Source organism: Tenrec ecaudatus, chromosome 5, assembly GCF_050624435.1.
Source record: "Tenrec ecaudatus isolate mTenEca1 chromosome 5, mTenEca1.hap1, whole genome shotgun sequence".
NCBI lineage: Eukaryota > Metazoa > Chordata > Mammalia > Afrosoricida > Tenrecidae > Tenrec > Tenrec ecaudatus.
In genome coordinates, this window is record NC_134534.1 from 40,848,137 (window position 1) to 42,001,569 (window position 1,153,433).

The 1,153,433-nt window shown below is 45.2% G+C and overlaps 6 protein-coding genes, 1 non-coding gene and 5 pseudogenes across 10 annotated transcripts; 6 read left to right on the forward strand and 6 right to left on the reverse strand.

Moving 5' to 3' along the window:
* Positions 1-14,399: 14,399 nt before the first annotated feature.
* Positions 14,400-572,934, reverse strand: CPQ (carboxypeptidase Q). Of its 4 annotated transcripts, none has more exons than XM_075549458.1 (9): positions 572,838-572,934; positions 452,221-452,655; positions 390,969-391,176; positions 313,940-314,147; positions 185,876-185,987; positions 181,422-181,493; positions 128,266-128,357; positions 95,746-95,947; positions 14,400-14,896 (listed from the first exon to the last, which is right to left on the reverse strand). In XM_075549458.1, exons 2-9 carry the CDS (start codon positions 452,630-452,632, stop codon positions 14,733-14,735), a joined length of 1,470 nt encoding a protein of 489 aa, XP_075405573.1. In that variant the 5' UTR covers positions 452,633-452,655; positions 572,838-572,934; the 3' UTR covers positions 14,400-14,732. The 4 variants fall into 4 exon arrangements, with proteins under 4 accessions (XP_075405573.1, XP_075405574.1, XP_075405576.1 ...); XM_075549459.1 differs by lacking the exon at positions 572,838-572,934 and adding an exon at positions 512,869-513,072; XM_075549460.1 differs by lacking the exon at positions 14,400-14,896 and adding an exon at positions 93,528-93,678.
* Positions 36,770-36,933, reverse strand: LOC142449403 (U1 spliceosomal RNA). Its single transcript, XR_012784593.1, has one exon. It is a non-coding gene; the product is annotated as a U1 spliceosomal RNA (small nuclear RNA).
* Positions 84,311-85,520, forward strand: LOC142448482 (hsc70-interacting protein-like; annotated as a pseudogene).
* LOC142448483 (SWI/SNF complex subunit SMARCC1 pseudogene) lies at positions 316,840-320,240 on the forward strand (annotated as a pseudogene).
* On the forward strand, positions 320,829-322,630 carry LOC142448484 (SWI/SNF complex subunit SMARCC1-like; annotated as a pseudogene).
* Positions 572,935-617,785: 44,851 nt separating the features above from the next.
* SDC2 (syndecan 2) lies at positions 617,786-744,907 on the reverse strand. Its single transcript, XM_075549462.1, has 5 exons — positions 744,394-744,907; positions 635,380-635,491; positions 625,666-625,799; positions 620,733-620,868; positions 617,786-619,045 (listed from the first exon to the last, which is right to left on the reverse strand). Exons 1-5 carry the CDS (start codon positions 744,451-744,453, stop codon positions 618,882-618,884), a joined length of 606 nt encoding a protein of 201 aa, XP_075405577.1. The 5' UTR covers positions 744,454-744,907; the 3' UTR covers positions 617,786-618,881.
* Positions 744,908-909,933: 165,026 nt separating this feature from the next.
* On the reverse strand, positions 909,934-970,929 carry PTDSS1 (phosphatidylserine synthase 1). The gene is made up of 13 exons (XM_075549463.1): positions 970,620-970,929; positions 959,095-959,186; positions 942,354-942,398; positions 937,838-937,962; positions 935,343-935,501; positions 932,816-932,967; positions 926,896-927,037; positions 924,757-924,869; positions 923,044-923,109; positions 918,556-918,655; positions 914,406-914,474; positions 913,575-913,644; positions 909,934-911,018 (listed from the first exon to the last, which is right to left on the reverse strand). Exons 1-13 carry the CDS (start codon positions 970,796-970,798, stop codon positions 910,909-910,911), a joined length of 1,422 nt encoding a protein of 473 aa, XP_075405578.1. The 5' UTR covers positions 970,799-970,929; the 3' UTR covers positions 909,934-910,908.
* Positions 970,930-971,243: 314 nt separating this feature from the next.
* On the forward strand, positions 971,244-995,963 carry MTERF3 (mitochondrial transcription termination factor 3). The gene is made up of 8 exons (XM_075549464.1): positions 971,244-971,600; positions 974,513-974,863; positions 977,160-977,312; positions 983,625-983,814; positions 986,312-986,459; positions 988,887-988,958; positions 990,506-990,667; positions 995,713-995,963. The coding sequence occupies exons 2-8, from the start codon at positions 974,527-974,529 to the stop codon at positions 995,905-995,907; spliced, it is 1,257 nt and encodes a 418-aa protein (XP_075405579.1). The 5' UTR covers positions 971,244-971,600; positions 974,513-974,526; the 3' UTR covers positions 995,908-995,963.
* Positions 995,964-999,526: 3,563 nt separating this feature from the next.
* UQCRB (ubiquinol-cytochrome c reductase binding protein) lies at positions 999,527-1,006,691 on the forward strand. The gene is made up of 4 exons (XM_075549465.1): positions 999,527-999,610; positions 1,004,471-1,004,542; positions 1,005,322-1,005,488; positions 1,006,192-1,006,691. Exons 1-4 carry the CDS (start codon positions 999,592-999,594, stop codon positions 1,006,267-1,006,269), a joined length of 336 nt encoding a protein of 111 aa, XP_075405580.1. The 5' UTR covers positions 999,527-999,591; the 3' UTR covers positions 1,006,270-1,006,691.
* Positions 1,006,692-1,029,990: 23,299 nt separating this feature from the next.
* Positions 1,029,991-1,035,105, reverse strand: LOC142449073 (ferritin heavy chain pseudogene; annotated as a pseudogene).
* Positions 1,035,106-1,046,070: 10,965 nt separating this feature from the next.
* LOC142448701 (small nuclear ribonucleoprotein G pseudogene) lies at positions 1,046,071-1,046,259 on the reverse strand (annotated as a pseudogene).
* A 21,986-nt stretch (positions 1,046,260-1,068,245) lies between these two features.
* Positions 1,068,246-1,087,434, forward strand: GDF6 (growth differentiation factor 6). The gene is made up of 2 exons (XM_075549466.1): positions 1,068,246-1,069,469; positions 1,086,241-1,087,434. The coding sequence occupies exons 1-2, from the start codon at positions 1,068,338-1,068,340 to the stop codon at positions 1,087,191-1,087,193; spliced, it is 2,085 nt and encodes a 694-aa protein (XP_075405581.1). The 5' UTR covers positions 1,068,246-1,068,337; the 3' UTR covers positions 1,087,194-1,087,434.
* The last annotated feature ends 65,999 nt before the right edge of the window (positions 1,087,435-1,153,433 follow it).

Genomic DNA, 1,153,433 nt, shown 5'->3' on the forward strand with positions numbered 1-1,153,433 from the left:
GCTTGAAGGTGAACAAGCAGTCATCTAGCTCAGAAGCAACAAAGCCCACACGGAAGAACACCAGCCTGTGCGATCACGAGGTGTCGAAGGGATCAGGTATCAGAACAAAAAAATCTTGCCATAGTGAATGAGGAGTGGAGTGTGGAGTGGAGACCCAAAGCCCATTTGTAGACCACTGGATATCCCCTTACAAAAGGGTCTCGGGGAGGAGATGAGCCAGTCAATGTGCGATGTAGCAACCATGAAACATACAACTTTACCTCTAGTTCTTAATGCTTCCTCCCCCGCCCCCACCCCCACTATCATGACCCCAATTCTATGTTACAAGTATGGCTAGACCAGAGGGTGTACACTGGTACAGATAGGAACTGGAAACAGGGAATCCAGGGTGGATGATCCCGTCAGGAGCAGTGGTGTGAGTGGTGATACTGTGAGGGTTGAGTGAGGGTGGGTTGGAAAGGGGGAACCGATTACATGTGACCTCCTCCTTGGGGGAACGGACAACAGAAAAGTGGGTGAAGGGAGATGTCGGACAGGATAAGATATGACAAAATGATTATTTATAAATTATCAAGGGTTTCTGAGGTCGGGGGGAGCAGGAAGGGAGGGGGAAAATGAGGACCTGATGCCAGGGGCTTAAGTGGAAAGCAAATATTTTGAGAATGATGAGGGAAATGAATGTACAAATGTGCTTTACATAATTGATGTATGTATGGATTGTAATAAGAGTTGCATGAGCCCCTAATAAAACGATTTAAAAAAAAGAAATGTAAATGCAAACAAATAGAAAGGTTTTTCAACTATTTAGGTTCTCTTCCCAAATATTCAAAATTAGCTAGTGAAGTAAAGAAAAATATAAATTACGTCCAATTAATATCAATACAATAACCAAAGGCATTTAAATAACATTGACACTTTCTATTTAAATTTTAGGCATAATTAGATAATTTTATTTGAATGAACCTTTTGCAATCCCAAGGATAAAATGTCCACCTAAATGCCAATGCCATTTATCAATACTATATTCCAAAATGATATGCCTAGATCAACCCATACTCAAATTTAAATACAAATGATTTCATATCACAAATGTGTATTAATGCCAATGCCACCACGTACAACTGTTGTGAATACCTTGCTAATTCATGAGTACCGTCAGAATCACAAATTGGAACATGACAAGAATCAAGACAATAGATGCTCAACACTTCTGGGAAACAAGACTTCATTATGCAAGAGTCTGTTGCCTTCACGCTGTCAGAGTAGAGAGCTGACAAGTTAATGAATTTGTCTCTTCTCCTTCTTAAGTAGTACTTATGTCCTTCACCTTCTGAAGCAGTATCTGTCCTTTCAGCATGCAGCCAGTCTTTTCTCAAAGGTGAGACCTAAGGAGGGGACCTTTCTCTGGAGCCTGCGTAGCCTCAGCTGCAGTGATGTTAAAGTTTACAGGTCACACTGCAGACCTAGTGTCAGATCCCTGGTGAGACCTAAGGGGGGGACCTTTCCCTGAAGCCTGAGTAGCCTCACCTGGAAGTGATGTTAAAGCGTATGGGTCACACACTGTGCAGTCCTCAGTGTCAGATCCCAGATGGACTGTTGGTTTGCATTTGTGGTGTGCAGGCCTTTCTATAAGCACAGGACTCAGGGGAGGAGATGCTCTCTCTTGAGTGTAAGAGTCATGCTGTTCAAACCCCATCTGCTATTTATCAAAATAAAAAGACATCATTTAGACTAGATCTGACTGCACAGTTAAGGCCACAAGAGCTTCTGTTTATCTGAGTGAGATATTTGGATTTGAATTTTCTAACTTTCAGCCATATATACATTTTTTTCCCGCAGCTCTGTGACCTATAAAAGTTACTTCTGAGATGTATGCTCTGGCTTTTTCATTTCTAAAATAAGGACAGAAATAGTACCTACTTCATTGCATTGGATGAGGATTAAAGGGGAAATTGCATAGAAAGCTCTTAGCAGCATAATTGACACCAGGTAGGTATTAAGGATAATGGTGACAGTGATATGGAGGGCAAGGCAGAGTCTTAGAGAAAAGCTTAGCTTGGGGAAGACACATGTTCCATTTTAATCTGTGGCTGGTACTTAATAGTAAGTGAACGAATTGTTCTCTAAATTTGGAGAATAAAATAAGGGTTCTGAAGGTACAATCAGACTCACAGAGTGGTTCCTTGAGTAGAACCAAATGGCCAACAATTGTAAGAAAGCCAGGTTCTTGAAGAACTTGAACATTATGAGGATACGTCAGGAGTATTTATCTCGCAGGCTTCAGGACTACAGGTCGACTGCAAGTCAGATTCAAAGCAGTTCTTTCCAGAAGAAATCTGAACTTTAAAATTGGGGTGAAGAGAACAAAAACAGGAATCGGGAAAATTACAGCTTGGGACCTGGGGAAAACGCAGTCTCCCTTGAAGAAAAATGGAGAACATGGGTGTTGCCCAGCAACCAAAGATCTTGCCCGTGGGTTTTCAACAGTGTCAGAAACAATGGGGCCCCATTAAAAGATGTCAGCTATAGATCAACTTGCCAATTGTACAGTCGTGGGCATTGGTCCTACAAGGGCTCATTATGCCTCTTCTGAATATCATTTTCCATGGCTATGACTCACAATCTTCCCATTCTGGTTTTTGTTCCAAATCACCCAAATTAAAAAATTTGGGGTCTGTTCCACTTTGGCTTCATCAACCAAGAATGAACTGGCTCAAACCAGTTTAAAGCCCTGCCCTAAGAAATAAGGACATGTCTTCTTTCCTTGAGGCAAGAAAGAGAGCAAAGAGCTTATTTGATGAGACCTGAAGTTTGCCTGTCTCAGAGAGTGTGTGTGTGTGTGTGTGTGTGTGTGTGTGTGTGTGTGTGTCTGGCCCTCGCAGGTAGGAGGTGGGAGGACTTGACAATGGCAAAACTTCAAAGGTAATTTCTTTCTGCTCCAAAAACAGTTTTGGGTTTTCTGGTTTAACAGAGAATTGAGAAGTAAGCATGCATCATTAATTTCTATGCAAAAAACATTCTTCACTTCAAATGGCAATTAGTGATAACATTTCTATCTCATGTCGTGATGAGATTTTTATGCTAATCATCACATAGCAGTAAATTAATCATTTGGGCACAGTTAGAGAGAATGTATATTTCATGAGGCAGATATAGATATCCAGATCAGTTTGATATTTACTCAAGGTAAGTGGAAAGCATCTCAAATTATTAGGAAGGGAGCATACTGAGCAAACACGACTGTGTAGGCAGTGCAGATGCCGCAGCGCTTCAGCATCCTCGCGTTGCCATTCGCATAATTATTGAGAGAAAGGTAGAACACTCAGGGGAACTTAAATTAAAAGCCAGCCAGAGATACACCAGAACCCTCAAAACCTCATCTCCACAAGGTCAAGGGGAGATGCAGCAATCAACCTCCTTTGCCGCTAATCCCTTCCTTTTTTCTGCTCCAGGGGTTCATCCTTCGCACATTATATAATATTTAAATTGGGTCCTCTTCTCAATTTGCACTTAAGTCTCTTCGGCCAAATGAATCAGAGAAGCCACTTGACCCTAAAGTCAAATTGGAAAGCTGCTGCCTGCGTAGGAGGGGCCGCTGCTCAAAGGATGCTCCAGTTCTTAGCAGACGTTGAGTTCCTTTATGGAAAAGAAGAAAACCGTACCTAAGCAAGCCTGAAACTACTGTCACAGAGTAGCACCCGGCAGCTTCCAGGCCCCTGGTAGACCTAAGAAACCATGGTGTGCATAGAGTTGTTATGAGAAAAAATGGACATGTCCCTGTCTTTGCTCACATTTCTCCTTCTTGTCACCTCTTTGTCCAGCCCCCGTCTACTTCTCCAAACTTCCTCTCCTCTTAGTACTCCTGATAACCACCCTCAATACCACCGCCCTGCATACACCTGTACATGGTCACGTCTCCCTCCTGGCCCGCCCCTCCTGCCACAAAGCAGCAGCACAGAGGACCCACAGTAAGGAAGAGGGGAAATGGCACTGGACCCGAATCCATTTCCTTAAAGCTACTTCTAGAATACAAGCAATTAGGTCATAATCAGGAGCACTACCTGGTGGGGTAGTGGTTAGACTTTGGGTTGCTAACCATGAAGTTAGCAGTTCGAAACTACCAGCCACTCCTCCGGAGAAAGATGACCCTTTCTACGCCTTTAAGGGGCTACACTGTCGGAAACTCGCAGGGGCAGTTCTGTCCTATCCCATGGGGTCACTACGAGTCGGCATCAACTCGATGGCAATGAGTTTTTGGTTTGAGGTTACAATCACATACCTGTGCAGACTGTGGAAGTGGAGAGGGTTTAGTTTCCTGCATGGGCACTGGGTAGCTGAGCACTGATTTAAGAGGCGATTGGTAGGGGGGAAAACGATCATTTTGCTGGCTGGTGGGAACTTGAGACTAGAAACCATTTTGCAACTGCTTTTCCCCTTGAAAGTTGCTCTGAAGTTTAAAATTCTGCAATGGGGTCAGGGTTGCTGGGAGAAGTGAGCGGAGATCCCCAGGGCTCCACTAGTTCTAGGGATGATCTAAAGATGCTGCTCAGGTCTAGGAAACAGAAAAGGCCCAGTGGCCCCAAGTCAGAGGAAGATGGAGCTCCCGACGGCTGGTTTTCCCATCAGGCTGTCTTTCTCTGCTTTTCTCCATGGAACTGGGAGTGAGCTAGTGAAACTGGCCACAGACATTACGTAGTAGGGAACTCCAAGGGAGCAGCCAATCAACCAAGACATTTTAGAGATAAATAAAAAACCGAGGACATCTTTTCTAGAAAATAATCCTCAAAATTCAAAATCACGTGACAGCTAAACCATAGATTCTATCCCTAGATTCTGATAATTCATAGGTGCCACACATTTTAGGTCAGTCTCTAGAAAAGTTATAAAGTCCCTAATAACTGATATTTCCAAATTAGAATCATGTAGTGAAAAAAAAGAATGACTTAAAATGAACAAAATGTAAAATAATATGGGTATGTGTAATTTAAAAAATCAAACTTACTTCCATAGAGTAGATTCCAACTCATAGCAACTCTATAGGACAGAGTAGTACTGCCTTTTTGGGTTTCCAAGGCTTTAAATCTTCATGGGAGCAGACAGCCTCATTTTTTTCTGCACGAACTTCTGGTGAGCTTGAACTTCTGCCTTGCAGTTAGCAGCCCAACTGGTAAGCCACTATGTCACTGGGGCTCTTATATTAGACAAAAATTAATGACCCAATATCCATCGTGGCCAAGTTGAAGGAGCAAGAATGAGATTTGTCCTTATGAAGGAAGGTAAAAGAAAAGTAAAAGCAAAATACACAAACAACTGGAAATCACAAAAGAAGGACGATGAACAGAAAACCAATGAGATGACCCCTATGACTGCCTTGGCTGACTCTCTTGAGAGACTGTCTGGGTGGGAACTCTACTACAGCCCAGAAGTGCCACGTATCGAGAGGAACTTTCTACTTTAGAACTAGATTAAAAAAGAGATCCGATGTGGAAAATCCATCGGGTCAACTGGACTCTACCTCAGATACACTTGTAACCTGAGGACTTAACCCTGAAAGTCCATGGTGTCTGAGGCAGTGGAAGACAGCTGGACCGAGAATGTTGAACTGGTAAGCAGACAATCATGGTCTTGCTACATCAATGCCCTGTGTGCCATATTGAGATATATATTATTCTGGAAAACTTGTGACATTTTCAGTGAATATTATTGAAAAATTTCCCTGACAACCATCTCCCACTGTTTGTGTAAGTAGCATCCAGCCACTAAGGGATTGATTCTGTACAAGTGAATAATTCAGGTACCATGATGTGGAGTTAGCTTATATTGGCCCAATAACCCTCTCTTGACAGTACTTTAAAAAATTAGCAAACAATATTAATGGATAATCTTTATGCCTCAGGGGGATGACCAATAAGACACTACCATAAATTTTGAAAGGGAGTCAAGGGAAATAAAAATATATTATATATATGCATATATATAATATATATCCAGAAATGGGGTTTGAGCTGGCACAAAATCCTAGCCCTGATTTAAGAACACTTAGTTCTTACATCGTGCCCCTGCTCAATCCTTGCCCTCAGGGAGGAAACACAGACGATATGGGCGCTGTAGCAAAGAGAAATTAGATGGCGAACAGCCATCAGATAAAAGTGTTGGGCTCATAAACACTTGTTTTCACAGAAGCAGCCATCTCAGTGAGATGTCAGCTAAGTCCACATGGAAAAAGCACACCAACATCTGTGACCACAGGATTGTAAATCATATAATTCGAAACCAAAGGAGGGAATCATATCAGAGCCGAAGGTGATGGATGGCAGTGAGAACCCAAGATACATTTGTGGGCTGTACATAGGAAATAAGCCTCCGGTGATTTCCCTCTCTCCATAATAGAGGGATGGGAAGAAACTGGTTACCCAAAGAGGGCATTAGAGAGATCACTGCAGAAGATCAAAATTATATACCAACCTTGAGTGGTTCAAACCTTGTCAGTTGATCCCCCTCTGATGCACATTAGGCCTGATCTGGTTTTCAACATTTTCTTTCTTTCTTTCTTTCTTTCTTTCTTTCTTTCTTTCTTTCTTTCTTTCTTTCTTTCTTTCTTTCTTTCTTTCTTTCTTTTCTTTTCTCTCTCTCTCTCTCTCTCTCTCTCTCTCTCTCTCTCTCTCTCTCTCTAATATTGGGGTCTATCTCATATGTGTTTTGTCATTGAGGCTGATATGTTTGTCGGTATGTGAAACTCAGGACTGATGAACCTAGGGGGACAGCAAGTGGAATAAGGGCTTTGGGGGTGGGCGGGGAGGGCCCAGTGGGGGAAGCAGTGAAAGGAGCTGGTGTCAGGAGTTCAGGAAGGAAAATAATGCTTTGAAACGAATCGTAGGAGCAACTGTACAAGACTGTTGATGTGACTGGACTGTGGAATGGTATATCTATATTAACTACCAGTAAAATTACTTTGAAAAAAAATACTGGGCTGTTTGTCTTGCTAGAACTTTCGCTCTCTGGCTTCTGAGCTTGTTCCCTGTAAGCAAAATGTTACATTGGAGCGACTTCCAGGACGAGGTCGAGGGTGGCGTCCACCAGTGGTCAGCGAGTAATGGCGGCTCTAAGTCCAGGAACCTCCAAAGAGCTGGATCTGGCCAACACACACCGAGTTTGCACTTGGAGCTGGACTCTGCCCCAATTGACACTTGAGATCACCGAGGCCCTGCCAACGTCTTGAATACAGCACTGTGAGAGAAGCTGACAAGCAGAAACGCCGAGATCATCCATGTGTGGGTTTAAGCTGCTAATTTGTGGAGTGATTTGCATACAACAATACCAAAAAACAAAACACCAAACCTGAAAGAAATGTAATTCATTGCCATTGAGTTGATTCCAAATCATAGCAACCCTATATGAGAATACAACAATCAAAACAACCCAAACTCCAAGCCGTAGATGTACAAAACACTGGCTAGCGAGTCAACTCATGCTCACTGCTAGAAAGTATTTCATTCAACAACTATAGCACAACTTGTTTACAGTTTCTATGATAAACATGTTTGAGTTATTTCTAATAAATAGTGCTGGTCTGGAAGGTTTTCAGCATGTGAAAATTTGAAGAATTTTGGGGGGGATATATGCTATTGTCATTATTAGGTGCTGTCGCGTAAACCCCAGCTCATAGCGACCTTATGGTTCGTACCACAGAACAAAACACTGCCCACCTTGGGTGCCACCCTCACAGTGGCAGGTACGGTTGGGTTCATTGTTGCAGTGACCATGTCAGTCCAGCTCCTTGAAGGCCTAGCTCTTTTCTCTCCTCTAATTTATCAAGCACGGAATTTCTTTAAAATTTCTTTTCTCTTTAAAAGAATCTTTCACATCTTTCTGTAAGACGTCATTCTAGACATTTTATATTGTTGGATATGAATATAATGGCTTCTTTTGTGGTTGCATTTCCCAAGTAAAAGGGTATGATATCATAGAAAGCATCATCAAAGTCATAGAAACTAAAAAAAAATTAGAGAAACCTTCATTAAGCAAAAATAGCAAAATCTGAAGCTATTTTTTCTCATTATAGCCCACACTCTAGGTCTAGAGACTTTTAAAAGCAGTGTTGCACTTTCTCACTGTTTTCCAATGAATTTCTGCTCGTTGGTCAGCACCACATCAAAGTATCGATTTTGACATTCCCAAGGGTCTCAGATCAGGCTCTTCTGCAATGTCCCTTGAGTTTGGGGAATGAAAAACAACAACAACCCTGAAGGAATAAGCGCAGGGCGGTAGGGTGAAGGAGAACGTTTCTTAATGAAATACTCATAGGACAACCATCGCAACCCTTAATGGAGTAAGTCCGTTGTGAGGGGAAAAAAATCCTCCAGACAATTTTTGGGCCTTGTCTTGCTATTTTCTTAAAGCTTCTTAATAAGCTACCCTGGTTGTCCTGTGTTCTGAGACAAGATCTGTCACGTTACACTTTTGGACTCCCCAACAAAGAGTAGCCATAAGCTTCTGACATGACTTCTCTGCCTTGATTTTAATGGATCCAGTAGATCCCCTTGGGAGCCACTATTTTGACTGGATCTCTTTTGGACTACACCCAAAGAGAGAAGACAAATACATTATTGAGAGAACCCATCTGCAGTCATCAACTGATCATAGAAACAGGTTTAAACAGGTTTTGCTTGGAATAAATCTGGGCATATCATAATACGAATACCTTTTGACGCACATTAGTATTTATATAGAAATGAATGCTTCTTATTTTTACATATTGATTTTTTTTCTCCCTTCAACAACCTTACTAAACTAATTTTAATTCTGAAAAATGTTGGTAGATTTTTATGGAATTTTCTACATAGGCAATCACATCAATGACTTCTATTAGTAGCCTTCTTTTTCCGTTTCCATCGCTTCTTCCTCACACCCGCCTTCACCCCTCGCAGGTCTGCCTTTCAGTAGCAGTCGGGACACCCAAGGTACTACAGAAGAGACATAGTCACAGTAAACATCTTTATCTTATTCATTATCTTAAATGTGGTCAGCATTGGGCCAATAAATATGTTTCGTTCATGTTTTTGTAGATACTTTTTATCAAGTTAAGAATGTTTCTTTAATTTTTATCATAAAGGCACTTTGGGTTTTATGCAATTCTTTTCTGCATCTAGATGCGATGGAATAAATTCCTTCAATTAATTGATTAATGCGGTGGATTACATTAACTGATATTCTAATGATATGCCAATTTTGCATATCAGGCATCTCCTAACTTTGTCACAGTATATTATATTTTTATTCAATGATAGATAGTTTATTAATATTTTATTTTTCATCTATAATCATTGGCCTTTGATTTTTCCATAGGAAATATCTTTAATAGGATTTAGTGTCAAGATTATACCAGTCCTATAAAATGACATGAGCATTAATCTCTTAATATACATATTCAAAGTTTGGCAGGACTAGTTAGTAAAATTGGCCTAAATGATTTGGGAGGGTGTATTTTAAACTAGTGATTCAATATGCCTAATGTCTATATAGAGCTAATAAGATATTCAGTTTATTTGTCAGCCAATTTAGATAATTTACATTTTCATTGAAATTGGTCCATTTACTCAAGGTTCCAAAGCTTTGGTGTAAAGCTTTTCATAAGAACTTTTATTAGTATTTCAAAAAATAAAATCTTTTGGCTTTGCTGATCTTTTCTATTAATGTTTTCTGCCTGTTTTACTGATTTCTACTCTTGTATTTATTACTTACATCCTATATTCCTCTTTAAGTTTATTCTGCCATGTTTTTTCTTTCTTTTGAAATGGAATATTTTTTCAGTTTTAGCATTTAGAACTGTAAACTTGTTTATAAGAAATATTTTGTCCCCATTCTACAAGTTTTGACCTGGAGTGTTTTTCTTTTGTGCAATTATCCAGTTATAGATATATTCTAATTTCAATTATGAGCACTTGATGGCTCATGTTTCATAGTAATTATATTCTTGCCTTATTCAGTCATTTCTTCTTTTCCAGCTATGTGAGTATATTTCAGCTGCTTAATTGCATTGTGATCACTGACAAGGGCATTCGAGTTGGTGAGCCTTTCTGTTCTGCTTCTATCTTACATATTTTACTTGTATTGTTACAGACCCGACCTAGCATGTCTGGGGTTGGCCTAGAAAAACTGACATTTAAAACTGACTTCCAGAAGCTAACAAAAGAAGTGCTTACGGATTGGGCTGGGATCTGAAAGTTTCGCAGTTCAAAACTGTCGGCCTCTTGGTGGGAGAAAGATGGAGCTTCCTATTCCCAGAGTTGTGAGAACAATTTGTACAATTCTGCTTGATGTGATTGAACTGTGGGGCTATATGCTATCCGTATTAACTCCCAATAATAATAAAAATAATGAAGAGGAGTTCCAGTTTCAGAAACTCATAGGGAAAGTCCCACCCTGTCTGGTAGGGTTGCTATGAGTCGGAATTGATCTGACAGCAGTGAGGTTTGAAAATTTTTACCTAAAGTTAGATAATAACTTTATTTGCTTCTTGAGCAATACAAAGACTTTCAAACCAAACCAAACCTATTGCCACTGAGTTGATTCTGACTCATAGTAATCTGGTGGGAAAGAGTAGAACTAACTCATTGGGTTTCCAAGGCTGCAGACTTTTACAGAAACTGCCCCAGCTTTCTTCCATAGAGATGCTGGTCGGTTTGAAGCACCAACCTTCCAGTTAGCAGTTCAACAACTAACTCATAATGCCACCAGAGCCCCTTCTCCAGTAATTTTTTTTACTTACATTCTAGTCTTGTATTTTCTTTAGCTTTCACATCAAATGTCACCTTGCTATTGTAATCTCAGTCCATGTTTGTTTATCACTAGGAGGAATGGTGGCATAGTGGATTATGATGTGGGTTGTTAAATGCAAGCTTAGCAGTTCAAACCCACCAGTTGCACCCTGAGAGAAAGATGAAGTTATTCCTCCTGTAAAGAGTTGTAGTCTCAGAAACCCATGGGGAAGTCCTATCTGCCTTATGGGGTAGCTAGAAGTTGGAATGGGCTTAGTGGCGATGCGAATTGAGTTGGGTATCAGAGTGTATGTGAGGGTGGGATCAGAGTCTTTGACTGTCACTTCCTTCAGATCTAACTCGGATAGGAAAGCTTTCCCCCGTGAGGCCTCCTAGGCAGAGCTTTTGCACTTATCTCTAATTGAAGCTGAAGCAAGGGTTTGGGCCTGGAGCTGGACTTCCACATTTTCTTCTAGTGTTCTAGGATTAGCCTTCACTCCAGGAGAGCTCAGTTCTGCTCCGTCTACTTTTTCAATCCTACAGTGAAGATCTGATCAACTCTGTTCCCCACCCCACCCCCACACCTCTTTGGAGAATATTTTGACCTTGTTCTTGATAGGTATTTTTGCTCAGCAAAGAGTTTTTTGGTTAAGTGTCATCTCTTCACATTTGGAAGATACCATTCCACTGCCTTTTAACTCATGGTGTTACTATTATTAAGGAAACATCTTGAAGTCCAATTATTACTCTTTTAAGTTAGTCCATGTGATATCCCTGGGTTCAAAGATCTCTTTTGTTTGAGCTCTGTGAATCCTGGTGAGTTGGCATTGGGCTGCTGAGTTTGAAACCACTAACTGCTCCGGAGAAAATGAGACTTTCTACTCCCATGAAGACTGACAGCCTTGGAACCCCACGGGGGCAGTTCTACTCTGTCCCCTAGGGGGCACTATAGAAATAACTCAAGGGCTGTGAGTTAAGTTCCTCTAAATGTTAAAACTAAAAATTCACTGCTACAGAACAAAGTCTGACTGATGGAGACCCAATAAACCCCCCAGGACGTCCGTTTGGACTAATGAGACTAAGTTCTCATGGAAGTAGACACCCCATCTTTCTCTGCGGAATTAACTGGTGAGTGTGAACTGCTGACTTCAGAGTTAACAGACCCACTCTTCACCCACGATGCCGCCAGCCTCCTTCCTTTGTATCTTAGTGTGGGTTTACTTTCATTCATTTTTTTTAGTATTCACTTCACGGATTGTCATAGTCACTATTTCTGGACATGTTTCCTTTATTATTTCTTCAGATATTTATTTGTCCCCATTTTCTCTCTTCTGAAATCCTGATTAACATCTGCTAGAGTGTATATTTTCATCCTTAATATTTCTTACTCGATCATTCGTTTTACAACCCTCTGTCCATCTGCGCTGAATCCCTATTAATTTCTACGCTGTTATCTTTCAGTTCATGAATTCTCTCAAGTGCAATTAAGCAGTTGCATAATTAAACATTTTCATTTATTATAGTTTACATTTCTAGAAGTTCTAGTTAGCTTTTTCTATAATATGTTCGGCCACTTATTTTTTTTGAAAGCCTCTGCTCCCTTAGATCTCTCCTGCTACATTCTTAAAGAAAATTGTTTTTAAAATTCTTAATCCAAAAAATCTAGTGTCAGAGGACATTCTGGGGGTAATGCTATTGTTGCCTCCCTTGGCTTGCTCTCGTGAAAAATGCTGCGCGCTCCATTTTCCTGGCTGTTCCTTGTTGGTTCGTGATGTTTGTTTGGTGTCATCATTTTTGTAACTTGATCTGTGGGGATTTCTGTGGAGCCTGTGAGGGAGGGAGGTTTCTCCCGAGTATATTTACTTTTGTTTGCTTTTGCCCATTGCATGGGGGCACTGTGGATTTGGGACCATATGAAACTAAATCCTCCTATTGGAATTTTTTTTAATCCATCAAGGTTAAGTAAATGTGAGCTGAAATATTCCACAAGGGCTGGGTGGTGGCTACGGATCCTTAGGCGACACTTTCACCTCCTCGTAACACTTGTCTTCCTCCAAGTTATTTTCAGCTTGCCACCACACGAAGGCACAGGCTCTATTGGCGTCTCTAGTGTCCCTAACTCTGGCAGAAGGGACTTTGTCTAGTCCCTTGAGCCAAACAATGCTGTGAACCATATTTTTACTAAATGCTATGTGTGGTTCTGTTTGTTTTTTACAAAAATATCATAGTATCATTGTGAAAATAGCTCACACGGGGAGAGTGCAGTTAGCAATGGAATGTAGAACCCATGTGTTGTGTAAAAGTGCGGTATGTTGAATTTAAGTTAATCAAATTCAGAAATTGCCTTCATGTTCTGCCGATCGCCCTCGATTCATACCTTTGCTCACTTTTTTAGGTCTACTGCCCTCTACTTTCTAACCAATTCATTAATACATGTAGGAGACCATTTCTGAAGTGTTATACAGAATTTTTCGTTTTTGAAATGATTTACCGGGAGAGTCAGGTCAGAGTACTAATGAGCTATCTTGCCAGAAATAAAAGCCTCGTCAATCATTTTAATAATTAACATGAATAAAATTGGCCATTCGTCTTCTGTGAACTCAACTACATTTGATAGTGTGACCCACCATGCTTGGGTGTGCCACTCTGCTTCTTTGTGAGTTGCTTTTTGCTGCTTCGTTTTATTCTGCTGTTCTTAAGACGTTTCAATTGGAAAGATTTCTGTGGGCCTATCTTCAATTGCACTGATTTCTTCTCCACCTTGACAAGTCTGCTGATGAGCCCAACAAAAACTAGTCGTCATTGTAGTTTGATGTTATCTTTAGTTTTTGCATTTGATTCTGTTTGGTAGTGTCCCCTTTACTCGGATTTCTCAGATGCCTCGGTGATGCAGCCTTCTCCCCAGCCACTCGGCAGCACCAGCTCTCCCCTCTGTGGCACAGTGGCACCACATCAAAGGCCGTGCTTTGCCCCTCACCTTCTGTGTGGGGGATTGCTTTCCCGGGTTCAAGGGCGTTGCCCTGGTCTGTTCTTTTCTCGGGCACTCTTGACTGCTTGACTGCCCTTCTATCTTCATCTCACCTCAACACTTGCCTTCCCCATCCTTGTTATGACCTTGGCTTTTTAGTTATGATTCTAGTTCCTCTCGAAGCATAATGAATCCACACAATCTGAGATTTCCATAGGAAAACACCACTTATTAACTTATCTGTCCCTAGAATCCTCTACTTGTTGTGGTCATCTGCTTGAATAAGGATCATTGTTTTCTGCTCTCTACTCAACCTTCCTATCAGTAAAATGTGAAATAAGTCCCAAACCCATGATGTTGTGTGAACTATCTAAATGCAAAAGAGCTACATTATTTATTTAATGACAGTTACGAGTATTCACCTTTATCATAGCAATTAGACTATACACACTTGATTTTTCCCCAATTAATGAAAAAAGGTTATTTTTCTATGAAGATAAACAAGTTTGTATCTTAGTTAAATATATACTAATTAGAAAGCCAAATTCCTATATACATTCCATTAAGATCATACTAAAATTGGGCAAATTCATTGTTTTTTTCCGCCTATAACATTAAACAGAAACATTAATGTAATTGTTTTTGATTTAATAAATAAGCATAAAATCAGAGGCTTTCTCTAGAGTTATTTAATGCTCACTTTCAAAGTAGAAAGGATTTTTTAAAAATACAATAACAAGATTAAAAAACCAAAAACCCAGGCAGTGAAAACAATGGCCGCCACTATGAAGCCTATGATCTGATGAGTCTGTGTGGTGGGAGAATCGTTTCTTATTCTAGAAACAGACAGCTCAGAAAATATCAAGAAAGATGGTGACAAAGTCTGAAAAAAGGATCGTGCTCCAAAGACTAATCAGATTACATTGCTAGGGGCAGACGGCTCCCTGAAGCCGGAGACCCGAGACTGCTGGCTGGAAAGAAAGGACGGGCCTTTGTTCTTGCCCTTCCTAGGACCTGGGCAGCATCTCCTCCATGTCTGCAACGATGTAAGAGACAACGGTCCAAAGAGCAGCAGCCACATTCATCTGCTCCGGATCCATGACAGTCATGGTGTCTCCGCGGGTGTGATGGAAGGAGAAATATTTATAGAGGTCATCAAGCAGACTGGCGCCTGGGGAGGAAAGGGGAAGACTTCTTAGGGTAGGACTTTGAGAAAAGCTACTGCATTGCTGGAAACCACTGACACTTCAACCCCCTGCTTCAATCTTGCCAGCTCCTACTGTACAGGCTAAGATTGCAAACGGACTACTTTCCCCGCCTTCCTTGCAGGATGGAGTGGGTACGTGACCCCATCCGTTGACTGGGATTTGGGTGGTGGGCTGTGGGAGAGCTCTAGGAACACCTTTACTTTCTTGACGAGAGCGTTAGGATGACGCTTCTGGTGCTGCCTTAAAGATAGATGAGCCCTTTGGAGCGCTATGGGGCAAAACGTGTGCACACTAGAAATGGCAGAGTGGAAAGACAAGGCAGCCTGGATTGAGAAATATTGCCAGCCCACTGAGCCAGCTCTGCACTGTTCACTCCTGATGTGCTATGTGAAGAAAAATCAGCCTCTATTTGTTTAAGTAACTGACATCTATTCACCTGGGTCTGAAGAATGTATCTTCCTGGATGTAAAGGAAAGTCTACTACTTTGCTATAGTATCTTTCTCAAATCACCCAGTGACTTCACCCAGTCCTATCTTCCAGCACCCCCAGCAGTTTCTGCTCCACTAGAAAGCTGTCTTCCTACTCCAGAGTCACGTTTTCTGTATCTTCAGCCATGGACCAGAGTGTCAGGGAACCTTCTTTGCCTCAAAGTCATCCTTCCGAACTTATGCAGCTCATATTTTGATTCTTGTTGCGGTTCTTTAACATTTGATGACCACTTTACCCTTCTGGTTTTATTGTGAAGTACACCAGGTGTACAAACTATTGGTAGAAATATACTGGTAGTATATTATAAAGGTGATTATATAAAACATTGCACATACAGACACAAGTAAGTATATTACCAATTAGAGGGCCATTTTATGTGATCCCACCCCCATTTTTACACGCCTTCTTCTCTCCAGAGGTACCCAATACACTATCCTGTCCTGTCTGTGTGTAAATCACCTTGCTTTCTTTAGTGCTTTACCACATATCTGTATATACTGCATATAGATGGTTTATTACTTCCTATTGTCTACTTTGAACCATATACTCCAGATGCATTTTTGTAACTTGCTTTTTCTGCTGAACTCCAAGTGATATTTGATTATTGATATAGTATTTTCATTTTGTTGGTTGTATATTATCACATTATATTTATTGATTCATTCCCTTTATAATGAACATTTAAGTTGTTTCAAGTTTTCTGTTGTGTCTGTCAACAAGAAAGTTTTAAAAAGCTGGTGTGATCATGGGGTATCGATGGGAATAGGTATGTGAAGTTCAAAAACAAGCAATAAAATTGATGTGAGGGAACATGGACATAATGGAGACCCAAAACTCACCTGTAAGATAATTGGATAGTCCGTCACAAAAGGGTCACACAGAAGGGGTGATATACCTAGGGTGTGGTATAGCACTGATGAAATAGATAACTATCTTCTAATATTTACTCTAATAGCTCTTTAATATTTCCTCCCCTTTCCATTGGGGTCTTGGTTTTTACCACATTAATCTGTTAGACCTACATAGGTTCATTTGTATAATTAAGATTGTTTGATGCATGAAAGCCAAGATAGATGACCTTTCATAAATAGTATGGGAAGAGAAGGGGTAGGGGAAGGGAAAAGGGGGGAACTGACAGCAACGATAGCAACTGATAGCACGTGAGGGGAACAGATAACAGAATTTTAGATGAACGGATACATTGAATGATGTAAGATACCAAAAAAATCATATAATAATAACGATTTCTGGGCGGTCAGGTGTTGTAGGGAGGGGACAAAGGGGAGCTGATATCAAAGAGCTCAAGAAGAAAGAAAATGTTTGAAATTGACTGTGGTGGCAATTGTACAATACTGCTTGATGTTATTGAACTGTGGAATGTTATGATATCTGTAAGAGCTCCCAATAAAATGATTTTAAAAAAAGATAGTACAACAATAAAATAAATAATAAGTCAAGATGTTATTTTGATGATTGAGGTACCTCTAACTCAAATCATCGTCTTTTAAATTGCCTCAGATGCATATGAAAATTGCATATTGTAAAAGAGACAAAGGAAGAGTTCAAACTGCATTGTTGGGCAAAAAATATTGAATATATCACGGACTAGCAAAGAATGAACAAATTGGTCTTGGTATCAACACAACCAATTGAATGCTTGATGTGATTGAGCTATATGATAGGATATCTGTATGAACACTCAATAAAATGGTTTTGAAGGAAATATAAAAGAAAACAAAATTCTTCTTAGCAACAAGGATGGTGAGAATTGTTTTCATTTACTTAGGACAACTACACAAGCAGGGACTGCTTCTCCCTCTTCCTGCCTCCGGGAACCACAGACGAACGTTCATTTCTGTGTGTTTACCTGTTTGTTCATGCCATTTCCTAAAAGTGAAGACCTACCACATTTGTCTTATATATGATTGTCTTCCAAGTGTAGCCTCAATTTTAATTTTTAAAATTGTTAGTGAGATTGAGGAATTTAATATATGTAGTTATTTGAGATTTATATGCATGTTTTATTGCCCATGTTTTACCTTTTTCTTACTTATATGTCTCATATGCTAATTATTTTTGGTAATAAGTTTGTATATATAATTTCCTAGTTTGTGACTCATCTTTTTACTCCCCTTTTCAAAGCTTTGATGAATAGACACTGTTGATCTTAGTGGAGTTAGGTTTATGAATTTTTCCGTTTATGATTTGGCTTTTAATGTTTCATGTAAGAAATCTTTACCTGCTCTAATATCATAAAGATACTGGCATTCCTTTGGATAACAGGATATTGAATCATCCACAAAAATGTTGTGTTTCTAATTATTAAAGTCTTCTTCAATGTCTTTAAATAAAATTTTAGAATAAAGTTTTGCGTACTTATTGCCTTTCTTTCCTGGGCGGCCTATGTTTTTTGTTACTATTATAAACTAAGGATCCTAGCAGTGCGATGTGTTAAGCATTGGCTTTTGAGCGAAAGATCAGCAGTTCAACTCCGCCAGCCACTTGAAGAGAAGGGCAACAGACTTTGTTTCTGTCATAATTTACAGCCTTGTTAGCCCTGTGCAACAGCCCCATGCTGTCCTGCTGGCTTGCTCAGAGTAGGAAGTGGCTTGATGGCAGTGAGCATTCTAAACTGTAGTTTTTGTGGCTAACTGGTTTTACTGTCAAGGATATCTCTGATTTGTCAGATAAGACGTGTCCCTTCCTGTGCTGTACTTGGCAGAATACTTTGTGTAAATTTGCATTCTTTAGTTCCTCATCATTGCATTTTTATTGTAGCTCCAGCAATTCTACTGTTAAAAATATGAATTTAAAGTACATTATCAGAGTTTAAAAATATTTTTTTAAATTACATTACTAGAGGTACATATGTTTAGAACCCTAACTTCCCGGAGAACTGAATATAGTCATCCTCTACAGTCATCCTCTTCATCTACACTCGTCATTTTGTGTTGCTCTGAAGCTGAGTTTTCCTAATACAAAGGGACCTCAAAAAGTTAGTGGAAAACATTCCATTCTCGTTTGGTTCCATCTTTACACGAACTTTTGGGAAGCCCTTTGTTGAAAAGAGCTACATTAACATCCTTGTACAGCTCCCCTCCCCGCCATGTTCCGTCCAGTCTTGCTCTGTTCTTATGCTTTAGGTTTCTCGTTTGAATAATTTAGAGTTGGGTTTGAAAAATCTAGTCTTGCTGTGTTTGATTTCTAGAAGAAGTGTAAAATCCATTTATCTTGATTGTGATTATTGCAAAATTGGATTCATTTGGAACATTTTGGTTTTTGCTCCCTGTTTGTTCATTTTTGTCATTTCTTATGCATTTTTAATAACCTTGCTTGTTATTCCTACTTGTCCCCCACCCCACTTTATTTCTGTTTGTTTAGCCTGTGGAAGTTACACATTCTATTGTTAGCCTGGAAATGGGGGCCTTAGAAAATTATAGTAGGAATGTTTATAAGTCTAAAGTTAATACTTTTTTTAAGGCTATGAGAAGCCTCCAAGTTGTGACCCTTATCCTAGATTCACTCGCTGCTCACCGCAACTCATGCTGCAGGCAAAAAGGGATCAGCAGATACCATTAGACACATGCTAGGTTCCAGGGCTTCCTTGCTGCTGTAGACTCTCATGTGGTCATTTTTCATAGCTGATGAATTACTTGCTAAACCATTTATTATAAAAAGATAAACACATCGGTCCACATGAGTCAGAATGGATTTGATAGTGACTAACAGATATAATAATTATTATTTTATCAAACAGTTTTGGTGGGGGCAAACTGCCAGGATCCTTCTCCCAAATCCTCTGCCTTCTATCTGTGGATTGAACTCTAGTATTATTCCTGAGTCCTGGTCTCTGCATGCTGTTTGTCCTTCCTTCAAGCCCAGTCTAAGTTTTTAAAACCCTACACTGAGATTTCCCCTCACAGATCCTCCCTGAAAGAACCTGGTGACGTTGCTAACCACAAGGCTGATGGTCTAAACCCACCAGCCACTCCTTGGGAGAAAGATGAGAGTTTTTGCTGCTGGAAAGATTTACAGTCTTGGAAATGCTACCTGGGGTCACCATGGGTCAGAGTTAACTCAATGTCAGTGGGGTTAGCCTCCCAAAGGCGTGCCTAGATGGACCAAAAGGTTCACAGCTGGCGCTAAACCAAAGGTCGGTGATTTGAGTTCACCTAGGGGCTGCGTGAAAGACAGACCTGGTGATATTCTTCTGAAAGAAACAAGTAAAGGTTATTGAAAACCATGTGGCAAACACTGCCCTTCTGACACACGTGGACCTTCCAGGAATCAGAATGCATTATATAGCAACTACAACTGGTATCCTCTCCTGGACGGAGATTTTATTTCCTTCTGAATTATTCATATGCTACACGGAGTTCAATCGTAGTGCTACTAAACATAATACAAGCCAGTAATATGTGTGTGTGTATGTATGTATGTGTATGTATGTGTGTATATATGTGTGTGTATCTGTGTGTATGTGTGTGTGTATGTGTGTGTATGTGTGTGTGTATGTGTGTATGTGTGTATGTATGTGTATGTATGTGTGCATATGTATGTGTGTATGTGTGTGTGTATGTGTGTGTATGTATGTGTGTATGTGTGTGTGTATGTGTGTATGTGTGTATGTATGTGTATGTATGTGTGTATGTGTGTGTATGTGTATGTGTGTGTATGTATGTGTGTATGTGTGTGTATATGTATGTGTGTGTATGTGTGTGTGTGTGTGTGTGTGTGTGTACAAAAGAGAGCTGAAGCAACAACTCTGACAATTAATATCTCCGGTGCCTGTCATCAAATATTCAAAATAGGGAGCATTAAGCTTTTGAGTTTTACCAAACCTTTACTGTAATGTGAGTTTTGAAGGCTTCTGCCCTATTGGCGTTCTTTCTAAACTGGCAAGCCAGACAGCTCAGAAAGGGTGCAATCTCACCACCATCCAGTCTGAGAACATAAAACATTCGGTTTCCGGGCTGGAGCTGAGGTCGTAAGTGTTTGGAAGATTCAGTCCAATTCAGTTGGACAGCCATTTATCAAGTCTCCATAATGTTCTAGGCAGTGGGCGAAGGCGCCGAGGCAGACATTAAAGTCAAACAGATAAGCTCTGGTCTCCACAACGTCCCTTGTGTACACAAGGACAGCACAGTCTAAATGTGTTGCATTTTATGAGAAAAGGGTTTAAACAAAAGTGGCAAGGAGCACACGTATGGATGAGAATGTGGCATCGGGGATTGGCGGAAGGCTGGTGAGCAGCGATGATATGTAGATGACACAACCTTATGAAAACTAAAAGGACAGGGACCACTTATTGAAGCAAAAATCCCCACAACTAGACCAGTGGACAATATCACGATAAACAGAAAAGACTGCGGTTGTGAAGTAATTCCTTTTACTTGGATCTGTAATCAACAGTGATGGAAGCTTGCCAGGTGCTGGCCGACTGCTCCAACTCACCGCGGCCCTGTGTCTAACAGAAGGAAACACTGTCCGGCTTGGCACCATCCTCACAATGGTTGTGATGCCTGAGCATGGTTGCAGCCACGGTGTCGCTCCGCAAGCTCGAAGAGCTACCTCTTTCTCCCTTCCCTTCCCTTTTACCACACACGAGGTCCTTTCCCAGGGACAGGTCTCTCCTGATCACATGTCTAAAGTACTGAGACCAATTCTCCCCATCCTCACATCTAAGGAACATTCTGGCTGTACTTCTTCCAAGGCAGGTTGTTGTTCTTTTGCAGCCCATGGTACTTTCAAGATTCTTCCCCAGCATCCTAACTCAAACACATCCAGTCTTCTCTGCTTTCCTTATTTCTAGCTTTCACATGCATAGGAGGTGATCAAATATACCATGTCTTGGGTCAGGTGCACCTTAGTCCTTAAAGTGATGGTTCTCAACCTGTGGGCCGTGACCCCTTTGGGGGTCGAACGACCCTTTCACAGGGGTCGCTCAATTCATCACAGTAGCAAAATGACAGTGATGAAGTAGCAACGAAAATAATTTCATGGATGGGGGGGTCACCGCGACTTGAGGAAGTGTATGAAAGGGTCACAGCATTAGAAGGTTGAGAACCACAGTCTTAAAGTAACATCTTTAGTCCATAAAGTGAAAGAGCATGATTTTTGGAACCCAGTTACAGCTGGAGGATAGGTTTGCTTGAAAAGCTGTGCTTGTTGGTAGCAGAAGAAAGCGGGAGGAACCCACGGGATCAGTATCCTTGCTGTTGCCTCCCAACAGCCTACTGCACCACGCACTGCCCTAACTTGGTCATAAGCGAGAGCGCAAGGTGACCTGTTAATGTAGTTCATAGAAGTTAGTGCTAGGACAGAAAGCAGAAGCAGTGGTTCTCTACCTTCCTAAGGCCGCGGCCCTTTCACACAGTTCCTCATGTGGTGGTGATCCCCCAACCATAACCTTATTTTTGTTGCTACTTCATCACTGTAATTTTATTACTGTGATGAATCGGGTGACCCCTCTGAAAGGGCCATTCAAGCCCCAAAGGGGTGGCAACCCACAGGTTGAGAACCGCTGGAGAGAGCGCCGTGGAGAACGAGCTGGATTGAGTAAAGAGAACAAGCACTCAGGTGGGGGCCACCAACCGGGGGCAGCGCCCTCCCCGGTGGAAGACGCAGAGCATGCTCCTCTCCCAGTTTGGTTGGCTTCAGGGCTGACCTGGGTGAATCACTGGCAGATGGTGTGGAAAACCCAAAGGGGACGTTTCTAAATGTCTGGCTGAGAGCAGAGGGAATGTTGTTTGTATCGGGGGAGCTGCAGAGGGGCCATGGGCAGGGGAGGGTGCAGCTGTACTTTGAGGGGTGTTTCTTCAATAGGTGAGGGTCGAGTTGTGTGAGTACCCATGGTGACAGGTAGTTGGGGAGAATATATGGTTGAGGGGGGCAGGCAAGCAACAAAGACCAAGGCCTGATGATGACATCCTGGAATTCTCTGGAAGGCCTGTGGACGAGATTCACCACACTCCTTCGTGGAAAAGCTAGCAGTCCATTTTAAACCCATCAGACAGATGGGATGCCATGAACGCACACCACACCACCAGGGACAGATCTGTGTGTTTACTATGGGAGACGCTGGACGCATTGTAACAGAGACAGCGATGTTTCAGAATGAGCTGAAACCAGTAAGCTCTGGACCCCAGAGAGCATTGGTGAGTGTCATTTTAGTGCACAAGTGAGGGGCAGAGTCCCGGGGCTCAAAGAATGGCCGTCCCCGAAGGTGGATGGAGGAGGAATCAAAATTGTGAACATCAGGACACAGGAAGAGACTTTTGATTCCGGCAGAGTGATTGTGACTAGCTTGGGGCAATCGTCCTTCATCTAGAGCTTTGTATACATAACGCATGGTGGGAAGACAGAAAAATTCCTGCCCCCAAGCCTTCACATTCCATATTGGTTAAAAAAAAAAAAAGCAAAGCAGAGAGGCAAGAAATATTTGTCCATGTTCTCCCTGGACCTCTGAACTTGCCTCGCTCTCCCAGACTGGAAGAACTTGATTGCCGGGTGGGTGGGAACTTGGCTGGCTCCCTTTAATACCAAAGCCTTAAGGAAGGTATTTCCTTAGAGATCATCTAAGTTCCCAAGAAGGTTTTCTAAAACCAAAAGAACCCCACAAAGTCAGCTATCACCCATGCAAACGCTGATAAACACAGGGGGTAAGAGGGTGTGGGTCGGTTGGCTGCCTTGTCTCTGCAATTCCAAGGGGACATTTCATCAGTGACATCTCCGGATCCTACCACGCAGCACGGAGGGAGACTCTGTGTTTCCCATTCTGAGAGCACCTGAGACCGCAGAGCGGGTGGTGGGTAGTCGGGGGGAGGAGGGAGTTAAGCATCCCTAGGGAAACATTTCACAGTATCTTTTGACAGGTAGATGAGCTCTGAACAGGGAATCATCAAATGCTTGCTAGAAATAGAAAGTTGGTACCAGTGTATCCGTTCAGAAGGCCAGTATTCAGTCCGGGAAACACACCACCACAGCATTATTAGAGCAGTTCATCCCTAGGAAATTATTTCCCAGGGAAGTTTGGAATTAAAGGATGGGAAAAGACATACCCTTGAGTATGTCAATCAAGAGGAAACTGGATCAACTCAGGGAAGTATTGCTGAGAAAGCATGGAAAATAGAGGCAGATGGACTTGGGATTTTCTTCCTTAATAATTCAGCGACCTTAGGCAAGTAAGAAAAGGCCATTCAGCCTTAGTCTCCTCAATTATAAAGTGGGGCTAATGAGATCTGACTTTCAAGATGGTTGTGAGGGCTACTAGGCAACCAATTAAGACTTCATTATAAAGAATCCTGGGTGGCTCAGTGGTTAAGTGCTCAGCTGTGTATCAAAATTTTGAGCCCACAAGAGCAGGAGACAGATGTGTCAGTTAGCTTCCACAAAGATCACAGCCCCAGGAAACCCTAGGAGGGCAGGTTACTTACCCTGTCTTCAAGTCACCATGAGTCGGAATCGACTTGATGGTTGCGAGTTTAGCTGGAGTACTGTCACTATGAGCCAGAACTGACTCAGTGGTAGTGTGCTTACTTTTTGTTAGCACATTCATCACTGATTAAGCTGTACTGGTTAGTGAGAAATGAGTTTGTTTTAGAGAGAGTGCTCCCAATACCTTGAAAGGGGACATCGTAGTAGGCAGTCAGCTGCCCCCCCCCCCAATGAAACGATTCTTGGGGCTTTTGTGAGGAGTGCAAGTCTAGGCTGGATGGAATTAGAGTGTGGGCCAAGGTGGAATTTTTCATCCTGGATACTCTCTGTGTCCAGATCACAAGAAGCTGCACCACAGATGATAGGAGATACATTTATAGGATAACATTTTCCTACACATTTATAGGATAACTTTAACAATGCTATCTAAAAGACGTTGTGTGAAACACGAAAGTTTGAATATCGTGAATAATCTGCATCCTGTTGAAGAAAATGAGATGGGTGGCATGTGACTCAAGTTCAAGGCAACTCAGCTCAATGATCAGAAAATGGATCTGGGAGTGAGATCCTTTGACTTTCTTTCAAGTCTCCTCCTTTGCCTATGTGTCAGCATGAATACGTGTGTCCACGTCCATGACAAACGGGTGCATAAGCAAATGTGCTGAAGAAAGCTGATGGTGCCCAGCTATCAAAAGATATAGCATCTGGGGTCTTAAAGGCTTGAAGATAAACAAGTGGCCATCTAGCGGAGAAGCATGAAAGCCCATATGGAAGAAGTACACCAGCCTGTCTGGCCACAAGGTGCAAAAGGGACCAGTTATCAGACATGAAAGAATTAAAAATCATATCAATGGGTGCCCACCTTCCTGATAGGATCAATGAAGACAAACGTGTGCATAAGCAAATGTGGTGAAGAAAGCTGATGGTGCCAGCTATCAAAAGATATAGCGTCTGGGGTCTTAAAGGCTCAAAGATAAACAAGTGGCCATCTAGCTCAGAAGCAACAAAGCCCACATGGAAGAAACACACCAGCCTCTGTGACCACGAGCTGTTGAAGGGATCAGGTATCAAGCATCAAGGAACAAAAAATCATATCATTGAAAATGTTGGTGAGTGCAGAGTGAGACTCAAAGCCCATTGGCAGCCAACTGGACACACCTTACTGAAGGGTTGTGGGGAGGAGATGAACCAGTCAGGGTGCAGGGAAGCAATGATGAAACATATAACTTTCCTCTAGTTTTTAAATGTTTCCTCTCTCCGACTATCATGATCCCAATTCTACCTTACAAATCTGGCTAGACCAGAGGATGTACACTGGTACAGATAGCAACTGAAAACACAGGGAATCCAGGACAGATGACTCCTCCAGGACCAGTGGTGAGAGGATGGAGAGAATGTGGGGTAGAAAGGGGGAACTGATTACAAGAATCTACGTGTGGCCTCCTCCCTGGGGGAGGGACAGCAGAGAAGGCGGCTAGGGGAAGCATCAGACGGTGTAATATATGACAAAATAATAATAATTTATGAATTATAAGGTAGGGGGCATTGTGGAGGGAGGGGGAAATGAGCAACAGATATTAAGGGCTCAAGTGGAAGGCAAATATTTTGAGAATGATGATGGCAACAAATGTACAAATGTGCTTGACACAATGGATGCATGTATGGATTGTGATAGGAATTGTATGAACCCCCAATAAAATGATTAAATTTTTAAAAAATGAGAGATGATAAAGACTTGGTAAATACTACAAAGTATTAGTAAGCTTCTAAGGGAACAAAAGAAGTATTTTTAAAGAGCCACCATCTTTGAAAATGGAGCAAAGTTAGGTGTTGACAATGGTGATAAGCTTGGGCACCGTTGGTTCAGTTCTGCTCGCAGGTTCCCATGCTATGCTAATAGCCTTTCTCTTGATTACCTGGCAGTTCATACTTGGCAGCTCAATGTAGCTCTTTTAGCTGATTATTTCAGGGGACATGGAGTTGTTGGTTTTGGTTTTGACCCGAAACCTTCTGAAATATAACCTCTCCCCAAACCATTGTGACGTGAAGGAATGAATGAGCTGAATGTGAAAAAGCCTTGTGAATTTCACAGGAAAAGAAAACAAATGTGTAAGGAGTGGCCTGTGAAATTAATATGTTTTTAACGCAAAACATTTCACTCAAAGTAAACACTGGCTCCAGGATAGTCAATGCCCTTAAGAAGGTGCTGGCCCATGGCCATCCATTTGTAGGGAATCTACAAGACAGGGGTGCAAACTTAACATTTCAATGCAGCTCCATTCCCCGTGCTATTTATGGTTGACACTCATTAATATAATTTTTTAGGACAACCCTTGTAATGAACAAACAGTGATTATTCTCAGTAGCCACTCAAAATAGAACATAGTTCATTTGATTAGATGTGTCTGTGGTGAGAGAAACTGCCATCTACACAGTTTTGTGTGTTTTTAAAATAGAGAGAGAAGAAAAGATAACAGGCCGACGCCGCTATAAAGGAAGCGAAGGTTACATTGTGGGGTAACATGTCATTAACTCTTCCATCATTTATGCTCAAACGCTAGAATTATGGGGTAAGGTAAATGGTGCCTGAGATCCCTAGCTGTAGACCCTGAAATAGTTTCCAGCACAGTTTATAAATAACACCAAGAGTCCTGCTGTTTTGCCTCCTGAGTCATTTTTCTCTAGAGCCTTTAAAATTCCGGACAAAAGGTGCAAAGGCAAGTATGTTGCCCTTCACTAACTAATTAAACCGGCAAAAATATCTCATTATGAAGGACATGGAACATGAAGCGTGAATTATTTCTTGTTTAATTCCAAACAGCTGAGTAATAATTTTCACATTGCTGTAAATAAGTTAAATGACTCCTCAGGATGTTCACGGTGAGATTTGCAATGTGTGATATTAACCTTTCACTCTACCACATAGCGAGGCGGGTACTAAAGATTCTTTCAAACTCAACTTGCATAAAAGGAAAGGAGATTTAGCCAATGGTTATTGACTAACCTCTTCTCACCAAAACTTCCTGCCATTGAGTTGATGCCAACTCCTAGTGACTCTATAGAACAGGGTAGAATTGCACCCCTGAGACTGTAACTCTTTGCAAAGAATAGAAAGTCCTGTCTCATGTCTCTCCAAACAGCTGGTGGTTTCAAATTTCGGACCTTATGTATGGCAGCCCAATTGGTAACCACCAGGGCTCCTTGACTAACCCTTACTAAATGCCAACTTCCTTGCTAAGCCCTGGGCATGCATTGTTGGGCAACCGGGTGGGGTCAAATGCTGACCATGTGGTGACCAGCCCAATGCATGACCGGTGCGCCTTTGACATATATATGCCTCAGTGTACATATCACAGCAATCAAGATGTAGAAGAATCTCATCATGGCTGAAAGTCCCCTCATACACCTTTCTAGTTCCCCCACCTCCTACACCCCACCACCAGCCTCAGCCTAGGGATCCACTGATTTGCTTCCTGATTGAAGAATCAGGTACAATGACGGCTTTTCTCCTGTCTTTGAACTTAACTCTGTCACCAACTCCCTGGAGATTCTTAGGGTACTTGTTTTGAGGGGGGCTCACACCTCCCCAGCGTGTTGTCATCAGCTTTCAGAAAGCGTTGTCTCATGTTGCTTAACACGTCCTCATGGAGAGGGGCAAAATGACATATGGTTTAATAAGGTAAATAGCAAAGTCATAACCATAACCGTAATCGTGATGTACCAGGCATGCCGTGGCCCGCACTAAGCTTTCTGTAATTATTATTATCCTCATTTTACAGATGAGTAAACTTGAGCTTAAAAGCGAATGAAAATCATTACAAGTGAGAGTTTGGGGAGAGGTTCCACTGACTCAGTCTTTTGACCTTGTTCGGAATTCATTCATTCATCTTCAGGATCAAGGTCACAGGAGTGTCCTCAGAGAGTGAATCAAAACGACAGTCCCAGGACGCTGCAATCCTCAGATGGTCAAGACCCACTCGGTTTTCAGGGGACTTCTGGAACAATGTTGTGCTTTTTGAGAATCCTCCCATTATGCTTCAGAGCTGACCTACCCGGTCCTTGTTTTCAATTCAACACCACACATTCATCAACAGACATCTAAGCCCCCGTCCTTGTTTGGGGATGTGGGCGGATTTCAAGTGGTTGGTTTAAATGTGAATCGTTGGTGGGTTTCCAGAATGGTTACTACCCTCCCCGGTATTTAGGAGAGCTTCTCTCTGCGGAGCAAAGCTCCAGCCTCTTGCAAGCTTTCTTTCACGCAAACTCAAGACGAGAATTTCTCTAGTCCAACTGTCGTCTACTGTTCTGTTCACTGCATACTATTCTTAGTAGATGGGTTGCTCAGTTTTTCCTGTACATTCCTGTTGGACACTCAGTACTCTCCATAATAGCCCATCCCAATTTCTCTCCAGTAGTACATTCATTCATTAACTACTTAGAAAAAAAGAGCTGAGTTGGACATTTGCAGTAAAATTTTGGTAGCTGCACCAAGCACTTGACTTAAAGATGCTTAAGTGGAAGAGCTAAGACATGAGACACAAAGTTTTGTAAGGAATCAGTTCAATTGTGATACGCAATCAGCCCAATTATCTGATTCACTAAAATAATTCATTGCAAAGCAGAGTCTGGTATTAATAAGCATTAATATTGTGTATTTAACAGAACCATTAGCATCTGATTTAGATATAATTTACTTACAATAAAATACTCATTCTGAGTTTGTACTCTGATAAATTTTGACAAACACAAACACATGTGTCAAACCCACAGCAATCAAGATGTAGAAGGTTTCCATCACTGCTAAAAGGCTCCTCGAGTTCCTTGTTTTGGCCCTGCCACCCTCAGCCCTAGGCAACCACTGCATTGTTTCCTGGCACTGTGGGGCAGATTTGCCTTCCCTAGAATTACATATGCATTGAACTTTTATGTTTGGCAACTTTTGCTTAGAATAATGCTTTGGAGATATATCCATATTTCTGTATATAGTTTGTTTTTAAAAATGCTTTCTATGATAGTGGGATAGGAGAAAAGTGAAACAAAATAGAGGAAAGAACTAGGAGGCAAAAGACATTTACAGAGGTATAAATATAGGCATGCACATATGCAAATATATTAATCTATAGTGATAGGGATATAGGTCTATGTACACATATTTAAATGTTAGGTATTAAGGTAGCAGATGGGCATTGGGTCTCTTACTCAAGGACTTCCTCAACGCAAGAACACTTTGTTCTAATAACCTGGAATTCTGTGATTATTAGAACACTTTGTCCTAATAACTTGGCATTCCTGACATCATCACAGAAGTCAAAATGGGTGCATAACCAAATGTGGTGAAGAAAGCTGATGGTGCCAGGCTATTAAAAGATATAGTGTCTAGGGTCTTAAAGGTTTGAAGTTAAACAAGTGGCCATCTAGCAGGGAAGCAACAAAGCCCACATGCAAGAAGCACACCAGCCTCTTTGATCATGAGGTGTCCACAGGACTAGGTATCAGGCACCAGAACACCCAAAAGAAACAATTATATTGATGCAAACGATTGGGATCAGAGTGGAGACCCAAAGCCCATCTGTAGACAATTGGATGTCCCCTCATAGAAGGGTCACAAGGAAGTAATGAGTCAACCAGGATGTAGCATAGCACCAACGAAACATACAACATTCCTCTAATATTTCCTCCCCATCCCCCCATCCACTATCTTGACCCCAGTTCTATCTTACAAATCCAGCTAGACTGGAGCAAGTACACTGGTACAGATAAGAGCTCTGGACACGTGGAATTCAGGACAGGTAAATTTCTCAGGAACAGTAATGGGAACAGCAATATCATGAACATAGGAGAAAGGTTGGGGGGGGGAGGGAAAGAAACAGGGAACTCATTTCAATGATAGACATATAACAACCCCCCACCCTCCAGGGGGACAAACAGCAGATACATGGGTGAAGGGAGACAGCAGATTGTGTAAGATATGAAAATAATAATAACTTATAATTTATCAAAGGTTCACGAGGGTAGGGGAGAAAGCGGCCAAAGGAGTGCTGATATCAAGGGCTCAAGTAGAAAGACAATGGTTTGAAAATGATGATGGTAACATGTACAAGTGTGTTTGATGCTATTGATGTATGGATTGTTATAAGAGCTGGAAGAGCCCTCAATAAAATGATTTATGAAAAAATATATATCCTATTAAGTCTCAAAAAAAAAGGCTTAACAGTATTTGATCACATGAATACACAACAAGGTATTCATTCACTTAACAGTTGATGGAAATTGACTTGTTTTCACCTGTCTATTACAAATAAATCTGTTACGAATATTCACATTCAAAGCCTTGATGCAGACATACACTGTTGCTTCTTTTGGGTAAATGTCTAGGAGTGAAATTACTGTGTCCTACTGTTTACTTTATAAGATACTGCCAAATTGATTTCCAAAGTGGTTATACCATTTTACATTGTCACCAATGAAATATAAGAGTTCTAATTGATTCACATCCTAACATTTGGTTTCGTTTGTCCTTTCATTTTTTGGCAATTTCAGTGTAAAATAATTTATAGTACCACAAATAATTTATAGAGCTTTTGCCTAAATATTTATTTCATCCTAATTTTTGAAGGATACTTTTGCTGATTATTGAATTTTAGGTTGACAGACTTTTGTTCGAATATTTGAAGGATGTCACTCCATTGTCTTCTACAACAAATTGCATTGTTTCTTACACGAAAGCACCACTTAAGTTTTCTCCCTTTACATAGTGTGTTTTTTTTCTCTATGCATGGTTTTTAGATGTTTTCTAATTGCTGGTTTTCAGCAAGTTGATTATAATAATTTTCTTATTGTTTATCACTTGTGTTTTAGTGAGCATCTTGGATATATAGGGTCATTGTTTTCATTACATTTGAAATACATTGGCCATTAATCAGGGTTTTTTTTCTCTGTTACCCACCCTTACCATTTTCTATGTTAGAAAACATACCTTGCATTTACCATCTGTTAGACTGCTTGGTGTTTCTATGCTTTCAAGTTCATCAATCTTTTATTTGGCATTATCCAGTAAGCTGTCCAGTTATTTCAATAACTTTTTATTTAACATTTTATAATTTTCAGTTATAGATTCTGTTAATATTTTATCATTTCCTTTTTGCTTCTTATCATATTTTAAATTTCATTGAAATTCTTGAATATAACTGTATATTTGGTCAATAGCTCTATATATTTCTGGTCTATAAATTTCATCATCAGTATCATTTCTGGGTATGTGTATTTGAACTGAGTATTATTCTGCTTTTGGGTCACATTGTTATTTTGTTTGTTTTTTACTTTTTTACATGTCTGGTAATTTTTTGATGGTAGACATTTTAAATTTTGCACTGCTTAGTGTCTGCATTTCTTGTCTTCCTTGGAGTCTATTTCATTAGAAGTAAATTATGTCTTAAAAGCATTGAATATTGTTTTGGAAGCTCTGGATGTCCTTGATATTTTCAAGACTTGTTTCTAAGTTTAGTTGCAGATAGTCTAGAGTCGTCTTGATGCTAATGTTACTTAGGCCCTACTATAAGAACTAGTGCTATTTGAGTGTGATCTTTTCTGGGGTTTCTATGGAATATGCCACATAGTCAACAAGTTCCTTCCACTTTGTTTGGTCAGAACTCAACTTTTCACCTTACAGCACCCTAGTAATTGTTCGTTAAATCTTGTGGATGTGCAGGTAATATTCAGCTAAATCCTCAATGGAACTCATATACAGATTCTGACAACTTTTTTTTTCTGTCTAACTCCCTCCCTTCTGGTACTCTTGTCCTGCACATTGCAGCTGCTTCAGACTACATGGACTCTAATTACTGCCTCAGCAATTGAATGAGAACTACTGCTACATTAGGGTTGCCCTAAAACCAACTTGCAGGTAGAACACTAGAACAATCAGAGGGGTCATATTTTGTTCCCTGTATCACAGTGACCACAGATCTCTGTTTCCTGATGTCTAAGGTGTAAGGTTGGTGGTTTTGATATATTTTGCCCTGTTTTCTAGGTTTTTCTGTGGCAAAGACCAAATCTTGAACTAGTTTCTCTCTTAAAGAAATCGACATTAGCTTCCTGAAGGTACAAAATGCATCACATGCCGGCGTTGTGTTTCACACCTGTTGTTGTGAGGTGCCTTCCTGTTGGCTCAAACTCATAGCAATCCTTTATACAATAGAACAAAACACGGCCTGCTTCCATGCCACCATCCACAATTTTATTTTATTTTTGGAACCCATTGATGTAGCTACTGTGTCAACTCATCCTGTTGAAGGTCTTCCTATTTTTTGCTGTCCTTTCACTTTAGCAAGCATAATGTCCTTCTCCAGAGACTGGTCTCTCCTGACAATGTGTCCGCTGTATGTGAGACGAAGTTTTGCCATCTTTGCCTCTAACGAGCATTCTGACTATACATCTTCCAGGACAGATTTGCTTGTTCTTTTGGAAGTCCATGGTATTTTCAATATAGTTGCCTGCACCATCATTCAAACACATTGATTCGTCTCTAGTTTTCCTTATTCAACGTCCAACTTTCACAGGCATATGAGGCAATTGAAAATACCCTTGCTTGGGGCAGGCACAACTTAGTCCTCAAAGTGTCATCCTTGCTTTTCACTACTTTAAAGAGATCTTTACCAAATGCAATGCACTATTTAATCGCTTGATTGCTGTTTCCATGAGCATTGATTATGAATCCAAGCAAGACAAAAATCTCTGACAAGTCCACTCTTCTCTATTTCAACGATGTTACCTATTGATCCAGTTGTGAGGATTCTGTCCTTGATTTTCATCAGCAAGTGCTTCAAATCTTCTTCATTTTCAGCACACAGGTTGTACCACCTGCAAACACTGGCTGTTAATAAGTCTTCCTCTAATCTTGATGCATTGTTCTTCATCATATCTTCTTCAGTCCAGTTTCTCTGATGCTTTTCTCAGGTTGCTTAAGTGAGATGAAAGGATACAACGCTGATGCGCACGTTTTCTTATTTTAAATCATGAAATGTATCCTTGTCCTGTCCACATAACTTCTTCTGGATCCATGTAAAGGTTCCACATGAGCACCATGAAGTGCTCTGGAATGTCCATTCCTCTCAAGAATGCCTATCATTTCTCATGGTCTACACAGGCAAATGTCTTTGCAGAGTCAAAATCCAAGCAACCATCTTTCTAGAATTCTCTGCTTTCAGCTACGACCCATCTGACTTCAGCAATGATATCCTTAGCTCCACATCCTCTTCTAAATCCACCTAGAATATCTAGCAGCCCCCTGTCAATATGCTCCCTGAAACTGGTGTTGGATGATCTTCAGCAACATTTTATTTGCATTTGATATTACTCTATAATTGAGCATGCTTTGGAGTCATCTTTCTTTGGAATGGGTACAAATGTAGATCTCTTCCAGTCAGTTCCAAGTAGCTGTCTTCCAAATTGCCTGGCATAAACAAGTGAATGCATTCAGTACTTCACCAGCTTGTTGAAACATTTCAATCAGTAGTCCATCAATTCTTGGTACTTTGGCTTTGGCTAGTGCTTTCAAGTGCAACTTGAACTTCTTCCTTCCACACCACTGGGTCTTGCTCATACGCTACTTCCTGAAATGGTGGACGGTCAACTCGTTGTTATTGAAACAGAGACTCTGTGTATTCCTTCTATCTTCTTTTGATGCTTCCTGCATCGTTCAATATTTTGCTGATAGAATCTTTCAATAGGGCAACCTGAGGTTTGAATTTTTTCTTCAGTTTAAGATACTCTGAGCATGTCCTTCCTTTGTGATTTTCTAACTCTTGGTCTTTGCACATTTCATAATATTTTACTCTGTCTTCTTGAGCACTTCTTTGAAGGTGTCTGTTCAGCTCTTTGATTTAATCATTTCTTCCAGGTGCCTTAGTTACTTCACAATTAAGAGCAAGTTTCAGAATCTCTATGACATCACTTTGATTTTTCTCTTCTGTTCTTTCTTTCTTGTCTTTTTAATTACCTGTTGCTTCTTCACGTGTGTGTTCTTGATGTCATCCTATAGCTTATTAAGTTTTCTGTCATTAGTGTTCAGTGAATCAAATCTGTTGTTTAGATGTTCTTGAAATTCAGATGGCATTCACTCAAGGCCATGCTTTAGCTCTCTTGGACTTATTTTAATTTTTTCAGTTTCAATCTGAATTTGCATATGAGCAAATGAGGTTCTATTCTGCAGTCAGTCCCTGGTCTAGTTTTAGCTGCTGATATTGAGCCTCTCCATTTTCTCTCCCCACACATGTAGCTAATAAAATTTCTGTGTCTTCCATCTGAAGATGTCCTTATGTCTAGTTATGGTTTGTATTGTAGAAAACAGGTATCAGAAATGAAGAAACCGTTGGTCTTTCAGCAGTCTGTCGTATGATCTCTGGCTTTGTCTTTCCGACTACTGTTCCTTTCTCTTTGATTCAAACTTTTGTATCCCAATCACCAATAATTATCAATGCACCTTGATTGCATGTTTGACCAATTTCAGACTGAAAACATTGGTAGAATGATGTAGTTTCTTAATCACTAACTTTTGTGGTTGGTGCATGAATTTGGATAATAGTTGACTTGATTAGATTTCCCTGAATGTGGGTAGATATAATCCGATTACCGATAGCACTGTACTTCAAGAGAGATCTTGAAAGTCTTTTTTGACAACGAATGCAATACCATTCCTTTTGATTGTTTTATTCTCAGCATAGTAAATCTTAAGATTTTCTAATCCATAATAGACTATATTAGTCTATTTCAGCTCACTAGTGCCTAGCACGTCAATTCCTACATGTTCTATTTCATGTTTTACAACTTATAATTTTTCTAGATTCACACATACTTTCCAAGTTCTGGTTTTATTTAATATTTGTAGTTGTTTCTTTGCCTTTTGAGTTATGCCCCCACCAAATGAATGTCCCTAAAGGTTTTACTTCCACGGCCTTTACTTCCTCCATGTCATTATGGTCGGTCCTTCTTTGAGAAGGCAGCTCTTCCTCGGTCATATTTTGAGTCCTTTCTGGCTCATCTTAGGTCGCTATCTCTGGTGATGTTCTACTTCTTTTCATGAGGTTTCAGTATCTGACAATGTTCTGATTCTGTCCATAAGGTTTTCTGTGGCTAGTTCCTCAGAAATGGGTAGTTGCTTTATTTGTCAATATAGCATAGAGGTTAATCGTACAAACTGCAGAGTTTGTCGTGCTTAGTTTGAATCTCGACTCTACATTTAGCAAGCTTTTGGCTTACTTCTCTGTGCCTTTCTCCCTCATCTATAATTTAGGAATGATAATAATTGGGCTTATCTTTTGTTTGAATTTCAATGAGGTAATGGAAGCAAAACACTTAGAATGCTTCTTGGCAAGTGGTAATGCTCAATATGGTAGTTATTGTTAATATCATTATTATTTATCATCAAAAGCCCAGTTTGCTTATTCTTGTATAATTGAACCTACTCCCTATTTTCCTTCCTTCCTTCCCTTTTGTGTTTCTTTTTTGAAACCTCAGACAGACAATCAGGTAGCAAATTAGTCAAAGAAATCACCTAAGATAGTTTCATTGTGTCATTTGAAAGCAACATGTGTCCCATATCTCCCAGTCTATCATAAATAACAAGCAATATTAAGCTTCTTGACAAAAACACATCTTAACATCTAAAAGAATTTCAGGTGCAACCGGCTCCTTATCTTTCTCTCCAGGTTTGCAGTGGGCAAAGCACATGTGTACTGCATTCTAACAGGGGGATTTTATTGGGACTGCACCAGGGGCAATATCGCAGTACAGGAACACGGCAGTGAATCTGCTTGTAAAGTGAAGAATCCTTTTATGGAGCAAATGATTGTCTCTAATTTATCCCTGCCATTAATCTGAAGTTATGTACGCGGGGTCTGTAAATGGGCTGCACCTGGGCCAGTGTTATTTTCAAAGCCCAGGCTTAGTTTCCCTCGGCTTCTCTCAGTCACATAATGAGCTGTTCCTGGAGCTATGAGGATGTTCTCGGGTAAGAGAAGGTCACAATATTTACTGTGTTAGGTGAAGATTTGTTAGCATGAGCGTATGTGCTTGAACAGTTTGGGATCCGTCATGGGTCCAAGAATTAAATACATATTAAAGTTTTAACATAAGCAAATATCTTTGGCATTTGCTCTGCAAACTATCCCATGTGCTAACACCCTGAGATAGTTTCTTGTGCCAGCCTGGCTGATAAACATAAGTGGGATTAATCGAAGGGCGGAGAGATAAATGGCTCAGTGAGCCTCGCCTTTCTTATCTCTCCCTCTTTGATCATTGGACCAGTGTGCGCTGCCTTGCTTGTTCTGTGCCTCAATTTAAAGGGTACACTACCTGTGCGACGCCTAGCCTGTGGACTGTGTCGCTGTAAAATGAGGTCCCTTTAAGACCACACGATTGAAATGGACATCTCTTGAGCTGGGGACTGTTGGTGACCTGCCTTGCTGTTTGCTGCCTGTGCTGGGATAGCCTAGCTCTCTCTCTACAGAGAGCCTAGCTCTCTCTCTCAAGATGTGAAGGACTGCCAGTGTCTCACAACTCTCTCAGGGGAGTGAGTTGCACTGAGCCATTTGTGCTGTTTTATAATTTAACTGTTCATTTCTTGTATTACATATCAATCTGTTTATAATTTAACTGTTTGTTTCTTGTATTATATATCTATCTGTTTATAATTTAACTGTTCATTTCTTGTGTTATCTATCTTTTTATTTATATATAATTATCAGCAATCTGGTTTTATCTCTCTAGAGAACCCTGTCTAACACATACCCCTACTGTTCTGTTTTCTCCGACAGCTGAAAGGTCCCTCTGTCTTGGTTCTGGATTCAACTGGCCAGCTTCCAGATGACCCCAGCAGATGTCATCATGTCTTTTTTTTCTTTCTTCTTTTTTTCAGGGGAGAGCGCGAACGCAGTCCCCCACTACCACAAATTATGCAGTCGAGTTTCCCACATTTGGGGAAATCGCAGGGGTCAGCACATCCGGAGTGCAATGGATAAGCCTCGCCCTGGGAAAACCACCTTCGTGATCATGGTATCTCCCCTGCCAGGTAAGTATGTCATCATGTCTTATAAGAGTTTAATGGCAGACTTCAGTGGATAAAAGGATAGGGTAGCAATTAAAACTCACATTTCAGAATGGATACCGTGATTCAACTATATTCTTGTGTATTATTTTAGCTTTTGATGTAGTACTGAGCTGTAGGGGTCTATGTGCTATTATCGATCTAAATCATCTCCCACTGATGTACTTGAGAGAACCAACAACAGGGAATAATAACATATTGGTCATCATTTCTGACTCATCAGGCAGCATCTACCTTGTGAGTAATACTTTGAATTTTAATCATATTTCTTGCAGGAAAGACCAATGCTTTTGTGTTCTTTTCGATGGTAGTTGAATTTCTGTGGGGGCTAGATTTGTATCCCCTTCTTTGAATAGGATGAGAAACAGACCAGGGGCACTGAGCCATTTTCTTGCAACCACTCAGTGAAAAAGAACCCAAAGGAATCCCGAACTTTGGAACCATAATCTTGCAGCCTTTTTGCTAGATCAAGGTTAGTAAGCTATTTTTGAACAGGACTTGAGACAACATAATCTGTTGTCAATTTGAGACTCTTCGCAGTGAAGGGGTGGAGTCTAGCCTGTCAATCAGACCTCAGTTTGATGACCTCATTTGGAGGTTCTAAGGAGATAAATAGCTCGCTGGAGGCAGGACACATGCTGAAGGAGCCATATGGAGGGAGACTCCTGCCAGGGCTGAGATGTTTCCACCACCACTGAATCCACAAGACTTCCCACCCACTGGCCTGCGATCTGCCTGCATTTGGCGTCATTGTATGTGTTTCGTGAGTCTAGGACTTTATAGATTGGTATCAGACATATGGGCTAATATCAGACTTATGGACTTGATCTGGACTGAGCTGGGATGCTTTCTCAATATTCAATTGCTCTTGTATCTAAAGCTCTTTCTTCTACACATGTCAGTGTCTATGAACTTGTTTCCTTCGTCTACCCAGACTAATACAAGATGAAACCTTTCAGGTTTGGTCAAAAGTCTCTGCTGCAGCTAATAAAGTCTGCTGTTGTACCTGGAAGGTAGTCACAGATGATCCACAAGGGAATGAGCAAGGTTGTTCTGATCAACTGTTTGGGTTTTTTACAAATATAGGTTGTAGGCTAGTCTTGGCCTTTTGGCTATAGTTAACCCTTATAATAAACCATAGGGTACGTTAAATGTTGTCTTTAGGTATAAGGATTATTGCATGACAGCAGAATGTGACATTGGTCCTTGTTTCTTATCTTATCACCTGCAGTGCATAACACACCACTGCTAACGCCTCCCCCTCCCCGTTCTACTGTCAGGAAGCTAGGAGGCTGACTCACTCACATGCCCAAGGCCATGCGGTTGCAAACGCAGAGGGAAGACAACATGAGTCTCCTGACTTCTAATGTTTATTTCCTGCTGGTTGTCTCATAGGAAATTATTACCAAACTTTCATTTTCAGAAGAGGATATCCAAGGACCTATAGAAGTTAAATGACTTTTCTGGGGTCAGTGTCCAAGTCAAGACTTGAATCATTGTTGGCTGCCTTCTAAGTAGCTCTCTTATCCCTTTGCATGATTGTAAACATTTTCTAGGGGGAAAGCGAGTAAAAAAGATTCAATGATGGTATGTCTGTTATACAAAGGGCTTTAAAAAATCATGGGAAAAATCCATTGCCTTTTAATTCTGTGGACTTTTTGAAGGTCCCCCACCCTCATATTTCATTCTTTTAATTTCTTGAAAGGACACCATTTGATGTATGGTTTCTTTGATGTACCAAATGGCTTCCAGATAAAAATTTAATCATATTTGATTCACTTTATCTTTTTGCATATCTCACTTTCAAATCTCAAGCTGGATGATAAAATTTTTATTGGCATATAGCAGTACCTTTGTTTAATTTTATTCTCTAACTCAGTCAACCATAGCACTCGATTATCTTTCCTAACCAAGGAAAGATGTGAAACAGACGGAATATATATTGACAAAGAAGACTTCTTGGCTTTAACTAGCCCTTTAAAATGGTGAAAGGAGTCATCAGAATTTCAGGGGTCTCTTTGTGGCGTAGTGGTTTCGAGTTGGGTTGATGACTGCAGATCTAGAAATTCAAAACCAGCAGCCATTCCTCAGAAGAAGGGTAGAGCTCTCTACTCCCGTGGAGATTTAGGGTTTGGGAAACCTGCAGGGGCAGATCTACCGTGCCCTATAGGGTCGTTGTGAGCCGGCATCAATTCCATGGCAGTGAGTTTGTTTGTTTGTGTTTTTTAGTTCTGTCAGAACATGGTAGTTGACAGGGTAGACAACTGTCCTAGTTTCCCAGGACTGAAGGGTTTCCTGGGGTGTGGAACTGTCAGTGCTGAAAGTAGAAAATCCCTGACCCATTGTGAGGAGTAGGTCACGCTAGTGGCTGAATAAATATTTGATGGATTAATGACCACTAACTATAACTCTACGGATCTCTGGTGGCTTAATGAGTCATGTGTTAGGCTGCTAATCACAAGGTCAGCAGTTCGAACCCACCAGCCACTCTACAGGAGAAAGATGAAGTTTTCTACACCCACAAAGAGTTACAGTCTTGGAAACCCACAGGGGCAGTTCTATCCTGTCCTGTTGGGTAAGCATGAATGAGAATCTACTCAATGGTATTGAGTTTGAGTTGTGAGACCTACAACCCTAAGGAGTACTCACAGTGCTATTGGGTAAGCAAGGGCTGTGGTTCCCAACTGCTTCCCAGGGGAAGAGATGAAGCTCTCTGCTCCTGTAGAGATTCACAGTCTTGGACACCCTATATAGCATCCCTATGAGTCGGGAGTGACCGGGTGGGTAGGTGGGCACCCTAACTTTGGTCCTGGAAGTAATGATTCCCACCTGAAACAGGGACTGAGGCATTAGAGATTAAAAACAAAAGTCAAAAAGACAGGAAGGCCATACAACCCCATAGCAACATTTGAACATAAAAAGGGGTCTAATAACTAACTTTCTGGAAAACCTGACCCAATTACATTCAAATAGTAAGGTGTCTAAATCTATGTATATATGAAGAAGCAGCCGATAGAGAAATCTCAATAACTTTGGACATTGTCGTCACAGTTAGCCTACGAAACATGTAAACAAAGACAGCTAAATGCTCCAACCATCATCACAGAAGGCTGAGCAGAAGTCAGTGCTCAACACGGAGGACTATTCTGCAAGCCACTGGGGTATGTGTTACTTCCTGGACCCAACAGAACATCCAGAGGCCAACACGGTTTGCACAGCAAGTGCAAGAGGTTCGGCCACGTGTCTGTTCTTCCCATTGAAGGCTGTCGACCAATTGATACCTTCCTGAGATATCCCTTCGGCCTCCGGCCATCTCCACCTGCCTCAGACAACTGTTCTAATTTTCCAGGAAATGAGTTCCTGTTGGTCCCACTTGGAACCAAGCTGCTTCAAGGTAAGGTTGCTTTGTTCCTGGAAAAGTTGGCATTCTTGCCGAGGGGCTCTCTCTGTCCTGTCAATGGGAAAAGTGTCACTGGGAAACCTCACCCCGTCCAGCAGTGGGAGAGTTGTTAGCATCCTCGATAGCATTCAGGACCCCAAAGGACTAAACATTTGGGGACTGGGGGGTGGGGCAACAGGAACAATGTTTAGACTTTTCCTCATCATGGAGAATCTTATTTTAATTTTCAGCTACAGCTAGTGACTGTTTATTTAAGCCCTGCTTAGAAAAATTCCATTTAGACATGCATCAGTGCATTCTGGTACCATTACAGGCTGGCCAAACACTGTAATGAGCCTGGCGGGCTTTTCTTTCAGCTGCTGAATTAACATATGCAGAGGACATTCTGCTTGCCAGACCTTCCTAAGGAATCCAGACACCTAACTTCATTCGGGATCTATCCAATCTCTCTCTGTTTTCTCCCAGACTACCAATAACCAATCATTCTTGGGACCTGACTATCTCTGACAGGTTTCTCCATATTTCTTACTTTGCCTTGCACGGTTTCTATTTTCTTCTTTGGGCCCAATTGCTCAATCCCCTAACATCTCTTTTCCTGTCTCCTTTCTCCCCTCCTGTTTCTTCCTTGGCCCCCTTCTCCCTTTCCAATATATCTTCTGTCAAGCTCTCCTATTCTTCTTTGTTTTCTCACTGTCTCCTTTCAAGAACCTTGGCCTCTTCATGACCGAATTCCTCTTCCTCTTTTGCTATTTATTCCATGTTTTCCACTTGGAATTTCAGTAAGCTTTTTAAAAAGCAAGGGTCATCCTGCAGTTTTTGATTTTGAATAAGCATAATTTTAAAAAGTTGGAAACGCTCTCTTTTCTCCTCCCCTAGAGTGATTTTTAAGGTTGAGTTTTCAAGTGGCAGTTCCATTCCATGGGTGTGCTCTGGCAGAGACACATTAAGTAGAACCTCCTGAGAGGGGTAACAGAAAGCCTATGGGTGGCCATGAGCCAGGATGAATATGAAGCAGGTGAAGATGGGTCTGAAGAACATCTCTATCCAGGTTAGCATGAACCATGTCTGTCAAATACCCACAGCTTGTCCTGGCCTGAAGAAAACCAATGTCTCTTCCCTTTTGAAGGCTGTCAAAGTCAGGTGCTGGTCAGCTCTTTAAAGAGAGCAAATTCAAAACCTGTGCTGAGCTTCTCAAAACTGCTGTGTTACCTCACTGCTCCTATAAAGTCCAGGTTCAGAAACACATGCCTCTGAGTCAGCTGAGGCTATGCCGACAGAGGTGTGTCCACCGCTTGGCTGCGGTGTTCTGGTGTGTTTGCAAGATCCCCGAGCATTCTGCTGGCATGAAATCTGAGCCGTGCAGGACCATGAGCTCTGGGAAAATCGCTTGGGGTTGCAAACCATCACTAGCATTCCTGCATTTTCTGAAGAATTGAGCTCACTCCTGTCGATGTATCTTTGATTACACAGCACAACAGTTGAGCAGTGCAGGTAGCAATAATTATTCTGGTAATTAGATTCTGCCTTGCCCAGTGTACACAGGGCTTTGGGCTTATGTGGAAACAGAAGAGGCATCCAGAGCGCCCGGTCTCTTCCAGCGGGCTGGGTGCTAATAAGCTGTGCTAGGAACAATGAGGAGGAGATTGCCTCTCCTTTCATACCTTCTTCCTCCCCTTTCTGGTTCAGCAAATTTCAGTTGTGTTGCCCAACAAGGGGGAAAAAAGGAGAGAGCTGTAAACAAGGAAGGGAGATGGAACCGGTCCAGGAAGAAATCCAATTTCTGTTGTGCACTCTGTGCATTTTAAAATGGCAATACTACACTCATCAAACTGCCCATTAAGCAAACAATACAGGGAAACAAGATGGGGGTTAGGAGGCTGGGAAGGAGGAGAAGAGGCAGATCAGGGGAAGGAAGCAAGAGGAAGCAATCGTTTTCATGCCCAGCAAAGAAAATGCCTGCGGAGATTCCATTTCAGAATGAAAGGGAGCATCGTTTCAATGCCGACACCTGGAAATGGCAGCTCCCTTGCAGCCACACAGAAGTCTGCTGGTACCCGACAGGACCGTGGGGAGTCCTGGGGGTGGCGTCCCTTCCAGATGGCGAGTTTCATGCGTTAGGATGAGGTGAGACTACATACCTGATATAGTGAATGTGGGTGAGAAAATAGGTCCGGTTTGGGAAGTAGACGTGGTTTCCTAGTAGTCTAAACAAGAACCCTGAGTATCACGGGGAGAAAAGGAAACGATTAGCGCTCGACAGCTATTTCCACAAACGTGTCACGTCTAATCCTTCAAACACACCAGCGCGGTGGGCATTACCAGGCGAGGTTCATATAGGAGGAAAGGAGGCCCAAAAAGACATGTAAGAGCCCAAGTTCACAGCTGCTCAACAGAGAAGCCAAGATTTCAGGGCAAATGCTGCCTCAGGAGTACACAGTCTCGGGACCTTCCAGAAAGGCAAGCAAGCAAGAAAGGCAGTACACACAGATAGCCAGCCATGTGCCAGCAACCTTGCAACATACTGTCCCAGTCTGCATCCCCTGTCATTTCAGCTCCACCAACACGGAGATGGTTTAATAGGCAAACAGTGTGGGACCTCTTCAAAAGCCGATTCAGATTTCCATCACTGTAATTATCCAAATCAGATTCCTGGGGTTGGGAATACTATGAAATCAATCCCCAGCTGTCGGCATCCCTCCTGAACAGAGACATCTCATTTAAAACCCAGAAGAAAGATGGAGATGATGGGGGGGGGGGGTGCACAGGGATAGGGTAGGGATGCTAAAGGGATGCTGTGAATTTGCAGCCTCTGCCTTCATGAAGAAGACTTCTGTGGTTACCCTGGAGGCAAGCAGTGCAGGCAGTAATACACATTTAAGAGTTTCTACAGACGGCACCGACCAAGCTCCGGAGGACCGGCTTGAACTCCACAACTTAGGAAAACCAGGGTCACAAGGAGATAGGCTTCCTTAGTATCTGCAGCAGTTCGTGTGGGAAGGTACCCAGATACATTCTTTCCCTTGCTCACATGCCACTTTATGTGTCTTACCCATTAAAGTTTGCATACAAATCCAGAGGTAGGTGTGGTTCTCTCCTTTTCAGGTAGAGAGCTGGGTAGTTTGCCCAAGTCCCTTCAAAGGGGTATGAAACCCGGGTTTATTCTAGAGCCGGACCACTATGATGTCTCAACCACCTGGAACTGATTTCTCTTGCTCTTTTGGACACGGGGTATTCTTATAAACAAGAGCCATTATCCCATCCTGAGAAACTTCTAATAATCCACAGGAGAGAATAGTTACAGTGTAGTGAAGTAGCCGGGAAAACTTGGTGTAGATACTGGCGTTCGTGACAGACCTTGAAGTCTTCGCTTCTCAGAGGGAGGGCAAGAAAGCATTCCAAGTACGAATGTGCCCTCCACTGTGGGACATGGCACGGAGAAGGGTCTGGAGACCGTGAACCCAGAGATACCGAATGCACTAGCTGGTGTGGAGAGGATGCCCATCACAGAACACTGGACGTTAAGTCAGGACAAAATTACCCTGCAGTGTTCCACAGGTAAGATCAATGGCTCATTTACCCTGCTTCAAAAGGCTGCAAATAGCTATTTTTTATGTTAGAGAAGAAATCCAATAATTTGTATCGCTTGCCGCTATGAATCTGATAAAAAGCCTTTCCCAAAGACTATAACAAATGGCCACAGGAGCCTGCGCTCATGCTGCAATATTGGAACACATCTCCGGTGAGTGAGAGCCTGTTGAGTGCCTTGAGTCACTCAGCTGTCTGCACTGAATTCCCAGAGACACTACAGGGCTCCTCGCCTGGGCTCTATGTTCTTCAGTTCTATACAGATTTAGGGTCAACTCCGAGGAAGACCAGACAGCGGGTGCACAGAGATCACTGAGGCACAATATCAATCCTCAAGCAACCTGAAGAGTGGAACAGGCGATGCGATGCTGTAGTGGAACAGAACACACGTGTCACTGGGAACCACGGATGAAGACACGGAAGTGAGAGATGAGCGGCCAGAGCTCCTCTATGCTGCTGGTAGGAATGCACAGGGTATGCAATGGTAAACCCGGTTTGGAAAACGGCGTGGCAGTTTATCACAAAGATAACATGGATCTGCCAGATGACTCAGCAATCCCACTCTTAGATATTTTCCCCAGGGGTGGGGGACATGGTGGACATGTATGTCCATGGACAGACCAGGACAAGAATGTACATAATAGTTTCATGTATATGTGGATGTGTCCATAACAGGAATATGAATAAGCAAAGTTAATTCATCCAATTGAATTTTTAACAAAAATCCTTACTGCCATCAAGTTAATTCCTACTCAGTGAACCTAAAGGACAAGGTAGGACTGCCCCTGTAGGTTTTTGAGCCTGTAAATCTTTATAGGAAAGACTTTTCCTTAGAAAGCCCGATTTTTCTTCTGAGGTGAGCTCCAAGTGCAACCCAACATGTAACCACCATGACACCTAATTTCAATGGAAACTCAAAAACTAGCTGAAGGAAACAAGATCTGTGCTCTGTGTGAGATTCCATATATATAGACTCCAAAAATAAGAGAAACTAATTTATGGTGATAGATATTAGAACAATCGTCATCTCTGGAGACGGGGGTGAGAGTGAGGGCTGACTGGAGAGGAGGAGGGAATTTTCTAGCATAATGTGAATGTTACATCTTGCTTTCAGTGGTAGTTACATGGGTGCACACTATTACCAAAACTTATAAAAACAGTGCATGTTATTGTACGTCAAGTATATCTCGTTACTTTTAAAAATCGAGAGAGAAGGTGTAGGCTTAAGAGATAGGATGGTCTTGTGAACACTGCCTTGAGATGGCTTCCTGGTGGGGGACCTTTAAAATATAATTAGTGGAGCGAGATCATCGAGATGGGTAAACACGGAGATAAAAGCGGGAGTGGGAAAATGTGGTGTAGATTTGAGGATGGGATGTAGGAGATGAGTGGGCATGTGTGCTGAAGCCAGGAAGGTGGGCTGAGTTGAGAGCAGCCACGAGGCAGTAGGAACTGAAGCATGGCAGCGCATCAGAAAGACTTGCCGAGGCAAAGAAGGAAGGTAGAATCATAAATGGGGTGAGAACCCTCGAGAAATAGTTGTTTTTTCATCCGTTTGTAGCATGTCTGTTGGTCAAAGGGCACACTCCCTCAGGAAGAGATCTTGACGAGAGCTCAGTCACAGAGAATGGATCCCTCAGACATGGCTAACCCCCCTCAGAAATGACGGGGAGGCTTGCTGCCTCTCAGTCAGGAAAGAAGACGGAGGCCAGGAAGAGTCTGTGAAGCACAGACTAGAGAAACATCACGAGAGCCCTCGAACGTTGCCCTGTAATGTCTCAGTGCAGCAGGATGAGAAGCCTCCAGGAAGGGGGGGGGCGTAAGGAGTACCAAAAGGATTCATGACAGGTGCTGTGTGTAGAGCAGTTTAAATGGGCGTATACCTCAGCTGGACAGGAAAATTACCCTCCCTGCCACTGAGTGGGTGCCTATGACTCATATGGACTCTATAGGACAGGGTAGAACTGCCAGTGCTTTGAGTTTCCAAGGCCGTAATTCTTTGTGAGTCGAAAGCCCTGTCTCTCTCCCAAGGGGCAGGCTGGTGGTTTCGAACTGGCAGCCTTGAGACTCACAGCCCAACCCCTAACTACTAGGCCACCAGAGTCATCGTGAGAGTTCTGTACTGACCTAGCACTGAGGATTGCTGATGAGCTAATTACCCCAGTTGGGCTTGGAAGCCAGGGAGAGTGGAGGCCTGGGGTGAGAATTCACTTGAAAGGGGTTATGGTTTGGGGGAGGAATGAGCTTATGTGGGGCCAAGGCAGATTAGGTTAAACCCACAGGGCTAGGAGTCAGGAAGCAGAAATACATATTAGGAGGGACGAGGAAATTCAGGAGCATAAGGCCAGGTTGATGAATGAAGAGGGTTTTAGGGCTCAAGATAGTTGAAAGAGCATCGTTATGGAACGGTGAGCTCCATGGCATGCAGATGGGTGGCTTGAATGGCAGTCCCATTCAGTGTTGCGAGACGGGGTCACTGAGAATGACGGGAGGAGATGGAAGGCAAGGAAGATGAGGTGGTGCCCCTAATTATCAGTTTTTAATTTTTTTGTAAGGGAACCCTAAATTGACCTGAACTTTTATTACGAAGTAATCACTTAATTGCTACATTATTGACTCTCTTTAACCCCTTTTAATATTATGAGTTTCAAAAGACTTTAAGGGTGTGTTTTGAAATTGATCTCAGTCAAGCCTCTATGAGTGACACAAAAGACATTTTCATCAGAACTTAATTTTTATTCTCGCTTTACAAATGAGGAGCCTGACTTCAGTGCATCGTTTCTCCCACCCCCTCCCACTGCCTCCTTGCCAATCAGGGCAAGTGTTGGGTGTGCGGAGGTAATTGCCGAAATCACTTGACTATTCAGAAAGTGATTGCATTAGACAAAGGGCACAAAATGTCATAGGTTTCAGAATCTGAAAAGAAGTTGCATGTTTTGACACTTAAAAGCAGAAAAGAAAAGAAAGAAATGCACAAGAAGAAGGGAGCTGCTTTGTCCTTATTCAACTTTCTAGTCCTTTTATTTATTTGTTATTGAAATAGCTCCTTGAACCATTTAAAAATGGAAAGGTTTCTTTGGGGACTCTGAGCGTTCTCTATCAAGGAATATATTCAAAAGGCCAAGGGGAGCTGGTTGACACAGTCAGCGAGTCAGGAAGAAATGGCAGCAGAGTTGGTTCTACTTCCTCCTGACAGATCCCTGTCTTTCTGGACTTCTATTTCCTCCAGGAGAACCACACACTTTGAAGAGTGTATGCCTCTAATTCACATAAACAAGTGACTTGGTGTGAATGAGAGGGAGTGCAAAGTGGAGACCCAAAGCCCATCTGTAGACCATTGGACATCCCCTTACAGAAGGGTCACAAGGAAGAGAAGAGCCAGTCAGGGTGCAGGATAGCACCGTTGAAACATACAACTTTCCTCTAGTTCTTTAATGCTTCCCCTCCCCGCCACAACCACAACCTCAATTCTATCTTACAAATCTGACTAGACCCGAGCATGTACATGGCTACAGATAACACAGGGAGTCCGGGACAGATAAACCCCTCAGGACCATTAATGAGAGTAGAGATACCAGGAGGGGAAGAAGAAGGTGGGGGGAGAAAGGGGGAACTGATCACAATGATCTACATATCACCCCTTCCTAAGGGGATGGACAACAGAAAAGTGGGTGAAGGGAGACATCGGTCCGTGCAAGACATGAAAAAATAATCATTTATAAATTATGAAGGGTTCATGAGGGAGGATGGGGGAGGGGAAATGAGAAGCTGATATCAAGGGCTTAAGCAGAAAGACTCTGTTTTGAGAATGATGATGGCAACATATGTACAAATGTGCTCGACACAATGGATGGATGGATCGTGATAAGGGCTGTAAGGACCCCCAATAAAATGATTTTTTTAAGATGGCTCATTACTGAGTCCTTAAGTCAAGATTGTGAGGGCTGTGCTGGTGCAGCGGTAGAATCCTTTTTTGTTTTTAATTAGTTGGAAATGAATACATATATCGTTCCATATTTCAATCATATCAAGTAGAATTGTACAATTGCTACCACAGTCAGTTTCCAAACATGCTTTTTCTACATGAACTCCTTGACATACTTTACTCCCCCCACCACTACTGTACCCCCATTCCCTTATTCTATTTGCTGTCCCATTGGTTCATCAGTGCTGGGCTTCACATACTGGAACCCGGCAAAGCATATAGCACAGCTTCAAGAGGGTGACCTCCACTGACACACCCCTCGGAGAACAGCCGAAGGGAGAAGGCTGCCTCCCATGCAGATCTACCCACTGCGCCTGCAGCACAGTCCCCATGCTGTCGGTGGGGGCTGAGCAGGTAACAGTGGCGCTTCCAAACTCAGGCGGACAGGAAGAAAGGGCTGGTGATCTACTCCTGGTGATTGAAAATTCTGTGCATGACAACAATCTGGGCTGTGATCCACAAGCATGGGGACAGCGCAGGGCTGGACAGACAGCATCTGGTTCAGCTGTGCACAGGCGTGGCCATTGGCTAAGAACAACAACCAACTCACAACATCAATACACTGCCATCGAGTTGATGCTGACTTATGGCTACCTATAGGGCGGTGTAGAACTGCCTCTGTGAGCTTCTGAGACTGTAATGGTTTGACCTTGTCTTTCTCTCGAGTAGTGGTTCGTGGTTTCAAACCGCTGATCTTATAGGTGACAGGTCAACTCGTAACCCCTACACCACCAGGGCTCCTTAGCAACCAACTGAGGTTAAATGAGAGAACAGAAAAAGAAGCAATTTTGAAATGATAAAGTATGATGACAAGGCATTCTTAATCTAGGCCCTTCTGGAAATGAATGCGATTAACCAGAGGAGAACTTCCACATTCCCCCACGACCACAGCTACTCCCTCACTAGCGTGAGAACCCACCAACTCTGCCTTCCCACTCGCCACCGCAGAGGAATAGTGACACTTCTATTCAGAGCCAACTTCCACCCGTGTGCACTGGATTTCTGCTCTATTGTCTGCCCAGAGAACTGCTTTGATACCTTTCTTCTACATCATCAGTGCTTCCTCTTTACCTGATTGTTCTCATGAGCAAGTAAACATGCTGGTATTCATCCTATCATAAGCTTCTGCCCACCACCCCTGCCCATTTTCTTTATTGAAAGGAGGTCAGTGGGTCCATTACCTTGGCTTGCATCTCGCTGAGCCCCATTTGGTCCTTCTCCAGCCTCATACAACAGGGCGAGTTAGCTGATGCACAATGAGAAAGGCTACTACTCTGCTCTCTAGATCTGATTCTGGGTGTCCTGGAGCCGGAATTCTACGCCCAACTGGTCTTGCCCGTGGTAGGCCCTATGCAGTTATCTTTTCTATCTCTCCTAGGTGGGCTACAGTTTGGATACACACTGGGTGTCAACGCGCAAGCATACAGGGCCTGTTCAAGATGCGCTGGAGCCAGGTTTGAAAGGGAAGACTTGTGATCCCACAGGCCCTTTTGCGACGCCACCAAGTTCTGGCTGGAACACCAAAGCCTGAGAATTCTAGACTCAAACCTGGCTTCCCGGGTTCTTCAGATGGTATATTTGTCAAGGTAAGGGAAAGAGCATGTTCTGTTTTACAGCGTGTTAGCATGGTATGTGACTTTTACATATTTGGATATATAGCATGTAGGTCTCCATGCGTTCTTTGTTCTGCCTTCCACCGATGTGAGGCGTGCATCCCTTCTCTGTCCTTTATTGTTTAATTTCTCTTTGCAGCAAACTCACAGTAAAGAATAACATGTTTAAATATGCTTAAGAGTGAACGGAACTAAAACCAAACTCATTGCCATCGAGTCAATGCTGACTCATAGTGGCCCCGTCTGGATTTCTGAGACTGTAACTGTGTACGGGAGTAGACAGCCCAGTGTTTCTCCCACAGAGCTGCTGTCAGTTTCGAACTGTGGACTGTGTGTATATTGTAGCCCAACTCGTAATCAACGCACCACTAGTAGATAGCGAGTATCTACAGTTCCCTTCCTCTGTTTACTCTGAGGGGAGCCCTGATGGCATAGTGGTTACTGCAAGGTCAGCAGTTCGAAAACACTAGCCATTCCTCGGGGGAAAGATGGAGCTTGTTACTCTCCATAAAGAGCTCCCAGAGGCTCTGCCCTGTCCTCCAGGGTTGCTCTGAGTAGGCACTGACTTGATGGCAGGGAGTTTGGCTCTGGTTTGGTTCATGCCTAAGCATATCTAAATATACCCATCTCGGGCTTTTTTGGTCATGATCCTCCATTAACACTGTCATTGTCAAAGTCATCAATAACTTTGCTAAGTCTAGTGATGGTTCTCCATCTTCATTTCACTGGATAACAGTAGCACCTGACCAGTGAACTCACTCCTATCTCCTTGACGTATTTCTTCATGTAGCTTCCAGGACTTCATACTCTCCTGGCTTACCTCCTACCTACAGTCTTCCTTTCAACCCTCTGCAGATTCCTTAATTTTAAAAAATCATCCCTCTTAACATTAGCATTGCCAGGAGTCAATTCTTGTACCTCTTCTCATTCCGACCTACAATCACATCCTTGTGATCTTCGCCAGCCCCAACACTGTTTTACTGATGCTTCCCAACTAGTCTCTCTAGCCCAACCTCTTCCTTGCCCTTATACGCTCTGCTTGATAGCTTCATGGGTAATTAGTAGACAACTCTAACTTACACGTGTTCAAAACTGCACCCCAGATCTCTTTCCTCACTGAAACCTGCTCCTACTAGAGCATTCAGATCCTAGTTCACGTCAGCTCCATCCTTTAATTGCTTAGACCCCAAACCTTGGAGTTATCCCTTACTATTCTAATGGATCAGGAAACTATATTGATTCTACTTTGAAAATATCTCCAGAACATGACATTCCTCATCACTTCCACTACTAGCACACGCTGGTCCTAGCTCCAACCATCGCCTCCCTGGGCTGCCACAACAGACTTCCCCCACCTCCCCCACCCCCATACTTCTCTTGAGAGTGCAGTGTATCAAACAAAAATCTATGTGATACTGTTCAAATCTGACAGAGCATGTCTCCCCTCTGTCCAAGACCCTAACAAGATTGAAGAAAAAGTAAGTCAACAGTATGTATGGCCTATTTTCTCTAGGTGTTGGTATGCACTCTCTCATCTCTCCTTTCTTACGCTTCTCTTCCTTGCTCACTCAGTTCCAGCCACACTGATTTCCGTGCAATTCTGGGGACCTGTGAAGCATGGCCCTGAAGTGGGACCTCAGCTACAGTTGTTCAGTCTACCAAGCCCCTGCATCTCCTTCAGTTATATGTGGAATAAAGAGAAGAAACGGCACATAAGCAATATCCCTGTGGAACGCAAATCACTCTGGTTCTCATCCCATTTCCCAGCATAGAACCTCTTCCTTGTCTCCTCTGTGTTTTTGGAAAAGGGCGGTTTAACCCCAAACAATAGTCATGGTTGGATGAGGATAAGTTAGTAATTAGGTGTTTGGGTTGATAAGGTCCTCTTAGCTTCTAGCTGGTGTCAGAGTTGAACGAGCCAAAAACTACTCAAATATTTTTCTTGAAATCAAAAATAACTAGCCAAAGGGGAAAGAAACACACCCTTTTTGTTTTCAGCTTGAGTGCCCTTTCATTATAAAATACACAAACAAAAGTTCAAGTGACCATATTTAAAGCAGTAGGACTTGACTGATTTCTATAGCTAGACCTTGCATTCATACTACCAGCCGGAAGCTCCCCTAGAGCAGAAAGCAGGTTTTAGATATCAATTGTGCTTTTAGCACTCAATATAAGGTGGGCTATCAGTAAATGAGAGAGAGATTCACCTATCAGACAAATTAATCATGATCTAGCAAATGAATGAAGAAAGCAACATGTGGGAAGTGAGGTTGAGACTCTACTTTCATAGAAGTCCTGCATTAATGTATTATTAATTATATATATTTGTAGACTATTCATGGAGAAAAGATTGAAGCTCTCAAAGATTTTACCTTGCTTGGATCCACAATAATTGCTTATGGAAGCAGCAGTCAAAATATCAAACACCACATTATATTAGGTAGATCTGCTGCACAAAACCTCTTTAAGGTGTTGAAAGACACGGATGGTATTTGGAAGACTAAGGTGTGCCTGATCCACGCAATGGTATATTTCAATGACCTCATATGTATGTGAAGGGTGAACATTGAATAAGGAAGAACAAATAAAAATCAATACATTTGAACTATGGTGTTGGTGAGAATATTGAAAATACCATGGACTGCCCAAAGAACAAACCAACCTGTCTTAGAAGAAGTAAAGCCAGAATGTTCCTTAGAGGCCAGGAAGGCCAGACTTCCTCTCACCGTACTTTGGACAGGTTATGAGGAGAGACCAGTCCCTGGAGAAGGACTCGCTGAGCAAAGAAGAGGGAGAGAGAAAAAGAGGACAGCCCTCAATGAGATGGACACAGTGGCTGCAACCATGGACTCAAGCCTAAGAAAAACCGTGAGGGTGGTGCAGGACGGGACAGTGCTTTTTTCCGGTGCACATAGAGTCACTATGAGTATAATCAGTAAACCTCAGTTTGCCTCTGCCAACTCAGACCTACTGGAATCGGATGTCTGGATCTGCAGAGAATGTGGAATTGATTAATGATGTCTGCCATGAGTTCTGAATTGAGAAGATGTAGGAGTGTGTACATTTGCTGGACTGGTCTACATTCTTTGACCAACTGTGGGCAGACATACTTCCTAAGTATTTTTTAAAGATAATTCAGACAATTAAAGTATACTTTCAATTCTATGAATACGCAGGTTCTTCCTCTTCTTCAATGGTTTCTTAATTGAGACAACCACCAAATCTTACTATATGTTTCTAGGCATACTAAGATACAATAACATTCATTTTAGAAAAGAAATTTAAATCAATGTTTTTCAAGCTAGTTGAAGATGAGAAATATTATCCATGCCAAGAATCGTTAACAACAATGAAGTTTTGTCTAACATTCCTTCACAATACAAGTGCAGGTGGGTATTGTTCTAATCACGCTCCTTTGCTGACTCAGTCAATGAATGTCTTTACTTCCCACAGCTCGCACCCCACATTTTCACTTTGTGAAACAAATGTGTACAATATATAGCCATTTAATTTTATTACACGAACTCAACCCACAAACTTAACTTTTAAATCACTTCTAGCATTTACTTAGGAAATTCAAAAGAATTTTTCACCTCTCCTATTCTGAAATTATTCAATAAAAATCAATACATTTCATCTATTTTTAAAAAGTTATTTATTCCAAGGCACACATCCTACAGCTCTTCTATGAATTATTTTCTCACTCTAGGAAAATCGTCAGAAGCAAAAGGCTACTTGGGATATTATTTCCACTAATACAAGAAATACTATTGCTACCTTTTAAATAGCTCTTCACGGTTTTCATCTGTAATGCAATCTTGATTATTGTTTGATATATTTCCTACAATAATCTTCTCATATGATAGATGAGACTAAATGGGGTTATTCATCTAGTTAATGACTAATTGGCAGAGCTTGGATATAAACCCAGAGAGTGACTAGATCCAGGTTGTTATGCCTGACCTGCCTGGTGACTGTTATACCACCATGTGACTCCTCAGCCACATAGCTACTTCTTTACTATGCCTTGACCATTCCCTCCTGTATTACTTTGCTTTTTGCCTGGTGTTTTGGGTTAAATTGTCCCTCACAAAATGGATGCTGGAAATTCTGAGCTCCATCTTGTAAGATAAATACACAGGCAAATACACTTTTGAGTCACACACTTAACAGTCGGCTTGTTGTACGGTGGTGGCTTGCACAGTGCTGTCATGCAGGAAGCTGTCACTGGTCTTTTAAATGCAAGCTGGGTCAAGAGAGGGCAGGTTTCAGGGGAGCTTCTAGGTTCAGACAGACTAGGAAGCTGTCCACTTCTGAAATAGTAACCACTGAAATGCTTATGAATAACAGGAGAACACTATCTGATAGGGTGGCAAACTGAAGGAACTAAAGATGGGCCCACCAGGCCAGAAGGCACTCAAAAAATGACTGGCAAAACACTGCCTCCTCAAAGTGGATGCTAATGACAAAGAGCAAAGCTTCAGGACCTTCATTTGTTGACATGGTTCAACTCAATAATGAAAGGAAACAGCTGCAGGCATTCAATAACAATTAGAAAGTGGGATATATGAAGTATGAAGCTAGGAAAATTGCAAGTCATAAAAAATGAAATATAAATGATTGATAACCTAGGCTTTACTGAGCTGAAATGGACTGGCACTGGTCATTTTGAATGAGCCAATCTATGGTCTACAGCGCCAGAAATGACAAATTTAGGTGTAATGGCACTGCATTTGCAGTAGTTATATGATCATTTGTCAATTTGAGAGGATTAAGAGTGAAGGGGTGGAGTCTAGTCTGACAACCAGGTCATAGCCAATGAGGTCTCTGTGTGGGCATGGTCTTCTCCTGAGGATTCTGGGAAGTCCTGTATTTCCTCCTTGGAGGCAGGAGACTGACTCTCTCTCTTGGCTTACTCCATGAGAGATTCTCTACCAACAAGACACATAGATCTATGCTGATGGCAGTGAGAGGCCTGGACCTGGAGGAAACATGTGGAGACCCCTACCAGCACTGAGATGCTTACAATGCCACTGGGTCCACAAGACTTCCCATCCACTCGCCTGTGATCTTCCTGAATCCGGCATCATTGCATGTGTTTTGTGAGTCAGAAGTGTACTTTATAGATTGGTATCAGACATATAGGCTAATATTGGACTTATGGACTTGATCTGAACTGGGCTGGGATGTTTTCTCAATATTCAACTGCTCTTGTATATAAAGCTCTATCTTACACACATATGAGTGTCTCTCTGGATTTGTTTCTCTAGTCCACCCAGAAGAACACAGCATTCATTGTTAAAAAGAACATTTCAAGGTCTTTTGTGAAGTACAATGCTGTCAGTGAGAGGGTAATACACATACACCTATAGGGAAGACCAGTTCTTACAAGTATTACTCAAATGTATGCACCAGCCAGCGATGCCCAAATGAGGAAGTTGATGATTTTTACCAAAATCTCTAGTCTGAAAATAATCAAACATACAATCAAGATGCATTGATAGTTACTAGTGATTGGAATGTGAAAATTAGAAACAAATAAGAGGGATAAACAGTTTAAAAAAACGTGACCTTGGTAATAGAAATTGTGCTGGAGCTCACATGATAGAATTTTATGAGACTGGGAAGTTATTTATTGTGAATATCTTTTTTTCAACAATAGAAACGTCAACTATACACAAGGACCTCATCAGATGGAATAAACAGGAATCAAATCAAGTATTTCTGTGGAAAGATGATGAAGAAGCTCAATGCTACCAGTCAGAATAAGGTAAGGGGCAGACTATGGGAAAGACCACCAAGTGATCATATGCAAATTTAGGTTGAAGCTGAAGAAAAAAAAGTGCCCTCATGCAACCCAAAACACAAAACAGCCTTGAGTAAATTCCACCTGAATCTAGAAACTATGTTAAGAATATACTTGATGCATTGAATGCTAATGACTGAAGACCAGGCAAATTGTGGGACCACATTATGATAGGTAGGTTTACTGTTCCAAGCTGGCTAATAGGAACATGTGGGATTAATCAGATCACAGTTAGATTGGGGGGCAAAGAAATAAATGGACCGGTAAGGTCTGTTCTTCAGTCTCTTGCTCTCTGGTGATCAGACCAGTGTATGGCTGCTTTAGTTAGTTCTCTGCTTCGAGTTGTGAGCTAAACTACCTGTGGGAGAGCCAATCCATGGACCATGTTGCTAGAGTTTGAGGTTCCTTTGATATCTGTTTCACCACGCTGCTGGTATGTACATCACTTGAACTTGAGGATGGTGGATCCTGTCACCTTGCATTGCTTAAGTTTGATATCCCTGATTCACTAAGCTCCTCACTGTTGGTGACCTGCCCAGCTGTTTGCTGCCTGTGGGTGGACTCTGCCCAAGGGAAGACTCAGCTGTCTTCTTCCTTGACCTTGCACCCAGCAGCCCACATGAGTTGAACAACTTCCAGTATATTAACTGTTCCACGGAAGTGAGTTGAACTGAGCCCTCTGTACTGCTGTGTGGACAAATTAGCTTTTCTATTCCTTCATGCTGTATAAGTCAATCTATCTATCTATCTATCTATCTATCTATCTATCTATCTATCTACCTACCACCTATCATCTATCTATCTATAATTATGTATCCTGGGTATGTTTCTTGAGAGAACCCTGCCTAACACATACATCAAAGGTATTATTCATGAAACAAAAATTATTTATAAAACAGAAACAAAAACAAACTAAATACATGTCAGAAGAGACTCTGAACTTAACTCTTGAAAGTGGAATCGCTTATGTGAAAGGAAGAAATGAAGTGAAAGACTGAATAGAAGATTTCAAAAGACAGCTCAAGAAGACAAAGTATTATAATGAAATGTACAAAGATCTGGATGCAGTAAACCAAAAAGAAGAACAAGCTTAGCATTTCTCAAGCTAAATGAACTGAAGAAAGAATGCACGCTTGAGATGAGATCTTGAAGGGTCCTATGGCAAACAATTGAAAGACACAGGAAACACCAAGAGAAAATGAACGCAATACACAAGAGCCATTGTAAAAGAATCGGTTGACTTTTGATTATTTCAACAAATATCATATGATCAGGAACCAATATCACTGAGAAAGAAGTCCAAGAAACACTGAGCGCATTGGTGAGAAACGAGGTTCCAGGGATCCACAGAATACCAATCGATGCTTCAGCAAATAGATGCAATAATGAAGAGGCTCACCCTTCTAGGCTAAAAATATGGAAGACAGCTACCTTGCCAACCAACTGGAAGAGGTACACATGTGTGTTCATTCCAAAGAAAGGTAATACATCAGAATGCAGAAATCATTGAACAATATTGTTGATGTCACATGCAAGTAAAATTTTACTGAAGATAATTCAAAACAATTGCAGTAGAACATCTAGAGGAAACTGCCAGATTTCTAGAAAAGTTCCTCAACTATGCAAAGGCATTCAACTGTGTGGGTCATAACAAATGCTGGGTAATCTCATTAGAATAGGGATGCCAGAGACTTCATTATGTTCATGCGGCATCTATGCATAGATCAAGCCACTGCAGTTCAAACAGAACAAAAGGATGTCCTGGGAGTCACCTAATCTGGTGTCAATTTAAGGATTAAGAGTGTAGGGGTGGAGTCTAGGCTGTCAGTCTGGAGATAGCCAGTGAGACTTCTGTGTGGGCATGACCTTCTCTTGAGAATTCTGGGAAATCTGGTACTTCCTACTTGGAGGTGGAAGGCACCTCTCTCTCTCGGCTACTCCCTGGGAGACATTGCAGAAGACAAGACACATGGATGCAAGCAGAGCTCTGAACCCAGAGAAGTCACAGAGAGACCCCTGTCAGCACTGAGATGCTTACAATGCCACTGGACCTAAAGAGTCTCAACCCACTGGCTGTGATCGTCCTGCATTTGGCTTCATTGCATGTGTTTCATGAGTCTGAAAAGGACTTTACCGATTGGTATCGAACATATGGGCTAATATCATTTTTATGGCTTTGGATTGGACTGGGCTGGGATGTTTTCTCAATGTTCAATTCCTCTTGTATATAAAACTCTTCCTTATACACATATGTGTGTCCATAGATTTGTTTCTTTAGTCTACCCAGACTAACACAGATACTGTCTGATTTAGAATCCAGAGAGGTGTGCGTCAGTGTTGCGTCCTTTCGCCATACGTTTTGCTCTGTAAATTGAGCAAATAATCCTAGAAACTGGAGTATATGAAGGAGAACTTGTGACATCGGGATTGAAGGGTGGCTCGGAACAGTCCTGCAGTATGGACACATCTTGCTGGAAGGAAAGATGCCTAGAAGCACTTTCTGATAAAAACGAAAAACCACAACCTTCAGTGTGGATTATGCACCTCAACACAGAGCAAACAAATATCCTCATCACTGAAGCAAATGGAGAAACAAGATTGGCCACGTGAAGCATTTCATTTTTCCTGGATGCACAATCAATAGCTGTGGACACAGCAGTCAGGAAGCCAAAAACCACATTGCATTTGGCAAATAGGCTCCAAGAGAACCCTTTACAGTACTCTTTACAGATGCCCTTCAGGACTCACTTGAACCTGACCCAGCCTGCAGGTATTTTCCATGGTCTCATAGGCATTTGAAGGCCAAACAAGGAAGATGAAAATTGACCAATTGGAACTAGAGAGTCAGTAAAGAATATTATATACCCCATGTACTGACAGAACAACAAGTAAATCTGTGTGGGAAGAGGTACCGCCAGACTGTTCCTTGGAGTCAAGGATAGCAAGACTTCATCTCACATCCTCAGGAGGGACGAGTACCTGGAAAAAGGCATCATGCGTGGGCCCGGGCCATCAGGGCAGGCCCTCAAGAGGATGGACACTGGATGCAACCATGGGCTCGAACATAAGGGCAATTGTGAGAATGGCTTGGGAGCAGATGTTCTGTGTCACTGTACACAGTGTTGCCCTCAATCAGAACTCACTCAAAGGCACCTGACAATAATAACGCATTTGTGGATGTAATCCCATTTGGGAATATAGTTGCCTTTGTTATGTTAATGAGACCCAGATCGGTGTTGGATGTGCTTGAAGACAATCACTGTGGAGATTATAAGCGAAAGAGCAGCTAAGGCATATGAGTGTGTGTGTACATAAATACCATAAAACATTTGCCGTGTCAACATTTTTTACATGTACAATTTAGCGACAATAATCATGTTCATCATTTTACCACTACTTGATCAGAAAAATATGCATCATCCTTAACAAACAGGCAGAACGCTCTAAGCAACACTTCATTTTACTTCCCTTCCGAATAAGCTTTGGTCTCTGTAACTTGCCAAGTCATAGATGCAGGCAGTCCGTTGGTTATGAAAGAGACGCACTCCTGAGTGAAATTGAAACAAGTGCATGTGGTTCTTGTTCAGCCTGACTTTAGTGCAGCAAAGGGTCAGAACCTTTCCAGTGATCTAAAAGCCTCACATAGAGCAAGGGACGGTGATAATGATGATGAACTTGTAGGTAGTGGTTCAATCAGCTCAAAGTGAGGGCAAATGTATGTAACATTAAAAGGCAAGTAGGAGTTGCCTGCAAATCAGACATTCATAACCCAGAGACCATCTATGTTTCATATAAGTGGGATCATAAAATATGTGTCCTTTTTTGACCGAGTTATTTAATGTAGTATGTTTGTTTTCAAGATTCATTTATTCTGTAGCAGGCCTAAGGACTTCATTTTTCTTTAAGACTGAAAAAATACTCCATTGCATGTACATACCACATTTTGTTTATTCATTTATCTACTGAATTAATTAGTTTTGTTTTTACTCTTGATCTATTTCTTTTTTTATTAATAAATCTTTTTATTAGGGCTCATACAACTCTTATCACAATCCATACATACATCAATTGAGAAAAGCACCCTTATACATTCGTTGCCCTCATCATTCTCAAAAGTCGCCTTCCACTTGGGTTCCTGGAATCAGCTCGATTTCCTTTTTTTCCCTCCCCCTCCCTCCCCTCTCCCCCCTTCCCCCTGCACCCTTAATAGTTTATAAATAATTATTATATCTTATCTTACACTCCCCGGTGTCTCCCCTCACCCACCTTCCCATTGCCCATCTCCCAGAGAGGAGGTTACACATAGATCTCCAAGATCGGTTCTCCCTTCCTACACCCCCTTCCCTCCTGGTGTCGCCACTCCCACCGCTGGTCCTGAGGGGTTCATCTGTCCTAGATTCCCTGTGTTTCCAGATCCCTACTGCACCGCTGTACATCCTCTGATCCAACCAGGTCTGCAAGGTAGAATTGGGGTCATGATAATTGGGAGGGGAGGAAGCGTTCAAGAACTGGAGGAAGGTTTTGAGTTTCATTGTTGCTACACTGAACCCTGAGTGACTCATCTCCTCCCCAGTACCCCTCTGCAAGGGATGTCCAGCTGTCTACAGATGGGCATTGGGTTCCCATCACGCACTCCCCCTCATTCACGGTGATGTTGTTTGAGACCTGGTCCCCTCTGCCCTTCACGATCACACATGTTGGTGTGTTGCTTCCGTGTGGGCTTTGTTGCTTCTGGGCTAGATGGCCGCTTGTTTACTTTCAAGCCTTTAAGTCCCTGGACGCTATATCTCTCAATAGCTGGACACCATCAACCTTCTTCACCACATTGCTTATGCATACATTTGTCTTCAGCGTTTATGTGAGGAAGCTGATCACACAATGATTGTTTTTGTTCCTTGGTGTCTGCTACCTGGTCCATTGAACACCTTGTATTCGCTTAGGCTGTGTGCTTCTTCTCTGTGGGCTTTGTTGCTTCCGAGCTAGATGGCCGTTTGTTTACCTTTAAGACCCCAGGCACTATATCTTTTTGATAGCCGGGCACCATCAGCTTTCTTCACCACGTTTGCTTACCCACACGCCTGTCTTCAGTGATCATGTCGGAAAGATGGGTATCATGGAATGACCGTTTAGCTGGGCAAGGTGCTATTGTATTGAGGAAGTGTGCGTGAGGAGGCCCAATGTCCACCTGCTACCCTACTACTAAACCTATAAATATATGCACATAGGTCTATTTCTCCCATAATCATAAATATATTTACATATGTACATGTCTGTATTTGGGCTTCTCTGTATGCCCTTTGCCTCCTACTCCTTTCCTCTATTTCCTTACGCTTTCCTCCCGTCCAATCACCATGGTCAGCCTTCATTCTGGTTTCAGTAATTCCTCTCAGTTACCTTGCCCTTGGTCACTCCCTACCAGTCCTTCCATCCTCTCCCTCCACTATTTCAAATAGTGTTGCAATAAATGTTAATGTACTTTCCTCCATTTTTTGTTCCTGCTTTTAATTCTTTTGAGTCTATAAGAGTAGAATTGCTGGTTCACTATTCTTGACAAACTCCTTTGGCTCCTACAGTTTTAATATTTGAAGATATATTGACCTATACTGCTTGATTTTAATGTATTCAACAAATAATTTTGGAGTGATTGGTAATAATAGGTATGAGAATGAAGAAAATAGTCTAAAATTGATGTTCATGTAGCTCTCTTTAATATAGTTAAATCATTGAATTGTATGGTATGTGAATTATATGGCAATAAAACTGTTCAAAAGAGAAAAAAACATATTTTAAGATTTCTACTAAATGAAAGTGGATAGAGTCAAATCTACCTGATACAATCTGATAGACATGATTAGGGAGAGGGCTTCAGGATTTCTTCCAGAGAATTCATCCTGAAAAACGACATTTTGAATGTTTTAAAAACCTGTTTGGAAAAAAAAAGAAAACTTGGGTTGCTATGTTAAACTCAAATTTTATTTAGCCAGTCTAATGCGGGTTCCCCAAGAATCGGTCTCTGGATAGTAATAATATACATCTATTTGTGTGGTAGCTTTGCCACATCTATCTGTGTGGTGTCAATTTGAGAGGATTAGGGGTGAAGGGATGGAGTCTGGTCTGTCACTCAAGATATAACCAATGATACCTCTGTGTAGGTATGGCCTTCTCCTGAGAATTCTAAGAACTCCTGTATTTCCTTCTTGGCGTCAGTAGACACCTCTCTCTCTGCTCACTCCCTGCGAGACATCCCTGCGGAGAGGCCACATGGACCTACCCTGATGCAGCCAGATCCCTGGACCTAGAGAAGCCATATGGAGACCCCTGCCAGTGCTGAGAGGCTTACAATGCCACTGAGTCTACAAGACTTCCCACCCACTGGCCTATGATCGTCCTGAATTTGGCATCACTGCATGTGCTTGGTGAGTCTGAAAAGGACTTTAAAGATTGGTGTCGGACATATGGGCTAATATGAGACTTATGGACTTGATCTGGACTGGTTTGGGATGCTTTCTTAATGTACAATTACCCTTTATAGAAAACTCTCTCTTATCCATGAGTTTCTATGGATTTGTTTCTCTAGTCTACCCAGACTAACACAACCTGTAACCTCAGGTTCTTGTATACTTTAGATGGTAGCTATCTCTGGGGAATTATGGATCTGATTTGTATAAACATTCCTTTTCTCGATGGGGAGATGTGTAATGAGGAACTCAGAGCAATCGATGGTGATGCTAGTTGCCTAAACCTAAACTGCCTCGATAGGCAAGCGGTAGCCTGAGCTGTGACCCTGGCGCAGCCAGATCCTTTCAGGAAATATGGGAACCATCCTATACTCAGGAATTTATGTCATGCTTTAGGACATGGCTATAAGGAAACCTTAGGCAGAAGCAGGGGTTTGGCACTGTATTATGATTCCTATCTCTCTCTCTCTCAAGTGAATGTAGTAGGATCTTTGAAGAAAGTTTGAAAAGACAGGGCATCTCTTGCAGAGAGTTTCTGCCTGGAGCTGGTGTGGAGAGGGGAATATAGCCTCTCTCAGAAGAACCTAATACTGCTTGGAAACTAAAAGAGTACTGAAAAAAGGATTTGGGAGTTGAGTTTTAACTCTGTCACCACAGGAATGACACCCACAAGTGGCTGCGGATTGTCCTTTCGATCACAAACTGCCCACATGAGGACAGTGTTCGGCATGTGGTAGGAGCTCAACCAACGGTCCAGGACCAAGCTGAAGAGGAAGCAGAAGTAGAAAGTCACCATCAAGTGGAAAATGGATCACTTCAGGTTGAGTTGACTGTATTTGGGGGTGTATCCCCAGATCTCTCTACCTGAACAGTTAGGTATTATTAATGTTTTTGTTAGATCCATGCTGACTTATAGTTACACTATGCACGACAAAGTAAAACACCGGCCATTCCTATGCCATCCTCACAGTGTTTGCTATATCTGAGCCAATAGTTTCAGCCACTGTGTCAATCTATCTTGATGAGGCTCTTTCTCTTTTTTACTGACCCTCTACTTTACCAAGCATGTCTTTTTCCAGGGACTGGTCTCCCCTGATAACAGGTCCAAAAGATGTGAGAAGAAATCGTACCTTCCTCCCTTCTAAGGAACATTCTGGCTTCTAAAAGGAAGGCAGACTTTCGAATTTCCAAAACATTCTGAATAATTGGCAGCATACAGAGGATAAAGACTGTGATGAACACACACACACACACACACACACACACACACAAACTCATTTACTCTATGTTAAAATAAAAATAACCATTCTATTTTTTTCCTGGACACACACAAAGGACGCTTTCTTTCCTGGCTTCTTTGCAGCTAGGTGAGGCCATGCAACTTGTTCGGCTGAATTATGTACCTTGGCCAAGGCAGTTGTGTTTCTTCACTGTTTGTTTTTGTTTTTTCACCTATTGCTGTTGCTAACTTCTGTCAAGTTGACTCAGACTCACAGTGGCCCCATGTGCCACAGAACGAACCAAACAATGGTCTACCAAACAAGGTTAATAGTAATAATGATGTTATGTATATAAAGGATTTAGAAAATGCCCAGCACAGAGTCGAAGCTCAGTAAATATTGTTGTTAGGGGTCGTGGGGCCTGGACCAGAAGAGAGGCACACATCTCAATGTACTTGAAATGCAGAGTAGAAATGCGTGGCGGTTGGATGTCCTTTGCTGAGCAAGGAGGGCAATGGTGGGTGGGGGAAGGACATCAGTGGGGACATCATTTGGAGGAGGAGCTACCTGAGAATGTGCAACAGGACTCCAAAGTCCCAGGGAAAGCGCGACTAAGACTGGAAGTCCTGAATTTGCAGTGGCGTGAAGTTAGTGTTCATCCGACTTTCTGCAGCAGCACTTGGCTGTTGAGTATAGACGAGAGCAGAGAAGGCGGATAAATGAATTGATCCCCAGTGTCCAGACGCAGGGGAAAAGCTCAGGTTCAGGGACTGGTTAGTGATTTCCTCAGCTTGAGATTTCATTATGAGCCTGAACAATTTGCAAACCTGCAAATCATCTGAGATTTTCCCAGAGCTCTGTTGAATACTAATTCATCTAGATAGATAGGGCAACCTTCGAGGGAATTGGAGCCTCTAAACTCAATTCTCTCTTGACACTTGAGAAATGAATGGAGAATTATATGTCTGATTCTTAATCTTTGGAGGCCTGAACACAAAACTGCCTTCTAAGAGTTCTCAGGGGGAAAAAAGCTCTTTTCTCCTCGGAGGGAAAGAGGGGACAAAAGATCAAGGAGGCATTCACACCCCCTGACATGAGGACATGCTCACTCACCAGTGATACACCTTGCATGGGTGTGTGAAGCCTCTGGGCTTCTGGGTCCACATCTCACTCCCATTCTGTCCTTTCTGACCCCATGAGTCTATGAGACAGGGCAGAACTACCCTGTGGGTGTCTGAGACAGTAGCTCTCTGTTGGATTAGAAAGCCTCATCTTTTCCTGCCGAGGGGCGGGCTGTTTCCAAGTGCTGGCCTGTGTATGTAACCACGGTGACACCCAGGGATCCTCTATGAGACTCACATACTATCAACTGGTAGAGCCGTGATATCATGAAAGACTATGGTATTACTAACAGTACCAGGGACTCTAGATACGGATTTTGAAAAACTTTAGATTTAAGGTATCAAAGAAAAAATAGTGTCAAGTGGTTTCCCTTAAAGATTCAGATTCTTCTGGGTGGTTTAACCTGTCTGTAGACCTTCTTTTTGGTCTTCCTTATTTATTGTCCAATTTTTTCATACATATGAGACAATTGAAAATACTATGGCCTGAGACATTGCCTTAGTGCTCAAAGTGATATATTTACTTTTCATTATTATTATCATGAATTAGAGGTTTATAGAGCAGACCATCAGTTTGACATGAACCAATCCATGCACATTTTGTCCTCCCCCCACCCATTCATTGCAATCCTCTCGACGCAACATCCCTGATCCCACCTCCCCCGTCTTTCCTATTGCCATTCCTCCCTCTTTCCAACCCCTTGGTACTTTATCCTTGGACCAGTGCTGCCCGCAGGCTCTGAAACAGTTGATTAAGGTAAGATGCGGGCACTTCCCCAGTGTTACACTTCCTCGTATAGAGCAGTTTATTGTTTGGCTGAAAACCAAGCCAGGGAGGTGGGTTCAGTTCCAGATTTGAAGGGCAATTAAGGGGCTACCATCTCAGGCATCCACTAGTTTCCATCCAACCAGTAAGCCTAGTCTTCTCTATGACCCCGGGGTTTGTTTCCACACTCTCCTGCAGCTCTAGCCAGGACTTTCCAGTGTGATCATTTTCAGAGCAATGGCTAGTGGTAGCAGCACACCGCCTCGTTCTTGTGGACCGGGGGAACTGTTTCCATGTACCTGTTCCACTCTTTGCTCCGGCCAGGGAGAGACCAATAGCTGTGCCTTAGATTGGCTGCTCTTGAGCTCCAGGATCCCAGTCGCTGGTCACCAAAGCAGACTGTAGAACACTGTCACTGGGAACTGTGTTAAGCCAAGTGGCCTTGGTTCCTCGGAGACCATGGCCCCAAGCTCCCAGGTCCAGTAACTTGTTTGCAGCAGATCTGCCCAATGCGATATATTGTTTGATCTCTTGTATGCGGTAGCTAAGGTTGTTGATGGTGGATCCAAGTAACATGGAATTCTGGCACCTTCAAGCTCTTCCTCTCATCACAATGCTTCTGGTTCATCCACGTGTGAGGGCTTGTTGTGCTTCAACGTTGAGTTGCAGCTCATACTGCATACGGTTGTTTTTATTTTCATTAGGAACTGTTTCAGGTCCTCTTTACTTTCAGCTAACAACATGATCAGAACAACGGTGACACAGCATAGTTTAAAATCGGGAGAAATGTGCATCCAGGTTGTAACCTCTCATGTGACTTATTCCATCTGTATGCTGAGCAGATAACAGGAGAAACTGACTGCATGAAGAAGACTGGGGGGAGCAGAGGAAGACTCGCTTCAAACCACAGCCCCAACCAAGTCCACTGTGATGGCAATCCTGTAAAGAAATCCCCAGGCTAAACCCTGGGGGGCAGACAGTCTCATCTTTCTCCAGAAGAGCTGCGTATGGGGTTGAGCTGCTGCTCCTGTATGCAGTTAGTAAGCCAGTGCCTAGTCCGAAGCACCAGGGCTCCTTCTGTCAAAGCTTGTCAGTATTAAAAATCAATGTTGAACACAGTCATCTCCTAGAGTTTTCATCCCTTATATTTTCCCTCTAGTTATGCAGCAAGAATGTTTCTTGGAACATTAGCTGGTCTTTCCCATAATGTCAGCATCGTGTGCCAACACTAGATATAATACACATATACATACACAGTAAAGTGGTAGGGATCATGTGTTTCAGTGGTTATTGGATACACAAGTATTCAAGATAATTGCAGCTTTCAGAAGGACCTAACTGTACACACACACACGCACGCGCACACGCACACACACCTCCTTTTACTATAATAGACTTTGGCAACTATTTCATTCCTATAAATCTTCCTTTCAATTTCCCATTGAGCTTCTGCTTCATGAGGAGGAGTCTCTCTTCACCCTTCTTACTCTTTCTAAATCCCTTGGTGGGAGGGGCAGCATCCACAAAGTTGGTCAAATAAAGCTCTGTGCCACACAGAAGAGTCACTACAAGAAATCATATTGCCCAGAAGTGATTTGATATTACAGAGTCTTTTGATCTGAAAAAAGTAAAAGGAGTCTCAAACATCTGGAAAACTATCCCAGCAATTTCCAGTTTAGGCATCTGTGACATTAGAAGGAGTTTGGCCATCTTGTTCTCCAGTTGGACACGAAGACGCTCACAGAACCTGACAAGGTCATTCTGTGACTGTGACAAAGTGAATCAAACAAGCAACAGCACACACACACACACACACACACACACACACACAGTATCTAAGCCCAGGCAATATTGGATTTGCCACAAAACAGCAAACCTCCCTCTACGGGATCGAATCACAGGCTCTTCTGATAATTCCAACATTGGCATCGATCTAGTCTGTCTTCCCTGCCATTGCGGTTGTTACTTGTGTGTAGTAAACTCCAGCACAAAGAAAGCAGAAACCCCCAAAAATTGCACTAATAAGCAACATCCTGATAAGATGAATAAAGATTGATGTTGTCAAGGATTTCCGTTTATCTGGGATCCACAGTCAACGCCCAGGAAAACAGCAGTCGAACAATCAAATGATATAGTTCACTGGGCGGTATCTGCTATAGAACACCCCTGGAAAGTGTTCACAGCAATGGCGGCACTTCGAGGACTCAGGTGTGCTTTCCCCAGGGCACAGTAGTTTCAAACCATCTGAAAACCGGACAATGAATAAAGGAGATCAAAGAAGAATTGATGCCTTTCAATTGCGGTGCTGGTGATGCATAGGATTTACACTCTGGACCTCCAGAAGAATAAATTAATCTGGCTTGGAAGAAGAATAGCCACAGTGCTCCTTGGCAGGGAGGATAGACTTTGGACATGTTATCGGGAGGAGTCAGTCCCTGGAAAAGGATATCATAATTGGTAACCAAGAAGATTGATGACAAATGGGAAGATCCCCAACAAGATGGATTTACACAATGACTGCAGCAATGGACTCCACTAGAGGGTTGATTATGAGGATGATGCAGGACTGGGATGCACTTTGTTCCGTTGTGTTCAGGTAGCTATGAGGTGGAAATGACTTGATCGCAACCCAACAACACCAGCGGTGAAACCCCAGAGACGGTGGTCCTCAGACATCCTTCAAGCCAGGAATTAAACCTATCTCCAGGTATAAATTTTCAACTTAGCAATAGCTGAAACAATAAATAAGCCTATAAAGTGAATAATAGCACCAGAGAAGAATATATTCATCAATACAATCAAAGACGCAAAACCCAAAGGGTAAGATTTTGCCCCCCATCCCTCCCTAACAAAACCCTCAGAAGTCAGGGAGGGACAAGAAAGATGGAAGAATAGTAGGGTACATGGTGGGCTGGTGACGACACGTAAGCAGTTCAAAGCCACCAGTTTCTCAGTAGAAAGACAAGGGTTTCTACTCTCATAAGGAGTTACAGAGTCAAAAACTCATGGGAGCCATCCTACAGGCCCTATCGGGTCACTATGCGGTGAGGAATTCTGCAGCTGTTTGTGATTTTCCGAAGTCAGACCTGGCTGGCCTTCTAGGTTCTGCACCTGGGAAATATAAGATTTTCAAGGACATTGTTAAGGGTCGCTTAGAAATATGGCTCGTAAGCTTTACTGAAGTTAATTGAGACGGGAGGAAGGTACAGTAGAGAGTTCTCCATAAAATGCCTGACGAAGTGCTTTCTAAAAAACACAACATCTAAAATGAAAGGAGTATATTTCAAGGAAAACACCGGTGTTCTATTGGCGCTTGGTGTCTGGAAATCTGTTACTAAATGATCACATATCAAATTAATTTACTTTCATGAGTAGTGGCATAGTCACTTTGGACACCAGCAAGATTACATCACACAGTTGCTTGTAAACCCGGCCAGAAAGGTCGGCCAACACCTCAGCCCCCTCCCAGTCAGTGGGGAGGGGAGGCCGCAGGCAGGGTGCTGTCTCTCATGTTAGGTGCGTTCTTGCAGGTTGGAGGGCAGGGGCGCCCACCTGCCACCGGGCCCTGGGGCCCCAGCTCCCTCTCAGGCCACTCTGGGCCTCTGGGGATTTCCTGCTCTTGGTTCCTCCCCGGTGGTTTCACGCTCCCATTCAGCGATTCTCTGCACGTGGTTTTTCGAGTTCTCGCGAAGTGGCCCCTCTCCAGTCTGGAGCTCCCTTGGGGTCCCTCGTGGCCTTGTAGACTTCCCCAAAATAGCGTGTACTTTTGGAGACTGTGCTACCTGAAACCCTCCTTCCCGTCCCGAAAGTCACGTAGGTGGAAAAAGTGCTTCCGCCCGCGGGAATTCTTCCAGCTTTGCGAAGAACGTGGTCAACCCACAGAAACCCAACTCTGAGGCTAGTCGCCAGTAACAGATTAGCTGGGGGCGGCTGGGGGCTGCAGGGCTGCCTGGAGACGTGTGGGTGCAAACACACAACGGGGGGTGGTGGTGTGGTGGTGGTGGTGTAGTGTTCTTAGTAAAATTGGTTGTCTCAGGATGTTGAGGAATGGTAATAGTTCAGGTAAACTTTTTTTTTTTAATAAAAAGATTGAGAGGCAGGACATTTGGGAAAAGAGGGGTGTCTCTGGCAAACGCCTGCCCTAAACGAACTTAGCTGGCTGTGCCACACATAAAGGGCTTCCCTTGAACAGAAATCAAGTGCCCACGAGACGCCGAGGGAGGAGACCCACGCCGTGAAAGGTCCGAGGCTTGGACTTGTTCCGTTTGTAGGGACCCAAAGGTGGGGCACGTGCGGATGAACGCCACCTGGGCGTACCACTGGCAAAGCAGCAGCAGTGCCACACACTTACACGCCTGCCCTCCGAGCGCGCCCGGGCAGGGAGACAGCAGAAGCAGCCCTCCGCCCCAGGCATGCCCACGTGGCTCTCCAGGCTCCCCAAGGGGCCCATTTTCCGTCGTGGTCCCTCTAGGCTCCGCAGAGGCCCTACAGGCATTGCAGAGACAGCGTGGGCTATCTGACTGTACTACCTAAAACTTCCTTTTCACGAGTGAAAGCTTACAATTGTGCTCCTGCCTCGTGCATCCTTTCAGCACAGAGAAGTAAGAAATGGGAAAGCCATCCCCAAGCCTTAACAGGGCCCGGTTAAACTAACTGAGAAAGTTATTTGATAGCTGAGAGAAGGCAGTTCTCTGCCTGTCAGCGCCATGGTTTCCATGGTGTTTTCTTACAGGTTTGCTCTGAGTTGCTTTTTTACTGGCTAAAGTTAATCAAGTTTGATCGAACATAATTCTACAAACCATTTCTTATCCTAAAGTAGCTTTTAAAAATAACAACAGAGCAAAACTCAAACACACCAGGCCCTAGGTTCTGAATGCAAAAAAGCAGAAATCTATGTGATAAAGGGGCACAAAGGTCTGAAGGTCATGTGACCTAGCTCCTCAGAGAACAGTCAGCCACGCTAACATTTAAATCTCAATGACCCCAATGTTCACGATGGGTTCCAATTTCAGTCCTACTATTATATACCATCAACAAAATCCATCGTGAAATCAGATATTCTAATTTTTAAGAAGCCATTCTAGCCTCAGATTTCTTTTTAAAAAAAGAAAAACAAACTCATTGGGGGCTTGAATACAGTCTGTAGAACCCAATCATGTGCATTAAAAGACGTCTAGGAACATTTTTGCTTCCTTCTCTCCAGGGGTCACCTTGAGCACAGATGTTGAAAATGTGCTACAGATGTATAAATCCAGGCTTCCAGCTATTTATAAAATTAAAATTCCACTGATCAAAGATGAAACATATTTTTACCCCACTACCAGCTTGGAAACTAGTTTGGTAGAAACGAACTATATACTTACAACAAATTTATTACCTCCACTTTCATCACTATCATTTCTTCTTTGCCATTAACATTTTCAGGGCAAACACAAAGTGTGAAATATTATCAGAGAAGCAGACACTTTCTCGTTCAAAATCAAAAATGATGAGGAAAGGGGATGAAAAGAAAAACACATTCTCTTTTCCTTATTTTTTTGCTTTGCTTTTAACTTGGGTGTGGATGTAAAATGCTTAATAACTGAAAGTCAATATCCTTTGATGATCAAAAAGTGTTTCCAATATTACCTTATAAATTGGGCTTGCAAGTCACTGGAACAACATAATAACTAGAAATCTTTCCATTTAAAATATGATTGAGTGCTGTAAAATTCATATTCTCTTTTTAAATCAAGTCCTGAAAACAGAAACTATGAATATATGTAGAGAATATGAATGTAAAAATATCCCATGTTAGCAATAACCTTTTGTGGTTTTTAGTGAGCTCTTTTCAAATTAATCTTTCAACACTCATATTGAGAAATCCCAGTTCTTGTCAGTTCTCGAATGTAATGGCAGTCTTTTGCATTTATGATGTTCAGGATTAGAACAGGGTAATGAATGCACCAACTCGCCTAATTTAGCTTACCTTCAGTCCACAAAATTAATGCGACTGGATTCCTAGTGGAAAAAGCTTTTTTACATTTAAAATTCTGTGTTGGATTTCTTAATTCGCTATTCAAGATGGATTGCTAATTACCATGATAACAAAAGTATAGAGGAAAGCAGTGAGCCGAGTGCTCTCGAGGGGTGATGAGGACATTCTGAGGGGAGCAGCTCCTCAGGCAGACATGAGGCCTTGACCTCGGCAGCCATGTCCTTAGAGATGTGTGTGGGCGAGCAGCAGCCCGTCCCCACCAGGAGCTGCAGGCCCTCTTCATTCCCTTTAGGCATCTCACCGTGCCAGGCCATTCTCTGCATCCTGTGTCAGCTGCAGCCACTATCTCAGAAATTAGATGTGGGAAGATTGGGCAGGTCACTTGATTCCTCAGCCCTCTGTGCAGAATGCCCCTGTTGAATAGTGATGTGGCCTTTGGTGGCGCAGTGGTTAAGCACTCAGGCTGCTAACTGAAAGGCCATTGGTTTCAACCCACCAGAAGCTCTGTGGGAGAAAGCTGCGAAGTCAGCTTTTGAAAATCTGTCCTATGTTGTTAGAATGCCCTCCAGGGCGTAGGTTAGGTTTCTATACCTGTGTGTGTGTGTGGGGGGGGGGGGTGTGGTTAGGTGGGTGGTGAGGGCAGGCAGTCTATTAGCCATGGCCATTTACCTTGACCTTGGGGAAAACCACCATTAAGAGACACCTTCTTTTAATCAACCATTTGAGATCAAAAGGGCAGCATTTGCTCAAGGACAAAGTTTAGAAGGATTCAGAAAGAAAGGAATGGGTCCAAAGACAACTAGGGAGGTGTGAGAAGTGAGGTTCCATTGAGGGAATTGCAATGAGTGAAAGAATGGATACAGTGCAGCAAAGTGGGTGTGAACTGTTGGATGGAAAACAAAGGATCCGCTTTGTCAAACTTCACCCAATTCTCTGTGAAAAGGTGGGGTTTTTTGTGTGTTTGTTTTGTTTTTTAAACCACAAAACATAGTATAAGCCAAGCGGAAAAATACATCACAAACATATGCCATAGGCTACATACCTGACTGGCCGTCAAATAATAAGGCATATTAAGCATCTCCTGTGTTTGGGGTCAATGGATAACGCTGGTAGTGGCTCTCTGCCTACCGTAAAGGGAAAGGAAAACCGACAGGACTCTCCCTGTGCCCAGTTACAATATGCTTCTCAAGCCAACGTGCCGAGTCTTGATCTAGGGATCACACAGACCTCACATACTTGATCAGCAGAAGCCAATATTTTCCGCACTCCTCCAGGATGCTGGGAGACGTTGTCAGCTGGCTAAGGCGTCCGAGTGGTGCAGCGCATTGGGCTGCCAACAGCAAACTCAGCTGTCCACACTCAGCAGTTGCTCGGGGAAAAAGATGAAGCTTTCCACTCAGGTCAAGATTTACAGCCTTGTAACCGATACAGGCCATTCTACTCTGTCCTGTGTGGTCCCTATAAATGGGAATATATATATAACCTCATGAGAAATATGAGACTTTCTACTCCCATAAAGAATTATAGTCTTGGAACCTCACAGGGGCAGGTCTACCCTGTACTATAGGGTTGCTGAGTCAGAACTGACTCAATGGCAGTGAGTGTGAGTGAGAGATAGTCCTGGTGGTGTAGCGTGACATGTTGGGCTACTAACTGCAAGAGCAGAAGTTTGAAACCATTAGCTGCTCTGAGGAAGAAAGACGAGGCTCTCTACTCCCACTGAGAGTGACAGTCTTGGAAACCCGCGGAGGCAGTTCTACCCTGTCCTATAAGGTTTCCATGAGCCAGGAAGGCTGGCAATGGTATAAATCTATGGCAACATGACAAATATGTATAATGGTACTTGAACACCAATCCAGATCTGTGAAGCCCTAAGTGGATTCGTGTGTGTGTGTGTGTGTGTGTGTGTGTGTGTGTGTGAAGCTTTACCAAGTGCAAAGCTTAAGTGAGTGAAGAAGCTACTCTTTTGACCATTTCCAACAGAATACGAGGAGCATAAAGATAGCCGAAGAGGAAAACAGGCTTTTCTGTCAAACAAAGATGCAGTTTAGATCCATACTCCCCCTCGTACTCTTCAGGTAACTGGTCCTCACCTGGACAGCACGAACAGCAATGTCTACTCACAGAGATTTGCGATAGCTTGATCAGATCATGAACTGGGCACTTTGTGGGCCTTCAATAAATGTCTGCTGCACTTCTGGGCATTCTATCTGTAGTATTTGTTCATTTCTAGAATTTTTCTAGGTTATTTAGAAAGACAACAAACGATTCTAGGTAGATTTGCATAGCTCTGATGCAATCAAATTTACAAAATATTTCTAACTCATTAAGCCCTGGAACAGGCTTTTTAAGTGCCAATAAAATTAAAATAGTTCCTTTCACATGCTTCCTGAGTTTAATCACACCAACCCAATGCAAAATTTAATGTAAAAGAGGCATCTGCATGCATCCTGTTTTCCCCATTTGATGGAGGTTGGAGCCTAGCATCCGACAGTTTTCTCCCTCCTGTAGATTTCCTGAAGTTCTTCAGGCTGCTCTCCTCCTTGATAAACACGGAGGAACTTGTGGGTCATGTCCTCTTTCCTCTCACATCGCAGTATGATATGAAGGGTTATTAGGCATTGCCGCACACTTGGTAGTTAAAGGTCAAGAAGCACCATCAGCCACCATGGATGGAACCTATTCACGCCACCCTCGGTTTCTCTCAACTTCTTTTACTTCTGGCTCTCCTTTCAGCCTTTAAACGGTTTCACAAAATAGCCCCTCTCTTAAAATGCATTTAATTGTTTATAACAGAATGAAAGGATTTCCACAATACCACTTCTGCATATGGCCTCTTGAGCCTTATATGTTCTTTTCATGAATTGCGGGTGCCTGGTCTCAAAGCGAGACAAGTGTTCTGGAGCCTGGTACAACCAAAGAGGTTTTATCACAAGGTAGTTTTTAGAGGGTAAATATGGGATTAGCTGCTGGACCTTTCCTTTTTGTTTGTTTGTCTGTTTGTTTGTTTAAATCATTTTATTGGGGGCTCATACAGCACGGATCAAAATCCATACATACACCAATTGTGTCAAGCACATTTATACATTTGTCGCCATAATCATTCTCAAAACAATTGCTCTCTACTTGAGCCCTTGGTATCAGCTCCTCATTTTTCCCCTCCCTCCCGATTCCCCCCTCCCTCATTAACCCTTGATAATTTATAAATTATTATTTGTCATATCTTACACTGTCTGATTTCTCCCTTCATGCACTTTTCTGTTGCCCTTCCCCCAGGGAGGAGGTTATATGTAGATCCTTGTAATCAGTTCTCCCTTTCTACTCCACCTCCTCTCCACCCTCCCAGTATCACCACTCATACCACTGATCCTGAGGGGTTCATCTGACCTGGATTCCCTGTGTTTCCAGTTCCTATCTGTACCAGTGTACATCCTCTGGTCTAGCCGGATTTGTGAGGTAGAATTAGGATCATGATGGGGGTGGGGGGGTGAGTGGGAAACATTTAAGAACTAGAAGAAAACTGTATGTTTCATTGTTGCTACATTGCACCCTGACTGGCTTGTCTCCTCCCTGCAACCCTTCCGTAAGGGGATGTTCAATTGCCTACAGATGGGCTTTGGGTCTCCACTCCACACACCCCGTCATTTACAATGATAAGATTTTTTGTTCTGATGATGCCTGATACCTGATCCCTTCAACACTGCGTGATCGCACAGGCTGGTGTGCTTCTTCCATGTGGGCTTTGTTGCTTCTGAGCCAGATGGCAGCTTGTTTACCTTCAAGCCTTTCCTTTTCTTATCTCAGATAAGAGGCAGTTTTGAAGCAGGTTTTATGAGATTCAACCTTGGTGTCCAGGAGAATCGAGTGCTTGATTTGGGTTTTGGCACCTGAGAAACTCAGGCATTTCTGAGGAAATGAAACTTCCTGGTGTGGGTCTTAGCACAAGTGAAGCCATTTTGGACTAGATTAAAATCAGGTTAACAATAATAAGAGATACTCATAGGGTTCAAATGTAGTACCTCTATTTAAATTAAAAAATAATATTACTGTGGTAACATATACTTAATATGAAATATTTAGATAGAAATGGGGAATAAAGGAAGTATCCTAACTATTGCTAAAAAATCCCAGAGTTCAGATTAGAGAGGTTGAACACCTGCAAAGACAACTGCAGTTTGAACTTCGCTTTTCTAGGTCATAGATGCTTGCTGAGTAATGTGGCTTATCAATTCAAAACTGGTAGGTGGATATTCACAGGTCAAGAGGAGATCCAGGAGAGAGGGCACAGTTCCAGAAAGAGCCCCAGTGATTCACAATCACAGCTCTTACATGGAAATACACACACACACACACACACACATATGACTCACATATCAACTGCAGAACATGAACATGCAAATAAAAAACGGACAAGATTACATCATGAAAGAAGCCATTAACAAAATAATGGATAAAAAGTAAAAGCAAGTGATGAGGAAGTTTCCTGGGTTCTTCTGTGTGGGTCCTTATGCATGAATGCCCACACACACACAGAGAGCTTGAGAGAGAGAGAGAGAAGAGAAAGAGGGAATGCCCCGCTCCTTTACAAGGCACATAAACACATTCTCGGACAAAATTATACCCTTTCATTCCAGAACAGTTAAAAGCACACACTGTGTAAGTGTCCCTGGGGGCTGGTGAAACAAGGCTCAGGGAGGTATAGGCCATGTGTATGATAGAGGGCATCACGTGTGCCTCTATAATCATCGACAGATGTGGCCAGCTAAGGCATGGGAAACTCAGCTTCCACTTAACACATGCTGTCCAGTGACAGGCAGGACAGGGGTCTTGGCAAAACAAAGGAAGGTTTGATGGATGAGGCGTCCTGCCTAACTGTACTGAACTCTCCAGTTCAAGTGTTCATGGATTCAACAGTTGAGACCTAGGAAGCCTGTCCCGCGATGCTCGCAGGAAGAACACGGGGAAAGGTTAGGACAGAAAGGAAAGTGAGAAACACAGGATGGCGTTGCCATGGATACTCAAACGGAGTCAACCAGGCGTTTGCATGGTGAGATTAGTCATAAGAGAAACAAAACTGGCACCAAGACCAGGTATTCGAAAGTAAATACAAAAACACGTTCCTTTGCTGCCAGGTTCTCTCATCGATGTTCTCCTGATATTTTAGCGATGCTGAAGTACCAGTCTTTTAGAGAATTTTAAATCTGCTGAGCTTTCTTCATGTTCGTTTAATACAGGAATTGGGTGGCAGTTCATCTCTTGCCGAGTAGGCTGCTCTGTCTATCACACTCCCCTGTTAGACACCGAAAGCAATTTTCACCTCTGAGAAAATGATGCCCTTTTGCTTATGGCGTTTCAGCATCAGGGGAGGCATAGAGTGGCAACTGCGTATTTTTCAGGTTAGAGAAGACATATGCCATCTCAATGTCACCGTGTGGACTGAGGCTCCTTGGACAGAAGAGAGCGCCCAGCCAATAAGGCGATCCGGAACTTGGTGCGGCCGGGAGAGTCAGATTGTCATCAGCGCCCACTGCCGTTTACTAGTGGGTTGATAGACTCTCATGCACACAGTCCTCCCACTGCCTCTTACTGGCCCATAGGCATTCCACTTTGACTGACTAGTAACTATAGAGAAGGCATCAGCCTCCACAAAGCATCATTAATAATGGAAAAGTTGAAATGTTATTACACGATGACTTTTTTCTTTGCTTGCTTGCTTGTTTGAGGTCTATGCTGACAGTGAAGAGAGTCAGACCATTCTCCCAAATCACGTGCTGGGGTCGTCCATTAAAGTAGCAGGTGGTGTGGAGTGAATGAATACGGCACTCTTTCCTGTAACCAGAGAGTCAGTGAAGGCTAGTGGACCCCCAAACTTGCGAGCCTTTGGCAGTGTTTCCTAAGATAGTCAAGCACCCTCTCACTAATTACTATTTCTACTGGATCTGAATTCAAGAGAACGTATTTATAGCAGAGCCTCTTCAAGAGTTCTTAAAATAGAAAAACTATCCCCAAACCCTGAAAACAGACTTTTAAAATTTCTAATGGGCAGGGCGCCATCGACTTTCAAACACACGATCACGTTTAGTCCTCACAACAGTTGTGTGAATTATGATTAGGCTCATTTTTCAGATTAGGAAACGGAAGTCCAGAGAAGCTAAATAACTTGTCAAAAGCACACTGCTCTGAAGAGCTGAATCCTGGGCCTTGTGCAGGACCCCTGTGGCCTTTCCACCATAAGTGTTAGTGAAGGGGCTTGAACCAGGCAGGGGCTGAAGGACTTCCCTGGGTCCTTTGTAATTGCTCTTTCTCTTGGGTAACGTACACAGAGCAGGGTAGCTGTGGAGAGTGCCTATAAATAGTGGCTGTGCTTTCCCACCGGTGCAGCTAAGGACAGATGTACCGATACAAAGAGCTGGAAGAAGAGTTCCGAATTTAGAGTGGGGTGTGATCACGTCCAATGCTTCATCTGCCCATCAACCTAAGTATCTCAGGCAAACTGGACTGGAGAGGACTTTGATGTCCTCAGTTCCTCTTAGGGCATGATAGCTGGGTATGGGTCATGAAGAGAAGAGTGGTTTCGTGCCTTAAATTCAAGGGATTTCTTTACTGCTTCTGAGAACTTAATGTCATTAGCCCTTATCAGCCAATACACTCTAGAACTTCAGAGGCTTTTACTATATGCATTATTATAGTATATTATATATTACTATATACAGTGTTAATACATATATGACATCATGTCTCAGAGGAAAATAACAGACCCGGTGTTCATCTGCATAGGCTCTTTTCTTCCTATTTTAAGGACTACAGGACACTCAGAGCCTCCTGAGAGAGGGCCCAGCCATGGTCATGCAGAACCTCAATAAACTGGCCACAGTATAAGGTCAAGGCATGAAAATGAGACTCTGTCAGGCCAACCAGAATTCCTCTCTGGAATTTTTCCAAGTCAGTTGGAAGGATGCATTGGTTTGCTGCCCAGTGCTCATGAGGCTGTGAAGACGTAAGTCTTAATCCGTCCGGAGTTATAATTAGTCGTGAAGGGCCGGCTGGTGTGAGTGAATGAAAGTACCATGAAAGGTGAAATACGATGAGCACCAGAGAAGAAGTGGTTGGGCTCCAATAGCTCCAAATACGCAAATCTGTGAATCCAACCCCACCAACTTGGGGCTTGATTAAATGCCTACTTTTGCTTCAGGTCATTTGTGTTGGATTTTTGTCACTTGGTAGGAAAGGAGTCTGGACTAACACAGAAATCGTCTTGACAGTCAGGGTGATTACAGCACCGATGAAACATACAACTTCCCTCTAGTTCTTTAATGCTATCTCTCCACCACTATCATGATCCCAATTCTATCTTACAAATCCGGCTAGACCAGAGGATGTACACTGTAAGAGCTGGAAACACAGGAATCATCCAGGACATATAAACCCCTCAGGACCAATAATGAGAGTAGCAATATAAGGAGGGTAATGGAAGGTGGGGGAGGAGGGGGAACCAAATCACAATGATCTACAAATAATGCCCTCCCTGGGGGACAGACAAGAGAAAAGTGGGTGAAGGTAGATATCAGACAGTGTAAGACATGGTAAAAATAATAACAATTGATAAATTACCAAGGGTTCCTGAGGGAGGGAGGAGGGACAGGGAGGGGAAACAATGAGGAGCTGATACCAAGGGCTCAAGTAGAAAGAAAATGTTTTGAAAATGATGATGGCAACAAATGTACTAATGTGCTTGACGCAACAGATGTATGGATGGATTGTGACAAGAGCTGTATGAGCCTGCAATAAAATGAAAAAAAACAACAACAAAAGAATAAATAAGCCAGGTCTATAGCCACCACCCCCCCAAAAAAGAAATCTGGCTTTAATCCTGAAATAATAAAAATAGTTTATTGAATGTCAACTTTGTCCCAAGCACTGCACTTACACTGTCCTGATATTTCTCTAATATAATTTCATGATGCAAGTATTATTATCCCACACTGTATTTATAAAGAAATTGGGGCTCCAAGGGGTTAGATGGCATTACTAAGATCACACAGCAGTAAGTAGTATAGACTGTGAGTCCAATTCTATACAGTCCCTTAATCCGTGCTCTGAATGTCTAAGCCATTTGACACCTCAGTGGTTCTGAATTCTGGCTGCATTTTAGAATCATTTGTGAATTATTTTTTTTAAGACAAATAATAAGGAATCTTAAGGTCCACCTTGAGGGCCTCCAAGTGTGCGCAGCTACCATTCGCCTGGAATACAAGGGGTTGTGTTCCAAGAGGATTAAGGAAGGGAGAGTGTAAGGAGGTAGATGATGCTCCCTGGACCGGCGCAGCTGTAGCTGTCATAATGGAACCTGAGTCCTTGGGAACGGGGTCCTAGCACTGACGGGTTTGTACAAGCTCCCCAGATGATTCTAACGTGCGGTCAAGGATGAGAACCCTAACACAAACCAAACACGTATCGTTAATATAGGCTCTCGAATAGCATGACAATGGAACACGCAGCTTTCGGGGGGCACTTGAAGGGAATATAAGAAATAACTACAGGTATCAGAATATCTCCGACTAAAGAAAAGATTCTGAAAGAAATGATGAGTGTAGAGTCACGGACCCATCTGGATACCTGCTCTAGGTCAACACTGGGCTCTTCAGGTCCGCACGGACTAAACATAGTAAAGCAGTAGTGATGAGTAGCTTAACTCTTGAAATGTGACACCAACAATGGTTGATGAACTCTTTTGGGGGGAAAAGAGAAAAATGTGGCTTTTGTGAAAATGGACCCAGCAAACATTTAGAAGGTTTAAACTTTCAGAAGTGACATCGTTTTGAGTGCTGCTGAAGTCAGTCCCCTCTCTGTGGTTCAGGTTGTGTCCCCTCACCTGTCAGGAGACTATTGCAGCAATTACGAGCACACAAAAGAGAAAGGATACCAAGGAAGCACTGCTGAATTAGCCAACGAGTCTGATTATAGGTAAAACCTCACTGGTATCGCTAAAGATTTCACAGATACCAACCATGCTTCGATTCGTGCATTATGAACTGGAAGGACAAGACAGAAAATGTTACACTGCAAAAGAAAGCTACTTGCTACCAGCAAATCAATGCTGGCTCATAGCAACTCCCTGAGCGTTTCCTACCCTGTAACTATTTACAGGAGTAGAAAACTCAGTCTTTCTCCCAAGGAGCTGCATGGTTTCAAACTGCAGACCACGTGGATCACAGCCTAAAGCATAACCGCGGCACCACCAGGGCTCCATAAATAAAGCATAAATGCTATTGTGTTAGTCTCGGTACATTAGAGAAACAAATCCACGGACACTTGTATGTATAAGAGAGAGTTTTACAAAAAGGGTCAAGGTCATAAGTCCAACATTAGCCCATATGTCTGACACCAATCCACAAAGCTCTCCTCCATCTCACGAAACACATGCAGTGATGCCAACTGCAGGAGGAAAGCTGAATCAGTGAACGTGTAAGCCTTTTGGTGCTGGCAGGAGTCTCCACATGGCTGCTCCATCACCCAGGGTTGCATCAGGGTAGGTTCATGTGGCTTCTCCTCAGGGATGTCTTGCAGGAAGTGAGCCTTGCCAGCTGAAGCAGGAAACTGGCTAAGGCAGCTGCACCCTGGTCTGACCATCACAAAGCAAGTGACCCAGGAACTAGAAAGGCAAGGCTCACAAAGCCATTTATCTCTCCGCCCTTCAATTAACCCACATGTGTTTATCGGCTAGGTTGGCACAATAAACATTAACTATCCTAACCATGAATTATGCAATCTCAGACTTCTTTATAAACATAAGATACTTGTAAGAGGGAGACTTAACTCTGTATGTGTGAGATATGCATGAGGAGGTACATACAAGAATATCAGGTCAAGTGGTCATTTGAATACTGAGGAAAAGGAGGATCTTACACCAGTGAACTCATCAAAGTTAAGGAGTTCATTGGATTCAATTGAAGTATAACTTATTTCCATAGTAAAAGAGTAGTTTTCCCCATAATGAACTCAATTTCACCAATATCTCTTGAATTATGATGTTTTTCATGTTGGTTTCATAATCCCATAATTGTCAAAATAATTAAATTGGTCAGTAAATTGGTGAGCAAAGCATTTATAGGAGATCGGTGAAATGTCACAAAACTCTAAGGCCAATTTGAAAGAGAGATGTTTCACACGCTGTTTGAAAATGTACCAGGAGAGTCAGACTCCATTTTTTGACCCCTGAGAAATCCAGTACCACTGTCACGCCCAGTGCCTTGTGTGATGGGTCCTGAAAGACTTAACTTGGCTAAACTTCAAGTAACAAAACATCAGTCCTTTAGCAGCATGCTGCTAGAAGGCAGGTGAAACTGTGGATCTGTGAAGCCACATATTGTCTCAGGAGCCTCAAAGGAGGCGGATATGGCCCACCTGGAGTCTTTCTCATGACGAGAACTGAGCCAGGAGGTCTCTCACACCTCCGCAAGCCCTTCAAATGTTTCCGGTTGTCCGAAATATTCACGATAGCATTCAGATCCCTACTGGAGTCCTAAGAAACAGTCTTAGTCTTATCTGTATTTCCACACATTAACATGAACTTTGGCCAAACCAAGCTACCCATGAGTTTAAAATATCCACAGCTTTCTTGTCCTCTTCACTAAACAAAATGTTACTCTTTCTTCAAAATCAGATGAAATCCACCCCTTTCAGGTTGTCCCCCAAAGAATCAGAACTTTCTCGCCCAAAGTTCCATTATAAGTCATTATTCCTGTGTCTAAACTCTCCATTAAATCATTGAGGACAGGGCTGCATCTTATATATGACATTAATGTCAAGCAGATCTCTACACTAATTCTGGATGCTCTACTTAGTAGCTGTGTGTCCTTGGATAACATTAAGTTCCTGAGCCCAAATTGCCTCATCTGATAATTGCTTACAGTAATACTACGTACTTTGAAAGGTTCCTATGAAATTATATGACAGTATATGTGAAGCAGCTAGCGTATACTTGACAGAGTACATAGTCAATACATGTTAGACTAGTAGAAAGTTCAAGTCTGCATGCCATATACCAGTCGTTGGGTATTTGCTGAGTAAATACATGAAATTGTGAACTTGTCTGAATCAGAGCTAAGAAGAAAGAACAGGAGATAGTATACTTTGAGGACCCCACTATGATACTCCAAGGTAATTATTTTAATAAATCTCAAAATGATTGCTATCTGGAATTTCTTTCCAATTTTATCGGGAAAACTTAAAGCAAGCATTTAAACATTTATAAATCATTACATTCTGCCTTTAAAACAAAAATAGAAATTTTATTATATTCAGAATAATTTGCATTACAGGTAAAAAATTTTTACACCAATAATGTGGTTCATATCAATATATATAACAAAAAGAATTGAAAAAAATCAACTGCTTTTAATAAGCATATTGTTTATTAGGCATATTGTTCATGGCTGTGTTTGTATGTTATTCTGAGATTTTCGTGTATGTATTGTGGGACAAAGTGCATTAGTGGTTATGTTGTTCTATTGAGAAACAGGATTTGGGGGAAGGGAACAAGAAGGTACAGATATAACATTGCTGAAGTTAAGGATTTTAACCTTGAATTGGAAATACTATATAATTCAGAATACAGTTTCTCTTAAAAAATGGGAAGCAAACATATTTCCTATATCTGCCCTTTGAAAAAGTCTAGAAACAATGGCAAACTCCATAAATAAACAGGTGGTTTCTAAATACCATGACCTAGTAAAAGAAATTATGCTTTTTGGAGCAGTGGCTGATTCCATATGGACAGGAAAATACAAGATGACCTGGAACATTCTGTCCTAAAAGAAAGTCAGAAGCTATCGATGGCCATGAAGGTCATGCCGAAAGGATTCCAAAACTACCTTAAAGTGGCTCTACCACCCCAAAAGAGGGCTTTAGGCGCCAGTACAAAGTATTTATCTAATACAATAAAGCCAACAGATACTTAAATTAACATTAGTTAATAATAATACTAAATCACCTTTGGATTTACCTGGGAACTAATGGGTAGGTAAATATAAGGAAAAAATAAGACATTTATCCTATCTTCTTATACCAAAGCACCTCAGGGTAGCCAAATAGCTGATGAGGGAAAAGTTATATTTTATGGAATTATTTCAACTAGTAAATAAAAAATAATATAGTTAGAATACAGTATACTATTTTGCAGTCCCCAATGAAATATTAGATAAAGGTAATAATCTTTAATGCCAACTGACATATAAAGGACAATTATTAATGGAGATAAACAGCAACGTGTAGGAGGTTTTCTTTTTCAAAATCAAACATAAATCTATATCAACCTTTAAAATCTAATTTTCAATTCATAGGAAATATAATGGGAAGATATCATGTTAAATGATGCCATGGGAATGGAATCACCTTTTTATAGATTGAATCGAGTTCTCCCAAAAGCTACATTGAAACTGTTTTAAAGTAGGGTCTTTGGAGATACAATCAGTTAATTTAACATGCAGTCATCTGAATTGGGTGGGTCCAATACAAGTTGGACCCCTTTTACAAGAGAAGAGACACGAGAGGCGTGCTTGGGGGGAGCTGGGAAGGTAAAGATGGGGCAGAGATCGGAGGAGCCCCGGTGAGCAGTTTGAGACCCTCCGCTGTTTTGTGGGGGGAAAACGACTTTCTCCTCCTCTAAAGAGCTGCAGTCTTGGACACCTGCAGGGCCAGTTCTACCTGGTCCTAAAGGGTCTCTACAAGTCTGAGTCAGATCAATTCAAGAACAATGAGGCTTGAGGGATGGATTTTACTTTGGGGGATAAGCCAGGGAACCCCAAAGACCACTGGCCAACACCAAAAGCTCAGAACAGCTTTTCCCTCAGCTCCTTCCAAAAGAGTCAGCAAGGCCAACACCCTCGTCTCAGAACCCTAGCTGCCAAAAATGTGAGGCGACACATTTTCTGTGTGTCTTTGTCTTCTTTCGTCCATACTGTGGTCTAGCTCAGGTGTATTTTGTCCAAGAGGGCAACCCTCTTGGATTTTTGTTATTTTGTTTGTTTGTTTTTCAGTATGTGAAACCCAGGATTAATGAACCTACAGAGACAGCAAGTAGAATAAGGGTTTCTTGAAGGAGAGGGTAAAGGAGAGGCAGCGCCAAGGATTCAAGAAGGAAGAGAATGTTTGAAACTGATTGTGGTAGCACATGTACAATACGGCTTGATGTGATCGACTATGAAACAATATATCTATCTGTATTAGCTCCCGATAAAATGGTTTTGGGGAAAAAATTAGAGAAACTTAACAATATTATTATTTATCTTTTCAGACCTTTCAGCATCTAACACACATCAGACAGTCAACAAACAATTAGTAATTGACATAACCTCCATAAAAGTAGAAATGGAGAATCCAGCTCCCAGACCTGGAATCGGGTCACAGCCTCCTGAGCCATGCCCTCGGCTTCCCTCCACCTGCCGACCCTGGACCCCCGCTAAGTGAGCGAGCTGCGGGCCTTCGTGAAAATGTGTAAGCAGGACCCACGCATTCTGCACCCCCAGGAGATGCGCTTCCTGAGGGAGTGGGTGGAGAGCATGGGTGGTAAAATACCACCTGCTACTCATGAGGCCAAATCAGAAGAAAACACCAAGGAAGAAAAAACAGGTAATATGAAGACAGAGGAACACACAAAGGCAGATGAACCATCGAGTGAGGCAAGTGACCTAGAAATTGACAAGGAAGGTGTGATTGAACCAGGTACAGATGTGCCTCAAGAAATGGGGGATGAAGCAGTAGAGCTAACTGGAGGGATGATGGATCAGGCAAATGACAAGAAAGTGGCTGCCATCGATGCCCTAAATGATGGTGAACTACAGAAAGCTATTGATCTATTTACTGATGTCATCTAACTGAATGCTCTCCTGGCCATTTTTATGCCAAGAGAACCAGTGTCTACGTCAAATTACAGAAGCCAAATGCTGCCACCCGAGACCGTGACAGAGTCATTGGAATTAGTCCCGATTCAGCTCAGCCTTGCAGGCGGAGAGGGAAAGCACACAGACTTTGGGGCCGTTGGGAAGAAGCTGCTCATGACCTTGCCCATGCTTGCAAACTGGACTATGATGAAGAGGCTAGTGGAATGCTGAAAGAAGTTCAGCTGAGGGCCCAGAAAATTGCAGAACACCGGAGAAAGTATGAGCGAAAACGTGAGGAGCAAGAGATCAAAGAAAGAGTAGAAAGAGATAAGAAAGCCCGGGAAGAACGTGAACGAGCCCAGAGGGAGGAGGAAGCTAGACGACAATCAGGAGCGCAACATGGCTCCTTTCGGGGGGGGGGGGGGCTTTCCTGGGGGGATGCCTGGTCATTTTCCTGGAGGAATGCCTGGAATGGGAGCGGGTATGGCTGGAATGGTAGGAATGCCTCCTTTCAATGAGTCTTAGGGATTCAGAGGTTCTTGCTGCCACGTAGCATCCATAAGTTCTGGTGGTGTTCTGGGATGTGGCCAAGAACCCAGCAAATATGTCAAAATGTCAGAGTAACCCTAAGATTATGAATATCATCAGTAAATTGCCAGCCAAATTTGGAGGTCAAGCATTTCGCTGGTTGACAAATAAAGCCCTTGCCGAAGGGGGGTGGGGGTGGGAGCAGATGTGGAAAGGTTAAAATGCAAATTGCAAATGGTTACACCAAGAAGGAGTTATGCTATTCAGAGAGTATTGTAGAAGCAGTGCCTTCTGTATAGCAGGGGAAATTTTTTACAACTTAAATTGAATCTAGAAAGTGCTCATTTTCTACTAAAGTCCTGAGAATTGTAGAAGCAGAGAGAAAAATGTTCACAGGCATGCGCTGAGTGTTCCCTGGTGAGAGCAAATCTTTTTATATTTTAGCATTGCAGTGTTCTTTACAGTGGCTGTTCTTCACCTAACACTGTGGTTGAATGAGATTCTACGCTCACATTCTTTGGTGCGTTACAGTGATCCAGTGTGGGGAGTAGTAAAAACTTGTTAAACTCAGAATGAAACTTAGAGCTGAATTGCGTTATGTTGTGAGGCACCATTGAGTTGGTGTCGATGCCTAGCAAAACCCTGAGGACAACATAGGAAAGTCCTGCTGGATCATGAGCCATCCTCACAAGTGTCGCGTTAGAATGTCTACAAACAGCACTGCCACAATCCATTTCCCTGAGAGTCTTCCTCGTTTATGCTGACCTTCTGCTTTACCGAGTATGGTGTCCGTTTCTGGGGACTGGGTCCTCCTGTTAACATGTACAAAGTAAGTTAGATGACGTCTCCCCCCTCTCTCTTCTAAGGAGCATCCTGGGTATATTTCCTCCTAGACAGATGTATTTGTTCTTCTAGCAGGCCATGGTGTGTCAATACTCTTGCTAATACCTAATTTAAAGCCGTCAATTCTTCTTCGGTATTGCTTATTCATTGTCTGGCTTTCACATGTATATGAGGTGATTGAAAATGCCATGGCTAGTATGGCAGGGGCAGACCAGATCCAGGGATACATATGGTAGCCAACAAAAAAGGAGTGGGGGGGGAAGGCATGGGCAGTGGGAAAACAGGGCACTAACCCACCCAAGGGGAGGGTGTTGTTTATATCTCCACAGGGAAAGAGGGATCTGACTTCAACCGGGTGCTCCAAGACTTGAATGAAACCCACCTGCATGAAGCTGGGAACCAATAGGGAGGTCTGATGGGCCGGTCCCAATCCCGACTACTTGGACAGCCCCTTTCCCCACAGAAGAATTCACTTCAGAGGACAGCACTGAAGCTACAGCTCAGGGAGAGGGACATATCTGATCAGAGCACACAGGAGCAAATGAAGGGGGAGGAGGAGAGAGTGGAGCACATCCTGGCCCACCAAGCCCTGAGGATGATATTCCCACACAGAGTAGTCAAAGCACAGAGAGGACCCTAAGGCTGCCCCCACTATGAGACATGACATCCCTCAGTGATCTATAGCCCTACAGGGGACAACAATGGAGATACAATGTGGGAATTGCCCCAATCTGACCCCACCACATTGAGGCAAAACACTAAGGGTGTGCAACAGAACAGCCAGGGGAACAGAGCAACGAAGGCCCCAGGGATACCAAAAATAGACGTTGGGGCCAGGGTGTGGCATCCCACCAGACTCAACTGGAAAACACTTCTATAGATCAACAGCAGACCTTGAACTGTTTACAGGCTTTTCTTTTTTTGTCGTCGTTTTGATGTTGTTGTTTTGTTTTATTTTGCTGCTTTGTTCTGTTCTGTCTTGTTTTTCTGTGCACATTATTATCTATGTAGGTCTATTTAGATAAGATGGGGGTACAAAGAAAGTGGAGTAGAAAACAATGGGATCAACAGTTCTGGGGGGACATGGGAGAGGGGGCGACAGGGAAAGGAAGTGGGTGTTAACAAACCCAGGGACAAGGGAACAACAAATGATCCAAAATCTATGGTGAGGAGGCCTAGTAGAGCTTGATCAAAGCAATGTAACCGAGAGGAATTACGGAAACCCAAATGGAGGCTGAGCATGAGAGTAAGACAAGTGGAAAGTAAAAGGAAATAAAGGAAAAAGCTATGAGACAAAGGGAATTTATCGAGGTCTAAATACAGGCATGTACATGTGTAAATATATTTATATATGAGGATGGGGAAATAGATCTATATGGAAATATTTATAGGTTTAGTGTATTAGGTAGCAGGTGGACGCTGGGCCTCTACTCAAATACTCCCTCAATGCAAGAACACTTTGTTCTATTAAACTGGCATTCCATGATGCTCACCTTCCCGATGATCGCTTAAGACAAAGTGGGTGCATAAGCAAATGTGGTGAAGAAAGTTGATGGTGCCTGGCTATCAAAAGATATATCATCTGGGGTCTTAAAAGTTTGAAGATAAACAAGCAGCCATCTAGCTTAGAAGAAACAAAGTCCACATGAAGAAGCACACCAGCCTGTGTGATCCCGAGGTGTCGAAGGGATCAGGTAGCAGGAATCAAAGAACAAAAAAATCATATCATTGTGAATGAGGGTGTGTGTGGAGTGGAGACGCAAAGCCCATCTGTAGGCAATTGGACATCCCTTCGGGGTGCAGTATACCACCAATGAAACATACAAATTTTTCCCACTCCACTATCATGACCCCAATTATACCTTACAAATCTGGCTAGACCAAAAAATGTACACTGGTAGAGATAGGAACTAGAAACACAAAGAATCCAGGACAGATAAACCCCTCAGGACCAATATTAAGAGAGTAAGGAGGAAGGTGGGAGGAGATAAGGGGAACCGATCACAATGATCTACCTATAACCCCCTCACAGGGGGATGAACAACAGAAAAGTGGGTGAAGGGAGACATCAGACAGTGTAAGACATGAAAAAATATTAATAATTTATAAATTATCAAGGGTTCATGTGGGAGTGAGGGTGGAGGAGGGAGGGGGAAATGAGAAGCTAATCCCAAGGGCTCAAGTAGAAAGAAAATGTTTTGAAAATGATGATGGCAACAAATGTGCTTGAAACAATGGATCGATGGATGGATGGTGATGAGTTGTACACGCCTCCAATAAAATGATTTTTATTAAAAAAAGAAAATACCACGGCTCGGGTCAGGCTCACCGTAGTCCTTAAAGGGATATCTCTGTTCTTTATCATTTTTAAGAGATTTTATGCAGCAGATTTGCCCATTGCAACATGGCCTTGGATTTCTTGGCTTGACTGCTTCTATGAGTGCTGACTGTGCATCATAGTAAAATGAAATCCTCAATAACCAGGATTTTCTGTTTATCGTCATGTGTTCTATCGGCCTAGTTGTGAGGATTGGCAGATAGATAGCTATGATACAATGAGAGTTATAGTAAAAAAAAGTCACTGTTAATTGCTTGTATACTTAGCTGGATGCTCTATTGTAATATAAGATGCTTGATGGAAAACATTATGCTTTGAGCATTATTTGATCGCTAGTGCCTCATATAGTGCTGGCAATGTACGCATGAATAAATGTATCGGGAAATGATAAGCATGGTCCTCAAAGTGAGCAGAAATGGCACACAGGCCCTCTGTCAGAATCATGCTGTTACATCACTTATTCCTCTTGGCAGGACACCATACTTCCCATGTAACACAAGACAAAACTATAGTTTACACAGGGAGGCCTTATGCAAGCTATCAATTGCTTCTTCCAAGCTGAGGTGGGAATAGCAGAAGAAATGCTTATTAGCTGTTCTGATGAGCAATTTTCAATAGAAATCAAGAGATATTAAGGCAAGAACTCTGACTAACCTGAGTTCAAGAGCTCTGAGACAATAACTCTTCTATAATTCTCTGTATAGCTCTTATCACATTCTAGTATTTCCCTTCATTCTTGATCTATTTATGTGTTCCTGGCTCGTGGTACTCATGTAAGTCATGCTTGTTGACCAAACGAAACTGCCCCAGCTATTTAAATGAAGATCACTTTCACAAATCAGACTGCGGCCTTCTCATGAGCCCAGTGGTGAGGTCTTATCACCACCCAGCACTGGGCTCCTTAAGCACCAGGGTTTTGAGTTTTTTTCCATAGAAGATATGTCTGTTAATTGAGGAGAATTGGGTACACTTTTCCATGTGGTATTCCACTTTTCCACCTGGCGATTTGAAAACATGGGCACTGGGTCTGGAGGCTGAACCTCCAGGCCACTCCCATTTATGTCCTGATCATCTCCTTTCTTGCCCTGTGGAAATGTGGACATGGAAATTTTTTATTTAGTTCTACTTAATTCCATATGAGGTATTGAATACAAAAAGCAAGAAGGAAAATATGTGACATCCTGAGTCATCTGTGTAGTTAGCACTTCAATATGGAGTCTAGACTATTTTAGTAGAGCTGACTTAAATGAAAACACTACTTTTAAAACAATCCAGTATGTAACAAAAAGTGTCGCTCAATGTATCAAAATAATTATTCATCATAATTTATGGTTTTGCAGTACAGTACAGGTAACGAACCTCTTGGGTTCTCTTTGCCTCCCTACCCTCCTCTTTGTTGTTTTGTGTGCCGTTGAGCTGTGTTAATTCTAACTCATAGCAACCCAACAAGACACAGTGGAATTTCTAAGACTCCTGTGGAGAGACTGGTGGCTTCAAACTGTTCACCTTCTGGTTAGCAGTCAAGTGCTTAACCACTGTGTCTACAGGGGTCTTTTACCATGACCCTTGTTAGACACTGAACTGAGTTCTCCAAATATGGACCAGCCTGGCTAAGTCATGACTATCACTATGTTATAATTATACTCCATTTGGGATTTAATGCAAATATCCTCATGATTGGTAGCCCCAGGCACTGCTTTGCTCGCTCAGGACTCTTCACAGGGAATCTCTCTCCCTGTGTAGGTGCCTTTCCATATGTGCATTCCCGTTCTGTAAGAGACCACTCAGACGGGACAGGGTTCTCTAGAGAGACAAAACCAGATCGCTAGTAATTATATAAAAATATATTTATAAAGATAGATATATAATACAAGAAATGAACCATTAAATTATATCCAGATAGATAATACAAGAAAATAACAGTTAAATTATAAAGCAGTGAGACACTAGCAGTCCTTTAAGGCTTGAGAGCTGCCATTTGCCAGTCCCCTTCTGTAGAGAGAGCTGGGCTATATATACCCAGGCAGCAAACAGCAAGGCAGGTCACCAACTGTCATCAACTGTCAGTCCCCAGCTCCAGAGATGAACATTCCAATCGTGTGGGCTTAAAGGGACCTCAACTTACAGCGACACAGTCCACAGGCTAGGCGTCCCACAGGTAGTGTACCCCTTTAAATTGAGGCACAGAACAAGCAAGGCGAGGCTCACCGAGCCATTTATCCCTCTGCCCTTCAGTTAATCCTACTTGTGTTTATCGGCCAGGCTGGCACAATAAACTATCGCAGTATCTTATATTCACTTCTGTAAGAACCACCCAGAATCATACACACCATAGTCTGGTATGACTCATTGATGTAACAAAAGAAAAGCCCTATTATAAACATAGGGTTATATTTATAGGTACATGGATTAAATCTTCAAGATAATATTTTTTTGGGGGGTGACAATTCAATCCATAAAAGAGAGTATTTAAGGTTTTTCATATCCATATATTGATGTAGGGGTTTCTTAAGAAAGATGTATTTTAGAGATTCATGGGCTATCCTTCATTGCTGATATATTTAGCAAGAAGCAGACTCTTTCCATTCAAACCTGGCACTCAGAATATGGGGGAGCGGCAAACATTTGAGATTTAATGCCTCCTCAGTCTATATAGGACTGAATACAGATGAATCTAAATCCCATGCAATTAATTTTTCCCCTTATTGTCTTTGAAAGAATCAGGAATTGAATGTGTAATGTCTTATGTCTGAGAATCATGGAAGTACTGGAAAACATTATTTAACATTTTCTCTAATTACTGTTTTTCCTTTAAAAGAGATACTCATTATTATTCTCTCTCACTGACATTGAGTCCATTCTGACTCATAGCATCCCTACAGAACAAGGCAGAACTGCCTGTGGGTTTCTGTGGCTTAAGTCATTCGGGAGTAGAAATCCCCATCTTTATTCAAAGGAGCTGTGGATTTTAAAGTGCCGACCTTCTGGACAGTAGCCCAATGAGTACCAAGGCTCCTCCTAGCCTTCCTAATTCCTCATTCTTCTAATATTTTCTAGATTTTCATGTCTTTTCCCAGCATCCTTAATCCCCCACCCCATATTTTTAAACCTTGAAACTTATCAAGAAAAGAATTATTTTTATTTCTTCTCCAAATCCATCTTTATAAGAATCTTAGTTTAATCTAAAATTAAACTAAGCGCTAAGACGGGACAAAGAAGTAGGCATCATTGACCTCAACCTCAAAGAACCTGTCACTGGGTATAGTACGTAGAGTGAAGGATTTGATAGTAATATCATAGTGTATCATTCGAGTGCCAGATTACTGAATGCACACTAGAAGTGATTGGGAAATTAAAAAAAAATTATATAGTACCATGGGCTGTTAATGAAGCATGGTAGAGTGAGCTGAAAAAACAGGCTTTAAAGTAGATGTATAGTAATCTGGTAAGAGGTAGCAATGGAAGGGGTTTATAGTGTATGGAGGGGATACCCCAAAACCACTGGAAAAAAGCTCCGCTGGGTGAAACTTTTATAGTACGCATTTTTCCCACTGGGCGAACATTGAGGAACTCACTCTGAGTTAGCGTATCCAGTGGTGTTGCTTGGAAAGCTTCTCTCTTGTCACAGTGAATTTTCTTATAAAAGCAGTTTCACATTTTTTGTGATGGCTGATTTAAGAGAACTGTGTGCTGGTGTGAATTTTTATGTTGAACACAGCTTACAAGGGCAGCACTATGGGAAAAAATTCAAATGTTTTACAAGTGGTTTTCTCGTTTTAAAAAATAGGTGAAATTTTGACTGAAAATAAACGTCCTTCTGGATGTCTGCGAACTTGCTGCATGGATGAAAAGATCAGCGTAAGTCATGCGCTTGTGCTCCCTGACCGACAGCCAACCATGGGACAGATGAGGGAGTTACCTGCACTATTTTGGAGCTGGATTCAGTAACTGTGCGACCAAAAAGCCCAATTTTTTGCAGATGAGGGACTGGTTTTATCATCATGACAATGAACCTGCTCACACAGCCATCTCACTGTACCTGTCTTCGGCAAAAAAAAAAAAAACAGCATGCCTGTCTTGCCCCACACATCTGACTCACCTGACCTTGCTCCATGAAACTTCTTTTTGTTTCCAAGAATGAAGAAGGACATTGATTTGATGACGAGGGTGTAGAAGAGGCAAAGAAAAAAAGATAAGGGAGGTGCTGGCAGCCATCCAAGGAAATGTGTTTTTAAAATGTTTCCAAGAATGGAATTGTAGATTTCACAAATGTATTAAGTGTCATGGAGAGTACTTTGAAGATGATAAGGTTATTTTATAAAAAAATTTTAATACATAGCTTTGAGGGGGAAATCCATTTGGGGGGGGTAGCTACAAAGAAAGAGTTTAGGTGGAAAGTACATCCAAGACACTAGCTGACATTTACTTAGTAAATGGAAAAAAAGGAAGGAAAATGATTAAAAAATTAGTAGATTGTGGAAATATTATTTCTGATTAAGTTTCTGTAAGTTTGGTGAGTGGTAAATTAAATTTTAATTAACATTTTGAATTCTTAGCATTGTGTTTGGCAAAGTCTTCACATATACAGCGTGTACTCATGGCACATTGTTTCTTTTCTTTTCCAGATTACATATGGCTCTTCCTCTTTTTTTTAACGTCCTGAAATTTTTAATATCTAACAAGAGTTAGAACATAAGCTGTTCATTTTCTTCTTCCAGGAAAAGCCCAAATTTAAAAGATCAAAAGGTATCTCAAAAGCAATACAGGGAAGATTGCAATAATTTGGTTCTTCCCTCAATACTCCAAAAGAAATGAAAGGGAACTCCAGGAGACATTTGTTGCAGTCACAAGGAACCGATCCCTTTAGAGGAACCTGCTGATCTACCCAGAGGGAAAAGGGAGTGGGTCAGGAAAGGTGAGAAGGACTAGGGAGTTATTTCCAATAGCAGACTCCCTTTTCCAGAGGGAGTTTGTTAATAAGTTATTAGCAAATTATTCTGGAACAGGAATGGGTTGGAATGCTGCACACAAACAAGGACCGAGTAACAAAAACAGCTCAGACACTGTCCTAGATTCTGGGGACCATCTCAGCATTTCAAATAGCCCTTTGCTGCCACATAGGGTTGGGGAAGAGCCATGAGCCTTGAAGTCAACAGGGCTGGTGTGCATGGTGATTCTGGCAACCCCATTTCTTCATCTATGAAATAAGAATAACTGTATTTAATCCATATGGCCTGATAAATAGCAGAGCCTAATAAATGTAACTTTATCACAAAAGTGGTTCAAATTCCCCACTCCACTCTATGAGGTATCCATCAAATTTGACCTATCTGTGACAAAGGTGAAAGCAGATTTCTTACCTTAGGGGAAGCAACCAAATCAGCTTGTTTATGTCCAAAGAACCATTCTTATAGCTCATTGGATAGAGCCGATTCTTAATTATTCAAATCAACAAAAGTAGGAAATCTCTGGGAAGAGGGGACATGATTATGCTGTTGCTGCTCTAGTTCTGTCTTTGGCTTTAGCTCCTTCTTACTACCCTCTGACCAGCTCCAATCTCCATTCAGGACTCTCTGGGTGGTCTAATGGTTAATTCTTTTGGTTGCTAACTGGAAGGTTAGTGGTGTGAGTCTACCCAGAGACACATTTAAGGACAGCCTTGGTGATCCACTTCTGATAGTCAAGAACAAAAACAAAACAAAGAAACTAAAAACCTCATTGATCACCTTACGGAGCACACACAATTCTATTCTAACTTACATAGGGGCTCCATGAGTCAGAATTGACTCTATGTGACAAGTTTGGCATGCTGACTCTCCACTCTCCACTCTAATTCACCTTCAGCTTGTCAGCCTGGTCCTCTCAGCTAACACCAACCCACTCATGTAGGTTTCCCTGAATCTTGAGAAGGTGCTTGTTGAAAGCTTGTAGGCTCAGGGAAAAAAATCTAAAACTTAAGCAAATTATTCTGTCCAACTTAAATGGCAAACTCCTCACTCTTCCCTCCTCTCCCCACGTCTGCCTTGTTTGTCAATAGCATGGATGTAGAGAGCCTTGGATTTTCCCAGATGGTGTACAGCACTATAAATGGAAATGCTGCTTTCAGACAGTTTACACATATGAGAAGGCTTCAAAAAGTTCATGGAAAATGGAGTAAACCTAGACCAAAGAGAGACGCTGGATCCTTGAATTAGAATAAAGGAAAACTCTATTGTTAGTTATGAAATATTATTGAAACACTTAAATTTACAATATCCTTGAAAAATATATATGATTATCAAGAATAAACTTTGTAGAAATAGTAAGTTTATCTGTGTCTGGTAAAAAACTTGAGGGGGTGGTTCTGGAAAGACAATGTTTTTATATAACCAAGAAATGCTGTGGATCCACAAAAATAGTTCGGAAAACAGAAATGCTAGCATTATTCAAAAACTGGGCTTTTTGTTTGTATAGTACAATATTGTATAGTACAATATAGGCCGGTTTGCAGGTGGATTTTGAAATTACGGATGTAATATGAGGGAACAACTTTTGAGTCATAGACAATCTCATCAAAAACGTTTTTCCATGGTCAGTCCTAGGAAAACCTGTGAAGTTCTATGCACTTTTGGCCTTTAAGGATGCTTCACGTTCTACCCCTTCACCATCCCAGGTGTACTCCCATTCCATCATTTTATCCCTGCCTCTATGTTCCTAGGATTTCACTGAAAATACCAACCCGATAAACCACTGATAGAAGGAATCAGCTTTTACCCAACCTCTTCCAGAAATTTTTGCCTTGAGTATAGGGGTAGGATTCTCACCAGAAGTACTTCACCCTCAAGAAACACATTTCTAACAGCAAAATTTCACACATCATGGTGTTTGGGTAGGGGCTTTTTGGGGTCAGAGAGGATTTCCTAGCAAACAACTGGAAGGATATTAGTAGTAATGATTGTCTCCTACTGTTTCGTGTCATGAAATCACTTGTGCCACCATCACCAGGGTACCTAATTTAAAAATACATGTATTTGGGGTTGAAACCTGGAATTATTAGATCATAATCAACGGGAATGAGGAGCTTACGATTTAAAAAGGGAAGGAAGATGGATAAACACAAATAGATTGTTTTGGCAAGTCTTTATACCTTACCAGGAAAAAACTGAGGGTCTCCATGGTTTAAATGGCCTATCAGTGTCCTGTTAAAATAGACACTATTTTAACTTGATAGCTGCATACAAGGACAATCACCCTTGCACAATTTCAACTTTTTTTTTTGTCTTACCGGGCACTCCAGCTTGGATCCAGTAGCTGATGTCTGTGCCTTCTCCATCCCTAAACACCTGTGTGATATTAATGGGCTGCAGCAGTTTCATGATCTCCACCATGATGGCCCTGGCCTTGTCACTGCCGGTGAATTGCAGCCCATAAGGTAAGAAGGTTCCCAAATCCGACTCCATCACCAGGCTGTAGTTAGAAATTTTTGCCTAAACAAAAGAGAGAGATGTTTAGTTCATACTCTCTGACTTTGGAGATTATCCATCAGCAACCACTAAATCAAATACTTGACTTCCTCACAAGTTATTACCCAAACATACGACGCTGGGCCTCACTTAGGGACTGATGTGCATATTACCAATCCCTTAAGAGGTGCACAATTATGCATCCTGGCATTGACCAAATTCAAGAGTTCACGTGGAAGGATTCAAGACATAGACAATGAAAAGCATAGAATGCACCATGGTACCATTGCCCAATTATTTCTACTAACAATATTATTTCAACCATTTTTCTTCAATGCCAACTATGGACCAGTATACAATCCCTCCTCTATGAGTGGAGATCTGATAGGGTTACTCGGGCTCAGACTAAAGACGGTATGCTCTGTGGACCTGCTTCTTGGCACCCTTTCCCTCTAAATAGACAGTCTATCAAATTTTAATTGTGGGTTCTGGTGAAGCTTAAAGGCATCAAACTGACAGGTTTGTCTTGGGTTTCTGATTTTGTTGCTGTTCCATCTGTTGAGTCCTCAGGGAGGGAGGTGAGAGAACAAGACATGAAATACTGTTCTCCCTGGTGTGACACTCCAGCACTCAAATCTCAGGCAACTCTGCCAGGCCTCTGGTTTGTAAACTCTTTCTAAATAAAGTTTGGTAAGAAAGCACACAATGATGATGTGTTTGTTCCCAATAATGTTGCCATAAGAGCTTAGAGTGTAAGGGGCCCTTGCCAGCTTGCACAGCCGAACTCTGCCATCTGGCTTTAAGACTTGCAACTGTGCAGGCTGGCGTGGCTGTTTCCCAGAAGTCACCATTTCTTCAGGACTAACCAACTGTTCCCATGGTCAAATTTTCCCCAAGATGTACTTGCACCTGCACTGCCACTCGCTCCTCGTTATTTAGCTTGTGAAGATCAATAATGACATTTGTATAGTGCTTCTGGAGAGCTTTCACATTTGCAGTCTCTTTTGATTGTCCTGTTTCACAGAGAAGGAACTGGATCAGCGAGGTCAAATGATTTGGTCCAAGTCACAGAGTTGGCAAATGGTAGACCTGGGTCTAAACTCCTATGCTTTCCAATACTCTGCACTGCCGGCACTAGCTTGGAGCTGGAGTGGGAGATAACGCTTGTCCTGAATGATAATGGTTGTTTAGTTATATAACTATTTGAAGGTTGCTTAAGGTTTCCTTTTATTTTTGTCCTCAGACAGATTCTGTTTTACAGTGATTTCCTAACTTGCTGCCATGGAAGTGTGCTATTGTTTCAAGGGCAAGAAGACTTGCTGCTGGAAATGAGATTGCCGCCAACATTTCCAGGACTGAATGCCGTGGCCCTTGGATGCCAGCGACTTATTTTTTGGATTGTTAATGATGAGAAGGTAAATAAAGCAGAACTCTGCCTGGTGTGACTTCTAGGGCATTTCTGTCTTCATAGTGATTTTCAGAGAAAGACCCAAGGTATTTCTAATAAAAACTGTCACCTCAGCTTTCAGCTGAGGCTCCTGCCTGGTGCTAGTATCATTAGAGTTAATAGTATGCAAACTATTTGCATTAATATCTTACATTCAAGGCTCTTTAACTAGCACCTGGATGCTATGTCAGCAGGTTGCTGTTTAATTTAGCCGTCCTTATCTTCTCCCCTTGTATGCTCCACTCCCTCCCGTGCTCCCTCCTTCTGAACTCTCCCTGTCCCATTAGATAGGAGAAGAGAGAAACGACAATATATGGCAAAGGGGAGCAGAATTAGTTAATCTTGAATGTGCAGGTTCCCATGTGGCAGGCAGATTTCATCCTTTTAACAAGAAAATTAGGCCAAGTGTTCCTAACTATGCACATTTAGGCTAAAAGCGGCACTCATTAGGCTGTCACGGTTAACACTAGTAAGCAGCCAGTTGGGTGGACACAACCAGGGGCCCACTGTACTCATTTCCTGTTTCCACAATTAACACGCTGGCTACGGAGGAAAGTAACTGGCCTCTCCCTCTGCCTCAAGTCATGTCACCTTGGCCCTTGGCTTCTCCAGCTGTAAGTTGGAAAAAAAATACTTCCACCTAATGAGCCTGTACATATGAAGCTTGAATTCCTTCAGAGAAAAAGCTATTGAGGACCATGGTGAAAATGCTTTTACAAAGTTAACTTACCAAATCTCTAAATGAAATCTTCATTCTGGGCTTGCTGGCCAACCACCCCCCGCCCCCACTTGAAAATGAATAGATAGCCTCAGAACAGGAGACTCCACTGTTGGTGAGTGTCACTGGGCAATGTTACAGAATGTTGATAAGAAGGTAGAGACCTCATCTAAATAAAGGTGCTTGCCTAAGTATATTAGATTCCCTATGTGAGAGATTTTAGCAAAAAGATAGAAAGGATGTGTTTTGGAATTATCCAGCGTGGACTTGATGGATGAACCACTTGTTTATTAGCTCTGTGTCTCTGGGCAGTCTGTGTGATGTGCTGGGTTTTTTGGTTTTGTTTTGTTGTGTGTTGTTTTGTCTCCATGAAATGGAGATTGTCATGATATACAGAATTGTAAGACAGCCTGCAGGTGAGCCCAGAATACAAGTGATAGCTGTTAAACGGCAGCATTATTGTTATTACTACTCCGTTGCTACTGAGTTTAGCACTCACCACCAAACCCTCTCAGGTTTTCAAGGGTAGTCCCAATAGAAGGGTATTCCCGTCCTGTTAGCGGCTTATGATGATGGTAAGTCAAATATTAAGGGGTGTTTCCTGCATGCCAGACATTGTACAAAATGCTTTCTAGCTTATCCTATGAAATGCTCATAATTAGTCTATAAGTAGGACTATAGTTTGCCTTCCAAAGATGAAGTAACTGGGGTTGAATAAGGTTATCTAACTTTCCCAACATTGCTTAGCTCATAAATGGTGTAGCAGACCTGAAACTCCTGAGGTCTGCCTCCTCATGTCTGTGCTCTCAACCCTTCTAATACCTTGCCTCCTGTAAGATGACTTCCAACTGTCATCATAGTCTTCACTTTTTATCAGAAACCTCTAGAGACAATAGTAGAAATGCATACATTAAAAAGTACTCTCCGTATTATAATAGAATGGTAAGTGAGGCAGTGAGATTTTGTATCAACTTGAATTTGTATGAATGTGTACAGGTGGAGTTCAAGCTATCAATCATGCCATGGCCTGATGATAACTCCTTGGGGGTGTGGCCTTTTATAAGAGAGATACTGGGAGCTGCTCTTCCTTCTCTTTGCTCCTTTGTCTTCCTGGGACTGTGTATGGCCCCCTGTGGGCCACTTGACCTTGAGAGCTGTTGGTGCACTACCATGTTTCCACACCCCTTGGATTCATGAGACATTGCATCCATCAGCCTGTGATCTTCCCTGTTTCCCACTTCCTGTTTCAGTTCCATCAGCCTGTGATCTTCCCTGCTTCCCACTTCCTGTTTCAGTTCCATCAGCCTGGGAAGAGGACCTTGGCTAGCATCAGACCTATGCATTTGTGTTGGACTGGGTTGGGACATCTTCTTGATGCAAGTTATTACTTATACATATATGTTTCGTTTTTCCAGACAACTCAGTCTAACACAATTGGTACCAGGAGTGGGGTATTAATTTGCTCAGTCCTACTAAATGTTTACTTGACCTATAGAAACAGAAAAATTCTAGGTCAAGTAAATAGTTGGCAGGCTTACCTTGTATTTCACTCCTAGGGGAACCCTTCCTACGTAGCCAACACCATAGGTCCATATGAGCTAGACTATTCTGATTACTACTTTGAATCCACTGTCCATTAAGGAAACCCAGCTCACCTTGTCTCTGTCAATCGAGTGTTGTCACATAGTCCCTACTCTATTCTTGGTGCCAAATGTGTTAGGTTGGGTTCTATAGAGAAGCAAACAAGTGACTTGAATATAGAAAGAGATTTATATCATGAAATGGCTTACACAGTGTATAAATAATAAGTCCAGTCTGGACTCGAGGAAGCTGACAAACAGGAAGTAGGCTAATGAAGCAAAGACAGCACAGGACACAAGGTGGTGGATGCAGAGGCAATACGAATCTGAAGCTGGCCACATAAATCCAATGCGGCAGTCCACCGGCAGCTCCTGGGAGTGGCAGGCTATGCCACAGGAGATCAAGAAGCCAAAGAAAGCATTCAACGTCAGCAGAAGGCAAAGGGCCTAAGAGAAGTTGACTCCATTCAGCCTCTCTCTTATACAAAAGGTCACTCCCAAGTAGGTATCATCACGCTTCGACTCCATTGATAGGTTGGTCTCTACCTGGACTAGTACTCAGGAGTGGCTAGCTGATATAATCCCTAACTGTCTATCACAGTAAGTCAACGAGTACTGCTACAAATTCATAGAAACCTTCGTTACACAAAAAGTGAAGCTATTGTTTCTCAACATATCTCCCATGTTTCTCTAATTCTGGAGACAGCGTTTCTATCTCTCCAACCCTTTCGCCAAGAATTCTGTACTCTTCAAATTACGCTCTAGCAAATGGCCGTTCTGGCATCCTTGGGGGACTCAAATCATGTCGGTTTGAAAAGGTTTGAGAGTTTGAGGAGCAAAAGATGGTCTGGAGGAGCAAATCAAGGCTGTAGGAAGAGAGGCGTAAGGCTGCACAGTGACCTTCTCCTAAGTCAGCCCTTCTTACTCTTGAAGAATGCGTTGGTGCATTCTTCGGATGAAGAGAAAATTCTTCCTGTCAAATTTTCTGGCCTTTTCCCACCAACGCAATGTTCCGTTTTCTTAACATTTCTTCACAATAAGCCTCCATGTTCATAGTGTGTTCTTTGAGAAAGCATTTTGAAATTATCCCTTGAGGATCCCCAGATTCAGTTGCCATAAGCCTTTGAGCTTACCTCTCTGCCTGAAACATCACTGGTCCAGCAGGTCCCCTTGAAACTTGTGTTTGGTAAAGGCATCCTGCTCAGAATGAAACACACGGGCTCCCGCGAGGCTGCCCGTGACCATCACTCAGCACAGGTCCACGCTGCAGCAGGTGTGCTTGCCCTCCACCCAGGCACACGTGAACTGGGACTCCAGGAGCAATAATTTCTGACTCACCCCTTCTGAGATCTATTTAAAATTCATTGACCTTGCTAATAAAGCAATTTGATCAAACACATAGAAAGAGAAAAATAAAAAGAAGCAAACACTTGCGCTATGATTTTCTTCCAAGTAGGAACAAAAAGCTTAAGAGAATCAAACATCTTTTCAAGCCAAATTAGGCAGGATGTGAGGATACTGGTAAACCAGGATTCTGGCAGAGGCAGATAAATGCTTGACTTCTATTCATGTGGAATTGTACTAGCTGCTGTTAACAGTGTGACAACATCCTGTTGTTTTCTATTTATATATAAACATGTACAAATATTTTCAGTAAAGAACGAAGAAAACAAACCACCCACCCTCCGGTGACAGCACTCCTCTCCTCATCTATGGACTTGCTGTCTAACGGTTAGCACGTGGGGAAGGGCTAGGTAAGCAAGATCAGGCTGCATAACGAGAGAGGAATACATAAGCTGAAGTGCTGCTCCTTTAGAATGTGTTCTTATGAGCATCTGAGGTCCTCATTATGCAATGACTTGTTGGGGCCTCTCCGGGTAGATTTGACAAGCTGGTTATAGTTAGTGACAGCAGAGCAGAGTCGTGTTTGTTTGCTTGCTTTACTCAACCCATTTTAGCATGGATCAAGATACCTGTCCTCTATGTACAGGGTGTAGCTAGAAATGTCTATCTAGGGATAGAGTGCTTTATAGTTGTTAAAATCATCACTGACTGAGACGTACAGAAGAGACGGTGACTCAAGGATAAGCTCAGATATTATTTGTAAACCTATATCCATTTTCTTCTCTTATTAAGGGGACACATCTCTGTATTTGAGATCAGAGAACTCGCCCATTGTTGTCATGTAAGGCATAAAATGGCTGGAGGGAAAGTTCCCTGGTAACCTACCAAGTTGAGATCACTGGATTGGTTATTATCTGCTTAGGGTTGAGAATTCATAACTTATTTTGTATTATAACCACATCCTATAACTTCTGTTTTCTTCTTCTTCCTCTTCCTTTTTAAGGGCAGCTCATTCTAACAAGGAATAATTTGGTAACCATTAGCATTCATTTGGGGGCAACACAAGATTAAAAAGCTCAGAAAGGTTGAACATTTATATTGTTTATTGTGCATTCTTCCATCCTCGCATAAACACAGGACGATGCATGTGTGCTCCCCTTTTTATTAAGGCCCAGGCAGCTCTTAGGCAGACATGTAGGCTCAACCCTCTCCCCACATTTGGCCACTTCTTCATTTTAAAGGTTTTATTTTTCAAAGAATCAAGGTGACAGACCTTGGGTTTTGAATCAATAGTCACAGTAAACCGTCAAAACAAAATCAAGAGAAAGGAGACTCCTAATTATTTGAATTACTCATGTAGCCTTCAATTCAATCTTCAAAGGAGGGAACTCCACTCTGATGCAGGGCAATCAACCTCACTTTCACGCACTTGCAAATGTTAATATTTTGCAGATGATGATAGGGATTCTGTTTAGTCAGGTGGTAGTCTCAAGAGAAGTTCTCAAAAGCACGTTTTCTTGGGGCATGCACACTGAATAGCTGCTGCCATCTTTCCCAGTTGTGGCAGTGGCCCTGCAATTCCCAGGTCAAGGGGTGAGAGGTGGGTGGAGATGCTTCGCAGAGCTTCAGCTCCAACAGGGAGAGGTTTCTCCCTGATGGACAAAGTCAAAGTAGGTCGTGCTTTCTGGTGAGGTCTACCCTGAAGCTCAGACTTTTATTTCTGACCATCTCCAGGATTCTCAGGGACCCAAGGGAGAGCCAGGAAAGAGATGATGACAAGGTGGAGGACCGTGAGCTATTTTGAGTTGACAGCTAAACTAGCTGCATCTTGGGGAAATGGGCAGTCTTGGGTAAGTCCCATTAGCACTACAATTGCAGGCACCTATTGTGGCTTACCTACCATTCTACCCAGCGCCAGGGGAACGGGTGGGGTGGGGGAATGGCTTCTGGAGGTCACTTCCCAGCCCAATTATTTTGCGTGTGCACACAAGCATGCTGTTGAGAAGCAAACCTGTGCTTTCAGGCAATCCAGTTGTTGCCATGCCATCGGAGGCACACTGGATCTCAGTGCCTTTTCTTCTTGTGCTGGTTAAGGTTCGATAGCCTTTACACTTACTGAAAACACGTCATCTCTCTACGAATGTCACCATAGTAACGGTGGTGAACCAGGAAGCTGTAGAAGAGATGGCATAAACATAGGCTCAAAGAAGTAATCTCAGAGACATATTATTTAGGAAATATGACAGTTTACAGTTCTTTAGGAAGCAAAGCAATATTCAGCATGTGGGATGGATAGCATGTGGATGTCTAATTCTGTTTATAATTTTATTCCTGCATGTCGAGGAACATAATGAAATAGAATCAGTGGGACTCAAGATTTCATAGACAACGTTTTATTTATTTAATATATTGATGGAGTCCTTGGGTGGTGCAACTGGTTAATGTGTTTGGATAAAAGGTTAGAGGTTGAAGTCTACACAAAGACACCTAAAAATAAAGGCCTACTGTTCTGCTTCCAAAAATTCAACAACTGAACGCAATTCTGCTGTGACAAACGGGATCGTCATGAGTCAGGGTCTACTCTGTTGCGTCTGGCTGTTAATACACAGACAAGGTGTTTAATGCTACTAGCTTCATATCCTATTCACATGAATGAGGAAGACTGCTGAAGAATCCCTGTACTTGAATTGTGGTGCATACTGGCAAAGATATTGAAAGGACAGTGAACTTCCAGAAGAACCAACAAATCTATCTTGGAAACAATACAACCAGAATAAGTGAAGCTAGCACGACTTCATCTTGTCTACTTTGGACATGCTGCCAGAGCACGCAGTCCTTCAACAAGGACATCGTGCTGGGTACAGGGGAGGGTCAGTGAGGAAGAGGGAGACCATCCATGAGATGAGCCACCGCAGGGCAGCAGGGATGAGTTCAAGCATAACAATTGTCAGCGCGGTGCAGGGCTGTGCAGTGTCCCACTCATTGTTCAGAGGGTCACTACGAGCCGGAATCAACTTGAGAGTAGTAACAAGTTCCCTATTCATTTCAATATGCAATTGTAAAAAGAAATTCCCAACACTTCTGGCTTTGTGAAAGCAGCCTGCTCCTCTTTATCATTCTTTCCTTCCTCCTACTATTCTTTCGGTTTCTGTCCACCACACGCCCTTCCTTCCCTAGGCTTAACATGTAAGAACTTAATGGCTTCTATGAGCAACCCTTCCTCCAGTCCGTCTTCTTTCTTCAACATCGTGACAGGCTAACCACACGGTCAGCTGTGTTTCTTGGCCTGGGCTGTGGGAGTTTACCAGAAGAGTCGCTGGTTGACATCTAAAGCCCCATTGGAAGCTCGCTAACTTTCTCTTGGCTGGGAAGACTGCAGCAATCCTTGAAGTCCCTTTCAAACGTTATGGATAATTGAATACTGAGTCCATCTACTTAAAGGAAATAGGCTATTTTTTTCCTTGTGATGCACAACTTTCACTTGCTTGTCCTACAAAAACAAAAACAATCCCCCCGCAAACAAAACAAAACAAAAAAAACCAGACTATTCTATAATCTACTGTTAGAAGCCCTGGTGGCGCTGTGGGTTAGCCACAACTTTGTTGGTTCAAATCCACCAGTCATTCTGTGGGAGAAAATCGAGGCTATCTGTTCTTGTAAAGATTTGTAAACTGTAGATAGGCTAGTTCTAAGTCAGACTTGATCTGATGGCAGCAGCAGTGGGTCCAGACTCTATTGTTTCTATGTGTCGCTGAGTAAATTCCAAACCACAGAGTCACTCTGTGACAAAGTGCAACGTAGAACAGCTTCAACACAAGCATATTACTTTCCCTCTCTATAGTCTAGTCAACCTCCTGGAGCACTCTTGGGCTATGCTGTTGTCCCATCTACTTTATCTGATCAGGTTTCTCTTTACTAATATCAGCAAGGATGCTAAGCACAGCTGTAGACAAAATGCTATTTTGTTAAGCATACCTTTCCGTTTTCTCTCTCAGACCACAACATGGCTTTGAAACCTCATGAAAAACGGTAGTGCCCAAAAATGAGCTGGGAGGCGCTTGGTGGCCTCAGTGGTTTCATGCCTTATTTCCTCGGCCCTGGCCTGCTGTGCCTAACACTCCACACTCCAATACGTGGTGCTGTAGGACTTCACTCGGTGTGGTTTCTCTACCTGCAATGCTCCTGAGAGAACACTCCACACTCCAATACGCGGTGCTGTTGGACTTCACTCCATGTGGTTTCTCTACCTGCAACGCTCCTGAGAGAATCAATGCCTTCTTACAAGAAGAGCTCCAAACACCACATTGAAACCACGGGTGACCCGTCACAGACCAAGAACATGCCATGGAGGCAGGGATCGAGTCTGGGTGGATCGGCCATGGCTCTAATTGGATAGCAGAGTTCAGCACAAAGTAGGTATTCAATAAATTTGAGTCATAGCCAGGAAATTTTGATATAATACCCTACCGGCAACTTGAGGATATAATTTAGCTTTAGCTTCTGAATGCCAAGGAAAAAAGAAGATTGATGCATTACGGACCTCTCATTATCTTGTGGAGGGGAAAGCATTACACCAATTCCTTGAGAGAGAGAAAAGTAACTATTCTCCTAGCATTCAATTCTAAAAGAATCATGTGGTTCTTTATATGAGAAACATTGAACAAAATAATAGACGGTGTCTTTAAGAATGGTTTTGCAAAAGAGGCAGAGCACTTACTGTTCCCAACACTATTTCCAACATATTGATCCTCAATTAAAGGAAATAGCAAATTATTAAGTCATATTTCAGTAGAGCTGTTTCTGCAAGAAACATTATGTATTTATTCAAGAAAAAGTTATTAAGACAGAAACTGAGGAGTGAGGTGACAGTCCCGGTTGGCTTGATGCCATTATTAAAATCATCTCTCTTTCACAAAAGTTTCCAAGTCTCAACAATAAGCCACATGGTCAACCCATCTAGTATATTAGAGTTTAAATTCTGAGACCTGTGTTTGCAGAAGGCTATGCACGACAGTGAAAGCACAAACTCCACTCGCAGAGTCTCTCCATGGATGAAGCCTCCATTGACTTCCTTCTGACCAATAACGGGGGATGGGAACAATCTTGCCTTCAGGTAAAGTGCGACGTCCTAGCAGCTGTGCTTCACGGCCTTGGTTGAAAGTCCTCTCTAACATGATGTTTGTTTCTCAATGCGGTCCCGCTCCTATTTGGAGTCCCACCTGAAACTGTGCTGTATTGATATGATGGATAATCATGAACTTAGGGCAGTTTCCTTTGTCCTGTGCCTCATTTCACTAGCTTCCTGAGTGTCAGTACTCAGACTCCATCTTGGCCCGGTGCGAATGGTCTCCCTCATTCAAATGAGATATCTGTCTTTGTCCCATTAGGGGTCTATTTTGCACCTCAAAACACGAAGAAATCTGTGTACAATGATGACTAGGATAGAATTGCTCCCCTAAGGAAGGACAGAGTTTACCAAGATGGGCAATAATCAGCTGCTTTGTGAGTGAGCTGTATACAAAGAAGGCAGAGAAACTTCAGGGGAAAGTTGGGGAGAGCAGGGATCTTGTTAGCTCATTAGTCTATCCTCAGGGTTTAGCCAAGAAGCATATAATCAAGCTCAACGAAGGAATGAATGAGTAGTCTAAGTCGCCGAATAACACTGTCAAGATATGTCGCTTTCCAAGACAGAACTGGAGCTTCGGTAATCTTTGAGAGGATAAATGTGAGCATGCTCTATGGAGCATTCCACTTGTAAATATCAACCAGTTGTCCTGGAATTTCTGTAGGTGGTATTAGCATATCAAGTTTTTGGTCACTAGTTAATGTCGCTGCTGTGAGTGCCACCAAGTAGGTTGTACCATAGAGTGACCTTGGGTACGGCACAACAAAACACCACCCATCTGTGCCAGGCTCACGACTGCTCTGAAGTTTGGGCCCACTGTGGTAGCCACTGTGTCAGTCCATCTTGCGGAGGCTCTTCAAAATTTTCGCTGACTTTCTCCTTTACCAAGCCCGGATATCCTTTTCCAGAGACTGCATTTTTCTGATGACAAGTCCAAAGTCCATGACAAGCAGGCTCTCCATCCTTGCATTACATTGCAATTACTAAAAAGAGCTACACTGGACCCTTGGCCAGTTCCTTTGGTTTCTGAAGTCCTAACCTTGTCGTCTCACTGGAAGCTCCCTCTCATGTTCCGTGGTTGGTTCCTCAGCACCTTTCTGACCTCTGGACTTCAAGGTGGACAAGAATAATCTAAAGGTCTCTTCTTTTCTCCATCCGCACTCTCTCTCTCTCTGTTGGTGATGGTGGTCGTTACATAATTTCATGTCAACTTGAAGATATACAAAAGTGTAGGGGTAGCTTTCAATCTATCAACCAGGCCACAGCTGGATGGCACCTTCGTGTGGGGTTGGCCTTCTCGGAAGGAGGACCCTGGGGGCTTCCCCTCTCTCTCTCAGATTTCACCTTCTTGCTGGCTGAGCCCGATGTCTGCCAGAGCCCTGTGATGTTACACTGCCATTGGCTCCACACAACTTTTCCCTGACTGCTCTGCGATCTTCCTGCATTCTCCATCACTGGAGAGAATGGAGAGCGACTTAAAGACTAGTACCAGACTTACGGACTTGAATTGGGCTGGTCTGGGCTGTTTTCTCAGTATAAAATTACTTCTTGATATAAAGCTCTTTCTTATACATATGAGTGTCGCTGGATTTGTTTCACTGGCCACCCTGGCTGAACACAGTGATCTCATCCAGTCTTGTGGTTTTAAATAAATATATAGAATTCCAGGTTTATATTTCCACACTGTGCCTTTGGTCTTGAACTCCACGCTCCTATAGACCAGTGAATCGGTGTTCTCACTTAGATGTCTACTGGTGTAAAGATATCTATGTTTTAACAAATTATCACCAACTTCGTGGTTAAAGACGTACATTTATTCTTTGGTAGGTCTGGATTACAGAAGTCTAACATGAGTCATACAGAGCTAAAATCAGGTGTTGGCAGGCTTGTTTCCCCCCCAGAGGCTCTAGGGAAGTTCTCTTTTCTTTCCTTTTCCAGTTGCTAGTGGCATCGAGGTGCATCATCCCTCATAAAGTGACTTTCCTTTTGCGGCTCCCACTGCCACATCACTTTCTGCCTCCTTTGACCTGCTGGTCACCCTCTTAGAAGGTTCCAACTCAGAGAACAGTCAATCTATCCTTCTTGTGCTGAGTCTCAAAATTCTTGACAGTCATTTTGACCTCTCTCTTCCCTTAGACCCAAAGTTCAATCTCTTAGCAAAACCTTTGCCTCCATTTTCAAAAGACACCTTGTATTCCAACAACTTCTCAACATCTCCACCGTTCCCACTCAGTCTAACCCACCATGACCACTACACGGGAGACTTATGACAGCTTCATACTTGTCTCCCTGGTTCAACTCTTTCCAGTCTGTTCTTTAGCAGGAGGACAGAATAATCCTGCTTTAAAATCTAAGCCGGATGATGCCCTCCTCTGAAACTTCTTTGTGTCTCCCATATCACTCAAGTTGAAAGATGTAGTCCTAACATGGCAAGGTCCTGTAACGTTCTCCCATAGGATCTCTGCTGCCAGTTGTTGTGAATCTCCACTCCGGTCTCATTTTTCAAACTGCTTTCCATGGCCCTTATACCACAGAGTTTTTGCACTTGCTACTTGCTCAGGCTGCAGTACTCGTCCCCTGAATAGCATCTCAGGCTTCCTTCAGAACTCTGTGAAATGTTCTTGTAGAAAACTTTCCTTCCCTCTTAACACTTATTGTCTCCTTTGAGAAAACACCAAACCATCTGTTATGCTTTAAAAAAAAACAGTTTTACTGATATAACCTGGTGTTTGATACAATGCAATGGTTTAAGTATATTAAAAAGGTTTACAATCATCCCCATGAATAATTTTAGGTCACTTTCTTCATTCTTGTATCCATTGCTATTGGTTCCTTATTTCCCCCACCCCCCAAAACTCTAGTTACTATTTCCACAGATTCCCCTCTCCTAGGTTTCATACAAGGAAAATCATACACACACAAACCCAACCCATCCGTTCATACAATGGCTTCAAAGGCTGGTGGCTGAGATTATTAAGAGTAGAGAGAGGGGAGATGGAGAAATCAAGGGCAGGGCAAGAATACCCCAGAGGCAGTGGCTCCTCATCAGGTTCATGCGGATGACGTGCATGGCGGAGGCCTGTGGAGAAGAGGGACTTTAGTGGAGAGAAGTCGTTCCAGATGAAGCAGGAGGACCTCCCAGGGCACTACCTCACCCAGAGAGCAAACAGAACCACCTCAGGTATTCTTCGCATAGAAGCTGAGCTTCTACTGGACAAGAGGCAGCGATGAGGAAAAGCGGTTAAGCATTACTTTTGATGTAGATGGAAGATCTTTATGGAGAAAACTCCATACGCCTGGATAGCTATAGACTTCCCCCCTGAAAGCCAGACTCATCTCTAGGTAGGTGTCTGATATCTCAAACTTAAGATCTCTAAAACTGAGGCCCCGATCTCTTCTTCCCCATCTCACTTGCTCAGGCCCCAAACTGTGTGGTCATCAACCATGAAAGTACAGAGATAACAACAAAGGTTCTCAGCTGTTTTTTAAAATATATACAAGAATCTAAAGCCTATACTTAAAAGTATACAGAGTTGTATTTATTTATTTCTATATAATCTATGATAAATGTTAAAAAACACACTTTCCAAAAGACTGTATAGAGCATTGTCAAAGAAAAAAATTTTTAAATGTTAAATTATCTAAATACATTAAGGTCCCATTCAATAATGAAACAAGAAACGCTATTTTGGATGGTGTGTGGCCCAAAGTCATCCCTTCATGGTGAAAACAGAGTTGAATATATTCTTAGCAGAGCCTGCGCTATTTCCATCTCTGTGATTAAAGATGAGAACCCCAATGGCAAGGCTTGCCAAAATACAGGGAACATCCTACTGTGGTTGAAAGGGGGAGGACCGATAACAACTGAACTGCCAACTGGAGGGTTAACCACTAGAATTTGAACTGAATATTTTGGGGGGTTGGTGGTGGTGGTATAACCTAAAGCGGGTTATGTTAAAGTTAGCATGCCATGAGGCTGGCTAATACTACATGGTGTAATCAGTAAAATGCAGTCACAGAAGCTAATACATGCATCCTGGGACTATTTAGAACTTTAACAATCACTTCACATGCCCTGTAAGCTTTAAAGTATTCACACAAAATGAAGGACAATAATAAACAGCTGAGGCAATTTAGCTTTGAGCAGAGTTAAGATCATTTAATAGGCATAGTTTAGATGAAAGGAGGCTAAGAAATTACAGCGATCGCAGAAAGAAATAAATAAATCCGAATAGATGCCCGCATTGAGCTAAGAAAGGTGAAGAAAAAACAATTTTCCTCATCTGAGAACAGTAATAAGCAATAGCAGTAAACACCTTAAGGTAGAAGAGGAAAATGGCTAGGGTAGAAAATGGCGTAGAATAGGCTGGAAATAATGAGCATGCTGGGAAGCCCCCTGAGGACCACTGAGAGGAGAGTGAGCACTGGAAATACTCCAAGCGAGATGAACAAAAGCAGTGGGTCAGGCACACAGACCCCTCCCCAAATGTCTCTGTAGACACCTGCTTTCCTAATGGCTGCTGTCGCTGACATTAGAAGGGTGTCCACAGGCTTTGGGGATCAATCCTGAAGGAGCTGTCAGGTTCTGGGGTGGAGGGATGCTCCGTTTCTCCCTCTGGCGAGGATTGCCGTAGCAAGACAAGCTGATGTATAGATGCTGTTCTCATTTGACCCATTCCTTGGCCATTATGTACAAAACACTGAGAAAGGTGCCTAATTTATCTTTAGGATATATAATCATTAGTTTGCACATCAGTGTCAAAGCAAGGTGCCCACGTTAAGCAGATGTCCTCGATGGTGGTGGGACAGTCCTCCTGTGGGAACTTTCTTCTGAAAGGTCTGGTGGACACATGAGGTTGATTTGCCTATGTGTGTCAAAAGAGTGGAAGGTGGTAGAAATGGCTGGGTCTTCCCAAGAGGCACCGCAAGGTTCAAGGTTGGGGAAGTCTGGTGTCATCCATCCCATATCCCGGAGTCCTCCCATCCAGATACGGGAATTCTGCCACAAGTTCCCTTAGACTTTCAGGGGAAGCTACATGGCTTCTAGACAAATTAAAATTGAAAAGAGAAAACCCAAAGAACTTTTAGACAAACTGAACAGAGAAGTGAAAGCCTGTGTCCCACACACCTTATAAAAAATCGTCAGCCTTCAGGGGCTACAGATGTCCACACAAGGAGTACAGGTCACACAAAAGGGCTCTCACCCTGATGGTGTGGCTTCACTGCTAACGACCAAAAGAAATTCAGAGCAATTTTTAAGTTCTGAGTTGATAATACTTCAGACACAGACTCTAAGTCCACAGATAAATGTGTTAGCCACTGGGGGTGGGATGTTAGGGGTTGTGGACAATGCACACCAGTTTTAGAACAGTGTACACTCCGTGCACTTTTACTTACCCGAAAAGCTTTGCTACCCTACAGCGTGTCCCTAACGGTCTTTAAATCGGAAGACTAGCGACTTGTATTATTTCTGTGTGGCTCTATCTCTCCCCAGCTTTTCCCTTACTCCCCCATCTCTGAGGCTCAGGCTCCATCTTTCTTTTAGTGCTTCAAATTTGAGAATGCAATATTTGGTTTTATCTGTTGGGCAAACACTGGATTGCTAGCTGCAAGATCAATTTTTCAAGCCCAGAAGCCACTCCTTAGGAGAAACATGAGGCTGTCTGTTCCTGTAAAGGTTTACAGATTCAGAAATCCTCTACACTAGATACTGTATATAGACACTCTTTATACTAGTATATAGATACCCTGTTTCCTAGATACAGTACATACTATATCCTGGGTCACTGTGAGGTGGAATCCCCTTGCTGGCAATGAGTTTGCTTGGGTTTGAGGTTTTGTTCAAGCTGAAGTGCTGTGAGTGGTTGTATTGATTTTTTTTAAGTAAAAAGAGTAAATTCTTTTACCACTACTCATATGTCAACTGCTTGAACCAGGCTTGAAGACAGGACAGAGTGGTGTTTCCCAAAGAGGGTGCTACTGACCACTGGGGGCAACTAGAATGATCCAGGGGTCAGCAAAGGCAGATGCCTACACTTTCTGCTCTTGTACAAACATTTTTCGTTGCCAATGTGGCAGTTACGAAAATCTGTCAACTTGTAAAGGGGCAGAGTCTAGCCTGTCAATCAGGTGGCAGCTTGATGACCTCACTTAGAGATAAATAGCTCCCTGGAGGCCAGTTACCCAGGCCCTCTGAGGCCCTCTGATTCTTCTCTGTGCTGAAAAGACACATGGAGCTACACAAGAACTCTAGAGCTGAGGACCCACATGGAGACAGATGCCTGTCAGCACTGAGATGTTTCAGCTGCCACTGGATCCACAAGGCTTTCCACCCACTGGTGTGTGATCTTCCTGCATTCAGCATCATGGCATGTGTTGTGGGAGTCTGAAGAGGAATTCTATAGATTGGTTTCGGACATATGGGCTAATATTGGACTTAAGGACTTGATCTGGACTGGGCTGGGATGTTTTCTTAATATATAATTACTCTTTATATAAAGCTATTTCTTATGCACACAAGTGTTTATAAATTTGTTCCTCTAGTCAACCCAGACTAGCACACCAGAGAAGCACTGACTGAATTTTTTTTCTGAATGAGGAGCGGCAGGCCAACTTACTATGAGGACCTATGATCCGCAGACCACTAGCACTCTATTCCATAACATTCTTTGGTTACCCTGTCAGTAATAATTCACTAAGATAAACCTCACTACCTTCCTTTACTGGTGAAATATCTCCTCACATGAGCATATGGCATTAAAGGCTAAGATAGAAGAGGCTTTAAAAAACAAACAAACTTAGTCGCAAGGGGAATAGTCTCCACTGACTTGAAGAATGCAGGATTCAAGTCCACGGTAACTGGGTCTTATGAAGACGATGCTAATTCATTACTTCACGTGTGTCACTTCCATGTAATGAGATAATTACCTGGCGATTATATTTGCATCCTCAACATTGTTGCACCATCGGATGGCAGTATAATTAGCCATTCAGTATGGTTCCACAGAACTCAAGGTAGCAGCTGTGTGTACAAGGGAATTTTTCCCCCCTCTTCATTTGTTCTATTCTTGGCTTGGTCACACACACACACACACACACACACACACACACACACACACGTTTAAGTGGAGTCGTTCACAGAAGGCCATCACGATAGCTTTCCCGCCTTATTAAGTAAGGTAACTGCCTAAGAGATGAGAAGATGATAAGGACATGTATGGCCCAAACCTGGCTGCCAAGCTTTCCAGAAGGCCATGGACTCTGCTTTGGGCTCTCGCAGCTTGTCACCGGCTGGAACACGCCACTCTCGTCTTGCTGACCATGTCTGTTGCAGGGGCCTTATCAGGCGCTACGGGCTCAGAGGGGCCGGGAGTCCTTTGTCACAGCGACCTTTCACTCAGGAGGAGCCAAGGGGAATCCACTTTGGCAGGCACCATTCTCTAACACATGCAGAAAATGACTGGCCAGAGACTATCTTAACTCACTGCGCTCTCAGTTATGAAGAAAAGAGCATGTTAAAGGTTATGGATTATTTATCGTCCAACCAAGGGACCAAGGAAAGACTGCATTAAAGCCCACTTTCTTAAAAAAATTTTAAAAAAGGAACAAGTTGAAGTCTTTCAAGCATGGAACTTTGGAATTCCCAGTTCCCATCCCCTCTAAGTCACTTATCCTTCCTTAGGAGGCTTGGTGGAGACGTGGTGAAAAGTGGCGTTACTCAAGTTCAGCGGTTTGAAACCACCAGCCACTTCTGGAAGAGAGAAGAGGCTGTCTGTTTCCATGAAGACTGACAGTCTTGGGAACCCACAGGGGCTGTTCTATCCTGCCTTGGAGGCTCGGCATGAGCTGGAATGAACTTGAGGGCACTGAGTTTGGGTCCGAAGGGTTCTCGAATGAGCATTGCAGCAGCAGGTCAGATCTGTTCGTGAAGATCCTGCTTCTTCACGGCTCCAATTTGCATCCTTGCACCAAAGCACCACTAAGTGATCCTGATATGGGATAGATTGATTACCTGAGGATGTTTTAAAAAAAAAAAATAGGAAAGACAGTCCAGTGCAATATCTGTCCTTGGAAATCTTTAAAAAGAGCATAAGCAGGGGTCCCCCTTGGTGAGTCTCTGTCCTTGGTGCTTCGGGCCCAGTAACCCTGGAAGAAGGGAATTGGGCTTGATTCAGGCAGGGTCTTAATATCTTTTACTAGATGTCCAAGCTCTGGACATGCAGAAGAGATTTTCACGGATATCTGTACGCACTGTTTCCACCTCTCAAGAATGAGGGCTCTGACTTACTCTTCTTTTTTCTCTTCAACTGGAGACAATAGGGAATGTTCGCAGGTGGTATCCCAGGATGCTTCTGATCTGAAGACAATCTTTTGAATCATGGAATGATCTTAACCTTTATCAGTGTGAGAAAGAATTTCCTATCACTCAAAGGTTTCTTTGAATTTCTGTTTTTTATCTATTGTTTGGTTAAAACTTTTGATAGAAAATGTCCCAATCTAAGAGAAAAGTATGCTGAAGATTCAGGAGTCCAAATGTTTGGTTTTTCATTCATTGTTGAAAGATTTCAAAAGTTCATTTCATGAATAGACACTATATTTTTTTAGACTCTTTGGAGAAATGGAAATATAAAACATCAGGACTATTAATGATCTGCACAGGTAAGCACCATTGCTTGGCCTTCTCTGGTACTCCACATTATGTAGATTATTAATCTGTGCTAAAACCAAACTCACTGCCATTGAGTTGGTTCCAACTCATAATAACTCGATATGGCATTCCAAAGACTACAAATATGCATGGGAGCAGACAGTCTCATCTTGTTTCCTCAGAGCCACTGATGGGATTGAACCGCTGAGCTTGTGCTTAGCAGGGGAGTATGTTATCCAACAGTGCTACCAGTGTTATATGTTAGACTCGTCTTCTCCATCCACTTCAGTGTTATTGATGGTCTAGCAAGCTTAAAGAGCCCTTGAAAATCATGTGGAAGACAGACACTCACATTTGAGAGGGGAGGCAGAGAAAGAAGTACTGCATTCGTACCCGAGTCATTCTGGCGGAAGTCGAGACAGAAGAGCCAGGTTCCAGGTCAGACACGGTATCTCATTGGCTGGGATATGCTATCTAACCTACATTCTTCACCTCTCTGAGCCTCTGTTCCCTCATCTGCGCAAGGAGGAAAGCAGTAGGCTCTCTGGCAACTGCCAGGGCCATTACTGTTATCAATGAGCTGATGTCCATTAAAAAAAGCACTCTCATTTATAAGTCATCACAGAGACGCCCGGGACTGAAGTGGTGTCTTATAAATGATAGGAATGTGTTAACATCTCGTGGAAGAATAGGATTTTTCAAAATTCTTGATAGTTTTGCTTCTCTGATAAAACAAAACAAAACAGGAAGAAGAAAAAAGCCTCCAGTAGGTTACTGGATATTTAGATTTAATAAAAGGAACAAATTACTCTTCCTTACATGGAAAAAATAGGCAATTTTCACCAAGCACTGTACTATTATATTCTCTTCCCTTTGATCTTTCGTAATTCAAATGACAAAACAGCATGATTGCCTCCTCTTTGGCTCGGCAGGGCCTAATATAGGATTTTCCAGAGCTTTGGAGGGGTGAGGGGGACATCCAGCTGTGGAGGGAGGGGACAGAGAAGATGCATGCCCTCTACCCCCCAAATCCCCATTACTACCTGGAGAGTTTCCTGAAACATATTCACAGTCTGCCATAGCACTGCCTCTGATTTCATGGGGCGGCACATCTCGCTGGATGAGTTTTATTAAATGAAATGATTGGAATCCATAAAAGCAAATTACACTCCTCTTTTAACTAGTAACGGAAATTCTGTCTCATCTCAAAATAGCTCCTGTAATGAAACCACTTGAAATCTTTGTTGAGAAGCCTGGTTAAGCTTTTAAAATTTGAATTGTTGTTTATATATGTTTTGCTATGTGGGGTATAAAAGCTCTTTAGAAATTGATTCTGAGAAACTCTCCTTTTCAGAAAACTCTGAAGCCAAAGCACTTTACGTAAACTGCTGGTTGCTAGGGGCAACCACAGCTTTGAGCATGAGTCATTGTAAGGGCAAGATAAGAATTTGATAAGCACATGCAAGATTGAGGTCTTCTGAAGGAAAATAAAGAAAGTTCTAATCTTCTGCTTGATATATATATGGCTGGGATTTTAAACCACAGATAGGGAGCAGATAAATCAGAAGTAATTACCAATGCCACCTAAATGATAAGAGAATTAGAAAGTCTGAAAAGACCAATGCTCTCGGATGATAAGTGGCACCTTAAGATACCACGGGACATGGATTAATGGCTATAGACCCAAACCAAGCCCATTGCCATCAAACTGGTTGTGACACAGAGACTATGTAGGGTTTCTGAGGCTATAAATCTGTATGGGAGTAGACAGCCTATCTTTCTATCTTACTGTAGCTCGTGGCTTTGATCTGCCAATACCCAACAACAACACCAAGGCCCCAGTGACTATAGGAATGGTCTATTAGAATGTGTCTCAAAGATAAAGACTCCCAATTGGCCCTAACAACTTAAGATTATGTTTCTCATTTCCCTGCCTGATCCGCAGTTCCCCAAAAAACATAGCCTTTGTGCTAACCATGTGTGGCCTCTGGCAACTGCTTTTCTGAACCTAACAGTACTCCCCACTTACAAATGGATGTCTATCATTGACCTTGCCCATTATTAGTCTGTCCATTCATTCCCCAAATCATCTTGGTCAGTCCAGTCATTGATCCATATGGATTGGTCTAGCACAGGGGTTGGCAAACTTTTGAGATGGAAGAGCCAAGCCTGTCCCTCACGACAATTTAAAAATTATTTGAGAGCCATAAATGTATTTTGGAAACGAAATCACCATTATCTAAGTAATATCCTTTAAAATGTTTCTATTTTATTTCTGGTACATACCAAAAGAGCCCCCGTATGGCTCTCCAGCACTAGCCTGCTGACCCCTGGTTTGGCAGAAATACCATAGTTGTCAGAAGCAGAAGGCAAACTTCCAGAGGGCTACTGATTATCGAAAGACCTGATGTTCTTGCAATCTCCTTCCTTAAAAAGATCTCATTCAGAGACAACAATCCAGGTTTAAAACAAAACCAAACCAAAAAAACGGCTGTAGACAAACCTATGGACAAAACTAGGGTGAGATTAGACAGTGAACAGCAATCCTGAAAGACTATTAAGAAAGTTACCAAGTAAGCGGCATTGTAATTTCTTTAAAAGGTCTATCTATCTATCTATCTATCTATCTATCTATCTATCTATCTATCTATCTATCTATCTATCTATCTATCTGAGACTGAAAACATGCCTCTTAAATATATACTTTAAGTATCATTACACTTAGCTATCAAATTATGGGTCTGTCCTTGTTTTGAAGAATATTGGCAAAGTATGTTAATCCCTTTCTTCCATTCAGGTGATAATGATGATGGGGTGGTTCATTATGCTATACTGAAGGCAAGGGACTGACCTGGTACTAGTTTATTCCATGGCCAAGGACATAAAGAGACACACTCAGAACCTGTTGAGTGCTGAGCTTATAGACAGTTCTTTTAAGAGTCTACTAAGACACAAGCTCTGAATCTTATAATCTCACTAAATAGCACCAACCTCTTCTACTGAAAGGTGTGACCGAGCTCAGAAAAGACTTCAGAAGAAGGTTTTCTGTACTTTGGCTCAATAGTTGGGAGCAGGGGTAAACAAACTACAGCCAGGGGCCAAATTTGACCTGCTGCCATTTTTTGGGGGGAGGTGGTGGTGGTGGTAAATGAGGCTTTATTGGCACATAGCCAGCCTCATTTGTCTAGAATTTTCTTTCATTGCTTTTTCAGCACATGCTAGAATAGGTTGGTAGAGATCCGTTGGCAACAAAGTCTACATATTTATTTTCTGGCCTGTAATAGAAAAAAAAAAGTGTCAAAGCCCGCGGTAGAAGGTGGAGGAAAGATGGGGGAAGAAGGTAGCTCCGGGCAAATTAAAATAGTGCTGGTGACTCAAAAAGTGGTTTGCTGACTGGACAACTTAGTAAGGCCCAAGCACATGGGATAGGGCAATTTCGACCAACGGCTCTGACCCATCTAGGTCACTTGCGAGCTCAAGGCATGACACCTCGGTTTGGATTTGCATACCTTGGCATGCCTATCCAATATCCTTAGAAAGTTCATGCGCTGTGGAACTAGACCCACTCTAGGTCCTTCCAGGTCAAATCAGGACCTGGTTAGGCACAGGAAGGCAATGAGGCCGAAACTGTCTGTGCTAGCCAGCAACCTTCAACCATCTGGTAAAGCTGAAAGCCCCTGCTTGTGGTTTCAGCAATGGAGATTAGGGTTGGGAGGATAAAATGCCAGCCACACAACCGTGCTTTGGCCCCCATCTCTTCAGAACTAACCTGAAAAAGCAGTTGCCTTTATTTGGGTTATTGATGGTAGACGAAGTGGAGTCCGTGGATGAATCAAAGGTTAATCACTTATTGACTCACCAACATTTCCTATCACTGAAAGGTCTAAGGAGCACAGTTGTCTGATATGCATGTCCTTGTCTCTCTTAAACCTTTGTTATCATCTGGTTGGAAATATTCACCATGTTTAGATAAGAGCCCAGAACACAGGGAATCAGGACAGATAAATCACTCAGGACCAATAATGAGAGTAGCAATATCAGGACAGTAAAGGGAAGGTGGGGGGACAAAGGGGAACCTATTGCAATGATCTACATATAAGCCTCTCCCAGGGGGCATAGACAACAGAAAAATGGGTTAAGGGAGACAGTGGTTGGTGTAGCACGTGGAAGAAAATCATAAATTTCAAGGGTTCATGAGGGAGGGTTTGGGAGGGGAAAAAATGAGCTGATACCAAGGGTTCAAGTAGAAATAAAATGTTTTGAAAATGAAGACCGCAACATATGTACAAATGTGTTTGACACAAAAGAAGGATGTATGGATTGTGATAAGAGCTGTATGAACTCCCAATTAAATTATTTTTAAAAGGAAAAGAAAATATCAAGGTTTGGATCAGGTGCACCTGAGCCCTCAAAGTCTAAAGAGGTCTTCAGTAGCAGATTTGACCTCTCGACTGTGAATTAAAATGGCCCCGTAAATCCCCTCAGAAGCCACTGTTGAATGGAGACTAAGACAAGTGTATTACTGAGAGAACTCGTACAGACAAGGGAGAACTTGCCGTCCACTGGTCACTGAGATATGCTTGAATATGTTTTGTTTGGAATAAATCCATACATGTGCAAAAAAGAAGATATACACCATGAAACAAACACCAATCCAACAGTTTCTACATCTACACTTCAATGACATCGCTCCAGCTATCATCCTTGCTGAGCCTCCTCTCCTGAGCGGCTCCCTCCCCATTAACACACACACCCTGCTCCCTCAGGCCCCTAGTTCATCTTCTGAGTTGCTGCCGACCATTTGGTCCCATAGACATTGCTCTTTTACTGTTACTCAAGACCTCTTTAAATCATGCTCTTGGGAGTTCATCGGTGGTTTTCAGGTCCTCTGACGTGGACAGCTCATTCCTTCTCTGCAGTGAATTCTTAGTCTAGAAGTCCTGCTGAAACCTGTTCACTTTGGGTGGCCTTGGTGGTATTTGAAGTATTAGTGGTACAGCTCCCAGCATCACGGCCACATGCAAGCCACCAAAGTATGACATGACAAACACGTGTGTCTGTTGGTGACACAATTGGGAGGATGGCGCAGAACCGGGTGGTGTTTGGTTCTGTTGTGCATGGGTCACTATAAGTTGGAACTGACTCAATGACACCACCACCACCAACCACACATGTAATTCTCAAAGGCGTATAATGCTCAAGGCAGACATCCTTAACCAATATGCTTAATCATTGTTTGGTTTTAAGATAAACTTTAAAGATTGTCTCAGGGTAATAGTTTCAGGGTGTTGGGGTTTGTCTAACTTATACAGATCCAGAAAACCTGGACTGATTCTGCACATCCCCCTCCCATTTTGATTAGGATTCCTCTATAGAATCGTGGACTAAAATGTGAGGAATGGTAACTGGACACCATCCTTTTCGGGTTTCATGACAGAGGTGGCAGATGTTCATGGTGGCAATCGGCCCTTGATTCCATATCCTTCTCCTGATTCTGACTCTCCCGCTTCTTCTGTTACACCAAATAGTGGAGGCTAATTGTTCTGTCTTGGATGTCTTAAACGGTTTTAATACTCCAGTGGTACTGTCAGGTAAGCGTTGAACTGCTAACTGCAAGGTTAGCAGCTGCTCCATGGGAGAAAAATGAGGCTGTCTGCTCTTCTTAAGATTGACAGCCTTAGAAACCCTGTATAGGGTTGCTCTGAGTTGGAAATGACTTGATGCACCACAAACTACCATATATACTCAAATATAAGCTGACCCAAGTATAAGCCTAGCTACCTAATTATTACCTGGGAAACCAGAAAAATTGAATGACTCGAGTATAAGTCTAGGGTGGAAAATGCAGAAGCTATTGGTATTTCAATAATCAAAACAAATGAAAATAAAATTACTAAAATTTGAGACATCAGTGGGGTAATGTACTTAAATATTTATTTTAAATTAAAAACATAAATAAAAGGACAAGTCATTTAGCATTAGTAAACCAGCACAGTAAGTGGAAAATAGGTTCAACAAAAACAAAAAGGTATAAACAATGATACTTTAAGAGTACTGTTCCCTGAGCTCAATCTAAAATGTAAAGAGTTAAAATCCTTCAAAACTGGATTCCTCATCATCATCCGTATCCCAATGCAGAGCTTCAGCTGGTGTGAGGTCATCATAGACGCTGTCCTCACTGAGATCGCCGTCATCACCATCACTGCTGTCATTTTCATACAAAGCGCAGTCTTCACTGCCATCCATAGCATTACTAATACTACATTTCTGGAAGGCACATTACACCATGTCTTCTGGAATGTCTTCCCATGCATCTTGAACCCACTTTGCTATTAACTCTATGTCAGGCTTCATGAGATTTCCTCCTTTTTAGTCGGGCTTGACCAGATGACATCCATTCATGCAACATCCTTCGCACACGGTCTTAAAGGCTTATTCAAAGATACACATCATAGGATGGCTCTGATTGGTCAGATGTGAGTAAACAAACATTCAAAACCCTGCAATGTCATCGGGGCTTTGAATGAACAGCGGAGAAATGGCAATCACCTGCGAGATAACGGGCGCTCTTCCATTACCTCCAGGGGCCCCAGCGAAATGTAACACCTTGCTGGGGTACCACTGACCCCTGGATAAGCCGAACTCATTTTTCAGCACTTTTTTTTTTGTGCTGAAAAACTCGGCTTATACACGAGTTTATACGGTAGGTAGAACAGAAACACTGAGCATGCTATTCAGTCAATTGACTGGGATGTCCTATGAAGCCATGACCCTAAATCTCCAATCCAAGAAACCAAATCCCATAGCTGTCTAGTTGTAGCTGAGCAACCTGAGCAACTACCGTTGTTTTGTTGTCATTGTAAATACATCCATCACAGGACTTTTGCCAATTGAACTTCTTACAAGTGCATGGCTATTGACAGCAATTACAACAATCAGCTGTGTTTTGTTTTACACTTGGAGCAGAGAGGTAAGTGCACTGTATCAGGCTGCAAGCCACACTCAGTCGAACTTCACCGCTATCTGAAACCACAAAGTGCCTTTCGGCAAACACTACCCAGGACTCTTACGCAAGGTCTGGCCCCGCAGGGATCAGGGCCAGATTCCATAAGAGTCAGCGCAGCCAGTGTCCTTTACGTCAGCTCTTTCGCTTCTCTTCTATTTGAGGAGAGGAGGGAAACTGGTTAAGAAGAATCTCTCCTAAAGGGAGATAAAGGAAAGATATGAATTGAAATCTATTAACAAGATGGCATCGTGTGATTGTCCAGTCCTCAAAGGGAGTGCTATGCGAGTCCTGCCCAGGCGGACATAGATGTCTATATAATTACTATGCCGAAGCCCCACATTCGTAATGAAATTATACACAGGAGAAAGCAAATAAATGCAAAAGACAGATCCTCCCCCCTCCTGCCTCCTCTGTTTTGTATTTGTTTTTAAGCCCTTTCCATTCTATTAAGACCCAAAGAGCTCTCCAGCGTACTGCGGAAATGCCGTGGCTATTGGAACTACAAGGGTGCCATCGCAAGAAGACAGTGTGATCAGGGAAATTGGAACTAATTTTGTGATGTGCTTTGACAGACTAATGCAAATACCTGGGCCCTGAAAGAGAAACACAGGATGCCCACAAGCCCAGCAGTAATGACTGAGGCAATAACCTCTGATTAGTGCATCTGCCCTGCACGCAGCAGTAAAGCTGTCCGGGCGGCTGTGCTGGAGACACAGTCCAGACACAATTCTGCTGAGTGGATGTATCCGCGCCATGCTGCCAACCCCTGGAGCTGCACACTGGCACAACTGCGTTCACCCTAGTGGTGGCACCTGAGCTAAATCACCACCAAGAGGGTTGGGAAATGAGAAACGCCAAAGAAATGCCAATTTCCCCAGATAAGAAGAAACATTTCTAAGACACTGTGAGTGAAGGCAGCAATTGGATGTGGCTTAGGAAGTTGGAAAGGCAATCAGGGTTACTAAGTATCTAAGTCAGGAGAACATAGTATTCCTCCACGGGGCAGCCGAGGAAATCCGGACAAGATGTCCCACATATTCATTTTCTTTTCCTGCCTGAGGAGTTAGCTCGAGTTTGGATAAACCGGTGCATTCAGAATGCTCCTGCAGTCCATCCGTCATTTAATCAAGCCTATTTAAAATATTACCCTTATTAATGACTCACAGGACACAGCAGTGTTCATAATCCTTGTAATTCAATTGCCAGAAGTTTGTGCAATAAATCAGGAAAAGGTTAAAATATTGTTCATGCCAGAAGAGAACATATCAATCTACTTTATTTGATTACCTTGGGTAATGAGGCTTTCTTGAGGCCAGATTACCTTACCCATTATAATTAGGCTAGATCATATTTTAGTTTAAAATGGAAAAGATTTTCTTAAAAGCCAGTAATGCAGTTGAAACGATGCTGGTCACCCCGCTCCCCTGGCCTCCCATCCGCTGTCTTCTTTGTGCATTTCATGACATGAGAAATGACATCCCTCTCTCCTTCCAAGAGCACAGAAAAACAGCGACATTGTTCCCATGAAAAGCAGATTAGGCCGTGGCATCTGGACAACCCAGTGCTATTCGCTGATTTGAAGATCCCATGAAATCATCGATAACATTTTTAATTCCAAAGCTAAATTCCACTCCCATAAACAAACTCTTCAAAGTCAATGGCGCTCAATAATATGTTACTATGCGTGGTGACATGTCCTAGCGAATGCAAGTTCATATTTTAAAAAAGAAGGTATCTTATGACGTCAATAAAAGAGATCACCAAAGCATTTTCTGTTGTCTTCTATCCCTTCCTGGACTAGCCTCTTTTCTGGGCACAAGAAAAATCTCCTTCCTTAACCCTTTTAGTGAGCCCTGATGGCGCGGTCGTTATGCTTTGTGTTGCTAACTGTAAGGTCAGCAGTTTGAAATCCCCAGAAGTTCCTCCAGAGAAAGACAAGACTCTCTACTCACGTAAAGAGTTACAATCTCAGAAACCTTCAGGGACAATTCTACCCTGCCCCATAGGAGTGCTCTGAGTCAGAATCAACTCCATTACATTGAGTTTTTGGTTAGCCCTTTTGGGGACAACTGTTACATTCACCCCACTTTTGGCTCCAGCAGACCTAAGTTGCCATCTGAAATCCATGCTCCATGGAGTCAGCAGAGTTGGTGGGCAAGACTGCAGTTCTGCACACCAACATAGGTAATCGTGAAGGGCAGAGGAGACCAGGTCTCAAACAACAAAGGTGGGGTGGTGGTGAGAATCACATCACCGTGAATGAGGGGGAGTGTGTGATAGGGACCCAATGCCCATCTGTAGACAGCTGGACATCCCTTCCAGAGGGGTAGTGGGGAGGAGATGAGTCACTCAGGGTTCAGTGTAGCAACAATGAAACTCAAAACCTTCCTCTAGTTCCTGAACGCTTCCTCCCCTCCCAATTATCATGACCCCAATTCTACCTTGTGGGCCTGGTTATACCAGAGGATGTACAGCGGTGCAGTAGAGATCTGGAAACACAGGGAATCTAAGATGGATGAACCCCTCAGGACCAGTGGTGGCAGTGGCGACACTGGGAGGGAAGGGGGTGTAGAAAGGGAGAACCAATCTTGGGAATCTATGTGTAACCTCCTCTCTGGGAGATGGGCAATGGGAAGGTGGGTGAGAGGAGACTCCGGACAGTGTAAGATAAGATAAAATGATTATTTATAAACTATTAAGGGTGCAGGGGGAAGGGGGGAGCAGGGAGGGAGGGGGAGGGAAAAAAGGGAAACCGAGCTGATTCCAGGAACCCAAGTGGAAGGTGAATTTTGAGAATGACGAGTGCAACGAATGTATAAGGGTGCTTTGCTCAATTGATGTATGTATGGATTGTGATAAGAGTTGTATGAACCCCAATAAAAAGATTTATTAATTAAAAAACAAAGACTGCAGTTCTGTGTTCTATTTTGACTACCATGTTCCTCTGAATGGAAATAGCGTCATCCTAACCACCAGCAGCCCCACAACCCTCATACAAGATAAGGGCTTACAGCCTCCCTCACACCACGAGGCAGAATACAGAATGAAGAAGGTCTCAAGACAAGGAAGCTGAAATGAGTGGAAGAACAAAGTGCATTAGCAATGGAGGCAGAAGATGTCTTGTGATTCTACGGGACTAAAAATGAATAAAAATTTTAAAGATGAATGATACCATGGGTAAGGTTCCCTCATATGTTGTTAGTGAGCATATAATATGGCCCAACCACTTTGGAAAACTGGAAGTTTTTAATACAGTTAAACAGACACCTATGATATGGCCCAGTATTCTCACTTCTAGGTATTTAATACAAATTCCCACCAAAAGATTTGTATAAAAATGTTCACATCAACAGAAGAATGGTTAAGGAAATCGTGGTATATTCATTCATAAAGTGAAAAAAGGCTCAACAACAGAAAGGAAGTGACCGTTCTAATGAAGCAACAGGGATGCTTCACAAAAACCAGTGTTTGGTAGAAGCCGCTGGATTAGAAAACTAGTTGTTGCCAATAGAATGTGAGAAAAAACAACGAGCCATTTCCAGAATGGTCCATGGAAATGTCACACATACAACTTTCACTCTAGCTTCATATCAATATTGATGTTCAAGAGGATCTAAAAGTCACGTTTTTGAAGAATCGCTCCTCCTAGGTCACTGTGTGGCTCATAGCCCTTCTGCTGATTGGTTGTTAAATGGACCATAAGTAGGCTCGCATTATGTGAAGCTATTGATACTTCCAGGATTATTTGCTTCAGAAGTTATCATCATCTTAATTCAGAACAGAGTGATCAGGACATTATATCTATCTTCTGCCATTAAAGAATGCCTTTGAGAAGCATAAAGGCAATCTTAATGTGTTGCTCCTGGCTGTGGCTTGCTTACTATATTACACTTAACTTTTAAGTTCAGAAATGATTATGCCCTTCATAATATTGCTATCGATATGATAATCTTTGACTCCATTAACCCAAAATAAGTCCTTCACAATTGGCTATCTAATGTAAAGTGTGCAGAATGTCTTCCTTAATGGTAAAAAAATGAGCTATCCTAAAAGAAGACTCCTCAAATGTTCTGAAAATGATGATGGCAACAAATGTACAAATGTGCCTGACACAATGGATGTATGTATGGATTGTGATAAGAGTTGTACGAGCCCCCAATAAAATGATTTTAAGAAGAAAGAAAGAAAGAAAGAAAGAAAGAAAGAAAGAAAGAAAGAAAGAAAGAAAGAAAGAAAGAAGAATCCTCCCATTTTCCCTTTTGGGAATCCATTTTCCCATTCCTGACAATGCAATATGGACCAGTCATCAATCTCTAAACACAGTTGTAGGAAGGCAACATGAATGCGATTGAGAGCAAACATCTCTGTTACTGTGATTGCATGTGCCTTGGAGAGGAGTATCCCTACTCACCTCTGAGAAGTTGAAAATCAGGTCATGTCTGACTGCATCCATGCTATCCTGCTATACAGTCAACAGGATAGAAACTTTCTTTTCTCAGATCTAAGGGATGTCAGTAGTCGATGAAGTTACAAATCTGATCCATTATAGCTAAAATCCATCCCTCCCCCCTCGGAGTAGAGTTTGTTATAGAGAATAAAGGCCTTAAGAGCAGTTGTTTTAATATTGTGTTTTCTATAGAGTTCCAAATCTGAAAATTCCATCATGAAATAATTCAGATACTCCTCTTGCCTTTAGGATCGCATCCAGATGCCTAACCATGATCTATAGTTCTTATTGAGGCTCTGGTTTGCCTCTTTACTGTATGCTCCCACCACTGGCATCTTACATCTGTGCAAAGCCACTTTCAAATTCAAGTGAAACTCTAAACTTGCTATCCAGCCTAAAAGGACCAACGGAGGACCAAACGTGGTGGATATTAGACTGGGTTCAGAAGAAGCAGTCGGGAGGTCTTCAAGCAGAAAATTCAAACCCAGTGACTTGTCTGTGCTTCAAGATAATAGTGGAGGTGATTACTTCTCAGAATATGCGGTGTATGCGCCTCCTCCAAGCTTTACACATGCAGGGTCCTCTGGAGGAGCACACACCTCCTCCCCGCCAACTCCTTTTCTTTGCCTCACTTCTACTCAGTCTTCAGATTCCAGTCCAGATGTCCTCTCCATCACGTAGCTGCTGTGACACCTGGCCACCCAAGACCAGGTAAGACGAACTTCCTGGTGTGAGCCATCAATATTATTACTTCTCCATTGGAACGCTTAACACTTTATTTTGTAATTGGAGTTTAGTGTTTGGTCTCTTCTATTAAGTTCCAGTCTCTATAAGGTCAAGATCTTAATGGAGCCAGACCAAATGTCTAACTTTGAGTATGGAATCTGGGAGGTGTTCAGAAAATACTGCCGGGATATTGTTCAATCTTCTCTGATGCGCTCTACCATGGTCCACAGATGGGAGTGTGACTGACTCAGCATACGAAAGGCACATGTCTTGGAGTTCCTTTTCCTTTGAGATGTAATGAACCGAAGTCGTGAACGGGTAGGTTAATGGGAATAGACTTTTCTCCGGACAGGAGAGGATTATACTCAGTGACCAAACTTTTTATTACCAAAACTCATTAGTCTTAAATCCTAAATAACTAAAACAGGGTATTAGAAGTTCATTCTATGTCAAACTGATATAAACAGAATCTACAAAGCAAATGAATTCCCCCAACCCCACTCTGATGCTGGTAATTTAAATATGCAAGATCTGTTCATTCTATCTGGAGATACAGGGAAACCAGCAAGCAATACATCAGCAACAACAATAGCAACAACTAGACCCTGTTCTGAATGCTATTGAGTTCAGATTCCCGCTTGGACTAATATTTAATTTAATTCAGAGTACTTCTGAGCCATCTATTTAGCTCATTCTTGATAACAAACCTCCTTGTCCCCTGCCCAAAATATGATCTCACATTTCCAATATCATCACGACCCCTCAGTGCCTTTTCGCCTCAAGCTTGTCCAGTCTAGTCAGTGCCTAGTCACAGAGCCCAGGTGTGTGATCCCCAATTGCCACGACTCCCAATGCCATATGGCAATCCTCCCGGCAAAGGCAAGGCCTTCAGACTTGGCTCTCCACTTCTGGGGCCGCCAGGAGAATTGGGGTCATTGGAGCATGGGGATGGGCTTGGTGGAGAGAAAACGTGAGAACATACCCCTACTGTGACTTCTCCAGCACACGTGTACAGAAGACGAGTAAAGACATGTTAAGCAGATAGCAGCGTGGCAGGTGGGTGCTTTCTAACCCCTCCCACCTGATGTAGAAATTGGCAAGGTCGTCGCTCCACACCACAGCACTCCCGATTCATCAGGACCTTCTCCGTTATCGAGTTGTGTGAAGAGGCTTTTGCAAGGGGTGTGTTGGCAGGGTCAGCCTTCCTCAAAGTACTGCGATGGGTCTTCAGTGAGACAGTAAGAGGAATCTTGAAACTTAGTGTCCATGCAAGGGCACATGCTCAGCCCTCCATGGCCTCACCTTGTGTAACTGGTAATACTGGTAGGCACCCACGCCACCTTGCTCCTCCCCAGTCCAGAGCACCAAGCGCAGGGTCCTCTTTGGGCGCAGTCCTAGGAAAAGAAATACAATCAAACCAGTGATGTTGCAGCTGACTTGGGATCAGAAGAAGCGGGCATCAGAGGCTCTCCTCACTGCTGGTGTGGCTGCCTGGTTCAGTGTGGGGGTGACATAGCAAAGGAGCAGTCTCGGGGCGGATCTGTGAGTAGAGTTAGTGGAGGAAGGGGCTGGGATAAATTCAGTCCACAGTCTGGGAAAGCAGAACCTCTAATCACACCCTAAATTTAATATCCCACCTAACAGGACCCAAATGGGTGACCAAGTAAGGTAGAATATTACATTGTGTCCAAAAGAGACAGGAGTTCTCCAAGATAATGGAACCCCAGTGGTTTGTCTCCAAACCATTACTTCCAGATAACATGTGCAGGAGATTACTTTTCAGTCCACTTCTACAAGCATAGCCAGCCAGCCACGCTGTCTTCAGTAACACCATCACCGCCCAGGGCCATTCTCCTCTCCTAATTGGGAATATGTGGTCACTCACTTGGGTCAGCGAACATTAACTGAAGGAAGGTAACACATTTTATTCCACTTGCTACTGCATAAACAACTTGCTGTGCAATTACACTGACTGGGGAAATACACATTTATATTCTGGAATTAGAACCATTTTTTAGTGACAAAGTCTGCTCTAGAAAAGTTAACTCTAAAGATGTTCTGGTTCCCAAATTAAGAAGAAAAAAGAAAAGGTTAAAACAGTATATTAAATGTTCCACTTGATGAATAAGAATTAAAATATGTTTTCAGTTTGATCCTGATGATGTCATTTCTGGCAGTCCTGTTGGAGACGTGGATGACATGTTGGGCTGGTAGCCTGGGTTTGCAGTTGGCACCCAACAGTCACTTTGTGGAAGAAAGATGAGGCTTTGTGTCTCTGTAAAGACCTACAGCCTTGGACCCATAGGAGCAGTTCCACTCTGTCCTATAGGATCCTGATGACGTGGCAGTGAGTGATGTCATTTCTGAGAAATAACAGAGACAGAAAGCCACTGCTATGAAGTCCATTTCCCTGCACCTTAGGGAATAGGATTTCTGAGACTGTATATTTTACAGGATCAGGTGGTCTCACCTTTCTCCTGCAGAGCAGCAGGTAGGTTTGAATGGTCGACCTCCAGTTAGCCCGATGCTTATAGAAAATAATAAAGCTGAGTTTAAATTTTATTAAGAGGCCCCATCCTCCTGCCTCCTCACAGGGATCCATACGGCAGAACTGACCTTCACTTTGACTGTCTCTGACATGGACATACCACGGACATCTAGTACCATCACCCAAGGACTGCGTTTGAGGTGCATGGTCTTCAAGCGAGATGGCCATCGACCATAGTCTAGCTGATGGATTTCCCTCCAGCCTCTGCTCCACCTGCAGGCATTGTCTTTTGATTAGCCCTGCCCAAAGGAGCTTGAAAGGAGCTGCATTGTTCACCGAATGGAAGACAGTTACATTGAGCACTCTCACAGGATTCAAAGCACCTACATTGAGGATGCTGGGGGATCTGAGTTCAAATGAAAGCTTGGAAAGAAAGGCAATTTCCACATGGAAAGCTTCAGCAAATCCCACTGGCATTCTCTTCAAAGTAGATGTAGACACTGGCTTTTCCTCTGCGCTATCACACCGATCCAAGACAGCATCTTGTCATGCCTGAGATGCTTCATTGACCTAACTGGTCACCATGCTGCAGTCATGAGCCCTCTGAGGAGATGTCTCACTCTGTAGCGTCAGGTTTCTTGTAAAACCTAAGCTCACTTCATTTCTATGCTCAATACCTTCAAGATATTTCTCGAAGCAGGCACTAATGTTTTCTTTGAAAATTCAGCCTAGGTTGTTCAGTACACGGGATTGTTGTGGGCTGTCCATTAATCAGCACCTGATTTATGCGATCTGCAGGGTTTTCCGGCGACATATTTGATGGTGGAAAACCAGGTCTTTCTTTCTAGTCTGTCTTAATTTGGAAGCTCTGTTTAAACTTTCTCAGCATGATAACCACACAAAAGCCTCTCAATAACGACAGACAGGTGAGGCTTGTGCTCACTGGGAGTCAAGCCAGTGTTTTCCTCATGGAAAGTGGGACTTCTACCACTGAGCCCTCACTGGCCCCATTTGGCACATTGTAGATGCTCAGTGCTTAAGAACTGAACGGACTAGGGGAAATCTTAGTGCCATACTCAGAATCAAACTCAAAGCCCTTCTCCTCCTTCATCTCCTGAAACTTTTCCGCACTCAGCCCAGGGCAAAGGTGTTAAGAGTCAAACAGGCAGCGAGGCATGATGAAGCTCTAGGCCAAGCATGTAACAGAGGATCAATAATGGAATATATCCAATTATAACGAGGGTGTCCTCACACAAGGCATGCATTTTGAGCTGCAGGGAGAAGAGGACTGTCCTGCAAAGGCATCTGAATGCTTGGTGAAAAACAATCCCCAGTGTAGCTTCGCCCTCCTTGCAGAATCAAAGCATCCTGCTCAGACGCACAGCACAAACAGTTGACTCTCAATGAAATTTAATCAGTGTGGCTTAGGATCCCAATCTTTGGGTTCTCTAAAAGAAACGCGCTTAGATTCTATTTAAATCAAACGCCCTGTGCTTGTAATATAGGGGAGGGGGGAGTAACAGGGGATGAAGCACTATTGCTTGTATGCTGAAAGTGAAAATTCTATATATTTAAAGCTTTTTTAAATGTATGCATCTAGGAGCAAAACAGTACCAAATGATTAAAATGATGGACTTCTCTACATATGGATAAATGGACAGTTAGCCTGGGCTAGAGAAAACTCATTTTCAAGAAAAGTTAAAGCCTTGAATATGCCTGTAGATTTAGTGTTCCACTTGCAAGTCACGATCACACAGGATTAGTCTCTTTCACATTTCGAACCAGCCAGATGGCCAATGATGTCATATTAATAATGAAGGGAAGGGAAGAATGCTTCAGACCTCAATGCCACTAGCTTTGGTCTATCAGCTTCCTGCCACCGAGTCGATTCTGACAGTGACCCTCTAGGACAGGGTAGAACTGCCCCGTGGGTTTCCAAGACTGTAACAGTGACAGGATTAGAAAGTCTCATTTTTCTCCCTCACTGGTATATAGCTGGCCATAAAACAGAGGTCCAGGTGGTGTAGGATTACATGTTAGGCTGTGATCCTCATGGGCAGGGGAGTAGGAACCACCAGCAGATCCTCAAGAGAAAGACTGGGCTTTCTACTCCCATAAACAGTTAGAGACTCGAAATCCACAGGGGGTTGCTATGAGTCGGCATTGACTCCATGGCTGGTTAAAAAAGCATGCAACAACTAGGCAATTTTCAGTCTATAACAACCATTAGTCCCAGGGCTTCTCCCTCATTCCTCTACCCTAGGGGGCTTAGGACACCTTTGCTAATACAGAATGGATCTATCCAGGCCAGAGACCAAAGTACACACGTCACCTAATCGTCAGAAAAACACAAAGCTGCCTTCTGTATGAAATCTACCCTCCATCCTGACAAAAACATATACCAACTCTAAATAGACACAGGATCCCGACTTTTCAAGTGAAGACCAATCAGAAGTTTTTATTTCTGAATGAAGTTAAACAGCTAAATACATTTGAAATCCAAATAATGTCCATTAAATATGTCTATATCTGTCGTCTACAAATGACAACATTCGCTGTGCATCTGAAACCCAAACAAATTTCAAAGCCAAGTATTTCAGAGACAAAACCAAGCAACAATAAGTCAATTAAAACAACAGGAAGAAGATAAAACAGTATGACATCAAGTGTCAGGAATTCTTTTGGTTATCAAACTGGGGTAAATGAAAAACTCAGTTGTAATCCTGTTCCCAGCTTTGCCTCGCTCAGGGATATATAGCACCAGTCCAGAATAAAACCACGAAAGAAAGTTCTAGAATTGGAAGTAAGAGAGAGAGGAATCCTGGTCGCAGTTGGCTGCAACTCATTGAGGTTTTGTTAGAGGATAGGTCATTGATTTTTCTCATAGCTGTGTAGCAAAGTCCCAGAAATCTCCGTACTTTTGTGGAGTTCTGTGAAGGAAGCAAACATGTTACAGCAAATCAGCTTTCCTAAATAAGAATGCCCATGAGGAAGCACGTGCCCGAGCTGGCCTTTCTTCAGGAAATAGCGTGCCCATGCATTCACAAGGCACCCTGAGTGACACAACAATTTAGCGCTCAGATAGTAGGTTGGCGACATCAATCTACCCAAAGATCTTTCAGAGGCGAACCCTGGAGGTCTGTTTCGGAAAGCTCTGGTTCGGAAAACCTGCGCGTGCAGTGCTAGTCCACAATCCTGGGCAGCAGCATGAGCCAGAATCGACTCCGCTGTGACTGGATTTCCTTGGTTGATTTTCATCTCACTGAGAACAGGGATAACATTACTGGGAGAATAGTGTCTATGAGAATGGGTGAAAACCTATGTTGGACTGCCCCTTCTTTCATCCCACATTATTATCAAATGTAAAGAAGAGGCATCTGAGAGGGAACTATCATTGAGTGGCTACATTGAAAACATCAGTTCCCGGTCTTACATTTGTACCAAAAATGAGGCAAAGCAAAACAACAACAACAACAACAAAACAAACAAACAAAACTTAACTTTCAGAGAAAAACTCAGATTAATCCTGCCTTGGAGACAGCTTTCCCAAGTCATGAATTCTAAAGAATATTATAAGTTGAAACATGTATTGATCCAAACACCCAATTACCCAGTTTCAATCCTCTGAGAACGATGTGTGGACACCATTCTTTCTTCTGTTCTAACTAAACAGAGAAAAAGAACAACTTTCTCTTATAGTAAATGTACTAATTTCCCCACTGATTCATAAATACACTTGTTTGTGATGTTTAGGTTTCATGTCAACGCAGGTGGGCCAGGATTCTTCCATGATATGTGACCTCACATAGTGTGGTCAAGTCCATGGTGAGGTCTTTTGTGAAGCAGCCCACCATTTGTGGGAAGGATCAGTCACTCTCAGCCATTGAGTCAATTGAGTCATGCCATTGGGTCATGGCAACTCAATAGGGCATGGTGGAACTATGGGTTTCTGAGATTGTAATTCTTTACAGGAGTAGAAAGCTTCATCTTTCTCCCAACCAGCTGCTGTTGGTTTCAAACTGTTGACCTCAAGGCAAGCAGCCCAACGTGTAACCGCTATGCCACCAGAGCTCATGTTGGGAGAATCTCTCACTATCACCGAGTCAATGCCAACTCATAATGATTCCCTGTGGGTTTCTGAGACTATAACTGTTTTCAGGAGTAGAACACCCCATCTTTTTTTCTGAGAAGCAGCTGGTGGTTTTGAATTGCCAAGTCTGAAGTTCACAGCCCAACAGATAAGCACAATTTTGTCATAGGCTTGATTCTATTTCAGGCAGTTTCACTCAGGAGGGGCCTACTCTTAGTGTGAATTGGCAGTGTGTGGAAGCTAGCTCCCTTCTATTGCTGGATTTATACCCTGCCTCCTGATCTCGGGCATCATCAGCAGACTGACAACCTTGGAATCTTTAGGCCCATCTCTGATTCATTCAGCTTGGGATCCACCAGCCTGTGATTTTCCTGCTTCATCTGCTTCTTGTCCATTAGCCCTGGCAGTTACGGGAGTCAAGAGAAGCCTTCAGCTTACATCTGTCACACAGACCGTTACTATCCATGTCTCCAGCCATGTGAGCCACTTCTTGACAGAAATCCCTTTCTATACACAGACACATACAAGACTCGCTGGTTTTGCTTCTTTAGAGAATCCACTGAACACATGATCCAATTCTCCTTTAGCAACAATTCAGAAGAGGATGTCTATACTTAATGAGGTTTCTATTTCTGCTCCACGCTTCACTACTATACGAAGAATAACCTGTTGTTATTGAGCAGATTCTGACTCGTAGCCTCCCTCGAGGACTCTCACACTCCCTCCCGCAGGGACTCCAAGGCTGTAAGCCTTTACGGAAGCCCATCAGCCCATCTTTTTCAAGAGGAAAGGTTGGCGGGTTAAACACATGGATTTGGGTCTGAGACCTACTTCTGCTTTGGATAAATGACATGATTTGTCATATAATGTTGGCCCACATTAACATCGACTTTTAAAAGAGGGAGCATGATAAATTATTTTAGTGAAATAAATTGCAACTACTTCTCTATACAGATGCACACCACAAACTACCCTTGCAAAGATAATCCTGCCTGGAAGAGTTGATTATTTACATATTTGTTTATGGGTATAGAAAATGTAAAGCAGTCAGATACCCGGACGGGTACTGAGTCAGGGCCATTACTTGATTGTTAAGCTCCAGCTTGCAACCTTCTAACTCTTGAGCAACCTGACTAGTGGTCAGGAGGAGAGTCGTTGTTTGAAAAAAAAAAAAACGTGGCCCTTGCTGAAGGTTGCTAGCCCTGTTTGGGGGAGACGGGTAGAGAAGGAAGGAGAGCCCAATTGGTTCAGAGTGACACTGAACATGGCTCAAAACGGTCCAATAAAGTACAATGACAAAAACAGAGAAGTCTGGCCCATTGACCTAAACTGAACCCAACAGCCTAAATGTTTACCCAAAACAACAGAGAACACTCACTGCTATTGAGCCAATTCTGTCACATAGCAACCCTGTAGGACATTCTAGAATTGCCACGGTGGGTTTCTGAGACCGTAACTCTTGACAGGCATCAAAAGCCTCGTCTTTCTCCCACAGAGCGGCTAGTGGTTTCAAACTGCTAAGCTGTGGTTTGCAATGCAACACACAACCCACTAAGCCACCAGAGCTTCTGTACTATGGGAATGGCTCAGTTCAGCTTAGCATACAGAAAACTTTCAGAAGTTCCTCCAGGCTCAGGGGCCCTAGCCCAGTGGTTATGGTTTAGGGAATAATAGCGGAGAGCGTGAATGCAGATAGAGGGCCCACATTAGGAACCACTCTGGCTTAAGCCAGCGCTGGACTTAAAGCAAGAGCCAGCTTCAATGCCCTTGCTTTTGCTCCCTGGGGTAAGCGATATCAGGCAGCAGCTAGAGGGCGGATCCAGTTACTGTTTTCTGGAGGAGGATGTACCTGTTCAGGTTGAGTAAAGCCTCGAGATTCAATTTAAGGGCGGGAGGAGAGACTTCAAGCAGAGGTACTAGCCTCCCTGCTAATTAGGCATGTGGAGGCTTGGGTGATTAACCATAAAAGAGATTAAAGTAGTGTGATCATATTTTTAACCTGTGTTTGTGGAGCAGGTCAGAACAGTTATAATTTCCATAATTCAGAGGAAACAGTCCTACCTCATTATAATGATTAGGACTCTGTTAGCCAGGGAAGCCTCAATTAATCATCTCAGAAGAAGAAACCTGGTGACTACACTGTGTGAAGGCTATTCCTGGCCCAATGGGATTTTCAATCTCATCGCCTGCTCCTTCTCGTCCTGAGCTCTGGCCATACCGTACTTCCTACCAGCGTCTGAATATGTCACATTGTATTTGCCCCTTTGCATCTGCTCTTCTTTCTAACTGGAATATCTTCCATCTTTTCCATCTGGCCAACTCCTATTCATTCATCCAAGCCCACCTCTAATACCCCCTTCTGTGGGGAGGCTTCCCTAACTCCAAGCTGAGGTTGACGGCTCCTTTCTCAAGGCCCCTCTCTGGAACTGCACGCATACCACAATATTCACTCTTCACCACCCTTAAATACCGATCTTCCAACTAAAATCTTAATTCTCGAGTCTTGCTCATTATTATTTTCCTTCATCATCCAGGTCCAGGGCCTAGTCTCTAACCAGGCCTGAACAAGCGCTTACTAACTCAAGGGAAGGGCAAGCGACGGCACTAATCCAAGCATGCATGTCGTACACACACACAGGGGGTGGAGGACTCCAAAACGTTCATAGAAAACAGAGTTAAGAGAATGGAATTTTTTTCCCACAAACTTTTGAAGCCTCCTCAAATATATTTAATTTAAACCATGAGGGTGCTGCCCCCGTTTAGAAAGAAAATATGTCATTTCTGTGAGATCAAAGTGTAAATGATACAAGTGAAACTACTCAAGTATATGCAACAGAAAATCAGCAACTTACTGTTGTTGAGTAATGGTCACCCATAGGGGCCCCATAGGGCAGGGCAGGGCTGCCTCTGAGTTTGTGAGTCTCTAAATGTTTATGGGAGTAGAAAGCCCCAATTTTTTTAGAGTGGCTGGTGGTTTTGAACCGTCGACCTTAAAGAGCACAGTCCAAGGAGCAACGACCACACCATTCTAATATCGGCACTAGAATTGTATTTCAACGTGGACTCTTGCTTCCTTTGCTGCTGTATTTACCGACTTCTTCAGGGCAGCTGAGTGCAGTTAAGTGAATTAAATTCAAGGTATTTGCATTTTAAACTCTGATAGCTCTTGTTAGTTTATTTTTAATTCTTGATTTTTTTCTGGTTAGAAAACTATATATATAAATTTTTAAATAAAAAACTAAGGACAACAAAATTCAGAAAACAAAAGTAACTTAGAAGCATCTGTTACATTTATCTATAATCTTATATGCATAGATTTGTTTATATGGAGACCTATTTAGATTTTATATATAGCTTTATATAACTTTTCTACTTCAAACCGCAGCATACACCGTCTTTCCCTATTGAATCAATAATCTCCAAGTCTAAATTTTCTTAGCTATTCCTTTATTGTGGGATATTAAGACTTGTATCACGGGGATATGTTCATACAGGTAGAAAGCTTGATTCTAAATGGTATAAACATTTTTAATGTTCTTGACTCAGGTCACCCGATTGCCCTAAAGAAAGGTTACCAACTTGTGTTCCCACCAGCGCTGTGGGAGAAAGAGCACCCAGTGCCGGCGAGTCGATTCTGACGCACAGCAACCTTCTCGTACAGAGTGGAGCGGCCCAGCTGGGTTTCCAAGGCTGTGCGTCTTTTCAGGAGCAGCCTCCTCTTTTTACCGCGGAGCTGCTGGCAGCGTCTCACTGCACCCCTGGGGGTTCGTCGGTCAATGAGTAACACACTGCACCACCAGGGTCGCTGTGTATGAGATTCAATTAATTAATAAGTTACATGATTTATTTATTAATGTAGAACTTTTGTTCTTATCCCCTTTATTTTTATGGGAGTGTAGAGGTGATATAGATATTTATCTACTTTATGTTCTCATCACTTTCATAAACAAAAATTACAAACACGTGTGCACATCTGCATACATGGTCACGCATGCACACACAATGTGCAGTCTATTGTAAGTGGGGACAAATGTTATGTTTACGTACGATGCCTGACTAGAGTTAAAATACGTGAATGTGTTTGTCTTTCTTAAATTGCCTGAGAGTAAGGGGCTCTTCCATCAATATGTTTCCAGGATAATACTGAGGTCATGTATGGAACGCCAGGCTGATCGAGTTGACATTTCAAAACACCCTGGTTCTTTCCCCCTATCATTTTTTAGAGTGTTCTAATCTCCAGAGGGAAATCGAGAGGGCCAGTTAATGATAGATTTGAACTCCGCAACACACTTTTGTTAAGAATTCTACCTTGCAGAAACATCACACAGTGAGGCGTTAAACACGTTATGATCTTTTTGGCAAATAAAGTACAAGTGCCATGGCTTCTTTTACAAATTTGCATTCATTAAAGTTGTTCCTTAGACTTTATTTCTTGGGCAGATCAAACTGCACAAGGAAAAACAAGTGTGTTTGCACTGCATTCAAAGATTATCAAAAAAGTAATAGGTATCCAGCATGCAGCTGAGATGAGACAATTTATTAGATCCCTTTGCAACATTAAACAGCAGACACAAAACATAAATTGTTTGATAATTCAGGGGTCGCCACTGAGCTACTTCTGTTAACTCTGTTAGGTGCACGTTTTGAGGTTCTGATGAAGATGATGTCTAGATTTTCAAATATTTTCCTTATGTATAAATTAGTTAAGGACCCCAGACGGTGTAGTGGTTACACGTTGGTCTGTGATCTCCATGGTCTGAAGGCTGGGCTTTCTACTCCCACGAACAGTTGCCGTCTCAGAAACACACAGGGATCACCCGCAGTCAGCACTGACCGGATAGTAGTGAGATAAATGAGCTGTGGTGTTACTGACACTTGATATTGGCCAGGGATTTTTTTTTTTTTAATTTAATCTGTTGGTTCCATTTAAGTTTAGGTTGTCAAACCAGAATGTATTTGGTAGTATCGTTATATTCTACAGTCAGTTGACTTTTTTCAAATTGGCACGGAGGCCACACTGAAAGTCTAAAGCTGTAACGGGGTAGGGAGTGGGGCACAAGATTGTTCCATCCTTGACTGCAGGAAGAGCAGTGGGATTTTGTAGAAGGTGTGCCCCCGACCACGAAGGCTGAGAACTAACAGGGTATAAGTGCAGCTATGTCAGCAAGTCCTGGGCGATGGATCCCTGAAAGAATACGGGATTGGATGGATAGATTAAAGCAGGGCCTGCTTGCTATTTAACAGAGGGACCCTCATCTACTCTGGGCCAGGGCAACCTTTAGACTTGGGACTATTTGTATGGTCTCTCTTTCATTTTACTTTTGGTGTCTATCCATATAAGACAGGCAGGATAAGCAATCACAAGGAGAGGGCAACAGGACCGACGGTTCCGGGGATGCATAGGAGAGGAGGAAGTGTGGGGAGGGGAGTGGTGAGCCAATAATGACAGGGACAGGGGAATAGCAAGGGATCTAAAATTGACAATGAGGAGGGTGTAGCATTCCTGGTCATGTTTCATCAATTAAAATGTATCTGAGAGGAATGTATCTGAGAGGAATTACTGAGAGGTGAACAATGGATAAACATGTTAGTGGGGCAAGAAAAGAATAAGAAAGTAAGAATTATGTATAGGTATAAATATAGATATGTATATATGTAAATATATAAAGTAGGTATATATATATATAAACAAGGAAGCAGATGGAGTTTTGGCCTCTACTTAAATCTTACCTCAGAACAGTTTGTTCTAATAATGTGGCAATTTATGAGACTGAAGACAAAATGGGTGCATAAGCAAATGTGGTGAAGAAAGCTGCTGGTGCCCAGCTATTAAACGATATGGCATCTGGGATATTAAAGGCTTGAAGTTAAACAAGCAGCCAACTCTCAACAAGGCCCACAAGGACGCAGCACACCAGCCTGTGTCATCATGAAGTGTCCTTGGGAATAGGTATTAGAAGCTCCCAAACAAGCAACCAAATTGACATGAAGGAGCACAGACCAAGTGGAGACCCAAAGCCCACCTGTAAGATAATTGGGCATTCCCTCACAGATGGGCCACACACCAGGGAGGATGTATCCAGGGTACAGTATAGCACTGATGAACCACATAACTATCCTCTAGTTCTTTAATATTTCCTCCTTTTACTATTATGGTCTTAGTGTTACCTCATTGATCTTGTTAGGCCTGCTTATGCTCATTTGTATAATTAATATTGTTTAATGCATGAAATCTAAGATAGATATACTCTTCATAAATAGTAATGGGAGTAATGATAACCTGAAGGTACAGGAAGAGGGGTGGGAGGGAAGAAGGGGAAACTGATAGCAATGAGGACTGAATAACCCCACTCGAGGGGAATAACAGAATTGTAGGTGAACAGATACATTGAATGGTGTAAGATATGGTAGTAATAATAATAATATGTAACATAATAATAAGGTTTCCTGGGGGAAAGGTGTTGGGAGAGGGAATAAAGGGGGGCTGATATCAAAGAGTTCAAGAAGAAAGAAAATGCTTAGAAACTGATGGTTGCAGCAAGTATACAGTTATGCTTGATCTAATTGAATTATGTATTGCTACAATAGCTGTAGGAGCTCCCAATAAAATGATTAAAGAAAAAAATTGTGAATTGGGTGAAGGTTCACACCGTAGACCAATTTCCCACCCAACAACTCATGTGCATTTCATTGCATCTCGTTGATTGCAATCTCCACTCTGTAACATCACTATCCCACTTCCATCTTCCTCTCCTTTGGGTCCATTCCTTCTTTCCTAAGCTTTCTTGGCTTTGCCCTTGGGTAAATGCTGCCGGTTTGCTCTCAAATGGGTGGTTATTCTCAAGTGTGCAAACTTCTCATTGTTATCACTTATAGAAATGCTGGTCGTTTGGCTGAAAATTGAATCATGGGGGTGAGTTCATTTCCAGAGGTAAAGAGTGGCTAACAGTCATTGCCTTGGGGATTCCCCTGTCTCTGTCTGATCAATAATCTGTTAAATGCATGGATAGACACACAGGTGTGGGAGGGAAAGTGGGAATATACTTGTGAATATACATATACTTGATGTAGGCTAACGAGTATGTATTTTTGTTGCAAATACATCGGTGAAGATGGTAAAGCATACAGGGCCAAAACTAGGATTGTGTCCTAGACATTACCAAACTCTTTGAGGGAGTGAGTCACTAGGCCAGGAACATCAGGACCATAGAACAAAGGGACACCATGGCCAACTGGGAAAGCATAGTTCACAACAACAATGCTCTAAAGCCTACTATGGTAAGAACTGGGATCTTTAAAGCTCATAAGTGGCCAGCTAAGGAGCAACTATTGATCTCTCCATGGCAGAGGAAATAAGAGTGAAGAAACTTGAAGATGCCTCGAAAAAGTGAGTCCATGGACTAATGGCCTCACAAACATCAGTCTCCAGCACTCTGAGACCAGAAAAACTAGATAGTGCCCGGCGATCACAGTCAACTGCTGCACTCTGTCCTCAAGAGTGGCCATGAGTGAGAATCGGCTTAACGACAGCGGGCTTGCTTTGGTTTGGGGATGCACAGAGATACGGGACTGGAATTGCTTCAAGAAAAGTGTTTGGTCTCCCAGGACCAGAGCTGTTCATTATAAACATTCTCAGTCATCGGTGGTGACTCACAAAAGTGTGAGATGCATTTGTATGCTCCAGATAGACGAGAACTTGAAGCAAACTCAGAAGTGTTTACATGAAGAAATTTCAATGCTTCACAATTTATGGGCTTTACATTGGCAAAGAAGCAGATTAGCTGACCTGATGGAGCTCTGGCTCCTCCAGGCCATTTTTGTCACATCGAGCTGTGAGGGTAAGGGAGAAATTTTACAGAGTCTATTAGAAGCTTTTATAGGAGCTTATGAAGATTTACTTAAAGCCTCCAGGGATTGTTCTCTGAGAAAGACTCCCCAACTTTGTCTGCTGCCTCCCTGCTACCAAGTCTATGTGCAGGGTATGTTCAGAGTCTGTGAACGCTCCACTCTTGAAATGAAACCAAATCCATGTGAAGTTATGTGCTCCGTGTGGGAAGGAATGTGATGCCTTAATTCCCAGAGTTTTTTCCCAGGACCCCCTGTCCTTAAACCTTAAAGTCAGTCTCGATTATTCTCCTGTGTAGACAGTAACATTCCAAGCACACTACTTCCTGTTATGTCACAACGAATTAATGTCTGATCTCCCCCTTTAACACACGAATTAACACACCATTAAAGCACATATACATCGCGGGCATGTAGCACAGCCTTAAGAATCCTTCATGACAAAAAGAAAGAAGATTCAGTCATGGGAGAAGGAAGCCCACACACTAACAGACAGTGTGTTTGCGTCGATGGTGTGCAAGAGTAAAAGATTAAATGGCACAAGTTCAAGGTACTGAAGGTATTGGTGGCATTTAGTTAACAACCATTCCTGTTCCAGGAACGGAAGACTTAGGACTGCAGAAGACAGTTGATCCCATGGAGCCTACAAGCTGGAACATAAGAGAGAGTAAGACAGGCCTGCACGATTTTCACTATCATTACCCTTATCATGATCATTGCTGATTTTCCCTTGAGGAAAACGGACCACCATTGCTCTGGATGAGAGCGAGGCTGCACCAGCAGGACAGCATTGCAGTTAAGATTAGGAGGGATGGCAGAAAGGTGAGTAAAGGGAGGCCTAGTTCATATTAGTGGGGTCATCAGTGCCACTGCCGCTGTATTGAACACAGCTGGCCAACAGAGAGGAGGTGGGGCCTGCGGGGGGGGGGTGTTGGAAAGCCCAAGATTCACTGGTCACTTACCACTCCAGCACACTGTGCTTCGCTCTCTCTAGAGATCGTCTCACTTACTTCTCTCCATCCGGTGCTACACTGGAGCATTCTCCTACCTGAGGGCATGTACCATGGAGGTTGGAGACGAAATTGCTTCCCAATATCTATTTTACTAAATTGGCTGCGACCAGAGTTAGTTATCAATGAAAAGTCACAGGGCACCATCCCAGTCAAAGAAAGGGCCCTTTCCCAAGTCTTTCTATTCATCCTGGCTAAGATTTCACCCTCAACTCCCTCCTCAAGCTTCCAGCACAATCTTCCCCAGGACATGAGGCTTGAGAGAAATGCAAAGTGTGGGCCAGGCAAGAGGCAGGACCAAGGCCAACACAAGCGAATTGAGCACCCTCAGCAGAGCCCTGTAAACGTCACAGACATCGTAGAAACCACATGTGGTCCGCCAGTCCTTTCTCTCCCCCGCCCCTCCACCCCGCCCTCCCGCCCACAGCTCTTAGATAAAAGTCTTCCATCACCTTGTATTATAATTCAGCAGGCCTTGTCCCCTCACCAGACAACAGAACTGACCAAATGAATGACTAGATCAAAGAAAAATGAATGAATGGATGAATGAATAAAAATTCATTGAGACCTAAGAAAACACAGAGAATACAGAGGATATAAAAATGAGACAGGCACCCTTTTGATCCATCTCAAATAATAAAAACCAGATGGTAACCTAAATTTCTTTTTAAAGGCTATTATAGAACAAAGGACGCCCCCCCCCCTTCTCATTAGTTAAATCACTCCAATAGAAACTTCTGGCCATCACCAGACCTGTGGTAAACTCTAGACACAGAGGGGGACTTCTCGCTGTCTGCCTCTTCAACCTACACCACTCTGTTAGGGACAGCCGTCAAAAAATGGCACTCACCTCCTTAGGCCTGCACCCACCTCTGCAAGGAGGAAAGATCTAGATGGGAGAGGGAGGAAACGAGACAGTTGCAGGAGACCAAGAGCAAAGAATAGTGGGCCTTGTCCAGCACAGGATCCAAGGGCGAAAAGAATCACAGGAGTGGGAAGTGTCAGTCTGCTCTCTGAGGCATCAGAAGGTCCACGCTCCATTCTAGAAGGCAGAAGAGAGCTGGGGCTGGTGGAGAATGTATGTCCCGGTGCTGTCCGTCCAGGGCCCACTTAGACACCCATGTAGAGAAATGGACAGGATTGGGCCACTGATGGAAAGGCAGCCTGCTCCTGAATGGTGCACAGAACTGGATGGAATCCGACGTCAGAGACACAGCAGGGACTACAATCAAGGCTTCCGTGCCAGCAAGGTAGGTAAGTGAAGGCACAACCACATGCACAGCAGAAGGAAATACAAATCAGGCCTATTTCCCTGGTCTGGCCTAACACTAACAACCAAATAAAGGCATTGGGTGATGGGGTCAAGTAAGAAAAAGGAGATGGCATTTATCAAGTGCCTATTATGTGCCATTATGTTGCACAGAAGGTCGCTATGGGTCGGAACTGACTTGGTGGCACCTAACAACAACACTGTGTGCCAGGCAGTATGATGAGCACTTCACATGCATTAGGATACCCAGTGACCCAAGACTATAGGTACTAGATGAGTGTTTTCCCCACTTTAGAAGTCAGGAAGCTTAGGAAGGGGAGGTAACGTACTCAGGCTACCTATCTTATAACAAGTAAAAGTAGGTCTTGAACGTTAGTCCTTCTGACCATACAGTCCATGGCTTATGACCTCTCACCTCCCTCAGTAAGTAAGCCCCATGGGGTTGGAAGTAACTTGGTCTACATGTGATGAAGCTGATCACAGCGTCCCGAGAAACACATTCACAACAGTACACTCTAGTCCAGTCAGATCTAAACTATGAGGAGCCCAGTCCAAAGGAAGAGCTATTCACTTGGCCGTAGGTGTAGGCTGGCCACCGTTGAAGGTACATTTATACACAGTTGTATACACCAACAAACCAATTAGATGCCTCATGTGGGAAGGAATGGGATTCTGATTCCAGGCGAGCCCATGTGTGACAGAGTAGGACTTCACTCCGGAGGGTTTTCAGTGGCTGTTTCTTCACAAGTGTAGCACCAGGCCTTTCTTTCCAGGTATATTTTTGGGCGGACTTAAGCCTCCAACCTTTTGGTCCACAGCTGAACCCTCACTTGTTTGCACTACCTCTGGACTCTGTATTGACCAAACCGAATTCACAGCCACCAAGTCAGTGCAGATGAGTGGAGACCCTACACGACAGGGCCCAACTTCCCCTGCGAGTTTCCAAGGCTGTCACTCTTCACAGGAGTAGAAAGTCCTGTCTCTGCTGACATTTGATTAGAACCTCAACAAATAAGCACAACAGACACCCTAAAATGCCCACACTTACGCTATCATACCTTTTCACAAAAACTACTAAATGATGGATCCCAACTTCCCTACTCACCTTGGCTTAATTGACCACCATATTGAATAAATAGATTTTGGTAATGTATACTCAAGATCAACAGCATAAAGCGCTCACTTGCTCTGAGCAAATAATGTTGCCTTTCAAAAATCTTAAAGAAATGAAGGTGTCAGGTCATTTCCGTAGACCGGGACCTTATTTCTGTAGACACAGGACCTTAGAGAGGGGGGTTCCCTTCGCAATATGTTCATGCACGCTCTACACTAAAGAGGTCGATTGACTCATTTTGAGCCTTCAACCCTGAGTACTTTGTCAACTGTCTAATCTAAACTTAGCCACACCATTTTATTGTTTTAGCATAATTTAGCACTATTTTCTTGTTTTAGGAGTTAAGTTCCTTCATGTCTGTGGAGCCAGGGTATTTAATGTTCAAGAGGGCTCAGGCCAGTGTTTGGCAGCCCATGTTTTTTTATGGTATTGAAACCATTAACTTCGATCCCCCTGAAGCTCTCTAATCGGTCCACTCTTCATTATAAGCAGTGACAGTCCCTCCTCCGCCTAGACAAGACATGCCACAATAAAGTTTTATTTAAAGAGTTAGATCCCCTTACAATCTGAAGCATAAATGCAACCCGGCCGCCTGTCTGTTCGGAGGGAATCACAATCCACTTTGAAAATGTGCCCACACGTGTCGTTTTAGAAACAGCTCTTGGCTCTGGCTTCTCAGTAAATGAAGGATTTTTCTAAGGACAAAGTCAAATGGCTCCGTGATTACTCCCACTTTGGCATGCTAATCATTTTCTTCCATTACCAAGCTACAGACACTGTCAGCTTTGAAAATAGCCTCTTTAACCGAAATGAAAACAGGAGGCAGGAGGCCAGCAAGTTCTCAGCGGCATTCACACGTGTCATTGTGTACTCCGCCGTACCTGCAGCTCCTCTGCCGGGCAGTCCCACGTTCACCTCTGCCAGGGGCATCATGGGAAGATGGGAGCACTCAGAGAGAAGCCCACAGAAAACTGTTGGCTGACACCCCATGGGAGTTGGAGGACGGTGTCTCTGGGACTGGATAGCCCTCTCCTTTCAGAACCAGCTGCTGAAGACTGGGATCTGTGGGGCTTATTCGGAGCTCTGCACAGAACCCTGGTGGTGCGCTTTGTTGAAGCGCTTGGCTGCTAAGCAGAGGGGAAGCAGTTAGAACACACCAGCTGTCCTGTGTAAGAAAGATGTGGCGACCAGTTTCCACGAAGAATGAAAGCTTCGGAAGCTCTCTCTGGGTGCAGCGCCGTGGGTGGGAGTTGACACCCAGGCAGTGGGTTTTGGAGTTCTGCAGAGGAAACTCTTCAAACAAACAAACTTTTCAGGGAGGCACTGGGAGCAGGCGGGTTTGGGAGCAGTAGAGAGCTTTCTAATGACTGCGACTGAATATGCCCTCCTCTGGTTTTCTTTTATGCTCCTTCATAAAGCACTTTTCATGCTTCCCTGCAATTTTGCAGCGGCTTTTTATTCCCCCCACTAATATACTCAGGTTGCCAAACTAAAAAAGAATCTCTGCCCCCATGTACTCTGTTTTGTGGAAAGACGAGTTTCAATTCTCTCACACTAGAGAATGAGCCTGCAACCTGCCAGTGAAGTCAGGTAACAAAAGGCTCCCTTCAGAGCTGCAGGTCTCCAGGCCCCTCCGCTCTGCAACCAGATGAGTCTTTGGGGACACACCTGGGTCCTCCTGGGCTGTCAACAAAGGCTGTCAGCATCACCCATCGAGGATCTAGCCACCGTAGTTACACTTTAATAAGTATTTTGTTTTATGTCATTTTGGGGGTGGGGTGGGGGAGAGTATAGTTGGTTCCCACTAATTCTAAGGAAGGGAGAGACATCACAGTAGCCAACTCATTTGGGGTAGAATCAGTTATATTTGATGAACTGCAATTCAAACTATGGAATAAAAACCAGGATTTTCCAACTGGGATAAATATTTAGTAAGTTAGACACTTGCCTGTCTATTTTAGACTCTTGACATTTTTGTTTCAATTGGCTGCACACCATGTCCTGATAATGTTGGAATGAATTCTTCACTCGTCCATTGCCATGCTTTACATGAGATTGTAAGCAACATTGCAACGACATTAAATAACACTGTAAACAACATTGCAACGACTGTGAACACAAGGCTTATTTTTCACCTGTTTCCTTTCTTTTTTAGGATAAATGATGAGAAGCTTCATCCGTAAAGGGCACGCTAAGGCTCTGACTATATAAACCACCAAATCCCTTTCCAAGGGGGCTGCAGGATGAAAATCCCACAAGCTCTATTGAACAGACCGTCCTTTCCCTTGTGTTTTGCCCACAGCCAAAGTTGTTTCGTCTGCTGTCCCTCACTTCAGAGGCGAAAAATGCTATTCCAGCTTCTTCTGAATCTCATGGGACAGAAGCACTGCTACCACGACCACTGGGAGTTAACGTTTTAAAGGTGTTTTCTTTTCATTAGTCACAAATTTCAGTCCACTTGCTCATTTATTGACTTCTCTTCTCATGAACTGGACGGGAAGTCTTATGTTGTAAGCACATTTCCCGGGCTATGATTTCACTGGGACCCCTTCCTGTATTTTGTGTGATATTCTGTGACTTCCCTTCATCAACCTGTCTTCCTGCTAACCTTTCAAAGGGTGTCACTGGATTTCAACATAGAGAAAATGAATTAGGGAAATTAAAAAAAAAGATGTCTTGATATGTGAATATAAAATTTAATTCCATCTTGAAGGTTATAACTTCAAGGTTATAAATTCAATCTTACTGTTTCTCCTCAGACTTCCAAATCTTGCCCTAACTAAGCCTGAGCAGTAAGACAGGTACAAACATCCCAGATGATGATGAGAATGAATGAAACAACTTATGAGAGCACCTATCTCAGTGACCTCGTTCAAGGTCGAGGTTTTGGCTTTGCTCGGCATAGTGGAGACGAGAGCAGGTGAAAAGACACCTTCCAAGCACAAGTTGTCAACACGCACCCGTGCTTTGTTTAGATTCTCACTGAGCTCTCTGGTTGTCAAATCCCCTTGTCAAAGGGTTGAAGTAACTACACGTAGTTCGTTGTTGTTGTTAGGTGCCATCAAGTTGGGTCTGTCCCATAGCTCCACTCTGCACAGCGAACAAAACACTGCCTAGACCTGTGCCATCCCCCCAGTGTTCCTATGCTACAACTCCTGTTGCAGCCACTGGGTTAGTCGATTTTGTTACGGTCTCCTCTGTGTGGCTGCCCCTCTACTTTAGCAAGCATGACGTCCATCTCAGGGGGCTGGTCTCTCCTGAAAGCATGTGCAAAAGCTATAAAATCTCACCACCACTTTTTGGTTAAGTGGCACCAAACTGCCAAAAAACGGAGTGAATTTGACCCCACCATTGGAATCCAGTGCTGAGACACAAAATGAAGGAAACTGGTTTCAGCTGTTGGCTTATCATGTAGTCGGGTGCTAAGAAGTCAGTCAACGTAGCTGCAGAGAGCTCTTATTCATCTAGAACAAAACTACAGGTACATAACTAAATTGTAGAGTGCTTTGGGTTGGTTCTAAATCCTTTCACATTCATTTTCTTATTTTTTATTCCCCCAAATTTCGTGTGTGTGTTAATATGACATCTATAGATAGGCAACCAAAAGAAGAGGAATCGACGCAGCGTCCACAATCATGCTACTGTTAGGAGCCATCAGGTCGGTTCAAGTTCACAGTGAACAAGGGATATCTTGGCTGATATCATATGGACCTTGTTTGAAGTTCAAGAATACCAGAACTATTTTTACTTGTGCTTTATTGACTGTGCTAAGGTGCTCGGCTGTGTGGTTCATAATATATTATGGACAGTCTTGAGAAGAATGGAAATTCCAAAACACTTCATTGTGCCCATGAATAACCTATACAAGGGTCAAGAGGCAGTTGTGAAAACACAACAAGGGCATATTGGGTGACTTAAAATGAGGAAAGGTGAGTACCGGGCTGTCTCCTTTCACCATATGTATTCAATCTGCATGGTGAGCAAGAACTCAGAGAAGCTAGATTATATGAAGAAGAATGTGGCATCACGATTGGAGGAAGGCTTATTAACAACCTTTACTATGGACATGACACAACCTTGCTTGCTGAACATGAGGAGGATTTGAAGCACTTGCTGATGAAGGTCTAAGATTGCATCCCTCAGTGTGCAACACAACTCAATGCGGTCTGTTCTCAGTGTGGTACCTCTGCCGAAGTCTGCTCACGCTGGGTGACCCTGCCGGCATTTGAAATGCCCGTGACCTAGCCTCCAGCAACACAGCAACACACAAGCACAAGGAACTGACCGTACAAGAAACTGACCACCAGAATTTTAAAATTGGGACTGGGAAATTTCTATTAGATTAAAAGATTGTAAAACAGTCCATTTTGAGGGCTGGTCAATAATTTCTAGGCCTGATATACCGTCTCGCTTCAGGCTGAAATACTGGTTCTCAGTTTCTCCAGAAATGTCAACATATCTTACACTTTTGTCCTTATGATGTTAACAAAAACAGCTACTTTTCCCTCCAAGTGCTCAGTGAAAATTTGAGGACAAATAGCTCTTTGTGCTCATGTTTTCTGTCCTTTAGTTGATTTCAGCTAATCTCTCCTGACTTGTGGAAACCTGTACAAAACTATATTGGAACAAACAGGGAAGTTTGTCCAGAATCTGAAGGACTTGTCTGAAGACCAAGAAAGTCTCGCCTTGTAAGGGTGCCCCTTGTGCAATCTCTGCAGAAAACCACTTGTCTTTTCTCCCTAACTTTATTAAAAAGTAAGTCCATCTATTTCAAGAAAAGCAAGGAAGGCCTTCAAGTTCTAGCAAGAGGAGGCTCTTGGGATTATCTCAAAAGCAACTAGATTCTGTGCCTCAGAAACCTGGAGGGCTTCTAAGTCCCCAGAAAAATAGCATAGGAGTACCAAGACTAGCTAGTAGAATACTTATGATGCCATATCCTGGGTGAGTTTTAGCTCCATAAGGATCTAAAATAGAAAAAAATAATATATAACACAACCAATCACATGCCTAGAGGTCAGAAAAGTACCATCTGTATGGGTTTGTTGTGAGGATTAAATGAGAAAATTCTTGTAAAAATATCCAGTTTCTAGTATACACCCATAAACATAGATATTGCTGTGCTGGTATTAGTGCATGTTTGCTTTAAAGTTAACCCTTTGTTCCATAGACTATCTTTATTCTAAATTTCTTAGTAAATAGCTACAGTGAGAGGTCGGTTCAATGAATTCCTGAGAAGTGGCGTCAGGCAAACAGCCCTACCAACAGTGGAAAGTTTTAGCACAACAGAGTGCAACAACATTGCTGTTCATTGATGTAGATCAGCTTCAACTCACAGTGGACACAACAGAATGACATGTTGACTGACCCCGCACCATCTTCATGGTTGCTGCTGTGTCTCCTTGAGTCCATTCGTGTGGCTACTGTGTCTATCCATGTCTTTGAGGGTTCCCCTCATTTTTGTTGACTTCTATCAAATATGAAGTTCTTTTCTAGTGAGTGGTCTGCCTGATGGTGTGTCCGAAGTAAACAAGTAGAATTCCCCTCATCCTCATTTCTAAGGAGAATCCTGGAGTATTTCTTTTAAGATTGATTTGTTCGCTCTTCTGGAAGCCCAAGCTCGATTCAGTGTTCTGTCAGCACCACAATTTGAATGCATCAATTTTTCTTCCTTCTTAATTTTTCATTGTTTGGCTTTCACATGCACCTAAGGTCATTGAAAAGACATGGGTCAGATGCACCTGAGTCATCAAAATGACACCTTTGCCTTTTACAAATGTAAAAAGGGCTTTTGCAGCAGATTTCCCCAAAGCAATATGTCATTAAAAAAATCTACTGCCATTGAGTCAAGTCTGATTCCTATTAGCCATGGTTTTGGTTTCTGAGTCAAGTTACGTGCTGGACTTCCCACCACAAAGTCAATAGTTTGAAAACACCAGTGCTTCATAGGAGAAGGAGAGCCTGCCTGCTCCCAGGAAAGACTTGAAGTCTCGGGAACCCAGAGAGGCTGTTCTCCTCTTCCTGTAGGGTCACCATGAGGCAGAATGACTGGATAGCAGTGGATTGTTTAGTCGAGATGTTGTAATCTCCCAAAGAGCCGAGAGCCTCATCCTTCTGGTGGTTTTAACCCAGTGACCTTTCAGTGAGCAGTCGGGCACTCACCCAGCAGCTCCACCAAACCCCAAGAATCAAAGACACTCGGGCAATGTTTTCTCACTCCCTGTGCAAAAAGGCAAATATTTAGTCCTCAACTTATTTGAAGTTTATTACAATGAAAGCATTAGGAGAAGTTCATAAAAGGTTCATCTAAGGGATTGTAAGACTGAGCGACATATAAACAGAAAGAATGGAGGTTATGGAGATTCCGTGCTACAATAGCTAACTTCCAAGTTTGCTCACATTGAAGTTTGAGATGGCTGAATTAAAAAACAAAAAAACAAAAACCTGAATCCTTTCAGAAACACGCCAGACTAAGACGTATGATAAATGGCTGACTTTACAAATTCAAATGCTAACTATCCCTAGGAAGTCTTCATTTTCTTCATTGTCCACTACTTAACAAAAGAGCTTAGGACTTAATGCTGCTCTCAATAACTATGGGATGAATAGATGAGTGAGCCCTCATCCATCTATTCACATTCAGTGTTTCTGAAATTAGAGCTGCCTTCTGATCAACGCAGTCTTCGAGAGGGTCTTACTTTTCTTTTTCTCTTGAAAATGTCTTCTATTAAAGGTGTGTCTTTAAATGAATGTTATTTGGAATTAAAGAAACTGTATTTTAATATCATAATCAACTATTAACACTATAATTATTAAAAAGGTTTTCTGCATAAGCACGGAGACAAATAAATAGAGAGCAATAAATTGGATATCTCTAATTAAATGGGAACACCAGAGATCAATCCTTAGCTGGACTGGATGTGCTATGTTATCCTACAAAGTCAGAAAAAGCCTGAGCTTGGGTAAAACCAGAGGAAAATTAAATTGCAGGGACTTGAACTCTTTGGAGGAAAATAGCCTGTTTCTAGCTCCCTAGGCTCTGTCCCTATGAGCAGCTCTGAGTCTTAAAGCTACAGTGACTTTTCTAATAAACCAGTAGAACCAAGTGTATGTGCTTTAATCTATCCAGTGAAGGGGCCTTAATTGGTAGAGAGAGAGAAAAAATAGAAAGGGACTTGTGGCTGGTTTTGATCAAAATTGAGATATCTGGGTGAACCTTCTCCCTTGAGGCAAAGAAAGCAGTTGAAGAAACTTTCCAAACAAAAGATTCCAGATAAAGGTGGCTGTATAGAGTTTTGACACAGCCATAAATCCTGACTTTCTTATGCCCTAGCAAGACCAGAGGTGAGTGATGGGGGACCCGGGAGCTTTCACAAACAGGGTCATTGGGCCTCCTGGTAGACCATTTCCAGATGCTTAGCCTTATTTCACTGGAAGAGCAAAGAAAGGGAACTACTTTGCTCAGTCCATAAAACAACCAAGGCTCTGGGGGGAAAGGCTAGAGTCTTTGAAAAAGAATTGCCCTTTAGAGAGGATCATCTAAGGGTAGGCCCTAATGACTTCATAAAGACTTTATTAGGAAAAGGTGGAAACAAAGGTGTGGCCAAAAGTAGTCAAAAAGCTAAGTTCCATTGGAGCATAAATGGTTGATTTAACATAGATGGTCTTTTTTTAATGATAGAGAAAATGTCATGCTAAGAAATTAAAAACACTATTCATAAATAAACTAAAATAGGTTTTCCCAAGAACTGATCAGTTCAAGTTAAATTCCAATGTGAGTTTGTTAATGATAAGGCAGATTTTATGCCATGTGAGCAGGCGAAAATAGAAGTTGAACCTAAGTTTACCAGGTAGAGAAACATGGAATCATAGCCACTTTGAAGCAGGGCATTTGGGGGCGCATGGAATCCAAAGCCTTTCCTGACCTGCAAATCCAAGTGCAGCTCAGGGCGCAGACGATTGTGCAGGTTTCCCTGCAAGCACCCTCCAGCCCACAGATGACCCTTTCCTTGTCCCCGCCATCAAGACGCCTGAGCAAAACTTCTATCTCCTTCTGTATCTCCTCTTCTGATTTTCACCTCAACCTTCTGAGATTAGACTTGTAGCTCCTCAGTTCTTAGTAAAATCACCTGTAGCCCCATTTGCCAAGTCCAGGGAAGACATCTCTGCTCGGAGCTCCGTAAGTGTTTAACATTTAACATCCTGTATTCCTGCTTCTTCTCACGATGCTCCTCCACTTCTCTCGTTTCTCCTTCTCATCTTTCACATGCACGCGTCTTCCTCTGCCCTTTACGTATTTACCCAACCAAGAGATTGTTCAGAACCCTTTTTATTCTTACTCTGAAATCCTATCGCCAGTTGTTTGTCACGTTTCTGTGGCCTTGACTACCGATCCTAAAGATTAACAACTGTGGGTCAAAATTCTGGAATCCTCAAACCTAGAATTTCAGGCTCCTCTTAGACCCTGGTGGCATAATGGTTATGTATTGGGCTGCAACCCACGAGTTCAGCAGTTTGAAACCACCAGCCTCTCTGTGGAAGAAAGATGGTGCGTTCTACTCCCATAAAGAGTTACAGGCTCAGAAACCCACAGGGGCAGTTCCACCCTGTCCTCCAGGGTCCCTCTGCATTGACATCCACTCGATGGCAGTGAGTTGAGTTATTCGATGTGGACATTTCATAGCCGCCTACAGACTCCTCAAACTCTGCACATACAAACCGAGTCCGTTGTTTCCCTCACAAAGGTATCTTTTCCTCCTCGAGTGGTGCGTCCAAACCTCAAGTATCATTTCCCCCACATAAACCAACTTCTCCTGTGGGTACTGTTCCACAGAAGCATTCTCCAAGCCATCCCAGGTCAGAGGGGGCAGTTTTCTTAGACACTCTTCTCATATCCGCTCATTACAGAGCCCCATTATCTTCTTCTCCATGAGTGTGACCACATCCCAACAAAATGCGAGATACTCAGACCCTAATGCGTTCTTACCTCATTAAGTTTTCACGACAACCTTGTAAACTTATGATTATCATCCCCAATTTACAGAAGAGTCCATTTTGATAGAGGTAAGTTGGCAGTGGCTAATAGGTAGTGGGACTAGTATTCAAATCCAGATAGTCTGACTACAGAACCTATGGGGCTTAATCATTATTTTAATCAGTTTTTCAGAGTTGTACAATTTACTCACTCAAAGTTTTTCAAATATGTCCTCTCTGCTCTGTCTTGGCGTTATGGCTGTGCACTGGGCTGACATCCTCAAGGTTCATAGTTGGAAACCACCAGCCCCTCTGTGGGAGACTGATGGGGCTATCTACTCCTGCAAATAGGTATAGTCTTAGAAACTCACAGGGTCAGCTCTACCCTGTCATGTAGGGTCGCTATGAGTCTGCATCAACATGGTGGCTGTGGGTTTTCTTGTTTTGTTTTGTTTCTTTTTTGGTGTGTGTGTGTGTGTGTGTGTGTGTGTGTGTGTGTGTGTGTGTGTGTGCGCGCGTGAGAGAGGGAGGGAGAGAGAGAGAGAGAGAGAGAGAGAGAGAGAGAGAGAGAGAGAGAGGAAAGAGAGATTTTTGGCTCTCTCTTCAAGAAATATAGTGGCACAGTGAGTTAAGTATTAGGTTGTTAACAGAAGGTGGATTCAAATCTACCAGACCCTCTGCCAAAAGAAATGATGAGGCAGGTTGTTCCACTCTGACCTCTAAAGAATTGCCATGAGTTGGAATGCATTCAAGTGTGATGGACGGGCACCAGCCTCATTGTCATTGCATTATTTAGGCCTTCATTGGCAATTAAACATTAAGTTCCATGAATCACATGTTCATCAGTATTTCCAGTGCCTCCCACAATCATTAACCCATTGCCATCGAGTCACCTCTGACTCATAGTGACCCAACAGGAGAGAGTACTGTCCCAATGTGTTTCTAAGACTGCAATCTTTGAGGGAGGCCGACTTCTCCATCTTCCTCAAGCAGCTGGTGAGTTTGAACAGCCAACCTTTCAGTTAGCAGCTCAAGGTTGAGCTCACAGGGCTCCTTGGCACATTGATTAGGCCAGTAAGTCCCGGTAAGTGTTTGCTAAGGAAATGAATAACGTGTGTTTTCATCACGTTAACAAAGGGCAGGATGGCTCTATAATTTACTGTCCAGATAGAGAATGTTTGGTGATTGATGTAGGCACTATCCATGACTACTCTGGGTTCAAAATAAATAAGTTAGGAGAGTTCCAGACATCATCTTAGTAATTGGGATTCCTGTGTCATATTGCTTTCTGGTGACTCAGCATCACTTTATCGTCTATACTTGCCCTGGAGTGCAGAGACTGGGAACCTGGGAAGCACAACTCTAAAATCCCTTATGCTTTAGATGTCAACAGTGAGATGCATTTATATGAGATCTCAAAGGCAAAAGCGAAGGAGAAATCATTATACCTTCTCAAAGGCAGGCAGTCATTTGGGCTTTGGCAGACAGCACACGTTAGCTTTTGTCAGAGTATCTTCCTATAACCCACCTACTTTGGGCCTGGAGGCGCCTGTCATGATTGGTGGCAGTTTCCTGAAATCCCTGTGTTCCATGACTTCTGAATGCTTGCAGTTGCTTCTCTGATCTTCTGGGCCTTCCAATAGTTTGATAAGTGCCTGATGGTGCACTGGGCGAAGCATTGGACTAGTAACTAATTGGTCGCTATGAGTCGGAATCAACTCAACGGTAGTAAGAAATAAGTGACCCTACAGGATTTCCGGGGTTTCCAAGAGCATAACTCCTTAACAAGGAGTAGATAGTCTTATCCTTCTCCTCACAAAGCTTCTGGTGGATTTGAACAGTTGACCTGACAATTCTCAGCCAATACACACACCCACTAGGACTCTTTCTAGGGTCATGATGAGTCAGAATCGACTAGATCAACAGTTCTCAACCTGTGAGTCAAGACCCCTTTGAAGGTCGAATGACCCTTTCACAGGGGTCGCTCAATTCATAGCAGTAGCAAAATGACAGGTATGAAGTAGCAATGGAAATAATGTTATGGTTAAGGGTCCCCACCACATGAGGAACTATGAACGGTCGCGGCATGAGGAAGGTGGAGAACCACTGGACCAGGTGGTAGCGAGCGCGGTATTTTTGTTGTATTTTTAAGCTGCCTGAACAGACACAGTTCTCCAAGTTGGTTTTTGCTCAGGCAGAGTCCAAAGGAGGGCTCGCCTCCATCTAGTGAGTCACAGAACCAGGATTCTTCCATCTTTCCACTCTTTCCTTTTTGATACATAGCTTCCAAAGTTGCTTCCTGGACAGATAAGGGTTGAAAATGGCAACCCAACCCTACTAGTCTGGCCCTGAAAAATGACAACTCTTCTCCCATTCACAGTCCTACTGGGTCAGCGAGATGTCCTAACCTCACTGCAAAGAAGGATAACCGAACCAGGAAATGTTCGGGAACATTAATGGTTTCTACCATAGGCTTTAATTCTTTAAATTAATTCCTTTACTGCCACAGTCAACTTGTTTCTACTCTTCTGACTGATAACATTGTGAAATAAAATATAATGGTAGAAATGGAAATATAATAATTGTATAAAGAGGTACTAATCATTTGTTTCCCCATTTAAATGTGTAAATACAGGTTTTACTGCTTATGTATACAAGCGTGTGATCTTGTAGGAAGCTTTGCCTATATGCGTAACCTTTAGCTCAGCTACCTACTGAAAAGGATTATTTTCAGGAGCAGACGCATGTCTTCAAAGGGGAGAGCAAACACTGTTATCTGTGCATGTGTTATACATAGAGTTAACATTCCTTTAAATGAAAATAAATAACTGAGTGCTTAATAATACCTTTTCAATTTACAAAGATATAGAGAGCTATCATCTTTGGTTTTAGAAAAACAAGTGACCACACCAGTCTTCATTTCTACCCACAGGCCTGATGGTGCTTAGGGTTGTACTGAAAAAGTAATATCCTGGAGTAGATGTGAAACAGGGCATTGACTACTGAATTTGCTGATCATTGTACTGTCATATAAAGCTATTAGCTCCCAATCAGTTAGTAGACAAGAAACAAATACCATAGACACAAACCCACTCATGGAAAGCCATAGCCGAAGCCATTTCCCACGTGAAAGAGTTCGGAAAAGGCAAATGTGAACATGCTTTTGCATGTGGGCACACCGTGTATACCTGCTGGGTTATTCATCCTTCCCATTTGAAGGTGATGTTCCACTGGTTTCCATCCCAGTGACTTTAGTGAAGATGAGTTAATTTCCAGGCATGATGTATATTCAACGCAGGTGGCAGCGCTGGTCTGCCCCACAGGCACCCTTCAATTCCTGTCTGAATTGAAGCATTCATCACTGTGTTCTGCCTACTGCTGTCTCTGCCAACAAATGAAGGTCATGCTACTCCCTCCAATTTGTGCTAATAAGAAACGTGGGAACAACAAGTAATCTGAAAGATGGATATGAATTGGGAGGATGAGCCATTACTGGGCTGAGGTATACTTCTACCACATTTCATTTCTGGTTTAATTTATGGAGAAGAGAATGGAGGCAAAGAAAGTGGGTGGAAACCCTTATTGAATACTCATTATGGGCCGGGTTCTCAGCTTGATTGTTTAACATGTATTTCCTACCCATCCATCATGAACTCCCTTGCAGAAAGAAGGCACTATTGTGATCCTGTTGCGATCAGGGGGCCAGATTGTGCCACCTAGAGCCGTGACAACTTGGAATAAAGCTTCTTATCGCTTCCTGTCTCAGTCTTCTCACTTGTTTAATGAGAATAATAACACCTGACCTCTCTGCTGGCATTGTTCACATGGATAACTATTTTTTTAACATTTTATTCCCCTCCTATATTGCTACCTGTGTGAGGTTTTTTAGAAAATCAGTCCCATCAGGCATCAAAACCGTGTTCTTTCTTCAGAACCTACCTTTAGGAGGGGCTTTCAAATAAGTGCCCATGGACAATCTCAATCTTCTGCAGACACAAGTGCATCTTCAGATAGAAGCCACTTGTAGTACAGTACCATTAGAAGCTTATCTTTGCCACTAAAATACTCATATATCAAAGACCAAGGTATAGCCAGAGATGACAAGCTGAGAAGGTCCCTTTGTTGTTGATGATTGCTAGCACACACCCATCGAGGGACATAGAGCAAGCTTGAATAAAGGTCAAATTCATCCACCTTGTGTGCCAGGTACTAGGACTAGGGAAGTGTCTACAAAGAAGGATCATGAACTTTTGAAGTCACTCACTTATGGCCAAGGGTCAGTGACTGGCCTCTGTGGATTCTCTGAACGTATTCTGTCTCCGCTCCTACTTAGTCAAGGAGACTGGAAAACATGGGTCGAACTACCAGCTTCTAGAATGCCTAAGTCAAACAATACTGCAAAATACTAAGATTCTTAGTATCTGCCTACAATTGCTCTGAAATTTACCTGTCACTTGTTGATCAATGAATGCAGTAAATGCCTTACTATGGAAAAAAGTTCTACATAAAGTAATAAACAAGACAAATAAACGTTGTCTTCTTATATTATGGAAGGAAAATATTAAATAATTATAAATGTTACTCATGCCTAAATGGAGGGCTGTATTCTTTTTGTTCAATAAAGGAGAAAACTTGGTTTGAGAGAGGAGAGGGGCTTTGTGTAGTTTTCAAGGCAGTAGGTAGTGCAGTCATGTCACCAACCTGGGCGAGTCTAGTGCTTTCTACGCTGCTTCACTGCCTTTCCCTAGCAGCACATTTCCACCACGGCATTCTCTGTCATCTCTACTGGAGGCTAGATAAAGTGAACACAAATAAGAAGGAGAATAACTTAAATTGATTATTATAATTGATTTTTAGAAGTGACCATGAGTTCTATCTTTCATTGGTTCTTAAATTATAGGGCCCTTGATTTAGGAGAGACTGAGAAAAAGGTCCCCCACCTATCTATCAGTTTCTCCTGCAGTGGCAGCTTGCATGTTGATGTGTTATGCCAACAGTATTTCAAATGCCAGCCTGGTCACCCGTGACGGACACGTTTCAGTGGAGTCTGCAGATTAGGAGGTAGGAATAGGCAATCCACTTCTGAGAAATTAGCTATGGAATGCCTTATGAACCACATCAGAGCACTGTCTGACTTAGTGCTGGAAGATGACTCCCTCGGGTTGGAAGGCATTCAAAATACAAAAAGGGGAGCATTTCTTCCTCAAGACAAACTGAGCTCGATCATGTGAACAGAGTGAAAATTTCAAGACTTTCCTATGCTGATGCAGAATGCCTCAAAATAAGAATACACAGCTGCAAACAACCATTGGTAACTGGCATATGGAGGAAAGTAGGAAGTCATCAAAAATACAATGGAATGTATAAAGGTCAATATTCTAGGAATGAGGGAGCTGAGACGGACTGCTCTTGGCTATTTTGAGTCACATAATCACATGGTTTACTACACTGGAATGACGACTACAAGAGTAATGGTGGCTCATTCATTGTCAAAAAGAACACTTCAAGTCGTATCTTGAAGTACCATGTTGATAGGATAATATCTATGTGCCTCCAAGAAAGTTTAGTTAATATAATTTAAAGGTATGCACCAACCAACTAAACTAGTGATAAGTAAAGAATTCTACCAACGTCTTCAATCTGAAATTCATCAAATATGCAATAGCGATGCATTGATCATTACCAGTGACGGAATTTGAAAACTGGAAGCAAAGAGCAAGGGTCGGTAGCTGGAAAATATGGTCTTGGTGGTAAAAACGAAGTTAGGGAACTCCTGATAGAATTTTGCAAGACCAACCGCTTCTTCATTACAAATTCTCTCAACAGCAGGAACAGTGACTGTAGCGGTGGGCCTTGCCAAATGAGATTGCTAGGGAGAAATTGATTACACCTGTGGGAAGAGACAATGGGGAGGCTCAATCAAACAAGGTCAGGAAACATCATCATCAAAAACAGGCTAGGGACTGAATGTGGAACAGACCATCAATTTCTCATACACAAGTTCAGGTTGAAGCTGAGGAAAATTAAAACAAATCCACAAGAGACAAAAAATGTAATCTTAAGGATACCTTACTGAACTTAGACAGCATCTCAGGAATACTGACATGAAGCACTGAGCACTGCTGACCCCAGATCAGATGATTTGTGGGGTGACATCAAGACTATTATACCCGAAGATCGGAAAAGGTCATTAAAAATGAGGAAAAAATGAAAAGATCCAAATGAATGCCAGCAGAGACTCAGACGTGCCCTCGAAGGTACAGGAGCTAGAGTGGTAGGAGAAATGATGAAGTAGAAGAGCTGAGTGGAAATTTTCAAAGGGCAGCTCAAGAAGACAGGTGTTGGGCAACTGATTACAAGACTCTATGTATAGCCTCCTCCCTGGGGGATGGACAGCAGAGAAGAGGGCAGGGAGACATGTCAGACCGTGTAACATATGACAAAATAATAACAATTCATGAATGATGAAGGGTTCCTGAGGGAGGGGGAGTGAGGAGGGAGGGGGAAAATGAGCAGCTGATATTAAGGGCTCAAGTGGAAGGCAAATGTTTTAAGAATGATGATGGCAACAAAGGTACCTACACGCTTGACACAATGGATGTATGTGTGGATAGTGATAAGAATTGTATGAGCCCCCAATAAAATGATATTTTAAAAAAGGAAGGAGACAAGCGTTCGAAGATGTGGGATGAGAAAGCAAAAGAGTAGAACACACTCGGAAAATGTCAAGCTGAATAACCAAAGAAAAGAATTCAAGTCGAATTTCAGTGTTAAATCGATTGGCCAACTTTTATATTCACCTCATATGGTATTTTTCAACCCCCCACATGAAAGTTGGACAATGAAGAAGAAGGATGTAGAAGAATCGGTGCATTGGAATTACGGTGTTGACAAAAGCTACCGCAAGTTCCACGGACTGACTGCCCAAAGAACAAACGCGTCAGTCCTGGAACAAGCAGAGCCAGGATGCCCCTTAGAAGCAAGGATGGAGAGGCTGCCTCGCACTTATTTGGGCATGTTTAGCTGAGGGCCAGTGCCTGGAAAAGGACACCATACTTGGAAAAGTAGAGGGACAATGAAGAAGAGAAAGACCCTTCCCAACAGTGGTTCTCAACCTGTTGGTCGCAACCCCTCTGGGGGGTGTGTGTGTGTCGAATGACCCTTTCACAGGGGTTGCCTGATTCATAACTAGCAAAATGACAGTGAAGTAGCAATGAAAATAATTTCATGGTTGGGGGTGGGGGGGGGTCACCACAACATGAACAGTATTAAAGAGCTGCAGCATTAGGAAGGTTGAGACCCACTGTTTGACAAAATGGATGGACATGCTGACTAAATGATGGACTGTGGGGTGTGGTGCTTTTAAGCAGAGGCGTTACAGGAGAAGGCTATGCTGATCAGGGCACACAGCATCGGCAAACGTGCAGAGGTGGAAGCGAGGGTGGTTTGTGGAGGACACAGTAAGGGACCCAAGCAGAGGATGTGTCTTGGAGAGCCATGAGATCCAGCTGGTAGGGAAGACTGTAGAGAAGCCTGAACCACAAACCAGAACTTGGTGCTTTGTTCTATCACAGCTCTGGTCCATGTCCTCAACAAACCAATCTCTCTCTAAGTTTCACTTTAGTCCTGTGAACAATCAAATTGTTTCACTAGATGATCTTTAAGATCCCCTTCCAGCTCTGGCAACTAAAATTCTTTGATTCTCAAAGCTCTTGGGAAGAAAAGGATGCATTGGAACTTCTAGCTAGAGGTTCCGGGACACAGAACCAATACCATACAGAGAAACAGGTCTGACTATTTTTAGCACAGCTGAGAGAACCTGAAATTCTTCGAATCAGATATTAGGTGTCACGGCTCACTAGTATTTTATGACCAGGACTTGGAAGGGATTGAGGAAACAAGCTCATGTGCCTCTTGCTTTCCCCTTGCTGTACATGTTTCTGATGGGTAGCCATGCTACGCCAATCACATGGCATCCCAACCTGCAAAACAGGTCATGCCATTTCTTTCTTCACCATCGTTTTTCTTGGTGATGTGTCCTCAAAGTCAGTGATCTTGATGAATACTTTTCGTGGTTTTTTTTCTCTAGTGCCTGGATGCTGGGGACTGCAGAAGGGTCTGCCTTCTGTCGAAATCACTCAGATTGGCAGGAATGGCCCCAGTCCCCTGGTAGACGAGTGTACAGAAGGCATGACAAGAGCCTATCTCGCATAGATATAATTCACCCAGCAGATAGATACTCTTATGTGAGTCTAAGTACAGCCAGAGCCAACATGGCATCTTAACCAAGCTGAACAAAAATAGATCACATATTTTGCAAGAAATAGTCTGATCTAGATGTAGTTCCCCAAAGAAAATAATAACAAAAATAACAAAGAGCCAAATTCACTGCTATTGTGTCGATGCCGACTCATCACTTGACCCTAAAAGACAGGGTAGAATTGTCCCTTCATGTTTCTGGGACTAACTATTTACAGGAATAGAAAGTCTAATCTTTCTCCCATGCTGGTTTTGAACTGCTAACCTTGCAGATTGCAGCCCAACGCTTAACCACTATGCCACTGGGGCTCCTCAAAGAGAATAAAGACCAAATGAAAACAAGCGCATACACCCACAACCATCCAGGAGAACCTGTTCAGACTGATTTTGTTAGAGCGTGGAGCATCCTGAAAGCATAGTGGCGATGGGTTGGGTTACTAACCAGAACGTCAGCAGTTTGAAACAGCAGCCTCCCAAAGCAAAAGATAAGGCTTTCCACTCCGATAAAAATTTATAGTCTGGGACACTCACAGGGTAGTTTTACTGTTTTTTGGGGATTTTTGCGGGGGGGTGTTTAAATAAATGCTTGTGCAACTTTTATTTGGTAGCTTCCAATGACTGGACTGGTAGTAGTAATGAAAAAATAACAGTGATGGAAGCTATACTTTATGCAGCACAGTTTCTTGAGCTTGAGATATTGCACAACAGGTTTCACATACTTTACTTCAGCCATGTAGCCCTCACTTACAGGATTGCTATGAGTCGGAGCTGACCCCGCGGCAGCGAGTTTTGTTTTTGTTGTTTGTTGTTAAATGCAGCATCCAGAGCCTCCATGGTGCCGGGGTTAAAGCACTTCTCCGTAACCCGAACGCCGGTGGCTTGAGGTCATCAGTGTCGGAGGCAGCTCTACCTCGTCTTGTAAGGTCCCTATGGATGCAATCGATTCAACAGCAATGGGTTTGGTTTGCTTGGTTTCTGCCTGTGTGACCTCGTCCGCTCACATGTGTTTAACTGGGGGACACATTTCCATTTGATCTTTTTTTTGTGTGACTGAACTCTGTACATCCCTTTCCAGGGTCTTTTTTTTTTAAATTAGGGGCTCATACAACTCTTATCACAATCCATACATATACATACATCAATTGTATAAAGCACATCTGTACATTCTTTGCCCTCATCATTTTCAAAGCAATTGCTCTCCACTTAAACCCTTTGCATCAGGTCCTCTTTTCTTCCCCTCCTTCCCCACTCCCCCCTCCCTCATGAGCCCTTGATAATTTATAAATTGTTATTTTGTCATATCTTGCCCTATCAGGCGTCTCCCTTCACCCCCTTTTCTGTTGTCTGTCTCCCAGGGAGGAGGTCACATGTAGATCCTTGTAATCGGTTCCCCCTTTCCAACTCACTCACCCTCTACTCTCCCAGTATTGCCCCTCACACCCCTGGTCCTGAAGGTATCATCCACCCTGGATTCCCTACATGTGTTTAACTGGGGGAGGAGACATTTCCATTTGATCATTTTTATCTCCTCCCTTCTTACAAGTGTCTGCTTTTTAAATTACCAGATGCTCTTAACAAGAAGCAGGACAACCTGAGATCCCCCTTCCTGAGGGTGTCTGAGAAGGTTGACTGCTGATGTTCTTGCTTCTACCATTGAGGCTCCTGTGATAAATCTGTCTAAGTCTGTGGGGTCAGCGACCATGGTTTTCAGAGCGCTGGACAGCAGTGCATGAAGGCCGAAGTTTATCATGGTTTCAAGCAGTAAACCACACAGAGAGAAAAATAAAAAGGCATTTGCCAAAAGTAAAGGATCTGCTTACAAATAGAACATTTTTGTCCCCGTCTGGAAGATACAAAAATAAAATAAAAGTCGGGGACATTTATGTAGTAGATGCCAATAGATGGTCATCAGTCTTAAGTCATATACATATGTACAGATACACCCAGAGGTGCTAAAGCATATTAATTTGTATCTAGGCATACATGTGCTTATATATCCAGATACTAAAATCTGTGACATTTGACAGAGATCTACATTTTTGAGATTATATACAGTGACCCCGATAGAGGCCAACCTCAAAAGTGCGTTCTCTCTCCACATCTCACGGTTTCTGTGCCTGACAGAACAGTCTTCCCAGCTCCCTGTTGCCTTCGTTGCAAGGACAATGGGCAAACAATTGGTATCGTCCTTCTCAGACAGGCTTCTGTCTCACGTGGTTCCTAGTTTTTGCAGGTTTCATTGTATAATTTGGAGACATCGCGCTCTCAAATTTTTTTAGAAATAAAGCGTGTAGCGTTTTTATTAATGTAATGAAGTAAGTGTCACAGAGGAATGATATAAAGTTATTTTTCTGTCTTAGTCTCATTCTTTTAGTCAATGAAGGAGGAAAAAAACCAGTACAAAGCCTGTATGTGCATGTAAAATCCCAAGGCCAGTAAGTGTAATGAAGAGGAGCCTCGGTGGAGTGGTGGTTCTGAGCTGGGCTGCTAACCACACAGTCAGCAGTTCGAAACCAGCAGCTGCTCTGGTAGGGAAGATGATGGGCTTTCTACTCCCATAAGAGCTACAGTCTTAGCTGTTTTTACCCTGCCCAATGGGTTCGCTATGAGTCAGGATCCACTCCATGGCAGTGAGTTGTAAGCATGAGCTAGCAAACAGTCCAGCACAGATCTAATACAAAGAACACAAACACCTACGATGCTCTGAATCCTTTGAACGGAGCTCAATTCATCTCGCACAATTTGAATCTAAACCAACCCCGTCTAGTTGCTGACAGACAGTGTGGAAAGAACTGTCTTTTCAAAGATGATCCCAGCAATTTCCCCGGACAGGGCCACTCCCATCATGGGAATTCACTTTATGCCATGGCGTTACTTTTTATAGTGCTTGGAGAATTGGGAAAAATTTGCCACTGTGACCACAACTAATCTCCCTGCTTGAAACACATGATTACATGAGAGCTGCCTTCTTCCATAAGAGGAAAGAGCTGCCACTCTAAGCTTATGTATACCCAAAGGACCGAAAGAAGTTCAGCTGGGTGGCTGCCTGGGTTAAAAGACAGTCTCATCGTTGGTGAAACAGTTCATATGAAAGTGATTTTTAACATGGTGCCAAGGAAGGACAAAGGAAAATGGTTATGAAACGTAAAGGCTAAAGTCCAGAGGTGGTGTCGTGATGACAGCTCTTTCAACAGATGTGCAGATGAGTCTCTTGTTGGGCTTTGTGAAGTGTGCCTCAAGCGACACTCTCCTCTCTCTCTCTCTCTCTCTCTCTCTCTCTCTCTCTCTCTCTCTCTCTCTCTCTCTCTCTCTCTCTCTCGTCACAGTTATGCTTCCTGCAGTGCTGTAAATTTCTTAGTGTGGTCCTCCAAACCAGTCTTGGTTACTTTCACCAAATGACTGAGTAGGTCAATGTGACTGTGGGGTGTTTATGGCCCGGCCAGAGGACAAGATGGTTTTTGGTAATGCAAATAAGGGTCTTGTAAGCCTGTTGGGCTGTTAGGTACCATCAAGCTGATCCTGATTCTTTGTGACCCTATGTACAATGGAAGGAAACCCTGCCAAGGCCGGCACCATCCTCACACTTGTTCTTATGTTTAAGCCCATAGTGGCAACCACTATTGTCAATTCATCTCCTCTAGGGCCTCCTCTTTCTTGCTGCCCCTCCACTTTACCAAGCAGGTAGTCTTCTCCAGGGACTGGTCTCTCCTGACAAGGTGTCCACAGTACTTGAGATGAAGTCTCACCATCCTTGCTTCTAAGGAGCATTCTGGCTGTACTTCTTCCAAGTGAGATTTGTTTGTTTGTTCCTTTGGCAGTCCGTGGTATTGCCAATATTCTTTGCCAGCACCATAATTCAAATGCACTGACTCTTCTTTGGTCTTTCTTATTCAATGTCCAACTTTCAGATGCCTACGGCTTGAGTCAGGCACATCTTTGTCCTTGAAGTAACATCTTGCTTTCCAACACTTTACCCAATGCAATGCCTGGTTAGATCTCTTAACTGCTGCTTCTATGCGCATTGATTCTGGCTCCAGATAAGATGAAACCCTTGACAACTTCAATCTTCTCTCCATTTATCACGATGTTAACTACTGGTCCAGTGTACTATGTATAATCCCCATTGTACATATGAGAACACAGGTACAGAATCCTTGGGCAACTTGTAATTGTTACACAATAATCAACCTGGGAATGGTTTACAAATAAGTTATTAATCAATTGAAAATAAACTAGCTGATAGAGATAAAATTAATCAACAGAAAAAAACAATAGTCAATAATAATACAGATAATTTCATACATGTTGAGTTTTATTTAGGCATTTATATGTTCATAGTAACTGCTAAAGTCATAGAAAGAGGACTTTCTAAAATATGGAGGATAAAAAGTGAGGAGGAGGGGTAAAGAAAAGAAAAAAATCATGAATCCAAGAGAAAGCAAAGGAGCAAAGATCATGTTTTTTCAGAAAGCAATTTTAAAAGAAAAATGCTACACAAATTCTAAAATATAAGTCACTACAATAATGATAAGCAGAACAAACCCACCCGTTAGCAAATGTTGTCAGATGTGATATTTTGACATCTAACTATATGCTGTTTAAAATAGAATCAACTAAAACACAATGACCCCAATATGTTCAAAATAAAACATCAGAAAAAGAAAAGATTGCTGGAAGAGTTGGTGTGATATTAATAAAAGATAAAATAGGCTTGCAAGGAAAAGGCATTATGAAGAATGAAGTAAGCCTCTAGGTTCAACTATACAAAGAAATAAAGCCTACAACTATGTAAAGCTAAGCAGATAGAAATCCAAGAAGAATTTATAAACTCTCAATCCTAATGGGAGATGTTTAATATACTTATTTCATGCACCGATAAGGAATGAAAGAATATGTTTGGTAACCATGTGGTGTCTGATAAGAGTTTAATATACAGAATATAAGGGGGGCTTCAAAAAGTTTGTGGAAAGTTTCCATTATATTTTAAGCCCATTTTCCCATGAACCTTTTAAAGGCCCCTCATACCTAAGAAACGTGTGCAGTTTGGTAACAAAAATATGACCCAATGAAAAAATGGGCCAAGGAATTAAATAGACATTTCTCCTAAGAAGAACTAGAAATGACCAACACGCATAAGATGTTCAATGCCAGAAGTCATTAGGCAGATGCAAATCCAAAGCCATGATGGACAACTTCACCCCCACTTAGAGGACTGGTATCAGAAGGGGGCAGCATCAGCAACTGTAGAGAGGTTGTGGAGAAGCGGGGGAATTGTGGATGGCAGGGCCACTGTGGCAAACAAGGTGGCCCATCTTCCAAAAGCCTTAGTCCAAGGGTAGAGGGACTTGGGTAAAATTTAAAACCCAGAAGCTATATTATACTGTTTGAAAATATAAACATGTATAGAATAATGTAAAAAATTCCCCTCAGAAAGATAGTCCCGTTTGAAGAGGAAGAAGGGGAAGGCTTGTGAAGAGGCAGGTCTCAACTGTATTAGTAATTTTAAAATTTTCTTTTCAACTAGAGACCTGAACCAAATATCTGGAGTTCTGATTTATGAAATCTGAGTCGGGGATATGTGTTCATTACACTATGTGGTTTTATAAATGTTTGAAGTCGTGCTTAATATAAAAATAGCGATCAAAAATGCACTAAAGAACAATTTTAAGGAACGGATATGGAAGATTTTCTGGGTTTTGCGATTTGCAAATAGCTTGAGCCTCAGGCTACTCACTTGGAAAAGGCACAGTAGCCATCCCTGCCGTCCAGGTTCGGTGAGAGCAGCTCTGGCTAACAACCATGAAGTACTTGGTGGTTAATCAAAAGGGTGGGGTCTCAAACCTGTCTAGTCGCTCTGTGGGAGAAAGACCTGGGATCTACAGCCATGGAGAAGACTGTCTAGAAAGCCCTCTGGGGACTTTCTACTCGGTCACAGCGGGTTCTACTCTACAGCACCCAGTCGCCACAAGCACGGAGACAGTGGCCCTGCTACCGCAGGCTAAGACCTTGTCTTACTTACAGAAAAGTGGGTGGTTTGAAATGACCCAGAAACAAGCAAGGAAGGAAAGACTTCAGCTCACCTCTTTGTACATGTGATTAAGAGAGAGTAACCCAAACCAAACCAAACCAAACCAAACGTAAACTTCCTGCCATTGAGTTGAGTCCGACTTTTACAAGAGTCGAAAACCTCTTTCTCCCATACGACAGGCGGTGGTGTCCAACCACTGACCCGTGGTTAGCAGCCCAATGCATGGCCACTACCTCCCTGGTCAAGGACATCAGGCTTGGTAACCTTGAACGAGCTGGGCTGACACAATGGGCTTCCACAGAGCACAGTTGTGAGGGAGGCTCGGGAGCAGGGTTTCCCTCTGTAGTAGAGAGGGTCCTTAGGTCAAGAACAACCAGCACCACAGTGAGGTGGCTCTAGAAGTACCTGGTGATGTGCCTCCATCAAGGGCACAGCCTAGCACATGCTCAAGGGCAATGCTCCTCTGTCCCCTGTGGCCAAGACGAATGAAAACGGAGTCTACAGCATCAAACAACAATAACAAAAACAACGAAGAACTACACATCCAACACTTAGTTTGGAGCGTGGTACTGCATGCTCAGAAAGGCTTTTACAGTCAGCGAATCCATTCTGACCTTGAGTGGCCCCTGGAGAGCAAGGTGTCCTCTGGGTTTTCCACGCCGTAATGTTTTACAGAAATAGAAAGCCTCCTTTTTCTCCCTTGGAGTGGCTGGTGGTTTCGAACCGCTGACCTGAAGGTGAGCAGCCCCATATGTCACCATTACACCACTTCCTCAGCACAGGCTTTTCATCCTAAAATCTGAAACAGCCCAGTTCCATCCTCACATCAATCTAAGGAGGCCTCAATGAAAAGCGTGTTATTCAGCCTGACCTAGTTCGAACCCTGAGCGAGCCCTGGTTGCGTCTGGTCATGAGTCCGGCTGCGATCCGCAAGGCAGAAAGAGGGCATTCTACAGCCGTAACCGGTGACCATCTCGGAAGCTCACAGGGGCAGTTTTACCCTGTCAAGTAGGGTCACAGTCACAATGAGTCAGCATTGACTCAAAGGCAGTGAGTTTGGTTTGGTGGTTTCTTGAAGCCCTAGAACCAGGAGAATCATTGTTATTGCCAAGTTGAATAGCTTTTTTTTTCTTGTAAAATAAAAGAAATGCCACGCACGATTTTCATCTAGTAAAATTGTGCTACTCTTAGTTTTTTTTAATGCAGCAGAATTTTCTTAGGTTTTCCAAATTAAACCACCCTGAAGTTTGCTTTGCCTTGCCTGCCAGGCCCACCGTCACTGTGGCACAAAGTGCTCAGGTTGGAATTCCAACCGCTGGGACTCACTCACTCACCGTCAGCAACAGGGTGGTCTCGAAAGTTCTCTTCAACACTATGTGTGCTGCTGGGCATTTCCACCCTTTGCAACTGCAGATGTATGGATTCAACACAATCGTCCTCTAAGCATGTTATCTCTGTCTGATAAAGCACTAAGATCTAGACATCTAGACAGGGCAGATGACCTGTCAGAGGGGTGTTTTGAGAAGATCAAGTAAAGTGACTCACACATAGACTCTGTTCAATACGAATTGGCTCTCCCTTCCCTTAATGAAATGTCTGTTGATTATACAGATGAGAGCATAGGACGTGGGGCCTGCTGGACAGATAGTTCACATTTTTGTCCAAAAGCCTGCCATTTTAACTTTAATCACCGTGTTTTGGCAAAAGCACATTGTTAGTTCCCAGAGAGGCAGTCAATTCAGAAGTCCCCCCACCGGAATCCTCCTTTGTGACTAAAAATGAAATTCAAATGACTTCAGCTGAAAGTATTCAACTATAAAAGTTGAATTCGCACATTCCTCTTTCAGAAAAGGAGTAATTCGAGTCTGAAGCGCTTAATAAAATATTGCTTTGTTCCGGCGGGCCGCCTGAACCCAGTGACTATCGGGTTAAATAGATACACGGTCTGTCGGAATAAGGGCAGAAAGATCGCCTTCGAATCCCTTTCTGACTTACATTTTCTCACATACATTAATCAGAGAAATAACTCAGGAGAGTTTCAGTTAGGTTCAAAATATATTCCTTTTAAAGGGTGCCAGTATCACGGAGCAAGGACAATAATGCAAGCATCATTAGCCAGAGGCCTCGGCTTCCCATGCAAGTCTCTCTTCTGGGACTGCCTGGAAATCTTGGGGTTTGGGCTATATTAACAACAGAATTTTTTTCTTTCTTTCAGAATTCAGTCACAAGGGAAAATTGCACACAGTAAGCACTGGGTTCGGGTCTTCATTTTCTCTCCCTTGATTTTTCTCCTAACGCTATTTTAAACATTTTACTTCGGAGCAAACTCGCTGCCCTCAGCCAGTGATTCCTTATGACTGTTCTTCCTCTTATGCTTCAGATATATGATAAGATTCTGTGTACATACAATATTACTGCAAGGAACCATTGGCATAGAACACAAAGGAGGCGAGAAAAGATGACATTCTCTCCATCTCCATGCCCTGGGGGCTGGAACTTTAATTCCGTGGGAGGTGAAGACGATTTAGTGGCCTTCTCTCTAGTCACGAAGAGCCAGCCTGATGGTAACGCAGGAACAGTGACTTACACGGGGAGGAGGCGGGTGAGTTTGACCTCTCAGAATCCCTAGAGGACTTTTATTGGAGGGCGTCTCTGGTGTGGGGCTGGCTGCCTCTGATCAGGGTGAACTGTGTGGGTGGGACATGTAGGGCTGAGAGCTGAAAGTCGATGTTGAGGTCACCCAGTGGTGCCTTGAAATAAAGACCTGGAGAGGCGCTTCTAAAAAGCCACCGGTCACTGGACACCCTGTGGCGCTACCCTGCCACGGAGGCGCTGACGGTGAGTGGAAATCAACTTGATGTCAACTTAAAATAAAACATATTGATGGATTAATGGGGGCCAGGTATTTTAGAAATCATTTCAAACCATCCTAGTGATTACCCCAGATAAGTGGCCCCCATTTATAAAAAAGAAGAAGCGAAATCATTAAAAGATTAAATATTTTGCCTAGGACAATATAACTACTAGGTAGTATGGAAGAATTTGGACCCAACTTGCTGATCTAGAGTATATACTTGTCCATACAGCCTCTCAGTCATGTACAGACTCTGAGTTAAATATTTTTTCAGGCAAAGACTCACCGGAAACCAAATTCAGTGCTGTTGAGTCAACTGTTCCTGTGAGTTTCCAAGACCGTAAATCTCGTCGGGAACAGGAAAAGCCTCATCTTTCCCACGAGGAGCAGCTGTGGGTTCAAACTGCTGACCTGTGGTTAGCTAGCGGCCTAATGCATAACCCACTGTGCTGCCAGCGCTCCTTTCAGGTTGAGTGGGATTTAAATAGATTTAAATTACTGGCTCATTCGGCACCATCTGCAGGTACTGGTGTCAGGAAAGAACAGGAACTAAACATGGGCTCATCAGTAATGACCATCCAACACGAGGAGGTTATTAGCAGGATTCCAGATGTGTGATCTTACAAGAGTCAACTTCTTTCAATACTTCCATGACCCAGCAGAAAGTCTCTGTTCCTGCGGCTTAGTTTTGAGGTTGTTCACAGGGCTGGCAGGCCTAACAAAGGGCTAAATTAAGTCTGTGTCCTGCAGGACCATTTTTAAAACTCAATTAATCATAAAGGTCCTATCGGATGCGCATCATGTGTTTTCTTGTATCTTCATTTGCAGTCCTCTGTCCTTAGGCACTTTTACAGGAACTGAATTCATTTGGAGGCAATTTTGGAAACTGGGTGGGGGGTGAGGGTGGGGTGGGGGAAACCACTGGGTTTGCAAAATGCAGCATTAGCAGGAGGCAGAGTCGTGTGTAGGCGAAGAACAACACAGCATCTCTGGGAAACCCATTACTTCCTCCTTGGGATATTTAGCCAAGAGAACTGGAAGTTGGCTCATCAGCCACAGAGTACATAACATTTGCTTATTCATTCCAAAGCTGTAGGATTCCAGGGTCAGTCTAAGTGGGATTTCCCCTCTCAGTTTTTCAGAGTCTTCGTCCTATTTGTCACACTTCTTTATAGAATCGATAGCTGTCTAACAGTCCTTTCAAAAGAGGTCCTTATCTTGCCGATTCTTTGCTGAGAGTCTCCAATGACGCCCACTGTCTAAAGCAGCAGCCTTAGCTTTGTCTCCTCTGATGTCCTTCATAATCTGACCATCACCTTTCTGTTCAGACTCACTGTCCACCATGCTTCACTCATCCCCAGATGGCTAACAGCCTCCTGCAGGCCTCTCACCACCGTGGGCTCTTATTTTGCCTTTTCTTCAACCTCTGTTTCTCCTTCAAGGCTTAACTCGAACTTCTCTGCCCACGAAACCATTGTCACCTGTTGTGTGGTGTCCAGGCAATTTTCATTTGCCTGGCATGAGGTAGGTAGTCAGTAATTACTGAAACAGAAGGTCCCAAAGTCACACAAGAGACCTCCTTGTCAACCACATTGTGCAAGTGTTGTCTTTAATGGAGCAGATCATGGCTCTCCAGAGACCGACCCCGCCCTCGCCCCCCAGCTGATGTGACAGGCATGCTGGAGTGGGAGGAAACCCACTGATGTATTAGCTATGCTTAAGTATCTCCTTGGCGCCTCTTACCCAGGATAAATAACACTCATCTCTTAAGCCTTCTTTTCCTGGACCCTCGGCCTATTTCTTAAGTTTATAAGGCATACAGACCAAAGCAAAGCAGATGTGGGAGAGGGAGCCGAGCACACTTTGGAAAAGGGGGCCCCAAACACTCTCCCTCTCTCAGCCTTCACCAGCCACCCCTCCAGATGCTTCGTCCAGATAGGGAAGAATAGGTCACAAAGCTGTGGGCCACTGTAGGCCATATTTCATTTATATGAAAAAGCATATACTAACTAAATGGTAGAATAGAAACAGCAGCAGTCATCTGAGGCTCCTAAGTGGCTGAATCTCTCACACAAACGAAAAGGCAGAACACATTCTACGTGATTAATTTTTAATAATTCGTATTTCATTTCACGGATATACTTGGCAGATCAACCTACCACAATGTTTGTCTTTTTTCTGTGCTTGCCAGTAGAAATGGTTGTGTTAGCAGAATGAGAAATAACGATGCTAATTGTGTTCGTGAAGATTTTTAATGTGCTTAAACCTCAAGAACGCTCCCAGAAATTTGGATATATATATATCAGCCACAGGTCTCGTGGTAAAGCCAAAGTCTACACAGCTTGTCAATAATGGAAATAACATCATCTGAATGAAAATGAGAAGGCCACGCTAAGAAACATATGAAAAGCAGCCACAAATGCCCATGACCTGCTTTTAGAAGTAATTAAAAATAAAAAAAATTAAAAGGCAAAGACTAAGCGAATCTCCCGCATCTCTAATTCCTCGATTGTTCTAGATATTTGCCACACTAAATACAATGATAAAATGTCAACAAAATTGATTCCAGAGGAATGAAAGTTAATAGTCAATAATGATAATTTAAGAAGGATTGGCACTGGGGGAAAATGCTTCTTTTTGACTTTAAACAGATTAATAGGTTGGAGACATTCACTGTACCCCAGAGGAACTGAGGAGCGGAGATTTTAAGAGAATCCCTTTGGAGTTAGAGTCAGTTGGGCGTTTTAATATTAAAAGAACAAGAGTCAAGGAAAGAAAATTTCCACCGCCCTTAGCTTCACTTGAAGTTCTAACTACACCTGTCAGAGAGAACCTTGAAACCATCACACGTACTCTCAATACTAGAATCAGCTTAACAAAACAGGCTTGGGAAACATGCGCCAGAAGTTAGTCTCTGGGTAGACTCTGAATGGGGTGGGTGTAAATGCAACCCTCAGGACATGGCTGTTTGTCAATATGCTGACAATTGCAAGCCCCCATAGGTAACTTAAAAAAAATTAATCCAACAATCAAATCCAAATCTAATCCTGACATCAAATCCTAAATTATTTGTGTTCAGTCTTTGAAGTGTATCTGACCAAATAGTCTGGGCAATCTTCTTCAGTTCTAGTACCATCACAAATGCCCACAAGCCATGTTCTCCAAAATACATCGCATCCATGGAAGATGCCCAGCAAAGGTTTTCGATGGATGAAGAAATATCCAAGAAGGAGTTTCCCAAACCATGAATGGTTTCTTGATTTTCCATATAGCCTTCTTTGATGTCCTGGACTGAGAGTCAAACTCAACAAGCAGCGAACAGACTGGGAATGCTGTCCCTGCAGAGAGGTATTTATTAGACAGTACTTAAGGGTACGGGGTCTGGAGTGAGCCTTCCTAAAGTTAAACGTTTCACTGAAAAATGCTCCACTTTCCATAGAGTACTTAGTGTTTCTTTGCTTACATTTCCTCTTGTGTATAATGGATACAACGAGAGGGTGTACTGCTTAGAGCTACTGTCAGGAAAGGAGAGCGAGCATACAGGCGGGTGCTTAGCATAACATCTACAGCATATTAATATCCAGGAAATAGTTGCTATTCACATTTTCATTATTCCCAGAAGTAAGGGTAGACCCAGAGGGAGGCCCTTTCTAAATAAGCCTACTTTTTAGGTCTGGCCCAGAAGGAAATTGGCTTTGGTGCTCTAGCCAGCTGGCTGTCTGCTCTTTGAAGGTTTCCCTTTCATGGGATGGTATTGCTCTCCTTCCCTCAGCTATTCTGAATGGAACCTTCCAGGGCAGATTTGATAACAGCTGGGAAAAGGAAACCTTCTTCACAGCTTGATCTTGGTCCCCAACTTTAGGAGAGAGCCAACTGCACTAGATGAAGCTCGAGTTTGACAGGGGAAATTGTACCCTAGCCTGTGTATGCATTTAGCTAGACTCCTATACTCTGAAGGCCTGGCTTCCTGCACAAGTCTTCCAACTTCCTGTTTCTGCCCAGGTATTCCTGTAACAGAATGTTTGCGGTAACAGAGATACTTATTGTTAGGTGCTGGTTCGTTGGTTCTGACTCATAACAATTCTATCTGCAACAGAACAAAACACTGGCCCGTCCGGTGCCATCCTCACCTTGTTCTTAAGTTTGAGCTCATTGCCGCCCCCACATTATCTCTTTTCCTGCCCCTTTCCTTTACCAAGCATGAGGTGTTTATCCAGGTCTAGTCTCTCTTGACGACACATCCAAAGTATGTAAGATGAAGCCTTGCTATCCTGACCTCCAAGGAGCATTCTGGTTGTATGTCTTCCAAGACAGATTTGTTTGATCTTTTGGCAGTCCATGGTACTTCCAATATTCTTCACCAGTATAATTCAAACACATCAAATTTCAGTCTTCCTTATTCAATGTCCCATTGTCGTGTGCATTTGAGACAATTGAAAATACTGTGGCTTGGGTGAGGGGCACCTTATCCAAAAAGTAACATCCTTGCTTCCCAAGGCTTTTAAGAATTCCAGTGCAGGAGATTTTCCCAATGCACACTGTCATTTGCTTTCTTGACTGCTGCTTCCGTGAGCTCTGATTATGGCTCCATCCAAGAACCCCTTCAATCTTTTCTCCATTTATCAGGATGTTACCACTGGTCCATTTGTGAGGATTTTGGTCTTCTTTCCATCCTTGATCTTCATCAGCAAATGTTTCAAATCCTCCTCACTTACAGCAAGCAAGGTAGTGTCATCTGCATACCGAGAGTTCTTAATAAACCTTCCTCCAATCTTGATGCCACATTCTCCTTCATGTAAACCAGCTTCTCTGATGACTTGTTCAGTGTGCAGATTGAATATGTATGGTGAAAGCATATAATCCTGACCCACATATGTCCTGACTTTAAACCATGCCATACGCCCTTAAGCTGTTCCCATCACTGCCTCTTGCTCCATTTACAGGTTCCACATGAGCACAATATCACTTTCTGGGATTCCCATTCTTCGTGAGGCTATTGATAGATTTTATGTCCTCAGAGTTAACTGCCTTAGCATAGTCAATAAAACAGAAGTAACAATCTTTCTGGTATTCTTTGCTTTCAGCCAAGGTTCACTCAACATCAGTAATGGAACTAGAAATCTATCTATCTATCTATCTATCTATCTATCTATCTATCTATCTATCTATCTATCTATCTATCTATCCATCCATCCATCCATCCATCCATCCATCCATCCATCCATCCATCCATCCATCCATCCATCCAGCCTTTGAGAGTCCCCATCCTCGATTACCAAAGTTGTTGTTATTGCAGAGTCCTGAGTCAATTCCAACTCACAGAGACCCCATGTGGCAGAGCAGAACCACCATGTGGTTTTCATAGCTGTCATTTTTATGAGGCAGATGAATGGGTGTTTCTTCCACAGAGCCGAAGCTGGGATTGGACTGCACCACCAGGGAGCGTGTGAATGCTGAAGAAACACTCCTTGTACAAAAAACTGACATCAGATGCAAATGCCAGGTCAAAAAATAAGCAGCCCCTGCAATGCTGCCATGCCTACCTGTTCCCTTAATCGACCCCTAATTCAAAGACTGCTACTGTCCACAGTTTTTCCCTCACGTCTAATGATAGAAAGAGCCAGAAACTCTATGCTCTGCTTGGAATTCTTCATTCTGCCCTTTTCTTTTTTTTCTTTATCATTTTATTGGGGGCTCGTACAACTCTTATCGCAGTCCATCCATCCATGGTGGCAAGAACATTTGTACATTTGTTGCCATCATCACTTTCAAAACATTTTCTTTCTACGTGAGTATTTGGTATCAACTCATTTCCCCCCTTCCCCTTCCCTCCCTCATGAACCCCTTGTAATTTATAAATTATTATTATTATTTCATGTCCAACACTGACCGATGTCTCCCTTCACACATTTTTCTGTTGTCTGTCCTCCTGGGAGGGGTTATGTGTAGATAATTGTGACCTGTTCCCTCTTTCTCCCCCACCTTCCTCTTCCCCTCCTGGTGTCACTACTCTCATTATTGGTCCTGAGGGGTTTATCTGTCCTGGACTCCCTGTGTTTCCAGCTCTTATCTGTACCCATGTATATGCTCTGGTCTAGCCAGATTTGTATTGTAGAATTGGGGTCATGATAGTGTGGGGGGGAGTATGTTTCAACCATGCTATACTGCACCCTGCCTCGCTCGTCTGTTCCTGTGACCATTCTGTAGGTGGATGTCCAATTGCCTATGGATGGACTTTGGGTCTCTACTCCACACACACCCTCATTCACAATTATATGATTTTTTGTCCTGGTTCTTTGATGCCTGATACCTGATCCCATTAATACCTCATGATCACATAGGCTGATATGATTCTTCCACGTGGGCTATGTTGCTTCTCAGCTAGATGGCCACTTGTTTATCTTCAAACCTTTAAGATCCTAGATGCTATATGTTTTGATAGCAGGGAACTGTTGGGAGCCGATAGCCATTAAGACCCTGGCCTCAGATACTTGGCCGCTTTCTAACAGCAAGACTTTTATTCCTGCCCAACTTCGCCCCCACATTCCAAGCTACGTGCTCAGTAGCATGGGCAGTTCCGATAACTGACCTTGTTGCCATTAGTCAAAGTACTGAGCACCCATTGAACTGCATATATACCATATTAGGAACAAAGTGATAAGTTCACCCGGTAAGCCTTGATTTGCATGCGATGTCACCACGGACGTCTTTGAGTACTGTTGCGCACCCTTTGTACCTTATTGGGAACATGTGGCTGATTGGTTGTTGTACAGTGTGAGGTTGTTACACAGTGTGCTTCATTGGAATATGTGCCTCCCACTTCCTTCTCTGTTGTGAATATATACTCAGAGTTTTGGAAAAATAAACAGGCTTGATCAGCACTTGTCTTGCCCAATTTTCTTTTTCCCATCCAGGTTCGTTGCCCCTCCGGGTCACCGTGTGAGGGTCTCGCTGGACGAGACTCTAACAGGGAACCATCAATTTTCTTCAACGCATTTGCTTATGTACCTACTCTGTCTTCAGTGATCATATCAGAAAAGTGAGCATCATGGAATGCCAGGTTATTAGAGCAAAGTGTTCTTGCATTGAGGGAGTATTTGAGCAGAGGCCCAGCGTCTGTCTGCTACCTTAATATTAAACCTGTAAATATATGTACATAGCTTTATTTCCCCATCATCATATATAAATATATTTACACATGTACATGCCTGTATTTAGACCTCTATAAATGCCCTTTGCCTCCTGGTTCCTTCCTCTATTTTCTTTTACTTTCCTCTTGGCCCACTATCATGTCCAGCCTTCATTTGAGTTTCAGTAAGTCCTCTCAGTTACATTGCCCTTGATCAATCCTTACCAGGCCTCTTACATCCTCTTCGCCATCGATTTTAGATCACGTGTTGTTCTCTTGTCCCTTGGGTTTGTTAACACCCACTCCCTTTCCCTGCCCCCCCCCCCTTATGTCCCACCGGAACCATCATTCCTGTTGTTCTCTCCTCTAGAGTGTTTATCCCGCCTGTCTTATCTAGACAGACCTTCACATTCTGCCCATTTCACCTCAGGGTTGTGTGTGGGTCTTTAAAAAAAGATGCTCAGGTATTATTGCCTCTGTGAAGAATCACTAACCCAACCAAACTATGGTAACCCCACCTTCACCGAGTCCCTAGTTATAGGTACAGCCTTCAATTAGAAAACTTATGACAACTACATTGCTGTTTTGGAGATCAATGTCCTTCTCACTGCATGTGAGGACCGGGTCTCATTCTTCTTCAGTACAAGGCCTCTACATGGCACATGCACAATAACTACGTGTTCTGTGAACCAGTGGGAGAATACACCAATAAACTATTTCTCTAAGAGTTAAGCTTTCCAGGCATAAAACAATCATAATAAAAAGTACTAACATTTGAAGATTTCTCTAAATAGATACCACACATTTCAACAGCCAGGCAATACTGCTACTATTTCTCATTTGTTTTAGGCCTGAATATGCAAAAAGTCTAACTTCACAGGCATGATAAAGTGGAAGAAGTTGGGGATGGATGGTGGTTTATTTTTCATGCGCCAAATGAACATTCTGAAGCATAACCTCTTTGCCCATAGGCTTTGTCCACTGACAGCAGAACATTCCAGGAAATGCCATTTCAAATAAACAGTTTCAAGTCCAGCAAACTCCAAAAACAAAAACAGTATTCAACCCAATTCACGGCAAACAGCTTCTGTTGACAGTTAACTCGGGAGTGACTGATTCTATTTACAAAGCACAAATATTTCTCATCAGATTAATTGAATGCACTTTATGGCTGATGGCTTAAGCAAAGGCGTGAATCTGTAAGTGTGGGGAGAGAGGTGGAGAGAAGTGTCAAGGAGGATGGAGCTGAGAAACATATTTCCAAATACTGGAAAGCCCCACTGGGCCTACACTCCAAATTAACCTGCTCCTCGACGGGACAGGGACATGCATGCTGCATGACACATTGTCCGAAGAGCAGCATCCAAAAGAGCCACAGTTTTCTTGGAAACAGAGATGTCTTCAGAGCTTTCATATTTCACCAATTAAAAGTTTGGATTTAATGTAATTATATAATATAATTATGAACCAGTATCTTGGCCTCTAGCCCAGGACCTATTTCTTGCTCAAAATTATTAGCATTTTTCATCCAGAACTAACAGAACATGTTGGACTATGCTCTTCATATTAAAATGCACAGGCAAATTTTTAAACCAAAGTAAGATTCACTCTGCAGGGTGTACTTGGAAGAATGAAAATGCAGAGTGGAGGTTAGGCAATCACTCTACCCAGGAAATGGAAACAGGATGAGGCAGGGGAAATATGAGACCTCTGGAAAATGAGTACATAAATGAAAAAGAGAGAGAGAGAGAGAGAAGCCCAAGGGTTCCCATTATACAAGGAATGGCGCCTTTGATAGTAAGGGGAAGTGGTATTTTAGGGATACCAAAGTACTTAGCCCTGGTGTGTAAGGTTGTGTATTGAGCTGCTAATTACAAGGTCATCAGTTCGAACACACCAGCCACCCCATGGGAGAAAGCTGTGGTCACTTACTTCTTCAAAGATTGAAAGCCTCAGAAACCCAAGGGGCAGTTCTGCTCTGAGTCAGGAATCAGTTCGATGGCATTACGTTTGGTTTTTAAAGTAGTTTTCCCTGTTAGGTCAGTATAACTCAGTATAACAAGTAAGGAGGCAAAGTGGGCAGATGGGAAGGGTTAAAAAAGTGTCTTCTCTAACATAAAAACAAGAGCTAATGTGGAACTCTGGGGTGACACATTGAACTGCCAACCGCAAGACTGGTGGCTTGAACCCATCAGTCATTCAGAGGAAGAAGGCGAGGCTGTCTTCTCCCACAGAGATTTAACAATCTTAGAAACCCCGGGTGGCACTTCTACCCCATCCTCTAGGGTCGCTTGACCTGAATTCATAACAGTGTCATAAAAACATGCCATTTTCAGAGTCATGCTCATCAAACAACAATAGTTCACCTCAATTGGATGCTTAGCCCTGCTGGCATGGTCAGGTACTGTAAGGGTTAGACTGCTAATTGCAAGAGCAGCAGTTCAAACCCACCAGCTGCTTCTCAGGAGAAAGAAAAGGCTGTCTGCTTCCTTCATATTTATAATCTTGGAACCCCTATATAGGGCCACTCTGAGTCCGAATGGACTCAACAGCACTGGGCTCAGTTTGGTGGGTTTTAGCTTTGGTCAGGCTCTGTTTTAAGTACATCATGTAGAGTGTTTTTTTAAAAAAAGAAAAACAGCTCAACGCTGGTGAGTCATTTCTGACTCATGGTAATCCTATTTATGGATAGGTTATTTAATTTTCAAAGCAAACTGATGAGATAGGCCCTATTATTTTCTCCATTTCACAGATGAAGAAACTGAGGTGGCCAGAAGCCAAGTAACTTGCCTGTCACATAGCAAGTGATTTGCCATGATTTGATCCTGCAGAGTCTGGTGGCATATGAGTTATGAGTGGGGCAGCTAATCGTGAGGTCAGCGGTTTGAAACCCTGAGCTGTTCGTTAAGAGAAAGACAGGCGGCTATCGACTTCTGTAAAGAGTTATCATCTCAGAAACCCACAGAGGCAGTTCTACCCTGAGTCACTATGAGCTGGAATTGATTCTATGACAGTAAAGTTGATATTTGGTTTAGTCTGGGTTCTACTGTTGGATGAGCACTGGATTAATAACCCAAAGTTTGAAGTTCAAAACCACCAGCTCCTCCACAGAAGAACGATGAAGCTACCTGTTGCCTTTCAGATTTACAATCTTGGAAATCCTACATAGACTTGCCATGGGTTTTTTGGTGAGTAGTCTGGCTCTTGAAATCCATGTTTTAAAAAAAGAGCCCCAGATGTCTCTTAACACCTACCCAGAATATTTTTATTTTCTTATTTTTAGTCAATATATATTTACATAGGTTCTTAGAAATCTATGGGAGATTTCAGTCTTGAATTAAAGAAGACCTATTACCAGCTATGTGAAAACAACTGAAATCAATGTACTTTTGAATACCCACCATCTTTGCATGATGTTCCTTTCACCCATGTAATGAAATCCAACTCAAGGAACAGTGATGGAGGGTACTGTGCTGAGTATGAGAGAGAAGAGATATCAGATCCAGTGAAGAACACATTTATTCCAATCTAGATGGAGCAGGTGATGGGGTTTTCTGCAGAGTTCCAGTCTCAGAAACTCACGGGGCAGTTCTACCCTGTCTGATAGGGTCACTTGCTACGTGTTGCAATTGACTGGATGGCAGCGAGACAAAGCAGAGGAAACACTTACGTGGCACACAGTTGAAAAGAGATGAGGGAAATGAAGCCCCACGGGCTTCACGGGACCTGCCTGAGCTCAAGAAAGCGGGCGGGGCATTGATGGCTTGGTATTGAAAACACTTGGCTGCTGACTGAAAACTCGGTTGTTTGTACTCACCAGCTGTTCACCTGGAGAAGATGTAGCAGTCTGCTTCTGAAAACATTTCAGCCCTTGAAACCCCACTGGGCATTTCTACTCTGTGCTCTAGGGCTTCCATGAGTTGAAGTCAACTTGATGGCACTGACTTTCTTTCTTCTTCGTTTTAAAAAAAATTGGTTTGTGGCCATAAAGAGAATCTTATACACCAAGGGAACTCCAATCCACTTCAGATGTCTCTAGCATTCTCTTCACGCTCTACCTCTGTGTATCCAGCTGAGCTGGTTTGACACACTAAGATCAAGTTAACTTCACAAATCAATATCTGTGCCCCAAAATGCAGGGGAACAAAATGAGCATCTGTTTGCTTTACTCTGGAATCCACTTCACTCTGGACTGAGAGTTAGGAGAGGGGAAGAGATAGCTAAGGAACAGGAAATGGGGGGCACACGCACAGAGAGGGCCCCAGGCCTTCTCAAAAGCAATGGGTGCTCTCGGGTTTTATTGCTGGACACTCAGTCCCTTTCCGCCATAACTAAGTTTGATCCAGAAGCAGATGTGGACTTTTCGTCTATAGGATAAGTGTGTGTGTGTGTGTGTGTGTAAGTGGGTGTGCTCGTCCACAGCTCAATTGTGAGGGTCTAAAGCGAAGCTTCTGAAAGCATGGGTCGAGACTCCATCTGGGTTTGCGTAACTGAACTTGGCAGTCAGGGAAAATGTGGCAACAGTCGAGGGGTTCCTGAATGCACATTAATGCAAACATTAATTCAAAATCAAACACGTAATGGATCGATCCCAGCTGTTCTGGCAGCACCTGTCTGCGTTATGAATTTCTTGGGTGAAAAGGAATGGTGAGCGGAAAAAGCCAAAGAAACCCGGGTAAAGAACAGAGGCCATGGCTTAAACCTCTTTCTAGGTCAAGCTTGCTTGAAGTGGTTCCACATAAGAGGCACTCAGTGAATCTTTCATGACGTTAGAAGTATACAAAATGCTCGGTTTTCATTGAAGTTTTGTTCTTCCTTTTCTTCTTTGTTTTTTAATCTTATGTACTTAAATGCAAGTTGCCTAGGGATTTCTCATTGACCTGTTTCAATGGCTTCAGACTGGAGCAAGCTTATCCCTCAGGGGATCTCTGGAAATATCTGTAGAGATTTTGGGCACAATTTGGGAAGTGGGGGGTGTGTCCAGGACAGGTATGGAATGAAACCTCCTCCAGTGTATGCCACAGCCCCCATCCAACAAAGGAATACCAGCCCCAAGTGTCACTGGTAATGAGGCCGACACGCACTGTAGCACTTACATGTATTTTTTTAAAACACAAGTAAAGTATAAATCAAAATGGTAACCCTAACAAATTATCCTAAGGATGACAACTGGGCTGCTAACCACAGGTTGTAGGAAACCACCAGCCATTGGGGATGAGAAGGATGAGGCTTTCTACTCCCCTAAAGAGTTGCAGTCTTAGGAATCCATAGGGGAGGTTCTACTCTATTCTATACGGTCTCCGTGAGTCAGAATTAACTTGATGCCAGTAAGTTTGTCTGGTTTTTTGTTTGTTTTGTTTCGTTAACTTTTAAGTAGATGAAGATAAGTATTGGTGAAGAAAGCTGATGGTGCCCGGCTATCAAAAGATATAGTGTCTGGGGTCTTAAAAGTTCGAGGGTAAACAAGCAGCCATCTAGCTCAGAAGCAACAAAGCCCACATGGAAGAACACACCAGCCTGAGTGATCACGTGGTGCCAAAGAGATCAGTTATCAGGCATCAAAGAAAGAAAAAATCATATCATTGTGTGCTCACCTCCATGATACGATCGCTGAAGACAAATGGGTGCATAAGCAAATGTGGTGAAGAAAGCTGATGGTGCCTGGCTATCAAAAATATAGCATCTGGGGTCTTAAAGCCTTGAAGGTAAACAAGTGGCCATTTAGCTCAGAAGCAACAAAGCCCACATGGAAGAAGCACACCAGCCTGTGCGATCACGGGGTGTCGAAGGGATCAGGTATAAGGCATCATCAGAACCAAAAAAATCTTACCATAGTGAATGAGGGAGGGAGTGCAGAGTGGAGACCCAAAGCCCATTTGTTGGCCAATGGAGATCCCTTTGCAGAGGGGTCTAGGGGAGGAGACGAGCCAGTCAAGGTGTGATGTAGCAACGCTGAAAAATACAGCTTTCCTCTAGTTCCTAAATGTTTCCTACCCCCCACCACTACCACTATCATGATCCCAATTCTACCTTGCAAGTCTGACTAGACCAGAGGATGTACACTGGTACAGATAGGAACTAGAAACACAGGGAATCCAGGGCAGATGATCCCTTTAGGACCAGTGGTGTGAATGGCAATACTTGGAGCGTAGAAGGAGAGTGGGTTGAAAAGAGGGTACTGATTACAAGGATCTACATGTGACCTCCTCCCTGAGGGGATGGGTAACAGAAAAGTGGGTGAAGGGAAATGTCAGACAGTGCAAGATATGACAAAATAATAATTTATAAATTATCAAGGGCTCATGCGGGAGGGGGGAGCAGGGAGGGAGGAGAAACAATAAGGAGCTGATGCCGGGCGCTTAAGCGGATAGCAAATGTTTTGACAATGATGAGGGCAATGAATGTACAGATGTGCTTTACACAAGTAATGTATGTATAGATTGTGATAAGAGTTGTATAAGCCCCTAATAAAACAATTAAGGAAAAAAATGTCAAAAATAGTCTGATTTACAGGATCAGACAAGTTCATGAACTGACAGAGTAAAAGCATAATTTAAACACATATGTGATTATGAAAAGACAGAAAGCATTCACCAAAGAGAATGATTGGAACTTTACTTGGTCTGAAAATGAGGTCACCACACAGCTGAGATACAAGACGTTCTGCTGATGAGGCGTTTTAAAACCACCTCTGGTCGGCCTCAGACAAGGGTTCTCTCTCCAGACAGTTTTTTGGTTGAATTAAACTAATTATTTTTGACCTCACTCAAAAACACCATGCTGAGCAGCTCAAAGGGAGTGCTTTTAAAAAAATTTTTAAATGTGATCAGCAAAATAAAATACCATCACTCCAAATAGCCAGGAAGACTCAAAAGAAACCACTCTTGCTATGCGTCTACCCCAGTTCACGATGATACTGTGTCAGATCAGTGGACTTGTGCTCCACCCAGAGTCTTCAGGGTCTGATGCTCCCGCAGTAGCTACTTGGGCATTTCTCCTGAACCACTTCTAGATGGATTTGAACCCCAGCCTCTCAGTGCACAGCCAAACATGTTCACCAACCGCACAATATAGGGACTCCATTCTCACTATTCAACCAAAAAAGATATCCCCTGTGACAGTCAATTTTGACTCATATCACCCCAAAGGAGCAGACTTACACTTCCTGTATTGGGTTTCCAAGACTGGAGATCTTCCAAAAGCAGACCTCCATATTTCTCTCCTGGTGAGAGTTGGTAGGCTGGAACCTGTGACCTTTGGGTTAACAGCTGAGCTTTTAACAATTGTACTACCAAGTCCCCTCCTGTCACTGTTAACTTGTCCTTTCTATACTTGTCCACCTTCCTCCTGTCTAGGTTTATGTAGGATGCCCCCACATGTTTGCCTAATTCCTTATTGTGATGAAAGGGATCACTCATTGAGTCCAAGGCTGCTCTGTCCAACTTCTATCACAGGAAGACACCAAGTTCCCCTCACAGCATCATACGACCTTAGAGACAAACAAAGGAAATCAGTAAAGGCACTGCTGAGTTTTCTGTGCACTTGGCCAGAGTTTCCTTACATATCTCTGGTTGTGTAGCTGCATTTGCTTCAGGTGTGTTTGCTTGCTCATTTCCTCCAGAAGCTGATGATATTATTTGATACTTTGGATATTTGGAGTACATGTGAATAAAAATGTTTTTCTTTATGGGGATAAGTTAGCTCTATTCTGGGACTCAATGGACAAGCATCTATAGACCTTCGGAAGTTCTTCAAATGCACCCAACTAACTAAATGGTTAAGCATGTTGTGTGTTGGAGGTAACTCTTGACTAAGATGTGCCCTTACGCATTGATTAATGTGTCTAAATACTTACCAAGATCTTTAATAAGCGAGAGTGCTTCCCAGGATATAAAGGCTCCACCACCATCATCCATGGCACCTTGCCCAACATCCCAGCTGTCCAGATGTCCACTGACAAGTACAACCTAGAACAAACATAGAGAAGAGGAAAACATAAATAATACTAACCAGGAATGGCATCAAAGCGGAAGCATTCGTAGGCCTTCCAAATACAGAAATGAAACTTTTGTTTTCTTTTCTGCTTCTCTGCCTTAGAAGATATGTGTCGTTGTGAATGGGAAAAGTCTAAAGATATAGGGTCTAAGGCCATCCTACTAGTAACAAGAGTCTTCATTTTATACCTCTTTCTTAATGCTACTAGCCTAACCTAACTCACTGCCATCTATGAGTTCTACATAAAAATAGCTTAATACCGGCAGATATCTGACAACCTTATTATAGGGTTTAAAACCAATTTGATATAATGGAGTGAAAAACTTCAGTAATGTTCTGAATTGTCTTACATTTTAGTAAACACATGTTGAATGTAATTAAAATGCAAAATGACTATAGTATATTTTTTAATGACTGGTTTGTGCATTACAAATTACTCCAGTGCTGGGTAAGTAAACATGCTTCATTTACTAACTAGAGGCTAAGTGATAGAAGAGAAAGAATTTTAAGAGCGATTTCAATTTACATGCATGCTAAACAAAGCTAGAGATTCTATTAAAAATTCAAATATCCATACATTTTTCCCAAGAAGTAGTGATTATCTTCAGAAAAAATATAAAATATATTACACTAGGTTGATAAGGTGTCCCTCTGGGTGGCTGAGTAGAAAGTCTGTGATCTCTATGTCAGACAATATAAATATCAACTCAGATTCTCTAGAGATCTAAATAAACATGGTGTAGGCCACCCTAGACAAACAGCCTTGTCAACTAGCAGTTGGGAAACAATTCCTAACCAGGACACAAAAATCACAAACTACAAAAAAAGTAGAAAGTTTGAATTTTTAAGAACAAAAATGATCTGTTCATCGAAAAACCCCATTAAGAAATTAAAAAGGCAACTTGCAGAGGGGGAGTAAATATCACCATCCATATTTGCACAAAGGACCCCTATTTGAAATACATAAAGAAAACCTATGAGACAGTAAGAAAAAAATCAGTCAACTCATAGAAAAATGGGCAACGGACTTAAACAAATACTTCACACAAAAAGACACACATATTAATACATTAACAGCCACACGAAAAGATGCTCAGCTTCATTATTGTCAGGGAAATGTAAATCAAACCACATTATAACATAGTTACCAATATAGCTAAAATAAAAAATGCAGAGTGCCAGATATCGGTGAGGAGCTAGAGCAACTGGACCTCTCAAATAGTGCTGTCCTAGCACAACAACCTCTACGGAAAACTGGCGGTGTCTACTAAATCTGAAGGTATGCAGGCTCCATTCCCCAGCAATTCTACTTCTAGGTATATCATGGAGCTTCAGAAAGTTTATGGGGAAACTGTACGATCATGTAATTCCACATTCCGTGATCTTTTGGAAGCCCGCCTTGTAAATTTAAAGTAAATGTTTGTGTGAGCATGTCCATGCATGTGTACACTCATGTGTACACTTCCACATGAACTTCCACAAAGCTATGTGCTAGAGTATTCACTACATACTATTCATAATATTTCCTCCCCTCCTCAACAAACAGGGAAACTGCCATCATATATGCCAACAATAGAAATAATAAATTGTGTTGCAGCCATCAGTGGACCACTGCACTACTTAGCTATAAGACTGAACACACCCAAATAAATATAAAATCTGGGTGAGTCTCCTAGAGTGAAATACATCAGATACAAAATAATCTGTCTTGCATGTTTCTATCTCTATAAAGTATAAAACCAAGCCAACAAGGATATCGTTTAACCGTGGTAAGGAGGCTCAGTTGCAGGAGAGGGAGAGCATCATTTCTGAGGTGCTGGGCATTTCCTGGCTGGGCGCTGATTGTACAGGTATGCTGTTTACAACTGGTCGCCTTCTTATGCCTTAGTGTTTGAGTATTGTCTCTGACTATTTTTCAGGCAATCTCCAGGTTATGAACATCTGCTTTACGACCATCTGTGTAATCTCTATAAAGCCTGCTGCTATCAGGTGCTGATGAGTGTCCTCCGACTCACAGCGAGCCTATGTCCAACAGAACGGAACATAGCCTGGTCTGGTCCTGCATGATTCCACACGATTGTTTAAAATGTGAGGTGCGTTCAAAGGCTTATAATTATACACCACTTTCCTATGCATATCGAAACGTTGTCATTATCACTATATTGTTATTTTAAAGATGCTCCGTGTATCTGGAAATGTTTTGTTAATGCTCTTTAGGTATTGACATAAAATACGTATCACATACACTGAGGCAAATATTTGACTGATTGAAGTTAGATACAAACAATACCTACTGCTTCCAACTCATGAACAAATTTCAGTTGAAAGCAGCCGTGGGAACAGAATATGTTCGTAATGCGGGAACTGCCTGAAAACGTTTGTACCTCAAGAAAACGTTCATTGAACAGCAACAAAAGTTCAACAAAATGATGTCTATCTATGCCCAGTGTGTAGGAAGCAAAACAAAGTTGAGTCAATCTCCCTGCTGACGACAATAAAATGGCCTCACGACTGGAGGAAGGCGGTATTATTTAGAGTCTCAGGGTGATCGCCCCCACGGGCTGCTTCTGTGAACAGCTGCAGCATCTCCATGACTGGACACGGAGTCAGCCTAGGGTGACTTCACAAACAAGCCCAACAAATATCCATGTGATGGACCCAAATGGATTGTTTCTAAAGAAAAAAGGAAAATAAAGAAGAGGGAAAGCCTGTTGCAACAGCAGGGCATGGATTCAGAAGGTGGTGTCATCCCCGAAGGGACCAATAGCCCAATTAGTCAACATTCTCACCAACTTCCACAAGAATTGCCTGATGAAGCTCAAGGTCCAGGAGATTAAAAGTGCTGAATTTTTAAAATTTAACTCAATCAGAGAACATGCAAAAGTAACTAAGGGCAGATACTTAAGACCTCGTTAAGAATGAGTGAGGGTGTTTGTTATTTTTTTAATGATCATATTCATTTATGTTTTATTAACTGTTCCACTTTTCCAAACCAGAATGGATGGAAAATGGCTTTGAATGATTAGAAGTTAAATCATGTCCCAGAGGGTATGGTCATGGCTACAGCACTGTGGGAAGATTTAAATGTTGAGAGTCACAATGAGAAAACAGTTCTAATTTACTATCTATTGACTTAAAAATTAGGTAATGACAAAAAGCTGCTTCTAATTTAATAGCTTTATTATTTTAACTGGAAATGGAAGTAAAGATCTCATTCAAAAGGGTTTCATTCTCTTACTATGAAAAACACTTAAAATTGTTATAATTTAGGTGAGGGTGGACAGAATAAATTCGTTTTCCATTCAACAATTTATACACATTGTTTGTAGTTCCCGTAACATAGCAGTATCGCTCCTCCCTGAGTTCCCATTTCTATCCTTTCCTCTTTTCTGCTTTTTGAAGTTAGTTTTTGGGAAAATGCTCCCTTTGGGTCTCTTTTGGTTGATTATACTGAGAAACAGCCTGTCTGCATTTGAAAGTTGATCCCAGAGGAAGTTCAGTTTCTTCAACCTTCAGTTGAAGGCTGACTAAGGGCTGTAACTCAGGGTTCCGCCAGTCTCTATCAGACCAGGAAGTCTGTCTTTCCATAGCCTAGCAAAGCACACACACTCGCCACTCGACTGAAAAGCCACCTATATCAGGGTCAGGCTGAACTAAACATTGCTGATAGTGGAGCCAAGTCTGATTGAAGCAAATAAACAGAAACAAAGTACTCGTGCATATAGGAAACTCCATCTGCATGAAAACAAACCATCTGATGAAAGCCGGGAAAGGCACCAGGCCTCCCTTGCCTCTGTGGCTAGATGTACAGCCTTCAAGCAATAACATTTCCCAGATCATTGAGAAATGGAGCCCAATTGTATTAGTCTGGGGACTTTAGAGAAACAAATCCACAGCAACTCATGTATAAGAGAGAGTTTTATATAAAGGTTAAGTGCACATCAAGAAAACATCCCAACCCAGTGCTGCCTAAGCCCACAAATCCAACATTAACCCATATGTCCAACACCAATCCACAAAGTCTTCCTCCATCTCACAAAACAGAGGCAATGATGCCGAGCGCAGGAGGAAAGTCAAGTCAGTGAATGTATAAGCATCTCAGCGCTGGCAGGGGTCTCCACATGACTGCTCCAGCACCCAGGACTGCATTGGGTAGGTCCACGTGGCTTCTCCTTAGGGATGTCTTACAGGAAGTGAGCCTTGCCAGCTGAAGCAGGGAACTGACTAAGGCAGCTGCGCCCTGGTGTGACCACCACAAAGCAAGAGACCCAAGAACTAGAGCCATTTATCCCTCCACCCTTCAATTAACAGCACATGTGTTTATCGGCCAGGTTGACACAATAAACAGACTAACTCACCAACCATCTACCCTTCTCCTGTGTGCTCCCGGAGCAGGTAGAGAACGTTGGACAGGTAGAGAGCACTCTTTTCCACTAGCACCTCCTCCAAATGCCAACACCCCGTACAAATGATTGAAAGAACAATAGCAGCAGCACAAGATAACCAAGAAGGCAGGCTGGGGACAGATAGGGCACTCAAATAGAGAGCTCCTCATTTATCAGCTACTGGAGTCATAATAGACAAGTGATAGGGGACAACAGCGGTTAACTGTGTCACAAGCCACTGTCCTCCTTCATACCCTGCACTGGCTTCAATGACCAAAGACTCGTGTCGTAAGAGCAGGAAAACGCACTCATTTTAGTAAAACGTCAACACACTGGGGAAAACTTTCTAGGCGGACAGCAAAGCCACTTCCAAAACAAAAGCGAACAAAAAAGTATCTAAGAAGATAATCACACAATGCATCAACGACTAACGATTCATCATATTAACATCACACATAGGGTGAACTGAATAATATCATTTTCAGCCACTCGTACAACAATGGCAAAACCACGGCAGAAAGCAAAGGAATGGAAAACGGAGAATCTGGACATCTGTACTGGAGGAGAGGCACACAGCTGACATTTGAGGCGCTCGGCGGTGTCCTCTTTCTGAAAACGGTGAAAACACGTGCATGACCTTTCTCCTCACTCCTCAGACTGTGCACGGAGGCTACATCAAGGAGTTTGCTCTTGGCTGTGTCGCACAATGACCAGAGGCATCAAAGACCTCTCTGGGAAAGGCGTGGGGCTCACCATCTCCAAAGGTCAGATTCCAAAGCAAAGAAAAATCCACTTACAAAGATAATATAACCCAGATATCCAGATATGCCAATAATTATGCCTCCCTAAGGACCAACTAGAGGCTAAATAGAAAGGTAAAATCTTGAAAGAATTGTATCCAGCAACGTGTTAAAGAATATTGTGATGATGGTTCACTGGTCTCCAAATATTTATGCTAACTAAAAGTTGTATAGGTCTCAGATATACTACGAAAGGGCCAAGGGAAGGGAAAGTATTAGACAGACTAAGAAAGGGCCATTGTTGGGCCATGCTATCTTCTTGGCATGCCTAGCTCTTAATACTGACCGGCGATTTCCAGCCCAAACGATCCTGTGCAGTCAGTTCCTATAAAAACATGCACTGCTTTCAGGCTAACAATGGCATGAACTAATGTAAGGGAAGAGCAAACACGAGTTAACCTAGGACCAGTGGGTCATGAGAACACAAGCAAGCTCACGACGGATCAGCCTTGCGTAACATTCTGCCCCTGAGATTGTGCGCATTGCCTCGGTTGCTGTGTAAACCCAACCACATTCCGTGGTCCAGTCACCAACAGTGCTCCACACAGGGCTGACTACACTGCATTCTCTCATTTGTAGCCGCTTTCTTCTCCCAATCTCGCTTCATCTGGTGTATTGAAAGAGGTAGAGGCATGGGGTATGACAAAGTTCAAGGACTAACGCATTTCCAGACACAGGAAATCCCCAATCAAATTTCCAACAACAAAATCATTAAGCGGTTGAAGAATATGACCTACAAAAAGGAGGGTGGAGGGGCGTGGAAGTCATTCTCATAATTCAGCCTGAGAGAAAGGGCCAAGGAGTGACCTAATACTGGGCTTGGGCTCTGGCAGGTTTCTCTTTGCAGGAGATGAACCGCAGGAGATAAAGCAAAAGAAAACAGGCTGGGCCACAGCAGTGAGCATGCAGGTCGTAGAAGCAAGCAGGACTTTTCTGATGGGAGGCTTTTGTTGACGTTAGAAAATGGCTAAGAGGGGAAAGGTTGTGGAAAATTTCCTTCCTTAGAGGATTTCTAAAATTGGACACATTCTTAGATTTTAAGTAAAAGGCTGAAAGGAGGGATAAATACAATCCTTCAAGGTTCCACCTAGCACAATATTCCATCACCGCTCTCAGGAATTGATCTTCTAGTTTAACTACTTCAAAAGGCAAAATCCCCCCTTGAGAAGTTTCCATAAACTCAACAGACTGCCTTTCCACCCCAACCCCAACCCATTGCCAGTGGCTCCTAGATGCTCTTTCTTTACCAAACAGCCTCCTAAAATTTAGAAGGTGAACACAGGTAGGCAGGCTCTTCTCAAGAAATGTGTTGTTTCCTCCTTATCAGAGGCCAAGTCTTGTCTTCGAGTGGGCAGTTGCTGAAGGCATCATCATTAATTATTGTCTGGCACAGATAAAAGGAACTACGGTTGAACAAATGTATTCTTCCCCAACAATTCAGACTACCTGCTGGGCAGAAAAAATACTAGTCCTCCTGATTTTGCATGTTCAGAGACAACCTAGCAACCATCTAGGTTTTTTCGTATCCTCAAGCTTTGATTAGTGAAGCTGTTGGGTATTGATAGCTTATGGGATGCAGACTTCTTTCATAAAAAGGGAGGCATCTGGCTCTCTGCTCCTCCTCCTGCAACAGGCAACCAAATCTTCCTGTTCCCATGTCGCCCTGGTCACATCCGGGAGAGACGATGAAGGTAGGGGTAAACAGCACAGCCTGGTCACCAAGCTGCTTTCAATTCTGGCAAAGTGGACATTGCTGCCATCAATGACCCCTTCATCAACCTGAACTACATGGTCTACGTGTTCCAGTATGTTTTCAACCATGGCAAGTTGAGTGGCTCCATCAAGGCTACAAACAGGAAGATGATCACCAATGGGAAATCCATCTCCATCTTCCAGGAGCGAGATCCCACCAGCATCAAGTGCGGTGAGGCTGGCGCTGAGTATGTCGTAGAGTCTTTACCACCATCGAGCAGGCTGGGCTCACTTGAAGGGCGGTGCCAAAAGGGTGATCATCTCTGCCTCCTTTGCCGATGCCCCCATATTTGTGATGGGCCTGAACCACAAGAAGTACGGCAACTCCCTCCAGGAGGTCAGTAATGCCTCCTGCACCACCAACTTCTTGGCCCCCTTAGCCAAAGTCATCCATGACAGCTTTGGCATCATGGAGGGACTCATGACCACAGTCCACACCATCACTGCCGCCCAGAAGACCGTGAATGGCCCCTCTGGAAAGTTCTGTCACAACAGCCATGGGACTGCCCAAAACATCATCCTTGCCTCTATTGGTGTTGCCAGGGCTGTGGGCAAGGTTAGCCTGGAGCGGAATGGGAAACTCACTAACATGACCTTCCATGTCCACACCCCAATGTGTTGGTCATGGATCTCACCTGCTGTCTGGAGAAAGCTGCCAAGTACAATGGCATGAAGAAGATGGTGAAGCAGGAGTCTGATGGTCCTCTAAAGGGCATCCTTGGCTACACTGAGGACCAGGTTGTCTCCTGTGACTTTGTGTCAGTCCAGGAAGACCAGAGAAGCAAATCAATCGACACTCATATGTATATAAGAAAGAGATTTATATACAAGTGCAATTGAACATTGAGAAAATATCCCAACCCAGTCCAGATCAAGTCTGTAGGTCCGATATTACCCCATATGTCTGATACCAATCTATAAATTCCTCTTCAGACTCATGAAACACAGGCAATGGTGCCAAATGCAGGAAGACCACAGGCCAGTGGATGGGAGTCTCGTGGATCTAGTGGCATTTTAAGGATCTCAGTGCTGGCCAGGGTCTCCATGTGGTTCTTTCAGCTCCCAGGGCTGCATCAGGGTAAGTCCATGTGACTTCACAGAAATGTCTTGCAGGGAGTGAGCAGACAGAGAGAGATGTGATGTCTCCTGCCTCCAAAGAGGAAAACAGGAGTTCCCAGAATTCTCAGGAGAAGGCCATGTCGATATAGAGGCCTCATTGGTTATATCTTGATTGACAGGCAAGACTCCACCCCTACACTTGTAATCCTTTCAAATTGACACCAGATTAGGTAACTACCACAGATTTCAACAGTGACGTCCACTCTTCCACCTTTGCAGCTGGGGCTGGCATTGCCCTCAACGATCACTTTGTTAAACTCATTCCCTGGCATGACAATGAACTTGATGGTGGACCTTAAGGTCCACATGGCCTCCAAGTAGTAGGCGCTCCCCCGGACCACCAGCCACCCCCCCCCCAGCAGTAGGACTAAAGGAAGAGAGAGGCCCTCAGCTGCTGGGGTGTCTTTGCCCCCAAAGAACTGAGAATATCTCATCATCTCGAGTTTCCCTTCAGAACCCCTGAAGGAAGGAGAGGTGCTTAGAGGGCACAACCTCATCACACACCATCAACAAAATACATTGCACCCAATCAAAAGAACAAAGGGTGGGGTGGGGGGAGGCGCATCTGTCCAAATACTCCCGCATCAGCACAGCTACTCCTGAAAGGAATTTGCACGGACAGACTCTCCCCTCTTACTAGAGCAGGGCAGTCAGACTGGCTTCATTAAAGGGAGATCAATCCTGTTCCTGCTTGAATCCTTAGAGCACATTATTGACCATTTATCTGAGGATAAAACAAGAAAGGGCCTGATTTATCAGTGGCTCAGGAAAATCAAGTCGTGGGCACATTTATAAAATGTGATGGCAGTGAAATTGACTTGAGGATAGAGGCACAGCAAAGAATGTGGGGGGATAAATCCTTCTGATTAGATGAAGACAGTTGTTCCACCCAGAAGACAGGATGGTTGCAATGGACGATGGTCTTCTTTTAAGTGTCAGGGCATGGCTCTTGAATTCCTTCTCCTTCTGCTTGAGCAACTTCGGGAAAAGCTCTCTAACTTGAGAGGTTTGGAGCAGTGGTTGTAGTTGTCAGGTGCCTATGTGCAGCAAAACAAAGCCTCGCCTGGTCCTGTGCCATCCTCATGACTGTTACAATGTTTGAGTGCATTGTTGCCACCATGGTCACAATTCGTCATGTTGAGGCTCTTCCTCTTTTTCACTGGCCCAAACATGATGTCCTTCTACAAGGAATAGACTCTCCTGATAACATGTTCACTATATGTGCAGCAAAGTCACGCCATCATAACTTCTCGGGAGAGTTATGACTGAACTTTCTCCAAGACTCTTTTGATAGTCCATGGTACTTTCAATATCCTTCACCATCTTCATAATTCTAATGTATCAATTGTTTTCTGATCTCCCTTATTCATTATTCAGATTTCATATGCATATGAGGTGAATAAATGTTCCAAAGCTTAGGCCAGGAACACCTCAGTCCTCTGCTTTCAGTATAGCTTGGATTCTGTCCTTCATGGGTTGTTAATCATATGACATCTCTTGAAATGGTTGAATGTCGATCCAACCTTTTTGGTACAAAAACCGGCAGTTTTTCTATCTTTTTTTTTTTTTTTGCTTCTTCCATCATTCAGTATTTTGTTCATAGAATCCTTCCATATCGAAATTCAAGGATTGAGTTTCTTTTCATCAGCTATATCAGTTTGAGATATGCTGTGTTCTTCCCTTTTGTTATCTAAGTCTTTGCACATTCCATTATGTGTTAGTCTGGGTAGACTAGAGAAACAAATCCAGAGACACTCATATATGTGTAAGAGAGAACTTTAAATCAAGAAGTAGTTATATACCAGGAAAACACCCCAACTCATTCCAGATCAAGTTCATAATCTGGTACTCATCCATAAATCCGGCACCAGTTCATAAATTCTCTTCAGACTCATGCAGCCAAAAGCTGATTGCAGGAAGATCACAGACCAATGGGTGAAAGGTCTGTGGATCAGATGGCATCCCAGGGCTGGTGGAGGTCTCAGCATGGCTTACCAACAGGAAGGTAAAGGCAGAGAGAGAAAGGGATGTTCCCAGGACCCTCTTTATGAGGAAGTCACGCCCACAAGGAGGCACCATTAGGCTGTGACCTGATTGATAGGCTAGATAGATGCCACCCTTACACTTCAGGTTGACACAAAATTATGTAACTACCACAGACCACCCCTTGTCAAATTGACACTTTTACATAATTCTCTAGCTACACATAAGTTTTAAAACAAAGACAATATTACATCATACTTGTGCCTAAGAGAATAAAACAAAAATGCATACAACTCAAAATGCACTAGCCTCATTTAAACATAATACTCAATAAGCAACAAAACAAAAATATTCTATGCTTAACAAATGCAATTATGTGAACACCTATACCATAAGCCTATAATTCTATAAACGTATTCCCCCACCCTTGAAAGTTTGTAATTTCAGGTTGGTAAAGCCAGCAACTTCATATCTATGTGCTCCCCATCTTGGGTATCCCATTTCTTTACTGCCCACTTTTATCAGCCAGTGCTCCTAGGAAACAAGCATGTCCTTTGATGTGCAGAATGCATTCCAGGTGGACCTTGTGAGCCCACATCCATAAGCAAAGTCAAATCAGGATATGCCAGCCATAAAGTCAGTTGCAATGTGTACCAATTCTCAAGCTCAAAAATCTTACCTTCATCTCATCGGGTTCTGGTCAACTCAATGTGGACTGCCTCACTTATCCTCATCAGGTGCACATTGACTGCCTCACCTTTCGACCATGAACCCCATCACACATTCTCAATAACCCTAGCTCCCTTGGGCTAATTCATGACATAGACTCAGGTTCTGTACAACTTTTAAAACTTCAGGTCAGCCAACCTGCTCTGTTCTCCTCTAGTCCCTGTGACCCAGGTGCATGGGTGTCAGTGGCCAGACTCAACCTGTCTCTCTATGCTGCTTTTTTTCCACTTCACTGAACAAGTGGATGCAGAGGGTCACCTAGAGAAGAGAGTTTCTTTCTGGCTCCAATTTTTTTCCCCTGGCTTTAGGTACAAAGCACTAGTTCAAAATTCAAAAACACCAAATTCCTTTTATTTCTTTTCAGTCTGCCAACAGCTCTTTTAGAATGTCTCTTCAAATGCAAATGTACTGAGTACTCAAGGAACTGGGTGGGGCTTATCTTTTCATAGCCTTCTTTGAGGCGTATCTTATACTCATTTGTGATAGTTACATAATCTGGTGTCAATTTGAGACTATTAAGAGTGAAGGGGTGGAGTTTGCCTGTCAATCAGGTTACAGCTTGATGACCCCATTTGGAAGCACTACAGACATAACTAGTTCACTGGAGGCCACACTCATATACTCTGCTTCATCTTCCTGTTGGCAAGACACTTGGAGCTATACTGATGGCAGCCAGAACCTTGGAGGTGGAGAAGCCACATGGACATCCATACCATTGCTAGGATGCTTCCACCGATACTGGATCCTCAAGACTTTCCACCCACTGACCTGTGATCTTCCTGCACTAGGTACCATTGCATGTGTTGCGTGAGTCTGAAGGGGAATTTATAGACTGGTATCAGATATATGGACTAATATTGGACTTGTGGACTTCACCTGAACTGGGCTGGGATGTTTTATTAATGTACAATTACCCTTTATATAAAACTCTTTCTTATACACTTATGAGTCTCCCTGGATTTGTTTCTCTAGTCTACCCTGAATAACACATTATGGTACCAGGAGTAGGGTTTAACCCAGACTAACACATCACTTAAAGATCCAATTTAATGGCTGAAGGCAGTGACTTCTTTACAAACTCTATTTTCATACTTCCCTATAATCATTTATATCACACTTTATATCAATGACAATAGTGAGAAGAAATCAATATAATTCTAATATAGCCAAATCCTAAACTCAATTTTTACAGCAGTCAAGTTCAATCATTTCTTATCTAAACTATCCCATTCATATGCAATATTGCTTTGGCCTCTGGCCAGGGTGGGCTTCTATCAGCAATTTTGACTGTGTAGCATGGTCTCAGAGTTCAAGGGGCCATTTTGCCCCTTGAGCTCAAAACTTACATTAATCACGTTCATTTTTGCCATTTCAAAGAGGAATAACCAAGCACAACAATCAAAGAAAAGAATCACAACTTTAACTTCCAAAGTTCTTTCCAGAAAACTACCCAGTAAACTGCATGTCCACATCTGACCTCTGGGTAGCCAAAGAAAAACTATCATAAGGCAGAGGTCAAACAAGCATCCACTCTCCATCTTCATGTTTGTTTCTCTAGTACCCCATTCCCAAGGTACCATAATGTGTTTGGCCAGGTTGACTAGAGAAACAAATCCAGAGACACTCATATATGTGTAAGAGAGAGTTTCATATCAAGAAGTTGTTATATATCAGGAAAACATTCCCAGTACAGTTCATACTAAGCCTGTAAGTCAGTACTAGTCCATAAGTACAATACCTGTCCATAAAGCCTTCTTCACACTCACAACATCACAAGCAATGATGAAAAATGAAGGATGACCACAGGCTGGTGGGTGAAAAGTGTGGGATACAGAAAGATTTCTCCCAAGTTGTCGCCCCAAAATATATGCCAAACCCAAGACGCTGCTCAATAAGCATGGTAAGTGATTGTAAACTAGGAGGTCAATGAAAGTAGGTCAGAGGTTGATTCTCCTTAAGGGTATCAGCCATCTAGGGCAACCACACTGTATAATCTGACTCACCCTAAGTAGGGCCCCTCCATTCTGATATTGTTCCCTTGAAGGAGAGCCCGAAAGCAAGCCTGGGACCACTCAAGGATGACTAAGGGTAGGCTACTATACTGAGTCTAGGGTTGGCCTATCTTGCCAGATATGTATTCCTATTCCCTCCCTTTCCTATTGTGTGTATACCCCTAGGCCATCCCCCTCCTATTGCTTGTATTGCCTATGTTACAACCCCTTCCTAGGACATAGATATATAAGATATATAAGCTTTGGTTAGAAATAAACCTTCACAACACCCTCTCATGTGCCCTCTGCCTGCACAGTGCAAGGACCTGGCTGTTGCGATCAAGGCCATCCAGGAGGTGAGCATGCTACCATGAAATGTGTCTGACTTCTTTATTTTACTCTCTCTCTCTCTCTCCCATCTCTCCTATTACTCTATGACTTTACTCTTATCTTCATATATCTGAACCGTACAATTGTACCTACTGAATTTGTGATTAGTTGTGGGGGCCGGACTACCCCCACAGAAAAGTCCTGTGGGTCAAATGGCAGGAAGCGTCACAGGGCTGGCACAGGTCTCAGCCTGGCTCACCAGCAGGAAGGTGAAGGCAGAGGGAGAGGAAGTTTCCAGGACTACCACACTATAATGCTTTATATTGCCTGCTCAAGCTGCCCTTAGACATTTTGGCTTAAGTCTTTTACTTCATCATTTCTTTTATTTCCTTTAGGCACTCTCTATTCAAGAGCAAGTGTCAGAGATTTTCTGACATATACTGTGGTTTTTTCTTTCTTTCCTATCTTCTCAATGAGTTTTTGCTTTCTTCATATGTGTTTTATTTTATGTTATCCGATAACGCATTGGGTTTTTGGTCAGTAGTGTTCAAGGTAACAAATTTGTTTGGAGGTGGCCTCTAAATTTAAGTGGGATGTACTTGAGGTCGTATTTTGGCTCTCGTGTCCTTGTTTTACCATTTATACTCGAGTATAAGCCGACCTGAATATCAGCCAAGGCACCTAATTTTACCACAAAAAGTACATAAGGAATGTGCTGAAAAACTTGGCTAATACACTAGTATGTACAGTAATTCTCTTCTCCTTCAACTTGAACGTGGACATGAGAAACTGATGGTTTTTTCCATAGTCAGTCCTTCGCCTTGTTTTGGCTGATAGTATTGAGCTTCTCCATCATCTTTTCTCACAGATTTAGTCAATTTGTTTCCAATATAGACCACCTGAGGAGGTGTACATGAATAGTTACCATTTATGTTTTTGGAAGAAGGTATGTTCTTTGAAGAAGCAACAATAAATAAATTGTTGCTCTTACAAAATTTTATCATGCAATTTCCAGCTTTGTGTCTATCACTGAGGCCATGTTTTCCCATGACTGCTCCTTTCTCTTTGTTTCTCACTTTTACATTTCTATCATCAGTCATTTTCAGTGCATCTTACTTATATAGTCGATCAATTACAGACTAAAAAGGTTGATAAAATTCTTCAATGTCTCCACCAGTGGCTTTAATGTTGGTGCATAAATTTAAATAATAGCTGTATTAGTTGTCTACCTTATAGGTATATTGAAATAGTCTTTTTCTAGAATTTACTATGCCGCCATTCCCAGCATAGTAAACCATATGATTTCTCAGTTCAAAATGGCCAATACCAGTCCACTTCAGTTCATTAATGCCTAAGCTACTGATCTTTGTGAGTTGTATTTTACAGTAATTTCAGACAGCCCTAATAAGGACTTCTTGGCTATCTAATTTTTAACTTTAGAATGGAGTCCTAAAGAACCAAGTGAACTTTACAAAGTGCCGGCCTGCACAGGCAGCATACTTGATGTTCAAGCCCAGTACCCTCTGGTTCTTTGGACTCTAATCATGACTCCCATGTGATCAGTCAATTTAGCTGATAATCTGTGTTCAAATTCTAGGGGGCAAGTCAAATGTCAATCGGTAGATTCTCTTTAAGAAAGGATATACCAAATACTAGACATTTCATTTTCCTATATCCTGGTACAGAAGAATACCATTTTCCTACTAACTTTGATTCTGATTCTATCTTATATTTTATTGAAATTTACATATCTAGGGAAGGGTTAGAATACACGGCTTAACTAGTTTTGTACTTAATATAAATGCTATGAGATCCAGGGAAAACATATTATGTACATTTACTTAGAATGAAAATGAAACTGCCTTCATTTCCATTGGAAAATATAATAAATTGAAACCAAACTTCAATATCTACAGTCAAATAACAAATCTGCTCAGAGAAAGGAAGGGGCCACCTTAATCTTGCAGGATTCCTAAGCCATTAACTGCTCAATACTGATCAACCTCCTAACACGTGTGCCACACTCAAAGCAAATGGCTTGTGGGTGACTTCTTCTAGATGTAAGGATAATTTAAAGCCTGGTCACACGTAGCACTACCATAAAACTTACCTTCTGCTCTCTGAAGGTGAACTGCAAGGGCAAGCAACAGGAGAAAGCATGTAAAAAGCTGTAATAGGCAAACTTGCTGATGAGAAATAAATAAAAATTGACCCTACTGGAGTCCAAGGATCCATGAGGAAAGACGATTAAATAGAAAAAGACAAAGGCTCATCTGGATTTAATGGAAGCCACAAGGAGAATGAATAACTTAGCTTGTTTTCTATAAAATTACAATGAATCAAAATAAAAGAATATATAAAAAAAACAATGTTCATTGGCCCTTTTGTAAGATGCCAAACTAGACAGATATACTGCAAGACTTCCACAGGAAAGGCAAGAGAGACTAAATGAAACCGATACAGGTGGTAATCTTGGAACCCTGAGCTGTGTCAGAAAGGGTAGAGAAATGGATTGTACACTGACTAGAAAAGTTGAATCAAAGCAGGTCTGAGGGGAGATAAATGGGTGAGTTGTCAGTTGGTCTCACACAGCACAGCCATCTTGAACTTTAGCAAACAACATTGCATCCAGACACTGGCCTGCTAGCACGGGTGCACACTTTAGGCTGGCAACAAAAACGTAACTGTGCCCACATGGTACAACCACACTTATGCTTCCTGCAGTAACACATGCTAGGGGCTCTGTCCACCCCTGTACCACCTGATCATTGATAAACAGTAGCCAGTACCAGCCAAGTTCACCCTCAGCTGTGCTCCATGAATAATGAACAGAGAACTATTCACAGACTCACACGTTCTATCTCATCCTCCAGGAACTGGATGGTGAGTGCCTAATATCATAGCAACAGTAAAATGCAACCACAACTATACCACGACGTCTTGTAAATAACAGACAATCTCATTTCACAAGAGAACACAAGATAGAGTTTTCTCTCAAACAAGTGAGGATGCAGAACCAGAAGAGCTTTTTCAGGAAAGAGGGGCAGTAGAATTACTTGGCAAAGAGTTCGCCCTTTAGTAACAGTGACTCCTTCAACAGAGTGAGAGAGAGATCAAGCAAACGATGGACAAAGGTAAGGAAAATACAATTTTAAATTTCAGGAAAATACTACAAGAAGAAACTGACAATATAAACAGAAAGAAAAGGAAAGAAACCAGTCAGGGTGCAGTGTAGCAATGATGAAACATACAACATTCCTGTAGTTCCTAAATGCTCCCCCCCACCCACACCCACAGCCACTATCATGATCCCCATTCTACCCTAAAAATCTGGCTAGACCAGAGGATGGACACTGGTACAGATAGAAACTGGAAACACATGGAATCCAGGGAAGATGATCCCTTCAGGACCAGTGGTGAGAGTGGTGATACCAGGAGGGTGGAGCAAAGGCGGGGTAGAAAGGGGAAACCTATTACAAGGATCTACATATAGCCTCCTCTCTTGGGGACAGACAACAGAAAAGTGGATGCGGGGAGACGTTGGACAGAACAAAATATGACAAAATAATAAAAAATTTGTAAATTATCAAGGATTCATAAGGGAGAGGGAGTGGGGAGGGAGGGGACAATGAAGAGCTGATGCCAGGGGCTTAAGTGGAGAGCAAACGTTTTGAGAATGATGAGGGTAACGAATGTACAAATGTGCTTGACACAATGGATGAATGAATGTATGGATTATGATAAGAGTTGTATGAGCCCCTAATAAAATGATTTTTTAAAAGAAACCATGCTAAATCAGGAAATAGAAACCCAAAAGTTATACTAAACTTTCAGCAATAGATAATTTATACAAAAGGCAAAGGCATAGAATTGAACTAACATGAGAGTCAACTAGTGAACTCAAAGTGGAACCAATGAAACTAAGCTCCGCATTCTCATCAGAACATGTATTGACAAGAATACTATGGGTTGATATAAATAGATCTCTGAAGGAAAAAATAAATTGCAAACCAAGAATCACATACCCAATAAAACTGGTCCTCAAATAGGATGGCAAAATAAGGCCATTTTCAGATAATCAAATTAAAGGAATTTGTAAAAATCAGACCAACCTTGCAAGAAATATTAAAGGTAGTTCTTGAAACACAGTAACAAGAACAATAGAAAATAACCTGGGATTTACATGAATGACGATGGCTCAGGAGGCAACATAGATATAGAAATATCCAAAGTAAAATGAACCAAAGACTGAAAATAGTTACCAAGAGATATCAGTTTGTAAGGAAGGCAATTACAAAGAAAATAACTGTGATGTATGGAAACATAAACATATAAAAACTATTTTGATAGCTTCCAGATTTTCAACCTCTTTAATTGCATGGGATTCATAAATTAGGAGCCCTAAGACAATTCCGGAATTCCCTTTCAGGTTCCTATGTCTACACAAGAGCTCTACTAGCATGCTGGACTGCTCACCATCAGGTGGTCAGGGGTTCAAATCTACCAGCTGCTCCATGAAGGAAAGATGAGTCTATTGACACCTATAACGATCCATAGCCTCAGAAACCCTGGGCAGTTCTACTTTGTCCTACAGACTCAAGACTTGATGGCAATAAGTGAGTTTGGGGTATATTCCCATTCCCTTACAGCAGGGATCGCGTTCAGAGAACATGGACAACATAAAGAGAAGGGAAGTGATTTGTCCGGGTGGCAAAGGATGAGAGAGCAGGACCAGGGACTCTGATCTAGAGCCAAGACCTATTTTTATCACATTCCTCTGCCGGCTTGAGAGAGAGAGTGCAGAACCTACTTTTGTTTGCATTTCTCTTACGCATTCATTGCCTGTCCCTTACTATGCTGAAAGTTCATCTACCGCTCCTTGTCTATCTAAAGTAATGAGTTTTTCAGTGATTGAGCTCCACCAGCTTGATATGGGCAAGTTACTTAACCGCTCTAAACCTTGTTTCCTACCCGTAAGGTGGAGATGCTAATGCAAGCCTTCATTGTAGGTGCATTCTGAGGATCAGATGTGGGAATCAGGAATGACATAGTCCTTGGCATTCATCATGAAGTCCATACACGTCTGTGATTATTAATTATGCTACAATTAGCTGAAGATGATCTCAAACACTGCAAACCATTCTCCCGAGTAAATGCTCCTGTGAAGAGCTGGAGCCTTTCAGTATATTTTATGCAGCCAGTCTCCACAGGCACAGGTTCGGTGTACTTCTGGCTGCCAGTTTGAATTAGAGGGAGTATCAATCACAAGTACATGTTATTTAGAAATGTGACAAATATTCTAAAAATGTTGTTTGGTGAGCCTAATTTGAAACAGCATGAATTCATTCCACTGGAAAACATCCTATACACCATGGAATAGCTAAGTTACATTTTCATTTCAATAATAGGTTGCAAAGGGAGAAAAAGTTATAGGTCAAAAAACACACACAAAAAAACCACAACCATGGACAAGGAGCCTTCTCGAAATAACTGCAGTTACTAGGTAACCAGGTCGCTAGTGTTGCATGAAAATGAATTCAGTGTTTGAACTGAAGCTTCCCTGACACATACAGTGAGTTTTGTCCTAGCAAAAGCTAATCCAATGAGCACCTGGCCATCAGCTGTATCCCCACTTGGCAACATTGGCCAGAGAACAGTTCTTTCTCGAGGGAAACCTTGACTACAGGGTGCTCTCCAGAATAAGACCTTGGAGAAAGTGCCAAAACACCAGTGTCCTTCCTTTAGAAACGAACAACCTAAGGTGTAGACAGAGAAAGCATCTCCTGACATCACAAGTTCTGTAGAGCAGGTACAAGGAACAGGGAATTTTAAAATAAGAAACAAATCTCTCGCTCTCTTTTTGCTATTATAGACAAGTTGAAGTGGTATTGTTTTAAGATAAGAGTAAGATAAGCTAAATGACCTAACAAAGGGACATGGTTTAATATTTTAATGTATTGCAGCAGTTCATGGATTTTAATCTCCGTCTGGTCCTTCAGGAAACAGCAATAAGGTAGAGGATGAGTCAACTTTGTCGTTGTCCCTCTTACAACACCAAAGTGAGCACTGTGCACTCTAGAGGCAGGCAGGGCAGGGCCTGAATCCAGCAGGAACTTTCTGAGCCCTGCTTACCTGTGTCTAAAACTAGACCTTAATAACCAACCACCTCTCAGTGTTGATGTAACAGTGATGGCAAGGAGAGGGCCTACTGTATTGGCCTAGTTTCCTAATTCATTTTATTATTTTATCTCCTGTCCTCCTCACTTATCAACCTAGTTTCCGAAGACCGGGTTCTTCTACAAAAATTGGCATTATATGGAAATGGAAGGTGACCACATCAGATCACAAAGTGGAGGTAACTACATCATTACATGGCCCAAGCAAAATGACATATAACGTTAACATTATATTACATTACAGCCAGTGTTCCTTTTGCCTTGCCCCTTGTTCATGACTTGTCAGAAACCAGGCATAGGTCATTAATACACAAAATAGTTGGAGAGCAGATTTTCTTTCTTTGGCATAAATGTTAACTGTTGCATAATAAGATAGTCAATAATTGAGGAGAAGGTATTTATGCTTTACTATTATAATGCTTGATTGATATGGCATTTATTTCTTAGTAGTAGCTCTTGAGTGTTAATTCTCAAGCAATTAAGAGCAAGGAATACAATGTCCATTGCAGAAATCTGGGAAAGAAAAACATTAAAAACCTCCATTCCTAATTTTGATGTACTTCCCTGGGGGTGGGGGTGGGGGCGGGCAGGGGGAGGGTGAGAGAGGGTGGAAGTAATGCCTTTCATTCCCACCCCTCAACTGAAAACACTAGAATGGAAGACTCCATATGGCTAATGTCTAATCGTTCCTTAACATCTACTTCCCACAAGGTCTGCAGAGAATCAACAAATTAACTTGGGTTGATTTGTATTTGTTTAGTAATAAAGTGTGTTTTAGAATAAAGGTAGTTCAGTCACTTAAAGATAAGGATATTACTTTGTGATCACTAGCCCATTAAAATAAATTTCCCATTAATTACTTTGACCTTTACAGTCTTAGTCCCATAAACCCATTAAGAAGTTTATTCTCTCATACTGTGTAGTAGAACTCGCTTTTTCTCAGTGGTGAGTATAAACCATGAGTACATTAAGCTTCAATGTGCTCTTCAAAGACTGAAACCTCATACAGCTGTGGACACCAAACTAGAACCAGAAATAAAGCACTGCTTAAAAGCTGATGAAGAAGCCGCTGGTAAACATGGCACCGCTAGTTCACACCTTTAGAGCTTCCTCTGTTCTAAACAGGTTGGCAAGTAGAGGTTAAACTTAAAAAGTAAAAAAAAAAAACAACAAAAAAACTAAGCCCTCCCTGGGGGTAGAGCAGTTACTCAGTGGGCTGCGATCCACATGGTCAGCAGTTTGAAACCACCAGCTACTCCACAGGAGAGAGGCTGGGCTTTGTACCCCCATAGAGGGCTACAGTCTCAGAAACCCACTTTGGGTTGATAAGAGTCAGCGTTGACTTGATGGCAGTGAGAGAGAACCCCCTAAAGATGGATCGCAACTCAATGGAAAGAAAGCCGAAGTCCTCACAACTGGGCCAGTAGGTAACGTTATGATAAATGGAGAAAAGGTTAAAGTTTCCAAGAATTTTATCGTGCTTAAATCCACAAACAATGTTTATGGAAGCAGCAGTCAAGAGATCAAAAGATGTGTCACATTAGATGAGTCTCTTTAGGGAAAGGGGCTGGCAGACTTTTGAGATGGAATAGCCAACTCTGTCTGCCATACCAATTTAAAAATCATTTGCGAGCTATAAATATATTTTTGGAAACAAATGGAATCACTATTATCTGAATAATATCCTTTAAATTTGTTCACGTTTTACTTCAGAGTCACATGTATATACTGAAAGAGCCACAAATGAGTCTTGAGCCACAGTTTGCTGAGACCCCTGATTTAGAAGATTGAAAAGCAAGGAGGTTACTTTGAGGACTAAGGTGCACCTGACCCTAGCCATGGTATTTTCAGTTGCCTCATATGCACGTGGAAGGTGGACATGGAATAAAGAAGACTGAAGAGGAATCAACGTGTATGAATTATGGCAGGAGATATCTATGGAAAGTACCATGGACTGCCAAAAAGAACCAATAAATCTTTCTTGGAAGCAGTACGGCCAGAGTGCTCCTGAGAGGTAAAGATGGTGAGACTTCATCTGACAGTCTTTGGACATGTTGTCAGGAGAGGCCAGTCCCTAAGAAAGATATCATGCTTGGTAAAATGGAGGGGCGGGAAAAAGAGGAAGGTCCCCCATGACGTCAATTTGATAGCAGTGAGCTTGGGGTTTGGTTTGGCATCCCATTCAGGAACCAAGTCACATCATGGTGAAATCGCCCAGCTGTTGAAACCTACTGAGTACTCCATGGGAGAAAGCTGTGCCCCTGTTTCTGTAAAGGGTTACTTCCTTGACAACCCCTCAACGCCCTTCTGCTGTGTCCACTAGGGGTTGGAATCCACCCAAAGACGGGGGTTTGGGTCTGGCGTTTCCTTTGTTCCACACAGCAGCCAAGAAGAAATTGGTGCCCGCTCTGCCCACAGATTGCTCTTTAGGAAAGAGCCTCAAAGAACTCATGCTGGAGAGAGTGACGAGGGACCCTACCATGGATCTGAAGTGATGCCACCTCTGCTCCAAATAACCACAGGCCAAAGAAACATAGATAATCAGCATGAGAAAAACCCACCTGTAACCTGGCTTGAGTCTAAAATCTAGTCCCAAAGAGGGAGTGGCATTGGGTAGAAATAAGTTAGGGACACACATCGGGGAAGTGGGGAGGAAGGGGTCTCCTGTACCCTTTGGAGTCTGTCTTGCATCTTGCAAAACCTCCTCTAAAATGCCGTCTCAAAAGCATGTTGTTGTTGTTGTTACTCCTGTTGAGTTGGTTCCTGACCATAATGGGATTGGATGATTGTGATCCACGGAATTTCACTGGCTGAATTTTCAGGAGGAAATTGCCAGGCCTCTCTTCCTAGTCTGTCCATTAACCACTGCAGGCTAAATGAACATTGTGTTCTTGCTCGCTCTTATTGCTAGAAAGCAGGAAATCTTGTCATCTCTCATGAGTCTCTAGGATGACTCATCCTGGAGATGTTAAAAAATAAACACCACCCTTACTTAGTCAATATATATTTGAGAAATGCTGCACCAGTTGATCCACCCTAGGGAGATCAGTTTCATCTTGTTTTATTCGGCATTTATCTACTATTTCTTCCATAAGCATCTATCAGATCATTCTTTATCAGGAACCGCAATGCTTGCTGGAGATAGAGCAATGAATTTTATAGATAAGGCCTCTGCTCTCCCGAGTTTATATTCTAGTGGGAAGACGGGTGATAAGCAAGTGAACAAACATTGCTTAAGACAGGGACACATGATTTGGACAAATAAAATTGGATGAGGTGAGCGGTCTGCCTGAGTGGTTGGAAAAGGGCGTCGCAAGAAGAGAATGTTCTAATTGAGACCTGACATGGAAGAGTTGACACAGGAGTACCCGAGAGCAGGGATGGGTGTGCATGCTCAAGGTTTCCTTCGCAGAAACTTGCTAGCGTTCAACAGAGTAGTGGACAGGAAGCCCCACGGTGATATACTTGAGGAACTAGATGGGCTGATTTAATTTGCATTAGGGAGATCATAGATTGGCATGATCACTTCAGAAACCGGAGGAAGAATTAGATGCTGACAAACAGAGCCAACCAGAAATGCTGGTAAAATGCAAACAAACAAAAACAAAAAACCCTCATATAGAAATCCCAATAAAAATTCAATGTCACATATTAAAATATGATTTCCTAGAATTATTTTTCCTATTCATAGGTAGTCATTATTATTAAATAATTTTATTTGGGGCTCATACAACTATTATCACAATCCATACATTCATCCATTGTGTCAAGCATATATCAAATAAATTTGTCTCAGAAAGGGAAGCAGAGCCAATATCAAATTACTATTGGAGTCCTGGGGGCAAAACCCAAACAGATAATGTTTTGTTTTGTTTTAAATCTATCTTTCAAAGAGAGATTGGGGAAGGGATGAGTGCTAGAGATGAGATCTAAAGGGAGAAAAAAAATAAGGATTATAATTACTGTATCTCTAAATGCACTTATTTGTCAGCATCCAGTTATTTGGAAGGACTATAAATGGAGATGCATCTTTTCACATCTATTGGAAGGCTGGCATCATAGAATGAAGTTCTGACAAGAGTAGCCTGTATTACCATTAGCAGCAAGGATTCTGCGGTGGAGGGAATGGCCAGCTACTGCTCAAAGCAAGTCACCTGGAAGCCACGTGGGCTGACTGCAATTCATGGTGTTACCAGCCACTGGCAAAGAGCAAACTTAGAAATATCTGAAAACAAACAAATGGTGTGGGGACCTTCCTCAAGAAGAGGAGGTGATCCCAGGGCTAAAGGAAACCATTTCAGGAAAAGTTCACACTTGGAAATGAGATGGGGACACGGGAACAAGTCAACGAGAATGTTCGTGTTTTATATTTTAATCATGCATCACAATAGAGTATAATACAGAAATGTATTGTAACCAAACAAAAACATTCACTGTCATTGAGTCAATTCTGACTTGGAGTGAAGCTATAGGATGGAGAAAGACTGCCCCAAAAGGCTTCAAGGACGTAATTTTGATGAAAGCAGATTGTCACATCTTTCTCCAGGGGGAAGGTAGGTGGATTTGAACCAGCAATCTTTGGTTGGCAGCCGAGTACTTTAAGCACAGAGCCACCAAGGCTTCTTATAAATATAAGTTCCTCCCAATTTCAAAACTAACTTGAAAGAGACTTTAAATTGCATGTAAAAACAACAACAAAAAATAACCATGCTTTTGGGCACTCTTTCATCTTTAGAAAAAAATTCATATTATTCATGAAATAGGATTTTCTGATTAAATCAATTTCATGATAAGATAGATTAGATTTTTAAATATAGTTGTCAATCTTTCTTAAAGATAGTAGCTAAGATCAATAGAACAGAACAGAGTCCTGAAGCAGATCTGTGTATGTGTGCATATAGTAATTAAATTTATTACAAAAATACCTTACTGCCATGCATATTAGAAAGCATTCCAAATGTGATATTTTCTCCCATTTTGGAGACTACTCATTATAACTTTTGCCTAAAATGACCCTTTTAGACTGTAGCCATGTGGTCCAGGGCAAGAGCCATGGCTACCATACTCAACAAATACCCCTTGCCCCCTGCGATGGTCCATGTGACGTGTCGCTTGGCTAGACAGACACGGTGCCACAGGTTCTTCCGTAATGTTGTAGAATGGCATCATTTTCCGTGTGTGGTCTGATGTGAGCAGCCAGTCAGTCAGAAAGGGAGTTCCCATGGCAACTTCCAAAGTGGCCTGTCTCTAATACATCAAAGTCCTCTCTCTCAACCTGTACTCTTCTCATTGCTGGACCTCCAGTTCTTGATTTAACCCCGCCGACATCTCTGCTCTGTTGCCTGAAATGCAACACAGGACTCAATTTACTCACAATTTCATGAGCCATTTTGGCTTTGTTCCCCCCAGGGAACCCAACTAAGATATTCCCCGAGTCCTTTCCTTCGCAAGGGGGTAACACCGGACCACATCTGCTATGAGTGTCCCTACAAAGATAGGTGGACCTCTTAAACCCTTCTGTCTGTGAATGTGCCCTTATCTGAAAACACTGTCTTTGTCTTTGGAGATATAATTTGTTGACATTAAGGATTGACATGACTGGGTCCTACTCCACTATGACCGGTGTCCCTAAGAAAGCGGAGAAGGAACAAAGCCTGATTCAGAGTGCAAACAATCATGAGGAGACAGAGGCGGAAACTGGAGGTATGCACCACAAGCCAAGGAACACGTTGTTGGAAGAGATGAGGAAGGATCCTTCCCTAAAGATGTGGGAGGGAGCGTCATCTTGCAAAGAGGGCCATCGAAAGCTCTGTCAATGAGATGTAGTGGCTGCAACAAAGGGTCCAAACATCACAATCAATGTGGGTTGCTGCAGAGTCAGGCAGTGCCTCCTTCAGTCATCCTGATAGTGCCACTAGGAGCTGGAGCTGACTCAGTAACACCGGCAAAGCAACAGAAACATGGTCTTCGAGTCTTCCATTGGGTCTTTCTTGTTGTTGTTTCCTTGTTTTCCCAAGTCTCCAAATGCTTTATTGCTCAGTGTGCTTTAAAAAAGGAGCCTCAATTCGGAGGCTGTGAACCCAGGGGCGAGGAGCTGTGCACAGCAGGCACACCGAGCAGGGCCAATGGGCCCTCGACTCATAGATCCAGTCATGGAACACCACACTTTAGTCCACCAATTCCTCTGACTTAAGCCAGAGACTGATTTCCTTCTCTGAGTCACCACCGTGAATGATGCTTCTGCCAACTTGAATACAGAAGGCCCCTTGAATCGGGCCTGCCTTCGACCCCACTGGATTGATCTCCTCCAGCACCCATCCCCTGCTGGATTTTCTGTGCAAGGTAGACTTCTTTGGTTTTTGTGTTTTTTTTACGATGATTTTATTTTATTTATTTTTAATGTGTTAAAAGTAAATAGAAGGGGAAATACAAAGTATTTTATTTTGCATTCACATAGTATATACTCGTGTATAAGCCAAGTTTTTTCAGCACATTTAAAAAATACTTTTATTGGGGGCTCTTACATCTCTTATCACAATCCATCCATTCCTCCAATGTGTCCAGCACATTTGCACATATGCCGCCATCATCATTTTCAAAGCATTCTCTTCCCACTTGAGCCCCTGATATCAGCTCTGCATTTCTTCTCTCTCCCTCCCTGCCCACCCTCCCTTAAAAACCCTTGATAAGTTGTAGATTATTTTTTTCCATATCTTACATCATCTTCTATCATCTCTCACCCACTTTTCCATTATTCATTCTCCTGGGAGGGGTTTCTAGTTTGATCCTTGTGGTTGATTTCCCTTTTCTCCCCCCACCCTCCCCTAATCCTCCTGGTATCTCTACTTTCCTTGTTGGCCCTGAAGGATTTGTCTATCCTGGATTCCATGGGTTGTGGGCTCTTATCTGTAGTAGTGTGAATGTTCTGGTCTAATTTGATTTGTAAGGTAGAATGGAGGTCATGATATTGGGGGGAAGGAAACACCAAAGAGCTAGAAGAAAGTTGTAGATTTCATTGGTGCTATACAGCACTCTGACTGGCTCATCTCTCTTGTGACCCCTCTGTGAGGAAAAGTCCAATTGTCTACAGATAGGCATTGGGTCTCCACTCCATGACCCCCCTCATTCACATTGGGTATAGTTTTATTCTGGGTCTGTGGTGCCTGATACCTGATCCCATTGACAACTCATGATCACACAGGCTGTGTGCTTCTTCCATGTGGGCTTTGTTTCTTCTGAGCTAGATGGTCGCTTATTTATATTCAAGCCTTTACGACCCCAGACATTATATCTTTTGCTAGCTGGGCACCATCAGCTTTCTTCACCACATTTGCTTATGCACCCATTTTGTCTTCAGCGGTCGTGTCAAGAAGGTGAGCATCACAGAATGCCAGATTGTTAGAACAAAGTTCTGGTGTTAAAGGAGCACTTGAATTGTGGCCCAATGTTCATCTGCAACCTTAATTTTTAACATATAGATATGAGTACATACTTCTATTCATATATATATATATAACTGTATTTAAGCGTCTATGAATGTCCTTTTCCTGCTGGTTCTTTCCTCTATTTTCTTTCTACTTGCCTCTTGTCCCACCATCATATTTGGCCTTCATTCGGATTTAGTAATTCCTTGCTGCTGCGTTGCCCTTGATTGAGCCTCACTAGGCATCCTATGACCTTCCTTCCACTGGTTTTAGTGCATTTGTTGTTCTCTTGTCCCTGGTTGGTCCCCCTGCACCCTCTTCCTTTCTCCTGCTTCTCCTCCTGTATCCTTCCCTGAATCGTTGGTCCCATTCTTTTCATCTCTGAATGACTTATCCTGCCTGTCTTATCTAGACAGACAGCAAGGTGGACTTTTAAAAGAACATGATGTGTTTGGTTCTTTCCCTAAGGATTTCAATGCCAGTTTTTCCAAAACAAAATTATTTGATGATTGCCCAGGATTCAAAAATAATTTTGGAGGATTACAAATTAATATGGGATAATGAATCTTTCTTGGGATTTCTAGATCTAATCTAATCCTTTCTGATCAATGAATGTCATGGACACCAAAAGACAATTATCCTCAGGACTTGTTTCCATGATGTTGGCCTTCCAATAGACTTTGTGGAAAGGTCTATCTCTCCTTGTATTTCTTTTACATGCATGGATGCTTATGAACAGATCCATCTGGAAATATAACAATTCCTTTCCAGTGGTGAGATTAAAAAAATCATATTCCTCTAGAATTGTGAAAGGATTGATTTATGTTATGTGACACCACCCAGCTTGTGATATTTTGCTATGGCATCTCCAGGAAACAGATATAGCACATTGTTGTTGTTACATATTGTCAAGGCCTTAGCTTCAAGAATTCTACTTCTAAAGCCTCCATTTGCATTGAAAATAAACTCCTGTCTACCAATGAGAGAGTAAGTGAGCCCCTTAGCCCAAAAAGCTACTGTTAGGAATTAAGTGGCGATTTCTAGACCCCTTAGGAAATGTGATCCATTAAAAGAGGAATTTGAGGTATTTCCCCATTACGCAAGCTACTGAAGGATTTTTAAATCTGGAAAGAGTAGATACTCATGAACACTGTAACCTTTTAGAAGCACGAGTGTTTAAAATGACTGTACTGGCAAGCTGCTCATATTCTAAAACAGCGAACAGCCTGACATTTTTCAAACAAATATTTTAAAACTCAGGTCCGCATGCGCCCTGGAAATTAATGCCATTTGTTCAACAATAATAGTCTTGATTCATATCCACTCTCATACATTGGATTATATTTGCTGATTTCATTAAACCTTCAAAAGGTTACAGCTGGCTGACATACGAAAAACTGCACACCTCTGCTCCCTCCAGCGCCCTCCTCTCTCTAAAGAGAACCACTCTTCGTTTAGCCTGGGCACAGCTGCTGTAGGAGAAGGATAAGACTATCTGCTCTTGGAAAGATGTGCAGCCTTGGATGCCTCATAGAGCAGTGGCTCTCAGCCTTCCCAATGCCGCGACCCTTTCATCCATGTGGTGGCGACACCCCAACCATAACATTATTCTCGTTGCTACCTCATCACTGTCATTTTGCTACTGTGATGAATTGGGCAATCCCTGTGAAAGCGTTGTTCGAGCCCAAAGGGGTCGCGGCCTACAGGTTGAGAACTGCTGCCATAGAGGGTGGCTAAAAGTCAGAATCACCCGATGGAAGTGAGGGTATAATTTAATTGTGACTCAAATTTAAGACCAGCCATGTGGTGGTTTTGAACCAGAACTGGGTAGGAGGGACGGAAGAAGGGGGGGGGGGAACACAGTGCTTAGAGGGCACTGTGCTTCTGTTAAGGATGAAGGGGACACCAAGAATGGTTAAGTTGATGGTACACCATCATAATGAATATAATTCATATCATTGAATGCTACACGTGGAGATTGTTGACACGGCAACATGTGTTGTTGATGTTTTTATCACAAAAAATAAAATCAAAATTGGATAGATAGGTAGATAGATAGATAGATAGATAGATAGATAGATAGATAGATACATAGCTAGCTAGCTAGATAGATAAACAGACCTCAGAAAAAAAAAGAGTGCCCTGCTGCCATTGTGGAAGAAGTGCTGGGCTGCTAACAGAAGGTCACAGTTTGGACCCACTCTGTTTCAAGAGAAAGATGAGGCTGTCTGCTCCCATAAAGATGCACACCCAGGAATCCCTCCATCGGGTTGCTATGAGTTGGCATTGACCCAATGACCATGGGATTTGGTTTGGAGAAAGAATTGGCAAAGGACAGGTCCTGCTCTTTCCTATCACTGGGGATGTATTCAGACCTCTATGTTCTCAGTATATGCCAACGAAGAAACAGAAGGAAGTGGTCATAAACAAACCCAGAACTACAAGCTATAAGACATGCCTGGCAGAGACTCCGTGGGGCGTGCGGGGTCAGAGCGCTATAGCCCGAGCTGTGGGATGTAGAAGTGGGCATCAAAAACTATGAGACACACTAGGTTGATGGCAGGGGCACTTTAATTGTAGGCCGAATTCTAGAATTCAGTGCTAAGCAACGCCAATGGTCCTCCTGTCGTTTTCTCTGCAGGACACTACAATTCTCTCAAAAGGATTCTACCATGAAAGATTGTGTAACTCAGAGACTGAGGCTTCATTGAAATGCGCTGTATAGAACGATTTGATTGGGGGTGAGGTGGGGGTATTGTGTGTGTGTGTGTGTGTGTGTGTGTGTGTGTGACCATGCCATGTTATGATCCATGTGTGGGTTAAATTAGGGGCTTCCATAATCCTGACAGTAATTTCTACAATATGATCTCTAACAACTACTAATGTATAAAACCCTCCACTCTAAAAAGTTTGGTGGCACAAATGACTATTCCATTGTCAAATCCTGAATGACGATGAAGGTCTTGGAATGAGCGCCAATGTGCATGAGAGGCTACAATGTGCCTTAGAACACTTATGATAAACTTGAAGAACATTTAAAAATAGAAGGGGGAAAAGGCTAGATCACTTCTCACCAGTGGGTGTGTCCCCATGATGCCCTTCAGCTATTTATTTCCCTGCCCTATTGAAATGGCAGCCCCTCCAAGTCCTGACTTTCTCAGTGGCTTCACGCTCGTGTCTACTTTTAAACAGTCGGACCCCGGGGAGCCAGACCGCTATTTTCTAGGCAGGCAACATCCGGTTAGTTACTGAGCGTCAATGTGCCTTGGCTTCTTCTCTGGAAAAGAAGGTTCAAAGAGCTCAAGGGGGTTCCTGTCTGGTTCCAAACCTGCCTAGTTCCAAACTGGAAATGGCTTGAGGCATGGCGTAGCCTTTTCTCTTTTTTATTTATCGTGTAGCAAATACTCTGAGAAAGTGGATTCCATGAAGAAGAAAGGAAGATCAAGTTTGGAGGAAGTCTCATGAACAATTTACGACAGGAGGATGACTCGACCTTACTTGCCAGATACAGAGATGACGTCATGGCCTTCCTGATGCAGGTCAAAGACAACAATGTTCAGTCTGGATCACACGGGCACCTGAGGAAAAGGTACATGCTCACCCGAGGACCGTCAAAATAAAAGGAGAAGAAGTGGAAGGTTTTAAGGATTTCCTTTTACTTAGATCAACAGTCAATGCAATGCCCGTGGAAGCAGAAGCCAAAAATCAGATGATGCACTGTATCAGGAAAGTCAGCTGGAAAGGATTTCTTTAAATTTTTAAAAAGCAAAGATGTCATTTAGGTGGAAGCTTTCTTTTTTTTAAAAAAAAATGCTGAACAGTTTATTTGCATACAGTTCACATATCCGACAAGTCAACAGTTCAATCATCTTAAGAAGAGCTGTAGAGTCATCAGCACGATAAATCTGAGAACAATTTCTCTCCTGTTGTACTCATTGTTATTAACCCTCCATTACCCTCAACCCTCTCCTGTCACCGCTCCACCCGTCCCCGCCTCCACCAAGAAACCCGTGACTGCCTCTGCATTCACCTGTCCTGGATTTCATATGCGGGAAGACATTTACTTATTTAACAAATCACTTTATCGGGGGATCTTACAGCTCTTTTAATAACCCACACATCCATCATATCGAGCACATGTGTACGTGTTTTGCCACCATCAATTCCAAAACATTTTGAGTCCTTGGTATCTGCTTCTCTTTTCCCTCCCCACCCTCCCCCACTGTGTTAGACAGGGTTCTCTAGAGAGGCAAAACCAGATTGCTAATAATTATATATATTTATAAAGATAGATAGATATATAACACAAGAAATGAACAGTTAAATTATAGATAGATAATACAAGAAATGAACAGTCAAATTATAAAGTAGTACAAATGGCTCAGTGCAACTCACTCCCATGAGACAGTTGTGAGACACTGGCAATCCTTCAAGTCTTGAGGGCCACCAGGTAGTCCTCTGTAAAGAGATTTAGGCTGTCACGGCACAGGCAGCAAACAGCAAGGCAGGTCACCAACAGTCAGTCCCCAGCTCAAGAGATGTAAATTCCAATTATGTGGTCTTAAAGGGACCTCAAATTACAGCAACACAGTCCACAGGTTAGGTGTCCCACACAGGTAGTATAGCTTGTAAATTGAGGCACAGAACAAGCAAGGCAGCCGCACACCGGTCCGATGATCAAAGAGCGAGAGACAAGAAAGGCGAGGCTCATGAGCCATTTATCTCTCTGCCCTTCAATTAATCCCACATGTGTTTATCGGCCAGGCTGGCACAATAAACGATCTCAATCCACCCCTTGCCAATTGGCACCTGTACACAATTCTTTAGCCATATATACTTATATAATTTCGTAACATTGATGAAATCACACTTATACTCATCATCAATCATCTATCATACATATAAGTGGAAAACATACTGAGTCCAATTGTATCTGATATATCATACCGGAACAAAGGCAATAAGCACATAAAAAGAAAATACATTGACAATTACAAACCTCACTTTTTTGTGTGTGTGTGTGTGTTTTGTTTTTTTTTTGTTTTTTTTAACATTTTTTTTTATTTTAACAATTTATTGGGGCTGATACAATTCTTTTCACAGTTCATACATATACATACATCAATTGTATAAAGCACATCTGTACAGTCTTTGCCCTAATCATTTTTTTCTCTTTTCTTCTTTTACATTTTATTAGAGACTCGAACAACTCTTACCACAATCCATACATATACATACATCAATTGTATAAAGCACATCCATACATTCCCTGCCCCAATCATTCTCAAGGCATTTGCTCTCCACTTAAGCCCCTTGCATCAGGTCCTCTTTTTTTCCCCCCCTCCCTCCCCATTCCCCCCTCCCTCATATGCCCTTGGTAATTTATACATCGTTATTTTGTCATATCTTGCCCTATCCGGGGTCTCCCTTCCCCCCTTCTCTGCTGTCGCTCTCCCAGGGAAGAGGTCACATGTGGATCCTTGTAATCAGTTCCCCCTTTCCAACCCACTCACCCTCCACTCTCCCAGCATCGTCCCTCACACCCTTGGTCCTGAAGGTATCATCCACCCTGGATTCCCTGTACCTCCAACCCTCATATGTACCAGTGTACAGCCTCTGTCCTATCCAGCTCTGCAAGGTAGAATTCGGATCATGGTAGTTGGGGGGAGGAAGCATCCAGGATCTGGGGGAAAGCTGTGTTCTTCATCGATACTACCTCACACCCTAATTAACCCATCTCCTCTCCTAAACCCCTCTATGAGGGGATCTCCATTGGTCGACACTTGGGCCTTGGGTCTCCACTCTGCACTTCCCCCTTCATTTAATATGATATATATATACATATATACACATACATATATACATATACACATATATACACATACATACACACACTTATATCTTTTTTTTTTTGCATGATGCCTTATACCTGGTCCCTTGGGCACCTCGTGATCGCACTGGCCGGTGTGCTTCTTCCATGTGGGCTTATTTGCTTCTGAGCTAGATGGCTGCTTGTTCACCTTCAAGCCTTTAAGACCCCAGACACTATCTCTTTTGATAGCCGGGCACCATCAGCTTTCTTCACCACCTTTGCTTATGCACCCATTTGTCTTCAGCGATCCTATCATGGAGGTGTGCAGTCAATGATATGATTTTTTGTTCTTTGATGCCTGGTAACTGATCCCTTTGGGACCACTCGATCACACAGGCTGATGTGTTCTTCCATGTGGACTTTGTTGCTTCTGAGCTAGATGGCCGCTTGACAAACCTCACTTTTGCAATTGATCATGTGGTCATAATTGCCGCACTGTATTTGCTGTGAAGTGAGTTCCTTGATCTGAAGCAATGCTATGTGGGATGAGGCATTCTGTAAGTCCATGAATAGTTTTGGCAGAAGAATCACATGCAGGGAAGGCAAATCCATATCCAGAGTAGGTGTCTATTCCAGTAAGAACAAAATGCTGTCCCCTCCATGATGGAAGTGGTCCTATGTAATCAACCTGCCACCAAGTTGCTGGTTGATCTCCCTGAGGAATGGTCCCACATCTTGGACTTAATGTTGGTTTCTGCTGCTGGCAAATGGGGCACTCAGCAGTGGCAGTGGCCAAGTCAGCCTTGGTGAGTGGAAGTCCATGTTGCTGTGCCCATGCATAACCTCCATCCCTGCCACCATGTCCACGTTGTTCATGTGCCCATTAGGCGATAACAGGAGTGGCAGAGGAAAGAGGAGGACCAGTCTCTACAGCGCATGTCATCTTATCTACTTGATTATTAAAGTCCCCCTCTTCAGAGGTAATTCTTTGGTGAGTGTTCACAATTACTTTTACTTTCTTGGCCCATTCAGAGAGGTCTATCCCCACACCTTCTTGTCACCAATTTCCAATCATGGTCCTTCCAATTCCCTGACCATCCAGCCAAGTCATTAGCCACAGCCCATGAATCAGTATACAGTCTTACATCTGGCCATTTTTTCTTATATGCAAACGGAATGGCCAGGTTCACTACTCAAAGTTCTGCCCATTGGGAAGATTTCCCTTCACCACTCTCCTTTAGTGAGATCCCAGAAAGGGGCTGTAATGCTGCTGCTGTCCACTTATGAGTGGCACCTGCATATTGTCCAGAGCCATCCGTAAACCAACCAAACCTTTTTTTGGTCTTCAGTTAAAGTATGGTAAGGAACTCCCCAGGATGCCATAGGTGCAGAGTGGGAGAAAGAAGGTAATGTGAACCCTTGATAATTTAGATATTATTTTAATTTTCATATTTTACACTGTCCGCTGTCTCCCTTTACCCACATTTCTGTTGTTTGTCCTCCTGGCAGAGGGGGGGAGGGGTTTTGTAACTTGATTGTTGTGATCGGTTCCCCGTTTCTCTCCCTTCTCCTCCCACCTACCCTCTACCTTCATGGTATCGCTACTCTCATTGTTGTTCCTGAGGGGTTTATCTGTCCTGGATTCTGTGTGTTGAGAGCTCTTGTCTGGAGCAGTGTACACATTCTGGTCTAGCTAGATTTATAAGCTAGAACTGGGTCATAATAGTGGGAGAGAGGAAGTATTAAAGAACTAAAGGAATGTTGTGTTACATCAGCGCTATGCTGCACCCTGGCTGACTCATCCCTTCCTGTGACCCTTCTGTGAGGGTACAGGAAGACATTAAACACACACACACACACACACACACACACTCCAATACTCACAACAATAACAAAATAAAATAGAATAAAACCTTAAAAAAGAAGAAGAAAAATATTTTTAAAGACTTAAATTTAAAATGAGTCAAAAGGAAGATCAAGTGCCAGATTTTAACGTTACAACATCTAAAATAATCCACTCTCCAGTGCATTCTGCATGACAGTAGGGCCTGCCACATGTCTGGTCTATGGTCAGAATGAGTCACAAAGGAGATCAAATGATAAGATAGTAATTTTAACTTAACTTCTTCTGCCATAATATATTGTATAATGCTCTCTGCCTGATAACATGAATATTCACATCCTTCAGCTATGGTCAGAAGGAATTCACGGGGGCTTAATGCATGTAAGGTTCCTGCAAATGGACTTTGGGCTTCCACTGTCATCTACAGCATTCTTCAAAACAGGTATTCACCATTTAAGCTCGGATACAATTCTCTCCTTCAGATTTGGATTTTATTATTTAAAATCCTTAGATCACACAGGCTAATGTGCTTCTTCTGTGTGGACTTAGTTGATGCCTCACTTATATGGTTGCTTGTTTAAAAACAAGTCTTTAAGACCGCAGAACCTATTCTTCCTGGGAAGTGGGCACCATCTACTTTCCTCCCCACACTTTGTGATAGCTCCCAGATCTTTGGTGATCTCTTTAGGAGGCTGAGTATCAAGCAGGGCCATGTCATAAGAACTAATTGTTCTTAGATTGGTGCCAGAATTAAGTGCAAGCTCAAAATCCAGCCAAATATTTATGGCTTATTTATGTCTGTGGTTCACTTTGGAGACATCATTGCTATTTTATGTTAGAGAACATAGCAATCACTCCATAAGGTACATACTAAGCTAGTGTCATTAATTTAGCCAATGCGCCTTTTCATTGTTAGGCACTCAAATGAGACCACTGGGAGAATTTGCCTGCAGCCATCCACTCACAGCAGAGACATGTTTAAACACATTGTGTTTTGATTCCATGCACGCACGAATTAACTGCAACCCTAGTTGCAATACTTGTCCCTATTCTTGTACTTCCAGATCATTCGGCTCATTAGTTTGGTGCATCTCTGACGTCACACTGAGGGCCCAAAGGGCATTATAAAGGAAAAGATTCAAGGAAGGTTTGGAAAACTAGCTGCTGACTAAGGAAAGATTTCTTTCATTTAACCATTTAACATCCCATGGGTCCAGTGGGAGCCTTCCAGAAAGCTAAGTCTGCAGTAAATAGGTACCGTAAGTCCACTGAAAATTTAGCCAAGTTAAAGTTCTTCCCAAGAATTCCTGCCTCCAGCCCTACGCAATGACATGTACAAAGTCATAATCTGAATTAGTTCCTGAAGCAAACTCAGAGCACCAAAGGGATGACACGGGAAAGCACTGGAAAGGTGTTGCTCCAAGAATGGTGTGCAGACCACCAGATCCGAATCGTCTGGAACATTTGTGCAAAGTTAGATTCCCGGGCTCACTCCAGATCTACAGGACATGAACCTGAGCCTGGCTCTGAGGAATCTACATTTTTATCAAGTACCCAGGCGATTCCTTTGTCTGCTGACTATGGAGAACAGCCCTGCTTATGGAATAGAGCCACAAATCTGTGCTCTTAATGATGGCTCTTCTGTGTCAGCTAGAGAAGCCACGGGCTGTTGGCTATCTGGCTCACCTCTCGGACAGCCCAAGGGTTCCGTTCATTTGCTTAGTCCCAGTGTCCCATCCTGGCCTCCAACAGAGAACTTAAGTTTGCAAATCATGCTGGGACCAAAGGAGGCAACTGTGCAGAGCTTACCATCCTGAGAGCCTGGCTCCAAGAATGCTATCTTTGTAGGATTTCTTCCTTATTGTGGCCTCTGGCCATTATGATCAAATTCCCATAAAGAGAAAAAGTCAGGAGTTAGAGGAAGATAGTAAAGTCTGCACACAAAAAAAATTCTCATAGGGTTAGAAAAGAAAATGGAATATAACAAACTGTATCTAATAAACTTTTTGTGCTCTACTTCTGAAATTGTGGAATCTAGAGAAAGAAGAAGTTTTCTATGTCTATGCCCTTTACAGTCTTGGAAACCCACAGGGGCAAGTCTACCCTGTCCTGTAGGGTTGGTTTGCATTAGAATCAACTCAATGCCATTTCAGAGAGTGAGTGAGTGAGTGAGTGAGTGAGTGAGTGAGTGAGTGAGTGAGTGAGTAAGCTCATTATGCATTGGGCTACTAATCAAAAGGTCTGTAGTTCAAAACAACCAGCTTCTCCACATGGGGAAATATGAGACTGTCTATTCGTGCAACAAGTTATATCCTCAAAAACCTGTAGGGGAAGTTCTACCCCATCCTGTAGGTTGCTACGAGTGAGAATGGACTCAAGAGCAATGAGTTTGGCTTTTGTTTGTTTGTTTGTTTTGACTTGTGAAAGTCAAACAGTCACAGTCTTTCGAAAAGCAACACTGCTTTAGGTTGTGCTATCAAGAGTAGGCAGACAGTTTTTCTTCTCAATGATGAATCAGTATATATACTCTCTGTTCATGAGACTCTAAAAGAAGTTCAATTTCTCTAGAGAAATTGGAAAAGGGGAGTCAAAGGGCATTTATAGAGGTCTAAATAAAGGCATGTATATATGTTAATATATTTATATATGAGCATGGGGAAATCAGTCTATGTGCATATATTTATAGGTTGAGTATTAAGGTAGCAGATGGACATTGGGCCTCCACTCAAGTACTCCCTCAATGCAAGAATACTTTGTTCTTTTAAACTGGCATTCCATGATGCTCACCTTCCCGACACAATCGCTGAAGACAAAGCAGGTGCATAAGCAAATGTGGTGAAGCAAGCTGATGGAGCTCGGCTATCAAAAGAGATAGTATCTGTGGTCTTAAAGGCTTGGAGGTAAACAAGCAGCCATCTAGCTCAGAAGCAACAAAGCCCACATGGAAGAAGCACACCAGTCCATATGATCACGAGGTGTCAAAGGGATCAGGTATCAGGCATCAAAGAACAAAAAATCATATCACTGTGAATGAGGGGGAGTGCAGAGTGGGGACCGAAAGTCCATCTGTAGGAAATTGGACATCCCCTTAAGGAAGGGTCTTGGGGAAGAGACAAGCCTGTCAGGGGTCAGTGTAGCAATGATAAAACATACAACGTTCCTCTAGTTCCTAAGTGCTTCCTCCCCCCACCCCACTACCATGATCCCAAATCTACCTTACAAATCTGGCTAGACCAGAGGATGTGCACTGGTACAGATAGGAACTGGAAACACAGGGAATCCAGGACAGGATGATCCCTTCAGGACCAGTGGCAAGAGTGACAATACTAGGAGGGTAAAGGGAGGGTGGGGTAGAGAGGGGGAACCAGTTATAAGGATCTACATATTACCTCCTCCCTAGGGGACGGACAACAGAAAAGTTGGTGAAGGGAGATGTCGGACAGTGTAAGATATGACAAAATAATAATTTATAGATTATCAAGGGTTCATTATAGAGGAGGAAGCGGGGAGGGAGGGGGTAAAATTAGGAGCTGATGCCAGGGGCTTACATTGAGAGCAAATGTTTTGAGAACGATGAGGGTAACGAATGTACAAATGTGCTTTACACAATTGGTGTATGTATGGATTGCTGTAAGAGTTGTATGAGCCCCCAATAAAATGATTTAAAAAAACATTATAAAAAAAAGTGGAAAGGGACGAGGCGAAGAAAACAGGCTTGCTCAAATGACCGACCATCTTCTTTCAACCTTATGTGCCTCATTCTATCAGTTCAGGTTTGTTGGATTTCTCTATTTTAAAAATAAAGATAACATTTGGTTCATTGACACTCAATATGCAAAGATGTGATCATGGTGCTTAGCCATGGTGAGGCCATCAAATAATATTGCCAACTTTCAGTTTTTGAATTAGAATTCTCAGTTAGGCTTGTGACATCCTTAGGACCCAAAACCCACTACCTTGGAGTTGATCCTGACCCAAAGCAACTTATACACGATTCCTAAGACTGTCGATCTTTATGGGAACAGAAAGCCTCATCTTTTTCCTGAGGGGAAGCTGGTGGATTCGAACTGCTGACCTTGTGGTTAGTACCCCAACGCATAACAGCAGTATGCAGACAGCGGTCCTGGAAATTGCCAGAATAACTGGGAAACCGCATTTCTGGCAGGAATGGAATAGGAGTCCTAGAGTGGCTTGGCAAATCCCCCAGGGTCCCACGATTTGGAAACGCTGGGTCCCTCACTGTCTCTAGTCGTTCAATCTACGAAGCTCCACACCAATGCTCAATAACAACTCATTACTACTAATAGCAAACACCTTGTCTGGCGTGAGACACACTGCTGTGCTTTGGACAGGAACGGACAAAGACACACTTTTTACTGAGTGTGAACTGGGCCAATAAACAGGCAGCTACAAGTCTGAAACTGATTTACATGCAAGCCAGCCAGGGTAAAAGATGAAGAAAAACCAGGGACCCAGGAGACGCCTGTATGTAGTTAAGCGCTTGGCCACTAACAAAAGATAGGGGTTCGAACCCAGCAGCCTCGCGGTGGGTGAAAAGACCGTAGACCTTCTCCTGTGAGGTCAGCTGAGGAAACGCTGCGGGTTGTTCTACTCCACCCTCCAGAGTCCTTGTGAGTCAGAACCGAACCGACTGGGTGGCAAACGTCGAACGGGTCCGGGCAAATTAAGTGCATGTTACAGACCAGCCTGCCAGCAGGTGGTGATCATCAGGGGGCAAGGCCAGCGCATGTCCCGCCAATCCCAGCGGCTTGGTAAAGCGGGGCTCCCTTCCTCCGTGGTGCTGCCTCCAGATTTCCATGTGACACCACCTAGCAGCAGCTCCCCCAGTCCCCCTCCCTCAATGCTTGCTCCAGCCATTCCCCGGATTCCATCCAACTAATTACTGAGCGCCAGTCATGCTTCTGTGGGAGAGGGCTGAGAGCAATTTTGTAAGTCCCTGTGTTTTCGTTAATAGGAATTCCTCAGCTTTTCTGGGTCACAGAAACATGGGGTGATTGCAAGCTCTTACTGGTGTAAAAGGGGATGGGGATGGGAAATTTGGAAGAAGCTCATGCAGGTTCTGGAGCTTTGAAGAAGGGAGGTGGGGAGCTGGAAAGTTCCCTCAGAGATTTGGGTCCATACTCCTTCAGTGGGAAAATGTTAGGTAGCTTGCTTAGGGCCAGGGGGCTGTCCTTCCCATGCCTGCAAAGGCCTCCATAGAGGAGGTTGTAAGGAAATCAGGCAACCATTAGACACCTATGAAGACCCCAAACTGAGCATGCTCAGACTCAAGCCCCCGAACCAGGTGGGAGGTACACCTAGGCGGGCCAAACTAAGCCCAGGCTCGTGACATCATCCAGGTAGGGCTAACTCCGGCAAGGGGTCAGTCAATACCATCAATCTCGCCTCCCCCCAGCCAGGGGGTGGGCGACAATAAAGGCAGGGAGCATGCTCTGTGAGGCTCTCTTACCCTGCTCCTGTCAGAGGCAGGCTTTGGGGGAGGCTCTCCCTCCCCCGCATAGGTGCACATGCACCAGTTCAGCCTACAGCCTCTTGGCCAGCATGCTCTCAGCCTCGGGGTTCTTGTGCTTCTGGCCTCCTGGCATCTCACCCCCCTGAGATCCACACACATGGGTGAGCTTTCCCCACTTGTGAACACAACGGCTCAGGCTGTTGTGAACTCCTTTGAGACTATAAAACCTGAAACTTGTCCTGTACTTCATGAAAACCCACTCGGATTCCAAAATAAAGAAGAAGAAATATAATTACTCTTTGATATAAAGCTCTTTCTTATACACAAAAACAAAACAACAACAACAAAAATAGAAGGGACACGTGGTTTTTGATTGTTTAAGTAAAAGACACTGGAAGAGTAGATCTCTTGAAGGACTCAATCAGGGAGTCCTGTAGGGTGTTCTATGTGTTAAATTATAAAAGACAACTAACAACCACTTCTTAAAAAAAAAAAAAAAAACACACTAGTTGGTGGCAACTCAGTCCCATAGAGTTCTTCCTAAACTATACATCAAGAAGAATAAAGAATATTCGTTCATTCAGTTAGGAAATACTCAGCAGGTTCTGAGGTCGCCACATATCATCCTGTATACCATAGAAGAGGACCCCTGATAGCATTCACCCACCAACTGCAAGGTCAACAGTTTTGAAACCATCAGTCGCTCCTCAAGGGAAAGGATCTGCAGTCTTAGAAACCTGTCGCAGGCAGGGGCCCTTGTACTCTGTCCAACAGGGTCACTAGGAGTCAGAATGGACTCGACGGTAGTGAGTACTATAGACGTTAGCTGTTCTTTCTTCTCGGGCCTCACTCACACCTGGGTACTGTTGTCAGCTGCTGTGGAGTCTGCTCCTGACTCATTGAGACCTCACGCAGCCCAGAAGGAAATGCCACGCAGTCCTGCGCCATCCCCAGGGCGGGTTGCAAGATGGACTGCAGTCATCCATCCATAGGGTTTTTGATCGCTGACCTTTGAAAGTAGATCCCAGTTCCTTCTTCCCAGTCTGTTTTAGTCTAGCCTTGCCACTGAAGTCTGCTCGCCAGCCCAGCAACATGCGAGCCATCACGGACACGTGGAAGTCATGCATGAAGTGCCCTGGCCAGGAATCAAACCCACATCTTCCACACCCAAGGCAAGAATCCTACCAATGGACCACCCGACCCCTTTATTTATAAGCTCTCTAAAAACTCACTGCCATTGAGTTAATTCCAACTCATAGCGACCCTATAGGACAGGGTAGAACTGCGCCTGTGGGTTTCTGCGACTGTAAAACTTTACATGGAGCAGCTAGTGGTTTCAAACTGCTGACCCTGCAGCTAGCAGCTGGAAATGCAACCCACGACACTGCAAGGGCTCCCATTTATAAGCTGCATAGTAGTAAATAATAATAATCCCTTTGTCTTCTCTGGTAGATTTTGGCTAGCCAGTGAATAAATGCATAAGAGAGAAAATAGAAGAGGAGGGAGGAGGAATAGACGGAAGCAGAGAGTCGCAATTCCTTTCACAGAACTTGATATCCCGTCTTCCGTGAATGTGGAGGTGGCCCGGAGTTTGGTAAAGGGGCCCGAGAACACTATTTAGCTTCATGTTCTCCATCTAGGACTAACTATAGTCTTTCACTTTTATGAGCCATAATTTGCATGTAGGGCCCTATCTGAAGCACATTTATTTTAGAGTTGGAAAGAATTTAAAGACACATTTGACAGATTTGTTTTCATTTATTAACTAGCTTCAAAATATATTTAGAACGTGTCACAGTCCGTAGACGATATAAACTCCAGGGAACAAATGAGGCAGATAAAGTAGAACAGGGAAGGGAAATCAAGTTTTTCATAGAGAAAAAACAGGAATTCTTTTTTTAAAAAAATGTAAGTAAAACCAGGCTAAAAAATATTTATCATGATAACAGAATCAGGTTCTGGTTAAGCTTGCACTTGGTATCCCCCAAAATAATATTAATGGCAAAAAATTAAGATGTCTGAAAATAGCTTTTGTTGGAGAGGACAAGGAACAGTAGACCCTTACATACTTGTGTTGGGAATGCAAACTGGCACAATCCCATAGAAAACTATTTGACATTACTGAGCAAAGTTGAGTCTATGTAAACTCCATGACCCAGAAAATTCCACTCCTCGGTCTCTGCCCTAGAGCGTCTCTTGCACATACATGCCAGGAGACACAGACAAAATGTCCCTGTGCAGCCCTGTTTACAACAGCAATAACTGCAGACAGCTCTAAAGCCCCTTAAGATTAAAACCGGGAGGTGAGCGGTGGCATATTCACACAATGGACTCTGCCAAGCTGTGAAGATGAAGGAAGTCCAGCTGCACACAGGAAATGGGAGTCACATTAAAAAAGTTGTAGAAGACTATACACAGTTAAAGTAGCATTTTTATAAAGCTGTTTTACAAGCAAATTATATATACACTTGAAAACCAATAAACCAAGCCCACTGCAACTGAGTTGATGTTGACTTTTAGCAGCCCTGTATATGAGGCTGTAAATCCTTAAGGGAGCAGACAGCCTCGTCTTTCTCCCTTGGAAGTGCTGCTAGACTTGAACTGCTGACCTTGTGGTTAGCAGCCCACTGCCTAACCTACAGCACCACTGATTATTTGTGCACGTGCTTGCACACACACTTGTGTAAAAATCTACCTTGAGGGTGCCCAATAAATGGTGGTCCCAAGACTACCATATATTTCCTATCTCGATGCCTTCTTACCTTCTTATGGCTTGTGTTAGTCTGGTAGGCATGGTTCTACCTTTGTGAATGAATGTTATGGAAAATTTTGCCCTATCACCAGTCCCCATTGTTTGTGTAAATAGTGCCCAGTCACTTACAGATTTTCACCTGTACAGGGCAACCATCCGTGCTTTATGACCTGAAAAGGCAGACGAGTGTAATTTTCTTTTCTCAACCACGTGGCTATCACAAAGGATAGAGCCTGCAGTCTTAAGGCTTGTCGTAAACAAGCAGCCCCGCTAAGTGAAGTGTCCACATGGAGAAGCAGGCCAGTTTGTGTGATCAAGGACTGCAAATAACAAAATCCAAATCCCCCAAAGTAGGAATGGTATCAGAGTTTAAATTCTGAACACCTGGTTTGCAGAAGGCTTCGGGGGACTGTGGGAACCCCAGATCCATTTGAGGGTCCTCACGTGGGTTAAGTCTCCTAAGCATAGTCAAGGGATGTGAAAAGTCAACAGTAAGGGGAAGTAGTTACATAGGTTAAAATGTAACCTCTTACCATTTGATCTCCCTTCAATATTGTTCAAGTTTTTAACATTCTGCATTCTTTTCTTTTGAGCCTTTCCTCAGCTTTGTCATTGTTTTCGTTTTTGGTTTGTTTATGTGATTACGTCTTAAAGTTTGCTTTTTTGTACATGAAATCCAGAATGGGCAAATCCATAGAGACAGTACTGAATCAATAATTACCTAGGGGCACGGCACAGGAGGATGAGGGGGGATAGGAGCTGCAACCAGGAGGACCAGCAAGAGCGTCCAGAAATTGATAGTGGTGGTGATTGCACAACTCTTCTCGATATGACTGAATGATTGCAATCCTTGTATATGTGAATTATATGCCAATAAAACTACTAAAAATAAGAGGATGAATGGCACCAAATAATTCAGACTAGCTTTGGCATGGCGAGGAAACACATGGAGATGTTGGTTTCAGTAAGGAACCCAAGATATAGTCAATAATACTCGTAGAAAGAGGAATTTTACAGATAGTAATTTCATGACTACTTAAGAAGCAAATAAAAAGAACCCCCCCCCCACTGCCATTGAGTTGACTGTGACACATAGTCACCCTATGTAGGGTGCTGTGGCTAGAACTCCTTTCTGGGGCAGATAACCCCACTGTTCTCCCTCAGGGCAGCTCAGTCTGTCACAGAGTGAATGGTGACTCGTGTTTACTGACTAGGACAGGCTAGAACTGCCTCTGTGATGGAATGGTTTATGGGAATAGGAAGTCCTGTCTTTCTCCAGAGTTGCTGCTGGTGGTTTTGAACTGCTGATCTTGAGACTCGTAGCCCACCCAGGTCAGCGGTCCAACACTTCACCCAACACCACCACCAGGCTCCTTGCAGTCTTCTTAAATGATACAAATTGGTGCTTCTCCTGTTGTATGTCTCGTATCTGATATGTCTGATATCTGATATGATGAAATACTACAGAGCCACCAAAGGAATGCCTTATATTAATACTATCGATATGGAAGGATCTCAAGTCAAACTGGTAGGCTTAAGAAACACATCATAGAACAATATCATACTATATTTCTATCTCTATAACAAGAAGCAAAATTAAAAAAAACCCAAACTCACAAAACTATGTGACATGCATTATTTGTTGTGTACCTTCCATTTGCCCCTCCAGCCCACTTTCCACTGCCCACTATTCTCTGCCCCCACATGCTGACCTGGGTAAATACATCAGCGGGCTCTGACACCCCTTCACTTCCTACAGGAATTGGTCAAAGGGGAGTTTTGCCAAAAAGCGAAGAGAAGGAGAGAGGAAGAGAGGAGTCCAGTTCCTTCCTTGTGATCCCTAAGGATTGACTGTATTTCATCTGGAAAGTATCCATCCCTGGGCTCCAGCATCCTAGCTGGGTCTGGATTTTCCCATGTGCCCTTGCCCCTCAGGTCTACGAATAGTCTATGCAGCTGCTGCTTCTATCCTCAAGGCCCTGCATGGTCTCTCGTGGATTCCCTACACCCTCCCCACACCTTGTAAATAGTCCCTTTATTAAACTCAACCTCAATTATCCTCATTGGTGTGTGCCATCTGTTGCCTGCTGGGATCCCAACTGATACAATTCTATGTGGATGTACCAGCATAGAAAAAGGACTGAGAAATACCATACTAAAACTTTAGCACTGGCTCATGCTGGCGAGGGAAGCCAGGATACAACGATCAGGGCTTTAATTTTTGGGGTACATTTTATCATATTTCTAAGGGGAAGCAGTCCCATCTTTTGGGGGCAATATAAAGATGTAAGAGTATCAGAAACATAAACAATGAGAGCTCACTTGCTGGGTATGTCAGCAGATACAGCAAGCCGGGTCCTATTTGTCTCTAACTCCCAGTGCCCTTCGCGGCCCCTGCCACATAGTACATTCGCAGGATGGTTGGCACTGTGCTCCGGCACACTCCAGGAGTCAAGATTTCATCAGAAGCAAAGTAGGCTTCGATGAGGTTTAGTGCAAAGAAGGAAACCACCTAGAAAGGGTGGGCAAAGGTGGCCTTTGTTGGCCACAGGTGCAGTGACAACTGGGCTGTCACTCTGGCTCCTGGGCTGCACTGGTTCCCCCTGGCTGAGGCCCCAGACCCTCTGCAGGACAGGCTAGGCTGTGGTTTCTGGACAGTGGAATTGTGCTTGACTGCTCATCCGAGTGTCATGCATAAGGTCCGCGAGACCCCCAGGACCACTAGCTAACGTGTTGGCACTTGAGGTTTGGATGCATCTGTGGACTATGGCCTCTGTGGCTGAACCCGGTATCCGAGCCCCCAGCAGGAAGTGGTACCCACAACAGACTCACCCGAGTTTCCTGTCCTTGCTGTTATTGCCCTCAGGCTGATTCTAATTCATAGCATCCATGCGTGTGGAGAGTTCTGATCAATGAGGTTTTCAAGACAAAATGTCACACGGTTTCCACAAGCGATTTGAATCAACAAGCCTTTCCTCAGAGGCACCTCTGTGGGCAGTAACTTTCCGGCCAGAAGTCCAGCACCTAACCACTTGAGCCAACCAGGAATTCTTCACTCCAGTCGCTCTCACTGGCATCGACTTGAGTGGATTCCGCTTCACAGGGACTCTGTAGGGCAGGGTAGAACTGCCCTTGTGAGTGTCCAAGACTCTTGGCAAGAAGTAGAAAGCTTCATTTTTCTCCCAGGGAGCTGACCTCGCAGTTAGCAGCCCAACATGTAGCCACTACATCACGAGGGCTCCTGCACCCCAATAGGTAAATTAACTTCAGGACCAGAACCCTCTCATCTGGCCCACTTAGCCATGGAATACTAAGTCTGTAAAACTCCTATTTGTCCTTCAAAACTTAAAATAGATACCATTTCCTTTGAAAAGGCTTACACATTCCTTTAGCCTGGGTGACTTTCTTAAATTCTCTTCTTAAATCGTCTCATAGAACTTTATACCTTTCCTACAATAGCAATAATATTCCTACTATTGTACTGACATTTTATTTGCTTGTGTATATTTCTTGTAAACGCCGAGTGCTCGATGACAAGAGTTAAGCCCGACTCACCTCTTGGGGGCATAAGAGACACTGATACTGAGTAAGGTTGTATTAAATATTCAAAGGGGGAAAGGTAGGAATATGGGAAGAAGGCAGGAAGGAAGGAGAGAGGGAGGGAAGAAGGGAAAATGACGGGAAACAAGAAGGAAAATTAGATGCTGCTGGGCCCAGCCACGCAACATGAAATAGAAGATCATATTTTACCTGGTCTGATGACTTGTTGTAATTGTTTTTAGTTGGCTCTGATTCATTATAATACCAATAGAACACAATGTTGCCCGGTCCTGTCCATACTCAAGATCATTTGTATGCTTGTGTCCACTATTGTGGCCACCGCATGTATTCATTTCTTTGAGGATTTCCATCACTTTGGTTGATCCTCTACCAAATAAGAGGTCTTTTTTCTACTAGTTTGTTTTTCCTCATGACATACCCAAAGCAAGGTGAACTCTCACCGCCCTTGAGTCTAGTTATACGTCTCTAAATAGCTCTTTATAGCTCTGACAGTTTGTTGCGGTTGTTGTTGTTAGGTGCTGTTGCGTTGGTTCCGACTGACAGCTCCCCTATGTAGAATAGAAGGGCATCCTCCCCAGTCCTTGCCATCCTCATATTGTCCTTGGGTTTGAGCCCATTGTTGCAGTTGCTCGACCAGTATAGCTGTGCTTCCAAGATGGATTTGTTGGTTCTTTTGGCATTCCATGATACTTTGAATCTTCTTCGCCAGCATCATAATCCAAATGCATCTATTTTTCCTCAGACTTCCTTATTCCATGTCCAACTTTTACATGCATATGGTGTGATTGAAAATACCATGGCTTGCGTCAGGCACAGCGTCACCCTCAAAGAGACATCCTTTCTTTCAAACACTTTAAAGAGGCCTTGTGCAACAACAGATTGACCCAAAGCGGTGCACTGCTGATCTCTTGATTGCTGCTTCCATGAGCATTGATTGTGGAGCCAAGCAAGATGATATTTATGATGTCAGTCTTTTCTCCATTTATCACGGTGTTATCTATTGGTCAAGTTTTGAGGATTTTTATTTTCTTTACATTGAATTGTAATCCATACTGCAGGCTACAATCCTTGATCTTCATCAGCAAGTGCCTCAAGTCCTCCTCCCTTTCAGCCAGCAAGATTGTGTCATTTTCATATCACCGGTTGTTACTAAGCTTTCCTCAAATCCTGATGCCACATTCTTCTTCATAAAATCCAGCTTCTCTGATGATTTTCCCAGCTAACTGAATTAATAAGTATGTTGACATGATACAACCCTGATGCACATCTTTTCAGATTTTAAACCATGTTCCCACAAATGCTCCTCATGAGCACAACTAAATGTCCCGGAATTAAAGGGTCATGGCATTAGGAAGGTTGAGAACCACTGGTCTACACAGTTAAACGTGCTTGTATAGTCAGAGAAACACAAGTAAACATCTTTCTGGTGTTCTCTGCTTTGAGCCAAGATCCATCTAACACCAGCAATGATATCTCTTGTTCCACATCCCCTTCCAAACCAGGCCTGAACCTCTGGAAGTTCCCTCTTACGTACTGCTGCAACTCTTGTTGGCTGAGCTTCTACAAAATTTTCCTCTCATATGATATTATGATAATGTATTATAATTTGCCCGTTGCGCTTGGTCACCTTTCTTTGAAATGGGTACAGATATTGATCTCTTTAAGTCAGCTGCCCGAGTTGTTGTTTTCCAAATTACTTGGAAAAGTGAGTGTGTTCCATTGCTTCATCAACTTGTTGAAATATTTCCATCGGTATTCCATCAACTCCTGGTGCCTTGTGTGAAGCAAATGCCTTCAGTGCAGTCTAGACTTCTTCCTTCAGGACCATGGGTCCGTGAGCATATGTTGCCTCTTAAATGGTTGAACATTGAGTGGTTCTTTTTGGTATAATGGCTTTGATTATTCTTTCCATGCTACCCACATAGACTCTTTCAACATGGTAACTCTGGGCTTGACATTTTTCTTGAGTTCTTCGATTTAAGATCTGTTGAGCATGCTCTTCCTGCTTGGTTTCCTAGCTCTAGGCCTTTGTGTATGTCTTTATAGTACTTTATTTTGTCTTCTCAAATTTCTGTTCAGCTCTTGACTTTATCACGTCTTCCATGTGTCTTAGCTGCTCTGTGTCTTAGAGTCTCTTCTGACATCCACTTTAATGTTTTCTTTCTTTCCTCTTCTTTTTAAAAATACCTTTTGCTTTCTTCATGTCTGATGTTCTTGATGTCACCCCACAGCTCATCAGGTTCTGTCATTAGTGTTCAATGAGTCAAATCTGTTCTTGAGATGTTCTCAAAGGTCAGGTGGGAGAGACTCAAGGTGGTGTCGTGGCCTTTGTGGACTTGTTTTAGTTTTCTTCAGTTTGAATCTGAACTTCCATACAAACAATTGGTGGTCTGCTTAACAATCAGTCCCTGGCCTCATTTTAGCTGCTGATATTGAATTTTTCCATCATTTTTCCTCACCGATGTAGGCCATTTGATTTCTGTGTTTTCCATCTGGGAAAGTCCATATGTGTTTTGTGTTGTTGAAAAAAAGGGATTTGCTATAAAATCCATTGGTCTTGCAAAACTCTATCATGTGACCTACAGCTTTATTTCTATCAAGAAAGCCTATTTTCTCTTTTTTTGATGTTTATCTTATTTTATTTTTGCCTCAATTTACTTAAAAAACAATTTTATTAGGGCTCATACAACTCTTATAACAATCCATATATACATCAATTGTGTAAATCACATTTGTACATTAATATTTTTCATCTGTCTTTCCTCCCTGTTTGTTTCCATCTTTTACATTCCAATCACCAATAATTACCAATGCATCATGATTGCATTTTTGATCAATTTCTGACTAGAGACTTGTGAAATTCTTCAATTTCCCCATCAGCAGCTTTAGTGGTTGGTGCATACATTTTAACAACAGTTATATTGACTGAATTTTGTTGTATTTGGAAGTACAGACAGCACTGTGCTGCAAGATCTTGAAGTGTCCTTTTTAAAGAGGAGGGAAACGCCACAATCAGTCATACCTTACATAATGAGCCATGTGATTTTCTGACTCAAAATGGCCAAGACCAGTACATTTCAGCTCACGAATGCCTAGGATATCAATCTTCCTGCATTCCATTTCATTTTTGACAAGTTCCAATTTTCCTACATTCATATTTCATACCTTCCAAATTCCAATTATTAATAGATATCTGCAGCTGTTTCTTCTCATTTTGAGTCATGCCCCATCAGCAAACAAAAGTGCTAGAGCTTTACTTCCCAGGACTTCACACCATCCATGTCGTTATCATCAACTCTACTTTGAGAAGCAGATGTTCTTCAGTCAGATTTTGTGTGCCTTCTGACTGGAGGGTCCCATCTCCTGGTACTATATTTGACGCGGTTTGTTTGCTGATTTTCATGAACTTTTCAGTATCGGGCAATATTTCAATGCAATCCATAAAGTTTTCAATGGCTAATATTTCTGAAGCGGACAGCCCATTCTTTCTCTGTAGTCAGCTGTTGGTCTGGAATCACTGCGAAAGCCTGTTTACTTGGGGTGAACCTGCTAGTATTTGAAAATACAAGTGCCATAGCTTCCAGCAAACCCAGCAACACAAAGCCACCACAGAACAACAGACCGGCCGACAGCATAATAGAGGTTAGAATGTACAACACAAAGATAATCACATCAGATCACCAACTGGAGAAAAATTATATAATACTGAGAAGCCTGGCCGAGCCAAGTGGACACACATAGGGAGGCAGGGGGAAACACACAATCCAACCCATCACACCCTCTTTTTAAATCACTTTCATTAATTTTCTTATACTTAAAACTCCAACAAAAGTTTGATTAGCACATAGGTTATTGATGCCCCTGAGACAGTGGCAGTTCAGCAGTCGAATTCTCACTGGGTTTGATTCTTTGCAAGCACCTCAGGTGCTGCTACCAACTATATGCCAATGGCGGTTGGCACCACTGAAATGAAGAGACTTCAGTGGCACTTCCAGGCTAAGGGAGTACAGGAAGAAAAGCCTGGTTGTCAACTTCTAAACCTTAGTCAAAAAATTCAATGGATTACACATAGATTAAGTCTCAGTTGCAGTCTCTCTGATTGTAGTTGAGGGATTGAATCACACTGTTATCAGAGAACATTGTGAAGTAGATCATGGGACATAGAGGTAGGTTAAATGTAATATTTTATAATTTAATCTCTCTTTTGACCCATTTAACAGTTTTCTCAGTAAAGGGAAATACACATCGATTCAGCCTCTGGTGAACGCCCTCCAATCACAGGGGTGTGAGTGGCCTTGCTGTCATGAAGAGTGTATTGGAAAATGGATCGTTTCAGAAGCAGTTAAGCTAAAATTTAGCACCTTATCATTTGATTTTCCTTTGACCCTTTTAAAATTTGATCGAGCTTTTATTATTTCCTACTTTCTTTTTGACTAAGGATTTTGTTTGTTTTACTTTCTTATTGTTGTTACTTATTTGTTGGTTTATTTTAGTTTTTGTATGCTTTCCATATATGAAATCGCAGATAGGTAAAACTATAGAGACAGTAACTGGATTCGTATTTTCTCAGGGGTATGGCAGGGTGGTGGGGGAGGAGGGGGTGATGTGCTAATAACAATGAGCACAAGAAAGATATAAATGTTCTAAAGCTAATTGTGGTAATGATTGTGTGATTATCTTTGATAAGATTGAACTATTGAGTTATATGATATATGGATAATGTGCCAATAAAACTGTTTTTGTTTTTTTTAAAAAAAGAACTTTTAAAAATGCAATGTGTGTTAGTCTGCTAGACTAGAGAAACAAATCCATGGACACACATATGTGTATAAGAAAAAGATTTATATACAAGAGCAATTGAACATTGAGAAAGCATCCCAACCCAGTCCAGATCAAGTCCATAAATCCAATACTAACCCACATGTGTGATACCAATCCATAAAGTCCTCTTCAGACTCATGAAACACATGCAATGATGCCGAATGTAGAAGATCACAGGCCAATGGGTAGAAAGTCTTTGGATCCAGTGTCATTGGAAACATCTCAGTGCTGTCAGGGGTCTCTGCATCAGGGTGGGTCCATGTGTTTTGTCATCTACTATGTCTCCCAGAGTGTTGCAGAGAGAAAGAGGTGTCTTCCACCTCCAAGGAGGAAGTACCAGATGTCCCAGAATTCTCAGGAAAAGGCCATGCCCACACAGAAGTGTCATTGGCTACCTCCAGACTGACAACCTAGACTCCACCCCTACACTCTTAAACCTTAATCCTTAAATTGACACCAGATTAGGAGACTACCACAGACCACCCCTTGTCAGTTTAATACTTTCACATAACTCTTTAGCCATATATAATTTTCAAACAAATATAAACTTATATCTGTACCTAACAGGATAAAACTAAAATGCATACAATTCAATATGTGCCACCCTCATGGAAACATAATATTCTCTAAGTGAACAAAACAAAAATATCCTATGCTTAACAATTACGGTTAAGTAACACCTATCCCTTAGTCTTATGATCCTATGAATATATTCCCCCACCTATGAACGTTTGTGAGCCAACCACTTCATGTCTTTATTCCCTCATTTTGGGTATCTAATTTCTATATTGCCGACTTACACAATGGCTTACAATGGCCCTCTCCACAACCAGTCATGGGAATGGTATAGGACTAGGTAGCATTTTGTTCCAATTTGCCTGTGGTTGCCATGAGTCAGAGGTCACTCCATGGCAGCTAACCTGGGCGCCCGAGCTCAAAGTAATGAAACAGAATGCAAGCTGTGCGTTGAAGAAAATAATACAACTGAGGGATCACCAAGACCTGGCTCTGCCCTTTTCTTTCCTCACCTATTCACCTTTGAGCATGCGCCTTCACTATAAAAGCAGGGGGTTACAATAATGACCTCTAAGTTCCTTTTGAGTTTTGGCATACTGTGATTCTAGATGTGGGTCGTTGTTGGGTTTTCCCCCCAACAGTTTTATTGGCACATAATTCACATATCATACAATTGAACAGTTCAATCGTTCAGTCACATCAAGGGTAGTTGTACAATCACCACCATATCTATCTTAGAGTCTCCACCTCCCGCCCCCCACCCAATGTTTATATCACCTTTAAACAGAGTTGTACAATCATGGTTAGTGCTAGTGCTCCCTCCCTCTCCCCCTTCACTGTTTACTCCTGAAAGCCCCTTTCCCTCCCTATGGCCCATCCCCCGCCTCTGAATTCCCTATCACACCTTGTATCAGTTATTATGATTTTACATCCATTCCTTCTGTGCTTCACAGCTGGGAAACTGTGGAAGACAAAAGCCAATGGAAGACAAATCGCACTAAGGTGGTAAGGATAAGATCATAGTAGAATAAAAGCAAGAATACAAATGATGTGTAAGAGGGAGAAGACCCCCATTAACCTTCCGAAAGCTAGGGGAGAAATTTCTGTCATGGGACAACTAAGAGATACTTACACCGGTACTAATTCAGGTTGTTTATAGGGAGGACAATGGGCCTGTTACTAATTTTGATTCGGCATAATCAAGATTACAGTGGTCTCTGCCTGATAGTAAGGCTGTTCAAGGCTCTTGCCTGTGGCTAGACAGGCCAACAGCTCAGTCTGACTAGTTATCCTGCAGATTGGTTTTGGGGCCCCACTGTCCTCCATAGCCTTCTCTAATGCCATTGATGGTGGGAAGAAGAGTCAGAAAAGGGCTCCTATACAGGGTATATTTTTATGTTTTGCAGGCTTGCAGAGTTGGATGGGCCAGGGGTTGTTAAGCCACGCTGGCAGAAAACCCAGAAAAGACGGTGAGGTTGTTTACAAGAAGAAGAATGGCCAAACAGATAAACCAGAACCAGCTCTGACCATCAGAGAAACAAATCAATGAAGCAAAGTCAAGACCTTTGTATTACCCCTTCTCCTCCATGGACCGCAGCTGCCAGAGGTGAGGAGACGAAGGAAGTGGTTAACAATCTTGAGATGTGGGTTGGCCCTTTAGCATCATGCACCTACCTGAAACATCCTCTCCACTTCCTGCCTAAGATCAACATGATTTTCAGGTCCCAATCCGAGGCCTTCTCCTCCATGAAGTCGCCCCATGTCATCACACTCCACAGGGACCTCTCCATTGTCCTTCATTCTAGATCACTGGCTGTGCACGCCTCTCACTTCAACATTTCCCGATTCATGAATAGTCCTCACGGCATGACGGTAGACAGAGGATGGCAGAGAGGACGTGCCTAAGTACACCCAGCGTCGCAGTGACAAAGCATGCTAAGACTGTAGGTCTCGAGAATCCATATCCAGAATCCTCCTTCAGTATTCACTAATGCTTACTTCTGAATGCTCAGCCTGCTTTAGATAGAATGTTTGCACGCACACTTCTGATTGAGTACCTCCCATGTGCCAGGAACTGTTAGCGTCCTTGAGACCGTTTTATGTAGTCATTGCAGTTATCCTGAATGTACACATCAATGGTCCCATTTTACAGGTGAAGCACAGAGAGGTCAAGGAAATGTCCCAAAGATCATGGTGCCAAGAATAGGAAGAACTAGAACCTGAAACTTGGACAGTTTAGTTACAAAGTCTTTTTTTTTTTTACTCTAGCACCATCACCACCACTACCACCACCGACACTACATTATCATCTCTGCTATTACTTAGCAAACAGCAGGCAAGCTAAAAGAATTATCTTAAATCCCCTCAACCCACACAAGTGGTGATTCTATCCATTTTAGAGATGAGATCACTTCCCCCCAAAGGCTTTGCTAACCACTTGAGTCGGCCGAAATTAGTGTCCATCCAGAATACCCCCATAAACCAGCCTGTGCTTCCTCACCCTATTTTCACTTTTATCTACTAGCTATAAAGCATCAGTTAAATTAGAAGGAAATTGAGGGCAAGGCTAATGCCTTACTAAGTTTCCTCATAAATTATTGACTAAATCAGGACAAAGGCTTTGCTTATGGTAACGAGCTACTTTCTATCTCCCACTGGCCCCCACATCTAGTCTGTACCGGAGGTTACATCCACCTTGAGGTAAAATAAAACAAGCTGACCTCCGTACTCACCAACACTTATTGTCTCCTACTTGCTGGCCTATATATTAGGCCCTACTCTGATGCTCATGAGCTTGCTGGGACCTAGTCAAAACCAAATCAGAGCCACTTCCACGAGACAGATAGCAAGAAAGTGTAACATCTGCCAGGTCTTTTAAATCACCACTACCCCACAGCAAGAGCCTTTGGCGGCTCTTTGCAAACATCCATTCGTCCTCATTGAGCCATGCAGAGGGAGTCTAAGTTCTGGGGGGTGGCGGGGGATGATGAACATCTATTGTGGCAATTACACCAACCAGGAAGAAACCAGCAGTCTCAGGAGAGTTGCGGGGCTGTTTACAGCAAAGGCCTTAATGTCCTCTTAGACACATTCAGGATTGTAGCATGACAATCTTATTCTATAGCCACCTCCTTTCATGCAGGCAGATAGTCTTCAAGCAAGTCTTTATTGCCTGCCGACTTTAAATCCAGGATGCTCCCTGGTGCTTGGAAGGCCCTGGTGCAGAAACACAATCGGGCATCTCAAATGAACCTTGAAGGGGCGGCTTCGGAGACGATGCATACTCACTGGGGTCAAAACACACACTAATTCCCACATGATCTAGTGATTCTTTTGAAAAGCAGAACTGGGGGTAGGGTGGGCGGGGGAGAGCAGGAACAGGTAATTTGCGATTGTAAAGGAAAGTCGGGGCCCACGGTGAAGAGTTTAGGGAAAGTCCTAATGAGTTTTGTGCAGTGGAGCACTATGCAGAGAAACAGTGCTGTTTGGTACATTGCGATTGTTTCATAGAGTTGAATAAATGAAATAGGGCTAGATGGCACAGTGGTTACTCGTGGGGCTACTAACCACAAGGTCAGCAGTTCAAAACTGCTATCTGCCTTGTGGGAGGAAGAGATGCTTCCTGCTCACATGAAAAGTGACAGTCTCCGAAGCCCGGGGCAGTTCTACCCTGCCCTAAAGGGTCGCGATGAGTCAGAATCATCTTGAGGGCCGAGTGTGAAAGCGAGATACACCAACATGGGTCAGTGTTTAAATGCAAGAATGACAATGTTGAGGCAAGTGGCAAAAGGATGCATCAATTAAGATCCTGCTTTATAAAAGTTTTAACATAAAAATCAATACACATATTGTTTATGAAAATATGCATATACAATAAAAACCATAAAAACTCAAGTAGTGGCTTCTATGGGAAGAAAGAAGAGGGATCAGAAAAAGCAGGGAGAACTTCAGTTTGTCCTTTATTTCTGTTTCCTTCCTTTCTTTTGCCCCTCGCCCTCCCTTCCTTGCTGCCATCCTGCCGTCCTTCTGTCCTTGCTTCTCATATCTTCTTCCCACCACAGTCCCCAACCTACTCTTGTTTTCTGTCTTTACTGGGGAGAAATTGAAAGCAGATGTAATTACATCAATATCTGTTCAATTCATGTATAGTGGATGTATACATGTTAACATTTTTCTGTGTTTTAAAAAATATGTTTAAAAATCGTAAAAGAAATAAGAACTATTAGGGCAAGGTAGAGGTTGCTGCATAGACAATCCAGGATAGAGTGCCTCAAGTTTCCTCCGGGGAGTTTAGTGATTGGCTAGAGGGAAGGAGCCCACATAGATCCCTAAATATCATACAAGGTATCAGACAAGGACCCATATCATGAAGCAAGCAGGTGCCTTGTCTTCTCCTGGCTCTCTCAAAAGAAACACACTCTACTTAGAGCAACTCTGCCCTCAGAACTCTTTCTTAGCATTGGGAGAAGTGGGATGTATAGAGGAGGGAAAAGCAGTAGTCCTAAAATTAAAGACACCCGAGTCCCTGCCCTGGTAGTCCTGGGGCTCAACTAGGTCAGCTATGGGATGATTATAGGTTCTCAAGGTAAGGGCTCTAAAGAACAGGAGGTCGTACAAAAGCAGGCTAAGTCTGAGAACCTGTTATGTATGATCCTGCTCTGCCTACCCCTTTTCTGAAGGTCAAGGTGCACACACAGCCTGGGCGATCGCAGGAGCTGTACAGGACCCAGGAGCGTGATGTTCCACGTTGCTCAAAGAAACGGGGGCAAAGGGAGAGCAAAACTATAGTGAAAGCAATCAGTGAGGTTGTAGACACAGCAGGGAAATTCTCCCGAGCCACCCTAAAACTATAGGACCAAAATGTCATTTTTGCGCAAACTTTAGATAATTAAGAGACCAACTCATCATTTGGGGAGTACGACAGAAAAGTTAACAAAAAGCAAAAAAACAAAGGAAGTCGAAACCAAAATTTGTTGGCTCTGTCTTGCGGTTATGGCATGAAAGGATCAGACTTGCTTTGCTGAACTTGAGTGAACAATAGCCTTGGTCCCTGGCATGCTCTGTAAGGTGAAGTAATTAAGATGATCTCTGCTGCTCCTGATCTGCTGCGGGGAAGAGGAGAAGAGCATGCATTTCCGATGAAAGGCGAATGTGGTCTTCGGTGTGTATATAATCACCGACAAGTGTTTCCTTTCATTCCCAAGGCCTGGATGTTCAGCACATCCCTAAGGTCCACCAGTCAAGGTAGCTGATGCAAAGGAAGTTTATAAGACCTTGCACAGTGTAAACACAGGGCATAGGAGTGGTGTCTGATCTCTCCGACTTCAAAATAGAGTCCGAAAGTCAAACTCATCATCAACCCAAGACTATGACCCATACGGCTTGTCCTATGATGCCTCCATCCTCCAACCTTCTCTACCAACTCAGACACCAGCTGTCCCTCCTGAGGCACTCTGCTCTCTGATTTTCTGCTGGGCTGGAATTCCCTACAATGATCCCACAGAACTCATGGACCATACTCACAAGGATGGAGTTTATTAAGAAAGGTAACAGGTTGCAATTCAGGTTCAAAAATGCTCAGGATATAGTGTCAGGACCACGTCTCTCTGATCCCGAGCTTCTCAGCCAAGAGACCCCTTTGGTCACTGCCCTGCTCAGGTAATGTTACAAAGCTCTTTTAGCACTGCCAATAAATGCCCCAAAGCATGTCACTCCGCCACGAGTCCAGCCTGAAGGCAATCAGCTTTAGCAGGTGTGGATCAGCCAACCTAGATCCTCAAAGGAAGCACATGGAGGCAGCACACTCTGTGGTACATCTACTAGAAGGCACTTGCTCTCTGTGCTGGGGACTCTTGTGCTCTGACTCCTGGTTCTACTGCTGCTCTTCCTCCACCCCTGCTCCGGTGTCACAGCTCTCCATCTCTTGGATTGACGAGGCTCATTTCACAGGAATCATAGGGTGCAAAGGACATGCTGTGCTCCTGGCTCTTCTGTTTCAATGGTGGTTAAGAGTCCCAGCTTCATGCTTCTGAGGTGATTCATTTTATATCCGCCAAGATGGCAAAATTGACCAATTCCCATATTAGAGTTTCAAGCTTTTGTAATCACAATGAACCTTGTTAACAAGCACTCACAAATGAAACATATAACCCTATTAAAATCTTCCTCCATCTTCTCTTACTCGGGGGGGGGGGGTTGAAGAACCATTTATTTCTGCCAAGGACCATTTCAATATTTATACCATTGTTCGAGGGCCACACTGGTCAGACATTTCATTAATTGACCCCCTAATGTGCTGGCTGAAACAGCTTCTCTTTCGTGAGGTGGGTGCTGTTGATGTCTTCGCAGGCTTATAGGTCTCCCAGACCGGACATTCTCCACTCCTGCCTTATCCAGACCCAGCAGGAAGAGGAAAACACGCCTATCTGCGTGTTACAAAGACCAGGGCTAGAAGGGCCAAAGCAAGGAACTCACTGCACCACACACACTAATGTGCACTTCTAACCTGCCTTTGTTTGGGTCAAGCAAACATACTTCTGACAATGCTGACCAACTCAATAGACATCAAAGTTCTACATAAATGTGTGTAAATCCATTTATATAAGATATACTAATCAAAAGTCTTTTCTCATCTTGGAGTCTGGCCAGATATAACTCTCTCCAGTCCTATCTCTTCGTTCCCTCTCCAGCATTTCAATGGCATGGCTGGTGGTGGGACCAGGACTGGAGTAGGGCTGATTGTGGCATTCAACAGTCTGCACTGGGAGAAGCAGGATGGCAATGAACACTTTCCATCGAATCACAGATGCATGCACATTATTCCTCCAGGATTTTTGGTTCAAAACTAGAACTCTCCAAAGAGTACCCTCTCTACTGTCAGGGATAGAACTTTTAGAAAATAAAGTTTGATGGGGTGGGAGTGGGGTGGACATTGATGTCTATTTTGGAATAGCCAACGAAAGAACCCAAAGTCAGAAAGAGATGGGTTTTGGCTCTCTGCTCCGACCCCCTCGTTCTCAACATGTTTTTTGTTCATCTGTTTGCTTGGTTGGTTGTTTTAGGTCTTCTGATGCCTGTTATCTGATCCTATAGACACCTCATGATCACACAGACTAGTGTTCTTCTTCCATGTGGGTTTATTGCTTCTATACTTGCTGGCCACTTTTTAAACTTTAAGACCCCAGATGCTCTATATTTTGATAGCGTTGCACCATCACTTTTCGTTACCACATTTACTTGTGCACCCACTTTGTCTTCAGCGATCATACCGGGAGGGTAATCATCACAGAATGCCAGGTTGTTAGAACAAAGAGTTCTTGCATTGAGGGAGGGCTTGAGCAGAGACCCAAAGTACGTCCACTTCCTCAATGTATTGCCATGTAAATATATGTACATAGACCAATACCTCTATTTTCGTGATTTAATATGTTTACATGAGTGCACACCTGTGTTTGTACCTCTATCCATAACTTTGCTTCCTAGATCTTTTCTCTGTTTCCTTTTACCTTCCTGTTGTCGCACCATCGTACTCGCCATTCTTCTGCCTCTTAGTAATTCCTCTCAGCTATATTGCTGTTGCTCCAACACACCCAGAATCTCTACATTCTCCTTATTGATTTCCCCTCACAGGAGGATTGCAAGGAAGGGATGAGTCAACTAGAGTGAAGTATAGCACCAATGAAACATACAATATTCCTCTGGTTCCTTGCGTCTTCCTCACCCCCCACTATCATGACCCCAATGCTGCCTTTCACTGTGGGCTATGCTGGAGCATGTACACTAGTACAGATAAGAGCTAAGGACACACAGAATCCAGGCTAGATAAATCCCTTGGGAACAGAAATGCAGTAGCAATCCTAGAAGGATAGGGGGAAGGTGCTGCGGAGAGGAGACAGGAAGAAACCATGGGGGAAGGGAGACAGCGGTTGGTGTAAGATATGAAATTAATCATAATTTATAATTTATCAAGGGGTCACGAGAGTGGGAGAGGGGAGGGAGGGTAAAAAGAGGAACTTCTACCAAGGGCTCCAATTGAAGGTAAATGCTTAGAAAATAATGATGGCAACATATGTACAAATATGCTTGATACAATTGATATATGAGTTGCTATCAGAGCCGTAAAAGCCCCCAATAAAGGGATCTTTTTTTTAAAAGAGGCAGAAACAGCTGTTGTGGCCATCATTCCACAGGGGAGTTGGGAAGTGAGTTAAGTTCGTGATTCTAAACAACTTTTGCAAAAACAAACAGGTCTGACATTTCAGTCTCTCTAAAAAGGTCTCCCTATGAAAACGAACATGCAATGGTCCTCTTGACTCTTCTTCTTCCCTGGGGCTTCAGTTCCTCATCTGCTGTGGGTGAAAAGGACCCCAAGTCCCTCTGTTCTCTGAGACTTTACATGGATGTGGCTCCTTGATCTCAGGGTCACGTGAAGTTGAGGGATCTTAAAAGGAGAAGAGAACACTTAATTTTCTTGTTCACTTCTGTTGTCATAGATACTCCTATGGTTTCTGGATATATCTCAAGAAGTGTGTGCTTCCGTCCTGACCTCCTAACAGGGAGTTTGGAGAGGAACTTGGATTTGGGCTGCTCCAGCTGGAAGTGTTTCTGGATGTGCCTCACCCCAAGCTTTGACCTGAACACAGCTCCCCTTGAGTTCTCAGCACACACAAAGGCTGTGTACAAGGCACAACAAATTACCATAAAAAGAAAACAACAACCTTTTGCCTACCAAGATACTCTGAGACACAAATATACTAAATTCTCCATCCACATTCTTCACTCGATGCTTTTGGATAGAAGCAAAACTTAGCAATTGTATCCCGAGGTATAACTCATTGGATGTATGTATGCACACTCTGGAAAATAAGAGACTATCAAGAAAGTAGAGAAAACAAGTAGAATAATGTTTCCTAGAGGGGTAATATGAGGCGGAAGTAGAGGGGAACTGATATCAAGGATTCAAGAAGGAAAAATTGTTTTGAAACTGACTGTGGTAGCAATTGTACAATACTGCTTGATGTGATTATACTATGGAATGGTATGATATCTATATTAGCTTCCAATAGAATGGATTTTTTTTAAAGAATAAGAAAGTACATTACCAAATCCAATTCCAGTGTAAGGATGGATAGATACAAAGGTAAGAATGCTTAAGAGACCATTTATAACCATTCATTCAGAACTGGTTAGATGCCATGCTTCTACCTGGAGTTTCTGGGTGGGGGGAGGGGCAGTGGGGAGACCTACAAGAACATGCACATGGATTTCTGAAATTAAGCCACAGGAGAGTAACATAAGAAGGGACTGGTTTCAGTGCTTCAGCATGGGAACTGAGAAACTTCTTTTGGGAAAGCATCAAGCCAGGAAGATGTAAACTCTCCCTTCATCTCATAAATCTCTTAAAGGTGAAGAGTCAGGAGCATCACAGAAACAAAGGCCATTGCCATTGGCTTAATTCCAACTCTTACCGACTCTACAGGCAGGATACAGTGGAATGTCGATCTGTCCCATACCCTTTCCAAAGCTGTAACGTGTACAGGGAGCTCCAGGGGTGCTGTGGGTAAGCACTTGACTGTTAACCAAGAGATCAGCAATTGGAACCCACTTGCTGCTCCATGGTGGAAAGCTGAGGCAGTCTGCTTGCATACAGGTTACAGCCTTGAAAACTCACCCTATGGGGGCACCTCCACTCTTACCAATATGGACACAATAAGTAGGATTCAACTCAACAACAGACTTGGCTATATTCTTGGTAGAAGCAAATTGTCACAGTTTCTCCTGCAGAGTGGGTTTGAACCACTGACCGTGATGGCACTAGGGCTCCTGTAAAGTATAGCTTTGCTAAAATCACATATCCAATCAGAGCGTGTCATCTTATCTTTCTCTAGTCCAGTGGGTTTCCCCTTAAAGAGCCTCTCTCATTAGGCCGATACAACATGTTACACACTTTATTCCTTCTCTTTTGAAGGTTCTCTCTAGAGTTTTGGTCCTCTTCCCCAACAGCTCCCTCCCAATAAGAGTAGGCTTTAAACTATCACTCATTTAAATGAGAACAATCTTCCATCATTCTGAAATGGGCACAAGCTCTTCATATCAATGCCTGCTAACAGTTTACTAGACAGTCGTGGGCAGAAATGAAGTTGGAAGGTGTGATAGGTTTCTTGTGCCAATATGGCACCTGTAAGAAGATATGCATCATTCCATGTGGAGTCTAACCTGTCAATCAGATCACAGCCTGATGGTGCCTCCTTGTGGACATGGTCTTCTCATAGGAAGGATCCTGGGAACCTCCTCTTTCTTTGCCTTCACCTCCCTGTTGACACCATGTGGAGTCCTGTGATGCTTCCACCGCCATTGGATCCACAAGACTCTGCACCCACCGGCCTATGATCTTCCTGCATTCTGCATCATTGCATGTGGTTGTGTGAGTCTGAAGAGGGATTTATGGACTGGTATGAGACTTATGGAGTACTGTTGGACTTATGGGCTTGATCTGAACTGGGATGCGTTGGTTTTTGAGAAACAAGTACTTCTTTATATAAAGCGCCTTCTTATACGTATATGACTATCATTGGGTTTGTTTCTCTCGCCAACCCAGCCTAATACAGAAGTGAAGACCATCTTCTCCTTGGGAAATCATTACCCTAAAAATACAGGTTTAAAACAATGCATCCTCCCTCCAAGGCCACAGGAGCTGCAGAGCGTGGGTTCTGTTTGTTTTCTGACTCAGCAGGAAGCCTCCAGGACCCTGACTCCTTAGATTAAAATCAGACCCAAATCCAAACAAATTGCTTCTTCTGGTTTGCCACCCTCAGACCTGGAGCCGTCATCGGGGTCTGAGTTTCGGAAGCCCATCCTGCACACAGCTTTTAGTGGTTGAACAAAGGGCAGCCACCTCCCGTTTTTCACTGAGAGCCAGCAAGGGGTGGAGGGTCTGGCAGCTGGGCTGAGCCCAGCCGGCCTGGTGCAGTCTAAACACATAGGTTGTTTGCTTTCTCTTCTGGAGCCGTTGAGCATAGCGGTAAACGATTTAATCATGTTTGTCTGCTCAGAACATCATGGGCAGGGGAACCTGATTAAAAGGCATGCACCCATCAAAAAGACGAGCGCCTGGACAACATGCTGCACCCACAGAGCATAAGGCTGCCCCGCTGCTGCTCAACCCAAGGTCAACAGCTCTCTCAGCCTCTCCCTCTTCCTCATGCAACCCCTTCATTTGTTCCAGGGCCTAATTGTTGGTCTATTCTTAATGCTAAGTGGACAGATACTAGACAGACAGCTCATAAGAATGGAACGTTAGCCCCTTAATATTGAATTTCCTGACATTTGATGTATATTACCATGCCAATGTTAACTGCATTTAATTTAATTGCTTTGCTTTACATTCTTTTGCAAAGCACAGAGGAGGAAGGTTATTAGTGTGTAAATGCCCCAGGGTTTACAATCAAAAACACACATCCCCATCCTGAGCACCCCCTCAGCCCCATCTTATGATATTAGAAAAATGCTTCTTGAGTGTAAGAGATGGGTTCAATCAACCTGTAAAATGACTGGACTAATGGGCTGGTTGTAAAACACCACAATGAACTTGAGCTGAACAGGACTTGCTTGCCCCACCTTGCAGACTCCAGCTGGAACCAGGGTGGGCGGACAAGCTCCTGGCTTAGTGTGTGCCTCGGACGAACCGTGGCCTGGAGGGGGAAGACGCTGCCATTAGTCACCAGAGTACAGAGAGGCCCACACTGATGGACTACCAGGAAGTGCTGCTGTATTGGGCCTGCCTGCACGTGAGGAAAGGGAGACACGGGCTTCTAAGAAGGGTGAGGAGAAGGGTCTTGGCTAGCTTGACTCGGGAGCATAAAATGCGTCCTGACGCCTTTCTAGGTCTGTGAAAATGAGCTGTGTTCTTCTTCGCAGGAGTCCTTAGCATCTGGAGTGTCTGTGTAAAGTTCTCAACATTCCTTCGGGCTCCCTTCTTCTTAGGCATTTTCATCCCCACTGTTAGCAGGACCACCTCCTTACACTTCCCCAAGGTGCACCCTGGATCCGAGGTCTATGGACGCAGCCCCTCAAGCCCACAGCCACGTGGACCCTGCTGGTCCAGTCGTGATCCTCAGCAACCAGCTATTGCGCTTCTCGAATGAGGCTGGGGGAGCTAGGTGACCCAGCCCTTCCCTTAAAACACTTTGTTTCTCAACAAAACCGTCAACTTTAGGGAACCGGCACAGCCAAGCACCCTGGACCCAGATTTTCCCCGAGGACTTCACTGGGCTTCCGGCATGGAGGGGACTAATGTGCAGGAAGCAACTTTGTTTATTCGTCCCCTCCACAAAATGCATCAGAAACCCAAACAAGCATCTTAATCATGCACCCTGGCTTCCCCAGGGCTGTCTCATTTGGAGGCTGAAAATGACTCACCATTGACCTCAGCCTTGCCCTGGGCCCCCAAGACAGTGGATAAATGGCATGACATGGCAATCATGTTCAAACCCTCCAGGGAAGAGTCTACCACCTTCCTCACAAAATCATTTCCCCAGTTTACCCAGCTTCACTCTGCTTCCTAAACGCCGTGCATGCTAGTCCTCTGCTCGTTTACTCTTCTAACCTATGATAATCTTTTATGTAAAGCCATGTGGTCGATTACAAAAAAGAAGTCCAGGATTTATTTACAGAAATGAGGATTGACTCATAAATCTTCTGAGAAAGCTCTGCTTTGATTTCCAATGAGGTAGCCCAGGGCCCAACACCTAGCATGCATGCTACAAATTTCACTGACTTAATTGATGTGGTCTTCAAATATTTTAGAAACTTCTTGGGAAGATTTTTCAGTTTTCTCTCTTTTTTTAAAAATCATTTTATTGGGGGCTCATACATCTCTTACCACAATCCATACATACATCGATTGTATAAAGCACATTAGTACACTCGTTACCCTCATCATTCTCAAAACATTTGCTCTCACCGTAAGCCCTTGGCATCAGCTCCTCATTCCGACACCCGCCCCGCTCCCACATGAACCCTTGATAATTTATAAATTATTTTTTGTCATATCTTACACTACCCTATGTCTCCCTTCACCCACTTTTCTGTTGTCCATCCCCTAGGGAGGAGGTTATATGTAGATCCCTGTAATTGGTTCCCCATTTCTACCCCACCCTCCTTCCACCCTCCCAGTATCGCCACTCTCACCACTGGTCCTGAAGGGATCATCCATCCTGGATTCCCTGTGTTTCCAGTTCCTATCTGTACCAGTGTACATTCTCTGATCTAGCCATATTTGTAAGGTAGAATTGGGATTATGATAGTGGGGGTGGGGGGCAATTAGGAACTAGAGGAAAGTTGTATGTTTCATCGTTGCTACATTGCACCCTGACTGGCTCATCTGTTCCCCGTAACCCTTCCATAAGGGGATGTCCAGTTGCCTACAGATAGGCTTTGGGTTCTCACCCCATACTCCCCCTCATTCAGAATATGATTTTTGGTTCTTTGATGCCTGATACCTCGTCCCTTTGACACCTCAAGATCACATAGGCTGGTGTGCTTCTTCCATGTTGGCTTTGTTGCTTCTGAGCTAGATGGCAGCCTGTTTATCTTCAAGTCTTTAAAACCCCAGATGCTATATCTTTTGAAAGCTGGGCACCATCAGCTTTCTTTACCACATTTGCTTATGCACCCATTTGTCTTCAGCGATCATTATCGGGGAGATGAGCCCTCAATGGTATGATTTTTTGTTCTTTGATGCCTGATGACTGAGCCAGTTTTCTTTGTTTTCCTCCAAAGTGGTAGACACAGGATCAAAGAGATAGACTTGGGTCTAAACTGCTCAGGGCCAAACGTGCCTGCTCTGGCAGATACATTCCATGTCACTGGAGGCATTCCAGCTGGACCACCAGGGAGTTACAGGTATCTCAGACTTGGAATGGTGGTTAGGAGAGTTGTTCTTCAAAGTACCTTGAACCAAAATACAAGGTCAGCTGCAACTGTCAGTAAGAGGTTCCATCTTGGCTTTTCACAGAAAGGGAACAGCCGCATACAGGGAGAACAGTGGTTCTCAATATTGAGTGAATAGAGAGCCCCTGAAAACCTTCTAAAGTCCCTAAATTTCAATCCCACCCCCCAGAAACTCTCTACTATGTGGTACAGTTTGGGCATAAAGAGTTTTAATAGCTCCTCAAGTGATTCTAATGACAGTTGAATGTAAGAAGACAGAACTGTAAGACATGGAGGCTGCTTCATTCAAAAAGAAGAACTTCTTACCTCCATCTTACAGCTTGGCTACATGGAGAGAAGAGAGGGGCCTTCCAAATGTAGCCTGGTACGTGCTTAAGGAAGACGTCTACCCAGCTTGGTGGGAATATACGATGGAACATCCACAAATGTACCCGAAGAAAATCTTCATTCACTCAGATTTGCTACATTTCAGAAGGATGTATTCTTAGAGATAAATTTCAAGTGGGTTTCTTTTATTCGTTCAATAAATAATTTCCATGTTGGTTTCCACTTACTAATGTAGTTTCCAAAACTAATCTCCACTTACATTTGCCATCAGTCCAATGAACATAGAGAGGAAATTTTAAATTAAAGGGTGGGGGGCTTGTGTTATGAAAACCAATGAGGTTGAGTTGAATATAAAGGGTTCATGAATTTTGGTTGTTTTTTTTTAATGGATGCAAAGTAGATGACATTCAGACTTGGGCCCATGAGAATATTAAGCCACAAAAGTTTATATTTTAATCAATTCAGTGTTGTTATTGTTAGATGGCTTTGAGTAGACCTATTGATCTGATCAATTTTTTCCCTGATCAATTCTATGATTCCAACACCCCCACCCCCACCATAAAATCAAAGTTGAGTTGATAAAGTAGAACTCCCTCATAGGATTTCCAAAGCAGCAATATTCTCCCTCATATTCTCCCCCAATTGCTTCATATATTTATGAAAGTTGGACATTGAATTAAGGGAGAATGATGAAGTTTGAAAGTACCCTGGGCTGCTCAAAGGACAAACCAAGCTATCTTGGAAGAAGTGGGTCCAGAGTCCTCCTTAAAGGCAAGATGGCGAGACCGCGTCTTACATTCTATGGGGATGTTATCAGGAGAGATCACTCCCTGGAAAAGGAACTCGTGCTTGGAAAAGGTGAGGGGCAGCAAGAAAGAGGAAGGCCATCAATAACATGGCTTGACACAGTGGTCGCGAAAATGAGCTCACGAATAGACACAAATGTGAGGCTGGTGCAGGACTGGGCGGCACCTCATTCTATTCTACAGAGGGTCACTGTGGATCAGAACTGATTCAATGGTACCTAACAACAACAGCAACATTTCCTCCACTGTGTGGCTGATAAGTTCAAACCACTGGCTTTTCAGTTAAGAACACTTGAACCACTGTGCCACCAGGATGCCTTATCAATCCACTACTACCACTGCCACCCGTCAATTCAACAGTACATGATAATTAAATCCACCAAGCCACACACTGAATAACCAATCATAGTATCTAATTTGATTATATTTATATCTATATAATATAGATATAGATAATATATCTCCCCTTTTTGTGAAACATGGGTTGAACCAAATATTTCTCTCCCACCTTCCATTTACACTGTCTGCTTACTAACACCATAATTAGGGAGTGTGAAAAAGCCAACTGCATTAGCCATTGGAAGAAGTATACACATGGATGTAATCATTCCTAGATTTTTAAAAATCATTGCACAAGATTTACAAAATATTCAAATGACAGACAATAAATCAGATGTCAGCACAGAGGAATTGCTGTGGTGCTATCAATTACAATAATTTTCCTGTCTACAAAAATCTGCTGAAAAGAGGTTGTAGAGAAAAGGGAAGCTATATATTTTGGGGAAATGACTAAGTCCAATTTTAAACACAGCAATGTGTGTATTTACATGAACTAGAATAAATGCTCATTCTGGTAAACTTAAACATGGAAAATTCACATGCATTTCCAGCTAAGGCCATTGGTGTGATCACTGAAGTTGAGGCCAATCCTCGAGGTGCCCTACCCCTCAGCCTCTAGGCTTGGCTCTGAGTTCACCCACCGGCAACCTTGATAAGCAAAACCTATGACTTTGCAATGTTTTCTACCGGAGGCTTTCTCTAGCACTAGATCTTGCAAAGCATGCTGGGAGAGCATCCCGAAAATGGCAGAAATGGAATGCTCCCAGGATAGCTTGCAATCAATCGAGGGCAGGAGTCAGTGGATAAGCATCCCATGCTTCCCTTCCCTGAGTTGCACAGCCTTGAGGCTATTCCATAAGGTTTTCCTTTCTCATTTTTACCGCATCTAATTGTTCCTTATTTTCCTAGCTTGGCCGGAGAAAAGATGTTTGCACATTACGGACACTCAATAAATGCATGCGTGTTTGTATCAATTGGATAAACAAGAGTATATTTCTAGGCACAATGGATAAAAGAAGATAACAACTGGACTCAGGGAAAATAATTGTATTTGAAGGAGAGAGAAAAAAATAAATGAAAGGAGAATAAATTGTTTCCTTTGGTCAGGTTCTAGAATCCAGTCATGTCACACTGGTGAAAGAGCTATGTCTTTGTAGAGTTGGAAGGAGGGGTTTCGTGAGCTAGTGGGGGACAAGCACATTAATAAGGCAACACTCACTAAAAATTCAGACTATGTGCTTAAGGGGCTAACCTGTGAGGATTCTACTTCCATGTTACACTGCTTCCTTTTATTTCTTTATCCGTGACCTTCACATCTGCAAGTGAATGCATTACCTCCAGATTAGAATTGCCATTTGCAAAGAGTTGGCATACAAACAAATCCAGAGAGGACAGTATGAAAGACAAAGGAGAGAGAATGAAAAGGCCAGCTAGTTAAGTGGGTGCCATGCCACCAAGAGGCCAGGGAGGAGCTGCCTAAAAAGTCCTTATCAAGGTAGCTGCCCCCTGGCTGTGGTGTTGGCAAAGATTAAACAGATCTCTCACCACGGGATGGGAGGGGGGTGGGTACGACCAGAATGCTCCTCAAGGCAAGGATGATGAGACTTCTTTCCACCTCCTTTGAACAGCTTATCAGGAGGGATCAGTCCCTGGAGAAGGGCAGCATGCTGGGTCAAGCATGGGGGGTGGGGTGGGGAGGAGAGGCAGCACAAGCATGAGGGAATCCCTAGCCAAGGTGGAGTGGCACAGTGGCTGCAGCAATGGGCTCAAACATAGCAACAATTGCGGGCATGGCCCAGGCCCAGATGGCGTTTTGTTCTGTTGTGCACTGGGTCACTATGAGGTGGAAATGACTCCATGGCACCTAACAATGGCAACAAGCCCTGGATAAGGTGGCTTCAAGACCCAATGGCGAGGACCCCGCGGAGATGTGGTTAAAACAGCTGCAGCTCGTTCTCCGCTCTCAGGAAGGACTAGCGTGGCTGTCGTGGTAGAGGCAGCTGGGACCCTGCAGGACACTCATTCCCACTAATGCACACAGAATGTAACTTAGTGGAGGGGTCAGTGATAAGGACCTCAACTATATTAGACTGCTAACCACAAAGTCAGCAGTTCAAACGACCTGCTTTCTACTCCCATAAACAGTTAATGTCTGGGAAACCAATGGGGAGTTCTGCCCCATCCTAGAGGGTCAGTGTCAACTTGATGGCAGTGAGTTTGGATTTTTTTTCCCCCCCGGAGGCTGTGAATATGTACAGGAGAAGAAAGCCTCATTTTTCTCTCTTGGTGGGGACTGGTGGTTTCCAACTGATGACACTGCAATTAGTGTCCCAATGCCAGTCGGGTTCCTTTGGAAGTTCCCTGGGGGTGCAAATGGCTAAAACACGAAGCAGTAACAGAAAAGTTAAAGGTTTTTGTTCACGCAGAGGCACGTTGGGTGAAAGGCTTGGACATCGCATCTATTTCTAAAGAATCAGTCACTGAACGTCTTCTGGAGCACAGTCATACTATAACAGACGCAGGGTCACCATGACGCAGAGTTGACTTGTCAGCAAGTGGTTTCACAGCAAACTGGTTTAAGTTGCTGGCCACTATTTCATTTTCAAAGATATGCTAACCTCGTGAAATATTCTAGCCTCCCAAACCCTGGTGGATGCTGCGGACACAACTTTGGGTCCTTTGATCCCAAGTCCTTTCCATCACACAGGGTACCCCACCGTGGCCTGATCAAAACCGGTTGTGTATCCTCACATGTAGAGAAACTCGCTTTTCTTTTTATGACCTGCTTAAAGGAACCATGTGAGAGGAAATTCGGTCTTCGAATTAGTCTAACCTTCCTACAGATAGATAACACCATCCTCTACTAGAGAAAAAGATAAAATATTTTAAAGCCTTTCAAGTGGAGGAACATAATGATGTAAAAGTTGTTATAGGTTTTTAGTATTTTCAAACAAAACAAACAAAGCCACACTATAGAGCGTGATCCCACTCGCTGCCATCAAGCCAGGGGGATGCTGACTCACAGCCTCCCTATAGTGCTATCCTTGTGGATTTCCAAGCCTGTGACTCTTTACAGGAGTAGAAACCCTGTCTTTCTCCCACAGAGTGGCTGGTGGTTTCCAACTGCTGACCCTGCACTTAGCGGCTCAACTCGTAACCACCACATCACCAGGGCTCTTCACACAGTCTCGAGGAGCGGGCAAAGCCTGGATTGTCTCCGCCCCAGGTCAGTAGTCTGACCACATGGAATTCATGGCAGTCCAGCTCTTTCCAGAAGAAAAAACAGAAACAAATGAGAGATTTAATCCTTGTTTTCTGATGCGTTCCCACTGTCTGAATCACATGCTGCTGAACAAAAAGTTTTATAGGCTGTGTTTGCAAAAAAACATTCTATCATCCAAAGTTGTTTGATTTTTCACCCCCAAGCCCTCCACTGATGTCATCTTGTAAAACAGACTGCTGGGAAAGTCCGAGGGGTTGAACCTCTTAGGGAAGAGTGAGTTGTCGTAGTTACTGTGTTATAAATATGGGCTCTGGACCAATTCCAATGCTGAGCAGACTTAGAAAACATCTTTCTATTTAGATGGCCAGAAATCCAAAGTCAAATACTCTATGTTGTCAAACATGAACAACAACATTCTCTGGAATGAAAAACTAAAATTAAATTAAAAATTTAAGAGAATTAAATTTAAAAGCATTCCTACACTTGGGGAGAAAAAGGAATAAGAATATTCCCTATTTCTTGCTTCTTCAAGTAAAGTTTCTGATAAGAAAATGTAACACTCACAAACCTCTTAAAATTGCTGTCTGAAAATAATGGGAAGAAATCACAAATCAAAGTTGTCCCTTCTCTGTGAATCCACTTTCTTTCCCAATAAACAAAGCCAGTGATATCAGATTAATGGCTGTAATATTTTGAGGCAGTGTTTTTGAAATTTCTAAAGAAATTGTTTTGGGGAATGAAGGGGAATGTTCAAAATTTGATTTGGGAGTGATCGGGGGTCAGGAAATGTATTTTTTAAAATGGGGGGGGGGTGCAGGTGGGGCCAGGAAGAAGCTACAATATAAATCATGGAAGAGAGAAGGCTACCTGATTGAAAGGCCAAGAGTTTTCTCTTCAGCGTCATCTCCCCATGCCGAACACATTATTAGCTCCGACCTCAAAAACTGACATCCCCAAATCAGACTCAAAATAGGGACTCATTATACGTATGAGGAATTAATAATCAATAACACTTGATCTAACCACATGGAATAGCTTTAAACCCAGAAGACAACCAAGCATGTATCACTTTTCCATTTTTGCCCTTCTATGGAACAATGACAGAAAATTGAAAGGTATCAGGTTCTAGTAGCGGAGTCATAAAAAAATGTCTCTTGCCATATTTGGTTAGATGTTATTTTCCTCAGCCCAACAATCAGCAGAAATTCCGTCACCAGTGTTCATCTGTCCATTGTTGAGAATTTACAACTTAAAATGATCACATTCCAAACACAGGGCAAAAACTACAATAGGCAGGCGCAGGTCTAAGCACCACACGCAGGGCAAGGGAAGAAAGGAGAGGAAGGCCCACTGGTCAAGTGCAAAGAGCAGAAGGCTTCGGTCAGAGAGTCTGGGTTCAAACTCCTCTTGGCCCTTGAGGGAGTCACTCTGTGTTTGAATAAACTGCCTTCCAATTGCTTCATTTGTAAAGTAGACTTAATGGGAACACGTAATTGGAACCACTCGTTGGTCTGGATGAAGTTCAAATGCAGTGTGCAGTAAGTGCTGTCTGAACTTGTTGTTCTGTGTGGAGTAGAACTGTCCTACGGGGTTTCCTCAAAGCTGGCATCTTGAAGGAGGCGGATCTGCTAAGACTTTCTACCCAAGAGCCACTGGATGTGAACCATCAACTTCTGCTTACCAGTAAGCACGTAGCCACTATGTCACCAGGTGTGTGAGTCTGGGGACTTTAGAGAAACAAATCCACAGAAACTCATGTATAAGAGAGAGTTTTATATAAAGGTTAAGTGCGCATCAAAAAAACATCTCAACCCAGTGCTGCCCAAGCCCACAAGTCCACCATTAACCCATATGTCCAACACCAATCCACCAAGTCCTCCTCCATCTCACAAAAAAGACACAATGATGCCGACTGCAGGAGGAAAGCTGAGTCAGTGAATGTGTAAACATCTCAGCACTGGCAGGGGTCCCCACACGGCTGCTCCAGCACCCAGGGCTGCATCGGGGTAGGTCCATGCGGCTTCTCCTCAGGGATGTCTCGCAGGAAGTGAGCCTTGCCAGCTGAAGCAGGGAACTGCTAAGGCAGCTGCACTCTGGTCCGACCATCAGAAAGTAGGAGACCCGAGAACTAGAAAGGCAAGGCTCGCCGAGCTATTTATCCCTCCACCCTCCAATTAACCCCTGTGCTCCTGTGTGTTTATCGGCCAGGTTGGCATAATAAACTAGCTACCTCACCAGGGTTACAAGGTATAAAGTGAAATCCGAAATCCTGCTCTACATTTTGTTCCTGGATACCAACTACATAGGAGCTTTAATATAAAAACCAAAATGGTTTAAAGAGAATGGGATATTGAAATCGTGCTGAAAGCTGACTCTGCTGAGTAATTAGCAGAGTGCCAGAGTTAAATTATAGCATTTGGAGAGACCCATATATTATAATTGTTAAGAAAACAAGTCCATTACCAATATAACACATTTATTTACACCGATGGCCTCACAACATTAACAGCTAAATGGAGTAGCTAATGGACTTTAGATCATAAGAAATGACTCGTATAGCTGCTCTTTTCCTTGGCTGCTAAAACACAATCTTTCAATTTAATAGAGCTCTGTTAAGAAAGTACCATGGCTTCCCTACATTGCTAAGTTTTCTATGCCCAATAGCCAACCACCATCTTAAAATTTTCACTAAACTCCTTCAAGTTATTTCAGACAGTCATCAAATATTCGATTGCCATTATATCCATGATCATGACACCCCAAAACCCAAACCTACTTCCACTGGGTAAATTCTGAACCATAGCGATCCCGACAGAAAGCTCTATGGGAGCAGACAGCCTCATATTTCTCCCGCTGAGTGGCTTGAAATGCTGACCATGTGGTTAGCAGCCTGATATCTTAATTCAATCAATAATAACAAACAATATGTGATAAAACCTTACCACACGTCAGGCACAATGCATAGAGTTTTCTGTGTATTTTCTTATTTAACTTTCAAGGAACCCTTAATAGGCGTATTCTTCTTTTACTTATGCTATTGAAACCCTGAATCTCAGAGGAATTAAGTGACTTGCGGCATAAGACAGGTGCTCAGTAGCGGACTCGGACTCAAGCTCCGATCCAACTCTAGAGCCCATCACCTTAGTCGTCGCCTCACACGGCCTTCGAATCCTAAGTCCAGCTACGGCTAAATCAAGCCTGTGCTACGCGATTGCTTCTAAAGACTAGGAATCGGCAAATTCAGAGTTGATCTGCCCAACATGTAAAGTGTAAACGACACATCTGTTGTATTAGATGCAGCAAGTCCTTTGGGGGAGTTCATTATGTCCTTCTCAGTCTTCTTCAGGTCACCCAAGAATACCTTGTAGAGGCAGTACAGTTTAGAAATGTGCAGCTTGGTTAAGACCTAGGAATTCGAGATCCCAGTTCAGCCCAACACTGCCCCTTTTCAAGGGTTCCTCTCCCTCGGGGGGGGGGGGGCAACAGGACGGAGTGGCTTCCCCAGGACCCTCAACCGTTCTTGCCCCCAAACAAAGCTCACAAGGCACAAAGGGGCAGGAAAGAAGCCTCAAAGGGAACAGGGGAAACTAGGGCGGAAGTGGGCAGGGAGTGGAGGGGGCGGCAACCTATCCATGACACACAGTGTGTCAGGGTTGTTGAATGGAAAACCAACTTGCTCTGCGAGCTACCACTCCGACGACAACAAAAGTGTTCAAAAAATGAAACTGTAGCACACATCCACAGCGAAACGTACATTACCTAGGGGACTGAAGAAATCATGTGAGCTGAGTCCAGGGTGGGCCACACAACAGACAAGCCAGGTGACATTTAGTTCAAAGGAGGGTGGGGGTGGGCATTTCACCCTAAAAGCAACCCCTGTCCAATAACCAGCAACACAAGATGTCACATGTGCTGGCAGCAGTAGCAGCAGAGGTTCAAAGAGAAGCCGTGGAGTAGATAGGACGTTCTTTTTAACCGTGCTGGATAAAACAAAGAAAACACCAATTGTCTTCATGGGGGCCAGCAAAAGAAAACAAGCCATAATGTGGCCCAGACACGAATGAAAGGCCAGCACACCGCGCGGTACCAGGGACCACAGCAGGCAGGGGGGCTGAGCATAATTTGAAAGTCAGAAGTTTGCTTGAGAGTACGTAGGAGAACCACATAGACCCTGCCATTCTGACCTATCTTAGGCAACTAGCTACATGCCACGATCTCCCAGCCCCAGCAGAGAGGGGTCGGCGTGCATCTCACAGAGAATGAATCAAAGAGAAAGGCTTGGGGCTCAGTGCTGGGTGGGTGTGACACCAATCGGTCACAGGAAGGTTAAGTGAAAGCCTGTGCAGGGATCAGAACTCTGTCCCTCCCACTTACTGTTCCCAGCCTTATGCATGTGCTCAAGGAAGTCATGCAAAATGACAAAGGGGCCTGGGAGGTCGGATGTGGCCTGAGAAGCAAGCGTAGATCACTTAATAAGTCCAGTCACAGGGCAGTGGGGTGGGGGGAATGCTGTCAGGTGGGAGACAGCAGCTCCTGCAAACATTAAAGCAGTCACTCCAGGATTTTCAAATAGTAACCAAAAAAGTAAGTAATATAAACACTGAAAATTGCCCTAGCCAGGATGTGTCCAATAACTGCATTTTGAAGACAGGAATACAGTAAACGAGGTATAAAAGGTATAGAATAACAGGACATCAATGGATAATATTTAAGATAAGTGTCTCAAGGATTAGCCTTGAAACACATTATTTAGATGGATGGAGGCAAAGAGCTAAAAGAGTTGAAAGTAGTTGCTCTTGCCAATAGACCATGATTGCAAGAAGAGGGGACTGCTGCGTATTACTGTAAGCCTTTCGGTGCTCATTAACATCCTTTGCTAGGCATTTATCCCTTGGGTAAATACAAGACATAACTTGAAAGCGATAACTATCTGAAAGATCATCACCGAGGGGCAGGGAAGAGGGCCTCTGGAGGAGCCTGGCATCTGTGACACTGAAGACAAATGAATGGAACAGAAGTACTGTGCTCCAGGGTGTAAACCCCCCACCCACAAACACACACACAGACACACAGACAGTGTGTTAGTCTAGGTAGACTAGAGAAACACATTCATAAACACACATATGTATATAAAGGAGAGGTTTATATACAAGAGCAATTGAACACTGAGAACACATCCCAACACAGTCCCAGTCCAAGGCCATAAGTCTGATGTTTAGCCCATATGTCTGATACCAATCTATAAAGTCCTCTTCAGACTCACGACACACATGCAATGATGCCGAATGCAGGACGATCACAGGCCAGTGGGTAGAAAAGCTTTGGATCCAGTAACGTTGTAAGAATCTCAGTGCTGGCAGGGGTCTCTATGTGGCTCCTCCAGCTTCAGAGGTCTTGTCAGCTGCAATGTCTCCCAGGGAGTAGGAGAGAGAGAGAGAAAGAGAAGAGGACTTCTACCTCCAAAGACAAACTACCAGATTTCCCAGAATTCTCAGGAGAAGGCCACGCCCACACAGAAGTCTCACTGGCTATCCAGATTGACAGCCTAGACTCCGCCCCTACAGTCTTAATCCTTAAATTGACACCACATTAGGTGACTGCCACACACACAGCAATAAGGATTGTCAATTATGACATCTCTAGACATGTGTGCTGGCATTGAACTCCTATTGCGAATGGATGGCAGATCATGGGAAGCAGCTTTCTCACTGTTGTAGTGGAAAGACAGGAAAGCAAGTAGACACAGCTCGAGTGATCCATATGGCAATGGACTCATGGAGCCGTCAGTATGAGCTTGTGTTTAATGTAAACACAAATGACTGTATAACAGAAATATTTATAGATATATGTATACAGATATATATCTCCTTGCTCTCGGTCAGTTGAGGGAGCCTAGAAGCAATGTCAGAGCAGTATTAATGGGTACGCCCAGGCCAGATCTGGCTCTCTAATAGCATTACTCAAGAAGAGGAATCGGGGGTCCAGGGGGGAACAATAACTGATTCTAGCACAGGGGACGGAAAGAGACAAGATGAATAGGGAGCATTTTAAGCTAGCCAAAACCTGAAAGTACAAAACTGCTCCCCAAATGCAAAAAGCAAGCAAACAAACACGAAACCATGAAGATGGGGCTGTGTCAAAGGAGCCAAGAACCAACTCAGAGCCCAAAGGAACTAAAACTGGAAAATCATGAGCAACAAAATAATATAGTACCGAATTATAACCTAAGGTAGAAAGTAAACCATCTGTGAGTCTGCCCTGATATACGTAAATGATTGAATAAACAAATGTGTGAATAGGGAATAGACAAATCTCCAGGGCAGAAGAATTAAAAATAACTTACCTAGAGACTGCCTGAAGTGATTTCCTTTCAAAGAGTACAATATGGAAAGGGGGTGGGATGGGGGTGGGGAGTGAAGAACTTTACAATGGAGAAATCTGATAAATACTCAGCTGATAAATTTGATAACTACAACCTTAACATTGACAGTGATAAATGAAGCTGAGGTCCACATGTGCTGAACATGGCGCCTTGTCTCTGAGATCTTTCCCCCCAAACACACTATCCCAGTCTATCCATGAGGAAAATCCTAGAGAGTCATTCTACAGAGCGTCTGACCAGTCATTCTCGAAACTGTCAGGGCCAGTGGAAGCAAGGGGAGTCTGAGAAATGACCACAACCCCAAGAGCCATGGCTCCTAATGGGGTTTCATGCCCTGGACACAACGTGGAAGCCAAACCAGAAGAAAAGAGAAAGGGATGTTCCAGGAGAGCTGAGGAAATGTGAATAAAATATGGGTTGGGGCTTCTACCAAAGATTCAAGAACCGTTCATTAATTTTGACAAGCGAGATCATCTAATCGGGGGTAATTGAGTATGAACCATGTAGGAACTGTCTGTATTGTGTTTAACAATAAATTGGTAAACCATAAACTGCTCTCAAATTTAAAAGTTTATCTGAAAAAATAATAATCACCAATTTCCACTTTAAACTCACACATTTCTAAAATTCTGGGGGAACCCTGAAATGATAGACCCATTGCCCACTACTGTGGGCTCAGTGCCAACTCACAGCAGCTCTGCAGGCCGGAGGAAGCCTGCCCGTGCAGAGTTTCCAAGGTGACAACTCTTTACAGAAGCAAAGAAAGCAACTGGAGAGTTGGAACCGCCGACCTTGCAGTTAGCAGCTGAGTGCTTTTAACCACTGTGCCATCAAGGTTTCTAAAGTGATACAAGAAAGTATAATATCATTTAGTGTTAAGGTAGCAGATGGACATTGGGCCTCCACTCCCTCAATGCAAGAATACTTTGTTCTATTAAACTGGCATTCCATGATGCTCACCTTTCTGACATGATCACTGAAGACAAAGCAGGTGCATAAGCAAATGTGGTGAAGAAGGCTGATGGAGTCCGGCTATCAAAAGATATAGTGTCTAGGGTCATAAAGACTTAAAGTTAAAAAAGTGGCCCTCTAGCTCAGAAACAACAAAGCCCACATGGAGGAAGCACACCAGCTTGCATGATCACAAGGTGTCGAAGGGATGAGGTATCAGTGATCAAAGAACACAAAATCATATCATTGTGAATGAGGGAGAGTGTGGGGTGGGGACCCAAAGCCCACCTGTAGGCAACTGGACATCCCCTTATGGAAGGGTTGAGGGGAGGAGATGAGCCACTCAGGATGCAGTGTAGCAACGATGAAACACAACGTTCCTCTAGTCCCTAAATGCTTCCTCCACTACCCCCCACCATCCCACTATCATGATCCTAATTCCACCTTACAAATCTGGCTAGACCAGAGGATGTACACTGGTACAGATAGGAACTGGAAACACAGGGAATCCAGGATGGATGATCCCTTCAGGACCAATGGTGAGAGTGGCAATACAGGGAGGGTGGAGCGAGGGTGGAGTAGAAAGGGGGAACTGATTATAAAGATCTACATATAACTTCTTCCCTGGGGGATAGACAACAGAAAAAGTGAGTGAAGGGAGACGTCAGACTGTGTAAGATATGACAAAATAATAACTTATAAATTATCAAGGGTTCATGAGAGAAGGGGGAGTGGGGAGGGAGGGGGAAAATAAGGAGCTGATGCCAGGGGCTTACATGGAGAACAAATATTTTGAGAATGATGGGGATAACAAATGTACAATTGTGCTTTATACAATTGATGTATGTATGGATTATGATAAGAGTTATATGAGCCCCCCATAAAATGATTTTTTAAAAAGGAAGTATAATATCATTGGGTTTATTTATCTATAATTCTTCTGAATGCCAGAACTTTCTGAACCTTAAACAATAACCTTTATGATGTTTCCAAATACTGCACATCATCATGGGAGAGCAATAGGCTCTAGAAGATGGTGTCTGCATAAGGCTACTATCTCAACAAACCAGAATGAATTTTACCCAGTTTAACCCAAACAGCAATAAGTATTGGGTTAAGATAATGAAGAAGCTCTCAGTCTCTAAGATCAAGCCCCCCCAAGCAAGCTTAGTAAAATAGAAGGATTTCTCACCTTCTCCTCAGAGAACTCCCTTTGGGGGAATCATTTCCACCCCAGAGGGTACACAAAACTCACATTCTCAGAACAGAGAGAGAACGTCTGGGTCATGTTTCTTCCTCCTGGCCAGAGGACAGCAGATCATTGGTCTTCATGCAATGGGGTGAGTGAGTTTTCCTGAAGAACTTAAAAACTATTTCCCACAAAGGACACAGAAAGTTCCTCTACAGAATGTCAAAGAGTTTTCAATCCAAAGGGAAGCCAGAGTAAGTCGGGCACTTAGGCCAAACATCTAAAACAGAGGTTGCTCGCAGCACAGGACAAAGCAGGGAGGTGTGCTCCTCAAGAGGAGAGGTGCTAAGGTTCTTCCCTTGGGCTGGAAGCCTGGTGATTGATGACAGAGATTCAAGTAACAATGCGAGGTGTCCTAGGGTCTGTTGGCTTGGGTTGGGACCTTTGAAGTTGTTCTGCTTTATAGAAACTGTGTGACGAAGGAAAGACGGTCTGGTCCTGGGCCATCCTCACCACCGTCCGCTTGGTGGAGCCCGTTTGGACTCAAACAATGGATTCTGGGCTCTAGGAACATTCGATGGGAAATAAGTAGAGAAACTCAGGTAACTGGCAGTGCACATCAACCGGAGAGTAGCCCATTTGTGATTGTTTTTGTCACATAAAGAACATGAACCCCTGGCAGAAAACCCCATGAAAAACACAACCCAGGAAAGAGAGAGTATATCTAGGTTCAGGCATGTTGCCAGTGAGTGGCGCATTATTGTGCTGCTCAGCATGTCAGCGGCAGGCTTCAAGGAACAATGTGCATGCTCCCGGAGTAGCAAGTCACAGACCCCGGGCCCTGTCAAGAACGCATCTCTCTCGCCTACAAATAAAGAGCATTCAACACAGGAGAAAACTGAAAAAGAACCTTCCCACGGCCCCACCTCCTCATAAAGATACCACCCCCACCCCGGGGACGGTAGGGCAGAAAGGGTATTTGGAGGTACCCGTTATCACTGGGCAAGCCTGCATAAAGGGGCACTCCATGCGGGAGCTAACAGAAAACGCATGAAATCCGGCACCTTGTGCCACAATCCATCTTCTCTGATAACTTTGGAGATTTCCCTCAGATTATCGCATCATGAATTTCACCGCCAAAGAGCCAGGTGCTGTGCCTAAGTAATCCCCCCGCCTCCATGTTTTGGACTATAAAATGGACCGGAGCTGGTAGGAATGCATCCCACCGGCAATCCCTATCCTGTGATTTAAGCTGACATCAACAAATTCCTGAAAACTGCCAAGTGTTATTCCATCCACACCATTGCCTGCCTCATTCCTGGCACCCTGGTGGGCCCCTTCCTGTTGGGTACACTGGAGCTGGGGACTGCTGCTTGCTCACTGGAGTCAGCACGCTCTGCTTGAAAGTAGCCTGGTGGAATTCTGACCCCAAATCTCTTGCTACAATGTTAAAATAAATCAACTCAAAATGACAAAGCAAGACAGGGACTGAATTCCCCCCGCGGAAAACTCAGAAGTTTAATGGAAAGGAAAGGAAAGTGGCAGCGCTGAAAGGGAAAATGACTGGTACCGAAAATCAGATTTCAGAGAGCAAAGTCAGTTATAGTTCCAAAAACCTGCTCAAAAGGTGGATAAAATGCCAGCCACGCTCGCCGTGCTGATGTCTCTCCACGTTCTACCACCAGTGCTTGGTTCCACCCGGAGTCTTGGGCCCTGTGCATGGCCCTGTTGTTTCCTTTCAGAACCTTCAGGATTGTTGCTTGGTACAAATTGCCCTGGGGTGGAAGTGCTCTGAGGATGAATCAAAACTCCACCCCCCCACCCCCACTGCCACAAAGAGGAAATGTCCCTGCAGTTGTCGCCATAAAGGACCTCTAACTACACATGCATGTGAAAACTGGACACGAATAAAGAAGGCTGAAGAAGAATCGATGCGTTTGAAGTCAAGCGCTGGTGAAGAATATTAAAAACACGATGAACTGCCGAAAGAACAAACAAACAAACAAGTCTCTCCTGGAAGAAGCCCAGCCCGAAGTCTCCTTCGAGGCGAGGATGGCGAGACTTCCGTCTCCCGTAGTTCGGACATGTCAGGAGAGACCAGTGGCCGTTGTAAAGGGGTCGTTAAGCGTTGGAGCCGACAGCACATTATAGCTGTAACATCCTTGGTTTGCTGTCTCTTTTCAACAAACGAATCAGAGTGAAAACTAAGCAAAACCCTCACACCCCAAGAAAGGTGATGTTTCCTTAGGATACACAGAAGGAACTCGTCAAGTTCAAAAGTAAGATTTTCAGTACTGCTAACATCATTTTGTCTACTGTCAAGTGAAGGCGCCTCAGCAGTGCAGTGGTTACGCCCTTGGAGGGTAACTGAGAGATTGGACATTCAAACCCATCCTCTGCTCCAAGGAGAAAGTTGAGGCAGTCTGCGATTCCGCCGAGCTTCACAGTCCCAGACACCCTGTGGGGTAGTTATACTGTGTCCTGTAGGGTCGCTATCAGTCAGAATCGACTGGATGGCAGTGAGTTTTGGATTATAAAATGACTACATTTGTGTGGACAGCATTCCCAGATAACCACCACCACCACCCCACCCCACCCCCAAAATAGGGGTGACACAACTGTGTATAGTTTGAACACAACTACAGGGATATGAATTATGTTCATTGAAAGTCACTTAATAATCACTTTGTCAACCCAGTCTATGTTTCCAAAAAAAGAAACCTTACTTCCATTGAGTTGATGCCAACCCACAGCAATCCTGCAGAACAGAGTAGATTTCTCTTGTGGGTTTCTGAGGCTGTAAGTCTTTACAGGAGCAGAAAGGCTTAGCTTTCTCCCGAAGAGTGGCTGGTGGATTTGAACTATTGACCTTCCTTTGGGTTACCAGCCCAACTCGTAGCCCACTATGTCACCAGGGCTCTTATTCTGTGTTTGGTGAGTGTTATCTTGCAGTTTCTTTGGGGCCACGTTCAAGGTAATCATGGGATGCACCCACAGCAAAGCCATGGCTAAGAAGGAAGTGACCAGGAGGTCTTTTGCTGTAAGACTTTCCAGCCATCTTTAAACTGCTTTAGGCCAGATGTAACCTGAAATATAGTAATTTCAAAATAGCTGGATAACTAACCAGCTTCCCTTAAATTGCCTTGTTGAAAACTTTAGCTGGTGAACAATTCTTCTGAGAGTTGAGGAACGAGGGCATCTATAAAACACAAGTATGTGTCCCCAGTTCTGCGCTCCAACCTTGGCTAGGACAGGAATGCCTCTCTTTCAACAATGCATGAAAGTTTATCATGAGTGGTATCCAAAACACTTAGAGAATATTCATTCTCTCTCCCTGCCCCAAACATATGCCTCTTCTTACAAGGGCAGGGTGATGGCAAAGCTCCCTGCTCTTCCCATTCGTTTAAAAATCAACCACTCCTGTACTAGGGAAGTGCACGAGGCTCACCATTCAAGAGCAAGCAGATATTTGCTATCGTGAAAATATTATCCTCATAACGTGGTTGGATCAGCAAGCCTTCAGAAGCCCGAACAAAGAAGAAGCCATTATATGTTATAACCAGCCTTTTGGATGATGCCAGCTGGTGATGTGGACCTGGTCTGTACAGTCCAGGAGGAGTACCTGGACCTACATGCGCTAGGCCGCTTGCCTTGTGGGTGCTTCTGCATAATGAGTAGAGTGAAAGCACAGAAGATGGATTGCTCTTCATATCAGACACATGGGACTGTGTCTCAGATGTGTAATCATGTAATCTTTCATTTGCAACAGAAAAGGTACACGCATCTTCATATGTCCAATCTGATGCACGCCTGTGGGCAGTGGAAGGAGACTCATCAGAAAGAAGCAGCAGAGGAGAAAGAGGTCTCCATCCTGGCTTCTCATTATAGATGAGAAGTCTGTGTGTGGCGTGTCTCACATATGCTCCCCGGCGGAGGACTTCTGTTCCACTGTTACTCCTCCCATTTAGAGATAAAGAGGAGGCTCAGAAGACAACATGTGGGAATCAGTCTATGGAGCTGAGCCCGGTTTGAACTTTGAGATTATTTAAAGAGTCGGAGCCTGCAGCAAGAGAACTGAGTTGTTCTTCTTAATATGCCTTCGAGGTAGGCCAGAGCCTACCGTTTCCCTCAAGAACTGGCAAAAATGTTCACATTCCTCTATTTTAATATGAGTTCCATAAAACTCTTTTAAAAAATCTAACCTCCTATATAAACTTAAATTTGGCCAGTGCAGGCCTGATTTAATGTGATTGTGAAAAAAACAGAGCGAAAAGAACCTGTTTATATGCCCCCGAGTCCTCAAAATAGCCTTATGTTTTCATGTGCTTTTTATTAAGTGTTTTTGACATGATGATTCCATTGGAACTTTGAGAGTTTCTTGACATTAAAAGGCTCGATTAAAACACACACACTGTCGACAGAGCTGCACTTGGCACGCGGAGGTTCAGTGCATGTCCGGACGCAAGATAACAGAAGGCAGGCCCTTTCTTACAGGGCAATGAGAGGACCTCCCCGGAAGCACATGGCGATCGCGACACTTGGCTGCTAACGTAAGCACAGAACTTTAAAAATCATCTTTCTGCTCGTTTTCCAGAAAGCGAATGTGTTTCCTATGTGGAAAGGATCCCACCTGGCCTTTGTGTAGCTAAGGCTCTCTAAGGAGGGAGTCTCACAACTGAATGATTTCTTTGGTCTAAGTGGGCAGGGAGCACTGGGGAGGGGAGGGGAAGAGGGGGGAGTGGCGCGTGGACAGGGAGATCAGTCAAGATGCTCAGCTGTAAGTAAGGTCTCTACAGGCAACAACTCGTTTGGTTTGGTCTTTACAACAGCAGTTGGGGGACCCCAGTGTTGACCTTCTCCAGGCGAGGACCAGGAAGCTGGGGGGAAGAACTGGCATCGTGGTCCACAGTTCAAACGCCGCAAGGTCCGGCCGGATCCCTAGGCTGGTCTGACTCTTAGCCTGTGCTCTTACCTGCTGAACAAGGCGGCCCTGTGCTGCCTCAGAAACCTGCATTCCATAAAGTGCCCACAGAAACAGCAGATACAATGGGCAAGTCAGAGTATGCCAGGTTACACAGGGAAACCTCAGAATGTCAATATTGACAATATTTGCACATTTTTTTGGCATGGCTGTTTAAACATGGCCAATAGTAGGGGGCGCTTGGATGAAGTGATGTTTCATTGCCGGCAAGCACTGCTTTTCAGGAAGCCTGCTCGTGATAGATCAGGCCTGAAAGGTGCAGTCACCGAGCACACAGGAGGGCCTGGGCGAATCCAGCAAGGATGGCGTATAAGGGAGTCTCCTTGTGTTGTTCTCACCAAAAAGCATGAAGCTATACTGTAAGGAACAGGGTACATGGTCGGGAACATTCCAAAGGGACACCTCACTGAGATGAGGCCCTTGGGGACAAAAAGGTCCACACAGGTCCACAGCTTCCTCTCTCTGCTGCCTGCTAAGCTCCCAGATGCCCTCCCATTTGGGAACGTGCACCAGCTTGACTCTTACTGGCCTGAACCTGAGACGGAACGTGCCCAGGAACAAAGAACTCGGGAGGTCTGCTCATGTACCAGGTGCATTTTGTAAGTGGGACGCTGCGCATTCACACGCTGGATCGTGGGCCGCGCCTGGTGATCTTGTACATTTGCCTCTCTTTTGTTGGCTCGGTGACAACTTAGGATGACAAACCCTTCTGCCTCTCCCCACCTCTTCACTTACCTTCTGGTGGCTACAAAGCACATGGGTTACTAGAAGAAAATTATCCTGTGGCTTTTTTAAAAAACAGCCTTATCTTGAAAAAGAAACCCCCTAGCTACAATGACAGTGTTGTCGAGACTATTGATTCCTTTGTGTTTCATCTCGCTCTTCTCTCCTGCATGCACTGGTGTCACGGGAGAGGCCGTGTGGACCACAGTGAAGCCTACAGATGTGTTGACTCATCAACCCAAGTTCAGGTCCTGATCCAGCCCACAGTATGACCTCACCAAGACACATGGTCTTTCCAGGTGTTCATTTCCATAACGGCAAAGAGAAGTCATACAAGATGCATAGCACCACTTCACCTGCTGCACATTGAGAATACTCATCTTACACAATCTCTCAGAAATTAAAAGAAACTGTAGGCAAAATCCGATAGCAATACCAAATACCACGAGTGACAAAGATGAAGAAAGCACCAGAGCTAGATGTGGCTTAGTTTAGAGAGAGAGAGAGAGAGAATATATTGGAATATGATCTTAGAACACAGTACCGTGGGCAGAGCATTGGCTTTCTTTGGACCAGCGTTTTGTTGTCTTTCCTATATAAGAATGGGAAGAAGGAAATAACATCATGGGCCAAACACTACGTTGGGTTTGAACACGCTTTCTCCTATTTAATCCAAGCCAAGGCTCCCGGCGGAGCAGGAGGGCAGTCAGTGCCTGGATGAGGAGAGCTGACACACTGGGAGGCGGTGAAATGAGCCTCGGAGCACAAAGTGGGGGCTCAAAAGGCAAACCCAGTTCTGCTGATTCCCAACCCCATGCTCAACCTGATCCAGCACCCCATCCAGGACAGAAGACCTTAGCCATGGCTTTGTTCTAGGTGGCTTCTAAGGGTTTAACTCTAAAGCACCATGAGGTGAAATTTCATTAATTTTTCCACTTCATGAAAAACAAAAGTCTAAGCCATCCAGAGTTAAATATATCTTCATGTTCTGCAAGGCCTCCCTCCACAATGTTCTCTTGTTTTTCAGAGACAGGCAGGCAGGCTAGTGGACTGATCAAAGTTCTTCAGATGTTGCCTTCCAGCTCTTCTCTGGGGATGGACGTGACACATCTCATTGGGCTTATTCAACTCAGCCCTCTCTTCACAGAGGCGTGGGTCAGTAGCAGCAGCAGGCCGGTCACACCACTGGTTTCCAATGCTGTGAGAGAAAGCTGCCCACACAGGTCCAGCTCCGAGGACTGGAAATAACCACCACTCTCCCTCTCACCAAAAGCACACGACTGGATTTATAGCTTGCTACTCACATGGTAACTATATTGAAAAGAAGGGGTGAGGGGCGGGAGAACCGCAGAGGAATTTTCCTCTCTGACCAAGGTCTGTAACAGAAGAAACCCATTAAAACAAAACAAAACAAAAAGCAGTCTTATGTTAAGTACCAGGCCCCTAACTCCATTTTATTTCCCTATAACGGATGTAATTGTGAATTCCTGCTGCATTTATAATTAAGAAACAAACAGATGGTAATGCTTAGGATTAAGCAATAAGCAGTGGCCATTAAAACAATCCAAAATCCCAGAAGTTGTATATGATATCAGAGGTTTTGTTTACCATAACAAAGTTTTACATCCATTGGCGGAGGTGGGGGTTGGGGTGGAAGGAAGAGAATTACATGCCTTGCTTTCCCCACAAATCCATTCACATCACAGCTGTCCCCTCACTGAAGGCACATTGACGCAGATGCCAATGTTTCATTGCTGGACACAAATAGATCACATCTGGGTTTCATTGTAAATGGCCATCTCAAGTGATAAGACATGATATTCGGATAGAGCATTCACCAAGCTATGGCAATGCAGTTGGGGAGACACTAGAGAGTCGCTGAAATCTCATTTGGACCAGGCTGAGAGTATAGGGAAGAAGTGTAGAATCCTACGAGATCTACAGGAGGGAGCCCTGGTGGCACAGTGGGTGATGCATTGGGCTGCTGAACATAAGGTCAGCAGTCCGAACCCACCAGCTGGTCCTCGGGAGAAAGAGGAGGCTGTCTACTCTCAGAAGGATTTACAGCCTTGGAAACCCTAGGGCTCTGGTCTACCCTGCCCTAGAGGTCAGAATTGGCTGGAGGGCAGTGGGTAGTAGATATGAGGACTAGACTGTGTCTAACCCACATCATAGTATTTTCAATTGTCCCATAAGCATTTGAGAGCTGGATGATGAATAAGGCAAACCAGAGACAACTCAGTATTGATCCATTTGAATGATGGCGTCGGCGAAGACTACTGAATACACCATGTATTTCCAGAAGAATGAACAAATCTGTCTTGGACAAATATAGCTAGGGTGGTCCTTAGAGGCAAGGATGATGAGGCCTCATCTTTCATACTTTGAACATGTGACAAGGTCAAGGAGGGACCAGTACCCAGAGAAGGGCATCATGCTCCATACAGTGGAGGGTTAGTAAAATAAGAGGACTCTGAATGAGATGGATTGACATAGTTTCTACAAGAATGGCTCAAACATAACAATTGTGAGGATGGCATCAGACAGGACAGTGAACACTGGGTCACTATGAGTCAACACTGGTTGGCTGTCACCTAACAACGACCTAAGAATGTGGCCAGGAACCCAGATCTCCTGGAGGGTATACCAAAAACCAAACGTGTTGCCGATGAGTTGATTCCAATGCAGAGAGACCCCATGTGTCCCAGAGATCTATGCTCAATAGGACTTTCTTTTCATTCTTATTAATTTTACTTTTGTTGTTGTTATTGATCCATAGGGTTTTTAGTAGCTGACTTGGGGGAATTATATCACTCAAATTCTTCTAAGTTGCCTTCAAATAGACCCTTAACTTTGAACCTTTTGGTTAGCAGCCAACTATGTTGACTGTGAGCTCCACACAGACACTTCCCTGGAGAAACTAGCTACCACAACCCAGCTCACTGCCCTCGAGTCAATTCTGACTCATAGCGACCCTCGAGCACAGGGGAGAACTGCCCCTGACTCATAGCGACCCTAGAGCACAGGGGCGAACAGCCCCTGACTCATAGTGACCCTAGAGCACAGGGGAGAACTGCCCCTGACTCATAGCAACCCTAGAGCATAGGGGAGAACTGCCCCTGACTCATAGCGACCCTCGAGCACAGGGGAGAACTGCCCTTAGGAATTTCTGACGTTTTTTTACGGGAGTAATAAGTCCCCTCTTTCCCCTTCTGGAGACTAGAAAGAGTTACTAAACCATGATCCCCAAATAAAGCAAAGCTTTGATCTCTTCTAAATACAAGGGCATACACGGGGGCTTCAAAAAATTATGGAAACATTTCATTATCTTTTAATTCCATTTTCCTTGAACTTTTTCAAGCCCCCTAAGATGTAGCTATAAATACACACACACATATAAAGGAGCCCTGGTGGTATAGTGATTATGAATTGGGCTGCTAACTGCAAGGTCAGCAGTTCAAAACCACCTACTACTTTAAGTGAGAAAGATAGTGCTTTCAACTCCCACAAAGAATTATATGCTCTGAAACTCAGAGGGGCAGCTCTACCCTGTCCTATACGGTTATTATGAGTTAGAACTGACTCCATGATAATGGATTTGTCTTGGTTTCACGTGTGTGTTTATGTAATAGGTATATATATATATATATATATATATATATATATAGAGAGAGAGAGAGAGAGAGAGACTTGTAATAGATATTATCTTATTTTTGTCTTTAGTAATTGGAATTTCCTAAAGCACTTCTCAACCCTCAAACCTGCCCTCAGATTCTTCTCTGAAATAACTTCACCTCACCGGAGTCATCCCATAGCGTCAGGGGAATCCAGTTACTGCAGTGGGAGGTCACTCAAAACCATCACACCCAGCCAGGCATCCGCTCCAGCACCTATCAGTCTGCTCCCAGCCTCCTTCACCATTGTTGCCAACTGCCGATCTCCAGTCTCAGGCACTAATCTTGCGATATGAATGGCAGCTGATCGGCTTCACATTTAGAGCCTCCCAAGGCAGCTAATTATAAGATCTCTGCGTTGTGAATTGCACTGTACATCAGGGGATAATGAGGAGCAAGCCCGCAGAATTCTGAAATAGTTGGTGCTGGTGAAACGTTTGGTGCCCCGCCCTCGACAAACAGATATTGTACAGACTCAAGTGGATACAGGCACAGGTGGAGTCTGGGAAGCAGCAGTAAAAATGAAGAAAATCTGTGAACTCCTTTTCTACCTGGATGAGCCTTCAGAAAAGATTCTTAATATTCAGAGCCTCCAATTACATGACAATAGTCACACGTAGATTCATTGTGTCACAACTGCCAAAAAAGCAACTGGAAAGCAATTCATACCAGTACTTTCGCAACATTTTCCAGCCAATAGCACATTTATTAACTAGGTGATAGGATTCAACATGTCCTTGCTCACTGTCTGCATAGGTGGTAGCAGGTGCATTAGTCTTGGTACTTTAGAGAAACAAATCCACATAAACCCGTGTATAAGTGAGAGTTTTATGTAAAGATTAAGTGTGCATCAAGAAAACATCCCAACCTAGTGCTGCCCAAGCCCACAAGTCCAGCATTACTCATGCACATAGGAAACTCCATCTGCATGAAAACAAACCATCTGATGAAAGCCGGGAAAGGCACCAGGCCTCCCTTGCCTCTGTGGCTAGATGTACAGCCTTCAAGCAATAGCACGTCCCAGACCATTGAGAAATGGAGCCCAGTTGTGTTAGTCTGGGGACTTTAGAGAAACAAATCCACAGCAACTCATGTATAAGTGAGAGTTTTATATACAGGTTAAGTGCACATCAAGAAAGCATCCCAACCCAGTGCTGCCCAAGCCCACAAATCCAACATTAACCCATATGCCCAACACCAATCCACAAAGTCCTCCTCCATCTCATAAAACAGAGGCAATAATGCCGACTGCAGGAGGAAAGCTGAGTTAGTAAATGTGTAAACATCTCAGCACTGGTAGGGGTCTCCACACGGCTGCTCCAGCACCCAGGGCTGCATCAGGATAGGTCCATGTGGCTTCTCCTTGGGGATGTCTTGCAGGAAGTCAGCCTTGCAAGCTGAAGCAGGGAATTGCTAAGGCAGCTGCACCCTGGTCCGACCATCACAAAGCAAGAGACTCGAGAACTAGAAAGGCGAGGCTCACTGAGCCATTTATCCCTCCACCCTTCAATTAACAACGCATGTGTTTATCGGCGAGGTCTGAGCCTTAGATGTTCCGTGCTTCATTCCCTTTCCCATGTTCAAATCAGATTTTGCAATGCAGATAAAGACCTTGGTAGAGGTGATAGCAGAGCAAAAAGATGGAAGGAACCTGGTCCCCGAATGAATGAATACAAGGAGCACCTCTACTCAACAGAATGGGAGCACTCAGGCTGGACCCATGACACGAGCAACAAACAAGCCTCTTTGTCACTAGATTTTGGGGTGAGGAATGGACATGGAGGTCACACCTGGCCTCTTCTGTCTATGCAAGGACAAAGAAGAATCCATCGCCACACAAACTCATGGCCAACTGTCATAAAGCCAAGGCCAAATATACCCCTACCTGCCATCTTTCTTTGCCTATTCTGACACCAACAGTCCCTTTCATGGCACTCTATTTCTCAGCTGCATTCACTAATCCATTGCAATAACCACACCGAACTCACAGACAAAGCTCACAATTATTATTAGGAAATTTCACAGGTTATCAAGTCAGGATGATCAGTAAGCAGTAAGCATACTGATCATTGGTCCACCGAGTGCCTCTTCTCAGCCAGCAGACTCTCTCTCTGGTGGAAGACAACTTGCGGCTATGCCTCACAGTCTCATATCCTCTGCACTGTTTCTTGGTTCTGTCTCTAATTTTGCTGCCTCAGCCTCTGGTCTTGGCCTGGCTCCTTGGCCATGTCTCACGGTCTCCTGCAACAGCGGCTGGTGCCCCTGGCCTCGGCCTCAGCCACTTCAAAGAGAAGCCTCAAACATGCTCGCCTGGTGCTTCTTCTTGCTTCTGAGATGCTCTCAGACCAGGAGGCACGGCTTTGATGGAGGTGTGCTTTCCTCTTTCAGCAGACCAGGCCTCTAAGGAAACAAAAGGTTTCAAACTCGACATAGAGTAAGCCTCTGCTGAACCCTCTGACCGTTACCCAGGGAGGCGAACAGCTTGTGCACTGGCAAGGGGACTCGCGCAGAGGGAGTCAGGTTACAATGCAACACCTGATCATCTCTTCTCCCCTTGGCCCATTTGAAATTTGGTCTGGTTTTCATTATTTTCTGCTTTCTTTTTTGTTGAGATTTTTCTGTTTCATTTCGTTACCTTTGTTGGGCTTTTCGTTGGTTTTTGTATGCTTTTCATCGCACGAGATCCGGGATAGGGACTGTACGGAGATAATAACTGGATCAATAGTTTCTGAGGGCTTTGCAAGGGAGGTTGGGAGAATGGTGAGCTATTAATAATGAAGGCAAGAAAGAAGAAACCTTTCAAAATTGATTGTAGTGCTGATTGTATGATTCTTTTGAATATGTTTAAATCACTGAATTGTATGATATATGGATTATATGTCAATAAAACTGTTAAAAATTTTAAAAGGTGATGACTTGAATCACACCCTTTAGTAAGGTGGAGAGTCAGACGACATCGCACCATAATCCCACATCAGAGCTCTTTCAAAATTGGCATTATACCCACACAAGCTAGAATTTATAATACAGCCCAAATGAAATTACAGCGAGACAAGCCATATTCATTGACTGTCTCATCGGATCATTTTGTTACATAGTTCACATTTTACTTCAACTAATAAAAGCTAAAGGAACTAAACTTGTTGCCACCCAGTCGATTCTGACTCACAGCCACCCTACAGGACCAAATAGAACTCGCCCACAGGGCTTCCTGAGCTGCACATCTTTGTGGGAACATACTGCCATACCTTTTTCCCACAGTACAGCTGGGAGGCTTGAACAGCCGACCTTCAGGTAAGGCGTCTGGTGATTAACAACCACACCTTTATGACTCCTGCCCAACTAACACATTTCTCACAAATAGGAGCAAAATATATTATGGCTGTAATCCTGTGTCCAATATTTATTTTCCTTTCCCACTGAGTTTTCTCCATCAATCTGCCTTGGCGAATCCTCTTGCTGTGTTTCCTTGGAAGAGTCTATTTTCTAGTAGGCACACAAGCTTGACGAATAGCCCTTCTGTCATTTTGATAATTAAGAAATCTTTTAAAGGCACCTGGGCATGCTCAGTCCATCCCGTATAGGATGCCTTCTATGTGCCTCTTCCTACAGTGAGTGCTGAGGGGAGGGAGGCTGCAACAGACAATAGCTTAGACTTTTACTCGTGTCGATTTCTACTGTGAGTATTAGCACCATCTCTTTTATCCATGCATTTGAGTTTGCAAGCTATCTTACACGATGAAAAACTAAGACTTGGAGAAGATAACATGACTCCCAAGGACCACAAAACTAGATTGCGCTTACCATCTTTCCACATACTGTCTAGGAGAGGGCTCTCAAAGTGTTGACAGTGGATAGTCATAAACTGCCAAGCCCAGGTATCCTCCTATCGCCAACACCTTCTCAATCCCCACTGAATCATACTTGATGGGTGGCAGGGTAGAAATCTGCATTTATGACAAGAACCCCAACGGATACTCATGCACATTAAGCAGAGCGCCGTTCTTCACAATAAACACGTGTCGAGAAAGCTCAGCAATATCTCATCAGCTCTTGGGAAGACATTTTATTTTTCAGCCTTTAATCTCATCACAGCTACACCCTAGCTCTTTTCCTGGGAGTTTAGCCTTTTGTCTTCCCTTGTAAGCCCCACTTGTTTTCCAATCATTTCCCAGCATGTTTGATTTCTAGGACCTACTATGGTATCTCTATACTGGCTTAAGTTTAAACTATTGTTTTGATATTTTTTCTTTGATTCAGTTATGACTAGTTAAAAGATGCTTTCAAGGCATTTTGCAATACGTAAAGGGAAAACCCAGTTAAAGAATTCTCAAAGCAAATGAGTAGGTGACAGTTTGTCTTGTGAGAAAAGCTCAGCCCTGTTTCGGGAACCCTGACCCGAAGATGACCTTTTGGGCCAGCTGCCGTTCGTTCCTGCTCTACTTTGCTCATAGACCTCTTCCTCTTGTCAAGTGGGAGCAACTTGGTAGCCAGCCTCCTGTGGGTCATGTTCATTAGCTCTTCTTCAACTGCCGCCCGGTCTATGTCTCTATCATAGGATCACAGTTATTTTGTCTCCATCCTTAAGCACACGCTCCTGGGACATTTAGCACCTCCCTCCCTCCCACTGTCTTTAAGTCAGAGAGCGCCCACGATGGGAAATAATTCTCTGAGAGACCAGCTTCCCCAGAGATCCCGTGTTGCACAACTCTGAGAGGCGCCATCCACGCTGCATCCCATGCATCTTCAGTGGGGCCTCAAAGGTGGTTCCCGAATTGCGCATCAGAATGACCTGGGGAGCTTGCTGTAACTTTAGAAGATCTGGGTCTCTTCTTTGCCTCTACTTTCCTTTCTCGTCCTTCCAGGGGACTTGGGAGTCAAGCTAGGTCATGGGAGGTCCTCTTTAAATATCATGTGTCGATTCTGACGAGAAGCCTGGTTTGAGTACAAAGAATCTCATCAAACACTCACTTTGCAGGTGAGTGAACTAAGATCCCCCACAAGATTAAGTGACACGTCGCCCCGTCCAGCTGTCAAATCAGCGCCGCAAGCCAGTGCCACGTCTCATGATGCTCAGCCAGGGCCTTTTACCACCATCATTGAAGCAACAGCCCTGAATCAAAGACAACGCAAGCAAACGGAAGTAACCAAAGCCCTCCCGAGGGGGAGGAGAAGTGGCGTGAGGCACCTGAAAGTCAAGTTAAAAGCACTATTTGCATCTTCTCCTGTCACGGATCACTTGCACGGTGGCTTCCTTCCACGGCAAAAGCAGACTGACTAATGATACAAGCAAACACTCTGGGCAAGGTCTAAGCCAGTGTAACACAGTGATCCAATGAGATGCACTCAATTAATACAGCTCTTCAAGCCACACTTTCCTTAGGAGAGTATCAGAAAGTCTGGCCTCGACGACTCTGGTCATAATACCATTTTGGAGAGAATTCTCTGCGAGAAGATTAAGGTGCAATATATCCTGAATCCATCTCCCATCTCCTTAGTAAAGGATATGATTCAAGTGACCACCTTAAAAATGTTCTTAACTCTTTCATTGACATGTAATTCACATGCTATACAATCTGCTAGTTTCAACATGTTAAACGAATTGTGCAATCATCACTACCATCAATTTTAGAACATTTTCTTCTTTCTTGTACTCATTATGAATAGCTCCCAATTTAGCCCCAACCTCCCCTACCATAACCCTAAGAAACTATCCATCCACTTAGTCTCTACAGACTTACCTCTCCTGGATTCCATAGAAAGAAAAGAATATAAAAACAAGACAAGGATCATCACCAATAACAAAATAAAACAGGAATACTTCAATCACAAAGAAAGCAGACCATAAATAGAAACTAGAGCAAGTTAAAAATGGGTCAAAACAGAGAACCAATGATCATGTGTTCAATCTGAGCCCCATTGACTTCCCTGGGAAAACCTATCAGACAAAGTATCAGGGAGCAGGCCTGCTGACTGGTGTGGGCAGGGGGATCTTTGTCTGGTCCCCACAGTTCAGAGCTGGGTTCTGCCAGGTACTGACTCATGCCAGTCCAATACATGAAGGCTCGATCAAGGAGCCAGATGCTCCCATTCATGATTTCACAATAGGAGAGATGCTTTGGCTTGGGAAACATCCACAGTTTCCTATCCAAGAAAGGGGCCCTTCCTCCTTGGATACCAGGTACTGAAAACACCAAGAGATTGTTCCAGCAGAAGTTGCTTTCAGAGAAAATGAGAACAAAAGGAATAAGATGCTTACATCCCACATTTTCACTCAATGGGGGTTTGCTGTGCTCCAAAGAAATTCATTTTAGGAGGAGGAGGAGGGGAGGAGGAGGGGGATAGGGAGGGAGAGGGAGAGGGGGAGGGAGAGGGGGAGGAGGAGGAGGAAAAAGAAGAAGAAGAAGAAGCAGAACCACCTGGCAGAAGGTCACAGTAGAAAATACCAGTTGAGAGCCTAGGTTTCAGAGCTAAGCAGACTTGAGCTTGAATTTGGGCACTAGCACACATTTGCTGTTTGCTGGTCACTTAGTTTCTTTGAGGGAGCCCTGGTGGCTAGGGATTTATGCATTGGGCTGTTAATCACAGTTCAAAGCCACCAGCCACTCCTTAAGGATAAAGATAAGGCTTCTACTCCTATAAAAGTGACAGTCCCCTGTCCCATTATGGCAGTGGTTCTCAGCCTTCCTAATGTCACCACCCTTTAATACAGCTCCCCATGTGTGGTGACCCCCAAACCATGAAATTATTTTTGTTGCTGCTTCATAACTGTAATTTTGCTACTGTTAGGAATTGGGCAACCCCTGGGGGGTCGCGACCCACAGGTTGAGAAGAGCTGCATTATGGGGTCACCAAGAGTCAGAATCAACTTGAGGGTGAATCCCCATGGAGATGAAATGTGGGATGTGACCATCAATGCCCTTTGTTCTCATTCGCTCCCAATGCAACCTCTGCTGGAGCAAGCTGCTGGTGTTTTCAGTATCTGACCTCCTAGGCCGAAGGGCCCCTTCTTGGATAGGAAACTATTGATATTTCCCAAGCCAAAGAATCCCTCCTAATGTAAAATAACCCCCCCTTCTTTGAGTTACAGCTTCCTGCCTCAAAGACATAACTGAGAAAATATACACAAGGCACATGCTAGGCTGCCTACCATGTATGTGGTTGGGTGTTTCGAAAACGGTGCCTATCTGTGCTCTGGGTGACTTGCAGAGGTGAGACTATGGGAGCATGACAGGCTACCAAGCAGATCTGATCTGTCATCAGCCCAAGGCGAAAAGAAACACACTCACATTGTTCTTCATTCAGAACAGCCCCCTTCCTTCTTTATCCATGCTCACCTGACAGTAAAACTAACTTCTCATCAAGCAGCAAAATTTACCCTTTAGTCATAATATCAACAGCTAGCTCCCACTCAGCTTGTTTTGTAACACATTTATGTCCCTCTCCTTTTTCGTCTCTGAACAATGAACTCTTGAGAGCCATGCCCATTATTCTAGGAACTCTCATCTAGCCCTGATTAATCCAGACCCTCTTGGGAAATGTTTTAAGCCTATACAGAAATGTATAACACTGTGCAGAAGAATCTTCCCCTTTGGGAGCAGGTATGTACGCAACCAGTGATACCCAGAAAAATACAGATTTGGGGACAAGACTAGTTTGGTTTGAACTCAAATCCAGCAACTCACTAGCTATCCAACAGTGAGCAAGTTATTCAGTGTCTTCATGCTTCAGTTTCCTGTTAAGTAGGTTTGATACTGATAAAATCTACCTCACTGGTAGGAGGAGCGGTGCATATAAATCTTGGGTCCCAAGACCCACGGCATTCTAGTCAATCCTCATTCATACCAACTCTATAGGACAAAGTAGAACTGCTTTTATGAGTTCCTGAGGCTATACATCTTCATGGGAGTAGAAAGCCTCATCTTTCTCCCTCGGAACAACTGGTGGTTTTGACTGCTGGCCTTGCAGTTAGCACCCCAATGTGTAACTTACTATGCCACCAGGACTTCTGGATAGCAAAGGTTTAAAAAAATAAAGGAAGTACGACAAGGAAAGAAGTCAAGTCGTGCTAAGTGAAGTTTCACTGTACCAGCTATGCTGGTCTCACAATAAGCGACAGAGTCACACAGAAGCACAAGAGACTCCTCTGGGTGGATCAGAAGGACAACCTGTGCCCCACAGGACAAAGAAAGATGAGGACATACCCCACTGCTTCTCTCCTGCCACTTTCTGGCCTCTGGGCAAGTTTCACTCTATGGGGAGTTAATCCCTTCACTTCCGGGATGTATCATCCAACACTCGGGGCTCCATTTCCTGTGTCCCATGATTTGGTATTGCATCCGAGCCCTGAAGTGGCAGGGGGAACGAGGTCAGGGGCTGGTTGGCCAGACACAGCTGCAGTTGCAGGCACAGGCAAGTGACTAGCCGATTCCCCGGGCTGTGCACTCAAGAGCCCATGAACACAGAGGGAACTGAAGAGACATGTAAAATGTGCGTCTGACACGGTCCTTTCCCCCCCATGATTCTAACACTGTCTGGTCTTTTCATCGAACAAATTAATAATATTGCATATAAGAATCTTCTAACTCGAAAGAAGCAGATTTCTAAGCAACACGTTATATCCAGAAGAATTCTGACTTCGGGACAAGATTACATGGATTTGAACTCGGGTCTAGCCATTCAGATGCATCATTTGATGTCTTTGTGCCTCAGTTTCTTGTTAAATGGGTGTGATGATAATAGAACCTACCTTGCTGGTTCATTTTGAAAATCAAGTTACATGGGACAAATAATAAGTCTTGTCTACAAACAGACATCTAATTTCCTCAGCTTTCTGGCTTGGGTCCCATCTCTTTCTTCCAGATTCTGAGATGACACTTCTGAACTTAACCCAGGCGGCCCCTCTGGCCTTCCTCCTTCCGTGCCCTGAATATCTGATCTTGTCACTGCACAGCCATCGCCAGGCACCTCCCTCCCTTCTCACCAGCCTCTTGGGCCTGGTGTCCGCTCTGTCCTATTCCTGACAGGTTCCTGAGGTGACAAGGATGGATTTTGTGACATGCTTTGTTAAACACTACAAGTACTACAGAACAATCTCATGCAGGGCTTGGGATTCAAAGAGCTCCCAAAGTAAATAAAAATGCTAATTGGCTGTCTGGCTACATTTCTAAATATATTGAAGAAAGCCTGAAGTCCTGCAACTGGGCACCCAGAAGACCAGCTCCTTAGGAAGCTGCTGATGAAAAACGAAAGCTGTGACAAGACAGTGAGCATGGTGACTGTCACGTCAGGTCGAAGTCTGACTCACTGGTGGCTAATTCACACATGGGGGCGGAGGTGCTTGAGTTCACATGATGGAATTTTCCACCAGAGGTCCACCTCCCATGTCTCTCATCCCGTGTCCCAATGTACTAAGAAACGGCTACATGGCTTACGGAACAGAGTCAAATTTCTAGGGCATCGAATATGCAGAAGACAAAGGGCAGCTAACTGAAAGCCATCTAAGGAACCGAGACAAACCATTATAGAAATACTTGATAAGAAATAAATGTCCACTGTTGCTAAATGGATGTCTCCTGACTTAGGACATATTGTCAGGCGAGACCAGTCTGGAGGACATACTGTTCGGTAAAGCGGAGGGCGGTGACACAGAGGAAGGCCTTCGACAAGACGGGTTGACACAGTGGCTGTTTCAGTGGCCTCGGGCCCAGGAACAAAGGTGCGGATGGCGCAGCTCGAGCTGCAGTGTTTCGGGCTGTTGGGCACAAGGTTGCTATGGGTTGGAGCTGACTCACCTAAGAGCAGTAACAACTGCTAGAAAGACACAAAGGCCCTCGAGACCTTTCTTTGTGAGTATTGACTACTGGTAAGTCCAGCTAGCCACGAGGAGTGGTTTGTTCATGACTGCACACAAGTGCGTCGGTCCTTACAACCCATCGGCAAGTTTCCCTACCTCTTATGAACGCAGCCGAAGCTAGGTGCTTCGCAGGAGAGAACTGGCCCAGTGGAAGCTATCTTCCAGAAAACCTGCGTCCTCGCTTCACTCTGTGCCCCTAAGAGACCGTGTCTATCTCCCCACATCAGTCCCCCCGGCCCCCTGTCTCACATCATCTCAACTGACACATGAAGCACACGGCTAATCTGACAGCACTTTGTCTCAGCCACACCAGGTTTCTTTAATTTTCTGACCCATTGCTTTCTGCCCCTGCTTCCTGGGATGTCGGCAGGTACCTAGGCCACTATTTGGAGCACGCACAAAGCAGAAATGCAAGGAGATTAGCACCTTCTGAGACAATCTGACCAACGGAAATCCACAGTGAATTAGTGCCCATGGCTCGCTTTTCAGCCAAATAGGCAGTCTTACAAGAGGAACATAGCCGTAGTGAAGTACACCACCCTTAGAATAATCCACCATTTGAGATCAGAAGGACCGCACTGACCCAAAACCAAGCTGAGAAGCGTTAGGAAATAAGGAAGCAGGAAACCAGGAAGCACGGGGAGGAAGTGGGATAGGGATGGAGATTACGTTATGAGAATGTTGCATTATTCCTGTATTACATTGTGGGGATTTCCATCAGTGACATGAAACAAAATATGTATAAATTGTGGAGTAAAAAACTGATCACCTCTGTAAACCTTCACCTGATTCATAATGAAAAGCTACCCAACATAAACAAACAAACAAATAAATAAATAAAGTTAATATATAAACCCTTTCTTCTTCCACCTCTGGTGCACAATCCTATGCAGCTTCTCAGAGAGGCTGAGATAGGAGTGACTTCCAGTTGCCCTAAGGGGTGAGAGGTTTAAAAATTAACCCTGGAGTTGGCTTTCCCTTCCTTACGCTTCAAGTTACCTATTCTCGTCCCATGGAATAATTCCCCCAAATAAACCACTCAAATATCTCAGGCTCTGTTTTGAAGGGTGAACTAATCTAGGCATTCCCATTGAGAAATGTGTCTATTGTGGGAGCTGAATTCATAGCAATGAAATTCATTTTTAAAATATTCTTAAAATAGTATTATGTGGGAGATTAACCATAAATATCCATCCACTCCAGTTCTCTATCAAAGTGTCTAAGTCCATAAAAAAATTAAAATGTGTTTACAAGAAGATGTGCATCCATATATTACAATGTGGGCTCTCCAGGAAGATGCATCAACCAGAGCTTCATATTTAGGGTGTGGATGCCCTTGGGATGAATATCCAAGGAAAGGAGAGGAAGGAAGGAAAATGGACAGAAATAGAAATGGTAGTCAAATTTTGTGCCAACTTGGCTGGACCAGAATTCTCAGAAGTTTGGCAGCTAGAGCGGCGTACAGTCCCTTCCTCGGGTGATAACCCCATTGGTGTACCTCAGGGGTACGGCTTACTTGATATGTAAGTAGACACTCTGGAAAGATTCTTCACTTCTTCCTGGTCTGGATCCTGCCCCCCAACCTCTGCTTCTTTGGACTTAAGCCAATAGCCTACCGCATTGCTGCTGGGTGCCATCCAGTTGGTTCCAACACACAACTACCCAATGCATGGCAGACTGAAGCCAGGCCTGGTCCTGAACCATCCTCCCCATTGTCCCGATGCTTGAGCCCATGGTGGCAGCCACTGTGTCCCTCCATCACAGAGAGAGCCTTCCTCCCTTTCACTGTCCCTCCATTTCACCAAACACGATGACCTTCTCCAGGGACACTTGGTCTCTCCCGACATTATGTCCAAAACATGTAAGATGAAATCTTGCCATCCTTGCCTCTAAGGAGAACTCTGGCTGTACTTCTTCCAAGATAGGTTTGATTTTCCTTTTCCCATTCAAAAGCATCGACTCTTCTTTGGTTTTCCTTATTCAGTGTCCAACTTGCACATTTATATGAGGTGGCTGAAAATACCATGACTTGGGTCAGGAGCATCTCAGTCCTCAAAGCAACATCTTTGCTTTTCAATATTCTACAGAGGTCTTTTGCAGCAGATTTATCTAAGACAACACATCTTCTGAGCTCTTGACTGCTGCTTTCGTGATCGTTGATGGTGACACCAAACAAGACCAAATCCTAGACAACTTCGAGCTCTTCTCTGTTTATCATGGTGTTAGCTCCTGGTCCGGTTTTAAGGATTGGGGTCTTCTGGATAGTGAGTAATAATCCACAGTGAAGGCTAAAGTCCTTGATCTTCAGTTGAAAATGCCTCAAGTCCTCCTCACTTTCAGCAAGCACGGTTGTGTCCCCTGCATCTCACAGGTTGTAAATAAGCCTTCCTTCATTCCTGATGCCACATTCTTCTTCGTATAAACCAGCTTCGCTGACAATTTGCTCAGCATTCAGATGAAATAATGATAGTGAGAAGACACAACCCTGACACATGCCTTTCCTGACTTTAAACCATTCTGGATTCCTTTGTTCTGTCCCCACAATTGCCTCTTGATTCATGGATAAGTTCTGCATGAGCACAGGATGTGTTCTGGAATTCCCATTCTTCTCAAGGTCACCCCTAGTTTATTATGGTCCACACAGTCATGCCTGCCAACTTGGGAGCCATCATCTGACCTACCAACCCGGGAGTCTTGAGCATCTGCCACTGTCAGGTGTCATATTTCTGCTTCATCTTCCTGTTTCATCAAGGCCAGCAGCTGGGAGTCAGTCAGGAGAAGTTTCCATCTTACTATATGGCCCATAGACCTGAGCTGGACTAATTCACTTTTACAAGCATGTGAGCCCTTTCTTGGGTGCAGATTATTTTCTCTTTTGCTTTTCTGGAAAACCTTCCCTAATACAAAAGTCAAGTTGCAGTTCATCCCAGCAACAGCTTCAGGGGAGCTTTGTCACACATCGGAATGAAATAACTGGGCTTTTATACCTCACCTGAATCTGTCTCTGGCCATGAACTAGACCAGGAAAGAATGTGACCTTGAGGGAGACAACGTTGCACCAGTGAGACAATCCTAAAAAGGTTGACATTGAAGGTCATTTACTAATTGCAACCTCAGAACCTGGACCAACAGTCCTTTCCTAAAGGCAAAGGATCCTCAAGAAACAAGAAAGTAAAGAGAAAATCAGGAAAGACACAGAGGGTGTTTCTAAATGTGCCCCAAGTTCAAATGCCAGGGAGAGGTGAGGGCTGGACCTCTTTGGGGGGTGTGCTAGCACGAGTGTGGAATATCTGATTAGGAAAAGGAGATCTTTACCTGAAAAGTAAGAGCGTTTATGTAGGAAGGATTACTTATAAAATGACTGTGTCAGTAAGGGCCTCATAAGGTGTAAAGCAACATCTGAATATAGAGTACATTTAATAGTGAATTTTACGTTCCTCTCCAACATTGGGTTTCCATGATTCCCAGAGTCAGAATGATACTCCAAACACACAATATCATGGATACATCACTCATAGGCAACACTATCAGCCCTAAGGCCCCCCAAAAGAAATCTGAACGTGACATTTGTCATAGCTACCTGAGAAAATAAAGTTGCTAAACACTAACGACTGCAGACATTTCCCAATGGAAAAACACCTAGCTCGCCCACAACCATCCTTCTAGTCAGCTGGTAGTTTAGTTGGCTAGTTACCCACTTACTTGCTTCCCACTAATTCTGCCACAATCAAAGCACTCCACGTTTCCGTCTTCACCAATAGGCAACACACCCAGATTTGAGAGTAGACAGGGGGACAGGCTCCCCTAAGGCAACTCAAAAATCAACATATCTCAAACCAAGCACTTTGACTCATCTTCCCCTTGCACACACTTCAACTCCAACCCGTGGTCCCCTATTGAAAAGTGCCAGTGGTGGCCCTGTGAACACCAGCATGGCAAGCCAGAACTCTGGAGCTCTGGCAGTTTAGAAGAGACACACTTGTTTATGTAACTTGTTCCATTTGCTTCTCCAGACAAGTCATGTAAACCTTTCTGAGCCTCATTTCCCCAGCTATGAAACTGAGATCGTTCTCATTTCATCAGGTCGTTTTGCCACTACAATAAACAGCATACATAACACTCACAACATATTGAGCAGATAGTGAGTGCTCACCCAATGCTCAATTCATTCTTCCTCTGACACTCCCATATCCAATGGGTCTCCAAGTCCCATCAGGGCTCAAATTCACTCGCTGCTCTCTATGATTCTGTCTATCCCTTGGCCCAGACACTCGCATCTCTTGCCTAAGATCCCTGCAGTAGATCCCTTCCAGACTCAAATTGCCCTTCCCCTAGTCCGCTGGCTCCATACCGTCCCGTACTGTTCCCCCTGCAGAGAGCCTGAGCCTCACCAAGTGTTAGCTCTTGAGAATGTCTTTTCCACCTGGGTCCTCATGATGAGCCCCTACTTGTTCAACAGAAAATAAGCAAAACTTCCCTGAGGATGCGCTTCTTCCCCAGGCTGAGGGCTGCCTCTTCTGTGTCGTCCTTGTTTCTGATACGTAAGGGCAACAACATTAGTTATAAAGTAGGATGCTTCCATGTCAATCTATCCAATGGACTATAAGCCACCTCAGAGTAAGGCTTGTGTCCTATTGATCTTCACACACCCAATGCATGGACTCCATAAATACCCATGAATAAATGGATAACTAAATAGGCCTCATTGGTTTCTCTTTTTATTCTGAGAACGTGTTAGACTTAGAGAAAAGCTGCATGAATATTACACCAAAAACCAATAGACTCTAGCCCAGATTCACAACGCACCACGTGCCACCTCTGCTTCATCTCTGCCTCTCCAGTGTGCAAGGGCGAGCTGTCCATGCCTAACAAGAAGAACCTTCTCTTACATAACCACAATAGACTTTTAAAATTTGGCATTAAAATTAGATTACATTAGATTTGCATATATAATTTATCACTAATCTCATATTATTTCATATACAACCCAGATCAACATTTTGCTAGTGAAGATAGGTGAAGTCTTCATGAATGTTGTCATGAAGACCCAATTATTAAATTAGAGCACGCAGACTACAAATTTACTGATGTTGTTGGTGAGCAGGAGGTTGAGGAGAAAGGAGAGAGAAATGGGGAAGAGAACATAAATTGAGAAGCTCAAAAAAAAATTTTTTTTAATTCAAAAAAGAGAAGCTCCCTGAATAGAAGGGTATCTGAATGATCTGTGAAGCCTTAGGCAAGTTGTTCCCATCTCCAGGTTCCCATTTTTTCATCTGTAAAACCCTAGGAATCTCATAGCTCCCTCCAAGTCCCAGTACTCCATAATTCTGATAATTCCATAATAAAATGGAAACATGGTGTGCATGACTATCTTAGTTACAGAGTGCAGCTGGAGCAGAAAGAGTGACTAGAAGTCCAAGCCAAACTCATGGTGCCAACTCCATGGAAGGCTTTCTTTCCCTGTGGGCTCAGTTTGGGAGGAAGGTCTCCTTTCAGCACTGTAGGCTGGGCATTCCTTAGAGATCTCCATGTGTCTGGCATCAATCTAACCCTGAATCTAGGAGGTTTGCAGCATGGAGGTTGCAAGCACAGTGTCCAAAGGATGATATCTGCTCCAGGTTCTTGTTGATTGGTGGTAGCAGGTCATTCTCTCTTGCTCTCTTCTCTCTCAAAAGATAAAGATGGTGCAGGTCCCATGTACTGTCTTCTCACATTGGACCAGGGTTGTTACATTCACCCTAACCATCCTGCAATGGTCATCTCGTTGTTCACAGCCTGAAACTCCAATATGGTTAACAGGGGGCCTCTCTTTAAGATCAAATTCCATGCCAAACTTATAGTCATTCCCACCTTGATATGAATCCTGATTAAAGATACCAGACAGATGGAAGACATACAGACAGACTATTGCAGAGCCCTGGGTTTCTGGGTGATGGAACCATTGTCAAGAGTAGACGGGCTTAGAAGACAAGAGTTCTATTGGACAAAAGAATACCAGTAATCAGGCAAAGGGGACAAAACAAGAGAGGACATCAAAGACAACACCATCTAATTTTCTGTGTGTGCATCAAAACTTGCTTTACCAAGGTGAGACTATACCTATTACTATATTTCTGCTCCAGTAAACAGTTACAGTCTCGGAAACCCATAGGGGGGTTGCCATGAGTCGGCATCTACTGGATGGCAGTGAGTTTGGCTTGGTTTATGTTCCTAATTGGTCAATTTTGGTCTCGTTTCTATCCATCCCTTAGTTATCCAGACCATGTGCTACAGACGACTGGGACTTCAAACTCTGTTCTTTCAAGGTACGCAACATTCTTTATGGGCCACACCAGAAGGACTCAAGGTGAAACCCACACGAAGTGAACTGGGCTTAAACTCATCTGTAGCCTAGGACGTGAGGCTGAAACTCCCTGGTACGGGAAGTAGATGACTGTAATCCCAAGGGCACAGACTTGTCAGACAATGGACATTGGGAAGGGTCCCTTGCCTTGAGGGTACCTTAGCAATTGTGGTCCAGAACTGCCACATAATTACTATTTTGACCCCTCCTTGCACCATTGCATGTATTAATCAGGTTGGTGAGGCTCTGCCATTGTGAATGCATATTATTGAAAGCTTTGCCCTATCACCAACTCCCATTGTTTAGGTGAATAGTGTCCAGTCACTTAATCGTTTAATTTGTACAAGTCAACAATTTGTGTATTGTACGTCATAGTTGGCTTAGACTGGTAAAACTTCCTTTTCTCAATAGTGTTTTAAATTCTATACCATTGGTTAAATTAACGACAATGCCGATAGTGTCACTATTGTATGCCCCAAGGGGATGATTGATAACATTATTTAACATAAACTGACAATGATGTCTCTAAGGTGATTCAGAGACATGCAAACCATAGATATGTGAATGGCTTTCAGGCTCAGACTTAAGCCTAGACCCAACCTGCAAACAATTAATTCTAATGGCCTGGCCCTGGTTGAAGCTCGTCCTCATGAAGAGAACACTGAAAATATGGGTGCTGAGACCAAGAATAGTGAAGAAACTAGATGGTGCCCAGCTACCAGAAGGAATAGCACACGGGGTCTTAACTGCTTGTCTTCAAACAAGCAGCCTTCTAAGTGCGGCGAAAACGAAGCTCACAAGGAGGAAACACACCACCCTGTGTGATCCAAAGATTGTGAATAATAAGACCCAAATCCGAAGGAGAAAAAAATATCACCACTTAAAGGTGGCTTTGCATTTGGCTTGCAGAAGGCTATGGGTGAAAGTGGAAGGCCATAATCCTCGTGCAGGGTCTATACATGAGCCTCTGGCAAGTCCCTGCTGACAGTAGTTGACGAATACAACGAACCTTAGTATCAGACAGAAAGCATTAGTCAATTATAGCAGACATGGGTTGAGTTAAAAAGTAGTAGCTTATCTTTTGATTTCCCTTTTGACCCATTTAAAAATTGTTTCAATAAAAAAAGAATTGAAGTGGAAATCTATGTGGATTAAGCCTCTGCTAAATCCCCTGTGAACACAGACCAGGGAAATGGATAGCTTTACTATCGTGCGGAATGCACTGGAAGATTGATACTTGCACATGGGGTTTGGTTAAAATTTAACACCTTATCATTTTATCTCCTTTTGGACACATTTTAAATTTGTTCTAGCTTTTAATATTTTCTGCTTTCTTTTTTAAAATTTTAATAAATCATTTTATCAGAGGCTCTTACAGCTCTAATAACAATCCATACATCAATTGTATCAAGCACATTTGTACATATGTTGCCATCATCATTCCCAAAGCTTTTTCTTTCTACTTGAGCACTTGGTATTAACTTCTCTCTATCCCCCTCCCTTCCCCATTCTCCTACCCTCATGTTCCTTTGAGAATTTATAAAGTATGTTTATTTTCATATTTCACACCGTTTACTGTCTCTCCCTTCACTCAAGTTTCTGTTGCTCATCCCAGGGCAGGGAAGGGGGAGGCTGGTGTACGTCAATCATTGCTATAGGTTCCTCCTTTCTCCCCCCACCTTCCCCCTACTCTCATTATTGGTCCTGAGGGGTTTATCTGTCCTCAGTTCCGCATGTCGAAAGCTCTTATCTGTACCAGTGTACATGCTCAGATCTAGCCGGATTTGCAAGATAGAACTGGGGTTCTGATAGTGGGGGGGGGGGCAGGAAACATTAAAGAACTAGAGGAAAGTTGTGTGGTTTGTTAGTGCTACACTGCACCCTGACTGGCTCCTCTCTTCCTTGTGACCCTTATGTGAGGAGATGCCCAATTGTCTACAGATGGGCTTTGGGTCTCCACTCCAACCCACCTTGTTCACACTGAAATAGGTGTTTGTTTTGGGGTCTTCTGATGCCTGATACCTGATCCTATCAACACCTAGTGACCACACAGGTTGGTGTGCTTCTTCCATCTGGGCTTTGTTGCTTCCCTGCTAGATGGCCATTTGTTTAATTTCAAGCCTTTAGGACCCCAAAAGCTATATCTTTTGATAGCCGGGCACCATCAGCTTTCTTCACCACATTAGCTTATGCACCCACTTTGTCTTCAGCGATCATGTCAGAAAGGTGAGCATCACAGAATTCCAGGTAATTAGAGCAAAGTATTCTTGCGCTGAGAGAGGACTTGAGCCCCATGTCTGCCTGCTACCTTAATACGAAACATAAATATATGTACATAGACCTATAGCCCTATTGTTGTATATTAATGTATTAACATATGTACATGCCTATGTTTATATCTCTATAAATGTCTTTTGCCTCCTAGTTTCCTCTATTTCCTTTTACATTCTTCCTGTCACACTATCATGTTCAACCTCCATCCTACTTTCTGTGCTTCCTCTTGGCTCCATGGCTACATTGCACTTGATCGAACCCCACCAGGCATTCTATGCTCTCCTCACCATCGATTTTAGATCTTTGATGGTTTCCTTGTTCCTAAGCTTGTTGGCTTCGCCCTCCTTTTCCCCTACCTCCTCCTCTCCCCTGTTTCCCCTACCCACCCACCCCCTGAACTGTAGGTCCCATTGTTTATCTCACCCATCTTATATAGATAGACATGAAAATAAGAGGAGAAAAATGCCTATGAATAGTTCCAGGTTTGTCTGCGGACCCTCATGATGTTTTCCGATCAGGTCTGATGTAGTGCCCAGCCCTGCACACAAACCCCACCTTCCCAAGTCCAAAGTCTATGGCCATACCACAACAGTGAGCACAGAACAAAGAAAATGTCCTAAAATTGAGTGTGTTGATGATGGTACACATTTTCTTAATATGATTGAAATCTTTTATTATATGGTTTGTGAATTATATGCCAATAAAACACTTCAAAATTTAGTTCAATATGATGGAGGAAAGTTTGTCTCCATTTTCTTGAGCCTCTCATACTAACCTTTTCTTGCCTCCATTATGGATTGGTTGTGTCCCTATGTCCCCCCCAGAAATACGTCTTGTAGTTCTAGCCCCTGCCTCGGTGATGTGAACCTATTTTTGAACCCACATGTTTGTGTTTCTAAGGAGGCCACTATCTGTCTCAGTTGACTTCCCAGCCTCGTCCCCTTTGAGATGTCAGAAGAACCGATTTACACAGAAGAAAGGAAGCACTTGTGCGAGATCAAGACATGAGGACAGGCCCACCAACTGACAATCCCTGGGACGCACAAGGACCCAGCCACTGACCCCTTTCCACCATCCGGGAAAACGCCTTCCCTTAGAGGCAACCAGTACCCTGAATTCCAACTTCTAGCCAACTGGACTTTGAGAAAATACTCATAAATGTTTCTTCATCAAAGTCTCACACTGCTGGCATTTCTGATACAGCAGCACTGGGAAATTAAGACATCCTCCCATTGTGCGCTGATACACTTAGTGGTAGAATATGAATTACACAGTCATTCTGCAGTTTATTTCTATGTGGAAACGCATCCCAAATTCCAAGCTGGTAAATTGGCATTTGTTCAAAGTCGAAATAATATGATAAGAAGTTTCCGTTTAAATCGGTGTGTAGCTGCCCCTGTGGCTTCTAATGCTCCCTCCAGGCCCCTGTATCTGAGATCAAAGAGGGATGGCGGATCAAAACTATCAAAACATGTCCAGCTCAGATCAGTGCCCCCCCCCCCCCGCCAGCAGGCCCCCTTCTTTTCTCTCACAGTCCTTTAATTTTACCCACAGATTTCATCGGCTCCAATACACACGATCTCGATCCTAGATTTCCTTAACGCAGATGCCTCCAGGCCATCTCATTTGTAATTTTTTATTCTTATGATCAAATCTCACGTACACACACTCGCTTTTGAAGTTCTCGCCACCCATGTCTTCATTATGAGAGGGCCTCAGCCACTGCGTGGCTAACTGGCTGGCTCCTTTAGAGACTAAACAGTTGCTGTCTGCTAGATTCTGGCTCAGGTGACCCACGTGTGTCAGCCTAGCTCTGTGTTCCATAGGGCTTTCACGGGCTGAGTTTTCTGGCAGGAAATTGTCAGACTTTCCTTTCAAGGAGCTTCTGGGCGAACTCCATCCCCCAGCCTTTTAGGAAGCAGTCAAGCAAGTTAACCCTTTGCAGGGCCCTGTCACCCACATATACAAACTCTACTGGCTTTGTGTTTTGGTAGAATCCTGACTGATTAAAAACGAGAACCTCTAACCACACAAAACAGCACGGGTGTTTGAGACGCTTCCTCTTGTGTGGCTCCAGTGCTCCCTGAGCAAAAAAAAAAAATTTCAGCCAAAATCTGATTCGGTGTGCATAGGCCTAGCACAGGAACATTCAAAGTCCCATGACTGCCGACAGGACAGACCAATCTGTCTTGAAAGAGGTAAGGTGAGAGTGCACCTCAGAGGTGGGGATGGTGAGACTTCCTCTCGTGGACTTTGGACACATTGTCAGGAGAGACCAGGCCCTGGGGAAGGACACCAGACTTGATAGAATAGAGGCAAAGGTTGCACAGACTGTGGTTCACATGGCCATGACACCTCGGCGCTAAAGCAACCTTGAGTGTTGGTCTCTCCACTCCACCTCTTGCCAGGCAGGAAGAGACCCACCGTTGTGTCTTAGGTGGTTGCTCATAAGCTTTCAGATCCCAGATGCTGCTCGCCACCATAGGATTCAGAAGATGGTCTTCAGGAACTGGGTTGGGCCAATTAACGTAGATGGCCTCTGTGATCCTTTGCCCTCGAGCCTGGTAGGAACGTCATCCTGTAATGTGCTTGGTTATAGCTACGAAGTTCCTAGGACTGTGCCCCTGTGTCTTCTATTATCTATATTAATAATCCAGGCAGTGGCTGAAATTATGTAGGTAGCTTTATACACAACCAAACCTATATCGGCCCACACTCACACATTTCCTAATGATCAGACAAAGTAGAGCACAGCAGTGGAGCCCGTGTGCCTTGTAGCTGAGATACAAGCACCGCGCCCTGTGAGCATGGGCATGTTGTGTAAGCTCTTTAAGGTGTCAGCTCTGTTTCTGTAAAATGAGTGTCATGTAAGTCCCGACTCAGAGGCTGTTGGGGATTGAGGGAGAGGCTCAACACCAGAGACCTGGCACTGGGGATGCCACTTGGGATGCACTCCAAAACAAGGCCAGAAGCTGTTATCACTGTTGTGACCCTTTCCTTTTTTTAGGAAGTAGTCAAAGTCCTTAACTCTTACTATTTAGTGTTCAAAATAAGTGCCTTTTCAAAATGATTTCCTCTGCTGTTTTCCTCAATGCCCAAGTTCATGGCGTTGTCATTTTGGATGTTAAAAATAAGCTCCTGGGACTCTGAAAGTAGCATCCTGCTATTTCTTTCTGCCCTTAAGCACGGTGCCTCATCGGGAAAAAGTGCAATACTATCTTTGACTTCCAGTTCTTGAAAGGGAGCACTGTGACAGCACGGTGGGGATAAGCGCCTGGGAACTAGAAGGCAATCATCCCATACCTTCTCCGTTGAAAACCCATGGCCAACCTGTCAATCTGACTCATAGAGACCCTACAGACGGTGCGGAGGCTGGAAATCTTGATGCGAGCAGATGGCTTCACTTTCTCCCACAGGGGGCGAGGGGACTCCTGGATTTGAACGTACAACCTTGTGGGTAGTAGTCCCAACTCTTACCCAGCAGCAGCATCAGATGTAGACCATAAATGAGGGTAGTTGGGATTTGGAATCCACAACAATCTTAAATTTCCATTCTGGTTTCACCATTGTATTTAGACCGGTAGAGTCTCCTGGCAGGAAAGGGGTATATATATATATATATATAGTTTTCTTTTTTTATTGGTTCATTCAAACATGCATTCATTAATGTCTGCCTTAATTCAGAACGTATTCTTGAACTGCAATTAGGCACACAAAAATAATAAGATGGCATTGAAGCTGGTTGCGGTGATTATGAAAGACTTCTTGGCAGAGGCACCCCGTGAGCTGACTATGTCTAGCAATCAGTGATGCCCAGTACGTAAGGAATGCCAGCAGTCGATGACTGGTGTGAACCCCCGTAAGTGCTTGACTGCAAGCTGAAAGATTGGCAGTTCACATCCACCCAGAGGTGTCTTGGAAGATAGCCTGGTGATCTGCTTTCACCGTCCACAGAGGGCTGTCATGGGTCAGAACTGACTCAGTGATGACTAGCAACAATCATCCAACCAAAGAACAAATAAATGAAACCCAGGCAAGACTCCAATAGAGGATCAATGTAGGGAAGGCACAACAACGGGGAAGTGACGCAAAACACGTGAAGCGGAGAATCACCTGGGGCTTCCTGATGGGGGAAGCCAGGACTAGTAGAATGTCTTGTGGATGCAAAACATTGGGCTTTTGCCATACAGCAAGTGGGGAGCCACTGACTACTTCAGAGGGGGCTAATAGAGGCATGCAGCTGCATAGACGCATACCAAAGAAATATTGATGGCTTGGGGGTATGCAAGACAGACAGAGCAGGAAAAGACTGGACTAGAGATGATAAGATGGTATCTCCACTGCCCACACAATCTACTCTAGTGCAGGTCTAGGTCCGGCGATCTAATTTACATCGGTTCTTGTGCCTTCGTCTTCCAACCTAGTCATTAGAGGCATATTATGAAAATATATAAACAGTGCTTTATAATATAAACTCAAAAGACTCGTGATATAAACACTAAGGGGAGGAAGAGAAGAGAGTGCTACTTTAAAATGTGGTCAGAATACATTTGGAAGGAAATATTGTAATTTTGCAAAGCGATGAGGCATGACTAAGGAAGAACATGCATTAACTGCCCATAATTGCTGCTAAAAATTCACATGACATTAAATTAAGTTAGTTTAACCTTAAATTAAGAGTCAAGAAAGTGCACGGAATAATAATGTTCCTCATCCAGCCATTGGCGTTTAATTTAAGTCACAGCAGGACTGTGACGGCATATTCGGCCCATGACCACAGGGTCATTTTAGAGCTTTCCTTTGGACGGCGAAAGAAACCATGTTAACATGTTCCTAAGCATCTCATTGACTATACTTAAAATTAGAGTTAGCAGAACGCACAAGCAGTCAGTTTAAAAGATAACTGCAAATTATCCCAGCCATAAATGTATCTGGACATGACAACATCTTTACTGATTCATCTACAATCAAAGCATCTAAAAACAGGTTTAGTACGGTGTAAAATCTTTCATTTGTTATAAATAACTCAAAGGCACCAAAGATTATGCTTTGGGGCAATCTTTTGCCTAATGTTAAGTAGGAATATAGACTATGACACTCTCAATAAAGCGTGACTACATACAAACACAGAGGAGGAGACAGTGAAGGAAATGCAGGAAAGCGCTAATAGTAATTGTCTTTGTGTTAATGAGTTTCCAGGTAAAAATGATCCTTTTCTCAATTTTTTTCAAGTGAACAGTATTTCAGTTTTTTTTTCAAGTAGCAAAAACAAAGCAAACCCCAGCATTTTACACAATAAACCTGGCCTTTCCAGAAATGACTGCTAGCCTCTTGAAAACAGTAGAGCTGAAAGCAGGGTAGGAAGATTGTTGAAATGCAGGCTGGGTTTATGCGTCTATCACAGTGGGTAACATATGGGTGGCACTTAATAAACAGTGAGTCCGTGAGTGAGGTCAGGCATGGAATAACAAGCAAAGAGAGTGAGTTTTTTTTTTTAATTCAGTTGGTTAGCATGATGCCAAGCAAAACCCGTAATTGGTTGTAAAATGCTAAGTTCTACTCAATCGCTGCAGCAGAACTAGAGGGGTGATAACCTGGAAAAAGCACAGGTGTTCCTCATTAGCTGCTCCTTGGCCCTCACTTTAAGCTAAAAGTTTCAGAACATGGATCTAGACAATTTGGTGAGCTAACAACTCAGGAAGGTGGATCTTCCTTTAACTAAAGATTTACGTGGTCCTAATTTTTAAGACAAGCATGGTTTACTTCTTCCCTAGTTTATGAAATCATCCATATGGAAAGTCACTTCTTAAAGACTCAAAATCACTGCTGGGGACTCCAGTTGTTGCCTGGAGACAAAATAGAGTGTGAACATAACTGATCCTATGAAATTACACACTTACCACAGTCACAATGCTAATTCTCTATTATGTATATTTTTTTCAGAATAACAAAAAATCTAGTATTTAAAAAAGAAAAAGATACAATATTGTAAGTTCTTCGGAAGACTGCCATGCCCTCGGTAGGCTAAAGTGCTGTGATTTTTTGAGTTGTGTTCTTCTGTCGGGCCTTTACTGGGCGCTTCCTTACAGGTGCCTTGCTGTACATGGCACGTTCCGTGCTTTGTTTCCGCACACCTTTCTCTTTGCCCAAAACACCCCCCAATCAATTCCTGGTCCACCTATTAAATTCCTACTCATCTTTCAGTACCCAGCCTTCCTGACAGCACAGTCGAAGATATTTATTTCTGTGTGCCCTGTGCTCCATGGTGCTGTATCCACTATCTCTCGCTGTCTAACAAATTACCCCCAAATTAAGTGGCTTAGCATTCCCCTTGAGAGTGGGAATAAGACACGGCTGTCCTTTATCTCCACTCTTATTTAATGTTGTTCTGGAAAAGAAGAAGTAGAACTATCTTTATTCAGAGGTCACATGAGCCTATATACAGCAAAGTCCTGAGACTCCACAAGAAACCAACTTTTAGCAATCCCTTTCCTAGGTGTAGGCCCAAGAGAAATGATATGGATAGACACAAGAAAACCTATGCTCATGGAAGCATTATTCACAATAAAAATATGACAAGAATCTAAGTAGTCAACAGTAGATGAATAAATACAATGAATACTACCCAACTATAAAGAATAAGGAGTCTTCAAAGCACCTTATACTATGGACAAATTTGCAGGACATTGTGCTGAGTGAAATAAGTCAATCACAAAGGCAGATATTATATGGTCTCACTGTAGCATATAATCATAAATAATACATACACATGAAGCAACATTCTTTCATGGTTACCAGAGATGGGACAAGCAAGGCAGGGAATTACTTTCAAGATAGTAGACATTTGTCATTTTGAGTGACAGGAAAGAAAGTTTACAGGAGACATCAGGACCACTTGACCAAAGTAAATAAAGACACTAAGAAAAAGGGCTGACGTTTGTGAATGCTACAGCATATACAATTTTGCAACACTAACAAAAAATTGTGTGTGATTACTAAAATACATAAAAGAGTAAGTCAGAAAATATTGCTATAAATTCATAGAAACCTTTGTTAAACAAAAATGTGGAAGTGTGAAGCTATATATATTTTTCTCACCATACCCTCCATCTAGTTCTCTATGCCTCTAAAAGTGGTGTTTCCATCACCCTAACCTTCTCCAAACAATTCTTTACTCTTTCATTTGCTTGGCAGCTAGGGTCTCTTTGAGAGATTCGCATTGTATTCCTCTTAAATGTCCTTTGAGCTTTGAGAACAAAAAGAAGTCTAAAGTTTCAAGATCAGTGTGGATGGGGCAAGGTTTCCGAAAACCTCACTACATTCAAAAGATGAGCAGGTGCATCATTGTAATACTAAAAATTAAAAAATTTCTTGGGTGCACAATTACTGGCTTTTTATCTCACTAATATGCTTTTCAAGTTTCTTAAAACTTCTTCCTAATAAGTGCTGTCATTGTCCTGTGTCTTTCAAGAAAGTCGATCAAAATTACCTCTGTGGAATCCCCCAAAACAGTCACCAGAACCTTTGGAATTGACCTCTCTGCCTTGAACTGAACTGACCTAGCAGGTCCCCCACAGAAGCCAGTTTTGAAGCAACCATTTTTGGAAGGCACGCTCACAAGATGAAGAGAAATACAAGGGGGAACCCTCAAAAAATGGAAATTTCCCCCAAAGGTATGAATTTAATTGTTTTATTTTCTTTTTTTGCAAAACCACCTTATCACCTTAGAGTATTCTCCATTACACGTAACACATTTGTCAAATCTGTGATTCTAGGAGCATGTATTTGGATGACTGACACCATCTCCCTCCTTTTTATCTTCAGCTCTTCTATGTTGTCAAATCGCTGTCCTTTCCTGTCCCGCTGCATTTGCAGAAACAAAAAAAGTCGCACTGAGTGAGGTCAGGTGAATGTGGTACATGGGGCAAGAGAGGCACGCTGGTTTTTCGCAAAAACTGGTGCACTGAGATGGCTGCATGAGCAGGTGCATTGTCGTGGTAGTAAATCAAGTTCCCATCTGCCACAAATCAGGCCCTTTTGGTCCCACACTGTTACGCTATCTTTACAGAACCTTTAAGTAGAAAACTTGATCACCAGTCTGAACAGGTGGAACAAACTCCAAATCCATTACAAGTTGACATGTTTGTCCATTCGGGAAGTTGATTTATGTCCAGAACCAGGTTTAACATCAATCAACATTTCACCTTTTTTCCTGTCCTTGTAATTAGTGTTCAACGTCACAAAAGTTTCTGTGGAATTTCTCCCCTGAGCAGGAAACAAAAATTTTACAGCTGGACACTGTTCTCTTAAATCGTGCAACTGCTTTTATGAAAAATATTCAGTGACCAGAGAGAAACTTCCTAGGCAATGCCACTGGGTGCACTAGCTCAGAGCAAGATGAGCGATACTTGCTTAGCTGGGAGAACACTTACTAGGAAAGCTCTGCCTAGAGGAGTCCTTTTTCCCATTTGAGGGGTGGGGTATTCTCTTGTATATTTCTGATAGAGCTTATCTGCAGCCACCCACGGATTGCAGAGATATGTAAAACACATTTTGTTTGAAATAAACCTGTGCATGTATGAACTGGAACTTTAGTAGCCATACTTTTTTTTACTTATCCTTCTCTGTATGAATATTTGTATAGATTGATTTAAATGAATGCATGTGTATCTAGAGCTGTTATTTGTAGGCATATATGGGAGAAAGATAAGACTTTCTACTCCTGTGAAGAGTTACAATCTCAGAAACTCACAGAGGCAGTTCTGCCCTATCCTATAGAGTTGCTATGAGTCAAAATCAACTCGATGGTGATAAGTTTGAATTTTGTTGTTAATTCTTGCTTTTAATGGGTATAAGCATAGATCAATTTGTGTATATATCTACACGTGTGACAAAACATACAGGAAGCACGCTTACATAGGCATCCTATCAACTTGATGTTTACTGAATTTAAAAGATTTAGGACTATAGTTTCAGACAACCATCTAGTCAATTGATACAATGTATTCAGAAAGATAATGCTTGACATCCTACTTTGGTGAATAGCATCTGGAATCTTAAAAGCTTGGGAACAACTATTTACTTATAAGCAGCAAAAGAGAAAGAGGGAAACCAAAGGGCCAAATAGAAACTAGTTCACAGAACTAACAGCCTATATGTACCCTGGCCTCATCTAACCTGAAGCCAAAAGAACTAGATGGTGTCCAGCTATTGCTAGCAACTGTTCCACCTACATACACAGTAGAAGGTCCTGGATACAATGGGAGAAATTCAGAAGACAATTCAAATTCCTAAAAAAAATTTTTTTTTAATCCAGACCTATCGAACTCATCTAGGGACTAGTGGGACCAACAAGATGATTGCCTTAAGGTTCCCTTTGAACTTGGAGCTGACGTTATTTCTGGAAGTCACATTTCAGCCAAATAGTAGACTGGCTTATAAAAAAGCAAACAGTAGCCCCACGAGTAATGTGCTCCTTCTAACAACTGGCTACATGACACTAAGTAGTCCATGTTTCACATCAAAGATGTGAAGGAAAGGAACAGAAGGGAAGCGAGCTCGATGGAAGTAACGAGAACACTGACACATGTAAAAGCTGTAACCGATGTTCCAGAGTAGTCAGTATAAAAAGTGCTCACTGCGAACCTAATTTGCTGTGTAAACTTTTAACCAAAACACAATGAAAATTGCCTTTAGGCATCATGACTTGAAGCAATAAATATTTATCATCTCACCCAGGTTTAGTGTGACTAGCTATGGCTCTGACAAGGTTGCCGTCCAGAGATCGGCCAGGGCGGTGCAAACCATCAAGCACTTGTTTACGGACTGGAGAGCTGGCGATGGAAACCCACCCAGAGGCTCCTTAGAGGACGTGCAGTTCTGCTCTCTCCAGAGGAGGTCAGCATGCGTTGGGACTGACTTGTCCACAACTCGCAACAATCATCTGAGTTTGACTGGAGCTGCTGGATCTACTGCAAAGGAAGTTCACTAACGTGTCTTGTGAATTTGGGCTGGCTGTTAGCTGATCATGATGGAAATCTCTCCACAGGGCTGTTTGCGTATCCTTGCAACATGGCAGTGGGCTTCTTCCAGAGTGAGTGATCAAGAGAAAGAGCATGGCGGAAGCCGCCTTACCTTTAAAGGTCCTTATCTTGGACATCCCACCTCATCACTCCTGTCCTACCCTAGTCACCCCAAAGTCACTAAGCACAACCCACATTTAGCAAAAAAGGAATCAAGCTCCATCTCTTAAAAGAAGATGACAGAACATGAGCCCAGATGTAAAACCACGGAAATGGATCTTCCTGCATTACATTGCAATTTTCATGCGTGTGGCTTCTGTTTGTGTTTGGGGTTATCCTTAAAGCCCTTATTGTATGCCATATAACATTTCAGGGTTCTACCTGTGACCATCCAAGTTATAGCAGAATCAAACTTTTCATCTGAACTCTTAGCAGCCTGTCTGGCTTTCATCAAGTTATTTGGTCCCCGTGAATCTCAGCTCTCACATCTTCAATGCAAAAGTCATAATTATAAGGCTTGTTAAGAAGATTAAGTAGGGATAATATGGGAGGTATAAGGCAAATTTTAAAGTACTACACACATACAGAGGACTGGGTAAACTAGGATTCGATGATCTAAGCCCTGTATTAGCCCAGTACAGGATGAGTTCCAGAATTTATTGCCTACTGATGGAGCTCTGGGTTGGGCCCTGGGCTGGTAAACAAAAGGTTAGAAGTTCAAGCTCACCAGCTGCACATTGGGAGAAAGATGGGGTTGTCTGTTCCCATAGAGACTTAGAGTCTCAGAAATCCTATTCAGATGGCTAGGAGTTGGAATCAACTTGATGGCAGTGGGTTTGAGTTCAAGAGTCCCTTCAGCTTCCATTCTCTCTGCCTCCAAAGATTCTCCCGATTTGAACGAGAGTCTTGCACATACTAGGTGCTCATCAAGCATCGTTTGCTATTGATTATCTTGCCATCGAGGATAAAACAGAGGCATAGCTTTTGGTAGGTCCTTGCAGTAGAATAGAAAGAGATTGAGGAGCGCAGGTTAAGGCATTGCCAAGGGTCTGGTTCTGGGAAATGAGTACTATCAGTTGAAATCATAGTTCTTCCACTTAGAAGCTGCGTGGAATTTTAAAATCTAAGTGTGGATTTCATCATCTGTCACATGAGAATGACCCTGGATGGTGCAAAATGGCAAGCGGTGTGAGCCAAATTTGAGCGGGTTGAGCCTAGCCAGAGAGGTACCTCAGCAGAAAAACCTGGCGATCTGCTCCCAATACATCAGCCACTGAAACCCTAGAGATCTCAACGTTAGTCTGACATGCATGGGGTTGCCATGGGTTGGAAGCGACTCAATGGCCCGTGGCCAGATATGGGATGGATAAACACAACCCCCTCACTGCTATTGTGCCAATTCCAACTCAGAGTGACCCTCTAAGACCCAATAGAACTGCCCCACATGAATGTACGACTATCAATCTTTGCGCGAGTAGAAGCCCCATCTTTGTCCCTCTAAAGGACCACTGGTTGTGAACTGCAGCCCCACTCAGAATCCACGAGGCCACCAGGGCTCCCTGATGTGGGTTGAACGCATGGCTTATTTGACAAGATCTAAAGGAGATGCTGTCTGAGAAGTACGAGAATCCTGCCTGTCAGTCATGTGGCATGCACTTCCTAACTGCCTATTATTCTTCATCATGTACTTATGGCTTTTATAAAATGGATCCTTCCTGAGTCAAGGCAAAGTGTCCTGACCTAGGAGAGAATGCAAGGCCCTCCATGGCTTGTGATGATGATTTCCGGAGGGCGGGAGAGCATATCTCCAGGTTTCTCTTGCCTGCCTGGGTGGCTCTCCAAACAGTCCATTTGGCTTGAGCTCTTTCCATGTACTGGATTTACAGGCCCAGAGGCATGTACAACTCTGCGCACATCTCAGAAATTTGAAAAATAAACAATGAAATGCCTCATGCTTACCACACGTGTTTTTCCTTCTATAATTTAGGTTGGCTATTTCCAAGCCATAAAATGTTTGTAATAAGAAAGTGAGACAGAGAAGTTTGATTTTTTTTTTTTAAAGAAAGAAAGAAATTTGCCGGTCTAAAGCTCTTAACCCTCCTCTCCAAACTCCAACTCAAGGCTAAGATGTGAACAAATCTGTTCCAACCAATATGTTCATGAAAGATTTAATAATGACTCTGCTTATGAAAGTTTAAACAGCTGCTCAAGTGAGTAAAAAGGCTCCCACCCAGGAAGAATGCCTCGCTGTACCCGTTAAGAAGGTTTTACAAATAATCAGGCTGCATATTCCGATGAAAGGCCAAGCTACATTGGCTCGGCAGCCTCTAACCATTCAATTACATATGTGTGGAACGAGTTCTTCACCCAGGTCAATCTGGTTTTGTTGATTACTCCATCCAGTGTCTTGAAGCATCAACCTGAAGGCCATCTCCAAAGGGGTTTCCAAGAATATTCATAATTCACTCGTGAAAATCATATAGACGAGGGGAGCTTCCAAAAGTTCATGAAAGAATGGAATTAAAGAAAATGGGCTTTTTTCCGTGAATGTTTTAAAGCCACCTCATAGATGACATAGTTCGTGTCTTTTTTGGTTCTTTTACAGCTATGAACACAGCTACTCTATGAAAATAGTTCTTTAGCAAATGAAATAGGAAATTACAGGAAGTCACATAACATGCCTTAATAAAAACAAAGGCTAAGACGGCTCTGTGTTTTCATACACCCAATTCCCTCTGCTTGGAATCCTGCCCTTCCTAACCGCATCCCTTTAAGGAGCCCAGGTGGTGCTCTGAGTTCCGTGTTCCACTGCGAGCTGGGACACAAGACAAAGAGGGGCTGCCTTTTCCCGTAAAGATTTACAGTCTCAGACGCCTGAAGGAGCGCAAGCATGCTCAGCGGTTCTCAACCTGCGCATCATGACCCCTTTTGGGGTCAAATGACTCTTTCGCAGGGGTGGCCCAATTCATAACAGTAGCAAAATTACAGTTAGGAAGTAGCAATGGAAATCATTTAATGGTTGGGAGGGCGGTCACCACCACATGAGGAACTGCACTAGCGGGTGGCGGCATGAGGAAGGCTGAGAACCGCTGCTCTAACCGTTAGTGTGAGTCCTTCCTCCTCCTGGTAGAGAAATCAGCTGAAGCTCTCCAGCATCCTTCGGCCCCTTTGACCTGAGCTAACCTCCTATTGTGCCTTATTTGGAACTGAGGACCTTCTGCTGGTGTGCTTTGTCCAATTGCCAGTCTCCAGGACTCTCATCCACCTGCTGTGAGAACAGCTTGCCTACTCATCATATTGGAGGAACTGTAGAACACCTGAAAGAGTTCTGCTACTTACGCAAACTGCTCTTTGCCCTTTTCCACCCCAAATCAAATGTCATGATCACATGGTTCTTGAAATGGTTGAATGCCAATTAGTGTTTCTGGGTCCAACGAGTGACCACGTATTCTTTCCCTCTTCTTCTGATGCTTCCTGCATCATTCGATATTTTGATTAAGAACCAGTGGTACTGAAGGAAGAACTCCTACCTCCACTGAAGGCCTTCACCAAGAGGCAGGCTTCAGGAATTACTGAATAACAATTGAAATGTTTCTGCAAGCCGGTGAAGCCCTGGAAGGACTCCTTCATCTATGCCAGGAAATTTGTAAGACAGCTATTTCTCCAAATGATTGGAAGAGACCCATATTTGTACCCATTACAAAGAGAGATGATCCAATAGAATGTGAAAATTATAGAGCAATGTAACTGATATCATATACATGTAAAATTTTGCTGAAGATCATTCAACCATGGTTACAGCAAAACACTGGCATCAAGCTGCCAGAAATTCAGGCTGGGTGCAGAAGAGGATGTGGAACAGGGGATGTCATTGCTAACATCACAGATGGTTCTTAACTAAAAGCGGAGAATACCAGAAAGATGTTTTATTGACTATGCAAAGGTATTCAACTTTGTAGATCATAACAAACTACGGACGGCTTTGACAAGAATGGAAATTCCAGAACTTGACTGTGCTCATGCAGAACCTGTACCTGGAACAAGAGGCAGTTTTGTGAACAGAACAAAGGGGTACTGTATGGTGGAAAATCAGGAAATGTTTACATCCTTACATGCATTTATTCAAACTTTAGGCTATGCAAATAATCAGAGAAGCTGGACCATACAAAGACGAACTCGACATCAGTTTGGAGGAAGGCTTTTAAACAACCTGCAGTGTGCAGATGACACAGCATTGTTTGCTGAAAGTGGGAAGGACTTAAGGCACTTGATGATGAAGATTAAAGACTGCACCCTTCAATATGGATTGCAAATCCGTATTCTGAAAACTAAAATCTGCCCAACTGGAGCAATAGACAGTATCAATATAAATGGAGAAAAGATAGAGTTGTCAAGGATTTTGTCTTGTTTGGATCACTGTTCATGGACATAGCAGTCAAGAAATCAAAAGCTACATTGTACTTGGTAAATCTGCTGCACAAGATCTCTTTAAATTGTTGAAGAACAAGGATGCCACGTTGAGGCCTAAGCTGCACCTGACCCAAACCATGACATTTTTAGTTGCCTCAAGTGGGACTTTGAGTAAGGAAGAGTGACGAAGAATCGATGCATTTGAAGTATGGTGCTGGCAAAGAATAGTGCAAGTACCATGGACCGCCAAAGGACAGACAGATCTGTCTCGGAAGAAGTATGATCCTTAGACACAAAGATGGTGAGATTTTTGTCTCACATAGTTTAGACATGTTATCAAGTGAGACCAAGGACATCAGACTCGGGAAAGTGGAGGGGCAGCCAAAAAGAGGAAGGCCCTCAACAAGACAGATTGACACAGTAGTTACATTAAAGGGGCTCAAACCTAACAACCGTGAGGATGGCTCAGGACCAGGCAGTGTTTTGTTCTGTTGTGCATGGGATCATTGTGAGATGGAACCAAGTGGAGGGCCTCTAACAATAACATCTCATTCCCAGCAACCCTGCCAGTGTTGTTTTTTTTAAATGTTTCAATTATTAATTGATGTTGGCAGCTCATTCTACTCATTTTGAGTTGTGCTCCAGCAAATGAAGGTCTCAAAGGCTTTCCTCTTGCAGGCTTTCCTCCATCCGCATCATGTGGTCAACTCTACGTTGAGGAGGCAGCTCTTCCTCAGTCTTATTTTGAGCGCCTTCCAACCTGAGGAGCTCATCTTCCGGCACTACGTCTGACAGTGTTCTGCTTCTGTTAATGAGGTTTTCAGGAACTGGTGGTGTTTCCATGCCATCCATAAAGTTTTTGGTGGTTAATTCCTTAGAAGTTGTGATACTTATATAATCTGTTGTCAATTTGAGAGGATTAAGAGGGAAGGGGTGGAGTTTAGGCTGTCAATCAAGTTAATGCTTGATGATCCCATTTGGAGGTGCTATGGAGAAAATACTCGCTGGAGGCGGGATACATAGACTCTCTGCTTGGTATTCCTGATGATAAGACACATGGAGCCACACTAGATCCCTGGAGCTGGAGGAGCCACATGGAGACCCATGTCAGCACTGATATGCTTCCACTGCCATGGGATACACAAGACTTTCTACCCACTGGCCTGTGATCATCCTGCATTCAGCATCATTGCATGTCTTTGTGAGTCTCAAGAGGAATTTATAGATTTATATCAGACGTATGGACTAATACCATACTATGGACTTGATCTGGACTCGGCTGGGACGTTTTCTCAATAGTCAACTGCTCTCGTATATAAAGTTCTTTCTTATACACATATGAGTGTCTATAAATTTGTTTCTCTAGTCAACTCAGACTAACACAGAAGTGGACGGCCTATTCCGTCTATGTCTTTAGTCTGAAAGCTCTGCTGAAATCTGTTCACTTTGGGCATTTCACTGCTGCATGTGAAATACCAATGACGTAGCTTCCAGCATCACAACACATAAGCCACCACAGTACGACCAAGTCACAGACAAGTGATAGTATGACTTGTGACTAACCGTCTAATAGTACAGAGAACATGCCATCAATATCTCATCCTAGAGTATCTTAAAAATAATAAGGATTCTAGACCTGGAAATGGCCTTAGGGCTTTTCCAATGTCCCTCATCCTACAGATGAAGTAAAATTGGCCCTAAGCAATCAGCTTATTTGTGGCACAAAGCCAGAACCACAGCCTCGTGAAGCCTGTCCGTGCTCTTTCCATTCCTCCATGTGATTTTTCAACCTGGGGCGATTCTTGCCCACAAAGGAACATTTGGAAATGACTGGAAACATTTTCGATGATTATAACTGGGAAAGGGGATGCTACTGGCAGAGGCCTGGAGTGTTCCGAAGTTTCTTACAATCCGCAGGACAGCCCCCGCAAGAAAGAATTACTCCGTAAAAACTCTCAGTAGGGCTGCTGTTGAGAAACCCTACCCCACACCAAAGGAAAGAAAAAGTGTCCTTTCTCAATCAAAGTAACAGCCATGGCTTTCATTTCTGTGTGCCCTGATTGCCTTTGTGGTGCTATGTTATGCTTGTAATGATACTGGCGTATGCAGCTCAAATGGCTCTTTGAATCCAGGAAAATAATTACGTTAGGGGAAGGGCATTTATAAAAATTTTTAAAAAGTAATTCCCCTCATCAAGGCCTGTACTACACTGGGTTTGGGGATTATTAACAACCTAACCCCACAAAATAAATAATAAAAATTTTAAAAAGCTTTTCCACACAATCCCCTTAGAAGAATTCTTGAATATATTAGCATTTAAAAACATTGCATTGACTAAATGAAAACTCATAACTAGTTCTGGGAAATCACTGAGGATCAAAGAAATGGACGAGCCTCCAGAGATGACATTAGAGAATTTACAGTCAGTGAGAGAGTCTCTCCTACAGATGAAGCAAGTCCCCCGCTTAAAGACAGCTCGCTCTCTGGACAGGCCAATATGAGCACAGCCTTCTTTTTGCATTTTGTTTGCTTTTCAACGTGTCAAACCATGGAAGCCCCAGGAAAGGACCATTTTAGCAAACATCCTACACTGCTCCCTCGACACTCGTGAGGCTACCTTCACTTTCCACTGTGGCATGTCTTCCTTGTCATGGATGCCCGTCAGTCTTGACTACATAATGGGGAGGAGGTGCCAAAAAAAGCAGCATTCTCTCTGGATATTTCCCACCTGCTTCCTATCAGTTAATATATAATTGGGTTACACACGGTGTTATCATTTAGGAAACTGGGTGAAGGGCAAACCCAACTATCTATACCATTTTTGCTTGCACATCTAAAATTATTTTTAAAATGAAAGTTCATTATTTGGGGATATTAATTTTTTTTAAATGTGTGATTGGTACTGGATCTATTTTGGAGTTGTTTGTGGTCCTATGCTAATAGAGAAACACCTGGCTAGCTGAGGATGGAATAAGGGAAGAGGGGAACAAGCCAAAATGGCATTGTAATGAGCCATTAATACCAGAAACATGATATTTATATCAGACCCTCTCCAAAGAGACCAGGACCTAAGAAGATGAAGAAAGATGATAGACGGAAGACAAGGAAAACAGAACCAAGCACAAGTGAGTTTCCCAAGTGAAATCCTCTCCTGACTGCCCTGGGGGATCTCTGGGATAACAAGGGACAGTGTATATGAGGAGGTACCCCCCAAAGTAGGATTTTTTTTCAAAGTTATGTATTTAATTTAATTTTTTTTCACAAAACAACCTCATCACCTTCAAAGTACTCTCCATTACACTTAATACATTTGTCAAATCTGTGATTCCATTCTTGGAAACATTTTTCCAACTCATCTGTTTGGATGACTGACAACACCGCCCTCATTTTTTTTTCTTCACCTCTTCTACATTGTCAAATTTCCTGTTTGTAGTCAAAGAAACTAAAAGAAGTCACATGGAGCTAGTTCAGGTGAGTAAGGTGCATGGGACCAGAGAGGCATGCTGTTTTCTTGGTCAAAAACTGGCACTCTAGATGACTGCATGAGCAGGTACATTGTCATGGTCTGCCACAAATCAGGCCTTTTTGCACACTGCTACGCAACAGTCTAACCTGGTGGAACAAACTCCTCTTACACCAAAAAAAAACCCCAAAGGAGCATCGTCTTGATCTTTGATTTCACTTGGTGGGGGAGGGGTGGACGAGGTGATGATGGCGTCTTCCACTGGCTTGCTTGATGTCGGCAAGGGTCATAAGAATAGCACCACATCTCATCACCAGTGATGACCTTGGGGGGAAAGTTTGGGTCTCTTTGGAGCAGTTCTTTTGAAACACAGCATGTTCCAAGCCAACACTCTTTTTCCTGGTCAGTCAGAACCTGGGGCACAATTTCACAGCGACCCTTCTCATTCCCAAATATTCTTTTAAAATTCACTGAACCAAGCTCCAAGATAGTTCAGGTAACTCCCTCACATCTTCAACTGTCCATCATCGATCTTTAAGCACACGTCCACAAATTTTGTCAACATTTTCATCCATTTGGGAAGTTGACAGGTGTCCGGCATGAGGTTTGTCATCAATTGACATTTCACCTTTTTTGATATGAGCAATCCATGCATACACTTGAGTTTTTCCCAGAGCACTGTCCTTGTAAGCTGTATTCAACATCACAACAGTTTCTGCAGCATTTTTCCTGAGCAGGAAACAAAATGGCACAGCCACACACTGTTCTCTTAAATCAGTCATCACAATAAACAAGGTTTGCGTGAAACTGCTTTCATGAAAAAATTCACTGTGACCAAAGAGAACCTTCCTAGGCGACGCCACTAGGTGCACTAACTCAGAGAAAGTTGCTGGATGCTTGCCTGGGGCGGGGGCGGGGTGGGGGGCGGGGAATGTATACAATGAAAGCTGTGCCCAGCAGAGTTTTTTTTTCAGGTTTTTTCCTGTTGCTTTAATCCCCCTATCCAAGAGCTATCTGTCATCAAACGACATCCCTCCCAGGCATAATGGAATTGCTTTGGGCTGAAACAAAACACAAAATAAGGGAGTCAGGAAATCTGACGTCATGCCCCAGGCATGTTCCCTCATGCATTTGCTTAGTTCCCTTGGACAAGTCACTCAGGGGTTCAGTTTCTTCCTATGAGAGCCAGTACTTCCTAGGAGAGTCGGTAATACATTTCTAAAATTCCTACCTCTCTATTGCTGCCTATGACTCTTTCCAGTGTTAGGACAACCTTTATTGAATTCCAGTGTTAGGACAACCTTTATTGAATCAGTAAAACAAATAAATAAATAAAAGCTATCTTTGGCAGGCAACAAGTCCCTTATGAATCTTAAAACACAAATTAGCTCCTTAATGAATTGGAAAAAATACTGTCACCTTCATGCCAGAGAGGCTCTGCTCTGAAGTCAAAGAGCTCTCCTTTGCTCTCTCAGATTCACTCTCTGTAATGGACGGGCCTCCTAGTTGGTTTCCCAGGGGCAAACTCGTCTGTGAGAAAGAACTTTGGAGGCCTGAGGTCAGAGCTCCTGAGGTCTGCTTTCTCCCTGATGAAATACACTTCTTGCTGGGTTCAAGGTCTGTTGAATGTTACACCCCACGCTTAAAACATGGCAGAGCACAGATTCTGATGAGGTCGGACTAGAAAGAGAGGGGAGTGTTGGCTCGGAGAAGCCAACATGTGACCTTGTGGACAAGTTAGGGGGAGGGTATGATTTATGTCTGTGATGCAGAGCCTCAGTGGCCCAAGAGGTTTGCGATTGGCTGCTAACCTAAAGGTGGGTGGTTGGAACCCACACAATGACTTTGGGGGAGGGGGGACAATGGGGGTGGGGTGGTTGGCAATCTGCTCTGTAGAGATTACAGCCGAGAATCCCTAGGGAGGCGCTGTATTCTGTAACACACAGGGTTTCATGGATTAGAATCAACGCAACAGAAATTGGGTTGGTTGTGTGTATTTTTTAGCCCTCTTCTGTCATGAATAAAGTTTTGTATGTAGATATTTTGTTTTAAGTTTCTGATTAGTTTGGCCAAATCTAGCTATGATAAATTTGGGTTTTGCTTCTTTTACTATTGTACAGATTCAGGTAATCCCATATTTGTCAATTCATTATAACAATTCAGTGAAATCAATTACATCAATCCTGAATCACCTATGACCCTGGTCGATTTTTCTCTGAAACGGGGCTTGGAAATATGTTCATACAACGTCAATCACACATACACGTTTATGGAGCTAATATTCACCACACCTTGATGTAGGGCTCCTGGGCCCAAGCAGAGGGTTGCCTCACCTGTGGCTCTTCCTACATGGTTGTAGTAGCAGTTATAATGAGATGGTCTGGGGCTGTGCTAACCACTGTTACGTATGCGCGATAGCAGCCTCAGCCAGAAGGCTAACCCACCTTCCTCCCCTCTGCCAAGCTTCCAGGCTCCCCAGCAGATTCCAGCTGCACGCAGAATAGTGGTAATTTCAACACATCTTCTTTCTTAGAAGTAACTGCCTTGCAACTAATTTGCTCATCTTTATTTTTAGCACTACTTCTTAGAATAATATGGAATGAGCTACCAAGGCTGTGCCAAGATCTGGAAGTTAATGTAAACTATCAAATCAAAGTCACACCACTGCCAGCCCTACCACTACTCCTCGCTTACCGCCCATCTCACCCCACGGCACTTTGCAATCAGCGATGTGACTGGTGCATTCATGTTTTACATTTGGTAGTTACCAACACCGGGGGGGGGGGGGGGTGAGAGTAACACTGGCTGTGATGGTCAAGTCTACCTTTCTACTTGGCTGGGCCGGATGCTCAGTGGGTTGCCAGTTCTGGAATGATGTGATGTGACCGAGGATGTAAATTGATAGTTAATGTTCCCTGCTTTGTGGTCTGATATGATCACCCTCCCTCTTGGCACAACGCCCGTTTTTGCATAATGCCCTGGTCTTTGGAACCTAACATGCTGACAAGGGAGGAGTGGGTGTATGGGTGATTAAAAATAAAGCTGAATGACATTTGGAAAGCTGGCCAGCGTTTAGGAAATTTGATCTCTGGCATCGTCTCCAAAAGAACCATTCTCCGTTGGCACGGACTTTCCATACACACTTCCTTCCCCCCATGCTGGATCCTCCTTTCCTCTTCCTTATACACAGGACCCTATAGTTCCCTTGAACTAACGCTGCCTCCCAACCTGTCCTCCTTTCTCCTCCTCTGTGTTCTACCAAGCACTGACCATTCACCCCAGCACGGATTCGATCACCCTCTTTATCTTACAGGGACTTGGGGAGGGCAGCCTGAAAGCTGAGGAACAGCCTGTCAAGATTTGTGTTTCAGCGGATCACTTTCAGCTACCTTGCAAAACAAACAAACAAACAAACAAACAAAACAACAATCGGGAGAGAGGAAAAGGAAATGACAAAATTAGGAGGGGAAATAGAGGAGGCCATTTCTCTGACAACTGAAACGGGACCAGAAAAGCCTCTTCCCAGCCAGCCCACTTCACCCACCTGCTCCGGGTACTTGCTCCCACGGATCTCTGCTACGGTGTTGAAGGAGTCGGCATCCGGGTAGTTCTTGGCCCCCATCCGCAGCTGGATGACGATTCTGGCTCCACGAGAAGCCATCCTGGACATCATCTCTGCATCTTCCACTGTCAGGCAGGCCGTGGGGATCTTGGGCACTCCATCCTGGTATTTCTGGGTTCCTGTGTGAGGACTTGAGAAAAGAAGCCCAAGGTCAAATGGACCAAAGGATCTTCCGAAATCTCCTTGTATCGACACTGGACTCTAGCAGGTCTCCATTTGCATGTGGTGGGTCAGAAAGGAGGGTTCAAAAATAAAAACAACAAGGTGGGCAGCCCTGGCTTGTTTGCTTTTGATGTGAATGTAATGTTTCGCCTTGTAGTAAACATAATTTAGAAAGTGCAATTTATAAAAATATCATTGAATACAGCACATGGGGGTTATTTTAATCATTTAAATCAGTGATTCTCAACTTGTGGGTTGCGACCTCCTTGGGGGTCAAACGACGCTTTCACAGAGGTTGCCTGATTCATAACAGTAGCAAAATTACAGTTATGAAGTAGCAACGGAAATAACTTTACAGTTGGGGGGGTCACCACAAGATGAGGAAGTGTACAAAAGGGCCGTGGCTTTAGGAAGGTTGAGAACCACTGATTTAGATGATCTTAGACAGTTGCAAAATGCCTTGGACTCTGAAGAACATAACAGTGCCCTGGTGACCCACGATTAAACATATCGGTAAGAGGAGATAAAAGGAGCTGTGGGGTCCATCAAGGCTGCAGACCACAGGCCTGCACGTCAGGAGGAAGACTGACCCAGACACATCCAGCTCCAGAGGCACTGGCCTACAAGGGGCCCACCTTCTGCCCACCAAAGCACAAGGGTCTTGAACACCTAACCCTGTATTTCTGTAGAACGCTGTGCAGGAAACCCATAGAACACCAAAGAATGAAGTGCCGGAAACTAGCCAGGCTGTGTTTTTACCATCACAAGTCAACAAAAACTATAATTTGTCCTAGAAGAGAGCTGTCCTCTTGTCTGGTCAAAATGCCCTTGCTCTTTTCCAGATGTTTCTTCAACGAGTAGAAACATGTGTATAATAGTTGGTGCTTACATGAATCTACCGTTGATTCAGCCTCTGGAGCCGCTAGCCCCGCTTCTTAAAGCAATGTTGTAAAACTGCTTTCAAACTATCTCTGCATCCCTGCGGTAGAGCTCCAAGACTCCGTGGACCCCAGTCCCTGCAGAGCGTGCACCAGGCTCACAGCCTCCCTTTTGCTGATTAATATTCCTTTTCAAATTTCCGTGTTTGTTTCAAGTTGTCACCTACGATATAGCAGCCTTTCTCACCCTCTCGCCACCGGACATCTCTCTCCGTGTGCAAAAGATAGATTGATGCTTCTCCCCCACAGGCGTGACTCCAGCCTCCACACACACGCTCACCCAGTCTTTTCCATCATCACCTTCTTGAGATCACTACATTGCTATGGCCATGTTCCAGCTGATTGTGAACGCAAAGAAACTATAGGGCAACGTGGATACAAACACGAACTCGGGGGCCGAGGTAGTTAGTTTATTGTGCCAACCTGGCCGATAAACACATGTGGGGTTAATTGAAGGGTAGAGGGATAAATGGCTTGGTGAGCCTCGCCTGTCTAGTTCTCGGGTCTCTTGTTTTGTGATGGTCATACCAGGGTGCAGCTGCCTTAGCAGTTCCCTGCTTCAGCTTGCGAGGCTGATTTCCTGCAAGACACCCCCAAGGAGAAGCCACATGGACCTATCCTGATGCAGCTGGGTGCTGAAGCAGTCATGTGGAGACCCCTGCCAGATGCGTACACATTCACTGACTCGGCTTTCCTCCTGCAGTTGGCATCATTGCCTCTGTTTTGTGAGATGGAGGAGGACTTTGTGGATTGGTGTTGGACATAGGGGTTAATGGGTTAATGCTGGACTTGTGGGCTTGGGCAGCACTGGGTTGGAATGTTTCCTTGATGCACACTTACCCTTTATATAAAACTATCTCTTTTACATGAGTTGTTGTGAATTTGTTTCTCTAAAGCACCCAGACTAACACAGGGGCAGATGGCTTTGTCATTCTCGGTTATCTGACCTGGGGCAAGTCACTCACAGACCTGCTTCAGTGGCTTCATCTATAATGATCATAGGAATGTCCATTTCTTGGAGTTTGTTGATTCAATTAATTAATACACTCATCCCAGCAGATAGTAAGCATTTGATGAAATTTTCATATTGTAATATGTAAGTATTTGGAGTGCAATAAGTAATTTGTAATATTAAACTATCCTTGCAGAGAGACTGTCTAATCAATCCAGTGGTTCTCAACCTTCCTAATGTGGCAACCCTTTGATATAGTTCATGTTGTGATCCCCCAATCATAAAATTATTTTCATTGCTACTTCATAACTGTAATTTTGCTACTGCTATGAATCAGTAGATGCCTGTGAAAGGGTCATTTGACCCCCCCAAAAGGGTCATGACCCACAGGTTGAGAACTGCTGGTCTAATCTCAAATTCATAATACCTTAGTACTTAGGGTACTTGATATAATTTGAGCCTGTTTAAATGGACATGCCTTAGATATCAGTTGAAAATCCCCTTCTTCATTTACAGAGAGATGGATGACGTCTAAAACCAGAACTTGGACTCCAGGGACCTGGAATCTCAATCCTTGATTGTGAATATATCTAATTCACTAGAATCTCTGGTCCAGGGTAGACTCTGGAGACATAATCCAGGTGAAATTGTGCCTCCACCATTCTCTACTTGTGTACCACTAGGACACTCATATTACCTCTCTGCTTCGCTTCCTCAGCAAGGAAATAAAGAATAATATTAGTATTGACCTTATAAAATTGCTGAGGAGAATGAAAGAGACAGTAAGTGTAAAGGATTTAAGATCAGGTTTGCCACATAATAAGACTCAGTCACCATTGGCCATGATTATTCTTTTTTGTATGAATTTTTCCCATTGGGTAGTAGACTGATTAATGACTAAAAAGCACCATGAACCATACAACTACATATTTGTATGTATTATCGCACATGATGTCTGGGAGCGACAAACTTTCCTTTTTCTCAGACTCTTCTTGCTCAAGAAGAGGTCAGCATGACACTCTTAAGCAAGGCTCGATGGTTCTGGACTAACTTGCACTAGCACGTCACAGGCTATTGAGGGCACTGAACAAGATACACATCCAGAGCCCCACTGAGGCAGATGATTCTGGAAAGCTACTCACAACGATAGTTCTGAATAAAGATATAAAAACTTTTGGATTTGTTTTGCAGATAAACGTGACCGGCAGTGGTGGCCCGTCATCCTTGTTTAGCAGAAAGGAGCAACGTGAAGACTCCATAGTTGACTGGGAGTTAGCCGCCTTCCCTGGAAGTGAAGTCAGTTGTCCTACAGTGGACAATCAGCATAACCACCACCATCCTGCTTTATGCAGAGGTGCCCCCCACCCCAACTGCTTTCTGACATCAGTAGAGAGTGCATTTCAAAGGGAGCCACCAAAGAGTCCAAATACAAAGCTTTGTAGGTCAATCCCAATCTTTCACGAACTCTTTCAGTTAGAATATGGCAAGGTGACAGAATACCAGACCAACATAGGAAAATTAATTTTCCACACAGCGGCAATGAAACAAATGTCCACAGGACATGAAGAGAGCAATTCCACTTATAGTAACAATGAACAGATTAACATAGGAATAAACTTCACAAGAGGACTGCAAGACACGCACACTGGACACGGCAAGATAATTGTTAAGAGAGCTTCAGGAAGTGCGAGCTAAGGGGAAAGACACCCTCTACTCGTGGACTTGAAAACAATATTGTAACGATGGCAATGATCTCATAATCTGAATTTCCAGGTTCAATTCAATGCTTATCAAGGGCCCGGCTGTCTTTTTTGAAGCAATTGAATGGAAAAATCAAAGGGGCCTAAGAACAGCCAAAGCCATCTTGAAAAAGAAACACATGGTTGGAGGACTCACCGTTCGCAATTTCAAAACTCGCTTACCAGACAACAGTCATCGACACTGTGCTCCGGGCACACGGTCACTGCGTTGGTGGTCAAGAAAGTATTGCTACAAAATCCTGGAACCCTTTATTAGGTAAGAAGCTCAAAGGATGAAGCTATTATTCCTTCACATATCCTCCATCTAGGCTACTCATCTTTGAAGGTGATGGTTCTCTCTCTCTAAACCTTCCCTGACACAATCAAGGAGCAGAGAAGGTTTTTTCAGGGAAAAAGACTTCCACACAAGTATTGGCTAGAATGTTGACCAACTGGAGCTCTTAGACACTGTTAGTTGACAGGTAAAATGGCGCAGGTAGTTTGAACAAAAGCATCTGCAATTCCTTACAACGTTCAACATAAACGATGATATGACCTCGCAGGTCCACTCAGGCATAAATATACCCAAGGGACATTAAAACAGAAAGCTCGCATACAATTGGTAACTGCAGAATGATTTCTAATAATCAAAAGACTGAAACAATTGTCAATGTCCATTAACTGAAGAATGGATAAACAAAATGTGGGTTATTTATAAAACAGAATCATTTTCAGCAATAAGGGAATGATGTATTGATACATATTATAACATGAATGAACCCTAAAAACTCTATGTTAAATGAAAGATTCAAGTCTGGAAAATGTCACATATTGTAAGATTCAATTTGCTTGAAATGTCCTGAATAAGCAAATCCATATGTAGGGAAAGGAGATTAGTAGCTCCCCAGGGTAGTTGCTTTCCACTGGCCTACTCCTATAAGGGTTCCAGTCTGGGCCACCCACAGGGCAGTTCTACCTGTCCCACAGGCTGGCCATGAATCAGCACTGACTTCAGGGCAGGGAGTTTGTTTGTTTGTTTGTTTGGGGAGTTGTTGGGGAAGGGAGAAACAGGAAATGACTGCTGACTGGCAAAAGTGTTTCTTTGGGAATGATCAAATGTTTGAAAATCAGGTGGTAATTATGATTTTAGAATTCTGTGAAATCATAAAATGCTAAAAACCAAGGAAGTAAACATATGAGGGAGGGGAGTTACAGTATGTTAATCATATCCTAATAAAACTTCTATTATAAAAATTAAAAACAGGAATCTTATGGTTCCAGATTTCTCATTACAGGTAAAACTCTTTTATCTTTATCATTCAAAATCATGCTTTTATAGATCTTAGTCGTGAAATGTTTAAAAACAAAGTTGATTATTCTCTATGCCTGCAAGGTAGGACACAAAAAATATAAATAAGAAATAATTATAACTAATAATTATATTAAAAATAATATAATGTCATCCGTGTTGATTCCAATTCATATCCACCCTATAGAACAGAGGAAATTCATCCCAGACAGTTCCCCAAACTGTCCATCTTTACAAAAGCAGACCCCTCACCTTCCTCCCACAGGGCAACAGGTATGTTCGACCTACCAATCTTTGGGTTAGCAGCCATTCGCTGAAGCTATCAGGGCTCCTTAAAATATAAATAGAAAAGGCAGGTTGGTTGCGAGGCAGTGGTGGCAGCATCACACCTGGGCTTGGGTGCGAAAGAAAAGCACTAGGAAAACCTAGGGGAGCCAGGCCGGGAGCAGGAAGGTCTGCTACCATGGCCACAGTGGCAGACAGCACAGGTGGGAGTGGCACAGCAGCAGCTGCGAGCCTGGTCGTTTATCAGTGGAAGGACAGGGTCTGGTCAGCAACTTTGGGGAGAGCCCTGAGCCAGGGTCCCATCTGCACAAGGTGCGGGTGTGCCTGGGGAAGCACTATGTTCAAGCGGATGCTCCTTCCAACCAAACACTGGCTGGGCAGCTTCTCCAGTTCCAGGGAGGTGTCTTCGGGAAGCATGCCACCAAGCCAGCCTTCACCAAGCTCCCTGCAAAATGCTTCATGGATTTCAAAGCTGGGGGAAACTTATGCCACATCTTGGGGCTGCTTACAAGTATAAAAACGAACAGGGATGGCGGAGGTTTGACCTACAGAACCCATCCTGAATGGACCGGAATGTTGAAATGTTTATGAACATTGAAAAGGCATCAGTTCAGAACAATTGTCTCACCAAGCACAGCATCTATCTACCTCATTCCGGACATCAATCTGAAGTTGACTAATAAATTGACAGATCCCATCCGACGACATCAGGGAACATACTCTGATGAGAAGTGAAAAGCTTCTCACAACATATGTCGATACCCTTCCTCATGAGATGACAAGACCAGTGATGAGAAAGGATAAGCAGGTGCCGATACATTGGGTGCAAGTGCATTGAGGGCTTAATCCAGACAGCATGAGACTTAGTGGGGTAGTTACATAATCTCATGTCCACTTGGAGATATATAAAAGCATAGGGGTGAAGTTTAACCTATCAATCCGGTCACAGCCTGATGGTGACTCCTTGTGGGAATGGTATTCTCATAGGATGGTCCTGAGAACCTCTCCAACTCTCTCTGCCTTTACTTTCCTACTGGCTAACCCTGGTTGCTGCCAGAGCCCTGGAGATGTATCTACCGCCATTGGATCCACAACACTTTGTACCCACCGGCCTGTGATATTCCTATATTCTGTATCATTGCATGTGGGTGTGTGCATCTGAAGAGGGTCTTATGGACTAGTATCAGATTTATGGACCTGAGTTGGACTGGGCTGGGTGTCTTGATATATAATGACTTCTTGATCTAAAGCTCTTTCTTACACATCTATGAGTGGCCCTGGATTTGTTTCTCTAGTGAACCTGACCTTTACACATTGGGTCCACAACAGTGCTGTTTTTGCTGAAGTTGAAGACCCACCAATTCCGGAAAAGCCATGGAAGCTTCATGCAAAATGGAATCGAGACCCTGATGTTTTCAATGAATGGATGAATGAGGAGGATTATGAGGTGGACAAGCAGAGGAAGCCTGTGAGTTTCAGTGGCAAATTTCAACAAAGAATGAAGAGCCAGTCTGAAGTGCCAAGAGAAGAGACAGAAAAGCAGCAGCTACCGCTGGAAAGCAGACACATTCGCCTTCCCCTTCCCCTCCTCCAACCAGAGTTTCAGAAAAAGAGAGGGATAAAGGACCAAGTTAGTCTTTATGGGAAGTGCAGAAGTCAGAAAGAGGAAGAAGAACAAGGACAAACCAAGTGATTTCCCAAACTGTGGTCTTCGCACTGAGATTTCCTTTAAGAAACGTCACCCTGACATTTACTATATGTCTTAGGAAGGATGAGCTAGCTCGGGGAGAGTGGGCGGAACAGGAAACCCCTCTGCTCTTGGAGGCCTTGCCGATGGACAGGGTGATGGGAACAAAGTGGCTGAACGCCTTGGCTGTAGTACTCAGGATGAGTCCATCCCCCACGTGTGGAGGCTTCCCCTGGAGGGCTCATACCTTGAGAACTCAGAATACTTCCCACGGGCCTCTGGCCGGTGCCCTTCAGTCAGCTGGGAAACCCGGTCATGAGCGCTCCTGCCTTCCTGGCGTCTGCTGGACCCACAGTGGTATCTGCTGCCGAAAAAGCAGCTTTGGAGGCGTGTGCTCGTGTCCCAGAGGAGGGACCATAGAACCGGTTGAAGATCACTTGTCAAAAAAGTGCAAGAAGCCGCACGATCTTCTGAGAATGCGTGTGCCGCCGGCCCGGCGCCCGGCGAGCCAGAGAAGCCCGGAGGAGCTGAAGGGAAACAAAGGGAAACCGAGGCTGACCATCCACAGGCCGAGAAGACAGCCAAGGTGGGAATGACACGCATGACGGTGACAAAGGGCACGAGGGAGAAAATGGAAAGAGAAAAAAAAAAAAGAATAGTGCAAAGGAACAAGATCATGACGTCCATGTGGATATTGCACTGGAAGAAAGGGGGGCTGAGGAGAACAAGGAGCTCCCGGATTCGTGTAAAGAGAGAGCGGGCGATGCCGGGACTCCCTGATGGCATTTCTGAAGGAAATGCAGCGACAGCAGCGGCAGCTGCTCTGGCCTCCGCTGTCACCAAAGCCAAGCAGCTGGCTGCCAGGGAAGAGGGAAAGAGCAAGTCCCTGGTGGCCCTCGGGCTGGAGACACAAATGAAGAATCTAGTGATCAAACCTCCGCCTAGGGACGAGCTGGAAACGATCATGGACCGAGAGAAAGCGGCTCTCGAACGACGAGGGAGTGCTTGCTCACTGAGCACCAGAACTTCCGCATGGCACGCTGAAACCTGCTGACTCAGGAGCCCAGCACCAAAGGGGGCAGCCCCAGCAGCCTGGGCAGAACCCTCCCTCCGGCATGCCAGCGTTCAGCAGGACCCAGCCCGGCCCCACTTGGAGCGACAGGGCATCCTGGCATGATGGTTGCATCCGCAGCCCTCTCCATACCCTCTGGTCACACCAGATGCCACCACATCATCAGCCCCCCACCTGGTCAGATACCAGCCGAGGTTCCCTGATGCTTGGGCAAGCCACGTCAGGACGTAGGAGTCCTACCTTCACAGTCAACATCCACCCCTCGGAGGTGGCCCCGCAACTCCTGGTGTGCCCCCAAATGCCGGGGAATATCTTAGGACCATGGGTACCCTGCAGAGCAAGCCCCTCCGCCACAGCCACATCCCAGAAGGAGGAACCTCCACCTTCTATTTCATCCTGCCAGACTCAGCGGTGCCCTCACCTGGAAGAGGGGGTCTCATGCTCACACCACCGGCTGGAGTCAAGGTGACAAGACTTGAGCTCCTCGGGGCTCTTGGGTTTCTTCAGGAATGTTCTGCTCACAGCCCCAAGCACAACTCCTGTGTCTCCCCATTCCTCCTTCCCTGTGCCCCTTTGTGCTCTACATCCCTTGGGCCAGGGTCCCCAGTCAGCTTTTAATGAGAGCCTGTGGTGACAATGGGCCCCAGTCATCTAAGGAACTGGCGGTTCCCCTCTCCTGGTGGGATGAGAGGGAGGGCTGCCAGTCAAAATCTCTGGGTCCTGCCATCAGTAATATGCTTTGTCTTTATGATTTTTGCTCATCTGCCGGGTTTCCTTTTTGGTTTTTTTACTTCTATTAATGATGCCTTTAAAAATTATTTTCTCCCCCTGCCTGTTATTATTATTTTAAAGACAGCATCCTAAGTTAAGGGGAACCAAAAAAAAAAATTGGTGATGGGTAGGCAGGGGGTGGCCGCAGGAGACAAACATTAAAGGCATTATTGGTGACCTTATTTCTGCTTATCTGGGCTAAGAACAGTGCTGAGGTGAGGGTGGGGTCTCCTGAGATACTTGCCACACCTAGACACCCCAGAATGACAAGAGATAGGGAAGAGGGACCCCACTGTTTCAGTTCCCTTGTGAGGGTCTCCATCCTGCCTAGCAGAACATGCTACTTTAACTAGCGTGTGACAGGGGCTTCCCAGGCCTGCTGGGTCTGGTTTGTTTTCTGTGCAGATGCTTGGTTGGAATTGGGAGGTGGGAGATTATATATATATATTCCCTCCCCCACCCACCCCCTCTCTGAGGGCAGTGGGAGCTTTGAGGATTGGGATTTGGGAAGTTCTGCCTTCATCCCTTAGGCTAGCCAGGAAGGTTTAGGGGGTTCAGTGCAATGGCCACCCATGAGTCTGGCCTGTTACTCACTGCTTAGTGTGCATTGTTTTTCCCTCTTTAAGAAACCCTATAAAAGGGAAAGTGGGGTGGAATAAAGTAGATAATGCTAAACCTTTGAGCTTACGGAACCTGGTTAGGAGAGCGAGTCTCCACAAGTGAAGCGGGGCTTTATGTTTGGGCTGGGGTTACAGAAGTGGGGCAGGACCAACAGTTTCTTGTACGTTCCTTCCCTTTCTGAACTCTTACATTCCCTTCTATTGCAGGGCGCCAAGGGGATACCAGAGAACTAGGGAGCTTGCTTGGCCGGCAGAGCATCATGCTGTGGGACTTGGGGTGCTCGGACTGAGAGGGAAGGCCATTCCAGAGGAAGAGCCACAAACTGCCTTAATTTGAGCCCATTTCTAGCCCCGTGGAAAGTTCTTGTTTTTCTCCTCTAGTCCTCCTCCTTCTCTCCCCTGCCTTCTCCCGTGGGTGGAGACAGGGTATTTGGGGTAGAGCTGGGCTTTCAAAGCACCTGGCCTAGTGACTTCACAGTCTCAAGCGGCAGTGCCATCACCTAGAATTCAAGGTGGAACACCTTTGGGGGACCCTTTTCTATATATTCTATAAAGCTTTATGTGCCAGCAGGTATAGGGAGGAGTTTCTAAACACATACGAACTTTTCTCTTAAAATCAGAAGGCAAGAAAACTAAAAATCACAATTGAGATTTGTCTTTCAGACCCTCAGGTGTGGTCTCGAAGCAGGTGGACCCAGCAACCATCAGAGCAGCGCACTGGAGCTGAGGAGCCCGTGTTCTGTCCATATTTGTTCCGGACTTCTGGGATGGACATGAGCCGGTCCCTACTGGGGGTTTACTTCCAACACATTTGCCTCTTGCAGACACCGGTTCCTCTGGAAATGGCTAGGGTCCTTCCTACTTCCTGCCTGTCTTTCCAAAGGAAACCCATTCCAAATACTTATCCTCGCCCCGCCCCCCCTCACCCCGGGGTCCTGGAAGGAAACTGGAATTCTGGTTCGTACTGTGGTCCCCTGAGACCTCAGATTTTAATGTGATCACTTTCGAATTTCGAAGATCCAATCTTCCTGCTCTGCTGGTAAGGAGGCTACAGAAAACCTGAGTTCTCAGCACGATCACGTTTCAGGGAAGTGGGGACTTTGCTTTGCATGTCTGTAATCTGGTTTCATTCCTGCCATAGGGCCACCTGACTGTGTGTGTGTCGGGGGGTGGGGGTGGGGGGGTGAGTATATGTGGCTTTTGTACAAAAAAGAAAATGTTGAAAAATGGGAAACTTACATTTTATTAACTTTTTTGGTCGGTCTGTGTAAAGTGACATACTTGGAAGAACCCTGTAATTTCTTCTTCTATCTATAGAAAGTAAGTGTTTGAACAAATACATTTTAAATGTCTCACCACATGATTACTGCACATGAAAGTCCTGTAATGCTGATCAATTCTGATATATATATATATATATATATATATATATATATATATATATAGAGAGAGAGAGAGAGAGAGAGAGAGAGAGAGAGAGAGAGAGAGAGAGAGAGAGAGAAAGAGAGAGAGAGAACAGTTACTACAGTTATTAGAGGTCCTTCCTGTTTCTGTGTATGTCAAAATTTTAAAAGATCAAATAACCTTTAAGATAAATGGTAGCTTGAATTGGTAAATAATCCATCAAGAGGATAATCATATATACATATGAGGGGGCTTCAAAAAGTTTGTGAAAATGAAAGTAAAAGATAATAACATTTTTCTATAAATAGTTTGATGTATATATGTATGCAGAGAATATATGTACGCATATGTATATGATACATATTTAATTATATATATTTAGTGAGAGTTAAAATACATTGATTAAAATAAAAAGGATTCACAAGACAATAAAGCATGAAAATGTCTCTTAAAATAAAAGATCTAGAGGCGGAAATGATGCTCAATAAATCAGCGTTTGGAGTGACAGTACTTTGTTTCTATGAGCTTTATTTTTAACGGATTTTCTGGCAAGTTTTAAAAAGCACTTATTCTGTCTATTACAAAGGCTGCTTTTGATTTAATGATGAGTTTAAAGAGAAATCTCTTGGAAAAATTACAATTGATTTTATTTGAAATGTTTGTTTCAGATCTAGCACCTGAAAAGCAACTTCATCTCAGATTTTTGCTGTCTTTACAACAATAAAGGTAAATTATCTAAGACTTTTATACTATAATTAACAACAATTAAAAGTAAATTCAGCGCAGACTTTTATACCATTGTTAATAATCCAAAAGGAAAAAGAGTTATTCACATCATCATTTCTCAAAGGGGGAACACAAACATCTTCAACTCCTTTGGGTAAAAAAAAAATGCTGAACTATAAGGAGATAGGCCTACATCTCATTACTGATTTCCATGATTCTACCAAGATGGCAGAAGGAAGGCAAAGGAAAGTCAAAGTCTGGATTGACTGTCATTGGCAATACCAAATCTCAAAGGACAGGTATAACATCTTAAGTTCGCAGGCCCATCACAGCAGGGAGACTGTTACAGACCCAGAGTCAGAGACTCAGCCTTTTTCCAAACAGAGAAGGCCGACCAACTCTACAAGAGTGTGAGGAAGAAGGCAGATGGTCAAAGCACTCAGGGGAATAAAATTGTTTCAGTTGTTATAATGTCTGCACCAAACACATAAGACTTTGTTATTTTAATTATTTTTTCTACCTCTTAAATGCAAAACACCAACATCCAAAGCTAGTGATGTAGACACTGGAGAATTCTACCAATGTCTTCAGTCTGAAATTGATCAAACACGCGATCAAGATACATTGATAATAATTGGAAATTGGAATGCAACAGTTGGAAACAAAGGGGAAGGAATAGTAGATGGAAAATATGGTCTTGGTGATAGAAACAAAGCCAGAGATCGCATGATAGAATTTTGCAAAACCAACACAACATCCTGCTCGTTGCAAATACCTTTATTCAAGAACGCAAACGGTGACTGTGCACATGGACTTCTCCAGGCAGAATACACAGAAACCAAAGTGACTACATTTTTGGAAAAAGACAAAAGAGAAGCACAATATCAGCAGTTAAAACAAAGTCATGGACCAACTGTGGAAAAGGCCATCATCAATTGCTCATATGTAAATTCAGGTTGAAGCTACTACCCAAAATGTCATTGGTTCAAACCCACCAGCAGCTTTATGAGAGAAAGATGAGGCTGTGTGCTCCAATAAAGATTTATAGTCAGAAAACCTTACATTAGACCAGTATGAGCCAAAATCTATTTAATGGCAGCAGGGTAAGGATCATCTAATTCAGACGATTGTCTTCTCATTCAGAAATATCTTAAATTCTTATGATTAACTCTGTTAAATGATCCAATCTCTTATGACCTTCATAGCCTCAGCATCCTCCTTTCGGAACATAGCAGTTTTATCAGAAGGGACCTTTATTGAAGAGTGTTATTTGAAAACATCTAGCATCCATTCATGATTAGAACTTTAGAAAGGGAATCTCTCAGAACTCACTGCCATCAGTTGGATTCTGACTCACAGCAACCTGACATAACTACTTCTGGGGGTCTCGGAGACTAACTCTACATGAGTAGAAAGCTTCATCTTTCACCCAAGAAGGGGCTGCTGGTTTCCAAATGTTAATCTTTCCATTAATAGCACAATATGTAACCCACTAGGCCACCAGGACAGGAAAATAATAGAAATAATACATTTCTTTCTGATACAGAGAATATGGGAGAAAATGTGGCAGCCTGGTTCTGTAGAGATGCACAGCCTGGGCAGCCTTCAGGGGGATTTCTATTCTGCCCTAGCTGGGTCCTTGTGAATTGGAAGCCACTCCAAAGCAATGGGTTTGGTTTTATGTGCTTTATCTTTTTCATGAGCTGTGTGCCACATCTTTCTCTTGACAAACAGCGTGTGGGTTCGAACTGCCATCCTTCCACTTAGCAGTCAATCGCCTAACCACTATGCCACCAGGGCTCCTTGAAAAAATAGTGGATCCCTGTTTCTCAATGTGTGTGCCCCGAAAGAATAGGCCTGAGAAACCTTATAAAGAGAAGATGTAGATTCCACGGCTAAATCAATTCCTAATATGCGTGTCATTGGTCAAGTCGATCCCAATTCATAGTGACCCTTATAGGGTCTTATAGACAAAGTAGAACTGGCCACAGGAGTTGTGATCGATTCCATGGCCATTGGTTGTTGGTAACGTTGTGGGAGCAGATTGCCTTCTCCTGATATTTCTCCCATGGAGCTCCTCAGTAGGATGGAACCACCAACCGTTGTCCTTAACAGAAGTGCTCTTTGCCGGATGTGCTGTTACTCATCTCTGTGAGAGCACTACCCCACTGCTATTGAGTGGATTCTCCCTCACAGTAACCCTACAGTGCAGAGCAGAGCTGCCCCACAGCGTTTCTACAGATCTTTACAGGACCAGACAGCCTCATCTGGCTCTGGTGGAACAGCTGGTGGGTTGGAACCTCCAACTTGTTGCCTGGCTTCCCAATGTTTAACCCACTGCATAATATTTCCCCATTTTGAAGAATCATGATATACATTCACCCGTGACCCCCTCCAAGATGTAATATATTTGAATAAACATACTTGACTCAGTAGTTCCCAAATTTAAGCAACCATTGAGCCTATTTGTGCTTGTAACTCTTTAATCATCTCATATATTTATTGTACTAAGAAATACATTTGGTGAAATGTTGACTGACCCTGCAGGAAGGAGGACCAAGCCCAAGAATATAGACTGTGACAGATCCAGCAGAATTTATTAAAATGATGCTAGTAAATAGTATTTCCTACCCATCCCATCTATCAATCCTCATGGCCAGAAATTAAATTCCAAACCTCAGAATGGTATATAAGATCTCTGATATCTGTTCCTGAGTCATACCTTTTCCCATTTGCTGTCATCGCCCCAACTGACACGCTAACACACTCCACCACAAGGAACTCTTAGCATTTTCAAAAGATGCCTTTCCTTCTGCTTCCCTTGTTTGGACTGTTCCCTACCCAGGCTCAACACCTGCCCATTTTCCTTCACGATCAATGCAAATTGTCTCTTATCTGTACAGCCCTGCTGCAAGTCATTTGGTTAATGTTGCAGGGTTCAGTCGAAGATTCCCTCTCTAGTGTCCACAGCTGTCGCCTCCACACTTGTTTATAACTCTTACTACATCCATTATCAGAAATGAGCATTTCATGAGTCCAGATTTTTCTATTTCCTTTTTGTATGCAAGGAACTTATAGTTTCTACCATATCTTTAAGTGATTAATATGCAAATGTTGTGTGTACATACTTAATAATGAAATATACCCAAAGAAAAGTAATTAAGGATGTCAAGGAATTTTCTTTTTAGACTGAAGACAATTCCCTGATAGATTTTAAGCCATATTACAAAGATCTGTTATAAAGCATGTAATATTGTAACCAATAGCATGCAACACAGATTCTAGGGAAAAATTAATATAGAAATTTCACAAAGGGAAAATGATGTAATAAATACTAATATAAATTATATATCACTATGGAGAAAGATCAATCTGGATCCATACTTTACATTGTAATAAATTCCAGAAGGGTCCATTAGAAAAAAAATTAAATTAGAAGTAACATAGCATTTATTACAGCTATGAAGAGAAATGAATTTCCCAATACTGAAGAAATGCAAGCTATAAGTCGAGACAGAATAAATTATATTAATACAAATTAACCACTTCCCAATACAATGTGATTTTAAAAGGATCGTAGAGTAATAGCATCATAAATAGCATAACAGCACACGGAAAATGTGAAACAGGTAGCTAAGTGAAACTACGATGTGTACGATATGAAAGACTTTGGGAATAATTCACAAGAACTATATCTGTGTTCCACTTGGTAAGAAGATACGATAAGGGTGACTCCTCGAATACCATTCTCAGAAAAGAATTGCCTCAGGGGTTTCCAAAGCTGTAATTTCTACAAAAACCACTACACCTTTCTTCCACAACGCTGCTGCTGGGATCGAACTGACATGTGGGTTAGCAGCCACGACCTTAATCACTGTGCCTTTGGGGCTCCTTCTGTGCTCAGTCTCAGAAAAGAAAGCCTTTCACTCTCTTGCCTTTCCTTTTTCACCTCCGTTTAGAACAAAGAGGTGACACCTGGAGATGAAGCAGCCATCCTATGACCCTAAGGCAGCTAGGAGAAGGATGAAGGCGGACTCCCATTTACTGACGATGAAGACTCATACAGATAGAACAAAGCCAGGGTCTCTGATGGCATCACTGGTCAGGAACCCACCACTGAGCCACTGTTAAGTATGGTAAATAAACTCTTATTTCTTTGAGCCAGCATTAGTCAATTTCTCATTTAAATCCTCAGCCAAATGCATTGCCAACACTTGCAATGACCACAGGTACCATAAATCAGTACACTATATATTTAATATTCTAAATATTAATCATGCCTTTTACAAATGCATAGCTTGATTTCAGCTCAAAAGAAAATTCCAAATTAAAGGAGCCATTACAGACTAAATAAAAATAAATTCCAATAGCCTGCAATGTATTGGAGACAGTGAGCACACAAAGGCGAAGAAGAAAATACCAATACCAGGGCTTATACATACCTGGGTTTGTTCTCAACAAAGCATATTTAAACATGTTCCTGTGATCAGTGGTTGGCTGCAAATTGTCTTAGCAATATACTTACATAGTGTCATAAGCGTGCCTTAAAAAAAGGATACTTTTGTTCCATAAGGGAAAAAATTGAAGTCTGAATTAATACCATATTGTAATAAAACTCGAGTGGATATCTTCCCAGATCACTGAAGTTCTGCAACACATTCCTAGAAATACTGTACCATATAAAACAAGTTTTTTAGCTACCGTATATACTCGTGTATAAGCTGAGTTTTTCGACACATTTTTAATATCGTTTTCATGGTAAAATTAGGTTCCTCAGCTGATACTCGGGTCGGCTTATACTCACTCGAGTATGTACGGTAAATCAAGTATTGTAAGAAGAGTCGGGAAGACCTCAAAGATGAGTCAAGAGAGGGAAGACCATCACACGCTATGAATAAACAAACTGGCTGAGGTCCACAAACTAGTAGAAGAAGATCATAGAACTGCCAACTAAAGTTGGATTCTCACATGATTTGGCATTTTCAAGTTAAAGCAAACGCCTTAACCTCAGCAAACGTACAGCGAGAGGGGTGCCAAGATCCCTGGGCAAAAGCAGCTGGCTCAAAGAGCGGATCTCTCCATTGATCTTTTTAGGAAGATGAAGCGAATGAAGATGGTTTTATGGGATGACTCCTAACCAGGGGCAAGTCTTGGATTTCCCGGTACATTCCAAAGAGCAGAGTCAAATAAAACAGTGACTTCCAAGGGGATTTGTTGGGCCAGTTTAATTCAAGGCCAACGGAAGACTTGAGACAAGAGATAGAGGGGACATCAAAACCAATTGGCGTGCACAATTACCCATGAGAATGTTTTACATTCTACGCTTGTCAAGAGTGACTGGGGCCTGAAACTTGCGGGTACCATCTACATGCACCTATTGGTCTCCCCCATTTATGGAAAGAAGAGTGAAGGAAGTTAAAGATTCATAGAAACAACTAGCCCGAAGGACTAATGGCCCCTGAGAACTCCACCTCCACCAGCCTGAGACCAGAACTAGATGGTGCCAATATCACTGCAGACAGATGTGAAAGGGATCACACAGAAGGTCTTGTATAGTGTGTGTGTGTGTGGGGGGGGGGGATGTGGAACAACTTCCAGATTGTTGGTCAGCTAGTGATTGAAAGAATCCCCCAATTTATGGATCTTGGTCACTCTTCAGACGTAGAGCTGAAATCAAACCAATGACTTGTCTTCAGGTCAAACAACTGAAAAGGATATTGTTTGATAAGTAACACCAGGGAGGTATGCACTTCTTAGAACTGTCAATTACATGGAGTTGAAAAGAGAGTGTGTGCCCTGCAGTGAGGAATGGATAGGGAAAGAGGGCAAATGGAAGCAGTAAAGCCAAGAGAGAGGTGGGAAGAGAGCTGTTCCCTTGCCCACTGCCATCCAGGCCAGGAAACACACTGTATGTGAATTGTTGAGTGGGACACTACTCTGGTCTGTAAAGCTCACTCCAATCACAATGGGATTTAAAAAAATTAATAAAACTTGAAAGCCTGCTGAATGAAGGCAGTCACACAGAGACAAGTGTACAATTGCACCTATGAAGTCAGCAGATCTACAGAAACCTAAGGTTATTTGTGGCTACCATGGGTGGAAGAAAAGGGGAAAGAGGGAATTTGTGTTTCGGGGCACTGGGCTTATGGTGGCAGGTGGTGGTTAGGTGTTACCTAATCGGTTCCGACCCATAGTGACCTTATGCTCACAATTGTTCCCATTCTCGGGCCCATCATGCAGCCCCGGGGTCAATCGATCTTTATGAGAGACTCCTCTTTTTAGCCCCCTCCCACTTTAGCAAACATGACGTCCTTCTCCAGGGACCGGTTCCCTCCTGCTAACATGCCCAACAAGTGTAAAGCAAAGTCTCACTGCCACCCTTGCCTCCCCAGAGCACCCTGGACGTACTTCTTCCAAGCGGGATTCATTAAATCTGTCCTTTGAGCCGTCCCTGGCACATCCAACACGTGGAAAATGAGAAGGGAGGGGCAGCTTGAAGCATAGGATCAGTGCTACTGAATTGTATCTGCAGGAATTGTAAAGATGGTGTGTTTCATTGGGTATATTTTCTCCACAATAATTTCACGGCAGAGAAATCGGCTCAGAAAGTTGCGGCAACTGTTTGTTGGGATCTCAGAGCAGCGATTTGAATACAGTTTCTCAAAGATATAGGATGGTCACAGAGACTTCTTAGGGAGGAGTATTAAGAAAATGAAAAACGGTGTTGTAAGAAGGAATTCTGGGAGGTTGCACTCGGGAATTTTCTTTCCATCCTATCAATGCCCATTTTTATAGGGTAACAAGGGCTCTTTTAGGAGAATTCCACTAGGAAACTTTACTCCATCCACACTACAGCCCAGGATTATTTTTGTTTTATTTTATTTGCCCTTTCATTCTTCTTTTGAATTCCCAAACTCTTAAAAAAAACACTTAAAAGGAATACAAGTGGAGTTCCTTTAAAGATGCCCAAACTGCCGTTCTAACAGGAAGCCAATTAAGGAGCACAGAATTTTTCCAGGAGGCACTAAAGAGAGATGCAAACCCCACCTTCAGATGTGTACAGACCTAGTTAGAGGCTCCATCAAGGAACAATAGCTTCGGAGTTTGATATGTTTGTTTGTTCAATAAAGAGTTCTGTGATTTCATGTCAATCCTTTTTTGGCTTACCTCTGCATCTCTCTTGTGGGTGGCACTGTAAACCCAATTGTCCTTTCTACAGTCTAGTCTCCAAATGTGCAGTAAGAGTTCTAAAGGGTGAACGTGAACTTGGAGTGATGTCGCCTGAGCCAATAGTCCCTTGATTTCAGAGAAGCTGGCACCATCCTGGTATATTACAATCACAGAAACCACAGCACTATCAACACAGAGAATGAAATTCCAAAGAGCATCTCCAGCTGCCTGGAGCTAGCCTGGAAGCAAAGCCTGGAGTTTTCACGGTAGCAATTTGAATCCTTGAAAATTCTAGGTCACAGGCATTATGAGCACCTGTGGAAAACTAATAGAAAAACATCTGTTGAAATGTTCTTTTCCTTCACCATCCATTCTGAGAAATACTTGAATCGTTCTGCCGTCTGGGCCATCAGAGTACCAGATTGCAAAGCGAATGTTTCCTTGATGTCAATCGTGCTCCTACTCAAGAACACTTCCTAAACATCTACTAGTATTTTCATTGCTGAGTCACATACAGGTACCTCTTCTAGGCCTCTGAGGCCAGAGGCGATATGTTTTAGTCTTCTATCCTTAGAAAAAGCATGAAATAATTAAGGTTTACTGCGCCAACCTGGCTGATGAACACGTGGGATTAATTGAAGGATAGAGAGATAAATGGCTTGGTGAGCCTCACCTTTCTAGTGCTCTGGTCTCTTGTCCTCTGATGGCCGGACCAGGGTGCACCTACCTTAGCCAGTTCCCTGCTTCAGCTGGCAAGGCTGACTTCCTGCAAGACATCCCTGAGGAGAAGCCACATGGACCTATCCTGATGCAGCCCTGGGTGCTGGAGTAGCCATGTGGAGACCCCTGACAGCCAGCACTAAGATGCTTACCCATTCACTAATTTGGCATTTCTCCTGCAGTCGGCGTCATTGTGTGTGTTTTGTGAGACCGAGGAGGACTTTGTAGATTGGTGTCAGATGTGTGGGCTAATGTTGGACTTAAGGGCTTGGACAGCACTGGGTTGGGATGCTTTTTTAATGTACACTGCCCTTTTTATAAAACTCTCTCTTATACATATGAGTTTCTGTAGATTTGTTTCCCTAGTTTACCCAGACTAGCACAAAGCATCTGTGAGGTCTCTGTTGTACACAATGGTGTAGAGGGCACATAATTAAACTTGAGCAGATTCTGCTAGCACAGAGAAGACATCAGCACTTAGTTACTTCAAAGGAGGAAATGGATGCATATGAAAGGCATTGGTATCAGTCTATTTCCTTAATTTAGATAAAAATTCTCCCCGCTCCCCTTGGCCTTCTGAAGTCTTCATTTGGTACCAGCTTAATGTTGTCTTATTTTTATGTGTCATGGAAAGACATGTCTGTAGCTAGTAGTGGGTGACAGATGGGTCTGCTAACCACAAGTTTTGAAACTATCAGCCACACTGTGGGAGAAAGAGGAGGTTTTCTAGTCCTATAAATATTGACCGTCTCAGAAACCCACAGGGGCAGTTCTACTCTGTCCTATAGTCTATGAGTCACTATTGACTCAATGGCAATGAATGAGTTTTGAATCCCCCAAATTTAAAGTAGGGTATATGCCCTAGGACTCCCAAAGCATATACCATTCCATCAAAATTATAAGCTGCCACAAGCAAACGCTAGGCTTGAAGAGGGAGCCATCAGTGGCAACGTTCCTGACAAATACATGACAACAATATCTACTACTGACAGTGTCTGCTCCCTGCTCTGCATCATTTTGAGTGTTCCATATGCATTGATTCATTTCCTACTCATTACAGCTTTATGAAGCAAGGGCTCTCAGTGGCCCCATTCTACATAGGAATCAGAGGCGAAGCCCATGGCTTCCCAGCTAGACACTGGCAGTGTCAGCTCTTACCACCAGCAGCATGGTTTGTATGCTCTCCACCTCCAGAGAACCCATACTATACTGTCAGTTATCACAGTAGTAACAATGTTTTTATTAAAATATATTATTTTCATTATTGCTGGTTATAGCTATTTAAAAAAAACCAGTATCTATGGAAATTTTCTGGCATGCACTGAGCTAAGCAGATTCATAATTATCTTATTTAATCTGCATGTCAATGATGACATTAAAAACAAAAACAAAACAACAGCTGCCGTGAGTCGGTTGCGCCCCATGGGAACCCCATGTGTGTCAGAATAGACCTGTGCTCCATAGTTCTCAGTGGGCTGTTTTGTGAGTAGGAAATTACCAAGCCTTTCTTTCAAGGTGTTTCAGAGTGGGCTGGAACCACCAGCTTTGGGCATAGCTTAACCCTTTGTGCTCCCCAGAGATGACAAGGCTGAGACATAAAACAAAGCTCAGTGCCATCTAGTAAATTCCAGCTCATTGGGACCCTATTGGCAGAGTAAAAATGCCCTCCTGCATTACTCCGACCTAAAATCTTTATAGGAGCAGAGTCTCCTCTTTCTCCCACTGAGTAAATCGTGGGTTTGAACCACTGATCTTGTGGTTAACAACTCAGTGCATATCCCACTCTTCCACCAGGGCTCCTTCTAGTTTGAGACAGATGCCAATCTATTTCCAAAAGTAACTGACAAGGAGAATTCCTGAGTAGGTCAAGTGTTCTGGGTCAGGTTCCAGAGAACCAACTCAAGCCACCTATCATGTTTTAAATCCTTTCTATGACCTATGATGGGCAGAAGACAAGAAATAGTATGTTGTGAGGGAAAGAAAGGACTTGTACTGAGCCTGCCAGATAATATGAGGTTAATAACTGGTAGCTATCGCTTCTGGCGGTGTAATGGACTCTGCTGTTAACCACAAGGTCAATGGCTTGAACCCACCAGCTGCTCTGGAAGAAAAGATAAAGCTGTCATTCCCTGTAAATAGTTTACCTCTTGAGAACCCAAGGAGTAGTTCTGTTCTGTATCATTCCTGTAAGTTGAAATTGACTCAAGGGCAGTGAGATTTGGGCTTATTGTCTTCATCAAAGGAGCTCTAGTAGTTGATTGTGTTAATGCTTTGGGTTGCCAACTGACAGGTCAATAGTTCAAATCCACCAGTAGTTCCTCAGGAGAAAGGTGAGGCTTTTTGCTCCCATAAAAGTTCACATCCTCAGAGACCATCTAGAGGTCCTATGAGTCACAGTTAACTAGCAGCGGAGTTTTTTTGGGTTTGCTTTCTTCCTCATCAAGAAGCTTTGGTAGTATAACGATTGAGAGTGGCTATCAACCAGAAGGTCAACAGTTCCAAGCCATCCGCCCCTCCTTCAGAGAAGAGACACAGTGATCTGCTCCTGTCAAAGACTACAGCCTAGGAAACCCTGTCTCAGAATCAACCCAAGAGCACACAGCAAAATCATCCATCTCATTGATTTGCTTCTATATTGAAAGAATCATACATCATTGTATTTTTGTTTACATTTTACATCCATTAACACCTGTATTTATCTCTACCAGACCATCAGCTCTATGAGAGGAAAGACATTCAATTTTTCACCTTTATATATTCAATATCTATAGCACAATATCTGGGCCACACTAGAACCCCCAAACCTATCAAAATCAAGTTGGTTATGATTCATAGTAACCCTACAGGATAGAGTAGAAGCTCCTGGCTCCCTTTGGATTTCCAAGATTATAAATCTTTATGGAGCAGAAAGTCTCATCTTTCCCCTGAGGAATAGCTGGATTTGGACTGTTGACCTTGCAGTTGGAAGCCCACTATGCCACCAAACAAACAAACAAAAACTCACTGCCACTGAGTTGATTCCAACTCACAGCAACCCACTAGGACCGGGTAAAACTGGCCCCCGTGGGTTTCTAAGACTATCTCTTGATGGGTATAGAAAGTCTCATCTTTCTCCCATAGGAAAGCTGATAGCTTCCAATTGGGAACCTTGTGATTGGCAGCCCACTACAAAACCACTACACCACTGGGGCTCTTTAATATGTTTTCAGGAAATATTTATTAAGCTTTATTAACCTAAAAATGGACATCATGCATGGTAAAGGGACAGCAGAAGGGAAGACGACTGCAGCAAGATGCATCGACACAGTGACTGTAACAAGGGGCTTCACTGTAAGAACAATTGTGAGAATGGCCCAGACTGGGTGGTGTTTCAGACGGTTGGAGATTGGGTTGCTATGAGTTGAAACCAACTTGACAGCACCTGACAACATCAACCTTTCTCTCATCCCAGAATCATCTCCTTGATCTTTATTTTCTAATTTTGCCCCAAATTTTTATTAATCATGTATAATATATCAGAATCACATGGAGGGCTTGATAAAATGTGGAGTGTTTGGCCCAACCTCATAGTTTTCTGATTCATTAGGTAGGATTGTTGTTGTTGTTGTTGTTGTTGGAGCTGTCAGGTGCCATTGATCACAACATATCCAAAGCTTGTGAGATAAAGTCTTGCCATGCTCAATTCCAAGGAGCATTCTGGTTGTACTTCTCCCAAGATAGGAAAGGTAGGGTCAAGGAATCTTCATTTCTATGATACAGACACTGCTGGGTCAGCAAGTAGAGAAAATCAAGTCCTCACCAGAATAAAATTTTTTTCAACAGAAAATAGAATGCCCTCAACAGGGCATCTACTTTTACAGAATCAGTCACAAATGCACACATGCGTGGACAATATAGGCAAGACAGTAATGGAGGTTACTGTGAGAGAACCAGTGTCTTCTCTCAAGGAACATTTATTTGGAACATTCGATTGATACATACTGTAACTACTGAGCCAGAGACTTAGCAGACACGTAGACAAGGCCACCCAAACCCATGTAACAAAAGAAGGGGGGTCCCTCTGAAGCTGTCACCATGGGGGGCTGCATGGTCACCCTTGGTGACTGTCCATGGCTCTAAACACTGCTGGAACTTTCCCCCTGAAGTTGCATTCTTAGCATTTGGTAGTTGCCCAAATGGTCTACATAAATGGAGGCAAACGTTGCTTCTTTAAAATTGGACTTGAATTTTGGAAAGAGCCAGAAGATATGAACCAAATGAATGAATATTTTGGGTTCTAAACCAAGATATGTTGTAAAATAGTGAGAGCAGTCTATGGAGTGTGACTTACCTATCGGCACTAAATAAAATGTCTAACGAGAAGGATAAGAAAGGTTTGCATCGATGCGTCTGTGTTACAATGTATGTTGAGGCTTAGAAGAAACTTACACAGAAATGTTGATCAGGGATACACATTCTAACGCATTTACTTTCTTAAGTGTTTAAACATTATTGATTCTGGCAAGGTCCCCCCAAATCGGTAACAACCTAAAGCTCAGAAATAAGGGAATTTTGATGTAAATCATGATGTTCAATTTCAATGGACTATTTTGCAGCCATTAAAATGTTAATTATGAAGTCTATACACAACATGAAATTGTTTGGTAGACTGTAGAGAAAATTCAATTTGTATGTAAACCACGATGAAAAATTATGCCTAAGGACTAGAAGGAGATATGGTATAATAGGAATAGGTTTGGCAGGGGGATTACTGAATTTTTCTCTTTTGGACTTTGTCATCTAGATTTAAACAAACAACAAAATCAAGCTCTACTTTAAAGTTCTTTTGTTATTTAGCAAGGCAACTAAAGTGTATGGACATGTATTATGAGAGAGAGTGAAGGTATGCATGACTGTACATATGTATGATGTGAGTTACCAAACATGCCTAAAGTCAGCAAAAGCAACACCTTGGAAACAGCTGCTTAGATGGCAAAACTCACAAATTGTCACAAATTGTTTAAGAATCTGAAGGTGTGGATAGCGATTTGGCACATAATTCCTGGAAATAATGGGGAGCATGGGTCCAGCTATCTTGTCTACAAATGCTCCGCTCACACGTCACTTGCCAGAAAGGGTCACATGGCCTTCCCAAAGCCCAAGGGAGATAGGAAGTGCAGCCCTGTTTTGTGTACAGAAATAACTGCCTATCATCGTTAGCCCAGAAGTACTCCCATGTACTCAAAGGATGGGCACGGCTCTTCATGAGGCTGAGGGTGTTGCTGACAGGCACCATGGAGTTGGTTCAGTCTCATCGTGAGCCTATGTACAACAGAAACCCCACACGGTCCTGTGCCATCCTCACAATTGTTCTCCTGCTTACATTCATGGCTGTAGCTATTGCATCTATTACCCATCTTGCATCCTGCTGCTCTTTCCTGATGCCCTTCTACTTTACCAAGCGTGATGTCCTTTCCAGGGACCGGTCTCTCCTGTACCATGTCCAAAGTATATGAGAGGACGTCTCTGCATCCTTGCTTCTAAGGACCATTCTGGCTGTACTCGTTCCAGGACGGATTCGTTCGTTCCTTGGCAGTCCACCGTGCTTTCAATATGCTTTGCCAGCACCATGATTCAAAGGCATCCACTCATCCTGGCTCTTCTCTGTTCCAGGTCCAACGTTCACATTCCTATGAGACCATGGGAAATACCATGACTTGGGGTTAGATGCACCGTAGTGGTCAAAGTACTGTCCTTGCTTTTCAAAACTTTCAAGAGCTCTTGTGCAGCGGACTTGCCCAGTGCGGTGCACTGTCGGATCTCTTGACTCTTGCTTCCACGGGCGTGGATTGAGACTCCAAGCAAGACGAATCCTTGACAACGTTCACCTTTTCACCATGCGTCATGCTGGGACCTGCTGGGCCACTCATGGGGGATTTCGTTTTCTTTGTATTGAGTTGTCATCAATGCTGAAGGCCGTATTCTTAATCTTTGCAAGCAAATGCTTCAAGTCCTCCTCACTTTTAGCAAGCTGTGTCAGTGCTGATAAGCCTTCTTCCAATCCTGATGTTTCATTTGAATTCATATAAATCTGCCTCTCTGGTTATTCGTTCATCGTACATATTGAATACGTATGATGAGGAGGAGTTGAGAGGCTGGCGCACACATTTCCTGATTTGAAACCATGCAGTGTCCCCTTGTTCTTGCTCCGTGGACAGGTTCTACATGAGCACGAGGACTTGTTCTAGAAGTCCCATTCTTCTCGAGGCTGTCTATGGCTTCTTTTAGGTCACTCAGGCTAATGCTTCTGCATAGTCAATGAAACACACTAGACTGAGACTAGGCACCGTATCTAAACGGGGAAGACCACACAAATTAAGATCAAGTCATAATAGCTGACCCTGCTGGCATTAAAACCATATTTTGAAGAATTATTAGAGATGCAAATGAAATGCTAAAACATACTACAGAAATTGTGCATCTCCTCTAATCTCAATTTTGTATCTCTGAAAACGCATGCTGGCTGTCCTAGTTATCTAATGCTACTATACCAGAAATGCCACAAGAGGGTGGTTTAACAAACAGAAATTGATTTTTCTCACTGGAGACTAGAAATCCAAATTCTAGCTCCTGGTTCTAGGGACAATCTTCCTCTTGCTGTCAGCGTTAGGAGTCTACTCTTTATCCTCAATTCCTTGGTGACCTTCGGGTAGTATGGTATCTCTCCTTCCCCGTCTCCACAGGCTTTGTGATGACTAAATCTGTCCCTGACATATCGCAATGGTGATTAGCTTAAAGTATAAAGAAAATCCATTTCCAAATGGGATTATAACCACAGGTAGGGGGTTAGGATTTTCAACACATGTTTTAGGGGAACACAATTCAATCCATACCATGGTGGGGCTGGACAGGGAGGCAGCAACAAAGAAAATAGAGGAACAAGCATACTCATGTGTATGTGGTAGAGTCATAGATGATATTTTTATCTCTTCTTTGCTTTCCTGCATTTTCTAAATACCTAAGGGTGCTTTCAAAAGTCTGTGTTGAAATTCTATTATTTTCCTTTAATTTTTGCACAAATACTTTGAAATCCCTTCATGTAAAAGGAGTAAATCCTCACATTATATTTATAATAAGAAAAAAAGTCTGAAGCATTTTAAAACCCAGACTACATCAAAAGTATATGGTGTTATTAATTTTAAAAACTAAAAGCTATAAAGCCAATTGCATTTTCAGCTTCCCAATAGGAATATAAAATGTCAGCTTTTATTATTACTTCCTCCTCCCTTTTTGTCCTCTTTCTCCACATATGTTTTTCCAAGTCATCTTCTACTGATTAATAGTTATGAATTGAGCAGACAAAATTTTCAAAGATTAGGTTTTTGCTGAGTTTTTCTGCTATATTGTAAGGAATTGGTGGGTGTTCCTTCATCTATTATGTGTAATTTGCGCTAATAATCTGGTTTATGAAATTGAAAATTTAAACTTTTCTTTGAAAAACAGAGTACTTTGAGGGAGGAAATGGAAGTGCATCGGAGTGTATAGACAAAGAACACGGTCAAGGTCTTGATACTCATAGGAGATTCCACAGAACAGCCTGAATTCTTGTCATGTACCAGGGAGAAAATTGGTGGTGATGTGGAGTAAGTCCCTTAAAAGGCCCAAAGGGTGAGGGTGAAGGGCTGTCAGGGGGCTCAAATATAACATTTGGTTTATGTAAAATATTTTCATCTGGTGCTTTGAAGTAGGCAAATATATTTTTATACCACAAACTCTGAGTATAAACAAAGGACATTAGCGAGATGGCATTTTATAAACATCTGGATAATATGTTCCTTAGACCTAGGCCTGAAAATCCAGGAACCAGCTGGCAGTAATTCCAAATCCATCACTGATTAAAACCCTTTTCAAACATATAACCTCTGGTACTTGCTGAGATCTGATTGCATGGGAACATTCTGTGAGATCTAATCCATTTCATAAACACTGCGCTGAGAGGAAAGGCGCTTTGATGGTACAGCTACTAACCAAGAGGCTGGGGATTTGAACCAGCCATTCCACAGGAGAAAATCTGTCTTCATGCAGATTTCCATACAGATTTATAGCCTCAGAAACCTGGGTGGCAGCGCTATCCTGTGCTGCCACATCACTGTGAGTCTGAATGGCCCTGTTGGGGACAGATTTGGTGTTTGGTTTTTGGCAAGTTGAGGGAAAGCCATCCTAATACACATGCAAGTCAACCCTTAAAAACCAAAACAAACAGCAATCAGTGTTGATTTCTACTTTAAGAATTATAATTCAACTTTTTTGAGTGATGAACATCTATGCTTATGTCTGAATTTAAATCATCATCAGATAGCTAATTGATTCCCCATAATCTGTTCCATCTCTAGTAACTGTTACTTTTAAATAGCAAAATAGATGTAATTTTTAGTTATTTTCCTTGTTGCCTAAAAAGAATGTTATATAATCGAATCGGTGTCATTTGCTGGGAAATATTCCTGAGTTACCTGGTGTAATGCCTTAAAACTGCCAACACACTTACTAAGCCTGTCATAGCCTTCTGTTTTCATTAAAAATAAAGCATTCATCAAACCAGTGACTAAGCATATTCATCAATACCAGAATTTAAACAAATGGCTAGCAGGTTAATTTTGGCAACCAAAATTTCCAAGTGTACTAAAGTGAGTAAAAAGGACCGGTGAATTAAATTAACTAGAAATGGCTGTCATTAGAAATATCAAGTTCATTCGAAAGACTCCACTTGAAACTTGATTGCAGAAGTTCTCTGCTAGACTACAACACAGCCTGTATCTATGAAAAAAAAAACAAATAAATTTCCTATCCTCTCCCATCCAGCCCACTGCCATCAAGTCATTACAACCCACAGACCTTCAAAGACAGCATAGAATTGCTCCACAGGGTGTTCAAGGCTGTAAATCTTTAAAGAAACAGGGGGCCTCATCTTTTATCTATGGAGCCATTAGCAGCCCATCACTCAGTGCCACCTGGGATCCTTCCTGCCCTCTTGGTCTGAAGTCATTATTACAAAGGCTTTGGAAAGCACATTTTCCTGGTTCGGTCATGGCTGAAGTGACACTACTGCAGACTTGAATTTGTAGAAGGTAGGTTTCCCTGACTGGTAAGCAGAACCCCAAAAATGATGAGTGGACAGACACCCTGCTAAGAATTTAAACTTAAGTTGGGTTGCTAACTGCAAGGTCAGTAGTTCAAACCCATCAGCCACTCTGAGGGAGAAAGATGAGGACACTATAGTGGCAGTGCTACTCTGCCTTTAGGGTCACTATGAGCCTGAATCAACTCAGCGGCAATTTTAAGAAATAATCATAGACAGCAAGAGCAACATACGCATTGCATAGCCACCCAATCTCTTGAAGCGCAGATGCAGAAACAGTGGTGCCGGCTCAAAGCCATGGCTGATGGCACCATTCTGAAAGAGTATCACTCTCCTCAGTGACGCTTATAATCCAGTCTTGCACATCACATTCCTGAAACTGCTCACTGTGCTTCTTCTGGGTCTTCTATTCCAGAGTTTGACTCATTGTCCCAGACGCCTACACTTTACAAATGTGTGTCTGCTCTGACTTCACTGCTAGGCCCTGACTGAATCCGTTAGAACTGGGTTAGAAATCTGTGTTGAACATTTGGTTGCCTAGCTAGCACCAATGCTACCTTCGTGCTCGCCAGCTCACATCTGGGGACAGGCATTGTTCATATGGTTATTTTTATGCACGGTTAAGTTCCAACGACCAGGCCACCATGTGAAAAAGAGTGTTATGCAAAAATGCAGGGTGATGGCCTCTTTACAGAATTGACAATTACATTATTACATAATTACCAAGCCATAAAGAACCATGGCCTGGTCAACTTGACCCCTACCCTTGGCCAGAATCACTCGTCTTGGATCTCAGTCTCTCTTACTGCCAGATGTACATCATTAGTGCACAAAATAGTATATGCTTTACTACTGCTATAAATGTAAAATGTAGGATAACAAGATAGCCCACTGTGTTAGTCTGGGGAGATGAGACAAACAAATCCAGAGAGACTCATATGTGTATATATAAAGGGCAATTTTACATTAAGAAAGCATCCCAACCCAGTCCAGTTCAAGCCCATAAGTCTAATACTAGCCCATATGTATCTATACAGTCTTCTTCAGACTCCTGAAACACATGCAATGATGCCGAAGGCAGGACTATCACAGGCCAGCTGGTAGAAAGTCTTTGGATCCATTGGCATTGTAAGCATCTCAGCACTGGCAGGGGTTTCTATGTGGCTTCACCAGCTTCAGAGGTCTGGCTGCATCAGGGTAGGTCCACATGGTTTCTTCAGCTCCAGGCACTAGCATAGTTCCATGTGTCTTATCAACAGCGTGTCATGTCAGGGAGTAAGCAGAGAGTGAGTTTCTCCTGCCTCCAAGGAGGAAATCCAGGAAATTCCCAGAATTCTCAGAAGAAGGCCATGCCCACACACAGACTTCATTGGCTATGACCTGATTGACAGACTAGACTCCACACACCCCTTAATTCTTAATCCTCTCAAGTCCCAAATTGACACCAAGTTATATCACTACCACAACCCATGAGGACAAAGTATAGTCTAGCACATAGTAAACAACCCAGTGTGCATTGTTGTTGTTAGGTGCCATAGAGTCAGCTTCAACCTATAGTTACCCTACACATAAATGAAAGAAACACTGCACTGTCCTGTGCCACACTCACAACTGTTCCTATACCTGAGCCCACGGTTGCAGCCCCTGTGTCAATCATCTTGTTGAGTACCTTCTTTTTGGAGGTTCTTCCACTTTACCAAACATGGTATCTTTCTCTAGCGACTGGTCTCTCCTGACAATATGCCCAAAGTATGTAGGACAAAGTCTTGCCATCCCTGCCTCTGAGGAGCATTCTGGCCTTACTTTTTCCAATACAGATCTGTTTGTCCTTTCAGCAGTCCATGTACTTTCAATCTTCTTCTCTATGATCTTCCTTATTCAATGTCCAGTTTTCATATGCACATGAGGCAGTGGAGAACACTGGGGGCTTAGTCCTCAAAGTAATGTCTTTGCTGTTGACACTCTAAAGAGGTCTTGTGAATCAGATTTACCGAAGGCAATGTGTCTTTTGATCTCTTGACTGCTGCTGCCATGAACACTGATTAAGACCCAATTAAGACAAAATCCTCAATAAATTCAGCCTTTATTCTATTTATCAAATTGGTCCAGTTGTGAGGATTTTAGTCTTCCTTACATTGACTTGTAATCCAGACTGAAGGTTACAATCTTTGATCTTCATCAGCATGTGCTTCAATTCCTCCTCTCTTTCAGCAAGCAAGGTTGTGTCAGCTTCATACCACATGTTGTTAATAATACTTTCCCCAATCCTGATGTGAAATTCTTCAGATAATCCAGCTTCTCTGATGATTTTCTCAGCACGTAGGAGGCCTGCTGGTATAGTGGTTACGAGTTGCGCTGCGATCCACATGGTCAGCGGTTCATAACCACCAGCAGCTCCAAGGGAAAAACGTCTGAGCTTTCTACACCTGTAGGCAGTTATAGTCTCAGAAACCCACCGAGGGTGGCTGTGAGTCAGCGTTAACTCGACGGCAGTGTGGATAGATTGAACAAGCATGGTAAGAGGATGTGACTCTGACAGCACCTTTCCTGATTTTAAATGATTCCATAGTCCTTTGTTCTCTTCGTAGAACTGCCTCTTGATCCCTGTGCATGTTCTGAATGAGCACAGTGAAGTGTTCCAGAATTCCCATTCTTCTCAAGGGGTCCCACAGTTTATGATGGTCCACACACTCGATTGCCGTTGATCATACAGCCAGTGAAATGCAAAGAAACATCTTTCTGATATTCTCTGCTTTGAGCCAAGACCCATCTGACATCCACCTAACAATATATATATATATATATATATATATATATATATCTTGTTTCATGTCCTCGACTGAATCCATCCAGAACTTCCCTGTCAATATGCATTTGCAACTACTTATATGCAATATCAGTGATATCGTTCTATAGTTTGAGCATTCTGTTGGGTCAATTTTCTTTGGAATGGCCACAAATACGGATCCCTTCCAAATTTTCCAACATACACGAGTGAATGCTTCCAGTGCCTCTTTAGCTTTCTGAAATATTTCAATAGGTATTCTGCCAATTCCTGGAGACTTGTTTTTGGTTAACGCATTCAGTGCAGGTTGAACTTCTTCATTCAAAACATGGTTCTTACTCATATACTGCTTCCTAAAATGCTGGACTATCAATTTGTTCTTTCTGGTTCAGTGACTGTATTCTTTCCACCTTCTCTTGATACTTCCTGTACCATTTGATATGTGTCACTAGAATCTTTCAAAATTGTAATTTGAGGCTTGAACCCTTCTTGAGTTCTTTTCGTTTCAGAGTGCCCATCCCTTTCAGTTTTCTAATTCTAGGTCCTTGCACATTTCTTTCTAATATTTGGCTTTGCCTTCTCAAGCTACCCTTTGCAGTTTTCTATTCAGCTCCTTCACGTCATCCTTTCTTCCACTTGCTTTAGCTACTCTACAATTAATAGCAAGTTTTAGAATCTCTCTGACATCCACTGTGATCTTTTCTTTCTTTCCTGTTTTGTTGTAAAGACCTTTGGCTCTCTTCATGAATGATGGTTTTGATGTCCTCCCACAGCTCATCAGGTCTTCTGTCCTTAGTGTTCAAAGAGTCAAATCCCTTCTTGAGATGTTCTTGAAATTCAGGTGGGATAGATTCAAGGTTGTATTTTGGCTCCTGTGGACTTTCTTCAACTTTATCCTGAACTTACATATGAGCAATTGATGGTCTGTTCCACAGTCTGCCCCTGGTCTGTTTTAGCTGCTGGCATTGCTGATTTAGCTCCATTGTGTCTTTGTAGATGTAGTCAATTAGATTTCTCTATATTCCATCTGGGAAAGTCTATGTGTATCCTTGCCTTTTGTTTTGTTTTTTAAAAAAGCATTTGCTCTGAACAAGTCATTGGCTTTACAAAATTTTACCAAGAGACCTTCAGCTTCATTTCTATCACCAAGTCCGTATTTTCCAACTACTGTTCTTTCCTCTTTGTTTCCAACTTTTTCATTCCAATCACCAATAACTATCAATGCGTCATGATTGCATGTTTGATCAATTTCCACTTGAAGTGGTTGTAGATTTTTTCAATTTCTTCAACACTAGCTTCTGCGGTTGGTGTATGAATTTGAGTAATAGTTGCATTAATTGAATGTCTTTGAAAGCGAATAGATAATAATCCGATCACAGATAGCATTGTACTTCATGATGGATTTACCAAGATCCTTTCTGACAATGAATGTCTCTTGATTGTGCTATTCCTGGCATAGTAAATTTTATGATTTTCTGATTCAAAATGGCCAATACAATGGTCCATTTCAGCTCACTAATGCCAAGGGTATCGATCTTTATGCATTTCATTTCATTTTTGACCACTTTCAATTTCCTAAATTTGTACTTTGCACATTCAAGTTCTAATCATTAGAAGATTTTGAAGCTGTTTCTCTTAACCTTGAATCATGCCCCATCAGCAAATGAAGATTCTTAAAGACTCCCTTCCCCCACAGGCTCAGGATACCATGGTTGACTCCCCTCCATCATTAAGAAATCATCTCCTCTTCAGTTACATTTCTGCTTCCTTTGTTTAGGGTTTCAGTATTTGAAAATGCTTTGAAGCTATGCATACAGTTTTCCCCAGCATCTCCCTCTGATTTGGGAGGAGAGACCCTCTTCGTTGTCTGCTCTTAGTCAGGAAGGTCCATTGAAACTTCTTCACTGTGAGTGACCCTGCTGGCATTTGAAATACCAGTGACACAGCTTCCAGCATGACAGCAACACACAAGTCACCACAGTACAACACACTGACAGACAAGGGGTGGCACTGTACAATAGACCTCACATAATGAATGAAAGAATGAAAGGAAAGATTATTATTTCTAATGTTCTGCACATCACCAGGGGATGATGAGTTTAATGCTGATGACTTTACTTAAGGAAAGACTTAACCGCTCCTTCTCGTCTGAGCTCTGGCTGCTCTCAAGCCCCATGTGTCTCTTTCAAATCAATATCATCTGAATTTCTAACTAAGTCTGACAAGGAGTCAGTCACACACCAACTCTGGAGGAAGCTCATCTTAAGAATCAGAGGCGTGTTACAACCCCTCCAGAGTCCAATGTGCTCCAGTGGAGTGAACAGGAATTCAATATGCGGCCACCCGCCACAGGGAAGCCTATCGACCAGAGACACCAACTAGGCTCCTGCTGGGAACCCAGCTCCCAAGTGCTGCTCAGAGCGACATCAGAGAGTTCCCTGCTGTTTCTCCCTCCAAGACGTCAGCTCATTCTCTTCATCACCTAACTCCCTTCACCGGACAGATTCACACAGCCTCTGGTGAAGGCCTGGTTGTGCAAGAGCGCTAGCCTTTTCATGTGTTGGGACTGTCAAGAGCTCAGCAGTCCTTAGCAGGCCACCTCCAGGTCTCTGTTGAATCCTGAAGCGGCAGAGCTGTCCTAGACATGGCTGCTCATACCAACACGCTGACCGAGGTTCCTACAACCTTTCAGAACCCAGGCCTGCCCCTTTAGATTCTGGATGAGCCCCGAGAATCAGAAGACCTTCAGTTTCTGTTACCTGTGGCCTTCTCTCTTGCTGGGGAGAAGGCACAAAGTCCTAGAGGCCCTTAAGGAAATCTGGGAGTCTCAGGTAACTAAGTCTTACCATTCTCTCTGACTGAGTGAACATGGTCAGCAGGTTTGCCTGCCCTTGAGAGTGGGAACTGGATTGTAGTAGACAAGCTTGCCTGGGGGAAACACTCCAGGCCTCTGGGTCCAAAGCAAGTCCATAAGGAAGTGGAAAGGGGAACAGTGCCCATTTCCTCCCAACTCTTCCTCTTGGCACAAACCAACCTTTCCCTTACACATTTCAGTGCCCTTCTTCTGATGGCTGTCCTCACACATGTGTGGCATGGGGCGGAGTAAAGGAAATACTGGTTAGTTACCAATTTCAAATCGTTACTGTAATGGCCTATGATCAGGAAGACCAATAGTTATGCACCGTATTAAAATGTACTCAATCCAATTTGTTAGTAATTTTATTTGATGCCTACACCAAACACCATCCTTGAGTCCTCAGTCTTCACAGTTTGTTGCTTACACAGCATGATCATCTGCTCACTACTTAAAAAGCTATTAGGAGGCTTTCCAACCGAGACCATCCATCCTCCATGGACTCCTTGGCAGTTCTGTCACCTAGGCAGTTTGCAGTGCAGCTGCTCACCTGAGAAGCTGCTAAAGCTGTACCCAAGCAGTAAGAGTGGAAAACAACTCCATGCGCTATGCGCTGGAATCAAAGCCCTCCCTGAAATATTAACAAAAACAAGCAAAGTAGCATTCTAGTTACTAGCCAAGGAAACACATATAATCACAACACTCAACTATGAGAAACCCGGGGACCCTATTTCCTCACCCACATTTCCCACCACGTCAAAAGAAATAAGCTTCACCAATTCAGCATCAACCCTTCTTCCTTCACCTTCACCACTTTCATGTCCCTTTTCTCTCTCAACTTTGTTATCTCTATTGCCTCCTTCTGCTCCAGGGGTCAGCCTTAATTTAAGGTTGTTGTTTTTTGTTTAGGGGTGGTGGTAGGAGGTGGGGCGGCAGGATAAAATTTTAATTATGTGAAATTAACATAACATAAAATTATCATTTTAAAGTGTATACTTTGTTGGCATTTAGTACCTTGGCGCTGCTGGGTGCAAGCCACCCTAATCACCTTTAGAGTGGATCTGATGTTCAGTTAGCAAGTACTTATCATTTATCCACCCCCCAGCCTTGGACATACAATCATCTGATTTCTGTGTCTCTACATATATTTTGGATGTTTCACATAAATATGAATCATACAATGTGTGACATTTGTCCCGGATTTCTTTTATTCATCACATGTTCGAGGTCCACTTGTATCAGAACTTGGGTTTTCCTTATAGCTCAATAATACTCCCTTGTATGGCTATCACACGTACTACTCTGTTCAATGTAGACTCGCTGTACGTAGGAACAGACTCCAGGGCATTGCACAGCACAGAGACCGAGGGCTCATCCACTCCTTGCTTGGTGAACATCCATTTGGTGTTTTTTGTTTCGGGCCTTACAGTTTAGCACTTTCCATGTTGCTATGAACCTGAGGGCACAAATATGGTAGTACCCATTTTCAATTCTTTGGGCTATTGGTGGATCATAAGGTAGCTCTAAGGGTCCCGGAGGACCAAGGGCTAATGCTTGACTGCTAACTGAAAGGCCTGGGGTTCAAACCCATGAGTGGCCGTGTGGGCGAAAAGATCTGACAATAAGCTTCCGATGGCACAGAACAGAAAGATGGTAATTCTGCTTAATTTTCTGAGTAATCACCAAATGGTTTGAATCAGCAATTTTGCACTTTTTTACTACCTCTTTCTCAGAAATGTCATCTGCTGTCATGCATTCAACTATGAATCGATTTAGAGGCCTGCTCCCCACACAGTCTAGACCTCAACTCTCCTCGAGGATCCTACCCTGAGTTTCCAATCACCTGACTTCTGCACCCAAACAAAAATCATCGTTCTCTTGATCCAGGCATGTCTCAGCTGTGTTCCTATAACTTTCTATTGACCTACTCCCCTAGAAACTTATCTGCACTTATTTATCTCATAATTCCTTGACTTGCCTGGGGTTAGATTCTCCTACAGGTAGGAGAATCCCAACATCCCAGTGGCTAATGGAAGGCAGTTCATTCCTCTCGTGTAGAAGTCTCGTGGGATTTAGTCAATGGTTGGGATAATAATTCGGTTCCATCAAGTCCTCTGGGACTCCACTCAGGGTTCTTCCAGCTCACCTCCTCCACTGTTCCTAGGGTTCAAATCAGTAGCCAGACCTAAACCAAGAGGGCAGATCATCTAGGCAGCAGGGTGGAGGGAAGAGAAAATGCTATAGAAGAAAGAAGTAAAGAGTGTGTGAGAGTTCTCTTTTAAGCATGCTACTCTATGATATTTCTCACCAGCACACATCACATAATCATATGTAGATGTAAGGGGAATAGGGAAAACTGTCTTTATTTTAAATGGCCTTGTTCCAATGAAAGCAGGTAGTACAGGTATTTGGGTAAGACCTGACACCATGCCTCATAGCTAATCTTCCTAATCCGTTCAATCTGCAACGATCTGACATCTGCATTGTTATCAGAAACACACACACACACACACACACACAAACCCTCTGATCCTAAAACATAATCCCATCACTGTCCAGTCAAACTTGTTCAATGGCTTTCCAGTGTCATACAACAAAGTCCAGATTCCCTAACTAGATCCCAAAGTCATCCAAAGTTTGATCGCAAACTAGTTTGGGACTTTACCTAAATTTTCTAGCACTTTTGTCCAAAATTGAAACAGCCTAATTGTTTATAATAATTTAATCCCTTTACTGAGTCTTGGCACAGTGGTGACGCGTGGGGCTGCTAACTGCAAGATCAGCAGTTTCAAACCACCAGCCACTCTGAGGGAGAAAGATGAGTCTTTCTACTCCCGTAAAGTGTTCCGGTCTCAGAAACGTACAGGGGCAGTTCTACCCTGTCCTATAAATAGGGTGGCCATGGGTCAGAAGCGACTCAATGACAGTGAGTTTGTTCTGTTTTGTTTAAATTGAGCACCAGAAGGATTACATAGATTCTGATCCATGCAAAACACAAACAAACAATGAGCTCACTGTTGCAGTCGCTTTGTTAATCCATCTTGTTCAAGGATCTTCCATTTTGCTGGTCTTCTACTTTACCACGCACGATTCACCCCTAACCCCCACCCCCAGGGTCTGGTCTGGCATTGTAGTGGTTATGAGTTGTGCTGCTGTCCACAAGGTCAGCAGTTCAAAACCACCAGCCACTCTTCAGAGGAAAGACAGTGTTTTCCACTCCATAAAGAGTTAAAGTCTTGAAAACTCACAGGGGCAGTTCTACCTTGTGAGATAGGGTTTCTGTGAGTTGGCATTGAATTGATGGCAGTGAACTTGACTTTTGTGTTTCTTCTGCTGTTCTTTTTTTGGTCTTTCCTGATACCATGTCCAGAGTACTGAGACCAAATCTCACCATCCTTGTTTCTAAAGAGAATTTACCTGTACTTTCTCTAAGACAGATTTGTTTTCTCTTCTGGAAGTCCATGGTCCTTTGAATTTTTCACCAGAACCACCATTCAAATGTGCCGATTCTTCTTCAGCCTTCCTTTGCAATGTCCAAATCTCACAAACATTGTGAGTTGGCTTGGGTCAGGCACGCCTTAATCCTCCAAGTGACATCCTTGCTCTTGAACACATTAAAGAGGTTCTGAGCAGCAGATTTAGCCAATGGTATTCATCATTTGATGGCTGGACGCTGACTTCTGTAAGCACTGATTGTGGCACCGTGTTTGAAGTGGAACACCTGGCGTTTGGAGGTATACCTGTGCAATTCTAAAGTGCACTGTAGTTGGGGTTGTTTTCTGTTTCCTCAGCCCCAGGTAATATACTGCTAGTCATCACATAATCTTTCCTCTTTCCATGATTTTGCTTAAGCTGCTACGTCATCCATGATGCCAATATCCCCCCTCCCTATGGAGGTCCCCTCATTTGTTGGCATTCAAGTCACCTTCCACAAACCAGATACTCTGTCCTACTAGCCAAAAGGTTGGTGGTTTGAACCCACCCAGGGTCATTCCAGAGGAAAGGCCTGGAGATCGGTTTCTGAAATCTCTGTGGCAAAGTTGTAATCTGCACATATGAGGCAGCCATAAAGTCAAATAGATTTGACCGAAAATAACCACAATAACTCACTGCCATCAAGTCAATTCAGACTCAGCCTAAGAAAACCAAAATCCTCATAACATCCTAATAAGTGGAGAAAGGATTAAAGTGGTCAAGGATTTCATCTTGCTTGGATCCACCATCAATGCTCAGGAAAGCAGCAGTCAAGAGATCAAACAAAGCATTGCTTTGGGTAAATCTGCTGCACAAGACCTCGTTAACATTTCGAACAGCAAAGATGTTACTGTGAGGACTGAGGTGTGCCTGACTCAAGCCAAGGTATTTATCCATTGCCTCATTTGTGTGTGGAAGTTGGACGTTGAATAAGGAAGGCCGAAGAAGACTCCGTACATTTGAATGAAGTGCTAGCAAAGAATATCAAAGGTACCAACTTCCAAAAGAACAAGCAAATCTGTCTTGGAAAAGGTGTAGTCCGAATGCTCTATAGAGGCAAGTTTGGTGAGACTTAATTCCAGGGACTTTGGACATGTAATCAGGAAAGGCCAGGCCTTGGAGAACAGTATCATGGTTGTAACATAGAAGGGCAGGGACACAGTGGCACAACAATGGGCTCGGGCAAGAGAACAATGGTGGGGATGGCGCAGAGCCGACACTGTCCTGTTTCAGCGTACGTAGGGTGCTGTGAATTGGATTGGACTCCATGATAACGAACAACAGCAACAACTAGAGGAAATTATAGTGAGAATAAAACAAGGCAATGTATTTCTTTAATACTCTCTCTTTACTGAAAGCTTCCCTAACTGGTTTGCCCCTCCTCTCTTTCCCCACACCCCGAACAGTCAGAAGTTCCTTGCCCCTTCACTGCCCACATTTTGTTGCTATTGTCCTTGAAGTCTCACTTGTGCTGTTTCTTATACCACAGTTGGCTCTCACTCTGCCCTCGTACTAGACTTCTTGTTCCCATGGAATCTGTTTGGTTGTCATGTGGAGGTCGGTCATTCTAGGTAGTTGTCTTGTTATTGTTGAGTGAATAAATCTGAATTAAACATATCAAGTTTCCTTAAGAATAGGCACACTTATTTTAGATTTACCTCCATACACTGCGGAGCATGGTCTCTGTAACAACTTCTGATGCCGGAATTAGCCAAGGGAAATGAGAATGTGAAGAATCTGTCACACTCCCATGATGTCTTTCTCATGTACTTACTACATCTTCAGAGTCACAATGTACTGATTGGGAAACAGATCATCTTCCGCATGCTCAGTGATCTGCATACTCTCTGCTTTTCCCCCTTACTTTCAGATTCTGTCCTCAGCTCTGCCCCCATTCCATTAACTCCTTGGCCCTTTCATTGCTCTTCCTAGTGTTCCGCTTAGTCAGGAGACTATAAATCACAAGGAGATGAAAAAAGAAAAGTACTTGCTCAGATAACTGGCCATGAAATTTTGCCCCAAATTAAAATGTTTTTGTTTGGTTCCTATTTTCTAAGCTTCTAAAGCTCTCATACTGGCTTAGAATTGTAATCTGGACCGTGCAGCTGAATCAACAGCACCAGCGCAGAGACCACAGTCTGATGCATTGCTCCATCGCTAATACCACGCTGAGGTCTAACGCATGGTAGGGAGTTAGCAACTGTTTAAGGAAGACACAGCGAATAAATGAGCCCAGAGGCAACATGGCTTTGTTTCTGACCCCTTGCCCACTCTGTTTCAGAGTGAAATTGACAGCACAAAATCAAAATTCAAAATAAACCAGAGTTTATCACTAGGACACTCACATTGAAAACCCACTGACCAGTCGGGAAAACAAGCACGGGGTGTCTTGTTTGCCTCAAATAGCGATCCCGAAAGCTAAGCTACCACAGGAAAAGAAGAACAAAGAGTTTTACTTTCAGACTTTAGGTTAAACTTCAAGAGTCTAAGAGTTATGCTACCTCCCACCTTTTCAGTCAAGAGCTTCAATTCTACCCTGGCGTGAAAGGAGACCCAAGACAATGCTTTCAGCAGATCTACCTTAGGAACTAGAACCCCGACAGGCTGAACACATTGCAGCGCCGCATGTTCACGGACTTCAACGCTTCCCAACGCTCGAGACCAGTAAATGGCTGCGTAGGAAACACTAGCTTCCTGCTCTCCTTAGCCTGGCAAGGAAAGGAACTGCCAGGAGGCCAAGGAGCTTTACAGAAATGGAAAGGCATTCAAATGCACTGAATACCATCCCAAGGATTATTTTATAGCCGGCGCACGGGAAAATCGCTGATCTGAATAAAGAACAGGCCCCGCAGCTTTGAAGCCATGGCCAGTAGTCTTTCATTGCAACAGCAGCTAAGCTTTTCAACTGGGAAATTGCCTGCGTTGAAAATGTGCTATTCTTGGTGATTTGTTATTTTTACTTAATGTCTCCTCAGTGCCTACATGATTCCCCCTGGTAGCTTAGAGAATGCGTTAAACACTTAACCCATTGAATGATACTACCTTGTGAAGGTAGTGAAGGTGCGCCTTGGGTACAGGATGGGTTGGGGCCAAAGGGCGACTTCAGAGGGGGATGGGGCAGCAGGGGCAACATAGCAAGTAAGCTCTCAGTGTGTCTTAGAGTCTATGACACAGTTCCTGGTGGTGGTGGTGCTGGTGCTGACCCAGTGGGCCCTGGCTCATGGCAGCCGATGAACAACAGGACCTCACTGTTTTCCATAGTTTTTATTGGCTGGTGTTTCAAAGCAGATCACTAGTCTTTTCTTCCTAGTTTGTCTTAGTCTGCAAATGCCACTGAACTCAGTTCCACCACACTAGCAGTACACGAGCCTGGGGGAAAATAGATGGTACGGGAAGCTTGAGAGGCATTGGCCAGGAATTGAACCCTGGCCTCTTTTTATGGAAGGAAAGTATTTTATTATTGAGTCTAACAATGACCCCTGAATGAATGAATAAGCATGATAGTCAATTCGGACCTATAATAACCCTATAGAACAGAGTAGAACTTCCCTATAAGTTGTACTGACAAGGCGGTTACCAGATTGCCACATCTTTCTCTGTTAAAATGGCTTCATAATCTAGTGCTGTTATAACAGAAATACCACAAGGGGGTAGCTTTAGCAAACAGAAATTTATTTCCTCACTGTTTAAGAGGCTAGATGTTCAAATTCAGGGCACCATCTCTAGGGAAAACCTTTCTCTCTCTGTTAAATCAGGAGAAGGCTCCTCGTCTCTTTTTGACACCTTTGTGTGCCTGGTGGATTTTCATATGTCTTGGCATCAATTTTCCCTGGGTCTAGGAGGTTCTTGGTTCAGGTACCCCTCCAATTTTTACTCTTTTTCTCGGTGGTATTGGGTCTCTGCTCCTTAATCTATTATAAAAGAGATAGACTCCAACTTGATCCTATAGTTTGTATCCTGCCACTTTCACATGACTGCCTAATTACATCACTACTGAACTGAAAAATGGAGGAGAAGGCCCAGCCAGGTTGACGCATATATTAGGGAGACACGATTCAATTCCATGACAGAGTAATGACATGTTTTCAACCACTGATCTTTTTGGTTAGAGGCCAAACTCTTAACAAATAGGCCTCCTCCTAGTAGAATGATGGAATGTAAGAAACAAATCACAAGATCAGACACAAACTCAAAGTATTGGTCCAGAGGAAAGGAGGCTTCGAGGCTGATATTTAAATTTAAGCCTTCTAGAGAACAGTGTCACACTATCAATTAAAATTTAAGGGACCTTGTGGCACAGTGGTTAAAATGTTTAACTACTAACAGAAAGGTCAGGGGCACTTTGGAAAGCAAATGGGCAGTTGTTCTGCTCTGTTGTATAGGGCCACTGTGTTAGAATCAATTCAATGTCAGTGGGCTTTGGTTTTTTTGCCTTATTAAAATTGAAAGTGTTTAGTTTTTAACGAAGCAATTTCATATATGAGCAAGTATCATTTTAAAATGTGCAAAAAAACAATGCATGCACTTGAATTTTCTTTTTTTTTTTTTTTTGGTAGCCCAGGTGGGACACGAACCCACAATCCCTGGCTTAGGAAGCCAGCACTTGAATTTTCATTGCAATATTGTGACAACAAAAAAGAGAAGCAATTAAATTGGTGGGGGGAGGGGAACTCATTGCCATCAAATCAATTCCAACTCAGAGCAACCTAAAGGACAAAGTAGAACTGCCTTGGTGGGTTTCCAAGGCTGTAAATCTTACAGGAGCAGCAAGCCTCATCTTTCTCCCACAAAGTAGTTAGGAGTGTTGAACAGCTGATCTTGTGGTTAGCAGCCTAACAAATAAACCACTGTGCCACCAGGACTCCTGAAAGCAGTTACCATGTCTATAAACAGGGAAATGGCTAAATCAACTAATTTTAAAATAGTCACTGTTGAATTGCTACAAATTCATGGTGAACCCACGTGTATCAACTGGGCTCCCAAGGGTCCTTCGTGGCTGGTATTTCAGAAGTAGATCACTGGACTTGTTTCCAAGGTACCACTGGCAGTTCCTGAACCCCCAACCTTTCGGTTACTTCCCTAACTATAGAATGGAATGATTTTCAGGGATTAAAATAAAAGAGAGAGAGACTAATTCTATTTCGGTAGAATGGAGTCATTCATAGAAAACCAATATTGCTATTGAATAAACTAAAATCATCCTTATTTAAATGTTGATGTTATGACAGGTGTAGCCGAGTGTTTCTGACTCACAGTGACCCTGTGTACAACAGAATAACACACATTGGAAACACTAGAGAATTGTGAAGCCAAGAAGATACTGCCATCAAGTGAATTCCAACTCCCAGTGACACAGAGTGGAATTGCCCCTGTGGGTTTCTGAGACTGTAACTCTTTACAGGAGTAGAAAACCTTGTCTGTCTCCCCAAGGAAGACAAAGAAAGCAAAATTCCAGGAAGGAAAGAACAGGTAAAGTTGACCTGAGGACTTGCAGCTGCACCCAGAACATCTGTCCCTCTCCTTGGTTCACTCTATCCTTGGACTCCAGGATTGACCCAGGCAGAGGGCAACTGCTAGGACAGGGAAGCAAGCAAATCCACTGGCAACCATGTAGGACTTCAGGGACAAAATTAGAGATCAGAGCGGCCTTGAGCACACCGATGGTCTCCCATCCAAGTTATCTGCCAAATTCTAAAGCTGCACAGGACAGGAGGCTAAAGAGTTAAGCCCAAATCTCCTAAAGCAAAGCAGAAATTCGTATTGTTCCAGTAGGAGCTAACAAAGACTTTTCATTTTCTCAAATGAATGCTCTGGAGGGCCATAATCCAGTTATAGGGATACTCAGCAGCTTACAGTTTAACGAAAGTGTAGCCTCTACTGATGGAGTTTAGTCTGCAGTTGGATTAAGGGGATCAGTCCCTCTCCTTGATCTGCCTACTAGGGGAAAGGAGAAGCTGTGGAGGTTCTACAACTTTCAAAAGCAATGCTTAGCACTCAAAAAATGACTAGGCATACAGTTAGAAACACATGGTTGGCAATCATGAACTTACAAATTAAAAGTAAAAACAAAGAAGTGGTATAATGAGTACTGATATAAAAGATTTCTAAGCTGAGTTGTTAGGAAAAAACACACTATCAATACAAATGTATGTATACATAGAAAAAGAAAGCAAGCATGCGCATACACTCGGTGTTTAGAAAAAGATTTGGGAGGATATATTCAAACTCATGTTGGTGCTTACCTCTGAGGATACTGCCTGAGATAGGCTAGGAAGGGGTAGTTACGAAAAATACGTACCATTTTAAAATCTTTAAAAGTAATTAACTCTCAAAACTAGTTGAATGGTTTATCGACTTGGAGGTAGGCAGATACATGTAGTTTTCCACATCACAGGGAAGGAGACACTCACTGCTGCTGCTGAGAGATTATCCAGCCATCACCCCATTTTGACATGGAAAAGACAGGAGTGAGGCCAATGGAAGGAGAGGACGTGGGGGGGGGATGTCTCTATGCCTTAATTATCTCAATGTAGATGATTTTAGTAATCCCCGTGTTATTAATACACGTTTTTGGTTTCAAAATTTGGTGGTGACCTCCTGGTCTAAGACAAACTGAATTTGCTGTTGATGGCTTCACACATCAGCAAGGCCAGGCGCAGGCTCTCACACTGCAGGGGACCATACCTTGAAATAATTCATACTGAATTTGAGTTGAGTGTTACGGTGTGCTTAGCATCATCAAGCCACTACCATCAGTTTTCCACAGCAGAGGAATTGCCAAGACTCATCTCTTCCTGTCGGCTTTCTGATCCTTGCTTGAATTTTCCTCCTGAAGGTTGGGGAAGGAGGGCAGGGTCAGGCACAGGGAAAGAGAGGGAACAAGCCAAGGACGTTTGAGGAATGGTTCCCGTGGGGTACCACCATGCAGGAAACAAACCATAACACAATCACTGCCATCAAGTCCCTTCTGACTCACAGCAAGCCTATAGGACAGAGAAGAACTGCCCCATATGGATTTCCAAGATTGGAAATCTTTATGGAAGGAGAATACCGTATATACTCGAATATAAGCCGACCCGAGTATAAGCCGAGGTACCTAACTATTACCTGGGAAACCAGAAAAACTGATTCACTCAAGTGTAAGCCTAGGGTGGAAAATGCAGAAGCTATTGGTGAGTTTCAATAATCAGAACAAATGAAAATAAAATCACTAAAAATTGAGACGTCAGTGGGGTAATGTATTTAAATATTTATTTTAAATAAAAACATAAATAAACGGACAAGTCATTTAGCATTAGTAAACAGCACAGTAAGTGGAAAATAGGTTCAACAAAAACAATAAGGTATCAACAATGATACCTCAAGAGTACTATTCCCTGAGTTCAATCAGCAACCAAGCTAAAGTGTAAAGAATTAAAATCCTTCAAAACTGGATTCCTCATCATCATCCGTATGCCAATGCAGAGCTTCAGCTGGTGTGAGGTCATCATAGACGCTGTCCTCATTGAGATCACCGTCATCACTGTCACTGCTGTCATTTTCATACAGAGCGCAGTCTTCACTGCCATCCATAGCATTACTAATACTACATTTCTGGAAGGCACGTCGCACCATGTCTTCTGGAATGTCTTCCCATGCATCTTGAACCCACTTTGCTATTAACTCTATGTCAGGCTTCATGAGATTTCCTCCTTTTGTTAGTTGGGCTTGACCAGATGACATGCATTCATGCCACATCCTTTGCACATAGTCTTTAAAAGGCTTATTCAAAGATACACGTCATAGGACGGCTCTGATTGGTTAGATGTGAGTAAACAAACATTCAAAGCCCTGCAGTGTCAGCGGGACTTTGAATGAACAGTAGAAGAATGGCAATCACCCGCGAGATAACGGGTGCTCGTCCCATTACCTGGGGTGGGGTGGGGCGGCGGGGGCTCCAGAAAGATGTTCCACCTTGCTGGGGTACCACTGACCCGTGTATAAGCCAACCCCCAGTTTTTCAGCATTTCTGTGCTGAAAAACTCGGCTTATTCACAAATATATCCGGTCCTCATTGAAGACCCAATGATCAAAACATCTATTCGGGCTATGCGTACAGTAATTGTAGGTGGACGGGACACGATCATCAACGAATGTGCACAGTCGTTGTAGATGGACAATGGCTATGGTGCCAAAGCAACGCAAGCTTGCTCCAGAGAGGAGAGAATTTACCGGGTGACCCAACAACTCAATGAAAATCGCACCTCCACCCCATCTCCCCGCCGCAACTGCTCATCCTTTTCCAAGGATAAAACTGCTTACGGGCAAACAAAGCCCGTTTGAAAATCTTCTGTTCAAAGCAGATGCCGTGGAAGAAATGACTTCATCAGAGGAGGTCGAAATGTATTCCTGAAGTTAAAGAGGAGGAAGTGGATATTTTGTTTTTAATAAACATGCAGATGCTCCGTAGAGCCTTCTGGAAACCTCACGCTATTGGCCTACGTTTATTCCCCTGATAGCAGATTTAATTCTCCCCCTAGTGACCGTGAAGTATGATGTGCTACTCATTCCAAAGCAGAGTTGTGTGTGCTTAGGAGAATCCATACACGGGCTGCTCCCCCCTATTAACACCCAGGGCTGGGGATGCAGTTAAATTGCAGACCTGCCCAGGTGGGGGCCCTTGGCCTTTGGTAATTGCTAACCTGCATGGGAAAAGAGGGTCTCCGCCAGTTTTTCTAACAAGTCATATCACACAGGTACCAAAGGTGCTCCAGAGGGCATGGCTTCTAAGCATGAGCAGCCACTAGTGTTACCTGGATATATACTGTCTGCTCAGCCCTGAATAAAGACAACACACCCCCCCCATTCTTGTTTTCAGGGACGTTATGATCTGGGGAGCACACGTACAACAGCTAAAGCAGAGGCTTCTCATAACCACGGCCTCCTTGTCTCCTTTCAACACAGCAAGTATCAAAACATGAAGCAGCTTGGGCTATGCGTTTCCAGTCTACCTGTCTATAGTCTACCTCCTCTAGTAGAATGCTAGTTCCATGACCTATGGATCCTTTCCGCAGGTTTTCTGTATCTCATCATTGGCACAGGCTAGTCCCTACTAAGTAGTCAATCAGTACTTGAACATCCATGGATCTAAGACACCAGTCTCTTCTTGACACTGAGGCTAAAGCAGTGGAGACCAGAATTCCTTCTATCACTGTGCGTTAGTCTGGGTAGACTAGAGAAACAAATTCATGGACACTCATATGTGTATAGGAAAGAGCTTTATATACAAGAGCAATTGAATACTGAGAAAACACCCTAGCCCAGTCCAGATGAAGTCCGTAAGTCTGATATATGCCCATATATCCAATATCAATCTATAAAATCCTCTTCGGACTCACAGAACATGTGTAATTATGCCAAATATAGGAATATCACAGGTCGGTGGGTGGGAGGTCTTGTGGGTCCAGTGGCATTGTAAGCATCTCAGTGGTGGCTGGGGTCTCCACATGGTTCCTTGAGCTCTGAAACTCTGACTGCTTCAGGGTAACTTCTCCTCATAAATGTCTCACAGGGAGTAAGCCTTGTTAGTAGAGTGTCTCCAAGGGAGTGAGCAGAGACGGTGTCTCCCACTGTGCTAGTCTGGGTACATTAGAGAAACAAATCCACAGAAACTCGTGTATAACAGAAGTTTTTATATAAAGGTTAAGTGCACATCAAGAAAACATCACAACCCAATGCTGCCCAAGTCCACAAGTCCAAAATTAGCCAATATGTCTGACACCAATCTATAAAAATCTACCCCCATCTCATAAAACACACACTACAATGCCAACTGCAGGAGGAGGCCAAATCAGTGAATGTCTAATCATCTCAGCACTGGCAGGGGTCCCCACATGGCTGCTCCAGCACCCAGGGCTGCATCAAGGTAGGTCCATGTGGCTCCCCACACCCCTAGACCACCCAGCAGTCAGCAATCTTCCACGAGGTCAAACCGATCTTCTTGCTCCTCTGTTTAAACCTACTTACATTAGAATCAAGTGCAAGCTGTGAAGCAAGGTCTGCACAACAGTCCATGAAGATCTGGCCTGTGAGCCTGTGTTCCAGCCACACCAGCTTCCTTCAGGTGCCAGGACAGGCCTCAGGGTCCCCTCTGCAGAGCATTTACCCCGGCTGTCACTCCGCCAGCTCCTCACCCACATATCTGAATCCACGACTCATTCTTGTCTTTCTATTTCAAGCTGAAGGGGATAGTCTAGTTAGAGTACCCAAATCAATGCTCCGCGACATTGTCCCACTTTGTTTTTACTATGTTTACCACACTTGGAAATCATCTTATTGATTTGTTTAGTTATTCTCTGGCTGCCCCCACGAGTATGTAAGAGGCACAAGTACAGACACTGTCCATTTTTCACAGTCATTGTTGAATCCCAATGCTTTCAAAGGATAGGCCTTAAGGAACTACCTATTGATGAATGAATGAGTGAATGAATGAATATAACTGAAAGGACTTCTTGGCAGTGTCTAGGGAAGCCTCTCTGAGGAAGTCCTATCTGAATTGAGGCCGACATGAAAAACTGAAATGACGCACTACATTCTTTCTATAGCTCAGAAATTAACCCACCTATTTCTGAAAACAGGGATGAGTTTGTTGTCTTTGTCTTAGACCTTTGGGCCCATGATGTGAAACCATTAGTCACCTTTCCCCGGAGCACTGGTCATTTGTTGCCTAGCAATTGGAAGACATCTTCCTGTGACCAATGAAGAGGACAGCCTCTTCCCTTTGTGTCATGCTTCCCACTGGGCTTTCACTTCCCCCGTCTTGTTTCTTCAAAGGAAGCTATGGTACAACGTGCATGCGTGACTTAGTGTTATTCTTAGGGAGTTCCTCGTAAAATCTAACTTTGTGGTTACATTTAGTGTCCCTGTCTTCTTGTTTTTGAGGTCAAACTGTCCACTGTCATCCATACTTCCCAGAACTAGAACATCCTTGAAACCCAGAAATGGAAACTTGTTAAACATCATGTGCTCAAGTGTGACACCCTTAGCACAGTGGAGGAAGACCCGCACTTCATCTTGCTACAGGGACTTGTGACAGGGTCTCAGAGAACTTTTCTCCTGGTTTACACTTTACGTTGGCAATGAAACTTTAACCTTCAACTAGACAGCATTACCACCGTGGGTTTTGCCCCAACGATTGGATTCTCAATGCTAAGCACATGTGGCATTCAGTATCAAATTTAAATTTTAAAAGAGTATGTTGACTACACTAACTAGAGCATTATTTCTCCACTAAAGAGCCTTTTCCATGAATCAGTTTCAACACTAAATTACCAACAATTTCTAACTTCATAAAACATGGAAATGTACAACCAAAGCACATGTAGGCTGGCAAAAGGAGAGCTTCTCGCACATGAACACCATTATAGACTGCAGCTTGTTTTGCTCTTTCAGAAGGTCTGCTTCATGACAAGTGGCTGTCCAGGGCAAGGTTGAGGAAAGAATTTCACAGCAAATATAAGCAAACTGCAAATGTCACATGAATTACCAGTGTGCCTGGGAGGAATTCTGCCTGTGTCTACAAAGGTTAAGCTCTCTCTTCCTGTTGTCGGAGTAGGTTAAGACAATGACGATTCATAGATTAGTCAGCCGCGGTACCTTAACTTTGGACTTTAGGTTTCCTTGCTACTGAGTGCTGTTCAGGCCGTTCTGACCAACAATGGCCACATGTGTGAAATAGAAACTCTGCGTGGTCCTGCATCATTCTCATAATCGTTACTGTCTTCGCCCGTTGTTTAAACCATTACGCCAGTCCCCTCACTGAGAGCCTTCTTCCTTTTGTCCGGCTACATTACCAAGCATGATGGCTTTCTCCAGGCATCACTCCCTCCTGATAACATGTCAAAGTCTCAATATCATCACTTCTTTTTTAATTTTTTAAATCATTTTATTGGGGGCTCACACAACTCTTATCATAATCCATACATACATCAATTGTATGTCAAGCACATTTGTTGCCATCATCATTCTCAAAACATTTTCTTTCTACTTGAACCCTCGGTATCAGCTCCTCATCCCCCCCCCCAACCCTCCCCTCCCTCATGAACCCTTGATAATTTATAAATTATTATTTTGTCATGTCTTACACTGTCCAATGTCTCCCTTCACCCACTTTTCTGCTGTCCGTCCCCCAGGGAGGAGGTTATATGTAGATCCCAATAATCGGCTCCCCCTTTCTACCCCATCTTCCCTCCACCCTCATGGTATCGCCACTCTCACCACTGGTCCTGAAGGGATCATCTGTCCTGGATCCCCCGTGTTTCCAGTTCCTATCTGTACCAGTGTACATTCCCCAGTCTAGCCGGATTTGTAAGGTAGAATTGTGATCATAATAGTGGCTGGGGAGGGGGTAGTATTTAAGAACTAGAGGAAGATTGTATGTTTCATCATTGCTACACTGCACCCTGACTGGTTCATCTCTTCCCTGCGACCCTTCTGTAAGGGGATGTCCAGTGGCCTACATCAATATCTTCATTTCTAAGGAGTACTCTGGCTGTATTTCTTCCCACCAAGATTAGTCCATTCATCTGGCAATCACGGTATTCAATATTCTTTGCCAACACCACAATTCAACTTCATTATTGTCCACCCTTCCCAAATCCTATGGTTTGGATCAAGTGCACCTTAGTCTTCAAGGCTACATCGTTGCTATTTAACACTTTAAAAAGGTCGTTGTAGAAGATTGACCCAAAGCAATCACTTGATTTCTTGACTGCTGCATCCATGAGCATTGGTCCAAGTAACTGAATTCCCTGATAACTTCAATCTTTTATCCATTTATCAAGATGTTGTCTATTGCTCAAGTGGTGAGGATTTTCATTTTCTTTACAATGAGTTGGGATCCATACTGAAGACTGTAGTCTCTGAATTTCATCGACTAATGCTCCTTGCTTTCAAGAAGCAAAGTTGTCTCACCCACATATTGCAGGTTATGAATGAGTCTTCTTCCTTGGAGTCTGTTGCCATGTTCTTCTTCATATAGCCCAGCTTCTTGGATTGCTTTGTTCATTATACAGATTCACTAGGGATGATGAAAGGATATGACCCTGACACACCACACTCCTTTCCTGATTTTAAAGCATGCAGTGGGCCCTTGTTTTGTTCGAATGACTGCCTCTTGGTCTATGTGCTGGTTCCCCATTAGCACAATGCAGTGTTCTGAAATTCCCATTCTTCTCAATGCTTTCATAGTTGTTCAGAGCCACACAATCGAAGGCCTTTGCATAGTCAGTAGTAAAACACAACTCAACATCTTTCTGGTGTTCTCTGCATCCAGCCAAGACATCGACAATGGTATCTCTTACTCCATATCCTCTTCTGAATCAGCTTGACTTCCTGACAGTTTTCTGTTAATGTATTACTGCCATCGTGCTTACTTTAATATGATTTTAAGGAAATTAGTCAATGATTTCCTCATTTTTTTTAGTCACCTTGCTTTGAAATGGATCTCTTGCTGTCAGTTCGTTTTCTTCCAAACTTCTGGGCATACATGAGTGACACAGTTGAATACCAACTGATTCTGTTTGCTCCAGTGACTATACTCCATCTTCTTTTTGTTCTGGCTGCATCGTTCAATATTTTGCTGACTTTAAAGCATGAAGTAGTAGTAGATCCTTGTTCTGTTCAAATGAATTTAAGGCTTGAAGTTTGTCGTTAACTCTTTCAACTTGAGATATGCTGAGCATATTCTTTCCTTTTGTTTTGATGCCAGGTTTTTTTCATATGTAATTTTTTTGTTTTCTTGAGCTGTCCTTTGAAATTTTCTGGTCATCACTTTTGCTTCATTACTTCCATTTACTTTAGCTACTATACATTCAAAGACAAGTTGCAGAGTCTCTTCTAACATGAACTTTGGTCTTTTCTTGTCTTTTTCATGACCTTTTTGCTTTTTTCATGTATGATATTCTTGATGTCATCCCACAACTTGTCTGTTTTTCAGTCATTAGGGTTCAATACATCACATCTGTGTTTGAGATGGTCTCTAAATTCAGGTGGGATGTACTCAGAGTCATATTTTGGCTCTTGTGAATTTGTTGAAAAATTTTTTGCTTCAACTTGAACTTGCATATGAGTAACTGATCCTCTGTTCCACAGTGAGCTCCTACACTATTTTTTTTGCTCATAATATTGAGTTTCTCCATCATCTCTCCCTACAGATGTAGTTCACTTGATTCCTGCCTATTTTATCTAGCAAGTTACAGTGACCTGTTAAACTGTTGGGGGGAAAGGCATTTTCACGGAAGAAGTCTTGGAAAATTTTAGCATGCGATCCTTAGTTTTGTTTCAATCAGCAAGCTTGTATTTCACAACTATGGACCCCTTCCTCTTTGTTTCCAACTTCCTTATTCCAAGCATCAATGCAGCTAGGTGGCATGTGGGATTAATTTCAGACTGAAGAAGTTGGTAGAATTCTTCAATTCCTTCATTACTTCAGTGATTGGAGCGTAAGTTTAAATAATAGTTGTAATACTTGGTCTCCCTTATAGGTATATACGCATTATACTATGACAGAATTGTATTTCAAGATAGATCATGAAATGTATTTTGTTTGCTTGTTTGTTTATTTGTTTGTTTTATGATGATGAATGTTTTATCTGGGCCAAAATAGCATTTCTCCTTCCCCTAAATAACTTCCCCTGATGCTTACAGCTCTCTCAGGCCAATGAGATCCAACAAAATCAGGCTGAGTAACAAGTATGGACGAATGGTTAAAGATATTTCTGTTCATATACTGGTGAGAACTACGATGCCTTAGCTTGAATCTGACCTGTACATGTCAGAATTTTTGTAGATTAGGTAACAGACTTGGTTATTAAGTAACTTGATTGTTTAAGACTTGATTGTTAAAGAGCAAGGCTCAAAAACTGAAGATTCTCAGATAATATGTCTAAATGGGCCTGGGAAGTGCCATTAATAAATCCTGGGGACAGAGGCATCTTATGCTGAGTCACTAACAACATTTTCTCTTTCTCTCTGTCTCTCTCTGGCAATTTCCAAGAGGGACTTCATTTGTATTTCAAGGTTTCCCCATTGGGTCAACTGAGAACAAATAAGAATGTGGAGAGAGAGAGAGAGAGACAGGAAGGCCACCTGGAACGTGAGCTGGGAGTCTGATCATAGCTTCTCCAGCCGTGCCATCTGCTGTGTCCTGGCACTTGTCATCCAGATTGCTGTTCTCCTGAACAAATTTAGTTCCCCCAAACAGTTGAGCTCAAATGAGCTCATACTGTCTATATGACACCTGTCAAAAGAAGAGTGAAAGATTTCTCCAAGGCCTGAATTGAAGGAGAGGGGAGGGAGAGAGGGGGAGGGAGAGGTGAGCCTGAGCAAGGCAGAGGGCAAGGAGGAGGGACTTGTGCAGAGCAGAAAGGGTGCACTCTTTGGGGGTCGGGGTATTTTTGTAAGGGTTGGTGTATTTTTATCTTTAACTATAAATCTCACGCCTGGACGTGGGAAAAGAAGGACAGACACCTCTTCCAATCATATTTGATAAGGGAAATTGGACAGAACACATAAAATATGAAAATAGTACAAACCACCTTCACCTTTACCCACTGCCGTTTTTGTTTGTTTGGTTTTTTAAAATCTATTTGTTGTGGGCCTTGTTTTGTTCTCAGAAGGGAGGAAATGGCATTGGAGAAATCTGCTCTGTTGTTGACAGCACGACCAATGCTCTGTTTCTATCCCAGGTGGAACAGGAGTCAGCAACGGGCAAGGGCAAGTGGATGGGTGGTTTCGTTAACCCAGCCTGGATGCCGAGGTTTGCGTATCTATAGATCTCCTTTATCGTCCCTCGGTGCTGGGCAGCTGCCAGTGTGGGCAATATAAGTGGGGAGAGTGGGTAGAAGCTGCCACAGGGTAAATCTCTGGAAGGAGAGTTATCACACAGAATTGCCAGGAGGGTACTGCCTGTGGCTTTGCCGTGTAAGTTGGAAGATAACAGAGACTCTAGCCCACTTAGTAACTGTTCTTTGCCGCAGGAAGGTCCTGGGAAGAGGGAGGGAAGACAGGAATGACATGGAATGGTAGAAACCACGGACATCACAGAAATGTGACCCAATATGTCTTTCAAAATCCTCTGCCTATGAAAGTCCCCAAAAGGGGGCCCAAGGTTATAGAAGTCTCATCAGAGCTGCTTGGCATTGTTAATGCTGGTGTTAGTAAATGTGTTGGCAGTTTTCCCTCCCTTTATTCCATGTTCCTGGTATGCTCGATGGGAACAAAACTCCTTGGTCTCTTTTGCAACTGTTTAGAAATTATGCAATTTGACAAACACTCTTGTGCATTTGAGTTTTTTCATCTTCATTTCTAATAAAGTCATAGCAAGACTCTCAGTTCTTAAGTTGAAACCCAGATCAGCAAAATGTCTTTTATAAAACATGCTAGGGAAAAAATCTCCATGTTACTCAAATGCAAATGTGCCTAAAATCCCTTGTCTCTCAAGCCTTTTCTAAGGATTTAACTGAGATACCATCTACCAAGTACCCCAGACTTAAAAAGCTGTTGAATTCATATCCGGCCCCACCCCTCTTCCTCTCTTTGAATGAAGAGATCCCTGGAATGAGTAGCGAAACAATGCAGGTCAGTAAACCACACAGTACAGAGCCGGCACCACGTGTAGACATGCATCTGTAAACTGAGGGTTGGAAAAGGAATAATTTCAATTGGAGATAAAAGGTGGTATAACGTCCTAATGCCTCTGCAGTACTAATGAGTGGCAGAGTCCCGTAAGAAATTATTCCAATAGAGCAGCATTTTAAATACACCACAGTGTTAAGGACACAGCTGGTGCTAAGCAACTCGAGACTGGTAAGCAACCAAGATTTATTTCACAGCTTCTTTCCTTAGCAGGCAAAGGGATGACATTTTGTCTGCCTGGCCTCCCTGGAGAGTAAAAACCAAGCCCCAGAGGACGGCCAGGCAGCTGACATATAGGCTCTTTCCCTGCTGAGGAGAGAAAAGCATAAAACGCCTGGGGAAAGCTTACCTTTTCACCAGGTGAGCCTCCCTGTTCCGGGGAAGTGCCCGGCTTGCATTGTGGCTCACTTTGCAAGATGCCCTATCACAGCCAGGAAGGATCCCTGCAAGCTGGCCTTTTGAAGCCCATGGCGTGTTCTAGCACTTAAAAATACCAATCGAGGGGAAAATACAGGAAGAAAATGGATGCATCCTAAATTAATTCACACTTAATCCTGGAAGGCTGTGTGTGGCCTGATACAGATCAACCCATAAGATTTTACAGAAAAGAAACATGGTGTAGAGACTAAAAGACCAGTGTTCTCTTCTGCCATTAAGCTAGCTGTATGGGCTTCAGCCCCAAGTTCCTTCTCTAGAACATGAAGGCCTGCAGCAGCTGTCCTCCAGGGCCTCAGCCAGCTCTAATATTTTGGAAAGCTAGATTCTAATCACAAGGCAAAAACAAGTACAAACAGGAAGAAAATGCTTTGTCTAGAATTCCAAATCATGAAAGCTGTAGATCCTGTTGTCTACTTAGTAAAATCTCACTGTCATTGAGTTGATTCTCACTCCTCATGACTCTGTTGGTTTCTGAGACTGGAGACTGTAATTCTTTGCAGCAGGAGAAAGCCTTATGGAGCTGCTGGGGGGTTTGAATTGATGACCTTGCGGTTATCAGCCCAACATGTGAGGACTGCCAGAGTTGGATAAATCTGATGCAAGGTGCCTCTGGGGAGAATCAAACTTCCATCCTTTCAGTGAGCCACGCAGCAAGTTAACCACTTACACCACCTAGGGGTTCTTAGTTTGGGTTTAGGTGAATGGATCTGTTTCACAGTAGTTTCCATGTAGAGTTAAGTTTTGCTAACCATCCCGGAAAAGGAATGAGTTCCCGGACTTCAGTGCCATATTCTCAAAAGAACATGGGCTACAACGCCTAGCAATGAAAGTGTGAAGCTGGGGGAGGAGACCTGGAGGCTGGTTACTGGAAAAGTTCTTCCACCTATCTGACATGTAGAAAAGCAAATGAAGGATTCATTTCTCATTGCTGCCTGTCAAAATGGTAGTTCTTTTCTGCCAAGGAGAACCCCAACAAGGCACAGTGCATCGATACGAATTCGTGCTTGTAAGGAATGAAGGACTATCAACAGCAAGTATGAAGTGGCAATATGTATTTATTCATCTCGGCTGATTGGATTGCATGTGAGCATATATAAACTCACTGCTATTGAGTTGACCCTGACTCACAGTAACCCTACAGAACAAGGTAGACCTGACCCTTGGATTTCCAAGACTTTAAATCTTTACAGGAACAGAAAACCTGATCTTTCTCCAACGGGACAGCTGGTGACTTCAAACCTTGTAGTTTGCATCTCAGTGTGTAGCTTCTTATGTCACCAGGGCTTCCATTTTAGCCCACATGACGCATCATATTCAAACCAAGTATGGCTATTCCACACAAAAGGCTTATTAAAAGTCACAATGTATGGAGAGAAAGAGATGAACTCTGAGTCTTCATGATAAAAAATCTATTCCATTATTTAATAATCCAAATAAGGAATATCACCTTGGGAGAAGGTTTAAATTTCTTGTTGACTCAACACAAGATACCTATAAATACAATGGGCAAGGCAAACAATAAAATGCCACTTAAACGAGGGCATGGACAGCAAATGCAGTTTGCATGCTGTCAATTCAATGTCAATGTGCAAGAAAGCTTATGAAGTCCTCTTATCTTACCATTGGTATGTGAAAGAAGGCTAGTAACAGCTTTCCAAAATCTGACAACATTCCTTTAAAAACATATTTGTATTTATTTGCCCTTCAACTGTACTTCAGCTCACAGGGATGTGTGTCAGATTATAATTGTGCTTTGCAGGGTTAGAAAAAGTTACAAGGCTTAAGTGAACTTTTCCAAATTACAAATAATAAAAACTAAATGTCAATCAAATTAGAGGAACGATCGCATCTTCTTCATATCGTGTCTTTAGAAAACATGCTCCCAAAACACTGTACTATAAAGAGTGATGATCCAAGAGTTACTAAGCACCAAACACCTCGCAGGACTGGATTTGTGGGCTGGAAGAATGTGCACTGTAGTCATGTGGAACATCTCTGTAGATTGGCATAACATAGTTCATAAAGTTTATGTGCTACATCCTTGTTTGGTGTGTAATGTCTAAGATCTTGAAAGTTTAGAAGGCAGGAAGCCATCTAAAATATAATTATTGGTCTCTTATCATCTGGAGCAGAAAAGAAAGAAGGAAATCAAAGACTCGTTGAAGAGACCAGTCTACAGGGCGAACCATGGCCTCATCTAGCCTGAGACCAGAAGAACTAGATGGTGTCCGGCTACCACTTCCAACAGCTCTTACCAAGGTCCCACTAGATGGACGGTGATAACATGGTAAGAAAAACACATCATAGAACTTCAAATTCCTAGGGCGGGGTAGAAGGAGAAGAATTACTAGACCAGTTGAGAAGGGAGGACTCCCAAGACTTTTGCCTTTAAACCTTGTACCAAAACTAGTTTCTGTGACTGACTTGTACCTCAATAACAGATGTGGCTTGCAAAACAAAGAATACCACCCATGAACACCGTGCTCCTTTAGAAAACCATGTATAGGTCTCAAATGACCAACAATTAATTCTAGAACAAAGATAATGTAAGGCATAGGGAGACTAGATTCATGGGAATGGACAAACATAACAAAAATCCTGGGAATGTCCATGAGTTGTAAGATACATAACCAACGTCACTGAACACTCTGTGTAGAAATTGTTGAATGGGAACTAAAATGACTGTGTAAACTTCCACCAAAAACACAGTAAAATATTATTTTTTAAAAGAGCATGCAATCCAAAATGTAGAAAATATTACAGCCATATGACAAATCGTCATTTAATACAAAGAGTACATGTTTTCTGAATTTTCTGACGCTTGTAGCACTTGGGAATGGTCTTAAACTTGCCATTTATCATTTCCTTCCTACTCTAAGCAAATGTTGGCTCTAAATTTGAATGTGTAGTTTTGCAGTCTTCTTCTTGGTGCAGGTCCCCAAATTACACAAACACGAAGCTCTGTAAAATTTAGTCTTTTCCTTGGCCTGGGGTAGAGAAATAATAATGTTATTGCTTGAATAAACAATACGCATAGCAAATAAATTAACAGTTGGCATGTGTTAAAGATTCCATGCTTCTCCAAGATGTCAACTACATCATTCACAGCGCCACAGCCAGGGCAGCAGAGGATGATACTCCTGCCCCTTCAAACATCAGCCACCAGATGGCTGCTTGCCTTCTAAGCTTCTAAGCCTTTCCATGTAACGAATGGCAGACACTATCAAATTCTTATTGTTGACTCAATGGCTGAAGCCAATTGCACCTTCAAGACCACTGATGCCCTGGGGACTGCAAGAGAGGTAGTCTGCCCTCAAGACTCTCGTGACACACGGGGGCTACGTGTTAGGCTGAGGCCCTGCAGGTTTGCAGTCTCAGGAGACAGATGGGGCTTACTACTCCCCTAAAAAGTCAATTTGAAAACTCACAGGGCCAGCTCTATCCTGTCCTATGGGGTCAGTATGAGGTGGCGTCTGCTCAATAGCAGTGAGATTTCGGTTCGGGAACTACACCATAGACGCAAAGTACAGTCCCACCAAAGAAACACTCTGGTACACTCACACTGAAATCCTCTTTGGGAATTAACCCTTAAAAGCATACTCTTCTACACCAGCAATGCAGAGGATGAATGAATGAATGAATAAATAAACAAACAAACAAATAAATAAATAAATAAATGCTAGAGAAACAGGAGCAATTTCTGGATTTCATAATTTTGTATGTTTATTTTTGTAACTAACAGTAATTATCTGAGAAGTGAAGGCTCTTCCTTTGCATATGGCTTCTATGGCATACACTGATAATGGTTAGTTCTAAAAATAACTTCAGGAGTTATTACCCTAAAGCTCATGCTGTTAATGAGAAAGTTCAGAGGAAATGGTATTGATTACACCTTGCTAATTAGTTGACTTCTCAGGAGTAGGAGGAGACCCTTTAGATTTCAAAAAGGGAACACTTTGCAGTGTTTCAAATTCAAGTCTATTGTCTACTGCTAGCTTTGACATTCATTAGGCGCTTTGAAGTGTTTGAATCTTTATCAAAAAGAAGACTGACAGGAATGAATTTTAACATATCCACTTTCAAAGCTCCAGGAAGCAATATTGGGAAGAAGAGGAGGATGAAGCTCTGGCTTGCAGAAGCAGGCCAGCCTATAAAGGCAATGGAAGTGATTAAATTAGAAAAGCATTTGCAACCACCAAAAAATCATCAAAGGATGCTCACATTTCATTAGGTGAAATTTTGCTAGGTAATAGAAGATTCACAAAGCCTCAAAGCATCTCCCCAAAACTAGAAAGTATTTCCCCTATGAAAGGGAAGATTTACTTTGCCGTGAAAGAGAAGGAAAAAATCCAGTAAATACTGCCTTACACAAGGGACCAAACTTAGCCTGCCACATAAAGAAACTGATCGTATGTGTCCCTTCTGTAATGTCACGCAGTGTAGTTTCTACTGTTCTGACTCACCGTGCCCCTACATACAACGGGACAGAGCGCAACACTGCCTGGTCCTCCACCCTCCTCACGGTCATTCTTTGAGCCCGTTGTGGAAGCCCTGGTGCCAATCCATCTCATTGACGGTGTCACCAGGGATGGCATCCTTCCCCACAGATGAGCCTTTCCAGATAACATGACCCACAGAGGGAAATAGATTCTTGCCTTCCTCTCTTCTAAGGAGAGTCCCTGCTGGATTTCTTCCGAAATAGATTTGTTCCGTCTCCTGGCAGTCCACAGCACATTTACCCTTCTTAACCAACGCGGTATCCGAGGCATCAGTGCTTCCCCAGTCGTCCTTATTCCTTGTCCAGCCTCCAAATGCCGGCTAGATGGTTAAGCACATCGTGGCTTGAACACCTGTCCCTCCAACTGACACCTATGCTCCTCAACGCTCCAAAGGGGTTGTCTCTGCAGCCCATTTGTCCAGTGCAATCAGTCCCTTGGTTTCTTGACCGCTGTTTCCATGAGGACTGATTGTGGATCCAGTGAAAAGGCATCGGGTGGACACGGTCATCGTTTCTCTATTTATCGTGGTGGTGTTTGGGTATTGGTTCAGTTGTGAGGATTTGGGGTATCTTTACATCGATGAGTAACCCATACTGAAGACTGTCGTCTTTCATCTGCGTCAGTATGTAAGGCAAAAAGAGATGAAACTTTTTGCATATGGGATTTTTATCAAAGATACTTAACCCGAATCTATAATGAGCAAATAATCAAGAACTTCAAGTTGGTAGGCATTCTGCAAAAAGGTGCCCTACATTCTTCACAAATGTAATACTATCATAAAAAGGCTAAGGAACCATTCTAAATTAAAGGAGACTGAAGGTACAGACAAAAAAAATTAAAAGACCAACAATAATGACAAAATGAAAAACAGAGAAAGCCTCGATTTAGAAGAGAGCAGAAAACCTTAAAAACGGAAACATCTTTATAAGTGGTCAAAAGGGAGATCGAATGATAATGGAAACATCTTTATAATGGGTCAAAAGGGAGACAAATGATAAGGTGTTGCATTTTACCTAACTACATCTGTCATACTTGACTTCACAATGCTCTCTTTCTGACTGATAAAAAGGCAATCTAATTTTTAAATTGGGCAAAAGACTCCACCCAACAGAAGCTACTGTAATGTCCAGTCAGCACATGCAGGTGTGTTTGACATGACTCGTCATCAGCAAACTGCAAACCACAACTTCACGGATATACAAACACCACTATCAGAAGGGCCCAAATGAAAGACTCATCTAATTCCCTCTGAAGTAAGCAGCATTTCCCTAATATTACAGACACGGAAACAAGCCCCCGAGAGTGCTGTAATATTACCTACGATGATCTCTTACTTCCTAGGGAAAGGCCAGGGTTCATTTGAATGGCACAGGACTTTAAGGGTTCTTTTTACTTTGATGAGCATGAAAGAGAAGAGAGGGGAAAAGTAGAAAGAAACGCATATGCAATAGCAAAAAGACACACAAACTGGCTTGAGGTTGCTAAGGATTCTTGGGGTTCAGTTTCTACCCGAGACATTTTTAAAGGGCACTTCATAAGCAAATAGCATCATCATAATGCTGAAATCTGAATTCAAAAAGCCTGCATTCCTTTTGTACCACTAGGGAATCTGGAAAACCTGCCACAGTGATATGATTCGCAAGCCTGTGCTTTCAACAAGCAGGGAGCTGGAAAATAGAAGGTGGACCATTTTTATCTATCTTAAAATTATGAATGCAAAATAGCAGGCAAGAATCCATTTTTAAATCAAGGTTATAAACCAACAAAAAATGACAGTCTGTGCCAGAAATGCCAACAGACCATTAATTATAGCAGCTCCGCAGAGCCCCGTAGTAATATGCAGTTTGCAATACTTGACGGCAATTTACATAACGATATGGTCTCCTCTGAGATTCCACAAATTCTATTTTTGATAAGTAGCAATTCAAAAGGTTAGTCACCTAATCTATATTATTATTATTATTCAGCGTGTCTGCGTGTGAAAATGGTGACACCTTGAATGTGCATGTTAGGCAAACAGACTGGCCTGGCCGGGCTCCTTTGCACTCACTCCTCACAGCACCACTGTGTGCCAGGCCTGGGCACAGCCCTGGGGACACCAAAATGGAGAAAGCACGTGGTGTTTCCCCCAGAGAATGGCCAAGGCAGACAGGGAAACAGGCCAGAAGACAAATAACTCCCCCAGAGGCTAGACAACTTAAACCGGGAGAGAAAGAATAACATGGGATTATGCGAGGATCGTTCCTGAGAGACCATCACAATACTCAGCAGTTATAGAGAGTTGTTGTCGCTGGCAATCTTGAAGTCCGTTCGTGAGTTGTGGTGACACCATGCACAATAGGCTCAGACCACAGCGATTCAAAGGGTGACTGTTCTAAGACCTCTGGGCCTTTCTTCCCAGTGTCTAACTCTGGACGCTCCGTGGAAACATGTTCAGCATCAGAGTGACAGCAAGTTCCCCTGACGGACAGGTGGCAGCTGCCATGATGTCAGGAGCCCTGGTGGCCTTGTGGTTAGGTCTCGGGCTGAAATCCAAAAGGTCTGCAGTTTGAAGCCACGAGCCCCTTCTCACAAGAAAGTCAGGGCTTTCTTCTCCCCAAGGTGTTATAGTCTTGGAAACTCTCAGGGACAGTTCTGCCCTGTCCTCCAGGGTCGCTATGAGTCGGCGCAGACTCGGTGGCACTGAGTTAACCAGCTATCAGTTACCACGTATAATAAGAGCACTTCACAAGCAGTTTACACTTCCTACGCCCCAGGCCTCTCATCTCAACCTCACGAGACTTCAGAAGAGAGGGTACAGATGAAACGGAGGGGCCATCCTTTGCCAAGGTCAGACAAAGGCCCTATCCACCAATGGGTAAATGGGGACTCAGGCATTGCCCAAGTACAATGGCAGCCTCTATCCACCTCAAGGTTGTCTGTCCATCCTACTTCCTGAAGCAAGAAAGACAATTCTGAGATTAAAGCACATTTCAGAAGTGGGTAGAGGGAGACATCGGTCCATGTAAGACATGAAAAAATAATAATCATTTATAAATTATCAAGGGTTCAAATGAGGGAGGGAAGTTGGGAGAGGGAAGGGTCAAAAATGAGGAGTTGATACCAAGGATTCAAGCAGAAAGAAAGTGTTTTTTAAAAATGATGATGGCCACATAGATATGTACCAATGTGTTTGACACAATGGTTGTGATAAGAGCTGTACAAGCCCCCAGTAAAATGATTTCTTAATAGAAAAAGAAGCACATTTCAGAATTTCTAACCAAGACCTTCTCAACAAAGAATCTGCCTTTCAAAACTCAGAGGGGAGAGGGGGATGGGGTAGGAAAGGATGAGGAGGAGGGAAACGTGCCCAGCTCAATGCCAGCCCCCCTGTGCTGGCCCCACTGGATGCACGCTGCTGGCCCTCCACCTGTGCCACTGATGAGAGCAGGCACTCTGCTTGATGAAGGTACATCTGTGTTGGTCCTCAGAGGGAACCTAACCAAACCCACTACATACCGGCGGAGAAAGCACCGAGGATGGAGGCCGGCCCACTTGCCGGTCTGTAGTCACTGGTGGCATATTCCAAATTTTGCAATCACCAGCAGACACCTTTGGCCACCTGACCCCACCCCCATTGCAACAACGTTACAAAGCAATTTAAGCAAAGCTTGATAGCTAATTTACCCTCATTACATCAAAAATCCAAAACAGTCTAGGCATGAACTACACAGCTTTCTTCTCCCCCCTCCCCCACTTTAAAAAATAAAAATTAAAGGAAGACAAGTGTTTTCATTTGCTGAGAACAGCTGGTTTTCAAAAGCCATTCTAAATAGACCTCTGAAGGCATTCACCTCTGCTTGGGCTGCTTTAAGCTGGCCCTCTGATTACACGAACGTTCATGCGAAGGCTCATCACGATGCCTTCTTAAGACGCAGAATGTTTTATAAATTGTAATGGCTTTAATCAGAGCCTTCTTTGAAGCAATTTAACTCTATGATGTAGCTCAACCGGTGCTTCAATTATATCATTTATCGACTCTGTATTAATTAAGTATCATTATAGAGATTGATGTATATACCTTTTCACATCGCTCTCACCAGATGGTACAGCATACTTCTTCTCTGACACTCCACAAACATCACCTGGGTCCCCTCATCTTTCTGCAGCTGAATGCTTAATCAGATCTTAGTCATCTTAAACCTCAGTTGCTTCTCTTCTTCCTCCTCCTCCTCCTCCTCTTCCTGGTCTTCACTGTACCCTAGCAGCACAGGCCACACAGGCCCAATGACAGAAAACAAACCACAAGTGTTTACAAAGCCAAATGCGTTCAGCAACTCATCCCCGTCTCAATGTTGCATGGGCAGCGTGGTGGGGGTGTTTTTACCTAAAGGGAGAGCCCGAGGAAACCGTACAGTGTGTGTTCAACTATCTGGGGCAGTGAAGAAAATGAGCAGGAAAATAGTTCATCCTTGGCAGTGGGCGTGCAATAGAAAAGTGATGGCAGTAGATTTTCCTCTGCTTCGTAGTGGGAAGTACTATGGACTGCTACAAGCACAAGCGAATCTGTCTTGGATGACGTGCAAGCAGAATGCTCCTTAGAGGCAACGGTGGTGAGACGTCCTCTCCGGACTCTGCACGTGCTATCAGGAGATGCTATGTCCCTGGAGAAGGACATCGTGTTTGGCAAAGTGGAGGGCAGGGCCAAAGAGGAAGATCCTCTAAGAATTGGAATGCCACAGTGGCTGCAACAATGGGCTCAGCCATAAGAATAATTGTGAGGTTGGAGCAGGACCAGGAGATGTTTTGTTCTGTTGTACTTGGGTCGTTAAGAGTCAGAAATGGCTTGACAACACCTCGCAGTAACAACAATATAAAAATCACTTTGAATTCTTGAACTCGTCGGTTGAGAGGACAAAAGGCAGAAGTCTCGAGGTGTCGGGCCAGCCTAGAATTTTACATTTCTTTGGGTGGCCCCAAAATATGGATTATAGAGAAATACATGAGCTCAAATTTGCGTTTTTTCTTACAGAATATAAAAACTAGATTAATAGGACTCTCTCATAGTCATCTTAAACTCCAGACATCTAAAAGCCAAACTGGTCACTTATCCCTCCAAACTAGCTCCTCTCCAACCTCTGCCTTTCTTACCAGTCTCTAGTCTCCAGACTTGGCTCCTCAGAGAAAGGGTTATGAGGTCAAATGCCAAGAGGAGCCTGGTTGTCGTTGACCTTAGGGTCCTTAAGTTGGGCCAGGTTCACAGCACCCCGGTGCACAACAGAAGGAAACACCAGCCAGTCCTGTGCCATGCTCACATTTGTTCTTATGTTTGAGCGCATTGTGGCAACCACCGTGTCCATCCATCCTGTTGAAAGTCTTCCTCCTTTTCTCTGCCCCCCTGCTTTGCCAAGTGTGATAGCCTTCGCCAGAGACTGGTCCCTTCTGATAACAGCCCCCAAATACTTGAGATGAAGGGTTGCCATCCTTCCCTCTAAAGAGCACTCAGGCTGAACTCCATCCAAGAGTGATTTGCTCGTTCTTCTGGCAGTCCCTGGTGCTCTCAGTTCGCTTCGCCACCACCAGAATTCAAGTGCTTTGCTTCATTTCTGGTCTCCCTTATTCAATGTCCAACGTCCACATCCATAGGTGGCGATTGAAAATATCATGGATCAAGTGCACCTGAGTCCTTAAAGTAACACCTTTGCTTTTCAATGCTTTAAATAGGTCTTGTGCGGCAGATTTGCCCAATGTGATGCCACAGGAAACTTGGTGGACAGGATCGAAGGACCCCTGTGGATAACATAAAGGAGTGGAGACTGAGTGGAAGAGGAAGGGGCAGGGAGGGGAGAGGTGCTGTACAAAGTGAAGAGTGTACGTTGTATTGATTAAAGGATGCAATGGCAGATCCACTGTGACTCAGACTCGCCTTAGAAACATAACAGCTCACCAAATCTGGATTTCTTTAAAAATCACAAATCTCTATTTTTATGCAACTCCTGATTTTTAACTATGGGGTTGACTAATGCCGATGGCCAGAGTCACCCTTACTGACTCCCCTGGGCTTGTCCTTAATAGGAATGAGAGTACCAGAATTTCATGGTGATACTGTACATGTCCCAGTGGCCGTCCCTTCCCTGCGTCTACAGTCCCACCTGTGACAGTGATGAACGCACCCCCGCCCACCGTGATGTTGAGAGCAGTTGCCTGGTGTTCCATGTTCTCTGATGAGGAATGGGACTGTGAACCCTTCAGACACCATTCTGGCCTCATGAGGATGGTCTCCCTCGTCTAGATTTATCTTCATCCTGTCTGGGGCGTGTTTAAGACTTAGGAAAGGAATCTCTAAAAAAGAGTACATAAAAAATACTGGGCTGAATACAGATTCATCACATGGTTTTTGATCTTCACCTGTCAACTTTTTTTTTCCAGTGGGGAAAATATGCACAAGAAAACATTGACCAACTTAACAGTTTTTCATACATAAAATTCAATAACATGGATTTCATTTGTCATATTATACAAAACCTGTCCCTTTCTTTCCCTAATTAGTTTACCACCATTAACTGATAATTGGTGCCCAACCCAAGCAAAGCTCCTTATTGTGACCTTTGATTCTTTCTCCAGTCAACTCCAATGATCCCCAAGTTCTGGGAACTTTTTTTCCTGCTCTTCATCCTGCTACCTCTCCTTTCCATTCCCACTGGTGTCATGTATGCCCTCATAACTCCATCTCTGCTGTCTTACTCCAAGACCCGCTCTCTCCTTCCTCAATGCATGAGATACACAGACACCAGATTGATCCTTCTGAAACAAGAGTTTTCGAACATTAACATACATCAGAATCACCTGGAGGGTCTGTTAAAATACATATTATTTCTGGTTCAGTGCATTTTCATTGGGGCCTACAAATATGCACAGCAGTCTCCCAGCCGATGCTGTTTCAGGGACCACACTGAACCACTGCTGTAACCCTCACCATCCAGAACTAATCCACTGTCATGCATAGAAGGTCTTCCCACCTTCTTTCTCTTGTTCCAGTTCTACCTTTTCATTGAGTAAATCCCAAGCCAAATGTCCTCAGTGCAACCACATTCAATCAGACTCCTATCGTCTCTTCTCAGCACGTACAGGGAGCCCCGGTGGAGTACTGGCTATGCATGTGGTTCTCAACCTTCCTAATGCCCAGACCCTTTCATACTGTTCCTCATGTTGCGGTGACCCCCAACCATAAAATGATGTTCATTGCTACTTCATCACTGTCATTTTGCTGCTGTTATGAATCGGGCAACCCTTGTGAAAGGGTCATTCAACTCCCAAAGGGGTCGCAACCCACAGGTTGAGAACCACTGGTCTACGCTCTACAAGATCAGCAGTTGGAAACCATCAGCCACTCTGAAGGAGGACAATGGGGTTTTCAACTCCTGTAAACAGTTCCAGTCTTGGAAAGTCAAAGAGGCAGTGATACAGGGTCACTATGAGTCCCATCAACTCGATGTCAGTGAGTTTTCATCGCTTGCAACAGTTCTTCTCCAGGCTGCTTGGTACACTCTAAGAGCATGGACTCTGGAGCCAGAGACTCTGGACTTTGAATCATCGTTCTTCCATGAGCAGCGTAACCAGGTTATTCATTTTTCCATTCTGACCCTAATCCTCCTTCAGGATGAGAGAGAAACCAATATCTGCCCCATTGGGTTGCTTAGAGAATTAATTGAGAGAAACTAAGCCTTGAGAAAATACAGCACAAAGTAGATACTTAAACAATGTTCATTTTGTTCCCTAATCCACATCCTTATCTTAATTTAGAACAGCCACTGTTGAGTGCCATCCAGTCCCTTCCAATTTATTGCAACCAACTGCACAGGACAACGCTGTCCCGGAGGGGTTCCTGGGCTGGGCGGATTGACTAAGCAGACCTCAGGACTTTCGTCCCATGGACCTGCTGGTGGTTCAAACGTTTGATTGACAAGTCAGACAGCTACTGCGCCGCCAAGGCTCCTTCGTGTTGTGCTAACAATAAACCCTGCTGGGAATGTAGATGAGGGGCTTCAACAATTCATGGGAAGCATTTAATGAGGAAAATTCTCTCTGAATTTATTGAAGCCCTCGAGTAGTTTAAGCTCATCCCCTGTTTCTGTTAGTAAGATAAAATACTTCAGGATAATCATTTAAAAAAATAAGTCACTTTAGTGCCTTGCAACTTCTGAGCAGTAGTGAGCTATCAATAAATATCTACAAATAATGTGATTAAAGTTGAGGGACAATGTAAGACAGATGCATTCCATAAGCTTTCCTATGTAGACCTTAATTCTTTGAATAATTACATTTATGCTTTAAAACTTGAAAATCTTCCACGGCATGAACATACAGGTCACCAGAGACAATATTAGAGGCCAACAGACATATGAAGAAATGCTTGTGATCATTAGCTATCACAGAGATGAAAATCAAAACTATGAAGTATCAGCTCACCCCAGTATTAAGAGCAAAGTTTAAAAACAAAGAAAAGAAAGCAGTAACTGCTAGAGAGGGCATGGAGAGACTGGAAGGCTCATCCACTGCTGGCGGGGACTGGAAATGGTCCAGTCACTGTGAAAGCAGGATGGCGCTTCCTCAACAAGGTGGGAAGAGACATTCTAAATGAATGAGTACTCCCTCTACTTGGTATACAACATCGTAAAATAAGAGCCACAACACAAATAGATATATGCACACCTGTGTTCATCAAAGTTCTATGCACAGCAGCAAATTAATGGAAACAAGCTAAAGGGCCACCAATGGAAGTATGGATAAACTATGCTATATACACACACAATGGAATACTTAGCAACTCTTAGAATAACAAGGAATCTATGAAACACCTGATAACATGGATTAAGGAGGACATCATGCTGTGTGAAATTCATCAACCAGCAAAGTACACATAATACATGAGACCGATATTGTGAAAAGTAAAGAAAACGTTTTCACACTAAAGGAAACCTTCTTTGATAGTTTCCAGAAGCGGGAAGGGAAAGGAGGGCATGCTACTGGCTAGAGGGCAGAGAGATGTTGACTTGGGTGGAGAGGAAGGCAATCTACAATAAGAAGGAGAATGCCAAAAAAGTCTGGAGATCAGGACAGATAGTGGGAAGAGGGAAAGGCAACATCCTGCAATGACGGTCTCCAAGTAGACGCATGCATAGACTGCAGGAGTGTGGGAGGGAGTGTGGGAGGGAGGATGGGAGGGAGTGTGGGAGGGAGCACCCCCATAAGAATAATTAGGTTTGACAGAAGGTACTTGTACCTTGCTGCAAATATATTCACGAACGTAGTGAAGCATCCAGGGGGCAAAGTTAGGAAAATGTCTTAGACATCGCCAAACACCCTGAGGGAATGCGTTGCTGAGTCGAGGAGGAGCCCCGGACAACGGTCTTGGGGGAGACAAAGGTCCACTGGCATAACACAGCCGCAAAGACCATGTTCAACATTCTACTTAAGTGAGTAGTAGATAGGGGCTTAAAAGTCATGAGTGGCCATCTAAGATGTGATTATTGGTCTCTCCACATCTAGAGGAAAAGAAAATTATGAAAATCAAAGATGCATGCGAACCATCATGTCCAACGGGCTAAGAGACCATGCAAATGATAGTCTTCATGACCCTGCGAGCAGAAATAGACGGTGCTCAGCTACCACTTCTCTGAAAGGGATCATGTTAGAAGGTTCTGGATAGAGGGAGTGGGAGAAAAACGTGGAACAAAACTCAAAATCATAAAAGATACTGGGCTAACTAGTCAGAGAGAGGTGTATGGAACTTCCAAGATGGTGGCTCTTAGTCCATCTTCAGGTCTAGAGAACTCATCCCCACGGCTCCCTTGTCAGCCAAACCAATGACAAGTCTATTAGAGTTGTTCCATGTCACATGGGTGAGATCTGTGCACCTTAGAATGACCAATCGTCTGAGATCAAAAGGGCAGCATTTAGCCAGGGACAAAGTTCAGAAGGGTTAGAATAGGAAGAGGGGTGGAGATGAAAACACAGGAAGGAAGTGAAATCAGTGCTGTGACAGCATGGGGTTTCCAATCAGTGAAAATATATATGTGAATTATTGAAAGGAAAAGGTTTTCTGCTGTGTAAATCTTCACCCAATTGACAACTAAATATGCACTTGCCAGACAATTCTTTGGTTTTTTTCCCTAAAGAAATAACAGCATTTATGAAAACAAAAACTCCCAACATAAAGAGAGTTGGCAGAGTGACATCGTTATTTGACACATGGAAAACACTGTAAAGTTCCTAATAGATCAGTGGTTCTCGACCTTCCTAATGCCATCACCCTTTCACACAGTTCCTCATGTTATGGTGACCCCCCGCCCCACCAACCATAAAACTATTTTCATTGCTACGTCATCACTGTTATTTTGCTACTGTTATGAAGAGGGTGACCCCAGTGAAAGTCATTCGCCTCCCAAAGGGGTCGCGACCCACAGGTTGAGAACCACTGCAATAGGTGGTCGGAGTTCATATTCCATGATGGAAAACAACAACAAAGCCCTTTATAAAAGCGTAGATGAAGCAAACGTCCTCTCTTGAAGAAGAGCCCTGACAATGGCAAACAGTGAATCTGGAGATGGCACTGGCACCAAACAGCTGACTTTCTTTGGAGGGTATCTGCCATGTAGCCAAGGACCCCTGGTGACTCAGCGGTTAAGCACCCAGCTGCTGACTGAGGGTCCGTGGTCCAAGCCCACAGTACTCCATAGGAGAAAGATGTGGCAGTCTGCTCCCACAGGGGAAATGGCCAAGGAAACCCTGTGGGGCGATACAACTCAGTCCTACAGGGTGACTGTGAATTGAAATCGACCCAGTGGCACAAGGCTGAGTAATTAGTCATGTGACTATTGTACTTCCAGCAAGGTTGGCAAACACCGATAATTGTGCTTACCATTGCCAGCCTGGTAAAAGCCTTTCCCTGTTCTGTAGGTCATGGGCTCTCAAACGTAAGTGACTCACTGCCCTCGTTTCAAAAGAGAGTATTACTCAGCTCATAGCTTGCAAAAAAGAGTATCACTCAGCTCGCAGCTTGCTCTTTGTTCAAGAGCCGTGATCCAGAATAAGGCCTAGGTGTCTGCTTCTGCAGCCCCTTAGAGCTTTCCAACACCTCCTAGGGCAGCAGTTCTCAACCTGTGAGTCGTCACCCCTTTGGGGGTCGAATGACCCTTTCATGGGGTTCCCCCGATTCATAACAGTAGCAAGATTACAGTTCTGAAGAAGCAACGGAAAGCATTCTATGGTTGGGGGCTCACCACAACATGAGGACCTATATTAAAGGGTTGCGACTTTGGGGAGCTTGAGAACCACTGCCCTAGGGAGTGTATCACCCACGCTGGAAAACACTGCTCCAGGGGGATTCCCTAATTGTGAAGCCAAGAAAGAACTTCAATATAGTAAATACCTGGGACACAAAAAGATAGCTGCCCCCCCCCCCGTCCTTTATTGTAATGTAAAGTTATGCTCACTTTGAAATGATTGCGTCAACCCCTATGGGCATCAAATTCATCACAATCCTGTTCCCTTGCTGCTTGTGCAGCTCCCCCCACCCCCTCTTTAAAATGTTATTGTGACCTGGATGAGAATCATCAGAGCACACTGATTTTCCATTTAACAGTTCACATGTATTTTGATTCAGTGCAACAGCACTTGTCTTATTTCTCTTTGTCCTTTCCTGCCCTCCCCTCTCCGCTTGGTCCCTGGGCACCTGCTGCCCTGGTGGCCTCCCTCACGGGGTTGATTGTTCGCAGGACTTGCTCCTTCCTAGTGTGCCTGTCCGCCTCACCGCCCCTTCTGCCTTTTGGCTAAGCGTTGATTCTCTGGTGGGTTCAGCCCCAGTCTGAAGGCTGTCTACCGGGCTTCCAGCAGTCAACAATAGGCCAGTAAACCTGGTCTATGTGCAGCTTTCAAATCAGAGAACAAGTTGCAAGCCTCCCCCCCCCCCCCCCCCGCTTTTTTTTGCACAGAAGTAAAGCTCAATAAGAATCAGATGCATCTGTTCCATGGGACCTACAAATTCTTAAAATCACAGTTAAGAAAGGATCTTTTCTTTTACTCTGGGATGGCCTGAATTCTGTTCTCCAATGTTAGTGACTTCTATAATGTTCTTATATAGAATCCAATAGGCGGGGCCTTCAAAGGTTCATGGAAAAATTAAATTAAAAGATAATGGAATTTTTCCACGAAGGTTTTGAAGGCCCTTTCTATCACCTCTTTCCAAAAAGTTAAGGGCGAAATGCCTGTCAGAGAAAGGAGCTGCTTCCTCCATTAGGACATCAAAGCATCATTATTTTTTTAAATGATATATTTATTTTGGTACTTTTTTCTCACTTAAAAAAATCATTTTATTGAGAGCTCTTACAGATATTACAACAATCCATAAATCAATTATATCAAGCAAACTTGTACTATGTTGCCATTGTCATTTTCAAAACACTATCTTTCTACTTGAGCTCTTATTATTGGCTCCTTTCCTCCCCCTCCCCTTTTTAAAAAATCATTTTATTGGGGCTCATACAACTCATGTCACAATCCATAATACATCAATTGTGTAAAGCACATTTGTATATTCCTTGCCCTCATCATTCTCAAAACATTTGCTCTCCACGTAAGCCCCTGACATCAGCTCTTCATTTCCCCCCTCTCCACACTCCCCCCTCCCTCATGAACCCTTGATAAATTATTAATTATTCTTTTGTCATATCCTGCACTGTCCAATGTCTCCCTTCACCCACTTTTCTGTTGTCCAATCTCCAGGGAGGAGGTCACATGTAGATCCTTGTAATTTCTACCCCACGCTCCCTCTACCCTCCTGATATCGCCATTCTCACCACTGGTTCTCAAGGGATCATCCACCCTAGATTCCCTGTGTTTCCAGTTCCTATCTGTACCCATGTACATCCTCTGGTCTAGCCAGATTTGTAAGGTAGAATTGGGATCATGATAGTGGGGGGTGGGGGAGGAAGCATTTAGGAACTAGAGGAAAATTGTGTATTTCATAGTTGCTACACTGCACCCTGAATGGCTCATCTCCTCCCCAAGACCAAGGGGATGTCCAATTGCCTACAGAACCCAGTCGCTATTACTATACAACCTCATTCCATTGGTAGATAGTTCTTCAGTGATTCCTGTGTATTAAACATACTAATAGGGATACAGAGATAAAAATATGCAAACAATTTATGTATTTATAGAATTTAAGAACCCCTGGTGGCACCGGTAGGTATGCATTGGGGTGCTAACTTTGAGGTGAGTGGTTCCAACTCACCAGTCTCTCATTGGGAGAAAGGTAAGGCTGTCTGGCTCCCTGACAGATAACCCCATACAGGGTCCCTATGCATTGGGATAAACTTGATGGCAGTTAACTAGTTATGGAACTTAGAGTGTAGTGTAGATACAGGCAGCAGGTATACACGACCTCTTTGTTAAGCAAACTCTTATCTTTTCACCCTGGACATCAAAATTAATCAGATTGACCAGTCTCCACACAACAATACTTTGTCTCGTAGAGTGTAAGCAGAAGAGATGTTTGCCAGAACCAAGCCTGTCTCCAAGCATCCTCCCTTTTGATCATTCCTAGTCATTAATCCATATCCATCACTCACATCCTACTCCTCTCTTGGAGTCTATGGGAATGAGTGGTGAAGCCACCGCATGGGAAACGCCTGTCTTCCTGAATGCACCCCCTGCATGGAGGCTGTTTGCTGAGAGCATCCCCTGGAATGGCGACCTGAGCACGAGCTTGAATTGCGAAGACGTACAACATTCGTATTCTGTTAAGGGACAGAGATTTGAGGTTGTTACAGCAGTTCGTCTACCCAGCTGAACAAAAACCCAAGTCCACTCTAAGACTTGTGATACAGAACATGTGAAGATGACATAAGAAAACCAAACTCACCTAGACTGGAGCTGCACACCAGGGAGGAGTCCTCAAAAGAAGAAGCAGTGAGTGGGAACTTCGAAGGAGACAGTTAGACAGGGCATGAAGGGAAGCGGAAGGAAACACACGAAGTCACGGGCCTTCTGGGGGTGTGGTACACTGGGGAGTCTAAGTCACTTCTGGCTATTGGAATTTGAAGTGATTTGGGGGAAATCTGCTCATGATAGCTTGATGTAATGACCAATAAAGAGTGGAACCTAAAAGATGTAGCAACTACTGGAAATGATGGATAAAGGAAGAGAAAGCTAATAATCAAAGGCCATCTGCTGACTTAGTCTTTATTATTTTCTTTATTGAACCAAAGACCAGCTGACTTAGAAGGAGCTCTCATGACATAGTGGAGTACACATTGAGCTACAAACCACAAGGTCGGTGGTTCGACCCCACCAGCCAATCCCTGTGAGACAGATAAGGTTGTCTGTTGCTATAAAGATCCCAAGTCTTGTTGCCAAGGGCAGGAAAGCCAAACAGAGATGAGAAAGTAACAGAATAGACAGGGGATAGGTGTCAACTGTGATGTGATGGATGACAGTACCCACAAGAGGGAAAGAGTCATCCAGGGGCTGGTGAAAGGTAAATTTTGGGGTATGATGATTAGTCATTTAAACTGTTCAATACAAAGTTGATGATTCAAAATGTTATCTCCTTATTAATTTACTTTAAAAATAATTTTTAATTGAAGGGGAAAAAACATTTAAAGTCTCAAAACCCCAACTCTGTCCTACAGGGTTGCTATGAGTCAGAACAGAGTCGATGGCAGTGAGTTTTTTGGATCTGAGTTACAAGGCAGACTAGATGACATCATTTTCACGAAGGTGACAAATACATAACAGATAGGTGAAAGGATAAGAAGATAAATTCACTTTCAAACAAACTGAGACTGAGATGGGTCTGGAAATTGCCATGGTAATTAAAACTATAAGCACGTGGAATTTCTCAAGAAGAATATCCGAAATAAGATATCAGAGCAGTAGGGAAGAGACAGGGAAGGAAAAGGAGAAAGAACAAAAGAGATTACAACACAGAAGAACTCACGCAAACCAAACAACAGAGGGATTCGAAATTGATGGAGCAGTCAACAATGGAAAGTACTTCAAAAAGATCAAGTACGAGGATTTCCTGAAAAATACCCATCAGGTTTGACAACTCGGCAATGGTTTGCAACCTTGACAAGTTCTATTTCTGTACTGGCAAAAAGCACACGGAGTAAATGGAAGTGCGGAAGTACGGATAGAAATATGAAATGCGCATTAAGAAAACTTGACTTAGCTCGAAGTGGTCAAGAAGATAAGGTTTGTTTCATTTTTTATGTTTCAAGTTGGAAGGCATAAAGGTCTTAGCATGCGGAGTTGTGCATTCTAGCTCTCTCAACATTTATTTCCTTATCATGAAATGGATATAAGACTGTCCCTTGCCTCGGCCTACCTGGCTGTCTTCAGAACAAATAGTAGAACATGGAAACGACTGTAAAGCACTAGGTAAAGAAGGGCAATGTTGTATATTTATGAACATTGAAAGGATGGTATTACAAAGTAAAGGGTCCAGCTAAAATGTTTGACTACGAAGTCAATGAAAAACAAAGCCGTCCAGACCACGAAATATTAGGGAAAATCTCCATCTCATAGATGCCACCCTAAGGTGTAGACCCCAAATGTTAGCAACTCTCACCACATTTCTAAGTCCTCGGATTGCTAGGAGGTGAAAGACAGCAGTGGGGTATGCCGGATAAAGGTAACCATGGTGCTGTGGTGGCTGTGGCACTGTTTCCAACCAAAAGGTTGGCAGTTCCATCCCACTCGCCACTCCATGGGAGAAAGACGTGGCCCATTTGGGTCTCTAACGACGGATGGCGCAGGAAACCCTACGGTGCAGTTCGACTTTACCTTGGAGGATTGCTCTGAGCCTGAATCAACTGGAGGGCATGGGTTTGAGTTTGGGTTGATGCTGGATAAACTGCTTCTGGTGTTCCCAGGTTGTGGTTTGCATTTCCAGATGTCTTCATTAAGCCAGTTTGAACATATTTTTTTCAATGCCAATCAACCCTGGTATTTTGCTGTGCATTAAGTCATCTGGAAATTTATTAGTCTTCCGAGTGGTAGTTTTTAACTAAAGGTTCCTGGCAGTCACCCAGTTGCACAAAACAACAGGCTAACTCTATAATTTAGGTCTCATGACCAGTGAAATCATAGTGAATGGCCACAGCTTGCTGGGGATATTGTTCCAAAGGGTAAGTGAGGTATTCTGGGAAGTAAGCTGGGACTTCCCTCTTGGGAAGAGTTAACCATCCAAAAGAATAAGGTCCAATCATTATTTCACCAGTCATGAAACCTTTAAAGACTCTCCAAAAAAACATTATTTTTGTACCACGGCATCCGTGCAATGAGTTTTTCTCTCTTCAACCTTCTAACAAGTGGTTTTCACATGTCCCATCTTCCTCCCATGGGAGGATACCCGATCCTCGTAAAAGGAAAATGTCTCTCCCTTTTTCTCAGCACTTTTGGACAATTTCCCCGAATGGAGTTTCCTGGTTGCTGGCATTTCCGCCTTAATCATTTCACTTTCAAATATATAGGGTGCTGATTAGGGTCAGGTAGTTGGTGTCCCCAGGATACAGGGTAAATCAACTTCCCTTCACAATAGGTACTAAAATTCCCATCAGGAAGCTGATGTACAGTCTACCTGTAACTACTTTCCCCCATTTTTTCCCCCTCTCAGAGAAACCAGACTACACCTCTAAGATTATGCTTCATTCATCCATATTCCTCAAATGTTTAATCATGCGTGGGTAGCACTAGTAAATCGAGTTGAATGTCCGCAGGTCAAAATTTAGACATCTTAGCCATGGAGATACTGTTTCATCTTGAGACTAGAAATCAATCAGGTGCTGTGATGTTACCTGCATCAGACCTGCAGGGAATAAAACAACTTTAATGTGTCTACCCGCGGTGCTACAAAGCAGGTATACAGATCGTTGTTGTTAATTGAGTACCTTTCTTAAGTTTATCTCAGTTATTCTAAAAACAATTGGGTACCGTAATTACACAATTGTGTTCTTCCTCGGCACTGGTTAATAGAGGAGCAAGCCAAGGCCTAGAGCTTAAGGGACATTCTCCCGGCCACCCAGTTGTTTGGAAGCACAGCCAGGTCTGTAGACTCCAGATTCTCTGACTCCTCGACTCTTTCCTTCCCCTGACAGGCGCCCGCCCCCTCGTCCCCGCATCATGTTACCCACTCGTTTCTATTTCACTTCCGGCACAAAAATGGAACACAGCCTAGCTTCTTCTGAAGCCATTAGGAGCCTTTTATGAAACACAGGCGTGAATTCAGTTCTCCTGCCAACGAAAATGCATAGCATACGTGTATGCGTCAAATAAGCAAAGTTACGGGCTCGTCGGGGATGTAGAAAGCTTTTTTATAGGAAGACACAAATGTTGTTTGGAATCCTGAAATGGCCAAAGGAGATATTTTAAACAAATGATCGAATGCTGGATGACGAAAAGGTCCGTGAAGTATCAGTATTTTTATTGGAAGGGGTGGCTTTGATTTCCCAAGGCTTGTCTTTGATGGAAGGCCCTGCTTTTTATGGAAGGAGCTCAAATGAACATGACCGACCTGTAGATGGAGAAGGAGGCCACCGACCGGATGAGGGAGGCCACCGCCCCGGCTCTGGCAGCTTCCACTGCGCCTTGAACTCGGTAGAGCACGCTGCTTGAGTAGTTCACGTATGGTTGGTTGTAAACAACAATCTTCCCTCTGGCTTCTGGGGCCCTTCTCCGAAGTTCATCGAAAGAGGTCACCACCAAAACTTCTGCCGTCACGCCTGGACAGAAAAGTCAGACAAGGTCACATTATGGTCCCCCGCCAGCCAGGTTAAACCGGCACATCAAAGGTCACACATGCTCGATCTCCTACTGCTGGCAACCTGGGTTGAGAAGATCAAAGTTTTAGAACCATGGGAGAAAGATTGTGGGGGCTACCCAGGTTCCCATGAGAGAGAAAATAAACCCCCAAGGAAATATTACAAATGATTCATAAGGTTTTTCCCATCGCTTGACCAGCTAGTATTAAATCATAAATTGTTTGAAGAGAAACTGTTGGTGTGTGTGTGGGGGGGGGGGGTTGGTCTTCCTCCCACCATAAAAAGTCATGAATTTCACAGAATGACAGTAATTATTTACAAAGAAAATGCATTTCAGAGAGCTCCTTTTTGGAATTAGTGAAACACATATTTATCATTTCTTAAACTAGTTTAATATGTTGCTAAACAACCTACACTGACATCATACACTGGATGGCAGTTTGTGAAAAATGATCTTCCAAGCCAATGGTCTTCCTAAATCTCAACTTTTAGCAAATGGTTAACATAACGTCCCCCAAGAACCAGAGAGAGAGAGAGAGAGAGAGAGAGAGAGAGAGAGAGCGTTTGTTTTTCTCCCATGCACAGAACACTCTGAGGATGTGAACACATCCCAAGCTCTTTGGTTTATAATATTTGTTCATCACCAAAAGCATCACTGGCTTCAAATAAAACTATTTTGAAGATGCTTTGCAATTATCCTATAATGCTGTTCATTCATACACACATATAAATGTGTATGCATATATATATGTATGTATATATGCACATGCCAACTTTCCTCACACCACGATCCTTGCCCAGATCTTTCTACTAGGGAAGTGGGTTCCACATCTTCCAAGAAACCATTCAACAACTGACAGGCTACCAAAGAGCCAATTTGACGGAGAAGTTAAAATGACAAGAAAAAATATTTAGCAACAAAGACCAGATGCAACAGCTAAATATAGTGATCTAAAAGAAAGTCATTGGTGCCTACTGTTTTGTGGCTTCAGCTACGTAGTCTTGAAATATGTCATTAAAACCCAAAATATCAGCATATATTTGGCATTATTTCCTTAATCTCAGAAATTAGAGATTTCTGAAAGCTTAACAGATGTCATAAAAATGTTAACAGTTGTGTTAAGAGTCCATTTTAAATGCACAGCAAGTAGGAGAGAATTCTTGTTTTCAGTATGGGCCCCATCCTGAAAGAACCTTTGGAATAACTTCTCACCTACCTGGTTCTACCACCCAGACTGAATTTGTACTTTTCCTTTAAAGGGATTGGCTAAGGATCCCACATGCCTCCACCAAAACTCAAAGATAATTTGCAATCTCAGAAAAAGTCATTTACAAGTCTGGAAAGGAAGAAAGCCACTAGCTTTTTTCACACGGGAAATGTGTGTAAAAGTACAAATAGGGGTTCAACTAGACAGATTTAGAGATTCATAACTTTCTGAAACCTGGAGTCACCTTGAAATTGGACCGGGGTTATTGTTGGCATAGCAAGGGAATTTTGCTAGTGGTTTTCAGCTGCTCATAATAAATACCAGGTTCACTGGTCCACCCAAAGGATGTCCCAGTGATGGGGTAATTTTGGCATCTGGATTGAAGCCACTGGAAATGAAGCCATAGTTCTATAAATTTTCATAGGCCATGAAAAAATTAAATACAGATGAGGGTGGGACTTCACTAAGATTCTAGCTTCAGATCAAATTCTTTTAATACATTGGAGTGAGATGACCAAAGAAAGCTGCCAATGAAAATCATTAGTAGCAGCCGCAGGTCAAAGCTTATCACCACACATTTGGGAAAAGAGCTCAAGGCCATTTGTTTCCTGAACGCTTTAAACGATCTTTGAATCCTCTCTTTCTTTTAGCGCCCACTTCTAGCCATCTCCCCATTACTGCTAAGTTCGGCCCTTAAGTAGTGACTAACCCACATTCCCACAGTACCCTCTCTCACTTGAAGGCTTCACCACCCTTCCGCACAATACCAGCACCACTACCATCTCAGCCACTGTCCAGGGCCCTCAGCTTCATCCCCCAGCACTGGCAGGGACTCATAGTTGAACTATTGGAAGGTCAGATGTGCCTATACCATTACCTCCTCATTCATCTCTCAACAGTGCCCCCGAAAATCCATCACTTCAACATACCACTGTGTCAGGCAAGGTTCTCTAGAGAAACAAAGCCATTACACTCAAGAAGATAGATATATATATGCAGTGTAAAATAAGATAAAATAATTTATAAATTATTAAGGTTCATGAGGGAAGGGAGAGCGGGGAGGGAGGGGGAGGGAAAAAAGGAAAATGAACTGATTCCAGGAGCCCAAGCAGAAGGCGAATTTTGAGAATGATGAAGGCAACGAATGTATAAGGGTGCTTTACACAATTGATGTATGTATGGATTGTGATAAGAATTGTATGAGCTCCAATAAAAGGATTTTTAAAAGAATATATAAATATATACACATATATACATACTGCTATGTATCTAATTAACTGCTTACATATGTAAACAGTTATTAGACACGCAGCAGTATAGAGGGCTCAGTTCAACTTGCTTTCGTGAAACTGTTAATATACTGGAAGTCCTTCAACTCACATAGGCTGCTGGATCCAAGGTCAAGGAAACAGATATCTCTCAGGCAGCAGACAACGGGGTGGGTTAGCATGTCAGTAGCTTGGAAGCTTAGGGAATCATGGCAATAAGATCCATCAGTCTCAAGCTCAAGCATTGCACACACCAGCAGTGTGGAGAAGCAGGTCTCAAAGGAGCATCAAGCTCTAGAGACATGATCCACAGGTTGGCTTGGCCCACAGGTAGTGCAGCACACAGGTTGAAGCGGAGAACTAGCTCAAGCAGTGGTGATCAGATCACCAGGGGGCAAAAGGGAGATGGGATGCTGGCTGTCTTTATTTATTTTGGTCATCCTCCAATCAATCTGTGACCCAACCAAACTCCACCCCCATAGTCCCATTGGTCTAGTTGGCACAACAGATCCAACTATAGCACCACTCAAATCAATTTACCTCTACAGACATGGGATCCCTTCTACTCTTTTAAATGTCCACTATTCTAAAGTAGTCATGGTCTCCCTCTTACAGCACGCTTGCTATTTCAACCTTCAGTGTCTTTGCACACTGAGGGGCATCAATTCTTGCTGTTACAGTCTCCCAATTTCATCATGCAACTTAAAAAACAAACAGAAATGTATTTTACACAAGTGAATTTCAAGTCATAGCAACGGCACGCACTGCAGTGTAGAACTAACTCCACAGAGTTTCCTATGACTATGACCTTTCAGGTGTACATTTCCAGGCCTGCTTTCAAGATGCCCCTGAGTGGGTTCCAACCGCCACCCTGCCAGTTATTAGCTGAGCATTTAAACTGTTTGTATAGGACAACTTTTGATATATATTTATACTTCCAGATCCCACTCAGGAACTACTGCTTTTAGAAGTGTTCCCTGGCCTCCACTCCCCCCACCCCCCCTCACCTTTTGTCCTGTCCCCGAACCTGCTCCCAGTCAGGTCATGCTATGCATCCCCTCCTCGGGAATTTCACCTTGGTTCTTCCTGGGCACTAAATAAATGACATTCTGTCTATCCCTGGATCTTCCCCCCATTAAACTGTGATCTTCTCAGGGCCTGTGCCCTGTTCCTTTCTGGTTGATTCTCCAGGGTGTTCATTTTGGTGGATTCTGCAGTGCTTAGCCTACGTGGAGGCAGCTGGTTAAAGGTGTTCATTGACTGTACTACTCAAAAGGAGGCATCATTGACATTTCCAAGCATTTCTAAAGCATTTCTATGACGGATTATAGAGATGACTGTAGAACTCTTTAACACGAATAAACTATGGACGTGTCTGATATGTGAACCACATGTCAATAAAACGATGATAAAGATAAATAGGGCCTTTTCCATGGGCCGGTAGTCTTACATTTAACGTTTGAGAGCCTTTCTCCCACAGTAACGTGGTGATCTGGTTTACTCACCACATGGAACACAGTGGCAAAGCCATCACCACTGAGCAAGGCCTGGCTGAAATAAGATTCCGCATACAAATCCCAAGAACTAACACACTCACATTGGATGTATAAGAGCGTTCTTCTGACTTTGTCTTAAGAAAACTCGGGACCAGTATTTAGCCGTGTAAACAATGAAACACAACACGTCAAAAGAAGATAGGCCAGAAAGCTGACGGCATCGCCACAGACACAGAAAATGACACTTAAGTACACGTCTATAGGTGCACATGTATGTATGTGTAGGCGCATGCCCGTATGCATGATGTCATAAACACCATCAAGTGGCAAACACTAGTAGAGCTTTCTGCTCTAGTAGACATCTCTGCTGACATGGTAGCCGTTACCCAAGCGTGGCTACTAGCATGTAAATGGCTTCTATGACAGAGAAACAGAGAGCTCATGCTCATTTAGGCTTAGACCTAAATCCTCTGTAGAACTCAGTCACTCAGGCAGGGGCCAGTACAAAGGGGCAAACAGCTGAACGTGGCCGGAAGACCATGCTCCGGGACAGTTCATAACACATGGGAAAGTCACAGTGAGGACACCTGCATCCGTCACAGGCTAGGTGGGCGGCACTCAGTACCCCTCGCTCGGGAAGGCAGGGTGTGCACAGTACGCTCTAGGAAGATGTTTGTGAGTTAGACAAAATCAAACGGGGCCATCTGGAAAACCTCACTCTTCTACATACATTTCTATCTTGACACATGTTATACCGAAGGAAATCCTCATGCTCTTCAAATCAGCAGGCCGACGGGGTTTTCTACTCTGGTTTTCCTTTTCCCATTTTCCCATCCGAAAATGTAGTGCATGCAAAGCCCCAATAACTCAAAATCAATGTTATCTTCCTAGGAAGGTCCACTCTGACCTCCCTCTCTTAAATTACAAGCCCTCCCTACCTCCTCTGCCCTCAGTTCACTTTACTTCCCACAACACTTCCCAGCTTCGAATTGTCTCCTCCCATGATAATAAAAGCCCCATAAGGTAGAATTTTCTCTTTTAACCATTAATGTTACCTAAGTCCCGCCTGATATGCTAGCTGATACATCATAAGTGCAATCTACATACATATAACGTATTTTCCAAATAATATATTTTGAGTATGTTTGTTGCCTTCTATGTTTATTTGGCAATTGTTCCACATACACACACACACACACACACACACAATAAGATAAGTCAGAAAACAATGATACAAGGGTTCCAGTTCTTTCCAAATAGATTATTTTAAAACATGTCTCTGCTATCAGTGGATCACTGCTGACAAGTTCTCTCCATAATATATGAGGGGGTACTCCCCCCCAAAAAATCTGGAATTTTTTTCCCAAAGCTATGTATAAAATTGTTTTTGCAAAATTTTAAATTTTTTGCAAAATAACTTTATCACCTTCAAATTACTCTTCATTACACTTAATACATTGATCAAATCTATTATTCCATTCCTGGAAACATTTTTCAAACTCATCTGTTTGGATGGCTGAGAGCACCTCCCTCGTTTTTTCTTCACCTCTTCTGAGTCTGGTGTACTGAAATGGCTGTGTGAACAGGTGCACTGTCGTGGTCTTCCACTGGCTTGATTGATGTTTGCTTTTGGGATCATAAGAACAGCACCACCACGTCTCTTTACAAGTAATTACCTTGGAGGAAAAAGTCTAGGCTGTTTCAGAGCCGTTCTTTCAAAGCAAAGCATGTTTCCCACCAACGCTCCTTTTCCTAGTCAGTCAGAACCCAAGGCACAAATTTCTCAGCGACCCAAATCTTCTATTAAAATTTGCTGACCCAAGCTCCGAGATAGTTCGGATAACTTCCCCATCTCTTCAATGGTCCCTCATAGCTTCTTTGAGCACAAATGCATGAATTTTGTCAACATTTTCCTCCATTCCAGAAGTTAATGGACATCTAGAATGAGGTTTGTCATCAGTCGCCATTTCACCTTTTTTGAAAGGAAAAAAGCACTCATACACTTGAGTTTCTCCTATAGAGCTGTGCTTGTAAGCTGTGCTAAACATCACAACAGTTTCTGTAGCATTTTTCCCGAGCAGAAAACAAAATTTCATAGCCATGTTCCATTTTCTTAAATAGGCCATCCTCAAAAAAATGAGGTTCGAGCAAAATTGCTTTTACAAACAATTCACTTTGACCAGAAAGAACCTTCCCAGGGGATGCCACTGTGTACACTGACTCAGAGTGAGTTGCTGGATGCTCACCTGGTACTATAACAGCTCTACCCAGTGGAGCTTTGTTCCAGTTTGGGTGTTTTTTTGTGTGGGGGGGCGGTATCCCCTCATATTTGTCTTTGTCTTTTAGGCTGCCTTTAAAAAACAGATTCCATGAAAACAGTGAGTTCTAAGAGGACCTACTGGGCCAATTAAATTCAAATCAGAGCGGTCATCTCAGAAGGTTATGGTGAATGCTTTTTATGATCCTAAAGATGTAATCGTGATACATTTTCCTGAAGGACACAAGAAAGCAATGAGGGATTAGTATGAAGATGTTTTCAGAAAATTGAAAACTGCATTGGTGAGAAAGAAGCAAGGAAAACTGTACCTTGGATTTTTTCCCATCATTGCAATATACTTGTTCATTCTTCAAGGGTAGCATGGGCTGTCCTATGAGAATCACTGTGCACGCAGCCATACCCCATTCGCCCTACATCCCCAATGTTGCCACTTCAAACTTCTTTTTGTTCCCAAATTCCATGTCAAAGAAACTCAATGAATGTCCCTCATGAATGGTAAAACTACTATTCAGGCATGGTTTAAATAAAAGAGCACAAAATTCTTCAGGGAAGGGTTAGAGAGATGGAAATAACCCCTTGAGTGTATAGACATCAATGGCTTTGTCGAAAAACAATAGTTCCACATTTGGGGGTTCTTATTTAATATAGGCTTCTTTGATTTGGCAGCAGTACTTTTTGACTTGTGTGTGTATATTTGCGTGTGTGTATGTGTGAAGGGAAACCAAAACATTTACATAAATAAAAGTATATTGCCCCATCTCTAGTCCCTCCAAATCTACCCTTCCAAGCACCTTGCACGTTTCTGTAGGGCAGATTGACTGATAACGCAGTGAACCCTATGAGAGCTGGACCTCGATGGAGCTGCCTTGTTTTCCGTGCCTCTCAACTTTTCTGGCCTTTACAGGTTTTTACAAGGTGTAGACATACCATTTTCTTTCACTCATCTGAGAGGAAAATATTTGAGTTTCCCTTCTCTGACAAGCTTCTACTTTACATGGATTCTGGCTTTCCAAGTTCTGCTGCAATAATAACAACAGTTATTATGAGAAAAATGAGGTTCAGAGAAATACGCTCACTCGCAACTAAGTGCTGAAGCTGAGAGCGAAAGCACTAGTGTCTGACTTCCAGGGTCATGCTCTTCCATCAGCTGCATGGCTATCTTCTCTCACATATGCAAACCGTGGCAAAAGGAAACCTCAAATATTTTATTTTACGGGAATATGGAAAAATAAATAAGCACATAAAACGCTGGCTAAGTTATCAGCCATTGTCCTTAGTATACCCAGGATCTTACTCAACCATCAGGGGGATATGCTCACCCTTGTTTCCAATCGACTGAGCAGGGTGCTGGAAAGGGTGCTTCACACAAGAGACATCAGGCTCTGTTTGCATAATGAAAAGGCCTAAAGGAGTAAACTCTCAAGAACTCATGGGGACGATGCTAAACACACTCACACAGTGACTCTCCTGGCTACGGCCTATTATATCACACAAAATAATATGAAAACCCTCAGCGTTTTTTCCATCCTCTACACCTAATTTTCAAAACCAATCGATTGATTTTTTTTTCAAGCCACTGGCCCTGTGTATAATTGCTGTTAATTGTCTTGAGGAGACAGCAGATGCTGACTACGGGGGGTAGGGGGGGTCAACTCCTCTCACCTAGCCTGCAGAAAATTTCAGAAAGACTCCAGTCACACTTCCCTGACTGTATTCCTCCCAAGAACAGTGCAGATGGAAAAGAACAGGAGGAGAGGATGATACAAAGCTTCCCAATAGTAAACGGAAAAGGACACAGATAGAGCAGTGTCTCTGGGTCTCAATTCAGAGTGGGCTATTGTAGGAAATGGGATTTGACTTCAGATGAAGACTTAGCCCACCAACAGGAACTGCTCCAGCCCTCCTCTTCTCCCTGCTTGAGAGAGCCAGGTAGGGTGGGATGGTTGGCTTTTCCTGAATGAATAGTTATGGAGGAGGGAAAGCAGGTATTCTTGAAAACACAACATTTGGGCCTAAAAGAGTAAGGAAATTGCAAGTTCATGGCAAGACAGATCAAAGAACACTAGCGCATTATGTTCTGCAGGTCCATTTGTTTCTGGAGACTGCTAGAGTTGTGCAATGTTTCCTTCATGGATGAACAAACCTTACAGATGCAGAATAATTCAGCACATTGACAGCCCTGCTACTGGGCCAAGCACAGTGCTGGACACTGGGGACATAAAGAAGATGACTAAGATCCAGTAAGAGTGAAACAATCTAAGGAAGGAAAACAGGTACACAAAAACTTGAAAAGGAATACAGAATGTTCTAAGTACCAAAAGAAGGTATAAAACAAAATGTTATGAAATGGTTATAAATATCCACATTCATTCTGATTGGTGGAAACCCATGAAATTTCCTTTAAAAAGACCTCAAAACTCATCGACATCTGGACAATTGACTGCGCTATGGATTTTGATGAAGTTGGGCCTGGGCTCACTCACCAGGCTGACAGACGAGGTTTAACTTGAGCCAGCTCTCAGGAGACATGGGAAAGATGGGTCACGTCCACTTCCTGCCAATGCTTAGCCTTGTGCATTTCCCCTGGCTCATCTAACTTTCATCCAACTGACTTTTGGATTTTATTGAATACATTGTATAAAGAATTGTTTGCTCTCCCTTCCTGGACTCTGTGGAATGAGGATAGAGTCCATATTGTCTTGGATGAAAACTGGGAGAGTTTAGGGAATTTCACTTCAGTTTCGGTGCTAGGACCGGGCAGAAATCCTACTATTTGCTGCAATGAGAGTAGCCAGTGTGTCAACTTTTGTCTTCTCCTTGTTATTTACTGGGGATGCTCTTTTCTTCGCTGACGACTGAAACCTTTCAAAGCCTCTTTAAATGTTCTTCTCATGAGTCTTTCTGCTTCCATAAAGATTCACAGCCTCAGAAACCCACAAGGGGCAGTTGTTCTTTTTCCTCTAGGGTCACTGTGAATCAGAATCCACTAGATGCCGATGACTTTTGATATGTAAGATACCTGGGTTTTACAGGGATCCAAGTTGACAACCTGTAGCGGCAGGAAACCTTCAGCGTACGTGTGTCCTCAGAAATGTGATGACCTCAGACTCCACAGTGCTCTATTGTCACTGCCGTAGCAGAGCAGGTTAACTTTGGGGTATTACCTGGATTCCTTTTAGCAGTTACCACAGGGCATCTTCTTGGGAGAACCCCTGCCAGAATGCTCCTTAGAACGAAGGACGGCGAGACTCTGTCTTACAGACTTTGGACCTGCAGCGAAGGAGAGGAAGGGCCGCAAGGAGCTGGAGTGACCCCACAACTGCAACAGTGGGTCAAGCACAGGAGCAATTTTGAGGACGGCACAGGAAGGAGCAGTGTTCCCATCTGTTGTGCGTAAGGTCACCGTGGGTTGGAACCAACTCGATGCCATCTAATAACAGCCACAGGGAGTATTCATACTCGAAACATGAGCTTCCCATAGGGCCTATGTACCGGAAGAAGCATAGTCAAAATGCTCTTTAGACAGGAGGATAGTGAGACTGGGTCTCCTTTTTTGGGGGGTGGGGAGACTTGTTATCAGAAAGGACTAGTCTCTGGAAAAAGACATGTTTGAAAAAGTTGAGGCTAGGCTAACCAAAGGGACTATGGTAACCTCATGTTTTATACTCTAAACCTCATGTTCATGCTCTAAAGCACAGTTGGTTTTGAACCATGGTTGAGCGTGGTTGCTCTCTCCTCACGCATAAGATATTTCCTTCTCATGAGAACTGGGGTGGGAGATGGAGCACTTTCACAATAACCACTGCCATCTATTGCATCTACTAAGATAAATGACACTGGGGAAATTTCCTGCACAAGAGCTCTTCAAAGTGCCCAAGATCGAAGATGTCATTTTAAGGACTACGCATGCCTGACCCAAGATACAGTTTTATTTTTCAGTCACCTCGTTTGTACTTGTGATAATTTTATGCCAACTTGGTTTGGCCAGGATACTAAGAGGTTTGGGAGATAACACCACCCTAATCCTACATGGCCTGACCTAACACAAGGCAATCAGAGTCAATAGTTGTAAGCTTCCATAATGGGATAAGATCAGAGTAAAATATAAGACCCTGACTCAGATCACAGTCTGGATGCAATTGATGGCCTGGGTGAATATAGCCTGTTTCTGGCCTAAGTAGATGCTGTGGGAGACTAGTTTGCCTTTTGCTGGATTCTGCATCTGGTTCCTCAACCTTTGGTTTCTGAGTCAACAGATTGTCATGCTGTCTGTGAATCCGAGGAGTGAGTAGCCTGCCTACAGATCTGCTGACTTTGTATTCACTCATCTCTACAACCATCTGTCTGTGGTCTTCCTGCTTGTCTTGAGTTCGCTAGTCCCCAAAGCTCTGTGATCCAGGAGAGGTCTCCAGCCTAACATCTGACCAATAAACATGGAACCTGTCAAGACTTAGACTTGCCCACGCCTCCAACAGCAGTAGCCTTTTCCTGGATGCAAATACCTCTCCATACATATATAAGCATTACTGGTTTTGCTTTGCTGGCAAACCCAGGCTAAGACTGCATAAGGAAGCTGAACAGTAAATAAGGAGAAGAATTTGAATTATGTTTTGACTAAGAACATGGAAAGTACCATTAGCCACCAGAAGAACAAATAAATATCTTGGAAGAAGTATAGTTAGAATGCTCCTTAGATATGAGGATAGTGAGACTTGGTCTCCTTTATTGGGGGGTGTCTCTGGGAAAAGACATCATGTTAGATAAAGTTGAGGCTCAGTTAAAAAAAAAGAAAGGAAGGAAGATCCTTCAACAAGGTGGATTGACAGTGGCTGCAACAATGGTCTCAACTATAGTGATTTTGAGGATGGCACAGGACTGGGCAGCATTGTGATCGGTATACCTCGGGTCACACAACGAGTCAGATCAACTCGACAGCACCTACCTGCAACAACAACACCTATCAAAGTCAGCAATAAGATGTTACTGTCTATTTCAGTCAGCTTCCAGCAGTACTCAAGGAGTCAAATCCACAAGTCTCGGTGATAAATATAATACAAAGAGTTGGGAAAAGAAATGTTTAAGGAGGTCCATTGAGTTCTGTGACAATAAAGTAAACCAAGGAGATACCATGCTTTAGCCTCCAGAGCAGCGGTTCTCAACCTGTGGGTCGCGACCCCTTTGGGGGGTTGAACAACCCTTTTCACAGGGGTCGCCTGATTCATAACACTAGCAAAATGACAGTGATGAAGTAGCAATGAAAATAATGTTATGGTTGGGATCACCACAACATGAACTGTATTAGAGGGTCGCGGCATCAGGAAGGCTGAGAAACGCTGAATGTTTGTGTATAGTCAACAAGTTCAGCTGCTTGCCACACGGTTGCGTGTTTGAGTCTACCCAAAGTCCCCACAAAAGAAAGACCTAGCACTCTGATACTGAACCATCAGTCAGGAAAAACCCCATGAGTTCCCACATGGGGTCACCATGTGTCAGGGCTGACTCCACGATAACTGGTTTCTGGTCCTTGTCTGGAGGTCATGGCCAGCTTTCCTGAAAAGATACGCCTGGGAAATAGGAATGCTACTAGACTAGAAGATATTGGCGGGGTGGGGGGGGGTTGAAGAGGAGAGAGAAGACAAGAAGACTGGGGTTTGAGGCTGAGATCACATGGAAGGCTGGTGGCTGTACTACGAAAACTGTCCTACGTAAGTAAGGCGTGGTAAGTCAGGCAAACTTAGACTTGCCTTTTCAAGATATTACTAGACTTGTTGCAGCATTAGGCTTGAAGGAGGAACAAAAGGTATGGGGGGGGGCTTTACAGGAGACATTGGAGATTAGCTTGGACTAAGGCAGGGCCCACCTGTTGTCACTGAGTCTATTGCAACTCATAGGGACCCTAGAGAGTACAGCAGACCTGCTCTTTAGGGATTGTGCATATCTTTACAGGATCAGACAGTCTCATCTTTGTTCCTCAGAGTAGCTGGTGGGTTTCAACCATTGGCTTTGTGGTTTACAGACCAACAGCTATCTCAGCATGAACAGAGCTGCTTTAGGGCAGGACAGCAAAGATAAAGAAGAGTTGATAACTTTCAGGAAAAGAATGAATGGCATACCATTTCCAATAATGCAGAAATCAGTTGCATGAAAGTTTTATTCTAAAAACTATGCTGCCATTCTACGCAGTGATTGTTTTCTTGAGGCAAGCTGTGTGTAAACTGAAAACAGTATTCGGATCATTCAAAATGATCTGATTTTTCTTTTTCCCATGATGAATGTTTGAAACAAGAAACCATCTTACTTAAAAAACAACAACAACAACCAGTCAGGGCATTTGCCATGTTGCATAATGCCTCTTTGAAGATATGCTTTTAACAAGGTATTTCTCTCTTTCTGCCCTGTAGAGGAGTCCACCAAAACCATTCCCTGGTATGAACACTAGTATTGAAACTCACTAGCCTTCTGATCCTGAATAAGTTGCTTAATTTCTCCTAGGATATAAAGGGAATCACAATACTACTAGCATTACCAGGCTTCTAGTGGTCCTGGTGGCACGATGGGTTATCTATTAGGCAGTTAACTGAAAAGCCAGCAGTTCAAACCCAACCAGCTGCCCCGATAGAGAAGGATGAGACTTTCTACTCCCACAAGGATTTTCAGTCCCAGACACCTCCAGAGGCAGGTGAACCCTGTCCACTGGGGTCGCAATAAGTTTTAATTGACTCAGTGGTGATGACTTTGTTTTTTAGGTTTTGTGGTTTTGAGATAGTTAAAGTTTATTGTGCCAACCTTACTGATAAACACATGTGGGATTAACTGAAGGGCAGAGGGATAGATGGCTCAGTGAGCCTCGCCTTTCTTGTTCTCGGGTCTCTTGCTTTCTGATGGTTGGACCTGGGTGCAGCCACCTTAGCCAGTTCCCTGCTTCAGCTGGCAAGGCTCACTTCCTGCAAGGCATCCCTCAGGAGAAGCCACATGGTCCTACCCCGATGCAGCCCTGGGTGCTGGAGCAGCCGTGTGGAGACCCCTGTCAGTGCTGAGATGTTTACACTTTCACTGATTTGGCTTTCCACCTGCAGTCGGCGTCATTGTGTGTGTTTTGTGAGATGGAGGAGGACTTTGTAGATTGGTGTTGGACATATGGGCTAATATTGGACTTATGGGCTTGGGCAGCACTGGGTTGGGATGTTTTCTTGATGTGCACTTAGCCTTTATATAAAACTCTCTTATACATTTGAGTTTCTGTGGATTTGTTTCTCTAATGTACCCAAACTAACACAGGTTTCAAGCAAGTGTTAGATAAGATATTGATGGTAAAGTTGTTCTGTATGCTATAAAGCACCCTCTGATAATATGTGGATAGTATGTAAGGTTCAACCGATAGGGTTTTCGCTGGATAATTCCTCAGAATGGACAGCCTTTTACTTCACTGCAATCTGTTCTTAGTCTGGAAGCTCTGCAGAAACCTGCTCACTGTGGGTGATCCTGCTGGCATTTGAAATGCCGTGACACAGCTTCCAGCATCACAGGCACATACAAACCACCACAGTACGACAAACAAGTGCTAACAGACAAGTGCTGATGAAGACCAAAGATTGCGGCCTTCAAGACAGATTACAACTCGACATAAAGAAAACCAACATTGTCACAACTGGACCAATAGATAACATCGTAGTCAATGGTGCAAAGACTAAAATTGACAAAGATCTCATTTTGCTTGGATGCTTGGATCTACAATCAATGCTTGTGGAAGAGATCAGAAAACACGTCGCATTGAGTAAATCTGCGGCACAGGGCCTCTTTTTAAAAAATCATTTTATTAGGGGCTATTACACCTCTTATCACAATCCATACATCCACCCATTGTGTCAAGCACATTTGTACACATGTTGCCATCATCATTCTCAAAATATTTGCTTTCTACTTGAGCCCTTGGTATCAGCTCCTCACATTCCCCTCCCTTCCCACTCCCCACTTCTGCACGAACCCTTGATAATTTATAAATTATTATTATTTGTCATAACTTATACCATCCAAAGTCTCCCTTTAACCATTTCTCTGCTGTCCATCCCCCTGGAAGGAGGTTATATGTAGATCCTTGTAATAGGTTTCCCCTAACTCCCTCACCTTTCCTCCTCCCTACCGGTATTGTCACTCTCACCACTGGTCCTAAGGGGTTCATCTGTCCTGGATTCCCTGTTTCCAGTTCCTATCTGTACCAGTGTATATCCTCCTGTCCAGCTGGAATTTTAAGGTAGAATTGGGATCATGATAGTTGAGGGGAGGAAGCATTTAAGAGGAAAATTGTATGTTTCATCATTGCTACATTGCACCCTGACTGGCTCTCCCCGCAGCCCTTCTACAAGAAGATGTCCAATTTCCCACAGATGGATCCTGGGTACCCACTCTGCACTCCCCCTCATTCACAATGCTATGATATTTTTTGTTGGTTTTTATTGTGTTTGATGCCTGGTACTTGATCCCTTTGATGCCTTGTGATCTCACAGGCTGGTGTGCTTCTTCTGTGTGGGCTTTGTTGTTTCTCAGTTAGATGGCCCCTTGTTTATCTTCCAGCCTATAGGACCCCAGGTGCTATATTTTTGACAGCCAGGCACCATCAGCTTTCTTCACCATTTTTGCTTATGCACCCTCTTTGTCCTCAGCGATCAAGTCAGGACAGGCCAGTGTGCTTCTTCCATGTGGGTTTTGTTTTCCCTCAGCTAGATGGCCACTTGTTTATCTTCAGGCCTGTAAGACTTCAGATGCTATATCTTTTGGCAGCTGAGCACCATCAGCTTTCTTCACTGCATTTGCTTGTGCACCCATTGTCTTCAGCGATTGTGCCAGGAAGGTGAGTATCTCAGACCGCCGAATTGTTAGAACAAAGTGTTCTTGTGTTGAGGGAGTACTTGAGCAGGGGCCCACTGTCCATCTGTTTCCTTAATACTAAACCTAAAATATATGTACTTAGATCTATTTCCCCCTCCTTGTATATAAATATATGATTTACATCTATATATGCCTGTATTTAGATCTCCATAACTACCCTTTAACCCCCAGTTCTTTCCTCTATTTCTTTGTACTTTCCTCATGTCCCACTATCATGCTCAGCCTTCATTTGGGTTTTAGGACTTCCTCTCGGTTACATTGCCCTTGATCCAACCCTACCAGATCCCTTACACCATCCTTACCACTGATTTTGGATCACTTGTTGTTCCCTTGTCCCTAGTTTGTTAACATCTACTTCCTTTTCCTCGACGCCCTTCTCCCATGTCCCCCTGGAACTGTCATCCCATTGTTCTCTCTTCTGGCTTGTTTTTCTACCTATCCCTTCTAGGTAGACATGCTATGTACCATCACAACACTGAGTACAATGAAGCAACAATAGAAAGTAAAATAATAGCTACAACAACAACAACAACATACATACACAAAACAACCCTTTAGTTCAGGGTCTATTTGTTGTCCTTCACGAGTGCTTTCCAGTCAAGTCTGATGGAGTGCCATGCCTTGGCCCCACATCTATCCCTGGGGACTTCATTGCTGTGCTCCCCCCACTGCTCTACTGCTTGACCCCAGAGGCTGGCTTTGGTATAGTGAGCTCAAGGCAGGCACAATTTCCACCATGTGTCTCTAGTGTTGTCCCCATGGTGCTATGGGTCAATGAGGAATGCTGTGTCCCATGGTGAGGCTGGTCCTGTGGTCATCTCTGTGCATTGCTTCTCTGAGCAGATACATTGTCCTCGGGGCTCGGTGAGCCAGCTTCACTCTTTTTTTCTCCTTTCCCCCCTTGTTGGCTCCTGTGTGCTCTGATCAGACAAGTCCTTCTTCTTGAGCTGTAGCTTCAGTGCTGTCCTCTGAAGTGAATTCTTCGGGGTTGGGGGAGGGGAGGGCAACAACTCTTTAAAGTGTTGAAAAGACGGATGTTACTTTGAGGACAAAGGCACACCTAAACCCAAGGCATGGTGTTTCAATCGCCATGCATGCGAAAGTTGGACATTTAATAAGGAAGACAGAAGAAAATTCAATGCAGTTGAACTAAGATGTTGGCAACTATGATTTTGAAAGTACCACTGACTACTAAAAGAACAAACTATTCTGTCTTGGAAGAAGTACAGCCAAAATGTTTCTTAGAAGCAAAGATGGCAGGACTTCATCTCATGTACTTTGGACATGTCAGAAGAGACCAATCTCTGGAGAAGGACATCTTGCATGGTAAAGTAGAAAAAGAGGAAGGCTATAAACCAGATGGATTGAAATATTAACTGCAACAATGGGCTTTTCAGGATGATGCATGTGTTAGGCAGTGTTCTCTAGAGAAACAAAACTAGGACACATAATTATGTATATAAAAGGATAGGTTTATACAGTGAGAAGGAATAAAACAGATAATTAGTCCACACAGCAGGACAGAGGGCTCAGTTCAACTCACTTTCAAGGAACAGTTAAAGTGACAGTCCTTCAACTGACACAGGTCAAGGAAGCAGACAGCAGAGTCTGCCCTCAGGCAAGACAGACAGAGTTGACCTGCAGGCAACAGACTGAAGGGTGGGGCAGCAACAGTTAAGAGCTTGAGAGCATAGCATTCCCCGATAGAGTCTCAAGTTCTAGTGGTGCACAACAAGGCAACATGACCCATGGGTTGGCTCAGGCCCCGGGTAGTGCAGCACATGGTTGAAGCAAAGAACTAGCTCAAGCAGCCGCATGCTGGTCCAATCACCAGGGAGAAGAGAGACAGGAAGCTGACCTCAGAAATCATTTATCTAAGTTACTCATAAGCAATGACCTGATTAAATTACACCCACACCTTCTTATGGGGGCCTAGTTTGGCACAATAAACCTAACTATCATCACACAGGACAGGGTGTATATTCGTTCTGTTGTATATAGGGCACTATGTGTTAGAACCAACTCGAGGTCGCCTGTCAACAGCATGTCAGGCTTTAAGGTCTCTGAGTCCGAATAAACTCAATGGCAGTGAATGGCATACAGCGGATAAGTGTGAACAGTCATTCTCTGACTGGTGTACAGTTCTACTTCAAACTGAATGATCAGGAATGAAAGAAAAAGAACAATGACTGTGACTTCAAAAAATGAATGAGATCCGTTGACTCAGCTTGAAGCTAGACCTTGTCAAAGCCGAGAGCTCTAGAGACTCAGTCAATTCTTGCCAGTTTTTTACTGAAGCAATAGTTTAAGAAAAAAATATATACTATTTTAATGCATTTAAATTGTGGTGCTGGAAAAGAATATTGCAAGGACCATAGACTGCTAAAAGGATAGATCAATCTGTTTGATAGAAGTATAGCCAGAGTGCTCCTGAAAGGCAAGGATCGTGAGACTTTGTCTTACGTATTTTGAACATGTTTTCAGGAGAGACAAGTCCCTGGAGAAGAATATCATGTTTGGTAACGTAGAGGGACTGCCAAAAAGAAGGCCAACAAGATGGATGGACACAGTGGCTGCAACAATGGTCGCACGCCTAGGAACAATTGTGAGGATGGCGCGGGACCAGGTAGTGCCTGGTTCTTTTGTGCATAAGGTCTCTATGGGTTGTAACCAATAACACTTAACAACAACAAACTTCATAAAAACCCAAGTCAATCTGATCAGACTTTGCAGGCCTGCTGGGCAGCAATGGGGGACACAGGAACCATGGAGAAATGGTTGAAGGAAGTATTCTCCTGGCCAAGTCCAAATAAAGGTCTCAGCTGTTGATTACTACACTCCCCACAGATTCCCTAGTTCCTTGGTTTGGAGTTAAGTCTTTGCTTGTTTATTCAGATCTCTGCCTAATCTATTATTTTTATAACTCATACATTTATTAGATTTAAAACCCACCTCAGTTAACATAACAAAGAAAATCCTATATCCAAATATTATTAAATCCACAAATTTGAGGTTATGATTCTAACACATCGTTTGGGAAGGCACATTTTAATCCATTTAATTTAATCTATTTAGGGTTTTTTGGAAAAGCAGCAGCAGGGAATAACCAGCAGGGCAGGTGAGAAAAAGATAACATATGATAGTAGCCTTATTCAAAATATGTTGTTGCTGTTAGTGGCTGTCCAGTCTCTCCTGGCTCATGATGACGCCACATGTGCAGAGACCTGAGGCATTTTCTGCGATTCTCCCTCGTCTTCCTTACACCTCCTGCCAGTTGGCTTGTAGTCTGAAGCGCCTCTGTGGGAAGAATAGAATCTGGCTTGACACTGAGTTTGGCTACATGACTTCTTTCGCCAATAGATATGGATTGAGCAGGAGTTTTATTTTCATTTCTTAAGACCTCTTTCCCTGGGCAAGAGACTGTCACTTCACAGGTGGAAGCTGTTCCTCCAGCCTGGATCCTCGAATGAAAGAAACACTTGAGGCAGGAGCAAAGATGCCACCAAGAGAAGGCTGGTGCAGCTGCAATGCACACAAAAAGAAGCCTCTGTGGCTGTAACCCACAGAAATTTGGGGGGGGTCGATTGCTACCACAGCACTGATGAGTGACAGGTGACAGCGCAGGGGCCCTGGGTTTAATGTCCCTCTTATGGCGTATTAACATGAGCCCTGGTGGGTGAGTAGTTTGCTTGGCTGCCACCCAAAAGATCGGTGGTGTGACCCCACGAGCCACTCCAAGAGAGAAATATGAAGACGTCAGTTTCCAGAAAGATTTACCGCCAAAGGGTCAATGCTCCTTTGTCCTAGAGTGTTATGAGTCGGAATCAACCAATAGCAGTGCATTTGGTTGTTTGTCTGTTTTTTTAAAATTTATTAGAGCATTTCCCAATCTGCAGCTGATGGCAGGTCAGACATGAGTGAATATATTGGATACCTTAGGGAAGATAGTAAGTGAAAATTAGATCATTACTTTCCTGTTATCATACATCAAAGGGATCAAATGATGAATACCAACTGCAGAAACCAAACAAATCTGAGGCAAGACTTGGAAAGTGTTAGTGATTTAACACATGCCAACTAAAGGGCAAAGAATTTTAAGTAGGAGAAAACACCCAGAGATCTTTACAATACAGAGTTTGGGCAGCTTCACTTAGCAAGCCCACCCGACTGTCATTTCAAAAAGAAACACAATACCGTTAAGTAATTCTATGAACTTCTGGCAAATTTCAATATCTCATCTCTAATTGCATTTTCCCTCTAAGTTCCATCTTCAAAAACCTAAGGACAAAATTAATAGAAGTGGCATGTTTATGTTGATATCAAGTACAACGTAATGGTGTTATAGTTTTATATCAGAGAGATAAACTAACTCTAAGACAGCGTGGCATTTCAACATGTTTTTTTTTTTTAATTCAGCTATGTTTTGAAATGTTAACTTTCCCATGCACTTCTTAGAGAAGGAAAACTTGGTGGGGAATACTGTCACAAATCAGAAAATCTGCTCCCAAATTACAAGAACCAAGTCTCTGCTTGACACACAATTTGTCATTCTACGATTTTAGACATGTGATGGAAATATAAAAAAGCATATGATTACACAAACACTTTCTGGGTGTCATTGTATAAAGCTCATTCACTGGCTGTGAGGAAATAAATTTGACTATTAATGTTAATCCTATCACATTTAAAAGCCAACATCATACATCTCAAGGCTAAAGAGGAAGAATTGGGGCTACTAGCAACATTTTATAGGCGAAAAGACTGCAGGAAAGCTCACGTATTTTACCAAACTAGAAAGCAGTGCGGATTCACGCCCACGTTCTCCTCATCCCAACCTACATAAGGTCCCATCCTAGTTAAGGTATGTTAAGAAAGTCTCATGTCACTTCTGGTAATCTCTGATCAGGTAACCAATTGTTTTCATAGGATCCACACATCCTGTCTTAATCCAAAAATACTGGATTTAGAAAATGGAAAGATAGGACAATGGTGTTCTAAAGCTTCACAATGAAGAAATATCCTCTGCAAAAATTTTCAAATATTCAAGATACACAAAGCTTCGTATCCCTCCTTCCTCTCCTTGATCCCTCCCCATTTTACAAATGCCCCTTCCTTCTTGTCTCAGCCAAATATCTTCTCGATTCAAATTACTATAGCCTGGCCTAGATGCAGCTACAATAATTAACATTAAAATATATGTGGGAAAGTATTTAAATTTGAAGAGGTTTTCATCTAAACTTATCATTTATTCAACACGTTTTTAGCCCTTCCAAAGTTCTAGCCCTGCCCAAAGTGCCAGAGATTGTGCAGAGTTAAAAAGTGGGTAGAAGCATTTCACTCTTTGAGATTGCATTCTAGTGGGAGGAGAAGAACCAATAAAAAAAGTGAGCACATTAGTATAAATCTATACTCCCTACTCCATTACCCATCTGTCAACTTGTCCTACTGTGGTGACTTGAGTGTCACTATGATGCTGGGAGCTATGAAGATGTCCAATGTTAGCAAGGTCATTTATGGTTGGCAGGGTTCAGAGGGGCATTCAGACTAAGGCAGATTGGAAAAAAGTCTTGGCAATCTACTTTGAAAAATTATCTGATGAATAGTTTATGGATCACAACAGAATGTTGTCTGATACGGTGCTGGAACTTGAATCCCAAGCTTGGAAGAAAAATATACCAGCAATTATGAAAATGACACAGGACCGGGCAACCTCTTGTTCTGTGTGCATAGGTTTCCATAGGTCGCCGCTGACTCAATGTCAACCACTAACAAGAGGACTTGTAATACAATCTAGTCTGATAGGGTCTTGGAAATCGTCTAAGAGAAACACTGAGAAGCGGAGGGATAAGTGAGTTTCACCGGGTGCAGCAGCAGCAGAAGGGGAGCTGTCTGGCACTCGGGTAGAGTCAGCGGCGTATGCACAGGCTGCGAGATGGGCTGAAGTCAAGGGATGAAGGTGGAGAGGGAAAGGAGGGCTAATTTCGTCAAGACCTTGGACGCCACTTAAAGGAATTTAGTCAACTGATAACAATTATAGACTTTTAGGGGGAGCAGTAATAATCCATCATATATTTTAAAGCTCTTACAGGACTTGTCCGAGATAGTAATGACGCTACAATGTTATATTTGGAGTGTTGAATCACAACAAGTCAAGTTTTCTCACCACCACAACTTCCTTCATCACTGTCCTAGAAGTCTAAAGGAGCACAATTGTGGTGGTGCTGACTCGCCCGCAAGGCAATTCCGACTCCCAGCAACTAAAACCAAGAAAATAAATAAAATACTGAAGGATTGGAAAGAAAGAGAAGTGTCCTTCTTTGCAGATGGCATGATTAGTGGTAGGTAATCCAAGAAAATCTACAGAGAAGACATTTGAGAAGATAATTAAGTCAGTTATATATTTCATAGCAATCATATTATCAAAAGTTAAAATGTGCATGTCTACCAGGAAAACATGGGTTAGAAAATTCCATTGAGAAAAACATTTTTGTAGTAGGAGATAGTCTATTTCAAATTTCTCATTGATAAAAATAGGCTTGCACTGTAATGTTTACTCATATACCCATCCCATTAATTTTAATTCTCTGTGTATTTATTATTTGTGTGTTGTGAGATATACATAACAAAGCATACACCAAGTCAACAAGTTCTACATTTACAATCCAATGACATTGGCTACATTTTCCCAAATTATTTCACCGTCATTAACAGAAACAAACTGCCCCAGTTCTCCATTACTAATAACAACAGAAGCTACCGGTTAACTTCCAAAGTTACAAATAGTAGTATTCTAAAAATCAATCTTGTGTTCACAGATCAATGGAGAACCAAAAGAAGACAATACCAACAACCACAGAGAGAGCACTACCAGCTATACAAGACGTATTCTAAAGCTTCAACAGTGGAAGAAGTGTGTTACTGTTGCACAGAAAGACAAAGCGAAGATGAGAGTCCAGATCTAAACTAACTCAAAGATGAAACATAGGCATTTGATAATGGTCGGATTCCAAATGAATGGGGGATTAATAAGCTAGCTATTCAATGGCTGATTGTAGGAAAAGATAAAATGCTATCCCTACCTTCTAACATATAGAAGAAGAAATTCAAGGGCATTAAAGGGATGGTAAGAGCAAAACTTTAAACACTGTTAAAGAAACTATATGAACAGATGTTGATAATTTCAAGGTATGGAAGAAAAGTCTTTTTATGACACACACAAACGGGCCCACATGAGGGGTTTGTCGATTTAGATTACAGTGAAATGTAATAACAAAAACTTTTGCTTAAAAACAATCTAATAAGCAATGTTGAGATGTCATAAACTTGGAGAAGATAGTCGCTATTCATAGACTCATAAAGGATATGTGTACAAACCGTGAGTCTGTATTAATAGCTGAAAGGTTGTCCATTCAAAGACACCAGAGGTACCTCGGATCAACTTCTGAAAGACCAAAGCTTTAAAAAAAAATCTTTAGAGTAGTTCTACTATGTACACATCACTTAACTAAGAGCTGAAGTCAACTCAACAGCAACTCACAACAACTTGAAATCCTAGACTGTGGGAGCAAAGGGTCTTGAGATGAACTCTGGGCAAGGAATACGCACTGAAGTCTCTGACCGTAGAGATCTTGGTGCTAAGTCTCTGAATGCAGAGAACCTGGAGTAGAACGCTGTCCTGGGCTTCGGAGTAACAGAGTGCAGTAATGGGACAGACAATTTGTGTCTCATTTCCTTCTACAAGTAGGACCGTCTTGTTGAGGCCCTTCATCTTTTTTGTTGCCCCTCTTGTTTATCAAGCATAAAGTCCTTCTCCAGGGATGAGCTCTCTGACAACATGTGCAGAGTACAGGAGACAAAGCCTTGTCAACCTTGCCTCTAAGGAGCCCTCTGGCTGTACATCTTCCAGGACAGACGTGTTTGTTCTTTTGGAAGTCCATAGTACTTCCAATGTTCTTTGACGGCACCATCATTCAAATGCACTGATCCTCCTTCAGTTTTCCTATTCAAAGTTCCACTTTCACAGGCATGTGACGTAACAGAAAATGCCCTGGCTTGAGTGGGGCACCTTAGTACTCAATGTAATATCTTTGCTTTTCAACACTTTAAAGAAGTCTTGTGCAGCAGATTTAACCAATGGAAGTTGTCATTTGATCTCTTGATTGCTGATTTCATGAGTATTGATTGTGGATCCAAACAATTGGAATCTATGACGATTTCCATCTGGTGAGGATTCTGGTTTTCTTTATATTGAATTATAATCCATACTGAAGGTTAAAATCCTCAATTTTCATCATCAAGTGACTTAAGTCCTCCTTACTTTCAGCAAGCAAGGTTGTGTCGTCTGTACGATCACCGCTTGGTTATTAATAAGCCTTCCTCCAAACCTGATGCCACACTCTTCCTAAAGGCAGCTTCTCTGATTATTTGCTGAGCATACCGATAGAGTAAGTATGCCTAGAGGAGGCACAGGAATAGTAAATTAAAAGCACATAGAGGAGAAATGTATAACGACTTTTGAGCCGTTATTAATGCAGAAGGGAGAAAGAAAAGAGAACAGAATATGTAAGAAGCACAAAAGGAGATTCACATGTATTAATCATATTTATTCATTTCAAAACAATTTTCAAATGTGTGTTATGTGTGTAGCAAATGTGACCAAAATTCAATATTCTTTCAATCTGGGTGGAGATATTTGAAATATTTAAGAATTTGTTCCATCTGGGGGAACTGGGGAAGAGGGAGGTTACTACACTTCTCATGTATCTTCTTCCTCTTCCTCCAGGAAATGCAGCACAGGAGAATGCTACTTTGCACACTCTTATTTTGCAACTTAAATTGTTCTGAAGACATTGGCAGTGGCTTGACCCATTAAAGTGTGTCATCAGGAACACCCAATATAGGAGGTCTCCTGTATGTTGGGAAACAGAACCTAGCAAAAGGGTTAGGAGCCCTTGGGTGATACAAATGTTTAAGCACTGAGTGTTAACTAGAAGGCTGGTAACTCTAACCCACTCAGAGGGAAATCTTCTTCCAAAAGGTCAGCGCCTTGAAGACCCTCTGTGGGGTAGTTTTATTCTGCACATTTGGGGTCACCATTAGTCCGACTCAACACGAGGCTGAGCTCAAGTATCCAATCGGCATATAATGGAAGCTGAACTATGTGCCAGGAAAGACCCTAGGAAGCTCAGCCTTAAATAAAATAGATATCACTCCTTCTCTTCAGGCATTTTAATAAATACTTATCATGGCCAATTTTGTTTCAAAATAATTATAATCCCTGGGTCAACTTTTATTATGGATATAAATCAGTGCTCTAGATAACAGCAACCATTGACTAATAACTATTGTAAATTTTTTCCTAATTACTGATAGCAAATAACATGTGGATTATCACATTTGGAAGCGATATAAAACCCCGGTCCAATTGGTTTAAGGAAATGCATTGGCTTAAGTGACCAGTGTTAGGTCTGACTTCAAGTGGCAACCAACTGCTCCTCCTGCCCTCCATGGCAACAGCTTCACACTGGTGTCTCCATGGGGCTCGGCTCCCTCACAGCTCCAGGATCCACAGGGCTCACATCCTAGCTATACTGCCCCACGTCCAACTATACTGCCCCACATCCAACTATACTGCCCCACATCCAACTACACTGCCCCACATCCTAGCTATACTGCCCCACATCCAACTATACTGCCCCACATCCTAGCTATACTGCCCCACATCCTAGCTATACTGCCCCACATCCAACTACACGGCCCCACATCCTAGCTATACTGCCCCACATCCAACTATACTGCCCCACATCCTAGCTATACTGCCCCACATCCTAGCTATACTGCCCCACATCCAACTACACGGCCCCACATCCTAGCTATACTGCCCCACATACAACTATATGGCCCCACATCCAACTATACGGCCCCACATCCTAGCTATACTGCCCCACATCCAACTATACGGCCCCACATCCTAGCTATACTGCCCAGAGAGAGAAGAGAGTCTCTATGCCGGAAGTTCCTGCAGGAAAGACAGGAAGCTTCATTTTCCTAAAAAGTTCCCACCAAGTATCTGTTCATGACTCAAAGCTTCTGGTTGAGTCATATGCCCACTCTTGACCCCACCAATAATATCACTGAGATAGGAGGGGAGGTGCTAACTATCTTAAACCAAATAAGGTCTACCCCTAGACCTGCATGAGGTGTCAACCCCACCCAAACCACATTGGTGGGACCTAGCAAAGGCTAGTTTCCCAGATGGAACAAAACTGGATGTTGGGAGTCAACAGTAGATGGCCATCACAGGAGAGGCCGCTTGATAGTTCCACAAGATGTAGCAGCAACACTTCTCCTATATTCTGAATCAAGTGCATATTTTTAATTGAATTAAATTTACCATATTTTTTATCATCTACTTTGACAGGGCAAAACTCTTAGACCATGTATCCTCAACCACTTTAAGTCAACAAGATGGGTGGGAAATCCCTGATGTGTTTTTTTGAGGACCTACCAATTAATGAAACCTGGACAACTACTTAACATCATTAATAGTTTATGAATCTATACCAGAAATTTAAGTATAAGTGCTATGGTAATAGAAACATTTATTCTAAAAGGAGCCCCTAGCTTACACAGCTCCCCAAGATCGATGTGGACCACTTGCGATTCCTAAGCCATTTTTGAAAAACCACTGTCCCATAAAAGCTCATGATAGAATAAAGGGGGGAAATGAAGCAGTTCCAGAATTTTTATCAGCTTGAATGGCAACTTTTAAAATAAAACAAGTAAACCCAAGAGGTGGAAATCTTTAAGGGGCAGAAAGCCTCATCTTCCTCCCACAGACTAGATGATGACTGTGAACTGCTGACCTTGGGTTAGCAGTCCAGCACGTAACCCACTACCCGACCAGGGATCCAATTCAAGAGGGAGAAGGTAATCATTACAACCCTTCAAAATATTTACATGAAGTTAATCGCTCTATCATGCAAATATTCTTGTCATTGGTCCGGCCTTCGAGTGGTTTCTGATTCAGTGATCCTGAGAGACATTGCCTGGTCCTGTGCCATCCTCACAATTGTTCTTAGGTTTGAGCCCATTGTTAAAGCCACTGTGTACATCCATCTTGCCAAGGTCCTTCCTATTTTTCGCTGCCCCTCTACTTTCCCAAGCATGATGTCTTTCTCAAGGGACTAGTCTCTCCTGACAACATGTTCAAAGTATGTGAGACAAAGTCTTTCCATCCTTGCCTCTAAAGAACATTCTGACTGTACTTTTTCCATGACAGATGTGTTTGTGCTGTTGGCAGTTCATGATACTTTCAGTATTCTTCACCAGCACCATAATTCATGCTAATAAGATATCCAAAATAAAAACAAAACATATTCCTCTCCCACGTTCACATTTCTTTTTTCCTTCAGTAAAAAAATTGAACACTCAATTATATATATACACATATATATCATCCCTATTGAAAACTCACTTCAATTTTATACCATAAAAGTCACTGCTATAACATGCACAACTTCATGATTTTCAGCATATTTATAAAGCTGTGAACTCATCACCATTATCTAATTTTAGAACATTTGCATCACTCCAAGAAAACACTGTCCCCTTTAGTAATCATTCTCTCGCCCCCCAGCTCCCCTAGCCCAGGGCAGCCACAGATCTACTTGCTTCCTCTTTAGGATTGGCTACTCTAGACTTTTTTATATAAGTGGAGTCATACTATACATAGTCTTTCGTGACTGGTTTCTAAACGTAGCTTACTGCAGTGGTTCCCAACCCTTCTAATGCCACGTGACCCTTTAATACAGTCCCTATGTTGTGGTGATCCCCCTCCCCCCCATAAAATTATTTTCATTGCTACTTTACAACTGTAATTTTGCTACTGTTATGAATCAGGTGACCCCTGTGAAAGGATCATTCTACCTCCAAAGGGGTAGCGACCCACAGTTTGAGAACCTCTGGCTTAATGGTTTAATTTTATCCATTTGTGATATTAGTCAATTTCTTTATATATATATATATATATATATATATATATCACTTTGTTTCTTCATTCATGAGCTGACAGACATGTGGGCTGCAGCAGGACTCATTTCTGTCATTCCCTGAAGGGCACGCGCATGAAGTCAGCAAGGATCATGAGCCCCCTACGTTCAGCAACTGTGTCTTCCTCATTCCTCTGTCAATAGCACCTACATGCAAACAGCATGTACTGCATGTAGCATGAGTGCAACTAAAGCTTCTTAAAAAGAATGAAATTATGATTGAGGTTCAATAACCACTTGTTGAAAAAAATATATATATATATATAAAGGGTAAAATTTAGGGCATAGGATCCCAAACTTATTAGGCTTACCGCCCCCTTTTCAGAAAAACAACAACAAAACACTCAAGGGCCAACTGGCAATGAAAAACTTGGGAATTACAGGTCAAAATCCAGAACAAAGTGTAGGTTTCTGCTTGTGTAGCCCTGTCCCCCAGATCACCCCAGCACCCCCCGCCCCCCAGGGTGGTGGTATCACCCACTTTGAGAAATACTGTTTGAAACCACAAGTCTCTCTATGGGAGAAAGATGAGGCTTTCTACTTCCATGCAGAGTTACAGCCTGGGAAACCCACATGGGCAGTTCTACCCTGTTCCATGGATTCACCACGAGTTGGAATTGACAATGACAGTGAGTTTCGTTTTTGGAAACATCTAGATTCAAATTAGTACGCTTCATTAATTGACTGATACAGAGTACTATTGATTATTTAAACTAATTTTACCCCGATGAATACATTTCTCCCTTCTGTGCATCTTAAACGTCTTTCCTTGGAGTGAAAGCTGCCCTGGAGTGTCCCTCCATCCATGGCCTCTCCGGGTGCTTTGCCACAAGTCTTTGGCTTCAACTGTCGAACAATGACTGAGCCATGGCACGTATTCAAGAAGTTCTTAATACATGGATAAGAGGAGGATATGGGAGAATTTAAAAATGATTATTTCTTGGTCTGAAGTATCAAACTAGTTGGGAGAGATTCAACAATTATCCTACATGTACTTTATAATACAGTTCAAGTACCACGAAGAGGTGACAATTTCATGCTAGGACGATAAAACTGTAAGAATTACAACGTGAAAGCATGCCCAAAACACTAGAGAAAAGGAGGCCACATGCTGAAACAGCTGACAAAATTAAAAGCTAATCATCTCTGCCCCACTTAGGGCCACCGCGGAAATACAGCGACCTCTCTCAGCAGAGTCCAGTGAGTCGAATCTGGTGTCTGACACGTACGGATGATCGGGGCGAGCTACCATCTTGCTCCCTTCCCTCTCCCCTCTCTCTCCCTTTTGGAAGCCAATCCGACTGCACAGTCCTCAAGTTCTGGTCTTCATGGCCATTTCCTCAAAGATTCAAGTCCAGCCTGAAACCTCGGACTGACGGCCTAGTGTCATAAGTTCTTCTTCTAATTCGTACCAGTCACTTGAGATCGACCTCTCATTCCTGTGAGCACAATGGTCGACTGGCAAGAAATGTCACCTTCCTAGGACACAGTCACCGAGGCAAGCCTTGCTCCTTCACCTTGGAGAGACTGTCTGTGTGGACAGGACAGCACCTCCCTGGGCCCCTAGGAACTAGTTATGGCCTGCTTCCAACTCCTCCCAGGGCTCGCCAAGTCGCACCCCTCCAGCTTCCACCAGAGTGGAGGCTCACGTTGGAAAGTGGTAAAGGTTATGCTTAGACCGTAGCCAAATGCTCAAAGGCCCCTGCCTGCCACCTTGAGGTGTTTGGGCCTTTTTAGATAGCCATGGTGGGGGAGGGGAAACATTGGACGTCTCTGAACAGAACAAAAGGAAGAAAAAAATCACAGCTGATTTTATCCCCCTGTCTCTCTGACCCACCCCAAAGGACCGGCCTCACTAGAAGAGGTCTCTCTCTCTATTGCGGGGAGGGCGCTGACTACAAATCCCTGACAGGCTTGATGAGCAACATTTTGCTTTTCTTTCCAACAGGAATGCCGGGGATGACTTCGCTTCAGATCAAAGAAGGGACTACCAGTTTGGCTTAAGAGAAAGCCCTTCGGAGGGGCTCGTCTTTCCCTGAGATCAATCCCCCTTTATTCTTGTGTCGGTGTGAATGGTGCTGCACAAGGCTGAGACTGAGAAGATGCCCGTTAGCCAGCACTCCGCGAAGATCTAAAGAGCTTTTTATACACTCCACCATTCTGCCAATTCTGCGCTTCTTCCCCGCTTCTTGTTTTACCCTCAGCCACTCAAACACCGTCTACCTCAGGGAAAAGTTATAAACTACTACCTCCCAATCATGCTAATTTTTCAAATATTGTGATTGCTCCCAAGCAATATTTTAGAGCAATTACTTTCAGAATGAGAAGTGCTTTATTATACATGAGGCAAGAAACGCATAAATAATAACCACCACCGCTCCCAACAAACAGCCCTATAAATTAATACGTGCTGTTCGGTGAATCTTTTTTTGAAGGTATTTTTAATCCTTTAAAAAAATTAATGTCAAGTCAAATGTTAGTAGAGATGAGGGGATGAGGAATCTCCTCGTGGTGAGAAGGTAACCCAGTGTGGGCACCCAGCAATATCTCAAACTCATGGTCTGAAAGGTTATTGTGATGCTCTGATAGAGGCATGGGGGTGGGGGGATCGGTGCAGGAGAAGCAATACTGAAATAAAGTCGTTTTCTCAAATATAAATAATACTTGATTAGAGTATTATAAAGAACTCATTTGGTAAAAATGTAATATGTCTCTTTGGGGTACTCCAAAGAGAATTGCCTCATATGAATACATATATACTTATATATAAAAACAGTGCACTGCAAAGAAAAGGAATTATTGGGTTAATGTCCCAACTATAGGAGTCACTAATGTGGATTTCAAAATAGAGCTCATAAACAAATGACCAGTTTATATCCTACTTATTCTTTTTCACTTTCTCCAATTTATACAGTCACTCATGGGAAATTCCAATTTATGTAAAGTAAATAAGCATACGGATTGGATTTATTCCCCAAATAGTTTATATCCTAGCCCAAAACACATCCAAATATTTACCTACCCATGCTACAAAAAGTGAGTGGCCTTTTGCTTATTTGAAAAGTTCAATTAATTAAGTCAGCAAATTATTTGAAATTTCTTACTAAGATAAAATACAAGTTCAAATCACCTTAAGTGGAAAATTCACTTATTAAAAATTATTTTCATATAGAAAGGATTCTCTTCCTTTGGATTATAATTCTATTTCAGAAGTTTAGATATTTGTATCACGTATTACACTAGAGAAACATTTCAGGATCTCTCACATTTCCTTGTCAATTTACCTTGCTTTAAATCTGTCTGAAATAGTCACTTTATCACCAATATTATTTGGATAAATGTGAATGTATCTAAAAGTGTCACAGCCAATGACATTGTCTTAGATTTTATGCCTTCAGATTTATAGTATCAACAAGATTAGTAAACTCAATGCCTTTGAGACAATTCTGACTCAGAGTGACCCCCATACAACAGAGTAGAATTATCTGTTCTTAGTCTGGAAGCTCTGCTGAAACCTGCGCACTGTGGGTGACCTTGCTGGCATTTGAAATACCAGTGACATAGCTTCCAGCATCACAGCAACACACAAACCTCCACAGTACGACAAACTGACAGACAAGTGGTGGAAGGTTTTTTGTAGAAATGAAAAATAACCATGAAAGCAAACCAAAGACTTATTTTTCTCTGTTACTTAAAATCATACTATGGATATCAGGCCTTTTATAACAAAGGGAAAATATTTAATTTTGAGAAAAAAAGTCTATGAAGTACAAAAATGAATACCACACAGGTAATGTGTTGTGACTCAGATTTGAGACTCACAAACAGTGAATCAGATATAATGAACTTCTTTAGTCTTAGAAAGTTCCAAGTAAAAACACCAGTAGACTTCCACATATCTATATTTTTACTAATTTAAGCTTGAAATGCCGATTTGGTGACCCAAACTTAGTTCAAGAGACTCTCAAAATGAGGGGCAATTAAAGATGAGTTTAAAATGTAGCTGTCTTAAAGAAGACTGGATTGAATTTTTCTGGACTGCTATGTTAAGCTCTACTTGGTTTGCTGTTTTTTTTAAAGGGCACGACGTTTGTTACTTCTTTAACAAGCAGCACCCATTGCTAAGTGCAATGTACTGTCTTGTGTCCTGCAGCAGACTCTAGGAAGAAGTTTGTGGCTTTGAAATTTCTTCAGACTGGTTGGCAGTTCCTTCCGTAGAAAACAAAAACATAGATGGGATGGATCTCACCGAACTGTGGACATTTCAAACAAGCAAGACAACAGTCTAACTAGTTGTCATAGAATTCAGGAATATTTATTAAGGTAAAGCTCAGACGATACTTAAATGGTGGAAGGTATATGATGTATTTTTAAAATATGGATTTGTAGCACTGTATCCTCAAACGGGGAAATTGCATTCTTGCAATGATTGTTTTTTCAGCATATCATTGACCTGACGAGACCCATGGTACTTTCTTTCGTGTGTGTGTGTGTGTGTGTGTGTGTGTGTGTGTGTGTGTAAAAGAAAGCTTTATATCAAAGAGCAATTGTATATTGGGAAAACATATCAGTCCATTCCAGATCAAGTCCTTAAGTTCAGTATTAGCCAATATGTCCAAAACTAGTCCATAAATTCCTCTTGAGACTCATGTCGCTGCTTGTAATGATGCCGAATGCAGGAAGATCACAGGCCAGTGGGTGAAAACTCGTGTTGATCCAATGGCAGTGGAAGCATCTCAGGGCTGTCTCCACAGGTGTCCACTGCACAGCTCACCCAGGTCTCAGCGTTGCTCCACATGACTGTTCCACAGGAAGATGAAGGCAGAAAGAGAGTGTGTGGCCCACCTCCAGGAAAACAGAGAGGAAGTTCTCAGAATCCTCCTGGGAAGGCCACACCCACACAGAGGCATCATTCCGATTGACAGGTGAGACTCTCACCCCTTCACTCATAATACCCTCAAGTCGACACGAGATTATGTAACTATCACAAGCTACAAATTAATAAATATATGGATGAGTACACATCTCTGAAGATTATTATGCTATGGAAAGTTAGCTATCGAAGAAGAGGAGTGAAACTGTAATCATTTTTCCAAGTGGCAGGAACTAGACTTTCCAAGTTACTATTATTATGACCTTTAAAGATATTTTTCATATGCAACTTTCTGATAGTTTAGCATGCTTTCATTTTAAAAGTCTTTGAAAGATTGTGCAACTAGGATACTAACTTGCAGTCACTGTGGCAAATTATTCTAAACTCCTGTATTTTATGTTCAGTGACATCTGTTTTATCTTGTTGAGAGCCAATTGTTGACATGGTGACAAGTACCTTAAAACTCTTTGATGACAGAGATGGGAGAAATGTGAGCGGGTTCAATGAATTATCTTAGATCCTGATAAGGAGGACCTGAAAGCATAAATAGAAGAATCTATAAACCCAAGCTTGACATCCAACAGCAAAACTCGAGATTGCAGACTGAGCGAAGGCCATCCATGCTGGCTCAAGCTTCAAGGAAACCATGCTGATCCTCCTGGGACGCCCAGAAACCATCGGATGCAGTTCTGACCGTGGAAGCTCTGTCTGTATGTAACACACATGTCCTAGCTCCCACATCACAGATGGCTTTTAATTCTAAAGAAGGCACTGGGGAGCAGATTCGCTATTCTTTATTTTCATAAATAAGCTATCACAAAAATACAGGAATTGTTTAAATTAAACATATGATGTCCTACTGGCGAAACCAGTGGTAAATTTGAACATGGTATTTTCAATTGATTGATATGCATGTGACAGTTGGACATTGAATAAAGGAGGTCGAAGAAGAATAGATGCATTTGAGCGATGGTACTGGCAAAAATATTGAAAGTACCATGAACTGCCAAAAGAACAAATAAATCTGTCTTGGAAGAAGTCCAGCCAGGATTCTCCTTAGAGGCTAGGCTAGTGAGACCTCGTCTCGTATTCTCAGCAGAGACCAGTCCCTGGAGAAGGACAGCGTGATTGTAAAGTAGACAGGAAACGCGTAAGACCCCCGACAAGCTGGACTGACACAGTGGCTGCAGCAGTGGGCTGAGACATAAACAACCGAGAGCACAGTAGAGGAGTGGGAGGGCGGGGTTTCGTTCTAGGTGGTAGCTAGGAAGTGAAAGAGACTGATACCTAACTACAGCAACAATGATATGATAACCAATTGGGTGTTGGGGGGCAGAGAGCAGGGGGAGAGTACGCAGCATAAGTAAATTAAAGAAAAATAAATAAATAGTGTGTGCGTGAAGCTTTTTAGAGTCACGTGTTAATAAAGACTAACACTCACCACCATCTAGCTGCTGTCAATACATAGGGGCTCTAGAGGACAGCGGACAACTGCCGCTGCATGGTTGTGAAGGATGGAAATCTTTACAGCTGCAGATTGCCACCCCTTTCCCCTGCCGAGTGGGCAGCTGGTAGGTGCCAGGCACTGACCTTTGGTTAGCATCCCAAGGCTTGACCTCCTGCAGTGCTACTCAATAGAAAAGATGAGGCTGGAAAAGGGGTAGTGTTGATGGTTACACAACATAAGGAATGTAATTAATGTCACTGAATTGTACGTGCAAAAACCTGTCAAAATAACAAAACTATATATAGAAATATACTCACCAACCTATTGAAAGCTTACATTGAATTATATAAACCCTAAAGGGGCCTATTTTGATTTACAATGGAATGTTTTCCTTTTCTCATTCAACATTATATTTTCTATGTATTTTAATGAGCCATCTAGGGTTACTTCGCTTTTGTAAATCAGCTTTGTGTTGTAGCAAACTGTACACACAGCTGGTCAATTCTCAGGATACAACTTCATGAATTTTGACATCGATAAGAAGTCATATGTAGCCACCACCATAATGAAGCCAGGGAATATTTTCAGCACTTTAAAACATTCCTCTATGATTCTTTGCGGTCAAACCTTTCCATCGCTTGGACCACCATTGGTTTACTTTCTGTCACTAAAATTTTTCCTTTTCTAGAAATTCATATCAATCAAATCAAATTGTATGCACTGTTGTATTTCTGGCAACTTTTACTGGTTGAGATTCATCCTGTGATTATGTATATCAGCAGGTCGCTCCTTTTTGGTGCTGGATTATATTTCACTTATGGGAGAAAGATGAGAGTTTCTGTTCCTGTGGAGATTTATCGTTCCAGGAACCCAAAAGGTCAGTTCTTCCCTATTCCACCAGGTCACTGTGCAGTGCGGGCCTTTGTTTCCATTCCACTGTGTGGATGCATCAGGTTGTTTATCTAATCACCACTTGACAGACCGTTGAGTTGCTGCTGTTTTTCAGTTATCATAAAAGAAAATGTCCTGAATATTCACATACAAGCTTTTGTGTGCCCGTACACGCATCTTCATTTCTCTTGGGCAAATACCCAGGAGTGGAAGTACTGGTTTGCATAATAAAAACATGTTTACCTTTATATCAAACAAGTGTGGTTTTTGTTTTTGTTTTTTTTAAGTAGGTTGTGATTGTAAGGTGTTAAGTCTTTATTTTCAGTAAAGAGCTATTCAGCCAAAGAGCCCAAAGCATTCTGCAGATTCACCAGCCACTGCATATAATTTGCATTCACCATACAGAATTATGAATCTCGTATAGGCTTCACAGCATATTCACATGCATGACCTTATTTTACCCTTAAAGCAACTCAACACTAGGAGTAGTTGACAACACTCAGGGTGCGGTGGCCTCTGCATACAGAGTCAAGAGCCAGGCCACATGCATTGTCAGGTGTTTTGAATATCAACTCGGGAAGTGGGTATTATCGGCCCCACTTGAAGGTGAAGAAATCAAGACTCGGTGCAGGCAGTAGTTCATAGCCACGAGGCCTTGTCAAAACTGACTCCGCAGGACTTCTGCAGCGCCTGACTTCATGTCCCACGGACACCACTAAGGAGGAAACAGGTGTGCAAAGCGGTGGGTAAAGAGGTTTTCCTTTCCTCCTGAGGGCCTTCGCGAGAAGCCTTTCCCCGAATTCCACTCTAGAGGAATTTAACAAGCAATGCACTGGCATTCTCTGGGTGGAAGAGCAGGATGGGCACATACTCCCAGAGAGGCCAGGAGCCTCCATCTCTGCGAGGAGAGAGCGACAAGGATCGATCGGGGACTTACACGTTCCGTGGAGCCAGGCTCCTGGTGATCCCCCGGCCCGCCACCTGGAAGCCACAGTTCAGCCACCAAGCCGCCCTTCGTGTTTTAAAAGGAGCGCTTCGCCCATATTTTCATAAAAACAGCTCCATTTTCACAATCTTAACAACCTTCTTCAGAACCACCAGGTCATCAACATTTCATTTCTAAAACTGAACGGAAGACAAATGAGGGCAACAGTCACATTATGTGCATTCAACAGCAGCCCCCCAAATGCGGTTATCACTGGTCTCCCTATGAACGAAGCAAACGTGCCGAAGCGCAGCTTCGCCCGGGGCCACGAAGGGGCCTTTCCTCTGGGACGTGTGATTCTCCAGCCGCTGTCCTCCTTTAACCCGGGCACAGTAGAGTCTCAGGTCCTAGGCTTAAAACGACCAACTGCCCAACCAACAGAAATGGCCAGAGAAACTTCACACATATGTTCTCAACGACAACCTTCCATGACAATTTAGTGACTGAAGCTGATCCTACATATTCTAGATCAATGATTTCGAAATTGAACTTTGGTGACACGATGTCTAGCTATATCACAGACTATTTCTGGAAAGACTCGGAGACTCTGGCAAGCAAAACAAAGGGGCTGGAGTTACGCGGTGTGATGAACTTGTATTTCCCCCGAAGATACTAGAAATTCTCTTTACTATCTTCATAGGTTCATAACCCCAATACCCATGCGCTTTCTTAAAAATCATATAGTACCTTTTGTTTTCAAGGTTGTTCTGAACGCAATCTTTCTTGACAATTTAGTGAATAAAGCTGATCCTATGTAGTCTGGATCAGTGATCTTTAATCTTGTAAATGGCATGATACCGGACACGTAATTCTTCCACTTATTTTTTTTAATTCAACATTGTTAAATTCAGGTTGATACATATATATTCATTTTAACTACTATCATTCATTTTAACTACTATCTTGGAATCCTTGGTATAATGTAAACCTGCCCCAAATTATCCATCCATTCTCCTTCAATAAGAATTTCTAATTAGCGTAAGCAACACTGCAATAAACATTCTTGTGAAGGTCCCTTTAAACAAGGTATGAGGGGTCCCTTTAGGGGTGTGTCTAGTGTCAGGAGGTACTCATGTGTGCCAGTATCTTATCAACTGTCTCCTTAGTCAGCATTTTGCATTTATGACAATAGTAAAAACAAACAAACAACTCCCATCTGGCTATTTTGCGCATTAACGCAATACTTGGCAGAGTAACGCCGCGAGGAAGGGGGAACTTGGATGGGTCATAATTCCCAGTGGTTTGGCCGTCCTGTGATGACATCATTTAGCAGTGCAATGTAGTCTTCTTCCATTTTGTGGTCTGCTGTGCTTATCCTCCATTTTCCCAGAATTCCTATTTTTATAGAATGACTTTAGGTTTTTGGAACCTAACCATGTTGATAAGGGAGGAGTGGGTGTATATGATGTTTATTTCCCCCTATTATATTCTCTGCCCTTTCCCAGAGATAGCATTTGTTACCTAAACGTGATGTTTAAAATATGCATGTATTTATACTTTTATTATACATAAATGTAAAGGTAAAAATAAGAGCATTGTTTTACAGGTTCCTTAACTTCATGTAAATTGCATGATACTGGACATAAAATTCAACTCATTTTTTAAAAGTCAGCATTATTTGTTAAGTTCATTCAGGTTATACTCATCCATCTTAACTATTATCTAGTATTCCAGGTGCTATGTAAATCTGTCCCAAGTTATGAATCAGTTCTCGGTTAATATTAATTTCTGATTAGCATAAACCACACTGCAGTAAACATTCTTGTGAAGTACGCTGTGAGGGTTTCTTTGGGGTGAGCCTAGTATCAGGAGGTGCTTATTTGCATTCAAGATCTCCCCAATTTGACGTAGCACCAACGCATAGTCCCAGTAGCCCTCAGAGTCCTGTTCCTCCACATTGTGCTACAGTCAAACTTTCACACTTTACTGCAATTTAATAAAGAAATAAGTTGGGGGAGGGGGGCAGTGTGAAAGGCATAAGAAAAACAAATGCGAGGCTGGGTCAATATCTTCAGGTGGAGAAGCAGCCAAACTCGTCAAAGGGGTCCCTGTCCCCTCGCTCCCTGCCACCCTAAGTCCCAGCACGGTCCCATGCACAGACTCCAGTGCCTTAGCTCTTGTGGCTGAAGAGTTTGGCTACTGACTGCAAGGTCAGCAGTTCAAAACCATGAGCAGCTCCATGGGAGAAAGACAGGGCTTTCAATTCCTGTGAAGAGTTATAATTGGAATAGTGTCTGAGGTCTTAAAGGTGTCTACTCAAGCAGCCATCTAAGTGAGAAGTCAACTAAGTCCACTTGAAAGAAGCAAACCAGTGGTGTGATCCCAAAGTACAACAACAAAATTCAAATATGACAAAGAGAAAATTATCAGGGCTTACGTTGTGAACACCTAATTTGTAGAAGGCTATGGAAGATGCTGGGAACCCCAAACCAATCTGCAGAGCATCGAGTCAGATTTAGCCACTGGCAGATCCCCTCTAGCCACAGGTAACACTCTCAAACAGCTTTACTATCAGACAGAGATCATTGTCATCTTGATTATGCTGGATCAAACTTGATACTTGGTCAGTTGACCTCCCTGTTGACCCAACCTGAAATTGTTCTAGGTTCAACTATTTCTTGCTTGTTCCATGATAAAAAAAATTCTTCCCTGGCTTTTAAAATACTGATAGTGGGCTTTTGTTTCTTACTCATTGTTTGTATATTTATATTATATTATATTATCCCTACCACAGTATTTTGTTTTTATTGTTTTTGTTAAGTTTTCTAGTTTGCAAAGCACAGAAGGAGTAGATACACACAGATAATAACTGATACAAAGGTTTATAGGGGTTGTAGGGGTGAGGGCTGGGAGCTAGGGAGAGGGAGGGGGTTGAGAGAGCACTAAAACTGATTGTGATTACACAACTCATTTTAAAAGCCATTTAACCATGAAGAAAAATGTTCTAAAACTGATTTTGATAATGACTGTCCAGTTCTTCTTGATATGACTGAGCTATTTAACATGTGGATTATGTACCAATAAAACTATAAAAATAAAAATATTTACAATCTCGGAAACTCATGGGAACAGTTCTGCCCTGCCCTACAGGGTCACTATGAGTCGACCTTGACTCAAGGGCAGTGAGGTTGGTATCGGTTTGAGAGAGCGCTCACATCAAATCCTACTGCTGGGTCCAGTGCCAGAGGGAACTCTGGCCCAGACCCTAGAATCACCAGGTCATGTGCATCCTCTGATGCTCACTCTTTGTAGACAGATCTTTAGATTTCCACCATGCCTTATTGTGGGGGACCGGTGGGGGAGTGTCTTCACCCCAGAAATAAGCCCCACCCCAATAAGGTGAGGCCTTTGGATGAGACCAGGCTCATAAGAAGGGACTATCCTAGAGAGGTCCCAAGTTGCAGAAACTAATAGAAAAAATTCCATTCAGGAAAACCTATAGCAGTGGTTCTCATCCTGTGGGTCACGACCTCTTGGGGGTCGAAAAACCTTTTCATGGGGGTTGCCCAATTCATAACAGTAGCAAAATGACAGTTGTAAAGTAACAATGAAAATAATTTTATAGCTGGGGGGTGACCACAACATGAGGAACTGTATTAAAGTGTCTTGCAGCATCGGGAAGGTTGAGAGCCACTACTGACCTATAGGAAGGAGAGAGTCTGACTCAGCAATTCTTTTTTAAATTGACCTTGACACACAGGTCAAGAGCTGAGTGACAATCCTTTGATAGCAGTGACTGTGCATAACTTAGTAAACATTTCATCCTAAAGGGATTGGAAAAACAAATAAATAATGATTGAGCTATCCGATCGTAAGGATTGAGTCATAAACTGCTTTACCCCTACATCGGACTGATGAATCTACCCCTGTTGACTGGTGCGGGACTTTTTTGTTCGGTGCCAGTGCGGCGGCCCTGTGACGTAGGTACTGAGGCCCTCTCCGCGGTGTGGGAGACAAAGCAGAACCTTCAGACCAGATGTTCTCCACCTTCCTGAGGCCACGGCCCTTTCAAACAGTTCCTCGTGTTGTGGTGACCCCTAACCATCAAATTATTTCTGTTCCTCCTTCATCACTGTCATTTTGCTACTGTTATAAATCGACCCTGTGAAAGGGCCGTTCGACCCCCAAAGGGGTCGCCACCCAGGGGTGGAGATCGTTGCTCTAGGAGGTTGAAGAGGGTGCTAAGGTCCACGTTGCTAGCTGGTGACTGCATCGGAGTGCGACTTCTACAAAACTGCGTTACAGGCTCACTAAAAAGTGTCTTGCGAATACATTCGAGTGCACGGAAAAGAGGTGACAGCACACGTGTGCCAACAAGTCAGTGCTCTACCGATGAGCAACAGCATCTCACCTGAGTTTTCCTCCTAAGGGTGCTTTTCTGTGGTTTTCCAACCTCTGCACCGGAAATGCATTACTTCCCTCGCCTGGGGTGGGGCTCGGGGGTTGGGTGGGCAACACGGTTTCATTTAAAAGCCTGTGAGGCACTTTCACTTCCTGCTTGCCTATCATCAGCCAGTGGTTCAGACCAGGTAGGCGCTGTTCCCTCCTCATCCCTACTCTTCAGGCTCCAAAGCACCCAGTCTATGGAGAACGTTCTGTTCTGTAAACTGAAGGACAAAGGCAAGAGTCTTCTCGGGAAACAAAACACTGGGCATTTGGGGTAATTGTCCAAATTGCGTCTGGAAAATGTCCTTGAAAGTGAAGGTTCGGGAGTAGCGCTATAGGGCAGTCGGAGTAAGAATAATAATGCAAAGACATTTTGCAAATAGAAAGTTCTTTCCCTAAAAGCTGCCTCCGTATTAAAGTCATTTAGATCATACCAACAGGGGCATGGATAGAGCGTTTCCCAAGTGGCAGCAGAAAGAGGAGGGAGACATTAGCAGCCAACAGGGGGATGGTTTCTTGTGACAGTGCGACTAGAAATGATCTCGCTCATGCCTGGACCTATGATAAACAGAGTGTGCAGGTACTTTGAGTGCGGAGACTTTAAAAATTCTAAAAGCAACTCTACAGACGGGGGGTAGGTTGGGGGGCAGAGGGGAGGCCTTTCAGGAAGATTCTCGCATCAAATATAAATTGTTAGAGTCGTTTTATAAAAACTGACTTAGCACTTTAATACCTTGTCATGGTCACGGTCATTAGTGGCAAAAATTAAGCTCAAAATTCCTTAATCCTGGTCCCCTACCACTCTGTTCAAAGATACCAAATTATCATCCAACCTCCTTCCTTCCTTCCTCCTTCCTTCCAACCTCCTTCTTTCCTCTCTCTAGAAATAGTATCTGCCCTGAGAAATTTCAGAATACACCAGGCAACCTTAGCAAGGCTTTGACAGTTCATCTTTCAGCCTTTGCAATCCTACCCCTACCCATTAGTTTCTCCACGCCATGAACCTGCCCAGGAACTCTGGTGGCATAGTGGGCTGTGTGTTGGGCTGCAGATCACAAGGAGAGCAGTTCAAAACCACCACCAGCTCCATGGGAGAAAGATGAGGCTTTCAGATTTGGTAAAAAGTTACAGTCTCAGAAACCCACAGGGCAAGTCCTACCCTGTCCTACAGGGCAGCTATAGGACAGGAGAGGACTATGGGTTGGAATTAACTCTAGGGCTGTGAGTGAGTGAGTGAGTGATGACCTTGTTTATTCAGACTTCAACACTAATTCCTTTGTTTGTTTGTTTTTTCTTGTTTCTTGCTCCCAGATTCCCTTTCTTTCTCCTTTTTCAAACCCAGTGACTCCTTCATCCTTCAAGGCCATGTCCCTTTTAAGGTTTGTTCAACCACCACACATAATTAGGCGCATCTTTCTCCATACTCCCGTGTCACTTACCCCAGTGCTCTCTCCTTGTTTGGTTCATTGAAGTATTCTCATCGCCTAACCCTATGCTACCCGTACCCACCCACTGCCATCGAGTCAATTCATGGAGACCCTTTATCTTGTTATCGTTACAAGATCAGTTAGATTCACCTTTCTCCCACAGACAAAGTTTGGTTTTGAACTATGGATGCTGCAATTAACAATTGAATGCTTACCACAGGGCCACCGGGGCTCCTTATGTAAGCCATACAAACTCACTGCCATCAGGTCGATTCCAGCTCATAGCGACCCTACAGGACACGGTAGAACTGCCCCTGTGCGTTTGGAGACTAAATCTTTACCAGAGCTGAAAACCTCATGGAGAGGATAGTGGTTTCAAACTACGGATCTCATGGTTAGCAGCCCAAGAGTAGCCCCTTATGGGACCAGGGCTTGTATCCTATGTATGCATACAGAGGAAGTCAATGCCATTTCTAAGCACCTTTCTGTGGCAAAGGCGCCCTGGGGCAAAATGGTTGGTTACTCATTGGGCTGAGAACCACAAAGTCAGCCAGCCATTTGACTCCACTAGTCGCTTGTTAGCAGAAAGACGGGCTTTGGGCTTTGTACTCCCTTGCAGATTTAAAGCACAGGAAACACCAGGGAGAATTTCTCTTCTTTCCAACTGAGTTGTAGAAGTCAGAACTTCCTCGACTGCAGTAGCGTTTGGTTTTCCCATGGCAAGTGCTTCCTCAGGGGCTGATGCTGCAGCAGCCCTTGTCTGAGTGAAGCTCAAGGGCACTGATTCGACAGAGAAGGAAGTAGGAGCAGTGTGGTGGCGGGGTCAGCAGAGGACACAATGGTTGTTTTATTTTCACTGGAGAAAATTGTAAAGTGTGGCTTGGTGTGAGACATGCCTGGCCACTCTTATGACAGTATAACCTCAAAAAAGTCAGTATTTCTAAAACGAAACATATTACCCACTGTCTGCAGTGCATTCATTCCTCACTGTCCTCTTTAATCTATAATATCACTATGCTTTTTCTAGGAAACGTCAATTTTCATAGAACCAAGAAAACGCTTTCTGACAAAGGTTTATCTGGCTACTTCCCCATGTGTCAGAATTTCCACCAGCTGTCAGTCAGATCTCACGTGATAGTAACTATCAGGCACCATGCAGACAGCCACTGTCTTCCCTCTATGTGTTTGCCTTGCTTGTTGTTCTATATAAGCCACTGAAATAAAGAGATGGGGTAATATGTGAATCACACTCCAATAAAATTATTGGGGGAAACTTTTCTAATAAAGAAAGAAGACATGGGGAGGGGTATATACTTCTTGAAATCTTCTTGAAAGAATTGCTGGGGAAGGGAGTTTCAAGTACAATCTGGTGGTCCATGAATGCCATAGTAATGGCCAGGAGTTAGCACAATTGAGCCAAGGTGGGGAGTGGCATCCTAGAGTTCCTTCAGAACTACTGCTTGTGCACCAAGTTCACAGCAGCAGCTCTCACAACAGCCACAAGGCGGAAGCAGTCCAAATGTCCATCAAAAGATGAGCGGATAAGCAAAGCGTGGCATAGTCCTGCGGTGGAAAGGTCATCGGCCAGAAGGGCGGGGAAGTTCTGATCCACACTTGGACCTGAATGACGCTCAAAGACATCATGTTGAGTGAAATAAGTCAGATATAAAAGGATAAGCGTTATATGAACCCACCAATATGAAATATCTAAACTAGTTTACCAGGGGCGGATGTGCGGACACAAGGGGAGTTAATGCTGAAGGGATACTGAGTGGCAATGAAGGGGGATATGAAATTAGGAATAGTGGGGATGGCCGCACACTGTGGTGCATATCATCAATGGCACTGATCGGTTCCTGTACAAATGGTTGAAATGGCAAATGTTTTCTTAAACGCATTTCATGGTCAACCGTTTGAAAAAAACATGAAGTCAAAGAAGCCAGTGCAAATGGGGAAATATGCATATCCAAAATAAAAATAAGGAATCCCGATTGGCACAACCAAGGCAGTGCTGGGCTACCAACTGAAACGCTGGCTTTCTGCAGGCTTGTGGAGGAGCTGCAGAGTCCTGGACAACAGGAGGGAGGCACTCAGCTCTCCTCTGAACACACGAGTCAAAGTCAACTCGGGGACAACTAACAATGGCAAAACTAATTTAGACTTACAGTGAGAAGTCATAAATAAATCCTTTAAATTATTGAGGTAGGTAGTTTATTGTGCCAACCTGGGCCCAAAACACATGTGGGGTTAATTGAAGGGCCGAGGGATAAATGGCTCAGTGAGCCTCACCGTTCTAGTTCTCGAGTCTCTTGCTTTCTGATGGTCGGACCAGGCTGCAGCTGCCTTAGCCAGTTCCCTGCTTCAGCTGGCAAAGCTCACTTCCTGCAAGACATTCCCAAGGAGAAGGCGCATGGACATACCCCGATGCAGCCCTGGGTGCTGGAGCACCTGTGCAGAGATCCCTGTCACCGCTGAGATGCTTACAGGCTCACTGATTGGGCTTTCCTCCTGCAGTTGACATCACTGCGTGTGTATTTTGTGAGATGGAGGAGGACTTTGTGGACTACTGTCGGACATATGGGCTAATGTTGGACTTGTGGGATTAGGGAGCACTGGGTGGGGATATTTTCTTGATGTGCACTTACCCTTTATATAAAACCCTCTCTTATACATGAGTTTCTGTGGATTTGTTTCTCTAAAGTACCCAGACTAGCACAATTATCTATAGCCTAAAATTTTTTTTTAAGTTTCAAAACCGGGTGGATGGCATCTGGTTCCAGGGGTTGACTCATCATCCACTTTGTGTGTCAGGCCTTCGACGGCCAACACTTTCACCGGTCATTGACCTAAATACTCTGAGCCATTTACTTCTTTAAGAAGACATCTTTCTTAATGTTTTTCTCAGCAAAATATTTCAATTGGAAGACTCAAACGTTTTAAAATGTCTTGGTAATTTTACATGCAACTTCTCAAGAAACAACAAAGTCAAGAATGTAAGGCATGCCAGAGGCCTTGGCCTTCTCAGCTGGGAAAATCAAAATGCTTTCAGCTATTAATATCGCTAATGCCTTTTCCCAGGTGCCATCTAACCGGCACTGTCTCTCAGCAAGCCACTTTCGATATAAAAATCATCTCAAAATGTCCTTTACTGTTGCTAAGCACAAACAATGTACCCACCGGCTTGATCCAAAGAACAGTGATGCTGAGCTACAATAACACTGCCAAATAGGGCATTTAAAGAATAGTTTTTAAAAGCAAAGCCAGAAATTCCTCATTGGAGCTAGCAAAAGAACCTGGACAAAGCTGCCCATATATTGATCTCAGCCAGTACAACTGGAGAGACTCCACACCAGAAACTAGGAGGTGGAAAACAAAAGGAGAGCCCCCCACCCCCCAAAAAATAACCCACCAACTAACTAAAATCAAAGACAGAGAGTGTTTTTCATTAAGGACAGAGGAGAGAGGGCACAGAGTAACTAACCAAGGGAAACAAGGAAACACAAATGTGTAAAGCCATACAAATGTGTAAAGCCAATCCCACTGAGCTGGTTCGGGCTCACAGCAACCCTCACGACAGAATGAAAGGTCTTCTTCGGGTGTCTGAGACTAGGAAGTTTTTACAAGAGCACACAGTCTCATCCTTCATCTACAGAGCATCTGATGGGCTTGAACTGCAGTTTTCAGGTAGGAGAACTCTTATCACAGTGCCACCAGGTCTCTTCATTAGTCATTACACAATTGCAAGTCAAAACCGTAATGAGATTCCACTTCCTAGCCACTACGGTATCATGGTGACACAGAGTCGCTGGGCAGCACACATGGTTTACAAGCTCTCCTGTTATCAGAGGGGCTGGAGGTTCAAAGCCAGATGCCTGGGCAGACAGGGGTCTGCTTCTGCAAGGGCGTGGCCTTGAGAACTCTGGAGCACAGTTCTCCGCTGGCACAGCTGGGGTCGCCGGGAAACCAAACTGAATCGATGGTGACTATTAACAAAAAACAAGACGAGTATTCTCGGGAAAATGGGAAGAAAGTGTTGTCGAGGATGCAGGGAAATGGAAACCCCGGTACATGGCTGGTGGGAATGCGAATGGGGCAGCCTCTTTGGAAAGGCCTCCGGTGGCTCCCTAGAGATTAAACAGAATGACCATGCAACCCAGAAGTTCCATTCCTAGGTCCACATGTACAAAAACAAGGATTTCCAAAAAAAATCCGTGAAGGTAGGGACTCAAATAGACCCTAGTCCCCCATGCTCACTGCAAAATTATTCACAATAAGAAATGGAATGTTGATATATAGAATGGTAAGACCAAACGTTGAAAACCTGATGTTAAATGAAAAGAGTCGGACACAGTAGGACAAATATTGTATGGTCTCATTTATATGAACGATCTAAAGGAAGCAATTGCAGAGACAAACGTGTATTCCTGGTTATCAGAAACTGAGTGAGAAGGGAGTGGCGAGTTATTGCTTAAGAGGCATGGAGCTTCTATTTGGGGTGACGGAAATGGATGGTGGTGAAGATGGCAAACATGGTCAATAAAATCCATGCCACTCACTGTGCCCTTAAGCATGCCTACAAAGGCAATGTGAAAATATTTTGTGTTATGTTTGAGGTTTACCACACAACATTTATTTAAAACAAAACTTACTGTATCCTCTTAAGTATTAACCATATTTCTTAGATCCACCCAGAACAGAAGTTATTTTCCATGCCATGTTCTGTGAGGAGAAAGACACAGAAGAGATGGTGGAGAAGGTGGGCCTGAGAGTGAGCGGGCAGGAGGCGGGTTTCTTGGAGAAGTTCCCGGAGAAGCATGAATCTGCTCCATTTCAGCAACCGTCTCCGCACGAGCACCAGCCACGTGGTGAGAAGTTCAAAGAGGAAACTACCTTCTAGAAGATTTTACATAATTAAACTCTGGAATTATCTTAATGTGATCTAAGGATTTGAAGGCAGTGAGGGTTATATGAAACAAATGGGGTTGGTGGGTGGGGGGGTGAGGGGAGAGATATCATCCCTGGCCCCAGCAGCTATGAGACCAAGAAGTCAACACTGACAAAGACACACAAGTTCCCAGAATACAGCGTTCCTAGGAATCTTCCGGAAGCCGTAGTATCATAAAGTAAAGCACTGGTCGTTAATTTATATGGGAACAAACTTTGAGCATTCCCAGACTCAGAAAATACCTGACAAATCAAACCAACACACACGCATAAAACCTAAAATAACACTACCATGTAGTAAAAGCAGAAATGGCGTAATAAATCTATAGCTTGTATAAAGTAGAAATGCTGTCTGTTCAGTGTAGTTGGGGGTGAGGGATGCTTGACTATGCCACTCGCCCTCCTTGGTGCAAGCTGTTTCTTTTGTTGTTGTTTAATGCGTTTTTTATTGTGAATTAGGTTCACACTGCCTCTTTAAGGCTCACTGCAAAACAGACGTTGGCACTAGTTAACTTTTCACCTTTTTCCTTTTAGATTTCTTCTGGCAAAAGTCCTCTTCGGATTTCTTTTCCCCATTTGGGGGAAAGTTGGTACTTTAAGTCTTTTATAAAAGCAAAGTAGCATGAAGCAAACATTCAAAAACTAGGGGGATACCTGTGTATAACATAGAAAATGGAAAACAAATGGAAAGTATTCACTTTGTGTAAGCAAAATCCAAGCATCCCTGGAGGCCATAGACAGTGAGTGGAGACATAAACAAGGAGGTCTCCTTTCCTTTTTGAGAAAACTTAAAAATTAGCCCAAAGTCCTACTCCAACCTTACCTTCCATTGACAGGCAAGTGTATTTCCATGTGTCTTGTCAATAGAGAGTCTCTCAGGGAGTGAGCGTAGAGATAAAGTGTCTCCCACCTCTTGGGGAATACAGGAGTTCCCAGAATCCTCAGGGGAAGGCCATCCCCACACAGATGGTATTGGGCCTCATTGGGTATCCAATGATTGACAGGCTAGACTCCACCCCTTCACTTGACAACAGATTACATAACTACTCCAGAGTCATGCTTCTCTTCCCAACCATGCCGCCAGTGAGCAACCAGGTTGACATGCTTGAAAACCTCTCTGTTTACATATCTTCTTATAAAAGGGGAAATATTCTGTGTGCACAAAAATGTTATTTTATAGATGCATTCGTGTTACAGATTTCATTTCATTTTGTTTGTTTTTACCTATCGTTGTTGTTATACACGCATGACCCTATTGTTTCCAACTGTTTCATGATATCCCATGGGGAGCCCTCCTAGTGGTGAGGTCCTAGCTAGACCCTGGCCCTCAAACCTGGCATGATATGCCCTTGTACATACATCCTTGTACAGTAGCTGCAGAATAACTTCTTTGGAATTTATGAAGAAGCTTTAAAAAGTCATGGAAAATGGGAATTAACAAATAATGGAATTTTTGAGCCACCTCTCTGCCAAGGAAGGGAATAACTGGGTCACAGAGTATCAAAACATTTTTAATGTGGCTGAGTACTAACTGCCTGCTCCCCAGATTGGGGGGCACCATACTTTGCACTTACCCATCAGTGCACAAGGGCTCCTACATCCTCATAATCCTCATAGTGCTGCCAACACCTACTTCACATCCCCGATGACCTCACTTGAACTTACTCCTGGTTCTGATTACAAATGAGTTGGACCTCTCTTGATTTGCTTGTCAGTGCTTAGGTGTCCTCTTCTTTAAACTTTCCACCCCAAGCCATTGTATACTTTTCTGTTAGGGCTGCTGCTTCTGACATCCTGGCTTGCAGGATGCATTTCGGGCCTGCATAGTCATCTGTCAACAACGGTGGGTGGTCTTGATGGTTTTGTCCACTTTGCCATGATCCACTTTATCCACGGTAGTCTTCACTGAACAGAAATTCTGAATCCTGTTTTCACATTTTAAGTTCTGTCTGTGTGAGAGTGTGAGGAAGCACAGGAGATCGATGCGGCCCCGTTCTTGGAGAAGCATCTCAGAGGAGAATGGGGACACCCAGAAGGTGTGGGCAGAAAGATTCTTCCTGCACAGCAAGAGGGCAAGGGAAGGTATCAAGGGCTACTGAAAACCATGAGGTTGGGGCAAGACTACTGCTTTTTAGGGGTGTTACCTTCACAAAGGCCACTCCCCTCCAAACGTCAAAAGGCCTGTCATCTGTAAAGCAAGAGCAATACCCCCCCCACCACCACCAAAAAGAATGTAAGCAAAGGAAGCCACCCAATAGCTAAAGTGTAATAGACAGACATTCATTGCATGTGAGTTACCATGTCCTTTCCCCCTTATTCTCGCCTCTCCCCTGATGCAAAGAGTGAGAATTTTTAACCATTGACTCTTCAAAATCAGATCGTTCAGCCAGCCCCTGTGCCCTCAAAGTCAGGGCATTCTCTGAAGGGACAGGCTCTCTAGGGCATTTCCTCTCATGCTTCTATTTGATCATCAGAGATTAAGTCCTACAAAATCAGTGAAAGTGTCATTTCCCTGATGAGACCAAAGGCAGGGAGGATGACAGGTGCAAATACCCAATTATCTGGTGCTGGGACCTGATGGCTACGTCAGTTAGCACCTCACTAAGAAGTGGATGCAAAGCATTGGTCGCAGTAGAGTTTCCTTTGGTGGGTGTGCTGAAGTATGCAGGCAGGCTATTTTAGGCTCTAAAGAGACGAATACAGAGAAAGATTGGAAGTAAATTAAAGTTGTAGCAGTTTGGACATTCGGATCCATACTACTGAAGTCTTCCAAGCGAACACACTGTGGTTAAACAACCTAATCATTATTTGACTGATGTGCGTGCATTCCCCTCTTTCCTAATTGCCTTCACTTCGGATGCCAATTTAAACTGACTGTTTCTCTGGATATGACCAGGCTGTACAACCACACCACACCACACCACACCACAGGAAGCTTGGGTGCATATGAATGTGTTTGAAAGCACTTTCTAGAATCTTTACCTTATCAGCAGATGCTTACTGTCTGAGGAGACAGAGGCGTACTTCAGAGGTGACCTTTACCATGAAGGAAGTCACAGTTTCTCAAAGATAACCATGCTATCTAGGGATCAATTATAATGAAGTATGATCGTTTCCTCAATGCAACGAAGGGTCCGGATCGCAGTGATTACAGGTATAAAAGTACCTATGCTTCTTTGGTCTTGTGTGCAAGGAAGACTTCAGAGAAAAGATCCATTTTAAGAGAATTTTAGAAATAGACATTTTCTAGGTAAAGAGGATTTGTGTTGAGCCAGAGTTGGAGTTAAAGAGCAGGGGTCAGAGTTTGTTAGCCAGACAGGGAGAAGCAGCTTTGAAGGGAAAAGGTAAGAACATATTGAGGGAAGAGCTTCTAGAACAGTCATTCTCAACCTTCCTCATCCGCCACCCTTTCATACAGTTCCTCATGTGGTGGTGATGCCACCACCCCCCAGCCATAAAATTATTTTCATTTACTTCACAACTGTCATTTTGGTACCATTATGAATTGGTAGACCCCTGTGAAAGAGTTGTTCAACCCCCAAAGGGGTCACATCCCACAGGTTGAGAACTGCTGATCTAGAACCATGTGGTTGAAGTACAAGGTACATGGCTTAGGAGAAACTAGACATAATCCTGGAAACACAGCCTGATTCCTAAAAGGACATAATAATTCAAAATATACCCCGGGCAATACAATTATTTTAAGAAGGCAATGGAATAGTTAGATCCATATTTTACAAAAATCATTAAGACACCAGTATGGCCATAAATTGAAATGACACTGAGTCAGGAAGATCAGTTCCCAAACCATTGCCCAATGCCATCAAATCAATTCTGACTCAGAGGGGTGCTGTAGAGGGCTTTTGAACTTTGCAGTTAGCAGTCCAATGCTCACCCGGCAGCTCCAGGGCTCCAGAAGGCTCAGTTGGGAAGTGATTAAAACACTGCATACAGGTCAATGAAGCAGACAGCTGAGTCTTTCCTTGAACAGGGCAGGTGACCAGCAGTCAGCAGCTCAGGAGATTAACGAAGCAGGCTGGATGGGATATCAAACTCAAGCAATTTCAAGACAACAGAATCCACCAGCTCAAGCAATGTACATACTAGCAGCACAGTGGAGCTGGTCTTGAAGGAACCTCAAAGCTAGTGACACAATCCATGCATTGGCTGTCCCACAGGTAGTGTAGCTCATAAGTGGAGGCAGAGAACTAGCTAAAGCAGCCGAAAACTGTTCTGATCACCAGAGAGCAAGAGGCGGGGGGCCTTGCGGAGCCATTTACCTCTTTGCTCTCCAATCAAACTGTGATCTTATCAATCCCACATGTTCCTGTTGGCCAGGTTGGCACAATAAACCTATCTATCACAAGAAGGGTTAGGAAAGAAGAGGAGTGAAAACAGGAAATACAGGGATAAAGTGGGATAAGTGATGTCACATTGAGGGGATTGCAACAAATGAGATGAAACAAAATGTGTCTGATTGTTGGATGTAAAGCTGAGGATCTGTTCTAGAAACCTACACCCAATTCACACACACGCAAAAAATAAAAGGGGAAAAAGGACCAAATAATTAGCTTTTTATACATTAATTAGAACTAGAATCAAGCATTGATAGAAAAGGGCAAAGAGCATGAATATGCACAGATAATTTAAAGAAAAAAAATTCAAAACAACAATAAGTATGAAAATGTTAAAACTCACGAATAGCAGAGGAAGGCAAATTAAAATAATAGTGAAATAGTACTTTTTGGCCATCAAATTGGCAAAGATTAGGAAAAAATATCCAAAGAAATGAAAAGACAGACATGAAAATGTTACGATAAACTGTTGATAGTCTTTCTAGGAAAAATTCATCAGACGCTCAAAAATATCAACATTTATATTAGTATTTTAAAAGGTTTAAATAGATAGATATTGTATTATAAGTAATTTATCTTGCATCATATACATTTTATATTCACACTTTTAATCATTAAAAATATAAACAAAGAAAACAAGACTTCTAAATTTCATTGCATTTTGTTAAACATCGCAGTTTTCAAACCGCATTTTGTCAGATTCCCAAAACCTGCTAAGAGGGTATCACCATTTCTCCTTTTTCTTCAATCTTAATTTTCAAAAACGTAAAAACTTCCCTTTTATAAATCTATTCTTAGGTCTATATTAAAGGTTTTTTATAGCCAAACTATTTAAAACAGGGGAAAAGGAAAGAAAGCAATCTAAATTTCAGCAAGAGCTCCTTAGTTATGTTGCATACCTGAGTTTTATAAGCATTAAAATTTATTCGCAGGGCTACTTATTAGTAGAATAAATTTAATATGATATCTGAGGGAAAAGAATAAAATTGCATGCAGTGTGACGTAAAACTTTTAAAATACAGGGAGTTTTCAACAAGTTCACGGAATCTTCCCTTGTCCTTTCATGCTATGCTCCACACGCTTTTTGAAGTCCCCTTGTACATATGGACACATTCATACATCCACATAGACATGCGTACATACATGTGGAAAGATCAAGGGGGGGAACTTAAATGCTTGCAAAAACTCCAGATGAAAAGATAGCAGGATTTTTATTGTTTTGATATTAGGTACATGTGTTCTATAATGAGCAAGTATTAATTTTCTAATCAGAAAAATATGTAAGTAAATGAAGACAGTCCGACGGCAGCATCATTCCGTGGGTGGAAGGAAGTACTTGTGCTTTATGACAGGCAGATACTTGCCACAGGGAAAGGCCACATGAAAGAAGCACTGTTCTTCAAATGCTGAGTGTACTTTTCCGCTGGGAGTCCCCGCCCGCCAACATGGGCAGGCGTCAGGGTCTTCCTCCTGCTAGGAGGCTCCGCAGACACAGAAGAGACCAGAAACAGTCTGATACACAGCACAAAGAAGCCCATGTGGGCACAGGTCTGAAAGCCAATCCCTGTGGAGGCGCTTCCCAGGCGAAGGGAATGTGTTGGGAATTGTGGGAGTGGAAGCCAAACAGGCTTCCCATTGGGAAGTGTATCTGAGTCCAACTGATCAAGGCCGGCCAGAACATCACAAGCTTGGCGCCCACGGGCGGCTGCTTGAATGCTGTCACGGGAAACAGTGACATGGCTGCCTTTGGCTGCAAGGCCATGCCGTCAGGGACGTCCCTGGGGGCATCTGCTTGCAGGTTATCAAAGTAGCCAATGTGCCACTTTGGGCTATACACAAAGGCCAACATCACAAGTTTTGATGGTGAATGTGTGGTACACTGGTGCAGATAGGAACTGGAATCACAGGTAATCCAGGACAGATGAACCCCTCAGGACCAGTGCGGAGAGTGGCGACACCAGGAGGGTGGAGGGAGGGTGAGGGAGAAAGGGGGAACAGATTACAAGGATCTATATATAACCTCCTCCCTGGGGGATGGACAATAGAGAAGTGGGTGAAGGGTGACATCGGATAGTGTAAGATATGACAAAATAATAATAATTTATAAATTATCAAGGGTTTATGAGAGAGGGGGACAGTGGGAAGGAGGGGGAAATGAGAAGCTGATACCAAGGGATCAAGTAGAAAGCAAATGTTTTGAGAATGATGAGGGAAACAAATGTACAAAAGTGCTTGACACAATGGACGGATGTATGGATTTTGATAAGAGCTGTACAAGACCCCAATAAAATGAATTTTAAAAATGTGTGGTACTACAGTTTCTTTGCCAGAAAAAAAGAGGAAATACTGAATGTATGATCACTATGGACTAAAAGTGCATTCGTTGGTACAGAGGGGAGAGAGACATGATTCAATCTAGTCCTTCAAGATGTCCCAAACCAGTAGAAAAACATGCATGCAACACATAAAATAATTTGAGAAAGCCCAACACCTCTCAAAATATGTTTGTCTTCATAGAGGGTTCATTTGTACTCAATCTACTGTATTGGATTCAGAGATCAGACCACAGAGATCCCCAGAGTTGTATCTGCTGGGGAAGAGCCACAACATGCTGCTCAAGATCTTGCCATACGTCAGCCTTTCCTGGATGTCCTGCTGTTTCACTTGTCCTTACACTCGTTCCATTCAAATCCGATGTCTGTTATATTAGTCCAAGACAAAGCTTTGTGCAGCATCTCAACTTACTCAGCTGATCCATACATTTGCCTTCTTCCAGCTCTATAACGCCAACTCCTGCTATTCCCTACTATCACACTCAAGTATGGGGTTAGAAAGCTAAATATAGTGATGCCAATAACAAGAGCCTATAGTTATATAAGGAATCTGCTCCACAGTGGATGTCTGGGAGAGCACGGATTCCTTGTGGATGCTCATCAAACCCACAGAGTCCCTGGTCTGGAAGGGACCATCCAGGTTCATCATCTGGCCCTCTCTCATTTTACTAGTGGCAACCTAAAGGCCCAGAGAGACTAATGACCAGACCAAGGACTGGTCATCCAACCAGTAAGCAGTTAAGCCAAGGGCGAGCATGGACGCCCAGAACAGAGGCTCGGAGATGGAACACTGCACCACTCTACCTGCATCTAGAGATCATTTTATGCTGACTTCACCCGCTTTCCCGTGGGAATTTTCCCCCACCTGGGCCAGCCCAACTCTCCAGTCTCCTCCGTGCTTAAAATAGTCCAGTTGCCAGACAACTGTTTATCTGCTTTGAGCTCCATGGAATGAGGGATGGGGTGAAAGTGAGTCTTGGAACACCGAAATAGATTCCAGTGAGTAAAACTCACTTCCCCTGGGGTTTAGAGGCCCCAGAAGCAATCAGTAAGTTGGCTTAGTTTTCAATACCAGGCAGATAGCCAGGGACAAGCAGGTCCAGCAATGGAATGAGAAATGAGGATAAGAATGGGAAAGGCATGAGAAAGCATGCCCCCAAGAAGATGCGGGAACCAATGCATTCTGCGGCTACACTGCAGGTACCAGCTGCTATGGAAAAAGATCTGCTTCAGCCACATGCTAAAAAGAAGAGCATCACAAGCAGACATGACAAATTACATATATTTGTATGTATGGCAGGGTAGACTAGTAACTCAAAAGCAAAAGGCTAGAATTTTACAGTTGGATCAGGTCCAAACTGGCCTCTTGCTCTTTGTGCAAACTACTTAACCTCTTGGAATATTTCTTTGTTTGTTTTCATCTGTTAAAAAAAAAGGACCTGGTTTTTTTTTTAAGACAGATAGGAAGATGTAGCAAGTTGTTTGTTATAAGATGGCGCCTAAGATGGAGATTCAGAAGCTTTAGTGGTACGGTGCTTAAGAACTTAGCTGCTAACAGGATGATTAGCCATTCAAAGCCACCAGCCTCTGTGTGTGAGAAAGATATGACGGTCTCCTTCCCGTTTGGTCATTTAGATGCTCCGAAGGCACTTCTGACTGATCATGACCCCGTGTGCCACAGAAGAGAACACTGTCCAGTCACGCAACAGCCTCACTCCGGTTATGTTTGAGGCGATTCCCCATGAAGCGGTTCCATTCACTCCCATGAGGTCGCCATAACTCAGCATCAACTCGACTCGACAGCCACAGGTCTGGTGTTGGTCTTTGCTGTTCTTTGTGTGGTTCAGTCACAGATTGGTGCTTGATGGAGAGGAGTTAAGCAAAACTCCCAGCAGACCCCAAGAAACCCCAGAACAAATGTAGGAACAACATCAGACCTGGTCATCCCAGTGAGTCTTTAGGAATGGAGGCCTGAGGTGTTTAGAAGGGCCTCTCCCCAGCCAAACAAGGCGTTCACTGCTGACGAAGAAGAGTGATGGCCACTATTGAAAGCCCTCATGACACTGTGTATGAGTGGGGCATTTGGCTGCCAATCTCAAGGGTGGAGGCACAACCCCATCAGCTGCTCCTCGGGAGAAAGATGAAGCTGTCTGCCCCGGGAGAGATTGACAGTCTCAAGCACCCTGCCTAGCTGGGGTCTCCATGAATCAGAATTGACTTGATGGCAGCCGGGTTGGTATTTTTGCCTTTCAAAAACCCTCCTAAGGGGATTCCATGTGGAGAAGTATCTATTCACGAAAATCTACTAACTCTCCCTGGATCAGTAAGAATCGAAGGCATTTGAGCCATGCCTTGCTCCCCACTCCTGCTCCCAGCCTCCTGCTGCAGAGACTCCATGCGGCTACCCCATGCTGCAGCGGGGAGCCCAACGAGAGGGGGCTGCCTTTGTTCTTAGCCCTTGGTCTAGGGCTATAGCTGCACGAGGGGCCAGGCAGGCCACTGTGTTTCTCATCTCCTGTCGGTCCTTATTGTAAAAGCTCTCTTCCAGAAGAGAGATGTCATTCTCCAACTCAGAACCAATCAGTACTGCAGAAATATTTCTCCAAGAATTATGGAGCTTCCATCCCTCCTGAGTTCCATACTGAAGGGGCAAGCGGAGAAGACCAGGGGCTACTGACCTCTAGGCACAAGGACCTCGCCTGTCATAGGAGAGGATGTCACTCTGAGAAAAGCAGGTCACAACCACCATGCCCACTTCCTGCATCTGGGGCCAAGCATCTGGCAAAGGGGAGAGTCAGGCTGCAGGGAGAAGGCGCTCTCCCACTCTTCCTGAGGAATGCCTGTGTTTGGAAGGGAGCCTAGGGACTTCCAAGTCCAGTGATGTTTTTCAGAGCAAAGGAACCTGTTTGAGAGAATGTGAGGGTACAGACAGCAACGAGAGAAGTAGCAGAGCAGCCAGTTCCATAGAGAGATGACCAGAAAAAGAAAGACACGAAGGGTCTTCCTGCGATCCCAGGATGCTGGGGTGAGCAAGCCCCTGCACAGGGATGGACTGTCCCCACACCGAGAAAGACATCGGTCAGGTTGGAAATCAACCACACACAGTCACCAACAAAGGGCTGGAAAATAAGCGGGTCTGATGGAGCGGCAACTCCTACAAAGTGAGGATTAACAACAAAACCGCATGCTCCCTGCCTGTTCAAAGACTGCCTCTAGCCCAAGCTGCCCCCTGCCAAGAGCAAGCAGAGGGGGAGCTTTCCAGCTCCTCATCCATGGGCTCAAACATAAGAAGAAGTTTGCATGTACATATGTAAATATATTTATATAGGATAGTGGGGAAATAGATCTACATGCATATATTTATAGGTTTAGTATTAAGGCAGCAGAAGGACATTGGGCTTCCACTCAAGTACTTACTCAATGCAAGAACACGTTGTTCTATTAAATTGGCATTCCATAATGCACACCTTCCTGACACGATTGCTGAAGACAAATGTGTGCATAAGCAAATGCGGTGAAGAAAGCTGATGGTGCCCAGCTATCAAAAGATATAGTGTCTGGGGTCTTAAAGGCTTGAAGATAAACAAGCGGCCATCTAACTGAGATGCATCAAAGCTCATATGGAAGAAGCACACCAGCCTGTGTGACCACGAGGTATGGAAGGGACCAGGTATCAGACATCAAAGAACAAAATATCATATCAGTGGGTGCCCACCTTCCTGATATGACCACTGAAGACAAATGTGTGCATAAGCGAATATGGTGAAGAAAGCTGATGGTGCCCAGCTATCAAAAGATAGAGCATAGGGGGTCTTAAAGTCTTAAAGAAAAACAAGCAGCCATCTAGCTCAGAAGCACCAAAGTCTACATGGAAAAAGCACATCAGTCTGTGTGACCATGAGCTGTTGAAGGGATCAGGTATCAAGCATCAAAGAGCAAAAAATCATATCATTGTAAATGAGGGTGCGTGCAGAGTGGAGACTCAAAGCCCATCTGCAGGCAACTGGACATCCCCTTACTGAAGGGTTGTGGGGAAGAGATGAGTCAGTCAGGGTGCAGGATAGCAATGCTGAATCATGCAACTTCCCTCTAGTTCTTAAATGCTCCCTCCCTACCACTATCATGATCCTGATTCTACCTTGCAAATCTGGCTAGACCAGAGGATGTACATTGGTACAGATAGGAACTAGAAACACAGGGAATCCAGGACTGATGATCCCTTCAGGATCAGTGGTGAGAGTGGAGATGCCTAGAGGGTGGAGGAAATGTGGGGTGGAAAGGGGTAACCGATTATAAGAATCTACGTATAGCCTCCTCCCTGGGGGGTGGACAGGAGAGAAGAGGGCAGGGGGAGACATTGGACAGTGTAACATGTGATAAAACAATAGTAATTTACAAATTATGAAGGGTTCATGAGGGAGAGGGGAATGAGGAGGGAGAGAGAAAAATGAGGAGCTGATATTAAGGGCTCAATAGAAAGCAAATGTTCTGAGAATGATGAAGGCAACAAATGTACAAATGTGCTTGACACAATGGATGGATGGATGGATTGTGATAAGAATTGTGTGAGACCCCAATAAAATGATTAAAGAAGAAGTTTGATGCTTGCCCAGGACCAGGTGGTGTTTCGCCTGTGGAGCGTAGGGTTGCTGTGAGTCAGAACCGACTGCTGACACCCAACAGTGATGACAACAGTCCCAGGCTGAACCTGGGGCACAAGCCTAACTCCCCGAACTAGAACAGCCTTCACGCCGCACAGCACACACGCCTATTCACATAGGTAAAGGATATGCAAACCTGAAAGGCTAAGGCGGCAAGCAACATTGAGTACTATGTGGCTCCTGCTGACCCCAGGCTGACCAAACCCAACCCACAGCCGCCGAGTCAGTTCCCACTCAGAGCCACTCGGCAGGACAAAATGGAACTTCTCCTTGGGGTTTCTGCGACTGCACATCTTCACGGGAGCAGACACAGCCCGTCTTTCTCCTGCAGAGCAGTGGAACCTCGCTGAGTGGCCAGCGTTTAACCCACGGTGCCACCCTGGTAAAAACGATTCTAAGAAGGGCCGCGACAAGTAACTAAATTACAAAGAAACACCCCAAAACAGTTACCAAGCAAACAACATGAAACCAAAACAGCCTCCGTGGAAATGGAAGGAAGAATCAGGTATCCAGTCAGATTTGACCCAATGGCAGTGAGGTTGTATTACTATTGTTGCTTAAAATGTTCAATTTTAAGACTTAAAAGAAAGACTAAAACAAAACAAAAACAAACAAACAGGAAAGCATGACCCATTTGCAATAGGAAGAAAAAAAGCAGGCAACAGAAACAGCTCCTGTAGGGGCCCCGATGTTGAATTGAACAGTCACATCAGTTATGACAAATACATTCAAGGAACTTATACTTAAGCTATAATTATGCTTGTACATAAAGAACTAAAGCAGATGGGATGGCAATACCTGATACAGTAGAGAATATCAATAAAGTGATAGGAAGTATAAAAGAAATAAACTGGATATTCTGGAGTCAAAGAGTACAAAAATGGGAATGAAATATTGACCGGGAGATTCAAGATCACACCTAAAGCTTTGCTGTGAAGTGGGATCTGACCTAATGACCCCATGTAGATTTGTTCCTTAGGGTTTTCTTGGCTGTAATCGCTACAGAAGCTGATCACCAGCCCTTCCTTCTGTGGTCCTGCTGAGCGGGTCTGAAATGCCCACCTTTGACTTAGAAATCTCAAACCAAACGCGATGCCATCACTTCGATTCCAGCTCACCTTCGATTCGCTACGTTGCAGAACAGGCCCATAGGCTTCCAAGACTGTCAATAGTAACGGAAACAAATTGCCACCTCTTCGTCCCTCAGAGAGGTCTGTGGGTCCCAACCACCAGATTTTCAGTTAGCAGCCATGACCTTAACCACTGCATTCCCAGGGTGCCCCCACCTTAGAAGACTCAGCAAACAAAAGGGAAAACAAACGGTTGAATAGGCCGGTTCCTAAAGAAGGTATGCACATGGCCTTCGAGTACACGAGGGAAACATTCAACACCATTCGTCATTAGAGAAAGGCAAATCAAGGCCACAATGAGAGATCGCGCACACACCTGGCGTTGTGTGCATTGGGTCAATTCCACCCCACAGCGGGGACAGACCCTGGGGCTTTTCTGCCTGGAGACCCTGGTGATCTTCTAATTCCCAGCCAAGAACTTGTCGTTGCGACCCCAGAGCTCACACGCAGTATGCTGGCACTGATAAAAAAACAAAGGAAAATGACCACGGACAAGAATAAGGAAGGACACGCTTAGATTTGCCTAAACCCGAACCAAACTCACTGCCGTCACATCCGTTCAGACTCCCGCCCCACGACAGGACAGAGCAGATCTGCCCCTTCGGTTCCGAGGCTGTAAATCTTTGTGAGGGCAGAAAGCCCCTCTTCGTCCTGAGAAATGGCTGATAGGTTCCCACTACTGGCCTTGTGCCTAGTAGACGCAAGATAAATAAAAACACATGTCCACACAAACAACTTGGATATTGGTGTTCGCAGGCAGCAGCATTTTTCATAATAAACGAAAGGTAAAAAGGATAACTGTCCATCCTTTATAAATGAATAAAAAATAAAGGTTCCCCGCATAGTGGACTATTTACTATTTTGATCATAAAATGGAATGGCGTACCAACACGTTATCACATGGCTTAACCGGCAAACATGAAGTTAAGCAAAAAAAGGCAGTCACAAGAGCTCACACCGTGTGGCTGCGTGTCTGAGCGCGACCCTGAACAAGCAAGCCCGTGCACATAACACGGACTAGGGCGGGCATGGGGAGGGACTGGCACTGGGCGCAGGGGTTCATTCGGAGGTGATGCAAATCGTTTGTACCCGGATATGGTTGCGCATCTGTAAATGCAAAGGGACTTCAAAGAATCCCGCTATCTTCTCCTTCCTTTTTTTCATGAACTTTTCAAATCCCCTCGGTCTGCTAAAAGCTATTGAATTACACATTTTGAATGTTGTGAATTTTGTGGTATATAAAAGTTATCTCTAGAAATGTTTTCAAATCAGCTGGCTGTTCCCTTTTCTTCTGCGTTTTCCTCTTGGCGATAGAAAAGAACCACAGGGTAGAAATGACTTTTTCTGGTGCAGGAAATTATTGCATAAATACCTGCAACACTCGTTGATAGCTCACGGTGGACGGGCTGTAAATTCCAGGTGTAGGCACTTATACTGTCTGATTAAGTTGAGTCAGGGTGCTAGTAAATAAAAGTGTGTTTACAGCCTAAAATTCCTTAGATTGGAGGCTTTGGGGTTTTATAAAAGAATGAACTCAAATCAATTCCGTGTGCAAGGTTCTGTTCACTGTATCTTTCACACAAAAGATTCTGCACATCAAGACCCCTTGGAAGGGGGTCATAGTTTTTCCATCCTAAACCTACCCAACCCACCACCATGGAGTCAATTCTACTGTACAGTGACTGGCCCTTAGGGTTTCTGAGACTGTAAATCTTTATAGTAGCAGCAGCCTCAACTTTATCCCGAGGAGTGGCTGGTGAGTTTGAACCACCGACCTATGGTTAGCAGGCCAATGTCTGGCCCAGAACACACCAGGGTTGCCTTTTGCATCCTACTTATTTGCATGCTACTTACCAGTCACTCTGCAGGAGAAAGATGGATGGGGCTTTCTACTCCCATACGGAGTTACAGTCTTGGAAATGCACACAGACAGCTCTTCCTGTCCTGAAAGGTCACTATGAGTCCGCATCCATGCAATGGCAGGGAGTTGGGCTTTTTAGGTTTACATGTTTTTTGGTTATCTTCAGAGACACTAGTGTTTTACTGGATGGAGATTAGTAAGTAATAGGCCTGATTATGTGTCAAGGACCAACAACCGGCGTTTGTCCTTTTTAAAAGTTACTCGCTCAACCTTCTTTCAGGAAAGACAGGGAGAACCAAGAGAGAAAAGGAAGTTGGAAGAAAATCTAAGAGTAGACAACTCTATAAGCCAATTCAGTATGAAAGTTTTATATTGAGGCAGGAGGCGGGGGGGAAAGAAAGTTTTATATTTTCCTTTTATCATAAAAGTTATCCTATGAATCAGGCATACTACAATCAATTGTCTCAAACGATCTTAGATTCTTCACAAAATACATAGAAAATTGACTTGAAAAGACAATCAGTACCTTCTGGGGGGGTCCCAATGCTACTTCCAAGACCCAAGATCGCCATCTTGTGCATCCTGGGCTCCAGCATCACAGCAGACTCCTCGCCCCTTTCCCAGTGGGGTATCCTGACCGGCTCCAGGTGCACAGTCTCCAGCCCATCTTCCTTCAGGTTTTGGTACATGATTTGAATGGCCTTTTCTAGGCTCTTGGAGCCACTCAATCTGTGTCCAACAGTGTCAACTAAGCGTGCCAGTCGCTCATAGGATCTGTTCTGGGCCTTTCCATAGACAGCAAGTTTAATGATGGCTTTAGCCACATCTCCATAGCTGGCTATTTCTTCTTTTATTTCTTGAAATGTCTTCTGAGGGACACCAGGGACCAGGGATACAAAGTGAACAATACCAACAAGCGTGATGAGAAGGTACTTCATGATTTTTCCCCAGGTGCTTCTTCCTAAGGTAATCAACAAAGGAAACGACATGCCTGTTTCAGTGCAGTAGGAACATCACGGCCATCTGCCCAAAGCACAGGGGTTCTGTACCACCACCCCCCCCCCACCTTCCCAACCACTCCGCAACATGCACTATCCACGTCACTAACCATAATTCCCAAGAATGGTCAAGCAAAAAGTGTCTGGCCCTATTGCAGATAATAGTACTAACTAAACCCACAAAGTCACCTTTCTAGTAATTTTGTTGGAAATCTGCCAGAAGACTAAAAGCAGAGGAAGGCGACTGGGATGCAGGGACGAAGGAGCTGGAGCAGTGGCGACAACAGTGAAAGGCTGCTGGTGCTAGGTGCCAGCAAGTCCGTGTCAACTCATACAGATCCCATGGGAGAGGAGGACGCTCCCATAAGGTTTGCAGGCTTTAAAAAAGTCAACGACCAGATTGTACTCCCCGGGAGCAACTGCTGTGCTTGAACCACCAGCCTTCTGCTTAGCAGCTCAGTGCTTAACCATTGAGAGCTCCACACTGCCCGTGGAGCAGCTCCAAAAGGCTCTCAACGTCCCCACAGCCTGTCCAACACAGAGGTTGTCTTTTCTAAATGGTTTAACCATTATCCTTCCACTGAAAACAGTTATTTGTTCATCTATATCCTGGAAATATTTTGTCAATAAATATAAAAGGATAGTGATTGAATATGCCAGGAACTACTATAGGTGGTGGGTTATTAAAAGGAAGGAACTTTTTTTTTAAGCAGAGACGTAACCATAAAATGATTGGATTATTTTACCATCTAACATTATCACTTATAACAATAAGAATGAAAATATAATATGAACCATGATAGAAAACATAGGAAATTAGTTACTTGTGTTGCTTAGCACAGCAATAGACCTTACCCTAAGTATATCGCACTTGTTAACTATTTAATCTTCACAAAAATTCTATGAGGTCACTTCTTAGCACTGGTAGTCCTGTCCTCATTTAGGATGTATTCAATTTATAACAACACTCACTACTATCTGCTTTGCGCATGTGTGTGCGTGTGTGCGTGTTGCATCGTACAGTTATTGATAGGTACTCCATCTAAAGACGCAGTCCAGAAAGAGATCATACAGCAACTCTTCTTAACTGTCTGCCTAGATACAGCCAACCCAGTCTCACGGTTAATCCAAACTATCTGGCCCCTTACATGGATGGGTTTAATACTGTTAACTGACTAAATGCTAACCTTGTCCATTTTTAAATAGATATTTTATTTCCAACTCCCCAACAACAAACATCAGATGTATAATGAGACCAGTAATTCAAGGTAATAATAATGAAAATTAGGGAGGGGGAAGAAGTATTCCATTTATGTCAGAACTGAATTACCATGTATGGAGCGATCGTGGTAAATCGGGGACTGTCTGTATCTTCCCCAAATGAGGAAACGAAAACCCAGAGACTAAATGCCCTATCCCAGACACACACAGTCTTTCTGGCTCTAGAGTGGATGTATTAAACAGATATGCAGCATATGGGCTGCAGGTCAAGGGCAGCCTGCATTCTGTTGGCATCTAGACGGCGATGGCTGTAGAGAGACTCAAAGTAAACGAATCCGGTGCTGCCCAACACAGTAGCCAATGGCCTCACTCGACCACTGACATTTAAATTAATCGAACTTAAAAAAAAGATTACATCTCATTTTTTCAGTGTCAAATGTTCAGCTGCCACATGTGGTCAGAGGCGCTCTCAGGGCAGCACGGGCATGACCATGCTCACGGAGCGTTTTATTGGACAGCGCTGCTTCAGACGCACCTACAGACAATTGTCATCATAGTTGACCATCTATAAAATCTAGCAATAATAATAGGTGGTTATTTCCGTATGTGTGTCTTTCAAATTTTTCTAATTTACTGTTACTGCGACAAATTGGAGATTTAAACACTTGCCCTTCTCAACTGATCATTTGAGAAGCTGATCGTAAACTACTATATTTTAAGGATAGCCTTCAAATTCAGCCAGGCACACGAGATCTTTCAAAATATAGCTAAAAAGAAAAAAATGTAAAATAGGACTTCACCATCTCTCTTCCCTCTGCTTCTAAAGTTACACATATGTTCTTATTTTCAAGTGCTCTGTCTCCCTCTCTCACAAACATGCACACACACTCATAAGGACCTTAAGCTTCTAGACAGTGAATGCTTTACATGTGGCTAGTCCAAATTTAGAGTGTTGTAAATATAAAATACACCTGATTTTGAAAACATAGCATAAAAAAAGAACATCATGTTATATAGAGATAGATAAATTTAAATAAAACATACTGTCGTTCATTTCACTTGTCTCTTTTTACTTTTTATGTGGCTATGGGGAAAAACTTACGTGTATGGCTTACCTTCTATAAAGGGGCTGCAAACATGTTTGTGGAAACATGGAATGAAAAGAAAGTGGGCTTTTCCACAAAGCGTTTGAACCTCTCTCCAACCCTGAATTGCGATCGGACTGTGGTTTGTAGCTGCAACAAACATCACATTGACCTTCACATTGACCCAGATTCTTCCATAAATCTGTGTCTCTCTCTTGAACAAGCATGAAGACGGCGCAGGGCCTGGTGGTGTTCCCTTCTGTGTATACATACAGGTCTCCAGGACTTGGCACCGAACCTTATTTATTCCTTCTTGTTTCCTGCAGTCTTTATTTTTGCCCTTGCCCTTCCCCCCTTTTCAGGTAAGACCAGCTTCAGAAATTACCTCTTCTGTGCAGCCTCACCAAACACTCTCCAAGGCCACTCACAACATCGGTGTTGCCACCATGTTTCACTATGCTGCCAGCCAATGTATTTGCTCACAAATCTTTCCCTCCTCTCCTCGAGGTAACCCAAAACCAAACCCACAGCCATTGAGTCCAGGCTAATGCATGCGACCCTGTGTACAGGCACCATCTGGTCCTGGGCCTTGAGGTAAAGCAGAGTAAACTACTCTCCATTGCACACATGTTGTTGTTTGTTGCTGGGTGCCCTTGAGTTGATTCCAGCACAGAGTGACCCTATCGGACAAAGCAGAACTGCTCCCATGCTTGCTCAGGCTATCATCTTTACAAGAGCTGATGGCAAGTCATTCCTCCCATGCAACTACTGTAGGCTTGAACCACCAGCCTCTGCCTTAGGAGCCAAACACTTAGCCACTGAGTCACCAGGGTTTGCTTCCTCGGTGTGTGTTTGTGTATGTGTGTGTACATATATGTGTGTTATATATATGTATGTATATATGTATATATATGCATATATATACAAAGCACTTTTATGTAAGAAAGAAGTGACATTTTAATCACTCTATGTCTCTGTTTCCCGACACTAGGGAAGTGCCTATCTTGTCTCATTCTCAAAGAAGTGGGAAGAACATTATGAAAACTGACCATCACGGCTGCTCTCCGTTCTGTTGCAGCAATTTCCATGGATATGTTATTGGTTTCTAAAGTCAGCATAATGAAGCTTTTAAAAAATAATAATAGATTTACAGCAGTCAAAATGTTTCACCAGATTGTGATTAATTTTTAAAGTATATGTTCCCAATCTGCTGTTGTGCAAAAAAAAATTAAAAACCCTCACAAATGCCCAGTTCATTAATTATAACCACAAGTATCTACTCATTGCTAACATTTTTCTAAGCTTTGTGTACACATTAATTAACTACTGCACAATGCAATGGATTGGAGTCGTGTAATGACAGCGTGGTGGAGATTCAGGAAAGCTTAGTTCATACCACTATTTTGTAGAAGGTTGATGGAGGCCAGTTTAATCCCCAGGCAGCAAATAAACCAGAAAGGACAATCAACTGGGTAACTGAATGAATGGACCGGCACGGATTTTCCCAGAGGATCACAGACTGTGTTCTTACAGGGAACTGTAAGGATGGATGCATCGTAGAAACCCAGGGACGGATAGCCAGATGCCGTCAGGAAAGCAAATAACTCTAATGGAACCATGGGTTCAAATGGACTCACGCTGAGTAGCTGAGGAGCACACGAGGCGTGTTCTGTGTCACGAGAAGCCTCTGAGACGATGTGCCATCTGAAGCCAGTCTGCAGGGGCGACTCAGTGGGCAGAGAAGCGGCCACCACACGCCTGCCAGAGGGACCACTGTGCCGTCCCTACAATGTCGCTCAAAGATACATCCAGCAAACAGCAGCGCCTCTGCCCGTTATTTTTGCACACATACCAATTGCTGTCATGTAGTGGTAATAGGACTCCATTCCTCTTAGCACGTCAGTTAAATTACATTTCACACGAGACTTTGTACTAATTACGTCAAAACAGATGGCTGTGTTATTCAGAATCCCTTAACTGGCCTGTAGCATCAAATTCCACACCTGCAAAAAATTCCTTTTTTTAAAAAAACTTTTTATTGTGCATTAGGTAAACATTTAGAGCAAAGCATCAGTTTGACATTCTATAACCATATACCTTTTATTTCAGCTCCTCCATTTCAATCCCTTCTACATGCCATTACTTATCCCAATTCCTCCATTTCCTGTTTCCTTTCTTTTTTTTTAAACATTTTATTAGGAGCTTTATATGTTATGCAAGGTCAGCAGTTTGAAATCGCCAGCTCCTGTGTGGGAGAGAGATGAGGCTTTCTACTCCCATGAAGAGCTCTACTCCTGCCTCCCAAACGCACTGGGGCAATTTGATCCTGCCCTGTGGGGTCTCTGGGAGTCAGAATTGGCTCAATGGTAGTGAGGTTGGTTATGTTTTGGTTTATATTTCAGTAGATCCATTTTAACCTGCATGTAACATCACCACTTTGAGAAGGTTTGCTAAGGCCCAAGATCCAAAATAATATATTACATGGGAAGCTTCACATAGGAAGCCTGTCAGAAGTAAACACAAACTACATGCTAGTTGATTCTAAAGCTAGTTTTCTCTAGAACATAATCTGAAAATTACTGATGCAATTTTTGGCTAGCATGCATAATTATATGTCTTTCCAACAGAGCGCTGCAAGAATCTTTTTACTAATATTGTTTTAGAAAGGTACATTCACCCAACTAAAATGCCTTTTCATTAATAAACAGTTGAAACTAATAATTACTAGCAGTCTATCTTTGGAGGGATACCAAAAGATAAATAAGGTATTGATAGATCGCTTTCCACCTAAGAAAAAATAAATATGAAAAATATAACATGCAATTTGAAAACATAGGGATTATTTCATTACAGAGTTTATACAATCTCAATAAGAAATAGAGATATGTCATAAAAATTTAAATCATAAATTATATACCCAGAATAAGCGAGGACAACTTGAAGAAATTCTCTCCTAAGACACAGATTGAGTCACTATGAATCAGGACATTCCTTCAAAGCCAGAAGTCAGACCAATGAACAAAGCCACAGGGCAGTTTATTTGCAGAAAAGAACTAAAAACAGCATGCCTCCTTATTGTGTGCAAACATAGGCCAGAAGTGGGAGATAGTTAGGTGGTCAGAGCTAATTTTAGGATCTCAAAATGTACAACTTTACATACCCAAAATTAAACTCATTGCCATAGAGTCAATTCTAACTCGTTGAGACCCTGGATAGTGTTTCTCAGCTGTAAACCTTTATGGGAGCAGACAGCCTCAGCTTTATCCCATGGAGCACCTACTGAATTTGAACCACACACCTTTCAGTTAGCAGCCCAAAGGCTGCTTACAGGGTGAATGACAAAGTGAGGGAGTTTATTTATCCAAAGGAGAAACTGAAGGATACCTCATGAAGGAACCGCCACTGGAAGCCTCCCCCTCTCAGACCTACCACAAAGCACCGGGGTCCCACAGACCCAGGTGGAACTCCCTAGGGCATTGCCAGGAGGAGCCCCTGATCCAAGAGATTGTTATTCCATCCTAATGCAAGAGCCCAACTTGGCGAGATGAAACTCAGCAAACGTTGGTGGTGTTTTTCCGTGGTCTTTCTTCGAAGGGAGAAAGTAACTCCATGGAGACTATGTTCAAGTGAGACCAAAAGTCTGGTTCATTTCAAACACGTTCTCTCTCATCAGTTGTAAAAAGTATTCTGCAGTGTGGTGGCTCGTGACTTTGTGTCTTCGTTCATTCAACAAAAATTGAATTCTTGCTTTCGTGCAGGGGACCTGGCTGATTCCCGGCCACTGTACCTCAAGCACAGCCACCACTCGTGTATCTCTGGAGGCCTGCACGATGCTGTGATACTCAACACATCTCAGAAGGGCTTCCTGAGTAAGATGGACTAGGAAGAAAGGCCTGGCCCTCTCCTTCCAAGAACCAGTCACTAGAATCATGGGATGGTTCTAGATCAGGCAGCCTTTGGTTCTGTGCACATGGAGTTACTCTGGATTGAGAGCCAAGTCAATGGTAGCTAACAGCAGCAGCCAAGCAGTGAAGACACAAAAGGACACAATGGTATGCACAAGTTCAAAGTTCCCTACGTGTACTAGGGAAACGCCCTACGCTGTGGGAGTGAGCCATTGGAACAGGGGGACGGAAAGGAGTTAGGGGACACAATGTGGGAGCTGAGATTGAAAGGATCAGTAGGAGCTGCCCATGGCCATATGGAGAAGGTGATCATGGCCCTGGAGAAAGGTCGTAACCCACGTGAATGAAACAACCTGCAGAGAGACTTCAAAGCTTTACAGAACTTGGGGGCTGGCGGACCAGCAGCTGGAGGGTGAGTGCAGGAGTGTGGGGGAAGCTATCTGAGCAGCAGGAAGGAATTGCCACCCAGGCTTCGCCTGGAGCCGTCTGCTGTGTACCACGTATCCAGCATGCCAGTAGGTTGTTGTGATCGAGAACACACTGAAAGCTCCTCAGCCCTCATGTTATGTTCAGCACAAAGAAGTCACCCAGATCTCAAATTAGACCAAGGACAACATCCAAAGTCCCTCAAAATCCCCAAACCAGATGTGTCCTGGACCAGCCACTCCTGATTACCGATCACAGTATTCCACGACTTTTTCAAGAGGAATGAAAATGATGTCTGAAAACTAGCATGTAACTACAAACGATGCATTTCATTTCCAAAGGCATGCGTGATACTCTTCCATTTAAAAGGCTTAAAACGTGAATAACTCAGTTGACACACACACGCATATACACATGCATGGTCTAGAACTCTCTCAAGCAAATTTGGAGATCATGTGAAATGTCTAAACTTAAACTGCACATTTTAAAAATGTTCCTGACTGTTTTGCACAAAAGGTTGAAATCACTGCATATTTGCTTGAGTTCAAACTATAGCAATATTAAATGCTAAACAACTATTTTTAAAAGTGTGCTGCACCATACCTTTGGATTCATAAAGTTAAGGGCAACTTTGTAGCACTGTTTGAAACAGATTTTCTTTGCATATATTATCTTCATAATCCATAATTACAGATGATATTTTTCACACACACACACACACAGTTTCTTTACAACATCATTGTCATTGTATGCTATTGAAACAATCTGGAAGAAAACCAAAGCAAAAGCAACTTTTCTCCTACTGTGAATGATATTCTAAGAATATCTTTATGTTTTGAGGAAACAACACAAAATACTTTGCTACTATTTCTAAATATTTTTCCTAAAATATTATTGTTTGGAAATGTCTCAGGATAAGTTCTTTTCGTGCCAGAATGGATAGACGTAACTGAATATGAAAGGGACACAAAGAAACCAGGATGTGCTGGAAGCCAGACGCACTAAGAGCTATGGGCTGAGCTTTCTATTGATTTTTATTGTGCTGGTCACCTTTATCTTCCTAAGACAGTATACTACTTCCATGAAACCTTAGCTATTTCCCCTAAACCTTGCATTGCTGAAGCACTTGCTAGGATCCACTGAACTCTCCCTATTCAAGCCAGAGCATGTACTGAATCAAAGATAAGCGATGCAGAGTCCTCGCACAGGCCCTTGCACGTCGATGTTCACATCCCAAATCCTGCTAATATGCATGGAGTGGATTACACAATGAGCTGCTAACCACAAGGTCAGCAGTTTGAAACCAAGAGCACTCCTGGGGAGAAAAAAGGCGCTTTCTACGCTGGTAAAGAATTGCAATCCTGGAAACACCGGGGGCAGTCAACCCTGACCTATATAGTCATTATGAGCCAGAAGCTACTCCATGGCTGGGAGTTTGCCTTGAGTTTTGAGATCCCTGTAACCCTGTAGTAACATACATGACGTTATTAACTTCAAAGGGCAAATACTGCAGAGTTCCCATTTCACAAGGCTAACATGCAGGTTATTCCTTCAGTCTCTTAAAAATGTGTGTGTGTGTATGTGTGTGTGTGTGTGTGTGTGTGTGTGCATTAGAGAGAGTTTTATATAAAGGGTAATTTTACATTAAGAAAGCATCCCAACCCAGTCTAGTCCAAGCCCATAAGTCTAATATTAGTCCATATGTCTGATACCAATCTATAAAGTCCTCTTCAGACTCATGAAACACATGCAATGATGCCGAATGCAGGGTAGTCACAGATCAGTGGGTAAAAATCTTTGAATCTAGTGGCGTTGTAAGCATCTCAGTGCTTGGAGGGGTTATTATGTGGCTTCTCTGGCTCCAGAGGTCTGATTGCATCAAGGTAGGTCCATGTGGCTTCTCCAGCTCCCAGGGCGTAGCACCATGTGTTTTGTCAGTAGAGCATCAGCTCAGGGAGTGAGTTGAGAGGGGGGGGGGGGGGGAGAGAGAGAGAGAGAGAGAGAGAGAGAATTGGGGTGGGGGAGGGAGGCGAAGGGAAAGGGAGGGGAGGAGAAGAGAGAAGAGGAGAGGAGAGCAGCAGGAGAGCAGCAGGAGCAGGAGCAGGAGCAGGAGCAGGAGCAGGAGAGGAGAGGAGAGGAGAGGAGAGGAGAGGAGAGGAGAGGAGAGGAGAGGAGAGGAGAGGAGAGGAGAGGAGAGGAGAGGAGAGGAGAGGCGAAGAGAAGAGAAGAGAAGAGAAGAGAAGAGAAGAGAAGAGAAGAGAAGAGAAGAGAAGAGAAGAGAAGAGAAATCTCTCTCCCCCAAGGAGGAAATTCAGGAGTTCCCAGAATTCTCGGGAGAATGTCATGTCCACACAGAGACTTCATTGACTATGACCCAATTGACAAACTGGATTCTACCCCTTCACTCTTAATCCTCTCAAGTTCCAGATTGATACCAGATTATGTAACGACCACACATTCTTTTCTATTTTAAAAGACTATTTATTTAGCCATATTATGAAAATATTTTCATCACACATAATCTATAAACTTGGAATAAACTCCTTTTGCATAGTTTAGCTGGTCTTAACCAGTGTCTGTGTCATATATTTTTCTATAATTGTCTATACCCTATATTCTATTTTTTAATTTAATAATAGGAATATTGGCATATACTTCATATATCATAAAATTTAATTACATTAATGGTGATGGATATCAATAATGGCTGTACAACATGAAGTGTATAATCAATGGCAATGGATTATACATGTATAAGTTGTTGAATTGGAGAATGTTTTGTTGTGTATATTTTTGCCATAATTTTTTAAATTACACAAATAATAATAAGTACCAGGAGAAAAAAATGTTCTAAAATTGATTGGGGCAATGATCTTAATAGAACGGAACTACTGAATTGTATTATATGTGGAAGAAGTGCAAAAAAATGTTCGAAAAGAAATGAGACAGAACAGGAGCCGACGTGTGCTCTCCCCAATGCATTGTGGCATGGTCCCCAACAGCAAGACGCTGGAAACAGCCCAAATGCCCTTCAGTAGAAGAATTAGATAAAGCAAATACAGTACATACACATAATGAAATACTATGCATTTTTAAAAACAGCTATGAAATCATGAAACACCTCATGACATGGCAGCACCCGGAAACCAGTAAGCTGAGTGAAGTTAGTCAATGACCAAAGGATGAAGTGGCATGAGTCCTTTTCTATATGGATAAGAAATACCAAGAAGAAGGTAGGTTCTACCTTCAGGTCATTTTATTTGGGAGACTAATCCAGTCTCCCAAGCAACAAGGTAGAGAGTATGCCTAGTGCCCATGAACCAAGTCTCCCATCCTTTAAATGTACATATTAAAAATAACTTTGATAGAGGAGATCTCACCTCAGCTATGGTCAGTTTTTCAAGATGTGGGGAGAGGGAGAAGACCACTCACCTGCTACCATACTGAGCTCACTCCAAATCAATAGACATCCCCGTACAAGAGTGATAGCAAACCCTACTAGAAATTCAAGCCAGGTGGGACCAGGGAGCTGTGCATGTCTGGGGAGAAGATGATTACATTTATGTTAGTGCTTCAACAGACTGGAGCAACTTCCCAACACTTAACAATACTTATATAGAACCAAATATAACTGACTTGTGCTGTGTTACTAATTGGACATTTTTTACCTAGTTTCTATCCAGCCCTTGACGACCCAGGCCATGTGTTTAGACTTTAGTATATAGTGTCTGTACAAGTCAAAATTCATGTATTGTGGTCTGAAACCAGCCTACATACTTGTATCATTTCCTTTTTGCAAACATGTTTTAAATTCTATACCATTTGTTACATTACACCACTATCAATAGAATTCCCTTATTTGACAGATGGCTAATGTATAATGTTCTCTATCATAAATAATGATTTCTCCAAAACTTATCAGAGACACATATAAACCATAGATAATATGAATGGATTTTGGACTCATTTAATTCTAGGATTAGTCTCATTTAATCTAAGGATAATTAGTTGTTATGACATGGCCCTACTCACCCTCATGAAGAGGTCCCTGAAGAGATGGATGCTACAGCAAAGTGCTGTGAAGAAACCAGATGACGTCAGTCTATCAGAAAGAATAATTGCTCTGTCTTATGACTTATCTGAAAACAAGTAGCCACCTAAGTGAGGTGACAATGAAGTCCACATGGAAGAAGCATGCCAGCCTGTGTGATCCAAGGATTGTAAATAATTAAATTCAAATCTAAGGAAGGAATTGGATCAGAGCTCAAATTGTGAATACTTGTTTTGCAGAATGCTGTGGATGATGGTGGAAGCACAAAATCCATTTGCAGGACTCACAGATGGATTAAGCCTCCAGGGAATTCCCTCTGACTCCAGTCCAGGTATGTGAATATTGGCCTCGATTATGGGTGGTCTTAAAAACCCAAATCAAACTCACTGCCATTGAGCCCATGCCTACCCACAGCAAACCTGGAGGACACGCTAGGACTGCTCCTGCGAGTTTCTGTGATCGTGACCCTTGGACGGAGTAGAAAGTCTTTGTCTCTCTCCCTCGGAGGGGCTGGTGGTTTTGAATTGCTGACCTTGCAGTTAGCACCCAAATTCTTAATGGAACACCTAATCATTTGATACTGTTGCTTCATTTTCACTATTTTCTACTTTCTTGTGGATGGAGGTTTTTCTATGTTTTGTCTAGTCATTGCAGACGTCATTGTTTTCTTTGTTTCCTATTTCTGTTTTGTATGATTTTCTGTATATTAAACCCAACAGAGACCCTTATAGAGACAGTAACTGGATTAATAATTTTCTAGGGGCCTGACCTCGGAGAATCAAGGGAAATTGGCTATTAGCAACGAGTGTGAGAAGAAAATGTTTGAAATTGATTGTGGTGATCGTACATCTTTTAATATGATTGAATGATTAAATTGTATAATATATGAAGTATATGCCAGTCTCTAAAAGTTTATTGACCATTTGCTGTAGGTCAGGAACTGTGCAAAAATTAAGGAAGACACACAAAAAAAGCAAGACCCATTTCCATGTTGTTTGGAGTACACAGTGTTCACCCCCATTAATCTAAGATACTTACTCTCAATAGGAACACCAATACCCCTAGGGGTGTTTTGGATATGTATGAGGGGTGATTTTTGTTTATCATTAAGTTTGGGGGTTACTCCTGGTGATTAGTTTGTATAGTCTCAGTCAGGGTACATAATAGATATATTGCTATCCCGGGTCAGTCCTGGGTATTAAGAATGGCCCTACCTTCCATGCACTTTAAACACATGTGAATAACCTATTAGCTTGAACTTTTAAAAAGTTTACATATCAATACAAAATAGCCCTTTTGCATTTTGAATGCGCATTAGCATTTTCAGGGAGCAATTACAGTGTCTGTGGGGAAGAATGTACTTGGTTATCTTCGGAGCTTACAGTGAGTTGGTCATCATTTCAGTACAAACACTAGTGACTATGGTGCTTAAGGAGGTGTTGTAAGCATCATCAGCATCCCACCCCCGCCCCTGCCCCCTCCGGTCATCTGCAGCTGTTGCTATCTGATTCACCAAGGAAGCGTCTCACTCATTCATCTTGCCCTCTAGTGACTTCATAGTTGGAAATTTATGTTTCAAAACATTTTATTATAGATGACTTGACTTGTTCCTTTATATTAAAGTAAGAGGAGCATATTGATTTATCTGAAAATATGTGTAAGTAGATTATGATTTCCACGTAAAAATAATCAAGGGGGCATTAGGGTTATCTGCTGCTGACTTAAGTGAATTTCCTCACTTTGGGAGCCTCCCTTGGTGCTAGAAGAGACCCCGTGACTCAGTTCTACCCAGCGAGACACAAGCAGAAGCCGCTGGCAAGACGGTAACCACAGGGCTAGAGCTAGGCCACTTCCTTGGTTAGCGTGGCGGAGGTCAACAAGAATAGGTCTGAGCTGCTGAACCAACTTGCCCATTAGATAGAAAAACAAGTTCCATTGTTTTGGCCACTGATCAATGGATTTTCTGTTCTGTGTAGCTGTGAACCTGAGTATAATTGATATACTACTTTTAGGGGCTTCTCAGGGATCCATAATTCGATCAACTCTTTTAGCCTAATTAACATAAGCAAGGTTAAGGGTTCATGTTTAGCCCACGCATGCCTAAAAGCCTAAATATCGAACGCCACACTCAGTGTCTTCGCTTCCAAACAAATGTGTTCTTCCCCCCTCTCCCTCCAGGCAGGAAATTGGACCGTAGCAGTTATTGGGATTCTTCACTCTCCCTCAGGGAGAACAGGTGAACAGAGGGCAAATCCTGCCCAGAAGTCCACCTTCGGATTCTTTCTAACTCCCCTCCCTTCCACCAGAGCCACGTCTACCCTCGTTTGCACTCTTGCTTCAATCACTTCCTCACACAGCCTTAAGCCTAGGTCCCGTACCAACTCATCTTCCATTGTGTCACCAGGTGTCTCTTAAGCTCAAATGAAATGACTCCTTGGCTTGAAATCTCTTTTCCCCACCGTGTACAGTTTAGTCTTGTGGGTATGGTTTCCTGCTCCTCACTATCGTTCCCTCGGCCCCCTACATTCCAGGCTCATGCCAACCCCCACTGGCATGGCGTGTACTTTGACTCACAGTGATGTCATGGGGCAGAGAGCCACTGCTCCCACACCAGGGTTTCCAAAGCTGTGAATCCTTAAGGAAGTCCGCTGGCACATCTTGCTCCTGCAGAGTGGCTGATGGGTTGGAACTTCCTGGTCAGCAGCCAGCATTTGACGACAGCACCGCCAGGGTGCCGTATTCCATTCCCACCAGGCGGCTCACCAGCGCTGACCTCTCTCAACCCTCTGATTCTGCTCAGGCTCTTCTTTCTCTATTTGGAGAAGTCAGGATCATCCCACGAGGTCCAGGTCACCTGTCGCCAAATCCCGGGCAGAAGATGCCTTTGTGTCTGTCACCCTGGGGCACTAGCCATCACTTAGTAGTGACAATATTTTACTTTTATAAAGCTCGCAAAGCAGGTTCTCAGCAAGAAATGTGTTTTATTTCTTAGTATAGCAAACAAATAGCACGATACCCGTGAATACATATGTTCACAATAAATAAATTCATCAACCAAGCAGTTCTTTTTCACCACAGAAGCATATAGCTCTGATTCATCACTTTTATGATCATTTTCCTGACAACGGACAATTTGTTTGCCAATTTAAACTATTGCAGATTTGTAGCCTCTTTTTATAAAGGAAGTCAAGAGACCCGGGGTTTGTTTCTGGCTGGTGGTGTAGTGGCTTACACATTGGGCTGCTAACCTTGAGGTTGGCAGTTCAAGACCACCAGCTGCTCTGCAGGAAGTAGATGAAGCTTTCTATTCCTATAAAGAGTTACAGTCTCAGAAATCAGGAGCAGTTCTAGCCTATTCTATAGGGTCACTGTTTGTTGGAATCAATTCAATGGCAATGAGTTTGTTTATTTGGTTGGTTGGTTGGTTGGTTGGTTGGTTGGTTGGTTGGTTGGTTGGCTGGCTGACTGGTTAGTTGGTTGACTGGTTTGCATTCCTCTGTAGTTGTGTGACCTGAATATTTTCTCTAACAGGTCTCTTTCTATGTAAAATAGGAGGTTGAATTTCTACCCTAACATTCTAATGTAGGTTTCTGTAAACATTTATGTCAATCACACTTTTCTTTCTACTCCAAGTTGGCATTTGACTTAATCACTTTATAATAAACTTTTCTTTTATATGTAAAACTTTTTACTCAGGCCATGGTTTGGGTTTCAGCTTCCATCACACAACTGAAATTTATTGAACTCATATAGGTCATCTAGGGCATTATTACTCTGAAATCCAATGAACGCATTTAAATTCCCAGTGTACTTGACATCTGTAACATCTGACATTGTTGATGGCCTCACCTTTGCATATCTCTACTCTCCTTCCCAGTCTCTTTTGGAAGGTCCTCTACCTCCATCCATCCTCCATGTTTTATTGTATCCTAAAGTTATCTACTCGACAAATTACCTGTACTGTCTTATTGATGATGTATCCGCTTCAAGGCTTCATGTAATATCTACACGTTGATGATCTTTCTGGGTTTCATTGTTCCTTAGGTAACTCCAACTCAAGACACCCACCACTTTCACTGGGTTTCCTTCAGAGTTGTTCTTGGTCTGTGGAATTTCCACCGCCACATCATCCAATACCAGTAGGAACACACCTCTCCCTCTCTTGCTCTCTCTCTCTCAAAACTCTCCACCAATTAATCACCAGATATTTAATTTTTTTAACTCATAATTATTTCTCAAAGCCATGCCTTCCCTTCTAGGCTTTCCCTACCACCCTGCTTCTGACCAAATGGCCTTACGTTGAATTCCTTCCACCATCCCCGAACCATGTTCTCTATGTCCATCTACTTTTCTCTCCTACTCTCTCTTTCCCACAGCAGTGATCTTCAGAGACACTCGATCCCTTCCCTCCTCTGCTCAAATCCCCACGGGCAGCCCCCTTCAGGGAGAAGTCCAACTCCAGGGCCTTGTCTCTTTCCCCAGGGCCATCTCATATGCCTCTTGAACCTCTATAGCCCAGTCCAGCCAGGAAGAGCTCAAAGTTCCCACACATGCCATCCTTTCTGAGGTGTCGGTCATACCATGTGCTGATCTCACTGCCTGAAATGTCCTTCTCCTGGCAATCCTTTGTCTTAGAGTCCAGAGTCACCCTTTGAAGCCCCAGATACATCGATGTGGCTTTCATCACCCCTGAGGACCTCTGCTGGACTCTCTGGTCTAAGTCAGCTATGCTCTCGAACACCCTACTCCGACCTCTATGGGTCTCTCTCATTACAACCCATCCCATTGTCCTCCTCCTCAGTCCCTACTGATTCGACTTAGATGCCAGAGTAGGGAGAGGATTTCCCCAGCCCTACTTCTCCCGCCTTCCTGCACTAGGATTCCCCTATCTCCCGGAGCTTCCCCAGGATTTTCAGGGGGCTGCCTTTCAATTCTCTTTGCTCCTGAACACAACCCCTTGCATAAGGGATAGGGATTAGAGAGAAAAAAGGGAAGGAGCATTGGGAGGAAGGGAGGAGGCTCCTAAAAGCTAGGCCAAAGAGCCAGTGCATGGCACTGCCCTATCTCCTCCCGTTGGTTTGAGAATCAGATCTTTAGGAATGGGAGCAGGGCAGCAGCAGCATGCTGACTGTCAGTGTTCTTCCCGGAAGGACTCCTGGAAGCTGGGTCATGGTACGGGTGGGGCTAACGACCTGCTGGGAGAGCACCTCTCCTGCCGCTGTCCAACCTGACTCACACATAGACTACCCTCCTTGCTGCCGCTGGGAAATGCCCTCCTCTTTCCTGCCCCTCCCTGTCCAATCAGCACGAACCAATGTGCTGGCTCCTGTTTGTGTCCCTGACATTTTACTGCTTACCAGCTTTGAGTCTGCGCTCTTAGAACATTCATTGGGCGCCTTTTTCTTCTCCTCCCGCCCTATGTTTGGATCCTGCTCAAGGTTCTCAAGTGCCTCCAACAAAGCCACTCCGATTCCTCCTCTTCAAAGGCAGGTATCTTTGCCCTGGCCCCGTCATTACTGGCTCACGGGGCCTAGCTCCTGATGGGACTGAGATAAATAAAGATGAAGCTCCCTTTGGCCACTGCGTAAGTGAAACAATGATGGAAATGCCAGAAAATGAAATCACCCTTAGACTCCAGGACAAGCTTTATATTCTTGGCTTGTGAGATCTTCACTGAACTTCACCTAGGGTGTGAGACAGATGCAGGTCCCGTTTGTTAGCTGAGAGAGAGTCCCCAGCTGACCACCACATGGCTATCCTTGAGGACTGGGGGTCTGTGAGTGAGGTTCTCTCACATGGGCACAGGCCCGCAGTCAGCAGCCAGTACGAAACACATGCCACAGTCAATAACCAGAGAGCTGAATGGGGAAGACTGCAGTGTACACACAGACTCCGGATCCGAATTCAGAGCGAGGGACTCCAGGCACTTCAACCCTGGAGTCCCATGATCTGAGAGAACTGCAGAAAGGAAATGGGATTCTAGCCTCATAAAGTTCAAGTTTCCTAGGATTTTGACATGCCCCGTCCCCCCAACATGCAAGTAATAGGAAGTGCTTCATTTTCTGCCAATACGGCCAGTGAAGCGGTCGTCTTCGGTCTGGCAATATTAAAAAGCTATTACACGTATTCCGGAGGCAGCCGAGAGAATCTGGGCTTCCTTGAAGCAGACAAAGTGCAGGCGGCTTCCAGGGATTCAGCTGCAGAAAACTATAAAGGCTAGAGATATATAGATTTAATTACCATTCACCAACATAGGGTTACAGTAGGCTGGCTGCACTAATGTGTTTTTATTGCTAAACAGCATGTTCCCCACCGTGTGTCTTCCCCTGAACTGGTTAATCACAAGTTCTGAGGAGCACACCCCACCCTAGCAGGGAGCTGAGCAAATGCCTTTGGAACACACCTTTCCATTTCCCTCCTGCCCCAGAAACACAAGAACAGAAAGACCTCCCCCCCCATGCATCTTGCTGTAAACATTCTTCTTGCAGCCTAAGCCAAGGAGGTCTGCTTGGCATGTACCTTACTACAAAATTTGCTACTAACACTGTCAAAAGAACAGAGGAGCGATTAATGCTTCACAAAACTGTAAGCTTAAACATTTTGTGAACTTAGTAATTTTTTTAATTGTTAAAAATAATAATAATACCATCTGGCTAGACACTGTTAAACTCAGTTGCAATTCGCCTTTTACTTCCAAAGATGTATCATGCCAGTCTACTTCTCCCTTAACGCTACCTAACATTTGCTCTTTGGGGGCAAATGGCCGCCAGCCGGCAGCAGCAGAGACCAGGACCTCAGGGAGGGCACGCATTGGCTGGGAAACAGCACAGCCTCTGTCCCCTTGGACCGGGAGCTGGAACATCTGCCGGGCCGAGGGGTTGCTGCACAGGTAAGTTCACCTGCAGCCAAAGTCAATGCGCTGATACCGCCCTGCCGCGCCTGGTTAGACACTGATCAAAGGTGGAGAAAGTAGATCGATGGCGATGCGGTTGAAACAAATATTTTTTAATTTTAATAAAACATTTTACTGGGGGATCTTACAGCTCTTAGAATAACCCATATGTCAATTGTTTTGAGCACATGTGTAAATACATTGCCATCATCATTTCAAAAACAATTTCGTTCTACTTGAGCCCTTGGTATCAGCTCCTTTTCCCCCCTCCCTCCCCCACCCTCCTCCCCTCCTGAACCCTTAATAATTTATACATTATTTTTATTTCATATTTTATACCATCCCTTCACCCACATTTCTATTGTTAGTCCCCCTGGAGGGGGTATTGTACAGTTCCCCCTTTTTCCCTCATCTCCTCCCACCTTTCTGCTACCCTCTTGGTGTCACTACTCCCATTACTCTTCCTGCGGAGAGGGGGGTATCTGTCCTGGACTCTGTGTGTCGAAAGCTCTTATCTGCAGCAGTGTACATGCTCTGGTCTAGCTGGATTTGTTAGGTAGAACTGGGGTCATGATAGTGGGGTGTGAGGGGCGCATTAAAGAGCTAGAGGAAAGCTGCGTGTTTCATCGGTGCTGTGCTGCTCCCTGACTGGCTCACTGAGACAATTATTCAAGAGCCTTAAATTACTCAGGGCGAAATAAAACCATCCCCAGCTCCATGTCAGTGCACTGCCACCAGAACGATACCCAGGAGTTTGGGTTTTGGACCAGACTCCCAAGCCACTGCCCCCCCCCCCCTTCCGAGTCAGTTCTGGCTGGCACAGAGATGAAAGTTCTCAGCTGCTAAACCACAGGCTGCTCTGTGGAAGAAAATGGGGGAGAAAGGGGCTTCAAAAAGTTCATGTGAAAATGACACACACATCCCATCCCACACACACATACCCCAAACACAAACTTTTGTGAAGCTCTCTCTGGTGTGGGAGATCTGCATTCATGAAGGTTTAGCACCTTGGTAATTGTGTAATTGTGGTAGTTACAGAATCTGGTGTCAACTTGAGACTATTAAGAGGAAGGGGTGGAGTTTAGCCTGTCAATCAGGTCACAGTTTGATGACCTCATTTGGAGGCTCTACTGAGATAAATAGCTCACTGGAAGCCAGATCAGCAACATTCCTGTTGACAAGCCAAATGGAGCTAAGCTGATGGTGCCAGAGCCCTGGAGCTGGAGGAGCTACATGGAGATCCATGCCACTGCTGAGATGCTTCCACCACCACTGGATCCACAAGACTTTCTACCCAGTGGCCTGTGATCTTCCTGCATTTGGTGTCATTGCATGTGTCTGAAGAGGAATTTATAGACTAGTATTGGACACAGGGGCTAATATCAGACTTATGGACTTGATCTGGACTAGGCTGGGATGTTTTCTTAATATACAAGTACTCTTTGATATAAAGCTCTTTCTTACACACATGAGTGTCTATGAATTTGTTTCTCTAGTCAACCCAGACTAACACAGTCACCCATTGGGGCAGTTCTGCTCCGCCTTATGAGGGTGGCCCCCAGTAGGAACCACAGAGGGGGAACATTGATGAAACATGGAGGAAACGAGGTGGCAGCAGTTGTTTAACAACAGGAATTGAGAAGGTTAACTTCAACATTAAAAACGAGAAAGGAAAGAATTAGGGTGATGGAGAGCAGGAGCTGGAGTGTAGACCAAAGGTCGGAGAAGGAGAAAAAGCAAGAAAGACATGTGGGAAACCAGCCAGAAGTGATTTTTCCCAATGGACAATTTCCAAAGTCATTTTTATAAAGAGAACCCCATTTCTTGGGAGGCAGGGGAGAGGGCATGATTGAAAAGGATTAGGAAGAGGGGCTTAAAGAAGACAATGGTGGGATCCCAGGTCCAGTCTGCAGCAGCAGAGCGAAGCAAAGAGTAGGGTCTCCGGGGAGAGAGGCACGGGGTGGGGGGGTGGGGGGGGTGGTTTGGGAGTTGAGGGGAGAGAATAGAAAGCAAAACAGCTCGGCTTGTTTCATCTTGGTGATTTATTTCCTGATATCTCCCTGGCAGGATGAAAAGCCCAGAGTCAGGTCACTCGAGTCATTGTTAAGGGAAATGAGGTGAGGAAACACTAAGTTAGGAATAATCACCCCATAATTGCCTAGAGGTCTACTAAATCTGTGAAGGATCGGCCTGCTTCCTAAACGGGGAGCGTTTGATTTCCCTCCAGAGAATGCAGGAAATTGTACCCTTTGAAACAGATGAGAAGTTTTGGATAACATCAGATTCTATTGGAAAGCCCCCGGGTAATGAGTCGGCAACTCGCAGCCTGCACAACGGTGTCGGATGCATTTAGTCGCAGCAGAGGGGAAGTTTGTTGTGACAGCTGTACAGAAAAGTGATGGTGGCGGGGGAGGGGGGAGAAGAAGACTGAAGGTCAGGTGGATCTGCAACCTGCGAAGGTGATGTGGGTTTGGAAAAAGGCAACTCTTCTTAGGGAGGGAGAGTGCATGGACACGGACAAGGAACGCAAGGAAATTCGGCCGCAGATCGCAAAGTGTGCCCAGTTGGCCGTGTAGGTTTCTGCCTTGAAATGCCTTCTGGCCAGTCCAAATGCCTCCAAACTGCAGTGGCACCTTTGGCTTTGACAGCGGCTAGGGCCAGCCAGGAGTGGCAGTCATGTGGTATTGATGAGATCTACACCTTCCGAATAAACTTGAGCTATCCTTCAAGATGGCTCTGGGCAATCGCAAGCACAATGCGATTTCAAACTGGCACCAGGAGTTGGGGGCAGACGAGCTGGCAGCTAACCACCACATCCTTCAGGATGATTCTCTCCTCCCCTGAGAAAAGGCCTTCAGCCTTCTACTTCTCTCCACTCTGAGATGCAGTGCAAACTTCTGTCATCTCTCCCTACACATCCGCCTTTGGACCCACGAGGGAAACACACACACACACACACACACACACACACACACACACACGGCCATGCTGGTTTCACAGTCCTACACACACACACACACACACGGCCATGCTGGCTTCACAGTCCTTCACAGTCCTACACACACACACACACACACACACACACACACACACACACAGGACCATGCTGGCTTCCTGGTCATCACAGCCCTACACACACACACACACACACACGGCCATGCTGGCTTCACAGTCCTACACACACACACACACACACGACCATGCTGGCTTCCTGGTCATCACAGCCCTACACACACACACACACACACACACACACACACACACACGGCCATGCTGGCTTCACAGTCCTACACACGCACACACGCACACACGGCCATGCTGGCTTCACAGTCCTTCACAGTCCTACACACACACACACACACACACACACACGGCCATGCTGGCTTCACAGTCCTACACACACACACACACACACACATACACACACACACACACACGGCCATGCTGGCTTCCTGGTCATCACAGCCCTACACACACACACACACACACACACACACACACACACAGCCATGCTGGCTTCACAGTCCTACACACACACACACACACACACACACACACACACACACACACGGCCATGCTGGCTTCCTGGTCATCACAGTCTGCATTTGTTTCCTGTCCTCCCTCTCCCCTGCCTCTTTCTTGCCTGAGGGCGGTTGCTTCCTCTACTGAAGTGTGACAGGCAGCACTTGCTCCTAAGGGAACGTGGTCCCTGGGGTCCTCAGAGGGGACAGACCCTGGAGAATGGCAACTAAGAAGATAAAGCACCAGGCAACGGAGACGGTGCCTGAAAAGTTCCCAAATCTCACCTGTGGGTGGCCTGCTTCAGAAGTTACGCTCTTAATTTGACAGGAACAGACTGGGAGGAAACCAGAAGTCATTCCTGACTTTGTTCCTAATAAGCGACTTAGGGCTTTCATAAATGCCCTCTACTCCTCCGCAGCTACCAATGAGGGAGAGTATTGTGAACCTAAGCCATTGACCCTTGTCAGGGAGGAAGAGGTAGAAACTCCACTCTTACCTCTTTCCTGAGGTAACTCTGATTTATCTTGTAAGAAGCCTTGCCGATCCCCACAGTTTGGGTTGGGTGGGTTTCCTATCGGTTCCGGTACAGTTCTGTTCTACTGACTTTCTTAGAAGTGCCCATTATGCCACAGTCCACGTGCCAGTGTATGGCTCAGCCTCCCTCTCTAGAGGTTAGACTGAAGACTCTTTGAAGGCGGGGCTCCCTTCCCTCCTTCCTGCACTTGGTGCTAAATGCAGCACACTCCGCTGTGCTTGCGGAGTGGCGGGCCACGAGTCCACGTTGTCTCTGAATAATACAGTCTGGAGTTTTAATGTAGCCAAGTGCTTAGTGAAATGAAAAGGAAAGAAGATGCGCCTGCCCTACTTTCAACAGCCTCCTGTATTGTCTGCTTGGTACCCAGGCTACTTTGGGGAACGTGGTTATGGCCTTGTAAAACAGGATGTTTAAATGCAAGTGATTCCATGGTATGTAGTACTTGTTACTCCCTGGTTGAGCATGAATGTTTAGACTGAAATGTTTATGGCTGATGATAAGTTGGGGGTTTTTCCTCTTCCAGGTAGTTTTCTGTTTAGTCGTGAACAGCCTGGCCTAGTAGGCCCTGTTTCCACCCAACAAAGTCCACTGATACCAATGACTCACACAGAATGTTACAACTTCAAAACGTCTTAAGAGGCTCTGGACTTTGACTGGATTCTCTTTTGGAGAGGAGAATGAAAAGGGAACAAAATTACCTTAGCCCAATTTGGAGGGAAGTCATTATGGGTTCTGCCCCACAGAGGCTGGTGATCCTGTTCCAACAGTCCTGATAATGGCAGTTCTGTTCCTAAGTAGAAAATGCATGACTTGACCATCAGCAATGTGGGTCTGAAGTCCAAGTCCAGGGCAGGCTGACTGCCTGGGCTATCACACCTGAAACCCTGTCACTTAACCAAGTCTAATCAACCCAGAAAACCAGCCACACGGCCAGCGAGCAACCAGGTCCAGACTGTGATCAATCTGCTTCCAGTTTCTTTGCTCTCTTGCTCCAAACATGTCTAGGTACAGACTTTAATAAAGGCATGTGCAAGGGCTAGTGTTACTGAAGTCCGCGCCCAATGAGTAAATTGTGGACTTGAAAAAAAAATAGCCTTTAGCAACTGGAACCAAAATTGAACATGCATTTAATTTAAAGATACTGAACTCTATGAAATAAAATTCAACCTTTCTGAATTGGCCTTGTCAGTAGTGTGACGCTGAGTTGCAGTTTAGAGCTACCGGCACTTAGAAGAGTCTCTTCTCAGTCTAGGCCCTCAAATATTTGAGAAAATTCAGAAATTCGAATAGGCCAATTGCTAATACTATTTTATTCCTTCCCCCCTCTTTGATTCTTCATACCACTGGTCTAAAACTTTCCGATCACTTTTTAACCACGTCGTTGAGGAATAATTAACATACAATGAGCTGCATGTATTGAAAATATACCAGTTGATCAACTTTGACCGGGTTGGTTTCCATCCATGAAACCACCATCACATAGAGATGGAGAAAGCGGCTGAGAAAAGGATGAATGAAGGGGACAAAGTCACACTATCACAAGGGGGCAGAGCCATACCTTAAACCCAGGTCTGTGAGTGCCCAGCTGGTTCTATGAAAGGAGCCACGAGGGGCCTGAGGTTTATGGCTCACAGCAGTGGTTGCCAAGCACAGCGCCCATAGTTGAACCCACCGGCTGCTCTGCAGAAGAAAGAGGAGGCTTTCTAGTCCTATGAAGAGGTACCATCTCAGAAACCTCTAGGGAAAGTTTGATGAGGTGGAAATGATTGGATGGTGATTGGTTTGGAGTATACTGCTGAGAAGCCCTGGCGGGGTAATAGGCTCATGCTTTGGGCTGTTCGTCAGTGGTCAACTCCATGGCAGTGAGTTTGAGAGAGAGGTAGGTAGGTAGGTAGGTAGGTAGGTAGGTAGGTAGGTAGGTATATAATCCTGCTGCCTCTCTCATGGAGAGAAAGAGCAAAGAAAAGTGTCAAACTCTCCATCCCTGATGACCCCCACTCATTCCCCAGGGCAACAGACTCTCCCCCATCACCTGGTAAGCCCTTCAGAGGGGTCCTCCATTCGAGAGCAGAAGTGGATACAGGGATGCCAGTGCAAGTAAACAGGGGTCCTTGGATCACAGGTATGGGAAAATCCTGGCCCTGAAGGCAGCAGGGCCCCATCTGCAAGGCAGCTTGTGAGCCTGGCAGCTTGTCTGTATCTGATCAGCATCACAGAGTTGAGGCTGACTTGGGCAGATCAGGGGCAGATGTGCAGCCTGCTTCCCACAAGCCGCTCTTCCCAACTTAAAACCACCTTGGGCAAGGGAGGACCTTAGAAAGGACAGGAAGCAGCCTCTCACCCATGACTTCTGTGGGACCGCTCTGAAGATTAAGAAGGGAGATTTTTTTACCTGGGTGTCATTAGCGTGGCTTATTCCTGAACTGGGTCTTTTACAGCGTTAGCGTCTCTAGTTAGAAGAGTTTTGCCTCTCTCTGACATAATTACAAGTTCCATATTTTTGTCCTAAGGCGAAAATGTAAATCATTTCCTGGTATACCACAACTTCCCAGCATTGACTATATAAGGCTAGGCCGCCTAGCATTTAAAATTAAAAACATCATTTTCCCAAATGTGTGTGTCATTATGATGTTTACCAATGTGCTTTTGCTGGTGAAATCCCAGTTTCCTGTGTTCTTTCAATAGAAGGCCTGCTGGCATCCTGATAGAAGCTCAGCGATGTAGCCAAAACCTTGCCACCGTCCTTCTTCTCTTCGGGTTCTCTGAGGAATTCCTTCATTACGTTCCTTGTGGGGCTTCAGGGCATCAGCCAGAACGCCTCCAATCAGCAGGGCCCGCCTCCACCTCTGTTTATTGAATATGGCCCCTTCCCATTAGCCCTCAGGACCTTCAGTTCCTAGGAGTTTGGTGCTCAGAGGCAGAGAAGGGACAGTGCAGGATTGAGCGTCTGTCTGATAGACCAGGATAAAGGATTCTGATTCCCCCCACAAAGTGGAAATGATAGATCTATATAGCAAGTTGCTTTGATCCAGAGCTGTAAAGGTTGCTGGGCAGACAGTGCGTTGTTGGTGATCGCTGCTGGTGACCCTCTTGAGAGGGTCCTGTTGCTAGGCTCCGTTTGGTTGGTTCCCACTCATAAATGAAACACCGCCCAGGCCTGCACCATGTTCACAAGTGTTCTGAGGTTTGAACCCACCACTGCAGCCACTGAGTCAGTCCCGTCATCAAGGGCCTTCCTCTTTGCTGCTGCCCCTCCACCTTACCCCGCATGTTCTTTTCTCCAGGGATCTGTCTTTCATAACAACGTGGCGAAAGTACATGTGATGAAGTCTTGCCCTCCTGGCCTCTAAGGCAAGACAGATCTGTTTGTCCTTTTAGAAGTCCACGGTACTTTCAACATTCTTTGCCAACACCCTAATGCAAATGCACTCATTTTCTTCCTATTCGGTATCCAACTTTCACACATATCTAGGTCATTAAAAATACCATGGCCTGGGCCAAGCACACCAGTCTTCAAAGTAACAGCCTTAAAGAGGCCTTCTGTAGCAGGTTTACCTAATTCATCTTTTGATCTCTTGACTGCTACTTTCATGAGCATTGATTGTGGATTCAAGCCAGACCAAATCCTTGACGATTTCTATCTTTTCTCCATTTATCGCGATGTTACCTCTTGGTCCAGTCATGAGGGTTGTGGTCTTCATTATTCAGTAAATTATACTTAGGACTCCTGTACTCGACTTTTTTATTGGGGGCTCCTACAGTTCTTATAACATTCCATAAATTATATCAACATATTTGTACATATATTGCCATCATAATTTCCAAAATATTTTGTACTTGATTTTCATCTGCAACTACTTCAAGTCTTCTTCATTTTGGGCAAGCAAGGTGTGTCATCTACATATCACAGATTGTTAATAAGACTTCCTCCGATCCTGATGCCACATTCTTCATATCATTCAGCTTCTCTGGTTATTTGCTCAGCACACAGATTTAGTAAGTCTGGTGAGAGGATACAACTCTATAGCAGGCAATATTCCCTTTTTCTGCCCCTTAATCCATGTGAGCACAAGGACATGTTCTGAAATCCCCATTCTTGACGCCTAGCAACCCCACACTCAGAGGAACAAAATGTAGCCTGACCCTTGACTAGCTGCTGATCAGACCATTATAATCGATTGAGTTTTCATTGGCCAATGTGGGGAAGTAGCTTCCCAGGCCTTTCTTTCTGGGATGATAGAGAGTATTAAATTAGAATGTACATAAAGGGCTGTGCATGATAAAGAACTAAGATTTTTGCCTCTGGTTTCTGAAAATAACCCAAGCAATCAAGATCCTTTGTGTTCCAAAAGAGCAAGACAAGTAGGTGCTCCCCAAGTCCCATGCCTGCTGAACTAACGTCCGGAAGGGAGGGTGCATAATGCAGTCAAGCGGGTTCATCAGTTATGGATAGGTCATAACTATGCCTTAAGGCCCCGGTTATATGAAATAGCACCAAACCAAAAAGCCAAACTCACTGCCATCAAGTCAATGCTGACTCATAGCTACCCCATAAGACAAGGCTGACCTGCCCCTGTGAGTTTCTGAGACTATAACTCTTTACAGGAGTAGAAAGTCCACTTTCTCCTTTGGAGAGGCTGGGGTTTCGAACTGCTGACCTTGTGTTCCCATCCCCATGACTAAGCAGCCTGCACCTTGTACATGGGGTACTTCCTGGAATGGTGAGAACTTCTTGGCCCGAAGAGAATCAGAATATGGAAGCCTCTCACTGTAACATCACCTTTCCAGACATCACCTGACGTGGTTCTTCACGTTCTCCTTTCTGGTTATAATACAGGGACCCATTTATAGATAGGTAATAGTCTCCATGAATTGTGTGGCTGTCACAGTGAAATAACCACGGTGAGCAGTGAGCCATCTGGGAGGAGCAGTGAAGATCCCATTCAGGGTGGCTGGGTGTGGCATGGGCAGTTGAAGAAGAAGGGGTCAGTCCTTGAAGCACGTGACCTAGCCCCAGGGCACTCAGTAGAGGGAGTTGTGCAGACTCCTGGGCCTACATCTGGTCCTCAATGGCCTGGTCCCACGTGTCCAGCGATGAAGCTTGACGTAACTCTTGGCGGCAAGGGTCCATGAGAAAGTATCATGTGAAGTGGCTTGTGATGGGGAATGGGAGATGGGAGACGGTGAGGGCGCGACCCACTGCTAGCTGGGAGTTGAATTGTGCGGATTCTTGTCACAGTTGGTCATACAGTTTGGCATTTCCCGCCATATCCCTTCTTCTGTAGCATCTGAAGTGCCCGGACCACTGACTCAACTGGCACGTTGTAAATACTCTATGTAAGCAGCTCTCTTTTACTGCTAGTTATCCTCATAGGTAGCATGCCCTTCCCATACTAGCCAAGACGTGGCTCCCACTCAGTATTTAGTCACCTTCCGTATTGCAGGGCCTCAGATGAATTACTAAAGTGTTCTATATCTCAGCATCCTGGTCAATGGTCCTCACACTCCCAGCAGTCTTCACCACGCTAATATGTGAGAAGCTATGGGTTAGACATGTGTGAATGTGAGAGCGATGGTCTAGACATTTTACGAGATAATCTAATTACAAAGGGGACTTGGTGGCACACGGTTTTGAGCACTAGGCTGCTAACCAAAAGGAGAGTGGTCCAAGCCCAGCAGCCTTGTGTGGGAGAGAGAGAGGACAGGCTGCTTCTGTCAATAGTGCAGCTCTGGGCACCCTCTGGGGTGGGTCGGTCTCCTCTGTCCTATAGTATCGAAATGAGTCAGAATGGATTCAACAGCAACGGGTTTCCATTATTAGTACAATACAAAATATGATAGAAATGCTAATGAACTTAAGTTCATCTACAAAGCGAGTTGGTCTGAATAGGACTTAACTGAGTGCAAAAAAAAAAAATCAAGCCAGAAGCATCCATTAGCCAGGAAATCACACTTCAAAGATGGGTTTTAATGCTTCATACATATTTATGTGGTCTATTTCTGACTTTGGAACTCAACAGCCCATTTTCCTAATACTAAAATCCCTTTTCCTCATTGGACGTTGGAGGGGAAGGGAAGAAAACCTTGAGGAGAATCCGTTGAGTGCCCAGAAGCAGGGGAAGGAAGGAAGGAAGGAAGGAGGGGCCGGGATAGAGCAGCTGAGGGCAACCAACGTGGAGCCCCTGAAGGACACCCGGGTTGACGCGGTCCCGGGATACGAGCCGACAGAACATGTTATTCCCTTACAGAGAGAGCAGGAAGTCAAAGAATGGGGTCACTGTAGTAGGCGCCTGTCTCAAAGTTCTTGAAAACTAAAGTGTCGCTCATGTCCTTTCCCAAGGTTGGCTTGGTGGGGGAAAGAAGAGGACAAGCTAACGCCTATCTTCTTCATGAAGCTGACCAGCAGCAGCAGGTATGTATCCGACATCTGCTGTATGGGGGATAGAAGGCGTAAGACTTGGCTCCTGCCTTCAGGAAAGTGCCTCATACTCCAAGTGGCGATACAGAGAGAATCGTGGCCCTAACAGGCAAACTGGATTGTGGAAGCAACACAGTTGGCAGGTTCTGGAAGGAACTCTGGGGCGGAGGTTGGTGGAGCATCCAAGATGAATTTAGGAGGAGAAATCAGCTCCCTCCCTCACTCTATGAGCTGATCCCACTCCTAGAACGTTACAGAGCCACGTAGCACGGTTCCTGTGGGTGTCCGAGCCTGCAACTCTTTACAGGAGCAGAAAGCATCCGGTGGGGTTGAACCACTGACCTTGCAGTTAGCAGCCCAAAGTATACCCCACAACATAACCAGGACCCTTTTCAGTTCCCTAAGAAGAATTTAAAACACCAAAATATAGAACATGAAAAGCTAAAGTAAGTACAGGGTACCCTTAAAAGGTCACTTTACATGCGTTCCTTGAATTATTGCTATTTGTCTGGTCGCCATCGAGTCAATTCCCACTTGAAATGTCCCCATGCGTGCAGGGTAGAACTGCCCCATGGGGTTGGAAACGCTGTATCCTTTCCAAAGCAGCTTTCCAGGCCTGTTTTCTAAGGCACCTCTGGATGAGCTCAACCTTCCAATCTTTCCGTCGGAACCATTTTGCCATCGAAGCACTCCTTGAGCCATATGGTAGTTACATAATTTCATGTCAACTTGATAAATAAGTGTAGGGGTGGAGTCTAGCTTGTCAATGAGGTCACAGCCTGATGATGCCTCCTTGTGGGCGTGGCCTTCTCAAGAAGGTTCTGGGAACTTCCTCTCTTTCTCCCTGGAGGCGGGCCACTCTCTCTTTCTCTCTGCTTCACCTTCCTGCTGACAAGCCATGTGGAGCCATGCCGAGACCTGAGCAAGCCATGCAGCAGAGACCTGAGACATCCCTGAGATGTTTCTTCCGCCATTGGATCTACAAGACTTTTCACCCATCGACCTGTAATCTTCCTGAATTCTGCATCATTGCATGTGGCTGCATGAGTCTGAAGAGAGATTTATGGCTTAGTATCGGACTTATAGGCTAATATCAGACTTATGGACTTGATTTCAGCTGGGATGTTTTCTTGATACCCAATTAATCCTTGATATAAAGCTCTCTCTCACACACACGAATGTCACTGAATTTCTCTAGTCAACCCGGTCTACCGCAATATGCTTAACCAAACGCAATCAAACCCACTGCCATCAAGTCGACTTTGATTCAGAGCAACCCCATTTGACAGGGTAGAACTGCCCCTATGGATTTCTGAGAGTGCCATTCTTTACCAGAATAGAAAGTCTCATCTTTCTCCCTTGGAGTAGCTTAGAACTGCTGACCTTGTGGTTAGCAACCCAATGCATAACCCACAACAACCAAAAGAAGTAATCAACTAACATTAGATTTCTTCACATGGGAGTAGGCTAAGTGAACATAGAGCTTCTCCTTTCTCATGATACCAGTCATATAGACACACACACACACACACACATACACACACACACACATACTGGAAGAGTTGTGGTAGTTTGCCATTGAGTCAGTTCTGGCTCATAGTGACACATAGTGGGTCATGCATCACCTGGTCCTCCACCATCCTCAGACTTGTTCTTATTATAAAGCAGCCACAGGGTCAATCATCACTTTGAGGACCTTCCTCTTTTCCCTACCCCTCTGCTTTACCAAGTCCTTCTCCAGGGACTGCTCTCTCCTGATATCATGTCCAAAGTACTGGCAGAGTACAGAAAGGCAAAGATCAGAGGGGAGGACAGTTCAGCATGAGGGTAAAAATTCCATTTATTACAGCCTCTGTGGGAGAGGATTAGAAAGTGCATTCTTAGGCGGCCGTCACATGCATTCTCCTCACAGCCAGGACAGAATGGACGTTTGCAAAGAATGTGGGCAGGGAGCCTGAGGAACGCTGCCTGCGGTGATGAGAAACCAGCGGACCTCACCCAATTTCACAGGAACTCTCTTCCTGCTGGCACCGAGACCAGTTTTCACTTGCATGAGCTCTGTTCACTCTACTTTTGCTTCAGGTGACTCAGGTTTCCTAGTTTCGCAAGAAAATGGAAGGAAGGGCATCATTTCGTAAAAAGGCTTTACAAATTGGAGCAGAGGCTAGAAGAGTCCACCTTCTGAAAGTGCAAGCTAATTTTCATTTAATGTATTTAAATGAGGACAAAGTATACGTAACCCTAAACAGGCATACATCATCTTATACACCTTCGCTTTCTTGCACTTTGCAGATATTGTGGGGTTGTGTTGTTGTTCTTTCTACAAATTCAAGGTTAATGGCAAGCCCGCATCATGCAAGTTGCTCAGCACCATTTGTCCAACAGCAACATACACACTTTGTGCCTGTGTCCCATTCTGGTTATTCTCACAATGTCTCAAATTGTTCATAATGCTATTGTACGCTTGTAAGCCAAAAACCCAAACTCACTGCCATCGAGAGGATTCCATCTCACTGTAACCCCACAGGGCAGGGCAGAACTGCCCCTGTGGATTTCTGAAACTGTAACTCTGTAGAGAAGAAGAAAGTTTCGTCCTTCACTCATGGAGCCACCTCTGGTGTTGAACTGCTCACTTTGAGGATAGCAGCCCAACTCACAAGCACTATGCCACGGCCACACTCACTGCCATTGAGCAGGTTCATAGTCGTGGGATAGGGCAGAGTAGAACTGCCCCTGTGGGTTTCTGAGACAAAATACTTGTGAGAGGACACAGGCTCATTTTCTCCTGGGTACCAGCTGGTGATTTCAAACAGCTGGCCTTGCAGTTGCATAATGCACTATGTGACATAGCTCCTTTGATAGACCATAGTATAGACATAACTCTCCTGTGCTCTGAAAGCCAACAAATCCACGTGGATTACTTTATTATAACAGTCTCTCTATTGCAGTGACCAGGCCTGAACCTCAACATCTTTACGCTATATTTGTAGATTCAAAAAATGTGAGAGTTTTAGTTAGACTATATTAATCCTCGATACTAAATGAATACCTCTCAGGTGTTTGAAAGAAATTAAATAAGCATCAAGTTAGATTTTTAAGTGTAAAATGGGCAGAATATATAAAGAGTAAGTTGGGATAAAAGGCAATCCGTCTACACTCGGTGGCTAGATCTCACAGAGCACAAGAATGAGAAAGTAGGAGGAGAAACGGCAAATGGTCGTGTGGGGAAATGCTCAAAGGAGAAAATGGACAGCACAGGAAAGCCTCAAGGACACTGATGGCCATTGGACTTGGGTCTGGATTGCTTGCTTTGAGAGTGCCCAGTGAATGGTACCACCACTTGCCGGTCAGTTTCGTGTACTGCAGTGGCTTGTGTGTTGCAGCAATTCTGGCAGCAATGCCACTCATATGTCAAATACCAGCAGGATCGCCCACAGAGCTTCCACACTAAGAACAGATTATGAAGAAGAAATGAGCGCCCCCTTCTAAGGAATGAGCCACACAAAACTGGATGGAAAGAATCGAAACAGTGTCTGATACTAAAAACCTCATGAAAAGAAGCAGAACATGGTCAAAGATAGTGCCAGAAGATGAGTCCCTCAAGTCGGAAGGCTCTCAAAATATGAGTGAAGAAGAGCTGCCGTCTCAGAGGAGAGTGGACCATAATGAAGTGGGGGGAGTAAAGGCTGCAGGAGCAAAGCCTTTGGGCCTTCATTTGCTGACGGGGCAAAACTCAAAATAAGAAGAAACAGCTGTAAATATCAATTAACAATTGGAACTCGGAATGTATGAAGTATGACTCCAGGAAAATTGAAGGTTATAAAAAGTTGAATAGAACATGGAAAAATTGAAATGAACTAGTATTGGCTATTTTGAATCAGCAAATTGTATGATTTACTATGTTTGGATTGAAACAATCAAGAGACATGGCATTACATTCATTGTCAAAAAGGAAACGTCAAGATGTATTTTGAAGAGCAAGATTGTCTATGATAGGACTATATTTATCCAAATTCAAGAAAATCCAATCAATATAACTCTTTTCAAATTTATGCACCAACCACTAAAACTAGTGATGAAGAAGTTTAAGAATTCAGTCTAAAATTGATCAAACATTTGATTAAGATGCACTGATAAGGATTAGTGATTGGAATGCAAAAGTTGGAAACAAAGAGGAAGGAACAGTAGTTGTAAAATATGGACTTAGTGATACAAATGAAGCTGGGGTTCTCATAATAGAATTTTGCAAGACCAGTGACTTCATAGCAAACACCCATTTTCAACAACACAGGAGGCAATTATATGAGGGGGTACGGCCCTGTGATCACCCCCCAAAAAAAACCCACCACTTCCACTAGGCAAAGCTTTTGTAGTACGCAGTTAGGCAAGCATCTAGCAAGGCGCTTTGAGTTAGTGCACCCAGTGGCATCACCTGGGAAGGCTATCTGTGAATTTTTTCATAAAAGCAGTTTCATTTGATTTAAGAGAATAGCACGGGGCTATGAAATTTTGTTTCCTGCTCAGGAAAAATGCCGCAGAAACTGTTGTGATGTTGAACACAGCATTCAAGGACAGTGTTATGGCCAAAATTCAAGTGTATGAGTGGTTTTCTCATTTCAAAAAGGTAAAACGTTTCTTGATTACAAACCTCATTCTGGACATCCGTCAACTTCCCAAATGGACTAAAATGTCAACTCATAGTGCATTTGGAGTTCATTTCACTAGGTCAGAATGTTAATCAAATTATCTATTTAGAGGTTCTGAAAAGATTGCGTAACAATATATGACCAGAAAAGGCCTTATTTGTGACAGATGTGGGGCTGGTTTGGCCACCATGACAATACACCTGCTCACGCAGGCATCTCATTGCAACTTCTTTGTTGTTTCTTAAAATGCAGAGGGCATGAAAGGACAGTGATTTGATGATGTAGAAGAGGTGGAGAAAAAAACAAGGGTAGTGCTGTTAGCCACCCAAACAGATGAATTTGAAAAATGTTTCCAAAAATGGAATCACAAAGTTTACAAATGTATTAAGTGTAAACGAGAGGACTTTGAACATGATAAGGTTCTTTTGTAAAAAAAATTAAATTAAATACATAGCTTTGAAAAAAATGTCTGGTTTTTATTAGATTCCCCCTCATGCACATGGACTTTTCTAAATGGAACACACAGAAATTAAATTGACTCTAACTGTAGGAAGAGATGATGAAGAAACTCAATATTAATAGCTAAAAGCAGCCCAGAGGCTGATTGTGTGACAGATTATCAATTGATTTTCAAGTTGAAGCTGAAGAAAATTACAAGTCCACAAGAGCCAAAGTAAAACCTTGAGTATATCCCACCTGAATTTCAAGAACATCTCATGAACAGATTTGATACATTGAACACTAATGACAACAGAGCTGGTAGACATCAAGAACATCAAACACAAAGAAAGCAAAAGGCAGATTAGCATGGATGTCAGAAAAGATTCGGAAACTTGCTCTTAATTGTAGAGTAACTAAGGCACGTGAAAGAAATGATAAAGTTGAAGAGCTGAACAAAATAATTCAAAGGGCAGTGTGGTGGTTACATAATCTGGTGTCAATTTGGGACTTGAGAGGATTAAGGGTGAAGGGGTGGAGTCTCATCTGTCAAGCGGGTCACAGCCAATGAGGCCTCTCTGTGGACATGACCTCCTGAGAATTCTGAAAAATCCAGTACTTCCTCCTTGGCGGCAGAGAAACCTCTCTCTCTCTCTGCTCACTTTCTGGGAGACATTGCAGCTAACAAGACACATGGCACTTTGCTAGCACCCAGAGCTGGAGAAGCCACATGGACCTACCCTGATGCAACCAGGCCTCTGAAGCCAGAGAAGCCACGTAGAGACCCCTGCCAGTGTTGACATACTTACACCACTGGATCCAAAGCCTTTCTACTCACTGGCCTGTGATCATCCTGCATTTAGCACCACTGCATGTGTTTCTTGAATTTGAGAGGACTTCATAGATTGGTATCAGACATATGGGCTAATGTCAGACTTATGGGCTTGGACTGGATGCTTTCTTAATGCACAATTAACCTTTATATAAAGCTCTCTCTTAAACACATGTTTCCTTGAATTTGATTCTCTAGCTAACCCAGATGAACACAGGCAGCTGGAGAGACAAAGTAAAATATGTTAATAAAATGTGCCAAGAATTAAAGGTAGTAAACTAAAAAGGAAGAACATGCCCATCATTTCTTAAACTGAAAGAACTAAAAAGATCCAAGCCTCGAGGTTCAATATCGAAAGATTCTACGGCAATATTATTGAGCGATGAAAGACACATCAAAAGAAGATAGAAAGAATATATAATCACTGTGCCAAAAAATAAAAAATGTCAACATTCAACCGTTTCATGAGGTAGTATACAGACAAGAACCAATAGTACTGAAGGAAGAACTTCAAACAGCACTGGAAACACGAGCCAAAAAGAGGCTCCAGGAATTCGTGGAATACCAATTGAAATGTTTCAACTGGATGCACTGGAAACACACACTTGTCTATGTCAGGAAATTTGGAAGATGCTACTTGGCCAATTTAAATCTTATCTGAAAGTATAGAATACCAGAAAGATGTTTACGTGTGCTTTGTTGACTACATGCTAAAGCATTCGGCTGTAGGGGCCATAATAAGGTATGGCTAGCCTTGAGAAGGAGGGGATCCCACAATGTTGCATTGTGTTCATGTGGGACTGTCCATGGCTCAAGAGGCAGTGATGGGAAGAGAACAAGGAATCAGGAAGAGTGTGCATTGGGGTTGCATCTTCTCTCCATACTTACCTAATCTGTATCCTGAGTAAATCATCAGAAAAGCTGGAGGATGGGGAAAAATCAGCATCAGGATTCGCAATCTACAATATGCGGATGCCACCTTGGTTAGTGGAAGTCAGAAGGACTTGAAGCACTTGCTGATGAAGTTCAAGGACTGAAGCCTTCAGTATGGACTGCAACTCAATGTAAAGAAGACCCAAATCCTCACAGCCAGACCAGTAGGTAACAACAGGATAAATGGAGAAAAGGTGTAAGGATTTATAACCAATGCTCATAGAAGCATTAATCAAGAGATCAAATAATGCATGGCATTGGGGAAATCTGCTGCACCAGACCACTTGAAATTGTTGAAAAGCAAGGATGTTACTGGGAGGACTGATGTGTACCTGATCCAAGCCATAGTATTTTCAATTGCCTCCTATGCATGTGAAAGTTGAACATTTAAGAAGGTAGACTAAAGAAAATCCAATGCATCTGATTTGGTGATCCTTCATTCACAGGACACAAAATTCTGTATGTACCAAAATTCTGTATGTACGTCTCTCTAGCCATCCCCTGCTCCTGTCTCCTGGCTCTGTTCCTTACCAACAGGTACCAAAGTTACCAGCTTCATGTGTTTCCTTTCAGACCTCCTACTCTAAGAGAGTTTTGCTCTTCAGTAGAGTTCTGTCTGAAGTTCATAAATTTTGCCAATTTACTTTTCTCTTATTTGAAAAGAGATTTTCTTTATAATTTAACTTTTCTGTTTGACACACTGTCTTCGTGGCTATTCGGTGCTGTTGAGTCGGTTCTAACACACAGCAACTGTGTGTAACCGATAAAACAATCCACAATGTTTTTTACATTAAATCGTTATTTTCATTACTACCCCCCCCCAAAAAAAATTGTTTTAAATAAGAACTTTTTGATCAACACCGGCTAGTAAAGAAAGAAAATCAGCTGTAATAAAAACAGGAAAAAAATAATGTAACATAAACATCTAGGCAGAAAATGAATGCTTTTGAAACAAAATTAAAGACGGAGGAAAAAGAAGTGTTTATTTTATAAAACATCTCAAAAATTCATAAACCTCTAGGAAGTCTAAATAGAATAGAAACAAAATTCGAAAAGAAGTAAAAAATAAAATAGTTCACCAAGAGCCATGTATTACAGCTATCAATTTTATAAACACATTTGGCGTAGATCACATCATTTGATTTTACATACAAACAGGTGAGATGTGTTTTAAGAATTTGAGAAAATTTACCCGCAGTTACACTTTCAGTGATTTAAAATCACAACAAGGTGCACAAATCTCAGGAAATATAAGTAAAGTTGATTCAATGGAATAGTGAAGCTGAAGAGACAAATAATCATGAAAGATGCTGCAACATGTTATCAAGGAAGGCTTTTTGAAACGTGCTCCCAAACCCAACAATGTTATGGGCAAGGCCTTTCAGGGTTTCAAGAAGTGACCACATCCATACTGGGTGATTTTTCCAGGGCAGGTAACACTGTGAGATATTATCCCAACTCCCTTGATGAGGTGCACATCACTCTGGTACCCAAATCTGATGAGGACTTGTATTTTCCAACCTGTGGAGACGCATGTCACCTTTGAAAATAAGAAAGCCTGCGGTAGATTGCTTTGCAAGACGATCTGAGATTTACACCATGTGCTAATTAGCATAATGACGTCTCAGCGATTTGAAGCAAAAAAATGGTTCAAATATTTTAATCCGACTTTTTTTTTTCAAATGTACTTGATCATGGGCTCATTTTCCTCCCCCTGGTAATATTTCTTCTTTAAAAAACATTTCCTTAAAAACATTTTAAAATGGTATTCCAAATTATTTTATGAATACAGTTCTAAAAATTCTAAATACTCAGTGAAATGAATTCAAAATTATGAAAGCAATATGCCTGCATGATCAAGTACAGATGATCTCAGACATGCAAGCCTTAGTTAAAATTAGAAAAGATGCTAGCGTCATTGGATCCAATAAGAACCAGTCTATAATTGTAAAAAAAGAAACACACAAAAGATCATTTGATAACACTTAATATATCATTTACTTTTAAGCCTCTTGGTGAACTAGAAAGAAAAACATAGCCATAACTTTTATTAGTTCAATTATCAATGTTTCTTAGCAGCAAAAGTCTAAAATTACTTTCATTAAAATCCGGAGGAAGGAAGGGTGCCCAGAATCACCACTAATACAGAAGGAAGGGAAAGAGAGTTGGGATGATCATTCTTGTGTAATGTGATAGAATATTGTCCTGGAAAGTATAAGAGAATGAAAAACAACCAACAAACTATGACATCTACTTTTTAAATTCAGTAAAATGTTTGGTTCTAAAATATGTATCAAAGATTCGGTGATTTTTTTATCTGATAGCAATAACCAGTTTGTAAATGTAATAAGGGGGAAAATTCAATACACAATAGCAACAAACTCTAAATTATTTAAGCACGATCTTGAGAGATCTTTTACAGTACAGCATAGAGGACAATTCCAATAAAACAGATAAAACATGCTGCTGGAGGGACAACAAAATCATGGAAAATGTCAATTATTATATCAAATAATTTATATTTTTGATATAATGCCAGGTCTGGTTTTGACAAAGATTATGTGTAAGAAGAGTTAAGTTTTTAAAAAATTAAAGCAAAATCAATGAAAATGTGCTTCAAGCCTGATATTAAATAATATTTCAATTACTTAACAATTAAAGTAGTTTCATGCTGGTATAAGAATCTGATCAATGCAAAAGACAAGCCTGCCAACAGACCCTTGCAGATATTATAATTTATCCTAGTATAAGCCAAAGTACATATGCCAAAATGACTAAATGAATGGTATGTGCGGAACTGGCTAAATATTTTGAAAGAAAATAAATATAGTGATTACCTCACCTTACATCATACCAAAAAAATAAATTTTAAGACTCAATGGAAACTATATTTTTAAAGACTAATAGGTAAATATTTGCCACATTTCAGAAGGAAGGATTTTCTGGTAGGATGAAATGTTGTGAAGGCATCGGATTGTGATGCCTGACTCTCAAAACCCTTACCTAAATGAGCAAAAATAATTAAAGAGCAACCAGAAACACACCAGCAGCTCTGACAAAAGAAGGGCGACGTCCTGAGACGAGGAACAGATATAACCACAAGTCATGGTGCTGGGAAAATGAAGGTCAGGGCGAGAGAGATCTCAGTAATCAAAAAACAGCTAACCCCTAAAAGCAGTTCCAGTGGAAGATGACACATGGGTCACGTTCAAAATGTCTCCCCGTGATTGCCTAGGACTATTCTGGATGGCCTAAAATGGTATGCCTATCCATTCAACCATTACATTTGCAAACACGTACCCTGGCCACTAGTAATTCAACCTTGAGATCTCAAGTCTGAAGGAATCACCTTTTATGTCACTCCCTTGTCACCGAGTCAATGCTAACTCACAGCGACGCTACAGGACAGGGTTGAACTGTCCTGGTGAGTTTCCGTGACCGTAACTCTATGGGAGTGGAAAGTCTCATCTTTCTCCCATGGAGGGGCTGGTGGTTTTGAACTGCATAAGCACAATGCCACCAGGACTCCTACCTTTTGTGTAGAAATAATAATTTTGAAAAACATTATAATTCAAGTATGAGATGGTCTCTAGTGGGACTATCGGTAGGCATTGACTTTGAGTTTCCTCAAAGTCAGCAGTTCAAATACACGACCCACTCCAAAGGAGAAAGTAGAGGCCATCTGCTCCAGTAAAGATCAACAGCCTTGAAAATCCTCTGTCGGGGCACTGTGGATTGGAATGGATTGAATGGCAATGAGCTTGTGTTTTTAAATTTGGTACAAAATTGGAGACCTAATAATAAAAGAAAAAATCTGAGATATATATATATATAATGTTTTATACAATTCATCAGAATCTACCGATGGTAGATTACTTCATTTTAAAAAACGACAATATGTGCTTCTTTGCTTTTTCATGAGTACATCTTTGTATTCCTATTTAATGCCTGCATAATAAATCCTCACCTCGCTGCCATGGAGTCAAGGCAGAAGCACAGAGACCTGGCTGTAGATTTCTGGGGCTGCCGCTGTCTATAAGCGCTAGAAACCCCAGACTTTCTGCTGAGGAGCAACTGGTGGCTTCGGACCGCTGCCCACTGCTTGACCGCTACACCGTCTCTATCCTATTTTGGGGCTTTTACATTGACTCCGGATAAATATACTTTCATAAGCATTTTGATAAGCTTCTCAGATTGCATCCTTAAGAAATCATCTTAGAGTTGGAATTGGTGAAGGACAGGAGAGTCTGAAACATCTTTAAATTTTAAATCGCTGTCTTTGCAAACAGACTCCGGGAAGGTTGGGCCAATTTATACTTCTGATAGGGTCATGCATCCACCTCCTCAGACCTTTCCCAGCACCAAGTCCTGTAGTCCTTCCTTGACTCCACTGCCCTTGCATTTCCCCACTTCTCAAGTTCTTTCTCAGACCCGATTGACGCTCTGCCACACGTCCCGAGCCCTGGGCTGTGGAGCAGCTCTCCGTTCCAGCTTCAGGCTTCTTTCCTCCCTTTGACATCTAGCCCTGTTAGGTCTCCCTGGCTTATTGACAAGTCATTTCAACACTTTATCAGATAAGAATGGGAGACTGTGAATTCCTGAGTTCTGATCCTTGCTGACTGATACCTCAAAGCATTAGCTCTAATCCAGGTTTGAGCAGACACACGGCTACTAGTCTCAACAGATGGATTCAGGCTTTTCAAATCTCCATCATCACGTCACCCTCCAGAGATAAGTTTTCTTGACTGCCCTGTGACAGCGCTGAGCTGGCTTCCCTGAGCAGAGAGGGAAGGCAGATCAGCCGGCCTGACTGTCATCATTAAGTCGGCCAGTAGAATGTTCTGTGTCCTGGGCACTACAGAGCGAGGGGAAGACAAGCAAAATGTCCCTGATTCATACCTTTGTCAAAACAAGACTTTCATTTACCATCAATATAGAATACCAACTTTGGTGAAGAAAGCTGATGGTGCCCAGCTATCAAAAGATACAGCGTCTGGGGTCTTAAAGGCTTGAAGGTAAACAAGCGGCCATCTAGCTCAGAAGCAATAAAGCCCACATGGAAGAAGCACACCAGTCTGTGTGATCACGAGGTGCCGAAGGGATCAGTTATCAGGCATCAAAGAATAAAAAATCTTACCATAGTGAATGAGGGGGAAGGGGGAGAGGAGTACATAGTGGAGACCCAAAGCCCATTTGTAGGCCCCTGGCAGAGGGGTCTCAGGAAGAGATGAGCCAGTCAGGGTGTAATGTAGCAACAATGAAAAATATAACTTTCCTCTAGTTCCTAAATGCTTCCTCCACCCCCCCTCCCTCCCCCCACCCCCACACACACTATCATGATCCCAATTCTACCTTGCAAGTCTGGCTAGACCAGAGGATGTACACTGGTACAGATAGGAACCAGAAACACAGGGAATCCAGGGCGGATGATCTCCTCAGGACCAGTGGTGTGAGTAGCAATACTGGGAGGGAATAGGGAGGGTGGGTTGGAAAGCGGGAACTGATTACAAGGATCTACATGTGAACTCCTCCCTGGGGGACGGACAACAGAAAAGTGGGTGCAGAGAGACGTCAGACAGGGAAAGCTATGACAAAATAACTTATAAATTATCAAGGGTTCATGAAGGAGGGGGGACCTGGGAGGTAGGGGAAAAGATGAGCTGATGCCAGGGACTTAAGTGGAGAGCAAATTCTCACTTAAGTGGAGAGACTTAAGTGAGAATGAAGCAGGCAATGAATGTACAAATGTACTTTACACAATTGATGTGTGTATGGATTGTGATAAGAGTTGTATGAACCTCTAATAAAATGATTTTTAAAAAAGAATGCCAACCTCATGCCTGGTCCCATAAATGCATTAGGGACATAACCTAACAAGAAAGGCAAATATAGGATAATGGTTTTAGTCTTATTTTGTTCAATATATTGTTTTAAAAGTATAGACCCAAAAAATACCCCCAAGAAACCTGGATAATATAAGTAATGGACTCTGTCTATTGGGATCCGAGAAAGCTTCTTGGAGGGGGTGATAAGCCCACTGAGTCTCAAAAAAGTGTTTCAGGAAAAGCTCCGAGGCATTCCAGAGGGAAGGAGAACCTGGGGCCACAGGTCCTCTTCTCCACCGTGGTTACTGAGAACACTGGGGCTGTGCCGGCTCAAACGGGCAACTTAAATGTACCAGAGCAAGATGTTGTAAGCTTGGGGGTGGTTTTTCTTTTTCAAAAATATAATAGTTTGTTAATTTTGAGATTTTCTCACACAAGTATCTCTTTAGTATTTGTTTTCACTTTTCTGATAGTGAGACGTTCTAGCGAACAATAAAAATAAATACAAAGAAGTGTATTAAGGAAACCTCTCTCAAAGAGTCCAACTAAATGCACTGCTTGCTTTCTTTACCCACTTAGGCTCCTGCAATGAACGGTGGTGATGGTTACACAACTCTTCTTACTATGACTGAACTATTAAATTGCATCATATGAGTTATATGCCAATAAACTCTTTAAATACATACATAGGTGGCATTGTGGTTACACATTGCACTGTGACCCACATGGTCAACAGTTCAAAACCACCAGCAGCTCCACAGGAGAAAGACTGGGCTTTCTACTCCCATGAACAGTTACAGTCTTGGAAACCCCCAGTGAGTTTGGGTTTGTTTGCTCGCTTGCTTGCTTTTACAATTTAGTGACTTAGTACAGTGTCCTCTTTCCTATCAAAATTGTCCCTAGATCATGCAATGGAGTAAATGATAAAGGTAGATATCTTTTAATAAAGAGTAACAGAAGAATCTCAGTATCTGCCACCCAAACTAGTTTCAGAACCAAAGGAATCCTAGTGGATTCAGGTGAAAAAGCTACCAAGGTATACCGCAACATTTGGAAAGGTCTAATGTGCCCTGCTGATACTGTCCAGAAAGCATTCGGCTGCTAACTGCAAGGGAGGCAATTCAAACCCACCAGCCACTCCATGGGAGAAAGAGGAGATCAGCTGTTCCAGTAAAAGTTATAGCCTCGTGTGGTAGTTGTGGAGGGGTGGGGTCTATCCTGTTAAATCAGGTCACAGCTTGAAGACCTCATTTGGAGGTGCAAAGGAGATAAATAGCTTGCTGGAGGCGGGACACGCACACTACCTGTGAGACATTCCTGTTGACAAGCCACACGGAGCCATACTGCTGGCAGCCACAGCCTTGGAGCTGGAGGAGCCACGTGGAGACCCACACCTGCACTAACATACTTCCACTGCCACTGAATCCACAAGAATCTCCACCCACTGTCCTGTGATCTTCCTGCACTCGGTGTCATTGCATGTGTAGCATGAGTCTGAAGAGGACTTTATAGACGCGTACTGGACATTTGGGCTAACATCAGACTTATGCACTTGATCTGAACTGGGCTGGGATGTTTTCTCAATATTCAATTGCTCTTGTATATAAAACTCTTTCTTATACACAATTGAGTGTCTATGAATTTTGTTTCTCTAGTCCACCTGGACTAACACACCTTAGAAGCATTATAAAGGGTCAGTATGAGTCAGAATCACCTTGTTGGCAGTGGGGTAATACGCCATCCTAAGAGATTAAAACCCACTGCCATCTAATCTCAATGCCATCAGGTCAACTCCAAATCATAACAATCCTATGAGAAGGCCTGGTGGCAGAGTGGTAATGCAATGGGCTGCTGAATCATGAGGTCTTCAGTTCAAAACCACCAGGTGTTTGGCCAGAAAAAGATGAAACTTTCTACTCCTAGAAAGAGTTACAGTGTCAGAAACCCACAGAGGTAATTCTACCCTGACTGTGCAGTGGTGAGTATTTGAAAGTCATCTAGTCCATTGTAACTTATAGTGACTCTAGAGCAGTGGTTCTCAACCTTCCTAATGCCACGACCCTTTGATACAGTTCCTCATGGTGTGGTGACCCCCCCCCCCCCCCGACCATAACATTATTTTCATTGCTACTTCATCACTGTCATTTTGTTAATGTTATGAATCGAGCGACCCCTGTGAAAGGGTTGCTCGACACCCCCCCCAAAGGGGTCACGGCCCACAGGTTGAGAACCTCTGCTCTAGAGGAAAGCATAGGCCTGCTCCATATGGGTCCCAAGGCTGTACATCTTTATGGAAGCTCATTGCCTCATCTTTCTCTAGAAGAGCAGTTGGTTTGTACGAGCCACCAGCATCTCAGTTAGCGGCCCAGCACTTAGTCCACCTTCCCACTATTGCTCCTTGCGAAGGAGGAGGCCCTTTGATGCAATGAAATAGCATATCAGTAGCTGTGTGGAATTGTGTGCGTGAGCTTATTGTTTTACAGACAGAAAAATTGATGATGGTGTGAAGGATGGACTTAGCTAGGAAGAGGTTGACGGTTACTATAGTAAAGCAGGAAAGACGCCGAACCAAACAGATCAGCTAGGAGAAGCAGGCACAAATAATAAAAATAGTACATTGGCATCACATGCTAATTACTATTAATTTCTGGCAAATTTAAGTCCATTATAGGCTCTGACATCAAATAAAAAGAGTAAAGAACTCTCTGCCAACATGAAATCTGTAGTTGCCATTTGTCTTCCTCTTTCTCACACAGACAATCATAGACCATCGGTGGTAGAAAGAAGCTTGGGGGTTGCCTCCTCCAAAGAGGCTCAACTTTAGCACATGCAGAATCACCTGGTCAGAGGATATGCCCCAGCAATCCCTCCCCTTGGTATATATCCTAGAGAAATGAGAGCCAAGACATGAATAGACAGTTGCACACCCAAGTTCATTGCAGCACTATTCGCAATAGCAAGAAGATGGAAACAACCTGTGGCAGTGTCATAATCTGCTGTCAACTTGAGACTATTAAAAGTGAAGGGGTGGAGTTTAGCCTGTCAGTCTATGACCTCATTTGGAGGCACAACAGAGATAAATAGCTCACACTGGAGGGCAGATCCAACAAGACAACATCCAGTTAGGGCAAGGAATGTACAGATGTGCTTTACACAATTGATGTATGTATGGATTGTGATAAGAGTTGTATGAGCCCCTAATAAAAAGATTAAAAAATAAAAACAAAAAAGGCAATCCCTCCAGAATCCTTATACCTCAGTCCCTCAAATCCAAATATTAGTCCAAGTGGCTAAAACCAACAAGAGAGAGAGAGAGAGAGAGAGAGAGAGAGAGAGAGAGAGAGAGAGAGAGAGAGAGACCGACCAATATGGACTTGAGGGCCTTTTGTGACAGGTTCATTTTGAACAAACAAACAAAACACATTTTTGAAATTACTTGGTGGCTTGGTAAAATGTCGATTGCTGAGCCGCACCCCAGGAGATGGATTCTGTAGGTCTGGGGATGTCTAGTTCAGGAACCTGAGTTTCCCGCACCGTCTCCAGTTGCTTTTGGTGCACATGACCCCAAGCCCACATCCTGAGAATCACAGGGCCAGTGCAAGTCCCGCAAGGGTCAGATAATAAAATAGCCCAAGCCAAAAGCACATCATCCAATCTCAGGCAGATCCAGAATTGGATCCTTGGACACTTGGCACTCGGTAATCTTTATGCTGCCCCTCTCTCAGTTCTCCACACAACCCAGAATCTACTCCAGCCCAGCTCGATGAAACCAGAGTAAGCAATGGATAGAGGCACCTGTCTGGATTCTGAAAGCAAGAATTTTTCTTGGGCTTCCCCTAGGCAGCCGACATCACATTCGCTGGAGGCCTGTCTCAATATTTGTTCACACTCTGGTAAGCTTTTAATACTCGTTCTTCCTCCTATTCATTCTCGGTCCAGCACTTGATTGGCTCGTTCACATGCTGAGGCCAGCTAAATGCAAACATACCAACTCCCAGGTATCAACCGGGCCGTATAACTCATCATCCATAACTTAGAGTCCCCTGGGAAATAAGTTGGAACACAACATTTGACGGTTAGTGCTGTGGAATTGAAAGATGCTAAAACGCTCCCATTAGCCACTTAGCACATCAAAATCCCCTTCTGCCTCAGTTTCCTTCTGTACCAGACGGCTATAATGCAATCTATCCTATCCAGCTCAGCGAGAAGCCGGGGGAAGCAGTTAGTTGTGAAATTGCTTTTTCCGGGATTAAAAGGACTACAAAAAGGAAGGAATGTGAGAAATCCTTCTTTGTACACTTCAGCTGCCACGACTGCAGAGGTACAGGCAGAGGCAGGGTTGATAGAAGCTTCTGGAAGAGATATGCTTTGGGCTAGGCTTAGAAAGGAAGCCAAATGGTTCCTGGTGGGGTGGCAGTGAGGCTGAAGACAGTAAGATGGAGACAGAAGCAGGGTGCAGAGGGATCACCTGGTCGAACTCCTGACAGGAATAAGTATTTCTTATTTCTTAGGGACTCTTGACCTGCGCAAGGCCACATGTGCCAACAAAGCAAGGCACAGCGGACAGACCTTTTTGGCTTTTCCATGGGATTCTGAGATATTCTTGGCAATCTATAAAAATACAATTTCATTTCTTAAAACTGTATGTGCCTACAATAAGGTACAGATTTTGCTGCATTAAGTAGTTTTGTTTTTGTTTTCCACGGGTGGCATGTTGAAAATAAATGGAGTCTTGGCTTTTGCACCAACCCTTCAGATTCACGAACCGTGCGCTGCACTTGGGGTTTCACGCTACACAGCACGGATCACCTGCTGTCCTCCTAGCTAAACAGGCGGAAGAGACTTTCTCCAATCATTGCCAAATCGCATTTTAGTCAGCCCCACCTGTGCACATCCTGCACCACCACAGAAAGGGGCTCCGAGAAGAAAGGGCACCTTCAGACTGTGGCTACCCTCAGAAAACGGGGAGCTTTGAAAGGCACGTGCTTGTTAAACTCAGCGAGGTGGTGGAAACTGAAATCGGCCTTAATGGTCATCTAACCCAAGCATCTGTTATAAAGTACAAGCTCCCACTCAACGTAAAAACATCCCCACACCCTCGTCTTGACATAGAGCCTCCCGCCTCGCCTTGCAAAGGCCCCTGGTGTGTCTGTTACTCACCAACTCCAACTATAGCTCACTAGGTTTGTGAACAATTTTAATTCTTAGAGGGCTTCTCAGTTATTTGATATTTACCAGTTCTCCTGCCTGTGACATAACTCAGGGGAAATGACAGCAACAACACACACAGGGGTCTCGGACTCACACGGAATTGAAAACAATTCTCAGCTCTGTCTCTTCCTAGCTGTATGACCTGGACGATCTCTGGTTATATGGTGCGAGATTCCGTTTCCTGGCCTGTGAAAGGGGAATTTTGTTGTTGTTGTTGGGTGCTGACCCATAGCGATCCCATGTACAACAGAAGGAAACATCGCTCCGTCACAATTATTGGGACATTGGAGCCCATGGTCGCCATCCCTGGATCAATCCATCTTGCCAAGGACCTGCGTCCCTTTCGCATGTGATTGCTCTTCAAATATTCCATGTTGAAATTTCCCCTCGCTAACTATTCTTTACCCTGCTGTGTTCGTCTTGGTAGACTAGAGAAACAAATTCATAGACACGCGTATGTGCGTGAGAGAACTTTATATCAAAGAGCAAATGTACATTAAAGAAAACATCCCATCCCAGTCCAGATCAAGTCCCAAGTCCGATATAATCCCATTTGTTGATACTAGTCCATAAATTCCTCTTCAGACTCACACAGCCATGCAATGATGCTGAATGCAGGAAGATCACAGGCCAGTGGGTGGAAAGTCTTGTGGATCCAGTGATGGTGGAAGCATCTCAACACTGGCGTGGGTCTCCACATGGCTCTTCCAGCTCCAAGGCTCTGGCTCTATCAGCATATCTTGTCAACAGGAATGTGTAGCAGAGAGTGTGTGTCTGGCCTCCAGTGAGTTATTTATCTCCTTTGTGCCTCCACATGAGGTCATCAAGCTGTGACCTGACTGACAGCTAGACTGCAGCCCTTTGCAAGTTGACAGAAGATTATGTAACTACCACACCTGTTAACCATCTCTAGTTTCTGAATCCTTTTATAAAGTCATTTAATCCCAAATTATTGGGGACTTTGGGGATCATTCAGTATAATGGCTATAGGTGGATGATTCAGTGGTCAAAACATCTTTCAATCAAAGGAAATAATATAGATCAACATCATAGTACAAACAATTACAAAAGTGGAATGAATAAAAATATAATGATTAATTATAGCCAATGTAAATGACCTAGAGACATACATCATTGATTGGATTTTAAACCAAAATACAACTTGAGTTATTTGCAAAAGACACATTTAAAACTTAATACACAAAAGCTAGATATGATAAAAAGCTGTATCAAGAAAACACTAAGCAAAAACACTGGTAAAATGGTATCATATGAGACAAAACAGATTTAAGGGCCAGTGGATAGGCTGGATATAAAATATGATTACCTAAATGGCTCAATTTACCATGAAGATATAGCAATTTTGATTGTATATGTACTTGATAACACTTATTCAGATATACCCACTCCTCACTTATTGACATGGTTAGGTTCCAAAGATCAAGTTGTTGTGCAAAAAATGGCATTATGTGAAAATAGAGGAAGATCACATCAGATCACAAAATGGAAGATGACTACATCATTATACAACTGCCAATTTACATCATTCCATCACAGTTAAACCACTGAGAATCATGGCCTAGTCAAGCTAATTGTTACTGCCAGATATACATCAATAAGCTAGTTGGCTGGTAGTTTTTACTACTGTCATAAATGTGAAATGTCAGGGAGCAAGATAGTAAGTGAAGGATAGATATATTGGTGCATGTAGGTACATCTTTATTTTTATTTTTTAAATTTTGTGGAAAATTGAATCAAAATACAATAAGAATTTTCCACAAGCATTTTGAGGCCCCCTTGTGTGTGTCTGTATGTGTGTGTCTGTCTGTGTGTGTGTGTGTGTGTGTGAAAAGTCAAAAAGTATTGGTACTAGGGTTCCAATTCTTATATGCACCAATTTATTCCAAAGAAAAGCTATCTAAACATGCCTCTACTAACAGTGAATGGCTGCAGACATGTTCTCTCAGTAATACACTTGGCTTAGTCTCCTTAGTGTGCCTTAAAAATAATACCTTTTGTACCAGAAAAGGAAAAATTATTTTGCAATCAGGATTAATATCAAATAGTTAACGAAACTCAAGTGCACATCTCCCCAAATCATTGAGGTCTTATGGGGATGCTACCCCACCTGAAACAACAGTTCTCAGATGAACCAGGCACATGCAGGAAGGTCCGTAAGACCTCAAAGATGAGCCCAAAGAAGGAGCCCATCAGCCTCTACAAATGAAGGACCGGGAGCGGAAGTCCAGATACTGGTCGAAGATCATAGCATCGCCACTGATGTGGAAGCTACTGCGGTGGGATCTCATTGATTTTGGCGTTTCCTATTTAAGTAACCATCTTGGCCTCTGCAAGCTTTCAGCTCCACCGGTGCCAAAATCATTGTTCAAAGATCAACTAGTTTAAAGAGTTAGTCTTTCCATTGGTTCTTTGAGATCAAAGCTAATGAAACACTAGTAACCAGGGAGGAGTCTTGGGCTTAACCAATACAAGCCAGAGAGCAAGATACAGGCAAAATAGTGGTTTTCCAGGGGACCTGCTGGTCCAGTTAAATACAAGGCAGAGAGTTAAAATCAGAAATATGGCAACTGGTTTTGTGGTGCTTATTCTGAAGAAGTTTTAAGAAAAATTGAAAGCTGCAGCAATGAGGAAAAGGACAAATATTGCACTGAGAAATGGTTTCCCTCCTGACCATGCACCTGCTCCTTGTTGCAGGGCAGCAAGGGCTGTCTTCTACATGGTTGCACAACAGAGTGTAATCAATGGCACAGAATTACACATGGAGAAGGCGTTGAATTGGGGGGGATGCTTTGCTGTACATACTTTTGCTACAGTTAAAAAAATAATTACACTAGTAATGAGTACAAGGAAGAAGATAATGCTCTGAAAATGATTGTGGCAATGATTGTACGCCTCTTCTTGATATGACTGAGCTATTGAATTGTAGGATCTGTGGGATAAGTGACAATGAAGCTGTAAAAGAATAATGATTTAAAGAATTTTCTATAAAATCTGTTCAGCTAGCCGGGTGTCAGCTTGGTGAAGGGGGAATAATACCCAAGGAGAGGAAGAGCAGCAAAGGAGGAGGAGGAGGCAGGGCCCTTAATATGTGGGCGGATGAATGTTGACGTTGTCGAAAGCAAAAATAATGATCTGATATGTACATCTCGTTCATAATAAAAACTGTTTTCCAATTCTGTTGATAAACCTCCTTACCACCTCCACCCTACAGCCCTGATCTTGCTCCTACAGGCTTCTTTTTGTTCTCAAAACTTAAAGAACAACTACAAGGAACACCACTGTGTCCCTGTAAGATGCCCAAACGACCATTTTGACAGGGTGTAAATCAAGGGTGGAGAATTCTTTGGGGGCTAGAGCGATAGAAACACTGCCTTCAGAGTGTACAGATCTAGATAGAGACTATGTCAAGAAGCAATAGATTCACGTTTGATATCTTTCTATGACCTCATAGCAATGCTTTTTGACTCACACATATGTATATATAAATAATATGTAGATGTCTGAACTACAAAGATCAATCCACAAAATGAAGATTTTGACAAACTTTCTCGATAGCTCACATATAAAGCAACATTAAAAAATCAGTAAATATATAAAAATGTGAACAACACAATAAGGTTGATCTATTTATCTATAAAACAATGCACACAACACCTTGATACTATATAGTCTTTCCAAACACTCATAAAATATTGATAAACATTAACCATACTCCAAGCTATAAAATAGTTCTCAACAAATTTCAGACAGCCAGCATCCCTGAAAAACACCTCAACTGTCAGTTATTACATTATCTGACAAAAAGTAGTTAAATTAAAAGCCAGTAACAAAAAAGAACTATGTATTAAAGTTTCATGTTTTAAAAATTCAAAACACACTCTGTACTATCAAAGATCATTAGAAAATGCTCAGAGCTGTAATAGGATTAAAAATACTATCTATCAGAACTTGGGGGATGCAGCTAAAGAGATATGTTTATAGCCTGAAATACTTAGGGGAAGAGATTTAAAAATTTGAAAAAGTAATGAGCTCAGAATCCAACTTAATAAATTAGGGGAAAAAATCTGAATAAACATCAAAACTGAGAAGGAACAGATAAAGAAGTAGAAACAATTAAAGAAAGTAAATATATAATAAAAGGAAACAACAAAACCAAATATTGTTTCTTTGTAAAAACCAATAAAATTGCCCACCTCTGGCAAGAAGAAAGGAACAACAAAGAGCGAGCACAGCAATATGAGGGATTAAAAGGCAGACACGACAGCAGCACATTCTGGAAAGTAAATAAGAGAATTTATGAACTCCTTTAGATAAAAGCTCTAGAATCCCTTAGAGTGGAAGGCTAGAATTCACCTTTTAAACTGTAGGTTGAAGTATATTTGTTCAGCATGGAAGTGGGGAGTCGGATAAAGGCGACTGATGTCATTCAGGTGGTAGCAGCTGGTCTCAAAAGACGGTAGCAGAGATTGTGGGAAGTGGTCTCACTCCATATATACTTGGTAAGTGGAAACAACAATACTTAGCAAAAGACAAGACTGGAAAAGATGGGGGTGAGATGGAGGAGATGAAGTCCCATAAATAATTCCCTCCCTGGCACGGACAGCTAAGTTGCATTATCGAAACCCACCGCTGCACACAGCCCATCTTTGAGGTGCGCAGCGTCCTGCCTGGACAACCATAGAGGACAGGCCTGGCGATGACAGTCGTTGAGCTGGAAAGCAGTAAGGAGAGGCAGCTTTGGGGAGAAAAACTATTAGTTTAGTTTGAACATTTCTCACAAAGACGCTCTACTTGAAACTAAGCAAGGGCTAACAAAGTCACACTCTCACTCAGTTATCTGAGCCTGCAATGAACATGGCTTAGCTATATTGAGCCCTTGTGGTAGCTTCCAGCTGAGAGGTGCTGCGAGCGGCAGTGCCCCTGCTTCCGTAAGAGCAGGAAGGTAAGGGAGGAGAACGTGGACAGTCTTATTGATAAATTAGGTGGATGGATTGCATATTGAGATGATCATATTTGATATAGTAGGTTAAATAAAATGTCTTATTAGGATGACTAATTTCACCTAATTTTTATTATTTTTTTAATGTGGCTACTGGGTCTTTTTTAATTGCATATGGGCCTGGCATTATGTTGCTCTTAGGCAGGACTTTTCTCAGAAATAATCACTGTTACATATTTTAGAAAAGCTCATTTTTAAAACTGGTGAAGGGGGCATGGCACGTGCCTCAAGCTAAAAAAGACAGGACCGTAATAATCGAAGCCATTTGTTAATTGGAAGAAAAGCAACCCAGCTCGCTGCTTTCAAGTCAATGCTGACTCATAGCAACCCTGTAAAGTAGGGTAGGACCCCCCCCACCCCCCGTAGGTTTCCCAGACTGTAACTCTTCACAGGAGTAGAAAGCCTCCTCTTTTTCCCACAAAGCAGCTGTGGCTTTGAGCTGTTCATCATACAGTAAGTAGCAGACCACTAAACCTCCAGGGGTTCCCAATTGCATGTATGGAGAGGGATTAAAATCCTTACTCAACAAATTTCACCCCTTTAACAGTACTGACAATGGTTACAATTAGATAGGGTTTGGGCAGGAGTTGAGATATTATCAATGTCTGCTCTTTGGTAAAAGTGGAGCCCAGTCCAAATCTATTGCTTTGAGTCAATCCCGGCTCATAGCAGCCTCATAGGAAAGGACAAAAAAGCTCCGAAGCATTTCCAAAGCGGTGCTATTTACAGAAGTAGACAGTTATATCTTTCAGCCACAGCGTGGCTTGTAGGGGTGAATCACTAACCTTTTGGTTAGCGGCCAGAGTGCTTAACCATCTGGCAGGAAAAGATACAAGGGTACTTCAAAACACATTTGTGGAAAAAGTATTAAAAGACAATAGAATTTCCCCATGAACGTTTTTAAGCCCCCCGTATAATAAAAAAGAAAAGAGGGGGATTTGGTGATGTTAAAGAAAAACAAGTGGAGTGTCTTTAAAACAGGCTTGAGACAGAAGTGACTGGTTGAAATGAGAGAGTAGTCTCTCAAAAGACTCTGCTCCCACCATCAAATCTGTACCTTGAATCCTGAAAGTGCCTTTTCTAAGAGCTTAGGATGAAGAAAAATTCATGCCGTTGCATTATGGTGCTGGCGAAGACCACTGAAAGTGCCACAGACCACCAGAAGAACAAGCAAACAGGACTTCATCTCCTGTACGCTGGACGTGTGGTCAGAAGAGACCGTGTTGCCATGAGCCCTGGGGAAGGCCATCATCTTGGGTAATGGAGAGGGGCCGTGAGAACGAGGGAGACCCTCGACAACAAGGTGGCTGGACCCAGGGACTTCTTCAATGGCTCAAATAGAAGGACAACTGGGAGGACGGTGCCAGACCGGGAGATGTTTCGCTCGGTGGTACATCGGGTCGCTGGGAGTGGAACCCACTGGAGAGTGCCTACCAACGAGATTAGCTGACATTTGTCGGGAATGCCTTTTGAAATGTACACATTCCTGTACAAGATTGATTCCTTATCATACACACCTCGATCTGAACTATTTTTACCAAATTCTGTCCTCCAACAATGCATTTGTTTATTGAATGCAAAGATTTCTGAGACAAAAGAAAATGGGGATTTTCTAAAGAATGAGAGATAGTTGCTCTGCGTATAGATTTGATGGAATTGTCGTGGCTACAAAGCCACATGGGGTCTAGATCAGCACCTGGCTGTGAATGGAGGTATGTCAGATAGGGGGGATATGGGAAAGAGGCAGCAGTAGGTAAGTGTCACCAATTTTGTGTAGAAACTACCTAATTTCAAATTGCAACAAGAGATGATTTTGTCTCAAATAAGTATTTATTTGAGTTGAGTTGTGTTCCCAAAATAGATGCTTGTAATTCCTAACCTCTCTGCCTGTGTTAAGCTTTCAACTATGGAAAACATAAGTCTATGGTTCAAACCCAGCAGCCACTCCATGCTAACTATAAGCTCAGAGGTTCAATCCCACCAGCCACGCCATGACAGAAAGATGAGGCTGCAGACTCCCATAATGATGTACTCTCTCAGAAACCTCGGGGGCAGTTCTGTTGAGATGTACCCGGTCACTATGAGACAGGACGGACTGGTGGGCAGCAGGTCCATGCCTGTGGTAATAACCCCCCTTGGAAATGGGCTGTTGTTCTTATGTTAATGAAGCAGAATTACTGTAGAAGGAGATTTAAGTCCATCTCTTTTGACATATAAAAGAGATTAAACAAGCACAGCAGAGATGGGGGAAGATATATGCCTGGACATAGAGAGACCTCTCTTCAGCTTCTGAAGAGCTAAGGTCTCCTCAGAGCTGACAGAGAGCGAAAGCCTTCCCGTATGGCTGGAGCCCTGAATTCAAACTTCTAGCCTCCTACACAGGAGGCCACGTATTGGGTTGCTAACCACAAAGTCAGTAGTTCAAAACCACTAGCAGCTCCACTGGAGGAAAATGAGGCTTTCTACTCCCAGAAAGTCACAACCTCAGAAACCCACCTGGGTGGCTAGCCTGTCCTAGGTGGGTGCTGTGAGTTGGGATCCAGTCTTTGGCAGTGAGGGAGCCCCTAAACTGTGAAGGGAAAATTATATTTGTTTGTTATATTTCTGTTATAGCAGGACTAGATAATCGAATAATCCCTTTTTTATTGCTTGGGAGTTATGTTTTCCTCACCTCCTCCCTACACACACACACACACACACACACACACACACAAACACACACACACACACACACACACATCTGTCCATTAAGAATGGAAATGAGAAATAGAGTGACTACAGTTGAATGAAATAAGAACCAAACCCATCAATAAAGATATTTGGGGTAATTGTATATGAAAAAGATGATTTTTAAAAAGTGTCATCCCCTGCTGAACCCACTGAGCATCCTGTCGCAGATAACTAACCTTCAGTGTTATTCCTCAGGCCAGAAAAAATGAGAGAGGAGAAGGGGGGGGGAGAGAGGGAGGGGGGAACGGAGGGGAAGAAGGGGAAGGGAGAGAGGGAGGGGGGAACGGAGGGGGAGAGAGTGGAGGAGAGGAGAGGAGAGGAGAAAACAGTTGTTTTTTTCTGGAAAGAATCCTCATTGTGAATCCTGTGAAAACTATAAAATATTGTTATTCCCTAGAGGTCATGTGGTATATAGTCTAAACAGATGGAAACGGTTGCCAGTTTTGTGAAAGATACACGTCAGTAATTAGTTCAAAGTCACGGTGACAGGCCACAACCAAATGAGTTTTTTTATCATATTCTAGATCACTTCTGATTTGTGCATTTTACTTATTATTCAATTACCACTGATCCTCTAGAGCTTTGTAATTCTCCAAGCCTCTAACTTGTCTTTTGTTTAACACCCCCAGCCCTTTCACCACTTAACAAATGGGTGGGAACCAGAAAAAGGAGGAAGTGAAAGCCTTATCAATCACCCTTACATCTTAGCAACCAAAACCAAACTCACTGCCTCCTAGTCCATACCCCCATAGCAACCCTGTGGGACAGGGTGAAACTGCCCCCTGGGAATTCCCGAGACTGTTAACTGGTTGTGAGAGCAGGAAGCCTCCCCTTCCTCCCGCAGAGCAGCTGGTACTTCCAAGCTCCTGATCTTGGGGGTAGCAGCCAATGCATAGTCATCATGCACCAGGGTGCCCTCTCTCCACTACACTGGTAGTGAAATATGAATATGGGGGAGAGTGACTTCCTGTTTGACCCGAGGGTTTTATTTAACTGCAGTGGAATACCAAAAGGGGGAATGCATTTGTAGCTCTCCCTGACTGCAGTCCCCAGCCTTTCCCAGGTTATGCCTCTTCCCTACATTCCTTCTCATGGAAAGGGGTTTGTGTTTTGTTGGTCAGGGAAGCTCTAGCTGATTTCATAGTGCATCTGTTACACTAGCATTTCTGAGGCATTTCATGAAAGTTCCTAACTTCTCTGTCATTGCTCCGTGAACAGCTCCCCTCTCCCGTCCTCCCTCCCTTTCCACACCTGCTCCTCTGATGCAGAATGCAGAGGAGATCATACATTTTAGACCTAACATGGACAGAACCAAACACCATACTAAACTCATTGCCATCAGTGCTGATGCATAGCGACCCTCCTATGGGTTTCCAAGACTGTAATTGTTTACAGGAGTAGAAAGTCCAGTCTTTCTCTCTCATCTGTAATTACCCTAGAGTGCAAGAGGAGGGCATCGAAAGGTTCCCAGATCGAACCAAGCCATCAATTCCATCCCCACACGTACATGAAAACGTGTAGTGACCTCAAGCACAACCTAAGCTCCCCATGAAGCTAAGCTCAATTGAGCGCCCATTATAGACTTTACTAACCCAAGTGAAGTCCTCTTTTCAACCTCTGAGATATGTATTATTCTCAGTTGAGGGATCAGAAAACAGAGTCTAGGAGAATTTTGGTATAATTGCCCCCCCAAAATCACAAAGCTAATAGGTGACAAAACCAGGGCTTAAACCTAGGGCTGGATGGCTAAAACCCGAGTGGCTTTTTAAATGACCTGTGCCTGGAGCCTAGAGGCGCCCTAGTGGTGTAGAGAGGTACGAGCTACACTGCTAACAGCCAGGCCAGCCATTCAAAACCACTGGCATCTCCACTCTTATCTTGTTCATGCCTAGAGCTGCCATGAGGTTTCATTGGAAAGAGGTGAAAGGTATATCTGTAAAATGAAAATAAAAAATGGTTTGGAAGCCATGATTCCATGTCAAGGATTGAAAACCCTATATGCATCTTAGGATCCTTTAAAATCCCTGTTGCCCAGGCTGCACCCCAGATAAATGAAGTGGAATTCCCCAATTCATCACTCACTGCTCCTGAGCCATCTCATCCTCAGAACAGCCTGTAGGCCAGAGCAGAACTGCCCTCCGGGTTTCTGAATTAATCAGGCATTAATAGTTCCGTAGGGCCCCTCTCCCCACCAGGTGATGGAAGAAGTACCCAAGATCTAGAGTCCCTTTTCCAGGCTAATCTTCCAAAAATCTTTAAAGGTTTTTGATCAGAATTTTACAAGCTCCCTGACAATCCCCAGTCTTTTAGGGTAAGGAGAAAAGTAAGAAGAGATGAGCTGATGTTTGCTGTCCCTGAAGCTCCTTCTGCTTCTGACCACTTCCCAAGTTACCCCCTACTGTCTGTCATCAGCTTCTCCCTGCACACTTGGTCCTCAACCTTGGAGAACGTTCACTGTGGGTTTTATGAGTAGACTTCAGGAATCAAGAGCAAACTCACGCTGTCGGGCCACTGGGAATCACTATGACCTCATCGTTTTCTTTTTCTTTCTTTTTTTCTGTCACTTGGTTTAAATCTTCTTTTATTCGGGATACACGATTCAAAATATACACCCAACAGTATCATTGCATCCTTACTCTCTGAGGACTGTGGCCCTGGGTGCTCCCAGGCAGAGTCTGGGTCGGTCAGGAATCGGACACTGGAACATGGAACACTCTTGCTGCCAATAGTGATGTTGACGCCAACATTACTGCAGACCTCTGTGCACAGGGGCTCACAGCCCCCGGGGCATTTTCCTCACAAATCCAAAGCACTGTAAATGCATCCTTAAGGATCACACAGAGGCAGAAATTGAGAAATGGTAGAGGGCAACTGGCCTGATGTAGGTGACATGCAACAACATCACAGGTCAACAAAAGAGAAAAATTCAGGGGTGAGGAAGGATTGTTTTAAATTAAAAGTTGTTTAGGAGCCATGACAACCAAATAAAATGCGTTGTCCATGGTTGGATCCTGAACTGAACAGAACATCTGCAAAAGATACTTTGGGGACAATTGAGAAATCTGAATGCAAACCAAGCATTAGATGATTTTAAGAAATTAACATTATTTTTAACATTTGAGATATTTTGCATGAAGATGCCATTAGAGAAATATTTGTGAGTGACATAATACTAGCAAAAAAGAAGCAAAACCAGCAAACGTTGATAACTATTAAGTCCAAATAATATGTATATAGATTTTCATTGCACTATTTTCATTTTTTGAAATTTTTCATAATACATTTTTAAAAATACTTTTATTGGGGGTTCTTACATCCCTTATCACAATCCATACATTCATCCAGTGTGTCAAGCACATTTACACATACGCCACCATCCTCATTTTCAAAGCATTCTCTTCCCACTGGAGCCCTGCTATCAGCTCCCCATTTCTTCCCCTTCCCGCCCTCCCCTACCTGCCCTCCCTCATGAACCCTTGATAAGTTAGACTATTTTTTCTTATATTATCCATAATACATTTTTAAACCTCATCATTGAAAACTAGGTACAGCTGAAAAATATCACCCTCTAGGAAATTGCTCAAGAAATGTACAACCAGAATGGGAAGAATATACAAGGGGGCTTTGAAAAGCTTGTGGGAATTTTTCACTATCGTGCAATCCCACTTTTCCACGAGCGTTCTGAAGCCTCCTTGTGCAGCCAATAGAAGCGGTGGCTGTAACCTCGGGAGCGCGGTCCTCTCTGGCCTGTCCCCGTCTTTCTGGGAAGAGAGCGATACCACGGGGTTCGTGAGAACAGCTGCACCCCAAACAAGAAGGCCTGCAAAGTTCTGTGGCATTGTCCAGAGGTTTCAACTTGGCTTTGGAGGCTCCACCCAACTCCATTACCAGCAAGACTCCCCCTCTTCTGCCAGAGTTCTTTAGATAGCATGGGTGGAGCTGGTATGCCCTACGATTGAAAATGTCGGGAGATTTCACAGGCAGAAAGTGACCTTCCTGCATGTACGTAGTACAGGTTCCGGCTCCATCCACAGATGACACCACTTGCCACACCCAGAGACATGCGCTTTGTGTTCCTTTCTGTGCTACGCTGGGGCGCTTGTTTGCTTTCTCATCAAATGCTCCTTGGGTCTGAGACCATCCATTTTCCAGAAATGGTTACATCACAAGTCTTCCCTTGGGTGCAGTTCACAGCTCCTGTCTGCACTAGTTCACGAACATCTTCCTCGAACTCCACTCGTTCAGTCTGAGAGACCACAGCTAGCAGGCCTCAGCGGGGAGCCAGGCAAGGCTGGTTCAGAAAACAACTAAGTGTGATATACTAACCCATGAATGGAAAAAAAAAGTTGCGTGATTTATGAAGTGATTTCTTGGTTTCCCAACTTGATATTGACCACACCCACTGATATCAACCCATCTCTGACTCATCACAAGCCTAGGTAGGGTAGAGGCCACCTGCTCCTAAGGTTTCTGAGACTGTCCATCCTTCCAGGAGCCGAGACTTATCTTTCTCTCTCTCTCTCTCAGCACAGCCAAGGGGTTGGAGCTGTTAGAAACCCAGAGCTTCTCCCACAACATCACAACATCGCTTCCTCTCCCGACCTGAGAATGTGTAAAATAATTTCAAGCTGGAAAGGTTTTCTGGTTCAAGGCTATGCTAACAAATATGCAAATCATGAGAATGATGAGGGCAAAGAATGTACAGATGTGCTTTACACAATTGATGTATGTATGGATTGTGATAAGAGTTGTATGAGTCCCCAATAAAACAATTTAAGAAAAAGATGATGACAACCAATGTAAAGATGTGTTTGACAAAATGAACATATGTATGGATTTTGATAAGAGATTGTGTAAGAACCCCAATTAAATAAAATTAAAATATTTTAAAAACTGCAAATCAAAAGGTCATGAGCATTCTAAGATGGTGGGAAGGCCAATGTGTTCAGCAGGGTTCTCTAGAGAAACAAAACCAGGACACTAATAATTTTATATCTATTTAGATAGATAGCATAAGAAATAAATTAATCTATGAAGCAGTACAAATGGCTCAGTACAACACACAATTTGTTCCTTATGGTTGTGGTGAAGGGTATGTCCTCAGGACACCCCCTCTTTTAGCCTATGGGAATGTCCTGATAGATCCATTCTAACATACCAATTTCCCTAAGCCTTCGGATGTCTTCTTCTGCAGTGTACCAAGGTAGGCCAGGTGCTTCAAGTTGGTCTAATCTAGGCCATCTGGCAGTCCATGCGTCAGTGAACCAACCAAATAAAGACTTAGATCTCTCTTAGTCTCTCTCGCTGAGACATTAAACGAAGAGTCTGTGCTTAGAGGGTCCCCTATCCAGAAACTCAGACCGGTCTAATATTACATTTCGTGCACTGGTATCCCACACCCTTCGTAACCATTCCCAGGGGTATCCATTCCCCGGGCTGCTGCTTGTACATAATCAAAAGCTCGAGCAGATCTGTGTGAGTATAGCGCGCTTCTTCTTGGGTAATCATCTCAACCTCACCTTTAGGAGTTTTCTAAGCCTTAATTTTAGTGACAGGTCTAGAGGAAACAATGGGTGGTGAGGGTGTTTCCTGGGTGCTCTCAGCAATATCTTGTAAGGCATCTCCCTCAGGCAATCCTACAGATGCAGCCCCACCTGGCATTTCAGTTTGAGCAGTTTGATTAATCTGCTCAGGTGTGGGTTGTTCTGTTGACAGTGGATTAAGACCTTCAGCTGGGAGGGGTGGATCTATTGACTGGGGCGGGTCAATTGATTCCAGGGACTCAATATCCTCCTCTTCTGGATCATCAGCCCATATGTTCCCATCCCATTTTTCAGGGTCTCAACTTTTTCCTATCAATGTCCTCACTTTGATATCAGACACTGCTCTAGATCTGCAATTCAACTGCCATTGTAATTCAGCCACTGGCATAATGAGACTCTGGACCTGGTTCTCAGCAATGTCAGCTCTTTTACTAGAGAGAAGGCTCTCCTTTGTAACTTCTCTTATGTCTGTAAATCTGCACCTGAGGTACGCTTCTGAGGCCCTGCGACCATTCCTCTCCTTAATCACACTTTCCGTTGCAAGGAGGACCAGCCAACCAGCTTCCCTATACTTGCCATACTGACAAAACTGCTGGAAAATAGCAAACATACAATCACGCAGAGCCTCTCCTTTAACAGCACCTCATCGATCGGTGGTGATACTGTAGGTATGAGCTACGCTATTCCACACCATGGATTAGCCAGAGTGGCGGATTAATCCATGTCTTTAGGTGTAGAAATAGCATTATTAGGGCTGTGAAGACTAATCAGAAGCCCATAGTTATGATTCTATTTCTCTAGAAGCACTCATGGTACCAAATGTGTTAGTGTTCTCTAGAGAAACAAAACCAGGACACTAATAATCTTATGTATATTTATATAGATAGCATAATAAACAGTTAATTAATCTATGGAGCAGTACAAATGGCTCAGAGCAACTCACTTCCATGAGGCAGGTAGTACACTGGCAGTCCTTCAAGTTTTGAGGGCCGCTGGACAGTCTTCCGTAGAGCAATTCAGGCTACCTGGCCACAGGCGGCAAACAGCAAGGCAGGTCACCAACAATCAGCCAGATGACAGGGTCCGACAGTCCCCAGCTCAAGAGATATAAATTCCAGTGGTGTGGCAAAGCAGGTCTTGAAGGAACCTCAAGTGACAGCAACACAGTCCATGGGTTAGGTGTCCCACAGGTAGTGTAGCTTGCAAATGGAGGCACAGAACAAGCAAGGCAGCTGCACACTGGCCCGATGATCAAAGAGCGAGAGAGAGGGGAGGCCAGGCTCACCGAGCCATTTAACTCTTTGCCCTTCAATTAATCTCACATGTGTTCATTGGCCATGTTGGCACAACAGATCTACCTAGCACAGCCAAAGACATTTTTTTCCTAAATAAGTAAAAAAACCTGACCCTCAATGGGAAGATTTGGAAATGGGTGAGAGTAAAGGATGAATTGCATGATAAACGTAACTGTCACTGAATTTTACACATGAAAAATGTTGAAATGGCAATTTTTGTTACTCATACTTACCAAAAAGAAAAAAAAAGACACTGGTTTTAACCCATTAGTCTACTGGGATAAGAAAAAGAAAGAAAGAAAAAAACTAGCTTCCAAAACAGCTGAGGTCACCCAATTTGAGCTAAAATAACCAGAAAAAATCCTGAAAATGCAAACAGGTATCAGCCACTGGCGAATCAAATAATACATTTTGTAATACCCACTTTTCAACAATAATTTTTTTAAAGTCTGCCAAAAACATTTCTCCTCCACTAAAATGATCACACTACTCCAGGCCTCCCAAGCATCAACATTTGGAAGAAGTTCTGAAAGCAAGGCCATGGGCCTGCCTCCTCTCTCTAAGGGATCCTTTGACATCAAGGACAACCTGAGAAGCCTCAAGGAAGTGTCACCCCAGGGGATGACCACATGTCAGAAACAGCCAGGTGGGGAGCAGAGACTAGGCAAATGGCAAAGATAGACAAGCCTAAATTTAAGGCAAAGACCCCAAACACCAGAGCTGTGAGCTAAATCTAGATCAGATGTATTTTGTTTGGCCTGAACAGTGTTTGTCCAAACATCAAATGCCATGTAATTATCATGGCTGCCATATTATGTCAATCAAATATTTAAGAATTAAATTATTTAAAAAGGACCAAATTGAGATGCTGGGATTGATAAGTACAATAACTAAAATCAAAGAATTTGGTAGACCTGAGAGAATTAGTTAAATATTTAGGTTTTTCAGTACTGATAAATGGATACGGGTAATAAAGCAAAGGGCACTCCCATAGAGTTTACTCAGACAGCTTTGCAGGTGATGGTGTGGGTGATTAGTGAACTCAGTAGGTTTGCATTGTTCCATAAGTCAAATCAGAGGGCCCCTGTGCTGATATTAACAAGAACCAGATGACAGGATGCGTAAAATAAGTGTTGTTAGATTCTGTTGTCAGTTCCAACTCACAGAACCCTATGTACAATGGAACAAAACACTGCCCAGACTCTTGTTGTTCGGTTTGAGCCATTGTTGCAGCCGCATGTCCATCCACTGAGGTTATGCGTTGGTTGCTAACTGCAAAATCAGCAGTTCAAAACCATCAGCTGCTCCATGGGTCGACTAGATAGTAGGGAGCTTGATTTGTTTTATGTTGATGGCGTAACGGATTCGGTGTTGGGTTGCTAACAACAAGGTCAGCAGTGTGAACCCAGCATCGACTCTGTGAGAGAAAGATGAGGCTTTCTGTCCCTGTAAAGATTTACTGTCTCCGAAACGTAAAGGCGCAGTTCTACTCTGTCCTAGAGGGTCGCTATAAGTCAGGATGAATTTGATGGCATTGAGTTTGGGCTTTGTTTTGATAATCAAGAGAACTCAAGAAAAGGAGATTATCCTGGATGGGGGCCTAGAGGAATCACACTTTCGAAGTGGCCCAGAAGAAGAGAATTCGAGGAAGCTAGGACGATGGAAGAAAGAAAGGGGAGGAGCAACATCAGGAGCTTTGAAGATGGAAGGAGAAAGCCATGAGCCCAGGAGCGCGGACAGCCTCTAGGGGCCAAAGAAAGAAGTCCTCCCCTGGAGACTTCAGAAAGGGACACCGCCCTAACAACACCTTGATCCTAGCCCGGTGAGAGGCCACGCCACACTTCGGCCCAAAAGAAATCATTTTAATTGCTTAACCGACTACATTTGTGAACATTTGGTAAAGTCGCTGTAGGAAGTTAATGGCCTAGAACTATTTGATCCAAAACAATGCCCAGTCCTCATGTGTGATTATTTAATTAACTTCTTAATTAAAACTAAATATAATGTAACATTCAGTTCTGCAGTCACAATAGATGCATTTCCAGTGCTCAAAGCCGTCATGGCTGGTGGCTGCCTACTGAATTGAACAGTGAAGGCCAACATGTCCAGCGCTGCAGAAACTCCTATTGGACAGCCCGGATCAGTTCAGTGTCCCTCTTTAATCATACCTCGGGGCCTATTACTTTGTATAGGGCTATTTCTGCAGCTCTGGGTCTCCTTTCCTTTTGTAGAAAAAAGTAAAAGCTACGTGTTTCCAAGAGAAGATAAGTAAAATGTCAAGCTCTCCAAAATCAAATCAGTTCTGGGCCTGACACAAGAAAGGAGACGCGATACCGGCTTCCCCGAGTCAAGCCAGGGGTTTTGTGCGAAGTATTTCCATTGAGCTCAAGGGCTTCTCACTTCAATTTACTCCTCCATGTGTTGCTATTCCAGAAGGTGATGGTTGTAAGAAGCATTGAAGTTGAATAGCAAGATCTTTACTGTAATTTCAAATCGGCTAAAAACATAAAAGAATAGAAGCAAGGACCTCAGAATGGAAATTCCAAAATAGCTCCCCTCCTCTGTAACTCCTCTGGGTTTCAGTCACAGTACTAATACCAAGAAACCAGAAGACTGAAGGCACTTGGTGTCAACGAATAAGGTCATGTTATTCAAAATTACACTACTGCTTGTGAATCATAACTTCCCCTCTGAACATTAAGCTGTCATTTCAAATGTATGCTTTCAAATCCTTTAAAAACGGGACCTCACTCCTGTAAGGAGACTGGTGGCACAGTCGTTAAAGTACACTGTTGATAACCAAAAGTTGGGTGGGTGGGACCCACCAGCCACTCCAGAGAAGAAAGATTTGGCAGTTGGTTTCTGTAAAGGTTTGCAGCCTTGGGACCACGGTAGGGGTCATTCTACTCTGTCCTGCAGGACAGACAGCCCATGTAGCCAGAACTCAACTTCACCTTGATGTGAACTCAGTGTGTCATCTGGACAAAAGGGATGATTGGACTCTCCAAACATGATTCTTTTCCTGTAGCCACCCCTATGGCAGGCCTGTTTATGTCAACTTGTCCCCGTGTGAAATTGTAGGTGTTGAGTCCAACCTATCAATCAGGTCACAACCTAATGATACCGCTTTAGGGGTGTGGCCCTTTTTTAAGGGAGGCACTGGGAACCTCTCTCTCTCTCTCTCTCTCTCTCTCTCTCTCTCTCTCTCTCTCTCTCTCTCTCTCTCTCTCTTGCTGGTCACACGCCCCCCCACACACAAACACACCTGCTGAGACTCTGTGTCTGCCTCCAGAGAGGGCTTCATGTGAGCCATCGACTCTGGGGACTGTTGACCCCTTGCCTAGTTCCCACTGACCTTAGATGAATGAAACGGCACCGACCGACGTGTTATCTCCCTGCTTCCCACTTCTGCTTCATTAGCCTGCAGCTGTGTGAGGCTGAAGAGGCCGCTGGCTAGCATGGAACTCAAGGACTTAAGTTGGACTGGGCTGGGACATCTCCTTAATATAAAATTAGTTCCTGATAGAAGCTCTTTCTTATACATTTATGTGTGTCACTGGTTTTGTTTCTCTAGACCAGGGGTCGTCAAACTTTTGAGATGGAAGAACCAGTCCTGGCCCTCACGACAAATTTAAAAGCTATTCAAGAGCCGTAAATAGATGTTAACAAATAAAATCACCACTGAAATCTGATTCCATTTTCTCCAGAGCCACATATCCATGCTGAAAGAGTCACAGAGGGTTCCTGAGCCTTCGTACCTGACCTGTGCTCTAGACAATCCAGCCTACCACCCTGCCAGCCCCAAAGAGCTAAGCCCCACTCTGCTCCAGTCATGTGCAGATCATAATGATGTTTTTCTTTGCCAAAGCTAACAAAGTGCCCACTCAGCTTTTACTGGCCGTTGAGAAATTTAATAGACTGCACAGAAGATAAGAGACACAGGCTGAAACACAAATACTTGGCTTAAAATAACAGCCGTTGATTCAAAACCAGTGACTTAAGAAAAATTCCACAGATCAAGTAAGCAATAAAAATCTACAAGCCAAGAGTTAAGAGCACTTCCAAGAAAAAGGGGGGGGAAAGACACTGGAGCAGACAAGATCCCGAATCACCGCAGAGTCCAGACAAAAAGGAGTGCGTAACAGCAAAGTCAGACTCGCACAAGGGAGTTTGGGCCTCAGCCCCGCCAACAGAACCAACATCCAAACACGGGACCCGCACGCTCCCTAACCCAGCGGCATGTGGAGTTACGAGGAAGAGAGGAAGGCCCGTTGGCTTGCACACACTGGTCACATTATCCTGAGATCTATCAGCAAGAGAGAACATGCGAACCACATTACAAAAGACCAAAAATAAAAAAGACATGAAATAATAAATTTTAGAATAGAAGATTATGAAGACAGGTACTAACTGGGGGAGGGCTGAATTCTGAGAAAAACCAGGCCTATGAATTTTTTTAGGTTATAAATTTTATCGCTGGTACATCTTCAAAATATTTGTTGAATGGGTACATAGACTAGAGGGGAGCCCCACTGACAAGCTGTTTATTGAAATGCTCTTGACAAGGACTCGAACAACGCACTGTCCATATGTCCATCTAGTCAATTCTGACTTGGAGCGACCCAACAGTACTGGGTAGAACTGCCCCATGGGCTCCCCAAGGCTGACTCGTCACAGAAGGGAATTGCGACATCCACCACATCTTTCTCCCACTGAGCAATTGTTGGCTTCAAGCCACCAACCTTTCCATCAGCAGTCAGTCACTTCCCCACATCAGCGCCCAGTTACACGACACACACAAACCTTAATCTTAACAGACACAATTAAGGGACAGTAAGCAACAATGAAGTTTATAGACTGCAGCCTGCAGCATGGAGTCCACTTCACATAACAAAGAAAGAAAGAAGAATCCTCATAACTGGACTGAAAAGCTACATCATTAGACATGGAGAAAATAGGCATTCACCTTGTGAAGGGTCTTATTTCACTCGGCTCCACCATCAACAGCCGTGGAAGCAGCAGCCAAAAAAGCCAAATAGCATATCACATTGGGCGAATCTGCTACAAAAGACCATTTTAAAGGGTGAAAAAGCAACGATTCATTTGGAAGAGTGAGATATGCCCAACCCACAAACCATGGTCTTTTTGAAGGCCCTCGGATGCATGCAAACACTGGACAGTGAGTCGTGAAGACGGAAGAACCGATGCCTTTGAATTATGGTGTTGGTGAAATATAGAACACCCCAGACTGTCCGATGAACCAATCCATCAGTTATGGAAGAAGTAAATCTAGCCAGAATGCTCCGTGAAAGCATGGATGATGAGACTTTGTCTCACACAATTTGGACACGTGATTCGGAGAGACCAGGACACCATGCTTGGTAAAGTAGAGGATCAGCAAAAAGACGAAGCTCCTCCCCAGAATGGAGTGACACGGTAGCTACAACAACGTGTTCAGGCACAGCTGTGACTGTGACCAGGCCGCCGCACAGGGCAGTGTTTTGTTCTGTTGAGCGTACGGTCCCAAGGACTAACACCTAACAACTACAGCAAGCAATACAGAAAGTCCCAGCGTGTCCCAAGCTCTTTGGCTCAATGGTTAACCTACAAGTTGGTGATGAGCGTCAATCTAGTGAGTAGTCCTAGTGATCTGCTGAACGAAGAGCACAACCGAGACCACTCTACAAATAAATAAATAAATATTTTTCTTCTGTAGCACACGCGGTCACTGGGAGGAGGAATCGACCTGACACAACAAACAACAACAGCAAGCAATCCACATGGAAACTACGCAAAATTCCACTCCAAAAATGTCAATAGACAGGGCTCAACAAATATTATGCGCTATTTCCTGAGCACCCTGTAAGGTATGACATGTGAGATGTTATGAACTAAAGAAGCACAATCTGTGTGGCAGGAATGTGCATCAAATGACCGTGTCGTTTAGAAGGATGGCCATATACCTAGGTGAACAAAGGTGGTAAAAGATTACTTATTACTGCCTCCCCCAAAAACGAAGATCTATTTGACTTTCAGATACGACAGACATCGAGGTCAGATGCTTGCAATTAAGCATAGATCCGAAATGCAGACGGTTGTAACCCAAAATGTCTAGGGTGGCAGAGCTCTCATGGAGGGAAATCTTATCTTTCCCTCACCCCAAGATATGGACAATATCCGAAGACACTGTTTGATTGCCACTACTGTTACCTACTGGGTAGAGGCCAGGGTCACTGCTAAGCATCCTACAGCTCATAGGGCTGACCCCTGCAACAAAGAACTGCCTGGCTCCAAGTGCCAATCATGCCATCATGGCTGAGAAGCCTAGGGTTGGCCAACTTTTGAGACAGAAGAGCCGATCCTGTCCCACACAACAGTTTAACATGTATTTGAGATTATACAAACAAATGAAATCACCACTATCTGAATAATATTCCTTAAAATTTCTTCCATTTTCTTTCAGAGTCACACGGATGTACCCAAAGAGCCCCATCTGGCTCCTGAGCCAGTTTGTTGACCACTGGTCTAGAGGAACCCAATGACCAGAGAGTCCCAGACCTGTCACTTGGCTCAATAATGCTTTGCTCCATGAATGAGTGCAGGCACGAGCGTGAGTGGTCAAGGAAGGAAATCCTCCTGATGGCACCCAGGCCCTAGATGGTGCTCTGCCAAGGACACACCTCTCACATTGAGCTTGGCATCCTTCTGTGCCCATCTCAAGGGATTTCCCACTCCTCATCACCTATTAAAAAGGACCACACCAAAATGATACCATAAAAAACTGACAAACACTCAAAATACCATGAGCCTTCCACTCATACATATCTTCACTTACTGGTCCTCATCTTTAAGAAGAGGGGGAGGAAGACGGGAAGAGAAAAAGAAACTATAATTCCAGGGCTTAAGAGCTGGCTTTCTTCAGAATGTTAACTTAATGACTACATGCCTCAGTTTCCCCGTATGAAAGTGAAGATGATATTACATACCTCCTGGGTTTGTAGTAAAGATGAAAAGAGCCATTACATGTCAGGGCTTGGCACAGTGCTGGCACAGGGGGAGCACTGCTTGAGTATGAGCTATTAAGATACTTGAACGACAATACAGCTACTCACAAAATCTGTCTACATAAGCTACCAAAAGGAGAGCAACACTCTCAGCAAGAATATGGGATGGCAAACAGAGTTGGTGATCAATAGTTACAGTCTCATTCACCTTTCAGTCTTCTTCCTCCTTCCTCGGCCTCCAAGGCACTTGGGGCTCATACAGGATGTTGGAGACCCAGCACCACCACTGAAGAGTGTGCTGCTCCTCAAGAAGCAAACGGCTCTCATTCTAGAACTCTAAGATGCCCCTCCCTTGAGTGCAGATTGGAAGCTTCTGCAACCCTATTCTCCATGCTATCCTCCCATCAGCCATGACCAACGACAAGCCAACCACTCATAGGCAGAAAAAAGCTCAGAGCACCCACCGAAAAATCAGGTGGGTTCCAACACAGAGCTACCCTACACCCTGTACGACAGGGTAGAACTGCCCCTGTGGGTTTCTGAGGCTGTAACTCTTTTTTCTTTTAATCATTTTATCGGGGGCTCGTACAACTCTTATTAAAATCCATACATTCATCTATTGTGTCAAGCACATTTGCACATTTGTTACCATCATCATTCTCAAAACATTTGCTTTCTTAAAGGCTTGAAGGTGAACAAGCGGCCATCTAGCTAAGAAGCAAAAAAGCCCACATGGAAGAAGCACACCAGTCAGTGCGATCACGAGGTGCCAAGGGACCAGGTATAAGGCATCATGCAAAAAAAAAAAAAGATATATGTGTGTATATGTATATATGTGTATATGTATATGTGTGTATGTATATATATATATATACCATATTGAATGAAGGGGGAAGTGCAGAGTGGAGACCCAAGGCCCAAGTGTCGGCCAATGGAGATCCCCTCACAGAGGGGTTCAGGAGAGGAGATGGGTCAATGATGGTGCGAGGTAGTACCAATGAAGAACACAGCTTTCCCCCAGATCCTGGATACTTCCTCCCCCCAACTACCATCATCCGAATTCTACCTTGCAGGGCTGGATAGGGCAGAGGTTGTACACTGGTACATATGAGGGCTGGAGGCACAGGGAATCTAGGGTGGATGATACCTTCAGGACCAAGGGTGTGAGGGGCGATGCTGGGAGAGTGGAGGGCAAGCGAGTTGGAAAGGGGGAACTGATTACAAGGACCCACATGTGACCTCCTTCCTGGGAGAGGGATGGCAGGGAAGGGGGGGAAGGGAGACTCCGGATAGGGCAAGATATGACAAAATAACGATGTATAAATTACCAAGGGCACATGAGGGAGGGGGGAGTGGGGAGGGAGGGGGAAAAAAAAGAGGACCTGATGCAAAGGGCTTAAGTGGAGAGCAAAAGCTTTGAGAATGATTGGGGAAAAGAATGTGCAGATGTGCTTTATACAATTGATGTATGTATATGTATGGATTGTGATAAGAGTTGTATTAGTCCCTAATAAAATGTAAAAAAAGAAAAGAGGAGGAAAAAAAAGAAAATGATTAGGGCAAAGAATGTACAGATGTGCTGTATACAATTGATGTATTTATATGTATGGACTGTGATAAGAGTTGTATGAGCCCCTAATAAATTGCTTTAAAAAAAAAAGTAGAGACTGGCAGTGGAGATGGTAATAAAGCCACTAGTTACTTGAAAAAAATTTTTTAATTAAAAAAAAACATTTGCTTTCTACTTGAGCCCTTGATATCAGCTCCTCATTTTCCCCCTCCCTCCCCACTCTCCACTCCCTCATGAACCCTTGATAATTTATAAATTATTATTATTTTGTCATATCTCATACTGTCTGATGTCTCCCTTCACCCACTTTTCTGTTGTCCATTCCCCCAGGGAGGAGGCTATATGTAGAGCCTTGTAATCTGTTTCCCCTTTCTATCCCCTCCATCCTCCCAGTATCACCACTCTCACCACTGGTCCTGAAGAGTTCATCTGTCTTGGATTCCCTGTGTTTCCAGTTCCTATCTGTACCAACTGTACCAATGTACATCCTCTGGTCTATCCAGAGTTGTAAGGTAGAATTGGGATCATGATATTGGGGGTGAGTGGGTGAAGCATTTAAGAATTAGAGGAAAGTTGTATGTTTCATCGTTGCTACCCTGCACCCTGACTGGCTCCTCTCCTCCCTGCAACTCTTCTGTAAGGGGGTATCCAGTTGCCTACAAATGGTCTTTGAGTCTCCACTCTGCACTCCCCTTCATTTACAATGATATGATTTTTTGTTCTTTGATGCCTGATACCTGATCCCTTCGACACCTTGTGGTCACACAGGATGGTGTGCTTCTTCCATGTGGGCTTTGTTGCTTCTGAGTTAGATGGCTGCTTGTTTATCTGCAAGCCTTTAAGACCCCAGACACTATATTTTTTTGATAGCCGGGCACCATCAGCTTTCTTCACCACATGTGCTTATGCACACATTGGTCTTCAGCGATCATGCTGGGAAGATGAGCATTCATGGAATGCCAATTTAATAGAACAAAGTGTTCTTGCATTTAGGGAGTACTTGAGTGGAGGTTCAATGTCCATATGCTACCTTAATACTAGACCTATAAATATATGCACATAGATCTATTTCCCCACTATCCTATATAAATATATTTACATATGTACATGCCTGTATTTAGACCTCTATAAATGCCCTTTGCCTCCTACTTCTTTCCTCTATTTCATTTTACTTTCCTCTTGTCCCACTATCATGCTCAGCCTTCATTTGGGTTTTAGTAATTCTCTCAGTTACCTTGCCCTTGCTGAATCCCTATCAGGCCTCTCACACACTCCTTGCCACTAGTTTCAGATCACTTGTTGCTCCCTTGTCCCTGGGTTAGTCAACACCACCCCCTTTCCCCCGCCTCCCTCTCTCCCATGTCCCCCTGGAACCATCAGTCCCATTATTTTTCTCCTCTAGACTGATCTTCCAGCCTTTCTTATCTAGATAGATCTACAGAGATAATAATATGCACCAAAAAAAACAAGACACAGCAAGAAAAGTGGCAAGAGAACACAACGATGACAACAAAAAAGAAAGCCAATGGCCAAGAAAATAATAAATTTTTATTTTTAATTAAAATAGGAAAAAAAGAAAGAAAAACCTGTAAATAGGTCAAAGTCTGATTTTTGACTTCTAGACATGTCCTCCAGCCAAGCCCGATGGAGTGCCACACTCTGGCCCCAGAGTCTGTCCTTTGCACTCCCTCAGGAGCTCCCTGCTCTGCTCCCCCCATTGCTCTGCTGCACACCTTTAGTGTTTGCCCCGGTGTGGTGTGGTCAGACTGAGCCAATCCCAACACTGAGTCTCCAGTGTTGTCCTCTGTAGGGCCATGGGTCAGCGAGGGATGTCGTGTCTCCTAGTGGGATCAGCCGTATGGTTCACTCTGTGTATTGGCTATTCGGAGTGCGGCCGTAACTCTTGATGAGAGTAGAAAGCTTTATCTTTCCACTATGGAGGGGCTGTTGGTTTTGAACTGCTAACCTTATGGATAGCAGCCTAATGAGGAACCCACTCTTCTTACTAACCCTGCAGAGCTCTGCAACAACCACCTCGTTTCATGCCAGCAAGGGGAATATACAATTATCGCCCAGGTTGCGTAGTGGACAGGTGCTGGACTAACTGTAAGGTCAGCTGTTCAAAACCACCATCCCCTCCATGGGAGAAAGAGGGGACTTTCGACTCCCATAAAGAGTCACAGTCTTGGAAACTCAAAAGGACAGTTTTCCCCTGTCCTACAGAGGTGTTAGGAATTGGCACTAACCCAATGGCAGTGAGTTTGGGGTTGTTTGTTTGGTCTTTAGTGGGCCATGAAATAATGGAGACAATGGAAAAAGAGAGATAAAAAGAGCAGGATGAGATGAGTACTGAACAATGCCGAAGCTGGGGCCCTCTCAGAGCAAACCTCTTCCTCTGTGTCTGCGCTGGAGAACAGAGAGGGCTAGGACCATGCCAAGGAGAAGGGGTGAGCTACAATGGCCATTGTGTAAACAACAGTCCTTGGGTTTGGGGGTGGGGCAGGGACCAGGAGCAGACAGGACAGCCAGCCCAGAGTGGCAGAGGCTTGTGCTGGCACCACGAAAAACCCTTCCTGCCAAACGCCACAGGGCCAGCGTTGCCAAGAAATGGGCTCCCATGGTCCAGAGTATGTTATTCAGAGGGCCTTTCCAGTGAAACGTGGGTGGTGCGTGAGGAGGCTGGCAGGAGCCCTGCCTCAGATCTCCTCTTCAGGGCTTCCTTGTCTTTCTCACTAGAACAAGCAGCGCTTTCTCTGCCAGCCCGGGGTTCCCCAGCACCGCTTCCAGTTAGACACATTGAAACTTCCAAATTAAGCATTTTGAAAAAGGGCTTTGAAAATGTACACTGCCCTCGAGTCCATTGAGAAAGATGGTTTGGGGTTGAGAAGACATCAAATACTTAATGAGATTCTTCAACACCTCCAACTACGACAAACTGCCTCTGAGAACGACATGGGCCTTTAATCCTTGATTGACTCAATTTAACTGTAGGTTTAATAATCACCTCTCCTTTCACAGGATCTCTGCTGCCAGTACTTCCTAAACTTAATTGTTTCGTTCTCCTGAAAGCCCAGGAAGGTGCATCCGTCCACCCATCCCCATCTTACAGTTAAGGAAACTGTGTGGGCTGTAATCTGCCAAAAATCCCATGGAAAGGATTCAAACCCACGTCAGACTTTGATATTGATACTGTTTCCACTCTATTGTATACATATTGCACAGGTTGCCCTGGTGCAACCTAAACTTGAAACGGCTTTGTTTCCCTCAATCACAGCTGTGCCCCAGTGAATCAGGCCCTACTCTCCCTTAATAACATCTGGACAGAGTTCATAACTTTCCAATCATTTTCAGTTATTAGAAGAGTCACCATCCACTACTTAGGACCCAAACCTATTAATTTTTTAACATTCCAGTTTCGCATCCCATTTAAAGTTCTTTCCCTTCCCTCTCCCCATGACCAGCCAGGCTCCAGGTGAAGACTTGGATGGAGCAGGGACTGGGTCTTTTCTCTCCCCACCCCCAGCTCCACTCAGATCAGGTGGAGAGGAGGTGTCATAGGTCCTGGGGCTGCAATAAGACATTCCCTTAAGCAGGATGGCTTCAAATAGCCGAAACGGATCATCTCACTGTCAGGAACACCAGCAGATCCAAGTCTAGATGTTGGCAAACTCGGCGCTTCCCCGGCTCACCTGTTTCATGCCTCTCTCCTGGCTTCTCGTGGTTGCCAGCATTCTGGGTGTCCCAGGACTTGTGTCTGCGACACTCCAATCTCTGCTTCCTTCATCACATGGGTCTCTTACCTGTGAGCGATCCTGTCTCTGGCCTAAATTTCCCTCTCCTTTGTCTTATAAAAATTCCAATCATTGGATTTATGGCCCACCCGAAATCCATGACAGTTCTAGGTCAAGACTTTTTATCACATCTGCAAAGATCCAATTTCCAAATAAGGTCATGAACTGAGGTTCTGAGAGGACATGGAGTTGGGGGCAGGGGACATTATTCAACCAACCAAGGCAATACACTGTGACTGGTACATCTTGTTGTAGTACATCCTTGTAGCAGGAGGGAGTGGCAGAGATTGCCTATGAGCATGGCTGCCTATGAGTTCAAGTTTCCATCCTAGCTAGGTCTTGTTTTCTCTGCTGTTGATGGTCTTCACCAATTCGCTGGTCTCCACACAGGTGGTGAAGGAGCCCAGGTAATACAGTGACTACAGCACGTGGCTGCTACATACAAGGTCAGCCACTCAAAGCTCCCAGTCTGTCTGTGGGATAAAGACGTGGCCGTCTGCTTCAGGGAAAGCACGGCCCTAAAATCTCCATAGGGCAGCTTTGCTCTGTCCTATACAGTCCCTAAGAGTTGGGACTGATTAGTGGGCGACGGCGCATTCCATCAAGTTGAAGCGATGTGTACCTTCACTCCAGCTCTGTCCATGGCTGAGAATGTGCGGAGGCTGCTGGAGGAGCAGAGGACTGGGCACCAACATGTCTTCATTTTCGCTCTGCCATGATCCATGCCCCTACACTGCTCGCCATACCGCTTCTCACTAGATGCCACATAGCACACCCCCACATGCGTGCCTTGCCTTCTACACTCTGAGCTTCTTCTGTGGAGTTGTGAGAGCTACTACTTCTTCCAGCTCCTCTTGGCAGGGTGGCAGGGTGGGGCATTTCCCCGTCTTCTCAGACACCTCCTCCTGTTGTCCTTTCTCTCTCAGCTTTTTCAGGCTGCCATAGTAAGAGAAGCAGCAGCCACCAGTTCCAGAATTCACAGATGCCCTGACACATCAGGGACCCAGGCCAAGCTTCCCCCTTCCCTTACCTCATGTAGCTCTATTCATCTCACTCACGGCCACTCAGGACAGCCCTAGAGGGCAGAGGTGAGCTGCCTTGCAGGTTTCTGAGGCTCTACATCGTTATGGGAGCAGAGTCTCATCTCTCCCTTGGAGCAGCTGGTCAGCAGCTGTGAGGGTTTCCCAAAGTGGACAATACCACCCCTGAGAAACACCGGAATAATTGTAGGGGCAGCGGCGTGAGAGGGGCTGCAAAAGCAGATACCCAGGAGGGCAGTGACCCCTCCCCCCAAAAAAAGAGGATGGTAGACCAAATAAGTTTGGGGGCTAGTGGGTTAGAATTGGTAAATTGTGGTTAGGAGTCTGATATGGAACCAGCTACACCACAGAATCTCCAACACCCTACTCATGATTCATGACCAAGTAGGGCCCAAGGCCTCCTCCAACCTCTAGCCAAGTGTGTGTTGAGAGTCTCCCCCTGACCTTCCCAGACCTTCCATGTAGTGCCCTTTTCACAGGGAAGAGAAGGACAAGTGACTATGTTGCCCATTTGGCTTACAACTCACCACTGTAATATTCTCTTCTTTCTCTTCTCAAACCCATGACTCTACTTATAAATCTAGAAGTTGAGGACAATAGTTTAAAATAGTCAAAGCATTTTGGTCACCACTTACTGAGCCCCGAAGGAAGTATCTACTCCAGCTATTTGTCACAGAGTGTACGGGAGGACTCCTTGTCTTCATCGTAGGCTCCAGTCACAAATCCCAAGGTAACAGGAAAAGTCTGCCTCAATATACTGTAACATAAATCTTTCCCAACTCCCCATAAGTACACAAATGAAGTACAAACATGAAACAGCGATTAGCGTTTGTTTCAAATGTTGAAAGTCTAACACTTGGTCATAAATGTATTTTAATGTTATCTATTTGTCACCGAGTCAGGAAAACATCTCTCGAATTTCAACTGGTGAAGAAATACGAGGAGGTAACCCCCCCCAAAAAAAAATTTGAGCTGGGCTGAGCGGAATTTTCACAGTACATATTTTTCCCACTAGGTGAGCCCTGAGTAACTCACTCTGCGTTAGTGCATCCAGCGGTGTCACCTGGGAAGGCTCTCTCTGGTCACAGTGAGTTTTTCACAAAGGTAGTTTAGCTCAACTTCTTTTTTTGTGGTAGCCAATTTAAGAAAACTGCGTGCAACTGTGAAATTTTGATTTCCTGCTCGGGAAAAAAGACTGCAGAAACAGTTGTGACGTTGGACACAGCTACAGCACTATGGGAAAATTCAAGTTTACAAGTGGTTTTCTTGTTTCAATAAAGGGGAAATGTCAATTGTTGATAAACCTCATTCTGAATGTCCGTCAACTTCCCAAACAGGCAAAAACGCTGACTTGCAGAGCATTTGGAGTTCATGCCACCAGGTCAGACTGTTAATTCAGCTTTTTCCTCTGGGAATGTGCAACAAAAAAAGGCCTGATTTGTGGCAGTCAGGGGACTGGTTAAGCCACCACAATACACCAGTTCACGCAGCTCAGTGTGCCAGTTTTTGGCAAAAAATAGCATGCCTCTCTTACCACCTACAACCCCCACCACCACCCCTCGCCTGCACCTGACTCACCTGACCTCACTCCATGCGACTTCCTTTTGTTTCTGAGAATGAAGAGGAACATGAAGGGACAGCGATTTGAGAACCGGAGAGATGAAGCAAAAAAAATGAGGGTCGTGCTGTCAGTCATTCAAACAGATGAGTTTGAAAAATGTGTCCAAGAGTGGAATCGCAGATTTGACCAATGCACTAAGTGTAATGGAGAGTACATTGAAGGTGACATGGTTGTCCGGTTAAAAAAAATTAATACATACTTTTGAAAAAATATTCTATTTTTGAAGGATATCCCTCGGATGTAATTATCCTCCATCATAGTGGCCATCCACAATGAAAGCTGACCACCGAAAGGCCACACAAAGTGGTTCCTTAGCTCTCACGTAAATGGGGCTGCAAAGTGATGGCCCAGGGCCATGATTGCCAGTGGGGATTTCCGTTTTAATCACACGGCATTCAAAAATATGTTTTTTAAATTCTCAGCTCCCTGGGGGGGTCACTTAAAATTCTACTATATCCAGCTTCTCTTGGGAAATGTCTGGAGATGGGCATCACCCTGGGGAGTGGCTCTCCCCATCAGCCTACGCACGTGCTCTCCTGGGCCACGCCCACTGGCCAAGGCTGGTTCCCATTGGTCTTGGCTTGCCAACCCTGTCATAGCACTACTCAGTTGCCTATTCTCTCAGCAAAGGCTGTTTAACTCAGTCATTCTTCACCTCAGGAATTTTAGAAATCAAAATATATCCAGCGCATATTGCCCTTTAATATTTTGCTCAGTCTCTAGTTGGTGCAGAATTCACATTTCTCCAACAAATAAGCCTCTCCTATACACCAGAGCACAAAATATCCCGAACCCGTAACTGTTTGTTTTAGGGGCCAAGGCTCTGCTGCCCCCCCCTGACCCTCTTCTTCACAGAACCACCTACTGCAGGACATCCTCAGAAGAATGGCTCTACTCCTGTCAAGGGGCCCAGATCCGGCCCACTTCCTCCAGTATCCTGGGGCCACTCAGCCTCCCATCACTAGTCCCTGTCTCTCAGCTGCCTGGAGGTCAATCTTCCCTGCCTGGTAACACAGTTACTTGACTGGAGGCCCTGCTGGAAGGGGCTATTGGCTTTCTTGCGTTCGCAGTCACACTGGTCAGCCTGCCTCCATCTTCTCACTGTTCCCCTCCTGCTCAATCTCCCGCAGTCTAAGTCAGTGTTCCCCACCAATCACAAATCCAGAGTGATGAATGTCACACACACACACACACACACACACACACACATACACACACGCTGCCTGGACGTGTTTGGTTCAATTGACGGAGCCATGCTTCACAAAATGATCTCCTGATTTGACTCCATTGGCATCAATTAGCCACTGGTGGTCCCTCTCTGTATTCTTAACGGATCTTCCATGACTCCTTCCTGTCTTCAATCCATAGAAAGGGGTGGGGTGGGTGGGAATTTTAAGCTTTGTTAAGGCAACCGTCAGTACCAAATGAATGCCAAACCTAACTATGGAGTCCAGGAATGTCTCAAAGGCTGTGGAAGACGCACCCTTTACTGAGATCCACAGCTTTTGTCAGGAGAGTCCTACTAGTTACTTACCAGTAAAAACTTACTTCACAATCTTGAACTTCTACCTAAACTCAGGAGCAGTCCAGCCAGACCAGACGATCCATTTCCTATTTCAAGTTCACCAGGCGGACCCCTGCCCTTAGCAATGTTATTCTCAGGGCCGCAGATTCCTTGTCTCTCTCACAGCCTGCCTAACCTTTAAGACTCAGTTCAGTCACCCAATTCACAAGAAGAATTGTTTTTAAAAAAGATTCAACTCAAGATCCGTCTCCAGAGACATCTCCCACCGCAGAGACAGGCCTGAAACCTTACTGGACTTATAAGTATCACTGTTTTATATTTAATCACATGTAATTATGGGATTTAATGAAGTCCATATCCTTCGCTGGTTTCCAAAGGAAATCCACGCAAGCAATCTTCATTGTGATTTCCGTGGCTATTCATATTCGCAGAGTAATGCAGAAGGCACATTGCACAGAACAGAGCATTCCACGTGAAAACAATGTCCATGAGTCTCTCCCCCCCCAGAACATCACCTTCACCGATAGCTGTGACTCTATGAACCTCTTGCCCTTTACGTCAGTGGTTCTCAACCTTCCTCATGCTGCAACCCTTTCGTACAGTTCCTCATGTGTGGTGGCCCCCCACCCATAAAATTATTTTCATTGCTACTTCATCACTGTTATTTTGCTACTTTTACGAATCTGGTGACCCTGGTGAAAGGGTCTTTCGACCCCCAAAAGGGGTTATGACCCACAGGTTGAGAACTGCTGCTTTAAGTTCTTTCTCCCCCTGGAGTTTTACTTGCTATTTTCTCCCAAGCTTACCCAAGTGCCTACTCCAGAAAGTCAGGGTTTCCAGGAAAGGAATCCTCACACAAATGGTCAAGGTAATTTCACTCATTTGTTTTGTTCGGCAAAATTAAGAATCTTGAGATGAAATCATCCCGGATTACTCCGTGGACTCTAAACTCAATAAAAAGTGTCCTTGTAAGAGGCGGAGGCAGTGAAGACAAGAACACAGAGAAGAAGACCCCTGGAAGACACAGGTAGAAACGACAGTTGTGCTGCCGATCCCAGGGACACCTGAAGTCTCCAAAAGGTGGGTGAGGAAGGAAGAGTCTCCCTTGGAGACGTCAGAGGGCATGCGGCCTGGCCGACACCTTGATTGTGGATGTCTGCACTCCCGAGCTCGGAGTGCACGTGTCACTGTGCTGGCCGTTTTGGATGCGTACACACGGTCTGGCCCTGCAGGAACTTGTATAACTTGTGTGATTCCGACGATTGGCTGGATTGGGGATGTCGAGGGCTAGCAGGAAATTGGACCTTGTTCTTCGTTAAAGACTACAGATGTAGCCATGCTTTCATGGTCGGGAGAGCGGGAAGCTATAATGTAGCTCTAGATACATCCATGAGGAAAAGATTCCACGCAGACCCATCTTTCCCAGCATCTGAAGCTCTCCGGAGAGGCTCTGAAAATCTGAAAAACTCAGCATCTTTCCAAGTGGCATGGAATCCCATGTCACTGTTCCAGCGGGTTGCGGAAAGATGTCAAAAGAAAGCACCTGACCGATCAACAGAGGAGGGTTCCCAAAGCAGGCTCGTCCTGGGACAGGAAGAGAGACCAGAGAGAGTGAGGAAAAGAAAAACCACCCAGAAACTCCTTGGCACCGTGTGAACGGGGGTGTGCGCTGGAAAAGGAGCTTCCCTGAGTGAACTTGCCACAAAACCCAGCAGGTCATTGCACTCCAATAAGAAATCACAAGCGCAAGCCACAGTTTGGGAAAACAGCCTCAAGGAAAGGCAAGAACACATTAGAAGGACACACTCACACCGAAGGCTCACACATGGAGCCTATGTCAGAAAGACAACACTTGTTAGGCGGGGACACATCGTTGGTCCCTCTGCCGTAGAAAACTTGTACAAATAGCGGACCCAGAGAGAACTTTCCTCATTGAAAGATGACTAGAAATAATAATTTATCAAGGGGCCGCAAGGGTGGGGGTGGGGAGGGAAAAAAAGAGGAGCTGATGCTGAGAGTCCGATAGAAAGTAAATGGCTAGGGAAAAAGGACGGCAACATATTTACAAATGTGCCTGACACAACTGATGTGTGGATTGTTATAAGAGTTGTACGAGCCCCAATAAAGTGATCTTTTAATTAAAAATAACTAAAGATGACTAGAAAAAGAGGGGGGATTACAAGTCTACAAAAGAACAAAAATAAGATAGGGATGCAGGGGGAAATGACACGGAACAGATTAAAACTGGGTCAAATACAATGATATGAAAACAAAAAGAAGTAGATGGCTATATAAGAAAAAAAAACAATTCTAAGTTCATATACAAGAGCTCTAGTAAAGTAAGCAAAGCAATAAAGATGACTTATGTAGTGACCAAACCAAACTTGCTGCTATTGAGTCAATGCTGGCTCGCAGCAGCCCCTGTGTGGTCTGGGAATGTTTATGAGAGTAGAAGCCTGGTGATGCTGGTGATTTCGAACTGCCAATCATATGGGTTGCAGCTCAATGCATACCCACTCCACCACCAGGGCTCGTTATATATTGACAGGACTTTTAAATGGAAGGGAAAATGAAAAATGAAGATACAGGAGCTGTTCCCCTAAAAATAAATAAATACGCGCTGCTGAAAGCAAAGTAAAGGTCATGAGAGATACAAATGGGCCAAGTGGACAGCGTTGTAGTGAGTTAGTTCATATGGCCCTTCTAGCCATAGTCTTTCGTTCTGTGTTGTATTGTAAATCTCAGCTTCTGTGGTCCATTTTGGAGTGTCCATTGTGTTTCACAGTAGCACTGCCCTGGTGGGTTTCAGAGACTGTAAGTCTTTATGGGAGTAGAAAGTCTCCTGAGGAGCTGTTGGTGGTTTCAAACTGCTGATCTTGTGGTTAGCAGTCCAATGAGTAGCCCACTATGCTACCAGGGCAAGAATCGACTTGATGATGATGATGAGTGTGCTTTGTTTGGTTTGGCTTGGTTTTTTTGGGTGTCCATTATCTTAATTAAGCAGGATTAGGGTAGAGTCTATCTTGAGTCACCATCTTACTAGAAGATATGACTCCAGTCATCTCTCCTTACTTTCCTTGAGGGTATGGTCAAATACGTAGTAATACTTTGTCAAAAATCTCTCTCTTGTTTTAGATCCTGCAATGGCTTGCTAGTCTATGCTTTTTTTGGAACTTGAGCCAGCAGCCTGTCAACTGACCAGTGTCACTAGCTTCCACAACCTGTGGGCCAGCAGCCAATTGGAGTTTTCCTGCCCCTTCAACCACATGAATGAGTAGAATGTTCCAGATTAATACCCAACCCACAGATTTAGGACTTGCCTGCTTCCACAGTTGTGTGTGAAAATGCACTTCCTTGAATTTTCATAAATTCTGTGAATTATAAAACCCTAAGACAGGACAGAGGAGTTATAGTGGCATAGTGGTCAACAGTTTGAAACGACTAGCCATTCTGCAAGAGAAAGATGAGGCTTTCTGCTCCCATGAAGAGTGACAGCCTTGGAAACCCACAAGGGTAACTCTACTCTGTTCTATAGGGAGGCTATGAGTTGAAACTGTTTGGTTTGTTTGTTTTTGTTTTAAAGAAGGGACAGAAAAAAAGGAAGAGTAGATTTTAGAGTTGATAGAGTTGGACAACAGCTTGGAAAAGTTGGACATTTGGGATATCTTTAAATCTTGTCTCATGGGGACTTGAAAGAAATTATACTTGAATGGGAAAAATGAAATGTAGATAACTAAGTTCATATGAAAGTGAGGTCATAAAAGTCAAACTTGTGCATAACTAGAATCCCCAAAGAGCAAAATAAAACCATGGACATAGTTTTCAATCCACATCCCTCACCCCTCCCTCATGGAGATTAAAAACGTCAGTGAAGTAAATTGAGGCCAAGGATTTTATACCCAAACTATGGTAAAAATATAAAAATGAGTGACAAACATTTTTTGAACATGCAAGAACCCAAAGAATTTGGTTCCCTCCCTCCCCTTCACCATTCCTGAAGAAAATTGCTACAGCATTAACATCTAGCAACCCAAAACTTAATGAAGAAACCTTGGCAAACAAACAAAAAAATTCTAACAGCAAGTCCTGAATTCACTATAAGACTAACTTTATATAAAGATTATGGCTATAAGGCAGAATGAATATATAAGGCCTAAAATTTAACCATGAATAATGAAGGAAGCAAGAAAGGAGGTGGTAGTAAACTAAAGTAGCAGCTTCATCATTTAGAGACGAGCAGAAGATACCATAGGGCATCTTGCACAAAGGCATCCTTCCTGGCTTCTTTTTTGGTAGAGCTGGGAAAGGCTTCTCCCCAGTTCCAGGTGATGATCCCCCGACTCTTCGTGTATCCATCTCCCTTGACAATGACTGGTGTTGCATGAACGTTTGGTTCAACTCTAGCCAATGAGATAAGAGGGGACATCTGCTCCTTGCTCTTATTAAGAAACGTGAAATATGCTGTCTCTTGCTACAGCTTGATGGCAAGTTACTACCTCACAATAAAGCCATGAAGATGAAAGCCCTACACACTGAGGATGACAGAGGGAGAACATGGAAAAACCTGGGTCCTGGTGGTACAGTGGTTAAGAGTTGGGCTATTAACTACAAGGTTAGCAGTACGCAACCACCAGCCACTCCAAGGGAGAAAGACAGGGCTTTCTATTCCCGTAGTTACCGTCTCAGAAAGTGACAAGTGAGCTGAGTAGCAGAGCAGTAGTGACACCGTTGACATTCTAGGACTACTCTACCTTTGAACTTCTTAAGATTGAGATAATCAGGTATATCATTCTTCTTTCTTTTTTTTCATACCAGAATACCTATTACATTATCACAGTCCTTAACATTTTCAGAGATATTGCAGTTAACAAGGTGTTTTATTTTGTGTTCTGTGATCTAATTCGATTATCACAATCATCTCAGGGAAGGTTCTATTAACCCTATTTTACAGCAAGGAAATTGGAAGCTGAAGCTCAGGGAATAAACATCTTTCTTGATGAAGCAACCGTCAGATCATCTTTAGTTCTTTGTTGGTGAAAATATTCAGAAATCAAAAGGGATCACCTAATATTGATCAAGTAAGCAAGAGAAATATATGTACATTTAGATGTAAAAGGCAAACATGAAGAAGAAATTATATCAATGATCTTTGGGTGGGGAGGGATGAAGGAAGAGGACACTACCAACTTCATCGGTGCTCAACAGAAGGAGCAGGAAGAACTGCAGTTGACCCTGAAGTAAGGTGGGGCTTAAGAGCACCTATGCCTCATATAGGTAAAAATCTGACTCTCCAAAAAAATCATCTCTTTGTTTAATGGGCGAGGACCATCATAAAGTCTTTCTGGGGGCAGGGATTGAAGAGAGAGAGGAAGGCAGGAGAGGCAGGCAACCCATGGTACAAATTTAGGCCCCCAAAAAATGTCCAAGGTGTAGCTGCAGCAATGGCTTCATGGATCCCCTTGCCTTTCTTCTATTTTTTCACACGGTGGTCCTTCAGCTGGATTCACTTATCTTGACGTAGCAGGCAACCACGGATGCAGACCTCAATCTACGGCATGTATCAAGCCATTGGTACAATTGGTACAACCTGCAATGTCATATCTTCTTTTTTTACTAAAAACAAACAAACCTGCATATAGGTGGGTCTGCGCAGTTCAAACCCGTGTTAGGCGGGGTTCTCTAGGAGCAAAAGCAGGAGACTTATGATGATGGATGATAGATAGATAGATAGATAGATAGATAGATAGATAGATAGATAGATAGAGCAAAGTAACACAACAGCTAATTTGCCCACACAGCAGTACAGAGGGCTCAGCTCAACTCACTTCTGTGGAACAGTTAATATACTGGAAGTCCTTCAACTCACGAAGGCTGCTAGATCCAAGGTCAAGGAAGCAGACAGCTGAGTCTTCTCTCGAGCACAATGCAGGCAGTCCGCCCACAGGCAGCAAACAACAGGGCAGGTCACCAAGAGTCAGCAGTTCAGGAGCTTAGTGAAGCAGATCCAGATGGGATATCGAACTCAAGCAATGCAAGACCACAGGATCCACCAGCCTCAAGCTCAAGCACTGTACACACCAGCAATGTGGAGAAGCAGGTCTTGAAGAAACCTTAAGCTCTAACAAAACAATCCATGGGTTGGCTGTCCCACAGATAGTGTAGCTCAGAAGTTGAGGCAGAGAACTAGCTAAAGTGGTCACACACTGGTCCAATCACTCGAGAGCAAGAGAGAGTGGGCAGGCCTTACTGAGCCATTTATCTCTTTGCCCTCCAATCAAACTGTGACCTTACTGATCCCACATTGGCCAGGTTGGCACAATAAACCTATCACAAAACCCATGTTGTTCAAGGGCCAACTTCGAATTCTAAGAGTAGCTGCTTAAAACCAAAATACAAATCTTCTAAGTTCTCAGAAATTGCGCACACTCCTCGCCCAACAAACTGAAATACATCCTGGATTGTGACTCTAACAATAACAACAATTAAATAAGACGTGAGGACAAAAACTAAGACCATGGTCAGTGTGATTGGATCCCTGCGAAACCTGGAAGAGGTCACCAGAACTGTTCTCCTATTCTGTGTTAATCTTGATGCTCCACAGAAACCTGCTCGGTACCGTGGCAACACACAAGCCCCCAGTGACAAACAAGTGTCAATACTGAGGAGAAATGGCTGGAATCAACCCAAGTCTCCACGTGGAAGTCAGAATATCAGCCACCGAACCACCCCTGCCACTTTATCTAATGTTTGAGGAAGCTGAAATGCTCATATACCAGGGGCTCAAACTTTGGGGGGAAAAGTCCAGTATCTTTTTGTTCCGTTTTACCATGAATTTTTGAAGCCCCTTCCTATAGCAGATAAGGCAGATCATGAGACCATAAAAAAGGATGAAATGACTCTCCATGGGTAAATATTGACAGTCTCCAAGACATCGTGCCAGGTGACCTAAACAAAGTGCAGAGCAAGATACACTACCCTTTAACTAATAAAGGGTGCAAAAAGCTGGTGGACAAAGCCCTGATCTTTCCTATGACTTGTCTCCATGAACTTCTATCTGCGCACACCTGTGGGACTATGCGCTCTTGAAGGACCTGCAGGGCATTTGTAACGCTGCCCTGCCTATTGGAGAGCTGCACAGCACAGCGACTCGGAACAAGAGGGAAATGATTTCCATGACGCCGTGAGTTCTTTCGGAGTTGTGTTCCACTTGCAACGATTTTCTCAAAAACTATGTCTCAAAAAAATCGCAGAGCCTTTTCTACATGGTTTCTTTTTCTCTAACACCTGCCTCCTCAAATCCTCACCAAATATGCACTAGGTGTCTATTGTCCCAAAGAGGGCATCGCATTTGTGGCATGGTTCTGTTCCAGGGACTGGCAGGATCAATTTAGCCCTTAAGGGGAACAGTGTTTCAATTTTCTGTGTGATTATGATCTGCAGGGGAGAGAGGAGGGGGGCAGGCCGGGCGCAGGGAACAGACATTGGCTCTTTTGAAAAAGACCTTTCACTCATTTCTGTTCTTAAGCAAATCTATTGCCAAACATCAAAAGATATCCCTCTACCTTTACATGCAAAGATAAATTGTTTTTCAACGGCACTTCTTATTGTACCCAAAACAAAACTGAAAAAAAAAAAATCGAGATTCCCTAAGTTTTGTGGCATGGAGCTGGATGAGGGAAGCAAGGGAAGGGAGATCTGGTTCACATGCTGGTGGGATCGCTTTTGTCTTTGGAACTGCCGTGCCAAGTTTCAACCTGGAAGAATGTGCCCCGAGTGAAGGTGTTGACAGACCTGTGTCTGGAGGTATGTGGATGCAGCGCAATCGCTCTTGGCCAGGTGTGTGAGGGCTTTCTCATTATTCGAAAAGCTCCACAAACATTTGTTAAGGAAACTTATATCTTTGAAAACACCAATTCAGGGTAATATGAAAGTTTGCTCAGCTTGTAAAGTCTTGCACATTGGGGATTGCGAAACTACGCTATTCAACCATGCAGATGTGACATTAATGAGATGAAAATAAATGTACTTTTTAAACAGTCTCAATAAGCCCATAAGAGTATTTCCAGCACAGTATAGTTAAGGGCAAAAAGTTAAGAAAACACACTTATTTTTAGTCCTTTCGACATCACAGACAAGCTTCCTCTTTGGAATTTTTTTCTGCTTCCAACCAGTTCCCAATCCACCTCCTCCTCCACCCCACACTGGGAGGGATCCCAGACCCTGATAAAACCTGCTTTAGGCATTTGGCCTGTGTTTAAATTTTTCAGATATGATGATAATGGTTGACATATTGCATTACCTAACAAAATAGTTCTCCTGTGGTCACTTTCATTGCTCTAGCAGAGCAATTACTTCTTCAAAATAAATCTACACTTTATTGCAAGACACTACTCCACCTCTACTCCCTTAAAACTAAGAGAAAAGTCTTGTCAGGCCCTTGGTCCTTTTTTGGGGTTTTTGGTTTTGTTTTACTGAATTTTATTTCTGTTCTCTTTTTTTTCAAAAAAAAAAAACAACACAAAACTTTTTTTAGTTGGGAGGTAATACAGGTATCCTAGGATCCTATAGCTCAATCACATCAAGCATCATTGTACAATTACTACCTCAGTCAATTTCAAGGCATTCTCTTTTCTGCTCTCCTCGCCTCCCTGCCCCACACCCTGTGAGTTACGACCACAGGTGCAGCGTTTTATTGGACCGCCTTCCTTATGGAATGTGAGTCGCTTTCTCAGTAGCTCCTGAGAGGGTCTTCATGCCACAGCGAGCCGATCATCTGGTGTCCCTTCCCTGTGTGGGGTCCTCCAATTGACCCCATCCTGTTCAGAGTAAAGGCTAACGTCCCTACCAGGGCCCAGGAGGTCCTTGCTACCTTTGGAGTCCTCTCCACCACCCTCACCCTCCGCTCCAGCTGCTGCCCTCCTTAATGCTGGTCTCACCTCTGGATCCCTTCACCGATACATGACACATGGGACCTGCAAGCCTTTGCTCAAAACTCACCCTCTAGGTGAGTCTTTCCTCGGCCACCCTACTTCAAATTAAAACCACCTCCTTGCCCCAGCGGTCTCTGTCCTCCTTCTCTGGCTCTGGTTTTCTCCCTAAGTCATTTCCCCCCATAACTAGGTCATTTGGGTTGTTGGTGAAGCTGGCTCTGATCTCCAGGACCCCTCCCTGTACACAACAAAACAAAACATGGCACCCTCCTGCACCCTCCTCAGAACAGTGCCTGTCTCTGAGCCCACTGGTGCGCCTACCATGTCAGTTCATCTCGTCAGAGCCCTTCCGTGTTGTCGCCGCCCGCCCCTCCACTTTACCAAGCATGATGTCTTTCTCCAAGAACTGGTCTCTCTTGACAAGATGCCCAAAGTAGGTACGACAAAGTCTTGCCATCTCTGCCTCTGCGAAGCCTGACTTCTTCCCATGACTATGTCACTGACTTAACGGTGAAGCCTAGTGTAGAATGGAAACTCCAGAGAAGGAGGTGGTTTTGCTCGTTTGGTTCACTGCTGTATGTCCAGGCCCAAGAAGGGTGTCAGGCCCTGGTAGGTCGGGCACAGAACATGTCAGGTTGCACAACCCAGCTCCTGACAGCGGCACCCAGGAGACCCAGGAGCAGGGCAGCTCTGCCAGGGCTCTCGGGATTTGCTCCTACCTGCCTGTGATCTGTAACACACCAGCCATCACAAACGACCTTGGACGTCCAGGGAGCGCTCTCCTTCATTCCTTTTGGCTTTTGGCTTTTATGCTAATGTTTTCTTACTTAGTAAGCAGGTGGTAGCAAAAGTGGCACAAGGGTTACATGTTGGGCTGCTCACCTCAAGGTCTGCAGTTCAAAACCAGCAGCCACTCTAGAAAGAAAGGCAGGGCTTTCTACTCCCATGAAGATCAGTCTCAGAAACTCACAGGGGCAGTGCCAGCCTGTCCAATAGGGTCACTATGAATTGGCCTGGACTCAGTGACAGTGAGTTTGGTTTGGTTTTGAGAAGCAAATGATAGAGACAACCTAGAGAAAAAAATTCCTGATTCTATAAAAGCAGAAATCTTTGTCACTTTCCCCTAAATCTGTAAGAATCGCCCTAAATCCAGAGATGTGATCGCTCACTGCCATTGAGTGGATAACGACTCGGAGAGACCCTGCACAACAGACGAGCGCTGCGCCTGTGGGTTTTCACAATTGTAAACCTTTACAGAAGCAGAAAGCCTCATCTTTCTCAGACAGAGCGGCTGGTGGTTTCAAACTGCAGACCTTGTGGTTAGCAGCCGAACGTGTAACTCACTGTGACAGTAGGGTTAGCAGCTTTGATGGATCTAGTTTTCTACCCTGTGCGCCTCCCCCCCCAAAAAAAAAAAATTCATGAACTAGAATTTAGCTATAAACTGTTCGCAATTGTCACTAGCTTTTGTTTTAATCACCTCAAATTCAGAGAGATTCTATGAACAAATTCATTGGTCAGAAAAAATCTAAAATGCTAAACCTGGCCATGTTTCATACATACAAAGAAAGAGTTAGAAAGACTTTTTTTTCCAACCTCTGGAAAGAAATAAGTTGCTAATTCTTCAGACAATTTTTAGTTCCTTCCAAGCACTGGGGACCTAGTCTTTTCAACGCAGTGCGTTGCAACAAAGCTCAGATTGAGGGTTCCTTGTCGCAGCTGCCAAAACTTAGCACGGCCATTTGTCTCCCTTTTGTTTTTCATAATTCACAGGGATTTGACAGCACAATCGTTGGTCCTGTAGTGAAGCTGCATATCCTGAGAGAGGATATTCTTCTTGGCATGTGAAGAGCTGGACAGGATTACAGTAGCCACTTGACACTGTAGCTCTCACTATTTACAATGAAACATTAGGAATATTGAGAGGCTGCAAGTTATATCCACTTTCAGGGACATACCTGCACGTGCTCCACACACACACACACACACACGCGCGCGCACACACACTAGTTTGCATGAACTCCAAACCTCAGGCTTCTATAACTGGATTTCTAGTATTTCCAGCCAGAGCTGTGTGCAAAAGAGAAACTCAGAATAAACATTCGTAGACCAGGCCAGACAATTTACTTTGATATTATTAATAACAGGGAAGGAACGTCCAGAAATGCTCATTCCAGAGGCTAGACTAAAGCATGCCAACTTTTTAATGACACATTTTAACTTCGAGATCCCTGTGGAAACACGTTTGGAGCCCTGGTGGTGTAGTGGTTAGAAATTGAGCTGCGATCTGCATGGCCAGCAGTTCAAAACCACCAGTGGCTCTGAGGGAGAGAGAGAAACAGGATTTTCTATTCCTGTAAACAGTCTCGAAAACAAAACGGGGTAGTTCAACCCTGTGCTTTAGGGTCCGATGAGTCCATATCGACTTAATGGCAGTGCGTTTGCTTTTTCTCTGTTTGCTGGAGACAAGTGCGATTGTAAGAAACAATACAGAATGATCCCGCATACTCTGAGTCCCCCACCCCCCAGTGGTAACATCTTGCCAAACTATAGTACGTGCGGTGTGACAACCTAAGATGCTGACGCATTAGCTATCTCTGCTGGGAGGCACTGGAAGATGTATGTCTTTGCTTCTTGAGGCGGCAGCAGCTCCTCAGCATGCTAATATCTGTTTTATCACGCCAGTTTCTAAGAGCAACCATGTAAAGTACTAAGCGGTCGCCAAGCCAAGGAGAGTCTGCGCTGCCTCCCTGCGTGATTCCCTCCTGCCCAAACGTCATCTCTTCTGCCACCCTTTCCTGAACCAGCTGAGTCCGAATGAATTCCCCCTCTCTTCGTGTCCAGAGCGTGTCATTTACTCCTCTGTAGCTCTTCCAATCATCCGATGGTCTCGTCATTGCTTAACAAGGAAAGCAGGCTGAGAATGAGGACTATGTCGAATTCATCTTCAGCTTCTCAATATCTAAGTGTCGATCCATAGACATTTATAGTTCACCGGCGTGGAGGAAACAGTGGGCACTGATGGATACGTATTATAAAATCAAAAGAATAAATGAAACATTTATTCGGCACGTATCCCTGTGTTCCAGAACTCGATAGTTTTTACTATTGTTAAATGGACCTAAATCTTTTCAACATCTGTCAGCCTAGTCGATCTACAATAATTTCTGCCTGGGGACAGGGGGAGGAATAGATGGTCACAAAAATGACCCAAGTGAAATGATTTAGGCATAGCACTGCTTCAAAATGAACACCAAATCAATCATTGATTTAACATTGCATGCACCACAGACCTCTGCACAAAAGCTGTGAAAATTAGAATATTCAACCCTCGAGTAAAACGCAGACTGTGGAGACGAATAGATAAGCAAACACCAAGCAGTGAAGAATCAGGTGCTGTGGATGACAATATCAACAGTGAGTGAGACTTCAATAAGGGGGTGGGAGCGGAAAATCACAGAGGATTTCATGAAAGAGGTTAGACTTCTGCTCAGCTTTGAACGATGGCTAAGATTTAGTTAGGCAGAAAAGAAATAAAGGAGAAGGGCCATTTGATTGGTAATAACCCAAAAAGATGCAAGTTTAGCAGTGAATTTAGCAGAAGTGTGAGAATGAAGGCAGTCACTTAGAAATGGGAGATGAGGCTGAACATGCAGGCTTGGGACTGACACATCCTTGGAGACGTTGAAAATCGCCATCGTCTGGACTGCAACCGTTCACAAACAGCATTCACGCACGCATTAGCCCACTGCAGGCTCTATTTCTTTTTTTATTTTCACAGGGTTATTGACATATTGGCACATACCATACAGTCCAATGGCTTGAACACATTAATAGTTGTTATCAACACAGTTGATTTTAGGACATTTTCTTCATTTCTGTACTCAATGTTATTAGCTCCTTTTTTCCTCCCAACCTTCCCTGCCATGGTCATAGGAAAGCATTATTCTAGCTATTGCCTCTATAGATATACCTCCTCTGAATTTCATATAGATAAAATCACATGCAAAACCAAAAACCAACAATACCCAAATAAAGCACAGAAAAATCTGCATCCAAAAGTAAATAGAAAATAATAAAAACTAGAACAATTAAAAATGGATCAGAAAAGGAAAACCAATGATAAGATATTAAATCCAATCTAACTCTTTCTGCGTTCATTCACTTTCCGCTACATTCTGACTGAGGCCAGGCTATGCACACCACCGATCAATGGTCCCAGGGAATTCAAGGCAGGCTTGATCCCCACGGGGACTCTGCAAATGAATGTTGAGCTGTCACTATTACCCATAGCTCTCTCCAAACAGCTTGCTCAGAATTTAAGCTTTATCATAATTCCCTCCTCAGGTCTTGGATTTAATGATTTGCAGTGCTTGGATCACACAGGCTGGTGTGTGTCTTCCACGTGAGCTTGGCTGGCCCATCACTTAGATGACTTCTAGTCTTTCTGATAGCTGGGCAGTGTTCTTTCTTCACCCCACTTTGCAACAGGCCCCAGATTGAAGCCGCTCTTTCTGATGACATTCTGAGGAACCTGAAGTGACTCGAATGTCTTTACTTCTCATGCAGTTGCTGTGCACACACCGCCCTCTCTCTGTGTTGTTACAAGTCACTGGACTTTTGAGCAAGCAACAGTGATTTCCCTGAGTGAGAGATGAGGGTAAGCCAAGAAGCATTGCTACCGGGGTTCCTGTTGATACGTGCCTGGGTTTATTCCAAACACAACACGCTGCAATGTTGTCTCTGCAGTCTGTGCGTGGCTGCACACGAGTGCTTTCAGTAATACGCTTGTCTCAGGCCCACTAGCGTGCCTTCAAATAAAAACAACAAACAGTACATTTTTTGTGTTGTGGAGAAAAAAAAACATTTGGAGGTAGATCAGGGTTAATGTCAAATTTTTAACAAAACTCAAGTGGTCATCTTCCAGAAACATGAAGTCTTGCGATAAATTTATAAGAAAGTTGGCCCACATGAAAACCACTTGAGGTTTTTACAGGGATCAAGCATTTGCTGGAGGGTCAGGACAAGAGAGGAAAATGAAGAAACTGTGGCTGAAGCCCATAAACTGGTGGAAGAGGACCAGAGAATAACCATTGATGTGATAGCTGCTCAGTTGGGATCTCACGTGGTTGGGCATTTTCCATGTTAAACAAACATCTTTGGCTTGAAGTGTGCCAGCAGTGTTGGGTGGATACCAGTGAGTTCAACAGGTGATGTCTCCATCAGTCTTTAAGCAACGTGGATCCTAATGAAGACGATTTAAGTGGGTGAGGGGGAGGGGGGGTTGTAACTGGGGATGAGAATATTGGAACATTGGATGCACCAATATAATCCACAGAGCAAAGTCGAATCAACACAGTAGTTTCTGAGAGATCTTTTGGCCACTTAAATTCAAGGCATCTCAGTCATCCCAGAAGTTTATGACTAATTTTTGGTTTTGTTCTATTTTGTTTTGTTTTATTCCAAAAGGAAAATCTTAACAAGTTTTCTCCATGGACACAGGATGATCATGGAAACTTTTGAAGAAGTTTTACAAAATTTGAAATGCATGTTGGCAAGAATAAAAGCCAGGAAAGTTACACCGAGGGTTGTGCTTTAATCCCCACCACAACAAAGTTTCTTCCAAGAGTAGCAAGGCCTGGCCTATGAGAGTTTTATTGGGAAACCTCGCCTCATCCGCCCTACAGCCCCGCACTTTCCCTTCAGATTTCTCTTTGGTCCCCAAACGAATTTTGAAGGCAGCCATTCAAGTTCTTCGAGGATACCTAAGCAGTCAATTTAATGTGATGTAGACCAAAAAGTGCAGAATTCTTGGGGGAGGCATTCAGTCGCTGCAATCGCGTCGATGCCGACTTATGGAGACCCCATAGGACACAGTGGAATTCTCCCCATAGGTTCCTGAGGCTGTAACTCTCTAAGGGAGTAGGAAGTCTCATCTTTCTCCCGAGGAGCAGCTGGTGGTTTTGAACTGCCAACCCTGTGATCAGCAGCCCAGTGCATAGCCATTATGCCACCAGCGTTAGAGAGACGGAGAACGTTGTCTTGAAACGTGTATAGTCTACCGATGGAAGATATGTTGAAAAACAATAGCTTTACATTTTGATCTTTTTGTTCAGCAAAGGTTTCTATAATTTTGTGGCAAGATTTTTTACCCACCCATGTGAACCCGACTTGGTTTTTAAAAAGCAGATTTCAAAGAAGAAAGGTGATAATGATCCTGAGGAGAAAGCCAGCAGTGACTCACTGTGGGTAGATCCAAACTCACTGACATCGAATTTTGTGCCATTCAGAGGGACCGTGCCGAACAGAGTAGAACTGCCATTATGGGTTTCCAAGACTTGTCACTGTTTACAGAAGTTGTTACCCACTTACCTACTACTATGGGTGAGGAAGGAGTAAATCTGGGAGAGATTTCACAAGATATATGTCTCAGTAAAGGTAGGAAAAAAGGAATCTAAGAGCGAGGTAAGGTTTCTACTGTAGGCACGGAGGAAAGCACTGTAAGTAGTCAAAGGAACTGGAAAACAGTAATGATAGGTTGAAGGAGCCCAATGGTGTCAAGGTTAAAGTGCTAGGTTGCAAATCAACAAGTCGGAAGTTTGAATCCACCAGCCCCTGGAAGGGAAGAAGATGCAGCAACCTGCTTCCACGAAGATTCACAGCCTTGGAAACTCAGTTCTGCTTTCTACTGGAGAGCTTCTATGAGTGAGAATCAACTCAATGGCAGTGGGTTTGGCTAGCTGATGTTTCCTTCGAACACTGAAATTCGAGTCCTGCACCGTCTAGGCCACTACAAAGACAGGACGAGATAAAGCCATCATGCCAGGGAGCAAGGAGTGAATGTTGTGCAACAAGATTGATTAACACAAAAGCCCTGGCACCCGACTGTAGTGCACAAGTCCAGAGGCACGTTTCAGATGCCTGGGTGGTTCAGCAACAATGGCTTCAGGCACCTTGTGGAGGATATCATTTCTGATTTCCTGGCATACTTCTCTACCTCCTGCTTGCCTTTTCTTAAGGTGTTTCTCCCTGAGTCCCATCCCCCAGTCTAAGCTGGCCGTCAATCACAATGCCACCCATCACCCTATAATCCACATGCAAACCGCAGTGATGGGAAAACCCACCCACAGTCAACCAGCATGCTCCCTGATACTTGATGTTGCAAAGAAAAGTCCTGCTCCCGTTGAGATTGCTGGGTGGTAAATGTGGAGCTCTAGGCACCCACCTTGTCTCTCTCTGGAATGAGACCAGGCAGTACAAGCTGAGCTGAGATGAAATTGACAGGGACAGAGATGGTCCTATGTTATTTGAACCCTGCATCCAGCCATACCCAAAGCCAGCTGTACCTTGGAGCTTTCCAGTTACAGAGGTTACAAATTATTTCCTTTGGTTTGATCTCATTTTAGCGAGTGTCTTGGTTGTCTACTGCTGCCATAACAGAAATCCCACAAGTGCTTGAACAAATGGAAATTTCTTTTCTCACCGTTCAAGGGCTAGAGGTCTGTCTCTGTAAGGGCCAGGGAACAGTGCTTGTCTTCTTTAGCTCTTACTCCTAGGTTCCTTGTCTTTGGTGTAGTGTGAATCTGGTCCTCCATGTTTGTGCTTATTTGCTTACTCTGCTCTTTTATACATCAAAAGAGACTGATTTAATAAATACCCTGTGTAAAAACAATATTAATATTACCCCCCCAAAAAAATATTCCTAAATGGGATTATAAGTACAAGTTGGGGTCTTTTTAAAATTTGTTTGATTTTAACTCACTGCCATTGAGTTCATGCCGACTCGAAGTGACCCTACAGGATAGGGTAGAGCTGTTCTGAGGAGCAGAAAGCCCCATCTTTCTCCCTCAGAGCAACTGCTGGTTTTGAATGACTAACCTTATGATTAGCCACCCAACGTGTAACCACTGCAGAACCAAGGCTCCATCCAGGTATTAGAATTAGAATGCACAACACATCTTTTGGGAGGACACATTCAATCCATAGTAACTGGAGTACAGTTGCTTCGAGCAAATGTTTTGATTCAGCATCTCCAGTTCTTCATCTCACAAATCTTCTCTAACACAAGGTTTTCCATCATTGTCCCTGTCGGACCAAACATGCAAAAATAATCTATTCATTCTTCCACATACTCAATCCATCAGTCACTAAGTCTTACCACCCTATGTCATATTCTGGGTGTACTAGAGAACAAATTCATAGACATACAGATGTGCATAAAGAAGCGGTCTACAAACAAGAGCAATTGTACATTAAGAAAACACCCCAACCCAGTCCAGTCCAAGGCCATTGAGTCTGATATTAACCCATATGTCCAATACCAATCTACAAAGTCCTCTTCAGACTCACGAAACACATGCAATGAAATGCATGATGATCACAGGTCAGTGGGTAGAAAGTCTTTGGGTCCAGTGGCGTTGTAAGCATCTCAGTGCTGGCAGGGGTCTCTCTGTGGCTTCTCTGGCTTAAGAGGTCTGGTTGCATCCATGTGGCTTGTCTTCTGCAAATGTCTCCCGGGGGGGGGGGGGGAGAGAGAGAGAGAGAGAGAGAGAGAAGAAAGCATTAGAGAGAGAGAGAGAGAGAGAGAAGAAAGCATTAGAGAGAGAGAGAGAGAGAAGAAAGCATTAGAGAGAGAGAGAGAGAGAGGAGAAAGCATTAGAGAGAGAGAGAGAGAGAGAGAGAGGAGAAAGCATTAGAGAGAGAGAGAGAAGAAAGCATTAGAGAGAGAGAGAGAGAGAGAGGAGAAAGCATTAGAGAGAGAGAGAGAGAGATGAGAAAGCATTAGAGAGAGAGAGAGAGAAGAAAGCATTAGAGAGAGAGAGAGGAGAAAGCATTAGAGAGAGAGAGAGATGTCTTCTGCCTCCAAGAAGGAAGTACCAGATTTCCCAGAATTCTCATGAGAAGGCCACGCCCACGCAAAGCTCGCATTGGCTATCTCCAGATTGACAGCCTAGACTCCACCCCTACACTCTTAATCCTTAAACTGACACCACATTAGGTGACTACCAAACCCTACCTCCTCACATTTCTTTCTTCGATTCCTACCAATACACTTTTTCACCTCTTCATTCCAGTTTTCCTGATCTCCCTCACTTCGCCCTAACACTATAGCTAACTTATTTCGATCATTACCTTCTCTCTGAGCTTGCTCCTCGTCTGCCCTGGCCAATACAATCCTCTTCTTCTGCCTTTTTGCTGGTCCTTTTGCTAATCCTCAACCCATTCTCCTACTCAACCATCTTCATTAAGCTCAGGCAAGAAGCCCTCTTCCAGGGTATTTTCCCTCATCTGACTTCTCTACACCTTCCTACAAGTTCCACTGAACTGCTCTATGATCTCCTAGAACCCTCTACTTACTTTGTTCAGGGTTCATCACGATCTGAATTGAATTTACCCAAATTATGCCCCCAGGCTTACAGCTTTCCGATGTAAAGGTCAAAGGCATAAAGATAATGTGACCAGTATGTGAGAGGGCTTCAAAAAGTTCGTGGGAAAATGGCATAAACACACTATCAAATACAAAGGAAAGCAAACACATAGAAGAAAACAAAATAGATGATTGGGACGTCCTAAAAATAAGACTCTTGTAAGCAGCTATAGACTTAGTGAAAACAATAAAAAGAGAACCCAGAGACTGAGAAAAAGTTGGCAATAATAATATTAGACAAAGGATTCATCTCTGAAGTCTGTAGGAAACTGTACCACTTCGAAAGGAAAAAGACAAATAATCTGAATTTTTACGTAGGCAGAGGATATATATGGACAGTGGACCATAGGAGACATACAAATAGCCAACAAGTGTGAAGAAATACTCCTAGTCAGTAGCCATTCACGATATGCAAATCAAAACAGCAAGGAAATAACCACCTCACACCAGCATTGATTATAAAGCTCAAGAAACAGAAAACGACAAATGCTAGTGAGGATGCGGTGAGACTGTAACCCTCATACATTGCTGGTGGCACTGTAACACTTTACCAAGCACAATGCCCCTTCCCTCTCCAGGGACTAGTCTCTTCTGATAACATGTCCGACGTACGTGAGGCCAAGTCTACCCGTCCTCGCCTCTAAGCAGCATTCTGGTGGAACTTCTTCCAAGACAGATTACAATTTAAACACATCGATTCTTCTTGAGTCCTCCTTTTTTTTTTTAACATTTTATTACGGGCTCATACAACTCTTATCACAATCCATACATCAATTGTATAAAGCACATCTGTACATTTTTTGCCCTGATCATTCTCAAAGCATTTGCTCTCCACTTAAGCACTTTGCATCAGGTCCTCTTTTTTTCCCCTCCCTCACGAGCCCTTCCTTGATAATTTATAGATTGTTATTTTGTCATATCTTGCCTTATCCGGACTCTCCCTCCCCGTTCCTTCTCTGCCATCCATCTCCCAGGGAGGAAGTCACATGTGGATCCTTGTAATGGGTTCCTCCTTATTTAATGTCCAACTTTCATATGCCTATGAGCAGATTGAAAGCATGATGGCTTGGACGAAGCATATCTTAGTCCTCAAAATAAAGTTTTTGCTTTTCGACACTTTTAGAAAGGGCTTGTGCAGCAGATTTACCCAATGCAGTGCATTGTTTGATCTCTTGACTGCTTCTTCCATGAGCATTGAGAGCGGATCCAAGCGAGAAGACAAATTCAAGCTTTTCTCCATTTATTGTGATGTTGTCTACTGGTCCAGCTGTGAGGATTTGGGTGTTCTTTACACTGAGTTGTGATCCATACTGGAGGCTGCCGTCCTTGATCTTCATCAGAAAGTCCTCACTTCCTTGCTAGTTTTGTGAGCCTTCACTTCCAGGGTTTCCGGAGAGATGAGTTCTGGAGAAGGACATCCTGGTTGGTCAGGTCGAGGGGCCGTGGAAAGAGGACGGCCCTTGACAAGATGGATGGGCACAGTGGCTGCAGCAATGGGCTCAAGCTTCAGAACAATTGTGAGGACAGCATGGTTTGTTTTGTTTTCTCTTGTATGTGGCATCCCTGTCAGCCAGCACCTAGCGGCAACAACCACAGTATCCCCGTCCCTCACCACATGTGTGGCATGGAATAGTAGCTCCATCGAGATGTGGTATATCCACGAAGGACCTCCCTGCCTCCACTCTGTTTGCAGTTCTGCCCGCCCAGCCCACCATGTCAGACTAATCGTGGCTGGAAGGCACGATTGCTTGGTAGTTGAGGGTTTCAACGATGCCTTCATTCGCACCTTAGGCTGTCTTTGCCTCTACAATTTGCCTCCTTGCCGATTCCTCCAAACGAATCTTCAAATTTTCTCTTTACTTGCTCCAGGGTGCAGAATAGCACCGTCCACATTTACATAATCATGCCAAATGTCTCCATTATAAATGAGGGTGACCTGACCTTGGCTGGGTCCCCTGCATTGCCGGGCAACCTTTATATTTATCTTCTGTTGGCCCCTATCAAATGGCCCGCAGCAGCTGCAACAAAATTTTTCCATTCTCTGTAAGCCCCAAATGCCACTCTACTCCCTTCGTGCTCAGTGCAGGTTCTCCCCTTCTACATGACGCAGGAGACAACACCGTGGCCAGGCGATGCCTTGACTTTGTTCAGCCTCTGTCAGAACACTCCTCTCCTTTGAGCCACATAGTTTTTCTGCTCCTGCCCCAATGGAAGAGCTACCCGCGCGCCTTTCCGAATGCAGGTTCTCTCTATCTATACTGTTCCAGTCGGCTACTATTTCTTCTTTTCCTCCCTTCACCCCATAGAAGGCTTACCTTGCCTCCGTTTGATTTCATTATTCACTAAATTTGTTGAGCATTTACAATCTGACAGGTGCTGCTGTGGGCGATTTGCATAGATGCAACATTGTATTGAAACCTGGCATCCCCTTGATGTCCTTCACGGTAGTCCCTATTTTAAGGAAACTAAACAGAGGCCCAAGGCCTTCAACCCGTTCATCCCAGCTCACTCTCCAGATGAGAATTTATCTGTCTGCCCCCAGACGTACTGAATCACCATGCATAGGTTCACAAGACCCCAGTGATTCTTACTCAGACAAGCAGAGTCTGATTCAAATACCCTTCCTGGTCTCCTATACCTGGGGTGGAAACGCATAGTCCCTGCAGGAGCTCAAACGGAAACTAATGGCTTCGGAACCTTGAGGTCACTGAGATGGGCCAATTGCTCCTGGTCAAACAGCTTTCTCCTGCTTGAAGCACTCAGACTCTACTTTTCTTTTCTCCAAAGACGTCTGTAAGTTTCTGTGTTAGTCTGGGTGCTTTAGAGAAACAAATCCACAGAAACATATATAAGAGAGAGTTTTGTGTAAAGGTTAAGTACACATCAAGAAAATATCCCAACCCGGTGCTTCCCAAGCCCACAAGTCCAACATTAACCCATTAACCCCTGTGTCCAACATCAATCCACAAAGCCTTCCTCCATCTCACAAAATACACACAACAATGCCAACTGCAGGAGGAAAGCCAAGTCAGTGAGCGTGTAAGCATCTTAGCGCTGGCAGGGGTCTCCACATGGGTTCTCCAGCACCCAGGGCTGCATCAGGGTAGGTCCATGTGGCTCCTCCTTGGGGATGTCTTGCAGGAAGTGAGCCTTGCAAGCTGAAGCAGGGAACTGCTAAGGCAGCTGCACCCTGGTGCAATCATCACAAAGCAAGAGACCCGAGAACCAGAAAGGCGAGGCTCACCAAGCCATTTATCCCTCCACCCTTCAAATAAGGCCAGGTTAGCACAATAAACTAACTCCATTTCTATGACCCTTCACCCTAATTTCCTTCTTCCTTTCTTTGCAGTTGCCACAGCATGCCCCTCATGACCATGCCCATCCCAGAGGCCTCTGGTTGTTTATTTCTTTGCCAGCAAGCCTGGGGACACATATACCACACACAAGCTCATACCCAACGCCCCTACTAATAATGCATCCAATAAATGTTGAATTTTGAATGTATCATAGACTGCCCAAAAGACACACAGATCTGTCTTGGATGCAGTCCAGCCAGAACGTTCCTGAGAGGCGAGGAGGGCCAGGCTTCATCTCATGTCCTTTGGACGCATTCTCAGGAAAGATGTCTCTGGACAAGGACATAACATTGGAAAGTGGGCAGGCATCAACAAACACGAAGACCCTCGACAAGATGGTCGGCAAAGTGGCTGTGACAATGGGCTCCAACAAGAAGAATCGCGGTGGGGATGGAGCAGGCCCAGGGGGTGTTCTGTTCTGTCACACACAGGGAGGGTGACACCCAAGAACAGTGACAAGGAATGCTTGCTCAAATGCTGACGGAGAGAGGAAGCCAATCCTTCGGCGTTTGGCTTGAAGAACGCCAGCGCTGTCTGCTCCTCTTCCTCTCGGCAGCGATGGCTTCCATCGTTTCCTAAGCACGTCACCGTGTTGAATGTAGAAAGGCAGGGAAAGCAGTGAGCAGATTTTTCTGGGGGTTCAAAGGCAGTTGCCACCTGGAGAGTGTCCTTGGCTACTGACCCTAACCCCAGGGTCCACAGCTGGGCGCGGTCTCCAAGGCTTTCCAGAGGAACTTTGTCTGAACAAGAAGGGCAAGATTGAGCCCAGAGAAGATGAGCAGGCAACGGTATCAGCTGAAGCGGCTTCCCTCCCGAGAGGCCAGGGCTGACACCGGGTCAGCTGAGGAAACAAACGTTTCTTCCATTGACAAGTGTTTAATTGGACATGTTGAGAAACCAATGTCGTGGATGCAGATGCAGATGTCTGAAGCGTTGTTTACAGTGTGGCCTGTGCCAGACAGGCCCCAGTGCCAAGCCAGCACACAGCCCCCCATTATTCCATGAGGCTCCGCTTCAAAAGCTGCGTCAGGACTCTCGGGGCCTTGCGAATTTCCACAGGAAAAGGCTCAAATGTGTTTTCAAAGACGAGCCTTTCCCTCCAGAGTGGACATCAGTCCTTCCACTGCCAGGCCCTGTAATCGCCTACTTGAGTTCGGAAAAGCCTTTGGAGAAAAGGCTGAAGAGACCGGCAATCCATCTCAAGAACACTGGGGGTGAAAGTTTGAGTAGCTTTTGGAAAACTGAAAGGAAAAAAAAAAGCGGACCCCAGATCCCTGCTTAGAAACTGGGCTTTGACTAATTGAACCATTTCAAGAATTGTTTGTATTTCTCACGCTGCTGTTAGGTGCCATTGCGTCCATTCCAACCCATCGCCACCCTCTGGACAAGAGAGCACGGCCCAGGTCTGGGCCATCCTCACCATCCTGCTGTTTGGACCGTGGCCGCAGCCACCGTGTCAGTCCATCCGGTCGAGGGTCCTCCTCTTTTGTCCCTCTCCAGGCACTGGTCTTTCCTGGCAGCATGTCCAAAATACATGAGCCGACGCTGGCCACCCTTGCCTGTAAGTAGCATGCTGTGACTCATGAGCCCGGGAGAACGTAGCCTAGTAGCACAACTAGTGGACTAGCTCATCTCGACATGCTGGCTAGATTCCCCCAGATGGGCTTTGGGAAACCCCATCATCTTTCTGAATCGGGCCAGTGAATGCTCTGCCTTGGAAAATGCGCACAGAGAAAGATCCCACTCTGAGAAATTACCACGACGGACTCCCTTTGTTCTGCTAGTCTCGGACACCCTCTCCAGAGAAGTGTTACAATACCGCAGGCCTTCCGTGGGAAAGCCACATTCAGACCATTCCTCCACGTTTCATGTTAAGGACACTTAACCCAAGAAAAGGTTCTTAAGTAAGTCCTGCCAATCTTTTTACATTCAGCAAACTTATGTTTTAATCCAAAGGCCTCTGCTGTGTAGAAAGCCATAGGGAAATTATCAGCATTTGTTAATGAGGTCATTCAGTGACTAAAACTCCAGTTATGAATGATCTCTTCTGTACAGAATGACTGCCACTGTTTCAGACATATGGAAATAAAGAACGATGTCAGCCTTGGCCTCAGGAAGCTAGTGCAAAAGAACGGCCTGTGGGGAGCCGAGTACCCCGAGAACCCGCTAGTTCTCAGGAATCACTACTTTTGATAGGTTTCCATGTGATCTGAACCCACCCACAGGTGTGGAATACACGACGGGATTAAAAATCAAAACTCACTACCACCAAGTCAACGTTGATTCATAATCACCCCACGGAACAGAGTAGAACTGCCCCTGTGGGTTTCAGAGACTGTAACGTTTTGTGGGAGTAGAAATCCCCTGCCTTTCTCCTGTGGAGCAACTGGTGGTTTCAAACTGCTGACCTTGTGGATCTCAGCCCATCGCATAACCACTATGCCACCAGGGCTCCCACGGAGGGGGACAGTAGGTGAAATCACCTAAAATATGTTTTACTTCCAGGTCCTTAACCTCATGTGTCACATTATGTGTTTAGACTGTCTTCCAAAGGCAATGTCTCAACAATTCGCGTCATTCGAGAAGGGAAGCAGCATGACCTAGCCTCTGACCCAACTCTTAATGCCACGTGGGTAATGAAATGATTGAAAAGATTCTGTCAGGTCAAGAAGAAGTCTTAGTGGTGCGGTGGTTAAAGTGCGTGACTGTTAACCAAATAGCTGATGAGTTGAGCCCAGCCACAGAAGGGGTGTGGCAGCCTGCTGCTGTCAAGATTCACAGCCTTAGAGACCCCAGGGACAGCCCCACGTGGTACTACTGGGTCTCGATGAACTGGAATGAGGGTGACGGTGGGTTTGGGTTTAGGGGATTGCAACAGGTTTGGGGGTCTTCCAGACAAAAGCAAGAAGTGATAAAGGGTAGTACGAGGGTGAATGACTGACATATTGAGACAAAAAGATCAATTTTAGGAGTGACCCCACATAGACAAAACGGCACTCAGAGACATATTCATTTTGGAGGAAAAGCAGAAAATTCAGGATAAGCTCCCACATTCTCATGCTGGTTTGTATCCAATCTTTCAAATACATCACTTTGTCTACAGTGCTCCAGACCAGTGGTTCTCAACCTTCCTAATGCCGCGGCCCTTTCATACAGTTCCTCATGGTGTGGTGACCGCCCAACCATAAAATTATCTTCATGGCTACTTCATCACTGTAATTTTGCTACTGTTATGAATCGGGCGACCCCTGTGAAAGGATCGTTCGACCCCCAAAGGGGTTGCGACCCACAGGTTGAGATCCACTGCACTGAGATGTCATTAACCAAAAGAGAAAATATGGGGAGCAAATATGGGAATGAAATTGAGTTGAAAACCAGAGACTAGGTATCATATAGAACCTAAGTGTGGAGATGAAGATGTCATCAGAACAGAGGAGCTCCGTCCTTAAAGCCACGGGGCGCAGAAGCATGCCACTCCCTCCCAATTCTAGCTCCAACACAGACAGAGCTTTGAGCTCATCACCCTTGTCCTTACAGCGATAGCAGCAGCAACAAAAACCCTGAACACACTGAAGAGTAATGACTTCCCTTGGGCCCTCAGACAACCAATGTTGCAGGTCAAATTGCTGCCCTAAGATCTAGAAAGAGAGACACACCCAGAGAGTCTTGGCTCAGCTCTGCTCACCTGGAGCCATAAGCTCACCATAATACTTACATGGTAATTTTGGCAAATTACCAGAAGCTGAGTGTGACATATCATGAAAGTGAGCAATTTCTGGGGCCCCGGTCCTACAGGGTCAGTACAATTTTAGGTACACCCTGGATGAACAGGAACAAAGGGCCAAGGGCAAGCTTGAAGCTCAAACTCTAGTGGAGTCCAGGTACCACAGAAGGCAGTCTGGGTTCTGTAGTAGCCCCCTCGCCCTCCATGCACAGGAGCCAGAATATTCCGTGTATCTCAGTTCCCCTGTCAGTGAGGGCTTGGTGTTGCTCTCATGCTGAATAGCTTTCAACAAGCTTCCAGGCTGAGACTGCGAAGAAAATCTCATGATCTTCTCTGTAAAGAATCAGTCCATGAAACCCTCATGGGTCACAGCAGTCCGATCCACAACCAACCATGGGGATGGCACAGTATTTTCTTCGGTTGTGCATGGGGTCACCAAAAGGCAGGGATCAAATCAGTGGTGTCTAACAACATAATTGACAGGCTACTTAGTCCTACAACAGCTCTATAAATCAGTATATCCGTTTCTATTACTTCTGTAACTCCTGTCAGATTACCCAGTAAACAAGATATGCACAGGTTTACTTGAGTTTGCTTACTAGTCTATAAGGGAAAACTTCACACTTTTTCAACACCTTAAAGATTCTATTTCTAGGTATGGCCACCATATGTCTCGCTCCAACTCCCCATCCTCCTACAGAATCAAACTCTCAACTTCCAATCCCTAATGGGGAGGGAGCATCCAGTAAACAAGATAAACACAGGCTCACTTGTGCTTGCTTACTAATTTGTAGTGAGCAGTTTCACAGGCCACTACAGATTAGTATGTAAATACAAGGAAGCCTGTGCTTACCTTATTTATTGGGTAATCCGTCTGGTCTGTAACTAATTAGCACTAAGTTGGTGGTTGAAGCAATACAAATGACCTTGCAGAGCTGTAGATGAGAAGGCTGACACTGGAGTTACCAGTAACAAAACAAACAAATCAAGACAAGGTGTTGGCAAGGCCCACATTCCTTTCTGGAGGCTCTAGGGCAGAATGTGCTTCCTTGCCTTTCCTCCATTTAGAGGTTGCCCACATTTCTTGGCTTCTACTCCATCTTCAAAGCCGGCAACATCGCATCTCTATGACCATGCTTCCATAGCCACTTCTCCCTAACTCTCTGATTTTCTTTTAAGTCCCTTTTCCATTTTAATGAACAGATAATCCACTATAGTACTTTCGTCAGTTCCAACTCATAGTGGCCCCACATACTAGGGGTGCTCCCCACCAACATGGAAAAATGCTCTGCTGGGAGGAGCTTGCATAGTATGCATTTTTCCTGCTAAGTGAGCATCAAGCAACTTGTTCTCAGTTAGTGCACCCAGTGGCATCACCTGGGAAGGTTCTCTGTGGTCACAGTGAATTTTTCATAAAAGCAGTTTTGCTCAAACCTCGGTTTTTACCATGGCAGATTTAGGAGAACAGTGTGTGACTATGACATTTTGTTTCCTGCTTGGGAAAAATGCCACAGAAACTTGTGAGGTTGAACACAGCTTACAAGGTGCACTAACTGAGAACAGTATGAGAAAAACTCAAGTGTACGAGTGGTTTTCTCATTTCAAAAAAGGTGAAATGTCTATCGAAGACAAACCTTAATCTGGACATCCTTCAACTTCCCAAACGGACAAAAATGTCAACAAAATCCATGCACTTGTGCTTGACAACCAACAACAGTTCATTGAAGAGATGGGGAAGTTATCTGGACTATCTTGGAGCTCATGTTCAGCGAATTTTAATGGAAGATTTGGGAATGAAAGGGGTGTTGGGAAAGTGTGCCTCCGGTCAGACTGGAAGCATGCCAGGCTTTGAAAGAACAGTTCCTAAGCGACCCAGAATTGTTTTCCAAGGTCACTACTGGTGATGAGACATGGTGCCATTCTTACAACCCTGAAAACAAACATCAACCAAGCCAGTGGAAGATACAATCATCACCTCGCTCCCCAAAAAGCTTGTCAAGTGAAATCAAAGATCACAACAATGCTCATTTGTTTTTATGACGTGAAGAGGATAGTGCTTTTGGAGTTTGTTCCACCAGGTCAGACTGTTAATCAAGCTTCTATTTAGAGGTTCTGAAAAGATTGCCTAACAGTGTGTGACCAAAAGGGCCAGGTATGTGGCAGATGGAGGACTGGTTTTACCACCTTGACAATGTACCTGCTCATGCAGCCATCTCAGTGTGCCATGCTCCTCTTGCCCCATGCACCTGACTCACGTGACCTCTCTCTGTGCAACTTTTCCTTGTTGCCGAGAATGAAGGGAGACATGAAAGGACAGCAGTTTGATGACATAGAGGAGGGGAAGAAAAACTGAGGGAGGTGTTGTCAACCATCGAAACACAAGTTTGAAAAATGTTTCCAAGAATGCAATTGCAGATTTGATAAATATGTTATGTTTAATGGAGAGTATTTTGAAGGTGACATGGTTGTTTGCTAAAAAAAAAAATTTAATACTAGCTTTGGAAAAAAATTCCATTTTTTTAGGTAGCCCCTCACACAACAGAACAACAAACACACTTCCTGGCCCTGTGTCTCCCTCACGCTTTTCCTGTGTTTAAATCCATTGTTGCAACCATTGTCCTTCCATCTCAGCGAAGGACTACCTCTCTTTTTGCTGACCTCCCACTTCACCAAGCGCATCCTTAGCCAGATACAAGACCATCCTGGTAACAACTCATTAGATGAAGACTCATCATCTTTGCTTCTAAAGAGCTGTCTGTCTGTACTTCTTCCGAGACAGATTTGTTCATTCTTCTCCTAGTCCGTGATAGATTCACATTCTTCACCAACACACAATTCAAAGAAACCAATTCTATTCTCTTCTTTATTCACTGTCCAGCTTTTGCATACATAGGAGGAATCTGAAAATACCTGGCTTGGATCAGGAATGCCTTAGTTTTCAAAGTAACACTTTGTTTTTTAACACTATATAAAGGTCTATTTGAAATAGATTTGCCCAATGCAATATGTCATTTGATTTCTTGAGTACTGCTTCCATAGGTGTTGATTGTGGATCTGAGGCAGTTAGTTTATTGGGTCAACCTGGCTGATAAACACATGTGGGGTTAATTGAAGGGCTTGGTGAGCCTCGCCTTTCTAGTTCTCGGGTCTCTTGCTTTGTGATGGTCGGGCAAGGGTGCAACTACCTTAGCCAATTCCCTGCTTCAGCTGGCAAGGCTCACTTCCTGCAAGACATTACTGAGGAGAAGCCACATGGACCTACCCTGATGCATCCCTTGGTGCTGGAGCACCTGTGTGGAGACCCCTGTCAGTGCTGAGATGTTTACCCATTCACTGACTCATCTTTCCTCCTGCAGTCAGCATCATAGTTTGTGTTTTGTGAGATGGAGGAGGACTTTGTGAATTGGTGTTGGACATATGGGTTAATGGGTTAATGTTGGACTTGTGGGCTTGGGCAGCACTGGGTTGGGATGTTTTCTTGATGCGCACTTACTTAACCTTTATATAAAACTCTCTCTTATACATGAGTTCCTATGGATTTGTTTCTCTAAAGTACCAAGACTAACACAGGATCCAAGTAAAATGAAATATTTTATAACTTAAATATTTTCTGTTTTTCATGATGTTGCTCCTTGCTCTAGTTGTGAGGGCTTTGTTTTCTTTATATTGAGGTATAATCTGTAAAAAGGCTGCAATCTTTGATTTTCATCAGCAATTGAACAAGTTCTCTTTGCATTCAACCCTCAACAGTGTGTCTTCTGCTGACCACAGGCTGTTCATGAGCCTTCCCCTAATGCTGATGAATGTTCTTCTGCACAGAGTCCAGCTCCTCATATCGTTCGCTCAGTCTATCGATTGACTAAGTGTGGTGAAAGGACACGAACTGGACACACACTTTTCCTGATTTAGAACATGGAGGATAATCTCCCTCTTTTAGCTCTCTTAAGTCATCTGCCACATTAATTCTCTTCTATGCAACCTAAAATTTTAATTTTTCAAGAATTTCATCTTTTTTGGATCTACAATCAATGCTCACGGGAGCAGCAGTCAAGAAATCCAAAGACGCGTTGCACTGGGTAAATCTGCTACACAAATTTTGATTATTCAAAAGCAAGGATGTTACTCTGAGAAGTGAGGTGTGCCTGATCCAAGCCATGGCATTTTCAATTACCTCATCTGCATGTGAAAGTTGAACTTTGAATAAGGAAGACAGAAGAAGAATCCGTGCATTTTAATAATGGTGCTGGTGAAGAATATTGAAAGAACCATGGTCTGCAAGAAAAGCAACACATCTGTCTTGGAAGACGTACAGCCAGAATGCTCCTTGGAAGCAGAGATGCCCAGACTTGTCTCACATGCTTTACATATATTATCAGGAGAGACCAGTCCCTGGAAACGGACATCATGCTTGGCAGAGGGGCAGCAAAAAAATAGTAAGTCCCATGACTGAAATGGACTGACAGAGTGCCTGCAGTAAGAACAATTGGGAGGATGGGTCAGGACCAGGCAGTGTTTCATTCGGTCTCACACAGAGTCGCTATGAGCGGGAACCAACTTCATGACACCTAACAGCACGTAAACTAACATATTCACAGGTGCTGAGTATTGAGACATGTGCATGATGAAGAGAGCATTATTTTGCCCATCCCAGGAAACTTAATTATTTTCTCATCTACAGATGAAGGTACTGAGGCACAGAGAGGATCTATAATTTGTTCAAGGTCCCACATGTGATGGCTGCAGAACTGAGATTTGAAGCAAGGAAGCTGGCTGAAAAGCGCATGGTCTCCATCACTGAACGATAGAGCACGTTAGTGTGTGTCATAGTCATATAATCATGCGTCAAGTTGAGGAGTAAGAGTGTTGGGGTGGAGTCTGGCCTGTCAATCAGATTGTAGCCACTGGAGGATCTATGTGGGCGTGGCCTTCTCTTGAGAATTCCGGGAACTCCTGTTTTTCTTCCTTGGAGGCGGAGACACTTCTCTCGCTGTTCACTCCCTGAGACAAGCTCTACTGGCAAGACCTGACAGGACACATGGCACTATGTTGACAGACCCCGTGCCCTGGGAACTGGACAAGCCACATGGACCTACTTTGATGCAGCCCTGAAAGCGAAAGAAGCCGCATGGAGACCCCTGCCAGCACTGAGATGCTTACAACGCCACTGGATCCGAAGACTTCCTACCCACTGGCATATGATCATCCTGCACTCGGTGTTATTGCATGTGTTATGTGAGTCTGAAGAAGACTTCATAGATTGGTGTCAGACATATGGGCTAATATCGGACTTATGGGCTTGGACTGGACTGAGTTGGGATGTTTTCTCCATGTTCAATTCCTCTTGTATATAAAGTTCTTTCTTATACCCATATGAGTGTCTATGAATTTGTTTCTCTAGTCTGCCCAGATTAACACAGCATGCTAGTGAGTGTTTAGTTTAAACTGTAAACTCTACAGTTTGGACTGGGTAGGAAGTTAAATTAAGTCAGAAGAGTGCTTTTTTCCCATGATTTGCCATCTGCTTCTCAAAGAACTTAATTAGGTTTTGTGATACCTCCATTCATTTTCTAGCTTTCCTATGGTCCCCTGGCTTTCTTTAAGCTTCAGGAAGAAAAACTGAATGAGAAAAAAGAAAAAAAAACTTATGAAAAAAACCCTACCAGATGTTTTGCACAATAAGTTTTGCAAAAACAATACATATGGCATTAATGATTTAGAACATTTAATCAAATGTAGCAAATAGAGTTTCAGATTAGTCATGGAGAACCTAGATTCAATTTATTTTGATAAATGAAAATAATCTCAAAATGATGCACTGGGTCCAAAAGGAAACATGTACAGGAAGGTGGAGGATAAATTATATGAGTTGCTTGATAGCTTCATGAAACAACAAAAATCCTACTTTGTTCATTCACTTCAAACTATCACAAAACTTGCTGAGAATATGGACTAACCCAGAAGACGGGTATTATCAGGTCAGTGAACGCAAAAGGGCCCTCAAATCCATAAATCTTAATTTGCCTTTTATTATACTTGATCTTTCTTTAACATAAATATGTGTGTGGGCATATATCAGGTTGACTAGAGAAACAAATCCAGAGACATTCAGATGTGTATAAAAATGAGCTTTATATCAAAGAGCAATTGCATATTGAGAAAACATGCCAACTCAGTCCAGATCAAGTCCATAAGTCCGATATTAGCCCATATTTCTGATACTAGTCCATAAATTCCTCTTTAGACTCATGCAGCACATGCAATGATCCCAAATACAGGAAGATCACAGGCTGGTGGGCGGAAAGTCTTGTGGATCCAGTGATGGTGGAAGTGTCTCAGTGCAGGCATGGATTTCCATATGGCTCCTCCAGTTCTAGGGCTCTGGCTGCCATCAGCGTAGTTCCATGTGGCTTGTCAACAGGAATGTCAAACAGAGAGAGTGCATCCCACCTCCAGGGAGGAAGAAAGGAAGTTCCCAGAATCCTCATGAGGCCATGCCCACAAGGAGACATCATCAGTCTGTGACCTGACTGACAGGCTAGACTCCATCCCTTCACTGTTAATATCCTCAAACTGACACCAGATTATGTAACTATCACATATACATACTCACATGTACATGTGATTACACAATAGTCACAAGCACATAGATGCACAAACATATCTGTACATATATGTAGATATGACTAGGTGTGTGTATATATTCAATAAAAATACTTGTACTAAGTACCAAATGCCAATTAAAATTTTAAAATACCCAAATTCTATCAAAGCTTCCTATATATATATCCTTTGATAGAGACTGAATTGTGTCCCTGCAAAATAAGGGTAGTAAATCATACCCTGTGATTTTAATCCCACTTGGAAATTAAAAATTTTTGTTATGTTGATAGTGTTATTAGTGTAGGATGTGTTTAAATCCATCTTTTGAGATATGAAATTGCAGATTAAGCAAGCACAGGCAGAGATGTTGCATGTCACCAAGGAGCCAGGACGAGAAGCTGAGAAGACTGGACAGAGAAGGAGCCTTGAGTCTGGACTTCCGGCGCCTAAATCATGAGAAAAGAAACCCATTTGTGGTAACGAACTGTTGGAGATAACTGACACACCCTTGCTCCTCGCCCTGATGTGCACAGTCCTGGTGGCAGAGTGGTTGAGAATGCAACTGCTAACCAATATGCCAAGGTGTGAAGCCACCCACCCCTAGGCAGTAGAAAGATGTGGCAGTCTGCTTCCATAAACATGACCCACTTACTACCATTGACTCAATGCGGACTCATAATAACCCTCTTAGGGTTTCCGAGATATAAATCTTTATGCAAGCAGACTTCCTTGTCTTTCTCCCACCAAGGAGCTGCTAGGTTTGAACCGCAACCTTGCAGTTAGCAGCCCAGGGTTCAACCCCGGTGCGCCTTAGAGACCCTATGGAGCAGTTCTAGTAGGTTTGATAGGTTCATTATGAATCTGAATCAACTTAATAGCAGTGGACATTCACCCTCATACATTATAGTCTTTAGCCTCACTAATTATATTATTTAAAATTGGGGCAGGGGGGTAGTTTCTACTTGATTTTGTTATATAAATGAAAAACAGATTCTAAAGCCTCCTGGAAATTATTTTTGTTCTTTTCCCATACTTCTAGCCATTTGTTTCACATTATTTATTAAAACAATTTCGTGTATTTGTTGTTGCTATGGTTGGGACTACGCAGAGTCAAGCATGCACCACTTCAATGTTCTACGTGCGCAGGTTAGGAGCACTGATGACAGGCTGTAAGTTGGACAACCATTCCCATGCACATACTTGGAGTTGTTCCTCCCCATTCATATAAATTCTCTGACCCCTGAGTCTCCTAATTAATCTTTTTACGGGTCGCTCTTGTCAAATTGACCCCCTATCGATAGAGCTGAAAAGAGCACCGTGCTCACAGTATGTATTCATTGCCAGCCAAGAGAAACTGTTGTTTAGCTTTAAGAAAACTTTAGGAAACGGTTTTATTTTGAGGTTTAATGATTATTTTAGGGCAATCATTTCAGGGGTTCATCTAGAAAGCATGGCCCAAGAAAACCTGAATTCCATGAAAACTGGAAACTCTGTTCTGCATTTCTCCTGTTTTCTATAAAACCTTTCATCCAAATGCTCAGTAATGGTAGTAGGTGGGCACCATCCACTTCTTCTGGTCTCAAGGGAATGGAGGCAATTGTTCCTGGAGGCAATTAGCCACACATTCCATTGTACCCATCCCTCGATCCTGACTTTCCCTTTGCTTCTGTTTTTCCAGGACAAAGGAGGCCAGTAAGGGGACCTAGGGTGCCCACCTGCAAAGCTACAGTCATCAACTGTGATGTGCCACAAAGGGGACCTCGACCTTCCACACCAAGAAACCAAACCCCAGAGATAAGTGGTTGTACATAATGCCCACAGCAGCTGCTCATCTGTTCCATATATTTGGAAGATGTGTATGTTTTCATGTTTATCCCATTGAGTCACACTACCTTTTCTTCCCTACAAGTCAATCTTTGGTCCATACAAAGGACTCTGGGTCTGGTACAGCACCCTTCGCCTTGGACTGCATTGGGTTTTGTTTTCATCAGAAAACATGAGAGTGTTGGGCTTTGCTCTTCAGGCCCCCTACAGGGGTGGATTTGCCCGCACAGCCACCTCTGGTGGGTGTCCCTGGCAGAGTGAGGCCCGTGCTGGGCTTCTCTCTCCACCTCCCAGCTGTGACTTGCCCTAATGAATATATTATCCATAGATGTAATTGTTGTTGTTACTGTTGTTAAGCCCCAGTAAGTCAGTGCCGACCTACAGCGACCCTATGCACAACACAACGAAACACTGCACAGTACTGCACCATCCTCAATTGTTCTTATTCCTGAGCGCATTGTTACAACCACTGTGTCAATCCATCTCATCGAGGGTCTTCAGATGTAGTGAACTGCAAATCGCTGTGTTCTATCTTTCAAATGATTTCCCATCCATAAGGAAGCCAGTTCTGGACCCCCATCTCCATAGTCAAAACCCAAAATTGGTTATGAAAGTCCTCATGTATAATCAAGTCTGGACTTCTACAGACTGCGGAGTAAGGAATGACTGAGCATTCACATTTAAACACCTCAAAAAATATTTCACCCTGAGAGTATGTTGTATGGGAGACACACCCTTTGCATTGAAAATGTCATTTGAAGTCCACAGATTTTCTCTAGCGCCTACCTTTCATGAACATCACAAGTACGCATAGCAAAGCAGATGGAAGAATCCTTTCTATCACGCACATGCTCTCTGGACATCTCGGCTTTGTTGCCTTCAAATATCATCTCCTCTGCTTTAACATGATGTGACATTGCTCAGTAATGGTAGTAAGTGGGCACCATCCACAGGGGACTAGGCTAGAGGGGCCGCATTGCAGAGGACCAGCAGCCCACAGCAAAGCCGGCGGCCCTCCTACAATAGATGGAGTAGCCACCTACAAACCAGAAGCCTTGGAGTTCTGCTAGCTGTGGGCTCTGAGGCAAACTACCCCGCTTTACTACCCAGACTTTTAATTTGCAAGATAATAGCACTCCCTCGGAGGGTCCCTGTAACATCGGAATGTGAACTGCTTGTTAAGGATGAAATGCTATGCTAACATATTCTCTTTGTCCCACGGCCACAGAATCTCACACTGGTAAGGGGACACTGGTGCCAACTGTGTTTTTTCTTTGTTATCATCACAGAATTTGTTCAAAGTTCTGGAAAACTCCCTCTGAGTCGTTATCCTTTGCATTTTCCTCTTATTCTCCTTGCTGTTCTTCTCCAAGTTCAAAGGCTTTCAGCACTTCCAGGAGCAACCTAAGGTCACACCCGCTTCCCAGCCCCCACACCTCACAACAGTCTCTGACTTGGGTCTTCGTGACAAATGAATAGGATGAGAAATCAAAACTTGTGAGAGAGTCTGACCATTAAAGCAGCACAGTGATTTGAAATATCAGTTCAAATTCCTCCTTTGTATTCCAAATCAGCCTACCGCTCTGTCTCTAACAAGCCCCGCTCTCAGCTACACTCCTACCACTCGCTTAGCTTTTATGCCGGAGTTGCTTTTGTCTGTGCTTCTGTGTGCAGAGCAGCGGTTCTCAGCCTTCCTCAGGCCGCCACCCTTTCACACAGTTCCTCCTGGGGTGGTGACCAGCAACCCTAGCATTATTTTCGTTGCTACTTCATCACTGTCATTTTGCTACTGTTATGAATCGGGCGCCCCCTGCGAAAGGGTCGTTCGACCCCCAAAGGGGTGGTAACCACTGGATGAGCAGCGCTGGTGCAGAGGCGCTGGAATAACCTCACAGTGTTTGAGTCTCCCAGGCTCTCCCCCTTCAGTGGAACCTACGAGAGGTGTAGCCTTCTAAGATCTTACCTGAAACATCACGCAAGCCTAATGGGGCTGGGCTTCGTTTTTTGTTCTGATTCTTTTTCAGCAGCGTGTGAATTGAATGGCATGATCCTTTGAGACCCAGGACTAAGTTGGCAGACGTAGTGACAGCCTGGCACCACAGGAGAGAGACAGTCAAGGCTTTTTGTCCTTGAAATCTCTACCTGGATGGTTCACAGGTACCTGGACTTCCTCTGCATTTTATATTCCCGTGTATTACGCTCCTCTGTAGGGGCAACTCTGTGCACCCGGTCAAGATATTCTGAAACCGCCGAGTTATTTTTAACCTTATTTCTCAGATCCAGCTGGTCATGAAATCCTGCCTTCTCTAGTCTCTAAATATCGCTCAAGCCCATCTGAGTCGAGATCCTTATCTTGTTTCATGTGCATGAGAGCAACAGCCCCCTCATTTTCTTCTGGTCTCCTGGCTCTTCCCTGCCCATTTCCTTCACCACATTATCACTGGAGCTATTCCCCACAGAAAATCCAATCATGCCATTCTTCTGCTTACAAATTTTAGCTTTCAAAACCTCCAAAATAGGTTATAAAGGCTGCAATTCAGTCTAAAAGCCATGGCATCCACCCAAGGGCAGCCACTGTCCCAGTCTCACCTCACAAGACTTCTCATCCCAGCAGCCTGACTGAGCCCTCTGTTGCCCCTGGGCAAGGCCATGCTCACCCCACCCCCTCTCCCTGGAGAAGGAGGCCTGACGCCACAGTGGTTACGCATTGGCCTACCAATCGCAAAGTAAGCAGTTGGAAACCACCAGCCAATCCTCAGGCAAAAGATGAGGTTTTCTCCTCTCATCAATAGTTACAGCCACAGAAACCTACAGGCTTCCTCTGAATCGGGAATTGACCGGATGGCAGTGAGTTGATTTGTTTGTCTAGCTTGAAATACCTTCTCTCTCCTCTGGGCCTTCCGTCTTTGTCTTCCAGACCCAGTTGAGCATGCATTCATTCTGTGAAGTCTCCCCCTTCCCTCTCCCACCCCACCCGCTGGGGCAGTGACAAGCCATTCTCCTAGGCCGAGTGTCTCCTGCATCGTCATCTGGCACATAGTACACACTCAACTAACAGTCCGTGCTATGAATACAATAGCAAGTAAAGGAAAAACAAAAATTGCAGAGACTGAGAAGCCTACCCACCCTACTGCTAGGTTAAAGAACGAAGAGGGGGCGAGCTAATCATGTGTAGCAAACGCGTGAATGGGCTGTTTGTTCATAAAAACTTAAGTGGTTTAGGGAGGATAGGGGGAGGAGAAAATACATTTTAAAAACTCTCGCTCCAGGGCAAGTAATAAAAATTGTTGCTTTAATGCTTTGGTTTGTTTTGTTTTTTTCTTTTCATAATAGGGCGAGTAGTGGGAAGGTCTATTTCATCACACCTGCCTTGGGGCAGAAGGTTTCAGCCTCCTGAGCTAAATCAAACTGGCATCGACTCTGTTTCTCAGGGGCCAGCAATTGCTCTCTGCCTTCCACAGGGTTACACTTGACTGACAGAAAAGAAACAACTTTCCACTTATTTCAAGGGCTTCTCTTTCCCTCTCTTACGTTCGTCAGTTAACGATAGGCCCTTGGAAACCCATCCTGCGTTCCTATCTTTGGGTTACAGGGAGGCAGGCATCGGACTGCGTCCACATGAGGGGGTTGTCATCTTTGCGAAGGAGATTGCGAGGGAGCACCCTACCAAGAAAGGGCGCTAGTCCATAAGACAATATTACTGCTCCCACTCAAACTCACTGCCCCGGAGTCGACTCCGAGTCACCGACTCTACGGCCCAGGCAGAACTGACCCTGTGGGACTCTGAGACTGTGTAAGTTTTTATGGGAGTGGAAAACCTCCTTTTTCTCCCTCGGAGCAGCTGGTGGTTTAGAAATGCAGTCTTGTGGTTTGCAGTCCAATGTGTAAGCCTCCGGGAATCTTCTCTAGGCAATGATGTTTACAGCAAGCCTTTATTTATTTAAAATCATTTCAGTTGGGGGCTCTTCCAGCTCTTATCACAATCCATCCATCCATCCATTGTGTCAAGCACATTTGTACATATGTTGCCATCATCATTTTCCAAACATTTTCTTTCTACTTGAACCCTTGATATCAGCTCATTTCCCCCTCCTCCTCCCTCATGAACCCTTGATAATTTATCCTTTTTTTTCATGTCTTACACTGACCACTGTCTTCCTTCACCCACTTTTCTGTAGTCTGTCCCCCCCTAGGAGGGAATTATATGTAGATCATTGTTGTGGGCTCCCCCTATATCCCTCCCCACCTCATCCTTACCCTCCTGGTATCACTGCTTTCATATAAACCTCATATTATTAGTCCTCAGGGGTTTATCTGTCCTGGATTCACTGTGTTGTGAGCTCTTATCTGTACCAGTGTACATGCTCTGGTCTAGCCAGATGTCTAAAGTAGAATTGGGGTCATGATAGTGGTGGGGAGAGAGCACTAAAGAACTGGAGAAAAGCTATACATTTCAATGGTACTATATTGCACCCTGACTGCTCACCTTCCTGATACAATAGCTGAAGACACAATGGATGCATAAAGTTAATGAAGAAAATTGATGGTGCCTGGCTATCAAAAAATGTAGTGCCTGGGGTCTTAAAGGCTTGACGATAAATAAGAAACCATCTAACTGAGAAGCAACAAAGCCCACATGGAAGAAGCACACCAACCTGTGTGATCATGAGGTGTCCATGGGACCCCGTATCAGGCATCAAAGAACCAGAACAAAAAGTCATATCAATGTGAATGAGGGGGAGCACAGAGTGGAGACCCCAAACCCATCTGTAGACAATTGGACATCCCCTTACAGAAGGGTCACACAGAATTGACGAGCCAGACAGCAAAGTCTTTAAGTGTGATTCACTAATGACAGCTTAAGATGTCACCTGATTCATATTCCCTAAGTTGATCAGGCCGGACATGTTTAATAGACACCACATGCATCTAGGTTCAATTTTCAGAATTTACAAGAGTCTCTCAACTCAATTCACTGCCATCAAGTTGATTCTGATGCATAGGGACCACATAGAACCCATTAATCTTCATAATGATAAGACCTGGCTCTCTGAAATGCAGTCGTGATCATTTCATCCCTGGATCCCCATCTCAGCTCACTCACCCACAATGTCCCAGAGTCTTTGGAACTCCAGCAGACACATCGTGCACATTTTCTATAGGGACTGTCTCTGTGTCTTTGAGAAACCTGGCCTCCAGCTACCTGTGTTTTGACTACTTGACTTACATATCCTTAAAGCACTATTTCTATGTAAGGATGTGAATTACAATAGTTCCAAACTCTTGGGTTTCTATTAAGTAGGGCAATATAAATAACAGGATGGAATGTAACTGCTCTTGGTATGTGGTCAAACCAGATGCTATTTTTTTATGATTCCTAATGAGCCCACAGGCAGAATAGAAGTGTCCAACTGGGTTTCCAGGGCTGTAAATCTCTACCCGAAGCAGTCTGCCCCCTCTTTCTCCAACAGAGCTGCTGCTGATGTGAACCGCTGACTTCTCAGTAAGCAGCTGAGTGCTTTAACACCACCGGGGATCCTGCTATGAGGTCCCCAACCAACCCACTGTTGTCAAGCCAATTCCAACTCATAGCAACCCGACGAGACCACGTAGAACTGGGATTCTGAGGCTGTACATCTTCACGGAAGCACAATGCCTTGTCTTTCTTCCCCAGAGAAGCTGGTGGGTCCCAGCTACCTGTCTCTTAGTTAGCAGCACAGCACGCAGACCACCGAGTCACCAGGGATACTGGTAGGTGATCAGCACCCCATCGTTTTCCGCTCTGTCATACTCTATGCCATGGAAAGAGCCGTGAGCTCATAACTGGTTCTTTGGGGGTAAGTCCAAGGAAATCAGGCTTTTTCAGCAAGTACCACTTACTGGCTCTACTTTTCCCAAAAGATGTGAAGCAAGTGAAGTAGGTAACATTAATTTTATTTTACTTAACACATTTGGGACTTGGTGTTTGTTAAATGTAGCATGAGGAAAAATATTTTCATATGTATGCAAAATGATTTAAGTGCTTTAAAATAATCTCTAAGGTCCTTCTAACTCCAAAGTTTGATAATCTATGATAACTAATCACAAATGCCTGAAAATTAATAGCAATACAACACCCTAGACACATTGAAAATATATGGCATTGTCACGCTGGGTTACATGGGAATAACTTCCACCCAGAAGCCTGTGCCCTCCTCTTTCCCCACCTACCCAGTTCAAGGTCCTAGGTCCTCTTACAGCAGTGGTTCTCAGCCTTCCTCAGGCTGCGACCCTTTCATACAGTTCTTCATGTGGTGGTGATTCCCCAACCATAACATTATTCTTGTTGCTGCTTCATCACTGTCATTTTGCTACTGTTATGAATCGGGCGATCACCACAAAGGGGTCGCAACTCACAGGTTGAGAACTGCTGTCTTACAACAAATATGGAGAGAAAGGGGATCAGCTACAAATTGCAGAGAAAAAAAGAGAGGCAAGATTCTTTGCAGAATCCTAAACAGAGCAGCTTATATGATCAGAAAGCCATAAAAATCACCTGCCACTTAACCTTTACCCCTGATGGAACCCCAGAAGTTTAACCCGGAAAGGGGCCCCCGCTTTACTTCTTCATAAAGATTAAGAAACAGATGTCAGAAGAGCGCGTGACAGGTGCAAGGTCATTGGTATTCCCGGAACAAAATTAACTCCCACATTAGCTACCATCGAGTCAATACAACTGACAGTGATCCTGCCGGACAGGCTAGAACTGTTCCCTGTGGGTTTCTGAGTCTCTAACTCTTTACAGGAGTAGAAATCCATGTCTTTCTCCCATGGAGAAGCTGGTGGCTTTAAACCGATGACCTCACAGCTAGCTATCCAACTTGTAGCCACGTCACCCCAGTGACCTAGGGTAACTTCCACCTTTGTCTCTTCCAAAATGTTCACACACAGGTAAATCTCTCTCACAAGTCGGCCAGCACCCACCTCAGGAAAACAGACAAGCTTCTTCCTGAGCCTGAACTCAAGAGAAACACCTAGTTCTACAAGCAAGCCCTGAAATGTGCCATCCTGTGTGTCTTTCGGAGTCAGCCTTAAAGACCACACTAAGACCTTGTCCCTCCAGTTGATTCCAACTCATGGTGACCCCATGTTACAGAGCAGAACCGCTTCAAAGGGCTCTCCTGAAGGCCGACCGCCAACCCTTGCTTCCACCAAACCACCAACCTTAGATTAGCAGATGCAAGCAAACTGCTTGTGTCACCCAGGGGCTTAGATCCGCCATTGTTTTTCAGAAAAACAGTAAATAATATTAGGGCAACAGTGACCCTTTTTTATTCCAAAGTAGACTCTGATTTAAGCAAACCTACCTATGAAAAATGTAGATTTATACAATACCCGAAGGGAAATGCAAGGGAGTGTGTCTGGTGCTAAGCAAACGCAAACTCACTGCCACCAAGTCGATATGGGCCCTTGGGACAGGAAAGAAGGACCCCTTAGGTTTCTGAGCTTGGAATACTTCACAGGAGTGGAACGCCTCAGCTTCCTCCGGGAGCACCCTGGGGTTTCGAACTGCAAACCAGTCAGCCCAAAGCGCTAACCACTGTGCACCAGGACTCTTGTTGCAGGGGGTGAGGGGGGTGAGGGGGGAGTATTTAACAAGGACAGAGACTTGATTACCTTTTAAGTGACCCCAGTCAAATTGGAATCATTTGCTAAGATGTAACATTTATAGAGCTCGTGGGAAAACTGCTGATAAAACTACTGATAAGAGTTGTGAGCCCGTGTCTCCGTTGCCTCACTTCATTACACGCCATTTGTATCCATTCATGAATGCTTGGTACAGTCGTGGAGAACTGAAGCCCAGGAAGACCCTAGTCGGGATGGAGTGGCTGCAACAAGGGACTCAAACATGAAGCAGGAATCTGCAGTGTTGCTCCGTAGTGCAGCAGGGCGTGGCTATGAGTAGAAATGATTGGACCAAACTGAACATGTAGGAACCCTGGTGGCTAGTGGGCAAGGTAAGAAGTTCGAAACCACCAGGAGCACCGGGAGAAATATGAGACTTTCTGTTTTGCTAAAGATGGACATCCCTGGAAACCCACACGCCTCATATACTTTGCACATGTTGAAAAAAGACATCAGTCCTTGGATGAGGATCAATACTGGCTGCAACAATGGGCTCAGACATTAATAATTGTGAAGCTGGTGCGGGGCTGGCCATTGCTTTGTCCTGTTGTCTACAGGGTCAGCATGCCCAGGAATCAATTAGATGCCACCGACAACAACAAATGTACCAATGTGCTTGACACAATGGATGGATGGACGGATGGATGGATGGATGGATGGATTGATGGATGGATTGTGATAAGAGCTGTAAGAACCCTCAATAAAATAATTTTAGAAAAAGAAGAACATGAGTTGGAATCAACTTGATGGCAGTTGAGGTTGGTTTGGGTTTCTTAACAAAATGTCACGGTCCAGTGGATTTTGCTTTTGCCTGATAACCAGCAAGACCAGCAGTGGGAAACCTCCCGCCTGTCAGAGGTGGGGGGAGGGGAAGATGAGGCTTTCTGCTTGGGGAAAGTTACAGGCTCAAAACGCCACAGAGGCAGTTACTCTGCCCCTATAGAGTCACTGTGGGTTGGAGCCGACTTTGTGGCAGTGAGTCTGGTCTTCTGAGTCATCTGTGTTCATTCAATCACGTGCAGAGTCAAACTGGGGCTCTGCCCTCCTGGGACTTGGGGGCTGGAGGCAGCGCCCCGCCCTGCATACGGAAAGCAAAAGCAAAAGGTAAAAAGCTCAGGATCCGGATCCAGCGCCCTGGAAGCTCAGTGGGGGAGGAAGCACTGTTTTCAGAAGTGTGGGGGGGGGGGAGTAGGTGCTAGGGATTCCGGTAGGCTCACGCTGCCCCCACCCCACCCCCCACGGCGATGGGGCTGCAGATGGACAGCCGCTGCAGCATCCTGCATCCCAACTCCTGGGAGGAGCGTGGGCAAGGTCTCTCTGTTTGGGGGCCCTGGTCCAGGGAGCGTCAGGCCCCGGCTGCTCTTAGTGGCTTCGCAGCCCTGTCCCTCAGTCGCACGCACAAATGAGCGCCGCAGGAAGTACATCCCCCCGGCCCGCTGTGGTATCTGCCCACCAACCGCCCGCCCGCTCGCCCACAGGGAGCCTTTGGGGAGCCCAGGCCCAACCTCCCCAGAGGCAGCCTGGCTGGCTGCAGACGCACCTGGTCCGGCGCTCCGGAGGTGGCGACGACGGAGACCGCACCGCACCGGTGGAGCCTGGGGCTACGCTCCCCACCCAGCCTAATAAGACGCTGGTCACGCCCCCTGGCCGGCTCCGCCCCCGTGGCCCTGGCCTTGGCTGTGGTCCTGGCCCTGAGGGGCGCTGAGGGCAGACAGGGACATGGGGCGTCTGGGGGATGAGGGGCGCCAGACCCAGAGGTCAGACACTGGACATGAGGCAGGGGTCCTGGGCCACACCGGGAATCCAGGGACCTCAGGGCCACAAGTGCACTGGGCCCTGGGCCACTTGCCCTGGATGCTTTCTTTACAAACAGGGCAAAAGAGATGCCTGGGACCCCTGGCTGCCAGTCCCGGAATCAGAATGTCTTGAGAAAGTCCTTCATTCTTAGGGAGCTGGCGGCAAACGCCTCCCGCGGGTAGCGGTTATTAAACGGTTGTTTTCCCGTCTTGCCCAGGCAATTGTAAAGGTAGGCAGTGCAGGTGGGGTGAGACAGAGGGGTGATCCAAACTGGGACTGGGAGATCAAAAGGAGGCGTTTCTCTCCAGGGTCCACATCAACGATAGAACCGTGCCTTAGAAGAAAGGAGACCCATGCCAGTGCTTTGTGCAGCCTGCACCACTTGAAATCACCGCCCTTCTGAGCACAGGAAGGAACACGCGTCGCCAACGTTGTGTTTTGACGCACTCAAGTTCGTGTATTTACTCAAACCACTATCAACTACAAACAGTAATCTTTGTCCAGCAGAGCAATTCAGGTCTCGCCAGGTAACCAGAAATTAATTAATTAATTACCTTCTTTTCATTAAAAAAAGGAAGAAATCCCATGCCAAGGGTGAAAGAGGAGGGAAGGAGAGCTGACCACTAGGTTTAGATGAAAAAGCAAATTATGTATCCTCCATTCACTTATATTTAAGTAAACAAAACAAACTTACTGCCACCCATTGGTTCAGACTCATAGGGACCCTATAGGACAGAGTAGACCTGCCCCTGCGGGTTTCCTAGGCCACGTCTTTCTTTCACGGCTAGCACTTAACCTTGCATCACCAGGGCGCCTCCTATTTCCTTTACAAGCCTGTACCTCTGGAGCGCAGTGACCTGTGTGCGTCTCCACGGGCCTCCCTCCTGTCCGTGACGCTGCTCATACTAAGGCGCCGGTGTGAGCTCCTTCCCCCCGTAGCGCTCCTCCTGCCGTCTGCCTGCTTCCTATTGTGCTCCCTTTGTGTGCGTGTGCCTGCACCCCTCACTCGAATGTACTGCATTCAGGCTTATCTTACCAAAGACGTTCCCGTTTATTTATTTGCTTCTCTCCCCAAAACTATGTGTGTGTTTGGTTGTTTCTGGTGACGTTGTATGTGAACCACTTGTACACGCACAATGCATTGACACTGGCTACCATCTTCAAGTTGAGTCACTTTTCTCAAAACTTTGTCCAAACAATTTTACCATCATTACCACAAAGGAACTCCCATGCCTCCCAGCTAGCCTTTTGAGTTGCTGTTGTCAATCAGCTGGCATGTAGAAAAACCCTTTAAAACAGCGGTTCTCAGCCTTCCTGATGCCGCGACCCTTTCACACAGCTCCTCATGTTGTGGTGACCCCCCAACCATAACATTATTTTTGTGGCTACTTCATCTCTGTCATTTTGCTACTGTTGTGAATCGAGTGACCCCTGTGAAAGGGAACATTCGACCTCCAAAGGGGTCGCGACCCACAGGTTAAGAACCGCTGCTTTAAAAGAATATAAATTTTATGCCAGATAGTCTTTTCTAAATTAGAATAAACTAGGGAATATTTTCCGTGGATGGCTGAAAATTTTCTCCTGGCTAATTAATTTCAGAGGGGCCATCTGGCTTCAATGGCTCTAGAAAGTCCGGATTCAATAGGAATTTGAAATTCTGGTTGAACAAATGCTCTAAAGCATTTGTGCTGCACTGGGTATACTATTCTAAGAACTTTATATCCGGATAGAAAGTCTTCTCGAGTTGATATTCTACTTAACCCCTGTGGTAGTTCCATCATCTGGTGCCAAATTGAGACTATTGGGAGTGAAAGGGTGGAGTTTGACCTGTCGATCAGGTCGCTGCTTGATGACCTCATTTGGAGGTGTCACGGAGAAAAATAGCTCGCTGGAGGTGGGACACATAGACAATCTGCTTGGTATTCCTGATGACAAGATACATGGAGCTGCGCTAGAACCCTGGAGCTGGAGGAGCCACGTGGAGACCCCTGCCAGCACTGAGATGCAGCTACCTGCACTGGAGCCACAAGACTTCCCACCCACTGGCCTGTGATCGTCCTGCATTCGGCGTCATTGCATGTGTTTCGTGAGTCTGAAGAGGAATTTATAGACTGGTTTCAGATATATTGGCTAATACAGGACTTACGAACTTGATCTGGACAGGGTGGGGATGTCTTCTCAATATTCAATTGTTCTTTCTTATACACATATGAATTTGTTTCTTTAGCCAACCCAGACTAACACACCCCCATTAGCTCAAGATGAAACTGAGGCACAGAGTTGGTTACTCATAAGTGGCAGAGCCAGAATCCCATTCCAGACAACCTGGCTCCAAAGTCTGTCTGTGAACCACCGGGCTACGCTGTTTTCCCACTACACTACCTGCTTAACACCCCACCACCACCACCACTTTCCATGACTCTTAGCATAAAGCAAGGGGAGCCCTAGTGGCCTAGTGGTTCTGAATTGGGCTGTGATACCTAAGGTCCACAGTGCAAAACCACTAGTCACTCCTGGGGTGAAAGACATGGCTTTCTACTCTGTAAAGAGTTAGAAACCCACAGAGGCAGTTGTACCCTGTCCTATAAGGTCACTGTGAGTCAGCATCAACTTAGTGGCAGGGTGTGAGTTTTTAGGATAAAACAAAGCTCCGCAGTAGCACCTACAAAACTCTGCACAGCCTATCTCCTAAGGAATCTCCTGCTGCATCGCCCAGCCCACCAGGCTTCTCAGCTCCCTTCCACCCTCACTTGTCTCCCTTCCACCCTCACTTTGCTCCTGGGCATCACATTCCCTCTGACAGAGAAGATCTTGCTCCCTCAGCCTAGAACAGCGTTCCCTGACTTTGTTCCCTCCTAAACAATTCAAAACAATCCTTTCACATCTTTGCTCAGGAAACCCCCCCAAGGTCAGGTCAAATAACACTACAGTGCATTGGGAAAGTGCCGTTCTCAACATAATCATCAGTTTATATTTTGTGTGACTATGTGATCAACCTTACTGTCCCCACCTCACAGGTAAGTTCCATGAGCTCAGGGCTCTTATTTGCCCAACTTTATTGGGATGATGTCTGACACACGATAGATGGTCAGTACGCTTTCATTGAATGCATGGAAAAATAATGTTCAGGGCATTATGAAATTGTAGGAGGGGCACAGGCGTGTGATGGTAAATGTTTACCAATCAGTTCACTCACCTTGATTTGTACCATTCGAAGCTAATGTCATATGAAGCTACGGGCGAGTGTTTGCTCAGCATCCAAGCTGACCACATCAGCTGCTGCTTCTGTGAATGAGTCACCTGAGATGTCAAGCCTTCTAATGACTCCAGACCCAGCTGCCATTTTGTTGCTAGACCCTGTGTTAGGCAGGGTCTCTAGAGAGACTAAATCAGGACACTTATGGATATATCTCTACCCATGTAATATATATTATCCATATAATATATGTTATATATGGACAGGTTTATATAGCAAGGAGGAATATAACAACTAATTAGTCCACACAGCAGTATAGAGAGCTCAGTTTAACTCACTTTTGTGGAGCAGTTAATATACTGAAAATCCTTCAACTCTCAAGGGCTGCAGGTCCAAGGTCTAGGAAGCAGGTAGCGGAGTCTTCCCTCTGGCAAGACAGGCAGAGTCCGCCCACAGGCAGTAGACAGCAGGGTGTGTCAGCAACAGTCAGTAGCACAGGAGCTTAGCAAAGCAAGCCCTGATGGGATCTCAAACTCAAGCGGTGCATGGCAAGAGGATCCAACAGTCTTGGACTCAAGCATTGCACACACCAGCAGCATGGTGAAGCAGCTCTCGAGCCTCAAGCTCTAGTGACACGTTCCATGGGTTGGCTTGGCCCACAGGTAATGTAGCACATGGTTGAGGCAAAGAACTAGCTCAAGCAGTAGCATGCTGGTCCAATCAGGTGCGAAGAGAGAATGGGACAGGTCTTGAAAAGCCATTTATGTCATTGCCCTCCAATTAAGCTGTAACCTAATTAAACTCTGCTCATATGTTCCTAGTGGCCCAGTTGGCACAATAAACCTAACAATCACAGGCCCCAAGAGAGACTTGCCCAGCTGATCCAGCCAAGTCACAGAACTGTGAGATAATAATTGTTGTTTTAAGTCTCTCAGGTTTGTGGTGATGCCTTCCTCATCAGCAGCTCACCAGAAGGGATTTTGCTACGTGAAAGTCAGACCATGCCATTCTTCTGATCAAAACTCTCTAATAGCTCCCTGCTTTATCCCAAGTAGGAGCCAGAGTACTTATCCTGATCAACAAGATGCTACATGATCTAGCCTCTGGCCCCGTCTCTCTTCCTTACAGTCACTCGGCTCCAGCCACACCGTCCTTCAAGCTCTCTGCAGACATACCTTACCTTTGCACTGGTGTTCCTTTCCCTGACGTCTGCTTTCTGGACTCCTCTTCCGCACTTCCTCGGGTCTTGACTTAAATCGCATCTCCTCCAGGTAACCAGCCTCGACTGCTAGTTTCGTGCTTCAACCGCCCTCTTGATACCACCCTGGTGCTCACAGTCACCCATCTGGTGCTGTTGTTAATTTTTTTGCACAACATTAATTATTTTCCAACATACCGTGTAATCGTACTTCTTTATTATGCTTATTGTTCACTGTCCTCTGGTTCCCCAAGAGCAGTGTTTTTTTCTTTTGCTTTTTACTGTGATTTCTAACATCTAGGAAAATGTCCGACTCCTATCCAAAAAACAAAACCAAACTCACTGCCATCAAATCCATGCTGACTCATAGCAACCCTGTAGAACCCAGTAGCACCACTCCTGTAGTTTCCAAGACGATACCTCTGTAAGAGAGTAGAGAGCTTCATCTTTCTCACACAGAGAAGCTGCTGGTTTTGAAAGGCTGACCTTTCGGTTGGCTGCCCAGTGCGTATGCCACTAGCCCACCAGGGCTTCTGCTGACACATACAAGTGTCTAAAAATTTGTATTCTAACTCCAGTTAATAGTTGAGATTGAGCCAACTAGAAAAATGGTGAAGATAAAAGATAAGTGACTCACAGAGCCATGTGAGAAAAGAGATCAAAGTAAACAGAGGAGAAAGGGCTGTTCTTCCTAAACAGTACGAGTCACCATTCATTTCTCAACTCTACTTCCTGCAGAGAACAGCGCTATGGTGGAGACAATGTTTGGAATAAAGCTTTCACCTCATGGCAGCAAGCCAAGATGGCAACGGCTGCGTCCTAAGTCCAACCAATATATGCAGTGCTGAACTCCCTGACCCTATTCTTCCTAATTATAGCGACTTGAAGTCAAATTACATCCCCTAACTCCAATAAATGAAGATGATGCCAAGTGGTGGTCCTCGTGTTCAACATTAGAATTTCAAAGGAATTGCTTGCCATGTATTTCGAATGTGCTATTCTGCAGTTTTCTGATTTCAAGTGTGCTATTCTGCAACTTTCTGATTAACGATTGCATTTTCCCAGAATTTTAAGACCAAATCCAACTTTTGTTTTGCTTTGTTTGTTTTGGTTTTAGTTCATCTATTGTGAGATATTACTAGACCTTTAATGGTAATGATGTGGGGTCCTTTAAAATATTAGTCCCAATCAGTGTTAAACTAAATTTTCAGGTCAACAGGATATTAACTTCAAGTTGTCTGTAGGAATGTAGAGTCACAACAATGAAATGCATCACATATATTTGAATGCTTTACTATATATATATTCAAATTCCATATTTGAAAAACACATTTTGAAATGGAAATGATTGATATACAGAAAAATATTCAACTTCCCTAATAATCAAAAACAGGCAGCTTGATTGGGGGGAAAAGGGGAGCTAATAGCAATGAGAACAAGAAAGAACAAATGTGCTAAATTGACTGTGGTGATGAGTGCACAACTCTCAACATGTTTAAACCATTGAATTGTCTAAAATGTGAATTATATGTCAAAAACCTGTTAGTGTTTTTTTTTTAATTTTTCATCTGTAACAAGAATATTGCAATAAAATAAGATCCATTCCAGTGTAAGGAAAAAAGGTAGAACTAATGATAAATCTTTCTGTTAGGTGGAAAAATATCTTTAATTCCGATGATGCGATGGGTTTCTCCCACTGGAGATGGGAATATATACTAACAATATCTTTCTAGGTTGTAGTCTGTAAATAAACAAAATATATATATAAATAGCAAATATGCACATACAAAGCAATTTTTTAATAAATCATTTTATTGGGGCTCATACAACTCTTATCACAATCCACACATACACCAATTAAATAAAGCACCCTTATGCATTCGTTGCCCTCGTCATTCTCAAAATTCGCCTTCCACTTGGGTTCCTGGAATCAGATCATTTTCCTTTTTTTTCCCTCCCCTCCCTCTTAGCTCTCCCCTCCCCCATGAACCCTTAATAGTTTATAACTTATTATTTTATCTTACACTGCCAGGTGACTCCCCTGACCCACCTTCCCATTTCCCATCCCCCAGAGAGGAGGTTACATGTAGATCCCTGAGATCGATTCTCCCTTTTCACTCCAGGTGTCACCATTCTCACCGCTGGTCCTGAGGGGTTCATCCGTCCTAGATTCCCTGTGTTTCCAGATCCCTACTGCACCACTGTGCATTCTCTGGTCTAACCAAATCCACAAGGTAGAATTGGGATCATAATTGGGGGGGGGGCGGGGGAAGGAAGCATTAAAAAACTAGAGGAAGATTTTGAGTTTCATTGTTGCTACACTGAACCCTGAGTGACCCATCTCCTCCCCACTACCCCTCTGCAAGGGATGTCCAGTTATCTACAGATGGGCATTGGGTCCCCATCACGCACTCCCCTCATTCATGGTGATGTGATTTTCCCCCCACCTTTGTTGTTTGAAACCTGGTCCCCTCGGCCATTCATGATCACACATGTTGGTGTGCTGCTTCCATGTGGGCTTTGTTGCTTCTGGGCTAAATGGTCGCTTGTTTACTTTCAAGCCTTTAAGTCCCCAGAAGCTATATCTCTCAATAGCCGGGCACCATCAGCCTTCTTCACCACACTTGCTTATGCACACCTTCGTCTTCAGCGATTATGTGAGGAAGGTGATCACACAATGATGGTTTTTGTTCATTGGTGTCTGCTACCTGGTCCGTTCAACACCTTATATTCCCTTAGGCTGTGTGCTTCTTCTCTGTGGGCTTTGTTGTTTCCGAGCTAGGTGGCTGCTTGTTTGCCTTCAAGCCTTTAAGACCCCAGATGCTATATCTTTTTGATAGCTTGGCACCATCAGCTTTCTTCACCACATTTGCTTATGCACACGTCTGTCTTCAGTGATCATTTCGGGAAGGTGGGTATCATGGAATGACCGTTTAGCTGGGCAGGTGCTATTGTATTGAGGGAGTGTGCGCGAGGAGGCCCAGTGTCCACCTGCTACCCTACTACTGAACCTATAAATATATGCACATAGGTCTATTTCCCCCATAATCATAAATATATTTACATATGTACATGTTTGTATTTAGGCTTCTATGTATGCCCTTTGCTTCCTACTCCTTTCCTCTATTTCCTTATGCAAAGGAATTTTTAAATGTGAAATTTTTTATTTGTTAGTACAACTCTGGAATATAAGCTGCTAAAACTCAACAGTGTATAATGGTTCAATAAAATATAAATTTATTTCTTCCTTGTATGATTGCTCCAAATAAACTCACAGTTGTGTGGGTGTATGTGTGTGTTTTAATTATACAAATATACTTATTTGTCATATATATCATCTATCTACTCATCCAAAAAAAGTGTGATTAAGTAATAATTGCACATTGCTACATAATACTCTATTGTAGATTATGTTTGCAAATATTAAAACATTGGGAAATTGCTACTTGTGGCAGTTACATAATCTCCTGTCAACTTGAGTGAAAGGGTGGAATCTAGGCTATCAATCAGGTCATAGTCAATGATGACTCTGTGCGGGCATGGCTTTATAAGGATTCTGGGAACTCTTGTCTTTCTCCCTGGAGGGGAACCCTCTCTCTCTGCTTGACAAGCCACATGGAGCTCAGCTGATGCAGCCAGAGCCCTGGAGCTGGAGAAGTCACATGGAGACCCATGCCGATGCTTAGATGCTTCCACTGCCATTGGGTCCAGAAGACTTTCCTCCTATCTGTCTGTGATCTTCCTGCGTTCATCATCATTGCATATGTTGCCTGAGTCTGAAGAGGAATTTATAGACTGGTATCAGACATATGGGATAATATCAGACTGATGAATTTGATTTGGACTGGGCTGGAATATTTTCTTAATATACAAGTGTCTCTGGATTTGTTTCTCTATTCCACCCAGACTAACACACTACTGTTAAAATATTAAAATCTTCATAACTTACACCATCTGCTGTTTCCCTTCAACCACATATTTGTTGAACATAATAATAATTTATAATTTTGCAGGGATCCATGAGGGTGGGATGGTGGAGGAGGGAGGGGAAAAAAGAGGAGCTAATACTAAGGGCTCAAGCAGAAAGAAAATGTTTTGAAAATGATGATGGCAACATATGTACAAATGTGTTTGATACAATTGATGTATGGATTGTTTTAAGAGCTGGAAGAGCTCCCAACAAAATGATTTATTAATAAAATTATATATACATACATATATTAAAATCTTAAGTAGGAAAAATGCTTGCATGGCTATAATTAAAATTCCGTTTACCAGAATGCTAACAGTGATTATCTCTGCGTGATGGGATGAGTATGCTTCATGCTTTTTTTCTCCTTGAATGAGGTGAGGTGGCAAAATATTCTTAAGTCTGATGTGGGGATGCGCTATTTCTAACAATAGTTCTGATTACTTTTAAAGTGAAAGAAACTAGCTTCCTCAGACCAATCATGTTTTAGAACTTCTCCAAAGTCTGAGAAAAACTTTTAATAATGTTGAGTTGCCTGCAGGTAGGTGCGGAGTGATGACTCTGGGGCTTCTTTACGCCCTCTGAATCTCATAAGAGATGTGACAAAGGGAGAAGTCACTATTAGTGACACCATTCTTCTCTCTGAAAGACGGGCCGGCATTGACTGAAGCCAGTGTGTAGTGGAAAGGCCAGCAATGATTGATGTGGGCAGGTCACTGACATGTTGGAATCAGGAGTCCTGGTGGGACAATAATGAAGTGCTAAGCTGCTAACCCCAAAGTTGGCAGTTCGAACCCACAAAATGACTCTGTAAGAGAAGAACCTGGAGATTTGCTTTCATAAAGATGACAGCCCAGGAAACATTATGTCCCATAGGACTCGGTGAGCCAAAATGGACTCAACAGCACCACGCAACAACGCCAGTGCCAAGACCTCGACTGTACACCCCGCTGTCCTGTTTCTGTGATACAGAACAAATACAAAGAATGCACTGCCATTGAATCGATGCTGACTGATCACATAGCAATCGGATAGGACAGGATGTAACTGGTGATGGGAGTAGAAAGTCTGGTCATACTCTTGAGGAGCAGCTGGTGTTCTCAAGTGCTGACCTTATGCTTAGTAGTCCAACTGGTGACCCCTATGCCACCAGGGCCCCTCATTTCTGTGATGAAGGGCAGTAGTACTAGGAACCAGAATGTGTTTTCTTCTCACTAACAGTAAGGGCACATTTGGCTTCAGAGAGGTGACTTGTCATCATAGAACAGTAACAGCACTAACAGATGACATAGATGCGGACTCTACTGAGATCTAGTAACTGAGTGTGGATTTAGCTTCAGTCCAGTTCCAAGCTTTTCATACGCCTCTGCCATTCAGTCCACTGTGTCTCATGACTCTGTATTTCTGAAACTCTCAGAGTACCGGTGACAGGCAAACCGCCAGCCCTCAGCTGTTAACCTTCTTCTGGAATGTCTTTTTTTGAAGAGTTGCCTCATTCACTGAGTACTTCCTAGCATGTAGGCATAAAAAGAGGCCCTGGTGTATTTGAGAAACAGGGGAAATCAAAACTGAAAGGGCACTGGAGTTAGGTGGCTGAGCTAAAGCAATCCACGGTGATTGAAATTGATTAAAGGGCAATCAGGAGCTAAAGATGGAAGGGGGCTTCCTTGGTGAAACAGAAAGAGCCTCTCATCTCTTGAAGCAGAAGAACAGACGGGAAAAAAAAACACAAAACACTGAGGACGCTCCTGAATCAGGAAACACTGTAAGAAGGTAAAATTCCCAAGCTGGGCAAAGCTGCGGTGCCAAGATTAGGATCTGGTTGGGGCTGAACTATGCTTCAGAGGTCAAACAAGAGATTATAATCCAAAATTGGACAGGCTAGTATGTACCAACAGCGACCCAGGAAGTATTGGCCGAGTGTCCCCGGAGGTGCAGGATGGAGTCGGTGAATATGGGAGGGTTTGAATACGGTTGCGCTTTCTCCTGATACAGGATGTCATGCCATGGTAAAAACCTCGGAAGATGATGCTAGTGTGCTGCTTAATTGGCTGCTTGGGAAGCTTTGGGAAAATGACACCCCATACTAATTGAAGTACACCTGCCAACACTTCTATGGCAGATGGTAAAGGGAGATTTTTTTTTTAAGTGGGGAGGGGGTGCTCAGAGAGACAGGAAAACAAGAACAGGTAGATTGAGTAAGGTTTGAAAACCCATCAGCCATCCTACAGAGAATCCAAGGAATCCTCCATTTACTCAACAATAAAGATACACAGGTGAGAGAGCCATTAGCCTCAGGGACTCAGAGTTGGCTGTCCACTGTGGGCCAGGGCTGACGGTACGTGTTCCAGTTATAGAAATGGGTGCCCTCGTAGAGATTATAGAATGTCAAAATAAGAGACCAGGCAACAGTGGTTAAATATCAGAAGGAGACTGGGTACAAGTATTACAATGTAACAGTTGCAAAAGGAAGATCAGCGTGGCAATTAAAGATCGAGCGGATACAGAAACAGAGGTCTCTATTATATCTCCATTTAATTTACCAGTCTGGGCCCCTCTTCCCAAAGCAAATCTAACTCGGAGGTCAGATGAACTCAATCAAATCCAAGGGCACCCACTCCTCATATGTCAGCATGGTTAGGCTCCAAAGACCAGATCATTATTTGGAAATTGACATGGTGCAAAAGTGGAAGGTGACCACACCAAATCACAAAATGGAGGATGCCTACATCATCACATAGCTGCCAAGTCACTGAGAATCGTGCCCCAGACAGACCACCCTTGTCAGCATTATCCTCAAACCTGTGCGGCCATTACTGCCAAAAGTAGACCATCAATGTACAAAACAATTTGGTAGCATATTATTTTAGTAAAAATGCAAAACGCCCAATAATGAGATAGTCGCTAAGGGAGGATTAGATGTAGTCTCTATGACATAACCAAATTACAAGCACATATAAGCATCTTTTTTTTTTCCAACTTATCATTAGTGTACTTTCCTGGGAGCAAGTTATGGGGAAATGCATGCAAGGGATATGGCGGGGGGGGGGGGCTGCTGAATTACATAAACATGCTCCACACATTTGAGAAGGATAATATGATGGAAGAAATCAATGAAAAAATAATATGACATGAACACTAAATTTAGAACTTGATGTCATTGATGTGGGACAGCTCAGAGACCCTGAAGACAGGATTGACAGGTGAAGACTGAATGAATCTGGAAGAGGAAAGAAATATTTAAGAAGAAAGAAAGAAGGAAGCTGTCAGAAAATGACACTGAAAGGATGACCTAGCACTTTTTTCTAAATTCAATCAGGGGCTTTGGTTGCTTGGAAACATCGCCCGGACACTCGCTGCTTTGGTAATGTCAACGGACAGATCCTAGAAGCAGGGGGAGGTCACTACCAGTTGGTTATGTGAAGACAAGGACCACACAGACCGCTCTCACTAGTCTTCTTATGTATTAGAAACGCCGTCTTCATTCCCAGAGAAAAGCTGCATGGTCCAGACATTGCCGCAGGTGACGTTACTACAACATCACCCCACTCCAGCAGCAACTTCTTTCTGATTTTCTTCATGTATGCATGGAAATATATCTGTAAGTTTATATATAATGTTATCAACCTCCAACAACAAATAAGAATCCGATTCATAACGACGCTGATAATAAAAGGCAGTGATAAGGGGGAAAATGAGAAACGCTATGTCAAATTTATATCAGAACGGACTCATGACAAAAGAATCAGAAAGAAACCCGGTCGTAAATGGAAGATATCTGTTACAAGGGTCCTAGTTGTAGCTACAGTTCCATGTGGAGTTAACATATCCTTAGTCACTTGGTATGTAATCATTCATGTGGTAGAATTTTTTTCCATTCCAATTAGAAAAAATGATGAAAATTAATTCACGTTCACTTGGAACAGACTTCCTAGTCTTAAGTCTATGTGAATCTGCCTGTCTTCTCAATGTAATCCAAAGAAGCTTGGGACTCTTGAGCATCCCACAAAATATTAGTGGTGCTGTATATTGATTAACCCCCCAAAAACCAAACGTGTTGCTATTGAGTCCATTCTGCCTCACAGTGATCCTACGAACAGAACTGCCCCATAGGGTTTCTAAGGGGCCCTGGTGGTGTAGTGGTATCCACACTGAGTTGCAAACTACCAGATCAGCAGTGCAAAACCACCAGCTGTTCCCTGGGGAAAAAGATGAGACTTTCTACACTTGCAAAGAGTTACAGTCTCAGCTATCCAAAGGGCAATTCCACACTGCCCTAGAGCGTTGCTGCATGGCAGTGAATTTGGTCATGACGCTCACCTTCCCGACATGATCGCTGAAGACAAAGCAGGTGCATAAACAAATGTGATGAAGAAAGCTGATGCTGCCAGGCTATCAAAAATTACAGAGTCTGGGGTCTTAAAGGCTTGAAGGTAAACAAGCAGCTATCTAGCTCAGAAGAAAAAAGCTCACATGGAAAAAGCACACCAGACTATGTGATTATGAGGTGTCGATGGAATCAGGTATCAGGCATCAAAGAACAAAAAAATCTGTGAATGAGAGTGAGTGCAGAGTGGAGACCCAAAGCCCATTTGTAGGCAACTGGACATCCCCTTACAGAAGGGTCGCAGGGAGGAGATGAGCCAGTCAGGGTGCAGTATAGCAATGATGAAACATGCAACTTTCCTCTACTTCTTTAATGCTTCCTCCCCCTCACTATCATGATCCCAATTCTACCTCAAAAATCCAGCTAGACCAGAGGATGTACACTGGTACAGATAGGAGCTGGAAGCACAGGGAATCCAGGACAGATAATCCCTTCAGGACCAGTGGTGAGAGTGGCGATACCAGGAGGGTGGAGGAAAGGTGAAGTAGAAAGGGAGAACTGATTACAAGGATCCACATATAACCCTCTCCCTGCAGGGTGGACAACAGAAAAGTGAGTAAAGGGAGACGTTGGACAGTGTAAGACATGACAAAACAATAATAACATATAAATTATCAAGGGTTCGTGAGGGAGGAGTGTGGAGAGGGAGGGGAAAATGAGTTGATACCAAGGGCTCAAGTAGAAAGCAAATGTTTTGAGAATGCTGATGGCAACAAATGTACAAATGGGCTTGACACGATGGATGGATTGTGATGAGTTGTATGATCCCGCAATAAAATTATTTTTAAAAGAAAAATAATAATGATAATAATAAATAACTCAACTGACCTTCTTTTTCAAAATGTGCTGAAAACTCGGCTTATAAATGTTATGTAAGTAAACTGCTTAGGAATGAGTAGTCTAGGGCATGCTGGACATGTCTCCAAATTAAAAGATAAGTCATTGAACCTTGTACTTCCCATTGCAAAGATAAAAGCACAATCATTTGTGACCTTTTTGGTTTCTGGAGTCAATATTCCACAGCTGGGAATTTCACTCCGCCCTATATACAATGTGATACAAAAGGGCACTAGATTCGAAGGGACCCACAGCAGGAAACAGATCTGCAGTAGTTCCAGGCTGCAGGGCAAGCTCCCCTGCCGTTGTCTCACAAAACTTAGCAGACGTGGTAGAAAAAAAAAATGCATCCTGTAGAACGTTTTATAAGCACCAGTAGAAGAAACACATTTTAGTCCCCTAGGATTCTGGAGCAAGTCCATGCCATCTGCAGCAAAATACAACACACATTTTGGGGGAAATGGTTCTAATAGACTTCCTGGTGCTGGTAAAGATGGAATGTCTGACCATACACCACACCAAGGAAACATGTAACTAGAACTGCATCTTATTAGCTGGGCTTTCTAGATGTGCCAAGTTATAAAGGCCAGCAATTCTCACAACGATACAGCATAAAACGGGAGTGATACATCCAAATGAAGCACGAAAATGGCTGTATGGAACCAGCAAACTGTACAATTAGCCAGCTCAAGCCCACCCACCATCATTGCATCGCTCTCTCAGCTCCCATCCGTGGCTGCATGAGGGATTTAAAGGACTAGTTGATAAAGAAGTGTGATAGGCAGGGTTCTGCAGAGAAACAAGGGACACTTATGATTAGATATATATATATATGGATAGGTGTATATATATGGAAGGAATATAATGGCTAATTAGTCCACCAGCAGTACAGAGGGCTTAGTTCAACACACTTTCATGGAACAGTTAATATATTGAAGGTCCTTAAAGCCTCCAGGGCTGCCAGTCCAAGATCAAGGAAGCAGAAATCAGAGTTTGCCCTCAGGCAAGACAGGCAAGGTAGGGCAGCAACAGTCATGGAATCTTGAACTCAACTGATGTATCCACCTGCCTCAAGCTCATGCAATGTATGCACCAGCAGTGTGGCAAAGCAGGTTTCAGGAGCCTGAAGCTCTAGCAATATGATCCATGGGTTGGCTCGACCCACAAGTAGTGCAGCACATGGTTGAGGCAAAAAAAAAAACTAGCTCAAGCAACAGCACACTGGTCTGATCACCAGGGAGGAAGACAGATGCGATGCTGGCCAGGAAAATATTTATCTCAGTCACCCTGCAATCAAGCCGTGACCTGATTAAACTCTGCCCACATGTTCTTATGGAGGCCTACTTGGCACAAAACTCTCACTATCACAAGGAGGAAAAGCCCAATTTGGTTCAGATTGTCATTTTGCTATATTGGTGTAAGCCAAAAATTAACCGATCATATAATATGCAAAAAAAACCTGCCATTGAGGCAATTCTGACTCTTAGTGATATAAGACAGAGTAGAAGTGCTTAGCGATTTTCAGAGTTGTAGCCTGTCTTATGGGATCCCTACGAGTCTGCATAGACTCGATGTTAGTGAGTTTGGTTTGGATCTGCCTAGCAATCACTTGGTTCTTCAAGGGATGGCCCTATGTTTGAGCTATAGTCTGGTTTATTAGGTCAGCTATTGTGGCATGGGGTTGTACTTTATCCCACTAACTTTCCTTTTACACATTTCTCCCAGCAGAAAAGGAATCTTGGAGGGGCTACTCGCATACCTTAGACAGTGAAGTGGATTTTAGCTACACAAAGGGTGACTTCAATAGACATTGGAATAAGCCACTCAGATCCTCTCACAAGGGGTTTCATCATCCAGGTACGGAAAGGATTGTTGACAAACAGCACTCAGCCACCTGCTCTTTTGGGATAATGCTTCTGTTCAATGCAGGTGCCCCTTTCCAAGACCAAAATCTAAGGATGGACAACTCCAAAGAGCTGTCTCAGCTGTGGGACTCCCCATAGGGTTAGTTTCTGCCCAATCCTGCCTGCTTCCCTTCTCATTATCTCCATAGATGTTGATCTCACTAGCACTCCCTTAGCTTTCGACATTACTAATGTCCATCTCAAAGTCTTCTTCCAAAAGGTGTTCCCTGAAGGATGCATCTACTTCAAAGTAAGAGTTCTATAGAGGGAAAGGAATTTGGGAAGAATATAAGAGATTTCCCTTGAAGATTCTTAATGTGCATACGCAAAATAAAGGTCTCTAAGAAATACTTCACTCAGAAGAAAAAAAATACTTCCTGGGAAACTGAACTGATGACCCATGTTGTGTGTTTTTTTTTAAAGAATATTATATGATTCTCATTATCACCTCTAAAAAATATTTCAATGAGGTCATGGCTGAATAATTTTTTTTCATTACTTATTTTCTTTACTCTTCTTGTTTTCAGAATTCTCTATGGATAGCATGCCACAAATCCAAATAAGAATCCATATAAAGTATTGTTGTTAGCTTTTATCTACTTGATGCTGACACATTGTGACCCAGGTGTGCAGTACAGAAACTGCTCAGTGGGGTTTACAAAGTTGTAACCAGTCAGAAACAGACCACCCCACCTATTCTGAGATGCCTCTAAGTTGGTTCAAACCATCGACCTTTGGTGTAGTGGCAGAATACTTATCTATTTGGGTTACCCAGGAATAGTAATTGATAGACCCAGAGTGGGGCTAGGTACAGTGAAATCCCTTCTCTTATAAGGAAAGGGGAGTCTTTTCTTGGAGTAAGTTAAAAGTATAGATGGATTTCTCCATTTAAAAGGGTTTTAAAGTAATTGCTTGCTCTCCTATGCTTCTGCTGAGCATATAATTTACTGTGAAGCTTGTCCTGTGCAAAGTATGTATTGGATGCCAGGAACCTCCAATAAATTAAACACTGTCTCAAGAAGCGTACCGGAGGGTGAAAGAGACATGTAAGCAGATCTTTTTAATATGATGTGATAAAGAGTAGGCTAAATATAAACACAACTGAGAGAGAGCTAAATCACACCAGAGGATGATGAGCACTTCCTGGGTTGAATGACATGCTGATTTCATCTTGAAGAACGATAAGAGCTACTGAGTCTCTAAAGTGTGGTGGGGTGGGGGGAGGGGAAGGGAAGAGGTATTCCAAGCAGAGAGAACTGAGTACCCAAACATTCGGAGGTGTGAAACACCATGACCTGTTTGGTGACCCACAGTAATACTACAGCTGAGGGGAAGTGGGTGTGCAGGGCAGTAGCATACTGTTAGATAAGAATCAATTCTGCAGAGCATTTAGAGATCACTTAGCATTTGGTTTTTATCATGAAACCTATAGAGAATGTTCAAGAATTTGAAGAAGAACGGTCACATGATCTCCCCCATCTAATATCAGGACAGAATAAAGAGATTTCCACAACTAGTTGGAATGAGTTCAAGGAGGCGGTCTCGGCCACCAATTGTTGCATAACAAACCATCCCCAAACTCAGTGTCTTAAAACATTGCGCATTTATTCTTGTTCACACATTAGCCAGGACTAGTCTAGGTGGGATTTGGCAGGGATTCTCTGCCTCAACTTGCATGCTCAACCTCAGTCTGGTTTCAGTTCTTTGCTGAAGACTGCACATGGGTTCTCAGTCTGGGACTCAGACGAAAGAACACCCACCGAAGAGACATTCTCCTCTCCCTTTTTGGACCGGTTGACTATAGGAAAATGCCCTTCTCGTGGTAATGGCAAAAGTACAAAAGGCAAGCAGAATACTATGATGCCTCTCAAGGCTTAGGCTCAGAATGGATATGTGGTGATGTCTACCCACGTTCCATGGGTCAAAGTAAGGCTCAAAGACAGGAGGCAAAAAAGTGCGTTCTGCCTCTCGTGAAAGGTACCGCAAACCCATTTGTAAAAGGTATGGATACCTGGACACATGGAGAGTGGGAAAGTTGAAGTGACAATTCGATCTAAGACCATTTTTCCTTGGTACTCATAGAGTATCAGTTGTGGAGATAGATGGCTTATCACTTTATAGCTGTGTGCAAACTTCTAGAAGTTGTTGAAACCTACACACATCAGCTTTCTCATCTACAAATCTTGATTGATATCTCCCCACCTTCTTAGTGATTATGAGTTGCACATACATAGACTTCCTGGAAGATGGTGTGGAATTAGCCTGCCCCCCTTCAATTCTTCCCTCCCCCAGCTCTCCAAACTATACATTGACTCTTCCGCGACATCTCCAAATTCTGCCAGTCCAATGAGCAAGAACTGTACCCGATTTTGTAAGACCCTGAATGACTACCTGCAGCTGTGCTGTTCCAACCTCTCCCCCCCCCCCGCCCCCCATTACCCTGCCAACCTGATGAGAATGTGACTGCTAGCTGGAGATGCAGAGCAGCCCAGAGACCCATCCCATGAGCAGGTCGGTGTTCACGAATAGACTGGAGATCTGGAGCAGGCTGGAGAACCCAAACAGAACTCTTGTCTTCCCTTGGCTGTGGATACCGAGTTAAGTCCGTTTCCAAGGGCATCCTCAGCTGGTGGCAGCAAAGTGGGCACACTGCCCACCCTCACATCACCCAAAACCTCTGAAATACTCCAGTCAGTGTGACGCCCCCAGAAATTATGTAGAAATTGTTTATAACTTTTCTCACTGATCCTCAAAACAACAAATAAAATACCAGTTATTAATTTTTTTTAAAAATTAAACATAATATTCTCTATTGGAATTTTACCGGGTCCTGAGCACCAATACTAGTTAGGACTTTCTGACTAGTAGTTATATCTACTTTGCCATGATTTTGGTGCTGCAAAGACAACCCGTTGGAGGAAAACAAAAGTACAATAGATTCAGAGTACATTCATGATGTCTGATGCACAGAGGACGTGTCTGTTAACATCTCCTCCGCTGGCAACTACAGCTTTTTTGTCTCCTAGGAAAGGTCAACCACTTGTTAATATGTGTTGGTTCTGACAATTCTTTTCCACATCCTCTTCATTCCTTGGCTGCTTGAATGCTGGGCTCATGGATAAGAAAAGTGTTTCTCCCAGAAGAGTCGGGGGCAAAGCTGGGCAGGAGGCAAATAGAAAACAGTGCCCGCTGGCATTGCTTCAGAACCCTTCTTCTCAAACCTTCAGCTTCTGCTCCTACCACATGAGCCCTCTTGGCTGCAGGATTGTGCCTAATGCCATGCCTTAAGAACTCCTATCTAATCTTCTCAGATTGAAAGCAATTTACCAAATATCACACAGATCTTTGAGTCCGTGCCTCTTGAACCTCATGGCAGAGTTCTTTCTTCTATCGGTATAAATTAGATCACCACCTGCCTAAGGTGCTGTGATAGTTCATTTTATGTCAACTTGAAGTTGTATAAAAGTGTATGGGATGGAAGCCAACCTGTCAATCGTGTCACAGCCTGATGCTGTCTCCTTGGGGGTGTGGCTTTCTTAGAAGGAAGACCCTGGGTACTGTTTTCTCTGTCACATTGCCTTCCTGTCTGCTGGGATACTGCCACTGACCCTGAGAGCTGCTGAAGCCCTGCCGTGTTTCCACTCACCTTGGATCGACATGACAGTACCCACCAGCCTGTGATCTTCCTACATTCTGCATCCTTGCATGTGGCTGCATGAGTCTGAAGAGGGATTTGTGAACTAGTATTGGATTTAAGGACTTGAGTTGGACTGGATGGGGTACTTTCTTGATATATTATTACTTCTTGATATAAAGCTCTTTCTTGTACATATCTGAGTGTGGCTGGGTGGATTTCTCTAGTCAACACAGCCTAACACAGCTGTTCTATCTAACCAGTGACCGTTTGCCACGGAGTCGGTTCCAACTCATGGAGGACCATTTGTGCAGAGTAGAACTGTGCCTCCTTGGGGTTTCAATGAACAAAATGCAGTGGTTTCAATAAGACAGACATTCATTTCTCTCACTCACAGTGTAGTGGTAGACAGGCAGTATAAGTGGGCTGAAGACACTCATAAAGCCAGATTCCTTCTACCCTTTGCTCCAAGATCTTCTAGCAGCCCTTCTTATTGGAGGGTTCTGAACAGAGGTGTTTAAGTGCCATGAAACAGCCACCGTGGTACTAAAATAGCTTTCCTCCGGTTCACAGAGAATGGTAAAGCTTCGCACTATCCTTGCAATGATGGAGATAAAAGCGACCTATCATTTTCTGTAGGCCTGAGTTTTCTTACAGGAAACCCAATTAAGAACGGCAATTAAGAACGGTTGCTAGAAGGTGGTTCTTACCGCTCTGCGTGTTCTCATTGGCTGGAAGGGGGAAAGAAGGTGTGGAGACAGAGAGATTCTTTTAACAAAATCATCCGGGAGTAGTCTTCTCGGCTCTGCTCAATACACTCCATCGACCAAAATAAAATTTCGTAACCACACCTAATTGTAAAGATGGACTGGGGAAAGTAGTATCTGAGTGGGTGGTTTTCTACTCGGATAAAACTTGAAGGTTCTGTTAGTAATAGGAATCAGGATGGGACACATAGGCGGAGAGTTGTCAGTCTTTGTCACGTATGACTATTATTCCCTAGACAATAAGTTTGTTGAGAGCAAGGACTTCATCTTATTCTCTTTGTTGCTCTGTTATTAGGTGCCATTGAGTTGGTTCCCACCCACAGCGACCTTATGCATCACACCGCGAAACACTGCTTGGTCCACACGATTGTTCCTGTGCTTTAGCCATTGTTGGAGCCATAGTGTCGATCCATGTCCTTGAGGGCCTTCCTCTCGTTCGCTGCCCCTCCACTTTACCAGGCATGAGTCCTCCTCCAGGGACTGGTCTCTCCGGACAACATGTCCAATGTCTGTAAGATGAAGTCTTGCCAACCTTGCTGCTAAGGAGAACTCTGGCCGTACTTCTTCCACAAATCTTATTCACGAAGTAAAGATTATTATTTTATTTAAGATACTTTAACATAATATCTACCATAGAATGCCCTTAAAATTTTTTATTGTATTCAATGCATTCATATAATATTGAGAAAACCCAGAGGAGTGTCTTGAATTATAATTTTCAAAATATCTATGGACTTCAGGGAATACTTGTGAAGTACTTTCTTTTCTTCTCCTGTTCCTCTTCTTCTTTGTAGATTTCAAAAGAAAAGTCTTTATTTGTGCCCAGTTCAATGTCTATGTGTTGGTTTTATTTAGTGATGACTTTGACTTTCCAGATCTTCAGATTCTCAGGACTCTCATCACTCTGCAGACGAAGAGTCCCCTCCTCAGCTGGGACATGAAAGGGACTCTTAGAACATGAAAATAATGTAGAATAAAGAGTTGGTATTTGTAAAATGCACCTTGAATGGTAGATGGTGTATAGTGAGTGCTATTGAAGTCTCCTAGATGAGAGAACTCATAGCTGATAAGAAGGTGGATAGGACGTTAAACAGAAAGGCAGGGAGGGAGGAAGAAAATGCAGGGAAAGAAAAACTGACCCATCAGTCTCTTTATCTGTGAATAGACTCGTCTATTTTCCACTAAAGGCAGAAACAGAGAGTGACCAGGCATCTGTGGCAGGTGTCCTCCCTCCAGGTCATTAAAGATTCCTTTCTTTGCTTGGCTGAGCTTGGAAGCAGTCCCCTGACTTCCTGGGATGCGGTCAAGCTAACATCCCACTCTCTCTGACAGGACATGAAAATGACCACAAATCTGGGCCAGCATGGACTTTTGTCTCGCATATGGAGGCAGGATCTGACTCAGAAGGAGGCCAATTCTACAAAAGAAGTTCCAGGATGTTTGGTGGAGTCCTCAAACTCGCCTTGCAGGGCCATTCTTCTCCACAGCAGGGGGATCAAGCACATGGACTATTTTTAGGTCAGAGATGCATTGATTATGGGAAATATCCATTCTCTGGTTTGAAGAGAGGTGTCTGATGTTTTTTGTCCACTGCATGCTTCTCCATAACTGGACCAATAAGACACATCATGATCAATGCAGGAAAGACTGAAGTTGTCAAGGATTTAAATGTACTTGAATCCCCTACTAAGGCGCATGGAAGCAACAATCAGAATATCAAGCCATCTATCGCACTAGACAAAACTGCTGAGAAGACCTCCTTCGAAAGGGACCTTTTTAGAAAGCAAAGATGTCACATCGAGGACACAACAGCACCTGACCCCAGCCATGACATCTGTAATCACCTCATATGCATGCAAAAGCTGGATCCTGAACACGGACGACCAAAGAAGAATTGATGTCCTGAAAGAACACTGACTATACCCAAAACTACGAGAAGGAAGAAAAATTTGTCTTGGAAGAATGTGCCTATACAAAAAAATCTTATGTGTTTTGTACATGTTCTCAGCAGGGACGAGCGAGTCCCTGGAGAAAGACGCTGTGCTTGGTAAAGCAGACAGTCCTGGGAAAAGAAGAGCCTCAATGCGGTGAATTGAGCCAGTGGCTGCAGCAATGGGCTTATACATTGCAACAATTAAGAGAGCGGCCCAGGACTAGGCAGTGTTTTGCTTTACTTTGCTTTGCATGTTTGTTGTGTGTGGCATCACTATGAGCTGGAATCAACCAGACAGCACGTAACGGGAATAATGTGAATTTAGTAGGAGCTCAGTTCTGGGGTGCAATGATTAAGTGTTTGGCTGCTAACCAACAGGTCAGTGCTTTGAACCCAGCAGCCATTGCCCAGTACAAAGGTATCTCCTTTTCTGTGAAATTGGCTCCTGTAATGATATTAAAGCCTTGGAAATCCTGTGGGGGCAAATCTAGTCTGGATTGACTCAATGACACACAACAACAAAAACAGCAGCATTCTGGATAGAATTATGCCTCCTCCCCCAATGTGTTCTAAATGTTAACCTTTATATTGTGGCTAGAATCCCATTTGGGACTGAATTTTCTCTGTAATGTTAATGAGACAGTATTGGTGTAGGATGTGCTTTAAGTCGATCTCTTTTGAAATATAAAAGTAGATTAAACATGTGAGGGCCCGGTGGGCAGGGAGATGAATGCCAGACCACATGAAGATCGCTAACTTGCCAAAAAACAAATGTTGAAAAGAGAGAAGAATTTGCCTCGTTCTTGACATCCTGAATCCTGAACTCGGACTTCCAGCCTCCTAAACTGTTCATTAAAAACCCCTATTTGTTGCATTTCTCTTATAATAGAACTAAAAATGAATACACTCGCCCTGCATCTACTCTCCCTTTTACTGGTAACAGCACATCATGTCCCTATTAGCAATCCTCTGTTATCTTACTTGGAAGCTTTGGTGGCATGGTGGTGACAAGATGGGCCACCAACTTCAGGATCAGCTGTTCTAACCCACCAGATGCCCCCGAGGAGAAAGATGGGGCTTTCTACTTCTGTAAAGAGCTACAGCCTTGGGAACTCACAAGGGGCAGTTCTACCCTGTACGTAGGGTCTCTGTGAGTTAGCATGGACTTGATGGTAGAGTGGGTTATTTACTCACCTGATTCTGATACAGTTGTGCCCACCTGCCACAAGACTCGGGAGGGGTTTCTCTGTATATACCATCTTCTTAACTATGTGCACGTGATTCCAACTGGGGCCAGAGTCTTGCTTAAAGTGGAATATGGACAATGAAAAAAAGAAAGGTGGAATTATGTGTACATGTGAAGAACAATGGAAGCTATCTTATTTATAAACATCTTCCCCAGGCCAAGAAAAGTCCTATGTCGTGAAAGAATGCAGCTACCAAAGAAGGAGACCAAGTTGAACAGATGGCAGCGGTAGAGCGCTGATAATATCACTTGAACCCCATGAGCCAGTTGGGCTGATGCTAGTTATGAGCAGCGGTAAGTACCCGCTCCCTTTCGAAATGTAGGCTAATGTGAGTGATGCGTTCTGATGTTTGTTCCTATAGCGTTCTGATTTACAAAGTGCCTGAAACTTGATCTATTCAGCGTACAAGTTCCCTCATCACTCATGGTTGAAAACCCATTTTCAAAATCCCAATCGTACAAGGCAGTTGTTCTCAACCTTCCTAATGCTGCGACCCTTTCATAAAGGTCCTCATGTTGTGGTGACCGCCCTCCACCCGCTACTTCATCACTGTCATGTTGCTGTTCTTTGGAATCAGGCGACCGCAATTGAGAACTACTGGTGTAAGTCCTAGTGGCTCAGAGAATCATCCCAAATCATGCCCCCAAATCTTGCTCTGGTTCCTAATGTCCATTCTCCCCTGTGGCCAGATACCTAGAAATCTTCTGATGGACACTGTGTGGTACAGCAAGTCTGGATTTCTAGTTCAACCTCATTCTGAATGTTGTTTTTACATGCGTCGAGTCAGTGCCCACTTACACCCGTGACCCTGTGCACACAGAAGACAACACTTCCTGGTCCTGCATCAACCTCACAACCATTTCTGTGTTTGAGCCCATTGTTGCAGCCACTGTGCCCATCCATCTCATGCAGGGGCTTCCTCTTTCCCCCCGATCCTGTCACATGAAGTCCTTTCTAGGGACTGCACCCTCCTGTGTAACATGCCATCGCTATACGTGATTAAATCGAACCATCCTTGCTTCCGGGGAGCATTCTGGCTGTACTTCTCATTCTGGCTGTAATTCTCATTCTGTCTGCGCTTCTTCCAACACAGACTTGTTCATTCTTCTGACAGTCCATTCGACATGGTCCACCAACATGATAATTCAAAGACGTCAGTTCTTCTTTGACCCACCTATTAATTGTCCGGGTTTTAAATGCATTCGAGGTGGCGGAAAATATCATGGTTTGGGTGAGGTGACCTGAGTCCACAAAATGACATCTATGCTTGGTTTTGTTTGAGAAAAGATATTGTGCAACAGGTTCACCCGATGACTTGGGTTTCTTGACTGCCGCTTTCATGGCACTGATGGATCATGGATGGTCCCAGCCCAATGGGTTCCCTAATCGCTCCCACCTTTCCCCAGTCCTTTATGTTGTTACTTATTGGTCCAGCTGTGAGGATTCTTGTTTTCTTTATATTGAAGTATACTTCTTCCCGAAGGCATTAGTCTTATTGATCTTCCTCAGTGTTTCTAGCTCTCTTTGCTTTCAGTAGAAACCTTGGTGGTGCATTGGCCTGTGACACACGAGGTCAGCAGTTCAAAACCTCCGGCCCCGCTGAGAGATAAAGATGGAGCTCTCTTCTCCCATTAAGAGTTACAGGTTCTAAAGACTGGCAGGGACAGTTCTGCCTTTCCCGATAAGGCCTCCATGGATCCACATCAACTCAATGGCACTGAGTTTGGTTTGGGTTTGCTTTTCCTGTCAACAAGCAAGGTTATGTCGTAGGCATATCACAGGTTATTAACAAATATTCCTCCAATCCTGATGCTGAGTCCTTCATATACATACAGATTGAATAAGTAGGGTGAAAAGATGAAGCCCTGACACACACCTTTCCCAATTTTAAACCACACAGTATAACATCTACCTCTTCCTGTAGGCACAGGTTCTACAATGAAATGTTCTGGAATTCCCATTCTTCACAAAGTTTTGCGTCACTTGTTATGGTCCACACAGTCAAATGTGTTTGCATGCTCAATAAAACACAGTTAAATATCTTTCTGGTGGTCTCTGCTTTCAGCCAAACTCTATCTGAAATCAGCAATGATACTCTCATTGCAAGGCCTTTTCTGAATTCCGCTGGAATTTCTGGCAGTTCCATGTCAATGTACTACTTCTGCCAGTTTTCAATCATCAGCAACATTTTACTTGTCTGACTGAGTGCACCACATCCTGGCCCACCAAGCCCCGAGGATGACACTCCTGCTCAAAGCAGCCAAGGCACAGAGAGTACCATAGGTCTGGCCCCACCACAAGACACACATCCCCTTACTGACTCACAGCACTGCAGGGGACAGCGCTGGAGACACAGTATGGGAATTGTGCCTGGCTCCCCCTACCCTCCATACCAGGGCGAAACACAAAGGAAGCGCAACAGAGCAACAAGGGGAGCAAAGCAACAAAGTTCCCAAGGAATCCTGAAAATAGACTTCAGACTTGGATGGCAGGGCTTGGCACCTCATCAGACTTGATCAAAAACATATTCATAAGGGTCAGCAGACAGACCTGGAACTGTTTCCAGGCCCCTTCTCTCCTTTTTTCATGTCTATGTTACAAATCTAGCTAGACTGGAGGATGTACACTGGTACAGATAAGAGCTCTCAACACAGTGAATCCAGGACAGATAAACCCCTCAGGAACAATGATGGGAGTAGCGACATCCTGAAGGTAGGGGGAAGTTGGGGAGAGAAGGAGGAGAAAGGGGGAACCAATCATAATGATGGATGTATAACACCCCTACCCAGGGGGAAGACCAACAGAAACATGGGTGAAGGGAGAGAGTGGACACTGTAAGATATGAAAATAATAATAGTTTACTAAGTGCTTATGAGAGTGGGAGAGTGGGGGAGGGAGGGAAAAGAGAGAGCTGATACCAAGGGCTCAAGTAGAAAGAAAATGTTTGGAAATGATGATGGTAACATATGTACAAATGTGCTTGATACAATGGATGGGTGGATGGATTGTGATAAGAGCTGTAAGAGCTCCCAATAAAATGAATTATTTTAGAAAATTCCACTCAATTTAATGTACTGTTCAGTAATTTCCACATTCTGTTTTATCATTGTTCCTAGGGATGGGATATGAATGACTCTCTTCCAGTTGGCAATCGTTCTCCAAATATTTCAGCGTAGATGAGTGAGCACTTCCAGGGCTGTTTCCATTTGTTGAAATACCTCCATTTATATTCACCAATTTCTAAAGCTTTGTTTTTTGACATTGCCTTCAGTCCAGCTTGAATTTTTTCTTTCAATGCACATTGATCATGGTTGAATGTTTATCAATTATTTTTGGTACAGTGACTATATCCCTTCCATTTTCTTTTGGTTCTTCCTGAATTGTTCAATAATTTCCCCATAGAATCCTTCAATATTACAGCTTTAGGCTTGAATTTTTTTTCCCCAGTCCCTAAAGCATGAGAGAGACGCTGAAGGCATTTTCCTTTCGTTGTGCTGACTTCAGGTCTTTGTGCATTTCATTGTATACTTCACTTTGTAGTCTTGAGCAACCTTTTGAAATCGTCTGTGCAGCTATTTCACGTCATCATTTTTCCTGCTCACGCAGGCACTCTATGTTCAAGAGAAAGTCTCATAGTTCTTTCTGGTATTCTGTTTCCTTCCTTTCCTGCATCTTAACTACCTTTTGCTTTCTTCCTTTATACGACCCTTGATATTACCTACACTTGAATACTTCGGCTGGAAGTATTCTGTGAGGTCAATCTATTTCTGAGACCGTCTATAAATTCAGGTAGGCTATACTTAGGGACATAGTTTGATTCTCATGAACCTCTTTTCATTTTCTTCAGCTTCAACCTCAGTTTACAGATTAGCAATTGATTGTATGTTCCCCAGCAGGCCCTGGGCTTTGTTTTGGCTCATGACATTCAGCTCCTTCATCATCCCTTTCCACAGATGTAGCCAATTAGATTTCTCTGTATTCCATCTGGCAAGGTACTCATTGTTTATGTTGTTGAAAAACAGATTTATGATGAGTGTTACTGGTTTCCCAAAATTCTGTTATGTAATCTCTGGCATCCTTTCTATCTCCAAGGCCATCTTTTCTAACTACCAGAACTTTGTTGCCTCCAACTTCCACATTCTAATCACCAATTACTATCAATGTATCTTGCTTGCATGTCTATACACTGCAGAAGTAGGTGAAAATCTTCCATTTCTTTATCTTTGGCTTCAGGGGTTGGTGCATAAATATGAATAGTAGTTATATTAGCTAGCCTTTTTGTAGGGGGTTAGATGTCCTCCTGTCACTGACAGGGTTGCACTTCAGGTTAGAACTTAATGTGTTTTTTAACAATAGACGCAACGTCATTCAAAATCAAAGTACCATTCCCAGCATAGCAGACCATATGATTGTCCAACTCAAAATGATTGATGCCAGTCAATTTCAGCTCACTAATATGCAGGACACTGATCTTTTAAGTGTTCCCTTTTATTTTTGACAACATCCAGTGTTCCTCTGAATGTAGTACATTCAAAAATCCTGAGCTGCACCCTCTTTAGGAGCACCTGAGTAGTTCTACAGTTAAACAAAAACTATTCCAAAGGTTGGTGGTTTGAACCCACCCAAGGTGCCCTCAGAAGACTGGCCTGACAATTTGCTTCTGAAAGGTCTCAGTCTTAGAAGCCCAGTGGAGTGATTCTAGTCTGCACACCTGTGGCTACAGGGGTCCCCATGAGTTGGAATCAGGGCAACAACAACTAATAATGAGAAAGCATCTTCTTTATCTCATAGGCCAGTGTCCCCAAAATCTGCACCCACCAGGACCCCTGGAATGACATACTTCCCCATAAGCAAGAGACACTGAATTGCTTTATGGGGTGAGTCATGTAGCACAGTCCACTAGTGCCAAGTAGCAAAAAGAGTCAGTGCAGAGTAACATGTTTAATTTGGTTGTCATGTATCTTTGGTCTCCTTCAATATAGAGCATGACTTCATCTTTCCCTGGTCATGACCTCAACAGTCCTAGAGATTAGAGACTAGCTATTTTGTAGGCGATCCCTCTATTTATATTAATCTGGTACATCTTCATGATTAGATTCAGGTTAAGCATCTTTGGCAGAACAATCACAGACCTGAGGCTGCGTTCTCCTCATGCATCCTTCCAGGGGAAGATGTGTATTTGTCCCATGATTGACGGTGTTAACAATACATATCGATTAAGGTGGCATCTTCTAGGTTTCTTGCCCTTGGTAACTTGTGTTTTGTGGGGAGGCACTTTGAAACTAGGCAAACATTCCTGCCCCGTTTCACTTTATCCATTTAGGAAGGTGAGTCAAAAAGTATTGCTACTGGAGCTCCAGTTCATATATACATATTTTTCCCCCAAAACAAAACTCCTTTAAACTTTTCTCTGATGGGTGGGTAGTTTCAGACAAGTTCTCTTGCCACTGACAGGCTTAGTTTCATTAAGATGCCTTCACAAGGAAGCCTGTAACTTCCAAGAGGGTCTGCTGGGCCAGTTCTCTGGACGGCAAAGCTGTCCGCTCAGAAAGCCAAAGCCACTATTTGATGGGATTTTCTTTAGGGACACGGGACAATAAAGAGGGTTTATTATCAAGGAGTTTTGAGAAACTTGAAAACCGTGTGGCTGAGAAAACTGCCAGGAAAGTAGCACTGAGGAATTTTTGTTCCTACAAAGAGCACATCTGTCCACTCTGTAAGGGGCGCTCGGCTGTGCTGTGAGAATTTCTTGGGGAACTTTCCCCCTTCAGCCCTGATCTTGCCCCTTCTTGTTCCCAAACTTAAAGAACATTTAAAAGGAGCGGGATGTGAGTACCGGAAGGGTGCCAAAGCTGCCCTGTTGGCATCCAGTATCAGGAGAGCGCAGCATTCCTGGGGGAGGGGCTGGAGCGAGGGAAAGGCAGCCTTCAGAGGCTGATCGACCTACATGGAGAATACATAAACAAGCCATAGCTTCACATTTTGATATTTTTGTTTAATAAAGGTTTTGATGATTTTGCAGCAATACTTTTGGACTTAGCCTCATGCTTATTCATATCAGTATGAGCCCATTGATGCCTGTTTTATGTAATAATCATGAACCATTCGTCCCATTATTTATCTTCGTGCATATATTAATCACTCTATCTTTCCTTGGAAAGTTCCTTTATCTTTTATGCTTGCTTCTGTGTCATTTTGATTTAACGCATTTCTAAATTTAGTGAGCACTTTCTTACTTTCTGATTTTAAAAAGGCAACAACAACAGAGAAGAGTTTTCAAGTTCATCTTGTATTTCCCTACTTTATCTTTGAATCAACCCTTTATCCTAGTCTTTCTGGTGACTTTTCGTGTAGAATGACATTTAGAAACATAAATCTAGATCCTCAGTGGGTTCAAGGCTCTTAGGGCGTCACTGCTTGTCGGAGTTAGGGATAATGTCAACTTGACCCGCCTGGATAGCGGTGGCGTTAAACCTGTCAATCAAGTTGCATCCCGATGGCACCTCCTGGATGTCATAAGCCTTTTGTGTAAGAGCAAGGCGGACAGAGACAATAGCTCTCTGTCTGCACTTTGCCTTCCTCCTCACCGGGGAGTACTTTGCTGGGACACTGTGTCTGCAGCAGGAGTGGTCCCATCTGACCCTGAGAGCTGCCGGTCCACCGACGGTACATCATGCAACTCTGCGTCCACTGATGGTTCTGCTTCCTAATTCATCGTTCTATGTCACTAGCATGTGTGCATGTGAGTTGGAAGACTGGTACTAGATTTATGGATTTGAGTTCGACTAGGTTGAAATAGTTTTTTGATATATAATTACTTCTTGATATAAAATTCTTTCTTACACGTAGGTGTTACTGGATTTGTTTCTCTAGACGAGTTGACCTAACATACTGCTCTTCAGCCCTCTCAGTAGACAAAGCCACCGGTGGGAGGGGGGCGTGTGAGGGTGTGTCTGTATATACACTGTCACACTATCACTTCTTGTAATGTCTGTCTGGCTATATTGAAAAAATGTATGTTGAAATGGAAAAGTAGAGATCATTGACTGATATAGAACCTGTATAAAATATATGTGAGCTCATTTGGGGGTCAAAAAGAGAAATACCACTAAAGATCTGAGGGGTGTTACTAGTCTTGTTAACACTGGTACTTGCCGAGTGAAGGGGGAAAATTTTTTCTTTGGTTTGTCTTTATTTTCCAATATATAACAATGTTTATGCCCAGGTCTCTCTGCTAGTTAAAATAACAAAAGAGGGTTCTTAAAGTAAATTAGCCTTAACCGCTGGATCATTAATTTTAATACTACCCAGAAATATTTCAGTCGTCTTACTTATAAAATGGAGATAATCCCCTGCTTCAGAGGGCTAAATCAGTTAATATACCCAAAAAGGTATTTAATAAATCAATGATTGCCACCAATCGTGTCTTGCTTACACAACACAGAATTTGTGATTGTGTGTTTATTTCATGAAGAGCCTCCCACTTCAGATGTGAACTCATTGTTTGCTTTTACTCATGAACGCTTATGTCCCACCTTCTATATTTTCAACACTGCTCTAGGTGCACCGATGACACTTGTTATCATGGGAGGTAGCGACGAGGGACGTGAACCACAGAGCAGTTCATGAACTTGTCTACCGTTACAGGCAGTAGGAAGTGGGGCCAGAATTAGAACCAGGCTGTCTTGCTCAGAGTACCTGCTTTCGACCTCAAACCCTGCTGCCTCAGGAACATAGCCAAATGCAAGCAAATTCAAGCTACTTTTTCAAGTTCCAAACACATTGCCTTACAAGCACTCCTACATAAACCCACTTAAATTAGCCAAACACATTCAACTCACAGGATAGCTGATTTAGAACAGTGATGGCCTCAAGACCAGCATCTCTCACGGCAGAGAAAAGCGAATAGGTTTCATCTCTCAACCAATTTTAATCGATTAGAAGTGACTTCAGGGAGCAGTATCTGGAGAAGCATTCTGAAGTTAGCCTTAGCAGGAGAGTGAACTAGATCAATTAATGATGGAAAAGAAGAAGAGAGACCCCAAAGCCACCTGATCCTCTAAAAACTAGCGTAGCAGTTGTCTGTTGGGTGGCTAATGGCAAGGTCAGCAGTTCAAAAGCAACAGCTGCTCTGTGGGAGAAAGATGGGGCTCTCCACTCCGTGGAAACCCACAGTGGAAGTTCTACTCTGTCCTTTTGAGTTGCCATCAACTCAGTGGCAGTGAGTTTGATTTTTGGCTTCTAAAAGCCAGTTGATGTCAAGGCACCTTGACTCATGGTGACCATCTGTGTGTCAGAGGGGAACTGTGCTGCACAGGGTTTTTAATGGGTGCTTCTTGTGGAAGCAGATTGCCAGACCTTTCTTCCAAGGCACCTCAGGGAGGCACTGAACTTCCAACCTTTCCATTCAAAGCTGAGTGGGTCAAAGATGTGTACTTCCAGGGACTCCCCCAACTTTACTTTAAAACCCTAAAACCAAACCCACCATAACCAAGTCTCACCCCCTCCTTCCAACCCTGGCACTGCCCCATAGTGCTTCCACGGTTGGCACCTTTACAGAATCAGTGTGGTGCAGCTTCCCCTGTGGAAACTAGGGCATTCAAACTGCTGCCTGTGTCAGTCTGGGTGCTTTAGAGAAACAAATCCACAAACTCATGTGTAAGCGAGCGTGTTATATAAAGGGTAAGTGCGCATCAAGAAAACATCCCAACCCAGTGCTGCCCACAAGTCCAACATTGGCCCATATATCCGACACCAACCCACAAAGTCCTCCTCCATCTGACAAAACACACTCTATGATGCCGACTGCAGGAGGAAAGCCTGATCAGTGAATGTGTAAGCATCTCAGCATTATCAGGGGTCTCCACACGGCTGCTCCAGCACCCAGGGCTGCATCAGGGTAGGTCCATGCGGCTTCTCCTCAGGGATGTCTTGCCAAAAGTGAGCCTCGCAAGCTAAAGCAGGGAACTGGCTAAGGCAGCTGCACCTGGGTCCGACCATCACAAAGCAAGAGACCCGAGAACTAGAAAGGCGAGGCTCACTGAGCCATTCATCCCTCTGGCCTTCAGTTAACCCCACATGTGTTTGTCGGCCAGGTTGGCACAGTAAACTACCTACCTCACTGCCCCTTTGGTGAGCAGCTGGGCTCCTAACCACTGCTCCACAAGGGCTCCTTTGGGTTTCACTCTAGACCAGCGGTTCTCAACCTGGGGGTCGAACGACCCTTTCACAGGGGTTGCCCAATTCATAACAGTAGCAAAATTACAGTTATGAAGTAGCAACGAATATAATTTTATGGTTCGGGGCGGAGGGGAGGGGTCATCACAACACGAGGAACTGTATTAAAGAGTCACGGCATTAGGAAGGTTGAGAACCACTGTTCTAGATTCTTCTATATACTAAGACTTGTGACGTGGTCTCTGAGTGCCCTGCAAGTACCCTTGAAAAGCCCCGGGAACAAAAGCAGGGAAATGCCAGGGATCCTGGGAGCAGAGCAGAAGCCAAGGTGACAACATGGGAAAAGCTGTTGGGATCAACGGCTAGGTCTGCTCTGAGGGTCACAGCATCTGCTCCAAAGCCCGGATAGCTGGCAAGTCAAGCGTTCCTGTGTCACCAAGACCTGCTAAGCCCTTCCTCGGACATTGGGGACATCACCCAGTAGACCCACATCCCCACAAGCATAGTGAAGGCCTGGGGTTGGCATTGTCTACTCCCTCAGTATTCCTTAGAGAACTCAGGATCCGAATGATTAAACTGCTCCTTCCAGGCCCCACAGGGCTTCCCAGAAGCCCCGTCGTGAGTTATTTATGAAAGCAAGGCCAGAGTAGAATGGAAGTGAGCAGACGTAGCACCGTACACGATGCTCCCGCAGACCTGTCAGGGGGGAGCCTGGTGGGGAGGACACCTGCTCCCATTCTGCTGAGGCTGACACGGAGGGACTTTGCATGGGGTTTGCTGGGGCCTCGCTTCTCAAGATAAACCAGGAGAGGGGAAAAGAAGATATGTAAATAAAAGAATATATATAAATTTGTAAATATATATATAAAGATAAAAATTAGTCCAAAGTTAGGTCACAGTTGAGAGAGGGCTATAGCCCAGCGGGTCCCCAAAATGTCATGTCAGCTTTCGAAGGCATTTCCCAGTGGCTGCACCAGCACCGCTGGAACAAAGCCAAGCAGCTTTCGCAGTAGCTCAGTCCCTGAGACAAAGATGCCACAGCCAAGAGGAAAATGAAAAGGGCCATTGCCTAGCTTGGCACTCGCGTCCTGCAGCTGCCAAATCATATCCATTAGCCGTGCCAAAGTAATCCGTGGAGAAATTCCCAACGAGAGGCTGAGTGGCCCAGCAAGCTAGAAAATTGCCTATGTTCACGGCCATGGTGGGCTCCGATCGTCCTGTGAAAGGGACCTCTAAGCACGTCTATGGGGCCATCTCAGTCCTTGCGTTCTGGCTCATCAAATGGATGCTCATATTTTAGCAGGCGTGTGCACACGCACACACTGTGCGTGTCGGGAGAGGCAGAGAGACAGACCGGGAAGCAAAGCTAAAGCGAACGATAGACGTCTTCCTAAAGTGTGCAGAAGCCAAGGCACGCATGAGGACAGAAACAGAAGCAGAAGAGTACGGAGAAAGGCCAGCCTGACTGCTTCCTGATGTCGTCCCGCAGTAGGAGACACAGGGCTGCAGGCCCCACCCTGAAGGAGGCCACGCCATGCCGGCTCTGCAAGGAGCATAAGCAAGCGGGGACCAAATTCACAGAAGGGAGGCCCGGTGTGGCTCTCCTTCCACCTGCATGTCTGCCTTGGGCGTCTCTTGTCTTTAGACGATGGGGAGAGAGCAGATGGCTGCAGAAGCCGCCCGCTTACATTTATGAATGGAAATCTGAACAGATGTTAGCGATCAAGATGGCATAGAAGAGTTCTTTCTGCCCTTCCATGTTTACAGCCTGGCCTCCTTCACAGGCACGGGAGAGCGGGTCATGAAGAGGGGAGGTTTTGATCTCATGACAGCACACAGGCAGCACAGTGATTACGCGGCAAGATAACTTGTGTCCAGGAAGAACAAAGGCTGAAGATACCAGCCAGCTGCCTAGAGAAATGTGAAATGCAGACTTTTCTGTCACATGCTGAAATGTATCCGTCAGGTGCCACCAAGCCATCAGAGCATGGCTGGGTTTGAAGTAAGTTAAGCACAGCGGAGGCTTGTCGTTAAAGCGCCGTGCGCTACCCCTCACTCCCGGCCGTGGAGTGGATGCCGACTCGCGGCGACCCTAGAGGACAGGGTAGAAGTCTCTTTGGGAGGCTCCAGGATGGCAGTTCTTCAGGGGAGTAGAAAGCCTCATCTTTCGCCCACGGAGCAGTCTGTGGTTTTGTACAGCGGACCTTGCAGTTAGCCCAAGGCATCGCCGCTATGCTGCCTTAGCTGTGGACAACCATGGGCAGCTCTTACATTTTGTGGACAGACTTTGGACATAATATAGGGGCTTTCGGTTGTTGTCTTTTATACGTGTGTGCTTCTGCTGAAAGGCCCAGACTGTACTGAGCCCTATCAAGTTTCTCTGGGGAATTGAGTCTAGCAACACTGGTCTGTTTACGTACGCTTCGAACCACCATGCACTGGTCAAAACTGGGACAGGTACTAGGTGGGAGCACAAAATGAACGAGCGCTCCTCAATGTCCTCAAGATTCCAAGGGAAAAAAGCAGGTATGTAGAACACATGACCAGGAAAAAGGCATATGCTGAGAGTGACAGGCGTCAAACCAGGGACTGGATACTGGTATGGCTCCAGGTGCCACAGAAAGGAGGATCTTGGAGCTTGTGGATCTCTAGGAAAGACAGTGTCATCCTGTGTGTTAGCAAGTCATGTTGGCTAGACTTTCAAACTATCACGTGGCCAGAAAGTCGGGAAAGATGGATCAAACTGCGTTATCATATAATAGAATATCAATGTCATTTGTCTTGTATTTGCCTGGTTTCCGGACTTCATGGACATGCTGAATCACTGGAATCCAACCGGTTCTTCCCATGCTTACCGCCTTGAGCACAACAGCGGCCTCACTGGCCTCCTGGCTTGCATGTTTGCCCATATTCTACACAGCCCGAGCCTTGAGGCTCTTCTCAATGCAGCGATCAGAGCGACGGACCCCTTGGAAGCACTGCTTCTCCAAGGGCATTCCTTAGCCTAACAGGAGCAGCTGCATCTGGGAACTTCACCGGGTACGCACTTTCTCAGGTTCTGCCGACCTAGTGAACCAGAGACTCAGAGTGGAGCCCAGGATTCTGTGTCTTAACCAAGCCCTCCGAGGGCTTTCAGGGCTTTCTAAGTTTCAGAGGACTTGGTTAAGTATAAGTCAGAGTGCTTCAGCTCTTGGCTCAGAATCCTGCATTAGCGCTACAATGCCATTACAACAGCTACAAGACCACACGCAAGCACGCACCCAGGCACACACCCCACCCATCACCTCCACCCCCACATAATTGGGCCTTGGGTACTCCCTGATACCCAGGGCTCTACTTTCTATCTCTCCTGTCCCTGGCCACATTCAAGCTCTTGGCTCTTACTGTTCATCCACCTGGGATGCCCTATAATTCTCTAGATTTCCTACAGTGTGCCAGAATCCGTGCAAATGCCTTCTTCTTGCTGATATAGCACATATTTATTAGCTATCTTTCCACTGGGAAAGGAGTCTAGGTGGGTTATGTGTTGAGTGGCTAACAGAAGGGTCAGCAGTTTGAACCGGTCAGAAAGAATAGTATTCGGAGCCTTAAAAGCCTGTCTTAAAACAAGCAGCCATTTAATGAGCCATCTAAGCTCACATGGAAAAAGCACACTAGCTAGCTGGATCTTTGGATTGTGAACAATAAAATCCAAGATCAGAGGAGGGAATTACAGTAGAGCTTAAACTCTGAGCACCTAATTTGCAGTTGGTGGATGACAGTAACAGGCCAAAACGCATTTGTAGAGTTTAGATTAAGCCTCCACTGAACTCCCTCAGATCATTAACCAAGGATGTGAAGCCTTGCCCTCAGACAGAATACCTTGGAAAGTGGATTACTACAGACATACTTGGACGAAAATGTAATATATCATTTATTCCCTTTCTGACCCATTTTAAATTTGTTCTAGCTTTTGTTATCTTCTGCTTTCTCTTGAATTGAGGTTTTTTCCCATGTTTTATTTTGCTGTACTTGGGGATTTTTGTATGATTCACTTTATGTGAAATCCAGGCTAGGTAAACCTCGAAAGACAGTAACTAGATGGATAATTCCTTAGGAGTGTGGCAGGAAGGTTATGGAGTAATGGGGAGCGAATAAAATGGGTATAAGAGCGAAGGAAATGTTCCAGAATGGATCATGGTGCTGTTGGCTCTGGCAGTGCAATGGGTTACACTCTTGGTTGTTAGCCAAGGCCAGCACTCACAGCCACAAGGTGCTCTGTGTCAAAAAGATGAAGCCATCTGCCTTTGTAAAGACGTGTCGTCTTAAAAACCCACAGGGACAATTCTACTCTGTCCTAAAGGGTCACTATGTGTCAGAATTGACTCAATGGCAGTGAGGTGTGTGTGTGTGTGTGTGTGTGTGCATGTGTGGAGAAGTCACATAAGTGTTACGTACTTTTCTTTCATTGAATTCCCATATTAAACCTGCGCATTGGATATTGACTTTGGCCAATGGAATGTGGCAAAGACACGGAGGTGGAAATTCTCTATAGAGTGGCACCTTAAGAGGTAAGTTGCCTTGTGGCACACTGTCTTCGTGTTCTCCAGAATAGCTATTCCAGCCTGAGCTGAAAAATGACAATTATTTGACAAGGGAATAGCTCTTAGCCAGCACTAAGCTTTTGAGATGTCGACATGATTAGTCAGCAAACCTAGCCTCTCTGGAAGCCCTTCTCTCTCCCACGTGCACTTGTATCACATCTAGCATGGAAATCACAGCTGTCTGATACATTGGATTGTCTTGGTTCCACCAAGCCCTTGCTCCACTGCCCCCGCAGAAAGCTCCACACTCTGATTGAGTAATGTCTTCATGTGTCTCCCTCACCAGTGTACCCTGAGCGCCTCGACAAGTGTCTGGTGTTTAAGCCTGGACGCGGTTGGTGATTGAGCCTCCACGGCCACGTGCATACAAGTGGTTTGTTATGTGAATGCTTGGCCAAAGCAATGGCCTGAATGTGCCCGCGCTGCGCACGTCTGGAACACCAATGCCTGAAGCCTCACTCTGCTATTTGTGGGTTGGAACTCTGCTTTGGGCTACACCCTTCCAGTTAATTCACAGGAAACCAACCTTGTCCCAAAGCCACTAGGGTTTTTTGGGTCAGAGAAGACTCTGCTAAAGACCGTATATAGCAAAAAACGAAAAGAAACTGAACCCCGGGACCACATGTCACAGTTGGCGTCACCCAGGGCTAGGAGACGAGGGTAGGCCAGCATTCATTTTGATCGTTTTTTGGACTTGTTTTGTTTTTTAACCGATAAAACGGCCAGCAGATGTCTGAGCCCTTAGAAGGTTTCCTTAGGACTGTCAAATTCAACTGCTGCAGATACAGCCAAGTCTCAAATTTCACTATTGTCATAAAATATTAGCACTGAAAAGAACTGCAGTGATCATTCAATTTGGCTTGCCCGCTTATCTGGTTTAATTTTAATTGAAAATCTCTTCCAGGGCTCACTGTTGCCTGCCAGCAGCTTAGAGCTCAGAAATTCATGTTGCAGATTCCAGTGTTGCTTCCACTCAGTGTCTGTTTTAAAGCCAAATAGATGCAGATATTTCTTTTCTAGATTCACATGAACTCTGCAGTGCACATTTCCTCATTACAATTCCTCCCCTAAGAGCGCCCACAAAGTCCCTAAGGAAGCCTGATTGTAGACTTCTGTCTTGGGGGACAGCACTTTGCACCTCATCTGAACTGCTCTACGGTTGTAAGGGGACCACACTGAACATCTGAAGGTGTAACAGGGTGGGTGGGGGGGTGTCCTAGAGTGTTCCACCGATTGCAGGAAGAGCAAGAGGCCATGTAGAAGGGACGCCTCTTGGTGAGGAATGCTGAGGACTAAAAGGGTATTACGTGCTGTCAGGTAAGCAGGTCCCAGGATTTGGAACCCTGAAAGAAAAGGGGATTGGCCGCTCAGAGCGCCAATCCACCGAGAAGACCGTATGGTTGGCCCCACTATGAGACACGACATCCCTCACTGACCCATAGCCCTATAGGGAACACTGGAGACACAGTGTGGGAATTCCGCATGATCTGATCCCACCATACAGAGGCAAAACACTAAGGATGTGGAACAGAACAACAAGGGGAACAGAGCAGCGAAGTCCCCAAGGAATACCAAAAATAGACTTTGGGACCAGGGCTTGGCACCCCATCAGACTCCACCGGAAAACACTCCTAAAGGCCAACAAACAGTCCTTGAACTAACTACAAGCTTTTCTTCCTTGATCTTGTGTTTTTTTGTTATTGACTTGTTTTGTTTTCTTTTGTTGCTTGGTTTGGCTCTGTCTTGTTTTTGTGCATGTTATTATCTCCGCAGGTTTGTCTAAATGAGATAGGCTGGATGAACAATCTGGAGGAGAAAACAATGGGGCCGACAGTTCCAGAGGGACATGGGAGAGGGGGAGGCGGGGGAAAGGAAGTGGTGTTAACAAACCCAGGGAAAAAGGAACAACAAGTGACCCAAATTGGTGGTGAGGAGGGTGTAGGAGGCCAGGTAGGGCATGACCAAGGGTAATGTAAACGTGAAGAATAACTAATGAAGAATAACTAATGAAGGCTGAACATGAGAGTGGGACAAGAGGAAAGTCAAAGGAAATAGAGGAAAGAAGTAGGAGGCAAAGGGCATTTATAGAGGACTAAATACAGGCATGTACAAATGTAAATATATTTATATATGAGGATGTGGAAATAGATCTATGTACATATATGTATAGGTTTAGTATTAAGGTAGCAGATGGACATTGGGTCTCCACTCAAGTACTCTCTCAATGCAAGAATACTTTGTTATATTAAACTGGCATTCCATGATGCTCACCTTCGTGACACAATCACTGAAGACAAAGCGGGTGCATAAGCAAATGTGGTGAAGAAAGCTGATGGTGCCCAGCTATCAAAAGATAGCATCTGGGGTCTTAAAGGCATGAAGATAAACAGTGGCCACCAACTGAGAAGCAACAAAGCCCACATGGAAGAAGCACACCAGCCTGCATGAGCACCAGGTGCCTAAGGGATCAGTTATCAGGCATCAAAGAACAAAAAATCATATCATTGTGTGCTCACCTCCATGATATGATTGCTGAAGACAAATGGGTGCATAAGAAAATGTGGTGAAGAAAGCTGATGGTGCCCAGCTATCAAAAGATATAGTATCTAGGGTCTTAAAGGCTCGAAGGTAAACAAGCGGCCATCTAGCTCAGAAGCAAAAAAGCCCACATGGAAGAAGCACACCAGTCTGTGCATTCACTAGGTATCAAAGGGATCAGGTATCAGGCATCAAAAAACAAAAAATCATATCATTGTGAATGAGCGGGAGTGTGGAGTGGAGACCCAAAGCCCATCTGTAGGCGACTTGGCATCCCCTTACAGAAGAGTCACGGGGAGGAGACGAGCCAGTCAGGGTGCAATGTAGCAGTGATGAAACATACAACTTCCCTCTAGTTCCTAAATGATCCCCCCCTCCCTTCCCACTATCATGATCCCAATTCTACCTTACAAATCCGGCTAGGCCCGAGGATGTTCACTGGTACAGATATGAACTGGAAACACAGGGAATCCAGGACAGATGATCCCTTCAGGACCACTGGTGAGAGTGGCAATACCGGAAGGCCGGAGGGAGGGTACTGATTAAAATATCTACATATAGCCTCCTCCCTGGGGGACTGACAACAGAAAAGTGGGTGAAGGGAGATATTGAACAGTGTACAATATGATAAAATAATAATTTATAAATTATCAAGGGTTCATGGGGGAGGAGGGATGGGAGGAAATGAAGAGCTGATGCCAGGGGTTTAAGTGGAGAGCAAATGTTCTGAGAATGATGAGGGCAATGAATGTGCAAATGTGCTTGACACAATGGATGTATGTTTAGATTGTGATGATTTGTTTGAGCCCCTAATAAAATGCTTTAAAAGGCGGGGGGTGGGGGGGATTGGTCTGATGGATTATACCAGGGCCTGCTTGCTATTTAACCAAGAGATAGATACTCACTCACTCTGGGTCAGGATAACAGACTGGGGACTCTTTGAATGGCCTTTCCTTGTTCCCTCTCTTTTCCCTTTCTTCTGGAGTCTGTTTGTAGAAGACAGGCAGGATAGGCAGTCCCAAGGAGACAACAATAGGACTGATGGGTGAAGGGGGGGCAGGCATGGGAAGGGAGGAGGTGGAGTGGTGAACCAATAACAACAGGGCCAGGGAAATAGCAAGGGATCTAAAGCAGACAGTGAGGAGGGGATAGCATTCCTAGTCATGTTTGATCAATTGAAAGGTATCTGAGAGGAATTACTGAGAGGTGCAAGATGGGTGACCATGATAGTGGGGCAGGAGGGCAAAAAAAAGAAAAAGAGGTAAGAAGAAGAAAGTAAAAATTGTACGTGGGTATAAACACCTATATTTGTAAATATATAAAGATAGGTATGTGTGTGAGTATATAAATGCAATGAAGCAGATGGACTTTGGGTTTCTACTTATAAATCTTACCTCCACACAAGAAGTTTGTTCTAGTAACAATTCCTGAAGACAAGATGGGGGTGTGCGGGAGCCGGATAGGGGGTTGTTCCTCTCCGTGCCTAGGGGGCCCCGACAGGAAGTTGGAAGCTGATAAAGGGTAAAGGGGCATGCGCCAATTTAGGCCCTGATCCAGGAGGGCAATACACTTGGGTGGGCCGTACACCTGGGTGGGCCCCAATCTAGGCCAGGTGAGCTTAATTCAGCCAATGGGGTCAACCAGTACCGTTGACCACGGCTCCCAGCGGAACTTCGACACCACCACCTTCTTTTCCAGCTGCTCCTCTGTCGTCCCGTGGGGCTCTCAGTCTCTCTCCCCCTCCCCCACCAGGTCACCATGTGGGGGTGCAGCGCAATGGGGTGCTTGTGTTCAGTTTACTGTAATGCCTGAAACTTCTATCCTTTATTAAAAAAAAAACTACTTGGATCACAAACTAGGCTTTGGCATGAGTTCTTTCTCATGCAAAGGCTAGAATCAAGGTATTTCCCACCCACGGAATCTAACTTAAGCTGAAGGTACCTGGCTATTACAAGATAAAGTGTCTGGGGTCTTAAAGGCTTGAAGTTTAGTAAGCCGCCATCTGGCAGGGAAGCAAAAGAAGCCCACAGAGACACAGCACACCAGCTTGGGTGATCATGAGTTGTGGACAGGAAGAGGTATCCGAAGTTCAAAAATAAGCAATCAAATTGATACATAGACAAAGCGGAGACCTAAAACCCACTTGGTTGGACAATTGGACAGTCAGTCCTTCACAGAAGGGCCACATGAAAGGGGTGCTCTATCCGGGGTGCGATAGAGCACCTGTGAAACACTTAACTATCCTCTAGTGCAGTGGTTCTCAGCCTTCCTGATGCCGTGACCCTTTAATGCAGTTCCTCATGTTGTGGTGACCCCCCCCCCCACCATTAAACTATTTTCATTGCTACTTCTTCACTGTAATTTTGCTACTGTTATGAATCAGGCGAACCCTGTGAAAGGGTCATTCGACCCCCCCCAAAGGGGTCGTGACCCACAGGTTGAGAACCGCTGCTCTAGTTCTTTTTCATTTCCTCTCGAGGGGAAAGAATGCATTGTAGGTGAATGGGCACATTGGTTGGTGTAAGATACAGCAAATAATAATTTATAATATAGTAACAAGGGTTCTTGGGGGGATAGGGTGGGCACGAGGGGATAAAGGGGAGCTGATACCAAAGTGTTCAAGTAGAAAATGTTTTGAAACTGATGGTGTCACCAATTGTACAATTGTGCTTGATCTAATTGAGTTATGGATTGTTATAATGTGTAAAACCTCCCAATGAAATGATTAAACAATTTTTTTCTCCCTGAGGTTTCAAAATGGTTGACACTGAGGAAGCTCACCCCTAGCTATAAAGTGACCACAGCACACCTGTGCCTGCAGGAGCCACCACCACCCTTTGCCGGGCAGACTAGCTGTTGAGGCCACAGGACGAGATTTATGTTCTGTTTCATTTGCACTCCTCAAAAACACTCTCGCTACCATGGAGTCAATGCCAACTCATACCGACCCTATAGGGCAGGGTACAGCTTCCCCTGCGAGTCTCTGAGGCTGTGACTCTGTATGGGAGTAGAAAGTCCCCTCTTTCTCCCAAGGAGCGGCTGGCGGTCCCAGATCTTGTTTTAAGCTGACAGCGTCTTCAACAAGCAAGAGCATTTTGTCTAAATCTGCAAAAGCGCACAATCACAAAAGACCAAGTCACTAAATATTTGATGCAAACTCAATCAGCTTTTAGATGACATTTACGATCCTGTGTAGTTGTACTTCGTCTGAGTTGTGGTGGGACAATGGTTAAAACCGAGCTGCTAGCTAGGAAGCTGGGCAGCTTGAAACCCCCTTGGATCAGGTAGTGTGCGCTGCAAAGATTAGCCTCAGAAATCCTCTGGGGCAGTTCCACTCTGTCCTACACGGTTGCTATGGGTCAGAACCCACTCATCAGTATATCATCACCACAATTCTGAGCTTCTAAGGAAGGGTCAGGAGTCCTGGGGGCACAGTGTGCTCGGTGCTGGGCTGCTAACTGCAAGGTGAGTGGTTTGAAACCACTGGCTGCTCCTAGGGGGTTAAATGAGGCATTCTATTCCCATAACGAGTTACAGCTTTGGAAATCCACAGCGAAGTTCTACCCTGTCCTAGAAGGCTGCTTTACATCAGAATCGACTTGATGGCAGTGAGTTGTTTTTCGGGTTTAGAAGGAGCTATGTATGGTTCTGTTTGGGTCAGTGGCAGACACCTCTGCAGTTCAAACCCACCGGTCCCGTGGGGGAAAAATGACTACCATTAGCTCCTGTAGAGATGTATAGTTTTACACACACACACACACACACACACACACACTTATCCCATTTCTCTGCATATGTTGACAACGGGACAGTTTAAATATATCGCATGTCTCGAACACAAAACCACATTCACACAGAGGAAATCATTTAAATGTGGTTAAGGAAGCAGGAAATTTTCACATCAGCTTTAATCGTTATATTTTACCCCAAATTTCCTGAACTCAGTAATCAACACTAACACTTTTTATAGTATTATTTACTGCATCTCAAAAGAAAAAAAAACTAAGCAGCGAACATACAGTTGAAGAAAACTGATGTCAGTCTATACAATGCGTGTCTACTTCCGTCATGACAGGCTTTCTCTTGGCACTTAACAACTATTTCGCTTTACAGCAGTGACAAAATATTTGCCAGAAAGTTTCTTTTCCTGATGCGGAGACTCCAGGCACCTGTTACTCTCCCACCAAACTGTCCTCTGCAGAGAGTGGTCCCCACATACGACATTTGTGAACTCTGCAGATGAGGGAGATGGTGAGACTTTAGGGGAGTCTGCTGCTTCCTCCCAATCACTCTGAAGTGGCTTGATTCTGGTCCGAGAGGGGAAAGGTACCTGAGAATTCAGGCCATTGGGAACTTAGGCTCCCGGTGTTGTCTTAAAAAACACAACTAAAAGTGTGTTCTGTGCCAATTCCAAGGGAATGTTCCGGAAGTGAAGCCCTTTCTGTGTTTTCCTAAACTCTAGGTGGGGAGAAGTTACACCTTTCTATCTTGGGTGACTTCTTCCTACTTTGGGAACACAGAGTTGACAATGAACCCATGGTCGAGTTCAAACAAGCAGCAAGCAAGCAAGCACAGTTCCTGAATCACTGAGCTCCACTTACAGCCACCTCGTGTGGGCTAGAGGGCAACAGTGTTCTCAGGAGGACATTGAGGATCCTTCTTCTGAGAGACCTTGGGGTGGGCTCCAACTTCCAACCTCCGGGTTAACAGCTGAGCATGCTAAGCACCGTTTGTACCATCGAACAAGGAAATGCTCAGGTGGGAGGAACATCCACCCGGGGTCTCTGCCCATGTCTCTGGCCCTCCTTAGGGCTCACTATTTTCCAGAAGCTTCCACAGGAGCAGCAAGGGCCCCCTTTAGTGTACAGTGTCTCCCCGCCTTTTCCTCTGCCATCCCGACCTTAGAGAGGTTTGGAGCAAAGATATGTCAATATACGATGGAGCCTTCACTATCTACACTCTGGGAGAACCCCATTCAGCTGTTTGAAATGTATAGCCTTAAACGTTATGTCCACAAGCAGGCATCTGTCTCAATAATGCCACCAGCTAGGCTCTGAAGACTGCACACTCCCCAATCCCCTGGCAATCTTCCAGAGCCATTACCCAGACACACAGAGAGGCTACGCTCTCATTTCCCCTCTGGCCAGTTCTGAAGAGAATCTGGTCAGAGACAGCTTCATGGAAGGTGTCTTTGGTCTTGACTCACAGATAACCCGGAACAGTCAGAGGTCAATCCCATGTCACCCTGGCGAGCAGACAGTCTTAGAAAAGGGGAGATGTACATTTGACCAAAAAATGTACAAAATGTATAACCGTGACATTTTCAATATTAGGCCACATGATTTATTCAGTAGTTTTTAGGTTCCCAAATTACAATTTATGTCTATTTGTAAGACTACAAAAGTTACCATTAGAATTGTCTGTGCTTATAAAATACCAACTTTTTAACTGTTATACTCATTAACACCAGTCTGCGACGAGTTACATAGAATCATAGGCACTTCAAAGGCTTAAAAAGACATTTACAACTTAAATGCATTTTTAAGAACAAAAACTGGTTTTTCTTTAAACCCCTACTCGTACCTTCAAATTGCAAGAAATTAACAAATACAGTGGCCGAAGGAATCCGCAGCAACTTCTGGAAATACTGTTAGCATCTTTGGGTTTGCTGAGACCTGTCAGTAACTCACATCAAATCCTCCCCAAGAAGATCTGATCAAGACAGACAGCACTGAACAGTTTTGTGGTAATAATCCAATTTTACACATTCATTTGCTGTTGCAAAATCTGCCTGAAGCTACAGGTAATGAAAAACAAAGCAAGTGTAAAATGGATAGTCTGACACTTAAAAATTTATACAAAGTGGAGGTTAAAGTTTACATACTTGAAAATCACATATACACTGAATTACCATGATTGGAATTATCCAAAGACAAATCACACCAGTACAACTACAAAGGCATAGAGATTTTTGTTGTTGTTGTTGGTTTTTAGTTTTCGTTTTAAGGGGACAAAGGGAAGGGAGACAGGAAAACAACAGATAAATTAGCGAGGACCAAGGAGGTCCGGTCAACTGGAGACCCGCCAACCAAAACACAACAGCTTTGGGATGGAAACAATCACTTTGCGTTAAAGGTTTTCAAACGCTTCCATGAACATTGCGAGCTTGTGTAACAGAATATTTTGCCACTGCTATTCACAGAACACTGCAGATGTTAACTTTCAATTTTGACTTGGTTCTAAAGAAATACATGAAGAGGTTTAAATACAAGGGAATTTCTCATGAAGGTGCCAGAAGGGCTCTTTAATGAACAACAAAAACAAAACAAAATAACAAAGACCTTCATTATTCTATGCAAAAGCTTTATTTTTTCATAGTTCAGTGATCTCATAAATAGAGACACTAAGTGGGAGTTTTATGCATAAAACTCCTTGGTAGGTGCCTTCTGATAAGCAGCACTGGATGGCTTGCGCTCCCCGAGATCATAGCTTCCTTCGTCCTTCTTGCGCATGCGATACACCAACAGCAGGATGAGGAAAATCGCAAAGAGGAAGCCAATGACTCCGCCAGCAATCACAGCTGCAACACACCAAAGGAAAGCTTGCTCTCAGACGGGAGCACCAATGTTACAGGAATCCGCTTCGGAGAGCCCAATCTACGTATGTTTTTATAAAAGGCTTAATTCAGAAACCCCACAATTAGCAATAATAATTTTTTAATGGATTCAAGGAGGCAACCGGGTAATTATGCAAATCTGACATTCCTCAGGAAGGCACAATACCGTCTTTGACTGGTATTGATAATATCACCCGAAACGTCAACAAGGAGAACCTGGCTGTGGCTACAACTCCTTCCATCCTGCGGAATGCCTTTCATCTTTTCAGTACTCCAGTTTCACGTTCTAATCTTCTAATTGCCTTTTCAGTGAAACATAGAACATGATTTAATGAACCTTTTTCAGTGTAAATAGCAGGAACATTTTTCAGTGTAAATAGCAGAAGGGGAAACACATTTCTTTTCTGGTCTGGGGTTTAGAGCTGCCAAGCATTTGGTGCCCAGTGGATGAGCTGAATCAGCATATGTATGGAATGTTGACAGTAAAACAATGAACTGCTCTGGAAACCGTGACCTAATTCATGGTAAGAAGTATTGTAAAAATGAAAAAAGATCACATGCCCTACTACCTATCCAAGGTACAATTGATCTTTACCTGCCTGAAAAACAGGAAGAAGCAGAGTATGAAATCGAAGCAGGATGTGGAACTAGTGGCTAGTTGCTTCCACAAGCAACTGCTTCCCCTGCCAGAAGCCCAGACGCTGCCCGGCTACCACTACTAAATATCTAATCCAAGATTCCATAGAAGACTCACAAGGAAAAGGGCAGAGAATACTGGAGAAACTCCCCCAACTACTATCCTAATATAACTTTTAAATAGGAAATAAAAAACACCCCTGAAGTCTTTGAAAAATGAAATCTTACCTTAATTAATTTTACCTTAATTAATTTTTTAAAATGCCTGCCTGGAACATGGTGAGCTATTGATATATATATCTGCATTGAACCAAATTGACAACATCAACCTGAAAAGTTGGATAGGTTCAGAATGATTGTACAGCTTAAAGAATGCCCCCATCTCATAGAATTGTACACACAGAGACGGCCCAATTGATGTTCTGTTATGTCTATTAAAAATAAGTAAATAAATATTTTTGAAAAGCATTATAAAGTGGAACAAAAAGAATTGGGTGCTCTTAAATATCATAAATTGTCCCCTTTAAAATCAAGTGCTAATACTTCCATCAGATGAAGTTACAAGAAGAGACTACATTCTTATAGCCTTGGGTGTGTCTGTTTCCTTCTTCCTTTTCATGGGAAAAAGATCTTTCCTTCTCCTCAGTTTACTTTGAAATGGGGATGGCTTGCAGCAAGACTGAGAGAGCTTCACAAACACACACAGAATTCTCCGCCCACATGCCTTCCAGCTCAGTTGTCCTGGGCCAACTCAAATCTGAGCTGTCCCTTTAAACTGCCTCACCTCTACCCCCACATAACAGCTAGCTAAGAAGTAGGACTCCCCCACCCCAATAAAGACAGTCTTTGTCTAACTTCCTGCCCCTCTGCCCCTCGTGCTGGCTTGAGGACATCCCAGATTCTGTCTAGTAGAAAGATGACTTCAGCAAGCTTTGTCTGCAGACACACCTGAGCATTGCTCTGATCAGTGTAAGTCAGCCCCCCCTCCCCACCTGAGCCCCACCCTGCTACTCACCTGCCAGGACTTCTTTTCGTTTAAACAGATTGTCTGAGTGCTTCTCCGTATACACATTTGTATCTTCTTCAGCGGGGTCCACTTTCCTTTCTGAGTCAGACAGGTGAACGTCCTTCTTATCGATTTCGTCAGGTGACTGGTATGGGCAATAGAGAAATATTTTATGTAAATTCAAAAATATGTTGTGAAATCATAAGATGAATATACCAAGATTTCTTTTCTTCATCCAGTAGATTTAGGAAATAAATGGAATCATTCTTATCGGTGATATTTCCACCAACTGATGGATGGTTTAGTAAAACACTCAGATCTATATTCATCATCAGAATTTTATGAGTGCACAATAATCCTGCTAGTGGCATGGATACGCTGTTTGAGTTGACATTTCATAAGATCTCTTTTCTTGCCATTCTCTTGGCTCGAGGGAGTCTCTGGGTAGAACCAACAGTTTAAGCACTTAACTGTTAGCTGAACGGTTGGCAGTTCCAATCTACTTAGCAGGATCCTCAGAAGACACATCTGCTGGTCTGCTTTACAAAGCTCATGCCTTGAAAACCCTTGGAACGAGCGACACAAACCACAGCCTCCACTAGCCAGAGACCAGAAGAACTAGATGGTGCCAAGCGGCCATGACCAACTACGTTGACTGGGTTCACAAAATCATGAAAAAGACCAGACTAACTGATCTGGTCAAGACTGCTAATACCCTGTAGGGTCTGGCTATTACACACGATTCACGCCGGGACTCAAGCCCATTCCCAGAGATAACTTTCCAGGCAAACAGACAGGCCTATAAAGTGAACCAGAGCATCCGCGAGGAATGTACTCCTCAGAAAAATCATCCACATGAGACCAAAAGTGAAGGTCAGAGGCCGGTAAGGGCAGAAAAGATTGGGAACAGGGAACCCAAGGAGGAAGTGGGGATTGTGGGGCTTGCAGGTAATGACACAAATGATGGAACAGGAAACTAATCTGTGCTGTAGACTCACCCAAACTACAATCAAAGGTTCAAATAAATAAGAGATCAGCAAGCCAACCTCTCGAAGGCAGCCTTACTCTTCCGACATGAAGTTGTCCGAGTTGGAATCTGAAATTGATTCCATGGCCGTCACCAAAAATATCTGACCCCAGGCTGCCCATCTCCCTCCGCCGGCTTCAATCCAACAAGCGCGTCTCTGAGTCTCCTGACCCGTCTCTTCACTGTACACGGCACTGTGGAGGACAGCGGCCTTCCAGCTAGTCTCTCCAAGGTAGGCCCTCCGACTCTCACTTTGTGGGAAAGAGTTCTCCCCTCTACTCACCTACTCTCACACCTTCACAGAACCCTAGACTAGAATTTCTGGGAGCCCGAGTTCTGCGAGCAGATCCTGTGGGACCTGACCAGGACATGTCAGGTTTCCAGCCCTCCGTGTCATCATCCGGTCGATGAAGGACGCCTGAAGGCTTGGTGCTCTTCAGCAGTCAGTCTGCAAGTGTACATTGTAACTCTGGTAGTAGCTCCCCCAGGCTCATCTCCGTTCAGCATCATCCTGACCTAGCCAGGGGCCGACTGCGAGACATTACGCCTTGGCTGCAGCACCTCCAACTCTCCACGCTCGAATTGAAAAGTACATTAACCTCCGAAACGTACGATTACACTTTTCCATTTCCACAAACGGTGCGGTGATTCTTTTGGATCCATGCACTTGTCAGCTCGCCGCCCATCACCTGCGCTGGCCTCACAGAGGCCTCACTTGCGCTCGCTGCCTGTAACCTGTATCATGTACTAGATCAGTGTTTCCCCAAGTACTAACCCCGAGGCAGTATTGGAACAATCCAGGGGGGGCTGCAAAAGCAGATGCCTACACTTTATCCTGGATTGTGGGGTATCATACTAAGGTTTTTCATTGCCAGGAGGGCATAAATTTTGATTTTTTCTGAAAAGGGGGTGATAGGCCAACTAAGTCTAGGAACCTATGATGTAGATCAGTGGTTTTCAACCTTCTTAATGCTGCGACCCTTTAATACACTTCCTCATGTGCTGACCGCCCAACCATAACATTATTTTCATTGCTACTTCAGATCCGTAATTTTGCTACTGTTATGAATTGGGCAACCCCTGTGAAAGGGTCTTTTGACCCCCAAAGGGGTAACGACCCACAGGTAGAGAACCACTGATGTAGATGACCAGTTCACGGTGTACATGGTGCACACACACAGTGTACGCAACAAGGTACTCGCTCTGGAAGGCACATTCATTTCTTTTCGATTGCAAAGTTTTATTGTATGGGAGTACAGGCTTGACGGTGAGAGAAAATTGTTCTGGGGCAGAGGACTAATCTCAAACACCGTCGCTCGTCATCTATGCGGAAGCTGACTCACAAAGAGGCAGCACGGATGATTGAATGCAGCCAATTAAAAATGTAGCACCCACGACTGGCAATTCGGATGCCGTGGCAATGTACTAGAGGGAGCCGATCATGAACAATATGTTGTCTCAACAAACAACTGTGCTTTTGCTCCTTGTCACATCGTTGACAACCAACTAGATAGAATGTCTTCAGCAGTGACACGAGTGCCACTGTGAGACCCATTCAAAAGCAAGATCTACACTGGTGGTGTCCTAGAGACCGTGTTTCATTCAGGTGAAAGGGAGAAATGTAATCACTATTGGAAACGTCACCGAGGATCAATATTACCGGTGCCCAGAATAGTGTCTGACATCTACTAGCACTTAATCGCTCTTGAACAGAGATGTTCACCGGCCAAACGTCGATCCGCATCACGATCAAATGCTACTACTTCCTTCAAAAGCAATTTTTACAAATAAAAGCCGAAGTCACTTATCAATCCACTGTCTGCAACAGACTAGAACTCTTAAGTCAAATTAGGTTCTGCTTAGGATTCGATTCCTTTTATCCCTAAAGACAAAAACCCTTCCAGGAGCATTTCTCACGCCAAGCTAACAAGACCCTAAGAGTTTCAGCCATGATGCCCAAACCCATCACTGCCGTGTCGACTGTGTAGTCAAATAAAATGTGACAAAAGTCAAACTGCACCTGTCAAAAGCCACACCGGACACTTGTGCTCCACACACAGTGACACCCTGAGGTGCTCAGCTATCCTACTATTCAGTCGCATCTCTTTCTTCACATTTCTCCCCATCTCCCTTGATATATAGCAACCGCATGGCTGGGAGAGTTGCCCCACATGGAGTCAGCACTCAGGCCTCATGAGCTTCCCCTTTCCTTCCCACCGCCTGGACGGTGAAGTCAATCAGCCCTAACATCAGTGGGCCCTTCTCTGCCTTGCAGTCTGATAAGAGTTGACCTCTTGGCTGCTCCAAAGCTACAGAAACCTACCCAGCATCGTGCTCACCTGCAATGGAAAGACTGGCCGAGGGAAGAGGAAGAGGAAGAGGAAAGGCCCTCTAATGAGGGTAGGAAGCCCCAGTGTGCTGCCATCAGCAGAGATGCCTCCTTTAGAGAAGGCCAGCTACCATGTGCACGACCCAGCTGTCTGCATCCACTCTGCTGCCACGGCTTGGCAGCATCGCATCTCAAATAGGCGGAGGGCTCCAAAATGCGACCCGACTTCTGTTCCCGAGCTTTCCGTGGTCACGTGCTCCCCTGGAACCATCCATAAAGCTGACCGCTGCAAATTGTACCCAGGCTCATTCAACACAGGGGCAATCGTTTGCTTTGTGAGGCTTGACCAACCCAAGTAAGACTGACGGAATGGTTCCGAGGTCTCAGGCCATGCCACAGGCCTTCACACGAGAGCTTCAAAGTCCGCAGGGAATGGACACAGAGAAGCTGCAGCTTCACCAGCTCCAGGACTGGAAACCCAGGTGTTCGTCAGACCTAATACACGCATTCTAACGTAAATTTATGAGCGGGACGTCAGCTAACGGCAGTAGTATGCTAACAAGCCCCAAATCACGAGTCTTGTATTTTTCATTAACTGACAACTTTGCTGTTCTAAGGCCAAAAGACCTATTCCTAGTAAGTCAGCTCTCCAATATGAACTTGGACAAATGCACCTCAAACACATAAAAAGACCCGAACCCACTGCCGTCAGCTGATTCCAACTCACAGCACCCTACAGCACCAAGCAGAAGAGCCTCACAGAGTTTCAAAGACGATAAATCTTTCTGGAAGTTGATTGCCACATCTTCCTCCCTCAGACTGGTTCCTGGTCAAACTTCCAACAAAGTACTTTAACCCCTGAGCCAGGAGGGCTCCTCCAGACCCACCTGGATCATCGTTACCATGGGAAAATTTCAAGGTTACTATATCACTGGTGGTAGACGTGGAGAACTGAAAACAACAGAGATTAGTTCCGGCTCAAGCCATAACTTGAAATCACCTTCTTCCACACCTGTGGAGTAGTTAAGAGTTCCCAATAATTGCAGTTCAAATCCTCCATTATGAAATGAAAACAAATTTTCTTGGCCTAAGCTAGAAAACCAAGAAGGTCCAGCTTCTTAAACGGACTGTGATTTCTGTAAGACGGCACACCATGTGAACGACAATTGTACATAGAGTCTGGCAGGGTAGAAGTAGTAGGTAGAAAAATTGTTCCAAATGACGATACAGAATATAAGAGTCATTTACAATAATATAACGAAAAGACCATTTGCCCATCCACAATTGAAATATAGAACCTCTTAAAAGGGAGCTCTTATACCATATAAGCTAAATAAAAATCAAACTCACTCCCATAGAGTCTACTGGGACTAATAGCAACCCTAGAGGACAGGGTGGAACTGCCCCTGTGGGTTTGCAAGACTGTAACTCTTTGCCATAGTAGAAAGCTTCATTTTGCTCTCAAGGACCAGCTGGTGGTATCAAACTGCTGACCTCGAGGTTAGCAGCCACCACGGCACTAGGTCTCCCTATAAGCTGAAACGCATCTACAATAATCTGAGACTGCAAGTCAAGACAAAACTCACCGCTGTCTGGGCAGGCATCTTGTTCTCAATGTCCAATGTTGTGGTTTCCACTTTGGGAGCAGCACTAGTGAACGGCATCTTTGGAAGTGTTCGAGATGTTGGCATCTCTGAAGTCTCTATGTCCTCACCGGTTCCTGAGGAAAAAAGATATTTAGGCAAAAGTGAGCTGAGAAAAGGAATCATGAAGCCAATGGCTACATGATCACGTTAATATTGTCTAATGCTGACTCTGAGAGAAGCCAGGTTATTTCCAAATACTTCCTCCTCAAGGACTAGCACACATTTTCAGGCTTTGTTGAGATGAAAACATAAATTTGAAAGGGGATCGCTGTCTTTTCTAGTCATTTCCTATGTTGTTATTAGGTCCCAGTGAGTTGGTTCTGACTCATAGCGGCCCTATGAACAACAGAATGAAACACTGCCAGGTCCTGTGCCATCTTCATAAGGTATTAAAAAGTACACATAGCATTTTGTTATATTTGAGCTCATTGTTGCAGGCCCTGTCTCCATCCATCTCGCTGAGGGTCTTCCTCTTTTTCGCTGCCCCTCTTTGACCAAGCCGGACGGGCCATGTTCTGTGCCACTCTCTTAACCCCGAACATTCTCCAAAAGTCGTCCTTCTTTCCCTCACATGCTCAAGACCTCCTACTCAATGAGATCCCCCCCCATCTACCCCGACACATGCGAGTATTTCACTTCCCGCACAAGAGCAGAACTAAGCAAAAACAAGTAAATAAGTGAAATAGTAAGCAATAGAAACAACTCGCCTACAGCTGATTCCATAAGTCATAGCTAACTCATAAGCCCTCCCTCCACCTTTTACAGCCAACATGCCCACAATGGGGTTGTCTAGGGCCCTGATTTCGTCCCTCACTTTCTACTCCATTCCCTGACCTCCTCCCTCCAATCTGACTCTCCTGTCATTACTTCATTGGTATCGTTCTTGTGAATATCACCCATGTCCTCCAAAATGCCAAACTCAATGCCATCTTCCAGGAGGCATTTCCTCTAGTCAAGACCCACCCTAATGGCACTTTCTACTGCCACCTCCTTTGATAGGCTCCCATCTCCTTTGCTAGGCCCCCTGTTCTTGGGCTTCTAAGACTTGCTCCCCTCCTCCTGGCTATCTTTACAGGTTCATCCTATCTGGACACACAATATCAAGGGCTCCCTAAGGTTCAACCCTAGACCTCTCCTTACTCCATCCTTTTCCCCTCACCCACACCCATGGTTTCAATGCCCTCTAAGTGTATATGGCACCATCCTCTGAAGTCCAGATCCATGGGTCAACGGCCCCCTTGACATTTTCACTTGAATGCCTCAAAGGCTCTAGAGCAGTGCTTCTCAGCCTTCCCAAGGTCGCGCCCCTTTAACCCAATTCCTCATGTGGCGGTGACCCCACCCCCAACCATCAAATTACTTTCGTTGCTACTTCGTCACTGTAATTTTGCTACTGTTATGAATTGGGCGACCCCTGTGAGTGGGTTGATCAACCCCCAAAGGGATCACGACCCACAGGTTGAGAACCACTGCACCAGAGCCATCTAGCATGTCCAAGAGAGCTCGTAGTGCTTTCCCTTCACAGACCCGACCCTTTTACTGTGTGTCTTCTTGCTGTATATCACTATATACCAGAACTTGCTCTTCCTCATTTGCATACTGAATCAACACTACGTCCTATTGATATCAACTTCTTAATATCCTCCATTCCAACACTTGAATGAAGCCAACACCCCCACCCCAAAGTCACCATGAGCTACTTCACCTGTATTCGTCCTAACAGCCCCTTTCAGTCCTCTGTCCACAGAGTGACCGTGGCTCCAACACTCTTGCTTAAAACACATCTACTGCTCTTGGGGTAAGAATGGAATGCTTCACCCTAGCCTTGCATGGTCTTGTCTGACATACCTTTCCAGCTTCCTTGAGCATCATTTTCTCTTTTGTTCTCTAATCATGGGCCCCTAATACTTCTGCCGGAAGCCCTAACCTAGGAAATCCCTAACTTGCCTCCGGACTATAGCACAAAGGTCATATACAGAGAAGACCTCTTTTGGTCTTAGGTGAGGTCAAACACCTTTTTAAAGTGTCCTCCCTTTTAAAAGCACTACATTTCTTTGTCTAATGGCATTTACCATTATATTTGTAGTTATGTGTTCATTTGTACAACTCTTCACTGAAGACTCCTCCCACTAGCCAAGTGATGGAAAACTTCTTAGATGTAATCAAACACCGGTTTGGGAGCACAGAACCAGTCTTGGGGGACGCCAGGATCAACTGGCAGTATAGAGTCTCCAAAGACAATGTTCTATATCCTACTTAGGGAGTAGCAGTTAGGGTCTTCACAGCTCAAGAGCATTTAATGTGCAGCTACTGGTTTCTCCTTGTCCAGAGGAAAGAAGGGGGAAGAAAACTGGAAGACCCATGGAAGCAATTAGTCCAGTGACTAATCGACCGTGTGAATATTAGTCTCCACACTCTGAGAGTAGAGGCGCTAATAGGTGCCCCACTACCACTACTAACTGCTCTTAAAGGGTTTATATTAGAAGGTCGTATTAGAAAGACTGGGAGAAAATGTGGAACAAAACTTAAAATTATAAAAAAAAAAGACCAGGTCTACTGGTCAGACTTGTGGAATTCCAGAAACTTGGCCCTTCGTCACCCTGCAAGTGTGAAAATGAGCTTTTCTCTAAGGCTCAATTTTCAGCCCAACAATAGACAGGTCTATAGGGGGGACAATGACACTAGGGAGGTAGCACACTTTAGAATATCCTCACTACACAGAGAATAATGACATTGGAAGAAATACAGGATTTGGTCATCGAACAAACACAGTGCTGATTCGGGTCTTCAGGTCTATCATTTTGGCCACGTAACACTTGAGTGTCCATTGCTTCATCTGTCAAATGGGAATATCAACTGGCCTTTGAGCCTCAAATGGGATCGACATGGAAATGAAGTGTAAAGGGTTATGTAGATGAGTGACTTTTTTATAGAAGCTAAGATTTCAATGAGAAATAACATATTTTAATGTAGGGTTTGCAAGACCACCGTGTTCGCAATAGTCACAAACCAGAGCCAGCATCACACTATGGCTGTGGAGAATGTGTTGTGATCGCAAATACATTTGTAAAGTAGAAAAGCCTCTTGCAAAGTGGCTCATCCTCCTGCCTTAACACACACACACACACGGCCATGCTGGCTTCACAGTCCTACACACACACACACACACACGGCCATGCTGGCTTCACAGTCCTTCACACACACACACACACACACACACACACACACACACACACATCCCGCCCCCCCTCTTCCTCATCTGACTTTTGGCTCACATTGTTCTCTCTGCCTGATGTACCCTACTTCAGAGCCCGTTTCCATCTGGAAAACCCCTGTGCATTTTATCTGCATCTCCCCTCTCTGAAGCTTTCTTTGATCTTTTCATTACAGATGTTTGTGCCTATGTTCGCTGTTCATTGAAACTTTTTAAAACTTTTTAAAAAGAGCACTTTACTTATAAAGAAAAATTTTAAGATGCATATTCATACATGAAATGATATTGAGTACACATGAAGGAATAAATACATTATCCCACTACCAGAGAAAGCATTACTCTAGTTTGCTTGTTTTTCATGTACTGAAGAGTTCAAGTATTCCTAGCACCTACAAAGATGTCTGTTCTCCCATGTTGGAGGTGTGAATAATTATCTTTTGAATGAATAAGTAAGTTAAAATAAGTATCCCCTTTTGTGCTAGCTAGTTTTATTTGCCAGCCTGGCCAATAAGAACATGTGGGATTAATAAGGTCGCAGTTTGATTGGAGGGCAAAGAGATAAATGGCTTGGCAAGGCGTGCCCCTCGGTCTCTTGCTCTGTGGTGATAGGGCCAGTGTGCGGCTGTCTTACCTCGTTTTCTGCCTTAACTTGTGAGCTACACTACCTGTGGGACACCCAACCTGTGGATGGTGTTGCTAGAGCTTGAGGTTCCTTCGAGACCTGCTTCACCACACTGCTGGCGAGACTGGGGACTGTCGGGTCCTGTCATCTGGCTATTGGTGACCTCCCTGCTGTTTGCTGCCTGTGACCAGACTGTCTGCATTGCTCTATGGAAGACTCAGCTGTCTGCTTCCTTGACCTTGGAGCCAGCAGCTCTTGTGAGGTGAAGAACTTACATTATATTAACTGTTTCATGGAAGTGAGCTAAACTAAGCTCTCTGGACTAATTAGCTGTTATATTCCTTCGTGCGGTATATATCTATCCATGTATATATGTATTAAAAAATCATAAGTGTCTTGGTTTTGTTTCTCTAGAGAATCCTGTCTAACACACCTTTTATCTTCTCACTGTCCAATACATTTTTCATTTTCGACAAGATAGTTCCACTCTCCAAAAATTCTTTCGTCCTCTTGGAATATGCCTTTCTCATGGCATCCAGTTCTTGTGTAATAGTTAAAGCATCTTCTCTGAGTTTTTCTGTAAATGTCCTTCTCCTTGTAAGTCTCCCTGCTCCCCAATTTCAGGTCTTTGGAGCTCTTGTGGCATAGTGCCTTATGGTGAAGCCAGCAGTTCAAACCCACCAGCTGCTCCACGTGAGGAAGATGAGCCTATCTGCTCCTGTAAAGATGACAGTCTTGAAATCCCTAGAGGGCAATTCTACTCTGCCCTTTAAGGTCACTAGGAGTTGAAATCAATTAGATGGCAGTGTATTTTTAGTATTTTTCCCATATAACTTTTTTATAAACATCAATATATGAGAGGGAAATACGGAAAAGTTAACTAGAAGTTCTGAGCACAGTTCTGGCAAACATCAGTTAAGGTGAAGGTGTGTTTTGTTGGAGAACTCCCACTGCGGTCCTCTCTCTCAGCCATCCTCTTGAGTAAATCCTGTTCCCTAGAGTCTTCTCTTGATCCCCAGAAGGTAAATGCCAGAGTGTCAGTGTGCTGGGAACTGATGGGGAGAAAACAAGTATGGGTATCTCAGCATTAAACAACATCTTTATCTAAACACCTATTCTCTTTGTTTTCAATAGGGTAACCTCAGCTCCATCTCAGATGGTACTCTGTAATCCAGAGAATCTCTACATAACCTTTCCAGATAATAAACTCTAACTCTCACTTTCTGAAGTTAAGGAACATCAGTTCATTTCTTTACTATATGGTAGAAAGAAAATATATGACAGTATAATTGTTCCTGACACATATTTTTTACACACATTTATCCTGTTTGGTGCTACCAATTCCCAAGTCTCAAGGTCAGCAGTTCTCAACCTGTGGGTGGCAACCCCTTTGGGGATCGAAGGATCCTTTCACAGGGGTCACCTAAGACCAAGGGAAAACACATGTTTCTGATGGTTTTAGGAACTGAGACACCGCTCCTCTTTCGGACTCCAGGCGGGTCCACCCACGTGCAGATACACCCACATACGAGTACCTGGTATAAGACTGTTACCCATGCTATACCATGCTTCAAGACAAACTTTCACTTATTTGCCATTAGAAATAAGTATTTCACAATGAATAATTACATATTGTTTTATGCTCAATCACTATGCTTTAATTATGTTCAATTTGTAACAATGAAAATACATCCTGCATATCAGATGTTTACATTCTGATTCATAACAGTAGCAAAATTACAGTGATGAAATAGCAATGAAAATAATTTTATGGAGGGTGTCACCACAACATGGGGAACTGTATGACAGGATGGCGGCATTAGGAAGGTGGAGAACCACTGCGGAAGGTGACCTGGCTGTGTTCGTTGGGTTGCGTCTGGCTCCTCAGCCTTGTCATGGTCTCCCACCCTCTTAGTTCGACCTCACAGCCTTTAGAACTTTGTGGTTTGGGGCCATGATCCACTCGCTCAGTAGTTTGAAACTATCAGCCCCTCCAAGGGAGAAAGACTAGGCTTTCTACTCCATAAAGAGATACCGTCTCCGACACTCACAGGGGCAGATGGCTGTGAGATAGCGTCCACTCGATGGCAGTGAGTTTGGTTTTCTCAGTTGTTTAATGTTTTGTCAGGCTGGCACAGTCATCGTGGGTAGTAAATAAAGCAGAAGACCGCTGACAAGATGGATCGACACAGTGTCTGCATCGGTGGGCGCAAACCGAAGAGCAATCCTGAGGATGGCCAGGACCGCACGGACCGGGCAGTGGGCGGCGTTTCCTTCTACTGTGCTGCATGGGTTGTTCTGACCCAGAAATGACTCAGCAGCACCTGGCCACAAAATAACACCTCTTGTTTGTCCTGAAGAACTTATAACCAATTCCTTCACTGTTGACTTCGTGGGGTGTTGGAAGGTCTGGGTGGGCAATCTGCCATCTTTAATCAAAGGCCTGCAAATCCCTCCGGAGTATTTGCTGTTTGGCCACGTCCCCAGTCTGGCTCCCATCACATTGTATTTGGAATGGACAGGCACCATCCATGCTCTCGGGACCCAAAGATGACACATACTCGGTCCCTATCCTTAAGGAACTAAGTTTCTGGTGAGAAACATGAAAATGAGGAAAAAGCATTGCAGCGGGGTAAGAAACACTCTGTTTCTCTCTCTCATTGTAGCTCTGGTTCACGTGCACGCCTATTGAATGTTAAGGGAGGGGCGGAGGCGTTCATTTCGCTAATCCTCACACTTGAGTCCGCCTATGCGATTGGCTTCATCTCCCTGACTCTGAAGCACGCTCGGAGTCTTTAGCCATTTTCCCTGCAGTCTATCTGATTTCTTACTGGCCAACTGGATGGGAGCTGGGGCTGAAGGAACTCTGGCCCCAGCTCTGCCTCTACAGGATACAGCATCAGCTAGGCAGGGCCTTTTCATAGTTTTTGGTCCCAAAAGTATAGGATAGCAAAGGATTTCAAGAGAACACTCTCAGGCCTTATTCCCCGGTCTCTATCCCAGCTTTATGTAGTGGTTACAAATTGGGCTGCAATCCCCATAGTCAGTTCAAAACCATCAGCAGCTCCTCAGGACAAAGACTGGGCACAGTGGGAGAGTCTTGGGAACTGAGATAGTTAAAGTCTATTGTGTCAACCTGGCCGATAAACACATGTGGGGTTAATTGAAGGACACAGAGAGAAATGGCTCAGTGAGCCTCGCCTTTCAAGTTCTCAGGTCTCTTGCTTTCTGATGGCCGGACCAATGTGCAGCTGCCTTAGCCAGTTCCCTGCTTCAGCTGGCAAGGCTCACTTCCTGCAAGGCATCCCTAAGGAGAAGCCACATGGTCCTACCCCGATGCAGCCCTGGGTGCTGGAGCAGCCGTGTGGAGACCCCTGTCAGTGCTGAGATGCTTACACATTCACTGACTCAGCTTTCCTTCTACAGGCAGCATCATTGCATGTGTTTTGTGAGATGGAAGAGGACTTTATGGATTGGTGTTGGAGATACAGGCTAATGTTGGACTTGTGGGTTTAGGCAGCACTGGGTTGGGATGTTTTCTTGATGTGCACTTAACCTTTTATATAAAACTCTCTCTTTTCCATGCGTTTCTGTGGATTTGTTTCTCTAATGTACCCAGACTAACCCAGGAACCCACAGGGGGTCGCTATGAGTCAGCATTGACCTAATGGCTCAGTTTGTTTTCCTTTAACTTGGGGTCTAGGACAAGGTACTCCCCTTCTTTGTGCCTCCATCTGTCTCAAGTGATGAATGGAGGTGATAACAGAACCTATTCTTACAGGATGTTAGAAGGATGGTGCCCACAAGGCAGGAAGTGCTTCACAAACCTTAGTTAACAACTAGAAATGCTCTTGGGCAGTCCAAGGGCATTCCCAAGGTCAAGAACAAAACGTTGCTACCTCTTTGCATCGAGGATAAAGCTGGGGCAGAAGTACTGCAGACCCACGCATACGCCTCAAGTCGGTCTAGCGAATTAGTGGCTAAGAGTTTCAAATGGGCCATTCCAACCCTCAGTTCTCTGGGCGGGGGTGGAATACTGGGGAGTAAGCACCTGCTCCCTGTACATTAAACTTAAGAACAACCTTGGCAGGAGTCATCAAGGTGACTTGCACAACCCTCTAGAGAGGCTGCTGTCCCAACTCTTGCATTCCAACATCTGCGAAACGGGGACAAAAAGGGCCATCGTTTTTCTTTCCTGGGATATTCTGACATTGACAGTTACAAAGCAGTTTTGAGCCACTCGCAGGGAGAAAAGAGCGAACGTTATTAATAGAGCTGTGGGCTATGGAGAACAACTCTTTTCACACTCATTCTGCGTGCGCGATATATATCACTCTCCCAAGAATAACAAGGACTATTTTTACTTTAGGGCTGCACTGTAGGCTCATTGTTACTGGGTCAGCAACCCACCTCTTGTCTTTCTCAGACTTGCTGGTTCCCAGCTGAAAACACATGCTTGTAGATCTAGAGATCTACCGAAGACACACTGGACTTCAACTTGTTTCTGGGTCATGCTGAAGCCCCGGACAATCTGATCATCAGATACCAACCACGCTTCTACATTCAGCATAACCTTGCACATCTGGAACATCAACAATGCAAACCCTAAGCAAGAAAAGTTCCCGAGTAAAACTTTCCTAGCATCCTGTTGACCACAAATTCCTGAGTTTGACCATTTCTTCAGAACATGCACACATTCTTCCTCTCTCAGCTTCTCAGGGGCCTTTCCTGACACCGCAGACACGCTTACCAGGCAGGGTAGGATGACTACACCCTTCTGTTCCTCGTTGCACACACATCTCCATATCCTTCCATTAAGAGGTAGATCGAGGCCGGCCCTTTGACTTGCTTTGGCCAATAGAAGGTAACAGAAGTGATGATCTGCTAGGGTCAGACCAGGTGTCAAGAGGTTTTGCATACCTCTGCTTGCTGTCTCGGGATCGCTACTCCTCAGGGACAAATGACTGGCCTGCTGTGTGACGACAGATGATGGGGACAAGAGCCCAGATGCCCTAGCAATATGACAGAGACCGACCTGCAGCGCGTCCCTGTAGGGAAGGCCCGCTGAGCCCAGCCTTAACTGCCAACCTGTAGTACGAGTGAAATAAACTGGCGCCATTTAGAGTTGCTAACTATCGGGGGGCATTCTGAGGCAGCATGCCTGAAGTCATGGCTGATACACTACTGGACTTGGGGACATCGCTATGTGCTATCTTTTTGACCAACACTGGCGAACAAGGAGGGTAAATTCACTGGCTCTCATGCACAACCTCTAACAAGGAAACTCGTGTCTTATGAAACTAGCGCTCGAGGGTCTTCTTTAGGGGTGGTGTCCGTGACACAGTTGGCAGACTTAACAATAACACTTAAAGGCAAATGTCGAAACGCACTGACTCACTGCCAAGCACCAATCCCGAAGCGCTTTAGATGTGTCAGCTCCTTGGATCCTGACATCACTCCAAAGCCGCGGGCCGATGGCCACCCTCCGACAGATGAGGAACCCCGGGCCCAGCTAGTTATGCATCCCCCACCATCTATCTCACAGGTCTTAAGGGCTGAAGCAGAGTGCTGCACCCCAATTCTGACTCTGACTCCCTAGGCTAAGGCAGTTAACCACTGGGCATCCTATCTGTCTCCTGGAGGTAAACTCCAGCAACAGGATGGACCAACACAGTGGCTCCAACAGTGCGCTCAACCCTAAGAACAATTGTGAAGACAGCGCAGGCCGTAGGGTCACTTTGAGTGGCACCAACCACAACCCCATGTGTGTGAGCACCCAGAGACTGGAGCAGGCGTGCTCAGGAGCAGAGAGCCTTACCCGAGCCCGAGGCAGAAGCATAGTCGTCGTCATCAATAGGGTACACTCCTGAAGACTCTTCAATGGAGCCGTTGTCGAGGTACATGTCCTTGTCAGACGTCAGCTCTGCTCTCTGAGAAAACAAAGAGAGACGATTCAGGATGCTTAGTCACGGCCAACCACGTACGTCGCAGTGACTAACTCACGCTTCTGCTCCGAGTTCCCAGGTCTGGCCCCTTGCTTCCTTGCAGGAGTCCCTCCCAGCATGACGTGAGCCAAGGGCTGACCACCGACGCTCGCCCTCCAGGGAGCCTCGACTGTACTGAGAGTCCAACCCAACAGGCACTTCCCCTGCATGACCTTGTGTTATACAGCCTACTATACCTGACTGCAATTCCATCGCCCCCAGTACTCATGACAAGTCATATCAAACATTCTCTCTGTCACAGAGTCGCTGTGGAGTTCCCTTACTGGGAATCCTGCCCAACATTCAAGTCCCTCAGCCATTTCTCAGGGGAGGATGCTAGGTTCCCCCACTCTCCGAAAGCGAAGTGGCCCTCCGAAACTTCTCGTAAGCTGAAACGGCGTACGGCAAACAGCAGCCACATCAGATTACATGGGAACAAGTTTTGAGTGTTCCCAGACCCCCAAACATCACCCACCAAACCACGCAGCACCTAAAAGGACACTAACATTTAGTGTCCACGGCCATTGTTCAAGCTTTGCTGGATGCTGAGGGTGGTTTCCGGGACAGGAGCCTGGCGATGCCCCTCTCACTGCAGGGGATACACTGCTTCTTCGGGGACTCGCTGCAAAACCAACACCTCACGGGAGTTTTTCTTGAGATCAAAATTCCGCTTCGTATTTCTTTGGGTTCACAAAAAAAAAAAAAAAACTCCTAGCAGGTTTTTCAGGCAAGCTGCGTGACATAAACAAACTTTCCCAAGTGGAGACACTTGTGCCTACCAAGGTGCTATGGGCTGGCTCAGGGCGGCCTTTTCTACTCCCACAAAGAGACGGTGTCGGGCACCCTCAGGGGCAGCTCCACTCCATCCTGCTGGGTCTCTGTGAGTCCGCATTGACTCGACGGCAAGCAGGGAGGCCCTGAGTGGCACAATAGGCCAAGCATTACTCGTGAAGAGAACAGAGGTTCGAACCCACACAGGGCCGCCCTGGGAGAAAGGCCTGACAATGAACTCCTGAAAGATCAGGGCCTTGAACACCCCAAGTCCTACTGAAGCACATGGGTTGTCACAAGACAGGGCTGACTCAGGGGCATCTGGTGTGGCTTTTCAGTTGTATGGCGCTTAGGATACATAATCAAGCAGGGATCCATCTAGGCCCACCCAGTGCATGGCAGGCCTGACCGTGCTCAGAGCCTCAGCACTCACTGCAGAGAAGGCCCCCCTCCCCCAGTTGTCGAGGATTCCAGAACTTTCTGCCACAGCCGGCATTCAAGCTGATGCCAGGAGCACTCGCTGGGTTGCTCATCGGACAGTGCTGAAGCCCACGACAAGCCCACCTCTGGGGTTCACGGGCTTCGCAGAGCCTGAACGACAAAGACAAATGCACGAGCACATTCTTCCTGCATTGGGGGCACTTGGTAATAGCAAATCACACGGTCACTCCCTAGGAATCCCAGTCCCACAGCTTCTTAGCAATTCAGAGCATGAGTCTTGGCATAAAATTCAACCTAATCCTTCCAGAAGAGTACCGTGCCGAGTCAAGGTACCCTGCCTTTAAAAATGGTTTTACAACATTGACACTTGACCACTCGGATCATACCAAAGCCCAGGACGCAAAAACAGATGGGCAGCTTCCACAGAGCATGTGTTTAGCAGCAAGTAGCACTCATAGTTGAATATCATTTAGCAGGCGTCCCGCATGCATCAGAGGCGCCCTGGATGCACAGTGACTGCGCATTGAGCTGCTTGCTCACTGTGAGGTCTGCGGTTAGAAACCACCAGCCGCCCTGCAGGAGGAAGACGAGACGCGCTGCTCCCATCCTGAGTTGCAGTCCCAGAAGCTGGACAGGCACAGTTTAGCCGATCCCCTGGGGTCACTATAAGTTGGTATTGACTCGATGGCCATGAGTTCACACACACACACACACACACACACACACACACACACACACACAAAGCGTGCATGCGCTTCCCTTCCTTGGCTGGCTTTCATTAGCTTTCCTCGTCAATAAACCTTCCTGAGCATCACTTTGACTTGGACCTTTCCAGGAGCGCAGGCACACAGCACCACTTTATATGCTCAGGTTTCAGGGGCTGCCTAGAGAGGCCCAACTATTTTAACCTGATCCCACATTCCTCACGGGGCTTCAGTGCCAGCTGACAGAAAAGTATGGGAACCCATTCTGTGTGAGTGGTCACACCGCCCATTCTCAGGACTGAAATCAGAGAGATTAGTTTCCCAATGGCCTGGCTTTCAGGCATCAAGTAACGAGCTGAGCCAAGAGCGTGCTGGAACCTTCTGCCGGGACAGTTGGAGCTTAGCTCTGTAATCTGTGGCAGGGCTACGTGACACCCCGTCCCAAGGCTCTCACCACTCCAGGCTTTAATTCCCAGAGCTCATGGAGCGAATCAGGGACCACGCGTCCCACCGCTCTCCGACCAAACTCTTTCCAGGGGCGGTAGAGTTCATTCCGACTCATGACCACCCAAGTGGTGTCCGACAGCCATGCCCTTTCCAAGCAGAAAGGCCTTTCTTCGGAGCGATTCAAACCATTGACCCTTCAGTCAGCAGCCCAGTGTTGGACTGCTGGTGGCACCCAGGGACTCCGTATCATCAACCCAACTGACTCCTTGACCCTCCGCAACTTTGAAGACAAGAGTGGCTCTCACCCATCTCTAATAATGCTCCCCTCTCCCCTATGACAGTGTCATGCATGTAGTAGCAAAATTCCAAATGAAACCTACTTAGGTCGATTCCAACACACGGGGCCCTATATAATATTCCTGCGGCTGTAAATCCTTACAGAAGGAGGAAGCTTTGTCACTCTCCTAAGGAGTAGCTGATAGATTTGATCTTCTGACCTTGTGGTTAGCAATTCAATGTTAACCCACCAGATTTAAAACATCGCCATAGAGTCTATGTACCAATCATCATGAGAATCAGTAGCCTCATCATTCTCCCTCAGAGTGGCTGGTGGTTTTGAGCTGCTGACCTCATGATTCGCAACCCGATTCATTACCCACGATGCCACCAGAGCTCCTGCTTCCACTTAAAAGCCATACTTGGGTCCCACTTGCATTAAGCTGTTAAGTTAACCTTATTAAAGACAACCTTCTCAAATCCTATCTAGTACAAAACAGGGCTTGACTTCTCCCCCTACCCCTATTTGGGATTGTGTAGTATATGAATGGTTGAAGCCACAAAGCCTTGTTATTTTTCATTGTTCCGTGTGCTTTCATCATGTCCCTCGACACAGAACAGCTTGCTGAGGGCAGGTCTTGAAGGCAGCTCTCCCGGCCTGGCTCCAAGCGGTTGGCACGCTGCGGGCACGGGATCAATATCTGCCAACTGAGATGACCGAAACAAACTGGCCTTCGACTTCAGCCTCAGAGTTAACACGTGTACAAGACCCCCAGGATCCCCACAGTCAAACATTTCTAAATACTAAGCCCAGAGATCACCCACCCCATATCTGCACCAGGCATTGTGTCTGCTTCAGTGACCCAATGTCTTAATAGCAACTAAAAGATTTTTTTTTTTACATATGAAAAACCTGTTCTGTTCTACCACTGAATGACTTCGGATTGCCCTTGGCATTGTCGGAGGGCTTTGATGAGGCAGGGCTATAACTAAGACATTTAATCCCTATGTGTAAATTGAATTTCTTTTCATGAGATGACCCAGTTGTCCAGACTTGACATAGCTCTCACACTTACATGCAAATGGGCCAAAAATGTCTCTCAGAGAATTCTGGCCCCCTGGCAGTTCCACCACATAGAACAGCCTGGCAACTGGCTGATGCTGCGGGGTAACTGGCTCCTGAGGAAGGCCGTGTCAGACCTGAAAGACGGTGGTGTGTCTGCAATCTGCCTTGCCCTCGGTCTCCTGGGACCTGTCCTGGGTGGGTATGGGCTGACAGAGTTTTGATGTGTTTGAGTTGAGAGTTAAAAGCATGTGTTTTTCTGACATTCTATGTGGCGCACGTTGTTTTGACATCAACCTAAAAGTTGTCTCCCACTCGGATTTCAGGGACACCCAAGCACACTGGACCACCCCTCTGTTAATAGGCTCTGCTGAGGGGGCTTTCAGGTGGATGTGCGGCTGGAAACTATGCCCCTGGTGTTTCAAGCACCAGCCGGGTCACCATGGTGGAAAGCATTCAGTGGAACTGGCAGGCTAAGACAGATCACAAAGAAAGGTCTTACAGATCTACTTATAAAAATTAGCTCACGGAACCCTTATGGCTCACAACACAATAGTGTCCAATATGGGGCTGGAAGATGAGTCTCCTTAGAAGGCGCCCAGGGACTCAAGCATGCCAGGTAAATGAGACTGGTCGGAGGCTAGGCACCTCTGTTTTGCTGTGTGAACCAACCCAAGTGACAACTAACAACAAAATCCACTTTCTTACAGAGTCCCATTTACTGAGTAGGCTCCGTAGCCAATGATGCTCAAGAAATACCCCCCACTGTCTTTCCCTTAAAAAGAAAGAAAAGAAACTGCCCAGAGATGATGAATTTCTTTTCTGAAGACTGCACTCTCTGTGCCCAAAGGATTTTTGCACAATCACATGCTCAGAGCAGAGGGTGGGGGTGGGGGCATTATGTACCACCATTCCCTAGGGACATGCACATCTTTGGAGACTTATGAAAAGGGGTAACTCATGACCACTGATTTTACATCCGAGCCAAATTAAGTCTGTCTCATGGAGCAGAAGCCCCCTGGCTGTATTCAGTGCATCCTCACTTGCTCAATGGGACCGGGCCACTGGCCAATAGGAGCTGAGAGGCAACATGCTAGAGGCTCAGGCCCAAAGTCCCAGCCAGCAGTCCCGTGGTGGGATTTCCTAAGAAGGCTGTTTAGTTTGGGATGACCATTTCTGCCAGGCAGTTCCAGTCCTGTTGGCCAACAGGGTTCAGGGTACAAGCTGGATGGAAAACAAAGCTGGCCTTTCTAGACCTTTCTTCCCCCTTCGTGGATGCAAGATGTGAGCACAAGAGAGCAAGGCAAGTTGGGGAGAGCAGCTAAGTGCAGAGAGGAAGAAAGATGAAGCACTGGCTTTATCCCCAGGGAACCCGACTGCCTCATTGCCACCGCTGGACTCAATCCTACAGGCGACCGAGGTGGCTCATGGAGTGCATTCCTACTTGTGTGCGACCCAGGTTCAATTCCTGACCAATGCACCCCAAGCCCAGCCACGGCCTGTCTGTCCATGGAGCCTTAGGAGTGGCTATGATGCTGAGCAGGTTTCAGTGGAGCTTTGGGACTAAGCCATCTCAGAAAGATCTGGTGATCTACTCCTAAAAACGAGTCCATGGAAAATCCTATGGGTCCCTCTCGTGCATGGCTTGGCGTGATACAGCAGAAGCGATCAACAAGAATCGTCTAAAGTCCTAGTAGAAACCGTACATCTGACTTAGCTTTGCATTCCCACAAAGCGGGAAGACAGGCAAGGTGCACATGACCCCAAACCAAAACCAAACCCACCAACCCAAACTCGTGTCATCGAGTCGATATCGACTCCCAGTGACCCTGTAAGACGATGTAGAACTGCCCCGGTGCCTTTCTGAGCTGTACCTATTTCCAGGACCAGAAAGACCCTCTTCCTCCCACTGCTACCCTAGCAGTGAAGAGCCCAATGCCTCACTACTACAATACCAGGGATTCCATGACCTTTCCATTCCATTTTCCACAAGCTTTGGAAACTCTCCTTGTTTTTTTGTTTGTTTCTTTGTTTGTTTGTTTTTGCCAACTCTATCCCTCCTGCTCTTATCCCACTACTTCAACAGTCTTATCAAATTGGGCCAGACCATTACAAAGGTCTCTATACTTGGGACCTCTACCCCATCTCTTTGTCTTTGAATCCTTTCTCAACGGTCCTTCCAGAAGGACAGTCCTTAGACTCAAAAGCATTAATGTCTCATACAGCTGTGGACATTGGTAAGTCCCAAATCTATGAGACAGGCATCAGGCTGCAGACTTCTGCTGACTCATGTGGCTGCAGGGCTGATAAAATCAGCAGGTCAGCTGGAAGGCTGCTAGCTCACACCTCAGGAACCAGGGGTCAGAGGATGACAAGTTAGCTTCAGGATAGAGAGGGCGAGCTTTGCCAGGATGTCCATCTGTACTGGAAGCCAGCCAAGCTCCCAAGCAAGCACCCCCTCCCTTTCAACTGATTGGCCACTCACATCAGATCACAAAACAGGGAATGATTATAGATTGTCAAACCACTCGAAGTCATGCCCTGGACAAATAGACGCATCACTTAATCCTCACAGTCCAGCCCTTGTCAACTTGGCACCTGTACGCATCTCCTCAAAACATACATAACTTCTAAATAAAGACAATTATAAAGTCATAAATAAGTCTAACCTAATACAGTAACCATGTCTACATCTCAAAATGCACTGTTCTGTGTACATCTTATATTCTATAATAAGTAATGGCATAAAGGAGAGAAAACAAAGATAGCTGTTAAACACACACACACACACACACACACAAACACATAAAACAAGGACAAAATACAGAAACAACTAAACAGTTATGGTTTTTCACATGCTTGGAGCTCGTATTTACAACTACGCCCTTCCACCACCCATGCCTGCATTCCCTTTGTCTTCAGTGAGCCCTTCAGCTGGTTGTGTGCCTCTGCCAGGTGTGGTAACCTGAATCTTCATTCCTGAAGGGCCTGGGCCATTAGCAGTCAGGGTGGAATCGGGCTGCTGCAACTTTCCATTGGCCTTCATCACGGAGCAAGGTAGGTATAAAGAGACATCCTGCCGAGTCTTCTGTGTCCCAGACATATATTCTCATCTGTCCCTCCATTGTGTAATAGTAATCTGGTTTCCCCTGGAGAGTCAGGATCAATCACACCAGTCAATGCAGTAGCTCCTTCTTTGTCTTTTGGCCCAAAGACATAAGGAACCTCAAGGGGTAAGGAGCCATTCTTAACTTCCAATTCGGTAGAATTGGGGCTGAAGCGTCTAGTAGGGGTATTCCTCCCTTGGGAACAAAGACCTTTAGTCCTGTAGGGCATAAGGTTGCAAGAAAAAGAAGCAAGGAAGTTGCAAGCAGGTTGCTAGGAGTGACAGCACGTGTGGCCACTCTCGTTTCCACCTTTCTCCTGGAACCATGAGTCTCGGCTGTTGGAGAATAACATAACTCTATATCGGACAATGGTTTAGAGGCCAAATATCCTCCTACAGAACACAGGCCCAGTCCTGCAGGGTACTGCCACGTCGCTAGAACAGTGTTTGTCTTGGGAAGGCCAGTCCACTGCTCTATCAAGTCAGCTGCTTCAAGATGGCTGGGTACCTGGTAAAATGAGTGAGTATCATGATCCTAGGCCCACCGCCACACTTCATCTGCTAGACTATTGAAAATAAACAGCTGGTGGGATGTTGCCTACATCTGAGGATAGAGATACACCCAGGCTTAAATGCATATTAACTTTTATGACGATTACAACGTGCCAAATTGACTGTAATTTTAACTTATCTTTCCATAAGTGACTTAGTAAACGAGCGATGACTAGCTCACACACATGGAAATGAAATAATAATTAGCTAAGAGATGTCTCTGGTCCAGTCACTCAGAGATGCTATGCCTGACCTTAAGATGAACTCTCAAGTTCTGGCCTAGGCAGAGCCCAGAGGAAGGTACAATTTAAGCTTCTGAACAGGCATCATAAGCATTATGACAACTTTATTTCAAGAATGCAGACCAGGAGCAAGGTGGCACATGTGACTCGTCTTCACCCAGCGCAGTTGGTAGCTAAACTAGCATCTAGCAAATGCTCCTGATGCCTAATCCTGAGCGCTTTTTACTGCACCGAAACACCCATGGCCTGAAAGATATCCGAATCATTCAGCGTGAATTTCAAAAGGTGCTGTCACAGCCATTCAGAACTTCTCATGTGACTATCATTTTGTGCTAAGCATTTTATATGCACTGGCTCATTCAATCCTCACAACACAATCTCCAACTCAGACAAAGGATGTGAGGCTTGCCCTAAATCAACACGAATCCAGAACGGAAAGTGAAGACTCGGGTCCACATCTCTACTTCAGAGTCTGTGCTCCCTGAGCGTGCCACCAAACTGAGCCTACTTCTATTCCTTGTTGACATCAAGTCATTTCCAACCATCCTGTGGTTGGATCCACCTTCCATGGAGCCACTGACGCTGGGGTGGGGTCCGGTGTTGAATGACCAATGTTTAGGTTCGCTGTTGTTGTTAGACGCCACTTTAGTCTGTTCCGACCCATAGCGAACCTATGCACCGCAGAAGGAAACACTGTCCGCTCCTGCTCGAGTCCATTGAGTCAGCCAAGGTGTCAATCCATCTCCAAGAAGGTCTTCCCTTTTTTCCCATTTCCCCTCCACTTTGCTGAGCACGCTTTCCTTCTCCAGGGGCTGGTTTTTCCCAACAAGTCCACAGTCTGTAAGATGAAGGCCCACCATCCTGGCCTCGAGGGGGCACTCTTCCAGGACGGATCTGGCTGTCCTTTCACAAGACCACGGCACTTTTAACACTCTTCTCCAGCACCACAATTCAAATGCTTCCATTCTGGTTTGGTCTTCCTTATTCAGTGTCCAACTTTCACATGCATAGGAGGTAAGGGAAAACCCCATGGCTTGGGTGAGGAGCACCTTAGTCCGCAAAGTACAGTCCTTGCCTTTCAGTCTTCTAAAAAGGTCTTGTGCAGCAGACTGACCCACTGCAACCTGTCAGGAGTCAAGTGCAAACCTTCTGTACCACCCAGGGGCCTGGGTCAACCTCCTCTCCTTGTGTGTGAGAGAGCAGAACACATCATCACATTAAAAAAAAACCCTGAGAACAACAGCAATAAAGAACCTGGCTGACTCGAACAGAATTGAACTTTGTGACAATGGAAAGTTTCCCTCCAAATACAGTGAGCACTGTGAGAGCTGGAATTCGGCTGCCTGCCCGTTTTTCCGGGTCTCCCAAGTTCCCCACCTCTGATCGGGGGCAGTCACCCCGTTCCCTGTCACTGTTTAGTCTATGGTAGGTTTCCACCCTGCTCAGGGGTTACAACTAGTGTTACAGGCCTCATAGATGGGAGGTTTACAGATCTAGCCAATCTGTTTCTTCTCTGTCTAATGTGCTCTGCAGGTTCTTCGTGTGGGAGACGGCCTTCCTGCAGTCATACACAACAACTGACGCCCACTCTTTGGAGTGATACCTCCATCGCCAACAACCAGGCACCTCATCCAAAGAGGAGGGAAGACACTCTATTGTTGAGTGTCTTCAGATGTGTTGCCCTTGAACGTATGCAATATGGCTGTATTTTCTGAGCGGATCAACATATACAGTTGTATTTACGAACACTTATCTGAAGGCTGTGGTTATGGAGAGCTATCCGGTACAACTGCTTAGAGGCATTTATATGCCAACTATCCATATCCACATGGTGGAAAGTATCCAAGGGCTTTAACCACTGAGCCACCAGGGAGTCCCAACAAGCACGCCGTAAAAAGGTCCATTTTCCCAAAAGATTAAGCCCAAGCTTCAAATCAGTTGATGAAAGGAAGTAACTCTGCCTTCGAAAGAACTGAGTTGCGCAACCTCTGCGACAGTCTCTTGTCTGAGCCGATCTCTTTCCAAGGGGCAAATGGAATCCCGTCTTCTTGTTGTGACAAGAACCACAGGAAAGGTTAAGGGTGACTTCAGGAGAAACCACCAATTCATGCAGAACATTTCCACGAAGCAGGCACCACACAGAATTTGGAGAAGACTAAAACAGTCGAAAAGCATTTTAAAGGGTAATATACCGAGTTAGTGTACTTAGTGGTAAAAGTACTCCTCTTTGCTTAAAAAGAACTGAACATACTTCAAAGCAGGTAGGATTTCCTGGCCAACAAATCACAAGTAAGAGCTTGGTTGACTAAGCGCTCAACACAGCATTTTTGGAAAGGGTTATCTATTTGCCAGAGGATTACTTGGCTCATGTAAATTTATATTTACAATTCAACATAATCAATATCACTTCTCAGAAAGTGTGTAGGTCTGTGTATCTGGTACTTGAAAATTATCTGTCCTACAGCATTTGTCTATTGATTCAACAGAGTGGTACCTGGCTCAAGGCATGGCTTGTTGGTTAAATTTAAACTAGCATCTCAGACATGATGATCCAGCAAGATCTTGCCTGCTTAGGTGATAGGATGCTGCACATGTCCCTCCACTCCCCACAGGAAGAGCCATGAAACAAAGCCGCAGGTCACCAGAACCAGTTGGGTGACCCATGTGTGTCAAGAGGAGAACTGTGCCTTATAATGTTTGCTTTTTAATTTACGTTGGGGTTGTTGGTGGTGTTGAGAATAAACACAAGAGAACATACCGCCGATTCAATGATTTCTACATGTAAGATTCAGTGACACTGATCACATCCTGTGAATCGTGTAACTGTTCTCACCCTCCATTTCAACTTCTCTGCTGTGACCATCAAGTCACTTCCCTCTCGGTTTGCTGTTTAAACGTGGGTGTGTCTGATAGCACACACAGTTCTGGAAAGATGCCCTGAAAGGTGCCTGGCTGTAGGTAGGTCTGTGTATCTGGTACTTGAAACAATGCTCAAGGGGGAGAGTGCTTACTAATAAATTAATTAGACGATTGGTTTATAAAAAGACTTCAGAGGATACTTTTAGGGTTAAGATTAAAAGCATTTTAGAGGATGGTTCCTGAAGTTCTGGCAGCCTCAATGACTCCAGAAAATCTGAATTACATGAGAATCTGAAAACCTGTTCTGTAATTTACCCCCTTTTAATCAGGATTCTCCTGTAGAATCTGATTGAAACATCCATCCAGCACTGGTAGCCAGGCACCATAAGCTTCTTCTGCTCGCATGGCAAAGCAGACTATTCGTGGAAGACAATTAGACGGATGCGCCATGTCCTCCTCCTATCCCTGACTCTCCTCCTCCTATTGTCCTGGGCAAATAAACAGAGAGACCTGTCCCTCAGGGTGTCAGTGGTCGATGTAGGTCAGAAGCAGATCAGCAGAACTTTCTTCCAATGCACCCATGGGTGGACGTCATCCTCCAGCCTTTCTGTTAGCAGCCAAGGGCATTGACCGATCACTGTACCACCCAGGAGCTGCTGGACCCAAGTAGCCCGAGGCCATTTCTGTCATCTAGAACTCGACAGTGGCCCTGGTCACACAAGCTCATTGTGGGCATTATCCTCTACCAATGCCAACATCCCTGGCCCATCACACTCCAAGGCCCGGTGCCTCCAATCCTTCTGTTCTTGCAAGCCACCAAATGTTGCAAACAAGCTGAAAGAAGTATGACAGTGCACATACATGTACTGACATACGTGTGCTTTGGAACCGACAGAATCACAGAGGCCCCTCATTAAATACAAAACCGCCTACTCCTGACAGAAGTCTCGATCTCTGCCCTTCCGCAACTTTAAAAATCTCAACTCCAAAGATCCTACTAATTAAAATATTGCCAACAGCCTGTTTAAAAAAAACAAACAAAAAAACCCTCTCCCTGGAATTGGTTAATTGGTACTTAACAAAAACATCCTTCCATTTCAGCTAGAAGGGCAAAAGTCACCAGGGGAGTTGGGGGTGGGGTGGGGCTGGGGGTAGGGGTGGGGGTGGGGAGCAAAACCCTAAGCAAGGGGTTCAGATGCCTGACCCAGAACAAGAAAGGAAGAGACCTTTGTCTTGAATTAAACGTGTTGGCAACGAAAATAGGAATCTATGAAGCCACGGATATTACAAGAGCGCCCGCGACTTTGTGGGGTCATTTGCATATGCATGACACGGAAAAGGAAAATGTTCATTAGTTACAGATGTGCTGCAACTTGTGCCTGCTCCCTTTTTTGGAATATCAAGCGGTGGGGAGCGCATCGGGTTTGCAGCCACGTTGTAATGAGCACCGCTGCCTCTACCTCTCCCAAACGGGAATATTCCGGTATTGATTTTCCTATGGGAAGACCACCGTTTGGACCGCAGTAAAAGTAGTAGCTGGGTGAGGCTCACCTGAAAGTTCAAGGACCAGAGTGACGGGATGCCGTTTCCGGGTCCTTTGACAGGAACAGCGGTTGGGGATAATGTTTGGAATTTATTTCGTCGTCAGAAATGTTTTGTAAAGACTAACAAATGGAACAGACTCCAAGTCAAGCAGAGAAAACCAATGAATCTGGTTTAAATTTACTAACTTGCACGGAGGGTTTTTCAATTGCTCTCATTCTAGGCCCCGAGGTACAGCCACATACACGCTGCACTCGGTTCCAGGCGGACCAACTGCTGCAGCTAGCTGGGTGGCTCGTTCCATTCAGAGGAAACTCGGGTCATGCCGAAAATGTACACAGTTCATTGTGCTGTGTTGTGCAATATGGACTCATGCGGTTACGCAAGGTACATAAACATACACCGTCCGTATAAAGAATTCTCAATGCACTTATGAATAAATGCACTAAATAAATAAAGATAAATATATGCTTTGCATTTTTTGTAGTTGGTAGATCATTTTGACTTGATCATTTTCTAAGTTGCTCGCATGCTGACAAAGTGTGGGCGCCCCTGCTCTATAGGATGAAGTGGAACTACCTCGTGGGTTTTTAAGACTGTTAACTCTTCACGGAGTAGAAAGCCTCCGCGTCCTCCTGAAAGCCCATCAAAGCTCCTGCCATCGAGGCTGGGCAGACTTACCGTGACCCTACAGGGCAGGGGCGAGCTGTCCCTGTGCGTGTCTGAGCTTGTGCGGGAACAGAAAGCCCCGGCTCTCTGCCCACCGCGCCATCAGCGCTTCTTTCAATACCAACTATGGAGAACTCGGAATGTGGGGTCCATTAACGTCTCAATGTCGCCACTCACAGCGACAGACCACAAGGAACACGGGAGAACATTTGACAGTACAGCCCATCTGAAAAAGGTTCAGCGAAGTGTTTCGACTCTTTATTGCAACTCGGGGGAACGCTCACAAAGCAAACCGTTTTCAAGGTGGCAATGTTCACGCGTCCTGTTTCATGACATTGGCTGTAATCGCCACATATTTTTTCCTCCCCTAATATGACAACCACGTGAACTGTAACAGATTTTGGCCAGTCCTGAGAAGATGCGAGGGAGAGATTAAGCTGAGTACTAAGTGGGTAGAGTGATGGCTTATGGATGATTCCTTGGCAATTTGTATTACTGCTACATTTTTGCAATAGTTATGTAAAGTTATAAGGAGCTGAATGTCCCGAAAGAGCTCTGGTGCCCCAACAGCTACATACTTGGCTGCAAAGCAAAAGGTTGCTGGTTCAAAACCACCTTCAATCTCACTCAAGAGCTCTTTGGGAGAAAGCTCTGGCAATCTAGACTCTTGTGAAGACTACATCAGAAAAGAAACAAACCCATGTCCTAAAACAGACCCACTTACTCCAATGCAGAGTGACCCATTAGAGCAGTGGTTCTCAACCTGTGGGTCGCGACACCTTTGGGGGAATCAAACGACCTTTTCACAGGGGTGGCCCAATTCATAATAGTAGCAAAATGACAGTTATAAAGTAGCAACGAAAATAATTTTATGGCTGGGGGTCACCACAACATGAGGATCTGTAAGAAAGGGCCAGGGCCTGAGGAAGGTTGAAAACCTGCTCCAGAGGATTTCTGAGACTGTGGGCCCTTGCAGTCAGGCAGCCTCAGGGAGCAGCTGGTGGGTTTGAACCACTGGCCTGCGGTTAGCAGCCCCATGCCTAACCCATCACACCACCAGCTTACAGACCAGGAAGCCCTATAGGGCTGTTATACTCTGTCGCATGAGGCCACTGGGTGTCAAAAACCAAGTCAAAGGGACCCCACAACAATTTCTGCCCATGAATGGACAGAAAGCTCAAGGCCACTGAATCATGGTCACCAATGACCTGGGCTCAGTTTCCAAACATCACCTGCACACATGAGCTCCTGCAAACAAACTCACGGGTTAAGAATGGTTTCACAGAGAGCACACTCAATCCTGACCCGTCCCACCTTGGAAGGATCGAAAAGCAAGCATGTTGGAAGAGTGTTGTGCTTAAAGAAGATGCATTTTATAGTCACAGGATAGTCATGGGCTATAGGAGGTCCATGGCATCTCGGTCACAGGGAAAAAAGTCTAAAAAAGAAGTAATTTCATGACATCACTCCAGGTTCTAAAATGTCCTGCATCTAAGTACCCATCTCATGAGCTACTCTTGGCCCTCCGGCTTTTTGAAGGGAGCACCGTTCTCCACGTGATGCCTTGAAGATGGTCAAAGGCATGTACTCACGGTTGCCCAGGGAACAAGCCCCCTATCTGCTGGGGTGGCCTTGGGCCAAAACCGCAACTCAGAATACTGTGCCCTGCCCCTATGCACCTGTCGCAGTGCTGACAGGCCAGCTAGTGCCACACATCTTCTGCATGCTCCCTGTTTGTAGCCACCTGTTCTGCTATCGCCATGGGAGCCTCCAGTGACTGACTACAAGGAAGACCTGGCTGACACAAGGGACCACTTGTCCTAGGAGGACTTTGAAAAGGAGGTGGCACTTGTGGCTGTTCCTGTTGGAAGACAGACAGGGCCCCATCACTTAGCCAAACAAAAGCAGCACAACTAGAATGCAGGTTAATATGCCCAATATTTTTAGGACCACTGATTTAAAAAATGATCTGTCTTCAATGCAGAACATTCTTGTGGTGGTGGCAGGGGGTGGGGTGGGGAGTTGAGGAGACGACAGTTTTTAATCCTTGAACAGGGTCAATAGCTAATGTATGTCCTCAGCTGCTAACCGAAACATTAGAGGTGTGAATCCACTCGGAGGTGAGTGAGAAGAAAGGCCTGGTGATCCACTTCTGAAAAACTGACACTGAAAACCCTATGGAACCCAGTACTACCAGGACATACAGGGGGTCAGCAAGAGTTGCAATCGACTTGACAGACAGGGTTTAAAACTCACTGCCATTGAGTCAATTCCAGCTCATAGCAGCTCCACGGGACAGGGTATAATCGCCCCTCTGAGCTTCCGAGACTGTTACGCTGTAAGATAGTAGAACGCCCATCTTCCTCTCGAGAAGAGTGGCTCAGGTTTTGAACTACTGACCTTGCAGCCCAACTGGTAACCATTACACCACCAGAACTCCCTTTCAATACCGATAGGGAATGTCAAAAAGATCATAGGAAGTAAGAAAGAAACCCCTGATTCTGCCTGCAACTCATAGTCCCCGCCCTTCTATTTCTGTCTCTCTAGAAAGGCTTTGTTCTTGGTCAAACTTTTCAACACTGTTAAAATAAATAATGAACGTGAAACCATTTTTAAACTAACCGTTTCTCTGATAGAGGAACCAGGCAAAGATTGTAAAGGATCAACATCAGGAAATCCATCACAGATTCTGCAAGAACTAATCCTGCACCCCTCGCCCCCAGAAGAGCTCTCCACAAACTGTTCCACCAGATGAATCTGCTTCACAGGAAGCTGGTGCACATCCTGGAGCCTGGACGCCAGCTCTAAGCAAACCCAGGAGCTCCTGCCGGGACCCTAGCCTATTGCATATCAGTACTTTATCTGAAGAGGGCCTCCAAGTCTTCGCTCATGAGGAGGAAGGAGAATTGTGAACGCCGAGGAGCTCTGGTGGTTCAGGAAGCATCTGGCTGTCAACAGTGAGGCTGGCTGTTCAAACCCACCAGCCGCTCCTCAGGCAAGAGACAAGTCTGTCGGCTCCCATAAAGATTTAAAGCTTTGGAAGGCCTCTATAGGGTTACTATGAGTCACAATGGCCTAGACCGCAGTGGGTTAGGTTGGAGGTTTTTGACTGATCATCAAATGCTTTCTTAAGCTGTGTGAACTGACACGTGGCCAAGGAGCTTCAAAAATCCAAAAGGTAATACAACCTACTCCAGTCCTGCCTTCAGTCTTACTGACCAACCTCCATCAGCATCTACATCAGACAGCGGGGTCATCTACACCTTTCATACCCAGGGTTTGAAGGGAGAGGAGGAGGAACCCACAAGATAGTAAGTTTTAAAATTGTCCTATGTAATCAGTGCTTCTGAGACTATATTAATTAGTCTATATGGTTACAGGTTTCCCTGCCCTAAAATGAGGCTCATTTATGGTAATGCAGTAGTGATTATGCAAAGGGGCTGGCCACAGACCAGACCAACAATAGTTCCTATGCAAATCCAACTTGAAGCCGAAGATAATTAAAACGAGTCCACCAAAGCCCAGAATAGAAACTGGGCTAGAAGACCAAAAAGAGTGTGCTTAGTATTTCCAGCTAAAAGAACTAAAGGAAAATTCAAACGCTTCCAGTGCAATATTGAAGAAATCTATGGGCAATGCAGGAAGCGTCCGAGATGAAAAGAATATACAGAGTCACTGGGCAAAAGGGAATCAATCGGTCAGTGCTGAGCCATTTGGGGGGGGGGGGCATGATCAAACAAAACAAAACTGATAGTACTGAAGGAAGAAGTTTCTTCAACCAACCAAACCCAAGCCAGACTCACTACCACCGAGTTGATCTGGATGCAAAGTGAACCCGCAGGGCAGAGTAGAACCGCCCCCGAGGAGTTCAGAGACAGTGAAGCATTATGGGAGCAGAAAACCTCCTCTTCCTCCTGAGGAGCAGCGGGTAGTTTCAAACTGCCGACCTTCTGGTTAGCAGCCCATCACATCACCCCCTCTTCCATGAGAGGTCCCACGGTGCTAAATAACACACATTATCTTCTTCAAAGATCCTCAGTTCCTCCCACCTTCCTTGGGCCATCCCCATCCTGCAAGGCTTTCTCTAAGTCGCTCACTGCCGTCGAATCGATTCGGACTCACAGCAAACCCACATCGGCTTCCCAAGGCTATAAATCTTTACGGGAGCAGAAAGGCTCATCTTTCTCCCTCAGACCACAAAACTTAGAGAAAAAGTCCCCTTTTGGAATGAAAGCCAATGATTCCGAAGTCTGAATTTCCTCGACACCGCAGGATCTTGCTGAGAATGAAACTCAAAAGAGCCCTGTCCACACGAAGTCTCTCACTTGGGTCCTGTCCCAAGTCTGGTTAGATGGAACCAGTTTTTAATAGATTTAACTTTGCCGAGCACACCCGCTTCCAGACAGTGCCTGTACCGAGTATACGGCTTCATTGCCGTAAGATCAGCAGTAGCCAGAGAGAAACCTGATCATGAGCTCCCACATGAGATGCCGAACAGAGACCTGGCTACGCCTCTTGGGTCTGAAGGCAACAGTTGAGGGTATGGAAACTACTGTGACCTTCTAATATCCTAAACCGAGGAGCTGCACCCAAGACAGGCTTCCAGCTCCCCCTTCCCGCTGCTTCCCCTTACCCCAGCCTTGGAAAGGGGCTGGCTTTTCTCCACATTCCCTCCCCTTCCTGGGAGTGCCAGGAAGGCAGCGGAATGACCACAGCTGCCAGGGCCATCTCTTTGGCATTCATGGCAACACCCCCTCCCCTACTAGCCGTTCCTCTGCCCGGCTGCCCTGGTCTGCAGGTGCCGACCACCATCCCTTCACGTGCTCACGTTGCAGGGCCGCCCACACCGAAACCCATTTGGGATTGCTCACGCTTCTATCAAAGAATGATGCTTTTGATACAGATTCTTTCTAAGTCCTTTAGGGAAGCAGCTGTAATAAATCATGGTGGGGGTACGGGAGGGGGCACCGGTCAGCTAGGTAAAAATAAACTGCCATTCAGAAAGCCTTAATATTGATTCTTCTCCCCCCCCCCCACCCCATGGCTTTTCAGGAAAACCACCCTGTGCTATGAAGCGACTGCGTGCTAGGAAACCAACATTGATTTCTCAAAATTTGGTTAATACGAAATGGATCTGAGTTTTTAAAACAGGTGTCTATAGATGTCCTTATATAATTTATTTTTAATTAAGAAAGACCCACAGCTGGAATACAAAAACCCACCCGGCCTTCCGAGGCTCCTTTGGCCAGAATGTTGGTGCTGCAAAGAAAGCCCGCTGAACAAATCCAGTAAGAACTGGCTGCTGATGCCTCCCAGGTCCTGCTGGCACGGCTTGTTCACAGGTGACACCAGCTTAGAGATGCCAGGGAAGTCTGTTTTCAGTTGAGCCCTGCCATTTCCAATTCTTAATGTGCAAGGTAATATGGCTTTAACCTAGTGCCTATTTTGGCAAAAACGATCCATTCTCAGCTTGCGCTTGCAGACAGCCACATGCTGACTGAGCGTCCACACACCACACCAGTGTAAGTCTCTCCACAGGGGCCCTGGTCGAGATCTTACCACCAGCTTTTCCTCCTGAAAGCATGACAGGTTCCTAGAGGTGACAAGTCCGTATTGAAAGCTGCCATACAGAGATGAGGCCACCAAGCACGTTTGTTTTCACATCAGATTTAAACTCCTCACCACCACCGACAGGCAATTTCCAGATTACACCTTAAGGGCAAGGACAATTTACTGGCGTGACTGTTAGCTGCGTCTCCGGTTAGAAATGAGAGGTGGGGGGGCAAAGAAGATGTCATGAAAGCGCCACGCGGAAACTACAGAGCCGAATACTCAGTCGACAGACAGACCACATAATACTTTGCTTCGTGCCATAAGGATAAAATCACATCTGATCCAAAGAGCTGGACACACACACACACACACACACACACACACACACCTTCATTTGCTTTGTTCCAGCTTTAATTGTAGCAACAATTTTTTTCGACTCATTCGCATTTTGCCTTCCTGGACTCTTAACGACCAAAGGCGACCACCGAAAAAAATGAGTGTACAATTTGCACACGTATTCGTTGAGTTTAAGTCCCTCCCCACACCCACTTCATCCACTCAAATTAGAGAAGGCTCCTTCTTTTTTTCTTTTGTTCCCAATCAAACTAAGCAAGCCAGAGCTGAGAAGGCTGTGAGATTCCTCAACACTAGCCTATCAAGGGTCTCAGCCGTGGGCCAGCGTACCTCCTGGGGCTGCCACAGGTGCAGCCATCTCAGCTCCACTGGCCTGGGTACCCTTCTTGTCTCCTGGCAGTTACCTTAAGCAAGGTTTTACCAGCAAACAAACCTCTGTGCCAGACTCCACCTCTCCATTGTAAAGCTGCTGCAACACAAAACAGCCAAGCATGAAGGAGAAAGCAGAATGGGCATCGCCAAGTCACGCCAAGCTCATCCTTGTGAGTTCTGAAGGCGTTAGCTCAGGGCTGTTCAGTACGCGCTCTGTCCAAAGGCCGTGTTTGATTCCTGGGCTGAACAAAATGCTTTCCCATCACCGCTGGTAACCGGTGGCTAATAAGCCGTTGAGATTAAACCAGTGCCAATGAGACACCGGATTTTTCAGTTTGTATTTTGTTTCCCAAAGCTCACCGTCCTACAGAAATTTCTGACTGACTCATGGAGACCTTACAGGGCAGGGTAGAGCTGCCCCTGCAGGTTTCTGAGATTGTAATTCTTTGAGGGAATAGGAAAGCTCATCTTTCTTCCTACAAGCGCCTGGTAGTTTCAAACTAGTGACCTCATGCTTAGCAGTCCAATACATAACCAATGTGCCACTAAGCAGCTGAAAAACCCTCCAAACTATGCAGACCTATCCTTCTCACAGTGATGTTTGAACTTGGGATCTAAGCCAGCTTCCCACTAAAGCAGTGGTCCTCACCCTTCCTAATGCTGTGACCCTTCAGTACAGTTCATGTTGTGGTGATTCCCCAACCATAAAATGATTTTAATAGCTACTTCATCACTGTCATTTTGCTACTGTTGTGTATTGGGTGACCCCTGTGAAAGGGTTGTTTGACCCCCAACGGGGTCGTGACCCACAGGTTGAAAACCTATTTAGTGACTAAAGACTCAAAACTCATTGCCATTGAGTTGATTCTGAATCACAGTGACCCTATAGGACAGGATAGAACTGCCTCTGTGGGTTTCTGAGACTTTAACTTTTATTTTTTAAAGTCATTTTATTGGGGACTCGTAGAACCCTTATCACAATCCATCCATCCATCTATTGTGTCAAGCACATTTGTACACTTGTTGCCTTCATCATTCTCAAAACATTTTCTTTCTACTTGAGCCCTTGATATCACCTCCTCCTTTTAAGGGAGTAAAATATTGCTTTTTAAGGGAGTAAAACACCTGAGTTTTATCCCAAGGAGCAGCTGGTGGTATCGCACTGCTGACCGCAGCCCAGCACGTAACCCACTCTGCCACCAGGACTCCTTGGCAACTGGTACATACGCAGCAGGTAAGTCAATGAAATTACTTCCAAACCAAATGTGCTTAAGCACTTCTCTGTGATCCACGATGGCTACACCCAGGTTCTCTCGGTCTTACACTTGCCTTAGTCTCCCGTGTGCTTCCCTCTCCAACCCCCCACCAAAAAGGCCCATCAAAAACACTGGTTTCTGAGGGGATGGGCTGAGCCAGGAAAATCCGAAGCAAGTAGATTTGGCTGAGAAGGTCAAGGTAACTGTTGTGGGCGGGATTACCAAAAGGTCATCTTGACAGATTTTCTCCAAGGGCACAGGAGGTCACGGGGACCTGTGATGAAGTTTTAAGAAAGTAGAAAACGGCACTGGTGAATTTCTTCCGATAGCTGTCCACGGTGTTTCTCCCCTCACGACACCGTGCCCGCCTGCGCATGCTCCCACGGCCGCAAGGGCTCTCAGAGAATGCCATTTGGAAACACCTTCCTTTATCCACACCCTCCCCACTCCCCCTGCTGATCTTGCCACTTCAGACTCCTTCGGGTCCTAAAACCCATAAAAACATAGACAAGGAGCACAAGGGGGCTCCTCGAGGGTGTCCGTGCACGGGAGTAAGTGGAAGAGAACAGAACTCATTGGGGGGAAGGGTTAGACTCGGGGGGGGGGGGCGGGGGGGGGCGGGGCAGGGGGCGCTGCTATCAGAGTTCAAGAGGAAAGAAAAAGGTTTTAAACAGAGGCGGTAGCTGTTGTGCCACTACGCTTGATCTGGTTGAATGATGCACTAGGATACTATCTGTAAGAGCTCCCAAAAGAATCACAGAACGACAACCAAGAAGGGGAAAGCCCCTTCAGGAGGCACAGACCCAGAGGGAGGGCGCGCCAAGCAAGAGCTTCACATCCTGAACGGCTTGCTTTATCATCACGGTGTCTGTAATTTTTGCAGCAATTCATTTTCACGTGGCGCTGGTCCTCTATTGCAAGAGCCCTGCTGGTGCTGCCCAGTCAGCACTGGTCTGCTAACTGCAGGGTCAGTGGTTCAAACCCACCAGCTGCTCCGAGAGAGAAAGATGAGGCTGTCTACCTCAGGAGAAGGTGGTCCACTCCTTGTAAGGATTGACAGTCCCAGAAACCCTATCTAGTGTGGCTGTGGGGCGAAAGCAACTGCATGGCAGGGAGCAGTGGCTCCCATACTGAACAGTGCTGCTCAAGAGAGCTCTCTTCAACCTCCATGGGAAGCCTGGGCACATCAAAGCCACCTCCTTCTGTTGCTGTCCAGTGCGCTCTGCTCCTTCAGCAGCCGCTGCACTTTGACAGAAGCCAGTGCTTAACAACTTAATTGCTTTTTCCATCAGGACTCTCCCTCAGCACTTCACGCCTGTCAGAAAAAATTAAGGATTATAAGTGATTAAGATCCGTTAGCACATGCCTTTGTCCAACACCTACTATGTGCTGACATGTCCCAGTTTTTGTTTACAAATAAAGAAAAAGTCATCTCGGGCCAGGCAAATCTGAGTAAACAAACCATGATCCCGAGGGAAGTCCAAATCCCAGGAGAACCCACTGAGGGGGCGCAGGAGAGGACCATAATGTGTCCTTGGGCTCTGCTCCTCATTAGAGTGACAACAGGTTTTTGGCACACCAGCACACAAAGGATAACTCCTGGTTATGAACGCTGAGTTTACCTGGCTGCCTCAGCCCCATGCCATCAAACTCAATTAGCTTCGCTGAATCAACGATGCATTGTTCCCAGGCTGGCCACAGCTTAGAAGCTGCTGATTCACAGTTGTGATGGGTGTTGTGTCTGTTTGCTATGGTTGCAGCAGGAAATACCAAAAGCTGGCTGGGGCTTAGAACCATGGAAATTGGTTGCCTCGCTGTGCAGGAAGTTAGATGTCTAAAACCACCTGCCAGCAGGTCCCCTCTGGGGGTGATCAACCTTCGAGCTTCCTCCACGGGCTCCAGGGAGGGAAGTTTCTGGGTGTTGCTGACAAACCTGGGCTTGCTTCGTCGTCACCTGGTACTCGCCCTAAGTGGCTCTGTGCCTGTTTCCCTCTTCTTAGGAGCACCTCCATTATTTAGGGGTTGAGGCCCACCCTCATCCAAGATTTCCTCATTGTACCTTGACTGCATCTACCAAATCCTAATCCCACCCTAGGTCTAAGGCACAGGTGCACAGAATGAGCTGCCTCCTCCCCTACCCACTCAGCCACCATCCCTTACTCTCCTACCCGCTATCCAATGAGAATGGGAAAACCACACATTGGCTCAAGCCCCTTTGATCTACCTTCAAAATCCTCAGCTTTGATTTTAAATCTTGTATTTCTGTTTACTGTTGCCACTAGGTTTTGTTTGTTTGTTTGGGGGAGGAGCACTATTCAACTGCGGAAGAGCCCTGGTGGTGCTATGTGTTAAGCACTGGGTGGCTAAGCTTGGTGGCGCAGGGCCACCGGCAGTGCCTGCCTTGGGAGACGGATGGGGCTCTCTGTCTCACTTCAGAGGTCCAAAGGAGCAATACGACTCTTCCCTATGGAGGGTCACAATGGGGCAGAAGTAACTTGGTGGCAGACGTGGAGTGGTGGTGGGTCCATCCTAGCACAGGGGTTCTGCATTCCTTCCCATCCATTCATTCCTGTCTCCCTGACTGCACCAGGCAAGACGGGAGCGACCTAAGCAGGACGCGAGAGTGCGGCCTGCTGAACGGCTCATTGTCTGCGTGCATCATAATGAGCTGCACCTCCGTTCCATCGACTCAGCCATCGCCTCAGTGGCCGATGCTCAAATACATTGCAGAGATAAAGACGTTAGTAAACCCTGTTTTGCTTTACGGGGCATTTGAAGGACAACTGGAGAAAGAAATCTGAGTATGAACTGGATAGTAGGAGAAAAATTATTATGGAACGATTAGGAACTCTAAGCACAGTAGACAGGTTTCTGGTGGGGCCCCCTTCCTCAATGAGGTGTAGAGAATTCAGGGAGAGCACAAAGCGTGATGAAGCAGCATTTTGGTGGGGCTTAGCTAGGGTGGGAAGGCGGCTTAGGAAGTGGGGAGCTAGAGGACATGACAGCTGGAGTGACTACAGTGAGTCAGGCACAACACTGGACAGATGACCATTTTCCAGACTTCTTTCAGATAAATGGAGTTGTGTGGTCCCTTTGGTCACTTAAGAGGAAGGTTAAGCAATGTGGTCGGTGGGAGATGTAGTGAAGAGAGGCCTGCATTCACACACCTGAACTTAAACTCTGAAGCTGAGTGTCCTTGCCTGTAAAAATGAGGGAGGACAGTAGGACCAATTGCCCAGGGTTCATGTGGAACTAGGAAGAGTTGAACCTGTAACAGTTAATATAACTCACTGCCATCAAGTTGATTCCAACTCACAGTGACCCTACAGTCTAAGTTAGGACTGCCTCTGCGGGTTTCCAAGATTGTAACTCTTGAAGGGAGTAAAATGCCTTATTTTTTCTCTTCCTCAGTCTGGCTGGTGGTTTTGAACTGCTGACCTTGCAGTTAGCGGTCAACACATAACCCACTACAGGACCAGGGATGCTAACAGTTAATATAAACTAAAAGCAAAAGAAAAATGTCATTATACAAATCATGATATGTTGTGATTAATTAAATTTGCTCTGTTAAGAAGGGAAGGTGTGATGATAAATGGGAAAACACGGGACTACTGCCCCCAAATCAAGCCACCCAGGGGCAGGGCTCCTGTCTCCCAGCCTCCGCAGCCTGTGTCAGCACCGAGCCAGGGCAGCACAGTGATCCGACTGGACTTGACAAGAACAGAACAAGGCTAACGAAGCTGCCCAAAACTGAAAAACCAACGAAGGACGGGCGGAGCCACGCCTCAGTCTGAGTCATGTACCACTCAGCGTCACAGGGTTGGTTTCTGCCTATAAAAGGGGTGGCGAACCTTTTTTATACCAAGGGCTATTGGGTATTTTATAACATCATTCGCAGGCTGTACCAGTCTAGCATTTCATTCACTCACCCCAACTTCTAGAGCCGGGACGGCTTCTCTTTGGCGATGTCTGTGATGTTAGCTGATGTTGATGATTCTGAGGGTCTTACAGGGACCTTGGGCTGAAAGTTTCGGACTTGGGACCCATAGGGACAAAACAGAGCCACCCTCAAAGTTTCCTACACTGGAATCTTCATGGGGACAGGCCATCACTTTCTCCCGTGGACTGGTTGGGTGGATTCGAATCACCAACCTCGCAGTTAGGAGCCCAGCACTTAACCCTTGAGTCACCAGGGTTACTCGCTGCTGCTGGACAAACCTACCAAAACCAGGAGCTCTCTATGATAATGACAAGCGTTCAATTAATGCCATTAATAACGTACACTATTTCACCAACAGGAGATTCCACCGAAATGGACCATAATAGCTAAGAAACCTTTCAGGAATGTCACTATGGTCTCTTGGCATATGGCTCAGGTATCAATAATTACATCATCACGGGGGCTGGGACGGTGCTGGTGGAGAGGCAGAACAAGCCTTGATTGCTTTTAGAAAATTAGCTACGGGGAAATTACATCCAGTGATCCCAGGAGGGCAGGAAAGGCCCAGGCCCACCTCTAAGCTAGGAAAAAAACGCTGAACCCCTCTCCACACACACCCCTTGAGAGCCCCTGGAACAGACCCCCCCAAACCACCACCACAACACAACCCCAAGCACAGGGCGGTAATCACTGCCTCGGCAGGGCTCGCCGCACCTCGGCAGGTGGCTGGAGATGTTTCAGAGCCCAGAGAATGTGTCTGTGAAATGAAAAATCCCAGGCATTACCGTCTTTCCTTTTAAGAAGAACAAATATTTCCCACCAGGGACTCGAGTCAAAAACCATTAAGGAAAATACCCGTTCTGCAGCACCTGCCGCCTAGGTGGCCTTCACTCCAAGGCTTGGTGATAGATAAGACACAGACAGAGGCCACCAAGGCAGACTGCAGAAACAGAAGAAGGTGGCAGTGGGAGAATCGGCGCCTACCTGATCCAGCAGCAGATGGCCTTCAACAGATGACAATAAACCAACCTCAATTTGCCTTCCCAACCAGCCCCACCTGCTGAGAAAGCCAGCCCTTCAATGGGCTTGTCCTGAGCCAAGACCTTTCCCAAAGGAAAGCTCTATCTATGGGACCATAAGAAACACCCCAGTGACTTGATAGAGCCGAGATCCAAAGGTGTTAATGATACAATTCGCTTCCCCCTGGGTTCCGAAAGCCATCCATGGACAAATACCAGGCTTACCAAATAGGCCACGTGGAAGGGATGGCTACAGGATTTCTGATGAATTTCATGCAGTTTTGACGTGTGGCAAAGGTTTTCCTCCATTTCAACCACGAAGTCTGCTTAGGCCTTATGCTACCTATGAGTCCTGTGGTGTGGTGGTTACATGTTGGGCTGCGATCGCGTGATCGGCAGTTCGAAACCACCAGCAGGTCTGTGGGGAAGACGGTGCTTTCAACTCCCAACCATCATTACAGTCTCAGAAACCTGCAGAGGGTCACTATGAGTCAGCATCGACTCAAAAGGCAGTGAGCTAGAGAGGGAGAGGATACGTAAAGTGGCTTTTTTTATCTTCTATAGTAGCTGTGTTTTTTGACGGAGCCCTGGTGGCACAATGGGTTACACATCGACTGCTAACCACAACGTCGGCGGTTGAAAACCATCAGCCACTCCCAGGAAGAAAGACGAGGCTTTCTCCTCCCAGGAAGATGTACAGCCTCGTCACTCCACAGGGGGCAGGTCCACTCTGTCCTACAGGGTCACTGTGACTCAGAATGGGCACGATGGCAGTGATATTTTAAAAATTCACAATATGTTATTCCGGACCAAAAACCTCAGGCTCCCTGCCACGGAATCGGCCCAACTCACATCGCCCCCATCAAGGGTTTCCGAGGTCGCAAGTACTTACAGGAGCAGATGCCCTCGGCGTGGTGGGTCGTTTGGAACCGCTGACTTTGCAGTTAGCAGCCCAGCCCTTACCCAACAGGGCTTATTTAGAACGTGATACAAAACAGTATCCTTTCCACAAGCACCCAATATAAAGTTATTGGTGGGGTGGGTTTCCACTGTAACAGTCGGTCTTCCTATTTGAGCGTGGATTTGACACTTCAAACACATCTCAATCTGGACTGGGGTCCATTTCCAGCACTCAGAAGCCACCCATGAGCAGGGAGCGGCCACCATACTGGACAGCCCGGGTCTCCTGCGAGGACCTTACCTTGGTCTAGTTTTCTTCACTTAACTTTCTGTATCTGCAATGATCTATTCCTTTATAGAGCGGCGTGTTTTCTGCCTCCTCTCAGCAGGATTTAAGTGCTCAAGGGGTAGGGACTGTACCTGTGCTTTCCCCCTTACTTTGAGTCAGGGGTGCCCTGCTGACCTAGTGGGTTACTCCTTTGGGCTGTTAATCATAAGGCCAGGAGTTGGAAACCGGCAACTGCTGCTCAGGCGCAAGAGGAGGCTCTGTACCCCGGGTAAAGACAGACAGTCTCAGAAACCTACCAGGGCAGTTCTACTGTCCTACAGGGTCACCAGGCATCCTAACAGACTCCAGACCCATGAGTTTTGATTGTTTGAAGTCAAACATAGTAACTCAATGAAATCCACAGGTGCTAGAAATGCTTGGAAAGCAGATGCTTTGGGGGATGGGAGGTTGTGCGCCAAAGAAAATCACCAAGATTCCTGACATTCGGGGAAGGTAGTGGCACAGGAGATGCCTAGTATCTGTCTGCAGAAAAAGACTAATGGCTGAATGGTGTGGTCGTTGAGAGCCTGGAACCAGAGCCGCCGAGCTGGCTCTGCCCCTTGCTCTGCCCCTTAACAGCTGTGGGCGCCCTCTGAGCCTCAGATTTTTCATCTATAAAAACGGGAACGAGAGGGCCTACCGCATCGGGTTGCCTTGAATAGGAAATCAGCTCATACTGATGAAGCACTGGGAGCCCTCGGCGTGTCTGTAAGACCAATAAATCACAGTGATGTGTTTTGCGGGTGCCTTTTCAGGCATGGCTTTGCCTGCTCCAGGCACCGCTCTCCTTTGCACGGTCCACGGGACTGCCAGGATTACTGGACCAGAGGGTGCAGGCACTCCCACACTCCCCTGCACGGCACTACCAGCCCCCCAACACTGCCTCCAGAAGCAAGCCCAAACCCAGCGCATCGGAGGCAAGGAGGAGCAGAGCTGGAGGTGAGTGAACTGCCCCTGAGCCACCCTGCTGGAGCTGAGCCCTGATTTTGCCCCTGGCAAGCTGGGACACTGCCGAGAAGACACTGAACACCTGCCCTGGGTTCTTCGTCCATAAAAGGGAAGAGCAACCTTACAGGTGGTTGAGAACATTAAGAGTTAATGCACACAACACTATTTTGGCAGTGTCTGACAAATAGTCCACACTCATAAATAGCACTGTGGCTCGGCATTGGACTACTAATGGCAAGGTTGGCAGTTCAAGCCCACCATCTGCTCTGCAAGAGGATGATCTACTTCCACTAAGATGAACATCTCAGAGACCTTGGACAGGGTCCTGAGGAGTTGCAATTGACCCGAGAGCAGTGGGTTTGGATGTTTTATTGTCAGAAAGTTCCCGTTTTGTGGTGGTTAAATGTGTGGCTGCTAACCAGAAAGGACAGCAGTTCAAATCCACCAGCCATTCTATGAGCGACAGCGATGGGCTTCAGTAAACCTTCACTGCCTTGGGAACGAGGTGGCAGTTCTACCTTGTCCTAAAGGGTGGCCATGCAGAGAATCAAGAACTCCTAACCAGAGCGCCGGATCTAGGGTCCCCCTCAGGCAAGTCGGCGAACCTCTCTGGCCCCCACACGCTGGCAACCTGCTTTGTCCAGCAGGACGGGCTTCAAGACTCCACCACCAGGCACTCACACAGCCACCGGAGTGACCGGGAAATCCTTACTATCTCCAGCAGTTTGGGTTCTACTTTAAAGGTACTTATAAAAAATGAATACCGTCAAGTTGCCCCCTTTAAAAAGCCACCCCTTTGAGTTGGCCAGCCATTATATGACAGCTAACACTTCAGTTTCCACCCCCACAAGAGGTGTGCCTTCACCACAAGATCTGCCAACGGTAACTAAGAACTTCTAAAGAAGAGAGGGGGGAAGAAAACCCCACAGGCTCCCCTGCAAGCCCAGGACCTACCTGGCTCACACCTTGGTAACTGCAAGGCGGAGTAAAGACGTCGGAAGCGGTTCTTCTTTACGTTTATGGGGGCCATAGCACATGCATACGCTTCACTGCTGGCTAATCGGTAGCGTCGACGCAATGATGAGAAGAAGCTGGGCTTGCCCATGTTTGGCGACCTGGTATTGCATGACATTTACAGGACCTTCCTCTCCAAACCGTGAAAATGTCACTGCTGCCTTTTCTAGGGTTATGATGAGTGCCTGTGTGCAAAATGCAGCACAAAGAGGAGGCTGTCTGCTCCTGGAAAGATTTACAGCCTCAGAAACCCTATGTAGGTTTGCTGTAAGTACAAATTGGCCTATGGGTTTGGTTTGGGGGTTAATAAAGTGTCTAGAAGTGCCTGGAATGGCCAAGCCAATAAACCAATAGAATCAAAACATTCCAATTCACAGCAACCCTACAGGGCAGAATAGAACTTCCCTGTGAGTCTTCCAAGGGAGAATGGGTCGTCGTGCTTTCAAGGAGCAGCTGATGGGTTCAAACTGCTGACCTATTGATTAGCAGCCCATTTCTTAACCTCCAAGACACCAGGGTTCCCACTTAACACCTCTCTCTCTCTCTCTCAAACCCACTGCCATTGAGTCAATACCAACTGATAGCAACCCTATGCAGTTTTCTGGGATGATGTCTTTAAGGGAGCATACAGTCTTGTCTTTCTCCCATGGAGTGGCTAGCGGGTTTGAACTGCCAACCTCACAGTTAGCAGCCCAACATCTCACTCACAACACAACCAGGCCCCTTAGCACAGAGCACATGCTCAATCAATGCTATTTCCAGTCCACCTTTCAAAATGTAGTAAGGTCTATGGCTAAGTTTAGGAAAAACTATGCACTAAATGATTCTCGTAACCACTCAGTCTGCTTAAGGATGGCAAAACAGCCCATTTTCTCCTCAAACTGCAATGAGCAGTCTTCTCTTTTTGCTGCCCAAGTTCGTGAAGTCAGGTTATACTCCAGTATCTTGGTTGGGTGAACATAAAAACAACAAAGATACACTTGAATACACACCCAGGTACCCTCAGTAGAAAGGAATGCTTACAAGAGGATGAAAGTAGAAATAGGGACCATGTTTTGAAATTACTAGGACAGAGTGACTTTATAAAAAATATTCTTGAAAAGTTTCCATCTCAGAGAGACTCAGAACAATCTACGAAAAATATTTCTTGATGTAGTGTATATACAATGCTTACAAGATAAATTTCACAATGAAACTAAAGTCTTAATGCCAGGGTGACTGTAAAAGTTTCTTTTGTTTGGGGTTTGGTTTTTTGTTTCATTTTTTTAATTTTAACAAATCATTTTATTGGGGCTCTTTCAGCTCTTGGAACAATCCACACATACATTGTATCAAGGATATTTGTACAGATGTTGCCATCATTTCAACAACATTTTCTTTTTACAAAGCCCTTGGTTATCAGCTCTTTTACCCCCCCTCCCCTCCCCCTCGTGAACCCTTGATCATTTATAAATTATTTGTATTTACATATTTTACACTGTCCACTCTCTCCCTTCACCCACGTTTCTGTTGTTCGTCCCCCTGGGTGGGGGTTGCACATCAATCACTGCAATCAGTTCCCCCTTCTCTCCCTCCCCACCCCCAACCATGCCCTTCTCCCGGCCCTCATGGTATCACTACTCTGGTTATTGGTCTGGAGGCGGTTGTCTGTCCTGGATTCTGTGTGAGGAGAGCTCTGTAAGAGCTTCTTTAGAAATGTAAAACATGGCCAATGAAAGCCGATGCTGGCTCTCATTTCATTATCGTCCCAGCGCCACTGTGAACAGAGTGCTGGAAGCCCTCACACTCGCTCCTCTCCTCTTGCTTTTGGGGCTATCATGCCGTTAATGGTTTTAAACTCGCCTGCATTAGAGTTAATTAAATGCTCTTAAATAATCAAGAAATATGGAAAAGCCATGTGAGAGTTTAAATGTTTAATGTCATAAAGTTGCCACCGTCAGCTTGAATACTCTTGATATGAAATGCTATTTTGAACACACACACACACACACACACACACTTCTTCTTCTTCTTCTAGAGAAGCTTCTAAGAAGCCCACAGTAGCCAGCCAACAAGTATACCAACCATGATAAACCAGTGGCTACTGGGGTGTGCTGTTCACCTGTATGAAGCGCTTTCATACATCTTCCCAGTTAACGCTCACTGGACCAGGTCTTGGTCGCAGTCACCTACAATATTCTTGATTGGGAAGAGGGCTGGGAACCGAGGGACCCACTCAACATCACCCATGTACCACGTGCCACAAAGGAGCCAGGAGAGGAGAAGCGAGGCCGGGGCTTCTGTGTGTGAATCCTCTCTGAACATCAGCCCAGCAGCATCAGCTGGTTGCAGCCCTCAGCCTCCAGGGGATTGGCTACTTTACCTCTCCTACTCCGGGGCCTGTCACCTCCAAACCCAAAGCGGACGCCATGCCATTCAGTGCACATAGTTTCTTAAACGCAACAATCTACGCAGGTTTCTAGTGGGGTGTTTCCAGGGCTCGGGAGGGGGGCAGTCTGTCTCGATCTGTGTATGACATATGTAGGATGCTTGTCAGAGACAATCAAGACCGAACCTCGGGGCTATGGCCTCAGCAGAGTAGCCATAGAAGCATCTGCTGCTCCTGTCCGAGTTTCAATCCGCCCCCCATGCTGCCCCATCCACATTCCACCTCAGCCCTGCCCTAACAGACAAGGCCACAGACAGCCTCATACTAATACCAGGGCTTTGGAGGGCTAAACCTCCCTGAATTCTACTGAACGAAAACACAACTGAAATGTGCCTATTCAGCTTTTAGGTTAATTTGTCTGCTTGTTTTTTTTTTTTAACTTTTTACTGTAAATTAGAGGAAGGTTTACAGGGCAGATCATCAATTTTTATATCCAGCATCGCATCAAACCTCCCAGTGTCATGGCCTATGTTTCCATCATAGCATGGAGATGATTACACTCAGCACATTCTTTCCAGTATGACGACTCCATAAAACCCCGAGACAGCTTCTGAATAAAGGCTTCAATCTGATTCGGTAAGGTTTCAGTGATCAGCATGCACTTAGTGGGTACACCACGGTGACTCACCTATCAAAGTAGAGCTTGGGCTACATCTTTTAAAAACCAACAGCAACAGCAAAAACAACCACTGTCACCCATTGGGGTTGGAAAATAAGAACCTAAATTTTATTTTAGCATTGGCAACTCATGAATGACAACAAAAGATAAACTTAAGTAGACTTGATACTAACCAGACAGACACCTCATTTTCAAAACAAACGTCAGAATCTCGTGTCGGTTGTGAATAAGTACTAGAACTCAAATGTTTGATGTTTCCTGCCCTTCCTGCACATGACGCACACTGCAATTTCCCTAAAACCCACTTTCCTTTCGCCGGTGTACAATTTTTAAAGAATAAGTTAACACATGCATGCAGTATGGACAGAATCACCAGGGCTAATGCTTAACTCATTGAAAAGCTCACGGAACGGACAGAAAGGTATAACCCCTTCCCCCATTGCCACTGAATCGATTCTCATTCATGGTAACCCTACTCAGAAATTCTGAAGCTAGAAATCTGTATGGGAGCAGATAGAACTCACCTTTTCCCAGCTCAGCAACTGTTAGGTTTGAACCGCTGACCTTGTAGTTAGCAGCCCAAGGCTCACCCACCAGGACGCCTTTACAGTCAGTGCAGAGAATGACTAAAAGGCAACCGCAGAGAGGTGAGCTCGCTTTCTCAATAATCATAAAGTTCCAAAGAATTAGCCACGGGGCTTCCCAAAGCACAAGTCACTTCCCTGTGGGAGGAAGTCAAATCTTCACGATCAATTGAAGAAAGAAACTTGGCACCTCGAAGCATTTCCTCGGAAAGTTTATTTCCCATCAGATGGCTCATTTCAGGGGTGTGTTAAGGCAAGCATGTTAGGCCTGTCTGCCAATCAACAGCGATCACTCATCAAATGCCTTCGCTTGAGAATCCGGCATAAGAAACGCCATTGCACGAGAAGTTCTTCCACTCTGTGTGAGGCTATGTCACCGGCAGGTAACACGTGCGGCTCTCTCCTCAAGCAGCCACAGTCCAGGCGACCAGAACGCAACCATGAGAAGAGAACATCTGTTATTAGGCACCGATAATCGTCTAAGGAGTTCCAATTGTCATCGGAAAAGGTGAGACCTTGCATGTCTTCTCTGATGTTCCTTTAATTTATCCCTTAATTATACAACCACCCCCCTTGGATCCATTTGGGTCTGGAGAGGCTGGTCCCCCCAAATAACCTCATCTTTCTCCTACAGAGCAACTAGTGGGTTTGAACCACTAACCTTGCATTTAACCCACTGCACCAATATGACTCCTTTTAGAAACACTAAGTTGCCTCTGCGAGACTCTATGGCCACAGCCCCTTTCTACCCCTCTTTCCCTAGCACCTCTGACTGTATATAGTTCTGAACTGGACAAGGAAATGGCCCATCCATCTAAAGTAAGTCTAAAACGCACTGCCTTCTCCTCAGTACAAATGGAGACAGCTGAGACTTTAAAAAGCCATAATTACCAAGCTACAAGTCTTTGCCTGTGGCCTGGTGAACAGAAGAAGCCAGGGAGATGCTGGTGTGGGCTTGGCTAAACCACCTTCAGAATACAGGCCTCTGGTCTGGTAATTGGCAGCTGACTGGGTGTCGGGCTTGTTGGTCCGTAATGAGAGGGTGCGGTCATCCGTCCGTCGCTCACCTCTAAATATGGCAAGTGTCCTCATCCAAGATGAAGAGAAGGCATATTTTTTCAGACAAAGGGTTTGTCACTGAACACAAAGTAGGAGCTCAAACTACATTTAAATGTTTTTATGTTTAAAACATCATGTAAGTACAGCGCTGTTGTACACAAACTCCATGCACAGGCTGGAATAATGGAAGCCCTCCAGAACGGAATTGACCTTGTGTGTTTAATCATGGACCATAATTCTTCCACGCTGACTTTGCTGCTTAGAAGAGTCGTTTACAAGGTCGTCCCAGGATCAGCCCCAGCGGCATGGCCATCAGTTGGATACATTTTAGAAATGTCAGTTCCCAGACCCCATCCCAGATCCACTGAACAAGAAGCGGTGGGAATGAGAACCAGTCGCTTGGGTTATAACCAGACACCCAGGGGCATCTGAAGTGTGCTAAGTTGGGAGAACCACTGGCAGCAAGAGTGGAAGGTACCTGTGAACAGGAGCATGGGGCACTCTGCTGGACTAAGTAGCAGAGAACATAAATGGGTGGGCTAGAAATAGGCTGTGGGCCAGAAAATTCCAGCTACGGAATGTTAGCCTACCCATATCCCTAAGATACAGCACTGAAGTAGAGCTGATCTTGACTCACATCAACCCTCTCTCGGGTTTCTGACCCTGAGAAGGTTTAAGAGCACAGAAAGCCTCCTCTTTCTCACTTGGAGCATGATGGGTTTGAACCATCGACTTTCAGCACCTGAAAAGCTACTTAGTCTACTGTTGTTGGTGGTGTTGGTTCCAATCTCTGTGCATAAAAGAATGAATCACTGCCCAGTCCTGTGCCGCCCTCACAATTGTTCCTATGTCAGAGCCCATTGTTGCAGCCACTGTGTCCATCCATCGCATGGAGGACCTTCCTCTTTTGCACTGCCCTCCACTTGACCAAGCATTGTGTCCTTATCCACAGACTGGCCTCTCCTGACAACATGTCCAAAGTATGTAAGATGAAGTCTCACCATCCTTGTCTCTAAGGAGTCCTCCAGCCATACTTCTTCCTAGCCAGAATTTACCTAGGGTAGGAAGCCCCCACTCTTGAGTGGAAATCAGGAGCTCTTCAAATTGCTGGTGGCAGGAAGTGAGAGCATCAGAGCCGTGGGTGAAGAAGAGCAAGGAAGGCTATCAAAGAGGCCATCTGGAGCACGGCGTGGAACGTGGACAGGGGGGAGGTGCATGAGATTTGGGGGCTGGGCTTTTCCCACAAGATTTGGCAAGAGGCACCTTGTGAACTCCATTTACAGAAGTCACTATCAGCAGAGGAGGTAAGTGTGTGGTCTGAGCTACCAGGATGCCCAATGGAAAATGCTGTTCCAGTCATTGCCATAGCAGAGAATTAGCTGGGGAGAACAGGGCACAGACAGGAAAGTAATTTAGTGCAGATCCGTGAGAAAATGCTCATTTAAAGCCAGCGTTGGAGTCGGGAGATACTCTGTGTTTGTTGGAGGCAGGGGGTGAGCATTAAGAAAAACAGAGACTGGAACCCTAATGTAAAGATGTCCCCTCTCCCATGGCCCCTCACTCATCACTAAATGAACCCTAACTGTCCCAAGAGCCAACCACCCAATCTTCAAATGAGAAATCAGAAACCTATGTTATCATCCACAAAGAGATGTCCTTAAGAATGTTCAAAGAGCAGAGCTGTTACTTTGAGGGCGCTGAGATGCACCTGGCTCAAGTCATGGCGCTTCCAATCACCTCCTATGCATGCGAAAGCTAGACAAGGAATAAGGAAGACAGGAGAAGAATGGGTGCATTTGAATGATGGTGTTGGTGAAGACTATTCAAAGGACCGAGACCTGCCAGAAGAACCGGCAATATAGAGTAAATATAAAGTAGAGGGACAGCAAAAAGAGAGGAAGAGCCTCAATGAGCTGGACGGACCCACTGACTGTGACAATGGGCTCAACCATAGCAACAACTGTGAGGATGGCACAGAAATGGGCAGCATTTCATCCCGTTGTATGTAGGGTCGCTATGAGCCAGAACTGCCTAGACAGCACGTTAAGAAGGTTCTACTAGACAATAACCCTGATTTTATTTTCCGTTCCATTAGAATGAAGAATCCAAGGTAAGTATTGCCAATGAGATTTGTTTCCATGCAACCCTGGTTCTGGCAGTTGTGCAGAATTCTGCTCTTGTCTTTTCTGTTAGAATGAGTGTGTTAGGAGTAAGGCACTTACAGAAGAAGAGAAAGTGAGGGAAACCTAGGAGGAAAGAGTGAGAGTGAGGTGAAAATACAGCCTCTCACTTCCACTCCCAAACAGTATGTGTGGTAGTCAGAAACCTTCTGAAAAGCTACCAAGACTCCAGGAGTCCCTTCCGGGCCTCCTCTTTCCATCCTGACTTCCCCAGGCTGCCTTGGCCTTCGGAAATCTTGCCCCTCTGGTGAAAGATGTCCTTTCTTGCCACCTCACCCACCAGAAGTGTGTGCAGCATGCAGACTTCCCTCTTCCTGCAGGGAACAGCCCCGCCGCTCTCTTTGCTGTGGTGAGTTGGCATTGGGTCGACTTTGAATCCAGGCAAACTCATGCCCAATCCACACGTGCCATCCTCACGATCTTAGCATCCTAGAGGCCCCTGTTGCCATCTAACCTGGGGGGAGTTATGGAGCACAACTGCCTAGAACTGGTTGAGATGTCACCTCCTCTTCGCTCCCCTGCCCAGCCCTCTGAGTTGTTGGATTCTTTTGCCCAGCTTACTCACCTATCTCCTAGAGTAAACCACCTCCGATGAGGAGACCGCAACTAGAAAAACCAGAGCTGGGTAGGAAGACATTTGCTTGTTAAAAATGGTAGGAACATCTTTGCCAAACCTACTGAGGGATGCCGCATGAGGACATAAACAGCAGTGGTATTGAGTGGCCCATGTGAACAGCTCTCTGGAGAGCAAACTCACTCACGGCCATCCAGGCACCTTGCACAGTACAGCAGTTTTGAATTCCCACCGCCCCCCCTCCAGGTCCTTTGGGAACCCAATGCTTGTTTATACAGGATCCTAAAATGTAAAGGCCCATGGGACCTTGCCTGTAATAACGAAAGGTACTCTGATCACTTGTGCTTCCTCTCACCATCTCTCTACCTTTCAAAGGCACTCTGCTTCACTTCTTGTCTGTATCAGATGCAGGTGCCTTTTTATATCTAGAAGAAAATGTACCTTGCTTGAGTAAGTACACTGGACATCCTTTCACATGGCCATTAAGATCTAGGAGTATCTAAACACGCCACTCTACCAAATGTGAAGCCACTCAACTCACCCCAGCTCGGAAGAGTCATTTAATAGCTCTTCTCAAATCAAAAGTTTTCACCTGGTGATTTGCATGGTTCATAGGTTCTGTTAATCTTCTGGTTTGTTTATTGTTTTTTACAAAATCAAGTGTATGAGTATGGCTTTCATGAGACTCTCAAAACGGTCTATGATCCAAATATACCAAGTACTATTGTACTAGGTGCTAAAGGGATATCCAGCAAAGCCCTTCCATGCTGAAAGTCAGGCCCTTAATAAAACTCTGGTCTTAGAATACGTAAAACCCGTCCCTTCCTATCCAAGCATTTGTTGTATTCTTATTATTTTCCACCCGCTATTTTAAAGAATTAATGTTTGAGAGCCTATAATGGGCGCATTTGGTTACACACCTCCTGTGGAACAATTAACTCAGATGACACTTAACAAAACACTTAAGCTTCACAAACAAGTTTTTGTGAAGTAGAAATTGCTCCCCATGTTTTTAAAACTATGGAGACAGGCTTTATACAGCTAAACAGTCTCTCAGGTTCATAATACTTAGTTCTTATGCTGTCTAAATCCATGGTAAATTTTTATAAAGTACTAGTTTAGAAAAATATCAAACTTTTGACTTGTGTGTTTTCACCACAATTGAAAAACAACCAACCAATCACTTGGTCTACAGAGACAGGCATTAGATTAGTGGTTGCCGAGAGCTTGGGACCAAGGAGGAGGAAAGAGAGACAGAGACTAATTAATGAATGCCAGTTTGTTTATTTGTTTGTTTTCCTGAGGAGGGGGAAATGAAAAATCTTAAAATTAGATTGTGGCCATAAGTGTTCAACTCTTTATTGACTAAAGTCCACAGCAGTAGACACTGTTAAAATGGATTAATGATATGGTGTTGGAAGTATATCTTTCAACAGAGCTGTTTAAATATATCAATTGGCATGAAAAGATAGGTAATATTTGGGTTTTGACATTTTAGAAGATCAGAATTAAGGACGATTTGAAATGTAGCATCTGTCCCTATACGCGGCCCTAGACGTTTGCTTTTCCCAAGTATTTACAGTTGACTGTACATTAGAAGTTCGGTAGCAAATGTAACCAAAGACAGGTATGTTATGCTTGGATCCCTCTGACTTGCGGATAGAGTCTAGGCATTTATTTCCTTTCTGTACAACAGAAGTTGTAATACTTACTTGCACTCTAACTTAGAAAGATATAAAAATGGAAACACAAATCTACAAAACATTTGGAAAGATTTAATGAATAGATGATCATCATCACTGGATCATCATCACTGGGTTAATTAATGTAAGCTAAAATATTAGAGGGAATACATGCAAGAGGCAATATCTAGCATATGGCTATACATATACACAGCAAAATATAAGCAGCAAATAATTCTCATACCACAAAAGAAGACATAAATTATGCCTGCTACAATTGCAGATTCATTCTTCCACTTCACGTGAGCAATCTTCAATGGCTTCTTATAAAATTTTAAAATCAAACCTCAGCGACTCTGCCTGGCCCGAATTCACCCCATTCCACCTTTGACCAATAGGCAACTTCCATGCTCATCTCCATCTCCAAGTTCACAGAGATGCTTCAGAAATCTCTTTCTTCCTCTCCATCCAGCTGTCCAAATCCTAAAGTTTTGAAGTCCCACCTAAAATTTCACCTCCTTCCTGGGTCATCCCAGATGGGCTGTTCCTTTCTCATGTCTTTGCACTCCACCTAGCCTCTATTTTCCCTGGTCCATGATGGCAGTCTTTATTCCACCGTTATTCCTCACAGAGATTCCACACAGCAAGCATCTTGCCCAGAACAGAGCAAAAAGTAGATTATATTATTTGTAAGTTCTATGACATTTAAAATTTTTATTTTAAAATTCCATTTCAGTAAGTCATGTATAAAATTTTAAAAATGAGTCCATTCCTCTACTTACAATCCATGAAATAATCAACAAATTATCTATATACAAGAGGGCTTCAAAAAGTGTGTGGAAATGTGACTTTTGAGATGATATCCAATTTGAAGGTTTCCCCCCCCCCCTGAGGCCCTTCACTAATAAGCTCTATCAGAGCCGGAAACCATGCTCACTACCACTGAGTCACTTCTGACTCCTAGTGATCCTACAGTACAGGGTAGAACAGCCCCTATGCGTTTCTGAGACTGTAACTCTTCACAGGAGTAGAAAGTCTCATCTTTCTCCCCTGGACAGGCTGGTGGTTAAGAGCTGCTGACCTTGAGGTGTAACTGTTACGCCACCAGGGCCCTTTAATGGACACCACCACTTAGCTTATTCTTACTCGGTAACACACTGTGTGTGAATAAAGTTTTGGCTTGTTAAAATGCTTCATAAATAGATCTTTGATTTACACAGACTTAAAATCATATCCACTAACTAATTTTTAAAACCACACTAATTAACTAATTAAACGCTAACTACTTAAGCAAACATTTCCAAGTCTGTGCTGAAAGCAGGATAGCCAGGATGCGCTTTAGAAGCCAGGATGGCGAGACTTTGTCGCACCTGCTTTGGACACGTTATCAGGCAAGACTAGTCCTTGGAAAAAGAAAGCACGGTTGGTAGAGAGTCAGATTAAAAGGAGACCTCTGCTATAGCAAAATGTGGCGAAGAATGTAGATGGTGCCCGGCTACCAGATAAAATAGTGTGTGGGGTCTTAAAGGCTTGTCTCCAAACAAGCAGCCATCTAAGTGAGATGTCCACTAAGTCCACATAGAAGAGGCACCCCATCATCAGTCACTGAAGGATTGGAATCCATATAATCCGAAGTCACAGGAGGGAGCAGCATCAGAGCCTACACTGAGAATCTGGTGTGCAGGAGGCAATGGAGGACAGTGGGAGGCCACGATTCCTTGGTGGAACTACTCAGGAGATGAGGCTCCAGAGAACTCCCCTTTCTAGAATTGAGGGGTGGGAGGAAAGTGGTTACTAAACAGGGTGCTTGGGAAAGAGCGGTATCGAAAATCAAAGGGATAAACCTGGCCTGAACAGTTAAAACTTTGTCAGTAAGTCACCCCCCTCCCCACCGAATGATGCAGGCTAGACCTGACCTGGTTCCTATAATTTTCTGTATGTATTGTTTCGTCTGGGTTCTGTTCATTCATATCAGAGTGTATCTCAGAGGTGTTAGGTCAGTAAAGTCACCCTCTTAAAGCTATGTTGTATTGCTTTCTGTTTTTTTATATATGAAACCCAGGTTTGATGAACCCATAGGGACATTAAATAGAAGAGGGAGGATCAAAGGAAGCCGCTATCAAAGAGTCCATGTAGAAAAAGAGTGGTTGGAAGCTGATTGGGGTAGCAATTGTACAATTCTACTTGACATGATTGAAATGTGGAGTGATAGATGTATCAAATATCAACTAATAGTACTTTATTTTTTAAAGGAGCTCTCGGGGAGATGAACTGATACGGTAGGTGCAACAACGGGATCACTCAGAACAATTCTGAGGGTGCTGAAGACTAGGCAGTGTTTCCTGCTTTGGTGCGTGGGGTTGCTAGGAATCAGAATTTACTGGTCGGCACCTGACAACAACACTCTCTTCTGGAAATTTAGTGATTGAAATTCTTTATTAGGTTCACCTTGAAAACTTTTCCACAATACAGGTCAAGCACGTAATTGAGGACCACAACCAACACCAGCATCTACACAGCCAACAGACAAAGGCACTTCAAAAAAGTCATGGAAAAATCCACTACCTTTTCATTCAAATTTTTCACAAACTTTTTGAAGCCCTTTTGTATCTACCATCGAAAGCCTACTGGATCCTTACTAGAAAAACTTCTCTTACCGACCTCCTTTGCTAAGCATTCTTCTTGATCACTCAAATATTAAGCCAGAATCCCCACTCCCCTTTCTCCTTTCCCAAGAACCAGGGCAAATTCAGCTCCTTTCCCTTCATCCCCTATCCACCCACCAGAAAAGCTTGTCTGAACTCCCAACAAACCACTGCTAAATGACACACAATTCTACCCTACTCTTAAAATCTCCTCAGCCGCCAAGAACAGAATGGATCCTTCTCTCAGACCTGCTTCATACAATTAGAGCTGCTTAACTACTCATGCATACCAATTATAGGCTTTATTTACAAAGCACACCAAATGTAGACACGGGTTAGACACGCCCTAGCACATCTATCCTCTGGATCGGTTAAATGGATTCCTCTTGTCCCGACGTATCTTCTTTAAAAAGAAAGAAATCCTCACCCCGGAGCTCTGAGACCATCCTCCTATACAACGGCACGATTGTGTTCTTGGGTTTGGAGCCAGGCATTGAAGAGAGAAAAATGCTGTTCACAAAACACCAGTTAATTATATAAAGATACCAACAGGCTAGACACATGGCAAAATATGTAACTGATGTAATTCCAAATTATGATACTTTAAAGGAGGTGGGGAAGAAGCCAAGGAAAAAGGATCATTTCAGGTTTGGCCTCTTTTTCCTTGTAAACATGATGAGGTATATTACTTTCTTAGGTTGAATTCTCTAGGAGAGCAAAACCAGCGACGCTGATAAGCAGGTAATTCAAAAAATATTTCTACAGGGCATCCAGTTCATATTTGTCTAGGTTTACCCTCCCCTCCACCTCACCTATGTTACTCAGGGTAGACTAGAGAAACAAATTCACAGACACGCATATGTGTATAAGAAAGAGCTTTATATCAAAGAGCAATTTCATATTGAGAAAGCATCCCAGCCCAGTCCAGATCAAGTCCATAAGTCGGATATTAGCCCATATGTCCGATACCGATCCATAAATTCCTCTTCAGACTCACGCAACACATGCAATGAGGCTGACTGCAGGAAGATCACAGGCCAGTTGGTGGGAAGTCTAGAGCAGCGGTTCTCAACCTTCCTCATGCTGTGACCCTTACATACAGTTCCTCATGGCATGGTGACCCCCAACCATAAAATGATTTTCATTGCTACCTCATAACTGTAATTTTGCTGCTGTTATAAATCAGGCGAACCATATGAAAGGGTCGTTCAACCCCCAAAGGGGCCGCACCCCCAGGTTGGGAACTGCTGGTCTAGTGGATCCAGTGGTGGTGGAAGCATCTCAGCACTGGCATGTGTCTCCACGTGGCTCCTCCAGCTCCAGGGCTCTGACTGAATCAGTGTTGCTCCAGATGGCTTGTCATTGGGAATGTGTAGCAGGGAGTGTGTCCTGCCTCCAGGAGGAAGACAGGAGTTCCCAGAATCCTCAGGAGAAAGCTATGCCCACACAGAGGCCTCATTGGCTATTGCCTAATTGACAGGCTAACCTCCACCCCTTCACTCAAGTTGACAGATTATGTAATTGCCATAGTTATCCCCAAACCCCATATTTTAAAATATCTCTGGAATCTATAAGAGGTAGGGGAAGCTATAGATAAAGTTCTCTCTATTCTTAGTCTTATAGGCTGCTTTCCAAAAGAAAAATGGTCCAATTGAAACAGTGGCTTCTAAAGGAATCTGCCGGGCCAGTTAAATTCAAGGCAAAGAAGTCAGCTCAGAAGATTAAGGTAGCTCACACAGGCTGGTGTGCTTCTTCCATGGGGGCTTTGTTGCTTCAGAGCCAGATGGCCATTTGTTTATCTTCAAGATGGGGTGTCGATGGGATCAGGTATCAGGTATCTAAAACCCAGAATAAAGCCAAACCCAATGTGCATTGGTGGGGGGGCGTGTAGTGGAGACCCAATGTCCCTCTGTAGACAATTGGACATCCCCTCACAGAGGGGTCAAAGGAAGATATAAGCCAGTCAGGGTGCAGTATAGCACCGATGAAACACACAACTTTCCTCTAGCTCTTTGGTGCTTCCTTCCCCCCACTACCATGACCTCAATTCTACCTTACCAATCAGATTAAACCAGAGCACACCACTACAGATAAGAGCATGCACACTGTTAGAGATAAGTTGTGTTTCCTACAACACAGGGAATCCAGGATAGATAAACCCCTCAGGGTCAACAATGAGAGAAGAGATACCAGGAGGATTAGGGGAGGGTGCAGGAAGAAAGGAGGAATCAATCACAAGAATCAACCTAGAACCCCCTCCCAGGGGGACGAATAATAGAAAAGTAGGTAAGGGGCAGAGGAGGACAATGTAAAATAAGGAAAAAAATAATCTATAACTTTTCAAGGGTTCATGAGTGAGGGCAGGTGGAGGAGGGAGGGGGAAGACATAGGAGCTGATATCAGGGGCTCAAGTGGGAAGAGAATGCTTTGAAAATGATGATGGCGGCATATTTTGCTTTACACATTGGAGGAATGCATGGATTGTGTTAAGAGATGTAAAAGCCCCCGCTAAAAGTATTTTGAAAAAAAGAGAGATTAAGGTAGTTATCTTGACAGATTTTCTCAAAGGACACAGGATGATTAGGAGGGCTTACTAGGAAGAAGTTTTAACAAAATTGAAGACTACATTGGTGAGGAGGCCAGGAAAACTGTGCTCAGGGGTGTTTTTCGATCACGCGCACCCCATCATTCACCTACACAAGTTTGCGGAGAAGTAAAGGCCGTGCTGCAACAAGTTTATGGGGAAACCTTACTCCATTCGCCTGACTGCCCTGATACCTTGTCCCTCCTAATGCTTTCTTTATTGCCCAAATCCAAAGAACAATTCAAAGGAACGGGATCTGAGTCCCTCAAGATGCCAACATGCCATTTTGTCGTGGTGTGTACGGCAGAATTTCCAAAAAATTCTCTCGAGAAGGGTCAGAGAAAAACACCGCCCTCACAAGTATACAGACCTAGACTGAGGACATGTCAATAAACAGTAGCTTCACATTTTGATACTTTGGTTTAGTAAAGGTTTCTATGATTTTATAGCAACACTTTAGACTTCTCCGGATAGGATGGGGCAGGCCACACCCCCAAGGAAGCTTCCCTTTCTACCAATTGGCTGCTTACTTCACATCACAAGATGTAAGATGATTACATACTATCTACCATGGCCCAGCCAAGCTGACACATACCCTTAACCAGCACAATTATTAAAAACCGGCTTGTTTGTATAAAGTTAGTGACGTTCTGAATTTTCAACTCACAGCCCCAAAGAAGTGAAAATGTGGGTGGGCAAAGACCACACAAACCACAAATATGTCCGTTCAAATATGGACTCTCGGGGATGTCGTGTGATCACGTTGCAGGTGTGCGGGGCTATTCTGAGAATGTACTCCGCACAAATCCTGCGTTAAACCAGGAAGCGCAAGAGGAAGCGGAAAGGTCTAGTTTTTACCAGGCTTAACAATTTACGGCATTATAAAGCTCAAACTGGAAATATCACAACTTTTGGCTGAAAAAAAATGTACCCAACCTACCACATGTTCCCCACAGCCGGCAAAGGTACAGGACATGCATTTATAAGTTGCGCCTCAACCTCCAGGAAGTTTGAGAGATAAACTGAGGAAATTGGGGCAGAAGACGGTATTGAATATGTGTGTGGGGGGGGAGAATCTTATCTGGTGCGTACAAGAAATGGCCTCATTTTCTTAAACTTTCGAAACTGTGAGGTACGATACACCACAGGGGAAATGTTTATGCATAGCCTCGTTCATTAGATTTCACCAATGACATGCCATTTGTGCGTAAATGTCTGTGCATCCTCCGGATACTGTTACGTATCATCTGTCTGCACACTTTCGCCTTGTGGCTTCCAGTGCTACTTAAATCATGAAGCCAAATGAGAAGGAAATTGGAGAATTTTTAAAATTAAAGCAAAAGCCAGAGCTACTGCACTGCACACCCTGCCTCACACTGAACAAACACCGGTTCATTGATTGCGGGGCCACAACGAAACAAAGGACTCTTCAGTTGTTCGAATCCAGCCAACAGCTACACCCACTGCCCGTAACAAATGCTGACCAAATCCCCAGGGCTCCCCCTCAACCCCCTGAGTCCAAGAGGACGCAAAGGAGACAGAACAAAGCGGGGTCAGCACCCACTTGCTGCCCAATTCACTCTGTCCTCTGCGCCCAGGGACACCTCTTAGACACCAGGCGCCATGACGTGGCAGTCCTCAGCTACCACCTCACCCTCATGACTCCCACCTCACAAATCAGAACTCACCCCATAAGGTTTTGTTGGGTTTTTTTAGATTTTTTGAAGTTCCAAAGGATTTTTAAATTTTTTATAATTATTTAACAGTTTTTATAGGATGTCCTGGAAAAAATGGCTTAACAGAACAAGTTCTTTCAAACAACACAAAAGTATGATCAGGTGTAAATGTTTAAAGCTTCACTACTTAGTGGGAAATCAACAGTAACTGTGGAAACCGTCTCACCCAGCGGTCCTCCACCTTCCTCATGCCGCTACCCCTTCATACAGTTCCTCAGGTGGTGGTGACCCCAACCATCACATTATTTTTGTTGCTACTTCATCCCTGTCAGTTTACTACTGGATGGATTGCGGGACCCCTGTTTAACAGTTGTTCAGTCGCTGGTATAACTCGATACCTTTAGACTTAAAAAGAAGATGCTTGGGGCCACACAGTTAAGTTTTGACCCTACTTCCAAACTTGGTCATAGTGGGCATTTCCCCTGCAATGACTGTTCTTTCTAATAAAAAGCTAATAAGGTAGAAGAGTGGGTGCGCTGTTTGGGTTGTTTCTCTGGCCTTGTTCTAAATGGAGTTAAGTGGAAGTGTGCATGTTTTACCTACACGGGTGTAATTCAGAGAGAGTGTGGGGTTAGCTTCCAATCACCACGATAAAGTGAAAGTCACACTAAAACAACTCCCGTGACGATGTTTCGGCCTCTCGGTGGATGTGAAATCTGTTTACATCATGTTGCTGCCTACTGAGTGTGCCAACAGCACGTTGAAAAAGTTTAAGGGGTTATAAGAATGACCCAAATCTGACACAAACACGTGAGCAGGTGCTGGTGGGAAGTGATTTCAACAGACTTAGCAGTTGTGGAAAATCGAAGGCGCCTTGGTGGACTCGTGGTTACTTGTTGGCTGGTGGGAACTTCAAGGTCAGCAGTTTGAAATCACCATTCGCTCCGTGAGAGAAAGATGAGGTGTTCTACTCCCGTTAGGAGTTCCAGTCTCAGAAACTCGGGGCAGTGCTACTCTGCTTTATAGGGTCCCATGAGTCGGTATCAATGGCCGAAATAAAAAAGAGCAAGAAAATGAGCCACGCTTCTGGGTACATATGTAGATGGTTCAAAGAGTCTGTGGAAAAATAGGATGAAGAGATAGTGCAATTCACCCCCCAGATCTTGTGAAACTCGTGTGTCTGTATGTGTGTGTGTGTGCGTGTCCCTTTAAACAAAAAAAAAAAGGAGAGCCCTGGTGGAATAGTCTTTAAGCATTGGGCTGCAAGCCACAAGGTCAGCAGTTCGAAACCACCAGTTGCTCTGCGGGAGAAAGACACGGCTTTCTACTCTCAAAAACCCAAGAAAACACAAAAGGTTTTGTGTGGCATTCCAGGTGGTGGAATGAACCCTCAATCAGAAAACATGAACCCAAGTCCCAGATGCTGGCCCTGCACTGGCGCCCGCTCCACAGTCACCGGCACCATGGCCTTGTCGCAGCTCTCTGAAGCACCACTGCGAGGAATGAGTTGGAAAACAGGAATGTGAAATCACTCTTTACAGATAAAGTGTGGGACAAATTAACAGCAATGTAGATTTCAGTGTGTCTTGCAGGATTTTCTTTTAATTACGTGCTTAGAACAGAAACCATGACCTGCCTAAAACATACTTTTTCCTTTTGAAACCAAAGACAAATTAAGAAAGGTATGCCCACAGATCATTCTATACAAGTAATTAGATTCTAATGATGTAATTGAGCATCACCAAATGGAGGGACTTTCAAAAAACTCAAGAGTTAATCAGTGGTGTAACACTTCACAGGCGGAAGGCTGCTCGGGACTTACATACTACAATCCACCAGAACCTTCTATTTCAAACGCATCATCATATAAAGCTTCTCACGAAAAAATATCCCTGGCACACGTCTAGAATTGATGCCTCTAAAAATCACCTTATTATCTGAGCTGCTTAGGGACAAGGCAGACAAATTAAGTGATATATGTATCTTCATATAAAATTAAGTATAAACACCTTCAAGGACCAATGTATTCTAAAGCAGAGTAATAAAACAAAGAGAATAATGCTTGTAGTTTTTAAAAAGTAGATAAATGGCTGTATCATCTGCTTTATAATTGGTGTATGTAGTTCCTCTTGTGCCCCAAAATAAATTGCAAGAAAGAAATAAACACAAGCTGTTCTAAAACTGATGCTGGCATAAGATTAGCCTATCTCTCACACTTCCCATTACCCTTATCTCTTCCTAAAATGAAGATACTACAGAAATCAAACTTAGCATCGCTATGGAGTAATGATTCAGGAGAGAACCCAAAGAGGCAATAACAACAACACCACCAACAGTTTACCGATAAATAGATATACACAGAACTGTTAAATAAAAAATAACATATATATGCATTTACAATACACTATTGGTATGTTTAAAACGGTGTTTAAAAGATCAAAATAATAAAAATAGTAGCAAAACTATAAAAATCCATTCTCTTCATATACAACCAGAGAAGATAGCATATTTATTTATTTTTCAGCTTTCAACCTGGAATGGCTTGCAATTAATCTCTGTTGAAATGAGCATTAACAGAAATAATGGCTTTCAGGGGTTGTGTCTGTTTAAAAAGCCATTTCTCTTTTTTAAAAAATACATCTCTCTTTCAAATATTTATGCAGTGAAACTTTTTACTCCTCTGAGCAATTTCTCATTCAATATAAAAAGGCATTTCACAAAAAATAAGGGCGTCCGGTTCGTGAAAAATGGAGAGTTGTAGTCTCTAAAAACCCCGAGCCCCAATCTGCTTTCTCTCCAGCCACTTGATTATAAAAAAGCTTTTGGGGAGAATTCCCGGAATACCTACAATTCTTTTTCACTCAATCCCAGAACACTCTTATGAGTTTAATGAATTGGAGAAACATTAGTCCCTAACAAAGGCAGGAAGATGCTTCAAGACACAGAAGGAATTTCCATCCTTCAGTCTCTTAACATAGGGGGTGGGGTGAGGGATGGGATTCTACCCTATGGAAAGTTAACTACATACTTATGTAAAAGATCATAAATTGAGAGTCTCCAATAGAGTAGGATAACAAACAGTAAATACTTAACAATGAGATGGAACAAAATGTGGATGAACTGTCGTGTGGAAAATTGACCTGCCCCGTCAACCTTTCCCCAGTTCACAATAAAAAGGTAAAATCAGTCCCCTTACAAGAAATTAGATGAAAAATGTAAAACCCTCCTTTCCTCTCTTCAGTCTTGAATGTAGAGAATGGAAAGCAATAAGTAGGCCATTATTAAAGTTAATTTAGAATTTGGCAATGATTTTGGATTGGGATAAATTCACCACATTTATTGAATGGATAAACTGATGTTGAAAAAGACAAAATGAAAATTAATTTTATCTCAGGAAGACGGGAGTGTCGAATCATCCCTCTCCTCCAGGAGCTCCACAGAACCCGGAGCAGTGCACGGGAACAAGCTCATCCGCTAACTTCTCACTCAATTTTGCAATCTCCGTGTGCCAAGAGCAACCACACGGAATATGATTCAAGAACTTTAATATATCAAAACAAAAGAGGGGAAGAAGCCCCTCCGTGCCTCTGGATAAAATATAGCCCCAAGATGGAGCTCAGAATCAAAACAAGGTACGGTTTTATATTCGATACTACAATCTGTATCCTTTGCTCACTTCGCCGGGAGGCTGAGACATTAACTCACTCGAACAAGATTTCCATAAAGCAGGGCTTGGGGCCAAGGCCTCTGAGAGAAAGGCAACATGGCCTCAGAGGTGAGCCAAATCCTAGGGAGTTTCAAAAGTCCGTGGAAACATGGAATGGAAAGATAATGCCGTTTTTCCACAGGCATTAGGAACCCCCCATCCCTCGTACACAGCCATGTGCCTCTTTTTCTGTTCTACAATGTCTCCCCCAAAAGTCCCCAGGTCAAGGAGACTGCAGGAAGCGGTACCTTTCTCCTGCCAATCAAGTCCATGAGCCCTGTGTACACCTCCCCTGCCCCCACAAATCAACACAGGTCTGCAGGGAGGGGCTGGAGGAAGAGGCGGAAAGAGTTGAAGGAAGGTGGGGAACGCAAGGAACAGCTATTCCAAGAAAATGGAGCCCAAGCGACTGTGGGTGGAAATCAGAGAAGCGGCTGGGAAAGTTCCAAAGTGCTCAATACACGCTCTGGGCCAGTGGTCTCTTCTTTGGGTTCCGCGCCTGGGCACGTGAGCAAAGGAGCTGCCTGCTCTCGTGGCTGTTCGAACAGAGGCGTCTAGAAAGCCCACCAGACTCTGCAGTTAACCACCCTGAGAAAGAAGCTCGATTTCTTTTCCAGGCCCAGGCACTTGGTGAGGTAAGGTTAAGGACAGTGCCCTGGAGCTAGATGCGCTGGACGTCTGCCTGGCTCCACCGGCCTTCGGGTGCTGGCCATGTTACTTAACCGAACAATGCCTCCTCTCTGGTTGCCTCACTTGGTGACTGTGGCCGCTAACAGGACCCACCTTACGCCGCAGGTGTGAGACTGAAACGACTTAACACGGGTAGGATGCTAAGAACAGGTGTGCTGGGGATAAAAGTAAGAGAGGTATGAGAATTGCCAGTGTGGGTAGCTGTAGTCACTTAGGACTCGTGACAGTCTTGAGTACCTGTAACACAACACAACGTGGTCCAGCCCTGCACCATCTTCTGGTGGTTTGAGTTCCTTGCGAATCTAGGAGGCTCATCTTCCAGCGCTCTATCACACCCAAATCCATAGAGTTTCTGGAGCTGATTTTTGGGAGCACGTCACCCGGCTTGCCTTTCTTCCCCTGTTTGTCTTCGTCTAGAAACCCAGCTGAAACCTGTCCGCCATGAGTGACCGACTCTGCTGGTGCTTGAAATACTGCTGACGTAGCTTCCAGCATCACAGAGCACCCAGGCCACCACCGTATGAGAAACAGGTCACCATTTACCCGGTGGTCTACCTACAGGAGAACCTCAGTACCCCAGCGAGGAGCCTGCGCAGCACGGACAGAAGATGCAGGCGGAACGGACGCCGTGCTTGTGCGTGTGTCCCCAAAAGTCAAGGTCTCTGGCGAAGGCGGGGAGATTGAAAGATGACAGACAGGAAACGTTTGCGAAAAGCCACAACATCTTTGCATCAACATGCTCCCCTACGTTTTCCGCGACTCTAGGAGTCTCCAGGTGAGTGCCGACGTGTTCTGTGACGTGTCTGGTTTTAGATCCTTACACGCAGACAACTCCAAGAAAGGCTTCCCACAGAAATAAGGTGCTGTACAAAACAATGAAGGGGGACGCAGCAAAAGCTCGATTCCATGCACTCGAAGGGGATGTGGCACCAACTGCTTCACGCTGCAAAACCACGGCTGTGCTTCCTGGGCCGGGTTTCTGGGACACACTAGGGCGTAGTGGCCCAGACGTCAAGTGGTGATCACGATGTGTTTCACTGGCCTGGACCTACTTGCCCCCCAAACTGTCCCTTTGGGGGACTTGCCTGGTGTGTCCCTGAATGAGATCACCATGCTGGGGCGCATCGGCATGAGTCTGATCGATCGCCTTGGTCAGAAGGCCCTGGACCAATGCTTTAAGCTCTTCTGTCACATCATGTGCGTGTCCCAATCATAGGGCTGCACCCATTCCGGTCATCTCACCTGATCTGCCGCCAATCCTGCTTTGATGACACCCTTTTCCCTCCCAGGGTCTTTTAAAGTCTCTGAAGCTCGGCTAACCCTTGGACGCCATTATGATCTCACGCTACCAGTCTCTCTCATCTGGATGGCGTGCTTTTGGCTTCTTGTCTTTTCTGTTTAAGACTTAACCAGATAACCTTCAATTGTATTTGAGACCTGGGGTCTCTTGTACCCCACATCAACTGCCATCAGGACTGAAGTGTGCAGTCCACAAAGCATCTAATTCTTCGTTTTATGTTCACACCAGATCAGATTCTCAGTGTAAAAACTAGGGGTCCATATGGAAGATCTGGACCTGGGGGCTCATCGATCCATCTCTAGCCATCTTTACCTCCCGGAGCGTCTTACCCTCTACTAACATTCATACCATATCAAGACGACGAAAGGGGGGCCCTGAAGTGATGGAGTAAAATACGGTTAAAAACAAATTAAACGGGTGGCCACCTCCCTCAGTCCAGCCTCCAAAGATGAGAAGAGCATTCCTTTGTCCAGGTTGAGTTGACGTCACCTTTCTACAGCAAAAAGCAGCTGGATTCATAGCACTTTCTCCTTGACACCTGTGTCCGGGGAAACCTGTGGTGAAGAGGTTTCTCAAATGCCTCCTCCTCCTCCCCACCACCTTTTTTCCCCCTTTTAATTGGAAGTAGTAAACCTAAAAAAACAAACTCACTGTCCGGGAGTCAATGGCAACTCATAACAATGCTGTGTTAGTCTGGGTACATTACACAAACAAATCCACAGAAAATCATATGTATATAAGATAGTTTTATATAAAGGGTAAGTATGCATTAAGAAAACATCCCAACCCAGTGCTGTCCAAGCCCTTAAGTCCAACATTAGTCCAACACCAATTCACAAAGTCCTTCTCCATCTCACAAAGCACACACAAAGATGCCAACTGCAGGAGGGAAGGCGAATATCAATGAAAGTGTAAGCATCTCAGCACTGGCAGGGTCTCCACATGGGTACTCCAGCTGAAGCATGAAACTGGCTAAGGCAGCTGCACCCTAGTCTGACCCCTCACAGAGCAAGAGACCTGAGAATTAGAAAGGCGAGGCTCACCAAGCCATCTATCTCTCCACCCTTCAATTAACCCCACGTGTTTATTGGCCAGGTTGGCACAGTAAACCTTAACTATCTCAAATGCAATAGGGCCAATTAAAACCACCACTGTGGGCTTCTGAGACTGTAACTTTTTACGGGAATAGAAAGCCCCGCCTTTCTCCTCCGGAGCGGCGGGTGGTTTCGATTGTGACTCACACCGTGGTAGATGAAGCTGTGGGCATGGTTTGGGGCATAAGTTGCTGAACCAGAAAAGTAAACCATCACGCAGGAGGCCACAACTCAAACCTTTAAAACAGTGGTTCTCAACCTTCCTAAGGCTGCGACCTTTTCATACAGTTCCTCATGTGTGGTGACCCCCCCCCAAACATCAAATTATTTTCGGTGCTACTTCCCACTGTTATGAATCGGTCGACCCCTAATTTTGCCACTGTTATGAATCGGTCGACCCCTATGAAAGTGCTGTTTGATCCCCAAAGGGGTCATGTCCCACAGGTTGAGAACTACTGTTTTAAAGTAAATTGAAAGGTGCCTTTGACTAATCCAATGTTTAACCACAACATCTTCCCCCTCAAAAAGCAGCAACATGTGGTTAAAAAGACAAATCAGGACCCATAGCAAGTCAGTTCCAATATTGAGCTCTCACACTTCTACAGAACTTAACCCTATTCTAAAATCTCTACCCAGGCAGTCTGACGTCCATCATCACCAGTGAAAAGGGTGTCCTATCAGGTAAACCCAGGCACTTCTTGTTGTTATCTGTAGCCCTGATGAAGTCATTGAGTCACCAGGTATTCGTAGGTCAGTAGTTCTAATCCACTAGCTGCTCCTCAGGAGAAAGATGAGGCTTCTTTCTACTCTCAAAAAGGATGCATAGCCTCAGAAACCCAAAAGGGGGGCGGGGGAGACTCTAACCTGTCAGGGTTGCTGTGATTTGCAACCAACTCTATGGCAGTGGTTTGGTTTGGGTTTGTGATTTTTTGTCTTTTTTTGCTCTTGAATATTGCAAAGGTTTCACACACTTGGCAGGCTGCTAACCTAAAGATCCGAGGTTCAAATTCAACCTGAGGTACCTCAGAAGACAGGCTTGATTCTCCTTCTGAAGCAGCCACAGGGAGACCATGAGTTCAATTTGGCATGCTAGTAGTTGAAGTGTTTTTTGTTTGGCTAACTCTCGTGGCGAGCCCAGACTTGCCTCAGTCCCGGACCACTAGGCACAGAGCTTGTCTTCCAGGCACAGTGGGCACTGAACAATGTCTGCTGGCTTCTTCCACAAACAGCCCAGTGGAGAGCATTGGTGGGGTGGCAGTCCCCAAGTTTATGGGGGAGCTTGAGCCATAATTGGGCCTCCTGAATCCATATTTATTGACTGTGACTCACACGTGACGAGGGGGGCTCTGGTTTGGAGCATAAGTCACTGACCCAGAGAAGGAACAGGATTCCAACAGGAGACCAGTCGCCATGTTGTTATCTCAAACATTGGAAATAAAATCATCTACTGAAAGTAGCTTGCATCTTCTCCTCTGCCCACCCCCCTCAGATGTGAGGCCCATTCAATGTGACACAAAGAGACTTTGCAAATCAATAGGCCGTTTAGAAATGGTCCTTTCCATTCTGGCAATGTGGCTTTTTTGAAATTGTCACACCCAATAGAGGAGCATAGGGCTCAGAGGAAAGCGCAAGCGGAGGAAAGCCCCGCTCCTTGTGACAGCACCACCAACAGACAGGATCCCCAGCAGGAGGCTCCGCTGGGGCTACCCATCAATACACCGGAACACACACAAAAGGCTTCTTTCGCCCCTTCTCCCCCAAAGCAGTTTTTAATTCCACCAGGGAATCATGGAGAGTCAGAGACTGCATCTTCAATGACACACTTGAGAAATCCATTCACACCCGCTTTTTCCTCCGTCCCCAACTTGATAGTAATAACTAAGTCTTTCACCCCCTTCCTTGCCTGCCATTAGATAACTCTTTGTAGGTCAGTGGAGACTGCAGAAATGGCTCCCAACTGGACAGAAAAAAATTCATCACACGTATCATCACACAGACGTCCCCATTCCCTTTGTCCCCTCGCTGAGCCCTAGTTCCTTATTTATGATGCCACCTCCACCCAATCCATAAATGAAAGGTTGGGTTGTGGGGGGCGGGGACTCCTGCAGGAGAGTCAAAGGCTCCTCCATCATATGGATTTGGATATCTCTGTTGGTTTCGCTCCCTTATTGGTCCCCCTCTAATGTGAATTTGTCCTGGATTCTTAAAAAGAGAAGACATGCGATGGAGAAGCAGAGAGAGAGAAAGTCGGCGAACCAGCCATCGACTAAATTATGGGTTCTCCTGGATAGGCCTTCTAGACTACAGCCTCTGAGCCACATGAGAACTCCGCAGTTTCCCACGGATCCTTGGTTCCACCAGACTGGGGACTGGGTCACTCTCTGGCCCTGGTCATTCAAGTGGACTGTGAGGGTTCACAGTCCTAAAGCCATTCTGACCCACTCCTTTAGATGCATGGATTCAAAAGGGTACATTCAAAAATTTAAAACAACATGATATGGATGGAGAATCTCAACCCTCTGATGCTCTAGTTATAGACCTGCTTCCGTGGAAGGACCTCCAAATGGTACCCAAGCTAACTTACTATGTTACCCTCTTTTACTGTGTAAGGTGGGGATTTCATCAATTCAGTGGATTCAAGTGTCGGCCAAATCCCCAATCCTACTATTCACACTCATCAAGTTGATTTCAACTCACAGAGACCCTGTAGGGCAGAGCAGAGCTGCCCCTGTGAGTTTCCAGGGCTGTAAAGCTTTCAGGGGAGCAGAATGCTTCATCTCTCTCTCAGAGAGCAGCTAGTGGGTCCAATCTGCTGGCCTTGCAGACTGCACCCCGACATAAGCAGAGGCACTTCTCTGTTGTCTTTCAATCTTGTCCTTCCTGCTTGCTGACACAGCCTCTCCCTCCATTCTAGCAGTCACTCACAGATTTCTGCTCACCCATCAAGGAGCCCTGGTCACGCTGTTGGGTAAATGTGTTGGGCAACTAATGGAAAGGTTAGCTCTTCAAACCTACCAGCTGCTTCGTGAGAGAAAGATGAGGCAATCTTCTCCCATAAGGATTTCCAAAACCTCAGAAACCTTTTTCAGAATCAACTCAATGGCACTATTTTTGAGTTTGGGCTCATCCTTCAGGAACCCTGTAAAATCCTGCCATTTCAATAAAGTTTTTTCTACGTATTTGAATGATCTCTTAAGTCCCTATTGTTAGGTCCAGTCAAGTCAGTTCCAACTCATGGACAACAGAAGCAAACACTGCCCAGTCCTGCGCCATCCTCACCGTCACTGCTGTGCCTGCGACCATGGTCGCAACTACTGTAGCGATCCCTCTCCTTGCGGTTCTTCCTGTTTAGCCAATCGATTCTATTGCGTTTCCTTTATGGCGCTGTTATGCAGGACTTTCTTCTAGAGCAGGGGTGCTCACACCTTTTCAGCACGTGAGCTACTTAGAAAATGATCAACCAACTACAAAAATGCAAAACATATTTATTAAATGTATTTATAAATGCTTTGAGAATTCTTTATATGTACAATGTATGTTTATGTACCTTGCGTAAGCGCATGAGTCCATATTGCATAACACAACACAATTAACTATGTACATTTTTTGCCATTACCCGAGTTTACTCTGATGACTTGCACTGAATGGAATGAGCCAGGGACAGTAGCTGCTGACAGCCAGCCTCAAGCACACTTCCGAATGATCATCAGTCATGGTGGAACGGTACTTGGACTTAATGATCTTTATGTGGGAGAAGGCTGACTCTCATAAATAAGTAGAGCCGAATAATGCAGTCAAGGAGGTAGCACATGTTCTCATGTTTGGGTGCTTTCCCTCTGCGAGTAAGTTCCAGAACTGTTCCTGCGCTCTGGACTTGAACTGAATGTCGGCTTGTAGCGTCAAAATCCCCCATTCCGTAGGAAAGTGCTACGTTTTTGTCCAGCGCCCCCATTCATTTTAATGCCCTTTCTTACGTTTAAGAGAAAAAAACAAGGTCTGAAAATTGGCAATAACTTAGCTTTTCGGTTTTGCTGCACTTGGCGCAGTTGTTTGCGCATGCGGTTGACACCTAAGCTTGCATCTGATTGGCTGCGCTGTACATCAGTTAAGTGACGGGACTGATGATAGGCTTACGTCTATTTTTTTAATGCCGTGCAATCTACATTTGCGATCGTCTCGTAGATCGCGATGGACGTATGGAGCACCCCTGGTCTAGAGGGACCCCTCCGCATTCTGCTCCTCCCCAGGACACCACCGTGATCAGCTCCTCCCCAGGACACCACCGTGATCAGCTCCTCCCCAGGACACCCTGATCAGCTCCTCGAAGACACCAAACATTGTTTCACTCTTCATGGGCTCAGCCCCCACCCCCACTTAGAACCGCCGCCCTGCTACCTCTGCAGGTAGACGTCGAAATAAATGGTTAATAAATAGGTTGAGAGTGGATTACACCCACGCATCAGATATAAGGCAGTGGCAAGTTTTTAAGAAACGCGGATATTATGGGGAATGGTATGTTGGCATAATTATCCCCTGGTTTGTGCATAATTAAAATGTAACTGTATGCTTTTATGCAGTAATTTATCACGTACAGTTTTAAGTCTGAACTACTTTTGGTGGGCTACTATTTCATTAAATTGAATAGGTGCTTTCTGAGAAGGCCCGGGAGCAAGGGGGAGAAAGAGCGGTGCAGAGCCAAGGTCTTTTTCCAAAGCTCAGTCAGCTGCAGCTCCTGTGACTGGTCTATCCGGTTAGGCTAAGCTGTGGCCCAGCTGTCCCCACTCACTAGCTGTTGTCACTTGCATGGAATTAGAGGAGACAACAGGTTTGACCGCCTTAACTCTTCTCTGCCTAGCCGGGGCTTGAGAACTAGCTTTGAGGAATTTTTGAAGGTCCATTATGGCGGACTGGGGAATGCTCTCGATCTATTATGTTTTTTACAAATTTTTATATTTCACACTGCATTCTTCCAACTCAGTAAATCTTGAGTCAGTCGAGGTCCTGGTATTTTCAAGACCCCCACCCCTCCAGGAGCCTCAATGTGCACTGTCAAAGGAAAAATCCACCTTGAAGAGATGGCAGAACAGATCAGATTTGGACAAATCAAGGACCTGGGAGAGAAGATTTAATCCATGGAGGGGTGAGGAAAGTGTAAGGGTGGAATGAACATCTGAGATCGGAAGGAAGGACAAGGAGGATCTCGACCAGGCTTGAAAGAAAGATAAAATCCAGTGGTTCTGAAATCAACAAAAGGGGTGTCCAGTGAGTCCCTAAAGCATTCCCAAATCTGTCTCCATTCCCGTCTTGAAACTCTATGGGTTTGGGTGTTCTGTAGGGGTGGGAGGCAGTGAGCCCTGGTGTTCACTCCCGTAAAGAGTTACAGACTCCACAGCTCTCAGAGGCAGTGCACCCTGTCCTATAGCGTCACGATGGGTCAGCATCCCTTCGAGAGCACTGAGTTTGGTTTTCGGGTACTATGCTAGAAATGTAAGGTTGCCCCCTACACACTCTCTCTCTCTCTCTCTCTCTCTCTCTCTCTCTCTCTCTCTCTCTCTCTCTCTCTCTCTCTCTCTCTCTCTCTCCTCTTCATTGCAACAGCTTAATGTGAACAGGCTGGCAGCCGCACCACTTCTAAGCGCAGCACCTTGTTGATGGACAAATCAAGGTCCATCATCCCAAAGACACCCAAAATTATTTCTGTCCTAAGGAAGACCAATGTGGCACATCTCAAATTGGAAAATAAACATCACTGAGAAATTCCTAGGCAAGAAGAGATGATCAGGATGGACAGAGAGCAAAGGAGCTAAGCAGATGAAGCCATTGAGTTCGGGCTTACGTTCAGCCTACCAGCGCTGACACTTTGAGTGTAAAACCCACTTCGGTTTCTTCACTTGCCAAAGGAACAAGGACATTTCTGGACTCTGTAAGACTGAGATGTAAATGAGGGGTGCTTTGCAAAACTGGAACGCTCTCTCAAAATAAGGTAGTGTTACCAGATAACGTTTAACACTATTTTTTAATTTATGTTTTTAGGTCCACAATAGCACACATGCATGTACAACACACACGCAGAAGCACAATGAAAAACTCAAACAATAGGATGGCTCTCTGAAGTAAGTGTGGGCATCGGGGCAGAGGAGGGGGAGGTGACTGTGGGGAATCTCAGGTGGAAGCAATTCTCAATAAGCAAGGTCAGCTTCCAAACTAGGGAGGCTCATCCTCGTCGAAAGCCATCACTAAGAATGGTTTGCTGAGCTGCGGGCTGCAAAGGTCGTGGCGCAGAAGGAACATGATGTAGGCTGTAAAATGGGGGCATAGATGCATCAAATAAGGGAATTGACAGTACAGGTCAAACAGGAAGGGTAGTCCTGGATTTCTGACTAGAGCAGAAGGCAAATTAAGTGAAGTAAAAGTGATCTCAAGGCCAGATGCAACAAGTGCTGCTTCTTCACTAGAAGTAGCAGAAAGTGAGCTGACAGGAAGGGCAGAAGGTGAGCTGACAGGAAGCACTTGTGGTCCCTGTCTGGGGCCAAGCTCATGTTCACCTTAGTTTTCGGACAGAAGCACACTTAGCCTTGACCTCAGGTTCCCTGTCCCAGCAGTACCTTACCCTCACCCCCTCACTGACCAGTAAGTTCCCTCAGGCAGGGGACATGAACTTTGTATAAGTAACTGGACTTTCGGTGGCCAGTACCAAAAAAAAAATAAAAATAGGCAGTCCATAAACCAGCTTTTGGATCAATGAAGTCAGTATACTTTGGAGGTCGGAACCCAGGGACTAAGAAAGCCTTCTGTGGCAAATGTGAGTGAATGCACAGTCTCCCGTGGATCGTAACATTCAAAACGTCTTACATAAATACAGCTGAATGGGCAAGTAAACCACTCGGTTACAGTGGTAGGCTGTCCGTAATTTTGACGATGCTAAGACAGTGCTCTCTGCCCCCTGCCCCCAGCTGCCCTTCCATGTCCGACCACTCAGAGAACACAGGGATTCAATAACCAACTTAACCCTTTCAAACTGGGAATTTTCTAATACAAACTGTGTTATCAGCTTTCTTCTCAATTCCATGGAGTAAAACCTTATGTCTCAAGAGCCAGAAAGAAAACTCTTCATCGGACAAGAGCAAACCACTACTGAATAAACAAATTAACAAACACAGCTGGTTTTCTCAACTCCTGACGTCCATAAACCACAAGTCTTTTTTTTTTTTTTTTTAAGGGTAAGGACTAGTTTCTGTGTAGCCGTTTCCTCTAGGCCTACCCCAACCCACTGAGTCTGACTCTCGGTGACCTCACCGATGTCACAGCAGAGCAGTCTTCCAAAGGTTCTTCCACAGCTGAAGTTGTGGACGCAGACTGCCAGACCTTGCTTTTGAGGAGCCTCGGGGTAGCTTTGAACTTCCCATCTTTAGGTTCAGAGCCTAGAGCACTAGATGATTCGTTAGCCATTTGTACTGCTCAAGACTACACTGTAGTATGAGGACTCCCATTTTTCTTCTTTTCCCGTCTCCAGATTTTGAACAGACACCAAAAAGGATGACAGTAAACTGACACTCTACTTCTCCCTCCTATTCCTTGTTGCTTCTTGGAGACTTGATCTAATGGTCTTAATAAAACTAGATGGAACGACTAGCTTTAAAAGAATCTCTTTAGTCAACTCTTCTGATTATACAGTCCTGTTTCTGTGCCAGGACTGCTCCGGTTAACTTATGTTCATCTGCAGTCTTCAGGATAGAAAGGCTTAAATGTTACCTGCACACAAAATTAGAATCTCTAAATGAGTGGCCACCCCAAGACTAAGGATATTAGAATTGTTCTCTAGCACAAGAAAATGGGGAAATGTGAGTAAGTAAGAGTACAAAGTAGGCTCAGGTCGCCTTCCTTTCTCCCCATTTTATTCTCAAGTCCCTCACGTTGGACAGGAATTTCAAAGCAGCCACTTAAAAGGGAGTCCGGACCATGTCTCACACGTGTAGTTCATCCGTGCAGCAAAGTGCTAAGGGAAATAGCTGATACTCAATATATGTTGATGTATATAGACTGATACTTGCCTGTTCACAATAATTCCACAATCAATGCTCACAGAAGCAGCAGTCAGGAATTCAAGCAACAGATTGCATGGGGCAAATCTACTGCAAAAGACCTCTTTAAAGTGCTAAAAAGACAAAAAAGAAAGAAAAGCAAACATGACCCTATGCTATGAGGACTACAGTGGACCTGGTCCAATCCCTGGTACGGGTCAGTCACTTCATATGCCAATGAAAACTGGGTAATGAGTGGTTGGTGAAGAACACTAACTACACCATGGTCTGACAGAAGAACAAACATGCATGGCCTTCAAAAGGCGCATGGAAGAAATTGGTTTTTATTTCCACTTTTTCACATGCATTGTTAAAGGTGCCCACCCCCAACCCCAAATAAAGCAAGATGCTTAGAAACAAGGATCACGAAACACTGCCCCGCATCCTTCGGCAGTGTTAACAGGAAACAGTCCCCGGGGAGGGACATCATGGTTGGTCAAGCAGAGCATCAGTGACAAACAGGAAGACCCTCAACGTGACGGATTGCCAGGGTGACCACAAGGGGCTGGAATATAGCAATCGTGAGATGGCACAGAATGGGGCCGAGTGCTGCGTTCTGTTGGACAGAGGGTCAGTAGGAGTCAGAGCCAGCTGGGCCCCTAACCGCAATAGCATTAGCAATACCTGATGGCCGCTTCTCTTCATTTCTTAACCTAAGGCAGAAAATTTCAAAATACATTTATAAATGCAAACGAGGGAAAAGAGTCAATGAGAGCTTCTCTATCATGAATCCAGAAATATCCAAGTATTTCCCCAGGCACGCAACCCTTGCTCACTGCCCTTGAGTCCCTTCCCACACTGAGCGACCCTCCAGAGCACAATCCTCATCCAGGAGATCAGGAAGTGTCCAAAAATGTTTGCAGAGAACAGTTTCCTGTCATTTCATTCCTGCTTAGATGTGTTCTCTCTTTGAAAACACGGAGATAAAAGAGCTTCCTTAATGCCACTCCTGCAGGGACTCCGACTGCTCACGAAGCCACGGAGACACCAAATGGCCCAGTCAGTACTGGTTATTACGAGATAATGGCAGCCCTATTTTATCCCATATTCTAAAGTAGTAGAAAATGATGATAGCATATATTTGGTCTGACGGCCAACGTTTGTACTTTTCTTACTTTCTTGAAACACACAAGAAAGCGGTTCTAAAGATATATAGATTAAAGGGGTCCATCCTCATGAGCCACCACCTGCGGGTCCAATTGGCTGTACTGTTGCTACAATGTCGGAAGCGATGGCACCAGTATTTGATATATCAGCAGGGTCAACCATGGGGGACAGCTTTCGGCGGAGCTTTCAGGCTAAGACAGACTAGACTCAGAAGAAAGATACATGAGTGAACTACTACTGAAAATCAAATCTGGATCACTGAAGTTCAATCCACAACCAACCACGAGGGTGGTACAGAATCTGGCAACATTTTGTTCTGCTGAGACAGGGTTACCTGACATCAAGGATGACTTGAAGACAGCAACAACCAACCCTATCTGGCCTACCAAGGATGATGTCCAAAGTCAATGTCTTGTTCAGTTTGCTGGCAAGGTTGACTTGGTCGGGGGCAGTACAGACTCAGCTAACTGGTTTGCTAACTGCGCTTCCAAAAAATAAACTGCAAACCCACTCCCGGTGGCTAGCAGCCCCAAAGCATAACCAATAGCTGCCAGGGCTCCCCACCTGTGCTTAGGGTGACTACAGTTCTTAGCAATGCTCTTCATTTCCTGAAGAGCTGGTTGAACTCTCAGGATTTATTGGGATGACTACACACGTTGCCATAACAACCATCCCTCTTCCACAGAGTGGACAGTTCAAAACCACAAGCAGCTCTTCTGCAAAAAGACTGGGCTTTCTACTCCCATAGAAGTTATGGTATTGGAAACCCACAGGAGGTTGCTATGAATCAGCGTTCATTTGAAGGCGGTGGGGTTGGTTTTTAGTTCAACTCTTAGCCCTTAGGAAACTTAGTGGGCACTTTTAAAAGCCAACAGAATTTGAGGCAGATCATGTTACTTTTTTTAACATAAATTGAAAGTCCTTGAAACAATGGGAGACAATGCCTCTCTTCCACTGGAAGATTTAATGTGTCTTATTGTATGTTTCAGTTAATTCAGCCTAAACAGATTTTTTAAAATCCTCAAACTTATCTACAACAAAGTGGAGATTTTTTTGTTTTGATTTTACTACCCTTTGGTTTGAGTGATTTGATATTTTTTAAGTACATAATGGTATTTTTACATATTATCACACGTACTTTGGTATTTTATAGTATGAAACAGACGTCCAGGGGTGGAAGCCCAAAATATGAGATGTGCTTTATGTATCCCAGAGCCTCGAGGAAACAAGGGTTTATGTCTGCTCATGCCTGAAGACTAACGGTTCAGGAATCAATTAGGATGGAAGCTACGGGTCCTTTGGAAATATAAAGGTTGAAGGACAAAGCTGCCAGGTACTCTGAAGTGTATTAGTCCTAAAGAAATGGAAGCATGAACTCCCCCCTCCATGCTATCCTTAAAAATGTAAGGCTGTATGCTGTCCACCCACCCCCAGCCCTCACTACAAAATACTGGGTTCATCAAAACAGCACTTGAAACCAATACAAATAAGCAAAATATTCTAAAGCAAACCTCTTTGAGGAAAAAATGACTAATTTCTTTGAGTATGTACAGCCACAGATTTCTGTGTGGCCTCTTTGACACAGTTAACACCTGCTATGTCTTGAGCCCAACAGAGAATTCTATCACCACTAAAGAGCATCCCCCCACTTGGTTCTTTGGAGAAACTCAAAGGAGCAACATTTTCTAAGACACACCAAGTGTGGTAGTTACATAATCTGTTGTCAATGTGAGACTTACGAGTGAAGGGGTGGAGTTTAGCCTGTCAATGAGGTTGCAGCTTGATGACCTCATTTGGAGGCGCTAAGGAAATAAATAGCTTGCTGGAGGTAGGACACACGCAGACTCCCTGAGAGACATTCCTGTGGACAAGATACCTGGAGGTACACTAGAGCCCTGGGGCTGCAAGAGACACGTGGAGATCCCTGCCAGAGCTGAGATGCATCAACGCCACTGGGTCCACAAGACTTTCCACCCACAGGCCTGTGATCTTCCTGCATTCGGTCTCATTGCACGTGCTGCTTGAGTCTAAAGAAGCCTTTATGGATTGGTATTGGATACATGGCTAATATCAGATTTATGAACTTGATCTGGGCTGGGATGTTTTCGTAATGTATAATTACTCTTTATATAAAGCTCTTTCTTGTACACATATGTGTGTCTGAAAATTTGTTTCTCTAGTCTACCCAAACTAACACACCAAGACACTGGGATTTTGCCAAAGCGTCCTGTTGGAAATCCCAGCCAACTCAAGATATTTTAAACTTCAAGCAAGGCTGGCTCAATTCCAGGAGACATTAGAATAGTATCAGGAACCCTGGTGGTACGGTAGTTACGTGGTGGGCTGTGATCGCAAGGTCTGAAGTATGAAGCCACCAGGTGCTGCAGGGGAGAAAGATGGGGTGGCTTTCTACTCCCCAAAGGGTTCGTTACAGCCTCAGAAACCCACCAGAGCAGTTCCAACCCCTACTAAAGGATTGGCACGAGTCAGAATTGCTTTGATAGCAGCGAGTTTGGGGATAATATACCTTGTCTTATTTTTTTTTAATCTAAACCGCCCCCAAACACTTGTTTTAAAATTCTTCTACTTAATTTTATTGTTCTTTATTTACGCCTTTTATAAATTCAGAAGAGAAAACAAAAACTTGCTGACAGAGTAACAATCTTTTATCCTCCTAAAATGTATCCAATCTCCATTAGGATTAATCAAGTTCTACCTTCTTCAGGCCAGTGAACACCTACCAAGTCCAAGCCAAAACAAACCCCCAAACCTTACTGCCATCGAGTGGATGCCAACTCACAGGGGAGCTGGTGGTTTCAGACTGCACGCCCTTGCAGACCACAGTCCAGCATAACCACCATACCACTGGGCTCCTTGCAAGAGGTTGCATTGATAACCAAATACTAGAAGGCATTCTAGTCGACATGCTGGGGTGGGCTTTCATTTGTTTATAAAAATAGGTATTGAGTGATTGATTGATTGATTATCTTTGGTATTGAAGTCCACCCGTGTCAGCTTGGACTGATGGCTCAGGACTCCAGTGTGAGACTCCACATACTGGGCTGCCTCAGCCATGAACGACTTCCCACCAGAGCTGGACTTCAGGCAGGACTCAAAGACGCCCACTACGCTTTCAGATTCAGAGGAAATCGTTAGGGGCTAAAGCACCCTGTAGTTTGTAAAACTAGATACCCTTGTATCTGCTAGGCAATCTCCAAATCAAACTTACCATAGTTACATGAGGGAGCTGGGAGAGTCTGATGAGCTTTTCAAACTAAATCAATTCACAGTCTCTGGGCTGTTAATCCACACACTTTGTAAAGCCCTTTTGTATTTCTCAAAGTTCCTACAATAACAGAGCCTAAGTGAAAAAACGATGCCCATCTCATTCGCTGCTGTGGCTCCAGCTACTAACACCCTGGTGGGGGTGTGGGGGGGGGGGACCAGGAAACACTTGATAAGTTGAATAAATGATGATCCTTCCCTAGAAAGCACTCGAGAAATAATACCAAAACATGGGTATCACCTCTACCTGGGCACACCGATGCTATTTATGATTAACCACCGCTTGATATTTCTATCCACAGCTGTGGCAGACCTATTTCTGGCTCTCAGGAGGGGCGGAGGGATTAGAAGAAGAAACACAAGGAGGAAAAAGAAGAGTGAGGATAAGCCATTCTACTTTCAAATGTCTCACTCATAAATTACATTCCTTCAGGAGCAAGTCCCTGGCATCTGATTACTTCGGCATTCGCCACGGAAAGTTCCATAACTGTTAGTGGGTGACAAACACAAATCACTCCTCTCTGGCTCTCCTCCTTCAACACCGTGCCTCCGAGCCCCATGAAAAGGCCATTTTTAGGTTGCATAAACCCGCCTGATATAATCCCTTCACTGGTGAAAGGTCATCTTTTTGTACAATGTGGGGAGTACCTTCCCCCCAAAATGGGTTTTTTTAACAAAGGTATGTGTTTACAGTTTTTTTATAAAACAATCTGATCACCTTCAAAGTACTCTCCATTCTACATTTGTCAAATCTGCAATTTCATTCCTGTAAACATTTTTCAAACTCATCTGTTTGGATGGCTGGCAGTAACTCCCTTGGTTTGTTTTTTTTTCACCTCTTCTAATTGGTCTTCAAATGGCTGTCCTTTCACGTCCCTCTGCATTCTCAGAAACAAACAACTTGCTTGGTACAAGGTCAGGTGAGTAAGTGTGTGGGGGGCAAGAGAGGCATGGTGTTTTTTGCCCAAACTGGTGCACTGAGATGGCTGCATAAGCAGGTGCATTGTTGTGGTGACAAAACTAGTCCCCTGTCTGCCACCAAGCAGGCCTTTGTTGTTGTACACTGTTGTATAATCTTTTCAGAATGTCTAATTAAAAAACTTGATTAACAGTCTGACCTGGTGGAATGAACTCCACACACACTATCCCCCTCACATGAAAAAAACAAATGAGCATCATTTTGATCTTTGATTTCACTTGAAGAGCTTTTATGTTTTTTGGAAGTTGGCATCTTCCACTGGCTTGATTGTTGTTTGCTTCTGGGATTGTAAGAATAGCCCCACATCTAGTCACCAGTAATGCCCTTGGGGGTAAAGTCTGGGTCAATTCAGACCTGTTCTTTCAAAGCACAGCATGTTTCCAGTCTGACACTCTTTTTCCTGGTCAGTCAGAACCCAAGGCACAAATTTCGAAGTGACCCTTCTCATTCCCAAATCTTCCATTAAAATTTGTTGAACCCCTTCTGGACCCAAGGCCAGAGCTGCAAACATGCTGCGCCTTATCCTCGGTCGGACCAAGAAGCACCTGAGTCTGATCCTCTCTTCATGTTACTGGAGCTGCAGGCACGGGAGCTGCACTGTATGTCATATATCTGATGTCATATAATCCAGATGTCAGTTGGGACCGAAAGAACCACCCAGAACTTGGGAATAAACTTGTTCCCAAAGAATATAAGTTCTTCACTGTGAATGCAGATCACAGCAAACTGAAAGAAAGTCCTGACTTCTGAAGAGGTATTTTCCCATCAAGCTGCTCAGAATGGAGGTCTTCCAGTGGTTATCCGCACAATTTTCCACATAACCAGGATATCGTTATCTCCTAAATGCACAAAATCACGTTGGTGTGTCGTGTTGAGGTTTACACTGAATAATAAACATCTGAAACTTGAAAGAAGAAAAAAATCCGTTGAACTGAGCTCCAAGATAGTCCAGATAACTTATCCATCTCTTCAATGGTCAGTCGCTGTCCTCAGTCTGACCTTTTCAACCACTGGAGAAGTGGACAGACATCCCAGAGGTGGGTTGTCATCAATTGGCATGTCAGCATTTTTGAAAGGCACAAACCACCCGTACACTTGCGTTTTCCCCCTAACACTGTCCTGGTAAGATGTGTTCAACATCATAAGTTTTCTGCGACATTTTTCCTAAACAAGAAACAATATTTCACAACCCCTCTCTGTTCTCTGAAATCAGCCATCACAAAAACAAGGTTCAAGTAAAACTACTTCTAAGAAAAAATTCAGGGTGACCAGAGAGAACTTTCCCAGGTGATGCCACTGGGTGCACTAACTCAGAGCAAGTTGCTGGCTGCTCGCCTAATGGGGAAAAAAATGAGTACTACAAAAACCCCACCAGTGGAGCTTTTTCCTGGTATTTTTTTTTGTAAGGGTACCCCTCAAAAAAACTGTTAACTTTCACCTGCTTCCATGGTTAACAATTAGCCGATATACATTCACGCTGGTTTGAGCAGAGCCCACGTCCATATTGGTGAGGCTGGAAAAGCCGTCACAGACTGATACCCAAATGCTGCAAGATGGTAAACTTCTGAATAGTGGGGCAGCTGAAAGCTGCCGTCCAGTGCCTGAAGAATGCTGAGGGGAAGGCGACAGGCTTTTCAGGTACTTCCTCCACTCTTAGTTGGATTAAGTCAAATAGAAAACACCTGCAGGTTAGTCGAGAATCCGGCAACCAATTCTGTGCTTTCATGGCATGAGACCTACAACGACTTTGACTTGGGAGATGACAAGAAACCCCATGGAGCGGTTCTACTCCAGATGGCAGAGGGCCACGGTGGCTTGAGAGCACTGGACAGCGGCTAGTAGCTGCTTACTGCTATCCATTTTACTGCTTCCTTCCACGCTTCTCTCTGTGAAAGATGGCAAAGTCAAAAAACTTCTGGAAACTCACGTCCTCTGAGGGGTTTCATGGTCCTTAGCATCCTGGAAGGAGATCAGAACGCGGAAGCACGCTGAGCAAACGATAATGGTCCCCACGCAGGTTCTGAAAGGCGGTTCCATTCTGTCTCCCCTAACGTCGCTCGTTCACCATATGAACTCCAACAAGATGCTTGGCCTCTCTGAACCTTGAGGGCCTTATCTGCCACAGGGAGGGCAGGGTTCCGTCTCTGCAAAGCCCTGGCACAGGTGTGCCAAGGTCCCAGTGCCCCTCACTTCTCAGGGCAGCTGGACAGAACGTGAGAGATCTCCTCGGACATCCCCTCCATCCTCGGGCACAGCCCACAGTGAGCTGGGAAAATACCGCCCTTTCCTGTGTGTGCCATGATAGCAAAATGGTCGTGAAGCACCAGGTTCGGTGACGTCAAAGTCCACTTCCGCTCCGACGCGTTACAACTGTAAATGATAAATCTTGAGACTTTACTGATGGAAGAATGCGGTTCCATCAGCTCCACGAACCACTCCCAGTAACCCCCTCACACAGACAGGCTGGAACCATCCACGCGGGTTTCTGAGATCGTCAAGTTCTACGCGAGCCAAGAGCCTGCTCTTCCTGAGCTGTGGCTGGATGGACACCAACTGCTGACCTTGCAGGGAGCAGCCCAACGTGTAAGCCGCCACTTTGCCACTGGGCGCTAGCAGGCACTCAGAAATGGGTTACAATGGCTTCCGTTGAAATGGCAAATGTGGTATAAAAAAATTTAAAAAGAAAGAAAAGAAAAATGAGCTGAGTCCAAGAGCCCAAAACGGAAAGCAAATGTTTTGAGAATGATGAAGGCAGGAAATGTGTATGTATGCTTTACACAATTGACGTATATATGGATTGTGATAAGAGTTGTATGAGCCCCAGTAAAATGATTTTTTTAAAGCAGAGACTTAAAAACATGGCAAGTGTGCGGTGGCATCACTGTAAGAAATCCACACTCCCTTTCTGATTCAAGGCTGCTCACTGGCATTGTACACCAAGTGGGAATTTCTATTATCTAGGCTCAAACTGTCTAAGTACTCAGTGAGATCCTAAAGTTTTATTTAAAAAACAAAACAAAAATTCTTTAACCCCCCAACCCAAACTTGCTGCTGTGGAGCTGACTCCAGCCCACGGCGTGACACAGTAGCTTGGCGCCATGGCTGGCGTTGCCAATCTTTACTTGTCCAGCACAAACTACCGTACGTTCCCCAAACACAAAAACCGAACCCACTGCCATCAAGTCTGCTGTGACTTACAGGGACCTTCTCCTGTTTCTAATCATTTTACTGGGGGCTCTTACTGCTCTTACCACAATCCATCCATCCATCCACTTGTGTCAAACACATTTGTACATTTGTTACCATCATCATTTTCAAAACATTTTCTTTCTAGTTGAGCCCTTGGTATCAGCTCCCAATTTTAACCCTCCCTCCCCACCACCCCCTCCCTCACGAACTCTTGATAATTTATTATTATTCTCTCATGCCTTACACTGTCCAATATCTCCCTTCACTAACTTTTCTGTTGTCCTGAGGGGGTTATATGTAGATCATTATGATCGATTCCCCCTTTCTCCCCTCACCTTCTCCTTACCCTCCTGGTATCGCTACTGGAGTCCCTGTGTTTTGAGCTCTTATCTGGACCAGTGTACATGCTCTGGTCTATCCCTTGTATAAAGAACAACTGGGGTCATGATAGTGGTTGGGGGGGAAGCATTAAAGAACTAAAGGAAAGTGTATGTTTCATCCATGCTATGCTGCACCCTGTCTGCCTCATCTCTTCCTTGTGACCCTTCTGGAAGGAGATGCCAATTGTCTACAGAGAGGCTTTGGGTCTCCACCCCATACTCCCACTCATTCATATTGTTATGAGTTTTTTGTTCTGGGTCTTTGATGCCTGATACCTGATCCCATCGACACCTCATGATCACACAGCCTGGTGAACTTTTTCCATGTGGTCTTTGTTGCTTCTCAGCTAGATGGCCGCTTGTTTACCTTCAAGCCTTTAAAACCCCAGATGCTATATCTTTTCATAGCTGGGCACCATTAGCTTTCTTGACCACATTTGCTTATGCACCCATTTTGTCTCCAGCGATCATGGTGGAAAGCACCATGGATCATAGGGACCTTCTACAGCAGTGGTTCTCAACCTGTGGGTCACAAGCCCTTTGGGGGTTGAACGACCCCTTTACAGGGGTCACTCGATTTGTAACAGAAGCAAAATTACAGTTATGATGTAGCAATGAAAATAATTTTATGGCTGGGGGGGTCACCACCACATCAGGAACTGTATTAAGGGGTTACAACCTTAGGAAGGTTGAGAACCTCTGTTCTATAGGGTTTCAAAGACTAGAAATCATTCAGGGAGCAGACAGCCCCACTGTTCTGCCATGGGGTGCCTTACCTGTTAGTGACCCAGAATCCGCATGTGCTGGTAGCCATGTACTCATGTAAATTAATTACAGGATAGAAGCATGCTCTATTTTGATAAGCAATAACTATATGACACATTAACCCAGCTAGTTGTCATTCTAATATGTTAACCACGTGTCAGAATGGTGGTGGTGTTAAGTGCCACAGAGTCAGTTCTGATCAGTGACACTGCGCAGCAGACGAAACACTGCCAGCCCTGCACCGCGCTCACAATCACTTATGTGTGAGCCCATCGACAGCCTCGGTGTCCCTGCCAATTCCTCACGTGCCCACCACCTCTGCACGTGGAGTGAACAGTCACAGGTGTCAAAAGAATTCAAAGGGGTGGAGTCAACGCAACATAACTATGTTAAGATACGAAAAACACAGAGTTTTAATGTGTTTAGATGTTATCCTTCAAAGTAAATAAAAATCAAGAAACAGAAGGAAAAAATTCTTTTAAAAAAATCTGGTTCAAATGAACAGGTTGGAAAGTTCTAAGCACCTCATTATCCAAAAGATGTAAGTAAGCTGGAGGGAGTTGGGAGAGAAAAAAACAATAGTAACTAAGGAACTAGAGGGACTGGCATAGGAGGGACAAGTTAAAAACAGCCTCTCCATCGCTTAGCTCAGCGGGCTCTAGGGAAATCTAACTACATACACACACAAGGGATTTGATGAACAGAGAAAGTGAGAAAAGAATTGCATGACAATTCCAGGATCATATGGAGAGAGAGAGAGAGAAAGGGAGAGAGAGAGAGAGAAAGGGAGAGAGAGAGAGAGAGAGAGAGAGAGAGAGAGAGAGAGAGAGAGAGAGAGAGAGAGAGAGAGAAGCATTAAGGCAGGAAGCTATGGAGAAGTCAGCTCCTTTGGTATCAATTATCCCCAGGGAGGAGAAGGCTTCAAACTCATCCTATCCGCAAGGCATTCACCCGTCTAAAGGGCTGCCCCTCACACCTTACAGCTAGCCTGGAAAAGAAACGCTGGGCTAAAAGGGATCAAAACGCCCCAAGAGATTTAAATAATGATAAATTTCAACCCTGTCTGTTTGCTGTTTCATTTTTGCTAGTTTCTTAACTCTGACAGCCAGCCCCTTGTCGCTTGTAACTCTTGCACTTAGAGAATGTAAAGACGGCCACCAGTAGGGCTGTTGGTTGATAACTTTTCTTAATTTAAAATGAGCACAGTGCTCACATTGTCTCATTGCGAGAGAGGAAACTATTCTAAGGAAGAATATTAAACATCGCCTGTGCCTAGGCGTCAAGTGTGGTTTGCACTTGTATAGCTCACCTGGTCTACTCTGGCGCGCTCTTGCTGCTGGGTGCTGTTGAGTCCATTCCAACCCCCAGCGGCCCCGTGGCCCCCACACTGAAACACGGCCTGGCCCTGCGCCGTCCTCAGAATCACTGCTGTGTGGATCCCACGGACACAGCTACTCATCCAGTCACCTCGAGGGTCTGCTCCCCCAGGCTGATGCTAACAGTATCCCAAGTATGTGAAACTAAGTCCAGACATGCTCCCTTCTAAGGAGCATTCTGGCTGCACTTCTTCCAAGGCAGGCCTCTCGGCTAAAGGTGACCAGCCTGGAGCCTCCACTTCAAGTGCTGCCTCTCGCACCACTGGGGCACTAAGTCAACCCTCCCTCACTTGTATTGACAATATTACCAACACTTAGAGAGGTAAGGGATCTTGTCCAAGGTCACACACGCTAATTAGTGATGTTCTGATAGATACAAGTTGAATGCTTGAGAGACTGGAGTCTACTGTCACACAGGATGCCCCAACATGGTCTTTTTCCAGGATACTGAGTTTCACCTTAAACCTCTTACTCTGTGACACCAAGTTGATGCTGACGCATACCATCTTAACAGGACAGGTATCTACCTGCCCCACGTGAGGTTCCGAGGCTACCTACCTATATGGAAGGAGTCCTGGCGGCACAATAGGTTTCACGTTGGGCTGCTACCCACAAGGTCAGCAGTTGGAAACTGCCTGCTGCTCCAAGGGAGAAAGAAGAGGCTTTCTACTCCTGGAAAGACTTACAGCCTCGGGTACGCACAGGGGCAGTTCTACTCTCTCCAGCAGAGTTGCTCCCAGATGAAATCAACTAGAATATAGTGCGTATGGTTTGGGAAACCTTGAAGGAATGATTCTCTGTCTCCCAGAGCAGCTGGTGGGTTTGAACTGTCAAGCGTTCAAGTTAGCAGCCAAGTACTTTGGCACGACACCACCAGGGCTGCTCAAGGAACCAACCATCACTGCTGTCTATTATCACTGCTGTCTATTGGATGCCGACCATGGATTCCCATCGGACAGGGTGGAACTGCCCCTGTGAGTATCCCAGACTGTAACAGTTTATGGGAGTGGAGCGCCCTGTCTTCCTCTCACGGAGCGGCTGGGGGTTTCCAACTGCTGTCTTTGCAGTTAGCAGCCCCACTCGTAACTACTACACCACCACCAGGGCTCAATAGGTTTACTTGATCTCTTGGCCTCTTTTATGAGGAGAGATACATGACAAAGGTTAGTAAATTATAGATGCCATTTTGAAAGCCCTGAGACTAAGATTTATTTTGTTTTTAAAAGCAGTAAAATGAAAACTCAAGCCTGTGAAACTAAAATTAAGAGAAATTTTTGGATTATAGTAATAATTCACTCCAGATTCTAAATAGTAAGCTGCCCCCTATATGTGAAGAGCCAAGCCACTTAAATATATTTTGTTTGCAATTGATCTTAAATTACATTCCTTTCTAGGAAGAGCATCCAACCACATCCTGTGAGCATTTGCATTGTCTAAATCTTGCCTAATTTGATGATAGAAAAATAAATACTTGTGTTGGGTTTTGCATTATTTTATTCCTTTGATCAATATTAGTCATTTGTAGCTCTTCCGAAATTATTTTGTATACTCAAGTTATACGTTCGTTCATAGTTTCTTGCTTTTAGGCTTTTTTGGAGAGTATCTTCTGATTTTCTTTTCATTTATGGTTTAAAAATAAGTATCTAACTCCAATCCACATGAAAGATACTTTGGTATATGACCTGAGGCAAGGATCTATTTTGATTTTATTTTTTAACTATCCATTTGACAGTTCGTTTCTTTCTCCAATAATTTATCACATAATGAAGCTATGCTATACAAAAATATTTGCAAGATGTTACTTCCTTTTCTTCTTCTTTTTGATACTGTTTATATTCACATCATCCTGAAAAGTTTCACACCTTCCAATACAGCCAAACCTCTTGACAATATCTTATTTACTATTTAACTTAAATTACATTCCTTTCTAGAGAGGGGGTCTGGACAACTAATATCCTGAATTTCCAAAATTAGAACCCTATTTTATATTTACAGCGATAGATATAGATTCCTCCAGATGACTAACAGAAGGGGTTGAACAATGTAGTTATTGAATTATACTGAATTAGTTGAACAATATAATTTAGATTACCTTGATGCATTTTGAAGACTGTATGCAAACATCTCCTGGTAGCTTTCCTGGCCGTTTAACTCATGAAGGACTGTACTCCTTCCCCCACATTCCATGTCCTTCCTACAGGTGAACCCGACAGGTCATCCTAGGCCTTGTGTTAATGCTCTGCTCCTCTGGTGACCCAACTCAAAGCAAAGTCTATTGTCAACCCCGACTAAAAACCCAGCTCCTGGGAGTGGAGCCACCGAGGCCAAGCTCAGGTGTACCAAGGCAGTGAGGAGGGGGAACAGTTTCCCCAGGTGGGGTGGTGGGGAGCCACCGAGAACATTTAAACAGGAGAGGGACACCATCAGATTTCTATTTTAGAAAGAAGCCACGAGTGTGGAAGGTGGGTTACGTAAAGCCACCCCAGAGAGGTGGTAAACAGAGTCTCCTGGGGTGTACCAGTTCTAGAAGCGTCGTGATCACAGCCACGGGAATCAGGGATCGAGAATGATGCGAGCCGCACCCAGACTTTTCAGTCCTGCTCCTAGGGGAACGTGCAGAGGATGCCTTCAAACACCCCAGAAGCCGAACTCATGGAGCCCAGAGCCCTGAGCCCAAAGCATGGTCTTTCTACCCACCCTGCCAACGGGCAGGCTGCACCTTGCTCTCCTCTTCCCCCTGAGATGTGACTCTTTGACAAGTATGCTGTCTGGGCGGCGGGGGTGAGGGGACCCTGAACGGGTCCATGCCAAAAATCAGCAGGAGGCATGGACAATGGAGTTGGAGTCTGAATCTGACATTCCACACATGGAGCCGAGTATTGGGCAATTGAGTCGCGACAGGTATCAGGGGACTGTTGTGTGAAGACACACGCAAGGACCTTCCCAAAGGGGCCTTGCCTCTCCTGTCCAGGGTCCGTAGGAAGGCTCCTTACCTCCCGTGGAGATCGCGGCCTCCCCTCTCCTCGAGGCCGAAGGCATTAGGATCACGGTCATTTTTCGGATGGAGCCATGGACAGAGTTATCAGGAGTCCTCATCACAGCTACACGAGTGGCCAAAGCAGACCCAGCTCACCAGACCTCTGGTCATTCCTGAACTTATGTCATAACCACGCAGGGTTTTTGTTGTTGCTGTTGTCACACATTGGGCTGCTACCCACAAAATCAGCAGTTCAAAACACCCAGCCACTACGTGAACAAAGATGAAGATTTCCACTCCTGAAAGAGTTGCAGTCCAGGAAATGCAATGGTCTCTATGAGCTGCCATGAACTGCATGGTGGTGAGTTTTTAATCCACTGCTTCGAGGAGAGCAGGTCTCGGCAGCATGTTGGCGTCAAGTTTTCTGTCGCCTGTGTAAAATAACGCTAGAGGTCTTCTTTTGTCTACAAAACTTAAAATGGGCATTACCTTTAAATACACCTTTGTCAGTTCCATAATCGCAAATAATACACAACGTACAGAATTCTAACCTCCCTAGACCACACTTTTTAGCAAAAAGTAGATACTAAGTCACTCAGGAAGGCCTAATGGATCAGAACATCGGGGAATGCGTAGAAGGCAGAACAGGCTCACCACTGTATGCCACTCGTGCCCAAAGCCATGACCACTTACTACACAGGGCCCCCAGCCCCTTTTCAGAAAAAATGACTGCGCCCCTGACAATTAAAGCTTTTATACACTAGCTCATAATCCAGGATAAACTAGAGCAGTGGTTCTCAGCCTTCCTCCTGCTGCAACCCTTTAATGCAGTTCCTCAGGTTGTGGTGACCCCAACCATACAATTTCATCCCTGTCATTTTGCTACTGTTAGGAATCGGGCGACCCCTGTGAAAGGGATGTTTGACACCCCCCCCAGGGGTCACGACCCACATGTTGAGAACCGCTGAACTAACATGTAGGTAACTGCTTTTGCAGTCCCACTGGATGATTCCAGCTCCCCCCCCCCAAGGGTGGCATCCCCCACTTTGGAGAAAACTGGCTTTATACCATTGAAACCTACCACACACTTCACATTGATTGATGAGCTTTGAGAAGCCCCTCTTCAAGTTCTGGACCTTACTTCCCTCAAAATGAGCTAAGAATACCTGCCCCACAGGTTGCCTGGAGGACTTACACCCGATGATGTGCATGGTCTCTGAATTATAGCAACCCCAAATCCAAACCCACTGTGTTGAGCGGATTTCAACTCACTGTGACCCTGAAAGACCGGGGTGTGGACTTCCCAATACAGATTCCAACGCTATAAATCTATTGTCTATCTATCTACCTACATACCACATACCTACCTACCCAACCTATCCATCTATTGTCTATTTTCTTATCTAGTCACTTATCTAGAAAGAAGGCTGTGTATCTGCATTCTTCTGCTGAGTGGCTGGTTAGATCCAAACAGCTGACCTTTCGGTTAGCAGCCAAGTACTTTAACTACTGTGCTACCAACGCTCACACTCACAGGAAAACTCTAAAAAATGCCAATGAAGACTCAAGTATCCAGCCTGCCAGGAAAGTATAGTGTTAGACCAATCAAGTCCACTAATCTTTCCAAGCACCTGTTTTCATTATCGGAATTCAACTGACCTGGCCAGAAATCAAATTGAGAGAGGTAGAATGTCTACCACTGATGGACAGTGTGCTCTGGATGGGGTGCAGACTCAGTCCTACCACAAGGGGACTTCTCTAAGAACTTGTCCAGTGGGCCTCAGGGTACCAGCCCAGAGCCGCAGGAAGTAAGGGCTTCCTGCACAGGAGGAAGGCGGTCAGTGGAGGAACAGAGCGTGGTTTTTCCAAGATGAGGGCCCAAACTTCTCCAGGATGACATGTCCTGCGCTACATGACCTCACACTGCCTGGAAGTTCCACCATGTCTCCCCTCCAGATTGACGCATGACAGCAGGATACCATGGTGGAGGAACAGACAGCCCGGCCATGCAGGACCACTTGGGGCAGAGGCTGGCATCATGGTTTGGGTTAGAAGGAAGGGGAGACTTACTGAAGGGCCGCGGGGAGGAGCCGAGCCAGCCAGGGTGCAGTGCAGCAGCGATGAAACATGCAACTTTCCTCTAGTTCTTAAATGCTTCCTCCCCCGCCACTATCATGATCCCAGTTCTACCTTACAAATCCGGCTACACCAGAGGATGTACACTGGTACAGATAGGAACTGGAAACACTGGGAATCCAGGCCAGATGAACCCCTCGAACCAGTGGTGAGAGTGGCGATATGGGGAGGGTGGAGGGAAGGTGGGGAGATAGGGAGAATGAATTCCAAGGATCTACATATAACCCCCTCCCTGGGGAATGGACAACAATAGAGTGGGTGAAGGGAGACGATGGACACTGTAAGACATGACAAAATAATAATAATTTTAAAATTATCAAGGGTTCATAAGGGAGGGAGTGAGGAAGGAGGGGGAAATGAGGAGCTGATACCAAGGGCTTAAGTATAAAGCAAATGTTTTGAGAATGATGAGGGCAGCAAATGTGCTTGACACAATGGATGGATTGTGATAAGAGTTGTATGAGCCCCCAGTAAAATGATTTTTTAAAAAGAAGGAGGAAGAGGGAGATCAGTGCTTGTGAGGGTTTCTCTGGAATGAGTTCTGAGCATAGAGTGCAGTTCTAGATCACCGCGACCTGGTTCCTCTGGTGTTCCCAGAGCTTACATGAACATCCAGGTTCACTGTTACACAACAACCCAAGCTGTGTCACCATGAAATTCTTAGCCCATAAAAGACCATCCATAATTGTAGAGAAGGCCCTCCAATCTCAAGCCTGTGCCAGACTGCACCACGAAACAACACAAAAGGGAAAACCAGAGCCACCCGCTGATGTGCACAGATGAGTCGCCACTGAGTTCTATTAAGCAGCCCAGTGAAGCCTGTGTGGGTACTAGGTGCAACCACAAATGTGGGACGAAGGAACATGGAAGTAGGAATGGCTTTTAAATATGATTTGATGTAGCACCGATGAAGAGTACAGCATTCCCCCAGATCCTGGATGCTTCTTCCCCCCAACTACCATGATCCGAATTCTACCATGCAGGACTGGATAGAGCAGAGGTTGTACACTGGTGCATATGGGAGCTGGAGGCACAGGGAATCCAGGGTGGATGATACCCTCAGAACCAGGGGGTGGAGGGCGATACTGGGAGAGTAGAGGGTGAGTGGTTTGGAAAGGGGGAACTGATTACAAGGATCTACATGTGACCCCCTCCCTGGGGGACAGACAACAGAGAAAGGGGTGAAGGGAGACTCCGGATAGGGCAAGATATGACAAAATAATAATCTATAATTTATCAAGGGCTCATGAGGGAGGGGTGAGTGGGGAGGGAGAGGGGAAAAAGAGGACCTTAAGTGGAGAGCAAATGCTTTGAAAATGATTAGGGCAAAGAATGTTCAGATGTGCTTTATACAATTGATGTATGTATACGTATGGATTGTGATAAGAGTTGTATGAGCCCCTAATAAAATGTTTTAAAACTATATGATTTGAGCCTGTTGCTAACCAGCTCTGCAGTGCGGGGTCATTATTCCCAGCCACCCTGCAATCATTAACCCCAGGCAGCGGAGACAAAGGGACCAAGACCCTTGTCCAAGGAGACTTCCCAGCGCTGCCTTCCACCAAGACAATCAGGAAGCCGTCCTCTTATGTCTGACACCCAAAGAGCTGACAGCTAAACTGGAAACTCTAACTCAAATTAGTTCTGACTGGTTTTCATTAAAGCTTTCCAATCAGTTGTCAGTGAGCTTCAGAGACTACACACATACACACACACACACACCTACACACACGTGCGCGTACGTATAGATCTCTATGTATATCTACAACATCTCACATGCTCAACAGATGTGGGAAAGAATCAAAGCTGAGATAGGCAGACAGAGAGCAGCAGCCTCCCCCAAACCAGAGGTCAGCTATTTACAATGACATCCCCAGAGTGATCTATGGGCACATTAGAAAGTTAAATTTCACCAGAAGAATGTCCAATAAAGCCATCCGTTTTGCTTTTTGTCCATCTGGCTGCAGTTTCTGCCTCCAGTCATTTCACTCTGGAGACGGAGCTGGAGGTGCAGGCCTATTCCCTTCAGGGTCCCTGGCCCTGAACTGTGGCATTCCACACATAGCTTCCCAACACCCCACTGAAGTGCTTGCTCCCTGCCCAGTCCTTCGCTAGCTGCCTGTGTAGCACCCTCTGCCCTTTGATGTGAAAGAAAAACACACTGCCGCCATCATTAGCTCCAATGGTGTGGCTTTTTTTTTTTTCTTTTGAAAGCAGAGGAAAAGAGAAACAAACCCCTCACCATTATCATTGCGGGCCACCCAGAGGATGAACCGGGACATCTTAAAGCTGCAAACACTGGGAGCGAGTGGACAGCCACCTACATTCGGGTGCTCCACATAGTACGCTCAGGAAGAGAAGTTATTTCATCGAGTTTCTAGGCAAAGATCCCAGAAGGAAGGGGGCTGGGGAACCCCCTCTCTTTTTGGGGGGGCATGGCTTCTGTTATGAAGTATTAGGCATGCCTCTGTGCTTCAAGTGTTATTCCATGCATGCTTAAACCCAGATTTCAAAATGCTGCTCCTGTTTTCAGTGTTTTTCCTCCCTTTGTCCCACCAGGCATCTTGGTTCAGGACAGCCGTTCCACAGTCAGCTGCCACTGGATCATTATAATAGAGGGCCAATTACAGGAGTCGCCTGTCCACGCTTTGTTTTCGGGCTTAAGGATATAACCCTCCCTCCGCATGCAGAGAACCAAAGAAAGGCTCCTCTTCTACCAACCTAGGGCTCAGCGCTCCACCTGGAAGGGGTCCAGCCCACCGAGGTACAGACGCCTCGCAAACAGAAGTCAGAATGAAGGGCTCTAAACTGGAATTCTCGGCCACTCGCCATGTATTCATCCTCCTTCTGTAAGGAGGCCTAAGGAAGCTGGGACTACTCCCAAATGACTTCCAGGCTTCAAAAGCCTGCACTTCCGGTCAGCGTGTCAGTGTCAGCAGCAAACCACCGCCAAATCCTCCACATGGGCTTTTACAAAGAATGGGAGCACTCCGTAGCCTGGGGGGATGGGGGGGTTGGGCTGCCAGGTGGAGTAATGGGTTAGGCCTTGGGCTGCCAACCACAGCATCAACAGTTTGAAACCGCCATCCGCTCTGTGGGAGAAAGATGAGGCTTTCTACTCCCGAGAGGAATACAGAGGGGGTTCGATCCTGCTGGAATCGACTGGACCGTGGCAAGAGTGGTGTGCAGAGAGCCATGATGGAATCTGGTGGGGCTGTGAGGGAAGCACTGGGCTGTCAACACTGCCAGGTTGGTGGTTCAAAGCCACTGGCCAGTCCAAGGGTGGGACGCTGAGGCCGCGTACCCCTGTAAAGATTTATATCCTCGGAAACTCTCAGGGAGCCATTCTCTACCATAGCTTCCCTCGTAGGCCGACTCAGCTGGGTGGCTATGAATTAGACAGCCTGCGTGCAATTGTTGCAACTACAGGCGAAACCAAGTTTAGTTTACAGAACTTTCCGTCCATCCTTGTAGTGAGAGCTACTAAACTATGGGACAACTGAATGACTAACTCTCGCAGGCATTTTCTTTTTAAAAAATTTGTTCTAATAAATCATTTTATTGGGGGCTCTTACAGCGCAATCTGTACATCAACTGTATCAAGCACATTTTGCACGGGGTCTTCCAGCATGCACCAGGTGGGACACACCGCCACCCAAATGCTCCGTGACAGGCAGCCAACAGGAACAATTCGACCTCAGGCAAAAGCAGCAGGTGGGAAATGTCCATAAAAGTGACACCAGCTCCTTCCTGGAGAAGGCTACCACGGACGACAGAGTGCCACTGCTGGACGCTTGCTTCTGCGAGCCGTGACAACCGGAAGGGATGCATCTACGGGACTCTTCTTAGGGGCCACCTCCTGAAATGGCTCATTTTCCCCCACTCGGGGAAGCCACACAGCATGGCTACGCAGGTTCCACTTCATGCGTGCACGTGTTTATCCTGGGCAAAGCGCCTTCGTGCATGTCGGCGCTCACCGTGGGCCGCAGAGCTGTTCGCCCAGGCGTACACGGGTCTTAAGGTCCTTAGGGTCCCTTCCATCCAAACAGTGGTTTTCAGGGGAAACAGTGGGGCAGCTACATTCAAGGCAGAGAGATCACCTCCGAAGATGATGGTGATTACTGGGAGGGGGCATTCCAAGGGGGCATTCTGGCAATTTCTTCTCAAAAGACACTGGGTGATCACAGGGCTTATTTTGAAGACATTTTAAGAAATTGAAAGCAGGACAGGTGAGTAAAAGGCCAGGAAAGTTATACAGGGATTCTCTTCTGTCATATCACGATATAAATCAAACTCAGTCATGGAGTCAATTCTGGCTTATGGTGGCCCTATAAAACAGGGTAGAGAGTAAGTGATGAAGAAGTTGAAGAATTCTGCCAAGGACTTCAGTCTGAGATTGATCAAACATGCAATCAAGATGCACTGAGAGTTCTTGATGATTGAAATGCAAAAGCTGGGTTCCTACTTGCTGTGCCTGGGGCGTGGTGCCAGAGAAGCGCCAGCAGCCTGAGCACTGTGTAGTAGGCGCGCCCAGCGACGCCTCTTCCCTGAGACTCCGAGAACGTCTTCAGCTCACAGCTTTCAAGAAGGCCCTGGCCCTGGTCATGCAGGTGCAAAAGCAGACCAACAAAGAAACCAGAAGCAAGAAAAAGCCCCAGTGATGCCTCCAAACAAATCTGAAAATAATGTAAGTTTCCCACAAACTTTTTGAAGCCCCCTTGTATCTATCTCACAACTTTTGCCTGTTCAGTTATTTACAGGTTTAAGCCTTATTGACAGCATTTATAAAAATCTCTTTGAATCACCTCTACCCTCCACCCCCCCACTTTCTGTATACTGACCCTATTAACCACCCATAAACTTTGATATCTCAAACAAAAAAAGAAATGCAAAAGTTGGAAACATGAAAGGAGGAACAGTAGTTGGAAAATACAGACAGTGATAGAAATGAAAAAAAAAAACCAACCAGGGTAGAATCCCACACGCCCCTCCAGGGGGAAGAACAAGAAGCCAAGGGAGATGGGAGACATCGGTTGGTGTGAGATATGAAAATAATAATAATTTATAATCTATCAAGGGGTCACGAGGCAGGGGGAGGGAAAAAGAGGAGCTGATGCCAAGGGCTCACCAAAAGCAACTGTCTAGAAAAGCAAGATACCAGACTTATGTACAAATGTGCCTGATACAACTGATGTGTGCATTGTACCGGGAGTTGTAAGAGCCCCAATAAAACAATCTTTTTATTAAAAAACAAACAGGGTAGACCTGCCCCTGTGGGTTTCCAAGACTGTAACTCTCATGGGAGGAGAAAGTCTCATCCGTCTCCTGTGACTCACCCCTACCCACCTGTCAAGGACAGCAGGGCTGTCCCAGGAGAATTGTGTTGGCAAACCTTGCCCCATCCCCATCCCCACTACAACCCTGAGCTGGCCTGTTACCATTTCTTCTTCCCCAGCTCAAAGACTGTCGTAAAGTGAGCACCCCTTGGGTTCCTGAGGGATGCAGAAAGGGCCATTTGGCTGTGATGTAAATCAGAGTACAGACTTCTCTGGAGAAGGGGGAGAGAGGTGGAAACAACCAGGCATGTGGATAGGCTTCCGGGAGCATGCATCAAGCAGCAGTAGTTTCACATGTTTGTGTTTGTGTACAGCAAAGAATAACATGATTGTGCTAGCAACGCTTTGTGATTGACCCTCATAACCATTTCAATTACACATCAGACATCCTTCAAGCTACTTCCTGCCTTAAAACTCCAGAGAGGGTCCCCAAGTTTTAAAATATATAAGCTACGGAGGAAATCACTCTCCCTGGCTCTCTGATAGTAGGATGGCATAATAATAGCAATAGGAAGCTGCCTCCCTTGGTGCGAAGAACCAGGCCCTGAATGACGAGGGAGGGCGCAGGAGGAGAGGACTGGCAACCTTTAGATAACTTCCCTTTCCAAAACACCCAAACAACAAAAATAATGTATAGCTTCCCAGCCCTCCCTAACTTTTCTCCAGTTCAAAGTGAGAAAAACAAAACAAAAACAAAACGCACAGGTAACCACTTGAAGACTTCATTTTCGGGCAGCAGGTACTACAAGCTCATCAATCAATATGCAGACACAGACATGTTCTGATTAGGATGCTAAATAACAAAAAAATAAATAGGCCACTAAAAGAAAAGATAAATTAAAATTTCCAAAAAATTTTTGGAGAGGACATAGTGCTCTAAAAGAAGCCTCTAAATGTCTTCCTATGTGGGGTGCCCCCTCTTTCCTCCAGGCCTCCCTAACTGCTTTCATGTGGTCGTCATCAGCATCCTGAAGGTCTTGGCAAAGAATAAACGCAAAGTGAGAAAAACACTCCGCCCTACCCCCAAGCCAAAAACCTAAACTCACTGCCATCAAGTCAGTGCCCACTCAGATCCACCTGACAGGGCAGAGCAGAAACTGCCTCAGGAGTTTCCAATACTATAGCTCTTTCCAGAGAGTAGAAGTCTGCTCTTTCTCCTGCAGAGCTGCTGGTGGCTTCAAACAGCTAACCTTGTGGCTCGCAGCCTGACGCCTAAGCACTATGCCACTAGGGTTCCTCCTCTCCTAAAGGAAGCTTTCTCCTTTGAGTTCCACAGAATGGCTGATATAGGGCCACAGGAAGAGAAGGGGGGCGGGGGCACATACACACATAACTTTTACAAATGAACAACACAATTTTAAAAATCCCAACATTAAGTCCTATAAAATAAATGGCAAGTTCCCTGAGAATACCCATGAATAAGTCCGCCCCTAACTTTTCTCCCTGGCTTAGTCCAACCCCTGTAGGTCAACAATGCTAAATGATTTCTTTTGTGTCAAACAAAAGCCCAACAGCCCAATCCTTTAATTGGGCGAGTAGAGAAAGCGCCCATGTTTTAATGATATCCTTGGATTTAATGTGTTATTTCCTACAAGAAATTAGTTTCCCAACCTTTGAAAGGAAAAGAACTGGGATCCTGTTACAACCACAAAGCGGGGAATTTCTCAATATACCCAACACAGATGAGAAACAAACACATTACTCTCAAAGAACTCCAGATAACTCTCCTCTTTAACAAAGCCTCTGTCAGCCAGGGCAGCCTGAGGCCCCAAGACCCCACACACATTCTTGAGCACAGATAATGTGGGCCCACCTACCTTCTCCAGACTGGAGGCCGTAAATCCTCAAACACTGCACAAAAAGAAAACGTCCTTAGATAAACACCCTTCCTAGTTTCCAGAGGATTGCTGCTAGATTTAAACTTTCTTTGAAAAAGTTCCCTGTTATCCAGTCTTCTCAAAGAGCCGCTCTAGGACAGGGTAGACCTAACTGTCCCTTTGGGTTTCCGAGATGTGACTACGGGAGGGAGTAGAAAGCCTTGTCTTTGCCTGAGGTGCGGCTGGTTTCAAACTGCTGACCTTGATGTTAGCATGCCAATGAGTACCATCTCTGCCACCAAAGCCCCCCTCACCCCCCAGGATGCCTTTCTTGACTGTTAAGAATCTTACCTAGGACTTACTGGGATTGATCGCTTAGGATTTTCTCCCTCTTAAAATGCTACCAGTCCCAGGCAGCCCAAAGGGGAATCGCTACACTATTAGCTAAGAGGCAGGTGGCTTGCACCCACCCACCCAGAACTGGAGGCATCACAGACGTGCAGACCTGCTACTAGGAGCTTCCTGGTTTGAAAACTCCATGGGAACTTCTTCTCCCACACACGTGAGGTTGCCACAAGTCGGGATCAACGTGATGGCAATTAACAAACCTCACAACTACAAACAACACTACGGCTTGAAAGGAAACGTTGATCGTGCCCGAACAGTCTGTAAAAGGTGGCGAACACAGAATTCCACCAAGTTTTTTGGGTTTTTTTTTTTTTTAAGTTTCTTTAAACGTTTACATTGATGTGAGAATCTTGGTCATTAGGGATACAGGCTCTAGCTACAAAAGTTCAACCTCACTGCCACTGAGTTGATGCCGACTCACAGGGAATCAACAGGGCAAGTAGAGACTCACTGAAAACCTGTAGGCCAGGGTCGAAATGGCCCTGTGGGTCTCAGACGCACTTTACACAAGTAGAAAGCCTCGTCTTCCTCCTGAAGAGCACCGGGTGATTTCGAACTGCTGGCCTTGCAGTTAGCAGCCCAATGTGCAGCCAGGGATCCCATAGCTCTATCTGAAATGGCTCTAACGGGTTTCAGTTCTGGCTGGGCCTCTTTGGGCAAGTGGCTTCACATCTCTGAGCGTCAGCTTTTCCCATCTGTGAAATGAAGAACAGGTCGGCAGCTCCCTTCCTAGATCGTTCTCCAAATCCGACCTTCAAGAGCACCATTTTCCTTTAACCTCCACATGGTTCAGGCTTCTGCCCTTGTTGATCCATGGGAAGACTCTTTTGTTTAAAAGACAGCCCCCCACCCCGCCCCTGAGGTTCCCAGGGGCCCTCGGGTTAATGCAGATGTCCTGGAGCAGGATGTGCCGAATCAAACTCTGACCGCAGCTGCTGCGTTGGAGATGCTCCTTGGAGGACTGCTTCGGGACGCTGTCTGTGGCGGTGAAATTGCCTGGCACCGGGCCTGTTCCGGCTGTTTGGACCTTATGTTTTCAGCACATTGCAAACAACATCTTCTGCGGAGTCGACTCTCTAAATGCCACTGGGTTTTTCTGTTTTGCTTTCTCAAGCTGGCTCCCCAGACCCTAATCCTTAACATGCAAGCATGCCCGGTGTCCACACTGAACACCAGCGTGTGGTGGGAAATGGAGCCCTGGTGGCGTAGTGGGTTACACCTTGGGCTGATAAAGGCAAGGTCAGCAGTTCAAGGCCACCAGCTGCATCAATGGGGAAAGGCGGGGCTTTCTGGTCCTTAAAGAGTTAGATACAATCACGGAAACCCAAGGGTCATTTCTACTCTGCTCTGGAGAGTCCCTGTGTGTAGGAAGTCAACTCTGTAGCAGTGAGGGCTTTTTCTGTTGTTGTTGTTTGTTTGGGGATGAGGAAGAGGCTCTTTGAAGGGCAAGAAAGTAGGCAACCCTGTTCATGGAATTATTACTTCTCCCGGATTCACTGTGAGACACTCGTGAGTTCACAAACTCCTAAAAATAAGCAAAGCAGCAGAAACCACAAATTGAGAAATTGCTAACTCTATGGCGCTCATGCTGATTGCTAACACTGGATCACCGTTACCAACAAATCACAACTTCCCCTTTCTTCCATGTACTGCCTCCCCAATGTGAAACCCATTTAAACCTGGTTTTCTTGGAAATATAATGTGGCTAACAGGTCAGTAAAATAGGTTCTATTTATAGAGTCAAGAGCACTCTATCCTATGTGTACTTTTAAAGTACAAAGGTGTCATTGCCAAGAGTTCTTGGCTGGATGTTTAACTCTACATACCTGGGGAAAAGGTCATCTTGTTGAAAGACTGAGGAAAGAGAAACAGGAAACGGAGTGAGTCGGATAAGTGATGTTACACGTGAGGACGGCCATCAATGAAGTGAAGCAAAATGTGCCCGAAGAGCTGGATCGACAACGGATCTATGTAAACCTTCCCCCATTCACAGTAAAAAGTTTTTTAACAAGGTAACCTTTTCCCAGGAAGTCTTAGGACACAGGTGAAGATGATGTGTTCGGAGCGTCCACTTGATTCCAAGGAATGATTATTTACTAAGTTAGTCAAATACACAACCAGCATAAACAATGAGAAGCTATCAACACTTAAGTAATTAGGCTGATACCCTTACTTCTAAAAATAAAAAACATAACGTTAATTGATATTTATCTCTTTTTACCAATTTGAAATGTAAATTTAGGAATTTCTCAGGTAAAAGAAGATCTTTTAACAATTTAATGTAAGCAATCACATGTTCTTGTAACACACCGATTTTGTTGTTATTAAAAGATCCCTAGAACGCTATTCTCCACCCAAATCACTCCTCAATAACAAGCACACTCGTCTCATTTTGATATCTACTCTCTCAACAAGTTTCCCCAATTTGAAAATGTCCTCTCTCATGCAGATGAAGAACCGATAGGTGCTGAACTCTGCCTGATTGGCACAAGGCCGACTCAGACCCGCCAGGTAGGTTCCAACTGGCAGCTGACTGTGCACTGCTTAGGTCCTCGGGCTACCAGTACATTTTATCGACACTTAGGGATTTGAGAACTTTTCCAGAAAGCAGTGAGAACTTTAAAAAGCAACCTGATGGTTTTCGAGGTAAATCAAAGGATTCCTATCTCCCTATCCCCCAAGCAGGACGTGCCACTTTGGTCCCACCTCTATTCACAACAGAATCTAAGGCCCTGTCAATTCTGACTCAGGGCGGCCCCATGGGACAGAGTACAACTGGCCCTAGGGGTCTCCAAGGCTATGAATCTTGATGGGAGCAGAAAGCCTCCTCTTCCTCCCCTCCAACTTGGGAACCATCACGCCCCCAGGGCACCTTCAGTACTTCTTCAACAGCCTGAAGGAAAGGGCCTCTCCTGACAAGGAGCTCTGGTGGTACAAGAAAGCTGCTAATTGAAGGCCAGCAGCTTGAAGCCATCAGCCACTCCAAGGGAGAAAGCTGTGCATGGATTCTACCCCCACAAAGAGTCTCGGAAACCCAGAGTCACCGTGCGTTGGAGTTACTCACAAGGTCCCTGTTTGCTCAGAGGACCAGAGGGCCGTACAAGAGGCTGCAAGTTCTCTACACATATGATTCAGGCTTAGTAGACAAGGTACTTCTGCTGTACATGTTTGATACAGACTTAGTCTCCAGGTTATCCGTGTTGCTTCCACCCAAGTGACCTGCAGTGTGTATGTGGTTTTTTGTGTGTTTACATGGGCAGCTTTAAAACCACATCATTAACATCACTGTAACAAAATTTTCAAGCCTGTTTTCTCAAAATGGCTCTACTGAAGATTTTTCCAAACTTCAGATCAAAGAAATTTAGTGGATTAAAACCAACAGCTTAACAAGTGAGCCATATTATTCCTAACTATTATTACTGCAACATCCATTCACCATCTGTGAACAATTAAGGGCTTATGTCTCCAAATTCCAACCAACCCTAGAATAAAATGAAGATACTTCTGAAAGAAGTTCCAGCCATCTATTCAGTAGTCCAACTACTTTCAGGTTAAAGAAGTCCTACTAATAAGCCCACAGAGTCACAACAAAATATATGTTCTTATATGTTCTTGTGTAATTTTCATAATTGCTTTTTAATTTTAAAAAGTTAAAATAACTAAAAAAAATCACACAATTTTTGAGGCATCAATGAAATCCTACAGGAAAAGCACACCAGTCTCTGTGATCCCAGGATTGTAGTAATACAATCTAACTCTGGAGGAGGGAACGGTATCAGAGCTTAAATTCTGAACACTCAAGTGTGCAGACGTTTATAGATGACAGTGGAGGCCCAAAATTCATTTGCAAGGTTCGTGCATAGATTAAGACTCCAGCGAATCCCCTCCAACCACAGTCCCGTAATGTGAAAGGCTTTGCCATCGGGAAGAAAGCACTGTCCCGGAGATTGTGGCAGACACAGATCCGTTAAAATTCAACACTTGTCGTCGCAGTTTGATTTTCTTTTTGACTAATTTTTGAGTTGTTGGGCTTTTTTGTTTCACTTTGTCATTGTTGTTGGTTTTATTTTGTTTCTTGTTTTGTATGGTTTCCTGCACAAGAAATTCAGGATAAGTAAATCTAAAGAGACGGTAATTGGATTAATAAGTACCTAGGGGCATAGTTAATGGTTCGGCGCTGGGCTATAATCTGCTCTGTCAGCAGTTCAAAACCACCAGTTGCTCCAAAGGAGAAAGACAGGGCGTCCTGCGTCCATCAACAGTTACCGTCTCGGAAACCCACCGAGGGGTTGCTGTGAATTGGTATCCACTCAACGGCAGTGAGGAGCATGGTGGGGACGCTGGCTCGGGAAATGCAGAGCTAGCAACACTGAGTAGAGAAGGAAACGTGCTGAAATTGATTGTGGTGATGATTGCCCAACTCTTCTCAATATGATTGAACTATTAAATGGTCTGATATGTAGATGATATGCCAATAAAACTATTACTAAGAGAAGCACATAATTTCGAGCCGTGGGAAGGCATGAGAACTAATTTGCAGGCTGTCTGCTGGTTTCTAACAAGACTCATCCCTCCGTGTGTCTGAGCGGCATTTGTGGGGAAGCAGGAACAGGTCCAGGCGGTTCTTATTTAGCGTTTCTTGACTGCCACAGAGGCTTTTTCAATGACCGGAAAGCTGCACCTGCAGCCGGATCATCGTGATGAAGAACCTGTTGGCAGTAGGGGGTGATTCACTCGTTTCAAAGTGAGCGCAAATTTAATCTAACATTAAAGGGCAAAGAGGAGTTGTCCCTACGTCAGATATTGATAACATGTGGATATACTGCATACGGGACCTTCACCTTACAGTTAAAGAAACTCAGGCCTGGAAAACCCACATCCAGGGCAGATGCCCATGCAGAACTCATTCCATCCCTTAGCCAAGTCCTTTCTGGCAAGGCAAGAGTCAGCGACGCCAAAAGCATGCCCCGCGCCATCGGATCCTGCAAGACATCACAACTCCAGGAGGACTTACATCAAACCCTCACGGCTCCTCTGGCCCTATCCCAGGCACAAGGGCTCAATGAGGCAGAAGGGACTTCATGGCCAAAAGGCTTCCTACGAGAGCTGACAGAAAGTTCATAGGAAAATGGAAATTAAAGATGACGGCATTTTACCACAAACTTCTTAAATTCCCCTCTGGTAGTCCGTTAATGGGTATATCCACTTTTCCTTAAATTCTTAAATTCTTATCTCTCAACGTGTCCCACTTCCCTAACCACACAAAGACCCCGGAGAAACAAAGATGGAAACCAAATTGGGTTTATAAGATTCCTTAGGAAGCCCACACATATTTATGGATATAACTATGTACATAAGTGGGGAGTGGGTTCTGCATGGAGCTGCTAATTTCAGCATCAGCGGTTCAAACCCACCTGCCACTGTGCAGCGTCTACTCCCATAAAGATTCACCGTCCTGGAAGCCCACAGGGTTGCTGTGAGTCAGAATGGACTGAGTATGGTTTGGGGTTTTATTAGTCACACCTCTGTGAGTATACTAAAAATGACTTAACTGTGTACTTTTTTCTTGTCACACCTTTTTTGGGTGAAAGTAACTCTACTTTAGATAGACTGATTTTGTGTCATGGGCATTATATCTCAAATATATGTAGTCATGTATTGACACCGACTACACAGACGCACGGTAACCAAGTAGCACAAAAGGAATAATGTTGCTTGGTAATTATCCTACAGGGTGGCCAAATAAAGTTAAAAAGAAAGAGTAAATAACTGGCAGACCATGCTAGGTATGTTTTGATTGCCAGTTCACGGTCAAATTGTACATTCTTCGAGGTCTTCAGGTATGGCGCTGAAAACAAGCTAGTTAGTTTCGAGTGTGGTCCACAGAAAGGCCTTCCAGGGTTTCCTGTCTCGCAGCCTCAAACAGCGATTGCATAACTGAAGGATATTCAACTGACTTCACAAGCCTTCTGCAGGACTAAGTGTTCAGCTGCGAACCAATAGGTCAGTGGTTCGAATCCACCAGATGCTAACTGGGCAAAAAGACCCACCAACTTGCTCCTGTCAATATTATGCCCTTGGAAACCCTCGGGTAGTTCTCCTCTGAGTCAGAATCCACTTAACTCCACCAGGAAGGGGTAGAAAACCCACTGCCATCAGCCAGCCCATTCCTACGGATTAAAACTGCCCCCGAGCGTTCCTGAGACGAGGAAATCTTCATGGGCGTAGTAGAGAGCCTCATCTTCCTCCCTCAGCAGCTGGTGGCTTCGGACTGCTGACCTCACGCTTGGCAGTCTAAAAGGAGCCCACTACGCCACCTGGGCGCCAGGAGCACTACGGAGATCTGTTTCCATGAGGGGCGTAGGGAGAGGCCTGAACAAACCTCCTCCCCTCACCAAGGTGACTGCGGTACCTGCCTGCGAGGGCAGCCCTGCGCGGGCGGAGGCCGCTGGTCTAGACTGCTCTGGGCAGCATGGGTCCTTCACGCAGGCCTGGGGCTGAGGTGCTGCACGTTGGTGGCTATCTGCCGCATAATCGCCCTTACCACCACCTCCACAGGCAACTGTCCAACCGGGAAGTCCCTCCAAGGTCATGGGGTCCCCCCCCAGAATGTTTGCCTGTAGAAGCCTTAGGAGGAGGCTCCTGAGGTCCCCAGAGCAAGAGTGCGCTTCCTGGAGCCTCATGATCCTTCCTCAGAAACGGCAGATGCCCCTCTTCCAAGGGGACTGCCAGACTGCCGCGGGAGGAAGATGGGGTACACGTAGTCACCGTCTCAGAAACGCCCAGGGACCGTCCACCCTGTCCGATGCGGTCACTGGGAGTCAGAATCGCCTCGATGGCCAAGAGTGAGGGAGTGCCCAGACTTCAGGGAAACAGGAGCATGTATGGGGTGTGTGACCCTCAGAGCCCACATTACAGAAACCCCAATCTGCTGGGAAGGGCTGTCCACAGAGCACGCACAGCTGGCCTCCGCACCCCAGTTGCTTCCTGTCTCTAACAGGTGGACAACACCCCTCTCCCCCGGAGCAACTGTGAGCGTGTCACCACTTATTCCAGCTTCTACTTCCCACGTTCAATAGCACACGCCAGCCTCCTACAGGGAGGCAGAAATCCGAGCTCACTCAGTTCGATGAAGTGGCATCTCTCACAGAGGAAATGGTTTCGTCCTGAGACATCCCTGCCTTCGGAAGGACAACTGGAACCAATTGACTAAGCTGGCAAAGAGGAGGAGACTTTAAAGTCTGGCCTGGAATACTGAAAACATGATTCCAGGGCCAAACATAGAAAAAGAGTTTCCTTTTATTTAAGTTTTTTTTAAAGACAATCATCACAGAAATAAAGCATGCTAATGACAGCTAAACAAAAGAATGCTGATGACAGGGATGAAAATATTTGACCAATGGGGAAGCAGAGGCAAAAAAAAAAAAAAAAGACCCCAGAAAAGTTCAGCGACAATGCCAAAGGTCAGAGCTGGTGGCTGGTGGCGAAAGGCCAGCCTTTAGGAATTCCAGTCTGGCTACCTGTCCAGCATTCTCTGGCCTCAGCCAGAATAAGGAAAGACACGGGAAGTGGATGCTAGGTGGGCAAGTGTGTAGGGGTAGAGGTAGCCTGTTCCAGGTAGCCAGGGAATAGAGGAGTGAATATTCTGGAAGCAAAAAGTCCTCAATAGTCTGGGGAAGTGTCCCCTGCCAGGTACTCTTCCTGTCCATCTATGTCCTCTGTCTCTGCTGGGACTCTGGCTGCCCGTCCTCCCTCCCGCCTGGTCACTCACCGTCTCAAGTGGACCTGGTTTCCTAACACACCTCTTGGGCTCACCTTACTCAGTCCACCTGATGGAGCTAACCGGAAGAGTCACTTGATGTTTTGAGGCAATGTCCACTGTCAATGGTTGTTTTGTTCCCTGCACTTGGAAAATTAAGATGCTTGTCAACACGTTACCAGAACGTTGGCGCCAGAAGGCCATACCGTTTCAACTAAGGCCAAAAATAGATTTCTAACCTCGGTTAGATGGAGCTATCGGGAAAGGATAGAAACTGTTTTAAGTTGCTTGGTGCTCAACTTCAAGATACTGTAAGAACCATATTCTCTAAGGTTAGAAGACAGCTTTAAAGGTCAGCGAATCTTCCCAGCCAGCTGATGCATGAATTCTCCTCTAAAAATCCCCAATAAAATGGCCATCCAAACACAGGCTTATTCATCCGCAGAAAGGGGAGACACTAATTCTAAGGGAAACCATCTTATCTTTGCTTGCCTTTATTAAGCCCTTTTTAAAAATTATTACTCCATCAAAACCTGTATTCTTGGAAGCACCCACGCCTTTAATTCCAGGCTATCCAGAAGATCAGGGGACTCAGGGCGACCAAGGGTCAGCTGAAACTCATTCCATTTGATCTTTCCGTTGCATATTGGATAATGAAAATTCCAGGAGTTCTTTTTTTATTGTTGTTCATGAAATTTCCAGTAAAATAAAAACCAAATCCCTAGCCATGTAGGATGCTAATTTTAAAAGAGAAAGAGAGAGAGGTGGCGTTCTAGTAAATAAACTCAAAGACTTCTGTGAATGAATACTAAGCACCAACTGTAAATAATTGTATGGGATGAAATCTGTTTGCATCTTCTGGGTTGTCTGTGTCCGGGAACATTACCTCAAGGCCCCAAACAACAAACACAGCCTGGTGAAGCGCTACAAGAGTAGTTAAGGGCCAAGGAGATAAACAGCAGCCGCCACGAGGCACTTCACAAATGCTCCCTTAATATTTATTAAACCAACCATCGTGTTTTGGCGAAATCTTATTCATGTAATGCACAAAGTTCAGGGGGGAAAATGAAATTTTAATTCATTTACATTAGCGATGTGAACAATCTCCATTCGTATGAAAAGGACAATAAGCATTCAGCTGAGAGGCTTAGGGAAACTGCATGCTATTTTGAATATTGTGCATTATTCTCATATAGGACCATCGAAAAATGTTGGAGGCTCACGCTCAAATTCCTGGTGCAATCGCTAAAGTGTTAAAAATACCATCAAAGAATCAGCACGTGCAGAACAAGAAGATGCGCACAACCACAGGTCTTATTCTGTAAGGCTTGCCCTTGTTTAATGAGCCAATCGCCACTACACACACACTCTTTAGTCCTAACAGCACTGGTGGCCACTGGATTACTCCATGGGCTATTAAACATGGGTCAGCAGTTCGAAACCACCAAAGAGGAGGCCTTCGTAAGCCTGTAAAGATGTAGTCTCGAGACCCACAGGCGCAATTCTACTCTGCGTCGACTCCACAGCAGTGAGTTTGGTTAGGGGGTTTAGTAGTTACAAGAGTCAACCCATTTAATTCAGAAGACCAAAGAGTCAAATAAATAACTATGGATTCACTTTACAAATCAAAGGCACACAACTGCATCTTTCCCTCTGTGTAAATTCACCATCCATGGAAGTCAGAGATCCAACGCGCACTGATCACGGAATGTGGAATGTGAAAGCCGTACTCTCGCATACCGCTTCCACCGCACACATACAAATAGAATGCACTGCACCTGTCTCCCATGCTGAAGAAACGCATCAAATAACTTCTCGCAAGCTATCACTGACCTAGCTTGCTGGTAATATTCGAATATGCCACACCAGCTGGGTGGTTGTTACTGGGGCTAGCTGCCACTGAGTCAGCCACCAGGGGCAAGGGAACACTGTGAGCCATGGGCTTCTCCCCGCTGCGCCTCGGAAGTAAACGCAGATAGCCAGGTCATTTCTTCTTAGCACTTCTGAGTCGAGGCAACCAACCAGTTACCCAAACCTCCTGCCAACATGTCAATTTCGACTCTTCACGGCCCTTTCCTAGGGTTTCCAAGGCTGTGCGGATTTACAGGAGCAGATATGCCTCATCCTTCTTCCTAGGAGCGGCTAGAGTGCCTGAACCGCTAACCCTGCAGTTGGCAGTCCAATGCTTACCCAACAGCACCACCAGGGCTCATGCTCACCTTCCCGACACGATCACTGAAGACAACTAGGTGTATTAACAAATGTGCTGAAGGAAGCTGATGGTGCCCAGCTAGCAAAAGATATAGCACCTGGGGTCTTAAAGGTTTGAAGGTAAACAAGCGGCCATGTAGCTCAGAAGCAATAAAGCCCACATGGAAAAAGCACACTAGCCTGTGTGATCATGAGGTGTCAATGAGATCAGGTATCAGGCATCTAAGAACAAAAATCTGATCATTGTGAATGAGGGGGAATGTGGAGTGGAGACCCAAAATCCATCTGTAGGCGACTGGACAGTCCTTACAGAAGGGTCGTGGGAAGGAGAAGGGCCAGTCGGGATGCAGTGTAGCAAAGATGAACCATACAACTTTCCTCTAGTTCTTTAACGCTTCCTCTCCACCACTATCATGATCCCAATTCTACCTTACAAATCTGGCTAGCCCAGAGCATGTACACTGGGACCGATAAGAACTGAAAACACAGGGAATGCAAGACTGATAAGATGGGGTAGATAGGCGGAACCGATCACAAGGATCTACACATAACCCCCTCCCTGGGAGACAGACAACAGAAAAGTGGGTGAAGGGAGACTCTGGAGAGTGTAAGACATGACAAATAATAATAATTTATAAATTATCAAGAGTTTGTAAGGGAGGGAGAGGGGAAATGAGGAGCTGATACCATGGGCTCAAGTAGAAAGAATATGTTTTGAAAATGATGATGGCAACAAATGTACAAATGTGCTTGACACAATGTTTGAATGTATGGATTGTGATAAGAGTTGTACGAGCAACAAATAAAATGACTTAAAAAGAAAAAAACAATTGGAAAGTCCATTGAAATGTGTTCAGCACCAGTGCCGAAAGCAAGTGTCCACTGACAGATGGGTGGTGTTGCTCAGGAGGGCAGGGGGCACAAGGCCAGGAATCACCCCAGGGTCTCCCACCTGGAAGGTGCAGACTCTACCACTGAGCCACCACTGCCCCCTCCAAGGAGGGGGGCAAGAAGTGGACCCCACCCCTTGGATGTAGCATCCAATTTCCCTCTACTTCCTCTCTTTTCTAGGATAAAACACCAAGTATGTCGAGAGAGGTTAAACTCACCCCGTGCGGCACATACTATTCCACTGGCCCCAAGCACACATTCAGCAGGACAGATTTTGCCTGTCTGTCTGCCGAGTGCTGCCTGCACCCATCTCTGAAATCAGTCGCTGGGCAAATTGCAGTGTGCCAGAGATTCACCCGGTCAGAATCAGGTGAAGCGAAGATCCACTTTGAGAGGGAAAGACGTCACCACGGAGTAGCCAGAGCACAGCGGGAGGGCCTGCCACCATTAATGAGCAGTCCTTCCATTCCATTTCTCTTTGAGGACCAAGCTCACTGTCATCCAGCCGATGCCCACTCTGAATGACTCTGGAGCACAGGGTATAACTGCCTCTGTGCGTTTCCCAGACTGCAAATCTTTACAGGAGTCCACAGTCCGTCTTCGTCCTTCGGAGCGGCTGGTGGTTTCCAACTGTGGACCTTGAGGGTCACAGCCTAACCCGGAACCACTGTGCCGCTGAGCTCTCTCCTGGGCCATATGACTCAGCGGTAGCTCTGAGAACAACGGGCATGTCCGCAACTTCACCGCTCCCCTTTCTATTCGGTGGGCAGCCACGTTGGGCTCACACGTAAGAGCCAGAGAGGAAACAGGGCAGACCCAGTCCCCTAGCCTTGTCCACTGGGTTTCTATGTGAAAAAGAAATTAAACCTCTATTTCCAGCCATGAGTTTTAGGGACCTCTTTGTAACAGCAGCTTGGCTGTGCATTAATAGAAGGTCTGAGGACAAATCTACAAAAGGAGAGAGGAGCTGGGCTAAGTACAAACAAGAGGCCTCATAAACATTGGAGCTGCTGGATGCAGCCAGGCCTGAAGACAGCCACACTTTCGGGTTGTTTCCTTATCTGAGGCAAAAGGTTCCTTTACACTGCTTACTCCACTCTTGAATTGGAGTTGCTAGTTGCAAGTGGCAGGGTCAAACTGCTCCCCTGGACTTGATGCGTCCTCCATTGCCATGCCTCAGTGTCTCGGGTCCATCTACCCAGTCGCTGTGGGAGCCCTTTTTTTTTTTTGCCCCTGTGGGTGCTTCTCTGACTCACTGCCCAGCAAAAGCCAAAGCAGTTGCTTTGCCTCCTCACAAAACTTCTAAATTAGGGGTGTTCTATGGGCCGAGTTTCATAAAGGAACTTCTATAAAGCTGTGCTTCACAAACTTGAATGTGCTGATGAATCACTGGGAAGCTTGTTAAACGCAACGTATGATTCGGTAAGTCTTGGGTGGAGTTCAAGGTTCTGCATTTATAATGAGCTCCTAGGTGAAGCCTAAGCAGCTAGTGGGGAGTCCAGATTTTGTTTAGAAGGTTTCATGAAAGCAAATGGCCTGATGTCTAATTGCGTCTGAGAATCGTTCTGGGGGTCTGTGAGGATCATGAGAGACACTGGTACCTGGGCCTTCTTCAATTGTTCCTGACAGCCAGGGAGAGAAACCACTGTTGCAGGCATCTATTGCAGTGGTACCCAAAGGCTAGCTTGCACTACCATCACCGGGAGGGCTCTGCAAAACTTCAGACTCCTGGACACCGCTCCCCAGTTTCTGATGTGTTGGCTGAGGCTGAGAACCAGCAGCTGCAATAAGTGCCCAGAGGATTCAGCGGGCACCGATCGCACGGAACACAGAGAGCCACTGGCCTAAAGCGAAAGCTACTGACCCCTTCTCAGAGCACCAGCCGCCCTGGGAAAGAATACTGCTGTCACAAATTAAGTACATCAGTGTTTTAGAACATCCATCTGAGGTACAATGGAGGGTAGGGGAGAATTCACATTTACACACTCAAGTTCTTCAGCGATTCTCAACCTGTGGGTCGCGACTCCTTGGAGGGTAGAACAATCCTTTCACAGGGGAAGCCTGATTCATAACAGTAGCAAAATGACAGTGATGAAGTAGCAACAAAAATAATTTTATGGTCGGGGGCATCACCGCAACATGAGGAACTGTGTTAAAGGGTCATGGCATTAGGAAGGCTGAGAACCACTGTTCTGAGGTGATTCCATGCTTGTACTTCACGTGTATAAAGACACAGTTAACCCTACCATTGCCATAAATACCAATAGCAAGCAGGGACACTGAATTTTGGTTGAGAGGTTTCCATTGCTACGCGCCATTGAATCACTTTCAACTCATCGCGCCCTCGGGTACCCTGCCTGGTCCTGTTTGATCCTCGCATTTGTACCTACGCTTGAGTCTCTGGTGGCAGCTACTTTTGTTTGTTCATTTGTTTTGCTTTTAAGACATCGTCAGAGAAACTTAACTTATGCCTCCAGATTTTTCCATTCGGTCTGGGGAGTTCATAAATGCATCACGATGCGACACGATGATGAGAAAAGGCTAGGCCAGAAGAAAACAATGAGAGAGGATCAAAGGGGCTTGAAGACCCTGGCACGGGGAAAGCCAGTTCCAATTTTACACAGCTTTAGACGGCGACAATCGGAAGAGCCCTGTGAAGCCACTGCGGCCCATCAGGCTTGGTCACAAGCAGTACAGCACACACTTTAAGAAAACAAAGTCTTCCAGCCCCGAGTTCCTATAAGCTCAAAGGGAGTTAAAAGTGATCTGGAGCTGTGACTGTCAATCCATCGGAACACAAGACTCATCCAGGAAGCTTTTAGAAGACAGACATTTGGGGCCCAATCTCTGAGATTCAGATTCCATTGACCTGAAGAGGGGCCCTATATATCATTTAAGTTTGAAAGCTCTCAGGTGAATTTAATGTGCAAAAAGGTTGGAGAACCAGTGGTCTAATAGTTGCTTTAAAGTATACAGCAGCCCTGGTGGCATAGTGGTTTACACCTCGGGTTACTAACCACTAGGTTAGCAGTTCAAAACCACTAGCCACTCCTCGGAGAAAAGATGAGGCTTCTTCCTACTCCCATAAAGAGTTACCATGTAGGAAACCCACAGGGACAGATCGATCCCATTGTATCAGGTCACTATGAGTCAGAACCAATTAGATGGCAGTGAGTTTGGCTTGGTCTTGAAGTTGTACACCATGTCATAATGTCTCTTTCCTGTTCAAGCCCAGGAAAGCTCTTGGTAGACATGCTACACTGTACCAACTGACTGACATACCAAACATAAAGCTTAATTCAATACTAATCAGAACACAAATATAATCAAATAAAAATATTTGCCACTAATAACTACATAAATTCAGAAGGAGTACAAATAAACTGTTAATTCATTAGGAAACTAAACACAAATGTTTCTGGATTTAAGGTTCCAATTCTTAATTTCCAAATCATATGCCCATTTGAACTTTTGAGTATAATTCGGGAGACATAGATGGTGGGGGAAAGTTAAAAAAAAAGTCATTCTACATCACCCGTTGCCTGGTAAAAAATAAACTGGCCATACATTTGTGAAAATATATGCTGCTTGGTGTTAAGAATAGAATTGAAGTGAGAAGCAAGATACAGACGTATAAACACACAGAATATATTCAAGAATCACAAAAACTAAAAGGAAAAGAAAAATGAGTGTGACTAAAACATCTGCCATGGGTTAATTGTTGTTGTGTTCAGCCATTTCTGAGGCCAAATCTTTAAAATAAACAAAAAGGGGAAAAAATATGACCCCCGGCTTTGCATTGAAAAAAAAAGAGAGACCAGGCTAAGCACCGATGAATTTCTCCAAGGTCACTTGGCTTGTAAGTGGTCACACCTGAAACTGAACCTCCACTCACCTGAGTCCATCGCTGTGGTAGTTAACTTCATGTCAACTTGAAGATATAAAAGTATAGGGATGGAGTCTAACCTGTCAGTCGGGCCGTGCCTCCTGTGGGCACAGCCTTCTCAGAAGGAGGATCCTGGGTACCTCCCCTCTCTATGCCTTCACCTTCCTGTTGAAGAGCCATGCGCAGGCCATGTGATGTGGCCACTGCTAGTGGATCTACAACTTTGCACCCACTGGCTGGTGATCTTCCTCCATTCTGCACCATTGCATGTGGCTGTGTGAGTCTGAAGAGGGACTTGTGGACTGGCATCAGATTTATGGACTTGAACTGGACTTGAATCAGACTTATGGGCTGGAAATGTTTTATTGATGCATGATGACTTCATGATATAAAGCTCTTTCTTATACATGTATGAGTGCCACTGGATTTGGTTTCTAGTCAACCCAGCCTGACACAATCCCCTTCAAGATCATCTCCTATAGTGGCTTAACTGGGGACAGCACACAAGCAAACAGTGGCGATTCAAGGGCTGCGGTCCGGCTGAATTAGAATCTTTATATGCTATGACCCATGCTTTATCACACTGCCATACACCTGTTCCTCATGCAACTGCACACGGTTGCCTAACAACTCAGTAAACACAAGCCTTTGGTTCCTAAACACGGAAAGTGAGTTGAGCCCCCAGCACAGATGCAGTCACACGAATACAGTGAACTTCGGCTCCCCGGGATTTAGGGACTTTTATCTAGGCATTTGCATCTACTGTCACTGGATGCTTCTTGTGCATCTGTTGAGATGATCACATTGTTATCTCCCTGAAACTATTTATAACATTGCCTTTACTGGTGGTCAAGTAAGCAGACCCGCACCATTACTCGTGCTCATTACTCTTCTAGTAAGCTGTTTGATGATCCTTCAATTCGACAACACCCTCTTTAAAATTGAGGCATACGGGATCATAATTTATAGTGCCCTATAGATTTGTTTTCATATGCTTTTGAGTTATGACATAGAATGCTGCTAGCCTCATGAAAGGAAATGAACAGTCTCCTATATCTCTCAGCTCTAGAACAATTGTCTGTTCTCTGAAGGATGAGAAAAATTTGCCTGTAAAACCATCGGGGCCTGGTGCCATTTTTTTTAAACCTGAATTTTTTATTGAGATAATTGTAGATGCATATGCAATTATAAGAAACCAAAACCCTTTACACTGTTCACCCAATGCTCACCCTTAGCAAAACCATAGTATTTGGTCATAACCAGGATACTGACATTGAGATGATCCACCCATCGTATTCACGTCCCTATTTTTCCGTGTACCCATGTGCACGCACGTGCATGCATGCATGCACACATGTACATTCACATGTACAGTATTTAGTGTTGAGTTACCCAATCAAGGTAAGCATGGACTTATTTCTGCTTAGTTACTAATCTATGGTTCCGCATGTTTTTTAGTATATGAAAGATGTGGCAATCATGACCCTGCTCTCCTAGTCTATGCTTTGTCCTTTCAAAAATGTCACATGACAGCTCAAAGCGTAGGCAATCCTTGGGGACTAGCTTTTTCCAGTCAGCATCATCACCTGGAGATTCATCCAAACTGTCGTGTAGGCACACTGTTCCTTCCTATTGTGAGGTCACATTCTGCAGTATGCCTGAACCGAGGCTTGTTAACTCTTCACACATCTAAGAGCATTCACGTTGTTTCCAGTGTGCGCTATCATGAATAAGTTTCAGTATACAGGTTTCTGTAAATATGAGTTTTCATTTCTTAGAAAGAAATGTGCACGCATGCAACTGCTGAGCTCTATGAAACTGCATGCTTCGTTCTGAGAGAGAGTTGACCACAGTGGCTGCACAAGTTTACACTTCCACCGGCAGTGAAGAGTGACCCAATTTCTCCAGTCTCGCCTGCAACATTAAGTTGGTGTTGTCACTAATTTTTATTGCAGCTACTCTGATTGGTTCTCTCGCTGTAGTTTTTATTAGCGTTTCCCTGGTGGCTAATGATGTGGAGCATCTTTTCATGGGCTTACTTACCATCTGTATATCCTCTTCAGTGAAACCGCTCTCCATGTCTTTGCCCACTTTCTATTTGGACTGTTAGTTTTCTGTTGCATTTTGAGAGTTCTTCCCATAGTCTAGATATTGTTGGGCACGCAGTCTTTATTTTCTCCAAACAATCTCTTGTCACTCTTTTAAAATTAATAAGCTGGATCCCATCAAAAGTTTCAAATGTTGATTTAGACTTAATTTATCAATCTTTCTTTATGGACATCATGCTGCGTTTAAGTCCAAATCTTGGCTTCTTTTTCGCTGCTCTCACTGCTCATGCCTACTCAGATTTTTCACTTCTGCAGCCCATTTCAGTCTTTATATTTTCCCCTAAGAAACCATCTAGTTCAACTTGTTTTTAAAAGGACTGGTACCAAGTGGTACATGGCATCAACATCATGTTTATACTCTTCTATAATTATAATTACTTCATCCATTACGCTTGCGGTTGCTTGTTTCTAACTCGTGTTTTCCTATGGCCACACCTGGTGATGGAGTCATTTATTTTCTTCATCTTTTCAAAGAATCAGATTTGGGTTTTGTGGCCATCAGTTCTGGACACTGTCATGTTCAATCCCATTAATAGCCTAAGTTTTCTCATTTTTATTTATGTCATTCTTCTTCGAACCTCCTTAATAGGCACTAAAGTCATCTGCTTTCATTTTTTTCCTAATCGGTACATTTAGAACCCCAAAGGGTTAGGTATTCATTGCTGAACAAGTGAAAAAGATTTTTTTTAAGTGTTAAGACAGAAAGGAAAATTATTCACAACTTAACAAATCAGAAACCATCCCTGCTTCCATCATGATTTCCTGTAAGTCTTCATCTGTACGTATCTCTGTGTAGGCAGACAGATGCATAAACATTTATTTTCTATAACCAAGGTCTTCCTAAAGTTCCACGTCTTATTTTCTGTCTATTACAAACATCCTTCAAATACATTTTAAAGACTTTATGATTATTAATGTATGATTACATGTATTTAATGATTCTATTATTGTATGCTCAGGTTGTTTCCACCTGTCAATGGTTATAAATGAGTGAATTTGTGAAAAATATCTCCCTGGTTAACGATGTCCTTTGGGTAGATTCCTAAAATACTGGACAAAAATGGGCTCTCCACCTCTTACCACATACAGATTCATCCATTCCCCATAGGGAAACTTTCACCAGCCTGAAATAGTCAAACAATAACCCCAAGACAGAGACGAGAGGGAGCCCAGACATTACCATGGATGTGTGGGGCCACCCCCTGGGCTGAAGTTTCTTACACAAGCCCAGGTCTACTGCCAAGGTCAAAATTGTGTGCTTTACTAACCAAAAAACTCACTGCCATTGAGTCAATTCTGACTCACAGTGACTCCGTAAGACAAGAAAGAACTGCCCCTGTGCATTTCCAAGACTAACTCTTAAAAGGAATATAAAGCCTGTGTTTCTCCCAAGGAGTAACTGGTGGTCTTGAACTGCTGACCTTGTGGCTAGCAGTCCAACACATAACCACTACAGGGCTCCTTTAGGGAGGCAAGAAATCAGGCAGTAGAATGACAAAGACTAGAATTTGACATTTAAGGCTTCTTCTATCTCACATTATCCTAAGAACCTAATTTAGGCTCTCCTCATTCACAAATGAGAAAACTAAGCAAAGAGAGGTTAAGACATTGGCCCAAGGTTTTCCAGTTGGTAGGTAGATTCAACCCAAAACCAATCCCATTGCCATCAATTGGATCCCAACTCACAGTGGCCCTATATAGAGCTTCCAAGGCTGTATATTTTTATAGGAGCAGAGAACTTCAACTTTCTCCCAAGGAGAGAGTGTTGGGTTTGAACCACTGACCTTGCAGTTAGCAGTCCACTGCTTTCCTGAGAGTGCCACCCAGACTTAGATTCAAAGTCAGACAGTCTTAAAGCCAGACTGCTATGAGTCGGAATTGATCCAACAGCAGTGAGTTAATTTGGTTTGGTTTACAGATAGATAGTAAGAACATTGAAACGTTTTTTCTTGAATAACTAGGAGGTAGTTTGTTAAATGCTTCATCCTTACCATGAAGCCAAGTTGCATAAAGCAACCCAAAAAAAGAGATCAGACTTGCTTTCAGTGAGTCAATTCTATTCTACAATTGCAGACTTCTTAAATATCAGTAATGTTTACATTTAATATACCTGTAGGCACAGAGGGGAGAAAATAAACATCAAAATGTTTTGTACAGGGCACATTTCCTGCCCTTTGTGACATTGTGGACAAGACAGAGTCCACATTTAAGATGAGAAATGTGAAAACCTACCTTCTCTTGCCTAAAACGTTCCTACAGCTTGACCATCACCTACCAGAAGGCTTGCTCCGCTGGTAGGAAATTCAAGTGGCAGCGCCAGGCTTCCAGGCTCCTCTCCCTCTCGCTGCGCTGCCAGCAGTTCCTTGAGATACCGGACAGCCGCAGGTCTATTCCAGTAGAGCCCTTTCTTACTCAGAGAGCCTCCACTCTCCTAAAAACCAGGCCAGTCACACTGCAGCTGCGATTTTTCTCCTTACACTCTGAGCTCAAATTGCCAAAGGGAGGCACTCCCATGCACTTGTACCCCTTAGCTAAAACAAAAATAAAACCTGCCCTTTTGCTCCCTAGATCTCCCCAACACACACTCACCACCCTTGTCTCCTCGTGGCAGGTGACTAGCAGCCCACCAGCGCTGACCAGAGACCACCCAGGGCACCAGAATCTCAACCCAGCCCAAGGAAACAGGAAGCAGCCCGCAGTCATGGGTGCTGTGCTGGGACTGTGCGTCCGTCCAACAACCCTGCGGCACTGGTGACACTGGCGTCCAGAGATGGCAAAGCTGGCCAAGGGGCACAGATCCCCTCGGGCGTCCCGTGTTCCACTGACCTCGCACCACACTGCTTCCGCAGGCCAGAGCTTCAGCAGCTCACTGGCCAACCCTAGCCTCTGGACCAAGGCTGGGGGAGTCCAGCCTGAGCACAGCATTAGGCCTGAGAAATCCTCAACAGCAGCTAACATCAAAGGCCTCACCCAAAACAAGCTGTTCAGTCATCACATTCCAAATCAAGTTCAAGGCCAACCAACCAATGCTGCCTCTACAGGGCAGGGTAGAACTGCCCCTGTGAGTTTTCGAGACTGCAACTCTTGGTGGGAGTAGAAAGCCCCCTCTTTCTCCTGCCGAGCGACTGAAGGTTTCGAACTGCTGGCCCTGCATTTCGCAGCCCAGGAAATAACCACTACGCCATGAGGGCTCCTAAGCCATCACACCTGGGGTTACTGAATGAAATGTTGGCTCAGATAGAGCAGGTTAACCTTTAAGTGGATAATTTTGTATGGCCCACAAATGATGTTATAACTATCCAATGGTCCTTAGCAGGTCACACAGATTTGGCCTAGAGCCCTTTTGGGGGAAAAAAATAAAATTATTGGATGCCCTCTTGGTGATTAAAAACCTTGGTAGTCTCGCACATAATCCAGGGTAAAGTGTAGGCATCTGTCTTTGCAACCCCTTGGGGCGTTCTGGCGCCCCCTAGGGGGTGGTTAGCACCCACTTTAGGAAGCACTGCTCCACACTGTCCAATCTGCACTTAGGAAGCCAAGTATCCACAGGTGGTCAAGCTCCAGTGAGCTAGCTCCATACTGTGTCAGGGACCAGAGATGTGAAAACATGGCCCCTCCTTACAGAGGAAAACGAACACCCACCTTTCTGGAACGTCAGGAGGAAGAGGGCGGTTGTAGACGTGCCTGTTTCCACTCATACCTGCCCTGTGTGACAGAGAAGTACCGCCCCACTGAATGGTCTGCACTGGGATCTTCGAACTCAATGACATCGACTCATGTGGGTTTCCGAGACTGTAACTCGGCGGAAATAGAAAGCCTCATCTTTCCCTCACTGCTGACCTTGCAGTTAGCAGCCCACTGAGTGGGCCACTACGCCACCACTACGCTCCGTGGGAGCGAATCCCGGCATTTCCCTCCAGCAGAGCCACTGGGAGGGGCTGGAACCACCAAGAGTTTGGTAAGCGCTGAGCACTTAACCACTGTGGCACCAGGGAGGGCGTAGAAGCCTTACAGAACAATGTATGCGGTTCCCTCACTTCACGGCCAAGCAAACACAAGCCAAGAGCAGAGAAAAGGCAGGGGTTGTTGGGACAAGAAAACGGGGTCTCCTCGGCCGCATGCATGATCCTCTCATTTTATGTTCACATCAGTAATGGTTTGTATTCTTATGTCTAGTCTACTACACGGCTACTACTACACACACACTGGTTTAAAAATAGTTGTTTTTAAAACGACTCCGCATTTCTGTATCGTGCCCCTGGTCTGACAGGGAGTCCGTCACACAGTTCCAGCATCTGAACCTACACAGGCTCCCAGCCCAGGCTCTCAACACCCTGCCCTTGCTCCCCGGGGTCCCACAGGCCTGCCGCATGCTTTCGCTGTAGGTCAACTAGCATGTAATTAAGGGTTCAAGGCTGTCTAGACCAGTGGCCCCGAATATGGCTGATTCATTGGACTCGCGTGAGATGCTTTTCAAAACTGCAGATTCTCCTCGTCCTCGTCCTTTTCCACTTGAAGAGGTCTAGGGTGAAACCCTGACACCGGTATGTTTTTGTGTTTCCCAAGTCACTCTTGCTCATCAGGGTGCATTGCTACTTACAGAAGGACAGAAGGAGGGCTGGAATGGTCATGGAAAACTACTCTGGCCTTGGACTTGAACTAACAGCACTTTAAAGGAGAAACCCTGAATGCACAAGGTGGGGTTACTGGAAGACGGGGTTCCTGAGTGGCATGAAGAGTTCCGTGCTCAGTGGGTAACTGATAAGGTGCAAGCCCATCCAGAGGTACCTCGGAAGAAAGAACTGGCCATCTACTTCTGGAAATCCTGTGTTGTATGCTAACACCTGGGGTCAACATGGGTTGAAGTCGATTCGCAGCAAAAAGCTGAGGAGCATCTCTGGATTCGGGCAGAGCCGTTTAGCCCCCACAATCTCTTCCTGGGCAAGAAGAAAAGGATGGGTGACCTGGCTCCATTTGTTTTTTTGGCACCAGAGGTGAGAAAATCAAGTCAAACGCTTAAGTTTTCCAGAGTAGGTAGCACTGGCCCCTGGGGGCACGAAAATGCTGGGGGCGGGGGGGGGGGGTGCGCTGCAAAAGCAGGTGCCTACCATTGTGGACAGTACAGCATGCAAGTTTTTAATTGTCAGCAGGCAGAGTTTGGGGGGTTGGTTGGTTGTTTTCTGAAAGGGGGGCAGTAGGCCAAATAAGTTTGAGAACGTACGCGCTGACCTCAGAGGGCATTTCTCATGAGACCTGTTGGACCTCTTCGGGCAGACATGCCAAGGGCACAGTGCTTGGAAAGGCCATCTTATAAACGTTAATGACAGAGCTGGTTGGTGTGTCTGTGTGACTGGGTCAGCCTCAGGGGCCTTGGCAACCTGAAAAGATCCCGCCTTCCGCTCTCGGGGGATCCCAGGGAGGTGAGCATTGAAGACACTCTCAAAAAGTTCACTGGACTCCAGTGTTCAGGATAAAACCACAGTTGCGAATCCAACCACACACAGCACTTGAGTTTCTGATCAAGTTTAAAAGTAGTTCCACCCATGGGAAGAAGGAAAAAAAACCCAAAAGCATCTCTGAAATCCCTGCCAAACAAATGATTAGCCCAGGTGCTATTTGAGGGTTTGTGTTACTCAGTCCCCTGATGAGCTGTCATTCCAATGGTGAGCACTCTCAAGTCTAGATGCACCAGGGCCCAGAAATTGGGAGCAAGTTCAAATGCCTTCTGGACACCCACCTTCTGAAAACTTGATCTCAGGAGTTCTTCCCCTTCCTTCTTCGATTGACACCAACCTCCTGCTCCCACCCAACTACTAATACAAAGGAATCCTTGTTTCTACCACCTTTTGCAGTTCTTTAATTATGGAGATACATATGTTTTATCTGTATCTTTTATAAGATTCTTTATATGTATAAAGAAGATTCTGTAGTTCTTTAAACATATGTATCGATATATAGATACAGAGATAGATAAGATATATAGATACATATATTTAAAAAACTGCAAAAGGTTACCTGATGACTAATTTATGTGTCCTTCAACTGCGAACTTTGCAAAGCCTGTCTTACAAGACACTGGACTGTGCACAGGTCTAAATGCCTCCACAATGTGTTCTCGTTTCCACAGCTAATCTATATCGTGTTTAAAATTCCATGACTTTAAATCGCGTTCTTTCCTTAAACATATTTACAACTCAAATTATGTGTTTATAGCAGTCCATAATATATTATTTCTAAAGATAAACAGTCAGACTTAAAAAAAAACTGGGTAGAGAAACAGCAGCATGTCACTACTGCCACACTCCGTCAATCCTTCCCCTTGCACCAGGTCCCCGCAGCGAAAATCCTAACCAACGCCCGGAAAGTCTGAACGCGTCACCATAAACAGACCTGCTTTCCCTGGCCAAGCCTGATGGCCCTGTGTCAGCGTTCATAAAAGAGCCATCAGTCCCTTTTCTTTGTCAGGGGCACTTTGAGACTTTGGTTCCTAAGAACACCCCTCTCCTCCCTCCAGCAAAGTATAAAATTCAAAACTTCAGTAACTGTAGACCCCACCCCCCAACCCAGCCTGCTTGCTTTTTAAAGCTCCACACACCGCTACTCCTCAATCCCAGGAAATTAGCTGCCTGCCATTTTTAGTTGAAGATGTGAAGCCCTAGAAGGAATGAGCTATGTGGCTGATTCTAATTTTTTTAATAAAGGGTTTCAACCCCACATATATTTATGCGTTATGAAACAAATGGCGATTGAATAAGAACTGATGAACTGGATGACCAGACCTTCTGAGCTTTGAAACCGCTTCTGTTGGGGACTGACTCACTTCCCACCGAAGACTCCACTAGAATCGGTACACTGGCATGTCCAGTCTCCAACCACTCTTCTCCATGTTATTCCAATTACAGTCAACAAGAGCCAGTCACCAGAAATCAGCTCTTTATACAAGCATCCACTTTTGATTTGAATAGAAAAAGAACTTCCCAATAAATTGAAACACCCAGAGTCACAGACTTCTGTGGAAAGATGTTGGGGGGGGGGGGAGGAAGTGTCCCTGAAAGGCTACCTTAAGGAGAAATGACGATTAATGCCAAAAAAAAACACCCCAAAACCCAGAATGGCGGAAGATTGAACCATTGTTCATCTAGCACCTGCTAACAGCATATTTCCTAACAAATGCCCGAAGCCCCGCTGAACAGATCTCGGCACAGAACGTCCTCCCGAGCCCCAAACAGCTTTTGAAGGCAGGCTTTCCTTGAAAACCGTACGATGGAGTTCTCCCTTTGCCCTATTTTGCAACAAGATGCACAGTGATGTTTTCTCCGGAAATCAACAGAAATTGGCTCTTTTTGTATATCCAAGCCAAAGTTCATAACTGACTAAGCGAGCCCCAAACCCACCGGATTCAAACATCACTTAATTAAAAAAAGAAAAACGGCTAAGGCTTGGAGTTCCTGGTCACCGCCTGCACACCCCAATACTCGCTGATTCCCTACAGTAGACAATTTTACAAGCTTGCCAACCCCGAATAATGTTTGGGGAACGAGGGGAGCCACACAGAGATTCCGACGCTGGTTAAATATGCCTACCCTCTGCCCAAAGCCCAAGAGGTTACCCAATCCTAAATTGCCTCAGTTCCAAAAGGGAGGGGAGGGGTGTGGAAAACTCACAAAAACAATCTCAGGGTGACATCCCCGCACCCCCCATCCTTGGGGGAGAGAGTTCAGCTCCTTAAGAAACTGGCGAGTTATGGATGGGCAAAGAGAATCAGCAGCAGGGCCCAGAAGCAGCAGGAACAGCAGCGCTGCCCACCCGTGACCCCTAGCGGTCCCGAGGCTGCAGGCGCCACCGCGGGCAACAGGGCTTCCACTTGGCCCGCCCGAGGTCGGAGGGGGAGCCCAGCTAGGGCCCCCCAAACCCCACCGCAAAATAAATAAACGAGAGGGGACGCCCTGGCGGCGGACCCCTTTAGGGGGCGCTCCTTGGGAGACTTGGGGAAAAGAGATCCAGCCCCAGAAGCCAGGGCAGCGCCGGGGAAAAGTCGAGCTCCCACTGCGGGCGTCCGCGCGCACCTCTCGGAGCGAGCGGGCACCGGGCGCCGGCTCGGGCTGGAGAAGCCGCTTGGGGCGCAGGAAGCGGCGGCTCAGAGGCCCGAGAGGGCCCGGCGGGAGGCCGCCCTCTGCGACCGTGGGAAGGCGCGGGGGCCGGGCGCGGTTCTCTCGCGCACCCCGTCTCGCCAGGCGGCCGGCTCGCCCGTGCAGTCCGTATTAAGATGTCCTCCGGCCCCAAGGCGCTTCCACGGGGCTCGGGTTGCAGTTTGGCGCGCCGGCGTTTGCGGGCGCGTAGCCCGCCACCCCGGGGACCCGCTGCAGGACCGCGGTCCGCGCCTCCAGGGGCAGCGATTTCCACGGAGGGTCGGCTACCTGGCCCCAGGCATCAAACAAAAGAACTTTTGCAAACTTTCCTCTCGGGGACTAGCGAGGATTTGGGTTTGGGGGTTTTTAATCTGGGTCCCTTCTCCCCCGAACTGACGTTCGCAAGTGTAGGCACGCTGGCTCCTGGGGCGGGCGCGCGAAGGAACCGACCCCAAGCTCATCCGAATCCCGTTCCTGCGGGCCCTCGCCGCGCGCCCCGTCCCCCGGCTCCCGGGCCCCCAGCGGGATCACCTTCCCCCACCCCCACCCGGCCCGAGGCCAGAGAAGTTAGCAATGACTTCTGGGGCCTCTGCGGTTGAACCGAACGGTGACTCTCGCGTTCCCATTCCCGGGGATACCACCACCCCCCCTCGGGCAACTCCAGGGAGCCGAGCTGTCCGTCGGGAAAGGGGCGGAGGAGCGAGCGCCTGGGTCCCCGGGGGGGCCAAACGCAGCTTCCAGGGCTGGGACTCCCCAGGTGGCGCGTCCCGATTCCCCGGGGGGCGCCGGGGCTCCCCTTCCGACCCTGGGCACCTAGGTCTGCGCGCGCGTCCCCAGCCAGGCTCACTCACCGACTCCGCCGACACGCAGGCCACCAAGCCCAAGGTGAGCAGGAGCCACGCACGCCGCATATTCCCCGGGGACGGGCTGCTCCCAGCGGCCGCTTGCAAGCAGGGTGAAATGGAGCCTTCGGCCCGGCGGTCGGCGCAGCCTGCGCGCGGGGATCGGAGCCCGGCAGCCGCAGCGAGCTCAGCGGGGACTCGGGGCTCGGGGCTCCGGGGAGCTCGCGCTCTCGCCCTGCGCGCCTGCTCCGGGCGGCCGGCCGGGGTCCGGGAACGCGGCGCCGGCTCACTTGTTGGGGTCTGGACTCCCGGCGCGGAGTTGGGGCTCCGCAGCGGCTCGAACGGGGAGTCCTGGCTTCGCTGTCCTTGGCTTCCTCCGCAGACCCGTCCCCCGTGCGCGGCTTCGTTTCGGATTGCAGGGAATCGATTCGCCGGCTGGAACCGCGGAGGGAGCTGAAGTTTGGGGACTGAGCGGCGTCGGCAAGCGGTCCTCCCGGCCGGAGCTCGCGGAGTATCTGGAGAGATGCGCGTCCGAGCGGGGCTAGTGGCTCCGCAGCTGCGCCCCTCCTCCTGCCAACGCCGCCGCCGCCGCCTCCTCCCCGGGCCCTCCTCCTCCACCACCTCCTCCTCCTCCTCCTCCCGCTGCTGCTGCTGCTGCTGCCGCCGCTGCTCTCCCCCTGCCGCCCGCCTTCCCTCCTCCCTCCCTCCCTCCCGAGCCTGCTGCTCCGGGCTCCTCCCGGTGTCTGGGTGAGAGGAGGCGGCAGGGTGACTCCCAGTTAAACCCGGGAGAAATTCCTACAGGATTACGCCCCGATTGGCAGCTCGGAGGGCCAGTGGGCATCGCGGCTCCGAGCCGACTGCTCCCGGTCGGCTGGCCGCGAACCGGGGCTTCCTCCTGGCTCCCTCCTGGCTCCCTCCCGCAGGCCCTCTCACTAGGCCTGCACCTCTTTTCTGCCTTGCCTTCGAGCTCTCACTTTAGAGAAGTCCGAGGAGGGGAGCGACACCTATTTCGCTTTCTGCCTGAGGGAATTAGAACACCGCTTAAGGAGTTTGAAAAAAATTAAGTTTGCAGGTGTTAACCCCAAAGCTACACCCTTGCAAGAGCGTCCCTTCTGACCCGTATAAAGACCTGTAAGACAGAGTGGAACTGCTCCGAGGGGTGTCCGAGCCGAAGCAGACTGCCAGGTCGTTCTTGCACAGAGCAGCTGATGCATCTGCGGCTGCGGAACCACTGAGCTCCGGAGCCCTTTGCCCCCATGGAGGGCGAACCACCACCAACCCAACCCGCTCCCACAGATGATTTAACAATGAAGCGAAGTCACATAGCTGCTCTGAGCATCCATAAAATGGACCCAAGAATGCCTATCGCATAAGATAGGAGCTCTGGTGGACAAGGTGGGCTGCAAACCACAAGATCCGTAGTTCGGAGCCACCAGCTGCTCCTAAGGAAACGCAAACCACTGTTACAATCTCAGAAATCCATGGGGCTGTTCTCCATACTGGTAGTGTTTTAGCTGGTTGTTTGGGATCACATAAAGGTAAAGGACATCAGGTGGCATTGTTGGGTCCCTAATCCCAAGGTCCACAGTTGGAAACAACCAGGTCCTCCGAGGTGGTGGGGGGCGGGGAATGAGACTTTCTCCTCCGGTGAAGAGTGAGTCTCAGAAACCCACAGGGGCAGTTCTGCCCTGTCCTGTGGGGTCACTACTAGTTGGAACGGACTCAAGGACAGTGAGTTTGAGTTTTGGTCACATAGGGTAGAGCTAAGCCATTGAGAACAATGCTGCCCCTCCCACCCTCACCACAGTAGGGCCCTATGGTTTGTGCATGCCTCTCCTCCTCCTCTTAGGAGAGTATGGAGATGGCCAGAGTTATGGACCAGCATCCGGGCTCTCTTCGGGATGCCAGTCATCCCAGCATCTATCCAGAGAAGTCTGCTGTAGCCACACACTGGAAAGAGTGCAATGGCAGGCTTTCACCAGTCACCCCGTCGCCAGCCCTGGGGGGTCGTCCTGTGAGCCAGGGTGCCTCAAAAGAAATCTTTTCTCTGAAGTCAAAGAAGGTGCTATCTCCACCCTCTGCCAAGGTGACCGTATCTGAAATGTGGTGTCCAGTCTGGGTGGCATGCTTTTAGTGAACGCTCAATCGATGGGAATCGGCAGAGAAGCTGATCACAGAGTGGGTGTCAAACCCAATACAGAACAGTTAAGTGGTCCTAAATCTCCAATTCATTACAAGTCTCTATTGAAAGAGAGAAGACACCTAATGAAGGTGTATTAACCATTTCCCAGTCTCAGGCACCCGCTTCCATCCCCACCACACCCCCCACGCTCCCAGCCATCAGCACCGCCACTAACAACCCCCCAAAAAGAAAGTGGAAGGAGGCTCCCAAAAACCCCAAACTGAAACTGTTTTAAAGCTAGCTCATCGTTTCACCAAGGGCTTACATACCATTTCTCCCTCACTCACAGTATAAGCCCCTAAGGCGTTTCATAGGCTCCAGTTCAGCACCGCGGTGTCAACTTTGGAAACTACAAATAAGGCAATTTGATGACAAATTGGATAGAGACCCTGAATAACAACAGATATAAGAGAACTTCAAAGAAACGAAGGATAAAGTAATTTCTAGTTTGGAGAAAATAATGAGCACGTATTTCTTGAATGGAAGTAACTGATCGGAAGTATTTTGCTATGAAGTTGTTGTTTGTTTTTGTCTCCTTTCAATTTAGCATCTATGGTAAATTGCACAGGCAGCATGGCAAAGGTATATTCCTTCAGCTTGCTGCCATCATCTTCCTCTATGATTTATGGAGTCCATGAATGACAGAGCCATCCCCTTCCTAGAACGCCTGCTCTCTGAGTGTGGGGGCCTTTCTGCCTTGTTCACGCAATAGTCCTGTTCCTGGGACAGATAGGGCATGCAGTAAATATTTCTTGAATAAATTTTGCTCTAAAACTCTGTTGGGCATGCGAATCCTGGGCATTTAAGAAACAAAGAGTCACCGATTCACACTCACACTTACTGTCATCGAGTCAATTCTGACCCATGGCGACCCTGGAGAACAGGGTAGGACTGCCGCCTGTGAGTTTCCAAGACTGTGACTCTTTATGAGAGTCGAAAGCCCTATCTTTCTCCTGAGGAGCCCCTGGTGACTTTAAATCGCCAACCTTGCAATTAGCAGCCTAATGTGTAATCACTACGCCATCAAGACTTTAGATACATAGATAGTTTTAAAGTAAAGCATACTAATTAACCCACCACTACAGTCTTATGTATTACAGAGTAAAACTGCTGCTCCAGGGGAGGGGGCCGTGGTGTTTCTATAGGGTTTTCTTGGCTGTGCTCTTTGGGATGCAGTTTGCCAGGCCTTTCTTCAGCAGTGTCACTGGTTGGGTTTGAACCACCAGCCTCTTGACTAGTAGTGGAATGCAAAAGGTTTATGTTCTCTAGAAACCTTCCATATAAAGACTTGGCCATGGTAGTCTTGAACTTGGTCTTGAAATCCAGTTATACTCTATCACTCTCATAAATCTCAAAGAAAGAAGTGGGAAAGAGTGTTACAACAGTTGGAGAATTGTGAGTACCAGTGAGTCCATTGACTTGTGAGTACCTGTGAGTCCATTGAAGGATTTGGCAGCCTAAAAAGGCAATGTGTAGGAATCACCAAGTGGGCAAGGAAAACAAAAGGAAAAGGGAGGAAGCTGGCAGCTGTAACTGATTCCACAGAAACTGTCCTTCTACCTGTACCCCAAGTGAGTACTCCCCACCATTTGATCAATGCTGACCCATAGTGACTCTGTAGGACAGAGTGGGACTGCTCTTGTGCGTTTCTGAGATTGTCATACCTCACAGGACTAAAAAGCCTCCTCTTTCTCCAGCAGAGCAGCTGGTGGTTTGAACTACCAACCTTGAGTTTGGCAGCCCAATGTAGCACCACTACACCACCAGGGCTCTCTTGAAAGTGGGGGCAACTCAGTTGTTAGCTAATGAATGATGGCGGTATTCTTTAGATGGAGTCTTTTGTGCAATAATGCTTCTCAGGAAATTGGGGAGACCTCGGAAAGGGGGTACTAGGAGAAATTAAGCCATGTGAGAGCAACACACCCATAAAACACCGCCTTTGCTCCTCAGTGGGAACCTTGATGACATAATGGTCACAGGTTGAGTAAGCTGCTAACCACAAGGTCAGCAGTGAAACTCCACCGGTGGCTCCGTGGGAGAAAGAGGCTGCCGACATCTCCCTTAAAGGTTTGCAGCCTCAGCAGCCCAGAGGGACAGTTCTCTCTTCTAAAGGTCTCTGGGAGTCTGAGTAGACTTGATGGCAGTAGGTCTGGTTTTTTGGGAGCTGCCAAAGGGACAGAGGTGACTCTCCAGCCTTCAGAAAAGGCCACAACACCCATTCTCACCAGCGGTGAAGGATCCATCCAATAAATCAGAATTCCAATATCACGGGGAAATGCACTCACCCGCTGCTCTTGATGGCGCTCACTTTTTATTGGGACATTCAACTCCAAAGGAACAAGATGACAGCTCTCTGATTCCGCTTGGGCAGTCCGTGACAAAAATGAACTCATCGGCTACATCTGTGCAGGGGATCTAGCTGTCTGTTCACTGATGACATGCGTACTTCCAGGCTTGGGCTTTTCGGAGCGTCTCAGTGTCTTGCTGGTTTTCAAGATGCGAATGCCTCATGAAGAGGATAGCTAATAAGGGGTTGGCACCATCTTGAGGGTCGTACAAGCTCAGGTTTTGATATGGCAAAGCTGCGAGGTCTCGTTTTCAAATGCATTAAAAGCAAGCGTGGCAAAAACAACCACCTGTGCTGAATAGGGGTGGGATTTAACAGCAGGGAATGCCTGCTAGCGTTTGCCAGGGATGTGTCCAAACCTGGAGACAAACAACAAAGGCCTTTCTGTATGTTTGGCTAATTGGACTTTTCTTGTTGCCAACGGAAGGCAATGGAGCTCCTGTCCAGCGTGTGGCGTGGATCTAGAATACCAATACAGCTGGTAAGAAGGCCTGCTGGTGTAGTGGCTTACGTGTTGGGCTGGACCCACAAGGTCAGCACCTTGAACCCACCAGTAAGCCATCCCCAAAGAGAAAAAGAAACATGTCTGCTCCTGCAAAGATGTACAGACTCGGAAGCTCAAGGGGGACAGTTCTACTCTGCCCTGTAGGGTCTCTGTAGGTCCAAATTGACTCGATGGAGTGAGTCTGTTTTGGAAAGTGTCACTTGCGGCCATCTCTTGCTCATGACGGTACCCACGTCATGTTCTGTCAACTTGAAGATGTATAAAAGGGTAGGGGTGGTATCCAACCTGTCAATCAGGTCACCATCTGAGGGTGCCTCCTTGGAGGGCCCTGGGAACTCCCCCCACTCTCTGCCCCCCACGCTGAAGCTGCTCAAACCCTGCCATGCTGCCACCGACCTTGCATGTGGCTACGTGAGTCTAGAGCTGTAGTTCTCAACCTTCCTAATGCAGTGACCCGTTCATACAGTTCCTCATTTGGTGGTGACTCCCCAACCATACAATTATTTTCATTGCTACTTCATCACTGTCATTTTGATACTGTTATGAATGAGGTGACCCCTGTGATTGGGTCATTCACCCCACAAAGGGCTTGCGACCCACAGGTTGAAAACCACTGGTGTAGAGAGACTTATGGACTAATATCAGACTTATGGACTTGAGTTGGACTGGCGTGGGGCGCTTTCTTGATATATAATAACTTTTTCATAAAAAGAAGTTACTTATCAAAAGTTCTCTCTATAAAGCTTTATATAACACTCTAGCTTACACATACATGAGTGTCACCAGATTTATTTCTCTAGTTAACCCGGCCCAACACACTAATTAATACATGGTTTCAGGTTCTCCAGTTTAATGGCTGCATTTTGATGAGCACAGCAAGTAAAATGCCTCAACTGACCACTTCCCAGAGAACGTCCCTGACACCTGCCTTCCAGAATCCCAGAGGATGATGCTCCACATGAACTGCAATACAGAGGCCAAGATTCAGGAAAGGGAGCCAGGGGAGGGTGGGAGGAATTAAGGTGAAGCTGGCAAAATGAAAATGGAAACTCCTGGAGTCCTATTTCCCGATTGTTTTAAAATTCCAGTTGGACTATTAGACTCTCCAAGAAGGGACGCTAAAGCTATCACTTTGTAAGCATGGCCAGAACAGATATTTCGTCCCCTGAGCTGGGAGCAGGTGACACTACAAAGGTAGGAGATGCCACTTTGTTGCTTGTGTTGGTTCTGCCGCTGTCACTCCCTGGACCATCAGCTGGGCTCCGGGTGAGAAATTCATCTGGTAGCATGGACCCTGATTAAATTCACTAGAAAGATGGTGGCAGCCGAGAGAAAAGGGCTAACCGGCCCGCCAAATATTAATTACCCAGGCTAATCATGGATGGCAAATGAGCCCCAAGCCATGCTGACAACCTACAGGCAAGCCAAAATTCGACCCTTGTTCAGGGCGCTTGCTGGCTAGAGTTTCAGCTCTTGTTTTCATAATGTGATGTGGTCCTGATGATGGGAGGTGGGAAGAAGTTGCCACATTTTGTATGGCAGCAAGCAGGCAGGAAAGGAACCATAAAGAACAGTGGTTCTCAGCCTTCCTAAGACCATGACTCTAACGGAGCTCCTCATGTGTGGTGACCCCCAACCATAAAATCATCTTTGTTTCTACTTCATCACTGTCATTTTGCTACTGTTATGAATCAGGTGACCCCTGTGGAAGGGTCGTTCAACCCCCAAAGGGGTCGCGACCCACAGGTTGAGAACCGCTGATATAGAATATGACTTATCCCCTGAATAAACCAGGAGGAAAAATGCTCATGTAGTTTTTCCAGATAGAATGGTAGGACTTCCCCCAAAACAAAACAAACCCCATGCTGTCTGAGCTGTAGGGCCGAGTGGAAGGGTCCCCTGGGGTTCTCAAGGTGGTAATCTTAGAGACCTGCCTGCCCTGTGCCCCGTCTCCCCTCCCTCTCGGCACCAGGTCCTTCTCTGCACGGTGGGCTGCCAACCTAGGGGTCAGTTACTGGTTACTTAGACATTCACCAGGGCTCCTTGAAAGGCTGACAAAATGGGACCTCCACCCACTCAGAAGCACACGTGACTCACCTGACACGCGCCAAGGATTGACTGGGTGTGCCCACGGATTTTCTTGAGATACATTTGAGGTCCTCTAATAAGCTTTTAAACTAAGAGTTGTCCTCAAGGCATAACTCAACTCATTTCACGTGACTAGGGCATGTGACTCATTTCATCTTAAAATCGGTGATGATATTTAATAAAAATCCCTCATTATTTATAGAATGCATCATTCTTGAAGGGGCCCTGGTGGCACATGAGTTAAACATTTATCTACTAACCAAAATGCTGGTGGTTCAAACCCACCAGCCACTCCAAAGGAGAAAGAGGAGGCAGTGTTCCTCGATAATGATGTGTGTGCAGCTTCAGAAATCTTATGGATCAGTTCTATTCTATTTAATAGTTGGGATCAACTTGATAGTAATAGGTTTTATTGTCCTCAGACTTTTTATATATGAGTTTAGGAAGCTACAGCCAAAGTATCCTCAAGCTATTTGCATTGTATTGTATATATTCCATTTTGTCCAGTAGTACAATAGTACTCCTATGTATACACTTGGTGTTGTTAGCTGCTATAGAGTTGGTCCCTGACTCCTGGGGGCCCTGTGCACTGGAGAGCCATAGGATTTCCTCTGGCAGATTTTCAGAATTAGATCACCAGGCCTTTCTTCCTAGCTTGTTATTCAGAAAACTCCACTGTAATCTGTTCAGCATCATTGAAACACACAATCCACCACTGACAGTCACATGGGGATCACCCAACAGCGTGGCTCTCAAGGAAAGGCACGTTTACCCTCTGTCCTGGAAGGAGCTTCTGCTGAGAGTTCACTTGGAATGAGTTTAAGAAAAAGTTATCAGTTTTGTACCACAGTTGAATGTTTAAATTCATAAGATTTTCAACTTGCCCTATCATCACTTGGGTGGTGCCAACTCTGGTGCCTTTAAATAATCTGTAAGAGAAACTCATTTGTTTTTACATGACAGGGCAGTAAGTTAAGTTTTATAGGAAATTCCTTGAGAGGAACTGTTTATCAATATTGAAAATATCAATTAAAAAATCACTACTTTCAAAAAAAAACTTGTCCACATGGAAGATGAACATTCTACTACTGAACCACTAATACTTGACCACTACCCAAACCACTCGTATAAACCACAATCTGTAGATTAGACCTTTTACAGAAGCTTATCCCAACCCCATTCCCTGTTTTTGGAGATCCATATTTCCCAAGGCCCTCATGGACCAGGGCTGGATAGCTGATGTGTAGGAGCTGGCTTTTTGGTGGGTCAGTGGCCAGTCGGACTCTTCAGATCATCTGAACCAAAGAATTCAGAGTCTACCCTGACTTGGGAGACAGCCAGCACTGGTAAAGAGCCCTTGAGCGATGGGTGCAAATGGCAGAACTACAGAGGAGAGAGGAAAGCTGGGAACAGAAATAGGGGACAATTGGCTCCAGAATAATATTGCTTCCTGATTTTTCCCAGTTCCTTTCCTTGGAGACCAAGGTCAAATTTCTACCTTTTGGAGCTGTGAGCTGCTATGGCATTCTTAACCAAAATTCTTCCTTTTTCCTTAGTTTGCTTAAGAAGGGTTCTGTTACTGGCAAACAGATGGCCCCAGACAAAGACAGCTGAAATCGAGACAATGCTGTTGACGTCATTATCTTAACTCTAGGAGCCTTGGTGGCATAGTAGGTTACATGTTGGGCTGCTCACCTCAAGGCCAGCAGTTCTAATCCACCAGCCACTTCACAGGACAAAATGATGGGGCTTCCTTCTTCTGTAGGAGTTACAGTCTCAGAAACTCACAGGGCAGCTCTGCACTGTCTTGGAGATCGCTATGAGTCAAAATTGACTGGAGGGCAGTGAGTGAGTGAGTGATTATTTTAACTCTGCTGGTGTAGCGAATTCATACTGAGCTGCTAATCACAAGGTCGGTGGTTGGAACCCACCAGTGACTCTGCTGGAGAAAGATGAGGCTGTCTACTCCTTCCAAGATTTAAAGTCTCAGAAACCCCAAAGGACAATTATTCCCTCTCCAATAAGGTTGATATGCATCAGAATCTAATTGATGGCATTGTGTTTGGTGGGGGGTCTGTTTGTTTTCATTTTTAATCTTAATTCTGAATAGATTGGGCTGCTTGCCATTGCATTTAATGAGGCATGCATAGTCAAAGAACAATCCTAATGAAGATGAACTACTGTAAAAATGATTTAGCATCCCAGGAAAGAAAATTTCAAAGACTTTTAATATTGAGCTACCTTGGGCATGGAGAAGATGCTTCCCATGGTCAGTAAAATTAAACATCTTCAAAACTCTACTTCTTGGAGCAAAATCAAGTTCGGCGGGCCCCCTGCAGGGGAACGCTGGACCTTGTTTCCTCAAGCACTCTGTTGAAACACCTCAGAGACAAAGTGCAGAATCACACGTCCAGGCGTGAAAAGGGCACGACGTCCTTCTGGGTAATGAAATATGAAGCAAGTAGTGCGGTCACACCCGAGTTGTTCGGTAATGCAACAGACGAGGTGACAGAAGGCAGCCCCTTCCACCTGCTGCTCGGCGGGGGCTGTGCCATGGTGGATAAAAACGCAGGACTTGCCAACAGAGGGACTTGGGTGGAGACCCCTACTCTACCGCCCTTGACTCTGTAAGAGGCCTTGACAGTAGAGCAGGCATCTTGACTCTCTCTACATCTGTTGGTTGGAGATAATAGGGTTCAGGATGGAGTCTCTGAGCCAGTGCGTGCAAATAATGATTTAACAAGTTGCCTTGCACATAATAAACTTTGCACCTAATGGACGTTCTAGAAATTCCATGGCCACCATTACTATTCCCTCTGTTTGGAATGACCTCTTTTTCTTTTCCGGACTTCCTTTGCCTGGCTAACTCCTACTTACCCCCTCACTTTCTGTCGGACCTCATTAGCAAACCTGTGAGTGCTTACTCCGCCCTAACACCTCCTCCAGGACATCTCCACGGCCCCCTAGTCCAGATGGCAAGCCCCTTCCGATATGGAATTAAGCCTTAAAGAAACTGCATCGAAACGTTGGTGTTGATGTTAGGTGTCCTCACGTTGACTCTGGTGCACAGGGGGCCTATGCGATGGAGTTTTCTAGACTTCCATCTTCGGGGGCCAGATCTCCAGGCCTTTCTCCTGCAGAACCGGCAGGTTTGAACTATCAACCGGCTGCTGGCCCTTAACCACTGCACCACCAGGGCTCCTTCTGTTCTACCTAAAATACACCATTTGAGTCACTGTAACATTCACTGTGAGTTTGACACGTGGTCTGTCATGGTAACCCAAGTCAATACTAAACCCACTACCACTGAGAGGGCTCAGGTCCATACCGACCCGAGATAGGGCTTCCAAGACTGTAAATCGGTACTAGACCGCACAGCCTTCTCCCTCTCCGGTGGAGCAGTTGGTGGGTTTGAACTGCCAGCCATGCAGTTAGCAGTCCACTGCCTAGCCACACCTCGCCCACAATGTTGAACACCCTGAGGAAGAACAGGAAACAGGGACCCGGGAATATGTGTTAAAAAAAAAATAAGATTAAAGCCAAATCTTAGAACTTTCTATGAATATATACATACAAAACTCAAAACCAAATTCACTGCCAGAGAGTGAATTCCAACTCACAGCCATCCTACAGGAGAGAGTAGAACTATCCACGGGGTTTCCCAGAATGTAACTCTTCAGAGGAGTGGAAAGCTCATCTTTCTCCCTGTGCTGAGCTGCTGGTTTTGAACTGCTGACCTCGCAGGTAATGGTCAATGTGTAACATCTATGTGATCAGAGCTGTTCTTATTTTGTTTTGCTTTTGGTTGTTGTTCTTACTTGTTTGTTTGCTGTTTTTATATGGGGTCATATTAAAAACACTTTCTTCATCTGGTAGAAACCACTCCAGGTCACCGGTCTGAACTTTCATTTACTGATCTTTTTGTTACAATAGCTGCATATTTCCCTTTGGGGGGAGATTCCTCTTTATGCAGTCATTTCTCAGGGAGGGGCATTGCTTTGGTGTTCAGTCCCCACACTCCCTCACACACTGCAGATGACATCGCAGGAAATAACTCTCAATAATTCCTTAATTACTGGTCATTTTCTTTTTGTGGGATAGATTCCCAGGAGTGGGATTGTCGAGCTGGAGGGTAGAAAGAGATTTAATTTTATGAGAGGTGCCTGGACTGTCTTGCGGCAATAAAAACGTTCTCACCCTTGTCCACCAGCGATGTTTGGGAAGTCTTCACCTTGCCCACAGCCCAGCCAGCGGTGGGTTAGCTTCCTTCTCTGCAGATGCGATAGGTGTAACATGATCGCCTGCTGCTAGATTTATGTGTGTGTTCCTGACCACTAGTGCTTTATTGTATCTTTTCATGAGTTTATCATATTTGGAGTGGGTCTTTTGTCAATTGTCTGTTCATATCCTTGCCCTATTTTTCTACAAGGTAATAGGCACCACCACCACCCTATTTTTTTCCTGTCTGACTGCTATTAATATTTCAATGCCATTAATCCTTCTCAGAGCCCTGATGGCAGAGTTAGGTTGCTAACCACAGGTCACCAGTTTGAACCCACCAGTGGCTTCTTAGGAGATAGATGATGCTTTCTATTCCCCAAAAAAAATACTTGAACACCTCCCCCCGGGGGCAGTTCTACTCCATCCTATAGTGTCCTACGAATAGGGTCTCTGTGAGTCAGAGTCGATTCTGGCACTTTGAGTTTGAGACTTTATTAATTCTTCTCATGCATATATATTAGGATCACTATGAGTCAGCAAACTCCATGAAAGTCAGTTTGGTTTTTCTTTCCTTTTTTTTTTTGGTTTTTCTTATACATAGTCTCATATATATTGATATCTATTCCCAAGCATGTAGTCTACCCACTAAGCTATTTGTGTATCCCATGTCGTAATATAATGGAGCCCTGGTGATGGCATGGATTATACTTTGGGCTGATAACCGCAAGGTGAGTAGTTCAAAACCACCAGCCACTCCACAAAAGAAAGATGAGGCTCTCTACTCCCATAAAGATTTACATTCTTGGAAACCACATGGGGGCAGTTCTAATCTGTCCTATAGGGTTCTCTAGGAATCGGAAGGGACTTGATGGCAGTGAGATCTTTCTTCCTTCCTTCCTTTCTTTGCTATTGTACCTTCTGATACCTGTAAAGTCAATTTATCTGACCCCTCCCTCCTCCCTGCTAGCATGCACATGCTGTTTTATGCTTTGCACGGGTATTTCTTGGAATTTGTGATTCTCTGTCAATGCTAAGAATATTTAAGATAGTTTAAACAAACCAGTTCAGGGTCCCATTTGGAACTGAACTAAATTTATATATTGGTTATGGGACCGTTAACATTTTTGTGATATGACGTCATCGCCAACCAGAAAATTTTCTATTTAAGTTTGTTCAGATCTTTTTTACTTGTCTTTTCATAACATTTTATAGTTTTTCTATAGATCCTGTGAACTCCTTGTTAAATATATTCCCATGATTTATATAGATTGTGTCAGTATTATAAATAGAAACTCCCACGCTCTCGTGTTACTAGCATTTAGGAAACCAGACTGTCTTCTAGCACATATGTTGTCTGTGGCCACCATGCCAGAATCTTTCACAGACTTGATACGTTTTTACTAGAGTCTCTTGGATTTCTAGGTGTCGTTAGTGAAACAAGATCTCTTAAAGGCCTTTTCTGTCTATGACAGTCATCCAGCCATCGAAATGCTACGGAGCAATGATTACAGCAAGGGCTCTCCGTCCAGTTCCTTATTTTAGCAGCAGTAGTTGACCGCGCGTGTTTTACCGTTCAGCAGAGCGTAGATCGTGGTGGTGCCGCTGGGCGCTAAGCCGTGGTGTCCGGGCCATCAAGTTCATTCTGACTCACAGCGACCCTGGTTCACCTGAAGCAACAGTGCCCGGCCCTGAGCCTCCTCACATTTGTTCTTATGTTCGAGCCCGTTGTAGCCACGTTGTTCATCCGTCTTACGGAGGACCTACCTCTTTTTCGCTGCCCTCTACCAAACACGATGCCCTCCTTCAGGGACTGATCTCTCCTGACAAGCTGTCCAAAGTCCGTGAGTTGAAGTATCACCAACATTGCTTCGAAGGAGCAGTCTGGCTGCATTTCTTCCAGGACAGATGTGTTTGTTCTTTTGGCAGCCCACGGTGCTTTCCGTCATTTTGACTAGGACTGTAATTCCATTGCACCGACTCCTCTTTGTCTTCCTTATTCAGCGCCCAACTTTCACCCCCAGAGGAGGCGTTTGAAATTGCCATGGCTTGGGTCAAGTGCACTTTAGTCTTGTCAAGTGCACTTTAGTCCTCAAACTAACATTCTTGCTTGTCAGCACTATAAAGAGGTCTTGTGCAGTAGATTTTCCCAAAGCAGTGAATTGTTTGATCTCTTGACTGCTGCTTCCATGAGCATTGATTGTAGATCCAAGTAAGATTAAATCCTTGACAACTTCATCCCTCCCCCCCCCTGTTTTATCATGTTGTCTATTGGTCCAGTTGTGAGGACTTTGACTTTCTTTCCATTGAAACCCACAATGCAGGCGGCAGCCCTTGATCTTCATCAGCAAGTGCTTCAAGTCCTCACATTCAGCAAGCAAGCTTGTGTCCACTGCACACCGCAGGTTGTTACCACGCCTGCCTCCGGTCCTGGCCACATTCTTCTTCATAGAATCCAGCTTATCTGATTAGTTTCTCACTATACAGATTGAATAAGTACAGTGAGTAGATACAACCCTGACGCACAGCTCTCCCGATTTTAAGCCACGCAGTGTGCCCTGGTTCTGTTGGCACACCTGCACCTGGAGCCACGTACAGGTAGGTCCCACATGGGTTCAACGAAGTGCTTTGGAGCTCACTCTTCTCGAACCTGTCCATAGTTTGTTATGATGCACACAGTCAGATGGTGTTACACGGCCGGTTCTACACAAAAACATTTTTCTAGCGTTCTGTTTTTCAGCCAAGATCCCTCTGACATCAGCAATGATATTCCACGTTCCATCATCCACTGCTGCTCTGTGATCGGATGATCTTCAGCAAACCTCTCCAGGACTTGATGGAACACCGACTGAAATGTTTCCACAAGCTGGTGAAGCTCTAGAAGTCCTCACTCTCCTATGCCAGGGAATTTGGAAGACAGTGACTTGGCCAGCTGGCTGGAAGAGATGCATATTTATGCCCATTCCCAAAAAAAGGTGACACCCCCCCCACCCCTGCCAGAATGTCCTAGGATTTAGTCGATTTTTAAAGAGTATTTATTTATTTTTATGTAAATGGTTATTGAATGTTATCAAAATCCTTTTAGCAGCTATTAATAAGATCCTATAGGTTTTAATCCTTTCGTTCGTGGATCTAACAGACTGTGTTGATGTGGCCCGAGAGTGATTTTCTGAGAGCAGGCCACTCTGCATTCCTGGAATACAGCTGGCTTGGCCCTTAGGTGGTGCAGTGTGTTAAGAATTTAGCTGCTAACAGAAAAGTTGGCACCCACCGGTCATTCTGTGAGGGAAAATGCGGGCTGTCTGCTTGCACAAAGATTTACAGTCTCCGAAATCTGCTACAGACAAGCTCTTTCTGTTCTGACCTACAGAGTCACTAGGGATTGAATGGCTTCTATGACAGTGAGGTTCAATGTTTTGTACAGAATTGTCTCTCACTTACTTGAGGGAGCTCTTTTTGTTGTTGTTAGGTGCCAGTAAGTCCATTTCTCTTCATAGTAACTCCATGTGAGAGAGGAGACCTATCCCATGGGGAGGATCCCCGGGGGGCCTGTGGTGCTGTGGGTTAGGCATGGAGCTATTAACCAGAAGGTCTGCAGTTCAAACCCATCAGCCAGTCCAATCGCCTAAAGATTTACAGTCTTAGAAACTCGATATAGGGTCAGTGTGCATTGAATTGACTCTACGACCGTGGGATTGGGTGGGACAGAGTCAGAAACCCACGGGGGCAGTTCTTCTGTGCCCTTCAGGGTCCCTGTGAGTCTGAATTGACTTGATGGCAGTGAGTGTGGTTTGGAATCACTGTGGGATCTGGGGTCCCACTGAGTCCGCAGGCAGCTTCAAGCTGCCCACAGCTTTGCGAGCAGCCGAGCATTTAACCATTGAGTTCCCAGGGATCCTTCTTACACGTGATATTCGTTTTTTAAATTTTCTCTTTCATCTAGGATTACATCTCCCTTCTCATTCTTCACCTTGCCTCGTCAATTCTCTTCCACTTCTTTAGAATCAGGTTCCTAAGGGATTTCCCTCCTGCTATTGAGCTTCTTTAAAGTTTTTGTGCTTATTTATCCATACTCTTGGGGCTTATTTTTTTTTCTTTTTCTCTTTGTTAACTCTCTTCGAGTCCTGGGTTTTGTTTTACTTACATGGATCGCTTTATACTTTATGAGATGAAATGCAACGTTATAATTCCAGGTTACTTATTGAGCTGTGAACGCCAAAGGCAGCACCTTGAACCCGCTGGCACTGTGCAAGACAAGGATTAGGATGGGTTTGGGGTGGGGGTGTTCTTTAGTACTGGGAGCCCTGGTGCCGCAGTATCTAAGTGCTTGGCTGCTAACCGAACATCCCACCGTGAAACCCACCAGCCCCTCTGCAGGAGAAAGATGTAGCAGTCAGTTACACCCTTGGAAAGCCCATGGAGACAGGTTTCCCAGAATCCACCGCTCCACATTGGTTTGGTTTAGGTTCCGTGAAAGCATCGGAGGCTCTGTATTTTTCCCTGGAGGTAATTTGTTCTTTCTGCTTGGGAGCTTGCAAGATAGTTTCCCCACAGTTGTGACTCTCGGAACTTTTATTAAGCTGTGCCTTTGCACGGGGGTTTCTCTTCAAGGGACATTTCTGTCCGGCAACTCACGTCTTTCTGTTTATTAAAAGGCCGCTGGCTTGTTTTTGTTCTTCTTTTTAAATTGTTTCTCCTCCTTCTTGTTATCTTTCTATTTCAGAACGCATATTAGTTGCCTGCCAACTGGATCCTGGATGAATCCCTTCTCTTCTCCGTCATGATTTTCATCTTCTCAAGTTTTTACTTGAGCAAGTGCCCGGGTTTCCAGACCACTGATTCAGATCTTAGCAGTGGCTGGGCTCTTCTATTTCACCTTTTGGATTTCTCATTTTTAATGATTGCCCTTCCCTCCCACACCGCCTTTGATTTAGTTATTTATTTTTGAAGACACACTTGTGCCCTTTGAGTGCTGCCGGGGTTTTGTCTCCGTTTGGTGTCTCACTCTTGTTTTTATCTTTCGCCTCACCTCTCAACGTTTCAGCGCCGTAAGTGTTTACATGTGCTCTGGGGCCCATATGTCTCTTCTGGGTTCCTCAAGAAGTGAAGGCATACCCCAAATTAGCACTGTTGTAGGCTCTTATGTGTTTTGTGTTTTCTGAAAGTATCTGGAAATATCATATACAAAGTTTTCACAAAATTACATACGTGTGTGTGTGTGTGTGATGATAACAGAGTGGTTAGAAAAGGCTACGGAGTCAGGCAGAAGTTGGTCTGAAGTCTGTTAAGTCAGAATCCATGCAACTCCCTTCCACCAAGTCGCTTCTGCCTCCTAGTGACCCCAAGTCAGAATGGAGAAGGCTTCCACCGCAGGAGGGTTTTTTGGTTTGGGAGGGGGTTTGGTTTCTTTGGTTGATTTTTGCAAGGTGAGCATTTCAGGGGAAACCTCACACAGACTAAGGAATGCCTGCAGTTGACAGATTAGAAACTGTGGCTCCGGAAGATTCCATCGTGTGCCCAAACTGACCAAACTAGTGCGTTTTAGAGCCAAAATCTCCAGCCCAGTGTGTCTGGAGCTTTGGAAAGCCTTCTGGAATCCCTTCCGCACATTCCCTTTGGTCAGGAAGGGGAGGCATTTGTTAGCCAGTAGACTTTTAGTGGCTTAGGAAAACATTTACGAAGATCTCACTGAGAAAGTTTCCTGTTTTGTTTTTAAATGCGATTTGGGGGAGGGGTTGTCTAAACTTATAGGTTAAGAGGTATCTTTTTATCATCAATGGCAGAACAACGTGGACTGTCATCAGAGAACCTAATGTAGGTCTGTTCATCTGTCCTTGCTCTGTTCATCTGTCCTTGCTATGTTTGGAGCAGAGGAGGACCCCAAGGCATGAACACCGTGTGCTTTTGCTAGGTGGTGTATTTTCCTCCTCGTGCTTATCTGTAGTGAATCTTCACCTGGAGTAAGAGCTGTGACGAGGATTTTCAGAAAAAGGCATCCAGGAAATGCGACAGTCCCGCGAAAGGGCAGTGACGGAGTCCACAGACGGGATATCCAGCCAGGAGAGACCAAATGTAATCGTTTGGCTCACAATAGGCTAGCAAGGAAGTGACTGATTTTTGTCGAGTTTTAAGAATTGTCTTGGAGTGAGATCAGATCTGTCTATCAAATTCTAGACTTGAAAGCAAAGGGAATCGTTTAGCTCTTGAATGAAAGCATTTTAGAACAAGTGAGAAATAACTAATTGTGAATGTTTAGAAATTTCTTTGTACCTTTGTTATAAAGTTTTATGATGTTTATGACGTCACAATTTTTAAACATGTAAATGGAGCCTTCAGTGAGATGGACGGACACAGTGGCTACAGCCCTGGGCTCAAGCACAGGAGCCATGGCACGGCTGGTGTGGGGCGGGCAGTGGTTCAGTCTGTTGTGCGCGGGGTCGAGTGGGTTGGAATCGACGCGATGGCACCTAACAGCAGTACAAGTTGGAAGGATGACCTTGGAGAGATGTTCCCCAGAATATGGCTTAGAAAGGAGATAAAAAAAGACATCCAGAAGCACTTCTTCCACATACACATAATGACTTGACGTTGGATTGGAGGTAATTATCGCAGACGTAAATAACTAGACAAGAAGGACTGAGAGAGGAAGCCTCAGCATGACAAGAACAGGGAACACTGGGGAGTGGGGTTGGCAGGCAAAGGGCTCAAGTGTCCACAGAAATGTTTTGGTATCTAAAAGGAAGAACGCTTTAAAAAGTTGAGGGTGTGACAGTTTTGCAAAATAACATGAGAAGTTCAATTTCTGAATGGTGAACATAAGTTACAATTCAATTTGCTTGGCAACACTCTAAAAAATTCAAAGTGTTCATCAAAACAAAACAGAAGCTGTCCACAATAAAGTAAGGACGTGCCGTCCTCTGGCTAGGATGGAGTCACTAGTGCTGGCCTTGCCCATTGGACACAAATGCAACTCAATGACCCAATTCACCAACTTGACCTCATATACGGACCGCTCCACCCAAGCACGGCACAGTGGACATTCTTTTCCCGAACACAGGGAACCAGCTCCAAGACAGACCACAAACCAAACCTCAATCCATATCGTTGTGAATGAGGGGGAGTGCAGATTGGGGACCCAAAGTCCATCTGTAGGCAACTGGACACCCCCTTACAGAAGTATTGTGGAGAGGAGATTCAGGGTGCAGTGCAGCAACAATGAAACATACAACGTTCCTCCAGTTCTTAAATGCTTCCTCTCCTCCCACCCCTCACTATCATGATCCCAATTCTACCTTACAAATCCGGCTAGACCAGAGGATGTACACTGGTACAGATAGCAACTGGAAATGCAGGGAATCCAGGGTGGATGATCCATTCAGGACCAGTGGTGAGAGTGGCGATACCAGGAGGGTGGAGGAAAGGTGGAGTAGAAAGGGAGAACTGATTACAAGGATCTATATATAACCTCCTCCCTGGGGGATGGATAACAGAAAAGTGGGTGACAGGAGACGTCGGACAGTGTAAGACATGACAAAATAATAATAATTTATAAATTATCAAGGGTTCATGAAAGAGAGAGAGCAGGGAGGGAGGGGGGAAATGAGAGAGCTGATACCAAGGGCTCAAGTAGAAAGCAAATGTTTTGAGAATGATGATGGCAACAAATGTACAAGTGTGCTTGACACAATGGATGTATGTATGGATTGTGATAAGAGTTGATGATGGCAACAAATGTACAAGTGTGCTTGACACAATGGATGTATGTATGGATTGTGATAAGAGTTGTACGAGCCCCCCAATAAAATGATTTTTAAAAACAAGGGACAAAGCATAAAACACAAGCCTCAATCAATTTAAACACATCAAAATACCACAAACCACCTTTTCTGATCACAGTGCCATAAAATTATAAATCAATAATAGGAAAATAAGAGAGAAAAGCAATCAATACATGGGAACTGAACAAACCCTATTCTAATACGAGGTTCTACAAGGAAAAGAATGAAATGTAAAAATTCCTTGACACGAAAGATGGAACCCAACTACTGAAAGCATCAGGACAATTATAGTAAAAGCGTCTGCGGCAACGAGCAGCCATCAGGGCGCTAAGCCCACTGTCGCCAGAAGAAAATAAATAATAAATACATGAAAGCTAAAAACAATAGAAAGAATCCACAGGACACGAAATTGGTTCTTTGAAAGCATTAATTAAAAATAACAAACCATCAGCAAATCTAACAGAGAAAAGAAGGAGGGCAACTAACCTGAGTAAGAAATTAAATGGGTGATATTACAGGGAATCTGCAAAAATAAATGGTAATAACAGAAACTATGAAGAATGATCCTCCAACACATTTTAAAACCTAGGCAAAATGGACAGATTTTCAGAACTAACCGACCTCCCTGGACCAATGCACACAGGTGGGAAATTTGGATAGCCCCAATAAAAGAAACATCGAGCAGGTCATTAAACAAAACCACTACCCCCACGTCCCGCACCAAGTCCTGGCCCAGACAGTTTCACTGGTGGATTTCACCAGACATTCAGAGAAGAACTGAACAACACTCTGCTCGAACTATTTCACAAACTAGAAAAGGACAGAATGCTCCCAAATTCATTTTATGAAGCAAAACATAACCCTGATAATCTGGGGGGAACCCTGATAGAACTTCAGAACTATTGTCTTCAGTCACGCTTCAGGTCCAGAACTAAATTGAACCCTGTGTTAGAATAATCAACCATTTAAGCTCCAAAGGGAAAGCCTTTACCCACGGATGGGGTTCAGAGAGTTAGGAAAGAAATGGAACAAGAAAACATAGGGAGAACGTGGGATACGTGATGGTGAATGCAAGACGTGCAATGCAATGGATGAGCTGAAACACAATGTATGTGGATGATTGGATGTGAAACTGATGATCTGCTCTGGAAACCTTCCAGAATTCACAACTACAAATTGAAATAAATGAATGAATGACATATTAAAATGAAAACAATTCCAAATGGCCACCTAATGTGCAATGATTGGTCTCCCGACATCCAGAGCACAAAAGAAAGAAAATCAAAGACAAGTGGGAATAATTTGCCCAAAGAACTCATGGATCACTTGAACCTCAGCCCCCATGACCTGAGACCAGAAGAAATAGATGGTGCCCGACTATCACTGTTGACTGCTCTGAAAGGGATCACAAAAAAGGATCTTGGAGAACACGTTGGAGAAAAATGTGTAAAACATTTAAATGTCACAAAACAACAAAAACCAGGTTTACCGATTTGATGGAAACTGGTAGAACCCTTAAGACTATGAGCCTATAGTTACTCTTCAGGCATGGAGCTGAACTTCCCACTTGCTTCCGTTTGCATCCAAACAATAGTCTGAAATGGTGAATGATAACACCAGGCAGGTATGCACTCCTTAGACTAATCAACCATAGGGGATCAAATGGAAAGCATTTGCCCAGGGATAAAGCTCTGGAGGAGCCTTGGTGGTGGAGTGATTAAATGTTGGGCTACGATCCATAAGGTTCACAGTTCAAAACCACACGCCGGAGTTAAAGAGGACTTTCTACTCCTATAAACAGGTACAGTCTTGGGAATTCACAGGGACAGTTCTACCCTGCGCTACAGGGTTGCTATGTGGCGATGACAAAGCCCTGGAGGTAGGAAAGTGTAGGAAAGAAGAATGGATAGAAATAGGAAATGGGAAGGGAGAGGGGTGAGTGATGTTCTATTGTGGGGACTGCAATTCAGAAGATGAGCCCCTCGGGTCAGAAGGCACTCAAAATATGACTGAGGAAGAACTGCCTTCTCAAAGCAAAATTTGCACAAACTGTTGAATGGAAAACCAGTTTGTTTTGTAAACTTTCACTGAAACCACGCTAAAAAGTTTTTTTACTGAACAGAAAAGTAGCCAATGAAAATGTGATGGATCATAACCAGAAAAGTAAATTAAGATCTTGGTACACAGTGGAAGGGAAGGAAGGGGGACATGAGGGAGGGAGGAAGGGAAGCGGGGACACTCCATTTCATCCGTTTCATCATCCATAAAATGCAAATAAGAAGGCCTATCGCCTAAGGAGCCCTGGTGGTTACCTAAACAGAAGGTGCGCAGGTGGAAACCACCAGCAGCTCCTCAGGAGGAAGAGCAGGTAGTTCTACTCCTGTGAGAGTAGTCCGTCTCAGACACCACAGGGACAGTTTTCCCCTGCCCCACAGGGTTACTATGAGTTGGAATCAACTCGATGGCAGAGCTTGAGTTTTGATCTCGTCAGGTCAGTGAAGCCATCCAAGACAATGCTTCTCCCACGGTAGGGTCTTAAGGGCGTGTCAGTGCCTCTTGGAGCCTCCTCTTTAATGAGAGTGCAGAGCTGCCAAGCATTACAGACAAGCGGGCACAAGGAGGGCTTTGTGAGGGATACTGAGTGTCTAATGAGAGAAGTATGATGTAGCCACCACCCTAGAGGAAGCAGAGTAGGTAGGAGTCCTCAGTGGTACGCACGTCATCTTCTCAGGCTTGAGGGAGCTGAGAGTCTCGCCATGTTGCAGTGCAAGCACATCTGCAGAGTGGTGCCCTGCTCCGGGTGGCACGCTTTTGGTGAAAGCTCTATCAACTGGGATAAGACCAGAGAGGCCAATGATAACTGACAGTGGGTGCTAAAGCCCATGTTCTGGGAATTGCTGAGGGAATTGGGATGTTGTCCTTGGCAAAATGACTCACAAAGGAGAACATAGATGCGGTTCACATTAGAAGACCTAGCAGAGCAAACAATCAGAATCGTGTTTGATTCTGAATGTCAAAATTATATCAAGTCAGTAAGTCAATGCTAATACACACACACACACACAGAGAGAGAGATCAAGTAAAACTGCCTAAGGTTGGAAAGTCTATCAGTGTCAATATCCTGGTTGTGATACTGTACAAGCCTGTGAGATATTCCTATTGGAGGAAATTAGGTTTAAAAAAGTGCACAGGATCTCTTTGTATGGTAATTTACATATGCATGTGTATCTGCAAACAGCTCAAAGTAAACGCTTAAATGAGAAAAAAAGAAATCGGACAACAGATCCTGATTCAACAAAATTGTTAAGATGGCCTGAACTTCACCAGAGCCCTCATGACTTAGGTGAGCAAGTGTTTGGCTACTAGCTGAAAGGTTAGTGGTTCAAACCTACCAGCTGCTGTTTCCACAAAGATGACAACCTGGCAAAGCCTAGCGGGCAGTTCTGTGTTCGAGAGGGTTGGAATCGGCTTGATTCAGTCATTGCCACCCAGTCCATTCCAATTCATAGTAACCCTATACAACAGGGTAGAACTGCCCCTGTGAGTTTCAAAGACTAACTCTTCATGAGAGTAGAAAGTCCTGTGTTTCTCCCGCAGAGCGCCTGGTGGTTTCCAACTGCTGACCAATTTGTAACCACTACACCGCCAAGGCTCCATGGGCTTGACCACAATGGGTAAACTTCATCAGCTTCTAAGTACAAATATGGTGGCGTTGGGGATGGCCCCGTTAAGGACAAGTTGGAGGGATGAGGCCCGAACTCTCCCTGCCCGTATTCCCTTGCTTACACGGACCTTCATGCATTCCGTTGCGTACACAGACCTCTGTGCCTCGCTCATTCATCAAGAGGGGTTCTCCTTGGGGGTATTGATCAGGTCTGGTTGGTCTTTGCTTTCGCCTCCATTGCTGGAGATTCGCTCATTTTATCCTGGCCACGCAAGAGTTGCCAAATTGAGGGCCCTAACGATTCTCAGAAATGCTCATATGAGCAACATGCACTCACTTCTGCCACGCGGGATTTAAAAGCTACTCACCATAATAGCACCCACCCCCGAGACCGTTGTGATTTCCAGGGGTACACTATGCAGTAGAGCCTGGAGGAGACCAGCTGAAGCCCGCGCAGCCCCACAGATACAAAGGCAGAGCTCGAAGGGCTGCTAGAGTCGTTGGCGGCTGTTAGAGTGAGGATGCACTGGGGACAGACTGAGTATAAAGATAAAAGCCACGGAAGGCGTTTGTCTAGGCTCACCACTGATTTTTGAGAAAAACATTTACACATCTTTTTTCCCCGCTCCTTCATCTTTTTCTCCAACTGTGAGTCAAAAAGGAAAAGCTGAAAGACACAAAAGAGGGGAGGAAAGGCTTCAGAGGGGTGCAGTCTATGAATCGAGATTTATCAATACTTTTAGAAATCCTTGAAGTATTCCAAACCACTAAGGAATCATTTGTGGAACCACTACTTAACTATTTTTAAGTATTTACCTTTTTTTGGGGGGGGGCATAAGGGGACCTTGCATCCACAGAATCTGGTTAATCATAATCCTTGGTTCACCAAGCACCATCTATTTAAAAGTTATATTTTCATTAACTTATACATTTGTCTTTATTCAATCATTTAATTAAAACCTGTGAACTCACCATTCAACTGAAAAACTAAAGCTATACCCAAATCTAAACATCCTTGTCTTTCTCAATCCTTGAAGCAACCCCTATCCTGAATTTTGTATTTATAGTTTAAGTATGTTTTTAAACAATATGTAGTTTGTCTTTGCTTATTCTATATCTCAGGCTTGCATTTTTCATTCAATATGTTACTAAAATCCATCCATGTTGTGGGCTATTACAGATCATTCATCCCATTGGGGAAATATGGCACAGAGTAATTTATTCTCCAAGTGAGGACAGAGAGTTTTTTGTAGTTCCCCACACTATTAATGTTCAGGTAGTATATAAATACGTGTCTACAAGGAGACTGAGTCATGAGATATGGGAATACTTGACTTTACAATGTACTGCCAAATTGTTTTCCAAAATGAAAATGCAACATATACTCCTACCTGCCATATAGAAGTGAGCCCGTTGATTCAGATCCATTTCAGTGGCTATTATTGTGAGATTCCGTAGGCTTTTCCAATTGTATAGAATAGAATGACATGTCACTGCACTCAGGATTTTCATTTCCATGCTCACTAATAAGTTTCAGCATCTCTTCAAATGTTTTATGTGTTTTTCCCCATTTATATTACCCCTTCTGTGAAATATTTATTTCTTATACCTCTTCTGTTGGCTTATTTGTCTTTTTCTTATTAACTTCGAGGAGTTCTTTTTTATGTATTCTGCTAATAAGGCACTGTCTGTTATACGTGTTTAAAATATTCCTGTTAAGTTCCATCACGTCAGTTCTGACACACAGAGACTTTATGTACAACAGCTTGCAACACTGCTTGGTCCGGCACCTTCCTCACCAGCATTGCTCTGTTTGACCCAATGTGTCAATCAAGGTGGCCAAAGGTCTTCATCTTCTTTGCTGACCCTCCACTTTATTAACCATGATGTCCTCCAGGGATAACTACCTCATGATACCTCCTGGTAACGTGTCCAAAGTACATAAGATGATGTCGTTCCGCCCTGACTTCCAAGAGTATGCCAACCGGACTTCCAGGGAAAGATTTGTTGGATCTTCTTACAGTCAAGGGTGTATTCAGTATTCTTTGCCAACACCATAGTTCAAATGCCGCAATTCTTCCTCGGTCTTTCTTACTCATTGTCCACCTGTCATATGAGGTCATTAAAAATACCATGGCTTGAGTGAGGTTCAAGAAGACTTGGTGAAGCAGCGGGTTAAGCATATAGGATTATGAATCCTAAGAGCAGCAGCTCAAACCTACCAGGGAGAAGGGTGAGGCCGTCTGCTCCTGTCAAGGCTTTCAGTCTTCGAAGGCCTGAAGACCAGTTCTACTCTGTCTTCCGGGATCACTACGAGTTGTCCTTGCCTGGATGGCAGTGGGATTTGATTTGTCTCAGAGTCTGATGCACCTCGTCCTCAAAAGTGACTTTTTCTTTGCTTTGTTTTAATACTTTAAGGAGGTCTTTTTGCAGCAGTTGAGCCCAATGCAATGAATCACTTGATTTTTCAACTTCTGTTCCCAAGAATGTTAGTTGTGGATCCAAGAAAAATGAAATCCTCGACAACTGGAACTTCAACGTTCTCTGCATTTATCATGATGTTTCTTGTTGGTTCCTTTATGAAGATTTTTGTTTTATGTTGAGGCCTAATCCATACTACAATCTTTGCTCTTCATCAGTAAGTGCTTAAAGACTTCTTGGCCTTCAGCCCACCAGGTTGTGTCTTCCTCCAATCCTGATGCTGGGTCTTTCTTCAGATGCCCCAGTTTCCAGGATTATTTGTTCAGTACACAGATTGTATAAGTGTGGTGAAAGGAGAGATACAATCCTGATGCACACCTTTACCGAACCATCCACATTCCTTGACATAGACTAGCGAGTGCTTGCAGTGCTGCCCCATTTGTGAGCTATCTCAGCCAGCGTCCCATCAATTCCTGCAGCCTGGTGTTTCATCAAAGCCTCTCGTGCCATTTGGAGTTCTCCTTCGATGCTCCCAGAATTGGTCGTGTGCTACCTGATGAAATGGTTGGTGGAGAGGGTTCCTTTTAGGAAAGTGACTCTGTGCTTTTCCTCCATCTTTTTTGTCCCGCTCCCTGCACGGTTCAACGTTCTGCCCACAGACCCTTTCATACTGCAATGCAAGGCCTGCATTTTGCTGCCGTTCCTGACGTTTCAGAAATGCCGACAGTGGTCTTCCCTCCTGGTTTTCTGACTCCAGCTCTTTCCTGATAATACTTCCGTTTGTCCTCTTGAGCTGCCCATGGAGATTTTCTCTTTAGCTCTTTTACTTCAGCATATGTGCACTTCATCCATTAGTTTATGTCCAAGAGGAAATTTCTGACATCCATCTGGGCCTTTTCTTTCTTTCTTGTCTTTTTAACGACCGTTGGCTTTCTTCATGTAGATATCCTTGATATTAGTGTTCCATGTGTCAAATCTGTTTTTGACTGAGCTAAGCATGTGACCAGACAATTGCAAGTAACTTACATGCAGATTCCATGCTTTGAATTGCTGTCCCTCTACCAACATGGCCCACTGGGGTGGGGAGAGGGCCTTCCACACTTCCACATGGTGCATGGGCACTTCACCACTTTTCTAGCTTTCCATGCACAAAAGGCAGCTGGACTTTGTTTCTCTGGATCACAGCTATGCCAAGCTGTGGAGTACCCACCCAGATGCCACTAGTGTTCTCCCCACTGGCATGTTCTTGTTACTATTTGGAGTTCTGCACTCAAGTATCATCAAAGAAGAGTGAAGAAAAGAGAAGATGTATAGAAACAGTCCAGAAGTTGAATGGGCCACAGCGCAATTCTGCCTTCATGATCCTGAGACCAGAAGAACTAGATGGTACCCAACGACCACTGCTAACAACTGTGAAAGGGATCACAAAAGAGGGTCCTAAACAGAGTGGGAGGAAAAAGTGAAACAAAATTCTAAATGATAAACTAGACCTGGCTTACTAGTCTGATAGAGACTGGTGGGATCCCAAGATTGGGTCCTTAGCCACTTTCTACTCCTGGAATTCACCCATACCACCTAACTTTTAGCCTCACAGTAACACCCGAGAGGTGTGCACACCTTAGAAAATCAACCGCACGAAACCAAAAGAACATCATTGGCTTAGGGATGAACTGAAAGCAGGAAGGGCCAGGAAAGAATGGTGGATAATCGTGGTGAAACACAGGGAGGCTATTATAGGCTTGAAGTTAAACAAGCGGCCATCTAGCAGAGAAGGAACAAGCCACATGGGAGAAGCAGCGCACCAGCCTGTGTGATCATGAGGCATCAACAGAATCGGCAAACAGGCATCAGAAGACCCTAAACAAACAAACAACCAAAAAAAATATTGTTGAGAACAAGGGGGCTCAGAGCAGAGATCCAAAACCCATCTGTGGACAATGGGAGACATCCCCTCACTGAAGGGTCACAAAGAAGCGATGAGTCAATCGGGGTGAAGTAAAGCACCGATGAAACAAATACTCCTCTGGTTCCTTCAGGCTTCCTCACCCCCACTATCATAACCCTAGTCCTGCCTTCCAGTTTAGGCTAGACCGGAGCCTGTACACTGATACAGCTAAGAGCTCATGACACGCAGAATCCAGGTCAGATAAACCCCTCATGAACAGAAATGGGAGCAGTGATACCAGGAGGATAGAGGGAAAGGGGAGAGAGGAAGTGAGGAGAGGGGAACCAATTATAATGATTGACACATAACCCCCCCCACCCTGCCTCGGGGGATGAACAACAGAAACCATGGGGGAAGGGAGACACTGGTCAGTGTAAGATATGAAATAATAATAATTTATAACATCAAAGGGTGGAAGCAGGGAGAGGAGCTGATACCAAGGGCTCAAATAGAAAGTAAATGTTTAGAAAATGGCAACATATGTACAAATATGCTTGATACAATTGCTGTATGGATTGTTATAAGAGCTGTAAGAGCTTCCAATAAAAATGACCTTACAAACAAAACCACAGGGAAGGAGAAGTGGGAAGAGTGCTGGTACATTGTGGACGCTGCAAACAATATCATGAAACAAAATGTATGAAGTGTTGAATGGAAAACTGATTTACTCTACAAAGTTCCAGTCAAATCACAGTAAGTTTACATTTTTCAGAAAAGCTGTTCTTGAGATGGTCTCTAAATTCAAGTGGGATGGACTCAAGGTCACAGTCTGGAGCTCAGTGGTTTGAGTTCCTTTTCTTCAGCTGGAATTTTGAACTTGCATCTGAGCAACTATGGTCTATTGGGTAGCCAGCCCTGGCTTTGTTCTGGCTGATGATATGGGCTTGTCGATTGTCTCTGCACAGATGTAGGCAATTTGATATCTGTTTACTCCATCTGGCAAGGCCCATGTTCATAGCCACCATTTATGTTTCAGGAAAAGATATTTGCCACGAATAAATCATTGGCCTTGCAAAATTCTACCAAGCAACCTCATTTATCACTATGGTCATATTTCCCAATTAATTATCCTTCTTTGTGCCCAACTTTTACATTCTAATCACCAGTAATTATCAGTGCACCTTAATACGTGAATCATCTTTTGACTTTTTTGAAATATCTTTCAGTGAGTTGATATCAAGGGCTCAAGCAGAAAAAAATTATTTTGGAAATATTGATGGCAGCATATGTACATGTGCTTAATACCATTGAATGATTGATTGTTATAAGATTTATAAGAGCCCCCCAATAATGATTTAAAATATCTCTTTCAAGGAGCATACATTTGCCTATCTTTTATTTTATGACTAGTACATTTTGATAGTTGTTTAAAAGATTCAAGATTAGAAAGATATTCATCTATTGAGCCTTAAACGTTTTAAATGTTTGCATTTGACGTTTAAGTCCTTAATCCACCCAAAATTGGTTTTGTATTTGGTATGTGGCAGGAACCCAAAGCTACTACTTCCTCCTCCTCCTCCTCCTTTTTAGATAACTGTATCTGTCAGAGTATGGTGAAGGAAACAAAAATCACCCAAGGCATTTCAAGTACAAAGAAATGTAATACAAAAATTACAGTTGCTACTGCCACCTGGGTTGGGAATTGCCAGGATCTAGCATTTCTGAGGCGCCCTGGGAAACCAAAACACCAAACCCCTGCCATTAACTCCATGCTGACGCATAGGAAACCCATTGGTTTCCAAGACTGTAACTGTTGATGTGAGTAGAAAGCCCAGTTTCTCCCAGACAACTGCTTGTGGTTTCTAATCTAACTGCCAGCCATATATGAACAACAGCCTAGTGTGTAACCACTACACCCCCAGGACTCCCTGGTCGTGGATTATAATATTGACCTGCTAACTGCAGGGTCATCAGTTTGAACCCACCTGTCACTCCTCAGGGGAAAGATGAAGCTCTCTGCTCCTGGAAAGATTTGTAGCCATGGAAACGCACAGGGTCAATTCTGCTCTGCCTAGGGGATCACTCTGAGTTGGAATCCATTCGATGGCAGTGTTTGCTTTGGTGTTTTGAAAGCATCGCTGATTCTACCTCCCTGAAATTTAGATACGGGTGACTTGCAAGCAAATGCTCAGAGACTGTGTAAGATACCACAGCTTTCCTAACCCACGAGCCTGTATTTCACTGCTAGTGGCCTTCAATGAATACGCTTTTATTTAGTGGAATCTAAACTGTTGGCAAGTGATCCTGGGAACTGACTTTTCAGACGTCTAACCTTAAGCAATGCAGAGAAGACCAGAGAAAGGAGAGTAATGACTTTCAGTGCCAACAGTCTGGCACAATAAGTGAATATTCCAGTTCTAGTACAAGAATGGCTTCAGGTGGCAACCGCACACCACCTGTTTTTGCTTTGTTTTTAAGGGAATGTTCCTAACCTTTTCCTATTTAAAATGTATACTGTTGATTTGGGGTATCTGGTGAAGAAAATTACTTTCTAATTCACTTTGTTGGTATTTTTTTTAAATCAAGAATGCTGAATATTTTTTAAAATGTTTTTTTTCATCTATTCAGATGAACAAATACTTTTTTCTTCTTTGTCATGTCCTAAATAGAACCTATATATTCTCTAATATTAAACTATCCTTTCATTTCAACTTGGTTATAGATAATTATCTTTTTGGCACACTATTGCCTTTGGTTTACTTATATTTTGTTTAGGCCTCATTTATGAGTAAAGATATCTAATTTTTCCCCCTATCCTTGCTAGGTTTTAATGTCAAGGTACTATTAGTCTCACACAGTGAGTCAGTAGTTCTCTTTATTTTCTAGTCTCCGGAAGAATGTGATTAAGATTTCAGTGTTCTACCCCTGGAGATCCACCACTTGTCTGTCAGTCGCCCTACTGGGGTTGCTTCTGTGCTGCAGTGCTGCTGGGCTAGGTCACCGGTATGTCATATACCAGCAGGATCATCCCAAATGAATGCGTTTCAGCAATGCATCCTGGGTCTGAAGAAGGAATAGGCTGCCCATTGCAGACAAATATAGCCACCAAACCCCTAGGGACATCATCGAAACATTGTCAGTTACTGAAAACCTAATGAACAGAAAGATGACATTGTTAGAGATGGTACCAGGAGATGAACCCCTCAGGTTAGAAGGCTCTCAAACTATGACTGAGGAAGAGCTGCCTCCTCAAAGCAGAGTCCTAATGACTCAGGTGGGGTAAAGTCTTCGGGACATCCATTTGCTGATGGGGCACAACTCAACATGAGACAACACAGCTGCAAATTTTGATCCATATTTGGAAGGTGGAATGTACACGTATGAATCTAGGAAAATTGGACGTTGTTAAAAATGAAAATGGAAAGCATAAAGATTGATATTCTAGGCATCAGCAAGTGGAAATGGACTGTTATTTGCCATTTCTAAGCAGAAAATCATATGGGTTCCTATGCCAGGGGTGACACAGTCAAGAGGAATGACTCTGCGCTCATTGTCAAAAAGGACCCTCCCAGATCTCTCTTAAAGTGCAATCGCATTTGTGACAGGATAAGCTCGATTTGGATACAAGTCAGTCCATTGGACAGCTATTATTCCAATGCATGCACCGCCCAGCCAAGCTAGTGTGAAGAAGCTGAAGAATTCTACCAATGTCTTCATTCTGAAATTGATCAAACATGCAATCAAGATACATTGATGATTATTGTCAATTGGAATGCCAAAGATGGAAACAAAAGAATTCGGAACGGTAGTTGGAAAACAGGGTCTTGGTGACAGAAACAAAACCGGAGATCGCATGATAGGATTTTGCAAGACAAACAACTTCTTCATCACAAATACCATTTATTCAACAACACTAAAGGCTATACATGTGGACTTCTCCAGATGGAATACACAGAAATAAAATTGACGACATCTGTGGGAAGGCATGATGGAGAAGCTCAATTTCAGCTGCTAAAACCTGGCCAGGGGCTGATAGTAGAACAAACTATCAATTGCTCATATCTAAGTTCAGATTGAAGCTGAAGAAAATTAAAACCGGTCTACCAGAGCCAAACTGTGATCAATGTAAGGCACGGCTCAGAGTTATCACCAGATTTTAGGGATGAAAAAAGACTCTCGAGTTACATAATGGATTCCTCCATCTCCAAAGAAGTTCCAACTAAGTCACTCAGGACAGATAAATATCTGGATCACTTTAGGATATTCCGGGGAAGGAGTTCTCATTCCAACCCTTGATTGTTTCTGTTAGACTACTCTCTGCCAAGCAACATTATTGTAGTGGTTAGAATGCCACTGAGTTTGTTCCAATTTAATGCCGTTGAGTTTTTCCCAATTCATTCTGTGTACGATGGAACAAAAGGTCGCCTAGTCTGGGGCCATCCTTACAATTGTTGTTATGCATGAGCACATGTTTGCAACCATTGTGTCAATCCATCTTGTTCTGCAGCTTCCTCTCTTAAACTGACTCTCCACTTTATCAAGCATGATGTCATTAAAAAAAAGTCTTATTGGCATATTGTATTAGGTCACATTGAATAGAGAAACAAATCCAGAGCCACTCATATGTATGTGTATAAGAGAGAGCTTGATATCAAAGAGTAGTTGTGTATTGAGAAACATCCCAAACTAGTCCAAATCAAGTCCATAAATCAGATATTAACCCATTAAGTATGATACTAGTCCATAAATCCCTCTTCAGACTCAGGCAGCTACATGCAATGAAGGAGAATGCAGGAAGATCACAGGCCAGTGGGTGCAGTCTTGTGGATCCAATGGTGATGGAAGTATCACAAGGCTCAGGCAGATCACAGGGGTTTCGCAGGCCTCAGCAAATCTATGCTTGGCTTGTCAACAGGAATATAAAGGCAGAGAGAGACAGGCTTCCAGGAAACCATTTATCTTGGTCATGCCTCCAATTGAGGTCCTCAAGCTTCGACCTGATTGGCAGGCTAAACTTCACCCCTACACGGTATTTATCAAGTTGACATGAAATTATGAAACGACCACACATATAAGTCACATATCATGCAATTTAACCATTGGATCATATTCAGAAGAGTTGTGCATTCATCACCACTATCAATTTCAGAACACTTCTTTTTTATACTCAGTGTTGTTAGCTCCCCATTTTTCCCTAACTTCCTCTGCCATGCCTCTAGGAAATTATTCATTCAGTTACTGTCTTGACAGTTTGACCTCTCCAGGATTTCACATACTGAAAACCATACAAAACACAAAGAGGAAGCAAACACAAACAACAACAACACAGAAAAAGAAACCCCAACAACAGCAACTACACAAAGCTGCTGCATCCGTGAGCGTTAATTGTGTATCTCAGTAAAATGAAATTTTAGGCTAATTCAACCTTTTCTCCTATCTTTATGATGCTGCTTGCCTGTTTGTGAAGACTTTTTCCTTTCTTTATATCGAGGTGTAACCTGTCCTGTAGGGTGTAGTCTTTAATCTTCATAAGCAAGTGCTTCAAGCCCTCTTCTCTTTCAGTAAGAAAGCATGTGTCATCTGCATATTGCAAGTTGTTCATGAGTCTTCCTTTAATCGAGATGCTGAGTTCTTCATATATTTCAGTTTCCCAGATTATTTGCCCAACATACCATTGAATAAGTATACTGAAAGGACATGATCCTGCAACAAACCTTTCCTGATTTTAAACCAGGCAATCCTCCTGTGTTTGATTTTAAGGACTGCCACTCGATCAATGAACATGAGCACAATTAAGTGTTCTGGAATTCCTGTTCTTCAAGATGTTCTTCATAATTTGTTGTGATCCACATAGTTGTGTGCTTTTGCATATTCAACAAAACACAAGTAAACATCTTTCTGGTAATCTCAGCTTTCATCCAAGATCCATCTGACACCATCAGTGATAGTCCGTGTTCCCCATCCTCTGCTGAATCCAGCTGGCATCTGTGATAGCTCCCTATTTAATCATTTTGAATGAACGTTAGCAAACTGTTTCTTGCAGGCAGTATTTTTCAATATTTTCTGTATTGTGTTAGATCATCTTTCTTTGGATTGTCTTCCGAATTTCTTGGGAGACACGGTGTTGCATCTGTTCGTGGAAACAACCGAATGGGTATGTTGTCAATTCCTGGAGCTTTGCTTTTCTTCGGTGCTTTCTGTGCAGCTGGGACCTATTTTCTTGCCCAATTCAGAGGTCAAATGACTTGTCGTTGTTGGCTGTTCCTTTTGTTGAACCCTTTCCTGTAACGGAGAGGATACTCTTTGACCTTGATGGCCAGCGTCCTCTGTGGAACATGATCAAAATACCTAAGCCCAACAGTTGCCCTTTAGCCAGTTCCCACTCACGTTGATTGCACTGGTGGCAGATTAGAACTTTGCTCCACAGGTTTTCCGTGACTGTGACCTTTCGGAGATAGATGGCCTTTCTTCTGAGCTGCTCTGGGTGAATGCAAACCACTAACCTTTCTATTATCAGTAGGTGCTTGCCATGTGCACCACCCAACCACACCATGGGACATAGAGCCTTTGTCAGTGACTCTGAATGATGTCCCCACAGCTCCTTTCAAGTCAGTCATTAGCTGCATGAATAAAGTGAGGCGGAAGAGTTGAAACAGGGTTGGGGTTGTCTTTGACAGTGGTAAGGAGTCAGGAAGGAACATGAACAGGCAAACTACAGAAACTGTGGTGAAATAAAATCATAAAGTACTAAGACATCCTGGCAATAAATGCTTACATATTAAGCAGTATGTCACCTAAAAGGAAAACAATTCAAACAAATAGTATGAATCGCTGAGATGCTTCAGAATGTAATGGCTTATCTCATCTTTGTGTGATCTAGTCAGAATGACGAACATAATTTTATTTGTCTTAAAACGTTTTATTCAGTTTCTAGGTACAATGTGAGCTTTTAAGTTTCACTTTTAGGATCTAGGACACGCGGAGGCCTTAAGGGGTAGAAGTATGATTGCTTTTGAGGAAAAAAATGGCTTTGTGATAACTAACTCCACATTACACGTTCCACACGCACAAGGCTCAATGACACCTGAAGGTGGCTGATAGAACAAAAGCCCAGGCTAAATGGATGGGGTTTTAAAAAATATATGATTATTACATTGCCTAGAGGCTCAACGTTAGCCCATTCCGCAGGACCTTCTCTGCAACCCTCAGCCCCAGTCTGCAATCTCACAGCACTGACTGCACCTGCCAAGCCTCTGATCCTGTGCCCTAAAGAGCCTCCAGCATGTGTCTTGAAGCCTGAGAGCAGTGGTCCTCAAACTTCCTAAGGCCGCGACCTTTCATACAGTTCTTCATGTGGCGGTGACCCCCAAACATAAAATTATTTTCATTGCTACTTCATCACTGTCATTTTGCTACTATTATGAATTGGGTGACCCCTGTGAAAGGGTCATTCGACTCCCAAAGGGGTCGCAACCCACAGGTTGAGAACTGCTGCCTTAGAACCTGTTTGAGGTCAGGCTCCCCTAGAACCAGAGCCTACTTCCAGGCTACATGTGCTCATGCCGATGGAGGAGAGTTAGGTTTTATGTCATCCTGCCTGGGTCAGGGCTCTCTGTAGTTTGGCAGTAATTTCACATGATGGTACCTAACACAACATAATCAACCCCATGACGTGATGTCACAGAATGTAATCAACTCTGAGCAGCCAGCAGTTGGGGAAGAGTGAAGCTTCCTCAGTTAGCTTACTGACTTGGAAGAAAGGCTCCTTGGCGGTATGGCTATCTCCTTTTTGAAACCGACTCCATGAGCAAGCACGATTTGGGTGGTTTTGCATCTGGTTTGTCAATCTCCTGCCATATTGCCTACTGATTCCAGCAGCCATCAGGGGACTGCCAATCCTGGAGTCCTTCAACATTGCAGCCGCCTGCCTATGGTCTTCCTGCTTCCTAGTTCATCAGCCCGTGTAGCGACACAAGCCAAGCTATGCCTCCAGCTTACCATCTGACCAACAGGCTCGAACCGACTTACCAGCTTCTACAAATGGGTGAGCCATTACTTGATATAATTCTTTTTTTTATATGCACACACACCCATTCATCTAGAACAATATCATGAACATCACCTGCAGGTAAAATTTCACTGAAGATCAACTAACACAGGTTACAGCAGCACATTGACAGGGAGCAACCAGAAACTCAGGCTGGATTCAGAAGAGAACATGGAACAATGGATATCATAGATCGTAGTTGAAAGCAGAGGGTCCCAGAAAGATGTGCACTTGTGTTTTACTGAGCATGCAATGGCATTGGACTATGTGGACCAAAACAAACTATGGATAGTCTTGAGAAGAATGGGACTTCCAGAACACTCCATCGTGCTCATGAGGAACCTATACAGGATCAAGAGGCAGTGTGTGAAAAGAACAAGGGAATACTTCATAGTTTAAAGCCAGGAAAGATGTGCCTCAAGGTCGTATCCTCTCACCATACTTATTCAATCTGTATTTGAGCAAATAATCAGAAAACCTGGATTATATGAAAAATAATTCAGTATCAGGATTGGAGGAAAACTTATTAACAATCTGTGATATGCAGATGACACAACATTGCTTGCTGAAAGTGAGGAGGACTTGAAGCACTTGCTTATGAAGATCAAAGTTTGTAGCCTTCAGTATTAATTACAACTCAATATAAAGGAAATAAAAATCCTCACAACTGGATCAACAAGCTACATCATGATAAATGGAGAGATGAAAAATTAAAGTTGTTACGGACTAAACTTGCTTGGATCAACAATGAGCACTCATGGAAGCAGCAACCGAGAGATCAAATAACACATAGCATTAGGTAAATCTCTTGTACAAGACCTCTTTAAAGTGTTGAAAAGTAGGGGTGTTACTTTGCACCTGACCCAACCCATGGTATTTTCAGTTGCCTCAAATGCAAGTGAAAGTTGGACTTGAATAAGAAAGACTGAAGAAGAACCAGTGCTTTTGAACGAAGACGCTGATGAAGAAATATTGCAAGTATCATGGACTGTCCAGAAAACAAACGAATTTGTCTTGGAAGTACAGCCGGAATCCTTCTTAGAAGCAAAGATGTAGACCCTTTACTTGACATTGTTGGCCAGGCTACAGGAGAGCCGAGTCCCTGGAGAAGGACAATCATGTGTGGCAAAGTAGAGGGCAGCAGAAACGAGGAAGGCCCTGGAGGGGGGACTGACACCGTGGGCCAGGCTGTGTTTGGTTCTGTGCCACACAGGGTGACTATGTTTTGGAACCACCTAGATGGCACCCAAGAACAACATGTACACGCACCTACAAGCGTCACTGGACTTGCTTCTCGGGAGAACCCAGCCTAAGACAGAGTCATCGCTCGGGAGAAACCTGAGGGTAGCAAAGGCAATGGGGGCAGAGAAGGAGACTAATGTAGCTTCTGCTAGATCCTCTTGAGCTCTGGAGCATAAATTGCACAGCGCTGTGTCCTGCTTGGAGACAAAGGAAGGAGTCTTTTATTCCCTAGCCCAGGAGTTTATTGACCATGGATGACCAAAACCCAGTTGCCAGAGTCGACTCAGATTCACGGTGGCCTCGTGGTATTAGAGTGGAAGTGTGCGCCAGAGGCTTTCCGATGGTTGATTGTTCAGTAGATCACAAGGTCTTTTTTACAAGGTACCCCTGGGTGGACTCAAAATTTCCTATCTTTCCATTAGCAGCTGAGAGCATTCACCACTTACATCACCAGGGACGCTGATCCATGGCTGAGAGATCTGAATCTGGGCAAGGCGGCATCCACTGCCCAAAGGAAACCCTCCCAAGAAGATGGTAGGAATGGGCCATCAGCCAAGGCATGTGCAGAAACTGCTGGACAGCAAGCACACCAACAGCACTTTCCTCAGCAGGGCTGCCACCCAAGAGAACCACAGCCTAAGATGGCTTGAAACGAGAGAACGTATTCCCTCCCAGTTCTGGGAGCAAGAAGTGAAACCAAGGGGCCAGCAGGGCCAGGCTTCCTCTGTAGTTTCTGTGGAAGAATCCCTCCTGACTCTTTCAGCTTCTGGTGACCCCAAGCACTCCCTGGTTTGTGGAGCATAAACTCCAATCTCTACCTTCATGGTCACCTGGCCGCATCTGTGCCTCTTCTTTTTATAAGGACCCAGTATTATTGGAGTCAGGCCCACCTTTCTCCACTATGACTTCCTGCTGAATTAACTGATAGTATCTTCAAACATCCAGCTTCCAAATGAGGGCAACTGTCACAGGCCGCGGGAGGTAGCACTTCATCATATCTTTTGGGGGGAACACAATTCAAGCCCTACTATTGCGGAGCAGGAAAGGGGATTCCAAGAGGTCTCAGTCGGGCACCCACACCTTTAGATTCAGGTGGGCTTCAGAATTGTGGGGCGGATTCTTGAACAAAATTAAGTGAAATACGACCAGTCCTGGGACAGCCCACACCCTGGGGTGAATGCCTACTGGGCAGAAGTCTGAGTGGATTATAGCCGAGATACTGCTAGCCCATGCTGGCAAGTTGAGAGTTTATCAGTGTGGATTAATCGAGGTTTAGGGCCAGTGGTAATAATAACAGTAAGCACGATTATGGAGATAATTTAGCAGTATTTTTCTGCACACCAGGCAACACCCTTAACTTAAAACTCATATAATCTCCCTAATAAGTGAGGAGCTAGGTACAGGCCTTACTCAGAATTTACACATGAGGAAATCAATGCACAGAAAGGCTACCTAACTTCCCTAAGATCACAAAGCAAGCAGAGGGCAGAGATGAGTTTTAAGCCCAGGCAGTCTGTTCTGAGCCCCTTGACGACCTCTCTGCACCCCCGTTTCCTCCCTTCTCCAGAACTTAGACCACTGTCTCCAGAGTGGGTATGTGGTGTTTATCGGTTTCCTAAATACTGCTGTAACAAATTACCACAAACTCAGTAGATTACACAAACGATTACATGTTAGAGGTGACGTCTAAATTGGGCTAAAATCATTGGGCTAATCTGAAGTATAGGCAGGGTCTCATTCCTCTGGATGCTCTAGCACAGAATTGGTTCCCTTGCCTCCCCAGCTTATCGGGGCCTCCTACATTTCTTGGCTCATGGCCCCTCCCTCTAAACTTCCAGGCGAGCACCATCACATCTTCAAACCTCCGCCTCTGACCCCTGATTTCATGATCACATCCCCTTCTTTGCTTCTCTTGCCCCCCTCTTGCATGGATTAAGGTCACTTGTGATTACAGATACACCTGGATAGTCCAGGATCATCAACCCATCTCAGGGTACATCATGCAGGCAGATCTGCAGAGTCCCGCTTGCCGTGGAAGGCAGTACAGTCACAGGCTCTGGGCACTGGAACATGGACATCCGTGGCAGCAAGGAGCAGTCCCAGGTTTACTTCTAGCCAGCTAACCCAGCAGAAAAAGAGTTGAAAATAGATTTTAAGTTTTATTTGTGGTTGACTAAAGTCGCATTTCTTTCACGTCAGAGTTTGTAGTCTGAGGTTTATAGCTGGCCGTGTGTGTGTGTGTGTGTGTGTGTGTGTGTGTGTGTGTAATCACTCACATTCATTCATTTATATGACAAAATTTATTGGACACCTACCATAAGGTATTAAGTGAGAACGAATTAATCTTGTATCATGTTCCAGATAATTTACATTTTGGGGTCAATTTATTAATGGGAACTAGGTGACCCCAACTAATGTAACTAAGTTTGAGAATGCAACTTTGAATGTGAGCCATGGCCCTGCTTAAGGCCAAAGCATCTTCCATCTGGAAGACTCCTTCTTAATTGGGTTAGATCATTGGTAATGTTTCCGGGCCTAGGAGCCTTCTCCATAGGAGGGGAGGCCTGTGGGTAACACCACACACACCTTTCCCTCCACATCCCACTGATTCCCCCGTGCTAATTCTGAAATACTACGTGCAGGTGGTTAGGGGCTGCTTGGATTGATGCCAAGACAAGGCACAAGGGACGCTTGAGCATTCCTTATTACTTTCTGCAAATATTTTAGTGTGCTGTGTACAGGAAAACAAATCTGGAAAAAAATCGATTGAAAAGATGAGTAACAAAGAGTATTAATATAAGACATGAAGCTAAAGTTGACATTAGAATATCCAAAATGACATTCATTACTCTGAGCATTTTTTTATTTGCCTCATGCTGCAGAACCGAATTTTATAGCTCTGTTATGATTACACATAGCTTTTGGGCCTATTATCTCAAATAGAAGACCTATAATTTATACCCCCTGGCTATGGAAAAGATGTTGTTCAGCTTTACATTTAAACAAAAGCAAAAGCATGTTTCAAAAGCCAGTTCAGGTCAGAAGTTACAGCTATCTCATCAATGCGACAATTAATATAGCTTGGAATTTTTTTAAGAACGCTAATGTTTCACTTTTATGTATCCATCCTCCAGAAGCATTGGCAATTGTACACAAGGTTGTGTGAACAAAGAGTATATTGGAATTTTATTTGTCTAAAACAAATGCCCCAAACATCCAACAGTAGGAACAGTTCTCCGTACAATGAGACCTGTGAAAGCCAGAACCTGCATAAGGCAGAAACCCATCAGAGAAGGAAAACTCAAATAGTTCCCTCTAGCAGTGACAGAAGAGTGGTCAGACTGCAACCTATCAAAGGCGGAAAACTTGCAAGACCCAGAAAGACGAGGCAGCATCATCTGGTTCCAACCCTCACGGGCGGCACTGTCTAAATCACACTATAGGATAATGTGTGTCCCTGGGAAAGAATGAATGTCTTCACCTCAGTCCATCTCCAAACACATGAAGTTAGGGAAAGGCAATTCACAGATTGATGAATTAATTAATATAATATTTATTCATTCAACTCCTATGAGTTGAGAGTCAACCACCTAATAGCTACTGGTGAGGATTTAAAGATGGGGCTTTTACTCCTATAATGAGTTCGAGTCTCAGAAACCCACAGGGACAGTTAGTTCGACCCTGTCCTATCGGGTCACTGTGAGTTGGCATCGACTCCGTGGCTGAAAGTTTTGAGAATTCATGTAAAGCTTATTTAGAACACAGCCTGGTACAGGGGTGAAGTGTTTCTAACATGTGAGCTATTTTAATGATGATCTGCATATAAGATCAGGAGACTGATGAAGGAACCATAACCTCCAGAAATAAGCCCCAAGATCATTTTTTGCATAAATTATCTGAAGCAATTCCATCTCCCTTGTGAGTGTGGGTTTGGGCTTCGCTATTCCTTTACCAGCTTGGCAGGGCTATCCCTCCTTAGACTTCTAGGGTACTTAAGTCCCAGGCCCCCCATCTCCTCATGTCTCTTCACCCCATATACTCCAGGTGGTACAGGTGGCTCTCAGAGAGACCTACTGTCGGTCTTCAGTTGCTGGTGCTGCTGAAACAGTAAATGGCTGTAAGGAACCAGAGGCTCAAAGTTCACATTACTTCTAGGCCGTGTGGATCCCTTCCCGTTGGTAGCCCCAGGTGTTCCTTGATTTCTTGGACATCCTCCTATGATGCCCGTCTTCCCTCTGCCTGCACATGTGTACGTCTAATCTGCCCTTTTTATATAAAGTTAAAGGGATTAGACTTAGAACCCACTTTTTGAGGGCATGGTGAAAATAGCATAACCAAGAAATCCCGATTACCAAACAGGATTGCAAGCACAGGGATGATGGAGTGGATTCCAGCACACATTTGGGAACACAATTCAAGCCACAACATCCTTGTGTAGAAGATCAAACACAATACTTATCTGTTGTATGGCCTAGATCCACCTAGAAGCCCTGGTGGCACAGTGGGTTATGCGTTGGGCTGCGAACTGCAAGGGCAGCAGTTTGAAACCGCCAGCTGTTCTAAGTGAGAAAGAGTTACAAAACTGACAAAAACAAACTTACTGCCATCCAGTCGACGCCAACTCACTGCAAATCCATAGGACAGGGTAGAACTACCTCGGTGGGTTTCTGAGTCTGTAATTCTTTATAAGAGTAGAAAGCTCCATCTTTCTCCTGCCAAGCAGCTAGGGGTTTCGAGCTGAAAAACTTTGAAGTTAGCAGCCCAACACATAACCCATAACCACTACATGACAGAGCTCCTCTGGAAAGTACTATATTCTCAGAAACCCCCAAGGGCAGTTCTACTCTACCCTACGGTCACTGTGAATTGGAGTTTACGTGATGGCAGGGAGATGCCCCACCCATAAAGAGCTCTGAGTTGGGCTGGCGTGTGGGTGGTGGGTTCTGCAAACTTGAGGCCTAGTTGGAAGCCCAAACCCACCACATGGTCATAGTTCAGTCATCTAGGACACGTTTCTACTTTTTCATTTCTGTGTCTCTGTGTTAGTCTGGGTAGACTAGAGAAGCAAATCCAGAGGCACTCAAATATGTGTCTTAAGAGAGAGTTTTATTTAAAGAGTAACTGTACATTAAGAAAACAGCCCAGCCCAGTCCAGACCAAGTCCCTAAGTCCAGTATTAGCTCTCATGTCCAATACCAATCCATAAATTCCTCTTCAGACTCACGAAACACATGATGCCGGATGCAGGATGATCACAGGCCAGCGGGTGGGAAGTCTTGTGGATCCAGTGGCAGTATGAGCATCTCAGCGCTGGCAGGGGCCTCCATGTGTCTTATCAGCTTCAGTGTCTCCAGGGAGTGAGAGAGTATGTCTCCTGCCTCCCAGTAGGAATGCAGGAGTTCCCAGAATCCTCAGGAGAAGGCCACGCCCACACAGAGGCCTCATTGGCTATGACCTGATTGACAGGTTAGACTCCACCCCTTCACTCTGAATCCACCTAGATTGACACATGGTGATAGAACTACCACCGTCTCCATGGTCAAGCAAGGTTAATATCCACGTACTGGTTGTTGTTGGTCGACCAGTAGATGCTGACCCCTACAAGTGCCAGTCGCTCTGGGACTGTCTCAGCTGTGACATTTATGGGCAGGTCTCCAGGTCTTTCTCTCATGGAACTGCCGGGGGTTCAAACAGACCACGTTGGGGTTAGCAGCTGAAAAGAATGATGCCGATAACGGGTCACAATGAGAACTGCGTGTGGCACACAAACTAGTCACCAACAGGTGAAGCGGGCCCGCCAGGGTGAGTGAAAGCCTTTGTAGACCGTTTCGTTGCCTGGTTCCTCTCCCATTCACATGTGCATGGGGCTCAGATGGAAGCCCACCTTTCACCTGGTCCACACCGTCAACCCCCATCCCCAGAGAGCTAAGGGGAAATCGTTTTCGAACTTGGGGTTTTCCGGCTTTACTGGGGAATGTGTCCCCCTTTCTTTGAAAGGCTGGTGGTGGGGGGACAGGCATCGGCCTCCTGGGACAGGCAGAATGGTCCAAATCATATAGCAATTGAGATCATTTACTCTGGCATCTGGGAGACATGATTCTCCAACATCCTGGCCACCCGGTTGGGAAGATGATTTACCCTCTAGGCCTCATACGGATCTGCAACGTGGGTCCCGTGAGTTCCTTTATGGACAATTTGGATGTTTTCCTCCTCTGCTTGAGAGACTTTCCGCTTAGTTACCTCTGCCCTAGTTCTCTCCTCCAGAGAGTAGAAAATCCACCTACTTCTGTCCAGGCTGATTGACACTTCCTTAGGTAAGCTGTGAACAACGTGTAGTTTGACACTTGTTGTTGGTCCCCGGGGACCGCAGGCTGCCCTTGGGTTGTCAATCACAGGAGGATAGCCTGCTATGGAAACAGAGCCCGGGCCTCCCGAGAGAGGGCCAGCCAGTTCAGGGTCCTGCTGAGCGCTGCACCCTAAAACGGTGGTGTGTGTTACCCCAGAGGTCGGTCAGCAGAAAGGCGGGGAGGAAAGAAGAGAGAAGAGACTGAGAAAGCAAGAAGCCTCCTGAGCCAGCGGGAACGCAGGTCAGCGCGGGAACACTGGACACCGCCAGGCCTGAAAGGGGCCCTGTGACAGATCCCGCAGAGACACACCGGGAGGGAGGGGCCCTGCAGCACACTTGGAGTTGACCATCCCGGAAGGGGGCCCTATGGCAGGTGGCTGCGATGGCAGAAACCTGCTGCTCAGAATGCCACTGAGCTGGCCACTTAGCTGTGGGTAAGGGGAGGCAGCCTGGCCTGGCCTGAGGAGGTCAAATGACGCCTGTGTTGGGGGGCGGGGCGGGGGTTTGGGGGGGTCTGTGAAGAAGCTTGGTCTTAAGGAGCCAAGAGAAGTCAGTCTGCCCGAGGGTCTGAGAAGCAACCTGCCCTGGAGGTGATTGAGCTGTGGGGCTGGTGGGCAGGGGGTGGGGGTGGGGGTGGGGGTGGGGGTGGGGGTGGGGGACGGACACAATGACCAGAGAAGGGCCTGCTTGCTGACAGGGCCAAGAGGAGCCGCTCGGCTGCCCTGCCCTGAGGAAGGTGGATGTGTTCAGGACTTGGAGTTCTAGGAAACTCCACCTGCCCACCCCCACCCCCCCAGACGCTGCACACCGAGGCTTCCTGCTCCCGAGTTACAGCCTCTCATTTCCCTAAGAGACCATTTCTTGGTCCACATGGTCTGTGAGTCCCGGTGGCCATTACAATAAGCACATGCTTCCCAAAGCGAGCGATACCACCCCCTAGGGGACGCTGGAAAGACCCAAGGGGGCTTCTTGTCTCCTTTGTGCACTTGAGTACACGGTTTTGCATTTCCAGGAAGGTACTGAGTCGTGGTTGGTTGGTTTGCTTTCTGAAAAGGAGACAGTAAGAACATTTGGAAACCTATGCTATGAACGATAGAGCCCAGAAGAGAGGGACAGGGTGTGCGGGAAGAGGGGGCTGGTGTCAGAGCTGGTGAACATGGTTGGAGCATGGGGGTGGCTGGCCTCGGCTTCATGGGACTCAGCTTTGTGTAGATCTTGATTGATATGACCACCCCCCTCCCCCCATGAAGTTAGGTTCTGCCAGTAAAAATCCTCACTTCACAACAGTTGGTATGAAGATGAAAAAAGTAGTGTGGCTATAAAAGGTCTGACAGTGTGCCTCGCATAGACTCTCCCTGCCATCAAGTGGATTCTGACATACAGCGACCCTGTAGGACAGGGTAGAACTGCCCCTGTGAGTTCGGAAACTGTAGGTCTGGCTGTGAGTAGAAACTCCCAGCTTCCTCTGGCAGAGCGGCTGGCGGTTTCGAACTGCCAACCTTTTTGGTTAGCAGTCCAATGTGTAACCACGACTCCACCAGGGCTCCTTTAAGCAGAGTTTTCTTATTCCTTCGCGTGGACAATCATTTAGTGTGCATCAGCCAGGAAGTGCAGTATGGTTGGGAATATAAGGGATCGAGTCTGGTCCTGACATCGCATTGCTCACAATCACGGAGGAGACAGTCACATAGACAGGGTAGTACTTAAATGGCTGGGGTGGTAATGGTGGGAGGATAATAGAGGAGAACCAATACATTTTCTGGATGAATTGACTGTACAAAGCTTCTGACTCGAAAGGATCAACTGATCATTTCCATTTCCACCCAGATAATAAAAGTGAATCTTACCGAACCCAGGAGAAACAGTTACCATGGCTGCCTGGCTCCTACCAGAGGCTGATGGCCAGGCCAGCAGGCCAAAAAGTCAAAGACCAACCCTCTGCTGCCCAGTGGATCCCAACTCACAGGCGCCCTGTAGGGCAGAGTAGAACTGCCCTCAGGAACTTCCAAGTCTGTATCTCTTTCTGGAGGAGCCTGGAATACTAACAGCAGTTTGAAATCAGCAGCCTCTCCTCTGGAGAAGATGAGACTTCTACTCCCTTAAAGAGTCAAGAGCCTCAGAAACCCACAGGGGAAGTTCTGCCCTGTCCTGTGCGGTGGGTGGGAGTCAGGATGGCAGTGAGTTTGAGTGTCTGTTTCAATGGAAGCAGACGCTGCCATCTCCCCCCGCCCGCCGAGTGTATGGTGGATTCGAACCCTCCGCCTCGAAGCTAGCTGCTGAACACTTTCCACTGCACCTTCAGGGCTCCTTCTAGCAGGGGAAGTGGGCAGGAAGTGGGACATCTGGACACAGCAGTCATTCTGCAGCAGCCGGATCCCTGGGGAGTACTTCTGAGCCTCTGTGCTGGAAGGGGCCACTGTGCTGGGTCTAGGGCAGGCCTCACAGTTCATTCATTCATTCAACTGCCCCTGCCCCGTCTCTTGGACACTCTCTCGTTAGCGTGGGTGGTTAGTTTCATACATAATCATGTGTATGCCTGGCATGTTCCATGTTCGCAAACACTCAGAAGCTCCTGTCAACAATTCCCCTGACTTTTTTTTTTAAGGAAGGTTTGTGTGCCCACTGTATTTACAGATGATGATGGGGTAAACAGACTTTCATGTATAGAGAAGGGAACACGTGGTTTCAAGCAAGCTTAGATGTTCGTCACAGCTCTGCTGTGGATGTCACTTCAACACTGGGGGCCAAGCTTCTCTCATCTTTCACTCACTCACTCACTCACTCACTGCCATCACGCTGGTTCTGTCTCAGGGTGGCCCCTCTAGGTTGAAAGCAGGGGTGACATCTCTGACCCTCCTTCCATCCCTCCCAGAAAGAGTTGAGTGTTCAGAGTTGAAATCACATTCCCACGCAAAGAGAACTACATGCATTTAAGTTCATGCTATCACTGTGACTGCTCAGTTGATCAGTTTCTTTTCTTCAGTGGAGAAAGAAGGTTCTTGCCTGCCAGTTGCTTATCAACATACATGTTTAAATATACACTGAAAACATCTCAATTGCTCTAAAATACTTGGTGGGGGTGGGGTGCGCACCGGGAGAGGGTGCGCTCAGAGCATCAAAGTCTGATGATCTGTTTCCCCATCAATTGCAGCATCGCATAGAGACGTCCTTGCTTCTTTAGCATTTCGTTACCAACGCTACATGGACCCTTGATGAAAGGGGTACCATTTGTGGTGTCTTAAGAAAGCAGAAGGCAGCAGCCCTCTGGTGTGCAAGGGGGAGAAACTGGGTGGCTGATGGATTGTATCTTTGAGGAATTTGTAGAGAGGGAGAAGAGTGGAACAAGGAGATCCGAAATGCAAAAACCTCACACCATCGAGGGGATTCTGACTCATGGCCATCCTACGGGACAGGGTGGAACTGCCCCTTGCCCTTCCTAGACCGCAACTTTCCCAACTCTCGAGCGGTGGAGGAGACAGCCTCATCTTTCCCCCCCCACCCCCCCGCCCCCGAAGAGAGGCTGGTGGTTTTAAACGGCTGACCTGCTGATTGGCAGCCCCACAAATAACCTGCTTTGCCACCGGTGGGGAAGGGGCTGAAGCAACAAATACTAAGGAAGGAAACATCAACCAACAAGGAACTGGTGCAAGAAACAGATCGCAAGCCCAGGGCCCCGCCTCTGTCCAGGCACGGCCTTAGATGCCATTGCACCAAGAACTGTATTTAAAGGTGGCCTCGCGGGAGCAGAAACCTGCTCTACCACTTCTAACTCTATCCACCTTGCAATATTTTTTGTTTCCTCTGCAGAGAAAGGTTCAAATAATTATATATGTTTGTAGCATCACAACATGTAGCCACGAGGTGACGTTTGTATTTGGGGAATATAACAATCGTTAGTCAGATAGGACTGGGTTTCAAGTCATCTGTGAGGTTCATGCCAAGGCCATCCTTTCCCCAGGCAACTCCTGGCCAATGGCTGTGCTCGGTGGAGGCACGCAGCCTGGTGATCCCACAGACAAGCTTTGCTGTGGGGTTCCCCATCCCCCTGGCTGAGATTCGCTCAGCTGCACATCCTACCCAAGTGTCCTTCCTTCCCACCCACGTCACTGGCTGCCTACTTTTATTCCCTCACCCCTTTGCCCTTCACAAGTATTTCCTTCAATAAATCTATTAGACTTCTAATTCCACCTGGACTCCTGCTTCCAGGAAAACCTGATCTGCACCTGTCTTCACCGGTGGTTTTGAAGATGAAATGAAGGAAAGTGTCTGATAGCATGCTGGGTTTACAGCAAATGTTCGCTAAAGTGTAGTTGAAATTGTGAGAAAGGATAAACTTTAAGGGATCACACCACTCATCTCTAAGACTATCAGGTCTAGGAATTGACTCGATGGAAGTGAGTTTGGTTTGCTTCTGGGCATAACACCACATACAGTAATCAAGATTATGAGGTACTCTTGAAAAAAATAGAGATATGTATCCAGGTTACAGAACATAGAGTCCAAAGTAGTCCCACCTGTGTATTGTGATGGTTAGGGATATGCCAACTCGACACTCCTAAGTAAGGGTAGATGCAGGGCTCAACCTACTGACTGTGTCACAGCCTGATGACACTCCCTTAACGCCATAAGCCTTTTTGTATAAGAGAGAGAAACCTAGGAGAGTCAGGTCATGTTTGACTCTGCTTTCTGCTAGAGCTGGATCTTGCATCTGGTTGCTCAATCTCCTGTTACATTCCCTGCTGATTCCAGGAGTTGCGGGGTCATGTGGCCAACCTCTGTATCCACCAGACTGTGCTCCCGCTGTCACTGCTTCATCAGCCTGGTCTGGTTCCTCGATTTCCTACTCCATTGCCGGTTAATCCCAAGAGCCGTCTGCACACTGCCCTAGCTTGGGCCAGACTGGAGTTCAGCACTTCTACAACTGTGTAAGTCATTTCTTGATATAAAGCTCTTCCTATATCCAATACATCACTGGTTTTGTTTCTCTAGAGAACCCAATCTAACACACTTAGGGTCAAATTATTTTTGACAATTTATTTTGGCAAATGCAATTCAGAGGAAAAAAGATAGTCTTTCAACAAATGGTGTTGGAACAATTGGCTATCAATCATTAGGCAAAAAAAAAAAAAAAAAAAGAAGAACCACAACCTAACTTTACACCTGATATAAAATTTAGCTCAAAACAGATCAGAGAAGTAAATATAAAATCTAAAGCCCCAAAACTTTCAGAAGAAAATATTTTTAACCTAGGGTTAGTTCTTAGACATTACATCACATAAGCATGATTCATTAAAAGAGAAAAAAATTATATTAGACCTAATCAAAATATGAAAATGTCTATGAAAGACACAATAGGGAAGGAAGAGATAAGCTATAGGCTGAAAGAACCAAATATTGCTGATCACCTGTTAAACCAAGGGCTTATCACCAGAATACACGTTGCTATCTGATGCTGATGCATTGCTTCAGACTCTGCCAGGCCTGGGCCACCTTCAAAATCGTTCTCATGCTTGAAATCATCCAGAACATATAAGAGTGTTTACAATTGAACCGTTAAAAACATAAACCAAAACACCCTCAATTTAAAAATGGAAAAAAGAATTTCACAGATTCTTCACTAAAGAAGATATAAAGATGGCAAAACAAAAACCTCACTGCCATCAAGTGCATTCTAACTCAGAACCGCCTGACAGGGCAGAGTAGAACTGGCCTGTGGGTTTCTGAAACTAGGTCTTTTTATTTTTAATAACAGAAGTTTATTCTGGCAAGTATTTTTTACACTGTTTTATTGGCACATAATCCACATGTCATATAATTCAATAGTTTAATTATATCAAGAAAATTATACAATCACTACCACAATCAAATTTATAACATTTTCATCTTGCATCCATTGTTATTAACTCCCCATCTCTCCAAGAAACCATTAATCCAGTTACTGTCACTATAGATTTAGTTATCCTGGATTTCATATACCCAAAAAATGAACAAAATAAAACAATAACAATAATAAAGTAAAACAGAGACAAACCTCAATCAAAAAGAAAGAATATATTAAAAACTAGAGCAACTTTTAAATGGATCAAAAGGGAGATCAAATGATAAAGTGTTAAATTTGAACCTAACTGTACCTAACTAGAATCCATTTTCAATGCACTCTGCAGCTAGTAGGGCTACTTACTACCCCCCTGGCCTATGGTAGGTGGGATTCAGAGGATGAGGAGGCTTGATCCATGGGTATGTCCCCTTCACTTATTGTTTTTTAACTGAAACAACTTTCACGTGGGTCAAAGGGAGATCAAATAAGGTATTACATTTGAACCTATTGACATCTACCATAATGGACTTTACAATGCTCTCGGTCTGATAACAAGGCTGTTCACATCCCTCGACTACACTCAGAGGGGATTCACCTGAGGCTTAATCTATGTGTGGAACTTGCAAATGGATTTTGGGTTTACACTGTCGTCCATTGCCTTCTGCAAACAGGTCTTCAGAAATTAAGTTCTGATGCAATTCCATCCTTCTGATTTGGATTATATTACTTGCAATCCTGGGATCACACATGCTGGTGCACTTCCTCCATGTGGAGTTAGTTGGCACCTTGCTTAGATGGGGCTGCTTGTTTGAGGGCAAGTCTTTAAGACTGAAGATGCTGTCCTTTCTGATAAGCAAGCACCATCTACTTTCTTCACCACCCTTGGCTACAGAACCCATATCTTCAAAGATCTCTTCCTGAGGGTGAGCATCAAGCAACAAATCTTTATGGGAGTAGAAAGCTTCATATTTCTCTATGGGAGTGGCTGGTGGGTTTGAACTGTTGACCTCGCAATTAGCAGCCCAATATGTAATCTACTACACAACCAGGGCTCCCAACTATGGCACGTAAGCATATAAAAAGATGTTCGAAATAATTAACCATTAAGGAAAAACCATTAAGGAAAGCATCATGAAATACTACTATGCAAGAGAATGATTAAAATAAACACTGATAATCCCAAGTGCTGATAGAATGCAGAATAAAATAGCTCATAGTAATTCAGGAAATTTCCTGTAAATTATCATATAACCCAGCAATCCCATTCTTGAGTGTGTACCCTGGAGAAATGAAATGCTGTGTACTCACAAAAATTTATACAAAGATATTAATAATAGTTCAGTTTTCAGTCACCCCAAACTGGAACCAACCCAAATGTCCAATGTTAATGCAGAAACTGTGGCATGGGGGTACAATGAAATACTACTCAATAACAAAAGGGATCAAACTATTAAGATCTGTAACAGCGTGGGTAATGCCCAAAGGCATTGTGTTCAGTAAAGGAAGTCAATCTCAAAAGGTTATAGACTGTATGATTTTATCCATATATCATTCAGAAGACAAAAGCCATCAGTTATCAGTGGCAATTCAGTTTGGGGCAATTCCCCCTCCAGGCACCTCCTTGTGTGTCAGAGTAGAACTGTGTGCCCCAGGGATTTCACTGACTGTGATCTGAGGAAGGAGATCATTAGGACTTTCTTCGGAGTTCATTCAAACTCCTGTTTGGTAAGTAACCAAATGCTTACCTATCCGTATTCTCTAGGGAGTTAACAAAACTGTAATGATGGAGAGCTTATCAGTGGCCAGGGGTTAGGTATGAGAAGAAGGAATAAACTCAAGAAAAAACACAAGGGAGTTGTCTGGGGAGATGGAATTATTCTGTATCCTGATTGTGGGGATGGTTACACAAACCCATAAGGGTGTTAAAATGCATAGCACTCTGAGCCCAAAAGGAGCCTTAGTGGCACAGTGGGTTACACATCGGACTGCTAATCACAAAGTCAGCAGTTCAAACCCACCAGGTATTCCGTGGAACAAAAATGAGGCCTTCGGTTCTCAGAAAGAACTGTAGTCTCAGAAGCAGACCTACTATGCCCTGTAGTGTCTCTATGAATTGGAATCTACTGGATGCAGTGGGCTTGGGTACAAAGCCAATTTTGCTATATGGTAGTTTTAGAACAAATTTAATTTTAAAATGAATTATGGATGCAATATTGATACACTGGACGTATATTATGCAATCTTTAATTGTTTTATATATTCCTAGTTCTCACTTTCCCAACCCTGCTAAATCTTCCACTGAGCTTGTATGATCCCTTCTTGGCTTGGTTCTGAAGTCTCAGTCAATCCTAGAGTCAGACTAGGGAGATGCTCAGAAAATTAGTTCAGCAAAGGAGAACTACAAATGCTTTGGAAACTGCAGGCAATTTTCGTGAAAGCAATAATGATAGCGGTGATAATGATGATGATGCCAAGTAGGATAACAGTGTTCTGAAATTCCCAAACATGTCTAAACAGTCCTTCCATGAGGACGCGCCTAACTGACATCATTAGCAGCACCTTCTCTCCTTGACATCAAGGTTACTTGGAGAGTCACGATTCACAGTGTCGTGAGGACTTCCTGGGGACGTCCAGTATGACTCATCTATATGGCTTTCAAGACCTGAAGGGTGACTTTTGCTTCCTGGCAGGACCCTCAATAAGGTACATGGGAGACTGGAAACCACAGAAGTCATTCTGTGCAGTTGGGGTCAGCTCCTCTCCCCGTGTCACTCTGTAATCCAGTTCTGACTCACCAGTGATTGATTGATCCTGCTTCTTAAACTGGGGCACTCCTGGCTACCAGGTGTCTCCTGGGTGTCAGGTGGCTGGCTCTGATCTGGTGGTAGAGCAGTAAAGGCTGACAAGGAGCCCTGTAGGCGCTGCTCACCACGAGATCAGTGGTTCAAACCCACCAACTGCTCTGTGGGAGAATGCTGAATGCATTTGCTCCCAGGAAGATGTACACTCTCAGAAATGAGGCAGAAGCAACTCATTAGCACTGTTTTGGTGGGGTTTCATGGGGTGTGGTGGGGTTAAAAACAACACAGAAAAGAGTTAAAATATACCCACGTAAAGAGCAAAGCACAAATGGTTAACTTTAATCCTAGATCTCATACATTAAAAATCAAACAAAAACTGAACCTGATGTCAAATGAATTCTGAATCATGGGGGCCGTATAAGACAGAGTAGCACTGCCCAGTGGGATCCCCAAGGTTATACTCGTTATGGTAACAGACGGCCACGACTTGCTCCCACGGAGGGTTTGAACCACTGAGCTTTGGGTTAGCAGACAAGTGCTGAAGCTCTGTGCCACCAGGGTGTCTTCATCTATAAGCTCTGTGAAAAGGTTGATGACATTCTCACTGTGTGTGTGTGTGTGTGTGTGTGTGTGTGTGTGTAGGGTAAGCAGCAACGATCCTATTTTAACACCTATTAAAACAAACACTGCCGTCAAATTCATTCCTATCCCCCAGGACCGAGTAAAACTGCGCTGTGGGGTTTCTGAGACTGTAAATCTGTATAAACGTAGACAGCCTCGTCTTTCGCCTGTGTAGCAACTGGTAGACTTGAACCGCCAATTGTGTGGATAGTAGGTCAATGCTTATGCCTTGGCACCACTCAGGTTCTTTATACGAGCATAGAGCAAAACTAAACAACGAAACCCATAGCCATCATTTCGGTTCTGACTCATAGCTACCCAATTTAAAGTGCCCAAGACTGTAACTCTAGGTGAGCAAATCCACCCCAACTCACTGCCGTCGAATGTTCCTACTCAAAGCACCCCTGTTGGACAGAGTAGAACTGCCTCTGTGGGTTTCCAAAGCTGCAAACGCAGGCAGAGAAAGCCTCGTCTTTCTCCTGCAGAGCGGCTGTTGGCCTCTAACTGCTGATCTTGTGGTTCGCAGCCTAACTCAACCCCCTACACGGCCAGAGCGCCCCAAATACAGGTGAAAATAACGTATTCAAGTGCTGACTTTTATGTCACTGACCCGATCATCGCACACAGCCTTCTACTGCCATTCATGTCACGTACGGAGGGCACCATCCACGGCTGCCTGCTGCCAGGTTAGAATTTGATTGGCGTGTGTACGCTCTCTCCATTCCCTATCCTAGGGAGCTCCGGGGGAGTGAGAATCCACATTTACATGGGTTCTTCACTAACAAACCTTGCTTGTCTTTAAAGAGCCTCTTGAGATGCAAGTCCTATGTCTTAGAGAATCCCAGATGAGGCATGCAACAGGGTGGCGTGCTTCCAGCAAGTTCCCAACACTGAGAGGAGATATGCATCTGGTTCTAGTGCAGCGAGCCTTATTAAAGCCTAATTTCTTCCCTGGACTACACCACCTGTCTCCGCTGAGTGGTGTTTTCTGAGGTCCTCACAGTGTTTCCTGGAGAGCCCAAAGCAAACACCCGTTTGCAACAGTCTTTCAAAGCTTCTTCCTGTGAAAGAATGACAAGGAGATTCCAACAGCTCGGCCAAGTCTGAGAAATCGCCCACATTGTTTCGGTTTCCTTCAGACCTGTGTGCTCTAGAATTAAATAACCTTAGACACAGAACACGTTCCTGCATGCCCAGAGACAAGGTAGAAAGCACTGAGCATCCTGAACAGACCACAGTCCTTTCTTTGCTCTGACTTCTATTTATTTGTTGTTGTTTTTGTTGGTGGTGGTGGTGGAAGTGGGGGGGGGGAGAGATGGTTGAGGTGATGGTGGAGGTCGTAGAGGTGGTGGTAGTGGTGGCGGCAGTCATAGAGGTAGTGGTGGCGGTGGAGGTGGCGGAGGTGGTGGTGGTGGTGGCGGTGGAGGTGGAGGTGGAGGTGGCGGTGGCGGAGGCGGAGGCGGAGGTGGAGGCGGCGGAGGAGGTGGTTCCAAGAACCACAGGGCATCCATCGTGCACAGTTCAGTGAGCTGGGCTCTAACCTTCAAGTTGTGCAACCATGTTCAGTCTCCTTTCTGAGTTGTCCTTCCTCATTAACATAAATTCACTGCCCCGATGGCCTCATGTCATCTTTCTAGTGGCTGTTGTCAGTTTGACCCCGATGGGTACCACTGAATTGTGCGTGTCCTTATCTGTTCCCCAGACTACACTTTCTCTGCAGCCCCCACAGCTCACGTGCCCACCTGGGCTTGCAGTGATAGGACAACCTGATGCATGTCTCCTTTCAAATGTCCCACCCGTCCCAGATGTTATTTACACAGTCAGCTAGAAACACTCATAACGATATCCCTACATAGTGTGGTTCTTTCCGTTCTCTGGAGAGAGGGGGTGAGGGTGGGGACTTTTATGCCAAGAAAAGGGCTCGCACGGTTGTCCCGACCAGGCCCAACCTGGTTCCAAGTCTAAAGGGTCAGAGGCTAAGCTGGAGGCTTCTCCTGACTGCTGCAGCTTTAGGCGCTGGTGAACAATTCAGTGGTACCCATCAGGAGTCTGAGCATTGCTGCTCAGTCTAAAGCAGTGGTGAGAATCAGGGGCAGTTTTGTGATCAGACTGGTGGCGATCTGAGAACCCCTGGATGAAGGTGGGGAAAGTAGGACCTTCTAGATCCAGAGAGGGCCTGACAGGAGGCTTCTGTTGACCTTACTGTATGCTCTTAGGCCACATCTGGAGGTGGAGCAGGTTGAGAAGTATATGTACCACTCTCAGTCCTTGGCAGACCTCCCTACACAGTTTATGACTCAGGACAGGCTTAGTGGATGGATGGTTGCCAGGCAACGAGTACCATACTGTCCTCACTGAAGGTCCTGCTCTGTCTGTGATAACTTGGTCAGGAGCACCAGTCTCTGCAATTTTCCTCTGGAACAATTGGGAGACACTCATCTGGGATTTGTTCCCGGCTTCATCGTGAAATGTGAACCCCAAAGTCACAAAGAGGGCCTGAATGTACCCCACCCTCTTTCTCCCAGCAAGAAGAAGAAAATCATTTTTTAAAAGGTTACAAAAGCAAACCCCTCAAATGAAAAAGATAGGAATTCACTTACCTGTTATGTTTTTGAATGTCATATATTTAAGTCCAGAGGAGCCCCTGGAGGGATATTACAAAGATATTGCAGCCAGAGAAAAAAACAAAAAAAACCTACTTGAGAAATACTTGTTCCTCTTAATGGGATATGGAGATTAATCCCAACTGGGCATCCAACACCAGCCAAGTGCTCAAAACTTACTGAGGCAGAAAACAATGCAGATTTTTCCAATCAAAATTCTGGCTGGGTAGGAGTCAGGTTCCAGGTTAGTTCAACCTAGCACAAATGCCTTCTTCCAAAGTTGGGTTGCCTTCAACCATTCTCCAGATAACACTCACAGTGCGGGAATGACAGAGGAGAGAGGTCGTGAGGCAGCTGCTGGGAATCTGTACACAGTTCAATTCTCAGAGCTGAGGCCCAATTGTGAGCGCTTCTAGCCAAACTTTCCGTCCCATTTGGGGATCTGGAGTTGGGGTGGTCCTAAGTGGGCCCCAGAGGGAGTGGTGGCATGTCAGTGTCAAAGAGAGTTGCTTCATAACACTCCAAAACCAAAGTTGCTGTTGATGCTGACTCATAGTGACCTGCTAGCACCAGGAAGAACTCCCCTGGGAGTTTCCAAGACGGCCTACGGGGGTGGAAAGTTGGTCTCTCGCCCTGGGAGCGGCTGATGGTTTTGAACTGCTGACCTTGCAGTTAGCAGCCTAATGTGTAACCACTGCACCACCAGAAGAGGCTATTCTCTTGGTCCGACAACCTCATCCCCACATATACCTACCTAAGCCTGTCTAGTGGAATGGACTGGAATGGAGCTGTCCGGAATGGAATGGCTTTGGGTTAACACTAGCCTTGATTCAATGCTCAGCTCTACACGCATTAGTTGGGTGACGCTGGCAAGTGGAATTCGTTACAATAATGTAAGTAACATCCAGCATGGGACCTGAGATTAATAAGTACTCAATAAATGATACTCTTCTAACGCGGCTTGCTTCTGGAAGCTATGACTGGCTCTCCTCTCCCTTGACTTCACCGTATCCCTCTCCTATAGGCCCCTCTGAGCCTATCAGTATCACCATTTTCCTCACGTCTTTCTCCCACTCAACTGCGCCATCTGTCTCGTTAGCCTTTCTATCCCCCAGGAACTAACAGTGTCTGGCACGTGGTAGTTGTCCTAGAAATGTTCCTGGCTGGTAGTTCAATGCATAGAGACTAATAGCCCAGACCCATCTACCTTAACAAGTTAGTAATATATTCAGGCATGCGTTCTGAAAACAAGTTCATAAGGCTTCCTTCTGCATGTCAAGGTTCAGCTACCCCCAGCAGCCTCTTTTCCCCAACAGAAATGAGCCAGCGACAGAGAAGGTGAGGAGAGCCTCCGTCATTCCAGACCATCAGACTACAAGGGAGCCCTTCTCGGCCACCACGTGGCTGGTCAGCCGAACATGTGCAGTGATGAGCACTGTGGGACACTCACTGTGAGCCCGCTGCTCACCGAGTCACCATCCAGTGTTTCCGGGGCCTGAGTCAGGAGATGGTGGGACTTTCTGCAGCCTCGATTTCACAGTTCCATGAGGGGAGAGGGTGAGGCTTTGAGGCAGCTGCCCTTAAGCAACGTGACACCTCTGTTAAACCAGTGGGTCTCAACCTGTGGATCACGACCCCTTTGGGGGTCGAACGACCCTTTCACAGGGGTTGGCCGATTCACAGCAGTAGCAAAATGACAAAGATGAAGTAGCATAGAAAATAGTGTTATGGTTGGGGGGTCACCACCACACGAGGAACTGTGTGGAAGGGTCTCGGCCTTGGGAAGGTTGCGAACCTCTGGGTTAAACCCTTGTTGCCAGGTGCCCTCCAGTGAGTTCTAACTCGGCTCTACTCTCCGTACAACGGAAGGAAACCTGCCGGATGCTGCACCTCCTGTAAGTAAAGTGCTGTTACCTTGAAGCTCATTGTCGCAGCCACTGGCCCCATCCATCTCAGTCAAGGTCTCCTCTTTCTGGGACCCTCTGCTTTACCAAGCCCGATGGCCTTCTCTAGGGACTGATCCCTCCTGATGGCATGTCCAAAGGACAGGAGACAGAGTCCCCAAGGAGCATTCTCCTGGTATATCCCAGGAAAATGCGTCCATGCTTCTGGTAGACCATAGAATATGCAGCGGTTCTCAAGTAGACATTAATTCAAATGCATCAATCTTCCTAAGCCCCCTACGTTAGCCAGCCCCTAGAGCTTAGCCCTGCTGTTGGCTGGCCCTATAAAGCAAGCCAGGGGATAGTCTGGATGTCTTTTTTCAGTAAGAAATTCTTCCACACATTTTCCGAAGATTGAATGCTGTGCCCACCTTCATTGTTCCTTCCTATCCTATCTTCAAGGAGCTCTGGTGGCACAGTGGACAAAGCACTTGACTGTCAACCAAAAGGTTGGCAGTTTGAACCCACCAATTGCTCCACACAAAAAAATCATGTCTACTTTCTTCCAGACAGAGGATGGCCTTTGAAACCCTGCGGGGCATTCCCACCCTGCCTAACGGGTCTCCAGGAGTCAGAACAATTCTATGGCAGTGGGTTTGGGTTAAATTCTTAGGAGGGAGGTTATATTTTGGTATAAAATATACAGAAATGATGCAATTATATTTTTAGCATGAAAAGCTGGCTTATGTGGTAGGCAAATATGAAAACACTGACAAATCAGACTTCAGTCAAGAAATCATGGGGCCCGAGACCTACCAGCCCCCATCCTGGAGCAACCACAAGAGGAAGCTGGAAGCCTGTGGGGAGGGGGGCGGGGAAGGCAGGGGACAGGAAGACTAGAGAGATGAGAGTAGACAAGCAGGAGGATAGGAGGTCAAGGGAAAGACATTTCTGTGGCCCCTATCACATGAAGTTAGAAGCATGGTCCAAAAAGAAGTTGTAGTTGTTGTCGTTGTTCTGTGCAGTCAAGCAGTTCTAACTCGTAGCAACCCTGTGTGACACAGAACAAAACACTACCCAGTCCTGTGCCATCCTCACCATGGGATGTTTAAGTGGAGAATTACTTAGATTGCCTTGTCCTTCTAGGTTCATCTAGAGAGTGAGAGGAATCACCTTTGTAGTCTTCGAGGGCCACAAAGGCTGGTTACATGGACATGCCTGGTTTAAAACAAAGTCCCTGATAACCTAGGTAGGCAGACATAGATAGATAGATAGACAGATAGATACAGATGCCCACAGCCAATACTCATGGTTACCTGTTGTAGTGTACAAGACAATGGAACATTGCCACTTCTGACTGCGTCCCTGATAGCTTATGTGCCTGGATCAGCCACCTTTCTCTTACCCACCACACCTTTAACTGAGCTGGGTACTGTTCGGTGCTTTGACTCTGTGACGCATTATCATTTTCTTCAATTTACAGCTAAGGAAACTGAGGCCCAGAGGGGTGAAGTAATCAAAAACAAAAAGAGCAGGATGAGGCTGGATTGGAGATTGTGAATGCAGGGTGTCTACTGGGCCTGTGCATCTCACCTTTAAATGTCACATCCTTGCCTCTACTGTCTCCCAACCATCTCTCTCAGCCCTGGCCAGCCTCACTGCCTACCACTACTCCCCTCACTGTCATCTCCTGCCTGGGCTTGGGCCCCTCGGTGGCAGCTGTCCTATTACTTGGCATGTCCATGACTCATTTCTAGGCTGAAAGATACTATTAAGGATTGAATTCTGTCCCCCTCCATCCCCCAAAAAATATGTGTTGGATCCCCAACCCCTGTACCTGTAAATAGAACCCAGTTAGGAAGGAGGAGACTTTCTTTTGTTATGTAAATAAGGCCATACCTGAGTAGGGTGGCTCCTAAAACCAGTCATTTCTGACTGAGAGGAGTAGAATAGACACGGGGACACACAGAGGCGGGAGGAGTCGTCAGCAGACAGGTCCATCCATCAGCCCAGGAAGCTGACAGCTCGTAAAAGCTGAGGGTAAAGGACCTTCCTCTACAGCCGTGTCCTGATTCAGACATCTGGTCTCCTGACTGTGGGAAAATAAACTCTTGGTCTTTACAGCCAGCTATGTGTGCATTTCTGTTCCAGCAGCGCTAGGAAACTGAGATAGGCATGAAGCTCACCTCCCTTCTTTTGGATTCCATGCCGTCCAATTTGGTAATGGACATATAGCCTCACTCCACAGTCAATTCCAACCATGGCGATCCTATAGAACTGAACAGACTACGCCAAAGAATTTGAGGCTATCCATCCTGACAGAAGCACATTGTCTGGTCAGGTCGAACCACCAACCTGTCGGCCACAAAGCAGCTGTTGTTCTCGTGGGTCATTGAATGGACTCTACTGCATAGGGACGCTATGTACAATAGAGGGAAACGCTGCCCGGTCCTGCACCACCCTGACAACTGTCGCCACGTTTGAGTCCATTGTTGCAGCCACCGTGCCGCTCCCTCTCACTGAGCATCTTCTGCTTTCTGGCTGCCCTTCTGTGGAAAGGCAGTGGAAGGGGTCTCTCCTGATAACCTGTCCAAAGTATAGGAGACAAAGTCTTCCCGTCTTGGCTTCTAAGCATTTTGGTTGTATTCACTCCAAGACAAGGTCGTTTGTTCTTCTGGCAGTCCATGGTATGGTCTCTTGTTCTTCACAAGCACCATGATTCAAACACATCAATTCTTCTGAGGTTCTCCCCATTCACTGTCCAACTTCCACACACACGAGGCATGAAAAGACCATGGCCTGGGCCCTCAAAGAGGCATCCCTGCTCGTCAGCACTTGTACAGCTGTTGGGTAGCAGACTCAGCCGGTGCAATGGATTATGTGGTCTCTTTATTGTTGCTTCCGTGAGCATTGGATGCACGCAGAATGGCATTCTTGACATCTTTCGTCTCTTCTCTGCTTATCATGATGTTGTCTGTGGGTCCAGAGGTTCACTGTGAGGATGGGGGTTTCTGGATACTGAATTAGAGACAGGATTTTTTACTTCTTAGCCTTTTGGCTGAGATCAAGTATAGTATAAACCGTCTCAGAAACGCACAGGGGAAGTTCTACCATGTCCCATCGGGTCACTGTGAGTTGGCATGGCCTCCATGTTGGTGAATGAGTGTGCACCAATAGTCCTTTAATATATTTAAACCTATCAACAGCCACATACAGCAGGCACTTAGATTAAACCTGTTTCAGATGAGGAAACTGAGACCCAGAGAAGCAATTAAATTGCCCAACGTTCTCCACTAGAGGAGCGATCCTGATATCTGACCTCAAGCAGCCCAGTTCCAGAACCACGTTCGCAACCACAGCGCTAACCAACCTCACCAGGATTGCTTGGGTGGCCCCCTCCCCGCCTCGTGACTTTTAGTTCGCACTTTAATTAGCAGAGAGTCTGGAAAGGCTAAGGTTAAGGGCTTGATCTCTGGTAACAGTAATCTTCTCCTTAATCCTGCCAGATGTCCAGCAAACATCTCACAGATCTATGCCCTTGGTTACCAAGGAAACCAGGTGGCAGAGTAAGGATAGACCAAAGCCAGTCTACCAGGTCCAAGGGCAAACCATGCTCCTGGCAATACGTCAGCCCCGGCCCCTCTGTCTACCTAAACATGCCTGTTAAAAACTGCCTCGGTAAGTGAGCCTCATTTTACTTGTTGCTTCTGACGATAACACTGTTTCTGACTGTGCTTCTGACACACATGAAAGTTGGCTTTCACATCCATCATTTGTTAAAGGGATAAGATTTCACACCGGCCATTTGATCTGCAGGGTAAACACTGTGTGTTTAGATATTTGATTTACTTAGACTGTGAATGTTTCTCTGGGAAAGGCTCAGAGGTTTGCAAGCAGAGCCTAGAGTCATGGGGACATGAGAGCTGCCAGGGGCCTTGGGGATTAAAACCCAACCCCCCCTCATTTTCAGATAAGGGGATCCACACTGCCTTCCTGCCTGCATCCATGCAGCTTGTGAATAGCAAGAATTGGGACTAGACTTCACATTTGCCACTAACAAGCCAACTGAGATTATGAAATCATGCTTGCTCAAAATGTTTTGGAAATTTCTCTGGGCACCGTTGGCAAAGCTTGTGTGTTGAAAATATTCCATCATTTGAGAAAGAAGGGCATGACTACCATATCATTGGCATCTCCATAGCAAATAGAAGTGAAATATCGATCCACTTCCTGGAGATTTGATCAGTCAGGGTGGACAACAGAAAGTGATTTCCTCAAGGATTACTCAAGTACGATTTAACTACTCACTTCAGGGTTTCTGTAGAAAGAACCCCATGGATTTCTCCTCCCCCTTTAACCTCAACTATTAAGAAAATTGTCACATCCTTTAATACATCATATATGCACCTTCACCCTCCACAGATCTTTGCATACAAAAGAAGTTGTATGCTCACGTAAAAGTTGCATGCATTACATAATACATTGATTTTTAAAAGTCCGATTCATTGTAATAAAAGAAAAATAGTTCCGTTTCAAATAACTGTGCTGTCTTAATTAGCATTCTCTATGTGATTTCTTGGTTCCACGATCCATTGCAATGGCTTTACAGAACTCACAGACAAACATCCCCGATGAAAGGGTTTATTAAAGAAGTTAACAAGTGGGCATGCCAGTGAGAGATGCTCGGGGCTGAGTTGCTGATCAGGACATGTTCCAGAGTTCTGTCCAGCCAGCTACTTAATGCCCAAAGGGGCATGCCCTCTTCCATAAGCCTCAGAGCCTGCGCTCTGCCTCAGTGGGTCAACAGACCTGATTTCGCCCAACTGCTCAGAGGCATCCCACTCCACAAGGCCGACTTTCATGGAAGCACTCAGTTTGACTGGCTTCCTGGGTTGGGAAGTCTACCCTCTGCTCTGTGCTCTAGCTCTAGTTCTGCTGCTGCTCCTCTGGTGTCGGAGCTGTCATCTGGATCTGGGAAGTTCACTGTGCAGGAGTCTCGGTCCAGAAGGCGGGCACCACGCCTGGTTCTTGCTGGGACGGAGCTCCTTCCTCCTGCTTCTCAGAGGGCTCTTTGTCTACACAGCAGAAGGGCACTCCGGGGAAGCCTCTTCACAATTGCTCACAGGCGAAGCCTACCAGCATCTTCCTATCACCCCCAGACTTACGCCGGGCAAGGTCGTTTGGGGAGAGTGAAGAGAGTGGCTGGAAGAGCCACGTTAAATAATTCCCTGCCCCCGCAGTACATTTCATAGATGTATCCCATAGCTCCATGTTGAGTGCTATGGGTCAAGTGTCTATTTGGCACATTTCCTCGAGTACTTGCAAACTAAAGTTGTTTCAAAAATAAACGATGCGCATTTGTGTTTAACGGTGTCCGTGTTTGGGAGTGCGCGCTGTGTCTTTCCATTGGCTCCCCTGGGTGGGCTCTCCATCCTTCTCAGCTGCTACGATTTGTGTCAACTTGGCTGCGCCAGGATTCTTAGTGGTTTGGAAGTTAAGATGCAGTAGTTCCCCCATGATAAGAACTCCTCAGGGGTGTGGTCTACTTCTGTACAAGTGAGTACTGTGAAAATGCTTGCTTGCCTACCCCCCCCCCCCCCACTGCTTAGTTCATTTTATTTTTAAAAATTTTACTTGCTTGCTTTTTGTAGAGTCTGGATTCTGCTTCTGACTCATCATTGGACCTTCCCTTATTTGAGCTTTGTGGCAGTTACATAATCTCCTGTCAACTTGTGAAGGGGTGGAGTCTATACCTGTCAATCAGTTGCAGCTTGATGACCTCATTTGGAGGAACCACAGCAAAAAATAGCTCACTTGAGGTCACTCTTTCTCTTTCTCTGCTTCTCTCGCTGCGAGACATTCCTGTGGACGTCACATGGAGCTACATTGATGGAGCCAGAGCCCTGGAGCTGGAGGAGCCGTGAGGAGACCCACACCAGTGCTGAGATGCTTCCACCACCACTGGATCCACTAGACTTTCTACCAACTGGCCTGTGATCTTCCTGCCTTTGGTGTCATTGCATGGCTGTGTAAGTCTAAAGAGGAAATTATAGACTGGTATCTGACATATGTGCTAATATAGGACCTATGGACTTGATCTTGCCTGGGTTGGGATGTTTTCTTAATGTACAATTGCTTTTCGATAGAAAGCTCTTTCTTATACACATATGAGTGTCTATGAATTTGTTTCTCTAGTCAACCCAGACTAACACAAGCTTGATCAGCAGTTTGCTGTATTGCTTGCTGATCCTGGGAATCAGCAGCAGCCTGACATCTGGCCTGCTGTCTTTGGATTCATTCATCAGACAGAAGCCAGCCGTCTAACCTGCAATCTTGGGTTCATCAGCTCCTACAGCTCTGTGAGTCAGGAGAAGCCTCCTGCCTGACCTCTAACCCACAGACCTAGAACTTGTCCTCCTTTTCAACTGTATGAGCCATTTCCTGGAAATAAAGCTCCCTGTGTATATAAACATACAGAAACCCTAGTGGTGTAGTGGGATACACACTGAGCTGCTAACCACAAGGGCAGCCGTTCAAACTCACCAGTTGCTCCCAGGAGAAAGATGAGGCTGTTTACTCTGGAAAAGACTGAACGTCTAAGTAATCTAAAGGGACAGTTCTACTCTGTCCTACAGGGTTGGAACAGACTCACTGACAGTGAGCTTGGTTTTTTGAGAATGCATACTGATATAAGCTCAGCTGGGTTTGTTTCTCTAGAAAACCCACACATCTACCAGACAAAAAATATAAGGTGTCTACCTTCCCCTGAGTGGGCAGCGATAATAGGCACCCTTGCCCTCTGGCTTCTCCTTGATCTGGGCCAATGGGAGGTACCATGAGAGTGAGTGAAAATGGGCTATTCTATCCAGTCCTCCTGCCAGGTCATTATGAATTGGCTGTATCCCGTTGCCAAAGGCCCAAACTCCGGGCAGCCAGCCTTCTCTCGCAACCACCTTCTCGAGAGTTTCAGCAAACGTCCTCTGCCCTCTGCCCTCTGCCCTCTGCCCTCTCCCTCTTGGCCTCCATGAAAGTAGCTGCCAGCTGTGGCACAAAGCGGAGAGCTGCGGTTACCACGCCTTCGCACCGCTACACACCGCTGTAACCGATCCTTTACCACACACTTCTCAATTACTCCGCGGAGTGTGCCATCCAGGTCCTGCGTTGGTCAATGCAGCATGTGTGTGTGTGTGTGTGTGTGTGTGTGTGTGTGTGTGTGTGTGTGTGTGTGTGTGTGTGACTGTGTGTGTCCACCTCTCTGTGTGCATGTGATGTGTGTGGGTAAGACAGTCTATATTTTCTCTGCTCCAACTCATGGTGTTGGAGACAATTTGAAGCGCATGCATTAAATTTTTCCCTGTCCCAGAAGCCCAGCAATATTCAGAATAGAGAGCTGAGTTCTAAAGTCTCATTCTACTTAGGATACCTTCTAGGATTTTTGCCTGTTGCGTGGTTTTGTTTTTAACATGATGATTCGGTGTTTAAAAAGTGACCCTGACTCCGAACAGGGTAACATTTTCTAAGCGCTTCCAGTATTTTGAAGTCTTAGAGACTGGGGGGAAATATATTTCCAGGGAACCGAGGTTGGAAGTATCCAACACCTTTTACTATAAAAAGGCATCATTTCAACTGGGAAGCACTGATTGCTTAAAACTACACTTTTGAATAAACGCTATTAGTTTAATGAAGTTTTCCTGTGATTAGTATAATTTACTGCAATTGTGTTCAAACCCCAAATTAAAGGTATTATTCACATGAAATGCAGAACTGGTTTAAGGCAATAAGTTAATCACTTTCCTGATGGGTAGTCAAGCAGGGACACTCCAGAACACGGCTGCCCCTCGGCACAGGGCAGGGAGCGGCCAGTCCTTGCTGATCCAAGCAGGATTTCTCTTCACTCTCTGACCCCTGCCATCGCCCTCAACACACGGCATTTCACAAAACAACGCTATTCCCACACGTCTAGTAGTGATTTGTGACTGTTCATTCTTATCTTCGGCTGTGTGTTGTAGGCTTGCTTTACCACTCTCCTGGACAATTGCCACCATTCTGTCTCAGATTCTCATGCACTTGGGTGCCTGGATTAGAACAAAGCCCCCCCCACCACCACCACCACAAACCAGTCAAACCAGTGCACACTGAATCCATCCCAACTCCTGGTGACCCCATTAGGGGCAGAACTTCTCCCAGAGTGTTCAATGACTGGTCTTTGGGATGTAGATTGCCAGGTCTCCCCTTTAAGATGTCTCTGGCTAGACTCAAACCTCCGACCTTGAGGTTAGCAGATGAGCACATTAACCATTTCTACACTCCACGGTTCTGGCCTGGGTCCGACGTCCCCAGTCAAACCCGTTGCAATGGAGTCAATTCAGACTTAGCAATTCGATAGGACAGAGTGAAGCTGCCCCTAGGGTTTCCAAGGCTGTAAATCGGTGTTTCCCAAAGTGAGCCATTCCTTGTGGTGAGCAGCCCAATGTGTAAGCACTCCTCCACCGGAGCTCTTCCATGTCCAAAGTGCATGCGACAGAATCTCACCATCCTTGCCTCTCAAGAGCACTCTGGTTGTACTTCTTCCAAGACGGATTTGTCTGTTCTTTCAGCACTATGCGGTATTTTCAATGTTCTTCCCCAGTCCCGTTATTCAAATGCCTCGATTCTTCTTCAGTCTTCCTTATTCAATGGCCAACTTTCACATGCAGAAGAGGTGATTGAAAATACCATGACACGGGTAAGGAGGTGCCTTTCTCCAGCTTGCTAACATACCGAACCAGCCTTTCTGCTGCCTCTGTCTTCTGAGAGCCCCATCTTCATCGACGCTTGCCCCTCTGTTTCGACCTCCTACTAGAACAAAGTTCTGGAATGCAGGTTTTTATAGCTGCACTGTCCAATAGAGTAACCACTAGCCACCTGGGTTTTCTGAGCACCAAAAATGTGGCTGGCATAATGGTGGAACTGCATTTTAAATCAATTTGATGAATTTGACTTTCAGAAGCTGCATGTGGCTCGGGACCGCTGTAGTAGACAGCACAGCGGTGGAGAACTGGGGCCATGCCCTGACCTCAGTTTACAAACCCGTCTAGTGAGCCGTCTGGGCCTCCCTCTTGCTTTCTCTTCTGCCTTCCCTTCCAGACACGTCTGTGTTACGTCACAGAACTGCCAGCATTTCCAAGCAGGTCAAGTCGTTTTCATGCCTGAGCTTTTTCATGTGCTGTTTCTGTCCTTGCTATGCCCGTCATGATTTGTACCCATCATGTCAGAGTTGCTGTCGTCGTCCAGTTCCAGCATCTTTTCCGCTCCGACTTCTTCCGTAACCACACCAAGAACCCACATATTTTTAGGACCCTTTGCTTACATACCTTGTCTTGCCAATTTTCATGTTGTCTCTCTTTGTGGTAGTTACATGATTTTATGTCAACTTGAATTTTTTAGGAAAGTGTAGCAGTGGAATCCAACCTGTCAATCTGGTCACAGCCTGATGATACCTCTTTGCGGGTGTGGCCTTCCTATAAGCAGGGCTCCTGGGAGCCTAGCGCTCTTGCTCTGCCTCTCTACCTGCTGGACTTCTGCCTGCTGCAAGGGCCCCTGTGGACCCCTGAGACTGCCGGCACCTGGCCATGTGCCCACCCACCTGGGATTCGTTCTACTCTGCACCCATCTGTGATCTTCCTGCTTCCCGGCTCACAGTTCTGCCTTTCCAGCCTGCTGCTGCGTGAGTCCGAAGAGGGACGTATGGCCTTGCATTGGATTTACGGATTTGATTTCAACTGGGTTGGGATGCCTTCTTGATCTATAAATACTTCTTGATATAAAGCTCTTTTTTATACATAGATGCGTGTCATCAGATTTGTATCTCTAGATAACTCAGCCTAACACACTCAGACTAGAAAACAGAAGCTTAGGTGTTCTGCTCAGAATCACCCAGCTAGAAATCACAAGTCTATAGCCATGTCAGCCCAGTGTGTAAATCTTTATGGGAGCTGAAATCCTCACGGGGCCCCGGGGAGCAGCCAGTGGGTTAGAACTTTGGTGTGGTTAGAAGCCCAACACATAACCCACTGTGCCACCCATGCTCCTGGAAACTCCTAGAGGTCCCCAAAGATGGCCCCCCAAAAAAACCTTGCCATCAAGTCAATCCTGACTCAAAGAGGTGCTAGATAGAGTTTCTGAGATCCAGGAGCAGGAGAGCCTCACCTGTCTCCCACAAGTGGCTAGAGCAGTGGTTCTCAACCTGTGGGTCACGACCCTTTTGGGGGGGGGAGGGTCGAACGACCTTTCCACAGTGGTTGCCCGATTCATAACAGTAGCAAAATGACAGTGATGAAGTAGCACCGAAAATAATGTTATGGTTGGGGGGACACCACCACATGAGGAACTGCATGAAAGGGCCGCGGCCTGAGGAAGGCTGAGAACCACTGGGCCAACTTTACAGTCAGCAATCGAGTGCTTCCCCCCAACACAGACCAGATGTTGTTTATTTCTATATCCCCGGGTCCTGACACCTGAGTGCTCTTAACGATGTTGAACCCATGTGCTTACTTCCTTTCTCTCCTTCCATGGTAAAATCATTAAATGCAGACTGTTTCCTGTCACTGGCGTACTTGGGGCCCAAGAGACTTCTAAGACAGGTTTGAATAAATGAGTAAATGAGTACATTGATGCACTTTGGGAGGTAGTTTAGCAGGAGAGCCCAGCCACTCCCACACCCTTCACTGTAGGACGGTCTTCCTTCTATTGTGAGAAAGCGGTTCTCTTCAACCACCAAGCATCTTCGGGGAAGACTCACATGGAGTGTGGAGGGAGGGAGGGGACACTCATCTACCGAGCCAGATCAACCTAATTAACCCTGGATATCAGTAGGGTGCCAGACGGCCCAGCCAGGCCCCCCTCACATCCAAGTACCTTGATTCTGGACAACACTGACAAGGGGCTTGTTTGGACTCAGGGTAAGGACTCTTAGGAAGGAGACCTTGAACTTCACAACAAAGCAAGCAGTCATTTGAACTCTCGTCATAATTTACAGAATACAATTTTTCTACACAGTGCCACTTTCCGCCTTCCGAGTTACTTGAGGTCTAAATTGCAAATGTTAGATTTGAGTTCCGTTCATGTACTTTCTTTAACCAGCATTGAAGCGATCTGCCACAAAGAAGGCTCTGGTCTGGGCCCCAAGAGGAACAGATGAACAGAAAATGGAATCAGACATCTCCCCTGCCTTCCAACGAGCTACGACGTCACGATGAAAGGCAGATGGACGCTCAAAGATGCCAAGGGGAAACCAGGGAAGGAAGTAGAGGCCTGTGAGAAAGGCTGAGGAGGGAAGGAAACTGGAATGACAAAGCCTTGGTGGATACTGGGAGGGTGGGTTGGAAAAGGGAAACTGATTACAAGGATCTACATGTGACCTCCTCCCTGGGGGACAGACAACAGAAAAGTGGGTGAAGGGAGATGTTGGACAAGGCATGATATGACAAAATAATAATTTATAAATTATCAAGGGTTCATCAGGGAGGGGAGAGCAGGGAGGGATGGGGGAAAATGAGGAGCTGATGCCAGGGGCTTAAGTGGAGAGCAAATGTTTTGAGAATGATGAGGGCAATGAATGTAAAAATGTGATTTATACAATTGATGTATGTATAGATCGTGATAAGAGTTGTATGAACCCCTAATAAAACTATTAAAAAAAAGAATGTCTCATGAGGTACATTTTGATAGGCAATTTGAGGAAATAAAAACCCTTATGGGCTCCTGGAAGGACCCAAGAGTATGAATTGGCAGGACCTTTATGAAGAGAAATTTGGAATAGTATCCACACTCTTTAAAAACACCCATGCCTTTTGTTCCAGCAACTCAACTTCTAAGAATCTATCCTAAAATAATTATCCTGGTGATGCACCGAGCCCTGTGGGCCGTGATTATTGTTGTAACATTATCTATCATGATTTTTAAAATGAAAAGAGATAACTTCCTAAGCTACAGAAAATTATATGAATCACTTTATGACCATAGGATTCAGTACAATCTAGTCACTAAAATACGAACTTACATATGTGTATAATATAGACAGCGAGAGAGAGAGAGAACATTATTTTTTAAGTGAGAAAAGTAGGTTCAAATGAAATATACCATATACTTTCCTAATTTGGGTAAAAAAGTTTGAATCTATGTATCATATCTATATCTGATCTCTATATCTATAGATATATCTATATTCAGAGGGAACCTTAGCTAAATGCCCACAGAGTCTCTTATTGTGCTTTCTGAATGATGGGATTACATTTTTTTCATCTTTGTGCTTTTCTGTATGTGCTTTTTGTAACCAGAAAATACACTTCTCACTTAAAACGAAGACACTAGTCTGTTCAATTGTTCCATGTCTACTTGGTTTCTAATTACCAAGTGTTTCCTTAAAGATCCAAGATCTCTTAGTGGAAATCCATAGATGGCCAAGCTCTTAGACATGTCTCCAGTTCAGAGACGTCACGCTCGCTCTGTCATCAGTCAATGTCTGCCTCCCTCGATTTCCAATAGCCAGGATTCTCCTGACGGTGCTCCCATGCCTGGCCTACATTGCAGCCATGTCACCTTTGTCCAGGTGCCGCTTGGTCAATGCCCCACTTTGTAGCGACCTGTCGCAGAAGCTAGCCGCCTGATGCGCAGCAGCTGGTGGGCCAGGCATGCCTCTCACAGCTCCGTTCCCTTCTGGGGGCTGTGCAGCTTGACGTAGAACTTCCTCATCCCTGTCACCACCACCCCCCTCCGACCTCACTCTCCTATTGCTGCCTTTCCTCTCCTCAGCTGTCTCCTCCCAAGCTTCCCAGATGGAGAGGAGGGAGGGATCACGGGAGCCCGGGAGACTGAAAGGAAGAGCACAGATATAACTAGAGCCAGTTCCGGCACCTCGACGGTCTTTGGTCTGCACTACCGACATTTTCCAAGCAGAGGAGCAAGCTGAAAGGACGCTGCCTGGGTCCCTCTCACCAACACAGGTGTCAGATGCTTTACACTGGCTCCTTCAAGGCGACATTCGCCTTGTCATCCTAAAGAGTCTTCAGCTTTGCACAGGAGCGACGTCTTTAATAACAAATGAAGACGCGGCATATGGACCTAGTCCGTCTTTAGCTGTTGTGCCAGCTGTGTGGATTACGACGCTCCCTACATGCACATTGTCTTCACGTCATGTCAGTAAGAGCGCCGGCTCTCCTCTGCCCTGCTGCATTGCTGAATGGCTGTCAAGGGAGGTTATGGGGCAACAAAAGGCTCCAGGTATGAAGGAGCTCGTGTCCATGCGCACATGAAAAAGCCTGAGGGCTGACCTGGGCCCAGGAGAACCATATCCGGGAATTATCCCTTCAACTGTCCAGTGGTTCTCAGCCTTCCTAATGCTGTGACCCTTTCACACAGCTCCTCATGTTGTGGGGACCCCCAACCATAACATTATTTTCGTTGCTACTTCATCACTGTCATTTTGCTACTGGTATGAATGGGCAACCCCTGTGAAAGGGTCATTCAGCCCCCAGGCTGAGAACCACTGAGCAGGTGTCTTTCAGCAAGTTGGTGGTTCCTGTGGTTGTTAAATGCCATTGACTTGGTACCGACCCATCGTGACCGTGTATACCACAGCATGAAGCACTGCTGGTCCAGCACCAGCCTCGCTATTGTTCAGATGCCTGAGCCCATCCATAGGGGCAGCCACGGTGCCAGTCCATCTCCTCGAGGGTCCTCTTCTTTCGCGTGCCCCTCCACGTTACCAAGCACAATGCCCTTCGCCAGGAACTGGCCTCTCCTGACATGTCCCAAGGCTGTAAGACAAAATCTCAGCAGCCTCACCTCTACGGAGCATTCTGGTTGGACTTCTTCCGAGACAGATTGATTTGTCCTGTCAGCAGTCTGTGCTACTTTCAATATACTTCTCCAGCGACCACAGCTCAAATGCACTGAATCTTCTTCCAGCAGGGGAGGAATTTCAGAGAGCAGGGAAAGATACGCCTGATGAAGGAAAACCCACCCAGTGTGGAAAGTGCACACACAGACCCCAGCTCGCTCAGTGACTCCATGCTGCTTCTTCATGGATTCTTCTGTCATGCGACAGACGCGTCCCCAGTCATTTATTATTCATGTCTCTATTGTGCTCTATTGTGCCCAGCCAGCTCCTCAAGCCCACGATAATGCCTCCTACCTCTGAGCCTTTGTACATTGCTCGCATATGACCCCCGAAGGTCCTCCGTGGAAGCCAGGAGGGGCTTGGTAGTGATGGGGTTGTCATGGTAGTGATGGGGTTTGTGGAGAAGACCCAGACACAAGAGGGGCATGCCTTCTTGCAAATACTGCACCTGCCATGACCACCACACATGAGGCCGGGGCTGAGACACCTGACACACAGGCTGCCAAGCTGAACCACGTGGCCCTGACGCAGAGAAACACACCAATGGTGTTGCTTGGTCAGCGGCATCACACTCAACCTCACACACCTGCAGCACGGGTGGAAGGGGTGGCCACCACCTCTCCCAACTTGGAGCATCCCTGCAGTGTTGCTGGGGTTCACGGTACCCATATGCATCTCACCCCACACCCAGGGGTAAGGAAACAGGCAGGAGAGCTCGCCCTCAGGGGTTGGGGAAGGAGCAGCGGTAGTGTGAGGATTGGGGTGGGATCAGAGAAGGCTCCCGGAGGAAGTGGCCTCTAAACTGAACAGGCTAGCAGGTGACAGCAGGAAAGACTGTGGCCACAGGAATTCTTAGGGGTATAATTGTGTCCTCGGCTGTTAACCAAAGACTAGGGTCAAGAGTCTCCTGGGAGGCCCCTTGGAAGGAAGGCCCGGTGTGAAAGACAGACACAGAAATCAAAAGAAGAATTGATGTCTTTGATTGATGGTGCTGATGAAGAATATTAAATATGACGTCAGACGGTGTAAGACATGACAAAATAATAACAATTCATAAATTATCAAGGGGCTCGTGGGAGAGGCGGGGCAGGGAGGGAGGGGGAAAATGAGGAGCTGACACCAAGGGCTCCAGTAGAAAGAAAATGTTTTGAGAATGATGATGGCAACATGTGTACAAATGTGCTTGACACAATGGATGGATGTATGGATTGTGATAAAAGCTGTACGAGCCCCCAATAAAATGATTTTTAAAAGAGGAAAATTCAATGCATAAATAAATAGGCCATGGGCTTCCAGCAGAATGAACAGTCTGTCATGGTAGAAAAATAATCAGCAAGCACCTTAGAAAAAGGAGACGATTTTCTGTTAGTTAAGAAAGTGTTTAATGGTGGGGGTTGGGGTGGGTGGGAAAGGCAGATTCCCCCATGTGAATTCTAGAAAATATGAAAAATCTGAAGATGACAATTGATAACACCTCATAGCTCATCTCTCAGCCACCGTGAACTCGTTTCCCAAGAACCATCACGGGGCTGCTTTTGGTACAAGCTCTTCCATTTCTTTATTTTTCTCCTGTAAATGTGTGTGGTGTGTCAACTTCTCACAAAACTGAGATTTTCCGTCAGCATGTACTAGAAACATTGACCTGTCGTAGAAAGCTCTTTGGAAATATGGAGCCAGACCACGTGCCAAGACCCTGGCTGCACATTAGAATCACCTGGGGAACTTAAAAAGTCTTGATATGCTCAGGTCCTCTGACTTAACTCCTCCAAAGTGGATCAAGGAGCCGTGGTAGCACAGTGATAACTCAATGGGCTGATAACTGCAAGGTCAGTAGTTCGAAACCACCAGCCACTCTGTGGAAGCACAATGGGGCTTTGTACTCTCCTGTAAAAGTTTCGGAAACTCACAGGGGCAATTCTACCCTGCCCTAACACGTCATGAGGGGGCAGCATGAACTTGGTTGTAAAGAGATTTTAGAGAAAGGAAACTAGGGTTACAATGTGTAATGAATAGCTAGGGCGAAAATCCACTTTTCTGAAGTCCAACACGTTCGCCTGTGCTTGAAGGAGGGTGTAGAATTGCCAAGTTTAACAAATAAGAGTAAAAATAGCCTATGAGACATGCAGCTGAAAATGATGTTAATCTAAAATGCTAATTTCTCTTTTTTTAATTTTAACAATTTATTAGGGGCTCATACAATTCTTATCACAGTTCATACATATACATACATCAATTGTATAAAGCACATCTGTACAGTCTTTGCCCTAATCATTTTTTTCTCCTCAGTCTATAGCGTATCTGGAAACAAAAGGAGGGGAGGAAACATTGAAATAGGTATAAAATTGAAAATTTTAAGAGGACAAGCCTGACGCTTCCGAACCCAAATTAACTGTTTAATAGCAGAAGGCAACTGACAAATGGGAAATGGGTCCGATGGGTCATTCTACGAGCACCTATCCAGGGAGAAGTGGGAAGGTGGCTTAGCACCACGTGGAGGCAGATAGAGAAAATGTAGAAGCCCTTCATGTTTCTACTCAACGAGCTGAGACTCCCAGTGAAGAGGTTGGGTCGCTGAGACCAGAAGCCTGTCCGAGAGATGAGCGAAGGGAAACTGAGATTTATGTGATCTGTACTAGGTTAGCATAGCTGGAAAATGGCAGCCAGAATTTGAACCCAAATCTCTTTGACTTGAAAGCCTATTGGTCTTTCTGCTACTTCTCTGGATACTAGTAGATGAATTCTCTTTTTAAAAAGCTGTTGTGTTAGGCTAGGTTCACTAGAGAAGCAAAACCAATGACACTTAAATATGGCTATAATGAAAAAAACGTATTCCAAGAAAATGGATCACACGCTTGTAGAAGTGAAAAAGTTCAAATTTAGGCAGGTTTCAGGTGTGTGGAGCAGCTGGTAAGCTGGCAGCTGCTCCTGATTCATGTAGTTGTAGGGCTGAAAAACTCTAGCTAGGCAGGAAGATGACGGACTGGTAGCCACAGAGGTGAGTGAATCAGCAGGTCAGGTTTATGGCAGAAGGTTGTGAATGAGCCCAAGAATGGCATGCCAGATGGCAGACCTCGTATTGGCACTCAACATGGCAAGCCACTGGCTCAGGAGCAAGCAAGCTTTCCTACAGCATCTACTCAGGTAAGGAGGCCACACCCCCCAAAAAACTTCTTTTCAATTGCAGTAGGTCTATAACCTGAGTAAGTGGGTTCCATCCCATCCTCATTTACTTCAGACTGGTTGGCTGCTCACAGTAGATACCATTAAAGCGTTGATTATGTTGTGTTTCAACCAGAAAAGGCAAACTTGCTGCCACTGAGTTGATTCTGATGCATAGCGACCATGAAAGGACAGAATAGAATTGCCCCTGGTGGTTGTCGTGGCTGTAACGCTTTATAGGAACAGAAAGCCTCGTGTGTCTCCCACGGAGTGGCTGGTGGTTTTGAACCACTCATCTTCACTGCCAAACCACCGAGAATCCTCAAATTGACGCAAAGCCTAACTCTTCCAGCTATCCTTTCAGAATATTATTGTGGTTAGCTACTGCCCATTTGACTCACTCATGATGACCTCAGGACAAAACGTTGCTCAGTCCTGCACTCCTCTCACCATGTTGAGACCCATCGTCTGGGTCACTGTGAGAATCCACGCAAGCCTCTCTGCCTTGTTGACCCTCTCCTTCACCTGTTAGATTCGGGGAAGGAAGGTGAGCTTACCTGGGATGCACTGAAGAATACGACCAGTTGAGATGCAAAAGCGGCAAAAGGAGTTTATTTGCTAGCTCGAGCTAGGGCTTCCTCCCCTCACTGCCTGGCACAGCCAGGACCCAGTGCCCAAAAGGGAATCAGTCCCAAGCGCTTTGTTATCCGGGTTTTTATAGGGCCAGGGACAAAGGGCGGGACAAGGGGCAGTCCAGGGTTGCTGTTCTTCAAACTTATTGGCGAAAACTTCTGGCACCAGCACTGTCCAGCGGTGATTGGTGAGTAGGTTCGCGCATGCTTTCCTGATTGGTTGGTCACTTGAACTCTATTGGCTAAGGTGTCATCAGGCGCTGTGTCCCATTGGTTAGGTCGGATCAGGTGCTGTCAGGCGATGTGTTCCATTGGTTAGGTTGGATCAGGCGATGTCAGGTGATGTCCCATTGGTTAGGTGGATCAGGTGATGTGTTGCTCTAGTGACCATTAACTTGAAACTGAAACCGAGGCCTACCTCAAACCCTGGCTTTCATACAGACTGTTTAAATTTTACTCTGCTGATTCTAGCAGTTGCACACCCGGGCCCCACAACCTTGCCTAGCGATTCATTTCTTCTGACGATGTGCCCAAAGCAAAAGAGGTGGACAATATTCTGTTGTGATTCTTAAGGTTTTCATTGGCCCATATTTGAGGTAGATATATGAACATTGTTTTTCTGCCTAGTCTGTCTTAGTCTAGAACAGCGATTCTCAACCTGTGGGTTGCGACCCCTTTGAGGGCCGAACGACCCTTTCATAGGGGTCGCCTGATTCATAACTGTAGCAAAATGACAGTGATGAAGTAGCAACGAAAATAAGTTTATGGTTGGAGGGTCACCACCCCATGAGCATCTGTATGAAAGTGTGGCGGCATGAGGAAGGTGGGGGACAGTTGATCTAGAATCGCTAATGCAACCTGTCCACTCTGGGAAACCCTGCTGATTTTTGAAGCTCCTGTGACATGCTGTGCCACCCTAGCAGCACGGGAGTCACCACACATGACAGAGTGGCACGTGGTGGTTCTATCAGAATTACCCTGGGAAAGCCACCGTCTTTAAACCGGCAGGGAAAGGAGAAGCAGGGCTAGGGTGTCACTCTAAGCAACACTACCCAGAACAGTGAAGGGTCAGGAAATCCTTGGGAGTGTGTCCTTAGGACAATCATGACCCTTCAGAGTCCCACTGCTACAAGCCAGCCCACTGCTGGCCCTCCGCCCGTGGCGTCAGTGCTCAGGGAGAAATCCCAAGCAGCCGAATGTCTGCGGCCTCTCAAATGTTTCTGTTGCAGCAGTTTCTGCTGCTTCATCATGAGGTCTGCTGCTGGCAAGGCTGTACTTTAATGAAATGCCATCTTCTTGTGCCTGTACGTGTTGTACTTGAGCCCTGAGGCTGTTTTAGAAAAGGGTACAATTTTTGTCAGACTAATGGAGAAAAATTAAAAACAAAAACTTTTAAACCCACCTGTTGTGCTACACATGCTGCCCCGCCTCTCCCCAGTCCACAGTGGGAGGTCCCGAGGGTACTGCAGCAGGGCAGGGAAGAGTGAGGGACATCCTGGCCTCATTCCGTGTAGCTCAGTCTCAGTACTTGCACTTGGACGACCTTGGCTTTGGAGTGGGGGGTGCAAGAACTGTGCTTGTGACTGGATGGGGTGGCAGCTTTGGGTGAAGGGGGGCACTTCCTGCTGAAGGCAAGGCTCCCCCCTCCAGTAACAGGGTGGCCTCATGTGTACAAAATGAACAGAGTTTAACGACTAACAGCCTTCACCTCCCACCCACCACCCACCCCCTGTTAAAAGGAAAAGTGGCATTTCCCCACCAGGTTTCTCTCTTTTCTCGCCCAGCTGGAGAACTCCATGCCTGCCAGCCTGCCCCTTGGGATTGTGAGATGCATGATAAGGAGATGGGCATGAGGAAACATGGGAGAAAAGCAAGGCAAAGGGAAGCTAAGTGGACAAGGCCATAGGGTTAGGACCTTAAGGAGCACTTTAGCTGAGTGCACGATAAGCTATACACGTAGTTTTAGGCTCTGAGGGAAAGCATATTTTAAGATGTTCAAAACAATCTCACCATAGTGAATGAAGGGGGAGACGCAGAGTGGAGACACAAAGCCCATTTGTCGGCCACTGGAGATCCCCTCGCAGAGGGGTTTAGGGGAGGAGATGAGTCAGTCAGGGTGCGATGTAGCACCGATGAAAAATACAGCTTTCCTCCAGTTCCTAAATGCTTACTCCCCACCAACTACCATGATCTGAATTCTACCTTGCAAGTCTGGATAGAGCAGAGGTTGTACACTGGTGCATATAGGAGCTGGAAACACAGGGAATCCAGGGCAGATGATATCTTCAGGACCAGGGGTGTGAGTGGCGATACTGGGAGGGTAGAGGGAGAGTGGGTTGGAAAGAGGGAACTGATTACAAGGATCCACATGCGACCTCCTCCCTGGGGGACAGACAACAGAATAGGGGGTGAAGGGAGACGTCGAACAGGACAAGATATGAAAAATAACAATTTATAAATGATCAAGGGTGCATGAGGGAGGGGGGAGCGGGGAGGGAGGGGGAAAAAAGGGGACCTGATGCCAAGGGCCTAAGTGGAGAGCAAATGTTTTTAAAATGGTGGGGGCAATGAGTGTACAAATGTGCTTTACACAATTAATGTATGTATGGATTGTGATAAGAGTTGTATGAGCCCCTAATAAAATGTTTAAAAAACAAACAACAACAACAAAAAAAGAGGTTGTTTTAGTCTGGGTAGACTAGAGAAACATCCATAGAGACTCATGTGTGTATAAGAAAGAAGTTTATATACAAGAGCAATTGAATATTGAGAAAACATCCCATTCCAGTCAAGATCAAGTCTATAAGTCCGCTATTAGTCCATACATCGATACCAATCTATAAAGTCCTCTTCTGACTCAGGAAACATATGCAATGGTGCCAAATGCAAGAAGATCACAGGCCAGTGGGTGGGAAGTCTTGTGGATACAGGTGTGTTGGAAGCAGCTCAGCACTGGCAGGGGTGTCTAAGTGCTTTTTCCAGCTCCAGAAGTCTGGCTCCATCAGCCTCTCTCCTGTGTCTTCTCCACAGGATGTCTTGCAGGGAGCGAGCAGAGAGAGTTGCCTGCCTCTAAGGAGGAAATACAGGAGTTCCCAGAATCCTCAGGAGAAGACCATACCCATACAGAGGCCTCATTGGCTAAGACCCGATTGACAGACTAAACTCCACCCCTTCCCTCTTAATTCTCTCAAATCTCAAATTGACACCAGATTATGTGACTATCACAGGTGTGGATTAGGAGTTGGATCATTCAGTGTTTTCCAGAGATGCATGTGAACTTTAGTGTTTCTTCTGACTAGCTTTTGACCTGTAGCTTTGGTAGGTGTCGTGTGGGTCACGTGGGCCCTGGGGTTCGAGTTCTGTACAGTCATTCCTGTACTGGTTACAAAAGAAGTGCTGGCATTAGTTAGATCTGCTGCACAAGACCTCTGTAAAGTATTGGAAAGAAAGGATGTTACTTTGAGGATTAAGTTGCTCCTGAGACAAGCCAGGGTCTTTTCAATAGCCTCCTATGCATGTGAAATGTGGACACTGGATAAGAGAGACTGAAGAAGAATCAATGCATTTGGATCATGGTGCTGGAGGAGAGTATTTAAAGTACCATGGATGGCTGAAAGGACAAACTGATCCGTTTTGGAAAAAAGTAAAGCTAGAGTGCTCCTTAGGGACAAGGATGGTGAGATGTCATCTTACATAATTTGGACATGTTGTCAGGAGACACCAGTCCCTGGAGAAGGACATCATGTTTGATAAAGTAGAGGAGCAGGGAAAAAGAGGGGGGCCTTCAAGGAGATGGATTAATTCCGTGGCTGCCACAATGGACTCCAACATAGGAACAATTGTGAGGATGGTGCAGTACCAGGCAATGTTTGGTTCTGTTGTGCATAAGGTCACGATGGGCTGGAATCTACTCGATGGCACCTGACAACAACAGTTATCTTGTGATTGCTTCACTTACCCCAGAGAAAGAGACAGGTAGTGTGTTAAACAGGGTTCTCTAGAGAAACAAAACCAGGACATTTACGATGACAGTAGCAACAAAAATAGTTTTGTGGTTGGGGAGTCACCACAGCATGAGGAACTGTATGAAAGGGTCACGGCATTAGGAACGTCGAGAACCACTGTTCTAGAATCAGATGCTTTTAGAACTTTTTTCCATGCTATATAACGACATGCAATTATATTATACATGCATAAGTATGCATAAGTACATGCCTATACATGAATGTAAGGGTGTATCCCACAAAAAAACAAATTTTTTCAAAGCTATGTATTTATATATTTTAACCAAACCACCTTATCACCTTCAAAGTACTCTCCATTACACTTCCTACATTTGTCATATCTGCGATTCCATTCTTGGAAACATTTTTCAAACTCGTCTGTTTGGATGCCTGACAGCACCTCCCTCATTTTGTTCCTCCCCTCGTCTACATCCGCAAATCACTGTCCATTTATGTCCCTCTTCATTCATGGAAACAAGAAGTCATAGGGAGCAAGGTCATGTGAATCTGATACATGGGGCCCAGCAGAGCTTTTTCCAGATTTGCGGGGGTACCCCCTCATAGATCCACATATTTTAGGTTTGGGATGTTTCGTTATGTTTGAGGAAAATCGGATCATACATTGTCTGCATCTTCTAATTCTCATGAGGAATATCTGATAACTTTCCTTTCAGCCTCCTGACTACATAATCACCTGTAGTGATGCTATTCTTTAATTTATCCAATCATTTCTCTCCTGATAGGCACTTTCTTATGTTCCTGACCTTACAAACAGGGAAGTACCATGTATACTCGAGTATAAGCCGAGTTTTTCAGGACATTTTTTTATGATGTTTTGTGGTAAAATTAGGTACCTCGGTTGATATTCGGGTTGGGTTATACTTGAGTATATATGGTAATAGGCATTCTTGTTCATCTATCTTTACTACTGTTGCTTTAGTTTATGCTGAATAGATCCCAGGGTTGAAAGTTATGAGTACTTTTAAATGTGTGTGTTGAAAGGGAAGAAGACTGGAAGCACGTGCTGAAGAAGATGAGATACGGTCTTCATTGTGGATTATATCTCAACGTAAAGAAGCAAAAATCTTCATGACCGGACCAATAGACAGTATCAAAATAAACACAGACATGATTGATGTTATCGAGGACTTAATTTTAATTGGATATATAACCAAAGGTCATGGAAGTAGCTATCAAGAAATTAAAAAAAAACCCAACATATTCTATTTGACAAATCTTCTGCAAAAGACCTCTTTAATGTGTTAATGAGCAAACTCACCTCCTATTCATGTGAGAGCTGGACAATGAACAAAACTCAAAAACTAACTCAAAATTCAAACTGCCTTGGAGTCAATTCTGACTTGTAGTGATCCCTTAGGGCAGAGTAGAACTTCTCCTTTGGGTTTTTGAGACAATCACTCTTTACAGGAGTAGAAAGCCTCGTTTTTCTCCTGCAGAATGGCTGGTGGTTTCCAACTGCTGACCTTGCAGTTAGAAGCCCAATGTGTAACCAACTATGCCACCAGGGATTCTTGCACAATGTGTAAGGGGGATGAAAAAAATAATCAATACATTGAAATGATGTGGGCAAATAAGATAGACTATAACAGGACTCCCAGGGAACAAACAACATAGTGTTCTAAAGAACGCTCCTTAGAAGTGAGGCTGGGACATTTTGTTTCATGTTATTAGAAAGGAGCAGTCTCTAGAGAAGTCTTTTAGACATCTCTAGACATGCTTGGTAAAGAGAGCAAGCCCCTCCACAACAGGCTCAAAGGGTGGTGAAGGATTGGACAGTGTTTCGTTTCATGGTGCCAAGGGTCACTATCAACAACAATTTATGGATGAAAATATTTAGGTTGATAAATCTCTTGATGTTGAGATAACTTTATGATCTTTACATTCTTTCCTTTTGGTCAGGTTTTTATATTCAATTTATTACCGTATTAATTATTACCATTATGAAGTTTTCCATTCCCCACCTCCTCCCATGGCTCGAATGAATGAGCATTGAAATTATCTATTCTTTAAAGAATAGATAACATTCAGCTGTGGAACCAACAGTCCTGAGATCTTTTTCAATGGCAGATCTCTATTAATCCCCTCCTGATATAATTTTTTATTCCTTTTAGGCTCATGTATATGATCTCTCCCAAGATCTTCATACTTACAGTCATGTAGTTTTCATCCAGCAGATAGCAAACTACTTTAATTACTTTAACCCAATTATTAAGTTATAATTATACAAATATTAATTATTTTAATCTCCTCTAACAACTAACAACAAATCTGTGTCTTTGGGTCCCTATCATCCCTAATTTTGTATATTTTTGCTTTCTTTCCCTTAATCAGGCTGGGGAGTGGTTCATTAATTTCATAGAACTTTTTAAGAAGTAGTCCATAGGTTTATTTACACTATCTATTTTGGTTTTATGTTCTATTTTATTCACCCAGTTATCATGTTTATTAATTCTTTGGAATGTTCTTGCTTCCCCATTCTCCTCTCTTCCCCCAAAAGAGACATAGTAAATGCTTTTTTTTATTGCTCAAACCCTTCCCCACTTCTAAGTTTTGCTGAGATACATAAGAACTTTTCATTTTAGACTTTTATTAGGAATTATTTTTTCTTTTGTAACTGGCATTTTATTGGTTGCTTTGAGACCTGTCCAGAGACATTAGGAACAATTTAGACCTGATTCTTTTTTTTTTTTTTTGCAAGTTCATTTCTTTTCTAAAATCATTTTATTGGGGGCTCATACAACTCTTATCACATACACACATCTATTGTGTCAAGCACTCCTGTACATTTTTTTCTTCATCATTCTCAAAACATTTGCTTTCCACTTGAGCCCTTGGTATCAGCGCTGCATTTTCCCCTCCCTGCTCCCTCCTCTTCCATGAATCCTTGATCATTTATAAATTCTTATTATTTTGTCACATCTTACACCATCTGACATCGCCCTACACCCACTTTTCCACTGTCTGTCCCCCAAGGAGGAGGTTATATGTAGATCCTTGTAATCTGTTCCCCTTTCTCCCTCACCTTCCCTCCACCCTCCTAGTATCACCACTCTCACCACTGGTCCTGAAGAGTTCATCTGTCCTGGATTCCCTGTGTTTCCAGTTCCTATCTGTACCAGTGTACATCCTCCAATCCAGCCAGATTTGTAAGGTAGAATTGGAATCATGATAATGGGTGGGGGGGCATTCAAGAACTAGAGGAAAATTGTATTTTTCATCATTGCCACACTGCACCCTCCCTCCGGACCTTGTGCAAGGGAATATCCAATTTCCCACAGATGGGCCCTGATTCCCCACCATTCACAATGCTATGATATGTTTGCTTGTTTCAATGCCTGATACCTGATCCCTTCGGTGCCTTGTTATTTCACAGACTGGTGTACTTCTTCCATGTGGGCTCTGTTGTTTCTGAGTTAGATGGCCACTTGTTTACCTTCCAGCCTATAGGACCCCAGACTCTATATCTTTTGATAGCCGGGCACCATCAGCTATCTTCACCACATTTGCTTATGCACCCGCTTTGTTTTCAGTGATCAAGTCGGGACAGGCTTGTACTCAATTATTAATGCATGTACCCAAATCCTAAAATGGCAGGTAGATGCAATTCTTTTCTAATTTCCAGTGAACTTCCAGCTTTAAACTTGGAGGCAATTTTTTAAAAGAGGTTATCAAATACCATTATCTTCAAATGTTGATAAACTCTTACATCTGAAGACCCACTAATTCACAATTTAATGTCACACACACTACACACTCAAATGTTCAACCCTTCACAGCATATAACAACGCCATCAGGGAACTAGGACTATCACATCCAAAGGTGGTACAGAATGCACAAAGTTCTGACAAGGAATCCATGATGACAGAATGGTTTTCTGACACAATTCTATTAAACCAACCAAACAAACAACAACAAAAACCAGCAACATGGGGGACATAAAGCATAAAAATAATTTAAATGTTCAAGTCATACAAATGCATGCCAGGGGCTCCCAACAGCCATTAAGCATATTTTTATTAGGGATGCAAAACCTCCCCTATCCCGTGGGATGTAATGTTGACACCCAAGACAGTCACATCTTCCCACAAGTCAGCATCCCCCTATTTTCTGGTGGCACCAAAAAAGCAAACAACCAGTAGATGATTTCGCATCTTAAAAAGCATTCACACTTTTTAAAAAATGGAATGAAGTGGGATTTCCTCCTTCTTAAAAATGTCTCCAGAGCTCCTAAAGAAATTTGCATTTACAAAATAGTTGATAAAAATATTCCTCTGGATTGTATAAGAAGGGCGATGACAGGGCCCACGGCTAGACATTCAGCAGACTTGGCTTCCTTTTCTCCTGCTTCATCAGCGGCTGGAGTCTCCTCGTTGCTAATGTCTCCATTTTCAGCAGGTAAATCTTCTTGGGTTTCGTGGTTAGCTACTTCAGCCTGTTTTCCCTTAGCTCCTCTTTCCCCTTTTGCTTGCACGTTTTTGCCTGAAGACTTGTCCTTTCCTGCTGCCTTTTTTTTTTTTTTTTTTTTTTGTGCTTCATCTCTACTTTGGCAGGCGCAGGTTTCGCTGACCACCTCGCCAATCTCCTCTTGGGCTCCTCCTTCACTGCCCCTTCCTGAGAGATGACTCTGCTCTTGGACATCTTGGTTGAGGGGAGGGCACTTGCCGAGGCCTGAGGACCATGGGGCTGAGAGCTCTCTCGAAGCTGGGGTGCCTGGCTGCTGGTTCTCTGTACAATCCAGAGTCTTACTAAGATTTTCTTGGAGCGTTTCTCGCTTATTTTATGAATCCTACTTATATATTTTTATTACACTCTCCAAAGTCTATCATTATGGATTTAGAGAATATCCGTATTTATACAAATAGCAATCATCATAGGTCTCCCAACACCACTTTCTCTTCTTTGTTCCTTCTTTCCTTATCTTGAGTTTCCTGTTCTGATTCACTTGTTTTATTAGTCATTTCTCTAGGACTTTTTGCAGATGAAGTACACAGATAAAATAGTTACTGAATTGTCACATGCTCCAAATATGAAGAATAACTTGGTTAAACATAAAATGCAGAGGTTGAAATTCTTTTTTCTCAAAAGTTCATACTCTACTTGCTTGTAATATAGCAAAAGTTGAGTGTCAATTTGCTTCTCTTCACTTATCTCCTTATAAGCCTGGAAGATTTTTGTCCTTATCTTTGGAATTCAGAAGCTTTACCAGGATACGCTTGAATGTATGACTTTCCTCATAAACCTAGCCTAGAAATTGGCACACTCACCCCCCTAAAAGAGAGTAGGAGACAGCTGCTGTGAGCGTCTTATCTTACCCTGCCTCTGGCTATAGTTCTTTTGAGACTAAAGGTCCTATCACAAATTCAATTTTTAAAAATCCAGATGAATGAAGACCGCGGTGTCAGATTCTGACAGAGACAAATAAGAAAGTCAGATAATCTGTGAACAAGAAAGCCTCAACAGTCAGATCGCGCACAGGCTTGTGTCACTAATAGCTGCTGTTCACGAATCCACTTGAACCTGAAATTCCAGAAGACATGGACAGCAAGGTTCTCTTATCAAAAATGTCTCTCTCGAACAACATGGCTGGCCCTACTATGAGACATGATGCCCCTCAGTGACTAAGGGCGATACAGGGGACAGCACCGGAGACACAGTGTGGGAATTGCACCTGACCTGATCCCACCACACCGAGGCAAAGCACTGGGGGAGTGCAGTGGAACAGCAAGGGAATGGAGTGGCAAGGTCCCCAGGGAATGCTGAAAGTGGACTTTGGGGCCAGGGCGTGATGCCCCAACAGACTGGACTGGAAAACGCTCCTAAGGGCCAGCAAATGATCCTTGAACGAACTACAAGCCTTTCTTTTGTGAAGTGTTTTGTTTTGTTCTTTGTCAGTGGTTTGTTTTTGTTGTTTTGTTGTCTGGTTGTATACTGTTGCTTTGTTTTCCTCTGTCTTGTTTTCGTGCATGTTAGTGTCTCCACAGGTCTGTCTGAATAGGACACGCTGGATGAACTATCTGGAGGAAAAACAATGGGACAGACAGTTCCAGGGGGACAGACAGTTCCGGGTGGGGGAGGGGGAGAAGGGTAAGGAAGTGGTGTTAATAAACACAGGGACAAGGGAACAACATGGGACCCAAAATGGTAGTGAGGGGGGAGTGGCAGGCCTGATGGGGAACGATCAAGGGTAATGTTGCGTAGAGAAGAGGTATAGCTGTAGCCCAGGTGGGGACGGAGCATGGTGGTGGGGCAGGAAGAAAGTCAAGGGAGATGGAGGAAGGAGCTGGGAGTCAAAGGGCATTTATGGAGGTCTAGACAAAGACATGTATATGCAAACATATATAGGAGGATGGGGAAATAGATCTAAGTGTCTACATTTATAGGTTTAATATTAAGGTGGCTGAAGGACCTTGGGCCTCTACTCAAGCACTCCCTCAATGCATGAATACTTTTGTTTATTAAATTGGCACTCTATGATGCTCACTCTCCCGACACAACTGCTGAAGCCAAAGTGGGTGAACAAGTAAATGTGGTGAAGAAAGCTGATGGTGCCCGGCTATCAAAAGAGATAGTGACTGGGGTCTTAAAGGCTTGAAGATAAACAAGCGGCCATCTAGCTCAGAAGCAACAAAGCCCACATGGAAGAACACACCAGCCTGGGTGATCGAGTGGTCCCAAAGGGATCAGTTATCAGGCATCAAAGAACAAAAAATCATCATATCATTGGCTGCACACTTCCATGATAGGATCGCTGAAGACAAATGGGTGCATAATCAAATGTGTCAAAGAAAGCGGATGGTGCCTGGCTATCAAAAGAGATAGTGTCTGGGGTCCTAAAGGCTTGAAGGTGAACAAGCAGCCATCTAGCTCAGAAGCAAAAAAGCCCACATGGAAGAAGCACACCAGCCAGTGTGATCACGAGGTGTCCAAGGGACCAGGTATAAGGCATCATGCAAAAAAAAAACGAATATATATGTGTATATATATATATGTATGTGTATATATATATGTATGTGTGTATATATATGTATGTGTATATATATGTATGTGTGTATATATAGGTATGTGTATATATATGTATATATATATACCATATTGAATGAAGGGGGAAGTGCAGAGTGGAGACCCAAGGCCCAAGTGTCGGCCACTGGAGATCCCCTCATAGAGGGGTTTAGGAGAGGAGATGGGTCAGTCAGGGTGTGAGGTAGTACCGATGAAGAATACAGCTTTCCCCCAGATCCTGGATGCTTCCTCCCCCCAACTACCATGATCCGAATTCTACATTGCAGGGCTGGATAGGGCAGAGGTTGTACACTGGTGCATATGGGGGCTGGAGGCACAGGGAATCCAGGGTGGATGATACCTTCAGGACCAAGGGTGTGAGGGACGATGCTGGGAGAGTGGATGATGGAGGATGAGTGGGTTGGAAAGGGGGAACTGATTACAAGGATCCACATGTGACCTCTTCCCTGGGAGAGGGACGGCAGAGAAGGGGGGAAGGGAGACTCCGGATAGGGCAAGATATGACAAAATAACGATGTATAAATTACCAAGGGCACATGAGGGAGGGGGGAGCGGGGTGGGAGGGGAAAAAAAAAGAGGACCTGAAGCAAAGGGCTTAAGTGGAGAGCGAATGCTTTGAGAATGATTGGGGCAGGGAATGTATGGATATGCTTTATACAATTGATGTATGTATATGTATGGATTGTGATAAGAGTTGTATGAGTCCCTAATAAAATGTAAAAAAAGAAAAGGAAAAAAAAAGAAAAGAAAATGATTAGGGCAAAGAATGTACAGATGTGCTTTATACAATTGATGTATGTATATGTATGGACTGTGATAAGAGTTGTACGAGCCCCTAATAAAACGTTTAAAAAAAATGTCTCTCTCTCTGTTCTCCCTGCTCAGAACTAGGTGCATGCATAGGTCCAATATAAATAGTGTTTTCTCTGAGTCATGGAAATGTTGAAAACCTGTTTCTAATGATGATGTGTCTGGGGCCATGAAATGTTTGGGGATTATTCCAGGAAGCACTACCTTGTGAGAAACACTGCTACTTTGAGAGTGGGGCAACACAATCCTGGCACCTCTGCCACTCCTCTGCCATCTCCCTTGTGTCATGCACCCTCTCCACCGACAACTGGGAGCCCAGGTGATTTCCTTCCATCCTGAGTGAGCATGAACGTGGACACGTTTTTTAAATGCATGTAAGTGGGATGACAAAGGGAGAGGTGTCTCTGAAGAGAGATGGTCATGAGACTAAATTCTGTAAACACCAGGAAAATTGGCTTCTGAGTTAGAACAACAAATGCCACTGAATTAGGAAAATCCTTCCCCGTCCCCGCCTACCCTCCAACACACACAACTTAATACATTGTGTGTAACGTCACATCTCGCCTAATAAGACCCAAGCCAAGAACCAAGAAAGACACTTAAAAGGCCCCCAAGGGATAGAAATTCCACAGCAAGGGAACTTGGATGCTTTAGACCTAAGAAGACCCAGCTCTCGGGCAACACCCATTTTTTGCTCTTCTTTATACACAGTCTTCACAGGTTTGACTGTGTGATTCCAAGCCTACAACAGCCGGCTAGCAGGGCCTTGGAAAGGATAGAGAGGATGCTCTTGACCCGCGTGCTGACAGCCATGCTAGATAAGTAGGCGACAGAAAAACAGTAATGACATATAGTCGTGTTTCCCATCTTCCTCCCATTCCACTTTGATAAATATGAACATTTCCACTCCTCAAGGAGAATCTATTACCTGGCACCAGATAGATACGCTCTCCCACCTTAACACAGGTCAGGTTGCCTGAGAGGCAGACTGTGATGGGTTTAGCATTGGGGTTGTTTGTTATTGTTGAGTCTCTTATGATTTATGGCAACCCTGAGGGTAACAGAACAAAACTTTACCCGGTCCTCTGACCCCTTTGGGATGGTTGGTATGTTTGAGTTCATTGTTGTGATTGTTATTGTGTTGGTCCATCTCAGTGAAACGTCTCCTTGTTTCGGATAGCCCCCAACTGTACCCAACACGATGGTGTTTTCTGGTGATGGCGTCTCCTGATAACGGGTCCAAAGGAAATGAGCCAAAGTGTCCTCACTTCTGAGGAACCTGTTGGTTGTCATACCAGATGTGTATTAGAGTGACCTAGAGATCAGTACCGGGGTAGCGGGAACAGGAGTGGACAGTGAGAGAAGCCAAGCTGCAGTATGATCCAACAAAAGCCTTGGCATCCGCAGGGGACCCCCGGGATCAAAATGCTTATTCAGTGTTGTCCTCTGCTGAGCCAAGGTGGCCTGGCATTTACATGCTTATGAGAACAGTCATTGGGGAAGGGATGTGAAGAGCTTCGATGAGATTTTCTGCACCTGAACTGTTCCTGAAGGAATGGATTGATGGAGGTTCTTAGCCAACCCCGCTCCTGGCAAATGTGGCAGCGTGTCCTTCTTTGAAGTGGGCGACACATCCAGTGGACCCGATGTCCCTGGACTCAAACTCAGAGCACTAGGATGAGGCTCCCAGTCTGTGTGTCTGTCTTCCAGGATTGATGGCTCTGACAGAGACTGCTAAAAATAAACCCCAAGTCATTGCCACTGAGTCAATACTGACTCCCGGAGACTCTAGAGAACAGGGTAGAACTGCCCCTGTGAGTTTCTGAGCCCAGCACTGTTGACAGGAGTCGAAATCCCCCCATCTTCTGGCTCGTGATTTTGAGCTGCTGATCTTTCGGATCACAGTCCAATGCATAGTCACTCTGCCATCAGAGCTCCAAAATATCCATCGACTACTAATATCCATCAAATATCCATTCTTGATTTTCCAATGGAATGACAAGGGGGTCCAGCTAACATCTTTTATTTCCCAGCCTTCGTTGTGATGAACGAATGAATACAAGCAGCAACACTGCGTGGGAGTCCTGGGAAGACTCTTTAAAAGCTGGTGTCTCACAGAAGGATAAAGACCTATTGTATGATCTCACTTCTATGAAATCGGCAGATGTATAAAGTCCAAAGCTTATTTGTGCTTACCAGGGGTGGGAAGAAGGTGGGAGGGGGAGCCATCACTTGGGAAGCACTGAGTTTCTGTTCATGATAGTAAAATAATTTGGAAACGGACAGTGAAGACGGCTGTACCACCTGATCAAAATGTAACCAATGCCATTGAACTGCACTTGTAAAAAAGCTGAATTGGCAAATATTTCACTACATATATTTTGCCACAATGAAACAAAACAAAAAGTGAGTTCTTACCCTTGCTCCCTTCCTCATTTCTGCTCCTTGGGATATGGACATGAGGGATGGACTCTGGCAACCATCTTGGACCAAGAGGTAGATGGCTTTAAAGAAGGAAGCTGTATGCTAGGATGGTCCATCAGGAAGACAGTCGAGCCTGGGTCCCCTGGTGACTCTGGAGCTACCACATTTGAATTATTATCCCTGGATTTCTTTTGATAAGAAAAAAACATGTCGTCCTGTATTAATCCCCACTGTTCTTTGGGGGTTTCTGATATGTTGCTGACTTCCATTCTAGCAGCTTCAGAGACCAACAGTTCCTGGGGGGTCTCTTGAGACTGATTAAGATAGTGATTTTTACTTACTTAACAATTCATGAATCCATCCTCTCTCAGGCACCTTAGTAAATCTTTCTTATTGTTTCTCTTACCGCTCTTTGCCTCACCCAATAAATCACTTCTATTGCTGCCAGAAAAATCTACTAAATGACAGGTGTGATCATTTCACACCCCTTGTTAAAAAAACCTTGCAAGAAGCTATTCAGCTCTGATTGTGATTGTATGCTTTGTCTTATGAATTGACTATTAGGGCCAGAGCATGACCTACTGGGGTTGGTGTTTATTGGGCCAGAGCATGACCTACCGGGGTTGGTGTTTATTCTGACATGCTGACGGCAGCATATGTCCACATCCAAGCAGTTCCTGCAGGAGAGACGGGCATTGGCCGGCACCGCACACCATAAACACCAATGGGAGAACATAATGTTGTTTGCTAGTAGATGAGAGGTTAGGCAAGTTCAGACCCACCTCTCACCACAGCCCGGCAACCACCCGTTCCCCAGACACACACTTTCATTATTCTCTAATGGAACGTCATAACCATGTGAGTCATTCTATTTTTCTCACCTGTATCAGTGCCCTGAGCATGCCCTGCTCTTTTGCAATGAAGATCCCCAAGATGACCAGCTCGCTTTGATTTTAGAAGTTGCTGTATCAATATTCCTGTTCTCTCTCCATTTCTATGTCTACATCTCTTTGGTTTTATTTGTGTGTGTACATGGGGGCAGTGGGGGGAGCATACGCTTAAAACAAAAACAAATTGTTGTTGTTGTTTAGCTTGTATTTGGTCATCTAAGATGCAACCATTTGCTTCTCCTCATCCAGAATGAAAAAGAATGGAGAAAATCAAGGACTAAAGGAAATAATTTACCCAAGGGACTAATGGACCACTTATGAGAAACACAGTCTCCACTACCCAGAGACCAGAAGAACTGTCTGGTACCCAGCTACCAGCACCAACCATTCTGACCAGGATCGCAGTCGACATTACTGGACAGACAGAGAGAACAGAAACATAGAGCAAAATTCAAAAGCATGAGAAAGACCAGATTTATTGGCCTTCTAGAGCGCTAGTAGGAGACCCAAGACTATGATCCTGAGATACACTTCTAGTTTTGATCAACTTTCAACCCAATGCTCATGTCCATGGTCTCACTGCTGCAGAGCCGATCCTGACTCAGGGTAACCCCACAGGACAAAGTAGAACTCTTCCTTCAGATTTCCAAGACTAAATTGTTAGGGAGCAGATAGCCTTAACTTTCTCGTGTGGAGTGATTGGATTTGAACCACCAATCTTGCCCTTAACAACCCAATGGTTCACCCAGAAGTCAAACGATAAGTAGGCCTATAAAGGGACTACTCGCGCGTGGGGATACAGTTGGCACAATCAACCAGATAAGACTGAAAGGGCAGTATTTACCCGCAAGGAAGGCAGGCTCAGAAAGCATGACGAGGCAGGGAGAAAGGATGGATGGAAAGGGAAACCCTGGGGCAAGTGGCGCGAGGACTGTCACATTGAGGAGCTTGCAACCAAAGTCACAAGACAAAAGGTGTCTGACTGTGGAATGGGGGGTGGGGATGTATGTTAGTCTGGGTTGACTAGAGAAACAAATTTATAGACACTCATGTGTATAAGAAAGAGCTTTATATACAAGAGCAATTGAATATGGAGAAAACATCCTAACCCAGTATAGATCAAGTCCATAAATCCAATATTATCCCATATATCTGGTGCCAATCTATAAAGTCCTCTTCAGACTCATGAAACACATGCAATGATGCCAAACGCAGGAAGATCACCAGCCAGCGGGTGGAAAATCTTGTGGATCCAGTGGCGGTGGAAGCATCTCAGCACTGGCAGTGGTCTCCACATGGCTCCTCCAGCTCCAGGGCTCTAGTGTAGCTCCATCTGACTTGTCATCAATAAAATGGATCAGAGAGTATCTCTGGCCTCCAGTGAGCTATTTTTCTCCTTCGTGCCTCCAAATGAGGTCATCAAGCTGCAACCTGATTGACAGGCTAGACTCCACCCCTTCACAAGTTGACAGGAGATTATGTAACTGCCACAGAATGCAACCACAGACACTTGGAAAGCAAGGAAAAAGGCTAAAGAAAGCCTTTGGTTTTGAAATAGAAGGTTTACATGCAGTTGCAAGAAATAGCCATAGACATCACTCGGCTCCCCCAGCGGTAACATCTTCATAACAGTGTAGAGCTCCACAACCTGGACGGGGGCACTGACAGCCGTTCACACACAGTTAACATTTTCAGTGCTTTCCTTTTTTTTCCTATCATATAAACTTTTGTATATATTTTCTGTCGTGCGCATGTGTGACAGTAGCCGTGTACTGTAAGCGTGCAGGATTCACAGAGCACTTTTTCTCTTCTGTTGAACAGATTGCATGAAACCCGGGTGGATTTTGCAATACCCGCTGTGAAGAGTCCGATGCAACGCACGGCGATTCCAGGTGTGTCAGCATCTTCTGGACTAGATCACCAGGCCTTTCTTCTGAGGTTCCTTTGTGGGCTTGAACCTCCAATCTTTCTGTTAGTCGTCGAGCGCATTATCTGTTTACACCACCCACAGACTCTATGATGAAACAAACATTTCCTTATTGAAAAGGGGAAAGATCTTTCCCGAGATTCCCTGCTTGAGATGAAGCCTGATATCTGTTACAGGGCCTCCAAGCATCTTGAAGCTCTGGCTTTAACCCCTCAGCCTCTTTGATGGGCACCTTGCCTGGTTCTTCCAGACACACCTGTCCAGTGCTACTCCCCCACCTGGACAACGTTATTCTGACTTTGTCTCAGCAAGTGTCTAGGACAGAGTAGAACTTCCCTGTAAGTTTCCGAGACTGTCACTCTTTATGGGAGTGGAAAGCCCCATGCTTCTCCCAAAGGGCCACTGGTGGTTTTGAACTGCTCATCTTGCAGTGAGCAGCCGAACGCATAACCCACTGCACCACCAGGGCTTCTAATTTTGTATAGTTAATGCCTATTCATCATTCAGAGGAAGCAAAGTCTATTAAGCCTAAAATCGACTAGAAACATTAGCTACTCCCTCTTTCTCTCTCAGTTTGATGCCTTTTTGTTTTTTGACTTCTTGGATGCCTGGTACACATCCGGTGCCCACTAAGTGTTTGATGAATGAATGAACGACTTCCTAGTAAATGGCTGTACTAAACTTGTCTTTTTCCTGTATCAGATATTCAGTTTCACTGCTAGGAAGAACCGTCCACCCTCGTCTTGGTGTGGGCACCATGGAGCCCGGTGCCTGGCATCCACTCTGCTCAGTCGATGGTGGTACATGGTGAAGAAGGAGGTGATGTGGAAACAGGAAGAGCAGTGTGAATGCAGGCCTAGCAACAGCTTGCTCCAGGACGGCCAATGGACCATTTGGGTGCAGGAAAAAAAAAAATCATTTTACAGGCCATTTAACCCATCTGAGCTGTGAGTCTGGCTTATGTCACTGGGCTTGACACCAAGGCGTTTTCCGGGTCCATCTTGCTGCTGCATGGCTGAAAGGAAATGTGAAAGACTCCATAGTTCCAGCAACTCTCTCCTCTGTGAGCATCCCTGAGCCCTGGGGCTCAGCTAGCTCCTACACTCACAGTGGTTACTCACAGAACCACCTAGAAAAGCGGTTCTCAACCTGTGGGCCGCGAGCCCTTTAGGGGTTGAATGACCCTTTCACAGGGGCCGCCCGATTCATAACAGTAGCAAAATGACAGTGATGAAGTAGCAAGGAAAATAATTTTATGATTAAGGGCCACCACCACATGAGGAACTGTATGAAAGGGTCGCGGCATTAGGGAGGTTGAGGACCACTGGGTTAAAATGAACAATCTAGGGGAGGCGGATTGCTGCATCCGTTCCATTCGCCTTCACAGGAGTGCCACTTGCCTAGGTCCTACGAGCTGCTTAAAATGTTCTCCTGATGAGGAGATGGGTCAGTCAGGGTGCGAGGTAGTACCGATGAAGAACACAGCTTTCCCCCAGATCCTGGATGCTTCCTCCCCACAACTACCATGATCCGAATTCTACCTTGCAGGGCTGGATAGGGCAGAGGTTGTACACTGGTGCATATGGAGGCACAGGGAATCCAGGGTGGATGATACCTTCAGGACCAAGGGTGTGAGGGGCAATGCTGGGAGAGTGGAGGGTGAGTGGGTTGGAAAGGGGGAACTGATTACAAGGATCCACATGTGACCTCTTCCCTGGGAGATGGACGGCAGAGAAGGTGGGGCGGGGGAGACTCCGGATAGGGCAAGATATGACAAAATAACAATGTATAAATTACCAAGGGCACCTGAGGGAGGGGGGAGCGGGGAAGGAGGGGGAAAAAAAGAGGACCTGATGCAAAGGGCTTAAGTGGAGAGCAAATGCTTTGAGAATGATTGGGGCAGGGAATGTACGGATGTGCTTTATACAATTGATGTATGTATATGTATGGATTGTGATAAGAGTTGTATGAGTCCCTAATAAAATGTAAAAAAATAAAATGATTAGGGCAACGAATGTACAGATGTGCTTTATACAATTGATGTATGTATATGTATGGATTGTTATAAGAGTTGTATGAGCCCCTAATAAGATGTTTTTTAAAAAATGTTCTCCTGAGACGTCGTGCCATCATTAAACAAAGGCCCCCTCGGCAGAATACTTGGTGGAAAGTCACAGAGAAAGTGGTGTGGGACTGTGCAGGAATGGAGTACATATTCCAGTTTGGTCACTGGTAGTTTCTAGGAAAGCTTGCGGCAATGCAGCATGCTCCTGCCTCTCCGACACCCTCTTCCTGGAGCCAGGGTGTGCCCCTAATAACCAGTGCAGTGCTGTTTTGAATCTTGATTCTGTCTCTTTCTTAATATGGATTCAGCTTCCTCAGTTCCCCCCTCTTTACAATAAGAAAAGAACGATTCTTCCTCAAAGGTAGTTATGAGGATGCCGTGGGTCGACCCAAATGACACAGCTCACTGCCGTCATGTCCTTCCTGAGTCACTGCGACCCTGAAAGACAAAGTTGAACTGCCCCGGTTGGTTTTAGAGACTGTCCATCTTTACAGGAGTAGAAAGCCTCATCTTCTTCCCTTGGAGCCACTGGTGGATTTGAACCACCGACCTTGATTATGAGTTAGCATCCCAACTCATAACATACTACGCCACCAGGGTTCCTTCTATTCCGTGGGGTAGTGCCTGGGAATTGACACAGAGCAAGCAGATGGCAGGTGTTGGCAGCATTAACTCTCACCACCGTCGATGCTGTCCAAGAATCATAGCTCACTGTGAAATGGGGAGCCTGGGACCAGAGGGCTTATTTCTCACCGGCATCTTTTTCATTCTGTTAGGCCATTGGTGCTTAACTATAATTAACACAGACCCCCCAAAAGATATCCACAGCTTAAATATTTTACAGATTTAATTAAGGATTTTGAGATCGGAGCGATTGTCCTAGATTATCTGAGGATCTTTATCCATGTAATCTTACAAGAGGGGCTCTGTCCCAAGAGGAGAAGGCTATGAGTGTGAAGATGGAGGCAGAGACTGGATGATGCCCCCACATGCCAAGGAATGTGAGCAGCCAACAGACGCGGCAGGAGAGAAAGAACGAGTTCTCCCCGGAGCCTCCAGAGGGAAAGAGACCTTGGTTTGGGCCCTGGGACACTGATTTCTAGCCTCCAGAAACTGTAAAGAATGTTTCTTTCTGTGGTTTCAAGGTGCCAAATATGTTACAGTAGCCCCCAAAAATAAATACTTCACTTAGCCATTTGGTGGAATCATGAGAATCGTTGCATGCATCATTTAAAAAAATGATACACTTGCTTTTCATGGTTATTCGCCGCCCTTTTTAGTCCTTTTCAAAAGAAACATGAAATTCCTGGATCCTAGCCTTAAGATATGTCCACACTTAATGCCTCTCTTTTGCATTTTCTGGGCAGTAAGAAGTTGTTCAGCTCGATAGTAATCTTCAGATGAGGTGCACCTGACGCAAGCAATGGCATTTTCAATGGTCTCATGTGCATGCAAATCTGGACAACAGTGACGACGGGAGACTGAAGCATTGGAATGATAGTGTTGGCGGAAAAACGGGATCTATCACAGACTGCTGGCAGAGCAGACACACCTGCCTTGGGAGATCCAGAGCCAGAATGCTCCGAAGCAGGGAGGATGGCGAGCCTCCCCCCATTCCTGGGACGTGTGATCCGGGGAGGTCATGATTGGGAAAGCAGAGAGCCAGGGACAAGGAGGAAGACTCTCAATGAAATCGACACCACGGCTGAAATGCAGCAAGAATGGCGAAGACGACGCAGGACGCGAGAGTGGATCCTCCCTGTGCTGCGCAGAGGGTGACCGTGCGTCAGAGCCAGTTGATGGCACCTAACGACAAGGAGTTACGCAACTTTTGTACAAGTCACATTTTAATGCTGCATCTGTATTTGAATTTGTAATTTAAAAAACCACAATGAGGACGGCTGTAGTCTGGAGGGTCAGGTAAGAAGTTGTTTCGTTTCTCTCATCGCACATCGTTTAAGAAACCCATCAGTCATCGGTGATATTTTTAATAGGATTTATATGTGGAAAACAACCTGGAGGCTGTTCCTGATTGTTCTGGAAGGTTCCAGGGCCCGTGGTGAGAAACTGTTTCTGACTCTGCACATGGGGAAGAGCGTGCTCTCTGGGACACCCAGCCTGGCCACTCCCTCCACCTTGTTGGTGGACTGAAGCAAACCCACCTGTTGATGGTGGACTGAAGCCCTCCACCCAGTCAGGACTGGTCTCCTCTTGAAGGACACACACTTTCCCGAACAGCACTGCACACGCAATGTCTTAGAGAGGTGTTATTTAAAACGAGAACCCCGCCTCTGCTCAGTCAGATCCGGTTGCTGCTGACAAGGAGCTGGGGTCCAGGTACAGAGGGAGCTGGACATGGAATGAAACGCCTTCGGCCCAGCGCTGGCCCTGCGGAGGAGCTGGGCTGAGCCCTTCGGGCCAGTATTGGTTCCTAGCCCAGAGAAGCGCCTTTTCTCGTGGTTTCCCTGTTGCTCTCAAGACCCATTCTTCTCCTGCTGATCCAGGGAGCCAGAGCGCGCTTTTCCCGGGCTGGTTTTTCACATGAAGGTCATCGGGACATCGTCCAAGGCACCTCTGAGTGGACTCGCACTGTCAATCTTTGGATCAGCAGCTGAGCGTACCCACTGCCTGCCTCGCCCAGGGGCTGATGAGTGTGAGGCCCTGAGGAGCCAAAGAAGGTAGGAAAGGAAGGAAGAAACAGAGAGAGGCAGACAACAGAAGCTGTAGGCAACCAGGGATGCGTCTGCTTCCCTCACGAGTGTGCTGGAGTCTGCTCTGCCTGCCCCGTTGACAATAGCAGAGAGGTCTTGTGACAAGATTATAATCTGATTAAGTTCTCTTGACAAAGCCACAGATGAAAATGGAATAGGAAGAGGACTCAGCGCTCGTGGGCTAAGTCGAGCCCCTGCGTGTAATTCCTACACAGGATCCGGAGCTGAAAGGGACTGTGTTTTTATCATCATTCGTCCATTTCCAGGAGGATTAGGTCATCTCTCGGGGTCTCAAAGAAGCAAGGCTGGAACTCCTGCGGTCCCCAGCTGTAGATTTCGACTCTGCACCCCTCTGCGTGGCACAGTGGAGATGCTCGATGACTGCTAGAGGTGAGACGGCGGAATTAACTCGGGACACCTCTCTGCAGCAGAACCCACACCTCCAGTTCCGTTCCTTGATGTAGGTGCCGCTTTATATGCCAGGAGCTGCTGCCGCTCCCTCAGCAACATGTATCTCATTTCCCTCATCAACCTCGCTGGACGGGAGAGAGCTACAAGTCACAAAGCACAATTTGGAACATAAGCTTCCACTTGCCCCATTTTATTAGGAGTTCTTACAGATATTAATTAACAATCCATTGTTCAATTAGATCAAGCATGGTTTTACAATTGCTGCCGCCATCATTTTCAAAGCATTGTCTTTCTCCTTGTACTCTGTGATATCAGCTCCCCTTTGTCCCCACCATCCCCTATGACCCAGGAATCATATTAAATAGAATTTCTATTAAACATCATTATTTAATTATAGTAAATATTATTATTTTGAAATGACTAAGCCTCTAGTAGAGTGGAAGTAAGACCTTTGAGAGAAACTTAGAAAAACTTTGCTCTCTCAGTCTCACATTTTACAGATGTAAACGTGATCAGATCATGTGACAGTTTGGCCTGTCCATCAACATGGACAATGTCAACAGGAGCAGGATCCTAACAAAAGCCCGGTTGACCTAAAATATGATAGACTGCCTCTTAGAGCCTCAGTTTCCACCTGTATAGAATGGTGATAGTGATCTTAAAAACCAACCCCAACCTCGCTGCCGTCAGGCCGAGGCTGACCGGTGATGACCCTGTAAAGCAGGAGAGAACTGCCTCCGTGAATTTCTGAGACTGTAACCCTCTCCGGGAGTAGAAAGCCCCGCTGTTCCCCCAAGGAGTGGCTGGTGGTTTCAGACTGCTGGCCTTATGGTTAGCAGCCCAATGCGTAATCACTACGCTGCCATGGCTCCTGATGATGCTATTACACTGACCTAAATAAGCATGATATGATTGAAGTACTCAATCTGCCCTGGAGCAGGACAAGCGAGCTATTCTGACCCATCTTGACTCTAGAGAATAGACCGACAACTCCTTAGGGTTGTTGTGTCTGTGAATCTTTATGGAAGCAGACTGCCTGCCTCATCTTCCTCCCACAAAGTGGCTGGTGATTTTGAACCACCAACCTTGAGATTAGCAGCCCAACACTTATTGCACCACATCCTCAAGGCCCCTTAATGTGTGCTTGGCCAATGGCTTTCATTGATGCTACTGCCTCTGTTACAGCCCAAAGCACAAGGCTTTGCATATAGGATGTGCCCAATCAATAATCACCACTTTCAATTCTACACACTTATTTGAAAAGACTGAAGGAGGTAATGGGAGGTTTTAGCTTTGTACCCAAAAACAAATAGGATGACCACCATTCCAATGCTTAAATAATAGGCTGCTCAATGGAAGTGCTGTTGTAATTAGATGGTGGCATTGTTTCCAGGATGGCCAATTGTTCCTATTTATGCCCTGAAGGGCCAGCATTTACTCTATGTGAACCGGGCCCCACCAGGCTTTGTCATGCTCTTTCCCTTAAGCCAGCCCTGCAGAAGGCTGATTCATAGTCTGAGGTATAAGTGGGTCGAGGGGAGGTGTTTCAGAGCAGCCCCAGTGGGAAATTCAGTCAGGCACTTGCCTTTGATCATGCAGATGTAGAGCTACTGTGTTTTTCCATGAACATTTGTTTGTGCAAAATGTTGAAAGGTAACCATTTAAAACACACGACTTTTGTTGTGGGAGCCCTGGTGGCATAGGGGTGGTGTCAGGCTGCTATCCAAGAGGTCAGCCATTCAAAGCCAACAGCTTTCCTTCCAGAGGAGAAAGAGTAAATCCCGCGAAGAGGTACAGTCTCAGAAGCGCTCAGGCGCAGTTCTACCCTGTCCCACGGGGTTGCTCTCAGTGGGCATCTTCTTTGATGGTACTGAATTTGCTTTGATTTGACATCTGTTGTAGCTCATATCCTTGTTTATGCCAACCGCTTAAGCAACAACAACAACCCTGAAATGGTTTAGAGCCCCCTCAGCTTAAACAACAACAACCCTGAAATGGTTTAGAGCCCCCTCAGCAGCAGAGATTCGCTGTCACAAGGCCAATAATAGCCTAAGAATAATAACAGCTGGCACTTACTAGGAACAGCCCTGTGCCAGGAACCTGACCGAGCAGACTCACTCACTCACCGCCATCGGGTCAACTCCAGTCCCAGCAACCCTTTAAGACAGGTAGAATTGCCCTTGTGGGTTTCCCGACTATAACTCATTACTGGATTGGAAAGCCTTGTCTTTCTCCAGCAGAGCAGTTCATCGTTTCGAACTGTGCACCTCAAGGTTAGCAACCCGGCACATAACGACTACATCACCAGGGCTTGGGCCAAGCAGAGGTGGTGACAAAGTGGCTCCGAGACCTGCCCACCAACGTGCAGTGTGGCGCTTATTCTGGCAAGCAATCTCGGGCAAGTTTCTGAAGGACTCGTTTACATGGAGCACGAAGCTGTCTGTGACAATACCTTCCTAATGAGATCGTCTTGAGCGTCAGAAGGCCGGGCCATGGACTTGTGAAAACCAGCCAGTTCTACTCTGACACACACGCGGCCACCATCCCTCACCCTGCACTCCAGTGCACCTGGTTTGAATGGTGAAGAATCATATGCATTAAACTGTAATGCTTTTAGAACCATGTCTGGCACGCACTCAGCAGTCCGAGCTATACTTGAAGGCTCAGATACGTCACAGCCGAGCTGTGCTTTATTCCGAAGCAGATAGCCAGATGCTGTGCTTTATTCCGAAGCAGATAGCCAGGATTTTCTTCCGAGCACCCAGGGTCACAGACTGCACTAGTATCTGCCCTACAGGGAACTCCAACCCAAAGCCTCTCCGACAGTCAAATTCATACTTAGGACCACTCTGCCTTACTGTGTTACTTCTAGTTGAGAAACATCCAGAATCAACCTAAAAACCCAATGGGAAAAGCCATTACATCAACGGGGGTACAGCGAAGCGACGGAATGCAGCCTCTACAGAGCACACTTGTAAACTAGGCAGCCCTGCTTCCCAACAGCTATACGCGGCCTCCGGATGTCATCAGGCCCCGCCCACAGCAACAGCACTGTGTGACCACGGTTCTGGGATGGCTGCGCCACTCCGACCTGCCGGGGACTTTGGGAGGCTCTGAGGATAGAGGCCCCAATGGGAAAAGCCTTCAGGTCTCCTGTACTCCATGGGAGAGCATCTCCATCCTCGAGGAAATCTCCCACATCCTCCCACCTGCCCAGCTGGGGTCCAGCCCAGCAGCCCTGACTGTCTCTTCAGAAGTTGTTCGGGTTAAGACTTTCATTCTGGTATGAGGATTTATAGTTTTGGCTTTCCCCCCTCCATATTTCATCCACCTTGACACTAGGAGGGGCCATTTGGAGGGCAGAGAGTGTGTCTTGCACATTCCCCAAGCTGAGTGCCTAATACAGTGTGTTCAATAAATATTCTTCAATAGCAATAGCTACCAGTGCGACATACTTAGTGGGGTGCTACACATTGTGTGCTGTCCAGAAGGGAGAAGAGCAACAGCCAGACCTTGTAAAGATGCTTCCCCAACAAACAGGGGACGTGAGATTCCGGTGAAATCTGCAAGTTACAGTGGGGCTGTTGGGTGTAGTGCTATCATAGACATGGAAGCTGCTTGCAAAGGACCCAGGGCATATGCCTCACTCAGCAAACATGAGCCGGGTTCCTGGAGGAAATGGGGCGAGAGCCCTGATCAGGGCCGTGTGGTAGAGACGAAAGCGAGTCAGACACAGCCATTTCTTAGAGAGCAGGCAGGAATCCCAACTTTCAATTTCTCACAACGTGAGGGAGTAGCTAACGGGGGAAAGCTGCCTCGGCTCTTCTCACACTCTTGAGTCAAACATAGAGAAACTTGGCCAATGAGGCAACACAGGGTGCCTTGACCCTCCTCTCACTGGCAGCCATTTTCCTGAGCCTTGGGGGTGAAGTTAGGGATGGATGGTGGATCCCCCAGCCCGCTCAGCTCCCTGAGCTGAGGGGAGAAGGGGGTGGAGCTGTCTGTGGGGACCTGCCTGCGTAGAAGTTTTCCTGGGACAGGGTTGAGTCTGGATGACTGAGGGGAGGCTACAGAGTCAGATGCCTCACAGCTTGGTTGGCCAACGCCGAGGCCACGGCAGGGACTGTGCACCAAGCGCGACACTCACATTAACTCATGTGTCCTCCTGACAAGTCCATGAGATGGCCTCACTTCCCTGATCATTCTTTCTGGGGAAAGAAGAAACAGATGCGTCCAACGGCTTAGTGACCTGCCTGAGGTCATCAAGATGGTCAATGGCAAAGCCAGGGTCCAAGTCCAGGCAGTGTGGCACCAGTGCCCATGCTCCTTCACGGTAGGTGTATGAGCGAGAGTTTGTGTCTATGAGATGTATGGTTGCGCACATGGATGTGAGAGGGGTGTGTGTGTGTGTGTGTGTGTGTGTGTGTGTGTGTAAGATCATGTACATGAGACGCCTGAGGGAGCTTCAGAAAGTGTGGAGAAATGGAATGAAAAGGTAAAGGATTTTCCCCATAAACTTTTAAATCCAACCCCTCTCGTGTGTGTGTGTGTGTGTGTGTGTGCATATGCATGAGAGGGACATGTGTATGAGGGGGTATTCCTCAAAAAATGGAATTTTTTCAAAGCTATGTATTTAAAATTTTTTATAAAACAACCTTATTACTCTCCATAACACTTAATACATTTGTCAAATCTGTGATTCCATTCTTGGAAACATTTTTCAAACTCATCTGTTTGGATGACTGACAGTGCCTCCCTTGTTTTTTTCTTCACCTCTTCTTTGTCATCAAATCGCTGTCCTTTCATGTTGCTCTTCATTCGTGGAAACATAAAGATGTCACATGGCCCCCCAGAAGAATTTACTTCAGAGGACAGTACTTAAGCTGCAGTTTAGGGAGAAGGACAGGTCTGATGAGAGCACACGGGAGCAAATGAAGGGGGAGGAGGAGAGAGGAACACATCCTGGCCCACCAAGCCTTGAGGAAGATATTCCCACTGAGAGCAGCCAATCCCCAGGAGAGGACCGTATGGCCGGCCCCACTATGAGACACGACATCCCTCACTGAACCATAGCCCTACAGGGGACAGCACTGGAGACACAGTGTGGGAATTCTGCCAGATCTGATCCCACCACACCGAGGCAAAACACTAAGGAATGCAATAGAACAGCAAGGGGAACAGAGCAACAGAGTCCCCAGGGAATACCAAAAATAGACTTTGAGGCCAGGGCTTGGCACCCCATCAGACTAGACCGGGAAACACTGCTAAAGGCCAACAAACAGTCCTTGAACTAACTACAGGCTTTTCTTTGTTGTTGTTGTTGTGTTTTTCCATTGGCTTTTTGTTGTTGTTATTGTTTTGTTTTGTTGCTTGATTTTGCTCTGTCTTGTTGTGCATGTTATTATCTCTGCAGGTCTGTCTAAATAAGATAGGCTGGATGAGCAATCTGGAGATGAAAACAATGGGACCTACAGTTCCAGGGGGATATGGGAGAGAGGGAGGTGGGGAGAAAGGAAGTGCTGTTAACAAACCCAGGGACAAGGGAACAACAAGTGATCCAAATTGGTGTCAGGAGGGTGTAGGAGGCCTGGTAGGGCATGACCAAGGGTAATGTAACTGAGAGGAATTACTGAAGCCCAAATGAAGGCTGAACATGATAGTGGGACAAGAGGAAAGTCAAAGGAAATAGAGGAAACAGCTAGGAGGCAAAGGGCATTTATAGAGGTCTAAATACAGGCATGTACATATGTAAATATATTACTATACGAGGATGGGGAAATAGATCTATGTGCATATATTTATAGGTTTAATATTAAGGTAGCAGATGGACATTGGGCCTCCACTCAAGTACCCCCTCAATGCAAGAACACTTTGTTCTATTAAACTGGCATTCCATAATGCTCACCTTCCCAACACAATTGCTGAAGACAAAGCGGGTGCATAAACAAATGTGGTGAAGAAAGCTGATGGAGCCTGGCTATCAAAAGAAATAGCGTCTAGCGTCTTAAAAGACTTGAAGGTAAACAAGTGGCCATCTGGCTCAGCAGTAACAAAGCCCACGTAGAAGAAACATACCAGCCTGTGTGATCACGTGGTCCCGAAGGGATCAGTTATCAGGCATCAAAGAAAGAAAAATCATATCATTGTGTGCTCACCACCCTGATATGATCGCTGAAGACAAATAGGTGCATAAGGAAATGTGGTGAAGAAAGCTGATGGTGCCCAGCTATCAGAGATATAGCGTCTGGGGTCTTAAAGGCTTGAAGGTAAACAAGCGGCCATCTAGCTCAGAAGCAACAAAGCCCACATGGAAGAAGCACACCAGCATGTGTGACCATGAGGGTTCGAAGGGCTCAGGTATCAGACATCAAAGAACCAAAATTCATATCATTGTAAATGAGGGGGAGTGTTGAGTGGGGACTCAAAGCACATCTGTAGACAACTGGACATCCCCTTATGGAAGGGTCATGGGGAGGAGACGAGCCAGTCAGGGTGCTGTGCAGCAATGATGAAACATACAACTTTCCTCTAGTTCCTAAATGCTTCCTCCCCCTCCCCCCACACTATCATGATCCCAATTCTACCTTATAAATCCAGCTAGACCAGAAGATGTACACTGGTACAGATAGGAACTGGAAACACAGGGAATCCAGGACAGATGATCCCTTCCAGACCAGTGGTAAAAGTGGTGGTACTGGGAGGGCAAAGGGAGGGTGGGGTAGAAAGGGGAAACTGATTAGAGGGATCTACATATAACCTCCTCCCTGGGGGACAGAAAACAGAAAAGTGGGTGAAGGGAGACATCGGACAATGTAAGATATGACAAAATAATAATTTATAAATTACCAAGGGCTCATGAGGGATGGGGAAAAATGAGAAGCTGATGCCAGGGGCTAAAGTGGAGAGCAAATGTTTTGAGGATGATGAGGGTAATGAATGTACAAGTGTGCTTTATTCAATTGATGTATGTATGGATTGTGATGAGTTGTATGAGCCCCCAATAAAATTATTTTTTTTAAAGACATCACACGGAGCAAGGTCAGGTGAGTCAGGTGTGTGGAGCAAGAAAGGCTGTTTTATTGCCCAAAACTGGTGCCCTGAGATGGCTGTGTGAGCAGGTGCATTGTGTTGGTGGCAAAACCAGTCCCTCATCTGCCACAAACCAGGCCTCTTTTGTCACACACACACACTGTAAAGCTATCTCTTCAAAACCTCTAGGTAGAAAGCTTGATTAACAGTCTGACTTGGTGGAATGAACTCCAAATGGACTATGAGTCAACATTTTTGCCCCATTCAGGAAGTTGACCGATGTCCAGAATAGGGTTGGTCATAAATCAACATTTCACCTTTTCTGGAACATGAAAACCACTCGTACACTTGGGTTTTCGCATAGCACAGTCCCTGTCAGCTGTGTTCAACATCACACCAGTTTCTGCAGCATTTTTCTCAAGCAAGAAACACCATTTCACAGCCACACGCTGTTCTCTTAAATCAGTCATCACAAAATGTGAGGTCCAAGCAAACGGCTTTTACAAAAAATTCACTGTGACCAGCAAGAACCTTCCCAGGTGATGCTACTGGGTGCACTAACTCAGAGAGAGTTGCTGGATGCTCCTTAAGATAGTTAAGGTTTATTGTGCCAACCTGGCCGATAAACACATGTGGGATTAATTGAAGGGCAGAGAGATAAATGGTTTGGTGAGCCTCACCTTTCTAGTTCTTGGGTCTCTTGCTCTCTGATGGTCAGACCAGGGTGAAACTGCCTTAGCCAGTTCCCTGCCTCAGCTTACAAAGCTCACTTCCTGTGAGACATCCCTGAGAAGAAGTCACAGGAACCTACCCTGATGCAGTGCTGGGTGCTGGAGCAGCCACGTGGAGACCCCTCCAGCGCTGAGATGCTTACACACTCACTGATTCTGCTTTCCTCTTGCAGGTGGCATCACTGTGTGTGTTTTGTGAGATTGAGGAGGACTTTGTAGATCAGTGTCAGACATATGGGCTAACGTTGGGCTTATGGGCTTGGACAGCACTGAGTTGGGATGCTTTCTGAATGTACACTTACCATTTATATAAAATTCTCTCTTATATACATATGAGTTTCTGTGGATTTGTTTTTCTGGTCTACCTAGACTAACACACTCCCCTAACGGGAAAAATTCATACTCCCAAAACTCCAGTCCTCCCAGTGCAATTCCTGTTTGGGGGGCATACCCCCTCATACGTGAGAAGTGTAGTATGTGTGAGAGGTACCTGTGCCTCTGTGTGTGAGGTGAGGGGTGGTGTGTGTGAGAGAGAGTGAAAGCCCCCTGCTTGGAAACTCGGGCAGAGTTGCTTCCTAACCATGGAGTCCTTAGAAGAAGCCAAGCCATGCTCTTCTCTCCCCAACATCCCCCCTCCCCACCCCGCCTATATCTCTCTGCCTCATCTCTTTCTTTCAGGGTGACATTCTAGCTCCTTACTCTCTCTCTGAATGAGGACGGCCTGAAACAGTGAGGAGGAAACTCCTATTAACACAAATTTTGGGTAAGTTCCCTTGTGAGCTACTATTTTTCACAGGCCACCCAGCCTCCGGGCAGAAACCAGGCCTGGAGAGACTCTCCTCAGCACTGAGGTTCATGTAAATAAAGTCTGCAGCCGTGCACAGGGCCCCCGCCATCCTGGAAGCAAAAACCCAGCCAAGCTAAGGACATCCTTTCTAAGCTGTGACGTTGAATTAATTATCAAGACTGTCTTGCCAAAATGCAGGACTCGATTTGGCCAGGGTAGTATGAGCTTTTAGTCAGCGTGTTGAGGGGCCTAGAGCTGTATCTGATGTTTGTTTATGAGAGATGCCGGTTGGGGTAGGGTTTAAACTGAAAGAAACTCAATAGATGTCCTGCTAACGGCACCTCCCAGGGCTGGCTTGGCAATTCTGGGGTCACCCTCCTCTTGTGTCTGGCTTGTGTTCCTTTTCTTTATGAGCCACACCCAGCTGACAACTCTTCTTGTGGAGGGTGATGCTTGTATTCGTCTGCATTCTTCCTTAGGAGGAGCAGGGTGCCGCTGTGGTGGTGGGTTTCAGAATAGACCCTGTGCTGACATCTTACTGCACAGCATCGTCAGGAGACCATCAAGATGCTCGGGTGATTTATGACGGCACTCCCTGTGTTTGGTATTTACAGAGAGACAGGTGTGCCGCACATGGAGTGGGGGGGGGGAAGGAGTATAAGGCAATGCAGCTTTCGGCCCCTGGTCTCCAGAGGCGGGCTATGTAGGTGGTTTTATAAACACACTAATGTAGGCATCAAAAGCCCAGTGTTCCTTACTACCAGAATAATAAACCTTAATCTACTATGCTTACCTTAGTGCCAAAGTTTGGGTCAACTTGCCTAGTTTTCCTCCTGCTAGCTCCCTATAGAAGTTTTAAAGTTCTTCCTAATGTTCCAGGCAAAACTCAAAATGTCGTTCCCCCCCCCCCCCGCCACACACACACCTGAATACTTATTAGGGTCCACTGAAACTATACTAATATGCCAGTGGAGGTAGGGGACACTGGAGGTAGAGCTGAGATGCTCAGAATTGGACACAGCTCTTCTGAGCCCAGAGTGGCTAGAGAAAACCCCACTGTAAAGGACACCGAGCTGACGCATTATTATGATTGAGCGCACATTTTCATTCCTAGGGACCCTACAGGACCCAGTAGGTCTGCCCTCCGTGATTTCTTAGGCTAGTAACTTTATCAGAGCTAATTGCAAGGTCTTTTCTCCCTCAGAGCAGTGGGCAGCTTCGAACCACGGGCCTTACAGTTACTAGTCAAGCACTTAACAATTGTGTACCCAGCAGAGCTGTATCTAAGGTATGGCAGGTGAGGCATTGGTCCTGAGTGCCCACTTGAGGGGGTGGCACTGGCAAGCAGTTTATATTTCCCATTTCAGTTTTTCCATCACCAGCTGTGCTAGAACTTTCAACAATTTAAAATTAATTGTAATGGGTGTGGTTTTATACAGACATGCCTCTGGCCACCAGGGTCCTATTGGCTGCTCCTGTTGTGGTGAGTGGATCATCCACTCCACATATACTCTTAAAAAGTTTTTACTATGCAGAATTCAGATACACTAAAAGTAGAAAGATTACTGTAATGAATAGCAATTTATCAATCATGGGTCTTAAAAGATGAGATATTATCATGATAGCTGACAGCACCTGTGTACCATTCTCAATTCACATGGTCTCTTCTCTGCACTCTGGAGGTAGCTACTGACCTGATTTTGATGTTTACCATTCTTGTAGATATGGTCATACTTTAATTACATCTATAAGATGAATTAAACATCTTAAACACAAACTTCTACACCACTTATCTATGCAACACATTTTAATGTTTCTCTCACTTAAAAATATATTTAAATTGGATTATACAGTTTATTCCTCACTCATCTGTCATATTTTAGTCGCTTGCTTGCTGGCTATAATGCTTGAAGTAATATCACTGGTATTCCAAATACAGGCAGAGTCACCCATAATGGACAGATATCAGTGAAGCTTCCAGACTAAGACAGACTAGAAAGAAGGAAGAGGCAGTCTACTGCTGGAAAATATTGGGCACTATAAAACTTATAAATAGCAGAGGAACCATGATTGATATAGTACCAGAAGATGAGTCACAGACCAGTTAATACAACTATTATTCAAATTTATGAACCAACACCTATTGCCAAAGAAAGTGAAGATGTGAACCAACTCCTGCAGTCTCACATTGCTCAAGCATGCATTTTCATCAATGCATTTATAATCATTGGTGTTCAGAATGGGAAATCTCATAACAAAGAGGAAGGCTCAGTAGTTGGAAATGTGACATTTAAGATAGAAACAACATCTGACATCATATGATAGAATTTAGCAAACCTGAGGATCAGAATGACCATATCTTAGAAACACAAACAGCCATTATATACATGGACCTCACCAGATGGAATATACGGCCTCAAATCAACTGCTTCTATGGAACAAGAGGATTGAAAAGTTCAGTATCACCAGTCAGAGCAAGGACAGGGGCCAAATGCAGAATAAACAATATCCAAATTCAAGACCTGAAGCTGAAGGTCATTAAAGTAAATCCATGAGAGCCACAATGAAGTCTGGAACAGCTCCCATCTGAATTAGAAGCCACCTTGAGAGTAGATATGACTCACTGAGCACTAACCTACATGAAAAACAAAATGTCATTAAAAGGGAAAGAAAGAAAAAACCAAAACTGATGTCAGAAGAGACTGACATTGCTGTTGACTCTATAGTAGATAGAATCAGTGGACGCATCAGTGCAGTCAAGAGCTGAACAGAGATGTCAAAGGGCGGCTTGAGAGGGCAGAATCAAGTTTAGAATGAAGTAAGCCGAGAGCTGGGATTGGAAATCCGAAAGGGAAGTACATGCTCAATATATCTCAAACTGAACAAACTGAAGAAAAATTCCAACATTGAGTTGCAATATTTAAGACTTCTTTGGGCTGATTATTAAATGATGCAGGAAGCTTCAAAAGAATGCAGAGTCATCGGGAAAGGAAAAAAGAATATAGAGTCACTGTACCAAAAAAAATTTTTAAAGTAAGATCAGTATTCAACCTTTTCAGGAGGCATTGCAGAAGACCTAGCTGTACTGAAGACATCGATGAAAGAGGAAGCTCCGGGAACTGGTGGGATGTCAATTGAAAGGTTTCAACTAACAGATGCAGAGCTGGCCAGGTGACTGGAAGAGATACATATTTTTACCTTTATATTTCAAAGAAAGGTGGTTTGACAGAATGTGGAAAGATTCTAACAGATCATTTACACACATGTAAAATTTTACTGGGAATAATTTTTTAAATGGTCATAACAGTATATTGACAGGGACCTGCCAAAAATTCTAGCTGTGTTCAGAGAGGACGTGAAATGAAGGATACTGCTGATGTAAGTGGATCTTGACTGAAAGCAGAGAATACAGAATGATGTTTACCTATATTTTATTGGCTGTGCAAAGGCATTTAACTGTGTAACTCATAACAAATGAAGGATCACATTACAGATGGTGGGAATTCCAGAGCACTTCTTTGTGCTTATTGGAACCTGTATGCACACCCAGGGCCGTCATTCAAGCAGAACAAGAGAATACTGGGTGGTTTTAAATCAGGAAAGACACGGATGCATGAGGGTTGTGTCCTCTCACCATGTTTGTTGAATACGCATGTTGGGCCAATAATACCAGAAGCTGGGCTGGATAAAGATGCATGCTGTGTCAGGGTTGGAGGATAACTCATCAACCTCCTGAAATAGGGTAATGACACAGTCTTGCATGCTGAAAATGAAGCATTGACGGATAGAGCTCAAAGACTACAGCCTTTAGTGTGGATTACCCTTCAATGTAAAGAAAACAAAAATCTTCACAACTAGATCATGATAAACTGAGACAAGATTGAAATGGTCAAGGCTTTCGTTTACTTGGATCCATACTCAATGTCCATGGAAATGAAGTGAAGCCTTGCGTTGGACAAATCTGCAAAGGGTCGCAAGGAAGAGATGAGCCAGTCAGGGGACAGTATAGCACTGATGAAACATACAACTGTCCTCTAGTTCTTCAATGCTTACTGCCCACCCCCACTGTCATGACCCTGAGTCTACCTTACAAATCCGGCTAGACCAGAGCATGTACACTGGTACCTATAAGAACTGGAAACACAGGGAATGAAGGACAGAGAAACCCCTCAGGACCAATAATGAGAGTAGTGATACCAGGAGGGGAAGGGGAAAGTGGGGGGAGAAAAGGGGAACAGATCATAATGATCTACATATCACCCCCTCCCAGAGGAACAGACAACAGAAAAGTGGGTGAAGTGGTTAGTGTAAGACATGAAAAAGCAATAATTTATAAATCATCAAGGGTTCATAAGGGAGAGAGGGTGGGGGAGGGAGGGGAAAAAATGAAGAGCTGATACCAAGGGCTCAAGTGGAAAGAAAATGATGATGGCAGCATATGGATGGTTTATAAGTGCTGCACAAGCCCCCAATAAAATGTTTAAAAAGAAATGACAAAATAATAATTTATAAATTATCAAGGGTTCATGGGGGAGCGAGGAGGGAGAAGGAAAAATGAGGAGCTGATATCAAGTAGAAAGCAAATGTTTTGAGAATGATGAGGGCAACAAAGGTACAAATGTGCTTGACACAATGGATGGATGGGTGTGATAAGAGTTGTATGAGCCCCTGATAAAATAATTGTTTAAAGCATTTAAAACGAAGTTATCCCCTGAGGACTGATGTGCACCTACCACTTCAGTATTTTCATTCCCCACGTCTCCTGGGCCAGCTGACCGATGAATAAGGAAGCCCAAAGGATCTTTGTCTTTCAATTACAGTGTTAGGGAAACATATGGACTACGTCATGGATTACCAGAACAAATAGTGGTGTGCATCAACATTTACCACAGTACTTACTCTCTTTTCTTGGTGCTATGCTGTTGTTACAAGGGCGCTTGGCTGTGTAGAGGTTACTCAGTGGGCTGCAAACCACAAGCTCGGCAGTTGGAAACCATCAGTCACTCCTTGGGAGAAAGAGGAGGCTTTCTACTCCGGCAAAGAGTTCCGGTCTCTGAAACCCAGAGGGGCAGTTCTCCTCTGTCCTACAGGGTCCCTGTGAGTCAGAATTGACTCACTGGCAGCGAGTTTGCTCTTTAGTTGATTGATGTTGTTAGCTGATGCTGTGGCATCAGCTCCATCCCTATGAACTAAAGGAGGAAACACTGTCCGCTCCTGTGCTGTCCTGCCATCCCATCGTTGCCCTGCTTGAGTCCATTGTTACAGCCACTGTGTAGCTCCTTCTCACTGGGCTCTTCCTCTGTTTTTGTTTTTGAATGCCTTCCAACTTGGGGGCTCCTCTTTCAGTCGTGCATCAGACAGTGTTCTGCTGCTATTGATAAAGTTTCCAGGGGCCAATCTCTCAAAATCAGATCTATTCCTTCTCCTGAGTCTGTTCTGCTCTTGATCTTAAGATCTGCTGAAACGAGTTCACCATGGGTGACCCTGCAGGTACATGAAATTCTGGTGGCATCATTGCCAGCTTCGCAGCAATGCGTAAGCCACCTGAGTATGACAAACTGACAGACCTGGTGGGGTATTTTTTGAGCACCTTCTCAATGGCAGGTACAGTGCTGGGTTCTGAGAAAGCGCAGTGAGCAAAACCCTCACGATGCTTATCGATTTGAACGATATCACCCCACAAATCCATAACTGTGAGTGGGGATGTGTCACTAAGGAACATAAACAGAGCTCTGGGGGTGGGGGGACAACCTGACCCACTTCCTGAGAGGGCAGAGAGAGCACACTAGGCCCCCATGTGGAGAAGAGCATGGGTGATGGGAGGGTCAAGAGGAAGTTCAGTGTGGTGAGAGCGCAATGGGAGGAGGGATTGATCAGGGCAGCCAGTGCTCCTTCATCTGAACTCCCCACTGTTCTTTCAGAGTCCGGAAATACAGGTTACAGACCCTGCTAGGCTCCAAATGTGCCTTCGCAAGAATTCATTTCTTTTTATAAGGCCCCCTTCAGCCTTCTCCCAAAGACCCCCAACTGCGATCTGTTCTCACAGGAGAGAAAGACAATAACAGACATAAAAACACAGGGCTTGGCCAAGGATTCAGAGAAGTCCCAGTGAAAGGATGCCAGGGGACCCACTCTTCCCCCATGGCCAAAGTCATGCGCCTTAATTTCACTTTAAAATTTTCTCATCATTTGGGAAGGAGGACTTCATTGGAAACTTGATAGATTTGAATAGAAATATAAACCTGGGAAGGGTATGGGTTTAAAGAAAGATGGGAAATGTTTCAGCCAACTTTTATTAATAGTGGGAAAACTCATTAAATTGATGTGATGTTGTACCCAATATCACCTCAAAAATGAGTTCTGATGCTTTGAAACCTCAACTTTAATGCCAAGCATCCCCAATCGTATGAGTGTGTTGTCTAAATAAGGTGAAAAATAGGAAGTGAGAGAACCCATTCCCCGGTTTCCATCAAAGAATTCCTTTTCCCAACCTGATTTTGAGAAGGGAGCACTTATTAAATCTAAGGTGGGAATACTTCAGGTGGTGATTTTTTTCTTCTTCTTCTCTTGATCACAGATTCTCGTCACGAATCTAACAACTAGAAACCAAGATATGTGATTAAATTCTAGCCCAATGGAGTGCTCAGGTAGTTGCAGACTAGGTGTACATAAAACCAACCATAGGAGCCAGATACTTTTTAGGATAACATAAAACCCAGGTACAAGTAATGAAGAAGTCCCTAATGCTTCATATCCCAATATGCTGTCTTCACATTCTATTTTCTATTCTACACTTACAGGATTTAATGACTTCAACTACCATCCGCATGCAATTGTTAAGACCTGGGGCTGCGGGCTGCGTTCCGCGTGCTCCTGGCCCACTGAGAGCCTGTTGGAGGAACAGCCAAACATGAGTGGCGCTAAAACCAACCTCCCGCCATCATGTTGATGCTGACCCAAAGCACCCCCTCGGTGGGTTTCTGAGACCGTTAACGGTTTGTGGGAGTAGAAAGCCCAGTCTTTCTAGCAAGGAGCTGCTGGGTGTTTCTAACTGCCGACCCCCCAGATAGCAGCTCAATGTGTAACCACTATGCCCCCAGGCTAACTCAGTCTAGATAAGATGAGGCACTCATAAAAATGAGTTTTGCATAAACCAGCCCCTCCAGGCTTTACAGTTGAATGGCTACTGCTTGGGGCCTGGGACACAGGGCATGTTGTCATGGGTGTCGCCCCTTCAGGTTGCCCTCAAGGACCTTGTCAGAAAGAGAGAGGCAAAAAGCTGAATTTCCCATGACCCCAAGGCATGTGACCCCAATAAAGTGTACGTGTTGTTCTTTTTAGGTAATGCTCTTACCAATACATGGGGTGATGGGTGAAATAACTTCCAACATCATTTCTCAAAGAAGCATGGTTCTCAGGTGCCTGCCAATTGGCCCTGAGTCCATGTACAAGGGGTCACAACTTGGCTGCCCCTCGCCACCTTCATGGTCGTGGGTAGGTGTCAGTTCTTTGCTTGGGCTAAGACGCGTCTCCTTTGACTATCAAGCATCTCAAGGAGGTGCTCTCTCATTCTCACTGACTTTCTACCAACCACAGTGGGTTTTCCAGTCGCGGGCCTTTCCTGATGCTGCGTCAAAATTACTGAGTCAAAATCACACCATCCTGATATCTATGGAGCATTCTGGTTGTGTTTTTACTAAGACAGATTTGCTCATTATTCTGGAAGTTTGTAGTGTACTTCATATTCTTCATCCACACCACAATTCAAATGCCTCCGTTTCTCCCAGTTTTCCTTATTCGTTGTCTAGCTTTCACATGCATAAGAGGAGACTGAAAATACCAAGGCTTGGGTCAGGTGCACCTCAGTCCTCAGAGCCGCATCGCTGCTCTTTGACGCATTAAAGAGGGATTTTGCAGCAGATTTGCCCGGTGCAATACGCCACTTGATTTACTGATTGCTGCTTCCATGAGCGTTGTTTGTGGATACCAATAAACAAAATTCTTGACAGCTTCAATCTTTTCTCCATTTATCATGACGTTATTCATTGACCCAGTTGTGAGGATTTGGGCTTTCTTCTGAGGCAGAATCTGTACTGAACGTCTTTGATCTTTATCAAGAAGTGTTTCGAGTCCTCTTTGCTCTCTCAGCTAGAAGGCCGTGTCATCTCCAGAGGACCGGTTAATGAGTGTCCCCACAATCCTGATGCTGTGTTCTTGTTCAGAGAGTCCAGTTTCTCGGACAGTTTGCTCAACACACAGATGGAGTAAGTCTGGTGGAAGGCTACAACTCGGACACATAGCTTTTTGCACTTAAAGCTCCCAATGTCCCTTTGTTCTGTTCCAAGGAACACCTAGTTCTTTGTCTATGTGCAGGTTCTCCCGGAGCATAATTAATATTCTGGGACTTGCCTTTCCTCTGTGCTAGCCACGGTGTGCTATGATCCACACAGTCAAATGTCTTTGCATAATTAATAAAAGACCAGCAAACAGTTTTTTCTAGCATTATCTGCTTCCAGCCACAATCCCTTTGATGACAACAGTGTGAAACCATCAGCCGCTCCTTGGGAGAAAGTTGAGGCGTTCTATAAAACGCTACAGTCGTGGAAAGGCAGTTCTACCCTGTCCTACTGGGTCGTGCTGAGTCACAATCAACTCGATGGCAGAGATTTTGGTTTGGGTTGCTGTCTCTGAGAAGGAGACCTGGTGGTGTCCAGTCTACACATTGGGCTGCTAACCACAAAGTTTGAAACCACCAGCCACTCCAAGAGAGAAAGAGGAGGCTTTTTACTTTTGCTCCTATAGAGTTACGGTCTCAGAAATGAAACTCACGGGGGGCAGTTCTACCCTGATCTATAGGGTCACTATGAGTCAGCATTGACTCTAAGGCAGTGAGTTTTAATTTTATCTTCTTGTCTCTGGGAAGAAATGTCCCTGGGGGTCCACAAAGGAACACGATATTCTGACCAACACACATGTATGTGCTAGGGGCAAGGCTGCCACGGTCACTCCAATCCACCAGGTCCCAGGGCAGTTGGGCCACCGCTGTCGGCTGGAGAGGGCAGAATGGAAGTGGGACGACGACCACAGACTAGCAATGGCTCAGTCCCAACGTGCATCTGGCGGTGGAGTCCGGGAAGCTCGGCAGGCTGTTCCCTTCACCTCTTCCTGTTTACATTGCCGGCGTTTGAGCCGCTCAGGGTATTTTTGGCCTCCGGCAGTAGTGCACTTGTAAGAATTAGCTCCTTTCATTGGACTGGCCTTGCCGACATCTGGCAGACAAGGTATAACTATGTAAAATGAAAAGCCAATGAAGGATGGTTTGTATTTTTTAAAGTTTGGCAGTAACGTCACTCTCTTCCAGTTGCTAGCAAATGAAACATGCTGGGCTGGCTTCTGAAAATCGAGACGCCTATAGAAAAATGGATTACTTCCGCACAAGATGTTGAGGTGGAGGGAGTTAGCAGTCTGCAAAGGATGCAGAATTCAGCCTACGAGAAAGGCTCTTCAAAATGACCTTGCCAAAGGGCCAAGGTCTTCTTCTAAAGCCCTGCAGAAGCTCTTAGGCACCTGAAAGGGGTGAACATGGGGAGAAGGCATGTGACACTCACCTTGCCACCAGGAGCCTGTGTGGTTTCCCACACAGATGTGCTCATGTTCTCCAGGCACTTCCTGTGTACCGCAGGTCCTGATACCGACCCCCCGCTGCGCGCCTCTCAGGGGGATTAGCCAAGAGTTCTCAGCCACATTTTTACCCTCAGCATTTACACTCCCATATATAGCAATTCTTACCACAGTTCTAACTCGCCGACTAGGGCATTCTGTAGGAAGTGGTTAGTGTATGGTGTGGGGTATTTTGATTGTTTTTAATATGCGAAATAATCCACCACCCATTTGTCTGTTTGTCTGAATGCAGAGCCTTTAGGTGTTGCTGTGATGCTGGAAGCTACTTCAGATACCAGCAGGGTCCCTCCGAGTGGACAGAGCTTCCTGGCAATTTATGTCTTTTTAAATTAACAACAACAACGAAAAAACAACAACAGCTAACAACAACAAATCTTATGACTGGCAGAAAAACATCATCATTATTTATTATTATTATTATTAAGCAATGCTGGAAGGTGAGCCCCTCGGATCAGAAGGCACTCAAAATAGCACAGGAGGAAAGCTGAACTTTCTGAAAGTCTGTCTCCTGAGCATTAGAACCCTCATGGTCCATCGGGTGTGTCTTTGAGATCAACCTTCCAGCTCCTGAAACGTGTCATCCTTGTTCTCTGAAGAAGGTTGTAAAACGGCAGCTTCCTGGAGAGGGTACAGCAAGAAGCTAGCCTGGGTGCAACTTACGGCCGTGATGCTTGCACTCTTCAGTGCGTACCTCTGTGGATGATGACGACAGGAGATCAAAATGACAAACTTGGCTGGAAAGTCGACACATTACACACACACACACACACACACACACACACACAGACTGCTGTTACACATTAAGCCTGATCTGATTCTCAATATTTTCTGTATCTTTTTCTTTTTTTGGTTGTTCATTTTGGGGTCTACTTCAGAGGTCACTGGGGGACACCCTCTTGGATTTCTGTTTTCTGTTTCTCCGTCTATGAAACCCAGGATTGATGGACCTAGAGGGACATCAAGTAGAATACGGTTGTTCTTGGGGGGCGGGGGGGGCAGTGGTGGGGGTAGGAGCTAAAGGGAGTCAATGTCAAGGAGTCCAGGAAGGAAAAGAATGTTTGGAAACGGATTGTGGCAGCGATTGTGCAACACTGCTCGACGCGAATGAACCATGGAATGATACGATATGATATGATATCTGTATTAACTCCCAGTAAGATGGCTTTGAAAAAAGTATTACCGCTCTTGACCACAAAAAACGTTGTTTCCAGAGATAGGTGCTCAGCCACTAATGGAACGAGTGTTTTCCAAGACCTGGCTGAGTGACACCGCCGGCTGCAGGTCTGACCCTCTCCTTCTGTCTGAACATGAACTCCCAGCCGACGTGAGCCTGACTCAGAGATCTCAGAGATCATTTCACCCACCCCCACATTGTTCAGTTGAGGACAGTGAAGTCCAGAGAGGAGAGAGAGGGCCTTGTGAATAGAGGGACTCTATTTTAAACTGTCGCCATGTCGTTTGCCGGGCCTTTAAGAGAGACCAAGGGGAAGACATTCCCTCTGTGACGTGTGTATTTGTATACCAACCAATCAACAGCCATGATGAAAAGTTGTGAAAAAACATAAAGATTATCCACCGGCTGGATTTCCCACCAATTGGGGAAAGGTTGGTTTCCTAGGTAAGGAGCTTACTACTGAGATCGTAAAATAGCTGCTGTTTTAAAACAAGGAAACAATGATGAGGATAGAAGCGTTGTTTTTTATGATAAAATTAGTACCAATTTATTTGGTAATGTTTGGAAAAATCCCTAACTGTGAAGGAAATAAAGAAGAAAAAGTACCTATATTTGCACTTGTGTGTATAGGGGTGATGGGCTTGACAGCCATAACCCTTTTCCCGGGTTATGACATCATCTGTATAAATTTCCACTCAGTGAATTGTTGTGGCTTCCTTTAGCAATTCACCCTCCTATGATGGGCACACTTATTTTAAAAGAACCTCACAGTGAGCATCTTCAATGTATTTTTCCCTATTGAGGACACTTTCTGTGTTCTTCATACATGGGATTTCTAGGTGTGTTTGATGTGCTTAGTCAATAGATGCACATTAAAGAATTACTAAATCAGAACAGGCTAGGTGTGCTACAGTAACAAGCAGCACCAAGGCCTCCACAACCTGACAAAATGAAAGTCCACATCTGCTTCATTTGAAATCCACATGGGGTTCGAAGACCACTCCCTGGAGGGACTGTCCTACATATGGCGACTTGATGATGCAATCGGTTCAGTCTTCCGGCCCTGTCATTGCAGCCAGAGTCCCCCCTGAAACAGGACCTTCAGAAGAAGGCTTTTAAATACATCAGCCCTGGAGTGACAAAGCCCCCTCTGCTCATAACCCATTGGCCAGAACGACCGTATATACTCAAGTATAAGCCGACCTGAATATCAGCTGAGGCACCTAACTTTACCACAAAAACTGCCTAAAATATGTGCTGAAAAACTCTGCTTATACACAAATGTATACAGTATTTATTTAGCCCTACCTGACTCAAATGGGTAATGTCAAGTAGGAAAGTGTCATCCTCTCTTATGCCTGAAGGATATGGGCACTCAAAGTCTCTACAACAATAAGATTAATGATATCATTGATAAATTACTTTTCAATGGATTTACACTGATATACATGACCAATAATTTACACGAGAACACTTTTTTTCCTACACTCATTGATAGTGTTCTTGTTAGCTGACACCCAGGCATAAGCCAAACCCATTACTCTCCACTCAATTCAGACTTAGAGGGTTTCCACGGATGTACCTCTGTATGGGATCAGACAGGCTCATCTTTCTCCTGAATAACAGGTGGTGGGTTTGAACTGAGGACCTTAAAGTCAGCAGCCAAATTCAACCTTCTCTACAATAGGAGGACACACTGCCAAGTCCTACACCATACCAAGGGTTGGTTATAGATCGGACCATTATGACCCTTCACTGCCAACCAGTAAGTACCCAGGAGAAGCTGTGTTCCTCTACCAAATAGATCATCTGGTGAAGACTCTATACATACATAAATGCAAGAAGTACAGTTCTCTGCCAAACAGAATATCTGGTGAGGATTCTTTACATACATAAATGTATGAAATATCTTCAAAGATAAATTTAATAAACAGATTAAATAGTTTTGTGACATTACTGTGTAGTTCTTTTAAATCATTTTATTGGGGGCTCGTACAATTCTTATCACAATCCATACATACATCCATTGTGTCAAGAACATATACATTTGTTGCCATCATCAGTCTCAAAACATTTGCCTTCTACTTAGGCCCTTAATATTGGCTGCTCATTTTCCCCCGCCCTCCCCACTCCCCCCTACGTCATGAACCCTTCACCATTCATAAATTATTATTATTTTGTCATATGTTACACTGTCCAACATCTCCCCCCGCCATTTTCTCTGCTGTCCCTCCCCCAAGGAGGAGGCTATACGTAGATTCTTGTAATCAGTTCCCCCTTTCTACCCCACATTCCCTCCACCCTCCAGGCATTGCCATTCTCACCACTGGTCCTAAAGGAGTCATCTGTCCTGGATTCCCTGTGTTTCCAGTTGCTATCTGTACCAATGTACATCCTCTGGTCTAGCCAGATTTGTAAGGTAGAATTGGGATCATGATAGGGGGGGAAGCATTTAAGAACTAGAAGAAACATATGTTTCATCATTGCTGTCCTGCACCCTGACTGGCTCATCTCCTCCCCACAACCCTTCAGTAAGGGGGTGTCCGGTTGGCTACCGATGGAGTTTGAGTCTCCACTCTGCACTTACCCACATTTACAATGACATGATTTTTTTGTTCTTTGATGCTTGATACCTGATCCCTTCGACAGTTCGTGGTCACACAGGTTGGTGTGTTTCTTCCATGTGGGCTTTGTTGCTTCTGAACTAGATGGCTACTGTGTAGTTTTAAAGCTAGAGAGAAATCAAGAATAGCTCTTAGTGGGATGAATTAAACAAACAAATAAAACTCGCTGCCATCAAGTTGATGCTGACTCATGGTGACCCTGTGGGACAGAGTAGGACTGCCCCTGTGGGTTTCTGAAACTGTAAACCTTTATGTGAGTATAAAGCCTCTTCTTTCTCCCTTGGGGCAGCTGGTGGTTTTTAATCGCTGACATTTCAGTTAGCAGCTCAAAGTCTTTCTTCCTACATTGGATATTGTTCTTTTTAAAAACCGTTCCTAGAGCGATGGGTCAAAAATATTTCATCTTTATTCCTAGGACTCCCTTGATAGTGACCTTTTCTTGTGCTAATTGCTCAACCATTTAACAAATATTTATTCACTGTGTGCTAAGCACTGACCCAGACATTTAGGCTATGTTGGGGAACACCTTGTCCCTTTTCTCAGTCCTTATAATCATGGACTCATTGTAAGTTATTGTTTGTGAACTATTTGTTTATGCTCAATTCTTTGCATTGTTCTTGTTGAATTGCTTGGATTGTTTGCACGGCAGAGATAGTTATTCTGTGATGTATACACATATTTGCTGGAAATAGTTTCTTCATTTTCTGTTAAGTTTCCTATGATTGTCATGGGGGACATTGTCAAAGATTCATTCATTCTCTCTCTCTCTCTCTCTCTCTCTCTCTCTCTCTCTCTCTCTCTCTCTCTCTCTCTCTCTCTCTCTCTCTCTCTCTCAGATCTGGAAGCCAGAAGACCAAAATCAAAGTGTCTTCAAGGCCATGTACCCTCCGCCAGCTCTAAGGGTAAACACTTCCTGCCTCCTGCAGCTTCTAGTGGCTCCTGGCATTCCTTGGCTTGTGGCAGCATCTCTCCAATCTCTGCCTCTGTCTTCACATGGCTCTGCCTTCTCCCGTTGTGTCTTCTTTTCCTCCCTCTCTTATGTGGATACTTATCATTGGATCTCTGGTCCGCCCAGATAATCCAGGATGATCACATTTCCAGGTCCTTAATGGATTACAAATACCTTTTCCAAATGAGGTCACGTTTACAGGTTCAAAAGTATGGACATAACTTTGGGGAGGGAGACCGCCAAACAACACACTATACCTTTTCATCTGGATTTCGATGGTGCTTTCCCTTTTATGAGCCCTGGTGCTGCAGTGAATTACTCATTGGGGTGCTAACCAAGGTCAGCAGTTCGAACCCCCCAGCAGCTCCCCAAGAGTTGCAACCTTAGACATCCACAAGGGCGGTTCTCGTCGGCCCAATAGGGTAACTGTGGGTTGAATGGACTTGAGAGCAGTGAGTTTTGTTTCTTTGTTTGCTTGTTTGGTTCCCTTTTATGTGTTTTTAATACTCGTTCAAATCTATTGATCTTTTCCCTTCCAATTTATTCTTTTGTATTAAGCTTAAGAAATGCTGAAAATGCCCCCCACCCACCCAGAGTTTTCTTACAATTTTTCAGCGAAGAATTCAGGATTCTATATGCAGATTATACACAGATTATGAACATTAAAGTAGATTCCAATGACCCTCTATAGCTCCTGTTAGTAAAATTGCCTCTCCTCTGGGGATAGTCACTGTCTCTGACCTCCAGCCTCTTCATCTTCATTTTACAGGGCTTGCCCTCTTCTCAGAGGGCTTTGCTCTCTAGGAAGTATTCAGATGTTACTTCTCTCGAGGGTAAATTACATTTTAATGGGTCATTCAGTCCCATAACTCAAGAGATTGGTTTTCAAAGGAGAAATGTTAGACCCTGAAGCAGGTTGTCAAGGTGATATTTTGAGTCTGGTTCCCCTGGCTTCTTCTCTTTGAACCCATCGCATCTGGGTGAGTAGCGGGTAGCGTGTTGGGCTGCTCACTCCAGGTTAACAGTTTGAAATCACCAGCCACTCCGCAGGAGAAGGATGAGGCTTTCTGCCCTGTAAAGGCTCACAGTCTTGGAAACGCATCGGGGTGGCTCTGCTCTGTCCTGGAGGGTCACTGTGAGTGAGGGTTGGCCTAATGGCAGTGAGAGTCGAGCCTTGGGTTGTCCGTGCCCATGTGGGCAAGAACCAGTTAGCATTTGCTTACCTTGCTCAAAGTTTGCTTCACGTGAATGTTCTATTCACCTTAAATCATTGATCTTTACCCTCCAGAGTGGTTTCCTCTTCTGTAGATCCCATGTCTGTCACGGGCCCTGACACTTAGGCTCTAAACCTGTCACTTTTAGTTCCCTTGGTTTATTCACTAACTCCTAACACCATTCAGGCATCTTGCTCCAGTTCAATATCCCTGTAATATCTCTCACCTGGGATGCTGGCTCACTGACTCAGCATCCAGCAAGCACAGAAGGTACCTCTTGCTATTCTGAGTCCCTAAAGGACCCCCTGGCAAGGCCAATCATCTCCCCAAAGTGGGGTCTCTGCCATGATGATCAGTATTTTAAAGGTGACAAAACCCTGACCCAGAGCACTGAAGTGGATGGCTCCAGGACCCCCAGTTGGTAAATGTGCTGGCCAGAATCCAAGTCCAAGGTTCAAGCTATCAACACCAGGTTCTAATGCCCTCCAACCTCATGAGCCAAGAAGAAATTTTGTACCAACTTGCAAAAACAAGAACAACTTAACACTTTCTACCAGGGTTGATTCCTGACCTTTTTGGACCCAAATAGGTCACTCTGACCCCAGACACCCTTCAAGGCCAGGAAATACATCTCATCCAAACAAAAGCCTATTCTTTCCCAGAGTAAAGCATCCAGCTCCCACCTGGCCTTGGTCCCCAAATCAGATGTGCAGGGTACATAGAAAAGATCAGATGTCCGGAGCCCAGCAGGACTGCATGACTTAGCCAGCAACTTTCCTGCTGGAAAACCCACCTCTGTCTTTCGAGAAGTTCACCTCCCCTGGGATATGCCCTTTGAAGTAGGCAGTAGCCAAGCTCCCCTGGTATCCCCAGGGGTACTCAAGTCAACCCATCACTCCCTCCCTGTGTGCAGAGGCAGGTTGGAGGAAGAGCCGTATCATTCTGCCTTTCTTGGTTTCCCAAGGGAATGTTGGGGTTGCTGTCCCTGGAATGGGGCTCTCTCAGGGGTCACCTGCTTGGGAGAGAGCGCTGGCACCTGGATGTGGAGGGCGTTCTAGGAAGTGTAACTGCTCTATGTCAGAGAAGCAATGAAACCAGGTCCATTCATGGCCAAGGGTGGGAAGATGGTGGGAGACGTGCGGTGTGGGGAGGCAGCCTTTGACCTTTTCACGAAGGTCCTGTCAGGGGCATATCTCCTATCGTATTCAATCCCCACAACAGCCTTGTAAAGCAGGGCTTCGCCAGAGCAAAGAGGCCTGTGGAGGGGGGAGGGGCTTCTGTGGCCCCATGATGAGTGTGTGCGGAGCAGGGATGGAAATCGGGACCTGACTCCCAAGTCTACACTCGTTCCACTAGTGTTAGTGTGACCATACGAGGTGCTTTCAAAATGGTCATGGAAAAATTACATTGTCTCTTCATTCCATTTTCTCATGGACTTTTTGAGCCCCCCACCCCTACCCCGTTCATCTCAGCTTAAGCCTATTGTGTTAGGGTAATGAGCATTCGCACTCTGTTTCACTCACTGAGGGGTTTCTGCTTGGATAATAGATTGGATGGATAGACAGGCAGGCAGGTAAACAGATAGCTGTCATTGAACTGACTCCCACTCCTAGTGACCACACGACCAACGGAATGACAGGGGAACAGGCCCTGATCAGCCTCACGTGCACCCACACGTTCACACCCATCACCGCAGCTACTGTGCCAACTCCTCTCAGGGAGGCTTTCCCTTGTGTCCCCTAGCACCCTCAAACCAAACCAAACTCTCGGACGTCAAGACATTTCTGACTCATGGTGGCCCTAGGGCGCAGAGTGGAACTGCCCCTTTGGGTTTCGAGCCCATAAATCTTCATGGGAGCAGAAAGCTTCATCTTTCTCTGTCAGAGCAGGTGGTGAGTTCAAACTGCTGACCTTGTGGTGAGCAGCTCAGCACATCACCCACATCCCACACAACCCCCCGGGACTCCTTCATAGCCCTCAACTTCACCCAACTATCTTCCACCAGCAATTGACTTCCCTGATGACCCGGCCAGAGCAAGGGAGTCGGGCCATGCGCTGCCGTGATCCATTCTGTTTCTGTGGGTTCATTTTCAGAAGGAGACCCCCAGGCCTATTTGCCGAGCCTGCCTTAGTCTGGGAGTCTGGACACCTTGCCGAAATGTGCCCACCACGGGGGATCCCACTGGTACTAGAAATGCAGGTGGCAAAATCTTCCAGCGTCCCGGCAGTAGAGAACTCGCTGCAGTTGGACAAACTGACAGGTTGTGAAACACACACACAGCCAGTCATTCAGCAGAACATGCCCTGCTACTGTCACTACTGGTTGACTGGGGTAGTCGAAAGCGAATGGAAAAGACCTCCTTTGCTCTCAGACATTAGTGGGACGACTGAGGATGCACACGGGGTGTCCTCTTCCCAATCCATTACCTGTGTACCTCTGACCTCATCCATGCAGCAAAATATATTCCTTTGATAGGAATAAAAAATACTCTCCTGTCATTCAATCTTTTCCTATCCAATAGTATGCTCCCCTTTGCCTTTGTTCTCATTGAGAAAGTGGAATGTGTGCACATCCTGAGTCTGAGGAATAGCTGAGGTCAGGGCAGGCAGTTGAGATGAGACAAGGTGATGGACTGAGGTGAGCTCCCTCTTAATGATGGGTCACATACTGACGTCAGGGCAAAATCCTCCCTCTCTCTGGTGGAAAGCTAGAAGCCTATTTCTACCTGTTCTTGCTTCTGGAAATGTCCAAACAGTTTCTTTAAAAATAAGTCACCGTAGGAGACATGCCATGGGAAAACACACTCCATAACCCATTGCCATCTAGTCAATTCCATCTTCGAGCTTTTAGGGCAGAGGAGACTGCTCTAGGGCTTCCAAGACTGTAAATCTTGATGGGAGCAGAGAGTCTCGTGTTTCTCTCTCAGAGCAGTTGCTGGATTTGAACTGCTGACCTTGTGGTTAGCCACAGGTGATAAGGTTGGTTATATGACAACTTGGGGGGGGGCTGGCAGGCAGGATTCTTACACGAGACAATCTAACAGAGTGTGGTCCACTCCACAACGTGGCCTTCTGTGAAGCAGCCACGCCGCTGTGGGAAAGTCAAGATCGAGCACCCCCTCCTTCAGGGAGGTTCCATTTGGGTGTGGTCTACTCTTAACATAGACTGACAGAGCGCGGCAGCTCACTCACTTCTCCTGCTGGATCTGGATCTGGATCGTGCATCGGGTTGCTGTTACGTCGCCTGCCAATACCAATGGACTGCTGACCCTGGATTCAGTTGGCCTTCATCAGACGAATACAGCTCACATCCACCAGCGTGTGGTCTTCTTGCTTCTTGTTGGTCAGCCCCTGCAGCGACTTGGATCAGGGTAGGTCTCCAGCTTACATCTGACCCACAGACTGGAATCACTTCTATGACTCCGTCATTTCTTGATTCAAATCTCTTTCTATACACACACAAGCATCACTGGTTTGTTTCTCTAGAGAACCTAGGGTAACACACAGTCTAGCACCCCATGAATGCTCCATCTCCTCCCCTCCCACGTTCATGGCTATTGTGGTTGGCTGCTGTCAAGGCCATTCCAGCCCGTGATGGCTCCCCGGGTGCCAAAGAGAACTCTTCATGGGGTATTCAAGGCTGCAGTTTTTCAGAAGCAGATATCCAGCGTATCCTTTGAGATGCTTCGGCATGGGCTCAAACTGCCAACCTCCCGTTAGTCATTGAGTGCTTAAGGGGTTGGCACCCCATTCTTCACTGACTACCTATTCTTCCCTGCACATCTCCGTAGAGTACTTCCGAGGGAAGCTGACCAGCACTGGCATGGGAAATGGAAAGCTATTAGCACATTTAACTTAGAGTTAGACCCTAGTCGAGTACCTCGTCTCAGAATGCATTCCTCAAAGACGATGTAGCACTTCATACAGAAATGTAGAAACTCGAGGATGGACCCTAGACCACCTTGGGAGAAGCACCTGGCTTTCTTTCATCCCTGAGTCTAGCTTGCAAAGTCTCCTCATGATGAAGTACCACGGGCGGGCAAGGGGAGATGTGGCGGAGGCCCTGGAGTTGGGCAGGAGATGAACACCGCTGGAGAGGAGGAGCCGGAACCCTTACTTACAACTAGCTCTGTGAAGCGGCTTTCCCCCGTGCTACCCCGAGTCTTACGGAAAGCCGATCTATTCATTCCTTCAGCAAACATCTATTGACTTCTAGCCTGTGGTGAAGGAACCCTGGTGGCACAGTGGTTAAGCACATGGCTGCTAAACAAAGGTCCCCGGTTCAAACTCACCAGCTGCTTCACCGCAGGGAAAAGATGGGCAGCTGGCTGGCATATTGACAGCAACCTTGGAAACTCTATGGGGTGGTTCGACTCCGTACCGTAGGGTCGCTGTGAGTCCTAACCGACTCAACGCCGATGGGTTTTAAAACCTGAGTTATGCTCTGAGCTAGGGGGATAAATCACATAGACCCAGAGGAGTCAGACACATACCTCCTCTCTTGATGGTGGAAAGAGCCTTGCTTGGAGTGTGTGTGGAGGGGGTCACAAGTTCTATGGGGCACACAGCAGGGGACCCCAAGCTGCTGGGAGTGTGGCTGCTGCTGTTAAAGGGCGTCTGTTCTCCCACTTGGTTCCACCGGCTGAATGAGACACAAAGAAGAACTGTGAGCAGGCCCCGGGCGGGAAGATCAACGAGGCAACTACTCCTCATGAGGAGGGACTTTGAGAATTGGGCACTTTTATCCAATACAGGTTCTTCTTCCACTGTCAGCCTTGAAGGACTACGTGTGAACTTGCAGTTTGGTGGTGGTGTTGTAAGGTGCCGTGGAGTTGGTTCTGACCCACAACAGGAAGAAACACTGTCCGGTCCTGTGCCATCCTCACAATTGTTCCTGTCGATGCCTGAGCCCTTGCTTGCAGCTGTGGGGTCAGTTTATCTCCTGGAGGCCCTTCCTCCCCTTCCCTGCCCCTCCATTGACCAAGCATAATGTCCTTCTCCAGGGAGTCTCTCTGAACAACATGTCCAGTGGATGGTAGAGGAAGCCTTGCCATCCCCGCCCTCAGAAGCACTCTGGCTGTACTTCTTCCAAGATGGATTGCTGTGTCCTTTGAACAGGCCATGATGTCCTCAATATCCTTCGCCAGCACGATTCAAATGCATGGATTCTTGTGTGGGCTTCCTCATTCAACGTCCAGCTTTCAGATGCACACGAAGTGATTGACAAGATACCATGGCCTGGGTCAGGCACACCTTAGTCCTCAAAGGACCAGCCTTTCCTTTCAATACTCCAAAGAGGTCTTGTGCAGCAGACTGACCCAATGCAATGCGTCTTTTGATCTCTTGACTGCCGCTTCCGTGAACGTTGATAGTGGAGTGATTTTCATAAAGTGTGATATTAAGAGGGGCTTACTCTCCTATGGGATGTTACTGGAGCCGAATCCCTGGGAAAATATCAGCCTGTGATCTTCAACTGCTTCTTTCTGTTCCCTAGGAGCAGGGGGCTGCCCCGTAGTCTTCCAGGCTGAAGGCCAGTGTGCCCTTCGCCCAAACACTCACTGCATCCCCACAACTTTCTAGAACCGCCCTGAGGTCACGCTCCCCCAGGGACATCTCCACCATGATCCTGATGCCTGAGGCAGGAGAAGCCGGGGCAGAAGGCCATTGTGGTCTAGGTGTGGGATTCCAGTTCTCAAAGACAGACAGTTGGGAATCGGGAGGCTTTCTCGGAGGATGATTCGGCACCCATACCCAACAGGCAGAAACAAATGGCCTGGGCCTGGAAGAAGAAGCAAATGGAGACGTCTGGGACTTCCTGGGGGTGGGGGGGGGGAGTGGAACTGGCCAACTCTATTCTGAAAATTATAACAACAACAAAAAAGCTGAGCTGGGCAGTAACAGCCCGCAGGAAAATGCTATTACAGGTTCATGATCTCTTGTCCCCAAATCCTGAACGTCTGAATGCCAAAAGAGTTCTCCTAATTTGTTTGGGGACCAAACCTGACCTGGCCTCGCTTAGGACGAAAGGGTCAAGCAAGTGCTGCGGAAATGGTGATGGGCTGATTGATTGGGGTGCTGCCTCAGGCTCCTCCAGGGAGTCAGCTACCCTGCTGCCTTTCTAAAGTCTGAAAAACTGAGTTCTAGAACATACCTGAGCACCTCCCACTACAAGGGCGGTGGACCGTTCCTGGCGATTCCCAGCCACCTTCGTAGCTTCCCAGAGCAAAGCACACAAACGCAGCGGGTTTCATTTCTGGTGTGACCTCCTTTAGAGAGCTCATATCTGAGAGCGTTGCAGGGGACCCTTGTTCAAGTACTGGGAAAAATAACAAGCCCCAGGCCATTCAGCCTGGAGCGCTAGCAGAAGGCTGGCCCAGCATTCTTAGTAGCCAGAGTCCAGGCTGTAGCCCGGAGCTCTGGTTTTCAGCTCGGTGCTGCAGTGTTCCCCCCTTGCTGTCGAAGCACAGGACTTGGTGTAACTTTGTGGTGTTGACGTGTGTGGTTGTGGGGTGGAATGGGGATGAGGAAGGATGTCCGGGTGGGGGCCAAAGATACAAAGAGGAATAGGACTCGGTCCCCCTCCCCAGCCTCCATGTCCTTTCCCAGAGCCCTGAGGTATCGCAGTCTTCACTGACCAGCTTTTACACATATGCGCAAGGCATCAATTTACCTATTTTGGATACTGACATTCTACAGCATTCTCTCTTCCTTCATCACTCTTTATGTAAATGAGACATAATTAATGCTCAACGGGACAAACCCCAAAACTCCCTGTCATAGAGTCGATGTTGGACTGTGCCTGTGGGTGTCCCAGACTGTATCTCTTTACAGTAGTAGGGGATAGAAGACCTCGTCTTTATCCTGCGCAGCAGCTGGTGGTTTTGAACTGCTGACCTTGCAGTTAGCAGCCCAACTAGTAGTCACTGAGCCACCAGGGCTCCTTCAATGAGACAGGGAAGATCTTATTTGAAAAGCACAGATTTGGGGCTGCAAAGCCAGAATGCTGCTGAATAAATGACCCAGGTCTGAGTGTTTCTGAGGGTTTCTTTTCTACCATTGGACACTCCTTCCAGCTAGCGTCGTGTGGGGTTAAGGAGGTGGAGCATCATCTCACCACTGTTTGGCATTGCTTTGGTCAATGGCAAGTCCACGTCTAAGTATTCAGACTGCAGTGGACAAAATGCAGGCAGCATCCTCCAAGTGGACTTTCTGCCTGGCTGCCAGCACCTTGCTGACCCTCCCTCGACTAGGAATTGCACAACTCCTGGGCTAGGGAAACATCAGATGAACAGAGCACCTGATTGCACTCATCCCTCCAGGATAAGTATCAGAGATCAGCCCAACACACAAGATACTTGCTTCTTCTCCAGCCCAGAGCTTCCTTAAGAGCAAACTCATTAGTGACTCAGGGTGTTAGAGAAAACAAACTGAAAATGTGTCCACTTTGGGTCCCTTTCCAGTCATTGTACAACTGATGATGTATCCAGGCCTGTGCCTCATCCCCTTCTCATTGGCTCATCTCACAGACAGCTGATTCCTCCCTCTTTCAATACACACTCCCATGGGTAGGGAGCATAGACCACTTGGTCCATTTCCAGTTAAATCCCACTTGACAAGTAAACTGAGCACCTCCAAATGGACAGGTGTGTTGCTTGGTCCTACAAGGATACAGGCACTGGTACCAGGAATCTGGTGAGAAGAAAGCACAAGGTGCTACCAAAGAGCTGGTAGAAGGCGTAGTGCACCTGGCATGTGGAGGGATAGAAAAAAGATAAGAACCCTTAGAATTTACAGGGTGGAGATTCTTAGCAAGCTTTGATTCCAGGGGAGTTGGGAAGGCTTACTGGAGGTAGCAACAGTTATACTAACTCCTGAAGAGAGAATAAAAGTTACTCAGTGAGCAAGTGGCTTGCTGGCCACATCCAACATCCTTCAGCTACACAACAGAGAAGGAGAATCCAACTCCACATCAGCCCAAAGATGATTCCGGTGAGGCAGAGGTCAGACTCCACTCTCCAGCCTTCTTTTTTTAACCTTATTCTAACACCAGCCATCCCTCCCACAACAGTCTACTTCTATGCTGGGTCCAATACTCCATTGCAATGATTACAAGGAACTCATAGAAAGTATGATGGTGGAGATTTATCAAGGACGCTAAGAGGTCCACAGCATCAAGCATTCAGTGTTGTGCCCATATCCATGTGTCTTCTTCTTCACAGCAGGCACGTGTTTCTTTCTGATCATCAACCTCTTAGCTAGTTGGCTCCTTGGCTTCTGCCCTGCTTAGGCATGTGTTACAAATCCCTCTGATACTGATAAACGCCCAAAGGGTACTTCACTCTTCCAGCCAGTCTGCTGCCTACAGGCATCCAACTTCACCTGTTCGGTAGGCCAGCAAGCCCACGAGTCTCTGCAGACCAGGCAGCACGGTCTCAGTGCTGCAGCTGCGTCTCTGCCCCATGGCCTCAGGTACATTCTGTAGCTCTTCCTCCTCCACATAGCAGGGTGCTCTCGGCTTCTACAGCGGCTGATTTACTACTCAGTGGATTGGCAAAATCGAGCAATCGCCTGTTCGAAGTCCTCTGCACCTGACTGGCATGATCCCACCTGTCATTTGGAAGGAGTTACAAAGATTCTGGGTAGAAGCCTTCCCCTTCCCTGCACTCAGGCAAAGAGGTCAGGAGAGGGTGGCCACATCTCACGCAGAAAGCTGTTTATGCGAAGCTTCTGAGGCAAAGGCGTACATGAGTTATAAAACTGAATTAAATAGTTGAGCACCGACCAAGACATGCATTGGTTGGGCTTTCCCTAACCCCACGAGGGGTGTGCTGACATCCGGAGCATCAGGATCAAGTGTACACACTCCAGAGTGTTGGCGTAGCCTGAAAAGGTTGTAAGGGGAAATCCACACCTCCAAGGCTGCTTCTAACTAAATTCAGTGATCTTATCTTCCGTTAACACCAAAGGGTTTGTTGATTCATGTAATGGGTTTAGAGATGCTTTTTCCTTCGTGAAAGGAGCGGCGGATGAGGTGCCGGCATGAACAGAGTAAGACTTTGGCGAGTTTAGCAGCTTCCGCTCCTCCTAATGACCCCCAAGCCTAAGCCTCCATCCAGTGCCAAGTGTGGCCTTTTAACGGATGATTTTGTCACCTGGTTTCACTTGATAACCCGCTGAACCCAGGGCCAGTGGGTGAATTCTGACCCATAGTGACCGTACAGGGCAGAGGAGAACTGCCCCTAGGGTTGGCAAGGCTGTAAACTGTCACAGGGGCAGACAGCTTCCTCTTTCTCTCAACAGGCAACCCCCGAGGCCACAAGGGCTTCTTGATCCAGACTATAGTTCTGCTGAATTCTCCCATTCCCCTCTGTCTCACCTGCTTCAGGTGAGCCTTTCACGCAAAGTGTGCGGTGGACAGAGAGCAAAGACTTAGAAGTAAAGACTCAGGCTTAGACGACAAGAGTGTGCACTGCGACGGCTAGTAGTAAATGTCGGCGTCTTGGCCCCGTTGCAGTGTCCAGCTGCCTCTCTGTTCAGAAAGCACAGGTGGGAAGATCTCTGGATAATTCCCAGCTCCTTTTCAGCATGATCGCCTGAAAAAACCCTCTGAGAAACCCTAATCAGCCAAATTTGCTGGAGCTGATTTTCCCCAGCATGGGTCCTGCTTGGTTTTCTTGCCTTGTGGGGGGCGGGGAGTGGGGGGTGGGGGATTGTTTATCAGTGCTAGCCATTCTTTCCTGCCTCTCCAGGGAGGGAGCTTTCCCACCTGGGTCCATTCAACTCCCCACTGGGAAGGGGCAGAACCATGGAAAGGAGCCGAGGCCAACCAGGAAGATAATCCCAGTTTGCCAAGGGATGCAAGAACACAAATAGCAGGACTCCGTCTGGGCGAGCGGAGAGCAGGTTGGGGGTTGGGTAAGTGGTGCAGGAGAAGGCTGTGACCACTGGGACCACAGAACGCGGTGGCGTCAGCCTAAAGGGGCCACAGCCAGCTGGACGTCAGGCAAGCCTGCTACTCACCCCTCCGGAGTGTGCGCCGCCACGGGCGTTTCTTAGTCGGCTGCTGGATCTACTGGAGGCCGTGGAGTCCTTCCGATGTCATGTCTCCACTTTTAATCACGCGCCGATTCTACGTCCTCTTATTAATGAAATCTCTTCTGATGGCCGCTACTTTGCCGCCGGCCGGCATCGCATCCCCTCGGCTTTGAACCACCGTCGCAGCCCGCGCTGCAAGAGCCTCCTCGCTGCCTTCCAGTTGCAGCCGCTTTTCTGAACTGCCAAGTAGAGCGAGTCGCTGATTTACCACAAACCCGCTAAACGCTAGAGCGGCGGTTCTCAACCTGTGGGTCGCGACCCCCTGGAGAGTCGAATGACCCTTTCACAGGGGTCGCCCAATTCACAACAGTAGCAAAATGACAGGTATGAAGTAGCAACGAAAATAATGTTATGGTTGGGGTCACCACCACAGGAGGGACTGTAGGAGAGGGTCAAGGCATCAGGAAGGTTGAGAACCACTGGTCTAGAGCCTTCCCCTTGGCCCCAGTAGACCGAGTGCCACAGGATGGTGTGTGAGAACCGTTGCTGATTGTAAGTGATAGAAACCCAAACTAGCTTGAGTGAAAGGAGGAATGGTTTACATAGTGAATGGAAGTAAGTAAATAAGGATTGTTAATCAGGGGCTTTACTCAGGGACTCAAATGTCACTGCAAGCCTCTCTCTTTCTGTCCCTAGTGACCTCTCTGTGTTGTCCGCCTTGTCTCTCCAGTCTTCTCCACATGGTGGGACCATGACCTGGGGCGGCTTGAAGCTCCATCTGCCCAGTTCCAGGACTGAATGGGAAAAATCCTGCCATTGTTTATCAGATTAAAAAAAAATCGCAGGGAAATTCTCCTCTTGGTTTGGCTTGGGAAATGTTCCACTCCCTGGTTAAATGAATATGACTGGGCAGTGGGGTGGGCACCAGGATTGACTATATATGAGTGTCGCTGGGTCTGGTGGACCTGAGCATACTTTTATCAATACTGACGAAAATGGGCGGCCTCAGAAAACTCACTAAAGTGCTGACCATGAAAACATTGTCCAAACGAGCTTCTTATTTGCCATCTAAACGCCAGCAATGCAGTACAGGACGTAGGATGTTAGGTTCTAGAGTCTGAGAGATGCGGGTTCAAATCCCACCTCTTCCAATGACTAACTGTGTGACTGGCCATGCACAAACTGCACAGCCAAATAATCCTCCGTTTCCTGACCTGTAAAATGGAGAGAGAGAGGCATAACGATGCCTATGTGTAAATTTCAGAAGGCAATGTGTTGAGATCCCTTAGAACGAGCCTGGCCCATGGTGAGTGTGTTCTGTCAGCTCTTCCTGTTCCCAGTAGCCCTGGCGTGAGTGGGCAGCCTACAGAAGGCAGCAGGGCCTCGGGCTCCTGCCTGCTGCCAGCAGAATGACATCAGGGTTAATGGGAGGAACAGACTGACCTGATTCATAGCACTCCAGCGAAGTGACCCATCTGACAGCCCAGAGAAGCCAGTGCCAGGAAGGGGAGGTGTTGGCACATGATGTTCTCCGTCAAACAGGACGGAGAGGCCCTTTCAAAACACCTTTGTCTCCCTGCCAGCGCAGGACAACATCTGGGAGGAAGCAGGGATCCAGCCCCATGGTTGTCCTGCCGCCGCTTTGCCGGTCACAGGCTGGAATCATCTCTTTATTAAATAATAATTAAGAGGCCCCTGTAAAGGGAATCTGGGTATAATTACCTGACTCATTAAGCTGCCCAGCCGAAACTGGAGGCTGCTTCGCTCCCCTGGTCCCGCTCGTTGCCAATCTTCATGTTTCTGGAAGCAGCAAGCGGAGCCTCCCTTTCGTGGGGCTCCGGCGCAAGGTCACATGTGTAAATAGACAGACACATCACTCAAGATGGCTCGTGTCAAGCACCCGACGCAAAGGGCCAGTCGTCTCCTCCCCCGAATTGCAAGATCTAAATTGGTCTTGGAACAGAGAACACAGGAAGGGCCAAGGGACCAGCTGGGCCAGGAACCAGCTCATTAGCAGCCTCCACGGAGGTGTTGAAATTAAGCAAGTTAAAAGCATATTAGTTTAAATGAGACTTTTCATAAAGGAGGGGCAGTGTTTAGGTAGGAAGCAAATCTAATCATTTGGTGATGGGGCATAATTTGATAATTAATGGGGGAGTTGTCGGTGGAATCTTGAGGGAGCCCCAGGAAATGAAGAAATCTGTCTTGATTAAGGAAAACCCCGGAGAAGAAGTTATTGGAATGGAGACAATTCACCAGCAAGGTCCTGGTAGCACAAGTCCTTATTAGATGTGTGTGTGCTGGGCCAGTCTGTCAGCTCCTTCATTGGCCCTGGCCTCTCCTCATGGAAATACAGAGACTGGGGGGCGGGGCGTGTATAGTAGGCACAGGTTTCTATCTACGGCTCAGACAGGCTTGTCCCTGCGCCAGCCTGCTCCTCAGAAATGGCAGGGGCTGTGCAAGACTCCCTGTTGGCCAGAAGAGGAGTCTTGAGGAAGAGCCCTGTGTAAGGAGCTCATCACCCAGTGGTAAAGGCAGGGGCTCTGGATCCAGATGCCCCACCCCGCCTCTCGGTAGTGTGAGATCTCAGGTACGTGACGTGACTCACGCTGTCTGGGCCTTGGTTGTCTCAGGTGTCACCCGGACAATCAATCATCATACCCTGAATGGTGCAACATCAGCAGTTCAAAACTGCCAGCTGTCCCTGGGAGAAAGATAAGGCGTCCCAATCCTATAAACACTCACCGTCTCAGAAACCCGCAGAGGCAGCGCCTGGCCTCGATGGCAGTGAGTACTCCATTGAGAATCAAAAGGTTGGCCTTTCCCCGGAAAAAAAGGCCTGGCAGCCGACTTCTGTAAAGCCAGCTACTGAAAGTACTGTCGAACAAAATACTACGTTGACACAGGTGTGGTTGCCATGAATCGGAGTGGCCTCAATGGCAACTGGTCATTGCTTGATTTCATCGGAGTGCTGTGAAAATTACATGTCAGTGTATGTACAGGCCCCATGACAGTGCTTGGCTGTGAGACCTGCTGAATATGTGTTGGGACTTTTCTGTCCAACATGGTAGCCAGGAGCCAGTACATCGATGAGGGTCCTTCCAAGAGTGTGCGGACACATGCCATTATTTTTCCATAAACTTCCTGACCCTTGGGATTGAATGATTCTTCTATTACAAAATCTTTGAAGCCCCTCATTCACACACACACACACACACACATGCACACACACACACGCACACACTTTAAAACCAACAAAACCCATTGCTGTAGAATTGATTCCATTCACAGTGTTCTACTCCACAGGACAGAGCAGAACTGCCACCACCGCCGTCACGTTCTACAAATTGTAATGTAAACCTTCATAGCTGCAGGTGGACACCTCTTTCTCCCACGGAGTGGCTGGTGAGTTCAAATCACGGGCCTTTTGGTTCACAGCAAAGCATTTTAGCTACTGTGCCCCCCAGGACTCTTATATACGATGGTAAGTGAAACAGTGTTGCTCTACAATCATAGGATCCTATTTTTAATTAAAAATACCAACATGGAGGTTGTTTATCAACACAGCTTCCATGTAGGTCTGTCCATTCCTGAAGGCATTTTTCCATCTCTCAAAGGAGTTCAGCTGAATTGCCCCTTGGAAGAAAGTGGTGAGACTGTCTCATGTGCTTTAGACATGCTGTTAGGAGGAGCCAGTGCCTGGAGAAGGACACCACGCTTGGTAAAGAGGAGGGTCAGCAAGAAAAAAGACTAAACGAGCCGGCTTGCCCCAATGAGCTGAAAGAGTAACTGTCAGAACAGGGCCGACCAGGCAGTGTTCCGTTCTGTTGGTCGCTGTGGATCAGAACCAGCTGGACAGCAATGAACAACACCAACCCTTCTCCAAAGAAGTCTGCGTTCTCCGAGTGACTCCGAGGCAAGCCGCAGCTTAGGGGTCCTCCAGTGATTGAAATTGTGTTCCTTTTCAAGGTCCATGCAGTTTCGGAAACAAAAATAAGTCTGACTGTCCTGGGTTACTCGTGAAAATCTAACAAGTTTACTCCTTTGGAATCCACCATCTCCCCACCTCCATACCCTTCGGAACAAGCCCACCAGATCTTCTTGGAAACCACTGTTTTGATTGGACCTTTGTTAAAGACACCCTAATGTATTCCTCAGAGAACTCTTCTGCAGCCATTCGCTGATCACAGACACATGTTTAAACACATGTGGGTAATCAACCTGTACACTTATGAACGAAAGCTCCACCAGCAGCACTCTTAGACTCACCCTGATGTACACACATCCATATGAGATATATAACTATATCTCCTACATACACTAGGTTTGTGTTGCTAGGTTGTTGGGTGCTTCAAACGGGTTCGGACTCAGAGGGATCCGTCACGGAACAGAAATCAACTTTGCCTGCTCCGGACCGCCCTTGACATTGCTGTTGTGTCCGAGCCCCTTGGTGCAGACTTGGTGTCAACCCTTCTCCTCAGAAGTCTTCCACTTTGTCCCTGACCCTCCACTTTACCAGGCATGATGCCCTTGTCCAGGGACTGGTCTCTCCTGAGCATATGAGGGGATACCCCCAAACCCGGAAATTTTCCCCCAAAGTTATGTATTTAAATTTTTTAATAAAACAACCTTATCACCTTCAAAGCACTCTCCATGACATTTCATACATTTGTCAAATGTGTGATTTCATTCTTGGGAACATTTTTCAAACTCATCTGTTTGGATGGCTGACAGCACCTCCCACGTTTTTTTCTTCACCTCTTCTATGTCATCAAGTCGCTGTCCTTTCATGTCCCTCTTCATTCGTGGAAACAAAAAGAAGTCGCACGGAGCGAGGTCAGGTGGGTCAGGTACATGGGGAAATAGAGGCATGCTGGGTTTTGCCAAAAACTGGCGCACTGAGCAGGCACATTGTCTTTTCTTCTTCTTCTTCTTTTTAATTAAATACTTTATCGGGGGCTCTTATCACAATCCATAGATTCATCCATTGTGTCAAGCATATTTGTACATATGTTGCCATCATCATTTTCAAAGCACTTTCTTTCTACTTGAGCTTTTGAAATCATCTCCTCATTTTCCCTCCTTCCTCCACCCTCCCTCCCTTATGAACCCTTCATAAATTATAGATTATTTTCCTACATTACTTCATCTTCTGTTGTCCTTCATCCACTTTTCTGTTGTTCATCTGCTTGGGAGGGGGTTATATGTCAGTCCTTGTGATTGATTCCTTCTTTCTCCCCCCATCTTCCCCTTATCCTCCTGTTATCTCTCATTATTGATCCTGAGGGGTTTATCTATCCTGGATTCCCTGTGTTGTGGGCTCTTATGTGTAGCCATGTACATGTTCTGGTCTAGTCAGATTTGTAAGGTAGAATTGTGATAATGATAGTGGGGGCGGAGGGGAGGAAGCATTAAAGAACTAGAAGAAAGTTATATGTTTCATTGGTGCCATACTGCACCCTGACCAGCTCATCTCTTCCTTGTGACCCTTCTGTAAGGGGATGTCCAATTGTCTACAGATGGGGTTTGGGTCTCTACTCCATGCACCCCCCCCCTATTGGTATGATGTTGTTCTGGGTCTTAGATGCCTGATACCTGATCCTATTGACACCTCATGATCGCACAGGCTGGTGTGCTTCTTTCATGTGGGCTTTGTTGCTTCTGAGCTAGATAGTCGCTTGTTTATCTTCAAGCCTTTAAGACCCCCGATGCTATATCTTTTGATAGCCGGGCACCATCAGCTTTCTCAGCACATTTGCTTATGCACCAACTTTGTCCTCAGCAATCGTGTCAGGAAAGTGAGCTTCACAGAATGCCAGATTATTAGAACAAAGTGTTCTTCTGTTGAGGGAGTACTTGAGTCAAGGCCCAGTGTTCATGGAGCAGGTATATTGTCATGGTGGCAAAACCAGTCTCCCCTCTGCCACAAATCTGGCTTTTTTTTTGTTGTACACTGTTACATAATCTTTTCAGGCCCTCTAAATAGAAAGTTTGATGACCAGCCTGATTTGGTGGAACGAACTCCCAATGCACTATCCCCCTCAGATCAAAAAAACAATGAGCATCATCTTATCTTTGATTTCACTGGATGAACTTTGGGGGGGAGAGGTGACAATGGTGTCATCAACTGGCTTGATTGATGTATTGATGTTTGCTTTCTTGTTGTAAGAATAGCACCATGTCTCATCACCAGTAATGACCTTAAAAAAAAATCTGAGTCACTTCGGAGCTGCTCTTTCAAAGCACAGTGTGTGTTTCCACTCCACCCGGGACACAAATTTTGAAGGGACCCTTCTCATTCCCAAGTCTTCCACTACAATTCACTGAGCTGACCTCCAAAATAGTCCAGAGAACTCCCTCAGCTCTTCAATGGTCCGTCGTCAATCTTCCATCACAAGTGCACGAATTTTGTTGACATTTTCATATTTTCAGGAAGATGAAGTACCATATATACTCGAATATAAGCCGACCAGAGTATAAGCCGAGGTACCTAATTATTACCTGGGAAACCAGAAAAACTGATTGACTCCAGTATAAGCCTAGGGTGGAAAATGCAGAGGCTATTGGTGATTTTCAATAATCAAAACAAATGAAAATAAAGTTACTAAAAATTGAGACATCAATGGGGTCATGTATTCAAATATTTATTTTAAATAAAAAACAAATAAAAGGACAAGTCACTTAACATTAGCAAACCAGCAAACAACAAGTTATCAACAATGATACATTAAGAGTGCTAGTCCCTGAGCTCAATCAGCAACTAAGCTAAAATGCAAAGAGTTAAAATACTTCAAAACTGGATTCCTCATCATCATCCGTATCCCAATGCAGAGCATCAGCTGGTGTGAGGTCATCATAGATGCTGTCCTCACTGAGATCGCCATCATCACCATCACTTTTGTCATTTTCATATGAAGCGCAGACTTCACTGCCATCCATAGCATTACTAATACTACATTTCTGGAAGGCACGTCGCACCATGTCTTCTGGAATGTCTTCCCATGCATCTCGAACCCACTTTGCTACTAACTCTATGTCAGGCTTCATGAGAGTTCCTCCTTTTTTTAGTCGGGCCTGACCAGATGACATCCATTCATGCCACATCCTTCGCACACAGTCTTTAAAAGGCTTATTCAAAGATAAACGTCATAGGACGGCTCTGATTGGTTAGATGTGAGTAAACAAACATTCAAAGCCCTGCAGTGTCAGGGGGCTTTGAATGAACAGTGGAGAAATGGCAATCACCTGTGAGATAACAGGTGCTCAACCCGTTACCTTGGCGGGGGGGGGGGGGGGGGGACAGTGAGATGTTACACCTCGGTGGGATACCACAGACCCGTGTGTAAGCCGACCCCCAGTTTTTCAGCACAATTTTTGTGCTGAAAAACTCGACTTATACATGAGTATATACGGTACATCCAGAATGAGGTTTGTCATCAATTGGCAGTTCACCTTTTTTGAAAAGAGAAAACCACTTGTACACTTGCGTTTTTCCCACATTGCTGTCTTTGTAAGGTGTGTTCAACATCACAACAGTTTCTGCGGCATTTTTCCTGAGCAGGAAACAAAATTTCACAGCTGCTGGCTCTTCTCTGAAATTGGCCATCACAAATGAACAATGTTTGAGAGAAATTGCTTTTACAAAAAATCACGGTGCCCAGAGAGAACCTTTCTAGGTGACAACACTGGGTGCACTGGCTCAGAGTGAGTTGATTGATGCTCACCCAGGGGCAAAAATGTGTACTACAAAAGCTCCACCCAGCGGAGTTTTCTTTTCCTATTTGGGGGGTTGAGGGGTAACCCCTTGTATGTCTAGAGTACATGAAACAAAGTTTAGCCATCCTCAACTCTAAGGAATACTCTGGTTGTACTCCTTCCAACACAAATTTGTTTGGAAGCACTTCTTCATGTATGCCAGGAAATTCGGAAGACAGCTACCTGGCCAAAGACTGGAAGAGATCCACATCTATGTCTATTCCAAAGAAAGGTGACCCAACAGAATGTTGAAATTATTGACAATATCATTAATATTACATGTAAGTAAAATTTTGCTGGAGATAATTCGACAATGGGTGTGGCAGTACATTAACAGGAAACTGCCAGAAATTCATGCTGGCTGATATATCAACTGTATATGATATACCTATAGACTAAATACGTCATTAGATAGGTGCACAAAGTATAATTTATGTGGCTATTGAGCACTTGAAACCTAGCTGCATGAGTTGCTGCATGCCGTATGTAAGTGTAACATACATACCTGATAACAAAGACGTGCTGTTGTCAGCGCCCTTAGGGGCATCACGTCCATTCCGGCCCATAGTGAACCCCGTGCATGACAGGTGAGACACTGCCCTGCGCCATCCTCACAATTGTTCCTGCGCCTGAGCCCACTGTTGCAGCCACTGCGCCAACCCAAAGACAGCGCAATATAATACCTTAAAATCCATTATATATTTTTAAAAATTGATTATATATTGAAATGGTAGAATTTTTGGATGGATTGGGTTAAATGTATACTATCAAAATTAATTGTGCCTCATTGCTTTTAAAATTATTATAGTAGTTACTAAAATGTCAACATTCAATATAAGGCCCACATTGGTGGCTCAATGATAGTTCTGGCTGGCAGTGGTTCTTCATCCCATTGGTTCCGAGCCCCCCTTTTTACAATAATTCATTTGTCACCCCCCCCTTCACTCTCCGGGAAGGAAATTTGTATATAACTACCTTGCGCATGTACATTTTCCCACAAATCAATAGAATGGCCTAACAGTAATATAAAAGATACCTAGGAGAAGAGGGAACAAATGTATTTCAGAATATAAATGGTCTGTCATGATTGCTTGATAACCAGAGGCTTGGGTGTTTTCCTACCACCACCTGTCACGGACAAGCTATCAATTACTGTGTAATCATCCAAAATCTGAGGGAGGAGCGGTGAGCAGAGATGTGATGTTCTGAAATGGAACACCTCAGTCAAGGTCCAGCTAAGAATGTGCTGTTTGCTCTCTTCTCCTATGGCGACATTGCTGTGAGAGCCAGGAATATATTTAAACTGAGCTAAACCTCTGTGTACAGACAGATAGGGCTTTCTGAGTGGGGCCCATGCTCACAGACTCAACCCCACCCAGCAGCTTCTTGGAAGAAAGTCCTAGTGGGGGATCCACGCGTCTGAAAGGTTGCCGCCTTGCGAAAGGTCTCCATAGCAGCTCTCCTGGGCATACGTGGAGTCACCCTGACTTGGGGTCCACTCAGTCGCAATGAACATGAGCACAACGACAGGCAGACAGCCAGAGAGTCCAGTAGATGAACGAAAGGTGACTGTATGGATGAGTAGATCAATATGGAGATAGATTTCCTATGATTAGACCTTGAATGCATGAAATAAGTCAGACACAAATGGCTCCACTTACATCTATCAGAATCAGACAGTTGACCAGAGGTTGCTGGGGTGGGGAGAAAGAAATCTGGAAATTATTATTTAATAATAATTTATTATTATTTAATAAACACAGAGTTTCTGTCTGAGGTGGTGAAAAACCTTTGGAAGCGACAGTGACTGTTGTACAACATGGTGACCGTGACGAACGCCATGGAACTCACCCTCCAATATGGTTCACATGACACGTTTGATCTTATCTACATTTTACCACAATTTTTTTACAAGCCACTAGGTAATGGAACCGGATGAAGACGTGCGCATTTCCAAGGGCACACCCCAGGAAGAGACCTTTGGTGGGCTCTCAGCTCCTCAGGGTCCCCCAGCTCAGGTCCCCGGTGGTCTGCAGAGCTTAGGAGGGTGGACACTTCTGGGTGGAGTGGAACTGTAGATGGAGATTGAAAGTATGAGTCCTACCATCCTCCGTCCTTCGTGAAATCTGCACTCAGCCCCCAGTGTCGCTTCTTAATAAGCATCAAGCAGATCCTTGTAAAATTATTTCAAAAATGACTGTTCCTATAAGTGAAATCATATCTTTGTCCTTTGTCACTGGGTTCTTCTACTGAGACTTGGGCATTCAAGGCTTACCCAGGCATTCCTTTTATTGCTGAATTGCTGTTGTTGTTGTTGTTGCCAGGTGCCATTGAGTCAGCTCCTTCTGACCCATAGTGACCCTCTGCACGAGGGCCTTCCTCTTTCTGCCCGCCCATCACCTTGACCAAGCATGATGGCTTAGGGACAACATGTCTAAAGTATGTAAGATAGTCTTCCCATCCTTGTCTCTAAGAGGCACTCTGGCTGTGCTTCTTCCAAACCAGATTTGTTTGTCCTTAGGTCAGTCTATGGTACTTTGAATGTTCTTTGCCAACATCACAATTCAAAACTCATTCATTGTTCTTTGGTCTTTCTCATTCAATGTCCAACTTTCACTTCCTTCTTCAATGTCCTATTTTGCATAGGAGGAGGTTGAACATACCACGGCTTGGGTCAGACACACCTCAGTCCTCAATTGCTGCCGTGTAGTATTCCATTATATGGACAGATCACATTCTGTTGCTCCATTCATCTGTTTCCCCCCACCACCACCCTGCTGCTATTCTGACTCATGGTGACCTTCTGGGACAAAACAGAATGGCTCCCTAGGGCTGTCAAGTTGCATATGACTCACAGTGTTCCTATTGGATGAGTAGAAGTCCCACATAGAGTTCCCAAGACTGTAAACTCTTTAAGGAAGCAAGCTACCTCATGTTTTCCCTATCGAGTGCCAAACTCTGGGTCTTCTTGCTAGCAAGGCAACATCAGGGCTCTTCATCTAAAAGAAATTTTTTTGAAATCATGCCATCAGGCTGATTCCAACTCAGTGTCCCTGGAAGGCAGGGTAGAACTGTCCCATCGGATTTCAAATCTTTAAGTGGGTTCAATGCTGGCTTGTTAATGGCAAGGTCAGCAGTTAGAATCCTGCAGCACCGCTGGAGAAAGATCGGGCAGGCTTTGTCCATAAACATCCATAGCTTTGAAAACCATGTGAAGCAGTTCTGCTCTATCCGGTGGGCTCACTATGAGTTGAAATCAACTCAATGGCAATGAGTTTGGTTTGGGTTTGGGAATCTTTACAGAAGCAGATCTCCAACCTTTCTGTTGCGGCCAAGTGCTTAACCACTGAGCCACCGGGGCCTCTTGTTTAATGAGTCAAAACCGAATTCTCTGCCATTGAGTCAATTCTGGCTCATAGTGACCCCACCGGATTGAGTGGAACTGCTTCATATGGTTTTCCTAGGGTTGTTAGGACCTTTCAACTACTGTGGACAATGCTGCTATGGATTTTGGTGTACAAATATCTGTTTGCATCCCCGCTTTCTATCTTGCATATTCTTTAAGGCATAGGTCTAGGAGTGGATCAACTAAATATTTTGATCACCTCAGTTTGAAGGAATGTCAAACTGGTGCGAGCCCAGAGTATGCTGTGTCTTCTTCATCTGGGTGGGGGCACATCACGATGGAGGCCATGGTACCCAGACTCCAGGATCCTTCAGGGATCAGGACAAGCACATCTGCTCCGAGGTCAGTCTTTCTCGACTTGGCAATCCGAGCATGACCAGCCAGCACACACCTGGGGCACTGTGTAATGAAAAAGCTCTCAGAGGCTTGGGACTGCATCTCCTTCCCTTCTCTTCCACTCACAGCCTCTGGACACAGCTGGGAGATGCATTACGCAAATGAGGGATAGAGAGAAATGTCCTCAAGTTAAGGAAGAAATTTCAGGGTGTTGGGGATGAAAGAAGCTGTAACTTTTCTGAGCCGGGTCAGGCTTGGTCCTCGTTGAGCAGGTGGACGGGATGCTAGCCTTCTTTCCATCAGGAAGCTTTGTTCTTTGCAATGCACATCCTGGAATCTCAGAAGAATGTATCTTTGCCACAGATTCACAGAGAAAGGGAATCAAAATCAGGTAGGATCTTGTTGACGGAAAAGTTGTCAACCATTTTTTAAGGAGCTGGATTTGTCTCTCACACTATCTCTAAGAAGCTGAAGAGGAGACGGTTTGGGCCTAAAAATCTAGGCACCCCCTCCCAGCCCTCCCACCCCCATGTTAAAAATTAAAAAAGAAAAAGCTCATTCCCAAAGTTGTTTCTTCCAAATATAGGACCTACTTGAAACAAAGCTTACCCTTTATGGGGGTTGAGTTCATTTACTCTTTGCTTATATAGCTTCACCACCTTCTTTATTTCTAAGAACAAAGGCTTGTTAACAGAAAAAAGACTCTCCAGTCTCCTTGGACATCAAATAAATTCTTCAGAGGAAAAGCTTTGATGAGTTAAGTGCAAATGAGGGCGAAACATACGGATGAGATTTCTCCTACAATCCACATGGATTTGAGAATTAAAAGGAAAAAATCTTTTTTGGGAAAATATGGTTTGCATTTGGATTGTGCCCACGCCACACACACACACACACACACACACACACACACACACACACACACACACACACACGGGAGTGAAAGAACAAGGGTCGCCCTGGTGTCTCGTGCCCCCTGCTTGCTCCCGCCTCGGACACTCACTCTTCCTGAGGGGTCATATGAGATCATCAAAGACCAGGGAGGAGTCTGAAACAAGGAATTCACAGATAACCTGTGCTTAACAGCCAAGTTGCTTTTTTTTTTCTTTCCTGGTAGCAGATTTGCTTCAAAAAAAAAAAAAGGTTGGGGGCGGGGCAGCGCTGGTTTTAAAGACTTTTCCACCACCTCTGTCTGTTGGTGAGCACAGCTCCCTGACCAGCAACTTGGGGCCCCGTGTCTTGGTGAGCTAAACACACTGCCCCCTGGTAGCCAGATTGTCTGGCTGGCAATCCCAGTTCAAGGAGGCCCCTTCCCTCCCTGACTTGGATGTGACATTCTGCACACCCCACATGCTGAGCCCCATGGAGAGTGCTTTCTGGTCATCAGCACCTGCTTTCCGGCTGTGGACATACGAGCTTAACCGGAATCGGCGCTGTGAAGCAGCACGGCGGCACATGGACAGAGCTCACTGAATGCTGGTTCTGTCTACAAAACTGTCATGTGTGAAGAAGCCCTTGGGGAGCGATGGTTAGAGCCCTTGGCAATTCACAAAAAGGTTGGGGGTTGGAGTGTCTCCCCCCCAACTACCCTCCCCTCCCACCCCACGCCCCGCGACTCTGTGACAGGGAAGATCTATCTATCTGCTCCCATCAAGATTACAGCCTTGGGGCCATAAGGGGCCGTTCTTCTCTGAGAAGGAATCAGTCCAATGCATTATACGTAAGCAGCAGGCGTGCTCACCCCACAGAAGCCTGCTCAGAGCACCTGGCTGGGAAGACCAGGCAACTCTGCTTCCCGGCACTGACCCAAGCTCTCCTGGAGATTTGAAATGAAAGTACAGACCCCGGAGCTGGAAGAAAGAAGCTGCAGGGCAGCCACCGTCCTGGACACAGGAAAGTCAGTAGAGAGAGGCGGCCTACAGAGAGAGAAGCGACAGGGACAGGAGCCACATCTTGCCCGTGCCCCAGCTGCCATGGACGCTGCCCGCTCTCCCTCTCTAGTGTACTTTCCCCCACCTTCCCTACGAGACTGCCAGCACACTGTCCCCTCCGACCCCCAAGCTGACCTGCTTCCCTAGCCTTCCCCTTCCAATCAGCTCTCCTACTTTCCAGTCTCCTCTGACCACCAGAGGATCTTTGGGAAATGTTTCCGACTGGTCAGTGGATTTCATTGCCCTGGAAAAATAATCCAGCTTTCTCATGATTGTCCACAAAGCCCCGCTCCACGGTATAGCAGCCCTCCTTTCCTGCTACATCCTTCCTGTCCTGGGGGCCTCCTCCCCTTCCTTGAACGGGCTTGGAATTACACATGGCTCCTCTGCCTGGCATTGCGGGTGCTGGCGCCTTCCTGTGCCTCGGCTTGAAGCTGGGCTGCTTCTTCGCCAGGGAAGGTATCCGTGATCACCTTGTGCAACTGAGCACCCTTCCAGCTGTGCCCACAACGCGGCTTTGGAAGGTTCTTGTTGACTTCACTGTTAATGACCCATCGTCCTAAATTCCGGTCTGTGTTAATTACGAACTCGCCTAGAACGATGCCTGCTTTTGACAGACGGACTGTGGGTACCGAGAAGAGGACCCCAGTTCATTCGGGACCCCACTTTGGGGCTCCCGGCTTCCCTGAGTCTTGGCCGTCAGTGTCGTGAGGCACCTGTGTATGCTTTTAAGAAAGTCCTCTCTGTTTTTAAGCTGGTTTAAGCGGGTCCTTGTTTCTTGTGACCCAACAAACTAACAACTGTTTGTTTGTTTGTTTGTTTGTTTGTTTCCTGTCAGTTGATCGCTGGTCTCCTTCCGAGATTAGCATTGACGACATGAGTCTTTTGTTGGCGTTGCTACTTCTTTGTCTCGATCCATTGAGTTCCCCAACTGTCTGCCGGCACTCTTCCATACTCTTAATTTCTGTGGCCTTTAAAAAGCACCTCTTCATCATTCCTGTTTCTTTGTTTGTTTGTTTGGGTTTTGTGCCCTTCTGCCCTCCCTCTCCTCCTTCCTGGTCAAATGTCTGTCTGTCCAGGCCAAGTCAGTCAGATGTGGGCAAGCCACTACCTATGGTGTGGACCCTGTGTAGCAGTTACATAATCTGTCAACTTGAGCGAAGGGGTAGAGTCTGTCAATGAGGCCTCTGGGTGGGCAAGGCCTTCTCCTGAGGATTCTGGGAACTCCTGTCTTCCACTGGAGGCAGAAGACATACACTCTCTGCTTTGTCTTCCTGCTGACAAGACACATGGAGCCACGCTGATGGATCCAGAGCCTTGGAGCTGGAGGAGCCACATGGAGACCCCTGCCAATGCAGAGATGCTTCCACCACCACTGGATCCACGAGACTTTCCACCTACTGGCCTGTGATCTTCCTGTATTCAGCGTCATTGTTATGTGTTGCGTGAGTTTAAAGAGGAATTTATAGACTGGTATCGGACATATGCACTGAGATCAGACTTACGGACTTGATCTGGAAAGGGTTGGGAGGTTTTCTTAATATACAATTATCTTTGATATAAAGCTCTCTCTATACGCACATGCATGTCCCTGGATTTGTTTCTCTAGGCCACCCGCACTAGCACACCCTGTGGGAGTGGGGTGGGGAACTCATGGGGCCACCAGGGTGTGCCCATTGGGACGCAAAAGAGGGCTTCTTAAACCTCGTCCACTTTCCACCCCTTTTCGCCTGAGAAATTTGCAACATGGGCAAATACTGCCAGAAACACATGAGTCAGGATCTGTTTGACTTTGAATTCAATTTCGGTCGTTGTCCTTTCAGAAAACTTTAACTGTGGCCAAATTTTTTAGATGACCCCCCACACCCACACTCAGCCACTCGACCCACAGTTTAAGAAGCTTTGCTGTGGAACAGCATCATCAGGCATGGCCGCTTCCCCAGTGGACATGACTGGGGTCTCCGGTGATACCCAGCATGTGCTGGTCGACCACACATCGTGTGTTCCTCAGGTGTTTCAGACCAGCTCTGGTCTTGTCATAGATTTGCTGGCCAAGCTAAAAGCGCCACACACACACACACACACACACACACACACGCACACACACTTCAGTGTCTCCGGGAACAGTTGGTACATTGATTAAGCATTGGCTGCTCAATGGGAGAGAGATGTACAGTCTGCTTCCATGAAGATTTACTGCCTGTAAACAGGTCTCTTCTTTCCTTCAGCATCTCCCTGAGGCAGAGTTGATGTGATGGCAGTGTGCTAGATTCTGTCGTCATTAATTCCTGTACAGCCTCAGAAGCCCAGAGTCAATGGAGGGGCCCTTCTACTCTGTCCAAAGGGTCACCGTGAATCAAAAAGGACTTGATCGCAGTGAGTGCTATTTGAACACAAACTGACCTCGTGTGGTATCCTACCACACAGCCCCCTAGACTAAGGTAGACTGGAAAGGCCCGAAAACCTGCTTCCCAAACCCCATGGCTCACAGTGGTGTGAGCTGCAGTCTGTCAAGGGGATGGAGGGCATGGGGCCGGGCACTTTGGTTCCATTGTGCATGGGGTCACCGTGAGCCAGCACCAGCGTGATGGCAGCTGACAGCTGACCCAGCACACTCCCTACCTAATGCCTGGGATCCACAGACCCCCACATTTTCTCCGTTACAGGGCATCTGAATAACCCAGGTTTCTTTAGGCATTTCTGTTCAGGGAACCTGTTGTCCAGAACCCTCGTTATTCAGAAGATTACGATGATCCAATGTCCCTCAGAATGCTGCATCTTAGACCAGAATGCCATGCCCAATGAGGCTGGACCAGTGCACAGGACAGGGCTTCATGTCTGCCCGGCACGGCTTCCCTGAGCTTGCCAAACAGTAGCTTTGGACCTGGGCTGATCTGGGTGCAGGGGCCCTGGGTAGTAAGATTGGTGAATGCATCTGGCTGTTATTTGAAAGGCTGGAGGTTTCTGTCCACCTCTTGGAAGAAAGGCTTGGCATTCTATTTCCAGCATATCAGCTATTGAAAACCTCTGGGCACAGATCCACTGACATAAATGGGTTCACGTGGAGGCAGCATTCGTGGAAACCAATTCTTTGGAATTTCTGTAGCTACAAACCAAATATATATAGACTACTTTTCAATCATACCTCATCTATCCTTAACTTATATCCTTGATTACAATGAATCTCAGTAGGATTCTGTTGGATTTGTTCACTGGTTTTGAGACAGTCTTTCAACGTGTTATGCAGCATATTAACAGCCTCTCTGATGTCAGAGTATCTAAAAATGTTGACGTGTGTCATCTATGTTGTGATATAAGTCACTGAGATGACTATTGGCCATGCTAGGACCAGGGCCGAGCCCTGAGACACCCCACGGGAGATCTGACATAGGGCGGCTATTATTTGAGAGACTAATCCAAAGTATAGTTGTCTCGCTAGCTGTGATTCCAACGAGCTATGTAGAGCCTCACATTTCTCCACCTCCATCACAGTTTATATAATAAGAATTTTCAAAATACCTTGCTGAAATGTGTCCAAAACTTCCTTTCTTTCATTATTGTCTGTGGAACTCTAGTTCAATGGAATAATATTAAACTGGCTTCTTTGGTGTAGAATTTCTGTGTGTGTGTGTAGAATTTCTAAAGTCTTTTTAAAAAATCATTTTATTGGGGGCTCATACAACTCTTATCGCAATCCATACATACATCCATTGTGTCGAGCACATTTGTACATTTGTTGCCATCATCGTTCTCAAAATATTTGCTTTATACTTGAGCCCTTAGTATCAGCTCCTCATTTTCCCCATCCCTCCTCACTCTCCCCTCCCCACCTCCCTCATGAAACCTTGATAAATTATTATTTTGTCATATCTTACACTGTCCGACATCTCCCTTCACCCCCTTTACTATTGTCTGTCCCACAGGGAGGGGGTTATATGTACATCCTTGTAATCGGTTCCCCCCTTCCACCCTACCCTCCCTCCACCCTCCCAGTATCACCACTCTCACCAGTGTTCCTGAAGGGATCATCTGTCCTGGATTCCCTGTTTCCATTTCCTATCTGTAACAGGGTGCATCCTCTGGTCTAGCCAGATTTTTAAGGTAGAATTGGGATCGTGATAGTGGGGGGTGGGGTGGGGGCGGGGGGAAGCATTTAAGAACTAGAGGAAAGTTGTACTTTTCATCAATGCTACCCTGCACCCTGACTAGCTCGTCTCCTCCCTGCGGCCCTTCAGTAAGGTGGTGTCCAGTTGCCTACAGATGGGCTTTGGGTCTCCACTCTGCACTCACCCTCATTCACAACGATAGGATTTTTTGTTCTTTGATGTCTGATACCTCATCCCTTCGACACCTCGTGATCACACAGGCTGGTGTACTTCTTCCATGTGGGCTTTGTTGCTTCTGAGCTAGATGGCTGCTTATTTACCTTCAAGCCTTTAGGACCCCAGATGCTATCTCTTTTGATAGCCGGGCACCATCAGCTTTCTTCACCACATTTAATGTGCTAATATGTACTGTGAATCTCCAAGAGCAAGACACTGCTATTGCGTATCATTGTTGTTATGTGCCAACAAGTTGTTTCCAACCCAAAGCAACCCCTATGTAGAACAGGGCAAAATCCTCACAATGGTTGTGATGTTTAAGCCCCTTGTCACAGCCATGGTGTCAGTCCATCTCAGTGAGGGCCTTCCTCACTTTTGCTGACCTACAACCAAGCATGATGAAGGGTCTCTCCTGAAAACACTCTAAATTATGAGAGCGCGAGTCTCACATTCTTGCTTCTAGGGAGCCTTCCGTCTGTATTTAAGATAAATGTTCATTCTTCTGGCTGTCCATGGTATGAAAATATTGACGAATAGTCTTTGCAACACAGTCATTCAAACGCATCCATTGTTTTCCATTCTTTCTTATTCATTGTCCAGTGTTTGCACGCACATGAGGCAATTGAAAATATCATGGCTTGGGTCAAGTGTAACTTAGTTCTCAAAGTGACATCTTTATTCTTAAAAGAGGTCTTTTGTTGCCGATTTTCCCAATGCAGTATGCCATTTGATTTCTTCACTGATGTCTCCATGGGTGTTGATTGTAGATCTAAATAAAATGAAATCCTTGCCATCTTGAATATTTTCTCCATTGATCTTGATATTTCTATCTGTCCATTTGTGAGAACTTTTGTGTTCTTTATCTTGAGGCGTAATCCATACTGAAGGCTGTAGGCATTGATCTTCCCCAATAGGTGCTTCAAGACCTCTTGGCTTTCAGCTGTTGAACTTAGGCCATCTGTCTAGTGGTGCGGGTTGTCAATAAAACTTACTCCGATCCTGATGCCTGTTTTTCCTCATACAGCCCGGCTTTCCAGATTATTTTCTTGGCATACAAGTAGAATAAGTGTAGTGAAATGATTCAAGCCTGATGCACACCTTTCCTGATTTTAGACCACGCAATATCCCCTTTTTGCTATTAGAGCATCTGCCCCTTGGCCCATGTAAATTCTTTGGGCTGCCCGTTCTTGGGAATGGCACAGATAGGGATCCCTTCCAGTTGGTTGGCTAGGTAGATGCCTGCTGAATTTCGTGGCCTATTGTGTTTTAATTGTTGTTTTGGCTTGGTTTAGGTGGGAATTTGTGCGCTGAGATTACTGGGTTGTATTGTTCTGTTGATCTCCTAACCTGACAACCCTGTGAAAAAAAGGGCATGCCATTAGCTTCGCATGATTTGTTCTTAGGGAGCCTCTGTCAATGCTCAGTGAGCGAGCCTTTCTTCTGCAAGCGTGGTCATGGAGTTTCCTTTAGCAGTCGGCTCCAGCATTGGCTGTGGAGTAATACCATGCTTAGTGCTCTGCAGTTTTCAAAATCTCCCTCTTCCCCCTAATTCAGCACTTTTTGTTTCCAGGGTGTTAACCCACACAGGGCTCTGAAATTCACCACCACGTTTATGGTATCAGGAACCTTGAGCTTTGACATTTTTAACTCGGAGGCTGTCTTGGACGTCAGTTCTTGCCCACCAGTGTCAGTCTGGCTTCCAGTTGGAATATCATTCTTTTGAGAGAGAACACATTCACAGTAAATAACTCAGTCTCACAGACAAGGTAGACTCTTGACTGATCCTGACCTATATGTTCTTCCTCCTGCTTCCCAATGACTTCCTGACTTCTCTTTGCCAATACAAATTCATTTCCTCCTAGGCCCAGCTGGCTAACCACATCGTCCTTGACCAACCACCAGGTCTTTCACTTTGTTTACTCATTTGCTATGCATGTATTGACTTTCTGTCCTGCTTTCTCTATCACTTATGCATAAATGCATTGATCCAGCATATGTTTACAGCACACCTACAGTGTTCCAAGCACTGTGCTAGGTTTGAGGTATCTGATTGAAGAAGCCAAAAAAAAAAAATCAGTCTTGGATTTAATCACCTAGCAGGCAAGACAGAGACTGAACAGGATCTAGGGTTACATAAGTAGACGGATCATGCTTTGGGGGTGACAAGCTAGTCTGGAGAAGTGATGTTTAAGTACAGCATTGCAGGATATGCATGAATTATTCCTCTGCCATCTATCAGGTTGCCATACCTAGGTGGCTTACATGTTGCCGGGCCACTAGAAAGTATGCCGCCAGTCAAGTCTGAGCAGAACTGGTAGACAAAGACAGACTGGGAAGAAGGACCTGATGCTCTACTTCCAAAAGCGAACACCCTGCGTCTGACATGGGCTGGAAGATGAGCCCCTGGCTTGGGGGCTAGTCAACACATGGCGACTACAACAATGGACTTGAGCACAGCAGCGAGGCCGCCACACGCCCACTCTCTGCCGTCGAGTCCACGTCGACTCTAGTGACCCCACAGGACAGGGTAGAACTGCCCCTGTGCGTTTCCAAGACTGTCATTCTTGACGAGAGTGGAGACCCCTCTTTCTCCCATGGAGCGGCAGGTGGTTTCGAACTGCCGGCCTTGTGGATAACAAGCCGAAGATGGCACAGGACCGCACAATAATGTTTCCGCCAGTTGTCCCTGGGCTCACCACGAGTGGGAGCCAACTACTAGACTGAGACTAACAACGACTGTCTTTCCCAGGGGCACACTGGACACAGGTTGTGAGGGAAAGGCTCTGATGTACATTCGAGTCAGAAAAACAGAATGGAGGAGGAGGAGACCACAGAAGAGGCTGCAGGAAGCCCAGGGAGGGGCAGACTCGCCATGGGGAAGAACCAGGAGACACCACAGAAGCACCTGGAGCAGAAATGGCACAATCAGACTGAAGCCCACGCTGGGTCCTACCAGTGAAGACCCATTCTCTCCTTTTCCCTTCTCAGGCTTTCAAAAGTGCTCTCCATATCCATTCAAAAAATATATATATTCGCCTTAGCACTTTCCGAGAACCTCAGATCACACATTGACATGGGCAATTTCCAACACTCCACTTTTCACAGCGTTGTTGCTGCTTATGGGCAAGTCCCTTTGGCTGTGTGCTCTCTGTATCTGCCCTTTAAATTCTGAATGTGGTGGGCGGTGCTGGGTGTCGCAGGGTGAGTCTGGGTTCTGAAGGTACGAAATATGCGGTGGTGGGGAAGGAGTGAGGTGTTTGCTAGAAAGGACAAAGTCCCACATGCGTGGTCACCAGCAACGCAACAACTCCTCTTTGGTGGCTAGAGGGTGGACCTGCTGTCCAAACACAGGCACATCGGAGTGGGGGGGGGGGGGCGGGTCCTGACCGACCCATGAACTATCAGGGCCTGACCAGAGGCTGATCCTGAACTCTTCCAAATTCCTTCCCGTGACTCCCTGGTTCCTTGACCTGCGTTACAATTGGCTGGTGCTCTCCGGCTGGGCTTTGCCATCCAGGCGGAAACCTGCCTCCTGAACAGTGTGCGAGTCGGCGGCGGCCCTGCAGAAACAGCATGGGGCACAACTCCCGTGGGAGCATCTCTGTCTGCCACCATTCTGTTTTCCGACTCGAATCCACATCAGGGCCTTCCCCTCCCAACCGGTGCCCACTGTGCTCCTGGGAAAGACAGTCGTTGTTCGTCTCAGTCTAGAGGTTGGCTCCCACTCGTGGTGAGCACAGGGACAACTGTCGGAACATGGGAGATTTAGGTCTCCTTTCCTCGGCCATCCCTTCCTAAGAGCCCCGTGGTCTTATGGCTCCAATCAACAGACGGGATCGCTAGGCTGATTACAGGATTGTAATCTTGCTGAGCTGCAGGTCGGCCTTGCCTGCGGCCAAGTAAAGGGATGCGTTTATTTTCTTGGCTTGCTTAACCCCAGAGAAATCAGATTAACATAGACACTCGCTCGGAAATATGTTTCTGGGGCTGGCTTTCGGGGGGCGGCGGGGGGGGGGGGGAGGACATGCTTCCAAAGCCATGTCAGTGTTGTAGCCAGAGAGGAGCATGGTTCACCCCTGCTCGCCGGAAAGCAGATCAACTGGGTGGGGGTGGGGGGGCATTTGCAATGAAAAGCAAAAATAGTTCCTCCCTCGCCCCCAGCCCCCACCCTGCTAAACTGGTCGCCGTGGGATAAAGTTAGCCATATAAACGATGGTCCGTTCCCTTTGGGGGAGCCACCCATGGCAGTGCCTTTTCTTCGGGGTTCTGTTCTCATGAAAGCAGGAGCCAGGCCTCTCATGACATGTGAAGAAAGAGGTTCTTTGGGACACACAGCAGACCTGGCCCTGTGGCTCAGCAGAGCTTGGGAAGGACCCTTGACAACCACACCAGCTGACCACCAGAGGGGCTGAGGGCAGGGTGGGAAGGAAGCAGCTGATGGGGGAGGAGGGCTCTTCCGTCACATGTCACATCCAGTGCGGTGGGTCCAGCCAGCTTCTTAAGAAGAAAGACCATCACACTGGGAGATGCTTCTAATTTGTGTCGCCTAGTCGGACACTGGTGCAGAACGAAGTAGACAAATCCACAGAGGCAAGATGTCCCCAGGGGAGGAATGGGGTTGGGGGGCGGGGAGTGGGGGAGCCGCCACCTTTTTGCTCTTGAAGCAGCCCTGATGGCAATCTCCTAGTGCGAGCAGGAGGACTGTGGCAGGGATGGATGCAGAAACCAAACAAACCCATTGCCTCCGAGTTGATTCAACTCCTAGCGACCCGACCCTACGGGGCGCCAAGAACTTCTCCAAAGAGTTTCCAGAGCCACACTTTGTTCCGGAAAGTTCTGTCACCACACCCTTGTCCCACGGAGCATGGCGGGTTTGCACTGCCACCTCTTAGCTGGCAGCTGAATGCTTAACCACTGAGCCTCCGGGCCTCCTTCGCATGGCAATAACGGTACTATAAAAAAGGCAAACTCTGCCCCGTGGAGTCAATAGCAACCCCAGAGGGCAGGGCAGAACTGCTCCTGTGGGTTTCCGAGAGTGCAACTCTTTACAGGAGTACAAAGCCTGGTCTTTCTCCCGCTGAGCAGCTGGCGATTTCAAACGGTTGACTCAGGTAAGCAGCCCACCATGTAGCCCCTCTACCACCAAGGCTCCTTGGGATGGCATTGGATGCCTGCGCTGGCAAAGTGGGCTTCACTTGCAGGAAAGGCGGGGTCTCGATCAGACGGTGCTGAAGAATGAATCTCCAACAGAAGCACTGGAATCGTTTAAATTTTATCCCCCCCCCCCAAACTATGTGTTGGAATCCTAATCCCCATGAGTCTAATCTAATGGAATGGAATATAATTACTTCCCATCCTGAACTCGAATGTAATGTGATCCACCAGTTGAGGTCCTTATCAGTCTATGGTGGATCCTAAACACAATCACTTCTGAGTGACACCAGGGGCTTTGCTTCAAGCTATTTGGGGGTGGGGAGGAACGGAAAGATAACTTTCTCCCTAACCCCGTGGCGCTGCTTCATGTGAAGCAGCAGACACAGCAGCACGCGTGCACAGTGCGAGGGAGACAGATGCCACGTGAAGATGCCGCGCCACACGAGCTCCTGGCATGGGAGTAGACGTGGCTGAGACCTTCATTTGGATGTTGCCCTTCTAGACCTGTGGCAAAATCAATGTCCAGCAATCGGCTTTGATAAAGATCGCAGCTTAGAATGCCCTGTGGGGGCAGTTCTAGTCTGTCATGTGGGGTCTTGAGGAGTCAACATGGCTGGCCCCAGCAGCATCTAACAAGAGCTCAGAGCAGCAGTTCCGAACCTTCCTAATGCCATGACCCTTTCATACGGCTCCTCGTGTTGTGGTGACCCCACCCAACCATAACTTATTTTTGTTGCTACTTCATCAGTCATTTGCTACTGTTATGAATCGGGCAGCCCCTGTGAAAGGGTAGTTTGGCCCCGGTTGAGAACCGCTGGACCAGAGCATTTGTGCTGCGCTGTGAAGGCTGTGTGAAGCTGTCCCGGGGCAGACATCAGGCCTCTCAGGGGCCCCCAAGTATGGAGCACCTAGCAAGGGAGATGGATGGGGTGCATTTGAAGCAGCAGAGGATGCTGGGCCCCTGGCTGGGTCAGCTCACGGTCCCTGGCATGCGGAGGAGCGGGATGCATCTGAAACTCTCTTCTCTCCTGGGGTTCAAGCTCAGAGTGCCCGTTCCCTACCCCCCCCACCCCCCACCACCAAGGCTGCTCCACTGGAAGTCCTCCTGAGCTCCTGCCTGGATTATCACAATCCCTCCCCTAACGCGCCCCTCCTTCTGTGTCAGCATCACACTGATGTTGTGCCCATCCTTGGTAGGTGCCCTGGAGACCATTCCTCATGCCTCCACGTGACTCAGCAGAACTGCCCCCAAGGGATTTTCAAAGCTGTCATCTTTACAGGAGGAGAGTATCAGATCTTTCCCCCACCCCACTCCCTTAGCCATGGGGTGGACTTGAACTGCCAACCTCTGGGTTACCAGACAAGTGCTTAATCATTGCACCACCAGAGGCCCTTGCTAATAGCTCACAGGAGTATTTATTTACCAAGGATTGACTGCAGGCCAACTACAGCTCCAAGTCTTACTAAAAACCCTAAGATGAGGACTACCCTTCCCTTTTTAAGAGGAGTTTAGATTAAATTTTGACCTGAAACGATACAGCTCGTGAATGGCAGGGGTAAGACTTGAACCCAGGATGCCTGGCACAGGAGCCAGAGTTTTTGTGTCACTGGCTCTCTGGCTCAATTTGCATTCTGAACTTAGACCCACCTGTTCAAACGTCTTGCTTTCCCCTCTGTAACATGGGGGCAATGCCAAGGAGGCTCTTGGGAGCGATACATCAGCTAAGCCAGAGCAAGAACTCAGTCTGGCACTGCCTGCTCCTTTGTAGTATTCACCACCATGCCAGATAGCGTCCCTCACTAGGCATATTCGTAGGGTGATGGCAACACATAAACTGAAGGACATTTTCTGGGGAACCTAAACATTCCCCTTTCCTCTCCTGGTCCATGGAGCTGGGCATTGAAGAATTTGCGTACTCCCACAAAGACAGTGAAACTTGGAGGAGCGGGGACTTGGCGGCGGCCTTGCTTTCCGGTCTCACAAGTATTCTGCCTTTGGCAGACAGTCTGACCACTTTCCTGGCGCTCAGTTGAAGCGAGGAGGACAGTGTCCTCTGATAGGATTCTGTCTTACACGGGTTCCGGCTTTCACAGGTTTTACAGCCTGACTGATAAATGTTAGCAATAATTTAAAAGCTAAACCAAAAACGAGATCTGGTCTAGGACAAACAGGGAAAGTGAAGGCGATGAGAATTTACTATAGATATCTGGAGTTGTTCTCAGGCCACGTGTTCTCCTTGCACTGGCTTGGGGTGCGATTTTAGGGTGCTCTGGGTAGCTTTTTCTGCTGCTGCTGTTGCTCCAAACCCAGAAGCTGTCGTGCATGGTGCTGCTCGACATTACACGTGGTGCCTGCCAGCGCGACTCAGAAGGCCCAATATAGTCTGTGAATGTAAGTACACGAGGCTGGCGTGCGCACATTTCCGAAGGCTTCAGGGGGCTGTGGGGGGGGGGTGTCACTTAGTGTACAGACACAGACCCATCTGGTGGAGACCAGCCTGGAGCAGAGGTGCTCCTGTGGCCCAGGCAACGGCGGCCCCTGGGCCAGAGGACCCCGCCCGCACCGGCATGCCAATGGTGGTCCCCCGGGCCCACGCAGTCGGGAGAAGCCACCAGGAGACCGCAGGCTCGGGCTTGGTAGCGGATGGATCGGTGTCCGGTGTCCGGAGGTCATGGATCTCTGTGGGCGGATCCTTCTGGGAGCGAGCTCTGCCTGCCCGCCCCACTCCCCCCCCCCCCCCCCCCCGCCACCCACGGTTGCTATCCACAAGAAAACTCCTCTGCCCTGACTTTCCTAAAGACCCCCGGGGGCCTGGGCAATTTGGAGGCCCTGGGCGTTTGCAGCTTTCCCCATCATTTTGAACCAGGGGCGAGGTTTGGCTTTAAGAGGGTAAAATACCGAACACCAGCACGGAGCATCGAACTCTCGCTTCTGGGGTCTGAGAGACCAGCACAGGCATGCGGGGACTGGACAGGTACAGGCGACCCAGGCTCCCCACTGGCTCAGCATGGCAGGCTGAGGGGCTGTCCCCAGTCAGTGAGCAGGATCCTGACAGATGGGGCCAGGAGACCCTCCTTTTAAACGAAACCCCGCAGCAAAATGTTAAAATTGGGGGTGGGGGTGCTAAGCGAGAACGGAATATGGATTGGCTTAGCTATGTCATAGTCCCCCGCGGGCTCATTTAAGAGTGTGGCATGCCAAAGCCATTAGAAAAAGGCGATTTTTCATTTTGAGGAAAAACACACTTATCTCAGCAGGGCATTTCATGGTTATCTAGAAGTTGTGTGTGTGTGTGTGTGTGTGTGTGTGTGTGTGTGTGTGTTGGGGAGGGAAATATCCAACCCCTTAGAAATTAAAACCATATGCATATCATTCCTTTAAAGAAAAGTGAAAAAACAAACCACCAGACCATTACATTATTGCTGACCATAAGTATTCAGTATTTACAATGTGCATTCTTTCCCATACTTCGCTGTTTTTCAGATGTGACGAGCAGAGGCCCGTGGCCTGGACAGATTGTAAATCAGATTCCTGGGGGTGAGAGAACCGCTGCAGCGAGAGATTGCCTCCTGATAGTTTGCAGACTGCACCCCAACACCAGAGAAGGAACCCACGGGGAGGCAGGGACCCTGCCGCCTGACTGGTTTCGAAGTTGCAGAGAAATAGGGATGCCGAGGTCAGGGTCTGTGTCAAGACCAATTATTGCTTCCACCGAGGACATGGGTAGCCCATCTGATGTGGGATCACCGGCTGAGAAGAGCCGAACCACATGGGTCTCTTTCCGTGGCCCCTCCAGACTGGAGAAAAGCTCATTAGCAATCTGTGGTGTGCACATACCGTCGCCTCGCCTGCTGAAAGCAATGACTGGAAGCATTTACTGATGAAAACCCACACTACAGTACGGATTACGGCTTCAGCACAGATCATACCTCTACGTCAAGAAAACAAAAACCGATAAATCCGGGATACTATCAATCGAATGACTGATACCCCAGGGTGATGATTGATAATGTTCTCTATCATAAAATGGTAAAGATGTCTCTAAAATGAAGCAGAGAAACAAATAAACCAGATAGATGAATGGGTTGGGGGCTCACACTTAAGTTTTAGCCCCGATCTAAGAACAACCAGTGTTTATGACATGGCCCTGCTCAATGCTCATCGGAAGGAGGAAATGGTAGCAGAGCTTCAATTGCAAACACCTGGTTTGCAGAAGGCTCAAGATGGCAGTGGAAGCCCGAAATCCATTGGCAGGGTCCCCACATGGAGTAAGCCTCTGATGAATCAGCCCCTCTGAACACAGTCCAAGGGTGGGAATAGCCTGGCCTTCAGACAGAGCTTGGTAAAGTTGATTATGGCAGATGTGGCCAGGTGAAAATATAATGCCTTATCATTTGATCTCTCTTTTGACCCATTTTAAAGTTTGTCCTAATAGTTTGGGTTTTTTTCCCTATACAGTAACATGGCAGGGGAGAGGGGAGAAATGGGGAGCTAACAATGAAGACAGGAAGACAATGTTCTGAAACTGATTGTGGTAATGATTGCACAAACCTTTGCAATATGATTAAATTGCATATGTGAAGTATATGCCAATAAAACTATTTTTTAAAAAAGGAACACAAAGACCCTCTCACCTGGGTCAGTAAGCACCATCATGATAAAGGAAGCAAAGGGGGGAGCTCTGAAGGTCCCACCGGCAATGTTCAGGGGAGCAGCTGTCAAGAAATCAAACAATATGGTGCACTGGGTAAACAGCTACAAACGCCTCTTAAAGTGTTACAAAGCAAAAATGTCACCTTGAAGACCCAGGTGCATCTGACTCAGGTCACTGTATTTTCTTTTTTTATTATTATTTATTAGGGGCTCATACAACTCATCAAAATCCATACATACATCAATTGTATAAAGTGCATTTGTATGTTTGTTACCCTCATCCTCCTTAAAACATTTGCTCTCCATGTAAGCCGCTGGTATCAGCTCATTTTTGACCCCTCCCTCATGAACCCTTGATAATTTATTAATTATTTTGTCATATCTTACACTATCAGATGTCTCCTTTCACCCACTTGTCTGTTGTCCATTCCCCAGGGAGGTTATATGTAGATCCTTGTAATCAGTTCCCCCTTTCTACCCCACCTTCCCTCCACTCTCCTGGTATCACCACTCTCACCACTGGTCCTGAAGGGATCATCCCGCCCTGGATTCCGTTTCCAGTTCCTACCTGTACCAGTGTGTATCCTCTGGTCTAGCCAGATTTGTAAAGTAGAATTGGGACCATGATAGTGGGGGGGTGGGTGGAGGGGGAAGCATTTAGGAACTAGAGGAAAGTTATAGGTTTCCTCATCACTACACTGCACCCTGACTGGCTCGTCTCCTCCCCTTGACCCTTCTGGTAAGGGGATGTCCAGCTGCCTACAATGATAGGATTTTTTGTTCTTTGATGCCTGATACCTGATCCCTTCAACACCATGTGATCACACAGGCTGGTGTGCTTTTGCATGTGGGCTTTGTTGCTTCTGAGCTAGATGGCTGCTTGTTTATCTTCAAGCCTTTAAGACCCCAGATGCTATCTTTTGATAGCCAAGTACCATCAGCTTTCTATCAGGGAGGTGAGCACACAATGATTTTTTTTGTTCTTTGATGCCTAACTGATCCCTTCAGCACCTCGTGATCACACTGGCTGGTGTGCTTCTTCCATGTGGGCTTTGTTGCTTCTGAGCTAGATGGCCGCTTGTTTATCTTCAAGCCTTTAAGACCCCAGACATTATATCTTTTGATAGCCGGGCATGATCAGCTTCCTTCACATTTGCTTATGCACTCGCTTTGTCTTCAGCAATTGTGTCGGGAAGGTGAGCATCATGGAATGTCAGTTTAAGAGAACAAAGTATTCTTGCATTGAGAGAGTACTTGAGAGGAGGCCCAATGTTCATCTGGGGTCATTGTATTTTCAATCACCTCTTATGTATGTGAAAGTGGGACAATGAGTAAGGATGACCCAAGAATCGATGTCTTTCCAATATAGTTTTTTGTCAAGAATATTAAATATACCCACGGACCACAAACTGCCAATAGAATGACTAAATCTCTCTTGAAAGAAGTATAGTCAGAATGTTCCTTAGAAGAGAGGATGGCCAGACTTCATCCCATGAGCTTTGGACATGTCATCAAGGAGGACTGGTCTCTGGGAAAGGACATCATATTTGGTAGAGAGGGTCAGCAAAAGAGGAAGCCCTTCAATGGGACGGACTGACTCAGTGGGAGCAGCACTGGGCTCAAGAGGGTAGCAACAGTGAGGATGGCACAGGATTGGCAGTGTTCCTCTCTGCTGTCCTGAGGTTGCTGAGTCAGAGCACAATTGCTGGGACTTACACCACAACAGAGGCACCTGGGAAGACAGGGCTAACAAATTACTTCTGAAAAATCAGCCTTTGAAAACTCTCTGGGGCATAGTTCTCCTCAGACACACAAGGGCCCACCATGATTTGGAAGTGACTGTATAGCCCCAGGTTAATGGGCTGGTGGGATTTTGTGTGGTGGCTCTGGTCTGGATATGGAAACAACGTGTGCATCACACCAAGAATACAACTGGGAAAAAGAAATTAGGCTGTGGGCTGTCCTGGTGAGTGGCTATAGGATGTTGGGTCAAGTACCTGACCTTCCCAACCATCCTGTTCTTGTAAAATTATGCTACCACTTCCACACTTGTAGGACTTAAAAGCAACACATGAGGGGGTACCAAACCACCCCCACCCCCCCCAAAAAAGAACAAAGCTCTGCTGGGAGGAGCTTTCATAGTATGCATTTTCTCTCGGCCATGTAAGCATCCAGCAGCTCGCTGAGTTAGAGCACCCAGTGGCATCACCTGGGAAGGTTCTCTCTGGTCACAGTGAATTTTTTTCGTAAAAGCTGCTTCACTCGAGCCTCATTTTTTTTTGTGGTAGCCAATTTAAGAGAACAGTGTGCAGCTGTGAACATTTGCTTCCTGCTTGGGAGAAATGCCGCAGAAACTGTTGTGATGTTGAACACAGCTTGCAAGAACAGCACTATGAGAAAAACTCAAGTGTACAAGTGGTTTTCTTTTCAAAAAAGGTGAAATGTCGATTGATGACAAACTTGTTCTGGACGTCTGTCAACTTCCTAAGTGGATGAAATGGCAACTTGTAGTGCATTTGGAGTGTGTTCCTCCAGGTCAGACTATTGATAAAGCTTTCTACTTAGAGATTCTAAAAAGACTGTAACAGTGTGTAATAAAAAAGGCCTGATTTGTGGCAGAAGGGACAATACACCTGCCTACGCAGCCATCTCAGTGCTCCAGTTTTGGACAAAAAACAGCATGGCACTCTTGCCCATGCATCTTTCTCACCTGACCTAACTCCATGCAACTTTTTTGTTTCCACAAATGACGAGGAACATGAAAGGACAGCGATCTGAAGTAGAAGAGGGTGAAGAAAAAAACGAGGGTGGTAGTCAGCCATCCAAACAGATGAGTTTGAAAAATGTTTGCACGAATGGAATCACAGATTTCACAAATGTATTAAGTATAATGGAGAGTACCTTGAAAGTGATAAGTTTGTTTTATTAAAAAAAAAAACTTAGATAGCTTTGGGGAAAAATAATTCCGTTTTTTGGGGGGGGTATCCCCTCGTATAGCATGTTGCTGGCTACCCGGCTAAGAAGATTCAAGGAGGGGCTGTCGAGGATGAGAGAGGGGGTTCTGAGAGCAGTGTTTTAAAGGGCCCCTGCTTTCTGGAAGACTTGTGAGCAGCTGGGCCACGTGTGCTACTCTGGGCCTGGACTTTATCCACTCCTATGAGGCGGGAGAGCAACGGTGAAGTGCTCAGCTCTCGGCTGCTAAACCCAAGGTTAGTGGTTTGAACCCACCAGACAGGCTCCAAGGAAGAAGACCTGGCACTCCGCTCATGTAGTTCCACTGTCCCGTGAGGTCGCTAGGAGCAGGACTTGATTACGCGGCACCTAGCAGCAGCAGCAAGACGGAGAACCGTAGCATTCTCCAGCCTTCCCCAGCTTGCACGCCGCCGGCACATACCTCATCCGCCCGAGGGGAGCATTCTGCTCCCGAGACAAACCCAGCAGCCCTTTGTCAGCGAGGTGGGAACAGTCCAGATTTTCTGGGAGATTGTGATGTAAACCCGGCCCGCAATTCAACACCGTCATCAAGGTTAGTGTATGCTTTAGACATGACAAGGCACTATTTTGGTTCTTCAGGCTTAGGGTTTTCTTTTTCTATAAAGGCAACTAGACCTCACTCCCAGTGGTTTGGTAAGCCACCCCATCCCACCCCCCGACTTCCTCGGCATCCAGGAATAAAGAACATGTCCCTCACAGGGAGCCTGGATCCCAGGCCTGGGAACAACTGCTCAAAAGAAACCTTCCCGCTCGTGTGAGGCTGAGCTTTGCAGGGCCTCAGCAGTACCGGCTTCAATTAGAAACAAAGTCACTACCACTCTGAGCGAAAGGGTCCATGCCGGAGCCCCAAAGAGGCTGGTGGCTGTTTGCATCAGCTGGGAAATCAGAACCCTGAAGCCAATTCCACTTCCCCAAAGCGCTCCTGGCTTACAAGGTAGGGACAGGTTTGCAGACACCTTCTCCCTGCTCCATGGGGACAACAGCTAGGGCTTCAAACCTCACTGGCAGTGAGCTTGAGTGTTTTGACAGGGGGGACACTTGCCTGTCAGTCACCTCTCTCGTCAGTCAGGTAAGCTGTACAGAGGGCAGTTTTCAATCAGATTATCGCGGTCAAGTTCAGGCACACAGGAAGTCCCCAGGCGTCTGAGCTTGCCAGACAGCGATGGAGCAGTAAACTACACTTAGCTGCGGAAGTCGAGGTCAAGTGACTGCCCCAGCCAAGCTAGGGCATTTCACTGACCCATTGGCGCCCCAGGAGTGCACGGATCTCTTTCCCACCCTTTGCATAGTAGCATTGTGGGGTGCTGTCAACTCGATTTCAGCGCAGGGACCCTGTTTGACCAAGGAGAACTGGCCCGCAGGGTTCTCATGGCTGTAACGTCTATGGAAGGAGGTTACCAGATGTTGCTCCTGCAGAGCCGCTGGGGAGGTGAGCCTCCAACCTGTGAGTTAGCGACGGAGTGGGTAACGCCAGGGAGGGGCGTGAGAACAGAGTGTGACCAGGCGTCTTCTCATTTCAGAGGGAACTTCAAAACCACAAGTGGCAAGAATGATGTTGGAAAAGACAAAACCTCAGATCCTTTTCTGAAATGGATTAAACATGGCGTAAACAAGGTAGATCTTTTTAATTCCGCCTTCCCACAAATGAAGACTAATTTACCCACCCCTTCTCTGAGCAACATTAACAGTTCCTTTAATTCACAGAAGAGACGGCAAAGTGTGTGTGTGGGGTGGGGAGGGAGGGCAGGCATTATTGAATGCTTCAAAAGGAGTGACGTCAGGGGTTTGTTTCGTTGTTTTTTAAGCTTCACCGTGCTGGCCCCAGCCTCAGGTTTGGAATAAAACGTGCTGGGAGGACGTGTTGACCAAGCAATCCCATCGTGGAGCAGCACCCAGGGTGCGCCGCCCAACAGCCTAGCAGCTGCCCAACAGCCTAGCAGCCGGCAAAAGGACTGAGTCACACCTCTAACCCGCAATGCACCCCCGCCCCCCCCACCCCCGCCAGGCAAGAGCTGCGTTGCACAAGCAAACAGGAAGCCCTAACTCTCCCAATAGCTGGACGTCAATGTGAATGGAAAATATGCCGAGGACAGGCCGGCGATGGCTCCTTGTGGGCCGCCCAGCTGCTGTAACAGAAAGGAGAAAAGCCAAGGCCGCCCTGTGAACATGAAGGCGCGCCGGAGAAATGTATAGCCCTCAGCATATGCTGTGGATTGTGTGGGGCTGCTATCAAGAGCAGTGGTTCAAACCCAGCTGCCGCTCCTTGGGAGGAAAATGAGGCTGTCTGCTCCCATAAGGACTCAGTGGCCCCTTTAGGGTCTGACCAAGTGTACCGCTATAAAGCCGCAGCATACCCAACTGGGAGTCCAGTCCCCAAGCTGAGTGGCACAGCGATCCTGTTGGGTAGATACCCTGCAGCTTCTGAAAGGGGGCAGCAGTGTCCTTGGGAAAGCTATTTTGTCGCTCCTGTGTGAGGACTCTGCTCAGGGGCCCACTGGAGAAGCGGCCCTGGTGAAAATCGGTCTGGCGTTAGTGTCTTTCATCGTTTCTCGAGGCTTTGGCGGGTCACTGAAACGTCTTGGCCTTGCTGGGACCAGCCTGGCTGCGACCTTCACAGATGGAGGTGCAGACCCGTGGCGAGGACGAACGGCAGCAAGGCGAACATTTGCTGCACGCGCTGTACCCACACTGTGCATTAGGCCCTCAGCAACGGTGGCTTTGAGGAAGGCAGCTTGCAAAGGGCGCACAGGAGGTCACTGGCAAAGCCGTCCATTTCGGAGATTCGTTCAGTGATGCCTCTGGAGCCTGTATTTGCTTTTCCCTCACCTGAAGTGCGTTTGCAGAGAAATGGCTGGAAAAGCAGGCGGAAGCCCAGCAGCATGGCCTCTAGGTGCCGGGGCTGCCGGGGTCAGGCCAGCTGGGAAGCACAGCGTCTGTGGCTGTCTTGACACTGCTCTGCGGGGTCCGAGGTGGAGGTACAGTCAAGGCCCGCGTGCCCAGCAGGTGCCTTCCTCCATGGCGGCCTTGGAGACAGGAAGCATGCCGCGTCGGTCAGACTGGGCTATTAATCAGGTGTGCCAAGTGCCAGACGGCAACCCTCCCAGAACAGGAACTTGAAAGCACTCAGCGAGAGGCCGCAGGGGAGCCAACATGAGACACTGTATACAGTGCACAGAGAAGCAAAATGCAGACACGAACACACCCACGCGCTCCCAGCACCTTTGAAAGCAACAAAAAAAACCCCAAAAACCAACCAACCTGTTTGCCATGGACATCTGTTGAAGGTGTCGTCCCTGGGTGGTACAAATGATTAAGGCACTTGGCTGCTAACCAAAAGATTGGGAGGGGGGGAGGTCAATTCAAACCAGAGGTGCCTCAGAAAGGCCTTGCGATCTAGGTCACCCCACTCAGAGCCGCACACATCTTTTGTGTCTGACACGAGGCCACCATGGCACATTTGAAACGGGGGTCGCGGATAAGGGCAGGTGGGTTTGCAAAGCACGTGACCCCGGACTGTGGATGCCTCTGCCGCAGCAGGTCTGTGCCTTGGCTCCGAGCCCGACGGGGGGTGGCCAAGGCCTGGAGCTGTGAGGGGCTCCGCATGTTTGATTTAGCCCCTCGTCCTTGTGTCCCTGTGCAGGAAGGAAACGTGGCATTTCTAGGGTGAAAGACTTCCTTAGTAGGGGTAAAGACTTTGTGCTCGGCAAAATGAGGGAGCCAGGTACACACCTAAGAGGTGACCAACTGGGGATGGGCCCCTTGTTAGGAAAAGCCCTGCGTGGGCGACGCTGCCGTCACTCCATAGTCAGACAATGCGTGGCCTTCTTGCTTCTGTCTGCTGATTACCCGGCAAGGCTGTGGCATTGGACACGGGAGTCTGGAAGCTCTCTGAAAGAGCTCTCATGAAGACTCAGTACCATCGAGTCCATGCCGACCCACAGCGGCCCTGTGGGGCAGGGTAGAACTGTGCCCATGGGTTTCCGAGACTATAATTCTTCACAGGAGTAGAAAGCCCCGGTTTCCACGTGGTCAACAGCCCAACACATAAGCGCTATGCCGCAGGGTTCCGCTGTGTTTTACTTTCCCCTTCTGGTCCGATATGCTCAGCTGCTGACTGACAGGTAGGCAGTTCAAACCCACCAGCCCCTCCAAGGGAGAAAGATGAGGCAGTCAGCTTCTGTCAAGAGAGTGACTTGCTGGAGGCAGCTCTGCTCTTTCCTATAAGGGAGGGCTATGGTGAGTCCGAACCGCTGCCTTGGGGGCACACGCATTCACACCCATTCCAAAGCCTCCTGAAAAGCACACACGGGGACTGCTTACAGGCAGCAGGGAACGCCCACCAAGTACGGAGAAACAAGCACATCTAGACGGACTTTCGTGGGAATTGGTTTATTTAAAACAGACCCATGGGGGTGCTGAGCTGCGGGGTTGTGTTCTCGGGCGTGGCACGGGCACAGGGTCATACTCACCAGCACCTCACACGGGACCAGAAGACAAGGCCAGCAGCGCGGGGTGGGAGGCCAACGAACTGAATGGACAAGGCACCTGGCTGTGGGGTTGGCTGCCATGGTCACACACTCCATCGCGGGCTCACTCTGGGCACTGGGCGCCAGTCTTGCACATAAGACATTCGGGGAGGGGCGGCAAAGGTTTGGCTCAGAAGCCCGGGACCCCGAGCAGTTAGCAGCCTTTCCTCAGACACGTGTGAACCTGTCTCCATGCTGCCTAAGGTGCTTAAAAGGGGTTCAGGGGTGGTGCTGAGTGGTTGCCCGGAACCCTACCCCCCACTTCTTTTAATGCAAGAGGGAAGGGGGCCTTCCCCAATTCTCAGGTCCCCCAGTGGCTTCCAAAGGGATGGAGGCATCCTAACTTAAACAACAAACAACAAGGTAGGTCAGAATTGTAGCCTGGACTTCGAAACACATCACTCAAGTGGAAAAGGCAGGTCCAGAAACTGAAAACGGGCAGCAAGTCCACCGACGGTACAGCCAGTGCCTTGTCTGAGCAAAGGCATCGGTGATCCATCCACAGCCCGCCCCAGCAGGGCTGCTCTTCCCCCCGTGTATACCCTGCGGCACCCGGTGTCCGTGTGCCGCGTGCTGGCGCTGTAGGAGACACCAGCCTGGCGCAGGACCCCGGGACCTAGTGGGCCGGCCCGGAGGTGCCCAGCTCTGTGGGAAACAAGATGTCCACGCTCAAACCATGACTGCTACTGCCCGTAAAGTCCCCTCTCCTCTTCTTGTTTGCTCGGTATGTTGTGACCTCTGAGCAAGGAGGTCCGAACCAGTTCCGCGCCCTTCTCCGTTCCAGGCACTCTCCTGAGCATCCGCGAAGAGCCAGGCCGTTCACTTCTTTCCAACGCCATTGGTGACTTTCGACTTGGAGTGCCGGTTCCTTCTTCTGGAAGAATGGCTTTCATTGTTGCCTGAATGCTTGGGAGGGCTGTCTTCAGAACCTGGCCAGAGGAATGAGAGCATGCGGTCACCTGGGGTTGCCTGGCCCCGAGGGCTGGCTGCTCTGAGCTGTCGCATCCCAGCACCTGCCAGGCCACACAGGCTGCTCGGCGATGCTGGCGCGCCATCTAGTGGCCACGTTAATAATTCATACATTCCCCCTGCCGCCCCCCACCAACCCACTAAGTGTCTTAAGAGGCTGAGGGGTAGCTTGGGGTTGCGGCCACATGGCCCATAAAGGGGGGGCACAGAGGAGGACCCATTAAATCACAGTAGGTGTCCACCCATCCCCGCATTCAAAGGGCGCGCTGCTCTGCTGTCTCCCTGGTGGCCTGCTGTGCTGCACATCATCTGGAAAGGGCTTGGGACGGGAGAATCGGAGCCATTACGTGCTCCACAGGGCTTGATCTGGAGAGGCCCTGGGTGGTGCAAAGGGTCAGTGTGCTCAGCTGGGGGGCTCGTGCCCACCCAGAGGCACCCGGGAAGAAAGGGCTGGTGATCCCCTTCTGAACACGAAGCCGCTGCAGAAGCCTGTGGAGCACAGCTCTCCCCTGGCACAGACACATGGGCAGTCAGCTCGATGGCAGTCAGGGGCCGCCTCTGAGGCCACACACACCACATACACACACCACACAGCCCCCCTGCAGGGGCAGTCACGCCCACGGGGCTCTGTCCAGCAGGGTGACACCGGTCAGGATGCTGCCTTGGTGGGTAACCTGTGGGGCCTCATGGCCTGGCTCTCCTGAGGATGCTGCATGCCGACTGAGTCCCGAGCCACCAGCCAGCAGGACAGGAGGCAGGGCAGCCAGGAGCACAGGGCCACTTGGTTTAGTAGGTAAGCAGGACGTTCTGGCCCCAGGCTGGCTTGAGGAGGTGGTTACTCAGCTCCAGCCCCTCAGGACTCTCCGCCTAAGCACCCACCCAGCAGTTCTGTCTCCACAGGAAGTAGCTTTTGGCTCATCCAAGAGACTCCAAGTATTCTGCAGACTGCTCTGGTAGATTCCAACCCACTTCCATTGGACGCTCTCTCTACCAGCTAACATTGAGCCGGGCTGATCATGGCGACCCCATGGCAGGCCTGTGCTGCACAAACCACTTTGTGGCTGACCCGGGGGAGACAGACAGCCGGCCCTTTCTTCTGCAGTGCCTTGAGCGGGTTCAGATCACCTCTTGGGTGAGCAGCTGAGAGTATGCACCATTTGGTCCGCACGGGGCCTCATGTTTGCCACTGCTAGGTTCTTCTGATGGAGACCCAGGGCCTCTAAGGGGAGCCTGTACGTAAAGGGGTCTCAGGCCTCAGCAGCTCTGGTGGTGCCATGCGTTAAGCACGGGATAGCTAACTGCCGTGTCAGAGTTCAAACCTATCAGCCGCTCCAGCTGGACAAGGATGAAACAAGGCTGTCTGCTCCGGTAAGGACCTACAGTCTCTGGAACCCTAGAAAGGGTCTTGGGATCGGAGGGAGGCCTCTGTCCCTGACTACTGACATTCCCCCACAGGCCCTGACCCCACACCTGAATACAAGGGATCATCGCACAAGAAAGGGGGCGGACAGGTCTGCAGGGCCTGTGCTATTCCCCTGAGCCATCTGGCATAAACCAGACCTCCAAGAGCTTAGGAAAGCCACTGGGTGGAGTGTCCCCGGGCGCACTCTGTTTAATTCAGTGAGTGAAAATTCTTGGTTGCTCTCACAGCAAGAGTTGATTCTGACCCATAGGGAGCCCAAAGGACAGAGGAGAATTGACCCTGTGGGTTTGAGACTGTACAGCTTCATGGGAATAGAAAGCCTCATCTTTCTCCCACGAGCTGGCTATAAGTCTTGAACTGCCAACCTTGTGGTAAGCAGCCAATTGTGAACCCAGCTCCTGCATGCTCTAGAGCACTCGTGATTTGTCCCTAATGGCCCACCCTCTCATTCAGGGCCTGAAAGACACAAAACCCAGCAGAGCCTCCCCAGTGTGCTTATCCCATAAGCCTACTTCTTTCAAGTAAGCCCATGGCCCAGATTTTTCCAGAAGGCTCTTTAGAGAAGTAGACAATGAAGGATCCCTGAGCACCCAACTGGAATCCCTTAGACCAATTAAGCACATGCACCCTTTCTGAAGGGTTTCCCTTCCTTCTAACCCAGCAGTTCTCAACCTGTGGGCCGGGACCCCTTTGGGGGGGTCAAACGACCCTTTCACAGGGGTCACCCGATTCCTAACAGTAGCAAAACTGCAGTGATAAAGTAGCAACGAAAATGATGCTATAGTTGGGGGTGGGGTCGCCACGACTTGAGGGACTGTATGAAAGGGTGGCGGCATTAGGAAGTGGAGACCCACTGCTCTAACCCATTACGCAAGAGGGAAGCCTAGAGGATGGGCCACCCCGTGCCCCACCGGCGACAGCCCTGGCCTCACTGTTCTGAAAGGCAGGGCTGCCGGGGGCCTCTGGGAGCACTGCGCCTCAGAGTCTGAGCCCACTCGGCAGTACAGGGTCAATTAGCACCCAGAGTGAGACCCACAGATCCCAAATCCGCCCAGGCTCGTCAGGTCTGAATGAAAATCAGGAAGAGAGATACCTTTTGTGGCCTTCCCGTGAGGCCAGGAGATGTCTGGGCTGTAGGTGCCGTCTTCACACTCCGAATAGGTCTTGGGGATAAGAGAGAGGCAGAGACCGGGGTTAGAATCTCAAATCCCCCCGGGGAGGAACAGAAGACACCTATGTTTGGGGCTGCGTCTACCTTGTCCAGGTCTACCTTGTCACCACCGGCAGGCGACAAAAACACCTCCTCCCGGCTCTCGTCTCAAAGCTGGGCTTTCCTCCCTCAGGGAGACCCAAAGAACACAGGATGGATCCTCCAGAAAGTAGCCTCAGTTTCTCAAAGTATGAACAAAACCCCCAGTGTTTAAAGGTTACTTTTAAAAAAACACTGTAGCCACCATGGAGTTTTTGTAGCGTTCTAAGTCGGGTCCCGCCTATTCCCCAATCTCTCCCTCATCACTGCGAGGAGGTGGGCCTCGAAGGCATGCCTGTGTCGTCCTGACAGGGCCCGGGCTGGGACAGATCAACTCCTGACACCCAGCAGAAGAGAAGGGAGGCACAGCCAGGCCTTCCAGAAAGGGGGCCAGCACTTTCCCCGCGGCTGTTAAAGACACCCACGCGATCACGATGGGGGCTGAAAATGCTGACCGGCTGTGTAGGCACAAACAGCAGCCCCCAGCAGGGCGGGCGGGGCAGCTGGGAGTCCACCCCTGTGGGCCACAAGGAAGGACGTGTTCCAAAGCTGGTCGCCAACCCTTTTCAGTACGATGACCTTCTGAACTGAACGATGTGCTGACTGCAGCTCAGTAAAGCTAACGGAAAGATTAAACACCGGGCAGACAGCGCCGGACCGCCTGTCCTTCCATACCTTCTCGCGGTGGCCACAGTGCTCCGCGTACCACACCATGCCGTACAAGCACAGGAAAGTGGTGAAGGCCTGTGGGAGGAGAGCACGCAGTCACGTGATGGAAGCTGGCTGACACGCCCCCATCCCCAGCACACGCACACACCCCTCCCTAGAACCCCCAGGATTCGGCTCGGTACATTTTGCCACCTTCCAGGAACATCACGTAGGCAGTGGCCCCCGAGAGGACTCAGCTTTAGGGGGCGAGAGCACGGTACAAATGGGCTAACAGCTTGAGTTCATACTAGACTGCTGCTTTCCACAGCCAAGCGGCCCCTCCCCCAGACACACAGGGCTGTCTGGACGTTCCTAGGCTGGTCCCTAGGCCAGCAGTGGGAAACCAATGGGCTGCTCTGCAGGAGACAGGAGGATTTGCGGCCTTGGAAACCCACAGGGGCAGCTCTCCTGCATCCCAGAGCACCGCCGAGTCAGCATGGACCTGATGGCAGGGGGTTTGGTTTTGAGTTTATGGATAAAAGGACAGAGTCCTGGTGGCACACGAGTTAAGTACTCCGCTAAGGGAAAGGTTGATGGTTCAATCCCACCCAGGAGCTCCGTGGGGGAAAGGCCCAGGGACCTGCTCCTGTAACGATGATTCCCCACACCCACCCTCCAGAGCTGAGCACAGTGGCTCACAGGGCTTCTAAGGCTGCACGACCCGATGACGGGTGGCCGGTGGATTTGAACCGCTGACCCTGAAGGCTTAGCTGCTGAGCGCCTCACCCATGACACCACCAGGGTTACTCCCATAAAAGTTACAACCTAGAAAATCCCGTGGGGAAGCCCTATGTAGTCACTTGGGGTCACTATGCATCAATGTAGATTCGATGGCACCCAACAACATGCCCGACCCACTGGCCCCGGGTCAGCGCTGGCTGGCAGGGACCAGGAGAGGGTCGCCAAGGCTGAAGAACGTCCCGGGAGCCGGCGGCTAAGTCAGTCTCCACAGCAGTGGCTGTACACACTAGCTCACTTTACGTCTGCACAGCTGTTTCTGCCTTCCATCCACCACAGCCCAGGAAGAAGAGCACCGTGGAACAGCTGGGGTCACAAGGTGCCCTCTGCACCTTGGCCTGCAGCCCAGGGACGGCATATGGCAGAGAGGCTGGACTGCCCCAGGCCACTCGGCCACAGCGCTGGCCCCACTCTCAGGTCACCTGGGTGGACTAAGTGCTCTTCCATCGATCCATATCCTGAGAGAGAGAGGGCCCTGCGCCCAAGCGGCCCCCACTCCATGCCACTCAAGCGGGGACAGTGGTGTGGTGAGGGGCTGGCACAGGGACCACTGGGTCATGTCATACTGAATCTATCTGAAAATCAGATCTAAGAGCTGCTAGCTCCCCAGAAAAAAAAATCTGGCAGTGAAGCAACACAGGGAATTCTATTTGTAAGGAACCATAACCGTGACAGGGCTCTGATTTCCAAGGTCCACCAGCACTCAATGTACCGTTTTATGGTTTGGAAACAATGGGGAGAGGGCAGGGCCCGCCGCCCTCAACACAGGCAGTGGGTGGCTGTGGGTGCAGGTGGCCAGTGAGACACCAAAGAGGTCCAAGCAGACAGAGCAGTGGTGGCGGGCGGGGCCGTCATTGCGAATGCTGCCCACCAGAGGGCAGGCACAGCTGGCCGGCGGCGCTGACTCAGCATCACTGTCGCCACAGAAAGGCCCCACTGCACTCACCAAGCATGTCGCTGCCCCAGAGAGAAAAGGCCGCCCGTTTCCCACTTGTCCCAGTTGACAAATACGTGGGGGTCAAGCTCTGCGCTCCCCTCTGTGGAAGTCCACTTAGCACCTCAAGCCCTGGATTGAGCATAGCAAGTGTCCAGACTTTGTTTAACGGAGGGTCAGCCAGAGGGCACGTGGCAGAGGCCGGTGATGGTGGTGCGCTGGGGCAGGCTCCCAAGTCCAGCAAATGGCGTGTCCCGATGGGAATGCGCTCCAGGGGGCTTCTTCACCTCCACGCGGGGTCTCTGCTTCCACTTCCTCTCAGCTCCGGCCCCTCCGCATTCCAGAGGATTGTCGGAGCGGGACAGAGACGGTGGGGACTGTCTGGCTGCGGGCATGGAGGAGTGCCTGCACCGGGGTTCCTTTCTTCCTTTGCTGGTCAGTGTGCCAGGCCCGAGGACCTCTGCTCACCGCACCCGAGGGCCTTCATGGCTCCTCTTCCTCAGCCTGATCTCTCCCACGGCTGCTCCACCGAATCCCAACCTCAGCCTCCTTCTCAACCCCCAGTATTTGCTTTCCTGGACGGGCCTCGTCCCATGGCTCCCACTGCACCCCAGCTGCCAGTGACTCCGAGTCTTCCCAACACGACTGGACTGACTCGTGTTTCCCAGGAGGCGAGACACCTTTCCCTGTGGGTCCGAAGGAGACTTCCAGCCAAGCCTCTCTCGAGCCAGAGGCATCTCCCTCCATCAATCAGCCACAATGGCAGGCGCCAGGGGCACACACCTCGGAGTCACCCGAGGTCCCTCCCAGCGATGGGGTCGGAGGGGCAGTGGGTAAAGAGGTAAAGACCCCAAGATGAGCCAGGAGTTGTCCTGGCGGCAACGGGATGATGGGCACCATGAGGGCGGACGGCGTCTCTGCTCGCAAACAGGTTTGACATTTCCCATGGAGAGAGGGTGGTCAGCAGATGCCGGACCGTGTGTCTGCCTGCATTTTCGAGACGGTGCCAACAATCCTGAGAGGCTGGCTGAGCCCGTTCACCGAGCTCTCTCACGCGGTCTGCTCACGAGGAAAGCCTATGAAATGGTCGGTGCCCTCAGCAAGCACGCGGGAGAAATAAAAACCATCAGCATCACGGGTGAGGCAGAAAAGCCTGTGGAGCCTCAGGAGAGCTTGGAGACTGGGCTGCTTCCCTGCGGGAGGCCGCTCATGCAAGTGTAGGCTCATCCTCCGCACGGCTGGGTGCTGGTTAGAGGGTGTGTCACCTTGACAGTGTGGGAGAGAGGAGTGGAATCCAGCCTGCCAATCAGCTCAGCCCGATGATGCCTCCTGGGGGACGTGGCCTTCTTTTTGCTGGGACACCGGTGAACCTCCCGCCTGCTCTCCCTCTTCCCCTCCCTGTGCGCTGAGACTCTGCCACCGAGCCCGAGAGCTGCCAGAGTCCCGCCACGGCTTCGCCGACCTCGGATCCACACGACTGCACCCATGGCCTGTGAGCGTCCTGCCATCTGCGTCAGTCACCGCATGTGGCTGCGTGAGTCTGAAGACGGACTTACGGACTCTTGTTGGACAAAGGGACTTGCGTTGGATGGGCTGGAATGCTTACTTGATATTTCTGATCTAAAAGCTCTATCTTTAGCTTTTTTAGTCACTGCATTTGTTTCTCTAGTCAACTTAGACCCTGAGAGCTGGGTTTAAAGCCCATCACAGGGTCTGCTTATGCTATGGACCTTATGAAAGATCTTCTACCCCCTCGATATGACGTCACAAAGGACAGAGTACCGTAAAGGTCCCTCTCCCTTTATGATGTCGGTTCTGACTCCTACCGACCCCACCCAAACGATACAGTGCCCGGTCCCGCACCAGCCTCACAATTGTTGAGTCCAGTGCTGCAGCCACTGTGCCCATACGCCTCCTGGATGCTCCTCCTCCTCCTGTTGCCCCTCCACTCTACGAGCCTGAGGTCCTCCGTGGCAGCGTGACATTTCTCATGTGCGGATGACTTCCTGTACGCTGGAGAAAGGTGTGCACGGTGCACCTGCGGAGGGCCGTGACTAAACCCTTCCATGGTGGCTTGTGTCTGGCGTGTGTGGTCACACCTGTCTTATTTCTGAACTTCCCAATGGCAACAGGCTGTGGCCAATCTTGGGTAACACAAGGAGAATGACTTGTCAGGAATGTTGATGGAGCACTGTCGCACAAGAATGTTCATTGTTTATTTTCTCTTTCTAAGAGATACATGGGAGCTAGCTAATACTTTTTAGGTAAAATGACGGAGAGGAACGATGAAGCAATGGGCTAGATGGTCAACAGGTATTAACGTGGGTGAAGGAGATCAGAGGGGTAGGGTAAGCGGCCGGGGCTTTGCATTAGTAGTACTTGGGACTGCTGAAAAGCAAACCCCGACCTAATTCCCAAGTAAAAAAAAAAATTGTAATGACTTACCACACAAAGAAGCCAAAGCACAACATAGAGTATTTGAGTCTTGGAGAAGAGATCTTGCCCAAATTTTATGCAAACAATAGCTTCCAGGAAGCCAATGACCCTAGTGAAACAGGACAAGAGGTTTAATTGTGGCAGTTCACCCACCTTCCCGGGTACAGATGACCAGAACTATGCCTCAGTTGCGGTGAAGGCCCACTGCCTAGAACATTTCTGCACCGTCCCCACGTAGCATGCACCCGAGAATGACACCCTTCTAGTCCGGCTCTTTCAGAACGGCCGTGGGTCTCTGGAAACTGAAAAATTCTCAAGAATGTGACTCAGATACTGGTTTCATTTGTTTGTAAAAATGTATTTGCAGCTCTCCAATGGCTTTCCAATTGTTGTGAGGGCCAGGACTGGCTCGTGCATCTCCAAAGTTTGCCGACCCCTGGTCTAGTCCACTGTACCTCCTACAGAAACAATGAATGCTATTTTTAAGAATTAACTCTTCCTTCCTCGCACCCCGCTGGTGGCCCAGCAGAGAGAAGCTGCCACGTGTGGCCTGGACCATGAACCCTGAGTGCAGGGAAGTCCACGGTGCCCACAGGGGAGGCGGCTACTTGGCATTCCCGCAGCTGCTGAGGTTTTCCTATGGGACTGTACCGTGGGAGAAAGAATATCCCCAAAGAGCCAAACTCACTGGCATAGAGTCGACTCCAACCCCCAGCACCCCACGTAGGCCCTCCAGAATGGCAGTCTACAGGAGCAGACAGCCTCATCTTTCTCCTTTGGAGGGGATGGTGCGTCTGGACTGCCGACCAGTCCAGTGGGGTGGGGCCTTGATCTCAAACTGCATATAAGAATAGTGCTTTCATGCGACTCAGCTTCAGGTGTTCCTTGCCCTACGTGGAACCGTGCCCGTGGCTCTAGGTGTAGTTACAGACGCTCCCCAGTGGAACCGTGCCCCTGGCTCTAGGTGTACTTACAGACGCTCCCCAGTGGAACCGTGCCCCTGGCTCTAGGTGTACTTACAGATGCTCCCCGGTGGAACCGTGCCCCTTGCTCTAGGTGTACTTATAGACGCTCCCCAGTGGAACCGTGCCCCTGGCTCTAGGTGTACTTACAGACGCTCCCCAGTGGAACCGTGCCCCTGGCTCTAGGTGTAGTTACAGACGCTCCCCAGTGGAACCGTGCCCCTTGCTCTAGGTGTACTTATAGACGCTCCCCAGTGGAACCGTGCCCCTTGCTCTAGGTGTACTTATAGACGCTCCCCAGTGGAACCGTGCCCCTTGCTCTAGGTGTACTTATAGACGCTCCCCAGTGGAACCGTGCCCCTGGCTCTAGGTGTACTTACAGACGCTCCCTACGACAGAGAGGCTCAGCACCCCACCCCCTCCTTGCAAGCCACTGGCAGATACAAATGTACTGCCATCAGCAAATGTGTGGGTAGCTCTCCCCAGTGGAGTTTCCGGAGCGAGATCTGTTCTAGGCAGGTGCAGTGAACAAAAAGAAACGACACAGCCTGCAAGCGTAGAGCGCTTGAGGCTGCTGTTAGTCTTCATGCCAGCCGCATACAGTTTAAGAGTGGTGGGTCTGAACCCGAAGCCATGGTCCTCCCCTCCCCGGTGCTATGGCCCCTGTGAGAAGCAGGCACCTCCTTCATGCCTCTCCTTTCTCCCTGGGGGCAGGGGTGGAGAGGGCGGGGGACTCTGCTTTCCAACTGGACCGTGGCCTATCTCTGCCATGCATGACATGTTAAGTGCTAAAGGATTAAGAGCGTAGGTCCAGGAAGCAGCTGTCGGGGACCACACTGCGAGCTCATATTTAGTTCCATCAGCTAAGAACCAGCACAGATGCTGGCGGTATAATGTTTGCCCAGGATAAATGCTCTCTTCAGGAGACAAGACTGGTGTGGAGGGTGTGACAATAGACATCAGGAGATCCTAACTGACCCTCCCCCTGCTCCTCCTTGCCACCTCCCAAAGGGCAAAGGGCAGGGCTCAGGAAAGCCAAAGCCACCACATCTGGGTCAGTCCTGCCTATTCTCTCTCACAGCGCCACAACTTTAGAACCACAATCATGCTGAAGCCAGTCCTGTTTTGAGGGGTGGGGATAAGGATGGAGGGAGGCAGGGGTAAAGCTGACGCAGGTGAGCAGGAGTGGGGACATATAGGTAGAGCTGAGGTCAAGGGGAGGGGAGACTGGGGCCTCCAGCTTCTCGGCCCTCTGACCAGCAGGGGGCAGCCGTGTACAAGGTGCACACCCTCCATAGGCCCGTTGGCATGGCATGCCTGATTTACACGGGCAGTTTGTGTCTGCGCCGTGCCCACTAGTCCTCCACAGACCCATTCATCTTGACGTCTCTCTTCTGGGCCCTCTCCAATCCTAAGCACGGTAAATAAGCCAAGTGATGGCTGGTCTGGGTTTTATTTCACTCTAATCATTTTCTGATAAGGCCCTGTTTCCTGCTGCCGCTGTGGGCCTCTTTGGCTCGGCCATTTCTCCCACTGTGGGGAATCTCGTCAAGCACTGGGATGAAGACCTCGCCAACGGCTTTGGTAGCGAAGCAAAGGCCTGGTGGGAAGGGCCCTCGGGCAGCCTTGCTTTCTATTACCACCACCATGTCCCAGCCCCGTGGGGGGTGGGGTGGGGTAGGAGGGGGCAGTCTCTGCTGCTTGGTGCCTGAGAAATGAAATTTAATGAGAGAAATTCCCTCTCGTTAGATAAAGGGAACTGAGCCCATCTTATCACCTGTCGACCGCAGTCACTCTGGGAGGAAAAACCAGCTGAGACCAGAGTTTATAAGGCAGACAACAAAGACCCTCTGTATTCTAGGGAAACGGGAACAAAAGATCCGCCTAAACCTAAGCACCAAGAATTTTTATCCTTTAAGACTATAGCTTTTGGAGCTTCAGAGTCTAGAACATGGGCTTGGGTCCTGGGTGGTTGCGTGCATTTGTGTACACACACACACACACACACACACGGCACGAGGGGCACTGACATGTTAGCAATTTTCTTTCCGGGGTTGGCTGGGGGGGTGGGTGATCTTTGGTTTCTATGGTGACACAAGGGTGAAAGGCTGGGCTGGGAGCAGGAAGTCGAGTTCAAACCCAGCCCGAGGCTCCATGGGAGCTAGGATCTGGCGACTTGTGTCCCCAAAGATGACAGCCAAGAAAACCCACAGAGCCGTTTCATTCCGTCCCAGGATGTTGCGAGTCAAAAGAGAGCTGACCGCACCCAGCACCGACCGGTCGGCTCGCCTCCTGTGGTGGCTTGAGTTTGGCCATCGGCATTTCGTGAGACCAGCGGGTCACTCATGAGACACGGGATCCAGCAGAGCTCCCAACTAGACAAGCTGGTGAGACACCGTGCCGGCAGATGAGCCTCCAGAGACCGCCGGAAGGCACGCGAAACAGACAGTGGCTGTAACCACGAGCCTGACAGACAGAAAATCATGCAGCTATTGGGGGACTTGGTTCTCTATGAAGCTGCCACAAGTTGGAATTCACTGCATGACCACTAACAGCAACATATTCTTTTACATAAACTCTTAGTTCTTCATTGAAGAAAAAATGTTATTTGGAAAAATAAAAATCTGATGAAAGGATCTGTTGTGTCTTCTTACTTCAAGTTTCCATTGAATTTCCTTTGTATCGTCTTTCTGCATTTAGAGCAGAGGTTCCCAAATTTATGTGGCCTACCTACCTCCCCATCAGAAAACCTTCCTGAGCACAACGGCAAACTTCTCTATCACAGGCCACAGCCCCTGATCCTGGGGAGCTATCGACTTTCACCGCCCCCAGGGTTGTTCCAGTGCTTCGAGGGAGCAGTATGACCCAGTTGGAGAAACTCTCATTTAGAACCTTGACCCAATTGCGGACCTCCCTCCCAAGGTACCTGAGTGCCGGGTATCTCTGCAAAGCTGGTTCCTAAACGGGACTGCAACGTATTGGTGTTTAAGCAAGATATCACTGAGCCGATCTGCTAACAAGGGTTGCCCACTGAACTTGGGAATTAAACTTCCTAATTAATTAGCATATGAAGATACAACAATTGCATTTAGAGAAAGACAATACATCATGGCCCTACCATAATTACCTTTGGAAAAGGAAAATTATACTGGCCCGGAGCAAGCTGCTGTTGAGGCGCCCTGGTGGCATAGCAGTCATGTGCGGGCCCCTACCCATAGGCCTGCAGTTCGAAAGCACCAGCCACTCCATGTAAGACGAGATTTTCTATTCCCATGAAGAGTTACAGCCTCAAAGTCCACAGGGTCAGTTCTACGCTGTCCTAAAGGGTCATTTATGTCGGAAGCGATTCAATGGCGGTGAGTCTGGATTGGGGGGTTTTGACGTAAGGAGCCCTGGGAGCTGGGTGGGTTAGACATTGGGGTGTTAACTGCACCTTTTCTAAACTTGTGTGTGAAAGGCGAATGTGATAAAAGAGTGGTATATAAAGCAACCGCATCGAGCCTTGTTCACCTATCTCCAGAGAACTGCTACTCACCCGAACACCCAGCACTGGGTCCCCACACGCTTGCACTGCGTGTCCGTCAGGTACGCGTAGTACTGCCTGCAGGGACACAGAATGAGAATGCAGTGAGCGCTTCCTCGGGAACACACCGACGTGCTTCCGTGGGACAGCGAGCAATGTGGACAAAGCAACTAGAAAGCTTGACTCTGCCGGGCTCCAGGGCTGAGGCTGCCTGGTCTAGCCTTGTTACGGGAGCCGAGCGCCGAGTGTCTGCCCAAACATTCCTATCAGGGGTTAAGGGTTTGAGACAGAGGGCAGGGCGGAGGGGAGCAGGATGAAGAGGAAGATTGCAGACACCCCGCCCCCACTCCCCAGGGCCCTGAGCAGAGTCCTTCCTACAGAGGTGGCTCCTGAGGTCTCTCCAGGACAACAGTGACTGCTCGGACTCAGGAGCTTGACTCTCCGAACGACTCCGCCTGCCCTTCAGTCACTGAATGCCCGCGTTTTCTCTGTGCCCCGTCTTTCTCAGTACCTTATTTTGTTACTGCTTTAGAAAATATACCACATCCACTAACTAAACGCTTTCTACAGGTACAATTCAGTGAGACGGACTCTATTGTCTGAGTTTCTGGGACCAGTCCCATCCTCTGTCCTGCTCCTCCCCAGGAGCATCCTCTTCATCCATCCTTTCGAGCGGCTGCTGATGCCTAGAGATGGCTCGCTGAGGGTGCAATGCTCAGCCACACCAGCTTTACCAGCGGAGCTACACTGCTGCTTGGGTGAAAGATGCTTCCGGGGATCGGTATGGCCCGGGTTCAGAGAATCGCAGGGTAATAGCATGGTGGGTTCATCCCGCCTGCATGGCGTCAGAAGGCCTAGACTCTCCTATCTGCACTTCTGTTCCCTCGTCCCCCTGTGGATCAGAACTCTTCTACAGGATGTGTGAACAGGCCGGGTTTCTGGCCTCGTGGCAGAAGAGGCAGTTGGTGGCTGAAGGCCGCTGATTTTAAATGCTACCGACCAGTCAGAACAAAGCGGCTATGGCACGGCATTTAAAGGCCGAGAGCAGCGCTGCCCAACAGAAAGAGTCTACATGCAAGATGTGAGCCACACGCACAACTTTAAATTATCCAGGAGCCACGTGAAAAAACTGATAAAAGTAACGTTAATAGTACCTACTTACTATCTAACCCAACAGATCAAAACCCTTTTAATTTCCACACGTCATCCACATAAGGAGTGCTCGTGTGGGTGATGCTAACTAAGGATTTGTGTGCTTGGGTGGAAAGGCTACAGGTTCAAGCCCGCCCACCACGGGCACCTGGGAAGAGACTTCCCGTTTAAAAACCCCACGGAGCAAAGTTCTACACGCACAGGGTCGGCGGCACGAGTGGGAAGTGACTCCAGGGCAACAGGTTTATTCCGTTTTCTAGAAATTAGTATTTAGAAAGTACGCGAGACAATGCAGTCTCTCCTACACGTGAGCCGGTGAAGCTGATATTCCAAGTAGGCAGACCTGCGCTCCTTTGGGTCCCCAGAAGTAGATCGCCACGCCCTGCTTTCACCAAGCCTCTGGGCTGACGCCAACCACCAATCTTCCCGTGGGCAACAGAGCACCTGCGTAGCGGTCTGCGCTATCCAGGGACTCTGCGTAATCCTTTAGACGGGCTTCTCAGGGGCCCTTGGGGAGGAGAAGCCTATGAAGCTGGTCACCCCCCCAACAGTGGCCGGCCTGCTCAGAGTTACCTCACTGTGGGAGCCGTGATGCCCCCGATAAAGAGGATTCTGCACCAGCTCAGTGGATGACTGGCTTGGAAAACGAAGATGTGTTTCAAGAAGAAGGTGTTCAACTCTGTCAGCTGAGAGAGAGGGAGAGAGAGAGATTTGTTAACCTGGTACTTCCGGCTAAGCCAGGCTCAGTCAGTCCTCTCAATGGACAGTCCTCACCGGTATGGTCACGGCAATTGCAGCCCTTCCAAGGGTGGCGATCTAAACTAACTGAAAACCAGTACGGTGTTCACAACAGGCCCTCGGGTGGTGCTGGGGTTGTGGGTGGAGCACACAGAGTCACTGGACAAAGAGTCCAGCCCCAAGCAAAACAGTGGCAGTAGAGTCCTGGGACCCCAGGCCTTTCAGAGCGGAACTGCAGCGAGGTCAAGGTCGGCTCAAGGACATCAAACCTCTGAGAGCACTGACTTCAAAGGCAGGAGATGAAAAACAGGCCACCAGTTCCTGCTGCACAGGGGAAGTTGGTCACGAGGCAAGTTCACGCCCACGCAGAGGTGGCATGCTGCCTGCGTTACCAACTCACACTGAGACCCTGTCTCTCCTTGGCCAGCTGCTCCTCCTGACTGTTCGAAAACTCAAGGAGAACTTACACCTGCCCTGGCACGTGCCCTGATACGGAAAAGCTTGGTCCCGATGCACTTACTGCCCCCTTGGATCAAGGAAGACTTCTCCAAGCCAAATACGCGTAAACATTTCTGTTACGTACTCTCTGCTTATTAAGTTGGTCATGTTACCCACCACGTGCGGATAAGGAAGAGTCTCTGCCATCAGCGTGGCACAGAGCTGGTGCCCCCGCACGCTGGGACTGAGCGCCCACATGCTCGAGCTGTCATTTCTAACAATTCATCCAGCCCCTTCAGGCACGTGCTGGCTTCTCTTCCCCTCCACGAGCTGTAAAGCCATCAGGAAGAAGTCTGGCTCCAGGGGGATGAGCGTCCCTTCCCTCGGTCCTTCGTGCCGGAACTACTTCAGTAATGTCTGCGGCAGGGAACTACAGCTAGCTGCTGCTGACAACACCCTGCATGACTCAGAAGACGAAAATTCTCACGGTCCTGAGGCTGCACCCAAACCAGACCAAACCCACTGCTGCTGAGTAGCTGCAACTCAGTGCGAACCTACACAGCATCGCCAAAGCTATAAATCTCTACAGAAGCAGGCAGCCTCGTCTTTCCCGAGGAGCAGCTGGTGGGTTTGAACCACTGACCTTGCAGTTAGCAGCCCAATGCTCCCCTGGAGGTGCCACCATGGCTCCTCCCTTGGGCATCAGCGGCTTCTCTATTTGGCTTTCTGTGAAGCACCCGGGGTGGTACTGGCTGAGATAGGACTTTGAATGCTGAACACTGAGCGTGATGGCCACGTCAGCCAAAGTGGTCCATTGACTGGTCCCTGGAGCCCTGCAACCAGTCACCCTAACAAGCCGCAGACAGACACATCGAGGGGTGGGGCGGAACAGAACTTCAGGGTGCTGCTTTTCCCCAGTGACTTTGGCCTGTAATTCGCCATTCAAAGACCTTGGTTTTAAAATGTCCTCACAGAGAAGACAGACCTTTGCTGTCACATCGCTTCCATTCCCCTGGGAGCCAGCTGGGGAGCGGACAGTGCATCTCCCAAAGCGTCCAGCTCTTAAGTCCCAGACTTAGTTGGCCTACAGCCCCCTTATCAGGGGGGAAGAAAAAAAAAGTACTCAGCGCCCTCCTGGCAATTAAAACCAGACTACTATAAACGAGGGGCACAGAACAAAGACGGTGCTCTCAAACGGATGACTGTGGTGACTGTGCGTCTCTGCCTGATGTGACCGAACCAAAGAATTGTAAGATAGGGGAAAGAGTCCCCAATAAAATGGCTGAAAGTACAATAAATAATTGAAGTTTTACGCGCTAGCCCATAATCCAGGATAAACCGCAGGCATCTGGTTTTACAGCACGCCTCCCCTCTACACCCACCCCAACTCCCCCACCGCCCCATCCAGAGACAGCCGTGCCCGCTTTGGGAAACGCGAATGGAGGCGTCATGCAAAGCAAGGTAATATGAACTGTAAATTCTCTTTTAGCAGATTTTTTCTTTTGCTAGCTCTGGGCATCCTAAAAATAAAAATACCTGCCAGATGATCATGAAAAGATAGATGCCAGCCACTCTCTGGAATGAAGACTTGGGGTCGAACCAGCGAACGTAGGTCCAGCTCGCAGGGGTGAACTGTAGCACGGCGCGCTTGATCTTCCCCGTGGTCGTGTGAATGTCCCTGTAAGACCAGGAGGGCTCCGGTGAGAACCCAGAGAAGGAAAAGGGGAAAAGGAGAGAGGGGGAAATGCACAGACAGGGAACACAGGCTGCACCGACGGATTGGAGCAGAGGATGATAAGACTTATGGAATTGGCTCCCAAGTTACAGCAAAATCCTTAAAAAGGCACAGATCCAGGAATGAATTTTGGACTCGCACTAAATCCTAGCTCCAACTGAAGAGTCATTAGTTTGTACATCGTGGCCGTGCTGCGCACTCACCTTCGTGAACGGATCACTGAAGACAAGGACGCCACAGCAACGTGTGGTGACGAAAGCAGATGGTGCCCAGCTACCAATCCTAAGAGTTTCTGGGGTCTTCAAGGCTTGCATTCAAACAAGCAGCCAGCTAAGCAAGGTGTCAACTAAGTCCACATGGAAGAAGCACACAGCTTGTGTGATCCAAAGACGACCATTACACAATTTGAATATGGTGAGGAGAAAAGCATGAGAGCAAAAATTATGATCACCCAATTTGTGGAAGATTATGGGGGACGGTGGGAACCCCAAACCCATCTGCAGACTACCTGGTCAGACTATGCCACTGGCAGATCAGCTCTAGCCAGACAAGCGCCTCGATCAGCCTTACTGTCTGGCAGAGACCACTGTAATCTCGATTTTGCTAGGTCCACTCTGATGCCTGGCCAGTCGATGGCAGCTGAGCATGCTCGGGGAACAAGTACCTCTTGCTGGTTCCATGACAGACGTTCTTCCCTGCCTTTCTGAATGTTGTTGAGGGGCTGTCCCTCCTGACACGGTATTTGTATCTTTGTCTGTAACGCTTACATGTTTACCCCTTACCACCTTAGTGCATGTTTGCTTTTTATTGCTTTCCGTTGGGTCTCCTCCCGTGAAGCACAGGAGGAGCGCACGCGCTAATCAGGAGAATAACTGGTACAAGGGGCCATAGGGCACACAGGGATTGGGGAGGGGGGGGTATGATCGAGAGGGTATGGAGGCCTTGGGAGCGGCTAGTGAAGACGATGGGAGGGGAAGGTGCCCTAGAACGGACTGTGATTGCTCAACTCATCTTGGAAGCAATTCTACCACGGGAAGAGGACTGTTCAAAAACAAAAAAACTGATGTGGGGTGATTGTGCAATGCTCCTTGATATGACCGAATGACTGCATTATATGATATGTTAATTACTTTACAGTAAAACTGCTGGGCAAAAAACCAAAGAACAGAGACAGCACTGATGGCAGTGTAATGACTGCTCAGAACAAGCGGATTCCTCTCTCCCGCACCGGCCTTGCTGTTTGCTCACCCCTCACTCCTTGCGTGTGTTTGGTGGGGTGGGGGGAATGGACGATGAGTGATCATCACCACAGGATGACAGGTGCAACATGACCTGTCCTTGTCCTCAGAGGGCCTGTCACTGCAGGGCAGCAACCGTCTTCAACTGAGAGCTGGTTACAAAGCAAGCAGCTGAGAGACACTCAATGTCATGGCCTGGAGCCAGCCTTGGCGCAGTGTGGGCGCCTGCAAGGCTGTGAGCGGGCCCTGAGGCAGGAGGTGTGCTAGGAAGCCAGGGAAGTAAAGATGTGTCCTGGTCCCGAGACTGGCGTGCCGTCTCAGAGAGACCTTGTGTGGCGGAGCCCAACTGCCCCATGGGTCCCTGGGCAGTAAGCTTCATGTGAGCAGACCCCTGGGTCAGTTCTTACAGAGCTGAATGCTCAGCCTCTGGGTTACCAGGCTCCTGATCACTAAATGTATCCACGGCTTTTCTTTACCTTCTTTCTTCCCTAAAGATGTGATCAAATTTGGGTGGATGAACAGTGGTCTTCAACCTTTCTTAGTTTTAATCCCAGAAAGCAGAGTAAAATCCGCAGAGCCCTAAGACAGCAAGGTGCACTCATGCACCTCACAAATGGGAAGAGTCAAACTGAGTGAGAGCAGTTGGCTGCGGAGCCTCGCCCTGCACGCAGACCCGGACCTGGAGTGCTTGCTGGGGGAAGCCGAAATCTAAGACACAGGGCAGCTTTTTCCAAGGCACAAGATAGCAAAATCTTGTAATGACTAGAACTTACAATGTGCAAAAGTATGAATTCAGGAACATTGGAGATGGTCAGAAATGAAACGGAACACAACAAGATCAATATCCAGGCCTCAGTGAGTCTAAATGGACTGAAATCGGCCATTTTCAGATCACACGATTTACTACGCTGGGAACAACGCAATCGTGGCATTCAATGTCAGGAAGGATCTTGCTAAATCCTTCATAAAGTACATCCCAATGCTCTCTGGAATCGGATTCTATCTATCCGCCTTCACTGAAATCCAGTCAATTAAATTTATGCACCAACCATAAAAGCCAGTGCTAGAGAAATTGAAGAACTCTTTCAACGACGTCAGTGGAAATTGATCAGACATGCGGTCAAGATGCACTGATAGTTGCTGGTGACTGGAATGCCAAAGTTCGAAACAAAGAGGAAGCAACACTAGTTGGAAAATACGGTCTTGACAGAAACGAAGCTGGAGATCACATGATAAAATTTTGCAAAACCAACGACTTATTCACAGCAAACACCTTTTTTCAACAACACGAAAGGCGACTACATACACAGGGACTTCCCTAGAAGGAATACACTGATCAAACTGTTGGAGAAACGCAACTATCAGCATCTAAAACCAGACCAGGGGCAGACTGTGGGACAGACCACCAACTGCTCACATGCAAATACAGGATAAAGCCGAAGACAATGAAAATGAGTCCACAAGAGCCAAAATATCACCTTGAGTCTATCCTGAATTTTAAGAACATCTCAAGAACATTTAACTCATGGAACACTAATGACCGAAGACCTGACGAGCTGTGGAAGGACATCAAGACCATCATTCATGGAAAGAGGGAACGGTCATTAAAAAGACAGGAAAGAGATTTCTCAAAGTGGCTGTCAGAAGAGACTCTGAAACTTTCTGTTAATCATAGAGCAGCTAAATGGACAAAAGGATGCAGTCAAGAAGCTGAATAGAAAATTCCATAGGAAAGAGGGACCGATTACAAGGATCTACATGTGACCTCCTCCCTGGGGGACACACAACAGAAAAGGGGGTGAAGGGAGACGTCGGACAGGGCAAGACATGACAAAATAATAATTTATAAATTATCAAGGGCTCATGAAGGAGGGGGGAGCAGGGAGGGAAGGGAAAAAAAGAGGACCTGATGCAAAGGGCTTAAGCGGAGAGCAAATGCTTTGAAAATGAGGAGGGCAATGAATGTACAGATATGCTTTACACAATTGATGTATGTATGGATTGTGATAAGAGTTGTATGAGCCCTTAATTAAATTTATAAATCTCTTTATAAAAGAAAGAGAATTCCATAGGGCAGCTTGGGAAGACAAAGCCAAAGAGTATAAGGAAATGTGCAAAGACCTAAATTAGACCACCAAAAGGGAAGAGCACACGCAGGGTATCTGTACCTGAAAGAAGTCAAGAAAAATTCAGGCCTCGAGTTTCCATTCTGAATGATTCTACAGGCCAAATAGTAAATGATTCTGGAAGCGTCAAGAGAAGATGGAAAGGATACGCAGAATCATGTTACCAGAAAGAACCAGCCCATCGTCTACCATTTCAGGAGGTGACACACGAGCAAGAACCAGTGGTGTTGAAGAAGGTTCAAGCTGCACTGAAAGCATTAACAGAAACCAAGGCTCCAGGAAATGGTTCCGAAAGCTGAGGAAGCATCTGAAGCACTCACCTGTCTGTGGCAGGAAATCGGTAAGAAGGCTACCTGGCCTATCGATTGGAAGATACCCCTATCTGTGCCCATTGCAAAGAAAGGTGAGCCAACACAATGCTCGAACTACAGAACATTATCACTGGTATCGCACACCAGTAAACTGTTCCTTAAGATCGTCCAATAACAGTTGCAACAGCACACAGACAGATTCAGAGCAGGAATAGGGATATCGGGGCTGATGTCACAAGGATCTTGGCTCGAAGCAGAGAACAATAAACCGTGGATAACCTTGAGAAGAATGTGTGGCTTGTGATAAGAGTTGTACGAGCCCCAATAAAACAACAGCAACGAACCTTGAGAAGAATGGGAATCCTGGAACATTTCACTGTGCTCGTTCAGAACCTGTGCACGGACCGACAGGCAGTTGTGTGGACAGAACAAGGGATCACTGCATGGCTTAAAATCAGGGAAGCTGTTTCCTCTCACCGTATTGTTCAGTCTGTGTGCCGAGCAAGTCACCAGAGAAGCTGGACTACGTGAAGACCAGTGTGGCATCAGGCTTAGAGAAAGTCTTAGTAACGACCTGCAGCATGCACATGACACAACCTTGCTTGCTGACAGTGAGGACTTGAGGCACTAGCTGATGAAGATCAAGGATTTTAGCCTTCTGTACAGATTACAACTCGTATTTAGAAGGCAGTGGTAATGTCCTTCATCCATAAAAAGCACCCAGGAGAGAGGAGAGTTCTGTTCTCACACGATATTATGTGTGAACAAACCTAAGAAAGGTTAAAAACTACAGATTAAGAGGACGATGAAGGAGCCTTGGCAGCGGTGTAATGGGTTACTTGCTGGACTGCTAACGGCAAGGTCAGCAGTTCAAACCCACTAGCTGTTTCCGGAGAAAAATAAGAGGATGATGAAACAGACATGTATCTACTTGGAAAGTAATAGTGTGTACAAAAAAAATCCAAACTCCCTGCCATGAAGTTGATGCCAACTCAGAGCAACCCTGTAGATAGGGTAGAACTGCCCCTGTGGGTTTCCCAGACCGTATCCCCTTATGGGAGTAGAGAGCCTCGCCTTCCTCCCTTGGAGCAGCCACTGGTTTTGAATGTCTGACTATATGGCTGGCAACCCACTAGCATCATCTCATTCTAAGGCTTTATCAACAACAACAAGATCAGGGAAGCACATGTTCTTTTTTCATCAAAACAAAAAACTGAAACAAAAAGGAACCAACTGGGATGTGAAGAAGCCCTTTAAATTTCTACTTTATCAGAATATTTACTGATGTGGGAAAATGCTCACAATGCAGTTTGGACCTCAATGAAAACAACCATGCCTTGTACTGTCACTCCTGTGGCTCCCTTCCTCTTCCTCCACAGTGTGGTTCTGGCCACAGTCAAGTGGAAGGGCAGACCCAGCAAGGCTGGATCAAGCACTGCCCTCTGTGGAAACAGGAAGGACGTGCAACTACTCCAAGGAGCCAGAGGCGGCTTCCTGAAGAGGTGACAGGAATGAGTCAGGAAAGATGGGAGGAGGAACATGGGTCAATCCCAGTGTGCTCAGACTCAGAACCTGGCTTGCTGGGAAGGTGTAGATAGAGGGCTCTCACTTGCTGGGTACATGACCGATCACTTTATTCTTTAAAAAAAAAAAAAAGGTGCAAAACATCCAGGGGAATGACATCATACACCGGACGTTCTTGCAAACGTAACGGTGTGAGGCCAGGAGGGACACTCATGAAGTCTGCAACACAGGTGGGAGGCAGGGGGGATAAACCAGGCGATGGACTTGAGAATCAAGAGGGAGCTAGGACCTTCCGCCGAATATATGGCGGGGGAGGGGGCGCGCGAAATCACCATTGGTGATGCAGCATTTTCAGGGTGAATGCCTGAAACTACGTTTACCCTCATTTCATTTCGATGACTAACGAGTGACTTCTTCTTTCTTAGCAAAGAAAGACACTAGACTCCGTGAATCTGCCCCTGCGAAAGCACGGGCAAATGCACTGTGAGGAACTGCTGGCGAATGTCCACAGAGACGACTCACTTGAAGCTGGCCCAGTGGTAGGTCCTCATCTCGAGGAACCGGCACACGACCATGCCCAGCCAGATGCCACCGCCATTGCATAACAGGATGTCCAGGATGACTTGGTCCCACCAGCACTCGGCAAAATTTGGCAGCAGATGCATGAAGAACAGCTGAGAACACAGAAAAAGACGACCTTGGTAAAGAGTAAACAGAAACAATGGTCCCACACAGAAAGACAACCTCTCTCTTCAGGACAGCACTCTTCTGGAAGTAGCTGTTGATTGACATTTCCGTTTTTCCCTAGTGCATTAAAAGAAACAAGGTCTGTGGAGAGGCCAACAGCTTTTTGCAAGCAAACATGAGAAACTAAGGGGACAAGGACATAAGACTGGCAGAAGGGGCACATGCAGAAAACAGCGTAGAGGATGCTGACATCGGGTGAAGTCCAAATAACTTCAGGGAGCGAAGACTATCAGATGGGAACTTCCATCAAAAACCAGGTTACTATCACTCAAAAAAAAAGCGAGGCTAAACACCTGCTGCTTCTTCTCCGTATTGCAGATGGAATTCAACTAATACTGATCTACGCAGCTCTTTGTTGCTTTTCCGACGGGTCCTTGAATAAATGATGGGGCCTCTTGAGACACACTATCCATCACTTAATGACCCGGGAGAATGCGAACTCGCCCAGGATCAAGGAGGAGCACCGTCTTCACACCTGAGCAAAGCACTGATGTAATCCTCCATGCTTGTGCACATTCAAAACATCCCATAGTTATTTAGGCAAAACAATGATAAATCATAAAAGCAGGAGACGGCAGGGGGTGTGAGACATGTCAAAATAATAATAATTCATAAATTATTATGGGTTTGTAAGGGAGTGGCGTGGGGAGGGAGGAGAAAATGAGGGCTCAAGTAGAAAGCAAATGTTTTGAGAATGATGATGGCAACAAATGCGCAAATGTGCTTGACACAATGGATGGATGTATGGATTGGGGTAAGAGTTGTATCAGCCCCCAATAAAATGATTAGAAAGAAATGTTGAACTTGATGACATAATGTAGGAAACGTACTCCCCACAAACAAATAAACAAACAAACAACCAAACCCATGGCCCTCCAGTCCATGCTCACTCAGAGCGATCTTATACATTGGATTGCCAAGGCTGTAAATCTTTCTCCTCCTGATGAGTGGCTGGTAGTTTTGAACCCTCGACCTTCAGTATGGAGGAGAGTTCAAACTGGTGATGATCTTGCATTAAGCACCCAGGATGTGCCAGGTAGTGAGACTAAGTGAGGGAGGTGGAAACCGATGACCAGCAACATGAGGGAAGGTGGATGGGGACAGGTGTTTCAGGGGTGACAAGAAAGGAGGGATTGGGAAGGCGTCCGGAAGGAATGGATACTGGAGTGAGATCATTAAGGAGAGGTGTTCAAGGAGCCCTGGTAGAGCAATGGTTAGGTGCTGAGCTGCTTACTGGTAGGCCCGTTATTTGAACCCCCAGCCACTTCACAAGAGAAAAGATCTGGCAACCGACATGGACAAGATGCTAGCCTAACCAAGCCAGCGGGCCCCTCTGCTCTGTCAATCGGGTTGCTGTGAGCTGGAATCAACAATGACCCTCCAGAATGATGGACGGCTTGCAAGAGGGAGAACCAAGGCTCTGAACGCAGGTTCTCCCACTTGAGCAATGGGGACATTCATGGCTTTCTCTAGGTTACTGCGGGGATATACAACAATATGGACTTTATGGGGATCCAGGTGAAGTGATAAGCTCATGAATAGAAGCTATCTCTAAGGGACACATGCCTCTAAGCTTTGGCCAGGGCAACGATTGGCATCAAGTTCACATGGCCAGCTTTTGTTCTCTGGAATAATTACTCAAAGCAGTATAAAGATCACATGATAAACATGTGCCCGAAGTTTCATCTTGATAACAGTGTGCCAAGAACGTCTCCTTTGTGCATTAAGTGGGACGGGATGCGATCGCAGACATAAAGGAGGTCTACGTCCCAGCAGCCAAGTGTCCTGGATGCCCTGTGATGCTTCACCACCACCGCGCTCCCCCACACTGGACAGTGGGAATGAGCACCCCTCCCCCACCCTGGTCTCTGCTAACCTCACCACTACTCAGTCCTCACTGGGAGCCTGACGGCAGTGCCTGCCCCGCCCACCCTTGCAGTGTCTGCTTTTTCTAAGTCCGGGGGTGCTGCGTCCATGGCTGACTTTTAACTTTTAACCTTTCTGATATGAAGCAAGTATTTAGGGATATGCTGTTATTGTTGCCCACTGAGTAGGTGACTCTAAAACAATTCAGCACTTCCCATGCGTCTGAGGAAGAAAACAGGCACTGAAAACGACGGAATGCTAACAGAACAAAGGGAAACACAAAGACTCGTGTGAGAAAAGCGAACAATGCAAGGCTTGAAAGCCAAAAGGAAGCCCAAGGTGGGCAGCGGCCTTAGGGGAAGATTGAGGAGGTTGTGTCCGGCAGGGAGCGTGCGGGAAGGCTGTGCACACTGCCGAGGCTCGCGCCGTCTCTTACCTCCGTGAGCTCCCAGGTGATGCTGATGGTCCAGCAGAGGCCGTAGCTGCGGATCAACAAGGCCTTCATGGCCCAGCCCCAGAAATGGCCGAAGGCAAAGATGTCGAAGTGGCTGACGATCCTTTCCCACGTGATCACGTGGCAGTTGACGGCATAGTCCTAGGAAAGAGTGAAAGGTGCTCGAGCCAGCCGCTCACGCCCACGATTTTGGCAGCCAACGAAAAGAGCTGCCGTGACCTTGCCAACTACCGTGTGTCTTCAGTGAACAAAAGGGGGGATCGATCTCTGAAGATTCTTGAGGGAAAACGGACAAGAGTTCGGAAATCAGCCCTGCTCTGCTTCCCCGCAGCTGCCTCAAAGTGTGAGGGAAACATTGAATGAAAGATAAAGTTTTCCACAAACGTTTGGAAGGCCCTCGGTATGGGGCTGTGCCGAGTGAGAATGGACAAGGGAGTGGTTTTCATCTTGTTTTTGTATCACACGTGCTCGGGTTGAGGAACATGTAGACGACTGCTACAGAGCAGGAAAAAAGGTGACCGAGGACACGGGGAGCCGCAAGCACTGCACCATCAATAGCCTCAACTGGCTTGCCTTGGCAAGAAGGAAGCAGCCGGTACTTGAAAGAACAGGATTTTCAGAAACCAGGTTCAGCTCTTTGGGGGCTGGGGCTGTGGCACTCAGCGGCCCCTGTGAAGTCCACTCCTAAGGAAACGCGATGCCAAGAAGGGAGTCGACCTTCTCCCCTCAGTGGGGAGACGGAATTCACAGACAGACCAGCAAACCCACCTGCAAGTCAGATTCCATCAGAAGGGGAAAGGCAAGCTGTGGGGCAAAGAGCTGTGTCTCCACTGCCAGGGCACGGGCTGCTGGGAGGACCGGAGCGCTTCTGCTCCAAGGCCGTACCACGGCCACGGAGTGGACACCACTCTCAGCAGCTCGAGAGCACAGCCCAGCACGGCCTCTGGGGGCTTCCGAGACCAGAACTCTTTACGGGAGTAGAACGCCTCATCGTTCTCCCGTGGAGAGGCTTGGTTTCAAACTGCCGACCCTGCGGTCAGCGTCTCAGAGAGTGACGCACTATGCCACCAGGCCTCCAGCTATGGACCTAGCGCACGGTCAAAGGGAAGACACCAGGTTTTGGAGCCAGGGAGATCTGCTAGCTTCTACTCTTGAGCAAGATACTTATCTGTCGAGAGCTGCTATTTCCTCACCTGTATAAAGGGGGGGGGGGGGGTTGTCAGTGCCTAGCACGCGAGTCAGTGAGACACCCAGCCTGGCATGCCTGTCAAGAGCAGACACAAGCCAGGCAGTGACAGCTACCACCCTCCCTCCATCACTTGCTGTTCTTAGTTGCTATCGAGTCAGCTCTGACTCCGTGTGGCCTTAGGTCTCCCAGAAGGCTCTATTGCCCGGTCTCCTAAGTGTCCGTCCCTTGCTGTGGCTACTGCGTCCACCCACCTCACGGGGGACTTCCTTCCTTTGCATGGACCAGTCTCTTCCATACAAATGATTTTTGGCACTTGAACAGAGCCAGGTCTACTGACAGTCTCAAAAATAACAATCTTCACCTGTAGACATTCTTAATTTTGCCTTTGGCATCTCCTCTATCAAAGCTAAAGTCTAAAAGCACCATTCCAAAAAAGGCCCAACATCAAGGGCCTCCATGCGATTTCCTGCCCATTGAAGCACAGCTGCCGGTGGCCCAGTATGCCCGCTCCTTTCCTAAGCATCGGTGCCAAGCCTGTCTTCAGCCTCGACCAATGGTAGACATTACAAAAAAAATTGGAAAGGATCAGCATGGAAAAAATAAAATCGTCTGACTAAAAGCCAAAAAAAAAAAAAATGGAGTTGTTTTAGCCAGGCATGAAATTGCTCAAGGTTTCATTAAAAAGAAAGAGCAGGCAGGTGGGAGAGTCCTGGCATCGGGTGGTGGAGGGGTGCGGAGCAGCGCCCTGGTAACAGCTGGCAGGCACCCAGAGATGGCACAACTGCCTCTAAAACCAGTTTTTAAAAACAAACAGAAAACAATTGCCACCATTGTGTCCAACGGGAGGGACTGTTTCTAACTCAGGGCCATCCAACCTGGTCAGAGTACAGTGCATGCCACAGGACTTTTCAGGAGAAGTAGAACATGGAGTCTTTCTTCTTAGACACTTGGGTGATCTTGAATCACCCACCAGATCACCCACCTTTTGGTTAACAGACGTGACCTGACAGAGAAGAGACAGGCTGTCCGAAGTCCTGGAGCTAACAAGGGAGAGGCCGCATTCTAGCCCGGTGGGGTGATAATGTTCACACTCCTCCTCACAGAACCCTCTGCTGTAGGAAATGGCTCCTTTTCCCGGGACTGTACCCCATGTGGAAAAGCATGCGCCTTGGGGCCAGCTTGGTGATCTTTGTTTGAGATACTGGAGATCTGCAGAAGGGACAGCTTGAAATGTGCTGCCAACTACCCACTCCACCCATGAGGCCACCGCTTTCTGCAGAGTACCTACCATGATATCTGCTTCCCTGGTGGCATAGCGAAGGTTTGGGTCTAGCCAATACATTATGGATTTCACCTGCTCGAAATTCAGGAAGAGGAGGAAGACCAGGAACAGGAAGTAGAGCACACTGAGTCCTGAGGGAAGCAAAGACACACATAGTAAGTTCAGGAGCGAGCAGACATGCCATCTACACGGCGAAGACAGACTGCACTGTTACAATGTACTCTGCCGAGACTGCTCTCTCAAGCTGATATGCTCTTTGATGAGAGAGTCTGATGGTGGTAGTGCGGTCAATGAAACGATGCTTCAAAGCTGACTGAGGACCAGCTGGCAAAGGGTGTGTGGGTGGGCAAGGAAGGGTGGGTAGGTCTCTGGGCAGATAGGTCAAGGAGGCGACACACACGGACGTGCTGACTGAGCAGAGGGAGAGGCCACTAAGGGGGTGAATCAGGACCTAGGAGAGCAAGAGCTCAAGACCACGGTCAAGGTTTCAGACCACCCCATGTGAAGTGATACAGTGCGCTTGAAGAGACTTCAACAGGGAAGCAGGATGTTCTCTGTCATTCATAAAGCCGACATGGGTTGCTCCATGGGGGACTGGAGTGGGCAGTGACCAGTGTGGACAGCCAGTCCAGGGTTACTTCAGTGGTCGAGGGCCACTAAATCATGTCTCACAGGTTAGTCATCCTCACAGCCCTGTTCTACTATAACATTGTCATTTTGGCTACTCTAAAAAACAAACCCACCCAACCTACTGCCATCGAGTTCATTAGACTCACTGTCACTCTTAAAAACAGGGTAGAACAACCGCTGTGAGTTTCGGAGACTGTCTAACTGTTCACGGAAGTAGAAAGCCCCGTCTTTCTCCCACAGAGGAACTGGTGGTTTCGATCTGCTGACCTTGCAATTAGCAGCCCGGCTTGTAACCAATATGCCACCACCATTTCTGTAATGATATCATTTTTTTAAAAAAGAAAGTACAAGTGAATGTACTCTAAGAAGGTAGACTGATTCATTTCAGAATGATTTAAAAGTCAACCGCCAGTGGCTTTACAATGTCTCTTTCTGTGGAACCTGCTAGAATGAAAAGGAAGTTCCTGGGGGACTTCTAGGCAGTGGGGTGCAAATGAGTGGATCACAGCGCCCCTTCCAAACGTGGCTGGGTACGAGCAGCTCCCATGGAGTGGCTGTGGCTGGATCATTCTCCATGACCAGGCACTCCAGCAGGCCCGCAGGGGGCGCTACTGAAACCCCTTCCAGTACTCAGGGGGTGCCCAATGCTGCACCCCAAGGCAGGTCTCGTTGGGATGAGAACCACCGTAGGTCTGCATTTCTGCAGGGGCTATTTGTTATGAATTTCTACCTTAAACACCCCCACTACTCCTTTTAATTACGATTCTTCTGAAGTAACAACTTGTGCAGAGTCCCTGTGGAACAGACCCTTACAGGGAAGTATGTGGGCGACATTGGATCTCATGTGCGGAGCATACTGGGGACAGGGGCTATAATCCATTATCCAAGGACTCCATGGGTCCAAGAGAGGCCTCAGGTCAAGCAATAAAATCACTGATTACATACAAGAATCCTTTGAAATTAAAAACTCAGCCGTCGCCAGCTTGCCCTGATGGTGCTGCGGTAAGCTCCGAATGCTGACCGCCGGTCACTCCAGCAGAGGAAGTTGAACAAGGCTATCTACTCCCAGTAAGACCTACACCCCGGAAACCCTACACAGTCGGGATCAACTTGAGGGCAATGGGTTTTTGTTCGGGGAACCAGCTAGCCCAGATTAACCTATAACAACAAACAGCAACATATATCTCTTTTTATTGTTTGAAGTGAACTTGTTTGTCACAAGACCCCAAGTCCATTTGAGTTTCACCTTCCTCCTTTTTTCTTTAAGCCTCTCAGACACTGTTTAGGTTTGAGGGCTAGGAATCTGGAGGGAAAAAAACAATATTTTAAGTCTGTGAAATACAAACGTGACGCAGCCAGGACCATCCTGTTACAAATGTAAGTGTAATCAGATCACTGTGCTGAGAACACTGCTCCCAGGACTTCCCACCGCCCTGCAAGCCCACGCGCCTTGGAAGGCTGTGTCCATCCCATCCGATGGTTTCTCTTACTGCTCTCCCGACACTTCAGCCGCAGTGGCCTGGGATTCCCCACACGCTTTCTGCCCACTGGATGATGTAGCCGTCTTTGCCTGGATACTCTTTCCTGCCTCTACACTGGAGGGCCAGGTCCTAGAGGGTGGGCTCCTGCCTGTCTGTCCGTCCTCCCCTGTGGTCTCAGTGGCCCTAGCAGTGCCAACTACCCAGCCACATTCTGCCCAAACCAGATTTTATTATTGCACTGTACTGTCGAGACAATGGCCAGTGACCGGCACGGCTTGGGAGATGATGTGAATGAAGTGTTCTAGATCCATGCTGGGCTCCCACATCTACATGTGTGCAGGTGCCACTGACCATGAAGCCGTCGGTCGCGTGGGACAGCTGATGAGGTCGAGAGGGAGCAAATGAATGGCTCTTACACGGCTTTGGGCCCAGTGTAGCGCAATGAAAGTCTCAGGGTAAGACAGGCCAAACCGCGTCTTATCCAGGAGGTTGGTTGCCAGGCTCAGGACAGGGTAAGGACTGATCTATCTTCCTTCAACTGGGCAACGGTCTGGATGTCCGTGGCAATCACTGCCAGGCTGATATACAGATGGTCTCTCATGGGAAAGATCTTCTGGAAGTCTGTGGTCACCATCTGAGCCTGAATCCCCCAAACGCCTGTTGGCCCACTGTGTTCTCCTCCTTCGTGGCCCTGACGGCACCCTCATTCCGGACATTTTCACCTTTACTAGACCAGACTAAAGCAAACCAACTCGCTGCCATTGAGTCGATTCTGACTTAAAGGAATCCCATAGGACAGGGTTGAACTGCCTTGGTGAGATTCTGAGACTGTAGCTCTTTATGGGAGTAGAAAGTCTTGTCTTTCTCCCAGAGAGTGGTGGGTGGTTTCAAACTGCGAATTTTGCGGTTCTACTGGTAACCACTAAGCCACCAGGCTACAGGACCCGACAATCTCCTCTTTCTCCCTCAGCGTGGCTGGTGACCAGGGTTCCCAACCACTGATTTTGCAGTCAGCAGTTTAATGCCTACTCCTCACCTCGCTGACACTGAAGCGATTACGACTCATAGCAACCCTGTAGGACAAAGCAGAACTGACCCTTTGGGTTTCTGATTGTAAATCTCTGTGGAAACAGACAGTCTCATCTTTGTCCTGTGGAGCAAACGATGGGTGTGAACTGCTGCCCCTGTGGTTGGCAGTCCCAGGTGTTCCCCACGACTTTACAAGGAACACCAATCCTGAAAAGGAGCTCAATGATTGCCTTGCATAAAAGCAAAGCATGAAGGTATCTCTACATTATTCCACACGCGTGTGACATTAAAGATAGGAAGAGGCGTGCATGTGTGTGTATGGCGTCCAGTGTTCACGTGCAGGAGAAGTGTACGTCACACGTCATCACTAGCGCTTCATCACCTGGGTAATAACTGGAGTGACAAATTTCTACTGGGGACGCCAAACATAAACAGTGATGAAGCCTTAGTTGTGAATGGTAAAGAAATCAGCTATGCTGTTGGGCGCCCTCCTGTCGTGGCGATCTCACGCGCAACAGAAGGCAGCCCCGCCCGGCCCTACGCCCGCCTCACCACTGTTTGCATGCCGTGGCCCACTGCTGCGGCCACTGGTCACTCCATCTTGTCCAAGGCCGTCGTCTTCTTCCTTCCGCTACACCTTAGCAAGCACGATGGCCTTCTCCAGGAACTGGCCTCTCGGGAATGTGCCCACAGTACCTAAGGCAGTTTCCTCATCTTTGCCTCTAAGGAACATTCTGGCTGCGCTTCTTCCAAGCTAGATCTGTTCGTTCTTTTGGAGGCCCACGGTACTTTCTTCACCAGCACCACGGCTCAAATGCATACTTATTCAACGTGCACGCTGAGCAAACAACCAGGGAAATTAATTATATGAAGAATGCAGCATGAGGATTGGAGGAAAGCTTATTTACAACTTGTGAAATGCAGATGCCACACCTTGCTGGCTGAGAGTGAAGAGAGCTTGAAGCATTTTCTGATGAAGATCAAGGATCGCAGACTTCTGTGCGGATTATAACTCAATGTAAAGAAAACCCAAACCCTCACAATTAGACCAATCGGTAACCTCATGAGAGAAAAGACCGAACTGGTCAAGGACGTCATCGTGCTTGGGTCTGCAATCAATGCTCATGGATGCAGCAGTTGAGAGGTCCAGAGGAGTATTGCATTAGGTGAATCAGTCACGCAAGACTCTCAGTGTTGCGGAGCAAGGATGGCACTTTGAGGACTGAGCTGCACCTGACCCAAGCCCTGGTATTTTCAGTTACTAGTTGGACATTGAATAAGGAAGATCAATGAAAAATCAATGCATTTGAACTAAAACTTAAATATTCCCCTGTAAAAAAAGGATTCTACACATACACTAAAATATACTACTGGAGACTCACCAAAGACCATCCTCCATAACGCTGGGTGAGGGCGGGTGAAAGGACCTGCAGAGAGAGAACATTGTGGGGTTAGAAGGGAGGACCGGAAGTCAAGGAAGCACGGCGGAGCTCCACAGAGGCACCGACATTACATTTTGGGGGTTTTTTCTGACATAAAAACACTTTGAGGTCGAGACAGAGTCTAGATGGAAATAAATGCTTCATCAACATTGTAACTAGCTTCACCACAATCATGAGGCAGCACTTTACGAAATAGAGGCTTTGGGTTGTTTTTAAGTTTTTCCTTCAAAATTAAGTACAGCATTTCCCACAGAAGCAATGAGATCAGTCAGTTCCAGGATCGGCTGTATTGCAAGTGGAATGAATGCCCCAGTGATGCAGCAGACCCAGGGATCTGGAAAGCCCAGCCCTGTGCCCAGTGTGCGCATCTGTCTGAGACAGGCAGAGGAGAGAAACGCTGTGTGCTCTACAAACATGGTCTCTGAGCACTGAGCAGGCTAGTGCAGAGGCTTTGGCTCACGATCCATGCTAAAAAGTCTTTCCACAAGGCAGCCCATGCCGCTGCCACACGACGGAAACAAAGGTGCCTCAGACAGAGGTTCACCTTCCTGAGAGCGGTCCACCAAGCCTTCGGTTTCATTAATACAAAGACACGGGACCACAGGGCCTCAATTCACTGAATGCAGGGGTATAACTGGCAAACTCTGAAATGCACTGCTCTCGCGGGCACCTGTCCTGGGTGGCTGGCTGTCCACACAGGCTTCCTGCGTGCGCTGGGAGATCCTCCAACGTGGCAAATCCCACAGCCTAAGGGGCACCAGAGCTCACAGCCCGTCCTCCTTTATAACCAGGCAGTCTCACTCTCAGGAGCCGGGGACGCGAGCCCTCAGTAGAGAGTGTGTCCTTTCTTACCCTCCTCTCTAGCACCGGCCAGCAGTGGCAGTCACAATGTGGAAGTGACAGCTCCATTCAGTCGACAGCAGCAGAAGAGAACCAGGTTGGGGTATGGGCCTGTCGTCAGCAGCTTAGCCTGGAGCCTGGTATTCTAGCCCTCCGGCAATTTCTGTGAGCCAGCCAATACCCTTAGCTAGCCCCCTTTAATCAGTTCTGGTGATACAGCGCTTACGCATTGGTCTGCTAACCCCCAAGGTCAGAAGTTTGAAAACATCAGCCAAACTGTGGGAGAAAAATGAGGCCGTCTACTCCCATAAAGAGTTAAACTCCGAAAACCAAACTCTCTGCAATAGCGACCCTATACGACAAGGCAGAACTGCATCTGCGGGTGTCCGAGACTGTAACTCTTTATGACAATCTCAGAAACCCACAAGAGCAGCTCTACCCTGTCAGAAAAAGTTCCAGTCTCGGAAACCCAGAGAGGCAGTGTGACCCTGTCCTTTAGGGTCCCTGTGAGTGGGAACGGATTCCATGGCAGAGTTTGAGTGAGTGAATCAGCACAAGGGGGCTAGTGTAGCCCAGTAAGGAGACTTGCAGGAGCCTTGGGTTAGGCCCTGGGTGGCTTATGGCAAAGTTGGCAGTTCAAAGTCACCCACCTCTTCTCGAAAGGAAGAGGAGGCTCTCTTTTCTCATAAAAACTTAGTCTCAGAAATGCTATATGAGGTTACAATGAGTTACAGTAGACTCTCAATGGCAGTAGGTTTGTGGTTTCATCAGCAGACTCAACCTCCAGGCAAACATGACATTTCAATTTTTATTCTAGAACTTTGTTTCTTTTCCTAAACTTGCCCACGGCTTCTTAAAAAGACAACAGTGAAAGAAGCCAATGATTTTCTTATGAATCAAGTCCAAGTTACGTAAATCAGTTACAAGGGTCTCTGACTATGCAAATCCATTCCGTTCTGGGGTTCAGACAGTGACGGTTTAGATGCTGAGCTACATGCAAGAGAGGTCCTTGCATTCGCTAACATAATTTGGCTCCTTAGTTTGGGATGGCAAGCAGCGAGAGCTCAAGCCCTTAAGGATTCATGTGAAGTCTATGCACCTAACTGACGCCAGGGGAAGAATGGCTGACGTGGCACTTACACAATCTGGTGCCAACTTGAGACTAGTTACGACGGAAGGGGTGGAGTTTAGTCTGTCAATCAGGCCGTGGCTTGAAGACCTCATTTGGTGGGGCTAAGGAGCTACGCAGCTCTCTGGAGGCGGGATTCATACACTCTACTTGCTATTCCTGACGGCAAGACACTAGGAACTGTGCTAGCGCCCTGGAGCTGGAGGAGCCAAGTAGAGACCCAGGCCAGTGCTGAGACGCTTATTCTGCCACAGTACGAGAGGATTTTCCAACCACTGGCCTGTGATCTTCCTGAATTCTGCATCATTGCATGTGTTTTATGAGTCTGAAGAGGGATTTATAACTGGTATCAGATATATGGACTTATATCAGACTTATGGACTTGAGTTGATTGGGCTGGGATGCTTTCTCAATACTCAATTGCTCTTGTATATAAAGCTCTTTCTTATACATATATGAATGTCTATGAATTTGTTCCTATAGTCAACCCGGAATAACACAGCTGATAAACTTTGGTACATTCACACAAGGGAACACAGTACAACATGAAAGACGAACAATGAATCTACACAACACCTTACAACGTGCATGAATCTGGAGGGCCTTCTGGTGAGTGCAATTAGTAAACTGCTAGGGGGCAAATATGGTATGAGACCATGATTATGAAATGTTGAGAGTTTACCCATGAGGAAAAACATGCCTTGAAGGTTACCAGGAGCAGGACTGGAAGGGAGGTGGAGGAGACCCAGGGCAAGACAACAGGCCAGTATTAACTTGGGGAGAAGGAATCCTGGAGGCGTGATGGGTTACACACTGGGCGGCGAACCTCAGGGTCAGCGGCTCTGCGGGAGAATGAGGAGGCTTTGTACTCCTTTACTCTCAGAAACCGACAGCGACAGCGGCAGTGCTGCTCGGCCCTGTAGGGTCCCTCCGAGTCAGAATGGACTCTGGCGGTGAGTGAGAACTTGGGTGGAGGGGAAGGTGTAGACAGTAAGAGCGAGGTCAGGAAAACAAAGGCGTTGGTAGGGGAAGACACTGGGAGGTTTACAAGAATTAAAGGCAACAGAGCCAAATGCAATACTGCAATGGTGTTGACACAATGGAGATGCTGGCAGAGGGTGCAAGGGAGTGCAGGGGAATAGCTGTGAGTTGGCAGAGGCTACCTGTCGATGCATATTTGTCCTTGCTGCATATTCATGAATGTGGTGACCCACATTCATGGGTGGGGGTGGGGGAAGCAGAAAAGCTAGATCTAATCAAACACCTTGAGGGAGTGAGTCGTTGAGTCTAGGGGATCAGGACCATCGTCTTGGGGGACACCTGAGTTAATAGGCACTAGTTCACAAAGACAATGTTCTCATCCCATTCTGCTGAGTGGACACTGGAACCGTCATAAGCAACCATGTGAGGTGCAACGGTTGGTCTCTTCCTATGCAGAGGAAAAGAGACTGGTGACAAGCGGAAGGTACATGGAAGGGACCACGCAACGAAAGGGCCTCCGCAACCCCCAGACCAGAACTACATGGCCCCTGGCTTAAACCACCAACTGCTCCGACAGGATCACATTAGAAGATGCCGGAGAGAGGGAAGGATCAAAGAGAACTCAGATGCATCCAGTGATCAGGTTTACTGGTCAGACAAACTGGTGGGACCACTGAGACTAGACTGACTTACCTTTCGGGACTAGAGCTCAAACCACCTGAGGTAGTTAGTTTATTGTGCCAACCTGGCCAATAAACACATGTGGGATTAATTGAAGGGCAGAGAGATAAATGGTTTGGCAAGCCTCGCCTTTCTTCTCTCTCTTGCTCTTTGATCATCGGACCAGTGTGCGGCTGCCCTGCTTGTTCTGAGCCTCAATTTGCAAGCTACACTACCTGTGGGACACCTAACCCGTGGACTGTGTCGCTGTAATTTGAGGTTCCTTCAAGACCTGCTTTACCACACCATTGGAATTAACATCTCTTGGGCTGGGGACTGACTGTTGGTGACCTGCCTTGCTGTTTGCTGCCTGCGCCGGGATAGCCTAGATCTCTCTAGAGAGGACTACCTGGCGGCCCTCAAGACTTGAAGGACTGCCAGTGTCTCACAACTCTCTTAGGGGAGTGAGTTGCACTGAGCCATTTGTACTGCTTTATAATTTAACTGTTCTTTTCTTGTGTTGTTTATCTATCTGTATATAAGTTAACTTTTCATTTCTTGTGTTATATACCTAGCTGTATGAATATATATATAAAACTATTAGCAATCTGGTCTTGCCTCTCTAGAGAACGCTATCTAACGCTCCGACCCCGGGTCAGAATAAAGCCCCACCAAGGATCCAAAGGGCAGCACTGACCCAAGGCTAACGTTCAGAGTTAGCGGAGGAGGAATGGAAGCGGGATACACACAGGGAAGGCGTGGGATTAAGTGATGGTTCATTGAAGGGATTACAATGGATAAGTGCAAACAAAACGTGTATGAATTGCTGATGTAAAGTGATGACTTGCTCTGTGGATCTTCACCTAACTCATAATAATTAATAAAAGTCCATCTATGTCAATGTGAGTTCTTTCTGATAGTGAGACTACTTCAAATGTGTTCCTTTTTCTAATCAGCTGTTTCTTTCTCAGAAAGGCACAGTGAAGCACACAAGCCTCAGTCTCCTTCCAGGAAATACTGTGACTACTTTCCTTCAAAAACTATTAAAAAATTGAAGGCTCGGCTCTTGTCCAAGACAGTGCGCGTGGTTGAGAACCTGAGGACTTGAGCCCTGGCTTTAGCTAGTACAAATAAAACCTCTTTTGTTATTGGAAAAAAAGAAAAGAAAACTGAAGGCTCTTGAGAAGTTATAGATTATTTTTTCCCTATCTTACATCATTCTCCGTCGTATCTCACCCACTTTTCCATTATTCATCTCCCACTGAGAGGGGGTTCTAGGTTGATCCTAATCGGCCTCTCCTTTCTCCCCCCACCCTCCTGTTATCCTCCTGGCATCTCTTCTCTCATTGTTGGCTCTGAGGGGTTTATCTATCCTGGATTCCCTGTGCTGCAGGCTCTTATCTGTAGCAGTGTGCAAGTTCTGGTCTAATCCGATTTGTAAGGTAGAAATGAGATCATGATAGTGGGGTGAAGGAAGCACCAAAGAACTTATGAAGGGTTCCTGAGTGAGGGCAGGTGGGGGAGGGAGGGGGGAAAATGGGGAGCGGATATCAGGGACTCAAGTGGGAAGAGAAAACTTTGAAAATTATTATGGTGGAATATGTGCAAATGTGCTTGACACACTGGAGGGATGTATGGATTATGATAAGAGATGTAAAAACCCCTAATGAAAAGTATTTTTAAAAAAGCACAATAAAGTATTATTAAAAAAAAAAAAGAAAACTGGAAGGCTCACACTGCCATCTTTTATGTGATTTTCTTGTCCAAATTTCCTCTTCAGGGTTAGGTTGATGGCACCTGACTTATCACCATGAGTGGCTTATTTGATAGTGGCTGGCTGGTTTGAAATAACTTTGTCTGTACCATGAAATAACCTCGGATACATCAAAAGACCCCCGCCTTCCCAATGATGGTCTTCTAGAAGGTCCAACTCTAAATTTTAGGACTGATTATTGGGTTTCCAACAGAATTCCAAGCCCAATCTCCAGTTAAAAATCATATTGTAAAAATCAGTCTCAGTAGGAATAATACTGATACAGGGATTTTCCAGAGCTCTGACTGCTCAGGTAGTAAGCTAAGACCACATGCCACCGCGACGGTCAACTGCGGATAGGGAGCTCTCCTCAGTCTAACCGCACAGATAGGAGCAGGGAGGCATAAGGAACTTGCCTGCAGTCCCACAGTGAGCAGATGTTCACTGCCAGGCGTCAGGTTCTACACCGACGGACTTTCTTGTAAATGTACCAGGCTCCAGTCAGCTCCAAAGCAAGAGGATGAGTTCTGACATGCAATAGCATCAGGAGCACATCTGCCTGAGTACTGGGAAATCTACGTGAGGAGTTTATAGCGTTGTCTCAATAATCCAAAGGCGGGCAGTAGGGGAGGGTTTAAGGCCCGTTTGCATTCACAATGTGGACTCCTCCGTAGGCAAGGTCCGGGAAAACAGGAAGGACAAGGGAACGGGAACTCCTGGGATGACTAGAAGGGACATGCACAGTTGAGATGTTCTGATACCAGAGACTGCCCAGATCCAAAGGTGGGAATCATCTTTGGCGACAGCGGGAGACAAAGCAAAGAATGTAGAATGAGCCCTGCTAACACCCAAACCCAATCCAGGCTTTTATGTTGGTCACCGACTCTGCCACCTTCTGAACTGTGAGGCCTGCGACAGTCCTCCGCTCCTCAGGCGTTTTCTTTAATTCAGTACTTTAAGAAGTACATTCTAGTGCCATCACTCACTGCTGTGCCCTCCAGGAAGTGAGACAGCGGAGCTGCGGAGATCATTTTACTTTTTAATAAACAAAGAGGGGCTGGCACTGCTCGGTGTTAGAAATCTCAAGACTTGTGTCCACACTGCCTAGACCCCTGCTCCACGCCCCCCCCCCCAGCCCCACCCCAATTTGAGCACTCTAGGAAAACGTTACCCCGCACGTCCTCCAAGCGAGGGTGAGCCCTTGCTTCCAAGGCGAGAACCTGCCCGGGCATGTGGGCGACGTGGTCTCTGGCACCCTGTGAACAGTCTTCTCCCCGATGCCACCTGCCAACAGCCTGGTACTCAGAGGTGTTTGCCATCGTTGCAACATGAGGTAACTAACTAAGGTGTCCTTCCCAGGGGAGTGGGGCAGGGGCAAGAGAGGGCCTCCTACCTCCCCCCCTTCTTCCCGACGTGCCTCGTGCTTCAGTGGTGGAGGGCTCGGCTTCCACACTGGAAACCTGGGTTTGATTCCTGACCAGTCCACCGCCACCAAGAGCTGCTGGGTGTGCAACAGGGTGTTGTGGCGCTTCCTGAGGAGGAGAAGAAGGTCTGGATATTTACTTGTGAGAATCTTCAAGACCTTCAAGATCCAAAGCCTGAGAAGGAAATGGCCAGGGACTGGTGGGCATTTCGTTCCGGTGTGCAGGGTCGCTGTGAATCGAGGGCCTCGAGCTGGTGGCTGACAATGACAAGCAGAGCCTGGCTCTCGGGTTCAGTGGCTCATCTCCTTGCGCAGGGAGGAGCACGGTGGTTTCTGTTCTGGATTGTTGTTTTTCTTAGAAGGTACCTTTAAACCCCAAACCTTTATTGTCCCCATCAACCTCTGAACACTAGCAGACTATATCACTTTCGAGCAGATATTAAGAGCAGGTTTAATTTCAAAAGAGACAGGCACTGAATGTCTTTGCCATGAGATGAGCTGATATTCAAAAAACTACCTCATCACAAAACCCACCAATGCTTGAGCCTCCAGAAAGTAATCGCTCTAATTAAGGCCTGGCTGTTGCTGGTAGTTGCCATTTTAACGTAGTCTTGTGGGAGGAAACCAGACACACTGCCACGGAGTTGATTCCGACGCCTAGAGACCCGAATGAAGAGAGAACCAACTGGCCCGCAGAGTTTCGGCCTGCACAGCTTCTGAGCAGAGTCTGCTCTGTCCCCGCAGAGCGGCTAGCAGCCTGACGCGTCCACACACCATTCTGCCCCCGGGCTCCCTAGTCTCAGGGAAGAGGGGCTAATTCTTTGGCCAAAGTCAGACATTGCCTTTCCAAGAGCTACACACTTGTACCCTCTAATGAGAATTCTGCCCCTTGGGGAGGCCTCAGAGTTAAAAAAAAAATCACCACCTGATTATTCTTCTTAAGGTTTACATGCCTCTAGGACAGCGGTTCTCAACCGGAGGGTCGCGAGCCCTTTGGGGGTCGCACAACCCTTTCCCAGGGGTCGCCTGATTCATAACAGTAGCAAATTTACAGTGATGAAGTAGCAATGAAAATGATTTGGTGGTTGGGGGTCACCACAACAGGAAGAACTATGTGAAAGGGTCACGGCATGAGGAAGGTGGAGAGCCACTGTGGGAAAACCGGACAGAGGTGAATAAAAAGATCTGCAAACAAATGTTAACCTCAGAAACTGCGTACTGCCCCCAGTAAAACAGTTGCGGCACAGGGAGGAGAGCAGACCATATTTTATCTTCTTTTAAAACAAAAATGTCTAACGCATTGCCATCCAGTCTATGCCTACAGGGCAGGGTAGACCTGCCCCATGGGTTTCCGAGGCTGCAACTCTTTACAGGAGTAGAAAACTCTGTCTTTCTCTCTTGGAGTGGCTGGTAGTCACAAACTGCTGACCTTGCAGTTAGCAGCCTGACCAGTAACCCTTATGCCACCACCAGAGTCCCTCTTTCTTTAAGAAGACAGAAAGTGGACTTTCTGGCTCGCCTTCAAACCCGTGATAATAAAATTAGCAGTATCTTGGATCAGAGAAGTGAAATGCCCTCCCTCTGCCCAAGAACACTATGTTCTAATAACCTGGCATTGTGTGATGCTCACCTTCCGAACACAATCGCTGAAGTCAAAATGGGTGCATAGCAAATGTGATTTAGAACGCTGATGGTCCTGACTAGCAATAGATACAGTGTCTGGGGCTTTTGTAAGATGACCAGACATCCTGATTTTTAACAATTTTTCCCACATCCCGCAGCGTTTTTAAAAAGTCCCGATTGTTTGAAAGAATGGACGACAAGCTAGGGTATACGGTTTTCGGCTGCCATGTGGCTATTTCACCAGGATATGAGTTTTACCAATGGTGTCCCGCTTTACCAATGTGAAAATCTGGTCACCTTACCTTAAAGGCTTGAAGTTAAACAAGTGGTTACTAGCAGGGAAGCAACAAAGCCCACATGGAAGAAGCACACCAGCCTGTTTGTCCATGGGCTCAGGAATCAGGCATCACAAGACCCAAAACAAGCAATCATATCGATGTGAATGAGGCGGGGGTAAGAGTGGAGGCCCAAAGTCTATCTGTAGACAATTGGGCATCTCCTCACAGAAGGGTCACAAGGAAGGGACGAGCCAGCCAGGGTGCAATATAGCACCAACGAAACACACAATATTCCTCTAGCTCTTTAATGTCCCCACCCCCCGTCCCCGACTATCATGACCCCAGTTCTACCTTACAAATCCGGCTAGACCAGAGCATGTACACTGGTGCAGATAGGACTTCTTGACACACAGAATCCAGGGCAGAGAAACCCCTCAGGAACAGTAACAGGAGTAGTGATACCATAAGGGCAGGGAGAAGGTGAGGGTAGAAGGCGGAGAAAGGGTGAACCGATCACAAGGAACGACATATAACCAACCACCCCCCTCCGAGGGGGATGAACAGAAATGTGGGTGAAGGGAGACAGCAGACAGTATAAGATATGAAAACAGTAATAATTTATAATTTATCAAGGGTTCACAAGGGTGAGAGGCGAGGAGGAGGGGAAAAGGAGCTGATACTAAGGGCTCACGTAGGAAAAAAGTTTGAAAATGACGATGGCAATGTAAATGTGCTTGACTCAGTTGATGTATGGATTGTTGTAAGAGCTGGAAGAGGCCGACAATAGAAGGATAAGAAGAGAGGGGTCAAATGAGGAAGAAAGACGATAAGCTTAGTAAAAGCGGCAAGTGCCAGTATTCCCTCTTTTCAAATACTACTTCAGAAGTGGAGAGTTATGTTTCTCTTATAGACAAGTTAAAAACCAAACCCATTGCCAGAGTCACTTCTGATTCAGTGACCTTCTGATTCAGGGTAGAGATGAAGTGCCTGGTGTGTGTAGGGTGGGGGTGGGGGTTGGTTCCTAGGTTCTGAATCTTGAAGGAAGCCGACCCTCACAGTGTTGGCCTTGCAGCAGCTGGAGTTCGAGCCACCGACGTTGGGTTGCTAGTCAAGGCCTTAACCATGGAACCACCAAGGCTCCTAGACAAATACAGCGCCACTGCTGCAGCACCATTTCCAACCCATCGTGACGGCACAGGGCGGAGAAGGCCCAACGGGGTCTCCGAGCCTTTTGGTTTACCACTGAGCATCTACCCCTTACACCATCAGGCTTCTAAACGAGGAAACCCACAGGCAGAGCGACCCCACCAAGGGTGCCCACGTCTGCAAAAATGAAGCCGACAGCCTCATCTTTCTCTCCCAGAGCAGCTGCTGCGTTTGAACCACTGGCCTTAAGGTCAAATATCTAACTTTTACCTAATAATCCCTAACAGGGGCTCCAGACAAGTAAACCAACCAACAAACAACAACAAAAAATTCATTGCCACTCAGGTGCTCAATCTGCCGTGCTACCATGGGTCTCCCAAACGAAACACACTGCCATCGAGTCAATTCGACGGACTGTAACCTTTTGTAAGGTTTCCAAGGCTGGAAATCTGGGCAGACGCAGACAGCCTCACCTTTCTCCCAAAGCGCATGTTGTAGCTAGCAGCCCCACACTAATCCATCTGCACTGGCAGGTCTCCCTCCGCATATCTCCAAAGTCACGTAGACCCCTAGAAATACTCATAAGCAACATTCATGAATGTGGAAACATTTACTATTCTTAGAAAAAGTGGGAAATGTGTCTCTTCAGAAAACAAATCTAGGTGAACATGGCATGTTTGCTATGTACAAATGGTTACAAAAGTGGTGAAGCAATCCCTTCCCTGGATGACTGTTCCAATCCCTGCTGCCTACCGAACCACCAGTCTTTTTCTATACCCACCCGGAATCTTGTTTACTTTTTACTGTCTTTTAGGCAGATAATTTTTATAGTCAACAACTCAAACAACCTATCAAATTCCGACGAGCTTGTCCTGTCCCCACCACCTGCCTTCTTCCCCCCTTCTTCCTCTTGTAGTGTATTATCTCCGCTCACCTTGCTGACACCTGTCTACCTGCTAGCCTGCGGCTTCCTCTTGCTCTCTCAGTCCTCGGTAGCCGACAACGTGGGCTTCTTTTGACACGAACAACCTGTATCTTCATTTTCCCTTTTACAGTAACAGTGGTCTCACACCAGCTATCCTTGGTGACTGACTTCCCCCAGCATCATGTCCCCAACACCTATCCGTGTCATGAGGTGCTTCGTTCCATCCTTACTCTTCAGCGACGTGTAGTGATCCACCGGGAGCATGTGGGGTGCATGAGCCTGTGCACATGTGTGAGTGGGTGTGGGGATGTCCAAGCAGGGTGTGCAAGGCAGTGCGGGTGGAGGGAAAGCAGTACAGCAGGAGTGAAAGGAAACTCACTGCCATCAAGTCAATTCTGAGTCCGAGTAGAGAAGAGAAGGAATTGAGAAGGGCAGGGGGCACAGGTAGCCACTGTCAGACCCAGGGGCAACAAGGCAGGGGAGACACAACCACCACGCCCCTTTGGCAAGATGACAAGGCTGCTAGGTACAGCTGACGTATGGAAGGCCGGAGACTGACAGGAAGAGGAACGAAGGGGTATGGAAACATGTCACCCAGGAAGAGAGACCAAAGCACAACACAATAGAGTTCATGGAAGGTGTGGCCAGGGTATGACCAGGGCCGGAACCCAGAGTGGCGACACCATGCTGAGAGGACGGAGCTGGGGGCCCTCCTGTGATGAACTGCCCTACCCCCACCACGGGGGTCAGTTAGCTGAGCAAGCTGCTGGAGCATTTGTCTCATGGCTCCTCCCTGCCCTTCACGGGGATCACAAGGCCCAACCAGGCGGGAGGCGGAGAAAAGCACAAAAGGAAGCCAAGAGCATAGCCCCCCAGGAGAAACGGAGCAGGTGCTGTGGACGCCGCCGAGAGGAGGACTTAATTTAGGAATCTCGGCAAGGGCAGCAGGAGGCACTGAAGATGTGACGGTAATCCCAACACTCAGGGCCTTGGGCCTCATCAGAGGACATCTGTGGACGAAGCCCCAGAAGGCAGCTCCTGCCAGCGTGTCGCTGAAGGCACGACTCTGAGATGGTGATGACCGAGACCAACCCTTTGGACTTCTGCGGTGGATCGGGACTCCGAAATAGCAAAGGGACACACACACAAAAGGAGGAGGAACTTTGCAAGACACGAAGAAGTAGCTGCATGATCACGGAGCACCACGTCTCGGTCTCTAGTCATAAAAGAGTGGGTGATTTAAGGCAGGGCTGCACAGGCGGGTCACGTAAATATGGTCAGTGGGTTGTCTACCTCTCAACAGCTGAACTGGCCAAGACACCACCACCCACAGAAGGGTAGCAGCTAAGGCTGCTAATGGGCAACCCAACACCTCATGAGATCTGGTCTGCGGGTTCAGATGGACGGTTTCACGGGGCAACTAGTGAAGAGGCCAAGCAACATGTGGAGGGTTTCTGGTCTACCTCCAGAAATTCCATGGGTAGGTCCTGAGGTCTGAAAGCTGCCATCCAAGGCAAAAGAATGGGGCTGCACTTGCTTGGAGCAGCAGCAGGGCGAGGACAGTCACAAACAGAGGGGAAAAATGGAACATGTGGGAATGTGCCCCCTTTCTTAAAGCACTGTTGAGAAAAGGAGATGATCCAAGACAGGTCCGAAATCCACGGAGAGATTAAAGAGAACGACTGGACAGTGAGTGCCCTGCTACAGTTACTGGACATGTTGACCAAAAATTCTGAAGAAGGATATTCTTCAAAAGGGACACGTAGAACCCAGTATTTCTGGAGTCGGGGCAACTGGACAAATCCCTCAAACTATTTCCCTGAGATCAGCTGTAAACTCTAACCAACTACATCCCCCCGAATTCTTTTAAAAACCAAACAAGACTTTAGCTTACCTAGTAAACACAACCGCCTGGAGCACTGTGCTTCACACCTTCAGTGGTCTCCGTGAGGGCACGCATCGAGCAGGGCCATTCCTTAAGAACTATTTGTTCTTAGTCTGGGGCCAGAATGACGTATGAGCCCCAAACTCATTCGTCTACCTATGAATCCTATATGTCTCTGGTTCACCTTAGAGACATCATTGTCATTTTATGTTAGAGAACATTATCAGTCATCCTCCTGGGGCTAAAGGTCATCCTATTGAGACTGTCATTAATTTAGCCAATGGTACAAGTACAGACCCGAAATACATGGGTCTGTTGACTTGTACAGATTGAACTCCTAAGTTGACTGGACACTGTTTATACAAACAGCAGTGGTTGGTGATAGGGCAAAACTTTCAGTAACATTCGTTCCCCAAGGCAGCACCACGCCTATCAGATTAATGCACACGGTGTTCTTTTAAGAACCATATGGGAACTCTTGAAAGAGTAGATTGAAAACATCAGGAGCAGTGAGCGTGTGTTCAGGAAGGAGGACGTGTTGGAAAAGATGGCTGGGGAAGATTGCCCCTGAAGAATGGCATCAATGTCACTGAAATGACCAGGTCCACACTGTTGGACCGGTTCTGTTATGTGAATTTCTCAACAGGGAAACAAAAAAAAACCCAGTAAATCATACAAAGAAAGCAAAACAACAGTCGAAAGCAAAACCACCACCACCAAAAATAAACTAATAACTAAGCAATAAATTAACAGCCAAGGGAAGCTTAACAGGTAAAAGACTGCACCTGATACCTTTGGAATGCGCAGTTACCTGAGCCTGAACTGTGCTTTGATACATGTTTATCCAGGGGATGAGGAGGGGAGATAGGTCAGGAGGAGACAGGACAGGAATGCAGGGCAAAGACCAGCCACGGCCATGGCTTCAAGTGGTGATAAAGAAGCACTCAGCAGCCACTCCGAGGACACAAAGGCACAAAGACTTGAAGGCTGGGGAGGAAAGCCAACAGTCTGCTACCTCAATAGTCACCTCCTCACCTTTTCCTATTCCCAGCACTGCCCTGGGACTTTGGGGGCAGTCCACCTAATGTTGAGGTCTGAGCTCAGGCCACCGGCCCGAGCCTTGACGGGTTCTAGGCATGGGGACTGGGTTCCACGCTGCAACTGGCTACCCCCCCTGGAGAGCAAGACTGGAGGAGGTGGGCTGCACCCTCCCCACACGCCCTCCACATCTCTGCTAAGAGGAAGGAGGGGAAGAAGAGTTGACCAAGAGTGACTCTTGTTTGCAGAAAGACGTCTACAGCAACCCCACAGCTATTCTGACCCTGCGAGCTCTGCCTAGGAAACCAATCCTACAGTCGGGTCAGCATGAGATCATTCTGCACCCGTCCATCTCCTCACACGCACCTATCTGCACGGCCCAGTGACCCCACTGTCAGAGCCTTCACGCCTCACGAAGGGCCCGGCGATGTTTACCGAGAGAAATGTCACTGAAAAAGTGGGCTGTGGAAGCTAGACCGATCCAAGAGGTCAATGAACCGCCCCGGATCGTCTGGCCATCTAGAGACTCCTCCCCTTGGGGACTCCGAGGGCCAGGGTTTTCTCACTGAAGGTTTCTTTCTTGCTTCTTAGACCACCAGCACAACGACCTACTTACAAGCGCTGTGCTATGTAAGTCGGCATAGAGAACCAAATTCTACTGCCACCATCTTGGAAGCCTGAAGGCCGTGCGGAGATATATTTTCAAGTAGCCATCAGTAACATTTATAGTGAACTAAAGCTATTACAGATGAGAATCTTCTACACTATGTGGGAAGGGATAAGAGAAATGCATGTTATTTATTAAAATTTTTAAAAATTTTAATGAATCACTTTATTGGGGGCTCTTACAGCTCTTCTAACAATCCATGCATCAATTATATCAAGTACATTTGTACATGTTGCCATCATTTCCAAAACATTTTCTTTCTACTTGACCCCTTGTTATCAGCTCTTTTTGTCCTCTCCCTACCACCCTTGTGACCCCTGCAGATGGTATAAAATATGAAAATTTTAAAAAAATCAGTAATTTGTGAATTATCAAGAAATACATGCTTTTGGTCCACCTAGACAAGATAGGCCGGACAAATAATGAGAGAAGAAAATAACAGGGCCAACGGTCCTGGAGGGACATGAGAGGTAGGGGAAGGGAGGAGGTGTCGCCCAACACAGGAACATGGGAACAGCGAGTGGTTCAAAACCAGAGGAGGGAGGGGAGGGGAGGACTGGTAGGGAGTGACCAAGGGCAAGGTAACTGAGAGGAATTAGTGAAACCAGAATGAAGGCTAAACATGGTGGTGGGACGGGAGGAAAGCGAGAGGAAATAGAGGAAAGGAGTAGGAGGCAAAGTGCACACAGAGAAGTCTAAATACAGACATGTACATATGTAAATATATTTATGATTATGGGGGCAATAGACTTATGTGTATATATTTATAGGTTCAGTAGTAGGGTAGCAAATGGACATTGGGCCTCCTCATGCATAACCCCCCAATACAACAGCACCACGCCCTGCTAAACGGTCATTGCATGATACCCACCTTCCTGACATGATCACTGAAGACAGACGTGTGTGTAAGCAAACGTGGTGAAGAAAGCTGATGGTGCCCGGCTATCAAAAAGATAGAGCGTCTGGGGTCTTAAAGGCTTGAAGGCAAACAAGCGGCCATCTAGCTCAGAAGCAACAAAGCCCACAGAGAAGAAGCACACGGCCTAAGCAAATACAAGGTGTTGAATAGACCACGTAGCAGATACAAAGGAACAAAAACAATCATTGTGTGATCACCTTCCTCACATAATCGCTGAAGACGAAAGTGTGCATAAGCAAGTGTGGTGAAGAAGACTGATGGTGCCCGGCTACTGGGAGATATAGCGTCTGGGGACTTAAAGGCTTGAAAGCAAACAAGCGGCCATCTAGCCCAGAAGCAACAAAGCCCACACGGAAGCAGCACACCAACATAGGTGATCGTGAAGGGCAGAGGTGACCAGGTCTCAAACAAGTGGAAGGTGAATTACGAGAATGACAAGTGCAACGAATGTATAAGGGTGCTTTGCTCAGTTGATGTATGTACGGATTGTGATAAGAGCTGTGTGAGCCCCAATAAAAAGATTTATTAATTAAAAAAAAGAAATACATGCTTTAAATCACGATATTTAAAACCTGAGTGGGGTCTACAGACTGCTGTTCATCAGTAGACTGAAGAGTAATTTCAAAACAGCATCAATGTACAGTAACTAAAGCACAGAGCACGAGGAGTGATTACACAGAACAGCACAGGATATTCCAGGGAGGACGCACTCAGCGGGAATACGGACAGACGAAAGTGACTTGTACAGGAGCAACTGAAGGAGAAAGCAATGAATGTTTAGGACAGCAGAAACCCAAACTTGGTTGTTTGTTTTTTTAAGAAAAGGCTTTGCCTAACTATCGCCATAAGGGGAGCTAAAACTCACAGTAATTATTGTTCTTTCCCCCATGCACTCTGAAGAAAATTATATCCCAAATTCATAATGATTTAAGAGTTCACTGTGATAAAAGATCGCTTGAGACAACAAACGACTTAAGTACTACTCATGACAGCACTGACCGTGTCCTTAGTGAAAAGAAGGCGTGACTCAGCAGTAATGGAGTATTTCATTACTCAACTGATCGTAGAAACAGCAGCTAGGGTAATAGCTGACACTTACTGAGAGCTGCAGGTCTGCTGGTCCCGTCAGAGCCGTCAGCATGCATTCACTCCGCTTGCCCTTGCAGCAGTACCTCCCGTGCAGCCATTTTACAGATCAGAAACCGAGGCACCAAGCACTCGGGGACTCGGCAGGGTCGCAGAGCTGGGGAGCCAGCGGACCGGCAGCCTGATCTTCCAGAGCCTGTGTGCCACCGGCTACTACACAAGACTCAGCCTGTCTTTCTTACTCGGCCTTTAGGGGGACACACATCTGACAAAGGCCAGGAGCGCCCAATACACAGAAGCAATGGGCCGGAGCGCCATGACCACTTACCATTGGGAAATGCTAACACGCTGATGATGAGAAAGAAAAAAATGACAGAGAGGATGCCCTTCCAGATGTTGTCTTCTGGGCCAGAATCATCCCTGAAAACAGAAAGAAAGCAAAACATTGAGGATTCATCTTCAGACTAAACTAGTAAACCTCGGAGTCCGAGTTCCACATGATAACACAGGGGCACTGCTCACTCTTTATTATGAGAGAAATCACACACACACCTTCTATGCCATGATCGTTTCACCAAATAAAAACATCTGATAACACAGTCTAGTTTGTTCGTGTAAGGTAGGTAATTGCCATGCTCATGCACCAAGATGCTCAGACATGTATTTGGACCTACACGGTTCTTTTAGAGAATATTCAGTAAGGCTTATTTTGAAATATGTTTTGCTTTTAAGGCCAAGGAAAGATGACTTCCATGAAGTCATAGAACTCAACTACCAGACAGAGGCTGTGGCCAAGCCACTTTTTGGGAATCACGCAGGAAGAAGGCAATCAAGGCGCTCTCCTGGGAAAGTCTCATGTGGCCTGGCATCTCTCTCCTATCTTTGTTCCCAATTGCCTGTTTCATCTTTCTTACAACGCAAAAGAGATTGATTCAAAAGATGACCTACTCTATGTTGACCAGACGTCCCGATTTTTAACCATTTGTCCCACATCGTTTTAAAAGAGTCCTGATTTTTGGAAAGAATGCACAACAAGCTAGGGTTTATGGTTTTTGGCTGCCATGTGGTTATTTCACCAGGAAATGAGTTTTATCAATGGTGTCCCACTGGTGTCCCGCTTTACCAATGTTAAAATCTGGTCACCTTACCACCCATCCTGTCTCATGAACATACAGAGCACCTGTTCCCAAATGGGATCAGAACCGCAGGCACTGCAGTTAAGATCCACATCCGGGGATTCCATCAGGCTGCAAACAGTTCAGTCCCGGCCAACGACACCTGCACAGGACCTGCTACCTATTTCCTGCTTGGACCAAAATCCCACCAGCAAGAGATACGGTGGTTACTAAGCAACACGTGTGCTCCATCAACCACGACTGAACCATCTCTAAGGAGTTAGGAGCCCTGTTTACACCACCTTTTGCGGGGGGGTGTTACAATGCCCTGCACATTCCAAGCACTCTCCCAGCAGGCACTGTATTTAGCTGCCCCCCAATTCTGCAGGGCTGGCAGGGTGAGCGTCTTTCCTTGAAGGAAGTAAAACTCTGGCTTAATCCCACCCACCGTGGCAGGTGGGAGGAAGGAGGTGCAGCACTTCCGGCTGGCTGGCTCCATTCGGAGACTGGTACGTTCACCAATTTGACATAAGCATGCACTTAGGAAACCGGGCTCCTCTTACCTGCTACACTTTACAAGTGCCCGGGGAGCTTGCTAATGGACGCACCCCTGACCACTAACGGTACACCTACTTAATTTACAGTTTACAGCAACACTGGCATTTCAGCTAGGATTGGACACTGGCTCCCTTCTTGTCCTCCCCATCCCCCCATCCCCGCCTTTGCTCTCTGCATAGTGCTTAGTGCACAGCAGACAGTCTAAATATAGTTGATGCAAGAATGAGCGAGGTAACAGGCAAACACAGAGACAAGCTTATTGGTGGTGGGGGTGAAGGAGATGGGCAGTTTCGACTTCACCGGTTGAGTTCCTGCAGGTGACTCCAACTCAGATTATCCCTGCGTAGGGTCTCGGGAGCTGTAAAGCTTTACAGGGACAGGCAGCCTCGTCTTTCTTCCTTGGAGATGCTGGTGGGTTTGAACCACCCACTCTGTGGTTAGCAATCCAACATTTAACTGACATTGCCACCAGGACTCCTTGGGGGAGATGAAAACTTTTTAAAACGCATAGTAGGGATGGGGCAATGAGCACTCCTCAATGAGCACTTACACGCAGTTACCACGATACACTTTTGTTTTACCTATGTGTATGTGTGTGTACAGACATACGTATTCACAATGAAAAGCAGAAAGGGTGAGCACAATGATGAGGCTGAGTGGGCCAAGGAACGCAGGAACCGTGAAGCGGTCAGAGCCCAAAGCAACAGGGCTTGCCCACAGGGCCTTTCCTGCCCTCTGCAGAGGGTCGGCAGAGATCCATAGAGGTATCCGCAGAGTCCTTCTGGCAAACACCCAGAGACGAAAGATCGTCCTGAAAGTGGAAAAATATGTAATGATACTATTTTTTTTAAGTCTGGAGGTTAAAAAAGAGAAAACTAAAGTTTGGCCACAAAAACGTTTAGACAGATTCTGTGTCCGTGTTAAAACCCGACTCCAGGCTCAGGAAAAATTGCAAGTCCTACCCATTCTCTCTGGGTCTCCAGAGGAGCTTTCTCCCAGAATGCCATGCCACCACAGCCTCGCCATGTGCACTGCTGCTAAATGGCTTGTTCCCTACTCCTCCCATCGTCCCCACCGTTTATTCAACCCTGGCTCGCCTTGAAACACAGATATACGCCCCACAACAAACTGGTGGGGTCTTTTCCATGAGACCAGTCCCTAGGAGCCTGGTGGTGTTGTGGTTACATGTCGGCCTGCTACCCACAATGTCAGCAGTTTGAAACCAAAGGCAGGGCTGTTTTTCCTTGGAAAAAATAGGGTCACTCTGGCTTAGCATCAAATCAATGGCAGTGAGTTTAAGAGTTATTAGTCACTGCTAAGGATCCTCAACAGAAAACTCCATTCTGAGCTTCAAAGCGGAGCTTTGATATCATCTATGAATGCTCCATTCACTTCATTTTATACAAAGTGGTGACCCCTGCTCCCGCTGCAGCCCTATCTTCTCACCACCACCCCCACCACAGAAGAGGATGGGATTACTTTTCCTTTGGAGAAATGGATAACAGATTTCTTGCATTAGATTCATTTGGATTTACTAGGTGCCTGTGCTCAGGGCTGAGGGGGCAGTGACAAAGTACTTCTTGCCCCCATGCAGGAGATGCAAGTTTGACTCCGGCCAGTGCAGCGTGTGGGCGTGTATGTTGGTAGGATGTTGAACAAGTTTCAGCTTGGCTGCCAGACTAAGGTGCACTAGGAAGAAATGCCTGGCAATCCACATCCAAAAATCAGCCAATAAAAACCCTATGGGGCAATCTGTAGCTGGTCAGGGCATGCCTCAGGCCCAGGTGTTGGTTGTGACATTGTGCAATGCGTGTCAGGGCTGACTCGATGGGGAAATTTAGCTAATCTGTGTCCTCAAGAGACTTCAGAGAGGACCCAGTGTTGTGATGAGAAACCTTAATAAAGGCAACTGGAGGCATGTGAACATTGCTTTCCCTGTGCATCCTGGGAAGTCATGAAAGATGTCCTGGGTGGGGAACAGTCACCAGGGCCAGGAACTTGAGGGGTCCTGGGGCTGGCCAACAGAGCCAGGAGCCATAAGGTTCTTTCCGGTCTGAGAGCCCGGGGTCTGCCGGGTATGTGACAGCAGAAGCAGGTTCTAGAACACAAATCCAGCCAGCCCTTTGCTACAGCTGATGAGAGCCCACACAGTATGCCAAGGGCACATGGGATCACGATTTTGCTGTAAAAAGGTCATGGGGGGACAGCAGTGTGGAGGAGGGATCGATGGGATGGAGATGGAACTGAGGCCAGGCAATTCCAAAGGGGGAAGGGCAGTGCTGAGCTCAGGCCTGGAAACGGAGAACCAATGATAGCTGCTAGAAAAGCTATTAAGCTTTGAGAGGCGAAGATGTGCTAGATGGTGAGACTTGGCCTGGATGGAACTCAGAATGCTGAACTGTTAAAGCGAATTTCCTGGGTTGCCAGACCAGAGGATTGAGGAGGCAACCCAGCCAGACTTCCTGGCTTCGGATTCACTGAGATGCATACACTCCCAACATCCGGGGCCACAGGGTTCATGGTGCTATTTTCAGCGGCCACTGGTCCGACAGCCACTCAAGGCAACTCCATGTGTGCAGAGTAGAACTGTGCCCGACCGGCTTTTCGAGGCAGCTCTGATCTGGCTGCCTCGCCATGGATGCCACCTCGGTATTGAATCCCCACGTAGGCAGATGCTACGTCTGTGGTGATAGGATTGTTTGGAATGCTAGCTGCAATTATTTAAAAATAGACGCACATGAATGAAGACGGCTCACTAACGAGTGTTGCGAGTCAATGGCTTCTCAGCAGTTCTCTCTGTGGTCAAATCGACTTCACTGCAACCAAATAACAAATATTTGAGCCGCCCAGGGGCCTATCTCCCACAGAATAGTCTAACGAAATGAATGGCACATTTTCCCTTTCTGTTACCCGAACTTGAGAATGCTCATATTGTATTCATTCGCTCACTGCCATCGACTTCATTCCAACTCACAGGGAGCCTAGAGGACAGAGTAGAACTGACCGCGTTGAGTGTCCAGACTCTAAATCTTCATGGGGGTGAAAGCCTCATTTTTCTCCCTTGGAGCAGTCGGTGGTTTCGATCTGCTGACTTTGCACTTAGAGCCCAACGAGTAGCCACTATGCCACAATTATATTAAGGATATTAAATACCCAACTTTTTAAAATATATAATTTTATTGGGGGCTCTTATAACAATCTATACAATTGTATCAAGCACGTTTGTACATATGTTGCCATCATTTCCAAAACATTTCTTTCTACTCGAGCCCTTATACCTAAGATTAGGGTGTGTATTAGATAACCTTTTAAAGCATGATTCAGGGAGTCACTTGGGAGGAGACGTGTTAAAGATGCAAGCTGACTTGCCCCTGCCCCGGGCACACAGCCCAATAACAAAGCAGCCCTTGTCCACGTGCAGGGTTTGCACTGGCTCAGGAAACGGTCCCTCTACATCAGTGGTTCTCAACCTGGGGGTTGCAACCCCTTGGGGGGACTGTCTAACGACCCTTCCACAGGAGTCACTCGATTCTTAACAGTAGCAAAATTAGTTATGAAGTAGCAACGAAGATAATTTTATGGTTGGGGGTCACCACAACATGAGGAACTGGATTAAAAGGCCACGGCATTAGGAAGGTGGAGAACCACTGCCACTCACTCAGTATTGTTGGTGCCAGGGCCTTCCGTTCGTGGGAGAAACAGAACAAGATGAACATAAAAGAAATAACCACATCAGGGGTTATAGGGTGACTTTTTCCAAGGGAAATGCTTACGGTCCAAGCAAAGAAAGAGTCTTTCCTGGTGGAACAAGAGGAACCCTTGTGGTAGAGTGAGTGCCAAGCGCAAGGCCAGTGGTTCAAGCCTACTAGCTGCTCTACAGGAGAAAGAGCTGGTAGTCAACTTCTAGAAACATCTACAGACTTGGAAATCCAATGGGGCAGTTCTACTGGGTCCTAATGGAAGACGTGGTGAGTTGGAACTGACTTGATGACAGTGGGTTTGAAATGATTTCACATAAAACTCATTGTCCTGGAGTTAATTCTGACTCACAATGACCTTGTAGGTCAGAGCTAAAACCGCCTCGTTTGGGTTTCTGAAGCTGTATCTCTTTAAAGGAGCAGAAACTCTGATCTTTCTAGTAGGGTCGAACTTGCCCCCCCACCCCCAGCCCTGGAGGGTTCTGCTGATTTTATATAAGATGCATTATTTGCGCAAGTGGTGAACTAGTTAAGTGCTTGGTGCTAACGAATTGGGTGGAAATTTTTAACGGTTTTATTGACATATAATTCACATACTTTACAACTCAATGGTTTAAATATAATAAAAAGATTTGTCAGGGGTGGTTGGTAGGAAATGGGGAGCTAATACCAATGAGTACAGAAAGGGGGAAAGGTTCTAAAATTATCTTTTTAATAGTGACTGAACTATTGAACTGTGTGATATGTGAATTATATGCCGATAAAACTCTATCAATGAATCACGCCAACTTGTAGCGACTATATGGGACAGGGCAGCGTTGCCCCTGCGAGTGTCCGAGACTGTAACTATTTACAGGTGTACAAAGCCCGCCTGTCTTCCTCGGAGTGCCTGGTGGTTTTGAACCATCGGCCTTGCAGGTTGCAGCCCAACGAGTAACCAATACACCATCAGGGTTCCTTTCTGTGTCAATAAAGGTTTTTGAAAAAGGATTTTACAATCACCACCACATTCAACTTTAGAACATGTTCTTCATTCTGTACTCCTTATTAACTCCCCATTCCTGCCCCCCGCAACATCCCCTGCCATAACCCAAAGAAACTCTTACTCTAGTTATTGTCTCTATAGATTTATCTATCCTGGGTTTCATATAAAAAAATCACATATATGCCCCAAACCAAAAATAACAGAACAGAAAACCTTCAACCCGAAAGAAAATAAGAAATAATAAAAACTAGAGCAAATTTTAAATGGATCAAAAAGGGAATAACAAATAACAAAGTATTAAATTTATCCTAATTACAAATGCATTAATACACTTTCCAATGCACTCTGAGCTACTCATATCGCCGGCCAACGGCCAGAGGGGATGTAAGGGAAGCTTAATCCACACAGGAACTCAGTAATGGATGTCCGGCCTTCACTGTCTTCCACAGCCTTCTGCAAACCAGGTGCTCACAATTTAAGCTCTAATACAATTTCTTCTTCTGGTCTTGGATTTTATAAAACACAATCCTTGGTTCACAAAGACTGGTGTGCTTCTATCACGTGGACTTAGCAGACACATCACTTTAGAGGGTTGCTAGTTTTAAACCAAGCTTTTCAGACCCCAGATGCTGTTCTTTCTGATCGTTAGGCACCATCTCATTTCTTCACTACACTTTGCTGCGGCACCTCTATCTTCAGTGATCTCTTCATGAAGGCAAATGTTGAGTAGGACTACATCCTAAAAGCTAATTGTTCTTAGATTGGAGCTTACGATGAAGTGCAAACTCAAAAGCCGTTCATATATGTACATTTTATATATATCCCTGGTCCACTTTACAGACAGCATTATTTTTTTGGATAATTTTATAAATCACTCCTATGGGGTATATGATCATTCTATTCATAGTATCATTAATTTAGTTCCTGGTATATAATTTAAATTACAGCTGAGAAAAGGGAAGTATATATGTATGACAGCTTTTTAGACTAAAATACATAGATTATTGACTTGTACAGATTAAAAACTTAAGTGACTGAATACGATTAACACAAACAATGGGGTTGGAGGTAGGAGAAAACTTTCAATAAGGCTCATTCAGTAAGGCAGAACTCTGCCTGTGGGACTAAAGCCTGCCATCTCACAGCACAGACAGTACGAAAACACCAAGGATATGACAGTTTTAAGGGGACAATTACTGGGCACTCTCAAAACAAGAGCGTTGAACTCAAGTTCAGTGGCTTCCAACCAGTTGGCGATTTGAATCAAGAGCAGCTCAGAAGGAGGAGAGACCTTCTCTCACGGGCGTGCCACCATGGGGGCATCTCCCAACAATGAAGACAGCAAGGGAAAGGAAGGGCAGGGGGGGCTAAACCCCCAGAAGGTTAGAAATGTGGTTCGTGGATTCACGGGAGAGTTGGCGTGATAAGGGAATACAAGCAGGCCTTTCCTCGTCCCGAGCGGTCTCCAGGGTCTTTTAGCAGAGACTAGTGGATAACCCCATAGGAGTGGCACTTCTGCAAGGAGACAATCCACCCAGGGTTAACTAGTTCAGAGCAGTGAAGTCGACTGAGACCCATGCTGACCCCGTCGTTTGCAGAGCAGAATGGTGTTCCAGCGGGTCTTCCTGCTGTGACCTTTCTTAAACTAACCACTAGGCTTTTTTCCGAAGACACCTCTGGATGGGTTTGAGCCTCCAGCCTTCTGGTTGGTAATCAGGTGCTTAACCCACTGAGGACTCAAGTCATGATTTCTGTTAATCAAATGCTCACAGAGGGTGGTTTCACCGTTTTACTGTTGGGCGTCTCTTGAACATAAGGTAGGCTGCTATCAATGTGCTTTGGGATTTACGTCTTTTCAAATCTGAAACTTGACTGAAACAGAGGCCAATATTTCCAAGTTTATCAATTCCTGAAAACAGAGTAAATACACAGGTACCTCAGTATTTATACTGAGCTCCAGGCGAAGGTTTGCCTTGCCCGACCGTGGCTGAATAAACTTAAAAGAACAAACATATAAACCAAAGTGTCTAACTCACAAAAACTCATCAAAAAATCGGACCGACTGTTTTCCAAGCTTAGGGAAAAATACTTTATTTTATGAAGGTGACAGGGGCAGGAGACTTGAACATGAACAGGAGGTTTAACATGAGGTGGCCCAGTTACTATTAAACAAAAGAACTACTTGACAAATTTAAACTTGTCTCAGACTCCTGGGGGAGCTCTCTAATCCTTCTCAATCCTAAATTCTTGCTGGGTCTCTGTATCCAGGTACTTTTTCTCAAATACTGGTAAAACGATACCTTAAAGTATTCTTAGCTCCTATTCTCAGACCACTGGTCTTTGCAAAACCAACTTTTAGATATATGTTTATAAAACTGCTAGTCCACTAAAAGCCCTGTTCCAAAATAAAGAGAAGGTAATCATTACTAGACATAATCACCAGGAAGAGCACAGAGTCAACAGCCTGCACCTACACCACTACTCACCATTTCTATGGAGTAAGACGCTCAAACTCTAGGCCTCATGGCCATCAAGTAGATTCTGACTCAGTGACTCTTGAGCAGCCCCACCAGGGCTCCTGCCAAAGCGATCGATTAACTGTAGTGTTGAAAGTATGGGAAATAAATATGAGTTGTAAGAACTTGTCGTTAAGTCATAGGAAAAACCATCTGAATCTGACATCAGCACGTGGTAGCTGTAATTTCACATAATGAGCCCTAGCGGTGGGGTGGTTACGCCCGGGGTTGCTAACTGCAAGATCAACACTTGGAAAGCACCAGTCACTCACTATGTTGGAGAGGGATGAGGCTGGAGAAAGTAGAGTTAGTTTAGTAAAGAGTTACAGTTTCAGTAACCCACAAGGCCAGGTCTACCCTGTCCTGAAGGATCCCCATAAGTGAGTAGTGAGCCAATGACAATGCGTTTGGTTTTGTTTGGCTTTATATCATTGTTACCATTTGTAGAAAGGGCACAGTCTGAGATTCAGATGCTGCTGCTTCTATTACTTTCGACAATCTCATCTTCCTTTCCTGTACTTTCATCACTTAATTATTTGTCAACTGCTTTGGCAGAACGGAGCCCTGGTAGAGTGAGTAGTGGTTGGGATCTGGGCTGCAAACCACAACTACAGCAGATCGAAACCACCAAATGCTCTGGGGGGCTTGGGAGAGATGAGGCTTTCTACTCCCCTGAAGCCTCAAGAACTCACTGAGACAATTCTATCCTATCCTACAGGGTAGTTATGAGTCGTAACTGGATGGCAGTGAGTTTGGTTTGGTTGACAGAATTGGAGCCCTGGTGGCATCGTGGCTGCTCAATCGATAGGATGCTAACCACAGGTCGCATTTAGAAGCCTTATCCTCTACTCACTAACAGAACTTCCCTCCCAATCCTTGTAACCACTGAATAGCCCTTTACCATTTTGCTGGCCCTGATGAAGAACCACTAGGCCGTCGCAGGATCCGAGTTCTATTCTCTTAAAGTGTTAGTCTACGAAACCCACAGGGGCAGTTCTACTCTGTCTTATAGGCATTGGAATCGACTCGATGGCAGTGAATTTGGAGTATGGGAGGGGTAACACACTGGAAATGGGGAACTTCCAGATTATGGCCTTCTGTATTATAAATGGACATTAAAAAATTAAAGATAAAAAGCTGACATGCGCTGCTCATTCTTGTTTCCCATTACTTGGAATAACTACTGCTATCATTTCCATAGAAGTGCCCTCACTGATTTCCTTACTGCTGGCCCCCACGCAACTAGGGCTCCGTAAGAGATGTTAGATGACCCTAAACTGCGCTACGAAAAAACAGGCCTGTATGTTATTTAATCAAAATGATATGGACATCTCCACTATCTCGATTCTTCTGGATTAGAGAGCATACTGCTTCCTCTTTCAAGGAGGAACAACATCATTTAGAGGGCACTGTCTTGAGTACAACACTGCACTACTCAGGGATGGGGTCTTTTAAGCCCTGCTTTCCATACAGAGGTTCATTCTAAAAAAACAGCAATTCTTGTGAAGAACGATGGCATGTCTCCTTGCTATGATTCAGCAAAATACCCATTTCCTGGGTTGGGAATTGGAGAATGAGCAAACACGTGTTCAGTGATGTACATGATGTGGGTGGCAAGAGTTGAGCTGGCACAAGACCAGAAGAAATGAAAGGTTCCCACCTACTATTCTAGAAAGGTTTCATCTCAATAGAACCTGAAAGATGGATCTTGAGCAGGAGGAGGAAACCACACTCACTGGGTACACTGAGACTGGAGAAGCCCCCAAGGCTACAGCCTGCAAACAACTTTTGAAATCTTGCACCAAAACTCTCCTAGGAAGTCATCTTTAACAAAAGAACAAACTATCTCAGTAAATAAGGTCCGCCTGGAGTGCGGCACACACACGAGATTGTACTGAGAGCAGTAATTCTAAAATGCTGATGGGAACGTTAAGGGGCAGCAGTGTAAGTTGACGGTGGTGAGACTCTAGGCAGAGGTGACACACCGTGACAAAGGGAGCCACGGTCGGTGAACTGTTCACGTAAGCTATAAAATGGGTGCAGGGTTTGTTGTGTGTATTTCCAACCAAAATAAAGTTAGGATAGGTAGATGGTACGAACAGGTATATATTAGGAATGCTATGCGTGCGCGCACGCGCACGGAGGGGGCCGGTTACACACGCATATCTTCAAGGGGACAAGAGGATTTGTAAGTTCTATTCACACCTACACAGTATAAGCCACTGACTACATACCAGGCTCCTCTAGAAACCTTTGAGCACACACGTTAGGTGAGCCAGGCAGGGTGTGAGCATTGCTGGGTGGGCTTGCAGCACTGTCGCAGGAGATGACGGGCCATCTGCGTGTGGTGCTGTAGTGTCTATCTAGGAAGGCAGTTGGCGGTGTGGCATATAGCGACGTTTTGCGTGAGGACCCGGGCAGCGTTTTGCTACCTGACTTGGCTGCGTGGGGAAGGATGGCTTGGTGCGCCTCATGTGTGCATTCTGTGTGCATGGGGTGGAGGGCTGTATCCTGGGGGTAGGGGCGGGGACGGGGAGGGGGGGTTCCACCGGAAGGGTTCTGGGCGCGTGTGTGGTGCTGTGATCTGCTGGTGGTAGTGGTGTGTGTGTGTGCACGCGCGTGTGTTGAGAATGGTGCATTCGAGATGATTCATGCGGTCGGCTGGAGGGGATGCAGAGGACCGGGCTGCGTCGTGATGGGGGGGCTCTGGGCCGAGCCCGCTGGCGGAGGGAGGGGGCGGGGGAGGGCTCGAGCTCCGCGGCCCGCGTGCGTTAGTGAGGTGGGCCGGAAGCTCCGTCTGGGAGAGGGGGGGGTCGGGAAGGCGGGGAGGGGGCCGGGGTGTGCAGTGAGACTCCGGCGGGCCGCGGGGCTGCGTGGGCGGCCAGCTTCCTCACCCCAGAGCCACTGCAGGCCACCCTCCCCGGGCCGGGCCGCCTCCGCCCCTCACCCTGGCGCCTTCCCGCCCGCCGCGGCCGCCGCACCTGGTGAAGGCGAAGTACATGAGGCTGACGATGGTGAAGCTGAGCAGGGTGATGGTGTGCGGTCGGTAGAAGAAGTCGATGGTAATGTCCTCCACTTGCTGCTCGTTGATCATCCGGAAATGCATCTTGTAGTTCACATCATCTTTGCTCAGCGTCCTGCTCCCCACGCAGGTCGCCATGGCCCGCCTCCCCGTCCTGCGGCGGCGGCTGCGGCCCCGGCCCGGAGGCTGGGACCTCGGACGTGGGGAGCCGCAGCGGAGAAGCGGCCGGGCGGCGGCGCCGGGACTGGCGCGGAGCAAAGGCTGAGCGCGGCGGGGAGGGCGGGCGGGAGGGGGCGTGGCCGCGACGTCGCCAACCGGGCCTCGGGGTGGGGGGCGCCCCCGGCCGTCTCCCGACCAGCGTGCTGCGACGGGCGCCTCCGGGGACTCGGGAAGCCCTCCGGCTCCTGCTGGACGGGGCTTCGGGGAAGGGGCGAGAAGCAGAAGGAACGCCGTGGTTCTGGCCCGTCGGGATGGCCCGCGCGCCACCGCGCCCCCCCCGCACGCTCGGAGATGGTCTCGCCCACTCGGGCCGCCGCCCACGTGGGCACGAGCACGCGGCGGCGGCGGCGCGCGGGCAGGCGGGCGGGTGCGCGGCGCGGCTGGCGGAGTGGGCGCGGGCCCGGGGCGCGGCGCGGATCGGATCGGATCGGATCAAGTCGGGCCGACCCCCAGGTAACGCCGGAGACCCCGGGACGGAAGGGCGCGCTCCGAGCTGGGCGCCGACCCTCGGGCCCCGTGCACCTGACCCCCTCGCCCTGGCTGCGCCCCTGGACCGCGCTCCGGGCCTGCAGGTTTTCGGGGCCTGATGGTGGCCCACGCGATTTTGTTCTCTTGACGGATGTCACGGAAACGCACCCACGCCTGTTTATTGGCGAGCTCTGCCGAGGACGCTGCCGGAGGCCCAGCGTCGAAACCGGCTTCCGGTGGAGGTTCGGTTTGGGTAAGTCACATGGACTCGTTCGAACGTGACCCGGGGAGGGCGTGAAGCATTATTTGGAAGACCCTTTAAGAGAAGCGTTTAACGTATTAGCCTTTGTCACTGTGAGATGCCATCGCGTAGCTGTTGTTTCAGGGACCCTACCTGACAGAACTGCCACCATCTGGGTTTGGGCTGTCACACTCTGGAAGCCGATTGCCTTGTCTCTCTCACGAAGCTCCTGGGTGGGTTCCAACCGCCACGCTTTCGGTTTGCAGCCACTGCAGAATAGAAATCTCTCGGGGGAGGAGAAAAAGTACCTATTTATAAATACGTACTTCGGAGCCAACTCTCCCTCTCAGCGAACTACTAGGCGCCAGTTGAACTAATATAACCAAAATCAAACTCACTGCCATCAAGGTGATGCCGACTCATAGCGACCCTTATCCATAGGACAGGGTAGAACTAACCCCCCTCCCCTGAGCTTTCTGATGCTGTACCTGTTTACGGGAGTAGAAAGCTCCATCTTTCTCCTGCAGAGCGGCTGGGGGTTTCAAACTGCTGACCTTTCAGATCGCAGCCCAACTGTATGGCACTGTAATAGCTTAAGATTTCCGTAAAAACTTTGTCCTTAATCTTGGCGTACCAATTATGCTTCTTTTCATCACTTTGCAGGGCTGTTATGTACATCTGCAAATGCCCTTGCTTGCTTGTGAATACTGAATGGGCAAATAAGTTAGCAGTCATTGCTATTGATTTATTTCCGTTCAGCCAACATTGGAGCAGTCCGAGGCCGGTGCTTTGGGGGAATGGACCTAGTGATGGGAGGCAGCACTACTCCAGTGAATGAGCAATTAACCAATTGGTTACAATGTATAAACCGATGAAATGATGATGTGGAGAAGACAGTGCCATTAAAAGTAGGAAAGTGGCCCAGAAGAATGCAGAAATTATTCAACAATTTCTTGAATATCGCATGCAAGTAACATTAGGCTGAGGTTAATTCAAAACTGGTAACAGCAGTACATGGACAGGGAGCTACCAGAAATTAAAGCTAGATTCAGAAGAGGATTTGGAAACAAAGGAGATCGTTGAGAATATCAGATGGGTGTTGGCCAAAAGCAGAAGAACAGAAAAATGTTCATCTGTGTTTCATTGACGATAGAAAGGCAGTGTGCTATATGGGGATCATAATGAATGATGACTAATAAAGAATGGGAATTCCAGGACACTTGATAAGATCACGCAGAACCTGCACCAAGAAGCAGTCGGTCGCTTGATCGCAGCAAGGGGATAATGAATGGTTTGAAATCAGGAAAGGACTGCATCCTTTCATCATGTGTGTCCACCTGTATGCCGAGCACATAGCCAGAGAAACTAGACGGCATGAAGGAGACTTTGGCCTCAGTGCTGGAAGGCTGCTTAGTAACACCTTCAGTTTTCAGATGGCACAACCTTGCTTGCGGAAAGCCAAGAGTATTTGAAGCACTTGCTGATGAACATCAGGGACTGCAGGCTTCAGTACGGATTGCAACTCCATGTCAGGAAGTCCAAAATTCTCACTACTCTGAAGTAGATGGTCAAGGTCCCCAAGGAGCAGGGGAAGGGAAAACTATTGGGGGGGGGTGTTGATTAGTAGTTTAAGGTGGTGAATACAAAGTTGATCAGAAATGTAAACCCCACCTAACGTACAACAAAAGAAACGGCTATAAAAATATTTTTATGCCATCCAAAACCTGATGAGTGCTCATTGCGATGACTGCTCATTTCCTTCCTATAATGAATTCAGAATGACAGGTTTTCCTTCGTCCTCCTTCAGCAAACCTCCCTCGAGGGCTTATCTCCAAGAGGAGGCTTTTCTTGGAAAAAAGAAAACGGTCAGATTTATTCGGAGCATCAACTAGGATGAATTCCCCTAGATAGAAAAGTAAAACCAAGAGTTGGATGCAAAAACGAATCAAGCAGAATTCCCTTTGTAGCTGGTTGTATCCTGAGTATTAACACTAGCAAACGTTTGCTGAGCATTTTCCATACGCTGGCTTGACATCCCATGTTGGGTTGTATGTGGATTCCATTAGGAGTGGAGTGTAAAATATTTGCCTCGTATTTACTTTTCTAATGAGATTAGGCTGAATATAAAATCCTGGATTAGAAAGTTTCTGGGGCTCACAGGAGTGGCAGATTTGCCTGAGAACCCACTTGAAAAACAGCCACTTTTCCCTCCAGATACGAATTTCTGTCCTTCGTTTTGCTCGCTAGTTTTGACCTTTTCTTTTGGAAGGCTTCTGTTTTTCCCTCTTAACGAAGCAATTTGACAAAACTGGTTTTATTCAACTCTTGTAAGGAACAGCTTTATTGATCCACCGTGTCTGGCTCTGGGGATGCAGAGAGAAGCAGCCTTCTCTGACGGAGCACTGACAGCATTTTGATGATTTCGTTTACGACAGAGTGGCTTTCTGGTTCTATTTTGGGACAAATTTGTAGCCCCTAACATGCATCTGAATCGTGTTATTTTCAGCAGCAGGTGCTTCTGCAATGTCCTCCACACTAAATTTCCGAGCACTTTGATTGCATCATATCAGCTTCTCCCAATGATTGATTGAGGGGGTGGAGCTCTGCCACAGCTTTAGCCTGACATGTTTTGTGCCGACCCAGCAGTTTGACTTCGTGTTGTCAAGTGGCAAAGGCTGTCTTTGTTTTTCCAGTTCCCAAGCCCCTGTCTTTTGGTTTGTAATCTGAGACCACCTTTGTAACTGAGATGGTCTTCTCATGTGATTAAGAAGCACCTGACTACTCTAATTGTCCGGACTCTCTCCATCACCTTTCCCTGGGGGGGGGGGGGGGGTTGATGTCCAGTTCCTCTTCTTGTTTATCTGAAAAACCATTTGAAACATTCATGTAAATCATCTTCTCATGGTTGTGTTTATCCATTGTAGGCTGCTTTAAGACAATGGCCCTGTCGGCCCCACAGATCCCCAGATGGTTCAACTCAATTAAGTTGAGCAGCTTCATTAATGCTACCCAGCTCAGAAAATGTTTCCTGAGACCGAGGAGAACATGGCTGCACAGCTGTTCTACGCAGCCTCGGGTGTCCTCTGACAGTTGCTTCCTCCGGTGGGGAATTAAGACTTACAGGACTTCCTCCGCGTGGACTAGTTCCCAGGCCACCGACTTAGGTCGCCAAGAGAATAGCTCGGCCCCAGACGCTGGGCCTCCTTCCTCGGAAGACGGACAACTGCAGGTGCCACAGAAGAGCCCCAACGCTGAAGCTGAGGTGCCACTGAAAGGTAATCCCGAACTTCCAAACCAGCCTGCTCCCCGCTCCCCTTTAGTAAATGCTAGCCTTGATTACTCCAGCACCGTTAGATCTGAAGACGTGGGCTCATAATAACTGTGTGGGAGTGAATCTACACTGAGGATATAATTGTGTGTTTCTGCGATTCCTTTTATTTTGGTTCTGTGGACTACTATGGTACTGTGTGTAGAGGATTAGAGTGCTTATGTAATGACTCGTTTAAAATGATAAATTACAAAGCAAAGACCCAGAAAGTCATCGGAAAGCCAAGTTCACAGTAGTAATCATCAACTAGTAGTTTGTCTGTGGAAGGCTTCAGGAATTGAGTGAAAACCACCGGGTTATAAAAAATAGCAGGGCTACTTGTAAACCATTTCACTCTCCTTACTTCTGTGGGTCTTCCACTTGAGGGTGACTTACAAGAAGTGAATTGGCAGGTCTGCCTGTGGAGAATCTATTCTCTCTGGTTGATCTGGATGAAGAATCAAAACAAACAAACCTGAACAAATAGGTTGAGTATCTTTTAAGTATAAAGCACCACTGAGGTTTGGATATATTTAAGAGAAACCAATTTCTTCATAATTAATACCCAGGGCCCCTTGGTAGAAAGAAAGATCAGCTGTGGAAGACTCCATGGTGCACAATTCTTCCCTGACACAGGGTGTGTGGACCAGTGGGGCTGGACTCCATGACAGTTGGTGTTGGTTTCAAGGTACACGGGCTAATGGGCAAGACTCGGGCCCGAAATATTGGCAGATGGCATCTTAAAAATGAATGTTTCACTACAAATGAGATGCTATTAGGTTAAGTAGACTTGAGCAGGAGGAGAGGCAGAGATGTGAGAACAGCAATAAACAATGAGGCAGGGCAGTGATTAGAAGCAAAAACAGAATGACTCATTAGTTTAACGTTTAAGAGCGCTTGTGATGTCTTCCATACTGTACTTGAGAAAAGCAACTATCAATTGGAGAATATACGATTTTCAGACAGCGTAGCAGAAACAACCTGTTCACACTGTAAAGAAAACACAATTTTTCTGTTAACTCTACTTGTGAGCCATTTTCAAATGACATGCCTAACTTAAAACATTTAAGCCACAAAAAAAGTATATTAAAAGAATAAAAAAAATATTTGCAGAATCAAGACTATATGCCAGTTAGGTCTATGCAAAAGTGCTATAGAATCATAGTATCCCATAAAGACGTGGAGGGAGTGGATTTGGATCAACACAATCCACAACATTCCAACAGGGAGTAGTGGTACCTGGTTGTGGGATACAGAAAGGTTTTAACCCAGGTTGTCCTCCCATAATACATGCCAAACCTAAGAACACCTGGTCATTGACATACACTTGGAAGTGAACTGCTTAGAGTTACTTCCCTGAGGGTGTTCAGCCATCTAGAGCAATCAGACACTATTGTCTGTCCCATCCTAAGTAGGACCCTCTCCCTGCTGATAAGGACAGTGGATTGTTTCCCTGAAGGAGAGCCCAGAGACAAGGTCAAACTAACTCAAGGAGGGTCAACCTTAGGCTGCCATCTTGAATCTAGGTTCCACCCATGTTGTCACATGTATACCCCCTAGTGTCTCCCCTTCCTACTGTATGTACACCCCTAGCTCGTCTCCTTCCTGTCTCACATATGCCTATTGTACAGCCCCTTCCTGTTACGTATGTGGTGACCTGTAATCGGGGGCTTACATGTCCCTAAATGTATATAAGCTATGATTGGAAATCTATTCTCGCTCTCTGAGCGGACCTGGCTGCTGAGATCATGGCCGTCCAGGAAGTGGGCGCTTGGATGCTTTATCTTGTCTGATGCCTTTAATTTTACCCCTCAATTACACAACCGCCCCTTGTCCCCATTCGATTGTTGGGGCTGGTACCCCACACCTAGTTTCTTTTTTGATGAATGAAAATGTTTCGGAAGTAGACATTGGTGATGGTTGGACGATGTGGATGTAGTTAACATCACTGAATAGTACACAGACAAATGGTTAAAATGGCAGGGTTTTTGTTGTGCAGTTTGCCAGAATGGTTTTGTTTTTAAATGAAGGAGAAGAATGGGAAGTCCTGTGCCTTGAAACTGACCAACAAACATCTTATCTTGGAGGGGAGATGGTTGGACTCTAAATGGCCTTAACCTCTCCCCTTCAAAAGCAGAAAACGACCGACGCCTTTAACCAGTGACAGCTGCAAAGGAGGGAAGAGTTGTCTTTGAAAAATTGGTTCTAGCGTGCACATGGGTAGAGCTAACTTCTTCTCTTTTCCCATGGGACTGGCCTCAAAGGACTAGACGACTGGCCCCCTCTGACCCCGTTGCAGCCAGTGTCCGAGCAGGAGGCTGTTCAGATCATTGCAGGCCCTCCGCTGCCCCCAGATTCCCTGACGCTCCGAGACTACGTGGATCATTCTGAGACGCTGCAGAAGTTAGTGCTGCTGGGTAAGTGGGAGCAACCTAACCTACGAGCACTTCTTGAGCCTGTGTCCTTCATGTTTGGTGGGAGGCGGAGGGCGGTTTGCCCTCGTTTTTTCAATTAAAATGTGTAGTTGTGAGCCATTTTTAGTTGGTCTTTGTAATCTGAAAGAATGCCTCCTCGAAGACTCGGTGCCATTGGTCAGTCTGACTCCCAGTGACCCTCTAGGGCTGAGTAGAACTGCCCCTTTGATTTGCTAAGGCTGTCACTCGTTAAGGGAGCAGAGAGCCTCAGCTTTCTGTCTGAGAGGTGCTAGTGGGTACGAACCGCGGGCCTTGTAGTGAGCGAGCAGCCCAGTGTGTAACCACTGGCTACGCCACCAGGCTCCTTCTGAGTAGTGCAGGCGTGTGAGCAACAGTCAGGGAGTGGGAAAGGCTTCACGTGACAGAATGCCTTGCTTCATGCACCATTCCTGATCCTGCATCCCGTTCCCCACAGGTGTCCCCTCACTTTGATAGCTGCTTTTACTTTTATGAACCTCCCAGTTTTGTTTTTTAAATACTTTTATTGGGGGCTCATATCTCTTATCACAATCCATACATTCATGCAGTGTATCAAGCACATTTGCAAATATGCTACCATCATTTTCAAAGCATTCTCTTCCCACTTGAGCCCCTGATATCAGCTCCCCATTTCTTCCACCTCCCTCTCCCGTCTGCCCTCCCTCACGAACCCTAATAAGTTATAGACAATTATTTTCATATCTTACATCGTCGTCTTTCACCCTCACCCATTTTTCCATTGTTCATCCCCCTGGGAGGGGTTCTAGGTTGAACCTTGTGATCGATTCCCCTTTTCTCCCCCCACCCTCCCCCAGTCCTCCTGCTATCTCTACTCTCCTTGTTGACCCTGAGGGGTTTGTCTATCCTGGATCCCCTGTGTTGCTGGCTCTTAGCTGTTCCAGTGTGCATTTTCTGGTCTAATCTGATTTTCTGGTCTAACCTTCCAGTTTTTAAGTACTTGTTTATTAGACTATTGCTGGGTTCATCAATTTCAGATATCAGCTGATTCTGTATATATACACACAGCCTTTTCCCCTGTTCTCTTCAGTTCTTCAAATAAAGTCATATTCCAGTTTTTTATATAAATCGCTCATCATTGGTTACATTATGACTAGCTATTGCTTGCTGCTCTACCAAGAAACTTAGGGGCTTTATAAGTTTGTGGAAATTTTCCATTATGTCTTAATTCCATTTTTCCACACACCTTCTGAAGCCGTCTCATGCATTATGATTGCTTTCCTTCCTGCACTAGTTTCCATTTTTCATGAGTTGATAATTGCTGTGTGTGTGTGTGTACGTGTGTACGTACTAGTTTTCCTACACCTTATAGTAGCCACTCAGTACTGTTTTTTACCTGCCATTAACCTGATCGCGTGATGACTGAGTTCCACTTCCCTATAATGTCCTCCTCCCCGCTAGCCTCTGCCTGGGGCCTGCTCTGTGGCTAGCAGAGCTCACTGTTACTATATGTGAGAATGACAGGCGAAGGCAGCCAGGGGCAGCACTGCATTCTGCCCTCAGGGACCTTACTTTTCATCTAGCACCTCCGTGGAGCCTTCTGCTCTGCCCGGTCTAACTTGATTTTCCCAGACAGTGAACCTCCCTTCTTTGGGGGTACTGAGAGGAACAGGCTACCTAAGGGACTTGGGCATCTCATGTTCTCCATGGGGATCGTCCCCACCAATCCCTGTGTCCAACCACAATTCACCCTCAAAATCTGATGATTCTGATTTCTGAGCCTTTTTGCATTTGGGGGGCTGAATAGTAGCCTGCCCCTTGTCTGGCATCTCTGTTTGTTCTCTCAACTCCCTGTAAAATCCATGGCCACTCTTCCATCTGTTTTCATTTCTGGAGGTTTGGGGTTATAGGTAAATCACGCTTCATCATCGAAGGAGCTTCCCACCCATATTCCCCAGGCTTTTGAGAAGGTTTGCTGTATATAAGGAGAGGAAAGGGGGGAGAGGGGGGGAAACTTTGCTCTACTAGAAGCCCTTGGGGTTTTCTTTGATTCGTGCCTCCCCGCATCTTCTCACATATAATTAGGCCCCAATTCTATAGAATCTATTTCTCTATGTATTCCTTCATCCGCAGGCACTACCTTAGCGTACTGGGTCTTCACTTTTCACTGCAAGAAGCCGTCTCACTTGATGGCTGTCTTACCAGCACTGATGTCCTCGCTAATTCTAGTGTACTTTCCAAATGCAGTTCACTCTCTCGGTGGTCCCCTGAAACCCTTCCCGGCCCAGCCTGCCCATGGCATCGGAGCTCTTCTTGGTCAGGCCTCTGCTTAGGTTTGCAGCTTCCCTCTTTTGCTTGACTGGAGCTCAAGGGTAACATGTGAAAAGTCTCCCATGAAAGATACAGATGAAGTATCAGTCTTGAGTTCAGAGGCAGGAGAAAGAGGACGTGTTGAAAGCAGGAGAGCTGATCACCAAGCCTTTCAAACAGCTCTCTCCAGTAGGCTTTGCAGGTGACACAAGATAAACATAGGATTTGGTCCCTATCTTTACATTATGCATAGTTTACCGAGCTGTGGGCAGAACCCTGGCACCATAGGGGGTTCTGAGCTGCTTCTGCAAGTTCAGCGGCTCAAATCCACATCCACTTCAGGGAGAAAGATGAGGGTGTCCACTCTTAGAAAGGTTTACATCAGTGGGGTATCCTTCTGCATCTGAATCTTGTATTTTGGCAGTGAGTCTGAGTGGTAAGTTAAAAGGATGGTACCTTAGAAAGGAACCACGACTGCATTGTCAACACAATGTTTTTGAGGACCTAGAGGTGTTGGTTAGCCTCTGTTTGCTTCTCAGCTCTGTTTTCTGCCACCACCTGCCTGGTCTGTGTCCCAGGGGGCTCACTCTTATGCACAAAGGCTCCCTTGCCAGCTGGCTTCTGAATTCAGTCAGTGGGAGGCACCTGCAGGGGATATAAGGGCAGCAGGGGGCCATTTCTCTCCAGTTTCCTCCCTGCCTGGGTTCATATAACTGCCTTGCTCCATGACCACAGCTCTTCCTGAGGAGTCTCCAGCCTTCCCCAGGACCTGGTAACACGGTTTTCCTCTCTTGTCCCTTTAATCCTAGACTGTATTCTGTTTTATTTCCCAACCCTGACCGTGCCTCTGAACAGACTCCTCCATTAAAGCTCTTTTCATGTGACCTTTCTGGGACACTTATAGAACCCTGCTGGATACACTAAGTATGTGTGGCTGCCATTGGGTACCATAGGATCTAATCTTTGAAGTTACTCGACCGATTGAGGGAAAGCCAGCTTGGACTGTGATCACCAGAGGATGCAGTCACACGGTATTTCTTGTTCATGTCTCCAGTCATAGGTAGCCAGTGAGTGTGTTGTTCAAGTTAACAGAAATTACCGGTGAGCCCAGGGCTTGCTAAACCCAGTGTGCTTCCGCTTGGCTGTTGCCATGAAAGCCAAGGCTTCCGAGATGCCTGTTTCAGCACAGTCAGGTGTGACAGTTTATGCTGCCCAAGGCGCATCCACACGTGAGCTGTGGAATTTGGTAAAAATGGAGTTCCACCCCCTGTTTTTAAGATTTTAAAACATCCTTTCCCCATTTATCCTAGCTTTTAAGACTGGTTTCTATATTATTTATCTTCCCAATGATTTCATTTATGTGTCTACTAATTTTATAATTTTTCAGTTAGGAAAGATTTACTTCTAGTTGTTGAAAGGGCACATATAATAAGACAGGAAAAAGGCCTCTTGCCCTTGCTCCATCCCCAACTCACTTCACGAGGGACCCCACTGCCAGATCATTGACTAGCCTTCTAGAGCATTTGCCGGGCAGCTAGGTATCCTACAGATTTTCCATTTTCACACAAATTTATATGGTATCATAATTTAGGAAAGCCTTCCTTTCCCATTTCCAATATTATTCTCTGAATTTTATGTTCTCAGATTGCTAATCTAGCTGGTTATTGCTTTTGCATAATATAGACAAAGAGTCCTTTTCATTTTTCCAGAGGTCTTCAGGTATTCCGGCGACCAGTCCTTTCTTCGGTGGTTTGAAGCAGTCCTCTGGGAAGGCTGGAGTTCATTCTGAGTCTGTTTCTGTACCGCTTTCAGTACGTGTGTGCTTAATTCCTGCTCTGTTGCTGGTGCTCTTGTACAAACCCCTGTCTGATAGCGAGGAATTTGCATTGGGGTGGCCATTGGGTTAATGCTAGTTAGACTTCTGCAGGATATAATAATTGATTTTAGAATCGATGTGGAAGCCATTTTTATTGCTTTTATATTAAAGATTCTAAAGTTACATGTTGACTTTGGTTTGGGAGTGTTATTTTTAATCAGAAGAAATATTTTTAAGAACATGAAACATTCATCTTAATTTAAAGCTTTACATTCTCTTCAAAGGTTTGTTCTAAAGATACGTAAAGTTCCTTGCCTTTTCACTTCTAATTTCATTGTTTTTCTGCTAGCATGTGTGTTTTTACTCAAAACAAGGATAAAATGAGAGAATAACGCATTCAATTTTTTAAAATGGTTTTATTAGGGCTCATAGAACTCATCATAAGCCATACATACATCAATTGTGTAAAGCTCATTTGTACATTCATTTCCCTCATCATTCTCAAAACATTTGCTCTCCACCTAAGCCCCTGGCATCAGCTCCTCATTTTTCCCCTCCTTACCCACTCCCCCCTTTCCTCATGAACCCTTGATAATTTATAAATTATTATTTTGTCATATCTTGCCCTGTCTGACGTCTTCCTTCACCTACTTTTCTGTTGTCCGTCCCCTAGGGAGGAGTTCACATGTAGATCCTTGTAATCGGTTCCCCTTTCCAACCCATCCTCCCGCTACCCTTCGAATATCGCCACTCACACCATTGGTCCTGAAGGGATCATCTGCCCTGGATTCCCTGTGTTTCCAGTTCCTATCTGTACCAGTGTACATCCTCTGCTCTAGCCATATTCGTAAGATAGAATTGGGATCATGATTGTGGGGGAGGGGTGGGGGAAGCATTTATGAACTAGAGGAAAGTTGTATGTTTCATCATTGCTATATCATACCCTGACTGGCTGTCTCCTCTCCAAGACCCTTTGGTTAGGGGATGTCGAGTGGCCTACAAATGGGCTTTGGGTCTCCACTCTGCACTCTCCCCCCTCATTCACAATGATATAGTTTTTTTGTTCTGATGATGCCTGATTCCTGATCCCTTCAACACCTCATGATCACACAGGCTGGTGTGCTTCTTCCATATGAACTTTGTTGCTTCTGAGCTAGATGGCTGCTTGTTTATCTTCAAGCCTTTAAGACCCCAGATGCTATATCTTTTGATAGCCGGGCACCATCAGCTTTCTTCGCCACATTTGCTTATGCACCTGCTTTGTCTTCAGCAATTGTGTTGGGAAGGGGAGCATCATAGAATGCCAGTTTAATAGAACAAAGTATTCTTACATTGAGGGAGTACTTGAGTGGAGGTCCAATGTCCCTGTGCTACCTTAATACTATAAATATATGCACATAGACCTATTTCCCCATCCTCATATATAAATATATTTACATATGTACACGCCTTTATTTAGATCTGAAACATCTTCACTTAAACGTGCAGTGAGATCCTTCAGGATTACCCGTGCTATAGCCTGGATGATGACTGATGAGTATGACACATGATGAATACGACACATGGGCATCTTTATTCCCTTACTGGAGGGAACCACAAGCAGATTTTTAAAGGAATCTCCTTACTGGGTCACTAGGCTTGTTACCTGTGGAATGATCAGTTGAGCAGCTACTGTGGTATTCAAGAAAACAGACAAAATTGATGTACAGAGCTAGGCCTGTGTGACTTAGTGAATTTGTTTGTTGCAGGAAATTTAGCACAAGGTGCACTGTGTTTCTCTGTACTTGGCTTTGAAATAAATACTCTTACCATTTACACTTACTTTTACCTCTGTAACCAGTTTGGTTACATTTGTAATTGAAGAAGTGCCCAGTGATGTATCAGGACTCAAGGTGGTGTGGTGGATACATGGGCTGCTAACCAAAGGCTGTCTTGGGAACCACCAGCCTCTGTGTGGGAGAAAGAGGAGGCTTGCTACTCCCTGGAGAGTTAGTCTCAGAAACCCACAGGGGCAGTTCTACTCAGGTCTGCAGGGCCACTTTGAGTTGGAACCCACTGGATGTTAGCGGGATTGAGTCTCGGGGTTCTCTTTGAAGAAGCTGCGACTGTTTCCTCCGCCTCTATGTATGAACTTCAGTGGCTGAAGCTATACTGCTGTCTTTCAACAGTGTTTGTGCTTTTTTTTTAAATAGGAGTGGATTTGTCCAAGATAGAAAAACATGTGGAAGCAGCCAACCTCCTTCTGAAACTAGATTTTGAAAAGGATGTTAAGCAGGTCCTTCTGTTTCTAAAAGACTTAGGAATAGAGGATCACCAGCTGGGTTTATTCTTGACTAAGAATTATGCGATTTTCTCAGAAGACCTCCACAATCTCAAGATCAGGTAAGGTTTTGAGAGTGATTCTCCTATAACTGAACTCTCTGGAAGAAGTATACCTTTATAAAGTCTCTGCTGTAGAAGGATCTACGGAGGTAAGTAATGAGTGTAAGTGTTATTTATTTTGCTATAGCCCGTCTTTGATTGAAATTCAGTACCTGAAATGGAGCTCTTTTAATTAACTCCATTATTTTTTCCTATTCAACTTAACTGTTGTTGTTTCTAAAAGAATAAATTGCTTTTAAACTCCATTAATAAACAGCGAAATGATCTGAGCACTAACGTTGTGAAAACCCCAACTTTTGTGTTTTCCTCTGGCTACGTTCTGGTGGCACACAGTTGGCAAATTGCTGCATCATTTGCTTGATCATTTCTATAAATTGGCTATTTCATAGTCCCCCCGCCCCTTTAAAAGGCATGTCTTAAATCTTTGGAATCTTGAGGGGCACAGATGGTTAATTAAGCACTTGTATATTAGCGGAAATGTTGGCAGTTCAAACCCAGCCGGAGGAAGACAGGTGTGGTGCTGTGCACCTGTGCACCGGGAGTGAGCCTCCACACGCAGCAGCCGCCGCCCGTTCATAGCGTGGATCTCTGTGCCCAGTCCCCGGCTGGCAGACACGGGGTGTTTGCAGACCTGTCTATGATCAGCAGAGCCACCCCGGCTCTCCTTGTGTATTCTTCATTTCACAGAATTACAGTATACTTGTAGGAAAATGCTGTAGAAACGGAATTGCTAAGCCAAGGAGTGTTCACTTATTAATAGACACTATCCAGTTTTCTTTTGTGTAAACTGCTCTCCAGTACCCTCTCCGCCCACGAGTGCACAAACACCAGTCACGATATCATCCGCGTTCATGGAGTGCCATTCGGCTGATGCACTCAGCCCACTGATAAACAGCTCCCTGTTGTTGGCAAGGAAGTGTCAGTTGAGAGGTCAAATGTTGGAGCATCAAACGCTTGGCGCTTATGTTTGCGTCTGTTCCATATTTTTGTAAACTATACATGCCCCTTGCTTTTGGTTTTTCCCCCCACTTATTTGGTAAACATTTTTTATACAGAAAAACTTTTGGATGATTACAAATACTGTTTACTTTTTGATTTTGTACTTGTTTTTGCAACACAAGCATTTAAAGTTACTATAGTTCAATGTATAGGTCTTTTTCCTCATGACTTTTCAACAGTGTTTTCAATAATCATTTAAGGAGCTCTGGTGGTGGCATAGGTACACATGGGGCTACTCATCCACAAGGGTGGCAGTTCAAACCCACCTCCACTCTGAGGGAGAAAGAGGAGGCTGTCTGCTCTTCTAATGATTTATAGCCCCAGCAACCCTATAAGACGGTTCTACCCTGTCCTGTAACTGTAAGTCAGAACAGCAGTGACTTTGGCTCAGGCTTTGGTGGCACACAAGGTTAAGCATTCAGCAGCTAGACAAATGGTTGGCTGTTCAAATTCCAGCGGCTCCACGGGAGACAGACCTGGAGATCTGCTGCCGAGAAGACCCTGCGGGGGTCTGTGCGGTCCCGTGGGACTGCGGTCAGTTGAGATGGAGTCGGTGACAACAAATAATCACTAGGACATGAGGGATACATTCTGGTGTATCTTACAGAAATATCATGGGCTGCACAGGTACATCTGCCAGCGTTCCGACCTTAACGTAGCCACTAATTCAAGACGGAACCTTCCAGGTGGTGATCACCCCACACCACAGCAGCTGGTGGTCAGACAGTTAGTTAACCACTCCGAATCCTTGCTTTTCTGATCTGCAGTGAGATAGAGTGTGGAAAGACTTATGTAGCTCATTGTGTGTGTGGGTGTGTGTAAATTAAATAAGATCTGGCATTTTTAAGAACTTGAATAAAAGCTACTTTTTCTTCTGTTTATAAATTTAAAAAATCAATAGTGTTATAGTCCAACTGCCATATTTTGGTTTCCAAGAATTTAGGGGATTTTCTCAGCTACTAAGAAAATACTTCGTGAAAGACTTCATAAAATTTGATTGGCTCATAAAAATAACACACTCAATAAGCTTACAAAGTTAAAAACAACAAACCTCCTGTCAATTGTAGCCATACTCAAGGTGCTTTCTCAGCAGGAAGAGCTTTGAATACCTTCTTTCTTTGCACCCCCAAAAAGGCAAAGTCATCCCGCAGCCAGCTTGTTGTTTGCTGCCTCTATCCCTTTAACGAATGAAAGTCAGAATAAGAGCATCTCCTTGTTAGTGGGTGTCAGAATTTTTTTGTTTCCAATTGCAGATGGAAATCATTCTAGAAGCTTGTTTTTTGCTTGCTATTTAAAAGTATATTTGGATCATTATTGCAAAATAGTTCCTATGTTTTCTTGGGTGGGTGGAAATCTTTAAGGCGAAAATCAGTTTAACTCTGGGAGGCAACAGATATTAAATGTTTATCATATGTCTTATTTCTAGAGTGAATTATCTGAAGTAAAAAAAAGGCAACAGATATTAAATGTTTATCATATGTCTATTTTATCTCTCTAGGGTGAATTATCTGAAGTCAAAAAACTTCAGTAAGACGGATATTACACACATGGTCCAAAATGCACCATTTTTACTGAATTTTTCTGTGGAAAGGCTAGATAACAGACTGGGATTTTTTCAGAAAGAACTTGAACTTAATGTGAAGAAGGTAAAGAAAAAGAATTTGTACAGTTTCATGTCAAGTACATTCCTAACACATTCCTAGCCCAGTTGAACCCTTTAAATGTCTGGCATTTTTGTTCAAGAATAAATTACCGTGTACACTCAAGTATAAGCTGACCCGACTATCAGCCAAAGCACCTAATTTTACCACAAAAACTGCATTAAAAGTGCTGAAAAGCGGGGCTTATTCACAATTATATATGGTACCCTGCTAGGTTGAAAATACATTGCTGATGTTATTCGGTGCCACATCAGTGGTTGAGACGCATGGTGACCCTATGACCACGGAACGACATGGAACGCTGCCTGGGCTTGTGGTGTGGTTGCCCTGTTAGAGGTTGTGGTTGCAGCCGCTGTGTCTATCAAGGTCATCGAAGATCTTTCTCTTTTTTACTGATCCTCTACTTTACCAAGCACAGTGCCCTTCTCCAAGGACTGGTCACATGCCGTGGCACACAGAGGAGGGCCTTCTAAGGGGTCTTCTGGCTGTACTTCTCCCAAGACAGATTTGTTCACACTACTGCCAGTCCATGGTTTATCCTTCACCAAACACCATAGTTCAAATGGATCCTTTTTTTTTTCTGCCTTCCTTACTCGCTTTCCAGCTTTTACGTGCATAAGCGATGATCGCAAATACCATGGCTTGGCTGGTCAGGTGCACCCAGTTCCCAAAGTGTCATCTTTGCTCCTGAACTTTTTAAAGAGATCTTTTGCAGCAGATTTACCCAGTGCAATACATCATTTAACCTCTTGATTACTGCTTCCAAGTAAATGAAATAGGTGATGTCAGTCTTTTCTCTGTTTATCATGATGCTGCTTACTGGTCCAGGTGGGAGTGGTAGTCCCACTGAAGGCTGCCGTCTCTGATCTCCATCAGTAAGTGCTGCGGGGTCTCCTGGCTTTCAGCAAGCAGGGCTGTGTCATCTGCAGGTCAGGGGTCGTTGTGAGTCTTCCTCCAATCCCGATCTGTTGGGGATTTTGGTTTTTTCATATCATCCAGCTTCTCAGAGTATTTACTCAGCATACAGATTGGATTAGTATACTGAAAAGAATCCAACTCAGGCACACCTTCCTGAATTTAAACCATGCTCCCTTCCTTCTGTTCAAAAGATTACCTCTTGATCTATGTACAGGTTCTGCATGACCACAATTAAGTGTCTTGGAATTCCCATTCTTCGCGGTATTGTTCTTAAGTAATATGATGCACACAGTTGAATACCATAGTTCATAAAATACAGTTAAACATCTTTCTGATATTCTTTGCTTTCACCCAAGATTCATCTGACATCAATAATATTCCGCATTCCATCGCCTCATGTGAACTAAGCTTGGATTTCTAGAGTTCCCCTTTATGAACTTTCTCCAACAAATTTTACTGTGTATGATATTAATGGTGGTAGTAGATAATTTCTGCATTTGGGTAGATCACCTTTCTTTGAAATGGACACAATTATGGATCTCCTCCAGGCTCCTGATTGGGTATCTGTCTTCCACGTTTCTTGGAATAGATGAGTGAGTAATTCCAACGTTGTATCAGTTTGTTGAAACGTTTCAGTTGGTATTCTGCCAATTCCTAGAGTTCTTTCCTTTGTTTGTTCATACATTTTTGCCAATGCTTTCAGTACAGCGTGGAGTTGTTCCTTCAATACTATTGGTTCTTAATCATGTGTCACTTCTTGAAATGATTCAACACTGAGCCATTTCCTTTTGATACAGTGCTCTGTATTCCTCCCATCTTCTCACACTTTCTGCAGCATTTTGACCACAGCATACTGGGTACAAACTGGACCGCTAACCACGGTTCTTTATTGTAAGGTTCTTACGTTTTGACTGGGTCCTATCATAAATGTTTGCTTTATCCCCCCCCCAACTACCATGATCCAAATTCTACCTTGCAGGGCTGGATAGGGCAGAGGTGGTACACTGGTGCATATGGGAGCTGGAGACACAGGGAATCCAAGGTGGATGATTCCTTCAGGACCAAGGGTGTGAGGGGTGATACTGGGAGAGTAGAGGGTGAGTGGGTTGGAAAGCGGGAACTGATTACAGGATCCACATGTGACCTCCTCCCTGGGAGATGGACGGCAGAGAAGGGGGGGAAGGGAGACTCCGGATAGAGCAAGATATGACAAAACAGCAATGTATAAGTTACCAAGGGCACATGAGGGAGGGGGCAGCGGGGAGGGAGGGGGGGGGGAAGAGGACCTGATGCAAAGGGCTTAAGTGGAGAGCAAATGCTTTGAGAATGATTAGGGCAAAGAATGTATAGATGTGCTTTATACAGTTGATGTATGTATATTATGGATTGTGTAATAAATTTTTTTTTGCTTTATAATGATGGCACCATAGTGTTCTAAGTTCGATTAATGTGCATATGTAGTAATAATATGTTTTCCCCCCTTCATAATTGTAGACTAGAGATCTGGTAGTTCGTCTCCCAAGGTTATTAACTGGAAGTCTGGAACCTGTGAAAGAAAATATGAAGGTAAGATAACTTTATCTTAAGATTTTACAAAATCTCATTCCTTCCTAATGTGTAGATTTTGCAATTTGTCACATTAAAGGAAACTAGGCAATGGCTCAAGTAGAAAGCAATGTTTGAGAATGATGAGGGCAAAAAATGTGCAAGTGCGCTTGACACAATGGATGTGTGTGTGGATTGTGATAAGACTTGTACGAGCCCCCAATAAAATGATTAGATTAAAAATTTAAGAAAATAAAAAACAAAAAGAAGTAATATGGGAAATAAAAATTTTTTAAAGAAAAGTAGGTATTAAAGGAAGCCGTTTTCTAAAAAAGGATAGACGTAGGAAATCATAATTGTCTACAAACACCCTCGGGGTGGATCGACGCCGTGGCTTCAACGATGGGCCGTAACAGCAATTGTGGGGCTGGTACAAGACTGGGCACGGCGGCCCCTGTTGCACATGGGTCGCTATTAGTCAGACCTACCTGGTGGCACCCCAGGACAAGCAGTGCTGTACCTCCTGTCTTAGCTGCGGTTGCGAGCTGTCAGTGGGGAACTGATTTGCAGGCACTGATGCCCATTGCCTTGGAGTCAGAGAGTAGGGACAGGGCCAGCCGGGGCCCGTCTTAGGAGGTGGGAGTGGTGTCTGCATTTTCTCCCCGCTAAACACAGCGTGGCGGGCTTGTTGCTTCCTTGGGCCCCTGCCGGTATAAATTCACGCTCTACAACAACCAGGTGGCCTCTTTCCATCTTCTTCCTCCAAGATACTAGTGTGAAGCCAATGGCCAGTAACTAGTCAGGATGCACCACCAACGATATGTGCTGATATAAGGCCTGTTTTCCCAGGCACTTCGAGTATTTCCTAGTGCGTCACTGAAGAAATTTTGAGCCAGCACCGACTCGCCAAGCCCGGTGCTGGGAGATGGGGTGGGATGTGTGTGTAATACTGGTGATAATCGAGTAGATTAGTGCGGATGGCAGGACACTATGGCCCTCACCCGCGTGGGATGTTTGGCTTGGTCATCCCCACTGGAATGTTGATGTGTATTATTTGAGACAGCCAGTATGTAGGCCGGGTTGGAAGTCGAAACTCACAAGAAGCAGTGAGTGAAGTTGGGCTCCGAGTGACCCTCTGTAGAGCTTGAGGCTGTAGATCTTTCTCGGAGCAAAAAGCCTTGCCTTGGTCTCTCAGAGCAACCAGGGGGGTTGCACTGCCGACCTTGAGGTTGTCAATCCACTGCTGACCTGGCACGGTTACCAGAGCCCTGCAACATTCAGAAGCCTGGGGAATTTTTACTGCTCTTCCATTTGGGGCCGGCTCACAGATAGATAAAAGGGCTGAGCCTCCCATGCCCCTCGTCGCTGGCTGTCTCGTTAAGATAGCTCCAACTAGTCCCCTTTGCTCTGGTCGCCTCAGAGGCAGGAAGCTTAGGGCGCGGGGGGAGGGCATCGGCACAGCCCTGCTCCCAGACTTGGAAAGATACAAAATCAGTATGCCCTCTGGCCCGGTTCCAGAATGACTGTTTCTCTTCTTGATTCATAACAACTCTGCTTTTAAATTGTAGGTGTATCGTCTTGAATTTGGGTTTAAACGTAATGAAATTCAGCATATGGTCACCAGAATCCCAAAGATGTTAACGGCAAATAAGAGAAAGCTCACCGAGACCTTTGACTACGTGCACAACGTGATGCACATCCCCCATCACATCATCGTCCGGTTCCCACAGGTAATGCCATCCGTCCACTCCCATCATTGCTCGGCCCCGGAGCTGCCCTGCAGCGGTGGGGTGGGGTGCCACTCATCTGTGCAGAGGACAGGCATGCCCATGTCCTGAGGAGACACTGCTGATTAGCTTGTTCCCCTGTGGTTTCTGCCTATCCTTGGTTCTACCTAATGGGACTAGGCAGAACACATCTAATGGATTCGCCCTTGTGCTCTTGTCCCTTTAAACTTGAAATAGATCCTGTTCCTTTTAATGCTCGCGCCAGTGCTGTGTGTGCTTCGTGTCCATGGTCTATCCGGATCAGCAATGCCCATCTTGTAATGCCCACACAGTTTGTATCCCTCTGTGCTGTCTAGACCCCTCTACTTTAACCATACTCTGCTTCCTGAGTCACAGACCGTATCCACCATTAACGCAGCCAGTAGGTTATGGGGCGGGTGAGCAGTGCTCAGGACACAGATGCGGTCTGCATGTGTACGAGGTTTCTTCAGGGATGGTGAAGAATGCCTAATGGTCTGTGCCACTCTGCTGCAAGCCCCGACCCGAAGGCACTCCCCTCGAGCTCCCTTGAGTCAGCAAATCCAGCCCCTCGATGCAGGGCTCACAGACACCCCACTCCCGTATGCCGGTGTCTTGGTTATGTAATACAGCTGTGACAGAAAGACTACACGTGAATGATTTTAACAAACAAATTGCTTCTTTCACCGTTGAGAAGGCTAGGACTCCAAACTTAGGGCACCAGCTCTTAGAAAAGACTTTCTCTCTGTCAGCTTCGGGAGAAGCTGCTTGTTGCCTTTCAGCATCTGTGGGCCTGGTGTCCCATGGACATCTCCATCCACCTTGGCATCAGTCTTCCACTGAGTTTAAGGAGTTCTAAGAGCAGTGAATTCATGCCCAGAGGATACACTCTCCTTCTGGTTCTTGGTGGTACTGAGTGAGGTCCCTCAGAGATCTGACTTATTTAATCTCCTTTGCATCACAGAAAACAAAAAAGCAAACTCAGTGCCATCGAGGTGATGCTGACTCATAGCGACCCCATAGGACAGGGTAGAACTGCCCGTGTGGGTTTCTGAGACTGTGTGAATGCTTACAGGGAAGAAACAGCCCTTTCTTCCACAGAGGGGCTGGGATTTTGAACTGCCGACCTTGCAGTTAGGCTCACACATAATCAAGATTCAAGCAGGGCTCCTTTTAGAGCAGTCACAAAAGCATTGGGTAAATCTGCACAAGTACTCAAAAATGAAGATGTTACTTTGAGGACCAAGGTCTGCCTAACTCACGCTGTGGTGTTTTCATTCGCTTCATGTACATGTGGACTTTGCATAAGAATAAGGAAGACAGAAGAATGTCTCTGTGTGAATCGATCCACTGGCATTATGGTGCTGGCAATGAATAGAGAAAGTACCATGAACTGTCAAAAGAACAAACAAATCTGTTTTGGAAGAAGTACAACCAGAATGCTCCTTAGAAGGCAAGGATAGCCAGACTTGGTCTCCCATCCTTTGGACATCAGGAGAGGGCAGTCCCTGGGGAAGACATCATGCTTGGTAAAAAGAGGAAGGCCTGTAACAAGATGAATTGTTGCCAGCTTTGCACTGATGATCTCAAACAAGAACAATTGCAAGGACGGTACAGGATCAGGCAGTGTTTCCTCCTGTTGCACATATGGTCGCGATGAACCAGAACCAAATTAACAACAGTAACACAACATGTCTGTGTTAGGCCAGCTTTGCCAGAGAAACAGATCCAGTAGCACTCATGTATAAGAAAGAGCTTTATATTGAAGAGTAATTGTGTATTAAGAAAGCATCCCAACTCAGTGTAGATCAGCTCCATTAGTCCGATATTAACCCATACGTTCAATGCTAGTCCAAAAATCCTCCTTCAGACTCACACAGTTACATGCAGTGATGCAAAGTGCAGGGAGATCACACCCAATGGGTGCATTGTTTTGTGGATCCAGTGGTGGCAGAAGCAGCACAGCACTGCCAAGGATCTCCATGTAGCTCCTCCAGCTCTCCGAGGGTAACTTCTCAACAGGAAGGTGAAGCAGAGAGCGGAACGCTGTAGTGTGGCTTGTCACTAGGAAGACCAAGGCAGAGAAAGAGGAAGTTCCCGGAATCCTAGTAAAAAGGCCACAACCACAAGGAAGTATCATCAGAGTGCCACTGACAGGCTGGGCTCCGCCCCTACACTTGTTTGTCAAGTTGACATGAACTTATGTAACTGCCACAATGTCCCCAAAAATATTGACTTGAGAAAACCTAGTCCCCCCAAAAAAACAATGCTATGCAATATGTCCTGACTCATTAGCATAATTGCCATAATCCTCTCATTAACATCACAGAGGTTAGGATTTATAACATAGAATCCTTATAGCAGGTCACAAAATGGAGGATAATCAGATAATAAGCCTATCTAAGGGTGTTAGGCAGGGTTCTCTAGAGAAAGGAAACCAGGACACTTATGATTATGTCTATCAAAGAGGATAGCTTTATACAACAAGAAGGAAGATAACAGCTAATTAGCCACACAGCAGTACAGTTCAGCTCACTTCTGTGGAACAGTGGATATGTACTGGAAGCCCTTCAGCTTACATGGGCTGCAGGGTCCAAGGTCAAGGAAGCAGACAGCAGAGCCCTCCCTGGGGCAAGGCAAGCAGAGTCTGCCCACAGGCAACAAACAGCAGGGTGGGTCAGCAACGTCGGTAGCTTGGGGGCTTATGGAAGCAGGCGCAAAGCATGCCCGATGAGAAATCTAACACATGCAATGCAAGGCGACAGCCTCAAGCTCAAGCGATGCACCTCAAAGGAGCCTCAAACTCTAGTGACATGATCCACGGGCTGGCCTGGCCCACAGGTAGTTGAGGCAGAGAACTAGCTTCAGCAGCAGCATGAAAGCTCCAGAACAGTCTGATCACCAGAGATGGGGTGGGGGGAGAGGGGGGACAGGCCTTACAGAGACATTTATCTCTGTCCTCCAATCAGCCTCCAACCTGATTAATCCCACATGTTCTAAAAGCCGCCCAACCCAGATTAGGTTCACAAACTATACTTTTTTTGTGTGGAGTTATTCTCAAAGAAAGATCGCTGGTGGCACTATGAGTTAGGCATTGATTGGTATACTGACCATAAGATCAGCAGTTCAAACCCATCATCCACTCCTCAAGAAAAAGACAAGGCTGCTTGCTCCGGAAGTCTCGGAAACTGCTCTGTCCCGTAGCAGGACTGAATTGACGACAGTGGAGGTGGGTTGGGTTTTCATTCTGATAGTACGGGACTTTAGTTTTCTTGCCATCCTTTTTTCCTTTTACCCTTTCCAACAGCTCTGTAATTATTTTCTGTCCATTTGAACATAGAGGAAGAATGGGTTTATAATACAGCCAGGAGAAGTTAAAAGTTGCCAGCACTCACTCTCATTTCCTGTGACATGTAACAGGTTGGCTTAATTTTGATTCTAGTCAAGAGTAGCAGCAGGTGATGGTGCCCAGCTATCAAAAGATAGAGCGTCAGGGGGTCTTAAAGGCTTGAAGATAAACAAGTGGCCATCTAGCTCAGAAGCAACAAAGCTCACATGGAAGAAGAAGCACACCAGCCTGTGTGATCATGAGGTGTCGAAGGGATCAGGAATCAGGCATCATCAGAACAAAAAAACTGTATCATTGTGAATGAGGGGGGTAGTGCAGAGTGGAGACCCAAAGCCCATTTGTTGGCCCCTGGAGATCCCCTTGTAGAGGGGTCTCGGGGAGGAGACAGCCAGTCAAGGTGCGATATAGCAACGATGAAACATACAACTTTCCTCTAGTTCCTAAATGCTTCCTCTCCACCCCCCTCCCACTATCATGATCCCAATTCTCCCTTGCAAGTATGGCTAGACCAGAGGATGTACACTGGTACAGAAAGGAACTGGAAACGCAGGGAATCCAGGGCAGATGATCCCTTTAGGACCAGCGGTGTGAGTGGCGATACTGGGAGGGTAGCGGGACGGTGAGTTGGAAAGGGGGAACAGATTACAAGGATCTACATGTGACCTCCTCCCTGGGGGGTGGAAAATAGAAAAGTGGTGAAGGGAGATGTCAGAGAAGGCAAGATATGACAAAATAATAATTTATAAATTATCAAGGGTTCATGAGGGAGTGGGGAGGGAGGAGAAAAAATGAGGACCTGATACTAGGGGCTTAAGTGGAGAGCAAATGTTTTGAGAATGATGAGGGCAATGAATGTACAAATGTGCTTTACACAATTGATGTATGGATGGATGGTGATAAGAGTTGTATGAGCCCCTAATAAAATGATTAAAAACATTAAAAAAAAGTAGCAGCAGGAATTAAAAAAAAAAGACTAGTAATTACGAATAAAAAAATTTTTATGACCTAAACCTTGATTTCCTGTCAGCACTTCTCACACTTGGCAAGCATCAGAATATTCAGGAGGCCTCGATAAAAGGTTTCTGGGTTTCTGAGCCCTGCTCTCAAAGTGTGTGATGAAGCCGGTCTGGGGTAGATCCCCCTGAGTGGGTTACTCATTGAGTTGCTAACCACATGGTCAGCAGTTCAGACCAACCAGTCACTCTTGAAAGAGAGGCGGGCTGTCTGCACCTGTAATGAATCCTAGTGGGCAGTTCTATTCAATGACCATGGGGTTGAGCCTGAACTAGTCAATAGTCTTTGTCACCAGTGCCCTTGACTATTTTATAATTCCTCTGTTCATTTTGTGTCCTTTTTGAGCATAATCTCTTAGCTGGAGCTATAGGGTAAGGTAGCTGATATCAAAGAGTTCAAAAAGAAAAATGTTTTGAAACTGATTGCCTTAGCATTTGTACAGTAATGCTTGATGTGATTGATCTATAGAATGTTATATCTGTAAGAGCTCCCAATAAAATGATTCAATAATAAATAAACTCAGAAATACTTATCTGTATTGAGTTTGTAGTCAATACTTTAAAATTCCTTAACCTATTAAAGTAAGTGAAAATAAGCTTTTTAATATTTCGCCATTTAGAGCACAAGATCTTAAAGGGTTTTTTGTTCTGTTTTGTTTTCCGTCTAGGTATTTAACACAAGGGTGTTTAAAATCAAAGAAAGACATTTGTTTCTTACCTACTTGGGAAGAGCACAGTATGATCCAGCAAAACCCAACTACATTTCTTTGGACAAGTTAGTATCTATTCCTAATGAAACATTTTGTGAGAATATTGCCAAAGCTTCAGTACAGGACTTTGAAAAATTCTTAAAGACTCTTTAGTTTTTAATCAATGTTAATAAATGTTAAGATGTAATAATATAAAGTAAATATAAATAAATGGCTATTTTAAGTAAATGTCTTAAGTGTCTGTATATTATCAAAAGCAATTTCTGGCTATTATCAGTTTTGTACATGTGTAAGACTGGTCAGGAGACTAGAGAAACAAATCCAGAGAGACTCATACATGTGTAAGAGAGAGCTTTATATCAAAGAGCAATTGTATATTGAGAAGACATCCCAGCCCAGTCCAGATATTAGCCCATAAGTCCACTAAGTCCGTAAATCACCATTCAGACTCACACAGCACATACAATGATACTGAATGCAGGAAAATCACAGGTCAGTGGGTAAAAAGTCTTGTGGATCCAATGCTGGTGGACACATCTCAGCGCTGGAGCAGGTCTCTGCCACATCCCTCTGTCAGGTCTCAGTATGGCTCCACATGACCTGCCAACAGGAAGGTGAAGCAGAGAGTGTGTGGCCCTCCTCCAGGGAGAAAGAGAGGAAGTTCCCATCATCCTCATGAGAAGGCCCCGCCCACCAGGAGGCATCAGGATGTGACCTGATTGACAGGCTAACCTGCACCCCTTCCCTTTATCAAGCTGACATGAAATTAACTACCACAGTACACTTCCCGTTGATCTTTCATAGTTTCCTCGTGAGTTAATTCTTTGGATCAGCCCCGATAACTTCTCAGGAGGAGGAGAAGAAAAAATACAGCAAGCTTAGAGAAGAGAGTGGGTTTGCTATGGGTCCCTGATTTATCATTAAGTTGTTATCTCGCTGATAAAAGTCCTAAAGATGAGGATTCCACAGGACTTTTACGCCCTCCACATTCAAAAAAGGACATAATTTTATTTGAAATGTATGGATTTCTGGAGCATACAATATATTCATGTAATCTCTACTACTAATTCCCATTATCTGCATTATTACTCATCAGCTGAACATGAATATTCAAAGTGACTGCAATTGGCTACTGAAGATACGGAAAGAGGAGTTAGGAAGTTTGAAGATAAGTAACAGGCAAGGAGGCATAGTAAAAATGCCATAATAATTATGAATTTACAGCAGTATCCAAGATTGCATGAAGTTATACTCTCGGCCTTTATCAGAAAAGTAATCCTTGGTGAATGATTTTAAATCATTTTTATTTTAGAATGACCAATGGTCGGCCTTACAGTCACTGGCTTGAGTGGACTGTTAAACTGGTGGCCCCAAATGAGCCGCACCTGGTGTTTACACTGGACTGATACAATTTGACGCTTTGTATGTTATTAAACCGAAGCTTGAAAATCACCTGCCTGTTGGCACTTGTCCTCTTGGAACGTTTACTCTTGCAGCCACGAGTCATTTATGTAAAGGATTCAAATTAGTCTATTGAAGAAACTAGAGAGAAAGAAATGCCTGGCTACACCCCAGTCATTCCAGCCCTGCCAAGTTAGCACCAGACTCCCCTGCCAAGCAGATTCTACGTGGAGCAGAACTGAACTCAATGAACGCAGAGTTTAGAAATAAAATATTTTCAGCCACTAAAAAGTTTAGTTTTGAGATGTTTACTTGTTTTATTGACTGCAAAGATACCTGACCGTCAATCATATCAAAATATGGTTAACATTGTGAAGTATGTAAATTTCATAACACTAAGTGTGCTAATGTGGAGCCTCGTCATAGACCAAGAAGCAGTTGTCGAAACAGATAAAGGAATATTCTGAGGAAAATGTAGCCTTACCATGTGCCAGGAGGGAGGAAAACCAGCAATGATGTCTGACTGCATTAATTACGAATACAGACATGCAGCCTCTTCAGGTTTAGTGCATAGGAACTGGATCTGAGATGGTTTTGGACATCTGATCCCTTGACTTTTTTTTCCGATTTTATTGAGGGCTCTTATAACGCTTATCACAATCCATACATCAATTGTATCCGGCATATTTGTACATGTTGCCATCATTCTTTTCTAGACAGTTACTTTCTATTGAGCCCTTGGTATCAGTTCCTCTCCCCCACCACCCTAGTGGCCCCTTGATAGATTATAAATTATTATTTTCATATCTCACACCCTTCCCCCATGGCTTCCGTTCTTTCCCCTGGAGGGGGTGTGTGGTTGTATGTCAATCACTGATCGGTTCTCCCTTTCCCCCGCCTGCCTTCCTACATCACCCCTCCTCTCTGGTATCTCTCTTCCAATTCCAGCTCCTGGGTTTCATATGCTGTGAGCTCTTAGCTCTTGTCTACACCCGTGTGCATGCTCCCGTCTAGTCCAAGGAGAGAGGCATTCCTGGGGTCATGGTGGGAGGTAAGAAAGCCTCAAGGAACCAGGAGAATATTGTGTGTTTTATTGGTGCCCCACCTTTTAATCCTACAGCCAGAGCTGGAACTTAAAAGTGAGGTGGGAAATGCAGTGCATTTAGCAAGACAGCACACCAATCTGCAAATCTATTTCTCCACATCTCTCAGACCACTCTGTCCAGTATAAGCTAGTAGTGTCGGTGAAAGAGATAAACTTTATCAAAGACTCAGGAAAGTGAATTGACACTGTGGCTGCAATAATGGGCTCAAACGTATTTGTCAGGAGGCCGCTATAAGCTGGATCTGGCTCAAGATACCTAAAGCAACTGTATAGGCTGGGAGCAGCCATTCGTTTTATAGCGTTGCACAGCTAAGTAAAACCAAAAGTTATGCAAGAAAAAGGAAGATGGCAACAGAACTTTAGAAACAGGGTGGGACGAGGTCATTAAATCCAACCCTTCGGTTTTATAAGGAGATAGAATTCTTTACTGTTCCAGATCCCAACTTAAGAGAGAAAACATTTTTGTGTGTTTTTAACATCTTTATTATTTAGCTAAAAAGAGATGATTTAATTATGCGTGTCTTAAAGTTGACAGGAAACATTATTTTTAGTTAAAATGCACACAAAATCTAGCACAACTTCTGAAGACCCTAAAATATTTTTACACTATTTTTATTATTTTAAATCATGTTATTGGGGGCTCGTACAACTCATCACAATCCATACATACATCGGTGTGTAAAGCACATTTGTACATTCGTTACCCTCAACATTCTCAAAACATTTGCTCTCCACTTCATTCTCAAAACATTGGCATCAGCTCATATCCCCCCCCTCCCTCCCCGCTCCCCCCTTCCTGAGAATACATTGTTTTAAAGTGTGTCGGCCATGGTAGGAGTGCTGGTATCCGACTGCTAATTTTCCGACGGCCTGTTTTCCTTTCCTTTTCTGAGCATTTTATTGCGACTGATGCGCAAAGCACGCCGGGCCCTAGTTCAGCAATGCGTACACTTCGGTGGCATTAGCGCAACCCCTCAGTGGACAGCACCCTTCCCGCTTTGCTCCGTCTTTGATGGCAGGCCCATCTCTCGGAGCCAGTAGGTGACAGGATCTGGGCTAACGCCCAGGTCTCCTAACTTCCCTGCCCGGTGTTCGTGTAACCATGTCACCATGAATACTTTCTGGAAAGACGAGCAAATCACGCTTCAACCCTCCATTGGTCGGTCGGACCCAGGTCGAGAGCGGCGCACCGGGCGGCGCCTGCGCAGAGCGTCCCTCACGGTCGCCTCCCTCTGCGCGGACGTCACCGTTCTGCGCGTGCGCACGCACGCCCCGCCCCCCGGCGTCCTCTAGGACTTACCCAGCAGGCAACGCTTCGCTCTTGGGTCAAAATGGCCGGCAGGTCCACCGGTAAGTGGCTGAGTTCTTTCCTAGGGGGCACGGCCGCGTTAATTGTTAGTGCTTGCAGCAGCTTGCGTCTCCTCTGGTTCTTCTGAAGCGGCCAGTTGGCGGCGGGCGGCGGCTCGGGCCCGTCACAGGCCGGCCTTCCCGCCGTCCCCAGAGGGTTGGGGACAGGCCTGCTCTCGGGGAAGGTGCCTGCCGCGTCGGGTCTCCGCAGGGCTTTGCGCCGCCTGAGAATTATGCGGCCCGAATCCCTCAGGATGTTTGGACGCAAGGAGCTGGTGGGTGGCTTCCAGCCTGAATGCTTATCTGGGTGCTTAGAATGAAGGGAAGCAGGTGCGTTCATACGTGTTCGCTAGTTAAACTCGCTTCTCGGCGCCTCCAAGGAGGGAGGTAGCTTCCCTTCCTCGCTCCCAGGATAACTGAGGCAAAGTCACCGGAAGAAACAGGATGGAACCCCCTATCTCTGCCCCCTCCCGCTTTGCAAACTGGAAATTGGAGGCAAGGGTTACAGCGAAACTTCGAGTTTAACGTGACTCGCCTGGAATATAATAGGTAGATTTCATTTGGGACTAGAATGCAGACATTTTGTGAATACTTAAAATTGAATGTGGACATCAAGTAACCCCCTCTCACCTTTCCTCCCTTTGCGCGCGACCCCCACCCCCTTCCCCTTCATCCTCCAGTCTCTGCCTTCTGGCCATTTATGTTGGAGTTTGCTTGTTTTAAAATGCTTCCCTCCTCCCCTCCCCGCTTTGTGAAACAGCAGATTGCAGAGACAATCCTCTGAGCTAAGTGACATTGAGTATTTTGGGAGAGAGACATTTAAGAATTCGTTGTTTCATTAATTTGACGAATATAGAAGCAGCCCTGTTGAAAGCAAGTTGCTTCTCTGCTCTACTTGGAATCCAGGCGCACCTGAGCTTAACCCTGTCACTAGAGAGCTCTTTGACCTTGAGTAGGGTAACTTTTGTGAGCCTTCCTGTTCAACACTGTTAAGGGCACTGTGAGTCAGAATCCACTCGTAGCATTGGGTAATAATGAGTAAAAGCAAAATACAATCGTGTCTGCCACACCAAAACATACTCCGTGAATACTACTTGTCATTAGTAAATATGTTTAGTTTGGGAGGCAAAGAGCCTTCCTAATACCTCTCATGCCAGTTTCAAAGGTTGGTAATAGCACTATTCATCTGTGTGTTCTGAATAAGTTTGAGTTGAATTAAGAAGTTGTAAAGTTTCACTTTCTCCAATATGGGTGAATTCTGACTCTGGTTTTTAAAACCTGCCTGTGGGTTGATTCTGAATTACAGCAACCCCACAGGATTTGCTGGACTGTGTAGCAATAGGGAAATCGACGGTCACATCTTCCGTCTGTGCAGAGGCTAGTGAGTTTGAAACAGCACCCTTTCCTTTCACAGCAGAGTACATTTAACTACTGTGTCCAAGGTTCCTAGCATATGAGAAAGCTGGGGAAATTCCATTGTGTTCCAGCTCCCTCTTGTGTGACAGAGACTGGTGGAACTATGGCTTCAGCATTGGCCTGCTGACCTCCAACTGGATGCTTCACCACTCTTCCGTGGATCTCATTTAATACAATGATTCATGTAATCCCTCTAATACAGAAATGATTTATAGCATATGTCTAATATTGATCTACATAATTGCGTGACTGTTTTTCTTGCGTTGCACAAGACTGCTAAGAATGAGACACACACACACAGGCATGATCTGTGATTGAGCCAGACACACTAGATACACAGTGGTGGCTAAGTGAAAGCAATGAATATTTATAGAAAGCAAAAAACCCAAAAAACATTAACAACAGATTTTCAAAGAGGAACAAAATGCTTACCCTTCCTCAAATTGCCCAGGTCCATTTTGGGGTCACTGGAAGGTACATGGGGTCAGGTCAGATGCTGTATTCACTTCTGGCTACTGTCACATGACTAGGGGTCCTGGACACCCCTGAGGCTGGCCTTGCCTGTCTAATAGGAAGAACCCTGAACACACTCTCCTGCGCCTCTGCTGCTGAGTTCCGTCACGCTGCTGGGGTGGGGGTGGATGCACACATGTTCTCTCCTTTGTCCCCTCTCTCCCCAAAGGGACTCGGTCTTTTGGGGTGGATTTTCAGACCCCTATTTGTGTAGTAAATGAACCGATCCTTTGTAAGTCTGTGGCCCAGCCTTGGCGAGGGTTACAAGATCATGGCTAGGTGAAATGAGTCATGGCTCTATAATAACTTATCTCTGAGGTCTCTCTGCTCTCATAAAGACTTAACAGCTTCAGAAACCGTATATGGGGTCATTATCAGTTGGAGTGCACTTGATGGCAATGGGTTTGGGTTTGGGTTTTTAATATTAAAACACCAACAAGATGTTGCTGTCAAGCTGATTCCAACCCAGAGTGACCCTATGGGACAGAACTGCCTATAGAACCGGCTCAATGGCACCTAAGAACAACTGTGATAACAATTAGCATGGTCAGTAAAACACAAGTAAACATCTTTCTGGTATTCTCTGCTTTAAGCCAAGATCTGGCATCAGCAATCATAGCCTCTGTTCCATGTCTTCTGAATCTGGTCTGGACCTCTGGCATCTCCTGATCAATGTAGTGCTGCAACCATTGATGTACAGTCTTCAGCAATATTTTACTTGTGATATTAATTATGATCTATAATTTGAATGTTCTGTTGGGCCACCTTTCTTTGAAATGGGGTACAGATATAGATGTTTTCTAATCTGTTGGCCAAGTAGCTGTTTTCCAAATTTCCTGCCTTAGACAAGAGTGCTTCCAGTGCTGCTTCAGCTAGTTGAAACTTTCCAACTGGTGGTCCACCAATTCCCAGAGCCTTGTTATGCCTAGTGCTTCCAGTGCAGCTTCAACTCTTCCTTCAGCACCATTGGTTCCTGCTCAGATGCTGCCTCTTGAACTGACTGAATGTTGACTAGTTCTTTTTTGATAAACAGTTCCTCTGTATCTTCTTTTGATGCTTTCTGCATCATTCAATGTTTTGCTGAAAAAAATCTTTCAATGTTGCAATTTGAGGCTTGGATTTTTTTTGAGTTTTTTCAGTTTAAGATATTCTGAGCATGTCCTTTCTTTTGGGTTTCTAAGTCTGCACATTTTATTACATTTTTCTTCTCAAGCTGCCCTTTGAAATTTTCTTTTCAGCTCTTTGACCTCATTTTTTCCATGTGCCTTAACTACTCTGCAATTATGAGCAAGTTTCCGTCTCTTCTGACATCCATGGTGTTTCTTTCCTAGCTTTTTAATGACCTTTTGCTTTCTTCGTGAATGATGTTCTTGATGTCTGCCCACAACTCATCAGGTCTAATGTTTAATGCTTCAAATCTGTTTTAGAGATGTTCTCAAAATCCAGGTGTGATAAACTCAAGATCCTATTTTGGTTCTTGTGGACTTGTTTTAATTATTTTAAACTTAAACTTAGATACGAGTAGCTGATCTGTTCCACCATCAGCCCTGGTCTGCTTTTAGCCACTAATATTGAGCTTTATCCATTGTGTCTTCCCACCGTTGTAGTTAATTTGATTCCAAGGCAGTGAGTATTAATGTTTGGGAGAAAAAAACGAGTATGTCTGCCCTGTGTTGCTTTTGGGCAGAATTCACTTTCTTTATTAATGATGTTCAAATAAACTAATGGTATTGGAATGGTTCCAGAAATATATATCTTTTTAAAGAGGGTGGCCAAGTGAAATTAAGATAATGTAAAGTGAAGATTTGAGAGAGGGGCAATGTTATTTAGGACGGCCAGCCTATTCTACCATCTTACCCACTTTGCACACACACTGCAACCCAGCATGTTAGAAAAATGAAGTTTACCCTTATTTCTGGTTGTCTTTTTCTTGAAACTTTAAATAAGAAGCTCTGGGGCTGCTTGCCATCCCTTCTCTTTTAATTCCTTTTCTGTTTTGAAAAAGACCCTTCAGATATGATGGTCACAGAAGATTGGGCTGGAGCACCAATGCTGGGTTTGAGAGACTGCAATATGTTGCTCTGTGTTTGAGTTTACTTACTACCTCCCACAGTCAGAGCCACATAGTTTCACCTCCAGTTAACTTTTGCTCATCGGCAAAATAAGTGGTTTCTATGTATTTACATTGTGTACAGGTAGTCCCTGACTTAGGATAGGACTCTGTGCCAACAGCTTTTTAAGGTTGGTTCTGACATAGCCAAATACCTCATGTTGCTGTTTTCATTGTTCATGCCTTTTACTATCCACATCTTTACAAATCTGATATTTATCTTCAGGGGTTGTAAATTTTACATTTAAACATCTGTGAGTGACCATCTTAAGTATGATACCAGCTGTCATCAAGGCAAGTCCCATGTCCTATAGCACATGGTTCCCAACCTTCCTAATGTCACGACCCTTTAATGCAGTTCCTCATGTTGTGGTGCCCCCCCCCCTGCTAGTTATGAATCAGGTGACCCCTGTGAAAGGGTCATTTGACACACCCTCCCCAAAGGGTCGGGACCCACAGGTTGAGAACCGCTGTCCTATAGGACCCACATCCTAGAATTTCTAAGGCTGTAAATCATTACAGGAAGTGATAGATTCATCCTTGTCCTACAAAGCAGCTGGTGGGCTTGAACATCTGACCTTGTGGGGAGCAGCCCAAATTCTGTGCTGCAACGTGGTATGTATATTGCTGAGGATAAAGTGTAAAAACATGAAAATCAAGTGTTAAGTGCAGTTGCTTATAACGTAAGTCAAGGGATACCTTGTAGTGTTAGACTCACAAAGGAAACCGCTTCTGATATTCAGTTCTTAAGTGTGTAGTTGTTTGCCTGTCAGTGTTCATGAAGTCTACATGAATTGTAACAACTAACTGTATGACACCATCAGTTGCAGCCTCAGGCCGGTGGCTGGACGGCATTCGAAAATGGTACTACAATGCTGCGGGGTTCAATAAGCTCGGTGAGTCTGGGCCGCCTCCTCCTGTTCCCTCTTTGCCTTTTTCAGAGAGTTGCTTTTGCAAGAGCCATTATGGTTCCAAAACTCAGGTCTAGAGCATGTCAGGTTTTTCAATTAGGTTACTTTTTTGTTGTTACGTCAAATCCATTCTCTTCGTGTTATCCTTTTGTGAGCGAGGAAGGAAGGGAATTGTCTCAGTGGTTGAGGGGGAAATAATTCTTGTTATTGGAATAGGGTTTGGGGGGCATTTTCCTTATTGCTATCTGAACACTGACAGCAGCTTTTTTTCAAATATGAAAGTTGTCTGACTTCTTTATTAAAACGATATGTTTCCGTGAGCCATGAACTACGTTTTCTGTGGAAACAAGTGGATGTTACTAGTCCTTAGTTTTTGGATCGCTATTACCTTTTTATCAGAGTTAAAGTTTAAGAATATAGACGTCCCTTGTTGATGTGCTTTAAAACAAGGTAGATAAATATTTTTCACATTGTGTAGCTAAAATGGGAATATTGTGACAGTAGATTTTAAAAGGTTCACCTTTAAAGGAGAAATGGAGTTCATGGAGAAATGGAATTAAAAGGTAATGGGCTCTTTCAACGAACTGTTTTAAGCACCTTCATACTGGTTAAGAAATAAGTCATATTATAGTATCTAACTTGTTGAGCTAGGTTTCTACTACTCGTAGTGTTGGGAGCCTTAATTATAGGTCGTGTGTTTCATTCATTAAAAGGATTCCTGAGTTTGGAGACGAATGTTCAGTGTCACTTGTTTTCGACCTTAGGGCTAATGCGAGATGACACAATATACGAGACCGAAGATGTGATAGAAGCCATAAAAAGGCTTCCTGAAAACCTGTATAATGATCGGATGTTTCGCATTAAGAGAGCCTTGGACCTGAGCATGAGGCAACAGATCTTGCCTAAAGAGCAGTGGACGAAATATGAGGAGGTAGAAAAACTCTTACGTATCTGTCCGGATTGGCGAGTGGGGATTGCGTGTTAGTAACAGCAGGAGTACTTGCACTTGTGTAGCATGTTAGAGCCACAAAGTTCTGTCGGCTGTGAGTAGGACAAATGTTAGCTCCTTTTTAGAGAGCATTTAAGGTGAGGCAACTCTCCCCCGTCACTAAGCAAGTCTCTACTGTGGGGCCCAGGGCCAGTGTCCAGCCTCTGCCTCCCACGTCAAGGGTCGTTCTTTGTCCTCCCCGCTCTGCTTCCTTTGATTCAAAGGTCCTGTTCAGGGCTCAGCCCTTTAAGTGGTCCTCTAACCCTCACCCCTTGAGCTGCAAAAACGGGACCAAAGCCCGTATACTCTCCTTGTTTCTGTCTGAACATAAAAACAATGTATTTCAATCTCTGTTGTGGGTTTTTACAATGTAGGAAAGTAGACCGCCCCTAGTCTGGGTCAGCAAATGTCTTCTGAAGGTGGAAATCAAAAGCAGTTTGTTTATTTTTCTTTCTTTCTTTTTTCAGTATTCTGCTGATTTTATTTCTGGATTTTCTGTTCTTCTATATATAGTTTTATTAGAGTCCAGTTTATTTTTTTAAGCAGTTTACTTTGATGGGCTTTGATTGGTTAAGACTTGCTGAGTGGTTGGGAGCTACCGTGTGTGGTGGTGATGTGTAATACCTTTCTTTTCTTTGTTCTTCAGGATAAATTCTACTTGGAGCCATACCTGAAAGAGGTGATTCGGGAAAGAAAAGAGAGAGAAGAATGGGCCAAGAAGTGATCATGTCATTGAAATCTGTGGAGGTAGCTGTCTCCAGAGTATTTTTATGAAGTGGTTCAACCTGAAATGTTTAATTTAAAACCTCTCCTAGGCTGCAAATGTATTACTTTAAATAAATATGTATTGTAATCTTTGTTGGACTTTTTGAGCCCTAAATCTTATAAAAATCTTGACTGTTGAATTTACTTACCTGCTCGAATTATTTTCAGACTTTAAAGATTTATCTAGTTGGTATAGAACTTCAAAGATTTTTCTAGTTGGTATAGAACTTCCTAGGGCCCAGGAGGCCACTTTTATCAGTATTCCTCCTGTTGGAGAAGCTTTCCGTTTTCTGGACCATATACCGTTGTGCACAAGTATAAGCCAAAACACCAGACTCGCCGCCTGTGTTAGACAGGGTTCTCTAAAAAACAACACCAGGACATTAATAATTTTGTATATATTTAGATAGATGGGATAAGCAATAAACAGTTAACTAATCTATAAAGCAGTACAAATGACTCAGTACAACTCACTTCCGTGAGACAGCCAGTACACTTGTAGTCTTGAGGGCCTCAGGGTAGTCGTCCGTGGAGCAATTCAGGCAATCCAGCCACAGGCAGCAAACAGCAAGCAGGTCACCAACAGTCAGCAGGATGACAGGGTCCGACAGTCCTTTTAGTAGTGTGGTGAAGCAGGTCTTGAAGGAACTTCAGGTTACAGTGACACAGTCCATGGGTAGGCATATCACAGGTCGTCTAGCTTGCAAAGGGATGCACAGAATGAGCAAGGCAGCTGCACACTCGTCTGATGATCAAAGAGCAAGAGAGAGAGAGGTGAGGCTCGCCGAGTTATTTCTCCACCCTACATCCATGTCTTCATCTGCCATGTTGGCACAACAAACCTCCCTATCACACTGCCATCAAGTCAATTCTAACCCAGAATGATCAGACAAGAGTATGGGACAGAGTAGAACTGCCCCCTTTGGTTTTCTGAGACTTTAAGTCAACGGTTCTCAACCTGTAGGTCACGACCCCTTTGGGGGTCAAATGACCTTTTCACAGGGGTCGCCTGATTCATAACTAGCAAAATTACAATTATGAAGTAACAATGAAAATAACTGTTGGGGGATCACCACAACTTGAGAAACTGTAAGGGTGATGGCATTAGGAAGTTGAGAACCACTGCTTTAAATCATCTGGGGATCAGAGAACCTCATCTTGCCCACAGAGCAGGTGATAACCACTGAGTGAGTTAGCAGCTCAATGCATAGCCCAGGAAGCCACCAACTTTCCTCAAACAAATAGAAGAGTAACCTTTGTTACCCTGCTAAAGTAGCAAGGTGCTTGAAGGTTCTCAGGAGCTAACTTGGAGTTGTAAAAAGGGGCTAGTCTTTGACCTGAAGCAAACAACACTTAAGCTGACTGCCTCACATACACCAGAAGCTACCGAATGGAAGTAAGGGTGCCCTCCACTGGCCCCCAAGCACATGACACTTCCGCCTATCAAAAGAAATCTCTTGATTATAGACAATTGTTATGTATAGAGTATTAACATGATTACATGTATATTTACTGCCATTGAGTTGATTCTAACTCATAACAGCCCTGTCGGAAAAAATAGAACAGCCCCTATGAAGTAGAACGCTTTATCTTCCACAGAAGCATGTATACTGGAAGACAAAAATGCAGAGGCAGGATAGTTCCTCCCCGTAATCGAACAATTTCCACTTTGGAAACCATTGTTACAAAGTATAACAGTTGGATAGCAATAGTTTAACATTGTCGGGCTTGTGTTAATGTTTATAGCCTATAACTCAGAATCCTGACTTTGGTGGATGGTAGAATCCCAATACGCTCCTTTCCTTGAATCTGTAAAACAGAAGCTTCTGAAAACAGTAAGAAAATGTGCGTATGTTTGATAAGCGAGTGCATCACAAAGTTACTGGAATTGAAAGATAAAAATTTTTTTAATTTTATTGTAATTTTATTTAAATTACATAATCAGTTGGTGGTGCATATAGTTTGCATAGTGATACCATATATATCAAAGTAGAACTGTGCTCGATAGTTTTTAGTGGCTGCCTTTTTTAATCTTTTTATTGGGGGCTTATACACACATCCACTGTGTCAAGCACATTTGTACATTTGTTGCCATCATCATTCTCAAAACATTTGCCTTCTACTTGAGCCCTTAATATTGGCTGCTCAGTTTTTACCCCTCCCTCCCCACTTCCCCCCTCCCTCAGAGATAAAATTTTTAAAGCCTCCGTGTGTATATGTGTGTTTTTTGATTTCTACAAAATAGGTGGCCTGCATTCATTTACAACATGACCACAAAATCTTTTTAAAATAATTTTTAAGAAAAAATGTGACTCACATTTCATGCAATTCAGTAGTTTAAACATCAGCCATCACCCCAATCAATTTCAGAATCTTAGACTCATTAGCTTCCCATATCCCCCCAACTTCTCTTGCCATACCTTGAATTTTTACTGAAAGACTAGGAGGCCATGTTTAACTTCTGGATGGGTCTCTGAAATCATTTTCTAAAAACCTATCCTAAAATCACTTTCCTTGATTTTTGTCAGCCAGATCCTCTTGGTGGTAAAAGCAGTGCTCTTACAACTTGGAATACTTTGTATGGTTTGTGATTTCACATTGCAATCAATTTGTTTATTGTTGGAACTTTGCGATCAGTTTGTTACTTCAAGTCATGGAGAAATGAATAAAGGTGTTCTGACAAATAGATGATAGTGTTAAAGGAGAAGGAGTCCTGGTTATGCGTTGTGCTGTGATCCGCATGGTTGGAAGTTCAAACCACCAGCAGCATCTCGGGAGATAGACTTTCTACTCCTGTAAACAGTTACAGTCTCAAAACTCACAGCGGGTCACCGAGTCAGCATGGACTTGATGGCGGTGAGTTTGTTGTTTTTTTTTTTTGAGTGGTAAAGCAAAGGAGCTCCGGTAGTGAGGTAGTTAAAATGTACGTGTGCTAGCTGAAAGGTCAGCGGTTCAAACGCATCTGCTTCTCCACAGCAGGACACTCATGGCAGTCAGATTCCAAAATCACTGCTTGGAAACCCTACGGGGCAGGTCTGCCTTGTCCCACAGGGCGATTATGAATCAGAATCTACTGGCAAAGAGTGGATTGGTTTTGAAAATGTTAAGGTCCGGGATTGCTTGCATTAGATCTAGGTGATTAGTCAATGCTTTTTGGGTCATGAAGCATCCCTACCGAATCTAAAGGTAAGTACTAAGGGGATAAATTGGTGGACCATCAAGGAGCTCCATGGTTTCAGTTCTTTCAGACCTTTTCAAGTGAATGCCAATCTCCTGCATTGCTGATGGCTACATTCAGACACATTTGGAAAACACTTTATCACTAGTATCAAGGGTATCTAAATTAGTGTTCTCTCTTAATGCTCTGGGTTCTGATATCCATTGCAAGGGCTATACAGAACTCACAAGATTCATGATTAAAGAGTTCATTAAGGAAGTTGTAATGCCAGAGGAAAACGCAGGACATGTTAGGAAATTACTTCCTGCTGCTAGTACACTTACAGTGGGGCACACCCCTCTGCTGCAAGCACCAATCCAAACAGGCTTTCAGCTCAGCTTCGTGTGTCAGCAAACCCAGCTCCTGGAATTAAGTGCACAGAGGCACCCCCACCCCAGTAAGCCCCAGTCTGAAGGCACTCAGCTCCACTTCCGTAGACCAGCAAGTCCGTCTTCCCTTACTAGATCCCCAGAGGCACCCCACTCTACACGCCAGCCTCCTGCACAAACGCACTCAGCTTTACCTGCTCCGTGGATTGGGAAGTCCACTCTGTTCCCCTGATGTCGCTGTCATCCGGGTCCTGGAGGTTAATGCAGAGGACAGGCTCCACTCCTGGCTCTTACTGGTAGTGAGAGCCCTCCTCCTGCTTCTCTGTGGGCTCATTTTATACACAGCAGGAGGGCACTTTGCAATTACTCACAGGGAATCCTCTTTGCAATTACTCACAGGTGAATCCTGTCAGTATCTTCCCCCACCAGACCCACGTAGGAAAGCTCTTGGTGGGAGTTAGAGACGTTGACTAGAAGAGCCACATGACTCCATGACTTACCACCTCTGCATCAAGAGCCCCGCATTCGTCATTGCAGTGCCAGCCACCACTTGAGTGACTTTCATGATTCTTTACTGTTAGCCGCTGTGTGGGGGGGTAAGGGGGGGGCCGCAGGGGAACCAGCCTCCCCAAAACTGGGTCCAAGGGAAGGTTGTGTAATTGAGGGGTAAATTAAAGAGACATCAGACAAGATAAAGCATGCAAGGACACCTTTTCCATGTTAACCTGAACCAGAATGAGTGAGTACTGTATTCTCTCACAGCCTTATATAATCTCAGACATGCAAGCCACAGTAAACATAGGTAACAGGAAGGGGTGTGTTAGAGACAACAAGTAACAGGCGGGGGATGAGCTAGGGATATGCATGCAGTTGGAAAAGGAGGCACTAGAAGCATACATGTGACAGGTACACATGTAACAAGGGTGGATTCTAGTGCCAAGATGGCAGCCTAACCATGGTGTGGTAATCTCTGAGCTGGTTTGACCTTAAGTGCCCCTGAACTCTTCAGGGGAACAATCTATGGGCCTGCTTAGGGTGGACAGACAATGGGGTCTGATTGCTCTCCATGGCAGATGACCTTCAGGCAAGTAGTCTTCAAGCAGTTGACCTTCAAGCACATATAGTAGCAACCATGTCCCGGCAAGTAGCACCTTAAAATTGACATTATTGTAGGGGAGACATAGAGGGAAACAACTTCCTTAGGAGAATGTGAGTGGGCCACATCTCCAACCGACGAACATGAAGGCCTCCCTCCGTGGAAGCCCTGGCCTCCGAGACTCCTTAACATGTGAGCGTAGAGAATTTGTCCGAGTACACTCTCTTCTTGGCTCTGCTTCCCACAGCTGTGCTCTTTACATTTACAATCACTTGATCTCACAAGACTGCAGTCTGCTTTACAAATGCTGGGACGAAGGCTTTCAGAGGCCAAGCAACTTGTCTAAAGTTGTGCATCTACATGGTAGCACATGACTCCAAATTGTAAGCCAGTTACCACAAAGCAATGCTATTTTAAGGGAAAAGATGTTCCAGCATTATATGTAAGCTTCTAAGATTGTAATGCAACATTTCAACAATAAGACATGATAAAGCAGTGGAAAAGATGTGCTTATGAAGATTAAAACATGGGACTTTCTTGTGAGATTGAAGTTAAAGCAACACTAGGAAGATGCTAGAATCTGAGGGTACAAATGCTCAGCTGCAATGGAAAGGTTAGCAATTCAATCTGGCCTAGAAACTCCTTGGAAGCAAAAGCTCCAACTTCGCTGCCACTGAGTGGAGTCTGACTCAGGCCAGAGTAGAAGCCCCTGTGGTTTCTGAGACTACACCCTCACTGGAGTAGAAAGCCTCAGCATCCTCCTGCTGCGCGGCTGGTGTTTTCAAACTGCTGATCTTGTGATTAGCAGCTCACAGTGTAACCCACTGTGCAGTCAGGCTTCCTTCCTTGGACAGACGTTTTGGTGATTTGCTTCTGAAACGGCACTCATTGGAAACTCATCGTGGTAGCAATTGTTTAATCCTCCTGGATATGATTGAACTCTGGAATGATACATGTATTAACTCCCAGTTTAAAAGAAAACTATAATAAACAATGAACTGTTGAAAAACCTTAGTTGAAAGGATAAAAAACAATCATAACAAATTCAAAATGAGTCAAAGGGGAGAATAAATTGTTAAATATTTTTAACTTGTTAATTTTTTTTAAAGGCACTCATTAAAATCTGCACTGAGCTACTCTGACTCCCAGTGGTCTCCAGGTTTCAGGTTAGACTTCAGGGCAACTGGTTAGAAAGAGACAACTAGGTGAGACAAAGGATGACTCAGGAAACACTACCCTGACAGCAGTGGTGATCTTTATTTTATTAAAAGGTCATTTAATTGGGGGCTCTTATGACTTATTGCAATCCATACATCAATTGTGTCAGGCATATTTGTATATATGTTGCCATCATTCTGTATAAGTACCGCGCGCTAACCGATTGCGCCACTGGAGCTCCGCCATCATTCTTTTGTAAACATTTACTTTCTATTGAGCCCATGGGATCAGCTCCTCTTTTTTCCCCTCCCTCCCTCCCCCCCACCCTCGTGACCCCCTGATAGACTATATATTATTATTATTTTCATATCCCACAATGGTGAACTTTTTTAATGAGTGAGCATAGTCTATTGTTCTGTTTTTGTGTGTCAGAACCACATGTCTGACAAGAGGGCAAAAGAGTGAACTATGCAGGAAGCGTCAAAAGAAGATGGTAGGCATTCCCAGACCACTACCAAAAGAATTGATTGATGTTCAGCCATTTCAGGAGGTACTATATGACCAAAAGGTCCAAGCTGCATTGCACTAGTGAAAAACGAGTCTCCAGAATAGCCAGAATGTCAACTGAAATGTTACAATAAATTGATGAGCCACTGCAAGTACACACAAGTCTACACCCAAAAAAACTGTCTAGTCTGGTAGCTTGAAGAGATCCATATTGGTGCCCATTGCAAAGAAAGGTGACCCAACAGAAGACACACGGTCAAAGAGTATCATTAGTATCACATACAGGTCAACTTTTGTGAAGAGAATTCAGAAACGGCAGCAGCTCTTCAACCCACAACTGCCAGAAGGTCAAGCTGGGTTAGAAGATGTAGACCAAGGGAATGATATCATTACTGACATCTGATGGTTCTTGACTAAACGCAGAAAATACTAGAGATGTTTACTTGTGCTTCACTGAGTATACAAAGGAGTTCGACAGTGGCTCATATTAAACAATGGATAGCATTTTGAAAAATGGGAATTCCGGGGCACTTATTTGCTCATGTGGCATCTGTACATAGACCGAGAGACCGCTGTTGCAGCAACAGAACAAGGAGGTGCTGTGTGATGTCAAATCAGGAAAGGTGTGTCAAAGTTGTATTCTTTCACCAGACTTTCTCAGTGTGTATCAACCCAAACCAGCCTCACTGCCATAGACTCAGTGACCACTCATAGCAACTCTGTAATAGGATGGAGTAGAATTGTGCTTGTGAGTTTCCCAGACTGTAACTCTGTTTTTCTCCCTGGAAGTGGCTGGTAGCTTTGAACTGCTGACCTTGAAGTTAGTAAGCCAATGTGTAGCCACTTTGCCTCCAGGGCTCCTCTTCAGCCTGTAGACTTAGCAAATAACCCAAGAAGCTGGACTCTATGGAGAAGAATGGAGCTTCAAAGTGGAAAGAAGATGCACTTAGCCAGGGTGTGTTCCTCCTTTTTAATGTGTTGACGTGCTTTCTTCTCAGAAGAAGTGCTCAGAAACTGCCTAGGCCAGGACTCTCCAAACACTCTGGTTTTCTTTTTAACGGTTCTACTGGCACTTCACCTCATTCAATTTGATGGTTCAGTCAGATTAAGAAGAGTTGTCCAATCATTACCACAATCAACTTTAGAACATTTGCTTTTCCCTTGCACGCATTGTTATTCATTTAATTTTTTTCAATTGTGGCAAAAATATACACACAAAACATTTTCCAATTCAATAACTTCTATATGTATAATGTATTGCCATTGATTATACTCTTTATGTTGTATAACCAGCATTGGTCTCCCTCTCCAAATTGCTCCACCATCAGTAAAATACACTCAAGCCCCCTAAGCAAAAACTCTTCCTCCTTCACCCACGGTAACCATAGGTCAAGTTTGGTTTCTTTCTTTCTTTTTTTAGTAGTTTTCTTGATAGAATATTCGTATATCATACACTTCCATAGCTAAATCACTTTTTAAATAGAGTTGTACATATGTCATCACAATCGGTCCTAATATTCCCTCCCACTCCCACATTCATTGATTGGTCCCCAATTCCACTCACCCTCTCACCCCCCCCCCCATCCCTTCCAGTAACCACTGCCTCAGTTATTGTCTCTATGCACCCACTCCTTCTGTGCTTTGTACACTGGGGAAACCCAACAGAAACAATTTTTAAAACCAAAATGAAACAGGAGAAAACAATAATAACCTAAAGATAGTAATAAAAATCAAGAGTAAAAAAGAAAAAGCCACTGACAACATTTTTTTAAAGCCAGAGAAGAAATTTCTGTCGTGGAACAAGCAAGAAGTATTTGAGTCTAGAGCAACTTCAGGTTGGGTCAAGAAGGAGTCAACTGGCCAAGTATATCATACCATGGTTAATCGCCATAATCAAGTTTACAATCATCTCTGTCTGTTAGCAAAGCCATTCCAGCCCCTCGCCTGTGGCTGGAAAGGACCTGCCAGGAGCTGAATCTGCAGATGGTATTGAACTTCAAAAGTCAAACTGGCTTCGTGATCTAGGTCATTTGCTTTTCTTATTCTAAACAGCAAGAGGTCAATAGAGAGGCGGCCAGTTAGTGTAGCGGTCCACTCAGTACAAGGCCAGTGGTTTGAAACCGCCAGCTGCTCCACAGGAGAAAGATGAGGCTTTCTCCTCCCAGAAAGTTACGGACTTGGACACCCTCTGGGGGCAGTTTCACCGGGTCCTATGGGGTCGCTATGAATTGGCATCAACTTGATGTCAGTGAGTTTGGTTTGGTTTAAATATAAGGTAACATTGACAGAACCCGTCTTTTACTTACTTTGATTGTTCATTGCTGATGATTATGATTCTGCCACTGTGTGAAGCATCGGACAGGGCATTGCAGTAGCATTCTCGGGCCTGGGCAATCTACCTCAAAATCTGTGCAGAACAGCTATCAGTGCATAGCAAGCCCTATGGGAGCGTGGAGAACCATCACGTCCAATTGCTGGGCAGTCATCTGAAGCCCAGGGTCCTTTGTCCCTTCCCTGAAGTCCCCATGTGGCACTCTCACCACGGGCTCCTCTCCCCCTGGATATGGCCACCTTGAATGAAGAAGTACCTGTTAACGATCACAGATGAAGAGAAGCTTTGAGATAACATTTTAAAATTAAAAGATAAAATTCTAAACTGATGTAAAATAACAGTGACTTTGGTTAGGCTAAAGCTGAGCTAAGACTTCGCCCTCGGCTTGTTTGGCCTTGTGAGTGGTCGGTATAAATATATAATATTCAAATCCTGGCAGTTTGTTTGGTACCGTGTTTAAAAGCTTGAAACATTCTATTGGTCAGCGTTTGAGAGTGGCATGTTGTTGTTGGCTGTCATTGAGTTGACTCCAATGCATACGACAGAGTAGAACGCTTCATCGTGTTGGCGCGACTGTAAGCTTTATGGAAACCAATTACCAAGTCTTCCTCCTGCAGAGCGAGTGGATGGTTTTGAACTGCCAACCATTCAGAAAGCAGCCAAGCACATAATCCTGTGGCTTTCCTAGGCTTCAATGAAAGATGTGCTTGCCCTGCAATGTTTTCCTCTCTTATTGTGCTTAACAATTCCATACAAACAAAAGCAAACCAGATAGTTGCACGGTCACAGTGCGCTTCTCAGCATCACCCGGGTTCCCGGGGTTGAGGTATAAGAAGCGAGCATGGCACTTGGGGCCTCGGGGCCTCAAACGCTGATGCTGGTCCCAGTCTCAAACTCCACAGAAATGTTTGCAAATGTTACTGAACCCAGCGCTCAAGACATAAATTTTTTGGTGACACACTGTGAATGGTGCCAAAATCTTAGTGACAGAACCTTTATTAGCAGAGTATCGTTACTCCTTTCCTGTTCCTCATTGTTGGTAGGTGTTGGTTCTGGTTCACTGCGAGCCCCTGGAGGACAGGACCAAACCCTGCCCAGTCCTGCGGCACCCTGACAGTTGGTACATTTGAACCCCTTGTAACAGCATCTGGGTCATTCCTTCTGGTTGAGGGTCATTCTAGAACCTGAATAAATTCATGTGTGTGCTCTGGGCTCAGCATGCCACCAAATGGTAAGGATGCCCAGAGTGGGCGGCGTTTCTTTCTGTCTACTCAGAGTTGCTATGAGTCGGGACCGGCCAATGGCACCTAAGAACAACATGCCCAGGAAATGACTTCATGTCACTGGTTCTTCAGATGTAGAAAGGATTCTGTATTGACCCTATGCTAACTTTGATTGTGAAGACTAAAAATGAAATCAAAGTCCCCAGTTCCTATAGCTATAATCCCTGACAGTCTCAGAAACTTACAGGGGGAAATTCTACCCTCTCCTATAGGGCTGTTACGATTCTGCATTGACTTGATGGCAGTGGGTTCGGTTTATTGTTTTTTTTTAATTTGGTTTACCTATTCTCAAACTAGATGGTGTTTTCTGAATATAGTTAAAGTATGTGACATTAAAAAGTTAAGTGAACATAAAAACTGTGTTATCCAGATTCTCGGCAGGCAGGTGGGTGAAGAGAACATTGGAAGGACAGATTTTAGAACTACAGTTATAGAGATGAATGAGACACACAGCAATAGAGGGAGTGTCCCTAATTTCTGTGAAGTCCTGAATGCTGTCACTAGATGGCGATGTACTACAACCTTACATTTTAACAAGCTCACCACGCCAGTTTGATCCAGCCTGCTTCCCTCGCAGATGCTCTCCATCCCCCTTCATTTTTCAGAATGACAACACCTTAGAGGTTTATGGCCATCGGGAGAATTTACTACTAAGCTATATACTGATGTAATGAAATCTAATATATGCTGGGCGATGAATTATGAGATGTTATTTAGTTTCAGGATTTTATTACTTCAATCAGTTATGACCATATTTCCTTTTATATGACTGCTCACTCTTTAAACATACCAGATGACCCTATAAGGAACACCTAATAAAGTCTATAGATGTTAAAATATAAATGTCTGAATTTATTTGCCATAATTTTGTTTAAATTCTGGTTATACCGGTGTTCCTATTAAAAGCCATAACATATTAGAATCTGAGCTCTCAGATCAGATTGTTCCTCTCTGAGATGTTTAGTTAAGAAATTTCACTGTGTATATTAACAATTTAGCAGGGGAAGCAAACTGGATCATTACAAGGCAGTTGCTTCTTAGCATGGAGTCCAGAAAGCCTGTTAATATTTGAGTGCTTAAGTCTTATGACAAAACTATTTAAATAATCACTTTGGATTTCGACTGCATCACTCATATTTTTAAAGGACTGTATTATTTGTTTCACTTGTACCTGAATACAGCTGCTCATTTTTTTTTGCGTATATGCCAAAAAATACAATTTTAGAATGCATTCCTCTGGACTTTCTGGGTACATGACTCCATTGAATCATTGTTCGCTTAGCATTCTAACTATTTGTAAGGACATTTTGCATACCTGCAAAAATTAAATTCACAAGTCAAACAAACCCAGAGAGATCGTTATTTTTTTTATGACAGAGATGGCCTGCCAGTCCCGTCTCACACATGGATTTGAAATGAAGCTTGCCATTAAACTGGAAAGTCAGATCTGTTACCCAAGATTCCAGCCTGTCACTTAGCCTCTATGAACGGGAGCTTCCTCTGCTCTGAAAGAAGAGCTTTGACTGCAAGATCCCTTTGGCACCAGAGCATTCTGGGTCTGATCCATCTGCTGTGTGGTTAGAATGAGCCAGGATTGATGCTCACATGTTGTCTCTTAGAACCTTCTGGCTGAGGAGGCCTGTTGTCATGGTTAAGCGCTCACTTGCCTGGTGGTGTGAACCCGTCCAGGGCCTTCACAGGAGCAAGCCATGGTGGGGTTCTTCTTACAGAACACAGCCAGGAAACTAGGAGGCGGCTGCCATGGGAAATATACCCGCCAACCCCTACCCACAGGAGACCCTGGCATCAGTGGTCCACCCACTGTAGGAAGAAGACACTGGGCTCCCAGGGTTCACTTGGCCTTTGTTCAGCTCTAGCGTGGGGTGCTTTCACGCGTGCTTTATTTGTATGTTCCGGGACTTCGCTAGGGGGAAGATGCAGTTCCTCAAGCTCGGCCCTGCTGGGATTGGGCCTTGGATTAATTCTCAGTTGCAGGGTACTGTGGGGGTATTTTGCAGTTCTAGCCTCTGCCCATTGGGTACCAGCAGCACCCCCTCCCTCCTATTTGTCACAACTGAAACGCACTGCCATTGAGTCAACCCAATATCGATCAGCCCTCTTGGACAAGGTAGAACCGCTCCTGTGGTTGCTGAGGCGGCAAATGTCAGAGGAAGCAGAAAGCTGCCTCTTTCTCCCATGGACCAGCTAGTGGGGTTTGAACCACAGACCTGTGTTTAGCAGCCACAACCATCCTGCGGGGGTGGGGGGGTGGACAGAATTGCCCCTGAGATAAGGGTTTCAAAGAGAGAATCCACGTTGTAGAGGCAGGTATGTAAATATACACATACAGATGGAACCAGATATGTAAATAAATGCATGAGTTATCTGTAAAATATATGCCCTGATGCTCTGCAAACATGGCGCAGGGAAATGAACTTAACTTGGTTGGGGCTTGGGGAAGATTCCAGAAGAATGAGCCAAGTGAGCTAGCAGAGGACAAGCAGTCGGAAATGCTCCCAGGCAGCTCAGTCAGGATGATGAAGCGGCCAGTCTGTTGTACAGGGGTCACTATGAGTTTGAATTGACTTATTGACCCCTGTGTTAGTCTGGGTGGATTAGAGAAACAAATTCATAGACACTTATATGTGTATAAGAGCTTTATATGAAAGAGCAATCATATATTGAGAAAAATATCCCAGCCCAGTCCAGATCAAGTCCATATGTCCAAGACCAGTCTATAAGTTCCTGTCAGACTCATGCAACACAGGCAAGGATGCCAAGTGATGGAAGATCACAGGCCCGTGGGTGGGAAGTCTTGTGGATCCAGTGGCGGTGAAAGCATCTCAGCGCTGACGTGGGTCTCCACTTGGCTCCTTCAGCTCCAAGGCTGTGGCTCCATCACAGTAGCTCCATGTTGCTTGTCAACAGGAATGTGTCACGGGGAGATGAAGCAGTGAGAGAGTGTCCCGCCTCCAGGGAGGAAGAATAGAGTTCCCAGAATCCTCAGGAGAAGGCCATGCCCACACAGAGGCCTCTGTATATGACCCGATTCACAGGCTAGATTCCACCCCTTCGAAAGTTGACATGTAACTCATGTAACTCTCACAACCTCTAACAACAACAACAATAAGCAAGCAATTCACGGCATTCCTGGTTGGTACAATGGTTCATGCACTTTGCTGCTAACCCAAAGGATGGACATTCAAGCCACAGGATTAAGGAGCTCCTGTGGTACAATGGTTAAGTGTTTGGCTGCTAACAGAAAGGTCTGCGGTTTGAACCCCACAGCTGCTCCTTGGGATAAAAGACTAGTGAACTACCCCCAGCTTGGAACCCGATGTTGTTTGAAGGAATGGACTCAATGACATGGGCATAGCTCATCTCTGGCACACAGGGCCCCAGGAGTTGGAATTCACTCCAGGATCACTAATAAGACATGTCATGAGGGCCCTTCTTGTCACAGCCCTGCCCACACAGTCCTCTCGTGAGAAACAGTCACTGTGGACTGGCTGGGGAAGAAGCGTTTCGTGTGTAAGTTTGCATGTCTTGGATGGAAGCGTCAAACAGCTGCACGTGCTGCTCTGCTGGCTCCTTCCCCGTGAGGCAGTCTTGCCCCATCCCTGGTTCACTCGCCGGCTTTGATTTGGCCACTTTTGCTTGTTTGTTTAGTTTCTCTCTTGCCTCCTCCAAAAAAAAAAATGGGTCTACTCCTATCTACTGGTTGGAAATTGGTATATGCTGATGTGGTACTCCTTTTGCTTAAATGTGCGGAAGAGACACTTTCTTGTTCCATGGCTTGAATTTCATTTTGGTTATTTTCTTAATGGCTTAAAAAACATTTGTGTTGTTGTTCACGGTGGATTTGGTCAAATGGAAGTTTCCGCTTTTTATGGAGTCCAATCTATCGGTCTTCCTCTGTGGTTTTGCCTTGAAGGCTGTGCGTTCAGATGCCCTCCCTTTCCTTCAGGGTGCAGAAATACCCAGGGCGCTTTCATGCAGGATCTTCACTCCGACCCCGCCGGAGCGTGGGTGGACGATGTGGGCAGAGGTTAGCTTTGACAATGGGATCTTTGGTGGGGCAGTGGATCGTGCTTTAGGCTGCTCACTGCCAGGTCAGCAGTTCCAGTCTGCCCGCCATTCCTCTGGAGTAGGATGGACTTCCTGCCCCATCGAGAGTGACAGCCTCAGAAGCCCACAGGGGCAGTTCTACTCCATCATAGAGTTGCTCTGAATTAGAATCCACTGGAGTTTGGGTTTCTTGTTTTTATTTTTAGGAGATCCAATTGGCAAAGCTAGATGATTGATTAGATGTGGGAGCAGGTAGAGGGGGCTATCTAGATTTTAATCTGTTAGAGGGGCTGTAGGCTGGTGATTAGCTTCTCATGTGAGTTCATCCTTCTGTAAGGCTGGTCATCACAATAAGGCCAGTAAGCAACATCATGTTACCTGGGGAAAGGATTTTCATTTACTTTTATCAGTGCCCATGGAAGCCAGCACTCAAAACATCTAGCATCTTGCCTTGGACAAATCTGCTCCAAGGATCTCTTTCCATCTTACAAAGAACAGGGGTCACTCTGAAGCTTGGGTGTGCCTGCTCCAAGCCGTGGCTTTTCAGTCCCCTCATGTGCACCAGAAAGCTGGGCGAGGAAGAGGAATGAAGGAAGAAGAGCTGACACCTGGGAAGGATCGTGTTGGCAGAGTATCGACTATGCATACCGTGGCCTGCCAGAGGGATGTGTAAAACTGTTCTTCCAGAAGTACGACTGGAATGTGCTTCCTTAGAAGCGTGGTTGGGAAGACCTTGGTCGTCGCAGCGGGAGGTGCCGGTCCCTGGAGAAGGCTAGCGTGCTTGGCGAAGGGTGAATACAAAGGAAGGAGACCCTCACTGCTATGAGCTGACCCGGTGGCTGCGCCCATGGGCTCAGTCACGGTGATGACTGTGAGGATGGCAAAGGGCGACGGGGCAGCCTTCCACGGGGACAGCGGAGGCAGCGTTCACTCGATGGCACCTGACACAACAATGTGGTTGACTGGACACAATCACCTTTTTCTTTTTAAAGAGCGTTTTATTCGGGGCTCTTACAGCTCTTACAGCCACCCGCACATCAGTTGTATCAAGCACATTTGTTCATGTGTTGCCATCATTATTTTCTATTTGAGCCCTTGGTATCAGCTCCTCTTTTAGCCCCTCCCACTCTTGTGAGAATCCATGAGGCTTGTGGGAACTTGGGAGCTGACTAGTATTCTAGTAGGTTTCTCTGGAGAGCCCGGATAGCAGAGAGGGTCCGAGTGCTTGGCTGCCCACCCACACGGAGGATTGAGTCCCCCCAGCATCCTCTTGGAAGCGAGGCCCCGTGGTCCCTTGGAGTACAGTCCTAGTCAACAGACACCTGTGAGGCCCCCAGGAGTGCCAATGGACTTTCTCTGGGTTTATTGTGCTCCCCAAAGAGACCGCACAAGCTGCTGTGGAAAGGAACAGCCTCTAAGCCTGCCTCCTCCAGCCCCCACCTCTCTGCCCAAAGGATCTGCTTCCAATCAGAGGGCTACCCTTCCACCCACTCTCATTCAGGTGGAGGCCAGGCCTGGAGAGATGCTGCATGACAGAAAGCAGAAGGTGCGCCCTTCCTGACACAGCCGTGTGCTGTCTTTCTAGGGATGCTCTGCCTTCCGGCTTAACTCCTTCTGCCCCCAAACACTGTGCAAAATGCTACCTCGAACCTCCCTGCCCACCCACACCCATCCCCTGTGTCCTGGAGGGCCACTCCCCACACCCGGAACCACTCCCTCTGTCCGAGTGGGAGCTTCACTTTAAGACAAAAATGAATTAGACTATTCGGTGATGCTCTCCCTACCCCACTGGACACTCACCATTCCAATTTGCTTTGCCATCTCTTTTTAAATTTTAAAAAATTTAATAAATCATTATATTGGGGGCTCTTCTGTATGTTATAACCATCCATATCCATTCTATCAAGCAGATGTACAAATGTTGCCATCAACAATTTCAGAACATTATCTTTCTTCTTGAGCCCTTTGTTATTAGCTCCTCTTGATTCCATCCCTGTCACCCTCCTGAGCCCTTATTATATTGTGGATAGTTATTATTTATATCTATCTTACACCACCCATTCTCTCCCTACATCTCCCAACCTGGTGGTCATCCCTCGAGGGGGTTACTATCCAGTCTGTAATGGTCACTGTATTCTGCTAGTGGCAGCAAGGCCAATGGACTCAACTGTGGTGGGTTCGGTTGGGGTTGGCCTTACTTATTCTTTACAAAAACTCTCTAAAGCCAGTATTACCACTCTCTCTTCACAGAGGCTCAGGGATATTGGGTATTGAACACTAGAGGTGAATTAGCAAGGGACCAAACAGACTTGAACTCTGCCTGTTTTCTAAGTCGTGCGATGGCTTATCCCTTTTCCATGTCTAAGGAGTTCTCCACTCAGTGGCAAGGGGTTTGCTTGGGAGTGGCTAGCAGTTTGAGTAGACTTGAGAGCTGTGGGGTGGGATTGGTTTTTTGGGTTCAGTGGCTCAGTGGTTAAGAGCTGGAGCCGCCAGCAGCTCTGTAGGCAAAAGATGTGCCAATCAGTTTCCTTGAGGGTCCTGAAGTTCAAACTCACTGCCATCGTGTCCACACTGACTCATAGGGACCCTAGAGGACAGGGCAGAACTGCCCCGTGACTCTCTGAGATCACCAGTGTGGTCCCAGCCCAGCTGGTAACCACAACGCCACCAGGGCTCCATGAGGGTTACAGCCTCAGCAGATCTACTCCTAGAGGTACACTTCTGGATGTGATTGCCCTACTGCATTTTGTGCTCTTTAGATTATGACCCAATAAAACGGTTTATTTTTTTAAAACGGTTTATTTTTAAAAACTAATAAATAAAATTAAAACCCCATCATTATCCAGCAGCCTTTTCCTTTTAGATAGATAAGTGTACTATGTTGTATGTGTCTTTATTTATGGATTTAAACAGTTTTATTGGCCCATGATCCACATAGCACACAAGTTCATAGTTCTGTCATATGGCATTCTCATATCAATAGAGTTGAACAATCAACACCACAATTAAGCAGAAAGCCTCATCATTCTCCTGAGGGGTGGCTGGTAGTTTCAAACTGACCTGTGCTTACCAGCCCAACACATAACCCACTAGCCCATCAGGGCCCCTCTGCCACTGTTGCAATGATGCTAGATACCCGGTGTGTTGCTTTGGGCAAGTCTGCTCCAAAAGAGCCCTTCAAAGCATTGGAAAGCAAAGATGCTACTTTGAGGACCAAGGTGGGCCTGACCCAAGCCTGATACTTTTCAATCCTCTCATATGCATGTGAAAGCTGAACAATGGAAGAGGAAGACAGACGAATTGACGCATTCAAGTGATGGGGTTGGAAAGGAAGACTGAAGAGACTTCCAGCAGAATAAGCAAATCTGTCTTGGAAGAAGTACAGTCTGAATGTGTCTTAGGAATAAGGATGGTGGGAAAAGAAAAGAAAAAAAAAGGATTGTGAGACTTCGTTGCTCTTTGGACATGGCATCCAAACCCAAACCAAACTCACTGCCATGGAGTTGACGTGGGCTCACAGCCACCCTATTTGACAGAGTAGAACTGCCCCTGTGAGGTTGCCGAGGCTGAAACTCTTTACTGGAGTAGAAAGCCCCATCTTTCTCCGGAGGAGTGACTGGTGGTTTTGAACTGTTGACGTTGCAGTTTGCAGCCCACCAAGTAATACAACACACCACTCGAATTTCTTAACAACCGTTATCTGCATGGGACAAATCACTGGATGCTTTGTACAGTGGGAGAGCAGTTGAAAGAATGTAGGACCCTCAACAAGACAGACCGACAGCAGCTGCAACCATATGGGGCCTAGCACAGGCAGGATTGGGAGAGGATGATGCAGGACCAGGCAATGTTGCCTTCAGTGAAAATTTGGGGGCAGTTTTCTGAGAGCAGAAAGAAAAAGATCTAAACTACACTTGAGGCCAAGGATCACGTCTTAATGCTGTTACATGGCAAACTGGAAGACTCAGTAACTGAACTTGCTGATCCAAACATAGTGTAAAAGTAACACATCAAATGGCATCCTCACCCCACTCCCACCCCCCAGGGGAGAGCTTCCGACTGGGAATTATAGAGAAAGTAAAGACATTACCTTCTCGTGTGCTTGAACTTCTCTCTGAGGTGGGACAGGACACCTTACACAGCTTTCACTTGACTCCGTTATCAGCAGGACAGGTGATTACAGATGGGAGTGCCAGAGAAGGAGAATTAGCTAGGCAATGATGCCTCTTTTCTCCTTTTCTTTGCTCAAATCGCTTTTCTTGCCAACCCAGATTGAACCTCTGATAGGTTTTGTTAGCTAACTAACTTGAAATTTGCGTCCTAAATGCGTTGCTTAGCTCACTGCCCCTGATTTTAATTTTTTAAACATTGAGACTAGTGTCCTAAGATCAAGAAAAATTAAAACAACTGATTTGCCAATGAACAAATGTTTCAAATTATGATTGGGTTGGATTAAAAAGCAAAATATCAGCATTAGATCTTAACACTTCAACTTGGAACTAAGTCTTTGGGCTTGATTGAAATTATAACCTCAATTTCACAGCAAAATAAATTCTAGAAGAAAGTGGTCTATGAACTTTGCTTCAGAGATTTGAGGGTGGAAGGAATTGTAAAGGCTGGTATTCAAATATCTGATGAGATTCTTTCACTTAACCAATGATTTTTAAGAATAATTCACTTCATTTTTGTTGTGGTTGGCAATACATACAGCAAAACATACACCGATTCAACAAATTCTGCAGGTTTAGTTCAGTGACATGGGTCACATTCTTCAAGTTGACCAGCTTTTCTTGGACAGATCTTTTTTTTTTTAATTTATGGGCTAAGACTTAGACATAATATTTTTGTTTGTCCGTTTGTTTTCCTCGGCTAGTTTCTTCTCAACCCAGAATCAGTTTGGCATCGTGGTTAAACATTGGGCTACTGAACCATAAGGTCAGCAGTTCTACACTACTAGCCACTCCTTGGGAGAATAATGAGGCTTTCTACTTCCCTAAAGAGTTATAGTCGCACAGGAAGCAAAGAAGGAGTGGATGCATAGAGAACAGAACTGATGCAATGGTTTATTGGGAAGGGGGTTGGGGAGAGGGAGAGGGGAACTGGGGAGTGATCAGTGGATGCCAGAGGGGGTGTGGAACCTTAGAACGGATTGTAGCAAAGATTGTACAACCCTTCTGGATATGGTTGAACTATTGAATTGTGTGATAGGTGGATGAAGTGCCAATAATAGGACAGGCATAGACTGTGTGGGTACTTAGGAGTATGGGCTCTGAAATCAGACTGCCTGAGTTCCAATTCCAGCTCTGCTTTGTACCAGCTGTGTGGTCTTACATCATTAGCCTAGCTTCTCTGTGCCTCTCTCTCCTTATCCATAAAAACTGGGATGAAGATAAAAATACTCATGTCCTAAGTTGGTATCATTCACGATGAGTACATCCAGAGCAGTGTCTGGGGCACTCAGCGAGCGTTGAATGCATGTCAATCACACTATTCAGGATGAGCTCATGGGGTGCAGAATAGACTGCTCTGTAGGTTTTTATTGGCTTTTATCTGTACGGAAACCAGATCACCAGTCCTTTCTCCCGAAGCACTGCTGGGTGGGTTCCAACTGCTAACTGGATCGCCATGAATAAGAATCTACACAGTGGTTTGGTTTACTGTGCCTTTGTGAATCCCCGGTGTGTGACAGAAAAGTAAATATTCACCTTGTCCTTCAAGTTTGTGGCACGAAAACACTCTTCTCCACATCTAGACACCGGTGTCTTTAAGTAGAAAGCCCCAGAGTGGGGCAAATGGTTCAATGCTCAGCTGCCAAAGATTGGAGGTTCCAACCCACCCAGAGGTGCCTTGGAAGAAAAACTTCGGAGCTCTACTTCTGAAACACCAGCCCCTGGAGACCTTATGGAGCACTGTTCTACTCTGACATATATGGGGTGTCCCCCCCCCCGCCGAGAACTCACTGGCAAAAGGTATTTATTTGGTGGTGGTGAAGTTCTGTGAGAAAAGGAGGCTTGCCGCGGTGGATGTATCTGAAGTAGAGGCGTCTAAGGGAAACATGACCTGGAAGGTGAAACCAACGAGCAGCTCTGGGTCCGAAGGAGTTCACCCCAACTATTTCGGATTGATTGGTTGGCCTGTAAGTGCTTAGGCTGCTGCCTCTCAGTTCCTCTTAACCTCTTGCCCTTGCAGGGTGAGTCTGATTGTAGCATCTGAGGGGAAAGAGGCGAAGTCGGGTTGCTTATTGACAATTAAGGAACAGGCATGCCTCTCTACGAATTCCCCACATTCATCCGCCTGATATCCCCCCACCTCCCTTCCCTCCACCCCATCAGTGACACCCAGCTATCAACAAAGGGTTGCTTGTGTGTTGGGTTTGTAAGGGGGGCGAAGTCCTAGATTCTTACATTTGTAAAGAAAAAAATTATCTGGCCCATATCTTCGCCTCCAGTTGTCAACAGAAGATCAGTGTGGCTTCCAAAGTTTCCCGACCACAGAAAGCTGAGCTTCCCAGCTGTAGCTCTTTGAGTAAGGTGAGACTGACCTCAGGGTTCTGTATTTATCATTGGATTTTGCCAAACAAACCAGCTTAAAGAAAAACATGGAATTGAGACCGGTTTTCACAGGGCCAAAACCTGAAGAGTAACAAGAACAGAAACTTGGCACTTAGGTGCCTATTTGTTTCTGAAATGCTTCTTTTGTCCTCTCCCTCCTTCCCCCTGGAGTGTTTAAACATTTGAATAAAGATTTCATTCAAAGGGAACTGATTGGCTCTTCCACCAAAGGGGTGGAAGGTGCGTCAGTGAGCGTCAGCAGCATCCTTGAGGGCAAGAAGGTGGTATTGCTGGCGCCATTTATGTCAGAGGATCCACTTTCTCTTTTGGCTGAATGCGTTTTGTTATTAGAGTTGGTTGATCCTTAGAGTCCTTTTCTGAATCGCACCATCAGCATCTTGCTGAGCTGCAAGGATGTTGCTTTCCCTACCTCCTGTCTGGCCTTCAAAGACCAACCATGTCACTTGGCTCATTCTTGGCTTCTAAACAAGGGGGTTTTCTGACATTTCAGAGTTTTAGGGACCTTATATATGTTTTGAAGAGTAAAAGGAAGAGAAGGTTGAGATATGTTTTAAAGGTTAGAAGGCAAACATTAGCGCTCAGGTGGTGTAAAGGGTGATGAGTTGGGCTACAAGGTCATCAGTTCAACCCCACCAGCTGTTCCACAGGCGGAAGATGAGGCTGTTTGCCCCTATGAAGAGTTACCATCACAAAAACCCACAGGAGCAGTTCTACTCTGTCCTACAGGGTCACTGTGAGTTGGAATTGGCTACATGGTAGAAGATTGGGGTTTTGGTGGGTCAACAACCACAAAGCACACCTCTATTATAGACAACAACCCATTTTAAAGGGGATGTTAAAGATGATCATTTAGTTGATCATAATACAATTCGGCTAACCAACAACATTTTACTGTCATTGTCTTGCTAGACTCTTGGCTCAAATCTGGCAGCAAAGGTTTGACTGAGTCAGGCCAAGAGCAGAAAGGTAAGAGGGAATTTCAGGAATTATGGATAAAATGAGAGAGTTATATATGACTTTGGAGCTGTAAGTTTTACAAGTGAAGGGATATAATGCCTTTAGTTTATAAAAGAGGGACAGCTTGCCGGTGGAAGATGATGACATTCTGTTGGACATGTTGATAGGGGTGATCATTTCAAGTGATTGAAACAAGAATGGGAGGGGGGGGGGGGAAGAAACCAGAATGAAAAGATGTGAAGAACTCTCTTGAACTATGGAAGGGAGTACAAGGGAGAGCATGCGAACTTGAACAGAAGAGAAATGCAAGAGTTTTATTTGTTGTAATGAGGTAGGCTTATATGGATTAGTGGGACGTAGAGAGGAGCCACTCACAATAGAATGATTAAAGGTGTCAGAGAAAGATGAACTATGGACCAAGGAGTTAAGAATAGGGGAGACCTTTCTGTTGTCAGACTTCCTAAGGCAAAGCAGTCTTGTTCGTGTCTGCACATACAGGCTTTGTGTGTGGGGGTGGGGTGGGGGGTGGGGGGGGTGACAGTGTGGAATGGAATCTTGGCTCAGCTTCTTTTTTATTATGATCTTGGTTGACTTACTAAACCTTGATACCTCAATTTTCTCTTTTTCAGAATGGGAATAATTCTATGTTCTTTGTTGTAGTGTGAAGATTATAATGAGATAATTGTATATAAGATTCTCAGCATAGGGTTTATCAAGTGGTTAACCACTCAGTACCTTTATTCTTGCAACGAATATTTACTGTGTGCCAGGCACTGTTCTTCATGCTGGGGACACTGCAGAAAATTAACTCGCTGCCATTGAGTCAATGCCAATTCATAGCCATCATACAGGACATGATATCACTGTAACTCTTTATGGGAGTAGAAAGTCCTGTCGGAGTGGCTAGTGGTTTTGAACTGCTGACCTGGTGATAACCACGCAATGAGTAACCACTATGTCACCAGGGTTGTTCTGTTGTCTAGAAAACCAGACAGACAAAAACCAAACAAATAAAAAAACACCAAACAAACAAACAAAAAAACCTGCCCTCAGCAAGCTCTCTTTAGTAAGGAATACAGATAATAGGTATGTAGGTAAAATCATACTAAACAAACAGGGGGACAAGTCAATGCCATCAAGTGTATTTTACTCCTAGCAACCCTGTATAGAATTTCCAAGACCACTAATCTTCACTGGAGCAGACAGCCTCATCTTTCTCCCAAGGGATGCCTGGTGGGTTTGAACCACCCATCTTGCTGTTCATCAGGACTCCTTTATGTTCGATGAGGTGGTAAAACCTACAACACAAGTGCTAAGATGATAAAGTAAAGTAGGGAAGGAGGAAGTGAAATGTTGGAAGTGTTGAAATTTTAGTGAGACCGGGAGAAACTTCACTGAGGAGACTTTCTTCCCCAACGGTGATGGAGTTTACTAAGGAAGTCCGCAGGTTACAAATGCTCAGGAACAATTAGACAGAACAGCCTCTTCTCAGCCACCCTCTTAGGCAGGCCACTCTCTGGTCTTTGGCCTCTCAACCACACGACACAGTGGGCTCTGCCCTGCTGGAGCAATGTTACAAAGCTCTTTTAGGGCTGTCAATCAATGCCAAACGGCATGCCACTTTGCCATAAGCCCAAGCTAGAAGACAGTCTAACTCTGCAGGTCAACAAACTTAACTCCCCCAATTAAGTTCCTAGAGGCTCACCTCGTCATTCTCCCCTACCCAGCTGCCTTCTCAAGGGCCCTCAGTTGTCCTTGCTGTGAGGATTGGGAAGTCCGAAGCTCTGCCTCACGCTCCCTCAGGTCTGCTGCTGGCATGGTTCTGTTACTTGAGAATGCAACTTTGAATTAAAGATTTGAGGGAAGAGAGGGAGCCAACCTCCCAGCAAGGGAACTGGCCAGTGCAAATGTCCTGTGACAGGGATGAATTTGGTTTCTCTCTCTCTCTCTTTTTTTTTTCTGCTTAAGATCCATTTTATTAAGTAGGATTTTGCAGTGGAACTGGGGCGCTTAAAAAATTTGACCGCCTGGGCCCGGGGCGGCTCTCTGACTCCTCCCCGCCAAGATCTCTGAGACAACAGCTGGGTATCAAATAACTTTAGACTTTATCTGAAGGAAAGGTACAAATGGAAGAATGGAAGTGGATGCTTGGGTACAATTTCTAAAAAAGGGACAGGTCTACCCAACATGCATGCTCTGCCTTGGTGACTTGGGGAAGGCCGGACTGCCGCTTAGCTCTCTCATCACTGTCTCCCAGGGTATGCTTGTCGAAGAGGTGCTCAGGCCAGGCCGGAATCTGGGGCCCCCATCTTGCGCAGGTTGGTGACGTAGTTGCCCAGCTGTTTGATGGATTTCACCTGCTCATCCAGGTAATGTGTCTCGATGAAGTCACAGAGATGGGGGTCATTCTTTTCCGTGGCCAGTTGGTGAAGATCCAGCAGGGACTGGTTGACGTTCTTCTCCAGGTGCAGCGCACACTCCATGGCCTTGAGCCCACTCTTCCAGTCGTCACGGTCTGCTTTCTTGATATCCTGGAGGAAGATCCGGCCCCCTCGTTGGTTCTGCAGCTTCATCAGTTTCTCGGCGTGCTCTCACTCCTCGTGAGACTGGTGCAGAAAGTATTTGGCAAAGTTCTTCAGAGCCACGTCATGCCGGTCGAAGTAGTAAGACATGGACAGGTAGACGTAGGAGGCGTAGAGCTCCAGGTTGATCTGGAGGTTGATGGCGGCCTCCGAGTCCTGGTTGTAGTTCTGGCGCACCTGCGAGGGAGACGCGGTTTCTCATACGGCACAAGGAGGAGGTGAACAGGCAGTGCAGAACAGAGAACGGGGGAAGGGGCGGAGGCGAAGACAGCTAGGTGAAAGGGAAAGATATTGCTGAGTCTCCTTAAGGAACGTGGCTTATTTTCAGAGGAGATATGGAGCCACTGGAGCGTTTGGGACGGCAGAACAACATGATTTAACTTTGGTTAAGAAACAAACATCGCTTTGACACCCATGCAGGGGGCTGGGGCACAAGGAGCAGGAGCAGAGAGAGCGTTCAAGACAATCGCTGTATTTCGAGTGGAGCAAGACGGGGGTGTGGGAGGGGGCGGGGTAGGAGCAGGGCCAGTGGAGAGAAAGGATTCGATTCCGCACACACGAAGGTCTAGCTAGCTCTGGTAGACCAGACGCGTGATGTGAGAAGAGGGAGGCCAAGAACCATTGGCCAAGGAGAGTAGCTGTTACCAAGACGGGGAAGATGGCCGTGGGAGCTGGGGTGCTTGGCTTAGCTGCAGGCCCGTCAGCTGCTTGGCTTGGCCTTTGACCGATCCTATACCCAGTGGAGATACTGGGGAGCCTGACCTGGGGTGTGGAGGCCATGTGAGCATGGAGATGTAAATCGAGAGTCCTCGGAGCACAGCTTTCTCTACTGGTGTTTGTGAATGAGGATTCCAAGTCATGGAAGCAGCCACCGGAAGAGGCGTGGAGACCTCTCTGGAAATGTAGCAGAAAGTAAAGAAGAGCGGAGAAAAACTGGTGGCTCAGTGGGAAAGGGCTTGGCTGCGAGCTGCTGGGTCGGCGGCTGGTTCATGCCAGTGACTCCGTGGTCGAAAGGCCTGGAGATCTGCTCCAGTCAGAAGGGCAGCCTGTGGAGTCCTCTGGCCTGTCCTTCAGGGCCAGCCTATGTCGGAACGACCAGAGCACAGAGACAGTTTTCAGAGCTCTCCGACAAGTCTTCATTTTGTTTCCCTGTCATTGGTAGGACCACCACTCTATGCGACCTGCGTGGATCAGCGCAATGGCCCGTGAGCATCTGTGTCTCCATGGCCACACCCACGGTGCTATCGCCTGACATGTCCTGAGGTGACTCGGAGCGCGTGGACACAAGCACCGGGAGGATGGCGTAATCTGGCAATGGAACCCACTCCAGACTTGCAAAAATTCAAAATATTTCAAAATCATTCCCTTTATTACAAAGCTAGCCCAAACTTTCATTCCTTCTGCCAAATATCCTCAGGCCCTACGTAGGCTTCCACGAAGACAGCTGAGATCAGAGCTCCCCTCTGGGCGTGCTGGTCCCACGAGCCAGAAAAGCACAGCCCGGACAAGGCCCCTCTGAGGAAGGCCATCTTTTATTGAGGGCTGGAGAACCTTCACACATCCCTTTGTGAGAGAGCGAGAGAGGGAGAAAGTAGGCTGAAGGAGCGGCAAATAGAAAGGACAACAGTGCCTTGAACCTCACAATCACGGTTCTTTAACCCGCACTTTCCGTCTACCGTTATTTCCGGGACTGTCCTGTTTATTATCACAATCACTTCCTCTTCCGTGTCCTCTTGACCGTGAACCTGGAAATAAATAACATTGGCCTACGGGGAAATACATTTTCCCTTAAGAACCAGAGAAACTAAAACAGCGGAACTTCCTTAGGACACATTCTAGGAACTTCCTACTTTGCTTTTCTTTGTAATTGTGGGACTGGATGCGAGTCAAGGAGGCTCGCTGTGCATGACTGAGCGGAGCTCTTGAGAGGCAGGGAGGCCAGAGTGAGCACGCACACTGGTGTCGGAATGGGGTTGGAATTCCAGCTGCTGCCGTCAAGTGAGAATCGCCCTTGCTCCTAAGTGGGGGAAATGACAGAGCCTTTGTAAAGCTGTTCAGATGAAACCATAGGGAATGTGGCCGAGCGCTTGTCAGGGGGTACCCTTTCAAGGTCAGTTGCAATCACTGCAAGGTCATGATTGGGTGACCTCCACTAAAGCTTGGGGATTTGAACTCACCCAACAGTGCCGCAGAAGAAAAGGCCTGGTGATCTGCTATCATGAAGATTATATCCAAGGAAGTCCTATGGGGTAGTTCTACTCTGTGACACGTGGGGCTGCCCTGAGTTGGAATGGGCTTAGTGACAATCAACAACTGCATTTACTGCAAAACACACAAAAAAAACATACTGCCACAGAGTGGATTCTGACTCATAGCAACCCTACAGGGCAGGGTAGAACTGCCCCTGTGGGTTTCCGAGGCTATAAATCTTTGTGGGAGTGGAACGCCTCATCTCTCTCCAACCCATTACCCACTACATGACCAGTAATTTGTATCCTCATTCAGTCCACCAGCTCCTGCGTCCACCATGTACGTGATGCTGGGGTTCAGAGATAAGTAAGACACAGCCCTAGTTCTTGGGGTCTCACCGTGCTGCAGGGTCCATCCAGCTATGCATTTGACAGATGATATAGATAGAAGTCAAGACCCAGATAGATATGGAGATGCTTCTTCTGAGCCAGGCATGGCTCTAAAGTGAGCCAAATCCCTGCCCATGAGGAGCTTACATTTTGCTGGACATGACCATGGCCAGATAAAGAAACGACTAGGCGAGAAGAGGTAGTGGTTAATATTATGAAAAGAAATAAAGGAGGGAAGGGGTGAAAGAAGAACAAGGAGGGGTTGCTGTGTCCCATGGGTGTTAAGGAGAAGGAACCCAAAGGAAGGGCAGGCGCTGCACTGAGGCTCTGGGGAAAGGAGGTGGCAGCAAGTGCAGAGCGTCAGAGATGGGCAGGAGGAATGGGTGGGCAGCGGGGGCAGCTGGAGCAGAAGAGAGAGGGGAGGTGAAGGGTGACTGGAGAAGATGGGGGGTCAGAACAGATGGTGACAGAGGCTTTGCAAACCCCCACAAGAGCACTCTGCCATGCGGCTAACGAGCGTGGTGCTTTGCCGAGTCTGCTCAGGAATGAGACCGGCATGTAGGCGGGCGCTAGAGAGATGGCAATGATACTGGCCCATTTGACAGACGCAGCTACAAACGAAACCCAACACATTGCTGTGGAGTCGGACTCAGCCAGTGAGAGGTTGGTGGTGGGACCCACCAGCTACTCCGCTGGAGAAAGGTGTGGCCGACTGCTTCTGGTGTCAGCCTGGCCCTCCGTCCTAGGGGCTCACTCTGAGCAGTGGCGTCAGACCACACTGCGTGACCCTATCAGAGGGGCAGACACCAAAATGACTCTCCCTAAAACGCTTGTGCTGTGTTTCAGCAGAAATCGATGGTTTCTAATAGAGCTGTCCCTGCAGTACAAACACATCTTTCCTGAGCCCAGGTTACATGCATCACTATACCTGCCAGGCTTAAACTCTATGCCAATAGACTTCGGGACCTGTAAACGCACCCCTGTCCAAGCCGCCATTATTCCTCAGTTGGGAAGACGCTTCACAGACGTGGTTTCATCTGCATGTGCCACAAACGTGTACTGCTGTTTATAATTGCCACCCGTGGTGTTTTTATAGTTGCTGAGTTTGTAAGTTTTAGCAGAAACATTTCCATTGAAGTTGGATTCTCTTGGATTTTGGAGTCTGGCCGGGAGGTTGGCCTGGAGGCCCCAGGCCGCACGGAAGAGTATAAAGGAATATTAAAGGCTGTCGTTCCAGGTTAGCTAGCACATGCTCTCGCACCGGGCCATCTCACTAAGGGGATGCAAAGAGTGAGGAGGGCAAGCCTTCGATGGGTCTTCCCGGAAGGTTGTAGAAGCAGTAGGCAAGGCGAGCACCCAGTGAGTACTGAGTTCCGGCTCCACCCTGATATGGCTGGCTTCTGTCGAGTCATGAAATCTCTTTGGGTTTCAATTTCCCATCTATAAACTCGACTAACCAGAGTCACCTCCAGTGCTGTTGCAAAGACAAAGCACTTCGCCTACTCCACGGCAACGATGAGGCTTTCTATAAGGCTTAGTCGTTTTCACTAGCGCCCTGCACCTCACCGAGGAGGTAGAAATGATCACGGTTCAAGTGAAGCCGTGTGAACTTGATATGGTGGCTCCCGAGAAGCCAGAAAAGCTCTTTGACCAGAAAGGTAATATGGTCGGCTCCACAGAAAGAGAGAGATTGAAGATGGAGTGAGCAGGAAGAACCTGGGCTGCAAATGTAGGCAGCAGACAAAAGTTTCTCTTTCAAGAAATTTGGTGGGAGAAGGGAAGAGAGCCCGGCTGATGGCTTGGCGGGAATCTGGGGGATCGTTTTGTTTGTGGGGAAGGTTGCAGAACTAGTCCGCCGCAGCTGAAAGTGGGTTAGACGCCACATGCGGAATCACTGTACATCAAGGCCCTCTATCTAGAAAAGTGACTGAAGGTTTTCCAGGTCACCTACCTTTTTAGTAAGCTCATGTTTGCCAGAGAAAGTGACACAGGTGGGACGACACCTGAAGTCAGGCTTGTTCACTTGACTGGTAAAAGGCATTACTCACTGTGGGCAAAGAAGCCGGGAAGAGACACAGCAGAACCTGTGCGGCTGAGACACTGGGGCTCATCCATCTGACAGCTAAGAACATGATGGAGCAGGTTGCTCAAGAGGGTCAATGTGGCAGTTACATAATCTCCTGCCAACTTGAGCGAAGGGGTGGAGTCTAGTCTGTCAATCAGGTCATAGCTAATGATGCCTCTGGGTGGGCATGGCCTTCGCTGAGGATTCTGGGAACTCCTGTCTTCCTCTCTGGAGGTAGGACACATACTCTTTCTGCCTCACCTTCCTGTTGACAAGGCACATGGAGTCACGTTAATGACAGCCAGAGTCCTGGAGATGCTTCCACCACCGCTGGATCCACCAGACTTTCCACCCACCGGCCTGTGAGCTTCCTGCATTAGGCATCATTGCATGTGTTGCATGAGCCTGAAAAGGAAATTATAGATTGGTGTGGGACATATGAGCTAATATCAGACTTATGGACTTGATCTAGACTGGGGTGGGACGTTTTCTTAATATACAATTACTTTTGATACAGAGCCCCTTTTTATACACATATGAGTGTCTCTGGATTTGTTTCTCTAGTCAATCCATACTCACACTGTCGATGGTAGTGTTAGTGTTAGCGACATATGTTGGAGATTATCAGCGATATCCCTCCCTATAAAATTCATGACTAGATCACCAAGCAAAGTGATTCCATTGTCCCAGCCCAGGACCCACTAGAATAGAGAGGTGTCAAGAGGAAGAAGATTTAGCCGTAAGACTCTTTTTAGAGCAAAGTGAAAATGTGTCCAAAGTATATAGACAAGAAGCAGTGTCAGAGCCAGTCAGAAGGGATGCAGAGAGCTGCGACTGTTTAAATAAAATTGCCATTTTATATTCACAATGGGCCAGATTTGGTCCCGCTATAGCTCTGCAGGAATTCCTTGGAATCCTTCCTAACTCTAGAATTACTTGGGGGAGAGTGAATTGAGGCCCTATGAAAATGATACTTGATGATGATTTTATGCAACTGCTTTTTAAACACCTAAATAGACAGCTCATCACTCTCCCACTAGTCCTGCATTTCTGCAACCCTGGGCCAGGTAGAGAAATGAAAATTCAGCAAATCCCATTAGTCCTGAATTTGACTTGCCTTTCAGTTTGATCATTTTTGTGGGGAGGAAAATCTCTGAGTTGTGTATTTGTCCAACTATCTGAGCCTAAATATTCATTCCTACAAAGTATGCGTACTATGCAAAGTTGGCCCAGCCATGCGAAGTTGGCTCATGCTGTAAGAATCACTTAAGAAATGAGGCAAAAACACCTAGCAGTGTCTACATGTGAACTTAAAGAATCTGGTGGCTCCTACCGTTGCCTGTTCCCATGTGATGGGCGGACAACTCTCTGTGTTCCTTCCGGTCACACCCACCTACCTGATGTCTCTGTTGTAATGACATCCTTTCCACCTGTGTCCTTGACTGTTCCGACATGTCCCCGACAATTCAGTTTTTCCTTCCGGGGTCAGTGTCCCCCAATTTGGGAACCACTCCCATCCTGCTGATAATTCACCCACCATTGGAATCTCTTCCTCTCCCTCCCTCACCTCTTCCCTTCTTATAACCCCGTTGATCTAGGCACTAGATGCAAAGATACATATGTCTTCATTTTGTCTTTGAGAAATTCAGTGGAAGGTGGAAGTGTGGTGATTGAGAAATGTGTGGAAACATAAGTGAGAGAGCGTGTGTCTACCAACCTGAGAGGAACCCCAAGAAGGCTACTAAAAGGAGGTGGTGTCCAAACTGGGTCCTAAGATATGAATAGGAATTGGGGCTGGCTAGGCAGAAGGGGAGGGACCAGACTAGGAGAAGAAATTCAGGGCAAAGGGAGGGCAGCAAGAGCAAAGGTTCAAAGGTAAGAAAGGGGACCATGGGGCAGGGGGAAGGATGACTGGCTGTTGGAGATGTCTGGGGCAGCAAAGGCAGAGACGGGAAGGAGATGGAGCGGCAGACACCTGTCTGGAGATGCTCCTGCAAGAGGTCTTCTGTGCTCAATCATCGGGGAGTTTTGTCCCCATCAAGAGGGTGTTCCTTACAGTCATGGCTGCTTAGCAAAGGATTGTTGGGACAGTAGAAGATTAAATCACTCGTTTCATGGTGAGACTCAAGGAGCCCTCATGAACAGCACACATGAAGTTCTTGAGCACGTGTCCTAACTGGTGCTTGGTTCCTGTTAAGATTGCTTAGACTCACATGTGACATGCTTATTGATTGACTGAGAAGGTGTCACTTCCATGGTTCCCTACAATGGCCCCATGCCTAGTCTTGAGACTGACAAAGGCATGACTGGCTCATCTTATTCTCCTTGAAAGTTATGGTCTCAGAGAAACTCCCGCCCTACTGAGCTCCTTTTTTTTTACTCCCAGGAATACAAGCACAAACACATTGAGGTACTATGAGAAAGTCTTGCATTAGGCATGGTGTTAGTGTACCGGCTAAGTTACAACTACAAAGGAAGCCAACAACATAAGCCCAACCCATTGCCACTGAGTCTAGGGACCCTACGGAGCAGTGGTTCTCAACCTTCCCAATGCCGCGACCCTTTCATACAGTTCCTCATTTGTGGTGACCCCCGACCATAACATTATTTTGTTGCTACTTCATCACGGTCATTTTGCTACTTGTATGCATCGGATGGCCCCTGTGAAAGGGTAGTTCGACCCCCAAATGGGTCGTGACCTTCAAGTGCTCATGTAGAACCTGTAAATAAACCAGGAGATAATTGAGATAAAACAAGGGGGTGCTTTGTGGTTTAAATCAGGAAAGGTGGGTGCATCAGAGTAGTGTCCTTTCACCATATTTATTCAATCTGTCGCCTGAGCTAAGAAGCCAAGAACCTGGGCTGTCTGAAGAAGAATGTGGCATCAGGATGGGGGAAGACTTATTTACAAGCTGTGATGTGTAACTCACACAACCTTGCTCAGTGAAAGTGAGGAAGGCTTGAAGTATTTGTTAGAGATCAAGGACTGCAGCCTTCAGCATGAATTCCAACTCAGTGTAAAGAAAACCAAAATCCTCACCACGGGACCAGTCCACAACATGACAAACAGCTAAAACACTGAAGTTGGCGAGGATTTCATTGTACTTGAATCCACAATCAACACTCATGGAAGCATCCATCAGGGACTCAAACAATGCATTGGACAAGTCTGTGGTACAAGATCTCTTTAAAATTCGGAAGAGCAAGGATGTCACTTTGAGGACTGAACTGCATCCGAGGTATTTTTGGATGACCTCATATGCAGGTAAAAGCCGAGCAACGAATAAGGAAGACAGCAGAAGAATGAGTGCATTTTGAAGTCTAGGGCTGGAGAAGAAAAGATACCAAGCACTGCCAGAAGAGCAAACGAATCTGTCTGGGAAGAAGTACATCCAGAATGCTCCTTAGAATCAAGAATGAGGGCGCAGAGGATGATGTAAGATATGAAAATAATAATCTATAACTTATTAAGGGTTCATGAGGGAGGGAGGGGGAAATGAGGAGTTGATATCAAGGGCCCAAGTAGAAAGAAAATGCTTTGAAAATCATGAAGGCAGCATATGTTCAAATGTGCTTGACACACGGGATGAATGTATGGATTGTGATAAGAGATGTAAGAGCCCCAATAAAAGTATTTGATAAAAAGCAAAAGATGGAATTCAAAGATAATGAATTTTTCTATTAACTTTTGAAGACCCCTGTGTATCTATTGAATATAATAAACTATGTGAGTCCAAAAAGAAAAAGATTCAAGAATGGTGAGACTTCATCTCGTAAGCTTTGGACATAATATCAGGAGAGACCAGTCTCTGGAGGAAGATGACGTGCTTGGTAAAGCAGAAGGTCAGTAAAAAAAAAAAAAAAGAAAGAAAAGAAAAGAGGAAGACTGTCAAGGATACAAAGTAACATAGTTGCTGCAAAACTGGGCTCAAATATAACACCAGTTATGATGAGGGCGCAGCACTGGGCAGTGCTTCAGACGGTTACAAGAAGGTCACTGTGATTTGGAATTGATCCTACGGCACCTAAGAACAATAACAGCACATGATCACCCTGGACAGCTAATCAAAAGGTTAGTCGTTTGAGTTCATCCAGACATGCCTTGGAAGAAAGGTCAGCCAGTGACAACCCAAAGCAGAGCCAGTCTCTGACACCCATGGGGGCGTCATGAATCAGGTCAACACGATGACAGCTGGTTTGGGGGTTTATTCATTTGGGAAATGGCTTGAAGGCCATGTCTGGTCTCCTCTGGCTGGACAAGGAGGAAGGAGCATCCAGCTCTACATCAGCCCAGGCTTCAGTTCTATGAGGCAGAGGTCAGACATGCCTCTACCTGGAACCTTCTTTACCCTATTTTGACACCAACCAGGGGGCTCACTTCTCTGCTGGGTTTGACCATCTGCGACAATGGCCCCACAGAACTCACAAACAATACACACAAATATTGGGGGCTGCAGGAAAGTTAGTAGGTTGTAACAAATCATGATCAGAAAACATGAAGGATGCAATTCTTTGGTGGCAGTCCCTCTTTTCAACCACACCGAAAGGCACGTGTCTCTCTCAGCTTTGTGGTCCCGTGGCCTCTGTTCTGCTCAGGTCGGTGTTACACAGCTCCTTTAGTGCTAGTAAATGTCCAAAGGGCGCCCCACTCTCCAAGCCAGCCTCCTGCCTAAAGACATTCTGTTTTACTTGTTCTAAAGCTGGAAGCGCACCCCCAAGTCCTAGGCTGCCAACACCGCGTCCACTTCCCCACTCTCCTGGCCGCTCATTCTTGGTGGTAATGAGAGTCTCTCTTCCTGCTTCTGAAAAGTCTCACTTTACACACAGCAGTATGGGCAAACTGACCGAGCCCCAAGTCAGAGTCCTCCGTGCTCTATCTGTGTGCTCCTACTCACTCATTTCGTGGGAGTGGCAAAGACTGTGCACAGAAGAGCCACACTAAGTAATTTTACTTTGCCACATATCCACAAACCTCTCCACTTCCAGGTGTCCACTGAGGCAGGGGCTGCTTTTGCTCACAAAGCTATAGGTTACAACATGGCTAGTCCTACATAGTGGAAAGTCTGGCTTATGTCCAGAATCCCTTTACAGATCCTGGGTGAAGGGGAGGCAGACATATCCCGCCAGCTGTGTCGCTAACTGCCTATCATTTAAACGTTTGTGCTGCCTAGGATCTCCAAGCAGGGAAGAGGAGGTATAGAAAAATATTGGCTTGAAGAAAGCAAGAGTCAGGGATAGCAAGATGAAAAGGACATTTTCAGGTGAGCGGTTCATGGACTAGAATATGCATTCTCTACCTCTTGGGGGGTACAACAGCACTCCAAAAGCTCCATGGAACCTGCCAAAATCTCATCCCTGGCTATTTCATTTCTCTCTGTGTTTTCTTGGGTATCACCCAAACCACACTGACATGGAGTTCATGGATGACACATGAAATGTGTGCAAGATCAGTGCTACCCAAATGGGTGCCTAAGCAAATGTGGTGAAGAAAGCTTATGGTGCCTGGCTATCAAAAGATAAAGCATGTAGGGTCTTAAAGGCTTGAAGGTAAACAAGCGGCCATCTAGCTGAGAAGCAACAAAGCCTACATGGAAGAAGCACACCAGCCTGTGTGATTATGAGGTGTCAATAGGATCAGGTATCAGGCATCAAAGAGCCAGAGCAAAAAATCATGTCAATGTGAGTGGGTGGGTGGGGTGGGAGTAGTGCAGAGTGGAAGCCCAAAGCCCATCTGTAGGCAACTGGACATCCCCTTACAGAAGGGTCGCGAGGAGAAGATGAGCCAGTCAGGGTGCAGGGTAGCACCGATGAAACATACAGCTTTCCTCTGGGTATTTAATGCTTCCTCCCCCCACTATCATGACCCTAATTCTACCTTACAAATCCGGCTAGACCAGAGCATGTACATGGGTGCAGATAAGAGCTGGAAACACAGGGAATCCAGGACAGATAAACTCCTCGGGAAGAATATTGAGAGTAGCCATACCAGGAGGGGGAGGAGAAGGTGGGAGAGAAAGGGGGAACTGATCACAATGACCTACCTATCACCCCTTCTCAGGAAAGGGAGACATAAGATAGTGCAAGACATGGAAAGATAATAATTTACAAATTATCAAGAGGGAAGAGGGGGGAGGGGAAAATGAGGATACCAAGTAGTAAGAAAATGTTTTGAAAATGATGATGGCAACAAATGTACAAATATGCTTGACACAATGTATGGATGTATGGATTGTGATGAGTTGTACAACCCCCCAATAAAATGATTTATTTTTTTTAAAAAATCAGTGTTACAAAATCACAGTGAACGGATGACTGTGGTGGAAGACCTTTCTCAACTGGTTTAGTGAACTTGACGTCAAATGATGGGAATGGCCAGTTGACTGCCACTCTCTGTTTTGTGGCTGTTGTTTTTGGATTTGAGCCTCAGCGTTTTCGTGTGTGGCCTGGGTGTTGGGAAATAAATGGTTAATCATTGACAATTCACTATCTAATTCTATACAAGTTATTCAGCCCATAATCAGGTCGAGTGCAGCAAACAAAACCAAACAAGAATACCTGCAATATCAGACGTGGGAGAGAAAAGAGGAACCTGAGGACCTTGGAAGAGCACAGGCAGGCTCTGTCTAACGTGGTGGAGGCCTCTGAGAGCAGTCACGGAGGCTCAGAAGAGCAACGCCAAAACTATGGGGTACCTTCTCCACATATAGCCAAGACTAAGGAACTGTGGGCTAGAGGGACAGGCTGGCTGCCTTCCTGGCCCAGGGAGGCAAAGGCCAAGAGTCCATGTGGTAGAGAGGCTAAAAACCAGAGAGAGATTTGACTGCTGGCTGAGGCGACCAATGACTGTATCCTTACTGTTTGCTGATCCTGACTTGTGATAACCTATTGGTTTCCTAATAAACCCCCTTAATTATGGAAAAAAACAACCAGCCAAACCTGAAATATCAAATAATTAGAAGCTAGTGAAGATAAAAATCATTTTTACCTATAAAGTTAAAATTCAAAGTTAAGCTCACGAAAAAAGGATTTTGAAGAAATTAACTTGTCAAATGTGCTTATTTTGCTGGAAAAATGAGAGACTTCAATAATTTTTTTAAAGTTTTGATTACATTACTATTATTATCAAGTATTTATATGTGTTACAGATTTGCATATGTAATTTGATACATATACTTCATTTAAGTAAATAAATGATCCTGAAAGTTACTCAATAAATGTAGTCATAAAGTTAAGTCAAATGTAATACCACTTTAATTTGAACTTAACGTTTAAATGAGACATTTAATTTAGTTGTTTCAACCCCGCATTGAAATAAAAGATTATTTACTCTTTATGTGCATAGAGTACAAACATCATCTACATAGATAGGCTCTCAACTGTTAATTGGTAGGTTGGCACATTGGTATCACCAGAGGCTCCACAGAAGATGGTGGTGATCTGTTTGTGTAATGGCTTATAGCCTTAGAAATTTTAGAGGGTCAGGTCTACTGTACCTTGCAGTAAAGTAGACAGCAATGGGCTTCAAGTTGATTCTAACTCTTAGCTTTGCAGTATTAAAATATCACATTCTGATGGTGTAAGTCCACAGATTGATCACAACCACTACCTAGTTTCAAGTGACAGCCAGTCATCAAGATATAACCTGTGGACAATATAGTGACGTGGCCTTAATGGTCTAGTGAGATGTCGTGACTGGAGCTTGGATGTGGCATCCAAGTGACCCAGATTTCCTGAGCTAGCCCAGTTGGTTCTTGATAGTAGTGATTTCCCTTCAGATTTCTAGCAGTCCCTACAGGAACTGAATACATCCCCACCTCTGCTTAGAAAGTTCTTTATTCAAGAGCATCGCTCACTCTTGACTACTGCTTCCATGAACATTGATTGTGGATCCAAGCAAGACAAAGTCTTTGACAGCTCCATGATGTTACCTGTTTGTCAGTGTGAGGAGGGTGGTCTTCTTTGTATTGAGTGGTACATCAAGAAAGCAGCAACAAGAGATCAAAGACATGCTGCATCTGGCAAGTCTGCTGCACACGACCTCCTTGGAATATTAAAAAACAAAGATGTTACTTTGAGGACTAGGGTGTACCTGACTCATGGTATTTTCAATTGACTCAGGTGCATGTGAAACTTGGATATCGATTAAGGAAGATAGAAGAAGAATCGATGCCTTTGAATTCTGGTGCTGGCAAAGAATATTGAAAGCGTCATGGATTGCTAAAAATACAAGCCAATCTATCTTGCAAGAAGTATGGCCAGAGTGCTTTTTAGAGGCAAGGATGGCGAGACTTCATCTTACATACTTCGGACAGGTTATCAGGAGAGACGAGTCCCTGGAGAAGGACATGTATGGTAATGGGAAAGTAGAGGGGCAGTGAAAAAGAGGAAGGGCCTCAAGGAGATGGATTCACACCGTGGCTGCCACCATGAGCTCAAGCTGAGGAACAATGTCGAGGATGGCACAGGGCCGGGCAATTTTCCTTCTGTGATGCTGAGTCGGAGCTGACTGGGTGGGAACCAGCAACGACGACAATGGTGCTCTCATCCACGTGGTTCAGGTCTCTGCTCAAAACAAATGCCCTCAAAGCGAAGACCCCAGCACTCTCTAACTCCTTACTCTAGTTTCTGTTGGTTTGTTTTAATTGGGAGCTCTGGGGTGATGCCAAGGGAGCCCTGGGGGTGTAGTGCGTAACACATTTGGCTGCTCACCACCAGGTTGATGGTTCAAAGATACCTGCTGCTTTGTGTGAGAAAGATAGGGCTTTCCGTTCCTGTAAAGATTTACTGCCTTAGAAATCCAAAGAGGGCAATTCTACTCTGTCTATAGGGTCTCTATCTGTCAGAATGGACTCAATGGCAGTGAATTTGTCGTTGTTGTTTAATAATTGAATCATTTTATTGGAGGCTTGTACAACTCTTATCACAATCCACACATCCATCCTTTGTGTCAAGCATTTTCGTACATTTGTTGCCATCATCGTTCTCAACACATTTGCTTTCTACTTGAGCCCTTGGGATCAGCTCCTCATTTCCCCCTCCCTCCCACCTCCCCCTGTTGTTTGTTTTAAGGTGATCTAAACAGCTAATGTTCTCAGCAGTTAACCAGTGAGCTGGTCTCCATGAGTCAGAATTGATGAGCTAGCAACTGTTTTCTTGTTTTCATTTATGAGACTGACCACCACATGATAGTACAAATCTATGTGGCGATTTTGTTCACCATCTCCCTCCCTCAAGCAGGCTGTGCACTTCTTAGAACAGGGTCTTTAGGTGAGTACTTCCAATACCTCAAAACAGTATTTGCTGCATATGTAAACGAAAACATGAATAAATAAGCAGTAAGCTCGTCCCAAGTTTGACTTTTAGTTGGAGCACTGCTTGATGGCTTTGTTGTCATACTGCAAGGCCCTCTGCCCACCTGGAGGCAGTACAGACACAGGTATCTATCCCCCTTCCCCCCACTTGTTTCTCCCCACCCCATCCACTTTATAAATGGCTGACATGATCCAGGACCCTGAGGAAGTAAGCCTCCAGAGGGAGCCCTCCTCAGACCCCACGTCTCTTGCCTTTCCCTGTGACCAAAGTTCTCTGGGCGACAGCCTTTGAGGTCATTTTCCTCACCTGGCTGCCAAGGGCGAGCCCATCACTGGGTGGTATACCACTGGGATGATTGTGGGCTCTTGCCCGGCCCGGTCTACCAGGTCCTGTCGTCAGACGTGGTTACTGTGAGCTTGCAGGTCTCATCCAAGCGTGATGACAGTCTCTTGCAGAAAGGTCATGTAAAACATTTCTTCTGGAATACGTCACTCTAATCAACTTCAGGCCTGGCTTTAGCTGTCCTCGAGGTTTCCCAGGAACCATCTGAGTGCACATCCCCAGGGGTTCTGGCCCAGGACACCAGAGTGCTTTAGCATGAAGGTGCTGGATGAGTTTAGACATCGCTAGGCACATCGTTCTGGGGCAATCTCAAAGTACCGTGTAATTTCCATCGTGGGGCAGAGGGGCTTATGTTTATCTATCATGTGCAATGGCAGCAAAGGAAACATATTGATTTTGGAAATGTATACTTTTTTATGGTCTCTGAAGAAATGAAAGAAATCAGAGACTCCATTTGCTATTGCCAGATGGAATACAGTGCGAGAAAAATTTACCAGTTTGTGAACCTGAAGTTTCTGGTCTTAAATATGACCTATGAATTGTGTTTTGCTTCAGACAAGTGGAAATCCCTGGCCATTTAACCACGGAACTCACTGCCTTGTCCTTGAGTTGGACTTCAGGGCCCAAGCCAGTTTCACTGGCCTTGCCTCTTATTTTCTCTTTGTTGCTCACACTTCTTTCTGCACAGTGAGGAGGGCAGAAGGTCACAGGGGAGAGACCACTCTGATTTCACTCTTGTACCGGTGGCCTGGGCAATGGGAATTAAAGGGTAAGCTTTCACCTTGGATGGGAATCTTATATTCTCTCCATTACCCCCTCTCTAGTCAGCGACAAGTAATTTCAGATGGTGGGAAGCCAGGGTGATCAAGAATATGGGCTTCTAATTTTGATAGCACGAGTTTGAATTTCAACTTTTTTTTTACACTATTACAAAAGTTTATTTACAACCTATAACCCCCTCCCAGGGGGACGAACAATGGAAAAGTGGGTAAGGGGCGATGGAGAATGATGAAAATAATCTATAACTTATCAAGGGTTCTTGAGGGAGGACAGGTGGGAGAGAGGGGGGGAAGAAATGGGGAGCTGATATCGGGCTCAAATGGGAAGAGAATGCTTTGAAAATGATGATGGCAGCATATGCGTAAATGTGCTTGACACACTGGGTGAATGGATGGATTGTGATAATAGATGTAAGAGCCCCCAATAAAAGTATTTAAGTTTTAAAAGTTTATCTAACTAAAAAATTGAACATGAAAAATGTACATAGCCTCATTTTGACACTGCAATAAAGCAGGTTCTTTGGAGATCGGGGTGCGTAGAAGCAACTGATGTAGACTGTTGAACATCGCTATAGCTTATACTCACTCCAAGGCTTCTAACATGATCATTCTATTGCTTCTTACTACCACCAGTCCAACATAGTTCTCTTGTCCACTCGTTGCCATCTCCACGCATCCGTCTATCACAAGATTCATAAAGGGATCAACCCCCCGAAGTATCCCTTGGACATGCCTGCCACCATTTAATTTCAATGATAACTTCTTGCTCATATAGTTTTTCAACTCTATTCATCTGAGGCAAGAGATTTAGTTTCATTTCGCTAATATGCAGACCTACAAAGGGCTCTGGAGCCTCTACAGAAAATGCCAGCCCTCTCTTTAGACAATATAGAAAGAGTATGAGTATGGAGGGAAGAAGAGACTATATAGAATCAGAGCCGGAGCTTGAGCTCAGGGGCGTTGTGGCAGTTGGATTTTATGTCAACTTGAACCTGTGTGAAAGTGTGGGGTGGAGTCTAACCCCTCAATCAGGTCACAGCCTTATGCTGCCGCTTTGGGAGTGTGGTCCTTTTATTGGAGGCACATCAAGGGCTCTCCCTCCTTGCTGGCATTCTGTGTCCGCCTCTAGTGGCAGCCCCTGCCGTGTTCCCAGTGACCTTCCATCCACACACCTCTGCACCCACCCCACGGCCCTCGGATCTCCCTGCTTCCCGCTTCGCTTTTCTGCTTCATCAGACTGCAGCTACATGAGTCCGAAGAGGGCTCTGGCTGGAATCAGACCTGTGAACTTGAGTTGGACTAGGCTGGGATCCTTTCTTGATACACAAAGTACTTCTTGACACAAAGTTCTTTCATATATATATATATATATATATATATATATATATATGTCATATCTCAGCCTGACACATTTGCCCAGGTAATTTGCCTGATCTTCCCAAATCTTGTGTCTTTATGTTAAAATTAAGTCAGTTAAAAAAAATTAAGTCAGTTTTACTCTGACAGACGGAGTCGCCGTGAGTCGGAGTTGGCGTAATAACAACTGGGTGATGGCAGGCATGAAGCATGGCTGTGGAAGAACAGAAGAAGAGACAGGTGTGTGGGGGCCTGACGTGTAGGGCAGGAGTCCCACACAGACTGGGGGCACACAGACCATGACAGTCTCTCCAGAGCAGCAGCGGAAGCCCTTGGCATTGGGTGAAAGGTTGGAAGGTTACCAGACAGACGTGTTTGGCACTGCTTGGAGGATGGTCTCCAAGGAAAGAGGGAGGCTGGTACCGAGGGGTTGTGGGTGTCAGGTGCCACCAAGCTGGTCCCTACTCGCAGCATCCCGTGTACAACAGCACGGACCCCTGCTGGGCCCTGAGCCATCCTCACAATGCTTTTGATGTTGGAGTCCGTGGTTGCAGCCCCTGTGTCCAACCATCTCGTCCAGGGCCTTCCTCTTTGGCTGCGCCTCCACTCTGCCAAGCATGATGTCCTTCTCCGGGGGCAGGTCTCTCCTGACAACATGTCCAACGTAGGTAAGACGAAGTCTCAGCATCCCTGTTTCGCAGGAGCACGCTGGCTGGGCTTCTGCTAAGACGGATGGTATCGCTCTTCTGGCAAAATCCACGGGACTTTCATGGTCTTTGTGATGCCATCATTGCAAGGTTCACCAGCGGGAGGGAGAGTAAAGGTAGTAGGGGCACGTGAGTGAATGGCAAGGAGGAGTGGAGGCTGTCCTGGAGCTGTCCCAGGTGGGGAGGAAAGATGGAGAGCATGAGGTAAGGCTCAGTGTCATCCTTAAAGGGGCGCAGGGGGTACAGACTGCACTGGGTGGTGGTGACGCCAAAAGGGCTGTCCATAAAATTTTTGTCACTATTTCCGTAGAAAGTTACTATTTTTTTACTAAAGTATCCCTCTAGGTAGTTACAACAACAATTTTTTTGCAAGCCCAATATACTGATAAGGTTAAAACTCTATGCTAATTTACTTCTTTAAACTTCTACTGTCCTGGTGGCATAGTGGGTTATATATTGGGCTGCTCACCTCAAGGTTGGAGGTTCAAAACCACCAGCTGCTCCTTGGGGCATACAAGGAGGTTTTCTGCTCCCATAAAGGTTCACAGCCCTGAAAACCCAGGGGGGCTGTTCTGCTCGGTCCTTCAGGGTCATCAGGAGTCAGATGCACTCGACGGCAGCATGGTAATTGTTTGCTCTGCTTGTGTGCCTGGTCAGAGCTGTCATTCTCACACAATTGCAAGGAGGCTCTGAATGACGTGATTGTGCCTGGGTGTGCTACAAACACGCAGCTCTCCCTCCCCGTCACTTGTTGTGGGAAGTAGTGTTTGCGAGTCTGTATGAACAGATTGTTTGAGAAGGACGGACTAGCTAGGAAAACAGGAAAAGGAAGAAATGTTTTTAAGAGGCTGCTGCTCAATCGCTAATAACCTAACTGATGATGTTGTGGTTCAATCAGAAGTATTTTACTAAACCATTTGGTCCCTTGGGTTAGGGTTTGGGCAAAGCCATGGATTCGGACCCAATAGCTGACCCTCAGCAGCAAGAGGAAGCCGTCTGCTCCTAAAAGATTCAGTCTCAGAAATCCTCCACAGGGTTGCTTGCTATGAGTTGGAATAAATTGCATGGCAGTGGGGTTGGGGGGTATTCATATGATTTAAGGAGCTTAAATCTATAATGATCACATATCCCTCTGTGATTAAAACTGATACTGAACATTACAAGGCTTCTGTATGGTCTGCTGCAGGAGAAGACCCTGGCGCTGGGCTGGGACAATAAGAGTTACTGCGCTGGCTGGCCATGTCACTAGAGGGGATGTAAGTCTCCGCCTCCTTCCACAGGCATCTGGCCCTGTGACAGGTTTTGGCAGGTGACAGAGTGCCAGCAGACTATCCTTAGAACGACTCCCTGCTCAGGCCTCCTGCCTGCCCCCTCCCCAGTTTCTTGGATAAAGATGTGCATAGGCTAAGAATGAGAGCTGGGAAGGTTGCCTGGGTTTACCGTACTTTCTGGATCTGTCAATTACTGTCATTGTGAGTGGCCGCGGAGTCAATTTCCACTCAGGCGACCTTTTCTGTTCAGAGCAGGACTGCTCCCCAGGGTTTTCCAGGCGGCGACCTTTCAGAAGTAGGTCACTTGTCGTGGCTTCCCAGGCAACCCTGGGCCTTTTGGCTAAAGTCCTGGAGGAGCCTTTTGATGGGTAGACTCACCCTTCGTGGGGGAGGTGATGGGCGCCCGGAGGGCATCACACACAGCACGTACCTGTAGGACACATTCTCTTCTCCCCGCATATCCTCCCCCTTCAGCCACGTCTGTCTATCTCAGTCAGAATGCGAGGGACAAGGGTGAGATGTGGATCTCCCTTGTGTGACGGGACAGGTAACGGACGTTCTAGAGCTGAGACAGAAAAGCAGGCTGGTTTGATCAAACTCCTCACAGCCGGAAAATCCCCAAGAAGATGCTCGGCTGCCAGGCCAAGTGTTAATGCAGGAGCGTCGACAGCCTTCTCCTGCCCCGACTTCTCGCCCTCCTGACAAGAATTGGACCGAGAGGGCATCTGTACCATGGGCTGCTGGCTTGATTGGCATCCCCTTGTACAGCTTGGTGGGGCGGAGTGGTTACAAGTTGGGCTGTGAATGCCATGGTCATGGTTGCAACCCTCAGGCCACTCTGTGGCCGAAAGATGAGGCTTGATACCCCTTTAAAGAGTGACGCTCTTGGGAGCCCACAGGGGCAGCGCTGCCCTGCTGTGGGAGTGGGCATTGACTGGACGGCAGTCAGCTTGGCTTGTCAATGTTTGCAGGGCTCTGTGGACCAGAAAAGACTCATGTTGCTGTCTGAACACGAGGTGGCAGACTTAGCCTGTTTCCTGTCTGAGTTGTTGCCTCCTGTGAGCTGTGATCAGAATAAAAACCTGAAGGCAAGCTACAACGAAATAAAACCCATTATTTTATGTTTTTCCAGGACAGGTAAACCTATAAAGACAGTAACTGGATTACTAAATCCAGGACGGTCAATTTATAGAAACGGTAACTGAATTAATGGTTCCTTGAGGGTATGGCAGGGAAGGCTGGGAGGAATTGGTTAGCGAATAAAGATGAACACAAGAATGAAGAAAATGTTGTAAAACCGATTGTAGTGGTGATTGTACAACTCTTCTGGATGTAATTGAACTATTGAATGATGTGTGAATTATATGCCAATAAAACTTTGGGGGAAACATCCAATGTTTTAGATCCTGACAGGGCGAACTCCTACAAATTAAGGTCGCGTGCAGTAAAGTAAGGTGGAATCTCCTTGATTCCTTTCTGCTCGGTCTCAAAATGACTAAGTCCCAGAAAAGCTGGTGTGAATGATTTTCAAAGAGCCACTGAGTCCTCCAGGCGTCGGAGACAAAGAGTAAAGATCGTGACCACAAGAAGCTGGACCTTCTGTGACGGACCAGGAAGTCTTGGGCATCGTTCCAGGCCTCTGCCACTTGAGCCTTCCAAGATGGGTCACTCTGACTAGGGACCTGAGTATCCCTAAAGGTTTGCAGCTCTGCTGTTCACCAAGAGGTGGGTGCTGTGAACCCTTCCAGGGGCACCGCGGAAGAAAGGAGGTCGCCATGAGTGAGAATGGACTGGACAGTCATGTTTCCTTTCTCTCTGGTTTGGCCATGTTCCAACATCTTAAAACCAAGTGGTAGAACTCTCATTCTCTCTCTGGAGCAGGACAGCCCCCCCCCCGGGTCACCCTGCTGACCCTGTTTCCCTGAGTGTGGGTCTTCAGGCTGCCCACCGTAGGGCTTCATAAGGAACATCTCAGGCCCTCAGCTGGGAATGCACCACCTCCGGGCTCTGCGTGGAGTCAGCATTGGCCGTGGAGATCGGGTGTGGTAAGCAGATCTCAGCAGGTGTGGGAAGCTTTTGGTCCATGGCTTTTTGGTTGGTGAGTATACATAGATTGAAGGAGCCCTGGTGGGGTAGTGGTGACTCTTGGACTGCTGACTTCGAGGTGAGCAGTTCGAGACTACCAGGGAGGAAGACGAGGCTTTCTGCTCCTCTAGAAAGTTACAGTCTCAGAGACCCACAGCCGCTGTTACCCTTCCCTGTGGGGTAGCCAGGAGTCAGAGTCGACTGAATGGCAGTGAGTTTGTTTTGGGTCTTTACTTAATGGAGTGTATCATCAAAGGGGTTCACTAGACTGAAATGCCAGGTCTTAAGTGGACACTCACTTGGGCTTATGGTTTTAAAAATAATACAAATACATTTGTTGGAAACCCATAATTCTGACACATGTCATTCATCTGGCATTCAATCCGTGGCTTGTTAAACACTGGTTGTTTGCCATTGAACAAGCCCTGGTGGCACAATAGTCAAGCGCTTGGATGTTCACCCAAAGGTTCATGTTTCAAACCCACTCAGAGACTCCATGGCTGAAAAACCTGACAATCTGCTCCCAAAAGGATGAAAGCCAAGAAGATCCCTTGGGGACACTTCTACTCTGTCACATATGCCTGTGAAAAGTGGATTGTGACAAGAATTGACATATTTGAATTATGATGCTGGTGAAGAGTTTTGGAATTTCCACGGACTGCCACAACAAGGAGATCTGGCTTGGAGGAAGTACAGCCAAAATGCTCCTTAGAAGAGAGGATGGGACATTTCATCTTACGTTTTCTGGGCATGTTATCAGGTGAGATAACTCACTGCCATCAAGTCGGTGCCAACTCAGAGCAACCCTATAGGACAGGGTCGAACTGTCCCTGTGAGTTTCTACGGCAGTAACACTTGACAGGAGTAGAAAGCCCTGTCTTTCTCTCACTTGGGAGAGCTAAGTCCCTGGAAAGGGACATCATGCTTGGTAAAGTAGAAGGTCAATGAAAGCAAGGAAGACACCCCCCAAGCTGGTTGACACAGCACCTTCGACAGCGAGCTCAACTATTATGACGATTGTGAACTGGCAAAGGACCAGACAGTGTTTCATTCTGCTTTGGATGCAAGTCAGCGCCAGCTTGATGACGCCTGACAATAGCAACAGCAAGAAATGAGGAGAAGCATCTCCCTCCCCGCCTATCATGGCTGCTGACCTGGAGAAGTTAAGGCAAAAGAAAATTAATCCAGAAGAGTCAAGTGAGGAGTTTCAGAAATTCAGCTTGAAAAAAAAAAAAGCATGAACAGAAGTTGGCATTATGAGAATTGAAAGAGCCCCAACATCAGGAGGGCAGAGACAAGGTAGATCTGGGGTTGGTTGCTCAAAGCCAGAACCACCAACCATCCACTGAGGTTTCTCCCAGCACTTGCCAAATTCTTTTCAACATTACCCTTCAAGAGAAGCCCCTTTGGAAGACCGTGGTGAATGATCCCGACTGCCTCAGCCTCTGCTGGATCCACTCCTAGACAAGCACAGGGGGTGGAGTCGGTGTGTGCTACAGGTTGCGCAACCGGGGTCCTTGGTCCATCTTCCTGACTGGGTTGACACGTGGGCTACAAGAACTGTCAGGCTAGACCCCGTTGTTGGAGTGGCAGAAGACTGATTTCGTAAGAGGATGAAAGTTCTGTCAGGAGAAGATGAACAAAGGGCAGTGGGCAAACAGTCACAGAGGACAAGTACAGGAGGAAGAGACTAGGAAGGAGATGGCCGGAAATCTACGTAAGTCTGATCAAGGGCGGAGCCCTGGTGGCATGGTGGGTTACCTGTTGACCTCCTGACTACAGCGTCAGAACTTTGAAACCCCTAGCCTTTCTCGGGGAGAAAGATGAAGCTTTCTACTCCTGTAAAGATTGGCCGTCTCAGAAAGCCGCAGGGGCAGCTCAACCCTGTACTGCAAGATCTATCACTATGAGTTGGAATCAACTTGGTGTCAGTGAGTTCTATGTTTGGCTTTGTTTTTAAAATCAAGTGCCAGAAAGCTTGTACGCTATTTCACCCACATTATCATTTCTATTTGAAACCAATATGCATTTTTGAGAATCTCTTACACACACACACACACACACACACACACACACACACAGACACACACACACCTCTTAAAACTCTAATTAGTTAGGTCCTACTGAGAGAAGACAGGGAAAACAACAATAGAAAGATGTTTCTGGAAAATTTCCCTATAAACGAGTTTAGAATACAGTATCGTATGATGCCTGATCAGAGTGATTTCATTTCAGATTTTATTGTGCATATGTTTTGTTTGGCGATGGAGCTTGCTTATTGTTTCCAGAGGGCAGTGAGTACAGCTCGCCCCTAAAAAGCACATCTTCGTTTCCAGGGAAAGTCACTTCTTAATTATGTAAATGCAAGTAGGCAGCCATTGACCTTGGGAGCGCCATCATAGATGGGACTCTCTGAGGCCAAACAAAGATGCTTTTCCTGAAAAACAGTAAAGCAGAAAACTCGATTTGGCCATTTGGAAGGAGAGTAGAAAGTATGCCTAGGACTAACGGGATGCCCCAGGACTACAGCCTTTGGGTCTGCTGTAGAACCGTTCTCGTGGGTACAGATGATCACAGCTGAAGTCCACGGGCCAAAGCAATGCTCAGGGCCCTCAAAGGGATTTCAGACAAAGGGACAATGAGTCTATGCTGCAAGAGTTGAATCCCAGTCCGGTTTCTAGTTGCGTCTAGGAGCCACTCTTGACATCCTGCTAATGGGCAGAGTTGGGAACCATGTGTGAGCAGGAACCTAAACATTTATACCAGAGATCCTATCTTGGAGCAACGTGGTTGAGAACCAAATATGGGGGAGAGAGCCATGCTGGATGCTTCTCTGAGGTTTTGGAACCCATTCAGCTAAGGGTGTTGGATGGGGGGTGGGGGGAGATAGAGAAGGAGCGAAATTGGATGTTCCATCAGGGTGGGCAGGCAGTGGCACAAATGACTACCCATGTATTCAAAAGAGAGGAGACCCTCTTTGGACATCAGGTGATTTGGTAGCATTGCAAAAGATCCATTATAAAGACTTAGAATCGAAAAGAGATTTATAGCCCGCCTAAGATTGGGAGCATGGGTTTATTTTAAAAAAAGAAGTAATTTGTCTTCGTTGTGGTGGTGGTTGAGCGTATACACCACAAACATGTACAGCATTTGATTGTGTCTGTCTGTACAACACAGTGACACTGATGACATTCTTTGGGCTGTACAACCTTTGACCCTCCTGTTTCTATTTCCACCTGTCAGAAAGGTGTTCATTGGGCCAGCCAAATGTTGACATCAACGGCTCAAACTAAGGACAGAGAGACTCAGCCCTCATTGTTGGTTTCAGGGGATTTCGGTGAGCCAGGATGAAAAGTGGGTTGGGTAGGAGACAAAGTAGCCCGATTGACAGGAAACCTCCCACTTGATTGACATTGAACTTCATGTTAGAGGTTGGAGAGAGAGTGGGGTTGGCTAGTGAAAACCATTAGCAGCAGCAGCAACAGAAGGTGGCCCCGAGGAGACCTGGAAGTCCACTTCCATACTCCAAACACTCTTTCAACCTGACTGCTTTACACAACTCTAAATGGCATATGCTTTTACAAGTCTGGTTTCAGAGCCAAGAAAGTTGATTAAATATCCATCCTAGTGAGGAAGAAAAGGCTTTAAAAAAAAACAACCCCCCCCCCCCAGAAAAGCACCTTTTAGAATATCAAACGGAATCTGCTTCTGCCTTTAAAGAGTGGGCGTTATAGTTCATCTTCGAAGGACTCAACCTGATTAAAAACAAAAGCTTTTCATTTCAGAATGTTTGGCAGGCTTCTGAACATAATGAGTAGGGGGTGTCCAGTAAGGTTGGCTGTTTTTTTATTTGTTTGTTTGTTTTGTACCCATTATGATTAGCTGTCCATTTCCCCACCAACCTCTCCTGTCATAACCCAAAAAACTCCTGATCTAGTTACTGTTGCCAAACATTGCCTTGACTGCTATTTTGTATGATATTCTAATACTATTCTAAATGGGCCTTGCTTCTGGGGCTCCCAGAGGAAGAAATGGGGAGCTGATTTGAACTGTATAATAAAGAAGGGAATTCTGAGATTCCTGAAACAATTACTAGGGAAGGAGGCTGGAACAATCATGGCAGAGCCCAAGACCAGTGAGAAGGCCCTGAGGGAGGTCCAGGATGTCTGAACTTGCCTTTGAAGTCATCCAGCTGCCCACAGCAGTCACCTAGCACCTAGCATGCTTTGGGAACCAGAGATCAAATGGATAAGAACTGTAGTCCAGGCAGGATGGCAGGCAGGGGTGCCAGTGAAGGGGACATGAAGGGAATGAGAGGAGATCAACACTAAGGCAATGGGTTTGAGTTGGGTTTTGGTTGGTGCCTGGGGTTAGAATCTCCTTTGGGAATGGGTTTCTTTGTTGTGTTAAAGAGGCTGTGTCCAGTAGGGTGCGCCCTAAATCAATCATTTTGGATGTAAAAGCTGATTAAGCTGATTAGGGCAAAGAATGTACAGATGTGCTTTATGCATTTGATGTATGTATATGTATGGATTGTGATAAGAGTTGTATGAGCCCCTAATAAAACGTTTTAAAAAAAAAGCTGATTAAGCAAGTGAAGGACAAGTGAGGGAAGAACGCTGTCAAGCCACAAAGAAGGCCACCAAGGAGACGAGGACTGTCCCCTAGAACCCACAGAGTCCTGAACTAGACCTCTAGCTTCCTAATTGTGAGAAAATCAAGAACTGCTACTGTTGCCGTGTGGGGCCATCAAGTCGGTTCTGACTCGCGGAGAAGCCGTGAATGAAACCCTGCCTGGTCCTGCGCCATCCTCACAACTGGTCCCCTGCCTGAGCCCATTGTTGCAGCCACTGGGTCAGTCCATCCCATTGAGGGCCTTCCCCTTTGCCCCCTGCTGCTCCACTTTGTCAGCATGATGTCCTTCTCCAGGGACTGTTCTCTCCTGACAACGTGTCCACAAGTATGTAAGACAAAGTCTCGCCATCCTTGCCTTCAAGGAATGCTCTGGCCATACTTCTTCTAGGACAGATTTGTTCATTCTCTTGGCGGTCCACGGTCCTTTCAGTATCCTTCACGAGCACCACAATTCAAATCTTCTTGGATCTTCTATAATCACTGCCCAACTTTCATATGCATAGGAAGCGACTGAAAATACATCGACTTGGGTGAGGCATCACTTAGTCATCAAAGTAACTTCCTTGCTTGTCAATCCGCTAAAGAGCTCTTTTTAGGCAATGCAACTTCTCTGCTCGAGCAGCACTCTGAACTGCAGACAAATCACACCGTCCCTAACTCCTTTGGCATAAACGACTGCATCTGACACAGCCTTTCTCTTTATTCCGCAGACTGGCACTCCACTGCAGCTCATCTGCTTCAACCCGGTCCACTGGTCCAGGAGACAGGGGGAGGGGGAGCAGGAGGAGTCGGGGAGTCGGGGCTGACCATCCCATTGGCCAGCCAGGCCCCCAGTCCGGACCACAGCCTGCAGATTTCCACTAGGATCGACTGCCTTGGTCACATGATCGCTGGCTGGAGCCATTGTAAAAGCATCGGCTTCAATGAACGAAGGTTTAAAAGCTGGAGTCTCACCCAGGGAAGGCTTGTGAACAAGCTGATGTTTCCTTAAAGGTCACCTGCAACCTGTGCAAACTGACAACCTGTTTAGAGAGTCCCAAGGACACCATCACCTAGGTTGACCTTCAGCAAGTCACCCCGATGGCTGTGGAATCGCCACGCTACCGTGCTATCTTTCCTACATGGCTGGAGATGAAAGAAAGCCAAGCGTGGAGACCAATGAATGCAAGCTGCCATCCGGCCTCCTGCTCCGGAAAGAAGTGGGTCGGAGCCAGAGTCTCAGCAACTGCTGGCCGTGACTTGCGCACTTGATTCTCTTTCAGAGAACGCAAACGCCGCCCAAGGGAGCACTCTGCTGGAGCTTCTTCCCGGCCTCCATCCCCTGCCCCCATCACACAATGTTTGCGTGATCGATGCCTCCACCAGGCCCTCGAATGGCATGTGTTCGCACCGGGCACTTCCCATCCAACCAGCAAGTCTGGTCATGTTCAGAACCAATTGTCCTGAAATGGCTTGTGGCGAGGATTGTACAACTCTTCTGGGGGTAACCATTGAAGTGTGTGCTGTGTGAGTTGCAGGCCACGTGTTAAGAAAAATTACAAAGGAAGGATCCACATCTTTCTCCTCCTCCATCTAGGACCTTCCAATGGGACCCCTTCCGAGCGGTGGACGCCACCTTGATCTGGGGCAGCAGGCAGTTGGGTCTTGTGTCAGGGATGTGAGTTGGAATTGCTTAGATAGCACACAAGTACAGAGACCACAACCCTCCTCCCTACCAAGAGCACTTTGTAAGCTCTTTCCGAGAATGTTTGTCTCACTGGTAAAGTAATAATATTAACAGGGAAGGTCCGCGGAATCCATGCTGTGTGTCAGCCATAATTCAAAGTGCTTTGCTTGCAGGCATGTGTGCAAAGCCTCGCTGGAAGTTTGTGAGTTAGATCCTGGTTTTGCCCCCCACCAGAAAAGGTTACGTAGCACTCAAGGCCACGTAGCTTCCGGGGAGAGCCGTGTTTTGTGCTCAGGTGGTTTACTGTTGTTGCTAGGTCCCATCTGGTAGATGTACAACAGAACAATAAACACTGCCCCGTCCCGCTTCACCCTTACGATTGTTTTTGTGTTTGAGTCTACTGTTGCAGCCCCTGTGTCATGCTCGCTGCTGCCAATGAGTCGATGCCGACTCATAGCAACCTTCTAGGACAGGGTAGAGCTACCCCGTGGGCTTCCAAGACTGTAACTCTTGACAGGAGTGGAAAGCCTCCTCTTGGACCCTTCATCTTGCTAAGGGATTGTTCTGGCGGCTGGGGAGAAGGAGCTCTCTGTGATAAACTCCTGTAATCACAGCTGTCCTGGAGTCCACGTGCCATGTGGAAAAGTCCTCCCTGGATGTCACAGTGGAACTGTACGACGCGGGGTTATCCATGGATGGTGTCTCAGAAGTTGGTTGGCAGGCATTTCTTCTGCGGTTCCTCTGGGCCAACTTGGATGGTGACCTTTCAGTTAGGAGCCAAGTGTGTTGACATTTTGGGACTAGGTTGTGGCAGGCCTTGGTTGCCAGGAAGCCAAAGCACTCACGACAATTCCCGTAGCCTGAAAGCCATAGTCCCAGGTAGTGCGGTGCTGCCCTCCAGCGGTGAGACCCTTAGCAAGTCGAAGACTGCCTAATACTGTTAAGAGATAGCCTGACTTCTAGGAAAGGGTAGGGCAGAAAACGTCGTAGCCGTGTATCCCTTCCAAGAAGGCAGCAGGGGACCTGTACTCCCTGTCAAAACACACCAGTACAGGGCAGCAACCAGTGTTTATTTGATGCCGCGTGTGTAAGCAAACATCAAATGATAAAATCCATATGGGAGACAGAGGGGTTTTGTTTCGGTGATTTCCTCTTAGGGCCACTGTGGGAAAAGAAGCCAACCAAGAGCTACATTTTAATGAAAGGAAAAGGAAATAAGTTCCAAGTGGCAGGGTTTGTTTTGATTTTTAAGAGGAAGGAGCCCTGGTGGCCCCGTGGGTTAGTCATTGAGCTGCTAACCTCAGGGTCGGTGGTTCAAATCACTAGTACTCCACAAGGAAAGGAGCAGGTTGTCTGTTCCCGTAAAGGTTCACAGGCTCACAAGCCCTCTCCAATAGGGGCCCCGGGAATCTGAACGACTGAATGGCGGGGTGGGTTCAATTCATCTGGTGCTTAAATTACTAACACAGAACACTAGGTGGATTTGAACCCATGACTTGCCAAATTCATTAGCCAAATCCATTGCCATCAACTTCATTCTAATGCATAGCTAACCAATATAGGTTTCTAAGGCTATAAATCTTTATAGGAGCCAACAGGCTCATCTTTCTCCCAAGGAGCAACTGGTGGGTTAGAACTGCTGACCATTTCGTTAGCAGTCCAGCATTTATTTACCTGACAGTACAAACTGTCTGGGTCATTGTCCACACAGAGTTCCGTTGAAACGCTTGGAGCAATCTGGATTATTTGGCCACAAAGAAAAAGAGACGTCTGAGATGTGCTACAGCCTTGGAACTCTCCTGTTTCATGAGCTAAGACAGATGCCAAGGGTAGATCATGATCTTCCTGACATGAGCCATCTAGACCAAGCAAATGCATAGGGCACAAAATGGTGTAGTAGTCGTCACCAGGGGTGGATTTCCAACGTTAAGAATATCCATGGGAGCCAATGGCCACATCTTTCTCCTACAGGGAGGTGGGTTAGAACTGCTGGCATTTTGTCTAGCAGCCAAGCACTTAACCACTGTGCCACCACCAGCTGCCCAGCAATGGACCCAACCGAGTAACCTCTGTGAGGAGCTGCAGGACCGTGTGCTGTTTCCTTCTGTTGTGCCCAGTGTCCCTGTGAGCGGACACCCACTTGGTGGCGCCTGACAACAACATTCACTGTGATCAGGCAGGGGGTGGTTTGGGGATTTAGTGGGGGTGGGGGGTGGGGATTACGGTTTTTGACCTGAATACAGTTTCAGAATTTTTATTAAAATACATATACATCTAAGCACTTAAGCCTGGAACTAATTTTGTCGTTGAGTGGGCATTAAGCATTCATTAACAGCTGGGAGAAAGAAGAAATGGAAACATTTTGACTTTGGTTGTTTTCAGCTCAAACTGACCCCAAATGACCAGGGAACGGGCCCCATGGGGTTTTGCAGGCTGTAATCGGTACAGAGAAGTCCCTCCCCCAAGGAGCCCAACGTGGGTGCATCGTGGCAATCTTTCGCTCAGCCGCCTAGAGATGAACCGCTGTGCCGTGCAAATGAAAACTCAACGCCCTGCCCTCGAGAGCGTGCGACGCCCAGTGGCCCTTTGCCACCAGGGCTCCTTCACGAGCCCAGCTGGAGGAGGCAGAAGGGACAAAAGTACACTTCATACATCTCAGAACTTTCTTTGTCTCTTTTCCTCTGTGGGTCGTTCAACAGTGGAACAAACACCACAGGGACTTGTAGAATCAACCTTTCCAATAAGGGTGTTTCAAAAATAGCCTTTACGTAGTCCCTCACTGGGGCCCAGTTGGTTCCACCCATAGCAACTCTACAGGACAGGGGCCTGCCCCTGTGGGTTTTCAGTGACGGGGACTCCTTACGGAGGTAGAAAGCCTGGTCTTTCTCTCATCCTTTCCATCTCAAGCTCTCAATAAAATGGAACTAAGGTGGCAAATCCTTACCACAAATACCATTTATGGAATGGTCTTATCTATGGTGGGTGGGGAGAGGGGGTGGCAGATAAAAAGAATTGAGGGCAGTGGACACTATTTAGTCAATAGGCGTGAAGAACAATTGGCTTTTAATTCTGAAGGGTGTCGTAAAAATTTCCCTCCACGATTTGTGTCCCGACATGAAAATCACAATTGGTGATCCCTGTTAACGTAGCCTGTGCTGTGGGGCTGGAAGCCTGTGCCAGGAATCCTCACAGAGCAGACCAGAAGGGTGTGTGTGTGTGTGTGTGTGTGTGTGTGTGTGTGTGTGTGTACGTGCGCATGTGCCTTTGGAGCATGTTTTGCAAATGGGCATTTCTTGAATCATCTTATGGAATGTCTTATGCTTTGCTTTTAGGACCCATTCAGGATAGCTCAGAGCCGTGGGAGTCTGTCGCCTTGGCATTTGACAAGTCAAGGGAGCTGAGAGAAGGGAGGGCTTACACTGCCCTGCCAAACTCCCAAATCCTACATGTATGAATTTTGAACTGACATGAATTTTTTGGATCTGAAGTATTCATTAAATCAAGCCTAAGAGGCAAGCTATTTCTTGGTCTTTCTTTTTCGTGATTTCTAGGAGCAGATCTATTGAAATATTAATATAAACAACGAGCTCATGTCAGGGCAGCAGTTTTAAAGCCCATGAAATTAAATCGTTTCTATGCGGGCTCGGCTGTATTAAAAGTAGTCAGTAGTCAGTTGAGACTTCCTCGCTCTTCACATAAAATCCCGCAACCGTTTCCACGGTGAGTGGGAAAGTGGCCTCTGCTCTCTCTCCATGAAGGGCTTCCTTGGTTGCTCGTTGAAATGTCCTTGACAAGTGAAACCTGGCAAGTCACGGGCAGGAAAGCCACAAACAGATTCTGCGGCCACGTCACTTATGCCAGTGAGCAAAATCGATGATGACCAATGGATGGTAAGACCGACATCCTCAGTGCATTCTCATGACCCCATATTCGAGACCCTCTCTTTCCCCAGAGCCCTGCGAAATGCGCTTTTAACCGAGATCTCATGTAAAGGAGCCATATGCTTATAATTACCCAAACGTTGTAGACCCCTGTGTGAAATTTCACATCGTTGCTGCTTCTCTTTTAATGTTTACAAAGGTGGTCATCATTTTTCAACCCGAATGTTATCCTAAACAGGAAAAACAACTTCCTGCATAACTGTCGTTCTCGGTGCACGATTTGACAAGGGTATAACATCACGCCTAGAATGTAATCATCTTCACTCTGGCGAGCCTCCCCTGCACCCTTGGAGACGGGCTATAGCTCACTGGAAGGATCCCAGTCCCTATTAGCAAGCTGCAATGTGGTTTTAATCTAGAATATTTGGACACACATAAAACATGTTGAATCATTAGTGTAGTACAGCCACAAATTCACGGTGAAATACAGTAAAAAGCTTGCGGTGTCAAACAGGCTTAGCCCATTCTTCTAGTGTGTTTAGAGACTCAATTTAACAACAACAAAATAATTAAGAGGCTATGAAAGCGAGGTAAATTGGAAATTTAAATTCAGTTCCAGCACAGCACTATAAAGATGGAGGGTTACTTTAGCAGCGACTTCTTTGATTGGGAAAACGTTCAAATAATTGGAAAGAGCCCAGCGGGCCATTGGTTAAGTGCTCAGCAGATGACAGAAAGGTCTGCTATCTGCCAACCTGCTCCTGTGAAGACCACATTCTAGAACACCCTGTGATGAAGCTCCACTCTGTCATAGAGGCTGCTATTCGTAATGGACTCCGTGGCACTCCATAATAATGTATACCGCCAGTTGATCTGCAGGAGAAAGGTGAGGCTTTTTATTCCTCTAAAGAGTTCTGTCTTGGAAACCCAAAGGGCCAGTTTGACCCTGACCCATCGGGTCCCTATGAGTTGGAATTGACTCAATGGCAGGGAGTTTGGTTTTGGTATCGACCATAATGGTTACACGTTCGGCTGCTAGATGTAAGGTCAGCGTTTCGAAACCACCAGCCATTCCATGGGAGAAAGATGAGGTTTTCTACTCCCACAAAGAGTTACAACCTTGGAAACCCACAGGGGTAGTTCTACCCCACCCTACAGGGTCACCATGAGTCAGAATTGATTTGATGGTGGTGAGCTTGGCGTTTTGGTATGGGCGATGTTTTAGGTACACACACACACACACACACACACACACACACACACACACGAGGAAAGTACTTTGACTTCAGAGATTATAAAAATGAAAGAAGATTTCTAATTCTCAGAAGTACTAACCAGAAGGTTGTAGGTTTGTGCCCACCACCCGACCTAGGGAGGCTGAGGCAACCGACTTTCACAAAAAGCTCCCGCCCTTGAAGCTGTATGGAACAGTTCTGCTCTGACCTGTAGTGTCACGCTGTGAGTCTGAATGGACTCTCCAGAAATGGGTTAGTAAGTGACAGAGCTGGGGTCCAGACCCATCTCTCTCGTTTAGCATCCCCAATATCTAAGAGGAGGCTCACAGTCACTTCTACTCTGATGAATGGGAAGCCAGGTCAAAGCTAAGGAAGACAATTTTACAGACTGGATTATACCATGGGACACTTGTTGGACTAACCAATATCATCCAGAGAGCAAATTCCAATCCAAACAGTGGTTTCGGAGGCAATCTTCTGGTCCAGTCAGAACTCAAATCAGCTCAGATTATGCTAACTTTTTGTTGGTTTGTTTTGGATTTCAAAGGAATCATCGTGATTATTTTTTTTTCAGACAACACAGGATTATCATGAGGATTTATCAGGGAAAAACTTTAAGAAAATGGAAGATGGAATTGGTGAGAAATGGCAAAAATTGCATCAAAAAAAATTTTTTCCATCTTGACAATGTACCAAGTTTTCTTCTGGAGTAGCAAGGGTTGTCATAGAATTTTGTTGGGCAATCGTACCCCACCAACCCTATAGCCCTGATATCCCTTCATGCTTCTTTTTATTCCTAAAATTAACTTTTAAAAAATCCATGACAACAATGTACCTGATGTAGCCTCAAGGGTAGCAAAGGTCCCACATGCATTGAATTTTACTGGAAACTCATACCCCGCCCACACTGCAGACTCGATCCTGCCCATCTCGGGCTTCGTTTTGTTCCCCAAAGTCAAAGGAGCATCCTCTGAGGATGGCCACACTGTCCTTTTTGGTGTGGTGTGCCTCTTTGGGCCCAGGTCAGAGAGATGGCAACACCAACTTCAGAAGAGTGTAGACTCAGATGACAAAGGAACAATAATTTGTCACTGGGAAATTTTTGCTTAAAAAAGGTTTCTCCTGGTTGTGGCAACATTTTCTGACTTGTCCGGGTATTGGACCATTGGACTGGATTTACCAAATCTCTGAGCCCCGCTCCATTTAGCGGAAGTCCAGGGAAATGCTGCCTCTCTGGCATAAATCTTCATTCCGTTTCTTTAACTTGCCTGCAGGGCCTTCTGGCAAAGAAGAAAGAGTCCACACAAACAAACAGGCAAAAAAAAAAAAAAAAAAAAAAAGGAGCAACACAGGGGAAGGGAAAAGGGGGGTGGGGTCCTCCCAGTCTGAGTGGCGAAGACAAGCTTGATCATAGGTGTGTTCTTCTCAGGCCTCTTGGCCTCTGTCCTCTTCCGCTTCCATAAAGCAGCATCCTCCTGATGCTCAAGACTGGACAGGGTCCACCCCACCTCTGCTCGAGGAAACAGGCTCGGGGCTCTAAACCCCTAGTTTCTGTTTTAAGGGACTCTCCCTAGGTGCAATGTCCAGCATGGAGCTTCTGTGGACACCTTGAACCCCAGATGCAGGGTTCCCTCCTTACTCCCTGGCCAGCGGCTCTAGGGTTCAACACTACAGAGTTTTCAAACTATTGTCCTTGTCCATTTGGGGTGGGGTGGGGTGTCAACCTTCTTTTAAGCAAAGTCTATTCTTACGGCACAGTTATTTTAGACCACACAGGTGGCAGCTAGCTCCAGTCAGAGAATCATTCGATCAATTTATGTAGAATGGCACAAAACCAAGCCCTAGAGTCCATGCTGACTCATAGACACCCTAGAAAACAGGGTAGAACTGCCCCTGTGAGTTTCTGAGTCTGTAACCCTTTACGGAGGTAGAAAGTCTCGTTTATCCAGAATAACACAAGAGTGGGAATATAATATGAATGCTGGTGACATCCTGTTAGATGATGTATTTTACACGAAAGGCGGGACCTTGTGCACATTTCCGACACCAGTCTGTCTAGTCATTGTGGTGGAGGTGCCCTCAAGTCATTTCCGACTCGTCATAATCCTGGGTATGAAAGAATGGAACGCTGCCCAGCCATATCACTCTGGAGCCCCTGAAGGTTACCTGTGGATCAAGAACACTCAGAATCCGACCGAAATTCCGACTCACCGCAGCCTTACAGGACATAGTAGAACTTCACCGGAGAGTTTCCAGGGCTGTCGGCTTTATGGAGGCAGGGGGCTCCACCGGCCCCATCCTTCTCTCAGGGAACAGGTGGATCATGTGAACCACCTGGCAATGGACCTCTCGATTCAGAGCTGAGGGCTTGAGTACTACACCACCAGGGGGTCCTTGGTAGTAGACATGTTATGAGTATATAGCAGAGATTTCCAGTTTGTTTTCTTAATAAAAAGCTACCTCTCAACACTTTGAACAATGGAGTAACAAAAGGGATGGATATTTTTGCCTATTTATTTAAGAGAACCTTCCCTCTGTACTGTAAAAGAAAATAATGTTAAAAAGCAGTAACAGCACAGCCTTGAGGGATGCCTGGATTGGGGTCCTCTAGCTGAGCATACAGACCTCTCCTTGATGGATTTCTGTGCTCAAATGTGACACACGCCATACCCGTGACTCTAATTTCTTAAAGCATTTCCGTAGACATCACTATTCCTTGCTCAAGCCTTGATGCAGCTATCAACGTCCCTAGGTCCAAGGCAGATTTTGGTTCTTCACGGGTAACTCCTTCAACGTCCACACGGGGGCAGGAGATACCACACTGCACAGCCGTCTGGATTTCCATCTGGTTTGGAGGAGAAAGAAAGAAGAAAAAAAAAAGGTAGCCTAGCAAAGAAGGCCAAGGCCAAGTTGCTAAAGGTGTCGACACCCATCTTCAGCTCAAGAATTTTCACTCTGTTTCACGTTTTCATGAGTGAAACTGTCGGACAAATTACTGAGGAGAGCTGAAACGAGACTGAACGTTTAAAACTCAGCAGCCTGATTTCAAAGACTCAACAACGCTCCGTGTGAAGATTCGAAGGCAGCTCCCAACCTGCCGCATAGCGGGTTACACGCGGGTGGGGGTGGCAGCTACTGCGAACCAGAGGCTGAGAAGGGGAGGCTGAGTCTTCTCTGCTCCTGTACAGATAGACAGTCTTGGAAACCCACGTGTGCAATTCTACGCTGTCTCATAAGGTTGCTATGTGTCCGAATCAACTGGCTGGCAGTGAGTTTGGGATTTCACCATACCTTTCCATTTTTACAATGAGTGTGTACACACAACAAAGGCCTTGCATATTCTGGCTGACATTGGGGTGGATTCTGCTTGAAACAAACCCAGAAAGGAAGAAGAGAGCAAACTCTACACTTCACTGTGAGTTTAAAAAAAAGAAAGAAAATCTAGGTGTGACATTGGATTCGGAAAGACTTGGTCCCTAGTCTGGGTTCTACTTCTGGCTAGCTTGAGGATTTGGTGCTTCTGCACCTGGAGAATAATCTTCGTAGCCTTTTCAGGCAAACATCAGCCAGTCAACCCCACCTTGCACAGACCGAAGACTGGCAAAACTGAAGAAGGTGAATTCCTGACTTAGAGCTAAGCCGCTGCCCAGCCGAACGGCCACATCCTCTGTGGTTCCGGTCCCAGTGTCATTCCTGCTCCGTTACTGAGTCCAGTTCGTGTGCTGAAAAAGCCCAAGCCACAACAAATCAAATCGGCTCATTATTTGATTTCCTGTTTACTGATAACTTGTAGCAGATAATATTGCTGTGGGCAAAACAAAGAAAGAACTAGCAGGGCGGCAGCTCCAGGCAGGAAGCGTTCTTACTGGATGGAGGCTCTGAAGCCATGAATCAGCATTAGCCAGACTCTGTCCTGATAGAAATTAAAAGACTGATAACACAAACCACAAGTGTTCCTGTCCCCCAGGGAGGGATGCACAGGCCCACCACAAGGAGGAAGTTGTGCTGGATGCTCCTGGAGAGGCAGAGCAGGCCAGAGAGGGCATGTGTACTCCACAGGCACGGGGCGGGAGGCAGGTGGGCAGAAGGAAGTCTGGAAGTGAGGCATGTGTGTGTGTGTGTGTGTGGGGGGGGTGTAGTTATGTGGCAGTGGCCTGTGCAGGCCGCGGGTCAAGGAGGTGGGCGGGGCCGGGGTACATAGAAGGGAAATGAGTGCCATGGGGTTGGTAGTAACAAAATCAAATTTTAAAAACGGAAGGTCCAGCAAACATTCTCTGGAGAGAACACATTATTAACAATGATGATTAAGGGACAAGAGAAGATGACAACCGGATCTAGCCAGGCTCTGGATTGCCATCCTGCAAAAAGGACATGCACCCCAAAATAAAGTAGAAGTGGCAGGGTCCCATCAAGGCGGAAAGACTTCACTGTGCTGCAGCGACCATGTTTTAGTTGTTTTTCCTGTAGTGCTGTTTCATTTCAAAGCAGACAGAGGGGCGAGAGAAAGGGGGGAAAGGTATAGAACATCCTTAAGTGACAGACTTAAGGCCCCAGAAGTTGGTAACCCTGAAACCAAAACTAGGGCACAGGAGGAAGGGAGGAGATCCGCTGAGCTATATCTGGTTGCTATGGAGTCCATTCTAATTCCAACACATGACCACTGCCTGTGCTTCAGACTAGAGTGGTACTCTGTAGGGCTTTCTGGGACTGCTCTTGGGGGAAACCAGACCTTTTTTCTGAACCACCAATCTTGCAGTTAGTAGTCGAGCACCTAACTGTTTGTGTGTCCACACCAGGACCTCTGTAGGGTTCAGCCGTCAAGAGGCCAGACTCTAGAGCAGTATTCTTGGTGGGCTCTAGATGGAAACAGTAGCAACACTGACCATGTATGCTTGTTGGGCCATTTAAATGAAATAGTCAACATAAGGGGCTTAGAACTCTGCCTGCTGCACACCTTTCTCTGGGTATTACCTGAGGGAAACTGGCAAACCCCTGACTTTAAGAGAGCTCAGGAGAGTTAGAGGGATGAAGGGTCCAGGGGAGCAAAGTCCCTTCCCATGAAAGCAGGGTGTGTGGTCCCCAAGGATGGACCATCAAAGAGAGGAAAGTCAAAGGGCAGGGCAGGGAGGGGCTAGTAAGAAGGGTGGGAACAACATCACCACCACCAACAGTAACCAGCAGCTTGGGACAGGGAATATTACTTAGGATCAGATCAAACAATAACTTAAAGCACAATGTAAGAAAGGAGAGAGAGACACTAGGCCAGGGACAGATTCTGCTATGCTGGGTGGGGGAAGCTCCCAGTCACTCTGTGATGACTTCTTAGTTGACAGGCCCGTGACAAAATGTCTCTTCTTGACCCTCCTTTAGAAACAATCAGTGAAAGTGACAATAATAGCTTGAGGGATGGTTATTAGAGGACATTTCATGGTCATGCCTAAGAACCGAAGAAACGTCCAGGGTCACTGCCAGTCCAGAGCAGTCGAGGGGGCACTTGTGGGAGAGAGCGGGCTCTGCTTGTTCCACCAGGGTCTCGGGCTGAAGGAGCCAGGCACTGGGCCGGGAAGTCTAAAATCAAACCCAGACCCGTGCCAATCCTGATCCGAGTCATCCTGTGGGACCCTATAGAACTGCCTCAGAGTTTCTGAGTCTATAAATCTTTAGGGTGGCTAACCTGGCTGCTAGATGAGGGGGGAGGGGGGCAACCGAGCGCTTCGCCACCGCGCCACCAGAGTGCAGCTGCTGGGCAAGGCCCAGCTGAGGAGGAACAGACTGGGGAAGAGGAGCTGCAAGGGGGGGGGGGGCAGGGAGGAAAGGGTGGGGAAGCGGAGGGAGGCTGGAGGCGGCGTGCAAGAGCAGCCGGCGGGAAGAGGGGGTTGGAATTCTCCAGGAACTTGGGGAAGGAGGAAGTACTGAAGGAGAGTGGGAAACACGAGGGAGAAATTGGGGAGGCAGCGGAGGCAGGGGGCAGGCGGCGAGAGGGAAGAGCGACCAGCGCGCCGAAGAAAGCGAAATGAAGCCTGTACGCGAAGAGGCCTGCAGCGGAGCGCAGCAGAAGTTTACATCGAACCAGGCTCCGGAGGCTCGTGCCCTTTTCCTGACCTCGAGGGTCGGGAAGAGATACCTTTTCCTCCAGGAAAGCGGTACCCACCGAGAGAACGGGGCATTGGGTCCTGGGCCCTGCTCCGGACGCTTCGCTAAGGGCTGTCCCCAGGCCCGAGAAGGACAGCATCATGCACCCACGGTAGCCAGATTGCAGCCTGCGGCCAAGGAGACTGCCCCAAGCCGTCTCTGGGCCGCCGCTTCCTTCCTCCCAGGCTGGGAGGAAAGTGGCGGCGCTGGCGAGGCCCTGGGGCGGTGCTGCGCTGCAGAAGAACCCGGCCTCGGAGAGGGCCCGGGGGCTCGGGGCAGTTGCGACAGCCCCAGCCGGCCTGCAGCCAGCTCAGCGCGGCCACCCCGCGGGGGCGCTGCGTCTTCCTGCCTCCCCGGCAGGGCCGGAGGCCCCTCTCCCCCCACCCACACCTCCTGCCCGCACCGCCGGGACTCTCCTCCCACCCTCCGTCCCCTCCCCTCGCTGGCCCTCCCCTCCCGGCAAGGGGCGGGAGGGGGCGTGGCGCGGCCGGGGTTTCTGTGGCTGCGACCCGGCTCCGCGCACTTGGCGTCCACGGGAGGAGCGGGGCCCCGGCCGCTGTCCAGCCGCGCCCGCGCCTCTAGCACCCTGCGCCTCTGCGGGTCCTGGAGCCTCAGCCGCCCGCTCGCCATGGATTCTGCCAGGGTCCTGTTCTCGGCCGTCTTCCTCATTAGCTTCCTCTGGGATTTGCCCAGTTTCCAGCAGGCTTCCATCTCTTCCTCCTCGCGGTCCCCCGAGAACCCGCGGGACCGCAAAGACGGGAAGGTGCCTCCGGCGCCACGAGACAGTGCCTTGGACTGGGCGTCCACGGAGCGCCGAGAGCCCCAGCGCGGGCGACCGGAGGAGCCCGGGCCGCTGCAGCCCCGGGCGCAGGAGCTGCGAGTGGTGCCCCACGATTACATGCTGTCACTCTACAGGACTTACGCCACCGCCGAGAAGATGGGCATCAACGCCACCTTTTTCCAGTCGTCGAAGGCTGCTAACACGATCACTAGCTTTGTAGACAGGGGACTAGGTAAGTGGCAGAGGACACCCCGGCTCCCCTCGTCCCGAGGCTCCCAAGCCAGGGTGCAGCCCGGTCTCTCGCCCGAGGCTAGCTCTGAATTCCCGGCCGCCGCGCGCCTCTCTCGATCTCTCCCGGCAAGGCTTTCCCGAGCTCTAGAAAGTTTCTGAGTGCGGCTGAAATTTTATTCGCCGGGCTCCCTCCCACCCTCGCTTCCTCCCTTTGCCCCTTTCCTTTCTGTCCCTCTTCCTTCTTCCTCTTCTCCTTTGCTGGGGTCCGGGTGGCGGCGGCTGCTTCTCTGGTGGGTGATGGAGGAAGGGTGGATGGAGGACGCGGGAGGTGGCAGGCAGATGGCCCGGGTTGGAGAGGGACCGCGCAAGCGGCTGCGGGACCTGACGAAACCGCTGCCTCTGGTCTGGGGCTGGTCGGCTCTGCGGGGATGCGGACTTGAACGAGCCCTGCATAGGAGGACGGTTATTTTCCCCCCAAGGCCGGGACAGATCCTTGCTTCGGGAGCCTAGCGGTCTGTGTGCGCCTCTGTCGCCTGAGCGCTGAGTTTATCAGCGGGCGGGAGCCCAGAGGCTCTCGGCTCCGCCTGCTGCGGAGTCCCCTCACCCAGCAGCTCGAGGCCGCAGCTGGAGTAGTTTTTGCAGACAGCAACTAAGAAGGAGGGCCAAGCTAGGAATGGCTAAGTCGGACGCCTGCTTGTACTTGGGTCTCCTTGAGTGAAGGGGTGTGCGCAGCCACTTTCTCAGCCAGGCAGCACCCATCCCCGTCACTTCCACCAGGGCGCTTGCTGTCGCAGGTGTGGGTGCTGTCGCAGGTGTGGGTATCTGCTGGAAGCCCTGGAGCCTGCTCCTTGTCTCTGCCCTGGCCAGTGCCTTCGAGAAAGCCTCGTTGTCCCTCTGGTCCCAGACGCTGGGAAGCGATCCACAAGCGCCCCAGGCGCCTTCCCAATACTGTGGGAAGAAAGTCGGGAATGGAAGAGCAAAAGACCCGGGAGCAGAGGGGCAGGAGACGTGAAGAAAAGGAGGAGGGGAGGGACCAAAGTGGAATCTAAGCAACTGTCCTCTCAGACTTGGCACCCACCCTCCCCTTCGGTGGGTTCCCCAACCTCTGCCTTCCAGATCTGGGAAAGTGGGGTCCCTGGAGGCTTAAACGGAGGAGGTTGCTCCCCCCCACCTCCTTGGGCATTTGCAAGCTTTCCGAGCACACGCCCTCTGGCTTCAAAGCTCCTGGCCTCCTCCCTGAAAGCCACCTTCCTTCTGGGCCAGGCTCCTGTCTAGCTGGGCTCCAGGCTACAATCTGAGGTCGGAAAGGTTCATGAGCTGCTGAAAGGCCCAGAGCGCAAATTACTGCCGGGTGCTTGACGGCATTTCAGCACTGCTTCACCTAAGCAAAGACACGTGGTCTTCCCAGCACCGCACGTTGCCCCTGCCTTGGCCTGCCACCTTAGCTGTTCCCTCCACCCTCCCCCCAAGTCTCTGGGTGCCCTCTGCCTACTCAATAAGACCCACCCTCACGGAGAAGAAACCCCAGACCCAGGTTGGCTGATGCATTTTCTTCACCCCAAGGGAAATGGCCGAAATGTCTTCCTCACTCCCCACCCCAAGCAGATGCCCCAAGCAGTCAGTCACTGTGCCCAGTGGGTTTGATACAGGACCAGAGGTCCCGGAGGTGAGCCCACAGTGAGGGGGAGAAAGGGTGGGAGTTGTGGAGGTTCCAGGTCCGGTGCTAATGCAGATTCACTTCACCTTTGCTGTGGCAAGTCCCCAGGACACCTCCTGTCCAAACTGGGACAAGGTAGAGGTGGGGGCTGGGGGCGGGACTGGTTGCCAGCTCAGGCTGTGAGATGGTGGTGCGGGGTGGTCCCCCCTGTACCCTAGCCAAGGTCTCCAGGCCAACCAGACCAAGTTCTATCCTGGAATGCCTTTCTCCAGGTCCCAGCATGGTGGCACACCCAGAGGCGACACACAGCATGACCATCCAGGCTGGCCCTGCTTCTCCCTGCCCCCAGGTTTCCAGCAGCCGTGAAGAAAGGCTGGGAAGTAGCCGGCCCTAGGGGGGCGCAGGGGAGGGGGCCAGTGGTCTGCAGCAGCCCCAGCTTGATGAAGGGAAAGCCTCACTTTCCCTCTCACTGATTTTGATTTGATGTGTCACTGGCGGTGACCTCCGGCTGGACCTTCCGGGGCTTGCTTAGCATCGGACCTCTGATTGGAGTGTTTCAACTCAGCGATCTAATTGAGGGTTCATGTCATAACACATCAAACGGTGTCTAGTCTCCCGTGATGGAAGGGACTGGCCAGTCCCGCATCGCCAGCTGCAGGGCAGGACTTCCGTTCTTCTCACGTGGGGGTTCTTAACTGCCCCAGTCCCTCCAGCAGTCACCGTTCTGTCCTGCAGGAGGGTAGAGGACCAAAGAGCAGGGGTCAGCCTGGAAATCTTGGTGCCACAGGCTTGCCTCTGAGGCTCAGGGGTCCCTTAGCAAAGATAAAGACCCCGATGCCAACCCAGGCATGGGGCATGAGCAACTTAAAGCTTAGGTACTTTCCTCACCTTGTAGCCCCCCCAATTACAGAGCTGCTTAACTTTTAGAACGAATGAGGAGCACTTTGGGTTTAGAGAGACAGTGACTTCTTTAACGCTCACTCTACACCCTAACTGGTCTCATTTTGCTGCCATCAAGTCAATGCTGATTCATAGTGGTCCTCTCTGGGTCCCCAGGATGGTAACTGCTTACTGGAGAAGAAAGCCCAGTCTTTCTTCCGCAGAGCTGTCCATCCAGTGCTGCTGTCAATCTCCCTGATGGCAGCCCAACACCTCACCCCTTCACCACCAGGGCTCACACAACTCCACTGGAGGAGATTTTATTGCTAGGTCTTTTTGTCTTTGGAAATATTAAGTATGTCCTTCCTGTTTCATCTCCAAACATGTAAGCCTAATACCATGCATGAAATATCTCATGTAATTCTCCCAACACCCCCTGGGGAAGATTCTATGATAGCCGCCTTTATAGATGAAAGAATGCAGACCCAAGCTACTCAGGGCTTCTTCCCTGGTAGGAAAGGAAGTCCCACTGGGTCCTAGAACCTGCATGCTTGTTGTGGCATTATGAGGATTGAGTAGAGGCCAAAAGAATGGCTAGATTTCCTCCCTGTGTCATCTCCCTCTACAGAGACCCAGGCATGGGGAGGGATGAATGGGTGAGGCTTTGGGTTTAAGGATGTGAATTGGAGCTGTGCCAACAACAGCGGAGACTTGGAGTGACCATGCAGACCGCTAATCCCAGTTTTTTGAAAATGCCCCACATTTTAAAAGGTGTTTTTCTTAAAAAGGTTTCTGGGTCCAGGAAGATGAGAAAGTGTCAGTGTGCTGGTCCCATCTCAGGATGGATGCAGACAAAAGACAGCACCTCAGAAAACTCATTACAAGGAGGCCACTGGGAATGGGGCTTTGTACCCCTAGACCTGGGGCTGAGAAAGCCAAGCAATTAGAACTAAGAATTCAGAAGGGGGGGAGCAGTGCAGCAACAGCCACAGAAGGACAGAGAGCAAGAGAGAGAGAGAACAAAGCTAGGGCTAACTAGTTATAAGTGCCACATAATTGTAGCAAGGGAGAGAAAGCTCTAAGGACAAGGAAACCTACAGGAATCTAAGAATATTGCTGTGAGACAAACGTCCCAGGAGACAATTTTAAATAAGAATACTCTTAATCAATGTATTTATTTACTGTGGTCCGTGGAAAGGAGGCCGTAGAGGACAAATAATAACAAGTGGAGTTGGGGCCGTCCTTGCAGAACTTCAAACCTGGAAATGGCTCTCAGGATTGCTGGCTGCTGATTGCCAGCCTCCCCTTTTACCTTCTGGGTCCCGCCTACCTGGGGATTGCCCTGCTGTGGTGGGCTTCCAAGGGCTGCCTGAATAGTTCCCCCCTGGGGAGAAAGTTCCTCCAGGGATAGAAGCGTGTTTTTGCCAAACAGCGGGTTTCTGGGAGGACCCAGCCCGCAGAGTGGTGTAATCAACGCAGCCGAGCTTTTGCCCGGACCCTGTTGTCGTTGGCAAACGGAAAAATGAAATATAAGCAGGGAAGTATTTTAATGGGGATGGAGGGAATTCACAACTGTTAATTATTTGGTGACCTTGTATTCGATTTGTTTGAGTCCCTTATAAAAACACTAATGCAGACCAGACGGCCAAGTGAGGAAGCCGGGCAGAAGGTTCCAATCTAGGCTTTACTTCCCCGGAAAGAGGGAACAGTCCTGGAAAAGGTTTGCCGCGTTGCGTGCACGTGTCTGTGAGAGCGTGATTTCCCGCAGACCCGCCAGTGCGGGCTGGCGCCACCGTCGCAGCCCCTCGTCCTGCTCAGAAAAAAAGCTAAGGGAGAGGGTGGGAGACTTAAGCTAGAAACTGTTCTGGTCCTTTGACTGAAATAATTAAGACATTTTTAATGTCATAAAACCAATCCTTAACCATTGTCCTGTTGTTAAACATCAGCCTTATTGCTAAATATTTTATTGCTGAATCTCTGTTCCTAAGACCTAGGGACTGACTGCCTTATAAGCGAGAATGCCTGATGTCTTCTGCTCCGCACCGAAGTCTTGCCGGCTTTCTGGGCGAGCTTCTTAAACTGAGGGGCAGGGAGGGAGCCGGGAGTGGGCAGGGGGGCTCTCTGGCATTGGGGAGTTTGCGAGGTCGAATTGCCAGTGGAAGAGGGAATGGATGGGAAACGTATTCAAACAGCCTCTTCGTTTCTCACGTTAAAAATAAAAATCACCAAGCCACAACATATGGCAGGTCTTGTGAATCCCCCCACCCCACCCCGCGACTGAATCAGGACATTAAAGCTTCCCCCTTTGACCTGAGAGGCTGCTTATCGCGTGCCCCCCAGCCTACCCCGCATTGATGGAGATTCCCGCGCCACCAGGTAGTCGAAGCTGGAGTTCTCCAGGTGCTGAACGGAGAACTCTTGGCAAATTGGTGTTAACTTCCTGAGTGGGTTTGAGAGGGCAGGAGTAAGTACCAATGGTCCTATCGAATACCACTAGGTTCAGGGGAAAACGTCTCTTTCCTGTCGGGACCGCTGTTGGTACCAAACAGCCCAGAGCAAACCAACAGTTACCCAAAGCACCAAATCTCTGGGTGCTGTTCAGGGAAGCGAAGTAATCAGATCATCGGATCGACTGTCCCTTGGGTATAGAATAAACCGGGGCAAACGGTGGTCTCTAGACTCTGGGACCCATCCGAGCTGAGGCTTCGCGACGGAAGTAGCCACGTGGGTCCACCGCGCCATTCCGTGGCTTTGAGTCTACCACTGGGCTTAAAGCCCCCGCTGTTTATTTTGAAGCTCAAAGTGGGTAAATGGTGTCTCCTGTTTACAGGAATGAAATCGGCCCGCGTCCGCCTAATGGGTTCCAGGATCGCCGTTTCTGCCTTCCGGGACAGTCCATTAGCGCTGCCGGGGACCGCAGGGCTGCGTCGCCTTGGTGAGGGGGCGCAGGGCTGGCCCAGGGCAGGCGGGGGGCAGTGCGGGCCAGCGTCCTCCCCGAAGCGCGCGCTGCGCCCGGAGTGGTCGGCGCGCGGGGCGGGGGGGCGGGGCGGGACGCCGTGGAAGGGCCGGCTGGCAAGCGTCCGGGATGCAAGGTGGGCGGTCTCTGCGGCCGTAGGGTGGGGATCTGTATTAGGCCCCCTCCCCCCATATATTGAAATAAACGTAGGAGCCTGGGAGAATCGGTGCGGTTGCCTGGCCACCTTGGGTTCCAGCGATGTTGGGGACAGGCTCAGCCACCCTTCCCAGACGACTGCCGCGCGACGCCGGCGGGGAAACCGCGCGAAGCCAGCCCGGGCTTCGAAGGGGGCAGGGAAGCCGGCAGCCCTGCTTCCGCAGCCGCCACAGCGAGTCTCGCTTGGCGCTCGCGCGGCTTTGCTTCGGGATGCAGACTCCAGTGGAAGTGGCCGAGCGGGGTTGCCGGGTTCCCTGCCCCCTTCGGACGCCGCCCCCCCGTAGAGCACTTCAAAGCGCAGGCCACCGCCGCGTAGCCCCCGCCCCTTCCGCCCCGCTCGGGGCGACTTCTGAGGCGGTTGAATTTGGAGCGACTAGAGAAGCAGAACCCCATACACCAGGCACCTGTTTTTCTAATTGTGACAAACCCAGAAGCCCAATAGCGTCCCAATGCTTGGCATCCCGGGCTGTGGCTCCCCCTTGCCAGGCCATTTTGCCTCCCAGAGAGCCCGGGTCCTGCTTTCAGACTCCCGCGTGACAAGACTAGTCCTTGGTAGAGGAAGGCTGCTAGCCTGGCCTCCAATGCGCGTTGCTCCCCAAGGGCCACGACCAATGGTGGATGTGGGGGTGGGGGGTACGTGCTTCCTGGGCGCAGGGAGAGCTTGTGGCGGGGAGGCTCTCGGACCCCACTTGGAGCTTCCTTTGGCGTTTCATCCGCCTGGATGCCACCTCAATATGTGAGCACCTGTGTCTTGGTCGCGAGCTCAGGGTGGGTCCCGCGGTAAAAAGAGAGCCACTGAAGAAAAATCCTTGACCTTGGCTTGGCTCGCCAGACTTTCTCGCCGCTCGCCCCAGTGCGCTGCAAACTCCCTAAATGCTGCTTCGTAAAAGCGTTTGCTTTGTGAAGCACCTCCCTCCAGGCTGGGGCCAAGCACTTGCAGAAAGGGCTCGCCTGGGTCTGGAACCCCAGGGGGCAGACCGAGAGGCGTGGCTTTTCCAGGGCTGGCTGCAGAGTGGGAGGATTCAGGTGGGTGGGCTAAGCACGGGGTGCTAAGACTAGTCTTTCTCTGGAATCTGGGTAGATCGCCAGACCTGCAGGGACCCTCATAGTCCGGGAAGGTGTCTCTGAGAACCAGTGAGAGACCCACGTTGGGCCTCTCTGGAATGAAGGAAGAAGCCAGCCAAGACAAGCGGGGCACACTGAGAAGGCAATGAGACAGCCTGCAGAGGGACCCTGGAGAAGGGAGGGTGGAAGTGTAGCACCGCCCCCCCCCCCACAGAAGCAGACCACGGGCACCTTCTTGAATGACTCCTGCTGCAGCCTGCACAGTTGTTCACAGCTAGGAGCGCCTCCTCTCTGTCCACACGCGTGGCTCCTCCAGAAAACATCATTGAGCACAGAACACCTTCTCTCCATAGACCTGGCAGGCTCCGTGAACAGAGGTGCCCCCCGCCCCCACACCGCAGATGGGCACCGAGATGAAGAGTGAGGTTCAAGGGGAATTAATCCCCAGACTCTCTGAACTGGCCAGCTGAGAGGCTAGAACTGGCTCTGCCCACCCACCCACCTCACCCCTAAAGGATCGCAAAGGATGGAACCTGCAAGACCTGGCCTGGGGCAGAGAGGGCCCTTTTCACCAGCCGCTGTGGGAGGAGGGCAGGATAGATTTGGTGCTGCAAGACTGAGGATCAAGGCAAAGGGGAGAGGAGTTGTCCTTCTATGGTCCTCAAATGAGGAGGATCAGGCAATGCCTGCCTGCTTGCTTCAACCCATCGCTTTTCCTTCTGTCACTTGGAGAAATCCTGTAGAGAGAAGGAAAACATAATCTATCCCCCCGGAAAGAAGTCTGTGGACGGCTGCCCCTTCTCCTTTCTGAGTAGATAGCAAAAAGAATAATAATTGTTATTGTTATAATGAATGTCTGCATTCACGGAGTGCTTCTATGTGCCATACAGTGGCCTGTGCTCCCTCTGACCTTGGCAGAAACCTTAAGAGTCAGGGCTAGGCACCCCCATTTTACAGATGAGGAATGTGAGGCTGGGAGGGATTGTCTTACTCGCCCAAGGTCACCCAGGCACTAAGCCACAGATCAGGATTCAGATCTATATCATGTGGCTTGAAAGGCTCACTGTCTGTCGCAACTGCCATTTGCAGTGTCTTCAGGCATTTCCCCCACCCCTTATCTCAGTTGTAACCCCTCGGGGATTGAGTCACTATTTTGCAGGTGAGAAAATGGAATTTCCTTGTAAATTCTTGCTCAAAAACACAGTTTTGGGCATTGCTCCAGTTTGGCTGATGAAGAAGTGAGTAACTCTTGAGGAACAGGGATTGGTGTCTTCTAGTGATGGGTGACCTCAAAGAAATGGGGCCTCCTCAGGGTCAGCCAGCACAGACAACAAGGACTACAGGGTCTGCAATAATAGCTAGTAGGACCATGCTGCCAGCCCTCCTGCTTCCTAACTTGGGCAAGTTACCCTTAAGTCCTCTGCCTCAGCTTCTCCATGAAGACAAGGGCACGGTAGTCAATGACATCACTAGCGTTGGTCTCACCCAGTATGGGAACTCACAGTGTCACTCCTTCCCCCCCACCCCCCACCTCTCCTCCATACCAGACCATTGGGCTATCCATTTCATCACACATGACAACTACAGTTGTGAATTGCTTCAGTGTAATATTTCTGAGATGATGTAAATCAACAGCTCTGAACCTGTGGGTCACGACTTCTTTGGGGATCCAGCGGCCCTTTCACAGGATTGGCACAATTTGTAACAGTAGCAAAATTACAGTTGTGAAGTAGCAATGCAAATAATTTTGTGGCTGGGGGTCACCGCCATTTGAGAAACTGTATTTAAGGGTTGCGGCATTAGGAAGGTTGAGAACTCTTGCAAATACTAACAATATAGCTGTTTTTTATACACTTTACATTGAATTACAACATGGTCAATTGTGGCAGTATTAGTAACAGACCAGTAGCCCTTTTGATTTCTCTCCATTTCCTTTAATGACTACTTCATTCCCAAGAAAGTTGAGACAGGTTCACATACTGATTACCATAATAATGTAGCTAAAATCTGACACAGTCAGCAACTATTAAAACACCAGCAGCGAGGGAGGGAGGTTTGTGTCCTTGAAGAGAGTGCTTGGAAGGTGTATAGCTGATGAAACCATGTGACCCAACAGCTCCCACTAGGGAGCATAGAAAAAAAAAACACACACCTCACTCATTGCAGGTCAATTCTGACTCAGAGTGCCCCTATATGCAGAGTAGGGCCCCACAGGGTTTTTTCCGTAGGCTGTCAATCTCTAAGGAAGCAGTCTTTCTCCCATGGAGCACATGAGAAGGTTCAAAAAGTAATTCAGGGTAGCGGGGAGCCCTGGTGGCATAGTTGGACTGCAGTTCAAAACAACCAGCTGCTCTTTGGGGGAAAGATGAAGTTTTGTATTGTGGCAAAGAGTTACAGTCTCAGAAACCCACAAGGACAGTCCTACCCTGTCCTTTAGTGTCGCTATGAGTCAGACCTGTCTGAGTTTGGCTTTGTTTTGGAGGTATATTAATACATGTAAGCTGGGCTTATGAAAAATGATCTGTTGTTATACCTAACCACAGGGCTGCTTTGATAAGAAGGCATCCTTTTCTGCGGGAAGATTGCAGGAACATGTTTGCCACAGTCATTTTGGTGTCACTGCCTCTGACAGTGTCACCTGGAGTGGTCCACCCAAGCCTTAAGTGATGACACTGAAAGGTGCCTTCAGTGGTACCTTTCTCTTAAGATTAAATGAGTTAAGATTTCCAATAATCATAGCAAGTCCTACATCAGGTAATTATGCGGGATGGTGAAGCAAGAGTACTGGGGCCCAGGCCCCTGGAGAGGGGGAGTTCTATGGATCACTTCTTAAGTCCCTCTGGTGAGGGTGCCCAGTCAAGGGCTAGCAATTTGCAAGTCTCAGACTTCATGGGGGGAGCCAACAGGTTCCACTCCATCCAGGGACATAGAACTCACTGAGCACAGCTTACCTGCAGAGGCTTTCACACCCCAGAAGAGAAAGGCTCCTATCTCACTCTTACTCCCCACGCATCCCTGCTTTGGGAACTTCAGGCTAGTGCTGAGGATTTGGGACTGTGAACCCAGCCAAGAATTCTATCCTCTATTGAAGAAGTAGAAAAGAAATTCCTAGGACACCCCCTTGTCCACCCTGTGTAGGTTGCACTGATGATAAAAGTGACTGTCCTGTTTGCTCCTAGGCTGGGCGCCAGGGGTCCAGTCCGGGTATGGCTGCGGAACTGGGGTCATACCTGGGAATTAAGATCTTCAGAAGTTGCCCCTCCTTAGGGCCTCAGTCTCCTCCTTTCACCTTAAGATAGATCTTGGAAGCTTTTGGTGAAGATTCAGTGCCCGAGAACTTTAGAGTGCTGATCATGTGTCTGTGTCCATGCCCAGGCCCAACACCAACTCCAGTGCCACATTCTCTAGATTCCCAAACTATGCTGATCAAAGGCATTGCCTGGGAATCTGGCGAAACTACAGATCCCTGGGCACCTCCCACTAGGGACCAATTCCCTAGGTTGCCATGGGAGCCCAGAGAACTGCTAATGGAGCCCAGGGCCAAGGATGGGGAACTAGGTGTTAGGCATTCACCACTGCTGTGCTATTAAGACACCGGTGCCCTGGAGTAGAATTCTGACTCATGCCACCCACTGCTACTGAGCTGAACTTCCCTGTAGCGTTTTCCAGGGTGTCATTACAATTTAGAAATCCCCATGGGGCAGTTCCAGGAGAAAGGTGTGACTTTCTACTCTCATAAACAGTTTACCTGCTTAGAAACCCAGAGGCTGATCTACCCTGACCTACATGGTCGCTGTGAGTCGGTAGGGGCCCTATGGCAGTGAGTTTGGTTTTACTGCGTTTCTGGCAGGGGCAGTTCTGTACGACTCTGCGCTGTACAGGGTCGTCCTGAATGGGAGTCCACCCGAGGGAACCCCAAAGCAATAACAGCCTTTTTTTTTTAAAATGAGAACAGATCACCAGGTCTTTGTCCTGCAGCACCTGGAAGCCGCTGGCTTTCAAATGAGCGGATGAGGCAGGGGCCTGGCAGCTGTGAAGGCTGGAGTTGGTTTGTAATCCTGTATGGCGTGTCCCCTCGTTCCTGCATTTTTCCCCAGTGGGGATGGGGTGAAAAATCTCCGCTGTCTTCTTTTTTTTTTTCAATGTAAATTGGTGTTTTTTTAAACAATTTATTGGGGCTCATACAATTCTTATCACAGTTCATACATATACATACATCAATTGTATAAAGCACATCTGTACAGTCTTTGCCCTAATCATTTTTTCTCCTCTTTTCTTTTTTTACATTTTATTAGCGACTCATACAACTCTTATCACCATCAATACATATACATACATCAATTGTATAAAGCACATCCATACATTCCCTGCCCCAATCATTCTCAAGGCATTTGCTCTCCACTTAAGCCCCTTGCATCAGGTCCTCTTTTTTTTTTCCCTCCCTCCCCTTTCCCCCCTCCCTCATGTGCCCTTGGTAATTTATACCTCGTTATTTTGTCATATCTTGCCCTATCCGGAGTCTCCCTTCCCCCCTTCTCTGCTGTCCCTCTCCCAGGGAAGAGGTCACATGTGGATCCCTGTAATCAGTTCCCCCTTCTTTTTCTGACTCACCGCTGTGGAGTCCAAGAGTTGATGCTTCTGCGGGTGGGGCTGGGCTAGGGTGGTCCAAGGTCTCAAGTGACAAACTGAGAGCGCCTGAGCGGGGACCAGCACCGAGGAGCAGAGCATATGTGGCCTGAGTGACGTGCAGGCGGGGGGTGGGGGGGGGTGGGGGTAGGGGGGGGACGGGACAACGACGACCCTCTGGAGGGGCTCAAAGTGTGCAGCACTTGTTTGGGGAGAATGGGACCCTGAGTCCACCTCATCCCAAACGAAGCGGCCGGTTTTTAGAGACCCCGATCCAGGGTGGCCTCAGCAGCTGCTCCCTGGAGAAGGCGTCGTACCCTCGTCCCCCCACACCCCGTGGGCCAGGAGGCGACTGTCCTGCAGGTGCGCGGTCAGGCCCCTGGCCGCCCTCATGGGAGGTGCTCGCTAGTTCTGTGGTGCCGTGAAAAGCGTCACTTCTGCAGCCTCTGTGGTTCGCTTCTTCGCTTCCTGCAGCCACGCACCGGCCCCGTGGACCGATGCTTTTGGCTTTCTAAGCCACGTTCCTCGGCTTTAAAGTGGGCGACTATCACCTACCTCGCCAGCGTTCCGCTCTTGTCCTCATATCCCTACATACATGTTTCTCCCTAAACAAACACAAGGAACCCTAGTGGCACAACATCCTGGCTAAGCCTTAGAAAACCCCACTGGAGGCAGTTCTGTGCTGTCACTTGGACTTCCTGGGAGGAGAAAGATCGACTGGACCCAGGACAGGTAACAAGATGGAGAGAAACAACACAGCGGAAGCACAGCGATGAGCTACCCTCAGTCCCGGCTTTTACTTAACTCAGAAGAGGATACCCTTTTCTTCAGATCGGAGGGGGGAGTTGTCTCCTCACCCTCTTTTATTTTGACCCACCCACCAGGGAAAGTGAATGAACGCACGTGGATGAGCTCTAACTGGGATGAATGATAGGTCTTAGCACTCAACCGACGTCGACGCAGTTAACTGGGTGTGAAGTCAGCTCAGGCCAGCCCGGTGGATGCAAATGAAAAGCCAACAGCCCGCCCCCCACTGCGGCGTCCCTGATCAACTTCAATGCCAGGACTACTGAGCTGGGTGGAGCTCTGGGAGTGTAAGAAAGTGCCCTCGTGAGATCTGGAGGTGGAAAGTGCTTGTCTCTGACGGAAGAGATGGGACGGAGGGTGACTTGATGACCACAGCCTTGGACTCTATGGGAGCTGCCTCTTGCTGCCTGGTCAGCAGGCAGAGCACACGTGTGTTGGGGGGTGGGGTGGGGTGGGCAGTGTCTTAGTGCATGGCGGTGTGTGCACTTTCTGGGGAGGCTGCTTGCCCAGGGCGATTTCTCCAAGGCTGGGCTGCAGAGCAGGCCCGGGCAGGTGGAGAATGTGGGAACCAGAAGCAGCACAGCACAGCCATGTCCAGGGACCGGCTGCTTAGGAGCTGAGGGTTCTGGGAGAACTTGGCTGAAAAGATCCAGGGGTGTGTTGCACTGTAACTGCAAGGAGTGGATAGGGTGCTGGGAGCGAGTGACTTGGCTCTAGTCAGTTCTGCCTCAGACCCAGCCCTGGGGCCTTGGACTTTGGAGGATCCAGTTTATCCCTCCCCACTAAGGAATCCAGGAAGGCCTGGAGAAAAGTCCAGTCAGAACCTGCACCCGTCTTCTAGACCCAAGGCTCACAACGTCCAGCTTCCTTACCTCAGCACAATCTGCCTCACCTGCGAGCAAATGAAAAATGCATGTCATGGGCCCGACCCCAACACTGGGGGCGGAGCAGGATTTGCATTTCCAGCGAGTTCCTTTGTGGTGCTGATGCGGCAGGAGCAACTTTTTTGGACAATTCTGATACCTCAGGGGCTGAATCTACTGATAGCCACTGGCAGCTTTAGTGGTCTTGTGAGCTGCTACTCTGTACCCAGGTAGCTGGGGGTGGGGGATGAGGGGCAGGGTGTCACAGAGTTCTTGCCCAAATAGCCCTAAATCCTCTTCCTAGGCATATGTACCTTTTTCAATTAATCTGCCCTCCCAAGACATGACGACACCACTGATGGCCAGGCTCCTTGGAAGCCTGGACCTGTGGGCTGGGTTGTCTCCCAGCAAGCAGAATAGACAAGTGTGGAATGGAGCTGGTGATAGGAAGAGAAGCCCCAGATGCAGGCTGACATTCCCACCTGCACTCTAGCTCTGGAGCTAAGCAATGAGGATGGTTTTGGCAGAAAGATCATCAGAGATCAGGGGTCAAGGGATCAGTAGAGCTCCCGATGACCACCATTCGGGTGACAGAAATGTGCCACACCTGTGGAGAGCAGCCTTTTATTGGCTCAAATTTAAAAAAAGAATGAAAGCAAAAACCTCCTGTGTTCCATGGGAGAGAAGGTGATCATTAATTATTCTTTACACCTGCCTACACGCTCCTCAGCCAGTGACTCTATTTCAAGGTTTTTAAAAGCAGACATGCAAATGGTTCCCTAGGGGACCAGGGACCCCTCCCCCGATTTTATTTTAAAGACCCCCAAACAAACTCATTGTCTTCAAGCTCATTCTGACTCATGGTGACCCCTTGCGTCACAGAGTAGAACTATATAGGGTTTGCTTGTCTGGGATCTTTCCTTTCTTTCATGGTGCCCCTAAGTGGGTTTGAAACACCAACCTTTTGGTTAGCAGTCAGAGCAGACCATCTGCATCACCCACAGACCTTTCAAAACAACAAACAAACTCATTCATGCCTTTGAGTTGATTCCAACTCGAGCGACCCTAAGGGCAGAGTAGAACTGTGGGTCCCCCCCCCCATGCACTGCCGGTTTCCGAGACACACACTACAGGAATAGGATGCCTCCTCTTTCTCCCCAAAGACCTGTAAGCCCTAAAAATTCCGTTTGGCCAGTATTTCCCCCTCCCTGGGACCTCGGCCACTCTTGGTAGACTCCAAGACCTGGACTACTGTGCGGCAATGAAGGAGCCTGGGATTGGGATTAAGTAGCCCCGTATGGATCTAAACCTCTTTTACTAAACTGTCTAATTTTGGGTAATTGACTTAATCTCTGGTAGCTTTGCTGTTCCCCTTTGCCAAATGGGAACACCATGAGCACCTACCTTCCAGAGCTGAGTTCATGCATAAAGTAAGGATTAACTATATGGTAGTTACTGTAAACATTTAGTTACTGTGGCAGGTGATGGCTTCCAAACCCAAAACTCAGTGCCATCCGGTTGCTGATGTGGACTCACAGCAACCCTGGAAAACAGGGTAGAACACTGCCTGTGAGACTAGCTCTTTCGGGGAGAGCGGCTGGTGGTAGGAACTACTGACCTTGTGGTTTGTAGTCTGTTGCGTGATGGCTTAGGTTTGTCTCGATCATTAAACTGCTAGTCTGGGGAGACAGAGGTGCAAACCTAGGGCCACAGACCTGAGACGGGGCAGTGGCTGAGGGTTCTCAGATGGGGGCTCCTTCTAGGGAGTCGAACTCAGTCACTCACTGCCGCCAAGTTGATTCTGACTTTTAGGAGCCCTCTAGGACAGAGTAGAACTGCTCTACTTGGGTTTCTAAATCTTTATAGGAGAAGCCTTATCTTTTTCCCATGGAGCAATTGCTGGGTTCAAACTGCTGAACTTGTGGTTAACAGCTCAATCGGTGGCCCACTGCGCCACCAGGGTTCCTGAACAGGAGTGGAAAGGTGCTCTGCCTTCTCCCTGGTTTTAAGATGACCCTGACCGGTTTGAAGGGTTTCTTGTCCATAAATCAACTGCCGCCAGCAGCCTTTCCCTTTTTCACCTCTAACCCTTTCCACTGCTCCATCTCAGGCCCGGGCTTGTGTGTGAGGACCGGGCAGCCAGCCCTGTGGTCAGCCCAGAGGGAACTGTGTGTGGCGGAGGCCCCAGACCCTGTGGCTTGAGGCTGCATCTGGATAGGTAGAGGCTAAGGTCGGAACCCTGAGCCCAGTGACACTTTTATTATTGAAATCGACCCAAATTTTACTAGCTTCTGGGGAAAGCTGGGGGCTTTGGGGATTTTTATATTTGCTGGGTTGTAAATATTTTATGGGAAAGCAGCCCGGGAAAATCTGGTTGGCTTTCCGCCTTGCACATTGAAGTGGGGCTGGATTCATGCACAAATGTATCAAAAAAGAAGTCCGGTTTTGCCTTGGTCCGGAAGAATTCACCTTGGATTTTAAAAGACTCTCTGCCCTGGGCTTCAAAACTCCCCTCCCCCCACTTGCAATAATAATAATAATAATAATAAATAAAAGATGAGTCTAGAAATTAATGGCAATAACAGGAGGATTTCAGATTGGGTCCTGGGAGGGGAGGGTCTGTGGAGTGAGTCATGGGGGTGGGGTGGGCGGTGGGTGGTTTGCCTCTAAGCCTCTGGGGTTAAGCTCTCTCTTCTGGATCATCTAGGTGGAGAGGTGCTCATTAGACTTCTGCAAGCCACCTTGATCTTCTGTTTTGTTGTCCAATGGTTCTTTCTAAGAATCTTTAAAATTAAAAAGACACACTTGGAAGCCCTCATTCTGTCTGCCTTCGGTTCAACCTGAACGCCCCAGTAAGACAACCTAATCGCAGCAAGGTTGTCTTCAGACCACTGGGTGTAAACTAGGACTGCATCTTTAAATCATCTTGGAGTTGGAGTTGAAAGGGCAGGGAGAGGGGAAAAGGCTAGCAGAAAACCCAATGCCAAAGCCCTGTGGTCTCCGGCCAAGTCTTGGCTTTGGGAGTTGTAAATTCCCCAGATGATTCTAATGCTCAGCTATGATTGGGACTTGCTGGCTCTTATTTTCTCCCTTGTTCGTGGTGCGCGCTCTAGGCCTCGCTTGAGCCTCCGCACTGTGGTGAATGAGATGGGAGATGGATGTGGGCATCCTTCCAGCTACTGGGGGGTAGGCAGGAGTGGGGTGTTGTTTGAAGATAATCAACCAGGGCCTTGCAATAGTGACTGTGCTCACGAGGCTACTTTGGATGCAGTGGGGGGTGGGGGGAGGGCCAGGCGGAGGAGGTGAAGTTTGAACTGAGACGTGAAGGATGAGGAGTCAGCCCAGAGCACGACTGACTCGTGGATGCAGGCCTAGGCTCTCCACCACAAAGGTCACCCTTGTGGTTAAACAGCTTCTGAAGGGGAACCCCGGGAGGCCGCCACCTCTCGGGCCACTCCAGTGGCCACCGACTTCCGGCCTGGACGGCCAGAGCTGGGCATGGGGAGGGGGCAGGCCCTGGTGCGCGTCCTCCCTGCGCCGTGGGGAGCCTGGGGGTGGTCAGCCGGCCTCGGGGCTGGTCAGCCTGACCTCCTCAGCCTGCCTGCTCCCCGCCCTTCCCCTCCCTCCCAGGGGGCCGGCCGCCGAGCACCGGGCTGGTTTCTCCCTTAAGTGAAACTGACTGTAATTATTTTTTATCTCGCAGACGATCTCTCGCACACTCCTCTCCGGAGACAGAAGTATTTGTTTGATGTGTCCACCCTCTCAGACAAAGAAGAGCTGGTGGGCGCGGAGCTGCGGCTCTATCGCCAGGCGCCCGCAGGGCCCCGGGGGCCGCGGGCCAGGCCGCTCCAGGTGCTGCTCTTCGCCTGCCACTCGCCCCTGCGGCTGGACGCGCGGGCCCTGCACCCACAGGGGACGCCCCCGGCCGGCTGGGAGGTCTTCGACGTGTGGCCCGCCCTGCGCCACCAGCCCCGGAAGCAGCTGTGCTTGGAGCTGCGGGCCGCGTGGGGCGAGCCGGGCGCCCCGGAACCCCCGCAGCGGCCAGCCCCCGACCTGCGGAGTCTGGGCTTCGACCGGAAGGTGCGGCCGTCCCAGGAGCGCGCCCTGCTCGTGGTGTTCACCAAGTCCCAGCGCAAGAACCTGTTCGCCGAGATTCGCGAGCAGCTGGGCTCGGCCGAGGCCGCGGGTCTGGGCCCGGGCGCCAGCGCCAGCGCCGAGGATGGGTGGCCGTCGCCGTCCGGCGCCCCGGACGCCGGGTCTTGGCTGCCCTCGCCCGGCCGCCGGCGGCGGCGCACGGCCTTTGCGAGCCGCCACGGCAAGCGGCACGGCAAGAAGTCGAAGCTGCGCTGCGGCAAGAAGGCCCTGCACGTGAACTTCAAGGAGCTGGGCTGGGACGACTGGATTATCGCGCCCCTGGAGTACGAGGCGTACCACTGCGAGGGCATGTGCGAGTTCCCGCTGCGCTCGCACCTGGAGCCCACCAACCACGCCATCATCCAGACGCTGATGAACTCCTTGGCCCCGGGCGCCACCCCGCCCAGCTGCTGCGTGCCCACCAAATTGACTCCCATCAGCATCCTGTACATCGACTCCGGCAATAACGTGGTCTACAAGCAGTACGAGGATATGGTGGTGGAGTCCTGCGGCTGCAGGTAGCGGCGCCTTTCCCGCCGCGGTGGCCACCGCTGGGGACGCCGGACTGCCGAGCCAGGAGAGGTGGTGGAGGAGGAGCTGAGGGTGGGGGGAGAACAGCCTGGACGCGTGGGGTGGGTGGGAGAGGAGGGAGCTCAGCACAGCCCGCCCAGAACCGGCCATCTGCCAGCCCAGAGGGCTCCGTAGGGATTTTCACACTTTGCCTGCCCGCCCGCCCTGGAAAAACAAGCCAAGGAGGATTTCATCTTTCTCTCTTTCTTTTACTTCTCTTCATTTTTGTGGCTTTGGGTTGCCCTGTGTGTTTCACAGGCTTTGAGAGGAGGTGGGGGAAGGAAGTCGTATGCCTGGTTTTTTCACCTGTGCTGCACCGGATTCCTTCGTTGGAAAAATCATTGGGAAAGAGAAACAATGTAGGAGGAAGGCTCACCTTTGACCACACCTTGAGGGTGCTGTTTTCCACCTGTGGAAAGAAGGCGCTGGCTTTCTGGCCTCATCTGGTGCTCTTCCAAGTAGAAAGGGTTCCCACAGGGACTGTGGAAAGGGAATTAGAAAAGCCAGCCCCTGGACAGGTGGTCCCAAGTGTACCACCCCTGAGTGTGCTCTAGGGACCATCCCAGCTCTGCCTTGGCCTTTCCCAGTATGACCCTCCTATGATTCCTGGAAGCTTTAGGGGCTGAGAGGGATGGGTAGATGCCACCTTTGTGGTTACCTTTTTGTTTGTTTTTTCCTCAGAAGGTGGGGAAAGGGGAGCTGGTATGGATGGAATGATAAGAATTGAACCCCCCTGGAGGATAATGAGAAACCTCAAGACCTGCCCCCCACACAGGGGCTGACACTGAGGTTAATGTGCCCAGGTAGGAGGTAACCCAGTGATGTCTGTTTCTAATGGATACCCACCAACCCAAACCAGGATTTGCCAAAGACCCAGCCATCCTGTTGTAAGAGGCAGGGAAGGATTTCCCCATTTTGAAAACAGTAAGGCCTGGATGGGGTTGGCAGTCTAACTAAGGTCAGAGGTGCAGAGGAGGTTGGGGGTGGGGGAGGACCAGAGGAGAGAGGATCAGGCTGGAGGAGGGGGAAGGGGGGAAGACTCCAGGGATCAGGCCAGGAGCTGGGAAGGGAAGGATGAAAGCAGACCCAAGTGCCTGCCTCTGAAGTTTCTTGAACATCTCTTGTCCCTCCCCTCTGACATTCCTGAAAGATTACCAGCCAGAAAGAGCCCAGGGCTTCCCCAAAAGAATTGTTTCAGATTGTAATTACAAGTTAGGCAATGTTTTTAAAACCTAGTAATGAAAAACTGTGAAAAGAGCAAAGTGTTACATTGAGCTTGGGGTGGGAGATGGGGACTAGGCCTTATAAAGAAAGGGGGGGGGCGGTTGACGTGGCATGGGGAGAGGGGTGGGATTCCAAACCTGTTGCCTTAGAGTTGATTCAGAGACAGGTGAGACTCAGTGACTCGGGTGCCCTAGGGTTTCCATGAGTGTCATCTTTGTGTGGAGGCCAATAGCCCGGCCTTCCTTTCACAGTCCCACTTGGGGTGGGGTGGGGCAGGGAGGACTGTCAACTTTTAGATAGCTGGTCAGTGCCAACCCCTCCAGCCTCCCAGGGGGCTCTAGAGAAGGAGACCGAGGGGGGAGAAGAGGAGAGATGGCCATCTTCTGAAGGGAAACCGGAGAGAGGACAGCCCCACCCAAATACCCATTCCCAGATGATCAAAAGCATGAACTCTACCCCAACCTGCACCAGTATTATTCTCAAACCTTGCTGACATGGGGATCTGCGTGAACGTCTCATCTTTTGCGTGTGAGGTGGTACAAACCAGGGGAGCTTGTACCAACCATCAAACAAACAGGAACGGCTTCTCTTTGGGGTTTTGTGCTCTCCCAGTCCACATACCTGTTGCCTGTTGGTTTGGGAGAAAGGGTGGGAATGCTAATGAATGCTAATATAAAATGCTAACTAAGAAAAAAAGACTTGGCCAGGAGAAATAATTTAAAATGCACATTTGCTTTGGATGCACTGCTGTCCTGTTAAAAGGTGTATATATTTGTTTATTTAAGGTGACTGACTGGAAGTGCAAGGAAGCGGACAGCATGCAATTCATCTTACTGTACAAAATGTTATATGCACTCAAACGTTAGAGTTTCTAATATTTTTAAAGTTTATATTCGAGTTGTACAAAATCAAGCATGAATCAGATGTTTCCTTCTCTCATAATGTTATCGTTTCCTTAACTATTATTACAAAATTTTAATTCTGTCTAATGGAGAGTTGTTTTTGTTTGTTTTTTTTTTAAGAAAAAGAAACCTGTCTACCTCACTATAATACAACTATTTTGCATCATTAAAGTTACCAGAGGTGAATTCATATTCAAAACCTTTTTCTTTTTAAACAGTACATCATTTCTGGATGATAATGCCATACTGTGTGATTAAACTCACTCTCCCCACCCCCTTTCCATTTCCTAGTAACTTGGCCTGGTTGATATGGAAGCTATTTAGGGGGGAAAAAATCACTTTCTCAAGGAATTATTGTTTCTAAAGGAGGGATTTTTGTTTCAATATGGGGCTGTCTGTCTGAAGAGGCCCTGATTATTTTTAAATCCATCTTGTAGAACACTGCACATTTTTGTTGTAACTCTTTCATAACTCTTCTTTGATGAAACCGCCATTCCCCAGATTACGGCCGTGTCTGTCAGCCTGGTGAGCGTGTGGTACAAGCAGCCCGGTGGGAACTGGGTGAGTTCTTAGTTTCTTGAATGTTGCACAAAGCAAGCAATGGGCCACCTAAATCAACCGAGATGTTGATAATCACTGTTTACATTTGCAAAGCACTGGAAGCCGAGGATGGGCGCTTTCAGCATTGATTCGCTTATCACCAATTGGATGGTAGAAGGTAAGACGTGAGTACTCGCTAGGTTACTGATACTCATTCAATAAACCCCTCAAAACTCAAATTCACTGCCATGGAGTTGGTGCCGACTCATAGCAAGTACCCTTATAGACAGGGTAGAACTGCGGGAATCAAAAGCCCTGTCCTTGTCCCTTGGTGGTCGCAAACTGTGTTCTCTCATTATGCCTCTCTAAAATGTCCCCATTTTGTCGACCAGAAAAGCGAGAGTCCGAGTGTTTCAGTGGCACACTTAGGGCCCTTTAGTCAGAGAGGGCACTTAAGGCTTTGAACCTGGCCCCTGAGCCTGCAGAGTTCACCGCTGTACACTGCTGAAAACCAGTTGACTCTAGCTCATGGTGAGCTCCTGAGTTTCAGAACAGGACTGCGCTCTACAGGGTTCAATGGTAGCAATTCATCCTTTGCAAGTTGATCACCAGGCCCTTCTTCGGAACTGCCTCTGGGAATACAATCCTGCCCACCCCACCCCCCCAGGTCACCAGCCCACTCTCTGATTGGCCCATGAAGGCAGTGTGGGAAATTTGCAGACAACCACAGTTAGTGGGAGCAGCCAGCTGGTGGAGGAGGAGCTGCTGCAGGTTCCCTGGTCTGACCCATCGTGGAGTCTGTGGAGTGTGAATCCTGGGCTACCCAAGCCCCAGCCCACTGCCTGCAACAAATTGATTCTGATGCTCAGCAATCCTTTAGGGCAGAGTAGGGCTACCTTACAGGTCTATGAAACTGTCTTAAAAAAATTTTTTTTAATGGTCTTGTAGACAAATGATATTGTCGTTTTAAAAAAAGCAGTTTTGTACTTAATCCACAGATCATATAATCCAACATTTCAATCACATGAAGAGGAATTGTACAATCATTACCCCAATCAATTTCAGAGCATTCCCCCTATCCCATGATTAAATCACCTTCAGTTCTAGTGCTCACCCCTTCCCACCTTCATTGTTTACTCCTGAAATCCCCTCCTCCTCCCCCTTACATCCTCTACAAACCCTTGCGTAAGTAGTTATTATGTGTGTACATCCACTCCTGTGCTTTACAAACTGCTAAGAAACTGCGTCTTTATGGAAGCAGACTGCCTCATCTTTCTCCCACAAAGGAGGTGGTGGATTAGAATCCATGACCTTTCTGTGAGCAGCCCAATGCTTAAAGCACTGCTCCCCGAGGGCTCCTTGACCACTGAGATGCCAAGGCACGTCTAAAACCCGTGTGGCAAAACTCAGTGAGGTCTTAGCTTTGGGAAAGCAATGTTCAAGGTCATTGCTGGGCATTAGTAGGATCTCTGATGTTTGCCGGGACTACCCTGGGCCTGTTTTTTTTTTTTTTTTTGACAATAAGTTTTGATAATAAAAAAAGATCAGTTTATAAATAGGCTATGCTTCAAGAGCCTCGTTGTAAGTGGGAGAAACATTTTCTCATAGAAATAATGCTCATCTGAGTCCCCACGTCATTTTGCAGAAGCTTAATTTTACCCAAATGGCATTTATGAACCGAAGCAGTATTGACTTCTGGGTTTGGGGCACAAATCATCAGGGGAAGTGAAAAATAACTTTTTTTTCCCCTCCTAGGTGGAAGATCTTTCCCTTAAATAGTTGAGAATTCCCTTAATGTCCCTACTCTTCCCTTTTTACCCCTAATCTATTCCTTCTGCCCTCGACTGCCCAGAGAACTTCTAGCCCTGTACCTGAGGGCCTGTCCCAGGCTTTCCTTAGGTTCTATAAAGATTTTGATTCTTTCCTGCCTTCCCCCCAAGAAGTGATGTTTCCCTAACTCAAGTCTTCAGAGAGTCACAATCTCCTTGAATTATTTAAAGATGGAAATATTGCCCAGCTCCTAACCTTCCTCCGGGCATTCGCTTTTTAAGGAGAAAATCTTGGTTAACTCAGACTTCTTGTGAGTGATTCAAAAAACATCAGATACTGTAGGACAGGCGTCCTCAAACTAAGGCCCGCCGAGGACATTTATCCAGCCTGCTGGGTGTTTTTGCCCCATTTGTTTTTTTTACTTCAAAATAAGATATATAGTTGTTTTTTAAAAAAATAACTATAGTCTGGCCCTCCAACAGGTCTGAGGGACAGTGAACTGGCCCCCTGTTTAAAAAGTTTGAGGACCCCTGCAATAGGAGAAGGGCCAACACTCCAGTCACATGCTTTACTTGGAGAGTTCTGTCTGAGCTGAGCCCAAACGATACAAGGACTGAGAGAGATACTTGTCATGGAGTGACTTTTGGTGTTTCTTGGGAGAAAAAAAATGACCAGTTTTATGATTAATGCCCAGTATGTTCAACCAGTTCAAAAGGAGCCCTGGTGACATACTGGTTATGAGTTGGGGCTGCTAACTGTAAGGTCAGCAGTTCAAAACCACCAGCTGCTTCAAGGGAGAAAGATGAGGCTTTCCATTCTCTTAACGAGGTAGTCTTGGAAACAGGACCAGTTCTACCCTGTCCTATGGGGTCACTATGAGTCAGAATCGACTCAATGACAGTGAGTTAAAAAACATTTTTTTGCATATTATATCAAAACATTGTGGTTAGCAGCCCAACTGGAAACCACCATACCACCAGGAATCCCTAAAATATGCTCCTTTATCCACTGCTTATTCCAACTCCACACCGACTTCACCCTCCTAGAACATGCCATCCAAAATACTTTCCTGCCATTTTATGAAACGATTCTGCCTTTACATAATTCTTCCATAACCTCTTTCAAGCATTACATTCTGGTAGGCTAATGGGTTCCCTGCCACTGCCCCCAGCCACCACCTCTGTATTCTTGTCAGGAAGTTCCATGACTTTTACAAATATTAAAATATCTGAAATGGAACATCCCTTTGGTCTTGTCCGGTTCTATCGTAAGAACACACAAGACGCACTGATGCAAACATGAGTAACCTTGGAGGAATTCGCGGGAACACACTGTCATGATCATTATTACCCGACTAGGACCTTACACTCTCTCTAGTCATTTGTCCCCGCTTTGCAAACGCCAGGGCTCTTAGCGATGCAGTGGTTAAAACTCTCGGCGGCTAACCAAAAGGTTGGCATTTGAACCCACCAGCAGACTAGGAGAGAAAGATATGGCTGCTCATGAACTATGGAATGTTATGATATCTGTAAGAGCTCCCCATAAAAAGATTTAAAAACAACAACAGATTTACCGAAAGGAGGGAAAAAATAGAAGCAAACAAGCCCAAACTCCTTGCTGATTATTTCTTCCAGTGACTCCATAGGACAGAGAAGAACTGTCTTGTGAATTTCTGAGACTGTAAATTGTTCTGGTCGCAGAAACCAGTATTGTTCTCCGGGGGCAGCTAGTGGGTCCAAACATGATTGGACGGGACCCATTCTGCCACGAGAGTTCCCTGCAGTGGTCCTACTCTGTCTTGCCAAGTTGCTATGAGTTGGAATTGAATTGACGGCAATAGGTTTGGTTGGTGGTGTTGGCAAATGATAACACCGAGGCTTAGAGAATTTAAATCATTTGCTTGAGGGACATGAAGAAATCCAGATTTTAGTCTGGCAGAATCCAGAGCACATCATCAGCTCCTCATTCATGCAGCAGTGACCGGGGAGCTCCCATTGCTTGGCAGGCCCTCTGCAAGGCTGTGAGGAGCCCTGGTGGCGCAGTGGGTTCCCTGTGGAGCTACTAACTGCAAGGTGGGCAGTTCAAGACAGCCAACAACTCTGGGGGAGAACAGGAAGCTTTCTGCTCCCATAATACTGTGTCGCCTCAGAAACCCACGGGGGCAGTTCGACGTGGCCCTTTAGGGTTGTTTGGGATGAGTCAGAATGCATTAGATGGTAATGCAAAAAAACAAAAACAAACCAACACAAACCCCCAGGCTGTGGGAAACCACAGTTAAAGTCGGGGACAAAGCAAGTTCAAAGTTGAAACCACACGTCCACAATTTTCCTGACTCTCAAAGGCAGGCTGCTCCTTCGACCCTGTTGGTGTTAACTGCCTTCGCATCAGCCCTGACTCAGGTCACCCCAGGGACAACTGAACCAGAGGGGAGGGTCCTGCATCTGACCCATGTATGTCCACTGTGGCCGGGAGGATTGCCTCCATGGACGTCTAGGTCGTGGCTGTGTGTGGGATGCCTTTGGTGGGAATTGAACCCAGGTCTCCCGCATAGAAGGGGGGAATTCTGCTGTGAATCACCAGTGCTCCCTTGACATGAGTTCTGGCTGGCAATTATCCCCATACTTTCCAACTGATAAATGCTCTGAAAGATTACGCCAACCTCTCTGCCCTCACCAGTTGCTGATGAGGCAGGAGAAAAAGGGCCGGTAAGTAAGGCATGGGGAGGAGGGCTAACAGCTGGAGCTGTGTCAATCAGGGGTCATGGGAACCCTTCCCCAAATCCCAGACTCCCGAGGACTCAAATAGGGTTGCTTTGAATAGGAGATAATTGAGTACATACTGTATATTAATGGGACCTGTGGGTAGAGGCAGGCTTTTCCAGATGTTACTGAGAACAAGGGGGTGAGTGGAACTGACAACCTCTTGGCTCAACTTTGTATCTGAAAAGCCCCATTGGCAAATTGCTATCCTCCATTGGAGGAGTCCTGGAGGCATCGTGGGTTACATGTTGGGTTGCTATCCACAAGGTTGGCAGTTTGAAATCACTAGCCTCTTCTTGGGAGAAAGATGAGGCTTTCTTTCTGCTCCCATACCGAGTCACTGTCTTGGAAACCCAGCGGGGCAGTTTTACTCTGTCTCATCGGCCCTATGAACGGGAATAGAGTCGATGGAAGCGAGCAGCCTCTGTTGTGCACACACTCATGATAATTAGACAGTAGTGAGGATTTAAGAATAGTTAATATGTATTCACCTATCCCCACAAAAGATAAAGAACCAGCAATACAAGGGTGAAGGGGGGCTTTAAAACCTTAGAAAAAGATCATGGAATTTTCCATAAATGTTTTGAATCCCCTCTTGTTTGCGGATAACTTTACATCTTCTTATAAAATCACAAAGTTCCTCAAGACAATTTTAAAACTGGTAATTAGGGGGAGTACACCCTAAGATGCCTCTAGGCGGGCTTGAAACCCACCTTTTAGCTAGCCATTGAGGGCTTATCCATCTGTGCCACCACATTTGCCATTCCAACCACCCTCACATACACAGTTCCGTGACAGTAATGACATCCATCGTGTTGTTCAGCTATCACTCTTACCTGCACCCAAAGTTTTCCATCACTTGATGGTTTGCTCTGGGCCTTGAGCAGTGACTGCCTGGGGGCCTGCCATCACAACCCAGGTTTGGTTGTCCTTATTTAGGACAGAGACGCTTTCAGAGAATTTACTTGGGAACCACGTTCAGGGGGTGGTTTGGGTTCAAGATGTAAGGATTGTCTCTGGACAATCGTCTCGGGAAGTCTTCCAGTCTCAACTCGTCTAGTGACTGTGGATTTCAAAAAAGAATGTGAGCTTCTGTTCCATGTTCCTCTCCCATTCTGCCAGGGTCCACTGTTGTGACCTTGATGAGAACCACTGGTGGTGGTACCCGGGCGTCACCTCAGTCGCCTGGTCTCGGGGCACACGAGGCTATGGTTTGTGTGAGGCTCTCTGCCCAGTAGGCTGTTTTCTTCCTCCACTTTTGCTTCAGTCGTTTCATCTTTGATGACTATTCGCAAGCTCTTAAGATCCTAGACACCAGATATGGACGAAAGACACTATATTATGACAAATGACCAAGATGGTCCATAGGACTGTGATTTTAATCCTTCTAAACCAGAAGGCCAATCCCAAGAGATATCCCCCCTCCTAAAGAGGTACTATGCTTCAGAGTATTTCTTCTGAAACTGGTGCTTTTGGAAGTTAATTCAGGCTCTATAGGGATAAGAGTGGTAGGCAGAGGGGAGGAATTTCAGAGATCATGGAGCTAACTAGTATGACTTCTTTTGAGAATCTGTGTGATCCGAAGCATTTGAATTACACATTCATCCTTGTTTCACATATTTTTCAAGCTTCACAAATATATTCTAGTAAATAGAAAGAACTCGGTTATTTATTATGCTGATCATATTATCTTTGGATAGGTGTTTGAAAGCCCCACTGACTTTGACTGGTGCTGGAAGTAGCGGTTCACATGAGCTTGCTAAGAAATGTCACCTCTTCATGAACTAGTTAAGAATATATTCCTTTCACATCTGGCATTCGCCATATTTAAAATGCTATAGCATGAAAAAGAAAGATGTCATTTTGAAGACAGAGGTGCACCTAGCTCAAACCATGGTATTTCCAATCACCTCATATGCATGAGAGAACTGGACAATGAATAAAGACAACCAGAGAAGGATTGATCAATGCCTTTGAATTATGGTAAACAAGATTGACTAGACCATGCATGGTCAGGGAACAAAGAAAGCTGTCTTGGAAGAAGTACAGTCTTACTATTCCTCAGAAATAGGGATGGTGAGGCTTCCTCTGTTGGACTTTGGACACATTTCAAAGGCCTACTCCCAGGGGGTGGTCATTAGGTGGGGTTGTCTAGAGAAACAAATCCAGTGACGCCCATCTATGTATAAGAATGAACTTTAGATCAAGAAGTACTTATCTATCAAGAAGGCATCCTAGCCCAGTCCAACTCAAGTCCAGACGTCTGATGTTAGTTCCCGAGCCCCTCTTCAGTCCCCCACAGAGCCACGTGCTGGTGATGCGGAAAGTTGAAGCAGGAAGATCCCAGGGTGGTGGGGTCTCTATGAATTAGAACTCACTTGGTGGCACCTAACTACGACAACCACCATGATTCAGGTACTGTGTTTGGCATGAAGAAGGCAGATTTCAACACAAAAAGAGAAGGCTTGCTAAAGTCATTACGATACAATGTGCTTTTAGAGAGTTGAGCAATATACGGAAGAGGAAAAAGGGAATCTCGTTTACTTATAAGTAGCATCACTCCAAGTTTTCGGTTAATGTAGGTGGCAGTTACCTAATCTGGTGTTCATCTGAGGATTAAGAGTGAAAGGGTGGAGTCTGGCCTATCAATCCGGAGATAACCAATGAGGCCTCTGTGTGGGCATGGCCTTCTCCTGAGAATTCTGGGAACTGCTGATTTTCCTCCCTGGAGGCAGGAGACATTCTCTCTCTCTGCTCTCTCTGAGACGATGCTCTACTGACAAGACATATGGAACTACGCTAGTGCCTGGAGCTGGAGGAGCCAGATGGACCTACCCTCATGTAACCAGACTTCTGCAGCTGGAGAAGCCACATAGAGACCCCTGCCAGCACTGAGATGCTTACAACACTACTGAATCCAAAGCCTTTCTGCCCACTGGCCTATGATCTCCCTGCATTCGGCGTCATTGCATGTGTTTCGTGAGTCTGAAGAGGAATTTATAGATTGGTATCAGACATATGGGCTAATATCAGACTTACGGGCTTGGACTAGACTGGGTTGGGATGCTTTCTTAATGTACAATTACCCTTTGTATAAAACTCTCTCTTACACATGAGTATCTATGAATTTGTTTCTCTAGTCTACCAGACTGACACATGTCTCACATTGGTAAGATGGTCTGTCATGTTTACAGTACAGTATGTGATATCAAAAGCGTTTTTTCTTTATCTAAAAGGAACCGAGCTTTCGGTGAATCAGAGTTTTGATACACATCTTATTAATCACACTGAGCAAACCTAGCTGGATTGTAACTATTGTAAACTACTTAAGAAAAAAATCAAACCCACAAAAGTGCCTACTTTTATCAATTATGAAGGTCTCTAATATTGCTTTTGTACTTTTAAAGATACATCGTTTCACTATTTGGAAAACTGTGACCCTCTAAGAGAAGAAAGCTCATGTCCATGGGAGAAGAGGGTGGGGTGCTCATTTATGTTCCCTAACAGAGCTCTAGTGGTACAATGAATTATGAGTTGTATTACTAACCACAAGGTTAGCAGTTCAAAACCGCCAGTTTCTCCTGGGGAGCAAGAGGAGGCTTGCTGCTTTCTTAAGGACCGGCAGCCTTGGGAACCCTCTGGGCAGTTCTACTGTACCCCCTCGGTTCACAGGGGGCCACATTTGACTCCAGAGCCGCGAGGTTTGGGTTTGTTTTAATGAGCACTTGTTAGGTGCCATGGAGAAGATGGATTGAGATGCTACATGATAGAATAGAAATGCTAGATAGCATTTTCTAGGCTGTCACATTTATGGGAGTAGGTCACAGGCCTTTCTCTTGAGGAGCAGTTGGTAGATTTGACCTGCCAGCCCTTTGGTTAGCAGTTTTATTTTTTGCTGGGCCACTAGCCTGGAAATTAGCAGTTTGAAACCACCAGCTGCTCCGCAGGAAAAAGACGAGGCATTCTCTCTCCTCTTGTAAAGAGTTTGAGTCTTGGAAACCTGCAGGGGGTGTTTTCCCCCTGTCCTGTTGGGTCCCTGTCAGTCAGAATGGACTCCGTGGCAGTGGCTTGGTGAAGCAGCAGTGGAAGGGTTAAGGAGCTTTCATTTACCCCGAGCTAGAAGAGGAAAACCAGTAGGCTGCGATATTACTTTTATTGTGTTGACACAGATGCATTTTCTTCAAGATTTGTAAGAAACTTAATTTTTCAAAATACTCTGCCTCTTGCTTTTCAAATTCCATTTTACTTATGTATGTGTCGTCTACACTACAGCCTCACCAGGGGAGAAAAACAACAGAAAAACCCCGCTCACTTGCTCGCTCTTTCTTTTTGAGGGTTTACATTCATGTGGAGCATTTTCACGGAGTCAATAAATTGCTGCTTACCAGTTAAATGTCCCCAAAGGAGCTGATCTTCAGAAGTCTCCCTGAAAGTGGGCAAAACACTCATCTCCAGGAAGAAGAAACAAATGAATAGGCCTCGTATTTTTGGAGCAAAGCAGGAGGTTTTGTACTCCTACCTTGTGAAAGGCGGACAATGACTAAGGAAGAACGAAGCATCGATGCATTTGGATGATTGGAAAGATGGTGGACCGCCAGAAGAACAAACAAACCCGTCTTGGAAGAAGTCTGGCCAGAATGCTCCTTAGAAGCCAGGATGTCGAGACTCCACCTCACATTCTTCGGACATGTCATCAGGAGAGACCAGTCCCCGAGGACACCATGCTTCCTAGAGGGACAGCGACAAAGAGGAAGCCCCTGAACAAGATAGGATTGACACCATGGCCGCAACAATGGGCTCAAACAGCGGAACAAATTGTGAGGCTGACCTGGGGGGGTGGGAGTGGTGGGGCTTCACTCTGTCCTATGGCAGCCGCTATGAATCAGATTGGATGTGATGGTACCTGACAACAACAGGGCCATCATCGATCGATGGATCATTTACAATACGACAGGCTTTTCATGGGTTCTCATTGCTAGGCTGTCTTGGTTTGGAAGTATCCATGCAACCTGTCCACTGTGGGTGAACCTGCTGGGATTTCAAATCGTGATGCCATGGCCTTCAACATCATAGCCACATGAAAGTCACCGGAGAATGACTTAAATCGGAGCTAACTTGACCCCATCTGCGACTGAGTCGCTCCTGACTCTCATTGAGCCCATGTATAGTCAAATGAACCCTGCCCCAGACCTGCCTCTTCCCCACGGACTGGTGGTAGATGGGATCCTGGAGATGGACAGAGATTCCCTGGCTGGCTTGGGGAAGTTGATAACCAGCCCTTTCTTCTGTGTTCACCATCACAGTCACACGCAGGCATCTACAGATGGGTGATGGTTTCGTGGGAGGTAAATCCATTGAGAATCGAACCTGCTTATCCAGCCCGGAAGGCCAGAATTTCCCCATGGAATGCCCAGTGCCCTCTAATACCAGTTTCTGAGGCGCTAGCGGATGCATAACATCCCCCATGTGAGTCAGAGAATTGTGCTTCATAGAATTTTCAGTGGCTGGCTTTTTTGGCAGAGCTCTGGTGGCTCAGTGGGATACGACGAGTTAGGCTGTGAACTGCAAGGTCAGCAGTTTGAAACCCACCAGCTGCTCTATAGAGAGAAAAATGAGGTTTATCGACTTGTGTAAAAAGTTAAGCTGTCTCAACCACCCCCAGACGGTTCTCTTCTGCCCTTTAAGGTCGCTTTGAGTCTGAATCACTGTTTTCCGTTTGGTGGCAAGTAGAGCACCAGGCCTTTCTTTCGAAGTGCTTCTGTTTCCAGACTCACTGCCACAAAGTAGATTCTGATTCGTAGCAACCGTCCAGGACAGGGTAGAAGTGCTTCCGTGGGTCTCTGGGTCTGTAACTACCGACAGGAGGAAAACGCCTCACCTGTGTCTCGTGGAGAGGCTGGCTCTTTCAAATGGCTCACCTTGTGGTGAGGAGCCTAACGTACAACCCAAGGGCCCCCGGGCTCCCTAGGCGGCTCTGGGTGGACTCAACCCCCACGCCCCGCCTTTCAGTTCGCAGCAGCGAAGCACCTGAAGGCCCTGCACCACCCAGCACCGCCCCCAGTTTGCGGGTACGAAAACTGAGGCTCACAGAGCTGAAATCACGTGCCTGCGGAGACAGCCAGAAACAGGCCAAGCTGGGATCCGCACCAGGCAATTTGATCGCAGAGCCGAAGGCGGTCTTAAACCACGAGGTAACAGGGTCTCGCAAACATCCCCAGAATCTGTTCCATCTCTTATCACTGACACAGCCTTGGATTGTTGGGAGCGCAGCAAATCTCACTGCAATCTAACTGGCCTCCTCTGGTATCTGTTTTGACAGCCGAAATTAATTGTTCGTTTTCGGAGTCCTTTTTGGCAAGACTCTAATGACCCGAACTGCCGTCTCCTTCCCTTGCAGCTTGGCAGGGCTCCCTGGTGTGGAGCGGCCGGAGCGGGGAGCGGCCCCAATACCGAGCCGGCCGGGCAGGGCGGCGGGCGCCCAGCAGAAAGGGAGGGATTGGGCTCCCTCTGGGCGTCGCCGGAGGGACGGTGAGCGCCGGGCGCGGGAGAGCGAGAGCCCCACCAAGGCTGAGGATTGAGTGGAAGAGGAGCCAGCTCGCATCTCTCAACTGCAGACCGTGCCGATCGCGGCCCAGCGCGGAGCCACGAGGCCACCGAGGGCTGCCATCCCGCAGCCCCGACTCGTCTGGCCCGCGTGCGGGCAGGCGGTGGTCCCGCTCGCTCTGGGGTGCGCGCCGCGAGGCGGGCGGGGGCCGCGATCCCCCAGTGCGGACGGGCTCCGCGCGCTCCCCGGCGTTGGCCAGAAGAGGGAGCCGCTCGGTGGGAAGGTGGGAAGCTGCACGCAGGAGCGGACGCCCAGCTCCAGAACGGCCCAGGCTTGGAGCCCCGAACCCGCTTGGGAAATCGACAAGTGCCACGAGGACCAGACTGGACCCTCCCAGGGTTTTCTGCTACCTCTCTGCGCGCGCGCATCGTCTGGGGCAACTTGATTCTAAAACGTGCGCAAGTTGCCACAAAGGTGCAAGAGGTGGTTGAAAACCGTCCGTGCACCTGGTGTTGTCAGCGCAGTGACTGTTAGGTGCCCAAACTAAAAAGAACAATCAAACAAAAAAACCTCAGTAACAATCAAACTCACTGCCAACCACTACTTTCTGACTCACAGTGACCCTTACTGCCCCTGTGAGTTTCCCAGACTGTCACTCTAGAATGAGCTAGAATGCCTGATCTGTTGACCTTGTGCTCAGCAGCCAAGGCTCCTACTGTGAAGTGCCACGAAGTCGGATTTCAGCTCAGAGCAACCCGTGCCTTGTGCTAGGTGTTACTGTTTGAAGCTTGGAGAGGGCACGGTTTCTGTCTGCGAGCTCCTTCTGGGTGAGCAGGTGAAAGAGGTTACCCGGACAAACACCATCACCTGTTTCTCTTTTTTGCAAACAACCTGGAATGCCAATCACTGGGGCCCGAGTGAGCATTTGCCTAGGGGGAAGGATGCTATCTCCCCTGTATCCTCCAACTATGGCAGCCTTCCTGTTGACGTTGGCCTCCAATTGGGAGAAGGACAGCAAACTGGAACCAGGAAAGAGGGCCAAGCCGCACAGGTGGGGACCAAGAAGTGATTCAGACAAGAAAAGAACAAAAGCTGAGAACTGCTGGTTCAGAGCAGGTGGAGCGAAGGCCGTGGATCTGGCCGACTTTGATTCACTCCAGGAGAATTCGTGTAAGTTGGATCTAAAGACGTGGGGGCAATGGGACCGTATTGATGTTGGGAAAAAGGCTAAGATGATGAGGTGGTAATATCAGATAATAGTGGAAACATTCAAAGTGGTGGACCCTGGTGGAGACATTCAAGTCTTCAGCTCACAGCTGGAGAGGCTAGATGTCTTAGCCAGGGGTGAAAATCCTAGTTAGTATTTTCTGTCAGGGTAAAACTATTAATAGCACCCCTCCTTGGCATCCCTGATCAGTGCCAGTGGGTGACGAGCGTGACTGCTTACAGAAAGGGGGAGTCCCCAGAGTCACCTCAGAAGAAAGGCCTGACATCTGAAAAGTCAGCCACTGAAAACCTCACACAGCAAAGCTGTGCTCTGACCTACATGGAGTTGCCACCGGTCGGAGTCGGTTCGGGTGGGAGTTGGTTTGTTGTCAAAGTGTCTGGCTTGGTTGGTAAGTTGCATGAACTAACCTAGCCTTAGTCTACATATGGTCAAGTGATAAATCATACACCTAGATATGAACATGGGGGCGGGGAGGAGATAGATTTTGGAGAGGTTACGGAAGAACATACATAAAAAGGCAGGATTGGAGGAACAGTGAAAAAGCAATCTAACTGGTTATATGCAGAGTCACAAGGGCAGTGGGCAACCAGTTAGGGGACCCATGAAAGGGACCCATGTTCCGTGAGATAGCAAGGTCCCCAGAAACAAGAGATTTTTTTTTTTTTTTTCAACTTAAAAAAAATCATTTTATTAGGGGCTCATACAACTCTTATCACAATCCATACATACACTATTTGTACATTCATTGCCCTCACCATTCTCAAAAATTTGCTCTCCACTTAAGCCCCTCACATCAGGTCCTCATTTTCCCCCTCCTTCCCCACTTTTTTTTTCCTTTTTTTTTAAATTTTAACAATTTATTGGGGCTCATACAATTCTTTTCACAGTTCATATATATACATACATCAATTGTATAAAGCACATCTGTACATTCTTTGCCCTAATCATTTTTTTCTCTTTTCTTCTTTTACATTTTATTAGGGACTCATACAACTCTTACCACAATCCATACATATACATACATCAATTGTATAAAGCACATCCATACATTCCCTGCCCCAATCATTCTCAAGGCATTTGCTCTCCACTTAAGCCCCTTGCATCAGGTCCTCTTTTTTTCCCCCTCCTCCCTCCCCATTCCCCCCTCCCTCATGTGCCCTTGGTAATTTATACATCGTTGTTTTGTCATATCTTGCCCTATCCGGAGTCTCCCTTCCCCCCTTCTCTGCTGTCCCTCTCCCAGGGAAGAGGTCACATGTGGATCCTTGTAATCAGTTCCCCCTTTCCAACCCACTCACCCTCCACTCTCCCAGCATCGTCCCTCACACCCTTGGTCCTGAAGGTATCATCCACCCTGGATTCCCTGTACCTCCAACCCTCATATGCACCAGTGTACAGCCTCTGTCCTATCCAGCCCTGCAAGGTAGAATTCGGATCATGGTAGTTGGGGGGAGGAAGCATCCAGGATCCGGGGGAAAGCTGTGTTCTTCATCGATACTACCTCACACCCTAATTAACCCATCTCCTCTCCTAAACCCCTCTATGAGGGGATCTCCATTGGTCGACACTTGGGCCTTGGGTCTCCACTCTGCACTTCCTCCTTCATTTAATATGATATATATATATACATATATATACATACATATATACATATACACATGTATACACATACATACACACACTTACATCTTTTTTTTTTTTGCATGATGCCTTATACCTGGTCCCTTGGGCACCTCGTGATCGCACTGGCCGGTGTGCTTCTTCCATGTGGGCTTATTTGCTTCTGAGCTAGATGGCCGCTTGTTCACCTTCAAGCCTTTAAGACCCCAGACACTATCTCTTTTGATAGCCGGGCACCATCAGCTTTCTTCACCACATTTGCTTATGCACCCATTTGTCTTCAGCGATCCTATCATGGAGGTGTGCAGTCAATGATAAGATTTTTTGTTCTTTGATGCCTGGTAACTGATCCCTTTGGGACCACTCGCTCACTCAGGCTGGTGTGTTCTTCCATGTGGACTTTGTTGCTTCTGAGCTAGATGGCCGCTTGTTTATCTTCAAGCCTTTAAGACCCCAGTCACTATCTCTTTTGATAGCCGGGCACCATCAGCTTTCTTCACCACATTTACTTGTTCACACACTTTGGCTCCAGCCGAAACAAGAGATCTTTATTAAATAAAGGTTGAGCAAACAGTGCGTGTTTTCCCCAGTAAATGAAATTATGTGGAAGTGGAGGAAGCCCTGGTAGGACAGTGGCTAAATCTTCACATGGTAAGTGAAAAACTGACCACTCAATCCCATAGCAGTTGTCTGGGAGAAAGAGGAGACAGCTTGCTTTCATACAGATGGACAGCCTTGGACACACTGTGGGGCAGTTCTACTCTGTCCTGTTGGGTTGCTGTGAGCGGACTTCAACTAGACAGCAGTGGGTTTGGCATATAAAGAGGGAAACAAAGCCTGAGAGTGAGCACTCAGAAGCAGAGTCGATTTTCTAGGGAAAAGAAGTTTAGTAAGACATATAGAGGTCCCTGTGGACCTTGCTCCTAGTGGGTAAACTAAAGGAACCAGAATAGAAAATGTAGAGGCATCGGTGTCAGGCGTGAGACAAACATAGGGCAGACAGGAGTTTCAAGAACAGAGGGATGGTAATCCCCTCGTTTCCAGTGTGTGCCAGGCCCTGAGCAAGGATGAGTGATGCATGGTGACACCATCACCGCGTTCATGGTCTAGTGTTTAAGACAGTCACAAGTGACTAAAAATCAGAGGGATAAATGCTGAGGGTACGCAAGTCAGGAAGCATGACAGCTTGAATTGGATCAACTCTGAAAGATGTCTTTATAAGGTCATAACCCCTTTGCCTGCGAATGTGACCTAGGTGAAAGCTGGGTCTTTGGAAATGCTGTCAGTTAACATGAAGTCATATTGGAATAAGGTGGGTCCTAATCTCATCTGTGTGCTATCTTTATGAAAGAAGAAAACAGACAGCAAACGATAGCAGAAAGATGGCCAAAGAATGCCAAGGAATTCCCACTAACGATTGGGATTGCCCCAAACTGGAAGAGACAAGGAAGAATCTTCCCCCAGAGCGCGCTCTCTCTCCCCTCTCTCTCTCTTTCTCTCTCTCTCACATACACACACACACACACACAGAGTGAGGGGGGGGGGAGGGGAGAGAGGTTGTCCTGGTCAGCATTTTGCTTTCGACTTGTAGCCACTAGAGTTGTGAAACACTACATTTCTGTTCTTCAAAGCGACCTACTTTGTATTAGTTTGTGACAGCAGATGTAAGAAAAAAGATGGGGGAGGAATACTTTTTGCTTCAAGGTGGGGCCTCTTGTCCTGCAGGAAAAGACTAAGGCTGATATAAAGAAAGCCTTCAAAGAGTTTTGGATGATGGATTAGGGCCTTGATGAATGAAGAGGAGTCTTCAAGTTGCCCCAGCGAGACACGGGCAGATGAGGAAGTTACTCCAGATGGAAGTTTCACTGTGAGCAAAGGGAGGGAGGTGCCACGAAGGGGTGGGGCGTATCTCTAGGATTGTGGAGGCAGATGGGAGCACACGAGAAAGAGTCTGGCTTTTAATGTTAATTTTATCTCAAGACTCACCATGCCATTTAGAATTAAAAAAATCCCAAGAGTTTTCAGATGCTTCTGAGTTCATAGGTACCAATTTGGGTCATTTCATTTCCAGGCGTGCAGGAGCTGTCAGAAGGTGCATTAAGAGCTTGAAAACTTTGTGTCCTTGCTGTTGTTCGTCAGCATATGTATGTGTGTGCTCATGTGGGTGCTAAGATCTAGACTTATTTTTACCGGCGGCGAGTGGTTCCCAAGTAAATCTCAAGCAGAATATGGGAGGACAGATTGATGGATGCAGAATCTAGAGCCACGGAGACTGGAGAGTTATGAGAGAATTTCTGACACCACGGAGGCAGAAGCAATAGAAAGGAGAGGGTGGACCTCAGGGATCTTGAAGGGTCTGTTTGGAAGGTCTTGAGGGCACTTCAGATGTGGAAGACGAGGGAGAGGGAAGAGTGAAGTACATTGACTCTGAGCGAACCTTCACGAACGTGGTGAAAGGAGACGGTCCCAGAAACAGACCTTCAGGGATGTAAGAAATGAGTTTGGTGAAAGAAAAGAGAGGCCGGTTCAAAGAGCTCCAGGCTGGAGGGGAGGCTTGAGATAGAGTGATGGTTGGATGCCGGGGAGGGGACACGGAACAGGAAGGAGAAGGGTGAGGGTGGGCATACTGCCAAGGCTAAATGAAAGTGGTCTTGTCTTGTTTCCCAAGATGGATGGGAAGCCTGGGCATATTTGGTTTTGATGGGGTTATAGAAACAGAAGGCAAAAGGCTGGTGAAAAATGAGGGAGATTCTGAGGTCACTAGAGAAAGTAAACAGTTCAGGCAGATGTTACAATTCTGGTACTATGCTATTACCCAGCAGGTACTCATAAAGGATTCTGGAAGATGATGGCGGTAGTTAAAGCCCAGAGGAAAATTGGAGGCCAGGCAGAAAAAAGATAAATTGCTGAACAAAGAGGCAGAGAGCAGCCAGGGACAAAACTGAAGCCAATGTGTGTTTGAGCGGGTATCAGCAGAGTTATCAGTAGCGGATGGGAGAGAATCATTTGGGTGCCCGGGGATGCTGGAAAAGCCAAGGAGAGGAATCGAGTTTAGGATTGTAGTGGAAACAGGTTGCTTTTGTTACTTACCTTTGTAGAGTGAGAAAATCCCGATTTTACTTTGGGGAAACCAGCCTTCCTGTTGGAATTCAGTGCTTACAGTCTAACCCATTCACTGAGCCCAGCATTGGAATGTGTGACTTGAGTCTATCTTACTTGAGTGTTTCACCCCTGGACATAGTGATTCGCAGGTGATTATGCTACACGTTGAAATGACCTTGCAAACTTTCCTTTAGTTTTTTAAAGCTAGGGGGAGAGGGTCGATTCTTTTCTTCTGAACTTTACTGTGTTGTTTTAGGCACCTGCCCGATACCATTGTTTCTGTGTTAGGCCCCTTGTTGTAGCCATGCCAATCCATCTCAGCTAGGGCCTCCCACCCCCTCCCCCTTTTTTTTTTGCTGCCCCTCCACTTTGCTGAGCATGATGTCCTTCTCCAGGGATTGGTTCCTTCTGATAACACGTCCAAAGTGCACGCGGTGAAGTCTCACCATCCTCGCCTCTAAAGAGCACTCCGGTTGTACTTCCAAACAAATCGGTCTGTCCTTTGGGCAGTGTATGGTGCTTTCCATCTTCTTTGCCAGCACCATATTTCAACTATATCAATTGTTCAGCCTTCCTTCTTCAATGTCCAATGCTCATATGCCACACACCATAGTCCTTCAAGTAACATCCTGGACTTTTTACTATTTTAAAAATCTACTTGTGCAGGAGAGTTACCCAATGTAATGTGTCATTTGACATCTTGACTGTTGCTTCCTATAGACATTGTTGGATGATGTTCAGCAAAATTTTACTTCCGTTTAATATCAATGATATTGGTCTATAATTTGTGCACTCTGTTGGGTCATCTTTCTTGGGAGAGGGAACAAATGTGGATCTCTTCCAGTCAGTCAAGGAGCTGTCTTCCAAATTTCCTGGCATAGACAAATGAGCGCTTCATCAGTTTGTTGTAACATTTCAATTGGCGGTGTTCAGTCAATTCCTGGAGCCTTGTTTGTGGCAACTGCTTTTAGTGTAGTTTGGACTTCTTCCTTCAGCACCATTGGTTCTTGCTCATATGCTGCCTCTTGACATATTTCAATATCAACTAGAGTTTTGGTACACTGATTCTGTATTCTTCCATGTTTAAAATGATTTCTGCATCATTCAATATTTTGCTCTTAGAATCTTTTAATATTGAGATTTGAGGCTTTAATCCCCCCTCCCCCCCACCCCCCACCTAGAATTCTTTCAGCTTAAAATATGCTGAGAAATTTCTTCCTTTTTTGGTTGTCTGAGTCTAGGTATGTGGAAATGTCATGATGATGCTTTCTTTTCTTTATATTCTGGCTGTGCCCTTTGAAATTTTGTATTCAGTTCTTTGACTTCATCACTTGCTCCATATTCTTTAGTTACTCTACTATTAAAAAGAAATCTCAGAGTCTCTTCTGATATTCATATTGATGTTTTATTTATTGTCTGTCTTTTAAATAAATGTTTACTTTCTTCATATATGATGTTCCCGATGTAATCTCAAGCTCATCAGGTCTTCTGTAATTAATGTTTAATTCATCCAATCTGATTTTGAGATGTTCTCAACATTTGGATGGGATATACTCAAAGTCATATATGGTTGACTGTTTTCATTGTTTTCAACTTCAACTTGAACTTACATATGAGCAATTGGTGGTCTGTTCCACAGGCAGCCTCTGGTCTTGTTTGAGCTGCTGATATTGAGCTTCTCCGTCATCTCTTCCCACACATGTAGCCATTTTTCTCTTTTGCATATTCCATCTGGGGAAGTCCTTTTGTGTTGTTGGAAGAAGGTATTTACTTGCTCAAGTTGGCAAGTTGTGGGTGTTGCAAATTCTATCACCTAATCTTCAACTTTGTTTCTATCACCAAGACCATACTTTCCAACTACTATTCCTTTCTCTTTGTTTCCAACTTTTGTGTTCTAATTGCCAATAATTATCAATGCATCTTGAGTTCCCCTTTGATCACTTACAGACTGAAGATTTTGATAGAATCTTTTAATTTCTTCCTCATTGGCTTTTGTGACTGGTGCATAAACTTGGATTTTAGTTATATTGATTCCTTGTATCCAAATAGACATTATCCTATCACAGATAGCATTGTACTTCAGGATAGATCTTGAAATGTCCTTTTTGATAATGAGTGCAATGAATGCAATGTTTCTTGATTCTAACGTTCCCAGCACAGTAGGTCAGATGATATTCTGATTTAAAATAGCCAATACCAATCCATTTCAGTTCAAAAATGCCCAGAATATTGATATTTATGTGCTCCATTTCATTTTTGATGACTCCCATTTTTTCTAGATTCATGTTTTATATTTTCCAAGTTCTGATTATTAATAGATGTTTGCAGCTATTTCTTCTCGTATGAATTGTGCCACATCAGCAAATGAACATCTCAAAGGCTCCAATCCCACAGGTTTTACTCCATCCATGGCACCATGATTGACTCTATTTTGAGTCTACATTTTAAGTACCCTCCCATCTGAGAGGTTCATCCTCTGGCACCATTTCTGCCAATGTTCTGTTTCCATTCATTAGGCTGGTATCTGACAATATTTTGATGCTATGCATAAGTTTTTCAGAAGTTACTTCCTCATTTCTTCTTCATAGGCTGTAAGCTCCACTGAAACCTTATTCACTTTGCATGTCCCTGCTGGCATTTGAATTGTCAGTGACGTCGCTTCCAGCATCACAGCAACACACAAGGCCCCACAGTACCTACAGGCAAACTGGGGGACATTACTGTGCAAAGGTATAAACTAGAGTTGCTACAGACATTTCACAACTTGATTAGGGAACATGGAGAGCGTACCGAGGTACACAGTGAACAAGTGGGGTAGAGAGAAACAAAGTCTTCGTAACATCACCTGGGCTCCAGGTCTGAAGATAGCCCTAGTCCTGGGACTGTTAGCTCCGTGAACAATAGACTGAGTCTCCTTTGGCTCAGCCAGTTTGATGGGGATTTCTTACTGGTCCTAGGAAAAGTTACAACTGATAAAAGAATGTGAGAGGATGTTACCGAAGCACCACAAAGGTGAGTGAAGAGGGGAGGTGGTTGAGTGGAGCAGTGGAAAGCTGTGTTTGAGACCATGTTGATAGGGTGAAAGCCAAGCATTGCCTGACGAGAGATAGCAAGACATTTTACCCCTGTGACAGAACACACTAGGGATGTTGTGTATTTGTGGGTGGATATCAGACTGGGGAGTAGAGCTGTGCTGGGAAATTCACTGTTTGGGGGCGTTCCTACATAAAGAAAGAGCAAGTTGAAGACGGTCAGGAGCTCATTCATTCTCTCAGATCATGTTTATTAGCATCTAGAAAACATCATGTTCGTTAGGAATTGGAAAATGAAACAAACTTTCTCAGCCCAGAGAGGGTTCCTTCAGCTCTCAGGCAGACGTGGTGATCACGCTGGATGGAGCTAGGTCCAGGAGCTGAAGCTCCGAGGATTCCACAGCAGGACAGCTGCAGGGTCAGACACGTTTGTCAGTGCTGTGCAGCTATGGGAATCTGAGGCCATGGCTGGTTGGGGTTCTGGCAATCTCGGCGAGCTTTGTTCTTTCCTGGAGTCTTGGTCTCACACTGGAAAAGAGGAACCAGATGAACACAGTTCTTTCTGTTTTCCTGCTCTGTTTCTCTTAATGTGACTGGACACTTGCTTATTAACTGTGTTAACCTCTGGATATTGTAGGATGCTGTTCAGTTAGGCGGTCAGACAAGGGTTTTGCAAACCTTTTCCAAACTGGTTGCCTTGAGTACTAAAAGTTTTAAATCACTATGCCACTCTCGTGTACCTGGACTCAAGAGGCTCCCCGTTTGCCTCAGAGCAGTGCGTTTCAGCAGCTGCAACACATATCTGATGCAGTGAAAAGGCAATTTTTGTCTTTAAAGTAAACATCAACTCTTCTCTCTCGGTACGCCTGTCCAGATGATCAAAAGCCAGATAAAGCCCTGAAAAAAAATCCCCTTTTACCACTCGCAATGCAGAAAACCTCCTTGATTCCCGGGAACCCTCCCTTTACATTAATGGAAACGCAACTCTTATCTTGATCGATGTGAGGCTAGTGCTTCCTTAGGACTGACACCGAGCAAAGAGCAACGGGAAAGAATGGAGCTCTGAAGAATTGCTGTCCTGGTACCCCTGACATTCCTCCTTCTGTCAAGCCGATTCCACGCACGGGTCATACTTGAGAAGTGAAGAGCCTGAGGCCTCTCGCTATTGAGAGTGTGAATGTGCCAAGGTTTGTGTCTGTTAGCCAAGGATGATCGAATCACGGGCTCCTCTCTAACACTCGAAGTAGCTCGGAAAGAGGGAGAAGCCACTCTCTTTTGCCCATCAGGAACACCTAACCCAGAGGAGGCCACGGCAGTCACAAAAAGAAAGGAGGAAGCAGACTGTCCGTCGTCTCAGGGCAGTCGTTTCTGATCTCTGGGGTCAGATCTAGTCGCTGCAGTTCCCAGGCCATGTTGTTGTTATTGTTAAAGTGCCATCAAGTCAGTTCCAGACCCATAGCAACCCGATGTACAATAGAACTCAACACAGCCCGGTTCTGCGCCGTCCTTACAATTGTTGCTAGGCTTGAGTCCATCGTGGCAGCCACTGTCAGTCCACCTGATCGAGGGCCATGTATTATCCTTAAAATGTGTGGCAAGAACACATTTACTATTTTCATGTTCTCAATGTACCTTGAGGTGCATAAGAAATAAAAGTGGATTCTGCTTCTTGGAGCAATCTTGTCCATTGAAATTGTGGTGGTCACAATGGGCACCAAGTGTCCTTTGCAGCCAACCCGCATCTTCAGCTATTGCCATGAAGCCAAAGGGAGTCAACTGGTTCCTGGGGCCATCTTGAATAATGACCAGCCAAGGGCTTTGACCTCCGTTTGGTTAAGTCCTGAGGGCTGGATACTCAGCCCAGTCAACGTTGTCTCTAGTCCGTCTGGAACAGGCAAGGGTCACCAAAAGGAAGAAGCCACCATCATGACCAGGGTTTGCTGCGTGGGTGGGAGCATGGGATCCAGTGAGGGGAACCTTCTCATCTGTAAGATCTGTGAACAGGACCCCCTCATGATAACGCCTTCATGGTACCATCACTCAAAGTTTCAGACATCATTGCCAAACACTACATCTTCGTGCCATCAGTTGGTAGAGACCATTAACAATGGATTGGGGACGCTTTAAAGTGTTCCTAGAACTTCAAACAGACCCCTGGAACCTACACCTAGAGCCCACCGCATCCTGATCTATCTCCGTTTTCCTGGTCCGTTGAGTACTTTTGCAAACTGGCAGTCTGCCTGGATCTCGCCCCTTTACTCACTCTTTCTTTTTTTGTTGTTTTTTAAGGAAAAGGAGTTTATTCCCTTTACTCACTCTTTCATGCCAGCTTTCTCTGTGTTCATAACCCCAACTGGTTGGAAGTACTCTACCTGAGTCAACGTTTACTCACCATATCCTTGGGCCCAAAGCAAGATGGCAGCATGTGACCTGGGCTATGGCTGCGCAGCCCATCGCTCTCATTTTCTGAAGACAGAGATCTGCAACAGAGGGGGATGCGCTGATGCTACACCGAAGGACAAGAGTGCAGCTACCATAAGGAATGGGACCGCAATGACATCATCCTCATCAGCAAGAGCTCCTATATGTAAATGAGCACTATGTCTGAAAGCTCAGGGGACACAAGGAAGGGCAACGGTGAGAGGGAATTCCCTGCATCAAGAACACTGTAGTTTGAGAAAGTGCCAAAGAAAGAAGAGGGGACTTCAGCCAAGAGGCCGAGAAGGAGGCCTGATGGAGGAGTCTCTCCCACCCGAGTCTTCTCACTCACTCACTCACTCACTCACTCACTCACTCACTCACTCACTCACTCACTCACTCACTCACCCACCCACCCACCCACCCACTCACTCACTCACTCACTCACTCACCCACCCACCCACCCACCCACCCACCCACCCACCCACCCACTCACTCACTCACTCACTCACTCACTCACTCACTCACTCACTTTTCTTCGAACAAATCCTCTCAGGATTAGCATTTTCTGCCACTGTCCTTACTAGTTTTCCTGTGAGGAGGACTTCGTCTCTCTCCTTTTCCTTGATTGTCATGACTGGTCGGGGAGACATGTTACAGGCTGATAGTAAGTGGAGATCGGGCTGCTGCCAACCCCGCTCCAAAGCACAGGGCAGTCTCCCACAACAAGGAATTTCCTGCCCCCAAATGTCCATCCACCCGAGGTTGAGAAACCCTGCTCTGCAGGATGAGACACCGGGCCCTTTGCTAACGGTGTCCTGCTAACAATCACTAACGTTTGTCAACTCAATATCAAAGAGCAATTGTCCAGCGCTTCCCTGCGTCCACTTCACAGTGCCTTGCATGCAGCATCTCATTCATTTCCCATAACAGATGTTGAGGTCCGTTCTATAACCATCGCCACTTTTCAAATGAAGGGACAGAGTCCTGGAGAGGATCATTCATTGGCTGGAAGTCCTAAGGCTAGTGAAGTGGCAGGGTCAGGATGGGAACTTGAACTCTTCAAAGCCAACCCACATCCACACAGGCCCTACATTCCTGCACTCCTTGGGGAACAGGGCTTCCTGGAGGCCAGTGCTCTCGCTGGGCTTGGGTGAGGCAAGAACCCTAGGAGAGAGCAAAGGAGCCGGGAGATCTCAACAACTTGCCTTTGTCTCCCAAGGGTTCCACGGGGTGGGTGGATCACGGAGAACCTGAATGGAGGCACCTGGCCAGACAGGACCTGCGTTAATAACAGGGCGTGCCACTTCCCCTGCCACATGCACGCCCGGCCTCACGGACCCCCCGCAGTGCAAAGCCAGCCCAGAACCCTTGGAAATAAGCACGTGGGAAACATCTTGGCAACGTGTCCCAATGGAAACCATAAGCATATTCTAAAGGACCATCATCATTAATCGGGGTTGACATTTAACTGCCCCCTTCCTAAGGACTGTTCAATCATTGCTCCTTTGCATTCCTGTCTTTGAGATTCCCACAGACCTCCTTAGAGTGAAAGGTACCTGAGCCCTTGCCCCAGTGTGTGGTCCTCAGCGGAACAATAGCAGCTAAGTAATCCCTGGCAGAGCAGGCTGTGGACCTTCAACATAAAGCAGATATGGGGGAGCAGCCGGGGGCTGCAATCTGAGAGAGGGCCATAGGCAGCAGGACAGAAAGGGGAAGATGACAGGGGACAGAGGCCAGGCATGAAGAGCTGGGTGGGGGGTGGGGAGGGCCAATAATCTGAGGTGAGGGACATGGAGAGCGGCAGAGTGCATTCATACATCTCGGGGCGCGGGGGGGGGGGGGGGTCGGTCGCTGTTGCTGTCACTTGCTCCAAACAAGGAGCAGGTCTGGCTCTCTAGTGAGTCTGGAAAATTAGCTGTGGATGAGAGAATAATTAAAAAGTCAAAACCAAAATCATTCATAAAATCTATATGGAAGACATTGCATTAGGGCATTATTCTTTTAAATGCCTATTGATTAGGCTTCATCTTGCATCTACTCATCTACATCTTTCATCCTCTTTCCTCTGCATGTGGTTTTTCGGAGTGGTCAAAAGCCTGGGCCACTTTTTGTTCTGCCCCTTCACTGATTTGGCAAATAGTTCTTGAGATCAAGATCAAGTGTCCTGGGCACTGGAGACACCAGTGGACAAACAGACATGGCACTGACTTCATGGAGTGCTTACTCTGGAAGCAGAGAGACGACAAACAGCAGCAATGCACTGTGGGAAATAATGCTTATCTGGCAGTGCTCAGTTCGATGGAACAAAATGAGGAAGTGGGTATGCAGGATGAAGTTGATGTTGTAATTTAAAAATCAGGTTGTGTCAGTCTGGATTGAATGGAGAAATAAATCCAGAGACACTCATATGCATATAAGAGAGAGCTTCATATCAAAGAGCAATTGAATATTGAAAAAACATCCCAGCCCAGATCAAGTCCATAAGTCCAATATTAGCCCATATGTCCAATAGTTGTCCATAAATTCCTCTGTAGACTCATGCAGTCCATGCAAGGATGCAACAAATGCAGGAAGATCACAGGCCGGTGGATGCAAAGTCTTGTGGATCCAGTGGTGGTGGAAGCATCTCAAGGGCTCTGACTGTCAATAGCATGGCTCTATGTGGCTTGTCAACAGGAAGGTGAAGCAGACACACACACACACACACACACACACACACACACACACCACGAGAGAGCGAGAGCAAGCGTGCACTGTTGGAAGAATCAAGAGAGAAGTTCCCAGAATCCTCATGAGAAGGTCACAGGCTAGACTCTACCCCCTCACTCATAATACCCTCAAGTTGACATGAGTTTATGTAACTACCACACAGGTGTTTTGGGTAAACCTTATTGAGTGATATTTGAGCAAAGACTTGAAAATGGTGTGGGGGGAGGGAGTGGGGGGAGTTATTGGGTTGAGGAAGAGCATGCTAGGTGGAGGGTGCACTTAGCGCAAAAGCCTTCAGGTGGTTTGTGAGGTACACCAGTGCAGATGGAGTCAAGTGAGCAAGGTGGGGAGATGAAGCAGATGGTGTGGGCTTTGTAAGCTGTTGTAAAGCCAGAGCTTCTATTCTGAGTGAGGGGGAAGCTACCATGAGTAGGAGAGAGCCATGGCCGGGACCACTCCATCGGCTGTGCGGAGAATAGCCTGGAGGGGGCAAGGAATGGAATTGGGAGACGGACTGGAGGTGACAACATCAGTCTAAACAAAAGACCCAGGATGGCTTGGGCCTATGTGTGCACAATGGAAGTGCTGAGTAGTGGTTCGATTCCTGGGAACACTGGAAGGTAAACTTAATTGAATTTCCAGATGAATTGGAAGTAGTAGGTGAAACCAACAAACACAAAAGGGAATCAAGGATGATGGCAAGACTTTGTGTTGAGCAACTGGGAGATTGGCGTTCCTATGGAATGAAATGGGGCGGTTGGCAGGTGGAGCAGGGTATTTGGGGATGGGCAGAGGGAGAGCACCAGGTAACGTCAGAGACGACTATAGTGAATTCACTGGTGGATATATGAGTCTGGGATTCAAGAGGAATCCTAGCTAGAGACCTCAACTGGAAAGCCATCGGATGGTAGAGACAGAAAGCCCTCAGTGTGGACGATGGCATGTTTGGAGTAAGTGTCAGTATAAAAAGAACCACCCCCAAAACAAACAAACAAACAAACAAACAAACAAACAAGCAAAACCAAAACAACTTCTAGAGTCTACTTTGAATTCAAGGTGACCCTGTGTGGGCCAGAGTAGAACTGTGCTTTTTAGGGCTTTTCATTGCTGATATTTTGGAAGTAGCTACCTAGTTCTTTCTTCCAAGGTACCTTTGAGTGGACTTGAAGAACCTCTGAACCAGCCATGTTTTGGTTAGCAGCCAATCACCTAGGAGCTAGAGAAGAGATGGGAGAGGTCCTAAGTTACGCCAAGGTTGGCTTAATGTTATCAAGTCCGGAGAAAAGTAGAAACTAGCCCAGCAGATGGAGAAGCACAGGTAATAGATGCTGTTTAGTCTAATGAACCGCAGTAATAGAAACCCCCCAGATGGAGCATGTGAGTCTGCGCTTCGAAGATCAGGGGACATCGAGTCCCCAAAGGGAGAAATAACTTTCTCAAGCCACAAAACTGGTCCATGGCAAACTGTAAAGAAGTACTCCTCATAGGAACAGGCCCTTTTCAGGAGACAGAGAAATCCTGATTTTCCTGGGGTGGAGACCAAACCTTCAGTAAAATAGAGAAGTTCTTTCTTTGAAGCTCATCTAGACTAGCATGTAATTAGACAGCCTGTGGCATATACTCTACAATCAGCAAAGCCAAAGGAAGGAAAAGTTAGCTGGATGCTGGTGACTTTATGGGGCGGAGCAGTTAATAAGCTGGTTGCACGAGCACAGTTATATGGTCCCATCTACTTCTTTGAAGGTATTCACTGCTGTACCTTATAAAAAGCTCCTCATTTTCTCAAGACCACTTCTAATGATCAGATTCATCCGAATAGTAGGATATGTGTTGAATACTCATGTTGTAGAAATACCCAAACTCTACCAGGTGAAATAAACAGTGCGTTGCCAATAGACATTATCTGTAAAATGAAGTTCTGAGAGGTTCACTTGTGTATTTGGAGACAGTGCAACACATAATACGTTGTTGTTGTTAGGTGTCATCCGGTTGGTCTGACCCCTAAGAGCCTGATGTTCCACAGAGCAAGGCACTGCCTGCTCCTGCTCCACCCTCGTGATTGCTTTTACGCTTGGGCCCATTCTTGCAGCCCCAGTGCGAATCCATCTCCCAGTGTTAATCCTCTTTTTCTGCTGACCCCCTATTTTACCAAGCATGATGTCCTTTTCCAGAGACTGGTCTCCCTTGATAGCCTGGCCAAAGGACGCGAGATGAAGTGTTGCCATCCTTACTTCTCAGGAGCCGTCTGGCTGTACTTCTTTCAGGACAGAGTTGTTTTTCTGGCAGTCCAGGATTCTTTCAATATCGTTTGTCAATACCATAATTCAAATGCCTCAGTCCTCCTGCTGTCTAATTCATTGTCCTTTCCCCACACATGTATGAAATGATTAAAAATACCAAGCACACTTTATTCCTCAAAGTTTTACTCTTCAAAAGATTTCTGAAAGATCTTGTGCTGCCCAATACAACATGCCATTTCATTTTTCTTGACTCTTGTTTCCATGAGCATTGGACTGCTAACCATGAGGTCAGCAATTCAAAACCACCAGCAGCTTCTTTAGAGAAAGATGGGTCTTTCTGCCCCCACCCCCGCCAAAGAATTTACTTCAAAGGACAGCACTGAAGCTACAACCCAGGGAGAGGGACATGTCTGATTAGAGCACATGGGAGCAAACGAAGGAGGAAGAGAGAGTGGAGCACATCTTGACTCATCAAGCCTTGAGGAAGATATCCCTGCTCAGAGCAGCCAATGCACAGAGAGGACCATATGGCTGCCCCACTAAAAGACATGGCATCCCTCAATGACCCTTAGCCCTACAGGGGACAACACTGGAGACACAGTATGGGAATTGGGCCTAATCTGACCCCACCACACAGAGGCAAACATTAAGGGCATGCAACAGAATAGCAAGGGGAACAGCGCAAGGAAGTCCTGAGGGAGTACCAAAATTAGAGTTTGGGACTAGGACATGGAAACCCATCAGACTCGACCAGAAAGCACTCCTAAAGGTTAGCAAACAGACCTTGAATTATTTACAGGCTTTTCTTTTTGTGTGTCATTGGGGTTTTTGTTGTTGACGTTTGGTTTTTTTTCTCTCGCTTTGTTTTGCTCTGTCTTGTTTTTATGTGTGCATATTATTATCTCTGAAGGTCTATCTAGATAAGATAGGCTTGGATAAACAATTTGGAGGAGAAAACAACGGGACCGATGGTTCCGGGGGTACATAGGAGATGGGGAGGTGGGGGAAAGGAAGTGGCTTTAACAAACCCAGGGACAAGGGAACAACAAGTGATCCAAAATCAGTGGCAAGTAGCGTGTAAGAGGCCTGGTAGGGATTGATCAAGGGCAATGTAACCTAGAGGAATAACTGAAACCAAAATGAAGACTGAGCATGATAGTGGGACAAGAGGAAAGTCAAAGGGAATAAAGGAAATAACTAGGAGGCAAAGGGCTATAAAGGTTTAAATACAGGCATGTACATATGCAAATATATTTATATGTGATGATGTGGAAATAGATCTATGCATATATTTATAAGTATAGCATTAGGGTAGCAGATGGACATTGGGCCTCCACTCAAGGACTCCCTCAATGCAAGAACACTTTGTTCTACTGAATTGGTATTTTATGATGCTCACCTTCCCAACAGGATCGCTGAAGACAAAGTGGGTGCATAAGCAAACGTGGTGAAGAAAGCTGATGGTGCCTGGCTATCAAAAGATATAGCATCTGGGGTCTTAAAGGCTTGATGATAAACAAGCGGCCATCTAGCTCAGAAGCAACAAAGCCCACATGGAAGAAGCACACCAGCCTGTGTGACCATGAGGTTTCGAAGGGATCAGGGATCAGACATCAATGAACAAAAAATCGTATCATTGTGAATGAGGGGAAGTGCAGTTTGGGGACCCAAAGCCCATCTGTAGGTAACTGGACAAACCCTTACAGAAGAGTCACAGGGAGGAGACAAGCGAGTCAGAGTGCAGTGTAGCATTGATGAAACATACAACTTTCCTCTAGTTAAATGATTCCTATCCCCCCTCCCCCACTATCATGATCCCAATTCTACCTTACAAATTCTACCTTACAAATCCTCTGACCAGAGGATGTACACTGTACAGATAGGAACTGGAAACACAGGGAATTCAGGACAGATGATCATTTCAGGACCAGTGGTGAGAGTGGCAATACTGGGAGGGTGGAGGGAAACTGGGGTCAAAAGGGGTAACTGATTACAAGGATCTACATATAACCTCCTCCCTGAGGGACTGACAACAGGAAGTGGGTGAAGGGAGACTTCGGACAGTGTAAGATATGAAAAAATAATAATTTTTTTTTTTTGTAAAAAAATAATAATTTACAAATTATCAAGGTCTCATGAGGGAGGGGGTGAGCAGGGAGGGAGGGGAGAAAAAAAAAGAGGACCTGATGCAAAGGGCTTAAGTGAAGAGCAAATGCTTTGAAAATGATGAGGGCAAGGAATGTACAGATGTGCTTTACACAATTGATGTATGTATGGATTGTGATAAGAGTTATATGAGCCTCCAATAAAATGATTTAATAAAAAAAGATGGGACTTTTTATCCCATAAAGTGTTACAGTGTCAGAAACTCACAGGGGCGGTTCTATCTGCTTTCAGCTAAGACCCATCTGATGGGAACAGTGATATCCCTTCTTCCATGTCGTGTTCTGAATCCAGCTTGACTCTCTTGACAGTTCCCTGTGGATGTACTGCTGCAATTGTTTTTTATTTATCACCAGCAAAATATGCTTGCATGTGATAATAATGATTTCAATAATTTCTGTATTCTGGAGGGTTACTTTTTTTAAATTTAATCATTTTATTGGGGGCTCATACAATTCTTATCACAATCCATACATACACCCATTGTGTCAACAACATATGTGCATTTGCTGCCATCATAATTCTCAAAACAATTGCCTTCTACTTGAGCCTTTAATATCTGCTGCTCATTTGGCTCCTCCCTCCCCACTGCCCCCTACCTCACAAACCCTTCATCATTCATAAATTATTCTTATTTTGTCATATATTACACTGTCCAATGTTTCCCCTGCTTTCTTCTCTGCTGTCCCTCCCCCAACCCCCCAGGGAGGAGGCTATATGTAGATTCTTGTAATCAGTTCCCCCTTTCTGCCCCACATTCTCTCCACCCTCCAGACATCGCCACTCTCACCACTGGTCCTGAAGGAGTCATCTGTCCTGGATTCCCTGTGTTTCCAGTTGCTCTCTGTACCTACGTATGTCCTCTGATCTAGCCAGATTTGTAAGGTAGAATTGGGATCATGATAGTGGGAGATGGGGTGGAGCATTTAAGAACTAGAAGAAAATTATATGTTTCATCGTTGCTACCCTGCACCCTGACTAATTCATCTCCTCCCCACAACCCTTCAGTAAGGTGTGTCTGGTTGACTACCAATGGGCTTTGAGTCTCCATTCTGAACTCACCCACATTTTCAATGATATGATTTTTTGTTCCTTGATGGTTGATATCTAATCCCTTTGACAGCTCATGGTAACATAGGCTGGTGTGTTTCTTCCATGTAGGCTTTGATGCTTCTGAGCTAGATGGCCACTTGTTTATCTTTGAGCCTTCAAGACCCCAGACCCTATATCTTTTGATAGCTGGGCACCATCAGCTGTCTTCACCACATTTGCTTATGCACACGTTTGTCTTCATTGATAGTATCAGGGAGGTGGGTACCCACTGATATGATTTTTAGTTCTTTCATGTCTGATAACTGGTCCCTTCTATACCTCGTGGTCAGCCAAGCTGTTGTGCTTCTTCCATGTGGGCTTTGATGCTTCTGAGCTAGATGGCCGCTTGTTTACCTTCAAGCCTTTAAGACCCCAGACGCTATATCTTTTGATAGCCGGACACCATCACTTTCTTCACCACATTTGCTATGCACACATTTTTCTTCAGCAATCGTGTCGGGAAAGTGTGCATCCTGGAATGCCAATTTAATAGAACAAAGTGTTCTTGCATTGAGTAAGTGCTTGAATGGAGGCCCAATGTCCATCTGCTGCCTTAGTACTTAACCTATAAATATAGGCACGTAGATCTGTTTCCCCACACTCATATAAGTATATTTACATATGTACATTCCAGTCTTTGGACCTCTATAAATACCCTTTGTCACCTAGTTCTTTCCTCTATTTCCTTTTACTTTCCTCTTGTCCCACTATCATGTTCAGCCTTCATTTGGGTTTCAGTAATTTCTCTCAGTTACCTTGCCCTTGCTGAATCCCTACCAGGCCTCTCACACTGGAGGGTTACTTTTCTTTGGAATAGGCACACTCATTCAGTGCAGATTGAACTTCTCCCTTCAATACCATTGAATCTTGATCATGTAGCTGCCTCCTGAAATGGTTGAATGGTGACCCATTGTTGTGGTAGAGTCACTGTGTTATTCCTGTAATCTTCCTTTGGTACTTCTTACATCATTCAATAGTTTGCCCATAGAATCTTTTGATATTGCAGTTTGAGGCTTGAATATTTTATTCAGTTCTTTCAACTTGAGATATGCTGAGAATATTCTTTCCTTTTGGCTATATAATGCCAGGTCTTTGTACATTGCATTATATTTCACTTTGTCTTCTTGAGCTGCCTTTGAAATTTTCTAGTTAGCTCTTTTACTTCATCATTTACCTCCCATTTGCTTCAGTTACTTTCTGTTCAAGGACAAGTTGCGAAGTCTCTTTTGACATTCTGTTTGGCCTTTTATTTCTTTCTTCACTTTTTAATTTGCTTTTTTTCAAATATGATGTCTTGGCATTATCCCACAGCTGATCAGATCTTCGGTCATTAGTCTTCAATGTGTCAAATCTGTTTGTGAGATGGTCTTCAAATTCAGATGGTGTGTAAGTCTGGGTAGACTACAGAAGCAAATCCAGGGAGACTCATATATGTATATGAAAGAGCTTTATATCAAATAGTATTGTATATTAAGAAAGCATCCCAGCCCAGTCCAGATCAAGTCCATAAGTTCAATATTAGCCTGTATGTATGATACCAGCCTATAAGTTCCTCTTCAGATTCACTCAACACATACAATGATGCTGAATGCAGGAAGATCACAAGCCAATGGGTGTAAAGACTTGTGGATCCAGTGGCGGTGGAAGTATCTCAGTACTGGTGTGGGTCTTCACGTGGCTCCTCTAGCTCCAGGGCTCTGGCTCTATCAGCAAGCTCCATGTGACTTGTCAATAGGCATACTAAGCATAAAGAGTCTCCTATCTTTCAGGGGAACTTTGGGAGTTCCCCAAAATCTCAGGAGAAGACCATGCCCACATGGAGGCCTCACTGGCTGTGGCCTGATTGACAGGCTAGATTCTACCCCTCCCCAAGTTGGCAGGAGATGATATAAATGCCACAGATGGGTTGTCCTCAAAATTGTATTTTGCCTGTCTTGGACTTGACTTCCTTCCTTCCCAACAAACAAGCAAAATCCCCCAACAGCCTGATTTTTTGAAAAGTGATATGGTTAATGTTTTTATGACAGCTCAGTTGTATTCTTTTTCTAGAATGCATATAATCTATTCTTATTTCTTTCCTTTCAGAAAAATTTAAGGAAGGGAAACCAATTAGCGGCGACTGACTCGCAATGGTCATATGCATGTCAGAGTAGAACTGTACTATTGAGAATTGTCGATTATGGGTTTTCCAGAAGTAGATCACCAGCCCTTTATCCCTGGGTGGCTCGAGGTGGACCGGAACTTCCATTTTAAGGTTGGCAACTAGGATGCTTAATCATCTGCACTACCAAGGATCCCAAGGAAGGAAGAAATTAAAAACAGTAAAGCAAAAACTATCTCCCCCCGGCCCCCCGCCTCAAGTAGAAAGAAAATGTCTTGAGAATGATGAGGGCAACAAATGTACAAATGTACTTGACACAATGGATGTATGGATGGATTGTGATAAGAGTTGTAAGAACCCCCAATAAAATGATTTAAAACCAACCAACCAACCAACCAAAAACACCTATCCCCCATCCCAGATTATCCATAAAAACACAATCCAGAAAAAATAGCTATAATGAAGCATGCTTACCTACAATGACTTTGCCCTACGTGATTTTTAAATTTATTTTTAATAATTTTACAGGCACACTGAACTGTGCTGGGCTCACTGATCCCCAGTGAGAATCTCTCCATGGCTTTGAGGTTTGAAAGAAGGATGAGAAAATGAAATGTCTCTATGGCTTTGAGGCTTGAAAAGCCAAGGTGATTGGCATGTAGAGATCACTAACAAAGTTTCAAGTTTGTTTTGAGAAGGATAGACCCTTTCCTTTACTCCTACACACACACACACACACACACACACACACACACACACACACAAACACACAGCGAAGTAGTAAAATTAGAGAAGAGAAAGATGGAGATTTCCCTAGGCAACAGAGCCTAAACTAACCATACACACAGGGTCTGTAACCCACTGTGGCTTGGCAGCAGCCAGCTGCCATGAGATAGGACATTGCCTTTTGCCAGAAATGATGGGCGTGTTCAGAATGGAGGATGGATTTTGCTGTAGATGTCTGTGTGTCTTGATGATATAGAGGCTCAGTTAGGAGAAAGGAAGGAACTCTGTACTCAGAAGTCAGGTTTTTAGTACTCTGAGGAACTTTTGTCAAAAGAGAAATTAAATTATTATGGAAAAATATTTTTCCACTTTTGAATTTTTAGACAAAAATTTGTCATTTTATAGACATAGTTTATATCTTGAATTTTTCAACATATCAAGATTTCTATCTGAGAATATATCTCTATATGTTTTGACCCATTCTCATCTACTAAAAGTGGTGATTATCTTTAATTTTAATAATTTGATCAATTATAATTAATGGAGCAGATCATTAAACCCATGTCTCTGTGACTAGTGGTTTAAAATAAATTCCAGAAATGAAGTGATTGGTTAAAGTATGAACCGTTTTGAACCCCATGAAGCAAATTGTCAAATTGTTTTAACAAGTTTTATAAAACAGATATAACTTGTATTTTCATGAGTTATCTATCAGAGTAAAATATCTGAGTGAGACATTAAATAGGCATCAAATGACTTTAGATCTGATTCATTTACAAATAATGTATGTCTTCCTTTCTTCTGATTCAAAAAGTAAAATAGGCTCACTTTAGAAAATTTGGGAAAGGTAGAAAAGTACAGAAAAACAGCCACCCTGAAAACCACCTGTAATCCCAAAGGTAGTCCTTCCCACCTGATACAGTTAAGGTTTATTGTGTTAACCTGGCCGATAAACACATGTGGGGTTAATTGAAGGGCGGAGGGATAAATGGCTCAGTGAGCCTCACCCTTCTAGTTCTCAGGTCTCTTGCTTTGTGATGGTTGGACTAGGGTGCTGCTGCCTTAGCCAGTTCCCTGCTTCAACTGGCAAGGCTCACTTCCTGCAAGATATCCCTGAGGAGAAGCAGCTACCCTGATGCAGCCCTGGGTGCTGGAGCACCCGTGTGGAGACCCCTGCCAGCACTGAGATGCTTGCACATTCACTGATTCGGCTTTCCTCCTGCAGTCGGCATCATAGTGTGTGTTTTGTGAGATGAAGGAGGACTCTGTGGACTTGTGTTGGACATATGGGTTAATGTTGGACTTGGGGGCTTGGACAGCACCGGGTTGAGATGTTTTCTTGATGTGCACTTAGCCTTTCTATAAAACTCACTCTTATACATGAGTTTCTGTGGATTTGTTTCTCTAAAGTACCCAGACTCACACACCACACTAGTGGCTAGTGGTGCCCGCACAGCCTTCTTGCTGGGAGTGTTCATGTCACTCACACGAACTGTCACAGGCACCTATGTTTTGCTCTTTACAAAATAAATTTTTTATTTTAAAAATGCCGTGACTTTTTCCAATCCCACAAGATACTCTCCTTCAGGAGTCCGTGACACACGTTCAACGTCATACATGTGCACCGTGGTTAGAGCTCTCGGTTGCTAACCGGAAGGGCAGTGGCTTGCACCCACCAGGCTTCCATGGCAGAAGGATGGGGCCGTCTGCATCGGTCAGGATTAGAAACGCTACAGGGGTGATTCTTCCCTGTTGTATCAGGCCGGGATAAGTCAGAACTGACTCTGTGGCTGCGGGTTTGGTAGGGAGAAGCAGCAGAGGTAGCTGAGGGCTGTGGAGCCAGCTCAAATCAAGAAGCCAGTGCTCAGGATGAAGGAGGGACCGAGGGAGTGACCCGTTGCATCACAAGTCGCTGAGACACAGAAGCTGTTATTTGAATTTGTTTACAAGGAGATGGTTGGGGTACACGTAAGAGAGAGGTTTGGGGAATTGGCGGGGGTGAAAATCCCAGCGGGTAAAACAGTAAAGGAGAACTACGGGAAAGGAGACAGGATGGGTTGACATCTCTTCCAGAACATCTGCTTCACAAAGAAGGAAGGAAGTGGGGGATCGTGCCTTCGTTTTCGACGTTGCACTAATTCTACGAGGATCATTGCTGTGCAAAATTTGTACGCATTATTTTCTTGTGATCCATAGCTAAGCGCCCAAATGCTGAGTCCCAGTGATGCCTGCGGTACATTGTTATAAAGCTTGTACTACTTTCACCTCTAACCTGTCATGCACGAGCACCCCCTTCCCTGCCCCTGCGCAATCACCGGCCACTATAACATTTATACTGGTGCCACTTTCCTCCCGAAAAAAATGGCCCCTGTGTTTTTAAGTGTTTTAGTATTTAGTAGTGAAATTGACCTATTCCAGACCTATGCTAATAGCAGTATCGCACTGTTTATATATATTTAAAAAAGTTAAACTATTGGGTTATATTCACATATCATGTGATTCTCCCACTTAGAATGTCTGATCTACTGGCTTTTAGAGTACTCATAGGTCTATGTAGCCACTTTCACTGTACGCTTTCCCTCCCACGTTTCAAGTCCCTGCACATTAGACCTAAGCAATCACTACTGTAATTTCTGTCTATAGAGCTTGCTATTCTCAACACATTCATACGAATGTTATCACTTAATGTGTGTGGATTTCGGGACTGATTTCTTTCATTTTTCAGTGTTTGTCCAAGTTGTAGCAGTCATCAGTACTTCATTCCCCTTTTAAGGGCTGGATAGTATTCAGTTGGTGGACATTTGGGTTGTTTCTACCTTTATATCTATTATGACAAATGCTACTATACGCATTCATGTCCAAGATATCTGTGTGAGTCTATATTTTCGTCTCTCAGATGCGTGAAACATTGAAAATACATGTGGAAACATTGTATTATCTATTTCACTTTCCACAAATGTTTTGAAGTCCTCCCATCCACCTAGGGGGTAGAATGGCTAGGTCTTGTGGTAATGCTGTTTGTTTGGGATATCACCAAGTTGTTTCCCCAAATGCTGGCACTATTTTACGTTGTACCAATGGGCTGAAACATGACATCAACTGAGGACGGTGCAGTTTCACTCTGCGGTCCACAGAGCCGCTACTAGTGGGGACCTGCTTGACAGCACTTGATGACAACCAACCCTCATGGAGGAAAGTTTCAATGACAAAGCTTATTGTGTTCTGACTTTTTCATTCTAGCCATTCGGGTGGGTGTGAAGTGATGTTCCATTGTGGTTTTGATTTGCGTTTCTCTGATCACTAACGGTATCAAATGTCTTTTCATGAGCTTATTCATTTTGGAGAGACCTTTGCTCAAGTCCGATCCTTTGCCCATTTTTAAATGGAGTGATCTGCCTTTTTATTTTTGATTCTAAGGACTTGCTGTCTCTTTTGGACACAGGCTTGGTAAATGTTTTCTTCATTCTGACGAGTGCCTTTGCGCGTCTTGATGGAGCCCTTGAAACACCCAAAGATTCTGGTTTTGAGGAAGTCCAATATTTCTTTGTTTTGTGGTTTGAATGATTGGTCTCCTTCTATTAATCCTTTCCCAAATCCGAAGTCATGGAGATTTACCCCTAAATTTTCTTCAAAGAGTTGTATAGTTTGAGGCCTCCCAGTCGAATCTTTGGTAAATTTGAGTTCATGCTTCTATATGGGATGAGGCAAGGGCCAGCTTTATGATTTTGTATGTGACTATCCAGTTAACCCAGCACCATTTGTTGACAAGACCTCTTTTTACTGAATGATTCAACCCTGTGGAATCAGCTGACCCTGGGTGTGTGTGGATTCGGGGGCTTCAGTTTAATTCCATTAACCTGCATGCCTCGCTAGGTAATCTTTTAAAAGTCTCTTTATTTTGGTGACTTTTATTTTGGCGAGAGCAAGGATTCTGTGTCATCTCAGAGATATCTGATAAATAAGTACTTGTTGATTCCTTTGAGACACCCGTGAGTACCAATTATTCTAGCTTGTCACTCCATTCTGAGTTCCTGTTGGAGTCCATTAACGTAGTAATGGTGTTTTTTTTAGCTTTCCTTTGTCAGTATTTCAAGAGCTTGGTGAAAAGTTATCCATGTATGCAGTTATGAGACTGGATAGCTTACTGATGTGCATAGTTCTTTTTGTACTTGCTTGGAATTTCATGCCATGGTTTGATTGTACTGAATGTAGCCTCAGATTAGTAATTTTTAAAAAACAGATGAGTGAAAAAGTTTTTAAAAATATATCATTTGTTTGATAATTGGCGACCACTAATAAAGGATTTCTTGAACTTGTAAAGGGTGAGGCCCATTTGATTATATGATGACATATCTAAGTGACAAGTGTACATATTTCATTTTTTTATTAGGGGCTCATACAACTCTTATCACAATCCATGCATATACATACATCAATTGTATAAAGCACATCTGCACATTCCCTGCCCCAATCATTCTCAAGGCATTTGCTCTCCACTTGAGTCCTTTGCATCAGGTCCTCTTTTTTTTACCCCTCCCTCCCCGCTCCCCCCTCCCTCATGTGCCCTTGGTAATTTATACATTGTTATTTTGTCATATCTTGCCCTATCCGGAGTCTCCCTTCCCCCCTTCTCTGCTGTCCCTCTCCCAGGGAGGAGGTCACTTGTGGATCCTTGTAATCAGTTCCCCATTTCCAACCCACTCACCCTCCACTCTCCCAGCATCGTCCCTCACACCCTTGGTCCTGAAGGTATCATCCACCCTGGATTCCCTGTGCCTCCAGCCCCCATATGCACCAGTGTACAACCTCTGATGCTTCCTCCCCCCAACTACCATGATCTGAATTCTACCTTGCAGGACTGGATAGGGCAGAGGTTGTACATATTTCATTTTATCAGGGTTCTTTTCAGTTATCACTTTGGACTAAATTAGAAATCACTTGTGGTATGATTTATGTACTTATTGTTTTATAAAAATAATTTACGGCTGGTCATTTAAAAAATGTCACGAGTACAAAAAGTACACAGAAGAGTCTGGGGATAGGGAGATGGAGGATGGTGGAATTTTAAGAGAGACCGGGTCAATTAAGGCGATACTTATTTACTAGGTGAGGATGTAAGTTGAATATCAGCCCAGAAAATTCAGATCAAATAGGGACACACACACACACACCTACCTATTTAAGATAGCCTTCGGTGCTCAAGATGTAAGTTCAATAGGATTTAGTGGATGCTACCAGGTTTGAGCGCAATCCATTACTTAGCAACCACGAGACTTTGAGCACACTGAATGAGGGTCATCTCAGTGGGCCTAGCTTTAACTTGAGTTTATTGTGCGTGTGAGCAGAAAATGAATAGGGAAAAAGTGGCCTAGGTCACTAAAATTCCACACAATCCAGTGAACTCGCTGAGACTGGGAGCTCAAAGCAACATTTCTGGCTTGGCTTCTTAGGGGCTCTTTTTCTCTATCTAACCCTGATAACAAAGTGGTTGTGAGTTGTAAGAATATCAGCATAAGGCAATTCTGTATAATGATTTTCTCCCCTTAGAACTGAACCATGCGATGTTTAAACATCCTATCCGATTATCTTTGGTTAAGTGACAGATGGTCTGTGATCATTGACTGCCCCTTCCCATGAGTGACTCTAATTGTTTTTAGGTGCGAGTGTCTTTTCCTCTCAAGTTTTTAAGGGGTGACCTATTTAGAAGGTGGCCCCACGAAGTTGAGCAGGCTTCCAAAGTGACTGCCTTACATTCAGAACAGCAATTACGAGAAAGCCTGGCCAGATTTTCCTTGCAGTGTGTGGGGTACTTTCAGCTATGTAGTTCAGACTATACTATGGGTCGTCTGACCTAACCTGACACAACTTGCATGATGCATTTACTCTCCTCATTCAAAGAGATTCTCTCTCTCTCTCTTTTTTTTATTGTTTTATTAAGGACTCATACAACTCATCAAAATCCATACATGCATCATTGTGTAAAGCACATTTGTATATTCATTGCCCTCATCATTCTTAAAACATTTACTCTCCATCTAAGCTCCTGGCATCAGCTCCTCATTTTCCCCCTCCCTCCCTGCTCCCTCCTCCCTCATGAACCCTTGATAATTTATAAATTATTATTTTGTCATATCTTGCACTGTCCAATGTCTCCCTTCACCCACTTTTCTGTTGTCTGTCCCCCAGGGAGGAGGTTATATGTAGATCCTTGTAATTGGTTCTCCTTTTCCAACCCACCCTCCCTCCACCCTCCCAGTATTGCCACTCACACCACTGGTCCTGAAGGGATCATCTATCCTGGATTCCCTGTGTTTCCAGTTCCTATCTGTACCAGTGTACATCTTCTGGTCTAGCCAGACTTGCAAGGTAGAATTGGGATCATGATAGTGTGGTGGGGTGGGGGTGGGAGTGGGGAAGCATTTAGGAACTGAAGGAAAGTTGTATTTTTCATCGTTGCTACATTGTACCCCAACTGGCTTGTCTCCTCCCTGAGACCCTTCTGCAAGGGGATATACAGTGGCCTACAAATGGGCTTTGGTCTCCACTCTGCACTACCCCACTCACTCACAATGATATGATTTTTTGTTCTGATGATGCCTGATACCTGATCCTTCAACACCTCGTGATCGCACAGGCTGGTGTGCTTCTTCCATGTGGGCTTTGTTGCTTCTGTGCTAGATGGCCACTTGTTTACCTTCAAACCTTTAAGAGCCCAGACGCTATATCTTTTGATAGCCAGGCACCAACAGCTTTCTTCCCCACATTTGCTTATGCACCCATTTGTCTTCAGAAATTTTATCAGGGAGGTGAGCACCCAATGATGTGATTTTTGTTCTTTGATGCCTGATAACTGATCCCTTCAGCACCTTGTAATCATGCAGGCTGGTGTGCTTCTTCCATGTGGACTTTGTTGCTTCTCAGCTTGATGGCTGCTTGTTTATCTTCAAGTCTTAGGACCCCAGATGCTATATCTTTTGGTAGCCAGGCACCATCAGCTTTCTTCATTACATTTACTTATTCACCCACTTTGTCTTCAGTGGTTGTGTCAGGAAGGTGAGCATCATAGAATGGCAATTTAATAGAAGAAAGTATTCTTGCATTGAGGGAGTACTTGAGTGGAGACCCAATGTCCTTATGCTACCTTAGTACTATACCTATAAATATATGCACATAGATCTATTTCCCCATCCTCCCAACTACTATGTGGACACCTGCCCCTCCTCCCCAGAAAAATTTATTTCAAAGGATAGCATTGAATCTGCAGCTCCTGGAGAGGGACATATCTGATAGGAGCACACAGGAGCAGATGAAGGGGGAGGAGGAGAGAGTGGCACACATCTTGGCCCACTAGGCCTTGAAGACGATGTTCCCAATTAGAGCAGCCAGTCCACAGAGAACATCACATGGCCGGCCCCACTATGAGACACAATGTCCCTCACTGACCCATGGCCCTGCAGGGGATAACACCGGAGACACATTGTGGGAATTACGCCTGATGTGATCCCGCCACACCGAGGCAAAACACTAAGGGAGTATAACAGTACAGCAAGGGAATGGAGCAGCGAGGCCCCAGGGAATGCTGAAGGTGGACTTTGGGGTCAGGGCGTGGTGCCCCAACAGACTGGACTAGAAAGCACTCCTAAAGGCCAACAAATGATCCTTGAACTAACTACAAGCTTTTCTTTCCTGTTGTGTTTTGTTTTGTGTTTTTTTGTCATTGGTTTGTTGTTGTATATTGTTGCTTGGTTTTACTCTGTCTTGTTTTTGTGCATGTTACTATCTCCACGGGTCTGTCTAAATAAGACACGTTGGATGAATAATCTGGAGGAGAAAACAGCAGTTTCTGGGGGACTTGGGAGAGAGGGAGGTGGAGGGGAAAGGTAGTGGTGTTAACAAACCCAGGCACAAGGGAACAACAAGTGATCCAAATTGGTGGTGAGGAGGGTATGGGAGGCCTGGTAGGGCGTGATAAAGGGTAATGTAACCAAGAGGAATTACTGCAACCCAAGTGAAGACTGAACATGATAGTGGGTCAAGAGGAAAGAGCTAAGAGGCAGAGGGCATTTATAGAGGTCTAAATAAAGGCATTTACATATGTAAATATATTTATAGATGAGGATGGGCAAATAGATCTATGTGCATATATTTACAGGTTTAGTATTGAGATTCTCTCTTTTAAGGCACTGACTATTGGAAAATATGTGCATGGCCCAAGGGGAGAGAAGCCAGGGCCCCATCCTCATTCAGCAGGTTAACGGGTAACAGTTGGGACTTAATCCATTATGTTTATTGACAGTCTTTTCACAACAAGCTGGTGATTTTGTAAGTAAGATAATATTCGGTTTCAATTTCTGAGTTACCTATCAAGAAATCACAGTGATCCCTCACTTCCCCTTCCTCTACCAGGCTGTTTTCTGAGTGAACTTGATAGAACTAGGGGTGTCCGGCCCCAGAAGGCACCCCACCTCACTCTCCACCTTGCTTCTTCTCACTTCCTGGGCTGGCTTCTTTGCTATTTACTTCTCTGCTGCTGACAAAGCCTCCTTCTTGGCTTTACACTTGAGGCTTGTCCAACTGAGGACTCTAGTCTTCTGAGGAGTTCCCTGGTCTTCATCCAGGCTTTGCTTGGATGTCTGCTGCTGGAGACTGTCTAACAGAGATTACAAGTTGTTTTCTAGCTACTTAGGTACTGTGCACTATAGGCTATCGTTGGGCTACTGCCACAAGGTCAGTGATTCAAACCCACTAGCTGCCCCTCTGGAGAAAGTGGAGGTGCTGTAAAGATATACAGTAAAGATGTACAGTCCTGGAATCCCAGGCTACTGCCACAAGGTCAGTGATACAAACCCAATAGCTGCCCCTCTGGAGAAAGTGGAGGCGCTGTAAAGATGTACAGTAAAGATGTACAGTCCTGGAATCTCTAGAGGTTCCCTGTGAGTCATAATCAATTTCCTAGTGATGGGTCTCCAGGCACTTTGTTGGTTGGAGCTGAATTGCCCCACAGTGTGTCCTAGGCTGTAATCTTTCCAGAAGCAGATCAACGGATCTTTTCTCCTGTGGAGTGGCTGCGGGGTTTCAAACCCTTGACCTTTAGATGATAAGCCAAGGCTTCATGATTCCACAACCAGCCTCTTTTTCTAGCACCCAACCTTGCTTTATTTTCATCACCACCCCGATTACTTCTTGTGCATCTTTTACCTTTATTTGCTTGGTATTGTTTTGTTCCACCAGAGTGTCAGCATTGTGAAGGTGGGACCTTGTCTGCCCCCGTGCATGGCTGTATTCTCAGTGCAGAGAGCAGCCAGGGAACCCTGCTGGGGCTGTGCCTTAGGTTTAAGGCTGCTAACCAGAGACTTGGTGGTTCCGTCCCACAAGCTCCTTAGAAGAAAGGGGAGGCAATTGACTCCTCCAGGGAGACCCTTATGAGCAGTTCCTTCTGAGCGAGAGGGTCACCTTCTGAGTTGGAATAGACTTGATGGCAGTGGGTAAGGGTTTGACCAGGGCTGAGGCCAGCTGGTGCTTAGTGAACTGTTGATGAACGAGTGACGGACTGACGGAGTGAATGCATACTCTCTGAATCACTCAGCTAGTGGGGTAGTGGGGCAGGGTATGCAGGTGCTGTCCTACTGTTGAGAAGAGAGTCCACTGCTCATGTTGGAAGTTGCATTAGCCCTTCCAGGCCCCTAGGGCATCATTTGGTTGACTGGAGCAGTCATTTACGAAACGGTTCCTTAGGGGCCTGAAAAAGTAATGCTCCTCCAAACGTTTCTAATTGACACCAGGGAGCAGTTTATTTACCCAGCAGGGTTTGACCTAATAGGTCTTAACTCCATTTAAGAGAGCCATAAGGACTTTATCACTTTTCCACCTCCACATTTCCCACTTCCAGCATCTATCTGCTTGTGGCATACTGTGGGCAGCTGGAGGCTTGTGCACCCGCCCCATGTCCGTCTTGGTACCAAGACCCAGGAATGAGGCTAAGGCACCGACACAACTCTTTTGTGCATATTTTAATGGGCATCATTAAAAAAAAATCAAACTTGCCGAGCACAACCCATTCAAATAATGTTATTTTAGTGGCTGCATAGTACATATTACAAATAATTGCTTTGTTAGCTCACATTTTGTTTCACATCCAATAGTTTGGTCACAGATATGAAAGAATTTAAAAAATTCTATCCATCGGATGACCAAGTGTTATCTGTGATACACAGCCGGTTCCTTAATTTCTTCTTGTTGTTTCAAACCGCCAGGCTGCTTCCACTCCTAATCTTGACACATTTGTTCTGAGGGGTTCCAGATTCTGTCTAATCTTTCCTCTTTTGCTAATTACTGTTGATTCTGCAGCCTTGTAGTACATTAAAAAAAAGTTTCTCTCTACTCGAGTTCATAATTCTTAAAAAAATATTTTTCCACCTTCAAGCTGTGGCAGAATCCTTTCAATATCATTTGGCTGATGTTCCAGGACTGGGTAAAAGGTGTCTCTCAGTTTTGGGGGGCCTCCAATGTGCTTGCGACCAGCAATGAACATCATTTGGATAAAACAGAAAATACAGATTGTGGGTAAAGATGGCCAAATATGGTTAAAAAAAAACAAACCCATTAATCAAGAGTTCCCTAATTTAGACTTTGTGATGATTCACCCTGAGCTGGACTTAAATATGCCTTTTGCTATGGAATGAGGGGTTTGAGAAGCAAATAGTGTAAAACCAGATCTCAGGCAACAAACTGTTTTCACGAGCAGTAGGGCAATCTGGTAACATTTTGACAAGGGCCTTTTAATGTCATGCCTCACACAAGTTTGTATATTTTCAAAGCTTTTTGGCCAGTTTTTGTCAAAATGTTGCCCCCTTTCCTCTTTTGTTTAATGGAATAATCAGATCCAACTGGAATATTTGAGTTCTTTGGAGCAATCATTCTGGAAAATAGTAGCCATGCTGCTGAGGTCAGTGTACTGGAACCCACTACCCTCAGGCTGATTCCCACTCAGAGTAAACCTACAGGACAGAGGAGAACTGCCTCCAGGGGGGGGGGGGCTTCACGCCTGCAACTCTTTACCAGAGCCGAAAGTCTCATCTTTCGCCCTCGGAGTGGCTGAGGGTTTAGAACTGCTGACCTTGTGGTTAGCATTCCCACTTGTAACTCGCTACACCACCAGCAGACGGTAGTAGTTAGGATGCTGGCTCTCTGGATTTTTAAAAGGTTTCTTTGTGATACAGGCCTGGGTTTGGCGCATTGACGTGTGTTTTCCTCACGGTGTGTTACAGCAAGAGGAAACCCTGATTCAGCCTCAGAGTGCCTGTGCTGCTTTAAGTTTATAGAGATCCCCTAATTTTAAACAGATGAAGTATTAAGGCAAGCCATTTGTGGATTTGAAATAAAAGATCTATTTGGCAATTCTAAATTTTAGACTTTCCCTTAAGTCGGAATGTATCCTCGGGTGCATTCGAGTGGTCACCTGAATTATTGGTGTGTCAGAAAAAGCACTTCTAGTAAGTGAATTTCACAGGTGACTCTTCCCCACAGTGATCCTTTTGTGTCTTGTTAACGCACTCACGCAGACGCACACACATCCAAGCTGAACTTTATATGGAATTGATGATAATGCTAGGAGAAGGCGATTGGGAGGGGGGAGGGGCACTGTTGCTATGGTAACCTTTGTTGGTGTCTCCTGGCAGGGGTTTTCTTATCTCTGTGTTGTCTACAGGTTGTAACAATGGTCGATGTTGCAAAGATCCAGTATCTTCCTTTAAGAACTTGACCCTGGCATTCTGAAGGACTACCCCTTCAATTCCAAGCGTTTTCCTGGGCCATCCCGGCTGTCAGGTTGTAGCAGCAGCAGCAGCAGCAGCAGCAGCTGTTGCTTTTTTTGTTCTAGTTCTAACCTCAGGTTACCCCGCTGTACCTACATTCCCTCTCCCCTCCTCCCCGCTGTACAGTATATGGCAGAACTTTAATCCAACAGCTGGGGATGACGGACTGTATCCTGAAAGTGGTCTTGTCTTCAAGACGTCTGAGCTGGTTTCTCACTGACTGCCAATCTGGGTTACTTTCAAGAGTCTACTTTCAAAAAAAAAAAAAAGAGTCTACTCTCTACTTGGTCCTTGTCACCGCTCCCCTCACCCCTTAGCAATGACCATGGGCTCACAAAATGACCGTTGTATAGAGGGTATGGAAGTTACACAGTGGAATCATGTTAGAAGATGGGGAGAGATTATTGGGATGGGGGAAATTATCGAGCTGTGTATCCTTGAGTGAAATGCGATTTTTTTAGTTAACATGACTTGGTTGGTACAGCTCTTCTGTGTCTTCACATATTTGAATGACTCTGAATTTTGCATAACCTCCCATAAAACTCAAAGCAAAATTCACTGCCCTTGAGTTGATTCCAATTCATGGCGACCCTATAGGTCAGAAGTGGAACTGCCCCTTTGGGTTTCCTAAGCTGTAAACCTTTACATAGGTAGGCGCCTCTTCGTTCTCCCATGATGTGGCTGGTGGATTCGACCTGATGACCTTGTGGTGAGCAGCTCAGCACAAAACTCACTATGCCACCAGGATCCTGATAACCCCACCCCACTCTCATCTCCCTAAGTGATCATTAAATGAAAGTTGAAAATCCTGATGAAAGCTCATGCTGATGGAGCCTCTGTCAGAAAGCCATTCCCTGGAGACTCAATCAGGAGCTCTGGTGGCGCAGCACTGAAGTCTTTGGCTGCTAACTCGGTTTGAACCTCAGGGGACAGAGGGGGCAGTCTGCTCCTGTAAAGATGATAGCCTTGGAGAGCTTCAGAGGCATTCCCACTGTCCCACAGGGTTGCTATGATTGGGAATTGACCAGAAGCTCATGGGGTTGGTACCTGGTTTGGGCTGTCTACATCAATGCACCTAAAATTCATAAAAATCGGGCATGTTTTAGGACCTATTCAGAGTCCTGTGTGTTTTAGGAGTAATGCGGCATTGTTCTCTTTCTAGCTTCGTATCGGATGCTTGATGCCTTTAGGGAATTTGTTACATACTTATTGGTACGTTTTCATTACACTGGAGAAATATGTAAACATGGGTGAGAAAGCTGTAGTTAGCCTCAAGGAACAAATAGTAATCGTTATTTTAATCTCATATTTCAATTAACCTTAATCTTTTGTTTGCATAGCCTTGAAGAGTTGTAAAAATCAGTCATTATAGTTTAATTACTAACCATTATCCCTGTGGCTGACTCCACTTCCTTCGCAACCGGCTCCTTCTTTCAGTTCGTTTTCCTTCTTGACTTCTTTTTTTTAAAAGGCCACGGTTGGTTTTTCACTAACAATGGTATTAAACTTTATACACCATACTTCGTAGGTTATGCTGTAGAATATTTGTTGGTTCCTCCTGGTACCAAATACTTGTTTCTCTCTCTCTCTCTCTCTCTCTCTCTCTGACTGGCCTGTGTGCTGTTCCACTTCAGGATAGAATCACGCTTAAATTTTACATAATGACAGAAGTTGAACGTTTCCTGCTCTAGTGTTTATTTAGTAAAACATTTTACATTCCTGGATAGATACCAGTCTGTCATTAATGGATTCTTGGCTTTGGGCCAATGGCTAATAGTTTTATTGGTCCTCATAACATAGCTATGTGATTTTTCTAACCACAAGGGGCTCTTTTTCTGTATTCTCACCCCCCTTCCTTTTTATTCTTATTTTAAAACCTATCAATCCAGAGGTGTACCCAATTTAAGCATGAAACATTTCTCTCATCTTTTCCACTTCATTCATTATTTTTTGCCCTTAAGAATTCCCATATACTGAGAATATTTTGAACCAAGCTTGGGATCTCCTTGCTGAATTCCAGTTCCTATTTTCTCGTAGCCCTGAAGAGGGGACTGGAGAAACTAATTTTAATTCTTCTCTGCTTGGTGGTATATGTTTGACTATCTTAATAGAGGAGGGGCATGAAGGACTATTTGCACCATGGGAGATTGCCAAACTTGGGCTGAGTATTAAGTTAGGGGGGGGCTAAAGAATCCTTACAAAAATCCAGTGTCATCAAGTCCCTTTTCATTTGTAGTGGCCCTGTAGAACAGGGTAAAACTGCTCCTGTGGACTTCTCAGACTTTACTGGGGAAGAAAGCCTCATCTTTCTTCCAGGGAATTCCTGGTGGTTTTGAACTGATGACCTTGTGGTTACCAACCCTACTCCTAACTCACTGTGCCACCAGGGCTACTGGCATGTGCCAATCGTACAAATGGTAAAGTCCTTGAGTCCTAGTTGATAGGTTGGTGGTTTGACCAATCCAGCGGGGCTTTGGAAGACAGGACTGGTGATTTTCCCGGTGTGGATGGCTCTCCAGAGCAGGAGGTACCCAGAGTCAGAAGGCACTGAATGACAACTACAGAGGGACGCCGACCTTCAGAAATCTTGGAAAAAGGAAAAAGAAACAACCTTTAAAAAAATGGCTGGCTGAGAGTGAAGCTCATGCATTTGATGTTTGGGATGCCGAGGTGCTCACGGTGGATAGAAAACCTGCCATGTTGATCTAGACCCCCCACGGAGCTGTGTCTTTGTGACCATGCATGTCTCTTTCCTAGAAAGCTTTCCTCTTTCCAACTTCCTCTCCCTACCTTCCATGCTTTGTGAAACCTAAGTCAAGATGCCTTTTGTGTTGGTAGCCCACCTCCTCAACCCCTGCAAAATCCATCTTCCCCGTGCTCACTTGCGCACGGACCACACCACCCTCCTCAAGGAAGCTGGACCACTGGGCCGCCATGGGATGGCTAGGCTGGGGTCTCCCTTTACCTCAGTAGGTAACGAACCACACAGGGAGTTCATGTGTGCTAACTGTGGACATTTGGGACAACATATAAAGAACACGATAATAAGTCCAAGCTCCCAGTTTCCAGCCCCACTCTCATTTCAGCACAACAGTGCATGGCAGGCTGGTCTTTCTTTTACTTTTATGCCTCACTGTTCTGTGCATGTGATTTCACATCTTGATTTTAAACTGGTTGTATATAATGCTCACAGATGCCATTAGGAATCCCTCCCGACAGAACTTTAGGGGAAACACAATATTCTGTCAGAGGAATTGTGCTTCTGTTTACTCCTCAACAGTCTCCCGATGCTGACATTGTCTGTGTGATGTCAACAGCGTGTCCTTGGTTACCACTCTGAAGGTGGTGGGTTCAAATCCCCCAGAGGCTTTGCAGAAGAAAGTCCTCGTGTTCTGCTTCCATAAAGAAGGCAACAGACAGTTCTCTGGAGCAATTCTGCTCTGTGACAGGTGGACCTGCCACGAGTGGAAATGAACTCCTCGGTGAGCGGGTTGGCTTAGGTGGTTCTCCCAGTGCGGAGTGTTCTGTCTTTCTTTTTCTTTGCCGTTATGACTGACATTGTAGTGAACATGTGTGTACGCCAGTCTTTGCTTGGTCTTGAGAGCTTCCGAATACTTCTCCATTTTTAACAAAACTCTCCCCCACCCCTATCTACCCGCCCCCCCACCCCCAAACATTACAGAGTCTGCTTCTCTTTCTGGGCACTCACTTTTCACAGCTAGTTCGAGGGAAAGACGCAGGAAAGGAAACATTCTATTTCGGGTACAAGAGTTCTGCCGATTTAGAGGTTTGCATAGGGAAGAAAGAAAAGGGTCCTAGTTATTTTTCAGAGCAGGTTTGACGCCGCTCCTCAGCTGGAGAAGTGGCGGTGTGACCTAAGTGAAATCCATGTGGTGGCGTGACACAGCCCCCGAGGAGCGTGTCCTTTGGCACCACAGGGCGAGTTGACTGGACAATGTGATGTTTTACAACTGGATGTCGCCAGCTCAATTAAGTGTCCCAGTACAGCAGTGTGTTTTGCAAGGCAATTCTTTGACAGAGCAAAACAAAAGCAATTATTTTTCCGCTCTTGAAAACAATGCCTATAAATAAACCGAGTTCTACATCAAACAAGCCAGCCATGAATAAAATGTGTTAGAAAACCAAGAAAGACAGCTCTCCGGGGGCTCCATTCATCGCTCATCATACTGTTAGCTGATGGTAATGGTCTGATTCCGGTTTTCTGCAAAATTCGTGAATGTGGCAATCTTGTTAAAGATTGCATATGGACTTATGGAACTCAAGAACCCCACAGCAGCTGACAAACAATAGCCAGTGTTCTCTTGGCGGGAGGAGAGGGTTGTTGGTATTTGGATTTGCTTAGCTGCTTGAGCAGCGGCTCGTGGCTCTCCCGCGGCCAGCCTCCTCCTCTCTCCCTGCTGTTCATATCAGAGCCAGGTGTAGTTGGAAGCTGAATGGAGGGACAGAAATGAATGATGGCTTCTGCTGTTTCTGATTATTAAATTAAATTAAGACGGCCAGTTATCAGATGGTAAGAGGAACATTTTCTTCATTCTGGATCCCATAAAACTCCGTGTGTAAGTCCTGCTCAGGCTGCCAAGCCGGGCTATGAATTTTGTTAAGGACTTGTTTGATGGTTGAGTGAAATTCCAGGCAGCAGGTCAGCAAACGAACGACTTCTCCCCTCTGTCTGAAAAACTGCGGTCACAGAGTTGATTTCATAGCCCAGCGAGGTGGGCTAGCCATTCAGAAGAGTCCCCCATCAGCACTCTCTAACTCTGGCTGGAAGAAGAAACTTTTTGTGACTTGTGGCCAACCTTTGGCTTGTCTTCTCCCCAAGACATTACTAGTGGAGAGGCCTATCAGAAACTGTATTTTGATTTCAACTCGGCACATTGACAACTCTGATGGACCTGGAGCCACCTCTAAGAGTAACCACAAAGCCCAGAGAAGAAAAGAGAAAGGCCGAGTTCTTTGAAGATAAGAATCAGCTCACATTCATCTTTGTTCCTTTCTTCCCTCTTGGCATTTAGTACCCCAAACAGTAGGATGTAGTAGTTTCACATTGAACATCTGTTGAAGAAATCACCAATAACTGGGGAGCACACATGAGGAGTGGAAATATATTTTAGAAGCTAAATCTCAAGCCAAACCTGAAAAAATTCCCAACCCCTTGCCATCAAGGTCAACTCGGGGGCGTGTTGACCCCACATGCTACAGGGGACAACGGGTTTCTCAGCTGTCATCTTTAGGGAGGGAGCCTGCTAGCACGGGTGGTTACTCGTTGGACTGTAAACGGCAAGGTCAGCATTCGAAACCACCAGTTGCGCTGTGGGAGGAGGAAGACAGGGTTCCTGCGCCCCTAAATTGTCTACCTCATAAACTCAGGGGCCCATTCTCTCCCATCCCAGAGGGTCAATATGAGTCAACACTGACTCAATGGCAGTGAGTTTTTGTGGGTGGAACTTCAGGGAAGTGTCTCCAGGAGTTTCCTCCATGGCACTGCTGGAGAGGTTTGAGTCCTTCACCTTTCAGTTAGCTGCTGGTCCCAAATTGCTTGTGCTACCCCATGACACAGGAAACCGGAACTCAAACACTGAAGTGGCTGCCGGTAAGCCAGTTCTGACTTATAGCGACCTTGTAGGGCAGAGTAGAATAGCCCTGTGTCAATCTTTCCTGGAGCAGACAGCTTCTTCCTTCCCCAGCAGAGCAGGTGGTGGGCTTGAACTATGTAACTCACAAGCCACCGGGGCTCCTAAACTCACTGCCTTCGAGTCATTGCTGGCTCACTGGGACCCTGTGGGATTCGGAGACGGTACCTGTTTACAGTAAAAGAAAGTCCAGGCTTTCTCCCATGGAACTGCTGGTGGTTTTGAACTGCCAACCATGCTGATCTCAGCCCAACACTCTAAAGCCAAACCACTATACCAACAGGGCTCCTTAGGGCTTTGATGGCTAGTCTCAAATAAACAAACAAACCTCCTAGCCATCAAGTGGGTTCCGACTTGTAGTGACCCTATAGAACAGGGTAGAGTTACCTCTGTGGGTTTTCTGAGACTGAAACTCTTAAGGGGAATAGAAAGCCTCATCTTTCTCCCAAGGAGCAGCTTGTGGTTTTGAACTAGTGACCTTGCAGTTCCCAGCCCAATGCATAACCACTATGCCACCAGGACTCCTATGGGGACTCTAGGAGTGTATATTTTGCCCAGTGAGATGAAAGGATAATCCTGTCTCACTGTGTGCTGTGGGTCTGCACCTACTGAGCAGCTGTCAGAGCGGGGACTTGCTTTGAGGGAGGCTCTGAGGAGGGGGATCGAGCAGAAGGGGGCTGCCTGGTCTGCAGTGAATTCTCACCATGAGGGGCCGAGAATAAACAGCAGGGTTTTTAAATAGCAGGATGATAACATGAGGGATTCCACACAGGATCATTTCTCTCTCGGGCTCTCTTTTCTTTGCTTAAATGGTTTATGAAGTAATGCTCTTGTCGATGCACTTTCCTTTCATTTTGCACTCTCCATCTCGGCCCGTGCAAGAATTTTGCAAGCTTTGAAATATGTCAACATAAAATAAGCTTTGAGACAGCTTGAAAAATGTAAGATTCATAATGGACTCCACTAAAAATATGGTTGGTTAAAAAAACAAACCAGGCTCGATCTTCCTCACTTGGAAAAACAAGCAGATGGAACTTGAGCTATCACTGTCCTTTTATAGATCCCTGCATCATGTGAACTTGAGCGTCTCCCAATGGAAGCAGGCATAGTCCTGACGCTCCTTTGAATCACTTGCCAAAGACCTCCAAGACCTCTTCAAGTTCAACTCAACAATTCTTAAGGCTCTTACAGGGGTTGCCTAGTCTACAAAGACTTACAAACGACTTCTCCATGACAGCCTAGGCTTCTAGTCATAAATGCAGCTGTGTATTGGCTTGAATTATTCTCTGAATGATTCACTAATATTTTGATTTTTTAAAATACTCTTCCTGCTGGACAAGGAGTGAGCCCTGGTGGCCTCATGGTTATGCTCTGGGCTGAAAACTGCAAGGTCCACAGCTGGAAACGACCAGCCACTCCATGGAAGAACAATGAGGCTTTCTACTATTACAGTCTTGGAAACCTAAAGAGGCAGTTCTACCCTGTCTTGTAGGGTTTCGATGAGTTGGCCTTGGCTTGATGGCAGTGAGTTTGGTTTTCAGAGACAAGGGGGTGATGGGAGGTGCGCGTGGTGATGCATTGGACTACAAGGTTGGTGGTTCCAACTCACCCAGAGGCACCTCGGAAGAAAGGCCTGACAAGCTGTAAGATCACAGCCTTGAACACCCTCTGGAGCACAGATTCTCCTCTGCATTCATGGGGTCACCTGGAACCAGTATCTCCTCATTGGTGACTGATAACCGCACCCCAATGGGCCAGGTCCCGGATTGTTAGGAATGACGTCATTTGCTCAATGGCCGAGCACAGTAAAAGCTTTATTTCTTGATCGTGCAAACTTGGAGACTGTTTGCAGGGCCGGTGTAGCGTGCACACGTGTCTACATGCTGGGTATGTGCACACAGCCTTTCTCAGGATCTAGACTTCCCCATCTGCTGACATCACCGCCTCCACCAGAACTCTCTGCGGTCCCCGCAGCAGGGGAGAGGGAGGCTGACGGTGACCTCCAGCTCTGAGACGCTGCAGCCTGGAGTGACAGGCACCATTTCTCATTTCAGTGGCCAGGTGGCTGGTCGGTGGCAGGGTCACTGCCACCGGGATCAGGAAGTAGAGGAGAATTGGATATAGCATCCGAGTAGTATCTGGGCAAACTAGTCTCCTGGGCGCTGGCCTCACCCATACCAGTTCAGCATCCATTCGTTTTCAACAAACAAACAAAAAGTACACAGGCAGACAAAATCAAAGGAAAAGTTCTTAAAAAAGTTGTAAAGACTCTCCAGGTTCCACTCCCCAGTCCCCCAGCTTTCTCGTACCAATTATCATTGAGTCAGTTCTAACCAGTGGCAACGCGATGGGACGAGGCGCCCTAGGGTTTCCAAGGCTGCAATCTCTGTGACGCAGGCTGCCACATCTTTCTCCCACAGGGTGGCTGGTGGGGTCCAACCACCAACCTTTCTGTTAGCAGCTGAGCACTAACCACTGCTCCACCAGAGCTCCTTAACTTGCTCCAACCAAGACCAAAAATTGGTCCCTGTTTGGTTGATTCCAACTGGGGGTGACCCCACATGTGCAGAGTGGAACTGTGCTCCACAGGGCTCTTAATGCTGAATTTTCAGAGATAGATCACCAGGCCTTTCTTGTGAGGCACCTCTGGATGGACTTGACCCCACTAAACTGTCACGATCAGCTAGCGGAGCGTGTTAACCATTTCCATCACCCAAGGACTTCAGAGTTCTACAAAATCTCGGCATTTTCCCATCTTGATCCCTTTGCAGGGATGATGCCTTGAGCTGGGAAGGTGCTGTCCTCTGCTCCCCGGGAAGTCTCCCGTCTTCTCCTCCTTTTCTAGTCAGACTGGAAGGAAACTTTAGAATTCTCCGACTTTGTCCAGGGGATGTAGGTTTGAAATGAGGTGCCTCAGGATGTTAAGTACCCCACTCCTCCTTTCACCAGAAAAACCCGAAGCCAAACTCAGGGCCATCGAGTCAACTCCAGCTCTTGGGAATCCTACAGGTCAGGGTAGAACCACGCCCGTGGGTTTCTGAAACTAACTCTTGACAGGAGCATAAAGCCTCCTCTTTCTCCTCTGGAGCAGCTGGTAGGTTCAAACTGCTGACCTAGTTAGCAGCTCCACTCACAGCAAAACTATGACGCCACCGGGGCTCCCTCTTCCATCAGACAAGTTATTTGGATGACTTATTTGCTTATTTATTAAAACTTGGGCTCCAGTTAACATTTTGCTTGAAAAAATAGAATCTGCTGCTACAAAATATTTGCAAAATTATTGTATCTAGTTGAACTCTTTATTGTACAGATGGCACAAAAATCAGAGATTTTAGCCAGTCAAACATAGATGACAATGATATTGAGAGCAGAGTGTGGGATAGAGTAAGCATGAAACATTGATCTTGATCGGGCCCCTTAGAAGCCGCCTGACGTAGTCCCTGAATTCAAGATGCTTCCATCTGCTTGTCAGAATATTATTAGTGCTGTGTCCTGCTCAGGGTGATTTTACAAGAAAATATATGGGATATCATGTTGAAAATGCTATGTGGTATATCATGTGAAATATTGTGATTATATCCTATAACCTATAACCTGTCTCTGCTTTATTATGATGAGATATGCAAAATCATTTGGCAAAATCACAAAGTCTAGAATGCGAGGTGTCAAAGAGAATGTTGATGTGGGTGGCTAAAAACGAGAGGCTCATCTAGAAACGCGGGACAGTTATGTATGTGTGCAAAAGCATTTGTAGAACACCTAACATCTGCAGGACTTTGTGTTCAGTTCTGAGGCTTCCAAAGAGAATGAGTTGCCTTCGGTGGCTCCATTTGACTGGGAAAACAATTTCAAAAGGCACCCAATGGTCAGTAAGGGCTGGAGTAAGGGCTCAGCCATCCACTGTGGCAGCTTCGAAGTGGAGAGCACTCCTCTGGAGGCTTTCTGGTTTTTAGGTGCTGACAAGTTGATTCCAACCCACCACATCCACACTACCCCGTCCTGCGCAGTCCTCACCGTTGTTCTGGCTGAGCCCAATGATGCAGCCACTGTGTCCCTCTACTTCGTCCAGGGCCTTCCTCTTTCTCACTGCCCCACTACTCTATCCAGCATGGGGTCCTTCTCCAGGAATGGGGCGCCGCTGACAACCTGCTTCAGTCCTATCTTCTCTCCTGCTGTTCTTTTCTTTGTCATTCAAGCTCATTTGCTTGCAAGTGGTAGGAAGCGGTAGCTGGACTGACTCTCTCTGAATGAGTCACAGAGAAAACTTCTTCATGCCTCAGGAATCGCTATTGTTGTGCAGGGTACTTTTGGGGTCAAACAACAGGCAACAGAGGGTCAGCTTTCTGAAATGTGTGGTCTACCTTGTGCCCAAACTTTTCAGTGATCCAGAATCTTCTTAGAGGGTGGATGAACCGAGGGGTTTAGGAGAGGAGAAGGGTCAATCAGGGTGCAAGGTAGTACCGATGAAGAACACAGCTTTCCCCCAGATCCTGGATGCTTCCTCCCCCCAACTACCATGATCCGAATTCTACCTTGCAGGGCTGGATAGGACAGAGGCTGTATACTGGTACATATGAGGGCTGGAGGCACAGGGAATCCAGGATGGATGATACTTTCAGGACCAAGGGTGTGAGGGGCGATGCTGGGAGAGTGGAGGGTGAGTGGGTTGAAAAGGGGGAACTGATTACAAGGATCCACAAGTGACCTCCTCCCTGGGGGAGGGACGGCAGAGAAGGGGGGGAAGGGAGACTCCGGGTAGGGCAAGATATGACAAAATAACAATCTATAAATTACCAAGGGCACATGAGGAAGGAGGGAGCGGGGAGGGAGGGGGGAAAAAGAGGACCTGATGCAAGGGGCTTAAGTGGAGAGCAAATGCTTTGAGAATGATTGGGGCAGGGAATGTATGGATGTGCTTTATGCAATTGATGTATGTATATGTGTGGATTGTGATAAGAGTTGTATGAGTCCCTAATAAAATGTAAAAAAAGAAAAGAGGAGGGTGGATGAACCACATAAGAAGGCATTTACAGCAGATGTTTTTCCTTTGCTGAAAATGATGGAACTGTACAGGCAACACCACGCTAAATAGTTGGCCTGTACATATTCCCACTGAGTAACAGCACTCCAAATTCCTTTTGGGGATCCCTCAATAACAGAACGGAGACCAGGCAGATCAAGGACCAAATCTCTCCTGCCTTCATCAGCAGCTCAGCACCAAAGCACCAACTTCTCCTGGGACGCTGAGATTGTTGCGGAGAGAGACTCAACTTCACAGCTATTGAATCCCAGCGAACGCCAACTTTTCAGACCAATACATTCTTCTGCTTGATGATAGAGTGAAGGGTATTTACTGGGGCACTGGCAGCCATAGGCATAGTAAGCCTGAAAGTGGAGATTTTCAGGGAAATGAATAAATTCAAGCCACTATGAGAGATGGAGAGAAACCAGTTCTTGAAGACATGGTGTCATCTAATTCATTTGGCTGTCAACCGGCCCAGCCCTGGAGCATTCAATTCCACAAGGTAATAAATCCTCACCACCATCTTTTCATAAAAGATTATAGATCAGGTTCAGGTTTATAAAAATGACATTTGACTTAGAAAGTATGCAACTAATAAACACCTTAGCTTTCATTCAGTCATTCAACAAATGCATTGGAAACTTCAGATGAATTGAACAGATAACCTTGACTGGACCATTGATGAGCAAGTGCTAAGTGAGCACAGAAACAGGACTGAGGTAAATGGTTACATCAAGAGAAATATACTTATACCACGCGGATGGTGGTTGCCTGCAATTCGATCGACATGGTATGCGTTTGAATCTCTAGAAGAATCTTCTCTGCACAGAGGGTTGGCCTGGGAAGGTCTCCAATCCCGGGATAGTCCGTGGGTCACAGAGCTTAGATGAATCATATCGGTGTGCAGAGACACCATGTGAGCAGCTGGTTGAAATACTTGCCCATTGGCTGCACTCTTGAGGTCCTGCCTTTCACTAGATCATCTCATATGAGAGTTGCACATTATCATTTGGAAGAAATTCAGGTATTTGGGAGGGAGATGGAGTGATAGGCAAGGTTCTCCTTTGTTTCTGGGAAGCTGGGTTCCTATAGCCTGTGCTTTGTTTGCTTGCAAGATATGTGCGTGCAACGCTCCTCAAGATCAGCCATATTGCACAAAAATGGTGAACTGCCACTCATGGTTTCTGTTTTGTTTCTGAAATTCAAAATGACACGCAGAGAGATCTGTTCACATGACGATCCCTCAAGGTTCAGGAGGCAGTTGGGTTCCTGAGTAGTTATGCTTTGCAAGGGATCACAGCTTGCTGAACTGGGCCTTGAATTTGTACGGCCTACCTGTTGCCTGGAATGATGGCCAGGATCTGGTCCCCAAATACCTGAATTCTGGCCCGAGGCTTCACTGGTGCTTCCTGTGGTACCCTCCAGGACTCTTTCTACTTTTTAGTCATGGTGCTAGATTTTGCTCAGCTAGCTGATTTTTCAAAAATGGATGAAGCAGGATATGACAATGTAGATGAGGAATGGAAAAAATATACTTAGTGTGAACTGGCTTGGTTGTTTTAAAACAGATTCCCTACATTTTGAAAAAATATATTTTAAAACATGGAACCTCAAACTCACTGTCCCACAATTTACAAAGCTGCCTCAATATTATCTCATGTACAGTCCCTTCTCAAACCCCCTGACTGGTTTGGCTTTTATTTTGCCAATTCCTCTGCGTGCGATGAGAAAATTGACTATTTTTCTGTTTCTCGAGTCCATCTTCTGCAAAGTGGCCATCTCAACAGTACCTACTTCCTAAGGATGCTGTCAGGATTGATGGAACACAAAATGCTTACATTGTGGCAAACAGTGGGAGAAAGATGAGCCTGTCTGTTCCAGTATAGAGTCCCAGCTTTGAAACTTTCAGGAGTTTTTCTTTGTGTTACAGGGTTCCCACGTCTGTGTGAAGACATTATGGTGCTCAGTAGCCGCAGCTAAAATCAGGGCAGGGGCTGACTAAGGAACAGCCCATTAGTTGTTCATAAGTAAGTTCAGGATAAAGTGGAAGAAAGTTAAAACAAGTGTATGAGAGCCAAATATAACCTTGAGTCTATCCCACCTGAGTTTTGAGAATTTCTCAAGGACAGACTGATGGACTAATATCAAGAGACCTGATGAGCGATGGGAGGACATCAAGACCACCATTCATGAAGAAAACAAAAGGTCATTAAAAAGATATAAAAGAAACAAAAGATCAAAGTGAATGTCCGAGGAGATGCTGAAGCTTGCTCTTAATTCATGAAGTCAAAGAGCTGAACAGAAAATGTCAAAGGACAGTTCAGGAAGAATAAGTCAAGCATTAAAATTATACGTGCAAAGATCTAGAATTAGACAACGAAAAGTGAAGAACATGCTCAGCATATCTTAAACTAAACTCAAGAACAAATTCAAGCCATGAGTTACAATATCGCAAGGCTATGTGGGAAAATATCGAACGCTGCAGGAAGTATCAAAAGAAAGATGGAAAAATATACAGAGTCACAGTAGCAAAAAGAACGCATCAAGATACCACTGTTTCAGAAGGCAGCAGATGAGGAAGGACCAGTGGTGCTGACGGTCAAACTACACAGAGTGCATTGGCCCCAGGAATTGACGGAGTACCCACGGAAATGTCTCAGCAAGCTGACGAAGCACTCCCTTATCAAGGCCAAGGAATTTGGGAGACAGCTGCTTGGCCAACTCACTGGAAGAGATCCATATTTGTCCCTTCCAAAGAAAGGTGACCCTACAGGATGCTTAAATTATATAACAATATCATTGCCATCTTATGCACATAAAATATTGCCGAAGATCATCCCACAATGCTTATAGCAGTATCTTGACAGGGAGCTGCCAGAGGCTCAGGCTGGATTCAGAAGAGGACGTGGAACAAGGGCTCTCATTACTGATGACGGATGGGTCTTGGCTCAAGTATAGACTACCAGAAGGATGTGTACTTGTGCTTTATTGACTGTGCAGAGGCCTTCCACCGTGTGGACCACAATAAGAATGGGCAACGTTGGGAGCAAAAGGAATTCCACAATACTTCATCGTGCTCATGTAAACCTGTGCATCGATCCAGAAGCAGTTGTATGTGGATGAAGAAGCAGTTGTGGGAACAGAACAGGGGAATACGGCATGGTTTAAAAAGTTGACTGCATGTTTTAAAAAGGTGTGTGTCAGGCTTGCAGCCTTTCACCATGCTCATTCAATCTGCATGCTGAGCAAATAATCGTAGATGCTGGAGTATATAAGGAAGAAGGGGCATCGGGACTGGAGGGAGGCTTAATAACAGCCAGCGGTATGCAGAGGACACCACCTTGCTTGTTGACAGTGAGGAGGACTCTGGAAGCAGTTACTAAAGAAGACCAAGAACCGGAGCCTGGAGCATGGAACACACTCAATGTAAAGAAGACGAAACTCCTCACAAGTGGACTGAAAGGTGACGTCATAATAAATGGAGGAAAGTTGATACTGTCAAGGACTTTGTCTTGCTTGGATCCACAATCAATGCTCATGGAAACAATAGTCAAGAGATCAAAAGATGTGTTGCATTAGGTAAATCTGCTGCACACGACCTCTTTAGAGTGTTGCGAATCAAGGCTGATACTTTGAGGACTTTGTGTCTGACTCAGCCATGGTCTTTTCCATCGTCTCAGATGCTTGTGAAAGATGGACCTTGAGGAAGGAAGTCCGTAGAAGGATAGATGCCGTTGAATTGTGATGCTTGGGAAGAATATAGAAAATACTGTGGACTGCGAGACAGACAAACAATTCTGTTTCATAAGAAGTACGGCCAGAGTGCTCCTTAGAGGCAAGGATGGCAAGACTTCGTCTTACATACGTTGGACATGTTGTCAGGAGAGACCAGTCCTTGGAGAAGGACGTCATGCTTGGTAGAGTGGCGGGGCGGTGAAAAAGAGGGAGGCTCTCGATGATGTGGATCGACGCAGTGGCTCCATAATTGGTTCCGGCAACGGCACATTTGTGAGAATGGCCAAACAGCGCAGGGGTTTGTTCTGTTGTGCACAGGGCCTCTATGGTCAGAGCTGACTCGCTGGGACCTAACAACTACATAGGGTCCCTGGTAGGCACTCTCGAGGTAAGCTCTTACACATTGGCCTGCCAAGTGAGCAGTTCAAAACCATCAGTTCGAATCACCTTGAGGGAGAAAGCTGAGGCTTTCCATTCCCTTAAAGAATTAACAGATGTCTCTGAAACCCACAGGGGCAGTTCCACTCTACCGTCTAAGGTCCCTCTGAGTCAGAATTGACTCGATGGCAGTGTTTGTTTGTATTGTTTTCTATAGGAATTGGTATGGACTCCGTATAAGTAAGCTTGTTTTTGGTGAGAAATGGTAAGGAATGCAGACTTCTGGGCTATTTTAATCCAGGATGTTCCTTGACTTGAACTATCCAACTCTCCCCGCAGTTCTACTCTGTCCTCGGGGTGGTTGGGAGTCAGGGGGGTTGACTTTCCTTTCCTTTGGATCCCCCACATTGTCATGTACCTCTGCTTTTTGCCCCTCACCTCACTCATTTTGGGCTATCCTCACTGCCCCCACCTTTTTTTTTTTTTTTAAAAAAAGGAAATTGCATCGTGTTGCATTGACAGGATGCAATGAAAGGTCACCTGTTGGCAAAGGTAATATGATGATGTGAATAACATGGTAGAGAAACCTCAGGAAGAGCTGATGTTTTTAATGCTCAGAACTTCCTTTAACAGTGCTCGTCCCCCAAATGCATGGTGCTTCCGGCTGGCCCATTTGTGGGTGGGTGGGAGGAAAGGAACAGGACTATGACAGACTAAAGCCTGACTCAGGGTGACAGAGAACCATTTTTTAAGGAGACTACAGGCAGTCGGTTCTGCGTGGTCCACGTGGAATGCCCTTGGTTGGGTTGGATTTAGCTGGGTCCCACCCTCCTGCCAGATGCAACTGTTTATTTCTAGCATTTTCCGGAACCACATTAGAGAGGACACACCCTCTGGGCCCCCTGGAAAGATCCTGTAAAAATGAAGGCCCTCCCTGGCAAGTCCAATATCTCCGAATGCAACAATATTTGGATAATTATAGTCTCCCAGGAGAGTAATCCTTAAATGGCTGCGATAATGACAGCATCCCAGGCCTGTGGTACTTCTCTTTTAAGAGCCTAATCCCACGGGCAGAGGGAAGTGGGGACCCCAGGATGCTTCCTCTGCCGAGACCCCTAGCCCTCACTCTAGAAGGGCTCGTTCTCATAGAGAGCAAAGCCCCATGAGTCTTGTGAGCAAGGCTTCCTGGTTCCCTTTGTGCTCCTAAGGTACACCAGAGTGTCCCGTACAAAATGTGGTGTCCCCGGGGGTGCATATGGATAAGGTGCTCAGCTTCTAACGAAAAGGTAAGAGGTTTAACTCTTGCCAAAGGCGCCGTGGAAGAAAGGCCTGGTGAGCTGCTTGTGAAAAACCTGCTCCTGGAAACTCCACGGAGCCGAGAGCTGCTCCTGACACAAGCAAGGTTGCCATGGGTCCGAGTCAGCGTGACCCCTGCCTGTGACTGACGGAGTGCGCCGTAACATTGCGGGAATGTATGCAGCTGTGTCTTCTGTCCACAAAAAGACAATCCTGGGTGTAAACAAGCAGGGTGGGAAGAGATCCTTTTGAACTGTATCTCTGGCAGCCATTAGAACCCGATGTCTCTTGCTGCGCAGTCCTGGGCAGGAACGCTAGAATTCCGGCTCATGGTTGTGGGTGTGACTTTTACTGTAGTCTGGGAAGAGGCTTTGGGTGGAAAGTGGCATTTTCATCAAGGCAACGGTTGATGGCTTTAAAGGGCAGATGGATGCAAAGAAAGGAACATGATTCTCTGGGTGTGATCGTATCCCGGATACTGGCCAAAGAATTGCTTTTGAACTTGTGGTGTCGCTGCCACAGGGAGATGGGAGAGCGGGGAAGGTGTGGTGCCGCCCATCATTGGGAAAACAGGCTCCACTGTCCCCCCTCTCCCACCGTCCTCCAAGGGTACACTTATCACAAGGCGAAGGTGACCAGATTTTAACATTGGTAAAGCGGGACACCATTGATAAAACTCACATCCTGGCGAAATAGCCACATGGCAACTGAAAACCGTGTACCCTAGCTTGTGGTGCATTCTTTCCAAAAATCGGTACTTTTTTAAACTGCCACGGGACACGGGAAAAATTGTTAAAAATCAGGACTGTCCCGCCAAAAGCGGGACGCCTCACCCTTCGTGGTTTGCTTTCTATTAATTTGCTCTTGATGGAAAGTGACTTCCCAAGTCATTTAAAGTCATTGTTCAGACTGCATATTTTGTCTTATTAACTAGATAATGAACTCTTCAGGGGTGGGGGGACCCGGGTCGATAAGACAGAGTAGAATATGCCCAAGCCTGTTACACATGTCCTCAGGGACTTACCCAGGCTTTATGGAGACTGCCTTGCCTTTGCCTTTTACAACTTGCCACAGTTTGGTTCCCACAGTGAGAGGAGCTATTAGGGATCACTTTGCTCCAGGATTCTTTTCTTTGAAGTTTGGCAGGATCACTTGCATTCAGCAGACTTCTGTGGGCTCTGGGATGCTTTTTATAGATAACAATAGTAAAGCCTTTTAATGACCTTGATTTCCTGAGGTGGTAAAGAAGGGAGTTGCTCAAGGTTCTCTGCAGAGCCCCCTTGGCGGCCGCGTGTGAATTTTGCGTCTAGATGCTTCCTGGTAACTGGTTCATTCATTCCTAAGCCCACTATCAGTTGTACTTTGCAGCACGGTGTACTTTGCGGCACGGTGCTGGACGTCAGGGGGATACAAAAAAGTATCTTCTTTCAGCGTGGAGCCCTGGTGGTTCATCGGGTTATATGTTGGACGCTAACTGAAGGTTGGTAGTTCAAACCCATGAGCTGCTCCTCAGGAGAAAGATGAGGCTGTCTGCTCCTGTGAAGGCTTACAGCCTCAGGAATCTTATATGGGTCTCGGTGAGTTGGAATTGACTCAATGGCAGTGGAATTGTCTTTTGGTTGGGGTTCTTTCAGAACATGTTCTGCACACAGGACACAAAGCTAATAGGTCTTAGGTCTTAAAACAGAGCCCTATATTGAGATTGGAGCCCTGGTGGCCTATGGTGGGTTATATGTTGAGCTGCCGACCGCAAGGTTCGAAACCACTAACTGCTCCCGGGAGAAAGATGAGGCTTTTGATGCCTGGAGAGAGCTGCAGTCTCAGAAACCCACAGGAGTGGACTGGAGAACCGAGAGGCTAAGTTTCTCATTGGATCACATAATTACGAACTGTTTTGCAGCCACTCGTAGTTTGGACATCAGTTTTTCTTGTTCTTTTGTTTTAAAGCCACAGATGGAATCTCTAGTGACTTCTTCCTGTCACTATCCAGTGGAAGTGACTCAATTAAAAAAAAAAGTCCTGTGCGATAGGGACTTCCTTTTCTGACTCATTTTGTTTTCAGAGATTTTTCTCTTTGAAGAATGTGTCAAACTGGTAGCCGGGTACATTTCCCAGGAGTCAAG

Bases quoted from the DNA above. Each gene is read 5' to 3' on its own strand.
- CPQ (XM_075549458.1), bottom strand. From the start codon at position 452,632: ATGAAGTACCTTCTCATCACGCTTGTTGGTATTGTTCACTTTGTATCC. The intron at 185,988-313,939 runs GTGGGTGAAGTG...TGTTTGTTCTAG, and splicing joins GGAGCAAGTACCCGGAGCAG to GTTGTACTTGTCAGTGGACA. The intron at 128,358-181,421 runs GTGGGTATTCAA...TTCTTTTCCTAG, and splicing joins AGGAACATCATGCAAAGATG to GACTGCGCCCAAAGAGGACC.
- SDC2 (XM_075549462.1), bottom strand. From the start codon at position 744,453: ATGCGGCGTGCGTGGCTCCTGCTCACCTTGGGCTTGGTGGCCTGCGTG. The intron at 625,800-635,379 runs GTAAGGCTCTCT...TTTTTTCCTCAG, and splicing joins TGCTTCTGCCTCGGGCTCGG to GAACCGGTGAGGACATAGAG. The intron at 619,046-620,732 runs GTGAGTAGCAGG...GGTGTGTTGCAG, and splicing joins ACGAAAAGAAGTCCTGGCAG to CTGTGATTGCTGGCGGAGTC.
- PTDSS1 (XM_075549463.1), bottom strand. From the start codon at position 970,798: ATGGCGACCTGCGTGGGGAGCAGGACGCTGAGCAAAGATGATGTGAAC. The intron at 942,399-959,094 runs GTAAGTGGTCAT...CTCTCTCTGCAG, and splicing joins CGTGTTAGCATTTCCCAATG to GTCCTTTCACCCGCCCTCAC. The intron at 932,968-935,342 runs GTAAGAGACGGC...CTGTGTTCTCAG, and splicing joins TCACCTGGGAGCTCACGGAG to CTGTTCTTCATGCATCTGCT.
- MTERF3 (XM_075549464.1), top strand. From the start codon at position 974,527: ATGGCCCTGTCGGCCCCACAGATCCCCAGATGGTTCAACTCAATTAAG. The intron at 974,864-977,159 runs GTAATCCCGAAC...CTGGCCTCAAAG, and splicing joins AGCTGAGGTGCCACTGAAAG to GACTAGACGACTGGCCCCCT. The intron at 990,668-995,712 runs GTAATGCCATCC...TTTTCCGTCTAG, and splicing joins TCATCGTCCGGTTCCCACAG to GTATTTAACACAAGGGTGTT.
- UQCRB (XM_075549465.1), top strand. The intron at 1,004,543-1,005,321 runs GTGAGTCTGGGC...TTTCGACCTTAG, and splicing joins TGCGGGGTTCAATAAGCTCG to GGCTAATGCGAGATGACACA. The intron at 1,005,489-1,006,191 runs GTAGAAAAACTC...TTTGTTCTTCAG, and splicing joins AGTGGACGAAATATGAGGAG to GATAAATTCTACTTGGAGCC.
- GDF6 (XM_075549466.1), top strand. From the start codon at position 1,068,338: ATGAAGCCTGTACGCGAAGAGGCCTGCAGCGGAGCGCAGCAGAAGTTT. The intron at 1,069,470-1,086,240 runs GTAAGTGGCAGA...TTTATCTCGCAG, and splicing joins CTTTGTAGACAGGGGACTAG to ACGATCTCTCGCACACTCCT.